Genomic DNA, 1,070,660 nt, shown 5'->3' with positions numbered 1-1,070,660 from the left:
TTCATGGAAATGAGGGTTCTGCATTCCCTGGAAAACAGAAAAGAGTAAAAGATACTCAATAAAGCTACTTGTTTTGGGGGTCAGGCTCAGCATGAGGGTCTACTTGTATGTCTTTCTACCCACCTTACCTTCTACCTAGAAGATAAACTATTTCCCTTGTTCATTGACATATCTCATGTTAAAAGAATGACCAGTACATTGTGGGTTCTCAATAAAACAAACAAACAGAAGATGTCAACTCATTGCTGGACTTTTGATAACAATGCCTCCCATAACTACAAAGATTAGCTTTGTCCCCAGCCCACAACACCACTGGGAGAAGGTGAGATGTTCAGTAGGAAGGGCTTAGCGGGAGGAAGCTAGGTCATCAGAGTCGTGTCTTTTAAGGGGATATTGGGATTTCCCTCTTGTTTCCGAGCTGCCATGAGGAGGTCTGCTATGGATATTCTGTACGTTTCCAAAGCAACAGGCTTGAGTGACCATGGAATGAAACATTTACAACAATGAATCAAAATAAGCATGTCTTCCTCTAAGTTTATTTTCTCAGGTATTTCTCAGGGTGATGGAGTAGCTCATGCATCTACATTTACACAGAGAGAACACAGACCTTTCCCAGGTCACAGAAATAAGTGGAATTTATTGCTCCCAACCCAAATCCATTTCATCCCAAACCCCATCCCTTTCTTACCCTGAAGAAGGACCCAGGAGTTTGAGGCAAATGAGCATCTGATGGAGTTTCCCGACTGCCCGGCCTGGCTGAGACTTCATACTGTTTAGGAGGAAGGAGGCGGGGTATTCCTTGTAGTGATACTTTCTGACATTCATTTCTATCAGTGTTTAGATGGAACAGAGGAAAACCTTAACTTCAGGCGTTAGAAGGCTCAAGTCTAATGACTATTCCTAACTCAGGTTTTTCACAACAATATTTCTCAGCTGTCATCCATAACCAAATACATCAGTGAAATATAAGGAAAAAATAAACACTTAAAAAAAACTGCTGGGAACCTGGAGGGATGGATCAGCCATTAACGGCTAGGCTCACAGTCAAAAATATAAGAGTTCGGTTCCCAGCACCCACGGCTGTCCCTCCAGATACCATTAAAAAAAAAAACCTGCTGGGAAGCTAAAAATGGTGGTTAACATACGTCTGTAACCTCGGCACCCAGGAAGTTGAGACAGTAAGGTTATGAGTTTGAGGTCAGCCTGGGGTATGCAACAAGCTCACTATGGCTATATCCAGAGAAACAACTAACTCATGAAGGAGGAGGAAGGAAGAAAAAAAATGAAAATTCACATTTTGGTAGAGCAGAATGACTGGCTCACAGTCCATGGTCCTTTTGTGTTTGTTGAACACCTGTGAGTTATAGACTGGAAGCTGGTAATTATGGCTAAAGAATCCCGGTGCTTTGGTTTGTAGTGCCTGCTTTGCTGGCCCAGAAGACCAGCGTCCTCCGGGAACTTGCTAGGAATACAGTCTCATTCCAGACCTCAACAAGGGGAAAGGGGCACTTTAGTACATCCCTGGGCCATCTGACGAAGGCTTGAGCAGCCCCACTGAGCCGAGGACAAAGTGCAGACAGCAGTTGTATAAGAGCTGATCCCCTTTAACTAAGAAACAGCCATCTTAGCATGTTTCAAAAGAATGACTGTGTTGGGAGAAAACTTATCCTGGGCACCATTAGATGTCAAAAAGGGATCCACGAGAGAATGGAGCTCTGTGTGGTTGTACAGAAAACGAAAAGTGCAAATGTATCTATTTTTTCTTGTTAGAGACTTAACGCTCATGCCACCAAGTTTCTGCACTTTTGCAGGGAGATTTCTCGTGTGGCCTGCTTGTATGAAAGGTCTGTCTTCCCATTATTTATAGGCATCTGTCAAGACTACGTTCTGCTCTATGCATGAATCATCAAGACGTGTTTCTTAAATCCAAGCTGGAGGCGAGAGGTCAGGCAGCAATCCAGGGAACTGTCATTCTGCAGGACGGATGTCTCAGCTTGGGTTAGAAAACTCCTCTGCTTAGCGAAAGTCAAAGAAACTTGAAGTGATGTTTGCATATATGGTTCAGTCCCATGGAGAGACATGGGGAAAGCGCCACTGCCCAGAGCATTTTGTATATGTATATACATTGCACATACATTTTATACAAGTACTCTCTTCTTAAATGTATATTATACACGCATTCATTCACACACATCATTTTAATGGTATTTTTACATGCCACTTAAATGCAGATAGTTTTGATAATATTTGTGTTTTATTATGCCTTTTCAAAACTTTGTAGTGTTCGCATATAACCTGCAACTGTGTGTGTATGAGTGAGTGAATGTGTGTGGGATTGTGAATGTCTGAGTGTATTGTGAATGTATATGAGTGTGTGTATGTGTATAAGTGTGTATGAGTGTGAACATATGTGTATTGTGTGAGCTGTGTGACTGTATGTGAGTATGAGTTGAATGTGTGTATGTGTATAAGTATATATGAGTGTCTGAGTATGTATGAGTATGAACTGTGTGTATGTGTGTGAGCTGACTATGTGTGAGCATGAATGTGTGAGTATGTGTGTGTATGAACATGTGTGTATGTGTGTGAGCTGTGTGACTATGTGTGAGCATGAGTGTGAATGCGTGTATGTGTGTGTGTGTGTAAATGCATACAGATCTTTGTAAGCACTCTTTCTTTTTGACTGGTTGTTTTCACAGTACTGGGGGTGGCCCAGCCACTGCACACGCTGAACAAGCGCTTTACCCCCATTACCCCTGAGCTCCATCTCAGCCTTGTGCAGCACAGTGAAAACTTATAACACAGAAAGCTAGCAAACTGGCCTGTCTCAGCCGCAGGTGCATAGGCCAGGAATACTAAAATGGTGACGGGGTCTTGCTAGTTTAAGAACAATAGGAGCAGCAGAGCAATTTCTTTCAAGAGTTTAAAGATTTTCTTTCATTAACTTCTCTGCAGATTTTTTGGTTGTCTGCAAAACTAAAGTCTTCCATTTGAGAACACAAACCAGATTTCTGCACTTGGATTAAGGATTTGTATCACTCTGACTTGAAACAAACCCATCTGAAAAATAAGCTATTATCTCTCTCTCTCTCTCTCTCTCTGTCTCTCTCTCTCTCTTTCTCTCTCTTCCTCTCTCACTCACTATGTAGCCCTGGCTGTACTGGTACTAGCTACATGAAACAGGCTGTCCTTAGACTCACAGAGATCTGCCTGCCTCTGCCTCTGCCCCTGGAGCTCCATGATTAAAGGCACGTCCCATCCGTCCCATCATGCCCTGATGAGACAAGTTCTTTTGTAACCCTGACTGGCTGGACTCGCATGCTTTATGTGGCAGACGGTAACCTTGACTATTTAAGCTGCCTGCTCTTACCTCTCACGTGCTGGGATTACAGGCACGTTCCACTATTCCTGATTTTTGCTTTGTCTCTTCAATTATCTTTGATGTGGTTAAAATGCCAAAGGGTAGAGTTTTATTACTTCCAAATCTCTACGAATTCACAGAGTTAGAGATTTGACATCTGTGGTGCTTTGTTCTTCCTTCAGACCACAGGTGATTGAGCAACAACACAAGCTTGCTCCTTGCACCCTCAAGAACGTCTCTCCTTTTGGCAAAAGAAATAGGAAGAAAACCAAACAGTATTGCCAGTTGCTGCAGGCGGTTCACCGAAAAAAGAGAGCTGTGCTCTCTTTAACTTGGCTTTTTGTACTTACTTCAGTACAGAAGGGGCTTCATCCCGCAGAGAAAAGTGTGTTTGTGTGTGTGTGTGTGTGTGTGTGTGTGTGTGTGTGTAAACATCTACATCACGTTTCTTTCTTTTTGATGCTTAGGAAAGTCGACTGCAGAGGCTGCATTGTGTATCACCTGTACTTAGCAAGTCCCAAAGCTGCTTGCAAGTGTAAGCTTGCGTCAAGCAAAGTGTGGCAGGATGGATGACTTAAAGGCAACTGCGTAGCCTGGGTGACAGCTCAGAAGAGCTGCGTCCTTGGAGCTCCTGCCATGACTGGCAGGCAGCTTGGCTAGTTAGAGTCTCTTCTTCCTTAGCAATTGCTCCTCTTTATGTCACTTTGGAGAGGAGACTCAGGAATCTTGTTTCAGGAGTTTCCTGAGAGTTGTAAATTTCATTTACTTCCTGAGCCTTCTAAGTTTTTGCTTTGTTTTGTTTTGTTTTGTGTGGCATTGTTTCTGTTTGATTTTAGGAGGTCATTTCAAGACAGGGTTTCTCTGTGTAGCCCTGGCTGTCTTAAAACTCACTCCGCAGACCAGGCTGGCTTTGGCTTACAGAGATCTGCTTGTCTCTGCCTCCCGAGTGCTGGATTGAAGGTGTGTGCCACCACCAACTGACTGAGCTTTCTAAGTTTACTTTCGGTCCTAATAAACCTCTCTCCTTGCTTCGGCGGGGGGGGGGGGGTTCAGTTTGGGGAAAAGAGCTGTTCCAACAATTCTCCTGTTTTTAGGGATGCTGCCCCTTCATTTTGGGTAAGCTCATCACTGGCATGAGGGAAGCTGAAGCAGGATTCAAGACCCTCTATGTGGTGAGGAGAATGGGGGGATCTGAGGTGTTGGAATCTGAAGTTGGACGCAGTAAACCCATACCCAAGGAAATCCATTAATTCAGAGTTCACCATGACTTCCTGAGGAATAAGTGTAAATTCATTCGTAGCTGAGGGGAAGATCAAAAACCATCATGTATCAAATGGCTATCAAATCTCATTTAAAGAGAATTAAAAGGGTCTACATAAATTGTAATTCTCCACATTCATTATTTTTCTCTTATTCTTTTTGCTGGTGATTCTGTAGAACAGTGATTGGCAATGTTTTGGGTTTGGAATTTGAACTGAAGAATGGGGAGAAAGCCTCTTGTGTTTGGACTGCATACTTCCCAAACACCCAACAGTGAGGTGATTTCTGTGTGCTGTGTACTAAAGAAAGCGTGGACTGAGTTAGGGGACACAGGGACCAATAAAAGACAAACTGTGATTTGATTGGCTCCTCCCATTAATATTTAATTTCTTTGAGTTGTGTGTTAATATTCTCATTTTACTTAAAAAAATCTTTCTCCTGGGGCTGGAGAGATGGCCCAGTGGTTAAGAGCACTGGCTGCTCTTCCAGAGAAGCAGAGTTCAATTCCCAGCACCCATATGGCAGCTCACAACTGTCTATAACTCCAGTTCCAGGGTATCTGACACCAATGCACATAAAATAAAGTTAAATAATTTTTTTTTAAAAAAAACTTTCTCCTGAACTATTTTTTTTTCCTAATTCAGTCCAGGATTCTCAAGAGGACAGCTTTCCAGAGAAGCTGTGACTGATTATGGAGAGCTGTCATCATTTCTTTGATCATGTTTTCTAGCATCTTTTTCATATTACTCAGCTGTGGGAGAGACATTGCCTCCTTCATGGACTTGGCTGACTTTCCAGTTCTCAGTGTGGTGTGGGAGAATTGTCTGTATTCTGTGGTCATGTTACATATGGCGCTACATGGATAACTGAATCCACAGAAAGCCTGAGAAAGCTTGAAAAAGAATAGAGTAAAGCATGTTTTCTTGGTGGCAGCAATTTCTGGGGTCTGCTCTGCTTGTTAGAGGTAAGCAAGCACTCTCATCTAAGAGAGGCTTCCTGACTCAGCTTTAGCTGCAAAACCTTGCAGCTCTTTAAAGAGGTCCTGCCACGAAACACTTAAATGGTGTTGATGAAAAGCTGAAGGCATGCTTTTCGGTTTTTAGCTGTAGCAGGAAAAAAGCTGCACTGTTTTAAAATGCCGGCTTTCTGGGCTGTCCTGCCAGGGCAAACTCTGATTCTTTCAGGCAGGTGGTCTAATTGAGTGTGGTCTGTGAGCAGAATGCTGCAGCTTGCTTGCTGGTGGGGACCTTGAAATGCCACAGGAGTTGTAGCAATAAAAATGGCTACAGCTGGTGCCTCTGCCATGAGGCTGGAAAGCTAAGGAATGGGCTGGATCTAGCCATCAAAGCCACGGCTTTCATCCTCTTCTTAAAGACTCATGTGGTCAGAAAAAGAGAGACATATAGTAAAGAAAGATTCAAAGACAAACCTCTTAATGGTTTACAGTGTGTTAAAAATATATGCAGGATAAAAGTTAAAGTTCTTAAAGTAAAAAAGAAAGAGAGTAGTTGGGTGTGGTGGTATACACCTTTAATCCCAACAGTTGGGAGGCAGAGGTAAATTGACCTCTGAGACTTCAAGGGGCAGAGGTAAATTGACCTCTGTGACTTTAAGGTGTGGTGGTTCACGCCTTTAATCCCAATGCCTGGGAGGCAGAGACAGATCTCTGTGAGTTCAAGGTGTGGTAGCACACACCTTTAATCCCAGTGCTGGAGAGGCTGAGACAGTGGGATCTCTATGAGTTCAAGGACAGCCTGGTCTACAGAGTTATTCCAGGACAAAGATATATACAGAGAACCTGTCTCAAAAAGCCAAAAGTTAAAAGAAAAAATAAAAGAAATAGAGGTTAAAATAAAGTTGCATGAAGATGGAGAATACACAGAGAATCTTGATACTGTGTGTTATTATGCTCTCTTTGAATTGTTTAAATGCTGAGGAAGGAGCAACAGCTGCTTAAAGATATTTGCTTATACATGCTGCAGAATTAATCCAAGATAGGTATTTTGAAAATACCTTGGCTTCAAAATTGAAGTCAAAAGGTATGTTACTTTGGAGAAGAGATTTTGCTTTTGTTTCCACAGAAAATGAGAGGCTGTGGATTTATTCGGAGTTAAGAAAAATCATCTTTGACCAAGGGAGACCACCTGAGAAATCTCCGGTAGGAACAAATGGCCCAGATGTCTGAGTTCTACATCCAGAACAGATTCAAGACTGTTGCCTGAGATGATCAAGACTCACAGGACACTTCAGTCAGGACTTGATTATAACTCTAAATTTTCTTTAGGTCCCCATAAGATCATCAGCGCCCCCAACCAGCAGGAAGTAGCCTGAAATACTATGCCCACATTCCCAACAAATGGACTATGGGTATTTTCCTTTGTTTAAAAAAAAAAAGAGGGAAATGGTGTGGGAGAATTGTCTGTATTCTGTCAATCATATTTTAATAAAACGCTGATTGGCCAGGCAGGCAGTATAGGCGGGAAAGCCAGACAGGAAGTAGGGGTAGAGCAAAGAGACTGGGAGTATTCTGGGAAAACAGGAAGCTCCCTCTGCCATTCCTGCCCAGATCACGGAAGAGGCAACAGGTAAGCTGACAATTGAAAAAGGTACCAAGCCATGTGGCTAACATAGATAAGGATAATGGGGTAACATAAGTTATAAGAGCTAATAAGTAGCCTGACCTAATGGGCCAATCAGCTTTATAACTTATAGAGATCTCTGTGTGATTGATTTTCTCTGGGACTTGCCGGTTGTGGGGTACCGGGCAGGAACAGATACCCCAACAAGCCGGCCCTCACTACATCAGTGTTTGGACATTTCCCACAATTCCTTCAGGCTACTTCTCCACCTGACAGACCTGCAAGACATCATGGTTTGCCTCACCTTATTATCTTCTCCTTGTGACAGGCTCTCTGCCACATCAATTCCACACTCACAGGCATCATTAAGAGCAGACCATGGAGCTGGAGAGATGGCTCAAGGGTTAAGAGCCCTGGCTGAGTTCAATTCCCGGCAACCACATTGTGGCTCAAAACCACCTGTAATGAGATTTGGTGCCCTCTTCTGTCCTTCAGGCATATGTGCAGGCTGGACACTGTGTGCGTAATAAAGAAATCCTAAAAAAGGGAGCAGGTTATGTTTGCCTTCTCTCAATATCCTGTATATACATTTTTTTGTGGGTCTATCCTCCCATACCTTAACCAAAATTATGATTTGTTTAATTAAAAGCTTGATTCTTGTGAATTCACTAATGATCACATCACTGAATCCAAATCCGAAATACCTCTTGCAGGAAGCTACTATGCTGGGTGTCAGAGACGTAACTTTAATTGAATCGAATTACCCTTGAGAGTAAAACCTTCCCTACCTTCACTCAGAGAAGCAATGATGTGCTTCTTCAGAGAAGGAATGATGTGCCATTCCTCCCTAGAATAGCGTCAGGACGATACTGTGAAAGATTGGTGTTACTGGGTGACTAACTTTCGTAGGACCAGAGAGTCTCGGGGAAGGATGCAATCTTAAATGGATTTTAGCCTCATTATCTTCTTGACAGACACACAGCTATGTGCACATGGAACATCTGTCATGAGGATTTTCTGCTTTACTCTCAGAAATTGAGCTGGTTTTGACATCTAATGTTGGACTGGCTTCTATATTTCCAGGTCTTAGTTAAGCATTTTAAGGGGGCAAATTTAATGAATTCATTCCATCCCTTGGCTGCTGCTCGCCCCCTTCTACCTAACTAAAACTTTAAACCACGTTGAGTTAGGTTCTCTTGAAAATCACAAATGTTTAGCTGAGGATCCACAGGGACTAAGTTACTTAGGATCAAATCTGTCGGACATGCATGAGGCTGGAATGTAAAGTTTCCCCAGCAACTTCATCTACACAGAGACTTGGAGCTTTGTGCTTAGCTCACCCTTACCACTGACTTTCCAATTCAAGATCTACCTGAATCACATGACATTAAGTACTGCGGTAAACTTAAGATAAAGCATCTTGCCTTTGAAAAACTTTTCTATTTGCCCTCATTACTAAGTGAAATAAGACAGCACATCTTGTGAAATAAAGTATGGACTGATGAGAAGATATTTGAGGAATAGAAACCTGTCTTTATACCTCTTAAATTATGTCTCTAAAACACCAATGTCCATCTCCTTAATCTATGACTAAGACTGACCTTTATACAGAATATTGGCTTCTTTGCTCTCTGCCCCTGGAGCTATTGACAACGTCTCAAATAAGAGGGAGAAAATAAAAAGCACTATGCCTGCTATGACGTGGAAGTGAGTCACAGGAAGATGAAGAATGAATCTGTTTCCAAATGTCCATTATATTTAGAATAATCTACCCTTCATCATAGAGTGTGTGGACAAAAATGTTATTACAAAATCACATTCTTTAATGCACTGTCAGAATCTTGCAAGTGAGGGCATTTTAACAAGATTGCAAGAGAAGACTATATCAGAGATGAAATGATATTTTAAATGTGATTTAGCATCATGCAATTGGCTTTCATGTTGGGAATTTTCTGCACTTTGCACATACGTATACATCCATTTAGGGGAAGTAATTTGTATTTCTCATCGTTCCCTGTAGAAACAGTATCTACTCATTTTGTTTCAAGTTTATCCTAAGTACTTATGATTCATCTTTAAATTCACTTGGGAATTATTTAGGAAAAAAAAATCTTCTGTCGTATAACATCATTGGCTTGAGAGATTTATAAAAGTAAAGCATTATTAACGAGAGATGATTGACGATGTTGAAATGCTAATCACATTATCCAAAGTGACAGGTTTATTCAGGCAGACTGAACATTTAAAGAATGACTTAGATCTGTGTATTTATTATAAGATAACACAACTGAATAATTTTATCCTTAATGGGCACTGCAGCTGGGGAAAACATTTCTTTTAAATTCTGGAACAGTCTTCATAGTTGGATGTTTTCCTTAATTATGATACAATACCAACATGCATTAATTAAATCATCCTATTATCTCGGTATGCTCATGATGTTTACACAATTAATAAAATGATAAAAACTGAAAAATACCCAGTGGGTTAGATTGACCAAATGCTGTCAAAGTCATTATGCATGACAACATCTAAGTTATTTGTCAAAATATTATTTTCCTCTCTTTCTGAGTTTTGAAAGTTGACTCACTTTCAAAGTATACATTATGCATTGCTATTTTAAGGATTTCTTTTTTAATTTTGAAAATTCACTTAGTTTTTACTTTATGGGTGTTTTGGCTGCATGTATGTCTATGCACCGTGTGTGTGATGCTCACAGAGGTCAGGGGAGGGTACTAGATTCTCTGGAACTATAACAGATGGTTGTGAACCTCCATGTGAATGCTAGGGGTTGAACTCTGATCCTTTGGAAGAACAGCCAGTGCTCTCAACTTCCGAGACATCTCTCCAGCCCCAAATAGTTCTTGCAATGTTTAAATTAGTTTTAAAAACTCAGACAGCAAGAACTGTCTTTGATTTAAAGGCATTAAAGAGCAGTGATGAGGCGGGGCCAGGGTCATCATCAATTAGCTACCTTCTCTAGACATGCGCCTTCTGAATCCAGAGAGTCCGGGAGTGAGGCTAGAGCGGAGGCGAGAAACAAGCAGCGTCCATGATAGCATGTGTTGGTCATTTATTCATTCATTCACGAGACAGTTATACATGAGGTGCTGGACTCTGTTAAGCACAGAAGATCCATGATGTGGAAGGTCCTTCTCTATATGTGTTGCTTTATTGGTTGATGAATAAAGCTGTTTTGGCCAATGGTTAAGCAGAGCAAAGTCAGACAGGAAATCTGAACAAAGAGATAGAAAGAGAGAGTAGGCGGAGTCAGTTTACAGATCCATCCTTAAAGAAGGCAGAGGCAGGCCTTTCTCTCAAAGAGTCCAGAATGAAATGAAGCAGAAATAATAAAGTATAATCAGTCTTATAGAAATGTTTTTCTATACCATACCCAATAATGAGTAGATACCAGATTCATTTACATTGTTGTAATTTTCCTTGTTGGCCTCCATGATATTCTGTGTGATTCCATTTACACACACACACACACACTGGCTGACAGGAGCTGCAGGCAAGGTAGTGGTAACTTGTATGTCAGTGAATACAAAACATCAGCTCTGCTTCTTGCCAATCCCCTGCATTTTATTGGAGGGGTAGAAAATCTGCTATCTTGGCAATGTTGATTAGAGGGCTTTGTGCAGAAAAAGGACTTGGTTAGACTAATCTGACGGTAGATCTCACCAACTGCTTTCTGTAGAACGGGATGGGCTAGAGTTCATTTTTTATCTGGTGTGAAGTTACAGTTAAAGGCCCAGAAAAAATTGTCCAAAAATTATCTTCCAAGAAAAAAAAAAAAAGGCCCAGACCTGTGCTTCTTGAATAATTAGAAATGAGATTGAGTTTTCTGAAGGCTCATAAAATTAGGCTTCTGAAAAACTAGAAATTCTGCAAAGAAAGAAGACAGTACTTGAATTAACCAACAGCTATCACTAGTTGTTTTAAAATAAGTCCAAATATTTAATGTTTTCCTTCATATTCTATACCTTGTTGGGTATTGTTTATGGCTGGATAAAATAGATATGATGTTTTCTCTCATAAAATTTGGAGTCTGTGAGTCTGTGTATTCTGAATCTAGAGGTGAATCTCTGTTCAGTGCTAGGCATTGCGTGTAGGGCCTGTTACATGTTGGGCAAGTATGACCAAACTTTATTGACCCTCCTTTTATCATGAGGTTGGTCTGAGGAAGTCGTGGATCTCGGAACTCATTCTGTGCCACAAATAGTTCATGCATATGCCATCTTTCTGCCCCTGTCTGCTAAGTAGCTAAGATTTCGGGCCTGTGTTACCACGCACAGCTAGGATGTGCCTGCCTTCAATGAATCTGTGCTAGGCCACGTAAACACTGGGCTTTGCAGTGGTCCTGCCTGTCTTTCTTTCCCAATCCTAAAATCCTTAGCTACTGGAATCATTTCTCCCTGCTCTCTCTGCCTGCATTACCTCATTCCTCAGGAGTAATGTTCCCATCTGTTCTGGGAACAAGCCCGGCATGGACACCAAGATCCTCCGGTGCCAACAGCTCCCGACCCGCTTTCTCTTGAACTGGCCTCAGTACTGTGAGTCTTATTGCCTGTGGTTTTTCATCTGTGCTGCAGTAGTTAGAACCTGAATCAGATGCAGCTGTCCCGCCCCTGCCCACCCCTACACCATCATCAGTATTTCTATGCTCTCTGCTGGTTTGCACCGCTCCAATACCGCAGGGATGATTGGTGGCTTTGCCAGCAATTGCAGTGCAAATCGCTATCTGTCCGATATGAGGACTCGTCCTGAGGCCTAGCTCACATCACTTACTTCATACCTGGATATACCTTCTATGCTTACAGGTCAGCAGGTCTGTCTGGAGTAATAATTATGAATCCAAACTATTGACAGAGGCTGGTAGCTTCTGTCGTCTTTGCATGTATTGTGGGTGTGCACGTGTGTGCCTCTGTATGGTAGTAGGATGTTGACGATGGGAATTTTGCTCAATTGTCCTCCATTTTATATATTGAGGCTGTGTTTTCCCTTGAATCCAGAGAACACCAATATGGTCAGTTTGTTTACCTAGCCTGCTCTGGGGTTCTCTTGTCTAGGCTTATAGGCACGTACGTCACCATGCCCACTTGGGATTTAAGTGAATGCTAAGGCTTTGAATGTCTTTTATTTTTTCATATTGCATGGCACATACCTTACCTGATATGCTGTCTCCCCAGCCCTGTGTCAGCATAAACTACTTTTTTTAGTTAAATTTTTCTTAATTTCATACTCTTAAACAAAAATTTAAGCACTTGGTTGAAAACACAGCTCAGGGAGTAAAGTCCTTGCTATACAATCATGAAGACCTGCGTTCAGTCTGCCAGCATCCATGTGAAAGCTGGGTATTTGTGGGGATCAGACATGTGGGTCCCAGGATCATGCTGGCCAGCCTGTCTAGCTGAAGGAAGAGCCCTAGAATCAGTGAGACTTTGTTCCCAAAGCTGAGGTGGGGAGTGACAAGAAAGACTTCAACTTTGACCTTTAGTTTCCATGCACCCACGTGTCCATAAAGGCACACACATGCACACACACACACACACACACACACACACACACACACACACACAATCTCTGATGCATCTATACCTCTCCCACAAATTAACAAATATATAACGATATCTGAATACTTAAATTATTTGGTTGAGAACCAAATCAAGTTATTGTTTCTGTAGTTCACAGTTGCCAAACTTTTAGAATGCTAAACAATTGCATCTTCACATGGAAATTAAGTTAAACTTAAATAAAGCCAACAGTGATTCTGTATCAATACATACAACTTAACTTCTATAAAGTTAGCCAATTAATGCTGCCAGCAAACACTTGGTGCATAACCAATATGGGGGCGGCACAACGTGTCGAAAGCGGTTTCTGCTGGTAAAAACTTGCATCATTTAACAGCGGCATTCCGAGAAACTGTGCTCCATTTCTTTACAGATTTCTAAAGGCTTTTGGAGCTGGTTTGCATCTATCACTAAATATTCTAATGAGTAACAGAGTGCATATACTTGCATATACTTTTCAAAAATTTTAAGCTTCTCTAAATCGTGAGATTGGACTTTTATATTTTGCTATATTCTGATCCACAATACTACTTTCTTGCTGCCAATGTAATGATTTAGCCCTTCATCTCATCATTTACCCATGACCAATCCATCAATAGCTGTATTTATATACTATTAACTTTATATAGTACCAATGGGCAGGAGAGATGTTTGTAAGTTTGAGAGTCTGAGAAAGGGGAAATTTCTTTTGTGTGTTTGGGGTCGGGCAGGGGGACTGGGCAGAGGGTGTCAATGAATAAGAGAAGAATAGATAAGAGAATAAAATTCTGGACTCTGTGCAAAAAGTAGCGTTGTCGTTGTCTGGACCTTGATGATGGGAAACAATGGCAAATGAGGACAGGGAGGATTCTCTAGCGAGAGGAGAAGGGCAGGAATGACAGCAGAGGAGGGGGTGAGATGACAAGCCAGGGTGTGGCATACTAGGGGGCTCTACACTGACTGCGAGTCAGCTTTCCATAGCTGTGGAGAAATCATTTATTTGTCTAAGGCTTTTTGGAGGTTTCAGTCCCTGGTTGCTGCTGGCCTGTGGTCAGACTGAAATGTTCACACTCTTTTGGTTCCTGGGAAACAGAAAGACACACAGGCCAATGACAAGATCCCATTTTCTAGAAAGATCCCACCTCTCAATCTACACTCACCAAAGTGTTCACATGTGGATGACACAATCTCCTCTGAAAATGGAGACCAAGCTGTCAGCATTCAAACCTTTTTGAAGGACACATTTCCAATGCAAGACTGTAGTCTGTTGGAAAACTGAGTTGAGCAGAATAAAGCCAACCTATACGAGGATCTATAAACTATGCAAATGTTTTATTTATCACACAGGTGTTGTGAGGTTGATATTGCTTCTGGTGTGAGAAAATGAATCAAACAGTGGTAGATGGAGTTTGTGTATAATTCTTTCTTTCCCCCCGAATATATTCAAACCCCCGTCCACCTCAGTCCTCATAAACAAAACAGGGTAAAGGTGTCAAGGAATCATATCAGCCAAACTTGATTATATTACAGTCAGGCATTAAGTTTCATTAGTGATTTTCACTTTGGTATACTGGAGAGGCTGTTTTTTAATCTTCTGTGCCAAAAGCCTAGCTACCTTCTGCATTTTGTTCCCATAGTTCCTCGGTGTCTGCTGACAAAATCTCGTGAGAACGCATAACAGGATCAGCCATTCCCATAAACCTCTCCGATCTCCAACCAACCTCGTTCATATCAGAGACCTTATTCTTTTACGATACTCTTTCTGCTTGAGGAAAAGATAATTGTTTAGCCATATTCAAGAAGTAGGGCTGAATCTACTGGAGTTTTTGAGTCTGACACGCCACCTACAGCTCTACAAGGTCAAATATCATTGACCGGATTTGTGTGGCTCAGATGTCAGAGGATGCTATAAAAACTAACCATAATTTCACTAAAACATATGACAAAGAGGGAAGAAAAAGGTGAGTTAATTGTCAATTAGGATTTGTTTATGATCACTCACATTTTAAGAGGTTATTTAGTTCTATTTCTAAAGGTAGAGAACATTAAGCACCTTTATTTCCTTTAAAATAGTAAAGTGAAATTAGTACTTTGAAAAATAAAACATTGATATTTCTACATGTATTGAAGTAAAATTTTCTCTTTCACTGGGCGAAGGGGAAAGAAACTAATTGCTACTGACTAGCATCCTGCCTTTTGTGATGTGATGGTGATTAGTATGTAGCCCAGTGATCAGGCATTTGCATCAGGGCTGCTTTCCCACCGTCCCAAATGGCCGAGGTCAAACATTTGTGCAAGCATCAGAGAAGAGCCACATGTCCACATTAGAGTATTAATATGTAAAACCCAGGAGAGAGGACAAGAGACACTGAAATGACTTGGTCTGGAAGGAAAATGAAATATGTGAAATATCTTCTGGGAACAGAAGTGGGGGAAAACAATAACCAAAACACAGAATTTCTGAATAGATATCAGAGGCAAAAAAAAAAAATCTCCCTTCCAGATTAATACAACCAGGCAGCTCAAAAACACTGTCATCTTTTTTTGGAGAAATGGCAAAGTAAGTTGAGTGGCAACGGTGTGTAAGATGGACAAGAGTCTTTCTCTTGAATATCCTAATTTTCAGTAGGGGAGAAGAAACTAAATACAATGTGAAGGTTGGGAAGATGAACTTCATTTAGAAGAATACTACAATAGGAGAAAGATTTGTGCTGCTGCCCAGCTCCAAGCTAGTTAATAGGCTGGAGCTTATTTCAGGGTGTGTGGTTTTGTGGCGAAAGAGGTTTTTGTTAAGGGCTAAGGAGTAGACCACGCCACCCATTATTCTTCTAAATCATCACTCTTGTAAGATGGATAGGAAAATTGAATAATGAGGAAAATTGTGACGAGACACATCTTACTTTCCTCACTATTCTCCGAGCTTCATCATACTCCCTATTTCCCTCCAGTTCTCCCAGAAGTGATTTCTATATATTATGTGTCCAGCTTCCTTTGCTAAAAGAATGAATATTAATGATGACATGAAATATTCCCAATAAAATTCTTATTTACAAAATGACATATCAATTGTTTAGTATATTTTAAGAGAGTTATCCTGTACTGAAGATGCTCAATATTTTTGTAAAATTCTCATTATAAAAATAGTACAGAGAACCATATTTTACCAGAAGAGAGAGACTAAGCCTTATTCTATTTTATTGTCAAAAGGGACTAACATTTTTTTTTGTGGTATTTATGTTTGTTTTCCCAACCTGTTGCAAAGATGTAGCAGCTCATAGTTGAAGCAAAACAGTAAGTGCTGGCATTTTCAATCCTAATGAAGCTTGTGACCCTGTGTGATGGGAATCTCAAATGGATCCAAAGTGTTCTCTGCAACCGTGGTGCTTCCTGTCTAATAGAGACTGGCAATTAGCCACAGCACACGCGGTCAGTGCCACAGTGATGATCGGAGTCAAGAGCTCTGATTCAATAAGGAAAGACGAGGGGAATAAGGAAGGAAGAGGCAGCAGGACCAACGAGTCACTTGGATTTTGATGAAAGAACAGAGTCCCGTGTGGCTTGGAAGCTGACACACACATAAAATCTGCAAAGCTTTACTGTTATTAGGTTCTCACTGAATAAAGGATATTCAGGTACTTCCCCCACAGGGCGTCATGTGTATAACACTGAATTCATCATGCCTGTTTCAATGTGAAAACATGAACTAGGTTCCTATTACTGCATTTAGGAGTAGAAACATATGTCCCATTTCACCATAGTGTCTCTCAATGCTTTTCAGATTCTTGGATAAATCAAATCTAATAGTGCATATTTGACAACAGCTGTTAATACAATAATGCCTTGTACCTCCGGGGACTGAATTGTACCCATAGTAAGCACAGAGATGTCTCCAGGACTGAGAGATCTCTTGTGGCCTTGACATGAGAGCTGAGTGTGGTTTTGTACACAAAACAAGCATTCTCTGTTTTCCAGTTCTATGTCCACTCCTCTCCATCCTCCAGATGGACCACATACAGTTTGTTCGGCCTTCTTGTAAACTCATGATGACCATTCTTCAGGCAGTATTGACTGTTTTTTTCTATGGCTACTGCCTCCTTAAATTCTCCACCGACCTAACAGCAGCCCTTCGTGGTCATTGCTAAGGCATTTGGCAGCTCAAGATTGACACTGTATGTTGGGTGCTCGGAGTTAACCAAGGAAGGTGTTTGGAGTTAATCAAGAAAGAAAGAGATAAACCCCCAAAGAGTAGTGAGTTGCTACAGGCTACCTTGGCCAAGGTCACTTGAGAAAACCCTTACAGCAAAGTTTTTGCAGTGGTCCTGGAAGACACCTTCCCAGAAAGAAAGCAAACAAGAGAACTCTCTGGAGGGGATTGTGGTTGTCATCCTGGTCTTTTTTGCTGTTGTTTGTTTCTTGTGTTTTTTTTGTGTGTGCTTTTTTGTCAATCCAACAAAAATCTGGGAAGATAAACCTCGATTGAGGAAATACCTCCATTGGATGGCCTGTACGGCCTGTAGACAAGTCTGTAGAGCATGTCATTGATTGGCAATTCAAGCTGGGAGGGCCCAGCTCACTGTGGTACCTACCACCCCTGGACAGGTGCTCCTGAGTAAGCCACGGGGTCAAGCCTATAAGCAGCACCTCTCCATGCCATTAGCCCTAGCTAAAGCCTCCAGGTTCCTGCCTAAGTTCCTGCATGACTTCTCTCAGTGATGGACTAAAAGTTGTAAGAGGAAATAAACGCTTGCTTCCTCAAGTTACTTTTGGTTGTAGTGACAATCAAAGCCCCAATGAAGGCAGGTGTGAATGTGTCTAGATGACGTTTCTCAGAAACACAATGGACAGCTTCTGGGCCAGGGAGTTCCAAAGGGCAAGCAGCCAGGGATCTGCTAGCCACAAGGCTGGAACTGAACAGTCAGCAGCTTCTGGGCGGAGCTTCCTAGAGAATGACACGGGGTGGGGGGACTTCAGATGTTGAGGTCTCCTTGTTTTAGGGCTGTGTTTTTATTGCAGTAACAAATATGTGACATGAAATCTACCCACCAAATGCTGTGTGCAGAGTTACTGTAACTGAAGGCACATTGCTAGACTGCAGAGCTGTAGAATCTTCCATAACTGAGACTTTATTCTGATGAAACAATGTATTAGTCATAGTAGATCAGTGCCCATAGAATTGATACACATCTCAATAGGGATTTATTAGAGTGGCTTATAGGAAATGCGCTCAGTAGTCCAGCAATGGCTCTCTTGACCTTGGGGGGGGGGGCTCGGCCCACAAGGCTGGACGCCCCAGCAGTTCCTCGCTTGCTGATGATGACCTGGATGGAGGGTTCCTAGAGTCACGGGTTTTCACTTCACACCCTAAAGCTGAGCTCTTTCCTACTGTATAGACTTGACTCCTTTGATGGTGATGATTTGACTACATGACGATTTTTTAAATCTCAACTCCCAAATCTGTCCTTGGTTCTAATTTATTTCCCTTATTCTCATATTATGCTGCCTTTCAGCCACAAAGAGGCATTTTAATTATCAAGAATCATAGCTGGCAAGATACAACTAGAGTTTCCTTCATTACCCGACATCTAACTCCCATCCACTGGGTGAAGATGTATCTTATTACAAAAGGGGTGACTTTGTATGGCAGCTCCTGCACCCCATTCATGTCTTCCTAGGTTCCTATAATAACACTTCATGAAAAGGTTATTGAATTTTGCTGAATGCTCAATTTTCTGTCTTGCTTCTTTTGAGATAATCATACAGGCTTAAAAAATCTTTAGTTTTTTTAATGTAGTATGTCACTTCAATTGATTTTTATTTGCCAAATCATTTCATCCAAGGTATAAACCCAATGTGGTAATAATATTCAGCCTTTTAATGTGTTGTTAAGTTCAGTTGGCTGGTATTTTGTCTGGGAGCCTTGCATCGATATTGTGTTAGTCTGCTTTTCATTACTATAATGAAATGCCTGACACCAGCTACTAGAAAGACAAAGAACTTACCAAACTTGGCATTAAAGGTTCAAGAACATGGTGAGGACCTTATGGCAAATAGCAGAAAGTGGCACATTTGTTGTGGAAAGACCACATCTGCCAAGGGGTCAGAACAGAGAATGAGACCGCATACTCCCCTCGAAGGCAACCCCGAATGACCTAAGAATCTTCACTAGGGCTGCTATCTTAAGATTTTCTGTATTCCCCATTGGGTCCAGCTTGGGTACTAAGCCTCTGATTAAAATGGACATTTTAGATACCCCCAAACCACAGCTCTCTACTTCTTATTTCCAAGGTATATGTCCCTCTTATCTCCACTATCAAGAATCTAGTCTTAACTGTTCCAAACTTGTTGAGAGTTCCAAGTCAACAGTCTTACCGAAGACTCTAGGTGGACTCTCTCAGCTGTAAGTATTGGAAACAACATGTTGCGAGTGAGAAATGGGCCCTGAAGGCTTTGCACAGTCTCGCCCCAATAGCCCTATAGGTCTCGGCAAATGGCTGCTCTGTTATGGTAGTTTTCCACACTGGCCTGCAGCTGGCACCACTTAAAGCTAGTAATTAACCCTTGAGTCAGTGTAATGGAGTTGGAAATCTCTTATTCTGAAAGTCTGAATACTAATTGCATTTGATTGGGTCTAACTACTGTTGGCTCCAACACAGTTGCTGCTTCCATAATATATGGGCTTATCTTTCAAATCCCTTTCACAACACTTAGAATTTACTATATTCATTAATATTAAAATATTCATTAATATTAAAAGTAGAAACATATTGCAAACTGAAAGGCGGGAAAGAATGTTGTTTTAAATTCATTCTTCACTATTATTTTAGACTCACTATAGTCTTTACGCTTTATAAGAGTTTATATAAACACAGTCATGATAAGTGGATTGTATATGGAAGTTTCCTCTTTTATGTGTACATTTGTGGTGTGCGTGTGTTCTCATGTGCTCCTCTACGTATGAGTGCATGTGTGTGTGTATGTGTGTGTGTGTGTGTGTGTGTGTGTGTATGTGTGCATGAAGGTGACACTGAGTGTGTTCCTGGACCACTCTCCACTCTGTTAAGGTAAAGTCAGTAGCTGAACCCAAAACTCACAGATTTGAGCTAGTCCAGATTGCTGAGAATGCCCTACCTCTTTGTTCTTGAGGGCTGGGGGCGGAGATAACTGGCAGCTGTCAACACCTACTCTTCAAATACTTGCAGCATTTCCTCATGTTCTTGGGGGGGCACTTATTTGATATGTAGGGTATTCTGGGGGGAAATGCTGCATGCATGACATGCATGATTCATTCACCTGTTAGCAGAAGAATGCAGCCAAGGGACTGAAACTTTGAAGGACATTTTCCAGTAAAACTGAGTCAAATATTGCCTGGTTATAGGTTCGGCCACTATTATAGGTTCGGCTGCTATCCTTGGAGCAAAGACATTGAGCAAAGAAGATTCTAGAAACACCAGTGGGAGCTTCCAACTTCAGAAGAGACTGTGAGATGTGAGATGCAGAAAAGAATAGGTGTTAGCCTAAGATAAAAATGGGATTTTAGGCAGTACTGAGAAGTTCTATCCAGAGAGGTGAGTGGGTGCTCTCCTGGGCGCTCTGTCCCAGAAGAGAGCACAGTCCCTTCCCCCCCCCCCCCCCCCCCCGCAGCTTCTGCTGCAGGGTCTTCGGTGTTCCGCGGGACCCCTCCCTGCCCCCACTGCTACCGCCCTTTTGTCTCCTGGGTCCTGAGAATACCAGCTATCCCTGCTGCAGTGCTGAGGAGTTCTATCCAGAGAGTGCTGAGGAGTTCTATCCAGAGAGTGCTGAGGAGTTTCATCCAGAGAGGAGGAGATGGGCAGGTGCCAATGCAAAAATTCCTCCAACAACCTGAAAGGCAACATGACATCTCCAGAATCCAGGGATCATGAAACTAGAAGAATTGAACACCCTACTCCAGAAGAAATAGAAGAAATTGACTCTAAGCGCTTCTTTATGAAAATAATAGAGGAACTTAAACAGGAGGTGAAAATCTGCCATAAAGAAATGGAAGATAAGTATAATAAAAAGATTGAGGAAATGAGTAAAGAAATGGAAGAGAAATATACCAAAAGGTTTGAAGAAATGAGTAAATCTGTAAATGAAATTCTGGGAAACCAAGAAAAAACAATCAAACAGGTAATAGAAACAGTTCAAGATTTGAAAACTGAAATGGAGTCAATGAAGAAATCACAAGCCGAGGGCCGTCTGGCTATGGAAAATCTAGGTAAATGAACAGAGACTTCAGAAGCAAGCATAACCAACAGAATACAAGAGATAGAGGAAAGAATCTCAGACTCTGAGGACATCATAGAGAAATTAAACGCTTTGACCAAAGAAAACAGCAAATCCAACAAATTCTCATCACAAAACACTCAGGAAATGTGGGACACAATAAAAAAACCAAATCTAAGAATAATAGGAGTAGAAGAAGGAGAAGAATTGCAGATCAAAGGTCCAGAAAATATATTCAACAAAATTATAGAAGAAAACTTCCCCAACCTAAAGAACGATATCCCTATGAAGGTTCAAGAAGCATACAGAACACCGAATAGGCTGGATCAAAAAAAAAATCCCCTCGCCATATAATAATCAAAACACAACACATTCAGATAAAAGAGAGAATATTAAGAGCTGCAAAGGAAAAAGATCAAGTAACTTATAAAGGTAAACCTATCAGACTTACACCAGACTTCTCTATGGAAACCATGAAAGCCAGAAGGTCCTGGATAGAGGTACTGCAGAAACTAAGAGACCATGAATGCAAGCCCAGACTACTTTACCCAGCCAAGCTATCGTTCACTATCAACGGAGAAAACAAAATATTCCAGGATAAAAACAAATTTAAACAATACATAGCTACAAATCCAGCCTTACAGAAAGTATTAGAAGGCAAATCACAACCCAAGGAATCCAACATTCCTAACACTGCTTATAATAATTCAGGCATCTAGCGACCCTTCACAAGCAGAACTCAAAGAAGGGAAAAACATACACCCCACTACCTCCCCCCCAAAAAAAAACCCGGAGTCAACAACCACTGGTCATTAATATCACTTAATATCAATGGACTCAATTCACCTATAAAAAGGCACAGACTTAGAGATTGGATACGAAAACAGGATCCAACATTCTGCTGTTTACAAGAAACACACCTCAACCACAAAGACAGACATCTACTCAGAGTAAAGGGCTGGGAAAAGGTTTTCCAAGCAAACGGACCTAAGAAACAAGCAGGTGTGGCCATTCTAATATCTAACAAAATTGACTTCAAACTAAAATCTATCAGAAGAGATAGAGATGGACATTTCATACTCATAACAGGAAAAATTCATCAGGAGGAAGTCTCAATCCTGAATATCTATGCCCCTAATATAAAGGCACCCACTTATGTAAAAGAAACACTTCTAGAACTCAAGGCAGTCATCAAACCACACACACTAATAGTAGGAGACTTCAACACACCTCTCTCACCAATGGACAGTTCAATCAGACAGAAACCCAACAGAGAAATAAGAGAATTATTGGAGGTATTGAATCAAATGGACTTAACAGATATTTATAGAACATTCCACCCAAATAGGAAAGAATATACCTTCTTCTCTGCAGCCCATGGAACCTTCTCAAAAATTGACCACATACTTGGTAACAAAGAAAACTTCCACAGATACAAAAAAATATTAGTAACCACCTGTGTCTTGTCAGATCACCATGGATTAAAGTTAGAATTCAACAACAATGCTACCCCCAGGAAGTCAACAAACTCATGGAAGTTGAACTGTCAACTATTAAATCACCCCTGGGTCAAGGAAGAAATAAAGAAAGAAATTAAAGTCTTCCTTGAATTTAATGAAAATAAAGACACAACATACTCAAACTTATGGGACACTATGAAAGCAGTGCTAAGAGGAAAGTTCATAGCACTAAGTGCCCAATTAAAGAAAACGGAGAAAGCACACATTGGAGACTTAACAGCACACTTGAAAGCACTAGAAAAAAAGAAGCTGATTCACCCAGGAGGAGTAGAAGACTGGAAATAATCAAACTGAGGGCTGAAATCAACAAAATAGAAACACAGAAAACAATCCAAAGAATCAATGAAACAAAAAGCTGGTTCTTGGAGAAAATCAACAAGATCGACAAACCCCTATCCAAACTAATCAAATGGCAGAGAGAGAACATGCAAATTAATAAGATCAAAATGAAAAGGGGGACATAACCACAGACACAGAGGAAATTCAGAGAATCACCAGATCTTACTACGAAAGTTTATATGCCACACAGTTGGAAAGTGTAAAAGAAATGGACATTTTTTTAGATAAGTAGCATATACCAAAGTTGAACCAAAAACAGGTGAACAATCTAAATAGACCTGTTAGTCGTGAAGAATTAGAAGCTGTTATCAAAAATCTCCCTACCAAAAAAAGCCCAGGACCAGATGGTTTCAATGCAGAATTCTACCAGAACTTCCAGGAAGAGCTAATACCTATACTCCTTAATGTATTCCACAATATAGAAGCAGAAGAGTCATTGCCAAACTCCTTTTATGAAGCTATAGTTACCCTGATACCAAAACCACACAAAGACACAACCAAGAAAGATAATTACAGGCCAATCTCACTCATGAACATCGATGTAAAATTCTCAGTAAAATACTGGCAAACTGAATCCAAGAACACATTAGAAAAATTATCCATTATGATCAAGTAGGCTTTATCCCAGAGATGCCGGGCTGGTTCAACATACGCAAATCTATCAATGTAATACATCATATAAATAAACTGAAAGAAAAAAAACCATTATGATCATTTCAGTGGATGCTGAAAAAGCATTTGACAAAATTCAACACCCATTTATGATAAAGGTGTTGGAGAGACTGGGGATACAAGGATCATACCTAAATATAATAAAAGCAATATACAGCAAGCCGACAGCTAACATCAAATTGAATGGAGAGAAACTCAAAGCCTTTCCACTAAAATCAGGAACACAACAAGGCTATCCACTCTCTCCATACATCTTCAATATAGTGCTTGAATTTCTAGAAATAGCAATAAGACAACATAAGGAGATCAAGGGGATTCGAATTGGAAAGGATGAAGTTAAACTTTTGTTATTTGCTGACGATATGATAGTGTACATAAATGACCCCAAAAACTCTACCAAAGAACTCCTACAGTTGATAAACATCTTTAGTAATGTGGCAGGATACAAGATCAACTCCAAAAAATCAGTTGCCCTCCTATACACAAAGGATAAAGAAGCAGAGAGAGAAATCAGAGAAACATCACCTTTCACGATAGCCACAAATAGCATAAAATATCTTGGGGTTACTCTAACCAAGGAAGTGAAAGACCTATTTGACAAGAACTTTAAGTCTTTGAAGAAAGAAATTGAGGAGGATACCAGAAAATGGAAAGACCTCCCCTGCTCTTGGATTGGGAGAATCAACATAGTAAAAATGGCAATTCTACCAAAAGCAATCTATAGATTCAATGCAATCCCCATCAAAATCCCATCAAACTTCTTCACAGACCTTGAGAGAACAATAATCAAGTTTATATGGCAAAACAAAAAACCCAGGATAGCCAAAACAATCTTATACAATAAAGGAACTTCTGGAGGCATTACCATCCCTGACTTCAAACTCTATTACAGAGCTACAGTATTGAAAACAGCTTGGTATTGGCATAAGAACAGAGAAGTTGACCTATGGAATCGAATAGAAGACCCGGATATTAACCCACAAACCTATGAAAACCTAATTTTCGACAAGGGAGCTAAAGGTATACAATGGAAGAAGGAAAGCATCTTTAACAAATGGTGCTGGCATAACTGGATGTCAACCTGTAAAAGAATGAAAGTAGATCCATATCTATCACCATGCACAAAAATCAAGTCCAAATGGATTAAAGACATCAACATTAATCCGTCCACTTTGAACCTGATAGAAGAGAAAGTGGGAAGTAGTCTACAAGATATAGGCACAGGAGGCCTCTTCCTAAGTAGGACCCCAGTAGCACAGACAATAAGAGAAACAATGAAAAAATGGGATCTACTGAAACTGAGAAGCTTCTGTAAAGTAAAGGACACTGTCAGTAAGACAAAAAGGCTGACTTCTGACTGGGAGAAGATCTTCACCAACCCCTCATCAGACAAAGGTCTGATCTCCAAAATATTCAAAGAACTCAAGAAACTAGACACTAAAACTCTAATTAACCCAATTAAAAAATGGGGTACTGAACTGAACAGAGAATTCACAACAGATGAACTTCGAATGGCCAGAAGACACTTAAGGACATGCTCAACCTCCTTAGCAATCAGGGAAATGCAAATCAAAACCACTTTGAGATACCATCTCACACCTCTCAGAATAGCTAAACTCTAAAACACCAATGATAGCCTATGCTGGAGAGGATGCGGAGTGAGGGGAACACTCATCCATTGTTGGTGGGAATACAAACTTGTACAGCCACTGTGGAAATCAGTGTGGCAGTTTCTCAGGAAACTGGGAGTCAACCTCCCTCAGGACCCAGCAATTCCACTCTTGGGAATATACCCAAGAGATGCTCTATCATACTACAAAAGTATTTGTTCAACTATGTTCATAGTTGCATTATTTGTAATAGCCAGAACCTGGAAACAACCTAGGTGCCCCTCAATAGAAGAATGGTTAAAAAAGGTGTGGAACATATACACATTAGAGTTTTACTCAGCGGTAAAAAAACAATGACATCTTGAATTTTGCATGTAAATGGATGGAAATAGAAAACGCTTTACTGAGTGAGGTAAGCCAGACCCAAAAAGAGGAATATGGTATGTACTCACTCATAAGTGGTTTCTAGCCATAGTTAAAGGTCTTTGAGTCTATAATTTGTGATCCTAGAGAAGCTGAATAAGAAGGTGAACCTGAAGAAAATCATATAGTTATCCTCCTGGATATTAGAAGTAGGCAAGATTGTCAGGCAAACTTGGGTGCACAGGGGGGTGGGGGGTGGAAGTACGGGGAGATGGTTAGGGAGAGGGGAGAGGGAGAGGATCGGGGATGGATTGGGGGAATGGGAGGGGGAGGGAGGAAGGATGGTTATGGGAGCAGGGAAGTTTATATTTCAACTAAGGGAGCCATTTTAGGGTATGCAAGAGACTTGATTCTGGAGGGGTTCCCAGGCCCAAGGAGAGGTCCCTAGATTGTACTCTGGGCAGCAGAGGAGAGGGTGCCTGATCTGGCCTTGGCCCATAACCATACTGATGAATATTTTGCATATCACCACAGAACCTTCATCTGGCGATGGATGGAGATAGAGACAGAGACACATATTGGAACACTGGACTTAACTCCCTAGGCCCAAATGAGAAGCAGAGGGAGGGAGATCGTGAGCAAGGAAAGTAAAATCAGAGGGGCCTTCGCTGAAGATGGATGGAGATAGAGACGGAGACCCACATTGGAGCACTGGAAGTCAGGACCGCGAAGGGTGCGTTCACCCACTGATACAAGGGAACTGATCAAATGAGAGCTCACCAAGGCCAGCTGGACTGGGACTGAACGAGCATGAGATCAAACCGGACTCTCTGAATGTGGTTGACATGGGGGCTGACTGAGCCCCCAAGGTCCAAATGAAGACTGAGAAGTCATTGACAATGGCACTGGGTCTTGTTTCGTCTCCATGGACTGGCTTTTTGGGATCCTGGCCTGTTTGGATGCTCACCTTCCTGAACCTGGAGGGAGGGGGAAGGAACTTGGATTTCCCACAGGGCAGGAAACCCTGACTGCTCTGGGGAATGGTGAGGGAGGAGGAGGGGGAGTGGGGGGTGTGGGGGGAGCGGGAGGGTATTGTGAGGAGGGGAGGAAGTGGAAAGAGTGTTTTCGGATACTTGAATAAACAAGTCTAACGGAAAAAAAAGAAAATAAAAAAATGGGATTTTAAAAAAGTTTAATAAGGTGAGAGTAGAAAAATAAGATTTATACATAGAAAATACAATTCCAAATTTAAAACACTATTTTAAGTGATGTAAGAAGTCTAATGAACATATAAAATTTAGTCATGCAACTAGATGAAAACATTCTGTAGTAATTTTCAGTATACAACATTTAGAATAAAACAATATTCCCAAATGTTATTAAATAATATTCTATTTAATTGTATTACTCTTTTGGAGATAAGTATGATTGTTCTGAGTGTCATTAAAGAATCTCTAAATGTCAGGAAAGGCACATCATAAATTTGTCAAAAATATTAAAGATGCAATATAATATTTCAAATGTTGGTACTCTATGACCTTGCTCTCTGAAATTTGACCAGTTGTGGGTCTTTGTGCTTGTCTCTGTCTGCTCAAAAATGAAACTTGTTTTTCTGGTGAGGATGAGACCTCCACTTATTTCTGGGCTTATTTCTGGGTATAAAAATATGCATTTAGAAAACAGTTTGTAATTACTATGGCATATCATATGAGACACAGGTGATAGAAAGTTGGAGAAATCTAGAAGAAGCATTAGGGCCCCAAGGCATAACAAATGCTTTTCATCAAGATAGAAGAAAAAAAAGACCATAGATAACAGAGCAGAGGAAACGTCAGAGAATTCTCTGGAGCAATGGATGGCAATGATAAGGCAAGAGACAGACATGCTGAAACCTTGCTGATAGGCCACTAACCTTGGGGTAAAATATAAAATAATGGAGCTGGGTTAATTCTAGATAGCTAGCAATATGCTTAAGTAATTGGCCAAGTAGTGATTTAATTAATACAGTTTCTCAGTTTCTGTGTGGTTATTTCGGGAGTCTGGGCATCTGGAAAATGAACAAGCAGCCTTCACACAAAACCTTTCGATGTGTATTACTTATATTTTTCATTTCTATGACCAACTACTTGACTGAAATAATTTTAAGGAAGAGGAAAGAGCCATTTGGGCTCACAGTTTTAGAGGACTCAACCCTTGATTGCTGGACCCCATATGCTTGAGCAGAACTCATAGTAGAGGGATTATGTGGTAGAGTATATCTTTGTTTCTTGGATAAGAAGAGACAAGGAGCACACAGAAAGGGGATAGGCCAAGATACAGCTTCAGGGTCATTCACCCAGTTACCTACTGCCTCAAACTAGGCTCCATCTGCTACTGATTGCCACTTCCCATGATGCCATCATATTATGAATCCATCAAGGAATTTTAACCTACTGTTTAGGTCACAGACCTCATATCAGATCAAATCTGGACACACAATGACAGACTGAAATTAATAATTTGTGGTGATTTTCAGCTTGACATATCTAAGATACCTCTGTGTGTGTGTATGTCATGGGATTGCCAGATAGTAATATGATGTGGGATTCCCCTCTGTGTGCTGTAAATACCAATGGTGAACAAAGAAATTGTCTTGGCCTGTTGATAGGGCAGAACTTAGGTAGGCAGGGAAAACTAAGCTGAATGCTGGGAGGAAGAAGGTGGAGCCAGAGAGAAGCCATGAAGCCCCACTGGAGCCAGAGGGAACTTTATCCAATAAGCCACAGCCATGTGGCAATACACAGATTACTAGAAATGGGTTAAATTAAAAAGCAATAGCTATCTGATAAGAAGTTAGAGCTAATAGGTCAAGCAGTGATTTAATTAATACAGTTTCTGTGTGATTACTTTGGGGCTGAGCAGCCGGGAACCACCAAGCGGTCTTCTTCAACAGTAGGACTGACTCAGTGGGATTATGATGGTTGGAGGAGAAGAGCCACTAGACACTTTCCTCCTGAGTGTTTCTCTCCAGGCTGCTACCATTGGTGCCTCCAGACTCTACTTTCTTCAACTTTTAATGTAGACACAAGATCAGAACATTTTCAGAGAATGTCCAGGTTTTCATGTTTGACTACAGTTGTTCAGGCATCCAGTTTCTCAGGCTGAGCAGCTACTAGGCTCTCTTTCTCTCTGGCATGCCAATGATAAGTTTTAGACTACTCTAACCCTACTATGTAAACCAACCAATAAATGCTCTTTTATAATATATGGACACACACACACACACACACACACACACACACATTGTTTTCTTTTCCCTTAAGGAATAGATGCAGATATTGGTACTGAGAATGCTTCTACAGAAAGATAATTGTAAGGGATGGATTTCCTTAATAGGCTTGGTGTTTCCTGGAGCTGGCTCCCTAATTGATTATACCTGAAGTTGCTAAAGAATCTCCTGGTAGTATAGAGAGTGAAGATAATCCATAACACGAACTGTTAAACAATGGACAAGATAAATGCAATTGAGATTTCTTTTTCACCACCCGTGTGAGGCAATGACTTTAGTGACTATATCCTTGATGCTTTACAATTCCTATAAAACTTATGAATATAATGGTGATGGCTGATTTCTCCTGGCCTCTCTGGACTAAGTAACATAGGAAAAGAATGAGTCACAAGAAGTCATTTGCCAGATTCAGGTGCATATACGCAGTTAAAGGAGGCCTATGTGTTTCCTGACAGTCTTTTCTCCTACAGCTGTGGAACTAAAGTTGACAAAAAAATATAAAGAAACATACAGGCAAACAAACAAACAAAAACAAAAAACACAAGTCCTCATCACGTAATTGGATAACTTGTGGAGATTTACATTTCAGTCTTAAAGTGTTTGCAGTTAAAACTAATACCTGCAGTCAATACTGGGAGAGAATGGAGAAGCAGGACGGCAGTAATGAGAACTGATCATACAAATAAGGGAGTCTGATATTGTGTTATGGCTGGTGGTTTTATGTTAATAATTGTGGTAATAAAATTGATTGCACTTGTTGGTGAAAAATGGAATCCTGTAACTTGACACGCTAGAGACGTGTGGGACAGTCCTGCTGAGATGAAGGACACTAAACTCTGAGATTCTGATGAACTATTTTTGCCTGATAGAGGTTCTTCCCATCTCTAATGAATGCTATATTCCCATCCCCAGTACCTGACTAATTACAACGTCTCTTTGCTCTGTGCCTCCTTGTCCCCTCTCTCACTCTAGTTTTCCTTGTTAATCTGACATACCAAGAGTGTCTCAGCCCAGTGCCTGACACTGAGACACCAGCCTTCCTCACTCTCTTTATTATGCCTATGAGGTATTTTGAGAAAATAACCATAAAATAAACTAGTAAATATATCATACAGTGAGAATTTTATAGTTCACATAATTTAATCAAGCTATGATTTATATTTTTAAGTTTTTTATTCATTTTACATACCAACCACAGTTACTCCCTCCCCCTTGAGTCATATTTTTGTATGTGTGCACAGGTGCGTGTGTGTGTAGGTCAAACGTCATCATTTCTCAGACTCCATCCTCTAGTGGTTTTTTTTTTTTTTGAGAAGTCTCTTACTAGCCTGGAACCCACCAATTAGAACTAGGTTAGACTAAGATTAAGATTACAAAAAATTGCCACCATGCCACCTTTATGATATGTTTTTGAGGATTGAACTCAGGTCCTTATGCACTTTACCAATTGATCTATCTCCCTAGCTCCCTAAATGAAACTTATCTTAAACTGAGTACTCTGAGAATGGGTCATTAATTGTGCACAAAAGATAGTTAAAAAGGGAAAACTTGTTTGTTTTTTGCAATCATCCCTCTCAGATCACACAGTGGTGATTTTGAGGTATCATGATCTTCTGTAGTCAAGAGGGGCTGTTCCGTCACCATCTGGTCACTGGTGAAAGTCTTTCTTAGGATTCCTCAGGTTAGAGTTGGCTATCCTTACAGTTAGATTCGAAATCTGTTGATTTTGCCAGTCCCTTCTCTCAGGAATACTGTGGTGTGTATGTCGTCTTTCTTTTAATGTCTCTATAGTGTTGGCCAGCTTGGAAGTCTAACGTCAGACCATAATGAGTATACTCAATTGGAGGGAAGAAAAGGCATTTGAGAATGGCTATTTCTCCCCCACCTAATGTATAGGTTCTGGTGAAATTTTCCTTCTGTTATTTTTAAGACTGCTGAAGACAGAAATAGTTTTCTCATTGAGCGAGCCATAGAGAATGAATAGAGCCAGGCCAGGGTCAGGTCGATCCTCAAAGACCTCCTACTTTATTTGATTAACTTCAGCCAGAAGATAAATTATACAGCTATGCGACATTTGAAAGTCACTTTGAGAAAGCTCAGTATGTGGTGACCTAGAAATCTTTAGCCTTTGTCAGATAGGTGGACTTACAGTAATGTCAATCCTCTTCTTTGGTCAATATTCTCTGCACCAGAATAGCCACTGTGCCATGCTCTGCTTCTGCCTGCTCTGCTCTTCGGCTGGCTCCACTTCTACCCCTCTACTATTAAGGTTTTGAGAGATGTTCTCCTGGGGCTAAATGGGTTGGTATGTCTTGTAGTCTTCTGCTTGACAGTGGAAGAAACAAAGGTAGCTTTAATGGAGAGGTAGCTATTTGTGGTTTCCACAGCATAAACAGTAAATATGATTTTATCAATGCAATTGAATTATATTTTATAATCATTTTCCTTAAATATGTTAATACATTGGATACTCTTAAATTAACTGGTACATTCTATTAACTAGTGTATTCTAGGTACTAGTTTCACAACAAGTAATGTATTTAACAGTTTTAGCCTAACACAAAGACTGCTTAATCCAGTAAGGTGATGGGGTTCTTCCTGATTTTAGCTCTGATTTGTTTGCCAGTGGTCCTTTACAGATATATATCATGAACCTATATGTGAACATACATACATTTATATGTATTTCTGGTAGAAGGGGAATAGAGTAAGGTATATACTTTTTATTTTCATATTTATTTCTTTTAATAACAAATTGAAAATCCCTACAATGGAGTTCTTATTGTTTCAGAGGCCCCGATTGTAACTCACATTGTGCTCCTGATATATATTTAATTCACTCAGTGACGTCAGGTTTCAACCTTCTTTCTGAATATGTTTATGAGTCAATGTTGCATTAAGCAATGAAAATGATACTTCATCTTGGAGTAGTTTGATCAAGAGTGAACCCAAGTTTGAATTTGCTATTTCTCTCCCTATGTCTCCCATTTGTCTATAGTTTGTGTGGTGTGGGAGGTCCTTCTATCTATGTGTTGCTTTTATTGGTTAATGAATAAAGAAACTGGCTTGGTCTAAAGCAAGGGAGAACTTAGTTAGGCAAGAAAAACTAAGCTGAATGCTGGGTGAAAGGAAGTGGAGTGGAGTCAGAGAGAAGCCATGGGGCTGCCACCAGAGATAGACATGTTGGAACCTTGACGGTAGGCCACAAACCTCATTGTAAAATACAAAATACTGGAAATTGGTTAATTCTAGATGAAAGAGCTAGCTAGCAATACAATTAAGTGATTGGCTAACCAGTGATTTAAATAATACAGTTTCTGTGTGATTATTTCGGGAGTCTGGGTGGCCAAGAAACAAACAAGCAGCCTTTCTTACAACATTTGTGGTCACTGACTGGTCTGTCTGCTGTTTGTCAAGTGTGTGCATCTGTCCCATCGTTTGTCCCTAACTGACCCAGAATAGCACTTCAAACTGCAAACCAATGTTATCAGCCTATGTCTTCATGCTGCCTCTGACACTTATGGAATATTTTCTTTGGTTAATTTTTTATTTCGATCAGCGGGCTCTTTTCACAGTTGATTACTAACACACACTCACATACACACTCACACTTCATTTTTAGTCAGGGAGATGGAAGAATAAAGAAGTTAAGATTAAAAATACACATTTAACTTAGGCTGTAAAGCTGATAGATTGCATGGGAAATCCGAGGCATAGTGAGATTGGTTGCATTATTTTCATAAGGGCAGACTAAACTTAAACAGACAGAGTCCATCTAAATTCACAGTCTTAAAGGATCTCAAGATATGTTATTAGCTTGACTGTGGTGTTGTAAAAGTTCAGTCTCTTTGGAGGCAGGAAGTATAAGAAAGAGCTATTAGTACAGATTCGTAGTCTCTTCTGATCTTCCACAAATAGGACAGTACTTTAGTAAAGAAATAGCTGAGAACAGACAAAGTCTTATCATCTGTGGTTCTGGCTGTTGTTTGTTCTCTAATTCTGTCTTTATTACTGTTAGTGACAGGTTTAAGGGAGTGATTTGGGAAATTCTGTTGGAGAAATGGGTCCTATAGGAATATCTGAAGTAAGGTAAGAAAATTGCTTTTTTTTGTTTTCCTTTGCCTGGTCAGAATGAGAGAATAAGTTGAAAATACTGAATTTTATTTAGTATCCAAGATGAAATTTTTATAAACATGCTGTGATAATAATGTAATTTATTCCATAAACACTGTAGAGTGCCAGAAACACACACCTGGCTTGACTTGCTTCTTGGGCATCAGCTCATAAACAAAAGGCCAGTGAAATGCTTTGTATGGTAGTTAGGTAAGCAGCTCATATAAGAGGTATTAGGTGATGGTTTTACAAATACCAACATATGACTATGAAATCTGTCCCAAACAAGGGTCAGCTGAGGAACAATAAAAACAGAGACAATACTATATTTTTCCTTTTATTATAGGGAATAATCCCCTGGATTTTGTTCCATAGCCATTGGTGGCCTGTAGAATCATTTTTCACTTGTTTGTTTTATTTACATGATTACAACAGAACAGTTTGGGATTTGTGTGTCAATCCATTCCAACACAAATTCTACACATGCTAATGACACCAGAAGTCTGTATCCATTATCTTCCTATGGATTCTGGACAGTCTTTTGGGAGGCAAGGCTCAAGAACCTGAGGCTTTTGAGAAGCTTCTCCACAACTTTTTCTTTGAGCATATGACTTTCACTAGACTTATATTGCAATAAAAATGTGGTGACTGAAATATACTTTCTTGGTCTGAGTACATGGCTCTGAGTATGTACAGAGCCTAGGGTTTGAGTATAAGCACCCCATAAATGAGGGGTAGGGGTCCATATCTATGTTACTAGCAGTAGGGAGATGGAGACACAATATTAGACGTTCAAGACCGTGTCTGCTTCCAATTTCCAGGAGGATCTATATATGTTTTTCTTTGGGTTCACCTTATTACTTAGCTATAGTCATGAAGTATAGGCTCAATATCTTTTGTTTATGGCGAGAATCCACTAATGAGTGAGAACATACCATATTTATATTTTTGAGTCTGGGTTATCTCACTCAGGATAGTGTTTTCTATTTATATTCATTTGCATGCAAAATTCAAGATGTCATTGTCTTTTACCATTGAGTAGTACTCTAATGTGTAAATGTACCACACTTTCTTTATCCATTCTTCCATTGAGGGGCATCTAGGTTGTTTCCAGGTTCTGACTGTTACAAATAATGTTTCTATGAACATAGTTGAACAAATGCATTTGTAGTATGATTGGGCATCACTTGGGTATATTCCCAAGAGTGGTATTGCTGGATCCTGAGGTAGGTTGACTCCCAGTTTTCTGAGAAACTGCCACACTGATTTTCAAAGTGGTTGCACAAGTTTGCATTCCCACCAGCAATGGATAAGTGTTCCCCTTACCCTACATCCTCTCCAGCATAGGCTATCATTGGTTGTTTTTGTTTTTTTTTTTTTTGATTTTAGCCATTCTGACAGGTGTAAGATGGTATCTCGAAGTTGTTTTGTTTTGCATTTCTTCAAGAGCTAAGGAAGTTGAGGATGTCCTTAAGTATCTTTTGGCCATTTGAAATTCTTCTGTTGAGAATTCTCTGTTCGTTCAGAACCCCATTTTTTTAATTGGGTTATTTAGAATTTTAAAGTCTAGTTTCTTGAGTTCTTTATATATTTTGGAGATCAGACCTTTGTCTGGTGTGGGGTTGGTGAAGATCTTTTCCCACTCAGTAGGATGCCTTTTTATCTTAATGACTGTGTCCTTTACTTTACAGAAGCTTCTCAGTTTCAGGAGGGTTCATTTATTCATTGTTGCTCTTATTGTCTGTGCTACTGGGGTTCTATGTAGGAAGTGGTCTCCTGTGCCCATGTATTGCAGGCTACTTCCCACTTTCTCTTCTATCAGGTTCAGTGTGGTCAGATTTATATTGAGGTCTTTAATCCATTTGAACTTGAGTTTTGTACATGGTGATAGACATGGATCTATTTTCATTCTTCTACAGGTTGACATCAAGTTATGCCAGCACCATTTTTTTTAAAGATGCTTTCTTTCTTCCATTGTATAATTTTAGCTTCTTTGTCAAAAATCAGGTGTTCATAGGTTTGTGGATTAATATCTGGGTCTTCTATTCGATTCAATTTGTCAACATCTTTGTTTTTACACCAATACCAAGCTGTTTTCATTACTGTAGCTCTGTAATCATCAGGCAAAAGTTGGGAGCATGGGGGTGGAGGTGGGGTTAGGAGAAGGGGAGAGGGGGAGAGAGAAGGGAGCAGAGGAGGATTGGGGAAAGCTTGAGGGGGGAGTGGGATGGTTGAAATGGAGGAAGGATGGATATGGGAGCAAGAAAGGAGATATCTTAATTAAGGGAACCATTTTGGGGTTGGCAAGAGGGTTGGCTCTAGAGGGGTTCCCAGGAGTCCACAGGGATGTCTCCAGCTAGGACCCTGGGCAGTGGAGGAGAGGGTGCCTGTACTGACCTTTCCCCATAGTCAGACTGATGACTATCTTGAATATCACCATAGAACCTTCATCCGGCGATGGATGGAGATAGAGACAGAGACCCACATCGAAGCACTGGACTGAGCTCCCAAGGTTTAGTTGAAGGGTGGAAGGAGGGAGAATATGAGCAAGGAAGTCAGGACCACAAGAGGTTGGTCCACCCACTGAGACAGTGTGCCTGAGCTAATGGGAGCTCACCAAATCCAGCTGGACTGGGACTGAACAAGCATGGGATCAAACTGGACCCTCTGAATGTGGCTGACAATTGGGGCTGACAGAGAAGTCAATGGTAATGGCACTGGGATTTGTCTCTACTGCATGTACTGACTTTTTGGGATCCTATTCTATTTGGATGCATACCTTCCTAAGCCTGGATGTAGAGGGGGAGCACCTTGGACTTCCCACAGTGCAGGGTACCCTGTCTTCCCTTAGGATTGAAGGGGGAAGGGGAGTGGGAGGGGAGGAGCAGAAGGGAAGTGGGAGGAGGGGAGGAAGTAGAAATTTTGAATGGTATTATTTATAAAGTAATAAAAAATAATCTGCTAAAAAAAAAGAAGTTCAAGACCATCATCAGTTACATAGTGAATTTGAGACCAGTCTGAACCTGGGTTACTTAAGAGAGCCTGACTTAAAAACAAAAGTAGAAGGCCAGTGAGAGCACACTCTGGTCAAAGTACTAGCCGCCAAGTCTAACCACTTGAATTTAATGCCTGAACCTACATGGTAGAAGAAGTGAACCAACTCTCAAAACTTGTCTTATGATTTCTCACAAATAGGTCTGTACATGTGAGCATGCATGTATAAACATGCACACATACACACTAAATAAATAAATGAATAAATAAATGTTGAGATCAAAACAAAGAAACAACCTATAATAAAACTCTGGATATTCTATTTGATAAATGGACTATTAAAATAATTTTTCTAAATCTAAAGATTTTTTAATATCAACTTCATTAGTATGGAAATCACTAGAAATCATTAGAAATTAAATTATTAGAAATTAAATCATTAGAAATTAAGCAACTTTATATAATCCTAAATCATCCGATACATTTTGAGCTATTTTAAAATATTGAGCATGTGCTGTGTCTGAGTTCCCTGATGTACCTGGAAAGTTATGGAAAGCATTTCATTACCCAAAAGGATTCAGGATCTCCTGTCTTTTCAATGTTTTGAGATACCAGCACATATCCTAATTTCACAATCCTATAAACTTAATATAGTAGGGGACTGTTTAGGTACATGCCTGAACATTGGGAGTGAGACCCAGTAAGAATGATGAAGATTCTTTGCAATTAGCTGAGCCTTTACCAAGTGTCTTAGTTACTTTTCTGTTGTTCTGAAAAGGTGCCCTGATCAAGGCAACTTATAGAAGAAATTATTTAATTGTGTGCTTGCTTATAGCTTCAGAGGAATAGTCCATTATCAATCAGGGTAGAGAGCATGGCAGCATGCAGACAGACATGGTCCTGGAAAAGTAGCTGAGGTCATGATCTAGACTGCTGGGTCTGGTGTGAGCTTTTGAAACATCAAAACCCACTCCCAGGGATACCCGTCCTCCAGCAAGGCCATGCAAGGCGACATCTACTCCAATAAGGCCACACCTCCTAATCCTTTCCAAAGAGTTCCACTAACTGGGGACCAAACATTCAAGAGCCTATGATGGCCACTCTTATTCAGACCACAGCCGTAAGGTACATGAAGATGGGCTTTTGAGGGATGTATTTTACATGCAGGGAAAAATAAATAAAATTTCTGAATTGACTGCTACATATTGCATCTTATATCCTATATCAATATATCCTATATCAATCATTTGAGGAAACTTTATTAACATTCTATTACTGATGAACAAATATTGTCTTGCTGCAAAGATAAAAATTGTGCCTCAGTAATACAGGTATTTTGCAATACATGTATTTTATTTAGAAACAGAAATCATTTTCCTAAAGCCAAACTCCAAGCCTGGTATACTTCAAATTATGTTATTTCTCCTGAAGACTCAGGCTACCCATGTCATTTCTTGTAAATGCACAGGTATATTTAGAAAACACATCTTTAATTAGTAATCATAATTTTGGAACATTAATCCTGACATGATTGTCTAGATTTGGGCTGTGTATATTACAAGACCCTTCATTCAGAGTTTTAAGGGCACAATAGATTAATGAGGTTTATTTGATGTTGACAATATCAAATTAGTCATGATATTGATTTTTTGCTATATACAGTTCATAATAACATTAATGCTTACCATAGATAATGAATCATAGAAAAATTTATCTTGATAGATTATGTGGCTCTACACATACCTTTACCAATTTATGTGGCACAGGATGTAGTCAATCCTCTGAAAAATAATTGTCTAGTTGCCTCTGTCCAATTTTCCTACTATGGTGATTCATGCAGTTTTCAAATTCCAAAGGTCACTAAAGGTTGTGTTTGTGCAAATGTGGGGAGGCTGAAGCTCACACAATCACTGGAGGCAAAATTCTGTCATCATGATGTATTGCCAAAGGACTCAACTCTTCAAATACAAAATTACACATTTCCTCCAAGAATTCCTTCAAGGAGCAAAAGGACAAGAGTAGTTGGAAAAGTAAAATCTCACACAATATTGATAATTAAAAATGATACAGAGTGGTTATAGTAAAAAGTTGTGAGCTACCCATTGCAAGTTTTAAAACATGTATTATCTGTGTGTGTGTGTGTGTGTGTGTGTGTGTGTGTGTGTGTGCGCGCACGCGCGCACACGCGCTGTATTTGTGTGGGAATACGAGTACAGTGGCACTTGTATGAAGATCAGAGGCCAATTTGAAGAATTCTGTTATCTCACCTTTACGTGGGCTCCAGAGACTCAAATCAAGCTTGCCAGGTTAGTGCTACAAATGCTGTCTTGCCAACCTCCAAACAACTTGTTATGCCACATTCAGAGAATGAATGCTAGGATAGCTTCTCTCTCTTTACACCTCGTGTTTAGATGAGTAGTAACTGATAGTGACTAGTAACATTCTACAAGGCCGGTCCTTGCCTTGACTCTTATTACTTGCACATCTCCTTGTGACCTTTTCAATGACTTTGAGGAGTAAGACATACATTATGGCTCATCTTGGCCTGATGCCCAGTCATAAGAAGATGTTACTCTAGTAAGCATATGAGAGTCTAGGATGTCTGTGCATGCAAACAGAAATTCTGTTCAGGGACAGTTCATCACCCTTACCCAGCATTTTAATTTCTCAAATCATTTATTCTCTTCCCCCTTTTTTTCTTTCTGAACCTTTCCTAGCTTTAAATATATGGTATGGGACAATGGTCTGTATTCTGTCAATTATATTTTAAATAATGCTGATTGGCCAGTAGCCAGGCAGGAAGTATAGTCGGGACAACCAGACAAAAAGTAGAGGAGGGTCAATGAGAACAGGAGAATTCTGGGAAGGAGGAAGCCCATCCCCTGCAGTTGTTCTGACCTGATCACAGAAGAAGCAAGATGTGATTGCCTCACTGAAAAAGGTACTAAGCCATGTGGCTAACACAGATAAGAATAATAAAAATAATGGGCTAATATAAGTTATAAGAGTTAACAAGAAGCCCGAGATACTAGGCCAATCAGTTTATAGTTAATATAGACTTCTGTGTGATTTCTTTGGGACTTAATGACTGTGGGAACCGGGCAGGACAGAAACTCCGACAACAAATATATACTATACATACTTTAATATATATTTACTTTATATGCACATTATATATTTACTTATATATATACTTAAACACACACATATATATCATATATATACATACTTTAAATATATACTTCATAGTGAGTACAGACTGTTAGAAAGATCTTATGACTTCATCTTTCAGCTCAGCACAGATGTGTCAACAGCTCACTTCTTGAGTATTCTCTTTTGTGTCTTCTATCTTTAATTTCTACTCTTATACACATGTTTCACTATGGTTTTTTTTTGTTTGTGCATTGCCTAATTAGCTTTTAGAATTGTTATGCGTGTTCCTTCCTCTACTCCTCTATAAAACTTATTTATTATAATACTCATACCTTTTATAAAAAAGTTTACTTGTATTTCACTAAAAAATAGATTTGTTTTGCATGTATGAGTGTTTTGCTTGTATGTATAAATTGCACCATGTGCAATGCAGGTGACCCTGAAGGACAGAAAAGGACATTGAATAGCCTAAAAATGGAGTTATAGGAAGTACTGAGGTGCCATGCTGGTGCCAGGAACTGAACCTGGGTTCAGTGCATGATTTCAACTGCAGAATCATCTTGCCAGCCCCAATTTATTCACATCTCTTAAATGCTCCTCTTATACTTTACCTATTTTTTCCATATCCTGGTCACTGCTTCTTTTTACTTCATAATTATAAGCTTTAAAAATATCTAAAATATGAGGTTCCTAATCTATGGGTAAGAAGCATAGAAGAACCATATTTATATACAGATACTATACCTATATTTCACATCAATGTATTTTTTTTTGTAATTTTATTAAATTATAAAAGTTTCCATTTCCGCCCCTCCTCCCACCACCCTCCCACTCCCCCCAACTCCCTCTCCTCCTCCCTCTCCATCCCTAAGAGCAGTCAGGGTTTCCTGCCCAGTGGGAAGTTCAAGTTCCTCCCGCCTCCCTCCAGGTCCAGGAAGGTGAGTGTCCAGACGAACTGGATCCGCAAAATCCAGTATATGCAGAGGAAACAAGTCCCATTGCCATTGTCAATGGCTTTTCAGAAAGACTCTGGGCCAGCCACATTCAGAGAATCTGGTTGGATTGTGTCCTCGTTCAGTCCCAGTCCAACTGGCCTTGGTAAACTCTCATTAGATCCGTCCCCTTGTATCAGTGGGTGATCGCATCCCTCGCAGTCCTTATTTCCTTTTTCATTTTCTTCCTCCTTCTGCTCCTCATTTGGACCTTGGGGGGCTCAGTCCGGTGCTCCAATGTGGGTCTCCATCTGTATCGCCATCCATCGTGGGATGAAGGTTCTCTTTGATCTTGCCGTCTTTGCTCACGTTCTCTTTCCTTCTGCTTCTCGTTTGGACCTAGGGAGTTAAGTCCAGTGTTACGATGTGGGTCTCTGTCTCTATCTCCATCCATCGCCAGATGAAGGTTCTATGGTGATAAGCAAAATATTCATCAGTATGGTTATGGGCCTAGGCCGTTTCAGGCACCCTCCCTCAGGACCCAGCAATTCCACTCTTGGGAATATACCCAAGAGATGCCCTATCATACCACAAAAGCATTTGTTCAACTATGTTCATAGCAGCACTATTTGTAATAGCCAGAACCTGGAGACAACCTAGGTACCCCTCAATAGAAGAATGGTTAATAAAGGTGTGGAACATATACACATTAGAGTTCTACTCAGCGGTAAAAAACAATGACATCTTGAATTTTACATGCAAATGGATGGAAATAGAAAACGCTTTACTGAGTGAGGTAAGCAAGACTCAAAAAGAGGAATATGGTATGTATTCACTCATATGTGGATTCTAACCATAATTAAAGGTCTTTGAGCCTATTATTCGTGATCCTAGAGAAGCTAAATAAGAAGGTGAACCTGATGAAAATCATGTAGCTATCTGCCTGGAGATTGGAAATAGACAAGAGTCCCAGGTAACCTCGGGTGCATGGGGGGGTGAGATGGTTGTTGGAAGGGGAGAGGGTTAGAGATAAGGGAGTAGGGGAGGAATGGGGAAAGCTAGGTGGACTGGGATGGGGGGAGGGAGGAAGGATGGATATGAGATCAGGGAAGAATAGATTTCAACTAAGGGAGTCATCTTAGGGTTTACAGGGACTTGATTATAAATGGGATCACAGGTCCAAGGAGATCCCCAGATTGTTCTCTGAACAGAAGAGAGGGTGCCTGAAATGGCCTAGGCCCATAACCACATCAATGTATTTAAATACATGTGTAATGCTTATAGCCTTGAAGAAAAAAGAATCTTTGCAAAATCTTTTTAAAAAATTTTTACCTATCACAATAAGACTTCCCATTCATTTCCCTTTGTGTGTTCAACATTTTCAAAATTTTGTCAAGCACATAGTTTTGGTGTGGCTTAATGCTATTTTGTATTTCATGATTTCTGATATTATTTCCATGAGCCTTAAGCTTCATACACCACAAATAAATTTTTAGAAACCTCATTTCTATTTCAGCCTCATTGAATTCATCATTTCATCTTTCTCTAGAGTCACAGAAAAATTCTCAAAGATTAACTAGAGAAAAATAAATCACCATCCAGGCTTAGCCTCATAAGAACAAAAGTATACAGCTAAAAAGTTCCAGAAACAGTGCTGGAGAGAGGATGTTTCAGTAAGAATGCTTGCTGCTCTCATGGAGGACCCAAGTTCAGTTCCTGGTACCCATGTCAGGAGGGTCACAACTGCCCAGATTGCATTTTCAGGAGATCCAGTGCCTTCTTCTGGCCTCCTCACACACTGCCCCAACATGGCATCTATATACCATAAGTAAAACCAAAAAAATCTTCTTTTTGATAAATCATGAGACGGTGTAAGCCAACACATTTCTCACCAGCTATACAATCCAATGTTAGATCAACTGCTCCCTGTCTGTGTCTATGCAGTCAAGCTACTTAAGAGATCAGCGTGTGTACTTTCTTGTATTTATTTCAAAGTGGAAACAACTCAGCCCCTCAAATGTCTTTTCATTGGTCAGTGCACACAAGATGCTTCAGTACAACTCGATGTTGGATTTCTTGTCAATCCCAGAACCTGACAAAGGGAAAGAGAGAGGAAAAGCAGACTTCCTGACTCTGGAAGTTCCCACTCTTATTTGTTACCCACCTCACCCCTGAGCTCTCGTGGCCAAAAATCACAGCATTCCCACCCCAAGGGGGTGCAAGAGATGCTAATGAGCAATGTTTTCCAGAGCTCCAATGGGAGAGGGCCTTGCTGTGAAGTTCCTGATAGAAGTCTGTGATTTGGAGAACACTCTATGAATAGAACAGCAAACACAGATGGCTCAGGGTTCTTTTCAGGGCCAATTTTCTGAACCATGTCCATGACAGCTGGTTCATCCGAGATGTTCTTTACCAGAGGAAGAAGCAGTCAGGTGGCCTGGCTCACACTCAATGGGGTGGAACTCATGGAACTGGACATGATTAGCATACATTTGCTGGGTTTGGATTCACATTGTCTTCTACCGCTCTTCCCACTCGAATGGAAGACTCTTCAGCCTGCAGCTCAGCTTCCTCTCATGTTTCCCTCTTTTCCTCCGTGTCACCCCACCAATAGAGGCAAGTTAGAGATAAAGATGAATTTTGGTGAGAAAGATAGCAAAAATGTGATATGAAATCACAGAACAAGCATATAAAACATATGCATACTGCCAATGTTGTTTTGTTTATCAGAAAGAGTAGTGTTTAACTTTTTGTTTAATCTATCAGAAAGAGTGTTCAATGGCCACTTTGAGGAAGAAAGTTCAATGGCATCTGAAATTGATGGTCATTGAGGGAAGATGCTGGAAACCTCCCCCATTCATGTCCTGACCCTAACTTTTCAGGTCATGGAGCAAGGAGGAGGCCATTAGAATGTAAGACTGCGAGGATCACTCTTATAAAAATGATATTAGCAACCTTATTAAATAGAAACAAGGTAGCTCCTTGCTCCTTTGGTGCTGTCAGGATGAGGGGAAAAGGGCACCATCCCTGAACAAGGAAAAGGGGCCTCAGCAGGCACCAAACTTGTTATTTTCATCTTGGATATTCACACCTTGAGAACTGCGAAACATAAATTTTTGTTATTCATAATCCACCTAGTTTATGGCATTTTGTTATAGTAGATAGAAGAGATCAAGTAAAGGTCAATGAGATTACTACTGTTTTACTTTACATTGATGTAAATTATAAATACTGTAAGAAAACAAAGCAGTAATGTTTCTGAGTTTTGATGATGTTGAGTGCTGAAGATATTTGGATTTCTGCAACAATTTAATTTTCCCTTGCTCTAAGACTCGTGTCACAGGTCTGACCTCTCCTGTGACCTGTCACTGATGGGGACTGCGGGGTGGTGGGGAGAGAGTCCTAGGGCTTGTACATTGCTTCTCAAACTTGAATTATATCATGATTTCCTAGAAGAGCTCTTACAAAATATTCACATCTCTGCCTACATGATTCAGATGCTTAGGATCTAGGGTAGGGCTTAGTGGTACATGTTATTATCCATCTTAGGTAGCAATGAGCCAAGATTAAAACAAACCTAAAGGAAGCAGCTTCTTAATGGTAGGCTTCTGCTTTCCTGCACTCGCTTCTAACAACTGAACCTGGAGGTTGTTCTCCAGAATGCCATAATTCTGCCAAGTTTATTTTGTCTCCCAGTTGTAATTGTCCTTAGGTTCCCAATGAAGCAGATTCTGAGCAATCAGGGCCAGAGAAGAGGTCAGGTGTCACGTGCAGGTCTCCTGGGATCTGCATCCTTGTCTCTCCTCAGTTCTTTTGTTATGCTGGATGCCACTAACCTGCTGCTGAAGTCAGTCCTTTGTATCAGGTCTCAAATTTAAGGATGAGAGGACTTTTGGCGTCACAGGCCACATGGTATTTTTGCACTCATTCATTCAGATCAATAAATCAGAAACCCTGGGAATTCATATAAAGAGTTTAAAATCTTATCAAGTACTCCAGCCATTCTGATCAAGTTCTGCTGGATTGTTCTTTAGGCAAGAGAATGTATTGGCTCTCCTATTATTAGAGGGCCAATATGGTATGTGAGCGTGTGAGGGTGTGGGCACACATACGCACCTACAAGCATGTGGAGGGCAGAGGTCAATGTCAGGTGTCTTCCTCAATTACTATCCACTTTATTGAGAAGGTTCTCTCACTGAACCTGGATGTCACCAATGTAGCAAAACTGGCTGGCCAGTAACAGTATTCTTCCCATCTTTGCCTTTCCAATGCTGAGATTTTTATGTGGGTACAAAATGCAGGTCCCCATGATTTAGCCACTGATCCATCTTCCCAGCTCTAGGGATGGTGCTTTTCAAGTTTGTACTCATTAAATTTGAATATATCCAGGTACAACTATCACACACTCCAGCAGTCACAAGATGAAATACAAGAGATTTAAGTGCAAATGTATTTTTTATTTTCCCTGGGTGCATGTCTCTTGATCTTCTCTGAATTTTCAAAGCTCTCTGATTCTTTTGTTCATCACCTAATTCTCTTTCAAGGTATTTCCATCTTGCTTGATAGTACAATCTAGGTCAAGGATAGCTATAGTGTTTGGGATAGTAACATGGGTATAGCAACACAGTGCATAATCAAAATGTTTATCCACTGGAAGATAGGAGTAGGCTTGGAAATGGAGGAAGGATGAAATGATGACATTTGTCAAAACATAATACATATTATATATATTGTAAGTTAAAAGTACTTTAATTTTAAAGAAGTATTTTAATTCTGTTCCTGGAAAAGCTAACAAAGAAGAAAATCTTTCCACAAAGAATAGTTGGTCCACAAGAAAGAAAGAATGAATATTCCAAAAATACTATGAAAATGTCAAAGCTGATTCTCTGTGTCTCACTACATTTTTGTAGGGATCCTTTGTAGATTTAATCTGCAAATTGTTTAGTAGTCACGATTTAGACAACAATAAAGTTGAGTTTTTAAAAGCAGTGTGCCCTGTAGCAATGCTTCTGTCTCCAAAGCTGACCCAAGTCTCTAGGTCAAAAGAAACTAGGTATTGGCTGGCTTCAGAAACAGATCCCAGGACATGTGTTTGGAGTGCTTGAGAGATATTTTCAAAAAGACATTAATGTCGGACACTGTGTTTCCATATCATTGTTAAGAAACATGTTTCTTCCTGCCGAAAAGCTCAGGGTTCAGCTTCATTTCTGTTGTTGTGATAAAAAATAAAATCCGATGAATAGCAACTTAAGGAGAAGGGTTTGGCTTTAGCTCCCAATCTCAAGTTGCAGTCCCATTGCTGTAGGGAAACCAAGGAAGGAAATTGGAGCACTTACATCCATAGCCAAGAGCTCACAGGTCAACCAAGGGCAGAGGGAAAAAATGAACACGGAAGTGAGTATGACTTAGCTCACAGTGTTTTCTGGCACAGTAGTGGGCTAAAATGCAAGGAACGGCATACTCATAGTCTGCCAATCTTCCCACCTCAACTAATGTCATCAAGCAATGCCCCAGTGGCATTATAATAGGCTAGCCTGATCTAGGTAGTCTCAACCAGGCTCTACACCCAGGTGATTGTAGACTGTGCCAGGTGGGCAACTGACACTGGTTACCATCCTCTGTGAGCTGCATGGTTCTCTGTCATTTCATATTACCACATAGCCTGCAATACTGGCGGTATCCAGGCTCACGCTATTAGTATCGCGCGTTTGTTTCTCCTTTCATCAAGGTAACGGAATAAAGGAAAAGAGAAGGCGTTAGACTGTTTAATTGTATCTCATTCTCTTGTTATCCACACATAAAACCAAAACCCAAACCAAACTTCTTTTATGAGGGTATTGATGTTATTCAAAGAGAAGAGATGCGGTTATCTACTGAAGGCCACACTTTTCAATAACACAGTATACCGACCATTACGTTTGCATGCCTGAAATTCAGTCAGGGAGGATACATTGAAATCATAAGATCGAGGTAGTAACTCTAGGAAGTAGGCTTAGTGCCAAGGCTTAGAGTATAAAAGACAATAAATCTTGCCCTATTAAGTCTAGAAGTTAACTGAGAGCTTTGCAGAGCCAGGACTCAGGCATCTAAGGAAGAGTTCTTGGTGAGATCCTGCTCCTAACCTCGTGAAGCTGGAGAACTATAACATGCATGAATAGTCTTTTTTTTTTTTTTTTTAAGATACTGATAGAGTAGTCGGGGAAGGTAGTTATACGTACAAATACAATACTTTAATTAAAGTGTTCTAAAAATAAACATTTCTCCTACAGATATTACATAACGTAGATCTGTTTCACCTACCATTCCAATAAGATATCGCTGGGCAATCTGGGCTTTTCATCTCACCATTGTCAAACTGCATGTTTGACTCTGGGACCTCATTCTTATTCTGTGGGATACAACATTAGTTACCCACTGACGCAAGACCATGAGCTTCAGCCTATAGAAAATAACAGAAAAGCACCCCAGTCTGCACCTCGTTGGTACCCATGAGTTATTGAGTTGACTGCACATGGTCCTGAAGATGATTGTAGATCCCAAGCCCATTGGCAAGGTGGGGCTAAGGTGAGTGGGAAATGGTGTTCTCAAACCTTTTGAGAAATTCTCAGGCATGATGAAGCAGGCCTCAAGTCATGAAATGTGGGAAAGATGGGACATCCTGAGAGTTTTTACCGAGTTAATGTTGTTCCTTTTCGTCTCACAAACAAGAAATTGTGTATCACAAAGTTCAGGAGAGACAACAGGCCGACAGCCACATAAACGGCATGGCTTCTGAATGGAGAATAAGTTCCAATTATTCTTAGTGCTGTGTAAGCACACAGGTGGCAGAAGTATTATTTGTATTTTGGTTGACTACAAAAGAAGTGGAAATCTAATTATGAAATGATGGGCATCAGGAATACTTCCTCTTGGCTTAGGAAATCAATCTTTTCTGGCACCGTTTTCATTGTAGAGAGTCAATTTATGCAAATGCCACATAAATATTCTGCATTTTGTCAAAAGGAATATTCTACAAATATCTACAGGCTGGGCCTCTGCTTATAATTAAGGCCTCATTTTGCATCTTGCCCTTTAGTCCACTGAAATAGTCCTTTGTGTTAATTGCATAATATTCCATTGTTAATAGAATATGCAGATAGCACTCTGGTTGTTTGACGGAAGCTGGATCCTTAGTGGGGAGCTTTCCTAAAATAAAGCACATTGCTGGGCACATAGTGTTAAAGATTTAAAAACAACACTCCATGACAAAAATGATAAAGATGACTTATTCAAACTGGCTATTCAATGAAGTTTTGAAAAAGAGAGGAGCAACAGACAGACCCATTTTAACCCCCAGTACAAGGTCAGGTCGAAATGTGCATTTAAAGACCATCAGGAAGTGATTAGTGGGTAGGCAGTTACTAAGGGGAACCCCGAGGACTCAGGAGAAGTCTGACTAAATTGTTACTGAAAGTAAGTTGTCCAGAGTGTTAAGATGTTAATGATAGAGGCCTGGGGAGGGGGCTCACGGGAATAGTGCTTGCCACCCAAGGGTGAGGACCTAAGTTCAATCCTCCAGAACCCATGTAAAATTAGCGGGGGATTATATCTGTAATCACAGTGCTCCCAGAGGCAAGATGACAGGCAGAGATGGGAGAATCCCTAGAAGCTTGAGGGCCAGCTTGCTGAGGGTATACAACAGTGAACAACAAAAGAGAGATCTTGTCTCAAACAATATGGAAGGCCAGGACCAAGGTTTAGGGCTGTCCTCTGACCACCACATCAGCACCATGCTACCATCATGCCATCTCTGTGCCCACATACATACACATCACCCCCTGCTCAAACACACACACACACACACACACACACACAGAGAGAGAGAGAGAGAGAGAGAGAGAGAAAGAGAGAGAGAGAGAGAGAGAGAGAGAGAGAGAGAGAAAGAGAGAGAGAGAGAAAGAGAGACAGACAGACAGACAGACACAGAAAGAGATATTAATGATAGAAATTTTGAAATCTTGTTCTGTAAATAAGAAGCTGTTTGTGTGGATGTTACACCGACAGTGGGCTTGTTTGGCCTATTGCAAGAGACTCTACAAAGAAAGGACAGCAGAGACAAGACACCAAGTTGATAGATTTTTGGGCTTTCTAGAGTGAAGCCAGTTGTCTTAGTCACTGTTCTATTGTTAAGACGCCTTGACCACAGCAACTCTTATAAAGGGAAACATTTCATCGGGACGCGCTTACAGTTTCAGAGGTTTAGTCCGTGATCAGTATGGTGGGAAAAGCACGGTGACATGGTCTGGAGAAGGAGTCAAGACTTCTACATTAGGAGCTACCCATAGGCAGCAGGAAGAGAGAGCCACCGGGCCTGGTTTAGGCTTTGAAAACCAAAGCCCACTTCCAGGGACACACTTCCTCTAATAAGGCTATACCACATGATCCCTCCCAAGTAGTGCCATTTCCTAATAACCAAGTATGCAAATACAGTAGTCTATGAGAAACATTCCTATTTAAACCACCACACCAGTCATGCTAGGTTTCCGCGTCTTGCTTCAACTAGTTTGAATTCCTCCCACCTATCATGTGCAGCTTTAAGTCCTAACAGAGAAATTCTTACTTGACAGTGGGAATTATTATGAATGAAATGAAGGCGGGTGACCTTAGCTAAGGATAGGTCTGGTAGTGTGAAATGAGCTGGTTCAGCATTGTTCCAGTCTTGAATGAAATTTTTAAGACTTAGGAGAAAAGATATTGAAATATTGTAAAACCAGTAACTTTTTAAGTCGTTAATAATTATAATAATCTTATTGTATGAAAGATATATATGCCAGCCCTATACAGGAAAAAGAATAGAAATTTGTTAAATAAGACTCTCCCTGTCTGCTTACAGATGGTCATCAAGTTGCACCCAGGAGTCTTCTCCCTGCCTTCCTCAGGTGCACTGAGAAGTTGTGTAGAACATGAGGAAAGTTAATGAACCAAGTACAGAGCCCGGAGTCCCAGATCCGACTGTTTTCCAGATTCTACCCACCCAAGGGACATCGGTTCTCTGAGGAATCTACCCTGACTGGTAGGCAGCCTGAGTTCAGGGTTCAGAGTAACTAAGCCCTGTTCCAGCCTTGAGATTTCAGTTGATCCCAAGGCAAAGTGAAAAAAATATTATTGGAAGTTTAAGGAGATGGGAATTGGACAAGTGACAAACGGGGAGAAAACACAAAAGTTAGTTCTATGGACCATGGCTTGATAACATTTCTAGCTTTGGTCTCTAGGCAGGTCCAGAAACAGCTGCAGAAACAAGGCAAAGGAAAGAAAAATGAACACGTACCCAGAAACAGTCCCCTAGTTCTTTGAGATTAATGAGATTCGTTTCTTTCCTTCATCATTCTGAGAAATTTTCATAGTTTTTCTTTTTAACCTAAGTCATTTGTTCTCTTGGCCAATTAATTCTCTGAGTGGAAATAATCCCTGAAACCTCAGTGCGTTTGTTAGAGCTCCGGTCTTGGAGTTTTGAATTCCATTTCAGCTCTTAGGTCTGTGAGAAGAGTTGCATGTGTAGGTGGGTTGGGTTAAAATGACCTCAGAAGATCAACAGCAATGAACATGAACTTACGATAATTACCTTACTGCTTTTTCCTTACATATTTTTAAACAGATAACAATATTTAATATTTATATTAGTAAATAATTGTATAACCACAAAATACTCTGACCTTTCAATGTTCACTTTCGTGTCTTTGAGGAAAAGCAAAGGGGCTGGGGAGATGGTTTGATGGGTAACGTGCTGACTGCGTAAGCATGAGAGCTCAAGTTTTATCTTCAGGACCCACATAAAAGCTGAGAAGAATGGCATGCACCTGCCAACCCGGTGCTGGGAAGGTGGAGACAGATGTCTGGGACTTGCTTGTCCAGCTAGTCTAGTCTAAGTAACAGACCCCCGACCCAGTGAGAGACTTTGCCCAACCACTCATCGGGTTGTCCTTCAGCCTCTATCCAACCCCCCCCACCCCGCCCAATATAAGTTGGAGTTAACCTCAAAACATAAATTAACACATCCGAGGAATCAGTAGCAGTGAAAAATCAAGGTGAATTTTAAATTCTAGGCTAAAATAAAAGGTACTTTGCACATCCTTGTATTTTTATCTTTCCTAGTATTTGCCATTACCTTTTGCCTTGAGAAATAGTCCCAAGTGATACAATAGCTTTTGCATCTTTTTTGTTTTTCCACAGACAGTGAAGAACCACATGAGTCTATCTCTCAAATGTCACATGCACAAGACACTTTTGTAAGTTCCTTATTTAAGGTAGATATGCCTATTGTTTTAGTGGGACAAAAAGAAAACCCAGTGTTGGTTTCTGAGTCTCTGTAGCCACTTTTATGAGTTTTCCATGAACCACAGAGGAATGAAAACTACCCACTAGCTTTTGTGCCACCATCTTATACTATCCATTGAAGAAAAATTGGCTCTGTTTGAAAATTTCAGTTATGAACTTGCAAGAAGAGAGTTCAGGAGGCTTATCACTTGATTGCCATATACTTTCAGAAGTATTTCAACATCTGAATTTTTAAAAACACTAATTTATGTCAGTAGAGCATTCTACATGTTCCTACAAAGATGGATTATGCTCTTCAATACCTGGAGAATATGTGTGTTTTTAATAGAACATTATTATGACATTAATATAGCAAAATACAGTTGGATGTTTGTGAATTTGTTTTCCAAATGATATTTATTAAACAATTCTTTTAAAAGTTTAGGGTCTAGAGAAGAGGTGGGTCAGCTGTTAAGAACACTGGCTACTCTTGCATCAGACTCAGGTTCAATTCCCATCATCCACATGGAGACTCACAACTGTTTGTAACTCCAGTTCTAGGAGATCCAATGTCCTCTTCTGGCCTCTGCAGGAACCAGGCATGCCCATGGGACACATGAATGCATGCAGACAAAACACTACAAGGCATAAAATAAAATTAAAGAGACAGTTTTCAAGTTTAAAGAGGAAGCTTTCAGAGAGAGGGTTGACCTTTGAGAGGATCAGGGTTGGCCTCTGTGAGGTCCAGAATTGGTTGACCTTTGAGAGGACCAGACTCTAAACTCTAACCTGGTAGAGACATCTTAGCTTATCTTTTCTAAAATAAAAATTTCACATGAATTCTCTGACTTTCACTTATTATTCAGAAACATTTGCACACTGAGTTCTCTGGGCTCCAGACTTGGCTTTCTACCCATGAGGTGGAGTGCACAGGCAGATTATGGTCTCCTTATGGTTTAGATGGTGCTATCAGCCATAAACATTAGAGTGCTTTTATTTTCAGGGACTCTCACAGTGTTGGTTTATATTTTGGAGCAGGGATCTGTTTTGCAAGTTAACTATGTTGAGGGATTTTATAAACCAAGAACTTATCCAGAACTGACCCATTCTACAGTTTGTTTCTAGTATCTGGGCACATGTTCCAGGAACCTATCTATTTTCCTAAAGGGAACTCCTTCAGACTGACTAATTCTCTTTTTGACTAGTCCAGTGGGAGACTTATTGTAAATGAGGAAGGGAGAAAGAGGAGAACTTGTTCAATTGTTCCTCCCTAAAGGATTTTTTTTATTTTTTTGGATAGAATATAACCCGGCAATAACATCGATACACTCTAGGAAATTCACATACTGTTAGAACAACCAACTAGTGTTTGGGGGAGCATGAGAAGACTTCTCTCATGGTCTAGTTACCATTTACTGTGCCCACCCAATGTAGAGCCAATGAGGTATTACATTGAATCCAGTCTTGCCTGTTGGGGTATTATATTAAATTCAGTCTTGTCTATTGAGGCAAACTTCAGAGAGATCTGGCTTATCTCAAAAAAACTTTCATGTCTCCAAGCTACTAATTTTATTTTAGATGAATTTTTCTCTTCCATTTTTCCTTGAGTTCACTTCAACAAACCTACAAATTAATAAGAAATGTTAATTATTTCCTTTGTATATTACACGAAACAAATGTATCTAAGAAACTATTTTTTAAAAGCCTCTCTAGCTGGTAATTCTTATTAATGCTCTCCTTCCTCCATAGACTAATTTTCATTGTCAAATTATCTCTATCTCTTTTAGCTACTTTCTGTGTCTGTCTGTCTGTAGATCCTACGTTCTCTCACCATTGATAGTGGCAGATAGACGGTGTGCATGAAGAGTATTTTATCCAGATAAGAGGACTATAATTAAAGTTCTAAATTTTTTACAACACTGAGAAATGATTGCCACAAACAATAAAATTTAGCATAAGAAAGATGGAAGTTAGAATGGGAAATAGAAAAGAAGAAATCCTGTACATCTATAAAGAGGCTATGCCTGGGAAAGGAAGACAGATAAAACCACACCACCATCTTCTGCCTGCATACAGGCCTGCACAACAGAAAAGGATACCAACTCTCATTACAGCAAATGGTTGTGTGCCACCATTGTGGTTGCTGGGAATTGAACTCAGGTGTAACATGAAAAGGCTGGCTTGTTTGGGTTTTTGTCCTGCCCAGTTCCCCACAGCTGGCAGGCCCCAAAGAAAATCACTCAAAGATCTCTGTAAGTATAAAGCTGATTGGCCCTTTAGGTCAGGCTTCTTACTGGCTAACTCTCACATCTTGATTAACCCATTTTTCTGATCTATTTTAGCCATGTGGCTCAGTACCTTTTTCAGTGGGGCAGCTCACATCCTGCTGCTTTGTTGATCTGGGCAGGAGTGGGAGGAATCAACTTCCTCCTCCCCAGAATTCTCCTGCTCTCCTTGCATCATTTCCACTTCCTCTTTGTTTTCCCGCCTATACCTCCTGCCTGGCCAATCAGCATTTATTTAAAACAAGATTGACAGAATACAGACAATTCTCCTGCACCACTTCCCCCTCTTTAAAAAAAAAAGGACAATATCCATAGTCCATATTTTGGGAATGTGGGCATAGTATTCTAGGCTACTTCCAGTTGGTTGGGGGCGCTGATAATCTTATGGGGACCTAAAGAAAATTTAGGGTTATAATCAAGTCCTGAGTGAAGTATCCTGTGAGTCTTGATCATCTCAGGCAGTAGTCTTGAACCTGTTCTGGATGAAGAACTCAGACATCTGGGCCATCTGTTCCTACCGGAGATTGCTCAGGTGGTCTCCCTTGGTCAAAGATGATTTTTCTTAACTCTGAATAAATCCACAGCCTCTCATTTTCTGTGGAAACAAAAGCAAAATCTCTTCTCCAAAGTAACATACCTTTTGACTTCAATTTTGAAGCCAAGGTATTTTTTAAAATATCTATTTTGGATTGATTCTGCAGCATTTATAAGCAAATATCTTTTAGTCGCTGTTGCTCCTTCCTCAGCATTTAAACAAGTCAAAGAGAGCATAATAGGATACAGTATCAAGATTCCCTGTGTATTTTCCATCTTTATATGGCTTTATTTTAACCTCTATTTCTTTTATTTTTACTTTTAACTTTTGGCTTTTTGAGACAGGTTCTCTGCATATATTTGTCCTGGAATAACTCTGTAGACCAGGTTATCTTTGACCTCCCAGAGATCTGTCTGTCTCTGCCTCCCCAGTGCTGGGATTAAAGTGTGTACCACTACACCCAACTACTCTCTTTCTTTTTTTATTTCTAAGGACTTTAAACCATTTAGAGGTTTTTTTTCTTTGAATCTCTCTTTACTGTATATCTCTCTTTTTCTGACCACATGGGTCTTTAATTTGCTAAGGAATATGGAGAAGACAACATTCAAAAGCTCCTATGGCTTTTCATGGTCCTTGCCAGGAAGCAAGCTGCAACAGTGTTTCCATAGTCAGGACGGCCTGCTTGAAAGAGTCAGAATTTTCCCCGGCCCAGAAAGCCGACATTTTAAAACAGCGCAGCTTTTTTCCTGCTATGGCTGAAAACCAAAATGCTTTACTCTAGTCTTTCCCAAGCTTTCTCAGGCTTTGTGAGGTTGCAGTTATCCACGTCAGGACCTCTGGAGGATGCAGTCAGTGCTTTTAACAGCTGAGCCACCTCTCCAGCACTAACACAGCACAGAATCTGCATGTTCGCACCTCTCACATGATTTTGTTAAATTAAATGTTGTAATGACATTTTGCGCATTTTGATTGACTGTCAAAAAAGTAGTTTGTTAGAAAAACAAGTCATTTTTTTCCTCCTGTCTTATGGCAATAGTTATCCATTATATAAATCTGTACTGTGGTTTGAATGAAAATGATCGCCATAGGCTTAAATATTTCAATGTTTGATCCCCCCCTTGGTGGAACTATTTGGGAGTACTTAGAAGGTGTGGCCTATTGGAGGAGGTGTGTCACTAGGGGTGGGCTTTGATGTTTCAAAGCCCATGGGCACAGTCTCACTTTGTCTACCTTCTGCTTGCAGACCAGGATGTAAACTTCCAGCTACGTCCAACATCATGTCTGCCTGTGTGCTGCCATGATTCCATCATTATGATCCTGGACTAGCCCTCTGAAACTGAAAGAGAGTCCCCAGTCAACTCTTAAAAAAAAAAAGCCTTACCACAGGTTCAGGCTTCCTGCTGATTAGTTTCTGATTGTCTTTGAATACAGGTTAAGTGGTTCGGAAACACAGATGTTTGGTTTTAAATGGCTGAAGACTAGTAGGGGAGTCTAGACAGTGGGATCAGTTAAGGGTAGGTGTTAAGAAAGATATGACCAGCAACACTCTCAGGAAACAAAACCAGGTGGAAGCTGGGAAGTTCGAAGGACTTGAGTCAGAATCCCACCACCCTCGTGAGCATCATGCAGCATGTACTTGCAATCACAGCACGGGTAAGACGGAGTCAAAAGGATGGAGGGTGGCCAGTTAGTTCACAGAATTGGTGTATGCGTTCCTGAGCCAGAAAGCGTTACTGCTGCAAAGAGGAATAAATTGGGTGGGGAATTGTTGGAGGAAGACAGTCAGTGTTGACCTCTGACTTTCAGATGCAGATCCCCTCTTGTGTATACACACACACACACACACACACTTTTTTGTTTTTATTTTTTATTGTTTTAGAAAAATACACTGCTCTTCTTAGGCAAAGGTTCCAGTTGTAGAGACTGAGAAACCAAAGAATAGAAAGGAAGATTCAAGCCAAAGAAAAGCATTTATAATCAAGAGAGCAAGTCCATAGTTTTAGAAAGAGGAGCAGAGAAGAGTCCTTTGCTAATTAAAAAAAGTATACCTGGGTTTAAAATGGGCAAGAGAAATGTGTATGAAACAAACAAGTAAAGTCTACATGCTGAAGCAGAGGGCCGATGGCACCGGAGGGGGCAAACAGGAAGTGAGCATCAGGGTATCAGTTTATAAAGTTGTGTTTTGACCAGGTAGATACGAAAGAGTTTGAAGAGCACTAGGAGGTATTCTATTCTATTCTATTCATTCATTTATTTATTTATCTTATCATTAAGGTACTCACATATTCTACACTTGACAGTGATTTCTCTGTGAAATGCTTTTTTTGTTCAAAGTTAACTGAACTGCTAATTAATTTTAATGGACCGAATAGGCACCTGCATTTGTGAGAGTTTTTAGCTATAAGAACAACGAGATGACACCAACAAACTTCTGGAAGCCAGAAAGATGATAAATATGCGATATGAACTTTGTACCGGAAAGAGCCCTTAGAGCCCCATGTGTGGAGAGGTTCTCCAAACACAAGATGATGTGTGCCGATCCATCACCCTCTGGGTACATCTGTTACCCTGAAAGTGACAGCCAGCCGTGCGGTTGAGACAGGAGGATTGCTGATTGATTCGTTCAAAAGATTCAGTTCATGTTTCCGAGACAACACTGACATTCTATGCAATTTATACAGCATGATTTCAGGGATGAAAGGGACGTCATTGATGGGAGTTTTTTGCCCGCTGGATTCCCAGTGCTAACTCAGCTCAGCACAGCCCTGCTCCTTCAGAACTTCCCAGTCTGTAGATGCACACATTCAAACTCAGCAGTTCTTTTGTGGACAAATAAAAGTTGATATTTCGCCAATTTCATTATAAAATAGGAGCTGTGGTTAGAACTTGACACAGCCTTCTTAGTCGGCAGCTGGTCTCTCTTACCAGCTGATATTTCATGGTAAATTGTCTGTCCTCTAGATACTTCATCAAAATGGCCTGCTACGTACACCCTGCATTTACCTCATGCCCCATTTGTGGTTCATTGTGCCAAGTCCTAGTTGAAAGCTATTGTCTGCCAAGGTACAATGGGGGGGGGGGTGGATCTGGGTGGCAGCTGCATGTATTCTGGTTTTCAATACCCATGGCCTATTTGTCAGCAGTTACATCCCCGCTCCTTTCCTGCACTGATATTCTCAGCACGGAGCCGTGATAACAAATTAATTATCCCAATGACAAGATTGGGCACTTCCTTCCCTATAATGCAAACTGAAGCCCTTCAATGGGTCCATCGGTCTTAACCACTGGGCATCAGCCACAAAGAATACACAGAACCCGAATGTTTTGAAATTCTCTATGTTTCCTAAAAAACTTCTTCCTAGATATTATGTTATTATATCCTCAATTCTTGGATGAATTTGTCTCACATGCTTATTGCCTTTAAACATAGATTTCCAGAAACATCTCTAGTATACCGTTCGTGGTGGAACAAGATCTCTCATTTCTTAGAATGAATGCTGAGCACATATGGAACACGTGTGAACGTTTTATAAAATCTAAGGTTTTAACTTAGAAGACTCATTTTACATTCCATTAAATAAAATAATCCTGCAAGTCACAATAATAGTAAAATTACTGTGCCAGAGGAAAAACGGTTCTACAACAATTAGTGCAGAGTTTGCGCGTGAGAGAAGACCTTGGTGCTTGGTCTCCTGCCGCAAGCTGTTTGCTGGTGTTGAAAGGCTCTGAGAATCCATGGTTAGATGCAGTTTCCTGCGAGCCACACGCTGATCTCCAGTCTTGGGTCATCACGTAATACTGAGTCAGTCATTGGAGTCACACGATTCAAGCTTCGCTGTGTCTCAGCTACGTAGCTGCTATGGTTTAGATCTGCAGTGTCCACTACAGGGTCATGTGCCCAACTGTTTGGATCCTAGCAGGTGGTGCCATTCCGCCCGGTTGTGAAAACTTTGGAGTTGTGGTCTAGCAAGAAGAATTGGGTCACTGTGGGAAGGTTGTGCAGGTTGTATCTGCTCTGGTACCGTCCAAACTCTCTGCATCCTGCCCACCAAGGTGTGAATAAGCCACTATCCAAATGCCCACCGTCTCAGCCTCTTTAGCCACCATGCTGACAATCTGTGCAAGAAACCATGTGCCCAAACAGCCTGCTTCTCCACTAGTTGGCCGTTCTGCCATACGTTTCCTTGCAGCGTCTAGTAAAGTAAGGAACACATCTTTACTTCATCTCTTACTTACACTCTTCACCAGTGACCAGGATTTTAGGACATTCAAGGTCAGTCACTACATTCTCCCCTCAGCTCTCTCCCCACCTTATAGCTGTGATATACAGAATACAGTTCCTTTCTTTTCTTTTGCTTTCAGAGAACTAAATATTTCTACCAGCAAAGGGAATCCTTTCTCCCAAGTTCTCAAGCCATGGTCCTTCCTCAGTTTACCAACACAGTCCTCACCTCCTTTTTTTTTCTAGCAGAACCAAATCTGCCCTATCTAGTGGCCGCCGTCTCCCACCATCATCACGATTCCCACAAATGGTTTCCTTTTGCAACATAACTGCAGGTTTTCAACTCAAAGCTATGGCTTCTGTAAGTAAAGCATTAAGAATTGTTGTCAAAAACAGGTTCAGCAAATGACTGAGGTACATGGTAAAGCTGAAGGAACATCTTCAAAAATCCTCCAAGGCCATCGGTGTTTCGGCAGAGGTGATTCCCACAGACAGCAAGGATGGGCTCCTCAGATGTGATCTGAACAGATTGGCGGTTTGGTTTCCTGGGATTTGCACATGCAGATTTTAAGAATTTTCTTTTCTTAAATTATATTTAAAATTCCTGTGTAATAAAATACTAACACTAAAGGAGCTACCCTGGTCCGCTGTTTACCCCTTACAGGCCAGTGAGCCACCCTGGTGGTTGCTACGGGAACCCTGTACTCTCGCAGACTTACAAAGCTCCAGTGCTTCAGGCTAAGAAAGAACTTCCAGCTGGAAAAGGAACGCCATAGAGAGGCCTTACCTGTCTTTAAATAAGCATGCGCGAGAACCCCGAGGGGGCTTCTAAATGATGCAGTAAGATGCGTTTGCTGCACTTAGATTGCCCTGATTTGATTTCGGCGGCTCTGAACAATGGCTACAGATCCATGTTTCTCTCCTTCTATTTCATTACTTGCTAATGATTTTATTTCGTGCAGCTTTGGAATTCATCTCTTAAATGGCTACGTTTCCACAGTGTGCTGTTCTCCTGTTACCTGAATCGCTATGGCACAGCATACTTTAAAAAAACTGCCTGTTGTTCCTGTTTCTTTAAGAGTTTTTGTTTGTTTTTTGTTGGTTACTCAGGGTGAGGCACTAGAAGTGAAGTAACATTTAAGATTAAAACTACCCTTAGGAATATTTGGTCAGGCGGTGGTGGCACATGCCTTTAATCTCAGCGTTTGGGAGGCAGTGGCAGGCGGATTTTTCTGAGCTCGAAGCCAGCCTGGTCTGCAAAGTGAAGTCCAGAATAGGACAGATAGGGACTGTTTTACAGAGAAAGCCTGTCTTGAAAAAAAACGGGGTAAAAAAGGAAAAAAATTGTTCTTAAATTATAAAAAATATCCAAATCCTTTGTAGTAAAATGAATGATTATAGTGTAGTGATTTGAGGGCTGGGACATTGCCCATAGGTGCACTTGGTTGGTATTATTGGCCTTGGATACTGTCCCTAGTATGAAAAGGAAAAAGAAAAAAGGAGAAAAATAAAAGCAAGTAAAATCAAGCAGCATATTGAAAATAATAACTCAAATTTACACATTTGAAGACTAATTTACTTATTTTTACTCTTGTGTGTGCACCTGTCTGAGTTTATGTGTACTGTGTTTGTAGGTGCCCTCTGATGCCACTGGGAGCCAGATCCCCTGGAACTGGGCTTATCGGAGGCTGTGAGCCACCTGATTTGGATGGTGGGAACTGAACTCAAGTACCCTGTAAAAGCAGTATGTGTTCTTAACTGCCGAGCCACTCCTCCAGCTCCAATTCATGTATTTTTAAAAAGGTGATTTATATTCGCTTTTGTACCAAACATTAAGAAGGTGAACTATAAACGAAGACTGTTCATTTGGTCTGACTATTCAGACACAAATAATCACATGGAAACTATATTAATTACAACACTGCTTTGGCCAATAGATTAGGCATATTCTTAGCTAGCTCTTACATCTCAAATTAACCAATTTCTATTCATCTGCGTACCGCCAAGATGTTGTGGCTTACTGGAAAGGTTCTGGCAGCATCTTTCTTCCTTGGCAGCTACATGGCATCTCTTTGACCCTGCCTACTCTCTCTATATATTTCTGTTCAAATTTCCCACTTTGCTATATTCTGCCCTGCCATAGGTTGAAGCATCTTTATTAACCAATGGTAATAAAACATATTCACAGTATACAGACAGGAATCCCATACCATCTCCCCTTTTCTCTCTAAATGAAAAGGAAGGTTCTAACTTTAACATAGCAAAATTACATATAACAAAATAGATATCGAGCAAGAATTATAATTACAATATTTAGTCTATTTATATCTAGCAAAATTAAAGAAAATATTTTCATCAATTTTATCTTTGTGAGTCTAAAGTTTTATATCTAATTTATCCTTAATTATAACTAAGAAAAACTATAATTATAACTGTCTGTTCTTCAACTCCATCAAAGACTCCAGAAGGATGTAATATTACCTAAGTAAACAGTAAGTGCATTGTAAGCAACTTCCAAAACTCTAGAATTGACAGGGATATCTTGTTGCCTGAACAGTCACCCAAAGTTCTTCTGTAACATTCTTCTAGGCATCTATCTACAGCCTACAAGTCCATAGTATCTGGCAGACGTTTCCATGAAGCAAGAAATTTTAAAGACTGTATCACTTATATTGGCAGTCAGTTACTTTCTTCTGTGTCCTGCAGAATGTCTGGCAGACTCTTTCATGAAGCAGGAACCTGGACGGGCTGTCTCACCTGGGAAGATGATGTGGGATTCCCCTCTGTGCACTATGAATATGTTTTATTACCATTGGTTAATAAAGATGCTGTTTCAGCCAAAGACTTAGCAGAGTAAAGCCATGTGGGAAACCCTAACAGAGACATATGAAAATAGTAGGTGGAGTCAAGGAGATGCCATGTAGCTGATAAAGGAGACAGACGGCGCAAGAACCCTTCTGGTAAGCCACAGCCTCGTGGCAATACATAGATTAATAGAAATGGGTTAATTTAAGATGAAAGAGTTAGCTAGGAATATGCCTAAGCTATTGGCCAAACAGTATTATAACGAATATAGTTTCTGTGTGAGCATTTGGGTCAGGGCAGCTGGAAAACAAAAGAGCAGTCTCCATTTATAGTTAAGAGACTTGGGTAGAAGAGAATCCCATGGATGCTGTCTTGTCATGATTCTGAGCATTATGGACTCCTTTTCTTCACTCCCCACTTGTTTGTTTGCATATGCACAGCATGGTTTAAAATGGAGAGAATACGGAACAGTGAAGGAAGGGTGAAAAAGTTGACCTTGATACAGACCACACTGTCTTTGAAAGTTTTAAAATTTGCTTCAGGATTAATTACAGAGGGATAATGACCCCACATGGGTTACAGGGTACACAGGGATTACTAATATGTGTAGTGTAAAAAAATTAATCCAGCTCATTAATGCATATCCCTTCAATATGGATCATTGTTTTTTCCTGTCTGACACCAACTTTGTGTCCTCAAACCATACCTCCCTAAGCCTCTGCCCTCCAGGTACTTGGTCTGTAAATGAGGATCATACATCTATCAGCCAGTTGTTGGAGCATAACTGGAAATTTGGATGTAGTAGAAGTGTTTTGGGTCATTGTCCAAGTCTTCACAGTCAGTCCTACTCTGTACCCTTTGGAACTGGGTTTTACATTGTGTTCTACTAAACCTCAGACCAACCAATGCATTGGTGGCATCTCTGCCTTTTCTCTAGTTGCTTAGATCAGAAGGCAGTTTGAATATCCCTTCCCTTTCAGCTCACAGTCACTGTGATAGCAGGAGGACTGAAGGATGGGGTGATTTCAAATGACTGGAATCCAAAGGATGCCCAAATGACTGGAATGCCCAAAGGATTTCAAATGACTGGAATCAAAGGATGCCCAAAGGACAGGTGCTTGCCAGGAGAATAGAATTAGCTCAGAATAGAGACAAAGACGGGCAAGTGATGGTGCAACTGAAATACAGAAAACAATCAAGTTAGATGAGTTTTAAAATCTTGATTCTTTTCTCCATTTGGATGTTTGCTTTTCCATGCAGGGGGTGAATTTTAAAAACCAAGTAGGCATCTGAGGGGTCTTGAAGTTCAGGCTTAGAATACTTAGCCAAGGATTCCCCAGGTGGGGGGAAATATGCCAGCTAAGGAAGAGCAGCTTCTACTGTAGAAGTTAAAACCCATGTACTCTGTTTGTTAGGGATGCACAGTGAATGGCAACACCATGGAAAGTATTATTGAGAAAATATGCCTTGAAAAACTCAAAAACAATTCTACCATGTGATTCTCTCATCCCCGACTGAGTATTCATCAGAAAGTCTTAGTTATTGAAACAGGACTTGTAGTACTTTCTGCTAGATTTTTGTATTCTCTGGGCTTGTAAATATATTGGGATCTATACCAGGGATAGTCTTGTGCCATAAGTAAATCTGCTACATTCGTATTTAGACTTGGCGAGTCCACCTCTGTGTGAGTTTGGAAAATGGCATTGGTTTAAATAACAGCAATCTTGCTTGTCTCTGGCTATTTCTAGTTAGAGAATTTCTGACTGGTCTGCTCCAAATCCTGTTCCAGAATTTCTGACAACATTGAGTCCATTCAATAGCTGGAGGCGATTTTGCCTCTGAAATGGATGATGTGAATACCATGTGTCTCTTACAGCATCTCCTCTTTTTTATAGATCTGTTTCTGGTTCTAACTAAGTTTTCTGTTTCTTACAAAACATTTTTTAAAAAAAATCTCTCTTCCTAGGTATTTTTTGATTAAGCCCTCAACCTCCTATGGTGTAATAGAACACGGAGGAGCTAAACTCAATTATACAATTCAGAACTGGCCTCTGGGTTGTGTATGTCTCCAGTACAACTACTTGGCATTAAAATATTAAGCCATTCTGTCATCTTTTAGCCATTTCCTGATAATTTCCAATTTCCAAGCCATTTGAACACAGGAAACTGCTGTTTAGCAAAGGTTGCAACAGCAAAGTCAGGAGCCTGCCGTCTCATTCCAGGCATCCTTCATTATCGTCAATTATCTGCTCTGACCCTGGAGCAACTTTTAAGATCTCCAACCAAACTCTGAAAAGACCCCCACAGGGATCAAAAGGACCACATGCCTGCCTAGGAACTAGCTTTCGGGATTCCAGTTTGGCAAGGGTGTCCACAGACTGAGTCTCATTTCTGTTCAGAATTTTATGAATGTTATTAGCTCAACAGACGGTGGCTAGACCTATGTCACTTGGCACTACAGAGAAAAAAAAAGTCAAGCCCCTGGGGAGAGATATCGCTTGTATCCATGAGCTGTCGTGGTTATAGGAGGCATCCCCATGGAGAGCTGAAAAAAAGAGCCTGTCAAGCCATGTCGCGCCATCTGCGTAGTAACTGAAGTTCTGCAGTTTTACAGTCTTCTATACACCACGACTGGCCACCTGTGTTTGATTCCCTGGGTCCACGTGGCGAGGAAGGGCCTACTCACACAAATGGTGCTCTGACCTCTGTCTCAAAACAAGATGGAAGGTCATCCGAGGAGCAAACCTGAGGCTGACTGGTAGCATGCAAGTGCATTTGTGTGCATTTGCATGTGTGTGCACAAACATGTATGTGTGTGTGTGCAATAAATAAGTAAAGCAGAAAATTAACCTGAATCCACACAAGAACATTTCATGCTCTGAGCTTTAAAGTGTTTATGACACCAAAAGAACTTAACTCTAGAAAGAATATACTTTGGCTTCTTTGGGAACAATGTCCCTTTAGATCTGCAAACTGTTCCCATCTTCTGTATTTACATGGCAGGGCGTAAATGGATACAGCACACCATGGGGCTAGGAATTAACACAAGCAGTGGCATTCTTCATTGATACCAGAAACTCTTCAGCCCCATAGAATTTAGTAGAGAAACTCTTTTTTTTGGAATGTCTGTGTGTGCAGACGTAGTGCACATGCGTACAGAGCCCAGAGAGCAGCCTTGGGTTTGCTCCTTGGATTGACTTCCATCCTGTTTTGAAAACAGTGACTCTCTCTGGCACTTGGAGCTCACAGATTAAGTGAGACTGGCTTGTGAGAGAACTCCCGGCATCCTCCTGGTGCTAGGGTCACATGTGTGTTACCACACTGCTTTGATTTCTGGGAATTGAACTGGCCTGCGAGGAAGTACTTTCCTGACTGAACTATCTTCTCCACTTGCAGTCAAAATGTTTCCTGACTAAAGTGTCTTCTCTGCCTACAGTCAGAAAGAGCTGTAGACCATAAAGGCATGTTTACCACTGTTCACAGTTCCTTACTGTCCCTGTATTATCTGACTTAAAACCCATTAATCACAGAAAATTCTAGATATGAATCTTTAGAAACATTTTATAATTATAACTATATGAACAATTTAGCTTCACTCATACTCTGGCTTCACCGTGAGTATCTCTTGTTCTAGTATCCTACGGTGGTTACATCTGCACATGCCCTGTATTGCCATGTCTGTAGAAGAATACCAAGAAAAATATTTTAATTCAGTTTCAACATATGTATCATTATGCGTATAAATACTTAACAGTATTTTTATAAGTGGCATATCCAGAAAGTGAAAGTCTACAGCTCTTAAAATATTTTGGCTGGTCCATTGTGGTTTTTTTTTTAATGATTGTATTGTAATGTGCTGTTTCAGTTAATCTATTCAAATCATGATATGAAGTCCACTCACTGCATATTTTCAATATGTCTATCAAGCAATAGCCCTCAACTTCCTGTTGTTATTTATATGTTGGAGTTCTCCACAGTCTGGACAATGGCTTATAATACTGTTTAAATATGTTCATTGGGCATATAAATTTCTTGTGCATTGGAAACTAAATATAAATAATTCATCTGATATGGATACTCCACAGGTGTCTACTCCATATTGTATAGGTATATACTTCCTCTTGTGTGGGTATATACTTCCTCTTGTCCTATCAGATGGCACATAATTTCTAGTTTTTCTTCTTTCTTTTTCTCCCTCCTTCCCTCCCTCCCATTCTCCTTCACTTCCTCTCTCCCTCTCTTCCTCTTCTCCTTTTTTCTCTCTTCCCTTCATTCTTCCCCCTCTTCCTTCCGTCTCTGCCCCTCCTTCCCCTCTCTCTTCTCTCTCACTGTTTCTAGGATAGAGTCTTACTTTGCAGCCCGGGCTGGCCTCAGCTCCCACAGCTCCTCTTTCCTCTGCCTCCCAAGCTTTAGGGTTGCAGATGTGCCCATTGCTTTCACCAGTATCTGATATTTCTACCTGTCCAGTGATGTGAAGATGAGTCCATGAGTTCCTGGGGCCTCAGGCCTGTCCACCTGCTGTATCAATATGGATGAATGCTGTCAGACAGAAGACTCCGTTAGGACAGCACTATACATTTAAAAGTTCCCTCTGACTCTCTTAGAATGATTTCATCAATGCCATGTTTTCATCAAACACTTTGTTGTTCTCATTTACTTGGTAAAGGAAAGAGCTCAGAAGTCTGATCACATGCTTTCCAAGAGCGCAGTGTAGAAAGTGTCATGTTTACCTGTGAAGAGTTGGTAAAGTTGTGAATAAAGCAGGAGAGTGAGAAATTCATCTTTGATAGGGGTGGTCTGAGTGGATGAGGTGGTCGGAGTGGATGGGGTGGTCAGAGTGGATGAGGTGGTCTGAGTGGATGAGGTGGTCTGAGTGGATGAGGTAGTCTGAGTGGATGAGGTGGTCTGAGTGGATAAGGTGGTCAGAGTGGGTGGGCTGGTTAGAGTGGGTGGGCTGGTTAGAGTGGGTGGGGTGGTTAGAGTGGGTGGGGTGGTTGGAGTGGGTGGGGTGGTTAGAGTGGGTGGGGTGGTCTCAGTAGGTGAGGTAGTTGGAGTTGGTGGGGTGGGTGGGGTGGTTGGAGTGGTTGGGTGCTCTGAACTACAATATAAAGCATGGGAGAGGAGGACAAGATGCTCAGTCTTCTCTTGGTATATATTTTGGTATAGTTTTGATTTTTCAAACCTATTATTTTTAATATTCAAAAAGAAAATAAATCAAATGAACATGGAAAACAAACAGAATAAAAAAAAAAGCAAATGACACACTCAGACAGGAAACAGACCCAATACAATTAGTCAGCTAGATACAGTGTTTTAGTTTTATTACTTCAGGCTGAACAAGAACAATAAACAAACCTACAGTGGTAGCTCATTTTCCCCAAGAATAGACATCCTGCATCATGTAATTCGTATCCTGTGGTTGAGCAAACACGTAAGGGCAAACTCCTGATAACAGGAGTCTGCTTCTCATTATCAGACAGAGGGACATGGCAAATATTTGCCATCTGAAATACTTGGTATCATTTTTCAGATTTCATATTTTTGACACATACATAATGAACTGTTTCGGGATGGGACTCAAAGATAAGACAAGAAATTCCTTTGTGTTTCATATACTTCTTATACACGTGTGGTGAAAATAATTTCATGTGTAACGTGCATGTGGCAGGGTTTTGACTGTATCATATGAAGGTAAATGAACGATTTCTCATTGGTGGTGTCATGTTAATCCTGAGAATGTAACAGGATTTGGAGCAATTGCGTTCAGATTTTCAAATCTAAGCCTCAGAGAGGCAGCTGACAAGAGGCCCTGAGTATCCATGCAGATTGCTTCTGGACATATCAAGAGTGCAAACACAACTACATTTCAGAAGGGCATTTCTCAGGGTGGGTGGGTGTAAACAAGTCTGAAGGGTAAAGGCACAGCGTTTATGACAAAGAAGCTTTGCTTAAGTGGCACAAGCCCCTGAGCTCTGCCAAGCCAGGGCTGTTCAGCTGGAAAGACTTCTCAATGTGTGTCTGTGTCCAGTATTCACCAGGTACTTGGCATTGTCTCCGGGGAACTTGAGTGCAAGAGAGAACTGATATAAACATCCTTTCTGTTTTACACCACACAACAGTAGCATGCTAGCTTGTTAGAGTATAAATAAGATAAATCCTATCTGAAGTCTGAAGGAGGCTACTATCACACACAGCCTTGTATTGGAATCGGAGCAATGAGGGTGGGATGGTTAGTTGTAAAGGCAGACAGACATAAACATTTACATATATATAAATATGTATTTGACAGCAGCTGGAAGCATCTTTGTAGATTCCGTCTGTGTTTTTGTAGCCCCATATGTATTGATTTATAAGCATCAACCTCTTCTGAAAAGCTCACAGAGAGATGAATAATTCCAGAGAATGAGATAAAAGGCTGCAAGAACCTGGAGAAGCTTTTGGTAACAGAATATGTGAATGTCCTAAAAGAATGATGGGAATATGTGAATGGATCCAGAAGTCAACCTGAAAGGTACCAGTTGACTAAACTTATGATTTCTCTAAATACAAAAATATCAAATTACTTTAGAGGTTTTTATTACTGTTAATTTTGTGTGTATGTATAGTTGCTGGCCCAATCTGCCCGTGTGTGTGTGTGTGTGTGTGTGTGCGCGTGCTAAAATATGTAGTTAACTACATATTTAGTAACTAAAATATGTAGTTACTGTTAATTGTCTTGAGTTCATTATATTGTTCTTTAAAAATAGGCAGGTGTGTTCCCTGGCAGGCTCACAGAGCAGCTGCTAGTCCGACAAGGATGACTGTGGGTCCCTGCTCCAGGGTGGCAGCGCCATGCGGCCGGGGGAGTCAGGCAGGCGGTTAAGACGGATAAAAGGCTCACAGGACATAGTATTATTTAAAGAAGAGGGAGACATTTATTGCTTAAAGAAGAGGAAAACAGAGAGACATAAAGAGAAACATAGAAACAAAGACACATGTACACCCGACAAGAGACAAACACAAGACAGGGGAAGATGGTGACGAGGGAGGTCAGAAGTGGCTGGGGTGTGGGCGTGGTTAGCTCTTAAAGTGACCAGACCCAAAGGAATAACACATTATACATTCTGAAGATTATCCTTCTGTCAGATGAATAGCTAATAAATACGTTCTCCCATTCTTCAGGTTGTCTATTTTATTGTTTTATTTGCTAAGAAGAGGAATGTTAGTTTGATATAATTTCATTTCTCATTTTTTCTTCTGTTTCTTATATTTTTCAGATTAAAGATGGAGCAATGGTTGGATGAGATTGTTGTGTGCTGTATAAATTCATATTTGCAGAGATAACATAACAAATCTCATTAACATACATACAGTATACATATACAGTTAGTATGTGTTAGTGCAAGCAATGATGCTAGCATGTGAGTATAACCTACCAAAATCAAAACTAAATAAATGACGGCACTCTTTATAAAGAAATGTTGAGTTGTGCACTCTTAAGCGAAAAATTATAAATAAAAATATCAATTTTGCTCAACTACAGTAACAATAGCACCAGTCAAAAACTTTCTATGGAAGCTAAACGGGGAGGAAATAAACTGATGAAAATGATAAATTCATAAAATCCCAGCATATCCATAAAATACTTAAAGAGACACAGGGAAAATAGAGACTTGGTGGCTGAGAAAAATGGTGGGCATGTCCTAGCCAAGGGATCGTGAAGGAACAAGGAAGTGAAATCCAAACACGGTTGATTTTGATTCTGGTGCTACTTTTACACAAGGTGCATGACTCTAATTGGGAGGAACTGTTGGATAAAGAAGGGAACAACATGAATCAAAACAAACGATCTTTGCTTGAAGGTCACAAAAAAGCTAAAGAGCAGTCCAAACCCAAAGAGTCTGAACACAAAGCTTCAGGAAAGGGGCAGTCTTGGATTAGCCTTAGCACCATGAATATTTTTTGCCCTGTTTAAAATAAAATGATCATTACATGGGAAATTGATGAGATTTGAATAAAGTCTGTGCATGAGATAATAGCATACCAATGATAATTTCCTGATTGTGACCAGAGTCATGTGGTAAGGCAAGGCATTGTCTGTTTAAGAGAATTCAGGCTGAGGAATTGGGTGGTAAAGGGTCACGGTTCACTGCAAACTGTTCAGAGCAGATTTTCATACTTCTGTAGAGATATTATACACTGCTCAGTACACATACAAATACTCATATATGTAATCTTTGTAATATAACTCATGTCATAACACCTATATATATTTATTTATCTCTGGAAAGAGAGACTAAAGAATACATGTCAATATTTGGAGGATTTTATTGTTTTAAAAGAGATTCTTTGTATAATTTTTGGAGTTCTTATTGTGTAAAATTCTTAATTTTTTTCTAGTTTATAAAATGTGAACCCTAGAGTTGAAGGGGAGGGGAGAAGAAGGGAGGGGAACAGAGAAAAATGTATAGCTCAATAAAATCAATAAAAAAATAATCAAAAGTCAAGCTCATTAAAGCTGACTGATGTGTTTGTGAACCTAAAATAAGTGAACCCTAGAAAGATTGATAAATATCATTATTATTTCTTAGATTCAGTAAAAATTCCAGTAAAATAATTTGAATTTTAAAATGTTTTTAATATGTGCCAGTATGGTCAAGTACTTTAAGTCTCTTTGAGTGGGAAAGATGTATAAATATAACTCTAATATACCAGGCCTTATTTTCCCCACAACAATGTTTTTATGTATCAAGCATAGGTTGAACCATGATGCTTTAAACATGAAACATTTCACAGTAAGCTTTAGAAAAAGGAATAGATGTTTTCTCAAACAGAATGTTTTCATTTCAGGCTAGTGACATGATGGCAGATCACACTACCTGCTCTTCACTTTTACAATCATTGAAAGCAAATATTGGAACAATCTCTTTTCAACTAAAGAAAGGTTATTGCTATTGTCAGATTTGGGTAAATTCCTGCGTGGGAGAGAAAGGGTGGGACTGATTGTGACCAGTCCACACATCACACATCACATCACAGGTTGGTCCTTCCCTCTGTGACTGTTGTGTGACTAGTAACCCCAGCAACCATGAGCTCTTTCTGTCCTTTACATTTCTATGATGATCGTATTTCATTGAAGTGTTGTATGTGAGGAGAGCGTGGCCAGTAGCTAAAGATCACCAGTTAAGTGCTTTGTCCAAAAAAAAATCTAAAAATTACTGGTTCAAAAATATGAATGATTTGTCTAGTCTGAAACCTTACATTTTCATAACTGAACAGGGTGTTTACAGGATATTTCAGGATTTAAAAGCCAAATAAGGGGGCTGGAAAGATGACTCAGTGGTTAAGAACACTGCTCTTTCAAAGACCTGGGTTCAATTCCCAGCACCCACATGGGAGCTAACAACCATCTGTCACTCATTTCCAGAGCATCTGTTGCCATTTTCTGACCTCTGTGGATGCTGCTGCACACATGTGGAGCACAGATGTGCAGGCAAACACCCACCCATACACATAAACTAAAAATAAGTACATCTTTTTGCTTAAAAGTTACATAAATAGATCTAGACAGGTGACTTAGTGATTAAGAGCCCATATTACTCTTGCAGAGAACCTGAGTTCAGTTCCCTGCACCCATATCTGGCACCTCACAACTGCCTATGACTCAGCTCTAGAGGATCTGACACCTTTTCCTGGTCTCCACAGGCATCTGCATGCACTTGTGAAAATACACACACCAAATCTTTTAAAAAGTTATGCAAGTAAGAAGTGTTCATTATTAATCTTATCACTTACAGGTAAGGAAATTTTCAGGGAGTAAACATTTTGAAGATAAATTTCTCTACACTTCCCAGAAGTTGTGGCTCTTCGCAGTTAATGTTTCTTTAGTAATTATAAACGAGCACATTGAATACGATGACGACCACAGCGGAACACAAGTGCAAACAGGTGTTTAGCTTCCTTAAATCAACCAGATTTGAGTAAATGGAGTTGGCTTTGCCAGAGGCTGTCCTTTAATGAACAGGTTTTATGTTCAATAACCCATTGGTGCCAGAGCCACCAAACAGGGTTTCTTTCTCCCAGAAGCATATATATATATATATATATATATATATATATATATATATATATATATATATATGCTACATATCTATCTTTCTGTCTGTATCTATCTATCTATCTATCTATCTATCTATCTATCTATCTATCTATCTATCTATCTATCTCTGTAATGAATATTCAGATTTTTGTTTTGGGTTGCACACTCTGCCTTATGGTGAAAGTAAGCTATCAGCTGCTACTGTCCCATAAGGGTAGCATCAGACAGATAGATTTGGAGACACATTCATGGAGGAGGTTTTAAATATGCTCCAAAGTATGTATTAAATTTGTGTTTCTGGGTTAGATGTTGGAGTCATGATGTTCGAAGCTGTTCAGCTTGCTCCAAAAGGCCCAGCCATTATAATGAATCAAAAATATATTTGGGCATGTTTAATATGAATTTTGTTGCTTTTAATTTCTCCATAGAAGAAAACATTTTCATTTAAAAAAGACACTTGTATTTTTGCTCTTGGAGAGGGAAGGGGCAAACACACGGACTCTCAACTCAGCAGCCTGAAGTCCATGCTCATCTTCCACAGTGAGCTCAGGAAAGGTGGATTTGAAAGGCTTTGCCACTTCCACGTGTGCCTTCCCTTCCAGGACGCTATCTCTGGTAGAGGTGGAGATCCAGTTCTGCAGGTTCATTGAACTATTTGACACGTTCTGTATGCAGAGCAGAGAAACCTGCTGGTCAATGCTGACCTCAAGCCTTCTGTGAGCACTTAGCTAGTGAGTGAGGCTCTGGGCTTCATTTCCAGTACTGTAACAGGCAAACAGCCAACTCAGTTTAGTTTCTTGTTTGCTCTACCCAAATTTTTTTTAGGAGGGAAGGGGGGAATATTCTAACCCTTTCTGAGCTTTTATTTGAAAGGGTTAGAAATTCAGTTGAGATGATAACATGGTCATATCAGCACTGCAAAACTAGGTTTATTTGAAGCCCTAAGAACTAAAGTGATAATTTTCCAGGCAGGATGTGTCTGCAGCAATGACATGTCTGTTATGGGAGTGATCAACAGCTCTTGCATTGGATTTGAGGCCCAACTCTCAAGGCAAAATATGTTCTTGGTACTGTTCATGGGTAAAACCCATGGCTGGAAAGATCAAAATCTCACGTGGACTGCTGTCTCGCTAAACTGCCTCTGTGCCGAGCTAGCTTCGAAATATTGATATTTATACCCATAGATAAAAGCTACTCTCAACCTTAATCAGAGAAGCTTCTCTTTGTGTGGTGAATGCACAAGGCACTGAGATTGAGTGACATTTAGGTGCTCACTCTCCTCCCAGGCATTCCTCACTCTCCCTAAGGCCCAGGGAACTTCCTGGAAGAGGGAACAGGAAGAATGTAGGAGCAAGAAGATAAGAAGGGCTGCGAAATACCCTTGGGGCACATGATATGGACACTGCAAACATTCTCACAGCATCTGTGATTGTCTTTGCTGGACTTGTCCAAGATTGGGCCTACCACCAGTCAATGGCGGACTGCAAAATGGCGGACTGCAGAGGGGCTCAAGGCCCCCACCACTCCCTATTTAACTACTGGATACTGATGGGCTCTGGGGCAGAGATAGCCATTGTCTTCAGTTATGCCACCCATGTTTTAAAGACTGTTGTCCAAATTTAAGGTATTAGTTGTTCAGTGTCAAAGGTCAAAAAAATACAGTGCCAGGAGCACTTTTAACGCCAACACTCAGAATCCGGATATCTGTGAATTTAAGGCCAGCCTCATCAATGTAGTGATTTTTAGGCCAGCCAGAGCTATATTGTGAGATTCTGTTTTTAATAATAATATAAATAATTCCACCAGTGCTAATAGGTTCTAATAAGTTGATTGTATCTACAGCTGGACAAACCTGTGACTGACATCTTCTGTTTATTGGCTTCCCCACTACAATGTTAAAGACACGATGAATTCCCACTTCACACGGCTGCTGTAGGAACCAGTAGATCATAATGTAGCGCACACACAGAGCACCAGTGCCTCATCCAGCGAGCAAGACTAATTACCCATATTAATCCGTGCAGGTGTCTTTACAGTGGATGCCTATGTGTCTTCTTCTGTCTGAATATATTGGTTCATTCTGAATTTCAAATGGAGCTCATTTGTTATAGAAGTCTCTATAGTTTATGAACTGGTTGAAAAAAATCAAAGCTTAACAGAAAAGAAAAATCTTACCTTTCCTTTTTGTAACATGAGGGTCGGCTTGTTGGGGTTTCTGTCCCTCCTGGTACCCCAACAGCCGGCAAGCAACAAAAAAAATCACACACAGGACTCCATAAGATTATAAACTGATTGGCCCATTTGGTCAGGCTACTTATTAGTTCTTATGACTTATCTTAACCCATTATTCTGATCTATGTTAGCCACACGGGCTCAGTACCTTTTTCAGCTGTCAGCTTACATGTTGCCTCTTCGGTGGTCTGCGCAGGAATGGCAGAGGAACCTCCTTGCTTCCCAGAATTCTCCTGTTCTCATTGCATCACCTCTACTTCCTGTCTGGTTTTCCTGCCTATACTGCCTGCCTGGCCAATCAGCGTTTTATTAAAATATGATTGACAGAATACAGACAATTCTCCCGCATCACCTTTTTAAACTCAGGGCCAGGAATTTTTGAGGTGGAACAATTTTGGCATATCGGGGAATAAAAGTAGAATAAATGTAGACTTTAGAGAAATTTTTTGTTATTATCTGTTATTCTGACTTTGTAGGTCAGAAGAACTCAGAAGCACAAATTAAGCAGGGGTGAAAACAGGTATATATATTGATCAGGGACTAGGGACAACGATTCCAGACTTTGGCTAAATAATTTCTGACTGAGGAGAAAACATGGCTCCCGAAATTTAGAAGTTGAATGAGGCAGCCTTTGCTTTGGGAAATGCCTGGCCAGAGCGGAGCTCAAACTCGGAATGGCCGTCAGTAAAGTTACACTCATCTGTGGAACTGAAGCCTGGGGGAAACTGAAAAACTGCTTAGTGTTATCCGAGAAGAAAAGGCACAAAGAATGTAAGAGCCACAGGACAGGACAGAGCTGTGACATCCTGCCTTCTGGGCATGGCGTGGTTGTTGAAAACATGAACTCTCAGTGATTCACAGTGTATGTGCTTGCATACACACGACCAGGAAAAGACCAAACCAGTCAACATTCCAGCATGGATGGAAGAGGTGCTTCCTGGACCAGCCCCTAGCGGAGCTACTGGCTGCAGTGTGCAGCTGCCGAGGGAGACACGGTCTGCAGAACCTAGCTCTGTATGTTTCCCATGCCCCAACGGATAACCTCACTCTCGTTAGCACATGGTCATCACTAACTGGACTCAAGGAGGCTGATTAATATAAACTAATAAAAAAGGACATGAAATTGGGATAAAGATGGGAGGGAGGGAGTTCGGGTGGATAATCTAGAAATAAAGAGATTTTCAAAGAATAAATAGAAAATTTAAAATGAAATGACTGCATTTCTTAATATTAGAATAAAGATGCAACCTATGTTAGTTAAAGTTTCTCTTATTTTAGTTAGCCTTTTCTGTGATATTCTGTAAGTTCATATTTTTAGTGGTTCTGTCTGGCCATACCTTACTCCTTCTCACTATAAACAGCATGTGGGTGTTTACAGAACAGCAGTGAACACAGAAAGGTTTGGAAGGCTCTTCCATTGGAAAAGTCTCCATCAAGAGCTAACCTGAATCTGGATACCTGTAATCCCAGAGGTCAAAGCAGGAGGATTACCATGAATTCTAGGCCAACTTGTCCTGTTGGGTGAGATCTTGTCTCATAAAGCCAAGACCAATAGGAATATGAAAAAAAAAGGAAGGGAGAAAGGAAGAAAAGAGGGAAGGAAGGAAGGAAGGAAGGAAGGAAGGAAGGAAGGAAGGAAGGAAGGAAGGAAGGAGGGAAGGAAGGAAGGAAGAAAGAAAGAAAGGAAGGAGAAGGAAGAGAAAAGCAAAGGAAAGAAAAGAGAAGAAAAGAAGAGGATGAGAGCAAGAGATGCTGGAAAGCTGAGCCTTCATCATTTAGGCATCAGAAGTGCAGACAAGGGCTTCTCTTTCAATCTTACCGATGTGGGTATCTTCATCCCCACTTCTCCAGCAAGCTGTCCTGGGGATTTTTCAGACTTTCTTGGTTCCAACTTCTTGCCTGGACTGGCTCCTACCTTCCATATGATTTCCCAGCAATTGTGCTTCCTTACTGTCTGCTAGACTTCCTTTCTTTATCTGAAGCCAGACTTACCTGGAAGAATCTTCTCAACCTCACTAGGTTGTTTCTATGGCTCTATTCCTCCAAACAGAGCCATTCATAGCCACTTTATTCTGCCAGGAGGCGGTGGTGGCGCATGCCTTTAATTCCAGCACTCAGGAGGCTGAGGAATCTCAGATCTGTTTGAGTTTGAGGCCAGCCTGGTTTTCAGAAGGAGTTTCAGGACAGCCAAGGCTACATGAGAGAAACCCAGTCTGGAAAAACAAAACCAAAATAAAACCAACCACTTATTCTACACCACCACATGCACCCTCACATATACACTCACCAGATACACTGAAAACTTTCTTCAAATTATACCACTAATGCCACCTCCATCCACCGTACTTAAACAACACTGTGAATTATGAAATTACACCTGAAATAAACTCAAGGTGTTTTGTGTCCAGAAATAAATGTTTGATTCTCTTAAGAATACTTCAATCTGACGTCAAAGATTTTTTTTTTTAAATTCAATTGTGTTGAAGAGGGGACATAATATGAAGAATAAAATACTTGAGAATGCTTAGGTGTCCTCTTAAATATGTTAGCACGATAAGATCTTCAAACTGGAGCAGAACAGTTAAGGTGGTGTGCTGGCAGATAATCCAACTAAGGCCCACTAATTAAATTGTGCTTCAGGAGATAGCGACAAGGCCGCTGAGGCCCGACATCATCGATGACGGTCAGACATTGCCATGGCTTATGAAGCTGGCAGTAGCTTTCCACTTGAACTTCCTCCAAAGCAGAGAGAGGTTTGTATTTGTATGCATACTCATAGATCCTTGCTAGCTACGCCTAAGTGTTTGTCAAATGGATGTTTGGGGATACTTAGCCAGTTTTGGATTATTTTCTCCTTTTGATTAACACCATCAAGTGCTCCAAAACTCATAAAATTAACTCAGAACCATGGCATGCTATCTCCCCAGGAATTAGGAGTGTGCATGAACATTGCATGTCACATTCCACTCCTGACACGGGTACTTATCTGAGTTCTAACCCTCAGAAGACAGCTAGACTTTAACCCATTTCCCAGCAACCATCTTTTGCTGTGGGACAATGGTTTTTTATCCTGTCATTTGTATTATTTTTAATAAAATGCTAATTGACCAGTAGCCAGGCAGGAAGTATAGGCAGGGTGACGGTGACCAGGCAGGAAGTAGAGGCATGGCAATGAGAATTAATGGGAAGAGGGAAGTTTCAGTCTGCAGTCGTCACCCAGACACAGAGCAAGCAAGATGTGACTGCCTCACTGAAAAAGGTTCCAAACTACATGACTAAAACAGACAAGAATTATGGGCTAATATAAGTTATGAGTTAATAAGAAGCCTGAGCTTATAGGCCAATCAGTTTATAATTAATGTAGGCCTCTTTGTGATTCTTTGGGACTTAAAACAGAACCAGGTGGGACAGACAACTTGGTCAATCATCTTTCCTCTAAGGAACTTCATTTAATGTGGAAAATGCCACATTGAATGCTGAGAGGGTCCCATCTGGATACTACAGTTGTGCAAGGAGGCGCGAGCCTGTATCCTTATTGTTTTGGAATTCCACGCATCTGCTAGCAAGTGAACATATGCGGCTGATTTCTAGCCCTTTTATCACAGAACATGGAGGGGAAAAACCACTGAGATAAAAGTTGGCTAAAGTGTTAAATGGTCTCAGCCCTGAACTTTGTTTGATTCTTGCCTTCAACTTTAACCTCCTGGCAATGCTTGTTCAACAGATTAGAAGATAAATAAATAAATGAATATTCGGAAGTAGACAATCAAAGGGATAATGTTCTGAGATTCTGGGTTCAAGCTCACTCTTGATTTTAGCTGATGGCAGAAAAAAAATGAATGGTCACTTCCTTTTTGTTCATTTGCATCTCTCTAGATCTCGTGGCCCAACACTTGGAAACAGTTCCAAAGTTCACACCGACTTGACTAATTAGTGACCAAATCCCCCTGGCCACTCATAGTAACAGAAACGTTCTCAGTTTTCACCCTGTGTTGTTCACTCGGGATTTGGGACAGTGCTAGGCATTACGGGAACAATCAATTCCTAAGTGAATGAATGTCAGGCTTCTGTGCCTCTGTCCATCCATATTAAAAACAAAGGGATTCCTACTTGATGTTTGAACGTCAGTTGGTACCATTTCCTGTGGCCTACCCGTCAGAAGCTTCCTTAGCAGCTGGGTGGGAAGGGAAGAAACACGGAAGTACGAACGGAAGAAGAAGAAGCAGTTGGTAGCCGAGCACTCCTATGGACCGCTGAAATGAAAGGACAAACAAGGAGAAGCTGCTAGTGCAGCCTAGGCTAAAGCGTAGTGCCTTAGCATAAGGGGCCTGGGTTCAGTCTCTATCACTGTGTAAAAAAAGAGAAAAGAAATAGAAATAAGATTTTCTCAGCAAGAGAGATTATGCAAGATGTGTAGATATGATCAATTAGAAATATACAAGGATGTACACGGACATGTCTAGGTTCTGTAGAGAAACGGAAGAGAGATGGAGGTAAAAAAGGAAATTGTGTGTGGGAGGAATGTAAAGACGTTTTTTTACTTTTGAGTTTGTGAGATTAAAACTTTATTTTATTCTATTAATGCTTGTTTCTTTATGCAACTGGAACAAATGTTACAACCCAGATCTTTGAGACTGGATTCTTTGAAGTTATTAAATTATATTTACTGGTTTCTGGAAAATCAGATAGCAAATATCACATCCCAAATCATAGGCAGGCCAAGTACAATGCAGTACTCTCAGGAAGAAAGCATGGCCATCCCCACCACGCTGTGTAGAGGCAGCTTTTGACAATAGAGACGGTTGCCTCCTTTCAGAGATAAAGGCAGGAGCTTCAAATTCTTTAATTCCGTAAAGCAGGTAGATAGTAGCAGTTGATAATAGTCTCTGAAATGACCATAAGGAAAATTCCAATTGCCTCAATGATTAGAAGTAAGACTTGAAGTCGAGAAATTCAAAGCCTGCTTACAAAGCCATGCCCTTCACATTTATTTAAGGACACATGTGATGACAGGCACACAATCGGACAATCCCAGCTGCTACACGGCACAAAGCTTTTCATTAAGACCACTGAAGTCAGCAAAAAGAAACTCAAGAGGCAATAACAGCCAACTAGCTGTACATACAATAATAAAATGCCTTGTTAGCGTGACGAGTGAGGGACAGGGACTACTACTTATTTTCAAGTAACTTTTAAAGAAAGTCAACAAAGTATCTATCATTCACCATGGAAAAGCCCATCTCCATGTCCTATCATTTTTGCAGATGACAAAGTACATTTAACAATAAGTATTAAAACAAAAAGCATATGTCTTTGGTCAACTTGGTCGGATCATCTATATTCACATTTAAGTACGTATAGCTGTACTGTGAAAAATACCCCATGACATCAGAGTCATGAGAGGTTGTTTGGAAATGCACATAAATGAATGGGAAGCATAATTATAAATAGACAAATGAGATTATCTCTAACCAAAATGGTTTCTACACAGCCAGTGGGAGAGTCACAGAGTGAAGAGGCAACCTAACGGATGGATGAAAGCAACCTATACATCTGAGAAGGGCTTAGCATCTAGAACACAGGAGGAGTTCAAACAAGAGGAAAGCCAAATATGTTGATTTAAGAAAGGACAGAAGATGTCAATGAGAAACAGTCACATGGAAAAATGTTTAACGCCAACAATCAGCAGGAAAAAGAAATGCAAACCACAATGATTGGCTTCCCCACCCCCAGTTGGAAAAGAGTAATTTGATGGCATTTTCCTGATGTCTGAAATGTTTTACACTCTTAAAAATGTTTATTCATCATTTGTATTTCTTCCTTTGAGAACTGTCTGTTCATTTCGTCGGTCCATCTATTGGTTGGGTTGCATGGGAGGCTTGAGGTTTAAAATCCTGTAGTTCCTCACCTATTTCGAGCATTAGCTTCTGTGTGAAGTGTAACTGGCAAGGACATTGCTCCCATTTTACAGCCTCTCTTCACTCTGCTGGTGATTCCCTTTCCCGTGCAGAAGGATTTTAACTCGTCTCACCCAAGTCAGAATGGCAGCAAATGGTGGTGTGGGTATGGGCACAGAGAAGCCCTTCACAGGGTTGATGGGGGGTACAACCTTCTGTAACCGCTATGGAAATCAGTGGGGAACTTTTTCTAAAGTGAAAACTAGAACTGCCTGACCCGCTCCTGGGCATATTCCCAAAGGACTCTGCACCTACTGCAGAGTTGCTTGCTTGCCCACGTTAGCTGCTGCTCTGTTCACGGTAGCTAATAAATACAATCATCCTAGAGGTTCATCAACAAATGGCTGGATAAGGAAAATGTACAGACACAGTGAAATTGTATTTAACCACAAAGAAAAATTAATGCATGTCATTTTCACAAAAAAACCACATACACAACTGAGAAATATTATGCTAAGGATGACAGACCCAGAAAGGCAAACACTGCATGTCTTCTTTCACATGTGAATCTTAGATTTTAATTTTTGTGGGCAGATGGGTATGGACGTGTGTGTGTGTGTGTGTGTGTGTGTGTGTGTGTGTGTGTGTACATGTGTGTGTGTGCTTGTCCCCCATACCCTTGAGCAGTGCATTAAAATGTTCCCTTTAATAATTCTTTCAACACTGATAACAACACAGCATTTAGTTGTTAAGATCCAGAGAAGGCAGAGCTCTGCTTCCTCTCTTCAGTAGGCTAAGAGACCTAGGGAATAGAAACACCTGTTTACTCGTCTAGGGTAGTGTCATAAGGTCACGAATGCCCAGAGAAATGTGATATACATTTAATACTGAGGACTTCAGGCTTAATTTGTGATAAGAATAGTACTCATGTTTCGAGGTGAGATAAATGGGGCCCAGAAGATGGATGGGACAGTGTAAACAGAGAAATGGATTCCAGTTAGAATAGTCTGTCAAGGGCGTACACAGCAGGTCAGTTTGGCTTGTTTGCAGATCCTCAGGAACAGTAGGGAGAAGACAAGAGGATTTTATACAGGTTCTTTTTTTTTATTTTAATTATATATGTATGTGTGTCTCCTGTTTGTGAGTGTGTATTTTTGTGTTCAGGTACCCATGGAGGCCAGAAGGGCCAGGTTCTCTGGAACTGGAGTTACAGTTATGAGCTGCCTGGTGTGATTGCTGGAAACTAGGGTCCTCTGTAAGAGTAGCGTGTGCTATTAATTGCTGAGCCATCTTTCCAACCCCAAGATTTTTTTTAAAAAAATTAGTTTATATGTAAAATGAAAAAGGAAGCATTGTTATAATGTAAGCCCTACCAGTATCTATATGTATTTTATATATCCTAAATGCTAAATTCTCTCATTTTTCCTAATACTATGAAGCACAAGGTTGTATAATATTGAAATACCAGACAGTTTAATCAACAGTTGATTCTTGAGAGCACAGATAGATGAAGTCTTGTCAATACTCCTGTGTTCTTACTTTAGGCTCAGCTCTCAATCTCTGGTGGGGAAACATTGTTTGTACCTAAGTGACGTTTCTAGTACCTACAAATGTCACACCCAGATCTTTCTCTTTACTTCAAAACCTTTCCATTAAATATATTTGGTTAGTACTTCTTTCAGCTGAAGAGGTCATACCCTAGTGAAAAATACAACTATCTAATATACACATTATATAGATTCACCAAGTAGTTTATTTCTTAATGCAAAGCTCTAACAATTCTCTGTAAGCTTATGATATGATTATATGATAATCATATAGAAGCCAGTATTTTCCTCTGTCATGCGGTCAGTTTGTTAGAACTAGCAATATATACTATCTTAGAATCAGATTGTGACTTATTTAAAGACTCTTAATTATGTTTTATTATAATTTGTCAATGATGTCAGGATGGTTATTTTAAAGATTTTTTAAAGTAGTTTTTTTAAACTTCATGAGTAAGTGAAGCAATTGGCTATAATTGTGTGTGTGTGTGTACTCACACACACACATGCATGCACAGGCATATCATGACACATGTATGAAGGTTAAAGGTACCTTCTGGTATTAGCTTTTGTCTCCCACTTTATCTGAGACATGGTCTCTTGCTATCTCCTTTTGTGTACCCCCAGGCTATCCCATAAACTTCTGGGGACTCGACTGCCTCTTCTGCCTCCCACCTTGCTGTAGAAACACAGAAATTTCAGAGAAGAACTTCTAGCCCTGGCTAAAGAGATTCTGGGGATTTGAACTCAGGTCTCCATGTTTGCCTAGAAAATGCTTTACCACTGAGCTGTTTTCCCAGACCCACTTTTTAAATGCTATTTTCAGGGATTTTGCAGCATTGATTTCATTGTTTTCATAAAGATCATCTCAAATATCATTTGTATTAGCTAATGATATAATTGTTTCCATTTTGTACATTGATGCACTCTAAGTACTCCTTCAAGGACAATAGGTATATTTAAAAAAATAGAGTTACAGCTAACTTATTTTTCAGGTATTAATTGATTTCATTTGTGATTTTAGGTTCAGGTGACAGTCTGAATTAAAAATAGCTCTGAGGTTTTGAAGCTGCGCCTGGCAGTGTGTGCTATAATCCCACCATCTACAAGTCTGAGGCAGGCGTTCAAAGCTTACTTGAGCTATGTAGACAGGCCCTATCCTACCTCAAAAACAAAGCTTTGAATGCCTCGGTCTACCACACGATATGGGTGGGGAGGGCTTATGTTCACAACTAGAGTAAAAGAAATAACAGGAGACAAAGGAAATGAGCTGTGTAGACAGCTCCATTATGTCCATATTTGTCACACACAGATTGAACGGCTAGCTACTGCTACTAGCTACGACTTGACTGCAGTTATAAAAATTGACTTTAAAACATAGTTCTTAGGTTAGCTACTTTTCTGTTGTGAGGATGAAGCGATATGACCAGGCAGCTTACAAATGAGGGGGTTTATGTGCTTTATGGTTCCTGTGGGATAATCACCTAGGGGGGCAGAGTGGGGGCAGCAGGTGGCAGGCAGTTAAAGTTCACATCTGAACTTGAGAACTCACCCTTCAAGACTTGAACAGTGAGCAGAGAGAGCTGCAGATTTGAAACTTTAAAGTCCCCCTCAATCTACCAAAGATAAACATTCTATCGCAAGGCCACACCTCCTAGACTCATCCAAACAGCACCACCAACGGCATACCACATATTCAGATGCTTGCTAATATACGGGACATTTAGTTCAAACCACCACATTTTACTTCCTGGTCGCCCCTTGTCTCATGACTGTGTCATAATGCAAAATGCACTGAGTTAACTTCACAAGGCCCCATCTTCCACGGTCTCAACACTGTTCAAAAGTCTGAAGCCCAAAGTTTCGTCTGAGACTCAAGGGAGTTTCTTAATTACAGCTCACTGTAAAATCAAATGGAAAATTCCATTCTTGCAATATGCAATAGCACAGAATATGCATTATTATTTCAAAGGGGAGGAATAGGGGTCTAGTGAAGAAACTGGATTAGAGCAAGATCGAAACCCAGAAGCCAAACCCCAAATTCTATAGCATGCTCAGTGTCAAAGGGCTTAAATGGCTCTGCCTTTACAACATTACTGCCTTTACCAGACTTATTCTCTTGGGCTGCTTCCACTCAACTATGTGCAGCTTTTCTGAGCCACTACCTCACAGCTCTGGCATGCCTTTCCGTTGGGAGTGTCCAACGCAATTTAGGTGTCAGGCTTCATTCCCATAGCTCCACCCAATGACCTCTGGGGGCCTCTAGGCAGGGACTTTGGTGCCACATTCCTGGCATCAGCAGCTCTCTCAAACCATGAAGTAAGAGTTCACAACTCCTTTGCTCTTGCATTTTTCATGAGTCTAATGTCAGCCCGTTGTGGGAGACGCTTCCAAGTTCAACTGCCAACTTAGTGGAGACCCTGTCCCCTTTGAGCCACATTTATGACTTTTCCTTCCATAAACTGGAAGCTTAATCAGGTGAGCTCTTGCCCTGAGGACACCCTTCCCTTTATTCCAGCACAGTTATCCTCTCATTGTATACCTAGTCACCTTAACGATTAGTATTTCTTTCTGCCTATTTATTCTCCTCCACTGTAGATCTCTGACAGCAACACGACAGAGTCAATATTAGGCTGTCTTAAAATCTCCTCTGCCAGAGGAATTACTCCATTCCTTTTAAATTTAGGCAAACTCATAAGATAGTGGTAGAAACCAGTATATTCTTTGCCACAATATCATGAGAATGGTCTCCAGCCCAGTGCTAATATTGTTTCCCTCTGTAAACCGCTGTGCTGGGCCTCCGTGGTTCACACTGCTCTTAGCTTTACTGCCTTCCAGACTCCTACCAGGATGGTTTATTATGCCCTCTTTACAGAGTTTAACTGCTGTTTAGTTCAAAGTTCCAAAGTCTTCCAGTCCTCCAAAAACAAAAGAAACCAAAACACAAAACCCCAGGAGTAATACGCTTAGCATGTGAAGTAATAAAATTGTGTCTTTCTAAATCAGGAAAAGGAGTTGTTTGGGGGGAATTGTTATAATTTTAAGATAACAGTATCACAATTCTCTATATCAATAATTTCCCATCTAAAAAAATATAAAGATGCCTTTTTAAAGTCACTGACAAAAATGTCAACGAGAGAGGCAATCACTGACAATTGGAAATACTAGGTAAATAATAAAATCATTTGAGGGACCTAAAGTCCTTCCAGAACAATGGGTCTTCCTCATTTCCTCCCTTTCTCCCTTTCTCCCATCACTGTTAAATTCCAGGAAAGTGTTCTCATTACCCTTACCCGTCTCTCCTCACTTTAACACAGGCATGAATCCTTTGTGCTAATGGAAACATCCTCGCTCTATGTCACCTAGGACAGGCCAGAGCCAAATCCAGTTCTAGGTCAGTGGCAAAAGAGTAGCCTTGTCTGGACTGAGAACTCTTTCTTCCTCTCTGCATGGTAATGAAGGCATCCATCGCTCTTATCCCATTTTACCAGGTTTTAATCTTTTGTAGAGGGATTTTTTTTCCACCTCGAATTTAATTAAGGGAAGACGGAACCAGTGTCACCTTACAACATAACATTTGCTACACTGTCCGGTCAAGAGGTTGTTTTATGTTACTTAGAAGTATGAATTTTCCAAATTCATTTTTCATTAGATTTAGAATACATAATATATTGTTGAAGAGATCCTTGAGGTGTGGGGCCTGGGTAGCACATCTAAGACTGTGGAGCGTAGCTAACCACAGAATGTAGAGCAAGGAGAAACTTCCTGCTGTGTCCGTTCTGTTCAGAGCGCAGCTCTTTGCTCTGAGATCCCTATAGAAGTGGAGACACTGAGCAAATCTGAAGGAATAACATCATATTATATTCTCATATCAATATGCACAATAAGACACACAGTTAAAACCCGGAGCTCACACCTAGGCCATGAAACAAATCCTTCCAGGTTATTCCCCAACTGTTCTTTCCTCGTTTTCCTTGTCTCTTTTCCAAAATGAAACCACATTTTTTTTTTATCACAACAAGCAATCTTCCTACTTTTATCTTTCCCACAAGCCCCTGAAAGCTTATCTGTCAAACAACGGAAGGGTTACAGTGAGTCAGAATGATGTTTGTCCCTTAAGCCACTGAGTCACTCTGCAAGACCACTTCTTAGGGAGCATTAGAGTCACCGAGGCCCAGATTGGAAGGGACTGAGGACATCATCCTGTCTGAACTTCCCTGGAGCATAACTCAGTCTGATGACCACTGACTCCCTCCTAGAGCTGCTTCCCGGGCTTTGCTGCCGTGCCCCCATTTCTTTAGGCTCAGGTAGGTATTTAACTCTTAAAAGATGCAATTTTTCCTGGTGAATAAACTATTTAGGGCCCCAAGGTTTGAATTAAAATACCTTCTTTGCACATACTAGTACATTGCCTGTTGGGGTAAATTAGCTAATAACTCTGAACCTTTGTATCCTTCGTGTCCAAAGCAGAAAGTGTCAAGGAACTAAGCAAAATTATTCTTTACAGTGACAGAAGTTAGTAGATAATTCTCGAACCAACATTATGTACAAAATAATGTAGAACTACCCCTTCTCAATGATGGTGCTGCTTCCCTTATTCCCTGGGAGTTCATTTCTTCTTTCTTGAGATTTTCAATCTCTCTCATTAGTTGGTGTCCTCTGGTTCAAGGTTAGCTGGTTTCTCTGTATAATTCACATAAATGTTCATCATTTCAGGCAGTAAGATAGCTAAACCATTTGTCCATGTTTGCTTGACATTTCCTGGATCTAATGACAAACTACTTCCCTCATGTTTCCCTTCGAAAAATCCCACAAAGGAATTTCCAAAAGCATTAGGGTTGTAAGAGTTCTGATTCTGTCAAAGGCTTCAAAGCTCAGACCTTAAATCTGTTTATTGGATATGGATTTGGAGAGATGGTTCAGTGGGGGAAGCCCTGGTACTCTTCTTGTAGAGGACCAGGGTATGGTGCCCAGTACCCTCATCAAGGAGTTTATGTCTATCTGTAACTCTAGTTCCAGGGGGATCTCATGCTCCCTTCTGGTCTCTGGAGGCAACTACACACACACACACACCATTAATTTAAAAGTCTACTGTTTGGCTTCTCTCTCCTGGGTTTTTCTGCTGGTAGTTGCTGTCAAGTCTAGTCATCTGTGGAAATCACTGGAGAAAGTATACGTCCAGGTGTCTCACCGGGGCTTAGGATTTCAGTTCCGTGATCTCACTGTGAATACAGTCTGAACTCCTTCAGCCTCAGAGCAAAGAAAGAGCCTCACTGCATGCCATGCTATCCGGCTTTTCCATTCTCCCTGCTCGGTGTCAGCTGCTACACCAAAACCCATTATTTCTTAAACCTGTAATTACCGAATTTTATTTGGTCAGCACTTCTCTGTGGAACTTCAGTTCCATACAGCTAATGTCTAGCAGGGCCCTGGATATTCTATAATTATTTCCAATCAAATAGCATGCCATAAATTTATTTTTATTAAGTATTTGAACATATATGTATATATATTATAAAAGAATATAATGTTGAATATTTAAAACTCTGGGTCAGATTATACTGTTATGTTTTTATCCCCTTAAGAGGCAAAATCATTCGTATGAGTCATGTCAGCGCACCACAAAGATAACATCTAGAACAATATAGTCTTCATTGTTTGGACTCTTAAAACTGATTTTAAACTGGCTGAGAGAAGAAACATCACTGTTGATTGGTAGGAGCTGGTTGCTGGCCAGGCATGATGTTAAGCAGACCTGTCAGCAAAGAGACAGGGGATGCTTCATTTTTGGAGTAGCATGGTCAGTAGATCTGCATTCAGATCAGATCTGTGTTTACAATCGCTTCTTGCTCCCTAATTGTAATAATATGTTACTTGTTAAGTAACAGTGTCTATAAATGAATTCCGTAGCTTCACTTGAAGGTTTTTCTAATTGAAACTTGTCTTTTCTTTTATTAGGTTCACATTAAAGATAAATATCCATATTCAACTTTCATCTTCAACGTGTGCTACAATAATTTCCAGACAAATTTTCAGCAATGATGAGAGAACTCCCCCAAAACAATGATTTAAAATACAAACATTTTTGTAAACTTTTGTGCATAATTCATTATTTTTTAAAAAATGGAAATGTGTCACAAATCAGCAGAGTGTAAAATGTTAAAATAAGGATGCAGAATTGATTACTAGATAATGTTTGGAAAAGGTATGAATACATACAAACTAAGAATATCAATTTCAACATATTTAGATGGTATATCTAATCAATTTAATGCTGTGATAGTTACTTTTAGATACTTACCTTATATTTTGTTCATAAAACAATACAAGGAGACTAGCTAGCACAACACAGAGTATCACGTCAACCAAAGGGAATCTAGTTGCCAAAGCCACGCTAGAGAAATAGAAGAGAAACCTCTATTCTCGATTCACCTCTTTTGTATCCAGTATCTCATGCATTGGGGTCTGTACATAATAAGAGACACTTCCTCTGTAATAATGAATGTGCTACTATATAAAATAAAACAATAGTTATTTTAATCAAATACTCATTGGGTAACAATTTACCCAGTTGTTACTCCTTGGCTGACACAAGCTCACTGAGTGGGAAGCAATGAAGGCTGAGATTATAGGGGACACAAATGGGCCATCTGAGTAGAATCAGCCCCCAGGAATGTGAAGGAGAACAGTCTTTCTTTACACTTGGTAACAGCATCCTTCACAGTGTGTGGTGCAGCCTCAGGACCATCTCTTCCATAGTGAGCACCTTCTAGGAAAGATGCATTTCTTGGTTGAGAATAGGGTGCCTGTTTCTCTACACCCTCCTACCAAAGCAGGAACCAGGCAAGATCAAACACTTCTATCAATGCAGTAGGGAATGAGTTCCTGACCAGGCGAGATCAAGTAATTCTCTCCAGTGCAGTAAGGAGCATGTTCCTGGATGAATGAGCAAAGGCAAATTCTTTCATAGTGTTTGGCTTAAATTTCTCATTAATTTGTCTCACAGTTTCTACCCTTGAATTGTTGATATAAAAAATACTATATTATATTAGATAGCTTTATTTCTTCTTATAAACCTAATTTTTGTTTTTTTTATTATAAAAATAAATTTTAAAAAAAAGAGTTTGGGCATAAATTTTTTCTTCATCTCTTTTAAATATCCATCCTATCAGTAGTTCAGTCACACTGAGAAGATTTATTTCTGTACATTTAGGTAATATGTTATCCATTTTGTATTTTTCTTAATTTTTTAAAAAAATTATTGTTTTTATTGAGCTTTATATTTTTCTTCACTCCCCTACCTTCCTCTCTTCTCCCTTTCTACCCCTCCCATGGTCCCCATGCTCCCAATTTACTCAGGAGATCTTGTCTTTTTCTACTTCCCATGTAGATTAGATCCATGTATGTCTCTCTTAGGGTCCTCTTTGTTGTCTAGGTTCTCTGGGATTGTGAATTATAGGCTGGTTTTTCTTTGCTTTATGTTTAAAAACCACTTATGAGTGAGTACATATGATATTTGTCTTTTTTGGGTCTGGATTACCTCACTCAATATGTTGTCTAGATCGATCCATTTGCCTGCAAATTTCAAGATGTCATTATATTTTTATACCGTGTAGTACTCCATTGTGTAAATGTACCACATTTTCCTTATCCATTCTTTGGTCGAGGGTTATTTAGGTTGTTTCCAGGTTCTGGCTATGACAAACAATGCTGCTGTGAACATAGTTGAACACATGTTTTTATGTTGCCATCAAGCATCCTTTGGGTATATACCCCAAAATGGTATTGCTGGGTCTTGAAGTAGGTTGTTTCCTAATTTTCTGAAAAATCACCATATTGATTTCCAAAGGGGCTGTACCAGTTTGCACTCCCACCAGCAATGCATGAGTGTTCCCTTTACCCCACATCCTTTCCAGCATAAGTTGTCATCAGTGTTTTTGATCTTGGCCATTCTGACAGGTGTAAGATGGAATCTCAGAGTTGTTTTTATTTGCATTTCTCTGATGGCTAAGGATGTTGAGTATTTCCTTACGTGTCTTTCAGCCATTTAAGCTTCATCTGTTGAGAATTCTCTGTTTAGGTATGTTCTCCATTTTTTAATTGTATTATCTGTTTTTTTGATGATCAAATTCTTGAGCTTGCCTCTTCCTCCTGAGTGCTGGGATTAAAGGTGTGTGCTCCCACTGCCTGGCTAGAATTCTTTATTTGGGAAAGCAGATTTATTTTTCTTTTTTACAAAAGATTGTTTTTGCTATCAATTGGTTTGCTCTACCCAAATAGAAATTATGAGCATTCAAGAAGCCCCCATGTTGGCATTCCTGGGCCTTTGAGTGTTTAAGACGTAGGGCCTGTGCTAACAAACCCAAAGGTTCATAGATCCAAGTCCTGACAGCTGGACTCGAGGCTCTAGATACTCAGACTGGAGGTTTTAACTAATAGTGTCCCTAGTACTCGGGAGCTAGTGTGACCGTTGGCTTCTAGCAACAGTAAATACCAGGTAGCCTTTCCTAGTGTTAATGCTTGCCCCATTGGTTTTCAGCTTTGGTTTGGCCCAGTTTTTCTTTATCTGATAAGCTGTATTTATCTGATAAAAATAGATAAGGAACACTAGCCCAGCTTCTCCTCTTAAACCAGAGATCCAAGGCTCAACATCAGATCAGGTATCTAGGTAAACCATGAGTCTTCTTGTGGTCCATACAAAAGTTTCTAAATTATCTTCTTGAAATTACAGGAGCCCAATTTTATCCAATTCTGTGCATTCAAAGAATAGAGCTGCCCATTGTCCAACAGTGCATTAGTGGTAAGTCATGGTTTCAATGGCATGGCTGTTTTCAAAGGACCACAAACACAAATCCTTTCATCTTCTAAAATTACCTTCAACTGATGGTTTTGCTTACTATTTTCTGTAACACAGTTTTCTAGAACAATAACATAAAAGCATTCAAAATGACCTTGAACTTTGACAGGCAATGAGAAACGTAAGTCAACCTTATTACCCTTGTAGATCTTGGTGAAACTGCCACCGTTCTACCAAGATAATTTTTAAAGTATTTTCCAATTGTCGGTAAAGAAGTGAATTAGTGCAATATTCTAGTCCTGCATGATCAAAATCACTGGGGTGGGGTTCTATGATTTTTATGTCTTTTGTAGGAAAATTTCGATCATTACAACTTTCTAAAAAACCTGTGGTGTTTCTGGGTTAGCCTGGGTTCATGGCTTTGTTTATCTTTTTTTTTTTAATTGAAACAGGGTGTGTCATAGCTTAACCTGGCCTGGGACTGACTCACTACAAGCCGAGCCTGGCCTACATGTTACAGTACCCTCATTGTCCACTTCCCAAGGTCTGGTGTTCCAGGTGTGTGCCAGTGTGCCCAGATTGCTGTGCGGTTTTCATTGTGACTTTTTCTGTGTACCAATTAGAAATTGTTTGTGTTCGGGTTGTACTTGAGCACGGCTGGTTAGGGCTGGTCATAGTATTTAACAATCGACCTCTAGTAGTTTTTCATTTTGCAGACCTGGAAGGCTGTTAGCCATTAGATAGCTCCTCCTTCCCATTTCTCCAATCCCTGAGCAAACACGATTCCACTTCCCTTGTGTAAGTTGACTGCTCTTGGGATCTCATGCTAGCTGAATCATGCAGGTGTTTTGTTTTGTTTTTATATTGTTTTGACTTCTGACAGCTTATTTCACACTCAAGGCCCATCCACATGCCACAATTCCCTTATTTTTAATGGTAAAAGATCACCTATCCCATGTGGAGGAAGCACTTTCTACCTACCCATCACCCATGGACATTGGGGTTGCTTCCATGGCTTATCTATTATGGATGTCCTGGTCTTTCTTTTCCTTGGTTATCTTTGGATGGTGACGAACTCTTCTGGGACTAGCTGTGGACAAGCACATGTCTTCTAATATAACATACCTGTCATCGTTGAGGGTCAATCATGCCACTCTTGATTCTTCAGGAAAAATGACATGCTTCTAAGTAAAACCAAAGTGATATTCTGAGTATTAATTAAAAGTGAAGTTAATAGTAATGGGAATGATTAAAACAACTTATCATAGTCACATTCTCATTATGCCACAGCAGTGCTTCATTTCTTATGTCAGACCAATTCTCAGCAACATTTATTCTATATCTGTGTCACCCCGAGGCCTTAGTCTGCATGTCTAACACATCACGCATGTATGCAATGCCCTGTGACTACATCTACCCTTATGGCCCCTCCCCCTCCATCCCATTTCCATCAACCCCTTTCTTCTTTCCAGCTAGTCCTGGCTGACTCTCATTTCCTTTCTTTTCTTTTGCTTACGTTTTTAGATATCATGCAGGAAATCCCACTTTCTGTGTGCTCATGATGCAGGGGCGTCCTGTGTCTAGAGACGGCCCCCTGCACATTCCACCTGATGTGAATAGCAACGATAAGAATAGACTTCTTGGATAGCAAAATTAACTGTGGAATTGCACTAGAGAATTTGGAATGCGTGAGTCTTTAGGACTCTGTATTACTGATGAAAATAATAAAATTTTACTCCATTCAAACACATTTGAAAATAACGTTAGAGCCCCAATTGCCATACATTTCCTTTGTGATATATTTAATTTTTTTCTGGTAATATTTTTAATCAAAAGTGACTAATTAAAACAAGATGATCAGGAGGGACTAGAAGGTCATTCAAACTTCAAGACAGATTTTTGTGCTTCGAGTCACAGTGAGAACTTCTGATCAAATTTCCTTTCTATTGAGCTGGATTATAAAATTGAAACACAAACTCATGATTCTTTTGCCTAAATCCCATATTGCTCTCTTCTTGCAAGGATTTCTGGAATACTGTGTGAGAAATGGCTGAAGCATTATGAAAACTCTAAGATGGACCGGAGTCCCAACACTGTGCGAGAGTGAAGGCCAAGTCAACAGTCTCTCTGTTTTATCACGTCTGAACCAGGAAGAGCTATTTCTGTCCCTGAGTTTATCTGTGGATTGGGTTGGCTAGCAACATATTTGCAGGCTGTTCCTTGAACAGAAATGAACTGTTGACCAAGACTGAGGTGGGCTCTGGAGGCCGCTCATCCCTCTGCAGAGCACAGTGGAGGTGCCGGCCCTGCGCTGGCCAGTGAGCTGGTGAAAAGGTCACTTTGCCGAGAGACCAAAAGCAAACCCTGACTTCTGCAACTCCTGGGCCTCCGCGGGGCCCTGGGGAAGGAGCCCTGGTGTAAACAAACTCCTGCGTAGCACCTAGAGTGTTTGATTCCTGGCAAAGTTAAGCTTGCTTCTCAGCAAGCCCGGGTCTATAGATGTGTGCGTCTTAGTTCTAAACACGCATATCTGTGTCCTCAACAGTGCTATTCTGGTATATTCCCGTCAGTGAGGCTGATGGCCCCATCAGGCCTTGATTCTGTAGGGAGACGGGTCTCCACTTTGTCCCGAAGGAGCTTGCAACCTAAAGGAGGCAGCCAAGAAGACTGGCAAGGAGGTTGTATCAGCCTTTACTTGTATATTCAGAAATCTGCGTGGGCACTTCAGTGGTTCCAGTCTCTAGTTCACAGTGGGTTCAGGACACTGGTTTGTAGTTCTGTCTGATGGATAAACGGATTATTGTCTTAATTATAGTCAAAGGATGCAAGTGAAACCTAAAAATATGTTTCTGTGTCCCAATTGCATCGAATAATGACATCAGAAGTTATAGAAAAGGACACTGGGCATTCATTGTTATTCTGTAAAGCCAAGCAGTGACAAGAGATGCCACTTCCCAGCAGTGGAAAAAATATATATGTATACACACACACACACACACACACACACACACACACACACACACACTAGCTTGTAGTAATTTGCTTTTAAAATAGTATTTTACTCTTATAGTCTGCACAAATGAGCCAATTACATAGTGATTATTGACAGTAATTTCCTTGCTTATTCAAGCTAATGTTCAAGCAATTGGTGTCCTATCTGGACATTATTCACTGAGAAATAGCTTCTCTCATTTTCCTGATGATGGTACTACATTGAGCAGCAGGGAGTGAAAAATACATGCGATCATTTTGCTTCGTTTCATTGTAACTCTTGTTAACAACAGTCATTGCTTCCAAGTAAACCTGAGTTTGCCTTTTCTCCCACATAACTGACTGACCAATGCCATCTAGGTCATTTTGCTTTGATTATAAATTAACCGCAGTATAATTAAGTTTCAAACGTTTCTCCAGCTGTCAACAAGTTAACAGTTTTGTTCCAATTTATTAAATACTACTCAACTGCGGAAAGACCCTCATTTGTATTTTATTTTAAAAACCATGGCAATGTTTTAAAATGCGATGTCTAAAGCTGGTCAAGGCGGCACCACCATAACCTCCGCACCCAGAGGCTGAGGAAGGAGAACTGTGAATTCCAGGCCATGCTGGTATGCATAGTGAGATTCTATCTCAAATATACGTGTGCGTATATGAAAGAGAGAGAGAGAGAGAGAGAGAGAGAGAGAGAGAGAGAGAGAGAGAGATTATTATAGCAGCTACTTCTTAGAGCCAATCATTTGTCTCACATATTACTTACCATTCTACCCTCATTTTTCAAATATATTCCCAGGCCAGCACCCTTCTAAGACCTGAGATCTGAAAATGCAGCGTTCACCACTCTTTTCCAGTTACCTTAAGCCTTAACCTTATTTATTCTTACTCCCTCTGCATAAGTTTAGATTTACTCATGGTAGTAAGTCTCACCCCACCACACACACACACACACACACACACACACACACACACACACACACACACAGAGAGAGAGAGAGAGAGAGAGAGAGAGAGAGAGAGAGAGAGAGAGAGTCTCCTGGTCTCCTGTTATTCTCTCTCCTTCCCTTGCTTGCTGTTTTCTCTTTCCATGTTTGTTACTACCATTCTCCATTCTGCTGGGCTCTACCCAAGTTTATAAGGATAGAATTCGAATTTCTTTACATGTATAAAGACAATGGCAGGTGAGATATCTTTTGGGTAAAACACAAAAACATGACAATTATTTCACTGGCGGTCGGTCACTTATAAACTTACAAGCAAGGGCAACTTCGAGTTTGGATTCTATAACTTTCAGCAAATGGTTAAATACAGCACAAATGTTTAAATACATCCCTAGTGTCAGGGGCTAAATGGAGAGGAAAATCTAAGCGACAAAAAGAAATCTGAGGGATTTATATGCATCTCCTGCCACTGGAGCAAATGAGGCTGACTTACAGGAAGGCATACCTAAGAGCAAAGAACTCAAATGAATGAGCCTGTAACCCTGCAGAGAGGAGAAAGCAAAGGAAAAGAAACAGCATTATGAAACCAGGGCAAGTGTCCAAGGAAGAGAAGCATAAAGACCATAATTGCGCAGGGGAAAACAAGAGAAGCTAACTTGTAAAAAGAGATGCGTCTGGCAGGGGACTGACAATTGCACAGGTGGAAGAGAGGGACCAAGGAAATGGCCTCTTAATAACCGGGGAGAGAAAGCTGGTAGCAGAGGTCTGTGTAAAGACAGACTCCTCTACTGTGTCCTTCCCTGTTTCTGCTTTTGAATAAAACCCTGCAACTGCTATTGGTGAGCCAAACAGTTACTATTTGAGTTGGCTGCACCAAGTACTTAAAAGGCAAATAAGTAACTGGGTATAATTTCTTCTAATATGTAAATGTAGTAGAATATGTAGCTCCAAAGTTCTTATCAATTCATGAATCTGATTATACAGTTTTTAGGTTCCATCCTTGATCTATTCTTCAAGACAGAGATTCTGTTTCCTGTTCAGAAATAGCACATGTTAGTATTAGCACTAATGTAGTATATAATAGTCTTTGTAGTAATCTACTGTGTATTATGTAAAAAAACTAATAGAAAAAAATAGAACAATTAAAACCTTGTTAACTAGAATGGATCAATTTACTTTAATTATTATGGAAATATTCAAAAGCTAAAAGGTAAATGCTTGGATACGTCATTCCAAGACTTAGTCAAGGTATCTAGAAACTTTTAAGGAATAAAGTTTACCACGCTAATAACTAGGTATTAAGGAGAGCAGTGCCCTTCACCGAAGCATGTCGTCTGAAACCGACAAACACAGCCAACCTGTAGACACCCAGGAGCAGCCCCTTCCATACAGAGCGTGCACTGACTCACGAATGAGGAAGGACTGCGGCCAGGCCTCATAAGAAATGCAACCCAGAGGAAGTGAAATGACTTTTATGTTATTTATTTTCTCTTTTCCTTTGCGCCATCCTCTTTTTTTCTGAAGCCTCTATATTTACCAGACACGAGGTTTCTATTCATTTTCTACAATCGGTCTTTTAACCTCTGATTTATGGCCAGTGTTTTAGGCCATTTGCTTGATTCTGACAGAACCTTTTATTAAATTTTACTTATTTATTGAACCTATTTTTTGTAGCGCTGGGTGGAAGAAGGGTCTTGCACACTGATCTTCCACAGAACTCCACAGGATTTTGTTCTGGCTCAGGCTGTTTGTAAAGTCTGGAAGCCTGCTCCTTTTCTCTCTGTATGATTTCTGTTCTGTGCTTGCACTGTTTTCTTAATTAGCTCTGAGAGTTTGACTTTTGCCCTCTTGCATCTTTTTCTCCATATTTATTAAAAACAACTTTTGATCTTCCTTTCATCAGGTTTTTTCCTCGAATTCTGGGGGATTCCTGACTGTTCTGGCCCTTTTCAGTGTTTATGGTGGCACCTCCCACCCCTAATTTAGGTTTGTTTGATAAATAATCAAGAAAATGGAGGAAAAACAAAGATGGAGTAACTAGGAAGGCTGGTGGGAATCTCGTATTTCTACTTTCTGTATATTATGGGTGTTTTCATTTTTACTAGTTTTAAAAATAAGCGGATGACGAATGGGTTTCAGATGGCATACACTCTTAGTTTTTGATGAGCCTTCTTCCACTCCCCCATTTTTCCTCCTACCCCTAACTCTAGCTTCCCTTTTCTCTAGGTAACCAATGGACTTCATGGCACATATTCTGTGATACTCCTCCTTCATCCTGCCTCATCTCCCAACAACATCTCTTTTTCACCGATCACAGTCCCTTTTCTAGTTTCATACACACACATGCACACATCACAGGCACACACACACACACACACACACATGACACAGATGCACACATCACAGACATACACACCCAACACAGATAAACACAGACACATATCACACACACATGACAAAGATACATGCACACAGAAATACACACACAAAGACACAGATCCACACACATACAGACACACATCACAGACATTCACATGCATGACACAGATACATACACAGATGCAGATATATACACACACAGACAAGCACATACATTCTTAAAATTTGGAATGTATACATGATAGAAAGAATTTACATTTATATTTCTCAGTCTGACTTACTTAACTAAGCATAATAATCATCTGTTTAGTCCATTTTCCTGACCATGTTATCATTTCATTTTTCTTTCCATTGAGCAAAACTCCATTGTTTATATGTGCTACAGGCTGTTTCTTCTATTCCTGATTTCTTTGGCACTTTTATCATGAAGGTGTATTGGACTATGTTAGATGCCTTTTCTCCATCTACTGAGATGATCATGCTGTTTCTGTTCTTAATGCCATTTATATGGTGTATTATATTTATCATTAAGTATATGTTGAACTAAGCATACACCCCTAGGATGAAATAACTCTCAAACATCTTTTAGGTTAGATGCCAATCTTCCTCAAATTTCAGTCAATTAATATTCACTTATACAACTGAAGAAACGTCCAAACAAATATTCAAATGTTTTGAGACTTCATTCTTTCTTAGATCCTATCCCAGCCCCAAGGACATTTAATTTTGGTAGATTATTCTTCCCTAATGCAGTGGACGCTAGAATCAAGTTCTACTGTGGCTTGGGAATGATGATTGTATTAATTCCCGCTGCTGCAGAAACAAGCTTCCACCGACTGGAGAGATTAAAATAATAGATGCTTATTATTATACCACTCGGAGAGTAGAAGTCTGAGTGTTGGTGCCGTATGGCTAATACCAAGGCAGCAGTAGGGCTGTGACCCTCCTAGAGGATCTTGGGAAGAATATTTTCCTTGCTTCCTTCAGCTTTCTGGATTCCAGTAGACTGGAAGTCTACTGCACACATTGATGTTATGCCTGTCTCTGTGATATTGTCATATTTCCTCCCCTCTGTGATATTGTCATATTTCCTCCCCTCAACACTGCCTTCCTCATCCATCCTCCATGGACCTGTGTGACTATGATAAGATACTTAAATAGCTGAGGATAACCCTCGTGCTGATCTGAACACGATCACAGTTTCTGCTACATCAAAGCAGCATATTCATTCACAGGTTCTAGGTGTTAAGGCATGGATAGTTCCAGGAATCATTATTCTGCCTAAACACAATGACATGACAAACTTAGTCTTTGGCTTATAAGATGCTAACATTTCCATTAATACTTCAATATGCTGCCTCATAGTAGAATTTAATTCATTTAAAAAATATTTGTGGTCATATCTGCATAGTCCTGTGTAGCAAGAATTCTAATTGGTCTTAATAATAAAAACCCAGAGTCAGATACAGGGGTTAAGACTGAAAGATCAGAGAAGCAGAGCCGCCAGCCAGTTCTTACCTTTACTGAATCCTCAGACCAAAGGGGCAATCCTGTCCCTACAAATCCTCAGACTGAATGTAATGCACTCCTCTCTCCTTCTACTTTACATTCCTTTCTCTGTCCAGCCATATCCCTTCCTGTCTCCACCTCCTTAATGTTGGAATTAGAGGTGTGTGTCACCACTGCTGGCTCTGTTCTTCTTTTTAGACTGAATCAGTCTCTTGTAGCCCAGAGTTGTTTTGAACTCACAGAGATCAGTCTGCTTCTGCCTCCCTCTTCTGGGATTAAAGGTGTATACCATGACTGCCTGGCCTCTATGGCTAACTGGTAGCTAGTTCTGCACTCTGGTCTCCAGACAAACTTTATTTGTTAGATCACAAACAAAATATCAGCACAGTCCTGCATCATTTCTTTGATCAAATCTCATACTTGGTTTCTACTTTTTCCTAGTCTGAATACAAAACCTCTTGTGTTACATGATAATGCCAAGGCTATTACCTCTTACCTCATTACCACTTACATAGGAACCCTCTTCCTATGTGTACATGGGACATCACAGCTACTCAGGCAGTGCACCGTGACCAGGTGTGGCATGAATTGTAAAGGTTTGCATGAGTAAGAGAGAATGAAAACTCTATAGCTTTGTTTCCAAATAAAGTCCCCGCTGATCTTTGCAAGATTGTATTCAGTTCGCACATGTTGGTTTTCTGTTTCCATTCTGAGATTCCATTAGGATAGCCAAATTGTGGGATCAGGTAGAGTAAGTACAGCTTATTTTCACTTGCATGAACTATTTTATCATCACCGAGAATCCTGGATCACGCTCTCCCTTGTAAATGTAACAAATAAGAATGAACCGAGCGGTTTTCCCCATGTTTTTGCTAAACACTGCTCCATTGGTGGTTAGAGTTTGAGTCTCACCTTCTTTGTTACTCCTTGAGGCCTTGGGGTGAGAATGTCAGAGTTTCCAAACCATTACACCCATTCATCTCTTCTTTCATTATTCCATACGGCTAGACCCCCAAGTTTAGAGTTGGGTGCATACCCCCCTAGGGAAAACAACCACATTTTCCAGCAAAGGACTATGGGCTTAGGACTAAAGTTCATGGAGGAAGGAATGTTAGTGTGAAAAATGGCCCGGAAGGAGACCCTTGTGCTTGGAACACAGATGCCATGCTTCCCCTATTCCACCTCTGACCTTAGATAGGAAAGAAATCCCCCTCACATTTAAGTAGCTGTTAATTCAGGATTCACAAATGCAATCCCACTTCAATGTCACAGAAAAACAGCTCCAAACCTGCAAGTATCAAGCTAAGGGGAGGGGCCAGTGTATCCCTCCAAGAATCAGAACAGGAAAACACACTTGCAATGATAACCAAAGACTTTTATTCCTGTCTTTAATTTCATACAATCACATTGGAAAAATAGTTGTGTCTACAAATGTACTTTCAGCAAAGGAAGCCAACAAGATGAAATATTGCAAGTGACTATGTGCAAAGTATTCATGAAGTCAATGACTCCATTCAGCTCCTAATTTACATGTCCGTAAGCTAAGACGAAAGGGGAAACTTCAAATCTGAAGCCGGGCTTTTCTTAATTGAAGCAGATCCGAAGAAGCCTTTAGGGACTGTAAATACTGGTCAGAGAGCCTAATCTTTGAGAGATGGAGTACCTATCACTGCAGAAATGCAATTCTTAAAGTCCTTCTTATGGTATCTGGTTTTTTAAATCCTTCTTTTTGTTATTCCCCTTAGATATTTTGCTTTATTTTACACAGCAGCCTATCTGTTTAACATTCAGACTTAGTCACACTGATTATCTGTTCTGCGCTTTTGAATGGTTAACTACTTGCTATAAATAAACACATCAATTTTCCTCTATTGCTACCCTTGCAGAAAGCTTCAAATAATTGCAATGAATCTAGAGTCCACTTATCATTAAATATATTTTCCTTAGAAAGAATATAGAGCATATGAAATTACAAGCCTTTCATGAGCTAAGGATGAATTTTAGAATGCTCAAATAATATTTACAATGTAAACATCACAGTTATTACATAAAGGAAATCACAATATTCACAACACACTTTATTTGGTTTTGCTATGGAAGTTGTTCTCTTGAATTAGATATGTAGAACTCATAATGTAGTCACTTGGTTGTTTTCCTTCACGAATTCTGTAAAGAGAAAAGAATTAGAGGTTTAAACAAACAATCTTAAAATTTTACTCATGCTAGCTTTACTCTCTCATTTACTAAACCTCAATGTCTCCTTGCCCCTTGTCAACAGCCTCTGCTGAGACTGTGCCTGGCAGAGCCAAGAAAGAATTACTCCTACAACATTGACTGTCACAAAGGAACTAGGGGGTGAATAGGCTCTCTACTTAACCATTGATAATTAAGCATTTGTAATTTTTACAAGGGAACTGCTTGCAGGAAGACCTGCGGCACTTGTTCAAAGCCACCCTTCCATAATCTCAATGGTCTCTCATAACTGGCCTTCCAGTCTATAATGGAATCTGCCCTTATATTTTGGTGTCTGCCATGTTCTTTATCAGAAATACTCACTGTATAAAGCAATGTTATATCTTTTGGTGTTGGGGATGGAACCCAAGGCTCTTGTGCGGGCAAGACAAGTGCTCTACCATCAAGTGAGTCCCTTAGTCTAACTTTTACCCTTTAGCTAAGAATGGGTCGTTGGGACTGTCTATATATGATATCATTGTTATGGCCAGCTCCTGACCCCTTTAGTCCAAACATGGGGCTCACTATTTTCCCATACTTAGCCAAGGCTGGAATCCTGTCTACCTTCCGGGTCTACAAATCAGGTTCTACTGGGGCCAGTCACTCCCAACCGTTTTATATCTTTTCTTGGCGACTTCCACGTTAAATGGTTGTAGCAGAAATCAGATAGCCCCCAAACTGTGACCTTCTCTCCACAGTCTGTTAGGGAAAAGTGGACTGATTTTTGACACGGTGATAAAACATACATTGTCACTTGTCAAATATTGTGAGCAGGTTCAGATGAAACAATGAGATTAGTTCTCCCATAGTTCATAAAAAAATATACCTTGTACCCACATTGATTTAAAAGCAATTGTGAAAACAGTCTATATCTCTTTGCAAAAGAAAAAATAGCACTTTTTTGTATTCAAAACTATTCCACAATGAACGCTGCTGGGGCTGTAATGCCTCCACTCACTTCATGGATCAAGCTTGGACCTTTGTTGCATAATGGCTGCTGTGTTTCAAAGTACTATAATTAATCCCAGAATGCCTTGACATTTCCATAGTGTGCTTCTGTGTTATCTTAACTGAAGATCCAACAGGCAATCCTGGGACTAACTCTTAAAAAAATAGAAACAGCATGACTCGAGTCTCCAGACTAAGGCATTTTCCCTCATGAGTGTGAGCCAGGACCCTGTGCGCTTTAATTTCAGCACACACATGGGAGAAAAGTGAACAGAGAGGAAGAAGCTTGCAGAGGCCAAACTCCTTATGGTGACCGGTGCCCTTGTCATGATGAGAACAGAGCATGCGTCATCTCAAGGTGTTCATTGGGGTGCAATAGGCCTCAGGTAGAGGTGTTATGCAGATTAGATAGCATCTCCAGATAGAAGGAAATTTAGCCCTAGGATATTTTTGCCGACTGGCTCCTTCCTGCATCTGTTCTTCACAGTAGCTGTGAGCATACAGTAAGAATCCGTAGGCACACTTACCTCTGATCTTCAGCTCTCCCCAAAGGAGCCTGTTCATCATTTTTCTAGCTCTTCGGGGAAGTCTGGAGAATCTCCCTCACTGCTAAAGACAAGAAGTAAAATGCATGTGTTAAAATTCTCAGCTGAGGAAGGTTCCAAAGAAACAATTATAACACCATGGCTAGGTCATCATCTATGCCCTGCAAGATGCACTGGCGATAAACAATGATCTCCGCAGCTAGCAATTGCCTGTGAATTGTCTAAAATCAGTCTTAGGGAATTATCACTGAGTGGGCAAAGAGATTACTCTTGTCTCATTTCACCCAAACAGAATTATGCTTAAGGCTCACTGTTCACACAAAGACACCTGGAGTGAGAAGAGAGAGCACTCTACCCCTTATCACTGTGCCCAATATTTGTATACTATAGGGACAGTGCTTTTGGAACAAACATACAGATGACTCTTGATTAAAGTGGTAAAAAGCAGGGTTGTTGGATCCAAATATGATATGGTTCTCCTGCTTGCCAAAAATTGCTGATTGTCCTGTCCATGTTTTAAAAGTAAACACCTGATTAAACCACTCCTTAATTCCAAATAACCATCATTTCCCAAACCATGTTGATGTGTAAGTTCATATAATGTAAACTTTAAAGCTAGGTGTGTTCAGGTCAGCAATCCCAGACATACCGCTTTCTAATGGCTTTGAACTGACATTCATGTCCCAGTATTTTTAAGTTTGCCAGGGATGTCTGACATCAGCCTGAGTTGCGAATGGGTGAGCAGTTCACACAAAGCAGATAGAGTGATGGAGAAGGAAAGAAGTCTCCAGATAGAGCTGAAAATCTGAACGTCATTTACAGATTTTTCACTTCCCCAGGTATCTCTCTCTTCCCTTACCTCCGCTTTCCATTCAGAATGGAGTTCAAGTATTTCTTTACTGCCATTTGTTTCCTGAGGCGGGTGTAGTTATCCGTGAAGACTGCATCCGAGTGCCGTTTGATTGGTACGGGGTCTTCTGAGATGTTGCTGCTAATAATGAAGTGAGAAAAAATGAAAGTAAAGATGTCAATGGTAAGGAGGAGATACATCTGTGCTCTGCACTTCTTCTTCTACTGAGTTTGGCACAGTTTGACTAATATGTAAATGAGCTACTTAAGAAAGATATGTTTAGAGTCAATAAGTACCAAAACTCTATTTCACTGGGGGGTAGGGGAGTTGGTGTGTTTTATTTAAGAATATGCATTATTTTCTCTAAATAAATTGAACATTATCAAAGGGTGGTCAATCTTGAGCAATGAAAGTAGCATTCAAGAAAGGAAAATAAAATTTGGAGAAAGAGCGTTTATTAAAAAAATAAAATAGTAAGTCCTCTTTACCTGATTCGTTTTCCAATGAGTGACTCAAGGTATTTTTTGGCAGAAATCTGACCCAGAAGTCTACTGTAGTCACTGGTGAAAACTCCATCAGCATGCCTGGTGTTTCTGAAGCAAGAAAGCAAACACATTATGGCTTGGTAAAGCCTCTTGCAGAGGTCACCAAAAAAAAAAAAAAGAAACAAAAACAAACAAACAAACAAAAAACCAAAAAAACCTGCAGGCTGCTTATAGAACTGGTCACTAAAACTTCAATCAAAAGTGAAGTCTCCTAACACCATAGCAAAAGGAAATTCCTAGTCACTTGAAGCAAGATATAAACTAGATGATTCTAGTCCAACATTTTGAAAAAGTGAGCTATTTTAGGTACATGCTTCATTTTTATTCCCTCACAGGATATTTAAAATGAATTTTTAAAATAAATTTTGTTTTAAAAATTCATTTATAGTTTCTATATATTTATGTAGTTTTTAATGTTGCCTTCAATAAAAATACATGCAATGAAAAAGTATGTTAATTTGGTCAAACTCATCAGTATTCTGTATTTTAATTATCCTTTTCCACCAAAAATAATGGGGAGCAAATCTCTTGTGATAGAGCAGACCTTAGGCCCACAAGTGAATCCCATAAGCCCACGGGAAACCTCTTTTATGCTTTATCCTCAGTGTGACGCCATTTGGTCTGTTCTGAAGCACGACTCTAGCCAGGCAGCTGCTTGTGTGAACAGCACTGTTGCCTATCTGGACCCTTTGCCCCTGTTCCCTCTTGGAATCCTGACTGTGGCAGTTTGACCTGAAGCTTGTCTAACCTGAGTCATTGAAGTGAGACTCAAAGGCTGTAGGGAATTTACGTCAACCAGGCTGAGCCTTGAGTTATGCAAAGCTATCCCTCGGTAAGATGAAACTAGAATATTTAATCTTTTCAAATGTGCTTCCTCAGTAGGCAAATGAGAGTGAAATTACCTGGATACATCATAATAGGGTGTGTCGTTTTCCGCTAAGGCATTCTGCAAGATGTCAGTGTCTGCTTTTAATGAGACTTGATCAGGATCACTTGCTCCTTCAAACTGCATCCTGTCATCCAACCTATTAAGGTAAAACACACTAGAAATGCAATACTGTCTTCTTGTAGAAGACAGTATTTGTGTACCTACAACTATTTAGAACAGGAGAAAAAGATATTGGGGCATATTATCCTTCTGCAAGATAAGAATAGAATAATTTGACTCCATAGCTTCCATGTTTAATGAAGATATAAGCAGTAGTTTTGTGTGAGCTCACCAAAATGACATCATTCAACTTTGATAAGCTTTCTAAACCAAGCATAATTTCTACTTAATTCAATTCTAGAGAAGCTGTAAGCAAAGCACATTGCTTCAGTGTACCTGACTATGCCCTTTTGTGAAGTGGCATTAACAGGTAGAATGTGTTATGCAAGACAGAAACATATAAAAAATGAGTATTCAATATGAAAACTGATATTTATGTAAATGGTGATAATTGCTCATATTCAGGAGAGGAGCAACATACAAACTGCTTCTCTCTCTGTAATTCCCAGATGTGTACTAAAAAGCCTTACGTCACTGAACAAACCAACAGATTTCCACATTTGTGAGTGGTTATTACAATACAGACAATTTAACATGTCCCGCCAGTTCCTCATATTGCATGTGTTAGCACATTCTTGTTAGAAATGCATTGTGCTGTACTATAAAATAAGAATTATCTTTATGACATATAGAATATAGCCTACTTGTGGATGCATGTGTATTTTTAATATCGGTACTACACTGAAAGTTTGTGTGTGTGTGAGAGAGAGAGTGTGTGTGAGTGTGTGTGTGCGTGTGTGTGTGGAGTGTGTGTGTGAGAGCATGAGTGTGTGTGAGTGTGAGGGCGTGTATGTGCCACATTGGAGTTAACCTCCAAAGAGTTCCCTCTTTTGGGCACTTTGTATCTCTGTGTGGTGATGTATCAGATGGTGAGAAGCAATCCTTCCTAGCCTGGGGTTGAGCAGTCAGTGTGGATTTCAGCATTCCTGTGATTGTTCTTGTGACTGAGACGTGAGTACTGGGACTCTAGCTGTCAACGCATGATGGGGTGATGTGTTACACAATTTACAGATCAATAGACGAGAGATTATTCATTCTACCAAGCTAAGAAAGGGCAAATAACCAAAAGGATAGTTTGCCTTTAGATGCCAGTGATTCTACAGATTAGAAAGGGCAAAGATGAGCAGATTATTAACACAAATCTATTTTACTTTAGGTTACATTGAGTTATGGTATGCTTTATGACTGTGAACATAAACTTCAACACATCAAAGAGTAAAAGCTAAGAATTGGTGGGTCAAACAGAGGATGCTGTGAGGATTGTAGCTTAGTACATACACTTCCTCATGATCGCTAATATTGGCAAGGTGATATTTTCCTAGACTTATTTCTGCCCAATGCAATTTCATGTGTGTATCTCATTACTGAACTATTAATATTATAGTCATTTTATTAAATATAAATTTAAATGAAGTTGGCAAGTAAACACATTTTTTTCTACAAGAGAAAGAACTGCCTGGAGATGGAAAAACATAGGAATTTGTTTGTTTTCTAACACTAGTTTGGAAATGAGAGCTATCTGGTATGCAAAACTGATGTTGTCTTTCATGTACAAAAGGTAAATTCTGGACCCTAGATCAAGCTTTCCGAGTTTGGTTGGGAACAAATTTGCTTAGCGTTATAATCAAAGTATTGAAATATATAGTGTACAATTTAAAATGCAGCACTCTCCGAGATGACACATGGGAAATCTCATTTTGATACTCGGAAAATGCCTGCCTATCTGAACTGAGAGTGTCCTTTCCTGGAATGAAGCTTACCTCCCAGCAGAAGGTGGTCCAAAGAGAGGCCAGGCCAGGGACGGAGAAGACAGCACACTGAAGAGCAGCAGGAGCGCCAAGAACTGGGGCTTGCTTCTGGCTTCCATCTCGGTGCCTCTGGAAAGAGAGAAGGTGCTGGCTTTCCCAGTCACACTTGGCAACATTCTGAGGGCCTAGCAATACTTCTAAGGGCTCTTGTGGAGTTGAGAAAAAGTCATTTCCTCTTTAGAAAAGTATCAAATTTGTGGCCATAAGACTACTTTTAAAAATAAAGATTTCCCTTGGGTTAAGACATCTGAACACAAGCACAGTTCCCTTTTGTCCTTCCCTCAGCAGGCACTCAGACACCTTAGTGCTTGCTCAAGACTGCACTCCTGCTGTGCTGCAGATAAACCAACTCCAGGCTCAGTGTTTTGATAGCACAGTTGTAATATCCAACCGCAGTGTCTTTTCTGGTGAAGGAAACAGCTGCAAGGAATTTGTTGGGTTTTTTTCCCCTTTAAACTTTAATGTCTGATTGCTATAAAACTGGAGTGTTACCGGTACACTTAATAATTTCTAGTAAGCTATATTCACAAGGTTGAATGTTTATGTGTACCTATAGAATAAAAAGTATAGACCTGCATCATTAAGGGAAAATCTTGTATGCATATTATAGTTAAATTCTTATTTCCCCTGCATGCATTAAAGATATCACTGCAAACCCACAAATGAACTCAAGGATGAAAGCTAATGTCTCCAGAGTCACTTGGCATTGGTACAAGATTTTTCCAGAAAATCAGTGTGTGTGTGTGTGTGTGTGTGTGTGCGTGTGTGTGTGTGTAGAGCCTATGAGACTTGCATTCTGTCCATATACACATTGTATTTCTAAATGCTTCCCAGCTAACATACAAGTGTTCAAAGATTCTGTCTCCGGGTAACTGTAAAAGTCGCAGCATTTAAAACTTAAACGACAAAGAAGGTGAGTCCCTTCTAGGTCTAAGCCACACGAGAAACCAAAAGAAAAGCCCTTTAAGCAGAAGTTGAAAGCCTGAACAACAAAGGCAGCAACTGAACCCTTTGGTCAAAACTCCACACACAAGCAAACTCATCTTATTTCACCTTTCAAGAGGCAATATTTAATGACGGCAATATTTAAGTAGGACTAAGAATCTTCTAAACAGATGGGCTCATATGAGAGAAACTGAGGCATTCCTACCTTTATCAAGTGGCTTATTGTTATTATTTTATTTTGTTATTGCAAAAGATAAACACTGTAAAATTCTTTTTAAGAGAGAAAATTAAAAAAACAAAACCCAAAAAATACCTTTCCTATACAAAGTCCCAAAGGCAGAGAGGAAGTGAAGAAGGGAAGGTTTTACTTACCCTTAGCTGTTTCCTTGAGGCTGGGCTGCCTTTAGGGAGAGCAGGAGCTGTCTAGGGTGCTGAAGTCCTGGCCGGCAGAAGGCTCCACCAGTCTGCCTTGGTTCTAGGGAATGGATGTCTGTTGCCTGCTAGAGCTCAGCTCTCCAACCTGACCAGCATTTCAAAGTCCCTCGTTTTATAAGGCTTGTGCTCGGGGCTGAGCAATCAGAAGGCTGCCCGAAAGACGTCACAGTGGTGATCCCATGGGATGAACAGGTCTTGAAGTTCTTATTAAATTGTCATCATGCCTGATTTATATACATTTATAGCAAACAAGTTCAAGATAGAGGAAATGCACTTTTTGAAACAAAAGCAAAAATTAAAACTAAAAAGTGCCAAGCTGGGTATGCAATACTTTAATCTTTACTTAGTTGTCATGAATTAGAGCATGATTATAATGTCACAGCTCAGGGACTAAGGCATTGCTTAGAAAATAAACACTTCTTGTAAAAAGATGAAGAAAACAAACGTGCGTGTGTGTTATGCTTACAATATAATTCTTCTTGTTTCATGAAGTGTCAATTCCCTTAATACCTTTTTGTCTTTATGCTGTTTATGCAGATCAGAACTATCATTTTATTGAAACATATCTTAATTTTAAAAGCAACCATCAATGATTTTGCATCTTTCTGTTATTACATTTTCTTCATGTTGAAGCTTTATAGTCCTCAGGGAAAGTTCCTTACGTCATTACGATGGCATAGTATGCACACTATTTCTTAAGCAATGGCATTATCACGCTTCCATATGTTAATTCCCACTACTTTCCTTCACATCTTATATTAAAGGTTTCAAGGATAAATGATGATCAGACTATACACTCCAGGGGTTAGATTTCTCTTTCTCTTCAAAAGGCATCCTCCTCATCTTATGGCCTTGCATACTGTTGAATCTCTTCGTTTCCTACACTGCCTTCAAAACTCACCCCTACTTCAGACATCTCTGACTCAATCACTTTACTTACGGGTGATTTCAAAAGATCGGTGGGTTTGAAACCTTTGTAGTGTATGGTGACGAATGCTTAATTTTTTTTTGTTGATTTTGCACCCAAAGAAGCCAGACACACATTTTAATTGGGACTTAACATCAAAATGCAGCTAACCTAAGAGTGTCACAGAAAACAAAGACAAAGTCCTTTCTTTTAAAAGCCCTGATGTGTGCATTCTGTCACATTCCTTCTGCATTCTCCTCAGGGAGACATAGCTCTCAATCTCCTTTACTCTCTTCTACTCAAAGATTTTAGTATCTCCTTGCTGCACTCAAGGCCAACTGATGCAGTGAGAGTTGTCTTGCTAGGGCTTAATCACATTTTCTAATCCACTTAGAAGAAAAATTAAATGAATTAAATTTCAAAATGTCTGGAATTTTGTTTTCCAGTTGACAGCTCTGACTTAAGCCAGAGTCCCTGTGGCTTAATTCCAGGAAATCTTTTGTTTTTTAACCAGTTGTTACAAACTAGAGGTTAAAATGGTTTTCATGTGAAATTTTTTATTCTGAGCTCCTTGTCACCAAATCCTCAGTGAGACAATTTCACTCTAAAGCTGTACTGGCAAAATAAATTGATTAAAGATCCCAGAGGAATCGATCCTGAATGATAAGCCAAAAAATGACATCAAGACCACTTACCACTTGATCTAAGAAGCAGCCATGAAGAGTAACTATGATATATTTGTGCAATAATAACACAGTTTCTGCCATCATCATAATGAAACAAGATAATAAAGAGAATTTGATTTTCTTACCTATGGAGTAAAAGAGAATTAGTTTTAGAGAATCACAGAATTAGTTGAATTTACACAGGCCGTAAAACCATTTTAAATGGAATCACAGCACCATCTGCAGTTTGAAGACTTAACTCACAGATTTTATGAAATCGTGTTCCTTTCCGGTTTGTTTTCTTTTGTTTACGGGCATGGGGCGAAAACCAGAGCTCCACTGATCCACTAATGGAAAGACTTTTTCACTTATGTTAAACCATAAGGAAAATGACTATATTGAATTTGTCATGAAGAGTTTGTTATTATAAAACCTAAGGGGGAAAGCTGAATGTACTGTTTAACTCTGCCTTGTCTTTACTTTTGGATGCTTTCTTTCCCCCACAGCCTTGCCATAGCTTCCCCATTTTAGCATTCTCAGAAAATCTGTATTTGATATCTAGAAAACCCTCATTCATCTGCACAGTGAAGGCCATCTATTCCTTTTATAGATGAATAAACTGGTGCCTGCAGTAGTTTCTTGCCTCGTTCCTGAGTTTGGTAATGACCGTGGGACTGGAATCCAGGCTCCGCATTCTCAAGGGTGTGTCTTTCCATGAAGAGCTGGCCCTATTTTGTAATTGCTGTCACCAGCACTGGTGGTGTCACCCTGTCAGGTAAGCAACTAGTTTGTGATGACTTGCCATCTCCTTTCCCCCTCCTTACCAAGGGGACCAAAAGCAATGTCAGAGCACTCTGTAAACCCACAGGAGGTCATGTGGAAGGGAGTCTGAAGCTAAGGTAGAATCCAAATTCACTCTCATTTCCTTACTGCGAAGGGCTACAGAGCATCACTGTCACCAGGGGGAATGAAAGCCTTGCTGTTGCCCAATGTCTGTGGCTCTGCAGTTTGCCTGGACTCCGTTCTAAGACCTTAAAACCTTGTCACTGTAGGAAGTCAGAGGGGTGACGCCTACATCTAGGATCAAATAGACTCGCCTTTTTGCCTGTTATATCTCTCAAGTTGAGAGTGGCATTTACATCTTTAAAAGATCATGTATTTTGGACACGTAAAAATTATATACAATTAAAATGTCCATGTGCCTGTACTGTTGACTGGAACATGGACATGCTTGTCACATGCATATATGCTGTGGTTGCGTCGAAACTACAACACCTGAAACCCTCAAATCCTAACGTCTTCTCTGATCTTTCATGAAATAAGGCTTCTCTTGACTGGATAGATGACTCAGTGGTAAAAAGCACTGGCTGCTCTTCCATGGGATCCAGGTTCAGTTCCTAGTACCTACATGGCAGTTCACAACCTTCTGTGACTCCAGCCCCAGGAGACCCAATACCCTCTTCTGGCTTCTGCACACTTGTATGCATTTGACACATAGACCTACACTTAAAATAAGTAAACATTTTTTAAAATTGCTTATCAACTTCTAGTTTAGAACTTCCTGTTTAAAAATATTTATAAATTATATCTTAATATCCATCACTACAATTTAAATAATTATATTGTAATATACCTTAAAAGTATGCATGTATACAATATCTGTATATGTATAATATTTAATTTAACATCTTAAAATGAATATAAAATGTGCATTCAAAATCTACTTTATATGATAACATATAAAGAACATGTACCTATACTTGTAATCCCTTTTTTATTGTATCATTGTTTTGACACGTTTGTGTGTTGATGCTTTGACATGTGTATAAGCTGTGTGACTTTCAAGTCAGGGCAAGCCTATTGTCTTAAGTATTTATTATTTCTTTATAATGAAGACATTCAAAACAATTTCTTTTTGATATGTTCTGCTTGTTATTTTCAGAAACATGAATGAAGCTGTAGGCTATTATGTTGAGTGAATCAAGCCAGGCACACAAGACAGGAGCCATGTGATCTCACGCATATGAGAGACCTGAGAGTTGATGTCATGGAAGTTAATAAGGACAATTAGCAGAGGATTAGGGAAGGCACACACACACACACACACACACACACACACACACACACACGTATGTACGTAAGTATGTAATGGTGAGAAAAGGTTGGCCACTGGGTATTAAGACACAGTTAAGAAGCCCTGGATTTAGAGAGCTTTAATTGAGGAGGGAACCCCAACCCTGAATGTGGGCAGCACCACCCCATGATCTAAGTATGGTCCTGGGATGAATAAAAAAGGAAAATGAGATGAGCAGAGGCATTCATCTCTCTGCTTACTGACTGCAGATGGAATGTGCCCAGCCATGCTTCCCTGCCATGACGGAGGCGAGTCAGAGTAAACCTTAAGTTGATTATTGGTAAGTGTTTGATCACAGGGATGAGAAAGGTAACTAACTCAGTTTTAACCAACTGGACAAACGGTGACTTCGGGGACATGACAGAGAACGACCTCTCCCTTGATTCTGAAGCATCGTGACCTCTCCTACTCACCGATGCTGGGAATGCTACAAAGATTATTCATTTCCCAGCCCCCTGGCTTAAAATACTTGTGCATTTCTGTGAAGTGAGCTCTGTGAGTTGTTCGTATGTTGTTAAAGTAGTTTATCGGGAACATCGCAGAAAATAGATTTGAAAAAAAAAGGGGAAGTCGTAGAGAAAGCACAGCCTCATGAAGTTCAGAGATGCTGGGGAACAAAGAGAGAATAGTTTAATTTAAAAAACTTGATTGCCTTCATAGTGTCACTGTCATACGTCCTGCTCCTCACTGCCCACATCCTGAGGAGCCAGTCTAACTCAGTGGTCTCCTAGACTCACTATGGAGAAAATGGAAAACGATTTCTAAAGCTTGAAGCTTCCAAAGTCTTCTTAGTAAAGTGGATGACTGCACAAGAATATCTGCTGGGTGTATTCTCGTGGGCTCTGCACCTCTGCTCCCATTCTGCACAGAATAAAGTGGTGGTGCAGCACCTCTATGCTCTAGAGCTGGAGAGGACTAGATGGTAGACCCTTATGTTACTACACTCAGCTGAACAGTAGGGGGCAGCATGGCTTCACTTTGTATCCCGATTCCGCAAAACGCAGTAAACAGTAATAGGCAGAAAATAAACAGATCATGGAACGCCAGAACATTAAGTCTGAAAATGATTGCATTTGTACATCGATAACTAGGGTTACATTTTCTGTGGAAACAGAAATCTGAGCAAATGTTTTGATACTATATGCGTTGTAAATATTTATCTTGCTACTCTGTAGTACCTAGGGGGAGTTTTCCTGGACTCTATTACACATAATATCGAAACCAGCTTAAAGGACACAGAAACCTGGTCACTGAGCTGTGTACTGGAGTGAAGACTGGTGACAGAATGGAGATTGCCCCCCTTGCTGTTGACAGTCATGTGTCCTGGTCCATCTTTGTCAATTCCACCCCATCCCCAGTGCTGACATCACAGTCTTGCTTAGACAAATCTTCAAAACCTTCTGCATAGAAGCATGAAGAAAGGTCATTTAAGCTCCTAGCAAGCTGTCAGATTGATGAGAAATCGATTTTTGAAGACTGTGGTTGAAACATAAATAAATTTGAAGCCCATTCTGGCCTTTGATGTCACCCAGGTTCCTTCAGGAAAGGAGGTTGAATTCACACATGTCCAGAGGAAAGGTCAGTATGCTGGTGAAATCCCCACATCAGATCATTACTGGGGAACTTGCCAGGCATGGGACAGCTCTAGGGAAGGAGATACACTGTGCACATTTCCCCAGCTCCTGGCATTGGCTTTCAGGAACAAAACGGAATATCTAGGAAACAGGAGCTGTGGTTGTTTGATCGGACTATTGCTTCTTAATCCCAATTCTAATATTCTGTATCTGTATCTGAATTACTTCCTGGCATTTCTCAGCAGTGCAGTCTCAAAGTGATAGGAATCTGGAATGGGAGGCACAGAGTGCAGCAACACGAACTTAAATTGCCATTTGCCAGACGGCCTCAGCAGCAGGGACTGTGCTTGGCCTCTGTGATCTTGTCATAATTTTCTAGACTGCTGGGAATTGCTAAGGAAGCGTCATATATGCATGATGGTAGAACATTCCTAGATTCCCTATAGCTTTATAACCAAAGGACCTGTGTTGGGAGTGTTGGTGGCTTATCTTGGTGTCATTTAACTTATTTAGGAAACAAGAATCAACTTATTCAAGGTCTTGCTTGTCACCGAAGCAGTAGTCCACTTACGGCGATTGGCCAATGTGGGGCATGATTCATCACCAAGTTGCCTTGGACAGAACAAGTCTAAACAATAAACCTAGTACTAGATTTCCCCATGGCATCAACCAGGGTCTTTAAAGCAACTGCACATGGTTTGGTGTCTCCTCTATCTGACCCGGCTTTCTTTGCTATCAGAAGGGTTTGTGTGTTCATTCCTGCCTCAGTTTCTATAGCTGGCAACTTGACATGACCTAGACTCAACTGAGCAAAGAGCTTTGATTGAGGAATTGTGATGATCCTGGACTGTGGGTATATCTATGGGGGGAGGTTGTCTTGATAGCTAATTGATGAAGGGTAGCCTAACTCACAGTAGGCAACAGCATCCCCAGGCAAATAATTCCGAATGATATAAGAATGGCAGTGGAATAGGAGCTGACTTGTAAGTCAGCTAGCAGGTGGCATTCTCCATGCCTTGTTCTTTCTTCCTTTGCTATGAAATAGTTTGCTGTTCGGAGGTAATACTCCTGTATTAACTCTGTGTTCATGTTCCTGCCTTGGTGTCCTTCAGTGGTGGATTATAATTTGTGACTGAACAGGGATACACCACTGTCTCCCTTAAGCTGATTCTGGCTGTGGTATTTGTCCCAGGAACAGAATGAAACCAGAACAACCTCTCTCCCGGAAAACTGCCTTCATTAGCTCCTCACCTTGGAACCTCTCTGGCAGCTTGACCTAATCTCCCAGCTCCTTAATCAGAGCATCCACTGTGATGGCTAACTCCAGGGAAAACTTGACTACCTTTGGAATTACCTAGGAAACACATCCAGGTTGTGTCAGTGAGGGTGTTTCCTGATAGACTGCACTGAGGAGATCTGCTTTGAGTGTGGCCAGCACCATTGCCTGGACCAGGACCCTTCACTGATGAAACAAATCCCACAGCCGCGTTCATCTCGCTCTGCTTCCTGGTGTGACCAGGCACCTGACACTCCCGCAGCCATGATTTCTTGGCTGTGAAGGGCTGTAATATCAAACTGTGAGCCAAAGTACACTTGTCCTTCCTTCAGCTGCCTTTGTTGGGAATTTAGTGACAGCAGTGGGAAAAGTCACTAACATGCGTCGTCACCACCTTCGGTCAGAAGTCTAACGTCTTAAAGAAACACAAAATTTGTTACGTTAGCCATATCGAGAGTGTCTTGGTTTCATTATAGTTACTGGGAGGAAGACATAGAGAAAAGGAAACAGCATCTCGAGTTTGCACCTGAACAACAGCAAGGAGGACGTGGGCTCAACTCCGCTGTCCCCATGAGGTAAGTGACTACACAGTGACAGTCAACCAGCGCAGGTGCAGGGCACGGCTGACTGTTGACAGAGACAGAGGTGGCAAAGAAAGTCCCCATTATCCAAGTAGGATAACCATATTTCCACTTCACCATCCGGCAGGAAGGCGACTCTTCGTCTGCTTTTGTACAAAGGCCAAATATGATGGACAAAAACCAGTAGGATATGCAAAGGGTTATTATATTAGTGAGCCACTACTGCGTTTTTAAAGAGGAGCAAGGACCATTCTTATACAGATGATTGAAAACACGAAGGTAAAATTTATCTAGGATTTATAGCACTTTGCGGGGGGCAACAATTTAAGAAATAAAAACCATAAGCTGTTTATTCTTAAGGTTAACTTGTAAGAATATGAGCAGTATATACAAATACTAAAAATACTTGAACATTTATCTTATGTTTGACTCAGAAATTTCATTTCCAGGAATTTAACATGATTATTTTATGAGCCTAATTAATTACGAATTTAAATAATTGTGAGCCAAATTTAATTTCCTATACAAAGCAGTGTCTTGGTAGCAGAATATGGAAATCACGTAAACCTTCGAGGTTAGCTCAAATTAAGAAGGTCACGGGGTACCCTGTTTAGGGAAGCAGGAAGCCTAACTCTAGACCATCACCTTTCCCTCCACTTCTCCAAGTCCAATCCCCCAATCTCATCCCCAGCTCTGTAACAGAGCATCTCTGGGGCTTCTCTTCCTCTCTACTCCCATCTCTGGTGGATCACACAGATCTTCCCTTCCAAACTCCCTTCCCCCACTCATTCCTTCATCAATAAAACTGTAATAAAACCTCCTATAAGGCAAAGGATATCATCATTTGGAAAAAGTGGCAGCCTACAGAATGGGAAAAGATTTTTACCAACTCCACATCTGTTTGAGGGCTAATATACAAAATATGTAAAGATCACAAAAACTTAGATATCAAGAAAACAAATAACCCAACTAAAAATGGGATACATATCAAAATAGAGAATTCTCCAATGAAGAGACTCAGATGACTGAGAAAAACTCAAAGAAATATTAGACATCCTTAGCATTAGGAAATGCAAACCAAAACTACTTTGAGATTTCATCTTACACCTATCAGAATGGCTAATATCAATAAAATATGTGACAGCTCAAGCCGACGAAGATGTAGAGTAAGGGGAACATCCATCCATTGCTGGTGGGAGTGCAAACTTGTACAGTCACTGTGGAAATCACATGGAACTTCCTCAGAAAGGTCAGAATCAACCTACCTCATGATCTAGCTGTACCACTCTTGGCCATATACCCAAAGGATGCTTCCTTGTAACACAAGGACATTTGTTCAATCATGCTTGTTGGTGCTTTATTCATAATAGCCAGAAACTGGAAACAGCATAGATGTCCCAGTTTTCTGCCTGCAAGGTTTTCTAGGGTAGTGGTGGCACAGAGTTTGTTGGAAGCAACCAACCACTAAAGGGTTTGATTTAAAGCCTACTTATTAATGATTTATTAACTATTACATTTTAAAAAGCTAACAATGCCCTTCAGGATATTATCTTAGTTTGAGACATTACCTGGATGCACACAAAACCTTACATAAACTTACATAAATGCCATAATAGTAATTGTCTGGGGGCACTGGTCATCATTTCTTCTTACTATGCTGTCCTATGTTTAAAGTATCCATTTTAGAGATCTTAAAAATTCTTTTTCTATGTTTATGAGAACTGTGCCTACATGAATGTATGTGCACCATATGCACATATGTGTGATTATTTTGGGTCTAAGCTAGGCAGGTGGCTGGGAACGAACAAGCAACCCTTTCTCCAACAAGCACTGGACAGTATTACTAGGTTTCCCATGTCAGACATGGTTTACATGCTGTAGAGTAGGTTATAAGTCCAATTAAACAGTCGTTGGTTACTGCCAAGATACGAACCCCACCATTGCGCCTTTAGGTTCATCTTCAATCTGTGCCGATTGCTGTGGTGGTTCACAGATGTCACAGCTGGGCAGGACTGTTGGTTGCTTCCCTGTTATGGTATTTTAAGCATCTCCCTCTAGTACTGCGAAAGTTAATCCCCAGGGAAGAAGATATCATGAACTTTGGGCACAAACTTGAGCAATTCGAGGTAGAACTGTCAATTGTGAAAATCAAAGGAGTTGAAAACTTCAGAACATACAGTTTTATTCACTTGAAAGCAGAGCATTGTCTGTGGAATCATAGCATTTACCTGAGAGTAAGTGTACGCTTTGGATATCATCATTCAGAATCAGAATTCCTCAGTTAGTTTACCAAGACTGTAATCAGTGCTGGAGCTGAAGCTGTTTCTTCATCATCTGGAGAAGTTTAACGTGGCAGGGAATGTATTACTTAGCATTTCTCAGGAGTCTGAGATTTTTTATTCTTATTCTACACTATCCTGTTTCCTACCCCCACGTGCATTTATCACAGCAAGTAGGATGCAGCCAGGTTCTTCTTACAGCTTCTCTTTCAGGTATATTTGAGCCCCACCACTTTAATTCAGGTAAATGACTGACTTCTTAAGGGGATAGATAGAGAGAATAGAAGATATCATTTCATGAAGCCAAAGTAGGGGAAAATGTTCCTAAATTATTTCAATTGCAATTTTTTCTCTTATTCTTAGAATCATCTATAGGATCTAGAGCAGATAAATTAGCCTACAAATAGTAAATAATTATATAACAGAACAAATAATTATAATAAAACTATTGAACAAATTAGTCACTAAATGAATCATAAACTAGAAAAAGACAGCATCAACAACAAAAAACCCTACATATATTCAGAAAACTAGAATATATATATATATATAATATATATATATATAATCTTAGCTACATAGCTGCACAACAGGTCAAAGGCTGGTGCCAGAGAGTTGTCTGATTGTTCAGCTCCCCATATTATGAAGGTGGGGTAAAGGTGAAGGTGAGCAGGTTGTTGTTCCTAGAAAAGAAAGTTCTAGGAAAGAGAAAGTATGTTTTTTTGTTAGGGTTTATAAAACTTCATTGCATTGATATTTTTGAAAATTAGCGCTGCATTCCTACATCATTCTTCTTAAAATGTGTTTATGGCTAAGGGCAAAAACACACCCACAAACTCTGTAGTGTGTGACTAAACTGTTTTGAATTTTTATGTAGAAATATTGGCTTTTAAAATATAAATAACACTTAACCTTCACTTCCATTTCATCTAAAAATGATTCCCTGGACTGGTGAGTTGGCTTAGCAGTTAAGAACACTGGCCGCTCTTCCAGGAGACCTGGGTTTGATTCCTAGCATCCACATGGTGGTGCACAGCTGTCTGTTCCTCTAGCTCCTCCTCTGGTCTCTGCCGGTACTGCATGCATGTGATGCCTAGACAGACAAGAAGGCAAACACCCATACATAGAAAATACAATTAGAGAAAATAAAAATCATTTCCTCTGAGAGGACTTCATAATTTACAACTAAATTGCAGTGTCTTATAAAGTAGGGTAACTTCAAAGTAATACAGAAAAACATGCATTATTTCCTAGAAGAAAATCTATTTTTATCATTTCTGTTTATTTTATATTTGGCTTTTTATTTTATGTTATGGTTACTCTTATTATAAAAGCTTCCATTGTCAGCTTGACGAAAATTGCCTAATTGCCTAAACCAAGTGTAAGCAAAGACTTTTTAATATTGGTGTGTGTGTGTGGTGTTGTGCATGAATGATTGAGGATGAGAATATATGTATAGTGTGAGTGTGAGGGTGCTTGCCTATGCAGGTGCTCATGTGGAGGCAGAAGGTGGTGTCAGGAGGTCTTTTTTTGCTCACTTCTCCACCCTATTTGTGAGTCTGTCTCTTACCCAACCCGAAGCTCATTCTTTCAGATAAACTTAGCAGCAAGTGAGCAAATGAGTAGCAAGACCTGACTATCTGTATGTACCCCAGTGCTGGCATTACAGGCACAGCCTGCTGTGCCAGGCTGTTATGTCTGTTTGGGAATTCAAATTCAGATCCTCATGTTTGCACAGTGACCTACTGTGTACTTGAACCATGGAAATATCTTCTCAGATCAACAAAGAAAATTTTTAATAGAAAGTGAGGATGTTTTAGAACTTCACTTAAATTACATGGTCTCTTTGGCTGCTTTCATTACAAGAATAAGAATAATTATAACAAGAGCTATAAGAGCTAGTAGAACGTCTTTGTTTTATATTTTTTTGCTTCTTATTCTAATCGTCAAGAATTATGGAAAGGAGGCTGGAGAGATGGCTCAGTGGTTAAGAGCATTGCCTGCTCTTCCAAAGGTCCTGAGTTCAATTCCCGGCAACCACATGGTGGCTCACAACCATCTGCAATGAGATCTGGTGCCCTCTTTTGGCCTGCAGACATACACATAGACAGAATATTGTATACATAATAAATAAATAAATATTAAAAAAGAAAGAATTATGGAAAGAAGGGAATTGGAAAGTGGTATTAAGCACCCTTCTCAGAACACAAACTAAGAGATTAGATTTAATTTCAACCAAAATAAAGAGTTACATCCAAATAAATGAAAAAACACAGTAACCTAACATTTTAAAAGGTGTATATTTGAATATTTGTTGTTTATAAAATTGAAAGCTTATAAAACATTTATTAAAGAAATTATGGCCCCATTAGAACACACATTTACATTTTCTGTCTGTTTAAAAATAATACATTTAAAAGGAGAGTCGCTGGGGAAATCCTTGAAGAAAATTGGCAAAATATTAACATTCTTCTACCCTAAAGTATTCGGACAATTAGTAATACATCTTAAGTGCCTTAAGAAGAACTAAGAATCAGGAATAGACTCACCAAAAAATAAGCAATCAACGAATACAATAAAAATTCTTCAACCTCACAGGCACAGAGAAAAGGAATAAAGTAGAATGACAAGCAGACCAGTAAGTCAAAAGGTCCGCGTTCTGAATTTCTGCTGACTCTGTTGTATTGTCTTTGCTTTAGTCTTTATTGTGAGTTATGGCTTGAAAGAGAATGTCCCCCATAGGCCTATGTCACTGGACCCTTGGTTCCCAATTGGTGGTGGTATTTAGGGAGGCTTAAGAGGTGCAACCTTGCGGAGGAAGTATGTCACCGTGGGGTGGACTTTGGGGACTTAGGATCTTGCCCTATCCCCAGTTTGCTCTCTCTGCTTCATGTTCATGGTTCAAGATGTAAACACTCATCATCTAGTTCCTGCACATCCTTGGTACATGCCACACATCCTTAATCCAGTTCTAGTCCTTGAGGGGTCAACTGATAATAACAGTATGACTGTAGTTTCAATATCATCCGCTATCTATAAAGAAAAAGTTAAATTTTCTTGGTTGTATTTTCCTTTACCAAACTATACTCTCTTATACATTAATCTAAAATTATGAAATCTTGGTGTGTTTATTTGTGGTGTTTTAAGAACTTGATTATGTACTCTGAGACATTAATAGGAATTGCTTGATAAGAAACAACTCTGTTGTGTAAGTGCTAATAACTTCATTTTCAGCAGAGAAGAAAACTCAGCTTAATTGGCATGCTCACTCAGCTATTGTGTGCAAGAAACAATACATGGAAGGTAGGATGTCTCCTGGTGACTCAGGAATTTGGGAACTTGTCAAGAAACTTTCAAAGATTTATTGGAAGGACAAAAAAAATCAAAATATTAAGGTAAACGGGCAAAATATTTAATACGACAGCTTCCACCTTTTGTGTTTCCTTTTATAATTGTTGAAATGCACCGTCAAAAATAAATATTGTAAAAAGGCATACAGCCATCCTTCCATTGCATCCAGACAGATATGTTCTATGCACTTACACTATTTTTATAATTATCTCTAGTGTATAAATAATGTTTCATTGTGTTGATTCAGCTGCATTATCCTTTGCTTTTTTTTTAAAATTGAGCCAGGGTCCTATGAAGGAAAAGGAGAAGCTATCATTTTTTTTTCATGGTAAACCCTCAACAAAAATGTATTGTAATTTCTCAAGAATTTAGTTATTTTATGGGAAGGATATGGCAAAATGAATAAACACCCATTCTTGTGGGACGGAAAAAAGAATTTAGTTATTCCTAGGAGAAGTCAGTAGAGATATTTTTATTTAAAGAAAGCTTGTTCTTTAATGATTCAATATTCTAAATGACAGAGAAGTATTATTTTTTTTTTTTGCTAAATTCCGTTTATAGGTTGTAGGAGCCAGACATGATAAGCTAAATATGAACAGATCACCCAAAGGAAGTTCTTTACTTCCAACCATTATCACCTGCCAGAGTAGGACTTGTCTATGGATAGATAATTTTAAATGGAGGCCTGAGTCTCAGTAGTTTACCCTGAAGCAATACCTGGCTGCAGGAAGAACCACAAACTGAGATTACCTGAGCACCACCCAAGAAGAGACCATCCAAAGAAAATGCCTAACATTCCAACCTCTGTAGATAGGAAGACCTGCCAGCACACACTCACTAGAACACCCCTAGACAAATGTCAGCCAATCAGGGGTCCTAAATCTCAAAAAACCCTCACCCCAACTTTTACTACTATCAAAACCAATTCTAACCGAGCTCGGGGCTCGCCGTTTATTCCAATACGTTGGACATGCTGAGGGACTGAGTTTGCAAATTGCATAAAATAAAGGCTCTTTACTTTTACATACAGGACTCGGTTTCCTTGTTGACTTTTTGGGGGACTTTGCGGATTTGGGCAAAACAGCGGGAAGTGGAAATAAAACATTCTTTTGTAAACATATAGAGTAGGTGCTAACCACACTGTCTTGGTTCGAATCCTGAACGGCCATTTTTACACACACTGTCAAAACTTAGAGTCGTGGGTGTATGGTGACAGCTACGCAGAGAGTGAGAACACAGTTCCAATAGTGTTCTTAACACACAGATAGCCACTAAATCTCAATTTATGCACAAACATTAGGCAATACGCGTTCTGTTTGGAAGCGGAATGAGTGTTTATGGAAAGACGGTTTGATCATGGATCTTAAGCACAGAGGGTAACAGATGGAGAAATGCCCAAGGAAAGAGTAAGACATACCCAAGCGTAGGCGTCAGCTTCTCAAGGGAGACTTGCCCTTCATCGTCTTTACAATAACCACAGGCAGGATTTAGGTGACTCTTAAAACTATTATCCTTGTGGAGTTATTAATCAGCTTAGGTGAGATCACTGGGTAGTTCTCGAGATGAGCCTGTAGGAAGTTAGGCTGTCTTCACTGTAAACCATGGTTAACCATCTTGTTCATGAGATCCCCAGAAAACATACAGGAGAGGGCTAAGACCTATTCTTTCAGGGCGCAAGCCTGGTTTATTGCTATTTTATCTTTCTTTCTTTCTTTCTTTCTTTCTTTCTTTCTTTCTTTCTTTCTTTCTTCCTTTCTTTCTTTCTTCCTTTCTTTCTTTCTTTCTTTATTATGTATACAACATTCTGTTTGTGTGTATGTCTGCAGGCCAGAAGTGAGCACCAGAGCTCATTACAGATGGTTGTGAGCCACCATGTGGTTGCCGGGAATTGAACTCAGGACCTTTGGAAGAGCAGGCAATGCTCTTAACCACTGAGTCATCTCTCCAGCCCCCTATGTTAACATTCTTTATCAAAAATTTTAATTAAAGTATTCTAGCACTTCCCTTTACTCTCTCCAAGACCTCCCATGCCCATTCCCTCCAAAAACCCTTTCTCAAATTGATGGCCTCTTTCTCTTTAATTATTATTTCTCTCTCTCTCTCTCTCTCTCTCTCTCTCTCTCTCTCTCTCTCTCTCTCACACACACACACACACACACACACACACACATACACACACACAAAAAAAATATAATGTGTGCAGTGTCTGTTGGGATTCGGGCATAATACTGGTTCCTGTCTCCTGGCAGAATGAACCCATGTAATACCCTAGCCAACCTAGGATCCTATGGCTATGTCAGAATGCAGATGCAAAGGTTCCTTTAAGAGACAAACTCTGCCCACTCACTCTCCTGCCGTTCCTCTGAAGGGGCAGGCAGAGCTTTTCCTGTCTTCTCTCTCTCTCTCTATCTCTCTCTCTCTCTCCCTCAGCAGTCATATTTACCTGTGAGATTCCTCCCTTCTAAATTAACATGTGTGTTAGCATTGCCCTTGTTCAGGTCTTGTTTAGGCAGCCATGTTGTTAGGAAGTATCATGGGTGTAGCTTCTCCGTCATTACAAGGAGATACAGTCTCACAGCAGATTTTCTGGTAATTCTTATATTTATGATCTAGCTGAGACTCTAACATACTTCTAGCCCAACTTTCTGTCTTTGGAAAGAAAACTTTTAATTTACTTAGAACTAATAGTCCCATTCGACATGGTATCTCATTCATTTACAAAGGACTGCATCTAGTGAGCAATTTATCTTAGCATATCCAAGGAAATTGCATTGCTCAAAGCCAGACAGTCTGTGGATGAATTATTCTACTCTTTCTTTTGCAATGTCCAAGTTACCCATTGGTTATGCCTGCTTTAAAATTACTCACAGAAAACTGTGTGCAGCATACTATGTACTTGAATTCTCTGGAATTCCATACTTCCTGTTATTTCCGGTGAAGATCTGTATCTCTCCTATGACTGCACCTATGCCTACCTTCCAATTTTTGGTTTTAAATCAACACTTCAGCCAGTTTTTCTAAGAGGAGGTCAGCTCTACTGTGGCCGGCTGTAGCTTAGGGTGATGGCTTTAATATTTATTGTGACATCCAGAAAGTTCTTTGGTATGAGACATGGCACAAACTCAAGCTGGTTTTTATACACACCTGGGAAAAGTTCCCTTTTTAAAAAAGATACCAGGGAGGGTGTATAACTTTATGACATCGTTTGACCTCTACAAAGCATGGTTCTTGAAAGTTCAGAAAACACAACCATGCCCACAAAGACTCACTAATGTCCACACACTGAAGGATCCCCAAACTGCTCCCAGTTAACTCCCTTTGGGTTTTTGAGTCTACCGAAGAAGTCTGGAAATCCCTTTTATGACCACAGACCTCAGTGCAAAGACACTGCTGCAGTGTGATTATTTTCAATTGTTCTTTATAATGATCACCACTGCCAAAAACTCCTGGGCTACAGAGTCTCTGAGGAAATTCTTTAGGATTCTGTTATTATAGCACATAGGTTTCTTTATGGTAAACTTCAATTAGTGACAACTCTGCTGTCTTAAATGCAAGTTTTGATTTTGCTTTGTGATGTATCTGTTCTATCCTTTCTAGAATACCAAGAGCTGTGTTATGGTCCGTGGCTAGTAAGCTTTAGTGTGGAAGACAGTTTTTTGAGAACGAATCTCATTTATTATACTACCTATTTGCTTTTGATCCTACCTTTGTCTCTATTTCTTATTTGTGGTACTGTGTGTAGAAGCATTTTATACATTATAGTTCAGCAGTACAAAGAGGGAAGGAATCAGAGACAGAAGAAAGAAATAAAAAGAAGATAAAAGGTAGGTATAATATTCCATTGATATCTTTCAATATAAACAATCAAGTGAATAGAAGTTTTAAGGTTTTATAATATTAAAATTTGGAAATGATTAGGAAAAAAGGTAACTTCTGTTGTCAGTTTATTTGAATTCAATACAAATTGCTAAAGTGTGTTTGTATGTGCATGTGTGTGTATGTGCACAAGCATGCACATGAGGACTGTGCACATAGCTGCTGGAAATAACACTGAGCTATAGTCCCCAGCCCACTGCTTGCCTTGGAGCTTGTGAGGCAGAAACTCCCAGGTGTACAGATGACGGAATCTGAGTCATCATGTAACACAGCTATCCACAGATTGTGTTTATAACAACAACCACCCTACAGCCTCAGTATAGATGGCTATCAACAGATAAATGGATAAGGAAAATGTGGCAGGTAGACACACACACACACACACACACACATACACACACAAAAAACTTTGGTTTTATTCAGCGTTAAAGAAAAATAACATTGTGTCATTTGTAGAAAAAAATTTGGAAATGGGGACCATGATAGGGAAGTAACCCAGATGCAGAAAAACATATATCTCGTGTTTCTCTCATATGTGAAATATATAAAGCATTCTTATATGTGTATGCATATATATGACGCATGTATGCATATTTATGACATGAATGTATAAGAGACAACCTTTCAGAAGAGGAAGAGGCCAGTAGAAGGGAGAAGCGGGGACTAGAGAGGTAGTGGGAATGAGTGTGGGTCAAGTGCAGTGGTGGACATCTATGAAGATGTAATCAAGGAGCCTATATTTTTATACAGCGAATAAATGCCAACAATGAAAATTCTACTCTTCGGCTCTATTCAGACATTTTATTTGCCATTGAACATCAGAATACATGGGTCTGGAAAATGTGAAGTATGGGCTCAGGCTACTCACTTGCAAGTGTTCATTTTTAATTGCCTGCATTAACAGAAAGAGTCTTCCATGAATGCCAAAGGTTCTGTCAATTTTTACCAGTTTACATTGGTTCTTTTTGATTTGGGTTCTGACTATATAGGCCAGGCTGGTCGGAATCTTTTTATCTTTCCTGCCTACACCTCCTATGTGCTGGAGTTGCAGGTGTGGGTGTGCCACCGAATTGGGTCCACAGATTTCTTAATACAATACAAGCTCAGCAGCCAAGAAATTTGTCTGTTTGTAATATTCACACCTTTAAAATAAAGGCAAGCTTCTTGTCCAGTTCTTTCAACATTGGTAAGTTCCTGCCACTAGTATTTCATGCTGTTATTCTGTTTGCCGGGGAAATACGTTCTCCACTACAGCACTTTGTGATCTTCCTTGGATGTTTTCTCCTTGTGTTTAACACAGTCTTTTTCTTTCATGTACCACAGAGAGATCACAGATAAATTTCCTTTTAAAATTTTCTTTCAGCAGCATTCTCTCATGGGCATCACTTAATTTTATCAAGCATCCGTAGATCAGGGCTCTGGCATATGTTGCTTTATTTTTGAAAACAAATTTCCAGTAAACGCAGTTTTCAGTTTACACTTACGAAGTCAGAATGTCAAGATGACTCAAAAACAATGCATTAAATCACAAGTGAACTTTGCAGATTTGATTTGGCAAAGATAGCCCAGATTCAATGAGACGGAGTGTCTACAATCTGCCCGAGTGAGTAATCGGGAGTCACTCAGGAAGATCACGTCAAAGGCCAGAGCCACACCGCTTAGGTTAATACCTTAGGGTAGAATTAACCCAATTGAATGAAACATTTTCTCAAAAGCATGTCAAAGCTTGTGGGAAACAGCCCCAGAGTGTCTCGGATAAAGAAAATGTATGCATGGAACGGTTGGTGAGAAAGTGTACATGAAGAAAATGAAAAGAACACAGAAGCCACCAAGATGGGTCCCCTCTCCCTTCCTACCCAAGAACATTAGCTACATTTACCCCTGTCTGGTTAAGAACTGAAGTGTCCAAACACAAAAGATGAATTTGTTTCAAACAATGAATTTGCCCTCATTTGTATAACACATGGATTTTTTTTCACTTTAAAATCACTTTGGGAAAAATTTAGACAATAATTTCTGTTCATTTTGCAGAAGAAATGTATCCAGTGAAGGTGGAGAGCTAGTCTTATGTGTTGAATATCAGAAATCCTTGAAATGGTATAAGCCAGATTTGAGAACCTGGTAATCAGGTGGTGCCCTTTAAACCATCTTCAAATATCCCACAATCCCATCTCACTAGAGAACCCTAGTTGAGGAAGTGTATGCCATCAAAAGTTACCAACAGGCCGTCCATACATGTCACTTTATGTCAGGAGAGAAACAGAGCCAAAAGTCCCCATGCTGTTCTAAGGAAGGCCTGATAGAGCCTGTTTCTAATAGCTGGGGACACTTGCACTGTGTCCCAGCAGATTTTGAGAGTAGGATTGTCTGGAGACCAAGTCATTAATAAGCAGAAGCATTTGGAGTGATGGACTGAGCTCTGGAAAATGTCTCACCAATAATGAACTCTGAGGACACTTGGGACAATGTGTCTACTTGGCCAGTCATCTGAAAATGAACCTAAATTTTTGTAATGATTCAAGAAGCAAAGAAAAATGACGGAATCTTTATAAGAACAATGAATTTCATGACATTTTAATTTGTTTATTTCCGGTCCTTCTTATCATCTCTATGACGGCTTTGAAAGTCATCGGATTTGACATCACAGTGTCTGTTAAAACCAGCTGCCTGCCAGTCAGCAGAGAAGTCAAAATAAGCTTAAGTAAGTGAGAGAGACCTGTGTTCCATAAATAGTCAGTATCCGACCTGACTGCGGGAGTCCCATTTCCAGGGCTTGTCCTTCCCCAATTCCATCCAGAGCTCACTAACTTTTACAAAAACATTTGTTGAAAATAACCAACAGTCCTTGTTTAATATTACTGTTGCCCAAGGCAAACATCAGATGGAATAGAATGACCAAACCAGGCATGAAGAAAATATGGTAAGAAAGTGTCTATAGTGTGTTCTAACATGTTCTCGAATGTCTCTAAATGCACACAGGAGCGAAGGTTTTGTGCATAGCCAGGGCAGAGCCAAGCAGGCACACAGCTCTCATTTTGACACACATGGTACACATCTGTATCTCTCCTGGGGTCTGGGTAGATGCTAGTGTTCCTTGGCTTGTGGCAACTCTAGTCTTTGAATTCAGCCTTTGTAATGTCTCTGTTCAGGCCTCATATTACCTTCATATCTGTGGTAAATGTCCCTGTGTTTTTCTGGTAATGACATTTCCAATCGTGCTTAGGGACCATAGAGATATAAGAGTCCCTACATTAGGCATCACAATCCCTGACTTCAAACTCTACTACAGATCTACAGTACTGAAAACAGTCTGGTGTTGGTATAAAAACAGATAGGAGGACCAATGGAACTGAATCAAAGACCCAGATATCAATCCACACATCTACAAACCTGATTTTTAACAAAAAGCAAGAATTGTAAAATGGAAAAAAGAATGCATATTCAACAGATGGTACTGACATAACTGGTTATCAACATGTTAAAGAATGAAAATAGATCCATATCTATTGCCATACACAAAACTCAAGTCCAAATGGATCAAAGATTTCTACATAAATCCAGCCATACTGAATCTTATAGAAGAGAAAGTGGATGTACACTTGAATGCATTGGCACAGGAGACCACTTCCTAAATATAACTCCAGTAGTACAGACACTAAGAGAAACAATTAATAAATGAGACTTCCTGAAACCAAGAAGCTTCTGTAAAGCAAAGGACATGGTCAACAAGACAAAATGGCTGCTTACAGAATGGGAAAAGACCTTCACCAACCCCACATCAAATGGAAGTCTGATCTCCAAAATATACAAAGAACTCAAGAAATTGGTTATCAAAATATCAAATAATCCAATGAAAAAATGGGGTACAAGCCAAACAGAGAACTAACTCTCAAAAGAGAAATCTAAAATGGCTGAAAGACAAGAAAATGTTCAACATCCTTAGCCATCAGAGAAATGCAAATCAAAACAATTCTGAGATTCCATTTTATACTTACAAGAATGGCCAAGATCAAAAACACTGATGAAAATTTATGCTGGAGAGAATGTGGGGTAAAGGGAACACTCCTCCATTGCTGGTGGGAATGCAAGCTGGTACAGCCCCTTTGGATATCAGTAAGGCAATTTCTCAGAAAGTTAGGAAACAACCTAACTCAAGACCCAGAATACCACTTTTGGGTATATACCCAAAGGATGCTCAATTGTACCACAAGGATATGTGCTCAACTGTGTTCGGAGCAACATTGTTTGTCATAGCCAGAACTTGGAAACAACCTAAATGCTCCTTAACCAAACAATGGATAAGGAAAATGTGGTATATTTGAACAATGGAGTACTACACAGCAGAATACAATAATGACACCTTAAAATTTGGAGGCAAATGGATGGATCTAGAAAACATCATATTGAGCAAGGTAACCCAGAGCAGAAAGACAAATATCATATGTACTCACTCATAAGTGGCTTTTAGACATAAAGCGAAGAAAAGCTAGCCTACAGTTCACAATCCCAGAGAACCTAGATGACAATGAGGACCCTAAGAGAGACATACATGAATCTAATCTACATGGGAAGTAGAAAAAGACAAGATCTCCTGAGTAAATTAGGAGCATGGGGACCACGGGAGAGGGTAGAAGGGGAAGAGAGAGAAAGGATGATGATTGGAGAAAAAATATTTAGCTTAATAAATATAGGAAAAAAAGTCTCTCCATTTCAAAAATCTAACTAACTTCTGGGTATTATGGTGCATGGCTTTCATCCTAGCACTTGAAGGGCCGAGGCAGGAGGATCTATGTGAGTTCAAGTGCCTAGTATATATAGGAGTTACAGGGTAGCCAATGCTGCGTAGTAAGAAATTGTCTAAAAAAATAAACAAACCAAAGCAAAGGCCCAAATCTTTAACTGACTATATTATCAATTTGATAATAATTTACCTGTGTTAGCACATTATTCATCCCATCTTCTAAAAGCATTTTCTCAATAGCACTGTATTAATAGGTTTCAAATATAAAGGCCTGATACTGTGAAGACCATTATTCTGCTTGCTAGAAGTCCATTCAAAATTTCTATGTGTTTGTTGAAATTTTATTTAAAACTTTGTGTATGTGTGTGTCTGGTGATGGAACCTAGGGATTCACACATGCTAGGTGGCTGTACTATTATTTTCTCAATCCTTTTGCATAATCCTTTACTTTCAACTTCGCTTAGCCATTTCAATTTAAGTAAGATTTTTAATATTGGCTTATGCTGGAAAGTTCTGCTAGAACAAAAGTGTGTATCATTTGGAGTGCCTGCATATATTTCATCAGATTGAATTTTCTGTTTGTTTGTTTGTTTGTTTGTTTTGGCCTTTTGTTTTTCGAGACAGGGTTTCTTTGTGTATCCTTGGCTGTCCTGTGATAGGGGCGTTCAGCCAATCACATTCTGTTCGTGGGGCGTGTTGCCCTAAGGCAAAAGTTTACCTATAAACCTGGCGGGTGAAAGCCCCTGCCCTGTCTCTCTCCCTCTCGACCTGGCCTGGATCCAGCGTTCCAGATGGGTGGGACTCTGTGTAAGTTTTTCCTTCTGTTTTATTAAAGCTGTATCTTTTGTAAGATAGTCTGGGGAGTTTTCATTACCGATCGCCCTGTGTCTTCAGTCCTGGAACCAGCTTTGTTCTAGTTCAAAAGCAGGCTGACCTTGATCTCATAGATATATGCCTGCCTCTGACTCCTGAATGCTAGTGCGAAGGGTGTGCAACACCACTGCCTGGATCAGATTTAATTTTTATAAGGAATGAATATAATTGACTTAATTTTGCATCTGGTATCTTCTACTTTAACCTTTTATTTCTGTTCCTATTTTTTATTTTCTACCATTTGCTGCATGACCTGTAATGTATCTGTTTGTGTGGCTCCTTTCCTGAAAACAGGTCATCTGCTAGCATAATTTCTTAGTAAAGTGTTTCTTATGTACATAGTTTTCAGTTTACAAGCTTTAGAAGCAAAGCAACACACATAAAACCTCTGTGTTTTTAGAAGCGGTTTGACAGGTTCTCATAATCCAACCTAGCATTATTTATATCGAACTGGGAATTTGATAGAAACTTGCTGCTGTACCTAAAGGATAATTAGATCACCCCTGCCATAGGAAGGAGGGAGATGCTGTCAGGCGTCATGATGCAGAAGGATGAAGAATTTCAACATGACTGATGCTTTATTGATGTTTTCCCCTCTTTTGTGGGTTACTTTAATCATTTGTTCTTATTATTACAGAAGAAATGGGCTTTTAAATATCATTTCTTAAGATTTCAGTCATTTGGAAGATATTGATCCTCCTGCCTCTAGGTTCCCAAACATGCTGGAGAAACCCCACTTCCTTGGTCAACAGGCTTCTTTTTTTTTTTTATTAAGAGATTTTTTTTATTTATTAAAAGTTTCCACCTCTTCCCATTTCCCTCCCCCTCTCCCCACTCCCCCTCCACCCTCCCTCTCCAGTCGTAAGAGAAGTCAGGGTACCCTGCCCTGTGGGAAGTCCAAGGCCTTCCCCTTCTCCATCCAAGTCTAGGAAGGTGTGCATCCAAACAGACTAGGCTCCCACAAAGCCAGTACATGAAATAGAATCAAAACCCAGTGTCATTGTCCTTGGCTTTTCAGTCAGCCCCCATTGTCAGCCACATTCAGAGAGTCCAGTCTGATCACATGCTTGTTCAGTCCCAGCCCAGCTGGCCTTGGTGAGCTCCCATTAGATCAGTCCCTCCGTCTGTGGGTGGATTCACCCCTTGTGGTCCTGACTTCCTTGATCATCTTCTTCTCCATCCTTCTGCTTTTCATCTGGACCTTGGGAGCTCAGTCCAGTGCTCCAATGTGGGTCTCTGTCTCTACCTCCATCCATCGCAGAATGAAGGTTTTATGGTGATATTCTAGATATTCATCAGTGTGGCTATGGGAGAAGGCCAGTTCAGGTACCCTCTCCTCTGCTGCCCAAGAACCTAGCGGGGGACATCCCCTTGGACACCTGGGAACCCCTCTAGAGCCAAGTCTCTTGCTAACCCTAAACTGGCTCCCTTACCTAAGCAGTGAGATACACTGGGTGTAGTGATTGTTCTCACCACGGACGAGCAGACGGTCAGTTGTAGGAACTCAGATCTGAGAAGTGACGGGAGGGACCAAGTCAATGTTCTGTGTTTTCTATGTCACCTTTCTCCTCCACTGTCCAACAAAGTCATTCTGGAAGTGTTCGGCTTCATCTTGTCCACTAGTATGTGACCAAAATTCTTTCTTGCACTATATGAAGCAAACGAAGAGATGAGATCACGGGTTGAGAGAAGCAGAGGGAGAAGTGGGAGGAGATGGGAGCAGGGAGAGAGAAACGCGAAAACGAGGTTGGCGCTTGAATCCCTGGCACATTTCTAGTAACAGTACGAAACAGTTAAAGTTTTAGAAGTGTTTGTTCCAAGAATCATAGTAAATCAATTGTAGCTTTGCACAGTGTGTGTGTGTCCATGTATACTTCATATGGTATAGGCCCTTTCTCCTAATTTTCCTGATTGTTTCAAAACACACATGTGAGGTGTTCTCAGTGATGACACACGGTGTCTCTGAGCTGTTCATTACCCATCATCAAAACTCTAATGTGTCTTATTTTTGTGGATTCTTTTTGTTGAAAGGGCGGGAAAGAAGAGAGAAAGGAGGGGAGAGAAAGAGAGATGTCAGAGTCTCGTGTATTCCAGGCTGACTTAAAACCTTCTGTGTAATAGAAGGTGACCTTGAACTTCAGTTCCTCCTGCCTCCATTTCCCTAGTGTTTGGAGTGCCGGTGTTTGCTTTCCTGGCACTGCCTGGCAGCCAGGCCTTCAAGGGTATCAGGCAATTGTAGTGCAAACTGAGATACTCTTCCCCTCCTTACCCCCCCCACCCCCCCCACCCCCCCCCCCGCTGAGGATTTTTAGTAGAAGGGCTTTTCTCTGTTGTTTTGGGTTGTTTGTCCTTACTTTCAGGGTTACCGACATTTTTGAGGTTTGGTTTGTTTGTTTTTCTATCTAGAAATTCGCTAAATTTTGTTATTGAATTTCCTAACATTTCTCTCGCGATAACTTTCCCACTGATCTTCAGAGCCATTTCTGCCAACAGCATAGACGCTGCTCTGCACTTTATCAAAGCAATCTCACTTGGGTCTTCAGCGTTGAAGGCACATCTGGCTGTGAGCACCACAGACTGCACTGATGCTTCCACCATTTGCCTTCTGTTCATTAAGAGTGGACAAGTCCAGCTCCTTCTGTCCCCACCATCATCAGGAAATTAGTTTAGGTTTCAGCCCTCCCACAGCAGGCTTAGTTAAGCACGGGCTTCCTTGAATAGCTTGCTTTTTGTTGTTGTTTTGTTTTATTTTGTTTTGTTTTCTATAAAGACTCTAGAATCATGATGTTCCTAGCATTCTGGGAATCCCAGAGTTCATAACTATGTCTGTTTCTAAGGTTATTTCCAACCGTTGTGGAGGACAAACTACAGGCAACCAAAGTTTGGCTGCAGTGACCCACCCTAGCTTCCTGGTCACACCTTTTAGAACATGATCAGTTGTTTCCTTGGTGTATCTTCAAACAGTCTCGATGGGTAAGAGCTTCCCATGGCTGCCTTCCATTCACTTGCCCAAGAAAGGAAGATTCAACAGAATCCTGCCTCTTACTTAGTTTCGGCTGTGCAATCTGCTTTGGAAGTGCCACCTACGATATCGAAAGTTCCGTCGTAAACAGCGTCTACACTCAGTCTCAGAGATGGCAACCCTTCTGTCACAGCTAAGCAGAGACTCCTGGCTTTCTAACCAACTCAGGCAAGTGGAGTGCGTGCCCCTACATTATCTCAGTGCAGGAATAGACTTAAGGTAGATGGACCCTGGAAAAACACTATGTGTATACCACTACCTTGTAAGGAAAACAAAAGTTTTACATGGGAACGTATAAGTGATTGCTCTGTGGGTTTTTAAAGAGGAAGAGAAGAAAGATGCCCGCAGTTGCTCACCCCTCTGTCAGTGCCCATGAGAATTCTTTACTGTGAATGAAGAAAGGCAAAAATCCCATGCCAGCTGCATTCTAGTCTGCTGGTCCCTTGCCACGGAATCCCACGAAGGAAATGAATCCCTTTCTGCAGCTGTGTTCTTATTTCCTTTTGGAACTGGGACTCTGCCACATGGCTTTGTAAAAGTCACAGTGTCCCCAGGGCACCCGGTTACCCTTGCTTAGAAAATAAAGGATCACAGTACCCAGGAAAGGCGAGAATCAGAGGCTGGGATCCTCACAGGCGTCTCGTCCCAAGACCATTGCCAGCCCTGGACAGCCCCTTACTCTTGAGAGAAGTTTTGAAAGATTTAAAGAACGTGTTCCCAGGAGAGGGCTCTGTCTGCCTGACTCAGAGAGGAGCTAAACCAGGACACACCCTGAGAATGAGCTTCTCATTTATTGTCATTTTAACAAGCTGGGGATCATTTTTTTTCAAGTGATAGAGTCCTAAAATGGCATTTGTCACCTTCAGGAATAGGGGTGGTTCAAAGGACAAGGTAGTCTCTTTACTCCATGGCCCCGCCTTTTCAGTCCCTTTCCCCCTCTATGTCACCAACGGTGGTGGCAATTCTCCTGCTCTCTCCCTTCCTCTTAGCCATTTCTTGCCTCAAAGGACAACTCAATAAATTTGATCAGTTGCTTACCATGTTATAAACTGTTCTGCTTCCGTTGTACACGGCTGTTATATCAGAACTGGTCTGCTTAAAAATAAATCGGAACTTCCTTTACAGGAAATTTTGTGTGTGTTAGGCATGCTGAGGTCTATGTAGGGATCTTATTCTGCTTTATTTAATTTTTGAGACAGGATCTCCTATAGCTTAGCCTGTATATAGCTGGTAATGACCTTGAACCCCTGATTCTTCTACCCCTATTTTCCAAGTCCTAGGACTGTAGGCACACAGTCTATTCAAGGCTCTTTGTACATCTCATTAGACAGCCCCGATACACCTGGTCACCAGAAACATGGAAAGGGGCCCTCTTTTCTTCATACATTTGCTAACAGTGATTTGGTATGGACTCTTATAAATAAATAACTAATGTAGTAGACAAAAAAGTGACTAAAATATTTTGAGTGTTCACAGGTGCCTTCTCAGGAAAAAATATTAACTTCTGTAGTAAATACTTGTTATTATTTTTTAAAATTATCTATCACTTTCTCTCTGCCAGGTGTTTTTGTGGGGAAAAGAACTTGGTACACTCATTTACAGCGACTTACCAGATGTTTTTATTTAATAACTGTTACTGTGATTTTAATCTTTAGATCTTGTTGTATAATCCGGGCTAGACTCAAAGTCATGATGAAATCTCCTTCCTCACCTTCCTTAGTTCTGGAATTGCAGCCGTGTGCCACCATACCAAGGGAAATTAACAGTTCTTAAACTCCACATTATTTCTTCATTATATCTTTTTAAGGCAAGCATGGTAGTGCAAGGCTTTAATCCCAGCACATAGGAGGCAGAGGCAAGCAGATCCCTGGAAATTGCTGATTAGCCTGCTCTACATAGCAAGTTCCATGTCAGCCAAAACTAATAGTGAGACTCTTTCTCAAAAGTTATGTATTTTTCTGTTTGACATTTATTTTTACCAACCCTTTTGTAGTGACATTTCAATTGTATTTTAATTAATAAAGACTGCCTGAAGATCTGAAAAGCAAAACAGCCAGCCGCTGGCTCTTACCTCGACCTCAGTCTGAAATGGCGATCCTGTCTCCTGGAATCTCAGAATGAGACTGTGTTGAGAGCTGTTTCCTTCCATTTTATAATCCTCTCTAGGACTGGGAATAAAGGCGTGCACCATTGTGATTAAAGGCATGCACCGCCTGGTTTCTCTGGCAACTAGTGTGGCTACTGGGATTAAAGGCGTGTGTTACCATAATCTGGTCTGTAAGGCTGACCAGTGGAACTGTTTTACTCTCAGATCTGCAGTCTTTATTAAAATGCAATTGAAACACCACCACACACCTTCTTTTTTTAAAAAAAATTTGCGTACTTATTATGTTTACCGTTTTCTGCCTGCATATATGCCTGAAAAGCAGGCCAGAAGAGGGCGCCTGAATGCAGTACAGTTGGTTATGAGTCACCATGTGGTTGCTGAGAATTGGACTCATGACCTCTGGAAGAACAGCCAGTGCTCTGAGCCTCTGAGCCATCTCTCCAGCCCAATTCCTTACTTCCTGATGGAAAGTGGTTCTATTAGTCAAGAAATTAACTGTGAATTGAAATTGATTATCAGTTTTATTTCACAATTGATAAAACATTTCAAATAAAACAATTACAACTAAAAACATCTCCAGCTTTGGTTTTAACTTCACATTTCATACAATTCACAATATTTATAAAATACTCCTATTGGTCATTTTATAACTGGGGCTTAATTAGCAGGCGTTCTGCCAAATGAGCCAGAGGACTTCTGCTCTCATTTCCTTCCCTTGGGAGATGGGAACAGTTTTCATTCGTAGTTTAAATCATTGATAAAAACCATGCCTTCTTTTATCCTCATGTTAAACACTGAGGATGACACGCAACCTAAAATTAGCCTTGTTGCTCAGCTGGTGCTTTCGCACAGTCTCACCAGGGCTATGTTACAGCTTTTACATTTTCCTTAGTAAAAAAGTCAGCTGCCAATACATCGGCTCTCCTCACAGCTTGTTGTTTTGAGTGCTTTTTTTCCTTCCATCTTCTCTTTCGTATTTAATTACAGGGTATTTGGGTAGATAATTTGAAGAATAATTTCTCTCGGGGAACAATGCACAGTCCCAATTATATGAAACTCATAAAGATATTCTTTAGGGTATCTTTTACGCAAATAGTTATATTCTTGAGGTATGATCAGACACCACTAGCTGGCACCAGTGGGTATCAGCACAAACCCAAATCTACAGAAGAATAAACAACAACACAAGCTAAATATTTGATGGATCAGCTTCTGAATAATCTCCCAGTGAATTCCTATCCTTGGCGCAATGAAAGTCTCTGGTTCCCAGATTAAAGAAGCCTCTACCTCTTGATGTCTGATACAATGACCATTGGGCCTGGATTAGTCACCTTGTAAAGACTTTAGTGGAGGGGAGACAGAATTCATAGAGCATCACCCGGGGCATGGTACCTGGGGGCTGAGGTGACCGGGAGGAACTGCTTTTCAGAGAGGCAGCATGTTTCCACTGTGGACTGTCTCTCTCTCTCTCTGTAGAACAATCTTTATTTGACCAGAGAGTTAAGAGGGAAGTTCCCCCTTAGAGCAGTGGTCCTCAAGCTTCCTAACAGCACTGTGACCCTTTTATACAGTTCTTCATGCTACAAAATTATTTTTGTTGCTACTTCATAACTGTAATTTTGCTACTGTCATGAATTATAGTGTAAATATCTGTGGTTTTGGATGGTCTTATGCAGTAACTGTAAAAGGGCCATTTGACCCCCAAAAGAGTCATGACCCACAGGCTAGGCTTCCCACACCACACTACTCTAGATAAAGTGCTTTCTTAGCCACGAGATTCAATTCCAAGAAAGAAAAACATAATTTGATGTGAAATAAAAACTTCTGCTTAGGACAAAAGAATTGGAGGTGCTGTTGCTTTGGTAATAACTACAATGACCATGTTAAATCCTCATGTTATTAAGTCCAGGAACTACAAAATGAGTCCGTCTTGGGGAAAAAAAAAACCAGTGAAATGTCCAAACTGAACCATCTTACAACACCAGTGGGGCTTAGCTATTTTGCTGGATTCTCATTCATAACTGAGTAGAATCACGGGATTTTGTACACACATCACGAGAGCTTCAAGATCTCTAAGATCCTTAGGATGCTACTGAGTCACTCACTACTCAGAGAATAACATTAAAGTTCCTTCATTTAGTGACTTTTGTCTGTCGGCAGTCACGCGGGAAAGTGAAGGGGGACTGCAACCCGGAACAACAAACATCTAAAGTCTTTTTAACCAAAAACATATAAATATGTATGATTTGTATGTTAGAATCTTTAATCAGTATCTTTAACTCAGTGCCTCACACTCAATTCAAAATACATAAATATAGAACTTTTTGAGAAAAAAATACTTTTATGGGACATCAGCGAGAAAACTGTGTTTAAAAGAAGCTTTGCCTTACAGGGTAATGTTCAGCTTTCACAAACTACCAACTTAGGAAATCAATCATTAGTGCCATGACCTCAAAAATTCTGTTTACCCTATATATCGTTTCCTTTCTAAAAGAGACAAAATTAAAAAAAAAAAAAGAATTAAAAACAACTAACGTCCAGACTCAGGAATCGGGAAATGCCTTGATGATGGACTCATAGGCCGGCGGGGGCGGTGTGGAAAGGCCCATCCGCAGGCTGTTGCTGGACCAGCGGAAGTCTGGCCTGCTCGGACTGTGCAGGGTGCTGATGGCGGATGGAGCGGTGGAGGCAGGCAGGGTCATCAGCTGACTCTCGGTTTCCACCGGAAGCGGTGGGCATTGCAGGAAGGGATGGAAAGTTGAAGCCCTGAAGCTCGATTTCCTGGGGAAGGAGTTGGCCAGCTCCAGAGACGCTTGTCTCTGGAAGGTGAGACTGGCCAGGCTGAGGTTGCTGCGGCGCTCACAGCCACTGTGGCGGTAGAATCCAGTTCTGTTGAGGCCATGGCTGTAGGAAGACCTGGGTCGCCTGGTGGGACTCCACTGGGAGATGGGCGCACTGGCTCTTCTTCTGCGAGACAGGAACACGAAAAGCGCCCAGAGAAATCCTCCGATGGCAAGTCCAATCGCCACGGATACAGTGAAGGACATTATTAGGTCCTCTGAAACAAAGAATAGTCAGTAAACCAGTAACTCTAATTTCAAAGGCAATTCATTTAAAAACACAGGGCAGAACATGAACTGTAATTCACAGAATGGGTTCTGAATTTTAACATGCTTTGAATTAGGGAAATGGAGAACGATCAGGGCTCCACTTACTTAAACAGAAAGCTATGAAAAACACTTTGCTCGTGTTTATCATCTTTAGAAATTAAAGTCTCACTGAAGCTCGACTTTAACTTAGCAATTTTTCTTACAGAACCGCAAATGTCCACAGCTCATTTCCTTTGGAATTACGATTAGAGCTAATGCGCCCGTTGGGAAAGGAGGCCGTCACAGCGATGATGATAATGCTTCCCCCTGTCTGCTTTGCTCTGTCACACTGATATCTCCCACCTGCAGTCTTATGGCACCTCACTTCCTGCACTCTGTCAGAGGCAGGAAGTTCAGGGGCAGAACCATCTGCAGGGCTGACTGATTTATGCCATTTTTCCTAAACACCCAGACTCTCGGATCTCTGACTCCACGATGACAAAGCCTATGCAGACAGATGCCTGGGCTCTTTCTTCTTCCTCGGGTTCCAGCTCATACTTCTCTCGTGTCTGTTTTGTGACAATAAAACCCCACCTTCCGAATCTCCACAAACTTTCCAAAGCATACTAGCTCCAATTCACCGAGCTTGGATTTGCTCTGATTTCTTCTGCAGGCAAATACATATATGTACATATCAGCTCATTCCCTCAATGCGGGTGCTACCTGGATGCCCTTTAGAAACTGAAAGCATTTTCTTCATGAATTTATTGGAGAAGCTGAGCCCTTACACTACATGAAAGACCTCTATATTGTTGAAACTCCTTCCAACTTACTGCTCAGAACCCTCTCCATCTGCCATTCCATGAGCCAACCCCAAACTGTGCTTTTTGCTTTCTATCTCAAAACCTGTGCTTTTTTTCCCCCCAATTTTCTGTGCATTCTCATATAATTTTCCTTATGTGTGGACATAAATTTCTGAGTCTGGGGAACTCATTTTTTAAAAACTATTCTAAGCACTGTCTTCCTCATACAAAAATGAGCTAATGTTAAGTCGAAAGTCAAGGCATATATTAAATTGCCTATACAAGAATTCTGCAGGTAAAGAGCTATAGACTAGAAATATGCATCTGAAGGTTTTACTACTGGGGTCATGGGCATGGGTTCTTTGTTTGTAATCCCGTTAGCAGGTAGAGTCTATTTCCATACTCTAAGAGTTCTCAGTGGGACTCACTTGACCAATGGGATGCAATGGAATTGAAACTTTGTAAGTTTGTGTCTAAATGGCAGTGACTTTCCACTTCCGCCCTGGTTGGTTTGGGGACTTCTTTATGGTGGACATAAGAATAAAGCCAAGCTAGTGTGGTGGCCAATGGAAGATACAGGGCTGTCCTGTGTATTATCCTTATGGTTCTGACCTAAAGCCTGCTATCCTTTTATGACAAAGGAATGAGTAGCTCTAGGTCATTCAGGTGCTGGCAAACCTCATCTGAAACGTGGGGCAAACCAAAGACCATCTTGTTGACCCCTGCTGAATTGTCAGCCCCAAATCATGAGCTAATTACCTGATTTTTTAAAACAAAATTCTGTTTTGAGTGCTTATTGATTAGCAAATGCTCGTTGTTGTTAAGGTCACACAATTGCAGACCCAGCCCTATTGAATAAATATTAGTGGGTTTATTTAATCTCACTGATTTCTTTTTTTAAAAGGTGGGGGGGGGGAACTAGATTTTGTAATGTCAAGCCCTTTTCCAGATTCTTGCTGTAGCATATAGAGAATCGAGAATACAGAAACAAAACAAAACAAATAAAGGTTAATAAATGCATAAGCACAATCACTACTAACTACCTAACTTTAGGATTTATGTTATTGTGTCCCTTTGCCTCCTATTGCCACAGGGGTGTCCCGAGGCAAAGCTGTCTTTGTTGTTATTGCAGCTCTCTTTACATATACTTATATCAAAGTTTTCCAAAACATTTACATAAACCATAAACTAAGTTCTTTCTGAGATGGCTTTTGAAGTCTAAGATAATTTAGGGCAAAGTTACTGACCCCAGTACCGTTGTTCCGAAATCTGCCTCACAAAAATAAGAAGTCACGGCGTCAAAATTCAGTGTTCTCAGAGATTTCATAGAGTCAGATATTATTTAAAAAAATCAAATAAGCATAATTGAACCTAAAAATTTTGTCTTACATTTGTATAACATGATTCACACCTAACTTTAACAATGCCCCCAAATCTAAAACTCTGATTATAAAGAAGTTTCAGAAATTTGGATGCTAAACATCCTCCCTTACTGTTCCTTCCAGCTCGAAGGTCCTACAGCTGACCGTCATTCTCAGATATCACGATCACAACCTCAACACTGTAAATGGTGCGAACATTTGGTAGAGGCCACCATCTAGTGGGCCACTGTTGAATTGTTGCAGTGTCCCAACGTGATTTTCATAGCTGATTCTAAAATGGAACGCTGGTTAATACATCCAAAGCCCTACAGTTGAGGGACCCTTAGGCTCACCTCATCCTGAAATAGATCACCCATTCTCCACTTCCTAAAGTGTAGATGAGGGTGGTTTCAGAGATAGGAAGGTTGTGACAAAAGGGCTTTTGGGGTGATAGACTCCAGCGCACAGAAACGAGAATGGTCACAATTCGCAGATGACGTAATGGATAAAAGTTTCTATGTGGATCACATCTGAGAAATTCCCCTGGGCTTAACAGAACGGGGTTCAGCCTCCCCCCGTCTATGCTGCTGCTCTTCCAATGCCACCACAGGCGGCAGGAGATTGCAGCTTTTCCAGCTGGGCTTCATGCTTCTCACCTTGGCAGCCTCGACCATGTATCCAGCTGCCCTCTCTTTTCAATCATGCAGTAAGTTCAGCCACATTGCACATTTGTTCCAATCCCCCGCCATGCTTAGAGCGAAAGCAAACTCCTAAATGTGGTCTAAGGTCTCCTACCTGAGAGCTGCTGCCCCCATGAGCTGAGTTCACCATCTGATTCCTCTCTCTTGTTCCTCACCAAATATGCTTCTGATCAAGGGCTCATGCCTGGTTCTGATTTGTTCTTTCAAAAAATATGTTTGTAGATATCTACATGGTTATTATTTTCTCTTTTGTTTTCTTCCTATTTTTTTTTTTAGGTATTACCCAACTTTATGCTGAGGTCTCCTCATCCCAAAATTACGTCCTGACCCACTTCTTACACCCAGTTTGATCTCCCTCCCCACTACAGGAAATGGTTCAGTTCCTACTCCTGAAAAATAAGAAAACCAGATGTCTATACATGACAAGCTATAACTGTTCTCAGATTTGAAAAGAGGGAAGCTGACTTCTGTCTTTAATGGTAAAAAGGAATTACTAAAGGCAATAATACTAGCACTGACACTTTGAATAGCATGGTGGACAAATAAACACAGGCTTGGGAAATCTGGGTGTGGCTTTGTCTAATAGTACTTGACCACAATTCTCAGGACATGAAATCAACCTGAATGTCCACTGCCAGAAGAATAAGTTGAGGAAACGAAACCTGCAGAGTCCCGAGTAACATAATGATGGCTTGGTGCCTTGCTGTCACCTTTATGACAATGGTTTCAAAAGACAATGTCACCAAGCACTGTAAAAGACATCTTGACTTGTGTGTGTGTGTGTGTGTGTGTGTGTGTGTGTGTGTGTGTGCAGTCTGTAATGTTTGTGTGGCAAAAATTTCAAACAATGCAATTCTCAAAACTAGCCTTTGTTATTTAGCAGCGTCTGAATAGGAATGAATAGTGTATAATAATGGAGGTGCATTACTGAACCTCAAAAGAACAAAGAAAGGAAATTCTGCAATTTAAAACAATATAGAAGAATCTGAAAGGCAGTATAGGAAGTGAAATAAGGGAGACCCAGAATGGATAAGTCTTTACTGTAGAATTCTTCAAACGTTTTTGTCCAGTGAACATTTTCATAATAAAGTGTTGAGAAGACAAGTCAACACAGTATAGATGACTTATACAAGGTATATTTGAAAATATAATTCAAATGGCAAATTCTTAGAAAACTAAAAAATAAGAGTCAGAAAAATCTGAGCGGCTTTCTGATGTCTAAAGAAAAAATGGAATGTGGCGCTGGAGGGATGACTTAGCGGTTCACTGTTCTCGACGAGGTCCTCAGTTTGGTTTCCTGCACCCACACACCCACATTGGCTGCTCACAACCACCTGTAACTCCAACTCTGGGGGATCTGATACCTCTGAACTCCAGGGACAACATTACTTATGTGGGTACCTATCTACACACACACACACACACACACACACACACACACACTTAAAAATAATTTTTAAATGAATGTGTTATTTTCAAACTCCCAGCTAGAACTATCATATGTAATGCCACAAATGCTGACTATTTTAGATGATAAATAACCACCAACTCAATTTTACATAAACTCTTCCAGATATTTCAAAATTAATAAATACTTTTTGCTTGTTTTACAAGGCTTTTATGACATTAATATCCAAATCCAACTTAATTTTAATAAAAACAGACAGCTGTCACGATTTCAGTGCAGAAGTCTGGAGACAAGGGATGCACAGAGAAGTACATACAACTTTGAGAGCTCCAGTTCAATAATAACCCCAGTTCTGTGGAACCCAGTGAGAGATGCGATCTCTTGAATCTCCCTTGGAACCCAGACACATCTGTCTTAAGAATCTACATTTGTAAACACTTGTTCTTCAAAGTTTCTAAATAACAGACAAATGGAAATAATTACAAGGCTATTCATATGTCACGATGCATAACCATTGAAGAAATTTTTTATATTCAGCTGAAGAAGTGAGCTTGAGAAATGGACAATGTTTGCTTGCTGTTTTGAGAGCACATTATGGAGACCCATGAACTGCCCATGCCTGCTCCACCACCGTCCCAAGGCCCTGTGAACATATTATCTCATCTGCTTTCTAGACCCCTAAAAACCACATCTTTTCTACAGACTAGGGCACCTCATTTGCTATGGGTTGAGGCATAACATTTTTTACAGACTGAGTAATCCTCACTAAGGATCCTACTACTTGGCAGCCCTAGATTCCCAACAAATCAGTTTGTAACCCTCCAATACCCCAGCGTGGGTTAAGGCGATAGGCAAGAATGCACAGGAGTAGGTTTTCTATTCCTACACTGTTAAATGAACCATTAAACACGGATACTAGAGCATCATTTTTGAAAGTCAGCACTGTATTACAATAACAAGGTGCTTTATAACTGAGATGGTGTTTGTGGTTTGTTTCTTTTTCTGTTCAGCTTCAAAACCCTAGAAGTCTGAAGAACTCAAAAATATTAGTGTTTTCCAGAAACAGTAGCAGGAAAGAGAATGAGTCACCATGAGCAATGTAAAGAGAAGTTTGGGAGAGAGAAGACAAGAGTTTTACGGTGTATGAGCAATGAGGGCTCTGGAAAATGAGGCCATTCCTCCATTTCCCAATCCTTTCGGGAATCCCAGTAGCTGGTACCCACTCCTAGATTCCTGGTCGACGCAGGTAGAAAGGTTCAAAGCCCCCCCATGAGAAACACTGGGTGTCGGAAGGACAGAACAAGAGTCAGGCTCCTGAAGTTCCAGGGCTGTAGGAGACTGTGAAAGATGCTCTATGCACTGAGAGAAACCAGAAGGCAATGGGATGAGAGTCAGTCAACTGATCAGAAAGTCTGACAAGAAAGAAGAATCTCGTTCTGAGCCAGAAGTGCACAGATCACAAGAACCTGGCTTTACATTTCAATGAAGGCGGGGAGGGAAACACATCCCCAGAGCCGAGGAGGCACACTTGTCAGTAGATGTCAGCAGAGGACCTTGGTCAAGAACTCCTGGTCCACTCGCTCTTGTACCAGAAGCAGCCATCATCCTCAGACCTCACAAGCTATTTCCAACCTGACAGAGAAACCCAAAGAAAGTGGAGGTGAGGAGCCTTAGAGTCACCCCTGAACAAGAGGGGCTGTCATAGTAACACGAACTTCTGCATTGCTATTCAGGTTCTTACAGGCGTCTGCTTTCGTTCTGTTCTCCAAGAACAGAATTTCTTGTTCCTGGAATTTCCACATACGAATGCTCCGTCCGCCGTTTGTTTCTTTGCAAACAAATCCTAGTGTTTTAGCTTCACACATTTGCTGATAACAGCTCTCCCACGTGCCCCCAAAATTCTCAGACAACGTCTTGCCTGTATCATCTTGATATGTTTCCTAATAAATGCAGTCAAAGCCCCAGAGTTTATGTATGAACTGAAGAAGGCTGAGTTAACATATCAGAAATGAATGACCAGACTGTTATCCTTGGAATTATCTTTTTATTTGGAACTTATTTGGTTTTCTAGGAGTAGGTAATATTCCACTTTTTTTCTAAAAATGATTCAGAGACCATTTCATATTTTAATTTCTATGGCATATTTTCATTCTTGGTCATTTTGTCATAATATAATGACAATATATAAAAAACAGAAGTTATTGATACTATTTATTGATTTAGTTATAGGCTTCTATTTGTTTATGTAGAAACACCTAATCACCTCCCTGAATGCAATCCTTTTTAAATTATTTTTTATTGATTTTTACTGAGCTCTACATTTTTCTCTGCTGAATGCAATCCTTTTAAGGGAGAGATCATATTTTGGGGGAGGGTGATTAGATGAGTAAGTGCAAGCCCAAACATCAATACACCGCCTCAGGTTTTCAGAGCGCTGGCCAAGGGGAGAGAAAAGCAGCAACAACGGCCCAGTGAGAGGGCAGCAGAGCAGAACAGAAGTCACGTGGAGACTCCCCAGTACCAAGAGAAGGCTTGAGCCACACATCGTCATCAGCCCAATGGAATCTGAGGGTCTCTGGTCCCGGCTGCCTTTACGGGACGGGTTATAGAGAAGGGATGTGCATTACACTGAGCAGAGGGGGAATGCAAGGTGGGGCCGCCTGCGGTGCCAGTCTCAGGCCTCTCTTGCTTGTGGCTGACGTCAAGGGCTTTAGGGCTTGCATGACTTTCAGTAGCTTTGACTGAGTGATAGCATTGAACAAACGCAGCTGTCCTTGTGTTGCAGCGGAATAGCATTACCTATTCTTTCATTCCTTAAGTAAACAAGAAAGTTATTTGGGGTTTTTCTGCTTTTCAGTATGTTAAGTTTAAGAAGTTCCTATGGCTCCTTGTGTGAGTTGTTGAGGCTATGACATTTCTTACTTATTCTCTTAACTCACAGGGCTACACAAAAGAGTACTTTTGGAGACAGAAGCTGGATTCCACCGCACTGTGCATGATCTTCAGGTTAATATTTTAAGGGGACCGGTGATCAAAATAGATATCAATTCAGACGCAAAGCAGAAATGAAAATAGGAAAGACTGACATTTATATATCACAAAATGTTTACATTTCATGCACTAAATTTATAATTACATTTTATATTTTGACCCCAGATATAATAATGCAATCTTTCACCTCTTTCACCCAAAGCATCAAACATGTTTTTGGTTCACCATTTTTGCTTTGGTTTAAAAGGATTTAAGATGACAACAGCCTCTTGGTTTTCCCTATTCTCATTTATCCTGCACCGTATCTCCGTGTCAAGAGAAGGGAGCATTAATACCTATTATTGACATAGGAATCGCGAAATCCCTGTTAAGCACAGATTTCCTTAGTAAGACTCTAAATGCTAGGATAAAGGAATAGACCACATATGAACATCTTATTGGTGTTAAGATTTATTTTAGTGAAAATCACCTGTGCTCTAACCAATGAGCAATGAATTATATTTCCTATATAAATGTAGAGTCAACTTGAATGACTTGTAAAGACAGAACTGGCTCTTCTGCGTTAATTTTTACTCTTGGAATGATCTATGGAATAATTTATTATTTATTGATGAGTTTACTTAGATGCCCTCTAGCTGGTTTTCAGCACTTAATATAAGTGAGGACAGTAAGTATAATTTCCACAAATGTAACATTAGACCATCCAGAATTCAAAGGTTTCTTGTCTCTTGATGTCTACCTAGAATTTGCAGGAGTAACTTATTTTTCAGTAATTTTACTATGCGACTTTATTACTACAGTGTCATCAAATCTCGTAAAGCTTGAAGCAAGCACTTTAATTAATAAAAATAATAAGTTAATTCCCTTCATGCCAATACCCATGGTCAGAGATAAATAAGTCAGATTGTCAGGGCCAGATTGCTGTCACTGCTCAGCATTTACCAAATAGTTTCCAAAGCCCTAGCTCCAATCACAGCAGGTAGCTTGATACAGTTTTCCGAGATGATTAAAAATGTGTCTTGCACATGATAGGGTTATACAGCTCTCAATCAACTCCAGAGTTCCTTTAAAGGTACTTCTGGATTTAACTTAAATTATTCCCTTTACTTTTCAATTTCCCTCCACAGAGACATGACAGTGTCATTGCACATCCCAGCTCTTGTATCGTAAATCTGGCCGGGAGTGGGTGGTGGTTTTGACCTCAGCATCTTCCTGCTCCTGGTTAGCAGCACTGCACATTCAATCTTGAGCTCAGGTTAGCCTCTGCCAGAGCCCACTTTGGTATTGTTTCTCTCCCTTTTGTGACAGGCTTCCATTGTAACCGTGTTGTTATTACTGCATCTTCTTTTCTAGGTTCATAATTTCACATTTTATCTTTGTCACTATTTCCAAGAGTCGTTCAAACATGTTGCTTAAATTGACTTTGAAAATTAAAAAGAGTAACATGGACAAAAACACAGACTTCAAAACCCTCTGTGGAACACCTTGGTTTCATGAAATAATCTTTCAGCTTCAGACGAATAAAACATAATTTTCCAACAAAATCCCCTGTGTTATATTCCGTTTAACAAGGACTTCTACTTTGTATTTCTTTTTCTAAATGTCCACATCTCTTGATTTCTAATTAAGTTTTGTTAATACCAACCAAACTTTCTGTCAGATCTTACTTTAATATTCCTGTAGCTTATTCTGAAAACATTTTTATGAGTATATTTCTTGAACTATATCTATGAAAATGGTCACTAGACATTTATGGCAAGCAAACTGCCCCAGAAATTTCCAACATTGTAACAAAATATGCAGAAAATATCTGTGCATCTTAATTTAAATAAAAAGTGGTGAAGGAAAGGTAGCTTACCCCAAAAGTTTTCTGGCCACGGGCTCCCTAAACTCGTTGTGTTATTGGCCATAATGTCCACAAGAAAAAGAAGAAGCCAGCGTGTCCAAAACAAGCAGTTTGAGCCTATGCCTTTGTGGCTCAGCAAGAGAAAGCTAATTTTCACGCAACACCCCACATATACTTGTGTTTACATAGAAGGAAGCAAGTGTATCGTGTTTCCTGCTTTTCTACTCGAATTAGCAACTGTTTTTCTTATCTTGGAATTCCACATGGCTCCCAGACACAAAACTATTTCCTTCTCGTCATTTCCTCCCTCGTTACTAAGTGCCCTCCTTTCAGCCACATCCAGAGCTGTTTGGGAACAAGAGGCTTTTTCTTGAGTCCCATCTTTCATTTCCACACAGAGGAAGAGAGCAAGATCTCCACACACCACTTAACGCCATCTGTGTGACAGTGAGCAATAGACGGCTTTCTGATATTTAAAGCCCATATTCATTTACATTTTTAACTAACGTCCTTTATTTATAAATCTCAGATATTAAAAGTCCTAGGTAGCCTCTTCCTGTATTTGGTATATTGATTTTGAAAACGTATTCACTCCGTTCATTCATGCATATTTAAATATATTTATTTGTGATTTTGTTATCACTTTCACTGGGATTCCAGTGGTGAGAAAACAAGATCATGTCTATGGGACCCGATAAGGGGAAGAGGAAAGAAAAACGTTCAGTGTTCTCATGTCTGGCCAGAGCTGCAGCCATCCCATGCCTGGGAAAATTATAGTTAATGTCCTTCCTACCCTCACAGCACGGCAGTCCTCTGCATCGGGAGACACGGAAAGTGGGAAAGGAGGTGCTAAATGTCACTTAAACTTAAATGTACTGAAGTGCATCCCTAGATTGAAAACCTGTAGCATGCGCTCTTGAGAACTCTCACAGGAGCCCTGGGATGTTGGGATGTGGTGAGCTGGAGGAGCTGTCAGCCTTCTGAAGTCTGTGACACAGCCCCGAGAACGCCGGGAAAGACTAAAGGGCAAAGTGACAACTCATTTTACAGCCCAATTCTCCAAAATTGTGATGGTTTCTGCTCATTTTTTTTATCAATTTTCATAGATTTAAGTTAACTATAAATTTACCAGAGATAAAAATGTACACAACTGATGACCTCAAAGAGAGTGAAACAGTTGAAGAGAACTGGAGAACCCACCGAACAAACTTTATGATATTTCTATCATATGATATTTTTGCCAATGTTTATTTCCACACTTTCTCATAAATAACCACACCAATGCTCAAGAAAGGCAAAAGGCCCCACATTTTAACAGTCCTCTTTAATTTCTAATATTATTGACAAGGTGTGTACAAATTGGAACTTGAAAGAACTTGCTGTGTCTAGATACAAGTATATTGAAATACACCCCATCTTTCTAAGCATCAAACAGTACTCTTCATGGCTGTATGTACTTTAAATGTGTGTTTTATGTAACCAATGGCTACTTATTGTCAAATAAATTCTACTCAAGTATTCCTAACTTTTATCTGATCTATTTAGACTGATTTGGGGGTGGTGGTGGAAGGGAGGACTCCCGCTTTGTCTGTGTAGGAACAGGACTTATTCTGTCTCAGGGTTGGGATAGAAGCCGAGACTTCCTGCCATTGTTCATGTTTTAGTTATCCAGATTTTCTGCCAATACATTTTCATTTTTGCAGATGGTCAGAACCCAGAAGAAAACTTGTTTTCTGTCCCTTTGTGACCTAGGGATTCATTTCTCTTGTGTTGAAAGCTTGTTGGTCGCTTCAGCTCTTATCTGTGCATATAATTCATGTGGTAAAGATTCATACTTTTCTCTGGCACAGATCCACACACGTGACTGTTTGTGTCTGTGTGATTTTCAGGTCCCATGACTTATCCTGCCATAACAGGAAGGGGATTTTTTTTCTTTACAAAAATGTCAGGTTGGCCTTCAGCTGTTCACTGTTTTACAGCTGGGGTGTTGTGCCTGTAGCTCTCCGCTCGAGTTATCTCACTTCAGACATCCCAGGAATCACCTGCTGCTGTCAGCCAGGCTTCTACCAGATGTCAGTGGTAGGTTCTTGCCCCTGACCCTCCGTGACTGTTTTATTCAGGACACTTCACATCGTGTGCCTTTAAGCTGTATGTCTTAGTCAGTGTTCTATTGCTATGAAGAGACACCATGGCCATGGCAACTCTTTAAAGGAAAGCATTTAATTGGGACTAGTGTAGAGTTTCAGAGGTTTAGTCCATTATCATAGTGGGGAACATGTCAGAATGCAGGGAGACACGGTGCTGGAGAAGTAGCTGAGAGTTCTCTATCCAGATCCACAGGCAGGAGGAAGAGAGAGATACTGGGACTGCCTTTGGCATTGGAAGCCTCAAAGCCCACCTCCAATGACTTGCTTCTTCCAACAAGGCCCCACCTATCCAATGAGGCCACACCTCCTAATCCTTTCCAAGTCATACCAACCATTGAAATCTGTGAGTATAAACAGAGACTGCACTTTTGTTTCCCAGCTGCCAGACCCGAATAATCACACAGAAACTATATTAATTATAACACCGTTTGTCCAATGGCTCAGGCATATTCCCAGCTAGCTCTTACATCTCAAATTAACCCATTTCTATTAACCTATATATTGTGACCCTAGTCTATATGGATGCACAGCTTCTTAGGCCTGGATGTAGGAGGGAGGGCCTTGGACTTCCCACAGGGCAGGGTTCCCTGTCCTTTCTCAAGCAGGGAGGGGGAGGGAGGAGAGTGAGTGGGGGAGCGGGAGGGAATTGGGAGGAGTGGAGGAAAAAAAGTCTCACTTCCTGAGTAATCACATCATGAGATGCCATCTGCCTCAGGTGCTCTCCAGAGCCCAGCTGAGGCAGGTTTGTGGCCTTCAATCTCCAGAAGCGTGGAGCTGAAAAAACTTATTTATAATATGTTCTGGCTTAGATGCGTTGTTATAGCAACACAGAATGGATCAGTTGAAAAAATGTATTAATCTTGATATTCATTTCTAGCTCTACTGGCTAAAATAACAACAACAGCACAGTAGAACTTTAGTACATAATTGTTAAATAAGAGAGCATAATAATCTGAGGATATCTAACATGGAAATACTTCAGATATGCCTAGTCAGGTTAGTAAATAAGTCACCTAATGCTACTAAATAGAAATTGTTAAGCTCTGTTCATAGACTTCAGTATTTAAAAAATTTGATAGAACTTGATAGGAAAGAGCATTGTTGCATTTAAGAGAAGAGGCACGACTTTCATATTTCAGACCTACCATGGGTTTCACGAGTTTCACATTAACTGACCCAGACAAAGCGTCTGAGCTGAGTGTGGTCTTAGAACATAAGAGAACCACTTCTAAAAGAAAAAAAAAAAGGTCTAAATCTGTTTTAAGAACGTCAAGTTTCTAAAAACAGTAATCTGAGGGCTAAAGTGAACTGGATATACACTGTGGCTTCCCTCTTTAGACGCCTGAAAGTCCGTCTTCTTTCTCTTTAAACTTCCTCAGTCTGGTGGGGATGCAAAGTTAGGAAAGATCAAACTATCAAAATCAGATCACTTAAGTAGAAACTCGTCTGCTGGGTAAGACGAGTTTACAGAATGCAGTGGGGAAGAATGAGCTCCTTCCTATGTTACATTTCACAGCGTATTTGTCTTGTGAGGGCCTGGGTGGGGCCATGGAGAGAACGGATTGAAGCATGGCATCGGGCATAAAGCTGAACTGTAGGAAGCTGCTCTGTCTCGACTTCAGGAGCTGGTACCGCTGAGTCAGATCCCACAGACCTCTGCTGAGTCACGTCTTCTGTCAGGACAATTCTACCTCTCTCTTTATAATGTACATTCCCTTTATTTACTTTTCTGCTTCAATCACTCTGACTAGAATTTCTGGTATGATGTTGGCACCCTTGCCTTATTCCCAGTCTTAGAAGAAATCCATTCCCCAACCCAACCCCAATGGATTCTCATGCCTTAGATATGTACTTGGTTATGTTGAAGTCCCTTCTATGAGTATTTTGTTGAGAGTTTTTATTTATTTATTTATTTATTTATTTATTTATTTATTTATTTATTTATCAGAGTGGATGGTTATTGAATCTTGTTGGTTCTTCTGTAAATGTTAAGGTGACCTTGTGGCTTTTACATTTACTTCTGTTGAGATGACAGATCCCATTGAGTTCTTTTTCATAGGTTGAGCCATTACTGCATCTGCAGAATAAGTCTCTCCTGGTCACAGGTGTATAATCCATTCAGCATGCTCCAGGATTTGTTTGCTAGTATTTTGTTGAGGATTTTTGTATCCATATTAGTCAACATGAATCATGCGCTTGCAAGTTTCTTTTCTTTTTGGTGCTTCGGTCTTGATGGCAGAGAGATGCTGTCCTGGTGAAATGCATTTGTTTGCAGTTTGTCTCACAGTGCTAGGGACTGAAGCTAGGTTTGTTCTGGGCAAGTGTTCAACCATATTCATCATAAATGGACTTTGGGAAAGCTTATTATATTTTAGAGGAGAATTTAAGAAAGTTGGTAGTATTTTTTGAAAGTATAAATTCAATATATTAGCAAGGATATAAAAACCAACACGCAGACCCAGGCAGGTGAAAGATACCCACGGTCCACCTGGGTTCTCACAGTACAGACTGTCTGAGACCTCTATAGACCCACCAGGCTCTGCAAGGTGCCATCATGATGGGAAAATACATGGTAAGAGAAAGAGAAACAGAACGGTTTATGTGGTGTGGAAAGAGGAGAAACTAAAGAAGCAAAGGTGGTGAGCAATAGGCTGAGGTGGTGGCCTGCTGGCCACAGCAGGCCAGGGTGACATCTGGGCCCGGGTTGCTGCCAAAGGCCATGTCTGGGTCCATAGTCCTACTGCAGCAGAGGTCTCTGTTAATATCCATGACCTGTGTTGCCCAGAGGAACACAGGAACCAAGCATATTGAAGTGTGAGGGCCATGCTCAGCTAGCCTGGCCCTTCACTGGCTCTGGGATAGCTGGCCCTGCCCCACAATGGACACTGCAGTAGGAGAACTGGACCCAGCCCTTATGGGAGAGATGGTCTCTGCCTTCTGGAAAGATGGCCCAACCCCTCACCATGGGTATGGGAGAGCTGGCCACGATGGTATAGGCATAGAAGCGTTGGTTCTGACCCTCACCTGAGGGAGGCGGTCCCAGTGGCCCAGACTGACCAGCTCGGCTACCACCCAGGCTCACATCCCAGGCCTTGGGTTGGTCCACCCTAACTTCTGCTGCATCTATGACCTGCTGGAGCACATGAAGTGATTGGTTCTGTAAAACAATAGCCACAGAATCTCCATTTTGGGGCAACAGCAGGATGTCCGAGAGGAGTTTTGGTGAGCATCCAGTGATGACAGTGTGTTAGAGGCTAGAGTCCTTGAACCAGACTGGGGCTGATTGGTCAAAAGGGTCTATTGTGTGACACACTACGCTCCCAGTGACACAGGGACAGATGAAGAGGTGTCACAGAGTCGGGAAAGATGGAGGAGAGAGGTGGGGTTTTGTTTGTTTTGTTTTCAATTAATTTGGCGGGGGATGCTGTAGGGATGAGGGGTAGTTATGGAGGGTCTGGGAGGTGAACAGGATTGGGGTGCATGATGTGAAATTTGAAAAGAATCAATAAAGAATCATATTATGAAAAAATCAACATGCAAAAAGCAGTGGCATTTCTACACACAAAGAAAAATAATTCAAAAAAGTTATTAAAAAATCATCATATTACCAATAAAACATAATCAGCCCAGTAAGAAACTTGGCAAATTTGAATATTTATACATTTGAAATTTGTAAAACACTGATAAAGAAAATTCAGAAAGGTGCAAAAAAAGATATTCCATGTTTTTTAGTTGGAAGAACATTACTAAAATGTTCACCTTCTTGGGTCATCTGCCAATTTAAAGAATCCCCATCAATTTAGAACTCATTTCTTCTTTGCTCCTCCTCCTCTTCCTTCTCCCCCTTCTTCTCCTCCTTCTCTTTTCTCTTTCCCAAGTAGTTGCTTTATTCTTCTCCAGAGGAAAATGACAGAGTGATTTTTTACAATGTGACTTCATGGTAGAAAGAAGGTGGCCTCTTCTGAGGTTTACAGACACATTTTAAATAAACTTTTAATTTAATAAGAGTTTAGGTACAACCCAGTTTTGGAGAATTTTATGGCTGGGAATTCGTTGAAACTGTGCTTTCCTTTAGAAGATGTCTTATTTTAGAATTTCATTTGATGTATCTTGATCACATTTTCCAACTCATACCAGGTCCATTCCTACATTTCTAGCCCTTTCAATTTTATTCTCTCTCTCTCTCTCTCTCTCTCTCTCTCTCTCTCTCTCTCCCTCCCTTCTCTCTCTCTCTCTCTCCCTCTCTCTCTCTCTCTCTCTCTCTCTCTCTCTCTCTCTCTCTCTCTCTCTCACACACACACACACACACACACACCCCTACATAGCCCATAGGCCCTAGATTTCATTCTGAGCTGTCCATAAACTCCTGGGCATGGGGCCAGCCACTAGAACACAATATTGAATTACCAGGAATCGCACCCCTAGAGAAAACTGAATTTCCTACCCCCAAATGCCATCAAGTGTCCATAGCTCTGATAGTCTCTTAGCCTTGAAAAAGGGTTGTGATATAGGTACCTATTTGTGGCTGAGCCCTCCAGTGACATTCCCTGCACCTGGCCGATGCTGAGCTCTGTGTAAACTACCATCTATGTACAAAGAACCCCCTGATGAGGTCTGAGAGCTGTACTAATGTACAGGTAGAGAAATTCTAATTTAAAGAGGAGTTTGATACTATGTCATAAAAGGGACCAATGGAAAAAGTGGGGTGAACATGCAGAAGTTTTGGTTAATGGAAAACTAAAAAGAGGAGGCAAAGAGATGCGATCCAGGTCCTCCTCTGGGTTTGGGGGATGTACCTATAAAAAGGAATGGAGAAAAGAAGGGGAAAAGAAACATAGAGCACAAAAGTGCATAAAATAGTAAAAGGCACCGTTGCATTTATTAAATTATTCTTTATCAATAAAAGTCAGGAGCCAGATACTGGGGTGAGAACCTGCATGATCAGAGAAGTTGCAGAGAAGTGACCAGTGAGTGACCTCCTATCTTTTCTGTTCCTCCGTCCAAAAGGACTCAGATCCTCTCTAAGCCCTACCCTACTACTTCCTGTCTCTCTATCTGTCGTCAGTCCACCAAAACATCTATGGTTGATTTTGGTCAGCCGGTATCTAACTCCATTCTCTGATTCAAAACAAATCTTATTGTCAGAATGTGATTAAAATGTTGTACAAGGCACAAATAATAATGTTGGCCACTCCAAGCCTCCCTTACTACATAGGTAAGAGGTGACTGTAGGTGACGGATACCCAGGTGGAGACACAAGATAACGGAATCTCTGGCAAGTGAAGGGTAGCTGTAGTGGGAAGGAGAGCCAGAAGGAAATACAAGAAATGAGATCACTGGTCTGAGCGTGGATCTCCTTTCTTGGCCGTCATTGCTTTCTGTGTTTCCTCCTCCCTGGTCCTGACTATGCACTGTGTTGCTCTTCAACAGTCCCATCTTTCCGCTCTTCTCGCATGGGAGCTTCTTGCAATGGGTCTTCCAGTCCCCCTTGTATCTGGAGTTTTCTTCACTCTGTTTGTAGGCTGTGGATGCTGAGGCAAATCCCACTGAGCTGTAGTTACTGAGTTTTTAAAGGGGCTGGAGCAGTTGGCAGCCACACGGTGCCCAGAGTCCTGTTCAGAGTTTGTGTTTAACTCTCAGAGCTCCGTTTTCTTCTGTTGGGGTGTTGTTGACCTTGGTAGTAGTCCCTGGGAACCCCCCTTTTTTAGGAAGCAAAATTTTCATTTATTTATTTATTTATTAAAAATTTCCACCTCCTCCCATTTCCCTCCCCCTCCCCCCACTCCTCCTCCTCCTCCATCTCCAGGCCTAAGAGCAGTCAGGGTTCCCTACCCTGTGGGAAGTTCAAGGTCCTCCCCCCTCCCTCCATGTCTAGGAAGGTGTGCATCCAAACAGACTAAGCTCCCACAAAGCCAGTCCATACAGTAGAATCAAAACTCAGTGCCATTGTCCTTGGCTTCTCAGTCAGCCCTCATTGTCAGCCACTTTCAGAGAGTGCAGTTTGGTCACGTGCTCCATCAGTCCCAGTCCAGCTGGCCTTGGTGATCTCCCATTAGATCAGTCCCACCATCTCAGTGGGTGGACGCACCCCTCATGGTCCTGACTTCCTTGCTCATGTTCTCCCTCCTTCTGCTCTTCATTTGGACCTTGGGAGCTCAGTCCAGTGCTCCAATGTGGGTCTCTGTCTCTATCTCCATCCATTGCCAGATGAAGGTTTTATTGTGATATGCAAGATATTCATCAATGTGGCTATTTGATAAGGCCAGTTCAGGCATCCTCTCCTCTGCTGCCTAAGGAACAAGCTGGGGACATTTCCTTGAACACCTGGGAATCCCTCTAGAGTCAAGTCTCTTGCCAACCCTAAAATGGCTCCCTTAATTAAGATATCTACTTCCCTACTCCCATATCCACCCTTCCTCCATCCCACCCATCCCAGTCCCCCAAGCTCTCCCCAATCTTTCCCTTCTTCCTTCTCTCTCCCCATCTCCCCTTACTCCCACCCCACCCCCACCCCCGTGCTCCCAACTTTTTCCTGGCAATCTTGTCCACTTCCAATATCCAGGAGGATAACTATATGTTTTTCTTTGGGTTGGGAACCCATTTTTTGAGGTCCCTACAAGTCATAGCTTTTGAGGATTTCCTGGTCAGAGTGCTTTAGCCCAGCTTGTCTGGGGAAACACCACTGTGGCAATGATACCTGCTTTAGTTGGTGTCACAGTGGCTGGTCCAGTTTAATAGTAGAGAAAGTTCTTTGGTCAGAGTCTAGAATAGGTTTGTAGAGATGATGATATAGGTGACTCCAGGACTTGGAAAAGTAACAGATGGACTGACAAAATATTCCTATTTTATCCTCTAATTTATTTCCATCTTACGTGCAATCTCTTTGTATTTGTCGTGTGTGTGTGTGTGTGTGTGTGTGTGTGTGTATGTGAAGTTTTATGTATATGCATGTGGAGAACAGAAGACAGCTTGAGATGCCCTGGAGCAGAGCCACAGGTGATTGTGACTCGCTTGACATGGGTACTGGGAACTGAACTCACGTCTTCTTTAAGAGAAGGTATGGCTTTAAAGACTGAGTCATTTCTAGACCCAAGTGTTGTCATTTACGGGGTCCATGAAAAGCATGCCCAGTGAATGGGCACACATTTTTGATGATTATCTCTGTGCTCTGACCCCCATTCTGTTTCTGACTTTCACAGAGTAGATTTCCAGTTCTCTATTGGGATAGCTGGTCAGTTACATAGCATTTCATTCATTAGAGTCTTCTGCATCATTTTTTTTTTTACTTATTCATGAAGAAAACACATTCATCTCTCTCATAAACATGTACTAGTTTATATTTACGGTCATTTATTCCCTTCCCAATTTTTATTATTTTGTTAACTATTTTACCTAATTCCTTAATATTTTGTCTCTGATTAATCCAATTCTTAAGGTCTTATACGTTTTCATTGTCCTTTCAACTTAATTTCATTCACTCTTTCACATAGTAATGCTTTTATTATGAATTTATATTTGACTGAAAATAATCTATGGAATTTCTTTTTTAAAATAAGGATCTCATGTAGACCAGGCTTCTTTGATTTGGAAATGTCTCTAATGATGGCCTTGAACTTCTCATTTCCCTACGTCTACATTCTTAGTGGCAGGACTATAGACATACAGTGCCAGCAGTAGCTGTGTGTGATATGTGTTGCTTTGGATGCAAGCCAGGACATGCCAGTCACTATATCAATGGAGGGAAATCCCCACCCAGCCGTCATCCATGGCAATTTTGAGAGAGAGGACTGACTTCTTTTCTTCTTGAATGGACTTGCTTATTTCTCTGTGTTGGACAGTGAATACACTTCTGTCCTAGAGTGGAACACTATTATGGTTTAGAGTTTCTCCGCAAGAGCTGTCAATTCAAGCCCATGCTTGCCTGGGGACAGGTCAGTGACTGACAGTGTCTTCAGTAGACCGGAGCTGTGGCAAGTGTGGGGGGGTGCTCTTTCCTTTACTCTCTGTTTCTCTCTCTCTCTCTCTCTCTCTCTCTCTCTCTCTCTCTCTCTGTGTGTGTGTGTGTGTGTGTTTCTCTCTCTCTCTCTTCTCTCTCCTTTCAGATGAATCTTTTCACTACAGTGGAATCCTTTAAAGCATTTCAGCTTTTTGTGTGAATTCCAGACTGACTAGGCTATGGGCCCAGTTTTTTGTTTTTATTTCTCACTTGTTCTTGTTAAATTCTAATCTTTAAGATTGGAAATTCAGCTTTTATTTGTTTCTAAGCAACTTTCAGTATTTGTCCCTAAACGATCTGAATTTTAGAATTTTTTATGTGACTCTGTTTGTGATTATCTCTTGCTTTTGTTTTATATTTATTTATATTGTTATTATTTGGCTTTAGACATATTTCTTTCCAGAGAGATTCAAAATGCATTTAAAAGTATCAGTTTTACTTTGAATCCTTGGAGAATTAATTGTTGGTTTAGGGGAAGAGAAGAGGAGAGAACGAACGTGTGCGAAGGGAGAAGAAAGAAGATCATTGCAGAAAGATTTTTATCCCTAGAGTGGGATGAAACTGGAGCAGAGAGGCTCCCAGCTGACTAAACTGGGGTGCACATGACTCCCTTAGGTTTCTGGGGAAAGGAAGTTGTTTTCTTTTGTTGATGTTTGTCCATTCAAGTTCTTGAAGAGTCGTGTGTTAAGAAATTCGTTAAGAAACATTGGGGTTTACCAGTTAGGTAAGGGCGGATGAAGCTGAAAGATAGGAGAAGTTAGCAACCAAGGAAAAGAGTGAGGGAGGATGTTCTGTCCCTGGAAGACACAGAGAAGGAACACTTTGAAGAGAGCAGAGCTCACGGGGGCAAGAGCGATGGCCAGAGATGGCTTTCAGCAACAGCGTGCCTTCTGCTCCTAGCTTTCGCTTTCTCTCCCCCTCTTCTTCCTCCATATTTTCTGAGCGCTGGATAGGTGATATACACGAACAGTGCGATGTTTCACTCTTTTGACTTTTGGGGGGCTCACCACCCAGCTCTCAAATAGATCGCTCACGCGGAAGCTTATTTTTACTTTTAAATGCCCGGCCTTGGCTTGTATCTAATCGTCTTTCCTCCCATCTACCTTTTGCCTCCAGGCTTTTTCCTTTCCTTACTTCTGTCTGTCTTTCACTCTTACTCCGCGACCGGCTGTGTGGCTGGGTGGCTGGGTGGCTGACCGCCAGCGTCCTCTCTCCTCCTTTTCTTTCTTCTTCTCGTCTCTCCTAGATTTCTCCCTCTGTTTATACTCTCTGTTTATATCTATCCTTGCTCCTTCCTCACTCTTGGCCATTCAACTCGTTATTAGGACCATCAGATGTTTTAGACGGACAAAGGATCACAGCTTCACAGAGTTAAACAAATGCAGAATAAACAAACGCAACACACCTTAAAATAGCACTCTACAACATACACGTCCCGTTTAAAGCTGAGCCCTGAACGATCATTTGTTCTCTTCATACGACTGGGCCTGTCAACATTCCACCGTTGGTGGAGAAGGGGCCCATGAGACCTCACCTCCGTCCCGGAGGAGTTAGGGACAATTAAAGTTTGTTGGGGAAAAAGACACACATTACTCAATGGTGCAGCCACTGGCACACTGCCTTCTCTCAAGTTAGCAACCTCACCTGTGTACGCTGAGCCACCCCTTATTAAATGACACAAGTCACACACATATGGAAGACATGAATGGACGGGGCCTTGTGAGGAAGAGCTTTGAGGGGAGACTAGGAGAAAAAGAGAGAAAAAGTAAAACAATGGAAAAAAGACTTTTCTGGCAAAGATTTGTTCAGAGTATTATTCACTATTAAGCCTTACATTGGGGTGATTTCTATGACCTTGAGCAAATTAAAATACATTTTGACATTTACCTATTTACTTGAGTGCATGTGCGAGGGTGCATAGACCACAGTGCATACACCGAGATCCGAAGCCCAATGGGCGAGCCTCAGACGCACATCCCAATGTGTCAATTAACAAGACGACTGACTGAATGGTGAAAAGCAGGAGAGATACAGTCAGTGTGGCCACAGTGGGAAGAGCACAGAAGCAGGTCCGGTGACCCTAAGTCCACCTTCCAGGAGCTGACATGAGCTTTACATTTACATAGAGGAAGAATTGGGGCAATGGCTAGAGGCACAAGTAAATAAGTGATCCTGGTCAATGGGTCCCACTGTCATTTTCTCAGCTCAGGGATTTCAATACGCTCTGAGGTCAACCACTACAGGAAAGGTGACCCACCCAGTTCCTACGAGGCAAAGCCTCACCATTCTAGACAATCTGCTGAAAGTACTTGTTGTGCAAGCTCCCTTGCTTGAGGGTAGATTCAGTCCCTGGTCTCCAGAAGGTACTTACGGACCTGGAAGTGTTCTGTTATTCCTGGAATCTAAGGTGACTTCAGAGGACAGATTAAGGACGTGGAGCTATCTCTGTGCCTAAGGCCTTGAAGGAGCGTGAGGTGTGTCGCAGACACACAGTCCTAGGATGATTACCTGCCTGTGCAGAGTAAAGCAGGAAGCTGAGCCAGGGTGAAGGAGAAAGACACGGAATGAAAACACAGACAGGGCAAGGTTTCACTGTTTAGATTCCATGTGGGAATCAATGCCTATGAACAAAAACAGCTTTTCAGTGCCTGACACAAGTTCATATACCTTTCCTCAAAAGATAGGACTCTAATTTTCCTGTTTCTCCTCTCGGTCTCTTCCCACTATTGCTCACAGGTCAGTAAAATTTTGAAAGCAGAAAGCTAGCTAGCACTGGAGTCACTGGCTTTAAAACATACTAAAGACTCATTTCCTCTTACTTTGTTCACGCCCTCAGGGGACAATTTCAGAACAGAACAGTAGAGAGCATCCAAGAAACTCTGTGAAGAGTCAGTAGCACAGTATTTTGCTAGGACTGTCCTTTAGAAAAAAATCATACGTAGTTTATATTTATGGTTAACAAACCCCACCAATGCAAAGTGTGAAAAATTTGAACATTTTTCATTCAGCACTGATATTCTAATGCACCCCATAGTATAAATGTTCACTTAAAATGACTAGTTTATTATTAATCCAAACTAGTCTTTATCAAAATGACTTTAGATGTATCATACACACATCAGCATCAAACATACTCTCAGAAAGTGTAGTATGAGGGGGCCGGCCTGTTGGGGTTTCTGTCCCACCCGGTACCCCACAACTGGCAACTCCCAACGAAAAATCACGCACAAGACTCCATAAGGTTATAAACTGATTGGCTCATTAGGTCAGGCTACTTATTAGCTCTTATAACTTATGTTACCCCATTATTCTTATCTACGTTAGCCACATGGGCTCATTACCTTTCTCAGTGTGACAGCTTACATGTTGCTTCTTCCGTGGTCTGCACAGGAATGGCAGAGGAACCTCTCTGCTTCCCAGAATTCTCCCAGTCTCTTTGCTCCACCCCTACTTCCTGTCTGGCTTTCCCGCCTATACTGCCTGCCTGACCAATCAGCGTTTTATTAAAATATGATTGACAGAATACAGATAATTCTCCTGCACCATTTCCCTCTTTTTTTTTTTTTTAAACAAAGAAAAATACCCATAGTCCATTTGTTGGGAATGTGGGCGTAGTATTTCAGGCTACTTCTTGCTGGTTGGGGGCGCTGATGATCTTATGGGGACCTAAAGAAAACTTAGAGTTATAATTCAAGTCCTGACTGGAGTATCCTGTGAGTCTCGATCATCTCAGGCAACAGTCTTGGATCAGTTCTGGATGTAGACCTCTGTCATCTGGGCCATCTGTTCCTATCGGAGATTTTTTAGGTGGCCTCCCTTGGTCAAAGGTGATTATTCTTAACTCTGAATAAATCCAGAGTCTCTCGTTTTCTGTGGAAACAAAAGCAAAATCTCTTCTCCAAAGTAACATACCTTTTGACTTCAGTTTTGAAGCCAAGGTATTTTCAAAATTCCTATCTGGGGTTAGTTCAGCAGCATTTATAAACAAAAGTCTTTTAGCAGTTGTTGCTCCTTCCTCAGCAATCAAACAATTTAAAGAGAGCATAAAAGCATACAGTATGAAGATTCTCTGTGCATTTTCCATCTTTATGTGGCTTTATTTTAACCTCTATTTCTTTTATTTTTACTTTTACTTTTTGAGACAGGATCTTTGTATATCTTTGTCCTGGAATAACACTGTAGACCAGGCTGTCTTTGAACTCACAGAGATCCTCCTGTCTCTGCCTCCCCAGTGCTGGGATTAAAGGTGTATGCTACCACACCTTGAACTCACAGAGATCTGTCTCTGCCTCCCAGGCATTGGGATTAAAGGCGTGTACTACCATACCTTGAGGTCACAGAGGTCAATCTACCTCTACCCCTTGAAGTCACAGAGGTCAATATGCCTCTGCCTCCCAGGCATTGGGATTAAAGGTGTGTACCACCACACCCAACTACTCTCTTTCTTTCCTTTTAACTTTAAGAACTTTAACTTTTAGCCTGCATATATTTTTAACACACTGTAAACCATTTAGAGGTTTTCTTCATCTTTGAATCTCTCTTTACTGTATATCTCTCTTTTTCTGACTATATAAGCCTTTAATTTACTAAGCAATATGGAGAGCTGTGGCTTTGACAGCTAGATCCAGCCCATTCCTCATGGCTGAGATACCAGCCAGAGCTTCAGTTCACTGCCACAACTCTATGGCGTTTTAAGGTCCCTGCCAGCAAGCAAGCTGGAGCACTCTGCTCACAGACCACACTCAGTCAGACTGCCTGCCTGAAAGAGTCAGAGATTGCCCTGGCAGGACGGCCCAGAAAGCCGGCATTTTAAAACAGCGCAGCTTTTTTCCTGCTACTGCTGAAAACCCGAAAAGCATGCGTTCAGCTTTTCATCAACACCATTTAAGTGCTTCGCGGCAGGACCTCTTAAAAGAGCTGCAAGGTTTTGCAGCTAAAGCTGAGTCAGGAAGCCTCTCTTAGATGAGGGCACTTGCTTGCCTCTAGCAAGCAAAGTAGACCCGAGAAATTGCTGCTACCAACAAAACATGCTTTACTCTATTCTTTCCCAAGCTTTCTCAAGCTTTCTGTGGATTCAGTTATCCACGTCTGGGCGCCATATGTAACATGAGGGCCGGCTTGTTGGGGTTTCCGTCCCGCCCGGTACCCCAACAGCCGGCAAATCCCAAAGAGAAATCACACACAGGACTCCATAAGGTTATAAACTGATTGGCTCATTAGGTCAGGCTACTTATTAGCTCTTATAACTTATGTTACCCCATTATTCTTATCTACGTTAGCCACATGGGCTCATTACCTTTCTCAGTGTGACAGCTTACATGTTGCTTCTTCCGTGGTCTGCACAGGAATGGCAGAGGAACCTCTCTGCTTCCCAGAATTCTCCCAGTCTCTTTGCTCCACCCCTACTTCCTGTCTGGCTTTCCCGCCTATACTGCCTGCCTGACCAATCAGCGTTTTATTAAAATATGATTGACAGAATACAGATAATTCTCCTGCACCAAGAAAGAAAATGATAATTTAATTTAAGCTTACTTTTAATTATGTAGTTATGTATATATTTATTTCCACGCATGCATTATTTATTTATGTGTCTTTTGGAGGATGGGGGAAGGTATATGTATGTATGAGTACAAGTACTTATGGAGGCCAGAAGGGGTGCCAGATTCCCTGAACCTGAACTCACAGGCTATTGTGGGATATTTTGAAGGCACTCTGACAGGTTCAAGCCTGCCCAAAAAAGTTGGACCTTGAATCAGGGGGCAGAGCGAGTGACTGGCTGACCAAAAATGGCCATAGAGAAGCCAGGAATTTGGATAGAGAAGATAAACAGGAAGGAAACAACAGGGACTAGAGTTTGAGCTCTCTTGATTCTGGGACAAGGGAAGAGATGTGTCTCTTACCTCTAACAGTATCTCTAATCAAAAAGCAAGATGGACTAATAGCTACTCAGGCTCTCTGAGCCAGCAGCTTTTCACCCAAGCCTTTAACTTCTAAGTCTTATTGATAAATAGAATGATAAAGACTTAATTTAAATCCACATATCAGCTGCAGCAGAGTTGGGGCCACAGGATTGGAAGCCCCAGATCACAGCCTGAGCGGCCAGTGGGACAGCAGACAATAATTAAAGTATCAGCAGATCCATGTGCAGCCCCTAAGCCGACAGAAAAACAACAGCAGGCAGTTGGGGCTGCTTGCTGAGGGTGCTGGGAACTGAACTCTAGTCACCTGGAAGAGCAGCGAGTGTTCTTTATTGCTGAGACATCTCTCCAGAGCCCATCTATAGCTTATGTAGGAAGACATAGAAATTCCCGATCTGATAGAAACTTTAGAGCCTCATTGTGGTAAAATTGTGGTATAGTAATTGAGATTTTGGGGATTCTAGAAACACAAGCAAGTCAGACTCAATCACCTACACTCAATTCATTAATCAAAAAGACAATACTGGAAAACAGGGAAAAGCTCATTCAGTGTAACCACTTTGGGGAAGGAGTAAATGAAGAGGTCCCTGATGATTCACTCAGGTCCTGTCCACCTATGAGGTCTGGGTGGGAAGAGAGAGCGAGAGGTATGCATAGTTATATGGTCCTAGTCAAGATGGAGTCCTACCCACTGTGGATCAGTCATTAGCTCCGATTTTATTGGCAAGGAAATCAACCACATTGTCAGAAGTTCGTGAAATCTCTTCCTGGAAGACAAGTTCCTTCTCTGGCTCCAATCTTTCTCTTCCGACAGCAAGAGATTCCCGGAGAAATTTAATTCCTCAGGCCCTGTCCCAGTAGTGATAGCCAAAGGTAAGGACTCTTAGTGTCTCCAGAGATCGTCTTCTTTCCTGAGAGGATGACTGTGATAACACAAAATCAAATAGATGAGACATCAAGGAATTGAACTGGTCGGGAGGTGAGGAGGATCTGGGGAAGAGGAAGCCAAGATCAGAACCTATCGTCTAAAAAAATTTTTAGTTTAAATGTGTCTGAAAGATAATGCAGAAAGACATACTATGTGTTATGTCTTTATTATAGTTTTTTTATCAGAGAAATTTCATTATGTTTGTGTTTATAGATTGGTTTCTGAAGTATGCTTAAATTTTTTGAGAAACCGCTTTCCTTCATTGACTATGAGCTTTGTGATACCTAATGTTTCTATGTGCGCGCGGGCTTCTAAGGGCTGTAGAGAGGGCTCAGCAGGAAAGAGCACTTGCTGCTTTTGCAAAAGGTTCTACTTCCCTCACCCATGCTGGACAGCTTACAACAACCTGTAAATCCAGCCCCTGGGTGAATTGACACCCTGGCTGGCCTCTGACTGCATCTGTATGCAAATGTGCAAACACACACACACACACACACACACACACACACGCACACACACGAAAATAAATTATTTTTAACAGGAGTGATTTCGAACAGAGGTGAGGCTGCAAAGCGTTCAGGATAAATCCTCTCCTCCTTGCACTGTGAACACAAACTTGTTCACAAACTTGCACAGGAAGCAAACAGTAACACCAAAGAAATAAGAAGTGACCTGCGAAATAAACAGGCTGTGAATTAGTGGTGTTAAAAACCTTTACATTACACCCCGAGGCTAATTAAGCCCAAATTTAAGACAAAGGTGTTGAGTTGGTTTTTCTTTCTTTTTTTTTTCTTTTTAAGACAGGGTTTCCCTGTAGCTTTTGGAACCTGTCCTGGGACCAGCACTTGTAGACCAGGCGCTGGGATTAAAGGCATCCACCAACACCATCAGGCTCAAGTGTTGAGGATTTAACCTTGAGCGGAGTTAAGCAGGAGCAGGAGCCCCCTCTCTGCGGTGAGACGCTTCTTGAAGTTCATGTTGAAAAGTGACCGCTCCTAGCACTCATCCCCGCGGTAATGATCAGGGACTCGCGGGGTTTCCTTGGTCCCCACGGTCATCTCAGAGTGGACGAATGGAGCAGGGCAGGAAACATGAAAGTAAAGAGAAGACGTTGTAACGTGGGCCTGATGAGGCATGACGTCAGGGAATCTTGGTGGTCATTCACCTTCTAGTCAACATGTTCATTGCATTTGATTAATTATATTTAGATCTGAGTTATCTAAAAAAAATTACAATTTCTCCTTTTCTTGTGCTAGCTCATGGTTTTTTTTTTCTTTTTCTTTTTTCTATTTGACACAAGCTAGGGTCATTTAGAAAGAAAAAAGTTTAATTGAGAAAATGTACCTTTGGGCTGGCCTATAGGGTAATTCATTGATTGATGATTGATGGGGAAGGGCCTATCCCATTGTGGGTGGTGTCTCCACTGGGCAGGTGTTTCTGGATGATGTAAGGGATCAGGCTGAGCAGGTTACAAAGAGCAAGCCAGTAAGCAGTGTACCTTCCTGATCTCTACTTCAGTTCCTGCCTCCAGGTTCCTGCCCTCTTTGAGTTTCTGCCCTGACTGTCCTCAGTGGTGGGCTGTTGCCTGGAAGTGTAAGCCCTTTCCTCCCCAAGTTACTTTTAGCTAGGGTGTTTTAAAACAGCCAGAAAAGCATAACCAAGCCATCTGTCATGTTAGTCATGCTCCATTTGCTCAATCATCTGATGTAGGTCATAGGCATCACAGACATAGGTTCCTGCTGACACCCAAATTTTATTGACCAGTGCTGGTTTATAGCCATATTTTGAGAACACATTTAAACCATTTATTATGTCTTGGAGTTTACTCAAACTTTATATGGCAATGGTACAAGTGTTGCTTTCTAGTGTTGGTGTGTGTGTGTGTGTGTGGTGTGTGTGTGTGTGCTGGCATGTGTGTGCAGAGGCCAAAGAACAGAACAACTTTAGTGTCATTCCTTAAAGCCCTTAGTCCTGCTGGGTAGGCTAGCCTGGCTGGCAAGGACCTCCCAGGATCTGATTGTCTTCGCCTTCCCAGTGCTGGGATTACAAGTGTGCACCACCGTGTTAGACTTTCTACTGACTTCTGTGGATTAATTTTAGACCCTCATGCTGTGTGATAAGTGCTCTACTGTCTGAGCCACCTCCCAGGCCCTGGGATCTCCAAAAGCATTCTTATAGGCCCTTAGCTCATGTCTCAACTATCACACTAACCAGGTTCGTGCTCATCACAATGACACCCGCAAGGAAGGACTGAGTTATACCAGGGAAGCAGCTCCCCAAAGTCGTCTGTGCATTGGGGAGAGAACAAAGAGAATTTAACACGGTGTGAAGAGGAAAGACAGAGGTTAGAAAGAAGGGCCGAGAACACAAGAGCAGAAGAGGAAGAGTTAATCTCAGATTTCCTCCTGGAAATGCGCCAGCAAACACGCGCCAGCGAAACGCCATGAGTGATGATAGGAAAGGAGAAATCATTCCTCACGGCGAGACCGGGGGACATGCCTTTGTAAGAGAAGGATTTTATCATGCAAATACGTCTAAAAGATGAGAGAGAGAGAGAGAGAGAGAGAGAGAGAGAGAGAGAGAGAGGATGGTTGAACCTGGACGTGTTCTGGGTGTTGTAGGGCTCAGCAGTCTTCAAACTGCTGGCCGCTGTATCAATCATGTTATTCAAAATGAGCTTAGTTGGCTAGATGGCAGCCGTCTGGATTTCATATGTATTCTTTGTCACAATCTTGACCAGTGAGGAAGTGTGTTTGCTGAGATGCTGCAACACAAAGAGATGGCCCAGGCAGGACAGAGAGCCCAGTGGCAGGGGAGAGCTTCTGTGAAGTAGCATAGACCTGGAAACAGAGATCCGTGTAACTGTGCCCTCACACGACATCATGGAGGACGAAGGATGATGCTTCTGAGCTGGGCACCTCTCTGACCTTGTGTGTGTGTTCCACAGGGAAAACATCTGCTCTCTGAAAGGAACTGGGGGAGACTAGAGGCTTGATGAGGCGAGCAAGTCAGCCTTTTGCCATGAGCTGGCAACTGAAGACTCCCGAAGCCTTGGGATAAGTTGTGTGAAGCAAACCATGGGACTGAGAACTTGGATGGAAAATGTTGAAATGAATGATTCTGAGGCCATAGATTGAGGACCCAGCTTCCGTTTGATCCTAGGAAGTGAAGTCAGCACCTTTGAAGAGCATTTGCCAAATCTACTACTGTTGGTCGGGGAAGACGGCAGTGAATAACCCACTGTGCACGCTTGAGGACCTGAGCTCGGGTCCCAAATCCTCACACGTGTGGCAGCATGAGTGTATAACCCAGAGGTGGTGTGGGGATGGAGACAGACAGGCCCTAGGGGCTCACTGGCTAGACAGTCTGGCCGAAACAGAGAGCTCCAGGTTTAGCAAGAGATCTGTCTCAAAGAAGAAGGAGGAGGAAAAGGAGGAAGAGGAGGAGGAGGAGGAGGAGAAAAAGAAGAAGAAGAAGAAGAAGAAGAAGAAGAAGAAGAAGAAGAAGAAGAAGAAGAAGAAGAAGAAGAAGAAGAAGAAGGTGGTAGAGAACAATAGAAAATGCCTGATGTCAACTTTTGCCCCCACGTGCGCTTGCAAGGGTGGTGCACAGCCAAAGTCAACCTCATATGCTTTATCCCCAGACCTTCCAGTGAGTGCAAGGAGGGAATGGCCCTGTCTCGCCAGAAGATGGCAACATGCAGCTGCTCCCTACCTCTGCTGTAGCTATTAAAGCTGAGAACCAGCTCTGGATTCCCCCACTAGGCTCCTGCATTACAACTGTGGACAGTGCCGCACTTTAGCCTCATGCACCAGGCACGCTCAGCCTGCTCTGCCCCCAGGCTGTGCAGTTGCTGTCAGACGTTGGCTTCACCAGTGTTCCACTGTTAGGAAATGTTAGGAAAGATCTCAAATCCAAAGGCTCTGGAAAGCGATCCTGGGATTTCTTTGAACTTTATCCTTTCTTGTTTTCAACAATGCACAAGGCTCAACAATAGTAAGATTCAGGACTATAGAAGGGGACTATCATAGCAAAATTAGTGGGATATATATTATCAATCCTTTGAAAATTTCATACAATGAATTTTGGTCATATTCACCGCTAATCTCTCCCTAATTTGTCCCAGATCAGCTGCCTTCTCTCTGCTTAGCCCCTCCTCAATCCAACTCTTCTTTATTTTAAGGAATAAACTCGCTCACAGCATGCTCCTGGGCCTCTGGCTCCTACAATCATTCTGCCCCCACCCCCACCTTCCACCTTGTCCCTTGAGCTTCAAGTGTAGGGATTGTGTTATCAGTGTAGCAATTGGTGACCAGCACCAGTTGTAGCTTTCTGCAGCAGTCTCCCTCTGTTAGGTAAAGAAGGTTCTTTGGGGTGGGTTGAGAGCTACATGTATCCATGAATGTATGTGTTTAGACTACATTGAGAGATTATCCTGGAGTAGGGAAGCGGCAGACATAGGCTCTGTTCTAGGATCCATGGCCTCACCAATCATGGTGGTTGGCCAAGTTTACAGTGCCAGGCATGAACTCTCTCCTCTTAAGTATGACTCAAGTTCAGTTAGGTAACTATTGGTTACTCCCAAGATATAAGTGCTTCTATTGCACTTATGAATATCTTGCAAGTCAGTGTTGTGATCTGTAGGCTTTATAGACGGATAGGACTATTGATTGTTTTTTCCCTTGGCAGTGTGCATAGCTCCCTCCAGTACTCTGAGAGCTAGTACTGAGGGAGGAGGCTTCCAGGTAAGGTCCAAATAAACTCCCCCAAGGCCAGGTGGTGTCTTCAGCAGAAAAAAAAAAAAACCAAAAAAAAAAAAAAAAAACAACTTACCTTCTTTTTCTGGATGGTACCAAAGGCAACCACAACAACCTATATTTTTTGGAGGAGAGGTCTCTTGGATTCCCATGTCCAACAGCAATAAAAAGGGGGGTTTATTCTGAAGCTATTTTGTCTTAAATATTTGTGTGCTTTGTATAACATTAGACAAATTTTAACTTTTCTCAAATGTGCCATATACCTACTTTCTTTCTTCCTTTTTTTTCTTTTTTTTCAGTTTCTCGAGACAAGAGTTTCTCTGTATCTTTGGAGTCTGCCCTGGAACTCACTCTGTAAGCCAGGCTGGTCTCAAACTCCCAGGGATTCGCCTGCCTCTGCCTCCTGAGTGCTGGGATTAAAGGTGTGCACTACCATTACCCAGCCTATACCTACTTTCAAAGACTAATGATTTCAAATAAACAACTTTATACAACAAGGAGTCAGAAAGAGAATTAAGCACAAAGGTAGCAGAAAGGAAGAAATACACACAACATACATGAACAAGATTGAATACTTCTAATTAGAAGACTAAACTTATCTCTTATATCAAGAAGTATATATACTTTTCTCCATAGGTCTGAGAACCCACGTGTGGTATTACACTTGCTGAATATGGCTGTTACAGCTACACATTCCAGAAAAAGCAAAGTCACCATATGATGAACCATTGTACCTTGCTGTTCAGTTTTGGGAAGAAGCCCATTTAGCGCTAGGATGCTATTACCTCCCTTTGAGTAAAAAACAAAATTGCATTTTGCCCTTCTATGTCACGTTTACCTAGAGCAAAAATTCAGTTATTCTTAGAAAAGCCAGAATGTTTCCTTTTTCTTGGGACTCTTTGGCTCCGGCACGAGGCTGGCAGGAAGCAAGCAGCTGGGGAGTCAGTCTGTCTGTCTGTCCACAGTGCTCATTCTCAGCAGGACCTGCCTCTGCCTCTCAGGAGACTCTCAGTGTGTTCAGTGGCCTCAGCCTGGGAACTAGACCTGTGGTCACATCAGGAATATTTAAGTTATCTGTCAACCGGTCTTAGTTCCAGAGATGCTGCTATCCAGTAGCTCCCCCAAGATCCTTTAGGGTTTTATATATAGTACTATCTAGAACTTGACGTCCACACAATTAAAAAATGTTTTTAATACATAACAAATCTAGAAAGAAACAAACTGGAACTTACACAAAACAAAACAAAAACAAACAAACAAACAACAAAAAAAAACAACCCACAAAAATACACCTATTTCCTGGCGGTTTTAATACTCCTTTAAAATTATTCTCTATGAGAAAAAAGATTAGTATGGTAATTGGAGAAATTTTAAAAAGAGTAATTTCTACCTGGAAACTAAACAAAGAGGGATGCACTGAGAGTTATCTCTGAACTAGCCAGGTTTCCTGTTTTAAATTTTATTTTAAATTTTTTATTCATTTTACATTTCAATCACAGTTCGCCCTCCTTCCCCTCCTCCTATTCCCCCCTCCTCTCTACCACTGCATCCCCAGCCACTCCCCAGAAAGGGTAAGGCCTCCCATGGCTAGTCAACAGATCCTGGTACATCAGGTTGAGGTAGGACCAAGCCTTCCCCCCTTCATCAAGGGTGAGCAAGGCACCCCACCATAGGGAATAGCCTCGTCCCACTACAAGGGACCCAGACAGATCAGGCCATACAACTGTCACCTGCATTCAGAAGTCCCATGCAGGACCCCCAGTTGTCGGTGCAGGACCTCAGCTGTCTCTGTGAGTTTTCCTGTCATGATCTTGAGCAGCCCCTTACCCATGTAATTCCTCCTCGCTCTCTTTGACTGGATGCCCAGATGTCAGCCCAGTGCTGCCAGTTTTCTAACAAAAGATTACTGAGTTCTAGCTGCCAGAGAAACAATACATTTTTAAAAATAAAGTTGCAGTGCTTACTGAAACAATTAAGCAAAGGTTATCACGGAGCAAACTAACCAAGAGGAAAGCTAAAAGAGAATGCTTAGTAAAGGCATCAGGCTATCATTACCTAAAACCACCAGGCAATTATAGAGCAGCAAAGAGAACTAGAGATCATGTGCTTCCTGCCATTAGCTGATGCTCCACACCCTACAGCACTTATTGAGTACTAGCAAGGATACTGCCTGAATTTACTGGAAGCTCTCAAGCTAACTTCTCCTACATGAACTATGGCACTACGAGGAAGCAAAGCCATTATCCAGGGTGTCGGTGTGAAGGTTACCCAGCTTTACTGGGTAAAGGGAAACTCTAATTGAATGCTATTTCTGGAAGTGTCTTTAGGTGTATTCCAGATAAGTGTATCCAGTCAATAATAAACTCAGTAAAGTGGGTTGCCTTTCCCATGTGGGCACTGTGCAATCCATTCACAAGGTGGAGAAAGGAGAAATTTGTCTCTTTGCTCCTTGTTTGTCAGCATGTGTGAGGAGATCCCTTTTCTCTCTTAGATGGGGCTTTGTATGCTCAGCTTTCCCAACCCTAGGGTCTTCATAAGTAAACTATGGTTATAGCAGCAGCTGTCTTCTGAATCTTTACCTTACAGACAGCTGAAGGTGGGAATTCTAGCCTTCAAAAATCGCATGAGCCAACACTTCACAACAAATCTCATCAAGTAGATAGGTAGATAGACATGTAGATGGTCATTAAATAGATAGGTGAAGTGCATATGCATCTATGTGAGCTCAGGAATGAAACCAGTGAAGAAAACCGTGCAGCAAAGGAGAACAGGATGGAGGATCAGAGCTGCCCCTCCCACTCCACCGTGTCTATGTAACACTAGATTGACTGACATCCCTGGGTAGCACAGGACTGAAGTGACAGACGTGAGTGGGGCGAGGAGACGGAAATGTTATGATGCCTCCTGAAGTATCTGAATTTGCTCAATGCAAAAACTAAGGTTTCTCTTGCAAATATTGGTGTTCAAGAATAAAACTCTCCTCACTTTGGTAATTGAGTTTCTCATACGTAGGGATTCCCATTGAGTTACTTTTTAAGCAACAATTCATTTATATAACTTCCATTTGTATACTTACAAGTCTAGAAGAGTTTTTCTAAATCAGATTTCTGTATGACAGGAATAAAATCTCTTTTTTTTTTCTTTTTCCATTCAAATATTTACACTTCCTTCCCTCCTCCCAATCCCCTCCCGCTGCTCCCCCACTCCCTCTCCCTGCTTGTAGGGGGAGGGCCTTGGACTTCCCACAGGGCAGGTTTCCTATCTTTTCTTAAACACCCAGGAGATCCAAGAATCAGCAGCCACATGAGAAGAATGGCTATAGTAAAAGAGAAGGAGAAACCATAAACGAAATGTTATCAGAGGAACCTGAGCTATTTCAGGTGCTCACCGAGATGTTGATGAGCATAAATAACACAGGTGCTGCAGCGTGATGTGACAAAGAACATTTCAAGGTGAAAATGATGATTTTTGTAAGAAATCATAACAAAAAGTTGGATAAAATTGCTCTCTAGAATGAATAAGAGATTTTGAAAATGGTAGTAGAAATAAGAGAGAAAATTGCCCCTCAAATCCAACATCTAGTAAACATTCTCCCAGAAAAAGAACAGAGATGAGATCACTGGGATTAAAATGTAGACGAGGAGAGCTCAAGGAGGCCGCACCCAGCCCATTTAAAAGGGAAAACTTCAAGCTGAGCCAGAAGGGGTTGCTTATCCTCTTGACATTTCAGAATATCCAAGAAATTATTTTAATTGCTATTGAGAAGGAAAAGGAACATTTACAAAGAAATGGGGCCCATCAAATTTCTCTTTCACATCATGTCTTAATTACACATGTTCTGCTATGTTTGATAGCACCACACACACACACACACACACACACACACACACACACACACACACACACACACATGTTCCTGTGCTGGAGGCTTGGTTCTCAGTACAGTGATGTTGGAAATTGGCGGGGCCTTGAGGAGGTAGGGTGGAAAGTGTAGTTCTAAAGTCATCTCAAGTTCTCTCCTAGAAAGATGTTAAGGAAGGAATTGTGAGGGGAGAGGTGCTATCAGGGCATCCTGGGTTCCCAAGTCACACACCAGATTCCTGTTTTAAAATATGATTGCAGGATATAGGCAGGTATATTTTTTAATGTTCTTCATCAGATCTTTAACAGAGCCAAGTCAACACCAGCACCAAGCATTAAATACCTAGAAGTGTGGCTAAATAAACTTTTTTCTCTATGAACTTCCAAGCCTCATACATTTATCATATCAATGACCTTAGTTATTATTTTAAAGACTATACAAACGACTGCAGGACACCTGTAATGTGAAACACAAATAATAAAAGCTCAGAGACTGATATTGGGGTTCAACTTGAAGACCAGAAAAGCAAAGCAGCCAGCCACTGGCTCTTACCGCAACCTCAGTCTAAAAATGGTGATCCTGCCTCCAGGAAACCTCAGAATAAGCCTAAAACTAAGAGATGTTTCCTTCTGATTTATAATCATCTCTAGTTCTGGAATTAGGGGTGTGCACTACTACTGCCTGGTTTCTATGGCAAACTAGTATGGCTACTAGGACTAAAGGTGTGTGTCATTTCTGACTGATCTGTAAGTCTGACCAGTGTGGCTGTTTTCCTTTTCTTTTATACAGGCAAGGTTTATTTAATAAAATACAAATGAAATGCCCCTACAGTAATGGCAATAGAGTAATGAATTCATGGAAGACAAACTCAAGGTGTATTCAGCAGAAATAATTCAAATGGGAAAAGTAAGGACACACAGCCTTTGTGTGCAGATCTAACCACTAGTCAGCATTTTGTGAGGAGAAAAATTGTGTTCCACTGAAGAAAGGGTCAAGAAACTGAAGCTGTTGATAGACAGTGGTCTTCATAGATGTGTTAGCTGGAGAGAGTCACATAAAAATGCAATTGCTCATTCCAATTTTAGTACTTGGTCACAGTGAAAACTGTCTCACTCAGAACCTTCTCAAGAGAAACTAAAGCTGTCACCAGGAGTCCCAGGAAGTAGAAATACCCGCTGTTTCTAGAAGTGACTGGATTTTGTTTGGATTCTGGATGACTCAATGTCAGGGATGCTCTTCATCCAGGTCTACTTGTTGCCTGGCATGATCCATGTACTGTAGCTCTCTCACTTTCTGTACATGTTTAAGATGCTGTCTACCAACATATTTACACCCAACATCTCCAATGTCTAGGAGAGACAATACAGCTGGTGCCTGGTAAATCTTTGCTGGTTTTCTCAGCAAGAGTGAGGACAGGTCTGGTAGGAAGTGCAAACAGAACCTGGCCCTAAACCTCAGGTTCTCTTGGGATGATAAACAGTATGCAGTCCCAAATACCTGGGAATGCACAGGTATAAGCACCTCCACCTGAGATTTAGGGGTACTTGCTACCACTCCATCCCCTCATGCCAGATGGGGTACAGAGGATAACAGGAGATTACAGCACTTTAGTCAAGTTGTGGAGTCAACCCCTCTTCTATTTCCAGATGTGCTGTCTCTGCTGGCGCAGATACAATAGCCACTTCGGACTTAGTATGCAGATACTGGCCTGGACATTTTCCCTGTACCCTTGGCAAGGCAATTGAAAGCAATTTTCCTTTCTATGAAACATCACAAAGCACTACCAGAGGAATTATATCAATTCCCCCGCGATCCTAACAAGCCTGGCCAGCAGATGATTTTAACATTCCCCAGGATGCCACACTGATCCATTGCAGTGATAACGTTATTCTAATTGGACTCGGGGAGCGGGGAGCAGAAAGCTCATCAAATCCTTTTGTACTATGTGCTTCTCCCTCTGATTTAAAAGATGAGTGTTCTGTAGGTTTAGGAGCCTGCCTCCCTGGTTAAATTTCCTGGGCTGCTATGTTACAAGACATGTCAGGATGTCCCTTCTAGTAAAGGGTACCTGTGGCTGCGCCTTATCAATCCCACCCCAGAGTAGAAAGGGCAACGTAGGAGTAATTCTATTCTTATACATCCATATATATTTTAGCTTTAAATAACTAGCTTTAAATGGCTAGTTAAAGAAAAGCTTGCACCCAGCATGAAGAATTTCTCAGGTGAAGTGAATGGTGCTGTCTTAAGTCACAGTTGGAGGCTTCCTGGGGAAAATGTCATGATGCTGAATCATTGCACTTGGGGGACTTTGTAGGCGTGTCTACTCTGGACTGAAGCTGTGGATATACAGTGAGCATCACAGATGAGTTAGCTGGAGGGTCACTTAAAAATGCAATTTTCCATTTCACTTTTAGTATTTGTAGAAGAGAACCATGTAGACAGTACTGGGAAAAGGAAGAGTGTGAACGTACACATCACCCTCACTAGGAGCCTACCCGAGGGCACACCATGGTGGAAAGATGCTCAGTGATCAAGTGGAAAATACTGCTTTTTCTGGGGGAATCTCAACCTCCCTTCACCTCCATCGGCTGCTTAAGGGCTTTCTGTGAAGTGATCCTGGTGTCACAGATGGAGGCTGTGCTTGACCCTCCCTTACTACTGACCTATCTGCTGCAACTGCAGAGTGCCTGGTCTGCAAGCAGTAGCAGCTAACCCTAATGTCTAAAACCCATTCCCCAGAGGATGAGTGAGACACTCAGTGACAGCCTGAGTGTCTTGGGCCACTTCCATCATAGACTCTAACTATCTACACAGAAAAATGAAGACAATAACTGTGTAGTAATTTGCCACTTTTGTTCACAGACGTCTTCAGTGCCACTGTCTGGACAGTAAAAAACGACTACCCATTTGGCAGAATTCTACATATCAACACTGGGTAGATAAGTTGCACTTTTGATTTTTCTTTGTGCTTGAGTAGACCCCAAGGACTCGTACACGTTAGGTAAGTGCTCTACTAGGGATCAAATTCCTCAACCTCAAGAGGACACAATTTATAGTCAAGGATATTTGAAAACCATTTCACTCCTTTAAAAGCCACTGATTGACACATGGTCATCATCTAGGTGGATGGATTCATCATCCACCACTTGACTGAAGGATGGGAGGTAATGATGGAATCCTACCACTCTAGGAGCATGGAGACAGCATCCTGGGAGACTGAGTTACTGTCTCAAAGAATGCAGTGTATGCCATAAATTGAATTGGCCACCGATTCAATTGAATTGGTCACTCCTCATGTCTGTGAAATAAGAGGCAAAAAAGAGGGGTTCTTCTTTGCTGAGGAACAGGGATCCCAATCCCAGGAAAGTTGGGTTGCTGTTATCCAATAGGTCATAAAGAATTGGATGTGTCGGCTTACTAGGAAATCTTTATCTGCTAATGCTTATAACTACTGCTAGAATTAATTGATTCTGTAGCAATTTGATACATTGATACTGTAGCAATGTATCAAAGAAAAAGACCACTAAGACTTGGATCGTCCACCACGTGAGGAGTCTATCCAGTAGGGGTCAGTAGAGAGCAGCAATGTATAGACTCACAGCTATGGGCATTATTCCTAAAATAAACATCTTTTATTAAATAAAAGATGTCTAAAACATCTTTTTTTGTGTATGGCACGTATCTTTGTGTAAGGTGTATATCTGGGCATGACTTTTGCATGTGGTATTCACAGGACAATGTTTGGCCTGCATTCTTGTAATTTACTTTCTTTGAGACAAGGTCTCTTTTGTTGTTCGCTGCTGTTTATCTAGGCTAACCAACCTTTGACTTTTGGGGGATTTTCCCATTTCTGCCTTCCATCTTGCCCCATTGAATTCCAGTCCTCCTGGTTCATGTTCTCCCAATTGTGTAATGAGTTCTTCATTCACCGAGCCATTTCCCAATCTTCGAGATACCATTTATCAAGAGCATGCGTCTGACTAAATTATAGTTCTCAAAGAGTGTGACTGAACAGACATTACAGCACAGTTGTTGGTGGAAGATCAGAGCCGTTGTCCATATGGTCAGGAAACCTAGACCAGTGGCAAAGAAATACGAGGATCTAGAATTGATGGAGGAGGGTCATTTGTCTATGTGTTACTTTCATTGGTTAATAAAGAGACTGCCTTGGCCTTTTTGATAGGCCAGCCCTTAGGTGGGTGGAGTAGACAGAACAGAATGCTGGGAGAAAGAAGCAGAGTCACAGAGCTGCCCGCCATGAAGCTGCCAGGTCATACATGCTGAATCTTTCCCGGTAAGCCACGAGCTCGTGGTGAGACACAGATTATTAGAAATGGGTTGAATCAATATGAGAAAGTTAGCCAATAAGATGCTACAGATAATGGGCCAGGCAGTGTTTAAATGAATACAGTTTCTGTGTAACTATTTCAGGTGTAAACTAGCCGGGAGCCAGGCGATGGGGCCCGCTGCTCCTTCTACATAGAATCCCAGCATTTTACCTAAAAGAACAATGGGGAACCATTAACTCCAAGACAAACAAGGACTTATGAAGAGAATGACAAGAAGTCATTGTATAATCCGTAGACCCAATGTGAACACCACTTACCGGGTTACTTCAAATTGGGGCTTTTGTCAGACTCAGATTTAACTCAGGAAGTATAGACTCAGGAAGGATAAGTGTACGGGAGAGACAGACGGGAGCCCAGGACTAGAAGGAACTACTCTTCTTCTATAATGAAAGCTCAGTGATCCCCGAAGTAGCAACATCAAGAAAATCAGGACAGGAGACATGACTCAGCAGTTATGGGTACTGGATGCACTTCCAGAGGATCTGGGTTTGGTCCCAGCACCTACATGGCAGCTCACCACTGTCGTATGTAACTCTAGTTCTAGGACACCCAACGTCTTTTTCTGGCCTCTCACCTGCATACACACGACATACAAATGTACTTATAGGCAAAAGTACATAAGATCAATGCTTCTAAACACTAATGAGGAATGACATGAGCTTGTTGTTTACAAAGGGAGGTAAGTACAAAGGAAACAGTGCTGTTTTTTTCTGACATAATTTCCCCAGAGAAGGAAAAATAGGAGAAGTAAGGATGAAGGCTGCAATTTTTAAATACTAGACTTCTATAATCATTGATTTTTAAAGATTACAACAAATATTTTGGTAAATCATTTGAAAATATAAAACAATTTAAAATGCAAATAACTTAGTAGGGCTGGAGGAGACCAAAAAGAGTAGCTAAAGAGGGCAATTGTCTTTTACTCTCCTATAGATGAAGAGAAAGAATTTTTAGGACTAAGTTTCTCCAAGAATGAGTTTTGCTATATTGTTGCCTAAGATAATTCTGTTTGTTGTCTATTTAACTTTTTGTTACTATTCTGCCTATCCAAGTTTTACTTTTGTTTCTTTAAAGAACAAGTAGGATCTTAAACAGAAAGTGAAGTTTTTGCTTTTAAAATGTAAGGTGATGAAGGTGATGGCCTTGCACTGAAGAGGCATGCACACACACACACATCCATATACACACACACTATCAACATATACATACACCAGAATACATACACATATGCACACACACAGGTACAGACACACACATCAACATATACAAACACACACAAAGAGAATAAAGCACTGTGGTTGCAGATCTTATGCAGTTAGGAAAATTTACTAGGCTAATTGTAGTTACATGATTTATTCTTTATGAGTGCTTGGTAACTTAATTTTTTAGAAAATAAATCAGAACACAATGCTCATCTATATACCTTGTTTATTTTTGTCAGTTTCAGTAGGTTTACTTGCACATAACGAGTAAGTGAAATTATTTCTAACAATTATTATTTATAATAATTATCTGTCCATAAGTCTCTTGAAAGGTTCAAGTGAGGCAGCGATGTCAGAGGTGAAGTTGAGGGCCAGTATTCATGTTCAGTGACAAATAGCACATAAATAATAAGTAGCATATAAACAAGTCTTTTTTCTATGTCTACCGGGACATGTTGTTCAAAATCTAGAGAGAATGCATTTCCCTCACATTGCACAGTTCATTTCTTTCATCTGCTTTTCTTCGGTTTGTTCGTTGGGGGAGGAGGGAAGAGAGGTTTTTCAACACTGTGAATACGACAGAATATGACACCTCTTTCCAACGCTTCCTCTGATCTCGCTGTTTCATCAGCTCTGCAGGCAAAGTCAACAGACTCTCATCTGCCACTCTCTAAAGAAAAAAAGTATGGCTAAAGTTGCCAGACTACAGTTCACACGACCGGCCTCCGCCTCCTGATGTTGGCCAGGGGGTGTATAGCTTTCTTCCTAGCCAGTTTCTGAGTATAACTGTGTCTAAACTGCCTACAGAGGTCACCTAGAGTACCAGTGTTCAAGACTTACCCTACCTCAGGAGACTTAGAATTGGGATGCTGGGTTGGGAGGGGAAATTATCCACATCTTTGGGTGGATAATTTAGAAGTTTCATGTAGAAAATGTTGCTGTTACATAAACATATTAGATTGGGCAAAAGACTCTCAGATAATTCAATTTAAGTATCTCTGTCATAAGATGTATCCACAAATTTGTCTAAGTCATAGTATCTTTAACATAGTATTTTATGTGGATTCCCTCATTCTTACATTTATATTAATTTACTTATATTTTACTAACTCTTTGGAAGAAAGGATTTCAAAAGTACATTGAGTTTGTAAATTGTTTCAACTTTGTGTTCCCTTCCTTCAAAATAGATTGCCTTAAAAATTATTCCCATACATGTAAATCTTCAAGCAAAAACTTGGATATAATGCTTCTTTCTTAAAATATGTGTGCATGTGTGTGTGTGTGTGTGTGTGTGTGTGTGTGTGTGTGTATGTGTATGTTCACGTTAATGAGAGTGTTTCTGTGGGTCCCCACATGGATGAAGGTCAGAGGACAAATTGCTAGATTCATTTTTTTTCTCTCTACCCCGTGGGTCCTAAATATTGAACTTAATTCATCGGATACGATCTCCATCATTTTTACCTGCTGGCCCAGACATAAACAGGTGAAAGGGCAATAGCAGACAGACTAGGACCAGACAGCAGATACTCGAGGGAGGGAAGAGCATTAGCCAAGAAAAACAGAGGAACTGGTAAACAGATAAAAGAGTCAAAAAGAACAATTACAATGTCGACACAGAAGGAGACAGAAGTGGGCTGTACAGGGCAGGGAGGAGTGACGGGAAGAATGTGTTTCCTGGGATTCTCATAAGGAAGATAAGATACACCAAATGAAGATCAGACTTTCTGCTAGCTTAGCAGTTTGGAGGAGAGAGGAGAAACAGAGAGGGCAGGGTGGGGTATGGATCTAGAGGAAGTACAGAAATGCGCATAGACAAAGGCCTACTTTTCCCTTCACAGAGCATCACTTTGTGTGTCCTCCAGCCTTTACCTGTGAAAGTCTGTCCACGGCTAACCCCTTCCAACTGATGTCAACTTGCTTCAGAGCACAGTGTCGCCCACCTAGGACCTTGGTGATCATCTTGCGTGACTTTTGGGTCCCTCCGCTTTGGACCGAATGATGCCTCCTTCCCAACCTACTTGCAAAGTTCTAGCCCCAGAGTGCCTGTGCTGAGTGACAGGGTCTTTAAAGGGGTGATTAAGGACGTGCAAGTTCCCAAAGATGGAAGCTATAGTGGCTACTTCTCTGAGTACACAACATGACCAGAAGCAACTTCTAGAGGGAAGCGTTCATTTGAGCTTATAAGTTACAGTCGCTAGGATCCGTACTGGTAGGAGAGGCAGGGCAGCAGGAGGCTGGAGCAGGAAGCTGACGGAGCACATCTTCACTGTCAGAAAACAGTGGACCAGATGTGAGGAAAGTTTCATACCCTCCAAAGCCCATCCTAGTGACCTACTTCTGCTAGCAAGATGTCGTGTGTTAAATGTTCCATAACTGCCCCAAGCATCACCCCTGATCAGGGGCCACTGTTCAAATATGTGAACCTCTGGGGAACAATTTTTATACAAGTGAATCACCAGAGGCCCTAATCAAAAAGCACCAGTGTTAAGTCAAAGACTCACAGTGGCCCTATTGATACAACCAAGAGAAGCATTGTAAACATAGCTTATAGTTACAAACTCTTAACTGTGAAGATTTCTATTTTAATTATGTGTATATGTGTGTCTGTGGGTGGTTTTATGGATGGGGATGCACTACCAGAGGAGGCCAGAAGAGGGTGTCAAATGCCCTGGAGCTGGAGTTACAGATGGGTGTGAGTCACCTAATGTGGGTGCTGGGAACCAAACTTGGATCCTCTGCAAAAGCATAATGGGCTCTTAGCACTGAGCCATTTCCTCAGCCTCCAAACTCGTTTTCTTATTGGTAGGGTAGTACACACTAGGTTAATAATTAAAAGCCTATCATTGACAGTGCATAGACAAGTAACTTGTCTCTAACTATCATGACAGAGCCATATAGGCCACACATTTATAGACTCTACTTCTGTATGACTAGATGTGTCGGGGCTGTGCACAGTCACATTGCTGCCTGTGTGCAGGCATCAATGCCACAACCTCTTACATGGAGAAAAATTTTACCTAGGAAGTCGTTCTAAAAGTCAAGCAATTCTCCATTAATTAGTGAAACATCTTTCTGTAACTGCTGTCATAAATGATAGCTGAAGACAAACATCTGAATGATTAAGATAGTTGATCCACACTTTAATCACTGGAGTAGAATGTTTATAAGCATATGATTGTATATTAAAGTGTTCTTTAGTACATTTGTCTATTTTGGGAGATGGTAGATACAGCCATAATTTTCTCAAAATTTCCTGCTGAGGTCAACGAGCAGACTGTAGAGAATGCTGGTTAACTGTCTCTCCAAGGTTCATCAGCTTCTCTTATCTTCCTCCAAGTCCTCAGACTTTGATTCAAAAACTGTCTACTCTTCACTCTTCATGTGTCCCACCATCGTTTCTGTGTCCCTTTCTACTCTGAAGTCTGCCCTGGAAAAAGGACTGCCCTTGACCCAGTGGTGCCCGGCATCTTCAGACTAGCATGGTCTAGACAAGAGGAGCCCAGTAGAAGAGGAGAAAAGAACATTGAGTATTACCTCCACCAGTTCCTGCCCTGGGCTGCTTTGAATGCTCCCACCAATATGTTCCATGTTATGCACTGAGTTCTAGTGACCACCCTCTCTCTCTGATTTCCTCCCGGTCTATGGTGTCAAGGGCTCTTCTGTTGTCTAGTCTAAGGTACTGTGCTATGTCAAATACTTTAACTATGCTTAATTCACACTTTGTGCTCTGACACTTTCAGAGGACAAAAGCAAACACACCACCTCATACTGTCCTAAGGTCGTTACTATACAACACTTGTGTTTCTTTTAGTAACAACGCAAATATCTATATCATTCATGTATAGGCCATTTACTTTGGGAAGATATGTCAAGCTGAACGCCAGATACAAACCTCAATTAGGTAGAAGCAAATTAGAATATGTTACTATTCCTTCTGACTACTGTGGTTAATGAGAGGGCCTTGCTGAACACAGAATGTAAGATCTTCGCCTGGAGTTTTCATACATTTTTTTCAAGGATGTTCTGTCCCCGTTATTACTAACAGGCATCCTACTAACAGGCATCTTCTCTTAGTCATCTGAGAAGAAACACAATGTGTGGACAGCAGAAGAGACAGTTCTAAGATTGTTTGAGATTGCCAGTGAGCCCTGAAGCATGCCTTTCTGGGGTTTCATAGGATAATGATTCCTTGGTACAGCTTTGGTCAGAGTTAGCTGGCTTTTCTCTCATTGGGTCATCATGGGTCCAAACTGAAATTTGATTCTTGTAATTCTCAATTTTTTTCCAGCTTATCAAGAATGGCTAACCAGATCATCCAGGAAGGAAGAACACACTAATAAGAATAATTTCTCCCTCTTAGATATTCCAGGAAGTGTTTCCAGTGACCCATAAGCCTGTGCCAGTGAGCTTTCTTAGCGATTCTGGAACACACTTTGGAGGACTCCAATGAAGTTCTCCAAGCCACATGATCTCTCTCCTTTGCAAAGTCATCCACCGCCTGATGTCATTACTGGCACCATTGTCCTATAAACAAATGTTCAGCTATAAACAGATTTAGGAAATTTGTCATTCACAAGACAGGACAGAATGCTGGTGGCTGATAGCATTACCTTTAGAACAATCCTGAAAATGTTTTAATCCTTTGAAAAAAAAGAGGAAAGACAGATATTAATATACTTAAGAAAGGAGAGAAGATTTCAGTGCATCTAAGCAGAGATGCTGACCCAAGGGGAATATGACCAGCTTCCTGTGGTCTCAGAAGTGCACTTCTTACAGACTTTGCAAAGCCGTCAACTTACCAAGACCCATTTCAGTCATGAAACAATGCATCCAAATTCTCTAAAGTACAGTTGCAGAAGAAATACTTCTGAGATGCTAAAAGTCCTTCAAACAGAAGGCAAAGTAACATTTTCTATCACTTTTCATCAGGAAACATGAGATTCTCTTGTGGGCATTATCCACTGAGGATCAAGACATGATTTCTAGTGGGTTTGATATCAATCTGACTGTATTTAATTCATCAATTAGTAGAATCTTACATACATGATAAAGCTGGTACATTATTCACGTGTGAGCATACATGAGCTCATATTAGCACATGCATATAGTGATACGTGGCTCTTCCAACAAATATAAATTAGTGGTCCTATTCAACAAATGTTACCAAATAATTTTTATGTATTGAGTGTTTTAAGTGCTGAGAATATGAGTTAGGGAAGACAATCTTTGCCTGAGAGTAACTCATGTTTTAGAGCTATCAGATAATAAAATCTATAAGTGGGTGTACACCACAATTAGTACTGAGAACTAGATGAAAAACTTGAGTACAGGAGAATTGTCAAAACAGAACAGAGAATATTTTAAAATGTGCAATGCATTTGTTGTGCAGGAGAGTCTTCACTAAGACAATGATTGTCTGATATAAAGTTAGTTTATAAGCCGTAAGTAACTCTCAGAGTTTAATATCCCTGGCAGAGAGAGCGTTCCATGAGAAGATCTTGAAGCAGGAGCTTGCTCTATGATCTTCAGAAATATTAAGGCATGTATGTGTTTGGTTGGGGGCTTCACCCAACCAAACCTGGACCTTTTCTAATTTGGTCTGATTTAGATTATTGCTTCAATGGAGAGGTTTGTCGGGCCCTAAAAACTTAACATTTGGAGGTTCCACAGAGATGGACTGTTTTTCCCACTGGCCCAGGGCTATGTGTTGGAAAATACCCTGCCTGCCCATGCTCTCTGCCAGGATAATATTGGCTTCATCTGGGTGAGTTCCCCATTTTCAAGTACATGCTCTTGGGGCCAGGGCCTATTCAATGTCAGGCAGTCTGTTGAAGCCGTGGCTGGGCTAGACTCCCAACGTGACTAAAAACGGCGAGGCATTCCTTGCCATGGGATGGAGATGTCTGTCCACAAAATTCTGACACCCTTCTGTTTTTTGACTCAAGAGTCTTATCATAGTGGATGCATCCTGGTAGGCATTGATTCCCAAGACTTGGCATAGACTTATCAAAACAGACACTTGCAATTCGAGGTCTGATCTCCAAATGCTCTTGGACTGCCTTTTTTTTTTTTTTTTAAAAAAAAAAGTCCTTTCAAATTGGACTAATCTAACACCTAACATAAAACAAACAAGGCTTCAAATGCTCATGGTTTCTGAATGCTGTGCTCCTGCTCTCCCCCCCCCCCGCACCCCCTCCTCTTTCTGAATGCTGTGCCCTGCTCCCCCCTCCCCCGCGCCCCCTCCTCTCTTCTCTAGCTGGTTGCTGTTTGTCTCACTCTGGGACTCTCTACAATGGACCCATTTTCTCCCTGCCCTTCCACTCTAATGTGTAGGTAATTCTGTCCTTACGTTTCTGCTCTGTCTTACAACATCAGCTAATCTGGTCCTTAACAGGACCACCTATGTGCTTCCCTGGCTTCTGCCGCCTGCCTACACCAGAAATTTTAAGTTGGTCAGCTGACACAGGTTCCAAAAAAAAAAAAAAAAAAGTTTTGTCATTCTGTTAAAGTAACGTGGCCACACCATGCTTTTATGTCTATGTGTGTATGTGTGTTTGTTCCATAGTATACTTGTCTTATTTCTCTGTGTGTATGTTTGTATGTGTTAAGATCTGTAAAACTTGTAACTCCAGATTACAACAGTCCTAAAAAAATACAAACATGTGGGTAGCCTCCATTTTGACCTCAGCACCATCTTGGGAAAGAGTATTCACATGTGCTGGACCTACCAAGGAGACATTCTACCTCCAAAATTCTTTAACTTACTAAAATATTATTTTTAACATTTTTACATTTACTACCATTGGTATGCTATAACTAATTGGGTAAAATATATGTCTAAATTTAAATATAACTAACAGATAATGGTATCCAATTCTCAAGTGCCTTCACAGATCTGAGAGCATGGCATTCAACAAAAGAGTTTCTAACATAGAGACATGCCAGCTCCTGCAGCATCCTATAACTCCTCCAAGAAGATACATGCTTACAGAAGACCTTCCACCTTGAGGTTTGCCTTTGGGTATGGCAAAGCCACCCACACAGCAAAAAGCGGCCTTCCACTTCATTAGCTTCTTGGATGCTTCTCTGGGGGATCGATCATCTCATTCTGCCAAGACAGGTAGACTAAATCTTTCCCCCAACAGAAAAACCTTTGGGTCTCCTGGACTCTGCAGCTAACAGCAGGTACTGCTTCTTAGACTGGTGTTCGCCAAAGACTATTACAGAGACTTGGAATTGCCTACGCAGTAAAAACACTGTCTCATTTCGGCTCGTTCATTTCTCCCAGATCTGTCTAATGCCACTTAATAACTTAAGGTCTAGTAACTCATTACTTCATTTGTTAAATTTTCTACTAAAATACAGACAGGTGTGCCTCTTTCATAGGCTTCGTAGTCCAGGATTAACAGGTTTCAGATGTATCTTCAAAGATTCAGAGTTCCCAATTCTCTTTGTCTTCTAAAATGTTGCTGTTCTAGTTGTCTTATAGATACCTGCATGTTCCTGGGAAAAGGTCTGCTGCTTTATCAAGAAATCAGGTCTGGTAAAAACAAAACAAAACAAAACAAAACAAAACAAAAACCTGACAGTCTCCAGAGCCTATTTTAACTCCATCCATTTTCAAGCATATTTTACAGGTCACTCCTGCTGTCTGGGCCAAGACCGACTTACAAAGCACCCTCCAGACAATGCCAACACCTGCACCAGCTCCTGGGACTCCACCATTGGTGCCCATTCTCTGGGCTCAATATGATACCAACCAACTAAAATCTGGTTTTAAAAGGACATATCTACTTTCGTGTCTCACTTATTCACCTGTGCCTCACCTGTACAACCAGGGCACTTCTCTGTCCCATTTTTTTTTGGCAGTTAATGACTCTTCCCATTCATAGGACCAATAATAACAATATATTTTTTTTCTCCTAGACACCTGCCTTCTTATCTCTCTCAAGGAACAGATGCCTGAGGTCTTCAAGATGGCAGTAAACCAGGTGCCTCTCCAACCACAACTCTCACTGAGTGTGAGCCCACCAACTCCCAATACTCTCCTCTCCCACATTGCCCCATGTCTGCAGGAAGTAGCCAGACTTGAGTCAGGGGCCCCCCTTTATCCAAGGAGTCTAGAATGTTTGATTGGAAGCGTCACCTCAGCCCCTAATATCTTTATCCAAAATGTCTGGAATGTTTGGTTGGGGGCTTCTTTGTTGGGTGGAAAGCTCCATTTCAAGCCCTCTCCCCTGGGAATTGCCTCAGTCTAAACTTCACCTCCGAGAAAGCCCACCAAATGGTGACCCCTCCCCAGTGAGGGTCAAGACCACTCCCACAGGCTATTTAAGCTGTCCCCAAGAGATCAAACACATGGTCTTTTTGGTTCTCCTTCCCCTTCTCCATGTTTTCCCGGAGGGCCACCCAGGAGTACTGGCACCCATTAAACCTGGGCCTTTTCTAATTTGGTTTGATTTAGTCTGATTTGGATTATTGCTTTGGCGGAGAGGTTTGCTGGGTCAGAAAAACTTAACAGAATGGGGTTGCAGGATTGTACAGGGAGGTTTGTAGTTGAGGAAATCATGTAAATTATACAGGGATTGCTGAGACTGACTGCTTTGAGTGAGCGAGTGATCACATGCTTTGAACTCATTGTAAAACTAGCTGCAAAGCCCTAACTTAAAATTAGAAGGTAATTTTAATGAAATTATAACATATTAAAAACATTCAACTTTTGAAAGAAATTTCTCAGGTTTAATTTTAACATTACGAGAAACCTGTTCAGTTCCAGGTTGCATCTTGCAGGGCGGTGTTTTTTGGAAGAGCTTTTTATACAAACTCATTTCTCTTCTCTATCCTGCATCTCAGAAGCCAGAAATCTGGGGATTGGATTTCCTCAGCCTCCCCCTCTTGGGGGCGGTGTTAGATGAAATTTACATTTGTCATGCCTACTTGAAAGATTCAGAAGGCGAAGGGGACAGCCGAGAAAATTTCCCTCCAGCTTCAATGTAGGTCACAGCAGGATCAATGCAGAGCATAGCTGTGAAGGCGGGCATTTGTTGCAGTGTCTTGACCTCTGGGTGGCAGCAGCAAGCTGCAGAGGTCTTCATGCACCTGTACTGCTTCCTGAAAGCTGAAGGCCCCCACAAGAGTGAGAGCCTCCCCTTTCCCAGTAATCCTAGGCACCCACATCCCTGGTCATATCTTCAACTTGCCTTGCTTTCCTTCATGATCCTGACCGACACATTTCTAGACCTTCAAAGGTGGGACTGCTGTCATTTGCTCTGCTTGTATTTGCCTATATAGATGACTGCTCTAGGTTCTTGAGATCTGTAGCCTGGCTGCAACAAGTGTATTAAAGAGAACCATTTAGGAGATCAGGTTGATCGTGGAGGAAGGGGAATCAGAGATATGGGACACCAGTCACTTCTGGCTGTGGCCAGGTCTGCTAAGGAGACAAGCTCAGAGTCATTATATTGGTTGAGGGTGTGGCCTGAAATCCAGAGAACCTCTAGGCTAGTGGCTCTCGATCTTCCTAACGCTGCCACCCTTTAATACAGTTCCTTATGCTGTGGTGACCCCCTCACGACCACAAAATTATTTTCATTTCTGCTTAATAACTGTAATTTCGCTACCATTATGAATCATAATGTGAATATCTGTGTTTCCCCATGATCTTAGGTGATTGATCCCTGTGAAAGGGTCATTAGACCCCTAAGGAGTCACAACCCACAGGTTGAAAAACACTTCCCTAGGCTTTATATACAACCACATTTTCCATGGCTGTGTCTCCCTTTGAGACCATTGCCTTGAAAGAGGAACACTGGTTTCTTGAAAGAGATCAAGACTATTGATAACTGCTTTCAGCCCCTGACTGGTGGTGGAGCCCTACCCCCTTGCCTTTAAAACACTAAGGAACTGCTCTATTTAGTTTCACTGAACATTTCAAACAAATCTGTTTTGAAGACTGTTAAGATCAAATGGAGAAGGAAGGAGAAAAACCACGTGTTACCAAAGACGCATACTCATTGGGGCCAAGACACACCGATGGTAGGACTTCTGATAAATAAACAGCATCTTTTCCTAAACTATGGCAAGTTCCCCCAAGGCATTAGCCCAGTTACTCAAAACATACATGATAGAAACAGAAATGGCTGTTGGAGTAAGGCCTCTATTAGGTCCCCGACGCTTAGCCCCGAAATAATCACACAGAAACTGTATTAATTAAAACACTGCTTGACCCATTAGCTCTAGCTTCTTATTGGCTAACTCTTACATCTTAATTTAACCCATTTATCTTAATTTATCTCCATTAATCTGTGCATCACCACGAGGTCATAGCCTACCAGTGAAGTTTCAGTACATCTCTATCTCCGGTGGTGGATCCATGGCTTCTCCTTGAAGCCTTGAACCCTTCTTTCTCCCAGCATTCAGTTCAGTCCTCCTGACTAGCTCTGCTCTGCCCCGCCCTGCTCTGCTATAGGCTCAAAGCAGTTCTTTATTCATTAATGACAATCACAGCATACAGAGGAAAACCCCACATCAAATGGTCACTTGCTGACTTCATGCTGGCATAGAAAGTAACCTGTATTTTACATTGTCTAGGGCAGAATGAGGCAGGATTTAGAGTGAATCTGGACTAGAATGCTCTTGGATGTTAGGCCAAGCTGCAGTGGTGTGTGAGGAGCATTTTATACACAGTGGGTAACTCGGAAAAGAAAGAAATGATGGAGGACAGTCTCAGTTGATGAAGGAGAGACTCAGGTGACCGTCAAGGCAGTGGCTGATCATATTGTGATGGCTCTGATTTTGAGGTATAGATTCCCAGCTCCATCTGGCTATTACAAAGAGGAAACTGATGGTTTTGCCTTGGTTTGCCAACTTCAGAAACATCTACAACAACAGTAATAACTATACTTCTGATAATACTGTTAATTACATCTTGTACTCGCTGACTACATGCCAGACACTGGGGAACTAAGAACGTTCCAGGTCTTAGCTCATCGAGTCCCCATAAGAGCTCTATGAACAAGGCACTATTATGATGTTGAATCATAGGTTTGTAAAATCTGAATCTATGACAGGCGGTTACCAGCTTGACAACACACAGCCAGTTAATGATAGAGCCAGGACAAGGCCCTCCCTACTCCAAATCCAAGACGTTAAACACTGTACTAAGTACAACTTTTCTAACTTCTTTGGGTTTATGCCTTAGAGCAGCACTGGGGCTTTTCTGTAATAATACCATAGCCTGGAGGCTTATCCGCAACATCCTTCCTTGCTATTCTGGAGGCTGAGAAGGCCAAGATTAAGGATCTTGAAAATTCAATATCAGGTTCAAAGAGGCTGTCCTCTTGCTGTATTCTTACATGACAGCTCCCATGATGGCCACACCCCTTTACAAAATCACTAATCTCTTTCATGAGGACTCCACCCTCGTGACCTGACCACCTTTTAAACCCCACTGCCACCTCCAAACCCTACCATATCAGCAACAATTTGAGAGAGGGTATACAATCGAGTGCCCTATAAACTCTCTTCTCTTTCTCAGATCAATCCATCCACTCTCCCTACTGCCATCATCCTATTAACAGATGTAAGTCTTTACAGGATAACTGTAGGACTCTCCTAACTGGTCTACATTCATGGATCCGGCCCCACTTCCATCTTACAGGAGAAGCTCAAAGTACAAATCTAATTCTGTTGCACCCACTAGCTATTGAAAATACTCTCATGGCTTCAAGCACATATCCATCCCTTGTCATTTTAAAGGGCAATATCGCTTGCCATTAGAAGTTTTCAACTTTGAAGTCCCCCCCCCCATTTCAGGGCTGCAGCTTTCTTTCTCCTCAGTAGTACTGTTCCCTTGTATGTCTTGGTTCAGTTTTATCTCCCTAGCAAAGTCTTAATGATCTCTGAGATAAATTAAACAGGAGATCCCATAGCAACACCTGCCTTTCCTTGGAGAATGGGATTCTATAAGTATATAGATCAGCATCAGCAAATCTTGCCCTCTCCCTGGCTACCCTGCACATCCTACTAAGGCGAGAACCAGCTTAGGTTTGGCTTACCACAGAGTTCCCAGGGCTCAGCACCCTTTCAGCCAGGTGCTGTGTGTGGTGTAAGCAATGGCTATTGGGTAAATGGAGTTACAAACAGCCTTCCCTAGTTGAACAAAAATGACAAGCCCTTCCCAGAGGTCTAAAATGACCTTATTCCTTTTGTGGGGCCTGAAGTTGAGCTGATCATGGTTCAGTTAATTAGAGAGTCAGGATGAGTCACACGTGGACAACATTCCTGTGTGGTCTGGAAGAAGAGAGGTGAGGAGCCACTAAGGACTCTCTCTTACTTGGAGTTGTGTTTCATCTTAAATGTCTTCTTTCTTGGGCAAGCTAAGCCCTGAACACAACGATCTCACCTGTAGTTCATCTTCTTATTCCATGTTTAGGACCAGCCAGGCACACTGATTCTGTGTCTATGGTGATCAAGAGGGAGAACCAAGAATTCTTAGGTGTTTCCGTTTTGAGGAGCAGGCCTCTGGTGGCCACCTGGGAGGGCAGTATGCTGTCCAGGAACAACTAGGCTCTGGTGGCTGTCCCCACAGGATTGCTGCGAGCAGTGAGAGGGAGAGGTGGAGGTGGGCAATGCATGGGTTTTCAGCTCAGACTCCTATCTCCTTCAACCCAAACATCCTAAACCATAAGGTTCTACAGTTAGAGTTTATTTCTGGGATAGGAATGTAGTTGGTGGCAGATTTCTGGCAAATAAAGAAAGAAATCAGACCTATTGTGTTGGAAAGTATTTGCTTTTGCAAAATAAACAAATAAATAAAGTGAAACTCTGGGAAAGGGAACCCTGATTTAGCTGATTTGGAGTTTCATTCCAAAATTGGAATAACTAAGTAAAATAAAATAAAAAGGAAATAATAGATAAAACTGTTTCCGTTTCTTTGACAAATATGCCAGCAAGAAGCAGCATAGGGCGGGACAGTGTTCATCTGGCAAACATTTCCAGGTTACAAGCCACCATCGCGGGCGAGTCACAGGGGCGGGAGCTAGTGACAGGTGCCACACCATTTCCACAGTCAAGAGGAGAAACCATGCTGCCCGCTCACTAGCTCAGCGCTCTGTCTTTACTTTATATAGTACAGGGTCAAACCTGAGGAATGGTACTCCCACCTACAGCGGGCTGGGTAAATTAAAAATCAAATCAATCCCACACAGCTATGCTACACAGGCTAACCTGATCTAGAGAATTCAAACTGACCTTCAGAACCAGCCATCACAGCTGCTGCTATTTTGATTGGATCTAGAAAAAGGGATATATAGGTGTGTGTGTGTGTGTGTGTGTGTGTGTGTGTGTGTGTGTGTATGTGTGTGTGTGTATGTATTTCCTAAATGAAAGGTAAATAGTGGGGAATATAGTTGCAGGTGACTGACAAGGAGAAACCACGTCTGCTTTGTAAAGCAACCCATTCGGAGAATATAAAAAACAAACACGACTTTGCTTCTGTTGACAACTTAGTGAGTTCTTGCTATCTCTAAGATTCTTGCAACAGAGCTCCAACTAGACTGTAATCCTTTTGGACTTGAGCTTCATTGTTGGTGAAAAAAAGGCCGTGTTTGACTTTGCTTGGAAACCATCACACCACAACAAAATAAATCTCTTGAGGCGCCTAGGCAACGTGGGCTCTCTTGCACCAGAAGAAGGGCTGGTGAAGGATTGTAATGGCTCCGCCCCGTGAACAGTGGGTCCCAAACCACCGCTGTGAATAACCAAGAATTAGCAGGACAATGTCAAACATCTACAGTGGCAAAATAGAAAGTCTGCCTAGTCCCCTATCATCCATATGACTGATTTGACAGCCCGGGGTTCAACAGTTAGGATGCTCTCTGAGGCGGGAGAAGAGCCCACGGGCATCTGTGCTCCTGAAACTTCAAGTCTCTCCTTCCTGGAACCACCGTGAACTTTCAGGGCCATTCCAAGCAAGTTATGTTCAAAGGCCAGGTGTGTTGTGGAAAACGTGGGCAAAAGTTAGCAGCCAGTGTCATGTCACATCCCTAAGCTGCTGAGACAACCATGTCCCCCAGGAAGGGGACCCCTTGGCAAAGACTTGCGCAGAAAGTGAGTAGGTCACAGATGGACTCTGGCTGTCAGAGAGTGACCATGCTTTTCTAGGAGGTAGGGAGACTCTGGCAAAGCGCCTCCGGGTCCCCGCCCCCAGCTCTGCCTGGTGACCTGTACATCCTGGGGCTGAGGAGGGGGCGTGGCGGGCGTGCGGAGGGGGGGATGTTGGGCGGGTGCTCAGAAGCTGAACCCCGCCAGGGCGACCTCAGCTGGCGACAGGAGCAGCAGCTGCAGGGGGCGGGAGGTGGGGGAGGCCTAACCCCCTGGTGTGCAGCCTGGAGGAGGGACCGATCCTCTAGGCAGGGAGGGAGGGCAGAGCCAACAGCAGCCAGCGCAGAGCAGTGCGTGTGCGCCAGCCTGGAGCACCGGCCCACACCGGGCTGGGATTGTTGTACTCTGTCACCAGGGCATCCTGGCTCCCGCAGCCCTTGCAGACAGCACCGGAGCCCCGGTTACACGGCCAGGGTAGCAGCGCATACCCGGAGCCGCACGCAGCTGGAAGGAGGCGTTCGCTCGCGCGTCACCTCGCTGCTTGGAACCCGAATAAGGCCGGAACAAGGTAAATCGCAAAGGTAGAGACAGAGAGGAGAGAGATGGAGGAATGACAGGTGCAAGGCAACACACTGCAGCAAGTTTGTGCTTGCACGCTGACGCGCCGCGAACCTCAGGGAGAGGGGGTGGCGGCGGTGTGTGTACGTGTGTGGCACTCCTGGAGAAGGCGATAGGGAGGTTGGCTAGCCTCTTTGCATCTCGTACGTACATATTCCTATTAATACCCGCTCTCCGAGTTGTCATTTCCGCTCACTGCACATCCCCTGGGCTCCAGAGATGCCCAAACAGCAGGCAGCGACGCTCTTATTGTTAAGGTCCTCGCTGTTGCTACTGTCAGATGAGAGATGCAAGCGTCGAACAAATTCTAGGACCCTCCCTTCCTCCACCCCCAGACTATTTCAGAAAGGGCTGGGTGAGGGAAGATGGGTAGCGGGAGCCTAAGGCTTGAAGACTGCGTGGAGGCCCAGGAGACTCCCCTGGTGCAGTCGCTTCCAGGCAGAGTCTACACTAGAGGGCAAGATAACTTTCATCTACTCTCCAAAACGACGTTTTCCACAGAGGCTTTGCACCCCTGAGGGAGGAGTCCTGGGAAATGGCGGTTCGCGGGGAGCCAGGTGCATCGCAAAGGGCAGGGCTAAAAGTGCAAAATGCAGCCTCTATGGCCCAGCAAGGAAACGCCACTGAGAGAGGAGGCTGCGTTTGCTGTAACTGCTTGATACTTCAAGCTCCAGTCCGGTTCGCATCAGGCCTGTGCTAGTGAGAAATATCAACTGTTCAACCCGAGCTCCCCGCATCGCGTTTTCCTGAGCTTTTCAGTTTCGGAAGGAAAACTTTTATGTATCTGAAAATATCCTGTGAATGCTACAAAAACCCCAAACACATTATTTTTAAAGACCTACTTATCTTCCCCTTGACCTAAGGAGAGTCTACCTGATAAAGACTTAAGTCAACATTTGATATGGGAGCCAGACCTATGCAGTAGAAAACACAACTCTCAATCAAGCAGAGGTTATTAATATGACCTACATCTCTCTGAAATGCTGATTTAACTGTGAGTCATGAGGATTGTTCTGCTTGAGGTCCTTTATTCTCCATGATAAAAAATTTATTAATATGGATAAAAGTTCCTGACATTGGAACACACAACTGAAAAATGCACATCTATTTTTCTTGTGTCTGATGTCTGTTTGCATTACTTTGTGGCAGACGAAGAACAAAATGTGCCCTGGTCATTGCTAACTTAATATCTTTCAGTTGAAGATGAAAAAAAAATCTTCAGACTGATAGTGTTAGTCACTAAGGAACATTTGCTTAGCCTGGGGGTCACAGCCTCATTTGTATCTTTTTAAACTAAGGACTCCTTGCAAGCTGTCTCAGGGTCCCCACTGTCCCCTAGGATGAGCTCTTCTCTTACTCCCAGGGAGTGTGATTCAGAAAAAGCTAGATTGCCATTTCAAGATCACCTAGATCTGCTTGCTGCTGACTGCCTTACTGGCTCCTGCACTCTCGTGATTACCCAGTATACCTAGCGCCAGAGGAGGAGGAGGTATGACTGGGCAGAACCAGAGAAGCTCATGACCAGGCAAGGTGAGTGGCCTGCTCGCAGCTCCAGCTCTGGCTGCCACTCCCAGTGGCCTGCCTGGGACTGGCTGGCATACAGGACTCAAGACCCGTTCATGCAGACATCTTCCTCTTAAATATTGGTGCTTCCTTGTGGTTGAATCTAATGAGAACTAAGGTTGAGCAAGGGGTGAAATACATGTGTAAGCCAAAGTAAGGAACAAGGGTGGCAGATGCCATGAGGTGCACTTCGTACTCTGAGCTCAAATTCACCAAGGTTGGATCATGCCACTGGTTTTCAACTGGGCTGCCTTGCAATCACTTTGTTCTTATCTTTCTATGAAAAGTATCATTTCTTCCTCTTAGCCCAAGTAATTCTTAATCATGACAAATGAGCGGCACTTTCCAGACAGCCTCCATGCATACATTAGCAATCTACTTTGTAACCCAGGGGAGTCCTTTTCTGGTTTTAGCCACCTTACTGCTTATTAATTCATACCAGTACAAATGGGCAGGCAGAGAAAAATAATTGCATTTAAAATTGTGCATTATCTTGAACTTATTCCCATAACAGACTTTACTAGAAAGTACAGTAGAATAACTTCAGTTTAAATCATGGATTTCTCTACATTAAATATTACTAGACATTTCACGAGTAGTCATAGCTATTATAAACTTACTTATGTGTTTATGGTCTCAGTTCCTGACCTCTGGGTCTAAATCAGTGACATCTCGCCTGGTTGGACTTTGCTGCTGATGTTGCCTAGAACTGAAAAATGCTACTTGTATTGCACTGGTCGGCAGGGTGGGGGGGGGGGGATGGAAGCGGGGGGAGTCCCTGTGATCCAGCACCATTTCCCCTGCTGCTTTCCTCAGTTTATTCCTTTTCTATTGCACAGATAAGAACGTGCTGGAGTAGCCTGTTGTGCATTTTGAGCAGGGGCCAGAAAAGTGGCATCGTGACAGCTCGCCACTGGGCTTTCCATTGGTTCTGGTGTTGAGAGGAGAGAAGCACTCAGAGAATCCAAAGAACAGAGGCTAAAGTGCCTCTGCCCCCTGCGACATCAGTCCAGCAGATGGTGGCTGTTCCCACGCTGACCTGGGCGGCCACTTTATAAAGTCATTCTACTTTGTCATTGATGTCACCTCCTGCTCTGCTCCCTAAACAGCCTGCCTGCCTTGCTGACTACACAGACAGGCTAGATATTATACTACTATCCCTCACAAATAATTTATTACATGTTTTCTGTGAAACAGTGAATATGGGAATCTTGCTTCTCTGTGTAGTAAGGTAGTTACTTAGCCATGGTGAATCTCAATGGTTTCTGGGAAGATTTGGAGATGGGGCAGGGGCTGTCCTATCAATTGGCATACAACCCACTGATGTCCTTTCTGTCCATCAACCCATTGACATCCTTCCGGTCCATCCCAATAACTTAGCCATACCTCCCATGCCCACATTCCTCATCTCATAATCTCTTACATCTGTTGAAAACTGCCCTTATAACATCGGCAAAATGAGATAGATCACAGTGATACTGGACCTGCCTGCCCTTCATGATGTGCGTAGACAACTCATGTTCATAACCGTTGCTACAGAGACAGTCTCTTCAAGGGCCTAAGGACCACGAGTCCATAGTTTCCTGGCATCACTATACCACCTTTGACAAACACAATTGGGAACTCTTTCCTAGTTTTGGGTGATTTCTCACATCACAGGCAGAAAAAAATGAGGCAAAGGAAAGAAAAAGAGGAACAGGTGATCTGCTGAACCTGCATGCTGAATGTTACTTACATGTGTGCCTCTTTATTTATTTTGACAGTGCTGGGAATGAACCCAGTACCTTACCCATAGAAGGCAAATGGCCTATCACAGAGTCACAACCCCAATCCTATGTTTATCTTTCTAAAACTTAAGCAGGATAAAATTAAACACAAATCTTCATACGTTAGCTCTGCATTATAGGTAAGGAAACAAAGGCTCAGAGAAGTCTTTTCTCCTTAAGATTATGTGAACAGGGTGGGGCTATGTCAGTGAAACACTTGCTACAGAAGCATGAGGATCTCTTGAACCCACTTAAGAGCCAGACATCATGGTACATGCTTAAAATCCCAGTACTTGATGGTAATAGTAGGATTTGTGGGGTTCTCTGGACAGTCAGTCTAGCTGAGTTGATGAGCTCCAGGTTCAGTGAAATACGGTGGAGAATGAACACCAGATGTTGAGTTTAGCCTACACACACACACACACACACACACACACACACCACCCCACACCACACACCCATACTTAATCAGCACATACACACATACACATGAACACATCAGAGATCATGTGAACAATACAGGAGTCAGGTCTAAGGCTTCCTTTGCCAGAGTCCGTGAGTTTTCTGGCACTTCCTTCTTTGACAAGCTGTCGTTGGAAACTCCCCATGCAAGACCCTCCCCAAACTCAACCCCTAGCTGCCACCAAGTAGAGCTTAACCTTGTATTTTCAAATGCCCAGTCTTTTCTAATGACTTCCTTTTCATTAATTTGAAGTTTCTTATCAATCATATGACCCTGTTGTACCAGTCAAAAGCAATAAAAGCATAATTTCACAACATCGGGTGTCTGCACCTAGGCAAAGGATGGAAGGGAAATAGTTTATCTTAGCCCTGACCAAGGAAGGATGTTGCACCAGCTCTTGTGCTAGAGCGGGAGGGGCTTGGTGAGGAGGCCTTGTCTCACAGACACAAAATATTATGCACTTGATTCAATAATTTTAAAAAATCAATATTGGATGTTCATCATGTGTCCATGAATATAGTTGTTGTCAATGCGTGAGAAGGGAAGGCAAGAAAAGCTGAAGTCCTGGGACTAGGGTGTAGTTTTTAATACACACAAGGTCATAGGTGCCATCCCCAGCACTACAGAAAGAAAACCTGACATGTTCCAGTCCCTGTACTGGTGATGTTCACAGCCTTGTTAGAGTGAAGTAAGCTTATGGTGTCATGAGGACGAGCCAACATGTACTTACCCTCGTAGGTCTTATTACTGCTAAAGCAATATGTATTGGGGCAGCCAGGGAAGGGGTCCTGGGTTAAGTCATTAGTAAGGCTATTTCTTTCATAGGGTTGAATTTTTTTTTTGCCTTTTCAAGATAGGGGTTTCTCTGTAGCTTTGGTGTCTGTCCTGGAGCTAGCTCTTACAGACCAGGCTGGCCTTGAACTCACAGAGATCTGCCTGCCTCTGCCTCCCAAGTGCTGGGATTAAAGGTATGCATCATCACCGCCCAGCTAGGCCTGGAATTTTTACAGAAGTGATATAAAGGGATTTAAGATGCCCCCGAATACCACTGATTGCACCATGAATCCATAGTGTCTCCTAAGACCCCTTGGTCTGGTCTGTCTACCTTGGGAATGCATCTTCCTAGATCTCATACTCTTGGCTGTCCCAGATCTGCCTACTCCTAGCTGACCCTTCATCAAGCCTTGTAAAGTTCACTTTCTACTTATCTCTTCAACTTTATCTTCTAATCACTGCCTCTTCTATCCATCTCCCACCTTTATTCCTGAGATGTCTTCCTTACCCAGCTTCCTGGGTTTTCTAACCCTACCCACCCCAAATAGAACCTTGAAAACAGTGCCAGGTAGGGGATGTAGCTAAGTCAGTAAAGCACTTGTCTAACATGTATGACGTTGTCATTTTGATCCCTAGAATGGCATAAATGAAGCATAGTAGTGCACATCCATAAACCCAATACTAGAGAGTTGGGAGTTGGGAGTGGGAAGATAAGAAATTCAAGGTTACTCTCAGCTACAAATCAAGTTCAAGGCCAGCCTGGGCTCTGTGATATCCAGTCTCAAACATAATACAGGCATTAGAAGCTGTAATTCTAAATTTTATCTGCTCATTCTGGCCCAGAGGACTCTTACCGGCTTCTTGGTGAGAACCAGAACCACCCTTCTGAATATGCATGAAGGGCCTCTGCCCTCTTTTCTACACCAGAGTATAGTCCTTCGGTATCAAGTACCAGAGCATAGTCCTTCAGCATCACGTACCAGAGCATAGTCCTTCAGCATCACGTACCAGAGCATAGTCCTTCAGCATCACGTACCAGAGCATAGTCCTTCAGCATCACTTACCAGAGCATAGTCCTTCAGAATCAAGTACCAGAGCACAGTGCTTCGGTACTAAGTTACCAAGCTGTTTCTCTTGCTAACCCCTTTCCTGAAGCCAGGCGCAGCCTGGAAAGCAGCTTTCATCTTTCACCTGATGCGTTCACTCCGACTCAGCTGAGATGTGAAATCCTTCTCAGGGCATCATTCCAGAGCCCCAGCATTGGCCTCGCCTCCATCTTCTGTGTTTCCGTAGCTTTACACTCATACTTACTCCTGGGATTTTGGAAAAGCTGTCTCTTCTACTTTCCGTCTCTCACTATGTTCTGCACTCTGCAAAAATAGGTCCTGTGCCACGTTTATCTTTGTAGTCTCTGCCCTGAGCTCCAGGATTTCAGAGTGTGACTTCTGCTGTGGCAGGGAAGCTGGAGACATGTGAACAGAAGCTGTGGGGAAATAAGTGGGATCAATCATTCTAGGACTGGTCTTTTTGTGACGTGGGTATGAACAAGAAGGAGAGAGAGAGAGAGAGAGAGAGAGAGAGAGAGAGAGAGAGAGAGAGATGCCAGGTGATGCAGTGATTTATAGGAAAAAACCCACAACTTTTAATTCTACAATCCTGATTAGAAAGGATGGGGCTGCCTTAATCCTCTGTGAATGCCTGGGCTGGTCAGGGACAGGTGTGGGGTAGCTGGGTTGAAACAAATTTCTGTTTTATTTTTTTCCTCAGTGTCTGGGCATAAAATAAGGATTTGCATGAACTGGGCAAGTGCCCTAGTACTGAGCTATAGTCCAACCCAATTTCTTCCTTCACCTCTGGTTTGTATTACGTATAAGGCTATCAATGGGTATACCCATGGTGGGTAGAGTCTAGATAGGTAAGACAACATGGATGCAGATCATGGAGCTACATATCCTTGCACTCGAGGAGCCAGATTTTCTAACACTTCAAGGGGTGAATTATGAGGTTCCCTGGAAATCTTCTCACAGCAGCTCTTGTATGTAGGAAGGGGGAATGCTTTTCTTTGGGAGATGTGATTACGTTGAGGTATAGGTCATTGGTGCATGGTTATATGGAGTTATTTACTCCCCCCTTCCCCTCACCTCTTGAAGAACCGTCCACTGAGAAGTAAGTCTTTCATCTATAAGATGCCAAGGGCTGAGTTTTACTTCTTGTACATATTTTTTCCAGTAGCCTCTGTCTCCCTGACAATTGAAACTGCTCAGTGGGTCTTGGTCTCCTGAATTGGAGTGAACAGATAGTGAGGTCTTCTTCTTCTTCAACACACCCTTTTGATATCTGAACATATGTGTATGTTTTTCTCCCTTTTTCCAACAGTTGTCTCCAAAAAATATGACCAGTTTCACATTGATACATTCCAACTAGAGATCAATATATATGAGTACTTATAATGTCACTTAAAATAACAACTAGTCATTGTGTTTAATTACTTACCAATCCATTATTCACTCATTGTATGTTTTTTACAACATATGGAGACTCCTACTTTATTCTTCCCCTTCAAGCAAGTGGAATGTTCCACACATGTGTGCGTTGTGCTTGCTTTAGACTTTTGATTTGGCCATTGTCATTTTTCTCCCAGTCCCGTTCCTGTTTCCTTTGTCATTATCATTTCCGGAAGATGCAGAGCGACTTTCCATGAAGGTTTGCTGAACCCAGGCCTTAGCATAACCTTTATTGAGTTTCCATCTCTGAAGTCGTTACTCTTCTCTCTAATTATCTTGTTCACAGCAAGACTTGGTTCAGCTCACCTCAGGGTTAAGAAATCCTTGTTCACCGTACATTTCTCAATGTCAGGGTTTCATTAACTACTTGCCTACCTCTTTTTCACCCAGAATAAGAGTAATCAACTGCACCCTCAAAGCAGAGAATTGAGAGAGATGTTAGATAGACAATGTCCCGTATGCTTACCTCGCTCCATCTTGATTTTACTAATTACTTTAGAATCATTTTGAATTGGGAGGAAAAAAAATTAAGCTACTCCTAATTTTATCTCCTAAAATAAAAATATTTGGAAGCCATAGTCATCATGAACTAATTCATATATTTATGAATTATTAAATTATTATATATATAATAATATATTAATAATTATCTTCTTATTATTTTTTTACTTTCTGAGATAATATCATGTATCCCACGCTGGCCTTGAAAGTCACCCCTCATTCCTTATGTAGCCAATGATGACCTTGGATGTATGGTCCTTTTGCTTCTATATCTTGGGCACTGGAATTGCAGCCCTGAGCTGCTCTGCCTGGCTTATGCTGTGGTGAGGATTGAACCTAAAGCTGTTCGTATACAGAAAAGCACTCTACCAATAAAGTTACACCCTTAGCCCTATCTGTCATATGTTAATTCATCAACTTGCTATTAGAAGCTAGGGCATGATATCCTTCTTGGAGAGTATTCAATGAAACAATGCAAAAAGGGTCTGTAAAACAATTACAATATGCTATAAATTAGTAAATTTACACTTTAAAAAGAAAACCGTGCAAGTGAGCCTCTCCTGTGCAGAGAACGTTTCTCAACATCAAGGTTTCACCAGCTGACTTGTTCCAGGCGACCCACTTTTTATTTTATCTGAGCACATGCTTTATTGGTCGGGATTCTGTTGCTGCAATAAAACAACACACCTAAAGGGAACTTAAGGAGGAAAGGGCAGGTTTTAGCTGATGGTTCCGGAGGCAGAAGCCAAAATGCATCGTGGTAGGGAAGGGCTGGCATGGCAGCAGTTGTAGGAAACAGATAAATCACCTGTCGTCCATACAAGGAAGCAGAGAGAGGGGCCGGAACTTGGAGCAAAAGTATTAACCTTCAAGGGCCATCCCCAGTGACGTTCTTCCTCCAGCAAGGTCCCACCTCTTAAAGGTTCCATGACCTCCCAAATCATACCACCAAATGAAGATCAAGCAATAAATATGTAAAATTATGCGGGATATTTCTCATTCAAACCACTACAGATCGTAGCAACTTTAAAACTTACTTAGTACTTTAAGCTTTCTAGTCTTTTCTATATTAGTGGTTTCTCTTGATAATGAGTCAGACATTAGAGTTGGAGTAGGTCACGTTCTCATTTTGCACTATGACTAAGGTGAGTCTTTTTCATATTGTATTTTTACAATGCAAATGTTTTGCATTTCAGATTCTTGAGTCTACAAAAGATGGCTCTATGAACAAAAGAAGAACGTGTGGCTCACCATGAGAAAATGTTGTCTCCTCGCTGATCACCATGAGTACTTGGGGTTTGTCTGAGAGCCGATGGGTATAGACAAGACGGCACGTGTCATCTGAAGCAGTGTAGAATCACCCCACACTGAGGGACAACACTTGGCATTGGTTCCATGCTACAAGAAGGACCATGGCAACCTCCAGGGCATCTTCGAGATCCCATCGGGACATTACCAACGTGATGCAGAGGCTACAAGGTGAGCTGGAAACATAGTTTTACATATGCACGAATGAAAGTATCAGTTTATTTCAGCATGTCTTCTATTTACTTGGTCGTTCATTTAACTTTACAGAGTTACAGCGAAGAAGAGAATAGTCTGGGTGTCTTTCGTTTTAGCATGTTTAAGAAGTCTGTGCTGTCTTGAGATGTCATGGACTCTATGTGCAAAGAAAAGACAGATAGAGCTCATTGTGATTACACGTCTGCTTTAGTGTCCAGCTGCAAAATCACTTATGCCAGTGCTGGTCTGATAGGGTTGCCATGGCAATGCTGTCCCAGCAACTCCAGGTCTAATCAGAGACCTAGGTTTACTGAGAACTTCCAGTCAGGTACCTTACCTTGTGCTTCTCTGTCTGTACTGAATTGTGACGTCAGTATTAGTTGGACCTCCTTCCTGCTTATTGTTGGAGAATACTTGTTCAACAAAACAGCAGATCGGGTTGAAAACAGGACCCCAACCTCCTCCTACCCCCAGAGACTGAAAGTTCTGATTGGCTTTATTCAGCCCTAATGATCTCAGACTTGAGTTGCGCATCTTGATCTGTGGAGATGGACTTGTGTCCTCTGTCTGTATGTTTTTGCCCGTATGCCAGGGAGAGACTATTGAATTATATTATACACCGGTGGCATCATTTACAAATGATGGGAAGGAAACTGATTAAGATTGCTATCAAAATGCGCAGAAGATTGTTTTGGTTATGGAAGATTCACCTATGAGTTTGTTAACGGCTACATGCTGGCAATAAAAACAGATGAGGAAAAATTTGAAGGGGACTTCTGCAGGGTCAGATTACAGTCCTACTTAGTATTCTTTATCTTGTCCTTGGTGAATGACAGTCCTTATTATGGAAGCCTTGATTGGGAATGAGAGAGACTAAAAAATATTTATATTTTAATGTTGTTTTATTATTTTTCTTAATGGTTATATAATTTTTAAAGAAATATGTAAAGGAGGGGAAAGAGTTGAGGCTTTATTTCTACCCCACACCAGGTCTGCTTGATGTCTGTATGCTTTTAAGTTCTCTTTGCAAAACACAGACCCAGTCCCCAACTCTTGGACCTTCCCAGGACTGTGTTTTAAAGTTCAGGGATGCAGTCTATTAGGTGGAATTTGGGATATAATCTAAATGCTGTGGTATGGTGAATTGTTCAGATATTCATAGAAGAATAACAGCTTCATGGTGGGCCACATTTATTTTTCTGGTTGTTTAGATTTTTCAGAAGCTCATTAATGGCTTTATTGATTGAGTGCCCCGTAAAACTGGTGGTTTTGTTATATAATTGAGTGACTGTACTTGTGTGAGTCATTCTTCTTTTTCACCAAAGTTATAGAAAGTCAGAAGGATCTATGACAGAAGCTGAACCTTGGAATTTAGGAAGAGGGCATTTCTAAGCACGGATCATCTTGTATATCTAGCTGATTGATGGACAGGGGTGTGAAGCCTGCTGCGGAATGTCACCTCCAGCTGGCATCAATGGAAGGAAGAGAGGGCAGGAAGTGAAAATGATCGTGCCGGGTGTCTGCCGCCACATTGATCTGCTGGGTTAAACCTGCTGATTCAGCCAGCAAAGCGCACTTTCTGTTCTCATTGTATGTCCTTAAGATGCTTTGCATCCACAAGGGGTGAGCCCTTCGGGCAAAGGAAGAGTCCTCTGTCAAGGGGATTTGGAAGCCCTGCTTACTCACTGCAAAGTACTGACAAGTGGCCAAGATCCTCATACTGAGGACTGCCAGCACTGGCCAGAAAATTCAGACAAATGAAGAAATTACCTTGAGGCGAGATGAATTTGTACTAATTTAGGTAAAGCCATATTTGCTATTTTCAAAGTTAAAAATTCATAAGAACATTTTCTAGAACCTTCATTTTCATTGCCGAGGGAGATGATACCCGCTCTTATCCCTCCCATCAGATTTTATTTTCACTTCAGGATCATGAATAACTAACTAATAAAGAGCAAGGGGCTTTCAACAGTGCAACCAGGTTTTACCATCCTGCTTACTTTGTCTGCAGCCATATTGTTGACTGTTTTCTCTGCTTTTAATTTCTAGTCCCCGCTCTCAGAATTCAACTGCACACACAGATTGTGACATAATTCTGTTGCTACTGGAACAGTTCAATCGTTCACCTTTGCCAATATTTGTGCTTGTCTGAGCATAATGTTTTAGGCTGGGATCCTGAATTATGGATGAGCAGTCAGACTGCATTGCAGAGTTCATTTGCTCTTAAAAAAAAGTTCTATAGCTTAGTCAATCAATTCCAATCTAAGCTTAAAGGAAAACCTAGGAGAATATTATATATATAGTCATCTAAACCTTTTAAATGCATAAAATTAGTGTGTATATTGTATATGTATGTTAAATAAGTAATTATTAAATATATAAACAATGAATAAATATATTAAATAAGTAAATATTAAATAAATATATTCATATGTATTTAAATGCTAAAGAGACACACTTAATAGAAGTTCCCGGGGTTAATATATATATATATATATATATATATATATATATATATATATATATATAGTCTCTAAACCATTTTGCTTACAAATATGTTTACAGGCAGAGACTATATTTTAAAGATCTTCCATAGAGCCCCTGGGTTACATTTACTTAGGATATTTTTGACTTTTCTCAACTACTTCTCTTTTATTTAGAAATAAATAAAATTTATTTATTAAATTTCATAGATTTCCAGATGAATATGTCAACGACAGGATGGTTTTGTGGCATTGGTATATCATTATAGAACCTGCTAGAACAAGTACTGATCACCTAAACAGATGGCAATCAACATGCTAAACCACATATGGAAAGCAGTCTCCTAAGTGTCTAACATTAAATCAGCATTGGTGACACCCATGATCTAACCCTCAGGAGGCTGAGGCAGGATGATGGAGAGTTTCAGACCAACTAGGCTAGAAAATTAGACTAAATCTCAAAAACGGAAAAAAAAATGTCTACAAAAAGTAGAATAGTTCTTTTTATGGTCAAAATATAGTCTTTAAACCCTGAGAATAGTCAAAAGAGGAGCAAACGGGCCATCATTTTACCCTTGGAGATGTGTCAATGATGTCTGCTAATTTGTTGCTATGCAGTAATCATTGCCTCCTCCTTTATGAGTAGAAGGGCAGTAACAGCACCTGGGAGGCAGAGGCAGGCAGATCTCTGAGTTCAAGGCCAGCCTAGTCTCTGTGTTGAAAGCCACAGCCACATAGAGACACCCTGTCTTGAGAAACAGACAAACAAACAAAAACTCCAAACAAACAAAAACAGTAATTTAATTTTGGTGTTTAGCTTAGTTTTCTCTAAGTCCACCATGACATACCAAAGTAGCAAAACACTTGATTAAAAAGTAGAACAAAATAATAAAAAAATGAAAAATTGTTTTTCTTGCTATTTAAAATGAGAAAACAGGAACATAAAGTAGGAATAGCTTGGCACCCTGTGAAGTTTCTAATTCTTTGAGATATTAAATTGTATTCTTTGTTTTTCTGACCCAACCACAAAGCAATACCCAAGCCAAAATTATTCTATGCTAACTGGAAGTCTTCTTGTTGACTCCCCTCTCTTCCTGTACAGATGTTCTGTTGCAGAATCTCAAGCTGAAAGACTTCCATCATTCTTCTCTGTTTTGGGAAATCATAGATAAATAAATGAGTTGCAACCTCCTAAATACTCAACTTAAGATAAAATTACTCAAGATGTTTAAAAGCCAAGGAAGAAATGATTTAAGTTGACACCAATTTATCTACCATTTTTAAAATATTTGAATTAGTTTTCAGTTATGAGAAGGTTTGAACAGAGACCACACATCTTTCCCAAATGAGTGACTATATTTTGTTGCCACTTAGATACATAGGTAGTTTTGGGTCTCTGATGTTTGGGGCATATTCGTGTGTCCACATTACTTTTATACGTACTAAGTTGTCTATACTTATATAATACTCTGTGCTGCAGGCCTTTATTTTGTAGAACTATTTGATCTATCCTGTTATATGAAGGCCACAGGGCTTCAGGGTCTTTACTGACCTACTTAATGTTATATCAAATAGAAAAACAATGTTAAATCCCAAACAACCGAAGTTCTCAAATGCTGTTGTGTCAGTTGGTCAGACAGAAATCAAACCGAGTCAGAAATTATTTGTGTGTAAGTAAGCCTTAGACAGGGTATGGGTATCCTTTATGACACCTGAGATTGTTTAAATGTTTTCAGTGTCCATGGCCTATAAAATAACACATTCCAATGTATCAAATGCCTCTCCATGAATTATTTTTAATGTACTGCTTTAAGCTTCTTGCCCACATGACAATAAAATCATTTCCTTAACCTCCCAACTGAAGCTTCAGCCAACTGGTTGACTTTCCCATAATTAACTATTGGCCATTTTAATTCCCTCACATAGTCTGTGTTTCAGCCATGCCCAGAAGGTATGCTGACTCTCCTGGGCACCTTCAGGATGAATTCAACTCCGAGCTCCTGAGCCTTGGGTACCTTCCAAGCCCAGTTTACATACAGCTGTGTCCGGAAAAGTTTTTTCATCAGTATAAGAAATTCTTACTCCCTGCTCTAAGTCCCTCCAGCACACGATAGCACCATGATTGCAGTATGTATTGCTGCTGGGCGATTTTCGAAAGTATGACCAAAGTAGCTGGTGATTTTGCAAATACATGAGAAATGCTTCCTGAGAGAGGCCTGCAAGTTGGTTCTCTCATTTCCCCCCACACACAACAGGAAGCTTGTGGCGAGAAAAGTAATTCTGAAACTTATTTTGGACACCTTACCCTCTAGAGGTCATCCACAGTTCCCAAGAAAGAGCTGAGAACGTGTGACTGTGCGCTGTCGAGGACACAGCTTAGGCATCACCAACACAGAGAGAGCAATTACAGATATGGAATTCACTGATGCCATCTAAGGACCATGACCATGGTCCAACAACAGTGTATTCAAAAGTAGAAGTGGAGAATGACAAGAGTTCAACACAGAAGACTGAAATACCACAGTCGGTGTTGAAGGAAGGAGAGGGGTGGGAGATTGGGAAGCCAAGGTGATGAGTCAGAAAGGTAGTAACTGATGATGCTTAATGTTGCTTATGTTTATGTAATGTCCCTTTCTGCAAGTTCATTAGATAAGACTGTGTGTGTCTTTTATCTATCAGGCCCAGATAGGTACATGACCTAAAGTTCAAAATCATTTCTAGAAAGCAAAAATAAAAAATAAAAAATGGCTCTGTTCATGACTGTGAGGAGTTTCAAGATGCTCAGAAGTTGTTGAGGAAGAGAAATTTCTTAAAATCTTATTAAATATAACCTACTCTCAGGGTTTTCTTAATTGGACACAAGGAAGTCTTCTGTCTTTATAGAGTCGGGTACCCTGCTCAGAGCTAAATATGGCCCTCATGAGACTGGGACTACATTGGTGCTTTTCAGACACCTGGATGGGACTGCCACATCTCTCCTTTGCCTTCCTTTATGCATTCCTCCCCCTATATCTTCACTCAAACTCCTTATTTTTTCTAATTTATTTTCACATATTACTATGGAGTCGCTGACATTGCTGTCTCCAAATCTGCCGTTGTTTATTTGGCTGCTCCATGGCCCAGCTTCACAGGCAGGGAGGAGAATATGTGACATCCTTGTCTCTGGAATATCTGCAAACACTGTCAGAACTGTAGGATTGCCTCTATTGCAAAGCACTGTCGCTAAATTAGCACAACTGTGTTTGCATTTGGGAAAACTCTAATCAGTAACCATGGTGATAGCGCTTCAAGCCTGCCAGTCATATTCCGCCTGGACCCTTGGGATATTCTCTGTGTGATGGACAAAGACTCCACAGGTGACCATAGACTTCAGATTTTCAAAACTGTATAATGCAAGGGATCACATAGTTATAAAGAAGAAAAAACAGACCTTCTGCTTCTATGTTAGATCTTTTACATGTTTTGTGAGACTTATAAACAATAAAAAAATTGCTCCTCAGGATTCTGTTTTCTTTCAGATTTGGACTAACAGGGAATTAAACTTTTTTTTTCTGTGCACACTTGTATCTAAATACACAAATATCTTTTTCTCACTCTTTGAACGATAATCTATAGTTTCACCAATTATTATATGTAGATAACTCATTTACCATATACTATTTTATTTTAAACAGTTGAGAAATGACAGAAAAAGCATAGACAGACATCCAGAAGGACTGAAGACAGGCCGATAACGTGGCTTTGTTTTCTCAAATGAATTAATAGAAACATAAAAGAAGTTGGTGACACCCTAGCCAGATTTAGCACCCAGTGGTCTATGTGTGACTTTGATATGTGCACAAGAGTATGTGGGTGTTGTAAAGTTTGCTGAAGCATTTTAAGAGTGGTTTCTACCGTAACTCATGTTCTTTTTCTTCCCCTATTGTTCACAATGACCTCCTCCTGGATTAAAAACAATTCCTTCCTCTTCTGATATTAATCTTTCGTGTTTAGTAAACACTGGCCTCCACCCATGTTAGAAACAGTATTTACCTTGAATTTTGCAGTCATCCACTCTTGTTTGCTTCCTTTCTCATCACGGAAGTCACCAACATTGTTCCCTTGAGCCCCTTTTATCTGCTTATTCGATTTGTTATGCTGACCCGGTCGTGGACTTGGGAAGAATTCTTCAATTTCTAGCATTTATCTCAGTGGTTTCTATTGTTGGTGGCATTGTTTGTGGTTGTGTGACATGGTGAGCCACAGCGTTCATCCTGCCAAGAACTACTCTGACCGCACATCTGCAGCTGGCATCTTCAGAACCTCTACTTTTTCTAGATGTCCACAGATTAGCTCATTTTATTCAGATTTCAATGAGATGGGTTGGATACTCCAGCACATAACTGGCCGTGCACTGCTTGGATAGTCAGTGGAAAAGGGAAATGCTGATTGTAGTGCCAGAGTCAAGGAACTTGGCTAGGCTCTCCACTGGATACATAGCAATGGATTGCACACAACTCAATGCCATTTTTTTCCTTTCCTATTTGAAATCCTGGACCAATTATTATAACCCCCAAGGTCCTTTCATCATGGTAAAATGGGTCTTCACCCCCTGGCTCCTCCTGATCACCTGCTTCCATTTTGATTCATCTCTCTATCCTATGATGCTTCAGTCTGGCCCCTTTCTAGCCAAGCCTTGAACTCTATTCCATCTTATCACATCATCCCCCCTCTCCATCAGTCTTTCTTCACCAGGCTGCAAAGCCCCGCTCAAATACCCCTCTAGGATATGTAAATACTAAGTATGACCTGTCATAGGACATTCTCTTTCCATGCTCTACTTTCAACAACTTTTATATCAAAGCATCCACTACACCAGTCTTCACGGGCTTGCACATTTATCTATGTTTGTTAGAATTTTAGAAACTCCAGAGTAAGTGGTGCAGCTTCTGTGATTTTTTTTTTTTTACCAAAAATAAGGTGCTTATTAAAGGCTCAGTCTTTTCAGTTGTATGCTCATGCATTTAGGAAATATTTCATGGATATACATTGAGCCCATATCCTCTCAATACAAACATGAAAATAGCACAGAGATCCTGGCTTAGGGAGCAGCAAACACCAGCAGTAAGAAGATAATATCAAAGAACTGATTAACAATGACAGATACAATGATGGTTGAAGACAAATTTGACAAATGAATGAGTCAATAAATTTCTTCAAATGGATAAACATATCAATTGCATAGATTTAGCAAGTGGAAAAAACTGTCTAAATTGTTTTCTTGTATTTTTTTTTAAATTCTTAGTTGAAGGTTTCTTATTTTATTTTTCCTTTATTTATTTATTTATTATTATTATTATTGCATCATTTTTATTATTGCTATTAATTATTATTTTGAGACATGAGTTTGCCACGTAGCCCAAATCTGACTTGACTCTGAAGTGATAACCTGCCTCAGCTTCCTGGAAACATGCTGCACTTACTGAGAACGACCTCCTACTTCTACATAAGCTAGTCTGATTACTTAGATCAGAAGTGCACCTATAAATTGTGGTTTGGTATCTTCCTTTTCGAAGGAATGAACAAAGTTCTAGAGCCATGAATTTATAAAGCGAAGTCGTGATCAGATACAAACGGGGTGCTAGTCTCCTCAGCACTGTAAGAAAATCAGATCCTGTTACAGTAGTTCACGCTGCTTTGAGACTGTTCTTTAGCATCTTGAGGTCTTTACAGACAGGAGACAAGTCTAGCTATATAGCTAGGGTCTAGAACAATGATTCTCAACCTTCCTAATGATGTGACTCTTTAATATAGTTCCTCATTTTGTGGTGACCCCCAACCATAAAATTCTGTTGCCACAACTGCATAACTGCAATTTTACTACTGTTACAAATCCTGATGTAAATATCTGGCATCTGTTCCCTGTGAAAGGTTGAGAACTGCTGGTCTAGAAGGAAAATGTGAACACGGACTCCTTTGTTCAATTATGGAGAATAATCTCATAGGTACCGTAGCCTGAGTTTGTGTGGAGTCCTTAGATGCACCCTGTTGTGTGACTCAGCTTGGATACCCGTGAAGTCAACCCTGGGGGATGGTACTCTGCAGAACTTGGGACCCTGAGGGTTTTAGGCTATCCAAAAAGAGACAGAAAAGAATGAGGAAAAGAAATGAAATATGAAGAACTCCTTACATCTAGATGTTTGAAAAATGAACCTTAAATTGGTTCATATGAAAGAGAAATGCGGGGACTCTCTCATCTTCATCAGCTCATGGTTGAGCTCATGACTGATTCTGGAGCAAGGTGAAGCAAACTCACCAAAGGTTAAATATCCCTGGGGTTATTGATGGCCTTATCTTCCCGATTACAAGACAACCTACCATGAGAGTAAATTTGCAATCACTTAGTCAGTTTAAAATTACCCATGTCTTTCTTCAAAGGCAAAAATCACCTTGAATATTATTGTTTATATTACTTCATACTCAAAATATTTAGATTAGACTCAATGACCATGATGAGAGAGTAGAAATTATTTTTATTTCTAGGCATACACAGGTTAATTACACCCCTTTTATCAATCCCTACAATTAGTAGTTTTGTGACATTTGTGATATATTGCTGTATAAAAGGATACATTGGAATGTAGCTCAGTTGAAAGAGTTCTGACCCAGCATGAAATAAGCCCTGGGTTCAATCTCCAGCACTACATGTACACCTCAAGTAGAATGGCCCAGGCCTGTAATCCCAGCAATAAGGAGTGGAAACAGAAGAATTAAGAGTTCAAGGTAATTTTAAGCTGCATTGTAAGTTCCAGGCCAACTTGAGGCACATGGTAACTTGTGTTAAAAAAGAAAAGAAAAGAAAAAAAATGGGAAAAAAAAGAAAAGAAATTGTGTTGAGATTTTTTTCCTTTTTCTGACATTTTCTCATTCAGCGAAGTTGTGAAAAATCCCTATAGAGAGCATTGATCTTGAATTTGCAAATCAAAAGGCAAGGAACTATTTGAGAGATCATTGCCAAGTTCATTATTCTTATACAGTATTGACGAGCTACCCTGACTCTGCCCCGAAAACTAGTGATGCTACTGGTTTGTTCCCATTATGATTATGGGCACCTGAATTAACAAGAACCATGGATGTTTCAGACTGAAGCACATATTTTTAAATACCTGCTTGATCTCAGGAACTCATTCTAAGAAACACTAGCATCCCACTCGTGATGACTTCTTTTCAAAATAATCACAAACCGTGCTGTCCTATTCAAACAAATCACAGTCACTTCTGGGGTATTTGGAAGTGTCATATATTTTCTTCTCTTTATGGTTTGTCCTTTAAAAAGAATGTTACAGTTCACAATTCATTGTTCTTAATTTTGAGATGAAATCACAGGTTTCTAGAACAATGAAGTGAGTTAGGGCTTCATCTTTGAAGTGGGAGATGACAGCTCATTCCGGCGGTCATAATTACACAGAAGGCTGAGGGACAGGGTCACTTGAGCCTACAACGTTGAGTCAAAACTGAGTCACACAGCAAGATGTTGGAGGTTGAGAAATTATATTAAAAATCAAACTGAGTATTCAACCTGATTTATAAACATGTTGTGTGTTTTAAATAATTAATTGGGGGCCACCATTGAATTGCAAGGGTTCTGAGGAGTATACAATTTCATGATTTGGAGTAAGAAAAATTATCTTCTCTAACTCATTTTTTTAAAAAGAAGATAAATAGTTCACATTTCTGAGACTGATTAATGCAAAATCATGCATTTAGATAAGGCAAAACAAGACTAGAACCTAGATCATCTGTCTCTATAGTTACAAAATTGCCAATGAGCATAATTATATACTTCTCTAAAAAAATAGAAAAAAAAGAAAAAGAAAAAAAATCTCAGCTTGTTTAGCTTTTGAATGTTAATTATTTTAATATCCAGTTTTCTACCAAAACATTTAGGTCAAACTGATTAATCATGGTGATAAATGAGCAATTAATCTTCCTACCTCTAGATATATTTGTGCTAATTAAATAGTTGAAAGTGAGACTGATAGTGTTTGCCTCCTTTATAAAAAATTGTCAACTTTACCTAGCATATTATTTTCTGTGTACATTGAAATACCTGAGACGGCAACATTTTTGGGAGGAAAGGCTTGTTTTGGCTCACAGTTTTGAAGATTCCACGGCAAGATCAAGTAGTCCCATTGCTGTGGAACTCTGGTGAAGTTGGTTGCCCACATGGTCATACGATGGGCTCCGGTAAAGGTGGTGGCACACATGGTCCTGCCATGGACTCTGGTGAAGGTATTGACACATATGGTCCTGTCATGCTCTCTGGTGAAGGTCGTGGCACCCATGGTCATGTCATGGGCTCTGGTGTAGGTGGCAACACAAATAGTCGTGCCATGACCAAACGACAAAGGGAAGCAGGACTGACTTGGGTTCTACAGTGGCATCTGAGGGCATGCCCCCATGTCATACAAACCTCCCAAAGGCCTACATTCTATGAGGTCATTGAATTCCCCAGTGATGCTACCAGGCACCATGCTTTCAACACAGGGGCATTTGGGGGGTCAGTCACCCTCAAACCATGGAACCAGTAATTAGGACATATTATAGATGCTTTTGGACACATCCAGTACCTTTATAGGGATTTTTTTTTACTTGACATGGGTTTTTGCTTGGTTTGCTTATTCCAGATAGGATCTCACAATATGGGCTAGCATTGAACTCACAATTTCTCTGTTCTAGCCTTCCCAGGACTGAAAGTATAGGCCTTTGCCATAACCCACACACCTAGTATATTTTCCAGTTTACAAAATAATGACAAATGTTTCCTAAATATTTATTTACATTTTAATTATTTATTTATTTATTTTTGTGTGTGTGTGTGTGTGTGGGTGTGTACATGCAAGAGCACATATCACAGCATACATGTGGGGGTCAGAGGGCAACTTCCATAGGTCAGTTCTTTCTTCCCTCTGCATGGATCCTGGGGATTGAACTCAAAGTGCTTTATCTGTTGAAGAATCTCTCCTGCCTTCTGAACATTTATGGAATGCATGTCAGATTAGCCAGCCCATTAACTGGGTGCCTTTGAAGGTTACTAGAAGTAGAATAGGGGTAGTGGTTAGAAGGATCAGGAGAATGAGACAGACAACCAAGAAATAATATCTTTGATCAGTTTTAATTGCAGCTTTCAGTGGGGCTGTGAAAAACGAGAAGTTCCTGTAAAGTTCCCACTCGCTCTATTTCCCACCTGAACTGGATGTTAACCAGTGGTCTAGAGTTTGACAAACAGCCCTTCTTCTCTCGAAAACCTTGCTGTGTATCCAATGCGTTTCTTTCCACCTGTACGATATTGGTTTATGAAACGCAGCTATGGGAGACAATCCTGCAGTTTCCCTCCTATGGCTAGACTTCTCTTTGGGCCGCCAACTCACAAATAGCAACAAGAAGACCTATTATTAATTATGAGAGCTCAACCTTAGCTTAGGCTTGTCCCACTAGCTCTTAAATTAACCTGCTCTTATTGGTTTACATTTTACCATGTGACTTTCCCCCTTTCTTTCATGCTGTGTGTCTGACTCTCTCCGTGTCTCACTGGCATCTCCTCTGCACCTTGATTATCTCCTCCTACTTCCTGTCTCTGACTGGAGATCCTGCCTATACCTCCTGCCTCGCTGTTGGCCACTCAGCATAGCAAAATATCTTCACACAAATATCCTACAACCTCCTCCTTTACAGCACATACGGAAAAGCCCCAGTGTTTGAGATCCGGTCTGACCTTGGGTTCCAACTCTGATCCTGTCAACTGTGTTCTGGTCCCCAGAACCCTTGGCCCATTGGGGACATTAGAGTCACAATTTCTCTTGAGAAGTCCCTCCAGAACGTGCAATGGACAAGGGTCAGAGGACTTCTGGAAGCCAGTCCGAGATCCTTCTAGGCTCAGAGTTTCTCCAGTTTAAGCTGGACTGATCCTCCTGTGTACATGCCGGCCCCTCCCACTCTAATCCTCAGGCCAGGTTTTAGGAACTAGGCCACAGTCTGACAGAACTGCCAATGAGCTCCCTCTCTGTCACAGTCCAGATGGCCATGGGGCTGCAGGCAGCAAACTGGCTTGTTCCCCCCCAAAGCCCTGCCAAGCCAGAGGCTGTAAACGTGGGGGCTGAGGGCTGCTCACTTCCTTCCCTGTGGCGGATCAGTGGGATGTTTATACTGCAGAGTTGTAGTGGTAACCTGGTCTTCACTATGCTGGGGAATGCTGACTTTGATTCCGTGTGTACAATCTTTGAGAACAACAATTAGTGAGGTTTATTTGTCATATTTAACTTTTGTCTTGGGAAGATATGAGCTACTTGAATAGCGTGCTGTGATCATTTAATTTAAAACAAGGTAGTATTGTAATATTAATTTATAAATTATAAATGTGTATTTATATTATAAATAATATAAATTATATATGTGTACATACATAATATGTGTGTGTGTGTGTAAATATATATATTTCCAAGGGGGAAATTATCTTCTAAAATCTGTGAAAGTATCAACCCTTAATCACAACTATGTAAATAAATTTAAGGACAAACACTCAGAAAAGTAATGTTGTTTCTATGTTCCACATTCTGAAAGAACTTTCCTCCCAGAAAACTATCTCCAGAGTTTTAATGTGGAACTGGCTTTAAGTGGCTTAGTTGCTGATACTTCAGGCTGGAGTGTTTTAGCAGAAACACTGCCTGAGTCTAAATTGCTAGAATGCAGCCCTGCTTGGCAAAGCCCTCTTGGAAAGCCGGCACTCACTAATGCGAGCCTTTGCACGTTTGATAAATAGAACCATTTCCTGACATCCAAAATAGCTCCTGATGTGGGTCAGAGTGTTGATGCAGAACATAGCCACACCCTCCCTGCTTCAAGGACAGTCAGTACCCTGTAGGACCACTTTGATGGCCTTTCTGACTTAAGAGGGGAAAGGAACCCGTTTTGCAAAAACAATTTCTTTTTATTTATTTATTTATTAAAAATTTCCTCCTCCTCCCTACCTCCCTTTTCCCTCCCCCCCACCTACCCCTCCCTCTCTAGTCCTAAGAGAAGTCAGGGTTCCCTCCGCCGTGGGAAGTCCAAGGTTCCCCCCCCCCCATCCAGGTCTATAAAGGTGAACATCCAAACAAACCAGGCTCCCACAAAGTCAGTCTAAGCAGTAGAATCAAAACCCAGTGTCATTGTCCTTGACTTCTCAGTCAGCCATCATTGCCAGCCACATTCAGAGTGTCCAGTTTGATCACATGCTCCATCAGTCCCAGTCCAGCTGGCCTTGGTGAGCTCCCATTAGATCAGTCCCACCGTCTCAGTGGGTGGACGCACTCCTCGTGGTCCTGACTTCCTTGTTCATCTTCTCCCTCCTTCTGCTGCTCATTTGAAGCTTGGGAGCTAAGTCCAGTGCTCCAATGTGGGTCTCTGTCTCTATCTCCATCCATCGACAGATGAAGGTTCTATGGTGATATGCAAGATATTCAGCAATGTGGCTATGGGACAAGGACAGTTCAGGCACCCTCTCCTCTGCTGCCCAAGGAACAATCTGGGGACCTCTCCTTGGACCTGGGAACCCCTCTAGAGCCAAGTCCCTTGCAAACCCTAAAATGGCTCACTTAATTAATATATTTACTTCCCTGCTCTCATATCCACCCTTCCTCCATCCCACCCATCCCATTCCCCCAAGCTCTCCCAAATCCTCCCCTTCTCCCTTCTCTCTACCCATCTCCCCTTACATTCACTCCCCCCACATCCCAGTCCACCCAAGTTTTGCCTGGCAATCTTGTCTACTTCCAATATCCAGGAGGATAACTATATGATTTTCTTCAGGTTCACCTTCTTATTTAGCTTCTCTAGGATCACGAATTATAGGGTCAAAGACCTTTAAATTATGGCTAGAATCCACTTATGAGTGAGTACATACCATATTCCTCTTTTTGGGTCTGGGTTACCTCACTCAGTAAAGCGTTTTCTATTTCCATCCATTTGCATGCAAAATTCAAGATGTCATTGTTTTTTACCACTGAGTAAAACTCTAATGTGTATATGTTCCACACCTTCTTTAACCATTCTTCTATTGAGGGGCACCTAGGTTGTTTCCAGGTTCTGGCTATTACAAATAGTGCTGCTATAAACATAGTTGAACAAATGCTTTTGTGGTATGATAGGGCATCTCTTGGGTATATTCCCAAGAGTGGAATTGCTGGGTCCTGAGGGAGGTTGACTCCCAGTTTCCTGAGAAACCGCCACACTAATTTCCAAAGTGGCTGCACAAGTTTGCATTCCCACCAACAATGGATGAGTGGTCCCCTTACTCCATATCCTCTCTAGCGTAGGTTATCATTGGTGTTTTTAATTTTAGCTATTCTGACAGGTGTAAGATGGTATCTCAAAGCTGAAAAACAATTTCTTCTTACTCAAATTTCTCAAGATCTGATCAACATAGAAATGATAAGCAAATAAAGTAATAAATCTTTCCCGACAAGACTAGAGAGGTTGAGACTAGATGCATAAACAGATAGATGAATATATTTTGTTGACTGTCTCTAATTTTTATGCATAAAAATTAATTTATGTTATGAATGTTGCTTTATAATCTAGGGAATTTGTAGAAGGCAATACATTCTCACAGCTTCACGCATCGATAAATATACATTTATATTGTCATTGAGTAGCTAAATATTAAATAATATTCCATCTTATAAGTGTAATATTTTTGTTTTGATTTCAGATATGTTCACTGTTAGAAATAAATGGGGCCTTTTTCAAATACATTTTCTTTCTGATTTAAAGTTTTCTTTAAGAAATATATTATAGTGAGGAGCAGCGGGCAGTCCTGCTTTTCATCCCACCCAGCTCCCGCATGGCTAGCTTAGCCCTGGAAATAACAACACACAAATTATATTCATTTAAGCACTGCCTGACCCATTATCTCTAGATAGTTAGTTACTGGCTAACTCTTACATCTTGATTAACTCATTTCTAATAATCTGAGTAGCACCACAAGGTGGTGGCTTACCGGGAAAGATTCAGCATGTCTGACCTAGTGGCTGGCTCCATGGCATCTGCCGCATTGCCCTCTTCCCAGCATTCTGCTCTTTTTACTCCGCCTACCTAATTTTCTGTCCTATCAGAGGGCCAAGGCAGTCTCTTTATTAACCAATGAAAGGCCCACCTACATCAATATATTTTTATACTTCTTGAGAATTAGTTTTATAATCACTTAAACAGGTAAGATTTCAATCTTGTGGTCATGTTAGTGACATAAAAGCTTGCAGTAAATTGCATTAATTTTTCATTATTGTGGACTGCTTTCCTGTCAAGTTCCCAATCCTGGAATGGTTCCCCAAGTGCTAAGAACTACTAAACCCAGAAGGACAGAGCCTCCCAGCATCCATTCCCCAGCCTCTGGGAAAGGCTGAAGGCAAACTCTGCCAGGATCATATGCTCCTTTTCTTTTTCTTAGATTGAGTCCTCAGTGTCTGAGGGCACTTCATTTAAAACACATAAACACAGCTCAGCAGGGTAACTGCCACTTGTAATGCCATAAATCTGAGTTTAGTCATTATGCAAAATGCAACATCTGATCAAGATACAAAGGTGAAAATCACCCTCAACGATACGCTGTGCAGGCAAGTGAGGTAAGGGGTTTATATTTTCTGGCCCCTTGAGTCATCCAAACATCCCCACTTCCTGCCACCTCGGCTCTTAGCCTCATCTCTTCCATGAACGGAAGTAAGAAATTGTATGAGGTCTTGAATACGCAAGGGGGAAGACCCTGGCAGCCTGTTTCTTACTTCTGGCAAGAATACTGTAGATTTTTTTAGGATATATTTTTTTTTCTTTTTTTTTATTAAATTATAAAAGTTTCCATTTCAGCCCCTCCTCCCAACACCCTCCCACTCCCCCCACTCCCTCTCCTCCTCCCTCTCCATCCCCTAGTGTAGTCAGGGTTTCCTGCCCTGTGGGAAGTTCAAGTTCCTCCCCCCTCCCTCCAGGTCCAGGAAAGGTAAGAGTCCAAACAGACTGGAGCGCCAAAATCCAGTATATGCAGAGGAAGCAAGTCCCAGTGTCATTGTCAATGGCTTTTCAAAAAGGCTCCGGGCCAGCCACATTCAGAGAATCTGGTTGGATCACGACCTCGTTCAGTCCCAGTCCAACAGGCCTTGGTGAACTCTCATTATATCAGTTCCCTTGTATTAGTGGGCGATCGCATCCCTCGCAGTCCTGATTACTTTTTTTATTTTCTTCATCTTTCTGTTCCTCATTTGGACCGTGGAGTGCTCAGTTCGGTGTTCCAATATGGGTCTCCATCTGTATCAACGTCGGATGAAGGTTTCCTCTGCCCTTGCCTTCTTTGCTCACGTTCTCTTTCCTTCTGCCTCTTATTTGGACCTAGGGAGCTAGGTCCAGTGTTCCAACGTGGTTCTCCGCCTCCATCTCCATCCATCTCCAGATGAGGGTTCTATGGTGACATGCAAAATATTCATCAGTATGGTTGTGGGCCAAGGCCGGTTCAGGCACCCTCTCCTCTGTCCAGAGAACCATCTGGGGATCTCTCCTTGGACAGGGGATCCCCTTTATAATCAAGTCTCTTGTAAACCCTAAAATGATTCCCTTAGTTGAGGTATATACTTGCCTGATCCCATATCCATCCTTCCTCCCTCCCCCCCATCCCAGTCCCCCGATCTTTCCCCAATCCTCCCCTACTCCCTTCTCTCTAACCCTCTCCCTTTCTGACAACCCTCCCACCCCCCCCATGCACCCGAGGTTACCTGGGACTCTTGTCTATTTCCTACCTCCTGGCGGATAGCTAAATAATCTTCATCAGGTTCATCTTCTTATTTAGCTTCTCTAGGATCACGAATAACAGGCTCAAAGACCTTTAATTATGGTTAGAATTTTAGGATATATTTTTATTTTGTGTGTGTACATGTCTTTCCTGAATGTCTGTAAGGGTACCCACAGAGGGTGGAAGAGGACTCACATCCTCTGGGACTGGACTGTTGTGAGCCATCATGTGGGTGCTGAGAACCAAACTTGGGTCATCTGCAAAAGTAGCTAAGTGAGAGCCATCTCTCTGGTGTCATATGCCATCATCTTATTAGCAGACTCCTTATTTTAGCCTGCAGCTTCTTCAGCCCCATCTGAACTTCTACCCAGTTGAGGTTCCCATGGGAACAATTGCTAAATGTAATGACTCTGAAACCCCAGGTTAGGGCTTGCTATCTTTTCTCTGAAGCACTTCTTGTGCCTATACCTAAACCTCATTGTTCTCCTTAGCTAGACAGCAGGACTCCCTCCCACCTGGAGTCGCCATTCTTTGAGAAAATAAGGCACATACATGCTTATCCTGCGGCCAACCTCCCTTATCTCCTATGGACATTGTGCATTGTCTTATACCTTTCCCTTTTCCTCTTAGATATCTCACAGGCATTTCTCATTGTCAGCCCCCACCTCTGCTCCCTCCCTTCCATTATTTAAAGTACACTCACTAATTCATGTAGGAATCCAGGTTGGTGAGTTGCGGTTTCTTTAATGAAACTGATTCCTACCCAGGTAGGTCTTTTCCTGCTCATGATCCTGACATCTGTCACTATCATCGATTGCTCCTGTCTTGAAGTAGGCAGCAAATGCCTGTCTGCTTCATACTTTCGACATGTAATTCCCTGTTGAATTTCTGTAAAGATTTCCACTTTTGAGGGGAAAGGCTGCAGCTATCTTGGGGCACGTTATTAGCATATATCACGTCCTCACTCGACCGAGCGGGGCTTCCTCACTTCAGACAACAGCAGAACAGTAATACCATAATTATTTCCATGCATCTGAGATTTGGAAGGTAGTCCCTCTTCCCCAATTATCTGACTGTGAGTCAGCAGCTTTAAGACACCATAGCATATGGGAAGAATCCACAGGACAGATGCGCACATGAACTCATAGAGACTGAAGCAGTGTGCATAGGATCTGCACAGGTCTGCACCAGATGGGCTCCTAGAGCCGAAAGGACAAGTGGACACACTCTTCCATCTATAACCCAGAAGCAATCTCCAAACGGTAATCACTTGCAAATGAAAATCTAGTTTCCCCCATGGGAGTCCCACTGGGGAGTCACACTACTCTTAAGGACGGCTGCGTGCTCAGCAGTAGATGGCCACAGAAGATGAACTCAACAGCATCTTCAGAGGTTCCTGGAGCTGGGACAGAACTGGGGTGAGAACTTTCAATCTCACCATGATTAGATTTGTTTTTAGAATCTCTGGGAACTTTCCAGAGTTGTTTTTCCTCTATGAAATGAAGGTCCACCAAGAGAAACTGTTCCGGCAGCCTCCCCCAATTCTTCCCCATACATTCATCTCACTGAGCCTCAGAGAGAACATAGAGAACGCAGAACAGCGTCAGGAGAACGGGAATCTGAACATAGAATTCTGGATGGTCAAGAAGGGGAAGGGATAGAGTGGGGGACTCCCTTTATAGAGGGAGTCATTTGCAGGTAGGGACAAACCTGGTGTTAGGGAGATTCCCACGAATCCACAAGGGTGACCCCAGTTAAGACTCTTGGCAATAGTGGAGAGGGTGGCTGAACTGCCCTTCCCCTGTATTCAGATCCTTTACGTCTGATTTGCATATTGTCAGCAAATATTTCTACTGTGGGCATGAAAAGTTGTCATAGCTGTTACCCAGACAGGATGACTTTTGACATTCTGCTTAAATTCTCTATACACAGTAAGGGAGCAGACATGGAAAGGGTTTTACGTGCTGTCTATAGGACAAACATAATCGTCACCATTCACTACCCACCAGAACAAAAATCGCTTGTTTGTATGGTGCATCTTTAGAGCCCTGTGTATAGCGGAAAATAACGCAAAAGGGAAATCTGGGGCCTATTCTTTCTTACCTGGGCAGTGCCGCCTCTTCCTTGTGAACCCCCAGTCTGGTGTCTTGTTTTGTTACCTCTCCAAAGGCCTTTTCCACTTCAGAGCTATTCTCTTCTGGTTGAGCTGTTGATCTTTGCTGCCATATGTGAAGTTTAAGGACGTCTTAGCTGATACTACAATTACTGAAGTGTTCAATCTTGACCAATATTATTGGCATGGCTGGGTTTTTGCTAGCTCCAAAAGGAAAAGTGGAAGGAAATTAGGGAGTCTCCTCAAGCCCTACATTTTTTTTTTTTTTTGGTTTTGACTTGCCCGGTTGTCTTCAGCCAGTCATTTGCTCCTATCAGATATCAGTCCATGAATTTAATACTCATGTGTCAGTTTATAGCCCCCTTGCTGACCACTATGCTGTAAAACTGTTGTTGTTTTGTTTTAAAGTGTAGCTTTTTGTAAAGCTTATTATGAGGCATTAATCTCAAGTCATCAGTAGAAGGACACAGGATGTATACGAAACAATGTCCTCGAATTAACTCAATTTGTTTGGACCTAGATAATGGATTCTAATTCTTATCACTGAAAGGCAACAGACTTTAGTTACAGGGGCTGTGGGGATAGTTCCGTGAGTAAAACACTGACTGGATAAATAAAGGTGGAACCAGAGTTGAGATGTCTAGTATCCACATGAAAAGTCAAGTACTTTTCATGTCAGGTCCATGCCTGCAACCCAGGGCTGGACAGGTAGAGACAGGAGCATCCCTGAATTTTGCTGAGGAGCCAGTCTATTACTGACAATTTCCTGGTTTAATGAGAGACCTTGTTTCAAAAGAGAAGGTGGATAGTGATTGAGGAAGACACCTGGCTGACCTCTGACCTTCACACACACACACACACACACACACACACACACACACACGGAATGGAGGAGGGAGGGAAAGAGGGAGGTAGGGATAAATATAAACATAGAGAGAGAGAGATTTAGTTTTATAAATGATTAGTTTTATCATTAGTGGTTTATGGATTCTTGCTGAAGAAATTGACAAAGTCTCGCATGACCTTCTGTGCAATTTATTCATCCTTATTTGAAAATCGCTGCTCTACCGGACTGTGTTAGTTAGCTCCAGCTGTCACCTCGACCCAGCCTACAATCAATCACCTGGGAAGAAAGTCTCAGTGAGAGATGGTCTTCCTTGTGTTGTAATGTCGACTTCTCTGTCGGGATTGTATTGATCAAGCGAGTTGTTCCAGGAAGCCCCACCCCACCGTGGCTGTCCCCATTCTCATGTGGGGGCTCTTGAACAGTCTAAGACAGAGAGGCACAGAGAACCAGCCTGCATGCATTCATTTCTCCCTGCACTGGGCTCTAGATAGGCAGGGAGTAGCTGTTGGAAGTTCCTGCCTTGGTTCTCCCTTAATGATGGACGGGAACCTGGAACTGGGAGCTGAAATGAACCCTTTTCTTCCGTAAGTTTCCTTTTCCTCAGGGTGCTTTCTCGTAGCGACAGAAATGAAACTGGAACACTGGCTTGGTAGATAAACATGTCCAGAGCACCAAGCCCAAGAACTGGGATTGTGTGCCCCGGTTCCTTAGGGAATGCAAGACATTTTTAGTTCTTTGATCTGATAATATTAGGGAGGTTGGATTACTCAGCATGTCCAGTGAGGGAAGTGGGAGGAGATCTAGAAAGCTCTGTGGGTGGGTGATAACCCAGTGCCATCAGATAAGGAGAGCCAAACTGGGCTGCACAAAAGTCTTCCTCCCCTGTCTTCTGAGAGCCTCTGAAGGCAGCCTGTGGCTGGGTTTCCCTGGCAGCCTAGGATAGCCACAATTAACCAGAGGGTGGTGAAAATGGGAGGTGCCCCCAGCACAGAGCTTGCGTTTAGTGCTTTGTAGACATTTAGAATGGTGGCTTTTGCCTCCCGTGAGCTTTTAGTACCGAGATTGTTTTTTTCACTTAGTAAATTTTCTTGGACTGCGTTGTTTTCTTGGCTTCTGCGAAGGACGTAAATTAAACCCAGATGTCCTTGTGATTTGATTATTGTAGAAGATTCACAAGAGGCCTCGGACCTCTGACGAAAGAGAATGACCTCACTTGGATTTGCCCTTCGTTTTCTTCTCTGTGTGCCGCAGGTACATGGCAGCAAGCCACGGAGAGGAGCATCTTGATGATGAGGAACACTGTCAGTCATGTTACGTATTTCTCTGACTGACTACCAGATGCCTGTCATTGCAGATCAAATACTGAGTGCATGCTCACAAGTTGCTAGGGCTGGACCTGTCTGGTTTCCTTCCTGCATAAGAAGAAAAGACTAAGCCTGACTTTTAGGGGTTGTGAGAGCTGGCCTCTGTGATGAGTAATTGCTAATTTCATGTTGTCTCCTCCTTTTGTGCTCTACAAATAGAACATGCTTTAATTAATCTAGAAAACTAAGACTGTGCCCTGTTTACATCATGTTATGTTGAAATCTCTGGAACTGAAACCGTTTTTTACCACCAGTGATATTGTTCAAAGACCAGGAGGGACTCAGAAATGCATTGAATTAAATTATTTAAAGAATCATCCCAATGTTAGTATGTATATCTGAGTGTGACTATCCTAAGCTTTTCCTTCAATGTTTAAATGCAGTGCCAAGGGTAAGGACCATTTGTCTGTTGCCGCTCCATCAATGCTTTGGTTCTGGTTCTGCAGCCAAATTCGGTGGAGCTCATGGGTCAATCTCTAGTCTCAGAGACATGAAGATGACAGGGATGGGAAGAAGGCTCAGTCCACAAAGAGCTTTCCTTATACGAATAAAGACTTGAGCCCAGATCTCTAAAACATATAAAAAAATTATAACGAGGCATGGTTTGCTAGTCAAGAAATGGCAAGCTTGGAGGCAGGAACAGAACATGTGCCTCCCTATCACACGTGGCCAGCCTACCTAGGTTAACAGGCCAATAAGAGACCCCCATCTCAAACATGAGTAGAGTACATCTGGGGAAAGATGCCTGAGATTTCTCTCTGTCCTCCACATGCGTGTATGTATACACACATGTATATATGTTATATATACATATATATCCCCTGCTCACGTAAATAAACATATGCACTCAATAGAAAAAAGAACTATGAAAAAAGGTACATATAGATCATTATTCTATAAAATGTAAATGGTGACACCATTGTTGTTTTAAAGAAAGAAAAAGGGAAGTTTTAAGGACAGAGAAAGCCTTTCATCTGACTAAAATACTGTGTATTTGAGCTGCACTTTGGGCTTTTCCCATATAACTATGTTTGCAATAATTAGAAAAAAAATGATGGAATCCTTCACACAACGCTGTTTCCTCAGGAGGTATGCCCTTGATGACTAGGGTAAATCCAGGTGGACTTTGGAGGCTTTTTCCCCCTGTACTAACTCAGAGCATGACATGTGTCTGGAGTCCACCACCCAGTTAAATGGATGACTGTCCTGTGCTTGCTTAGATGCAAAGCGATGCTTTCATACTTATGGCAGAGAGAAGATTGTTTTAGGAATTTTAGTTTTCTGTATTATGTCTGCCTGTCTGTTTAATATTTTCAGATAAACTTCCCATCTGTGCTTAATGGGAATAAATCTTGATTTTAAATCTTGAGGGTCTGTTGGTTTACCAAGAGAGACAAACCCTTTCAGAGCAATGCTATAAATATAAGACTTCTTTATATCCAACTTAACATGATTTTCATGTCATTAAGAATACCTCTCATTTTTGGGGAGTGGTGATGATTCAAGACAGGGTCTCTATGTGTAACTCTGACTGTCCTAGAATTCACTCTGTAGACCAGGTTGACCTTGAATGCAGAGATCCATATGCCTCTGCCCTCTGAGTGCTGGGATTAAAGACATGTGATACCACCACATGGCCAAAAATACCCATGTTTTAAAAAGAGAGTACACGGTTTTATTTTGTCCACCGACAAATAAACATTTCTCCCACACATATGGAGACAGTTGGGATCCTGGCACAAAATGAGTTTTAGCTTGTAGCATTTCTGAGCCATCCCAGAGTGCCAGTCTTCCTTGAGATAAGCCAAACTTTAGAGTAAATGAGAAAGTCTGTATGCCAGGCTGTCCAACCCAGCCTGAAAAGAATAGATGTGTTCTGCGTCACTTTCAAAGCTTGTTTGATGAGTGTCAGAGCTGTGCTGATATAAGCAAACTGCCCTCCACCATCATGTTTTCTGAGCCCTTTCCTCTCTTTGTGCTTATAAATGACACCTATGTGAGCTAGAAAAACATTTCATTTACTGAATCTAGGGGAAAGTTTAGATATGAAAATAGTAGATATGGCCTTGAGAGGAAACAAGAACCATAACCATTTTATCTTATTTGTAGGCATTTAAACCTTTAAAAATGAGGTAGGATCTCATACAGCTCAGCTGGTCTTCACCTTGAGTTCCTTATCCTCCAGGCTTTACTGCCCAAGTGATGGGAAGGTGTAGGCCACCACACCAGTTTACAAGGTGCCAGAGGATCAAACCTAGCTTTTGTGTATGATAGGCAGGCATGTCACCAAACAGGCTTACCCCTCAGGCCACAGCATTCTTAAAATTAGAAGAAAAACATTACTCATCATGTGAAATTGGTCTTTGGGTATATACCAATCGTTTTTCTCCTCAAAGGAAGTCATTATGTAAGATATTCCATACAGGGAGCACAGGTCAAAGAGGACCACTGTTTCAAGATCAACCTTTGGGATGAGATTACTCTTGAAAGATAAAGTCAAGAGTTGGTGAAGAAGCATGCTGGAACAGCTTCAGTCCTCCTTCCTTCACCTATGATGGGTCTCATCAGGGAAACCAGCTTGGCATTCCAAATCATCACTATGTCTGAGAAAATAGAAAGTCAATGATTCTAATGGATTAATTGGGGTGTAGATATTTGAAGAATAAAAATATAGATTCATAAAGTTATGTAGAAGACATGGGCCTATCAGCTACATCTGTCCAAGGCACCATAAGTTGAATTTTAATGCCTTATAAGAACATTATCTCTTCTTAGCTGCCCTTATCACCTGGTGTAACTCACAGACCTAACACAATGGGATGGGCAGATACAGCGTCAATTGCATCTTTAATGCAACAGCTCTGTTGACAGACTTCTGCACAAGTGTTCCAAATTTGGGAAGGAATATATAGGTTCTGGCAAAGCAGTTTGGAATAGTTAGCAGCAGCATTTTGGGGGTATTATAATGAAACAATTAGACTGCTCATTTATTTGCTCTCCAACTGTCTACTAAAATTCTCCAGTGCTATTTGAGAGGGGGTTGTCCACAGAGACCCGTTTGGTAGCTGATGTTCAGTCCAAGGCCTGAATGGAATGATGGATCTTTGGTCTAATAAAGATATTCCAAGGTTCATGATGAGGACAGGCAAATCCTCACTGAATTTTGACTAGGATACTTGGAGCTGGATTAAGAAGGTGTGGGCTAAGGGGTGTGTTTTAGAATGTTCATTTTGAGATGCTGTGAGTCATCTGGTGAGATGCTGGGAAATCAGTTTCATGAATTATCCTGCAGCTTGGAGGAAACCTTGAGGTTGAGAATTCAGTGGTTGAGAAGCCAATAGATGACAATGATCTGGAGGGAATCCAATGGAGGAAGGGTGGCAGTGGAGAAGGGAGTGATCTTGCTCACCTCTCACTTGTCCCTCCTTGTAGCAGTGTACCCATTTCCTTCTCTGAGACTAATCATGATCATCGTGAGTCAGCGTGGAACAGCAATTGCTGTAGTTACATAAAGAATACCCTTGCCCTGTAGTCATGGATGTGAGATAAGCAAACGATACCATGGTAACTAGGTGGATGATAATGGTAGTAGAGCTTTGCTAGTCCTTCTTGACTCTTGTTTGTGATTCTACCCATTAACCTTTCCTATACCCTTGGCGGCAAATGATCTTGAAAGGTGGTTCAAGTGCAGGAGAAGTTCAAGATAAAGTAAGGATGGGAGTCTCGTGGTACCCACACTGAGGAGAGATCATTCTCTGATACAGCTGCATTGGACTCATCCATGTTCTTTTAAGTAATGTCTCAACTGTGATTCTGCACACAATCCCTCACACACATTCCTGTCCTACTTGATCCCACAGCCATCCAGTCCCAAAGAAACACAGAGAGGCATATATTAATTTTAAACTGTTTGGTCTATTAGCTCAGGCTTATTATTAACTAGCTCTTATGACTTAACTTAACCCATAATTCTTATCTATATCTAGCTATGTGGCTTGGTACCTTTTATAAGTGCAGTATTCTTATCTTACTTTGTAGTAGCATGAGCTTCATCTCCATCTAGGTGGCAGCTGCAGATTGAGCCTTTCCTATTCTCAGAATTCTCCTAGTCTGGTTACCCCACCTATACTTCCTGCACAGCTACTGGCCATTTAGTGTTTTATTAAACCAATACAAGTGACAAATCTTTACAGGACACAAGAGCACTATCTCATAGCACTTTCTGATTTTCTTTTCAAAATAAGAACTCTGAATCTAATCTTCTCTGTTTAGCATTTCTCTGACATTATCCCTAACAACTTGTTACCAACACTCTAAATAAAGACAAATATCTATAATTCATTTTTTGAGAATATGGGCATAGTTTTCTAGGCTACTTCCTGCTGACTGGGGGCACTGGGAATCTTATATTGACCCAAAGAAAATTTAGGATTATTATCAAATCCTACCTGGAATATTCTGTGAGTCTTGATCATCTCAGCCAGCAGCTTTGAAGTGGTTCTGGGTGCAGAACTCAGAAGAAACTGTAACAGAGGTGCTCTGAAACATCGAATCATCTAGGTCACCCTTTCTCATTGGAGATTTTTCAGGGGGTCTTCATCAATCAAACCTTCTTTTTCTTTTTTTAATTGATTTTTATTGAGCTCTACATTTTTATCTGCTCCCCTCCCTGTCTCTTCCCTTCCCCCTTCAACTCTCCCCCAAGATCTCCAGGCTCCCAATTTACTCAAGAGATCTTGTTTTTTTCTACTTCCCATGTAGATTAGATGAGTGTAAGTCTCTCTTAGTGTCCTCATTGTTGTCTAAGTTCTCTGGGATTGTGGTTTGTAGGCTGGTTTTCTTTGCTTTATTTTAGAAATTACCTATGAGTGAACATATGTGATAATTGACTTTCTGTGTCTGGATTACCTCACTCAAAATAATGTTTTCTAGCTCCATCCATTTTCCTGCAAAATTCAAGATGTCATGTTTTTAATTTTTTTATTTTTTATTTACTTTTTTTGTGCTGTGTATTACTCCATTGTGTAAATGAACCACATTTTCCTTATCCATTTTTTGATCGATGGGCATTTAGGTTGTTTCTAGGTTCTGGTTATGATGAACAATGCTGCTACGAACATAGTTGAGCACATGTCCTTGTGGCATGATTGATCATCCTTTGAATATATACCCCAAAGTGCTATTACTAGATCTTGAGGAAGGTTATTTCCTAATTTTCTGAGAACTCATCACACTGACATCCAAAGGGGTTGTACCAGCTTGCATTCCCACCAGCAATGCAGAAGTGTTCCCTTTTCTCCACAACCTCTCCAGCATAAGTTGTCATCAGTGTTTCAGTGTTTTTGATCTTGGTCATTTCCTTAACCAAGAATTAATCCACTGCCTCTTATTTCCTGTGGAAATGAAAGCAAAACCTTTTCCCCAATGTAGCATATCTTTTGACTTAAAATTTGAAGTCAAGGCATTTTTAAAATAAATAAGTTGGATTAATCCAGCAGCATTTATAATTAAATGTCTTTTATCAGGTGTTCATCCTTCCTCAAGATCTAATAATACCACTACTTCCTTAGCAGTCAAACAATTCAAAGATAACACAATAGCATGCAGTATCCAGATTCTCTGTGTATTTTCCACCTTTATACGGCCTTAAAATTTTTAACTCTATTTCTTTTGTTTTTAATTTTTGATTTTTTTAAGACAGGGTTTCTCTGTGTATCTTTGACTGTCTTGGAACTTACTCTGAAGACCATACTGCCCTTGAGATCACAGAGATCTGCCTGCCTCTGCCTCCCAAGTTCTGGGATTAAAGGTACATGCCACCACACCAAGTTCCTCCCTTTTTTTCAAGACTTTATCTTTTTTATTTTCTCTAACAAAAAACTATGTATATTTTTAACCACAGTGTAAACTGTTTAGAGTTTTTATTTTCATCTGAATCTATCTTTATTGTATATCTCTCTTTTTCTGACCACATGAGTCTAATTTGCTAAACGATATGCCTAAGATTAAAACCGCGACATTGGCAACTAGATCTGCTCCACTCCTTGGTTTCCTGAGAGTCTAGCTTCTTGGTAGGAGTACTGGCAGGAGCTACATTTTTTTTAATGACAACTCAGTAGAATTTCTAGGTCCATGTCACCACCATGCAGGCAACTGCTCGTACACACCATTTAAGTGTTTGATGGCAGGGCCTCTTAAAAGAGCTGTGAGGGGGGCTGGAGAGATGGCTCAGAGGTTAAGAGCACTGACTGCTCTTCCAGAGGTCCTGAGTTCAATTCCCAGCAACCACATGGTGGCTCACAACCATCTGTAATGAGATCTGGTTCCCTCTTCTGGCCTGGAGGGACACATGGAGGCTGAACATTGTGTACATAATAAATAAATAAGTCTTTTAAAAAAAAGAGCTGTGTGGTTTTTGTTTCTAACAATGAGTCAGAAAGCCTCTCTTACAGGAGCTGTGTCTCTGCTCATCGCTAGCAAAAAGAGTCCAACAAGACAATGCTGCTACCAAGAAGCCATGCTTAACTTTGTTCTTTTGTCTATCTAGAATCCTTTTTTTTTTAAAAAAAGAAAGCTTTCTCAGGCTTTATATAGAAATTCTTGCCAAATGTTTGGGCGCTATTTGTTGATGAAAGTTTCTGTCCTACCTAGTCCCTGGAGCCCAACACAGAAAGTAGATTCGAGAATACAGCACCCACATTCCCAAGAGGTGGGATGAGTTGGTTTCAGTTATTCAGTAGATTATGGATATAATAGATATAATAGGGTAAAGGATGGATTATTGAATCTTCTCTGAAAAGGAAAAGGGAGGATATAGATATAATAAGATAAAAAGAATCTACTTTTAAAACATTTAAAACTACTAGTTACAAAGTCAGCATCCATGTGTTGGAAAATCTCCGGAAGAGCATTCCATACAAGAGCTGAGAGAAAATGTTGATTCCCTAGAGGGAGACAGGACACTGGGGTGGGGGTGTCTATTTTAATGGAAGGTTGAAAGATGCTTTACAGTTGGAAAGAAATTGTCAGCAACATTACACAGTTTAAATAGCCTATCCCATTTGCAATAAGTTGAATCTTTTGTAGCATCAAACACAAACATGTTCTCCAGTGATTTCATGAATTTACTGGGATGGCCTTAAGTTCATAGGGTCTGACCCCATCTCAGATCCACATATTAGTCCATCTCTGGAAAGATGGAGAATCAAAAGGAGGTTCTTCACAGGTTTCAGGTAGAGATCTTTCTCTTCATTGCTTCAACCCTACGTATTATTTTTATCCCATCAGGTTACTCAGACTCTGCCTGACTACACCTGTTTATGAGGTGACTCTAGGTTCCTCAGCACTTCTCTCTCTCTCTCTCTCTCTCTCTCTCTTTCTCTCTCTTTCCCCTCCCTCTGTTTTTTCAAGACAGGGTTTCTCTGTAGCTTTGGAGCCTGTCCTGACCAATCTGACCTCAAATTCACAGAGATATGCCTGCCTCTGCCTCCCAAGTGCTAGGATTAAAAGTATGTGCCACCACTGCCCAGCATCATTTCCCGCTTATGGATTTATATTCTCTCCTATCTGTCCTCGACTCTTTGTATGATATAGTTATAACTCTACACACAAACGTAATGATAATTATGGTTTTCTGGTAGACTACATTCCAACAAAAATGGAATATGTGTCTATGTGTTCTTTATATTTGAAACCCCATACACATAACCACATGACACATATCAGCAATGGTGGAACAATTGATTGATTGAATTTATATATACTGAACCTGTAGAACCAAACGACTGTCTGTGTAAGGTTTGGTGTGAGCCATACTTCCAAGGAAAGACTTTATAAAATTCACTGGCTTTTAGATTCTCCATGTGGAGCTGGCAAGGACATTCTTCATAAATGAACTACCATATGAGACATGCATTAAAGACTGAGTGAATATGAGTGTCTGTGGCTGGGCTGGTCCCCATCTAGCCAGGAGCCTGAGCAGCAGGGTGGGAGCGAGCAACATTAACGTGAGTCAGGGAAGATCTCTAATATTCAGCAACTGGGAGGAAGAATACACATTAGTAATCTGTGATGGGACGGTTAAGCGGGCCAGCATCATGCGGACAAAAGTACTTTTCACCTGCAATGAAGTCAGTGTCTTTTGTTTTGTCCCTTAAGAAAAAACACATGCATGTAATCCCCACACTTGGGAAGTAGAGGCAGGCGGATCTCTGTGAGTTTGAGGCCACGTTGGTCCACAAAGCAAATTCCAGGACAGCCGGAGTTGTTATAGAGAGAGAGACCCTATCTTGAAAAACAAACAAAGAAAAGATCTCAGAGGAGGGTTGTGAAGCTTCAGTTAGAAGAACATTACATTTTGTCCAGTATATAAGATATAAAAACGGATAAGATGTAAGAATAAGTATATGCTGACCATGCCAAATGTTCCAGAAGAAGATAGATTTTGCTAAATAATTTTTAAAATTTTTATGTTTTGTTTTAATCTATGATGTTTTCATATGCTTTAAGTAGTTGTTTCATAAAAATAAACGCCATTTAAAAAGTTACTAGGAATAAGAAATCACCTTTAGAGGAAACTGGCCCTTCTCCCTCTTAACTGAAGGATACATTTATGTTCTATACTGTGTGTTCAGATGAGGAGCAAACAAATGGACACAATCTGGCAGAACGTACATTACAAACAATGATTCAACCAAGACTGGCAAACTGTTCCCTTCATTCTAAGCATTAGCTTAGTTTTAAGTGGACATTGTAATCCATTTCTGTCGAGGATGCCCTATTAGACTGTCATACCAGGCTTCTGTATCTCTCAGGGTCCCTTAGCAATGGTGACATTGTGGTGTACACATAGCATTTCTTCACTCAAAACATCAGCATCCATGTGTGAGGACCTGATTTTTATCTCCAAGACCGTGTAAAAGGCTGGGTTTGGGGACAGTTGCTTGTAACCCATGCTGAGAAGGAGGAGGCAGAGGGATGTCTGGGATAGGCTCAGTAGCCAGTCTAGCTGAATCAATGATTCCCAGGTCCCAGTGAGAGACTCTATCTTAACAAATAAGGTAATAGTGCTCCCAAGGTTGACCCCTAGCTTCCACACACAGGTACACACACACACACACACAGGCCCTTACACATACACACACTTTTGTAGCCAAAAACACAAGCACATACATACTTCTTATTACATTAGTAAATAAACACAAATATTAATGGTGAAATGAATTGACATATAAAATTTCACTATAGACTTCTTAGGCCAAAAGCATCCAAAACATCTCTTCAGTACTATTTTTGTGCCACTTAGCGTTATAGTTGGCTGACCTGCATTCTTCTTTAGATCCATTTTTGGAAATGACTTCCTAATAGGAGGATGAAGGATTTTCAGCTTAATCTATTTTTATTTAAAGCTACCATAAAAGATTAGATGATAAAATAACCAAGATTACATTAAATTTTCTATATTCAATGATTTTTTTAGGTTATTAGTTTTCTTCTCTGGATAACCAAATCTATTAATAGATTGTTTCTTTATTATGCATTTCTCCCATAATCATATGAAATAGCTGAAAATGCCCATAATCTCTTCTAAAAGTACCAAACTGCACACATCTGGATCTATTAATCCTTGGGTTTTGATCTTGCAGTCTCCTGATGTGGTAGCTCCTTGCTTGCTATGTGGCTGTAGAGAGCTATGGTGACCCTGAGGATGCTACTGGAACAAAGTGCCTTCCAGGGATCCAGGAGGATGGAGCTTTACATATCCGTGGTCCCACTGGTCTTTCATAGATGAAGGGTAGGGGCAGAAGAAGAAAGAGAGTCATCTCAGGAACATCTGTAAACTCTGCACGCTTCTTTCTCCATAATACTTTCCTGAAGCTGCAGAAGGAGGAAACCAGGCATGTGTTTCAAAAGAGCTTATCTGCAGAGCCTCACACCGCCTTCCCCTCATCTCCCGCTTCCCCCCACTCTTCCCCTCTCCCTCCTGTTTCCCTTTCTCAGTACCATTTGTAGTGTAGGGCCACTTGGCCCTCTAAGATGATGCGTGCCCACTTTCCTAAGTACAATCTGGGCCCCACTTGCTCTGTAGCACAGACTCATAAAGTTTCTCCTTAGCTGTCTGGCTCCTAGCTGCTCAAGTAAATCACAACGAATTCAGACTAAAGCACCCAAAATGTCATTCTCATCTTCTGTGTGATGCTGCTTCACCAATCTTTGATTCTTTCACCCACTGAATGGTGTTACCTGTATGAACATTTTGTTTGTTTATTTGTTTGCCCAGTGCTAGACCCAAAGCAGAGATCTGTTTCGCACCATTTCGTCCTTGCTGGCTCAGTAGTGCAGTCATTTAAATGTGTCTGTGGATTTGGAGTTGACGTTCACTTATTTTCAGTTGTCCACCCAGTACTCGGCCTGACTGAGACATCTGAGATGTGAGGGAGACACTGAGGAAGGGTTTTAATGCCACAATACCATTGGTCTATATAGGCTCTTCAGAGAAAGGAAGGACACGAGTGAAACATTTTAAAAGTGAAAATACAGATTGACATCTGTATCTGGAACAGGTGGCCCAAACGACACTGTTGTCACTGTTCTTAGACCACCTGGTCCTGTCTACTGAAAGAATTCGAGAAGATGTACCGCCAGGACAAGTCCATATACTATCTTGTAATCACAACTTACAGGACTTGATTTCCAAGTCTCTAAAAAGGACCCTTCTCCGTATGACAATTTATGCCATAAGCCATTCCTTGGTGACTAATAACTCTAGATTTTCAAAGAATCGTGAACTCGAGGAAACAGAACCAGAGAACACCACTGGCTCCCAGTTGTTAGTTTAACACCATGTAGGCCAGTGATTCTCAGCCTTCCTAATGCTGCAACCCTTTAACACCTGCCCCAACCACGAAATTGTTTATGTTGCTGCTTCATAACTGTGATTTTGATACTGGTATGAGTCGTAACATAAAGATCTGATATGCAGGACATCTAATACAGGACGCCCAAAGGGGTTGTAACCCATGGGTTGAGAACCACTATTCTAGGCTGTGTTGCCACAGACAATGCAGCCTGCAAGAGGATGTGGGGAGGAGAAGCAAAGGAGGGCATTTCAGCAAGAGGAACTTGCCACAGAGATTCCTTCCCGTTCTGGTCTACTCTGCCAGTGTAGCTCGCCCAGTAAAAGAAACTCTCACCCATCAGCCCCCCCCCTTCCTCTGTGCACCCTCTGCTTCCCTGCTAGTACTTATTTGTGTGACTGAACTGGATTTTCTCCAATCCTGGTCTAGTTAATTGTTCCTTTTTTCTTTTCAGGGACATTAGTCACAGTAAAAATTCAGAGCAACCTAAATATCTAAAAGCAGGAGATTGGCTGGATAAGTAAAGAACCCCGAGGGGGAGTGAAGGTCAACCCTTAAAGTAGGGGGGGGGGTGCCAGGAAAGGATTGAGAGCCTTGTCTCTATCCTTCCTTGAGTTTCATAATACAAACCCAATAAATCAAAAGGTAAACAGAACAGGGAACTATCACATCAGCAATTTTGAATATAGCTATTATCCAACCCCAAACAATATGTGCCAAAGCCTCTCTGACATTAGGAGCAGATCAAGGGCAGACTCCAGAGCACTGAGAAATCAAGGGGAACATGGACCTCTAGGAAAGCAAGAATGGTGGTCCTCCAGCACTCCTGCCCAAAGAGTCCCATGACTGTAGAAAGTCTCTAAACAGAGTTTTATCCCAGGGTTGAACATTAGCCAGTGAAGTGTGAATATGGCTGATATATTTTTATTCTTTTGGGCATGGAATAATAAATAGAACATAGCAAACAAAATAATAGTATGTTATGTAATAATATTATTAAAAATAATAATAGATATACGCACATGAAATTTATTCTGGAAAAGTAAGACTATTTCAATATTATAAATGTTATTAATATAAATTCATAATTAATCAAAAGAAAAATCATACACCCATTCAAGTATAAAATTAGCTATATTAAATGTCTACTTTTATATGTATTTATATTTTGATATAGTGATATGTAGCATCTCTAGTTATAAATAATATTAATATGTAAATGAGAGAGTTTGATCCCTAGTAGCCCAGAAAATCATAACCATCATCATAATAATGACATTGAAAGAATAACTGCCAACACTGTTAAGAAAGTTTGACCAGATGGCAGGTTTCAAATGTGGAGAAATCATCCAAAGAAACATTGGAAGGTATGTTTGAAAAGATATAAAACGACAATTAAATTGAAAGACATATTTTCTCTTGGGCAGGAAACTCGCTAGGGCTATGCCATATTTCCTTGAATTAAGATGAGATTATATTCCTAAAATAGATTGAGAAATTAGAATTCTCTGGATTGTCATCATTTGGCAAAAATGAATGTAATATAACATACAGGAAAGAAGAGGTGTGTGACAAATTAGATCTATCAGGAATTGAAATGTATTGGCAGCCCCATGCTTCAAAGCTATGCCTGAGATGGAGTATGTAGTCCAAACAGGCTCCAACATGAAAGAGATTCATCCGGAAGTAGATGACAAACATGTTTTCACACCTCATTAATGTGTGCACTCTCGCTCAGACACACAGGGACTTTTCAGTGGAACAAAAGTATATGTATATGTATTTGTGTGTGTGTACATTTTACAGGCAAAAATTACCGAGAGATTATTTTATACATTATTAACTTACATTTTAAAACGAACTAAAAGATAAGAGGACACACTGCTTCTGCCAGAGGCAGGAACTCTGGTCCCCACACCCACAGCTGCTGGCTCCCAACAGCCTCTATGGCAGCTCCAAGGGAATTGGTGACCTTGTCTGGCCTGCGCATCCACTGCACGGACACATTCATACCTGTCCATAGACTACATAGTCGTTTATATCTGAAATAACTTTTTAAAAGATGAACCATAGAATTATTAAAAGAAGAACAGAAATAAGGTTTGTCCTTTATAAACTAGTGGTAGGGCCTTCCTTTTCTCATTTGATAAAAGCCCAGAGCACAGAAGAAACACCTCAGTACATCTGAATACATAAATATACCTGCACATGTTCACAGGTAGATGTTGAAGCTGAAACACAAGTGTGCTCATTAGAGATTAGGGAGAGGAAAGGTGGGGGCTGGGGAAAGTTGGATGCTGATGTTGTGGTAGTTTGAATGTAACTGGCCCCCATGAGTTCATTGGGAGTGGTACTGTTATGAGGTGTGGTTTTATTGGAGTAGATATGGCCTTTTTGGAGGAACTGTGTCACTGTAGAAGTGTATTTTGAGGTTTCATATATACTCAAGCCATGCCCAATGTCTCAGTTCACTTCCTGTTGCCTTCGAATCAACATATAAAATTCTCAGTTCCTTCTCCAGCACCATGTCTACCTGCATGACACTGGGTCCCACAATGACAATAATGGACTGAACCTCTGAACTGTAAGTCAGCCCCAGATAGATGTTTTCCTTTATAAGAGTTGTTGTGGTCATGGTATCTCTTTACAGCAATAGAAACCCTAAGTAACACAGATGCTAAGCACAAAAATGCAGGTAGATAAGAGAATGAGTTGTACTATAGAACCCTACAGTGACTGTAGACTTCACAGCGCTTTATCATACAGTTTATGAAGAACAAGAGGGGAGGAAGAGTTTGAGGCTTCCTGACACAACAAAATGATAAATACCTAGAAGCCAGAAGTGCTAATGTCCCTGATTCAATCACCACATAGAGCAGGTATATAGCACACACCACATAAACAGATTCAGTTGATAGATATCAATAAAATATGTTAAGTGGAAAGAAAAATATGTATATGATAAAAGTGTGCAACTGAACAAAAAACAAATGGAGTTTAGGGAAACAAATTTGTTAAGGATGATAAAATGTTGTATAATTTTGTAATAGACAAAGGTGTTTATAAATCAGTAAGAAAATGAAGTCAGCCATGTTTCAGATGTAAAAAAAGAACCATCTGTAGAGGGGAGATATTCCTCCAAGTAGAAATGTTCTTGGCTCTGTTGGCAATTGTTTGTAAAACTACCATGACAGAGTTGTTTATTGTAGCATTTGTGGATTTGTATGTATGCTGTGCATGCATATTTTGCTATGCCACCCTAGGCTTTTCTGTAGGGAGCCCTGCAACCGTAGCAAAGTGCTTCATAATGTAATGAAACATAATGCATTTTGTACGTACATCAATGTGAAGATGTATGAACATACTGCTTATTCATCACTTTCGTAGTCTCTGCAACTACAAAAGTGTGGAGTGCGTGCAGGCATGTCTAAATATTGTTCATTTACCATATTAAACTGTATACTACTGTTTTAGAGATAGAGAAGTAATAGGTGTGTTATTAACATCGAGATAAATTAAGTAGAATATATTAGACAATGTATGACATCATCTTACTTTGTAACTTTCTCTATTTCTATATCTCTACCTCTACTTCTTTATATCTCTTTACATTCTTCCCCAAACTTGTGACCAAGCACAGGACATGAAAATGTATTTCATGTGCTGCCTTGGGTCACTTGCAGTACAGTGTTAAGGAGCATCTCCTTTATGCTCCCACATTGGCTAATGGGGGATATTAAGATGCAAAGTTTAGTAAATTCCCAAAGATCAACAGGCTAGTGTGTATTGAAGCCACAGTGAGAAACCAGATATTCTGCCTTTAGAGTTTACCCCAGCAATAATGCCTTCCTAAGAAGTAGACATAAAAATCCATCACATAGGCTCATTCAGAAAAATACTTTTCTCCTTTATCCTAGTTTTTACACACATTGAGTAGTATGTGCACACACACACACACACACACACACACACACAGACACACAAAGTTAGGAATCAAACCACTTCACCCTAGCCTGATAAAGGTTTTGGATGAATCCTCACCTTCACCTTCAACTCATCCCTTCTTTATTTTGGCCCCAGACCCCAGCTATGGTCATACCAAAGAGTTCTACACTAGCCTGGAATGGAGTATTAGAATGGTTTATTTATTTGGGGATAAACTCACAGTAAGGGTTGTGATCCACAGTCCTCTGTGTGCACTAGGAACTGGAACCAAATTCAATGGCAAAGAGGCCCATGCATGCACCTTTCATCTGCATTTGTAGTACATAAGACCACGCCCAAAGTGGGCCAGCATCTTAAAGACTATTGGCTGAGTTACCACAACACTTTGCTATTCTCTAATCTGCTCCCACTTGCTGTCAGAAATAGAGGCAACAAATATAACTATGTAGACCAGTGGTTCTCAGTCTGCGAGCTGTGACCCCTTTGGGGAGGTTGAACAATTCTTTTATAAATATCACCTAAGAACATCGGAAGTATCAGATATTTACTTTATAATTCATAAAAGCAAAATTAGAGTTATGAATTATCAATGAAATAATTTTATGGTTGGGGTCACCACAACATGAGGAACTATATTAAAGGGTTGCAGCATTGGGAAGGTTGAGAACTGCTGATATAGAGGATCCAGGGACCAAAAGCACTCTTGTCTAAATACCCTTTTTTGCCCAGGAGATGAGTCATTCTCCAGTCTGGGAGACTCTACATAGTGGCATATTCAGGGTCTGGAGGTTGATAGGGAACAGAGGGGCAGGAGACTTTCTGGCGTCTGCCAATACAGATAGGATCTCTTTGCCAACCCCAAGAGGTGGGTAGTACCCTGATTCATTAAGATTTCTGTCTAGACCTTTTAAAGAACATACGTTGAGCCTGTTAGGATGGGTAGTAAGTATATATTTGTCATGATTCTCCATACTCCTTAGATGAACTTTAAGATGTTGGCGGAGTCCTTAGCATCCTCAAAAGTAGAGAAGTGGTGCTTAAAACAGTGTGATGATTTGTCCTTGCAGCCAAGGTGGACAAGGGATTCCTTCATAAATGGAACTGCTTTAGAATCTGAGTAAAGACAACACAGAGCATATATTCACATATTTTCTTTGGTGCAAAATAAACTTTATAGTAAGGAGCAACTTGTTATTGCTTGCTGTTAATAATTATGAAGGCCATATGATTCATAACACTTCAGAAACAACATGAATAGAGTTGTAATAGCACTTCAAGCCTTTGTCCACGTTTACAGACAGCAATGCTACATCTAACAACCTGATGATGTATCTAGAATAATAAACCTGGCTCATGCCTATAATCCCAATATTTGGGATGCTGAGGCAGGAGGATCATAATTGTGAGGCTAGCCTGAACTACCTAGGAAGACTTTGTCTCCAAACCCAAACCAAAGCAAACAAAACCACCAAAGAACTAGATTTGAGACTGAAACTTTCCATAAGGCATTTACAAACTATGAAATGTGCTTTCATTGTACAGCTATGAATGCCAGCAGATGTTTAAAAGGCTGTAATCTGAAATGACCCATGGCGATTGAACTGTGAAGACGAACAGCTGAGCCCCAATAAATACACACTCCATGATTCATGTTCTTCATAATTATATAAATTATGAGACACCACTTACTTTGCCCAAACATGTAATTTCTTAGAAATGAATATTGAAATCTATTAAAGATAGATATTTATATTTCAAAATCTTGTTGAAACTGGATATTAATAGAATAAGTTCCCACCAGGTTCTATAATGAGTTTTCACCAGAGTTTCTAGTAAGTGGGCACTTGGAACTGGTTAGGACTTATTTACTTGGGAAGCAAAATGATAGAAGTTTTTAAAAGAATGAAATGTCTTTGTTGCTAAATTTGAATTGAGTGAGAGTATTGTTAGGAGTTGCAGATAAGTCTCACTACGTTTATTGAAGCCTCACATTTTCTGAGAAGAACTATGAAATCAAACATCTTTCGAGATTGTTGAGAGCACTAGATTATTACCATGTAATGAGATGGTAGATTTTTCAGGGGACAACTTAGAAATAAGACATGGCTCTTGAAGACAGTAGCAATGACTCAGGACTGAAGACCTGCATCTGGCAGCTTGTGAGTACCAGCCCCAGAATCTCTGATAACCTCTTCTGGTCCCCACAGTTTTCCATACAATGCCATAAAGCACACATACACATAAATCAAAAATCAAATAAATATTTAAAATGTGGTATGACTCACTGCTAAAAGTGATACAGACAAAGACCTCAGAGCTATGTAAAATATTGACATGCATCCATATAATAGTTACCTGGATAGAAATCAGAGAGCTCAGAAATCTTTTTTTTATTTAACTTTATTTTATGTGCATTGGTGTGAAGGTGTCAGACCCCCTACAACTGGATCTTCAGACAGTTGTGAGCTGCCATGTGGGTGCGGGGAATTGAACCCGGGTCCTCTAGAAGAGCAGTCAGTACTCTTAACCACTGAGCCATCTCTCCAGCCCCGAGCTCAGAAATCTTAAACACAGAAAGTAGGAGCAGTATAGCCCTCACAGGGGTCAAAAGGCTTAGTGCCTAGTGTCTCTTACAGTGGATGCCTTGATAATCAATATATTGGCTTTAAAGACTATAGGGATTTGAATTGTGTGGTTTTAATATAAAAATAGTTTGCTGTTGCTCCCTGTCCATCATAGAAAGAAGTAATCTGCCATCTAATGTATGTATTTAGCAAAGACAGGATGCTTACACATGTCCAGAGCCATAAACGTTCCAGTCCCTTCATACAAACTCTGGTCATACTTCAGCAGTACATATGGAAGGGAAGATGGAAATGAAGGAGCTGCATATCCTGAGAAGTTCTGTCTTCTGATGGTTGCCCCAGGTAACCATGCATACCTTGCATAGTATAAGCTTCTTACATAGCATACTCCTTTGTAACCAGGCAATAGAGGCTATACCTTATAACTAAAGTGTTTATTGGCACGGTACTTATAAAGTTAAGAGAGTAAAACTCGTGTGCAAATAAACAACACCCCAACCTGTGACAAGAGGGGATGTGAGATCAGTCCAGTAAACACAGATTCATTCCAAATCTTGTCTGGAAAATCATCACAATGGTTAGAAACACTTCTAACCATAGAAAATGTATTTATGTCTTAAAACATAATCCAGTCTCTTTGGGGGACTGCTAATTATGACTCTCAAGAAAACACTTCCTAGCATGGAGTCACTGGTAACCAGTCTATTCTTGGCAAGTAGCAAAACCACTTTACTAGCCCTAGTGATAAAGAATTGTCATCCTCTCCAACATTCGATTTAATCCTTACAAGAAATGCATAAAGTCGCTCAAGTATGGAGCATTTTGATCATCTGACAGTAAAAGCTGGTGTTTCAGCAGACATCAATTCATTTATGAAAAGTTCTTTTGTATGAAGATGATGGCTTCAAATCCTATTTGCTTTTTCATAGATAGCTGCCAGTGTTCGATCGTTAAATCAAATTGCACCTCATCCCTGCTGCTTTTTTCCAGAGCTATCTACTCTTCTTCAATCTAATTGAACTGTGTGTGATTGGAGCCAGGGAAGCTCAGGGATAGAGCTGAATTTCTCCAAAGATTCATGACTCTCGATTTAGGGAGGAGTGGAGGTACAAAATAAAAGTCTAGCTGATTTAATAGAAAGACTAAAAGCCCGGCTGTCCTTCCTTGCATCTGCCACAGCCCAGTATATGCCAGTTCAGAACGTCCTTTGGTTGGCATGTCACTCTAATTGCTTTGCCGTTCGGGCAAGCTATTTGTTCCCAGTAGAGATTCTTCAGTGATCTGTCTTAGATATTTATTCAAAGAAGCACGATAAGTTGGCCTGAAGAAGCAAACAAACAAACCAAGTAGGTTTTGAAAGCTAAACATTGCACCTTGCGTCAGGGGTCGCATTAAGAACCTTGGGTAGAATGTGCTCTTGGAAACTGGCGGATACCAAAGCAGCATGACGCCAACACAAGGCACAGCCCTCCTCTCAAAGAAAATAGGAGATAATCTCTTCTGAACCAAATAGAAGTGACTGTATCTCAGGAACCTGAAATAATAACTCAGGTTACTTAAATAATGTACTCCAACGTGGAAATAGTTATATGTTACCGAACTAAAGGACGTCCTAAGACAAGACATTGTTCAAATATATTTGTGCCAATGGATTACATGCAATAAAGGAGGCGAACCCTGACACGGGTTTTTCATTATATCTGATATGTTCTTACCTTTAGGGATGGTGGAAGCAGTAATATGCTAAGTTAATACATAACAGCCGTTTCGCCTGAGAACTAGAGGATTTTGAGTTAGACACAGGTGGCCTGTGAAAAGCTAGTAAGGGGACTAGAGAGAGCTACAAAGAATTTGGCTCTAGTCCCACAATACTTCACCTCCCCCAAATCACAAAGTTCTACTCAGTCATCCAGTCTTGTAAAATCTTTAACGTAAGTGTGGTTTTCTTCCTTGGGCACTTCATATACATGAGAGTATTGCAAAGTATATGTAACAGGGCTTAAACACCAAGGTGTCCATTCCCACTGGCATTCCTGCCTTAAATATCCATGTATCGGTACCTGAACTGTCCCAGCCTTCCTCGTCATGTCACACAGTAGATCACTGTTACTCAATACTGGAGCATTTAGCTGCATCCCTGGAGAACCTGCTCCTATAGTTTGATGTTTGCTCCTTGGACCAACCCTTTAGATACAGAGGGTGAAAGCCCAGGAACAAATGCAGGAAGTAAGTGGCGAAGCTGGATTGCAGTCGGCATCGGGGAAGAAACAGGCCTCAGCAAACACTGAAACCAAACACCAAACCGCAGCAGGAGCCGTCAGATGGCAGGCAGGAGGGCCACCAGGAAGACATGCATGGGCATGCCTGGTGATGGCTCACGGTCGACTTTGTCCTTACTTGGCAGATTATGAATGCTGTTTCTCAGGACATTACAGATCAGTCTCCAAGAATTACGAGAGAAACTTCGCGTAACCTGAATATTTCAGCGCGACTGCAGTCATAGCGAGCTGCTATGGTAGGGATACTAACAGTAGGTATGTTGTCCACCCTCAGTGAGTTATGTGGTTCAAATCCCATACTGCAGGCACAATTTCGGCTGCAGGAACCCTGAAGGCAGCTGCTGCTAGTGTTTCCATTTTGTTTTAAAAAAATTTTTTATTTACTTATTTTTTATTGTCATTGTGTGTGCAATGTAAACACTATGCCAAAGTCATAGATGAACACATCCATGTCTTTCTACAATGTCAGGATGTATAGATAAACAATAAGCACACAAGGCTTAGTGGTTTCAATGACAGCAATGTGTCGTAAACTCACCTACCTCAGAGCTCGGACAAGTTCAAGGTGAATGCAAGTTTCTTAGTCTGATCCTCACTGCTAACATTTAGTCTCCTATCACACCTCACAGGGCACACAGTGACCACATCTATGTATCTCTACACACATACGGGTTACAGAAGGGATACAAGGTAACAAGATAACGAGCCAGAACACTGCTGGAGTGGGGGTGGGGTGCTGCTGGAGTTGCAGGTTTGAGAGTAAAATGAAAAATTCAGCCTTTAGGTGAAAAGACTGAACAGGACCCGGAGCAGGAGAGAGATCAGGAGCGGGAAGCAGCAGGTCAGGCCCAGGTCCAGATGGCAGACAGGTGGACCAGCAGGCAGTTCAGTAGGCTGTGTCAACCATGAAGGATGGAGCTGTCTAAAAACTGTCACTCTTGAAACCCATACCAAAAATCAGAAGATAGATCAGCATGTGGCCGCGTCTTCACAGTGTTAGGGGTTCCTCACACTATATACCCTCCCTCTCTCAGGTATATCCAGTAAAGTTTTAGTCCTGGCGTCCCCAATATGATTGCACTACACCGTGTGCACCAAGAGGCAGTTATCTTTGATAAACATAGGATAGTGCCCTTTCGATTCCAAGGACTAAGTCATTTATCTGTCTGGGATGAACGGCTGGTGCTTGACAGATGATGCAGGTTATGGGTGTTCCCAAGGTTGGCGGCCATTCTTCTCCCTCAAAAGGGAGTCAAAGGCTGTGTGTGAATTTGAATCTCTAGTGTTTTATACAATATGGGGGAGCTTGGACTAAGGCATACCCTGATCTCAACACTCCTCTCTCTCTCTCTCTCTCTCTCTCTCTCTCTCTCTCTCTCTCTTTGTGTGTGTGTGTGTGTGTGTGTGTGAGAGAGAGAGAGAGAGAGAGAGAGAGAGAGAGAGAGAATGCCAGTGTGCCTGGAAGTCAGAGGACAATCTTCAGGAGTCAGATCACTAGTGTGCTATGCCAAAATCAAAGAGGAACACATTGTGTCTTTCTGCAGTATCAGAATTTATTGACTGGCAATAAATTCTGCAATTTCAGTGCCACCGGTTTGCCAGACTATCCCCCTTATCTGGTGATCTGGCTGAGGAGGTTTTTTGTTCTGATCCTAATGACTAATTATTACTTCTTATGTTACACAAACTGCAATAAATCTATGTATGTGTACACGTATGTAAGCATGTATGTGTTTGTCATCTATCTGTCTGTCTGTCTATCATCTATCTATCTACCTATATATGCATCTTGCAGAATGAAAACGAGTTAAAGGGGTCACAGACAAGTTCAAGAGGTTTCCGAAGAGGGCAACCAGAAATGCATGTGTAGTCTGATAATACAATCAACTCAAGAAGAAGGCTGGGGAGGAGACACCACTGAGGCAGTAGGGGAAACAAGGCTGAGAGGGAAGAAGAATTGATCTAGCTGGGGGGAGAAAAGCAGGGTCAGTGCAGGGAATCTCTGGTTCAGGTTCAGGCTAGTGAGCAGAGAGATGGGAAGACAGCAGTCTAGCAGGCAGTGTAGACCACAGAGACTGAGGCAAGCTAAAGCCCCAGGATAGTGAGAAGTTTCCTGCCTGTTGGTGTTCAACGTGCACACCAGGTAGGTATTAGCTAGAGGTTAGTGTGAGGTTGCTACCATTACAGTGTTAAGTGTCCACCACTTCGGGGGTCTAGGTGAGTGAGCTATACCCGTCCCTAGTCTGGCATGTCTGATAACCTCTTGAGTTGTTCTCCTACTATGACTTCAATATATCCATGATCCTCTGCAGTCTTAATTCACTCTGATAGATGTATAAGGTGGCCCTCTTTGTACTCCCAAAGACTCATTTGTCAGTTTGTATTCTGTGGGCAGTGGTCCACAGGTGCCCTTACTTCTCCACCTCGGGGTTCAATCATCCTCTCTAACCCCAAATGACGGTACTTGTAAAATGGAGTCGCTCAGGCAAGGCGTAGCCTAAAACACCACTAACTGTATGGAGTAACTTGGTGTAGGGAAAGCCTGACCTCAATGAGATGGTTCTCGACTTCCACTGTAGCAGACATTGTCACACAAACAAGTTTAGGCTGGAAGGCAGTGGGTTTTCCAGCTTCCATTTGGATAGGAATTGCATGCGGAGTGCTCGAACATAGACTCCTCAGCCTTGTGCCTTCATTTCGCAAATAGAGAGGGAGCTATTGTAGATAACATTTGGATACGGTTGTTCCACTTCTGCTTAAGGAGGAATGATGCCAAGGATTATTCCTGTTTTCTCATTTTTATCATTTTTCAGTATGTTGTACAATACGTGTTTATCACATTCACCCCTCCTCCATGCTTTCCAAATTCACCTCCACTTCCCAACCCCACCATGTCCTGAGTTTTACCTTCTTTTAACTCACCAAACTGTATAAAATGAGGCGGTGACTGCTCCATACCTTGGTGCAAGGGAAGGTTATCATTGTAGATGCGAAGGAGAGAGCAGCCAGAGGCATCTGGAAGAGTCCAGAATAGGCAGAGAAAGTAGTAGACTGAATGAACGTGTCCATGAGAAACGAAGTGGAGGGAGAGCAGAAGAAAATAGAGAGAGGAAGACACAACAGAGGTGGGGATGGGGGAGGAAGCCAAGAGAGCGTGGCCAAAGGGAGCGGTGATCTGCATGCTTGTATGTGTACCACATGTGTGCCTGCTGGCCCCGGAAGCCAACAAAGGGTGTCAGATCCTCTAGAACTACTCTTTTGGCCTATCATGAGACACATGTGAGTGCTGAGATCAGAACCAAGGTCCTCTGCAAGAGCAGCCAGTACTCTTAATCTCTGAGCTGAGAGCTGTCTTTCCAGTTCCAATACTTTTGCTTTTTCTAAAGTTTTATTTCTAGGCTGGGAGGATAGCTCAGTGGGCAAAACTTTTGCTATACAAGCTAAGAGGACGTGAGTTCAAATTCCCAGGACCCATGTAAGAAGCTGGGCATGGCCATATACACCTGTAATTTCAGCGCTGAGGAGGTGGGATTAGAAGTAGAGATGGGAGGATTGCTAAAGTCAGGATGAGTTCTAGAAGCTTCTGTAGCATTAATCACTAAACTAAAATTAGAAACTGATTAATAATAGTGACAAGAGACATTATAAGAAACATATTCCACTCACTTTTCCATCTGCTAGGGGTGTTTGTCTTCTCTATGGGAACTCTAACCAGACTTAGTCTATCAATAGAGAATCTGTCTCATCCCCAGAAAGTATTCCTCTCTCCATCAGTGGCTTATCTTTGGCCTTCCATGGCCCAGGGCAAACAAGAGGTGTCACCTAATTAGAGTAATTGGCACTGTTGTGTAAACGACTCAGAGACCTTCACTCTCCACTCTGTTTTTATTCCTGAAATGTTTATCGGACCAAAAGCAGCTTCCTGTTCCAGCACTTGTGACTGATACAGTTTTTATGCTCCTGTGCCCTCTATCTAGTGGGTTAAAGGTCAGGAAAACACCAACACACATCACCTACTTAGCATAAAACACCAGGAAGCAAAATCAGAGATTGTGTTTTATTCTATAGCTTTGGACTTTACATTAATTGACTCCTGGACCCCCATGTCTCCCATTAGGTATTTCTTCTTTCCCTAGCAGAAGGTAAATTGAAAGACTTTTTCCACGCTCAGTCTTTTCCACTGCAAAGGAAGGAACTTCTGGGTGTGGACAAGGATGGACTTCATTTATGACTCTCTGTGACTAACTGGTTTGTGACATTGGGCAGGTCATGAACCCTGGAATTATTTCTTAATCCACAAAAGCACTACAGTTTTTAATTCATTGGGGGGATTTCCTTTTTTTTCCTGTGTATTTCCCTTGAAGTGCTTCCAATTTGAATCTCTCCTATAAAGAATAGGAAATGAACTTTTTTTTTTCCAAAAAAAAAAGGCTTCTAGGATTGAGCTCTATAACAATGGGAATGTCCTCCAAGTAGGATCCTGAAGAGAACCAAGATCAGAGGACAAAATGGACAAAAGTAGAAACCTATTGTCATTCGTAGATGTTTCTGTTTGCGTAGCTTTGTGACAAGCATCAGCTGAGTTCCTATGTCCCTGGAATACTGATTGTCACCTGATGACAATGGGGACACCAGCCAGAGTCCCAGAAAACTGTTGGTGGTGTAAATGTGAGGACCTGAGTTCAGATCCCAGCACCCTCTTAAATAGCTGCTTGGGGTGAAGCATGCCTGTAACCCCAACACTGGGAACAGAGACAGTGGGCTTTCTGGGGTTGTTGCCAGTCTCTCCAGCCAATCAGTGAGTGCCAGGTTTAGAGAGAAAAGCTCCCCAAAGTCAGGTGGGAATGACAGAAGAAGACACCAGATGTTGGGGTCACAAGAGGAATACCTGCACGCACATGTGCACATGTGGTTATATATAGATAGGTATAAAAATGATGCAAATTTATGTATGTGTGTGTATGATCAACACATATACACACAGACAGAAACAAAGAGAGAATATCAAATACCTTCAGTTGTTAGATGTAGTTGTGGTATAAAAGTATAATTTCCCCTTGTTTTCTCAAATTTTCAAGGCGAGAGGACAGTTCACGTGTGGATAGGAAGCTGCCCCACCCTACCCTTAACTGAAAACAAGGAAGGAAAAAAAAATTAGTTCTTGTGCTTACAGGCAGGTTAATCTCTTGGAAAGGACAGGTAGAAAGCCTGTGGGGATGAATCGGTTAACATCATCAGTCTTTACAAATCCACTCTAAATAACAAATAAGTTGCATATTGCCAGAAAGCAGGTAAGAATTTACAAAAGTTTAGACCCAGGCTACGCTTTCTTTCTGATAACTTAAGATGTTACTATTTCTTCTGCTAAAGAATTGCCTCCTCTCTCCCAGTAATGAATCCAATTCAAACACAGCCATAATAAGCCAGTTTTGTTCCTGAGACCCTCTTTCCGCTTTCTGTGTGGACACTTCAGAGCCATGGCTTCGAGTGTTTGCATCTCTGCTGTAGGAAGTCTCACAGCCAGTGGCTACCTGCCCACTAGGGCGTGGCCTCTTATACTCTATATGCTGACGTAGAGCATGCGTCCGGCCTCTTTTTGGGTTGTGGAATTCAGTTTCTGATCTCTGTTCAAGCAGAGGATTCTGATTTGTGAGTCTACCCCTAAATAAATAACCGTCTATTTCTCAATTCTGAGCTAGTGTGGGATTTCTTTTAAGCATCCTTCCACACATCTCAGGATGAAAAGATAATAAACGACCTTCCTCTTGTGTTTTTAAAATTTATTTAGTATATTGCATATGCCTGCACATATGTGCATGTGCATTCCTTGGCACGCATATGTATGCCAGAGGATAGACAACACAGAGGCATCAGGTCTCGTCTTCCACCGTGTGTATGTGCTCTGGAACTGAACTCACGTCATCAGCCTTGGCAGCAAGTGCTGTTAGCTGCTGAGCCAATACTCTGACCAGCATTGTTCCTTTCAGGTGAGACTGAAGTGCATACATATCCCACCCTTCCTCTAGAAATGCCTTCGAAGCATTGTAGATGCGCGGCTCAGGGTTGCTGGCACCCTAGATTCTAGATACATGTTTGGTCCCCTTCACAAAGGACCCCTTAGCTCCTATGGTTATCATATGCTTTATTTTGTTGCTTGATTTTCTTTTTATGAACACCCCAGTACAACTAAAGACTATTGCTTCTCAGGGGGAGGTCACAGCCAAGGTGTCTGGTTTTGGTTTGTTTGTTTGTTTGTTTGTTTTTAAGCAAGACTAGTAGGGTATGTTGTGTTTCCTGGCTTTAAACAACCCCAGACAACAAAATCAATCAAACAAAACAGAACAAAACCCAAAGCAGCAGGGACTGTCTCTGTTCTCTTGGTTTGTAGGGACTCTGGGGAATATGCTGTAGGGTAGCATTTAGTGTTGTATTGACTGAAATTAGGTCAGCGAGATAGAAAATAGAAAACATCTCTGTATTTCTGCCTGGATAAAAAAAAGTCAGAGTGAACATCAGGTTGAAGCAGCAGTTTTGTTTCTGAGCTAAGTTTCTTCCCTTCTTTCTTTCCTATGGGAGACATGTCTTCCTTCGTCCACATCTTCTTGAATCTCAGCAAAAACAGAGTGTCTCCTGAGTCCTGCTACCTTTGGGCCCATTGGAGAAAAGGGTCCAGGGAGGATGCTCATTTTACTGCCGTTCCCCATGATGCTGCAGACAAGGGTTTCACCACTTTCTTCTCTTCACCAAGGACAAGGACCATGGAAAGCTTTATGCCACTGTTTTGTCTCTTCCTGGACAACTCCCCAGGCAGCCCTGCAGAAGGAGCAGGGTCCACTGTTGCAGTTGCTCGGGTTGAAGATTGCTAGAGCAAATCTGAATTCCTGTGGGAGCAAGTGGAGTACATCATCCCAAGGTTATTCTGCCTGAAGGAGCTGAATGATCCAGCACTATGAAGCTGGAGACCCAAGATGGCCTCCTCCGTGAGCCCTGTCCCCAGTATAAAGACTGGTTGGGCCTCTCAAGATGGGCTAAACTATCTATCCACTTTGGTGGATACATTTGGTAGCATGTGGGGGTCATCATGGGCTTAGTGGCTTCCTGTCTATCAGACTCAAAAGACACAAGCTAGACTCCGCAAACTGTTGACAGGAAAATCAAACTTGGGGGTGGAAGAAAGAGCCTCAGAGGAGTTCTGGAAAGCATAACAAAAAATATTTTTATGTGTTTCGGACCAACATGTATCTACACAATGAACACAAAGTATCAGTACTTTAACTTCTATATTATTCAGTGTGGAACAGAAAAGGAAAAACAGACATATGATTGCACTCTTCATCTACGTTGCTTTGAATTTGTGATCATTTAGTGAGAGCTTATTAACAACAACCCACTGAAGAATTTAGGGAAGCTGTCAGACAGCCTAGGAAACAGCGAGATAATAACTTGTGCTATTTGGTTTTAAAATTATGTTGTTCAGTGAAGTGTAAATCCAACAAGTAATTAATTAGACTAAAATCATGAAGAACACATCTCCATGACAGGCTAGCATTCGGATCACAGGTCACTAAACGAGGGCTTGTTCTTTAGGTCACACTGTGTTGTCTACTTTTTCTATTCCTTGTAGATATTTTATCAGCATGTCCAAGTCAAGGGAACACAAGCTTTCCTGCAAAGAGAGGCGGCTCCTGGTCTAACTCAGCTTAGATGAGCATAAGATCTCACACTTCTGGACTTTTCTCCCAAGAGATCTCTGTGGGAATGAACTAGAAGTGTGACTCTAAATTGTCAGAATTACTTGAGAATATACCTCATGCGATTCATGTATATTTATTTTTTAATCCTGCCTTTCTTTTTCTCCCTAGTCATTTTAGCGTAATCAAACCCCATTCTGACCTACTTTTTCTCTTCCTGCTACAGATGGAAGAAGCCATTCATTGTTTTCAATAGTGTGCCTTTTACGCTATTAGTAACAGCTTTTAATAGGGCCTCTGACCTTTGTGATTAAAACTGACTGTTGTTTTGTTGTTTTGTGTGCATTTCAATGATTAACTCCAGGGCCATAATGATATCATTATGAGGCAGATGTTGGGAATATTCGTAATCTACTCGAGGAAGCAGAAAGAATCTGTACTAATGTCCAAGAAGTGGAGGGAGAAAGAAACAAAGTTTGATAATTGCTGCTAAGTTCACAGAACTTTCTACTGCATACAAGCCATGAAGGCATTGAACATGCATGTATGCGCATAAGCATGTGGAGATCAGAAGCTGACATCAGAAGTTGATGTCAGGTGCTCTCAATGGCTATCTCTCATAGGTCTTGAGTCAGGGTCTCTCCCTAAACTTAGCTCTAGACTGATGAGGCATTGAACATCAGTGATCCTCTTGTCTCTGTCTCCCTCTTCACACACACCAGGATCACAGGTGTGCACCTTCACTTCCAGCTTTTCACATGATGCTGGGGATTTGAACTTAGGCCCTATCTCAACTATCTTCCTAACTAATCACCCTGGGACTCACTTCAGTGGAAACGGCATACCTGATACTGGAGACTACTGTGGTGCCTGGGATTTCTCTCACAAGCTTCCTGGTGATGCCAGCGATGCTGGCCCAGGTATTTTGAGAGCCAATAATGAATCAACATTCTGGATTTTAGAAATAGAAGCTCTTTGATATTCAAAAATCTCTATGTTCAAGTGTTTCCTGTGGTGCTATGCATATTTCACTGTTTCAGTCTCTATTTTTACCCTCAGTAATGTCAGGCTTTATTTCACAAATTTTAAAATCTATTTTGTGAACTGCCGATTATATATTAGTAATGTAATAGGTGTCAAAATTTTCCTCATTGACTTTTTAACTTCTGTTTTGTTAAATATTTCTCTAATAAGTTTGCCTTTATATTTATGACATCCTGGGTATAAGACATCCCTGCACAGGTAGGATGCAGCTGTGTGACTGAAGGCAACTGAGCAAGTCAAGCAAGTCAAAAAGGAGATTCCATCTGTTGGTTTCTGCTTCAGTTTCCTGCCTTGGGCTCCTGCCTTGGGCTCCTGTCTTGAGCTCCTGTCTTGAGCCCCTGCCTTGTTGGGCTCCTGCTTTGAGCTTCTGCCTTAGGCTCCTATCTTGGACTCTTGCCTTGGGCTCCTGTCTTGGGCTTCTGTCTTGGACTCCTGTCTTTGCTTCTTGCCTTGGGCTCCTGCCCTGACTTCCCTCAATGACCAGTTACTACATGTAACCTTCCCCAACTTGCTTTTGGTCAGAGGTTTATCAAAGTAACAATGAAACAAAGGAGGCCACCCTCTTATGTTACATCAGGCCCAGAGTTCTCCCTTCATCCAGTAAGCCTTGGTCCTTACTCTGTTTGGGGGCAGTTGTTATAGTCACTTCATTTCCTTCAATTTTCCAAACCACTTGGAATTTAGTTTGGTGAAACGTGAAGTTATAAATAGAAGTTTCAATGCTGATACATTCTGTGTATCCTGTAGTGAGGGACTGCGGGCAGGCCTGCTTTTCATCCTGCCCAGCTCCTGCACGGCTAGCTTAGCCCCGGAAATAATAACACATAAGTTGTATTCATTTAAATACTGCCTGGCCCATTATCTCTAGAGAATTAGTTACTGGCTAACTCTCACATCTTGATTAACCCATTTCTAATAATCTGTATCACACCACGAGGTGTGGCTTACCGGGAAAGATTCAGCATGTCTGACCTGGTGGCTGGCTCCATGGCGTCTGCCTCATAGCCCTCTTCCCAGCATTCTGTTCTGTCTACTCCGCCTACCTAATTTTCTGTCCTATCAAAGGGCCAAGGCAGTCTCTTTATTGACCAATGAAAATAACACAATAGACAGATAACCCTCCTCCATCAGTATCCCATAACCATCCTTTTTTTAATAGATTTTTAAAATTAATTAATTAATTTATTTATTTAATATCTCAACTGCAGTTTCCCCTACCTCCTCTCCTCTCAGTCCCTCCCTGTAGTCAGAGACTGCTCTTTTATTTTCCAGGTACACAGATCCAAAATAATCACACAGAAACTATATTAATTGCAATATTGTTTGGCCAATAGCTTAAGCGTATTTCTAGCTAGCTCTTATACCTTAAATTAACCCATTCCTATTATTTTGCATTTTACTGCAAGGCTCATGGTTTACCATTAAGGTTTCAGGGCCTTTGTCTCCTTCAGCAGCTACCTGGCATCTTCATGACTCCACTTTCTTCCCTCCTCGATCTGCTCAGAATTCCCACCTTACTCTATTCTGCCCTGCCTTAGGTCGAAGAAGCTTTATTCATTAACCAATAAAAGTAACACATGTACAGGAGGACTTCCCACACCATTTCCCATTTTCTGTCCAAATGAAAAGGAAGGTTTTAATTTTAACATAGTAAATTATATATATAAAAAAACAGGTATCAAGCAAGAATTAGTTACATTATTTATATCTATTTCATCTTTTATTATAACTAAGGAAAACTATAATTAAAACTATCTATTCTTCAACTCTATCAGGGACTTCAGAAAGATATACTATTACCTAAGTAAGCAGTAAGTTCATTGAAAGCAACTTTCAAAACTTTAGAACTGACAGAGACAACTCACTGCCTGCACTGTTACCCAAAGTTCTTCTGTAATGTTGGGATACCCCTTTTCAACCTATAGGCCCATAGTATCCGACAGACATTTCCATGAAGCAGGAAATTTGAAAGATGTGTTTTGCCTTGTACTGACAAAGCTCACCAGATGCTTTCTTCTGTGTCCTACAGAATGTCTGGCAGTTCTCTCATGATGCAGGAACTCTTTAGGCAAGTTCAGCAGTCATTTTTCTGTGGGTCCTGCATGTCCAGTTCATATAGCATACCACCCAACAGTCTAGACAAGAGCAGGGTTTTTTACCCAAATGGCTAATCAACTGCTTAAGGAGCCCCTTTGATGCCCATCATCCTCTTGAAATAGATTGGTGTTGCCAGGAGCAGACATGTCTCACTGCCTTCCTACACCACCTCCCCCCACATTTCCTATGTCCCCCCCATTCACCTCTCTTTGGTGCCTATTCAGAAAAGAGCAGGCCTCCCATGGATTTCTACAAAACATGCCCTATCCAGTTGTAGTAAGAATAAGCACTTTGCCTTGTATTAAGACTGGGCAAGGCAAGTTAGTAGGAGGTGTAGGGTCCCAAAAGTCAGGAAAAAGAATCAGAGGAATCCTTTGCCCCCACTGTTAAGAGTCCCATAAGAAGACCAAGCTACACAACTGTCACATTTGTACAGAAGGCCGATGTCAGACCCACATAGGCTCCCTGGTTGTTGATTCAGTCTATGTGAGCCCCTATGAGCCCAAGTTAATTGATTCTGTGGGTTTTCTTATGATGCCCTTGACCCCTCTGGCTCCTACAATACCTCCTCCCTCTCTTCAGTAGGATTCCCTGAGCTTGGCCTAGTATTTGACTGTGGATTTTCGCATCTGTTTCCACCAGTTGCTGGATGGAGCCTCTCTGATGACAGCTGGATTGGGCACTAATCTATGAGTATAGCAGAATATCATTAGGTATTATTACCAGGTATTACACTGGTATTTTCTTCCTCCACTCGTGTTTTGTTCTATCCTAGATCTCTAAGCCGTCCAGTCTCTAGGTCCTGGAACTCCGGGCAGTGTCAGGAGTGGGCTCACTCTCCTGGCCTGGACCTCAGGCTGGACTAGTCATTAGCTGGCCACTCCCACAATCTCTGTGTCACCCCTTATTCCAGCACATCCCGTAGGCAGGATAGGCTGCAGGTCGAAGGTTATGTGGCTTTGTTGGTGACCCAGTTCCTCCACTGGCAGTCTTGCCTGGTCACAGGAGGTGACCAGTTCAGGCTATGGATCCCCTTTTGCTAGGAGTCTTTTCTGGGATCATCCTTGTAGATTCCTGGGAGTTTCCCTTATACCAGGTTTCTACCTGGCCCTAAAAGGACCCCTTTCTAGACAACTCTTTCAGTACTCTCTCCCCCACAGCTCCACCTCACCTCATCCCTCGTGTCAGCACTAGTCTTTAATCATCTTTCCGGTTAAGACAGACCAAAATGTCCTTCTGGACTCTGCATTCCATCCTGTTCCGTGCCTTGCCCTTCCTCCACTATCAGAAAGTGCTAAGGAATAAATACACATTTTCATGTACTTTAACATTTGGTAGAAGAAATGTAATATAGCCGTCCCACTGTTTCACTTTTCAACTCTGAGAGAATCATCATGGTGTGTGTGTGTGTGTGTATGTGGGAGGGGATCTGAGATAAACATCATGGTGTATATTGTGTGTGCATGTGTATATATGTGTGTATGTGTAGGGTATCTGAGATAAACATCATGGTGTGTGTGTGTACGTGTGTGTGCATATGTATGTGTGTATGTGTATGTATGTGGGGGGGGCAGGGGATCTTGCATCTCTTCTTATCTTCATAGAGCACCAAGAAAACTCTCTTTGCTTTAGTGATCACATTTTACATTTTGGATTTGATACCCTTACACAAAAATCAATAGATGCCATTTTTTTCTGCTGTAATAAATAACTGCTCTTCAGATAACAGGGAAGTTTGGAGCTTACGACATTAAACATATTCTTTCATTCTCTTACTTTTTTCTGTTGCCTTTGCTTCAGCAGCTGGTAGAGAGTTTGAATAAGGATGGAGACAAAACTGTCCGTAGAAGCTTTCCAGTCCTCTCCTCTGGGCACTAACTTCAGAGCAGCTGGTAGATTCATCCAACAAAGTGCTTTTCTGTTATGATTATGAAAATTCTAGCAGTAATAGGTTAAGGAAATGGTATTCAAGTTTGTGCTATTTTGCTAGCATGATTAAAAAGTTAATGCCAAACCTTCCTTCGTATGGCTTAATGAACAAGGGGTATTATGATATTGTAAACATATCTATGTGTGTGTGTGTGTGTGTGTGTGCACTTGCTACTATTATTCAGTTTTTATGAAAAGAAAGTCAGCTACTTTCAACCACATGAGTGAACCTGAAGAACATTGTGCTAATGAAATTGCCAGATATAGGAAAAATGTTGCATAAAATTCTGAACTCCAGTAGCCAGTGTGTAGAAATAATAGAACAGTGGTTACCAGGGGTGTGTGTAGAAGATAACACAGGAAAGCTTGGGCCATAGGGTGCTAAGCTGGAATTATGTGGGACAGAAGGGTGAGTGGTCTAGAGATCTAAGATCCCATTTGTTAACAACTGCTAATAATATATTAATGCAGCTGGGCAGTGGCTGGGCACGCCTTTAATTCCAGCACTTGGGAGACAGAGGCAGGTGGATCTCTGTGAGTTCCAGGTCAGCCTGGTCTACAGAGAGAGTTTCAGGACAGCTAGGGGTATAGAGAGAAACACTGTCTTCAACCAAATAATGATAATAATAATAATAATAATAGTAACTAATAATAATGATAACACTACTAATAATATATTAATGCACTAAAAATTTTCTGAGTAGATTTTAATATACATAAAAGGTAAGTAATGCCTACCTTTACTGATTATTTCTCTCTATACATGGGTGTATGTGTCAAAATGTTATGGTATATTCTCTAAAAATAAACTTTAAAAGTCAATGTTTAAAATAATACATTGGAGAGAGAGAAGATACTTTCTTGTGAGGCACACAGTGGAGCATTTTGTGTTTTCTGACAGTCAAAAAGGCAGTGCTTTTTGACGTCTGAGATTTTACTCTTAAATGATCAGAATCCCTCCCATGGCTGTCATTGATAGTGAGGTTCATCTTGGAGTGGTACTCCAAAGACACCGTGCTGGAAGTTCCACCGTGGTTTCTCTTCTTACCTCTTGTCTGTTTGGCATCCACACACCCTTGAAGGACTCCGCTAAGCCTTATCTGGCAGAGCCATGAACCTGAGATTTGCTGCCAACTTTCTACTTTAGGCAAGCTTTTATACCATTTGAAAAGTGGTAGGTTGGACAGAAATGGCCTCGGAATCTATATTTTGCTGCTCCCCAATCTTCCTGTCTCCCCCTTTGCCTCCTCCCAGCCCTGCCCCTGCTGTTGTTATTGTCTAAATGGTGACAGCGTCCTGAAGTTGCTATTAGGTCTCCCTGAAAAGAAACACCATCCTTGAAGCCAGCAAACCGGAGATAAAAGGAAAGGACAAGTTGGCTGCTCCTTAGAGTTAAAGAAGAAAGAGCATGTTATTATAAAACAAACAAGCAGCCTCCTCCAACTCTGGTCCTTCCTAGGTCCTTTCTACTGTTTTTATCATGGACAGAGATGCTTAGTTTGTAGTTCACAAGTATTCAGTAATTCACAGTGTTCAGTGTCGGAAGATAAGTTGGTGAGAAAATGGGCTCCATTTGATTAATCCCCCCACACACACACACACATGCTTAGATGTACTTCTGTTTGGTGAAGAAAAAAAACTTTCTAAAGCTTTTGGAAAACTTGGCGTTCAGGGATGCTGAATACTGATTCCATATCTTCCTTTTTCTCCTTGCCCCGTGTCTCCTCCCACCAGAAAGTCCCCACGACACCTAGACAGCAAGCCTTTTAATACAGCTTTTCATTCCAACAGCCCTTCTATAGCCCTAAGGAGCTACTTACCAAATGAAGATGAAGTTTGCATGAGAAATTGAGAAGGAGTGAAATGTTCCCCAAAACTCTTTCAGCCTCTCAGACACGACTTCACTGGGGCAATGGCATGGCTATAAAGGAACATCAGAGTGATTTAGAGTTTCACATCCTTGTCCTTTGCCTCTTTAAACACGAGTGAGGCGGGAAAGGAGGATAAAGTTGAAGAGTCAGTGTTGATGATGTTGAAATTGGGTAGGGAGAGACAAAGCAGAGAAGATGAACTAACCCTGACGGCGAACAAGGAAGGTATTTCAGTCCTTCTCACTGCCTTTAAATGGGCTACCCTTGGGGGTGCATGCTAGACGGCGTGCATTGCCCTTAAGGTTTCAGGATGGCTTTGTGATTGCTCAGTTTCTTTGCTCTGATCACATTAAGATAAAGGAAGAATAATGGTTCATATTTGCTCAGGAAATATATGCTGGGATGTCTAAACTTCCCCCAAAGCCCTGATTCTTGGTATTATGAAGAAAGTAGAGGAAAAGGAGTCACTCAATACTCTGGTTCCTCCTGAACTATAGAAATGGTTGAGCTTGCCTGCCTTTGCTCAAGCATAGTCCACTATCAAGTTCTTAGAAAGTAGGGGGGTCTGTGTTTCTCTGGTGACAGATATTAGATAAACTGAAGTCTAGAATAATAAGGAATAATAATGACCAAGGAACAGAGTCAAAGTGAAAACCTGTACAAAGAATTTCTATAAAGCATTAGGCAGGGGATTGGAGAATTAGCTCGACAGTTAAGAACACTTCCGCTCTTGTGGAGGGCCCAGCTCATACATGGTGACTGACAAGCATTTATACTCCAGCTCGAAGGGGATCTCACACCCTCATCTGCCTGCTAAAAGCCCTGCATGCACGTGCAGGAAAATGAGCCATATGAATAAGATAAAGCATACATAAATCTCAAAAGTATTCAAACGTTAAAACATCATGTGAAATATTTGTTGATGTTCGGTGAGGCTTGTGATGTTATTTGCACATCTCTCTTCCAAATGGGTAAACTGAGGCATGTAGAGTCTATTCAGTTTCTTGAAGTCCTACAGTACGTGACACAGCTACAAGTCCAGTTCAGATGTGTGGCCTTCCCAAAGCCCCAGATCTACTGCTGAGAAAATGTGTGGCTTCCATCTGCTTGTCTGAAGACTATGAACTACTATATGTTGTATTTCTATGAGTCATTGTGATACTCAACATTTTTTTTTTTTTAGTTTGAGAACTCCGGGGCACTTACAAGCTTGATATTACCAATAAGTATCACTATTTTACATGGGAAAATAATATAAATTGGATTCATTTTTGTTTAGGCATCAGATTAGCAGACATGAGAATGTTTCTGGCCGATTCCTGTTTTGTATGGAAGTTCCAGGTCAAGAGATTATTTTATTTGAGTCCTAGAAAGACAACATATCTAGAAATGTGTTTTGTTTGGTGACCTGACCTTGAACTGCCTTGGGAAATATATGGACTTTTAAACACCACCAGAGCCTTTTCACTCCAAACACTTGTTTCTTATATGACATTTTTCTTAACGGACACTTTCCTTGTGCAAATAATGTCAAATCTCTCTATTTTTCTCTAATATATTTTAAATATATAATAATTCTACCCTGCTGACCTGCTATGCAAATATGTTAATAGTAGTTTTAATGTGAGTGTCAATATTATATATTTGTAGAAAAGTCAGGAAGTTTACCTAACAAATTAAGAACAAACACTATTATACTCATGTAAATATTAATTAATTAAACAACATTGTGATATTATACAAAAAAATCATGTAGTTTCTTCTCCCATACTATAAAATTAACAATGAGAACATATTTCTAAAGTAAGAATCCTGGGTGTTCTTATTTACTATGAATGATTATTTTAAAGCAAACAAAACCTTTAGAAGTTATTTATGTTTTATTTTCTCTATCTTTGTTAGGATTTAATTGACACAACCTTGTGTTGTTCAAGGTGAACAGCGTGGTGATTTGATTCTTATATAAGTATGTGCAATTACTACCATAATCGAATTAGCAATAAGAGCGTAGCATAAAAACAACCCAGGTCTGAATTATACAATGGAAAATGACTTTTTTTTTACACCGAAAATGCTGCTAAAGCATTTTTCACAAATTGATGTGCAAACAGCTCCTGCGGAAACGCTGGCACAGGAGTGATGCATTTGGTGTGCGCACAGGGGGTAAGGCTGAGGAATGAGGGAAGAGAATGCCTGCACAGACAGACGGTTGCTATAGTGACCCTTGAGGGAGAGGGCTGCTAAATAAGCTGACGTTCCCTTAGTGAAAACTGTGTTTGGTTTAGATACTGATTGAGTTACGACAACTCTCAAAAGTCAGTAAAACAAGCAGAATATGAGAAAAGCAAACTACAGGACTCCAGGTGCAATCAAAGGTACAGTTTGCTCTAGTTGTTTGGATGCATGTGAATGCTTGTTTTCTACTTCATCTTGACTGACAGAAATGTAAAGAATGCTTGGAGTGGACCTTAAAATAACCCAGAAAGTTTGAGTATGTTTTTCTTATTATTGCATCTGAACCTAAAACGAATAGAAGCAAAGTAAATGGTAATAGTTGTATTTATGGATTTGGAAAACTTTTATTACATGCATGTTTGGTATGTAATAAAAGCACGAATAGCAAAAATTTTTGTGATTCCTCAATGGCATCTAAAAACCAAGACACCAGTGCATAAAGGTTGACTATTTTGGCAGAGCTGAGGAATACCTCAAACTGATAACAATGATGCTATAAAGACCTAACTCACAGAACAAAAACTGCCCTAGTCTCTTCGTGGATCTATTTTCTTTTTATTTCTTATACTATGATTTTAACTTTTAAGTGGTTTGTTGCATTTCATGTCTTCATGTGAATATAATGGAATTATTTCATTATGTCTTTAATTTTTTCCTGATTTCTTTTTTGCCGAGTTTATTGAGTTACAACTGTCAAATAAATTGTATGTGAATGATGGATCCAACTTGACATTTTGAGCAATATACGCTGTGATTATCAATATCAACATAATTAATGTATCATCGCTTCACAAAGTTACTGTGTGTGTACTGAAAATATTTAAAATCTACTAAGCCAACTTTAAGCACCTAAAGCTAATTACTCTCTGTGTGCACCATTTCTGCAGGTGATTGGCAGGTCTTGTTTATCCTTTCGGTATTTATGACAGCGTTATTTCCATGTTCCTCAATCCCGAGTTTTGACAACCTATATTCCTCCTTCTGCTCCTTTTGAATTCAGCTTCTACAGATTCCAAACATAAGTGAAATTATATAGTCTTCATCTTTTGTATTTGACTTCTTTTGTTCTCTGCAACACTGTTCTGTGTCTTTCAAAATATCACAAATGGCAGTTTGCTTTTTATGAAGTGTGAATAATGCGGACTGTATCATCTATTTGTCTATCTCCATATGTCTATCTCCCTATCTCTCTGTTATCTAGCTGGATATCTCTAGCTGTCATCTTTCATCTCTTTATTATCTATAATCTATCTACCTTCTATTTACTTATCATATACCAATAATCTGTCTATTATCCATTTATCTATCTATTTGTCCACTAATAGACAATTAAATTGATTTCAGGCTTCCATAACATAAGCAACACTGCATGAACATTGGAAGGGATGCCTTTCTTTAACACACTGATTTCATCACCTTAGGATGTATCTTAGAGCTTAAAGGTCCAATCATATGAAGTTCAGTTATCATCTTCATGAGGAGCTTCTACACTCTTCCCCATCATGGCTGCCCGGTGCTACATTTCCACCCAAAGGAAACGTCAGTCTCTTTCCTCTATACTATTTCTTGACACTTCTCTTTAGTTACTTGGTAACGGTCACCCTCCATATGTGATGTCAACATTTCACTGTGGTTTTTATTTGTACCCCTTAATGGTTTGATGTTGAATATTTCTCATCTCATTTTTTACCTGTATGTCCTCTTTTGAATAATATTTGGGGAGGTTTTTTTTGTCCCTTTAACACGATGTTATGTGCTTCTTGCTCTGGAGTTGATTTCTTGCATATCTTAGATATTAACCCCGTATCAGTTATATCATCTGTGGATGGCTTCTCCCTGGCCATAGGCAGACTCTTTGCTCTGTGAATTGTTCACTTTGCTGGACAGAATTTTTGGAGCTTTGCCATTTGATATAATCCCATATGGCTTTTGGTGTGGGGAAATGCTTTTCACAAAGCTACTGCTCAGAGTAATGTCTAGAAGCTTTTTACCTAATGTATCTTTCTGGTAGTTTTTTTTTGTCTTTGGTGTTTGAAATATTTAAATCCCTGTTCTATTTACATTAGATTTTTTTGTTTGTAATTTAAAGTACAAATCAACCTATCTTTTCCATGTATATACCTTGTTTTCATATCATTTTTTAATGAAGAGATACCCTCTCCATTGTGTATTCTTAGTACCTTGTTGAAAATTAACTCACTGTGTTTTAATTTTCCCCCCATGTTTTCTATTCTGTCCTTGCTTGTGTCCGTTTCTATTTCAGGACTGTATAATTTGATGATTGTAAGCTTTACAAGACAATGTGAAATTAGTAAGTACGATTCATCCAGTTTTGCTCTTTGTTTCTTGTCAGTTATCTATATATTTTAAGTTTTTTTATAGTTTAAGGTGTTCTTCAAGTCTGCCGCTATTTTTCTGTCATGATGGTCTGTCTAGTCCTGAAAGTGATGTATAGAATTCTGATGCTATTATTGTAATGTAATCTATGTCAACCTTCATTTTGTCAGTATTTGTTGTATATATTTAAGTACTCCAATGTGGAGTCACCCATACATACACATTATGTTATATCCTGTCTATTAATGAATACTTGTCATTATATAATATGTAACATTTATGACTTAAAATATACATTGTTCGATACATATATAGTAACCCTTGATCATTTTTATTCACAATTTCCTTGGAATCCAATAATCCATTCCTTCACTCCAGCCTATATGTGCTATTAAGTTAATCTAGTGTAGAATCTTTTAACTTTGTCCCCAGAATTCTATGTATTTTAATTAAGTAGTTAACTTATATGTGTTTAAAGTTATTAGTAAATAAAGGCTTGTTTTTTCCACTTCTGAATGGAAGTGGAAACTTCTTCTTTTCTTAATGCCTTGAAGACCGTCCCTCTTTTCCGTTCTTTCTGTCTTCTGTCTCTTGTGAGTTGATAATTGTTTGCAAGGACATGCTTGCTTTCACCTTTATATTTTGTTTAAAAAATTCTATAAACTCTATTTATCTTTTCTTTAGTGGTTATGATAAGATTTATATGAAACATCCTAAAGTTGTACCTTTGACTATATTTTTAAAAATCTGTTTTAACTTCTCTCATGTCTTGTTAATTGACATCACAATTTGAAACTTTTATTTAACTATTATCACATTATCATAATCATTGTTATCTTAAATGCTTTTGTTCTTAGGTTTTACTTTGCTTGAAAGTTATTTGCATGATTATCACAGTATTGAGTGTTTCTAAATTTGCCTATATTGCTAGCTTTACAGTGAATTTCTTATCATATTTTCATACTATAATAATTTTCTATTTCTATTTAAACAACTCATTTAGCATTTCTTTAGGGTAAACTTAGGAGTGATGAACTCCCTCAGCTTTTATCTGGAACAGTTCTCATCTCTTCCTTAAAACTACTCCGAATTCTTTGCCAGGCATTTCATCTATCTCCATGTGTTTAGAGTTGATTACCATTGCTTAATTTGCTCCTTTCATGGTATCATAAGATTATTTGTGAATCCTCTGGGCTTCTCTTGGTGACTAAGAATCTGGAGTCACTGGCACCTCTTCCAGTCTTTGCAAACACAACCATTTACCCACCAGTCATTCTGTCCAAAGATTGTAGGCAGACCAGCTAAAGGCTTTTTCTGGTGTCTTAAAGCAGGATGAACTGGTGGTTGGATCATGGACTATATGGATCTGTTGCTTGGGTACCCAGGGTCTTTTTTGCACCATTGCGATGGGGCAGAGATATTGTCCACTGTGATGAACCTGACAATGGAGTCCAGAGAGTGTTCTGAACTCTGAGTCCACAGCAGCTCTCCTAGTAATAGGGTAGGCCTTTGTCTGAGTCCATGAAAGCCTGCCTCAGCTGAAGTAGAATGGGATCTGGGTCCACTGGAATAGTCCTGAAGCTGGGATCTGTGGCATCACAAGAAATTGCTCAGTATTAATTCACAGTACATGAAAAGGAATGAGAGTCAGTTCTTCTAACTGGGAAACAAACATGCACATGCTAGTCCTTGCGGCTCTGATCCAGGCCTCTGGGACGAGCCATTTCTGATGCAGATTTATGACTTTTAAATAAAATGCAATATCTAATCATGAGCGGGTTAAAATTTGGAATATGCTGATTGGTTACATCAAAAATACTAAATTTTAACAGTCTTTTAGTTTATTTAGTCTCTCAAAATTTCATCCATGTAAGGCATGCAATTTAATCATATCGTACAGCCTTATTCACACATTTATCAAGTGATGTGAGCTTTTTTATATTTTGCAGAATTTCAGTTAAGATTTCTTTGGTTCTAATCATTCAGAATTTCCATGAAATGATGTGCCTTCTAAAAGCAATAGTATTAAAATACTGGGGTGGGGCTGAGACTATAAGGATGTGATTAAAAAAATACTCCTATGCTTTGGCAAAAGAAAGAACATAGATATAAAGACTGTAACAAAAAGTACAACCGAGTCTGATAACAAAAGAATACAATACAGTTTCTTTTATAAGGAATGGATATTTTGCTAATTACACCTTTCTGTGATTTCTTATTCTATTGCTTCCTTCTCTCATCCCCCATCTGCATCAGTGGGATGTCCATCACCTGTACTCAGAGAATTTGAAAAATAACTGGTGTAAGACAACAGAGAATGATGAGCCTACAGAAAACTAGAGGAAGGAAGTTCCAGACAAAGCGTTGTTCTCATTCAGCGGTCTTCTTAGGGGCTGAAAGCGTGGCTCAGTGGGTAGGAGAGGCTGTAACAGTATCAAAGAGTATCAAAAAGTCCCACAATAGCTGGGAATGGAGTAGAACAAAGGTTTGTTTATTTGGGGACAAACTTACAGTAGGGGTGGTGCTTTTTTAAAAAAGCACATTACATGTCCCTCCTTGGTAAGTCCTCAGTTCTTAATCTTTGTGGACTCCTGGATGACCACATTTATCTGCTGAGACATAGGCAGCTCCTGCAAAGAAACACCAAACATGGAAGGGTGGCCAGGGAGCAAGCCGAAGTAGAGAGCAGTTGCTGGTGGTTTGTGGTGAGAGAAGTCAAAAGCTGTGCCGGCTGTCTCCGAGTATGGGAAGGCACAGCAGGCCTGGCTGGTTCAACCTAGGAAGTGTGTGAATCAGTAAGAAAAAATTCTAAGTAGTCAGAAAGCTAATGTGCTTGGACTATTCGGACAACTTGATGTAACTGGCAGTCTCCTGACTGACGGCTGTGACCTTCTTCTTTTTCTTACACCAACCAATGTGTTCACAGTCTTGAATCCAAGACATACCAAGAGGGCTGTAAGGCACATAGAAGTAAGTGAAAGGGGCAGCGTGTCGTGGTGATAAAGGGCTTGGCTCTGGGGAGCAATACTTGATTCCCTTTGAATGTAATGTCTCTAATGCGACATGCAGCAAATGAGAGCTGCGGCCCTCTTTGTCCTTTAGACTTAATAACTCGCATTGCCACTAACACAGCTGGCGCTCCGCTGTACAGGCTGGGCTGTGTCCTCCAGTTCAGAACACTCGTTCTCCATCATCCTGAAGCTGCCAGATAAGTCCTGCTTCAGGACCCGCCTTCCACCTCTGAGCAGGCTCTCCCCTCCCAAGAGCCCGGATCCTGCAGCGGATCAACAGTTGAAGTCTCTGTTCCTTGCTTCTATTGAGAACATTACTCAAGACTACCTGGGCTTCAGAGATAAAATCGCATCTTGGTTGGGCCTCCCCCTCCACTCAGTCCTGCTTCCCTTGTGCCCCTAAAGTTGTGACGGAGAGGGCATCCGCTAAACCTTCTCTCCAGAGAGAGTTTCCATAGATACGCATGATTACGGGGCAGCTACAAAGGTGGCTATGTGTGGACGGGAAACAACGCTGCGGGCGCCTACGTGAGCCAGCTTCTGAGAACATCTGGCTGCACTCTGTTTCCTGATGAGCAGCCCAGGGCAGCAATGAGAGACTGAGAATCAGGATGGAAAAAGTGAGGGGAGTAAAGGGAGGTGGTCAAAGTATCGCTGGGCAGAGCACTCTTTGTAGCTCGGAAAGATGCTGGAATACATGTGGATTAGATAAGCAGTCAGATCTACCACTCAGGTGTGTTCTAACCCAATCGTTGCTTATGAGGGAAATGGGGGCCAAGTTGATAGAAGGATTTCCCTAGACTTAGGCCTGTACTTGCTGAGACACTACTTTGGACCTGGGATCACCTATCTCTAAGATTAGAATACTGTCTACCTTGCCTATTGTTGGTCAGATGTTTTATATGAAAATATTTTGGAAACTGCTCTGGGCAATTAGTACATGAGCGTGAAGCAAAGTTATTGAAAGCCCAGGTTTGGGCACTAGACAGATGTGTATGGCTTGTCATTTGGTGTTATTGGTGCCTTCTTGAGCAAGTTGATTTACCTTGTTAGCCCCAGTATCCCAAACTATGCAGCTGGGCTGGAGATAGGAAGGGCTCAGGGTGTCTCTAACACAGCCTCTTCTTCCGAGTTAGGAGGAAGAGCTACAGAGGGTGACTGATTGGGATAGGCAGGTATTGACGTCGCCTCACTGAGCTGTTGCAATGTTTAGATCAGAGAAGGGAGGTAATGACTATCTGCAACGTCATGCCAGCCACATAGGCCCGAACTGAATGATAATGCTTAAATATAAACACAAGTACATCGCATGTAAGCTTACTCATGCATGTTGTTGAGCTGGGACCCAAAATATCCACCGGTAACAGCTGATGCTATCTGTCAGGGAAGTCGCTGTGAGAAGACGTGGCATGGGGTTGTGGATATCAGTGGATGATTCTCACCGGCAGAAGGGTCAGGATGGCACCAAGCTCCTGAAGCAGCTGGGAGCTACAGCCCTCTGGTGGTCAGGTTGGTCATTACATGACTGATCACCCAGTGACATCTTTCAGTGTCCTGAGCTCATATGTTGGGAAGAAGATTTTTGAGACTGAAATTTTCAACATGTCTCATAAAACTGCAGTTTGACTCTGTATTTTAACTTTACTCTTAGATTTTTTCTTTCTGTTCTTTCTTTCTTTTTTTCTTTCCCTTCCTTCCTTCCTTCCTTCCTTCCTTCCTTCCTTCCTTCCTTCCTTCCTTTCTTCCTTCCTTTCTTTCTTTTTGAGACAGGGTTTCTCAGTAGCTACGGAGGCAGTCCTGGAACTCACTCTAGATCAGGCACCTCATCTCCTCCCCTAGTGAGTGTAAACATTGTAATCTCTTTTGCATCTTGAAGGGATGGACACGATAAAATAAAAGTCAAACGTATCATGTTCTTTACTTATGTTTGGAAAATGATAAAGGATATTAAGATGTCTGGAGATAAAAGAAGCTTGGAATGAAGTAAAAATTGCATTAGAAATAATGCAAAATATAGAGTCTCAGAAGATGAAAAATGCAAGGTTATAAACTTGAACCCGATTAAGATAAAAGGTAAAGTTTAATGAGGAAAAAATAACAAAAGCCAAATATTGAACACACACATTACAAAAAAAAGTGCTTTCTTGGGAGAATCATATTTGTTTGCTTTTAAAACCTACACTGATTTTGAGGTACTACGTTCCTGAACAGTGTTATCCACTACATTCCCCCTTCCTCATCTGCACTGACTGAAACACTGTATTCTGATCCACAGATAGTTCCTCGTATCTACCTATTTATTGTGTGTATGTACTGGTGGGGGCACCTTGTCACTGAGCACATGTAGAGTGTAGAATCTTAGTACAACTCTTTTGAGTTGTACTATGTGTACATGTATGTATGCATGTAGTATATACTTCTAGCATGTGGCTCTGAAGACTGAACCTGGCGGCAAGCAACTGTTACTACCCACTGAGCCATCTCACTAGTCTGAACTCTAGCATGTTAGTGTATTAACACTGATGTGTTTGTATGAAGGTGTTTCAGGAAACTTTCAATATTCTACTTCCTTCTGACCAGAGAAGGGGAGTCCATGGTTGTGGCTTTTTCACAAAATCATGTGCTGTTCATCTGTTTGCAAAATGACTTTTTGCCTTGTTACATGACAGTCTAGCTCGTCTGTGGCCTCCGTGCTAGCTGGAAACACACCAGAATCAGCTGTCTTCATGACATTCTTGTGTAGCTGAATAGAGGAAACCCTCAGCTGCAGGAACGATCTTCCCCAAAGCTCCCCTGCTAGCACATGGTGGAGCTGGCTGGGGCATCTCCTCACCCACATGGTCTTCAACGCCATAACAGTCACGTTTTTGCTTTTTTTTAAAAAAAATATCTTGATAAAGTATTTCATGCTGCTGCTGTTAATTTTTCTTTTCTAATACAAAACTTGGACTGTGCTGAAATTTCTCTTGATTTCTGTCTCCCATGCTAGACTTCAGAGACGCCAAACCATCCTCTGAGATTGATGCACACAGGATGGGTCCAGGGAAACGTGCCACATAAGCAAACCGAGAGACAGAAAGAGAGAGAGAGAGAGAGAGAGAGAGAGAGAGAGAGAGAGAGAGAGAGCTTATATGTCTGGTTAAAGTTAAATTAACTTATTGTAAGAGTCTGAAAAGCTGAATATCAACCATTTTAAAATTCATTATTTTTTAGATTTTATTGCATTTTATAAATATCTGTACTTATAATTTTCTTTATAATATTTATCTACCTATTTTCTTTTAAAGTTCATTTTATTTTTGACTGATACATGATGCTTGCATACTATGAGGCAATGTTTAGATGTATCAATACGTTAGATAATGAATTTGTGTAATTAACATAAACGTCACTTTTAACTTTCCTTGCTGTCTTTAAGGAGTACGTCTAAACGTACTGCTGAGCTACTTCGGGGTATAATGCATTATTATCAAATATGTTACCCTATAATGCCACAGAACACCAGAACTCATTCATACTTTCCACGACCACTGACCCCCTCCTTTCTACCACACCCCCTGGCCTGGGGTAACCACCACTCTACCCCTCAGTTCTGTGAGGTCAATTTCTTTATATTCTCGTGGGAGTGAGTTCATAGTGTGTTCTCTCTCTCTCTCTCTCTCTCTCTCTCTCTCTCTCTCTCTCTCTTTCTTTCGTCACAGTCCCTCCAAGTCCATAGTGGCATCTTTGTAGTTTACCTCCACTTTGTTTTAGCCTCTTTATTTATATCTGGGTCGGCGACACTTGCTCCGCTGTGCTCAGCAGCTTCCTTATGAAATCCAATGAGATGAACTTGCAGGAATGTGTCAGTCCACCCGTTCTGCAGACACAACGAGTTCTGGTCACCTCACTGTGTGGCCGTTTTCTCTGCAAAAACTGCAGCGCACAGCAGCTGTTTCCATAAGTAAAGGATATCCAAAGTGTGGAAAACTTGCTGAAACAACTGCAATTTATTAAAGGGGCTGCCGATAGGCACGGCCCCAGGAGACCCTGCTCTCTGCCTCTCTGCTTGTGTGCGCTGGTTTGTCTCTTTAGTATGACTGTTTCTCTCCCAGGCACACATCTCCACCATGGTCCTGTACATAGACCTTTGTGAAGACATCCAGGCCAGCAGCCCTGTTTTCCATCCCGGAGTCTAAAAATTGTCACATGGCACCCATGACATTTATTATGTGTGGCCCTCATCTGGGATCAAGCGCATTTTGAGAAAAGTATTCACATTGGGTCAGGTAAAAATAAGATTACAAACAGCTTTGTTTCGGGGTCTCACTACTGTGCCTCCTCAGGAGGGTAAAACTCTCCCACAAGACCCAAGTATTTCCACACAGCTTCATCCCTGTGACTAAGCCAGGGTATATCATCTGATGTGTGTGCTACTAAACCAGCCATGCTTGACCCTTTCCACCTAACAAATACAATTGTTCAACCAATGAAGCATTCTTAGATATGACCTGCTGTCTAATTTTCCTACGCTGAGAATGGCAAGTGGAAAATGTTATGAAAATTAGTTCAGATTGTATTTTTAGCTAATAATAGCTACCTCGGGCTTATCAATTATATATTTTATAATTTGTCCCGTGTTTTTTGAAAAAAAAATCTTTTAAATTTATTGTAGCAACATAAACCAAACACAATATCAGGATAGAAACTCCTTCTCCACACCCATTTCTTTTCTATCATAAAAGATTAGATTGTATGTATGATATGTCAGATATCATGTATGTATGTCAGATATCATGTAAAATTTCAATTAGGTTGGCTAATGTTGCATAACTTCTAAATAACTTTCATTGAAGTTCTTAGCCTCACTGAATTTTGACATTTTACAAACACCATATTATGAGAACAAAGATTTCTACACAAATAAGCAGATTAACTGTAGAAATAGCCAAATATGATAAATAGTTTAGGAATAAAAGAAATTAAATAGAAAATTTACACAGTGAGTCTCTGTTTCAAAAAATTTATCCTGCCAGCAACAGGCAGAATTCCTGCTGGTGCCTGACTGTGTGCATGCCTGGGACACAGCTTATGTCTTGGTCATTAACTGAGATGATTCTGACCTCCAGTAGAAACTGCCAGTGCTTGGAGATATCTCTACTTGCCGCTCTGGGGTCAGTGTGCTACTGGCATCTAAAGGGCAGGAAGCAAGGATGCCATCGAACATCTGGAATGGCAAGGACAGCCTGCCACAACAGTTTTATCTCATTCATAATGTCAACAGTGCCAGGGCCAAGAAACCCTATCTTAGAGACTCAGATAATTCTTTCCTTCTCACCCTTTAAGCCTTACATTGAAAATGAAGGGTACTATTGCGTTTTGCAATATGATTTTTTTTTTCTCCGAGAAAGAATTTCTCTGTCGCTTTGGAGCCTGTCCTGGAATTAGCTCTTGTAGACCAAGCTGGCCTCGAACTCACAGAGATCAGCCTGCCTCTGCATTCCAAGTACTGGGATTAAAGGCATGCACCACAACTTCCCGGCTGAAATGTGACTTTGATGAACCAAGTTCTTTGGATCTAGTCACTGGCTTTACATACCAAAGAAATATAATTCTGATCTCCAAAGTTTTAAGAAAAGTTTGTGTTTACTGGCAACTACTTGAAAAGGGATGGAAGGAGTAATTGAAGCGTTCAGGGTCCCAAAAGTGTGCTCTGTTCACTTTCCCTCAAGGGCATCATTCTCTCTGGGAGTCTATGGATCTTTGCTTCCTTGCCTCTGTCCAGCTTTGCCATCAGTTCACGCTGAGTCTTATGCACAGTAACTGATTTCTGTTCCTTGGCATTTTTTCCTTGTTATTCATTCATCAGAACACCAAAATCCCAGAGGATGGACCCAAAGAAGTAAACACACACACACACACACACACACACACACACACACTACACATTGTGTTAATGGGTCTGTCACATACGTAAACTATTTTAGTTAATCTTTGTTGTATAACAAACTCTTCCATAGTTTTGTGGCTTAAAACATTGACAGGCTGGGCGTGGTGGCACAGGTCTTTAATGCCAGCACTCAGGAGACCAATCAAGTGACTCTCTGAGTTTGAGATCAATCTTGTCTACGTAGTGAGTTCTAAGTCAGTAAGGTGGGGCTACAGTGAGTCCCTATCTCAAAAATAAACAAACAAAATTTTAAAAAATGAGTCACACCTGGAACAAAGCATGCTTGTCTGGTTAATTATAAGCAACTATGGATAGGTTTTTAAAGGACACCTATCTAATACAATGTGACAAGAAGGAGGTTAGGTGGCTGGGGAACAATCCAGGGAGAAAGCCTTCTTCCCATGAGGACCATGCACTGAAGTTTGTTGGGGTACAGAGGAACGTGAGCATCAGATGGCTTGCTGGCCTCCCTGGGTTCCCCTGGGGCTGAACTCGTCTGCGGCACTGGCTGAACTCTAGCATCCAAGCTGACTTGATTGACAGTTGGCGATGACTGTGAGATGTGACGTTTCAGTGCTCTGAAACAGACTGTTTTCCTGGTACAATAATTCTCAGACAGTGATCCTGGACACCAAGGTGGACTGGCTGCTGTCTTAAAACCTGAAATCAGAACATACAGTCACTATTGCTGATTACTAATCCCATCAATACAATATGAGATCCACTTAAGGGAAGAAAAACATTAGTTTTACTGTTTTTGTTTGGAGAAAGTACAAATCCTTATCACAGAGGTGAATACATATGGGAACCACAAGAGTTTGTGGTTTGAAATTTAAATTCAATTTCAGGTTACCATTCTTTGTATTTTTCAACATGCAAAATACATGTCTCCAAGATGCCAAAAGTCTCAGCTATCACCAATCCCGTCATCAGGCTCTGAATCCTAGTGTCTGTATCTGGTTCTGGTACAGATGAAGCTCCTTATTAGCACCTCCCCTCCATAGACCTGGAATTAAACAGAGGTTGTTTGCCCCCAGTAGTCTAACTGCAATAATGAGACAGCCAGGAGGTTGCAATGGATATTGATTTCTGTTCTGGACTGAACAGAATGGAGAGACAGTAAACATCAGATTCAGAGTCCTTTTGAACTTCACCAAGATGCCTGCGGTCACTGTAACCTACTGGCAAGGATATTCCTCATGTTTCCGGTTAGCAGTAGCTCATGGCTGCAGTTCATGTTTCTTAACCTTTACCCTACTGACACAGTGTCATGAATCTGATGTCTTCTGTTCATTGGATGAACTGTGATATCTCTTTAGTGTAAGTTTGTTGTAAAAAGAGAGGCTCTTGTTGGTTCCCGGCTGTCCAGACCCAAAATAATCACACAGAAACTGTATTATTTAAAACACTGGCCCATTAGCTCTAGCTTCTTATTGGCTAACTATTACATCTTAATTTAACCAATTTCTATTAATCTGTGTATTGCCATGTGGCTGTGGCTTACTGGCTAAAGTTCTGTCTGGTTCTGGAAGGACAAAATGGCTTCTCTCTTGACTCTACCTTCTTTCTCCCAGCATTCCATTTAGTTTTACAGGCCTAGTTCTGTTCCGCTATAGCTCTGCTGTAGGCCCAAAGTAGTTTCTTTATTAACCAATGATATTCACAGCATAGAGAGGGGAATTCCACATTATAAGTTGATGTACTAAACTTGTAATTGGCCTTCATGATTACGTAGCAAGCCTTATCTGTTGAGCTACCACTCAAGCCCACATTACGAGTTAAAATATGTCATTTTCTAAATCAATACCTCCATTCTCAGGTAAATGAAATTTCTAAGAGTGTTATATATGTGTCTACATTAAAGATACTTTCAGGGCATAGCAACAATCTTCAGATATAAATGCTGTAAATACTAATCTAAGGTAAGCCCCTTCTGAATTTAATATTCTTTTTATGGGGCTTGACAATTTCAACCCAAAATATATCTGTTTGTTAACACAACACTTTTCCCTTTTGGTGCTCTTGTTGACTGAGTTTTCTGTCCTGCCCAGTTCCCACAGTCATTAAGTCCCAAAGAAATCACACAGAGGTCTACATTAGTTTTCAACTGATTGGCCCATTAGCTCAGGCTTCTTATTAACCCTTATAACTTATATTAGCCCATTATTCTTGTCTATGTTAGCCACGTGGCTCGGTACCTTATTTGTCAAGGCAGTCACATCTTGCTTCTTCTGTGACTGGATCATGACTGCAGAAGAATGGGCTTTCCTCTTCCCAGAATTCTCATGTTCTTATTGACCCGCCTCTATTTTCTGTCTGGTTGTCCCGCCTATACTTCCTGCCTGGCTATTGGTCAATCAGCATTTTATTAAAATACAATTGACAGAATACAGACCATTGTCCCACACCATGCTCTTAATGTTAATTATGACAGTGATTAAATATGGACCCAGTTAGACTTTACTATTTGACATTTTGATAATATTTACAGTTCTTATACAGTTTATGATGTCTTATGCATGTATTAAGTTCTTTATGTCTTAGAAATACACTCTTAAAGAATCTTTTCAACATGTTAGAGCTATAATAAATATGTAAATATGTATAAAATACATATGATTAGGATGAAATGGCAGTCTATACACTCCTTTATGGTTCATGAGATGCTGCTTGGAGTTCCTCTTCTCAGTTTGACCATTCTGCTACCCTGCCATTTTGTCCCAAGTAAGAACAAAGCCTTTCTTTTGGAGTGTGTCCATCTTTTCTTTCTTTGGCAATGGGAGCAACAGGATACTAGAGATGGAAGTCAGGGCATGCTTAGCAATCATGAGTTAGTTGCATCTCAAGCTCACTCATGCAACAATCTTCTTTGCGGCGTTGGGCTATACAAGGATGAACCAGTTGGACTTAATCTAGAGGTGGAAAGGGAGTGGGGCTTGGAGGAAATATAGGAAGTTCAAACAGAAATTATTTACAGATTTACTGTGGGAGTGTGGAAGGTCAATGACTCAGGGGTAACCTCCAATAATGGACTGAATAATGGGGAATCCCCTGTTTCTCTGAAAGGAATTAGGGTCCATGTAGGGGGGAAAAAGAACATGCAGTTTTTGTCTTTCTCAGATTGGGTTATCACGCTTAATATCAGAGTTTCCAGATCTATTCATTTTTATACAAATTAATTTTCTTCAGAGCAATGTTTCATTGTGGATCTGTAAACATAGATCCTAGGCTATATTGTGCATGTGTGTATGTAAATGCAGCTCCTAGTCTGTAATGTGCATGTGTGCATATGTGAATGTGGCTCCTAGCCTATAATGTGCACATGTCTATATGTAAATGTAGCTGTTAGCATATAATGTGCATGTGGCTCCTAGCCTATAATGTTCATGTGTGTATATGTAAATGTGGCTCCTAGTCTATAATGTACATGTATATATGTAAATGTGGCTCCTAGTCTATAATGTGCATGTGTGTATATATAGAAAGAAATCAAGAGAGGGTAGTACAGGATGGGAGGGAAGACTACTAGAGATTAGGCAAAAGAGTACATGGGACAGCAAAGAGGAAGCATCGGTCCTGGGGAAGGATGGGGCAGGGAGGTAGTAGGGGACGGACAGAGTGGGGAAGGAGAGCAACAGCAACGCATTGTTCCAAACGTTCTAATGATGTCTAACGCATTAAAAGTTAGTTTGAAAAATAAAAACACAAAAATAGTATGATGAAGAGATAGTCATTGATGTTGAGAAAAAGGCAGGGAATAAAGCTGACATAAAATCAACAGCTTGCTCTCTGTGGTTCTTGGAAGTAGGGCGCTGAATTCAATTATGAGCTACAGATAAAGTTCACCATGTTCAAAACACACAATACTGAGAAAGGTGTGGAAAAGACATATTCACGAGGTAGAATGTGTGCATAGTAATAATCCTTGACGCTACATCACAAGGTTCTGAAGGGCAGAAAAGAGAAGGACATCACACACACTACTTCTACTAAGAGCATTTAAACGGTGACATGTGCACAAAAGAACCTTATTGGCTATGTCACAAGTTGATTCCTTGTCAATAGCAATATAGAAACAGCTTATACTTGTGTTTTGGATAAGTTTGAGCTTCACTGCAGGGTTGTATCTCTTCTGCAATTTAAATCATTTAAGTTGTCACGATGAGATTTAATTGGCAAGTCTGGAAGTGAATTATTTCACTTTTGCATTTAAAAATGAGAATTTTCTGAAAGGGAAATATAAGTGGAGAATGTGCTTTCGTTCCCTATCCACCCAGACCCAAATAATCACATAGAAGCTATATTAATTACAATACTGTTTGACCAATGGCTCAAGCATATTCCTAGCTATCTTACATCTTAACCCATTTCTGTGATTTTATGTTTTACCCCGAAGTTCGTGGTTTGTTACTTCTCATCTTGTATGTTGGTCATCTACATGGCATCTGCCTGACTCCGCCTTCTTTCTTCCTGCCCTCTGTTTAGTTTTCCTGCCTAGCTCTATTCTGCCCTGTCACAGGCCACAGCAGCTTTTTTATTAATCAATGATAATAAAACATGTTCATAGCATACAGAGGGGAATCCATCATCATCTTCTCTTATCTCTCTAATTAAAAAGGAATATTTTAACTTTAACATAGTAAAATTACACATAACAAAACAGGTATCAAACAAGAATTACAGTTGCAATATTTCTTTGTGACTCTAAAGTTTTATATCTAATTTGTCTTTTATCAGAACTAAGAAAAATATATCTGTCTTCAACTCCATCAAAGACCCCAGAAAGATATACTATTATCTAAGTAAACAGAAAGTATATTATAAGCAACTTTGAAAACTCTAGGATTGACAGAGATATCTTGCTGCCTAGAAAGTCACCCAAAGTTTTTCTGTAACATTGGCACAATTTTTAGCCAATTGTTCAAGAGTATTCCTAGCTAGCTCTTACATCTTAAGTTAACCCATTTCTATTCTTTTATATTTTGCCATGAGGCCTGTGGTTTATTATAACACATCTTGCTTCTTGGGCATCTGCAGGACATCTGCTTGACACTGCCTTCTTTCTCCCTGCATTCAGTTTAGTTTTACCACCTAGTTATATTCTGTCCTGCCACAGGCCAAAGCGGCTTCTTTATTAACCGATGGCAATAAAACATAGTCACAGCAGAGTGAGGGAAATCCCACATCAAAGAAAGTTTAAAATATGCTTTTCTTTTAGGAATATGGTAGTGAAGTTAGAAATCATTTACTTATATCAGTGCTGGCGGTGTGTAATACATGTCATTGTGGGCTTTATGACTTTGGTGTCTCAGTAAAGTCTCTCTTTGTTTGCACAAGGTAAAAGGATAATTTGGTATCTAGGTGTATACCAGACTCAAGAAAGAAAATGTGTATCAAAAGAAAATTTTTTTAGGTGAAGTCAAAATAAATTCAAGTGACTTAATCTCCAGTGAGATTGCTGCAGCCTGAAGTAAATATAACCCCAGCGACTTAGCCTCCAATGGGACTGATGCAGACCAGGATGGCAGCTCCAATGAGCATCCCTCAGTTTATGAAGTTCTACACAAACATATTGTGCTTACTCCCTTTCACATTTTAAAGCAATGGCATCATGGTCTGTAAAGTTCTATACGGTCCCAGCTGAATGAAAAATGTCATCCAGGTTCTCAGTGTATCTGTAGTCAAAGATTTAGAATCATAGTTTATAGATTATGAAACTCTAAAATTTATCAAACTTCCATGTTAGGATTATGTTGCTGCAACATGTGTCTATTTGTGCAGTCCAAAGATTAGAGGTCAGATTGAAACCTACCCACCATGATTGTACTTTAAGCAGGGGATCACATTGGGTAAGATTAATAGTCTAGTTTCAGGTTTTCCTTGAGTAGCTGTATGATGTCGCAGGATCTGACTTTTTTCTGGAGTCTAAAACAAGGCTCCGGAAACAAAGCTCTTCCATTGAGTTACTTTGGTAAAATTACTTCACACTATGTAGCTCAGTTTTCTTTTCTGTAAACGAAAAGCTATGGTTATTTTTGGTTCCGTGTTGGCTGTAAGAACTGAGCGAGCTGGGGGTGGGAAGATGACTCGGAACTCTCGCTGTGCCAAAGAGAGAGCTTGAGTTTTAGTTCACAGCACCCACATAAAAGCCAGGCATGGCCCTGCGCCCCTGGAACCCAGAACTGGGAAACCGAGACAATGGAATCCCAAGAGTTTGCTCTCAGTCACTCTAGCCAAAATGGTGTGTTGGTGGAGGTTTCTGTCCTCCCTGGTACCGTAATAAACACACAGAAACTATGTTATTTGCAATACTGTTTGGTCAATAACTTAAGTGTATTTCTGGCTAACTCTAAACTGACCCATCTCCATTAATCTGTGCGTCATCACAAGGTCGTGGCCTACAGGCAAAGTTTTGGTGGGCTCTAGTGGAGACGTCTGTCCCTGTCTGTGGCTACATGGCTTCTCCCTGACTCCACTTACTCTATCAGTTCATTTATTTTAGCCTGGCTTTACTCTGTTAAGTCATTGGCTAAGAGCAGCTTCTTTATTAACCAATGGCAATAAAACATATTCACAGCATACATTACCGCCCATATCAATGGTGAACTTCAGGTTCGTTGAGTGACTTTGTCTCTGAAAATTGGATGGGGAGTGGAAGGTGACGCATGTGACATCATTCTCTATCATTTGAATGTGCACACATGGGTATATACTCCACTCATGCACATATGACACATAATACACCAAACACATTGCATATTTTGATGAGTGAATAAATTTATTTATTATATATTATATAACTGTATAATTAATTAAAATAAATCGTGTAAATACATATCAATGTCTGATGCATAGGAATTTTACCTACTGTAACAATGGTTATATAATGAACTTCAAAGTTAAAACAGAAACCAATTTGAAAATATATTAATGTATAATGGCATTCAGTAAACTTGGTGGATAAATCCAAAATGTTCTCCAGGTTAAAAGGTTTTATTATTTATTTCCAAATTCATTTGCTTATTTCTTCCTGATCATCATGTTTGATGAAGTGTGAGTTCTAGCACTCAGTCCGACATTCTGAGATGTTCGGAGATAAAGCCAAGGAAGGTCAGATGCAGAGCGAGAGTTCTGAGCATCCACCCTCTAGGAAGAGGTGCTGAGATTGTGTCTGTCCATCTGTAATGGTGAATCAATCCCACAACAGTTAGGTTTTAAAGGGGTATTTATTTTGAGGGGTAAAACTTACATACACACCAACTGTCAGGAAAGGAGCCTAGTCGCTGGAGCAGGAGCCGGAACAAAGAGGCCGAGCAGAGGCTTGCCGCTCTTTTGTAAAGAGAAATATACCACGCAGTCCTTCGTCATCACCCACTGATACAAGGGGTCGGATCTAATGAGAGTTTACCAAGGCCAGTTGGACTGTGACTGAACGGGCACGTGATCCAACCAGATTCTCTGAATGTGGCTGGCCTGGAGTCTTTCTGAGAAGCCATTGACAATGACACTGGGACTGGTTTCCTCTGCATATACTGGATTTTTGGGATCCAGTCTGTTTGGATGCTCACCTCCCTGGACCTGGAGGGAGGGGGGAGGAACTTGGACTTCCCACAGAGCAGGAGACCCTGACTGCCCTTGGGGACAAAGAGGGAGGAGGAGAGGGAGGGGGGGAGTGGGAGGGTGTTGGGAAGAGGGGCGTAAATGGAAACTTTTTATAATTTAATAAAATTATTTTAAGAAAAAAAAAAGAGAGAGAGAGAAATATACCACACCCCAGTGGGCTGGTATTTCAGTGGCTATTGGCTGAAGGAGCGGAAGGTGCTACCACAGCACCGTGGGCTCGTACTTCAGCGACTATTGGCTGAAGGAGTGGAAGGTACTCCCGCAGCACATCTACATCCTGCATGATGGTGTCTTACAAAGCTGGCACTGGTGGGTAAATTGGGCATGGCAAGCTGAACCATTACCTTCTAGGTGCTAAACTATTCCCTTTCTGGTAGTCATCCACAAACCTCTTAATTAATGCCTTCCTGACACTGGCTTTTTCTTCCTTTGTTAGTTTTTTATTGCAAAACAAATCACCACCTGGCATTGGAAAACCAGGCGCATTTATTGTCTCCACGTTTTTGTGCGCCAGGAGTCTGTGAAGGACTCACCTGCATTGGCTCCAGATCACCCAGGCTACAAGGTGTCTGCTGGGAGTCATTCTCATTCGTTCGGAAGTCTTTCTATGAAGGATATCCACTTTAATGTTATTTGCCGGTTAGCTCTATTCATTCCAGCAGTTTGTAAGCCTGAGGGTCCATATTCTCGCTGGTATTGTTTCCATTCCTAAAGGGTGGGCATCAGGTCCCTGCGATCACCCTACTCTACCAAGAGTGCACAGCATGGCTGTGGGTCTTCAAAACTCCCCCAAAGTTTCTCACTCCAGTCAGCAACTTAAAGTAATATTGGGGGGTTGGCATGCTGCCACTCTCTTATACGGTGTGAGCTGGATACAAGTCACAGGCTCTGCCTACACTGAAGTGTGAGCTGCAGAGAACACAGACATGCATACTGTTCTGACAGAATGCTTTATGGGGTGGTTCCATGCACCCACCTTGCTTGCCCATCTCCATCTCTGTCTCCCCCGCAGACTTCACATATTCATGTCTGTCTGTTCCCTTCTCACCCAGCACTGACTGTATCTTCTAACAGAGGACACTGGTACTTAGGTGTTCCCAGTGAACTTTTATTTCTAACAAACTTGTCGAGGGTGATTCATTGGTAAGCTTTTAGTGAATGAAGCTAAACATAGGGCTAGCCTATCACACACCTAAGGCATTTGCTAATAAATTTTATGATAATGATTTAGTAATTATTGGAGAATTTAATGCAATGGGTTTTCATTACAGTCATCTCTTTCAAGTGTTCCCAGATTCAGTATCACCTCCCTAAGTCCAATTTGTGTTGCTCAAGTACTCTAATGGAGGTGGGCCTGCCTAGGAGCAAGGCTGACCTTCAAGGGATTTGACAGAAGCCAACAGCTCTTCATCGAGGCTCTGGGACTTCATGGCCAAGCTGGAATTTTAACTGACTTGAGCTTTCTAATAACTTTCTACAGATGGGTTTAGTTATCTATGACATAGAACTGTGCTGAACCTTTGAGATAATGATTAGTAGTAAATTGAGCTAGAAGATAAAAGCACTCGATCTCTTTTAGAGTTGTATAAGCAAGTATTTGGTGATGGCCTTTGTCACCTATTCTATTATCTAACCTAAAGTATCCTTTGTCTTCTAGATGAACAAGAGATTGTACAGAAGCGCACTTTCACAAAATGGATCAATTCCCACCTGGCTAAGGTAAAGAAAACCTTCCAGAGTTAGAGGTTCATCTTATGGGAGCCAACAATAATATGTTGTTAGTGAAGTCCACAAAGAGAACATTGTAAAGGAGGGTTGCTGTCACCACTCTTGACAGGGATGTTGGTGGTATTATGGGTTGGCTATCTGCTCCCTAAGTGTGGAGTTTGATAACCACCTCTGGGAAGAAATGAGGTGAAAGCTGATAAAGAGATGCTTTTTTTATGTAATTTTTATGAACCTTGAGAAGATAATCCACTCAGTTGCTGCTTCTATGGAACTGTATGTGTCCTTTATGGAGGGAGAATTTGTGCTGGATTTTTGTTGGGTTGTGTCTATTCCCATTAGTACTGAAAGGAGCAATGAATGAGTTGTCCTATGCAAGGAGTTTTATCTGAGCAGATCCTGACAGTTTCCCCCAGGGGCTTTTGGTCTTTGGTGAAACTATACCCCAGGTAACAGGACGCTAGAAACACTGAAATCACCTGAGAGAATCTACATTAGGTTGTGAGGTGACCATATGTCCACAGGTGGCACTGTCTTTGAAAATAAAGGATAATATAAAATGACCTTTGACCTTAGCATGCCATCACAAAACTTATTCTCCTATGTTGCTGATTGAGAAAAACAACAAAGCAAGAGACATCATTTAAAAAAAAATAGACTCAATTGAAAGGACAGTTGTCTGAATTCTGTGGAGAGTGACGCTCAGGAGACTTCTTCCTGGGGCATTTCTACTGCGGTGTGAATGTCAAATATTCATCAGAAGTCCAGTGGTTCCGCAATGAACGCTACTGTGCCACAGTCTCAGAGATCAACCTGCCAGGATATTCACTTGTTTTGTTCATGAAGGCCTTACTGGCTTCTTCTGGTGTCCTCACACGAAAGCGAGAGAATGAATTCTGTTCTCTCTTCCTATAAGAACCATCCATCGCACCACAGAGATCCACCACCAGTGACTCGGCCAGAGTCTAATTGCTAGGTCAAGGCTCTGCCTCTAAACACCATCACACTTGGGTTGAGGGTTTCAACATCTGGATTTAGAAGGCATCCAAACATCTAACCTACAATAAGCCCCCAAGTTTAGTCTAACGTCTTTAGACTTGAAGCAAATGAAAACTCCTCTTGCATTCCTAACATCCACGGGAACTCAGCCCCGGGGACGGCAGTCACATGCCTGTCTCCCTGTCATGGCTGACATTTCCCTATGTAATTCCCTATATTAGTCCCTAATATAGATAGCATTGTATATTGGGGCTGCTGAAGATAATCTGACAACTAACCAATTTGGACAAAGCTAAAGAGCGCTGCATTCCTTTGTCACACACCTCATATACACTTCCTGCAAGTTTCTGTTGACATCTCTCAATGAAAGCAAGAATAAGAACCAATGCCTCCAAATTGTTGTGTTTTATATTTTTCTGATAATCTAAATGTTAGTTTTATCTTTACATGATAGATCAGGCCTTTTCATCTCTGTGAACATTAAAGGAGAAAAATGTTGAAATAACCAGAAATAGATGAACTTATTTCTAGAATGCAGCATATAAATGTCCAGGATTCCGACAGTCTAAGGGCTTAGGTACAACAACCATAGAAAATTTCGTAGATTTAAACTGTAATGATAAAGCCTAATTTCTGTGATAGTATCTTATTAATTTAACGAACTATAATTATTTAAACATACCTTAGAGAATAATTTAAGTGCCCTTTTTAAGGAATAAGTCTATTTCCTCAAAATCACATCAGGAAATTGACTATATTCCAAATCATCTTTCGTAACAGATCCTGGCAGATATATGAAGAGAAATACAGCATTGAGATACAAAAATGTTTGTGTCTCTGTCCTGTCTGAGGTCATCTAGTTTTGGGTTCGTTAGGACATGTTCAGAGATGCTCATAGACATTAATTTCAGGAGGTGTGTGTGTGTGTGTGTGTGTGTGTGTGTGTTTCATGTGTGTGTTTGCATGCACGTGTGCATGCTCAGCTGGAGGCCAGGAGCTGATGTGAACGTCTTCAATCAGACTCCTTTTTTTTTTTTTAATGCAAGGTTTATTTCTAAATCCAAGTTCACTGATTCACACAGTTTGAAATATCTACAGTTTATTTTGTTTTTGGATGGCCTGTGAACTCTGGGGACCCTTCTCCCCCTGCCAGGTCTCTGTTTAAAGGCATACTCTACTGTGTCTGGGTTTTTCTATGCCTGCTAGGGATCAGGCTCAGGTCCTTGTGCTCAGGAAGCAAGTATTTTGCATGCTGAGTCCCTGTGCCCTGGGGTTTTTAATGGGAATATTTCGTTGGTGTGTTTTGACTCCTCTGCTCAGTTGTGGCTCTATAAATGATTTGTAATTAAATAATCAACTCTTTTATTGATGACAGGCATTCCATTCTGCTGTGACAATTTTTTATAGATGTTATGACAGCAGTCATGAAGAGATTGCATGTAGATAAGTGTACACTATGGCTCTTGAAAACACACTTTTATTAGCTCATCTATCTTAACGAAGTAGATGAGAAACCTAAGAATTTTCTGTGTATAATTTTATGTCATTTTTAGTACATAGCTATAAAAACTTTTAAATTTGTGTGCATAGTTATACTTTTCATATACTTGTTTCGGACTCTGTGTGTCTGCAATTATCCGAATCACAAGTGGTCAATATCATGCTATATAGTAGTAGATAAACCCGCAGTGGTTTCATGGAACTGATCACAGTTCTTTCCAAGATGAGACTTCTATTTAGGTGATACGAAACCTAACCATTTTACTGATAAGAAATCTGAACCATTCGATTCTTTAATTCTGCTAATTAGAGAAAGCAGGAGTTTTCATAATCATTACCCTGACAGAGACGTCCAGGGAGAGTTTTTCAAGTCCAGGTTCTAGGTTTGTGCTTAACCGGTTAGCCTGAACCACGAAGTCTGATTTTACATTGTAGGAATGCTGTGTGCTGAGCACACATGTCCTGACCATGAACCTCAGGCCCTTTATATTTTATCTTATTTAATTCTCACAGCAACCAAGTGTGTTATTTGTATTCATTTATAGTCCTATAAATGAATGCAAATGACTCTAAGCTTAGAAGCTTAGAGTTAATCAATTAATAAGCTTGGTAATTCAGCAAATGACAAAGATGTGGTTTAAGCCCAGAACTCCTAAATGTGGGTGTTGTGGGCCAGGTTAGCTGCAGTAATGAAACACGATAGGCAGCAAGGCTGGAACAATGGTTTCTATACAGTTCTGAATCCCAAGAAGCCTGAGGTCAAGGTGTTGGGGGACGTGGTCTTCCTAGCTTATGGGCTGCTGCTCTTTCTGTCTTCATTCAGCGGAGAATGAACTCTGGTCTCTCTCCTTCCTGTTCTAAGGATGCTCATCAGTCCCCTCCAAGGGCTCCTACCCTCATGATCTTATCTTAATTATTTCCCAGATAATTGAGATATCTGCCCGTATCGTGGTCTATTTCCCCTTTTCCCTCTTCATATAAAGATACTGGTCACACTGGCTTAAGATCCATGATATGACTCCATTTCCACTTGATTAACTCTATAAAGACCCTATTTCCAAATACAGCAGAATTCTAAAGTAATGGAAGTTCAAGTTTCAGCGTGCACTGTGGGAACAGTAACGCTGTGCACTGTGGGAACAGTAACGCTGTGCACTGTGGGAACAGTAACGCTGCGCACTGTGGGAACAGTAACGTTGTGCAGAAGATATCTATTAAGAGCACCTTTTGTTTTATACCAACTTTGATTTAGGTATTACCTTAAAAGAATCAGTTAGGATTTCTGGGTTAAAGATTTATAGACCTACGCTAATTAAATTAAGTGGCGTGTTCACTTTAATGGCTGTTTTTATTTTCCCGGTTGCTTTTCCACCAAGAGTATATTCCATAAAAACACTTTCTTAATTGAGTTTCACTCCCATTCCTTTCCTTGCATACACTCTAGCGACCTATTCGTGAACTAATGCAAGAAGAGGACAGAGGAAAGGCTTAAGTTAATACCCACATTCACCCCATCCCTCAACTTGTTTTCTTAAAGCTATAGTACCAAAGTGAGATCATGAATATGCTAAGTAGCTTGCTTTTAATACTTTTTGAGTGTATACACAAACCAACACATCACCTCATACACTGTAAATAGATTCAATTTTTAGCTGTTGATGACACCTTAATAAATCTAGGGGAGCTGAATTGAAAATTAGCTATTTCCAAATGTGCAATTGAATGCTTACAAAAGAAACTCATCTCAAAATGCATCACATTCAGTAGCTTGGAAACTGCTAGATTACGGATAATGGGAGTTCGGAGCTCACAAAGCTTATGGAGATTAATAAATATTGTGATAAAGGCTGTCATAATTTCCTCCTGCAAGCTATATCATGTCCACATATTGACCTGTATTTTGGAATGCTATTTGATAGCCCAAGTGATGTTCTAGGTACTGAAAACGAAACCATGAACAAAAACAGAGAAAGACTTTCTGACTTTCTGTCAACAGTGTAGGTAACTAAAGGTGACTGGATCCTGGGCGAGTTTTGAAAAAGAAGCCAGTACAATTTGAGAATGGATCATCAACTGGGTGTGAGCAACAGGGAGGTGTCCAGTACAGCCCCGGATGTGCTATGGAGAGGAAATAAATAGGGACATGTTTTGGCTCTGTGCCACATGGTAGAAAACATGTTATTGTACAAAAAAAAATCATGACCAGCAGAGTGTCTCTGGTAGATGTGAAGCTGGATCTGCAGAATAGGTGGTGTTGCCTTTGGGACCTTTACTTGATGTTGAATTAAATAATCAGGGAAGTGGAAATGACTTTGCTTTCCACTAGAGGAAATGAAATAGAATGGAAGTATCTCCCCGCCTCTGCCAAAGAAGGGTGGAAAATAATAGCCAGTGCGCGTCCATGAAAGTGCTGAATGAGAAATAGATGCATGCAAAATGTTGAAATTTCCTGGGTTGTGGAGCTAGTGGGAATGTCTTTGATTGCCTGGATGGTATGGCAAACTCTTTTAGATGATATGTTAATTTTAGTTAGATGCCACCTGTGGGGGTCATTGTGGGCTTGATCAATGTGGTCCAAGACTAGCTTTTTGGTGTAGTAGGCTCTTGACCAATTTTTCCACGGGGGACTCACCCGGACATCTGCTGGTCCACCCCTCTTCCCATTCTGTTCTTCTCTCTGTTCCTGTTGTTTTATGTATTGTCCCCACCCTGAAGATAACCATCAGGGAATGAGAACTCCGTGTGGGGGCTCTAAGATGGAAAACATATCCTCTAAACTCTCCCGTAGCCTGTATACTTCCGTGAGCCATATGTAAGTCAGATGGAATAGTTTGTCTGTTTCTGGGAGCGAGGGGCCATCTAACTGCACAGAGGGCTCAGGGATGCATAGAACAAGACTATGGCCAACCCTTTTCTCAGCACCTCCCAACACCATGTGCAGAAGGCAGTACTGTGAATATACCAGGCCATGGTCATGTACCATGCCTTGCAAGCCTTAGTTTTGTTTACAGTATGTATTCCACCTAAAGAAAGTGGCCATCTATGGCCTGAAATTCTTTTAGAAATTTTCTAGTCTGGGCTTACTGGTCACTAAATATCTAACAATCACTAATAAGATACTGACCATAGGATATGAGTGCATCATCTTGAAGTGACATGCCATAGCATTTTGGGGGCATAAAATACTTGATCAACCTTTTGCCCCCCGGGGAAGAAAATCCTTCATAGATGGCCAAACACAACGATGGTAAGTGGGCACCTGGGTTGGTGCTGGAAAGTGACAGGAATCTTTTTTTTCACTCTTTACATTGCAAAAGACTAAATCCTTTATAACTGTGAGGCACGGAGTGGCTCATTCCCTGAAACACGGGCCGTAGAATACCACATGATGCAGCAATTCCGTAGCTGGGTTTGCAACCAAAGGACTAAAAGCAGAATGATCAAGATATATCAATAACCCCAGTTCACGGCAGTTGTCTGCAGCTGTGGCTAGCAGAGTGAAACAGCACCATAGTCACAGACAGGGGAATGAATTTACAGACAGGGGAACGTGTTGTGGTACCACAACGGAACCTGACTCGGTGGAAGCAGAGGGAGGAACCTCTTCTACCTGCTGCAGCATGGAGGAACCTCAAGAACATTGTGCTAAGTGAAATAAGCCAGTCATCAAATGACAAACACTTCATCACTCTACTCTTATGAGGTATCAATAGCAGTCAAAAATGCTGAAAGGGAACTGGGGGTCATTTTTAGGTTTTGCGTATTTTAGCGTAGATAAATGTTTAATCACCAAACGAATATTTAAAAGCAACCTCGTTCCTCTGATCACATACAGTCCCATCTTACAGAAGTCACTGACTCAAAGTTCATCATCCAGCAGGAGGGAGAAATGTCAGGAACAGAGGTTATCCCCTCCAGAACAGCGCTTCAGGGCTGATTGAGGGTTAGGCATGGAGGCATGCTCTAGCCAGTGAACAAAGTTTGCTTTCGAAGATTTGCCTAAAAGGGGGTGTGACTGAAAGGATTCCAGGTGTCCTCAGACTGAGAAGGAAATGCTGACAGGGCAGGAAAGGGTTAACTCAGCACTCTGCAGGCTTGCTTTGCCCTAGTCCTCCTCAGAATGAAAAAAAAGGGAAAGGAAAAAAGACTTGTCTATCGGAAACAGCAGTGGCTTCCAGGAGAAAAGCCCCGTGAGCCTGGACTGTGAGCACAGCCTGAAGAGAGGCTGCATGCTGTACCCGTGTGTGCTGTTTGTGTACATTTGTTTACAAGAAATCTCGGCATCAGTGTTCCAGCCATGCTGCTCTGCTTTGATCCGGCCATCGCCGACAGACAGTGTGGCTTGTGTAAGCATCATTTTTCATCCTTGAAATGAAGGAGAGAAGGAAAGATAAATTCCAAGTGTCTACAGTCAGTTGTGGGAGCACACGAACTCCCATTAATGACTTGGGTGGCATTTCCAGGCTGTGGTCACAGATCATCCTATTATATAATGAAGTACGTGCCAAGTCCACAGGACTCCACTTAGGAAGAGACCAATCACTCACTTTGGAAGCCTGTGACTTCCCTTGCTCTCCACTTCCAGGTGCCTCTCCCTTGCAATTATATAATTCGCCTGTTCCCTGGCACCATGAGTTGAACAGTTTCCCGCCATTCTATGAGCCACAAATCCTGAGAATAGCCTTGAGGGCTCAGCGTACTGACTTACCTATTGTGGAGAACGGGCACAGGGCAGAGCAGCTTTACAGCCTCCGCAGTGATAGTCTGGTGTGGCATCTGTATGTCACTGCCATGAGCCAATTTGGCCTTGGTCATTGTCTCTACTAAAGGAGAGAATGTGAAGTCTTCAGGATGGACTATAGCACAAACATGGTTGTGAGGGGACATACCGTGAACCCGGCTGACTTGTACCTATGCCAATATGATAAACACACATGATGCACCATTGCTACAATCCAGTCTTTCTCAAATCTACGTGGAATGGTGGGTTTAGTTAAAGCCATCACTTCTAGCTGAGTTAGCAGGTAGAAGTTCAGCTCATCAGTCCATATTTTTCTTAGTGACTGTAAATAAGTCATCTTTGTGGACTCATGTATTCTGAAATACAAATGCTAATGCCTTCCGCTTTCTCCTAAGCTTTCTGCCTAACTAGGTGACTCCCGTGATAGCAAAGCTGGGCTCTGGGCCCAGTTGCTCAGCATATATGATCTTGGCCTGTGACTTGGTCTTGCTGATATTCAGAGTCCTTGTTTGTAAATATGAAATATAAAAATGCAGCCCATATCAGAATTCTAAGCATATTTGGATGCCCAACAGTGTTCTGTTCACCCTCCCTTCTCCATTCTACCCCACTCCCTGCCTTATTCAAAGATCTAGCAGGTGTAAGTGCATAAACATCTAAGTTGTAGATGTTAAACATTGGATATCATACAGGTAGTCTCTGTGGCTATTTTGTAATAATTCCTTTATGCACCAACATTTTTCACTTATGTATAATTTTTAAAAGTGAGAATTCTTAAATTTTCATGCTATGAAAATGGTTATTTCTGATATGATTTTTCTTCAACTATTCTCTTATTTCCTTCCCTTATAAAGGAATTTCTTTTCAGAACATAAAATTGACATGAAATAGCAAATATGACCATTCTGTCATGAAAAACATGGCAAAGCAAATGATGGTAAGAACTCAATATGTGATTGCGCCTACAGACTAGTAAAGAAATACATGTTACACACACATGCACACATACACACACAGACACACACTTAAATAAATATTTTTAAAAGGAGAGAGACATTTGATCTTCTTGTAATTCCCCCAAAAAAGGCAATGGAACTTGTTACAAAGCACCTCTACTGTGGTGAAGGCAAAGGCAGACTGGGGTAAAAAATGGGAGCCCCACCCTGCCTCACTCTTTGGAATGACTGTGATACCCAGGGGCTCACCAGGCAGTGTCAGTTCCTTAGACACAGAGACCTGTGCACGTTCTCTGAGTTTTTAGAACAATGAGAGGACAGGCGATCCTTTTAGAGCTGCATCACAGGACACAGACCTTATCTGAAGAAAGTTTTAGAAAGAATGGCTCAACAGGAAAGCCCTTCATTTGCAGTGCAAGAAGAAGTCCGTCTTTGAACTACTCAGACTTGGCCAAAAAATGTCCTGCTTCCAGTAAATATGGATTGCTAAGACCAAAGGGGACTGTGATGAGTAAGATTTCTAAATATTCTACAAAAAAAAAAAGACAACATAGCATAACCGTGGTCATGGTTCTATCAGTTCTTGAGAATCTGTGGGAACAAAGCGACAGCCTTTACTTTCCGTTACATCAGGGCTCTAATCAGTTGTCCTCATTTCTCTCTGCCTTTGGGCTTCCAACCCTATTATCCAAACTTGGCCAAAGAGTCGTCTTGGTGCTGTATCTGTTCATGGAACCACAGATAAACTTCAGCTGAAAGATTTCCTATCTGGCTGTCAACTGAGAAATAAATGTGCCGTGGTCATCAAAGATACTGTGTGCTGTGCAGAAATATACTTGATACAAAATGGGATTCTTTTTCATTCTGAAGGGAGTTTTGACAAATGGACATATTTTATTGATTTCACCAAACATTTACTTGCATTCCCTGAGTCATCCAAGCAGTCAGTCAGAAACACATCCAAAGTGTCTGCTGTGTTTCCAACAGCGCTTAAGGGAGCTCACTCCTGAAAGGGGAGAAGGATTCAAGAGTTAAATCCATGCTGACAATTTTGTGAAAACCAAGAGACCCATTGATGTCAGCCACAGCTAAGAAGGAAAGGAAAGAAGAAAGAAAGAAAGATGGGGAGAAAAGGAGGGAATGGAAAGGAAAAGAGGAAGAGAAAGAAGGCCAAGGAAAGAAAGACGTAGAAAGAAAAGAGAGTGGAGAGGAAGGTTGCGAGTCAGACTGGCAGGCCTTAGAGGATTGAAGAACTGGGGCAAGAGGAGAAGGGTGTCAGCAACCCCAGAAAGCAGACAGAAGGCTGAGGACTGTCTAGCAGTCACCATGGATTATCCTGAAGGCCAGTTTCCAGAAGCACCCAGGAGCACTGTGCTCCAAAGATGGAGAGAAATGTGTGTGTGTGTGTGTGTGTTGCCAGATTGTGTGTCCACGCATCTTATCATCTCTGCATGTTTTCATCTCTGCATGTTACCACCCATACATGTTATAGCCCATGCATATTACCACCAAGGCATGTTATCATCACCATGAGTGTGATATTATATATGCATGCCATCACACATACATGTTATCACCGTGAGTGTTATCATCTATGCATGTCATCATTCATGCATATTATTACCTTTGCAATATCATAGCTTTGGAGCCAAAGTTCTTGTAATGTTTACTATTTTGTGGAAATTTACAGTTTCTTTTAGTTTTCCCTAGGTATCCAGGTAAAACTTTATTTTATTTTGTCACTAAATTTATCATATATTTATGAGCTTTTCCTTCTGATTCTCTTCATTTAAGTTATTAGGATACAAGTTGGTACTTTGAGTGATACCTGTATTCTATTTATAATGGTGATATATGGATAATACAATAATTTGCCTGAAATCACATTGGTTTTTATTGCAACGGCTTTTTTATTCTAAATAATTTGACTTAAGTGTTTGGGATATAAAGTCTATTAAGTTTTTGCTATATAATAAAGAAGCAGTGTGAATGGTGGGATCCAGCAAGGAATGACTGAAAACACAAAGGCTGTTATTTTTGAACATGTATTTCACAGCATGAGAACAAAATGTGTTCAGCTGTTCATTTCAAAAAGAAAGAGAAATCCATTTAAAATTAGAACTATAACATTCAGCCTCCATAATTCATGCAGTCAGTGAAAGAAACAGAAATGCTTAATGTCTGCGGGCGGAGGAGAAAGTGGACCTCAGTGGAACACTGTGCGTCTCAGTATCTCTACATAGAACACATTTTTTAAAATAAAAAGAGAGAGAGAGAGAGTTGAAAGTGAAGCATTAGGCCTTTAACAAAGTTCAGCAGGAGTCAGGAAACCATGGAGCTTGAACTCTGACAAATGGGCCAAGTTTTGTTTCTGAGACTCAATGGTGAGCCCATCTCTCTGCATAGGACATTGACATGAAATCGTTACTGCTTTGCCTACTGCTGGCTCTCCCAAGCACTCTGATGAACTTGAGTCTACACAGCATCGCAACAATGCTCAACGTGATAATATTAGACATACTGTTGACTTGAAATGGACTTTTTCTTTTGCATACAGGAGCTGAGAGGGGGTTCAGCGATCATGTGTATTGCCACACTTAGGGTCTCCTGACTTGGGGTCCTCTGAGAGGAGGTGTGCTGTGTACTGCTCTGTGAATTACAGCACAACCCACTGCACACTTCAGGAACACCTTGTGTGGTCCTATAGCCTTGGGGGAGATGCCCTCCAGAACCTGGAGCTCCTTGAGTCCCATTCAATGACTTATTCGTGGTGAAGTGACACTGTTCCCCTCGGTCTGGGGCAACCCCTGTTGTTTGTCCAGTTCTGCTATGAACTCTGTAACTTTTTAGTTCACAGTGTCCTCTTTGCCCTTCATCTGACACCAGCTCACCTTTGTTAAAAACTCTTCTTCTAGAAAGGATCTGGCACACAAATTAAAGCATTGAATATAATGAGGTTTTAATTTTTAAACTTATTAAAAATATATTTGTATAAAAAATATTCTGATTACAGTTTCTCCTTCCCCAACTCCTTCCAGATTCCCTAGGCTTCCCCACTCACCCAATCCACATCCTTTCTTTCTCATTAGAATACCAACATAATTAATAATAACATAAATAAATAAATAGACCCAAATAGTACAAAACAAACAGGGAAAACACAGGCACAGAAAAAGCACAAGAAACATATACAGATGCTGAGATATGCAAATTTGTACACACAAAAAAAACCACATAAAAACAAAATTGCAAGCCTTAGTAGACAAGTAAAAGATATGTAAGGGGGTAAAATCCTTTAGCCAGAAAAAGCACTGAGATGAAAACCCTCCACAAACACCACTGAGTTCATTTTGTGTTGGCCATCCCCAGTGAGACTCCATTGGAGAAAAGTAATTTTTCCTACATGAGCAGTTATCAATTACAGATAGCTTTTGGGCTAGGGATGGGGGCTTGTGTCTACCTCTCCTCTCAGCATTAGGATGTCATCTGTGTCAGACCTGTGCATGGCCGTGTATGCTGCCAAACACTCCATGAGTACATATTTTCCTCATTCCTGTCATGTCCCATGGCCTTGTTTCCTTGGTGTCTGCCTCCGCTGCTTCAGAGTTCCCTGAGGGGAGCGATATGGTGGAAACATCCTATTTATGTCTGAGTGTTCCAAGATCTCTCACTCTCCACACGTCATCCGGTTGTGAGTCTCTGTATTTATCCCCACCTACTTCAGGAAGAAGCTTCTCTGACGGTGGATGACAGAGCAAGACACTGATCTAGGAAAATAGCAGAATGCCATTAGGAATCATTTCATTGCTGTGTTCTTTAAGCAGAACACTAGTATTTTGCCTTCACATAGGTCCACGGTCTGTCTTGCTTCAGGTTCTTGGATACCTGGTCAGTCTCAGGCATGGGTTCCATCTCATGGAGTGAGCCTTAATTCCAGCCAGGGGTTGGTTACTCCCACACGTATTGTGCCACGATTGCACCAGTGTATCTTGCAGGCAGGGACACCATTGTAGACTGAAGAGTTTGTAACTGGGTTGGTGCTTACCTTTCTCCTCTGGTAGCATGCAGAGTACCTTCCAGGACCTGAGCACTAGTCAGTGGGGCTGGAGGCTCTATGAGGGCAACAGCCTGACTTTTCTGAGTTCAGCAATAGGGTACAAGGAGGTTTTTAAATATCTAGTTTTATTTATACCAGTCTAATTTTCTTCTGAAAGCTTTTAACATGTAGCTGGTAATTACATAAAAATGATAATCAAGGAGTCTGGAGTATAGTTTAGTGGTAGAGCCTATGCCTAGCATAAAGCAGCCTTGGTTCAGCTCATAACACAAATAACTAGTGAATGGATGGATGGACAGATGGATGGATGATAAAGTGTATATGAATTTCACCCCAGTGAGTGGCATTTTGTCTTGCAGCGGAAGCCCCCTATGGTGGTGGATGACCTTTTTGAAGACATGAAAGATGGTGTCAAGCTGCTTGCTCTGCTGGAGGTTCTGTCGGGGCAGAAACTGGTAAGGATCTTTTCTGACCCTATCTGCTTGGTTGTGTCTATCTGGAATGACAGAATTGTGTGCCAAAAGGACACTAGCCATAGGAGAGAAACTTCTTCCTTAGTTGTTGACTGAGGTTTCTGTCCTGCCTGATTTCCCCTGTCCTTAAGTCCCAAAGAAATCACACAGAGGCCTACATTAATTATAAACTGATTGGCCTAGTAGCTCGGGCTTCTTATTAATTAATTCTTACATCTTACATTAACCCATTATTCTTGTCTGTGCTAGCCATGTGGCTTGGTACCTTTTTCAGTGAGGCAGTCATATCTTGTGTCCTCTGCATCTGGGTGACGACGGCAGACTGACTCTTTCCTCCTCCCAGAATTCTCTTTTTCTCATTGCCCCACCTCTACTTCCTGCCTGGCTACTGGCCAATCAGCATTTTATTAAACAAGTACAAGAAACAAATCTTTACAGGGTAAAACCATTGTCCCACAGCACGTAGTAATTATTAATATCCCGGAAGTACTGGCTCTTATCCCGTGTAGGGAACAAAGAGTATATTAGCCTCTTGTTCTTGTGGACAGAAAGCACCATGACTGAAGTGCTGACAATAAGAGGGAAGAGTCACCAGTGCCCTGACAAGGTGGGCAATGCATCTGAAGGTGTCTGGGAGATCATTGGGTTATAAATTACAAACCAACAACTGCTTCACTTTAAGTATTTGTTTTCTATGGTTATGATAAAACTCTGATCAAATCACTTAAAGGAGGAAAGAGTTAACTTGATCTAAAGTCATAATCCATCAATGAAGGGAGGTCAGGGTAGGAACTTCAGGCAGGACCTTGGAGGCAGGGACAGAAACAGAGGCCCTGGAGGGCTGCTGCTTATTGGCTTGCTTTCCATAGCTTGCTCGGCTTGTTTTCGGGTACAATCCTGGTTCACCTGACAGTGAGCTGGGTCTTCCCATATCAATCATTAATCAAGAAAATGCCCTACAGACTTGCCTCCAGGATGACCTGATGGAGGTTCTCTCTTCCCAGTCCACTCCAGTTTGTGGCAAACTAACCACGACTGCAGCTGTGTCCTATGTGAAAGGTTTGTCTCTTAGTATTTATATAGCTGTCTGCTAGAAACTAAGTTTGAAAGCAATATGGCACTTGCCATATTCTGGCTGACATTCTCTATCATCAATCACTTGTAACAAGAACCGAATGCTCAGAGAAACATTTTTATGTCCATAGAACCAACAGAGTGCCAGCAACATTGGCAGTGAGCAGGAAAGTATATTTTCATTATATTACTGCATATCTCATAATATATACTCACTCATGAGTGGATTTTAGACATAAAGCAAAGAAAAGCCAGTCTACAATTTACAACCCCAGAGAACCTAAACAACAAAGAGGACCCTAAGAGAGACATACATGGATCTAATCTGCATGGGAAATAAAAAAAAATACAAGATCTCCTGAGTAAATTGGGAGCATGGAGACCATGGGGGAGGGTAGAAGGGGAGGAGGAGGGAGGGAAAGGAGCAGAGAAAAATATATAGCTCAATAAAAGCAATAAAAATAAATAAATAAAGTATGTATTATTCCATATCAGAGTATCACCGTAAGTAGCTTGCTGACATAAAGTATAAATAAATGCTTGCTATAACTGGGAAGCAGAGTTCAGGAAATAATTTCAAAATGTCCTAGATAAGAAGTCTGGAATTGACAGTACTTCCATTTCTCTTATTAGAATCGTTTTGTTAAAGCCTTATACTTGTGAAAAAAATCAAATGTCAGTAACTGTAGCTTCGTGCATGGAGGAGGAGCAATGAGAGGCCTCGGTGCACTGACCGGACTAACTTTTAGCTGATGTGTAAGTGATCCTCGGCACAGAGTCTAGGGGTAGCTGAGATGACAGCACGGACCTCTGCCACCGCACTCCGCTAATGCCACTTACGGTTATACTCTGCTATGGAATAATACATATTACTCAGGAGAGAGTTGTCACCCAGATAATGCAGGGAACACCAAAGTTCTTGGGATTTCCCACATTTCAGATGAAAGTTGTCCTTTGTAGAGGCAAAATCCAAGATCTAGACACCTAAAGGTGACTGGGCAGGAGCCATCACTTAGGCATTTGGATCACTCCAATCTCCCCTAAGAGGCTTGGGGGCTCAAAATCTCCCTGGAACCGTCTCTCCTTAAGTTAGTATAAAGTCTACGTGAAGGGGCTCTGCTTTTGTGTGGGCTCCAGAGTTCATTCTAGAAAAATGAAAATGGGACAACCACCAAAACAAGCAGGTACGGGAGGTTCACAGCAGCAGTGAATACCTAACTCTGGGTCCTGCCTCCTCTAGGACCGGACAGACTGTGTCCAGAACAAGCAGTGTTATGTTCCTTCCACGGACCCAAGGGCCTGGGACCCCTCGAGTTTATCTCTTGTATCTTTTTAATCATGACCACAGAGATTATTGAGCTTTCATTGTTCCCCTGAACACAGTACATTGTAAGAGTTCGATCAAAACTACGAGCCCGTGTGAATTCAGTGCAAATCATTCTAGTGCACTCGCAGGGCAGCAGATGCTTATGGACAGGTGTCCAGCATCTTGGTCCACCTTTGATTGCTGCTTCGGGTGATGGGAGGCAACTCTGTCCATCCTGTGACAACACTGGTCTGGATTGCTGCCTCAGGCCTGATCAGAGCCACAAAGGTCATCCATCAGTCTGAAATATAAGAGAATTTAGGTCACAAAAAGCCCCTCAGGATTTTTATGTGGTGAGGATCGGAGCCCAGGGATGGTTGAATGACCCTTAAAGTTTTACATTTCTGAGACATGTACAGAGGTCTCAGAAGCATCCCTGTAAAATCCCCAGGGGGACCTAGCGCCAGTTGTCCTCGGCAGAAAATTTCAGTCACATAACTTTAATTAGCTTCCGTCCTTCTCAGTCACACTCCCAAGTCCTTTCTTAGCTACCGGAAACGCCTCCTCAGTCAACCACATGCTCCCCAATGCTTGTCTATGCTGTGCTGTGGAAGGAGCCCAACAGATCACACGTGAACAGCCAGTTCAGAGCACGTAGGCAGAGCACGTAGTCAGCATATGAAGGAGTGCTACCATGAGAGGCTATCAGATCAAAAGTATATTCCTTTGGCTTCCCAACCCAAATCCTCCTGAATTTACATTAAGATAGAAGGAACCTTGTATAAGTGTTGGAAGAGAACACTTGTCATTCTAAGTATCAGATCTAACTCTGCCACTGTATTTAACCGATCAGCTAACTCATATTTGGTGGGCATTTAAATTCTGGGTTAACTTATTCTAGAAAAGGAGTAGTGGACTTTTGATAACACAGTTCTCTTTTTAAATGTCCTACCCATTTATGTATAGTTAGGACTACAGAACCGTAAAGAGAAGGAAAGTTTTCATAGCTTTGGCTGGCAGAGAGGAAAACTAGGCTGGAAGGGCATCTTCTAACCTGACCTTTTGATTGTTTATTATTGATATTTAAAATTCTCAGCCACATAAACTGAAGTTACCTTGAGATTATCAACGAGTGATTTCAGTTTTGCACATGTGTGCTGTGGTCCAGGATTCTGCAGAGAGGAAGAACAGGGTGCCAAAGAATGAAGGCCCTAGGCATTTTTCTCAGCCTTTCAAAGCAAGAATGTGAACAAAGTATTGTCCTTAGGAGCGTCAGCACAGTGGGGAATTCTATAATTATCCCAGGGCAAGGGTAATTCTGTAGCCAGCAATGTCCTGAGCATCTCAGAAGTGCATCCCAGGCCTCTGGCTCTGATCAGCATTCAGGAAATGTGGCCAAATGGCTTAGCAGACTGTATTGCCAGCATCTCAGGGTGAGGGCTCCATATTCTAGTCCCTTTAATGACCTGCTGTGGCTCCCTTGGCTTTGATTTTATTTAAGGGAATTTTAAATATGTTCAATTATTCTTCTTGAATCCCTCTAGTTAGTTGAGTATCAACTGTGGGACATTTAAAGAATGTGAACATTTGTCATGTGGGAAACAAAAAACAAAAAAACTCAAAACATAAAACAAACAAACAAAAAACCCAATAGCAACACCGTGGACATGTACCAACAACTTAGAGAAGACCCTTCAAATCTGTTTTGTTGACCCACTTTTTGGAAGACTCTTCAGCACTTTGCATTCAGGGGAGCCTGTTAATCCACTCAGACATGACCAGTAGGTACTTGGGAAAGCCAGAGCATCAACAATTGCTCATGTTCACCCCAGGGCTGTTAGTCACTGAACTGACCTCAATTCCGCGGTCTGCATTGCACACTGACAAGCTAATATTTCGCAGATTTGCAGTCTGAATATGACCCTCTCTTATGCCTCTGGAGAAACACAGATGAGTGAAATATGGCTGATGTCCCCAAAGAGCTTACAGCCTAATAGTGAGAATAGCTACTAGCTAGAATCCATTATTGACTGAAAATCAGATGCAAATATGAGTCAAGATAATATAACAGGCGTTTATCTCCTTCACTGAGTCAGTACACGTCTGAAGAAAAAAGGCAGAATGAATTTGCTCACTAGGTATCAGATAATGTATTTTTAGATATAATTAGAAAGTGTAGTATTGATATAGGGTATTCATATTGATAAATTTAGTAGAGTTGAGAAATAGAAAGATAGAAAGCATAATGGAACTATACAATATAATTTAGGGCTCCATGTCAGATACAGGAGAAAGTAGGAATTTTTCAATAAATAGAATGAAGAAACACTTAAATTTAAAAAAATTTAAAAAATGAAATTGTTCGGGAGATCCTAAACATATGGACAGTTCGTATCTGTGTGCTTTCGGTACCTAAGTCTCGTCACACTTAGAGAAGATAAATGAATATCTTTTAGAAAATAGAGTTTAAAAAGTAGTGAGTGACAAAAAGCTCTGGATATGAAAAAAAATTCTTCATTTAATTGATTAGAATTAAATTACGAACTTATAAAATGAAAACAGGAGAAAGTGGCAAAAGTTTCTCACCTAAGACAGACACAGCCTGCTCTGGGAGAGGCCTAGAAGAGAATTGTAGCAAGGGGGTGCGAAGTACATGTGCAAAACAGTAAGCTAGCAATGGCTCAAAGGAGTGACTTGGACAAGAAATAAGGAAAAAAATTTGACAAAAGATATCCGCAGGTCAGAGAGAGAAGTTTATGCCAATGCTGGTTAGTCAGGGATATACAGATGGGCACCGGAGTGGGGGCAGAACATATGCTAAATTTAAAAAATAGAAAAGCCATCTGTCAAATAAAGTGCTGAAGGAAACTTACACGGACAAAATTATCTTTATCTTTGTGGTTTGCGGTCACAAACAATGAACAGAGCACTAACTACTCTCTGGGAAAGTGTAGCATTAAACATTGAAAACTGTTTTGCCCCTGACTCAGCAATTCTAGGGAAAGTGCGCCAGAGAGAAATCATGTTTGTACAAAAGCTGAGAAATATGAGGTTTAATAGCCAGCAATGTCCTGGAAATGATCCAGCGTCTATCAGGAGAGTGTAAACAAGACCCTGAGTACATGGCTGAATATATACTATGAGCCCCGTAAGGACGCAATTCAGGTGAATATTGTCAATAAATTGATGTGTAGAAGAGACTCAAGTAACTATTACAAAGATACCCTTTAAATACAGACAACAGCTCAAATAGTTTTAGTGTTTTTTTTTTCTTTCTCTTAATTTATGGTTTCAGTCTTTAGCCTAGGTTGGTCTTGAATTCATTGCAACCCTCCTTCCCATATTAGGCAACAGGAAACTAAGATGACAGATTGAGATGTTGTGCGTGGCTTAAAATAAGCACTTTGAGGACTTCATATAAATGAGTTTAATCTGTAAAGACAGGCATGTGTTGGGCTGGGTCTTAAATGGTTGCCAAGGGTGTGGGAAGACAGGAAATAAGAATGGATATGGGTGGGATGAAGGGATATGGCATTGGTACTCTGAGTCTTGACTATCTTAGCTGGTGGACTAGCAAATGCTTTTGTCGTGATAACGCATAGCTAATTAAATAAACCAAACCAGCATTCTGTGCATAGAGCCGTAATGAGACAATATGTAAAATATATGTATTGACATAAATAAGTTCTTAGGAAAGAACAAAACTTAAAAAGCACAATATATCTTCTATTTTAAATATTTTTAAAAATTGCAATCTAAAGTTATCACCTCTGTGAAACTATAGCATGTGGTTTGGAATTTTCTGGGATATTATTTATCCCAGGAAAGGTTCATAAAGGCCTTTCACATTATCAGACCCTTGAATAAAACAACTGCGCCTCATTAATGTTTGTGGTCCCAGTACACAAAAATGGGGCTCACAGCATTTGCCTCTCTGAAATTGCTTTGGATATTCATGCTAAATATGACAGACAATACGCATAGTGAATTTCATCACATAAACATAAACCGTGTGGAGCAGACACTTGCAAAGAAAAAGAAGATAACCATTTTAATTCTTATAATCAGAGTTTTGCTCTTGGTTCATTTGCTTCAAATTTTTGGTCGTTCAGCTCAAGAAAGATCACTAGTAATTGTCAACCTCCTTGTATGTCCTTATAGCTAAAGGGGAAGGTAAGTGACTGAAAGTACTTTTCATATAAATATTTCTTGCCAGGTAGAAGTGACTGTCTCGGTAGAGAGCACGAAAATTTGTTGAGCTTTATTTCTTGGAAATCAGCCGGGAAAACACACTACAGATCTTCTGAGATTGAACCCCTTTTGAGAATTGTGTGTGTCTCCCCACTACTGCTGAGATAACATGCCTTTACACGCTTGCTCACCTCACTGAGGTGGCGTCATGGCAATTGCTTTCCCAGTTTCTTCAGCATGTATTTTGATTCATTTGAGTGGAAATCGAGACCTTTCAATGAGCGTACGTGCTGTTACGGCCATGCTTTTCTTTCCCCAGCCTTGTGAACAAGGACGCCGGGTAAAGCGCATCCATGCGGTGGCTAACATCGGCACGGCACTCAAGTTCCTGGAAGGAAGGAAGGTAAGGAGCATAATGACAACACGGAAAGAAGAGTCTGGGCTTGCTGGCATTCACGCTATTGTCTGTGCAACCACAACTGCGTGCTGTCTGTGCAACATGGACAAGCAGCTGTGAAATAAAATAATTTAGATTTACAGAAAAGATACAAAAAAGGAGACTTCACAGCTACAGCTCACCCAACTCCCTCCATGTTAAGAACATATGTAATGATGGAACTGTTGTCAAAAGAGGAAAAATTAAAGCCAGTCTGACGTATTAACACAAGCATAGACAGCGGTCTATGCGCTGTCGTCCCAGGATTCAATCTAACACCATAAAGTACATCTCATTGTCCCCCAATCTACAGCAAGTCTCCATGCACCCCTAGCTTTTTGTGACCTTTGGCACTTACTGCTAGTTAGCTAGTTTTAGAAACTCTCACTTTGGGCTCATGTGGTGTGTTCTTGTGATGAGACTGTAGTTTCACATTGCTGGCAAGAATCCCAAGAAAGCAATGTTACATCATTCCCAATATGTCATGACAATGGACCTAGGCTTCTCCTGTTGTAATCCTGATGATGTGAACGCCCAGCAGTTGATAAGGTGGCCTCCTAGTCTGTTTGCTGTGGCTGTCACCAAATACTTAAGACCGCATGACTTGTCAAACCAGAACATCACTTTCTCAGAGTTCTGGAAGCTAGAGTATTCAAGAGCTTGATGTAAGCATCTGCCTTCTGGCTGGCTCACCAAGTGAAGTCGGATCTCACATAGTGAGACAGAGTAACCCCATGTCAACCAGGTCCCTTTTCCTTTCTGCCGTGGGAAGCCTCACCATAATGCCTTCATCTGGCCCAAGTAATCCACCAGAGTCTAATTCAGCAAATACTATTGACTGAAGTTAAGCATTATATTTTCACATACAAAGTCAGTGACACATTCAAACCCCAGTGCATCTGGATGCTTTCAGATGGTGATGTGGCTATTTTTCCACTTACAGTCGAGAAGTAATCTAAGGGAAGTCATTAAGACCATGTTATTATCTAGTTCTCGATAATTTACATCTATTGCTTTCAAATGGTTATTGCTCTTCTTGCCCGCTGGTGATCTTAGGTTCTTCTCATTGCATTTACATAGTGAAACTATTCTAAAAAGAAATGAACTATTTATATAACTAATTTCTTTTGGTATTAACGCTATCTATTTGTTTTATTTCCTGGTTATATTTTATTGTAGTCGCTGTGTTGTGTTGTCTTGTTACTCTTGCTTAGCTATTGAGAGTGCCTGCAGCTGGCATCTGCATCCTATAGACTGGACCTCATCTCTGCTGTATCATGTGGTCACACATGCTCAGGCTTAGTTCATATTCTCTGTTCCATGGGTCTGAGATTGACAACTCTTCCAAGCAGGTCTTCTTCTTTTCATTTGTGAATAGTCACTATGAGCCAGATCTGTGCGCTAGATCTGTGGGTGCTGCTGGGATGTCGTCGAAGTTAGGCTCTTTTGAGGAATAACTCTTGAAAATATGTGTGTTTTCTAATCTATGAGTGCACACCTATCTACACCTCTCCCTCCCTCATTCTTTCCCTATCTATCTATCTATCTATCTATCTATCTATCTATCTATCTATCTATCTATCTATCTATCATCTATCGCTTTCTCTTCACAATACATACACACACAAACACACACACACACACACAGAGAGGGAAATAGTTACCCCTATGTATGCATGTGTGTCTTTCTCTGTGTCTGCCTGTCTTTGTGTATGTGTGTGTATGGTGTGTGTGTGTGTGTGTGTGTAAACTACTAGTTCGCTCTGATTCCAGGCCAGTACAAACTGTTTGCTCTGACCTTTCATGCTCATTTGTTTCAGCCCCTCTGATAATGAGAAACCTAGATTTCATCAACAATGTATTATTCTCTTCTTTCCACGCTAATCTAAATTCAAAATAGTTTTAGAATTGCTAATCCATGAGCCAGTAGGACTATACTGAGCAACTAGAGAGCAGTAGCATTATAATTGTATCCATCAAAAAGCTATTTTTCTTTTGGCCCAGGTTAGTTCTATTCCTCTGGATCCACTGAATTGTATTTACATTTTTTATTCATGAAAGACTCCTACTCATTTGTTACTGTTTTTATTAATTTTGCCTCTCTCTCTCTCTCTCTCTCACACACACACACACATACAGACATACACACACACACACACACACACACACACTGGTTGCCTTTAGTTCCTTGCTTATTGGGAGAAGTTAGTCAACATCATTGTTCTTAGAGGACAAGTTTAATAATATTGCAGATTGTCTCTGCACCTCCCACCACGCTTCCATTTGCAGTTTCCTTATTTCCAGCCTTCAGGTAACCAATCTCTGGTTTCTGACATCTTTTCTGTATCTCTTCTCACAAGTAAGATACGTGTTTGTATACTTCTTCCTTTCTTACATGAAGGTAGAATGCTGTAGGTATACTCTGCTTTTCTATTTAGAGTTGTTTTAAGATTAAATGTTTAAGAAATCATCCCAAATCTATTTATATAAATTTTCTTGTTCATTTCTTATGCTTACATAATATTCCTCTGCCTTGGAATGGCATAATTTATAAGCCATTCTCAGTTTTGATTAGTTTTCAAATAGAAATAGTGAAGCAATTTATAACTGTGAGTAACAGCTCTTGCATGGCACTGAAGGTGCATTTCCAGGTAGATCCCTAGATGTGGCTCTTAGGTAGAAGGTAAGTATGCATGAGTTTGTTACTTCTAGCCACACCTCCCTCCTGACAGGCTGGATCTCTCAGATATAGCCCTATCTCATTTGTGTGAACATGGAATGTCTGTGTGGAGTGATATCTAAACCAGTTTTATAAGTGGCTATCCATGAGCACCTAGAAACCAGGCTATTTGAATTACTTCCCCACAAATGTCTAATTGAATGTCTTCTAGGACTTGGGAACGTGAGACAAGCTTAGTTTGTGTCCATTGTAGCAACAACTAACATTCTGGGGAGTTAGTGATGCAATGGATCTTGTGACTTGGATGCCCTAAAAAGCCCCAGGATGCTGTGGAAAGTACCAGGATGTGTACACAGACAACTGCAGCCTCTGTGCAGTGTTAGGACCACATTGAGATCTCTCTTATCTTAGGTCAAAGGGATTTTCTTCTCTCTGACTCTCATTGGGTTTTCCACAGGATAAGATAGAAGAGACTCTCGGGATATTCCCTGCCCATACTGCCAGCTCTCTGTCAATAAAACCTAATTACTTTCTGGAGAATATTTATTAATCCAACAAAAGAACAACTTTCCTCTAGTTAATATCTCAGTGAAAACTTTAATGACTTAATTTATAGAAGGTATAGTTTATAAAGAAAAGGTATCCTTTGCCAGTATCTGGTCTCATAGACTAACCCTACATCTTAAAAAAAAAAAAAACAAAAAAAACAACAAAAAAAACCCTACACTTAAAAAGGCACAGGAATCATGTATTAAATGTTGTATTGACTGAGCATAAAAAGTAACCCAATTCAATCTCTGACAAACTGTCATTAAAGGAAACCATTTAAAAATGTCTGAGCTGTATTAGTGATACACTTGTTGGGAACTTGGCTGAGAGTTACTGAGCGTGGAGTCTGAGATGCTGTTGATGGCCTTTTCCCGTCTTTGATAGGGAAGGTGGAAAGGGTGATGAGCACCACCTTTTGCTTGCTTGGAGACTGACCTAGCGGCTGGCCCTCCAGGTTCGTGGCACTGCTTAGGAACTTTGAATAGTAGGAAAATCATCCCAGCAGGCAATTAGGAACAATTAGGAGTAGCAGACTGACCTCCACTGGGAAAGTTCTCTATTTTCACCCCCGTTTCCTATAACATGGGTCCATCCTGAGGTTACCCGGCCTTCCTTTGTTCTGTTTTAAGCCCTGGCTCCTCACCATGCTCTAACTGGTCTACCATTTGTTCCAACGGACAACTTGACACTGTTGTACTCTGTTTACCCGTGTACATTATCTTCTCCTTTGTTTTCCATGTCAGTCCATGTACAGAGGATCGCCGGTTAGTACAACTTTTAGACTTTTCAGCTGCTGATTCTTATAGGTAAAAGAGAACCTAAAATTTTATGTTATTTGGTAAAAACCATCAAAGTAAGTGCTCTTTTAATGCTGTGTATCCTGCTTTCTTTGGTTTTAGTCAAATTCTAAATATAAAAAATAGCTGCATTTTTGTTCGACTTTTTTGTTGGCAATTCCCTGCATGTTGTTATGCTGTGGTTTTTTTTAACTTAAAATAAAAATTTGAACTCTACTTTCCAGTTGTTTTCAGTTTGTACACTCCACAAACGCCCCAAAACTTTCATAAACCCATTTGACCATTTGTCTCTATTGCCTGCATTATTATTTTTTATGCTATTACACAGCCATGACCAAATACTATTGTTATCTAACAACATCCTAATTATTGCGTAGTTCAATGAGTCACAATATTCTGGTGAATTACTAACCCCGTTTTCTTTTCAAACAGATTAAATTAGTCAACATTAATGCTACTGACATCGCTGATGGTCGACCGTCAATTGTTCTTGGGCTGATGTGGACCATTATACTGTACTTCCAGGTACTGAACTACATGTTTGCTTGCTGTGACATCAAAGAGGGATAGGGTGGAAGACGTTCATAATGCCCTCTTTACCGTACCCTTTGGTTGATTCTTGACTCAGCAGAAGTGTGACTCCCCACATTCATATTTTAAGAGAAAAATTTCTCTTTCTCCCACTCAACCCTGTCATATATGAATCCTTCACCCCAAAGAAATGCCAAGGCAATCAATCTGAAATGTAGACATCCCACAGTGACGATAGGGCTACATAAGGAGCTCAGGAAAACATTACTTTGATTTTACCTGGGCAGGCAACAGTTCTATGTTCTGTTAGACACAGTAGGGAGAAGTGAACCTGCCTTTGTCTCTAGAGTAATCACTAGGGTTCATTTTAATAATTACATCAATCTCTTTTCCATTAGTATAACAGAATAACCAAGGCACTGTAATATACAAAGAAAGCAAGTTTATTTAGGCCACCATTTTGGAAGCTGAAAGTCTGAGTGACATGTGGCAGCTTTGGGAAGGGCTCCTTGGCTTCACATCATGGTGAGTGACATTATGGCAGGGGCATGAACAAGGAAAAGAAGCAGCACATTGAGAGAAGGAGCCATGGAGAAAAGCGAGGTACTAGGCTTGCAGACATGAAAACCCTAAGACTCACCAGCTCCTTCCCAATGCAGCTCCCCCAGTGGTTCCTTCAAGGATCTGCCTTTGAATAAGTCAGTACCTCTCAATATCACCACACAGGAGACAAGTCTCCCAACCCTCAGGAAACAGCTCAAACTGTGACTTCAATGAATCCCCTCAGCTAGTCAATACTTATTTCTGTGTGTAAGATACACCCAGCAATATAATATGAAGTACAAGAAAAACTAAGAGGGGCTGGAGGGATGGCTCAGGGTGAAGAGCACTGGCTGCTCTTCCAGAGGACCTGGGTTCAATTCCCAGCACCCACGTGGCAGCTCATAACCTTCTGTAACTCGAGTTCCAGGAGATCTGAGGGCCTTCTCTGGCTTCCACGAGCACCAGAGACATACATGATGCACATCCATACATGCGCACAAAATACTCATACACACAAAATACAATAAATTAGCATTAAAATCATTTTTTCAAAGGGCTAAGATATCAACCATACTCTGTAAGAACTCAGTCCCCCCCCCCCCCCCGGGGCATAAAGGATGCTGAGATTGGCCATTCTCCATGGGGACGTAAACCCTGAGCAAAAAGGAACAAAGACCATCTTAACCGTTTTCTGCTTGCTCACACCCACAGATCGAAGAGCTGACCAGCAACCTCCCACAGCTCCAGTCTCTGTCCAGCAGTGCTTCCTCTGTGGACAGCATGGTCAGCACCGAGACTGCCAGCCCACCAAGCAAGCGCAAGGTGACCGCCAAGATCCAAAGCAATGCCAAAAAGATTCTGCTAAAGTGGGTCCAACACACCGCGGGCAAGTAAGTGCCAACAGTTTGCTTAACCTGAAGTCCTGTAAAGATCTCGTGGCTGCCGTCACTTCTCATGGTCATGGGATTTGAGAAGATATTGGATAAGCATCTTTTCTTCAACCTTTGTTTCCTTCTCCTCCAATTAACAACAGTGCTGGCCGGATGGCTCCAGCCAGTAAAATCAATCATTTTGTGAGCCTGGCGACCTGAGTTAGATCCCAGGAGAAGAGAAAGGTGAGAACTGCTCCAGGTTGTCACCTGACCTCGACAAGCACACCAGGGCACACACAGAGAGGAATAAAACAATGGATATAGGCACATAAGTACCACCCATGCCCTAGGAAACTCTGTGATAAAATTAACCCCTGCTTCATATATGTGATTAAGGCTGATTAAGAAGCTTGATTACTCACCTTTGATTCATAGCATGGAGGTTAATTCTAATCAGGCCATTGTTTTGAATTTCTGCTCTCATTTAGAAGGTTGTAAAAGGTTCATGCTTGATTATCTCCTCGTTAAAAGCTTCTGAGTTCTATTTAATGACAATGTAAGCTAAAGATCAGATCCTGGGGAAACGTTTACATATTCTGAAACTTTCTAGACACATTTCCCCCTCTTTGATCTTTATCTGGAACATGGATTTCTTTATTCATGCTAGCATTACTGCAAGCAGCAGAAATTTACAGAGGTTCACATTTTTATTATAGTGGATATAAATCCAGTGGTTGCAGGGGCTTCTATTAGCATATTTGGTGGGGTTTCCATTGATCAGCCTATTCTGTGGTTTGCTGTCAGTTGGGACAAGTTTCTTTATATTAAAAATGGTATTCTCATTTGTTCTTCCCTAATGACATAAAAAACTAATTCATTTTCTCCCAAGCTTGCTCGCATAAGTCCAATATGAATTCAATTATCTACTTCTGGAAAGTAGTTATAAACAAGACCTTATGAAATATTGAGGCACTAAATATAGTGACTTATATTTTTTTGAATGTTCAAAGCACAAAATTCAGTGGAAAAGAAGATGAACAGAGAAGACCTAATTAATGTTAATAATGTATGTGGTTTTGATTAGCTTTTAAAGTGTTTTGATGATTTTCTAATTTGAGAGTCTCTGACTCAGATGTCATAAGAAATATTTCCAAAAGCAAAGTTTGGTTTCTCTTTAGAGTCTGTAGTAAAAATTAAATTTGGAAACCCTCCTACATTGCTTATCCATTACTTCATTGCAACTGTGCTGGACACCCCTACAGCTATTGCACTCTTAATAAAAAGGAAGCAGTCACAGCCTAGGCAGACCAGCGATCTCATGCTTGGGATCATCATGATCTGCTTGCACGACGGATCCTGGCCTGAGTATATGTATATATATGGCGATGAGTCAAAGTTGTTCCTGCAACTTGCATTCTGATATCAATGAAGATTTTCTTTTCCTTGTCTTTAAGAAGATATACAGTTGGAGGCCTGAGAAATCTCTACCCATCAATGCATTAGTAAGATTCATCCCTTTGTATCTGCAAGCACTGTATAGGGGCAGGAAGTGACTCCCTGTGCTATGAAAATTCTTTCAGAACACGTGATATTAATATGCAACCCCACTGCCAATAGTTTTGTATGAATTGCCTTTATGCTACCTCAGCCTGTGCATCTTAGTGTCTTACCTGACACAGTGAGGGTTTTAGATTCCACCCCCAACACACCATACAAATAGCAATATTCCTAAAACCGTCTTGTGTGGGACTCAAGTTAGTAATCACTGGACTAACTGTGATCCATGTCTTCATACAAACTTTAACATTACACAAAAGTCAATGAAAAAAAAATGTCTTTTAGGATGCACGGTAATTAAACCCTTCAAGCTTTTAACAAGTTTTACAAATGTTTTCAGAAATGTAAGCGTTGAGTTGCAACATTGCTGTATGTCTGCCAACTAAGAACCGTTGTGTTTGCGGGGCAGAAATTAGTGATAAAGCCAAGCAAGTGGAGATGTGGGCATCCAAATTAACACTACTAGTTCAATGTAAACAACAGTACTGGCCAAAGAAACCTATGAACTGGACACAGTTGTCACTGCCTAGCAGGGTGTGCCTGGTTTCTTTGTGTTTCTTCACAAAACTTATAGATGATAAATTTGAGGTGAAACCAACCTTATCTTAGAAAGGCAAGCTACTAATTTGATGTGATGAGAAACAATATGTATACCTTTAGATTAACACACACATTTTCCATATATTTTCAATGAACAGAAGAAAATGAACTGGCAGTTTTAATTACTCTAAGATAATAAATATTTAAGGAAACTATGTTTCAGTCCAATAAAATAAGTTCAAGAAAATTAGAAAAAATAACTAATTATATGGTGAATATATTGGCTTGTTTATTTATTAATTCTGCTACCTTATTCGGTTAAAGACTAATTTATAGTGCCTTAAAGAGACAAACATTTTGCACGAAGAAATGGGAGCAAAGGGAAAGTGTTAGGATGAAGGTAATGCTCATTATATTCAAATGAGCAGAAACAAGGATGGAGCCACAGAGGGTATTAGATGTCTGCTGAAAAAATTACATAGGTATCTGGAGTTAATGAGTTAAGAGAATATTCAAATAGACTGTATAATTAGAAACAATAAGAGATAGTTTTAGCATATTTAAGTACGAAGTCAATATGAGTTCCAAAGGTTTTACTCTTGGCACATATGTTTTGTGCAACCAGTACACACAGACACAGTATGTTTGAAAGTCCAACGTTATTCTTCTTCAGGCTAGGACTGGAGATTACTTACCACTTTCTCATGGAAGTGTCGAAATGTATTTCTCAAGGAAACCTCGAGAACTTGCTAAAAATTAAATGATGTTTCTGCTTCATTTAGAAACATCTATACAGTTAATACGACTAATTTTTAAATTTAAATTTATTAACTGATTGTGTGTGCATGCATGTGGAAGAGAGAGAGACAGAGACGGGGAGACAGAGGAAAGTGATTATGCCGTCGCATGCTGTGGAACTGAGAGGACAGCCCTTGGGAGTTGATTCGCTCTTCTTTCATCACGTGGGAGTTTTCAAACTCCCTTCGATGGTCAGCCTTGCACAGCCTAGCGCTTTTACCTACTGAGGCACTTCACTGGCAGGTGGAGACTAATTTTTAGAAAAGAAACTTTGGAAGACTGTATTTGCCGAGTGTGACGTAAGCACCGGTGTCTGTAGCTTTTATCCCTTGTCCAGAGGTTCTCAAGATGCTCAGGATAGTCTCTATAACTCTCTTCCTAGCTCCCTTTACACTTGATAAGTTACACACTGGAGGAGCCGCATTGAGAGGTTGTGTTGCTTCTGTTTTCAACAAGAACCTATCATCACCAGCTTGAACAGCTGCATTAATTAGAACTGTTATTTCATTAATCAGGTTTACCACCAAAGACAAAGGATTCACCATCAGGAATTTCTCTCAAAGAAATCAGATAGATAGATAGATAGATAGATAGATAGATAGATAGATAGATAGATAGATAGATAGATAGATGATAGACAGTTGCAAGCCACTTGATTGGTGGAGCAACTGGAGTTAAAGTCTGAACATATGTATGAGCTGCTTGGCGTGCACATTGCACATGTGACTGCGTTGACTCACATATGTGATTGCAGTATATCTTATCTTCTATAATGTACTTTACATGACTTAGACACCATCTTAGCCTGTTAGAGCCTGTGCCCACAGGACACAGTGAGGCTTATTACATTTTTATCTTAATATTTTCCCCTCTTAAAAATTTTCACACATTTTAATATAATTCCATTTTCCTTTCACAAGCATGCATAAAATGTGCTCTAAATGGCCCATCACAGTAATTGAAAAGTATTGTGTAGAAAATACTGCGTGGCAATAATCACCTCTAATCCAGACTTTCAGAAGTATGAGAGAGGAAACTTGGCAGGGTCAAAATGAATTACATAGCAAGACTCTTTCAAAAAACATTTTAAGAAAAAAAGATAAAAGAGGAAATGAAAAGAAAGAAAGCGATGTAATTAAAATGTGTTCATCTTAATACCACCTAAAATTGTGATTGACATATACTGTTGATTGACATAGTGCATCTTTGGTTAAAATGACTGGGCTTTATTCAAACCCTAAAGCGAGTGCTGCTATCAGTTTAGAATGTGACATTGTTTTCTATGTTTACCACACGCAGGCAGATCGGAATAGAAGTGAAAGACTTTGGGAAGAGCTGGAGGACTGGACTGGCCTTCCATTCAGTCATCCACGCCATCCGGCCTGAGCTGGTGGACCTGGAGAAGGTGAAAAGTAGATCTAACAGGGAAAACCTGGAGGATGCCTTCACTATTGCTGAAACACAACTGGGCATTCCCAGGCTACTTGATCCCGAAGGTATGTGAAACTGTCCTCAACTGATATATGTAGGCATAGTATGTTATCTATGTAGGCACAGCAAGTTCGCATGCCCCTGACCCACACAGTTCATGACTTCTGAGATTCCACTAAGAAACATAAAGCTGAAGAGTGCATGGTGGAATAATAACTTCCTGGGTTGTATGTCTTCTACGTGTTTGTCACCCTGTTATGAGGAATAGGTTATACCAGTGTTCCAGACAGTTCTTTGCCATTGGCATACCAAGCTGGGTAGTGGGGGCACATGCCTTTAATCCCAGCACTCAGGAGGCAGAGGCAGGTGGATCTCTGTGAGTTCTAGACCAGCCTGGTCTACAAGAGCTAGTTCCAGGACAGGCTCCAAAGCTACAGAGAAACCCTGTCTTGAAAAACCAAAATCCAAAAACCAAAACCTAAAGCAAGAACAACAACAAAGTGCCATTGGCATATCAGCTGGTGCACAGAACTTAAAAGACCCTTTTGATGACTCTAAATTCATAGTGCTCTACCCAAAGATCAGCGCACCTCTCAGACCTCATCAAAGTTTCTTTGAACAGTGGAAGGTGGTTAAAGCAGATGCACACAGCTGATCAAAGTGGCAAGAAGGAATGTCAGTGAACACTCAGTCACAAACAGAATGTCTGTATCCTTCCCACCTCCCCAAGGCCAAGGGAGCAAGGTGAAGAGATGGCAGAAAACTTGTAGGAGTCAGGGAGAATAGAAGTGAAGCAGTGTCATCTAGTGTGACAGGACCACCATCCTCGTGAACTCACAGATGCTGTGACTGCCTGCATCACATCGAATTAGTCAACATCCCAGCACAGAGCGGGATGGAGTTCAGGAGTGCATCCATAACTCAGGAGCTATGGACCGCTGATGACTTCTGAGCAGGAGAGAGTCATTTTCTTTCTTTAAGGGTGGGGCTCCTGGTAGGCCAATGATGCTCCAGTAGACAGCTCTACATCCAGGAATGTGTGGGAAATACAAATTTAACTTGATAATTTTGTTTTTAAGGGACATGAAGTTTGAGAAAAGGCAGATCAGAGTGGAACTGGGAGGAACTGGGGGTAAATATGATCAATATATGTTCCATGAAATCCTTAAAGGATATAATGCTGAAAGGTTTTCATCTGTGTAAGGGAAGGGGGCTGTGACAGATAAAAGAATTATCAATACCCCCTCATGTTTGAAGGAAATGGAAGATCAGAAAAGAAGGACCACAGAAGGGGCAGCACTCAAAAAAGCTGCCAACCGCCCAGTCTTTGGGGGTCAATCAGCAAAGTCTCCGGGGGTGACTAATATTTATCCCTCTGGTTGTTATAGGAAAGGCTGACAATTAGAAGATATTTTAGAAATAGGTTTGGAACTTTCAAATCCTCAGAGACAATTCTGATATTTTCATTAAGTGTTAATAAAGAGTAAGTTGTTTATTACGGTGAAATAAAAATGGCAAAGGAGGTTGTCCATCTGCTATAGATGGTTTTGTATTTGGCTTGGTAATTATGGAACAGGCAGCGACAACAAACTTGTGAAAAACGAGATTTTAGCTCGTATGTCTCTACAACAAAGAATATTTCCTTGCATTTCCAAGAGAAGTTCTCAGAGACCTGTGTGGGCTCCCTCAGAGGCCTGTGAAGATCCTTGATTGGGTGAGGATTCTGCTTTGCGCCCAGTGTTTACTAGCATAGGCATCAGCAAGAACTTAGCCTTGGGTTTTATTTCCATAAGAAAGTCAAGTGTTAAACTGTACACATTTCAGCCATCACCTTAGAGGGTGAAAGACAAAATACAGGACTGGAAACACAACTCCAGGGTCAAGAGTACTTGCTGCTCTCACAGAGGACCTGGATTTAGTTCCCAGGACTCGCGTGGTGACTCACAACAACCTGTACCTCTAGTTCCAGGGATCTGATGCCCTCTTCTGGCTTCTGCTGGCACCTACACATGCATATACTCCGGCCCAGACACACAAATATATTTCTTTTCAAAAACTAAGTGTTCCTAGTGCAGAATCAAAATCATTCTGATCCCCTCTCATAAAAGAACTTTTTGATCAGAAGCTGAGAACAGGCATGGTGTGTTGACACCTTTAATACCAACACTTGGGAGGAAGGGGCAAGTGGATGTCTGTGAGTTCAAGACCAGACTGCTCTACATAGTGAGTCTCAGGCCAGCCAAAGTTTCATAGTGAGACCTTATCTCTGAAAATGTATTAATTAAAAAATGAAGCTGAGACTGTCGGTCCTAGTTTACTTTCTATTATTGCAATAAACAGCATGACCCAACGTGACTTGAGAGGGAAAGGGTTGTTTCATCATATAGCTAATGGCTCATCAAGACCAGGAGCTCAGAGGCAGGAATCTGGAGGCAGGAACTAAAGCAGAGATCGTGGAGGAGAGCTGCTTACTAGTTTTCTTTTCCATGGCTTGCTCAGTTTGTTTACTTACATATCCAAGGTCACCCACCTAGGGGTGACAGCATCCACAGTGAGCAGGGTCCTTTCACATCAGCCATGAATTTATAAAATCCCTTACAGAATTGCCCACGGTGCAATCTGACAGAAGCATCTTTTTCCAGTGGAAGTTTCCACTTCTCAGATGACCTCACTTGTGTCAAGTTGACAAAAACCTCACGAGTGCCCTCCCAAGTGTGCTATTTTCCTAATGCAAGTCTCATCAGAATCCATTTAGCCAACCTGAATGTATGACCTTTTAAAGAAATGGATTAAAATGGGATAATACCTATTATAGTAGTTATTTTAGAAATATATATTATATATGTATATGTATGTATTTGTATAATGAATTACATTAGGTACCATTAAATTACACATTACATGTTAGTATAGAACGAACAAAAGAAATTAAGTCATGATATAAGTCATACATTGAAGATAGCTTCTCTTTTCCTTTTCACATTTCTTGAAGCAATTTTGCTTCCTCTTCACATTGTGTCTTCAGCAACAGCGATCAGATTTAGGTCCTCTCAGAAATTTATCCCTCTTTTTAAGTCACAGAAGTCATTGTTCCCTATAAATCCCATATCAACTGATGTGGGAGTCTCCTCTGTGCGCTGTCATTACCATTAATGAATAAAGAAACTGCCTTGGCCTGTTGATAGGGCAGGACCTAGGTAGGAGGGAAAACTAAACGGAATTCTGGGAGGAGGAAGGCAGAGTCAGAGAGACATCATTGAGCCTGCCATCACCAGAGATAGATGTGCTGAAACTTTACTGGTAGGCTATGACCTCATGGTGATACACAGATTACTAGAAATGGGTTAAACTAAGATGTAAGAGTTAGCCAATAAGAAATTAGAGCTAATGGGCCAAGCAGTGATTTAATTAATACAGTTTCTGTGTGATTATTTCGGGGCTAAACTAGCCAGGCAGCCAGGACAAACAAGTGGGCCATCCTCCTACAATCAACAGTCCCTAGAAATGATATCTCAAGTGTAAAGGGGTCTTAATAGAATAAGGAGTTAGTTTCGTATTTGATTGTGGCGTTTCAGGTTTGTTTTGTTTGTTTCGGCTGTACACATTGCTTTGCAAAGTGATTGTCAGTTTTCAATACATACTAATTCATTTACATTTAAGTGGTGTATGCAGCTCCACTCCGTGTATACATACCGAATACGTATACATTTTTGCCTGACTTATACTGATTTTGCATAAATATCAGTATCTTCAACAACTAAGTTAATCAAGATGTTTTCAGACTGTCTCTCAAAGATTGCCTGTCTAAAGAACTGGAATTTTGAATGTCCACATTGAAGAAACTCTCTGAGGAGTCAGATACAGTAAAATTTATCAGGTAATATTTATTTATGATTGGCAATCTTTGCACCTCTGCAAGCAGTACTAGCATTACACATGTGGACATTTGGATCCCACACACTCACTCGGATTCTCAGCTTCACATTTTATTGCCTTTTTATTAACTGACAGGACACCTATGTAATCATGCAGCATCTTCGATGAATGATCAGTTGGCCTTGAAATGATCTACAAGGAACGTGTGCTACTTTTCCACAAAGCTCTTTCTCAAAAAGTGCCACTTCTCCGTGTGATAGCATTTCTGCCCAGTATCCTCCAGACTAAACTTTCCTTCTTGGTTCAGGATGTAAGCTTGGCATGCAGCAACTACGTTTCAAAACTTGTGTTGATAAACACCTAAGGCAGGAAGTACCTCATAATTGAGTTTTGTTTTTACAGATGTTGATGTGGACAAGCCAGATGAGAAGTCTATTATGACCTATGTAGCCCAGTTTCTGACACAATATCCTGATATCCGCGGTGCAGGGTGTGATGGGCAGGAGAATGAGGTAGGTGTTTGCTGTCTGAACTGATGGTCACTCCACAATGAGAGCATACGTTTATACATGCTTACTGCTTTTAAGAAGTTACTCAGACTGAATTTTAATATGAGAACAAGGGTGCAAATTTAATTATAACTGAGGAAGCAATACTCAGTAGATCTGATGGGGTTAGCAAAGATTTCTCTGGTTCATATGATAGGTATCCCAGACAGAACATTGCCAGTAGTAAATGTTATAATTACATTGAAATTAAGGAGAGTCAGCAGTTTAGGGATTTAATACATCATATCAAGTATACACAAAGTCTGGTGGTTCCTTGTTCTTCATGATCGGCTGAAATTTAATTTAGAATTTCAAAGTTTTTGTATCTATTTTCAGAAAACATGGAAGTCAGGCATACTTTGCACAAGTTTTAATTACTCACTGCAGTTAGATTTTCCAACTTTCAATAGTTTAAATGACATTCCACTTCCCAACATGCTTGGATGACCTATGCTCACTGTCACAATATTTAAAATATTGGATGGAAAAAAAAATGACCTGTATAGCTAGAACCTGGAAAAAACCTAAATGCCCCTTGACCAAAGAATGGATAAGAAAAACGTGGTACATTTACACAGTGGAGTACTACCCAGCGGAAAAAGTAATGAAATCTTGAAATTTGCATGCAAATGGATGGAGCTAGAAAACATCATATTGAGCGAAGAACCAGACCCAGAAAGACAAGTATCATATGTACTCACTCATAAGTGGCTTTTAGATATAAAGCAGGAAAACCAGCCTACCATTCACAATCACAGAGAACCTAGACAACAATAAGAACCCTGAGAGAGACATACATGAATCTAATCTACATGGGAAGTAGAAAAAGACAATATTTCCTGAGTAAATTGGGAGCATGGGGACCATGGGAGAGGGTTGAAAGAGAGGGAAGAAGAAGGAAGGGGAGCAGAGAAAAATGTATAGCTCAGTAAAAACATGTTGAATAGGGAAAGAAAAAAAGAAAATGACCTGTATTTGACATACTAGATAGAATGTGTTCCCAGAAATGAAACCTAAAGTAATGCATTGCTATTACTGTCTACCATATTAATGTACATGTATGTAGGCTCACAGCATTTTAGAAAAAATTTACAGCACCCATCAACTTAGTCATTTTTGCACTAATATGAAAAACAGTGCAGGCCACTGTGTGCGTGAGCAATGATTTATTTTTATAAACGTAAACACTGTAAATTTCCAGTTCTCTATGACAAACAGCAGGGTGAAATTTTCTTACGAAATTATTTCTTTGGAGTGGAATTCCTACTCTCATCTGAACTTGAAATTGCCAACCACGTTTGAAGTCTTGTTCAAGCTCCAGGGTTGGATGCCTGGCCTTGTTTGCATTTTAGGCATCACACTAGACGCCTCTCTTCCTACGACTTGGCAATGATGCACGGCTCCTATTGCAGCCTTTTGTAACATGAGGGCTGGCTTGTTGGGGTTTCCATCCCGCCCGGTACCCCACAACCGGCAAGTCCCAGAGAATCAATTACACAGAGATCTCTATAAGTTATAAAGCTGATTGGCCCATTAGGTCAGGCTACTTATTAGCTCTTATAACTTATGTTACCCATTATTCTCATCTATGTTAGCCACACAGCTCAGTACCTTTCTCAGCTGGGCAGCTTACATCTTTCCTCTCCAGTGGTCTGGGCAGAACTGGCGGAGGGAACTTCCTCATCCCTAGCCTTCTCCTATTCTCATCGCCCCACCTCTACTTCTGTCTGGTTGACCCGCCTATACTTCCTGCCTGGCCAATCAGCGTTTTATTAAAATATGATTGACAGAATACAGATAATTCTCCCACACCATTTCCCTCTTTTTTTTTTTAAACAAAGGAAAATACCCATAGTTCATTTGTTGGGAATGTGGGCTTAGTATTTCAGGCACAAGGCATTTGCCACCACAAAGTTTGAATTTTATTTTAAGGTTAAGTAACCCAGGGCACATGATGAATGAGTTGCTAAGACGCCTGTCTCTTTTGCCTGATCTCAGTAGGAGTTTTGGAGCTGTTTGAGACTATAAAGAAGATGTATACAAATCAAAAGCTTTTAAAAGAGTAAATAATAAAAACTTTGAAACAGGCCCAAGAAGGAAAGGGTCAGGGAACAGAAGCCACATCTACAAGAACCACAGATACTGTGCGGGCAGGCGGAGTCAGTGACCCAGGGAAGGATGGAGGGAAGCAAAGGTGACTGCTGCTTCAAGGTGCTCCCGGGCAGAATGAATGGAGCAGTTGGTAGAACTGTGTTTCCTAGAACTATAGTTTAGAAAACCTCTCCTTCTTGTTCTTTCCAACACCCAGAAAGAGACTGGCCACTAGAGTAGTTTATGAGTAAAGCGATTGTTCCTGAGAAGCATAGGAAAGACTCAAGGGAAGCCCCTGCTCTTGCTAGTGTGGATTCATACCAGGGTGCAGTCGATCAGAACTATAGCTTTTGGTGGTAAACCTGGAGTTGCAAGTTGCTACGTGGGTGAGAAACTTGATTTAAAGTACTGGAGTCACCCCCACACAACATAGGTTTCCAGCTTGCTTTCCTATTTGAAATATGCATATGTTCTCCATGGTGGATTTATGAGTGATCTGGGTTTTTTAATTTTACTTGGGGATGTCTCTGATACGGATTGTCCTATCAGACAGATAAGTAACTCTGGCTAGATACATTTGTTGGGTGAAAGAGGATGCCCGTGAGCAAGAATTTAAGGCAAAAATCCTTAGAGATGAGAACCTACACAGACACACACACAGTCTATGTACACAGGACATATACACAGAGAGTGCACACACAAAGGACACACAGACACAGGGAATACACAAACACAGAGGACACAGATTAGAGAGAGAAAGAGAGAGAGAGAGAGAGAGAGAGAGAAGAGAGGAAAGGAGGGAGGGAGGGAGGGAGGGAGGGAGGGAGGAGAGACACACTTTTCAAGTACACTTCATGAAAGAAGCCTTAATATTAAGAGATTGACAATAATGTAAGAAATAAATTTTAACTATTTAAAAATATTTTATCCATATTTTTCCTAATAGGAAGACTTGGATAATAATTTTCTGGTCATCATAAAATTAATTTTAAGAAAATGTTTTATAAACTTTGTTCCTTGGTGTGAAATTTTATACATAGGAAACAAGCATCCAAAGCTGAATATTGTAATAATTAAAATACGTTTTACAACTTTTATTTGTCAGTGCCATTAAGGGTGCATAGCAGTGTACATGAACTTGGCAGATTTTACCGGTGTCCATATTAGGGTGGCGCGTCCCATCCCTTCAGAGCCTTTGGTATTTGTTTACTTGGGTCTTAGTAAATTTCTTAGTTCATCTTAAAGCGATGTCCTCTTATTTTTGTATGTTTGATTTCTGTATCACCTCTGTGACTCTATTTCAATGAACATATTATGGATGCATTTAAAATATGATTCCTTGGGCCAGTGGTTTAGCACAGCGGGTAAAGAAGCCTGCTGTCAAGACTGACAATAAGACCTCAAATCCCTGGGCCTGCATGGTAGGAAGAAAGAACTCCAGGAGGTTGTCGCGGGGACTCCACATCCATGCTGCAGAAGCATGCACACCCCGTCTAATCCTTACACACGTGCAAAATAAGTAAAATGTAAACATATGCATGCATGCATGTATACATACATGCACATACGTAAGTACGTGTGTATACACACATATATATAAATTTTCTTACTGGAAGTGTACATTTACCATGTCATTCAATCAGTAAAACCAATGAAGAAACTTTTAGCATAGTCCTTGGGCAATTTGTACTAAGTATAAATGAATAAAATAGGCCAGTTGTTTCCGATCAGTTACCTATTTGCCTTTCAGTTACTTTTTTCCCCTCAACACATTATTGATGAACCTCAGAAGGTACAGTGAAGTATTAACTGTGGGCCTCATAGAAAGATGCATATTCTGTCAGTGTATTTACAGGGGAAAATATGAGTTCCTATAATCTTTCCTTCCATATTTCACATAAAATATTTGAAACTGTTTTGAAGCATGTTTACAAACTATATGTATTGCCACATATGACTATTTCAAGTTCAAACAAAAACATTAAAATAATTTCAATAACTTGCTGGAAGCTATATAAGCATTTCAAAATGACTATATTTCTGAAATTATTATTTATCAGTGGACAGATGCCTCTCCAACAGTTCTCATCTTTTTCTACATAATTTTGCTCCTGATTTATATTATGTGTTTGTATATTTTCATATTGTTAGGAAATATTTCCAGTTTTCGCATCTTTTGCAAATTTTATACAAAATTCTAAGGTAAGATTTAAGGAGTCTTGAATGAGCATTTCAGATATTCTTCACTTCTTAGCTTCTTCATCATTCCTTTGCATGCATTTTGTTCAAGCGCACCTTCTTTTGGTATGCTAATTTATGTTAATAATATGTTAATTATCCATCATGCAAATTCATATACTTTCTGGCATAACAAATAATATGTGTCTATGTGACTAAATATTAGTGTCTACCTAAGCCCACTAATTTTTAATATGGTATCAAGTAATGTACTTAACAGCACTAATAGAAAGAGATTCATGGTGATTCTGTTGGCTTTTCTGAATGTGATGTACAAAGTAGAAGGCAAGTGAAGTGACTATTTTGACATCTTAAAATATGAAGCAGAAAACCACTGAAAAAGGTAGCGATCCAGTGTGTCCACTAATAGAAAGAGATCCATGGTGATTCTGTTGGCTTTTCTGAAATGTGATGTACAAAGTAGAAGGCAAGTGAAGTGACTATTTTGACATCTTAAAATATGAAGCAGAAAACCACTGAAAAAGGTAGCAATCCAGTGTGTCCCCAGTCGGAGGACATCTCTTTGGCTCAATATTGGGTTAAAGTCCACACACGCAGTAAACGCTACATATAAGTAGAAGTATTTGCAAAATGAATGTTGGTGTTCAAGTTGTTGAGTGCTTAGCCTATCTTTTAACTTCTACATATTCCTTTATATAATTTCTAGGCCCTGGACATGAATATCTATCAGTGCAATAGATTTATGCCAACATGGGGATAAAAACCTAGAAGTAACTAATTTTATGTCAAATATGAAATTATTTTTATTTCCTGATCCACACACCATAAGTTTTTGCCTATCTAAGCATGTCATAAAAATATAAACAATGTGCCTCTGTGTTTGAAAGAGAAATGGAGGGATGCTGATAGTCGAGCTGTTTGGTGTGCTGGTGTTTGGCATGAAATGTAGGCAAAGAGACCGCCATATCTTCCAAATGCATGTGGAAGTCACCATTTGAAGAAAAGCCACCAAACCAATAGTTTATGAAACTCTTGGTCTTGTTCAGAACTTCACTTTCCTCTTTCGAAGGGAGATATTGAGTGTAAGGTACCTGCATCCCCCTCACCTCGTCAGAAGGTCTGCTTCTTCCCCACCATCAGGGGCTTCTGTTGAACAAACTCTAATTGTGTTATCTCAGAGCACAGTCCCCCGATGGTTCCTGATGTCATGTCATTTAATAGCAACAGCTGCTCTTAGGGTCAGTTCCCAGTGTGTGCCAGAAGTTGACAAGTTACTTACCATAGAAGGCAGGCGGTGACATTCCTAGCTCACTGAGACAAAGGCCGGGGAGGATGAGTGGCCATTTTGACTACTTGTTCCTGGGAGATTAACTGGGGGGTATTTTCCCTCTCAGTTCAGAGCTGTGCGTTCATTATTAGGTCCATTGTGTTCATTAAAATCAACCCATAATAAAATGTGACCTTGATTACATTCAGCTGCTCATTCAAAAGAACATCATGGGGAGAGCTGAGGCTTTGCAGGCTGGCCCCAGTTTCAGGGTTTTCTTAATAAATATACTACCAATTCATCATTATTCCGTAGTCATCTATTGAGAGATATTGAGTGACAAGCCGCACGTTAGCCACTGGAGATGAAAGCAATGGCAGACTTTAGGCTAGATGGATATAGGGGCTAAGGCTGCTACAGGTTCAAAGAGGACAGTCCTCCGTGTGGCTCTGTATGCTGCAAACAAGCAGCTGGGGTCACCTGAATATTTGTGATAGCAATTCTTTAGTGTTTCCCATATATATTGAGCCAGGCTCACCATCTGGGCTGTCACAATCCCTCCGGGTGAGTGTAATGCCTTTTAAATGTTGAGATGAACTAGCCTAGAAAACTCCGCTATTTCAGGAAGAACTTCTCAGAGGAGATCTCAGCAAAGGGGGAAAATAGGTGTCTAGGAATAAGAAAGCCATATCTACTAGACCGGATGACGGAACAAGTCATGGATCACACCAATATTCTGTGTCTCTCTCTGTCCAGGGTGTACTAGTAGGGGACCTCGAGTTGTCTCCCAAAGACTAGGAAGGGTGTGTGATCAGTCAGATCAATGAGTTGCTGTGGTTGAAAGCTATTTACATGTGCGTGCAGTGTGTCATCAGTCAGGCCAGCGAGATGCTGTACCTGAAAGCCATTTGCAAATGCACACAAAAAACCATGTGAAATCAGTTTCTGTCTACCTTGGCATTTATATAAGAAATGAAATCCCATAAAAAAAAATTAGAATTTTCACTTTGTCAGTACTGGAATGTTTCTGTGTTTATTTGTAGATCTGGGTAAGTGGAGGAATACTGGACAATTCATTCTGCAGATGACTTGGTAAATCTACAACAGGAATCGTGCAGCAAGGGTGCAGGAAATAATAGTGAATGGTCTAAGTGTGTTTTCTGTACATATAGTAAATACAGTACTAGCACATTTAAAATAGTAACAGGTGGGATTTGTCTAATGTTTTGATGATGACTCCGTGACAACCAAAATTTACTCCACTCCTAACAGTTTCCGGGATTATCAGTTATCGGAGTTTTGGGAAGTAACCCACAGACTTGTGTCTCTTTTATAGACACCACCTTTGCTGGGTGTATTTTGGATGCAAAATTTTCTGTTTTGAGCACGTTTTTCCTTATTTAATCAGTTAGTGCGTTAGCTTCAGTCCACACTTCAGTTTCCTTAGTGTTGAGAGGGCAAAGGAGAAGATAATTTTAGTACTTCAAAGACATTTCTATCCAGAATCAGTTTTGTTTCTTATACTACACAAAGATGAAGAGCAAGGAGAAGACCAATACCAGAAAAGATCTGGAGTGTACTAAGTACTAATTGTAACCAGAGATGAATTATACAGTTACTAATAACATTTCAATGTTTTCTGGTTTCCAGAGAGAAGACCGGCTAATTCTGAAGGAAACCAAAGTTTGGATAGAACAGTTTGAGAGAGATTTGACTAGGGCACAGATGACAGAGTCGAACCTGCAGGACAAATACCAGGTAAGTGTGGGAAAGAGAGCTGGATGTTTCTAAAGCTTTTAATGCACGAGATGAAGACAAGTCATGGAATGCATATCTAGTCTTCCAAATCATACTGATGTGCAGATTCTTTAAATAAGTACCAAGCATTGTCTTAAGTTTTGAGAGAACACTACTGATTCTATCTAAGCAGGTACCTTGAAGTTGTACTGTACCCTCATACAGAGGGTTGAGTTGTCGTTATTTCTGACAGCTCCGTCTTATCCACGACGCAGAACAAAAAGACAAAGTCATTGTTCTCAAAGACTTTCTGAGTTTACAGACGTCAACAGACACAAAAATCCACTGAAATCAACAACTGACTTGAGACCAACGAAAGTTACTAAAACAAATGGAGCTTACAAGAGAATTTCCTAGGTGTCTGCTGAAGGTCCCCTGGGGGGATGAGGCTCTGGACCGCGACCTGTCCGGCTCAAGACAGCTGCCCTTGAGCCGAGGCAGAGTGCTGTGTCCAGTCTCCTCAGGATGCCAGCAGCTGACTTTCTGCTTTTAATTTACACGTCCAAGGAGATCTTGCCACAGCAGGCTTTTCCCATTAAAAAGTTGTGACTTCTTCCCTGCCGAGTTGCCATGTTCCTCCCATCTCAAATTCCACTTCATTTCAGTGGGCAAGCTGAATGTAACACATTCTGAACCATATTCTCTCACACACTCCACCCCTGTTTTATTTCAGCCACTTGTCTTTTCTTTCTTTCTTTTCTTTCTTTTTTCTTTTGTTCTGTCAAAAGGGTGCAGTGATGTGAGATATCCAACACAGCAGACAATAAAGTACTTATCAAAGCATGATCGTGGGATGTTATACACTTTTATAAATATACCCAAACTCAGAGGGCCATGCAATCATTGTAATTTTTTTTAACTTGGCACAACAATAAATGTGTGCTTAGTTTCCATGGATTCTTTTGCTTTGAAACTCAGTGTAATCGTCTTGTTTCTCCCCAAAATAAAATTCTCTGTGATGAGTTGCATTGTAAAATGACGACTCCAGCAACCTGAAAACAAAGGACAGAAACTACAGAAACAGAGGAGATGTGTTTGTTTTATTTGTTGGTAAATTTTAGCTGTAACACAAATCGTCAAAAACTAGATTTCCAAGCAGCGCCAGGTATTATTTTATCAGAGGAAATCAGCGGATCTGGAAACAGACACACAAACAAACAAAGACGAAGAGAAAGTCCCCTTCGGTACCAGCGTTTATAAACGGTGTCAGCGTTTATAACAAGGCTGAAGGCTTTCCGCAGTCTGCGTGTGGGGGAAATTCTCTTTCAAATTCTCGTTACATAATCTGCATTTTCTTCTTATTTGACTCGTCAGAAGTAACACATCTTCAGTTTTTCCATACACAGAATTCTATGGGACAAAATGAAGGACTGTTTTTACATTTTGGTAGCTTCTGAATGCCATTAAGTCAGAGATGGAGTTTATAGTCACATTTGTGTTCATCGGCTCCCCCTAGTGTTCTTCAGGGGAATTTGCAGGTTAATAACGGAAATTCTCCCCAGGGTCTATGAACTCTGTAGGACTCCCCCGCCCCTGTAATCTAATTGTACATCTTACTGGCATTTTCAGTTCAAACCTGGATATGGAGTCATATTTTTGATGTTCAAATTTATTAATATTAGTTTTCAGTTCACATCTGTGAATAGAATCACTTTGTAGATCTGCTAGTTTATTCTGAGAACTGTACAACTTCAGGATATCTATTTTTATTTTAGTTTCAAGCCTATGGTTAGGTCTAAGCTTGTTGAAATTTTAAATTTTCTGTGGCATACTTAAAATTTTTATAGCATAAATTTAAATGATTATTATGTATGTAATAAAACCAGGATTAGTAAGTCTAGGTATGCTTAATTCAGTGTTATTTGACATATAATATATATTATAAATAGTAATATGATGTACTATAAATAATAATGCTTCTTGATAAAGCAATTATTTTGTTCATTAGTTATTTATAAATTCATACTTGTATTTAAGTCTGCCTTTCTGGCAAACATGAACTGGTTAATAAATTACTTAGCTAGAAGTCAGTCCATTTTAAAGTTTTAAAATCATTTTTAAGTAATGGTTTACTCTTTAAAAGCTTCAAGCATCATGTGATATATATGTACCCACCACTACCCTCCCCCAACTTTCCTTAGTGCCCCTCACCCCATGCCTCCCCACCTTCATGCCTTCTTTTCTTCATTATGGTTATTGATAACCCTTGAGTCCAACTAGTGCTGCCTCTGTGTGCATAAGTGTGTGACCCCAAACTGGAGCATAAGAAAACTGTCAGGTGCCGTCCATAGAGGAGACTGAGTCCCTCTCTCCTAGGAGCCATCAGGGTCAATAGCTCCTCAGCTCAGGCTGGGGCCTCAGGTCCCTCCAAGCTGGAATTTTGACTGGCTTGATTTTTTTGTGATTTGTTTTTATTGAGCTTTGCATTTTTCTCTGCTCCTCTCCCTGCCTCTCCCCTCCCCATTCGACTGTCCCCCAAGGTCTCCATGCTCCCAATTTACTTAGGAGATCTTGTCTTTTTCTACTTTCTACTTCCCATGTAGATTAAATCTATGTAAGTCTCTCTTAGTAACTTCATTGTTGTCTAGGTTCTCTGGGATTGTGGTTTGTAGGCTGGCTTTCTTTGCTTTGTGTTTAAAAACCACCTATGAGTGGGTACATGTGATAATTATCTTTCTGTGGCTGGGTTACCTCACTCAAAATAATGTTTTCTAGCTCCATCCATTTTCCTGTGAAATTTGAGATGTCATTATTTTTTTCTGCTGTGTAGTACTCTATTGTGTAACTGTACCACATTTTCCTTATCCATTCTTTGGTCGAGGGGCATTTAGGTTGTTTCCAGGTTCTGGCTATGACAAACAAAGCTGCTGTGAACATAGTTGAGCACATGTCCTTGTGGCACGATTGAGCATTTTGGATATATACCCAAAAGTGGAATTACTGGGTCTTGAGGAAGGTTGTTTCCCAATTTTCTGAGAAATCAGACTGGCTTGATCCTGGCAGGTCATGATAGCTGCAGTGGGTTGATAAATACATCAGCATGCCATGTCCAGAAGTGAGCATCCCACAGCGTTCATCCCGTATATTGGTGATTACCTTCGCTCTGCCCTCTTTGGCGAAGTTTCCTGGTCCCTGGATTGTGGGAACTTGAGACAGATTCCCCCATACAGCAGAACACTCAGAATAGTTTCTGCTCTTCACTTAGACCAGCTATGAATCTCCGCATGAGCCATGACCTACTGAAAAGAGAAGCGTCTCTATGAAGTTGAGGGTAGCCCAAATCTACAGGCATAAGCGTAAAATATGTAGGATGCAGTTTGACAGCATGTCCATTTAGCAGAAACAATAGTAGATTTTCCTGATAGGGTGTGCTATCTCCAGTCAGGGGTTTTTGATAGTTTTTGTAGTAATGGACACAAGATCCCGCCTGTGGAGGGGGCACAACTAGAAAGTGTTTTGTTAACCCCATAACCACATTCAAGCCACTGTCACACCAGTGGGCACTTCTGGCCAGCAGGCCATTCTTGTAGCATGCCCTGTTCATCACTTGATAGGAGTGTTGCTATCTTTTCTCTTTAGCAGCCTTCTCAGCTGTGTAAGTGAACCAGGAGAGAGAGGAAGGGCACTTTCTCTACATCTGGTAACCAAGTTAGTGGTGTCTTCAGTAACAGGGTCTCGCCATCTATTTATGGTGAACAAACAAAATAGTGACTGAAGCATGGTTAATAAAAACTCGGAGAGAGCAATCGGGGTTCAACCTGAAGATCCAAAAATCAAAACAGCCAGCCTCTGGCTCTTATCTCAGCCTCAGTCTGAAAAGGCGATGCTGCCTCCAGGAATCTCAGAATGAGACTTTGCCTGAGAGCTGTCTCCTCCCATTTTATAACCCTCTCTATTAAGGACATGTACCACTACCACGTGGTTTCTATAGCAAGTTAGTGTGTCTACTGGGTTTAAATGTGTGTGTTATTGCTGCCTGGTCTATAAGGCTGGCCACTGTGGCTGTTTTACTTTTCTGATCTTCAGGAAAGCTTTATTTATTAAAATACAAGTGAAACGCCACTACAAGTGGCCTGCGTTGTTTTGAGTGCCAATAACTCCTGAGGGTTATGCCTGAGACCGAGATTTTCATTTCATAACTCATGCCTCCTGGGAGCAGCATCGTCCACCTATGCAGGGTACTTCTGTTCAAACTCCATGGTGTGTGCGTGTGTGTGTGTGTGTGTGCAAATATATATATTACAAACTAGTTGATTTCCATATGGCTAAATCATGTATCCTTATACCCCCCCTCACTTTCTCATCTTCCCAAAACCTTTATCCCAATTTAGCCCTTTAACCCTGAGTATCTTCCACCTCCCCTTCTGAGTCTCCTTTGTTTATTACCCCTCTGATTGAATTGGGTGGGTGGTGTGTGGAAGATCATAGGTTCCTATGCAGCTTTCCCATGCACCCTCCGTTTTAGTTTAGCCTTCCCCCAATACCTCATTTCCTGTTTCCCATGCCCTCCATGCTTGATCTCCTCTCAGTATCCTCCCTCTCTACATTCATTATACCCATACTTTACTATCCCCACCCTGTGGGTGTCTATCTTCAGTGGCCCATTTCCAGTTTCCTGGCTTCTAAGTGAACTACAGGTTAAATATATAAAACCCAGTTTCCTAAGGTGGGATCTACATCTGCAAGTCAACTGTCCATGGTTGTCTTTCTGAGCTCTCTCGCCGTCTTTTATTTTTTCCAGTTCCATCCATTTCTGCACAGACTTTGTAAATTCTAAGTGTTAGTCCTGCTTTTGCTGCTTGTCTTTGCCAAACCACGTATGGGATGCCGTGTGTGTGTGCGAGTGTGTGTGTGTGTGCGTGTGCGTGTGCGTGTGTGTGTTAGAATAGAGCCAGAAAAGATGGTATGTAGAAAACATCAAATACGGTCAAGGTCTCAGGCAGACAATGTTAGGACTGCTGTTGGAAATGTTTTCAACGACAGAGCCGAGCGCTCTCCAACCATAAAGGATCCTTACTTAGGGGATGTGGTTTCTTCACCTTTGGTTTTGGGGGCTCATTGCCGTATTGTTTCTGTGTTTCCTCTTTTAGTCATTTAAGCACTTCAGAGTTCAGTATGAGATCAAAAGGAAACAGGTGGAACATCTGATACAGCCGCTGCACAGAGATGGCAAATTGTCGCTTGACCAGGCTTTGGTGAAGCAGTGCTGGGAGAGAGTGTCCTCCAGGGTAAGTTAGTTTCGTCTGGATGTGTGCGTCTCAGCCAAGCACTGTTTCACTGTCTTTTGCATGGTGTTATTGCATCAGGGCCTGTTCCCCTTGGCTGAGGCTGGAAAGGGTTAACTGTGGATTGCATCAGGGCCTGTTCCCCTTGGCTGAGGCTGGAAAGGGTTAACTGTGGGAGCACATTTGCCCTCTGGTCAGGCTTCCCTGTGCACTGCTGGATGTGCTTGCTTCCCCATCCAGACAAGACTGCCATCAGCCAGGGAACAGACCGAACTCCTGAAAGACCTTTCTGGTGATATAGGAGATTTTAGTGGGATTCTCTGGTGTATTAATCTTGTGTGTTAATGCTACAACCTCTGGGCTTGTCAGCAGGCCTGGTCGCTTCCACTCAGTGTGACTTCTATCACACCGAAACCAGTAGTCACTATGTTCTTCCCATAGACAAAAATCACTTGCATGTTCTAGCAAGGCCCTTCCGTGTCTAACATGTATTTTATATTTTCAAAATTCACTGCAACTGTAGTTCCCTCTCATGCACAAAGTGTCAGACTATGGAGATACTTTCTTTTACGATATATATTGAATTAGCCTGGGTTTCTTTTATCTTTAATCAACCTTGCTTTCTGTCTCTCCCACTCCCTTTGTTCTCATGCATGTGTGTGTGTATGCGAGCACACCTGTGTGCGCAAGCACACTCACACACACACACATTCAAGCAGTTGCATGCATAGCTGTGTGCAATTCTCACAGAACTGGAGGTTTTAAATCTCATGAGGGGTGGCCCAGGGACCCACCTGTCCCTTCTTCCTCAGACCTGAGATTGGTTACAAGCACAAGGTATCTTGTGTGGGTTCCAGGAATCAAACTCAGGTCCTCATGCTTATGGGGTGAGCATCTCCCTTCTTGGAGCTCTTTTCCCAGATCCTCTATGAGTCTACTATAGATTTTCTAGTTCATTTAAGGTAATTTTCTGGAATTATTTTTTTATAGCCAAGACATTCTATTCTCCTGTTTCAGCTCTTTGATTGGCATATACAGCTGGATAAATCTCTTCCTGCACCTCTGGGCACTATAGGTGCCTGGCTGTACAGGGCAGAGGTGGCCCTGAGAGAAGAGATCACCATTCAGCAGGTCCATGAAGAAACAGCAAAAACGATACAACGAAAGCTTGAACAACACAAGGTAAAATTCTGCCTAGGAACTGTCTTTGTTAGCTTTCTATTGCCATGAAAAGACACCGGATAAGGCAAGTGACAAAGGGATGAACTTAATTTGGGTGTTGACAGCTCTAGGTAGTTAGAGTCAAGACCATCACAAGAGGGAGCATGGCAGCAGGAGGAGGACAGGCATGGTGTCACATCCTCTGACAAAGCCACGCCTCCTAATCCTTTCCAAACAGTTCCACTAGCTAGGGACCAAGGATTCAAACACATGGTCCCTATAGGAACCATGCTTATTCAAGCTACCACAGAAACCTTTGCAGCATGGCCATCCTGGAGTCCCCAGAGATGCAGCCTCATCAGAAGGCACACAGGTGTGCCCCTTGAACATCCATCCTCTGTAGTTCACATTCTTCCCCCTACGAGATGCTAGAAGCAGTAGTTTTCTTGTCTATACTCAATACTGACAATTTCAGTACATTGATTTCATAAAATACATTGCAATAACTCTGGGTAGGTTTTCGTATCTGCAGCCACAATTATTTCTGTGGCTATCGGCTATGTTTTTATTTTTAAATGATAAGTTTCTAGATGATATAAATTTATATACTAATATGATTGGCCATTGACTCTATACCTCACCTCTGTATTCTTTCTCAAAGAATGACAAACAAAAGCTTCCGGTCCTGATACTTTAGATGTACATGGGGAATAAAGGCCTTGGGATACAGTTGAGGACTTTGGTGACCTGTGTGTGGTTAGTGTGTGACTGTCCTCAAGTATTTTATAATACTACAGACCTAAATCATTAAGAATGCTATTTTTGATAGACCAAATGTTAATGCAACCATGTATTTTGCTTACCCCTTTTGTTCTGTAAGTGTTTCTGTTTTAGCATATATATGAAAAACAAGCTGATATGTAGAGATTTCTCCTCCTATATTATCAAAAATATTTTTCTGTTCGATGTTTTTAATTTTAATTATGTGAGGGAAATACTATTTAGAGAAAGGTCAAAAACCAAATTCATGGCATCTTTGTGTCATGCACCAGAGACCCTGGTTTTGGAATTGGACCCTGATACACTTGCCATGCCATTTGATCTCAGTAGACAAAGCCTGGACTAACTCATCTACCAGTCTGGCATAGACGTTTGGCACCATCACTCACCTCCATTTACACTTCTGCCTTCAGACACTTCCATTTCCTTTAAGTTGGAGGTCAGCCAGGTCTACGGAGCCGGGTCTAGGACAGCCAGGGCAACAAAGAGAAAACCTGACTCAAAAAATAAGTGATATATAAGTGTGGATATGTTTGTATTTATTATGTTAGCAATTTGTACACAAGTCTTGTAGGGTAAAGAATATCTATTCTAAGTCTATGTGGGCATCTTATTATTGACAAGTTACTGCTGAGGACTCAATAGTTGGCACCACCCAGGGAAAAGAAATAAATACCATGTCAATCTGGGCTTCATCTCTGACCTTCTGTTAACCAAGCCGGAAGAAGGAAAATAACAGAAGAAGCACAATAACAGGACATTAAAGTGTGCAAGTATTCCACTGTCAACACAAAATACACAGTTCTTACTGCAGGGAGGGTAAGAGATGCGTGTGTTCTGGAGCCACATCTGAGTGACCATGACGTGGGAAGCATGGGTCTAGGTTGCCCCAGGTTCCATGCTCCAGTTTCACAGAGTTTTTATAGTAACAGAACAAACAGAGTTATAAAAATAACATTTAAAAATACATTGATGGAAACATCAGAGAAACAAGTTCCAGCAAGATGGGGAAGCTCTCCTACAGCTTCAGATGCTTTCGGGTGACGTTCTTAGTTTAGGGGTTGGTGGAAGCTACTTATCTGCAAATTGACAAATTCCAAGATGTTGTTTGTTATTTGTGTATGTGTGTGTGTGTGTGTGTGTGTGTGTGTGTGTGTGTGCGTGTGTTTGTAACTGTGAACCACAGAATATCCTGTAAAGAGGTATCAAGAAATGGCCATTCATGGAGTTAAAGGGGAGAGGGTCAAAGTGAGTCCAAGATAAGGTATAATTACATCCTGGATCTGCAGCATCCTGACCTCTCCACACCACGGCAACTGTAATTAGTCAGTCAGCCTTTGCTCACATCTTCTCTCCAGGAATTCTCATTCACAAAAATGACAAAGAAGAAAATGAGAGAGATAATGGAGAATAAAAAAAAATATGAACGGAGTTAAATATGAATAAAAGTCAAAGTAATAATCATCTTTGAGACAAAGAAAGGGAGAAAGAAGAGCGTTTAAGAAAAACAGAATGGTATACGAGGAAAAAGGAAAGATCTGGCTGCAAAAAAAGTATGATTTACAACTAAAGGCGATGTGGGAATCAAGTTGAACTGGTGGGATGCTGAGTAACAAAAGCTGCGTGGCTTTTTCAACGCAAGATGTTATAAAAAGAATACTAAAATGAATCAAAAGGAAAGAAAACCTGTTTGTTTTAATTTTTGTGTCTTTTTAAAGACAAAGGATTTTTAAAAAGCCATTTTCCACCCCTCTAATATTGGAGCCTGCTAAGTTTGGGCAGCGGAGTCGTGAGTCATGGCTTGAGCATGAGCCTGTCAGGGGTCAGTGGTCATCTCCAGGCTGCCTTTCATTTAGGAGCTTTCTTTCTTTGTGTCCTGGGAACTGGGCTGGCCCATATGGCCTCCATGACCTGTATCCCGGGAGGAGTTCCACCCACTCCAGAATGCCCCAGCGTGTGAACATGCAGACAACACACCTCCAAGCCAAAGGTGCATCACCAAGCACATCAGTGAGCAAGGATAATAAACAAAACAGGACACAGCTCTCCAATGGAGGCTATAAAGTATCTTGTCTCTGGGTTTTAGGACATTCAAATCCTGCCCATAACCACCTGCTGGGAAAATCAAGCAATTGTTCAGAGTTCAGTCATTCTAAGCACCAAATAACATATTAGCGAGGCAGTGGCTTATCCTGCCTTCCTCAGCTTGGAGCCCTCAGCCTTCACAGCAATCACCCAGGAACAATGAAGGCAACAGCCCTGATCACCGAGTCCTCTCCAGCCCAAGCTCATTGAGACCCACACTTCTCGGTCACTCTGTGCCTACTACACACATTCCGCTCTGTGAATGCCTGTTGGTGGCATCTCCCACCCAGCCACTGGGACAGGATCTCCCCAGCCTTCATGGTTGTGCCTTGATTTCAGGTCTGAGAGGGTAACTCAGTTCCAATATGCCTCCTCTCGTGAACCTGGCATAGCTACCAGGTGTAGGGAGTGTCGGAATGGCTTTGCCTTCTGATGTTCTCACTGTCCCAGCAGGCCCCACATTGACCTTAAAGCTTGAGAGGACCGTCCACCGCTCCTACATCTAGGACTGGCAACCCTATTACGCCTATACTGTGGTTGAGGCTTTGTCTGCTGCCCCAAGCCACCCAGCTGGCACTAGAGCTGGGGACCACTTTCTCTGTTGTCTTTCCATTACTCTCTGCCTTGTGTGTGCTGTCCCATGGACCCCTTTCTTGGTTTCTAGTGTTCTTTCTCCATTTTACTCTTTGGAATATTCTGTTGTTCTGACTCTCCTCATTCCAACAATAAGCTTCTATTCCTCCACCTTACTCTGAAATTCCTATTTTCAATTTGTTGAGCGAAGCTCCCTTTTCCAAAATGGCTGCCCTGATTTATATTGCGGTCAACACTATCTAAGGCTTTGCCCACGCCAGCACTTGTTATGTTCCATGTTCACGATAATACCTACACTCGCAGGCATACAGTAATATCTCATTGTGGTTTGAATTTAGATTCCTGTAATCACTCAGTATGTTGAACTTTTTCCAGCCATCTACTGCCTACTTCTTTGTCCTTTTTTTGCCCAAGTCCTTTGACATTTTCAACAGAGGTATTTGTTTCTTACTCTCCTTTGATTAAGTTGCTTGATTTTTTTTATATTAGCCCCATGTGTTGGGTATTATTGATTATCAACCTGATTGACTTGAGAAGTACACAGGGTGTTAGTAAAGCACTGACTTTCTAAGGTGGGGGCTGGGAGGGCAAGCCAAAGAAGAGTAGCTGAGGGGAGAAGCTTCTCGTTGATTATGGGGCAGTTCCCTTTCCTGCAGGCTTGTAGCCCAAGTCGAAGAAAAGGCAAAGTATGTTCAGTGCTGTCTAGTGGGCATGCTGTGAGTTGCCTGCCATACCCTTCCCACTGTGAAAGGCAGGAGTCCCTAAATCTACAAGTTAAATAAACCTCCCCTCCTTAACTAGATTTTATCTGGCAATTTGTCATAGAGATGAGAGTCGTCCAAGACCCCCTAACTCTGGGAATGACTGGCAAATACTTGTTTCTGGTCATCTCTGTTGGCAATTTTCCTTGTTCTGCAGTCCTTTAGCCTGACACAATCCCACTTGCCTCCTTTTTCATTTGTTGTTTGTGCTTGGGGGTTCTAGAAAACTACACCTAACGCCACTGGCCAGTCTGCCTGTGTTCCTTCGTTCGTTCCTTCCTTCATTCCTCCCATCCTTTCTTCTTCCTTCTTTCTTTAGACAGTGTTTCACTGTGTGGCCCTGGCTAGCCTAGAATAGACCAGGCTAACCTCAAACGTACAGAGACAGAGATCTTCCTGTCTCTGCATCCTGAGATCTGGAATTTAAAATGCATGCCACTCTAAGCTTCTCATAGGGCTATTTTGGCTTATTTGGTTTTGGTCTTCTGTGGTATTTCCTCCTTTATTTAAGCCTATTTGAGTTGATTCTTGTACAAGCAGTGAAGTAGAGGATCCATTATCATACTTTTCCAATTGTTGATCAAATAGATTGTCCTTCCCATAGTGTATTTTGGGCATTTTTGCCAAAAATCGTTGATCGTAGATATATGGGTTTGTTGCTTGGCTCCCTGTCCTAATTCATGAGTGACTGTGCTCAGAAAACTTTTGATATGCTTATTATCTCTCTCCATGTTTCTCCCTGACACTATCATTATGCACAAACAGACATGCAGAATTCCCTGTCATCTGCTTTTTCAAATTACAGTGTAACTCTGAGGTCTGTTCCATCTATGCAAATACACACACACACACACACACACACACATGAGTCTGGACCTTCCTGTCTATGCCTCTGTTCTCAGTAATTGTAGGGTCAGGCTGTAGAGGAGCCAAAGTTCAAGTCTCAGCTAAGTTCAAGACACATCACCCATTCAGAATCAGAAGCACTGGGCCCATTGCATCATGGGATACAAAGTACAAACAAATGGAAGGAAAGTTCTAAACGGGAGTTCACAGAAACTACCATTCTCACAAATTAGTAAGTATGTGTCCTATGTAATAATTTTCTATAAAATAAGTAACAACTGAAGGTATTTTAACTTAATGTGTCTAACACAAAAGAAGTTACCTTAGAATTTTAAATGTGATGTAGAATGTGCATGAGTTGTGAGTCTGTGTGTGAGTAAAGAAGTTTCCATCAAAGGTTTCTTCCACGGTAGCTTTCCAGCGCTGGGGAGGGAGAAGCATATGGTAGGAGGTGGGGCCTCCAATCCGGAGGTATGACAAACACCACGTGACTGGTGTTTATGCACTGAAACCTGGAGCACAGCGCAAATGCAAGTGTGTGCCATTTGCTAGAATGTTATAGAAGGTTCCACAGATGGTGGTAATTTCCCCACAGAATGACTTTTTTCAGTTGGATGATTCACATGGTCCTCTGTGCGTGTCACTGACTATATGAGCCATTCTGATGAGAGGAAAATGGATGATAGATAGATAGATAGATAGATAGATAGATAGATAGATAGATAGATGATAGATAGGAGATAGATAGATGATAGGTAGATAGATAGATAGATAGATAGATAGATAGATAGATAGGAGATAGATAGATAGATAGATAGATAGATAGATAGATAGATAGATAGGAGGTAGATAGATGATACATATGATATATAGATAGATGATGCATAAGATAGATAGATAGATAGATAGATAGATAGATAGATAGATAGATAGATAGGAGATAGACAGATGAAAGATAGATTATTATGATGATAAATATATATACGATAGATTATTATGATAATAGATAGTAGATAGATTATTATTATATAGACAAATAGAAGATAGAGTATTATGACAGACATTATTATTATGATAGATAGATTATTATGGTGATAGATATAGTAGATAGATACATAGTTAGCAAAAGAGAAAGAGACAGAGAGATGAGAGAGTCAGAAAGAGCTTGCATGTGCCTATGCTAGCCACCCAACCATCTACCCAAATATGATAAACAAGATATAATAACCAGAAAAGATGGAAAGTAGGGAGATGTGTAGGAATGGGTGATCATGAAGATGTGGGTATAAAATGAAGGGGGAAAAAGACAACAGGAAAACTGAAGCATGCAACAGTGAGACAACAAGAAACAAACAGAGGCGGGTAGAGGACAAGTCCAGGTGGATCACAGAATGATGGTTTTCATTGACGCAGACCTCTCCATAGACTTGGCTGCAGGCAGTTAGAGTAGCATGGTCATAGAGCATCATTGCAATTACGCCATCAATTCTAACTTATTCAGAGTATACTTATTAGCTACTTAACGGTAAAGTGAGCTGAGAAGACAGGAAGTTCGAATCCTTTTTCATTAAAATTCTAACTTTTCTCAATAGCACACAATCCGTGTGTGATAGAACACAACTGGGCAGGCATATCAGACTTGGCAAGAGATCAGTAACCTGAAAAGAGCCAGGTGTGTGCATAAACAGGATGTTTGAAAGCATTAGCTCACCTTTCCAATATGAAAAGGAATTCTGATTTCAAAAAACTTAAACATGCTATGGAAACCTAGAATGCTTTTTTTTTCTGAACTTACCACACAAGAGAAAGTATATTTATATAACACGTTTTCTTCACTTACTATGTTGCCAGTTTACAAGTTAAGTATTGAAAAATGTATACTGTAGATAATTCTCCTTATGAACAGTTCTATGGTGATTTCTTTTTACTATCTATTTTATTTTTATGCTTCTGTGCATGTGTCTGTGTGAGTGTATGTATATGTGCCTGTGGAGGCCAGAAGAGGGCAGCAGATCCCATGAGCAACCCTCTTTTTTATCATATTTTTAAGTTAACTAATATGTATATTATATCAGAGTACATTAATTATACAAACTATAGCTGTGTAATTCTTTATATTTTCTAGAGAGTTTAATGCTCAGTTATCTAGAAAGAGAAAATATCCCTTACAGGCGATTATGGAGGATTCAGTCATGTTTTTGATGTGGAATGTCCTTTTATATATTGGTGTGGGAGAATTGTCTGTATTCTGTCAATCATATTTTAATAAAACGCTGATTGGCCAGGCAGGCAGTATAGGCGGGAAAGCCAGACAGGAAGTAGGGGTGGAGCAAAGAGACTGGGAGTATTCTGGGACACAGGAAGCTCCCTCCGCCATTCCTGCGCAGACCACCAAAGAGGCAACAGCATGTGAGCTGACAGCTGAAAGAGGTACCAAGCCATACGGCTAACATAGATAATGATAATGGATTAATATAAGTTACAAGGACTAATAAGAAGCCTGACCTAATGGGCCAATCAGCTTTATAAGTTATAGAGATCTCTGTGTGATTGATTTTCTCTGGGACTTGCCGGTTGTGGGGTACCGGGCGGGACAGAAACCCCAACAAGCTGGCCCCTCATGTTACAATATATGTGTTGCTTTTATTGGTTAATGAATAAAGCTGCTTTGACCTATGGCAGGGCAGAATATAGCCAGGTTAGAAGAGATAAATATAGAGAGTAGGTAGAGTTAAGGAGATGTCATGTAGCTACCAAAGGAGAAAGATGCCGCTGAAACCTTACCAGTAGACCACAACCTTGTGGTGATACACAGATAAATAGAAATGGCCTATTAGCTCAGGCTTCTTATTAACTAACTCTTACATCTTAAATTAACCCATTTCTATTAATCTGTGTATCATCATGAGGCTGTGGCCTACTAGTAAGGTTCCAGCGGCGTCTTTCTCCTTCAGCAGCTACATGGTGTTTTCTTGACTCTGCCTACTCTCTGTGTATTTATCTTCCAACCTGGCTATATTCTGTCCTACCATAGGCCAAAGTGGCTTTCTTCATTAACCAATAAAAGCAGCACATATTCAGAAGGACATCCCACATCATATTTTAATCTACATAATTAATTTTACTGAACATTTAACATAAGGATTTGACATAACATTGCCACCCTCTTCTGTAGATAAATTTACTATGGGCAGGGAGAAAAATAAATTCATTACTCAAAGCCACATAATTGCTTGAAGTTCCAAGCTTTAAATGTGCCCACAAAGTTATTGACATGTTGAGTTTAGCAGGAGTCATGCTTTGTTGGCAAGGCAAGCATTTCAGGTCTTAAGGAACCATGAGAATCGTGTTCTGTCTCCACCATCTCCTGAGCATCCTTGTACTACCAACCCCACTCAAGTCGTTTTCTCTCTTTCTTGAGAGTTTCAATTTCTGATGGTGATTCCTGGCATGATAATTAGAATGTTCAACATTCCATAGATGATCCTCACACTACTTGGCCTCTCAATACCTTCACCTCTTCTCTGGTGATTCTTTGCCATGTCTGACCACCACCACGCTCTCCATCATCCTTGCTATCAGCATCAGCATCATCATCAGTAGCTGGAACCCTCCACAACGGCTTTGCCAAGCAATCCAGCCTCCAATCAAGAAAGTTTTCATCCATCTGGATCCCTTAATTCTTAATGCTATGACCCTTTAACTCTATTGCCTTCAATTTTATTCCATCCTTTACCATTTGTGTTTGTTCATAAAAGTCACTCACTGGCTTCATCCTCATTTCCATTGTTCATGTCTCACCTTTTCTTACTAGTCTGGTAAAAATATAACTCTGATTAAAAACAGTTTCTGCATAGACCATGCCCCCACACAGGCAGCTGATGAGGCTGGAGAACCCCCATGTTCTGACACAGTGACTAACCCAACTGGGCTCCCAAGGCTGTGCAGCAGTCATAAGGCCTCTTCTAACTCCAAGCCCTTTCCATTTCTGGGACATCTATTTCATACCATGTCTCCTCAGCCTTCCACACCTCCTCCCCATCCTCACTCTCAGCTGATGGCACTGCTTCCTATTTCCCCAAGAAAAATAGAAGCAATCAGAAAAGAATTTCCGCAAGCTCCCACAAATACATCAACCCACCTACTTGCATCTGTGCCCAAATACTCCAGCCTCACTTCTGTTGCTGTGGATGGACCATCTGTGCTCCCAACCAAGGCCAGTCACTCCATGAGCCTTAGATACCATCCTCCCCTTCCTTTGAAGGATAGACAGTTACATCTCCCTGCTCCATTGTTCTCTACATCTCTCTCCATTGGGTTCCCCCTAACACACACACACACACACACACACACACACACACACACACACACACACGTGTGCATAGACAGAGTTTTTTCCCCTCTGATTTTAAGTCTTTTTCTTCACCCTACCAGCCTTATCAGCTATTGTCCAAATGCCCTAGTTCTGTTTATTCAAATATACTCTTAAGACTTTTCTGTGTCTCCTTTTTGAGTACCATGTTCCCTCTGAAAACCACTGTAATAAACCATCACTACTATGTGACCCACGTCAAGTTGAACAGAATCTGGCCTTAGCCCTTATGTAAGAGATTTCAACCCCATCAAGAAAATCCATTTCTAGTGTCTCATCTCGTTCATGTTCCAAAGCCCAGCATCCTACATGCTGTGTTGATGCCTGCCCTAGACCGTCTGAATTTTTATTTTGTTTTTACTTTTAGTCTGTGATCCATTGTGGGACATACTTTGCTAAGAATGAGAGACCTAAACAGTTGCATTGCCTATAAACCCAGTGAATTTAACGTATTATGCTTTTCTTACTATCCAGATGTTTTGCAGTGATAGGACACTCCTTAGGAACAAGTAGTATATAGTAGCTGTAGAAATTCCTTTTCAAGACTGTGAAATGTTTGTATTTGCTTTATTTTGTCAAGACTTTTATTATTGCACTGGGTATTAAAACTGTCAGGTCTAATAAATGAGAGGTAGCTGTGAAGATACAAATTGCTCTGAAGTCACTCGAGGGCAGTTTCAGCCAAGACCGTATGCTATTGGAGGTGTGTCGGCATGCTGAAAAGCTGGGAGAATGCCGACAGTGTTCACCAGCGACAGCTGTTCTGAAAACAGCCCTGTCTCCTCTTTCCTCTGGGGGTCAAAGATCCCGCCATCTGCTGTGAATGACTTGTGAATGTGTGTGTGTGTGTGTGTGTGTGTGTGTGTGTGTGTGTGTGTGAGCACACACACACCTAAAGACTTCAAACTGTAACCATAGAGAAATAGGAAAGAGTTTAGACTGTGGTTTTTGACATTAACTTGTCTCATACAGCCAAGCATCTATGAGACGTCTGTTGCTTTGTTTGTTTGTTTGTTTGTTTATGTGCACACACATGCTTGTGCACATGTGGAGGTCAGAGGACAACTTGTGTTAGTCAGTCCTTTGCTTCCACCCTGTGGGCTTCGGGGAACAAATCAAAGCTGTAAAATTTTGTGGCAAGACCTGCTCGCCTGCTGAGCCATCTTGCTGGCCCAGATTATTACATTTTAATTCATATTCTAAATGCTTTTATTTATCCACTCACTTAAGTATGTGTCTTTTGTCTTCCTGCTTCTTTCTCCACTGTACCAGTAAACAATAGTTGAGAAGAATAATATTAATTTGAATTGATCCATGGGGTAGATTACCTTTTTTTCCCCTCTGCTTACACGCTAGTATCTATTCTTCTCTAGGGAGATACACACTTCACCCCACTCTTCCCTTTGTGTGTGTGTGTGTGTGTGTGTGTGTGTGAGAGAGAGAGAGAGAGAGAGAGAGAGAGAGAGAGAGAGAGCACTTGGATTGGCAGCAAAGATGCATTCTTTTTATAATTAAGTGTGCAGCTGGTAAAATGCACTATAGACAAATCAAGATTCCTATTAACCTAAAGAAATGGCAGCCGCTGTATAAAGTTGAGGAACAACGCTGACAAGCATTGCATTTGATCTCTTCTCCGCTAGTCGCCTGGTGGCCACCTGGAGGTTGTTTCCCATACTTTTGAAAAATTTTCTTACCAAACCTTATTTTCAAAGTCTATTGTAATCGGCAAATGGTATTTAAGGCAACCTTCACAAATTCCAACTGAAAAGAACAGTAGGGAAGCTAAGCCCTGTTAGCATGAAGGGGTTAAGTTTGCTGTGTTTAGTTTTTAGGAGGGAAAAAAAATCAAACAATTACCCCCCTCCCCGCATCTCCAAACCCCAGGCAAAACACTGAGATGTTTGTTTCTAGTGGCGCTCACACAGCCTTGGGTCTTACACCTTTAAGAGGTCTGAATGCATTGCTGGGCAAGTGTCATGTGTGTTTGAAGATACGGGGATGATTAGACACAGCTCCAACAGAGCGGCGTCTCCACAGTCACGGACTGCAGTTCTAGGTAAAAGCCTGGGACAGGCGCCGGCTGCGTGAGAAGGTGGTGGCAGGGACAAAGTGTTGAATACATTGGCTCATCAGTAGAGCCGGAAAATTATGCTTCTCAGTCTCTTGGGAACATGTTTCCTCATTTAAAAAAATTTTTTTTTAAATTGTATATTAGGATCTGCTTCAAAACACAGATGCCCACAAAAGAGCGTTCCATGAAATCTACCAGACCAGATCTGTCAATGGGATCCCGATGCCTCCTGATCAGCTAGAGGACATGGCCGAGAGGTAAGAGAACGTCCAATTTTGTATGAGGGCTCTTTAAAAAATAAAATGCTAGATGGATGCTTTCGACTTCTTTTTCTCACATTTTTCTCTTCCAAAATGAATTGTTATAATTTTAACAGGGATGCTTACATTTGGTAAATGCAAAGTGGGTTCCCACACAGACGCTATGAGTGCCAACATGCAAATATATTATTAACTGCAGAGACTGAGCTGGAATGTTCCCACAGCTTGCAGATCAGAGAAACGCTTTCTTCATCATAGGCTGTGTTTTTATTCAATACTGTAAGGAACATTATGTAACATTGCAAAAACAGCTTATAAAAGAAACAGATGAGAGATGTGTTAGCAGGGGAGAGAGCTAAACCAAGGACTTCAATCAATCCTGTTTTCCCTTGAAGCCCGAGCTAAGAAAGAAATTGAATGCCCTGACCGTGAGCAGGGAGAGTTTAGAAGGCGGCGGTGTAACAGGTTCGGCTAGCCTCCCTCAGTTACTATTAGTTACATCCTGTGAATTCTCCCTGTCTTCTCCTAGGTTTCATTTTGTGTCCTCCACATCCGAGCTGCACTTAATGAAAATGGAGTTTCTGGAACTGAAGTACCGTCTGCTGTCCCTGCTGGTCCTCGCTGAGTCCAAACTGAAGTCTTGGATCATCAAGTACGGAAGACGAGAGTCCGTGGAGCTCCTGCTGCAAAGCTATATCGTGAGTCTCTAGCGCCCTGACAGAGTTCCACCTTGAATTTAAAGTGTGAGAACCCCACTTTGTCCAGTGGGTAGGAGGGGGGGTGTGGAGCTTTTCACAAGCACCTGGAAAGATCGGCTTGGATGCTTTGGAATTTGTTGTTGCAAACTCTGACTTCGGGAGGGTTCCCAATATTAACAGTCCCCCAAACCTGGGGATGGAGCTTTATTACTGACAAAAAGATGTGTGTGTGTGTGTGTGTGTGTGTGTGTGTGTACACTCACATGCCTTTACTTAAAACCCCATTAGTCCTTGAAGACTGCATCACTGTACTATCTTCCAGCCGTCTGTCCTCCCAATGTGAGAAAATGGGGAACTGTCTTCACTTGTTCACACGGGGACTGTCCACATGTTAGATTTGTTGCATGAGTCTCTTCCCAGGACTTATGCCTGTGTGTACCCAGGCGTGGACAATTTTGTCTACAAATCTCTGTATAAATTTAACTTTTAGAGAGTACTCATGTTCTGGTCTAGATAATCCCAACTCTATCTAGAATGACAGGCCAATTTTATTGAAAAAATGGGGCTGTTCCTTTTACATACAGTTAATAAACTATGTTTAATAAAGTCCACTTATTTCCCCTAGTCAACTAATCATGCCCCTAGACAAATTCTTTGCAACCTTTGATTGAAAGTATTCATGGTAGCCCTGCATCTCTATCCTGGCCTCTGACATTTGTTCAAATATAGATTCCAAATTATGAATCACTAAACTTCTAACGTGCTAGCTTGCTACAGCCTGAACACTCACAGTGAGCTCCAGAGTATGCGCTTTAATTCATACTAAAATCATTTCCTTTGCAAGAATCTTGGAGACATCATCAGCTTTATCATATTTTCATTTTGTTCTCTAACTGGTCTGTGAGCTACATGTGAATTTAAAACAAACCAAAAATATGTGTCTATGATTTTTAGCCAGGTGGTTAGTCCTTCTCTCTGGATTCACTAAAATGGTCTAGGAAACATTTGTTTCAAAAACCTAACTGTGTTAGGATGTTTTCCTTTATTCATTTGTAGCTATTTTGGTAAGGAAAAGAAATCCATTTTTAAAATTCTAGTAATTGCTTTAGTCTCATAAATATTAAATGGATGGATAAATTCAAATCTTCAGTTTTAGTCATAGCAAATAAATGCACTCTGAGCCCAGGAGTTAATTACATGGGCTCCATCTTTTGTTCTAGCTATTTAAGAACAGCCAATCAGGTTTGAGTACCTAATAGGGCTGCCTCACCAGGTCGATGTTCCAAAACAATGATATTAATAATTCTCTTCAAACTTCTCAGGAGATATATAAATAGAGAGTTGATGTTAACGACAAAAAGTCAGTACTTCCTGCCCACTCCGTAGAGTTCACTGAGAGGCTAATTTCAAACTGCTCTGCAAATTTCTCCTCTGTGTGAGGTGGACAATCACCCTACGTTCCCAGCAGGTTCCACTGTGGGTGTACTCTAGTATCCTAGTGAAGAGGCCCTAGTTAAAGCATCCATAAGTGGCTTTCAGATCCGTTTGGTTGAATAATTCCAATAACTGTATGTCTTTGGGTGCTTCACTTTCTCCCTCAAGGAAGACCCTGCCAGCCAAGTGTTTTCACATACAGTAAATCTTTGATGCAGCAGTGTGCAGCTGTCTCAGGAGTTTCTGTGTCCCAATCCTGTGCTCCAGGGCACACACATGGGAAGAAACGGGAGTCAGAATTTGAGTCTAGATATTTCCAAATCAGAAGCCTCTCTTGGCAGGCAGGTACCAATATTACTCTCTAAATACATAACCTGTGAAAAAGCTAACGTCAAGACCAAAGTTATTGATGTTTATTGAATTGTAGTGAATTAAAGAATTTTGCTTCAGAAACATTAGTTCCTTGTAATATGTTTCAAATTGAGCGATGCTTTGCTCTTGCGCACTCTAGTGGTTTGACTGCCACTGCCGCTTGTTTGTGGACGTGGCAACATGGTAGACAGCTGAGGGGGACTGAGATGTTGTCACAGCGACGTGGGCTCTAGTCACTCATGGCCAAGACCCTGGAATGACTGATGTTTCCATGATGTTGTCTTTCCTTAGTATTTCACATTTTATCATGATGGTGGCGGTGGTGGTAAAGTCAGAGATTCTGGACTGGAGAGATGGTTCATCTATAAAAGGCGAGGCTCACCACTCAAAATAGAGCAATTCTTCTACGGGGTAGACTTTAGACACTCCTTCCTTCTATGCCACGCCCCACAAAGAGTCCCTCATCCTTTTAGAGTTCTAAGGAAAATCATTCATTTCAGAACAGCTCATTTCAGAAAGTTTGAAGATTTTCAATTGAACTGTAGGGACAATTGTTGGCATCTAATTCTTTCCTTCCTCACTTAAAAAAATAAACGTGGTGTGTTATTGTGTTTTCTAAGAAGCTAAATGATACTGAAGCTGTGAAGAGTCATTGTTCTTGGTGTCAGTTTCCCATGAGACATGAATCACATGCAAAAGAAAAAGGAAACACATGTTTTAGGGTTGGAGAATTATGGACTATGCTTCCTAGCTGGGGTATAAGCCAATGAGTACTTTAAATTCTTGAAAAGTATACTCATGCTAATTATGAAAAAAACTAGACCATGTGGGTCATTGAGATGGCTCAGCACATAAACTCCTGCCACAGAGACTTCTAGCCTGAGTAAGTAAGTCAGGGATCCACATGGTTGGGTTGGGGGAGAGAAGCAACTCCCTCAAATTGTCCTCTGGCTTTCACAAATACACCATGGCACAATATGATGACAGAGAGAACACACAGACAAATACATAAATCTAATAATAGTTTTTTAATATTTAAAAGTTAGAAGATTTGCTATTGATCAGGGATTACAGATCCATTGATTTGGACCTTGATTTCAGAATTGTTTACAGTGATCTTGCTAATTAACATGTAATGTCCATTTTTGCTATGTAAATGTAATATACCATTTCTATTCTTCATATGAAAAAAAAGATTGTGGAAATTGCAAAATTCAACATAAATAGCATGACTATTTTTATCTTACAACTGACAACAATTTTTAATGTCAATAAACAACCTTGATTAAACTTTATAGGATTTATAATTATCTTATATAGCTCTCTCAGGGAAATTAATGAGTTTTTAATTTAGTATGTTTATATTTTGAAGGCAGAAATGTTCTTACTACCAATGTTTGGTTTCAAAGTCATCAGTGTTACTTCAACTTTTCTTGTCTTATCATCCATGCTAAGAGTGTGTTTGATTCAGAAACCCAGTTTTCACCAGATTTTTGTTAAAGCCTATTAACCTTGTCATTTTTACCTAAAATGTGTGTTTTCCTAAGAGGTAGTCTAGCACAGTGACAGGGAACCCTAGCAGGGCCTCCTCCGAAAATGACTTTCCCAGGCAAACGTCATTGCTCAATGACATGTCTGTAGTTAACAAAAAAAGAATCCAAATTACAAGGGCCAATAAAAGTCTGAAATAACAAATGGGATTTACTTCAAAAAATTAGTTGTGTGACTGTTCTAAAAGGAGAGCTCAAAGATAAGGAATCATTTGATTATATTCTTACCTCTGCTTCTATTTTTAGGCCAAAAAAGACACATAGAAATAAGTCGTTTTTTTATTCAGCTGTAGTTAATTTGCAAACTAATCAGGCAAATATCTTAAGTCTACCTGGTCACTACAATATATCTCATTGTCATGCCATGGTCATACTCTATTCTCAGATGAACATAATAAACCCTGTTAAAGTCATTCAATAAAATATCAGGCCTGGAAGTCTCCTCTGTCATAGAATTTATAGATTTCCACATTCACTTTATTTCTAGAGAAAAATTGATAAGTGTTCTATAAATATAAAATAGTCTTCATTGTAGTAAATACATAATCCTTTAAATGTTTATATTGAAACAAGATAAACAGTGGTAAAAATCGAGGAATGTCTATGAAATTGCTTCATGAACTCTTTTTTGCCTCTACGTGGAGCATGAATTAGCATATTTTACAGGACTCCTAGCAGACCTTCATGAGTCCAGTTTGTGAAGCATAACTTTGCATCATATCACAGTGATGATCCCTCTCAACTATTTTAATTGATTAAACCTTTTCCTCTTCTTTTTCCTTTTTCAATTAAACTCTTAAAATCCTTTCCACTCATAGGAGACTTTAAAGAGGGTTTGGAGACACATGGCCAGTTACAATTGCATTAATTTTCTACTTGGAGTAGTCAGAATAATCTTTTAAACATGAGGGGAGGTTGAGCATTAATAAAAACAAAATTTACCTAAGATTTATGTGTGTATGTTCTGAATTTTATAGGTTTATTTTATATGCAGATTATGTGCAGACATACATGTAGGTTTTTCTTAGTCTGTAATTTTTATACTAGGTAATTGGAATATGAAAGCATCAATAATAAGGACAGCATATGCAATTATTTTTAAACTTCTCCTTTTTATTTCAGGAAAGCATTTCCACTGCGGTTTATTTTTAGCTGGAAACTCCTCAAAGCAGTCAGTCATCCACCAGGGCTGATGTTCATAGAGCAACAGACTTCCGCAGTGCTAACACAGTGGGGCATTAAAATGTTCCCCCAGATTTAGCTATTTCTAAATGTTAGGCCCAGATCCTCTAGAGCAAATTCTGTTCTTTAGGAAAAACAAACCTCTGCGTTGTCAAGAAATAGAATATTTTCTCAGTCTGCTGTTGAGTTGGTATTGAAAACATAGGCACAGTCTGTGGACTTTGAACTACCTGAGTAATTCATGACAGTGAGATTTTGTACTTCTGGTAGAATAAGGTTGGCAGAATTGGATAAGATGCCCATAAACCTACGAATTAACCTTTGTGTTTGTACAGAGGCCTATTATTTGCTTTCTGCTCACCAAGCGTGTCCCTTTTCTTAGTCTTTTATAGAGAACAGCAAGTTCTTTGAACAATATGAAGTGACATACCAGATCCTGAAGCAGACAGCTGAAATGTACATCAAAGCAGATGGCTCAGGTGAGGCCCACTGCGAGGTTTGCTGAGGGGGTGTGGTCGGAGGGAGAAGCGGGTGAGGATAGCTGGGGGTGAATATGGTCCAAGTTCCTTATATGCCAGCGTGAAAATGTCACAATGAAGCCTAGCACCCTATATAGTTAATACCCACTAACAGGAAAAGTGATTTGTTGTGATGCTAACTTAAATAGAATTGAAAACCAACAGGCTTCTATGGAGTCAGATACATTGGTTTTTACTGTGGCTTTTTTTAATATCTTCATGCCTGTGTCTTTATCTAGGAGAGGACAGAGTGGTTTTGTGGGGTGTCTGCCTTGCACAACGGCATTCTTCCTGTGTGCAGTCATCTAAGATAGAACAAAATAGGCACTCACTTTTCTACGCTGCAATTTTTCAGCCTAGTTTCAATTCCGAGGGGATTAAAGGCAAAAAAAAAAAAAGTGGAATAACTTGAATATAGATGTGAGAGCTTAAATTACTGTGAAGATAAACTTTGGAAGATATGTTTGCTTACAATTGGTAAATATCTGCCGTAATTGTTGAAAATGGAATCTTATATGTCTGGAAGATGCTCATGCCTCCAGTGCATAAGAACACGGGAAAAACATCTAGGGGGATTTTAAGTACAGAAAGGAGATCGTCACCGGCTGTTTCTGATTCAGTGGAAGAAGCTGAGAATGTGATGAAATTCATGAACGAAACCACTGCCCAGTGGAGGAATCTCTCGGTGGAGGTGAGGAGCGTGAGGAGCATGCTGGAGGAGGTGCTTTCCAACTGGGATCGCTATGGCGACACTGTGGCTAGTCTTCAAGCCTGGCTGGAGGATGCCGAGAAAATGCTAAGTCAATCCGAAAATGCCAAGAAGGTAAGGCTGTTCATACGCAAGAAAAAGGCATGTTGCGGAATCGTGAAGGAGAGATTGCTCACTGCAGAGTGCACTAGGGGCTGTCAGATATCTGCAAGTGTGACTCAAGAGCTCTCTCTAACGAGATTTACCCCTAGGAGAGTTCAATGAAATCAGACCTGTAAAGACTGCTGGTAAAGTTCTGTTTAAACAGTCCCCTGTGAGATGGACCCATTCAACTTTTTCATTCAGAAGGACAGTAAATGATACTAATCAACTATTGATAATGGGGTAGCCAAATCTAGTGAGCAATAGAGGGTGCTATATACACACTGAGTTGTGTATAGATGGACCTGTCTAGGGCTCAGCCTTGGTACAGTTCCTATTCAGGCTGTGATTTCCTACACAAGGCCTACACACACACACACACACACACACACAAACACACACACACACGGGATTGAATCTGAGTGACAGTACACACTCGTGGAACAACTGGGCCACCACTACCTTGATCTCTTTAGATATTCACTTTTGGGTTTTATAATCACTCCATCAAGAATTTTATTGTGCATAGGAGCGAGGTCTTTTTCTGTTTTATTTTTTACTATATTTAAGCATGTATGAGTGTGTGCATGGCAGTAACTGTCTTATTCCAATATCCTTTACCTGGAAATAGCTAATAAAATGGACAGTCACATGTATGTATGAGTAAATATACAGACAAATTTGTTTATATATGCAATGCATACGATTTTTATCTAAACCTGATGTTTTCACATGGAAAGTCAATATTTGTATAAAAGGCATTATACTGTCAAGCTCCCGTAAAGAAGGGCAATACATGCCTTGAAATGAATTACCTCTTTTATTATTAACCAGTTATCGAAGATTTATTCATTTGTTGCATGTTTGTACCAACCAATGCAGCATTCTAATATTATTCTCTTGTTTCTTCATTGATATGGACTAAATATCCTTGTATTTCTAAAGAGGGCAATAAGCGTAGACCATGCATATTTGGGCCTTTGCTAATCAGATGAACAATGCTCCAATATGTGTCATGGGTGATGGTTGGATCCAAAGAAATGTACCAGGAACAGGAGTGTTCCCAGCTCTTTGTGTAGGAAAGCCTCCCACACATGGCTTATGGGATGAAATCAGAGTTACATTTGCACTGTGAGGAGTGTGTGCATGTGTGAACGCATGCGCCTAATCTGAGATGAGCCGGAAGCTGTTTCACTGCCAAGTGCATTCCCTTACATAAATTAGAAAGGAGGCTACTGTGTTCAATGTCCGTGACTGAAATGTCTGACCTACAAATGTTTTCTTTGCTATCTGGATGTAATACATATGCATATATACGTATATTCCGATTTTAGACTGCTTGCACTGTTTCCTTGGTACAAACAGCAAGAAAAAGTCTCTGATATTTGAGGGATCGATTGCCTCTTCATCTAGAAAATGAGAATATGTAAATGGTCTCTTGTTTTCTTTCATCTTTAGCAAAATGCCCCATAGATGTTCTTAGCTGACAGAGTGAGGTGCACTGACTTGTGCCTGTAGTCCCAGCTCCTTGCCTCACTCAGTGTGGGGGACGGCTTGAGCCTACAAGTTGGGGACTAGCTTGGGCAGCAGAGCAGCTCAACTGTAAAAAGCAAAAAGATGGACTTGGGAGACAGCTCAGTGAGTAAAGTATTTGCTAAGGACTTGATTTGAGTCCCCCGAATCCATGTAGAAATAGGCAGGTGTCATGGCTCATAATTGTAATTCCTGCTGTGAGGAGGCAAAGACAGATGGATTTCTGCGACTCACTACCGGGCCAGACTAACACAACTTGGCAAGTCCCAGGCCAGGGAGAGACCCCAGCTCAAAAGAAAACAGAAAAAAAAAGAAAAAAGAAATAGAAAACCAGGTGGATGATGGGACCACTGATGCCAGAAGGAAGATGTTCTCTAGCCTTCCTAGGCACGTGTACATACACACAAAGACAGCCATAGAACCATGAAAGGGCGCGCACATGTGTGTGCACGTGTACATGTCAAAAAAGTAAAAGATAAAAAACAAAGACATCTGGCATTTCTAGCTCATATTTTGAAATTTTATTTAAAAATCCAAGTTTTGGAAGACAGCTGAAACCTATCTTAAAGCTTACACACCCTTTATTTTCGTATCCATTGTTGGTGTTTGACTTACAAGCGCATGTCCTTTCTTGCTTAGGATTTTTTTCGAAATTTGCCTCACTGGATTCAGCAGCACACAGCCATGAACGACGCTGGCAATTTCCTGATCGAGACTTGCGATGAGATGGTTTCCCGTGACCTGAAGCAGCAGTTGCTGCTGCTGAACGGGCGGTGGAGGGAGCTGTTCATGGAAGTTAGGCAGGTATGTGCTTCAAATCTCCGCTCACTTCAAGTGCGCGTGCTATCGAGGTGGCAAGCTGTTTGCTGACAGGCAATTTTACTGGACTTATTATGGTAGAATATAGAAGTGTTTCAAACTGTGCATCATTGCTAGCCATTCATTCTTTGCTGTGTATGATGGAGGAACAGTAACAGAATGCAGCATTTGGTTAAGGATTACATTGACATATGGAGCCTGCATAGGCAGAGGGATTTACTTTTCAAATCCTGGCTCTCCACTGCTTGCTTCTTCCATTTCTTTTCTCCTATCAAAGTAACTGGATTCACTTCAAACTTATTTAAAATAAGTATCAAGAGCTAGAATCTTTATGCCGTTTATGAGACTGTGTATGACACAGTGAAGGCTGTGAGTGTCTGGGATCGGAGCGTCACGACTTTCACACGCGTCTCTCCACCTTCTCCTCACAGTATGCAAGAGCTGACGAGATGGACAGAATGAAGAAGGAATACACAGACTACACTACCACCCTCTCTGGTTTCGCAACCGAAGCCCACAGGAAACTCTCAGAGCCCTTAGAAGTCTCTCTAATTAATGTCAAGTTATTAATCCAAGACTTGGAGGTAAGAACTTTCTGAATCAAGAAAAGGAAAGCATACTGTGAAAATAAAAGCTAGCCAGTTGCTCAAGGAATCAAAAAAGTTGTTTTTCTATCTAACGAATAATTTTGATGGGTCTACATATTTGTTGACTTTTACAGAAAATAAACTTGAATTTTAAGATGATAACTTTCTTTTGAACATATGAAGCAATTTTAATATAATTTTTCAACATGGGATTCTTTTCCTACATACAAATTATGAATTATTAGGAAGAAAACAAAGACAACTTTATACAGGACTTCCAAAGAAATGACCTAAACAGTAAAGGGTTTGTTACATGAATTTGTCATTTACATCTTCCTAAAAGCCGATAGATCTCAAAAGTAAAAAAAAATGGGATTATCTGATGATAGAAGAAACTTGAACAATATCTTAGATGAGGAAAGTAGACCAAAGTATTGTCCTTTGAATTTTTATAAAACTTTTAAAAGTACAAATACACACCAGAAAAAAAGAAACAACGGTGGTAAGACTTTAATCGCCACTGCGTGAGAGGATAAGAAATTAAAATTTCCACCATACTAAATATCGAAGTTTCTCCAGTGACAGTAGGTTTTTTAAAAAGTAAATTTCAGTTTAACTTTTAAAATCAGAATTTCCCCCGTGTTATTTACATACGTTTACATACATTACAGGCATGCATATTTCCATTTCACATTAACATATTTTAGAAAGTATAAATGTTATGTCAACTAATTTTGGTGTTGACTTAGGAATATTTTATTACTTTAGAAAAGAAATTTTAATATATGAGTTTAGTATAGTGCTGCTCGCATGACACTTAGAAAGAAAAGTGAAGCCTTTCCTATAGGAACTGGTGCTGAGGACAGAATCTTACACCGTGCATATTGATTTTTGTCCCGCCCTATGTGGGATTCTGCAATTGAAATGAGATGTGTTGTACACTAATTGAATGGCTTCAATGACTGACACAGGATATTGAGAAGAGGGTGCCAGTGATGGATGCTCAGTACAAGATGGTCACCAAAACAGCACACCTCATTGCCAAAGAAAGTCCCCAAGAAGAAGCTAATGAAATGTTTACAACTATGTCCAAGCTCAAAGAACAACTCTCCAAGGTGAGAAAACACTTCACACTACAGCACGCTGTGGGATAGCCATACTGCCTGGAGATGCTTCCTACATCCTTGGTTACCCATGGGCACATCCTCCGCTGGTCCACTAATGATACCTGAGATCCTTGATTTAGAAACTTCGATATATATTTGAAAAATAAAATGGGATGGTGATACCAGTTGACATCTCTCTTAACTTGGGCTCTGCTTCAGTAGAAAAATCTGTGTTTTTGTGTGTTTGTATTTCATAGCTGTTGATATTATACTGTTTTAGAGACAGGACCTCCCTATGTGTCCCTGACTATCCTGGAGTTTACTAGGGAGACAAGCTGGATGCATACTTCCATCAGTCCTTCTGCCTTTGTTTTCTGGGCATTGGGATGACAGGAGTGTCTATCCAGTCTGGTGTACACCATGTTTTCTTCCTGCTGTTTGGGATGCAGGATGCTGACGGCCTTGCTCTCCAGCCCAGGAAAGATCAATAAAACACAATTGATCAATAAAACACAATAAAACACAAACACAAAAATGAGTTGGCAGTAGAGTCTCTTGGGGTTGTTCATGGGAAGGGCTGTGGAGTCTCTCTGAAGAGGAGAGAGGGGAACTTTCAGTTGAGAAACTTATATGTCAACACTATGTTCTACAATGTGAATGCATTTCTAGGTATTCACCTCTGCAACAGCGTAACAAAAGGCAGTATTTCCTCCAAATATTGTTTGTGAAACAGTGCTGGTATAGCTATCCCATTATTACTTTCATTGTTAATATAGAGCTACTCTCTTTCCTTGGTCTTCTGAAAGTACCAATAGTGCTTTGGATGAAACTTTAAGATAACAAGGAGGGAGGTGATTTCCTTAACAATTATAAGATTCTAGTTTGATGCAAAGACAGTCAGGCAGAAACTCTGGGGTACTAAGAACTTGGGACGGCACCATGAAGATAATGTAGATGTAGAGATATTAAAAATAAAGACAGACAAGGGCTGGGAAGTTCAGGCTGGGTTGGCATCCTCTGACATGGAAACCTTCATGAATAATTTGGTGTATATCAAGATCTTGGAACGAATATGACATTGACAGACAGACAAAACCTAGAGTTGGTGAGAGGAAGGAAGCTGAGCATCTAGAAGAAGTGGTTAGCAGGTTCATCTAGGTGCAGAGTTCGCGTGCAAAAGCTCAAAAACATCAAACTAAAAGCCTCATGTCCTCTAGACAATGTGGCAATAATTCGTGACTGCCTCGGATCAGATTTCAGTGCCAAAGTGAGAGTGAATAGCGTGGTGTCTAAAGAGGAACTTGATACCATCTGCCTCTTCTTTGGTAATAATTTTCATGGTGACGTGCCATCCAGATGGACAACTTAGATGAATTTTCATGAGAAAAATTGCACAGTCCTTCGTTTGTCTCAGTGGTGTAGTATTTTTGTGGGCTTTTGTTTTTTCATTAGCAAAGCTTAATCGCATAGCACAAAATAAAAGAACCCTCTTCAGAGATGTTGAAGCACCAAGTGACCATCTCATGAAAAGTTCTTGCAAACTAAACACCATGATGGAACTTTGAGGATCTAATGGCTTCTCATGGATTTTTTGTTTTTGTTTTTTTTCCACTTTCAAAGGTCAAAGAGTGTTACTCCCCACTGTTGTCTGAGGCCCAGCAGCTGTCGGTTCCTTTGGAAGAACTGGAGACACAGATCACATCCTTCTATGACTCACTTGGGAAAATCAATGAGATTATATCTGTTCTTGAGCATGAAGCACAATCTAGCTCTCTTTTTAAACAAAAACACCAGGTAAGAAAAGTCCCTTTCAGAGATAGCCTTATTTTAAAGTGTATTTAATAAGGTTGGAGCATTTTTGATTGTCACAGAATTCAGTTGGTATGGAAGCATTTTTTCCAGAAGAGTAGGGTACTAGTAGCTCAAACCAAAGTGTATATCTTACCTAAAGAAGAAAGCCTGCTCTCTGCTCAGTGAAAGCACTCGAGACCTGAACTGTTTCCAGGGAACAGTAGTGTTGGACACTTGGATCAGGTGAGAACTAGCCTCTACAATTCCGGGTTAAGAAGTTCTCTGGGAGATGAGGGAAATAGGGGCCAGGCAGAGGGGTGAAGTCATCAACACTAGGTGTCTGAAAATGACATATAAAGACTTCTTCCTTCAGATTCTCATTTGAAGGAAAGTTCTGTGTTGAGGACAATTAGGAAAATAAAGCTGGTTGAGCATCTTTCTTTGCATCTTTGAACTGGTCACATGAGCTGGTGACACTCAGTGCCATTTCTCATTGCCAGTTCTGCATACACTTAGGCTGAAAATTCTGAATGCCAAGTGTGGGAGGTGGAATTCTCCTTGGTGTCTCTCCAAAATAAGTGATCTAGCTAGGAGAGTCAAACGGGCTGCATTGTCCGGCAACAAAAAGGGTTCCCATAGGGGAAAGACTTCTTTCTTCTCTACCATGGGCTATTTAGTCTAACCCTGTATTTTCTTCAGCAAATCTGTGGATCGTATTTCATGAATAAAATTCATGAGAAGTTTAACATTAAGGGTTTAATGTAAAAGTTTTTCCATTTGCCCTTTAGGAAGAAAAGGAAAAATGTGTAAGTGTTCAAGTTTTTCATCTTTTTGGTGACTTTCTTTAGAGAATTCTCATGCTGACGCTCAGCACTTGTGTCTCGGAAGTTACTTCATTAGCTGATAACTTTGTTAACTTCTAAAACTGCACACGTTTCTCATGCCTTGATTCCTTGTGCATATGCTTTCAAAATGTATAAATTAATTATGTAATTGTGCTTCATTTCAACCAGGTATTGAGAATATGTATTTGATTATGGGAATAAGTCTGCTTGAATAGCCATAAAACTATGTAAATTTGCCTGCTCTGAATTTTTCTGTTTATATTTAGTGAGCAGGTCTGTGTGCTCAGATCCTCCTAGTGAGGGGTGCATTTAAATAACCTATTTATTTGGCTTATTGTGAATGGATTGGCCCTTCAGATGAGGGTGTGAGTGTAGGAAACTTTCACCACTCACTACACTAAATGAAATAAATGCATAGAAGGGACAGCCTCAGCTAGCAGGAGTAGCCTCAGCTAGCAGATGGAGCAGTGTGTCTGAAATGAGTGACAGGATAGTCAGAGTTTAGGCTTGCCATAGCACATGGCTAAGTGTTTATTAACCTTACTTTCTTCATCTTAAGCAAACAGTGGTCACATATTACAATAAATATTCAATTATTATTATGGATAGTATAGTGACAAGCATTCAAACACTCTATTTGAATGATATGGCATATAGAATAACAATTCATTTATTTTGAGAAATGATAACATTCCCTAGTTTGCCAAATTACTCTAAATTATGGTCAAATAATCTTTCCATCATTAAAGTCATATATTATTGACAATAAATCTTAACATATTTACAATATACTTTCAGTCTCTACCCTTTGAACTTCCAATTGTTCAAAAGGAAAAGGTATGCCCTAATTCTCTTTTGTCAAAACAAAAGGCCTGCTTTAAGTATTTGCCTTTAGGTGATCAAAATGGCATCCAGATGAACAGTTTGAATGTGTTCTTTCCAAAACATTGAAAGTACAGAAATGCAAGTGACGGGCATCCAGGTGGGCTAGACTGTGTCCACTCCGTAGGATGCAAGGCCAAGAGGCAGAAGGAAGGGGCCTGCCCATCACTATTTCATCCCATCTGAAGGGCGTGGCAAAAGCAAGCAGTTTCCCAGACTTGTCAGTCTTCCACTGGCTTTGATTAGGTCTCATTAGGAAGGTATTGGCTTGGGTTGCATCCTTTCAAATCTATCATGCACAAGTGATGTAGAAACAGTTGCACTGGATTCACCAAAGGAAGTGCGTGCTGTGTTAAATTTACTTAATGTAATCAAAACCTGATAAATAAATTAGTTTGATTGTTCTCTTGAAAAGCCATAAACCTGCCTAACAGCCAGTTGGGAGAACATAGTAACTAGATCACTTTTATGTCCTGTCATTTTCTTAGTGTTAATAAGATGTGCATGAAGCATAAAGAAGTCTAAATCCTCACTGTGACATTTAAATGCCTGTTATAAAAAGCACTGATCTCAATGATTGCTTAAATCAAGTTCTTTTGAAAAGAACTTGTTTCTCTGTACTTTTGATTTTACTTATTGCTCATTTAAAGTCTAAACACGGTACAGTGTTGTTACTTACACTGGTGCCTCTCTCCCTCTCTTCCTCCCTCCTTTCCTACTTCCCTCCTTCCCTTTCATTCCTGCAATACTTAATACCACCATGTCTTTCCTTTCATTGTAGGAACTGTTAGCTTGTCAAGAAAGCTGTAAGAAAACCTTGACGCTCATTGAGAAGGGCAGTCAAAGTGTTCAGAAGCTCGTCACCTTGAGTCCTGTGTTAAAGCATTGGGACCACACCAAGTTACAGAGACAGATAGCAGACGTCCGTCATGCCTTCCAGGTAAGCCATGTCCCTGCTTTAGACACGGAAATCCAGGAAAATAGAGAGTCAGGACAAAACACCTCACTCTCTGGTCCTTGAACACGGAACGTTTTATTATGTTTTCCCCCTAGCATTAATACCCTTATAATGAAATAACTTTCCTCCAAGTACTTTCTAAACAAATAATGATAATAGCTCATAGTGATGTCATAGTACCACCTGGCCAAATGAAGTCTCAATACTGAGAAAGAAGCTTCCAGTTAAGGTTTTTAGTTTTAGTAGATTGCAAACCTATAGGTAGCCCATCTATAGGTGGTTTCAACAGTAAGTTGAAATTTAAAGAAAAACTCACCTCTGTACTGAAAATGCCATGTACATCTCTTTGTTGTTTCTCATTATTATGTAAACAAGTATTTATGTAGTGTTTCTGATGTATTATTAAAAGTCATCCAGAGATGCATTTGTTTTGGAATGTACTGGATGACGTGTCTACATTACACATGACACAACCTCGTTCTATGTAAGGGATTCTCATGTCTGTGGATGTTGGTACACTTGGGGCTCCCAGAGTGAATGCCTGGGTACCAAGGAATGATTTTTTTTTGCATTAAGAATATGATCAAGAAAACTGGGGAATGGAAGAAGCATGTGGAAGCCAACAGTCGTTTGATGAAGAAATTTGAGGAGTCCCGGGCAGAGTTGGAGAAGGTGCTACGGGTCGCTCAGGAGGGGTTGGAAGAGAAGGGGGATCCAGAGGAACTCCTTCGGAAACACACAGTGAGTCTGCTCTGTGTACATCAACCTGTATGTGCTGACCCCTCATCTGAGACAGTAAACTAAAAAGACTGACCTAATTTAGGAGAGTAGGGCATGAACCTTAAAGGCAGCAGACCCAAGAAGTGGATTTTCCAATCTTTCTAGAGGATTGCGGTCTGAGCTTCATTTGTCATGCTGGAGGGGTTCTCATGAGGACTCTTTCTGGCCGACAGAGGGACACTTTTTCATAGGTCATAGGTCAGGAAGGAGACTTTGCCTGGAAGGTCTTTTCTGTTACCTCGTCACTCTTAATGAAGGTTCCCATCTTCATGACTTCACCCAAACCTATTAACCCCCGAGGCCCTGGCTCCAAATCTAACCACCCTTAGGCTTAGGATCCTGACATACATGTCTATGGGGGACATTGTTCCATCCATAGCATGAGTATTAAAATACACACATGATAGGTGTGGGATGATTCATGATGAACATCATGACTGACACATGTTACAGGTAAGGAGGCAGGGATAGAGGGCATGGAGATCCTATACTTTCATTCTGATTTTGCCAAAGAGGACCAATATCCCTGTCACCATGGAATCAAGGTTTGGGGTAATCCAGTAGCTTTTCAGATTAGCCTACCAAAATTAGGAACTTTAAAGATGTTTTCTCTTATAATGTAGAAAATAACAGAAATGTCAGATGTGAAGACTCTGACTCAGATCTATGAATGTTTATAGTTTGGCTCCAAAGAAGGATAGAGTTGGCTGAAGGTTTGATGAAGGCAACTATCTGCTGGCCATTCGGCTCAGAGCAATGTGATGTCATTACCGAGCACGACATCCTAACTGTGCCCCCTCCTCTGTGGTAGGAGTTTTTCAGCCAGCTGGACCAGAGGGTCCTCAATGCCTTCCTGAAAGCCTGTGACGAGCTCACAGACATTCTCCCAGAACAGGAGCAGCAGGGTCTGCAGGAGGCCGTGAGAAAGCTGCACAAACAGTGGAAGGTGAGTGGGGAATTATGGGAACATGAGAAATGCATGCCCTGGAATCTGTTCTACAGTTCAGCAAGTTCGAAAAAAGAGAAGACTGAATCAGGACACTTTGGCATCCCAACAGGACATACGCCTGCTCAGAAGCTTCATTTTGTCTTTCTTTTTTTTTATTAATTAATTTATTTATTTAGCATACAATGTTCTGCCTGCATATATGCCTGCCCACCAGAAGAGGGCATTGGATCTCATAGATGGTTGGGAGCCACCGTGTGGTTGGCTGGGAATTGAACTCGGGACCTCTGAAAGAGCAGCCTGTGCTCTTAATCTCTGAGCCATCTCGCCAGCCCCCTCATTCTGTCTTTTTGTGGATGCAGGATCTCCAGGGAGAGGCACCTTATCACTTGCTCCATCTGAAAATCGCAGTGGAGAAGAACAGATTCTCAGCCGCTGTGGAAGAGTGCAGAGCTGAGCTGGAGCGGGAGACCAAGCTGGTGCCACAGGAAGGCAGCGAGAAGATCATCAAGGAACACAGGGTGTGTGCCACACCGTAGAAAGACTACTGTGTGGGTTAGGGTTAGAGTTTCTTCTAGTTAAAGATATCATGGTCTTTTACATTGCACCCCCCTCTGCCCTACCCGTGAATCTGCCTTTAGTTCTCCTGTGAGACTCTAGAGAATCTAGAGGCTTCGCACCGGGGTAGTGAAAGTGTTTGTCATGTCTTAGGTTTTCTTCGGTGACAAGGGTCCTCATCATCTCTGTGAGAAGAGGCTGCAGCTCATAGAGGAACTGTGTGTGAAGCTCCCGGTCCGGGACCCAGTCAGGGACACATCCGGAGCCTGTCACACGGCACTCAGAGAGCTCAGAGCTTCCATCGACAGAACATATGCGATGCTCGTGGATGACCCAGACAAGTGGAAGGGCTATACCGGCAGGTACTGGGCCTTTCCAGAGACAGCTCGGTCTATCTTAATCCTTTTCTTCAGAGGTTGCTCTAAAACAGGGTATGGTAAAGACTTTGTTTTAAGCAATAAGAAAGTCAGATTGCTTTCATCTTGCCCATGCTTTTGTATATCAAGGTACTTCATTTTACTTATTTGCTTTTTTAAAATGATTTTCAGTCTAAAGCAGGGTCTGGATTTTATTTCAAAGTAACCCTGATGTTCTTGACGTCCAATAATCCCATTCGTCTTGGTTTTCTCCTGTCCCCTCCTCACAGGAGGATGTCTGTCTTTATTGGTTAATGTCACTCTAGTGAGACCTCAAGTGGCTTCTTTCCTCTCAAGCTCTGAGACACACCCTTGTTCTCAGCTGAGCTCCATTTAAGTAACTGACCTCGGTTTAAGTTATTAACCTCACACTTGCCTTGGTCTTCAGGATAAAGTTTCCAGAAGGCGCCATCGATTTAGTCAGCCCTGGCTCCATTTCCGTGAATTCAAAATATAAATGTGTCTCACCTTCCTGACAGTTTGCCTCTTTTGCAGTAATATTCTTATATGCTTTCAGGTTTTCTGAGTTCTCATCTTGGGTGTCTGCAAAGGAGGCACGGTTGAAGAAAATCAAGGATGAAGCCATTGACACTGCCAACCACGATGAGGTTAAACACGTAGTAGATGTAAGTTCTGAGCTGGTCCCTTCTAGAGGAAAGGTTCCAGTGATTAAACACTCATAATGTAACTGGTTTGTTTGTTTGTTTGGTGTGCATGTGTATGCACGCACGCGTGCATGTTTGTGTTCTATAAAAACCGATTTCTATATAGTTCTTTAAAGACATCTCTTTGTATTACTGTACTAAGGGGAGGTTTTTCTCCCCTCTATGGTGCTGTTAGTAGCTTTGAGATTTAAGCATGTTTAGTGATGCCTCTAATGCATATTTACCTAATGGGGAACGCTGGAGCAGGAAACAGCATGCATGATCGTAGGACATAGATTTGAGAGTTGTTACCGGAAACAGGAGTGCTGTGTGCTTTTGTACAATACAGTTTTAACCAGACAACTTGAGGACACAGAGAAAGTAGGGGATTCTCTGAGTGTTTTTTTGTTGTAATCAAACTGCACTGGTTCCCTTCAGCTGCTCTAGAGGCAACAAAAACTCAACCAAGGTAACAAAGCTCCAGATCTGATTATCGTGTTTATTCTGTAGCTGGCACACAGCAGCCTTCTCTCTTAGGAAGACTTTCATTCGGTATACATATACTAGAGTGCAATTCTCTGTCAACATTTCTAATGTGCGAAACCCACGTATCTACTAAAACCGAAGAGAATGCTTTGTCTTTCTGCCACTGTCTTCTTTTTTTTTTCTCTTACTAATTTATATAGTTGCCCAAGGTACTAGAGAATGCACTAATAACATTGAGTTTATTATTAATAGGTTTTTTTTGTTTGTTGCTGTTTTAGTTTTGCTTTTTTGTTGTTGTTGTTGTTCTTGTTCTTGTTCTTGTTTTTTTTTTTTAAAAAAAAAAAAAAGAAAATCTTATCTTGGAATGCAGAGACCAATTTTGAAGCTACCTGCTTCCTGTCTGCTATGTGTTTTCCCCTGCCCTGGACTAACCATAGCTAGCACAAATGGTTGCCCCAGGTACAACGTCAAAAACTAGTCCTGAAGACTTAAGGCTGTGAAATCTTCTCAACAATGTTGTGGATAGTGAACCCTCCCTGCTAGTTAGATCTTGCTCCCACTTAGGAATCTTTTCTGGCTAGTTTCATGTCAACTTAACACAAGTTTGTTAAAATCAAGGAAATAACTATAAGCACCTAATTTAATTTTGAAAGTGATTTTAGGAACAGGCTTTGCCCTTCCTTTCAGTAGTTGTTCGGGATGAGTGCGAAGAGCACCATGGACTCTCTTGTTCCCTTCAGTCTGTTGTGATACAACAGCCAGCTCATGCTGTTACAGCCATTTTACAAGCCTTCTTGAGTTGAGTTCTTTCCAGCTGGAAAGTTGTGATTGCTGACTGCTCTTTGTTAGTAAAAAGTCTCCTTTCAAACCAGGAAATCAGAAATGACATCACCCAAAAGGGAGAGACCCTCAGCTGGCTGAAATCCAGGCTTAAGCATTTGATTGACGTTTCTTCTGAGAAAGAAGCACAGAAGCGAGGAGATGAGCTGGCAGAATTATCAAGCTCTTTCAAGGTTCTTGTGGCTTTGCTGTCAGAGGTAATGTCATTTACTATGCTCGACAGAGAGTTCTAAGGAAGGAAGCTATAGTGGGAGCAGGGGGAGAGGCTGTGGGGCCATCTTGATTTTGGTTAAACGTTGGCAAGTAGTTTCACAGAGAAACGATAGTTATTTGTCTGAAGATTGTTAGGAAAGATACACAGGATGCTTGAGTTATGAACAATGATATTGAACTGGGTAATTCAAGTTGATAACCTATGTCTGAGGTCCAAAGATGATCAGTCAAATGGTTTCTGCTATTGCTGGAATCATCATTATTTTGTTATCACTTAAAGATGTGTTTCAAAGTTCATGAAAAGGGGTTTGAGAAGCATGGTGTCATGGTGCATGCCTGCAATCCTAGCTGAGGCAGGAGGAATAAGAGTTCAAAGGCAACTTGGCCTCCATGACAAGTTCAAAACCAACCTAGGCTGCATGGTAAGAATGTATCTATCTATAAACAAAGAAAGAAATAGCAGAAAAGAAAAAGGGAAAAGTAATAAAGATGCTTTAAAAGTCAGACTAACCCAGCAATGAAGCTTAAAGTTTATATCTTATTTCCATATAATCTTGACATTTTTATTCAATGTCTCTAGGCTCCAACTTCCTATTTTTAAAGCAGGGTTTAAAATATACTAATGAAGGAGTGACAAAGACTAAATTCAGTGACAAAGACCAAATTTAGTACTGAATTTAATACTAAATTCAGGTAAATGAGTTGGAAGAGTATTGAGGCAGATAAGTCTTCATTAGCTGCTAACCAGTAATAAGAAAACATCGTCATCATCAATGGTTAGTAGGGAGATCAGGAAAATTCCAATTTAGCAGAGCCCTATTCATTATAAATGTAATATGCATTCTAGTGGGATAAGGAATATTCAATTACAGGTTAAAGCATTCGAAGGTCATGTCTAGTAGGATCCCTTCCACTCGTCCTCGTGCACGTAGGAAGCTTGAGAAGCCACATGGAGCAAATTTAAAGCTCATGGGTTTGGGAAGGGAAGATGGCATAGAACGGTAAAGTAGTATTTGATGGCCATTTCCAACAAATGTTCTATTACTTCCTTCTTGTTTTTTCTCCCTTACGGGATTTAAAAAGTATGGACTCAATATTTTGTATAAGGTATTATTATAGCCAGATAATATCCTTGAGATTATAATTAAAGGACCCCAAGATAGGAAGTATAAAATAGATACAACTTTATTATTCTGTGTTTTCTATCAAGTCATGGACATTTCTTTTTTTCTTAGTTTTAGAATAGATTGTTTTTTAATAGGGTACAGAATGCTGTTCAGTGAAATGAAACTCTTGCTTGTCTAAGTGACTATGCCATTGAACAACAATTAAATAAGACTTGAAACTATGAAAGACAATAGAAATTAGACATATATGAATCGATTTTTAGCTGCTAAGACACAATTTATCTATACTCTTAAAATATATACTATATCATAGGCTTTAATGGAGGAATTTTATTCAAAGTACATAAACCTTGAAGTTAATGAGTTCTGGAGGGTTTAATATATCTGTTTAATATATCTGAATTTGGGTAAGACAATAGACCTTGCATCTCTATAAACACAAAATGTTCATGTGTGGGGTAATGGGAGAATTAACCAGCTTAATTAGAGAAGTTATTTCTGAGAGTTGGAGCACTGACCCAGCATTTAAGGGTCCTGGCTGCTTTGCCAGAGGGCCAGGTTCCTAGCATCCATGTGGCAGCTCACAACCATCTGAAACTCCAGGCCCAGAGGAATCTAACACCATCTTCTGGCCTCTGCAGGTCCTAGGCATGCATGTAGTGCTGAGATACATGCAAGCAAAACTCTTATTCACATCAAATGAAAATTGATGTATTAAAACTTTTAAACCACTATATGGTGTGCACTAAAGCATTTCACTGTATAGCTTGGCTGTATACAATGTTCATTTGTCCATCTCATCTCCATGTTAAAAATATTCCACAAACCTTGCTAGTTAGCATATGATTTACTTTTTTTCCTATGAAAATTTAGGTTGAAGAGATGCTAAGCAACTTTGGAGAGTGCGTTCAATACAAAGAAATAGTGACAAGTTCCCTTGAGGAGCTGATGTCTGGTTCCCCAGAAAGCCAGGAGCAGGCTGAGAAGATCCTGGACACGGAAAATCTGTTTGAGGCCCAACAGTTGCTCCTCCATCACCAGGTAGAGAGTCCTCTTTATTCGCCACGTGCCCAATGTTGGTGGGAGATGGAGAATAGGGTCTGAGGACAGGGATGGAGAGGGGGAAAGGAAAGGTCGAATGGTTCAAAGCGTTTGGCAGTTCTCCTCTGTTCTTTCTGATAAACATTATGTATTTCAGAATATCCTGGAGGACAAGTCCCTCAACAATTTAGTTTGCAAAATTATAACTTACTTGAAATGCCAGATATTTCAGGCGACTTTACTCTTGCAAAAGATTAGAACTAAAAGCAAAGTAATTATATGTATGTATGTGAGTATGTATGTGTGTATATATGTGTCTATTGATATATGTATATTTGTATACGTATATATGTGTATACATGTATATATGCATTATGTGTGTGTTTATGAATATATGTATGTGTGTATGAATAGTGTGTTGTGTAATTGTATGTATGTGTATGTGCATATGTATATGTGTATGTGTGTATGTGTGTATAATAACCTCTTTTGGTGATGGATTGAAGCCAGGACCTCCAAGTGCTGATGGTGGCATTTTGTTACCTTCCTAGAAACTCTTGATTCTTGTATCTTTACAGCACAGATAACAAAATGGAATGAGACCTCTTTAGAGTCAGCAACTATTTTAAGATGCCTGTCAAACTAATTGTTTTATTTTGGAGTGTTGCATGTATTAAATGTTCTCCAAATTCACTCACAGTTAAAATACTAAAGGCCAAATAATTTACATTTCACCATTCAAACCATGGGCCATGTTTAAGAAACACCCATATTTGGTTAATTCAGGGTTCCTGATATTAATGTTCTAATTATTAGCCTCTCCTTTAAAACATAGCTAATGCCTACACCATGTGAGGCTTTGCCTTCCATACCACTGATGACATGATTACAGCCCGGCATAGCTTCATAGAGAATACAGTTTCTATTCTTCTGTTGAACAACTACTTCTAGCAAAAGACAAAGATGATCTCAGCCAAGAAGAGAGACCTCCAGCAGCAGATGGAGCAGGCACAACAGGGTGGGCAGGCAGGCCCAGGCCAGGAGGAGCTGCGGAAGCTGGAGAACACCCTTACAGGCCTGGAGCAGAGCAGGGAAAGACAGGAACGGCGCATCCAGGTAGGGCTGGGCTGGCTCAGTGGTGCTCTGGCTGGATGACGTCCTGTCTCCAGCAGGAGCCATGTCACTCCAAGTGCTGATGGTGGCATTTTGTTACCTTGGTTGTTTTCAGTCCTAACACGCTTCCAGTGGGGCTCTTGTAAACAGCACATTTGGCACGTGTAGATGCTTATCTTAGTTGCTCTTCTCATTGCTGTAACCAATACCCAGCAAGGAACTGTTAAAGGGTAGAAGGGCTTCTTCTTCTGGCTTACGGTTCAAGGGATACATTCCATCATGGTGGGAAAGGCATGGCAGCAGGAGCCGGGGCTGACTGATTGTGTTGCATCCTCAGCCAGGAAACGGGGAGTGAACAGAAAGTGGGGACTAGCTACCAAACCCAAAGGCCTGCCCCTAGAATTCCCCTCCCTCCAGCAGGGCTCCACTTCCTAAAGTTCCCATCCCCTCGCCAGTCAGCTGTGGACCAAATAGCAAACACAGGAGCCAATGGGAAACATGTCACATCCAAATCACAGCAGTTTTTTAACAGAGTTTCAGGACTTGTCCCCAGGCTACACACAGTTCTGTGCTGGAACCAGGATGCATTGCTCGCTTGCTGAATCCATGAACTTGGTCATATTGTTTCTCATATTGCAGAAATGCAGCCTCCACACCTTTATCCACCCTGTGCTTCAGGGTGCTGTTGACACACCACCTAAAGATGATTTTGAGTTTTTGCCACTTATCAATCATGTTTTCTTTCCCGTTTTCCTCTTGCCACCCCCAGCCTTTCTTGACAGTGATTGAAAGGCTCTTTCCCCGTTAGTGAGCTACATGTTATAACCACATCTGTAGAAGCACAAGACATCCCATCTGCTGGGGAGCTCAGAAGTCATCTGAAGCCCCAGAGGCAGGAAAGAAACGCTGTCAAAAACACCAGGCTCCTCTTCAGTCAGTGTCGCTGTGTGATGTCACCCTTGCTACAGCCGGCAGCCTAGGGAGTGAACGAGCAGGCAGTGGTTGTGTTAGGATTCAGTCTGGCCATTTGATATGCGACGTGACGTGTCGTTTATCTCTTTGTCATTTAGGTCAGCTTGAGGAAATGGGAGCGATTTGAGACGAACAAGGAGACGGTGGTCAGATACTTGTTCCAAACAGGGTCCAGCCACGAGCGCTTCCTGAGCTTCAGCAGTCTGGAAAGCTTGTCATCAGCGTTGGAACAGACAAAGGTATATCAAGGCCATGTGGCTCCTTGGTCTCCACCATCACTGTTAGTATTACACATTTACTCAATTCCTACTATTTACTGATGACCCAGTCTCTTCGGTACATGGCGGAACAAGAATGTAAGTAGGATTTACACCTTAAGAACTAAGACTTTTGTGAAAGTGGGAAGGTACGAGTCCCCTGACAGAGAAGTGTATAAATGATTGGATTTCTGGAGAGACCGAGATTTATGACTCAGTTGGGTAAAACTGAGAGAAGCAGGGTTTGGAGCCGGAAGGTGGACAGACAGATGTTCTTGGATAGAGGAATGCCCTCAGGTGGGAAAGGAGTTAGAGCGATGGCTCAGTCCCGTGGTGCGAGATGAAAGGGCGTTAACCTGGAAAGCCGGGCAATGCTTCAACAACAAAACCTCAAGTGTTACAGAGAACTGGGCCATTTGGGAGTTCCTCAGGAGGTCACACAGCCATAGATGTACCTCGGGGGAGGGAATGTCTAAGCAGACCTAGAAATCAAATGGAAAGGGTGAAAGGCTGGGGTGCTGTGCACAGTTCGAAAGCACTTTCGGAGCCTCACTGTGTACTTACACTGTCACACGAGCGTGTGGAACCGACGCTTAGGGCTCTCATGACCTCCTTATCCACTTATCCTGTTTGACAACCCTTATTCTAGTTGAGAACCCGTGGGTGGTTGTGCTAAGGGACTTTGGCTTCTTCCATATGCTGGTATGTGATGTGTATACATGGCAAAATCAAGTTCAGTATTTCCCAACAGACACGGACTGGCATGGAAGTAAATGTTTAGAGAGCTGGGGCTGAAGGTTGCTCAGCTCCTAAAGAGCAGAGGCTGGTTTCTCCTATAACTCTACCTGATGCAAGCCAATTCTTGTCTAATGCCTTTTGCAGCCTTTCGCACATCATAGTCTCAGGACTCTGGCGACAACACCTTACAACATCATTCTATGTTTGTTTAGCTTTGTTTTTACCAATCTTCTTCTGTTCTGTGAAGCCCTCTGCATTACAATTTCCTGTGAGTAGTACATGCAAAATATTATATAGAAAATTACAAGCAAGCGTTTTCAAACATTGCCTCCGTGACTCTGGAAAACATGGGAACACAGCCATACGGGCTGACACTTTTGATTGTGTTCGAGGAATTACACTGAGATTCGCGATCTTCAAAACTGGACCAGCGATGGCCTGAGGGCTCACAGGTAGTCAAGAGAGGGACTAGATGCTCTGACATCAGCAAGCATTGTGCTTTAGGACAGTGTCCATCTCTGTGCCTTCAGGGAGTACTGCCTAGTTCTATTTGAACCATAGGTGACTTCTATACAGCGACAGTGATGCTCATGGAAGACTCAATGGGGATACTCAAGAGAGACAATTGAGTCTTTCAAACAGGAAAAGCTATAATTCCACGATGTAATTTTATCCCCTGTGGTATTATTATGACTTTAGAAATGATCCTCCTAAGTGTAGTCTTCTTATATGGTATTGTAGAATAATTTGGGGAGATGATTTGAGTGACAGGCTGCCTTTTACAAATATTTACATAGCAATTGTGTGCTGACTAGTTAAGAAAGGGGACGCTGATGAATGTTTAAAGCTCGTGTCAGATTTCCTTGCATGAGAAGAAATAAGACATTAATTTTCTTCGCTCAAGATTATCACTAAGGTTTATGTTTTCTAATTTAATATTCATCATTATTTACCTGGCAAGATTCAGGTGGCACCTAAAAGATAGCAATGTTTCATTCAGATTAAAACTTTTGAATTAAAATAGCCTCGAGCTGCTGAGAACCAGCAGGTGGAATGCCCAGCCTTCATCTGCATGAAAGATGTAAAAATGCTAATTGGTACCTGCCAGCGGAAGGCACTTAGAAACGAATCTGCTGGTGGATGCTGAGTTCCCTTCCAGACGAGAACGTGATTGCATCCATTTCTCACGCACACAAAAGAGCCTGGAGAGTAAATCCCCCACAGAGGGGAAACAAGTGGTACAGAGTCACAGTGCAGGTTCAACTCCTTCGCACTCAGCTCTGCTGGCACTGGGTACGCGGCACTGTTGGGAGAGTGTCTGCCCAGCACACAGGAAGCTCTGAGCTAGAGTCCTCAGTGGGTCAGTCTAGCATGATGGTGTATGCCTACAATCTCAGCATTCAAGGGGCAGGGAGAGGATCAATGCAGAGTGTGTTTGTGACCTGCTTGGTGTGCGTCAGATGCTGTCTCAATTACAAAGCCAAAGACCTGAAAGCTTCTTTCCTTCACGTTGCATGTGTATAGAAATAAAATAAGATTCCCCAGCATTAAAAACGGACTATATTACTTCTCAGGGAACTAATAACTTCTTTCTATAGAGAAAAAATACATAAGAAAAATCGCTGGTGCTCAGCGTTAGATAAGATCCCTCCATCAGACAAATAAATTTTTCTGTCAGTTAACCTACAGACCTACTGTCCCCGTGTTCAAAGAACTAGTAACTGTCGGTTATTTTGTGAAGTGACCAGTAGTAAATGAATATATTTAAGGATAAATTAATGAGTATAAGTATCTCAGAATTCGGAATGATAGACCCAAATCAGGAAAGAATGGAAAACCAATTCTACACAAACTAGCAAAGACCTTTTAACAAAGCTTTTAAATAGCTTCTGGAAGTCTGTGCCTTCATCTCGAGCATTATGTGACCATCTCTTGACCAATCTCTGAAGAATGCACAGTTGGCCCGAACGCAGCACCCAAGAGTTAAAAATCCTCATCTAACAGTGCTGCCTTCTTTGTTTTTTTGTGTTTGTTTGTGTTTTTTTTTTCTAGGAGTTTTCTAAGCGGACGGAAAGCATTGCCACCCAGGCTGAGAACCTTGTCAAGGAAGCCTCAGAAATGCCGCTGGGACCCAGGAATAAACAGCTGCTTCAGCAGCAAGCCACGTCAATCAAGGAGCAGGTCAAAAAGCTGGAAGACACGCTTGAAGAAGAGTATGTGCTTCACAGCTTCTGACCTTTGCTCTCTGGGGTAGCATCCCGTGCGGTCTCTCCTGTCTCCTATTCCAGTCTTTCAAAAATCTCAAGGTGTCTGTATGTTCCTACCTGTCTTGAGGAAGCAATTCACAATCCAAAAGAAAATTGTTCTCAGCCCAGGAACTGGTATCCAGAATAATGAAAGTATGCAAACGATGTGGTGTTTACATCCTACACTGGTATATTCATCACTAAGCCATATCTATTCATTTCTGTGGCCTTCATATTATGCAGAGGCAATCTCCAAAAAATAACCCATGTTTACTTTTCTTTTACTATTTTATTCTAGTGTCCCTATTAGAAGAGGAAATAAAGGCCTAAGAGCTTATCATGTAGAAGAAATATCTCAAACTTAAAGTTCACAACTGTGTCCATAGTACCTCAGTATTCAAATTACCGTGAATTCAGATTCCCCTTCCAGAAATTACCCGCAAAACTCTATCTTGATTTGAAACTTTTAATATTTATCTGAAAAGAAGAAATAAGCTTGTGTCCCTGGGATATCCTTCTACAGAGTTTGGGGATAAGCTTTCGATATCATAATCAATAGTCTCTAAACTAATATTGCTAACATTCTTATTCAGTGACACATTGAGTAATAGTCCATGACTCTCAAGAAACAAAACGGCAATCACAGGGAGGGGTTCAGAATGTGAAAGCTGTTTTTTAGAACTCTTGGGGCCTTGCATTGAACACTTTATATTTGCCTAAACTTTAAACTTCGATCAATATCTTATTTGAACTGACTCAAAACTTTGACAACTTTATATTTGATAAACTTCGCCAAACTATGTAAACAGCAAATCTGAGACTATATTAGAAACAAAGCTACTTCTAAATGGATTACAATAACCATTTAAAGCTAAATTTTATGTAAAATCCTGTACTATAAGATGATTGCATTTGCATTTTTTATACTGCTAAGTGCATTAGACACACACAGGGTTCAAAGTCGAGACTGTACCACTATTGAATTTGACAATCAGCTGATGCCATGTTTGTTCTTGGTATCAAGTGCCTTTTGTAATAAGGTATACTCAGTTACTCTTCCTTCACCCAAGGATATCAGTTAGTCTAGTGCTAGGGTTAGTATAGTTTCCTAGTTTCTTTCTAAACTGAAAGCCATGTTCACCGGGTTATATGTCCAGATCTAATACCAACTGAGATTCTCCAGTTGAAATCCAATTCATTAGACTTACCGCACAGAGAGCCAATGCTGTCTGTAAATAGTTTGGAAGCTCATGAATGAGTGTTTGTGAAAGTCTTTTGGAGTCAGGACTGTAGGAGACCTGTGACTCACAGAGACCATAATAGGTTACAAACCAAAGGCTTCATGGAACTGATGGCGGCAGGTGCTGCCCTGCAGCCTGTGATTAGACCACGGCTCTACCTGGATTGACAAATGTGCACTTTACCAAATTACTTCAGTATAAAGTGTCCCAGTAGCACCTCCCGCTAAAAGCAAAGGTAGCCTGTCAAACGATCAAACCCCAAAAGCTGTTCTGGGAGAGTTTCCTACTCTGAGTTCTGAGGGCAGCTGCTTCTGTGCAGAGTTGGACTATGTGGGCACAGACCCTTAGAAGTCAGCACAAAACCGTGTTCAAAGTGCAGCTCCGCTCACAAGGTAGCATGGTCGCTGCCTCCGCCAGCGCCCATTCCCCCCAAGAGACAGGAAGGCTGGGCTCAGACAGGCAGCTCACATCAAGTACGTATGATTCTCCTGCTCAAACAGTTTCCGCTCTGAAAGAATCATGAATATCCCCAAGACCTTTCACCTGGTGAAGTATAGGGGAAAAAAATTGTCTTGCTATTCTTTGTGGAAATACTGCTTTTTAACTTAATTTGGTTAATTTTAGTATTAAAACCATGGAAATGGTGAAAATCAAGTGGGATCAGTTTGGCAATAATTTTGAGAGCCTGTCCACCTGGATAAGTGAGAAAGAAAGCGAACTCAATGCCTTGGAACCATCAGCGTCTGCCTTGGACGTGCAGATCAGTCGAATCAAGGTGACCTGCACATGTGTTATACTTACCATCTCTCTTCCTTTCTTACATTAATATCACCAAAACCTATTTGATCCCAGGACAAATACTCCATTCTTCCGTGGCTCATTTAAGTTGAACTCACGCCAAGCTAAGAGGTCGTGATTGATGATTCTTTCCAGATAAAATTGTGTGTTAATACTGTCTGACTTACAGATTCAAAGTCAATATTGTGTGCGATATCATTAAACTATTTTTTATGGTTACATTATTCTTTTCCTTGATTTTGGTTTGATGCCCATGGACTGCCCTGTTCATACATTTATACATCATGAAATATATTCATCATCCACAACTAACTGCCCTATTTAAGAACTGTTCCAAATGTCAGCCTTAAGTGTTAGGTGTGTTAGCCAGGGCGTGGTGGCACATTTCTCTAAGTCCAGAAATCACAAGGTAAGGGTAAAGAGATTGTCAAAAGTTCAAGGTCAGCCTGAGCTACTACTGAGTTCCAGGCCCTTCTGGGACCCTGTCTTAAAAAGCCAAACAAAAACACAAACACAAACAAACAAACAAACAAAACAGTCTCCACCCACGGAAGATGCATTAGCGGCATTTACCCTTACTAACCAGCAGGGGGAGCTAGAAATATTTCTTTTGTAGAGAAAGCCCTTAGACCTGGTGTTTATTCTTTTTGTGGATGAACTTGTTGTCTGGACAGTCATTCTGGTGCCTTAGCGCTCCTGCTGCCAAAAGAGCTAGCTATACAAGTTATCACTGACCATTTCAGTAGAGCAGCTAAAAGATGTGAGCTAAAATAATTGAGACTGGAGTGAGCATCCTTTGTTTATATATATTCTTTAAGAATATTATATATATATACATATATAATATGAGAATTTTCTATATGTGTATATATATGTGATATATTTTGATCATATCTAGCAGCTAACCTCCGCTCTAATGCCTTTCAGAATCCCCACCACGTCCTCCTTCCAAACTCCATGTCCCCTTTTAGATATACATTCTCTGTTTTATACAATTTCATGCCACACGGATTCAGATTCGGTCACTTCTTTCTGCTATCTCTGTTCACAGTTTAAAATGGAAAACTCCTCTGCCACTAAATATAATAATAGATGCCGAAGTGAGGACACATTTCACGCTGTGACTCAGAACACGTGGCAGCCATGTGCAGGGTGGGAGGGTGACATGGTGTTCAGCTGACACTGCTCTTGATCACCAGGCGTCCTGCACAATCGGAGATCCCTGGGATGTGGCAAACACAGCCTGTCCAGGAAAGCAGCTGCCAATCCCTGAGACAAAATTCATGAATATTTTAACTCTTTAATAAAAACATTTTCATTTAATCATTTTCACTAGATTCTAAGAAAGAGAAAAGGCCACATTTAAATTGGTCCCCAAACTTCTCCTTCCAAGAATTAACAAGCACTTTATGACTGACTTTATTCATCCAGTAATTCATTTACTGTAATATTTAGTCTTATCAGAGCAGTTCTGAATTGTGAAAATGATCAGATGTCATCCCATTCCTTAGGAAAAACTAGAAATATTTAATTACTAAATATATAATCAGTCATAGATTTTTCTTACCATCAAACTGGAGATACATTTTGATGCATCCAAAATCGCACTTCAGTTATGATCTGAAATACATAAAACAGATATGAGTGACAAAAAGGTGTGTGTCAGCAAAAGCAATAACAGAGTGGAATCCAAAAGACTTTGATATAGAAGGTTCATATCGTAACGCCAAACTGATGGTTACACTAATTCAGAAAGATTAAAAATACATTTGCAATATTCTTTCCCCCTTAAATCAAACTGACAGTTAAAATTAATAGGGCATTTGCGGGCTGTAAAGACAGTCTAAGCCCATTCTTGTTCAGCATTGTGTGTTTTTCCAAAACTGACAATTAGCAACAACATATTCCTGGCTCACTTTCCCTCTTACCTCTGCTAGGATTCTCTCTCTCTCTTTCTCTCTCCCTCCCTCTCTCTCTCTCTCTCTCTCTCTCTCTCTCTCTCTCTCTCTTTCTCTCTCTCTCTCTCACACACACACACACACAGCCTCATGATCTAGTTCACAAATTTGCTGGTGAGATGAATGGGCCTGAGAACTCATAATTTTGTTCTCAACTAAGGTTCCTTCTGTTATATGCTGTGATTATGTAGACAAATTACTGATGCATATTAGACAATACACATTTTAAACTGTGAGTGTTTTTTTTCCCAAAAAGAATCCAATAAGACAGCAAAAGAAACAGAGACCTTTTATGCTCAGGTAACAGTTGTCTACCAGGTACCCCATGTAGCCATGCATATAGAAATTGAGAATGTAGATTTTGCCAAGCTGACTTTAAGGTGACCCAAACTCTTTCCAATTGTCTCATCGTGACAGAATTCACGCGTTTATCTTTCCTAGGGTAACAGTACTTTCCATTTAATATTTTCACATTGTTTTGCTTGATTTGCAGCCCTCAGAGAAATGCCTTGCATTTTCCTGTGTTTGAGACCCCCACCCACTGCTGTTCACACACATGTGCACACACACACATGTGCACACATCCTACACAGCTCTCAGTTCTTTCCCTGCAGTGCCTGACATTATTAAGTACCTTGTCTGTCCCAGATTAAATGGATGATATGTACACATTACTTTTCTGTAGACTACCTAGCCAAGGAAGAGAGCAGTGAAATTCCAGGTCCTATGAGAAATCATCAGCTATTAAAATTCTTAGACCAGGTGTGTCTGGGCCCTGATGATGGAGGATGAATATACTGCTGAGTTATGTAGTGGGAAGCCACTGGCTGAAGGAATAAATGATAAATTATCAAAGGCTGTTTTTATGTGTGACTGGAAAGGGTTTAGTAAATACAGCATACTCAGTTACGTTTGGAAAGGTTAAGTATGAACAAATATGACTGGTTTTGGAAGTTTCTGGAACACACAGCTTTCCCAGACCAGCTGACCTTTAGTATTTGATTGATGAGGAAACCACATACTCATCTGTCTTCAGATGTACTTGAGGGCTTATTTCATCACGAGACGTGGCCATCTCTCTCTTCTGCATCCAACCTACACAGCCACCATTGCCAAGCCGTTTTCATGTGCTTCTAGGCATCTGTTCTCCCCAAATGAGGCCAGGAAGCAGGTGGCATCTGTTTGCAGCTGCTTGCCCCTGCCCCGAAGGTGTTTAGATGTCCGTGAAGCATGCTGTCCTGGTAGTCTCTACTGCTGTTGTGTCCGTTCACGAAGGTGAGCCTACTCAGCCCTCACTGACATTTCCTCTTGTTTCAAATATTAGGTGACAATTCAAGAAATAGAAGGCAAAATTGACAGCATTGTAGGCTTAGAAGAAGAAGCCCAGTCCTTTGTCCAGTTTGTCACCGTTGGAGAGTCTGCCCGCATCAAAGCCAAGCTGACCCAAGTAAGAAGATACTGGGAGGAGCTGTGTGAACACGCACGGGGCCTGGAAGGGACGATCCTGGGGCGCTTATCACAGCAGCAAAAATTTGACGAGAATCTGACAAAGGTGAGAACTGGCCCATGCATGGTAAAGTTACATATTTAATACACGGACATACAGTAAACTCTCCAGAAAAGGAGCAATAAAGAAAGACCACATGCTAACAACCCAACAAGTGCTTAGAAACTGAATTCAGCACTATATTTACGGCAACCTTGGGATGTACAAACATCATTATTATACATTGTGTTAAGATTAAGTCTTAGTACCTTTGCAATGATTTTAGATTTTATTAGAAAACCTTTTTAAAAATGCAATCATGACATCAAAAGCTCATCTACAACAGAAAAATTGCCGAGTCCTCGATACCCTCCTCTGCCTTGGTATGTATCTTAAATTACTTTCATGTCCCACCATTTTTTTTTTTTTTTTAGATCCGGCAATCTGTGTCTGAATTTGCAGAGCGGCTGGCTGATCCTATTAAAATATGTTCCTCAGTTGCAGAAACATACAAGGTTCTCCAAGAGCATATGGTGAGAGCGTATCACCACACTTTTTCATGTTTATCCCCTCAAAAATTTGGTTATTTCTACTTGAAAGGAAAACAGCAAATACTGAGAGAGTGAAACTTGGAAATATTTTAGGTTAGTTGAGGAATTAAATGGTTCAAACAACATCATTTCTTCTAACAAAACATCTAAGTATGCAAATTAGTTCCCATTTAAAAAATATATAATATTTATATATTATGTAAGATTAATACTATAATAATTATAAATTATAATAAATATATATTTATAAGGGAAATAGTCATTTAAAAGATATTTACTGAGCAGGGGAGATGCGTGAGTTGATAAAGTACTTGTATGTAAGTACCGGTTGGATCCCAGGCACCCACAGAAAATCAGACCAGGCACAGTGGCCTTCTGAAATGTTCAGGAGGCAGAGACAGAACCACAAGGGCAGGATGACTAGACTAGTCAGAGATGTTCCGGGTTCAGGAGAGATCTTGCACCCACTAACAAAGTGGGGAGTGACTGAGAAAGACACCCAACCTCAAATTTGAGTTTCTGTATGTGTGTACCCACACATGTCCACACATGCAAACATACATTTGCATACCACACACATAGATATATATGATGTGTAAATGTGCTTATACATGTATGTGTATATATGTTTCTCTTCTCATCAGAATATGTGATTTTTCAGATTAGCTCTTTAATAAACCCCTGTCCTCCTCTCCACTATTTTATGTGTAAGAAAAAAAAATGGTCCATGCAGGGTGAATTTTAGACGCTAACCGGACACATTTAGGTATGAGAGAATTTCATCCCCGCCTCCCCCCAAAAAAAAAGATCTCTAAGAATTGGTATCCTTGACCCGGCTACGTACCTCCCGATTACTATCAGTCTTCAGCAAAACAACCCATAGCCCTGGGAGAACGCAGGGAAAAGTGCAAAAATCAAGAATCACATACAAAGAGACACTCACAGGAAACACGCTGACTGAGGAGCCAAACAACATTCATGGTCCCTGCTTTAAGAGCATGTATGCAACAGACTTGTCTCTTCTACAGAGGAAGGGAGCTGCAGGCTCAAAGAGATGAACAGCAAACACACATCTGGAAAGGATGTTGTTCAAATTGACAGCTGTGTATTTTTTTTTTCAATGTGTTATGTCTAAGACATGATCTTTCCCTGAGCATAGTCATCATGATTTAAAAAAAAATTACATTTACATATTTCTTAACAGGGATGGTGTAGAGGTCAGAAGACAACTTACAGAAATTGGTTCTCTCCTTATACCATGTGGGTCAGAGGTATCAGAGTCGCCCTGTTTGATGGCAGCCGCCTTTACCCACTGAGATGTCTCACAGGCCATAGCCCCAGGAAAGTTTGTCTCCCTACACAGTTCTGCATCCCAGAAGGCACTTTCTCCTCACATTTGACATGTCTTGCTAAAACTCATAGCAGGGCACTCTTGGCTTGTTGAACTCCGTGGCAGCCTTTCTGACTGAAGGGTTGGATGGGTTGTGATGGGTCTAACTGGAAAAGGGACCTCATTGTTCATGCCACGCTGTTACTGCCACCCAGATATTCCTTCAGCCACAGTTCTGACTTCTGGGATTTCAGTTACCTGAAGTCAAGCACAAGTTAATGATACTAAAGTAAAAAATCTTAGATATAGGTAGATCATACCTTTTATAAACACCTCCATTCCACTAGAAAGGGTTTGACAGAGTGAATCACACAAGAGGATTTACTAAATGGACCACAGGGTACCCTGGGTAGCCCAGCAGGCATTGTCTGCATGCTGGAGCGGCTGAGAACCTGAAAACTGTCCTCAGGACCATTTGCAGTCCAATCAGGCATTGGCGGTCGGGAGGATTCCTGAGGAATGACTGTCTTCCTTATTGGAAGGCAGCAGATGCGGCAGGAGGAGCAGCAACAGCGGAGTAGGTGTACTCACCAGCAAACGACGAAGGTGGACAGGCAAAAAGTGACAACTTTTCCCTCAGGCCTCCTTATGTCAGGAATACTTCTGGAGGGTTAAACCTCCTGGGAAATATCCTCCTCGACCCCCTCAGAGGCGTGCCTCTTAGTTGATTCCAGATCCAATCGAGTTGACAGCCAGTACCAACCATCTCAATTACAGGGTGTAATTATAGCCATCTTCTTCGTTTATGTTGTTAGTCACTCGCCATTCTTAATTTATAAATTGAGCCTGGCATGGGTCGAGAGAAAGTAGACTGTGCCTAGGTTGGCATCTGCATTTGCAGCTACTGTGAATCATTTTGGCCCGCACCTCCTGTGAATCAAGACGCGCCTGTCTCCTCTGCTCCCCCCTCAGGATCTCTGCCAGGCCCTGGAGGCTCTCAACAGCACAGTCACCAGCTTCTCAGCCAGCGCCCAGAAGGCGGTGAACAGAGAGTCCTGCACCCAGGAGGCTGCGGCCTTACAGCGGCGGTATGAGGAGATACTGCACAAGGCCAAGGAGAGACAGAAGGCACTGGAGGACCTGCTGGCCCACTGGCAGAGGTGAGCAGCGTTAGCTCTTGCCTTGCTCTCCATGGTGGATAGGGGAGAGCAGATGAGTGGCCCCATAAGGGATGGGAAATAATGACCGTAGATATGAGATGAGTGAGTCTGGATGCCTACTGCAGGGTACCCATTGAGAAGGAAGCCTGAGAGTAGAGAGGAAGTGTATGTGTCCTAACCTATTCTACGAATGTGAGCAAGTGTGTGAGAATTCGCATGAAAATGAATGAAGTTAATCCCTTTGGTCTGCAGGAATAACACAGCCAATGAGCATCATTTGTAACAGTTCATGTCAGACCCACCAGCCTGGAGAGAACGTGTCTTCTAGGGTAACCATCTTGGATGAAGTAAGAACTTTTTATCTCTCTCTTTAGGCTGGAGAAGAAGCTGTCGCCCTTTCTGACCTGGTTAGAGCGATGCGAAGCCATAGCCAGTTCGCCAGAAAAGGACGTTTGTGCAGACAGAGTCAAAGTGGAGACTGAAGTACAGTTAATACAGGCAAGCTCGGGGAGGGCGGGGTGGGAATGGAATGATCTTGTATGGTTGCATTTTTTAAGTTAATTTATTAGTGAAGTATCTAAGTCCCTTAACTATCCCGGAAGCACCATTTGACATCAAGGCGTGCTGAAAGAAAGAGAGCACTCCCAACTCACAGACATGGTGACAGTGGTGACAAGGGAGCTTGGTGGTTCCCTGGGTCCATGGTGTCTTAAGCAGCCCTGTAATACAATGTGTAGCATCTGAATATAATTGGTATTCCAGGAGGAGAAGGGGCGAGTCAGAAATGCATAGATTAGGTGAGGTTGGCAGCCTTTTGAACATAGGTGATTTTTTTTAAAACAAAAGGCAATTCTGTAAAAAAGAATAGAATGTAAAAAGAAATCAAGAATAATTGTTATATTCAAGAAAGACAAGAAAAACAAATGAAGCCCCAATAGGAAGACAGAAAGACACTGTGGCTTAAAGCATCCTTGAGAAGCCAATATTCTAAACTTAAATAAAAAATATTTTTATTATTAAAACTTCAGACAATGTTGCTGATTTTGGGATATTAGTAATGTGTTTGGAGGATGCCATCTGAGCCAAAAATGTCAGCAGGCAAAATTGCTTCTGAAAAGAGACCTATTGTACAATAGATTCTTTCTTGACTTTCGACATCACTCTTCAGTGTAACTAGGAAAAGAAGCAGAGAGCTGATAGTTTGATATTTTTCCTAATAGTCCCCCTGAGATATCTCTAGTGTCTGAAACCACTGGCCACCTCCTGTTTCTTCCCTCCCTGACTCCGGAAGGGTGCTATACCCCTTGTCCTTTCCCACTCTGGCTTACAAAGCTTGAATGGTCTTCGTCTTCCCCAAAGTCCCTTTCCAGAAACCCTGGGGCTTCCCTAAGGGTGAAGTGGCTCACAGCTCAGTTTGACTCTTTTACAGGTGAGGAAAGGTGGTTCCAGAAGGAGAGCCATGGCTCCTTTCCCGATAAATCAAACCAGAAACCTACTCTCCACTTTAGCGATGCCTGTCTCTATCCCATTGTTGATTCTTTCACTTGTTCAATGAAACAAAATAAAAATGAGTAAGTGTCAGCCAGTGAGAAGACTAAGAGAGATCAGAGGCCTCTGTCACAGGGTCTGAACACTGCAGTCAGCCAACACCCCCCCCCCCGCCCCGCCAAGCTGTGACCTGACAAAGTGGGTGTAGCTGCTCACCTCCTGGCCTTGCTTTCCAGGTCTTCTCTTTCCTGTATCCTCCCCAGCATGGAGTCCAATACTTACAGGGGGGCTTCCTTGTTATCATGGAAGGGGTCTCCATCCTTTCCTGCCTCCGCAGTTCTGTTTGCATTCTATGTCGGGCCCCACAGAGAAGCAAAAGGAGCCTCTGGATAAGTGTTTACTGTGTGCTGTCATCTCTCTTGTGATCACTTTAATTTAACCGCTTAATCACCTGCTGTTAGCTTTGATTTTTCTCATTAGCAAGAGCCAAAGACCTCAGAGCATCCAAGAAGTTCATTGCGTAATCATCAAAAATAAAAATAAAGCAGTTGTATTGCATGCCAAAAGAAATGAACACCCCCTTAAGTTCTTCAGTTTTTCCTAATAAAGTCTCTAATATATAGTCACACCATATTCCCAGTGCCTGGAGTGACATCTTGATTTAAAATGGCAATCCCTTCTGCAGTAGATTGTCCTTGCTTCTCTTTGTCTACTCAGTTTCCTCATTGTCAGAGAAATTCACAGCTTCCAAATTTGCCTATCTGTTACTCAGACACTGAAAAACCAAACAGGCCTCAAAATCATTTTAAAAATTGTGCTAAAAGTGGCCGAGAGCCCATGATAAACCAAATAACAACATCTCTCTATGAATTGCACAAGAATGTAAAGCCAGCCTCTAGCAGTCGGCTGGGTCAGTCCTGTTGGAGTGAGGCCTGTCTTACATTGTTCTTCAGGCTCTGCAAAATGAAGCTGTGTCCCAGGCCTCGGTGTACAGCAATCTCCTGCAACTGAAGGAAGCCCTGTTCACAGCGGCCTCCAAGGACGACGTGGCGGCGATGAAGCTGCAGTTGGAAGAGCTGGATGAGCGCTGGAGAGACTTACCACAGACGATCAACAAAAGGTTGGTTCCTTGCCAAATGGCCCCGAATGATGCTCGTTTGTCTGCTAGGGTGAACGGTGTGTTTTGTTTGATTTTACTTAATGTGGCGGTTCAAGGGAAGATTATAAAAGAAATGAAAACTACTCTGCCTGTCATGTTTGGATCCAGATGTCCTCAATAGTGAACATTGCTGGTGAGCCTGGATGCCAAGCATTGTTCTTACAATGGGCCAAATGATGAACCCAGCTCAAACACGTTGAATTGAGAAGGTTGCTGCTATTTGTATTATTTATTATATTTGGAAGAAAATGGCTGCTAATATTTTGCCTCATATGTTATTTATTTTTCAACCAGAGAGTTTTACACACAACTGCTCCTCCCAACCACTGCAATGTACACATTTGGAAAAACAGAGTAAAATGATGTAGCATTAAGTGGAGGTGAAAATAGATTAAATCTTAATTAAGTTGAGGATTAATATTTGATTAATTAAAAGCATGCCGGTAACTGGTATTGATTTCCAATGGTTTTATTGTTGGCATAGCAGCTGCATCTGAATCTCTGGCTGGTTCAGCTCCTGACTGAACTTTCGCAACACTGCCCAGCTGCTCAGGGTGAGGCCCGGTGGGGACTCAGAAGTCCTGCCAGGACCACCTCTGCCTCTGTAGCCACAAATATAACTTTCAGCTAAGTCTCTGTCATTCTATTACCAATAAAGACTCTGGAATCAGATACTGGGATCAAAACTTGCTAACTCAGAGAGGCTGAGAAGCAAGAGCTAACCTTCCTCCTTAGCCAGCCACCCAGCGAGAGAACATCTCTTTGCCATCCCAAACAAAAAAAGAACCACCAAGCTCCAGTCCCTCCCTACTGCTTTCTTTATGCTTCTCTATCCATTTCCTGTATTCCCTCCAAGTCTCTATGGCTACTTCCTCTTAACTAGTCACCAGCTCTGCCTCCTCACCCAAGGTCTTACTTATTTAATTAACAGAAACCCAGGGTTCATAGTGTGTTCAAATATCCGGCAGCAACCAGTGTGGTTCTGCACACACTTTAACCTCTCTGGCTGCCAGAGAGTTCACTTACTCAGCAATTGTTCATTGTATTTCTGAAATGAAGTTCTGTTGCTAGGCACAGGAGGTCATTCCCCACTTTCATACTATCTATGCTTGCTCCCTTGTCATCTCTCATTTGTGCAGTCAACCAACAGACGTTGACAGGGTCCCTGCTGGGTGCCAGGCACCGCACCAGGTGCCAAAGCCATTAGAGTGGAGAAAACTTAATCTTGAGTGCTTTTAAAACCAAGCTGAGGATAACAAGAAACCCATGAGAGGGGCCTGAGAGGAACAAGCACGGAGGACTATGGAAAGGAGGGAGAAGAGGATGGTTGTATGTCTGGGGGAAAGTCACAGAGAGGAATTAATAATAGTTCTTCCAAGTCAAGAAGCTTCCCTCAGAACAGGGTCTATTTACTAACTCCCAGAGAGAATGGGAGGACTTTTAACTGACACAAGCATGTGAAGGCATTGAAAGTACAAGCTACATATACATACATTATATATATATATATATGTGTGTGTGTGTGTGTGTGTATGTATGTGTGATATAATGTATGTATATCTACACACACATATATATATATATATGTTCATATATATATATGAATGAAAGTATAAGCTATGCATGCAAGATGTTCCGGTAGCTTCCTGTTCCATAGGATATTCCATGTGATACAACACTATGATGAAGAGACTTAGGAGAACAAAAAGGGCTTATTTCAGCTTACACTTCCAAATCACAGTCCACCACTGAGAGGAGTCAGGGCAGGAACTTGAAGCAGAAACCATGGAGGAAGGCTGCTTGCTGACTCACTGACAGGGCCGCCCTCAGCTAGCCCAGGATCACCTGCCTAGGAATGGTGCTGACCATAACAGACTGGGCCCTCCTCTGTCAATCAACAATCAAGTTAAAGCTGCATGGAGCATAAAGATAGTCTGTAGAGAAACTGAATGTACACCACTGGAATATGTATTAATATCGGAGGGTTGCTATTTTCAATTCCAGTTTGGATTCTGATCTCAGTCACCTATTAGTAATCAGTTAATTCCCTTGCTTTACAAGTTGGTTGATCTCTGCAAATATGCCAGTCATCTTTTCCAATTCTGTCATTATAAAAACAAATAAAATTCTTGCATTTGTGGAGTGGGAAGAGGGGCAAGACTGGGTTGGAGGAAATAAATGTATCATTCAACAAATGAATGAAAGAGACTGTTTTGTTCCTGGTGAGAAATACTGGCAAAGCAACACAATAAGGCACCGTGGCACTTTAGACACACCTGAGCAGTTCGCCAGGGCAGACAGGTGTTGCTCTGGTGACCCATATACAGTAGAGCGAGCAAATGAGCAAAGGTTCTAAGACAGCAGTGAATGGACATGCACCAGAGAGATAAGGGAGAGAACAGGTAGGCTGTAGCAGTTGGGACCAGAGAAAGAGATCAAGCAGGACACAGGACACCACTATCGCACGTCATAAGCTCTGAGGAGTTCGTCTTCCCAGCTCTAACAGGAAGTCCTGCCTGGCTGTCACCTTGAGTGTAGGCAGCTGGGGAAGGTATGGGGGCAGTAAGACTGCCAGTTTAGGATGCTTCTAGAAACTGGGCAAGAGGAAAGGGCCTAGACCGGAGATGGGTGGGATCGGGCACAGGGAGAGATGCCAGTCTGCAAGTGGTGGTGATGCTGCTAGAGCAACAGGCACAGCCGAGGTGATGGCGATGTGGAGCAGAAGCACAAAGAAGGAAGAGCAACCCACCAGAGTGGACAGGGGGTCCCCAAGAGCGGGAAAACCAGGAGAAAGATGGGGCTTGGGAGAGAAGGAAGAGCAACCCACCAGAGTGGACAGGGGTGCCTGAAGACCAGGAAAAAAATGGGGGTTAGGAGAGAAGGAAGAGCAATCCACCAGAGTGGACAGGGGTGCCGGAAGACCAGGAAAATAATGGGGCTTAGGAGAGAAGGAAGAACAACCCACCAGAGTGGACAGGGGGTCCCAAAGAGCCGGAAGACTAGGAGAAAGACGGGGCTTGGGGGTCTGAATATACCCAGAGGCCTGGCTTGTCTCTGTATAGCTATTTTATTTTGCTCAGGGAGTAAGCTCCAGAGTAAGCATTCAGGTCACAGCCAACCACTTACTGCCCCTCTCCCCACAGGATGCACTTCCTCCAGACTGTGCTGGCTGAGCACCAGCGCTTTGATGAGCTGCTGTTTTCCTTCTCTGTCTGGATTAAGCACTTTCTCAGCGAATTGCAAGCGACTTCGGAGATAAACTTAAGGGACCATCAAGTGGCTCTCACCCGGCATAAGGTAAAATGGATTCTCTCAAGATGGAAACGACGTATTTCCAGCAAAGAGGCCCCTTGAATTCAAAGGTGTAGCACACTAAAATACATACATGGCAACAATTTAGCTTTTGTGTTTGTATGAAAAATGGCTTGATAATTGGACTTATGGACCCAGCCACTGTGATGGGCAGGTAGATTTCAGATAAAACAGCAGGGTAACCCCAACAGTAACAACAACAACAACAACAACTGTAATTTAGAGCATAAAATGTTAAGAATTTCAATTTTTGAGTTTTCTATTTTGTTTTGGTCCAAAACCAAAGACTGATACAAATTCCACTGTCTCGGCAGCTCATTTTTTTTTTTCTGAATTAACTACTTTGTATAAATATGGTTCCAAATTCATGAATTATTGATATTTTCCTTCTTTGTAACCTATGAACAATACCTATTGTGGTGCTATTAAAATTCAAAGTCAGATATTGATCAAGTATTGAGATGCTAGAGTTTCTGTATAGAATCCATATAAAACATTTAACAGTTGCTAAGTGTTTATTCTAGGCTGGCTTTGTATGCCCCTGCTACGAAAGGAAAAGTAAACCTTACAGTCTTCAGGACATGAGACAGTTTTGCAACTGATAGAATCACAGACTGAATGTCCATAGCACTCCAAGGAGCCTGCCAGAGAGGTAATACTTTCTGACTAGGTGCTTCAGAGGGATGAGTCTCAGGTTGGTCAGCTGACCCACGTCAGAGTCTTTGAATAGACTGACTTCACAAAGGTGAAGAGAGAATGGACTTACGTAGGCAGGCTTTCTAGAGGAAAACCTTTAAGTACAAGGAGACCAGGTGTCTGGAGTGAGAAGAAGTGGTTTAATTGTCAGGCTGGGGACTATCCAAAGCCATCGTGGTCAAGATTAAAACAAGTGATGGTTTCTCCGTTGTTGACTGTGGTTTCCTGTCCCACCTGGTTCCCGTAGTCATTAAGTCCCAAAGAATCACACAGAGGTCTACATTAATTGTAAACTGATTGGCCCATTAGCTCAGGCTTCTTATAACTTACATTAGCCCATAATTCTTGTCTGTGTTAGCCATGTGGCTTGGTACCTTTTTCGGCGAGGCAGTCACATCTTGCTTGCTCTGTGTCTGGCTTCCTCTGCGTCTGGGTGACAACTGCAGACTTCCCTCTTCCCAGAATTTTCATTGCCCTGCCTCTATTTCCTGCCTGTTCGCCCCACCTATACTTCCTGTCTTGCTACTGGCCAATCAGCATTAAGAATAATGCAAATGACAGGATAAAAGACCAACGTGCCACAGCACTCTGTGGTGAGAACTGGGCTAAAATTGATGACAATCTTCTGTTGAATTTTAAACATGATTCTGAAAGCATTGCTATAGATAGCTTTAAAATATTTTATTTTATTATTTTTAATTATGCATATATTAAAATGTGTGTGATGTGTGTGTGTAAGTGAGGTTGTACATATGAATATAGCTGCCCACAGTGGCCAGTGGAGGCCATTGTATTTATTGGAGGTGGAATCATAGACAATTGTGAGTCCTTTGGAAGGACATGAATCAGTTTTAATCACTGAACCATCTCTTCAGCACCCTGTGGATGAATTCCAACTGCCAAGCTAAAGGGTGATGATAGGGCTTAGTCAGTAAAATACCATGGAAGCTCAAGAGCCAAAGTTTTATCTCCAGCATTCATGTGAAAATTTCAGACATGGTAGCATATACCTTTAGTCCTAATTCCAGGAGGCAGTGAAAAGATGATCTCTAAGGCTTCCTAGCCAGCCATTCTCACCCAATCAAGTACCTAAAAGTTCACTGTGAGACCATGCAGGGGTGAGCAACTGAAGAAGATATTCAGTGTTGACCTCTAGCCTCTGCATGCATGCATACACTCATGCAAGCCAAGTCACACATGCACAGAACTATAAATAAAGAATAAATAAATAAATGCTAGGCACTCCATCGCATAGACTCTCTTCCCTGAGATTGCAAACCCTGTTGTTTATCAGTAATAACTGTGGTGGCGTGTCTGAGAACCAAAGACTCTCCTCCCTTCCAGGACCATGCTGCAGAAATAGAGAAGAAAAGGGGTGAAGCAGAGAGTCTGCAAGGTCACTTGGCAAAGTTGCGGTCTCTGGGACGAGCTGAGGACCTTCACCCGCTCCAGATCAAGGTTGATGATTGCTTCCAGCTCTTTGAGGAGGCCAACCAGGTAGTGGAGAGGCGGAAGCTGGCTCTGACACAGCTCGCAGAATTCCTCCAGAGCCATGCTTCGGCATCCACTCGTCTCCACCAGCTCAGGCAAACAGTGGAAGCCACCAAAAGCATGAGTAAGAAGCAGTCAGAGTCCCTAAAGAAAGACCTTGATGATGCTATTCAAGACGTGAAGGCTTTAGAACCCAGCGCCGTCTGTCTTGATGGCGTCCTGACCAAAGCCCAGTACCACCTGAAGGGCGGGAGCCCGGAGCAGAGGACCTCCTGCAGAGCCACCACTGACCAGCTCTCTTCAGAAGTAGAGAGGATCCAGAATCTTCTGGGAACCAAGCAGAGTGAAGCAGATGCCCTGGCAGTCTTGAAAAAGGCTTTCCAAGACCAGAAAGAAGAGCTGCTGAGAAGCATTGAAGACATTGAAGAAAGGACTGACCGGGAGCGCTTAAAAGAGCCCACCCACCAGGCTCTGCAGCACAGGTCAGGAACCTGGCAGACGCCAGTCTCTCCTGCTTTCTGTTTGCTCGGGAATTCATTCTCATACCAAGAATTAATAGTACCCTATGTGGGCAACTGTCTCTTCTTGCTATCTCTGTCTGTTTCTCTGTGTCAACCACGCCCCCTCCAACTCTCCCCCACACCTCGCTACTTCCCTTGAAGGTAAATGTGACACTTGGGAATTGTTCATTTATTTTTGATTTCCTTAAGGACCTTTGTAATGACAGTGTATGTATGGACACTCTGAGACATTACCTACATGAGGATGGTACATCCTATTATCTATTGGTGTTTTTTCTTGTTTTGTTTTGATTTATTTATTTATTTTGGGGGTGGTTGTTTTGTTTTGTGGTTTGTTTTTTTTTTTTCCTAGGCAGGGTTCCTCTGTGTAGCTTTAAGTGTCCTGAAAATTGCTCTGTAGGCCAAGCTGGCCTCAAACTCAAAGAGATCCACCTGCCTCTGCTGTCCAAGTGCTGGGATCAAAGGCCTGCGCCACCACCACATGCCTATCCTATTATCTATTTCTTCCTATCAAGAATTCAAGCAGAGGGGCTGGAGAGATGACTCAGCAGTTAAGATCATCTGCTCCTGCAGAGGACTGGGGTTCGGTTCCTAGCCCTCCCATGATACATAACCATCCACAGCACTGATTCTAGTTCCAGGGAATCTGATGCCCTCCTCTGGCCTCTCTGATCACCAGACACACACATGGTAGGATACATAGGTGCAAGTGCTCACACATACAAAAATAATTTTTTAAAACTAAAGAATGCAGACAGAGATTTATATAAATGTGTGGTTCTGGGGACGAATGGATCAGCAGGTTCCTCCCTGAGGAGGTGGGTTTCCAGTGTTTCAATAAGGCCTGGAGCTAGCTCATTGTTTGAGAGTAGGAGACAAAAGGGCAGAGGGGAGGGAATGGAGACATTGGTCCTCCCATGCTAAGAACAGTTTAGCAGAGAGGCAGGTGGTCCTCTGAAGTCCGTGTTCACTCATTTAAAGTGACGTCAGTCAACTTGGCTAAGTGTTTCTCCACAACTGTTTGTAACTCTTTGCCTAGAGGGAAGCAGGAGACAGGCAAGAAGGTGTGAGTGAAGTTGGGGCTTTCCCAGGAGTGTTCAGCGAAAAGGCAAAGGAGCCAGGAGGTAGTTCCTTTAGTAAATTTGGAAGTGATTTCCATCTATGAATATAGACTCCAGTACAATCTTTTACTTTATGAATAGAACCTTGTCCCTATTCAAGGGATTGAGTTCAGTCTCCAGCTTTGAAGGCGGAGAAACTTTGAAGTGCACTTACACCAACATGCATAGTTGATGAGGATCATTGTCTCTGCCAAAACCACTGTCGCCCACCCAGTTCTAATCAGGACAGGAAACCGAGACAGAAATGTGGTTTACGTTAGAACTACAGGAGGCCTCTTATTATATCATCTGATATGATATTGGATGAGTTTAACAATAAATTAGCAAGGAAGACTAAGGTTTGAAAAAGTTAAACTAAATTTCCAAGTAAAGAGGCACAGAGCTGCTCGCTGTAGCTCATCCCAGAAGCTACCAGCAGCACTGAGAATAAAAAAGACCACTGATCCTCTCTGGCCAAGCCAGGCCAAGCAGATGGGGGGTCCCCAAGCTGCTGGAGATGAAGGCCCAAGCTGGCTCAAGGGCCCTGTCAACTCCTCTAATCCACTCAAAAGCACACATTGGCTGAGAAAAGGTTACAATAAACTTCTGGATTTACTCAGTCTTAGATATATAGATAACTCCCTGTCCTGCTTGCTGTAGGCGCTTCGCACATGCATTTGCGAGGTGTGGAGAACCAGGGACATCTGCCTGCAGCCACCTTGGGAGCAGTTGTATATTACACACTGCAGCACAACACCAGAATGCATGGATGAGTCAGTGGCCTCCTGTAGGGACACATATGCAAATGGTTATGCATTAGGGGACAGAAAATCAGGATTGCTTTCTCACAGAAATCTTTTATTAAAGGTGGCATTCTAGGTTTTAATAGTGGATTTTTTCCATAAAATGTTGATGGTGCTCCTTTGACTTTAAATGAAACAACTGTAATACTGAAGGATGATTATTTATGTGACCTGGACCCCAGAGCTCAGAAAGATTTCCAGGACCTTGCAAAAGAAGAATTCACCTACTTGGCCTATAACATTAGCCTTCTTTGAGAACTATTCGACCACCAGAGGAGAAGCTAAAAGTTCAATAAAACGTTGCAAATAAACAGTAAGGGTGATTTTTAGTGTTTTCTAATATATGGTCATTTTACAAAATTATGTTTTAAAGTTTCTCCCTCCATTAATATGCATTAAATTAATTGCTGTGTTGAGACTTTTGCTAGCTGTGTTAATATGTGCTTTCTGAGGTCCGGAGTTAGAGAGAGGAAGTATCGGTTCATGACTTTGGTAGTTTAGCACTAAACTAACATTTGGATTTACAGGTTGCGAGTTTTCAACCAGCTAGAGGATGAATTAAGCTCCCGAGAGCATGAGCTCTGTTGGCTGAAAGACAAAGCAAAACAAATTGCCAAGAAGGACGTGGCTTTTGCCCCTGAAGTGGACAGGGAGATAAACCGCTTAGAGGCTACCTGGGAGGACACTAAAAGATTAATTCATGAAAAGTAAGTTTCTCTGGAACTGGTCAAAGTTTCCAACTCGGTTTGTAGCACTGCAAGTTACCTGTTGCTTTCTGAAGATGTGGCCAATGGTTAAACAGCCCTGGGTATTCTAGGCCCTGCTAGCAACACTAAAACTGCAATACTTCAGAACTATGTTTAAAGTTGCTCTCTTGCTATGCAAATGCATGTGAAGTTGATGTTAAAAAAAAAAAAGATTCTCTGAAAGCAGTAATTATCCATCATTGAGGGATGCTACAATTAGAATTTTAAACTTGTTTGGTTATATTACCTGTAATTGAGTTAGTTAAATTTTAACTTGAAAAATTAAAATTTACACATTTTACCGTAAAGTCCCCCCTTTTTTCCTGGGAAATTCTATGACAAATTCATTTAGAGTTGGGAGAGTTCTGAGGCCTGCTAGATGACCAGGTAGGAAGAAATGGCAAGCTCCAGGTTCAGTGAGAGAGCCTGAGCCAAAAAGTAATGTAGAGAAGGATTGAGAAAAAGAGCCGATATGGAAATCTGGCTTACATACACGCACGCACACACACACACACACACACATACACACAAGCAGGAACACATAAATGTATATTTTTTTTATTTCTGAGAAGAAATTTTAAGGCTCACATTACCTGGGTCACTGTGATATTTTAGCTGAAGAATAATTAAATGGGGCATAAATAAATAAAATGGATAAATGTACTCATTCTTACACAATCAACTCATGGTTGACAGTTTTACATGAGAAGCTGATGAAGAGGATCTCTTCAGGGAAGGATGCTGGGACATTTGGCCACTCATTTGCTTTTAAAGAAGTGAGCCTCAGGCGCTATTGCACCATATACAAAGGCACTTGAAAGAAAATTCGGATTGGTTTATATGAAGACTTTAAACGGAGATTCTTAATTTAGCTATGCCACACAAACACTGCTTTGTTTTATCTGCTATTGGTTTCTCCCCCACCACCACCACCTTCCTCTCGACTTATAGAATCAAAAATAACCTAAGCGACATAAAAAACCACTTTAAAGCTTGCAATATTTGGGTGCCTCACGTACGATTGAGTTGGAGAGGAGACTGAAGTTAGAATTTAGCAGAATAAACTAACAACAGTATTGATCTCAGTGGGGAGAGCATGGCTTTCTTTTGGTACCCACACCCATCTCTGAATGCATTTGTGCAATGATATATTAGGTCTAATCGAAGAGAAATCTTTCTCCCTCCTGATGTGTGATAAGTGATATTTTCTTTAATCATTACAGCCAGGGGCAGTGCTGTGGGCTTATTGACTTAATAAGAGAGTATCAGAATTTGAAGTCAACTGTGTGTAAAGTTCTGGAAAGTGCTGGCAATGTCATTGCCATGAGAGCTACCGTGAAGGACCAGGAGGACCTGAAGTGGGTCTTTGCCAAGGTAAAATGCAAGCACATTTATTTAAATTGTCTTCAATGTTCATCCATGCATTTTCCTCTCTGCACAACTGTTCTTGTTTCACAGCTAGGTGTGGATAATTCCCGTTAGCAGTTCAACTCTTTTTCTAAAAATGCCGATTTTTTTTAGAAAATTTTAATTCAAGAAGATTATAGATTTATATATGTAATACATATCTGTATTTATGTATATCTCAGCTGTATATATATATATATATATATATATATATATATATATATATATACATGTTCACATATTACCATTAGTTTCAGCATAAAGTTAAGCAAAATATATCTCTTAGAAGGCTAATGTTTTAAACCCTCATCACTGGTTGTTTAACTAATTAAGAAAACGTTTATGCCCACAGCATGAAACTGCCAGGAATGAAATGAATTCTAAACAGAAAGAGTTGGACAGTTTTACCAGCAAAGGCAAACACTTGCTATCTGAGCTGAAAAAAGTCCACAGCGGAGATTTCAGCTTGGTCAAGACTGACATGGAAGGCACCCTGGACAAGTGGCTGGATGTAAGAGCACCCCCTGGAGTCCCTGCGCGGCCTACATGCAGGTTCTTGCAGGCAAACGGGCAGAGGATTAACCAGAGATTGGAACTCCAGTTCTAGTTTTCAGAGTTAACTCCAAGTGAAGAAAAGTGATAGTTGGAGGGAGAAGACAGACGCATGAGCTGGTGTGACAAAGCTTGCTGACAGAGTCCCAGAATTCCATTTGATAACTACAGGCATGACAAATCACAACTTAGAGCATTTCCCTTCTCAAAATACTGCTGTTATGGATTAAAAATGGATAATATATCCATATCCATATTAATTTTCTAATGATAGAAAATTAAATTGCAGTAAATATGAATTTGGGGTATAGAGGCCGTAGTCTTGCACTGACGAGATCAGGCTTGTATTTTAGAACTTGGACTTTCAATTCTTACACCGTCATTCACTAGCTCCATGGCCAGACCCTAAATGTTTTCTGTATCACAGACATGCTCAAATCTAATTAATGTCCACCCCTGTATCACAGCATTACAAGTAAAAGTGCTTAGAAAATAAATACAGGGCTGGAGAGATGACTCAGATTGAGCGCACTGGCTGCTCTTGTGGAAGGTCCAAGTTTGATCCTCGGTGCTCACAGTGCAGCCCACAGCCTTCTGTAACCCAAGCCCCAGGGAATGCAGTGCCCCTTTCTGGCCTATGTAGGCACTGCACACGTGTAGTGCATATACATACAAGTACAAAACACCTGTGTACAGAAAATAAGTTTTAAATAAAGAAAATAAATTTGGTGCCATCCTATCTGGACCTCAGTCCTGTAGAGTCCTATCCAGTAAGTGCTACTTCTGTGCATCCTGACATACCCTTTGTCATTTGTACCCCAACTTACGAATGAAAAGTGAATGTCTCAGAACTCGAACAACTCTCCCATTGATGGAGTTAGTCTACATATTGGTTGGCATTTAAGGTATGCTAATAAATGCACAATAATTATTTTGAAATTTTGTCAGATTATAATTTTTCTTATCATGAAGGCATTGGTGGGGGAGTAAGGGTTGAAGAACCGCATATTTTGACTCCTTTCCCAGGTATCAGAGAAAATTGAAGAAAACATGGACAGGTTAAGGGTAAGCCTGTCCATCTGGGATGAGGTCCTCTCAAGTAAAGATGAGATTGAAGGATGGTCCAACAGCTCTCTTCCACAACTGGTTGAAAACGTCAGCGATCTGAACAACAGCCTCAGAACTGAAGAATTCCTGAAAGAATTTGAGGTAAATGACAATACCTACATGTGGAGGTAGGGCATGCCATTATACGGAATAAGAGAGAGAGAGAAAAATGAGTGTTCCTACGTCCATTCTGTTTTTTAAAGACACAGAGGAATAAGGCAAAAGTCACCTAACTTCAACTATTGATTTTAAAAATTGATTAGGCTCCAGCTAAGCAGTTTTAATAATTATTTCTTAGTTGGGGCTTATATTCCTCACTCTTCTGTTGCTGTAATAAAAAAACCCTGATATAAATCAGCTTTGGAGGGAAAAGGTTTATTCAGTCTTATAGTTCTGAGAAGGATACAGTCCATCTTAGCAGCTAGAGCACGGCAACAGGACTGTGAGGCTGGCCCACCACAGTTCATCTTCACACAGGAAGCAGAGAGAGAAATCCAAAAGTGGGGCCAAAGTATGAACACCCCACTGATATACATCCTCCAGCAAGGCTTCCCCTCCTAACAGTGCCACCAAAGGGCCACCAAGTCTTCCGACACATTAGCATATGGGGACAGTTTTTATTTAACCACTATCAATGAACTTCAAACATTAGTATAAAAGAAAAGTACACGCATGAGATCTTTGTTTCTAACCTTTCTCATTGCCATATCATTTTCTGTTGTGAAATAAGACATGACTTTGAGTAAGATCACTCTCTTTGAGAAAACATTAAATAATCAAATTTCTTGCTTGAGTTTAGTCCTTCCTCCATTGTATGTTACTCAGAATACCTAAGTTTGGCAACAGAATTTCCTTGGATTTAATTTTCAGAGGTCCCAGGTTAGCAGCAGTCAAGATTGCTAATGAGTCAGAGGTAGCCTTTAAATCATGCATATGATATCGGGAGGTAAAACCTGTAATGTTTCACAAGCGAAATTAGAATCTGTAAAACTTGCTTTTAAAGGATAATCTTAAATTTTTGATACATTTGAATAAAAAGCTATTGATATGTTTTAGCATGTCCTCCAAATAGATCTCTGTATTTATAACTTCTTCAAATTTTCAGATCCCTATAAAACATTATAAGTTACAAAATATCCCGAAGTTAACCTATGCAAACCAGACATAGCAAAAAAAAAGTGATTATCTTGATTTAACAGATTTTTAAAGGCAGTTCTTGTAAAGATTACTGTGAATAGATCAATATCATAGCAGAACCCTATTGATTTAAATAGAAGTTTTATATCAGTGTACTGAATTTTTAATGTAGGAAACTGGAAATGTAATATCATTGCTATAAAACATGTAAAAAAAAGTACATTAAGTGTCCAATTATTCTGTAAATATGGTACCTTCCTTTGCGAAACCCAAACCAGGAGTGCTTGTAACTTTTTGTGCCTATTCTTCTTCATTCAGAAAAGAAACATCTACACTGAGCTGGGGTTATGAAGAAGGATGCTCAAAAGAAATCCTACACTAGCTCAGAAGTGAGAATGATAGAGGGTTATTTATTTAGGGGTAGACTTACAGATCACAATCCTCTACTGGAATGGGGAACAGTAAATGAATCCCGAAGGCTGAAAAGAGGCCAGACGCATGTTTACATTGGCATAAATAGTATAAGAGGACACACCCAAGTGGGCGGGTAATTTAAAGGCTACTGGCCGTAGGAATTCCTACAGCATGGTTATGCTTGGTGTTGTGTTATATTTTATTTATGGAAATAGGAGAATATTAAAGGTAAAAAAGTACCCAGCCTTTGAAAATTGTGCTTGGTTATTTATTCTCAACTACATTTAATCCTATTGATTGTGTTAATTTTTAAAATTCATCCATGAAATTCTTAGCAAACATTGTGCCTGTTAGTTGGGAATTTTTTGACTTTTGAGGTTTTGGGGGGCTTTGTTGGTTTTTTTGTTTGTTTGTTTGTTTTGTTTTTGCAACCTTATACAGACTAGAGCCATCTGGGAAGAGGGACCCTCAACTGAGGAATTGCCTCCATCAGATTAGCCTCTAGGGCATTTCTTGATTAATAATTTATGTAAGAGGGACCATCCCTAGACAGGTGGGCTGTATGAACAAGCAAGTAGAACAAGACACAGAGAACAAACCCATGAGAAGCTTTTGTCCATGGTTCCTGCCTTTTTTTCTTGAGTTCCTGCCCTGGTTTCCCTCAGTGATGGATGCTGACATAGAATTGTAAGCCAAACCAATCCTTTCCTCCCCAAGTTGCTTCTGGTCATGGTGTTTTATGACAGATAAAGTGTTTGTGGTGTAATTATGAGACCCTGGTCTTAGATCCGCAGAGCTCTCATATGTCCTGTGGGTGTGGTGATCTGCCTGTGTTCCTATCTTCAAGAATCAGTGGCAGGAGACCCTCAGAGCACATTTATTAGCCAGACTTGCCAAATCAATGAGCTCTGGGTTCAAGTGCAAGACCCTGCCTCAATATATAAGGTGGATAGCAATTGAGAAAGAGACTCAATGCTGACCTCGGGCCTTTGCACACAAATGCACAGACTTACACATGTGCCAGCACAATACACACGTGAATGCACATTACACACAATTGAAAAACCATATAGCAATAATAGGGACATGATTAGAAATTAGACAGGTTAAAGAGAGAGAGAGAGCTGTTTTAAAAGGCATGTAATGGACTGTCATCCAGTGAAAGAAGATCCTGTTCACATTCTGCAGTCTGGTACCCCACAACCCCCACACCCACACATCTGGCACATACAAAGACCTGACAGGGAAGTGAATGAAGGACTGTAGTCTGGTGTAACTGTACTGCCTAAGTTACCAGGCACTCTCAGACTCCAATAGCTTTTGAGAGCTCTTGTAATATAATTTCAATTTCTAAAGGTATCAGAACTCAAAAAAAAAACTATACAGACTAAACATTCAGACATAGTGAAGAATCTCAAGATCTTTTTTAGTTGGTACTGCTGATGTTACAGCTTGTAGAGTGGTTTGTGCTGGAGTTGGGTATTCAGACTCACAAAGGGTGATTGTTAGAAACCATGTAATACAGAATTAAATACACATAAGAAAACGCTAATTGTGGGCTGGAGTCCTCTTGGTGGTTAAAAACATTAACTGTTCTTCCAGAAAACCTGGGTTCAATTCCCTTTATCCACATGGTGCTCACAGCCATCTGTAGCAGTTCCAGGGGATAGGATACCCTCTTTTGGCCTCTGAACCAACCGTGTCTGTGGTGCACAGACATAAACACCTATACCACAAAATAAAAGAAAAATTTTTAAAAAGAAAAGAAAAAAATGAATAACAGGAATCATGTCTTAGTGGTAAGAGTGTATATTGCTCCTCTTGCACAAGACCTTAGATCAATTCCTAACACCCATGTTGATAATTTCACAACAGCCTGTAACCAATGCCTCTGACCTCCACAGGCACCTGCATTTAGGTGCACACACACACACACAAGTATACACACATGCTCACACATACAAACACATACATTTGCACACATATACACAATTTTTAAGTAAAATAAATCCTTTTTAAAAATCTAATCATAAAGCCTGCAGAGATGGCTCTGTGGCTAAGAGTACCTGTTGCTCTTGTAGAGGGTCTGGGTTCAGTTCTTAGCACCAATATGGCAGCTCACAGCCATTTGAACCTCCAGTTCCTGTAGAACAAGTACCTTCTTCTGGCCTTTGTGGGCACTAGGCATGCACATACTACACACACACATATGTAGGCAAAACATGTCTTTAAAAAGTCTATTTGTAAATAATTTACAGTTAGATAAATTTGATAAAAATAAATTTAGTGCATACTCAAAATTTATCTTTCTTGGTCAGATGATGGTACAAAGTTATCATCTTGGCACTTGGGAGGCTGAGGCAGAATGATGGCTGAAGTTAGAGGGTAATTTAGTCATGTAGCAAGATCATATTGCAAAAAAACTATCGTTGACTAGTTATTATTATACACCTTATTATGCACTAAACCCTTGAATTCTTGATGCCTGATACATCCGCAGCAGACGCAGGGCATGCCATGGGATGCTGTGCTATTCTATGGTGCGTCTTCCTGCTCACAAGGATGGGGACACCATGCTGAGAACCTGCAGTGACGGTCAATACTGCAGCATGAGTTCTCGTAGGACAGGCTGTTGTCAAATCAGCCTTCCTGTGCTGACTGCAGAAACTTGGCTATCTGTGAGCCTCAAACCCTTATTTGGTGTGGCAAGGTTCAGTCTCCCAGAGATGAGCTTTTTGTTGCTGACCCTGTGATACGTCGGTTACTAAATCAATGCACTGGAACCAACCCAGAGCCTGACTCTGTCCTTCCTGCTGCCAGCCCTTTCTTCACACAATGCTCTAAGTGAGTGTGGGTCAGCAGGTGAGTTCCCTAAACACCCTGCTGGTGCTGTAAAAAGCCACCAAGGCCGGCAGTGAGTTCCATATTGTACAATAAATTGCTTTCTGAACTCAAGCCATTGGAAATTCTGTTGTCACAAAGCACTAGGTTCTGTTTTTCAAGCTGAGAGCACTCTCGTATTAAACATTCTTTTGTGACTCAGAACTGTGAAGTTTATAAGCATCTTTGCTCAATAATGATTCTTGGTTTGGTATTTGTTTGTATGTTAATTGCTGATTGAAAAGGGGCAAGGGTAAGTAAAATAGCAAATGCAAAAGTTATTTCTGCTTCAAGGTCTTGTAAATATTTATTTGAAGCATGTTTTCTGTGTGCTGTTGATAGTCCCTGAGCAGTCCTGGTGTGCATTTGTTTTAGCTTGCTTCTGTAAGACTTTAGCATTTCCATGGTAACTGGTAATAACACTGCTAATGAATAAATGGCAGCCTAGTGGACATTTTCACTGACTCAGTGCTTTTGGTCAGTGTTTCATTTTTTCCAGGGATTTTTTTTTTAATAAAAGAGGGTGAGAAGAGAGAGATTCCCACATACCCTCTTATTCAGAGTGAACTTTAATGGTAACAGCTTCTACACCAGCGAAAAAGTTGAGCAGATCTTCTAAATACTGCTTCAAGATGGTGTCATGACCGCTAGCTCTCCGCATGCGATGCCAAGTGTAGTCTGTTGGTCTTCGGATTCATGATGCCTTTCCCCTGTGTCTTTACTTTCATAGTCTGAAGTTAAAAACAAAGCCTTGAAGTTGGAAGAACTGCATTCCAAAATCAATGACCTTAAAGAATTAACAAAAAATCCAGAAACACCCACAGACCTTCAGGTAAGCAAAAGATGATTTTTGTAGTAAATACCACATAACAACCAATCACATCTTCCCTCCCAAAATACAAAATGAATATGTATGTGTGTACCTGTACATGTGTATATATGTCTGTATCACCATAATTCTTAGCCAACATGTGGGCTTTTTCATATACAGGGGTTAAACATTAGCATTAGTAAAATTATTTGTGTCAATTTCTGTTGCATATTTGCATTCCAAATATCATAATGCTATAATAAGGGTAGTTCTCTCTTCCTTGCAGGATTGTGAATGCATTAACAACCTGGTTGTTTCTTGGTGCATTTTATGTTTAGACAGGAATAGATACACCCCTCTTGATGAATATGTGTTCTTACTAACAATGTGCTAACCCTTTTACACCCTAAGTGGGCTAGAGGACAGGGATAGGGTTGCCAATGTCTGTTCACGGCCCTGTAAATGGTTCCAGTCCCAGGAACCATGAAGCAGATCAGGAAGGAACTGGGTTGGACAGGGAACCTGGGCTTCCCACATGCCCGAGCCCGAGAAGCACTCAGTGTGGTTGGTATGCTTTGACTGACACCTCACCAGCTCCTGGTTGACGTCTCTAGGGTATCTTGTCTCCTTTCTCTTCGAGGTGTTTATGTGTTTTTTTTTCCTTTTTATTGTCCTTGATTCTCTCTCTAACTGACTTAGCTGTGCTTGGTACTGATCCCAGGCATGGATGGGAGCGCTGGACGCTTCACCAGAAGCCAAGGAAGCGGCAGTCATGGTCACGCTGAGAAGAAGGGATGCTGATTACTGTCACATATATTTGGGACAGCAGAGGGCAATAAGCTATTGCAGAGTGAGGCTGGAGCAGGGCTTTGGGGTGTGAGCTCCCGTGTATCTCTCCTCTTCCATCCTACTCCTCCCCCACCCCAGGGAAGACACGAGAGATGCCTTTAGTCCTCTAGTATAGGTAGAAGAATTTCGGTGACACTGTTCAGGGGGCAGCTTCTTGTCCCCTTTAGTTGGCAGTCACCAACATCTGGTTTCTAAACCCCTGCCAGGCAGGCTGGATGATTTCTGATGTCTTTGCCAAAGAGTAAATGCTTGCATGGGTAACCTGCATCTCGGCAGCAGATGAGGTAGGCAAATTGGGGCGGGGATGAGTACCATTGTGTGGCCTCAGCCTGGAAGTTATGAGTAAAGGAAGAGATTACTCCTTGACCCCACAGCGTAAGGGCAGCTAAGTTGTCTAAGGGCTCTCCAGGGGATGGATGCAGAGATGTCTTGAGTATAGACAGGACAGAATAAAGAGGCAGTATAAAATGCACAGGCTCATCTAAGGATTCGAGCTGGGGTCCAGCAATGAGGGCATCTCCCTCCCAGAGGACCTCTAAACCTAGAGAAGTGAGGTTATGAGAGGCAGCTCACACTCACCCATGAGTCTTCAGTTCAGAAAACCTCACCCGCCTCCCTCTAGTCCAGGCTTGCGGAGCCAACAGCTGTGCCAAGCAGATATAGAAGCGTGGCAAAGCAAAAAGAATAGAGGTTCTTAGCTCCTTGCTTACAACTCTCTGATCCGGGAGTTAAGAAAAGACATCAAACCGTTATGTTTGATGATTTTGCCAAACAGCACTGACCTTTGAGATGTGGGATTAAGACCTTTTTCAGTTTAGAGTATTGTAATTCCCTTTATTAACTCAGAAGCCACAAAACTCAGCTTTCCTGAAATACCTCATCCCAGGAGAAGAAACAAAATAGCCCTACCGAACATCTTTTTTTTGTTGTTTTTTACTTTATTATTTTTTATTAATTTATAAAAGTTTCCATTTCTGCTCCTCCTCCCAACACCCTCCCACTCCCCCCACTTCCTTTCCTCCTCCCTCTCCATCCCTACCGAACATCTTACCAGATGAAATTGGTTCGCCATTAAACCTTATGGTTCCTCCAATCATCACATCCAGGCAGGCCTGTGTGACTGTTCCTTGTGGAGAATTAACAGCAGACTTTTGGTCCAGCTTTGCTTTGAGGATGTGCTCTTCCCTTCCCTGGAACCTCCATCCAAACCACACTCTATTGAAGTCCAGAGTTAGCTGCAGCCCTGCTCTTTGCCTTCACTCAATGTGTTTGGCAGCCCACACTCCCTGGTTTTCCATCCTGGGAAAAGCTATTAGTACTGGAGAGGCTTCCATGGTGAGCCTAATGTGTTCTCGATGGAGTTACGCGTAAACAGAATTCCAGGCGGGTGAGTGTGTTTTTGGTCCTCCCAGACACTCACGAACTCTTGCTTTATATTTAGTTTATAGAAGCAGACTTACGGCAGAAACTGGAGCACGCCAAAGAAACCACTGAGGAAGCAAAGGGAACCCTGAAGGATTTCACGGCCCAGAGTACCCAAGTGGAGAGGTTTGTCAAGGACATAACAACGTGGCTGATCAATGTGGAGGAATCGTTGGCCAGGTGTGCCCAAACTGGGACTTGCGAAGGGCTGAAGAAAGTCAAGGTAAGTCAAAAACTAACCTTCAGTGTTTCTACTTGAAGTCTAAAGTGATTCTCCTCGTTTGTGACTGTGAAGAACACATCATGTCTGCTTCTAGCCTCCCAGCAGAGTTAGTGGCATGAGAAGTAAATACAAGCATCAAAAGGCGGAAGACGGGTAAAAAGTTGATAGAATGTATTGCTGTCGGCTCTGCCTGCCAGGTGTGTGTGTGTGTGTGTGTGTGTGTGTGTGTGTGTGTGTGTTTGTAAAAGGGTAAAGACTATAGGGAGCTTGTTTGACTTTGCATCAATTTTTAAGTTTGAACCTCAAATGATTTATCATCCCTTAATTATCTTTGTGTTTAATTGGAACACTTTCATCTGTAGAATGCTGTGATTTTCTTTAAGTAAGGAAGTCATCCTACGTCCTCTCTTCATGTTAACAGATGACAACCCTGCTCAAGTGTTTGTAGAGTATGCATATTGTATTGACTTTTCAACATTGTTCTTTTGAAAAAGATCGTTTTCTCTTCGTGTGTGTGTGTGTGTGTGTGTGTGTGTGTGTGTATGTGTGTGACCTATAGTTCCGACACAAATCCACACAATGACCCACTGAACTGTGTGAGCAGCGATGGGTTTTAGATATAGACCCTGAACTCAAGGTTGCAGCTGAGATGCTATAACAACTTGCTAAATTTTCTTGAGATCCTAGATTATTGCCCAGATTCTAACCACTTGCTAATAGCTATTTGTTACCGAGTGGGACTGCCACATTTCACTAAAGAATCAATACAGGGCTGGGAGATGGCTCAGTTGGTAACCTGCTTGCTGGGTAAGCCTGAGGATGCACACTAACCTCTAAAAAAACTGCATTTGATTCAAAATTGTAACCTTAGTGCTGTGGATGGAGGCAGGCAAATCCTTGGACTTGGTCTGCCTAGTTGAGTCAGTTCAACCACAGACCCTGTCTTAAATAAATAAGGTGACCTCCAGACCAATGAGAGACCTTGTCTCAAAAAATAAGGTGACCTCCAGTTCAATAAGATACCCTGTCTCAAAAATCAAGATCGAAAGCTCCTGATGGTTTTCCTCTAAACTCTACATGCATGCATATATGTGTACATGCATACTTGTACACACTTGAATGAACAGGTACACACACACACACACACACACACACAAGATAGATTCTATAAAGATCTCTCTCAGTCTTTCTCTCTCTCTCTCTCTCTCTCTATATATATATATATATATGTATGTGTGTGTATAACTTATATATATGCTTAAATATTGTATTTATTGTATTTACATCATTTCTATCCTAACCCTTCCCCTTCTACTCCTTCTATGTCACCCCCTTCCTCTCAAATTCATAACCTACCTCTTCTTAAATTATTATTATTGTTGTTGTTGTTATAATTATTATTATATTGTTGAGTATAACCTACTGAGTCCATTTAATATTAATCATATGTACATGTGTTTATGGCTGACCAACTGGTACTGGTTAACCTATCAGGGAGCCTGACCCTAGAGAAAACTGAATCTCCCTATCTCAACAGTCATTAACTATCTGTAGCTCTTTGTCTAGGGACGAGGCCTTATGAGATTCCCTCCATCCGTGCTGAGGTGTCAACTGGTATTGTCATTGTACTTATCTTGTTTAGGTGACCACACTGATAAGGTTTCATGAGTATAGCTCCTTACCATATATAAAAGATGCTTATGTTTGCTTGTTTCAGTTTTCCAAGACAGGGTTTCTCTATATAACACTCTTAGTTGTCTCGCTTTGTAGATCAGGCTGACCTCGAACTCACTGAGGTCCACTTGCCTCTGCCTCCCAAGTGCTGGGATTAAAGGCTGCACCACCATTGCCAGGCTAGAAGACTCATTTAAATCCCACCCACGAATACACACAACTGAGGAGGTTTCTACATTGTTAATTTCAGATTTTAAAAAATACCAGAGTGAAATAATGATATTATTTCTCTTGAATGGTATAAGCGTCCTGCATAGTATATTCACAGTATGCTTTTACCACATAGGACATACAAAAAGAACTTCAAAGTCAACAAAAGAACATCAGCTCCACCCAAGAAAATCTCAACGGTCTATGCCGGAAGTACCACTCAGTGGAGTTGGAGAGCCTGGGCAGGGCAATGACTGGACTAATAAAGAAACATGAAGCCACGAGCCAGCTATGCTCCCAAACCCAGGCCAGCATCCAGGAGTCGCTGGAAAAACACTTCAGTGGTGAGTTGAAGGGCTTTAGTCTGAATCACTGCTTATGAGAGGTTGTTTGGACCAAAGGCTATTCAGAAACTGCCAGTAAAAGTCTGAGCAAACCTTCAAGTGCGATTAGTGTTTTAAATTCGTTCATGCTCTGAGATTGGGTAACCGCTCTGTTCCAGGAGCTCTAACCTCTCAAAGAATGTTTTCCCATTCTCTTTGAGAAAATGGGAGTCTACCCGTCGTGATTATTCTGACCTTCCATATAATAGCTTATGCACATGAAGAACTACCTCTGTTCAAGAGGTCAGCAACTGCTACCCGAATAGCTAAGGACACTTTTTCACGCTAGGATGAGTCATTGCTGTAAACATGGATGTTGGGAGAGGCCGTAGCAATGAAAGCCAAATGGTTCAGAAAATTCCCTCTCTCTGTCTCTATTCTGAGAATCTTTGTTCCACTCTGATGTGGAGGCATAGTGGCTTTCTAAGTCAAAGTAGGAAGTGACCATAAAAGAAATCTTTCAGGGATGGGGAGAGGGCTTATGGGTAAGTAGCTTGCTGTTGAAGCATGGGGGACTGAGTCTGGATCCCCTGCACGTACACAAAAAGCTGTCTCTGGTGGCCTATGTCTGTATTCTTAGTGCTGGGAAGGCAGAGATGGCTAAACACCTTCAGTGCACTAGCCAACTAGTCTGATCAAATCCTGAATCCCAGGTCAGTGAAAAACCCTATCTCAGAAAATAAAGACGGATGAAAACAGAGGAAGACAGCTGATGTAGACTTCTGGCCTCCACACAGATGCACACAAAAGCACATGCGAACACATAACATGTGGACACACATGCAAATGCAAACATATACATGCGCACATACGTCTTTAGCACTCTTGAGCATGTTTCTCCTGGCATTCTTACAAATTCTTTCCCAAAATAGAAGGAAATCAAACATTCCAAGTATTTTAGTACTTTTCAGTCTCTTTGAGGTAACTTCTTCACCCTAAATACTCATGACTATTGATTACTTTATATTTTCTATCTTATTGTTTTCTCTTTGAAGTATTTTTAAAAGCAGGATGAAATGGGCTGGAAACAGCAATAATTTATTGTGACAGTCCTAGGACCACACTCAACATTTTGGATTTATCTCTTCTTTTGTTCATTTTCAAAAGATTCTATGCAGGAATTCCAAGAATGGTTTTCAGGAGCAAAAACAGCATCCAGAAACTCTTCTGATCTAACTGGTGATAGTCAAGTTCTTGAAGCCAGGCTCCAGGATCTTCAGGTATGGATGCAATGATATTGATATGGATTCCGTGATGCTGGATGCTGATGTGGATGCCATGATGCTGAAATGGATACCATGGTGCTAATGTGGATACTGTGGTGTTGATATGGATACCATGGTGCTGATGTGGATACTATGATGCTGATGTGGGTACCGTGATGCTGATGTCAATGTTGTGATGCTGATGTGGATGCTGTGATGCTGCTTTGGATGCTGTGATGTTGATGTGAATGTCATGATGTTGATGTGGATGCTGTGATGCTGCTTTGGATGCCATTATACTGATGTGGATTCCGTGATGCTAATGTAGATTTTGTGGTGCTGATGTGGATGCCCTGATGCTGATGAGGATGTCGTGATGCTAATGTCCTTTCTTCCTAGACACACTCACTGCCTTGGGCAAGACCCAGGCTGCTTCCTCCTGTTTCGTTGCCTGAGCCTTCTTATTTTGGTCTATCTTTTCTTCTTTCAATTATGGAGTTGGGCTGTTGAATCAGAAGGTGTTAGGAAACAAGGAAAGTCACAGGAAAACAAAAGCAAGCTTGGAACTGTCTATATCTTGTTTTTAACCCACTGGCCATTCTTTAAAAGTCATTCAAAATGAAACTTTATTATTTATTTTTAGTTCTTTGAGATAGGGTTTCTCTTTGTAGCCCTGACTGACCTGGAACTCAGTCTGTGGACCACGCTGACCTCAAACTCACAGAGATCTACCTTTCTCTGCCTCCAGAGTGCTGGGATTAAAGGTGTACACCACCACTGCCCGGATATTTTAACTTTTATAGCAGTAAAATCATTAATATTTTCTAAAACTATTGGGGAGCTTTGAAGAGTTGTTTGTTGTCTTCTTTTTTTAAGGAAAAAACACACACCTTGTGTTTTGTTTTGTTTAAATTTGGGGCCTGTATGTAGAAATGTATTCAAACCAGAGTAATGGCTATTACAGGCTATTTAGGTTTTATTGACTGAAGAAAATATATGCGCTTGGGAAGATGGCTATTGCAAAGCAGAATTCAAGAAGAGTATCTTCAAGTGAGATTTTGTCCAGGGTTTCACAGGCATTTTTCTGAATAGAGCACAAGTCTAAGTATTGCAAAACCAATGTTTTGAGGGTTTTATTTGTTTGATTTTCTTGTCATTGTTTTATTTTCTTCATTTTATGTTTTTGGTTTGGGGGAATTTTTGGTTAATGTTTGTTTGTTTGTTTTTTGAGACGGGTTTTCTCTGTATAACAACCCCAACTATCCTGGAACTTACTGTATAGACCAGGCTGGTCTTGAACTCACAGAGAACCACTTGCCTCTCCTCCAGAGTGCTGAGATTAAAGGCGTGTGGCCACACTCCCAGCTCCAATGTTTATTTTTAGAAATCAATGAGGGCTGGTGTGGTGGTGCAAGCCTGTAATCCTGGCACTTGGTGCTGACACGAGAGGCTGTAAGGTTTAATGCCAGCCTACACTCCATGAGACAACTATCCAAAAGAATCTCTGTTAGGAACACGAGAATGGTATGCCCCATTGGGTGATAAAATACTGTGAATATCTCACTCTGTCAGAAGCCAGGTTATTGTTTCATGGACAGGTCTGGTTTTTCAAGAGGCATGGTAAATTCAGAGGAGAATTGTCCCCCATATTGTAGAATTCCACAGAGAAATGTCCAGGTGACAATCAAAGGAACATTCTGGAGTTTTGGAGACATGAACAGCATTAAGTTCTGGGCTTCCCTTGCTCTGTGGAAACCCAGGCATAGATCTTTAGAGGAAGAGGTGCGTGTAAAGAAAGGAAGGACCGTTCTGAGGACTACACTTTGTGCAAAGTAGAAGAGAGAAGAGAAGGAAGAGGCAGAGTAACCATCTCGTCAGCAGACTACTATGCCAGCCAGTGAGGAGATGGGAGCGGAGCTAGGAGACTGGGGCATTAAGAACAGAACACTGAGGACAGGACCCTCATGAGAATCTCTTCTTTTCCAGTTCACTGCTCTCAGTTTCTTCTCAGTTCCGATTGCTGTCCTGCCTTGTGCTGCCTCAGTTAGGAGCCTTAATTTTATCAACCGCATGCTTCCTTCTCAATCTAATCTCCTTAGACCCTTTTCCAGTAGACGAAGCTTTGCTTCACGCTTACTTCATTCCCTCGGCTCAGCATTGTAATGAAGAACCTCGTTTATAATAGCAGATGTCTATATTACCTTGACTTCCAGGGTGTCCTGGACTCAGTCAGTGATGGGCAGAGCAAGCTGGATGCCGTAACTGAGGAAGGACAAACTCTGTACGCACACCTGCCCAAGCAAACTGTTAGTAGCATCCAAGAACAAATCACAAAGGCCAATGAAGAGTTCCAAGCGTTTCTGAAGCAGTGCCTTAAAGACAAGCAGGCTCTCCAGGACTGTGCTTCAGAGCTGGGGAGGTAGGTTGTGAAAATAGTTGTGGCTTTCACTACACGCAGAAAGCGTTTTTCAAGGGCTTAATGGGAAAAATTCGTGCGAAGACACAATCGTACTTGAACTCTGAGTTTCAATTATAATGAACATTGACCTGCCTTCCTCACAGGTTAATAAAATAATGGATGACGGCTTCTGAACGTTTCATTTGGCTTTGTTTCCTGTGTAGGAACAAAAGCCAAGGATTTGTATCCCCTGAATTACAAATGACATGACTGTGTGCCATTTCAGTCAATTTGGGTAACTTGGGGTATTAGAGACAGTTTTCCCCACCTTGTTGTGTTCATGTCTGCTAGGATAATCTTGGTAGCAAATAATTAATGGATTTCAGGAACCTAGAGTCCAATCAGTTCACACACACACACACACACACACACACTGTCTTCTTTGTGACAGTCTGATCATTTAAGGGAGCTTCTTGCTGAATTTTCTCTATAAACTGAAAATCCATGAGGCCTTCATTGCCGCAAGAAGAGATGTAACTTAGCTTTAGAGACAGTAGTAGACACACGAAGATTTCTCTAAGACGGTTTTCCTTTCTTTAGCTTTGAGGATCAGCACAGAAAGCTGAGCTTGTGGGTCCATGAGATGGAGGAAAAGTTAAGCACAGAAAACCTGGGGGAGAGCAAACAGCATATGTCCGAGAAGAAGAACGAAGTCCATAAAGCTGAGATGTTCCTGGGAGAACTCTTGGCTGCCAGGTACGGTGCAGAAATGGAGTGGGTTATTACTTTGCCGACGTCTTTTAGGTCGATCAATTAGCTGCAGGCTTGATTGCTGGTTGATTGTTACTGGTTTGTTAGGGTTGGTTTCTTCTGTCCCTGAACATCTCAGCTACCAGGCTGCATTCTTGATGGCTGTGTGGGCACAGATAGTAAGCATGGGCAGAAATAAGTAGTTTGTGTATATCCTTGTTTCCACTCTGTCCCTTTTCTCTCTGACTTCAGCTTAGCTTTTAGAGATTTTGTTGATGGTCCTGCACTTTCCTTCCTGGCATTAGCTTGTGTTGATTATGGCCAGAAGAAGCACGCCTAAGAAAACTACAAAACTACACTGAGAAAAACACAACTGGGAACCACAAGTCCCATTCATTTCTTCACACGCAGTAGCTCCCAGCTGTCGTCCTTACAATACTGAGAGTGTCATGAGAGCTATGGCCACTAGGTCTCGCCCTCTGTTCATTCAGCTCCTTTGCAGTATCTCTGCATTTCTGCCCTGGCTCCTCTCCTGGACAGAGTCCCCTTATCTTTTGACATCGCCGCCATTGGCAGTGTTTTGCTCCTTATATTCTTGCTCCGCCCCTAGCACTTTCCCTCTCTGCCTCTCTAACCTAAGGTAAAAGGCTTCCTACCAGGAAGTGCAGCTTGATCTAGAGCAAGGGCTCCTCAGTGACCCTCCAGAAGGGCAATGCTAATCTATATAAAGCAGAAAATGGCAGGGTCTACTCTGCTTAATCAAACAAATCAATGAAATTATAGCCTGAGAAAAAATGACCGAATTCTGACCATGCTCCATCTTTATTTTCACTGAGTCCTATTTATATTCAAACACGCCAATGTTCATTGTCTTAAAGAACAACCAGGTAAACATGGCACAGCAGAGTGCGTATCATGACTAAAATCATGCTGTAGTATCTGTGGAGCTGTGCCCAGGACCCCAGTGGAGATCAAGATCCATGAGCACCCGATTACATAAACTGGGGTGTTGCTTCATCTAACCTGCTTCTGTCCTCCCACGGCTGGGATTGGCTCTTGATTGCTTATAATAGACTGCGAAGTAGATGTCATGGTGTTGGTCAACGCGTAGTGAGAAAGAGAGAAGTCTATGTTCTCTCAATACAGATACGATTATTTGAAATATATATTCAGTATATTGCTGGTTGAATCTGCAGATGTGGAACCAGAGGATAAAGTCACCATGGGCACAGTACTTGTTGCTACTGAATTTGATAACTATTGAGACATGCCCCTGGAATGCTTTGGTTCTATCTCTGGGCACCTCTCAGGGATTTCATTTCTTACCACCTCACATTCCCATTATTTGGGAAAAAATAGACAATGTTGACAGAATTAAGAAAATGATAACATCACTTTTACTAATTTCCTGAAAATGAGGCTTATTTTGCTTTCCAAATCTTGAATCTTACACAGTTACAATATAAGTCGACCAAGCCCACGCCTGCCTTGCGCACAGACATCGTAAATGACCTCTGACTCCATTTCTTCCCAGCTGCTGCTCACATTTATCCCTATCTCTCCTGATATCATTATTCTGAAACTGCACAGAAGCCAGTGGCCCAACACCAAATTCATTGTCTTTTGTGTCTCTCACGACCAATTGCCCTTTATCAGTGCCCAAGTGTGCATGGGTATGTGTGCATGCGGAAGCCAGAAGATAACCTTAGCTCTTGTTCCTTAGACATTGTTCTGGGAGGTCTCTCTCTCAGCAGCGACTCTTCAAGCACAATGGGCTGGCGACTAGTGAGCCCTAGAGATACCGTAGTCTATCTGTCTGTCTCCACCTCCCAGCCCCGGAATTATAAGTGTGCACACCACCGTGCCTGGCCTTTACTATGTTTCTAATACTTGCGACGTTGAGAGACACATAATTGTTGAAATGTCACTCTCTGGTATTCTAGGACCAGATGCTAAGACCTCTAGTGTGTTTGACTTGGGGTCTTTCCTTACCAACTGGCCACTTACAGCAGCAACACAGTTCTCCTCGGTCACATTCTCATGCTATGTCACCTCCTTTTGGGGGCCTTTTTGGGGGTCTCACTATGTAGACCACGCTGGCCTCTGACCAACCATCTCTCTACCTCAGTCTACCAAATGCTGGGGTTATGAGTGTGCGCCACCACACTGAGCCAATGCCCCCTACTGCTGCCTGGTTGTGTGCTACTTGCTTCTCCCAATCATCTGGGTATGTCATAAAGTGCCCAGTCCTTCAAATATTAGAGGGACATATCCCACGGAAAAGCATAAAGACCCGAGGTTCAGGAATGTTTGCCATCCATTGAGCAAACCATCTTGTAGTAGCAGTGAAATGTTTTATATTAGTTATTACGTAACTCGAGACAGGTACACTATATCACGTAACACACCTTTCTGCTCACTACGCAGATTGATTCTAAATTCCCCAGTGTCTTACAGAGGGGGAGTCATGTTGGATAACCATATCTCAGAGTGACTCAAAAGATGCTGTTCAAATAGGAGTCACTCAGAGACAGTCAGTTATAGATAGTACACATTATGTTCTTTTCCTAGTATGGTGTATGTGTGTATATGTGTGTGTGTGTGTGTGTGTGTGTGTGTGTGTAGTTTATGCATGTCTGCACTTATACATGTTGAGGACAGACGTCAGCAATGGCTATCTACAGAAGTTATTCTCCCCTTAGGTTTTTGAGGTATTCTCTAGGGCAACTGGCCAGAGAACTCTAGGGACCCATCTGTCTCGGCATCCTTGGCACGGAAATTGTAGGCATGTGTTAACATGTCAAGAGTTTTACATGGGTTCTGGAGATCAAAACTCAGGTCCTCGTGCATGCATGATGGGCCCTTTTTGCCAACTGAGCCACCTCCACAACTGCCCAACAGTTCTGATAATGACATCTTGTTCCTGCTGATTCGCAAGGCTTTCCCCAATAAACGTGCTCTTGAGAAGTTCAGGCTCCCTTGACTGGTGTTTATAGAGGCTTTGAACTAAAGGGGAATGAAGAAATGAGAGCCAAGAATACAAAATCCCACTTCCTAGGATTATGGGGCTTTGTTGCTTTGCTCTGTTTTGGTTGTAGTTGATTGGACTCGCGTAAATGTAACTAAAAATAGAAAGTTCTATTTTTAAAAAACCCTAAGAAAATAATTTCAAATGTTCCCACCATGGAAAATATGTGGAGTATGTGAGGTGATGGCTCCATTAACCAGCTTGATTCAACCACCCCACATTGTGCTCATAAGCCGCCGCATTGCTGCATACGCCATACATTTACATGGCCATGAACTATTACTTTGTAATTAAAAAAAGGAAAAACATCAACAGCAGCAAAGCAAAACACAGCTGGTCAAGTTGCACTATGAACTCAGAACATTACAACCAAGTCATGCAAGGGTTTGAGTTCTTTTCTCTGGATCCAATTAACATAGCTCCAAGCTGTGAGGACCATGGTGCTCAAGGTACACCAAGGAAGCCCATTGGCTCCTAAGATGACATTTGAAAGCAGCTTCCCCCACCCCACAATGTCCCACAATGCCTAGCATTGTGTCAGGTCCTGGAGATGGAGATGGATTCAGTTACTTGACTTCCAGACAGTGATGACCTGTGGATAGAGTCAGGGATATTAGGTTAGGGGATAAGACATGAGGTAGAGGCACGGGAATTCTGCACTTATTGCCTGCCTGTCTCTGGTTGTTATGGATACTGCCTAAGGGTGGGATACCTGTGTCGTGGCATGAAGAGGCAGCTCAGAAAGTAATAGGCAAACAGAATTTTCATGGAGGGGCACCAACTTTATTCATTACCTCTCTTGTTGCCAAGACAAAATACTCAACAGAAGCGACTTAAGGCAGGAAGTCTTGATTCTGGCTTAAGGTTTGAAAGGATATAGTCATCGTGATGGGAATGGCATGGCAGTAGGAGACCAGCCATCTGGTCACCCTGCTTCAGCCATCAGGAAGCACAGAATGAATGGGAACTGGAGCAAGGCTATAAAATGCCAAGGCCTCAGTGACCCATTCTCCAGCAAGGATCTACCTCCCAAAATTTCCACAAACTTCCCAAACATCCCCAGCTGCTGGGAATCAAGTATCTAGATCCAGGAGCCAGTGGGGGACATTTCACATCCAAGCTATTACTTCCACATCAGAGCATGGGGACCTTTCATAGTTAGGATAGCAAACCGGAGTGGAGAAATGCTAGAGGGAGTATGAGCCCACTTCCTGGACCGAATTTGTAGAGAGACGTAGGCTCTGTCACCAGAACTTGTAGATGGAGACATGGCAGAAATGGACTCACATTCCCTGACAGGTGTTGACCACACTAAGAAGGCAAGTAGCCAGACCTCAGCGTCTTAAAGTTGTATCTGCCATGAGCTCTTGTCTGGATCCTGATCCAATGTCAACAGCCATTTTTCACTCCTCTGGATCCAGAATCCTGGAACTAAAAAAAGAAATTCTATTTGTCTAGAGAGTCCCTTGACAAGCTCTCCCAGAGAGGGCAGCTCCTCAGCAAAGAAAGCCACGGCGCAGGGAAGGGAAGCCGCCGGTGTGCTCAACTCCTTACCAGCTACCAGAACCTTCTCAGAGTGACCAAGGAGCGGCTGCGCAGCTGTCAGCTGGCCCTGCAGGAGCACGAAGCTCTGGAAGAAGCCATGCAGAGCATGTGGTCCCGGGTAAAGGATGTGCAAGACAGGTTGGCTTGTGCGGAGAGCACTGTCGGGGACAAGGAGACTTTGGAGGGGCGGCTGTCGCAGATTCAGGTATGTGCAGCCCACACCTGCTGTCCATTGCTCTCATTGGATGTACAGAGTCTGGGATTGGTCCCTGTTGTCTGGGAAGTGTCAAACGAAAATGTGGGAGATGGGGAGGGGGGGTGTTTATTTTCCTTTTGGGAAGGGAACATTTTTTGGTTTGTTAACAGCTTCAGTTTTATTTGTTTATTTGTTTGTTTGTTTGTTTCATTTGGTGGTTAACCATCAAAGCTTACTACATGCCTACTGTGTTACAAGTACTATGAGAATTGCTGGGGATATGGGAATAGTAGGTAATACCCATGTTCCCAGAGGCCAGCGACCAGTGTGTAAGCTGCTACAGCAGAGCGTGGGTCCTGCCTGCGAACTGAGTGACAGGTTTCTTTGCAAACACAAGGCCCACCTCCAGTCATCATGACCTTGAGCAGCGGGAATTAGCCAGGCAAGGAAGAAAGGAAAGGTTACTGTGCATCTTCATTGCCTAAATTAATTTTCTCCCACTTGAAATCAATCAACAACATTGTGATTACTGGCTGGTGGCCCAAAGTTTTTCAAGAATTTACGTTGATCTTTAGACCTTGCATGCCCCGATATCTAGCTTATGTTATTCTAGGCTAGAGTTTGTGTTAATTTGTTGCTTTCATTTTACGGTGAGATGTTCCTACCTTAATTATCTTGCCGGGACAGCAGAAAGTGCATGCATCAGTGTGTATTGCTTGCAGCCCTATCTTTCCTCAGTCTCCATTCATGTATTTTTTAGAGTTTCTCATCAGCCCGGAGCTCCCATACCAGGCTAGGCTTGCTGGCTCGAGATCCCTGGATCTGCCTCTCTCTGCCTCCCCAGAGCTAAGATTACAAGCACATGCCACCACTCCCAGCTTTTTATGTGGCTGCTGGGGAATTGAACTCGGATCTTTGTGTTTCCGAACTGAGCTTCGCTCTAGGCTGTGACTCCTTCGCTCTAGGGAAGAGCCGTTGTTTAGCACGGCAGGTTTTCATGTGCCCACTAACAACATCTCCCTCTCCCTCCGCAGGACATTCTCCTCATGAGAGGGGAGGGAGAAGTAAAGCTGAATATGGCCATCGGCAAAGGGGACCAGGCTATAAGAAGCAGCAACAAGGAGGGTCAACAGGCCATTCAGGCTCAGTTGGAGACACTTAAAACAACATGGGCTGACGTCATGAGTTCTGCCCTCCGTGCGCAAAGGTATAAAACCTTCTCTTAATGCTTATTTGCTCAAATAAAATGCAGACATTTCATAAGGCCATGTCACAGCACCAAGACAGCCTGTGGTAGAGCTGCCTAGCATGTGAACTTTCCTATGTGCAAACATGCCCGCCTTTGCCTGTGTTATATTCCCCATGGAGCGAAGACTAGTGCTGGTATGCCAGCGTGTCTCGCTTCTGTTTTCTTTTCAAAATATTTTTGTCCCTCACCCCCTCCACACACACAACCCCTCAGCATCCACATCCCCACCCCAGCGTCTCACATGGAATCTTGCACATAATACAAGCTTGGGAAAATACCTTTTTTAAAAGCCAAGAACATGGGATTCTTTAATAGCTTCTAGCTATTTAAAGGCATGCGTAGGGAATGCTGCCAACCAATTGCAGTGTTGACAACTGAGCTTAACACGTACATCTGTTCCTCACCCCTGAGTCATCATACCTAGCTGGTGATCTCAGAAATGTGGGGGGTGTTTCTGATTGTCACAGTGATACAGATATCTAGGCATTTAGTAACTACAGTGTGAAGAACTGAAGTTCTACAAAGTGGAAAACGTTCTTATGCTGCAGTCCTGAAGCCATTAAGAATTCTGTAGAGCTTCAGCAATATGGCCTGACCCAGCTAATACACGGAACCTAAAAAGGTGATCCAAAGAGGTTCACAGTAGAATGGTGGTTACCAGAGTCCAGGAAACATGTTGGGGAGGTAGAATGGGAGAGCATGCTCCATGGGTGCAAATAAAGTTACGTAAGAGCAAGAGAATCTGCAGTGTTTCTCCTTATATAGCAGGATGAAGAAAGGTCACAATTATACAATACACATTTCAAAAACCAAGGAGGAAGTGTAGTAAAATATCTCACCATAGAATGAACATGGAGCGTGTTCAAGAGAAATGTGTTTAGCTTGATTTAAACACAGGTGTCCGTGTATTAAATACAATATGGCCCCATTAATATGCCCAACTTTTTGTGTCATTCAAAAATTGAAGTTGGTAGGAAAGAAGAAAAGAAAGAAGAATGGGAAGGAGGGGCCAGAGTGCAGGCCTACCCTGTATCAGTCGCTGATGGAGAAGTAGAGAAAATTTCATGGTTATTTTTTAAGAATGAAAAGTCTTTACTTTCTCTGGATCTTTTCTCAAATTATATGTACCTCTCCAGCTTTCTTGTTGGGCAAGTAACTTCCACTGAGAATTAGACTAAATCACATCCCAGAACCCATGTTCTGAAAACTCTCTGCCCTTCAACGACTCCAGAAGTGGGTTCCCAAAGTAACTGCAGCATATAGCTGAATGAGATATGGAGGGCTCATTGCAGGCCAGAAGAAGCCCTGCAGCTGTCTCCCACCAAACAGGCACCACCCAGGGCATCTAACTTCGCGTGGGTTTTCTTTGCTTTGAATTTTGGTTTTCATATTAAGAGGAAGTAGCTTTTTAGGCAAACAGGGCATTGTATCTTTGTCAGAACTCCTACTGATCAGCAAAGAAAAGAGTCAGGTCCCATGGGGGCGCTCCCATCCTATAGTAGGCTGCCAGAGGCTCTCCTACTCTATAGCAGGCGGCAAAAACATAAATAACTCCCCAGCGGTTGACATTGGGCCAGCTTTCAGCTTTGTGAGACTCAAGAGAGATGTGGGAAAAATTTTCCAGATATTATAATAAAATGTGGAATCCAAGAAACAGGTTCAGGGCTCTGCCTCTTGTTCCAGCAAGAAATTAGATTGGACAGCTGCACACTGTGTGGTTTCCTTGTGGAAGGGATTGTGGCAAACAGTGAGACAAAAACAAAAGCCATTTTGCCTCCTAGGACATCAGAGGCTAGGGAGACGTATACAGCCCAGAAAACTGACTTGGATTGTATTACCAACAATGCTCAAAAGACATTCAGCTGTAACAGAGGAGGGGATCTGGCAGCTTCTGGAGTATGACATTGACTTAGACTTTGAGAAACTCTCCAGACTGGTAGGACTCTGTCTGTATGATGAGGCACACACTGAGACAGAAGCCACAGTCTGAGCAAGTGATGGAAACTCATTGACTGTGGTCCTGACTCTGCAACAGTGAGATGCTATGCAAAAGAAGGCTTGGGCATTCACTGAGCATGAACTTAGAGCGGTCTCTCTGTTGGCCAGTGGATCACTTCCTCGCAAGCCGCAGGTCTTGAGTTTGAGTGGTGGTCTGGGAGATTGACTGGAAGAAGAAAGGAAGGAGGGAATAAGAAAAGTCAGAGGGAGGGAAAGAAGGAGAGAGAGAAAAAGAGAGAAGGGGAGGAAAGGGGAAGAGAGGGGAGAGAGTATTATAAAGCTCAATATTAGGAACCTTTCCTTGATGTCATCCTGGAGAGCCTTTTATTTTTCTATTAGGAAATGTGGTGAGTTTCCTGTTAAATTTATGACTGTATTTCTCATAAATATGTCATCTTCATTTATTGACATACATAACGCAAAATAATTGGCCATTATGTGTGTATAGTCTTAAGTATATACCCAGGAAAAAATACCTTAAATTTTAATGTCAGTGAACAAATAATTGTCATCTGATTTTGACAATATGGACTAAACACAAGATTATTTAAGAATTGGTATGTACTAAGCAGAATTTAATTAATAATATAGTACTGAGCTTTCGTAACTACAATGTAATATATGAATTATCCATTCACTTGAAACAACATTTGGAAGATCTCTCTCTCTCTCTCTCTCTCTCTCTCTCTGTGTGTGTGTGTGTGTGTGTGTGTGTGTGTGTGTGTGTGTGTCTGCAACAGCTAACTTCAAATTCCAGCATCTTGTTAATTGTGTTTGGAGCCACTGTACCCTGGTTGTGGAAGATCAAAAAAGTTGTTTCTCCCTGCACTCAAAAACAACATTTTATCATGGCCATATGCAGCAAACCACTTTACATAGATCCACTGGCCCTGTAGTTGTGTTTTGGTAAAGGTACCAAGGTTGAGCCTCGGTTTTACGGTGTATGTCACTCATTCTAGCGCCCTGGAGTCTGTGATCGACCAATGGAATGACTATCTAGAGAAGAAAAGCCAGCTGGAGCAGTGGATGGAGGCGGTGGATCAGAAAGTAGAGCATCCCTTACCGCTGCAGCCAGGGCTGAAGGAGAAGTTTGCCCTGCTGGACCACTGTCAGTCCGTAGTCTCCGAGGCAGAGGATCATGTGGGCGCGCTGCAACAGCTAGCAGCAAGGTCCAGGGAGTTGTACAGCAGGACTCAGGATGAGTCCTTCAAGGAGGCCGGTCAGGAAGAACTGAGGACACAGTTTCAGGACATAACGACCGTGGCCAAGGTGAGTGCTTTAGACCCATGCAAAAGCTTCAGAGCACAGAATATGAAATGTGAATTGAGTCGCTGAATTTGGCTGGTCTGCAACTGTGTGTACGTTGGGTGGGCAGGGATCCCATAAAGATCATTTTCCAGAAAGATGGAAAATAGAGCACAGACAGGAAATCATAAGGGGTGGCTGCCTGGGAAGGGAATGGGGGCCAGTTAGACTTGGGGAGGGGGCATTTGCTAGGGCTATGGGGAAGAGGAATGGAAGAAGCATGTAATGCACATGTATGTATACATCATGCACATGAGTGAAGGTGCTCTGATGAAGGCCTTTGCTGTATGTGCTGCCTCAGGAGTAACCCACAAATAAACATAAGAGATCTGTGCACACGAGGACTCCCGTGCACTGCTCTCTCTGCAGCCCTGGGAATGCACATAACATTTTGTTTTTGTCCTTATCTGCATTGTTGGCAGACTCATCCTTTCTCCTTGCAAGACTGAGTGTCAACTGTTAATTTGTGTTTCCCCTGCATTTGGCATTGCTAATTTTAAATACAAGTATTTTTATTTCTCAGATTCCAACTGTGTGTGAAAAGAATTGAGTATTTTTCACCTATAACAAAACCTGTATTTTCCTATCCTTCAAACTCTAGGCATATGTGTGTGTGTGTGTGTGTGTGTGTGTGTGTGTGTGTACATATATATGTGTATATGTGTATATGTATATAGGAATAATTGAAAGAAATATATATATGTATAAATATAATTTCTTCCATTATTTAACTTTATGTACTTGTGAATGTTGTAGAAATCAAGCCATGGGTATTTGTGTTTGTTTTTCCTTACTTTGGCTTGCCTTTTGAGAATTCTGAGTCATTAATACTGTTATTATCAACATAAGTATTTTATTCTTATTTTTAATCTTTGAGTCAGAAACATGTAAGTTTAAATTCTTAACCTTACCTCTCTGAATACGTGCTTTGGGTGTTTTTCTAGCTTCTCCCTAGGCTTGTGCCCCCATGATGTCGATAGGATTTAATGCCATGGAAAATGCTGTTTCAAGGAACAATAAAATAACAGTAGTTACTATAATAATTGCCATTAATTAGATTGTGAGGACTATTAGCCAATATGTATTGATCACAGACCTTTATGCTGAGCTATACATTTATAAATTTGTATAAATTACAAAATAATAGACCTTTGGGGGAAATGGTTGCTTTCTCAAAGTGTTAGATTTACAATTTCTTTTTCTTTCTTCCTTCCTTTCTCTCTCTCTCTCTCTCTCTCTCTCTCTCTCTCTCTCTCTCTCTTTCTCTCTCTCTTTCTTAATATCTTAAAAAGAAACCATTGCCCAAGAGGCAGAGATAGGAAGATCTCTGTGAGTATGAGGTCACCCTGATCTACAGATTTCATAAGAGAGAGAGAGAGAGAGAGAGAGAGAGAGAGAGAGAGAGAGAGAGAGAATTTGAGGTCTTCTGAGAGACGTTGAGACCTCTATCGAGCCTGGCATTTCACCCGATTTCATGTTTACAGTAACTACGGCTGTTCATTTGTTTTTCCTTTGTTGACTAGGAGAAGATGAGGATGGTGGAGGAGATTGTGAAAGACCACCTCATGTACTTAGATGCAGTCCAGGAGTTCACAGATTGGCTTCACTCAGCAAAGGAAGAGCTCCATCGGTGGTCAGATACATCTGGAGATTCTTCAGTTACTCAGAAAAAGCTATTGAAAATTAAGGTGAGCAAATGGCCTGATATTATTCTGCATTGATCCACAGGTTCTTCAGTATAGTTGGCAGATTAGTGATAAGGGTTTAGTGGATACAATTCTGATTTTTTTTAAAAAATGTTTTTGTCCTGAGTTTGGTTGGTGCTTTATTCTCCATATATCAGTAATCTTAATATAAACCAAGTTTTAGAAAATAATTGGAAGGAAATTAGTTCCACTTATGAGCAAAATTTGGCCTTGTCTGTATGTGTTTCTATATGCAAATGCACTTATTGTTCTAGTGCAAGAGACTAAGAAATACACACCACCCTGCTGTATTGACTGAGGTTTCTGTCCCCTAGATCCCATAGCCGTTAAGTCTCAAAGAAACACACAGAGGTCTACATTAATTATAAACTGGTTGGCCTATTAGCTCAGGTTTCTTCTTAACTCTTATATCTTACATTTTAACCCATAATTCTTGTCTGTGCTAGCCATGTGGCTTGGTACCTTTATCAGTGAGGCATTCTCATCTTGCTTCCTCTGTGTCTGGGTGACTACTGCAGACTGAGTCTTTCCTCTTTCCTGAATTCTCCTGTTCTTGTTGCCCCACCTATACTTCCTACCTGGTTGCCTCACCCATACTTCCTGCCTGGCTACTGGCCAGTCAGCATTTTATTAAAACAATACAAGTAACAAATCTTTACAAAGTACAAGATCATTGTCCCACAGCACTGCTGGGCTGACCAAACCAGTGTAACCAGAGCTTCAGAAGCTTTTTAAAGTTTAGACTCTGAAGCCAAGGGGCCTTCTGCCGCATTTTTCATCTCCTGATTTTCTACATGTTTTTGGAAAAAAAATCACTTTTGTTAATGTCCTCAAGGCTCATTGGAAATACAAACAATGAAAAACTAATTTTCTAAATCAACTGTAAGGAGCTGTTTGGAGGACAAAGTTAGATCATTCATATAAAATACTTAGCACCATGCCTGGCCATGGATTGTACTCGATGAGAAAATTCCATGGGTTTGGGAAAGGATTAACTTGAAATGGAATGCCAAGATGAAGGAGTCAAGAGTGAGCCAGGCATGGTGGCACACACTTATAAGGTGAGTACCTAAGAAAAGAGGTAAGAGGACTCTCATAAGTCCAATGCCAACCTGGTCTCCATAGCAAGTTATGGACCTTTTAAGGTTGCATAGTTAGACCCTGTCTCAAAAGAAATGAAACAAATGAATGAAAATAAATAAATAAACAAACAAGAAAGTAAAAGAGCTGGAGGTTAGATTGAAGCCTTTACCCCAAGTTAATGGAAACCTTATCTAAGGAAAATGGGTACATGTAGAGAAGCCAGTGGGAGGAGAAGATGGATGTTCTATGATGGACAGATGAAACTTGATCCACAAGGTGGGAATAAAATCCAGGAAGCAGTGAATTCTCATCATTCATTGAGGTCAGGAAGCTCCTCTGAAGAGATAATATTATCAATTAATACCACATAGTCTGTAGTTGACACCCTAGGACAAGATGGATCAATGGCATGTCCAACAAATAGAATAAGAGACACAAACCCAAAAACCCAGCAGAACTAAGGTTTAGGTGAGTTTTGAAAGAGAGAGGAAAAAGAGAGGAGACACATATGGTTACCACCATAGAGACTGAAGATCACCCCCTTCTTTGGCAAGCCAGGGAGGGAAAGTGATGAACCAACCAGATTGCATGAGTTTAGAAAGGAATGGCAGGTAAGGAAGAGAAGACCACAAAGATTGATCAAGCTTTTGAAAAGCTAATTTGCAAAACCTTCAAAGAGGCAAAGACAACACCCCTCCTGCCCTTCAATGCTGTGACAACCCCAACCAACAAAAGCAATTACTCAGAATATGTAACTCGGAAGCACAGTGTCTCTGTGGATGAAGACATGAATGAACATACATGCATGTGAAAAGAGCTCAAATACAAGGCAAGAAAATGTATACAAAATCTAATTTAAAGCACTGCAATTACAGTGTTCTTATTGAAGATCTGGATGGGGCTGAGGAGCTAGTTCCATGTGTAAGAACACTGGCTCTACAAGTATAAAAACTCAGTTTACATTCCTAGCAGCCATATAAACATCTGCACATGGCTGTGTGCCTGTAACTCCAATACCGCTGAGTGGAGACAAGAGGTTGTCAGCAAGCCTAACCAAAATGGTGAGCTTCTAGGTCAGTAAGTTATCCTATCTCAAGAATGTAAGGCAGAGAGAAATAAAGACTCCAGATGTCCCATTCTGGTCTCTGCATATACATATATAAGCCGTGCACACTCATACACTCATGCATAACACATGTGCAGGTACACACTAACCCAAAGATAATCTCTGTGAGTGGAATTAGCGTTAGCAAGCATGGACCTGTTTTCACACCCACTGAAACTGAGACAATGATTACGAGGGTATTTGAGAGAACTGACTCTGGGTAATAGGGTGTTGTAAGCAGGCCACTTGTTTGTTTCCCGGCTGCCCAGACTCCAGCAAATTTCCAGTGCTTCTGTCTCTGCTGCCAGTTCCATGGCTTCTTCTCACTTCTCCTCCTTTCTCTCAGCATTCAGTTTAGTTTTCCCCGCCTACCTCTATCCCCTGTTCAGGTCCAAGACAGTTTCTTTATTAACCAATGGTATTCACAGCATACAGAGGGGAGTCCCACATCAATAGAGTGTAAACGGAAACTGTTCTTTTGTTTTCCGGGCCACCCTGGCCTGAATAATCACACACAAACCATATTACTTACAACATTGTTTGACCAATAACTTAGATGTATTTCTTACTAGCTCCTTACATCTTAAATTAACCCATTTCTATCAATCTGTGTATCATGAGGCTGTGGCCTACCGGTAAGTAGCTTTGGCAGCTACATGGTGTCTCTCTGACTTTACCTTCTTTTCTCCTCTATCTCTGCTTGGATTCCTACCTTGCTCTATTCTGCCAATTCATAGGCCAAAGGAGCTTCTTTATTAACCAATGGTAATAAAACATATTCACAGCATACAGAGGGGAATCCCACATTATTGTAGAGATTCTCTGAATTCCAAATTTGAAGATGCTTAAAGGTTGAATGTTTCGTTCTAAAGCATTCTTGTTAAATAGAGCACCTTCTAAGTTATAATTTTTCTTTGCTTAACTACTATCCACTCTATTTATTGGTAAATGGAGATGACTTTTAGAATACTGTTGCCAAGAAAGGCCAACAACATACACACATAAAGGGCTGTGTTTACACATGTATAAACCTCACACATTTGTGCTTTTGACTACCATACAGCGAGGCATTGTAAATGATCTGCACTAAAATGTGACTCTATTGTTTGTACACATGAGAAGTCAGATGCTCAATGCCTCATTTGACTGTTCCTAACTTGTAACTGATCTTGTTCATTATTCCCCCTCCTCCTCTTCTTGTTTTTGTCTCTGATAGTCACCTTTCCTTCTACTTAACCCAAGAGTGAAGACGTCTTTTACATTAACACTGACAAAATCTAGACTAAGCAATACATGTTACAAATATGTATCCCAGATGACTGTTTTAGCAAGAAAAATGTTATCGGAAGCATTTATTTAATGCCAAGACTTACCTATTTCTCAATAAATATTCCATTTTTTATTGATTTTTATTGGACTCTACGTTTTTCTCTGCTCCCCTCCCTGCCTCTCCTCTGGCCTTCATCCCTTCATACCTTCATCCCCATGCTCCCAATTTACTCAGGAGATCTTGTCTTTTTGTCCTTCCTCTCTGTGAGCCTCAAGATTAAACATAGTATCTGAATTGTCAAATTTCTAGTGAGGCTTATTTTTCTGAGGGAAAAATGACAGCAATAAACAAACCCAGGCTGGAGTTGGCTTTAAACTTTTAATTAAGTTGGTCTGTGAATTACTAGTTTCAGTGGTCATAAATAGGCCTCCTTAGGTACAGAAAATTCTGAGATTGAGGAGGGCTCGTTCTCTTCTTGACGTGAGCCAGCCTGACTCCCAGCAGGAAGAAAAGTGATTTAAGCCCCCCTTTTATGGAAGATGATGGGACTAAAGAAGAGACCATAAATAGGATGCAGTTTCTTGTCTGTAGGAGTTGAACACCACAGATGAATATCTAAGTCACCACTACATGTCCACATATCTAAATACTGCCTGTGTTCAGCATGCCTGTCCAGCCTGTGAGGACACTGAGACACCCTGACTGATTTTGTATTAAGTCAGGCATTCATGATACTGATTGCTGTTAATATAATGTGAGCGATTGTAGACCCAAGAACTCTCATCCCTTTTGCACGTTCGCTCAAACTTCATAGCAGCACAGAGTCCCATTCTACACACATTTGAAAACTGGCAGCCCAAGTGACTAAGGGCCTCCTTGGTTTCCATGGCGATATTCCATTACAGGAGCTGATAGATTCCAGAGAGATCGGTGCGGGCCGCCTAAGCAGAGTGGAGTCGCTGGCCCCAGCAGTGAAACAGAACACAGCTGCCAGTGGGTGTGAGCTTCTGAACTCCGAGATGCAGGCCCTGCGCGCTGACTGGAGGCAGTGGGAAGATAGCCTGTTCCAAGCACAGAGCAGCCTGGAGAACCTGGTCAGCGAAATGGCCCTCTCGGAGCAGGAATTCTCCGGCCAGGTGTCCCAACTGGAGCAAGCCCTGGGACAGTTCCACACTCTTCTGAAAACGTGGGCCCAGCAGCTGGCCCTCCTGGAAGGCAAGAACACCGATGAGGAGATTGTGGAGTGCTGGCACAAAGGGCGAGTAAGTTGGTCTTTGCCTTCCTGTTTACCGCTGTGGTGGATAAGCTGAGCATTTCATTGGCTCTTGCGGTTGCTTTAGAAAAAGGAATGGGTCCGTGCTAATTAAGAGCATGCAGCGTTCAGAGACACAGAAAGTATTTAATACATTTGCCAAGCGTGAGCGTTTTCGTTCTCCTATAAGTGAAACTTCGGCAAAAGTTGACATATACGGGAGGTGCTATTATAGCCTGTAGGAAGCATTGTATCTGGTGGAGATACTTTACTTTCTTTCGGATGGTGTAAGACTTTGCAATACTGTATTCAGGCCTTCAGCCTGGAAAATGGCCTGTGGGCAGAGGCATAAATAGACAGAGAGTCATAGCCGCTTCCTTGCCAGTTAACTCTTTCAAACAACTAAGTGATTGAGTTTCTAGCTTTGAAAGACGCATTTGATAATCCAGCGGAAGCACAGCCGATAGTTTTCACGGTGTTTGTTTTTCTTCTTGGTGGTTTTGACAGCTGAACTTGAGTTAGCTTGTTAATACACGTTAACGCTTACTAGGTGCCTTCCAGGCCCTTTTTTTTTTTTTAACTGCTACCTCTTTTAGAATATGAGAAAGGGAAGCAGAAGAGGGAGAACGAGGTGAAGTTTAGCAATCTCCGCCTTCTTCAAGTCCTCTTGGGTGCCTTGGCAATCATCTCGTATTTGCTGCTTTATAATGCTCACAATCACAGCTGTCCTTAAAAGGAAGTTTAGTGAGGTTAACGCCTCTGCTTCTATTTATGTTATAATCATTTTGAAATAGTTCCAGTCCATTAGGAAGTCACGAAGCATTTCCAGCGCCGTCTTGTTGAAGTCAACTTTGGGGGGCAGGCGTGGTACACTAGGGAATAAAAGTTTGTAACTAGCCCGGTGCTATTTTACCGAGACTGTTTCTCAGCTGTTTTGGTTGTTCCCTTATTGTGTTCCTTGGTCTTTAGCTTTGCTGCCAGAATCAAGCCAGAATCAGAATCACCTGATTCTGCAGTGCAGGGACAGAGAGGGAGGCTGGAAACTATTTCATGGAGTCTGATAAAAACAAACAGTGACACTAATGATGCTGACGATGTCACAGTGCTTTGACTCTTTCTGGTTCCCCTTTTCCCCCATTCTATTAGTGTGAGTGAAAAAGATTTTCAAGAAATGTCTGGCTGCAGCTAGAATTAGCTGACTACCAACACTGATCATCTTCTGCCTTGGGACTGTTGCTGGATAATAGATAATGGATATAAAAATTCATTTGCTGGTGCCATCAGAAATATGGGCTTTCAGTTATGCTGAGTCCAGGGTCACAGGCAGTCCCTGCTGTCACATCTATGTTTGATTCCAAGGTCACAGATTCTGAAGACAATAAGACATTGTCTCTTAATAATCAGAGTCACCTAATGATGACATTTTATCCAAAATTTAAGGTAACATTTCAAACTCCATGAGTGTAACAAGGGGTTTAGAAAATAGATGGACTCGGGCTCTGACAGCAACGTCCTGCTGTTAGCAAGGCCTCTTGACCATTGTCCATCGTCGTGAACACTACAGGCCATTGAAAGGGTTTGTCTGTGTCGTCAGGGATCCCTCTAAACGTGGTGGTTGCTTAACTGTGTGATTCAACACTGCAAACATCCTGTTGATCGTATTTATAAAATCCCTTTTCAAGCCAGTGGGTTGTTAGTTTGGAAATGTAGCTATTCCTTTAGCTGGGCAAAGAAAAGAACACTTTCAGAGCTTGGTGGAAATCAAAGCGTACGAACCAATGCAATTTACGTGAGATGAAAGGTTCTACTAAAATCTGGATTTAAGTTGAAGTCATTAATGATTCATTTTTTATTTGTGTGTGTGTGTGTGTGTGTGTGTCTATACATATATGTGCATGTGCCCATGAAAAACAGAAGAAGGTGTCAGGTCACAATAGCTGGAGTTATCAGTAGTTGTGAATCCCTCAATGGGGGTACTGGGAACCCAACTCAGACCCTGTAGGAAAGTTGCAGTCTCAGCCACAGAGACATCCCTTGTGGCCTCATGAATGTATTTTTGAAATATAAACTTTGACTGAAAACTTTTCCTTTTTAATGTCACCTAATTTTTAATGTTAGCCTACTTAATTATCATTTTTAAAATTTGGGGATAGATAATATTTCCCTTTAAAATATTCAATATGGTAAGAAAAAAATGGCTATTTCTGAGTTAGTGTTTGGAGTTTCAGAGAGAAACTATATGGTTGCTTTCTGTGAGTATTCTAACTAAAAGTGTTTTAGAGGGCTTTGTCTCCCTGGATTCTTCCATGACTTGCTATGAGACCCTGGATTCTTCTATGGCTTGCTCTGAGACTCTGGATTCCATTCCTAGCATCCCAAGAAAAGAAAGGGAGAGGATAAAAGCAGATGAAAGGGAAGGGAAAAGAAAGAAAAAAGCCAATATGTATTTTAGAGCCTCTAGCTCAGACACTGAGATACTTTCCATGGACATTCCGAGAACCCCGCCCCTGCCTTCAAGATCCTAATCTGTATGGACAGAGAAGTCTGAAACAAGTAGAGACAGTCCTAGTGACAAATGCTGCAAACATGCTGTGCATGTGTCCTAGTTAGGGTTTCAATCACTGCGGTGAAACAATGACCAAAACAACGTAGGGGTGGAAGGGTTTTATTTCCGTGTTCAACTCTTGGCCTGCACTCCATCACTGAGGGACGTCAGGGCAGGACCTTGTGGAAGGATGCTGCTTTTTCGGCTTGACCTTCATGCCTTTCTCAGTCTGGTTTCTTCTGACTCCCAGAACCACCTTCCCAGACATAAATTCTACCCCAGGGAGCTGGACTGATCCACATCAATCATCAATCAAAAAATATGCACCAAAGACTTGCCTACAAGCCAGTCGTGTGGAGGAGATTGTTTCAACTGAGGTTTCCTCTTCCCAGATGCTTCTAGCTTGTATCACATTGACATAAAACTAGCCAGCACAACATCCTCAGATAAGCATCCCCGGGAAGATGGAAGGACCACAGAGAATCCCTTGGTAGAGCAGAATCCTGGGAGGTGATTACAACTTGATCAGATAGGTGAAGTAGAGGAATAACACTAAAGAAGGAGAAATGTGGGAAAGGGAAGGCGATAACAGAAGTCACTTAAGAGACCTGTGCCCTTCTAGGAAATTATAAGATGTAAGTGGGGACCGAGAGAAAGAAGTAAGAAAGCAAGTAGTCAAAAGGGCTATGACTTATAATAGACTAAGCTTGGGTGTCTCTGCATGAAGTGAGAGGGGAACAAACGAGTGTCATATGACTTCTCCTGGAGAGCTGTGAGCAGACATTCATTCACCGCAAATACATGACAGATGACACACTGAAGAAAGAGGTCCCTCTAAGCATAGCTTGGAGACCCAGTGAGTAGCATGGGGTTCTCCACAAAAGCATGGATACCTCAGAAGCATGTATCACTGGAAACCTCACCTTAGCATGGGGGACAACTTGTGAAAGTAGCATCTATGGAGATCTCGGCACCACTAGCAGGCAGCTCCACAGGAAAATATCTCCCTCCCCCAACACTCAGTATAATTGAATGATGACATAACCATAATTAGACTTGTATAATTAGGGAGGGAACTTGTGATTCTTGTCACTTTCAGTACTTCCCAAGTCATGTAAATTTCACAACCTTCCTGAAACTTGTTTTGTGGGGTTTCTGCATCTTCCGAGGCCTCCCCTCCCTCCATGAAGGAAAGTTTTAATTCACAGGAAATAAGTACATTCCACAGCATGACAGCAACTCTGCTGATTGACAGTGGCCAGACGATAGTGATGTCATTTATAGTATGACAACATGACACAGGCTTGGTGTGTTGATGAGGACTGTGGGCTGTCTTTCCGTGAAAATCACCGAGAACAGCAATAGTGACAGCAATAGCTACTCACGTAGTTTTTTTGTTAAATCTATTTGTCATTTCTCCACAGTTTAAACTGTGTGTGTGCACATGCACAAGAGAAAGAGACCACAAGGGTGTTTCAGTGTATGTGCAACCATGTATGTGTGTATACATATGTGTATATATGTGCTTGTGCATTTTTATGCGATTATTTTGGCAGTTTTTTTCTTTTCGACTTCTTTTCTTATAGACTTCATTGAGCTCTACATTTTTCTCTGCTCCCCTCCCTGCCTCCCCCCTCCCCTTCATCCCTCTCCCAAAGGCTCCATGTTCTCAATTTACTTAGGAGAGCTTGTCTTTTTCTACTTCCATGTAGATTACATCCATGTATGTATTAGTCCTCATGGTTGTCCAGGTTCTCTTTAGGCTGGTTTTCTTTGCTTTATGTTTAAAAACTACTTATGAGTGAGTACATATGATAATCGTCTTTCGGGGTCTGGGTTACCTCACTCAAAATCTTGTTTTCCAGCTCCATCCATTTGTCTGCAAATTTCAAGATGTCATTTTTTTCTGCTATGAAGTACTCCATTGTGTAAATGTACCACATTTTCCGTATCCATTCTTCAATCAAGTGTCATTTAGGTTGTTTCCAGGTTCTGCCTGTGACAAACAAAGCTGCTACGAACATAGTTGAGCACATGTTCTTATGACACAGTTAAGCATCTTTTGGCTATATACCCCAAAGTGTTATTGCTGGGTCTTGAGGAAGGTTGTTTCCTAATTTTCTGAGAAATTGCCACACTGACATCCAAAGGGGCTGTACCAGCTTGCATTCCCACCAGCAATGCAAGAGTCTTCCCTTTACCCCACAACCTCTTCAGCATAAGTTGTCATCAGTGTTTTTGATCTTGGCCATTCTTTTAGGTGTAAGAGGGAATCTCAGAGTTATTTTGATTTGCATTTCTCTGATAAATAAGGATGTTGAGCATTTCTTTAAGTGTCTTTAGCCATTTTTGATTCCTCTGTTGAGAGGTCTCTGTTTAGGTCTGTACTAAATTTTTTATTGGATTATTTGTTCATTTGATGGCCAATTTCTTGAGTTCTTTGTATGTTTTGAAGATCAGACCTCTGTCTGATGTGGAGTTGGTGAAGATCTTTTCCCATTCTGTATGCTGACGTTTTGTCTTGTAGACCGTGTCATTTGCTTTACAGAAGTTTTTCAGTTTCAGGAAGTCTCATTTGTTAATTGTTCCTCTCAGTGTCTGTGCTACTGGGGTTATATTTAGTAAGTGGTCTCCTGTGCCAATGTGTTAAAGTGTACTTCCCACTTTTTCTTCTATGAGGTTTAGTGTGGCTGGCTTTATGTTGAGGTCTTTGATCCATTTGAACTTGAGCTTTGTGCATGGTGATAGATATGAATCTATTTTCATTCATCTACATGTAGATATCCAGTTATGCCAGCACCATTTGTTAAATATGCTTTCTTTTTTCCATTTGATTTTTTTTGCTTCTTTGTCAAAAAATCAGGTGTTTGTTGGTGTGTGGATTAATATCTGGGTCCTCTATTTTATTCCATTGGTCCTCCTGTCTGTTTTTATGCCAAAACCAGAATGTATTCAGTAACATAGCTCTGTAATACAGTTTGATGTCAGGGGCTTCCAGAAATTCTTTTATTGTACAGGATTGTTTTGGCTATCCTGGTTTTTTAGCTTTTCCATGTGAAGTTGAGTACCATTCTTTCGAGGTCTGTAAAGAATTTTGCTGGGATTTTGATGGGCATTGCATTGAATCTGTAGATTGCTTTCGGTAAGATTGCCATTTTTACTATGTTAATTCTACCTACCCAAGAGCATGAGAGATCTTTCCACCTTCTGGTGTCTTCTTCAATTTCTTTCTTCAAAGATTTAAAGTCCTTGTCATACAAATCTTCCCCTTTTTGGTTAGAGTTACTCCAAGATATTTTATGTTATTTGCGTCTATTGTGAAGGGTGATGTTTCTCTGCTTTATTTCTCAGCCCAGTTATCATCTGTGTACAGGAATACTACTGATTTTTTAAAGTTAATCCTGTATCCTGCTACATTACTGAAAGTGTTTATGAGTTGTAGAAATTCCTAGGTAGAATTTTTGGGGCCGCTTATGTAAACTATCATATCATCAGTAAATGCGAGAGTCTGACGACTTCTTTTCCGAATTGTATTCCCTTGATCTCCTTTTGTTGTCTTATTGCTCTAGCTAGAACCTTAAAAACTATATTGAATAGATATGGAGAGTGTAGACAACCTTGTCTTGTTCCTGATTTCAGTGGGATTGCTGTGAGTTTCTCTCCATTTAGTTTGATGTTGATTGTTGGCTTGCTATAAATTGCCTTTATTCTGTTTAGGTATGTTCCTTATATCCCTGCTCTCCAAGACCTTTATCATGAAGGGATGTTGTATTTTGTTGAAAGCTTTTTCAGCATCTAATGAGATGATAATGTGGGTTTTGTTTTTCAGTTTGTTTATATGGTGGATTATATTGATAGATTTTCAGAGGTTGAAACATCCCTGCATTTCTGGAGTGAAGCCAACTTGATCATGGTGGATGATGGTTCTGATTTGTTCTTGGATTCAATTTGGCAGTATTTTATTTAGTATTTTTGCATCAATGTTCATGAGTGAGATTGATCTGTCATTCTCTTTCTTAATAATGTCTTTATATGGGTAATTGTAGCCTCATAAAAAGAGTCTGGCAGTGTTCCTTCTGTTTCTATTGTGAGGAACAATTTGAGTAGTATTGGTATTATTTCTTCTTTGAAAATCTTGGAGAATTCTAAGTTGAAACCATTCTGATCCTGGGCTTTTTTTGTTTGGCAGACTTTTGATGACTGTTTCTACTTCTTCAGCAGTTATAGGTCAGTTTAATTTGCTTCTCTGGTCTTGATTTAATTTTGTTAAGTGATATTTATCCAGAAAGTTTTCCATTTTCTTTAAGTTTTCCAATTTTGTGGAGTATAGGTTTTCAAAATATGTCCTGATAATCCTCTGGACTTCCTCTGTGTCTATTGTTATGTCCCCCTTTTCATTTCTGATTTTTATTAATTTGGATATTCTCTCTCTGCCTTTTGGTTAGTTTGGATAAAGGTTTGTCTATTTTGTTGATTTTCTAGAAGAACCAACTCTGTCTCATTGATTCTTTGTATTGTTTTCTTTGTTTCTATTTTGTTGATTTCAGCTCTCAATCTGATTATTTCCTGTTGTCTAGTTCTCTTGGGTGAGTTTGCTTCTTTTTGTTCTAGAGTTTTCAAATGTTCTGTTAATTCACTAGTGTGGGATTTTTCCAGCTTCTTTATGTAGGCCTTTAGTGCTATGAATTTTCCTCTTAACACTGTTTTTCTTGTGTCCTATAAATTTGGGTATGTTGTGTGGTCTTTTTTGTTGAATTTTAGGAACTTTTTAATTTCTCCTTTTATTTCTTCTGTGACCCATTGATGATTCAGGTGAGCATTGTTTAATTTCCATGTGTTTGTGGGCTTTCTTGGATTAGTATTGCTGTTGATTTCTAGTTTTAAGCAGTGGTGATCCAATAAGATAATTGGGGTTATTCCACATGTTGTATCTGTAGAGGTTTGTTTTAATACTGAGTATGTGGTCAGTTTTTAAAAAGGTTCCATGAGATACTGAGAAGTCATATTCTTTTATGTTTGGATGGAATATTCTATAGATGCCTATTAAGTCCATTTGAGTCACAACATCTGTTAGTTCCCTTATTTCTCTGTTCATTTTTGTCTGACTGACCTGTTCAGTGATGAGAGGGGAGTATTAAAGTCTCCCTCTATTAGCGTGTGGGGTTTAATGTGGGATTTAAGTTTTAGAAGTGTTTCTTTTACATATGCGGGTACCCTTGTATTCTGGGCATAGATGTTCAGTATTGAGATTTTCTCTTGATGGATTTTTCCTGTGACTAATATGAAATGTCCTTCTTTGTGTCTTTTGATTGATTTTAGTTTGAAGTCTATTTTGTTAGATATTAGGATAGCTACACCTGCTTGTTTCTTAGGTCCATTTGATTGGTATTTTTTTAACCCTTTACTCTGAGGCAATATCTGTCTTTGAGATTGAGGTGTGTTTCTTGTATGCAGCAGAAGAATGGATTCTGTTTTTGTATCCAATCTGTTAGCCTGTGTCTTTTTATAGTTGAGTGGAGTCCATTTACATTAAGGGATATTAATAACCGGTAATTACCATTTCCTGTTAAATTAGTTTTCATTGTCGGTGATGCTAATTTGTGTGTTTTTCACTTCTTTGGGATTTGCTACTGTGAGATCATCAATTGTCTTCCTTGGGTTGGAGTTTTCCTTCTAGTACTTTGTGTAGGGCTGATTTTTTGGCTAGGTATTGGTTAAATCTGGCTTTGTCATGGAATATCTTGATTTGTCCTTCTATGGTGATTGAAAGTTTTGCTGGGTATAGTAGTCTGGGCTGACTTCCATGGTCTCTTAATGTCTGCATAATGCTTGACCACAACCTTCTGGCTTTCGTTGTCTCCAATGAAAAGTCAGATGTAATTCTGATAGGTCTGCCTTTATATGTTACTTGGCCTTTTTTTTTTTTTGCAGTTCTTAATATTCTTTCTTTATTCTGTATGTTTAGTATTTTGATTATTATGTGATGAGGGGACTTTTTTTTTGATCCGGTCTATTTGGTGTTCTGTATACTTCTTGTATCTTCATATGTTGTAAAATGAGCAGTGGGCCACTTCCTGCCGCCCGGCTCCTGGCTGCCTGGCTAGCTCATACCCTGAAATAACAACACACAAATTGTATTCATTTAAACACTTCCTAGCCCATTAGCTCTAGCCTCTTATTGGCTAACTCTCACATATTAGTTTAACCCATCTCCATTAATGTGTATTGCCACTTAACTGTGGCTTACCAGCATGAGTCTAACCAGCGTCCATCTCAGAGAGGAGAGCCATGGTGTCTGCCACACTTCCCTTCTTCCCAGCATTCTGTTCTGTCTACTCTGTCCACGTAAGGGCTGCCCTATCAAAAGGCCAAGGCAGTCTCTTTATTCAACCAATGAAAACAACACACAAAGAAGGACCTCCTATGCCATTCATAGGCATATTTTTCTTTAGATTGGGAAAGTTTTCTTCTATGATTTTGTTAAATATATTTTTTGTGCTTTTGAGTTGAACTTCTTCTTCTATCCCTTTTATTCTTAGGTTTTGTGTTCATATGGTGTCCCATATTTTCTGGATATTTTGTGCTAAGCTTTTGTTATATTTAATGTTTTATTTGATCAATGAGTCTGTATCCTATTGTGTATCTTCAGTGCTTGAGATTCTCTATTCCATCTCTTGTATTCTGCTGTTTATGTTTGCATTTGTGGTTCCTGATTGTTTTCCCATGATTTCTGTTTCTATAATTCCCTTGGCTTGTGTTTTCTTTATTGTCTCTATTTCAGTTTTCAAATCTTGAATAGTTTCTTTCATATGTTTGATTGCTTTTTCTTGGTTTTCTTTAAGGAATTTACTGATGTTTTCCAATTTTTTGTTTTTCTTTTCCTCCATTTCTTTGAGGGAATTTCTCATTTCCTCTTTAAGAATCTCAAACATTCTCCTGAAGTTATGTTTTAGGTCATTTTCTTCTGCTTCATTTATATTTGATTGTTCAAGTCTTGCTTTTATAGGGTCTCTAGATTTTACTGGTGTCATGTTGCTCTTTGTGGTGTTGAGTGTGTTCTTACCTTGCATACTCATCTTTTCCTCTAATTGGTATGATTGGGGCTGTCAGTGACTCTGGTGATTAATCTAGGTGCCCTTGGATCCAAGGCTCAGATGGTTGCTCCTCATGGTACAGTCAGTGCCACGGTTTTAGTTACCCCATTGATCACTCCATGTTTCTGGAGGTTGCTCAGCACTCCAGGGGTTTGCTCCACTCCCATGAAGTTTGCTGTCTCGGGCCTGCTCTGGTCTAGGTTGCTAGCTCAATCCTACTCCTGTGGACTTTGTTGCCTCAGGCCCACTCTGGCCCAGGTTAATATCTCAGTCCTGCTCCTGTAGAATTTGCTGTCTCAGGCCTGCTCTGGCCTAGGTTGCCAGCTCAGGCCTGTTTCTGTAAAAGTCCCTGGTCTGGATCTGATCCTGCAGAGATTGCTTGCTTAGGGTTTGTCCTGCAAAGGTATCTTGCTCTGATCTAGTCCCTCGGAGGTCCCAGACTTGGGTGTGCCTGGACCTGCAGAGGACTTGGCTCAGGTCTACTCTCTTGAAGCCCAGATTCATGTCCAGACCCATGCAGTGGTCTCCACTGGCTCAGCAATTGCTCCCCTGTACCTGTTCCTGTGGAGTTTACTATCTCAGGTCTGCTCCAGCCCAGGTTGCTGGCTCAGTCCTGCCTCTGCAAATGTCCCTGGTCTGGATCCACTCCTGATCCCATGATGTTCACCATCCCCATGTATGCTTTTTTTTTAAAAAATAATTTGTTCTGGTGACACTGTTTATACAGTTGATATATTTGACTGTTAGTCCCCTTCTAATTTCACAAAGTAGTCATTGAGCAGTGTAGTAGACATTGTGCTAGGGATTTGACCACTCAAGATCTCAACTCAGGATCTCATTTGTCCCTTGATATTAATCATATAAGAGAATGTTCTAATAGCAAAGCACTTTATGGATCATAGTTTTGATTTCAGAATTGTGCTCCTCAATGATAGGCATTCCTTTTGAATTAATATGTTTAGTACTGTGATTATCTGTATATTGTTTATCAGTTAAGTTGTAAGTTCTTCAAGAAGGAGAAGACTACTTTTATTCATGGGGTTCTGGAGTATCCTCAAATATCATAGAGGATTTTAGCAAAGATTAGATGACTACATGAAAGAAACCATGAGGTATATGAACTAGTAGGTAAATAAGACCTGTGGGTTGTAAGAAGTTCTTAATACCAGTGTTCAGTGGAAATACTACAGAAAATCAATTGGGACACATATTGTAAGTATAAAATGTATGTTGCTTTTCATTTAAATGATCATTCAATATCTTAAATGATAGACACTTTTCAAATAGTTTAGTCAGACCAATTTCTCAACAATCTAGGGTATTCTCTCTTTGTTCTTACTTTAAGTCATTGATTATTCAATTGTTTAACTACTTGATACTTGATACAGGAGTGTCTATCCATGGCTGGAAGTAGATATAGATGACCCACATGCCATCATGGGCTATAAAAAAATCCTGAAAAATAGACCTCATCTCATTACTGAGTTCACTGTGTTGGTTTGCTTCTCACTAGTAACTCATAATGTGTGCATGTAGGGTATGAAAATATGAAAGTCACCCACTTCAGTGCTTGTCTTGTTGTTCCCGACTAGGAGACCCTGGATGCTCTACAAAAGGCGGAGCCTATGACGGAGGACCTCAAGTCTCAGTTGAATGAACTTTGCCGGTTTTCCAGGGACCTGAGCCCCTACAGTGGGAAAGTCTCAGGCTTAATTAAAGAATATAACTGGTGAGCATAAACTGTCCCACTGTTCAAAAGAATTTCCTTCGAGACAGAGTCTCTGTACATAGCCAAGATGCCTCAGCTTCATTCTCAATTGTAGTCAGGGTTTCAGGAAAATAAATAAATAAAATAAATAAATACAACTCCACCTGCCTTCAAAATATTTTCATACAAAGTAGGAGCAAAGCTGAGCTTGGAGTGGTTGTCTGTGGTTATAACTTCTCAGGCTTATGTGCAGGGCTCTCTAAGCTCCTAGGCTGAGGACAGCCTTGTGACATAGTGAGACCCAGTACAAAAATATTAAAGAAGCTAGAACGTTTTTGTAGTGTGATTTCAGTGATAATATCAATTAAGAGTGTCATGGAGTGCCAAATCACATAAATGCACATCTCTAAGGACTGTGGGCTCTAGGAGGTATCGCTTGACTCGACTTCTTCACTTTTCCTCTGTCACCAAATTTGCAAATTACGCTTTCAGTCTCTGTCTGCAAGCATCCAAGGGCTGCCAGAACAAAGAACAGATTTTGCAAGAACGATTTCAGAAGGCCTTCAGGGGCTTCCAGCAGTGGTTGGTTAACGCAAAACTCACCACGGCCAAGTGTTTTGATCTACCTCAGAATCTCAGCGAAGTCTCTGCAAGTCTTCAGAAGATCCAGGTAAGAGTGCTGCTGACGGCACTCCCGGCAATGCTGAGTGAGACTCATGTGTTACTCTGAGTCTTCGTGTAAGGGCATTACAGTTTAAAGTGTAGCTGAAGAAATTTAAGTTTCAGATAGGCCTACCCTTGAGACAACAGAAGAGAAACTAGCCCACTCATATACAAAACTTCGTGCTATTTTATGTTTTGATAAAGGCTTAGAAAACAGTAACAGTTCCTTGTATCTATTAACAGTGCACCTGAGCACTCTGTGGGTCTTTTTCATTCAATATTTACCCCAAGCATGACAGGTGTGTAATATTATTACTCTCAGCATGTGCCAGTAGGATAAAGTTGTCTCAGTGAGGTCAGGAGGCTTGTGCCTGAGGCAGTCAGAGCTGCAGCCACATGTGATGTTTGCTTCTTTGGTTGGTTTTATTTTAATATTTTCCTCACCTAACTACAACTCCACAGTGCATGTCAGCTGCCACTTTGAACCTCAACACTTTTAGATCCTATAGTGACTTTGCTTTTCACAGATAAGCATCATATATAGCTGGTTATTTTTTATAATAGCAATCTTGAGCCAATGCCTGGGGAATTTGAATTTCTTACTGGAAAACACAGGAATACAGCCAACGATTAATATGGAAGAGTTCATGCAAGAACTTTGTCTACTGGACACAGACTCTGAAATAATGGTGTCCATGTCTACCAACTTCACTCTTTTGAATCCTGGTTGATGGTGTAACAAGATAGATTTTGTTTGGAAATGCACTGCCTTTAAAATTCCTCCAACTTTGCTGCAGGCCAGGGAGTAGAGCTGGAAACATTCAACCACCAGTTTGTGATTGTGAAACCCAGTTCCGTGTTTGACAACAGCCTTTTCTATTGACTCTTAGCCCACTTGCTTGTTTGAAGTAGTCATCCATCAAAAGAGATGTCTTGGTGAAGTCCTGAACTGGTCCATTTTGCATGATCATGTAGCATACAGAGTAAATAAGTTGATGTAGCTCCGTTTCCCAAAGGTTGGAGGAAACCACTCTGGACTCAGTGGAGCTCTAGAGCTAGGATTCCCCTGGCATGTGGACCTGCCAGCAGAAGGTCAGGGCCACAGCAGAGAGGAAGCAAATGATACTAGGAAATGGCCAGCTTGTTTTCTTAGCATTCTCTCCAGGATGGTCAGTGAGGTCCTCTTTGTCAAGACTAAAGACCTGAGTTTAAACCCTGGAACCCCACGTGGAGAAAAAGGAAAACCAATTCCTGGAAGCTGTCCTTTGACCTCCACACACTTGCCACAGCACACATGCACATGCAAACACACTTCATAAGTAAATCATTACATTTAATTGTTTCTTTTTGATCTCTCAAGGGCCTGGCTCTAACTGCACCAGACCCTCCCATCAGGTCCCTCCTTTTAAGAGAGGAGACCAAGATTTCAACATGCAAGTTCAAGGGGACACTTCACCCCCTCAGACTAATCAACATCCAAAGCATAGGGTCACTACTTTTATGTTTCTTGGCAAAAACCAAAAACCAAAAATCTTTAGCTGTTAATTCATTTTGTTTCTTCTTTAATGTCTACCAATAATAGTTGTCATCGACTCTAACATGTAGAATATGCTTACTTATCAAGAGGGGCACTAACCTCTGGATAAATCTACACAGCATGGTCACACTTCATGTAGCCATTCTATTGTGAACTTGCGCTTCATAAGAAGACCGTGGATATCTTAAAAAAAAAAAAAAGAGCTTGACGGAATCATTCCAAATATCAAGATAAGTTACAGAGATGTTGCAATAAAAGCATTATGTTCCTTGCAGAAAAACAGACATTTAGACCAATGTAATGAAGTCAAAGATCCAAAGATGATTACATATAACTATAGATATTTGATATTCAACAAAGATGCCAGAAAGATACATTGAAAAAAGGAGTCTTCAGTAAATGGTGTAGAGAAAACTAATGTCCACATGTAAAAGAATGAAATTAGATCCATATCTATTACTCTGCATCTCATTTATTTTCATATTTCTATTCTCAGACTTCTTTGCAAAATTTAAAATATATGGTAAATTTAAAAAGTTATAATAAAAAAACAAACACCAAAATTGCCCTATAAAATATCTTGTTACTGTTTTCTTTATAAACTACTAACAATAATGTCCCTTATTTCATGCATCCACTTTACAGAACCTACCCCCGCTCCACCCCATGGAAGCTTTCCCATGGTCTTCTGATAGGAATACTTAATACTGAAGTAGTTTGATTTTATCATATGATTCTGAAGGTCGTGTACCTCCTTGTGTTTACTCTCTTTGGCAGCTATGATGCTCAGAACCAAGGATATCATACAGTTCTACAAATTATACAGAACCGTGTGGCATTTATTTTTTTAAACTAAACTTAGCCAGAGATCATTTTATAACAGTTATTGTCTCTTCATCTTCATTACTTCTCCTGTTTATTTTTTAATAACAGCTGATAACAGTTCATAAAATACCTCCCGATGTTTTGCAGTCAATCTAGAATTTTTATTAGGAAATGAATTTCACAACTGGATTGCTAAAGGCAAACCTGGGTCACTTAACTTGGGCAATAAAATAGTTGTTTGTTTTCCTTGATTTCACTGAGACATACAGGGAAAAAGCAAAGAATGTTACAGCTTGGCGTGTCCTAAGGTACCTAATTTTATATTTTTCTCATAGGAGTTCCTGTCAGAAAGTGAAAATGGGCAGCATAAGTTAAATACAATGCTGTCTAAAGGGGAGCTACTGAGCTCCCTGCTGACCAAAGAGAAAGCAGAAGGTGTCCAGGCCAAAGTCGCAACTGCAAAAGAAGACTGGAAAAATTTTCATGCAAACCTCCACCAGAAGGAGTCCGCCTTAGAGGTACAGCACCCCCTGCCCACCCCCAACATGCTCTTCAGTGTTGGGTGGTGGTCATGGGTAAAAATGGTTTCTGTGTAGCACAGGGTTTCCAAGCATTCTGATCATTCCATTCTGCATAGGAACAGGCAATCAGATTCTTAAAGATGGGCTCAGTATCGGAAGTATGCATAGCCCTGAAGGATTAGACAGCTTCTTGAACAGGGGCTATTGCCACAGACACATCTATGCACATCCATGCAGGAACACCCAACTGCACACCTGAGCATCACATTTAATCTTTCATTTGAAACACTGCAGTTGGGGCAATTATTCTAGGAAAATGAACAGAGCAAGTCCTGCAAGGCTACAAAATATTGGCTCAGAGTTCATATAACTCACACTAGCATCCAGTTTGGGGTGTTAAATATGAGGGAAGGCAGCATTTATATGATTTCACTTTCTACAAAGATGACTTACTAATATCATATCATAACTTGTGCCACAATGCAGAATTTCTTTTTCTTCTGAGATCATCTGTTAATACAAAGGTATTAACTCTTCTCTTGAATGTATGAATAGTATCTTGCTTTGAAAACATTTTCTGGCAGGATAGCTCCTTAATTTGATGATGGGCATAATGAATACAAGATGGGAAAGAGATTGCAATGGGAAGTTACCACCAGGAAGAGAAAACACACTTTCTTGGTTCTTCCTAAGCTAAAAGCTTGGAGTTCTCCCCTGTAATCAGCCATTGTTCATGACTTGCATCCTCTACTGGATACAGTGGTGACCATGCAGTTCCTGGAAATTACCTGTATTCTTGTAAAAATCATTAGCTCAACATGGCCACCAAAACAAGAATTGTGCTGTGAATCTGGCTCTCATGCCAAAATCGTCTTACTCAAATCTGTTGTCCAAGAACAGGGAGGCCAGAGATTGTCAGTTTGGTTAATCCACCCAGTCTGCATGGTGAGTCTAACTCTTCTATTTGACCCAATCCCACCCCTCCCTCTTTTTGTAATAGCAATAAACTTATAGTACATCTTTTGGTAATAGGAAAGCATGAGAGAATAGAGGAGGGCCAGTCTTTGCTTCTAGAACTTCGTTTTCTAGAAGGTAACTCCCATGAAAGAGATGACTGTAATGCAGGAATGTTCTGGGTAGAGCGTGGACACTCATAGAATGGCTCTATTTGGAGAAGTCAAAGACAATGCCCAGAGAAGTGATATTTAAGCTGTATACCTTGAATAACAGGTGCCCTTTAAGTTTTCCAAGATTGGCACACATTTCTCATAGAAGGAACTGAGATCATGGGTCTAGGAAATTGTAAGTGCTGTTGAGAAGTGGAAGAGGTTTAGAAATTTGATGCAGATATAAAGTTTAGGCAGAGGAACAATTGAGGTAAATTGTTAGGACCACATTGGAAAATGTCTGTGTATCATGCAGTTTGACCTTGAATCTCAATCGGTTTCCTTCACAGGAACCCAAGCCATGGTTTTCCCCAGGATGGAACCTATCCTGTACTATTATAGATGCAGAGGACAGAGCTCATTACATATAGCAGATCCTTAGGGCGGTAGGACTCGAGATTCTTTGAGACAGACTGAGTGAGGCATGTGCAGGCCTTCAAGCTGGAGGGAAACTGTCAACTTTCCGCGTGTCGTGTAAACAAGAACGGGGAATCGCGCATAGCTGAAGAAGCAGAGGAAACATATTACAGCAATGCAGATGAAGGGGAGGGTCTAAAGGGCAGAATGAGTAATAGTGTAGATGATTCCTCTCTAAGAGAAAACACAGCGGGATTTGGCAACTAGCTATAGGGGATGGTGCCAAGGTAAAGTGTGATCCTCCAGTTTCTCATCCGGAAGAAGGTGTGAACGAGGAGGCTATTAGCTGAAATACGGATGGGGATATAAATGTGTTATGAAGTATAGTCCTGGGGGATGAAATGATTTAATCAGCTTAATCCACACTCAGTTTCGTGCACTGGGAAAGCGGTCTGCGGCTAATGATCAGGAATGCGGCGGTTAAGAGCGCACAAGCATCCCAAAGGAGGACAGAACTGGAAAACCAGTGATGGTGAACATTAATCTGCACCTGCGCTTGTGTGCGGCTGCACCCCAGTCCATTTAATTCTCAAAGCCTTCACAGATCACTGTGCATCATTTGTGTCTGCTGTGTGGCTGAAGAAATATCAGAGCCATGCATGGCAGTACAGGAATGTAATACAAAGAGATGGAGGCAGGAGGGTTAGGAGTTTGAAGCCAGCCCGGGCTACATGGCGAATTTAAGACCATCCTGGATTATATAGTGAGAGCCTGTCAATAAATAAGTAAATAAATAAATAATTTAAAGAAAGAAGAAAGGGGGAGAGGAAAGGAGGTAGAGGAAGAATGAAGGAAAGAAAATGCGGGGGGAGCAGACAAAGGTATGAGATTGCTAAAAATCTGCCAGATTTGCACAACTGGTAAGGGGTGGAGATGAGCCAAACCCAGCACCATGCCTCAGTGACTCACACATAAATACAGTTACATTAACACAAGGGTTGAGAACTCAGCACACAATCACTGGGAACAGATAAAGCATCCAGTTCTCTTCTGTGCTCCCTGAGATATTTGCAAACCCATGGTTTTTGGTCACGGTTATCTGGTTGCCATGGTTAACTGCTCCCTGAAACAACAGTAATAGAAAGACAGAAATGCCTTGAATTTACAAGTGCATTCGGTGATGCCATTAGTGTTGGGCGATGATTAGTCTGAACTCTGACAAGGCAACAGAGAATAAAATAGTACACACTTCTGCTCTAATGAACCTTACATATTATCAGGAGTCACTCTGGGTAATCTTACCTCTGGGGTACTTTAAACTCTCTGGTACATTCCTGTAGCTAGCTCATCTCCCTATGGAAAACATGATCAAGGAGCTATAGATACCGTGGACCAAATGCAGTGGGCGCTTTGAAACAATGACGTCCAATAGGCTCTGCATTCCTCATCCTTCAGTTTTCCAGCTGACATTTGATGCACCCGGTGCTTTACTAAAACTACCTAAAATCTTCTTTTGTTGGTCCACATTGAAAGTTTAATAACAAACTCAAATTCATACAAATCTAACATTTCATAAAAATAGATCTCTTTGAACAGTGAAATGTATAACCTGTTAGCAGCATGCTTTTAATGTGTTATCTATAGAGTCTGTGAAAGTATTAATATTTATACTATCCTTATGTGATAAGCACACAGCTCTCAGCATATCTTAATGGTTAGAATAAATGTATTCAAAACAAAATAAACAGGGAGTCGGGGAGATGACCCAGTCAGTAATGTGTTTGCTGCACATGCAGGAGAACCTAAATCCAGTTCCCATCACCCCCATAATATCCAGGAACTGAGGCAGTAGGAGCAAAAGGGGTCCCTGGGCCTCACTGGCTGACCAGCCTAGTCAAACTAGTAAGCTCCAAGTTCGATGAGAGATCCTACCTCAAGACAAATGAAGTAGAGGGGCTGGAAAAGCAGCTTTGTGGTTAAGAGCACACACGGTTCTTGCAGGGGAGCCAAGTTCAGTTCCCATCTCCCATATCAGGCAGCTCACAACCACCTGTAGCTTCAGCTACGGGGCTCTAACTCCCTAGGGCTTCCACAAATGCCTGCACTCACAAATGCATGCTCACACACAGACACACACATGTACGCACAACTAAAAATAGAATAAATCTTTAAGAAATTATAATGAAAATTAAGGTTTGGAAAGCAATCATGGAAAAAGTTTCCAAGATGTTGACTTCATAGGAACACATTCGTGTACGTGTGTGCCCTCACATGCCTGTCCACACACACACAAATATTCACACACAGAGAAAGTATAGTAAACACATTAAATTACATGGGTGTGGAGTTATACGTAATCAATCCTTACCAATGTTGGATTATTCCATAAGGAAATATGGTGTATTCCATTAAGCGTGAGACATGGGCCCTGTCACTGTGGAACTTACAGTCTCGGGGTAGAGGCCAGGCATAGCTGGAAGTCACATGGAAGTGCACAGCCCAGCCCTGCCTGTCTAAAGAGCAAATGCGCAGAAACTGGAAAGAGATATGAGCTCTTGGATGGGCTAGAGAATTAAAGACAATGGTTGTAGTTTGAAAAGTAAAGGCACAAACATTCTTAAAGATCTATCCAAAGTCATAAAGGAGCTAAGGTGAAACAGGAAGTGTTCTAGACACTGGGAGGAAGTAAACGCAAGAAGGAGAGCAGTTGGATCCCATAGAGTAAGCTCTGAATGCCGAGCAAAGGACGTTGGATCTCTCTTTCTCTCATTCTTCCTCTCCTCTTTGTCTCTGTCTCTGTCTCTGTCTCTCTCTCTCTCTCTCTGTGTGTGCGTGTGTGTGTGTGTGTGTGTGTGTGTGTGTGTAAGCCATGACACCAAGTATCTTCTTTAATCAAACTCAGTCTTGTTTTTTAAGATACGGTGTCTTTCTAAGGCTAGATGGCTCAGATCCTGCTAGTCTCCGGGGTCCTTCTGCATTGTCCTTCTCAATTCTGGGATCACACACCCATGCCCACTTGCTAGCTTTGTTGGCTCGTTTTACGTTTCCTCTGTGAATTAAATTCATGCCCCTACGCGTTTGCAGTGAGTACTTACTGAGTGGGCAGTCAGCCCCTTGGGGTTGGTTTGCCTTAGTTCATTCATCCCCACTCTTATCTAAACCCATGCAGAATCTAAAGATCCAGATGAAAGACTTCGAAGTGAGCGCAGAACCTGTGCAGAACTGGCTGAGTAAAACCGAGAGGCTGGTACAGGAGAGCAGCAATCGCCTCTACGATCTTCCCGCTAAGAGGAGGGAGCAGCAGAAACTCCAGGTGACAGGACCCGGCCAACTGGCCTCGTCTCCACTCCCTCCTCAGTCCACTCTGTGGCCAGATGCATGCTGGGTACCCTGGTCTTAGCTGACATGGCACCTTGAGACACCCGTGTGCCTTCTCCCTGTTCTGACAGAATTAATGTGTCCCGTCTCTCCTCTGAGACACGGTGTGTTTTCTTCCTGTGGCGTTTTACTGTGTGTAGCTTGAAAACCATGTCTTCACAGGACTCCAGTTGCCTGTCAGTGTTTCTCTCCGTGTTCTGTGGGCCCAAGCTCTGTCCTCCATGTGCTTGCCCCAGCCTCTGAACGGTAACCCGCTTGTGCTTTCCAGTCTGTCCTTGAAGAGATACAGTGCTACGAGCCTCAGCTCCACAGGCTGAAGGAGAAAGCTCGGCAGCTGTGGGAAGGACAAGCTGCCAGCAAGAGCTTTGTGCACAGAGTGTCGCAGCTGTCTTCTCAGTATCTAGCGCTAAGCAATGTAACCAAGGTAACGCCTGGCATGTGCTGTGTGTGAGTGTGATACTGACTGGAATGCCGATAGGTCATGCAGGGTCCATCCCTGACACTCCACAGACTGATGTCCCGAGGTCAACCCTGTGGCATGTAACCATGACATCTCCCTCATCTTGAAATGGGACTCCTCACTTTTACCATAGTTCTTACTGTGAAGTCAGCGAGGGATGCTGCAAAGACAGAAAACACTGCAGTCTCCATTCTTAATAAAGTGACGTGATCCATGGCACTCTGAATCCAAAGGCTCAGTACATAATAAAAAAGCAAAACTCAGAGTTCCTTTCTGAAGATTGTCAGGTTAAAGTACACTCGAAAAACATGAGCCTGAGATCGTTTTAAAATGCATTGGCAGCCATAGAATAAGTCTAGAGTAATTTTAAAAATGTCATCTAGCTTCTGTATATTCATTGTGTTGTAGATGAGAAAGTATTAATTGATCGTTTCAGTTTCAGTTAAGAATCTCAAGCATAATTTGGAATTGGCAATGACTAGTCTAATGGAATAAATCTTTCAAGGACCTTAAGATAAAGTAGTGGGGACACACAGTACCTACCTCCCTGAGTGACCCCGCCAAAGTGATGCAGACCCTGTGAGTGGGACAGTCCTGTCCAAGCTTGCGTAAACTACAGTGTGTGCTTTCTGTTTGGAAAAGTTCAGATGTTAGCATTTGGGGACTCTATCATAGTTTAATCTTGGATGTGGTCATGCCATTTACAGTGAAGTTACTTCTAATCCACTAATCTGGCTCTTTGCGGTGTCTTGATGTGAGCTGTCTCCATTGGTACCCATGGCATTGATGAAAAGGTCGCCTTTATCTCACTTTAGAAAATCTAGCGCATACCAAAAGTTAGAAAGAATTAAGAACAACTTCTAACAGCTTGTGTGCTTGTGCACATCTGGAATCCCAGGACGCAGGAGGCAGCAGCAAGAGGATTGCTGCAAATTCGAGGTCAGTTTAGGCTGTGTTGTCAAAGCCAGGCTGGGCTGTGTAAGCCTGTCTCAAAATAGATAGGTAGGTAAGTAGGTAGGTAGGTAGGTGGGTAGGTAGGTAGATAATAAAAACCCAAAATACAGAAACAAAAGAAATCTTCCCAAACAAAACCATTTGCATTTGCTTACACATTAAAGAGCAAGAGATATCTGAATACCTCAAGAGCTTGAATGCTAGCTTGTTTTCATCCACCTTGTTGGATGTGACCTGAAGTGAACCAATAAGAAAACCACTCTCTCTTCCACAACTATGCAGAATTTGTTTTAACTAAATATACATGCATTATATGCATGTAATCTAGAACTATTGCAAAAATATCAGATTGTTATTTTTAAGGCTCTGTCTACAGTGTGGGTCTGTAAGAATAAGTGGCATGAGTTGAACCAAATATAGTAGGTGAAAGCCAAAGATGACTGTGAATTAAACCTACTGTGAATTGAATGCCAATTGACTTTAGGAAGAAATTCTACTGAATAAAAACTAACTCATAATGCTCATAAGTCCATCTGTTTAGGACAGTGAAGTGCAGTTGTCTTGTCTTTTGATCAAGTTAGGCTACAGATCTCAGGAAGGTGTGCCATAAACCTCACACTGTGAGGCCAGACTCAAATCTTTGCTGGGCAGCCTCTGGGATGACTGTGACAGTTTCTGATGACATGCTAGCCTCCAGTGAGCTAACAGCTAGAAAACCATCTCTGTCGTTTCCAGGAAAAAGTGTCCAGGCTGGACAGGATCGTTGCCGAGCACAGCCAGTTCTCAATGGGTGTCAAAGAGCTGCAGGACTGGATGACAGACGCCGTGCACATGCTGGATTCATACTGCCTCCCCACATCTGACAAGAGTGTGCTGGATGGCAGGATGCTCAAGCTGGAGGTGTGTGTAACATGAGGGCAGGCTTGTTGGGGTTTTTGTCCCGCCCGGTACTCCACAGCCAGCAAGTCCCAAAGAAAAATCACACAGAAGTCTCCATAAGATTATATAAACTGATTGGCCCATTAGCTCAGGCTACTTATTAGCTCTTGTAGCTTATATTAACCCATTATTCTTATCTATGTTAGCCACATGGCTCAGTACCTTTTCCAGTGGGGCAGGTTACATCTTACTTCTTGATGGTCTGGGCAGGAATGGGGGAAGAACTTCCTTCTTCCCAGAATACTCCTGTTCTCATCACCCTGCCTCTACTTCCTGTCTGGTTGACCCACCTATACTTCCTGCCTGGCCAATCAGCTTTTATTTAAAATATGATTGACAGAATACAGACAATTCTCCTGCACCAGGAGTGTGTACTGAGAGTCCCAAGTCTCTATTGGCTGGTGTGAGTAAGTGGTCCTCCATCTGTAAGAACCTTCTGGATGCTCTGTGGATGTGTTTCCGCTTGCATAATACGCTCATCCCTAAGCGTGAATCATTCTTTGAAGCCCTGACACATTCATCCACAAACACTACAGAAAATAAAATAAGACACAAATGTGTTGATCAAGAAACTAGCTTCAAACCCCATCGTACACACTTCAGTTCTCAAGATATATTTTGGTGAAACATTGTATTCATTTATTCAACTTACTTTCCTGCCTGTATCATTTTAGTCAATTCTTCTCCCATTTTGAAAACATCAATTCTATTTTGCACTTGTAATAAAAATAATTAATTTTCATTCATTCATCTCTGCCTCGTAACTTCAGTGCCCTTCAGTGGATTGGCACTCTGTTTTGACAGCAGGAAATCAAAAGTGAATAAAATATGACCTTTGTTCTCCACAGCTATGTTATCTGCTGCTGAGGATGAAATTTAGGAGACGATGGTTGCAGGTGGTGATGTTTGTAGCTTATGAATACACACAGGAATGGAACAGTATAGGAGGAATGGGTTGAACATTGGAACAAGTATCCCCGGATATCTTAGAACTAACTCGGGCTTGTTGGAATGACAGATAGAGAAGCTGGTGAGATGGCTCAGTGGAGCAAGGCACTTGCCACCATTAAACCGAGTCCAGTTCCTGACACCACACAGTAGAAGGACAGAACCATCTCTCCCAGCTTGTCCTCTGTCTCTCTCTGCCTTTCTTTGTTTGTCTGTCCTCCCTCCCTGCCTCCCCTTTACTCACTTATTCTCTCTCCCTCCCTCTCCATTCCACCCATACAACATAAATGCATGTCTTTTTCTGAGGAAGAAGGGAGTGTCCTGGTGCAGGTGACTGGATGTAGGTTTGAGGGAGAAGAAAATGAAAGTAGAAAATAGAGGGCAGAACAATTGCGGTGTGATTGGAGGCAAGCTTGCAACTCCGTCTTGACACAGCATGCGCGGGGTCACCAGAGGCTCGGCTGAGGGTGTAAGACATAGGTTAGAAGTGGCCAGAAGTTTTGTACTTTGACATATATTACCAGTTTTTCAAGTCTGACTTTAAATTTCCTGTTAGAAGGAACAGGGCCTATGGAAACCTTGATCCCTGTTCCCCATTTCCATGGAGAGGCTGCACTAGGTTGACATGAGCTTCTTTATGTCTCAGAACTTGGACAGGCCGGGGCTACACAGTCCACCTGTTAAACCAGGACAATGAGATGTGGAAGGAAGGGGTTAAACAGAGAAGACTCAAAACCAGCAGGTGCAGGAGCCTGGCTACTGGCAGCTGCCTCAGGCTTCTTCCCACAGGTGCCCGACGACAGGCTCGCACGCCGCACTGCCATCTTCAGAGTCTGAACCAGGGGGAGCCAAGAATATCAACACACACTGGGCGGTAGTGGCACACTTAGTCCCAGCACCCAGGAGGCAGAGGCGGGTGGATCTTTGTGAATTCGAGGCCAGCCTGGTCTGGTCTACAGAGCTAGTTCCAGAGTAAGTTCTAGAACAGCCAGTACTACACAGAAAAACAAAAAACAAACAAACAAAATAAATCAACCAATAAACTCAAAGACTTCTGCATCTGTTCGCGGCAGGCACTGTTGTCCGTCAAACAGGAGAAGGAGATCCAGATGAAGATGACCGTGACCCGGGGGGAGTACGTTCTACAGAACACCTCTTCAGAAGGCAGCGCGGCTGTGCAGCAGCAGCTGCAGGCTCTGAAGGAGATGTGGGAGTCGCTCTTGTCAGCAGCCATTCGCTGTAAGAGGTGAGGGAAGCTGTGGTCAGTGCCCTGGAGCCATGACAGAATGACGATGGAATGCTCAGGAGAGGCTGCTTTCCTTCCCTGCTCTCTCTTTCTTTCCTCCCTTCTGTCATAATTACTACTTCCTATTTCCCTTCTTTTCCTCCAGGCCTTTCTCCCTCCCTTCCATCCTCCTCTCTCCCCTTCTTACTGGCTTTCTTTCTTCCCCTTCTCCTATTAAGAGCTCTAAAGAACAAGAGAATCTAGAAGGTATAGCCTTGAATTTGGTTGACCTGAAATATTGTGCTTACATTTTAACATAACTAAAATGTGTATCTCTTTCTACCTGACTGATGATTTAAAAATCAAAGAATAATAAGTATTTCATAAAGAGGGAATATTTTGATTCAAGCCAAGTCATTCACTTGGGAGGGCTCTTAAGGAGACACTCAGGGAGGAGTGACAAGGAAAGGAATGTCATCAGACCAGTCCTGCAGGGCACAGCTGGGACTTCCTTGGCTGGGTGACACTGGGTGCTGCTTTGGTGCCTCCAAGTTATCCCTTCAGGGGCAGAACCTGGAGAGTCTGGTGAGGAGACAAGCAGGACACAGGAGAGAGTTGAGGGCCCTCTATTAGGGGCTGGCAATTCCTTGGCACTCACTGTTCTCAGTGCTCTCAGAGCACAGCATGGACCAGGAGTGTCCCTAGTCAGCGGCAGACCTTTGCAGTGGGAAATCTGAGGCCTGTGAGAGGCCTCTGATGATGGTTCCCAAGGCCAATCACAGCAGGAAGATTAGTCTCAACAATCCACAGCATTAAATGTGTACAATGGGTGAAGGAAGGATTTATCCGTCAGGAAAATATTACGTTTTAATATTTAGACCACTTCAGCAAATATGGCCCTATTTTCCATGGTGGTTTTCTGATTTTTAAACTTCATGCAAAATGGTCACTGTGCTTATGTCCTTCCTTCTGGTTGTCACTCCTCCCTGTCACTCCTACTCTGGATGACATGAAGGTTGACCTGCTGGAGTAAGTGTGGGCTCTCTCTGTGGTCAGAGTTCTACTCTGACTTGACCTGGGGATCCTACTCTGGGTGGCCTTCAGTCTCTCCCAGGACCTGGTGTCCCCTTGACCCTCTCTAGAGGTCATGTTCAGTCCACTTTGGATTTAAATGCACCCTGCTCTCTGAAGTTGGGTTTGGTAAACCCAGGCCAGCTGTCTGTCCCAGGCCTCTCCACCCTCTGCAGGCTGGAGGGGACCGAATGCACAGGACAGACATCAGATCCCTAAAGATAGTCAGACGGGGTACTGACGTTTCCCCCTTTCAGTCAGCTGGAAGGAGCGCTCTCTAAGTGGACAAGCTACCAGGACGACGTGCGGCAGTTCTCCAGCTGGATGGACGGGGTGGAAGGCAGCCTGAGCGAGTTGGACAGACAGCACACAGAGCTGCGGGAGAAAGTGACCGCTCTCGGGAAGGCCAAGGTTCGAGACGGAGGACACCCTCTGCGTCCTGTCGTAAACTCCAGGCAACAGTGCTCACCTGGGCACCAGGGATGCACACCCAGGAAAATTCATATTTGAAGCTTGCATTGTAATTTCTAATATCGTCCCAAAGTAGAATTTTGTTTGCAGTTATTTTACTCAGGAGTGAAGATTTTCTTTTCTAGATAATCATATAGACCCATGTTTTAGGACACAGACAATTTAAAATGTGTCTTATCTTAATGTCAGAAGCACGTGTTTTCTTTTTATTACATCCTTTTGTATTACCACTGCCTTTTGCTTTTTTTCCCCCTGCCTGCTCTCTCACCCTCAATGCTGGATATTAAACCCAAGGTCTTATACATGTCGGGCAAACACTGAACCAGAGAGCTAAACCATAGGCCCTATATTACTACTTGTGGACAATTTTGATCAACATCATATGGTTCTAATGCTATATGAGAAAGTTTTAAAATATGTAAAGAGTTTAACTAAAACCCTTTAATTAGCTGGGTGAGTGGCACATGCCTTTAATTCCAGCACTGGGAAGGCAGAGAGACAGGTAGATCTCTGTGAGTTTGAGGCCAGCCTGGTTTGCAGAGAGAGTTCCAGGTCAGCCAGGGAGACACAGTAAAACCCTGTCTCCACAAAACAAACAAACAAACAAACAAACAAAAATCCTCTTTCATTGAAGTAATCTTCAAACATAACACACTGGAGCCCTTTGCTGGATTCCTCCCTCCAGGGCAAATTCACTGGAATATCATGTCTTGAACTGAATTTACTATATTCTGCGTGGAAATCTTTCGTGCTCCATTTCTTTCTGCTTATTTGTATCCTCTCTTAAGTAACAGCTCAAGTTGGCCACCTCCTCACCCCAGGATCCATCTTTCTCGTTCCCATAGCATCACCATTAGTTATTGCTGATCCATCTGTTCTCCTGAATTCTAAGGCTCCCAAGTTTCACCTTGTTTCTTATTGATCAATTGGCTGCTATAGTCACTTAAAGGTGAACGCCTTGCTTCCCTGAGAGCCCCCGATTGGTTCCGCCTTGCTTACATCATAGCGCTGAGGTCCCTCGGGTATTTGTAAGATCGCAAGCCAAGGTTGCATTCTTCCAGGGATGTCTACACTCATTAATATGCATTTAATTAAGAATTACAACGGGGAGATATCACAAAGCTATACTGTGAGGTGTGAGACACTAATTTGGAAAGGATTGAGCACAAAGAATAGTCTGGAGGGATCAGGCTGAGTCTGTCACATCCATAGGGTCAGGAAAGAGAGGTCCTGGTGCACTATGGGATGAGAATTGCTCGAGCAGAGATAATGGTAAAGGGTGCTAGGGGTGACCTGGGAGAGGGCACAGGCACTTCCTCCTGCACTGTGTGCAGCCTCCAGTAGACTCCGCAGCCCAGCCAACCACCTAATCTTTCACTTTACTTCTGTCTGAGGGCCTCCTGCTAAAATCCAATTGAAAGTTAAGAGAGGCCTGGCATAGGTGAGAGAGCAGGTGACTCCTTCCTGTGTTCTAGATTGGCTATTTGAGAGGTGAGGTGAGGTGGGTGGGGGTGGCATTTACTTAAAAAAAAAAAAGGCTGGGGGAGAAGGCTGGGTAAGGCAGAAAGATAAAAGACAGTGGAAGTCAGGAGGCCATTTCTAGATATAAGAAATTTGAAATATTCAAGCAGAAATATAAAGTAGATAATTGGGAAATGGTGTCTCAGAGTCATTCTGGACCAGATATGAAATACACATAGAAACATTATATACATAGTTTTCACACACACACACACACACACACACACACACACACACACACCTGTATAATTAAAGTGAGTGGGCGGATTGCTAAAGGTCCTATGCCACACTAATACCCCTTAATTTTTGCAAGATCGTTATTGTACTTGTTCACGAGCAATTCATTTTAACTTTTTATCCTTTTGTTCTCTAGCTGTTAAATGAAGAAGTCTTGAGTCACAGCAGCCTGCTGGAGACCATTGAAGTCAAGAGGGCAGGCATGACCGAGCATTACGTCACCCAGTTAGAACTCCAGGATCTGCAGGAGCGACACCAAGCCATCAAAGAGAGGGCCAAGGTATGGCTATCCCGAGTCCAGTGGATTCACCCAGGTAGGCGTGTGAAGAGCTGGGACCACGTAAACACGCAATGCTTTCCAAGACCAACAACCTTGTGAAAACAATGTAAAACAAACTGAATCTTAGCGTTTAAAAATATCACTAGCAAAATTAAACAACACTTTGAATATTTTTAATACCTGAAAGTTAATGTAGAAAAAAATAATTCTCAACAACAACAAAAAAATCCCAACTAGAAATGTAATATTGTCAAAAAAATTTCAGAGAGCATCACATTGAAAAATCCTAAATTCTTTTTCTTTTCTTTTTTTTTTTTCATTTTGTTTTTTGAGACAGGGTTTCTCTGTAGCTTTGGTGCCTGTCCTGGAACTAGCTCTTGTAGACCAGACTGGCCTTGAACTAACAGAGATCCGCCTACTTCTGCCTCCCAAGTGCTGGGATTAAAGGCGGGCACCACCACTGCCCAGCAAAAAATCCTAAATTCTGCGTGATGTTTGGCTATGGGAATTTTGTAAAATATAAAACAATTGTTTGGAATCTCCAGCTCAGAGCCCCATTCCAGACCCCGCCTTCAGCACCCGAGCAGCCTCTTCCCTAGAACTGCCCTCTTCAAACTCCACCCGTGAGAAAGCCCGCAAAAAGTCAGCCCTCCTTGGGGCTGCTCAAGACCATGCCTATAGGCTCCTTAAGACCTGATAGCTCAAGGCTAGCCTAGTGTACAAGAGCTAGTTCCAGGATGGACTCCAAAGCTACCGAGAAACTCTGTCTTGAAAAACCAAAAACCAAAAAGCAAACCAAAAACAAAAAGACCTGGTAGCCCTAACTGCCATGTGATGCCTCTCATACCCTCCTGAGGGTTACCCAGGAGTGCTTTGCTCAGATTAAACCCAGCTTTATTAATTCGGTTTGATTGGCTTATTACCCCCATGGTGGTAGAGTCCCAGTAACCAATGGAAACCTTCACCGTTTGTCACCTAGGCTTCCCAAGGACAGTGATGACACCTTTCAGGAGCCCATTCTCCATTATTAGACAAAGTCCAGGAAAATAGGCCCACCAACTCCTAACTCTCACTTAAGACATACTGTAACTGTTTCGGTTTTCACTGCTAATTGAATTTTTAAGAAAAGTAAAGTCCCTTCATTTTTGGCGTGACCACTAACATTGAAAATTCACAGCCCAGGTGGTTATTTCACAGTGATCTTCGAGATCTTTCCAGGCTTAAGTATTTGTTTTTATATTTTGTTATTTTTTTTCCTTAGAGAGACATACAAGTTTTTCCTTTTTCTTGTTTATTTTTTATTGGTTCTGTGAGAATTTCATACATTATATTTTGAATGTATTTACCTTCAATTAACCTCATTCCCTGTCAGCCCTAAACTGTGTCCTCTTTCTGTATTGGGGATTTAAAGGTTCTTTTTTTCCCCAATGTATCAATAACAACTATCGATCGATTGATTGATCGAGTATCGCTATCGATATCGTGATCACCAGGCGAGATTCGAACCCACGACCCCTGGCACTATAGAGCGGAGCGTTAGGCGCTTCTAGCCGCTGAGCCACGGCTCCAGCTGCTTAAAGGTTCTTTTTAAAAGGGAAATTACTCATTTTTCTAATGAGCTTATAATTATGCTGTTCTAAAATTTCAAGAATGTAGCTGACAAGATGTTTCAACTGGCAAAGGCTCTTGTCACCAAACCTGACACCTTGAGTTTGAGCCAGATCCCTACACTGGAAAGAGAGAGCTGAATCCCAAAAGTTATCCTCCGACCCCCACAGGCATTGAGTAGCATGTGTGCAACACACACACACACACACACACACACACACACACACACGTTAAAGAAAATGTAACTCCAAAAGTGAATTCTGCGTTCAGTGATATGTTTCGTTCTTAACTATTTTAAATACTGATCACAGGAAGCAGTAACGAAGTTGGAAAAGCTGGTTCGCCTTCACCAGGAGTATCAGAGAGACCTGAAGACGTTTGAAAATTGGCTGGGGCAAGAACAAGAGAAGCTTGACCAATGCTCGGCCCTTGAAGGTGACAGCCACACGCATGAGACAGCATTGCGGGATCTCCAGGTAACTCTATCAGAAATCCAAGAATCCCTGTCTATGAAAATGGAATTATAATTTCAAACAATGGGAAGTGAATGTGACCATGGCTCCAACAGAGAGCTGATACACGTTCAGTTAAGGGAAGGCTTGGTCTGGAACGTTCAAGCTCCCATCACCTGTTAGGCAATTTAAAGCAACAAAACCAGCTCTTGGAGGACTCATTCAGCTACCAGGGTGGCTACTGAGCTAGTGCATGGTGTTGCCTAACAAAAACACCTGCCTGTTGCTCTCAAAAGGACAGTGTCAGATGAAGGATAAAACAGCGAGCACCAACGAAATATTGCAGGCCCTGGGTGAAACTGATTGCATGATCTGTAGCTACTTGGCTCCAATCAAAACCTCTAGCACTCTGGAGGGTGTGGGACTTGGCTAAGAATTCAAGAAGAAATCAGCATAGCTGGGGGCACGTGGATCCTCTGGACACTGCAGATAGGGTGGGCACAGTGGTCAACAGCCCTCAACCTTATTCACACCTTCAGTTAGTTACTCAACACCGAACACAAAGCAAACCCTTCACAAGCAACAGCATGTGAAGATGGCTTGGGCATTAATTGCATACATTTAGCGAGGAAAGCAAACCCATGAGTACATTATTATATACAATGAGGTAAAGACAGTAATAGATCAATGCAAGGGAACTTATGGCAGCTCTGAACCCTTAATCAGCCATAACTGCAGGGTTAGGCAGAGTCGGGAAGGTCTCCAGGAAAAGGCTTCTAGGAGCAAAGAATAAAGAACTGGGACTGATAAGACCACCCCCATGGCCCACTGGCGAGTGTTCTAGAACTTCTTAGCATGCTGTGGGCCCCAAATAGAGTTGGTTCAAGACTCAGAAGCTATGCCTACAGCTAGGATGAGTAGGAGAAGCAAAGCCTCTCAGGGTTTTCCCATGACCTACTGCTGAATCTCAAGAAGTGTTGTGCAATGCCAAGCAAACAGGTTGGGGTAAGGACACTTGGACTCTACTTCTCTGTGCGACCTGGTACTAGGCAACCTCAGACGCGAAAGAAGCTCTCTCACTCGGTTTCCTCAACACAACTGTGAAGATTAAATGAGAAGAAACTATCTTACTTAAAGATAATAGATACTAGATAACAAACAGCAGAAGTTATACAAGTTACAGAGTCTCCTCTGCCATGCCTTTTAAATAATAAGTGTTCTGATCTGTGAGATCTTACAGGCCTGGCAGTTAGTCGGTGCATATATGTGGACATGCATGTATATATGCACACTATCGTTTGAAGCAGGGTTCTGGTATACAGCGCAGTCTAGCCTTGAGCTCAGGATATTCCTGTCTTAGTCTCCTGATTGCAGGGACTGCAGGCAGGTTTTCCGACACCCAACAGCTGTTACGATTCACTTGCAAGCAGCTGACTTTGTGTCCTTAAATAGCTCCTTCTCACTACACGCCAGACACCCTGGGAAGCAAATGACGACCTCTGTAAGCGGCTGTGCATGAACTGAACCAGCAAGTTCCTGCCTATATGCTTCTCTTGTTTGGGTTAGAAGTGTATTAAGTCAGATTAGCGCGGCTCAGACTCCAGGCCCTTGCTACCCATATGTTTCTTCTACATTGTCTGACTTATGTCTCCACAAACACTGAAGAGGAAGGAGGAAGGCTGTGGCAGGAAACGGAAGTGGAGCACTGTAACCCCTGCTACATGGCTACAAGACAGGGTCACTCCAGGATCTTACGTTCTCCCACCCATGGCCCGTGGTGTGGAGTTTGTTACTAGGTAACATCAAGCACAAGACAGCCTCTCTGATGCCACATAGTGAGATTAAATGAAAAGTAAGAAAGCCGTACTTCACTGATAAATTCATAAAGCAAATAAAGACTAGAAGTTAGGAGAGCCACAATTTTGTAAACCATAGGCACCGATTACTTTATATAAACTGAGGTCTAATTCAAGTCATGGAACATATATCCATACTTAAATATCAAGCTATGCTTTTGTTTGGCATAAATACTTCATATATTCGGATCGGTGAGAATCTATTTAGTAGAATGATGACATATACTAGATAAAACTATTTTTATAAAAGTTGGAAAAGGAGATAAATTGAGATTAATAAATTAGAGAAGGTATCAGTTAACTACAGCTCATGGCCACAGTGTCTGTGCTTTAAGGAAGTTCTATTGGCACACAGCCACACTCATTGACCTTGTCGATGGCTCGATGGGTCCTGCACTAGCAGAGTTACACAATCATAGCACAGCCCAAAGTCCTGCAAAACCTAAGGCATTTATTTTCAGGCCCCTTTGCACGAATAATATGCACACAAATTATAGAGAATTTATACAACATCACCTTGAAAAAGAATGAAAGAATTTTCAAAGAAAACCTCCATGTTTGTGTGAGTGTTGTGTCAATTCTGGCTGAGTGCATGGCTTCCTTTAATGTCATTGGTAGTGGTTTACATACTTCTTTTTATTATAAATAATCATATCATTCAACAACACACATTGATTTCTTATGGCTAGAATTTAAAGTATATAATACCATTTTGTCAAAATAGTTAAAGATATCTTTCTATAAAAAAGCAATGTATGCTATTCAATATGTGTTCACACTCATTTGTTTAGGGTGACTCTTTGGGGCTTAGACTGTAGTCAAGAGAATATATTTGAATATAGGAGCACCTAAAAGGCTGATGTAATGATTCAGCCTCCTAAGTCTACATGCCTACAAAGGGGACTGGTCCAAATTTTCTGGGCCACCACAGTCCCTAGAGCATAAACCTGGAAAGGACTCCCACCTTTGCCATGAAGAGGATCCACACTTCCTTTCTCAGCAGTAACTGTAGTGTCCGTTTAATGCCAAAGCCACCAGCCCTGAAAGCTGTGTAAGCAGATGCTGAGATGTAATAAGCCTGACTTATTGTTTTAAGCAATATCACTTTTCTCATGAGTGATTTTGCCTAAAGCTAAAACAAAAATCAAATTTCAAAAACTTAACAGGGAATCATTATTTTTTATTTATTTTGATTTTATGTTTGTTTTTGGTTTTTCAAAACAGGGTTTCTGTGTATAATAACCCTGGCTGTCCTGAAACTCACTCTGTAGCCCAGGCTGGCCTCGAACTCAGAGATCTGCCTGCCTCTTCCTCATGAATGCTGGGATTAAAGGTGTGCCCCACCATTACCTGGTGGTTATTTGTATTTTAATTGGGAAATTTTCAGGCTCTTTCTCCAGACAGAGGAAGGCAATGTTCACTGTTAGAGATACAGGTATGCATTGTTTAGTAGTGCAGAATGAAAGCACATGTGAATTACAAGCTGGCCCAAGATGGTTTAGCTGAGATCTACTGACTGCTGTGAACTATCAGTGAGTCACGATGCCCATGCCCTTTTGCCCGCAGGAGCTTCAAGTGCGCTGTGCAGAGGGTCAGGCCCTGCTGAACTCGGTACTGCACACCCGGGAGGATGTGATCCCATCGGGCATCCCCCAGGCAGAAGACAGAGTGTTGGAATCCCTCCGTCAGGACTGGCAGGTTTACCAGCACAGACTGGCCGAGACCCGGACGCAGTTCAACAGTGTGGTGAACAAACTGAGACTGATGGAGCAGAAGTTCCAGCAAGTGGATGAATGGCTCAAGAGAATGGAGGACAAAATCAGTGTCAGGAGTGATTGCCAGAGTAGCCGATCCACCAAGGAGATCCAGTTGCTTCAGATGAAGGTGCAATCCCGGGAAGTCCCCGAGCCTTGTCAAAGCAGATTACCTTGCGGAGCTTGTAGTTTGTTTCATGGAAACACTTAGAAGTTGTCTGTCTGAGGTGGATGTCTTCCGAGTTTCCACTATGCTGGTCTAGAACATTTAAGATAAATAAAATGGTTCTCCTCGCAGCCATTACTTCTTAGGTTCATCTTGGACAGGTTATACTTTGGTGTTGGGCCAGTGAGATGGTTCAGCAGGTAAAAGTGCTTGTTGCACAACCTCATTACCTGAATCTGGTCCCTAGCCATACGGGAAGGACAGAACCACCTTAAAGTTGTCCTCTGCCCTACATACACACACACACACACACACACACACACACACACAAGTGCACACACATTAGTCACTAAATGTTAAAAACATGAAAATTTTAAAATAGAATACAGTTTTGTGAAACCATCATATCCATTTTCCGTGTCTGCTGATTTCCATTATAGAAATACGGAAACAACAATCTTTTACAATTATGATTATGATATGAAAGGGATCTTATACAGTTCCACAAGTTAGTAATTCATAACTAGCTTCTTTCTAATTTTTATGTAAGTTCCTTTCACACAGTCAAAACAATTTATAGGCCTTGATAATTTGTTGTCATTACCCATTTTAATATTTTAAAATTGATTAAACTGCAAGAGAAGATGTGAGACACTCTTTAAAAAGGCGTTTGAACCAAAGTATAACGTACTAAGGGAGGTGAAAAGTGAAGCACAGCCCTGGAAATGTGGAAGCCCACATGGGCAGTCTGTTTATATTGGGTTTCATAGTCTGAGTTGATGGGGATAACTGACCAGGTCTCCTCGAGGAACAGGTTCCACCAAGACATGAACTCAGGCCGCTGGATTCAGAGTCCAGAGCATTAATCATTACACCACAGGATCTGGTGTTTAAAGGAAGGTGCTGAGAGTTATAGATACACAACCATTATCACATTGTTGTAACATAATTTTTCACAGAGATTATATTCGACACATTTTTGGAATTGAATCTCAGAATACATATATTCATAAACACATGTGCAAATCATGTTCCATTCAGACGGTACATACAGCGTCAGTCCGATTTAAGACTGTCCAGGACTGAGTTCCTTTTCCTCTGGTTCTGATGTCATTGCAGAAGTGGCATGAAGACCTGTCAGCGCACAGAGATGAAGTTGAGGAGGTGGGAAGCAGAGCACAGGAGATCCTGGAGGAGAGCCATGCGAGCAGCAGGATGGGCAGCCAGGCCACCCAGCTGACCTCCCGCTACCAGGCCCTGCTGCTCCAAGTGTTGGTGAGCTGCCCCCTCCCCTGGCATTTACAAGAGACAGCTGACATCCTGAGCCTAGGCGGTCTTCACCAGCTCCTACTGAAGATGTCTGATGGTCCACATCGGCCCTGGCCCTGGGGCTTTCATCCATGGTTCAATCTCTCTTTGCTTTCACAGGAGCAAATAAAATTCTTAGAAGAAGAAATCCAGAGTCTGGAGGAAACCGAATCATCGCTCAGTTGCTATTCAGATTGGTATGTCTCCACTCAGAAAAACTTCAAGAATGTGGCTACCAAGATAGATAAAGTCGACGAAGTAATGATGGGGAAGAAGTTGAAGACATTGGAGGTAGGCAGACATCCTTCTGGCTCCAACCTCCCTCATCCCCTCATGATCCTCTTCCACTGGGTAGATCTAGAAGCTGACTCCAAGCTGCTTATGGCCCTCAACTCATCATTTTAATCCAAATATGGTTATACATGCTTTAAGGCCAAAGCTGATTCCACTCATGTGTGAGGCATAGTCTCATGAATGGCCCATGGGCAACTGTCCACCATGTCTTAAGTTGACAAATCCTGGTGGTTAGATCTTAAACTCACATCTAGGTGTATTGGCAGACTAGAAAATAAAATCTTTTGGGATGAAAGTTTGCTGAGGATAAAAGACACATCAGATTCCTCTTTAAGTCTCTGACTTGAAAATGATATATTGATCACGATTTAAATCCTGTGTTGAATTAAAGAAAGGAATTTCAGATTCCTTGATAGGTCCAACCTGGAAAAAAAAAACTTCACAAACTTATTTTGAGGGACTACAGAATGATTCCAAATAGAATCTGAAAACCTTTATTTTCAAGGAAGAAAGAAAGAAAGGAAGAAAGGAAGAAAGAAAGAAAGAAAGAAAGAAAGAAAGAAAGAAAGAAAGAAAGAAAGATCCACACTGCATTTGCTCTGTGCTGTCTGGTTTTATATCAACACAAGCTAAAGTCATCTGAGATGAGGGAATCTCAATGGAGAAAATAACCTGTATGCAAGACTATAAGGCATTTTCTCAATTAGTGATCAATGTGGTAGAGCCCAGCGCATTCTAAGTGGTGCCATCCTGGGCTGGTGGTCCAGGGTTTATGTTACAGTAGGCTGAGCATCAGTTGCTGCTTCCTGGTTTCTGCCCTTTCTCCTTTGAGTTCCTGTTATACAGAACCGAGTGAAATAAACCCTTACCTCTTCAAGTTGCTTTTGGTCATTCTACAGCAATAGTAACCTGCTTTCTTTCTCAGGTTTTATTAAAAGACATGGAGAAGGGCCACAGTTTGCTGAAATCAGCTCGAGAGAAAGGGGAGAGGGCTGTGAGGTTCCTGGAGGAAAATGAGGCTGAGGAACTGAGGAAGGAGATCCATGGCTACATGGAACAGCTGAAGGACCTGACTGGCACTGTGCGGAAGGAGCACGTGAGCCTGGAGAAAGGCCTTCACCTGGCCAAAGAGTTCTCAGATAAGTGCAAAGTGCTGACCCGGTGGATGGCAGAATACCAGGAAATCCTGCACACGCCTGAAGAACCCAAAATGGAACTGTATGAGAAAAAGGCGCAGCTATCCAAATACAAGGTAGACCCTTGCGACTTACTAACACATGTGTGTGCACATCAGGCAAGGACTGAATGGGAGAGAGTCTATTCCAAAGTCTTCACCCACACAGGGGCTGAAGGGTATCCATATATATCCTCTTTGCTTCTGGTTTATGCAGCTATAGTGTTGTAATAAGGCTGCATGTTTGTTTCGGCCATTCAGCAGCTCAGACCCAAAATAATCACACAGAAACTATATTATTTAAATCACTGGTTGGCCCATTAGCTCTAGCTTCCTATTGGCTAACTCTGACATATCAGTTTAACCAATCTCTAGTAATCTGTGTATTGCCATGAAGTTGTGGATTACCCGGTAAAGTTTCCAGCATCTGTCTCCAGTAGGGATACATGGCTTCTCCCCACTATAGTTGGCAAACATACAACTTTGGCATGATTCTTCCTATTAGGGGCTAATATTCAAAAGTTAATATAATCAATAAACATACCTTTGTGATACAGATATATGGATCTTCTCAAGGGTGTTCAACTCCCAATCCTGTAGCTGAAGAGCCCACCATAAACTCATCAGCTTAAAAATCTTATGAGATACTTTTGCAAGTTTTTTTCCCTGTAGCTCGACCACATGATTCTCAAATGTGACCTTGGTCACTGATATTACATCTATCCCAGGTGGTCACTTCGGTTCTTTCTTTGGTTCCCCAGTCCTAGAATTTGACTCACAGCAAATTGAAAATGAGATAGCATGGTTTAAAGACAATGACTTCTAACGGACCAATTAGAAGGAATGTTGTATGATTTTTTTTCTTTTCTTTGTTTTTTTTTTTCTCTTTTGGCTCCCAAATAAATCACACATTGAGGCTTATTCTTAGTGATGGCTTTACCTTGGTTTGTTTCTTGTCAGCTTCTCTTAACTTACCCACAACTACCTTTTGCCTCTGGGCTTTTTCCTTTCCTTACTTCTGTCTCTCTTACTTTCACTCTTACCCTGTGACTGGTTGTGTGGCTGTGTGGCTGGCTCCACATGTCTTCCTCTCCTTGTTCTCTCTGCCTGCCAGCCCTGCCTATCCTTGCTCCTGCCTCGCTATTGGCTGTTCGGTGCCTTATTACAACCATCAGGTGTTTCAGACAGGCACAGTGACACAGCTTCTCAGTGTTAGACAAAAGCAGCATCAACAAAAGCAACACACCCTACAATAATATTCTACAACAGGTAAACACCAGGGAATTTAGTTTCTGGAGGATCAGTAATACATTCTAGAGATACAGAGGAGATATAAACAGGTAGAGAATGTTAGAAATTTCACCTGCTCAGACTTTCAAAATAATCACCAAAGTTGCCTTCCACTTACATGTAATGTATTGTCACAGATGCCTTAAACATTTCTGTCCACTTAACTAAAAACCAGGCATAGATCAAGATAGAAAGACATGTATACATATGTATGGGTGTGTTTGTATACACATATATACATATACATACATGTGTGTGCATGTGTGTGTATATGTGTGTGTGTGTGTCAAATTAATGACAAATAACTCAGTACCTTGACAAAGTTGTAGGCCTTCAGGGTTTGCTAAATGGCCCTTAAGGATTTAGCAACAGTCTTTAGGAATGACAGTATACAGGCTCACCCCCAAACTGCTTCTCCAGGAGCTACTGGCATTTCTAGCTACGATGCTGTGCCTGGCCTCCCCTCCAGGCCTGACAGCTTGACGCTGAAGATGTACTCATGAGAATTCCCTCCTCTCCTCCCCCAATTCAGATTGATTTCCTAGTGTAGTTAAGTATGTTTTGAACCTGTCTCAGCAAGTGCTGGGCGTTTTCTACCTAGGTCCCACTCTAACTCAAGCTGCAACAGACGTCATGCTCTCTGAACTGAAAGATGGTCCCTTTTGTTGACATTTGTTGCTATAGAAAGTAATGAAGTTGGAGGTAGAATATGAGCTGTGCTCAGTTTTGCTAAATGACAATTTTTCTATTTTTCTCCTCCATGCAAGGCCAGTACATGTGTTTTCCCCCCTTTTTATAATAATGTAAAAAAGCACAAGCTATGGCAAAGTATTCTCTTTTTAATGCTTTGTACTTCGTTGAGTCAATAAATATTTGCCAGATCCTTCTCTGAGGTAGGTGGTGGTATGGCTATCACAGTCACCTGTGTAATTTCTTCTTGGTCACCCCAATGAGATGGCTGCTTTTCCTTTTTGTCTCTGTGACTCAAGTCACTGCAACAAATGGTGCTGTCCCACGAGCCGTCTGTGAACTCGGTGCGAGAGAAGGGTGAGGCACTTTTGGAACTGGTACAGGATCAGACGCTAAAGGACAAGATACAGAAACTTCAAAGTGACTTCCAAGACCTCTGCAGCATGGGAAAGGTGAGGAGGGGGTGGCACTGAGCGTGCTGACTGCCCAGGAGGTGACAAAGCCTGCTTCTGTCCCCTCTACTATAGACTTTTGAGGACTGGCATGGGCCAGAGGCACTTATATAGCATGACAGCTGATTTTTCCATTCCTGATGGTTTTCTACGTAGTTCATTTCCTATTAGATGCTGTGTGGATGGAGCCCATGCCCTTGACTACACTATCCGTACATTGTAAGCTGCATCCTTGCCCCATCCTGGTGGTTTTCGGATGCTTGCCTAGCTTCCGAGTTACCTTAGACATTTTTAGATATAGCACAATTCTGAGTCGGTCTTAGGCTCAAAAGTCAACTCTGACACAGGCCTGGTTTTGCAGGAGCATGTCGTCAATCTGGAAGCCAAAGTCCGAGACCACGAAGACTACAACAGTGAACTCCAAGAGGTAGAAAAGTGGCTGCTGCAGATGTCCGGCCGCCTGGTGGCCCCTGACCTTCTGGAGGCCAGCAGCCTGGAGACCATTACCCAGCAGCTTGCCCACCACAAGGTACAGCTACCCTCAGCACACGGTGGCTTTGACGGCCCTGCCACTGTGTATGTGTCTGCATGTGTCTGTGCATATGTGGTACACACGTGTACCCATACATGTGGGTACACACGTGTGCATATGCATGTGTGAACATGTGTGTCTTCAAGTGCAGCTCTGAATTATGACTGTGCTTCAAGAACCTCATGTGAGCCTCACGTGCAGCTCACAATTTAGAGCCATTGAACTTGATCCTTGGGAGAGTAAAGATTACTCAGCTCTTAGCACTCGGCTTCTGAACACGTTGCACATTGTTGAGCTCATAGATTTTTTTTTTGTCTTGAAATTTAGTCTGCATGGATCATTTAGCAAAGAAAGAGATTCCTTCTACTTTAGAAACACATGCCAGCCATGGAACACAGAACTGGTAGTCAGTCTGCAGTCTAGGCCAGCCACATATCCTTCCTAACTGGGAGTTGAGCCTCTCTGGGGCGGTTGTCCTAATCTTGTCTCACCTCGTAACTGTGCTGGAAACCCTAGGGAATGGCATTCGTGAAAGCTCTTTGTGAACCACAAAAGGCAACATTGAGGGCAGACATTCTTATCTTTGCAGGTCTGTGTTCTTGGTAATTACACATACTGCTGACAGATGGCATGTGGACCATTTTATGGAATGGCCCACTCTGATCTTAAGGAGAAATAATATTATCTATGATGTAAATCAATACCCTGTGGTGTGCTATGAAGACATAAGCCTCTTTGCTGGAAGAAAATTTCACCTCACAAATAGGAGCAGAAAATCAACTACTAATCTATGACCAGATTTCTCTGAACATGCTGGGTCTCATTTGATCCTGGAAGCTAAGTGGGGCCGGATGTGCTCAGAACATGGATGGGGGACAAACAGTTATTGTGCTGATATTGGCAGGCTACAAAAACATGCTCTCCTATTTTGCATCCTGTTGCTGTGGTAACTACCATGACCAAAAGCAACCTGGGAAGGAAAGGATTTATTACACCTTACGGCTCACAAAGGGAGTCAGGGTGGGGATTTCAGTGCAGGGACAGAAACAGACCATGGAGGATGCGGACTGCGGCCTTCCTCGCTATGGCTTGCTCAGCTGCTTTCTTGTACAACTCAGGACCACCTGCCCCAGAGTGGCCCCACCCATAGTACACTGGGCCCGCCCACATCAATCATTAATCAAGAAAATGCCTTACAGACTTTCCCAGAGACCAGTTTCATAGAGACATTTTTGTCGATTGATGTTCCTTCTTCTTAAATGACCCTAGCTTGTGTCATGATGTCAAAAGACTAACCAATACATATACTAACCTATAGTAAGAAAGCTGCTAGTTAGTTCTCAGCCCTTTATTCCTAAAATCATCACACAGAAACTGTATTATTTAAATCACTGCTTGACCCATTAGTTCTAGCTTCTTAACTGGCTAACTCTTACATATTAATTTAACCCATCTCCATTAATCTGTGTACTTCCAAGTGGCAGTGGCTTACTAGGTGAAGTTTTGGCATCTTCCTCCAGAAGGGCTACATGGCTTCTCTCTAAATCCTCCTTCTCTCTCCCAGCATTCCATTCAGTTTTCCCCACCTAGCTGTGTTCCCCTATAGCTCTGCTATAGGCCCAAAGTAGTTCCTTTATTAACCAATGATATTCACAGCATGCAGAGGGGAACCCTGCAGGAATCTAGAAAGTGATTTTTTTTTCTCTCTTTCTCCTCTCCTTCTCCTTTCCCTCTCTCCCTCTCTCTCTAGCCCAGGATATAATACATCAGTTTCAAACTGAAGACAAAAGTGGTTTCCACTTTTGTTTAATATCCACTCATCCAAGCCCACTGGACAAAGGAAGATGCAGCATCCCTAAGAGCCCAACCGTGATTCCATTATGTAGAGATGCATCTCCCCAGGCACCCTTGTGTTGAAATGTGCCCCTTGCGACCTATAATGTCTCTAGCCTCCTTTGCAAGCTTGCTTCTCGCCCCCTGAACAATCTGTGAGCATGCTCACTGGATAATGAATATGAAAAGAGTTGTAGGGCCCGAAGTCCAGAAGGACATGTCCAAAACTGGAACGCTTGGTTATTTACTGCTAGGTTACTTTGATACAACCTTTCTGGGCTTTAGTCCCTCATCTGCATGCCAATGGCTTATTTACAATTTCCAGACTACAGTGGACAATTAACTATAAGCATGATAGTTATTTTTATTCATCTAAATGTTATTGGGTATACATTATATATTGTATCATTACAGAAGCCAGAGCAGTAAGTAAATTAAATAATATATCGCCTGAGGTTAAAAAAAGAAAACAAAAACAAAAAACTATGCCTAGGTTCTAACGGACAGATCTGACACACGGGTGGACATCTTTGACCCTGGCTGTGTGGTCGTAGCAAGTGCCTCTCTGAGGCCACCTGTGCACACACTGTAGTCCTAAAGTCACTTCACTGTCATGTGACTGATCCACAGCTCATTCACTCTTCCCATTGGCGGCTTCCTGAAATACTCATTTGCTTTTTTTACCTAACATATCACCAAGATAAATCACAAAACTCTTTTAAAAGTTCTGCTAGACAATGAAATGAGATGTTAAACTCGATGCTCAGTAAAGAGGTTGTCACAAGCTGGAGACGGAATCCTGGGAGTTCTCTACCTCTTCTGTTGCAGGCAATGATGGAAGAAATAGCAGGCTTTGAAGACCGCCTGGATGACCTTAAAACCAAAGGTGACACTTTGATTGGCCAGTGTCCAGACCACCTGCAAGCGAAGCAGAAGCAGAGCGTGCAAGCTCACCTGCAGGGCACGAAGGACAGCTACTCGGCCATCTGCAGCACAGCGCAGAGGGTGAGTGCTGTGGAGGCTTCCCCACAGTGACGAACTGAAGAGGAAGGCTGGGTTTTCAAAAAAATGGGCCAATGCCTAAATCTTTAGAGTGGTTTTGGTGTTTCGTAAGCAGACAGAGTTCACAACCAAACAAGCATGTCGGGCCTCTGCTCCATGTGAGGAAGCTTGGAAATTAGATGTCCATTTTCATCCAATCCTTTAAAGAAAGGATTAATTATGAAAACATATTAGGCTCGGGATGTAGCTCACTTTGCAGCATGTCTGTCTAGTGTGCACCATGCCCGGGTTCTGATCCTCAGCACATATAACCCAAGAGTGGTGTCTTATGTCTGTGATCTTAGCACTGTAGAAATAGAGGTCACAGGACCCGAAGGTCATAGTCACCCATACTATACTACACTGCAAGTTCCACGTCAGCCTGGGTGACATATAACCTGTCTCAAACAAAACAAAAGATAGAAGCTGTTCAGTAAATTGGGTGCATTGACTCTTGCCTAGAATCCCTACACTTGGAAGATTGAGGCAGGATAGATGGGAAGAGTTCAAGGCCAGGCTAGGCTGCAAAGTGGGACCTTGTCTCAAAGCAAGCAAACAGAAAACTTATATTGGCAGTTTTTATTTCTGGTTTTTTTTTTCACACACAATCAAAACTCTCCATAGTTTGCCATTTATTCTGAAGCACTAAAATAAATGCATTTTCATTCTCACCATTCATTAATTTTTAACATTTGGAGGCCGAGTTTTCTACTCTGAATATTTTTGGGCACTTGAATAAAAATTGGAAATATGAAGTAAGTCCTTGTCAGTTTTGGATTGTACTTTAATGGGTTTATTTCCACAAAACTGCATTCTCGATGCCATAGAAATAGATCTACAATAAATAAGAATTGTTCTTTTAATAATAACTAGTATTGTCAGCAAGTTGATTTCTATTGTTAGAGGCATTGGTTTTTATTATTTTGATTTTGGTTGTTTTGGTGGTGGTGGTGGTGATGAGCTTTGTTTGGTTTGGTGTTGTTTTTGAGACAGGGTCTTGCTCTTTCACCCTGGCATAGATCTCACCATGTAGACAAGGCTAGCCTCCAGCTTTCAGAGATCTGCCGATTTCTCCCGCCAGAGTGCTGGAACTAAAAGTGCATATCGCCATCCCAGCTATTGTGATCTCTAAATCATGTCAAGTGATTCTGTTTTTAAAGTATTACACTGGGCTGGCCAGGAGGAACTAATTGGAAACACTGGGAAGAGAGACTGATCTGTGTTTATAATAAGAGAAATAACAGGAATTGTAGACAATGCCGTTGGTTCCTTAGACTGTAAAAATTCACCTTTTTTGTTTTTTTCTTTTAAAATGAAGACATACTAAGTTACATTGGCCTACCTCGAGCTCATTTTATAGACCAAGGTAGCCAAGTTGATCAAACGATTGGAAATGAATTGACTGAATAGTCATATCAGAAAAACATATATAAATGAATCTCAATTGTTCTTTTAAATTTTTTTAGATTATTTATTCTATGTGTATGAGTGTTTTGCCCTAATGTACATTGCACTATGAATGTGTACAGTCCCTGAAGAGAGCAGAAGGGGCTCTTAGCCCCTGGGAACTGGCATTCCAAATGGCTATGAGCAGTCCTGTGGTGCTGGGGACCAAACCTGGGGCCTCTGGGAGAGCCACTGCTCTCAACCATCAGATCATCGCTCCAGCCCCTGGTCCTGAGTACAGTTTCCATGGTGGAATGTGTGTCTCAAACTCCTCCACTTCTCTGTGTATATTATTTATTCCTAGCAAAAGCATCAGAGTTAGAGAAGTTTGGTTGTCTTTTAAAAATGGTGAATCATTGCTTTTTATTTTTAGCTCCTAGTTTAAACAAAACTCCACTATTTATAATACAGAGAGAAGCTTCGAGAACCTCTGGCTTATGTTCTTATTTATTTCAATGACTTCATGTACTCTAACACATTTTATTCCTTATATGAACAATGGATCTGTCATATCTGACGTTGTTATATGTGGATGGATATAGAAATTATAAAGTGGACTGTGTCCAATGAATTTTGTATCAAATTTTGGAACATTTCTGATCATGTTAGATGTACATAGTAGTAGGGAGTCCTGAGGATTTAAGTTGCCTGCTCCTCATGCTTATTCAAGTAGAGACAGACGTCAACTCTGACATCTTGGCCCCATTCTACCTCAGGTGTACCGCAGTTTGGAATATGAACTTCAGAAGCATGTCAGCCGGCAAGACACCCTGCAGCAGTGCCAGGCATGGATCTCTGCAGTTCAGCCAGACCTGAAGCCCAGCCCACAGCCACCTCTGAGCAGGGCAGAAGCTGTTAAGCAGGTAGTAGAGTCTGGGAAGTTTATTTTCCTTATGAGTCATTCATTCATTACTCTGCCAGATTCCAGGAGCAGCAAAGGATCAGGGAAGCCTGACCTCATAGTCTGTGTTCTAACACAGGCAGGGGACCTGTGGAATAGACAGAATATTGTCCGTTACCAAAGCTCAACTCTAAGACCTGATCAGTAGGTGGCTATTGTCTCCATCACTTAATTTCTCCGAGCCTGAGTTCTCTCCTGTGTGAAACAATGCTTGTAAGTACAGCTCTTACTCGACACACATGAGGAGTTGGTTTCAGGGACCCTGTGGGTACCCCAATATGCAGGTGTTCAATCCCTTGTTGGAAATTGTGTTTGATATCAGCGATGATCTTACCCATGCTTACCCAGCTTCTTCACACCCTCTATAGATTATTTTGAACACTTCATGCAATATAATCTCACAAAAATGAAATAGCTGCTATGAAGTTGTGTAGGCAACCATGATGAGGAAATATGTCTGTGCATCTTCACAACAGATGCAATTTTGGTTTCCTTCAATGCTCTCAGTGGACGAGCGTGTGGGTACAGAATCTCGGGCTAAAGGGCCGGCTGTGCATGTAGTTCTGAACTCTGCTGAAATCCAAATGCCATCTCACAAAAGAATCTGAGCTGTAAACAGAGAAGCAATGCTGACCTCCCCCGTGGTTGTTTTTCTTTCTCCACAAACGAGGTGCTTAGGAAGGGATTGCGGAATGGATGATGAAGGGAATGCTAACTGTTGCCACATGAAAGGAATTTACTGCATATTAATATTAATCTGTGGGCTTATAATTATGCTACAGAAACTTCCTTAGGACATGAAGAAATATTTTAAAACCTTTGGGCTTAGCAGATTAACATGCAGGGCAAATCTTGTGAGAAATAGAGGAATTTGGTTGTAAATGTTATGACTGCCAGATGAATCAATGGGATCAACTAAAAATTTAAAATTTCTTACTTCAGAGATCAATATAATACCCTTGCTCATTTAGTCCATAGAGAAAGTGCCTTTTTATTCCATTCTAGTGTGAACTGGCTTAGATGATTTATGCTGTTTAAGTCATGAAAATGTTCCCATCAGTGCACACATCATATTTTGGAAAGCACCATATCAGAAAAAAAAATATGCCTTTTTTTTAAGCCAAGAAAAAATAATTAAAGGCTACTTATATTCTGAGTTCTTCAATTTTACAGTCTGTATTGCGTATTAAATGACATGAAGCCTTGAGGTCCCTCATGGCATTCTTGCAGATCCTCAGATTACACCTTCTCTGTCCTCTCTTACCCCTCCCCTGCTCCCCTTCATTCCTAACAGCCCACATTTGCTCTCAAGTCTGCTTTTCCATTCTCTAAATTACATGTATGAGAAAAACCATGATGCTCGTCCCCCTTAGTCTGGCTTGTTTTGCTTAACGCGGTGATCCTCAGTTCCCTCACTCTGCTTCATGGCAGAACGTTACGTCTCCATCAAATCCCTTGTCCACATTTTTTCCCACTGTAAGCTTCCTTGAGTCACTCCTTCTCTGTGTGGGCCTTTATTATGGATGTAAATATTTAATATCCAAAGTAAATATTTCTCCTGTGTTCCCACCAATAAAGTGTTTCTCACAATGGCCTTCTGCCAGAACAGGGCAGGATTCGCTGTGCTAACCAGGAGGCCCCCACTAATCTTGCTCAGGTTCCTGAGAGTGCAGCTCTGTGCCCCACTGCCCTCTCGCAGCCTTTCTGTATGCCTGTCACCTCCTTGAAAGTAGCCACAGAAGAGGATTCAAGGCCATGGACCATCTGGATCTGAGACACTGAAGACGAAGGAATTTTGTTTTGTCAGTTTTCTTTCTGTTCTTTCTTTGTTTGTTTTGTTTCAACTCATTAATGTTTTCCTTGCTGGATGCTGTCTTCGTGCCAAGCTGTACAGGCCTCTCACAGTTGTCTAGTACAGAGCAGACGTGGGGCTGGAGCACCCCACTACTGAGGACTCCACACAGAGGCAGATTTGGAGTTAGGCTTTGACCAGCATCTGCAATGTGGCCCCAAGTTGTATTTTGACCCTCTAATACCCTCTCCTGTAGCAAGCACTCTGTAAACACATACCAGCAACTCACCATGTGACCATAAGAGACTGGCACAATGATTCAATCCCATTCAGAGTTACTTGTTTTTATAAGGCATGGGACAGGAATTGGAGAAATGAGAAAAGTATGCCAGATTGATTTGTCTTGGAAGTTAATGCTAGCCATGATCATTTACAACTGTCTCTACTGGTTAGGGTTAAAATAGCTTTATTAATCACAATGTAAATCATTGTCCTTTAAATTACAAGTATTTTTAAAACTCAACTCTTGACAGTTTATTCTCTTATCATTTCTAAATGCTCATCTGTCTGGGACACGGGTCAAGGCTGGCGTCCGCAGGACGCGGGGTGATGCTGCTCACACTGGTTACTGATTGGTAGAACGACCAGTCACTTTGCCCAATGGATACCCAAGGCTCTGCTTCATACTTGGTGGGAAGTAGACCAGTATTTCTTATATCCACATGAGAAGCAGACAGGTCCGTGCTCTCCGTTGTGTCCTCTGTAGACTGCTCACTCCATGGTAAGAGCAGCTCTCAGGCCAAGGCCTGGTCATGACTCTTCCAATGCCATCCCATTATCCTTCAGCATCAAATAGGCTATAATCACAACTGGCCAAACAAAGGGAGACTTGAGGTAGCAAAGAGTTTACTTTTTAAAAATCTGCTGAGACTGGAGCGGTGGTCTAGACTTGGGTGACGTCAAATTACCCTCCAACCCCAGGGCCATTCAGCCATGATGAAGCACATAGTCAGACGCCATGATTAATAGTGGTTGGGATGTTGTTGGTTCTGAGCAGGTGCAGTCTAAGGATGCTACTGAGCTTCCCACAGTGTACAGGACAGACCTCCCCTCGAAGAGCTGTTTGCCTCAGTCATCCATGGCTCTGGGATTGGAGACGGTTGAGTAGAGGCAGAAACCAGAATGGGATTGGAAATACGCTGCTGTGGAGTCACAGGGCTTTCTCCATATAATCCCGTGTTCACCTTTTCTTTCCCACAGGGTATTTAGCACAACTGCGCTAAATATCTGTGGACGTATTACCTTGTCTGTCCTTAGAAGAATGCCAGTCCCATGATGGCCTACGTTGTATTATGTTGACTACTTTATACCCAGTATCTAAAATGTATTTTTCCTCAATGATCTGCCTCTGCAAAGAGACCCATGTTTCTGTGTTTCTATAAAGAAATGAGAAAAAAAATCTACTCGCATAAGCCGCTCTTGGAATGTGATCAAGGAAAGAGCAGGTTATGAACTTCTTGCTGAGGAAGGAACCCCAGCCATATCACTCCAACGAAGCTTCTCAGCTCACCCGGTCTGTGGTCTCGTCTCCATGATGCACACAGCATGTGAATGAGCAGAGGAGACGAGGCTGTGACTTCTTTTCCTGATATAGAAAGGAAACGCAAATGCTGCGAAAAATCTGGAAAGACTGGAGACAAGCCTTGGGTTTCCCCTCTCCCAGACCATGCAGACTGCTTTAATTATAATGCAAACCAGATGGTGGACAGACAGATCCGCCAGTGTGTTTGGAATTCTCCCCATGAGTCACAGATATATTTCAGGATGGTGGTGAAAATACTGGCAAAGCAAGACGGCGTCTGAACTTTCAATAAAATGCTCCCAACCACACAGTTTGCTACCTCAACAGTGCGCCCCTCTCATTGACTCTGACAAACCGCTTCTTCTTTTTTTCAGGTCAAACACTCCAGAGCTCTGCAAGAGCAGGCAAGGACCTACTTGGATCTCCTTTGCTCCATGTGTGACTTGTCAGACTCCTCAGTGAAAAACACCGCCAAAGACATCCAGCAAACAGAACAGCTGGTAAAAACAAAAGAGTTGCATGATGGCAGCAAACTGTCTGTTTAGTATGTTCTCTTCTTCAGATCTTCTTCGAAGGCTGTCAGGTTTAAAGAGAATGTTTCCTGGTCTAGTCCTGCTGTAATCCTCTTAGGTCATAATGATGAACTATTATACGAATGTGTTAGCCATCATGAACATGGAAATGGGTACTAATGTAGTGGAATCGCAGCTGAATTGTTCAGTCTCCTCAACCCCCGTGTTCAGTCTCCTCAACCCCCGTGTTCAGTCTCCTCAACCCCTGCCATCTGTACATCCCCAGTCTAATGACCAGCTTCTTGCTATTTTCATATTCTCTCACACCCTTCTCCTTTAAGTAACACTCAACCTGGGAAACTGCCTGCCCTCGCTTCTTTGTATCAGGCCTGCCATGAGCTAGTGCTTAAATACTCCAGAAAGGTGATAGCGTCTAAGTATCTTAAATAGACACAACAAAACAAGTTATACACCTCCCAAAGCCAGCAAAGCAGATTGAAGGACAGTCAGAAACATTAATAAGGCAGTGTGGAGCCGTGTGGAGCCATCTGTGATCCCACAACTGGCGCGGGGTCTGGGAGGTTGAAGCAGGAGGATTATCAGGACCTCCAGGCCACCCTAGGCTGTATGATTCCCTGTTTTGAAAAAAAAAATCAAACCTTCAAGAGTTTTATAAGATGAAAAGACAAACATGCTAGAGATGTAAGCCTTTCTTTCATTACTCCAACCCAATTTACCAGTCAAATAATGTATCTACTGCTCAGCCGGATGGGAAAAGCTCTTGGGGCGGCTTTTGATCTCAGACACTGTTCCAATTTCTTGGATCTTCACATCACTGATTAAAATCACATGGGAGAACGCTTAGATGTTTTCATTCTTTAGAACTCTTAAGCCTAAAGGAAGGCTGCTTTTCTCTGCACAAATAAAAAGGCACTTTTCTGGTCTAGCTGAGTGCAGTGTATGCACGATGCCCGCGGACCCCCTGACAGCCCACAACTCTGAGTCAACCGAGCAGAGATGGGAACTGATGGCATTTCACTGTGCTTTCTCCAGATTGAACAAAGGCTGGTCCACGCCCAGAACTTGACTCAGGGCTGGGAGGAGATCAAGCACCTGAAGGCCGAGCTCTGGATTTACCTGCAGGACGCTGACCAACAGCTGCAGAACATGAAGAGGAGGCACGCGGAGCTGGAGCAGAATCTCGCCCAGAACATGGTCTCTCAAGTTAAGGTGGGAACTACCATCTGCCCGAGGGGCATGAGGGAGGCCAAGAACAAAGCAAAAGATACAATGGACGCCGTACATTCATTGCCGTATGCCCCGGCCTTGTGAGCCCTCAGACACCAGGACAGCCACCTAAGGACAGCAAACAACCATAGGTTGAACACAGTGACACACACTTGTAGCCCACCATACTTGAAGGTTAGAAAAGGAAAACGGCTTGAGCTCAGGAGGTCAAGACTAGCCCAGGGAATGTAGTGAGACCCTGTCCCAGTAAGTAAATAACTAATATTTCATGTACAGTCTCAGAGTTCTACATGGCCATTTTCATAGGAACATTCACTGTTGGCAGGCACCACAGTGATCTTTAACCTATAGAACTGGGGGACTGATGACCTTTAGCCCGAAGAACTGGGGGACTGATGACCTTTAGCCTACAGAACTGGGGCACTGCTGACCTTTAGCCTCCAGAACCAGGAACAGCTGTTTACAAACACGAGGTCTTATTGTTCAGTTTTGTTTTCTGTTTGTGTTTTTGTCTTAAAGACAGGGTTTCTCTGTAGCTTTAGAGCCTGTCCTGGAACTAGCTCCATAGACCAGGCTGGTCTCAAATTCACGGAGATCCACCTGCCTCTGCCTCCCAAGTGCTGGAATTAAAGGCGTGCGCCACCACCGCCCAGCCATTGTTCAGATTTTTATTTCTATACAACTATTGTTTATTGCTATAACAACCCATTTGTTAAATGTATAGCCCTCATATACAATTAATTTAAACCCAGCGGAAATCTCATTTATAATATTTATAATGTATATACTCAAGAACTGTTATCAGAATACTAGTTTGAGTGGGAAGAGGATCATATTTTAAAGAACCCTTAAGACCGACCGTTTTCTTTGATGTTGAGTTATTTATATTTTCTATTTGTAACTACTATCTGTAACTACAAAATTAAAAGAATAGAAGGATCCTGAATTAAATTTATCTTTTTCCATAAAAAGTATTATTTTTTTAATTTAAAAGGAGTTTCTTTTGTTGGTTTTTATTTGTTTGTTTTTTGTTTTTGTCTTTGTTTTTTGAGACAGGGTTTCTCTGTGTAGCCCTGGCTGTCCTGGAACTCACTCAGCAGACCAGGCTGGACTGGAACTCACAGAGATCCACCTGCCTCTGCCTTCCAGGCACTGGGATTAAAGGTGTACACCCCTACTGCCTGGCTTAAACATTTTTTCATGCAATCTATTTTGAGAAAATTAAGCTCTTACCTCAAGGAAACACACTTTTAGATTTTGTCCATTCTTCTCAAAACAATACAAAGCAAGGAAGGAAGTATCCAAGTTCCTCTATTCTTCCTCAGTTGGGAATTAATGTTCACCAGAAATAATGGTGATTTTCAAATTTTCTGTCTTTTTTAACTATATTTAAAGGTAATGCATCTGTGTTTCAGCCTGTTTACATTGTCATCCTCAGGATTTTGCTACGCAGCTGCAGAGCAAACAGGCCTCCATCAGCACCATCATAGAGAAGGTGAACTTGTTGACAAAGAGCCAGGAATCTCCTGAACACAAGGAAATCAGCCACCTGAATGACCAGTGGCAAGATCTTTGCCTGCAGGCTGACCAGCTGTGTGCGCAGAGGGAACAGGACCTTCAGAGAAGCAGCCATTACCACGACCACATGGAGATTGTTGAAGCCTTTCTTGAAAAGTTTACTACAGAATGGGATAACCTGGCCAGGTAGCAGAACTCACCCAGTGGGTCACCGTAATCCTGAGTTAGAAGTTGGCAGAATATCACTAAGATCCTAATGTTGAGCAGTCATAGGAAGGGGAGCTTCCTGGTTTAATTTAACACTAATTAGCAAAAAGCAAGAAAAATGTGTTTGTCTGTGGTCTCAGACACTATTCTGGAGATAAGAACTGAATGTCATCACCCTAACTATCAGTCATTGATTGCCATCCATGACTTCAGAGTGGATTCATCTTGAACCTCCATGGCCCAGAAGTTTCTTTGCAAGTCTGTCAAGTCCTTGAGCTACATATATTCCAAGTAGTTTAGTCATGTTTGGTCACTGTATAACATATTTTTCTTATTGCTCTGACCAGGTATTATTTAGGTTCAGAGTTCAGGGGAATGCAGTCCAGCGTAGAGAGAAGATGAAGGGCTAGGCATCTCCACAGTGGCAGGGATGTGTCTGTCCTATGGCTTCTTGGAACAGAAAGCCAGGAGCAGATGGAAAACAAGCTGGGTTATATACCCTCAAAGCTCGTTCTGGTGACCTGCTTCCTCTAGCAAAGCTTGACTTCTACAACTCTCCAAACAACAGCGCCACCAACTGGGCACTAAGTGTTCAAACACATGAGCCTATGGGGGACATATCAGTTTTAATCCACATCAGTCATGTTCTAGAGAATTATTCTGCCATTCAGTTAAATTATACCCTTTGAGATGTCTGGTCCTTGAGTCCCTCATGGCTTTTATTTCTTAAAAATTAAGTGTCTGCCTTCTACACACACACACACACACACACACACACACACACACACACACACTACTATATTATATGAAACCATTCAATGCTTTTGAACACTATAATTACTAAAAAATGAATTTTTTATATGACCTACTATGTTTTTACAATACAAAATGCCAAATTTGTTCTAGAAGAAGGTAGATCATGGTGATGGTTTGCAGTTTGTTTATTTTAGCATACCATTTTCTCATTTTTACTTTTTCTTGATGCTCAACCCTTTGCTTTTTTTTAAATAAATGCAGTATTATCAGCCAAATCTCCCCATATATTTGGCTTACATTAATTTTATAGGTACCTTAAACATAATGTATCTAAGACTAAATGCAATCATAATGCCAACAAGCCTTATTTCTCATACTTCAGAACTGATCACCTGCAAATTCAATAGACTATAAGATCCAGCTTTTTCATCTGGGCTTTGTAATGAAGAGGGTAATGATTTAAATCACACATTTACTTAAAAGTTTTTCTCATATCAAAGTACAGAGACACATGAAAACAACCAAGTCCATCGAGACAGCTCCTGGGTCATTAGCTATACCTTCTAGATCCTGCCGTCTATTACTCTACCATTTATACCTTGATCCAACAAAAAGACTATACTACTATTACTATTTATTGCATTAAACACTATTTTTGTGTGGCAGTAGAGCTGTGTTTTTCTATCTGTAACACCACATAGATTATAAATGCCAAGGAAAGCTAAAATACACATGTAAGTGTGATTGGAAGGCAGCATTGTCTAGTAATAAGAGTTGAGAGGAAAAAAAAAAGAGAGTTGAGAGGCACATAGACATCTTGGTCTGATTCAAGGGCTGGATGAGGCTTGATTCCTAATGCCAACAACTTTGTTGGTCAGCCATTATCTGAATCAGTCATGGTGAATCTAAGCTATGAATGCCCACCTAATGAAAATACTGAAATGTCATTTAAGAGGGCAAGGAACTGACTTGCTCTTGTGTTCTTTGTGCGTGTACAGATCCAATGCAGAAAGCACAGCTGTCCACTTGGAGGCACTGAAGAAGTTAGCCTTGGCCTTGCAGGAGAAGAAGAATGCCATTGAAGACCTGAAAGACCACAAGCAGAAACTGATAGAGCACCTGAGTCTGGATGACAGAGAGCTGGTCAAAGAACAGACCAGTCACTTGGAGCGACGCTGGTTTCAGCTCGAGGACCTTGTCAAAAGGAAAATCCAGGTGTCGGTCACCAACTTGGAGGAATTAAATGTGGTACAATCCAGATTCCAGGAGCTGATGGAGTGGGCGGAAGAGCAACAACCCAACATCGTGGAGGCCTTGAAGCAGAGCCCGCCTCCCGACATGGCTCAGAACCTCCTCATGGACCACCTGGCCATCTGCAGTGAGCTGGAGGCCAAGCAGATGCTCCTGAAGTCCCTGATGAAGGATGCAGATCGTGTGATGGCTGACCTTGGCCTCAATGAACGGAAGGTGATCCACAAGGCACTCTCGGATGCACAGAAGCACGTGAACTGTCTCAGTGACTTAGTGGGCCAGCGAAGGAAGTACTTGAACAAGGCTTTGTCTGAGAAAACCCAGTTCCTCATGGCAGTCTTTCAGGCCACCAGCCAAATCCAACAACACGAGCGAAAGATCATGTTCCGGGAATATATCTGCCTACTTCCAGACGATGTGAGCAAGCAGATCAAAACATGTAAGACCACCCAGGCCAGTCTTAAGACTTACCAAAATGAGGTCACCGGACTTTGGGCACAGGGCCGTGAATTGATGAAAGGTATAATAGAGCAAGAAAGGCCGGAAGTGCTGGGGAAGCTTCAGGAGTTGCAGAGTGTCTATGACACCGTTTTGCAAAAATGTAGTCACCGCTTGCAGGAGCTAGAGAAGAGCCTCGTTTCTAGAAAGCATTTTAAAGAAGATTTTGATAAAGCCTGCCATTGGCTTAAACAAGCAGACATTATCACATTTCCTGAAATCAATCTCATGAATGAGAAGGTTGAGCTCCATGCACAATTGGACAAATACCAGAGCATTCTAGAACAATCTCCAGAGTATGAGAACCTTCTGCTCACACTGCAGAGGACTGGGCAGGCCATGCTGCCATCACTAAATGAAGTTGACCATTCCTACCTCAGTGAAAAACTCAGTGCTCTGCCCCAACAATTCAACGTCATTGTTGCCTTGGCTAAGGACAAGTTCTATAAAATCCAGGAAGCAATTCTGGCCCGAAAGGAATATGCTTCTTTGATAGAGTTGACAACCCAGTCTCTGGGTGAACTGGAAGACCAATTCCTGAAGATGAGAAAAATGCCCTCAGACCTGATCGTTGTGGAGAGTGTGTCCCTTCACGAGACCTGCAGAGCCCTTCTGGGTGAGGTAGTGGCCCTTGGGGAAGCCGTGAATGAACTGAACCAGAAGAAAGAAAGTTTTCGCAGCACGGGGCAGCCTTGGCAGCCGGAGAAGATGCTACAGCTGGCTGCCCTGTATCACAGGCTGAAGCGACAAGCAGAGCAAAGGGTCGGTTTCTTAGAAGACACCACCAGCGCTTACAAAGAACATGCAAAGATGTGCCAACAGCTGGAGAGTCAACTGGAAGTCGTGAAAACAGAGCAGGCCAAAGTGAACGAGGAAACGCTGCCCGCGGAGGAGAAGCTCAAGGTATACCACTCGCTGGCGGGAAGTCTGCAGGACTCGGGGATTCTGCTTAAACGAGTGGCTGTCCACCTCGAAGATCTTACTCCACACCTCGATCCCTCGGCTTACGAGAAAGCCAAGGGTCAGGTCCAGTCCTGGCAGGAGGAGCTGAAACAGTTGACATCCCGCGTCGGAGATATGGTGACGGAGTGCGAGAGCAGAATGGTACAGAGCATAGACTTCCAGACGGAGATGAGTCGTTCCCTGGACTGGCTTCGGAGGGTGAAGGCGGAGCTCAGTGGGCCAGTGTGCCTGGACCTCAGCCTCCAGGACATCCAGGAGGAGATCCGAAAGATCCAGATCCACCAGGAGGAAGTGCTGTCTAGCCTGAGGATCATGAGTGCCTTGAGTCACAAGGAGCAGGAGAAGTTCGCCAAAGTCAAGGAGCTGATTTCCGCAGACCTGGAGCACACCTTGGCTGAGCTCAAGGAGCTGGACGGCGATGTGCAGGAAGCCCTGCGCACCCGGCAGGTCGGTAGGGGGCGCTCTGTCTTTCTTTTCCGGGCTGCCTCTCTGTGAGCACATGAAAAATCTGGTTAGGGCTGGTTCTGTGTTTAAAGTCCAGTGCTTTATTTTATGCAAGTGTGTTGGGTCAGGCATATAATTCCAGCTCTTGAGATGTAGAAACAGGAGGATTAGGAGTTCAAGGTCATCCTAAACTACAAACCACTTTGAGGCTATCCTGGGCTACAAGAGACCTTATCTCAAAAGACACAAAACTAAAAAGAAAAACAAAACGAAACAAAACAAACAACTGGACGTTGCTTTTTTTGTTGTTGTTGTTGGTTCATCAAATCATCCTCAATGGTGACTTCAAAGACCATTTTTGTTGTTTATTGTACAGTCCTTTTCATGTGTCCCACAGTGGATAATTTTACTTAAACTGGTATAGTGTGCCTTTTTCTTCTTACCTTTAGGGGAGATAGTAAATGATTTTGATAATGTAGATTTAGGGGAGATAAATGATTTTTATAATGTATATTTAGGGGAGATAGTAAATGATTTTGATAATGTAGCCTGCAACAGATTCAAACCAACCGAAGGGAAAATTTTCATTTTTTGCAACTGACTTAGTATTTTGATTGACATATAGTCACTGGACATAGCCCTGGGTTTCCTAAGGACATTTCCATGCATTATCCCCCATCCCATTCGTCTCCTGTCTTTCTCTAGTCCGTTTTCATTCTCATGTCATAGACACACACATTATGTGTGTTTGTAGTTTAGAAAAAGATCTAGGCTCTGTACACATAGTATGACACTCTAGGTGTGCACATTCTCCTGCAAATGACACCATCTCCTTTCTCATGGCTGAATAAAGTTCCATCACTTATGCATAGCACATTTTCTTTATCCATTCCGATGGCTGGACCCTCAAGTATGACGAAGAGTGTTGAGTGTTGCAGTAAATGTTCAAGCGTCTCTGTGTTGTGCTGACCTCGTATCCTTCGGGAAAATACCCAGGAGGGGTGTGGTTGGCTTACACAAAAGATCTGTTTGCATTCTTTTTAAGGAACGTCCAGATTAGTGCAGTTGGCATAATTAAAAAAAATACAGACCTTTACCCCCTTACAAAACTCCCTTAACAACCGAGTATAGCAACATTATATTTGGTGTCAGAGGGACTGGAGATGACACACGGCACAGTGTGTAGGGTACATGCACACAGTGCGGCACTTTACACAAGAGCCTGTGTGTCCTAAATCAGCAGAGGTCCTGGGAATTCTCCCCACATGGAAGCATTGTGACTATACTGATAGAATATGGCCAGTGGGTACTTAGAGCCCTTTCATACTACATGAAATCCGGTATTTTGAAAATCTCATTGGATGGAGAGACTCCCAAGGCAGTAAAGCCAGACTAATGACACAGGCCAACTCCAGTGCTGAGGCGTGTTCTTTTGTAAGCGGTCCCTCCCATTGCTCTGTTTCTTCTCTCCTTCTTCAGGTAGGATTGCTCCCCTTCTTGGCATCAAATATAATCTAGCAGGAACACGGGTGCTCTAGCTGCCGTTCCTGAGACCTGGGGAACTACAAGCAGCAATGGGAGTCTATGGAGAACTTCCTAGTTTGTCCTCCTAGTGGGGCTTTCTCACACGGAGCACACACTTCCTTGTCCAATATAGCAGAAAAGATACATTGTTTACCATGGGGTTGTTTTCTTTAATCTCCTGGCCACCGGCCTAGGAATTCAACTCTGTTGATAAAGTTCCGTTGCTTGCCCATCAGGCCTATGGCTCTGAAGCTAATCCCCCGGTACTACTTCAACGGAGCATGGTAGTTGGATCACAAATTAAACATCTCCAGAGGGAGTTTGAAGCCATCCTAAGCTATATGAGGACATGTCACAAGAGACAATAATAATTAGCCCAGAGAAGATAGTTCAGTGTTTGAGACTATTTGATATTCTTATGGAGGACCTGAATCTGGGAGCCTTGAACTGGCTCCTAATCACCATAACAGCAGTTCATGGGGATCAGATGCTCTTCTGCCTCTCCGGCCATCAGGCATGCAGAATCTTCCTATCATTCACTTCTACTTCTGACGTAGATTAATTCTAACCATTTAAATAGCAAAACTTATAGTGCTTGTATTAGATTGTAATAAATACATCAATTGCTGGCTTTTCAAAGTGTGCTTAGCATCCTTCCTCTCCATGCTAACTCTGAACCATCTTTCGACTTTAACAACTATTTTCCTATGGCTACAAAGGCTCACACTGCTCGCTCTGGCTGCACACGGCATGCAAGGACGCTCCTGTGTGACAGACACCATGGAAGCCGCCCACACTTGCGCATCTCTGTTCCCTGGAAGGGGCTTGGGACTCCGTCCAGGGTGAGGGGACATAAGTTGTACCAAACAGTCACTTTGGTACTCCCAGAGGAATTCTCCCACGTGAAGCTTGGGTGGTCCCCTCCCTTTCACAAGTTTACCTCTGGCCCTCGGTGAAGGGCAAGGACTGACCTCTTCTATTTGAAAATCATCGACCACAGTGGTTCTCAGTTTCCCTAATGCTGCCACCCTAGTGCAGTTCCTCAGGTTGTGGTGACCCCCAGCCAGAAAGCTATCCCATTGCTATGTCATCACTGTAATGTTCTACTATTATGAATTGGAATGTAAGTATCCAATATGTAGGATATTTGTGACCCCAAACAGGGTCACCACCCATAAGTCAAAACCACTGATTGATTCTTTGTTTCAAGTTGGCGATTCCTGAACGCAGTCTTCAACCCGGGAGGCTGCCTCTGCTTTGCCTCTGTCTCTTGGTTGCCTTCATCCAGATGTTACAGGAAGCATTTGTAGCCCACAGGCTCACCCTTTGCTCTCCCTTCCCATTCTCTCCTTGTTTGCTTCCCACCCTGACTACTGCATCACTATCTTTGCTTTCAGTGTAGCTCCTTTTGTTCAGTCATTGACGGCTGATTAGAGTATTTCCTCTCCTTCTGGATTTGAAGCTGCAAGCCTTATGGAGTTTTATTTTGTCTAGTTTAGTCTTCATTCAAGACTCAAGGACAAACTGTTCATTTCCAGAAGCTGGCAAAGCTAATTTGGATGCTGAACGTTGTCATTCTTTTAACCCACTGAGGCATAACTACTTCGCAAGTCATCTAGCTACTACACTTTATATTTTGTTTTAAGAAATACATATACACACAGCGAAAAAAGTTTCCAAACCAGTCAAGACTAGCATAAATTTATAATTCATTTCTCTCCTTACTTATCCATGACGTGTTTTAATTGCACTGGTAGAATTATAGTAAGATGAGCAAAGGGAGGAATAAAGGATTCCTCTCACACCAGTAAAATAATTTTCTGCATCAACTTCTCATGGCTTTTCTAGAGCTGGGAGCTAGAAAAGAGATGGAAAGGCGAAAAGATTTCCTACAAACCTCCTGCAAATGGAAGCTGATTATGTCATGGTAACTGTCTTTCAGGCGACCTTGACAGAAATATACAGCCACTGCCAAAGGTACTACCAAGTGTTCCAGACGGCCAATGACTGGCTGGAGGATGCTCAAGAAATGCTACAGCTGGCAGGCAACGGCCTGGATGTGGAGAGCGCCGAGGAGAATCTCAAAAGTCACGAGGAATTTTTCAAAACAGAGGGCCAGTTCCACAGTCACATGGAGGAGCTCCAAGGTCTTGTGACCAAGCTGGATCCACTCATCAAGCCAAATGGAAAGGAGGAGCTAGCACAGAAGATGGCTTCCCTGGAAAAGAGGAGCCAGAGGGTCTTTCAGGACGCCCATGCCCAGCGAGACCTCCTGCAAAGGTATTTAGAGTAGGTTCAGGCAAAAGGATGTTGTCACACAGAAAACAATGATATATATACATATATATATATATATATATATATATATATCAACATACATCAGCATGTACATTTGCTTTCTCCTCTTATTGTTAGACATGGGAACACCAGGGCTCTGTGTGGAAACAGATGGGTTTCTTTTGCTTATTTATTTCTCTTGGACTCTTTCAAGATGTACGGTTCACTGGCAGGAGTACCAGAAAGCGAGGGAAGAGGTTATCGAGCTGATGAACGATGGGGAAAAGAAGCTGTCTGAGTTTTCATTGCTGAAGACTTCTTCAGGCCAGGAAGCTGAGGAGAAGTTGTCAAAGCACAAGGTCAGTTTTGTCGTCATTATTTTGATGTTCGTTTACTGTGAATTGCAACGAGTCTTTGTGATGTGTCTAGAGTCACATCTTTAAATCTTTCTTTATTTCCATCTGGCTTCCTTTGGTATGATACAGACACAAAGAAACACATTTCATAGTTGGGGGGTGCTGGCATAGCTAAAGATCAAGAGAGAAAGTCAAAGCAATTGCTTCCGAGAAGATACGATCATTAAACATGGCAGTAAAGGGCTGGGGAGATGGCTCAGTGGGTAATAATACTCACTGTGCAAGCCTGGCGCCTGACAACCTGAGTCAGGTCCCCTGAACCCACATAAAAAGTAAGGAGTGCAGGCACAGGTTAGGAGTCCTAGCACCTCTACAGCGAGGGAGATGACAAAGGGAGAACCCCCTAGAAGCTCCTGGAGTTAGTGCAACTAACTAACTGAAACAAGAGAGATGCCATCTGCCAAACAAGGTGGAAAAGAAAGAGCTGGCACATAAAAGGTCGTCTTTAACTCCTGTCCATATCCTGCCAGCCCCCAGAATAAATACCTAACTAAACCTTTGAAAACATCAGTAAATGCTCTGATAACTTGGACTAATATCTCTGAATAACTTGGACTAATTAAAACAAATCCAGAAATAAATGCCCGCGTGCCCTCTCGACTAGCATAACAACGTAAGGAAGATGGGAGCATTCTAAAATACCAAAGTGAAATTTTCCTTCATTTTTGTTGATATTCAGAGAATAAACAAGAATCATCTCAAGTAGAAAATAACTTATCTTTCATAAATAAATAATATCTGCATCTGCCTTTCAAAATAAATCAATCCAAACCCAACTCTGATAAGTAAAACTTTAGAGTTATTAGAGGACGCAAAATGTATTTATAATTATTAATGTACTTCTGGGTTTTTAAGGAAGGTTTCCAGGTATCCTAGGCTGGTCTCGAACTCTCCACAAAGCTGAAGATGCTATGACCTCCTGACTCCCTTGCCCCACCTCCCCACCACTAGACTTGTACCACCATGACTGCCTGAGGGACCTAAATTTATATAGAAATATCTCCATTTACAAGTGTCTTTGGGCTTCTACTCAAGCCCACTGAACTTAAAAAACAAAATCAATCTTTCTTTAACCCCCTCTACTCACCCCCAACCCTGCACTAGGCTGTAGTGTCTGTAGTTGACTCTTTCCATGAGAAAATTGTGGCCCTGGAGGAAAAGGCATCACACCTAGAGAAAACCGGAAACGATGCGAGCAAAGCCACCCTAAGCAGGTCGATGACCACTGTCTGGCAGCGCTGGACGCGTCTCCGAGCTGTGGCCCAGGACCAGGAGAAGATCCTGCAGGATGCCATAGATGAGTGGAGGGGCTTGAGCCATAAGGTAACTTTCCGTACAGATCGGCTTCAGTTGGGCCTTGTTCTGTTTCTCAAAGATTAGGATGTACTTTGAAAACTGGTATCTTGTCTTTTGCCTTTGTGTTAGTTACATTTCTTTTGCTGTGATAAAACACCATGACCAAGGGAAGAAAGAGTTTATTTCGGCTTAGGATTCCAGAGGATCAGGGTCCTCAGTGGCGGGAGGCATGCAGCAGGCAGCAGGCGTGACAGTTGGAGCAGCAAGGTCAGAGCTCACATCTTGAACCACAAGCACCAAGCAGAGAGCACAAACTGGGAGTAGGGGAAGACCTCAGCTCTTTCCCACAGTGACATACTTCCTCCACTAAAGCCACACCTCCTAACCCTCCTCAAAAAGGGCCACTAACTGCAGACCAAGTAGTCAAATCCCGAGGCTGGAGGGGGGGGGGATTTCTCATTCAAACAGTTTGTGCTTCTCTTTTGAAGTTAGTCTTATGAAACTTTCATCATTTCTTTCCATTTCAAATTAAATTTTGAAACAAAATGTAATATGCATTGTACAATTTAGTTTTAAGTTAGGGCCAGAAAGCATGGGGAGGGCAATATAATGTTCATGACAGGGAGTAGAAACAAAAAGAATACAAGGGCCAGAAGAATGAATGTGAGGGGCAGGATGAGGGGAAGACAGGGAGATTGGAAAGAGAAAGAGGGATAGGATAAGCCAAAGCCAAGTATTTATGAAAGTGTTATGAGGGAATCTGCTGTTTCGTATACTAATTTTAAAATAAACAAGGGCCAGCTAAATGGTTCAGCAGGTAAAAAAGCTTGCGGTACAGGACCGATGGCTGGATTCGATCCCCAGCACCCACAGTGAAGTGAGAGAGCAGACTCCGAAAGCTGTCGTACGACAGCCACACGTGTGTCACGTGGACACCTGCGCTCTTGCTCGTGTGTCTGCCTCACACACGCACGTGCGCACACACTCACATTAATAATAGCTAAAACTTCAACAATAAATACATAAATGAATTTTTAAAAAGAAAATTAAGCAATAAAATTTAGAAGCAAGTCCAGTGTGAGTCCCTTTTATTTTGAACCTATTTTGGAAAAAGTCCAAAATTAATTTTTTTTCTTTGTTGTAAAAATAAGACTTGAACGTATTCCTCAAATCTGTGTGTAATTTCTTCCACCCGATAGGTAAGGTTCAGTGTTCTAGCCACACCTTCCTGGTGACTCCCACACACGCTCAGGCTAACGTTAAGAGCGGATGTTTTGTGTGCTTGTTCATTTAATGTTTCTCTGTCACATGTAGTCTGTGACTGCCTTGCTAAGATTTGAGGATTAATCATTTCAACCCAGGTTGGGTGAGGTGGTCTTTCATGTTAAAGCTACCATGTCAGTTTTTAGTTCTAAAATTCAGAATTCATGTCATCACAGTGGACGATGTCAAGTGTGTCTGTCACTTAGTGGCCTCACCATGCGATTTCTCAGTATAATTTTGAGCTTCATAAGATGTCTGCTTGTCACTAGATGAAAGAAACCACTGAAGTGATTGCTCAACTGCAAGGTAAATTACCTGAAAATGCAATAGAAAAGGCCTCCAAAGCAGAGCTCATGGCCCTCCTTGAATGCCACGACACGTGTTCGCTGGAGCTGGAGCAGCAGCAGCTGGCCCTGGGCGTGTTACAGCAGCGAGCGCTGAGCATGCTACAAGATGGGGCCCTCCCTGGCGCTGCAGAAGAGGCGCCCATCCTGCGGGAAATTGCTGCAGTGCAAGATCAATGTCTCAGGTAACTGCATACCAGTTCTGTTCACTATTATAACTGGCCTAGACTCAAAGGGTCCTGGGGTACTCAGGCTTGGGGATACTCCGTCATGCCGGCTGCACATGTAGAGATCTATTCCTATCCTTTCTACTCCTGACCTTTCTTAACTCTTCCATTCTTCATTAGACAAGTACACCTATGCTAAGAGAAATATTCCACGATAGTAAGATCCAGTGGGGAGGATACCTGTTTGTAAGCGCATGCATGCACGCACACGCACACGCGCGCACACACACACACACACGGGTAGGGTGGCGGATACAATGATAAGTCAAAAAGATTCATTGCTCTCCTTCCTGCATTTTAAAGTACCAGTTCAGTAAAGTATCGCAAATATGCACAAAGTTGTTACTCTTCTTGTCCCTGTGATGAAATCACCTTAAATAAGGTTTAGTTTGGCTTCTCGGTCCGAGGGATTACAGTCCGTCACAGGAGGGGAGGCACAGTGGATCATGAGGTCCCTGCTCTCACTGCACCCAAGTCAGGAAACAGAGCGGTTAATGGTGGTGTGTGCTCGGTTTGCTCTCTCTTGCTTTCCTGTTGTGAATTAGGTAGGTACGACAAATAACCAGGCCAGCTCAAGAGTAACAATTCTACTTTAATGGTTATGAGGAGAAACTCACGCCACAAGAATGGGAGGTCCATCTTCTTATCTGTCCGTTGTGATCCTTGCAGAGAGGGTGTGCATCTGGATTCTCGCAGTATTTCTATCTGGGCCCCAGGAAGCCACACCCTAATTCGATGTGATTGGTTGATAGAGTTTCCCCATCACTTTTCTTTTTATTCAGACTGGCACCCCAGCCTGTGGGGTAGTGCCACCCACATTTAGGAGAGGACATCCCCCTTCAGTTAGACATCTCTGGAAAGTTGCTCATAAGTGTGCTTCTCGGGTGATTCTACACCCAGGGCAGCCGTCTGTGGAGATTAACCTGCACAAACACTAGGAGAGAACAAGCAGAGGTAACTAGCGAGGGGGGGTAGGGATGGCAAAGGTGTCTTCTGCAGCTGGAGACTGAGCAGGCTTGAATGGCACTGGGGTGGAATGTCATACAAACAATTTAGAAATCCCTTGGGTATGAGCCGGGCGGTGGTGGTGTACGCCTTTAATCCCAGCACTTGGAAGGCAGAAGCAGAGGGATCTCTGTGAGTTGGAGGCCAGCCTGATCTATAAGAGCTAGTTCCAGGACAGGCTCCAGGCTTCAGAAACTACAGAGAAACCCTGTCTCAAAAAAAAACAAAACAACAACAAAAAGGCAAGAAAGAAAGAAAGAAAGAAAGAAAGAAAGAAAGAAAGAAAGAAAGAAAGAAAGAAAGAAAGAAAGAAAGAAAGAAAGAAAGAAATCCCTTGGGCAGTGGCAGAGAGGATGAGTCATTCAGAAGATGCCAGGTGCCAGGCACAGTGGCACAGAACTGTCATGCTAACCGCCAGCAGGCTGAGGCAGGAGTGTCGTGAGTTTGAGGTCGGCCTGGCTGTTAGTAAGTCCCAGGTTACATGTGGACCTTTGCAACTGAGCATTATTTAAATGTCCATTTGCTAAAGCTCGATCATCCGTGGGTGATCTAGGGGAATGGGGCACAGATGACAGAAATCGAAGGATTCGTCCCAATCCTTGACAGTGAATCTGGGAAAAGTTCATCTTGATGTTCTAGAGCTGAAGCACAATTAATAAAAACTCAGAGACTGATATCGGGGTTCAACCTGAAGATCGGAAAAGCAAAGCAGCCAACCACTGGCTCTTACCTCAACCTTAGTTTGAAATGGCGATCCTGCCTCCAGGAATCTCAGAATGAGACTGAGACTGAGAGTTGTCCCCCCCCCCCCCTGTTTTATAATCCTCTCTAGCTCTTGGATTAAAGGCATGCACCACTGGGGTTAAAGGCATGTACTGATGGTTTCCATAGCAACTATTGTGGCTATTGGGATTAAAGGTATGTGTTACTATTGCCTGGTCTGTAAGGCTGACCAGTGGGGCTGTTTTACTCTCTGATCTTCACCTAAGCTTCATTTACTAAACTACAAATGAAATGTCATTACATAGAACTGGCCTGATTCACTTCTTGGGCCATTGGGAAAATGTCTTTAAATAATGTTGTCCCTCTATTAAGTAACATTATCTCATACAAATACATATTCACCTCTCTTAGTTATTAATGGTGTTAGGGTAATCTGATACTACTTACTGAAAAGTCTTTTAGCCCGTTAATTCAAATCAATCATGACATTGACATTAACCGTGGCGACATGTCTAGAGGTTGATTCTTTGTTTAAAGGCCGACTTCTTACAGCTACACATGTTCCAATGGCACATTACTTTCAAGTGGTGATGATACCATACCATTTGAGCAGTTTTGAAAGAAGAAGGAAAGAATCTGGCTATCCTTAGGTTTTCTGCATAGGGAAATAAGTAGCAATTTAGCGGCAGGGAACAAAGTCAACTCTCAAATTTCCAAGTGATAAATTATTCACCCCCCAGTGACGCAACTTCTTCTGTTATACTTGACCTGAACTCTGGTGTCACTAAACAATATCTCACAGAGCTAGAAGTAACATGACCTGCTCCAAACTAGGCTTTTCCCTTTCTGTGTCTGTTATAAAACTGTGGCATGCCCGGGAGAGTTCCTTTCACCTCAGACCTGCTTCTCCTTTCTCCCTCTGGTATTCTGAAGCATGCAAGACAAAGTGAAGAGTCACAGCAAACTGGTGAAGCAGGAGCTACAGGAACGGGGAGCGGTCGAGACTCAAATCAATGCTGTGAAGTCTTGGGTTCAAGAAACGAAGGACTATCTGGGAAATCCGACGGTAGAGATAGACACGCAGTTGGAAGAACTGAAGGTACAGATGTCTCCTCGCTCTGTATGCTCGCCATGTCAAAATGTGGTCTTTGTTCCAGTGACTCTTGTACATACTTAATGAATTGTCAATTAGAACTTTTAGGCATGAATTATATAGATGTTAGGTATTATTCTTTCTTGGCATTAGTTGCCAGATGGAAGGGAACATACTGAAGTTCACTTCCCTTGTAGAGAACTGCATTTCTCAAATTTCATAACTGATGAAAATAGATAACTTTATCTCTAGATTCGTATAAAGTGTGCCCCTTATCAGGTCCCCATTATTTTCTTGTTCTGCCTTCTTCCCTTAGATCCTCCTGACAGAAGCCACCAGCCACCGAGAGAGCATCGAGAAGATTGCAGAAGGACAGAGGGATAAGCACTTGGGTCTTTACACTGTATTACCACCTGAAATCTCCCTCCAGCTAGCTGAAGTTGCATTGGACCTAAAGATCCATGATCAGGTAAGCTTATTGGGTGTCTTTCTGTTCTCTCACAGGGTTAGTCCTATAAGAGGCATCTTAGTTTGTACAATCATACTTCCCAGGAAACCATAGCAAATAATTGACCACTATAAAACAGTTAGCATTCACTTGGAACTCTTTCCTGGGCAAGAAACATATCAAATGACTACGGCTATGAACAGTGATATTGTACAAACGCATCACTGTGACAGGAATCCCGACAGATGCAAGGGAGGGAAGAAGGATTTGTTTGGACTCAGGGAGGACATTCCATCATGGTAGGGAAGGCATGGCAGGAATGTGTGACTGGAATGCCTCATATATTGGAGAACAGAAAGCAGAAATCTTGGGCTATTGGTAGAGATGGCTCGAAACTTCAAGTGCTACAGGCAGGACCCACATCTTCCAGCTAAGCTCCATGTTCAAAAAGAACCACAACATCCACACACAGCACCAATTCATCACCCAATAACCGGAAGCCTGGCGTTCAAGACATAAACAAAGAAATAGAATTTATCTGCCTCTCCAACATGAGTAAAATAATACCTGAAATAAAAAGTAAGATATGGCATGTTCCGATATTAATATTGAGCAACCAGAGTGTGCCAGTCACTCCTCAAATGGTGACTTTAGTTCAGTGAGATAGAAGAGGGGTAGGTGAAGATATTGAAGGAAAGGGATGCTCATGGGGAAGAGACAAGAAAAGTCAGGGCTACAGTTGTCACTGCCGTGAATGCTGAGGGCCCATTGCATTAGAGAAGGGGCTTCATTCTGCCCAATGGAAGGCTCACCGTAATCAGAACTCAGAACTACAGACTTGAAAATTATTTGAAACAAGAAATAAAGAGTCCTTTTTAGTGTGAAGACCAGGAGATTGGGGATCTCACTCCATAAAGAGGATTCACTTTCGTGTAAAAATCATGTCATGTGGTATCTGTGTGGACGCGTAGTGGGTTTTAGAGTTGACTTGGTGGCTGACTGCCAGAGCTTTTGAAGCCCATTTATAGCCCACTCTGTGTGGCACAAAAGGATGACACACACAGGTGCTAAAATGCTTGTGGATCAGAAAACGTAGACCACAGCATTCACACATCTAGGCTGCACTTCGGAATCTCCAGTGAAGGAGGCAGAGTGATTGAAAATCACAACAGAACCCAGCTCTGCTGCACCAGGGTTTTAAACTAAACAAAGACAGGAGTTGTTTGTTTGTTTAGTTTTGGGTATTTGTTTGTTTGTTTTTATTTTGTGTTTTGTTTACTATTTAACTAGCTTATTGGACTTCTTGGATTTGGAAGATTGCAGGAAGGATAAGTTAAGGTCTTTGAAAAGTCCTTTAGTAGACTGGATACACAGCTCTGCAGTTCCATGCACTGCTGCTCCTGCAAGGACCTGACTTCTATTCCCAGCATTCATATCAGAAGGCTCACAACCCCCTGTAACTCCAGCTTCTGGGGCTCTGGCAACCTCTTCTGGGCGCCATAGGTATCCACACACATGCATACGTACACACACATACACACACACATACATTAAAATAAATAATTTTCAAAAAAAAATGTATTTTTCTCTGTTTAATTATTGCTTGCTAGAGTTATTCTCTGCCATCTAGTTATTTTAGCATTCGAGTCAAAATGATGCAGGTCAAGACAGTTCCAATGCAATGCTGCTTCTCTGAGAATTTGAAAGACCTTTCTTTTCTTTTTTTAGGAAGAAAAAGTTTATATATATATATATATATATACATACATGTGTATATATGTATATATATATTAAAGAAAACAAACTACTCTTTTTCACTATACATGCCAATCCAAGTTCCCACTTCTCTCCTCCTCCCACTCCCTCCACATACTCTCCCACCGCATCCTATCCACTCCTCAAAGAGTGTAAGGCACACTGCCCTGTGGAAGGTCCAAGGCCCTCCCCACTATATCCAGGCCAAGCAAGGCATCCATCCAAAGAGAATAGGTTCCCAAAAAGCCAGTATGTGCAGTAGGGATAAATCCTGGTGCTACTGCCAGTGGCCCCTCAGTCTGCCCATCCATGCAACTGTCAACCACATTCAGAGGAACAAGTTTGGTCCAATGCTTGGTCCTTCCCAGTCTGACTTGAGTTGATGAGCTCCCACTAGCTCAGGTAGACTGTTTCATTGGGTCAATCCATCATGGTCTTGACCTATTTGCTCATATTCTGACGCCTCCCACTCTTCAACTGGACCTGGGGAGCTCAGTCCAGTGCTTCAATGAGGGTCCCTGCCTCTGTTTCTATCAGTTTCTGGATGAAGGTTCTATGATGATATTTAAGATGTTCATCAGTCTGACTACAGGGCAAGTCAATATTGGACCCCCTCTCCTCTATTGCTTAGGGTCTTAGCTGGGGTCTGTAAGAGGAGGCCGATAGTTTGTCCCAGCCGCCCAGAACCTAAATAATCACACAGAAATTGAATTAATTAAATCACTGCTTGGCCTATTAGCTCTAGCTTCTTATTGGCTAACTCTTGCATTAATTTAACTCATTTCTATTAATCTGTATATCACCACTTGGCAATGGCTTACCAGCAAAGATTCGGCATGTCTTTCTCTGACGGCTCCATGGTGTCTCTCTGACTCTGCCCTTCTTCCTCCCCACATTCAGTTCCATCTTCCCCACTTACTTAAGTTCTGCCCTATCAACAGATCAAGGCAGTTTCTTCATTCGTTAATGGTAATTACAGCACATAGAGGGGACTCTCACATCAGGGGTCATCCTTATGGATTCCTAAGAATTTCTCTAGAGCCAGGTTTCTGCTAACCCTATAATGGCTCCCTCAATCAAGATATCCCTTTGCTTGCTCTCATCTCTGTCCTTCCTCCATCTCAACTATCCCTTTCCCTCAAGTTCTTCTCACCCATCCCCTTCTCCCCTCTTTTTCCCCTTCCACCCTTCCTTCTCCCCCCATCCTCATGTTCCCAATTTTGTCAGGCAATCTTGTCTGTTTCTAATTTCCAGGTGAATCTATATATGTTTTTCTTTGTGTTCACCTTATTACTTAGCTTCTCTAGGATCATGAACTATGGGCTCAGTATCCTTTGTTTATATCTAGTATCCACTTATGAGTGAGGACATACCATATTCATTTTGGGGGGTCTGGGTACCTCACTCAGGATAGTGTTTTCTAATTCCATCCATTTGCTCGCAAAATTCAAGGTGCCCTTGTTTTTTTACCACTGAGTAGTACTCTAATGTGTAGATGTGCCACATTTTCTTTATTCATTCTTCAGTTGAGGGGCATCTAGGCTGTTTCCAGGTTCTGGCTATTACAGATAATACAACTATGAGATAGTTGAACAAATGTTGAAAGCCCTTTCTTTCTTTCTTTCTTTTTTTTTTTTACTTTTTAATAACTTATTTTTTTTTTACTTTTATGTGTACTGATGTACATATATGTCTTGTGAGGGTGTCAGATCTTGGAATTACAGACAATTATGAACTGCCATGTGGGTGCTGGGAATTGAACTGGGGTCATCTAGGAGAACAGCCAGTTCTCTTAACTGCTGAGCCATCGCTCCAGCCCCGAAAGGTCTTTTTTATATCTAAAGAAAAGCATTTGTTTCCAGGATATCCAAAACTGACTATTACATAGAGAAACCCTGTTTCTAAAAGCAAACAAATAATTGTAATTTATTTATTTATTTTGAAGACAGGCTCACAATTATAACCCAGCCTGGTTTTAAACTCATGATCCTGATTTTTCTGCCTCAGGCTCCTGAGTGTCAGGATGATAGGTGTGCACCACCACACCCAGCTCCTAGGTGCTGGGATTAAAGGTGTGCACCACCAGGCCCAGTTACTATAGATCGATGTGCACCACCAGGCCCAACTCCTGGGTGCTAGGATTACAGGTGTGCATTACCACCTTGAGTTACATTTATATTCTTGGTTATTTTTCCCCAGAATTATATTCTAAAAAGCAATACATGAAGTGAATGTTGCTATAAATCAAATCAAAACCCGTGTGTGTGTGTGTGTGTGTGTGTGTGTGTGTGTGTGCGCGCGCGCGCGCGCGCGCGCGCGCGCAAGCAAAACAGCATATACAAAAGGCCAGAGTACTGACACTTGGGAGTACTTCTGCCATGGGACCGTGGGAGTTCTGGGGACCTAACTCAGGTCGTCAGGCTTGGCAACAAGGGCCTTTCCCAGCTGAGTCCTCTTGCCATCTCCTAAGACTTTTTTTCTTCATGAAATAGAAACCTTCCCACAAAGAGTTCAGGTGTACACACTGTCTGCAAGCACCTTTAAGGAGTGTTTGGCAATGACACGGCAACTGCTTGCTTAACACTCAGCTGTGTTCCTACCGCAAACCAACAGAGCGGGAGGCGGATACAGCGAGAAAGGAGGTTACAAATGATGGCTTAGGAGTGTGGCTCAGGGACTGGTGAGATGGCTCAGAGGTTAAGAGCACTGGCTGCTCTTCCTGAGGTCCTAAGTTCAATTTCCAGCAACCACATGGTGGCTCACAACCTTCTATAATAGAATCTGATGCCCTCTGCTGGCAAACAGAGCACTCACACATTAAAAAAAAAAAGATTAAAAACATGCAATAAAATGCATCCTTTAAAAAAAAAGTGTGACTCAGTGGCTCGCACGCACACATGCATGCATGCACATATGCGCGCACACACACACACAGTAAAAAGAAGAAAGAAGCTATAAAGAGTGTGTGTATCGCAGATACAAGGCCAGCGGATAGACAAGCCAGGGTGAGCTGCCTATGGAACAACACTAAGTAGCATCTGTAAATATTTAATGAATGACTCAGGGAGCCCGACATTGATTTTGGTTTCTTCCCACAGCAGAAGGAGCACAGTAAACGCACAAAGCTACTGAGGGTAAATCAACCTCAAAGCCTTGGGGGATTGGACCTACTTCCTCTAAACGTTTTAAAGATATTATTTATTTAGTTGTATGTGCATGTGTATCCGTGTGTGTGCATGTGTGTGTGTGTGCTGTGCACACGTGGAGACCAGAAGAAAGCATCCAGTGTCCTCCTCTATCACTCTCTGTCTATCCTTTGGAGGTAGGGTCTCTTCCTGAACACAAGGATCTTGTATTCTCAGCGAGGCTGGAAGTCAGCAGCCTCAGCAATTTTCTTGCCTCTGCCACCTATGGAACTGGGGGTGCTGACAGGTGCAGAACACCCAGCTTGATTCCTGGATTCTGAGATCCAAACTCCAGTACTCCAGTCCTCACGATTGCTTAAGTAACTTTAAACCTTGAGCTGTCTCTGCTCCCCTCCCACCACACACTTTCATGAGTTCCGTCAGTGTCAAAGCAGCTCTGTCCACCTAAAACATGAGCAGTGGACATCTTTAGAGAATTTTAGTCTCTTCTCCCATTTCAACAATGATGGGTTTTGATGTCCCCCCCCCTTGGTCATTTAGATCCAAGAGAAGGTACAGGAAATTGAGCAGGGCAAGGCCACAAGCCAGGAGTTCGGCCGCCAGATCCAGAAGGTGGCCAAAGATCTCACCACCATCCTAACAAAGCTGAAAGCCAAAACCGACAATCTAGCTCAAGCTAAGACTGACCAGAAGGTAAGGAGGAGGGGCAGAAGCTAAAGGGGGGCAGGAGGTAAAGAAGGGTGGCTAGAAGGTGGGGGAGCTGAAAGTAAAGAGGAGCAGCGGTAAGGGAGGGGCAGAAGGTAAGAAGTGAGGAGAAGTGGAAAGACCAAAATGCATTGCTGGCTTTGCCTTATCAGTGTTACCTAGTTATAGAGAGTTCTTAACAAACCATCAAAACCCAGCAGGAGAAGGAGGCAGTTAAAACACTCCCTAAATGTAATAACACCAGCCCATTTATGTAATTTATCATTGTAATAGATATACATGCATGCATATATATGTAATAGAGTAGTAAAAGATTCATAATAGTCTACAAGTACAAACTTCAGAATTCCAAGGCGAATCAGTCACATCTTGTGTTTGCACCCTGTTGATGAGCTAAACAGCTCAAATCCATTGGGTGGAGCAGAAGGAAAAACCAGTCCTCTCCCAGGGAAACAGATAGAAGGCTCACAACACAGCCCACTCTGCTGCTCTCACCCAAGAGATGGAAACAGTTAAGTCCTAGTAGCAGGATTATTTGTAATTCTTACCTTTCACTCCAACCATCTAAAGTATAGTCCTTCTGGTCTTAGGAAACCCTGAGAAATGTATTTTCTGAATCTTTGGTTCTTTCTCGTTGATGACTGTACAGATGCTGGGAGAAGAGTTAGATGGCTGTAACTCAAAGCTGATGGAATTAGATGCTGCTATACAAACATTCTCGGAACAGCATGGGCAGCTGGGCAAGCCATTGGCCAAGAAGATAGGAAAGCTGATGGAACTCCACCAGCAAACCATCCGGCAGGCTGAGAGCCGGCTATCCAAACTCAACCAGGTATGTGGTCCAGGCTTTAGGGTAACCAACATGCTTTAAAGTAGACATTATTACCCTCTCGCTTTTGAAAATAAATAAAAAGACAGCACTAGAGATGATGTAGGAGGTTTCCCTGTGGCTTATTTTCCACAGTGTTCCTATGATTTATATATAAACCCATATTTGTTTCATAACAAACTACATTATTTTGACAAAGTTTTACATGAATGGACTTGGCTGTATAGATGCTTTGTAAACTGGAGATGTAATAGTAAAACAAATAACCATCTCCTAATGAGTTCTATAAAAGCAGTTTGGGATGGATCTAAATATTTTAAAGTTACATACATACCCATATATACATCATCCTAAGTTCTGTGTTGCTTGGCTTTTTCTTAGTTTTTTTTTTCATATATTCTAAGCTGGCCTCAAATCACTCACAGCCAATGAGGACCTTGATCTCCTGATCCTCCTGCCTCTACCCCCAGGAATGGGATAACAGACACTGTACTTTTTGTGGTACCCAGCTTAGGAGTTGGTGATGGTAAACAATGATGTTGAGATCCTGCAAAATGCAGTCCCTGCTGGCCACCTCCTTTACTCAGTGAGATGGAGATGGATGATAGAAGGGGGTGGGGAGAAGAGGATGAGAATGAAGAGTGGGAAAAAGAGAAATAAACGTATTATGAACTTGGTTTATTACCTTAAGGTCACTGGGAAATCTTTGACAGATTTTCCATAGGCCAGTGACTTTCCAGGATCCCTTTCAATGTCACAGAGATAACGGCCATTCTCTGGGATGGCCACATTCAAAGACACAGGTTAGGGATGAATTTTCCAGATAGAATTTACATTCATCTGCGTACTACTGACTTTTCAGGCGTCCTCACACTTAGAAGAATACAGTGAAATGCTGGAGTCCATTCTAAAGTGGATCGAGAAAGCTAAAGTCTTGGTGCATGGAAACATTGCATGGAATTCTGCAAGCCAGCTCCGAGAACAGTATATCTTGCACCAGGTAATTTTGGGGGGGGGGAAGTTACCAAAGATTGAAAAGAAATGGTTCATTGGACTGGTCAGACTGACCCAAAATTTAAGTGACCACAGTGTGAATTATTATAAGTGTCAGCTGAAAGGAATGTTTGGGAGTCAGCAAGATGACTCAGTGGGTAAAGGGGGATGCCACAAAGTCTAATGACTTGAGTTTGATCCCTGGGTCCTACATGGTGGAAGGAGAGAAGTAACTCCTGTCTTTGTCCTCTGACCCCTCCATGTGCCCTGTGATATGCATGTGCTTCCCCCTAATAAATAAATGTCATTCAAAAACAGGATTTAAAGGCAGACAAGCAACAACAAAACTTGTTATTCTGGTTTGACCTAAAGTAGTTAGGGGTGAGAGTTCACAAGACTGCCCATAAATACATAGCCTCTATTTTTTTATATCACCTTTTCCCTGAACCCGAAAACTGTAGTCCCATGCTGTGGGATGTGTGTTTGTGTTGTAGCTGCTGCTGTAGAACTTTTGCTGGACAGTTATACGCAGAAAATTCTTTCACATGAAGAGACACAGGGGCGTGTAGAGAGATGACAGGTGCCCCACCTGGAAGGGGGGGGAAACCCAAACTCTATCAGCTGGCACTGTGTGACTGGGAACAAATCCTGTCTCTCGGGTCTGCCTTCTCATCTGTAATACAGGAATGACCATAATAGCCCTGTGTCAGTCGTGAGCAGACACCCAGCGCGTACCTGGCACAGGCTGGGGTTCCAGGCAGGACCTTTCACCTGCTTCCTTTCAGCCACAGCCAGGGCTGAGTCATGTGGCTTACTCAGGAGGTCAGAGCAGCTGAGTGCGGACCTCTATCTACACCCCGGAGGATACATGACTTCATTTCCTCTGAACTCAGGAGACAAAAACATTCCTTTAGATCATATTCTCTGGAAATTATCTCATCCTTTTAGTAAGTGCCGATTGGATTAAATGCATATTTCTCACAGGTCCTGCCCAAAAATCTCAGTGGCTGCCTTTCATTTAGGTTATATGGTTGACTTTTTCCTATGTGCAAAGGAAAAGTAAATTTCCTTATTTTCTACTTGATTTGGTTCTGGGTTCTGGATGGTTTTTCCTCCTGGAATGTTTCCGTGGCTCAGATTCCAGCCCCTACCTGTCATCACCCTTCTCTACTCGGGAAATTTCTCCCAGACACGGACAACTGTAGCTCTCAGTTCTAGTCATTCGCTGTGTGATAGGCGTAGATGTTGACAGGCTAGACATGTTACAAATTAGCTGGTAAGCAAAGGAAATGCAACCAACTTCTAGAAATCTAAAGATGCAGATTGAAGAACAGAAAAGAAAAAGGGAATTTTAACTTTTACCTGTCAAGATAGCACTGCTTTTTCCTGTTTGTTTTGTTTTGATTTTTTTCCGAGATAGGGTTTCTCTGTGTAGCCTTGGAGTCTGTCCTGGAACTCACTCTGGAGACCAGACTTGCCTCAAAATCAGAGATCTGCCTGCCTCTGCTTAAAGACATGCGCCACCACCACCTGGCTGCTATATTTTTTAACAATGCTGGTAATTCAGTAAAAAATAATAATAATAATCTGAAGAGTGATTACCTTTATATGTGGTCACGATCAAGGATGACACAGCTCAGACCTATTGATTTCACTTCCTAGATTCCTTAAGTGAGGCTTTAATCCAAAATTTTGAAAATATTTAATATGATACTAATGACTGTAGTGGAATTTTATTATGTGTGTGTGTGTGTGTGTGTGTGTGTGGAGGGAGGGGGGAGAATTCAGGCATACATGCATGTAATAATAAGGATACAATTTTGGGGAGTCAATTGTCTTTCTACTGTCGAATCCCGGCACTCAACTCAGACCCTCAGGCGTGCCCCACAAGTTTGCGGACCTGCTGTGCCATCCTGACGGCACCGCAGTGGAATCTTAAAGGAAATGGAAATGCCACACAGTGCTTTTGTAAGATGTTTCGATGTAGTGAAACCGAATGCATGAAGATTTTCATTGTAGTTTTTGACTTTTTGAGACGGCTGTCTTGCTGTCCAGCCCTGGTATAACTGGAGTTTATTATATGGTCCAGCCTGGCTTTGAACTCACTGCAGTCCTGAGTGTTAAGACCATAGGCATAATCTACCTTGTTTATCTGAAGATATTTAAAAATTATTAATATCATTATACAGGGTTAGACAAGACTACGTTATCCATATATAGAGTCTATTTTGAGGATATTTTTCCATATCCTACTACCTACTACCCTCCTCATCTTTTTTGTTTGTTTGTTTTTTTGTTTTTCAAGACAGAGTCTCTCTGTAGCTTTGGAGCCTGTCCTGGAACTAGTTCTTGTAGACCAGGCTGGCCTCGAACTCGCAGAGATTTGCCTGCTTCTGCCTTCCAGTGCTGGGATTAAAGGTGTGTGTCACCACCGCCCGGCTCACCCTCCTCATTCTTTAAGGTTTATTTTCATTGTGCGTGTGTGTGTGTGTGTGTGTGTGTGTGTGTGTGTGTGTATACTGGAAATGCAGTTACAGACAGCTTTGGTCCTCCATTTGGGGGCTGGGAACAGAACCCGGGTCCTCTGCAAGAGCAGCAAGTGCCTCTGAGCCATCTCTGCAGCCCCTGCCCACCCTATTTTTAACACTCCCATCTTCATTGTTCGAAGAGAGCTTTGGCTTTCCCTTCATGGCGTCTGTACATGCTTGACCTTCTGTGGCTGTAAAGTTCAAGACCCACAACTGAGAGAAAATGTGTGTCATTTGTCTTTCTGACTTAATTGATTTGATAAGATTTATCTCCCGTGACATCCATTTTCCTACAAACTATGTAGCTTCATCCTTCTTTACAATTAAAAAAAAATTGAAGTAGCTTTTTATAGTTCCAGACTAATTCATTTTTTTGTTCACCTGACAAACAATTATACAATATTTTCCCTATCTAGAAATTTTGACAAACATTTGGAATGGGAGGGATACTTGCCTGTCCCTTGTCCCTACAGAAGTGACCAGTGGAAAGAGAGACAGAGATGGAGACAGTTGCAGAGTATAAGTGCAGAGAGGGAGGGCTCCAGGTACCCTGGAGCCTTGGGAATCACAACTGCCTGACTGAAGAGGAAGGCCAAGGAAGGCATCTGGAGAAGGTTACACCGGACAAGTCATAAACCCTGCTGCCTACCCCTGCCTCCCTCTTCCTGTGAAGTCCACTGTCTTGTAGAAATACTAACAGCTAGAGAGAAGGCTGCCTTTGGTGGCCTGGAAACCTTGAAATAACAAGGAGTTAAAAGAACCAGCTGAAAAGAAGGGTAGATAAAAGCCTTCAGGAACCTGGGCTCTGTGTCAAAAGCACCCTGAAGTCATTGACAGATAATCTCTCCCGGCAGATGTCTAGTTCAGGGTTTGCTCCCAGAAAGCCAGAACAGCAGTGGAAAGCAGACGGCTGGTGTCAGGGAGCAGAGGTGACAGCGTAGCCACTGCAGTAGAGAAGCACAGGCCTCTCGTGGAAACTGGGGAGGCAAGGAGATACCAGAGAGATAGCAAAGCTTGGATTAGACATCCCAGGTGTGGCTGAGATCCGTGTTCATGTCATGGGCGACGGGGGGGGGGGGGGGGGGGATTGACCGCATCCCCGGTCAAAGACAGCAATCTCAGGCCACCAGAATTATCCACTCAGAGGCCCAGAATGGAACTCATCTTAGAGAGTTCTCATGTGTTTCCATCAGGAGGCAAAGCTGCATGGGTTTCCCTGTTCCCAACAAATGCAGTGCAAGAAAATCCACATGCCCTAATGTCAGGTGGTGAAGTAGATAACATTGTGCTTTTAACTGCCTAAAAATATGCCCAGATTTACTAGCAATTACTTCTTACAGTTCCTCTTTCAGGCATGTACAGCATACAGCATACATCCATGTATGTATCCCAGCATATCTACAGCATACATGTGTGCATGCATCCCAGGACAATCATGAATGTTCCTCAACATATTTGTCAGAGATGGCATTGTGTCCCAGGGTCAAAAGCTTGGACATCCCTGCCAAGGACACGATATAATGGGATGCTTTATTTTTCTTCCATTTAAAAATAATCACTGTAAAAAGGAAAATGTCCCACAGCATGAAGGGCGAGTGTGGATCGCAGCTTAGTTCTCCTTGACCCCTACCTCGTCTTTAAACTGCCCTGTACCTGTCTGCAGTCGCATTCACCAGCTTCACAAATGTCAACACTTTGCCCTAGACGCTGCTAGCAGAGTCTGAAGACATCGGCAGTGACCTGGAAGCGATGGCTGAGAAAGTGCAGCACCTGGCCCACGTGTACTGCACAGAGAAAATGTCCCAGCAAGTGGCACAGTTAGGACGGGAGACTGAGGAGTTACGACACGTGATCCGAGCTCGTTTGCAGAGCCTCCAAGATGCAGCCAAGGTAAGCAGACAAACAAACAAACCTGGCATGCTGTCAGGGGGAGAAAGTGCTCACCCAGGGTGAGATAGTCTCTTGAGTGTGGGGCCGCTCTTTAACTATATGACTTTGAACTTCAAGTCAATGTATTGATGTTCAAGTGGGGTTTTGTTCTCCAGGATATGAAAAAGTTTGAAGGAGAGCTGAGAAATTTACAGGCAGCTTTGGAACAAGCCCAAGCGATCCTGACTTCCCCAGAAGTGGGGCGCCTTAGTCTCAAGGAGCAACTGTCCCACCGACAGGTAACCAAACAGAATTTAGGATGGACAGGGGTGTGGGGGTAAGGGTGTTCAGCCATGGAAGTTCTTGCCTTGCAATCAGAGGATTGAATTTTCAGAACTCAAAATGCTGCGTGTGGCCAGGTGTGGTAGAGCACACCTTATCCCAGCCCTTAGGAGAGGGAAAGGAAGGCAGAAAAAGCCTGCCTGGTCGACGTGAGTTCCACGCCAGCAAGAGCTACGTAATGAGATCTTATATCAGAAAAACATTAAAACAAGACAGGGTGCCCTGTGCTGAAAACCACAGTGCAGGGGGGAAAGAAACTGGTGGGTCCCCGGGGCTCCTTGGCCACCCAGCCTCCTCTACTTGACAAGCTCTTAGTCGGTGAGAGATCGTGTCTTAACACTTAAAAATGTAACCAGCTATTGAAGAATGATATCCAAGTTTATTGTCTCTGAGCTCACACACACATGCACACACATGTACAATACCCGCTTTATACCTGCAAATGCACATATATATTTTCCCGTACACATGTGAATACATACATACACATGCAATAATCTAAGATGTATGGGTGGGGGCTATGTGTTTTGAAAATAAGACAAGAAAACTGTTTTCTAAGCCCAATGATAGTCTTAAAGCAGATGCGTTGTTAAGAGCATATGTTCCTTGCAAACTGCGTTGACCCCGTAGTCCTCATTCAGGAAATAACTTTTTTTTACACCATACACGATGAAATTACTAGGAACTTAAACCCTGCCCCTGCCTTTTTCAGCATCTGCTGTCTGAGATGGAGTCACTGAAGCCCAAGGTGCAAGCCGTGCAGCTCTGCCAGAGCGCTCTCCGGATCCCCGAGGACGTGGTCGCCAGCTTGCCCCTGTGCCACGCGGCCCTGCGGCTGCAGGAGGAAGCCAGTCAGCTGCAGCACACGGCCATCCAGCAGTACAACATCATGCAGGCAGGTGCAGCGGGGCAGCGGGTTCAGTCGGCCGAGCCCCTGCTGGCGGAGCCAGTGCACCACCATGAGTCACGGGCTGCTTTTCTTAGCATTGTGTGGGCTCAGCCATCCAAACACCCAGAGTGCTAAATTTGACAGTCTGTTGTAGTTATATAAAACCGGGAGATTAAAGCTATCACGTGGATCATCCGCAAAAGCCAGGGGAAAGCTCTCTGAAAATTATCTTTTAGTGAAAATTATCTTCTGATGGTTTTTTTATTTGGTAAAGAATGACTCATACACATTAATTTTGTATGTGATCGTCTGTGCACCTGGGAAGAATCTAGATATGGTGATACGGGCTTGCTGTTCTATATTACACAATTGCTTGCATGTTTCAGCTAATTTGTGCATTTTCTGGCCTGAGAAGGACATCCAAGCACAGCTTTTAATTTCCTGTGATAATAAGAGAAAAAGCATTTCCATGAAGAAAGCACGCTACTTACCACAATCTCTCTTTTTAAGTAGTGCTCACCCGCTTTATGAATAATTAAGTCTCATTAAAACCACGAATGCTCATTTGATCAGACATTTTCGGTCATTCACTACCTTGTAATTTGTTAGACTTCAGAGCCCGGAGGCTACAGGTCAGGCTTAATTAATATTAAGTTACTGGAGTTCTTGGCCGGTATCTTGTTATTCAACATTGTTTTAGATTTTGCTTTGTACTCTTGTGTGTGATATGTGTACACAGCAATGTGGGTATGTGTGTGTGTATGTATGTGTGTGTGTGTGTGTGTGTGTGTATGTGAGTGTGTGTAGGTTTATGTCCTCGTACATGTAGATGAAGGCTAAAGGTCAGCACTGTCTCCCTTGATTGTTCCCTAGTTTTTGAGACAGTCTGTGGTTGAACCTGGACCTAGTGGGTTTGCTGAAACTGACTCACTAATGAGCCCCAGGGAGCTTCCTGCCCCTAACCCCTCACCTCTTAGTGCTGGGGTTGCAGATGTGGCATTTTGTTTTAATACTGGGGATTTGAACTCAGATCTTGATGCTTGCATGGCAGTCACTTTACCAACTGAGCTATTTCCCTAACCCATTAGTCAGTATCTCTTGTACAGAGAGACAAGGAAGCCTTGTCCTGCCAGCTCCACCCACCGGCTACTGCCTTTCACCTTCTGGATAGTCTAAGTAAGCAGAGCAGAGAGACTCCTAACTTTTCATCTATTTTGATTTCATTAATAATTCCATTATGGTATTTTTTTTAAAAATATAAAGTTGATGTATCTAGGTGAAAGTTAGTAATTTGCAGCATCTAAAGGACTTTACCCGTTTCATTTTGATTTCCTGGACACCGGGAAACACAAGGCAAGATTAGTGGCAAAGCCACCCAGTAACTTCATAGAAAAACGTACCCCCATTTGTTCTCTCAAAGGAGGCAGTGGTACAGTATGAGCAGTACGAACAAGAAATGAAGCATCTGCAGCAGCTGATCGAAGCGGCTCACAGAGAGATTGAGGACAAGCCCGTGGCCACGAGTAACATCCGGGAGCTACAGGCTCAGATTTCTCGGCACGAGGTGAGACAGAAGGGCTAGGGCGGGCAGGGTAAGAGGACTGACCCCTGGACACTAGCTTCATTTAGTGGCTGGCAGGGAAGTACTCCCCGCCCTGTGGGGGATCTGTTTGGTTCCTGCGCAGCACTTTGGCTGACTTTGTATTTTAAAGGTTATTCAATAACACAGGAATTCCCCTGCTTTCTGCAGCCTCTACAAGCTGTTCATGACTGTCTTACCAAGTACCCCAGGCATGGGAAGAGATCATTGTGCGAAGCAGTTAACTCATGAAAATAGCCTAGTTCTTGATTCTGAAGCCTTATAAGAAACAACCATGCTCACCACTTTCCTGTGTCTGCCTTCTTACCAAGGGTGCCTTCATAGTACAGAGAGAATCTTCTTCACTTGCTCATTGCTTAGGCTCCTCACTGAAATCAGGAGTCGTCAGTCAGTGATTTCGCACTCCAAAGTGCCTCCTCCTAGTCTTAGTCACCACCAGGACCTTAATCCCAGACACATTCCTTCCACATTCCTGGTCTCAGGTCTCACAACTCCAGAGTGACAAAGCCCGGTGACATTTCAGCAGTGAATTTCCTCTGCTGCCTGTCAGTTTTGATTAGGTCAATTGACTTGGGACTGACTCTAAGTTCCATACATTTTGGTAGGTGACTCAGAGAAGGGGCATCTTACTCCTTTATGCCAAGGACAGACATTTAGTTTGTCCTTTCATCTGCTGCTTCTTCTTTATCACAAGACCAATCTTTCTGGCCCCAGTTTGGAAGTAATATCAGAGATTAAATATTCGCTTTAAAGATGGAAAACCTCATGCCTGCTTTTGGCATACAAGTACAAGATTTCTTGACATAGTTTACCAGAATAGTACATTCCTATGGTTTGCAAAATCAATATTCTGCTTATATTCATTTTTATATCTATAACCATCATCTTCTAGCTGTTTCTTTTACTTACTGGTAATGATTAGTGCCAATATTTGAATCACTGTCCCCATGGTATATTATATATTTGCTATGTATTATTTTATTCCTGTTTCATAAGATCCAAAATGTTGTTTCCACCTCTCTTTTATTATGACCCAAATATTTCTATAGCTTATCTGGAGTAACATTAACTACCACTAAAGCTTATGTTTTGAAAACAATTTAAGAAATTGACATCTGTCTTGTTAAACCCTATGAGGATTGGGTTTTTGTTTTTTAAGATTTTTAGGGGGGTGGGTGCAGTAGGGTGGGGAGAGGGGGCAAGGTCTCCCTATGTAGCCCAAGCTAGCCTCAAACTCCAGATTCTTCTGCCTCAGACTTCCAAGGGCTGGGGTTGCAAAAGAAAGAAGGAAAAAAGGAAGGAAGGAAGGAAGGAAGGAAGGAAGGAAGGAAGGAAGGAAGGAAGGAAGGAAGGAAGATAAGACATCTACTTTTTAAAAAATGACCTCTTGAACTCGGAAATCTAGTGCTGGTCAAATTCAGTATTTGCAGTTCAAATTTTGATGATTTTTCTTTTGCACTGTAACAGACTGTGTGACATCATCACAAAAAGAGGAAGGTGGTTTAAGACAAGAAATGACTGTCTAAGGTCACAGAGCCACCCCTTTGCAGAATCACTAGCAGACTCAGAAAGTGACCTGCCTCATTCTGTCGCAGGTTCTCCTTAGACTCCTGTCTCTGTGTTGACATTTGCTAGCTTCCTCCCGTGGCTCAGAAGATGTTTCATATAAATAACGGTGTAGACACACACGGAGGTCATTGTGCAGAAAAGACAAAGGCAGGAAGGGAAATGCCTAGTAGAGAGAGCGCAGTGGTAAGGACATAAAAGTCGGGGTGTGGGTTGCTCCCTGTATTTTCTGAGTACTTCTCATCAAATTTCAGTTTTCAAGAGTCTGATCCAGCAGCAGCGGCTCTCTTAGGGTGTGCTTACTTTACTCTTTGAAACATTTCAAAGGACACATGAATCTACATAGCAAGACTCCGTCGTTCAGCCAGGCAGTGGTGGCACACACCTTTAATCCCAGCACTCAGGGAGACAGGGGCAGGCGGATTGCTGTGAGTTCGCGGCCAGCCTGGCCTAGAGAGTGAGTTCCAGGATAGTCAGAGGTACACAGAGAAATCCTGGAAAACAAACAAACAAACAAACAAACAAAGATTCTAGCTTAAAAAAAACAAAACACTCCCTCTATTCCCCACCCCCAACCAAGGAAAAGAAAACAAAGAATTTGATGCTCAATGTCTTTACCTCAAAGGGAATAAGAGATAGCTCACTCTTGAGCCAAAATGGAATGACCATGCCCAAGGAACTTGGATTTGGGTGGCCCTCCTATAGCATGCTATACCATGGGAAAGGATGATATTATAGCTATAGATAGAAAATCTTAAAGCAAGGTATTTTTGAAGTGCCTCGGTGGGAAGCTTGGGCAGGGGTCTTAGAGAAAAGCCAGGAAACTTCTTCTCGATGCTTCAGATGCTATCTGATGACAGTCTTAGCTCTTGGCATTGTCAGAACTTAATATACCACGAAAGGATTTGCCTGCTGTTACCTTGTGGTTCGGTCAGACAGAGGTGAATGCTAAGTACTAAGGGTACTGAAGACAGTCTATGATAATTTGTCCCTGCTCCTGCAATAGACCGTAATAGTTCTTTGTTTGTTTGTTTGAGACAAGGTTTCTCGATAGCTTTGGGGCCTCTCCTGGAACTAGCTCCTATAGACCAGGGTGGCCTCGAACTTACAGAGATCCACCTGCCTCTGCCTCCTGAGTGCTGGGATTAAAGGCGTGCGCCACCACTGCCCAGCTGATTCTAATATTTTTATGCAAACAAGAATGTATAGCTGTAATATTTAGAAATTCAAACTTCTGGAACTGATCTGTACTTAACCCGTTTTAGGAACAGTGTGTTGTCGTGAGTACAGTCATAAAATGTTTCAGTTGAGTCTCAAATAATATATTTTTCAAAAGCAAAATAAGATTAGAAGGCATTAGTTTGCACAGTACTTTAGAACTCTGTTTGAAATAGGAGAAACCCTTGAGGTGTGACTGTGTTTGCTGAAAGCGCATAGGCTGAACAGACAGAATGGGGAGTTCGGTCAGCATACAAATTAAGATATCAAGACTTGACTTTCAGGAATTATTTCTATCGTTTACTACAAATTAAGTATCATAGATTTCATATGTAATATTCATATGAGAAACAACGGTCTGCGGCACTTTACTTTGTGACCCTGTCTTACTGACTGCCACCTCTTGGCTGTAGTCAGCATAGAGCTGAGCGGTGCGGGTTTTTTTTTTTTTTTAAGTTTTAGTCATCACATGACCTAATTTCCATGGCATGAACCATCTGGTAAATTTCAGAGGCTTCGGGTATTTTTTTTTTAAGTTGCCAGCTCCTCCTCGCGTTGGAAGTTGACCGCGGCATAAGGGTGACCTGTCAGGGCTCCAATCCCTACTGCACATCGCCCCATTTTCCTAGCTCAAGCTTGACTGGAGCGCACCGTCTGGAGTTGGGCCGGGCTGTGCTGTGGTCTGGCTCGGCAGGGCTAGAGGGTGCAGCAGCCAGCAGCTGCAGACCGCCTCTGCTCAGCGCAGGGCTCGGCTCCGCCTCTCATTGGCTGCCGGCTGCAGGAAGATGAACGCCACTACTGTTTCCTTTTGATGCTGCGCTGACACAGTAGGGGGAAATGTTTCCTCAGGAGCTGGCGCAGAAAATCAAGGGCTACCAGGAGCAGATCGCCTCTTTGAATTCCAAATGCAAGATGCTGACGATGAAAGCCAAGCACGCCACCATGCTGCTGACCGTGACCGAGGTCGAGGGGCTGGCGGAAGGGACTGAGGACCTGGACCGTGAGCTCCTCCCCACGCCTTCGGCCCACCCCTCGGTGGTCATGGTAAGGATTAAGTCTGCCCCTCCTGCTAGCTTTGCTCTTTTGACCCGAGCCTGGCTGGTGGTAGTCCTACAGTCCTAGCCACGCTTCTTTAGAGACTAGCTCTAGAGCTTGTCGGTTCTAGTTTAGAAGCCGTTTCCTTCATTTGCAGAGGTAGTTCAGGGGCCAGAGCTGATCTTTAACCCTGTACACAGTGGCAGTTGGAACTGTTAATGTTAGATTTGGAGTCCAAGATCCGCCCTTCATTCATGTGCAGTTTTGCAATAATACTGACCCACGGAGTGCTTTATTTTGAAAATAATTCTTTTATGCCACAGGGAGGTAGGAAGCATGACACATTTATTTCACTGTTTTCCAAGTTGAATATATACATACATATATATATGTATATATATATGTACACATATACATACACACACACATATGCATGTACCATATGATTAGTGAAAAATAGAAGAAAAGCTATTATGAGAAAAATAAGGAAATCGAGAATTCAAAGTTTAGTCTTGGGTTAAAAGAAAGAGTGTTATTTAATCTTTTGTGCCATTATATACACATTATATATTATAATTATAATTATATATAATTATATATACATTATATATTATTTTCCCATATATTTTGTAACTTAAAATACACCGAGTGTTTTAGTAACTAGTGTCTTCTGGTAATGTATATTTTTTTTCGACTATGCCATGCTTTGGGTAATGTGTAACTCAACCCAAACCCATGTGGTCACATGTGTGTGACTTTAGATGCATTATCTTCCTAGGACACTTGGAACTTAAGATGTCACAATAGGACCAGGTTTTGTTCCATATACTCTTTTCCTTGTTTGACTCATGGTTTTTCTACTTATTTTATAAAAACACAAACACCCTCAATAAAACTATAGGTACTTTCAAACCAAAGCGAAACTCCCGGTAATGATGCGTAGCCGTGGATTCTCTGTTTTAGAAACAGCATTAACATCATACTCACTTGAAGATCATACTTTTCAACACTAACTCAGAATTAATAAGTTAATATGTAAACTAGCCTCGGCGATTCTGGCCTTGGGTAGATAGTGATGCCCTGAACGGTCTGTGGAGGTTTCGTGCTAACATAGCTAACTGATTTTCATGTCCTCCGGGCTACATTTTGCGTGGCAGATGACTGCGGGTCGCTGTCACACTTTGCTGTCACCTGTCACTGAAGAGTCTGGGGAGGAGGGAACCAACAGTGAGATTTCCTCCCCGCCTGCCTGCCGTTCTCCATCACCCGTGGCTAACACAGAGGCGTCTGTTAACCAGGTACCTCCCATTCACCTTGCCTTTGCTGCGAGCTCCTGCCGGATCCAGTGCTCCACTCACCATCCTCCTTAGGCTGTGGGTGTGACTCTCGGGCTGGACTGAATTTGGATCCAGGGTGCTTTCATCGCATCAATGATGATGTGTGATTGTCAAGTGAGACAACAAATTACGATTGTCAACTGGTCCCATATGTGGCCACATCTCCTAAACTTCAGTGAGATGAGCAAAAATTAGTTTATGGGAATTATAGCCCAATATCAATGAAAATTCATTCATGGAAATTGAAGCCTGAAGAAGGTCCCTTTAAGGCCTTAAGACTCCCCAAACTGATCACAGTCGTGGGGCACTGTATCTGAACAGAGAATGCAGTGGTATGATTGATTCTATGGCCCAGTTAACATGTCCTGAGCACACTGCTAACACAATGTCCTATTTTAAATAGAAAATCTTACATCCATATGAGACTTTTATTTTTCAAAAAATGAAGAGGAACCTTGCTCCGGGCTGCCTTTGAACGTTTATCTTATACTAAATATAGCACATTCTAAACTATGTGTCGAAACATATTTGATGTAAGCAAAATACTTTAAAAATAACCAAAACTTTTAATACGTGGTAAGCGATACTGGATTTCGAGCCAAAACAAATTGTGACAGATTTTAATGGTGTTGCTAGGAAGTTATGTAACTGCTCAAGCGCTGAGATGATATTGTAGACGCACTAATTAGGACAAACATACTGTAGGCTGTATTGTTCAGCTACCACATGGCTTTTGCTTCAGGTGGACCATGCACTTCCATGATAAATGAAACAACTATTCAAATAAAATGGAGTAGAGCATCGATGATGCCTTTAGATAATATGGAATCCATTGGTAGAAAGTGATAACCTTCTAGGGAAGATTTTTGTTTGGTTGTTTTGACAGGATTCTGACTAACCTTGACTATCTTGGAACTGCTGTGTAGCCCAGGCTGGCCTTGAATCAGGATCCACCTGCCTCTGCCTGCCTGCTGGGATTAAAGGTGTGCTTACCACCCCTCTAGAGAAGTTCTTATTCCACCCATTCGCCAGACACATTTTTTTTTTAGTTGGGTGTGGTGGTTCACACGTGTAATCCTAGCATTTGGAGGCTGAGGTAGGATTGCCATGAGGTTAAAGCAATCCTGAGCTACAGACTGAGTTTCCCTCCAGCTTGGGTTTCAGAGTGAGAAGGTCTCAAAACTACCAAATCCAATCAAAACAAAAACACCTTCAAGCAAAATGAGCCAAAGAACTTCTGTCTCACATTCAGAGCAGAAAGGTCAGCAAGAATTAAGTAATGATGAGAGTAATAAGAGGAAATTAACAAGAACAAGAAAAAAGGAGAAGTTCAGAGCTCCCTGGGAGATTTAGGCAGCTGTTTCCCAAGTTCTGAATTAAAAATATGAATTACTCACCCTTTGATGGTACATTCTTTGCTGTGGTTACAGATGTTACTAGAATCAGAGGAAATGGACGATAGTCAGCTGACTATATATTGAGAGATTATGTAATATTCTCACAATTTTCAAGTAGAACAATTAGTACAACTCTTGAGAGTGTGCTGAAAAGTCTTATGACTTTTGTCAAATGTTTGTTTCTGTACTATATCTTGAAACACGCTTTCAATGTACATGTGAGTTTTGTCCAGATGTCATGACAGATCACAAGCACATTTTTCTTATTACATGCATTTACTTGTATCAGTCAATCATAGTGCATAATGAAATCTGACGTTGAGCTACGTAAGATTTCCTGTGGCTTAGTTGTTCAAAATCTCTTTGATCACAAGGAAATGCCAATTTAATCACATTGTTGGACAGACATCCAGATAGGGCAGTAGGTTCTACTGACATTCTTGTTGGTAGCAGTGACCTTCCTTGGGCTAAAGCGGACATCTTGAGTTGGAGGACACTATGGCATTGCTCAGTCAAATCAGTCTATTGGTTCCCCCAGTTGGCCACATGTTCCTCTTGTACAGTATAAATCAACACCATTAGAAACTTATAACAGCTTGGGCAGCAGTGCTCTAGATTTCAGAGCTGGTTTCAAAGCCTCAGGAGCTTCTGGAGGCTACGCTTCAGCTCCGTTTTGAGACTGCCACGGCTGTACAGAATGTGCAGCCCTTCAAGGAAGAGCCGGATATAACTGCTTCAGCACATCACATCCGTGGTGGAGAGGCTCTGTGCTTGCTCTTTCTGTAAGTAGATCTCTGTTACATAACAAACAGATTCCCCCCACACTCAGTGTGTTCCCTCTGCTGACTGAGAGAGGAGAAACACGGAGGCGTCTTCCAAATTTGTTGCTGTCTTCTCCATCCCCTAAGGCACAAGCAGTGACCTGGATTCTGTGGAAGAGTTGAGACAAATACTGTCACACCCTTGGCCTCCAGGTCAGAAGCTCCATGAGGTCACAACCCTTGAGTGTCCAAGCTGACTTCCCTCCGGGAAGTTCCCCAACTCCTCATATATAAATGGAAATTGATGTCAACACGAAGTTATCAACATTAAATGAGATGTTTAAGCACCATTACTTTGAAGACTAGAAAAATGTGTATGGAATTGTAGCCAAATATGTCCAGATTTATTTCCTTGGGCAGCTTAACCTTACACACATGAGCAGGGAGACTCCTATTTTTAAGGGTGATTTCTCACTCTCTCAAGTATTAATGATAACAGTTCTTTATAGGGCTACTTAGTAATTTTCTTATTGATTTCCAGTAGTCCTCGTACAATAGACTGAAGGACTTTCAGCTCCTAAGAACTCCGTTGTCATGTCAGAAGGCATGAACCATCTACACATAGAGCCAAAACAAACCTTTTTTTTGGTAACAAATTGTATTCTAGCTTTTTAGGAACCTTCCTTATTTATAACGGAACATGTAACTGAGCAATTTTATCATGTTTACAGCCAGGCTTTGGTTTTTCGTCTTGGTGGCAGTAATAGTTTAGTACTCCCACCTTACCCTACATTCTAAGACTCCTGATGATCGTCCTTTCCATGGAACCACACCCTGTTTTCTTCTACATAGACACACCTACCCAGAAATTATCTTTCAGATTAATGCAAGTGAGAGATTACCAGCATCATCAATAAGTGAGAACATTTATGTCAGCGTACCCTGATAAAACTTACAGTTTTTATGAAGTGTCTCTATGGAATTTTACACTTAGAATTTCAGGAGTGTAGTTGACTAGGGGTCACTGAAAATGCCTAGAGTAAGAACTTGGGCATAGATGGGGCAACTACTATATCACTTCCCATCCCTATAAAATAAATTTAGGTACGAGATTCATTATGTGCAACTCCCCCTCCCCCACCTGCCCCTTGCTGAATGCCTGGAATGAAGGGCCTTGGCAGTATGACAGTTGTTAAGGAGCTCACAAGTTTGTGAGAAATGGCAGATGGTGGAACTAGAATAGTGGTTCTCAACCTGTGGGTCGCAACCCTTCTGGCAATCGAATGACCCTTTCACAGGATCACCTAAGACCGTTGGAAAACAGAGATGTTACAATTCATAACAGTAGCAAAATTACAGTTATGAATAAGCAACAAAAATAATTTTATGATTGTGGGGGTGACCCCGTGAGGAACTATATTAAAGGGTCACAGCCTTAGAAAGGTTGAGAACCACTGGGCTTGAAGGTGGCAAGCGACCTGGTAAGGGGAGGCAGAGGCATGGGAGACCACAGAGGCAGCAACTGAGCGAGGTGGTTTCAGGTCTGTGTTAGAGCCGTTAGCTGTAAGGGAAGGAAGCCTCCTGAGGTACGTGGAGGATGACAGGATGGCAGGAGGTACAGCTTTCTCAGCTAGAAGGGACCCCGTGTGCAGAACTGGAGAAGCAGAGAGAACATGAGCCAATGTGGCAACCGCAAAGGGTTTCAGTATCATTGGAAAAGCTTGGATTGGGAGGGGATGTGGACCCACACTGTGAAGGACCATATACATGAGTTCATGCCTCATGAATGAGTCAGGACTTTATCCAGAAGACAGCAATGAACCACGGAAGGAATTTAACTAACAGCTATATACAGAACTTAGGACAGATCGTTCTATGTCAGGGGACACAATAGAAGTGTGTGTGTGTGTGTGTTTATGTGTGTGTGTGTTTATATGTGTGTGGAGGGGTGTGTGGGTGCATGTGTGTGGGTGCATATGTGTGGAGGTGTTAGTTACAATCTTGTTGCTGTGATAAAATGTACCATCAAAGCAATTCTGGGGAGAGACAGCTTATTTTGGCTCACAGTGTTCCAGAAGGATCTGGTCCATTGTAGAGGGGATGATACTGTGGCAGACAGGCAAGGCATAGGCTTGAGCAGAAGGCTGGATGGTCATGTCACATCTGTGCTCAGGACTCAGAAAACAAGAAGTGGGGCTGGCTATAAAGCATGTGTTATATGTGTACGTGTGTATCATGTACATGAACTGTACCTGTTTTGTATGTATTTTCTATGTGTTTTGTGTAGTGTGTGTGTCATATGTGCATTTTATGTGAGTGGCAATGCATATGTACAAATACCCTCTGGTGGGTAAATTTGGATTGATCAGGATGGTGGCAGGGAAAGAAAGGAGGGGAAACCAGCGCCCACGTGGTTAAGTCGTCAATAAATATTAGCGACTTAGCTAGAAACTTCAACAGCAATAACAAGATGGGCGGAAGGCGACATTCACTCGCAGTGTTGAGCTGGTGCACAGAATGGATGTAACTTGTTCCAGTTACAGAGCGTGGGAAGAAAATTCAGCTGGAGTCTCAAGTGTCCCACCCCAAGTCTGATCCAATTCTGGTGTCTTACGATTCTCGCCCGAGACAGGCCACCAGCCCCCCACCGCACCTCCTACACCAGACTGCTTCCTGCCATTATGTTTTCCCAGTGGCTGCAAAGATTTTCTCCATACATGATTATCAGTGAGGCTCAGTGTTTTAAACGGCCATAATTACCTTCAATACCACAGCTGCAAAAGCCGTGAGCTTTTCAGATAGCAGCTGACAGAATACAAACACTGCTCCCGGTTTAAGCCTCAGATAAGTGCATATAGACCATTGCACACATAGGGACTGGGGAAAGGTGCAGTCAATGCCTACCGAAAGTGTGGGTCCCCAGCATCTCTGTAAGAGCCAAGCATGATACTGCACATCTAGAATCCTAGCACCCAGGAGGCAGAGACAATGGACCCCTGGAGTTCCACGTCCAGCCAGCCTATCTGATCCAATGAGCTCTGATTCAGATGCTGTTTTGAAATATAAGGTAAAGGCTCATTAAGGAAGACACCCCAAACCAACCTCTTGCCTCCACGTGCAAGTACACACATATGAACACATACATGTACAAATGACACACGCAATACACACACTATTGAAGAAACAAAAAGAGAATTGTGTCTTGGTACAATAAATTACATCATAAACCAAGAAGTACACACAACACATATACAACACAAGAAATTAAAAAACAGTCCAAATCATGATTTCAACATTAACTTTACTAATTTCTCATGGACTTCCAGGAAATGAATAGATGGGTCTTTTTAAATTTTTGTTTTGTATATTTCCCACCACTTAAAATTTAAAATATCTAGTTTGTGAATAATGAATCTGGCCTCATTTGCAAAATTAATGTATAGATTTTTTGAGATAGTCTCATATAGCTCAGGCTAGCTTCAAATTTGCTTTATAGCTGAGGGTAGCCTTGAACCACCAACCCTTCTGCCTCTACCTAGACTTAATCTTTGAAACAAGTCCTTTCGAGAGTTATTCAGAATATTAATCAATGTTTGAACTTCAGTTTTGGAACTAGAGCAGGTAGAGCTCATCTTTTCTCTAAACTGGTTCAATACAGCTGCAGTAGTTAATTAGAGGTGTTCTAACTAAGTCAAGGTGCCTAATTAACTAGAGATGTAATGGTTAAGTAGAGGCATACTGGTTAGCTAGAGGTATATTGGTTGTTCTAGGTGTACTTGTTAGAAGTGCGCAGGCTAAGTAGAGGTATGGTGGTTGTATAGAGATGTGCTGGTTAATTAAAAGAATGTTGGTCAGCTAGAGATGTACTGGTTAAATAAGGGTGTGCTGGTTAATTAGAGGTGTACCTGTTAAACAGAAGTAAAGCTATTAGATAGAAGTTACTACTTGAATAGATTGCATTACCATTTTGCCAAATATAACATAAGAAGGTATTTTGGCAATTTGAAATGTTAGCATGTTTGTTTTTTTTTACATTGGTGAAACTATGACAGCAATTGTAATGTACTTTGTTATTGTGTTTTTAATCTTGCTGCAAGCATGCCCTAACCTACCAAGTTTGCAGCATCCAACAGTGGATGTAAATCTTAGTCCTTTGCGCTGAGTGAAGAACAGTTCCCTAGGTATGCCGAGCGAGCTTGCCTTCTTCCTTTCCCCTCCGACACTGTGCTCTCCACCCAGGACATTGCGTACTACCAAGCCCTGTCCGCCGAGAGGCTGCAGACAGATGCAGCAAGGATTCCCCCCAGCACCGCCGCATCCCAAGAACTGTATGAGCCAGGACTTGAGCCTTCAGCGACTGCCAAGCTGGGCGACTTACAGCGTTCCTGGGAAACCTTAAAGAATGTGGTAAGTCTTTAAAGATGGCAAATTGGTCAAGCTCCCCAGACACCCATGGCTTTAGGCATTGTCAGGAAACCCAGGCCCGGTTACACATCTCGGACACAGTCAGGAGCCCTTGGGTAAAGCGGTGAGGAAAGAAATGTCACAACCTGCAAGATAAGAAGTAGGAAGCCGTTGGTAAGATCCCCTTTCTCATACAGATCAGTGAGAAACAGCGGACTCTCTATGAAGCTTTGGAACGCCAGCAGAAGTACCAAGACTCTCTCCAGTCCGTTTCGACCAAAATGGAGGCCATGGAGACAAAGCTGAGCGAGAGCCTCCAGCCCGGTCGGAGCCCAGAAAGCCAGATGGCTGAGCATCAGGTAAAAATAGCAGTCTCGATGACTTCATCTTCCTGTGTGATGGGATCCTGTGCTCTGTAGTTGGCCTGCCAGGCTCCGGTTGTGGAGAGCAGAGTGGTTGTTCTTGTTGGAGTCAGCAGGATTCCCAAAGGTGGGAGTAGCCGCCACTCCTTCAGGGTGGGATCTAAGAAGGAAAAAGAGAAGAGCAGACCTGGATTCTGATTTTAAAAAGCTACATGCATTGGCGTTGATTTGGGACTTTTCTGATACACAGTGTGTTTCTTTACAGTCGCCAGATTGCTTTCCTTCATGAGCCAGTGCTATAAGAATAAATTGTGTCCCACGTCGGCCTCTTCTGGGAATGAGCCTCGGGCTTCAGTGAGGAAGGAGTTCTAAATTTTCGTCCTGTGTCGTTCTGAGTCTAGTCATATTTTAAAACATTATATAAGTTAGAGAAAGTGTCAGCTTTATGTGATTCCATTCTTCTATTTAGAAAGATGCTGTTAAAAACACATCAGCTTAAAATTTGGGCTACGATACCTACATGGGACGTGGGAACTGCTAATGAGGTCCATACTCTAGAGTTCCCAACAGAGCATGGTCAAAACTTTAATGACCAACACTGGGGCCTAAGGGTATGTGCTGAGTCAGTGTGACACGGGAATGTGCTGCCTAACCCTCCCCAGGAGCACATAACAACTCTGTAAAAAGTAAAGGAGAAGAAAGGTGTCTTGTTTGTTTGTTTGACAAGGATAGGGTCTCTGTGTGTAACAATCCTGGCCGCTCTGGAACTTACTTTGAAGACCAGGCTGGCCTCGAACGCACAGAGACCTGCCTACCTCTGTCTCGCCAGTGCTGGGATTTAAAGGAGTGCACCACCACTGCCCCAGCTGAAAGGGGTCTTTAGACTGAACTATAGGCGAAGTGTGGTGGTGCATGTTGCTTTGGCATGGAATCCAGGTTCAGTTTCTGGCATACATATGGTGGAGGGTTCAAAGCTGTGGGTAATTCTTGTATCAGGGGATCTGACATATTCTTCTGACCTCCATTGGTACCAGACACACAAGCAGTGCATATACGAACATGCAAGTAAAACAGTCATAGTACCCAGGCAAAACAGTCGTACACATAGAAAACAATCCCATGTAAAACAAGTATAGAAGCCAGGTGTGTGACCCACATCAATAATTCTAGCACTCAGAAAGTGAAGGTGCAGTCCAGAACAACTGGGTCCACTAACGGGGACCTGTCACCAGGTAGAACAGGAGCTGGAGAGGTGGCTCAGTGGTTAAGGGCACATCCTGCTCTTCCAAAGAACCCGAGTTTGGTTCCTAGCACTCCTCTGAGAGACTCATGACTACCCAATGACTACCCATCACCCCCGCTCCAGGGGATGAGGTGACCTCCTCTGACCTCTTCAGATACCCCCACACATGTGACATACACTCCTGCAGAAACACACGCATAAATAAATAAACAACAAGCTATAAACAGAGAACAAAACATTAATTTTCGTAGACGAAAGACATAAAAGTGCAGCATGATAGGCGTGTCTATTAGAGACAGTGCAATTCATCAATTCATCGGCTTCAGAAACAAGACTCTAGGGTTGGGACTGTAACCCACACATAGGACACTTGCCCAGCATGCCCAGGGCTCTGAGTGTGCTTGCCAGGACAGACACACATGGACACATGCTACACACACGTGAAAGCATGTGCATACGCGCGCGCATGCACGCGCACACACACTCACACTTCATTTAGATCTACTATAACTTTGGACTTTATGGGTTGCTCACATGTGCTGCCAAATACAAGTGCTTTCTTTTGCAATACGTGGCCGTTCAGTATAAGATAAAAATGTACCCATTTCATCTAAAGATGGTGTATTGAGAAATAGTGGTTTCAGGCTTTTGAAACGTAGGTAGAGACTAAGTAAGTACATGGGACACATCTATTTTAGACCTTCTTTTGATAAACTACTTCTCAGCTACCCTAGAGTCTCCACAATCTGCCAGGCTTGGGAAAATGGTAATAAAGGCATAGGCTTAAGATTAACCTGGGTTTTAATAGACCAAAACAATCACGAGGACTCTTAGGCACCCAGGTGACGATTGCAATGTTGTTCTCCTCTGACCTCCACCCATCGCCTTGCTAGACCATTGCTACTTTCCAAACATCCCTGTCCCCTTCTAGAGGGACCTCAGTGTCACAGTCTGCTCTCCCTGCTGGTGTCACCTCATTCACATTTGAAGGCTCCCTGGCACTCTATGTTCTTCAAAGTCCTGCAGTCCCTTCTCCCCTGTCGTCTCCAAATTTGGGCTGCACAGTGCTCAGAGGGAGTAGAATTTCTCTCCTTTTGAATACAGTTCTGCAGGTCAACTTTGACGGTTGTCTTGGAAATGTCTGCTTCCTTTAAACCCAAAGATAATATAGGATGAGTTATCTAAGGGCTAGATCAGGGTAATTTTGAGAGTCATACATCCTTTAAGCGTCCAAGAAAATATAGGATGAGTTATCTAAGGGATGTATCAGGGTAATTTTGAGAATCACACATCTTTTAGGTATCCAAGATAATATAGGAAGGACCATATCAGGGTAATTTGAGACTCATATTATTAAGAACCAGTGATCTGGGAGAAGTTTAAATAGTTTTATTCTTTACGTTTATACCTTTAGGTTTTCTTTTCCTCTGTTGGAGGCTTATCATCTCTGTAGCCTAGGCTTCCCCAAGACCCTTCACTGAGCCTCCCAGGAGTGATGCACTGTAGCACAGGGTCGTGGTGACCCACATCCTAGGACTGCTAACAGAGCATGTGTATCAACTCCAAGCAGCACTGACAACTTAACACAGCTCACTTCTATGAAAAAAACAAGCAGATTAGCCCTACGCCACTGCCACCAACTGCCAAAGCTTTTCAGCCATGGCAGGGGAGGGTCTTTGTGAGCCCCTTCCTATCTGTGCTGGAGTTTTGACTGACTTGGTCTTGTGAGTGTATGAGTGCTGACAACTCTGATGTGCCCAGCAGACGCTGCTTCCTACAGGACTTTCTCATCTCTTTAGGTCTTTCTACTTTGTGTCCTGCACTATTTTCTGAAGTACGTGTGTTCGTGCATGCCTGAGCATGTAGATGCATGGGTGTATGCATCCATGCACGTGTGTGTGTGTGTGTGAATGTGTGCATGAATGTGCATGTGTGTATGTATATGTGTGTGCATGAGTGTGTGTGCATGCATCTGTGTATGCATACTTGTATGTACGCATGTGTGTATGTATATGTGTGTTCATGAGTGTGTGTGTGTACATGCATGTGTGTGTGTGTGTGTGTGTGTGTGTGTGTGTGTGTGTGTGTGTGTAGAGGAGACAGAGATATAGACATCCCAGTTAGAACTATTTAGGACTGAGCACTCCACAGATACTTACTATCTGAGATCTGAGCACCTAAAATTGTGCATTAGAGCTAAGTATTCTGAATCAGAAAAACGTCGTGTAACTTCTCTTGTAGTTGGGGCCATCAACATGACTCGCTGTCCTTTGCTGTTGCCAAGGACAGTGCCTCCTGCCACCACAGTGAGGAGATATAGCTGATTCAGTGATGTAAGCAGACCAGACACCAAGGCTTAGGTGACTTATTAATGATCTAACGAGGGTAAGGACACAGAGAACGTTTAATTCAGTACGGTTCTGCAGACACCCACAAGTCTAGATTTCCCTCCTCGGCTATCTCTGTTCTCTCTTCAATGTAGGCACGCCAGTTCCACAGATTCTGGGATGAAACTGCCCACATGAAAAACTAACGCCAGCACACTATGTAAATCTATTCCTAGTGTCTGGAATGGTCTTTCATTATAGACTTTCTATTTCTAAATTCCAACTGCAGAGTGGTGGGGAAGTCCACTGTGCTTTTTATGCTTTGAAAAGAATCGATAGAAGCGCGTCGATGGCTCCTTGCTTCCCAGCACTCTGTCAGGATTTTTTCTTGTTAGCTCTTACAAGCAGCCACTAGAGCAGTGGTTCTCAGCTTGTGGATTGAGACCCCCACGGGAGTCACATTTCAGATCTCATGCACATCAGACATTTACATTACGATTCATAATAGTAGCAAAATTACAGTTATAAAGTAGCAACAAAAACAATTTTATGGTTGTGGGTCAGCACAGCATGAGGAACTTCCTGTGTTAAAGGGTAGCAGGGTTAGGAAGATGGAGAACCACTGTATGGACACTTGTCTCAATGTATCAGCTTGATTGGTGCCTCAGGTCTCTCTCTCTCTCCAGTTAGGATCTCTACAGTGTGACAGGTGCAGGCTCAGTACTGTTTATAAGCTTGAAGCATGATTAATAAAAACTCAGAGACAGATACTGAGGTTCAACCTGAGGACCAGAAAAGCAAAGCAGTCAGTCACTGGCTCTTAACCTCGACCTCGGTATAAAATATGGCGATCCTGTTTCCAGGAAACCTCAGAATGAGACTGAGGCTGAGAGCTGTCTCCTCCCATTTTATATTCCTCTCTAGTTCTGGGATTAAGGGGATGCACCACTACTGCCTGGTTTCTCTGGCAAACTAGTGTGACTACTGGGATTAAAGATGTGTGTCATTGCTGCCTGGTCTGTAAGGCTGGCCAGTGTGGTTGTTTTACTTTTCTGATCTTCTGGTGATGTGTGTGTGAATGTTTCACCCTTGTGGTTGAGATTTGACTTCTTAGGACATCTGATGTTTGGGGGCAGTTGGCATCTCTGCCACATTCAGCTCACGGGCAGGCTTTGGGAAGAGTGCTCAGGCTGTTTTGCTATAGCAAATGGATTATGGAAAGAACTGTGCTCAGAGAGTTAGATAGTCCTGAGTGTCAGAATAGAACTAGCTACTCATTCCTTTAGGTATTGAACAAACATGAGTTACACGTGCCCTTTCTATTAAAGGATTGGGCATTTAGTGAAGCTCCAAGTATTTATCTTGCATTAAAATATTAGTGGATATGCACCTTGATGGGATTCAGTGTGATTTTCTATAATTTATTATATATACATATTTGACATGTGTACCGATCAAGTCCTTTCATAAATACTTGATCTGAGAGCCTGCTATAACTGGTGTGAACTCCCAGCATGCTGTAGAGAAAACAGAAATATTCTTGTGATCTTTATGAGAAAGGGAGCGAGGAGTAGATTAAGTGACATCAGCCCAGTGTGTAGGGAAGAGAGCGAGTCTGAGAACTGAACTAACAGGAGTGGGCAGAAGGAAATGTGTGTACATCTATGGGAAGGTGGTGGGGATAAGAGGGAGGAGACACAATGAGGGTAGTCTAATTATAGAGGAGTGAATGCAGTCTGAACAAATAATACAGCCTTTTTATTTTTTTAAAGTTTATTATTTATTTGTTATGTATACAGTGTCCTGCCTGCAGGCCAGAAGAGGGCACCAGATCTCATTATAGATGGTTGTGAGCTACCCTGTGGTTGCTGGGAGTTGAACTCAAGATCTCTGGAAGAGCAATCAGTGTTCTTAACCTCTGAGCCATCTCTCCAGCCCTGACTTTTTTTAAATTTTTTTAACAATTGGGTCTCCAACAAATGATCATAATATAATGCATGAAAATACTTTAGATAAACAATAAAGTCTATAAGTGCAAAGCAATCTCAGTTCAAAATCCATCACCCCCAAGGCTGGACCTGGTGGCCTGCGCCTATAATGAGGTAGAGGACTGCACCTTCAAAGCCATTCTAGGCTATAAATGGAGACTAAATCTTAAAAATAAACTTTTTTTAAACTTTAGACCCAAAGAATTAAAAATAAACTTAAATACTACAGCAGTATGTTTTGTATGGCTTGGTAAAGATTGTGTCTCCAGAGAACAGAAGATCTAGTGGGGTACAGTGGTGAGGTACCAGAATTTGGGGAACAGAAGCAGGAGAATCAGAGGTTCAAGGATATCCTCTTACATAACAAATTGGAGGCCTGGTCTATGTAAGACCCATTTTCAAAGGAAATAAACAATTCTCTCAAGGATGGAAAAAGATGGGTAAAGTTGAAAAATATATCCTACCACTTAGAGCATTCTCACCCTTCCTAACACTGAGACCCTTTAATATAATTCCTATGTTGTAGTGACCCCCCCACCAGGAAATGTTTTCTTTGCTGCTTCCTGACTGTAATTTTTTGTTATCAATTGTAATGCAAATATCTGACATGCGGGATATCTGATGTGTGATCCCCCCCCCACCAAAAAAGGGGTCACGACCCACAGGTTGGGAACTAGTGATGTAGACTTAAAGTTCTAAGAATGGGAAGGGCCACTCTCAGGAACAGTGCCACCTTACCAGACATGTGGCTTATGACAAAAATTATATACACTGCAAAGCCATCTAGAGAGAGAAGGAGAGGGAGGAAGGGAGGGAGGGAGGGAGGGGGAGGAAGGAGGAGGAGGTGATACCTTGATTTATACCTACATTGGAAGCAAAAAAAGTATGAGAAATTAAGATAGATTATAGTAGATCTAAATATGAAGTTAGAATTAAAAACAAACAAAAAACAAAATATAACAAAAAACTCCTAAGATGATGTTGACCGAACTACCTGCTGCGAAGAGGTTTTTTCTTAATTTCTGATCCATCATATACAAATAGTTCATAAAATTAAGTAAAATTCTCTTTGATGTCATGATGATACCAGATTGCTATAAAATTTCTTCATACTTATTCTCCATGTGTCTATATCATTATAAACCTCTCTAGAAGCTTTCAAAAACGAATATCATTTCATTAATTATGCTTCAAGAGAGTTTTATTTATCTGTTGTTTTGGTTTGGTGAGATAGAGTTTCTCTTTAACAGCCATAGCTGCCCTGGAACTAGCCCTGTAGATCAGGCTGGCCTTGAACTCAGAGACCCACCTGCCTCTAAAGGTGTGTGCTGCAACTGCCTGGCAGGAGAATTCTTTTGTTTGTTTGTTTTGATGGGGGGGGCACCCACAGCTTCCTGCGCTCCAAGTGCCCTGAGCTACTATACTCCTTGTTCACTGCCCCTCTTGAAGATAACATACCACATCATAATCACAACGCAGTGGGCGAAGTTTTCTCAAACCAAACAACAAAATCAGTAACTTTTAAGGACAAATGTTTTTCTGTAATCAAAACTTCTGTTTTAGTCAGTTGTGGTGGCTCATGCCTTTAATCCCAGCAAAGGCAGGAGGATTTCCTTGAGTTCAAAGCATGCTGGAGTCATTGTGATCTACCCACAGTGAGTCCCAGGACAGCAAAGGCTATATATACACCCTTGGACCCCACCTCAAACAAAACAAAACAAGATACACAGTGGTGGTGCACACCTCGGGAGGCAGAGACAGGCACCTCTCTGTGAGTTTGAGGAAAACCCTGGTCTATAAAGGGATTTCCAGGACAGCCAAGGCTGTTACATAGAGAAACCCTGGAAAAAAAAAAACTCAAAACAAATAAAACATCTTTTGATTATCAAAAGACACCACTAACGAAATCTTTTTGTTGTTAGAGAAAACAGTGGAGAAACAACCGTCCCCATATATAATACAGCAAACATCTGTACTGTACAGAACCACAAGAAACAGGCAGCCAGCATCCAGAATATTTGAGCAAGGCACATGGATAAGGAAACACTCCAAGGGAGAACAGAGAGGTAGCCTGCAACCGCAGAGGAGGGTTTGCTCTTAAGGGGCAGCAGGAAATTGCAGAATAAAACGCCATGGGCTTCTACTAGGAACCCAGGAGGAAGCTTGAAGCTAAAATGATTCACCGAGCAGTTGGCAGTGAGCTGATAACAAAGCTGAAAGTGATCAGCTCTCTCCAGGAACCAGCTTCAATCTCAGTCCACACACAGAAGAGCCTATACACAGAAGTGGCGCGGGCCAAGCAAGGGCAGACATGTTTACGTGTCAACAGCGTGGGTGAGAAGCCTGGAGCTAACCACTGGGAAGTCACAGGGCCCTGTCAAGTTCTGGAAAGGCATTATTTCCTGGTCAGGATGGTGGCAGCAGGGAGGTGTACAGTTTGTGAAGAACCAGAGGACCACCCTCCCTAACTTCCTGTTTAGGTCTATGTAATATTATCAGTGTAACAATCAGTTAAAATTCAGATGGATGGGTCACGATATTAGGGAAGGGGGTGGTTTTTTTCTTGTTATTTTGTCTTTTAGCACCATTGACGGTATTCTCTGAGGAGGTAACTGCTCTTACTGTGATGTGTGATGTCTGCGGCAAAGGCGTGGGCCAACGCCAGCACAGCTGTTAGAATCAGCCATACTACTTCACTGGGCTGCGGCCGCCTTTCCTGCAGTGCCCACTTTTATAACATGCTGTTCGATTTAAGACCCCCCACATTTCTAAAAAGCTAACTAGAAGATAGATAGATGAATTAGACAAATAATTGTCCGACATTGGACTGAGGACACACCATTGAGTTTACCTAGCATGCCCAAGGCCCTGGGTCCAATCCCAGCACTAAATAAACAGGGCATTGTTGGTGCATGCCTGAATCTCAGCCCTGAAAAAGTGGACGTAGGAAGACCCCAGTTAAAGTCTTCCTCAGCTGTAAAGAGAGTTTCAGGATGGCCTCTGCTGCAAGAAACTCTGACTCAAAAACAAAAACAAAAACAGGGTTGGGTGTGGTGTTACACACCTTTAATCCTAACTCTAGGGAGGGAGCTATCTGCATTCTAGACCAGCCCGGCCATCCAGGTCTGTATAGTAAGGGAGTTTTAGGCCATCCAGGTCTATATAGTAAGACTTTATCTCAAAAACAAGCCAGAGCAGAATTAGGGGACAGGTAATGGGCCGGTTAGTTCACAGTTGTTTTCCTTTTAAGGCCAAGGCTGGGAGGCAGAATAGAGAAGGTGACATTCAGGGTTACTTTAAATTCTCTCCTTGCTTTAGGATTAAGGCGGCAAGAGCTCTGCTATCTTGTGTTTTGTTAGGCAGTTTGGGGATTGGTTGTTATCTCTCTGTTCTTGGCCTGCTGACAGAAGCCTTGCTTTCTCTCCGGTGACAGGGAACGTCAGCAAGGTGACTACTCCAATTTGGGTTCCTAATCTGGTGTTTTGTGGGCCAGCGAGGAAGCCTATTCCAAAAATAGAGCATTTTGCAGTTGTTTAAAGATATATAATATGGTGGGGATGCCATTGAACTGTACAAGCTGAATGTAGAGGCTGGGTCGGGGCATGCCTTGAGGGGGTCAGCATCAGACAGCATTTGCAATCTTGGGAACTCTGGAGGCGTCCAGTGGCCTGGATGTTAGTCCCAAGGAACATCTCATTTTAGAATTAGGTACAGAAGGAAGAGAAGGAGCCTGTTGAAAACAGAAATGCTCATTCATTTGTTCAAATGGGATTTAAGTTCCTAATGTCCCCAGCAGCATTCTGCTCCGCAGTGGCAGTGGCGTTCTGAACGTGAACGTCTGATTTCAGTGGGCGTGCGATGGTGGCAGAGCCTGGAGTCCTCAGTCAAGAGTGTGATTCCACAGTCTTCTCCACAGGCCCTGATGGACGAGGTGCAGATGCTCCAAGACGAGATCGACGGGCTGCAGGCATCCCTGGCGGAGGAGCTGGCGGCTGAGTCCCGGGAGTCGGACCCCGTAGAGCAGCTCGCCCTGCAGTCCACACTCACCGTCTTGGCCGAGCGCATGTCCACCATCAGAATGAAAGCGGCTGGCAAGCGGCAGCTTCTGGAGGTAACCAGGACCCTGGAGCTGCTGCAGCTCCTGCATCTGGTCAGGCTTTAGGATGGTAGCAGTGGTTCTGGGTGCTGATGCGAACTACGTGGGTTTGTTGTTGTTTTAACGGGGTTTTGTTTCTGTTCTCTTTTCTGATGTCTATTTTTTTAAAGCTTTTACACACACACACACACACACACACACACACACACACACACATATTGTCTGTTGAACATTTTTTGCCCTCATACTTCCCTATTCTCACCTTTTCTTATTCCCATTGGTCCTCTTTGTCCCCCTAAAAAGTTTTACTTCTACGTTCACGTCATATATATGTATATATGTATATATACACATAAATATACGTATGTGTATTTGTATGAGAAAGCATAAAGTATTTGTTTTTCTACAGTTGCTGTAATTAACTTCATGTCTATTTTCTTTTTTGGTTTTTCGAGATAGGCTTTCTCCGTGAAGCTTTGGAGCCTGTCCTGGCACTAGCTCTTGTAGACCAGGCTGGCCTCAAATTCACAGAGATCTGCTTCCTCTGCCTCCCAAGTGTTGGGATTGAAGGCTACCACCTGGCTTCATGCCTACTCTCTTCCAAATGGTGTCATTATATTCTTCTTTATAGCTGTAAGAAATTTCATTGTGCACATAAGCATGCAAGTACATATACACACATGTACATACATGTACACACACGAACATATATGTACATACACATGCATGTACACACACACATACACATACACGCATGCGCTCCTCATAACATTTTCCATACCCAGACTCTGTTGTTGGACACCTCGGTTGTCCCCGAGTTTGTCTATTGTGAGTGTTGAATAGACACTCTAGTGGGCGTGTCTCATGACTTCCTCGGCCTAAGAAGCTGGTATTGTGTCTGCATCAGCGTCCTGAGCACAGAGCACACTCAGGTGTCTCTACGGATGTGCTTCAGATGGGAGACACCGAGAATGTAGCAGGCTGGTACTTGGTGAACTAGAGCCCCGTGGACAGGAATTATAGTTTTGAGTAACAGTTTGCTGTGATCCAATAAGAGCCTGCGATGGATAGAGCTGACACCGTGAAGCATAAACCTGCCTGTTCACTCTTATACAGGCCAAGCATATTTACTCATGAAAATACCTTTGCACTTCTGTTGTCTATGTTGCTTGATTTAAATCTCACTTGGTAGGCGGATTTTGGCAACAGTAATATATATGCTAAGAATCAGCTATTATTTTCTTTATATATATTCTCAAAACTTTTGACTTCTAGTATCTCAGAATCATAATGTCCCCATTACATTTCTTATACAAGCTGAATATTATCTTATCTATTTATTTACTTATTTGGTTTTTGAGGTGTTCTAGCCCAGGCTGGCCTTGAACTCACAAGAGCTCTGCCTGCCTCTGCCTCCAGAGTGCTGGGATTGAAAGCGCGCACCACCACACCTGGCTGTATTACCTTATGTACTACTGATTATAACATAATTATATTATATATATCATACCATATCTTCAGCCCCATTGCTGAAGATGCAGGTTCTTTCTCAATTGACTGGTCATAAGATCAGTCAGATCATATATCTATTTCTTGTTCTACAGAAACTTAAAATGTGTTTTTTCTACTTCTTAGTCTCCATGTTAAGATTTTTAATTAAAATATAATTGTTATAGGGGCTGGAGAAAGAACTCAATGCTTAAGAGTCCTGGCTATTCTTCCAGAGAGAGGCCTTGGGTTCAGTTCCCAGCGCACACACTTAGTGGCTCACAACCAGAATGCCCTCTTCTGGCCTCTGCGGGTATTGCATGCCAATGGTACACAGGTACATGTATAGGGAAAACATTTTTACCCACAAAATTAAAGCAAATTCATCTTTAATATAATAACGGCAATTGCCAATGATAGAATTTTCTAGATGATGTATTTGGGATATTTGGCATTAATTTCTCAATTCCATCATCCTCTCTCGATGCTATGAAAAGCTTGTGTGGAGTTTCATCTTAAGATTGGTCTGGATGTTTCAGCATGGATTATTTCCAAGAATTGAGAAAACTCTAGAGTTAGCCTAAAACTTTGGATATCTGGTTTATTCCAACACAAGTACCACTGGGTGCACCTTCCCACAGGATCAGCTGCCTAGAGTGCTCTCATTTCTGTGGGATAGATGTCCCTGGTCAGCTGCCATCTCAGCCACGCTCTCCGTCCCAGAAACAGAGGTTAAATGTCTGTTGCCATGGACTAGCTGCTTCGTGTCCCTGTCTGGTTCTAATCTGTGACTGACTCCCATCATTCCCATGACTGTCAGCCCCTCCAGGATTCTTCAACTCTGGGGCACATCTGTTTACTGGGAGAAGAGTATGGGGGTGGGGGGGGTCTTCACATACTAATGGAGAGACCCAGAAATTCTGATTTAGACTTCTGAGATGTGGCCTGAGTCTAGGTATCTGTGTTGTCTCACAGGGGTGTGTGTGTGTATGTGTGTGTGTGTGTGTGTGTGCGCGCGCGCAGCCAGGCCTTGGGGCTGTTGCTCTGCTATATGGGGTCTTCAAGCTCTCTCTGCTTGAGGCTCCCTCCAAGTTACCTTCTTCCTAATTCCGCAGGAGAAGCTAAATGATCAACTGGAAGAGCAGAGACAGGAGCAGGCCCTGCAGAGGTACCGCTGTGAGGCGGATGAACTGGACCACTGGCTGTTGAACACAAAGGCCACCCTGGATGTTGCACTAGGTACACCCCAGGAGCCCATGGACATGGATGCTCAGCTGGTGGACTGCCAGGTACACAGAGTCTCTAGGACTGTGGTTCTCAACCTGTGGGCCGTGGCCCCTTCGGGGGTTGCCTATCAGATCCCGCATATCAGATATTTACGTTACAATTTATAGCAGTAGCAAAATTACAGTTCTGAGGTAACAACAAGATAATTTTATGATTGGGGTTCACCATAACATGAGGAACTGTATTAAAGGATCACAGCATTAGGAAGGTTGAAAACCACTGCTTTAGAAAGAAATGAGCCTACATCATGAAGGACATTTTAAAAAATACAGAAAATACTGATAAGACCCTGGTGTAGATACATGAGTTTCCACAAGCTAGAGACTTAATTTACAGGGTCAAAAAGCGACATATCACTAAAGCATAAAGGAAATTCAAACCTGGAATTGGTTCTTGAAAAACATTGTCAGTGGTACTTAGTCTTTGAAAAAAATTGGAAACTGGATAGTAGTTAAGAGTGATTGCTACTCTCCCACAAGACCCATGTTCAGTTCCCAGCACCCACATCAGGGACTCTCTGCTGGTAACTCCAGCTCCAAGGGCACCATTGTGGCTAGCCTCCTGGGGTCCAGAACGGCTGGCCTCCAGGGGTTCCAATGTGGCCAGCCTCCTGGGGGTCCATGCAGCTAACCTGCATGGGGATCTGCATTCATGTGCACATACACTCACTTTCATAATGAAAAATAGTAAAAGTAAAATCTCTTTTTGAAGAAAACTTCAGCAGCGTGCCTTACATTTCTAAGTCTGTAACCCCAGAACTCGAGAGCAAGGCTTTTTTCCTTTATATTTCTTTGAGTCTTACTTTGTAGCCCTGCTGACCCGGATGCATTGTGTAAAACAGTTTGGCCTCTGACTCATGATAATTCCCCTGTCTCAGCCTTCTTTATACAAGATTGCAGGTATGCACCGCCATACCCAGTTTTACCCAGTTTATTTTTGTCTTTTTTTTTTTTTCCTGAGACAGGGTTTCATTGTAGCTTTGGGTCCTGTCCTGGGACTAGCTCTTGTAGATCAGGCAGGCTTCGAACTCACAGAAATTCACCTGCCTCTGCCTCCTGAGTGCTGGGATTAAAGGCGTGCGCCACCACTACCAGACTAGTTTTCTCTCATAAAGCAGATTCTCAAAAAGGTAGAGTAGGTTGGCCTGGAGTTCATGATGTTCCCGCCTCCCACCAACCCCAGCGCTGGGAGTACAAGTATGCACTGCCAAGCCTGGCCAAACTTATGGTGCTTTGACTACCATTTTAGAAGACTGTAGATACCCAGATATTTATAGTATCTATGTTTAGTGGCTAAAAAGGAATATGAACTCAGAAGACTTAGAATCACGGAGTTACACTGAATACATGGAACCGGAGGCCTCGATGGGTTCTCAGCTGCCATTTTCACCTACTCCCACGTGGTTCTGAGAAACCGTCAACAACCGCCACCATTAGGACAGTGTGCCTGGTCTTTCCAAATGTGCTGTGTGCTTTCTTCCCTGTTAGTGAGAGGGAGTCTCATAAAGATTATAAAGGCTGAGAGATGTTTTGTAAAGGTGATTGTTTGTTTGTTTTTGACTTGGTTTGAGCTTTGGTTTGATGCTGGGAATGAAACCAAGGCCCTTTATTGCTGAACCGCATCCCTCAGCTTCTTAAAAGTATTGCCAGTCTCAGGTCAGTGGTTTTTCTCCCTTTCTCCTTCTTCCTTCCTTCCTTCCTTCCTTCCTTCCTTCCTTCCTTCCTTCCTTCCTTCCTTCCTTCCTTATTTCCCTTCCTCCCTTTTTTCTTTCTTCCCTCCTCTCTCTCTCTCTCTCTCTCTCTCTCTCTCTCTCTCTCTCTCTCTCTCTCTTTCTCAAGAAGTAACAGAGCTTAAACTACTTAGGGCCTCACGTGTGCTAGGCCAGATCCCTACCACTGAGCTACAGCGCTAGTGCAAGCAGAGGTTTCTTTCTTATTGTGTATTCTGGATACTTGTGCTATGTATTATGGATGCTTGTGCTGGCCTCTTCCTACTGTAACAAAGTTCATGAGATAAGCGACTTAAAAAGAAGAAAGGATTATTTCCGTACTGTTGAGAGGATTCATCCATGCATTCCAGCATTGGTTTAGACAGCACAGCGCATCACAGGGGCACATGGAAGAGGCCTGCCCATCTCATTGCTTGGAACAAAAGAGAATGATAAAGATAGACATCCGCAATCCACTTAAACAACGCATCTAAAATTCCCCACAAGACTTTACTTCCCAAAGGCTTCTGTCACCTTGGAATAGCACCAGGCTGAGGACCAAGATCTTAACATGCCAGCCTGTACGGGGAGTTCCAGGTCTAATACAGCAGGAAACAGTGAACTTGCATGTGTTCATCATCAAACTGCGTGATTATTAACATACCACACTTCACATGTGAGTGAAATGTGCTTGAAATCTTTCATTTAAGGGACCGCAGAGATGGCTAAGCAGTTAAGGGGAAACTGGCTGCCGCTCTGGAGGACAGGAGTTCATTTCCAAGGCTCGCTCCCATCTGTAATTCTAGTCTCAGGATATGATGCCCTCTTCTGGCCCTGCTGGGCACTGCATGTAACCAGTGCATAGACATTCATGGAGTGAAAAACCCATACACTAAAACAATGAAATGAAAAAAAAATTGTAAATAGAGGATTCCAGAAAACCCTGCCCCAGTCAGCATGGCTAAATATCAGTGAGCATAATTTCATATTTCACATTTGTGGCATCAAAAGAGATGTGCCAACAACTTTAGCTAATTAAGCCTACGTTCTTAATGTATTAGAATTCCATAGTGGTCTTTCTTATTCATATTTTAAGGCTTATGGTATTGATCCTTATCACTTAGATCATGTAGTGCTTTTAGACTCCTCTCTGTTATCAGCAGCATTGTTCTCTGGCTTGCTGGAGACTGAAGGCCCAGATGGAAGCAGCTTTCTATTAATCCCAGCCGCTTTTCTACGGTCAGAAGTTGAGGCATGCATCTATTGTAAACATTTCCTATTAGGGCTAACACTCAAAGTAGTATTTCAGACCTGTGTGATATTGTTGTGACTACCCCTACTTTTAGATGTATCTGTCTTCAAAGAAATTCACAAACCTGTAATGTAGCCGACATTCTGACAAACGGCTCAGGTTATCTATAAAGGAGCAAATTGCGTTTTTATAGTATTTAAGGAATTAGAAACATATGGCATTGAAACTAAGCAAACTAATCAAACTGATTTTCCAAATCTAATGTTTATTTTCAGGTCTTTTAAAATATAGACAATAATGCAGTTAAAATGAGTACATTAAAGAAAATCTTAAGAATTTATTTATTTTATTTATTTATTTTTGGCTTTTCGAGACAGGGTTTCTCTGTCGCTTTGGCGCCTGCCCTGAAACTAGCTCTTGTAGACCAGGCTGGCCTCGAATTCACAAAGATCCGCCTGCCTCTACCTCCCGAGTGCTGGGATTAAAGGCGTGTGCCACCATCACCCAGTGAAAATCTTAAGAATTTAAAATCTAGAATTAAACCATTTGCTTCACTATTATAACTGTCTGTCACATGGGATTGGAATTACATGTTGGGCAGAGTGGTACACACCTTTAGTCCCGGGACCTGGGAGACACTACGGGAGAATCCCTAGGAGCTGACGTCAGCCTGATCTGCATGGGTAGCTCCAGGTGAGCCAGCATTACCTGCTGAGACCCTGTCTCACGAGAAAAAAGAAAGAGAAGAAGAAAAACTGGAGCCACAGGATGACTTTTGTGGGCTTGGAAACTTTGCTAATGTGAAGACTTCTTTCCCCATGATAGAAAGGACCATGTAGATTTATAAAATCTGCATTGAATTTATTATTATATAATTAATAATTATTATTAATAAATAATATATAATGTATCAATTATAGTTTTTCTAACCTTCTCTTTTGTATTCTTTTCCTGTCCTTCTTTTCCTTTTCTTTTGAGATGGGAGCTTATGTAGCCCTTGAACTTACTAGGTAGCCAAGAATGACCTTGAACTCTGTGTTCTCCTGACCCCACACCCTGAACCTGCACACCCACACCTGTGTAATTCCATGGTAGCATCCAAACCCAGGGACTCATTCACGCTAGCATCCCTTGACTTCTTTGATTTTTAAAAAGAAAATAAGAATAAACATTTCCTTGGGCCTCAAAAGGTATTATGAACCCTTAGCATGATGCCGGACCTACCCTGCCCAGAAATACATCCAGTTCTCAGAAATAATCCTTCAGACATCATCCTTTAATCTCACCTTAGTGAGGGTGCTGCTCTTCCATTGGTTTTACTTCTTTGGTATGAAATATTATTCTTAGGAGTTGATGGAATGGCAGTAATCTTAATTTCCTAGAGCGAAATAAAATATAAGATCAAAGCTATATCATATTTTTAAAAAGAAGATGGGAGGGTGACCAGACAGAGGGTGCTGACACAGGAGGATTGGGAGTTCTTAGGGAACCTGGGCTTCAAAACCAGTGTGTTGAAAACAATTTCTTTTTAAATTGATAAAGAAGATATTGATTGTGTGATAATTTTACTGATATTGGTAATCTAGCACTAAGATAACGGGACTAATAAAGGTGTAATATTCAGGGAGTGGTGCTTTCTTTGTGCTGGTTGGCTATACCATGTGTGTTTTCCAATGTATTTTTAATTATAAAATACCTAATTTTTAATTATAAAGTATCTATTTTTTGTTTAAAGGTAAGAAGTACAGGTAATCCCCCCCCCCAAAGGTGCATACCCTAATTTTAAAGTTGAAAAAGCTACGGACACCTGCTTTGTGTGGTGACTAAGGAAGGCTGTGTTTGGAAACTGTCTCCGGGAGCCCGCAAGGTGTGAGAACCCTGCCTCTGTCCTCTCGTTCCAGAACATGCTGGTGGAGATAGAGCAGAAGGTGGCGGCCCTGGCGCAGCTGTCCGTGCACAGTGAGAACCTGGTGTTGGAGGGCAAGGCTCACACGAAGGACGAGGCAGAGCAGCTGGCGGCGAAGCTGAGGCTGCTCAAAGGGAGCCTCTTGGAGCTGCAGAGGGCCCTGCATGACAGACAACTCAGCATGCAGGTGAGCACTGCGCCATCTCCCCGCGTGCTTCTCTGTCCGTGGCCGGGGAGAGGGACTGTTGGAGGCTGAAGCTCACACATGTGTGCACTTGGCTTTCTCTAAACACGTCAGCCTGTCTGTCCGTTTATGTTCCTCCTTTGGTCTGCGTTTCCGGTGATGCTGTTAGCATTGATTGATCACAGAGATCTGGGGGTGCAGTTCTACTGAGACAAATTTGCTTTTCATTTGGATTCTTCTTGGAGATATGTTCTCATTCAGATCTTCCCTTACACCAGGTGACTTTTGATGGACAGTTTTCTTTTACATTGCTGGAGTTTTTTGGGCATTGTTTACCTGGCCTACCTCTTAACTTTGTTTTTATTTCAGCTTCTGTATGTCCTTACATTTTAGGCTTTTCTTTTCCTTTTCTTTTTTGAGATTTATTTATTTATTATGTATACAACATTCCTTCCATGTGTGCCTGCAGGCCAGAAGAGGGCACCAGATCTCATTATAGACAGCTGTGAGCCACATGTGGTTGCTGGGAATTGAACTCAGGATCTCTGGAAGAGCAGCCAGTGCTCTTAACCGCTGAGCCATCTCTCCAGCCCCCCCCCCCACTTTTTTTCTTATACAGATCATCTGACTCTAGTCATTGGCTGTAGACATTGGTCTCACTGTAACTCCACCGCCACCCCCGAGACAGGGTTTCTCTGTCTAACAGCTCTGACTAATTTGGAACTCTCTTTGTAGAGACTAAGCCTAGTCTCAAACTCACAGAAATCCACCTGCTTCTGACTCCCAAGTGCTGGAATCAAGGCCATGTGCCACCACCTCCTTGCTTTGCCTCACACTTTTAAAGGGCACCCATTTAAATTGTTGTGATAGGTGACTTATATGAACTTTTATCTTAGACCATTTGTCCCGGCCTCCCTTCCTCTCTATCTGTCTTCCCCTCTCTTTTAATAGGGTCTTGCTCTGTAGCTGGACCTCACCTTGAAGGAGTAAACAGGGTGTGTGTGTGTGTGTGTGTGTGAACATTCCAGCCAAAGGGGAAGCTACTGTAAAGATACCAGAGAGGATCAACCTGGCCTGCCCAAAGCCAGTGCGGCCAGAGTGGAGTCACAGGAACAAATGGAATTAAACTCTGTCTTAAATGGTTTAGTTTGCTATAGCAAAATCTGCCCTGAGTAGTTCACACACGGAAAACACACTGTTCAAGAATCAGGTCTCAGATGAAGATGCCAGCTGCTCCAGTGTCCAGTGAGGGATCTTGCTCTCTGGCTCGTAGATGCCATTTCTCCCTGTGTCCTGTGGGAGGGAGGGGCTAGCTGGCTCTCTGGGGTTCCCTTTATAACAAAGATACCTGCAATGGCAGCCACCTCCCAAGGTCCTGGCATTTAGTGTCACAGCAGGGATCAGGTTTCATTGCTAAGGAAGGGCCTGGGACAGCATCACAGCTAACTGTTAAGAGAGGTGAAAGACCACTGTTGGGGAACAGAGGAGGGACTTGCTAAGGCCCTCCCCACAGTGGGCTGGGATAGAAGCTTAAGGGCAAAGGGGAGGCAGCCCTGACACAGGGCAAAGGGCACAGAGCACAGGAGCACGGAGAGCCCTTCCATTCTCTTCTTTCCTTCTCTGCCTTTCCATCCTTCCTCTGGTCCCCTACCCCAGGATCAAATGCCCTGTGGATCTCAGCATCCACTGAGCCCCTGAGCTATACTCTTAGCCCCTATTTCTCAATGCTGTTCTATATGTGTGGAGTTACAATACTTTTTTGCCCCATTTATTTTATTTTGTTGTTTTACAAAGTGAACCGCCATGGATATCAGTGTAGACTCAATCACTCTTTCTCCCAGACAGACACGAAGAAATGTAGACTTAAGGACGTGGGAAAATATTTCTTGAATTACAAGGCGACTGTCTTTGTAAGAAACTTGCATCATTTTACACAATGTCACCAATGGAAGTAGCACAGAGTTCACCCCAAATAAATAGCAAACTGCAGGGCTGAAGAGGTGGCTCAGTGGTTAAGAGCACTAACTTTTCTTCCAGAGGACCCAGGTTCAGTTCCCAGTACCCACATGGCAGTTCACAGCTGTCTGTAACTCCAGTTCCAGGCCGACCTAATTCCCTCACACAGACACACATGCAGGCAAAACAACAAAGCACATAAATTAAAAAATTAGTAAATTTCCTTATGAAGAAGCAGTTCATCTCGGGTTTAGCATTTCCCAAGTCTCTCTGCTCTTCCAGGGAACATTCCAGAAAAGTGGTGACTGTCCTACTTTTCCAAGACAAACCTCTCAGGTAGCCTCACCCAGTGAGTCTCTAGTGAGAGACACCCCCACACTTCCTCCTAAGGAGGCAGAAGGGAAAGCCTTTCTCAGACCCGGGGAAGCAGTTTCCGGCTTGCATTCCCTGCCAGTACCGCCTCACCCCAGGGGGAAAGAGCTGAAATGCGAACTAAATTCTTAGTCACTTTTGCTTGCTGAGGGTCAAGTCTTAGCTTTTAAAATGACCGAGTCAGAAAAGTCTATTAACTAAAAAACCAAATATAAATCCATAGAAAACACATACTAAGACACAGTTTTTGTTGCTGTCTTTTTTTTCTTTCTTCTTTCTTCATCTGAAACTGAGTTCTTAGAATCTGCAAGTCCATCTGCGTATGTAAAAGGTGGTGAGGCTCACATTCCAGCTGTCATTTTTCACAAGCACAGGCTTTCTTTGGTGATTTGGATCACACACTGGCAGTCCATGAAGAATAACCCAAGTAGAAGTGTGAGTGGGTTCTGTGGCCTGCAAGGCGTCTCCAAAGGGATCTTCCAGATGGGTTCTGGGAAACAGACCTTGGCTGAATTCAATAGCAGAGAGGATGTGGCCTGGATCCCAGGAGGGAAGATAAAAAAAGGTCATGGCCGCCAAGACCAGTATTTTACAGCTGGAACATCTGTGACTGGGGACCTCAGTCTAGTGTGCAGACTCCTTGGGGTGTGACTATGTGTCTCATATTGTCATTCTGCAAGGTTTCTAGGTTGCTGTTTCTCCCTTCCCTGAAGGAGCCGGGGTCTCTGAGAGCTCATTCTGCAACGGTGGTACTCCTCAATCGCCTGTGCCAGAAGCCTACTCCCCTAAACTCATAGCTATTTATCATTGGGAGAAATTCCTGGGAAGGAGGGTTGTTTAGTGAACGAGGCGTGATGAGTCACCCACTCCAAACACATTGCTTGCAAGATACAAACAGCATCTTTTTAGGCCAAGCGCACTCATGTTGCTCTGTCTGATCCAACATCTCTAGTTGGGACGCTGGATCCTGCTAAGGGAAAGAAAATGCATGCTCAGTACATAGGCGCTCACATGGGGCTCTTGAACATTCCTTCTACCTTTGATGGCTTGCTTCATAATAGAACAGTAACACCAAAGGGACAAAGAGACAAAGATATAGCCGTGTTGTCTCTGTCGTTCCTCTATTGCCTTCGATGAAGCACCAGGACCAAAAGCCACTTGGGGATGAAAGTACTTACTTGGCTAATGCATCCTGAGTCACATTCTAGCACGGAGAGCAGGAACTCAATCAGGACAGGAACCCGGAGGCAGGGACAGATGCCGAGACCTATTACTGGCTTGCTCACTGTGACTTGATCAGCCTGCTGTGCACTCAGAACCACCTGCCCGGGGTGGCCCCACCCACAATGGGCTGGGCCCTCCCACATCAGTCGCTAATTAAGAAAATGGCCCACAGATTTGCTTGCAGCTTTATCCTGTGGACGTATTTTCTCGATTGAGTTCCCTCCTCTCAGAGGGCTCTCGCTTGTGTCCAGTTGCCATAAAAGGAGCTGACAAAATCGTGAATTATGAGTTTGGAGGAAAGAAAACATAAGTACAGAAAACCAGAGCTCTCTCCCTGGAGTGGTGAGTTAGACTGCTGGATCTAAGAGAGAAGGCAAGGCCTCCGTAGATAGGCTGTATGAACTGGAGTGGTAGACTCAATCTGCCGGCCTACTTGGGGGGACCAAGGGACGGTGGGGTGTCTGTCTCAGATGACTTAGAGCTGGGTGAACTAGCTCTCCTCTCCTCTCCCCCTCATCAGACTCCAGCCATGGTGGCCTCTTCCATGTTGTCTCAATTGTTTCTTTCTTTGTATTTCTTTTCTTTTCTTTTCTTTTCTTTTTGGTTTTTCAAGACAGGGTTCAGGGTTTCTCTGTAGTGTAGCTTTGGGGCCTGTCCTGGAACTCACTCTGTAGACCAGACTGGCCTCACACTCTCAGAGATCCACCTGCCTCTGCCTCCTGAGTGCTGGGATTAAAGGTGTGGCCACCACTGGCCAACTTCTCAATGATGTTTCTGTGTGGGACCTGTTCTGGGATACGCTCCCTTAGCTCTGTTCCAGGTTCCTTACTTTTCCACACTCCCTGCAGCTGTCCTCCTCTGAAAATGCTCCCAGAACAGCCTAGCAAGCCTTTCCCATCACTGTCTGCCCCTTTGCCTCCCTCCCCTCCCTTCTGGCCCTTGTATGGTACCCAAACTTTCTTGGATGTTGGTCAGTTGTCTGCATCCCCACCGAGGCCCAGAAGGCGACCTTGGCAGGTTTGGGTCACCACAAAGTCACACCATGCAATAGAGCTCACGTGGGAGGTTTATGGGTGGGGTGGGGGCAGGTGCAGAGGCGGCCTCTGAGCGAGACCAGAAGGCAAGAAGAAGGGTTTGCCTTCTAGAAGGGAGTATGGCGCATGCGCATAGGGAACTTGCTCTTCCTAGTGACAGCAATAGCTACGCTGTCTCATATTGGCTGCTGCATGTGTCCTGCTTCTTGGCAAAGTATACTAACCTCTGAGAGCAGTGTCTCATGCATATATAATCTACCTGTTCACATATAAATATGGGTGAGGCTGGGCAGTGGTGGCGCACGCCTTTAATCCCACAGTCAGGAGGCAGAGGTAGGCCGATCTCTGTGAATTCAGGGCCAGCCTAGTCCACAGAGCGAGTTCCAGGACAGTTAGGACTGTTAAACACAGAGAAATCCTGTCCTGAAAAATATTAATAATAAAAATAAAATATTTAAGTCCAAACAAACAACCAATAAATAAATAAATATGGGTGATCAGAAAGGAAGGTGTTGACTCTCCCCTAGTCTCAGTGGAAGGAATGGGACTGGTGGGGCCTTTCGAATCCCGTTAGGATAATGAGACAAGAAAGTTGCCTGGGTGAGAAGTAACCGCTTTCTTGCTTTTTCCCAAGCCAAACTTTACCAAAGCAACCATGAAGCAGTGGGTAGGTGGAGTGGTCATGGCATAGAGGGTGGGCACAGCATGTTTTAAGATTGTCACATGTAATTATCACACCAAGTCCCTGTAGAACCTCGCAGGTAACCTCTTGAATTTGTAGGATGGCAAGTTCTGTGCCCACAGTTGATTGACATTTCATTATGCTAATTTTAATGTCATCAAAAACGTCTTGTTTGAACAGGAGCTATTTATTGTTTGGTGGGATGGGCGGGATGGGGCACTATGTGTTTATTATGTAGCTCTGGCTGTCCTGGAACTTGCTCTGTAGAACAGGCTGGCCTTGAACTCAAAGAAATCTGTCTTTGCCTCCAGGCCACCAGGATCTATTTATTATATAGAACTATATAAAGAGATCTCTTTGAATAGCAGACATTCACAAATCAAGGGTCCTAGAATTAATTCAAGCCTAGGGGACTCATAGGCGGAGCCTGAAGCCCCACTCTTCTTTCTTCCTTTATACTTTATTTTACAAGCTTTTTATATTCTTAATTTTTATAGCTTTTTACAATTTTACTTAATCTTTGAAACTTTTATACATATACATATACATAGTGTACAATATTTCTTGATCATGTTCACTTTTTACTCAGCTCCTCAACTGCCTTAGGACCCTCAAAACATCTCCCTCCCAACTCCATGTCCTCTTTTCTTTTTGTCCTTTCTTTATATTTTAACCCACTGCATTGAGCTCCTGCTGCCCTCTTATGCAATGCACAGCCATCGGAGGTGGGGCTGGGCTATGGCTTCCTGCCTCCTGAAGTGCTCGGAGGTTTGCTCTGGTGGTTGACCACTTCCTGCAGCTCTTGAAAGACCAGTTGAAGAGGCGAGGCTGGGGTAGAGGGCAGAGGATGTTCGGCCATGTTAGAAGCTCTTGCTGCTTGTTGCTAAACGTTTCGGAATCATGACTAGATGCACGACAGAAAAAACATTAAGGGTAAAAGATTTATTTTTGCTCAGGTTTTCAGAGGTTTGACTCCATGACCTCATATGAGCATTAGAGACAAGGCAAGGGCATCATGGTCTATGGGCATGGCGAAGTCAAGCTTCTCCCCTCTGGCAAAGCAAATAAATAAATAAATAAATAAATAAATAAATAAATAAATAAAACAAACCCAGAGAGAATACTAGAATGGGACCAGGACCAAGATGTACCCTTTGAATGTCACCAATGTTACTCTTGCCATAACTGGGCTGCTTTTTGGTTGGTTCTACTACTTCCTAATTGTCTTTTTAGATTTTGAATCCATGGGTGGATTAAAACCATGGCTTAGGTTGGAGCCCTCATGACCTACAGACATGTGGAGAAGTATGCCTTACTATTCTCCTGTGTACTCTCCCCCCAGCCAAGCTGGTAGTCATGATTAGTCCATCATGCTTTGCTCTTTCTGAATTCTGGGATGTAAACTTAGCTATGGACTTCCTGTTTCTCAAAGGCACTGATCTCTTTGGTTGACAATCTTCTAGAAAGCTCTTTGGGAAGCAAATACTTTCTGTTGTACCTACTGTGGATACCATGTGACCTAGGCAGATGGTGGCCAGGGGAAGCTTTTAGAGAAAGCAAATTTTGATATGTTATGATTATCTGGGTAGCATTTTACCTTTGTGTGGCTTAAAACAGTTCATAAGAGGGGTGTTTTATGTTTTATGTGGAAAGAAATTGGAAAAATACTTGATGACTACTCTGGAAAAAGAGAGATGGCTTCTCTGTAAATGCTTCTGGGCACAATCTGTCTATACTTCTTGTCCCTAAAACTGTCACAACTAAAAACACAACTTAGATGTGTTTCGTGTTACCATCTTTTAAAAATATGTGGTGTCGTGTCCAGAGGGTGGTGGTTTGAAATCATACAAACCACACTGGAGGAGTCCTCTCCACACTGGGGTGAGGTTTTCCTGTGGGTGGTTTGACCCTTGATTCTCATCCTATATCATTCAAAGCAGGGAGCCACACAAGAGAAAGAAGAGAACGATGCTGACCTCACAGCTACTCAGAGCCCTGGAGTACAGGAATGGCTGGCCCAAGCCCGCACCACACGGACCCATCAGCGGCAAAGCAGCCTCCAGCAGCAGAAAGTAAAGCATCTCCTACCTTCCTCTAGACGGCAGCTCTGCCGTGGGAAGAACTTGAGTGGGTTGTTCCTACAGTCAAGGTTTTGTGGATGTAGTCTTGTTTTGTTTTCAGTTCTGGGAGTGGAAACCAGACCAGGCCCATCCTCAGCATCATCACAACTTTTCACTGATCGACTTCACCTTATTTCCGATGAAGCCGGGCATAACTAGCCTATTTGGCGTGCTCCTCCAAAGCTGATGACTGGTCATCGGGAGGCCATAAGGTTCAGCTGTAACCTGCCTCCTCGGGGACGCTTTGCTTTCTGATTTGACCTTGTCTACATCTATTCTATGATAGTTATGAAGTCCCAGGAAGGCCTCTGAGAATGGGCAAAGCTCTGAAATGCATATTTTTTTTAAGATATGAAATGTGTTTTTTTTTAACTTTCAAGTAGATGCCTCTCGAGATCAGATCATAAATGGTTATGATACACATGATTTCTGTTGATTAATTTGTTTGGAGACACTAACTTCGTGTAAAAGGCACACTTCAGTATTTCTCCTGTCTAGAACTCAAACTTAAGCAAATTTACTGGGAATGAGTTAAAGGTCAAATCAGATCCCCTGATAATGCAACTAATAAAGTTGAAGACTTTCGTTATGACTTCCATTATGGAGTCTCTGTCCTGGCTACCTCAAGGCAGCAGTGACTTTGAAAGAAAGGAACATCTTTGGCCACACGGGGGCGCCATTGTCCAGCAAAATTTTCTATTCCTGATGCTTTTTTTTTTCCTCCGGAGGAGAATTTGCCTAGGCTGTGTCTTTTACCCTGTGCTCAGGTTCACAGTTGTTCAAGCTCTTGATGTTCTGTAGCTAGAGGGCAGTGGCAGTGACGGTGTCGACAGACAGTCCCCTCAGGTGACAGCCGTGTTTGCGTTTCTGCAGGAATTCGAGCAGGAGCTAGCTGAGCAGAAGAACCTCCTCCGCTCTGTCGCCAGCCGTGGAGAGGAGATTCTGACCCAGAGTTCTGCCGTGGACGGCTCAGGTGGCCTTGGGTATGTCTTGAAAGTCTGCTGCTTTCTCTCCCTGTCGTGTTTCCCTGTCATTTGAAAAGCTGAACCTCCCGCTCCAGGCACTTTTTCCAAACTTCCACACAAGGTACCCCCACTTCACTTTACGATATTAAACGTTCCCACACTGCCAGGCATTTGGTCGTGTGGATAGAAAAGCAGCTAATAATAATGACTAGTGAGTTTGCCTTCCTGGAAGCCCAGCACACCTATTCCAGGGACACCCATTCTCTGAGGCAAATGGGAGACGTGATATCAAATCGGATCTATAGTATTTCCAACTGGTGACTGTACCTAACCTCAGAGAATTTTCCACTCAAGAACTCACCCAGAACATCCTTTAAAAAAAAAATCAGTGTGTGAGCAGATTAAGTGGTGTGGCCTCCTAACAAGTCACTCCCTATACTTTCTACATGTAAAATTTTGGAACCTGGGGACCTGGTTTGGAGTGGACATTTTGAAAGTCTCACAAGAGATGAAATAGTAGAGAAGAAAGAGTGGAGTATTCCCAGGTGGAAAGTTGAAGGGACTGCAGCCGTGGGACATACCTGTATTCCGAGCTGCTTGCCTTGGGACCTTGGCTCGCTTATTAATAGAGCTAGAATAATTAGCCGCAACCAGCATTGCAAAACGTTTTGATAATGACACAAAGAAAAGCTCCCTTTAAAATCTGAAGCAGGACAGGGTTTGTGTTAAGGCCTTTAAGATACAGCAGCTGTAAAACCCCAGGACAAGGTGACACTTTTCTCCAGGCTGCCAGAGCAGGGCATCTCTCCACTCCTCTACCGCTCCCAGGGCCTCTGAGGTGCTCACACATCCCTCACAGTTTCTAGCATTCTTTCCCTTCTCTGTCTTACATAGAAGACTGTCTGTGCTGTCTGCTTGGCAGACAATTGGTTCCACAAAAGAGCTGTGGGAATCTTGTGCAACCTTTCTGTGGTTAAAAAAAAAAAAGGTTGCTGCTGTTTCCCGCCCCCCTCCCCTTCTCCTTGGCCTCCAGCGTTGGCCAGAACCCAAATGGCAGATAAACATCTACAAGTTACGTCTCCAAATATTATTCTCATGTAAAAAGAAATTTGTCCTGCAAGGCTAGCTTTCTGTGGAAGAGTCACTTAAAAAATATAACTCACACATTTTTTAGTGGTTATATAAAATTCCTTAGAGAAATTATCCTTCAGTGCAACAGAGTCCAGTTCACAGGCTCTGGTCAATCTCTAGTTATTTCTAAGGCTACAAAGGAAAACCAACTGAGAATTCGTTGACACGAGAGAATATTTTCCCATGAGAAATGAAAAGACCACATTCTAATTGAAGTCTAATTGCTCTGTTTTTATATATGTTACGCAGGAAATAGAAGAATCTGGGCGGTAACTGTCCCCTTGGTTTGATACTGAATTTTCATGCAAACCTAATGAATGGAGATGGGTCCACTGTAACAAACACAGAAAAAATATCACAAGGAATCTTACTTTCATAGGAGCTTTAAAACTTTCCATTTGAAAGTGTTTTTCTTAAAAGTTCCATACAACTATAGGTACTTTTTTCAATATTGATTTTTAAGGTTGGTGTATGTCAACACATAGATTATTAACCCTACATAGTTAATTCATCACACATTCATCACATATGTTCTATTTAATTTTCAAAACTGCATAACATGAGCCAAGTGGTGGTGACACACACCTTTAATCCCAGCACTCAGGAGGCAGAGGCAGACAGATCTCTGTGAGTTTAAGGCCAGCCTGGTCTACAGAGCAAGTTCCAGGAAAGCTAAGGCTACATAGAGAAACCCTTAAAACCCCAAGAAACAAACAAGACAAAATACCTGTGCATTCCATGGATGCCATGTTCACTCACATGTTGAGAAAACTGAGGCTCAGAGATGTGACACGCATTACCCAATGTCACAATGCTAACTGCTGTCATAGGAATTCTGCTTGCCTGTCCTGTTTCCTGCGTGAGGGGATGAGACCCAGGGCCTCATGCATGTCCAGGCAAGCGCTCTACCACGGACCCTGTGTTCCAGCCTCTGATCAGAGATTGAAGCCTTACTCCTCACCCAGCACTGCTTCCACCCCCTCATCTGTCCCTCCACAGTGGGTCCTCAAGATCCCTTGGTCTCATGGTAAAAACTCTCACTAGACTAACATTGTCCAGGTTTTGAATAAGTTTATAGACTGTCACAGGACTCTGGTCAGTGGTCACACTCTACTTCCTGATTCTGAAGCTTACAGTCATTTTATTTCACACTTGGCCATTTTCAATGCATTTTTAATACTCAAGTGTTTGTGATCCAGATATGTGAAGATGAATATGCTTATTGCTTCAATGTTTCTATTTTAATATATACTTTTTAAGGTGCAAGTCAATAACTAAGAATCTTTTGCCAATTTTTGAGGCGAGGTCTATTAATGCCAAATAAGTTATCTGTCTCATTTTCTTTTATCCCCTTCCTCCCTCCCTCCCTCCCTCCCTCCCTCCCTCCCTCCCTCCCCTCTTCCCTCCCTCCCTTCCTTTCTTCTTTCTTCTTATCTCACACATTGTAAACTTAGATTATTTATTCTTCTAATAGTGATAAGCCTGCTGTGTTATCCCAGGAGTTGGGGATGGAAGGGACAAAATCATTTGCTGAAGACCAGATGAGAATGAAATGGGAAAGTCTACATCAAGAATTTAGCACCAAGCAGAAACTGCTACAGAACGTTCTGGAACAGGAACAAGAGCAAGTGGTATCAAACGTTCTCTTTCTTTCTTTCTTTCTTTCTTTCTTTCTTTCTTTCTTTCTTTCTTTCTTTCTTTCCCTTTGGGTTTGTGGAACAGGGTCTTGTGTGACTCAGGTCATACCCTGGAACTTGCTGAGTTACTGAGGGTTGCCTTGAACATCTGATCTTTCTACCTCTGACTCTCCAGAACTAAAATTACAAGCACGAACCCCCCCCACACTCTGCCTAAATTTAATTTTTAGATATTAACTAGTATAAGAGAGACACAGCTTATGCTAAGGGCCATAAAGCTGAATAGTAATCTATATTTTCATAATAATTCTGGAATAAACATGAAGCCAGTTATTCATCCTTTATTTTTCATAACAGGGCATGTTTCGCATTTCCCCAAATACTTGTCTTTGTATGTGGGAATTTATCTGATTTCTATGTAGTTTTTCCCTAAAAATGATTAATGTCTAATTTATTGTTAGCATGAACCATTAAAGCTCAATTTATTTTTTCAACATTGAAAATTATAGTTGCAAACCAAGAATATACATATCAAGAGGATTTCCACAAATCTGAAACTGAGCTGTCAGGTCACTGCTCTTTCCACTGTTACTTCCAGTATTGAATACTTTCAGAAGGTTTTAATGAGAAACATATTGGAGCCTTGGGGGGTCTTGCAAAAAAAGGGAAGCCAGTGCTTAAGTAGGGCAGTTATTGGCCAATCTGGAAGGCTAGTTCCTGGGATGGATATTGTGTGATAGTCGGCTTGGTCCTACCAAGCATACAAAATCCAAGGGAACTGAACAGGCAACAGAAAGTTCCAGAGAAGTAGTAATTATTGGCTCAGCCTTTGCAGAAGCCAGGAATCAAGGGGAACGTCAGAGGAGCTTGAGAGTTTAAAGGATTGGTGAGTAAAGCCAGGAACCCCAGTATGCCTGGATGCCTCCAACAGCTGCGGCTCAGGACACTGGGACACTGGCCCAGGCCTCTGTTCTGAGTTAGCAGTGCCCACCTAGCTCACTCCAGGACAGCGATTTTTCCAGTGGGGAAAGTCCTAGGGTCTGTCCTGTTGGTTCTGAAGAATCTGCTGTTCCCAACACTCTGCCCAGGACTGTAAGGAACAGAGGAGATAGCCGCACACGAAACGAAGGGTAGTAGTTGAACAGGGATGGATCAGAGCGTCAAAGCATGCACTGTAGAGTGGATGCAGCATGGCAGGGATGACTGAGAGGAGGTGGTCTAATGGTGGTCACGCCTCCTGAGATCCTTGTCATTCTTGCTTCAGTGCCATGCAGGCCAGACCTTCTGCCTCTTGGTCCTCCTCCTCTGGCCTGACTCTGCCGGAGCTGTCGTCAGCTCTGATGGAAAGAACGCCCTCATCAGATATTTTCATGCCAGAATCATATCCACCTTGACACTAATATTCTGTCTTTCACACAGACCCCTTCCCTTTGCCTGAATTAGCCCTTCCTTCCGTACAAACCTGGTCAGAAGTTTCTCACATCCAGAGCTAGGCTTTCTGAGGTAGACCCCCTGAGTCTGGCTTCTGGCTTGCCTTTACACCATAATATTTTCCCATTATTTTAGCTATAAGCAGAAAGTAGAGCCCTGGATTAGAGACTTCATTCTTTCGTGGCTGTTCTATGCCAGATAAACCCATTGTGTTACAGGCTGATTTTTTTTTTAAGTAAATTTTATTAAATTATAAAAGTTTCCATTTCCGCCCCCCCCTCCCAACACCCTCCCACTCCCCCCACTCCCCCTCCTCCTCCCTCTTCGTCCCCCAGGGCAGTCAGGGTTTCCTGCCCTGTGGGAAGTTCCAGTTCCTTCCCCCTCCCTCCAGGTCCAGGAAGGTGAGTGTCCAAACAGACTGGATCCCCAAAATCCAGTATATGTAGAGGAAACAGGTCCCAGTGTCATAGTCAATGGCTTTTCAGAAAGACTTCGGGCCAGCCACAGTCAGAGAATCCGGCCAAATTCCGAGAATCTGGTTAGATCACGTCCTCGTTCAGTCCCAGTCCAACTGGCCTTGGTAAACTCTCATCAGATCCGTTCCCTTGTATCAGTGGGTGATAGCATCCCTCGCAGTACTGATTTCGTTTTTCATGTTCTTCCTCCTTCTGCTCCTCATTTGGACCTCGGGGGGCTCAGTCCGGTGCTCCAATGTGGGTCTCCGACTGTATCGCCGTCCTTCACCAGATGAAGGATCTATGGTGATAAGCAAAATATACATCAGTATGGTCATGGGCCACGGCCGATTCAGGCACCCTCTCCTCTGTCCAGAGAGCAATCTGGGGGATCTCTCCTTGGACCTGGGATCCCATATATAATCAAGTCTCCTGTAAACCCTAAAATGGCTCCCTTAGTTGAAATATATTCTTCCCTGATCCCATATTCATCCTCCCCCCCCCATCCCCGGCCACCGAGCTTTCCCCCTTCCTCCCCTACTCCCTTCTCTCTAGCCCTCTCCCCTTCCATTGACCCTCCCACCCCCCCATGCACCCGAGGTTACCTGGGACTCTTGTCCATTTCCTACCTCCTGGTGGATAGCTAAATAATCTTCATCAGGTTCATCTTCTTATTTAGCTTCTCTAGGATCACGAATAATAGGCTCAAAGACCTTTAATTATGGTTAGAATCCACTTATGAGTGAATACATACCGTGTTCCTCTTTTTGGGTCTGGCTTACCTCAGTAAAGCGTTTTCTATTTCCATCCATTTGCATGCAAAATTCAAGATGTCATTGTTTTTTACCGCTGAGTAAAACTCTAATGTGTATATGTTCCACACCTTTTTTAACCATTCTTCTATTGAGGGGCACCTAGGCTGTTTCCAGGTTCTGGCTATTACAAATAGTGCTGCTATGAACATAATAGAACAAATGCTTTTGTAGTATGTTAGGGAATCTCTAGGGTATATTCCCAAGAGTGGAATTGCTGGGTCCTGAGGGAGGTTGACTCCCAGTTTCCTGAGAAACCGCCACACTGATTTCCACAGTGGCTGCACGAGTTTGCATTCCCACCAACAATGGATGAGTGTTCCCCTCACCCCACATCCTCTCCAGCATAGGCTATCGTTGGTGTTTTTGACTTTAGCTATTCTGACAGGTGTAAGATGGTATCTCAAAGTGGTTTTGATTTGCATTTCCCTGATCGCTAAGGAGGTTGAGCATGACCTTAAGTGTCTTCTGGCCATTCGAAGTTCATCTGTTGTGAATTCTCTGTTAAGTTCAGTACCCCCATTTTTTAATTGGGTTAATTAGAGTTTTAGTGCCTAGTTTCTTGAGTTCTTTGTATATTTTGGAGATCAGACCTTTGTCTGATGAGGGGTTGGTGAAGATCTTCTCCCAGTCAGAAGGCAGCCTTTTTGTCCTACTGACAGTGTCCTTTGCTTTACAGAAGCTTCCCAGTTTCAGTAGATCCCATTTATTCATTGTTTCTCTTATTGTCTGTGCTGCTGGGGTCCTACTTAGGAAGAGGCCTCCTGTGCCTAAATCTTGTAGATTACTTCCCACTTTCTCTTCTATCAGGTTCAAAGTGTACAGGCTGATTTTATTCCTATTTTCCATCCCTTAGACAGAGGCCCAAGCCTACTGTTCTCTCACTGTCTGCTCAGGCCCTCGCACCTGCATGGCTGCCCTAGGCAGGTTAAAATAGCAGTAGAAAACCACGATAGCAGAAACGATGTGAGAGGTCGCAACAGTTGGCGCTGTAGAGATGCACTGGGTGATGGGGTCCAAGCTGCAGGCCGGAGGACCCTGGCATGCTCACAGGTTGATGGGCAGTCAGCCGTAAAAAATGAGGATGAAGTGTGTTTGAGAAATTATAGGACTGTGATTGACTGGTGATGTCCCCAAAGCATTTGAATGACTGTCCTCGCTAAGGCCCTCATGGGGGAATCTAAAAGCAGTCAGAGGAGAAGAAGTGAGTGCTAAAAGTAAAGGACGCGGCCTTTGTCAGATTGTTAGGCTCAGTTGTTTTCCAAAGGCAGAGATAAAGATGGGAAGACATCTTACGGGTAACAGCATTCCCACCATTATTTATTGTTTCTGTTTCATCATTAAAAATCATGGTCGTTGCTAGATCTGACCATGGTACTCAGTAATATGTTATGGTAAGTTATAAAATTCGTATTTCTCTGGATGAGGCTTCTAGAACCTACCTTATGCACACTTCCAACGTAGAAAGCTACTCGCAGCTCACCTGCTCTTAAGTAAGCTGCCCTGTCTGCCCGCAGCTTTATGGCAGCCCCAACAGACTCCTGGCCGGGGCGCCACTGTACAGAGGGGAAGCGCAGACTCAAGATAAGTCTTCAGTGACATCCTTGCTGGACGGACTGAACCAGGCCTTCGAGGAGGCGTCGTCACAGGTACGGCTGTGATCTTGCCTTTCTGGGATGGGTTCTTTTGTTCCCTGCAAAGTTGTTTCATCTCTGCACGTGACTGCTGATGCCCAGCACTAGTGATGAGTGTTCGGGCCTAAAGGGGCTGATTCCTGAATCTCATTTTGCTTGGTGTTTCTCTATGAGTTTTTAAAGCACCATAATTGATTTGTTTTTAATTGAAAGATGTGTTGGGAGTAGAGGGGTTGCAGGCACGGTCTCCAGTAGCCAAAACTGTCCTCCATTGGCTACGTCTCTGAGGATGACCTTAAAAGCCTCATCTCCTTCTTCACTTCCCTAGGGCTGGGATTACAGGTGTGTACCATTAGACTTGGATTGAAACTGATTCTTTATCTATTTTGTGCGTCTCCTGTGTGCTTCTTTTCCAGGGAGGGGGAGCAAAAGCGCAGAATATCCACTTGGAGCAGAAATTGTACGATGGTGTGTCAGCCACTTCGACCTGGTTGGATGATGTTGAGGAGCGTTTGTTTGTGACCACAACACTTTTGCCAGAAGAAACAGAAGCTTGTCTCGTCCACCAGGAGGTAAGGTTGACGATTTCTGTCTGTGCATGAGATTTCAAAGTAATTGCAAAGTTGGCAGTGGGTAATTAATTTTATATATGAAGAATATTGAGAACCAGACAGCTTTAATAAAGTGCCGTGGTGTGTTTCTAAGAGTAAAGTGTGGAACAGAATTGTTTCAATATAAGAAGCTCTCAAAATATGCATGCTTTGCACCTTCATTCTTTTTAATGTGTGTATGAGAGGAGGAGAAATAGAGATCTCCGGGTTATCTCAAATCCTCCCTGTATGGAGCACAAGCTCTAAGGAAGGGCTTCCTACCAGCAATTCTTTTAAATTTTAAAATTTAATTCTTGTCAGGTCATCTTTTTTATCATCTAATGATATAAACAATCCCTGTAGGAACTTCCCTGCGATCTATAGAATTTCCTGAAAGCCATTCAGCTTAGCTCAGTGTCGCTCTTCCTACCAGGGAGGTCTCATAGGTTACTAGGGAAGATGACTTGATTGACAGAGGTCTAAACGAGGAGATGAACCTCTGCTTTCATCGCCCTAGGCGCTTGCCAAGGACATTAAGGAAATGTCTGAAGAGATGGATAAGAACAAGACCTTGTTTTCCCAAGCATTCCCAGAGGACGGTGACAACCGGGATGTTATTGAAGATACTCTAGGCTGTCTTTTGGGCAGACTATCCTTGCTGGATTCAGTTGTGAATCAGCGGTGCCATCAGATGAAGGAACGCCTCCAGCAAATCCTCAACTTCCAGGTAAGCGAGCGAACATAAAGGGCGTGCGCCATTTTCATGGAAGAACAATTATCAAGCACGAGTAGCTTACAAATGTTCATTATGTGTCGCATATGTGAAGCGGGGTATCTGAGGGCGTATTTGTGTGAATGCACATGTGTAGGGGGTGCGTGTGCACGGCATGTGCATGAGTGTTGAGGACAGAGGTCCGCCCTGGGTGTCATTCCTCAGGAATCATCCACCTTATATTTGTTTTAACCTTTATACATGTCTTTATTTAATATGGGTGTATGGGGCAGGAAACATGCATGTAACCCTGACCTGAATGTTGAGGTCAGAGGACAATTCAGGCGAGTCTATTTTCCCTTTCCACCATGTGAGTCCTGGGGAAGGACCTAAGGTCATTGTTCTTGGGAGAAAAGTTCCTTTGCCCCCTGAGCCATCTTTCCAGCCCACCCTCATCATGTTTTGGAGCAAGGTCTCTCACAGAGACCTGGGACTCACTGTTTTTAGGGTAGGCTGGCTGCGGAGTGAATCCCAGGTATCTAATCTCTGCGTCTGCAGGGCTAGAGACTTCAAGTGCACGGATGCCGTTGTTGTTGTTGTTTTAGATGGGTTCTGAGGACCAAACTCAGGTCCCTGTGCTTGCCCTACAAGCACTTAATGTCTGCGCTATCTCTCAGCCCCATCTTAACAAACATCTTCTTCGTGGATAATGAAGACCTTAAACATTGCAGTAAACCGGGTGGACTGAACTCAAGCTTTAGAGAGCCGAGTCTCATGCTTTTGGAATTGGAAGGTTGAGAAAACCCCTCAGCCAAACTAAGAGCTGAGTAAAAGTTTAAATTCAACCAGTAAAAGCCAGATTATCACATAGTGTAACTTTCAGTTGGTAATAGTAGATTTTAGTTATTGTTCCCAGAGAACATGCGGGAGGTGCCAGAATATAGAGATCACCCCAAACCTCACCACTCAAGAGTCTTGGAAATGGTTGTCATCTAATTTCTTCTACCTCACTCAGAATTACACTAGAAACTCATGATGTTACTTTCCAATTCTAACCCTTCAGATTTATTACCTTTTATTGTCATATCAGAATCCCAGGGCCAGATGTGTAATTGTGTGCTTATGAAACATTTTCGGTCTCGGGTCACTAGACAAAGATGAGAAGGTCACCGATAAACTTTTAGTGTTGCTGGCCTCCATGCCCAACAGAAAGGGCACTGTTCAGAGTAATTAGGTTTCAACTGATGCTACTTCTGAGCAAACAGGAAAACTCGAAGTCATTTTTGATTTGTAAAAATGTTACTATGAAGTATCAAATGTTTTTACCAAGAAACATGGAACTTTCTAGATAGTCACATAAAGCGAAATATTATTACCACTTTCAAATAATCTATAGTCTTAAAAGTATATAGTGAGGAATGGCCAGCTGGCCCAGTAGGTAAAGGTGCTTGCTGCCAAGCCTACAGGCCTGAGCTGAGCCCCTTAGCCTGCTTGCTGGACATACAGACCTGACTCTCGCATCTTATCCTCTGACCTTGACATATGTGCTGTGACACACATACATAAAATAAATAAAAACATAATAAAATATATATTTACTAAATCTAATTGCTTCATTTTTTCAGTCCCCAAATTTTCCTATGAATCATTTTTTTTTAAATTCCTGTAACATCACTTCTAGGTAAATGTTTTTTAAACAGAATGGAAATTAAGAATAAGTTCTCTGAAGTTAACATTCTGTGTTCATTTGTTCTGTTGGCCTTGCTTGCTCACCTTAGTTTGGAAACCAATCCCGCAGGCTGGGTTTCACCTCACTATGTAGCCCCGGCTCTCTTGTCTCTGCAGGCATATGCTTCCATGCGAAGCTTAAAATTCCTGCTTTATCACTTGTTGCTGTATGATCTTAGTTGCTTAATTATCTTGAGCCTCAGTGTCTTCAACTATTAAGGCAAACCCATGGTCATTGCCTCACAATATTGTAAGACTTCAACAAGTTCAAATAATTGAGGTCAGTAGATTCAATACATAGCGATCACTCAACAAATTTTGTAAACATAATTTTACTACTAAGTAGTGTTAAAAGCAATAGAGGGTCTACAGTCAGTAGAAAGCTTACATTCCTTCTCCAGAGTTACTCAGCACTCAAGAGGTGGCGGGGGATTTAAGGGCAGGAGCACTTTAGCACTGCATGGTGTTGGGGTGGGGAGCAGGAGAGCAGAATCTAGCGGCTCAACTCAAGATGGGTCTGAGAGCAGAGTGAGTAGAAAGGCGTTTGCTGGAGGCTTGGCCATGGGGAGTGAGAGAAAGGATGAGCTAAGGAACTCAAGGACTCTGACTTGCACAACTGGAGGTCTTGACAAAGGAGCCAGACACTGACCAAGGGATCAAACTGTTTGGTTGGAACTGCTTTGGCCAAGATATGGGTGGCACTAAAAAAAAAAAAAAAAAAAAAAAAAAAAAAAAAAAAAAAAAAAAAAAAAAAAAAGGGAGGAGGGGCAGAAATGGAAACTTTTATAATTTAATAAACTTTGAATAAAAATAAAGATATGGGTGGCACTAAGATAGGCCGCAAAGAGTCTCAGTAGGGCATGTGATTGTGTGGTGACTATGGCACAGAAGAAAGGCTTGGCAGTATTTGCCCATCTGTGCCTGTTGGGTTGCATGATACAGAACAAGGAATCAGAAAAGCAGGGTTAATTATCTGGGCATTACATTTTGCACCAGTATATACTGACTGTGTCAGTAAAGTCAAAAGGACCGTTATGTTATGAAAAATTAATTTTCATTACTCTATTATTTATCTACTATATGGAAAAATGCCAGATTATCACAGCATCTTAGTCTGTAAACCATGCAAGAGCCTCGCTTAGCCCTACAGCTGTGAACTTCTCCAAGGTGCGTTTACTTCTCTCCAGTTGCTTCTACCAAGTTAGTGTTTGTTGCAGTTTTGAATTTGGTTAGCATAGCCGATGACAGAAAAATATGAACTAAGCATGACTTCTTAGGAATTTATTTTGTTGTGGGGGACCATGGAAATGACATGTAATCACAAAACTCTCTTTAAATCATATTCTCTGTTTTTCTTCTGCCAAGGAGTTTCTACTTGTTGGTGGCCAGGTCACGAACAACAACTGGCAATTCAAACATTCATGTTCCAATTTAATTGAGAGAAAGAACCCTAACAATAAGATAATGAATGGTCAAATCATAGGCATGACCCATTTTCTGTTACTTGTACAGAACATCTGCTGGGTTGCTGGTACTCAACAGCTCTTGGCATAGGGTGCCCTGGTTTTCCATATCATCTATAAGAGGTACCTCTGAGCCATCTCTCCAGCCCCTCTTGCCTGCCTTTTAAACAGCTCTAGAATCTTCCCCCAAGACTCTCTCAATGATCTGTATGTTTTGAATATTACATGTATAGAAACACACAACCAAATTATCCATTTCTATTCTGGTATTTACCCATAGACAAATCCCAAATACATTTTATGGGTATGTAACTGAATATTCTTAAGTGACGTTTAAAAGTGAGACACTAAGGAATTCTTTAATAATAACAGTGATTCAACATTACTGATTTTAAGGCTTCAAAATGTCCATGAATTTGTTTTTCAAGTGACTCACACCCTCCCTTTACTCCTTGATTGAAAGAAAACATAAATGTCTGCTATGTCTATTATATACCGATTCTTTAATTCTTGCTATATCAGAACCATAATAATGATAATTTGTTGAATTATTTTGATTTTATTTCTTCTTTTGGTTTTGTTTCTTTTTCTCCTGATTTTTCAAGACAGGGTTTCTTTTCGTAATTTTATTCACTCTTGAGACCAGGCTGGCCTTGAACTCATAGAAATCTGCCTGCCTCTGCCTCCCCAAGTGCTGGGATTAAAGGCATGTGCCACCACTGCCTGGCCCCTTCTTGTTTTTTTATCCTTGAGAAAATAACAAGCATAAAACCATTACCCTCACCTAGCAGTTCTTACTTAGTAATTTCTACATGAACCACACTATTGTTTTCTTGGCTAATAGTTACCATGGCTTCCAGAAATACGAACATACCATTTTCTGGTCTGTTCAATAGAACATGAGGAAAACACCCTGTTGAAAAGACTAAGAGGGTATAATGTAAATGTACATACTGCCTTTCTGATCCGTACTAGGTTATGTCTACTCAGCTAGATGAGTTGATGAATTGAACTGATGCAGCCTTAAGTGTATATAGATAACTATGGATGGTCGGGAGGGACTAGAATATCTGTCACCGGTGGTCAGGACTCTATTCATCTGAGTGAGAAATAGCTTTCATTTTGTTTACAAACAAGTCCTCATTCTAAGAGGCTGTGACCTCCCCTTCAATGCTGTTGAGTAACAGGAACATATCTGGAAGCCATGAAAAACTCCATCATTTCTCCAGTCCTCTCAGAAGGATTTCCTATTTCGCTGGTTGCTGAGCTTGCAGCTCGACTTCAGTTTTGGTTGTGACAACTCTTGCTTTTTCCTAGCCCACTCAGCACTATATTCTCATTTCAACCCCCTCCCTCCTCTCTCCCGTCCCTCCCTCCCTCCTCCCTCCCTCCCTCCCCTCCCTTCCTCCCTCCTCCCTCCCTCTCTCTCCTCCCTTCCTCCCTCCTTCCTCCCCCTCCCTTCCTTCTTTCATCCCTCCCTCCCCTCCTTCCCCTCCCTCCCTCCCTCCCTCCCTCCCTCCCTCCCTCCCTCCCTCCTTCCCTTCCATTTTCTAGTGATCAAGCCCTGGGATGTTTTCATGCTAAAACAATGCTGCACCACTCAGCACACCCCCAGCCCTCAATTTTCTTGATTTCTACATTACTTTGCTTTTCCACCTTGCATTATGATGCCCGCATACAATCATTTTTAAGAACATACTTTGTATGTATATGAGTGTTTTGCCCCTGTGTATGTGTATACATATGACCCATGGGTGTCTAGTGCCAGAAGAGGCCAGAAGAGGGCACTGGAGTCCCTGTAACTGGAGGTAGAGATACTTGTAAGAGGCCATATGGCTACAAGGATCCAAACTTGGGTCCTCTACAAGAGCAACAGGTGCTCTTAACTTCTGAGCCATCTCTCCAGCCCTGTATTTATTCTTTTTTTCCAATTTAGACAAATTTCATTCAAGAATAAATTAAGATTGTCTTTCCCTTTATTGAAAATAGATTTTTTCTCACATAATATATCCTGATTGCCATTTCCCCTCCTCTACTACTCCCAGTTCTTATCCACCCCTCTCCACCCAGATCCACCTCCTTTCTGTCTCTCGTCAGAAACAGACAGGTTTCTATGGAAACGTAATATAACATTAAACATAAAACAGAAGTTAACACATCAGAATTGAACAAAACAAACAAATATAAGGAAAAAAAACAAGAAAAGACACAAGAAAGAGACCCACTTGTTTGCATACTCAGAAATCCCATGAAAACATTAAACTGTAAATAGATATATGGATGGATGGATAGATAGATAGATAGATAGATAGATAGATAGATAGATAGATAGATAGATAGATAGTAGATAGATAGATAGAGAACTTGGGGTTAAAATAGAGAATATATATGATATATTTTTTAAAAGAAAGCTCTAGCATTTTGAGACAAAGAACCTCCAGAGATGCCCTTGAATTCATTTCCTGTGACCATCTACTGCTGGCATACAGCCTGCCATTAAGAGTAGTTTTCTCAATGAGATTCACTCAGAGGAAAGTGAATTTTCGTATTCTTGATTGGGAAATGTCTCTCTGTCTATGGCCAGTTCCTTGCTGAAGAGGATGCTGCAAGCTAAGCTTCAGGCTGCGATGAACACTCTCCCTCACCTGTGTTTGATATTCACGAGCGAGAGAACCTGGCCTGGTGGCACATGCCTTTGGTCTCAGTTCTCTCATGTCAGAGGTGGAAGCATTGGAAGTTGAAGGCAGTCTGGACTTAGCAAGACTTCGTCTCAAAAGAAAATTAAAACAGAAAGAGCGCTGAAGTGACATCTCAGGGGGGACCACATCCCTAGAGTGTGAGAGGCACTGGGATCCAACCTCAGTACGCCAAAACAAGGGAAGCAACGTCAACAACAATAAAAGCATAAAAGAAAGAAAAGGAAAGATCCTTTTAGCTGGTATTTCTGGGATTATCGTCCTCAAGTTGAAAGCACTTGCTGAAGCTGCTCACTGCTACTTGCTTTCCAGTACCAGGGCATCTTACACCCTCTCCTGGCCTTTCTGACACCTTCACTCACATGATCGTGTACATGCACATAAATAAAAAATAAATCTTAGAAGTTTCAAAATTCAAAACAGATTTTAGAAGCCCCAAATGGAAAGTTTTTTTTTTTAAATGAAGTATCTGGAAGGATAATGTACAGGTTATTTACAACATTATGCAGGTATGTAAAGGACTTGATCATCTCTGGAGTTCCATCTGCAGAGGGTTCTGGAAGAAATTCCCACAGTGTTTGTGACACTGAATTCTAGGGAGATGGGAACAAAAGTCTACTCGCCCCAGGGGCAATGAATGGCAGACCAGCATAAGGATGCTACCAAAGTCTAATTTGGTGAACCAGTGAGCTTTATTGGAATACTTAGAGGGATATGACTGAAGGGCTGCTGCTTAGAGCAACAGAATTGACTCAAAGACAGCTGTATTGCAAAAATACAACCCAGCAGTCCTTATTGCTTAAATACACTTGGGGCAAGGAAGAGACCTAGTGTATCGGTTCAGTTTCAGGGACTTCCTGAAACCTTCCAGTTGTTTACTTCTGTGTTAATGTGCTTCCTTAGATAGGGTGGAATCTTTCACCTCCTTTTAGAACATTGTTTCACTGCCCTTTTAACCGTCTGTACCTTAACCAGCCCCCCCCCCCCAAACTGAAAGGTTTTCCTCTTGGAAGAAACTGCTACACAACATTCCGAGGCAGAGCTGTATCTGTGCATCATCTCTGTGAATCTGTAGGATACTGTAACCGTTTCTATCCTCCTGTTTCACGTGTTATCTTTCCATGGCTTTCCTCCCCAGAATGACCTGAAGGTGCTGTTTACATCATTAGCGGACAACAAATACATCATTCTGCAGAAACTGGCAAATGTGTTCGAACAGCCCATTGTGGAGCAGATACAGGTATGTACAGTTGTCCCAGATACAGGTATGTACAGGTACGGCACAGAAACGCAGATATCTAGATCACAGACACTGGTATGTACAGGTGTGTTCCAGAATAGCAGATATGCTTTCCTGTGGGACACCAAATGTTCTTTGACTGGTTAATGACAAGCTGTAGCATTTTTATTCATTGTAAGTTTTATGTGTCAGCACTGGGTTTGAAGAATGTGCCCAGGGATACTGACTTGGTCACTTCTACATGCAACTATGGAATCGGGGTTCAGAAATGACATCGGTGAGAGCTGCTTACCTGACGGAATTTTCTACTCCAAAATGAGATCAAATATGACCTCTACGTTGTAGGAAAGGGAGAGGACAATCTTGGGTGTGGCCCGCACCTTCTCCTTTATTTGAAGCAGGTCTCTTCTGTTATGATTCACTGCTGACCATGCCAGGCTAACTGGCCTGTGAGCTTTCAGGGCTTCCCTGTCTTCACCTCCCACTCCCCTGTAGGAGAATGTGATTACGGACACCTGCTACTGTGTTTGGCTTTCTGCGGTTTAAGGATCTGAACTCCAGTTATCAGTTTTGCCAGTCAATCCCTTCACCCACTGGGCTACCTCCTCTATTCCCCAAAATGTCCTTATTCTATGTTTCTACTTTACTGTTTGGCTCTTTATAGAATTCTGGGTCAGACATAAATTTCTCTCAGTTTGTAGATGCGTGTTTCCAAAACTGTCTTGAGAAACCAAAAATCTTTCTAATTCCCAAAGGTCCCCAGGGTTTTAAATATCACAATTGCATGCCTTGGAGAGGGTTTATTTTTATCCCCTAAGCTGGGAACTCAGTAGACTCTTTTGGTTGAATTTCTGCCTTTCTATTTTGAAATCTTTTCAAGTGGTTTGTTTAATTCTTTTTATTTCTTCTTTCATCTGCCTCCTTTGGTGAAACTTTTCCATATATTATCTATCTTGTCCAGTGCTCTAATTATCTTTTTTGAGAGATATTTTTCTTTCTGCCCCTTTCTGTAAACAAATACATCTTTTTTTTTTTTTTTTTTGTAAAATACCTGGATGTATTCATGGTTTGGTGTTTGGAGTTTATTTTTTCCATACGATCTATTTCCCTGGGTCCCTTTATTTGTTTGCTGGCTTTGTCTCTGTCTGCCATGTTGGATAGTCTTGGTTTCAGGGTCATCTTCTGCTGTCTGTTTACATCTGGGTTGGGGGTTAAACAGTTGAATGGGAACCTGAAGTAAGGATGAAACAGCAATTTTGAGGAGATAACGTTTTTGGCTCGTTACGTCATTTGTTGGACAAGTTTTCTGTTCAAGTTTTAAGCTTTCTCAGTTGGTCTTATGAACCCTTCTCTCTCTGGACAGTAGAAGAGTGACCGCAGCCGTAACTGAAACAGAGTAGTCTTGAGGCCTCTTGCACAGTGTTTTCTTGTTTCCACACCCCATTTTCTTTCTTCGCTCTCTTCTTTCATCTCTCACCCCTTCCTTCCCTTCCTTCTTCCTCCTTCTCTCCCTTTTCTTTCTTCCTTCCCTTCCTTCCGTCTCTCTCCATCCCTTCCCCCTTCCCTCCTGCCTCTTCTTCCCTCCCATACTCCCTTCCTCCCTTCTCTCCTTTCTTCCTCCTTGCTGTATAGGTGAGCTGCCTCCCAAGCGCCAGGGTTACAGGCGCAAGCCACCACTTCCAGCTCTCTTCTTTGAATCCAGAATTTAAGCCTATCACCACATCCATCACTCCTAGTCTAGAAAGCCCCCTTCTCTTCTTCAGATAATATGCTTTGTGCCTCTCGTTGAGAAGGCTAGGGCAATATGGCCTGAAGCAGGGACTGGGGATTTCATCCTCTTGGCAGCTTTTCACCAGCTCTGTGTCTCTATCCTGCGAGTCCCTGAGACCCCCAGTGCTCTAGATAGATGCTTTGGGCGCAGTTCCTCCGCTAGGTTAGGACTCAGATTTCTCAGGCTTAGTAAAATTTCATGTACGTGTCCAAATTCTAACTTTGAAAATGTGTTGGGCATGTGGCCTTCCCGGTTTCCTGGCCCCAACAGACTTCTGGAGGAAAGCACTCCAAAAGCAAACAAACAGAATATTTGCTGTTATTGCAGAGAGTTTTCAGGCAAGGAAAACATGGACACATGTTTCATCTGCCATCTGGGGTCCAGACTCTCCTCATTGTCAAGGGCAACTGGGTTGTACTTCTTCCAAAAGCCCACTTAGACCGGGCCTGCTGGTCTGCTACCTCCCTCCTCCGCTCCCCAATCAGAGATGAGTTGCTTCATGAAGTTTAGTGCCTAATTATCTTTAGGTCTGTTTTGTTTTCTGCTGGCATTCTGACCAGACCCTCAGCTCCTTGAAGTTGAGGACCAGGTCTCCCCTTCCTACAGACCTCTCATTGGGCAGACAAGGCTCAGCCACTTTAATCCTTGCCTCAGAAGGCTGATGCATATTATAATAAAATACCTTCTCCTTTTTCCAGTCGTATGCAGGGATGCCTTTTATGTTTTATTGGAGTTAATCTCTTCTTATGTATTTAAAATAATTTTGGGGGAGGGGTAGTGGGAGACCAAATCGTCAAACACTCACCTCCTGTGAGGGCAGAACTGTTAACAAATTTTGTACATTTCACCTAGGCCATACAACAGGCTGAAGAGGGGCTGAGGGAACTCGACGGTGGAATCGCTGAGTTGAAGCGGCGTGGTGATAAGTTGCAGGTGGAGCAGCCCGCCCTGCAAGAACTCTCCAAGCTCCAGGTAGCATCCCCACCTGGTCCGCTCAGCCTCTGTGATCCCTCCAGCTCAGCCTCAGTGGTCCATCCTGCTGAGCCTCCGTGGCTCCTCCCACTCAGCCTCAGTGGTCCTTCCTGCTGAGCCTCCGTGGCTCCTCCCACTCAGCTTCAGTGGTCCATCCTGCTGAGCCTCTGTGATCCCTCCAGCTCAGCCTCAGTGGTCCATCCTGCTGAGCATCCGTGGCCCATACTGATTTAGAAATCAAGAAAACATTGTTTCTAGTCTTCTGTTGGAGTATTTTCACCTTTTTTTTTTTTTTTTAAATTTTTGAGACTGTTTCTCTGTGTAGCTCTGGCTGTCCTGGAACTTACTCTGTAGACCAGGCTGGCCTCAATCTCACAGAGATCCGCCTGCCTGTGCCTCCTTGAGTGCTGGGATTAAAGGTGTGCACCACCATCGCCCGGCTTCTCTTGGAAATTTCTAAAAAAAAAGTCATGTCATTTAGGGTTTAACTTTTATGTCCAAGTAAGGAAAAATACCTGAACTCTTGGTCATTTTTGAATACAATAGAATAATTGTATAAATAGAATAGAATTGTATAAATAGAATAATTTGAATAAATTATGCTCTCATGCTCCTAGCATTCATATTTTTTTTCTGATATGTGCTCTTATGTTTTTGGTTGTGAGCCTAGCCTTTAATGGCTGAGCCATCTCTCCAGCCCCTGACACGCGCTCTTATGATGAAGTCTGAACACCATGCTGTATTTCAGTGGTTACATATATTTATTTCTGCTCTTGAAAATATAGTCATCATTATTGCTCCTACCCAGTAAAATGAAAGGGAGAGGATTTTAGTTCAATGTTGTTGTATATCCCGAGGGGCAGTTTAACAGAGTGAATATTCAAGGCAGGACTTTTTAGAATGTTCTTTTCAAAGTGGGGGTTTGCCTGATGCACGTGCTGGGATGCAATGCAGATGTTCTACTCTAGAGCAGCAACAAAGCTTTGAAAGTTGGGAAATCCAAGCAGATTTTCCATTGCCTTTCAGGGCTGGATAAAAAAAAAAAATAGCATTTAGCGTTATTTTTGACACCGATGCAGAACCTATACACAGGACAGAAGGGCGAAAACGAATTACCTGGCCAGGCCAGTGACATTTAATGCCCTAGAAAAAAATAAGCTGAATTTTTAAAATATATAAACTGTGTATAGTTGGGCATAACCACACAGTGTGTTAGTTTTGTCTGTGGGGATGACTGCAGAATACTTTGGGGATGGTCATGAATTAAGCACAAAGTCTCATTTCTTCCCTGAGAAAATGCAACAGCTCTTCCAAACAAGAAGTTAGTCTTAGCTTGATTGCCTCGGGCCTTTGGCTAGCAGTTTCAGACGTCACAGGGCAGACCTCCCCCACCCTCTTGCCCTTCCTTTAGATCATCTCCCCCCCCCCCCCCCCACACCCAGTCAGGTGTGAGAGTCAAACGTCACAGCCATAAATAAGCATTCAAGTTGAGCTTTTCCAGATTGAATGGTTTTGGCTGCCCCACCTCAGCCTGAGGCATTAATCAGGCCCATCTGCCTCCAGTAAATTCTGTTTGGTGTCTCACCAGCTCCGAAAAATGCCTTTCCAGATTAAACCGCTGTTTACTTCACCATGTTTGGCAGAGTTGTTACCTTTTTAAGTCTGAAGGTTTTGCTGCTCACATTAAGGTCCCCCCCACTTTTTATTGATTTTTATTGAGCTCTACATTTTTCTCTGCTCCCCTCCCTGCCTCTCCCCTCCCCCTTCAACCCTCCCCCAAGGTCCCCATGCTCCCAATTTACTCAGGAGATCTTGTCTTTTTCTACTTCCCATGTAGATTAGATCTATGTACGTCTCTCTTAGTGAAGGTCCCTTGTGTTTTTGGCTCTTTGTTTGAAAGGTGGTTGGTGCAAAATCTGATGCCATTTAGCGGACAGTAGTGTGAGAGATGCTCTGCTTAGTTACTGTAAGATTCAGTAAACGCTAAGATATGGGAACAGTGGGAACCAGTTTTTCTATGGCATCTCTCTTCACCTTGTGGACATTTTCTTCAGCATCTTTGCCCCGCATTCCATCATGGATGAGCAACAGTTTGAGCAGATAGTCAGGAAATTATCTCATGAGTCCTTTCTAGGAAATACTCTGATTTAGATTGCTTCAAATCCTTTTTTTTTTTTTTTTTTTAGTTATTTTAACTTTTATATGTATGGGTATCTGGGCTATATATGTCTGTGCACCATGTGTGTGCCTGGTACCCACAGAATCCAGAAGAGGGCATTGAATTCCCACAGACTGGAATTAAAATTGGTTGTGAGCCACGGAGCCTCTGGTTGAGCAGCCTCTCTCTAGCCCTTGCTCCTTCCTTAGAATCTTGAAAAGTTAAGCTGTGGTGTGTGTGTGTGTGTGTGTGTGTTTGAACACACATATTTGCTAGTGATCAAACCAAGGCCTTCTGCCTGCTAGGCAAGTGCTGGACTGGTGAGCTACATCCTCAGCCCTGTATTTTTACTTTTTTAGTAAATGTAAATTGTATCTTAATATTTGGCATAGACTCTAATTTTACTTTTCCCCCAACAGTTGTGTTCTTTCCACATTGTGTTACGTGCTGGGTTTATCCTTCACCGTAGCCACGGCATTCTTAAATCATTGTGAATTTAGTTCATCTTCTTCAGTTCTTTTTATGTGATTTATGATTTGTTCATTAAGAGCAAAATCAAATTAAAAACAGAAAGCAGTATGTAAGATTGCCAAACAAGATTAACAAAAGGACTTGAATAACCAAAGATCAATCCCCAGGAAAATCACAATCCCATGCATGTGTATTAAAGATGTAGAGAGAGATGTCCAGAGTATCTGTCTGCCTTTCTTTCTTCCTTTCTTTCTCTCTCTCTCTCTCTTTCTCTCTCTCTCTCTCTCTCTCTCTCTCTCTCTCTCTCTTTCTTTCTTTCTTTCTTTCTCTTCCTTTTCTTTTTGGAGAGTTTCCAGGTGAGGCTCAGAAGACAGAGAGCTAGCTTCCACACAGAGTCCCCGGGGATGTACTTGTCGAGAGGAGTGGCCTTGGCAGGGTATTGGGCAGGTGATGGGTTCGGTACTGCAGCTTTGTGACCAAGACTAGTGTGAATGTCTCTGCTTCTCAGGACATGTACGATGAGCTATTGGTGACCATCAGTTCCCGGAGGAGCAGCCTCAACCAGAACCTTGCTCTCAAGAGTCAGTATGACAGGGCCTTGCAAGATCTGGCAGACCTGCTGGACACGGGACAAGAGAAGATGGCAGGGGACCACAAAATCATCGTGTCCTCCAAAGAAGAAATTCAACAACTGCTAGACAAGCACAAGGTGAGGAGAGAGCAGGAGAATGTAGCTGAAATAGCATATTCTGAAACCCTTATGTAGATGGAAGAAAACCTAATAAACTTGGGCCTCATCAGTTATAATTGGATAATTTACGCTTGTAAATAGGTTGTAAATATTTGTCCAAATCCACCAGCATCTGAAGCAGAGAGAAACGGTAAAGGGTATGTTTTTATGATTTTGTAAAATTGAAGAAAAAGTAATCATATAAGTAATTTTATCAGTCCTCTATGAATGTTAAATCAATTGTCTTCATACATAAATATAGGAGAAACCCAAAACCTTTCTATAGGGGACCCAGATTCATCATTTTTTAAAGACAGGGTCTCATATAGCACAAGCTGGCCTCGAGCTCACTATACAGCTAAGGATGGCTTTGGACTTCTGATCTTCCTGCCTTCACCTCCTGAGATCTGGAATTAACGGCATATGGAACTAAGCTTAAGTTTACATGGTCCCCTATGTATCCTTTAGGGCTTGCTGTCCACCAGGCCCTTTGGACCCTTGCTTGTCCCAGCCTAGACTCCTCACTCCACTCTGGGAATGCAGGGCTGCCCACTCGGCTTTGGGATTGAGTTGCCGGCTACTTGCGTCATTCCATTCTCCTGGCCCTGAAGCACATTCTCCTGCAGTTGCTGTTGGCCTCTGAGACTTTCCTGGGCACGATGAGGACACTGACCACGCACATTGACTTGGGAACCCCAAGATTGCTCCATCTGTGTGTTCCAAAATGAAACTCAGGTTCCTTACTCCGTAGTGAACAGATACATGTTTAACACACACACACACACACACACACACACATACACACACACACTCACAACCCTAACAAAACAAATTTTTAGCAATGAATAGGCAAAGTTTGCCCGGTCACAAACTCAGCCTCCCAGGCTATGGGAATTCCCTGAAGGAAAACAAAACAATCTCTTTGAGTTTTAGATGATTACTATTCCACTGCTGTGTGGCTCTCTGGTGGGCTATTATGGTGGACTTGGTCAGGGGAGGGGAACTTTACTTTTTTTTTTCTTTCTTTCTTTCTTCTTCTTTTTTTTTTTTTTGCTAATTTTTCCCAGAGGTTTTATGTCCAAAAAGCCTTATGATTTATTAAAGCCTTATCATTTGGCTATGAAAACATTGCTTTCAAGTTCACAGCTGGTTTTTCTCAAATCTGACCATAGCAATAAAAGATCCCCCTTGAGTTATTCCAGAAGGAAAACTAGGATCAAGGAGCAGCAGAATAACAGAGAAAGGATGCTCAGTCAGGGAAGAGTCCTCCAGAGAGTCGGCTGCAGCTGCCACTGGGGCCGAACAGAGGGACCCTTGGTCCTGGAAATGCTGCCAAGGCCGGCGTGGGAGGTAGGCTTGTGTTGAAAGCAAGCTTGACTCTCAGTGCAGGTTGGGCTTGATAGGTCTTTTCCCGTCACACGATTATTTCATCAACTCCTGGTGGTTAAAAATAATGATTCTAAGCCAGGCCTGATGTCACAGGCTTGTAGTCCCGGCTGCTAGGGAGGTAGAAGCAGAAAGAATTTCAAGTTCAAGGCATACCTCGGTTAAAGAGCAATTTCAGCAGGAGTGAACGAATGAGATATCTAGGATAATATAATATAATAAATAAAATAATAAAACAGCACAGGCTGCTGATAGACCTCAAAGGTAGCACGGTTGCCTAATGTTCGTGGACCCTCATTTTGATTCCCGGCACAACCAAACAGTTGTGATGAAGGTGATGATGTTGAGTCTGCCCCCTGCTGTCCGGTCCATGCTCTCTGGGAGGCCTTTGCAGTGTTTGCGAGAAGTGCAGGCACAGTCATGACAGGAACTAAAACCCAACTCTGCTCTACTCAACTGGGTGACCTTGTGCCAGCTATGTTGACTGAGGGGCTCTGTGTTGTCCCCTGTAAAATAATAGAGCTTCAGAGCTGTTGTGAGGGTGACATGAGCCGGGTAAGGAGTTCTGGACCCCCCAGAAAATAAGAATGCAGTGTCTGCTGTTATGATCAACTTCCGGTCCTCCAGTTATATCCATGGTTCTGGGCATAGGAGATGGGGTAGAATAGGGCTCATCTCCATCTTCTGGTATCTTTTTCTATAAAAAGTATCTTTTTATATTTAAAAAATATCAGTTCATGCAATGGCTACAGTTCTGCTGCATGGAAGTAAAATACAAGGGAATTTAAAATATCTGTTATTAGATTATGACATGTACAGCCATGCTTGACAAGACATTGTAAGCAAAGCAAATAGCCTGTAAGTTGAGAGAGTTGGCCTTACCCCAGCCATGGATGGAGAGACACTGATGTATCAGATGAGAACATCTCAAGGAAAACAGACTGTAGGCAGAGCTGAAGATGAGGGGACTAATGTGTCGCAGGGACACAGGAGACCAGAGTGGTGTGGCAGCGGTGGTCAGCAACTGTGTCTCGGGACAACGCCAGGGGACTCTCTATCAGCTAGTCACAGATGAAGGATTTTGTTTTATAGGCTTGTGTCTACAGCATAGTAATGCGCCAGTTGTATTTGAGTGGGGTCAAGGGGAAAGGCCTGTTGGGAACACGGAGCCTTAACTCTGCAGGAAGCCCCTGCAGGAAGCACAGAGTGCCTGAGTTAAGATGGGGTTCAGCGGTGCTGGGATGCTACACCCTTTGTGCTAACTACTCCATCAGCTTCCGCAGCTGAAACAGTTCTTATCTAGAGCGGGTGTCTGAATGACCTTCATGCTGATCGTCTGCCTGACAATACTTACAGGAATACTTCCAGGGTCTGGAATCTCACATGATTTTGACTGAAACACTCTTCAGAAAGATCATCAGCTTTGCCGTTGGGAAGGAAACTCAGCTGCACACAGACCGCATGGTTCAGGCATCTGCTGTGCTGAAACAGGCTCACAAGAGAGGCGTGGAGCTTGAGTACATCCTAGAGGTGAGACCGCCCGTGTAACATCTTTCTGACCGCAAAACGGAGCCCCCTGGGCTCCCTTGTGCAGAAGTATACTTTCCTATGTTTGCGGTTGCCGTGTTCCTCTTATATTCAGGACACATCATATTGTGAGTCAGCTGGGTGAATCCCAACCTCCGAGTATGTGTGAAGAAGCTTGCAGCCTTGAGCTTCAAGTCAGAAACCTGATTAGGAACATGAAAAATACATATCCCTGGCCCTGTCTCCAATGCAATTGTTCTTGTGTTAGGACCTGTCACTGAACTCTAGGAGCCAGAGGACAGCCATCTTTATGATCTGAAAGCAAAAAAATGAAGGTTTCATTTGTTGGAAAAGAGCAACAGCTCCGTGGTTAAGAAGGGCACTTGCTGTTCTTACAGAGGACCTGAGCTTGGGTTCTAGTAACCAAGCTGGGAGGCTTACGAATGTCCCAAAGTCCTCTGTGGGCATCTGCACCCATGCGAACCTATGCATCCATACACGTGCCATTAAAAATTAAACTAGCCACTGCCCTGAAACTCTCAACGGAAATAATTAAACATACGTTTGGATCCTAGCTGCCACATGCCATGTTCTTAGTCCCAGTTAGGAATTAGCTGTTCTGCCTGAAAAATTCCATTCCCTATCTTGTTCGCTTGCATTTACTTATTCGTCATAAGTGAAGAAATCAAGTATTTATTTATTCAGCATGTATCAAGTTGCCACCAGATTCCCAGGCAAGAGAAACACAAAAATGTTCCCAGGACTGCCCTCGATGATATCGTGGTCCATTGAGGCAATGAGAAGACAATCAGAACCTAGAATGATATCTACAGGGAAGCAAACAGTCTTTTAAATACTAGGTTGTGTAGAAAATCAGGGGACAAAAAGATGGCATTTATTAACAGGTCCAGATTCTAGAATGGGAGTTGGCCCCTAGGCCAAGTGTAACCTCTTCTTTGTAAAGGTTATTTGAAGATAATAGCTTGATTGATTTGCTTGTTGATCTTCTGCCTTCATCCAAAGGGCAGACATGACTGCTTGCAGTAAATACTAATTAATCTACAAAACTGAAGATATTTACTATGTGGTCTATTGTAGAGAGAGTTTGCAAGCCAATGCTCTAGATTCAGAGAAGCTAAGATTGAGTCTTAGCTTTGATAGCACTCTCTGACCTTGAACACCAGATAGATTCTCCACAGAGTTATCAGCTACAGAATGCTGTGTAAATCACTGGCAGATCAGTCCCCTTCTTTGGTTAGTAATTAGGTCAGTGGTCCTAAACTACCCCAGTCCCTTAGTCTTCACATTCCCCTAAAGTGTTAGGGGTTATGTTTGTTCCCTTTCCTCCCTGTTTTCTTAGTATAATCTTTTTTCATTTTTAAGCCTTTTATACATGAATACTGTATTCATATCATTTCCACCCCTCCAATGACCTTGTGCCCCCCACTCTTAATTTTATGACCATTTTTTATTGTTCTTGTGTGTTCAGACACACATACACATATACACAAAGAGCGGCAGAGACGGAACAGAGTCAGAGAGAAAGGGAGGGAGAGAGAGAGGGAGGGAGAGAGAGAGGCCTACCTCCTTTTAAGGGACACCATTATATCACTTACTTTAGAACTGCATTTTGTTTCCCAAAACAAATGCCAACTAAACATTCATGATATTGCTTGAAGCAGAATCTAGCAAGAACAAATTTTGCACACGTAGGAGGATGCCACTCGTTGGGTGTCGGTTGCTTGATTTTTGTTCCATTTCCCTAAGACCCATTGTTGCCCAGGCTGTCCTTGAACTTGTGGTCTCCTTGCTAGCTTCCCTAGTGTCATCCCAGTAATCATGGTTGTGTTTGTAGATGTGGTCCCATCTGGATGAGACTCGCCAGGAGCTCAGCAGACAGCTGGAGATGGTTGAGAGCAGCATCCCGAGCGTGGGCCTGGTGGAGGAGAGCGAGGACAGACTTGTGGAAAGGACGAATCTCTACCAGGTCTGGCTTCCAACTGTGCCGTAGTGTCTCAGTGACAATGTTTCCTTTAGAAATTTGCCACTAATTGTAATGGAATTTAAACAAGTTTGTATAACAAACAAGCTTAAACGTCATTAAATCTTTTACTTTTCTTTAAAGTTACTAAAACCATGGATGCACATAGAATATGTATATGTTATTTATAGTAACATAGATATATTCATTAATTATTATATAGTAGCTCTTATACATGAATTATATAGTATATAATAATTATTGTCTTTATCTACTATTAAGTATATATTTATCATTATTTTTGCTATTATTTATTTATTTTGGTTTTTCAAGACAGGGTTTCTCTGTGTAACAACTCTAGTTGTCCCATAACTCGCTCTTGTAGACCAGGCTGGCCTTAAACTCCCAAAGATCTGCCTGCCTCTGTTTCCCCAGTGCTGGGTTTAAGGCGTGCACCACTGCCACCCAGCTGTTTTCTTTTATTATTGCTTGATGGCTTTATACATTATACAGTGGGTTTTAGTCCCGCCTCACACTTCCCCTCCTTTATCCCCTTCTATCTAAGGCTAAAACCCCTGTTTCCAGCAAACCCTCCTCCTACTTTTATGCCTTGAATGTGTATATGACCCACTGAGTTTAATTAACATTTCTTATTTTTTTAAAAAAAATCTTTCTTGGTCTGTACTTAATAGGTCAGTAGTAGTGATAGAGGCCTTCTTAATAATGAAGGCACCATGAGCTAGATTCTCGGCTCTGATGGTGGAGCATAGGTAATAGATTATAGATTAATGACAAATAATCACTATTCTTGGAGCAAATGAGTTCATTTCAAAACCTTTTTCACCAAACCTCCCCCAAGCATGTTCTTAGAGTTTATTTTGGTGTCACGCTGTTTTAGAGACAATAAAGCCTGACAGCTGTACACACATCCAAAGGTCCCAATGGATTACAAAAGCGAGAACATCTGTATTTTAATAAATACCTTTTCAAGATTTCAGGGCTTCTGAGTGAAGAAAATGTATGTTTGATAACAAATAATACCAATGTTATAAAGATCAGAGAAATTATAATGCTCAGGGATGAAAGCCACACCAAGTCTCTTCACCTGATGTCTTCAATTGTTTCAGCATTTAAAATCCAGCCTCGATGAGTACCAGCCCAAACTCTATCAAGTGTTAGATGACGGGAAGCGACTACTGATGTCTGCCAGCTGCTCAGATCTTGAGAGTCAACTCAATCAACTCGGAGAGCGCTGGCTCAATAACACCAACAGAGTGGCCAAGGAACTTCACAGACTGGAGACCATACTGAAACACTGGACCAGGTACTAGGATGAGTATTTGGCCTGCATTTTTGATAAGTTCTGTGGTGTATTTCTAAGATTGGTAGATGCTGGGATTGGAAAAGATGTGTGCATTTAGAAAATGGCACAGTTTGGAAAGTAAAGACAATCAGAGGGTTCCCAGTTGGATTCTTATTCTTTTAGATGTGTGATTAAAGCTAGCTGAGCGACTGTCACCCAACGCCGCCGACTCTGCTGTACCTTCCTTACCTTGTCTAGTCGTTTGGGATCCTTAGAGACAGGGCAACGCTGAGTGAGAACATTCTCCTCACGGGCCACAGGAAATCTCTTAGATTTTCATTGCTGTGACCCACAGCTAAGAAAAACAGTTTATCAGAAGGAAGATTTGTCTTAGCCCACTATTTCAGAGGTTTCAGGCCAAGGTGAGTCAGATCTATTGTTCTGGGTCCTGAGGTAGAATAGTGTGGGAGCAGGAACAAATGACAGAAGAGATATCTCACCTCATAGCTGCCTGAAAGTGTGTGTGTGTGTGTGTGTGTGTGTGTGTGTGTGTGTTTGTGTGTGTGTGTGTGTGTGTGTGAGAGAGAGAGAGAGAGAGAAACAGACAGACAGACAGGCCACCATTCAAGGACAGCTCCATGTGACCTCCGAGAGAGAGAGAGAGAGAGAGAGAGAGAGAGAGAGAGAGAGAGAGAGGTCGTCTTTCAAGGACAGCTCCATGTGACGACCTTCCGCTTGTTGGTCTCCAGTTCCTCTAGATGCCCAGCGCCTCCTCACATAGTGACATCAACTGGGGACCAAGCCTTCAATATACATGCCTGGAGGAATATATTGCTCTGAAATCCTAATGGGAAATAGTCAAGGGAGACTGTTACTTGAATTTTACTGAATAAAGGACTATTTTTTTCTGTTACCTTTCTTTCAAATAGGTTTTTTATAACCATGATCCAGTATTTCCCAACAGCATCAGTCAAGGAGAAAGATTTTCTTCTTTCCAGCTAAGCAAAAGGGGCACTGAAACCCAGGGCAGACTTAAGATATAAATATTAAAAGAAAAGAATTTCAGAGCATCAGCCTTGTATACTTTCCACATTTTTGGGGCTCTCGTTTTAACTGACAACGGAACGTTTAATGGAACGTTTCATTAATAGACTCCTTAATATGCTTACAGGTATCAAAGTGAATCTGCAGACCTGACTCACTGGCTACAGTCTGCAAAGGACAGGCTGGCATTTTGGACTCAGCAATCTGTGACGGTCCCACAGGAACTGGAAATGGTCCGCGATCATCTCAATGCTTTCCTGGTAAGTCTAAGAACTTAGAACATTTGAGCTCAGTGTGTTTCTCAGCCTGGACTCATGGAACAGTACACAGCAAGCCGGCAGTCAGCAGACACAGTACAGAAAGTAAATTATCATACACAATTCCGAGGCTGACTTTGAGTGACTAGTGTTGCGAACAAGTGGGGTTCCAAATTGCCTCTTTTAGTTGGTTTTCAGGCCGTGGACCAGCCTCTTTTGGAGGTAAAGGTGTGGTTGATTGTCTCCAAAGAGCTCCACATGACAGAGCCCTCAATATGTGGAAATGATTGATCTGTGCTCTGGGTTGGTCTCTGTCCTTGAATGGAAGGTCCAGCTATTTGATGCTAACCTGAACACTGTGAATTCTGCTTTTTAAGGAGTTTTCTAAGGAGGTAGATGCCAAGTCTTCCTTGAAGTCATCAGTCATGAGCACAGGCAATCAACTTCTTCGATTAAAGAAAGTGGATACAGCCGCCCTGCGTGCTGAGCTGTCCCGTATGGAGAGCCAGTGGAGCGACCTGCTGACAAGCATCCCTGTTGTGCAGGAGAAGCTCCATCAGGTACCAGATAAAGCTGGTGTATTTGGTAACCATCGATTTCTGCCATATGAATGCAGATCAATCAGAGTTAACCAGGACTTGTCTGTTCCCCCTGCTGTTGTGCTATGTATTAAAACCGAATCATCCCACAAATCCCTCTTTAGACAGCATTTGTTCCCAAAACAAATATTTCTCTCTCTCTCTCTCTCTCTCTCTCTCTCTCTCTCTCTCTGTGTGTGTGTGTGTGTGTGTGTGTGTGTGTGTGTGTGTTGGAAACTTGACTTGAAAATTTTGACCTTCTTTGAACTGACATTTCATGGCTAAAACATAAGCACCTCTTAAAATTGTGAAGATCTAGAACATACGTAGAAGATCTGCCATCTTATAGCCAAGAAGGAAACTGGATCTTACTCAGTATAAGAGCAGTGACACATCGTTTATGACAGGGACACATTCTGATAAATAGGTCTTTGGTCCTTTTTGTCATTGTTCAGACATCAGGGTCTACTTATCACAAACCTAAAGATAGACCACAGGCTCCTTCGCTTATGATAACATATTAAGCCCACCATTGTATATGGGGCTCCACATTGAGTAATGATAATCAGTTCACGACTATATTCTGATTGGTAATATGTCTAACCTACCTGGAACATTTTAATCTTTTTTCTCCTTAGCATTCATCACTGTAGATCAGGTATGATAGATGTTTTTAGTACATATGTCATTTCTCTCCAGACCAGTGAGCTCTATAGTCCTAGAAGGGAGGAGCAATGCCATCTTCCTCTAGCCCTTTCGGTACCACATAGAATTAGATTATATACATTTAATTTTATTTATATTAGGAGGCAAGGTCTTACCTTGTAACCCTGGGTAGTCCTGGGTTTGTGGTGATCCTCCTGCCTCAGCCTCTGAAAGGGCTGGAGTTATAGGCATAACCCACCACATACCAGACAATGTTGAATCATGAATATGTAAAGAATTGCTTCTGTTTTTGTGAATCATGGTAATGCTGATATGCATACTTGCTTGGCATATGAAGCCAAATTCAGAAATCTGAGTCTATCTTAAATACTCAGGAAATTAAATCTTAGGAATTAATAGGAGAGTTCCAGAAAGCAGAGAAATTGATACCTTTCGGTGTGATATTTTTCTTCCTTTTAACATTCCTGAGTCATAATACACAGAGATTTTACAGGATAATTAATAGAATACATCTGTTGAATGTTTTATATTTAAGGTTATTTTTGAAACTCATAAAACTAGCTATAAAGTAAGACTATGTTTTCTTGCTGGTGTTTTGATTAATTAGGTAATATTTATACAATGTTAATGGTATCAGATGTGGAGGGAGCATTAGGTGATTAGCGTTACTGTGTTTGCCTGATGTTTCAAGCTTCAGAGATCTGAAAAGTGTAAAGGGCTGCTACTTCTCTTGCTGTGAACAAAGGGTTCACAAAGAACAAAGGGTTCTCACTGTGGATCGCGACCCCTTTGGGAGTTGAATGACCCCTTCACAGGGGTTACCTAAGACCATTGGAAAACATGGATATTTACAATGACCCCTTCACAGGGGTTACCTAAGACCATCGGAAAACATGGATATTTACATTGCAATTCCTAGTAATAGCAAAAGTACAGTTATGAAGTAACAATGAAAATAATCTATGGTCGAGGGTAAGCACAACATGAGGACCTGTATTAAAGGGCTACAGCAGTAGGAAGGTTGAGAACCACTGTGTTAACAGAGGCTGGGTCTGAATTTTAGTGCTTGGGACTCATTCTGTCTCAACTCTACAGCTCCAGATGGACAAACTGCCTTCCCGCCATGCCATTTCTGAGGTCATGAGTTGGATTGCACTCATGGAAAGTGTAATCCAGAAGGACGAAGAGGACATAAAAAATGCAGTAGGCTACAAGGCAGTCCACGACTACCTGCAGAAGTATAAGGTAACTGGCACGGGGCTTTTCATTTTCATACATGTAGACTTTTATCTGAAGGTGCTCAGAAGCTCCAACCAGGGATTAGCATGTATGTATCCCAAATACAATAAAACAGACAGAGGCCTTCAAAAGTAAGTGTGTAGAAATGTTAGGTACAGATGCCGTGTGTCAGCTGTGTTTGTGTTGTTGTAACAGAATACCCTGACTGCAGCAACTGAGGAAATCAGGAGTTGATCTGGATAACAGTCACAGTGGGGACACAGTTTGCAATGGAGGGAAAGGTCTGGAAACAGTAGCACGAGGCTGACCAATCACATTTCATCTACACACAGGAAGCAGAGAGCTAGAGAGCCAGAAGTGGGGTCACACTATCAAACCTCAAAGACTGTCTCCCCCTAAGATGGCTCTCCAGTGAGGCTCTACTTTCTGTAACCTCAGAAAGAAGCATCACGGACTAGGGACCAAGTGTCCAAACACGTGGGCCTATGAAAGACATTACACACTCAAACTAACACACTGAAAGATAAGGAAGTAATTTACCCATTTCTACATATCACACACATGCTATTTATATGTGTGCAGTGTACAATTTTATAAACATAATGAATGCATATTCCAGTCCCTAACCTAGTAGGTCATGTGAAGAAGCAAAGATTGTGTCATTTGATGACATCGTGGGAGTGATAACAGTCACATGTGGGTTTACAAAGGCTTTCCAACTCCTGGGAACATGTTAAGACTTTTTCACACAGAAGCGCGCTGTCTGAGTCTCTGGCCTCTCTTCAAGGGTTTCAAGATAGACCTGAACTGTAAGCAGCTGACGGCGGACTTTGTGAACCAGTCGGTGCTGCAGATCAGCAGCCAGGATGTGGAGAGCAAACGCAGTGATAAGACCGATTTTGCCGAGCAGCTTGGAGCCATGAACAAAAGTTGGCAGCTCTTGCAAGGTCGAGTGGGTGAGAAGGTAAGCAAGGTGGGCCCATCCTCCTGATACTGATGCGAACCCCAAGAACAGGCAGGAAACTGTTCCACAAGTGGGGTGTATAGTTTGATGAAGCGTGAGAAGAGTTTCGCACAGTACCCAGAAGGCGACCTAACTCTGGACATCTTTCATCCTGTTTGCTCTCCTACACACCCTCCCTTCTATGTACATTTCATGGGTCTGATTGTTTTTAAGATGCCTCTTCATTTTTCTTCCTTTTACTTTAGGTTGATTATAGTTTATTTTTCCTTTATCGATAATAGCCATTGATTGATATTTGGTAAACTTCATTTTCTTCATTTATATATGCAATAGACTGTATTTTAAGAAATTCCATTTTCCACATTTTTATTGTATCACGCAGAGTTTTGTAAGGCCATTTTCATGCGATATGCGATGCCTTCTAGTGCAGTCCTTCCCAGATCCCCGTCGCTTCCCAAGAACTCTTACTTCATAAGAAATTGTATTGGGTCATTTTGGTTCCAGCAATTTGATTTTAAAACAAAATTTTTGAAATTTGAGACTTTCTGTTTTCTTAGATCCAGCTGCTGGAAGGCTTGTTGGAGTCTTGGTCAGAGTATGAAAACAGTGTACAGTCTCTGAAAGCTTGGTTTGAAACCCAGGAGAAGAAGCTGAAACAGCAACAGCAAATTGGTGACCAGACTTCTGTTCAGAATGCCCTGAAGGACTGCCAGGTAACACGTTCAGGCGGCTCCTGGATTTGCCTCACACCTCCAGGCCTATGTGGAGGGCATTGCTGGCTCAAGCGTTACGAGTTAACGCTTTCTTAATAACTGCGTCTGTTGACCCTTGTCTTTCATTACATGAGCTGACCAGGTTGATCACATAGTCATTTTGTTGTCATTTGTTTGATTTTTGAATCAGAATCTTGTTATACAACCAATGCAGGAGTCCTCCAGCCTCAGTATTCATGGTACTAGGATTACAGTTATGTACCATGATGCCTTGTTAGGTTGTTTTTCTTCTCCGAACAATGTTAGGCTTCATCACCTGATTTTAAAGTTTTGAGATTATAGAAAGGATCAACAATTCACATAAGTAGACACACTTATGTGTTTATCATAACTCCATACACTGATCACCAGATTTAGTGCTTACCAATAGTTTAGGAATATTTGTACATTTACCTAAATTATTCTTTGCCTTAAAGATGTCAATATAGGGACTGAGGGCATAGCTCAGCAGATAAAGTGCTTGTTGTACAAACATGAGGATCCCGTTGGGTTCGCCAGGACCCAAATAAATTTGGATCAGGTGTGATGGCCCACCTTAAGCCCCCACACAAAGCCTTATAGTTAAGAAAAGGAACAGGCCATGTGGTTCAAGAATGGTTACATTTTTGAAGCTGTCTGAAATTATTAGTTATTTTGTTTTGTTGTTGTTTTAATGGGAGAAAGATGTATATTTACTGGGATTTTGAAAAATTCAAGTTATACTTTAAATTAATTATAATTGTCAAAGAACATTTACATAGTCTCCTACCAGCACTAATGACTTACACTTACTTATCCAGTTTGTTTTCTAGGACCCTGCCTTAGGGTTTCTATTGCTATGAAGAGACACCATGACCACAGCAACTCTTAAAAAGGAAAACATTTAATAGGGGCTCTCTTACAGTTTCAGAGATTTTCTTTGTTATGGTCATGGTAGGGAACATGGTAATGTGCAGACAGACATAGTAGTGGCGAAGTAGCTGAGAGTCTTTTTTGCAGGCAACAGGAAATGGTCTGAAAGTCACACTGAGGGAAGCTTGAGCAAAAGAGACCTCAAAGCCCGCCCCCACAGTGACACTTCCTCCAACAAGGCTACACCTACTTTAACAAGGCCATGCCACCTAATAGTGCCATTCTCTATGAGATTATGGAGACCAGTTACATTCAAACTACCATATTCCACTTCCTGGCCCCCATAATTTCTTAATAATTTCATAGTGAAAAATAGATTTAGTCCAACTTCAAAACTCCCCATAGTCTATCACAGTCTCAACAATGTTTAAAAGTCCAAAGTTTAAAGTCTCTCCTGAGATTCATGCAAACTCTTAACTGTAATCATCTATAAAATCAAAATCATAAAACAGAGTACTTACTTCCAATATTAAATAGCCCAGGACACACATTACCATTCCAAAACAAAGGGAAGGGAGAATAGTGAAAAATACTCTGGACCAAAGCAAGACCGAAAACCAGCTGGGCAATTCCAAATTCTGCATCTCCACATCTGATGTCACTTTTTTGTCTTAAACAGGGTTTCTCTGTGTAACAGCTCTGACTGTCCAGGAACCCTATCTGTAGACCCGGCTGGCCTCAAACTCACAGATTCACCTGCCTCTGCATCCTGAGTGCTGCGATTAAGGGTGTGCACCACTACCACCTGACTTTCTCTTTTCTTTTTTTAAAAGGAAAATCTCATGTGGTCCAAGATGGCCTCCAAACTCAACACATAGCCAAGGCTGGTCTTTAATTCCTGATCCTCCTGTCTCTGACTCCTAAATGCTGGGGTTACAGGTGTGCACCCACTCTGATCAGTGAGAAGCACTTTTAATTAACATTTTTAATGCCTCCCAACAGAAGATGGATTTGTAAAAGACTGAAGACCAAATATGCCCGTCAACTGCTCTTGTTGAATTTTGTATGTTTTAGGAGGCTGGAGGTACTTCCAATTTAGGACCATAAATTCTAAAATATGAAAAATAAGTCAGCATTTCAAAAATTTGCTTTTAAGGTTGAAAAGTGATAGTTTTGCTGAGCCCTCAAAGTTAAAATATTTCCATTAATTTTAAAAGGCAGCCCATGCATGCTAACATCAGCAAGATAAGTGCTTCCCAGACTCATGGTCAAGGTCACTTTACTACTGAAAGGTTGCTTGTTGGCCTTCTCTTTGAAGTTTGATCCTGCAGCCATATTATCTTTTACTTTCTCATCCCTTTCTTCTCTTGTTTTCTCCTCCTTAAAAGAATTACCTTATTTATCTCTTTGTTTCTCTTTCTCTCCCCCTTTGTGTGTGTGTGTGTGTGTATGTGTGCGTGTGCGCATGCTCTCAGAGGCTGGAATTGGGTCTTGCACCCCTGGACCTGGAGTTGCGTGTACTTGTGAGATACCTCTCATGAGTGAGCTGGGAACTGAACCCCAGGCCTGTGGAACAGCAATACTCCTAACCACTGAGCTATCTCTCAGCCCCATTGTCTCTTTCTCACTAGTTTTTTCTTCTCTTTAATGCTCTTTTTCTATTTTTATTTTATGCCTATATATGTCTCCTTTTTAGTAGGGAGACACATTGATGTCTGAAAAATATTGCAGAAGTTTAGCCAAATTTTATTGCCTGTGGGACTTAAGTCTCAGGTTCCCAGAGGGTCACTTCAAGCAGTTTCAGAGACAAAACTTACATTGTGGTTTAAAGAACCACAATGCCAATTCATGAAAAGCCATTTCCTTCAAACCTGAAAGACCAGAGAGAAGCCCACACAGTTGTTTGGAGACAGCATATATAAATCACAATAGCCTAACTGGCGGGTCCTAATGGGCAATTCTACAAACTTTGATAAAATTTACTGTCATTTTTGAGAAATTGTTTCTTTGGCCCACAGCATGAAATTCAAGCCAGTGTACTTAAATCAGTGACTGGATTCAGGTTTTGTTTTGTTTTAAAAAGCTTGAATACTTTTCCAGTCTCTTTTAGAGGTGATTTATTGATTGAATGCAATATAAAAACTGATATTTGTGAATTAATCCAAGTTGGGAATAATTTACTATTGCAGAAATATTAAGATTGGCTTTTGTTTCAATTGAACAGAACCAGAGAAATTTTTTAAAAAAATTATTATGGAAAGGCAAACACACCTTTATGCAGAAATATTTTTCAATCCTGCTTCATTCCTGGGTTGTGTCCAGGTACAGTGAGCTCTCTGAGATGTTCAATCCCCGAACCATACATTCAGTATTACTTTCTGAGAAGGTTTACCACTGTGAATGACTGAAGATATATTTAATTCTAATATTTAAATTTTAGGACCTTATAGGAAGGATTGCTATGGGTCTCTATTATTTACAAACATATAAGTAAATATAATTATATACTGCATATTAATTATGAATTAGGATGATCATGTGTGGATATTTATTCCTTAGGAAAATTACAGAAATATTTTAACCTCTTTGCTCATATTCTCACTCCTTCCACTCTTCAACTGAACTTTGGGAGCTCAGCCCAGTGCTCCTCTGTGGGTCTCTGCCTCTGTTTCCATCAGTTGCTGGATGGAGGGTCTATGGTAACATTTAAGATATTCATCAGTCTGACTACAGGGCAAGGCTAGTTCAGGCACCCTCTCCTCTATTGCTTAGGGTCTTAGCTGGGGTCATCCTTGTGATTTTCTCTAGTGCAAAGTTTCTTGCTAGCCCCATAAAGCTCCCTCAATCAAAATATCTCTTTCCTTGCTCTCATATCTGTCCTTCCTCCATCTCTACTATCCCATCCCCTCAATTTCTCCTCCCCCTCCACTTACCCATTGAAACAGTTTATCTGAGCTAATGGGAGCTCACCAACTCCAGCTGAACAGAGAAGGAACAAGCATAGGACCAAACTAGACCTTCTGCATGGCTGGGGCAGACTGAGGGCGGCCACTGGCAGGGGCACTAGGATTTATTTCTACTGCATATACTGAACCTATTCTCTTTGGATGGATACCTTCCTTAGTTTGAATATAGTAGAAGGGCCTTAGACCTTCCCTAAAGCAAAGTGCCTTACCCTCTCTGAGAAGTGGGTGGGGGGTGGGCTGGGAGGAGGGTAGGTGGAGGGACTGGGAAGAGGGGAGGGAGTGGGAACTGGGATTTGTATGTAAAAAAGATAGTTTGTTTTCTTTTTTTAAAAAAATAAATTATAAAAAACTTAAAAATAAAGAACTATCTTAAAATGTAAAATTAATTACATTTTCTATACTGAGTAAAGAAAGTATTATCTCAGTAATCATTAGCTTCCACTCCGTTTATTATCAACACTGTCATAATATTGACAAAAGCAGAGATGAGAGAATGACATCACAATAAAAGCATTTACACAATTAAATGAAAATAAGCACAATATTTGTACTTAATTTAGTGGAGACGTCTCACAAACACGTAACAGCTACTCAACTACAATATTTTTATCCTTATATGAGTCACTGAGTTGGTAAAATGTTTGTCATATGGTCATTAAGGACCTAGGTTTAGATCCCTGACCTCCATATAAAAGCTGGGTGCGATGGTGTCTGGAAAGACGGAGACAGGAGGATCGTTGGGGCTCACTGGGAAGCCAGTTATAACCAGTCTGCGAGTTCCAGGTATAGGGAGGTACTCTGTGCCAAAATTTAGGGAAGATACCCCAAAGTGACCTGGCTTCTATATTCTCACACCCAAGTGCATGCATGTACCCCCACAGAACAACTAAAATTTGGATCAATCGAGAAGAAGGACAAATATTTTTCTTGCATAGTTAATTTTCTCTGAGCTTAAAATATTTTTGAAATGTTCTCCCTCCTAACCTCAAGGGTTTTCAGATCCTTATATGAATCTGGGATATATACCTGAATCTGAGAATGTGACCGACCATGTCTTCATACCTAGTTTATCATATTGCCCCAATATGAGATTCACACCGCTCCACAGACCTGGTTTAGAAGGCTCACTACAGGCCCCTCGCAATAAAAAGCTCCGCTTTCCACTGCAGCCCTCAGCATCATTGTAACCCCAAAGAGGTGGAATGGTCTGATTTCCTGCTTCTCCATCTATTGAAAAATGTTGAAAGCAATGCCATGTTGTTTCACTGTGCCCCAGTGGCGTTCAGATATGAGTTGGGTGGGCTTATAGTGTACAGTTTTTGCTTTTATATAAATGAACTCTTTTTTGTTTTTTATATATGTGTGTGTGTATGTATATATACATCTGAATATGTATATATATATATATATATATATATATATATATATCTGAATGCTTTGTTTGCAGGTATATCTATCCACAATGTGCATACCTGTGCTATTATCGAAGGCCAGAGGAGGGCTTTGGATGCGGGGTTACGTATGTATGTGAGCCACAATGTGGGTGCTGAGAATCGAACCCAGGTCCTCTGGAAGAACAGTCAGTGCTTTTAACCACAGAACCGTCACCCCAGCCTCCTATAATGTATGACTTAAGAATGAGCTCTGAGCCTTTTCTCATTTTACTTTTCTTTTTTGAACATTTTAGTCTAACAGCCATAAAAAGCACCTTCCAAAGAAAATGAGGATTTAAGATACGAAGAAGCTTGTAGCCTTTCAGAATCACATAAAATCAGAGTACTGGAGAAAGAGAAGATAATAGTAATTCTGTCCCAGTCTTTAGTTTCCCCATTTGAAGAAATTGAGACTCAGTAAAAGTTCCTCACTTACAGAGCGACACAGCTAAAATGCAACAAAACTCTGTCTGACTCTCAGGCACACCCATTAGATCACGTGACTTTAAAACATCCGGCTTGTTTGGGTCTCAGAATATAATCATATTACAATTTTGGAGATGTATTTCTTTCCTTCCAACTTTTTGAAAAAGGTATATAATGACATTTCTTTATCTGGCGGATGATCAGATTTTATATTTTTCAGGTTATGCTAATTTACTTTGGATAAAAAGACTATCTTTTTTTTTAACATTTAAGTATAGGAGGAAGTGTCACTGTACAGACCATCTTTTGAGAATGGTAATCTTTTTGGATTAGTGGCAGGGTTTTAGCACATGAGGCTATAATGACTCAATTTCCGTGCACCCCAGAGTTCCATAATAGAACAATTTAAAATAACTATATATATTTTTTTAATCTTTCAGGAACTGGAAGATTTGATTAAGGCAAAAGAGAAGGAAGTAGAGAAAATTGAGCAAAGTGGACTTGCATTGATTCAGAACAAGAAGGAGGACGTCTCTGGCAGTGTCATGAGCACCCTACGGGAACTCAGCCAGACCTGGGCTAGCTTAGACCACTCGGTAAGCCTGCTCCCGAGACCCAGCTCCTGCTCCTGCGAAACTCAGGGCTGACATTTGCTGAAAGCAACCAAGTGAATAATTTTCAAATCTCTCCATCCCTCCATCGTTGAGTCTGTTTCATCGATGTCTTTTAATTTCTGGTGTTTCCTGTAATACACATTATTATAAACATCCCTCTCTTAATTGGACCCATCCTCCTAGTCATAGATACCATCTATGACTGTAGATGACTCCAGGGAGACCGGCCACATCTTTAGTTTCTTCTAGACTTCTAAATAGAGACAGGAGGAGAAACCTGGGACCAACAGGCATTTCAAACTCCTATGCCTAAAGTAAGTCATAGCTTCCCCCACACACTCTTGCTACCGTCTCAGTTGCTAGCAACTCTGCCATGCCAACTGCTCGGGCAGAAATCTTTTCAGCCACCCTGCACTTCTTTCTTCCTCTCTCACCCATACCTAGTATATCAGAAAATTTGGCAAATATCCTCCCAGAATAGATTAGAATCCAACCCATCTGTGCAAGTAGCACCCTGATTTATGTTCCTGCCATCTCTTGCTTGGATTATTTCCATGGTCTCTTAAGCAATCAATATCTCAGCAGAGCCTGTTCGAACGAAGTCACATCAAGACATCCCTATGTTGAAAATCCTGCAATAGCTTCTGGTCTCATAAGGATTGAAACCAGAGCAGGGTGTTAATCCAGCTTCCCACTCTCTCTCTCTGACCCTGCAAGGTCATTTTGCTTTAGACATATTGGCCTCATTCTCTTCTTGGGCCCAATAGGCATGCCCTGTGCTCAGAGACCTCGGCTCCCCTGCTCCCTTCTCCCTACATACTATATCATTCCCTTGTGTGTTTCAGTCTCTGCCAGTAACCTATAATCTCTATAAAGAGACGTGATAACGCCCTCAGTGGTGTACTGAATCTTCCAGTAAGAAAAGTATGACAATGAGTACTATGCCTCACTATGTAAGGTCACAGTGATTCCCCAGTCCATCAGAGTCTGAGTGCTTAGTTATCCACATCTTACAAACTGGAGCTGAGGGCAATCAACTGAGGGCATGTGCGCACATACATACACATGCACCTACACACACATGCATGCATACATGCAAGCATACACACATTTGCTTGCACTTAAAACACAAATATGCATGCCTTTACACACATATGCATCCATACATGCACACACGCACATACACACACCTGCATCCCCACATGCATGCACACACGCATGCACATCTACACATCCACACATGCACACACATCCACACACACATGTAAACAGAAAGAGGGCTACCTTGGAAAAGGAGAGGGACATGGGCTGGAGAGATGAGGAGGAGATGTGGGGAGCAAATGCCGCCGAGGTACAGGCATGTGCTTAAACAGAAATGTCCGACAACTCCTACCATCCACAGGCTCTATTCCAGACCAGCCTTCCACTTTAGCCACAAATTATCTTTGGCATAGCTTTAAATCTGTTCTATTTTATGCATTTCTATAAATCACCGCAAAGGCTTGGGACCAACTTGCCGTATTGTCATCAATTACGCATTTCTCCCATCGGAATATGGCCTCGTGAAAAACAAACGGGGACACAGAGAAGAAGCAGGCTATGCTGAACATCTCACTGAGCACCTTCCCTCAGCTGCAAGGCTATTTTATGACTCTTCAGGGCAGCCCTGCCCCCGCCTGCACCTGTGGCCTGGACCTTACATCTGAGGCAGCACTTTCTTTGTCCTGTGGCCCATCAGATAGCATCCCAATGGGTTTCAACATTTTCTCTTTATGTTGAGAAAAGAAAAGCAGAGAAAGCAAATGCAGATTGACGCGTATGATCTCTCCCTTTAATCATTCATGGCTGCACTTACTCCATATCCAAAGGACCAGTTTTATGTTAGTAATGACATGCAGAAGTCCAAAGCTGATAAAGTGTTAGAGACCAAAGTCAAATGCTCTCTGGTGTCAGTAAATCCAGAGGAGGAACATGTGAGGGAGTGTTGTCTCTGTAGTCGCAGCCAGCATGCTACAGAGATACGTGCATGCCTATGTTCATTGCTTCACGTTCCCAATAGCTAAGTTATGGATCCAGCCAGCGTGTTGGTCAACAGATGAATGGATGCAACAGGGAGTGTGTGTCCACAGAGTTTTGTTGATTCCTAAAGATGAAGTTGTATCATTTGTAGGAAAATGGATGAAACTGGAGGTAATCATATTAAGAAAAATAGCCCAGATTCAGACAGAGATCACGTTTTTTGTTGCTTGTTTTTGTATATGGAACCTACATTTTATACACATGCATATATAACATGTATTTAGAAGGGGACTGATGGGGAGGGGAAGGGGACTAGAAGAAGGCATGTACAGGGGAGGGAGGTAGGGAGTCAGTATGGTCAAGGTGCATACGGACATTAACACAAAGGTCACTATAAAACCCATCCATTGTTTGATATAAGAAATAGACACTATTTCAAAAACATAAAGTCAGTCCTTTGGGGCTAGAGAGGTGGCTCAGCAGTTAAGAGACTTGTCTATTTCTCAGAGGACTCAGGGTCAGTGGCCAAGACCCACATTGAACGACTCACAACAACCTACAACCCGGGTTCTTTAGCTCTCATCTGCTCCTAGTGCCTAAAGCCCCAATGCAGTACTTCAGGAGCTGATGTTTTCCTGTCCCATCATACTGCATCTCCCATCATACTGCATCATATGTAGTTACGGCAAGCATTGTTCTTTCCTAAAGGTTGGAGAGCTAAAGATGCAGCTGACGTCAGTGCTCGGTCAGTGGGGCCACCACAAAGCAGCCTTTGATGAGATCAACAGTCATATCATGGAGGCCAGATACTCTCTGTCCCGATTCCGGCTGCTGACGGGTTCCTCTGAAGCTGTTCAAGTTCAGGTCGACAATCTTCAGGTAAGAAAAGGTTCACTGCATCTTAACATTATTTTTCATTAAGGAAAACAAGAAATTAGCGAGCAGAAATATCATTCTAAAATATCATCTTATATTCTTTGCGTTTAATGATTTAAAATATTAATTTCCTTGCTTTTTTAACTTAATCAAGCATGCTTGTGGGTAGCAAATGCTGGATTAGCTGATCTAGAAATGGATTTGAACATCCTGCTAAGTAAATTACATGTATGTTTTCTGCAATGATCGGCTACCCAAATCCATTTTCTTGACCCACTGCCATCACCATTTATGTCGTCCTTTTCTTTCCTTAGTCTGCCTCTCCAAGTATCCTCTAAGAAACTAGAAAATAAAAAGGAAATAGACAAGGTGTAAACATTTCATCGCTAGTTTTCAGACTCATAAGTAGAATCCCATTGGCCGAGACGTTGACAGCACCATCCCCTTTCCAGAACTCACTTGTTTGCTTTCCCGTGTCTCTGTCCACACCGTAGTTACCCACAATGTACTTGATGCTGTCTGTCTTAAATCCAGCTCCGTCTCACATCTGGGGTCATTGCTCTCAGGTCCATGACCTGTGTCTTCACTGTCTTCACCTCTTTGCTTACTTGGGCACTGTGCCTTACTGACCCATCACTGTTTATCCTTCCTGGCTAAAATACACAGGCCATGGACTAAGAGTGGGCCCTCAATGGATGGGGTTTGTTCATGGACTTTCTTATATTTAGCCTACATTCCTGGCTTAACATCTGCATTAATATATGGCCGAGCTCCTAAGTAGTCTTTCATAAGAGAATGACTTTTGAGGGTGGATTTGGGAAAGAGAAAGACTGAAATGTGTAAATTTCTAAAGACTTGCTGCAGTTTCTAAGAACCCAACCATTAAACCTCATGTTGGGCATAGTAAATTTAAAACCACATTTTTTTAAAAAAAAGTTGGAGAACTTTAAAAATTACTGTATTCTACCTTTAATACCTGAAATTTGTCCCAAGATAGGGATGATTTAACAGACTTTTCCTTGAATATTGCAATATTGAATATTGCAAGCAAATCAAAATTGGTAAACAGTACTATATTTTATAGCCTACTTCTCTTCTACTAGAATTGAGGCTATCATTTAGACAGTATTTCCAGGAAAACACGGCCCAGAGGCATTAGGCTGGGTCTCTTCATGTAGCTCAGAGTAACGTGGAACTCATGATTCCCCTGCCTCAGCTATTCCAGTGCTGGGATTATGGGTATGTGATGTTGTGCCTGGTCCAGAGAAGCGTCTTTCTTCTAGTTCCCCACCAGGTGCTCTGGGAGGAGATACCACCAAGCTTATCTAATAAATCCTCATTGCTTTATGTGCCATCAAAAGTATAAGTGTGCAGTATTATTAACCACAGCCACTGTTCAGTGCATGAAGATGGTGAGGGTGAACTCTCTTGCTTAGATGAAGCTCTTCTCTGCGGAACACCTCTCCTTTCCTTATCAGCTCTCTCTCATACCTCTTGCAACCATCATTCTACTCTGTTTCTGCAAGAAACAATGGCTCGCAACCTGTGGGTCGTGATACCCTGGAAGGTTGAATGACCCTTTCGTGGGGGTTGAATAAAACTATCTATATATCAGATATTTACATTATGATTCCTAATAGTAGAAATATTACAGGTATGAAGTAGCAATGAAAATAATTTTATGATTGGGGATCACCATAACATGAGGAACTGTATTAAAGGGTTATAGTATCAGGAAGGTTGAGATCCACTGTTCTGAACTAAAGTGATTAAGTATGTGAGGTGATGATGTGTTGAAGGAGGCCGCTTGGGCTCTTGTTCATTTCCCGGCTGCCCAGACCCCTGAAATAATCACACAGAAACCATATTAATTCAATCACTGCTAGGCCCATTAGCTCTGGCTTCTTATTAGCTAACTCTTACATATTAATTTAACCCATTTCTATTAACATGTGTATCACCACATGGCTGTGGGCTTACCAGTTAAAGTTCCAGCATCTGTCTGGAACTAGGCTACATGTCTTCTTTCTTACTCTGCCTCCTTTCTCCCAGAATTCAGTTTAGTTTCCCCTGCCTACCTAAGTTCTACCCTATCAGGCCAAGGCAGTTTCTTTATTAACCAATGGTATTTACAGCATACGGAGGGGAATCCCAAATCAATGATGTGTTAATTGAGTTATTTAATCATCCCACAATATAAACAGGTATGAATATGTTTGATCAATTATCCAAAATGATTGTCCTATGGGTTTGTACAGTTATTTTCTGCCAGTTACACATAAAAACATAGGAAATTCTTTGCATGAGATAGAATTTACAGGTGATCTATGGAAAGGCTGTGATTTGATGTCATACTCGTCAATCACTCTAGATGTTTAATGACACAGAGGCCTGGGCATCGAGCATCAAAAGGAGCCACCGTGTGGGAGACAGCACCTGGACCATTGCTCCAGCTTCTGGCAAGGAGGACATCCTCTGGGAATTTTTCGAGAAGAATCCACGTATTAGCATAAGAGAGCTCAATGCTGTGGCTCTTCTTGCAGAACAGGATTATAAGATAGGGACAACTATCTTGTTAAAAAAAGTGGACCAACACGTGCATGCCCCTGACACTAAACTCTTCCAAACATGCTTATAGAATTTAGTTGCTGTTTGTCATTGTGGGACTCTTTCTTTGGGCAGAATCTTCACGACAGCCTGGAAAAGCAGGAAGAGGACCTGCAGAAATTCAGTGCCATTACCAACCAGCTGTTGAAGGAGTGTCACCCACCCGTGACAGAGACACTCTCCAGTACCCTGCAGGAAGTCAATATGAGGTATGGAGCAGGCTAATTTTGTTCTTATTGTAAATACGATACAGTTAAAACCTCTTGACATTTTCAGTTGTCCATCTCTAGAGTCCATTGTACCAATGTTTTGGTTTTTTTTACAAAATGAACTCAATGAAAAATAGCCATCAAGAAGACACTTAGGAAGGATGAGGAATGCTCTCCACCCAACAAAGATAATTTTCATCCCCTTGAAATACGAGTGTGACCTACTAATCTTCATTGTGTTAAATAAACATGAGTCATTGCGTTGTAGTGTTCATATTCACATGAGCCAGGATCAAGAGAAATAAATGAGTAAGTGACGGTGTTTGGTGAGAGATGGTAACCGCCCTAACTGCTCACTGCTGCTCGTAGATGGGATAACTTACTGGAAGAGATTGCCGAACAGCTCCATGCCAGCAAGGCGCTCCTTCAGCTCTGGCAGAGATACAAGGACTACACGAAGCAGTGCGCCTGCGCGGTCCAGCAACAAGAGGATCAAACCAGTGCGCTGTTGAAGACAGTCACTAACAAGGACATCGCCGATGACGAAGTCACCAAGTGGATTCAGGATTGCAACGTACGTCCAGGAACTTGTTTGGGACTTGCGCAACCTGATGTTCTTCATTGTCACCGGCTTACTGGGCTGGTGTAGCTCCCTGTGAGCTTTGAGGCGGTCTGAATTTGTGAGACAGTTGATCCCAAAGTCCCCACCCTATTTACTAAAGGGCTCGCTGGTCTTACAGAACCTTCCATATGTATTTAACGCTCGTGAGTTGCTTCCCATGATCTCATTTTTAAAAATGGGTAGTTTTTCCCCTAATGGAGTATATCCATGGAGAAAATGTAGGTTATCTGTACTGAAACAGTCACTGTAAGATGTAACCATTCATAAAGGGGAAATCACGCCTTTAAATAATCCACTGTTAAAGGTATCATTCACCTAGATTTGTGATCTGCTGTGGCGCACCTAGACAACAGCTCCATTCAGGAATTTAACAGCGCAGAGAAGTCTGTCTCAGCAACACTTTTTAATAGCTTTCAGATGATTCCCTTTTCCACCGGAGCTGCCAGTAACCTACTTAGGGCTTTCAAGAAAGGTCTTCTCTTCTTCCATCCATTCCTTGGCTCTTATTACTGGTCCTTATTTGTCTTTATTTTAATGATCTTTGTTGCAAAGATCTTAAGAGCTTTCCCAAGTCGGCTTATTAATGTAGTCGAGTTATAAAAAACTACACAAGCTTGCACCATCAGTTTAAACAAGGATTTCAAGTGACAGGCCATTATTTACAGGACAGATAATCTTTGTTTCTGCTGACATAGTTTATTTTTCAAGATCTGTCATTTTTGGTGTTCCTGAATTGAGGCACACTTTTTTTTTTTAATCAGTGTTAAAGTTAAAGGTGCCCTTTGCTCCTCTCTCCCAGGAAGCACTATCCAGGCAGGGCAGGATCTGTGTTCTCCCTCCTGTCCAAGTGGAACCCCAGCAGTCAGCAGGAACAGCAGTCCACCGTGATCTGTTACTGCACCGTAGGGCCCAGACACAGGGACTCCTCATTGACTCACGGTTATGAACATACAGTTGGATTTCATAGAAACACAGCTGGAGGAGCCATGGAAGTAACGGTGGACAAGGTCCTTTGCCCTGTCCCCCTGAACCTTCTCTGCCCGCTACACCTCACGGGCAGGCTAGTCCTGTTGTAGCTGCAGTGAGCTGACTGTAGCTAGACAATGCCCAAGGCTTTTGTAAAAATAGACAGGAAAGGTAAAATGCAACAGTTTGAAGCAATTACATTGACATATACATTTACATATACATTCACATATATATTTATACATGCATTTACATATACATTTACTTATATAAAGCAAGGAAAATATGATCTAAGGTTTCTAGTTACTGCCTCACCTAGTATATTGTGGTTTCTTTTCTTTCATTTTTCTCTTTTCTGGTTCTCTCTTCATATATATATATATATATATATTCTTCTCTCACACTCTCCCTCCATCCCTTCCTCCTTCCTTTCCCTCTTTCCTTCCTTCTCCATCCTTTCTTCTTTTCTCACCCCTTTTCTCTTTCTTCTCTTCTTCACTTCCCCTTTCCCTTCTTTCTTAGTTTGATTCTTTCTTTCCCTTATTTATGTCTAATATTTGCATTTCTCTGAAGTCCTATAATGACCTGATGTAGCTTGTATTATAAGCACTCTGCTTTTTTCCTGGAACTGGAGATAGGTGTTTGTGTACTGTAGGTAAGTACGCAACCACTAAATTGCATCTCCATCTTAATCAGAAGAGTGGTTTGTGTGTGTGTGTGTGTGTGTGTGTGTGTGTGACATCATGTGTATAGTTAAACTGTTAGTACACATAATTCATATTTTTTAAAAATTATAACCAAACCCTGATTACTTTTCTAAGGTGAAGACATTTAATGTAATGAACACACAGGATCTTTCCTACCTACGTGTGTGACCCTCTGCCAGAGCTGAAGACACCGAGGACACGTCACATGCTTCACAATGAGTGCCTTGTCTTCTCCTTTAGGACCTACTCAGGGGACTGGGAGCAGTCAAGGACTCGATTTTCGTCCTCCGTGAGCTGGGAGAACAGCTGGGGCAACAGGTGGATGCTTCAGCAGCTGCAGCCATTCAGTGCGAGCAGCTCTGCTTCAGCCAGCGCCTGAGCGCCCTGGAGCAGGCGCTTTGCAAGCAGCAAGCAGTGTTGCAGGTAGGGAGTCGGTGGTGAGTGAGTTCTGGACTGGGTGTTTCTATGTCTGGGGGGAAAAACACAGGAAGCTGATTCTTCAGTGCTGCGGTTACACTTCCTGTAACACCAAAACATAAAAAAGAAAGAAAGAAAGAAAGAAAGAAAGAAAGAAAGAAAGAAAGAAAGAAAGAAAGAAAGAAAGAAAAATATCAAATTTAGAAGTCCCGGTGGAGTCAAGGAAAAGGTGGCTGTGGCTGTTTTTCACTGTTCCCTACAACTTGCTTTTAAAATTGGTTTACTTTAGCAGGTCAACCCCTAAAACATACCCACTCTCAGAGTACACCCAATGAGCCAATGCTAAGTAGCTTCAATGGTAATTTTATATGGGTTTAATAGCCTTGAGCAAGAACCGAAATGCTTCAAAAATGGTTTATTTGTATTTAATAGCTTTAATTGGTTATTAGGAAATACTACATAGAAACAAACATGAAAACCTACATAAACGAGGAAGAACAGAGCCCTCTTGCCTCACCGTTTTAGGAACAGCGTCTCACGGAAGAACATTACAGTTGACTCTTGCCCTCTCGCTCGCTTTCATAAAAATGTCAATCTGTTTCACTACAATGCCAGTCTCTTCTTGACAACACAGGCTGGAGTCATTGACTATGAAACATTTGCCCAGAGCTTAGAGGCCCTGGAGGTCTGGATCGTGGAAGCCGAGGATACCCTGCAAGCGCAGGATCCCACTCACTCGTCCGACCTCTCCACCATCCAGGACAGAATGGAAGAACTGAAGGTGAGTGTGCGCAAGCTTCCTTCCAGATCTTACCCTCAGAATCCTCAGAATCTCAAGGTCAACTCACTGCCAACCACTTCCTGCCGAGACCCCCACCGACATTTGCCCAGCTCTTCTTCGCTGTCTCTCCGAGAGAAAAGAACTGTGTGCTGGTGAGGAGATGCCCTGCCAGAATCAGTCCTTGGGGACCACCTCAGCCGTCTTTTTCTCCCCGAGCCCCACCACGCCTCTCATAGCCTCGAAGTCCCCATGCATCCCCCACCACATCTCTAACCCGATCCCCTCCCAGGCCAGCCTGCCCTGTCTCAGGCTGTGATGAGTACCTTAGACCTTGCGTCTACGCCGCCCCACCCGCTTTCTCTCAGCTACTGAGAGACCTTGTCTTTAAAGTTCTGCTGAATTATGTAGACTCAACCAGCCTATATCATTTCCATATGGAAGCATCACATCCATCCCATAACTGTTACGGTATGATTTGTTAATTAATAATTTTAATACAAGTTTTAAAAGGAAAAGATTTTTATTGGGTTACCATTAATTTTGAATTTTTCATAGCTAAAAATTTAAAATGTAGTAGACTTGCAAATTGTATCATGTATCCTTTTGCCTAAAGTCCTCCGTGTGGGGCCCAGGGAGATGGCTCACTCATTAGGTAATGTGTTGGTCACATAATCATGAGGACCTGAGCTCAGATATGTAGTACGCATGTAAAAAGCTGGCCATTCCATCATGTGCCTTCTGGCACCCATGAAGCAAAGACAGAAGGGGTTCTGGAGCTTGCTGGTTATCTCATCCGGTTAAATTGGTGTGCACCGGGTTTAGTGAGAGGCCCTGTCTCCAAAACTAAGGTAGAGAGCAATTGAAAAATAATTAACTCTTAATATTGCCTGCTTTCTGGTCTCTATATGCACATACATGCATGTGCACCTCCACACATATGACCAACCACATAGATACATACAAACAATCCTTCAGTGAGTTTCTAGTGCCCCTAGGACAAAGGCCATCATTATAGACCAAGGCTGGCATCATTTGGCTTCCATCTTTCCCAAGGTCCCCTTCTTGAGTCACCATTCATCGACTTCTATGACCACTGAAGCCTTACCACTTCAGTGTCTGTGTGCCTGGGATTTCTACTTTCTGGGTTTTCATCTTCAATGGCTCTGTCTCCTACAAACCCAGTGGCCTCATGACGATTTTGGCCAATGAGACTCTCTCAAGGAAATCTGCCCTGTCTGGAGGATCAGGCTTTCCAGGACACACTTTTATGAGTGACACAATTCTAGGCCAAGGTTTATTATGACTTAGGTTGGTGGGAGTGGATGGTTTCTTCTGAGCTTTCTCCTGTTGGAGCAGTAACTTTCTCCCTGTCAGAGCATAAGGAAAAGAACCGGGTTATATTAGGCTTGTGGGTGCTTACCCGTGGAAATTCCACCATCAAGTGCTTAGATCATAGGTTTCAATAATCAGGACAATATGCTTCTTTATGGACCATGAGCCTTTCAAAGAGCATGCAGTGAAAACACACACACACACACACACACACACACACACACACACTGTCCAAGTGGACTGACAAGTTCTGCTTTCTGTAGCTAGTTGTCTAGATGGGAACAAGAACCCACATGGGAAATAGACATTTACTTTGTTTGAAGTCCTGATTGTTGTTTGCCTGGGGCTTCCCAACTCAAGGATACAAATCTGATGCTCTTGGCCAGTGGATGATCTTTCCAAAATCTGGGTGAAGCCATGTTTCTTCTAGCAAAGGCTGGGCAACTTCTCTGTAGCTGGGTCTACCACTTTGAGCCGCTTGCTTGCTTCTTGTCCCTCCCTCTCTTCATCATTAGAAAGGGAACTATAATGGCCCTTACCTCATGAGATTTCTTTTAAGAATAAAACGAGTGAATCCTTGTAACCCTATAGCAGTACTTATTCACCCAGCAGCTATATCACAATTGTTATTAAATAAAAAGGGTGTATCACCATAAATCAAGTTTAATGAGTATGCAATGAACTTTTCAGTCACCAGCATGATTTCTATCCTCTCCTGTTCTGTGGAGAGGAAACCAATCCTGTAAATAAGATAGTATGTGTGAGCTTCTCCTGTCCACCAAAGGATAATGAGTATCAGTCCAACAGCAGCCTCAGCAGGGCAGGCTGAGGAGATCCGGGCAGGTGTCTCTCTGGAGATTGTGCCTGGCCCTGAGGAGCTCTGCAGACCAAGAGAAAGAGCCTTCCTGATGTCAGACCTGCACGGTCCACAATAAAGATAACCCCAGCCTTTCCTGAGAAGGTGCTGAACTTGCTTCTCAATGTCACCGACAGGGGCAGATGCTAAGGTTTAGCAGCATGGCTCCAGATTTAGACCGTCTCAACGAGTTGGGGTATCGGTTACCCTTGAATGACAAGGAGATCAAGAGGATGCAGAACCTGAACCGCCAGTGGTCTCTGATGTCATCTCAGACCACAGAGAGATTCAGGTGAGGCGACGTCTGAGTCACTTCAGTAGCTTCTGTGTGTTTCATGCTGCTACGACAAAAATGCTGCAGACTGAGATACACACACACACACACACACACACACACACACTATACATATACACACACATACACTGTACATATACATACACAAAAATATACATATATACATACACAGACACACACTATACATATACATACACACATATATGCATATACACACAATATACATATACACACACCATACACATACATACACACTATACATATACATATATATACATATACATACACACATACATATATATATATATCAAACAAGGGTATATTGTTTTACAGCCATGGGTCTGGGAACACCAATGCTAAGGTGCCAAGAGGTCTAGTAAGAGCTGCTCTCTTGCTGTTCCTCAAGGCCTCCAGATGGGGGAGGGGACCACTTGTTCACATGGAAGAAAGCCCAAGCACAGTGGGGAGGGATGGCCTCACATGGGGGAGGGCCGCAGGGCCAAATGAGCCTTTGAAACTCCCACCTTTGGAATATTGTCCCATTGACCTTCAATTTGAACACAGGAATTTCAAAGCAGATACATTCAAACTACATAACCAATAATATCAGGAGACGATGCATTCATTATATATCTGTGTATACACACACATATGCAAAGTCTTGAAATTTCCAGCAATAACATAAACTCAAATTGTAATTTCCCATGTCTATAAATCTAAGCCATGTTTTAATCAGAAATATGGTTTTGAATGAGATCCTATTCAAAGGGTAAATATAGTTTTAAGCATTCAAAAAGTTCATATTTTACATGTTGATGACGCGGGGATTTTAAAACTTTACCACCCAATACGAAATCTTTGCAGCGGTCGGATGGACACTGAGGTGGGGGAGGGGGGTATGTCATCTCTTTTATATGCGGGAGACACAAAGGTGACCCCGTCACTGTTCTTCCTTGTCTGCCACCGTCAGCAAGCTGCAGTCCTTCCTGCTTCAACACCAGACTTTCTTGGAAAAATGTGAGACGTGGATGGAGTTCCTGGTTCAGACAGAGCAAAAGTTAGCAGTGGAGATTTCAGGCAATTATCAGCATCTCTTGGAGCAGCAGAGGGCACATGAGGTAAGTGGTTCAAGCAGCTCGGAGTTGACAGGAAGTTTTCGTGGCCAAGGAGCAGGCTCAGTGGGTAATGGCGCCTGCTGCTCAGCCTGGCAGCCTGTGTCTTCTCCCCAGATCCCACATGGTGGAAGGAGAGAACTGATTCCTACAAACTGACCTCTGACCTCCACTTGTGGGCCTCAGCAAGCATGTACTACATGCACATAAATAATAAATAAAAGTTAATAAAAATTTTAAAGATTTTTTTTTAATTAGCCCATAGCCAGGCACCAGTCACGCTAATCCTAGCACTCAGGAAGCAAAGGCAGGAGGACTGAGGCAAGTTCAAGACCAGCCTGATCTTTGAAGGATGCAGGTAGTGGATTTTGCTAGGCTTAGACACCTGTCAATTTCCCTTTCTTCTTTTGTCTGGCAATTTTAATATTTTAAGTTCAGAGATGTGGTTTGACTCTCTTGCCATGGTTTTCAGGCTTGTGTTCATTCATTGTCATGACCTTGTACTGAAGTACAGAGCGTGTCTGAATTAGAGTTAGAGAGGCAGGTGTGACTGGGCTCGGGGGCACTTGGAAGCAGAGGCTGGTGAAAGGATCTCTGGGAGTTCAAGATGAGCCTGGTCTACATAGTGAGTTCCAGACCAACCAGAATGCATAGCAAGATGCCGTCTCAGAAAAAAAAAAAAAAGATAGACATGGTGATACACACATGTGTCAACACAGCGCTTGAGGTTCAGAGGGGAGGATTATGAGTCTCAGGTCCAGCCTGGGCTCACAGCAAGGAACAGTAGAAGGAGGAGGAGGAAGTGGAAGAGGAATGAGGAGGATTATTGTAGTTAAAGCTGGCCTGGGGAAGAAGAGTGGGGAAAAGCTGAAGGGATGCAGAAAATCAGATAAGGTCAGAAGTCAGTGGTAAGACTGAGAAAGCATTCGATAGTCTTTAACATGTTAAACAGGGTTAGCACACAGCTCAGTCCTTCACTCCCAGGCGCTTGCTCCTCAGACAAACGCGTCCACACAAACATGTGAGCATATTGATCATAGCGGCTTTGGTCATAGTGGGCACACAGTGGGAGGGACCAGCTGTGCATCCACAGCTGGGTGGGTGGAGTGTGCTGTACTCATCCAATACAACTCAGAATAAAGAGTAAGTTCTTAAGACTGCATGGATGGAGCTCACAAATGCTGTGCCACGTGAAAGAAGCCAGTCACAAGAGAACTTGCTCAGTTCACGTGAAATGCACATAGCAGGCCATTTCCATAAAGGCATGAAACAGTCAAGGAGTGGCTTGGGTGTGGGTTCTTGGATGCTGGGAGGAAAGCAGAAGCCACTATTATTGTATATAGCATTTCGTTGGGCAAGGTTGAAAATAGTTTAAAATTAAATGCTTGAAACTCATATCGGAAACATAATAAAAATTATTAAGTGGATACTGTAAATGTATTGATTGCATGCTATGGGAATTATATCCCCAAAATGCTGGGGTTTTTTTTAAGGGAAAAAAAAGGCAATAGAGCCTGAGAATGGTAGTGTGTGTGTCAAGAAGATCCCATGTGCCCAGCAGTTCAAAGTTGACTGGGGCACTTGGTGACAACCCATCTCCAAATAAACAGTACTAACAGCCAGAGAAAATAATTATTTTAGCTTTCATTGTTTTTAAACTGCGAGAGTTGGACCTAGGGCCTCAAGTTTTACCTCTGGGCTGCACGTGAATCCCTGCAGGGTTTTGTCATTGTTTGTATACATATGATGGGATGATTTTATTAGCTTGACTACTCTGAAAACCAGTGAGCTTTACAAAAGATAAAAGACCACGGCTTGTGAATTCACCAGCTTTCCTTGTTAGGTTAACTTTTAAAAAATAAAAACGGGGGTGGGATCAGGCTAAATTTAGTCATCTAATTAAAACCCCAAACTAAAACTTTGTCTTTAAGCTTATCCTAATTAGTAATTTAAAAAGAGGTTACTCCCACACCGCAGATGGGGCTGAATATGTTTTTCGTAGCCCCGCTAAAAACAAACTGCAGTAAGTTATCAGAAGAAATTAGGGATTTTAAAGTATATCTCTTTCTTTCAAATTACAGCTGTTTCAAGCCGAGATGCTCAGTCGCCAGCAGATCCTGCACGCCATCATTGTTGATGGGCAGCATCTTCTAGAACAAGGTCAAGTTGATGACAGGTAGGATCTTTGATAAATTGTTATGAAGAAAGTTTCCCCAGTAAATTAGTCATTTTCTTTTTAATGAGAGATTAGAGGGCATATATCCAATCTTCCTGAGGCAATTGTATTATCACAGGGCCTTGGTAATTGAGGGAAAGGCTTGCCTGAGTCTCTGAAATGAGTGAGTATTGAATCCGCAGCGAATGCTATTATTTGATATGAAGGACGTAGGATAATTGGAAATCACCTAGCCAACCTTCGCTACTCATCTGTAGGGACTGGAGTTAGTGAATAGATCAGAATGGATTGGATCGGTGGTCAGCAAACGGAAGCTGCTAATATCCTCCTGCACTTACTAAAATGTTACTCCTAAAAGGAGCAAGGTATCACCAGTCTCGACTCTCTCAGAGATGAAAAACTCCAGATGCACACAGGACCCGACTTGAGCGAGGTTGCATAGCTAAAGGCAAAATCAGGCTTGGTGTTGAGGGCGCTTGGTGACCAGGACTGGCCTCATTCTAGCCAGGTTCCCCAGACCATACTTCTATGTTAGAAAACACTTTGACACCTTCAACCATACCGTGTTAAGTGTGAAATCTTTCTTACCCTTCATTTAAAACCTAAGTGTGAAGTTCTAGCTTCTCTTATGACATGCGAGTTGACAGCGTCGTGTGTCTGTATTACCTAGGACCAGAATTTCCTCATCTAATTTCCATGTTTATATTTGAGGAATTGATTTTAGCACCTATGTATATGTTCCTCATGCCCAGGACAAGTTGTTGTAATTAAAATTAACCATGTGTTCTTAAATCATTTGAAAATAAACCTATTTGTTAGAAGTTTTATCTTTAGTGTTTTAGAAGCAATTTCAGTCCTCAGTGGCTGCTCCATGGGAAGGTCACAAGAGATTTGCATGGTTAAGATTGGAACAGTAATGTGTGACATCATACTTACTCCACTCTAAGCAAGCCAAACTTAAATGTGACCATTACTGAAAATTTAAGACTCTCCAAATAAAACAAATTCAAATGTAATTACCTTTTATCTTTTGCTTCATCGGTCTGTAGCCAAGTCCCTAGCATTATTACAAACATTCAAGTCATTAAGTGAAATAAAATTTAAAATTCATGTTCAAGCCAACATCTATTAAATTTTAAATGCTAACATTTGGGGAGGGGAAACACAAAAGAGAAGAAAATGGGAGAGTTGGAACTAAATAAAGAATTTTGAGAGTTGCTAGTGAAAATCAAAAGACAAATTGGATGAGAGTCTGTGGATGGCAGAAAGAATCCAGACAACAAGGATTTGTGCAGTAAAAGTCGGCATGGGGGTTTGTTCTTAGAACCTCAGCCCTGGGAAGAGTCATTTTTGCTAGCTCATCCAGGGCAGCCAGATCAGGACAGTTGACATGCTAAAGACACGGCTCTCTGGAGATCTTGAATGTCACCTGATGCCTGCACTTCTTTGTGCTCTCTGTAGATATCAGGTCTTGGGGTGACATGCTTTCAGAAGACATGTCGTGAGGCTAGCTCCCATGCGTGGATTTAACTAGAACAGGGTCTACTATGATACACTCCCATGTATTTATGCTCACAAGCAAATGTGATTATCAGAATCTTGTCATTGCCCTAGGGAACTCATTTTTAAAACAAATGCATGAAATTCTTTCTGTTTTTTTTTTATACCCAGTACTTTTAATGTTTTGTGGTAATTAATTGGCTTTCACTATACAATAACCATTTGATCCAATTCAACCATTCAATAAATTCTTTTAGAAGTGATGGCACATTTGGTTGTAAACTCAAACTTTACAGCCATCTCAGATAATAGGACGAATCAGTAAGAAGGATTTCAAAGCAGTGTAGAGTTCTAGAATAGTGGTTCATTGATCAGTGATAGCAGAAGCAAGCATAAGGAGATGCTATGTTTGTGATCAGCACTAAAAGCTACCAAGAAACATCCTATTAGATGCCAGATACATCCTATTAAAAGCCATTTCTATTCTACAATTTGTACATTAAATAAAACTTTATAAAGAAATACCAATACAATTTAGGATGGAAAATTATGGGGAATGCTTTAAAACATCTGCAATTTCTCAACCCGAGTATGAGAACAGTCACGTGAAATCTACTATCTCGAAGTGTATGAATGATCTTCATTCATATTGGGTTGATAAGTTCTTTTTCTTTCTAAAAAACATGTGAAATTTACCTAAAATAGGCAAGGATATTTTCTAATTTGCTTGAGATTGGAGTCTTCACTTGTGAGAGAGTATTGCAACTATATATGAAGTACATTTTAGAAAGAAAAAGAAAACTTTCAATGTAGTGTAATTTAAGTGGCTTGGTTTTGGTTTTCCAAAATGGCTTGTGATTTTACCTGGGGAGGGAGTTTGTAAATAGATCTAAGCACATGCTTTCCTATTGTAGGGCTTAAGGGACTGTCACAGCCTCTTGAGACACCCCCAGGGGCTATACATACTAGTGGAGGGAGTGTATGATAATTACCAGCAATTTGGTTCCTGTCTGTGCTGAGATATGCAAGCACTCACCATTTGTAGGCTGGTAGTCCAGCTTTAAAGATAACTTGCAACCCAAACAGACCACGGCTTATTTGAAATCTCCAGTCATAGACCGTTTCTCAGGACTTAACTGTTTGGAAAATATATACTAGCTGATACTGTGACAGCATCTAAGACAATACATTTTTTACTATACAATTATTTCCTCACCAGGGATGAGTTCAGCCTGAAGTTGACACTCCTCAGTAATCAGTGGCAGGGAGTGATTCGCAGGGCCCAGCAGAGGCGGGGAATCATCGACAGTCAGATTCGCCAGTGGCAACGCTATAGGGAGATGGCCGAGAAACTCCGCAAGTGGTTGGTAGAAGTGTCCCATCTGCCCTTGAGCAGTCTTGGAAGCATCCCAGTCCCGCTGCAGCAAGTGAGGACTCTCTTTGATGAAGTGCAGGTAAGATGAAAACAGTGCCCGCAAGCCACCTCTGCATGTCCACTGCATTTGACCTTGGCCTTGGTTTTTCACATGGACTCTGAAGTGACCTGAAAAGCAGGATAGACCTTTTTAAGGACCAGCTGAAACATGCAAATAATTGCATTACACCTGTTCCTATGGAAAAGAAGGGATTAGAGCAATTTAAGGCCCTCCCCAAAGATTCCTCTACTTTGTACACCATGGCCCACAGCAGATCCTTGCATCCCAACTTGGATGGAAAGACAGTGACAAGAAAAGACAACTTGGTGTTGATCGGGGAGATTTAATCATAGAACCTGGTCACTCCTGTCTGTTAGCCTGTCCACATATGTCCATGACCCTCCTTCCTTTAAAGGGCTCATCTGGCTCCTCCTTTGTCCCAACTTCCCTGAGAAAAATCATCTGTAGACTTGGCCTCAACTACCTACTACCAATATAGAAGGGCCAATTGGCATCTATGCCCAAATCAGCTGCTGAGGTTTTGATTCATATATCCAACTACCTTTTCAATTTCTATCTGTATACAAAGAGCTATGACTCCTGGCTGACCTTATTCTCCACATTTCAGGTCCCCAGTCAGAGGAATGTTCTACTTTCAGATCTATTGATCTAGATCCCAAGAATTATCACACAATCAACTTCTTCTGTGTCTCTCAGTTCCCGCACACAGTTTATTCTGAATGTCCATCCCCATGGCTGCTGCCTCAGGAGTTTCTGCCTGGGTGGGTGGCAGCCTAACCTGGCTCGTCACGTACAGTGCACACCTTCTTCATGCCACTTTCTACCCCACCAGGGAATGCTTTTGCTGCAACTTTCATCCAAATACATCGTTCCCCTGCTCAGTGCTTTCCGTGACTGTGTAAAAGCCAAATCCCTGGCTAGGTGGGATAGCATAGGTCTGTAATCCCAGCATTTTGGAACCTAAGACAAGGTGGTTGCAAATTTAAGACCAGCATGAGTTACATACCATAGCTAAAAAAAAAAAAACTGTTTAAAATCTATCTAAACAAATGGTGAGTAGAGCGATGGGTCAGCCGTTATGAACACTGGTGGCTCCAGAGGACCTACGTTTGATTCCCAGCACCCACATGGCAGCCACCCCCATCTGTAGCTCCAGTTCCAGGGCATCTTTATCTGGTGCCTTCTTCTAGTCTCCTCAGGCAGTGTATACACATGGTGCACAGAGATAAATGCGAACAAAATACACACGCACGTTTGTAAAATTTGAAAGGTCTCTTGCAAATTATGTCACTACCATTCTTACACAGGTACTTCCGACCCCAGTCATGGAAAAGTATGTTGCATTTCCTGCATTTGTCATGTTTCTCTTAGACGGCCAATGCTTCCCTCCTCATTTCCCTTTAGGAAGGCATCTCTCCTTTCCCCATCACACTCCTCTGAGTCTGATTGCATTCACATGTCTTTCAAGACTCATTCAGCCTTGGCAACTCTGAGAGACCTACTGTGTGTACCCATGCTGGGGACAGCTGCCACTCTATGATCCCTGGGCCTTCGTCCCATAAGCAGAGCGCCTACTGTGCTGAGATTATGCTTCTCACTCATTTACACTTGGTTCCTCTAAGATGCAGGAGCATGTCGTACGCATTCTAACACATAAGGCTGTTGAAACTTCCTCATAATGGGGAACTGATGAAGGAAAGAATAAAAAGTAAGACCCTCTGGTCCCTTTCAGTTCAAAGAGAAGGTCTTCCTGCGCCAGCAAGGCAGCTACATCCTGACGGTGGAGGCCGGCAAGCAGCTCTTGCTCTCGGCCGACAGTGGCGCCGAGGCCGCCTTGCAGGCTGAACTCACAGAGATCCAAGAGCAATGGAAGTCAGCCAGCATGCACCTGGAGGAGCAGAAGAAAAAGCTGGCTTTCCTGTTGAACGTAAGTTCGGGTCGGAGGTCCCTTTTAGGAGCCGTGTTGCCTCTTCCCATTGTCTCATTGCAACAGCACGTAGTGCAAGGTCATTGAGCAACACTTCAGTGTTCTCTTCTGTTTTATTGAAGACTCTGTCCTATCTTGCATGAACTGGAAAAGTTTCCCAATTTTCAGCACTTCGTCTTTCAGGAAAATCCCCCAACAAAGTAAGTGAAACTCTAATAGGGCTGTCCAAGTGATTAATTCTGATTAATGGCCAGTGCTGTGCCTTGCAGCGCGTGACAACTTTAGAAAGCCAGGCAGAAACTCAAGAAGCAGATTCCATTCCCTAAACTTCAGACTAAAATGGTTTTCAAGATCAATATCTCGTATTTTATAGCCAGGAAAGAGCTAACCCAGAATGAATCTCTTGATTTGCCTTGGTTCCTCTAAGCAGGCTGCCATTGGCCTAAACTCTCCAAGAGGCATCTTAGGCCTTTCATTGACTACAGTGTGAACCCATTGTGAGAATTTGCCAGAAGAATTCCAGGAAATCATGAAGTAGTGGGTACATGAGTGACAGCCATTGCTGCTAGTGATGTCATTAACACTTAAAATTGTACCCAGAAATGTTGCAGTTCTGTACATGTTGGTAATCACCAATTTCTCTTGATTATTCAGTATAGGGTACGACCTCTTTGGACGGAAGGAAACAGTTCACAGTATCTGAGTAGATTTATTCTTTCAAATATTCACATCCATTGGGTTCACTTCGGGAATCTTATGATTGAGATAATATACAATATATATTATATATTGCAATATGTATAATATATAATAATATTGCGCTATATATTATATATAATAATCTTACATATATATATATATATATATATATATATATATATATATATATATGACCTTCTGAACAGGAAACAATCTATCAAAAATGCCACCAAAGATGTGTTCATTACCACTATTTGCTTGCAGAGCAATCCACTGGTAACATAATACGCCTGAGTCATTTGTCGTCATCTTGGTGTTGGGCAAGGATTTACAACATTGTAACTCATTCTGGCGAGACTGTGTTAATTTTCTATTTTTTTTATTTGTGATGTGGTTTTTGGATATAGTCCCAGTCTATAAGAATGCATGGTGTCTGAGTCACTGGATTTGCTCGTCTCACCTGTCAGTTCGTGTATAAAACATTCACTCTGATGGACAATTTGCAGAACAGGACATGAAGTTAGTTCCTTATCATTCGTGCAGGAAAAAAGACTCGGTAGTTGGCTTCACCGTCCAAGTCATCATTGGAGATGGGAGTCTCTATTCTTCTCTTCTCAGAATTTCTTTAGTTTTGAATCATACACTACATTCCGTTTTCCCCAGGACGTCTTTAGAGATTAGGAATTTCATTTTTGCCCAGACTCATGTTTATGTATCTTTACACCAATTCTTTAATAATGCTGTCTTCAGCTTTTAGCCTAATGCTCTGGGTATGTTGGCCCCAAATCCTCACGGTTTGCCTGCTTCTCTAACACTGATTTTGTCCTGAGGGGCTGACCTTCTCAGTGCCAGCTCTGTGAACAGCCCCTGGCTATGCACTGAAAGCTTTAGAATGTGTGCTGATTTAATTGAAAATGTGAAGGCTAAGCAGGGGGACTTTTTTGCTTACACATCACATCTACAGTACTGAGCACTGGGGAGCAAAAGGACACACACCAAATATTGTAAAACAGGGGAATTGACACAACCCTGAGCCTCATACTCAACAGCATTCATGGTTTTGGTTACTGGGCTTTTCTTGGTGTTAATTAGGAAAAGGAGAAGTCCTTAAGCTTCTGTGAAGTTCCATGAGAGAATTTTAAAGAGAAATGAGAACCTGGATTCAAACTCTAAGGAAGCAAAGACACTAAGTTCAAACTTGCATTTTCCACGAAAGGTATTTGGAGTAGTGCTGTCTGTGGATGGCTAAGAAGAACATTCTAGAATGGAAAGTAGGGAGAACCAAGGCAAGAGAAGACAGGTGACGAAGGGAGACAGTGTGAAGAGAAAGGCACCAGACTTTGGTACCATGTTGGGCTCTCGGTCATCCTAGCTCTTAACTCGATTGTCTTTGGAATTAGGTGATTCATTGCATGGGGAATGACTATTGGGCAGCTGGTCTGCGGAGGGCACTGAGATCATTGTAACCAGGAATGGGCAATATAACCAAAAATGGGAGAACTGGACAAAGCAGTATGTATTTAACTGATTGCAATTTGATGTATCACTAAGGTACTGGATGATGGTTAAATCCAGATAGGGCAGTATAAAACCAAAATTCAGTGTAGTTACTCTCAGTTTCCTTCAAAGAAGGCATTTGAAAAATTAGACAACAAATACATGTGCCATTAAAAAGCTTCAAGTAATAGTTGAGGTATGTAGTGTGAAAATTGAAGTTCTCTGTAGCACCCTTGCAAGTTTGCTGCCGTTCCCCAGAGGGAGCCCCTGTTACCAATTTGGTGGGTCACATGTCCTAATAGACACACATCACGCATACTTCTCCTTGTCTTCTCTCAGAGATCCAGCGTGCTCTGGGCTGCCACTCTCTACCATGTAACCTGAGATAATACCAAAACATGTGTCATGAGATGGATATTTCTTAAATTGTGCATAGGCCCTCTTCTTCCAGTTTTCACTGAGTGGCTGTCTCTGTGCTTACACTTAATCTTTCCAGACATAGTTCATCCTGAGCAAGGTGAAAACCAGGCAGACTCCATGTTCATGATGCCTGTGGTGGTTGCCTGTCTGCATTTCTGCAGTAACTCAAGAGCGGGTGGCTGATATTTACGCCTAGAGTGAATCAGAGTTAATTATCATTTTTATATTCTATTTTTCTCTTACTCATGCTTGTTTGCATTTTGAAGAGATTCTGTATCCTTTTTTTTCACCCTCGTACATTTGGGAGAGTGTAGATACTAGGTGCAACTGTGTGTGAATTAGGAGAGAGGCAGAAAACGGATAATCTTCGCACTCTGCATAAATTTCAATTCAGTTACACATAACTCCTTGGGTATTGTGCTTGGTGCCTTGACAGCTATAGCTTACCTTAATTCTTCAACAGATATAGACTTTATTTTTATTTTCTCAGGGAAAATTAGCATATTAGATATATGCTTACTAGAGACAAACAGTTAAAAGTAACAGAGTCAAGTTGAACTCAGCTCTTATGACAAATGCGTAGTGTCCAAAATGACATTGAGTGTGAACATGATTTCCCACAGTTCCTTAGTGTAATTATATCCTGGCAATTAGAGAGAGTATTATTTTATTTAATTTCATTTATATTTTTTTTGTAGTTTCTCACCCCAAATGTGTCCAATCTATTTCTCCTTCAATGGCAGGACTGGGAAAAGTGTGAGAAAGGAATCGCCGATTCGCTGGAAAAGCTCCGAACTTTCAAGAAGAAGTTGTCTCAGCCTCTACCGGACCACCACGAAGAACTCCACACGGAGCAGATGCGCTGTAAGGTACGGGACTGAATGGAGATTGTCCCTGTCACCTAGCCACATTCCTCCACTGGAATAAGGCTTGTGAGATCACTTCTCAGGGAGATGCCTGGGGCTGTCTATGCAATCATATGAGGTCCTTGGAGAGCCCATTAGGGAAGGCAACAATGCAATGAGAGACCTTCTTTGCTGATTTCCTGTAGTTGAAGTTATGGGCCAGTTTATGGATTGCCCAGAGGAAGCCAATGAAAAATTTAAGACCCAGCATAAAAGATATTTAAAAACTGAGTCGAAAGCAATAAATCGCGGCTGTCTTTCTGAGACATCCGCATGGGAGAATCATTACAACCAAACAGTCCAGCCTATGAAAAGAAGGACAGGATTGTCATCTTGGAAAATCTGCAGACTGGGGCAGAAGAATACACCCTACCTGGCAGACACCTCTGTACAGAATGAAGAAAAAAGCAGCTGATCTCTATCAAGGCAAGGAGCCACCCAATCCTTAAATCGCTCAGGGCTCCAGGCACTTGCAGACTGTGATTGCCACCTCTGATCACAATTAAGATCATCACCTCTAATTGTACTTGGAAGCAATCAGTAGTAGCACAGACCACTCCCTAGATTATGAGGTCACTAAGACCAGCATGATTCAGTGGCTGTAAGATTTATTCCGTGCACACCTGTGTAGCCAAGCTGAGTGCCTGGCCAGCACTTCTTGGCTGAGTAAAATGCTGATCATATCAAAAGTAACTTCATAAATGCTTTCTTTCAACTTAACCATTTCCGGAGTTTCCACCGTCATTTTTAAGTTACTGTTGTGTGATAATCCCATTTAAAAATTATAAAATATGTTCATTGAAATTTGAGAAAGGTGGCATTAGGAAAATTAAAAAGGGATAAACATTACACCAAAGACGATAAATGAAATATCTCACTACATTGCACTAAGATGCATGAGAAGGTCAACTGGAGGTGGTATTCAAGAGGCTAAGGCAAGAGGGCCCTGAGTTGAAGGCCAGAACGGGATACATGACTGAACCCCTGCCTAAAAAGAAAAATATGTGAAGGCTATGGACATTAAAATGAATACATTTTTAAACCTGTGTAGTTAGCTGGGTGGTGGCAGTGTACACCTTTAATCCCAGTACTCTGGAGACAAAGACAAGCAGATCTCTCTGAGTTTGAGGTCAAACCTAGTCTGCAGAGTGAGTTCCAGCACAGTCAAGGCTACACAGACAAACCCTACTTCAAAACAAACAAACAAACAGATTAATAGTTAACTACCCAGGTTTTTATTAAAGAAATTATCTGATAAGCAAGAATGGGCACGATCTAATGCTAGATTCCTCTAAATGCCAGCAGTCTCTCATTTGACACGACACATGCAGGGGCATGTTATTTCCCTTCAACTAAATGAGAAAATGGAAGAGTCTAGAATAACGTTAATGTTTCACGTTAGTAACTGATAAATGCCTCTGAATTTAAAGACTGTATTTCATCCACGCTGCCTGAACTAATGGGTAGAGTCTGAACCAGTGGTCTTGGGTTTGCATGGTAGTTGTTACTCAAGTGTGTGTGTGTGTGTGTGTGTGTGTGTGTGTGTATGTGTGTGTTCTTTGGTTCAGTATGGTTTTAGAGAGGATTTTGCTGTGGAATCCAGGCTGTCTTCAAACTCAAAGTCCCCATACGTTAGCCTCTTGAGTCAGTGCTGAGAGTCACAGGTGTGTATCGCCACAGTTAACTCTTTCTTTTTAAATCCATAAACTAAATGTGATGCCTGAGTGTGGGGAGGAATGGAATTGATATTAAAGAATAAAGTCCTTATACTGGTATAACAACTGATCTGTCTAGAGGTATAGACAGAACACTGCATATGTATTCACCTAGAAAGTGTGGTCTTTTGGCCAGTTCTTATTTTGAGACTCCGTCGCCATCTCCCAAGACACTCGGACAAGTGTCCCGCTTTTGAGTTCCGAGATTGGGAGGACGTGGTTCCAGACAGTTCCACTGTATTCTTCCCAAATCACACTCAGCAGCAAAACAAACAATTACTCTGAAATTTCAGGCTAAATCCTTGTTTGCTTAAATTGCCTGGAAAGTTAGCCCCAGATACTACCGTTAAATTACGCTTGCCTTTAGCAACTTGTCTCTGTGTGAAGAGACCAGAAGGACGGAGAACAGCCTGGATGAAAGTCTCCATTCATTCACGACATGAGCTGGAATCTAAAAGCCACACCTGGCAGAGAACAAGGGTGACACAAACTACAAACCTGGTCACCTGCTAGTGCATGGCAGACACTCACATCTGCTCATCCTCATTTTGCTACGGAGATTTTTTTCTTTAAATAATGCCCCAAAAGGGCAGGTCCATAATCAATAGCTTCAAAAAATCTCCGATCCTACAGAATGTGCAGCTAGTGGGTTATTTTAAATGCAGGCGGAACCGTAGCCAAGCTTGGTGTTTCGTGGTGAAGTATCCATCACAGAATGTGTCAGCTCAAATGAAACTCAACTTAGGGAGTTTCTCTTTTAAATACTGTGTTAGCGTGATCAGGAACGGGACAAAACTAATGGGTGATTAAGGGACTGTGAAGTCAGTTCCGATGTGTTTGCGGTCTCAGGCTTGTAGTACGATATAAATTTAGAAGAAAGAAGGCCATTACACTGAACATCTTGGATCTGAAAAGACAAGCACCGTCCTAAGAAGATCAGTGAGGTGTCTAATAGGCATTAGGAGGTTTTGCAGGGAACCTTGTTATTTTAGCAGAACATGGGAGGTTTTCAAGTTAGGTAGGATGCAAAGAAAACAGAGCTCAAGTTTGGTGTTGAGAAAGAGTGTGTAGAAAGGGAACAAAAAAAAAAAAAAGAAAGGGAACTATACTAAGAAGTGTCACCGAAGCCCCTCTAAAGGGTCGCTGAAACCCCTTCAAAGGGTTAAAGGAAGACGTCGTGGGGGTTCATGGACATTTGTTCCCATGTAGGAATTGGAAAACGCAGTAGGGAGGTGGACAGACGACCTGGCAGAACTGACGCTGCTGCGGGATGCCCTGGCTGTCTACATCAGTGCCGAGGATGTCTCCATCCTGAATGAGCGCGTGGAGCTTCTGCAAAGGCAGTGGGAGGAGCTATGTCACCAGGTAAGATGTGGTCTGAACCAGTAAGTAGCTGTTCAAGATGGAAAGGTGGGAGGTGATCCATGACACCAGACAGGCTTGGTCCGCGTCGGGGCCCATCCTGTGACTCACCGTATAGGCAGAGAAGCCTGTGATCATTGCCAGAATATCTCAGAAGAAGGACAACTACATCATCGTATCTTACTTTGGATTCATCTATCCTCAAGTCTTTCTTTCTCTTTCCTCTCCTGGCCCAAACTGTCGTACTTCCTAGGTGTGAGTTTCCAGCTGAGTCAATATTGGTGATATATTCTGGATTTTAAACATGGAGGAAACACATTCTTTTAATGTTAGTTGCTATTCTGAGATAGTTTCGTTTGTTGGGACATTCATAGTTGTTTCTCATTCATTCATGGGTTTATGGCATTGTTAGGCTTACCTTATTTATTAGTGCCTTTCTACATGTACAAGTTGCTAAAGAAGATTATAACTTAGGCTCTAAAAGGAAAAGATTGATGCAAAGACGGCAGGAGAGCAGCCTAGGCGAAAAGGACTGTCAGGTGAAGGTTCACAGTGCAGACTGCTGGCTGCCTGTAAGCCCGTGACTGCACTCGGTGGAAGTCTTTGTGCCTTGTTCTTTAGTGCTGTGCCCTAACTACCACGCCTGCCACATTGCAGGCTATAATACACCCTGAGTACTGTTCCTGCCACACTGCCAGCTATAATACACCCTGAGTTTCATGCCTGCCACACTGCTGGCTATATTACACCCTGAGTACTGTGCCTGCCACACTGCTGGCTATAAGACACCCTGAGTACCGTGCCCGCCACACTCCTGGCTATAAAACACCCTAAGTACCATGCTTGCTACACTGCCAGCTAGAAAACACCCTGAGTACTGTGCCTGCCACACTTCCAGCTATAACACACTTCAGCATCATTCCTGCCCCCCCCCGCAGGCTCTAACACACATTTGTTCAATGGATTAGTCATTGCAATTGTTGTGAACATAGGCTGTAATGGAAAGTCCTTCTATCAAGTTTATAATTGCACTGAAACTAATGTCAGCCTAGAAAGTCCTATACAATTATGAATGAAAATCTATATGAAGAGGTGAAAGCGATACATAAAGACACTGGCTAGCTCAGGGTAGTGGGCACTGGAGAATGCTTCTTGAAATGGATAAATCTTCAGTGCTGAGGTGGGGAGTGGAGGAGGGATTGTTGTACAGGGAGCATGTCCGTCATGACCAAGGTCAAAGCAGAGGGAGGACTGGAGAAATACGGGTGTTAGAAGGTAAAGGAACAGGGCTGATGGAAGGGGGACCCTGTGTCCATGCAAACTCATATTTCTTTGCTCCTGTACCAATTGATACCTCTTTGATTTTTCATCCTCCCCAGTTGACATGACATTATGTATTCTTTTCCTCATGCTTCTAGAATCATCCAACAGAGTTTGAGAGGCTCTTTCTTATGGCTTGTTTGATATGAAGAACAAATGTCAACTTTAAAAATAAAACGAACAAATGTGTTTTTTGAAATGCCTCCGCCATATTTAAATCTAAACCCAGACTTTGCTCCCATGATGGATCAAAGGAATATTTGCTTGCATGCTTAGAAGATGTTTCAATAGTTCCTATGAGCATAACTTGCAAAACGAGGCCTGCAAGAGATGGCCCTCACCAACATGGGAACATTGTGGGTTCAACATGAAGGTGGCCGCTTTTCACAGAGTGCCCAGTTCTCAGTGTAAGCCGTAAGGAGCCTATACCGAGTTGTTCATAGAGTGACAATATTAATCATCACATAAATTGTTTTCTGAATGCTTCAGAAATTCAACATGTACACATTACTACAGTTACTGTGTTATAATATACAGGCCGTATCACGATGCACCATGTAAATGGAAGGCATGATGGTACTGATAAATAGAAACTATGACAGCATTGCTCATTTGCCTCCTCCCCGCCTCCGTCCATCTCTCTCTCTCTCTCTCTCTCTCTCTCTCTCTCTTTTTCTCTTTTAGAAATATTGCCCGTGTGGCAGCAGTCTTCATTTAGACGTATTGATTTATATAGCTATTTTATGTGTACATGCATATGTCTGAGGGTGTGCATGTACCATGAACATGCAGGATCCCAGAGGCCAGAGGAGTGTGTCCAATCCCAGGAGCTGAGTTAGTGCAGGCGGTTGTGAGCTGTCCTGTGCGTGTTGGGAGCAGCGCTCAGCTCCTCTGCAAGTGTAGCAAGCCCTCAGCTGCAGAGCTGTCGCTCCAGACCCTCGTCATCATTTTCCTCATTCTGTGAGAAGGAGAGAACTGCTTTCTCTCCTAACATTTTTCAGGGATTAAGTGAACCAAGTCAGAGCAGACTCATCGCTCTAACAGAGGCTTCAGAGAGCTGTCACTTCCGATTCCGAGTTCACCTCACTTTCCCTGGCTGACCTTCACAGCATCCCTTCTTGGAGGCCTTGATTGTGACCCTCATCCTGCCTAGACTGACTACTTCTCTTCTGGTTTTCTCACCTATTTCCTTTTCTATCCTACAACCCTTCAAAGTCCTTTTTGGCATGAATTCCCATTTCTTCCTTGTTCTGCGCCATCATGGAACATGCCTAGTTTTTATGAATGTTTGTAGTCTGATCCCAAGACTTTGAGGCAAAGGCCTTTTCTTCAGACAACCAGTGCCTACAACAGTTACGTGTTCTCTGCATGTGGCTAACAAAGGCCTTGTACTACATGTATGTCCTGATACTTATGGTCCTCTGAGGACAAAACAGTGACAGAATTTTAATATTTTGGAAATGAAGAAAACGATGATCATACAATAGTTTTGAATTTGGGAAAATTGCATAACAATGCCATGGAAGTATCATTATTGCTGATTCTTAAGTCAGACATTCATGTGTTCTAAAATCACCCACTAGACTTAGAAAACCCTACTTGAAAATACAGCTCAAAAGTAGCATTTGGCCATGTGATATGCTGTGAAGACATTAAATGTCTTGTACCTGTGAGTAGACCAGACCATGCAAAAGAGGAAGCAGCTGGGACTTATGGTGCTTCTAGAGACTTCCTCTGCCAGAGTCGTTAAGTATGAACATTACACGTAATTGCCCTGCACCAGTCCAATCTACATGTGTCTAAACCAGTGAGAATTTAGCCCTGGGCCTGGCCGGGTGCCAGGATATACTAATTCTCAAGAAGGAGTAACAAGCTCTTAAGGTTGTTGTTTCCGGTGAACTTCTATCAAATCCGAAACCGCAACAGGAAACGAGCTTATGGCCAGCTCCACGTAAAAGCTGACAAACTCAGCTGAATATAGCCAGCATTATGTTGGCGGACGGAGGGCACAGCCTGCCCTGCTCGTTTAGAAGCAGCTGATGAGAAGCGAGGAGTAGCTGGGCCCACAGATGAGGATGAGGAAGACAGCCTGTAAGTAGATGCTGCTGCGGAGTGTCAGGACAAGTGCAGAAGGAGATTCGGTTTTCAGCCAGCCCGGGAGATCTGTTGTAGCTTGGTTCAGCTGTGTATTATATCGCTTTTCCTCCTCTGTTGCTTTGTAGAACCGTGTGTGGTTCTAGCTGTAATGTAAATCTACAACACCACACCACTAGAATCGCTCAGCGTGTGTGTGTGTGTGTGTGTGTGTGTGTGTGTGTGTGTGTGTTTACGCCCACAATGTCATGAGAAAAATATTTACTGTTAGAAAAAACTTCCTGTTCAGCTGTCTCACTCTGGAGGCCATACACTGCGGTTCTACCCTTAAGAAAATGCAAATGTGTGCTGAGCATTTCAGGGTTCCAGCTGAATCCAAAGAAAGAAATGGTTCATTAAATATAGCCGAAATACTCAGTTTACAAACGGCATCAAATGCCATCCTTCTTATGAATTTACATCTTTGCAAAAAGATCTGGGCCCTGGCTTACACCCAGTGCTGGCAGCCCACATATTTAGTGGGTTTTTTTTTTTTCAGTCATAGCTCACAGTAAACAAATGAAAGCGATGCCTTAGTGTGAGACAAGCTCGAAGGATGGGGATTCAAGCTGGTCCCTGGAGATGTTGAGCACACAAATGTTCAGGACAGAAAAGATCAGATTTAGGTGGGGGATTGACGAAACTGGTGGTGTACACCAGCCTTTTCTGAGCTGTTCGCTTGCCCGTGCCTTCCTGTCTGCACGCCACATCCTGGAATACAGTGCAGTACTTGATACACTGAAGATGACTCTTTCTTGCAAACACTAAATACCCGTGTTTGGAGAAAATGGAATGTGTATGTACAAATGGACAGAAGGCTGAGAGAAGACCAGGGACTTGTTCTGGTCTCCTCAGCAGAGCAGTGGAGGCTGGCCTTGAGTCTCAGATGCTTCTGGATGGGATCCTACTGTACATCAGAGCCCGTATCAAAGACACCAGCTTTTCTGATCCTGCCTTTTACTGGCCAAAGGCTGATACCTGAAATCGTCCAGCTCACCCTGGGATGAGGTTCACCTACTCCTCAAAGAAATAGGTGCTATCCTGTGATAACCCCCCTGCAGGTGTTGGTGAAGGGGTGCCCTAGCATCCATTTTTGGCCAACATGTGGAGGAAGCTACTCAAGAGTGGGAGAAAGCCATTCCAAACTCTTAAGGAGGAAGCTTCTTGTCCTTAGAAGGAGTCACCAATCCTGGAAGTTTCTGTATCAACTCAACCCAGGTTTTAGCCACAACACCTGCCTTCCCACTCTGACGGCATATGATTGACAGGCGGAGAATTCACAGTCTGAGTCTTTCAGGAGAGTAGATCCTTCTGTGCTGACTGACATCCCTGCATAGCACAGTCTGGGCAGAGCTCGGAGGAGATGAACTTTGTCCATGGAACCTTGCAACTTATATTCCCTGTTAATCCCCACCCCAAATGAGTTCACCGCCACTTGCCTCTTCTGTATTATTCTGCCTCAAAGAAAATGAAATGATAACCTGCGTTGCATTGCTTGGGTAACACTGGTGGACTCAGTAGTGGTACCCAATCTGGAGAAGTAGTTATTTAAATAGGATTAATTAATAACCCCAAAGAGGGAATTTCTAATGGAAAATTTTTCAAATCTGTGCTACAACTGTGTGGCCTCCTCTTCAGGAATCTCAGATTCCTGGGGTTGCTCTTGTGGATAGTATTGCGGGCTTGTTACCTGATTCCCAAACTACTCTCAGGTATAAAATCATAGACAAATGGGGTTCTGTGGGACCTAGAATATTGTCTACCTGAGCATCAATAGTCAGAGGCAGCATTGCTAGCAGAGAGGCATAGGGTACCTTTGAAGTGTTCTTTATTACCATAGTTAAAAGGAGATTAATTCGAAATACTTGTTAAAAATGGAATGCTAGGTGTAGTGGATCATGTCTATAATCTCACCCCTCAGGAAACAGAAACATAAGAATGACCACCTTATATCTGAGACCAGCCTGGTCCATGTAGCAGGTACCATGGTAGGTATGACTAACACAAAGAAGCATTATATCAAAAACTAAAATACACAAAAATAAAAAAATATAAATGATTTGGGCAAGGTCTGGGAGTCAGAAGCTGTAACCCCAGCGCTCAGGAGGCTGAGGCAGAAGGATCACGCCTTCCAGACCAGCCTGACTGCTAACATGCTCTGAGTTTGATGTGAGCCGGAGCATGACATGCATTTTCTCTTTAAATTTATTTGAAACTTTTCATAATAAAATATTGAGTTAAAAAAACCCAAATCTAAGCGACGAAAATTGATGGGCTGGCTTCTTGCTCAACGGAGTCAGTGACTGGCTGGCTGTGCCATGACCTCGGGGGACGGTCCTCCAGTTTTCTGATAACCCCACTAATTGGACTTCATTTTGCCAATAGGCGGTGACTCTCAACTGTAAACATGCCTAGGTAACTCAAACAGCACTGCCAACCAAGAGCATTATGAAGTTACAGGATTTTAGAGTCCTGGAATGAATTGTTCTAGAGTCTGAGAAACAAACAAACCATTGTATCAGCAGCAGTTAAGTAAGTTTTAAAAGTAGTCTGCCCAGTTTCTTGAATGGGCAAATGAATTGGTTTGTTTTTCTGTAGAAAAGGTAGATATACAAATGACCCAGAAAAATCATCAGTGTCCTTATCCTCTAGGGAAGGACGAATGGAAATCAACAGTAGTAAAGGACTTCTTACCACTAACATGGCTCTGGCCAAGAAGACAGAGAATGACCAGTGTGAGAATATAAAACACTGCAACCACTTTTGACCAAAAATTGTTGATGTTACTGTATCATCCAACATTCATATTAAGGATGTACCTAAAGAAATGAACACTGTGTCTGTGCAGACACCTGTGCATGACCTTGTGTGGCGGCATTATTCAGAGCCAATCAGAATTAGAACCAACCAAAACACCCACAGTCAGATGAATGGACAGATAAAATATATCACGTCTATGTAGTGAACCAATCTCAAGTTAGAAAGAATGAACTATGGATATATCCTTTAACATGGATGAATGTTTAAAGTATGCTAAAAGTGAAAGAAGGCCACTACAAAAGAACATAAACCTTGATTCCAATTTACATGGAACGTTGGGACTAGGCAAACACACGGAGATGGAGACTAGACCAGCGTTGGGAGAAGTGTACAGAGAACTCTTTCTTATATGAGACCCTTTGTTTCTGGAGAGACAAAGTCAATGTGGTGTGTGTGTGTGTGCACATATGTGTGTTACAGAAGGGGATTTAGTATATTGCTTACCTCCTTGGAGTTGAGTAGTATGACACCTCTGTCTGAATCCTACACAGATTCCAGGGGAGTGAGGGAAGCTAAAGTTACCTAGTTCATGAAGCTGCATGTCTGGGCAGCCCCAATTCAGTACCAAAGGTCTAGAAGTTCCCGGGAGAGTCTCAGGTTTTCAGTCCACGTTGGAGAGGTGGAGAATCAGAAATACAATGTCAGTGGAGGGAGAAGAAACAGGGAGGCCACAGTCGCTCAGGAAGCAGAATCAAAGACACACAGGTGTATGTTCCATTTTCCTGAGACCTCTTTATATCTGGGCTGACAAATAGAAAATGCCACCCACTTTAAGGGTGGGTATTTCCCCTTCAGCACACAGGTCCTGGGGAATGCCTTATAGATGATTCTATAACCCATCAAGTTGGCAATCAAGACTAAGGGTCACATTGCTGATAGGCACCTTTATTTGGGGTGGGGTATGAAAATATTTTAAAATTGATCATGGTTATATTTCTACAACTCTGAATATGCAAAATACATTCAGTTGTATATTGAAGAGGGATTGTGTTATGTGAATTATATCTCAATGAAGGTAAAATGAAAACAAACCTTAAAAAACCCACCTTGTTAGCTCTAGTAATTCCAGATAAAGGATACTTGGCTTACATACGCTTCCACATTTTTTGAAGCATTCTGTGCTCTGTAGCTCTGTACAAGTTTAATGAGAAATTTTGATTATTTATGTTTTAAAGGTTAAAGGTTAAAACCTATATCTAGACAATGAAAATCAAAGTTATACAAAAGAAAGAGAATGAAAAGAAAAGTGTTATAAATGGAGAAATAAAGGTGCTTGTTTGGGGTAAAAATGTCAGGGCAGAGCTGAACCCCAGGAGTCATTGTCTGCTTCTGGCGGCTAGATTTCTGCAAATCCTTCAGCACACAGTCCAGGTACAGGAGACTCAACTGTCTTTTCCTGTTCACTCCATCCTGTCCTTCCATCCCTCTATTTTAAAAAAACAAGATGCTTGTTTTTGTTTTGCATGTATGAGTATTTTGCTTACATGGATATAAATATGCCACATGTGTGCCTGGTGCCTATGGAGGCCAAAAGAGGGCATCAGATCCTCTGGAACTAGAGTGACAGGGTTGTGAGCCATCACATGGGTGCTGGGAGCTGAACCTGGGTTCTCCAAAAGATCATCAAGTAGTCGTGACCACCAAGAGGACATCATGTGGAGCTGGAGTTTGAGAGGATTGTGAGCAATCATGTGGGTATTGGGAGGTGGATCTGGGTGTCGGTAGGTCAACTTTGGTTCTCTGCGAGAGCAGCCATTGGGCTTAGCCTTTTCTCCAGCCGTCTTTCCCTTTCTTCCTGTTTCTTTTGGCAAATCCTCTATTTCATGCCCACAGGAATGCCCAGGTCCCGCGTAATTCAGCACGCCATTTCCTCCTCAGGGTAGGCGTTGCTCTCTTGTTTCCCTCCTCATCACCATCCCACTTTAACATTCCCAGGTCTCCTTAAGACGACAGCAAGTGAGCGAGCGGCTGAACGAGTGGGCCGTCTTCAGTGAGAAGAACAAAGAACTCTGTGAGTGGCTGACCCAGATGGAGGGCAAAGTCTCCCAGAATGGGGACATCCTCATTGAAGAGATGATAGAGAAACTCAAGAAGGTAAGTGGCGGGTGAGGTGGGGTGTGCAGGGTGATGTGGCCCGGGGCTCCCTTCTTTCCAGTGCTTCCCTGTCTTCCCTGTCCCTGTCACTTCCCTGTCCCTATGTTTACTACGTTTACTACATCCCTATGTTTTCATAACATGTGAAAAGGGAACATGGGAAAGACCCACTTTCCATGCAAAATCTACAGGATGCATTTAGTTTGTGAGGAAACAAGCTTTCTGCTTTCTATCCTGGAGGAACCATTCATACACACCACTTTTCTGTTGGTTTTATTTCTTATGGGTTGGCTTTTAGAGACAGATATCACTAGAGAGGAATTAAAAGGAAAAAAAAACCTTAGAAGGAACGAAACTGATTTTTCCCTAGAAAATATGATCTATTGGCCCTCAGTAGGAATGAAGACATTCCTGGAAATTCTGAATTCCTGTTGTTTCAAGCTATCTATGCATTTTACAATTATTTGGATAGAGGACTTTTTTTTATATCTAAACAGGGTTCACTGAATCAACTCATAATTTTAAATGTTTATGTGGGTTTCGGTAAAGTTTCTGCATTTCTGAGTAAATACTCTTGTCAGGATGTTGATTTGAGGGTCTCATTAGCACACGTATGGTGTATTTTTCATGTTTACTTGTATGTTATCTTTCTGGAGCAGAAACCCTGCCAGGCTGTAAGCCTGCCAGGAACGTGGATGCTGCTGTCTGTAGAGTTCTTTGCTCCCCCTGCTCTGTCCATAGCAGTGGATGCATCGCAGAAGAGCCTAACTTCTCAGAAGCCTGCACTTTGTGGTTATTGAGCATAGACATGACATTACAGCTTTATTTAGTCTGAAAAGCAATACAGTAGTTATTGGGGAAATTTATCTTTCTCCATTCACACACATACAGAGTAAAGATAAACTCCAAAGCCAACACATAGCATTCATGGCTTTATCCTTCTTCCTGGGCCAAGATGATGTAGGCATTATCATAGTATCTACAAATAATGGGGTTTTGCTGGTTGCTAGGTGTCTAAGAATGTTGTATTAGGCTGCTCTATTATATTAGTTACCTTTATAAATTCTGCTAAAGAGTAATTCTTAGTTAGATGTATCTCTAGTCTCATTACCTTTCTCTAAGAAATTCAGAATCTATATTTTATGAAAAACTTTTTTTCATAAACATTTTTTAATACATTTTATTAAAAAAACTTTCTAGAACAAAATATAGCCACAACTTAAAACTTACTAAAACTTCAGTTTCTCATGTGAACGATTTTATTTATTATTTAGTGCGATGTTGAAAATCCTCTTTGAGCAGTGGGCCTGGTGGTATGGGCCTGCCATCCCAGCTACTGGTGAGCCTGGGACAAAAATATAGCCCAGGCAGCTTAGTGAGAACCTGCTAAATAAGGAAGAGCAAAAGCCTACAAGGGAGTGGGGAGCGGATTGAGGAGGTGGGGAGTGGGGTTGAGGGGGTGGGGAAGCAGGGTTGAAGGGGTGGGGAGCGGAATTGAGGGAATGGGGAGCAGGGATGAGTGGGTGGGGAGTGAGGTTGAGGGGGTGGGGAGTTGTACTGAGAGCCTTGAACTGCCTTCTTAGCATGGATGCAGTCCCTGGTTTAATCCTAGCATCACAAAAGTAAAGAAGGAAAAACAAAAGACATCTCTGTGAATACGGATTCTGCTAGTGTGTATAGAAGATGTCATGGAACTCCAATGCTTTCCTGTCTTTCTTGCGCATGCACAGCATCACTAAGAAGAGCTCAGTATTGTTGACAGCGTAGGAAAAACCAAGCGACAGATTACTTAAAGCCAATGATTGTTGTCTGTTGGCATTGACACAAGCAGTTTCAGTTAAATAACAACCCAAGAGCACAGTTTTACTCCAAATGCATTTCAAGGTTTGGAGTGGCTCTTTTGAAGTCCACATTTCTCAGTAAAATCATCCTAATTTGGGGATGGAATGTTAAAACTATACATAAATGTTCTCAGTACTTTGGTTTTTAGATCCCTTTGTGTTGAAATAACATGAGCCGTGGGTGGACTGGGACGAGGAGTTCTAAGCATGCCAGGGCAATTGACTCTGAGCAGGAGTGCAGCTTCCCCTGCCGTCCTCTTTCTTTCAGGCCTCCTTTCTTCAGACAAGTGCGTAAGAGAGTATCCCACCTTTAGAGGAATGGAGGAGGAGGCCACTTGTTTGTTCCCGGCTGCTCAGCCCCCAAAATAATCACACAGAAACTGTATTAATTAAATCACTGCTTGACCCATTAGCTCAAGCTTCCTAATTGGCTAACTCTTACATATTAATTTAACCCATTTATATTAATCTGTGTATGACCACGTGACTGTGACTTACCAGCTAAAGTTCCGGCATCTGTCTCTGACAAGGCTAAATGACTTCTCTCTGACTCTGCCCTTCTTTCCCCCAGCATTCAGCTTAGTTTTCCCCACCTAGCTCTGTTCCCCTATAGCTCTGCTATAGGCCCAAAACAGTTCCTTTAATTATCAATGGTAATCACAGCATACAGAGGGAAATCCCACATCAGAGAAAGAGTTAAAATATAAACTAAATATGAATGAAATATAAAATAAAACTTATCTTCATTTATTTTTAAATTTAATTTTGGTAGGGCTTTTTGCAAGGTTATTTTTTTGCATTTGACTGGTGTGCATGTGTGTATATGCATCTTTGCATGTATCTGACACACCTGTATGTACATGTGCTTATGGAGACCAGAGGTCAAAGTTAGGCATCTTTTTCCCTGGTCAGTCATCCTCATCAACTTAGACCAATATGGACAAGTTCAACAGAACCGCCATATATGGGCTGCCCATGCATGCTTCAGCATTGCCAGGACATAAATTTCAAACATTCTCAATTGAACCCATAGCTCACAGATTCATCTAGGCTTGTTATCCACTTGGTTCCGGGGATCCTGTTTTTCCCTTGGTACTCGGAGATTCTAGGCAAGGCTGCCCTCCTGCTCAGTGTTTGCATGGGTTTTAGGGATCCAAATTCTGGGCCTCACATTTCTGCTCTACCTGAGAGCCATCTTCTCCCCTTTATATTATTTTGCAGAGATACTATCTGCTGTGTAACAGGTGTTTTAACTTGGAGTGACAAAGTTGAAAAACTGGAACTGTCTTCTGAGGCTTTGTTGTCCTCTGTAAATAAACCACATCCCCACCACCACCCCGGCCCCCGAGACAGGGTTTCTGTGTAGCCTCTGCTGTCCTGGAACTTAGTCTGTAGACCAGGATGGACTCTAACTCAGAAAGCTGCCTGACTCTGCCTCCTGAGTACTGGGATAAAAGGTGTGTGCCATCACCAGCTGGGTCTGTTGTCTTTAACCAGTTTTTAAGAGGGGCTTGCATAGAGAATGAATAAACCAAGAAGGCGTGAGACCCACTAGCTTGCTGAAACTAATGATTATTAACCTTGAGAACTAATTTATCATGTGTTGCAGAAGATATGACTAAAATAAAGGAACTCAAAATATCCTGCATAAATAACATGACTGACTTGTATAAATCTTTATAGCTGGAATGATATACATAAGCACACATATTCATGTATATATATATATATATATATATATATATATATATATATATAAATAATGATGGCACAGGCATGCATATGTGCTCTTGTGTCTTTTAAGCCTGTTGTCAACTCCTTATATGCTGATTGATTATATATATAATATAATGTTGATTATATATATTTGGTGATTACAGCAGTAAGGTATGAATCCCCAATGCTAAGTCTTCCAAATTGTGTCTTTTATTGTGTTTGGTTTGTTTTCTTCTTGTAAAAGTGATAGTGCTTAAACTCAGGTCCCCATTAGTGCTACATAAGCAATCTACCTGTGAGCCACTCCACTGGACCACAAATTCCTTTTTTTGGGGGGGGGGTTGTTGAGACAGAATTTCTCTGTGTATCTTTGGATGTCCTGGAACTCACTCTGTACACCAGGCTGACCTTAAACTACAGAAATCCACCTGCCTCTGCCTCACGAGTGCTAGGATAAAAGGCGTGTGCCACCACACCCAACTCAATAATTTTTTTTTATTTTTCTCCTTTCACAGTTTTGTGCATGTGTATAATGATCAGTTATTTTCCCCGTTTTTTCTCTCTCCCATTTATATTAAATGCACATACATGCCTGTGTGACACACACACATACACACATGCATACATGTACACACACCACATAACACCACACACACACATATACACACATACACACCACATACATACACACACACACACACACACACACGTACACATACCACACACACTCACACCCCACACACAAACCACACAAACATACCCCTAGTAGTTTCTTTCCCAGACTCATGACTTTTAGTTTTGTTTTGTGACCCACTTGTTTAGGCACAGCTATCTTTTCCCGCATTGGAGCAGATCTCTCCATCCCTGGCTGTTAACAGATCAGTTCTTAAGTAGCTCCAGTGTAGGTATAAGGCAGCTACCATGCATCTATGGGTTGCAATGGCCATTAAGTTGGCATTTCTCAGTTCTTCTCCTTGTCTTCTGGTTCTTATACTAATTGTGTTCCCTCTTTAGTAATGTTCCTGAGACACAGAGAGGGTACTGTGAATGTCTTGTTTGGGGCTGAACACTCATAAGCCATTTATTCTCAGCACTTTGTCCAGTGAGGGACAAGTCTCTGTGTCTACTTGTTCACTGCAAACAAGACTTCTGTGATCAAGGCTAAGAATACCATTTATCTAAATATTTATAAAAATAAATGCTTAGAAGGCAGTTTGACCCTATGACAATTTTTCTAAATAAAAGTATTCCCTTGTGTGCCGCCGTCCCCACCTATGGTCTCCTCAGCCGTGGGTTCTGAGCATGTTTACATTACCTGACATGGACTCCTGCAGAGTGGGCCTCAAACGCAGCCAGAGAACCGTTGGTTACCTCCATGGCAGTGATGCCGCTACTCTACCTGCTCCCTGGCAAGTTGGTCTTATAGTTCATAGAGTTAACAGTGGGTGTTGTATAGCACCTTCTGAGACTCGGAAAGCTAAGTGGCAGTTTACAGCTCAGGTTTATCAACTGAGGTGTGTGGTATCCTTAGCAACAGCTCTGTCCTCTCATCTACGTCTTGGCGGGCAACCAGGAGGAATGATCAGAGCTTGTTTTAGTTTAAGGACATCTTTGACTAATAATCCTTAGGTTTCCCACCCCTAGGATTGGGATTTTCATTCAATAACCCACTGTTTCGTGGAATAGCATTCTCTAGCTAGGCAGGCCATCTACATTCAAATGGCATTTTAAATTTTCATTAGTTTTTTTTTTTGTGATGATTTGGTTCAACATGCTTTGATCATCTTCACCCCATCCATCAATGTTTCCCAGGTCTACGCCCACCCTACTTTGTGTCTTTTATTTTTAATCCATAAAGGTAAATTGGTGCTGCCCAGATATTCTTGGTTGCATGGTCTTTCATTGGAGTATCATCAGCTTACCAAGGACTGTGCTCTTAGTAAAAACTATGTCTTCCTTTCCAAGGTCACGATTGTCAGTGGCTCCATAGCTAAGGGTGGGAGTCTGTGCCCGACTCCCATGAAACTTGTAATTTTTTAATTGTATTTTTATATTGGTTATAAGGTAGTGGATTTCCTTAAAACTTTTTCATAGCCTCTTTATTTGGGTTCTCTTAACCCTTAACCTCTCATCTCCTCTACCCTCCCTGCTTATGCCTTTCCACCCCCAGCTTTCTCTCTACTTTTAGATTGCTTTCATTTTTACTATCCTTCCTCCCTTAAGGTCTTCCTCTCTGCCGCATAAGCCACAACACACATTCATGTGCTTATGTATTTATTTAGCATTGTTTTTTGAGAAAGGGATTCATGCAACCCAGACACGTCTCAAACTCACTCAGTACCCGAAGAAGATTTTGAACTCCTGATTCTCCTGCCTCTACTTCTCAAGTGCTGAGATCACAGTCATATGCCATCATACCAACTTAGCACCCTTTTAAGTAAATAGAAAGTGCCTTACAGTCCCTTTAAGAAAATCCATGTAATAATTGAGTTTGGACTCCACATTTAATTAATCGTGCAATAGGCACTATTAATTCTGTATACACAGACCGATATTCACACACTGTTCCTCAGACCTGAACTGCCCAAACAGTAGAAACTGTAATTAGCCTGTTTCCAGAGGAGCCAGATGAGTGCATTAGGAGGATGCCTTCTAACCTCTGTGGTCACTTTGATTATGCAGGATTATCAAGAGGAAATTGCTGTTGCCCAAGAGAACAAAATCCAGCTCCAGCAAATGGGAGAAAGGCTTGCTAAAGCCAGCCACGAAAGCAAAGCCTCTGAGATTCAGTACAAGCTCAGCAAGGTGAATGACAGGTGGCAACATCTCCTGGACCTCATCGCGGCCAGGTAGAAGAACCAGGCCCAATGGGATGCCTGCCTGCGGGGTGTGTGTGTGTGTGTGTGTGCGTGTGCGTGTGTGTGTGCGTGTGCGTGTGTGTGTGTGTGCGTGTGTGTGTGTGTGTGCGCGCGTGTGTGTATGTCTGTGTGTGTGTGCGTGTGTGTGTGTGTGCGTGTGTGTGTGTGTGTGTGTGTGCGTGTGCGTGTGTGTGCGTGTGTGTGTGTTAGTGCCTGTTGGTCCTTATTCATCTCAACTAAAGCAGCAGCCCTCAACCTTCCTAAGGCTGCAATGCTGCAACCCTTGAATGCGGCTCCTCATGTTGTGGCAACTCCCCCCAACCACAAAATTATTTTCCTTGCTGCTTTGTAAGTGTGATCCTGCTATTGTTGTGCTATAAATATTTACTGTTAAATGTAAATATTCTGGGGGAGGGAGGCTTGTCAAAGGGGGCGCAACCCACAGGTTGAGAACCACGAAGCTCAAGGGCCTGTAGCACCTGGCTCCTTCCTTCTGAGCAACTCTACCACGTTCCTGCTGCTCCCATAAATGGCACGCTCATTAACTTCAAATGAATTTAGGGAGTGGGAGAGAGTGGTATTGGAACAAGAGAAGGCTTCATGGGTATCCGAATACCTATGGAAAAGAGAGAAAAGCCACTTTACCAATATTTGTAAGTGTTCTTACCTGTAGTGGGGAAAGCAAAGAGCTACCACATCCCTGTTGTGTGTCGAGTTGTTTGGGTGTAGGAATGAGACTGACTTTCATCCTTCTGCTTATTCATAAAAATAAACTACTTCATTATTGTCACCCTCTGCTTAGCCACCACAGTGACCATAATTATGGGCCTCATGTTGGAGAGGCAGATTATGTGCCATTTATTTTGTAGATGGGCAGTGTGAATATAAGGGGTGGCAAACATAAAGGGAGAACACATGAGGGCATTTGCCACCGGTTCAAACACTGGAACAACTTAAAGATGCCAAGGTTATTTTATATTAAGAGAGGGACTGACTGTGGAGAGGCTTCACTTTAGGTATGCCTTCCTTCATATTGGGATGCCAATGCTGAGAGACAGCTTTGTCCATTCTTTTCTTGCGTACCCAAAGCCTGAGAATGGTGGCTGGTGCTGGGGTGTGGCTCACTGGGACAACACTGGAGTAGCAGGGGCAAGACCCTTTGTCTGTAAAGTAACTAGAGTGTCGCAAAGACTGGTAGGCTCTGAGAACAAATGCCACCAGAGAGGGCCTCCTCCCTAGAATCTGTGGTGGCAGATATGGAGAGAAACTGAGTTGAAACAGCAAGCTCCCTGCTCAGGGTCATACAGGGAAGGAAAGACATCTCTATACTGAAATTACCTCACAGCTGAAATGCCCCACAGTTCTGAATCCCAGTGTGATGTTTAGTCTCACTTCTCAGCCACCAAGATCATAATAAAATCTTATTTCAGAAGCAGAAATTGAAGCCTCATACGCTATAAATGCCCTTCTTGGAGAGCCCTACCACTGGCTCAACACCCTGGGGACTTCTGTGTGTGTCAGTTTCTGACTCATGGACCAATGCGCTTGTCCATATAATCCCATTAAACTGGTTAAATTTCTTTCATGAATCTCAGGGCCGCAATGATATGGAGAGGGAAAATGCACTGTGCCAAAAATATTTCACATTGACCTTAACACAGTGCAGTTGTCGGCAGCTGGCTTAGTTTCTGCTCGGTTGTCAGCTAACAATACACGGAGGGCGACACTTGCTCCTCAAAGTCATGTTTATTTACAACACATCTGTGGGATTTTTCAGGTGAGAACTTTCTAGACCTTGCTCTTTTTTACCATCCCCAAAGACATATAGACAAACTTGATTTCAGCTGTCTGTTGATAAGAAATGGGTGCTTTGCCCGCTAGTCTCTAAGATGTTCGTCTGTGGCCACTCTTTAGAAGCTCATCATGTAGACGAGTTCCTATGGGAGACTTTTGTGTAGATATCTTGTCCATGTCTACGCACCATTTTTAAAAGCAGAATAGATCACGGGCTGATTGTCAATGAGCTCTGCAGTCGAAGGCCATGCTGGACTTAGTCTGCATTTCAGCTTCTCCCAGAAGTCGCTTGGCTATCACATTTGCTTTCTGTTTCCATGTTTACTGTCTTCAGGCTGGGTGAACTTCCTCCACACCTGTCTTTGGCTATGAACTGGCAGCTGCGGTTGTTCAGTTCTCCTATTCAGTCCCATTCATGACTCCCCCTTTCCAGCAAAAGTGTTGATTCATGAAACAACAGAACCTGGCGCATACTTTTGGAGTTTTTATAAAAGTTTAATTATAGTTTTATTTATATAGTCTGCACAGAATAGGGCCAGGGGAAGGCTACAATGTCTGTGTGAAATTCAGAGGACAAATTGCAAGAGTGAGGTCTCTTTTTCTAGGAATGGAGTTTAGATCATCAAAGGCAGCCGCTCCCGTTACCTGCTAGGCTAGCTCACTCTCCCTCCCCCCTTTTTCTGAGACAGAAACTCATTTCCCTCAGGCTTGAACTCAGCTAATAATCAAGAAATATCTTGAACTGCTGATCCTCCTGCCTCCACCTTCCTCAGTACTGAGGTTATAGGCACGATCCACCATGCCTACTTCTTATGCAGTGCTGAGAACCAAACTCAAGGTTTCATGCTTGCTGGGAGAGCACTCTACCAACTAAGCTACATTACCAGCCCATACATCTATTTTTCATACTTCTTATATGCTTTGTGCAAAGATTTTGAAAATTCCCCAAATTCACAAAATACAGTTTCCTGAAATTCTATCAAGCAAGGAAATTTTAAAGATAGCTTCTTAAAATAATGTTATTTTTGATCACCTTGCATACATTATTTTTAAATACACAAAAGTTTTGTATACATGTAGTGGTGATCAATATTGCCTCATTATTTTCCATGTTGAAATCATCTGTTAGAAAGTGGATATCAAGTGGTATCCCATGCAGGCTCCTGCCCCCCCCCCCCTTTCCCCAGCAACCCCTTAGAACAGCGACTCATACCACTGAGCTGGCAGACTGACCCGAACAGGGGACTCCGCTTCCATTGGCTGCTGCAATCTGCAGCACTTTGGAAGGTTTTGCTGATGTTTTGCCTTTTCCAAGTAGCTTTCCTGGCGTAGCTAGGAGCCCACAGGAAAATCTGACTGTCTTCAGGGAACAGCAGAGACTCCGTAGCGGTCACTATTTCTGTGACCCTTTCTTTAGACCTGTAACCCGCTCCTCCAGGCAGATTACACTGAGCTTTTCCCTTCTTACCCTCGTGGCCTACATTCCAGGAGATCAGGCCTGGCACATGCTCATGAATGTGGGTTTTATTTAGAAACATGACCACTTGTGACTGCCTAGTGTCATGTTAACAGACAGGCCACCAGCACCATTTGTCCACCAAGAGCAGTTTTATACTTCCTAGCACACACAAGGGGAGAAACTCTCTTCTCACCCAGGAAGGACTGAGCCTTTTGCTCTGCAGAGCTTGACTTTTGCAAGCGGAAGCTTCATGGTGGTGGCCGAGGACGTGCGTGCCCTGAGGATGGCGGAGGACGGCAGTGCGGATGCAGATCTCCCAGAATGTGACTGCGATGTCACCAGGCAGGCATCTTCTTGCGTCTCTCTCTTGGGCATAGCTTTAGAGTTACGTGGGGCTCATGGGATAGACACTAGGCTCTTTAATCTGGAATGTTTCAAGCTGATGTTAAATAGACATGAGCGGCACTGGGAGGCTGTAGACCCTGGATTCTGAAGAGCTCGTTCTTGGTTTCTTGTTTCTCTGATGGTCATGTGCAGGAGTTTAATCAGCTCGGTCTTTTAGTTGTGTCTGGAGCATACGTGTCATGCAGGCATCATGGCTCCAGGAGAGAGGCCGAGACGGGAACATGATTGAGAAAATGATTCAGCAAGGCCACCGTCTGCTAGCTGAGGGTGGCTTCTGATTAGAGTGAGAGTAGGCTAGAGCCGGTTCATTGCTTTGCAGCTAAAAGCCTTCTCTATAGTAAATAAAGCTTCTTTCAGAGATGGGGAGGAGGACTTTTCTACCAGAGAAAAATTGTTTCTATTTGTGTTGACTGGACACTTTAGGTCATTCATGCATATAAGTCTTATAAAATATACAGATACTACAATTTAGATCTAAAAATAGTAATATTGTTTAGTGTAAATATTGAGTTCATGATTTACTTTATTTAGAATAACAATAACACCCTTAGTGGTCTAGAGGTTAGATTTCAGAGTTCTTCCCATATGATAGGGATCTTTATTTTAAGATTGGTTTTAAAATGTTTTTCTTTTATTGTCTCACCCTTGGATTAAGTCTCAAAGGTGGGTGGGATTTATTAATAGCAATTTTGGTTCTATTATATTTAGAATCTCAATTCTCTTTGGTGTTGGGCTGTGGATACACTAATTATTTGAAGAAAAGTATGCATGCTATATATTAAACATATGTCTGTGCATGTGATTACACACAGTCATGTGTTCATTTGTGCATGTTTGTTACTGTGATGAACAACTGGCTTCAGTAGTATGGTGCTTCTCAGGAAGGTCGAGAAATTGAAGTATGCTTTGGACCGAAAGAGCACACATAAATTGTAAGGACTTCCAAATTAAGCATGCTTATTAAACCTTGCATATGTCTGTCAGATGTTGGCATCTATGTTAAATTAAGACCCTGAATGCTATCCAAGGGAATGTTGCCCAAATTTCTTGCTTTCTTACAATAAGTAAATAAATGGCTATTCTGACACTTTAAAGATTTCTCTCAAAGAAATAATGCAGAGAAAATGAGACATTTCTTCTGTGAAAGGATGGCCCCTGAAAATATCAAATTTAATAAGCTATTACAAATAAATGAGGCTTTAAAGTCCACTTCCTCCATGCTCACATCTGCTCCCCAGCATACATAGACAGCATTATGCAGTTTGTAAGACCATATACTTTTCTGAATATTATAAAGGAGACCCACTTAAGTGTTCACCCATTGACTTTGCTAAATTTATATTAGCTTGAAAGAGGAAGTTGTCCCCAGTGGACTATATGAACAAGCATTTCCGTGTCACGATGCCCTTGACGCATTGCACACTAACCACACTACCTTGGATCTCATTCAATATTTTACTTGATCCAAGTCCTCTTACTAATTTTTCTGGCCTGATAGAATATTATTTACTCACATCCATTTGTGCTTTGAATCGTGATCTTTGAGTAAAGAGAATCAACTAATTTTAGATCATTTGATAATGTCAGACTTATTGGGAACATTCATTCTCAAGTAGGTGTTAAAGGTAGAAATGTTAGTTGAAAGTATTTTACTAAGAGTACCAGTTATTAATACTTAGGCATTTTAAAATAAGGTTCAGTTGTGTATAAAACACTGAGCTAAGTATGGTAGTAGGAGGAATCCAAACGTAGACATTCACATTCTAGCTCTCTGAAGCTTACTGTGGAGAAGGCAGCTAGGACAGGACACAGATGGTGCCAATCAGTACAGTAAGATGTGGAGAAGGCGGGTACTCCAGCCTCCAGGGAACCCTATGGCACTGTGAGACTGTGACAAAATTCCACTCCGGAACCTGCCCAACCCCAACACAGAGAGCCAGTCGCATGAGAGGGGAGGGAAGATGTTCCTCCAGGTCTCCCTTCAGGACAGACTTTCTGCAGCCTGACAGACAGACACCATTCTGCAGTCCTGCCCCAGCGAGACCACTGATAGACAATGTCACTAAATCAAATTCTATGTTCGTGCCATTGTCACTAGCAGGATTCATTCCCTGAGACCCGCATCAGGAACCTTTCTGAAGGTATCATTCATTAACCACCCAAGTGAGTTCTGTCTTCTGAATGACAGAAACACGGGTGGATGACTTTCGGAAGTGCTTGGAGATATCCAAAGCCAGGAACACGAAGCACCCCAGAGAAACAAGCTTGACTTCTGCTTCTAAAGCTAGTTAAGGAATTCTTATCGCGAGTAAAATTACGAGTGTGATAAACAAAGCTCCACAGTTTCACTCTTGATCAAAAGAGTGGATTGGAAATATGAACATACTTTTTTTTTTAAGTATACACATTTTGCCAAAAAATATTCTAAGACACCTCACCTGAGAGTGCTTTTAGGAGCTAAAATGTTATTACATATAAGTATTGTAACCAAACACTTGTAATTAGTCACGTGCACATACTAGCTAGCATGTATAGCTGACTATCTCTTTAAAAATCAGTATTCATTTTGTTTCCTAAAATTAAAATATGATTACATCATTTCCCTTTCTCTTTCTTCCAACCAATCCTCTCGTGTATTTCCTTTACTGTCTCAAATACATATTCTTTCTCTTAATTGCCCTTACAGACAACGCACACACACACACACACACACACACACACACACACACACACCACATCCCTAAACATAGGAATACAACTTGTTCAATCCATGTACTGTTACATGCATGTATATGATTTCAGGGCTAAGCACTTAATATTGAATAACCAATTAGGGTGAGGGTTTCTTCCCTAAGCAAGGCCTAAACAAGGATGACACCAAAAGACTTGCTAGGACGGAAGAGGAAAATCTCACGGAACTCCAACACCAGATAAAGAACTACAGGCAACTAAGAAATGCAGAGAGCAGGATAGAAATCCTTCAAAATCCACTTTTGTGGTAGTGTTTTGAGGACAGTCCCAAGGAAGACCCGTAACTGTGCCATCAGGATTAGTTTCATTTGAGAGAGGCACGCTAATTTATTGAAACTGGGATGGTAGAAGTGATAACGTCTATCAATTTTAAGGAACTAAAAATAAATTGATATGGTAGAAATACTTTGATGGTGAAATATTTCTCTAGTACAGTGACTTCTTATGGACAGAGAAATGTAAGAAAATCACTTGAGGTGGGCGCTGAAGGGGCCACACTAGGCTAAGAGCACCATGGGGTGATTCTGTATTCTACCTAGAGAAGGACTTCTTTAGCACGCTAGTGTCGTGGAGATGGAGCATCCAAGTGGAAGTTCTGAATCACAGGGAGCATTCTATTGAAGATCTGCTTTTCAGTTCCTAACAATCCGCAGTCTCAGCCATCATGTGGCTCTTGACATTCTTTTACAAGAAGATACCTCTTCAGTGAGGCCACTTTGACACGGAAACGCTTTCTTTTTTATCTGCTGATCTGATTACTTACCCTGAGGGCAGTCCCCACGCTTGCTTCCTGAGCCAGGAGGAGGTGGTCTGCACAGAGAGCTGAACTCTACAGGAGCGCTGTGACCAGAACCCCTGGCTGTGCACTCATCATGGCCAGCAGCCTGCTCTGTAGTTTGCGTACAGTCCACCTGGCCCGACCCTTAACAGGGACGGGCGCCTGCTCAGCGCCAGTCATGGGATGGAAATGAAGTGGAGGCAGGATCTCTTCCTGGTCCAACCTCCGACTCACACTGCCCTCCTAGAGAATGTTGTTTTCAGAACTGCTTCAACTGTCGCCACAGCTGTGACCTTGAGCAGTCCCCTCTACGCCCTTGCTTTGTTGTTTATGTGCAAGAGTACATTTCTCCTCCTTTTCCTCTCTGTTTTCTTCTTCCTCTACCTCTAAGTGCATTATAAAGTTTATTTCCCATGATGAACTATGTTCATTGTGTGCTTTAAAAAAATAGATCCTTCTAGAAGGTTCATGACTTACATCCTCACCTTTATTGCCTACTTTTTTAAAGTCATTAATTATAAGACTAAAAGACATGACACCAGAGTCTATGGATTGTAGTATGATTACCGCTTACTGTAACAGCTAATATCCACTTATGAGTGAGTACACACCATGTTTATCTTTCTGGGTCTGGGTTTCCTCACTCAAGATGATTTTTTTTTCTAATTCTATCCATTTGTCTGCAAATTTCATGATGTGATTTTTTTTAACAACTGAATTGATACTCCATTGTATAATTGAACCATATTTTCTTAATGATTCTTCTGTTGAGGGGCAGCTAAGCTGTTTGCAGTTCCTGGCTACCATGAGTAAAGCTGCTAAGAGCATAGTTGAGCAAGGGTCCTTGTGGCAATCGCTGAGCCTGTAGTGTTTTAGCTAGGTCCTCTGCCTATATGTTATGGTTGTGTAGTTTGGTGTGCTTGTGGCATGCCTGACAATGGGAGTGGGGGTGTCTCCGGCTCTCTTAGCTACTCCTGGAGCCCTTCTCCTCCTACTGAGTTGCTTCATCCAGCCATAGTGTGATCATATATACCTGGCCTTATGGTAGCATGTTATATTGTGTTTGTTGATATCCCTGGGAGGCCTGCTCCTTTCTGAAGGGAAATGAAGGAGGGGTCTGATCTGGAGGAGCGGGGGGGGGGGGTAATAGGAGGAGGGGAAAAGGGAGAAACTGTGGTTGGGATGTAGTGTATGAGAGAAGTATAAATTAAGGAGAGGAAACTGGTTAAGAGCACTTGCTGCTTGCCCTTCCAGAGGACCTGGGTTGAGTCTAAGCACCTACACATATCACAGGCTCTAAACTGAACACAACTCCAGCTCCCGGGGCTCTGAAGTCTTCCCGCCTCTGCAGGCGTCTACACAAGCATGGCGAGCATGATTCTTTTTGTCCGCTTGTCATGAGCATCTCAGGTGGCCTAAATGTTCCTGTTTTATGTATCCAACCCCAAATGAAGGGCTCACTCGGGCCCCACAGAGCCCTTTTGGCTGTTTAAACATGAGATCCTCTCTTCAATACTGTTTATAATCCTGGGTAGCATAGCGCTAGTTCCCAAATGTCAGCCTTTGTAAGAACCACATTTACTTAAAATGCCATTTCTATAGTTTTGTCCCTGGAGATTCAGACTCCCTAGGAGTGGAGTGCAGGAGTCTGAATGGAGTTGCGACAACCCTGGTATAAGCACCTGTTTAAAATGACTGACACCCGTTCTGGAGCATCCTGTGTTTGATCTACATTTTACTTTTCTAGTCTTATCCCTGTGTGTGTATATGTGTGTGTCCGTCCCGAGATTGACATCAGCTGCCTCCTCAATTACCTTCTACCTTTTTGAGATGGTGTCTCTCCCTCAACGTGTTGCTCACCTATTTAGCTAGGCTGACTGGCTGCCGTGCTGGGGGGAGCCCCTTGACTCATGTTCTGTAACACTAGGATTTAGGCATAAGTTACCTCACCTGACTTTCTCGATGGTGTCGAGGGACAAAACACAGCTACAACATCTCCTTAGTCCCCTCCTTCATTTCTGACTGTTTTTTCTTTAGTCCTCCTTTAAGAAACTTAAAAAAAAACTAATCCTTTTTTCCTCAATCAATACCCATTCAAAGCTTCCATTCTATGCCTATCAATTTTATCAATGATATAATCTCATTCCTACTCCTGGGTCTTAGAACTGCATTTCTGTGTGTTTTTGCTAGGGCCCTCAAGGACCATGTAAGCCTGTTTCTCCCAGGCTATTTCTCTTCCTCCAAGTATAAATTGTGTTATTTGTGGGAATAACTTCTGCAAAGGCCGTGGGGTTGCTGTCACATTTATATTATTTTAACTGTATTGAGTATAATAGTTGTAAATATTTCCCAAGTGTCATTCCTCACTGAGCACTCTCCATCACCCCACTTAGTTACACTTTATAAATCCCCATGTAGTCTATGAAATCCCTTTTTATAAATTGAGGAAACAAGACATACAGCAAAGCCATACTACCGTGAGGAACTGAGCCAGGACGGACCAGGGAAACCTGGCTTTAGGCCCATCGTTCATATCTGCACATGAGCACAGCACAGAGCAGGGCCTTTCACCATCTCATTGGCTCTTGATGTGTTCACTTCTCTGCCCACAGGGTGAAGAAGCTCAAGGAGACCCTGGTGGCCGTGCAGCAGCTGGATAAAAACATGGGCAATCTGAGGACCTGGCTGGCCCACATTGAGTCAGAGCTGGCCAAACCCATTGTCTATGAATCCTGTAACTCTGAGGAAATACAGAGGAAACTGAGTGAGCAGCAGGTAGGCTTGCTAAGCCACGGCGCACATGTCCTCTTGGCCAGGATGATGGGGTGGGTACAAGATGTTGACTTAGGATAAAAGATCGGGAGGAAGGTAGGCGGGACCGCTTCTGTAAGAGAATGGTGGGGACAGGTGGGCGCTGTATCATTGCAGAACTGACTCTTCAAAGGTGTCTGTGCTGTCCTAGAGTTAGTGTCTTTGGTTCTCCAGGAAGCAGTCTAACACTAGAAAGGGTCATCCAAACCATCACCTGATGACTGCCTCCTCCGTGAGTCCACCATTTAGAAAGAAGCACTTGACTTACTGTAGGGTGCTCAGAGAAGACAGCGGTGCAGACTGAGGGCTTCAGTAATCAGTTCTGTCCTTTGAGATGGGGCTGTGTGATCTTCAGATAGTAACATCACCTTTATGGACAAAGGAAGGGCATCGCAGCTCCCTGAAATAAGATACATGACCCAGAGAAGCAAAGGAGGATGTCCCACAAGCAGAGCGAAGTTTTGTTTCCTACCTGCCTTAGTTATTCTTACTAACCGTGTCAGATTCCACTTGCCAGCCATGAACATATTGCCCTATGTATTTATTACCTTTGAGAATTCTACCCAGGCTTCACTTCCCTCTGTTAACAGTTACACCACGGTGGCCGAATTGTTCAGCTTAAAAAAAAACAAAAGAGAAAACACTTTTCAAATCCGTAAAGATAATTGGCACACTTATATGGGAGGGAAGGAATGAACGACAGTGACACTAGCAGTGGCTGAGAATTCCCACTGATGTTTGGCCAGAGGCTGGAAACTTCTCTAAGGCTTTTGCATGCTTTTTTAAATCATTTCTTTTATTTTTTGAAGTTATATTTACATCATTTCCCTCTCTACTTTCTTCCCTCCGAGCCCTCCTACATACCTCTCCTTGCTCTCTTGGCCTCTTTTTTCAATGATTCTTGGTCTTCTTTTTTTTACTAATTGTTGTTACATACATATCTGTGTGTGTGTGTGTGTATTTATAAATATAACCTGCCCAGTCTGTATAATGTTACGTGTATGTGTGTGTGTGTATGTGTGTGTGTGTGTGTATGTGTGTGTGTGTGTGTAATCTGCACTGTAGTCTCTCTCTCTCTCTCTCTCTCTCTCTCTCTCTGTGTGTGTGTGTGTGTGTGTGTGTGTGTGTGTGTGTGTATGCTGGCCATTTGGTATTGGATACGCAATTGGGATACTCTTCCCTCTACAGGACTATTTCTTCCACCTGCAGTATTCCTCCGTTGCCTGTTCTTTGTATAGGGTTGAAGCCTCAAGTTCTTTCCTGGTTCTTAACATATCTGCTATTGTTCTCTGTGTTTGGCTCATGTTTCATCAGCCACGTTGTGGGTGTAGCTGCTGACATTCCTGGGAGACACAGTCCCACAGCAAACACCCCAATTCTCTGGCTCTTACAATCGTTCCACCCCGCCCCCCTTTGGAGACGTTCCCGAGCCTTAGGTATGGGAGTTGTTTTGTAGATGTATCAGTGAGGACAGGGCTCTACAACTCTGTATTAAATTAGCATACTTACTTAATTTTCACAAACACTGTACACTAGTTAGAATAGTCGTGAAAGTATAGTCCTAGATACTGGGTTTATTATAGATTATTTTTTGTTCCTTGACCGTTCCTGACTTTTGGTGTTGGGCTTTATACTAAAATTATCATTGTTTGAAAAACATTTCCACTGAGACATTTTCAGTTTTTATAAGATTAGTGTCCTCTGTGAGTGATGTTTGAGATTTTGATGATTGTATTGAGGAGGGTCTTGGCTGGCTTTCGGTGCCCCCACCCAAATTCTCCAGGAGAATCTGGTAAGGTGTGTACCGGGGATGAGAAAAGAAGACTGATGACCGGTTTTGTCGACTCGTTCTTACTACGTGCAGGTAGGCAAGAGTCTCCAGTGTTTAAGGAAGCCTCTTACATGAAGGAAAAGACCATAGTTAACAGGGTAAATAAAATGAAAAGGGAAGAGAAGAAACAACAGAAAATAGTGTGTGTATATGTGTATATGTGTGTGTATGTATGCATGCGTGTATATGTGTATATGTGTCTGTATGTATGCATGCGTGTGTGTAAGGATTTTTAAATACTCACAGAAACGAGAGGTTTTACATTAGAAATGAAAGATACTGTTGCATTTTCCAAAAGGAACATTCAGGATTGATCTTCTCCCACATATAAAATGAGAAGATCAAGAACATGAAAAATAGGCGATAAAGAATAAAATTAAAGAGTTAATGTCTAAATCCCAATATCCAATGCAATTATTTGATAAAAGTCACCAAAACCTTTTTCAATGAGGGAAGAAATTATTAATTAATTAAAGTATTAATAAAAAAAATCCCAAATAAAAAACACACACTTTCAGATCATAAAGATCTATTATAAATGCCTAGGAAAATTGGAAACACAGAAAACCATCCCAGCTATTTCAGGTTAGGAAGGCGTTGTTCTGACAGATGGTTTTGGGGATTCCAGTCTATGGGTCCTACAGCTCTGCTGCTGTGGAGGAAAAGTGCACCGTGGAAAGAGAGACTCAGGAGAACTGTTGACCTCCTAGCTTCCAAGATGCATAAAAGAGAAGTCGGAAGGAGCTGGGGCCCCAATACCCTTTACAAGGCTACGTACCTAAGGTGCTGCCTATTAGAGGTCCTGCTGCCTCCCAGTATTGCTGCTGGCCAGTGATCACACCATTGACACACAGGCCTTTGGAGAACATTTAGAACCAAATTATAGAAAAGCCCAAGTGAGGGAAATAACGGATAGTTTTGATTCACAGTTTCTGCAGTGAACATGAGTTCATATGTTGGTGTTGGATAAAATCCAGTTTCCTGCTTTTTATCAAAAGCTTTCTATTTCTGTCCTCCATGTAAAACTGTGCTCCAAGGGAAGTAGTGATGATCTCATTTAAGAAAGTGAACCTCAGTTTCTTAAACCACAGTAACCTCTTGATGTTGTCGGGTGCGTTTGCGGAGCTGTTTCAGTTCTGAAGGGGGAGCTGCTCATAGCTGTGCATAAGTTGATTGATCAACTGAAACAAAAGTGATGTATTAGTAGAGACTAGGGCAAGATTCTCTCTCTCTCTCTCTCTCTCTCTCTCTCTGTCTGTGTGTGTGTGTGTGTGTGTTTCTCTCTGTGTGTGTGTGTGTACACACAGGCACGACTGTGCCACAGCATGCATGTGGCGTTCAGAGGACAGTCTCCAGTCTACTGTTCATCCTCACCTTTGATGTTTGACACAGGGTCTCTTGTGATGCAAGGTCTCTTGTGGTATATACATGTGTACACCGTGTATACATGTTTGCTGGCCCACAAGCTTCTGACGATGCTCCCGTTTCTGCCTCCTACCTTGCCTTAGGAGCTCTGGCATTACAGAGCATGCTGCCTAGAATGTCTGGCTTTGCATGGTTCTGAGGATTCAAACTTAAGCTATCACATTTGTGTGGCAAGCACTGTCCTGTTGAGCCATCTACCAAGCCCAACGCAGGATTTATTTTTTTTCACTCACTACTAAACTAGTTTTACTCTTAGAGTGGTGTGTGTGTGTGTGTGTGTGTGTGTGTGTGTGTGTGTGTGTGTGTGTATTTGTCTGCCTACAGGCATCAATGGAAGTCCAAAGGGGCCATTGGGCCCCCCTGGAGGTAACATTTCAGGCATTTGTGAGCCTCCCAATATAGGTGATGGGATATGAACTCTGGCCCTCTGGTAGAGTAGCCACATTCTAAACCACTGAGCCATCTCTCCAATCCCTAGTGTGATCCACTTTATCTGATCAGTTAGTATTTTGGCACTTGTCACAGAATATTTCCAGATCCGTCTTCTCATATTGTACCCTGAGCTTCTGAGGTGTCATAGATAAGGCTGGGCAAACTTGCTCATTCACAAAAGTGAAATGCAATCACGGATGACATAGCCGTTTAGCATTTGCTGAGCATGGTTCTGGGTAATCTCATCTATTTACACGGACTTTACCAAAGAGCACACTTCATTCCCCGGCAGGAGCTTCAGAGAGACATCGAGAAGCACAGCTCGGGTGTCGCCTCTGTCCTCAACTTGTGTGAGGTCCTCCTGCACGACTGTGATGCCTGTGCCACCGAGGCTGAGTGTGACTCCATCCAGCAGGCCACTCGGAACCTGGACCGGCGATGGAGGAACATCTGCGCGATGTCCATGGAAAGGAGGCTCAAGTGAGCTGGGGTGTGCGGCTGCAGACAAAACAGACAGAGACAAGCAGCAAAGAGGCTCCTTCCATCTCTCCATTCATCGCATCCACAGTTTGCTATTTTCCATTGGTTAGAAAGTCCAAAAGTAGCCTCGGCTTCCCGACATTGCCACTACCTACATGTAGTTGGAAATATAAGTAGGCATAGTGGTAATAGAACAAGCCAATTTACATTGGAGCTGACAGTTCAAATATTACCTAGCAAAACTAAAGTCTGCCCTTAAGAAGTACGTATAACTTTATAGGATTGGTAGTTATAGAAGGGCAACGTTCTTTTAATAAAATTCCACTCCTCATAGTGTTAAATGAAATAAGCCAGGCTCAAAAAAAAAAGAGGTAAATATCTCATGTTGTCTCTAGATCTAGGTATAGCACAAATAATAAAATCTCAGAGGCAGAAAGTGGGGTTCAACCTGAAGATCAGAAAAGCAAAGCAGCCATCTTCTTACTTCTACCTCAGACCGAAATGGCAATCCTGCCTCCAGGAATATCAGAATGAGACTGAGCCTGAGAGCTGGCTCCTCCTGTCTTATATTCTTCCCTAGTGCTGGGATTAAAGGCATGCATTACCACCCAGCCACTCTAATTAGTGTGTGTGCCACCACTGCCTGATCTGTATGGCTGACCAGTGTGGATATTTTATTCTCTGATCTGCAAGCAAGCTTTATTTGTTAAAATACGAATGAAATCACTACATCTAGGATTAGAAATCTAGATGTAAATGTATAGATAATATATAAATCTAGATTTGAATGTTTAGATAACACACATAAATCTGCATTTAAACGTAGAGATAACATACAGGTTTATACCTAGGACATGAGAGTAGAAAGGGGACTATGGGAGGAGGAAGGAGTTTAGAAGAAGGGGGTAGAAGAAGGGATAACAGAATATATGTGACCCGGATGTGGAAGGAAGTATTTAGGAGAAAAGGGGCCAGCAAGAGTGGGAGGGGCTGTAGGAGGGCCTTAGGGGAACAAAGAAGAAGCCTCATGGTGCACATATGTGAAAATGAGCAACCAACTTTCTGTGCTACTTTTATTGAATAATAAACACCTTTACTTTTAAGCCCTTTGATAAATGACAGTGGCAAAATAATCATTCTAGATTGCTACAAAATTACCTCAGTGGCCTAAAACCATGCTGCCCTTTGGCCAGTCCCGAAAGCTCTGTTGTCTTTCAAGGATGACGATTATCACTCTCAGTCTGATGTTGGCCTTAAAGGAAATTTCCAACTTCAATTCTATTTAAGGGGTACGTACGCTGGCCTGAACGCACTGCCTCCGTGCAGGGTTTTTAACCTCCTGTGTAAACGCCAGGGCTGCTTGTGTATTGTACTTTAATATCCAATTTGACTTCATTCCAAGTTCAGAGCTGCAGGCCATCTTTTAAACCAGCAGCTGTTTTATTTTAGCTACAACAGTTGGCTGTCTCTTTCTCTGGGCGCTTTGACTCAAAGGTGCTACGGTGCCAACAGTTGCTTGTTTGGCACCCTTAATCCTGTTGAAGGCGTCGTAGGGTTCTGATACTCAGCAGCCTTAATAATGGGTGTGTTCTTCCATCGTCTGCCTCAGAATTGAAGAGACGTGGCGACTGTGGCAGAAGTTTCTGGATGACTACGCTCGTTTTGAAGACTGGCTGAAGATTTCGGAAAGGACGGCAGCGTTCCCCAGCTCTTCTGGGGTGCTCTATACCGTTGCCAAGGAAGAGCTTAAGAAGTTTGAGGTGATTCCTAGTTCCAAATATTCACTGTTATTCTGCTGTGGCACTAGTAAGCTGGTAGCTGATGCTCCAGGGCACGAACTGACTAATGTGGCACGTGTCATCTGTTCAACAGCTGGGGGATGGCTTGTGAGCAATGGGTAGCATGCCTCGTGCGTAGACAAAGATTGGTGATGACTGTCAGAATTACAAATAAGATAATAATAAAAGTGTTAGCCAGATACAGTGGCAATTTTTTATAATTCCAGCACTCAGGAGGTTGAGGCAGGAGGATCTCAAGTTGATCTACCTTGGCCTATGTAGTAATGTCATTTCCAAAGAAGGAAGCGCAGGGGGGAGAGAGGAGGGGAAAAGGAACCTCTTAGAAAACAAGACTCATGATCCTCCCCAAACCTCGTGGCATTACTCTTATGTCAGAATTCTTTACAATCGTCTATTTCCTCTAAGATTAAATATAACTGTTTCCGTAATATGAAAATCTCCTGTAAATGTATTCTCTCAATTATTTCAACCTAATTAGTGTGTGTATAGATAAACTTTATGAGGAAGAAGGCCAAGCAGAGTCAGGAGGAAGGGAAGGCGGAACACACTGTGGGAGGGAGGCCATGAAAGCAAAGCAGGTTGAAATGGCCGTACAGAAACATACTTTACATGCTAGCTCAAAACATTAAGTCATCCGATATATATAGGAATGATTCTGATCACTGGTGACATAAAGTGAGCCTCAGAATCAGACAAAATATTGTCATCATAACTCACTTTGAATAAAGCAGCAGAGGGTGGTACTCTCTTGAGTCACGAAGGCTTTTAAATCACCAAGAGATGAAGATAACAGTGCTTAGTTATGTGTAGGAAGGATTATTAGATCATTAGATCATCCCTTACACATGGCTTGCCTTCTTCACGATCTCAGGTCTGCTCTGTGAGACCCTGAGTTCCTGCCACTCCTGAGTCTGATTCGCGTAGACATTGGTGTGGTGGAGCAAGCCATTGTGTACACACACCCATATACATGTGTGCCTGTGTACCCACTCTAAGGGGCTCTGACATGTTCTAATCAGTCCTTACTTGTGCCTTACTGGTAATTTTTCCCCAGCCCTCCTCAAGATGTTTATAGATAAAACTATCATTTTGGCTGGATCCATAAATGACTCCATTTTTCCTCTTCTGACATCAGTGAACCAAGCCTTGAGCTACTGGAGGAAAAATGAAATTTCTTCTTGTTCTTGTCTGACTTAAAGGTCTGAACCCTAGAAGGAGAGCTATCTGATTGTAATAGTATTCGATGCTATGGAATAAGTAAGAGGGATTCTGAATAGATTCATAGGAAAGTCTACCACTAAGTACAGAAGAAGAAAATGCCTCTGTAAAAAGTTTTCTCTATCTAAAAGTCACCATAAAGTGCCAAAGAATCCAGGTCACTTGAGGGCTAGTGGAAGTGACCCTGTCCTGTGTCTTGTGGAGCTCTGCTTTGTAAAGGTTAAAACCTTTCATAATTGGCTTATACCACAAAGCAGATTATATGAGATAATTCCTGATGCTATTTTGGACTCATATTTTATGAAAGAAGCTACTCAGATGGTCAGCACTGAAATAATTGATTTTTATCACTTCTCATGATTCTTATACTTAATTATCTTACAGATAGAAAATGTCACAGAAACAAAATTCTGCTTAAATATCATCCATTCAATTGCATAAATGTTTGGAAAGGCTCTGGTTATGCTAGGATGCTGTCCCTGGGTATACTTGGATGCTGGCTCTGGGTTTGCTAGGATGCTGGCCCTGAGTGCTTTGCCATTGCCTGAGTGGGCAGATCTATACTTTGACTTACTATGGCAACAAAAGTTGAACCTGCCTTAAAACTTCCTAAATTTTCAGAACTGATGATTAGATCTGCTAGGATAAATATTCTTTTTTATTTTTTTCATATTACATACTATCCCCAGTTCCCCCCTCCCTCCCCTTCTCCTCCCCCCATCCCACCCACATCCACTCCTCAGAGAGGCTAAGGTCTCCCTTGCGGGATCAATAAAATCTGATATACCAAGTTGAGGCCAGACCAAGCCCCTTCCCCTGTATCAAGGCTGATTCCTCCATAGGGAATAGGCTCCAAAAAGCCTGTTCATGTGCCCAAGATAAGTCCTGGTCCCACTGCCTGCCGCAACCCCCCCCCAACAGATCAAGCCACATAACTGTCACCCACATTCAGAGGGCTTAGTTCGGTTCCATGCAGGATCCCCAGCTGTCAGTCCAGAGTCAGGGTGTTCCCACTAGCTCAGATAAGCTGTTTCTATGGGTTTCCCAATCATGATCTTGACCCCAGCCCCTGCCTTGCTCGTATAAAGCAGCTCTCAGAAGGCACATGTTCACAGGACAGGTGTGTGGTCCTGTGAGCAATGTGAGGAGCCAATGAAAACTGAAGAAAGAGATGGATATGAGCCCAGGTCAATGAACTATTCATACATCACCTTTGGGTTGTGGGCTGGGAGAAGAATCAGTCACAAACCATGGTGCATGAGTTGAGGGCGAAACCATCTCTCATTTGGGTGGATGTTTGTTCGCCTAGTGCTGTGCTCTGCAGCAGGGACAGAACGAATCCTAGCAACTGCAGGATTTCTGCTACAAGCCCTGTCCTCCAGGGCAGAGCATCCATGGCGAAAGCCAGGATAGCAGCTCTACCATCTTTCATGGAGGCCGATTCATCAACGGAGAACTCGGACCGGCTTCAAACTACTTTATTTTTTTTAAAATGGAAAGTTACTAAACTGATCTTCTTAAAAGCAAGGTTAATAGCTTGCTGTAGAGGCTCTTCTGCCAAAGATGGTTTTAGTTTGATTCCTAATGGATACCGGGATTAAGGTGATTTCTGCATCTTTAGGAAATTACATATTCTGCAACTGAACAGTGCCACTTTAAATATCATTTCTTACAGGAACCTTGAACACCTCCATTTGATGTGTAGACACATGTATTTAAGTTTGTAATGGTTTCTTTGATGGGAAAATTTGTTTCTAGGTTATTATTTATTTTGTGTATTTTTTTTGTTTGTTTTTCGATTCAAGGACTCACGTAGCCCATGCTAGCTTCCAGTTCCCTGTGTAGCCTAGGATAACTTTGATCTTCTGATTCTCTTGCCCACCCCTGACTCCAGAATGCTGGGATTATAGATTTGTGCCGTCACACATGGCTTAACTTTATCAATCATTTTAAAAACTACATTTTATGTGTATGCATGCGTGTACATTATATGTGTGATGTTTTTGTATATATACTCATATGCAAATGTATATGTGTACATTTTGTTTATGTATCTATTTGTATACAATGGTTCCTTATAGTTCTGTGTTTTCTTTCTGGCTCTTGATGGATCCATTGTGTCTGTGGTAGTGTCACTTCCGTCCTCCCTGACTCTGCACTATGAAAGCCAAGAGACATAACCCAGAGTCCTGCAAGGCTCTCCCACACTTATTCACTTCTTTGTGGCCCCAGGCTTTCCAGCGGCAAGTCCATGAGAGCCTGACCCAGCTCGAGCTGATCAACAAGCAGTACCGCCGCCTGGCCAGAGAGAATCGCACCGACTCTGCGTGCAGCCTCACGCAGATGGTCCACGGAGGCAACCAGCGATGGGATGACCTACAGAAGCGCGTCACCTCCATCTTGCGCAGACTCAAGGTTGTTCTTAAGCCTTGTCTGATAGAGGCTAGAGGACCAGCCCAGGCAGTAGTGTGACATGCTCTTGGGGACAGTGGGAGTCGGAATGGCCAGAGGGAAGTGGTTTGAAGATAATTTAGCATGCTCCATGTTTGTAAGGAATGGACTTCCCAGAATGTTGGAAATGGCTGGGCCATACCAGTGTGTGACTATGGATGTCTTAATACCTAATGTCTGCCTCTTGTTTCCAGCATTTTATTAGCCAGCGGGAGGAGTTTGAGACTGCACGGGACAGCATTCTTGTCTGGTTGACAGAGATGGATCTACAGCTCACCAATATTGAACATTTTTCTGAATGTGATGTTCAAGCCAAAATAAAACAACTCAAGGTAATGGGTCAGTTATTCTGCAAGTTATCAGTATGTACAGACACTGAAAAGGGGAATGTTTGCAAATTCTTTGATGTAGAGTATAGGAGAGAGCTTTTAAAAATTAGTTCTTTGTGATTAAGAAAATATTCAGAAGATTCTAAAGATAGTGAATATTTTTTTGGTTTGTTTTTTATTTTTAGAGACAGGGTTTCCCTGTGTAATCCTGGCTGTCCTGGAACTCACTCTTTAGACCAGGGTAGCCTCGAACTCAGAGTTCTGCCTGCCTCTGCCTGTAGAGTACTGGAATTAAAGGTGTCAGCCACTATACCCAGCAATGTTGGAATTTTCTAAACATTCTGGTGCTCTCTGATCCACCATTAACATGAATACTTTAAAAATAGTAACGTGGTTGTCAGTGTTAGGGATTTATTGTTGTTGTTTATTTTAACCCATCACTTATTTTCAAGATTTCTAGAGAGTATTTGTAGCCCCCACTTTCCAGAAAAATACAGCTTTCTTCTGCTTTAATTTTTAAAATTACCTTTGTTTTCTGTATGTGTGTAGCAGGTTCCAGGGACATCTACATGTCACAATGTGCATGTGGGGGTCAGAGACCAACTTATGGAAGTCAGTTTTCTTCTTCTCTTATGTGGGTTCCAAGAATTAAGCTCAGGTCTGTCCTCACCCGTGGTGACAAGCGCCTTTACCTGTTGAGCTGTTTTCCTGGCCCATAATGCAATGTTCTTATTAAGTCTAATGAATGGGAGTTCACTCTGCATAGTCTATATTCTTGGAGGCTAAATTTATTTTAAATATATATTGTATCTTTCACTAAATAATTCAGACATAGTGGCTAGGTAGAAACCTTCACTGAAGAAATAATGTGCATTGCGTAAAAGAGGGAGTGACAAGCTTAATCATTTGCAAGACAGTTTCTAACATTTTATCCCCAGTATAAGCTTGATAAGGAGGATCACACACATCATTGCAGCACTCTGGAGAGTGAGGCAGGGGGATTGCCAAGAGTTGGAGGTCAGCCTTGACTGGGTAGTGAGTTCCATACTAGTATAGGCTACAGAGTGAGAACTTGTTTCAAATAACAAACAACACAACACAAAACAAAAAACCAAGCAAGCAAAAAGATGATACATTTCTATAATCTGAGCCCTGGGGAGGTAGAGACAGGAGGACCAGGAATTTCAAGATCATCTTTGGCTACATGACAAGTTTGAGACTAGTCTATGCTCCATGAGACCCTGTCTCAAAAAACAACCAAATAGATTATTTATTTATTTATTTATTTACTTGTGCTTGGCATTGAACCCAGGATATTACACATGATAAGTATAAACTATACCACTTAGACACCTCCCATACTACCCCACTGTGGTTTTGTTTGTTCTCTTTTTGTTCTGTGGCTTAAGAATAAAAATCATAATGTCTGTAGTGGTTTGAAGAAGAATGGTCCCAAAAGGCTCATGTATTTGAATGCTTAGCCATTAGGGTGTAGAACTATTTGAAAGGATTAGAAGGATTAGGAGGTGTGGCCTTTTTGGAGTTGGCCTGACCTTGTTGGGGAAAGTGTGTCACCAGCAGTGGACTTTGATGTTTCAAAAGCTTATACTAGGCCCAGGATACCTCTCTTGTCCAGTGGATCAGGATGTAGCCCTTAGCTACTGCTCCAGAACCAGGTATGATAAACATGCCCCCTGCCATGATGATAATGGACTAAACCTGAAACTCTAAACAAACCTCCAATTAAATACATTCTTTTATTAGAATGACCTTGGTCGTGCTTTCTCTCCACAATAGAATAGTGACTAAAATAATTCCCAAACTTTTTTGGGTTTTATGATGAAACAAAAGAAATTACCCTTAATAGTTTATCACAAAAATCACAAACTCTCATGTTCTTCCCAATGCTTTTCCCTGCCCCTCCCTACACCACTGTCCCAATTCATCCCATAGGCAAATCAACATTTGAACACTTCAACAAGACATTTCTACCAATTGGTATTTGGGATTTTTCCTTTTAGATTCTGGTAGGATCTTGGAACTCATCCCTCTTCTCCATTCTCCTTGGCAGTCTTTGTTGCTAGTGAACAATTTCAACTCTTGTAGGGTTTATTCTTGTACTGGGTAAATGCTGTGGAATAATGATCTCATACCCTGTAAAGATTTGTCACTTGTATTAGTTTAATAAAACACTGATTGATCAGTAGCCTGGCAGGAAGTATAGGTGGGTCGACCAGACTCAGATGAGTCTGAGAAGAGAAAGGGCAGAGAGTCAGTCATAATCCAGATGCGGACGAAACAAGATGAGAATGTCTCACTGAGAAAAGGTATTAAGTCTTATGAATAAACATAGACAAGAATTGTGGGTGAATTTAAGTCAGAAGAGCTAGTTAGTAATAAGCCTAAAAATAGGCCAAACACTTTATAATTAATATAAGCCTCTGTGTACTTATTTGGGACTGAACAGCTGCAGGACTCACAGGACAGAAACTGCTGTCTTCAATTGAGCATCAATCACTTGAAACTTATACCCATGATATCTCTCTTTGAAATATGTAAATTGGAGACTGTCCTTTCAATTTCTGGCTCGAATAATCACACAAAACTAAATTAATTATAATACTATTTGGCCAATGGTTCAGGCATATTCCTAGCTAGCTTTTGCATCTTAAATTAACCAATTTCTATTTTATAATTTGCCACGAGGCTTATGATTTGTTACCTCACATCTTACGTCTTGAGCAACTACATGGCATCTGCTTGACTCTGGCTTCTTTCTCCCTGCCCTCAGTTTAACTTTCTACACCTAGCTCTATTCTGCCCTGCCATAGGCCAAAGAGGCTTCTTATTAACCAATGGTATTAAAACATATTCACAGCATACAGAGGGGAATCCCACACCAGAAATCATATATAATGAGGGCAAATGATCATTCCCAGATCCCTTGCTTTTCTATCAGTCTAAATTGATGCATTGGTGCTTATGTTCCAAAACAACAAAAGAATCATGTGAGATTCTGTGGGCTCCCTTAGACATGTGTGACATCTGATGTACATTATATGAGATAAATGAAAATGTTAATATCACACCATCATTTTTACCAGGAGTCACCAGCACTATTGACACCAGCTGTCAATATTTCTCTGTTACTCCTCCACCCACACTATCTATGGTAATATCTATTTATTGACAAAGGCTCTTTCTTAATGTCTCCGTCTCTGATCCCATTCTGCCTTAGCATTATATTTTACTTTAGAAAACAATTGCTACATCTGTGGTTTGTCTTTGTATACAGTAAGTCAGATATCACCTATGTAGTCTCTCTGACACGATGATGGTGTCCCTTAGTATGACACCATGCCAAGCTGTATAAAATCTACATTGTGTTTGTACCCTCAGGCCTTCCAGCAGGAGATCTCGCTGAACCACAATAAGATCGAGCAGATCATTGGCCAAGGGGAGCAGCTGATAGAGAAGAGTGAGCCTCTGGATGCAGCTGTCATTGAGGAGGAGCTGGACGAACTCCGACGCTATTGCCAGGAGGTCTTTGGACGTGTGGAAAGATACCACAAGAAACTGATCCGCCTGCCTGTATGCAGCAATTATTTCTTCCTCATTAACTCTAGAGAGAAGTAGCTGTGTGGGATTAGGTAGCATAACACAGTCAGGAGTCCAGTATTTGAAAGCAGAAAATCTGGGTTTGTTCCAAGCTTTGATACCAGTATCTATGTAACCTGGGACAAGTTGCTTTAGCTCACCTCAGTTTTTCCAACTTTAAAATGGATTGATTTACAGTCACCATCTTGTAGGGAGAACTGCTTTTTTCATTCAGTGAGTGACTGTCTAGTTTTATAAAGACTTGGGCAGTCCTTGTGGCTCACCTCCTCTATGGAAGATGAAGTAGCTTTATGGAAAGATGAGGAGATGAAGTAAGAGATGTGAGCAATTGCTCAGCTCATGAGATGGTTTTTGAATAAATCTTTCCCTCCATGTTTTTTCTCCTTGCCCCCACAATTTCATCTCATTTGTATAGGTTTTCTTAGCCAAACATTTGAAATTTTCTGTGATAAAGACATGTTTTATGGTTAGCATGTGGGCCCCAAACCATTATGTGCCAGTTGAATTGGAGGCATGCTACTTGATCCTTTATTTGTGTTATTTTTATTTCATTTTAAATTAATATTATTTAATTTCCTATAATGATTCCTTGGAGTGCATTTTATTATAGTCCCTATTAATGATAAAACTGAGGTTGAAATAGGTAGTTTCAATATGTTGAAATACATAAGGTAGTTTGAAAGTGTCTTAGTTAGGGTTTCTATTGCTGTGAAGAGATACCATGACCACAACTACTTTTATAAAGAAAGAACATTTAATTGAGCTGGCTTACATTTTCAGAGGTTTAGTCCATTCTTACCATAGTGGGACATGGTGGTGTGCAATCACACACGGTGCTGGAGAAGGAGCTGAGTGCCTGACTGGCAGGCAACAGGAAGTGATCTGTCTCACTGGGTATAGCCTGAGCAAAGCCCACCCCCACAGTGGCACACCTCCTCCAACAAGGCCACACCTCCTCCAATAAGGCCACACCTCCCAATAGTGCCACTGCCATTGGGGGCCATTTTCCTTCAAACCGCCACAGGAAGTAATCAGAAAGTTCTTCCATATATGTTGATAAAGTTGACCCCATGTGGTCAGCAGGATGTGCTGGCATATGCTGAAAGTCACACCTCTTTGGAGTAAGAGGAAACTCCTCTTCCTGCAGTAACAGAGTTGGTGTGACTTCCCTTTTAGCTACCGGATGATGACCATGACCTCTCAGATCGAGAGCTAGATCTCGAAGACTCCACGGCTCTTTCAGACCTACGCTGGCAGGACCCCTCTGCAGATGGTGTGCCCTCCCCACAGCCTTCCTCCAACCCCTCCCTCTCCCTCCCTCAGCCCCTCCGGAGTGAGCGGTCAGGGCGAGACACCCCAGCCAGCGTGGACTCCATCCCCCTGGAATGGGACCATGACTATGATCTCAGTCGGGACCTGGAGTCAGCATCGCGGACTCTGCCCTCAGAAGACGAAGAGGGAGAGGACAACAAGGAGTTCTACCTCAGGGGAGCGGTTGGCTTGTCAGGTAGGAGAGCAAAGTTCATGTTGAGAATCCATAGGAAGGACACACTAGCTACCTGGACTTGGCTTCCCTGAAGATGTGCTATGTATAAGTGCTGTGTGTATCCATGGTCACTCAGGGACATTATAGGACACCTGTCTCAGGGTGGGGTGGAGCATGCTGAGTGAGACCAGAGAGATAATGATGAGTCTGTGAGGTGGACACAGCAGTGCAGAGGAAGAGAGAGGAGCCCCTGCCAGGTTTGTCATCAGCCATGCTGCTTCGGGTCATCTGAAGTATGTCAAGAATACTAAGATTGTACTGGAAGGCATAGAGTGGGCGCAATGGAAACCGGAAAAGTGAACAAGGATCTGGCCGTGAAGTGACCAGTTCACTATGGAGAGGAGTTTGGCCCTTATGCTGAAGGCTTTGGGGAGCCACTGGAAGACGAAAGGAGAGGTGACCAACCGCATATTTCCTTAGTTTATTTGTATACAGGCTCCATGGGTAGAGTATAGATTGGAAATAAAAGAGTTTAGATGGATGTTATTAGTGAATATTGATGATGATCTATAAGCCTGGATTAAGGAAACAACCCTAGGGAGGGTGATGGATCATGAGAAATGAGTGCCCCCCTAGCAGCTAAGTGGATAGAGATGGGGGAGACTCTGGGTTGGGCACCTAAGTGGAAGACGAAAGTGGTCCTAGGCTCTGAGAAAAATGAGAAAAACATGGTGTGCCTGGGCGGGAGGCAAGATGCGAAATAGTGGAGGTACAGACGTCAGTTGTATTTGTCCCTATTTTGAGCTATTTATAGACCTTCCAGACTCTACCATTTAGAAATAGGCGCGTGGGTCTAGATCTCTATCTAAAGATACATATTAGGTAGGACTTCTACATGTAACTAGGAATTCTCAGAGTGCATGGGGGGAATCGTGTAAATAGAGCATCTAGAGAGAAGTAGGGAGAACAAGAAACCTAAGAGGACCTTACAGAAGGTAAACAGAAGCAGTACATAATCAGAGAAGAGTGCTGCCCATGCCACGTACCATGTGGCCATCAGCCGGTATGACTAGCAGGCACTGAATTGTGACTGCTGTAATTGAGGCTGACTATTGATAAAAAAAAATGCATTTAAAGGCATGGAGCAAATTTCAGAACTTCGCACAAAGAATGAGCACAAGCTAGCAGTGCTGTTCATGTTGATTGCATAGCATATTTTAGAATTAAGCCCATCTACCTGTTTATTACTATTCTAACATGGCCATTAACCTTTGAGTTTTCATGTATGGCTCCCATACGGATAGAAAGAGCAGTGCTCCTCTGAAAGCTGCCTTTGAGGAAATTCCTGTTCTAATCCAGGCATGCTGTCATACCGCTGTTATGCTAATGTTCCCAAAGTTGAGACAGGAGGATCAAGAGTTCAGGGCAATCCTCTGCTCCTGTATTAGTTCCTTTTCTGAAACTATGATAAAACACCATGACCAAAAGCAACTTAAGGAAAACAAAGGAATTTATTTTGGGTTCTGTTTCCAAAGGGATACAGGTCCCTCATGCCCAGAAAGCATGGCATGGGAGTAGGAGCAAGACCCTAGCTGGTTACATTGTCATCCAGACACAGGAAGCAGAGCCTGAGAACGGGAAGTGGGGTGAGGCTATAAACTCATCAAAGCCCGCCCCCAGTGATGTACTTCCTCTAACAAGGCTCCACCTGCTAACAGTTCCACAGCTTTCCCCCAAAGCACCACAAACTGGGGACCAAATGTTCAGATACATGAGTCCTTGGGGGATGTTTCTCATTCAAACCACCATAGCTATAAAGTTGGCTAGGGTCTTGAAGGGCTGTGTCATTTGAGACCTCCTCTCAAAGCAAAGATGCTGACAAAGGGAATCCCTCCCAGTGCCTTTCTAGGTTTCCATGAAGAACCCCATTCTCCTAGATGCTTATTTTCTCATCTATAAAATGGAAATAATGCAACCAGGCACCCTTAGGGTTCCTGTGAGGATAAAAGCACTTTAAACTGACTTAGAAAACACTCAGTCAATGTGAATTCTTAGCAGGAAGCCCCTGGCGAGCATGCGTGCTTTCCCCTCCATGCCCGTGACCATCAAGAACAACTAATTTCTTTTTCCTTAGGCAAACTGCTTTCCTGCCACAAGGGAATCAAGGTGTCTAGCGCCTAGCTGTCAACTCAGACTGTGCTCTTTTTACAGATGTAGTGATCCCTGAGAACCCCGAGGCCTATGTAAAACTCACAGAAAATGCAATCAGAAATACTTCTGGTAGGCACGAAGAATGGGAACGAGCCCCCCACACCGCCTTACACCAACCCCCTCTCTCAGCACAGCTTCCCTGCCTCTCACAGCTTCAGGGCTCGAGCATGCCGAGGCACAGCCTTTCTCTCTTCCTCTTGCATTAGCAGAAAAAAAAAAAAAGACCACTAGTTCATCAACACCAAGAAAATGACCACCATAACCATGTCATGAAATAGCTTCTCAGCTTACCAAGTGCTAATCAGTGTCATCACAGGGAGAATTCGGGGCCCAGTGACAGCTGAAAATATAAAAGGCGAAAGCTCTTGAGCCTCTGTGCTCTCGTCTCCATCTTGGTGGACGCGGGCACCAGAGGAGCATTGCTGCGACCTACAGCCGACTGGGCAGATGCTGTGGGCACACCCTCCGCCACAGGCTGTTGTGAGGGCGTGAGCAGGTTTCAGCTGATGAAACATTTTATTTTCCTTGAAAAAGTATTACCTCCTCAGAGGAGACATGCTCGCCATAGTATTGTAATCCTTAGATTGTCATTTATATAGAACTGTTTTTGAAGACAGGAAGGTTGAAAAGAGAAACCAGTTTTGCTCAAGGTTGCACAAGATCCTGTCCACACTGAGGTCTGGGTCAGTGTTTGGGACGTGTGTCTGACCATCAGTATGATTCTGAGTCATTGTCTGGTTTATACCAGTCTGAAGTTTCTGAAGACCAACACAAGGACAGAAACCAAGCTAGCTTTGCAGCGACTTTCTCAATGATTTTCAGCTAGTGGCCTCTCCTAGGTAGACTTAGGAATATATTTCATAAAGGTCAACTTATTCCTTGTTTTCACCCAATCTGAGTGCCACTCAGGTGGTCCATGTTTTTGTTCAGCAGTGACTATAATATGCATGCAGATACGTACCTGCAAATACAGAGACACAGCGCACTCTAAATTCAAAAGATAAATTTAAATGATGAGATGAGCTCACTACCTGGGTAGTGAGGAGGAATATACCTAAGAGAGAGACAGAATCTTAGCTTGTTCCTGGTTTAGTTTTGATTTCCCATGAAAAACGAAGTGTTCCTCTCTACATGTCTATTCTGAGCTAGCGTTTTCTTGATTAACTAGAATCCATGCTTAAGGGAAGGATGCAACCAGGGATTTCAATGGCTCTAATATCTCTGCGGTCCACAGAAAGAAACCCAAGGGTGAATCCTTCCTTGCTAGCTAAGTGAGCATGGGATACACTCGTCTCCGGGTGCCTGGGCCAGGGCTGGTACCTCTTTAGGTCCCTGGGAAGGCCTTCGACTGTGTCGAACACTCAGATTGCCATGGGACTGGCTGAAGGAGGGAGCAGACACTCAAGGCTGTTCAGGATCCACTGTAGAGCTCTCTGCCAAGCCCAGGCTGCTGAGTCTCCTCAGGAAGCACACTCACTGGCTTGGCCCCTTACATGTCTAACCCTCTGGCAGGGTAGCACTAAACCCGCTGTATGATTCTCCCAGCACATGCCCTTTCTGCTTCGCCATAGCTGAAATGCTTTCTGAGGCCTCTTGATTGACAAGCTTGACATAAATCAAACACTGTGACCCTTATGGTTGACACCACAGGGGATCCCAGCTCACTGGAGTCACAGATGAGGCAGCTAGACAAAGCCCTGGATGACAGCCGCTTCCAGATGCAACAAACAGCAAATATCCTCAGAAGCAAAACTCCCACAGGACCAGACCTGGACACCAGCTACAAGGGCTATGTGAGTATTCCAACCAGAACCTTCTGGACCTGGATTATAACTCTGACCCAAACCATTTCATCTGTCTGCAGCATGAGGACTCTGAGGTCCAGAGCTGTCCTCGAACTCACAGACATGGATGTGGGAAGCAAAACCCCATTCTTTGAAATTACTTTTTGAAAGGAATCAATCTGTTTACAGACCTTGGAGTCCATTGCCATGACCAACCTGTTGCTTTTTACCGAGCATTTAATATGATCCATTTAGCTGAAGACAATAAAACCCGTTCTTGTCCAAATAATCATGAGGTGCCTGTCCAAATTCAGCTAGTAAATTTTGGACCAAGGTCATCCCCGGATTACTAACAGGAGATTTTGGTTGTTGTTATTCTTTTAGTTCTTTTAAGTTCATTCAATGACCTTGGGAGTCTTTGGAATCTTCTGTTTTTGATTTGGGGAGATTTTGCAACGCTGGAAACTGGACCTTGCATACACTAAGCTAGTGCTGGGCCACTGAGCTCCATCCCAGCCCCACCTCCTGCACTGGGTACTTGGTCTAAAACCATCCTAACTAGGGCAAACTGCAGAAGAAGACAGCAGGGGATCCTTATCTTAGCAGTTCTGCATTTTCAGTTGCCAGTGTATCCAGTTAAAATCTCTTTATTCTAGTCCCTGACCAAGGAATATTTTTGTCAGTGACATAACCTATACATACTTTAAGCAGAGAATTTAAAGTAAATCTCCCCACCCTCCATCTCTTGGTCAAAAGGAATGGAAGGCTAATTCCCAGTGATCTCATCACACCTCACATGCTCTTCAGTTTGGACTCAGGGAGAAAGCAGATCTGGCTGCGCATACTCTTACCCAATACCCTCCCAGTCACTTCTCGATCAGGGAGCCTCTTCTGAAAGTGCAGTACAAGGGCCGGAGATGCAGCTTAGTGGTGGAGTGTTTACCCAGCCTGCTCAAGGACCTGGGTCCACTCTCTAGTGCTGTGTAAGAGAAAAATCAAGTGTCGCATAGCTTGTCGATGACCGTGTTGACTTCACCACGATGACACTTAACCCCAGTCAAAAGTGACAGAAACTAACTCAAAGACACTGTGGTTGTGAGAAACATTGAGAGGTAAGATTACACTCTACTGAAATGAAAGTGTTGAAGTTTATGTTCTGCTTCCTTTTACCTTGTATTACTTTGTTTTCCTTTATTTTGAGGCAGGTTCTTGTCACAGGCTGGTTTCCAACTCCTGATCTGTCTCTCTCTGCCCACCACGTGCTAGGACCACCCTCACAAGCCACCTTACCTAGCTGGAACTTGCTTCTTTTACTATTCGAATGCTGTCTGTATATTACGAATGGATCTTGGAGTTTTTCTTTGAGGCTGGAATTTAATCCCTCGATGACGAAACATGGCTGTAAATTTTCTCATAAAACAGCTGGCTTCCAAAGTGCTCTGGACTCTTAAATATTTCAGTTATTTAATGTACAAGTTGTTCTGTGTGATTTGTGGTCTTTTTAGTGTTTCTGCATTTAGGTAGAAATGGAAGAGAATGAAGAGACAACTGGCCATAAATCAGATATTGCCTCACCGGCTGAGGACTCTGGCCTTTAAATTCCAGATCAGTTTGATCTGTTCAGATTCATAAAACAGTGGTTCTGAGCCTTCCTAATGCTGCAACCCTTTAATATAATCCCTCACATTGTGGTGACCCCCACACCATAAAACTATCTTCATTGCTACTTCATAACTGTAATTCTGCTACTGTTCTGAATCATAATGTAAATATCTGTGATTCCTGATGGTCTTAGTCGGCCCCTGTGATAGGGTCATCTGAGCCCCTAAGAGGTCACAACCCACAGGTTGAGAACCACTGATATCAAAGAAGTTTCCAAGGTTTCACATGTCTGTCATGCACGCAAAGCCTGTCTTTATGGCTGTATGCATACGTATGCGTGAGACCTGCTGACACAGCACAGTTTTGAATTCTATTTAGTTTTTCCTGGAGTGACACAGCCACCGCCCTGTTGAGGGTCCACAGAGATGCTTTCCCCAAAGCCCTATGCACTCTTGGGAATTGTGGTGAGAGGGCTGATTTGGCGTGTGTCTCAACAGCTGAAGCTGCTGGGTGAATGCAGCGGCAGCATAGATTCCGTGAGACGTCTAGAGCACAAGCTGGCAGAGGAAGAGAGCGTCCCAGGCTTCGTTAACCTCAACAGCACCGAGACGCAGACAGCGGGTGAGTGGCGCTGCCCTCGGTTTCAGAGAGTGATACCCAAGATCACTGTGTGACACCAAGCTCCACGGAGCTGCTTAGCCTCCCTCTGCACTATTTCATCCCACGACAGAGGAGGGAGACAGAGAGTGACATTGTGTGTGTGTTGTGCTCCATTTATTCAAATACACATCGTCAGCTTCTTGTCCCTTTACACTATCCCATGACAGAGGAGGGCGGCAGAGAGTGTCAAAGTGTGTCTTCTGCTTCATTTACTCAAATGACCTGCCTGGTCTACACTGTCAGTGTCTGCATGGTTTCAGAGGACTCTCCAGGAAGAAGTCAAAGATGGATTGATCTCCTCCCACACTGCTTACTGCAGTGTTAAATTCTGTATAGCAAATGTGCTTTACACAATTGTCATTAGAGAAACAGATAGGAAATCAGAGCCACTGAACCCGTTTAGCTGTCATTACAGGTGACAGCAGAAACGATCAGAGGCATTACTGTTCTGTCTGTTGCCCTTTAGTTAGCCACCAGGTATCTCTAAAGCATTTCCTAAAACCTCACCAGTGTAGAACTCCTGCTCACTGCTCTGCGCATGCTCCGCCAGGTGTGATTGACCGTTGGGAGCTCCTCCAGGCCCAGGCACTGAGCAAGGAGTTGAGGATGAAACAGAACCTTCAGAAGTGGCAGCAGTTCAAGTCAGACCTCGATAACATCTGGGCCTGGCTAGGTGAGACAGAGGAGGAACTGGACCGACTCCAGCACCTGGCACTCAGCACCGACATCCACACCATTGAGAGTCACATCAAGAAGCTCAAGGTACCTGTCTTTGCCTTCCTTTCATCAGTGCGAAGAGCATGGTCACGTGTAACAGCTAACAGATTTGTGTGAGTGTGTGTGCGTGTGTGGGAACGTGTGCATGTGTGTAGACATGTTTATATAGGCATAGAAGTATATATATGTGCACATGTTTATAGAGATCAGAGAACAATCTCTCTTCTGTATTCATCATTTTAGCTTTTGAGGTTTTCTGTTTCTTTGTTTCTCTTTTTTGAGTCAAAGTCTCTCATTGGCTAGAATGTGTCAAATGGCTATGTTGCCTAGCCAATGAACTTCAGGAATCTTCCTGACTCTGCCTCCCCATCACAAGGATTATAAACACACCCCACCATGCCTTGATTTCTTTTTGACTTGTGTTCTAGGGACCAAACTCAGATTCTCATACTTTCACAGTGAATCACTTACTGACTGCTGCCTCCCAACCCATCTTCCATAACTTCTGTCTCTAGGTCTATACTTCCTTGGGGCAACAGCCAGAAAGTATGTGGGTTAGTATTCTGAGAAGTATGTCAGCATGCCTGATGTAAACAACCCAATAAGAGACAAGAAAGACTGACGGCCTGAAGGCTTAGTTGGTCGTTCCCTACCTTGACTTCATGCATATGGGCAGAATTTCATGGTGGCAGGCATATGTAGAGGACACTGTTCACCTCATAGCAGACACGCTACAGGCAAAAAGAAGCAGCATAGGACAAGATACAGCCTTGAAGGAGACTCTTTCTCCTCTGCTTCTACTAGGTAGGCCCTAGCTCCTAAATTTCCAGAGCTTCCCAAAGTAACACCTCCGACTGGGGATCAAGCATTCAACACAGGAGACTGCTGGGGACATTTCCCATTCAGGCAGCATCTACCCAAAGTGGACAGAATGCTCTTCTCTCCTGAGCTGTCTCAAACCCAAGTTGGTCTTTAAAATTCAAGAGAAGGACTGAACTATATATGTCTATCATTCAAATTATCGCTTACAACTTAATAAATTAGTATTTTAAGGAATGGCCAGTTAGGTTTAATACAGAACCTGGTACCTCTAGAACCTATCTGGTGTCTTCACAGGGGGAAGCACAGGTTTGAGTGCCTTGCATGTCTGTATAGGTTGGAGAGAAGTCATCCCCAAGGTCACATTAGTGTGAGTCTTTGGGAGACTTGGTGAAATCATTTGACTGTCTCCAGTCAACACAACTTGCTAAATGGATTGTGGCCGTGGCAAAAGCAATTGCATAGTAAATGAGCAAAACAATACAAATGTGTGGAGTTCTTGCAGTGAAACACTCGCCGCTGGCATCTGATTTTGGCTCGGGCTGAAGGAGTGCACAGATATTGTCCTTTAATTACAGGTCTGGTTCTCAGCCTCCTCACCCAGTTGCACTTGCTTGTGGAAGTTTGTGAGCCCCCTCCAGACTCGGGGCTTCATTTCTCTTTGGTAGCTCTGTAGCTCCTGTGATATTTGTCTAGAGGACATCAAAACCATGTTTCTCCCCAGTGAGAAGCCTCCTGGGATAACACGTATTCTGTTTGTGTTCCTGTGGTCTTTAGTATATACTGTTCATTTTGGATTGATGCTATTGTGGCTTTTCTCCTGGTGATCGTGTTGCTTTCCTTTGAACTTTCAGACACAGACATGAATCTTGCTGTCCACAAATCCCCATTGCAGTGTTTTGGGGTTGCTCTCTGAGTCAGGCCCATGAGCCCCAGGACAAGATACAAATGAGAGATGTAACTCACAGGAGCTGCATACAGAAATGCATTTTTCTCTGGAGTTCCCAAGACACTTTATCTAGGTATTAGATTATCTATCTATCTATCTGTCTGTCTTTCTATCTATCTAGAGATAGATACACACACATCTTTATCTATCTAGGTAGTTTTGTATTATAGCCAGGCTCCCTTGAAAGAAGACATGTAGTGTTGACCAGAGTCTGAGACTTCGGTGAGATGAAGCAATGAAGTCAGAGCTTGGATGTCATCGTGCATGGCAAGCAGAAACCGCCAGTTCCACCCACATCTTTTTCTGAACCTCTCTCAACAGATCCATTCCCAGCATCTGTTGACTTGTGATGTCTTCGTGGCATCTGGGGAACCATGTTGTGAACCTATAGTAAAAAAAATTAAGTCATTAGGAGAACGACAGAAATAGTGAGAAATTGTAGGAAATTACCCCACATAGTGTGATTTCCAGAATTACTTACCCAAGAAGGATCTTTGGGTGTTTTTGATCACATAGAGATTCTTACTACAGAATTAAGAACTTGAGTCCTTGGTACTGAGTTCCCAACTGTCTTGCTTTGTTTAATGCATGAAGCCAAAATTCGGTTGCCTGCGGGTTTTGTTTGTTTGCTTATTTTGTTGTCTTGTTTGTTTTTGGAAGTCAAGCTAAATTTATCAAATCATAAAAACACAATGAATTTTCTTCACCACAGCAACAATGTGGCCTGTGACATAGTCAGGGTTAATTTGTGGGTCAATGAGCCTGCATTTCCGGCCACTGGAGGCCAGAATACTAGGCTCTAAGGAGCTTTTCCCTTCTCCTCACACACAGAGAAGTTTGGGTGCCACAGGTTTAGTGAAATGAGACTATTATTTTTGAAAAGATTTTAAAAGGCCAGAGCCATCTTTCCTCAAGCTCCAGAGCTCAGTCCCTGTTTTGTTGAGCTATGGTTGGCTATTTCTGCATGGGGCTCAGTTATTCAAATCTGACATTCATTGTACCAGGCATCAGAATTCTCTGTGAGTCTCTTCGTGCCTTGGGAAGTCCTTTCCCCTTGATCATTTTAAATTCACACTCTGCAAAGCCCTAGCAAACATAGCAAACGTCCTGAAAATGTAACAGTTGCTCATTTTGTCATAGGAACTCTTGAAACATGGGAGACAGCGGGTGTGCGTGTATGGGTGTGTATATATGGAATGCTGATGTGATCTACATTACATCCTGTTTAAATTTTTTGAACATCATATATTTTCTTATGTTCCATCCCTGTTGTTAGTTATTTTGGAATTGATTCCTTTTTTTATTGTAATATTATTCTAAGTGTTATATACACACTGTCCCTTATCTGGCTGACCATCCTGCTCAGGGCATATTTTAGTGTGTGTGTGTGTGTGTGTGTGTGTGTGTGTGTGTGTGTGTGTATGTGTGTGCAGTTGCACATGTGTATATGTGCATATGAAGGACAGGGACACCCTCGAGATCATTCTGATAATGCTATCTGCCTTTTGTCTGTGACAGGCCTGGGGCTCAATAACTAGGCTACAGTGACTGGATGTCCTGCAAGCCCCAACATTCTTCTTCTCTTTACCCAGTCCTGGGCTGATAAGCATGTACCACCACTTTTATTCCTTAAAAAAATAATGCTGCCATGACCGCAGCCGCTAGTCCAGGCAGACATGGCTGCCAGAGTGGTGCAGATTGCCCTCTGTGAGCGGCAGAGCGGTGGCTCATCCCGGACAGGCTGGTGCTGCCATGCGGCCTGGAGAGTCACCCAAGCGGGCGGGTGGAGATGGCGGATAAGGATAAAAGGCTTACAGGACATAGTAAATAGACGTAAGGCCGAACATAAAGCTAAACATTTATTACTTAAAAGAGAAAGAAAGACAGAAACACAAAAAGGGAGAGAGAAAGGACAGAAAACACGTGTGCACATGCCAAGGGAGAGAGAGAAAAAAACCAAGATGGTGACGAGAGGTCAGAAGTGACTGGGAGTGGGCGTGGCTTGCCCCTTAAAGGGACCAGAGATCAAAAGGAATAACAACCACACCAGGCTTTTTATGTGGGCTTTGGGGATTGAACTCACAACAGGGCTCTATCCTCAGCTCTGAGTAAAACATTTTCAAGGGCCTTAAACGTGATATCTCCAGCATTGTCCTTACTTGATTGTTCTCCTTAGGAGCTCCAGAAAGCCGTGGACCAGCGCAAAGCCATCATCCTCTCCATCAACCTCTGCAGCTCAGAGTTCACCCAGGGGGACAGTAAGGAAAGCCATGACCTGCAGGATCGCTTATCCCAGATGAACGGGAGATGGGACCGAGTGTGCTCTCTGCTGGAAGACTGGCGGGGCCTGCTGCAGGGCGCCCTGATGCAGTGCCAGGTTGGTAGGACTCTGGGCAGGTGAAGACAGCAGCCTGGATGCTGACCTTACAGCAGCCCGGATGCTGACATTACAGTTGCTTGACAGATGTGGCTGCTCTTATAAGCCAGTATTTGAATGAGACAGCTTTTCTTGTTACTGGGGAATCTGTTCCTGTGACCTGCATTCAAGGAGTTTTGTCCCGTTTTCTATCTAGCTAGATAAAAAGCCAATGCTTACCAAGTTGATGATCCTTCTTTGACTGATCCACTTAACTCATTTATTCACTCAAAACATATTTACCATGCATTTAGGCAGATAAATTTTGCACAACAAAGTGAGCGTTACAGATACAGATTCATCCATTTGTGCCAGCATTTACTGAGTTTCCTTCCTCTGTGCGCCAGGTAAACCTCTCGGCAGTTAAGACACAGTCCAGGCTTTGCTTCTGTTCAAAAAACAATAGCAACAGAGTAGGAGAAACTGACCTGATGGCTCAGTGGGTAAGGGTGCCCACCACCAACCTGGAATTCATGGGGCAGAAGGAGGGAACTGGCTCCTGAAAGTTATCCTCTGACCTCTACATGTGTATCATGGCATGTCAATGCCTCCTTCCTCCCCAGAAAAATAAATGCATGTAATAAAAAAAAACATTTAGAGTAAGGAAATAGTTATCCGAGGAATTTATAAACATAGATTTGATGGTAATGGAGAAAAACTATTACAGGAGGGAGGGCCAAGAAATCCCATGACTATTTGCCAGATGCTGGGAGGATGTTGCTTTGAAGGAATTCAACAGCTGGGAGGTCCATGAAGTATGCAAAGCCATTGTCTTTCTTAAAGCAGCAGCAAGAAGGCTATGTGGCTGAATTATAGCCCCCAGGCAGTAAGTGATCAGTGAGGCTCTGCCTGCATCAGGACTGTACACAATGAGATAGGACGACAATGGGGTGTGCCGTCACCTGGGAAGTGGGGGGTCCCTGTTGTACTGTATGCAGGGGCACATCAAGAGCAAGTACAGTAAGAAGATGAATGAAGGGGATACAGGATTGAGCCCTTTAAACATGGAGAGATTCGAGCATACGGAAGAGAGTTGCTTCTTTTCAGGTCACCTATTAGTGCTGCTGCTGTTTCGTTTTGCTTTGCGTTTTAAGAAATTAAGCATTTTAATGTCAGTGGGCTTCCTGTCTAAATGTCCCCACAAGTGGTAAATTAGATGCTCTAGATAAGAAGATGACCTCATACTGTGTGGATCACAACAGCACCAGGGCTGCTGGGATCAAGCCATAGCCACTCTGCCTCCTAAGACAAGGAGGGACCGTCCTCCTTGAGAGGTCATGTCCTGGTCACTATGGCACTGCATATTTCCCATGATGGCCATAAAAGGCGCTGATATATATTCTAGGAAAATGTACCATCCGCAGTTATTTTATGCTCTGTTTTTTTGGTTTTTTTGGGTTTTTTTTTTTTTTTGGTAGGAGTTCCACGAAATGAGCCATGCTTTGCTTCTCATGCTGGAAAACATTGACAGAAGGAAAAATGAAATTGTCCCAATTGATTCTACCCTTGACCCAGAGACACTTCAGGACCATCACAAGCAACTCGTGGTGAGAATTCTAGATTTTTTTTTAAAACAAAGATTAAAAAAAATAAAAGAGTTTGCACACTCCTCACTTATGCTCTAACCAAACCAAAGTCTCTAATTTAATTCTTCGGTGCCGCCAGTCAGGAAGCAAATATGTATAGATCACCTTGCCAACACAATTGCCCATTGCTCAATGGTACTAATCCTAAGTGTTCTTTATTTCAGAATAAAGCTTGTGTCTGTCAAGGCAACCTTTTTAGTGGGTTATACTTATTTTTAATTCAAACTTTGTGCGTTACATCTGCAGCCTTGAGGAACATGTGTGGATTTCTTCTCTTGATGCTGCAGTACGATACTCTGACAAAAGCAACCGAGGAGGGGAAAGGGTTTCTGGCTCGTAGTTCACGGGCGCAGTCAATCATGGCAGGGAAGTTGAAGCAGTTGGTCACGTGGCATCCACAGCCAGGAAGCAGAGAGATGAATGAATGAATGCCAGCACTCAGCCCTTTTCCTCCATTTATGCAGTCTACAATCCCCTTCCCAGGGAATGGCCCTCTCACTGTTAAGATAGGTCTTCACAAATCAGTGAATTCAATCAAGATAATCCCCTACAGGAATGGCCAGCGCCTTGTGTCCCAGGTGATTCTAGATTCTGTCAAGTTGGCAGTTAACACTGCCACGGTGTATTTAGTGGCTTATGGTAAAACTGAAATTAAACCGACTTAACTGAAGAGAGACAGTTAAGTCTGTTTAAGAGGACTTAGATATGCCAGGTGAGACACATTTAGACAGGAAGCCCACTGACATTAAAACGCTTAATTTCTTTAAAACCATGGTTGCAGGTTTGCAGAAAGCCATGAGATAACTTACAAAACAAAAACATATCTATTTTTTAGAAGCTAGAAGCTTTTTCTGACACTATATTCAGCCAGAAATTTACTGTGCAAATTCATACACAGGGATGCTGAGACAATTTAACATAGGGTATAGCTGGGTAAATATATAGATGATAAGGAAACAAGCTTGAGTTCCATTAGGACATACTTTGTATCTGGTCTGTCTCTACAATAATACAATACTATAGCATAGCATTCAGTGCTCACTCACCTAAAGTACTGAATTGGTAGCTTCAAATTCACTATTAGAAGGATCTTTGAAACCAATAGTGGCGCTCTTGTATTTCCACTCCACCTTGGCTTCTGGCAGGTACCTGTCGATGATGACTCACTGAAGATCATTTCAAAAGATTTAGCTAGACTTATGCAAGTCTGTTCTACCTTGATGGTAGCATCTTATTTTTGCATTTAACAGGTTATCTGAAACCCCATTTGCATAGGACTTTCCTTTGTCAGAATCTTCATGTCCCCTACTCGGTTTAAACTTTCCCATAATTCTTACTATAAACCATGCGCCCAGTGAGAGCCCCAAGCTTAGAGAGATTTAGAGGTCCCTCAGAACCTATTTGGCTATAACAAGGTTAGCGTGGAATCCCCACATCACATGCCCTGAGCTGCAGTCCTATTTGGAGCCTGAATGTCACGGGAGGTTCAGATGCCAAGCCCCACATGGGCAACTTCCGCTAAGTGCCAAAACTTCTTAAAGAAATGTCTCCTTTTATTTATATATAGCAAATAAAGCAGGAGCTGCAGAAATCCCAGCTGAGAGTGTCCTCGCTGCAAGACATGTCTCGCCAGCTCCTAGTGAATGCTGAGGGTTCAGATTGTCTAGAGGCCAAAGAAAAAGTCCATGTCATCGGAAACCGACTCAAACTTCTCTTGAAGGAAGTCAGCCGTCACATCAAGGATCTGGAGAAGTTATTGGACATGGCAAGCAGTCAGCAGGTGGGTAAGGCCTACAACACACTGTAGCATCTCATCTCCCACAGAGCCCGAAGCACCGCATCTCCACCTGCCGCAGAGAGACTCGGAGGGACCACTTGTCAGACCCGAGTGGCCACTCTCCATCACCAATGCTTCGAGAGCTGTCTCGAAATATAAAAGCAGACTCGTCAACTTTTACAACAGGACAGTGCTTTTGAGTCTGTGAAATCCAGGAGTCCTCTCCAGCCTGCTCCTGTCAACCCTGTTGCCGTGACTACTCTGGCATTTCATTTTAACTGTGTATTTAAGAAATGACATGTTTTCAGGTAGACAGCTGTAATGGACCAACATAGTCCTTGCATGTGAGTTTTGTGTTAAACAGGCAGGAGAGCATGAACTCTCCTTTTGAATCTATTCTTTTGCTCATTCATTCATTCATTGAAACGGTCCTCTATGTGTTCATTTTGCCCATTTCCCCCCTTAGATCAACTCTATCATGGACATATTGTTAGTTTTGAGACATGTGCCCCGTAGATCCAGAGTGGTAAGGTTTCAGACATTCAGTTGTGCAATGCTTTCATGAACACAGAGCTGCTCATTCCCCCGGAAGCATTCTGAGCACAACCTCCCGCGAGTCACAGCAGGGTAGACGCAGTTGTCCTGACCTCTCAGAGCAGTCTCCTAGACAGCTGGCATTTGTTTTGAACGTAAACAAATTGGATTCTGTCCGTCCTGAGTGACCTGTACTTGTAAAGACTTTCCCCCCTGCCCTCTCCCCACCCCGGGCCACTATCAACTCACTTGTGCCCATGTGAGTAAGAAATAAGAAAATATAAAAATAAAACACTGGCTACGTTTCTCCGAAGAGGCAAACTTAGTCAAGAAATCCCAATAAATTTAAAGAATTAGGTTTCGTTCTTGTCACCTTAGCTGGGTTTTCTTGCAGATGGTCTCAGTTTTGTGATAGAGATATAGAGATGAAGGTGGAGAGGGCCGAGCTGAGATTGCTCAGAAGCAGCAGCACAGACCCCAGTGCACTGGGACGTGCAGTTGTTGAATGCATCCCTTTCTCTTGCAGGATTTGTCTTCCTGGTCTTCTGCAGATGAGCTGGACACCTCAGGATCCGTGAGTCCTGCATCAGGCAGAAGTACCCCAAACCGACAGAAATCGGTAACTTTCTGCTGGCCCTTCCCAACTGATCCATGGGTAGGAAGTGTGGGAAGCAACAGTGTCTGTGTCTCCAGGGTTCACAGGCTCAAAACAAGAATCCCCAAACAGAAAAGAAAGGCCATTCACCCATGCAAAGTTGTGTCTCCAGCCTTGCAGCATGTTCTCAGCAATGAAAAAGAGGTTTTTTTTTTCCCTGTTTTTCTTTTTTCTTTTTTTTTTTAATGGGCTCAATGTGTGGCTAGTACTCATGAAGAAAAACTGTCTTTTTTTCTCAGTAAGACATTTCTAGAAATGGTGCTCATGTATACCTTTGGTGGCTCCTTTCTTCAAACCACCACCACCAGCATGTCCACTAAACAAAGGTGGGTTGTAGTGCCCAGAAGTGCCTCAGACAGCAGGGGTATACTGTGAGCATCTTATGAGTCAACTGAATTAATAAGATGGATGAAGTTGCATTAATTCTCAAGTGAAGGGGCTTCTGATGGTGGTGCCCAAGGGCTTCTGGGTACTAACCCTGAGAGGGCAACTATTCAAGCCAACCCCATACACGGCCCATGGTGGGGACTGTCTCACCAGAGCGCACAGAGGATAAGGCAAATTTGACCCCTGCTACCCTCTATTCCTCGATTCTCTGTGTAATTAGGAGCTTGTTTTTAATTTTGGTTTGATATTTTTGTCTGGCTTTATAAGTATATTCATTCCATTTCCCCTTAGGTGTTAGAAGTAACAATTTCATTTGTATTTTTGTCATATATACTTATGTTCTATGCTGATACATGTGTTATCCTTATTAGAATTTTGTTTACCAACATTCACTAGTTTCCTATAGATCCTAGTTTAAGAATGTGAAGGAATACTGGCTTTTCAACTCAAAATTTAACCTCGATTTATCTTGAGTGTGTAACATGTTGGACTTCCTCTCTACAGAGAACCCTCTCGTTTTACTATTAAAATTCTTAATATCAACTGTGCCCTCAAAGTTGCCAAAATGAAAAAGCCTATGTGAATGCTCTTTGAAGTATACAGAATGATAAAGTGAATTTCATTTTTAGAGTTGGTAAACGCACAAAGAATATTACATAACACAGAATCATTTGTGCTTCTGCCAGGAGGAATAGGAGAGGCTGTGTCCACTGCGGGTACTTGCCACAATGGCAACTCATGTTGGCTTAATGCCCGAGACTATGAATATGAGTCTATTCCCCTCCTGAAGAAAAGCCAGTTTCCTTGGTCCATGGTAGATCATTGCATTTGATTTGTTTGCCCTTTGCTGCATTCTCAGTTGTTTTCGTTGGTTAGCTTGTCTTTATTTGCCTAGACTGAACATTCTTCTTTCTTTACCCCTGTTCATTGCAAACAGCCACGAGGCAAAGGTAGTCACTCACAGCCTGGACCCTCTGTCAACAGCCCAAAGAGCAGGTACCTTGTTCTCCTGGTTTCCACCTGTTCTAGAATCCCGAGAGGATGATGCAAATTGCCCGTGATTTAGGGAAACCTCTAATCTGGGTAGTGGAGATATTGCAGCCCGTCCTAGTCAATTGGAAGAGAAATTTCTCCGTAGAGAAAAGGCAAACCCCATAGCGGATAGTAGTCATCTCTTCCATCCAAATTTTGCTTCCCTGCATTTACCTTGTCTGGTCCTTTCCGATGAAGGATGCTCGGCGTGTCTATGAATATCTGATTCAATTAGTGGCACAACTGCCATTGATTCACGGCAGATTTTTATCATCCTCTCTCCTTCTAGAAATTTACCATAAGGCAGGTAATTGATTGATGAATTATTTTGCCCCTCACAGAACCCACAAATCTGCATAAAATATACTAACATCCCCAGTTTGTTTGTTTGTTTGTTTGTTTGTTTGTTTTTATTTGACCTTCCTGTTTTATTCAGATTGTGGGTTTTGGATTTTCAAAATGGCAGAGCCTAATTTGATGGTTTTTTTTCCATTTAAAAATTACAAAGTACTTTTCTAGATTCTTCTTGCCCTAACCCTCTTCTGCCGAAGCTCTCAGCCACTTGTCTTCTTCACTCGTGGTGAGCTCGTCCACTCTGAATCCAGGACCAGCCCTTGCCTTGCTCACTCGCCTCCTGAGAGCTGACCCCAACAGGTGTCACTGCTGCCCCCCCATCCCACGCTTGCCTCTGAGGTCCCCATTGTTCCTGCAGTTAGCAACGCTTCGCCTTTTCTGTTTTTGGTGTGATGTCTGTATGCCTTTGCCCTTCCTCAACTCAGCTTGTGTTTCCCCAGAAAACCTTTTCTTTCTTTCTTTCTTTCTTTCTTTCTTTCTTTCTTTCTTTCTTTCTTTCTTTTTTCTTTTCTTTCTCTTTTTTCTTTTCCTTTTTTTATAAAGTGAAAATACTGTTCTTATAGCTGGGTTTTCATCCCAGTCCAAGGCAGTTCCCTGAGAAATATCTGCCCCTCTGGAAACTTAACACCACTGAGAAGAAATCTAAATGCCTGCAAGGAGGGTGGAGATGGGGGAACGTGGCTGTAAACAGCCCCTGAGTAGTAGTCTGGGTTTACCCGCTGTGCTCCGTAGGGTTGGCTGTTTTATGTGGTCACCCCCCTCAGCTGAAGTAACACACAGACTATTTTTATATGCTTTTTTTCAAGCCTTCTTTTACCATAATTTTTCTCCTTTTTTTGTTTGAAAACAATGTTGTGTTTTTGCTTTTTTTTCCATTTTAAACAATCTGTAATAAACTAGCAATAATGAAAAATAGAACAAACTATCAGGGTCTTAGGATGAACATGATGGCCATCTGTGAGTGTTCTTATATCCTCTTAGCTACCTACAAGAAATGGCAATCACATACTGTAGGCAAAGCCTTGTGTTATATAATTCGCCTTCTCCCACAAATTTGGATGTGCCACAACCCACCGGATTCCTCTGAGAAAACCTCAGATCCAGTCTCTAATTGACAAATACCAGGAATAGTTCATCACCCTTTGGTTCATAAAACCAAGTCTGTCTGCTCCCCTAATTACGGTGGGCTGCCACGTAGGTCTTCTGAATACGTGGAAGGTACGTTTCCTAGGGTATCAGTTGCTTCCATGTGCCCCCTAACAGGGCTCTTGCCAATGGTCAGCCACATTCTCATTGCGGTACCCACAAAACTCTTCTCAGCTCTATTCTGTCCAGCACCGCTAATTAACCTCTTTCTAATAATTCACCAGTGTTCACTTGGTTACCTGGGAGGGGATAGATCACAAAGAAACTTCCTCTGAATGACACGCTCCATCAACCACCTTGGCAGACAAACTGTGACTGAACGTTCTGGGGCTGCTTAAGTCCGGGGCACCTTAGACAGGGTGCACTCAACCCTGACCGTGAACGCAGAGGGGAGCTGAACCTCACTCTCAGTCTGGGCTGCCACGGTGTTCCTTGGCATAGAAATCTTGAGTTTGATCTTGCACTGGTCCAGCAAATCCAAAAGGTAATTGAAGAAACACGGGATTCAGAGGTGAACACTGGTTTCTGAGGCCAAACAGGAACCAATTTGGAAAGGTACTGGTGTGAAGGGAGAGGGTGGATCTTTTTCCGTTACTGTTTCAACTCAATGTTAACTGTATTCTCACTATTATGTATTTCAGTTGAACTTTAAGTTAATTTAGGTTAAGTAATTTTAAGTTAATTTTCATGTTCCCATTGAGCATTGTGTTATTTTTAACTGAGTGGAACCCAATAGTTACTCGGGGTCCACACCGTTTAGACTTAAACCTACAAAATCAACATACAAAGGTTTCTTTTATTAAGAGATTTGCAATCTGTCAGAATCCAGAGATTTCTAGGATCGCTTGCAAGGAGCTTCCTCAGAACTTACTAAAATTATAAGACACAAAGAAAAACAAACCTGGACCTGCATTTATACTAACTAAAAACTCTGGAGATGGCAGGCTAGGTTTTGGCAAGATGGCAGACTGCAGTTCTCCATGTGGGATGGATGATGACCTCACTCCATAGCTGAGAACAGCGAAAGGCAGGGCTACCCTGGGAGCTCTTGGCTTTGGCATGCCCTACACGGAGAACTAAGAAGGAATGGAAGTCAGAAGGGTTGGCTGAAGTCCTGATTAGAGGGAGAGGAGGTGTCCTTTCCAATTGCTTCAAGGTAGTCAAAGGTGTTTGAGCAAGCCAATGGCGGTTTTCCTTTGCTTGCTCGCTAAGAACTCCCATAAATGCTCTTCAGTTTCTGTGAAATTTGTTCCCCAGCTCCTTCTGTTGGACTCTTCTTGGAAGCCCATTTGTTCAAAGCATTCAAAGATCCTTAGCCTAGAGCAGTTGCCCTTGTGAGGGCAGCTGCCTCCTGCCCCAGGACAGCTGTGGGGTGGGACACCAAAAGGCTTCTCTTTTGCTCTTTTGAAGTAAACTGTCCCAGCATTTGGGGGAAAGGAGCCAAGCAGTCTGGGAAATAATATCTTCGAAAATACTGTTAGCGAATTAGAAATGTTTTCCTCAAAGAATAGACTGAATTCAGCCGTTCCCAAGGCCAGAACTCACACACCTCCAGTGCAGCGACACAGAGTAATTGTTAGATGCTGGCATTTGTGTAGCACCTAAAGTGTTTCAAGAACTATGCTAAGCCTTGTGTGTGTTACCACAGTTAACCTTAAAGCCCCAGGACATGGCTAGATCCCTCAACTTACAGACAAGGAACAGGAATTGAGGTATGAATACAGATCTCACAACACTGAGGACATTATCATAGCGAAACTATACCTCTCTGCCACTGGGCTGTCCATAATAGGGTAAATCAAGTAATATGTGCATAGGACCAGGTGAACATTCAATTTGGAATAAGGGAATAATGGGAATGGAGGCCTCAGTTGATGGCTGCAGTTTGTCTTCTGAGTCACATATGTGGAAGTACTGGATTTCAAAGACCGTAGATGGATTCCTAGAAATTCCTGCATATGAGATTTATTTACCATGTTGCCATTGCTGGCTGACAAATCTCAAAACAAACTGAAACCATTTTCCCTCAGCTTTACAAGATGTATGCACGGAATGATCTCTTTATATCTTCCGTGGTCCTGTAGAATTTGGAAAATGAATTACCTACTCGATGTGAATTGTCAGGCCTCCCGGTTCTCTTTAGCATTAGGACTTGTGTGTCATGTGTTGTTGTACCCTGCTCCCTCCCTTACTGCTCTCCTTCCTCCATAAGTGACTATGTGTTCTAGAAAAATGGCCAATTATTTAGTCATCAATTTGAAAGAAGAAGAGAAGGACAGGATATATATTTACTTATAGAGAATAAGCACATCTCCATCGATTAAGTTCTTTGGGTAGAGTGGCACATTTAAGTTTTCCTGTATATCCGCAGTTCACACTGTTATCCACATTTATGCAGAAGGCAGTGAAGACTAGGAAAGAGTCTGCTTATCATGTTTGTCCTTCTGTTGAGTTTCCCAGGACTCTTCAAACATGGATGATCTCAATTCAATAAGTTAGTATTACAAAGCACCCTTTTGCTTTGAGATCATTAACCTTCTGGAACTAAAGCCTCTAGGACAGAGTCACCCTGATGAAGAAACAACTTTGAAACTGTTGGAGTTCTGTAGTTATTCCAGGTGGGGTGGAGCCTTCTCGCAGTTGGCAGACTGAGCATTTCCAAGTGCATAGGCAAGCCACAAGTACTGCATGTTCCCTTTGGCCCAGCCTCTGCCCATTAGTTCTCCCTGCATTGGCATTCTTCAACAGTCTAAGTCAGGTGGCAGTTACATTTTAATAAAGAGTGCTTTGATGCTGTTTAGTGTCCCATGTCCTTCAAAAGATTCTGTCACATGTGAGCCCATGCTCTCCAAATGATGAACGTCAGTTCTTGTTAGGAGCGAGCTGGTCATAACACAGTCTCTGTTTTGATCCTGATCTTCAGTGTCACAGAAGCCAATCATTGACAAAGAGGAGCTATCCAGCTCTGTTGGATTGAATTAACAGTTGTTTGTGGACCTTTGCCCATCACCAAGGCATCCAAATGTCCCCCGATGAAAAAGCATCAGTTAGATATTTAGTCACGAGGAACGTAGCTCTATGGCACTGTGCTGTCGCTTACCTAGTTCCCGGGTGAATGTTCGTTGTCAGGGCTATTTTCACACAACATGTCCTGAAGAATCGCATCAAGGAAAAACTCAATACAGAGCTTGTCCAGTCCTTTTAACCCATAGTTCTCAGGACACTTTAAAGCGAATTATTGAATCACATAAGATGTCAAAGGAAAAAAATGCCTTTGCTATTTAATATGCGAAGCTATTCATCTTCTTCACAAATGAGGAAAGGAAGGCCAGAGACCCAGGTGTAGCCTAATATATAATGGCTACATAGTGGCTACCTGTATATTCTGCAACTTTCTGGAAATGCAGTCCCCTTATAGTGATACAGTGGCATGTGACCAATGCCTGTATGGCTGGAAATGTTGATCTTAAACACAGGAAAATCAATTCCAGATAGTTTCTTAGAATCTGGGCCTGCAGACTCACCAATAGAGATTTTATATTTTCTTCTCCTAACCAGAGCATTTGATGTCCTTATGCTTAGTTACACTAAACTCACTAGGGAATTCGGACTAGGGCTTTAGGAATAAATCTTCTCAATATGTCTATTATGTTTTGCTCATAGACTGCTGTTAGGTGTATATGTCCACAAAATAACTCTTGTAAAAATATAAATCCTTAGCCTTTTCCACATGTAACCCAGAAGAGCAGTAGTGACTGCTCCAATAAGGAGACAGTGGCACCCACTTAGAACAACCCACTTACATATTCAGGATTTCCTAACCACTGTTTCTCATGAATAACAAAACCTCCCAAAACCTCCATGCTTTCTCCAATGCACTTGAAGCAAATTAGGAAGACTTGGTGCTTTGAATCTAGAAGGAACTTCAAGGTGGCCATCTTTCCTCTCTGGAAAAATGTTGTCAGTTTCTGAAAGCCACAGTGCTAGTGACGGGGCCAGGCTAACATCTGCTCTTCCACAGCCATGTTCTCTGGACTTCCGCAGCCATGTTCTGTAGACAGACACCATTGCTATCCTGTGTCGTTCTGAAACTGCTTCCCCAGGACCAGATGCTGCTGCGGTCCACGATGAAACCAGGGCTTCCTCTAAGATTAAGTAGCTTTCCTCGGTCTGAGCAATGTAGCTGGGGCACATTTGTCCTCATGCTACATAAATTTGATCATATGCAGGATCCTTAGTTGTGGCACACTGTGGGCTTCTGACAATTTTGCATAAAAATGTTTATTAGATCAAAAAATGCATCGAACATCCACATCTTAATTATCCTGAATTTATTTCATGTATATGATTTATCATTATGGATGGAAGAGTTGTCACCAAATTGAGTAAAGGGAGTATAATTTGAATACATTTTGTCACCTGTAATTGACTGACTGGATGTTTAGTTTTGAGTTAGTCCACTTCCAAGCACTGTGCCTTTGGTGGTGGGGAAGCATTCAGAAGGCCCATAGTTCTTAGGTAATGACATGGGCACCCTGCAGAGGGCTGGCTACTCACTGCCTAATTGGGTGGTGGTTCGCATGGCCCTTTATATCCCAGGAAGGCGCTAAGGCAAGAAACAGTGCCCATCCTGTATTTGAATTGAGCTGTTTATGTCGATTCTTCCCCTCAGGTCCACAAAAGGTGGCTGCGATTCCTCCCTTTCTGAACCCAGGCCAGCGCGGGCGGGTCGGTCCTTCCTGTTCCGGGTCCTCAGGGCTGCTCTCCCCCTTCAGCTGCTCCTGCTGCTCCTTATCGGACTCGCCTGCCTCGTACCCATGTCCGAGGAAGACTACAGCTGTGCCCTCTCCAACAACTTCGCCCGATCATTCCACCCCATGCTCAGATACACCAATGGTCCTCCTCCACTCTGAAGCAGGGCATCCTCCGCATCAGTGCTGGCAGCATGAGGAGGAATGGGTCCAAAGCAACCCCAGGCTACCAGAGAGTTTGATCTTAGCAGAAGGCCTCTTGTGGCAGCTTCGGCTCTCCTCCATACCCTGTGGGTGAAAAATCAAACCTTTGGACATGGATGGTAAACACGAAGAGAACAAATAGGATTGGGACAGTGTCATTTGACACTCTGAGCCTTAACACTAACGAAATTAAGTTAAGGACGTACAGAATTCCCTTGACCCATGAAGTCCAGGCCTTTGGCATAGCCAATGGCTCCAATGGGCCATCTGGGCAGCTTTCCTATGGTGCTGCTCCATTAACCCAAATTCACCCTCCCGGGCACCATGTCAGTATCGTACAATCTACCAACCTGCTGGAGGCGTTAGAACCTCCTTATATACGATTTTTAGGGTCACCTATGGCAGCTTCCTCTCTACCTTGGTTTCTTTGGGGCATGATGTTTTATCGTTGCTTAGAGCACAAGCTGTAAATCTGAAAGGCACTTTTTAAAAAAATAAAAGGTATAAAGAAAACCTGGATGTAATAAATAAGATTATGAAAAGCTTTATGTGAAGAAAATTGAATGTTATAGTATAAAAAAAGATATTTATGTATGTACAGTTTGCTAAAGCCAAGTTTTGTTTGTTGATTTCTTTGCATTTATTATAGATACTATAAAGTACTTTGTCTGTGTCTTTTATTCCTTTAAAACATGCCTTGAATTTTCATTATTCAGTAGGATGCAGCATCAATTATCTCTTTGCTGTTATTGTTAAACCATTCTTTGTATATGACAATACAATTTACATATTACATGACATATAATAGAATGGTTTGGTATAGCTTTAAACAGGAGAGAGAGAGAGAGAGAGAGAGAGAGAGAGAGAGAGAGAGAGAGAGAGAGAGAGATTGAAAGTTATAGAACAAAATTTTGCCCAAAACAAATTTAAAAAAAAAAAAACAAAATAATCACATGATCAATGAATTGAAAAGAGATCCGGGTTTTCACAATCTCTGCCTCAGAGGATTAAACACGTGTTGGATTCTTTGGGACTAGGAAACCAAAACGTTTCTTGCTACTTTAGTGCACAGAAAGTTGACTTCACATACCCACCATGAAAACCAGATGGAATTTCCTAATCTTGCCCTTTCGTCTCCTTTTCACACTTTTTATCCTCTGTCTAGACTTTTTATTATTATTATTAATGATGAAGCTAGAAGGAAGAATTCGTTGAAAGAAAGGGGTGGTGAGAGAAATGTGTCCTCAGAGCTCATTGGTCCGACTTCCTCTCACACCCTCTTCTTTGTTCCATTGAACAGTTGGGAAAGCCCTGTGAGATTCCTGTCAGAGGCCCCTTTTCCCATCCATCCCAATGATGCTCACTGCCCACAAGTCTTCCTAAGCCCTCTTTATATCCCTTTTCTATTAAGCCTCCTGTTGATCCTGAGCTACCAGGTAAGATACAATCTTCCTTTTGTATTTATTTTGGAGTACAAAAGATGCCAACATGTCTGTAGTCACACTTGTCCAGGCTAAGACAGGGCTAAGAGAAGGCAGTGGAGGCTTTTGTAGTGAGACCCTAACTCAAAAAAAAAGAAAAGAAAAGAAATAAAATTTACTTCATTCTACCCTATGACCTTGCCAACTGTAGCCCTCCTAGAATGATTTGATGCAGATAAATTTTTAATTTCTCTTTGACTAATTTTAGGAGGAGCATTTAGAAATCTACGTTGAAGCTTCTCTTGGAGATCGAAGGTGCTGGTGCCCTAAGAACATGCCTCTAAGTTGCAGTGATCACTGCTTTGCCCTGGCTTCTCTCTGAATTCCCAAGTACGGGTTCCTGTCATTCATGTCCTCCCCATTTCCTTTGCCACCTGTGCTACATCAGGCCCTGTGACATTCAAGTTTATAGATCCTGCTTGAAATAAATTCTTTAGACCACTCCAGGGCCCTCGCAAGGCCCTAAAGATGTCTCCTGTAGTTTCTGCAGAGAAATAGCTCAGGTACCATCTCACTCAGGATGTGTTCTGGGGCTTGGTAATCTGAAACACTTGAACTCACTTCAGATCTTTCATCTTTCTCCAGGGCAAGGCCTGGGCATTGCATTGATACATCTACCTGGGTGATGTCATTTCTACTGTTGACAAGCCCTGCGCTCTAACTGCTCAGCTCCATCCTTTTGCTCTCGCGATTCCTTCCCTCCTCTCTCATTAGATGGCTCCCAAACCACCCCTGGTTACTTCTCAACCATCCTTGACCTCCCTGCACTGAACTCGCTCCATGTGACATTGCTAGCATGAGGCCATTGCCTTCTACTATCTGTCAGTTCCTACCTAGTTTCCCCCACGATACTCCCAGGAATGATGCTACTTTAGAGAAATGGAAGGCTGCTTTGAGAGATTGTCAGCAGTGTCCCAGCGCTGTGCAATCAGAGCTGAAATATTCCCTGGGCACAGGTCTGAGATGAATCATTCCTCACGCTTTCCTGTACTCTCGTGACCCTATCACTCCTGTGTCAAGCAGCAGCTCAGTTCAGTCCTTCCAGGCCATGGATCTGTACTCTGCAGCAGGAGCGGTGCAGGAGGCATGAAGACAGCTCAGAGGCATCTCCTCCGATGCGTGGTTGACTCACTTCCACACACCTCACACCATTGAAGAATTCAGTATTAAGTATACTGTATTAAGTATAAGTATTCAGTATAATACTTTATATTTCAGTATAATACATATACTGTATTAAGTATATGTATTAAGTATAAGTATTCAGAATAAAATGAAAAGATTTTCCCATTTGCTAGTGATCAGACCCAGGGCACTGTACTCACTAAGTACACATTGTAAGTGAAGCACACCTCAGACCCTACAGAGAGAAGAGAGGTGGTTTCCATTAACCCCATGAAACACTCAGCAGAGTTTGTGATGTGAATTTCCATTAAGATTAGAAACTGGACTCCACATTGGATGTGGGCACAAGTAAGGAATCTGGTGTGTAAGTCCTGGGGCCAGAGATTGTGTTCTTCTCCAGATGGTGGCCTGGCCATTTAATCGCTACCATGTCCACTGACAGATGAGACCTCTGCCAAGGACCCTCCTCATCTTCAGTGCTTAGGGAAGGGCACAGGAGCATCATCCCCTGAGCCCAGTTGTTACCCTGGAAACACAGACATGTTTAATCAAAGGCCTCATGAAATGAATGGCTGTGTTGAAGAACGTTGAGGATATAAGGATAAGGCAGTGATAGTTGCTGACGTCACATTTCTATAGTATGGACCGTTAGTATCCCACCCATGTGCTGGGGAGAGGAATAATTTCCCAAGTGTAAGGTGGGTAAGCAAGCTCATGGGCATGTTGGTATGAGATGTGTCCATTATGAGCTGTTAGCAATGGTAGACAAGGAGATCTAGAAAGAGAAGACAGGAAGAATACAGGATCGATAATCTAGGAGCTCTAAGTGACAATAAGAAAGCCAAGGGGGACTGCAAACTTTTGGGAAAACAGCGTTGGGGCAGGTGGGGTCAGGATTAGACTTCCTGGAAGGTGGATCAGCAGTAACTCCCCTTGTGTAAGAAGTGAGCGGGGCCACACTGCCAAAGCTCCAAAGGAAATTAAGCAAGCAGTTATTGCAGAAAGGCAGACTGGAGTGGACTGATTTACAGCCAGTACCCTGTCAACATGTTAAGAAATTATGAGTTGAGTATTTTATTGACAAGCCATATAAAAATATATAGCAAAGAACAATGGAGTGAGGCGGTCTGGGAAAACTGGCCAGGACCACATGATCAGAACCTTGGAGGAGAACTCAATGTGGGTGTAGCTGAGGACAGCTGAGGACAGTTTGCTAGTTGGGGTCTTTGCTCTCGAGGCTTACCTATCCACTGTCATCTAAGAGCCAGAGGACGCTGTGCTGGAGTCTGTAGCCTCAGACAGCATTATAAGTAGATCCATCAAGGACTGGGATAGACCACATGCAGCCCGTGCCCACTCTTCAGGGAGGACGACTCCGGCCTCTGCAGACTCAAGTCCCAGTCAGTGCTTTACCGCTTCCTGGCATTACCAATTCAGAGCCTTCCCCACGGGGCCCTTGATGTGTAGAGAAGTCTGAGTATTCTTCCAGCTCTCACCCTGAAATGGGAAACAGAAGCAAAGAGCAGTCCAGAAGGAACTCCAGAGAACTCCGATCAAATATGGGCAGGGGAGGGGGAGTGTGTCTATTAGATGTGTCTTTGTTTTCTGAGAACAAGTTTGTTTTCTTTGTCATGTGATTGGTGGTAGCTCCTGGTGTTGTAAAAGGAATGGCGTGCCGCCTCCCTGTCCCGCCCGGCTGCTCAGCTAGATTTACCTGTAATAATTACACGGAAACTATATTCATTTAAACATTGTCTGACCTATTATATCTAGCCTCTTATTGGCTAACTCTCATATATTATTTTAACCCATCTCCATTAATGTATATAGCCACTTGACTGTGGCTTACCAACATGAGTCTAACCAGCATCTCTCTCTTGGAGAGGAGAGCCATAGCATCTGCCTGTTTCTTTCTCCCAGCATTCTGTTCGGTCTACTCTACCTATCTAAATTCTGCCCTATCAAAAAGCCAAGGCAGTTTCTTTATTTGACCAATGAACGCAACACATAGAAAGAAGACCCTCCTTCACCATCCTGGTGTCTGGTAGAATGGGATGCAGTTTTAAAGGAGGCAGGGAGGGTGGCTTACAAAGCCTGGAGATAGTTTTCTGCTTAGTCATATGCAGCAGCGAGGGGCCAATTCAGGTCATGGGAGGAGGTGTGTAGCTGAGCGGTCACTGCAATTTTAGATTTAATAATACGTTGTGATAACTCTGGCTGTTGTACCTCCTGCCACCAGGATATAATGAAATTGAAAAAAAAAACAGCTTTTAGTCTCCAGTCGCCAGCTTCTCGCTTTCTTCTGTGGCAGAGTTGCACAGTATCCATCAGGAGTCTGCAGACAGACAGACCTCAGGGAGACCCCTCATTCAGGTGCATAAGCAGCACAGGCCAGAGTCATTTTTGAGCAGCTTCTGGGGACAAGGGGCTGAGAAGCCATACAAGGCTGATAAAATAGGCCAAGCAAAGTGAACAAGGGGGAACATTTAATCATATCTGAGGAAGTAGGGGAACCTCAGATATAATCTTTCAAAACCAGGAGGGTAGTGGAGGAAAAATGAGTCAGTCTCATAAATTCTTTCAACCTGTTACCTAATATAATCTAGAGAACAATACTGAACTTGAGGTCACAATTATAGCAAAATCTCTCAACAGCTGTGCTGCAGGTGTTAGTATAGGAGGCCATATATGGCACCCACCAAAATCCAGATGCTTCCTAATAGTCATTAGAACCTTGCAAAAGGACTCCAGCTTCAGGCCCAAATTGGGCGAAATACTTTCTTGATGGTGTAGATGGAGGTTTCTATCCCGCCAGGTCCCACAAATGTTCAGTTCCAAAGAAACATACAGAGGCTTATATTAATTATAAACTGGTCTATTAGCTCAGGCTTATTATTAACTGTCTCTACTGTTGGGACTAATAAGTTCTGGTCTTCAGCTGGATGTTGGGACTAATGAGTTCTGGCCTTCAGCTGCTCTTCCCTCCTAGTACCTTCTAATTAAAGCTACTAGAAACTGTGCCTAGTTTAGAGGATCAGAGGATGGGATTATCACCTGTTGGCCATTGACTGCAGTGTATTTAAGCCTACATGGTGTTAATAAAGCGGGCTTTCTGAACCAGCATTTGGAGGTCCATGTGTAGGTCTGTTTCTGCATGTGTCGATCTGTCTTTGTGTATGTATTCTCAACCTCTAGCCCCCTTTCCTGAAGGGAAACATCCTGTGGATGTTGGAGCTGATGGGATAATACAGGGATGCCATGGGATGTTCAGGCTGTCAGGATGATACACAAATGCCATGGGATGTTCCAACTGATTGGATGATACAGGGTTGCCAGGGCCCAGGGTCACTGGTCAGCTCTTTCCCAATCAGTGTCACCTCCTGTTTTCTATCTGTACCACATTCATTGTAGGCAGAGCTTTCAGGCCACCACTTGCCCCAGGCAGCCCCACCCAAGAGCCCTTTGCCTCTTCTTAACATGTCCTGGTGGCAGGTAGTATGAACAAGTTCCCATCCTCCCCAACAACTCAACATCAACTTCATTAGATAATTTTCCAGGAGGCTAGATTTTTAATCTGGAGCCATGTCTTGGACTGTTGACCTGTATGTGATAGTTAAACTTGGTTGTCAACTTGGTAAGATTCAAATTACCAGGGAAATAAACTTGTAGATTTGTCTGTGAAGGGTTTTCTTGAGTAGACTGAAGTGGAAAGAAATACCCCAGATTCACACAGTACCATCCCACGGGTTGGGGACCTGGAGAATTTGAGCTGAGTACCAGCATTGGTCACTCTTATGTGGAAATGCAAGGTGAGCATCTGCCTTGAGCTCCTGCCACCGAATTCTTCCTGCCATGACAGAATAGCCTTGAAGTGTGAGCCAAAGTAAGTTCTTAATCCCTTAAGTTGCTTCTTCAGTTATTTTATTGAAACAACAAGGAAAGAACATAGCACCCATTGTTGCCTATTGTTCAGCTTATCTTGGTTGTTTTTTAGTTGGGTTCTGCTGCATACTCCAGACTAGCTTTGAACACTTGTCCTCCCTTAACCTCCGGAGTGATGGGATGGCAGACATGCGCCACCACACTCAGCTTCACCTTCATTTTATTCATAGTTGTGGATAGGAAGCCAATATTGTAATAATTATATGTCTAATTTATGAGTGGAACTGAACATATAAGCAAATGATACAAATACAAATAAATGTACATTATAACCATTAATATACCGATATAGTATATGATTAAAGCTTTACATAGGATTTAATACATCTTAGGATAAGTGCCATTTCTTTCTGCTTGGGTCCATTTGAAAGGTTAGTTGCTTTATTTTTATGCTTATGTGTGTGTGCCTGCTTGTGTGTCTGTTTTTGCACCATGTGTGTCCTCCTGTTCACAGAGGCCAGAAGACAGTGTCAGATCTCCTAAGGAGGGATAGGTGGTTGTGAGCCACCCTATGGGAGCTAGGAACTGAACCCAGGTCTTTTGTAAAGAGTTTAATCTCTCTTAACTGTCAAGCCATATCTCTAGTTCTGGGTTAACTGTGTTTTACAAAATCAACTATTTTAATTACAGAAGATTCTCTTATTTCCTAAAGAAAGACATTTAACAATTTTCTTTCTCTTCTTTGATAAACATCCTTTTTGTATACCTTTCTGTGGTCTCTTTATTTTTACCTTAATTTATGTGTACATAAAAATTGGATGACATTTTTACAGCTAAATAAAACTTCATTGTATATATACCACGTGTTCTATATTCATTCATCACCAATAGACATTTAGTCTGGTTCCATGTCTTGTTGCTATTTACACATTTTTAAAACAAGGGCAATTTTTATTATTCCATAATTTGCATTGCAACCTATTGTCTTAGTTAGGGATTCTATTGCTGTGAAGAGACACCATGACCACAGCAATTCTTATAAAGGAAAACATTTAATTGGGACTCACTTACAGTTCAGAGACTTAGTACATTATTGTCGTGGTGGGACATGGTGGCATGCAGGCAGACATGGCACATATACTATATATGGTAGCTAAGAGTTCCACATCTTGATCTGAAGGCAACAGGAAGTGGACTCAGTATCACATTGAGTGAGATATCAAAGTCCGCCCCCACAGTGACACACTTCTTCCAACAAGGCCACACCTCCTAATAGTGCCACACCCTAAGGGCCAAGCAGTCAAACACATCAGTCTCTGAGAGTCTTACCCATTCACACCATCACCCCTACCTACAGGCATGTCCTTGTACGTGCACCCATCTTCACTATGCTGGAAGGTTCCATTTCTTTTTACTGTGTGTATTTGAGCTTTACAGTATGATGCTGGGGAAATCACATATAGATAGTTAAGGGGTTACTATAGCGAAGCTAAGTAGCAATGCTATCATCTCCCATAGTCACTTTCTGTGTGACAGAGTAGCTGACCAAAATCCCCAGTGCAATGCTGTTCTCTTAGCTTTCCTCCTGATGCTGGATACTCGGTTCTAAGTGTGTTGATCTCTATGTCCGCTACAGTGCTTCTTTCAGCTCTGGCATCCTCTTCTCCCTTGCCCCTTTCTCTGTCTGTGTGTTTACCACAGTGTGGGTGGGCCTGGGAGACCTTATGCTAGCTGAAACAAATCCTCTCATTTCCCGCAGCCGTTTTCTCACTGGAGTTTGCTAAGCAGTACTGTAGTAGGAATTCTTTGTTCACAGAGACACTACTGAGTCACCAGGAATGTGCAATCTAATTCTTAATAATGCATCTTAATAAATTCCTTCAAAATTTGTGATGCCTCACGGTCTCACCTTCTGTGGGATGAGAGCTTTCTTGTTTTCCCAAAGCCTCCATACACTGAAGCAGTGTTCATCAAATCATGGGGTCATCATAAAAATTTTAATAGCCACAATTTGCATATCAGAATCTTTCAGGGAACTTTAAATTTTTTTTAAAAATTCCAGGTCACATTTCCAACCAATCAAACCCTGCACACCAGGGATTTGTGTTTGTTTGAAATTACTTTGTCATTTTCCAGAAGAATAGACTGTTGTCTCAAAACCAACCAAGAACAAAACACAGATACAACGTGGTGTCACTCCGCAGGGGGCTTCTTGGATGAATTACACCGCACATTTAGTATTTATGAGGATGCAAGTGTTTTTTTTAAATTTCATGTGCTATTGTGTGTGTGTATAACATATGTGTGTGTACATGCATGCCACAGTGAATGTGTGGAGGTCAGAGAACACATCTGTGGAGTTGGTTCTCTCCTTCCACCTTTAGGTGGCTTCCAGGAGTCTGCTCAGGCATTCCGGGCATCGTGTGCCTTTATTTTCTGAACAATGTCCATTGGCCCTAGTTTTAAATGAGGTTGATTTATATGCATAATGGATTAGCAAAGATGTCTACTACATATTATTACATTCAAACAAGATCTAAACTAGTTTATATCATATGATTCCAATTTTATAGACAAATTTGTGTGTGTATGTGTGTGCGCGAGCGCGCCTGCGTGTCTGTTCACACAAGACAAGGAAACCAAAACAGACACAGTTGGGGTACAAGGCTTGGCACTGTGACTGAATTCACACACAGGAAAACACACTTAAATGCTTTCATAATTTAAATCTGACAAGGAGCATAATTTGGCTTCTAAATCCAAGTTGCTGTTATAATGATGACAAGTTGAAAAGACAATGGAAGAGGCATCTCTGTTCTCTTATTAGGAGCTAGTTGGTTTGTTTTTCAATGTATAAGAAACTTTTTGATACACTCCAAATAAATGGTGATAGGCCATCTACTGAAAGTGCAGAATCCTGATGGTCGCTCCAGGTGCTCACCAGGATGCTTGGTTAGTCTCAAGGCGGTCACACAGTGTGGGTGAAAGGATGGATCTGGGATCGGGAAGCTCGCCCTCACTGAACAAGGGCTCACCCAGTCCCTGAATAAGTACTCGGGAAGAGACATCACCTGGTCAAAACCATGCAACTTCTTAAATTCCACAGAAGGTGAAATCAAGTCATGAAAGGCACCATGTTGCCCACGAAGCCTAGATCAATGGAAGGAGCAGAGATTCTGGAAGAGGCCCAGAGTCACCAACAGCTTCTCCTGGTGCCTTCCTTTCCAGACACAGGCGCTGAGCACTAAACCTTCGGTTCGACCCCATGCTACTGCTGGTGGACGTTCTCCTCACAATTGCCAGGTTTTGACAGGGCCTGGTCCCTCCGTCACTCCCCTGACCAGTACTAATCGGAGGAGGGAACTGACTGTGGAAGGAATGGTTTCGATTTTGATAAAGCCTATCTGAGATTTAGAGAAAGCTCTACCTAAAGCACGCGCTGAAACCCAGATACTCCCCAGTCATGTAAGCAAATTTTTTAGCCTTTCTGTTCTTCAGTCTCCTCCTCTGTAAAATGGTATAATAATACTTGGTTCTGAGCAGTAAATGATTAATGTACCTGGTATGCCAGAACATGCAAGACAAGTACCAGGTGGCAATCTTGAGTTGTATTATTGTTTCCTTTAGTTTTAAATTGATTTTGATGATGACTACTGAATCTTTCTACTCTTGTAGATATTTTTTAAATGTATTTATTACTGTGATATATTATTTCTCCTTTCTCTCTCTCTCTTTTCCCCCCGCCTCTCTCTCTTGATGTGGGATTCCACCCTGTATGCTATGAATATGCTTTATTATCATTGGTTATTAAGAACAGCCAGAACCTTATCGGTAGGCCACAGTCTCATGGTGATACACAGATTAATAGAAATGGCTTAATTTAAGATCTAAGAGTTAGAAATATGTCTAAGCTGTTGGCCAAAGAGTATTGTAATTAATATAGCTTCTGTGGTATTATTTGGGTCTGGGCAGCAGGGAAACAAACAGTCTCCGCACTTTCTCCGCCCCCCTCTCTCTCTCTGTGTGTGTGTGTGTGTGTGTTGTGTGTGTGTGTTGTGTGGGGAGGTACCACATGCATGTCTAGTCTTGGAGGAGGACAGAAGAGGGAATCAGATTCTCTGAAACTGTAGTTTAGCATTCAAGGGTGGATTGTTGTATAGGATTGTTGGGGTGTGATCTGAAAGAATAATTTATAAGCCACTCACCTTTGAAGTCCATTCTCCTTGGGAAACATTTGCAAACTCCTTCTCAGGGACTGAGACAACCAGTCACTAATGTGTGAGCCCGAGTTCAGTTCCAGCACCCACTTCAAAAGCTACCTGTGGTCACAGCAAGTGGAAAGGCAGAGGCAGGCAGATGCCTTGGGCTCACTGGCAAGCCAGCCTACTCCAACCTGTGAGTTCTGGGTCCCAGGGAAAGACACTGACTCAAAATTAAGGTGGTTGGACATCATGAGGAACAACACCCAAATTAGACCTCTGGCCTTGATAGGTACATTACTGGGACACACTGCAAATGCACCCTGCACACACTGTGCGCCTCTGTAACCCCCCTCCATGCATGCACGTGCGTGGGCACACTCACACACACACACACACACACACACACACACACACAAAATTAAAAACTTAGAATCTTCCTTTGGCACTGCAACATTTCCTTCCATTTAAAGAAAATGTTTCCCAGACTGTGACACAGCCTCAGAAGCAGCTCTACTCTGGGCATCCCAGGGGACAGGGCTCCCTGCAGAGGTGACCAGCTTCTGCCACCCTGCTGCTAACAGCTTGCACTTGCCTGCCCTCCCTCCCCCCTGCCCTCCCTCCTGCCAGCCCGTGGTCTGAGGCCCTAGGTGTTCAGTCATGTTCCTTCTGCTTGTAAATGTGGAAATACTCGGGGCCTATTTCAGTTTTCAACCCCATTGAGTCTGAATCTAATTTGAGAATTCCATCAGCCCATAAAACCGTTTACCAGCTCACAAACCTTTCACTGGCTATGCCCAGAATCGTTGACATCTCAATGAAAAGGCGGCTGATGACAGGCTGGAGTGTGGCAGAGAGGCCGAGGAGCACACGATGTATTTGCACAGTCCCCAGAACCCTGTCTGTCCCCCAGTGTGTGGATAGCTGGCACTCGGCAAAAGCCCCAAGCTGGCCACTTGGTGCTGCTTTCTTGGCTCCCAGCCTGGCTGGACCACTGAGGCGATCATCCCCACTTTCAACCTTAAGAAAATGTTTGCCAGATGCTACTCTGTCTTCATCTACTTTCTCCGTAGTCACCTGACTAAAATGATGAAGACTGTCTTGTCAGTGTTATACGGATGCCCAGTGTCACGGTCACGGATGAATCCCGAGCCAGCAGAAGGGAGAATACAGTTTTAGACAGGGCCACTGAGCCTGGCCCTGGACAGTCAGATTCTGAAACTGGTACTGATGTGGATGAAGGCTGACCCCTCAGTCTTAAAGATAGGAAACATTGGCTAAAAACAGTCCCTCCTGGTATATTTAACTGGAGAAAAATCTGGTCACTTGTTGTTTTTCCTGGGACAGACAGGAAGATGGTGACAAACCCAGAAACCAAAAGTACTGGCACCAAGTGCAAGGGACAGCATGATTGCTGTCAAGATTTCCTCTCCAAAGGCCATCGGGTCACTGAGAGCCATCACTCCACACAGCATTTAGCCTCCTGCCCACAATAGCACATTTCTGTTTTCCTGCATTTTTTTTTTGAAGAATTATGGTTTTGCCTTTGAAGTTCATTGATGTTTTCTTTAACTCATAAAACCTTTCTAAGGGCACAATCCACAGTCCACCACCACTCTCTCAGTGAACCCTGGGGAACGTAAAAGGGACACTTCCTATCACTCAGGCATAAATGCAAGAAGTCGTCACACATCTGCCATTCGCTTGCTCTGTGACCCTGGGAAAGCCACACAACTGTGATAAACCTCAGTTTTGTTACCTACAGAGGAAGAACGATGGGAATTTTATTGTCAGGGTAAAGCTATACAGAACGCCAGGAAACAGGGAAGGAAGCAGAGGGAAGCAACCAACAAGTGGAAGCTCCGTGCAGGGAAGTGTGCACTATTTTACTCCCAGGGTAGGAAGAAAAATCGACTGTTTCCAAAGGGGAGGGAATTTCTTCCCACAGCACTTTGCTTAGTCACTGTCTGTTCCAAGCAAAGCGCCTCCTATGACAGTGTTCTCCCCACCCTTCCCTTCTCTTCCCTTCCCTTCTCTTTCCTTCTTCCCTTCCGTTCCCTTCTGTTCCATTCCATTCCCTTCTGTTCCCTTGCCTTCCTTTCCTTTCCCTTCCCTTCTCTTCCCTTCCATTCCCTTTCCTTCCCTTCCCTTCAACCCGGTGTCCTAGATAAGCTGTAGATAGATTTAGAAAAGCTATCTCTATCTTGAATGGACATTCATCCCGTGTTCTTATCTCTATTCATTCTGTAGTAATCACTTGAATCACATTGAGTGCTGCCATGAACATGAACTTGAAAGTAATTCCTTAATATACATAAGCCGCATAGTGAAGGACACAGAAATCTTGTCTTGCCCGAGTCATACATTCTGTATTTTCAGGAAAGCAAATCTAAACAAGGCAGTACTGAGTTTAAATGAAGCCCTAAACCTTAAGAAGGTATCTTGAGAATTGATCTTAAGTCAGTGTGTGAGCTGAATCAACTCTTGACCAGGCCTTACATACTCCATTGGAAGACGGCACTGCTCTGTAGACAGCCAAAGACTCATACTGTTGATGGGGTAGTGACCTGACAAGACCTCAGTGGAATTCTCAAGCAATTCCCATTCATTCCTTGGCAAGAAGGTTACTATATGGGAGGAAGGCTAGCCTCTTCAAGCTCTCTGATTCTCTGGCTTGCCATGTGATCCTTCCTGCCTTTGCTCCTACTATGACAGCATCTGCCATGATGCTATTGTCCCAGATACTACCACACTGTTTAGAGTCTCGACCTTCAGAACTGTGAGCTAAGTAAACTTTACTTTGTTAGTTACTTGGCCTCCAGTATTTTGGTGCAGCAATGCAAAGTGGGTCCAACACTTTACCAGTCAAGAAACTGGGGCACACAGGACTTTCCCGTCCAAGGTCACATAGCGAATGGAAGGATGAGGGTTTCGGTTGAGCGAGCCCACTGCAGAATGTGCGCACACATGGTGTTGCCTTCCAGCATGTCAGAATCGCCTTTTATGGTGTAATCATAGAGATGACATATAAAAGGGATCTTGCAGGTAGCTCTGAGATGGAAAAGGAGTCACAAAATGGAAACCAGGGCTAGGATGGATCTGTCACCTTGATTTGCCTTCACAATGGGGGAGAGATTTTTGAGGCAATTATTTTCATGTTAGAACATGCATCCATCCATTTATCCATTTATAATAATCTCCCCAAAGCTCTCCCTTAGTGAATACCTCACATGATCCTCACACGTATCCCATACAAACAAAATGTTGATTGACAGTGATACTAAGACTTGCAGGCTATGGAGCTCTGAACTGAGGCTGAGCCACCCCAATATGGGTATCGCTACCCCTGAACTTGGTGCCGGGTAAATGGGAAGGTCTTGCCATTTAGATTCACTGTGATCTCTCCATATCTTCGAATCGCTTTTCATTTTCTGTGCTCAGCAATGAACTATTAGCAAAGAACAAAGCATTAAAAAAAAAACCACAAGAACACAACCTGTTGCCTTTATTTTTTTATTTGAACATCAAATACATTGAGAAGATGGTTTACAGGTGCTTGAGCATCCCACTGGATTCTTTACTGTTTCAAGGTGCAAAAGAGGCTTACAAGTGTGTTTCATTAAACAAAGCAAAGCTGCGACAAAACAGGAACCACACCAATATCAGTGCGCATTAGTAGAAGAATGTATCCGTCCATCACACACAGCTGGACGCTGTGTCTTGCCCCCGAAAACAACAGCTCTACACTGAAGAATATGCAGAGCACACAGAGCATCGTTTGTATGCTGCGAAAGAACAGAAACTGGCAGAATGTCACTTATGAATTCAAGTCTCGATGACCAATGACCTCTCCGTGAATGCAAAGGGGTCCATGTCTCAGGCACCTTCTCGTGGGATTGCAAGTTATTTCCAGCTCTGTACAAAGACACTAAAGATAGGTTTGGAACACGGCAGCATTTACATATCTTAAAAAGTTCAGGCACATTTGGATGCAAAAGAAAGGGGGAAAAAAGCAAATAGAAATTTCTCTTAAATCTCTGAAAGACGGTGCAAAATTGAAGTGCCATAATCAAGACAACAATCACTTAGAAAATGAGTTTAAAGGACCTTAAACGAGACCGTACTTTACATGGAATAGATATGAAGCTAGAAATAGAGCGTATCGCACTAAGGAAAGGATAGAGATTTGGGACCACAGTTAAATGTGTTTGCTCCAGTTGAAAGGGGGTACATTTTCATGGAGTTAATCTAGGAAGTGCGCAGTGTATGCTGGATCAACCTCCTAAGACTTGCACCAAAGAGAATCATGGTTGCCACGTGAGCTACTGTATGACTCTATTTGCCTTGAAAAGACTTAGGCTCCCCAAGCAGATCTGACTGTGAATATTAGACATTACTATGGTCCTGGTGGTCCTTCTCAGTACATCTCAGTTGCAAAGTAGGCATAGGGAAGGATTTGTGATTGACTTCACGCAGGGATATGGGTGGAGTCACCCATATCAAACCGATGGCTGAAGTCAATGACCAATGTGTAAGACTTCAAAGTGTGGACATCGTAATGTGATTAAAAGGAAATTATTAAGTAACTTACTTGTTCAGTCCTCCCAAAGGCAAAAGATATGTCGTGGAAAAACATATCTGCAATGGTACCAGGGAAATCTATCAAAGTTGGCACTTCCTTGGGGACTGGATTTTGTCTCCTACATTGATAGGGTCTTCTCTTTGGACGACCAGAATCAAGTCGGCAAGCTAAGCGATGGCTAAAAGAAACTCAGGCAGACCCTTGCTGTGTTATTCTTTGGATTTCACTGCTGCCGCCACCCTTCCTCAGAACTCAAGCCGATGTTTGGGAAAGGGCTGTCATTGGAGCTAGCTACTACTTTCCTACAGTGCAGGCAGAGGTGAAATTCTGAAACCTGGGGCACAGTCAAGGTGCCAGGATACTTTCTGAACTCTCTAGCCCCATTTCCTCTGTTCTTCAAATTCCTAGATCTATGATCCCACCGCATCCCAACGCTCTACATAGATCATGGCTTTCCAAGTTTACATTGTCTCCAGGTGGGAGGAAAGGACAGGTCTGACCCTCTGGCATGTCCCCAGTGCCCCAACACGACAGCAGCTGAAATCTCAACCACTCAAAATTGGCACTTCAGAGAAGGTTAAAAGAGATTTCCAAACATGGTCTGAAAGTCATGGGCTAACACTTCAGCTGTCTGGCTGTTCTCTGCCCATTTCAAATGTATTATCATAACATGAATACAAACATAGTAGATGGATAATACAAGACCCTCCACTAGAGTATTGTTTGGATTTAGCTGGTATTACATCATCTAACGTTCTAGAAGTTTTTTTTAATATTTTTGTTTTTATTTTTGTAAAAGAAAATCTCAGTATAAACATTAAAAAGAACCCACTGACCCACTAGCTACTGTCCAAAAATATTACTACTGATATTTTGGTAAAAGCAAAATTAGCTGCCCTGAATAATTTTTCTTATCAGGCATAATCTCTGCTACATAAGATTGTCTATCATTCAACATCCAACAATAGGCATACGAATTAGTGCTATTTTGTCTACTGTGGATACAAAAGTTGATATGAAATGTGATCTTCATTTAAATGAAAACCACCAGGCTTTAGGCATTAGTAACTGTATACATGACATGGTAGCTTGAACAGCCTACGAACAAAACCTAAATACTTTTCCCTTGGTTTTTGCGATGTTTAACCCAGTCAAATTAAAACTCAGAACAGAACTATTACATTCAATTGTCTGATAAACAAGCAATTCAATTTCAAAAAAAATATATTATACTATATAAGGTGCTTCTTAAACAAATACAAACAAAAGAACTACGTTCTTTAACATATTCTTAAAGCAGATAGATAAAATTATCCCAGAATTTGATGCACAAATATGAGAAATAAAAAAGAAGAAGAAAAAAACATTGGCCCTCCCAGTTTCCCAGTTCTTTGGTAGTTATTTAGCTGGGAGGCCATAAATTAATGGAACCCACCATTCCAAATAGGACAGACCAAGAGAAGCCTAGCCATTCACCTGGGTTGTTGGCTAACATATCACCTCTCGATGGAGTTCAAATTGATATAGATCATAAGTCAGAGAAGGAAACCACACTTTCATTTTGGTTAAGAAAAGGAAATAATCCTTAGTTTCACTAGAGAGGACAACACCGCATGGGCTGTGACTGGCTGTGGCCGGCATAAGCCTGTCTTTTTACCCCCTTGGTCAAAGTACTCTCAGGCCCAGTTCCGGTTTCATTCTCTGGCTTATGAAGTTTAAGAACATGAGCTGTGGGGAGGGAGGGATTTTTCTCCCCAAGACCACACCAGCTGGCTTTTGGATGAGTCCGGAGTACTCAAGGACACTCTAGTCTGAGCAACCCCCAGCAGTTGGAGTCGTGAGTGCTCCGAGACCTTGCCCCCATGCCTCCCCCAAGCTCCTGGAGGAACTGCAGGAACATTAAACCATCAGCTGTCGCCTCTTCCAATCAGGCCCATACCGGAAATGAAGAGGCAACCAGTCAGTGGATCCCAGGGTGGGCAGCCCTGCTGTGCATGGTTGTGAAGGACACCCTGGGAACCTGGGAAATTGCTGCCTATGGCCAGGTCTTTCTATACTTTTCTCCCAGTTTCTTTGTTAGTTTCCTTCTTATTCAGACTCCTTCTGAGTCACAGTCATTGTAATTGATTATTTGTACCCCCCCATAACCAAGAATAAAACTAAGTAAAACAAAAGGTATAGCCAGGGTGTAGGTTCATTGTAACTGCCCTTGGTTGCTCTGCATGGGGACAATTCAGGGCAATTCTCACAGGGAGAAGACAAGGAGAGCATCCTCTGCTGATGAATTCTAGATTCACCAAAACAGATACCCAAGTCACTTTTACTGCAAGCCCCAGGGGTAGAAGGCTACTATAAAATGAAAATAAAATAAAATCCAAACATCCTATAGCCCTCCTGTCATGATGCTATCTAAAACTGACTTACTGGTTCCCACAAGTTGTGGGAAAGTAAGAATTATCTAGAATCCATGACCTGGGGACAATGCTCAGCAGTTGACACTTTAGAAGCCAGAAGGTGCAGTGGATTAAGTTAGCAGGGATTGACTGCGTGAATCTCCCTTCCCTGCATATGTCTTGCATTCCCATAGGAGCTCAAGATTTCCCTTTAATTAAGTCAAACGTTACTATAGGAATAAGAGGGTACATTAAGGAATCCATGAGATAGCTCTTCCCAAGGCTTCAATTAAAGGAGCCACTCCAAAATCTTTGTTGAGGCTTACTCTTGGAGCCATTCCAAAGGTGAAATGGAGCCATTTTTCAGAGGTGAAATGTTTACTCCCTAGGCTTGGGTCTCAACTAGTAGCTTTGATGCAGTTACCTCAATTCGATCTCAGACTATAAGAATCTTCAGACTCAGTGATGTAGCAAAAGGGGAAAGATAGCTGTTACCAAGAATTAGCCCTGGGAATCCCTTTTGGCTGTTCCCAACAGAAGACATGCCACTAAGAACTGAGCAAGCAAATGAACGGCCACTCCCACTAGAAAGCCACTGGTGGCGGATGCATGCCAGGGTGTATGCAGGAGACAGAATTCTGCTTAAGTGATAGACAACATGGGTAAAATGTGGCAGGGATTCTCAGAGCCTGGGGCGGGGGAGAGCCCGGAAGCTCTCAGATCGTGTTGGGGAAATTCTCTGCTTCGGAGGGGTTGTAGTAGGTTTGTAAGAAATCTGCTGAGGTGGAGCTGGTGGTGGTCAGCTGGCTCTGGCTGGGTTCTTCTAGGGAGACCCCCATGCGACTGGCTGGGGCGTGTAGGCGGTGAGCATCCAACATCTCCAGCAGCAGGTCATAGAGGGGCACAACGTTCTTGCATTTCATGTTGTAGAGATGCTCCATGCCTTTGTCACTGGAGGAGAGGGGACACAGAGAGAAGCAGGTTAGACCACAGCTGGAACCCAGGATGGGAAATTCCTTGGAGGATGAAGTGAGAAACTCCAAAGGCACTTGGGAGCCAATCTTTCTGCCTATTAGAGATTCATCTTAGGATGGCATCTGGAGGACCTGAGGGGCTTCAGAGACTCAGGACTCATGCCCATGTATTATCCTTTCCTTATCCTATAAGGGCACCCTACCCCCACCATCACACTCTTCCTCCGGCTTCTTTTAGTGGGTTTTCTATTGCAGTTTCCTCTCTATAATGGTTTATCTTGCATGGCAGCTTGACAAGATCTAGGTATCTGTGAATGTCTATGAGGTCATTTCTAGAGTGCACTAGTTGATGCTGGAAGACCCACCCTAACCTTGGAAGCATCATTCTATGGGCCAGGGTCTTTGCCAACATTTGTCAATGGCCTCCTATATCGAATTTTTTATGCAGGCTCTCTGAGGACCGAATGACCTGCCTTCATCTCCCTCACAGAGAACGCCTTGTCTGTCATCTTGAACTGACTAACTCTCTGTCACCGGTCTTTGAGTTGCTCTTTAGTGGAACTGAGACCTACAGTGACCTAGAGAATCTGAGCATGCTGTTTCCTCTTCCTGGGTGCATTTCCATGGAATCTTCAAAGGCCTCTTTTGTCCAAGAGACCTCTGTTGCCCCATGGTAATGGTACAGCCCCTATTGCTCAGGTGTTTTCTTCTGCATTGCCCCATCTTCTACCATAGCCCAGGGCAGTAAATGCTGCTCACACCTAGGAACAGTGGAGAAAACAGGAAGACAAGGATGTAGGCAAATGGCATTTCTCTTGTGCCTCTTTGTTCTCCCAGGCAGGTAGGCAGTAGAGGTAGGAAGCCATGACACTCTCATGGCTTGAAATTTTCTTTCATAAGAAGCATGTACCTGGGTGTGATGGAACACACCTGCAATCCTAGTGCATGGGAGTGGAACTGGGTAAAAATTGAAAATTCAAGGCTATCCTAAGCTATGTGGCATTTTCCAGGGTAGCTTCAACTCTACAGTGAGAACACGTTTCACAAGACTACGGTAAGGTATATCATGTATATCATGAACAGGCAGAACTTAGAGAATGTCCTAATCAATACTTACGTCGACAGTGGTAACAAGCCAGTCCAGGTTTGAGCAGTGCCACAAAACACATGAGAACCATTAAGAACCGAAATCCAACCTCAATTACATGTTTAAGGGTTATTTTATTTTGTTTTGCCTTTTAATTTAAAGCACTGTTGATGTAAAGTGCCCCAGCTCTGCTGCTGTCTTTCTCCTACACTCTAATGAATCACATTTACAGTCTGAGGAAATCTTGTATTAAATTATTTATGTTACAACCCTAACACATGGCTAGGGCCAAGCTAACCAAACAAGAATTCTGTGATTCAGACTGGCTACAGGCAGTCAGTCTGTAGGAAAACAGAATTTTGCATAAGGCATATGTATATGTATGAACATCACAGAGAGAATAGAGAGAGTCTGAAAGCTCTCAGTAAAATATTTGCCTCTCATTTGCATTTCACAATGACAAAGCTCTCTGCCGTACCTCCTGTGTTACACTGCCAGGAAAACTAGGCACGGCTGGTACTTATTGCAAAGGTACTTGGTGTTAACTAAACAGGTTTGTTAATACTGACAAGGCAAGCACAAAATGCATTTGGAAAGTCATGGATTTTATCAACTAAAAGCACTCATAGGGGTCATGTGGCTCCTATTAATTCCTCAAAGAATAAGTCATCATGTTTTCCTCAATGCGAAACTCAGTCTCTCAGCCAGGTATTTTGACAGGGGTATGTTCTTCTGAACCATTCTCTGCGACCCTCTCTAGGACACCATCAGAAGTTGTTGAAGGATTGGGCATGCTTCCCCTGAATGTGAACATCTGCTTGTGGCCCACTACCTAGAATTTGGGACTTACATCTTGACTTGCTTAGCTGATGAGACATTATCAGACATGACATAATTAAATCATTGCAATGTCCTTGATCAAATGGACTGGCTTTCTTGTGCCTCTACTGATACTAACTAGAACATGTCCTAGTTAAGTTGGGGGTACAAGAAGAATGGTATTCACAAAGCAGAGTCACCTGGCCCAATTGTAGGTCTGGGGCTTAGTGCAGGAACCTGTGTTTCGTGGAGGTGGAAGTGAGCCCCGCCGAGACCCTCCAGAGACACCCAGTCAACCTGCAGCCAGCAGTGAGGCTGCACGAATCACCTGAAGAATAGCCACTATGTCATGGCTTCAATTATGAAGGAGTCCCAGGAATATGACTAAAAGGGACTTCATCACCAGGAATAACATAAACAAAACAAAGGGTGACAAACTCTTATCCAAAGCAATAGGAAACCCCTGGAAGGATTTAAATAGGGGGATGATATGATCTTGCTTGATTTCAAAGTGAGTTCTCTGCCTGCTTCAAAGGGGATGCAATAGAAAAGATGGATGTGACGAAACATGCTATGTGATTGCAGAAATGGCTGATGGTGTCTTGGATTAGCGGAAAGGCCATGGAAGGGACAAGAAGGCTGTGGCAGCTGTGGATGCATCAGTGTTGGCTCTGTGTGAGTTTTTTAGCCCAGGGATCTCTCATTCAGCATCCCCTGGTGTAGGTCACTAGGGGGTAATGCCAGAACCGTAACAGATGTGCCTGATGCCTTGAAAGATGGCTCATGCTCACTGACACCCTTCAGTTGACCTCCTCTCACCATCCAGTGAGCATTGCGTTTGCTTCAAACCACCAGCACATATCATTTCTTCTAGGGTACCTCTCTGATGCTTGTGTGTCACCCCAGGGTCTATGGCCCTCTTCTGTCCTCCCTTAGCCTTTCAAGTCAGATATTCGTCTTAGAGCACTTTGTCTATTCAGTTAGTATCCTGTACTATATCAGCTGTCACACATTCTCAGTCAGCATCTTTTGTACCTTCTGTGGGATCCTCACCTCATGTGCCGGATGTGGGAAAGAATGAGAAGGAACTGGGCCAGACGACGATGCTGCTGCTGCAGAGTCAGGCCAGCCTTGGCCATCAGGTGGATCAAAGTGTCTGTGATCTTATCTAGGACGCGGTGGATGTGATCCCTCTCTTCCAGAGACTTCAAGGTGCTGGACAGAAATGTGTACACTCCTGAATACACACAGAGAAAAAGAGAGTTAAAGAGGACACAGTCATGGAGACAGAAGAATCGTGGGATGCCACGCCAAGCAGGGAGCTTTCTTTGACAGCAGTAGAACAATGAGGACACAGTGGATACATTGGACACCAAAAAATGGTGTGGCATTCTGAATGAACATGCACGTCTTCCAGTCTCAAGAAGCCAGGAAAGCCTCTTGTGTCTCAAGATTCTCCAAGAAGGACCATTAACCTTGCAACCATAATGGGAACACTGAGCATCTCTTCTTGGGCAGAGCTCACATCAACATGTATTTCTCATTCAGTGCTTATCACAACCCCATGGGAAACCATCATGGCTTCTTTGGAGGGGCAGAGAGATGTTCTACCTACTAAGAGAACTCAAGTGGTATATTGGGGTCCTTAGGCTTCACCTAGTATGCCTACTCTGCTTATGGTAATGATGGGCAGACTGTCCTCTAGGAAATACAGGATACCCCTTATAAGTTTCATAAGGAGTTATGTGCAATTGGCTAAGTGATTAAAAGGTAATTTCTTGAGGTAGAAGGTTCTGCAAAAGGTAGGCTGGGCGGAGACCTTCATGGTGTTCTGTTCCTCTGACCAGCACAGTCTCAAGCTAGGCAATCAGAGACCCCCTCTAACGGTGCAATTTTGGGATAGGAGATGCTTAATGGGATCCTGTACATGGTGCTTAACTGCCCTCCTGTGAGCTGCAAACCCCTGTCTTACCAGGAACCCAGCAACAACAGGCAGAAGAAAGAGCTACATACATGGGAAGTAAAGAAAGAAAGAAGAAGTGATGGGAAGGTGAAAGGAAAGAGGAAGGGAGGCAGGAATGGAGACACCATGAAAAGAGAAGATGAGAGAGGAAGGAGATGGGTAGAAACAGGAGAAATGGGAGATGGGAGAAGAGAGCAAGGGGAAAGATGAAATGGGAGAGAGACGGGTGAGAGAAAAGAGAGGGAAGAGAAGAAAAAGCAGGAAAGGAAGAAGGAGGGGGAGGGGGGAAAGGGAGAAGAAGGAGGTAAGGGGGAGGAGAGATGAGGTGATGGAGGAGGGAGAAGAGGAGAAGAAAAAGGGGGAGGGAATAAGGAGGGAGGGATGAGGAGAGGGAGGAGGGAGAGGAGGGGAAGAAGAAGGGGGAGGGAATGAGAAGGAGGGAGGGGTGAGCAGAGCAAGGAGAGAGAGGAGGGAAATAAGAAGAAAAAGAAGGGAGAGGAGGGGGAAGAGGGGGACAAAGAGAGGGGGAGGGGTGAGGAGGAGGGGGAGTAGAGGGAGGAAGAGATCCACAGTTTCAATCACTGGTCTTCCTGTGTCTATTCTTTTGCCCTTAGTGTTTTCACAGTCTACCTCCTAACAGGTGAGACTACAGATTCCCTCTTCGCTTAAGATCTTGTGAGTTGTGTTTCTGTCACTTGCAGTAGGAAGAGGGATGACAATCAGAACAGGCTGTGAGATCAACCTGGGTCCAAGGACAAGAGAAGGGAAGGGGAGGTGAGGAAGGCTGAAAACCAAGGGAAGACAGGATGGAGCAGTGTGCTCTTGACTTTTCTCTCAACTCAACTCTCCCTTGCCCTTGGCAGTAAACTCCTCCAGCCTAAACACATCCCCTTAGGGGTGCAGGTGACGCAGGATGACCACCCGGGCTCTGGTAACACAGTGGCGTGGCTTCATTCTCTCTCTGCTCACCCCACCGAACCATTCACAACTGATTCTCCTGCTGCTCAGACACATCAGCACCGTCACATTAAAGGCTCCTGGGTGTTAGCGCTCCCCGACTTTAATGCTTATGTGACCAGTGGCAGCCGACACTGCAGCCTGAGAGTTGAAACACGAAGGAAACACCCACACTGGGGAACTCATAGTAAACAGCTGTAATTGCTCAGAGTAGAAAATGGCCTGTGTTGAAAACAAACAAAACTACAAGACTGGCCCTTCACTTGGCTGGTGTGGGTCTCAGGGGAATCACACAGCTCCTGGCACCGGCAGGCACATTGATCCACAGCAGATACTGCAAAGAATCCCAAGCAGGCAGATGCTCCAGAAACAGTAGATAAATTATAAAGCCAATCCTAACCTTCATTGTTCTGAGCCATTGCCTCCTTAAACACCCATGGCGTTTTAATCTTGGCGGTCTATGTCCAGCTTTTGAGTGGACTCCTTGTTCTCTGGCTGTTGAATGCTGCACACTCACCTGTAGCTCGAATTGCCCACCATCTGCATTTTAATGCTAGCCCCTTCTTGTTCTTTAAACGTTAAAGTCTGAAAGTTCACTTCCTTAACCTGTAATTTTTATGCTACAAAGAAAATGAACCATTCCAATTGTAGAATTGAAAAGGAAGAAATGGGGACAAAAATTGGGACTTTTTGGAAATCGTTTAAATGATATGGATGGGTCACATCCTTTCACTAACGGCGTCACTGTGGGCAGTCAGGTTAGATTGAAGAGTCCAATGTTTTTGACTCATCCTGTCACCTAATATAGCCCACCTTGCCTGGGTTGTTGATGGCAGCTCTTTATTGTGCTCAGAGAGCTGCATGGGTGAGAATCGCATTAAGGACTCACCAAAGGAAGTCACGCTCAAGTCTCTGGTGTGTGCTCAGAGCAAACCCTCTTAGGGGTAACACTGCTAATTGCTTTCGGTGTTAGGGTCCAGGTCGAAAGCCTTGTGTCCACGCCAGAGTTTTCTCCCAGCCTGCCTCTCATTATCTCTTTTTAATTTAATTTTTGTCTTATTTGATCTTTATTTAGTGAAGGTATAATTTAATAAGGTGTGATTGTAGAGTGTTGAAAAACATTCCAGTTTAATGCTACCATCCAGATCAAAGTCGAAAACATCTCACCCACCACCAGAAAATCCTTTCCACCAGAAAATCCTTTCTGCACTTTTTCACGCAAATGAAGCCACGTGTCCTTACCCAGAACATCCACTCTTCTGCTCACGCCAATGCTCTCAGCCTTGTACATGAGGGGCCTGCGAGCATCGCCCACCATTTTAACAATCTTATTTTTATTCTTATCATTTTGCTAGTTGCCATCCGATTAATGTTGTAAATTGCTTTATTTAAAAAAAGAAATTCTGAAGCTGTGGTGGCCCCTCAGCCCTAGAATAAGAAGTTAACATTCTGCATTTCATTAGGCCTCTCTTTGTTCCCCAATGCACTATAATGTGTAATGTTTCGAAAAGCCACAGACAAGACACGAGTGTGAATGCCTGAGACGAAACCAGTGTACATCTTAGAATCCACCTGAACTTTGCTCTCCATCTGAACCTCTTATGAAACCTCTCTGTCACACACAGAAAAGAATATGCTTCACACACACCATTTTTAAAGAAAAAAATTACATACATTGCCTGAGAAACAGGCATTAGCAGAGGCCCTGTAGTCTATTTTGTGTGTTTCCTTATCAGGCTCTCTCCTTCTTCCTAGGCAATGCTAGTATTAAAATTTTACTTTCCATGTTCTTCTCCTTCAGCATTACTGCAATGTGTATTCATGAACCACATACACATACATAGTTATGTATACATGTTATTTCCGAAAATTGTTACATTCTATACTTAAGCATTGTGATTTACCCACAGTACATTCTAAAGATTTTATTTACAAAGATAAAGAAATTACCAGGCTATGTCCTGCCTAAGTTCTATGGGGACTGGTAACAAAGAAAGAGTGTGTCCATCAGAAAATGAAGCAAGTGTCTGTTGTAATGAGGCTGCTTGTTGGTTCCCAGCTGCTCGTCCCCAAAATAATCACACAGAAACTATATTATTACTATCTACTCTTGAACTCCATCAAAGACTTCAGAAGGATATAATATTACCTAAGTTAATAGGTAATTAATTGTAAGCAGCTTCCAAAACTCTAGAATTAACAGAGACATCTTGCTACCTGGACAGTTACCCAAAATTCTTCTGTACTGTTGGGGCATCCTTCTTCAGCCTACAGGTCTATAGTATCCAGTAGACTTTCCCATGAAGCAGAAAATTTCAAAGGCAGTTCCATCTATATTTGAAGTTTGTCACTCACTTCCTTCTGTGTACTACAGAATGTCTGGCAGACTCTTTCATGTAGCAGGAACCCCAAAGGACCATCTCACCTTTAGGCAAGTTCAGCAGTCATTTCTCTTAGGGTTCTGCATGTCCAATTCATCAAGCAGTCCAGACAAGAGCAGTTTCTTGCCCAAATGGCTAAAAGACTCCATGAGGAGCCTCTTCAATGCCCATCTTCCTCTTGAAGTAGCTTGGTGCTGTCAGGAGCAGATGTGTCTCATTGTCATGAAAAGTCCTAAATTCTTAAGGCATTTTAAATGCCATATTCTGTCTTTGACTTTGACATAGTCTTTGAAAGGTTTGAAGAATGCCTATTCATCTGAAATACATTTCTGTACATCTAGAAAGTATAACTAACATAACTGCAAGCTTGACTGTTAAAATTACCTATTAACCTATATTTCTTAATTATACATTACATTTCTAAATGAGCTACACAAACACAATACCTAAATCAAGATCAGAAATATGCATATAACAAAGTTGACCTTAAATTTGCATCCATAGATCAAGATCCATACCAAAGCAAATCTCTACAGCAAGTGTCCAGTGGCAATGGGGTTGGCTTGGGAACTGCAGGTGGCACGGGGGTGTGCCTTGGTGGACTGGAGTTGGCCCGAGCTCCCCATGGCTCTGCCTTCGAGGTTTATCCTGTGTGTAATCACCCACACCACTGTCTTGTCTCCTAGAAGTCTTCCCACAGGATGGATGTCCTGGGAACCTGCCCAGCCTCAGACGCTGAGTTAGTCCAAATTGAGTGATGAAATTTCCACCTACTTCCTTTTCTGGTATGACCTCAGATGTTGATTTCATCCTACAGTAACCCTCTTTTGTTCAAGAAAACCTCAAAACCTACCATTTAATAGTTTGGGGGTTCTTGCCAAGGGAGGTAGCACCCACACATTGCTTCTCTCCCCACTGTGCACTAAGTGGTGAAGCACACTTGTTCTGAACTTCAGCAAATCCCAGGGTCAGCAGTTTGGTGAGTTTTTAGTTAGTTAGTTAGTTAGTTTTGTTTTATTTTTTCAGTGTGGGGGTGGGGCAAAGATGTGATACTTCAGCTGTGCAAGCCAAGTTTTCTTTTGGGCTGCCAAGTCTGGGTTCTCCACAATGTGCATGCTTGCCTGGGATCCTGTCCTCAGCAAGCACCTGTTGAGAACCTTCTGTAGCTCATCATGATGTTATCTGACAGGGATTCCAAGTTTTCTTTCCCTTGAAGAGTTAATATTTTAGGAGTAGCGTATGGAAAGCAAATTTTCTTCACGCAAACTCCCGGAATGAAGACCATTTCTCTGGGCCAGCCTGTTTTTCTAGCCCTGCTTTGGCACCGACTCAGCTTATCATCTCATCCCTGCCAGCATGTGCCTCCTAGCTGTGCAAATACCCTCTGAAACAAAAATACAGCCCTAGTTAAATGCCAATAATTGATAGCAGCCGCCATCATTCTTTTGGACTTTCCTGGAAAAACACAATCCCATGTTTGTTGATTGTTGCCCTTAAGGAGCTGTTTGAGAAACAAAAGCCTCTCGGATTCCCAGAATGCTTCAGGTGCTCTGGCAACCCCTGTGAATGAGCGTGAGCTCCACAAGGCTTCAGGTTTATCTGTCTCTCAGGTTGTTTCTGACACACTAGAGACAGCACCCCACTACTGCCAGAAGCCAGGGGTCAGTGTGCAGATGGGAAGAGCCTTCAGAAAGCTCAACAGGCTAGGCTTTTGTCACTTTGCAGTTGTGCCAACCCCAGAGATGGGGGCAGGGTTCTGTCTTCAGGCATTGTTGGCAGACCTGAACATATTCTGGTTGTGTTGTGACCCCTGGGAGAGACAGGAGGACTCTGCAAGAAATGTGGTAGTTGGAAAGAGTGACAGAGAAGCCACAAGGACACCCTCAAACGTAAGGGGAGTGTGTGTGTGTGTGATGTGTGTGTGTGAGTGTGTCTGTGTGTGAGAGTGTGTGGTATGAGTGTGTGTGTGTGTGAGTGTGTCTGTGTGTGAGAGTGTGGGGTGTGTATATGTGTGTGTGACTGTGTGTGAGTGTGTATGGTGTAAGTTTGGGTGTGTCTGTGTGTGGTGAGTGTGTGTGTGACTAAGGATTGAACTTTGGGCATCACACATGCTAGGCAAACACTCTGCTACTGAACTGTATTTTTTTTTTTTACATTTACCTCCTTTATCTTTTCTTGAGACAGGACTTCACCCAACTGCCCAGACTAGCCTCAAATTTACTCTGATGTCTAGACAAGCTAAAGCCTGGGAGCCTCCTGAGTAGCTAGGCTTATATGACTGCACTAGCAGGGCTGGCTAGAGATGCTGACACAATCTAACTTTTGCTCAGGCTCACAAGCTCTCAACTCTCCCCTTGTTCTACCAGCATTGGGCCTCACAGGAATACCCTTTCTATTTCCCAGCTGCTTCCCTCCCAGTGGAATCTTCTAGAAGACAGAGGAAGTCTGAAGCACACCCAACCCTGGATACACCCAGGAGGAAGCTTAGGCAACCCCTGGACTGCTGGCCTACACTGACATTGACCTCCGTTCATCTGACTGCTGGGGAGAAGACCATTGAGACCTTGGGCTTACCAGCTGCTGGAGGGCAAATCCTTCCAGCAAGGCAATCTTATTTGCTTTTCTCCAAAAGGAATAATGTAGTAGCTGACCTTGGGAGTAAGGCTCTTCAATGTATAGCAACTTGATTTACAAAAAAAAAAAAGCAGGGATGATTCAAAGGGAAATGATGGGAAAGAATATTAAGTTCAGAGGTGTAAGTCACCTGGACCAGGGCTGTCACTCAGCTGGGATCAGAAGGAAGTGGCAGTGTTCAAGGAAGACTAAACAATGTTGAGGTTTCCAGCAGAGAAGTGTCTCCATAGCCAAAGGCTTTTCTCAGAAATGCCTTGTGGCAGACCATAATATCATCGTCCTGGTTGGCTCTCTGCTTCTGTGATTGCGACTCTGCCTAGGAGGAGGACTATTCCTGATGGAATCTCTGATCAGTGTGGTGGTTTAAATGAGATGCTCCCACATAAGTCTCTGGCATTTGAATACTTGTCCCCTAGTTGGTAGCACTGCTCTTGGGGAGGCTGAGGAGGTGTGGTCTTGCTGGAGGGAGTACATCACAGAGGGCAGACAATGAGGGTGCAAAAACCCATGTGTGGTTTCAAGTGTGTTCTCCCTGATTCCTGCTTGTGGTTTGAGATGTGAGCTCTCAGCTGCTGTTCCAGCCATGGTGGCTGCCACCTGCTGTCTCCACCATCATGGATCCTAACTATCTGGAACCACAAGTCCCTTCAAATCCCTTTTGTAAGTTACCTAGGTTGTGCTATTTTGTTACAGGAACAGAAAGGCAACTAATATGGACAGTTTACTCAACAGCAATGTGGTGGCTGCTGTTACTCATCAAAATGGGCTATTCTAGATGTTCTGCAAAGTACAGGACAGTCCCAGGCAATAATCGCCCCCCCCCAAGCGGTACATCTCAGGAAAGTCCTGTTGAGTTAACACACTATAAATACAAATTTGAAGTCAAACATTTTGCAAAGACAACTAGGGGTCACAGGCAGAACACTTGACAAGCATGTTCAGGAACTTAAATTTGATCCTCAGTTACACACACTCTCTCTCTCTCATACACACACACACACACACACACACACACACACACACTTGAACCTGTTTTAAATGCCTTCACAAGACTGTATCAAAAGATATAGTACGCAGACCACTTTACAGGGAGGAAAGTTTAGATGGAACACATTTTTCCCAAGTCATTAAGAACTTCCTCAATGGGGAAGGGCCTCATGAAGACCCAACCTTAGCTAAGGAGCTACTGGCTGCTGGCGATGACAGGGGTAGCCAGTTTTCTTCAGTGGTATAGCTATGAGTAAAGCTACCGATGTTCTAGTAAATAACCCCATGCCTATGCCCATGCAAGTAATTCTAATTAAACTCGGTAGGTCATTAAAAAGGATATTGAAGTAAGAGGGGGGGAAAGAAAGTGTGGAACAATGAAAGGAGAATATGAAGGGGTGATGGTGCTTAAATATGATCAGAACATATTGCATACCTGTGTAAAAATTTTCAAGAATAAATTTAAAATACTTAATTTTAAAAAAGAGTGTTTGATGTACTTTTCTGTTTGGAGTAACATGTAAGCTCCCCAACTATACATTTACCTGAAGTTCTTTCAGTCACCGAACAGGTACTACAGACACAACTGAATTGGTTGTATAGATGTGTAGAGGAGATATTGACTTTTCTAAAGAAAATCGGAGTCAATGATTATAAAATACCAGACACAGATAAAATTGTGTTCTTGACTCCTATACATTCTTAAATAATTTTGTAAGATTGGGAGAAATCCATTTCATGAACAGTAAATACTGAGGATTGGGGGGTTCTTGTCTTTGTGTTTTATATCGGCTCTTTCTCCTCCTAAGCTCTATAAAACGGTGTTGCAGCCTAACTTTCTTTTTACAATCCATCATCTTGGCTCCATTGCTGATCTGCTCTCTAAAGCCCATTGAAGTTTGAGAAACCAATTGCCTGTACTGTAGTGGGATGTTAGGGTGCCATGTTAATTGTGTTCTGGCACCTACCTTCTAGCCTAATTAAAACCAGTCACCTCGACGTGGTGTCTTCTATGCAGCCTCAGTTGGGTTGAAAAGCTGTTTCTTTGTCATGTTTTTCTTTCACTGAAAACAAACTTATTTACCCTTCTTTTATAATATGCAGATAGGCTTTGCTTGGCTTTCAGGGTCCTATTCTGGTATCCAAATCTGGTACTGATTTATCGTGTCCTGTATTTCTTGGTAGAAAGCTCCACATTATTTCCAAATATTTCTCATGATAATCACAGTTAAAGACTACAAAAAATCCCAACCAACCAACCAACCAACCAACCAACCAAACAAACAAACAAACAAACAAAAACTTTTGCCAAGCATTGTATATCTGCCCTGGAGTGTATAACTATAGCACCTTATTTTAAGTGAGTTCAGTACAATTTCTCCTTTATAGAAGTTAAGAATGCGCACTGATTTACCTTCAAATCATGAATATCTTGAAATCTCCTGTGGAGTTTTACAAGAGGCAACACTTGCCTGGGCTCCATCAAAGTCTGATCATTTTGAGCCAAGGGTGGAGTCTGACATCTGTGCTTCAATAAAACTCAGCATTGGCAACTCCTGCACAGTCAGAATGATGAATCATATGACTGCCTTGGATTTTACATCTTGGGATCACCAAAAGGCTGAGCCTTGACAGCATGGGGTGCATCGCTGCTGTGTGAAGACTGTCCTATCACATACTCCGACTCTAAAGGGTGTCCTCTCTGTGCATGTTCTTGGCAGGGTACGCACCGCCTCTCCTTCCTTCCTTCCCAGTCATGACTCTTAGGCTAGAGCTATGTCTTAAGAAGCAACTCATTTAAGTGACAAAGTCTTCATTTCTCCCAGAGTCCCTGAAAAGACCTCGTAACAAGAGACCACACGCCTGAACTGCACACTGGTTTTCTCACACCATGGCTATTAGCACAGCCGATTTCTGGGTCTCTAAAAGTTGGGGGAGTTTTTCTTCACCAGCAATCAAGCAGGTCCCCAGCTGGAGAGAGCAACATGGGGAAGGGCTCAGTCCCCAGAACGGGTTTTCACCTCCCTCAGGTTCGCTTGCCAGCTCCAGGCTGTTTCACCCATGTTCTGATAAACTAGACAACAGTTGGGGCTCCCTTGCTTGGGTTTGATTTATAACCTCAAGTGGCCCACATAACTCAGGAAAATGATGATCTTTATTTCTTACAAAGAACATGACAATAGATGCAGGTGAAGAGATGCCTGGACCAGGATGGTGCTCTCATGCTCCATGGGGGTGCGTTGCACCCCCACAGCGTCTCAGTCTTAGCTGCTCTAAGCCTTAGCATTTGGGATTTGGGAAGGAGTTTTGCTGTTTAAGAATGACTAACTAAATCATTGACCACTGATAAACAAATAGACCTTCAACTCTAACCATGCATTGATCTTTCCAGGAACAAACACACCCTGACGCCACTTACTGTCTGCTCAGCAAACCCACAAGCACAGAAAAGAACTATCACTTTGGCATTTTCAAAGGCTTTACAAGTTCCATACCAGGAAATACAGAAAGACAGACAGACACATGCGCATATTTCACAGTATCTCGAACATAAGCCTAATAGTTGACTTAGCATTATTACACATGTCTGCATGTTTGAGTCACTATGCAGCATGGAGTTTCTCTGGTACAGTAAGTGTCCCATTCTTATATAATTCAAAAAGCATTTTCTACTTATTTATGGTTAAGCAAGCACGTCGAAAAGGGAAAACATTTTGAGGGTATTCACTGCGCCTTCTCTCATTGGCATTTTCTACACTTTAAGACCTTAGAAAGAATGTTTTACTTAGAATTCTTTTTCTCCCCAAATGCCAGTATTTCTATTCTTTGTAACAGAAGCCACAATTTTGGTTCTAGAAACATTTAGTCATTCCCCATCATGCTCACTATTCATTCTGAATACTGGCATACTTCATAGCAGCCAGGGTGTTCAGAGAACAAATTGAAGTGGAAAGGGCAAATCCAGGACATTGGAATGTTTTGTTTGCTCTGATTCAGAGACACAGTGCTACTGAGAACTTCAAAGAGATTGCTTTATTCCATTCAGAAACTTAATTATCATTTTTTATGCTTAGCAAAAAAAAAAAAAGGATGATTGCTCTAGTAAATAGGTGTCCACTGACGGTTGACACCCATCCGTTTCCAGATGGGCAGTATTTACCTGCAAGATGAAGAGCATCCCCTGGACGCAGGCTTTGTGCCCATGCATAGAATTACATACATCATGTAGATCACGTGACACACGTGGGCAACATCCCTTCCATGTGAAGTCACAAGGGAAGAGATAACTGAAGAGGCACGTCCCTGCCAGAACCCAACACAGGAACAGGTGGTCCTGTTCACTCGCGACGCCTCTACCCTTATGAGCGTGTTCTTGGCACCAGCAACCATTAAACCATAGAGGTCTGATTCAGAAATATCTGTCCATTTGGTGTAATTTTTATTGAAATGTACTAGATGTTCTTGAAAGTATGCGTGTAGCACATCAACACATTCAAGCTGACTCAGAGGATGAATCTCTTAATGACTTCTCATGGAGACACTGATGAGGTGATTCACTTAACTCGAGGCAAAACAGGACACGTGGGCTTTTACATTCAAACACAATCATGTGCTTGACTATATGTGAAACCTCAGATTTTATTTTTCATAACAGACAACATCCTAGCTTAAGTCTTTTAGGACAAGGTTGCTATTGGCATATATTTGCAGTTGCAGTTTTGTTTCTATTGGTTACACCTGCACCATATTGAGGGACATCCAGGGTTCTGAATTTTCTGTTCTTCGAGAAGTCTGTTACTACCCTTCTGAGGTCAGAAAGGTAATGTTCCAAACACATGCTTCATAGAAGACATAGAGTCTGGGCCTGGTGAGATGGCTCAGTGATCAAGAGTGTATACCGCTCTTGCTGTGGGCCCAAGTGCAGTTCCTAATGCCCATATCAGGCAACTCACAAGCACCTATAACTCCATCTATAACTGACCAAATGCCTTTGGCCTCTAGGGACCCTACACTCACATGTACATATCTGCACAGCGTATGTCACATTCAGGCAGATTTTATTTCCCTGAGATTCACCACACCAGTACCTCCCATACATCTATATTTGGCAGTGAGTTCTTAGCATTCTTCTTGTAGAAATACTGGATCTAAGCCCACTCTTCTAGGACTGGGTGGACTCATAACTTGCTTATAGCCCATGGAACTCCAGCTTATAGGCTGGAAATGGCCCTCATGTCTTCTAAGCATATGTCATAAAAAAACCATATAGTTTTTGCCTTGGTAGCTACTATGGGGGACAGATTTTTCAGTTGTATCAGGAACCTTTATCACCTTATAAGAGGCCTAGTGTGGAGAAGACAGAGAGCACTACCCAAGCTGATATCTTGGACCAATATCCTAGACAACAGCTAGCACCATCCAACAGCACAACAACAAAGATGCCTCAAACTGATGTTCATTTCCGGGTCCCTGCGTGAGGAGTCTTTTCACTTGAGCCCCCAGCCATTTTGCTGAAGACACAAACCATTCAGCGTCCTTTCAAAACTTGTGCTTTTAAGCTCTTATGTGTGGGGCTGATTAACTATGCAAGAACAGCAGCTACAACACACATGACCATCCATGTCAGACTTTTAGGGAGGAAAATGATGAGGAAGAGGCAGATTGGAAATTCAGTTCCTGATGGTCCTGCACCACCAGATGTGAGATGGCAGCCTTGGCTACTTCATGCTCCATTGTTCAGATGCCACCACCTAAGCCATATGGGTGCTTTGGTAGGAGCCCAAGGTCATACTGCTGGGTAGGTGTGCTGGTGACAGTTTTCACAGGATGATTTCGGTCCCCACTAAGCTAGTCTAGCTGGTTATACATACTAGGGTCCCATCCATGGTGTCCTAGTTCTGCCAACTTGTCGTAGCCTAGAGTCACCTGAGAGGAAAACTCAGACTGAGGAACTGCTTAGATCAGATCAGCCCGTGGGCATGTCTGTGATATAACTATCTTGATTGTCAATTGACATCAGGGCCCCAGCCCACTGTGGGCGGCAATATCCCTAGCCAGGCAGTGCTGAGCTGTGTAAGAAACCAGCTGAGCATGAACCTGAGCAAGCCAGCAGGCAGTGTTCCTCCATGGCTTCTGCTTGAAGGTCCTACTTGAGTTCCTGCCATGACTTCCTTCGATAATTGATTGTGTCCTGGAAATAAAAAAGCCAGAGAAAACCTTTCCTCCCCTAAATTGGGTCTGAGAACTTTTTATCACAGCCACAGGAAATGTGAAACCAGGATGCACAGATCACCACCAGCATTCCAGTTTCCCTTGGGAGAACGGATGACTGAGTTCTCGGTTGAACGATCTTTATCAGCTCCTGGTTGGTAAGCAGTCATCTCTGTGGAGCTTTGCCTTCAGGGAGGTTCTGTTGAGTAGATACAGTAAACTGTACTCTGTTTTTTGAAAAGTCTGTGAGCCTCGCAAAGGAATGTCTTCTCTTTGGGTTGGCCAAGAGCGTTAGAGTCAACCCTGTGGCCTGTCTTAGGAATAGAGTTGCTTCTGTGTGCTAAGTTAGCTCACAGACTCGATGATTCTTCACACTGCTCTACTTTTATTTGGGATGTGCTAACTAGTAATTTGTCACCTCTTATTGCATGAAATTCAGAAAGTATGTTGGATACTATGGAGTATCAAGAATTGACTAGAACAATGGGGAAGTGTGCTTTTTTCCTCTGTAAATCAACAGAAAGAGGTTCATGCAAACAGCCGTGCTCCCAGGACAGCATTAAGCACTCCGCTGATTTAGTCTCTGATTCAGAAGACCTGACTGGGGAATTAAGACCTCACAATGAGCTTACACAGATGTCCTCATCACAGGAGCTGGGCAGCCTGCTCAAGTATCTGTAATGCTCAGCACCAGGAGCTAAGACACGAGGTCACAGGTTCTTAATTCTGATTTCAGGGTCTGATCCCCTAAAGGGCAAATCCACAGAGAAACTCTCCCTTTCTCACCTAAGGTAGAACCAAAATGGCTGAGGGTCCCCTTTGGGTTTTTGCTGTTTTGTTTTGCTATTTATTTATAACTAGTGTGCAATTTTCCCATTTTCAAGAGACCAGTGAGCTTGTGGGTCGCATGTACCTTTAGGTGTCTCACTTCTGTCTTAAAGTGACTGCTCCTCTGGATAGAAAGCCCATTGAATCGGCATCGTATGAGTGTGTATCGGCTTCTTTTATATTTTCCTAAGGAGAAGATAGCTTATACTACATTTCAACAATGAAGACATGGGATTCTAGAATTATGTGTTTAAAAAGATGCCTTAAGGTCGGTTAGTTTGACTGTGGAACCATATGAGCTGCACTAACTGGGCTCAGTGGGTTATCAAGAATAAAAGGAGCAGGAAGGAGGAGGAAGAGGAGGGGAAGAAGGAGGAGAAGAAGGAAGGAGAAGAGAAGGGAGACAAAGAGGAGACAAAGTTTGGAGGTGGCCATGCTATGGGGAACATGAGAATAAAAGGAAAGATGTGATCATATTTTGTTGAAAACATGTATGAAGCTCTTGAGCAAAAGAGAAAAATTATTTTAAAAAATGCTAGTTTGGTGGCTTAGGAATTCTCTGAAGAATCAAAAGAACCCTGTATGACTGTACCTATAGATAGATAAACAGCTAGAGATATGTAGATTGGATAGATAAATGATAAATAGATAGATTTATTGATAGATAGATCATGATAGACAGACAGAGACAGATAGAAAGGTAGAGAGACAGACAGACATGTCAGCCTCCTGTGAAACTCTCGCATTTAAACTCAGTCAAGCCATCCTTCCTTTATTAAAGCTGGAGTGACAGCAGGGGTACCTATTCTCTCTGACTTGTTCCTTGTCCTGAATTCTCGGATAACCCTGAGACCTCTTCCAGAGGACCTGACATCAGCAGAAAAAGGGTAAAAACTACCAGTCTCCAAACACAGAGAAGACAAGCTGCATAGACCAAAAAAATATTGGCAAAGCCACGTCCAGGAAAGAACTGTTGTCCAAAATAAGTAGAAAGCTGCTCAGACTCAGCAATAAAACGTCAACTGATTTACAAAGAAATGGGAAATCTTAGCATGCACCTCACCAAAGAAGAAATACAGACAGCAACTGGGCATACACAAAGATGTCTAGCATCAGATGAGTTTAGGAAATTGAAAATTAAACCAGTAATAAGACATGTCCCTTAGAATGATTAACCTCCGGAATATTGACAATAGAAAATGCTGAGAAGGAAGTGAGCAACAGAGACATACATTCTTAGCTGATGGGATGAACATGCTACTGCTCCTTTGGGGGCATCTGGGAAGTTTCTAACAAAACATGACAAAATCTCGCCAAAGGATCCGGTAATCACACATTTTAGTGTTCACAAAGGAAACATTTAAACCCATACCCAGTTTTTACACACACGTTTGTAGCAGCTTTATCCACAATTATGAAAACTTGCAAGCAATCAAGCTTTCCTTTAGTTGGTGCATGGACAAACTGTGGAATATCCAGACACAGGAATATTATTCAGAGCTAACAATGAAGGCATGAACTACCAAGCCATGAAAAGACATTGTAAGAACAGAACACGGCCAATTCGAAGAAAGGGAAATCAATCTGAAAAAGTGATACACTGCATTATTTCAAAACCAAGACACCCTGAACAAGACAAAACTCTGGTGACATAACAGATCAGTAGGTGGCCAAAGGGTGGTGAGGAGCAGGATAGAGGGATTTCAGGGCAGTAAAACTACTCTGTATAATACGAGAGTAGAAACACTTGCTAAAAACCGCACACTACAAAAACACCAATGTCCCCTGCAGTCTTGGAGTGATAATGGCGCATCACTGTTGTCAAAAATGCATCGTTTATACAAGATGCTGCTAGCGGAGAAGGTGGGGTGGGGGTGGGCAGAAACGTGGGAATTCTCTTTACCTGCCACTCAGTTGTTTGTTTGTGAACTCAGTCTCCCCTAAAATGTAAAGTAGGGCGCAGTTCACAGTTGCTATGAAGGAGGAAGTGATGAGAACTTAGAGGAGACTTACGCGGGAAGGGAGGTGGGAGGGCAATGCCGAGTGAGAGGGACAGGGAGGCATGGGTAACACTGAGGATGCTTGAGAAATCCATAGGAAAGGATGCTATTTCATGGCTACTTAAAATTGCATGTAACATATATGTTTATTCATATATTTGAATATTAATATAGTTTTAAATATATATGACAACTGAGCACACATACATAATAGTTTAAGTTATGCAATCTGAGGTGACACAGCTCCTTAACCAAAAAGAAAATCATAGACTATATAACAAAGACACCAGTGTCAGGTATGAAGCCCTCTTGTGAAGTGTTGTTCTGGGGAGTCCAGGAGACCCCCCCCCCAAAAAAAAGCAATAGAAGCTATTGCTGTTGCCCTTGATGCTGACACCTTCCACAAAAAGAAGGAATGTTCCTATTGCTGAAGACACCACATATTTCAGACATGGGATGTGAGGGACATAGTCTGGATCTGATCCAAAAGTGTCCCCACTGAGGACTAGCTTCCCTTACATGAACCAAGAACAATGTAAGCCACCAAGGAAGCAAAGCAATCAATAGTCCAATCCAACAATAAAGCCAATGACCAGCATCGCAAGGTCTCCCAAAGGGCACAATAGTGACATTCATATCTTGGGGACCACCAACATTAACTGAACTTACAGCTTACTCAGCAGGAGGGACTCCATGACTGGCGCTATATGGTTAGGTAGCTCCCTGTGGCTGGTGAGCCCGTGGCCCCTAGAGGACTACTGATGTTTCCTAAGCCACTGTGATGTCTGTGTGCTAAAACCTTGTCCTGTCCTTACAGATAAGTGCCCGGCTCACCCCTTATCAATACGCTTCTCTTACAGTAGACAGAGATCATCATAGAAAACCAAAACAGGTCAAAATGCAGAGATCAACCGACCAGGGGGTGCTCGCCCCCAGTTAATATGTTTACAACACAGGGTCCCCCTGAACGTAAGGCTCAGGGAACATTGCAGAAGAATGGGGCAAAGATTATAAAAGCCAGACGAAAAGGACAGATGCTGAAAGAGTCTCTTCTCAAGGAAAAGACAAAAAAAGAGGAGAGAGTGAGTTGATCTGAAAGGAACTGGGAAAGGAGTGAGAATGAATTTGATCAAATTTGTTGTATAAAATTCTGTAGGAATTAATAAAAATATTAAAGACAAGAGTAAATTCTATTAAACAAGGAAGGTAATTTTGTGCATGCATATGTATGTTTGTGTGTTTGTGTGTAGGTGTGTGTTTGTGTGCATATATGTGTAGGTATGCTTGAATGTGAAGCCAGAGGTGAACTTCAGAACTTTCTTAATCACTCACAACCTTAGGGCAAGAAACCAAGACGAGTTCTCTCACTAAACCTGCAGCTAGAATTCCTGACCAAAAGTCCCAGTGACCCTCTGGCCCCCACGTTCCCAGGGTTAGAACTACAAATACTCACACCTTGTATGTGGGAACTGGACATCATATTGGGGTCTCAAAGTCCTCTTTTTAGCATATATTTTATTGATTTTTATTTAGCTCTACATTTTTCTCTGGTTCCCCTTCATGTCTCTCCACTTCCTTTTAACTGTCTTCCATGTTCCCCATGCTCCCAATTTACTCAGGAGATCTGTCTTTTTCTACTTCCCATGTAGATAAGATCCATGTATGTCTTTCTTAGGATCCTCTTTGTTGTCTAGGTTCACTGGGATTGTGATTTGTAGGCTGGTTTTCTTTGCTTTATGTTTAAAAACTACTTATGTGTGAGTATATATGATAATTGTCTTTCTGGGTCTGGGTTATTTTTCTCAAAATGATATTTTTCTAGCTCAATTCATTTGCCTGCAAAATTCAAGCTGTCATTATTTTTTCTGCTGTGTAGTACTCCATTGTGTAAATGTACCACATTTTCCTTATGCATTATTTGGTCGAGGGGCATTTAGGTTGTTTCCAGTTTCTGGCTATGACAAACAAAGCTGCTACAAACATAGTTGAGCACATGTCCTTGTGGCACGGTTGAGCATCCTTTGGATATATACCCAAAAGTGATATTGTTGGGTCTTGAGGAAGGTTGTTTCCTAATTTTCTGAGAAATCACCACACTGATTCCAAAGGGGCTGTACCAGCTTGCATTTCCACCAGAAATGCAGGAGTGTTCCCTTTACCCCACAACCTCTCCAGCATAAGTTGTCCTCAGTGTTTTTGATCTTGACCATTCTTACAGGTGTAATATGGGATCTCAGAGTTGTTTTGATTTGCATTTCTCTGATGACTAAGGATGTTGAACATTTCCTTAAATGTCTTTCAGCCATTTTAGATTCCCTGTTGGGAGTTCTCTGCTTAGGTCTGTACTCCATTTTTTTTAATTGAATTATTTGTTCCTCTGATGACAAATTTCTTGAATTCTTTGTATAATTTGGAGATCAGACTTCTGTCTGATGTGGGGTTAGTGAAGATCTTTTCCCATTCTGTAGGCTATCGTTTTGATATTTTTTGCTTCTTTGTCAAAAATCAGGTGTTTGTTGGTGTGTGGGTTAATATCCGGGCCTTCGATTTGGTTCCATTGGTCTTTCTGTCTGTTCTTATGCCAATACCAGGCTGTTTTCAGTACTGTAGCTCTGTAGTAGAGTTTGAAGTCAGGGATCGTGATGCCTCCAGAAGTTCTTTTATTGTATAGGATTGTTTTAGCTATCCTGGATTTTTTGCTTTTTCATATGAAGTTGAGTACCATTCTTTCAAGGTCTGTGATAAATTTTGCTGTGATTTTGATGGGCATTGCATTGAATCTGTAGATTGCTTTCGTAAGATTGCCATTTTTGCTATGTTAATTCTACCTACCCAAGAGCATGGGAGATCTTTCTACTTTCTGATGTCTTCTTCAATTTCTTTCTTTAAAGATTTAAAGTCCTTGTCATACAAGTCTTCCACTTGTTTGGTTAAAGTTACTTTGAGATATTTTATGCTATTTGTGGCTATTGTGAAGGGTGATGTTTCTCTGATTTCTCTCTCAGACAATTTATCATCTGTGTATCCAGGAGGGCTACTGATTTTCTTGAGTTAGTCTTGTATCCTGCTACATTACTGAAGGTGTTTACGAGTTGTTCTTTACCAACAGAACCATTTCCCCAGTCCCAAAAACTCAAGAAGAAATATTTGCAAAGCACACTTTACTTGCTGGGAAACAAAGACTGTGAGAGTTGAAGCATGGGAGGCAGCCTTCAAACACAAGGGCTGTGGGGCAGGGTGTCTTCATATGGTAAATGCTCTGCCTTTGACTGACTCTCCCTGCTGGTAAATAATCAACCCAGTCTGAACTAGAAGCCTCTGTTCTGGCTCAGGACTCAAATACTACACAGAATTTCTTAGCTCTAAGGCTTGCAAGAAACTAGAAAGAGTTGCTGACAGACTTCCCTCCTTGGACATTTGAGATCACAGTAAATTTAATAGTGAAAAATATTAGGAGCTATTCTGCTCTTGAGAACAGGCCAGTGAATGATGTGGCAACAAAGAATTGACGTGATGGGTGTCTTCTATGAGTCTTTTTGTTTTTGTTTTTGGCACAGATCTCCCTATTATATAGCTCTGTCTGCGCTGAAGCTCCCTATGTAGACCAGGGTGGCCTCAAACTCACAGAGATCTGCCTGCCTTTGCCTCTTACATAATGGGATAAAATGTGTGCGTCATCACATCCTGGCTTCTGCGAGTCTCTCTAACTAGAGACTTTTACCCTAAATGTTAACAATGATTACTTCCTCTGATGAAATCGTGATGACTTGAGAGACTGTTTCTCTTGCTGTCTTTTCCGTATTTTCCAAGTTCCAGCACTGGGTACCCAGTAAAGAATAAAAATGCTATGAAAAACAGAAAAAGTGCCTCTCATTCCCATTATTTCACAGACTGTGTCAACACCTGAGATGTCGAGTGGGAAATACACCTGGCGAATGGGTCCTTCAAAGAATACAGAGATTGTCAAGGAGATATTACTCATTACTTTTCTCATAATATTTCCATCGTCTCTAAGATGGTTCGTGTTTCTGAGACTCTCCAAGGCTGCGGTTTCTGCAGGAAATGAAGTTAACCAATTGTCATTGGAAATTTATCCAGTGGTTTCTTAGCTGGAAAGAATTCTGAGATGTCACCCATAATCTGAGCTGCACAGCTAATGACAGATGAGCTTCAAAGTCTGACAGGACGGGGTTTCCCGAGCACATGCAGAGGGGAAGCCCAGAAGAGCACACAGCAACACAGCTTCTCTAGAAGGTTGTATGTGTTCTGCTTTCACAGGATACAGACGCTCATCTAGTTCGGTCATTCCCGTAGCCGTCCCAGCTGGAAGGACCAGCGCCAGCGCTCCGACTGTCACTATAGAAAGAATTTTGACGCTCTGGGTGTCACTCATCACTGTTTTACATGCTAATTCTAAAGAAAACAGTGATCTCGTCATGACACTCATGCCTTCAGAGTCATGGCTACTTCCGTCTGTAGAGAACAGAGAAGCAGAGTACACTTCATCCTTAGGGCTTGTTGATACCACGTAGGGCACAGTTTGAATCCTTTAGCAGAAAAGGGTGAGCTGGATTTAAGGTAAGGTCATGTGTCAAACTGTTTCTTCCAAGCTCGTTGATGACCAGGAAATGGAATATTCATCCCAGGAAGTCCCAGAACCAAGAGTTAGCAACATCACTGGAAGTCTGGTTCTCTAACTCCAAAGAGTAATTTAAAATGATGTGTTTGCAGGTTTTCAGTTACTTGCCTTACTCTTTGAAAATAATGTCTTTTTCCTTTTTCTTTTTCTAAATGACTTTTATTGAGCTCTACATTTTTCTCTGATCCCCTCCCCGCCTTTCCCCTCCTCTTCAACCCTCTCCCAAGGTCCCTATGCTCCCAATTTACTCAGGAGATCTTGTCTTTTTCTACTTCCCGTGTAGATTAGATTTATATAAGTCTCTCTTAGGGTCCTCATTGTTGTCTAAGTTCTCTGGGATTGTGATTTGTGGGCTGGTTTTCTTTGCCTTATTTAAAAACCACTTATGAGTGAGAACATATAATTGTCTTTCTGGGTCTGGGTTACCTCACTCAAAATGATGTTTTCAGCTCCATCCATAAATAATGCTTTTTAAAAAATCAGTATAGCTCAGTAAAAACAATAATAAAACAAAAAAACAAGAAAAAAAAGCTATAAAATCACTGATAGAATATAAGGCCTGGGAGAGCCTGTCATGTAAACATGCTGATTGCTTACAAGGGTGGTTCACTGCTGTGGTGTCTGTGTACAAGACAAATCTAGCTGGTACCTGCATGCAGCATAAAGTTCAATTCTGAGAAAAGGTAGCTTCCAAAGGAGGTGTTTATGTGATATCCTAGACTGTGGGTGTTCAGAGTACCAGCAGGGGTTGGGCAGGGGGATGCTAGCAGCTCTCTACTCATTCTGGCAACTTTCTCCTGCCTCATGGTCCAGTAAGCGCAATAGCATATGGCTATGGGAGTCTTTTCTCAGTGATTAGTGAGGAGTGATCTGATGGCGCCTGTCGAGCTGGAGGCAATTTGTGTCAATGGCTTTACAAATGGCCACCACCTCTTTCTCTCAGCAAATGCACTTCTACTAAAATGTGCAAACCAAAAATTAAAATTGGGCAGAAGAGCGCTAAAAGTATAAAATAAGCATCACTTATATCAATAAAAGAAAAATGACTTTTAATTGTTCAAAAAGTGAAATGCATTGAGTACATCCCAAGCAAGTATATGCAATTTTAAAGCTTGCTTTGGAAAAAATACTCATGACTAACAGTGATTGAAAGATGTAAATATAAACACAATTCTAGCTTTCATGTCATGATGACACTTCAGTGCTGGGCCACAGTGTACACAGTGGGACCATGGGACTAGCATGGAGCTAAACATTTCTTATTGCTTAGTGACACCACCGCCATCTAGCCCAGTGTTGGGGTGCAATGAATTCCTCTCATGTTCATGCTGGTGTGGCTGTGGTCAGACCTGAGCACAGCCCTCTGCAGAAAAGGGCAACACACATAATTACATACACTATATCATATTCATTCAAGACAGCGGAAAGGGGATCTGTTTCTGGGTCAGTGTCTTCTAGAGTGTTGCTTTTATTGTTGTTTTGGAAGGTACTTCTTCTATTTACAAAAGAAAGTGTTGACCCTAAAATCACACTCTGTGTTGTGCCAGTAGCAGCCTGGGACATCTTATGGTCACCATCTCTTAAGTCAATCAAGAGGCCACTCGAGGTAATGGGCCTGTAGCTTTGAGTCATAGAATACTTTGGGGTATGCATGCAACACTGAAATCACCTAGGGAAGGATTTCACAGGGGTAGCCATGTCTATAAATGACACAAGACTATCTGCGAAAATACTCGAAACCACCCCAATCCCCCAAAAAGGAAGAAAAGATACTCTTACCCAACACCAGATATTAGTTTCAGTTGAAATTATTCTAAATGCTAGATTGCATTAACAACAACCCTACCACATGAGCAGATGAAAATGTCTGCTTCGTGGGACGGACAACAGAGCAGGAAGCAGCTAAGCAGCTTGTCTAAAATGGCACAACTAAGAACTGGGAGGAAGGAGCTTGGAACTCGGGCCTGCGGTCTCTTGCTCTTAGTCCTTTCACGACTCTACGGTGTGATGCTTTGAGACATCAACATAGCTGGTAACCTTCAGGGTAATTTTATATTCTTCTATAAATTTTATGCTCTCTAATCACCTAAAATTTTGTTATCTCAAAGTTATATTTTTAAGAATCATTTTCCTGCTCCATCTACCAGTTTCATTAACTCACGAGGCCCTTGAGGTGGGAACCATGTACAGTGGTGACAAAGGAGCCACAAGACCAGGGTAGCCATTGCTGTCCCAAAAGAAAGAGATCCGAAAGTAAAAAGGAGCACACAGTTCAAACCAAGGCTCACACCCAGCAGGGTTGACATCAGACCTAAAGGTTTCATGCCCAGCATCTGGGTGCTACTGTGGTGCCCCAAGGCCTTGAGGACACACAACCATATGTCATATGTCACAAGTCACATGACAACTCTTTCAGGTTGACTTGCTACAACCCTTGTAGCTTTTCCAAGGTGACTGTTGCACACTGCTGTAGTTCTTCTCTGGGACTCTTACTAAAGCCACACTGAGACCCACTATCAGATACTTAACCAGGGACATCAAACAGCAGCTGAGACCTACAATACATTTCTGTCTGGCCTCTCTGGCTTTCCTTTGAAGTCTTGGTGGAAGCTGCCATGACTTCATAACTCAACACACCTGAAAATCCACCACAACGTATCTGCCTCCAGGATCTGCTGCTGCTGTCACTGGCAATGCCTAGACCGATGTGAGCCATAGCAGTCATGGTCATGATGGCATTATCAAAAAAGATATTAGGGTATACAATTCCCAAGTCATACAGGCAATCAATCCATGGCCACTGCCCAAGGGTTAAGCCTCTAAAATGAATGTGCTCTTGTGGTTGGATTTCTGAGCTTCTCTCAGCACCTATTTGCATTCCCTGATGGGCTAGCACAGTCCCATCTAACCCCCACACAGCTCTGTCATGAGTGGTAGCCTGTGCACATATTAATCATCTTCTTCCCTTTGCTCTTTCCCTAGCCAGGCTAAGAAATTTTCAGTTATTTCTACTTTACTTGATTTCATTTCTAGTTCTCACTACAAACTGCAGTGACATTCAATACAGAAACAGGTTTTGGTGACTATACACACATGTGAACAGGGGTTGGAGATATGGCTTAGAGCAAGTTAAGAGCAAGTGCCACTCTTGCAGAGGACCTGAGATTGGTCCCCAGGACCCATGTCAGGCAGTTTGTAACTGCCTATAACTCCAGATCCATGAAATATGACACCCACTTCAGGACTCCATGGGCACTACACTCATGCATAAACCTACACACACACACACACATGCACATGCCCACGCATACACAAGCACATGCAATCAAAAATAAAAGCAAAATACATTTTTTAAATAGAAATTGCATGACAGTTTTGATATTGAGAAATCTCCACCAAATAATCTGGTCCATCATTTTTTAACTTTGGCCTTCATTACAGTCTTAGGGCTTGGGCATTATGTAGTGAAGCTCTTTTAAGAGTATAACAATGAGGTTAACCTTTCCTCTTACATCATCCTCCCACTGTCTAGCCTTATAGTTGGAATTCTTCCTAAGACAGCCCTTAGTGCTCCCCTTACAGTACCTAAGACCCTCTCTACTTGTTTTTCCAAGTTCTCCCTTGCTCTGCTCCTGACGCTGTCCCAAAGCTGCTCCCATACTTTCAGTAACTACTTGTTAACAGACCTACTTGTTGGTACCAAATATCTGCCAGTCTGCCAGTCCGTGATTTTGTTGCTAACAGTGTACCATGGTTTGCGTAAACTACAACCCAAAAGGTCTGTTATGTCTCAGAGCTCTGGTCTGAGGGTTGGAGGTATGGATAATGAGGTCTTCATGCTGGCATGACCCAAAGTAGTGCATGGCATCACATAGCAAGAGATATGAAGTGTGTGGGCCTGTGTGGATACTCTCATCCTTGTCTTTCCTTTTATAAAGCCACCAGCCAGTTATAGTGGTGCCATCCCAATGGCCTCATCTAAGCTCAGACACCTTTCCAAAGCTTCATCTGTGCACACCATAGTCAAGTTAGCACACCTCCTCTTATTATCTCTTAATGGGATTAAATTTTAACATGTCATATGCAAACCCAGAACTGTCTGTGTTTTCCTCTGTAGGCTGCAGGCACTTAGACCGATGTGACCATTACTCTTGATTGTCAACTTGATTCGATTTGGAATTGTCATGAAATCATAACTCTAAGTGTCTCTATAAGGATGCTTCAAAAAAAATATTTCACCGAAGACAGAAAAGCTTCCATGAGTCTGAGTAGTGCCATCTCATAGGCTGAGGTCTGGAAGAAAACTTAAAGGGGCAGCAAGCCAAGCACTGTATGCATTCACTGGTGCTTCCTGACTGTGGTAGCGATGTGACTTGCTTCCTCATGCTACTGGTGTTACGTCTTCCTGCCACAATGGACTGTACCCTTAAACTGTGAGCCGAAATAAATCTTAACTTTCTTCTGCCAAGTATCTATCACAACAGTGAGAAAAGTAAGCCATACGGCTGGCCCTCCCATGTCTCAGAAGCTCCAAGAGATCTCTGAGACACTCTACAGTATCTGAGCTACCAATCTCAGTCTTGTACATAGTCTACTCACAGAAGCACATTCATTGCATGGATGGACGCTTCACTGAAAACGGCAGGGATTCTGTAGGCCTCCAATGTTCCATCGGTGATTTACTTTATAATAATGGCCACTGTTACTTCTTCTGTTGAGAAGAACAAAGCCATTTCCTTTATAAAGACATAAGGGAAGGTGCTTGTATTTGGAAGCTGTGGAAAATATGCACTAGCATCCGCCTGTGTTTACAGGCAAGGAACAGGGCCACATCCCATACAGACATTCTTTCAGCAGCCATGACAGTTGTGAGATCTTGGGCTTGCTAGTTACTAGTGTACCCATTAGAGTTAGGCAAAGAGCTTACCAGGGGCCTCCACCCTTCAAGTAAACAGCAGAGCCCACTGGAATTGAGACCATTCCAAAGACAGAGGCCAGAGGCCAGGTCACAGCACACTTGTGGGAAACCATATCACCCAAGAACTTTAAGGTTGAATCAGAAACTGTCACAATAGAAAGGCTTCAAAAGCTGAGAGGACTTGGCTGCCTGCAGAATTCAGTCAGAGGGACCGACAGTGAACCACTTGGTAACCATGAAGTGCCATTCGTCTCAAAATAATGACAGTAAGCAGACTCTGGTGAGCATGCTTGGCATCACGAAAAAATCAAGAGATAATAGAATCTTTTCTGATGTGACAGCATTGGCATCCTGGCGATGTGTCCATGTGCTATTTCCCAGGCCTGTTCTTGCCAGGAACTTTTGACTGCAGAGCGTTAATGAATCCTTGATGTTTTAAAATCATTATTTTTTTAATGTCCTTTTATCTAAACATAGAGCCTCTCTAAATCATTGTTTTATTTCTAAACTTGAAAATCTAAATGCTTCCGAGTGGTTGTCTAATTTAATAACACAGAGTGCAAATAATCCAGTATGGGGTGACAGGGGGTCTCTTTGAGATGGAAACTTTATTATAATTCATCATGAATTAAATGTTTCTCTAACAAGAATGCGGCTGCTCACGAGGGCAGCAAAGGCAAACAGGATTGCATCAGCTTCGCCTCATGTGCTTCCCATCAGGGCCCCATGCATACAGCACATGCATATTAGCAAAGCAGAGCCAGGCAACAGGAGACAGCTGCCATGCTTTTAACATGTATGTGTGACATGCATGTTCATCTTTAACTTCGCCTTGCATCCCTAAATGAACACCAAAGCTACACCGTTTAGCGACTTTTGTCATTTGGTTTCTCGAACTCTTTTCTCCCTTGGACTTTCAGTGGTCTGTCGATTTTTTAGTTCTTATTCCTTTTTAGGATTTCTTCTATTGAAAGAAAAGTGTCAGTGGAAGTTTGGGACGAATAGGTAATTAAGGGTGTCAAATTTCAACAGCAGGAGATACTCCAGGAGCAACCAGAAAGCCTGCTGGTGGTGATGGACTGAGGCTTCTGGGTAGCCGGAACTGGCCTGTGGGTCAGGAGAAGACAGACAGCCTGGAGAAAGATAGACAGGAGAGAGAGCTGGAAGCAGGAACTGGAGGAGCTATCTGGGATCCGCTGGATAAGTCAGCAGAGACTGAGATGAGACGACAGTGAGAGAGGTTCTCTAGAATACACTATACAGAACTGTAGGGTGTGTGTGTGTGTGTGTGTGTGTGTGTGTGTGTGTGTGTGTGCATGTGTGTGCTTGTAGGAGGAGGCTCCAAAAATTAGTCATTTTGTTGGACATAACTGATAAGTTGAATTGAAGGTTTAACTGCACATACATGACTTTTCCAAGGCTAGTAAAGCATTCACTGACCAGTTAGCAACCTGCCCAGGAGTTTGAGGAAGGGGCGTGAGGCTAAGAAGACACCTGAGTAAGTGCCATGCAGTGAGCCTGCAGTTTTGTCTCTGTTGTCTGTTGATACAAGGTCAAAGCTATACGATCAAGGTCATCCTGCATCAGTTAAGCACATCAATTTACAAAGTCTCCAGGTAGCTGCTACAGTCTCTGCTACTATTAGCCTCACATCTCTCCACTTTTGGGGGAGTCTCCCTGGGGCATTTCAAACTGAAACATTTCATTATAAAAGTCGGAGATCCATTCAGCTGAAGCCAGGTTCTCACCCTTACAATGAGAGTTTTCATGGCAGACGGCCTTCTGTGCTCCGCTGTGTTCTCCATGTCTACATCATTGTCCGTCCTATCCTCAGTAACCCAGGGAAGCCAGGTACTTCAGAGTGAGAGGGAGAGCCTAGAAAGATGACAATTCTCCAGGCCACGCCCCCACAATGTTCAGCAAATAAGCATCTATTAAGGGGTTAAATGAGCCAATGTCTGTTGACAATATGTGGCCCCAAGACCACAAGAAACACAAAATGAACAACAAACCATTCTTAGGGAAATTGGGAAATACAGCTTTAAAGAAAGAGAGAATGATTCTGCTTAAAGAGGAAACACACACACACACACATACACAAAATCAGAACATTTATTTGTGTATGTTTGACATGAAGACCTCGGCAAGACTGTTGTAAACACAGAATTACTGAAGAAACAGGTGAGAGCTTTTAGGAAAGAAATAAAATTGGGCAGCTATCTAAAAGCTAGATCATGCGTTACTGTCCAGAGAAGGAGGACTCGCTATGGAGCTGGGTCTGGAGGCAGTGGGGGTGTCTGAATGATCATGAAAGAGCTGACGTCACACTGGACAGAAGGAGGTGTGCAGTCAGGTGCGGCGTGACTCGTGGCTAGCATGCCCGCCCTTCCTCTCACTTCCACTCCTCTGCAGGCTCCTGCCCTGAGTTCGTCTGCCCTGAGTTCATCTGCCCTCTCCCTGCTCGCCCAGCTCTTGGACTCTGTCCAGTTAGTTCTCAGAAAGCCTTGAAGCTGGCACTGACTGTTTTGCTAAAGCCGGTCTGCATTAGCCAAGACTACCTCTCTCCTTTCATGTGGAATCCATGATTGTCCTGTGGATGATCCTGAGCTTTTGCAAGCAAGTAAATCATTCCAACTAACACAGGATTTGTGTGAAATGTCTCCTCCTAAACAGCTGTGAGGAGGTCTTCTGTGGAAATTCTGGCCTCTGGAGACCCTCTTGGGGCTTCTAGAAAGACATTCTGAACAGGCTCTCGAAACAGTCCTTCTCTTCTCCCGAGTCTGCCTCCAAACCAAGGCCACTGTGAACGACCTCTCAGAACTGGGTGACAAAGAATTGGCAGAAGACATGAGCTTCCTCCCTCCCAAGCCCCCAGGCTTAGCCAGAGATGGGCAGCCGTCTTCTGCCCAGGTTCCCAGAGCCACAGTCTGTGTGGCTTCTGACAGAGGTTCCTGGAGTCCCAATCTCATGAGAAGTCAATAGTTGTCCCAGTTCAAAGTCGTGAGTTGCTGAAGGTTTTATAAACATCTGGAACTCCTAGAGCTGTAATCGTGTGTGGAGTGTGGGGTGGAGGGAGGGCGCTGGGGCAGTAATTGATGGCAGTAATCTTCCTGTAGCAGACTTCTTTTTTTTCCACTCTGAAAAGGCTTCCCAGTACTGGCCCATTGTGTCTCAGAGTCTCGTCGTCTTCGGCTCCGCTTTTCCAGGAACAAGAGCAGACACGAGGAACTGTGCAAGGCGCAGGCCCGTCTTTCTAGAACACAGCTCACTTTGTGGTGAGAAGAGTGGCTTTGCCTGTCAGGGCTGGGCGGCTGCTTCTGCCTCGTTACGGCTCTCGGGAGCCGGCAGTACCGTCCTTGATGGCAAAGGCAAGCTGCTCCCCATCACGGTTATGGAACTGATAACCAACAACTCTGCAGTAGACACAGCCTTTTATTTCCCAAACGGTGTCCCGCCCCTTTAAGGGCAAGCATGTATACAGAACTTCTGAGATGGAGGGTAGGAAAAAATGTCAGGGGGTGCAGGCTTGACCAATCACAAAGATTGAGCTGGGACCCCAATTCTGGAGTAGGAAATACAGTATGAGGCTCCGGGTCAGTCTTATAAAGGATTTCTGGTGAGACCTTAACATTTTATTCCATTGGGTTATAAAAATGTAGAGCCCACAAATCTAGTGTTTCGTCTTTAATTTTTGCAATAATATGAAACATCCATCCGCACCACCGTAAGAACAGAAACAACAGAACTGTAGGCAATGGCACGCGTGTGTGGGAAACCAACCATTTTTAGGACCACAGGTATCCACCGGGCTTATTCTACAACTTAACTTCCTGTCTCTGGGGCATTCTTTTCCGATTAGAGTAGGAGAACAAACAAACAGAAGAGAAGTTCCCAATACTTGTCAGGCACGCTGTCTCTGAAGTTAACAGATTGCCCACATGCAGGCTGTCCGCACGTGCCAGCCCTTCTCTGAAGAAGGAGCCGGATCGGGACCTGGCGCCGTGCAGGCGAGTGGCTCTCCTCCCAGAACAGTCATCCAATAAAGAGCCATTGTGGGATCTGGACCCTTCAACGCGCAGGACAAACGGCTCAAATGAGAAAGCACAATGCTCGTGAGTGGGACTAGGAACTTGAATGCAGCGTAATCACTTCCCGAGTGGCCATCGCGCCGTATTATGTTTTCCATGGAACTTCACTCCACAATTCAGTCCTTGCCTAGAGTAATAGGCCCAATTTCCGTTTCTCGGTTGATAAGTGAAGGTGATTGCCGTGATAACTATTAAGGAATATGGGTGCCTAGCGCTGGTGGGAAACCCAAGTAGAAAGTTGTTGTGGGGGGGGAGATGGGGAGGGTTTGGGGTCGTGAGGAGGAGACAGACCTTGGGGATGGAGAACTGATTCACTCTGGGTGCAATCATTCGGTGACTCTACTTGAGAAATCGGAGACCAAGCGTGGTGTGAGGCACTAAACCAGGTCAGAGGCTTGCGCACAGATGTGATTTCTATGAGAGGGTGACACTAAGAGGCAACAAGTGGAGCTGCGGGACAGACGGCCCTGGTTAAGGGCATCCACATGGCATTCGGAGGGTCTGAAAGGGTAAGAGTGTCAATTCAGGCTGAGCCACAATTTCTATCTGAGTGACCTGCGGAGACACCCACGTCTAACAGCCAGCCTCAGAGAAAAGAAGAAAGAAAGAAAAAGGGAAGGGAAGGGGAGGGGACGGGAGGGGAGGGAAGGGGAGGGGAGGGGAGGGGAGAGAAGGGAACGGAAGGAAAAGAGGAGGGAAGAAACAGAGCAGATATACACAAGTACCCCTAGCGTGGCTTCCACAGCTGAGGCCTGTGTAGGGACTGGGAACCACTCCGCCTGAAGGAAGGGCCCTTTCAGAAGCCATGTCAGTAGCCCTCCATATTCCTCCAGTTGAGGACCGTTCTATTTTATTTTTCTGAAACTTTAAGCCAAGTGTATCTTTAGTCAGTTTTAACCAGAAATATGTTCTGTCTCCAATAACTCATTCTTTATATCTTGCCGACATCATTTTTCTTATTGGTGCTAGGTATTGAACCCAGGGCCTTGAGCCTGCTAAGCACACACTTCACAGTTGAGCTGTGCATCCAGGACCTGCCTCATAACTTGAAAGGATTGCTCCTTAGTCTGGCTCCATTTTAGCATGTAAAACTATCCACAGATACACAAACATTTTTCACATACCATATTTGATCAACGTGGTTCTGGGTCTCTAATTAGAATGATGACAGGTTATTTCAAATACGTGTCATTTCTTTCAGTGTCTACCATTATGCTTTATATTGAGTAAACTGGCTCTAGCTAAAAAGAAAATTACAAGTAAATATTTCTCCCAGAAACCCACCATCAAATTCTTTCAGGTTAGCGACTCACCGGAATTAAGCAAAATGATCGATTTGAGGCACACAAACTCCTCTCCCTGCAGGTTCATCATGCGGAATCGAGTTGACGTAGCCAGCAGCATGTCAAAGATCTCCACCATGCCCTCCACACATTTCCCCTGATTCCTATGGAAAACAAAAGTTAAAAAGCATTAAGGCACAGAAAATCTTCCACACGATGTAAGGTTCACATCTATGAAACTCTCCCAGCTTCCAAACTGTAGTGCACATCGGCAGCCTGCTTTCTTTCAGCGAGTGTGAACATCCATTTAAATTTGAGAAGGCAAGATAGAAAAATGTTCTTCATCAATAAAACCTTCATTACAAGAGTTCTGATGTCCAACGGCCAAATCTGCTTTGTTAAATGTGGAGCTCTCTTGGCTTATGGGTAATTAAAGATACTTATGGTCCGGGTGTGGTGATGGAGCTGCTGCTACATTCTAGACATTGCACATATTATGGGGGCGAAGAAAGATCCTGCATCCTAAGATGTTTATAGGTTTTCATTTATATGCAGTGTCCTTCATCCATCTTGGGATGCTGTTTGGGACCAGGAAAACCAAAGCAGCTATGGACTGTGTCACTGATGTTACATGGAAGGACACGTGAAGGTTGGTTTAGTCAATGGCATTCAAGTTTGCCCTAAGAGATGCAGGATAATTCAGGAAAAGAGAATGCATGATTGGAAGAGAGACATGCCTTAATGGAAGGGCACAGAGTGGTGGATTGGACTTGAGGAGGACACAGGGAATAAATCTGTAAGAGTTGGGAACTGTTGGTCAACTCCATGTGTTCTATGTCACCCAGGGTAAGGCAGACTTTTATCTTGTACTATCGACTCGGCTTCAGGAATTAGTGTTAGCCAGCGATCCCACTGAAATCAGGAACAAGACAAGGTTGTCCACTCTCTCCATTTCTATTCAATACAGTTCTTGAGGTCCTAACTAGAGCAATAAGATAGAAAAAAAAAAGATCAAGGGGGTACAAATCGGAAAAGAAGAAGTCAAACTCTCACTATTTGCTGATGATATGATAGTTTACATAAGCGACCTCAAAAATTCTACCAAGGAACTTCTACAACTCATAAACACTTTCAGTAATTACTTTCAGTAATGTAGCAAGATACAAGATTAACTAAAAAAAAAATCAGTATCCCTCCTTTATACATATGATAAATGGGCTAAAAAAGAAATCAGAGAAACATCACCCTTCACAATAGCCACAAATAGCATAAAATATCTCCGAGTAACTCTAACCAAACAAGTGGAAGACATGTATGACAAGAACTTTAAATCTTTGAAGAAAGAAATTGAAGAAGATACCAGAAAGTAAAAAGATCTCCCATGCTCTTGTGGAGGTAGAATTAACATAGTAAAAATGGCAGTCTTACTAAAAGCAATCTACAGATTCAATACAATGCCCATCAAAATCCCAGCAAAATTTATCACAGACCTCTACTTCACATGGAAAAGCAAAAAAACCCAGGGTAGCCAAAACAATCTTGTACAATAAAAGAATTTCTGGAGGCATCACAATGCCTGACTCAAATTCTACCGCAGAGCTACAGTACTGAAAACAGCCTAGTATTAGCATAAAAACAGACAGGAGGACCAATGGAACTGAAATGAAGGCCCAGATATTAATTCACACACCAACAAACATCTGATTTTTGACAAAGAAGCAAAAAATATCAAATGAAAAAAAGAAAGCATATTTAACAAATGGTGCTGGCATAACTGGATTTCAACATGTAGAAGAATGAAAATAGATTCATATCTATCACCATGCACAAAACTCAAGTCCGAATGGATCAAAGACCTCAACATAAAGCCAGCCACACTGAACCTCAAAGAGGAGGAAGTGGGAAGTACACTTGAACACATTGGCAAAGGAGACCACTTCCTAAATATAACCCCAACAGCACAGACACTGAGAGAAACAATTAATAAATGGGACCTCCTGAAACTGAAAAGCTTCTGTAAAGCAAAGGACATGGTCAACAAGACAAAACAGCACCCTACAGAATGGGAAAAGATCTTCCCTAACCCTACATCAGACAGAGGTCTGATTTCCAAAATATACAAAGAATTCAAGAAATTGGTCATCAAAAGGACAAATAATTCAATTAAAAAATGGAGTACAGACCTTAGCAGAGAACTCTCAACAGAGAAATCTAAAATGGCTGAAAGACATTTAAGGAAATGTTCAACATCCGTAGTCATCAGAGAAAAGCAAATCAAAACAACTCTGAGTTTCCATCTTACACCTGTAAGAATGTCCAGGATCAAAAACACTGATGACAGCTTATGCTGGAGAGGTTGTGGGGTAAAGGGAACACTTCTGAATTGTTGGTGGGAGTGCAAGCTGGTGATATCAGTGTGGTGATTTCTCAGAAAATTAGGAAACAACCTTCCTCAAGACCCAACAATATCACTTTTGGGTATATATCCAAAGGATGCTCAACTGTGCCACAAAAACATGTGCTCAACTATGTTCATAGTAGCATTGTTTGTCATAGCCAGAACCTGGGACAACCTAAATGCCCCCCAACCAAAGAATGGATAAGGAAAATGTGGTACATTTACACAATGGAGTACTACACAGCAGAAAAAATAACAGCATCTTGAAATTTGCAGGCAAATGGATAGATCTAGAAAACATCATTTTGAGTGAGGTAACCAAGACCCAGAAAGACAGTTATCATATGTACTCACTCATAGGTGGTTTTTAAACATAAACCAAAAAAAAAAAAAACCCAAAAAACAGCCTACAAATCCCAATCCCAGAGAACCTAATCAACAAAGAGGACCCTAAGAAAGACATATATGGATCTTATCTACATGGGAAGTAGACAAAGACAAGATCTTCTGAGTAAATTGGGAGCATGGGAACCATGAGAGAGGGTTGGAAGGGAGGGGACAGGAAGGGAGGGGGCAGAGAAAAATGTATCGCTCAATAAAATCAATCAAGAAATAAAAGAATTTAGTGTTAGCAACTAGTAAATGATCAATCTCAAGGGGCTATCACATGCACCTGTAACTTATCTATGGGGTTGGTTAAGAAAATAAATGAGATACTATATATAAAAGAAATCAATTCATTTTGAGGCATGATGTATTTAAAGAACTGAAAATACTGCAAAAAGCTAAAAATAATCTGTGCATAAGCCAACATTTATACAAGCAATTCAAGCACAATCACAAATGCACTTGTGAGCATTAGGTTTTGTATTTGTTTCAGAGTTCTCACTCTTCTCAACAGAGGAGTAGCTTAACCTTGAACACAATGCCATGTAATCAGGTGTCACTTGATGGGAGCACCTTCTGAGAAACGCATCTGGAATTAGGCAGCTTTGTCTAAGTAAGATAGCTGTGATGGCTCTGCGTGATACAGTCTGGGGGGACCACGTTGTGCCTGTGGCCCACTGTTGACCAAAACACTGCTAGCAGGACATGACGAACATCTTCTGGGCCACCTCCTGCTTCATTGGCATGTAGTTTGCTTTCAGGCATCATGCTGATGCAACAATTCATTAAGAAGTAATCTTCATGTTTGTCTCTGATGTCGTGTACAGAGAGCTCGAAAACAAACTTCTAGAAATGGAATTCCTAGGTAAAAGGATATGCTTATTGATTTCGGTGACCTACTTAAATATAACATTCAAAAAGTTTATTATCTTTAAATGCAAAATAGGTAGAAAAAGGTTTTCTTTCTTTTCATCCTGAGGTTTATATGTAGGCTTCCCACAGGTTAAGAACAAGATTGATTATTTTACTATGGAGCTACATTGGCAGCCCTGTGGAGTATATTAACGTGACATTTTCTCTGACCTTCCTGTTATCCTTTGTCTACATTTCCCCTCAGGGCTGTCAGTCGTGTTCATATTGATTATTAAGAACTCTTTCTATATTGCAGCCATTAGTCTTGCGTTAGAGCTATCTTTCACGGTTTGTCATATATTTCTTTCGATTTTGTTCTTGGAATTTTCTTGGAATTTACAAAATCCTCCTTGCAGGTCAAACTTTTCACTGATAGTTTTAAAACAAAGTGGGTCATTCCCCACTCTGATAGCATGCGGCAGTTCTCTTATGTCTCCTTCTAGTTGAAGCTCCACACTTGTTTGGTATCAATCTTGGATCATCTGAGATACTTTTATTTTTCTGACAACTCTATTGAGCTAAAACTAAATACCATGGAGTCATTCATTTAAGAAGTAGACTTCATGAGATTTTCATATGATCATGGCACAACCAACCTTTGGGTATTATTTTAGTTCAACAGGTAAGGTAGGATTGAGCTTAGTATTTGTCTTCTAAGTAGCAAACAATTTTTATTACTGTCACTTATGGAACTTATTGTCACTTTATAATGCTGAATTGTAATATGCAAGGTATTTTTGATATATTCATGCACATCTAGCATGGTTAACATGTTGCTTTTTCTCATTTTTCTGATAAAAAAATTTAGACCCAAACTGGTAAATCAAACTATACAGCTCTATCAACTAGAGGACAGGGTACCAATGGCACAATTTCTTTTACCTTCCTTTCTTGCTCTGTGTTCACACATTCCACAAGGCCTAACTGGTATTTTGTACCAGTTGTTGGTCTAGACATCAGAGTAGGATGAGGAAGGCAACAGTATCGGTAACATGTCAAGAATGGAAACAAGATGGCAAGGAGGAAGGCAAATACCATGTGATGGATACATTCCTTTAGGAGGTCTGAGCCTCTACATAGGAAAACACGTCCCCCAAATGCAATCTGGATCGATAGTCAAGCAACTGGTTTAGTATTCTCAGACTAACTTTACTGAGTTATCACATGCAATGGAGTGTCCACACACAAGGGACAGCATTTAAGTATCTGGCAGAGAAAGTCTGATAAATAGAGGAATGTGTCTTTAAGAGGGTGCTTGGCCACTGAGACTGAATATCAGAAGTGCCACCTGCACATAGATGTAGATGGGAAATCTGGATGGTTGGGGGTTTAGGAAAAGGAAAGAGGACCCTTTGGAAGCTACACTGTTGGACCCTGGAGTGGGATTGGTGATCACATCAAAGGATCCCTTGGCCATGGCCGGAGCGTGCAGACCACGGGTGGGTTTTTCTTGGTACACAGTTCCTTTTTTTAAAAAAGTCGTACATCTTCTGTCTAGTGAGAAGAATAAACAAGGATGGGGGAAAATGTTTGGAGGATGAAGCTTTAAAAATAACAACTCACAGCCAAAATAGAGAAATGTTCCTTTCTCAGTATAAAGTCTCTGTTCACTTAACAGACTGCACAGCGGCAGGGGAGGGAGCCTGGGTGTGGGAGGGAGCCTGCACGCACCCGCTGTGAGCGAAAGTTCAGCTCAGAAACCGAGAAAGGAGAGGCTTAGCAGCTCTTCCTTCTCAACAGTCTCCCACATTTTCCCCTGAGGAGCTTTTCTTAACTCCTCCTGCCCCTTCTGCCTGACTATCCTATTATTCCTAACCGGTAATTATTACCTGGAGATGCGCAATGCTTGTCCCGTACCCTCCCCGGTACCTGTGAGAGAGTAGCAACAGTACATTTCTCAGATTCTCAACTCAGTTCTCGTGTGTGTGTGTGTGTGTGTGTGTGTGTGTGTGTGTTTAGGGCATGTTGAGGGAACACACAATGACCACTAACCCCAGAGGCAAAATCACAGTGTCCACCTGTGGCACAAATATACATGCTTCATGTTTAGGAGCCCGAGTGTGAACTTTGAGGGCTCCTTGGGGAATATTCAACGGCAGGAAACTAAAATTGTCTACACCATGCTATGAGAGGCGAGAAGAAGTTTATACTGACACCTGCATAAGAACAAATTCGCTTCCCTTTTCAACAGGGGCAACTCTGTAAACACCAGGGCCATCTACCTCTGGCGAACTAAATAAAAATTATGCATCCCCACGGTCCCACTGCTATGTTCAGCACACCACAGAACGCTGGCTGAATCCTGATGGTTGGATGATGATGTGGCACCTATGGATTAGCATTTGTGCTTGGTGATCCAGTTAATAAACTGTTTATCAACCATTGTGCCAGCTCAAATCTGTGTGGACTTCGAAGGCACAGGCAGGCTCTTGTTACCACGCTCTTGTCAGCCCTGTTGGCTGCTGTCCTTGCACATTGTGGTCAGAGCTTTTTTCAAAGTCCTGCCAGAATGTGCTGCACTAATATCAAAGAGAAAGCCAAACCAAGCCTCTTAATTGAGTTTGCAAGTGAACAGATGCAGTCAGAGTATCAGAAATGGATGATAACGAAGAATCTAGAGGTTACGATACTGTAAGACAAGTTTAGTCTAAACCCATGAAATGCTCTCGAGGCTGAGAAACCACAGGGCATGGGAAAAAAAAACAAGTTGTATTTTTAAAGGAAGCACAGCATCAGTCACAGATCAGAGGAGCAGTTTAGCAGGCAGACCAGCCTATGTCCCCCACTGTGAGACGTGACATCCTGCAAGGACCAGCTCCGTTGGGCATCATATCAGTGTGCCTTTCGGTGCACCTTGGAATCCCCTTGTGGGGAGCCTTGTTCTGCCACTTACTCGCTTCAAATGTGGTCCATTTGCTCTTAAGTCATGGGGAAAGAAGCAGGGCTTGAGAGAGAATTTGCTCATCGCATGTTCTGGAAGTTTCTCCGCTATAAAACTGAAAGCCTGTTTTTCATCCTTGCGAGAAATAAAGAGTTCTAGTGACCCAAGCTGCACTTGTACATGCTAAGAAAATCTCATCCTACAGGATGGAAAGCTCTCTTTGTGTCAAAGAAAATCTACAAATGGCATCTGAGAGGGCCCAGGAGATCAATGTAAAACATTTAATTTAGCTGTCTTGAAAATAAATTGTACAACATGGTTAGAAATTAGAGTTAAAAATTAAGAAACCATTTAATATCAACAGAAGCAAGATCAACTGTGTTTAAAGACCTAAACTTCTAATGCTATGTGATCTTTCATGAAACCTGTGATCTGAAATACGCCAATTACATGAATATTCATACATTTGAGTGATTGACATATGTATAATATACAAGAAAGTGTTGAAATTGGCATGTTATAAAAATTTTGAAAGGTACAAACTTTCAAAAGAAAGTGATTTGGATGCTAGAATTCAGTTTCTGTGTTTGGATCTTGGTGACAGTGTTTACCAACTTACATGGCTCTGAACCAATGATGCTATTCGTTCCTGACTGAACACAGAGGCAGAGTCATCCATATTGAACTCTAAGTCCAATTAGAAATATCTAAGTCAAGGCAGAGTAAGAAATATATTGGCACTTGAAGAAGAATAGGATCCATACACGATGTTGCTTTTTTTTACAGTCATGTGACCAGGAAGCAAACACACAAGTAGGGAGGGTCCTACCACTATACTGCAAACTATTGCTCTGAAGTAATGTGGAAGGAAGGCCGCCTTCCTGGAGAAGTGGTCAGAATGGTGGCAGGCAGTGGCTTTATGCCAATAGGAAGGAAGTACAAGAGCAGGGTGGGTGCAGGTAGAGTTGAAACAATCTTTAAGCAAGAACTGGAATGAAGGGTGACCAAAGATGAACGGACTCACAAGCAGGCCAATGTTAACCACTTCTGTCTTAAAGCAAGTACAAAGAGATGAATTTGAAAGGGAGCTTACATATGAAAGCTTAGTAGGACTGTTCAGTTTACCAAGAGCAACCATCCCTTCATGCCCATGGCTCCTATGCTACAGAGCCAACCAACCCTCTACTGTATTGTTCATCTGTAATGAAAACTTCTGCGTTGAACATGAGGTTTTCTCCTGGTCATCATTCCCTAGACAAATACAGCACAGTAACTATGGGCATAGCATCTGCAGCAGATGATACTAGACACGCCTTGAAGATGGGAAGGATGTGCAAGGCTAAGAAGAGGTCAGAAAAACATCACACCATTGTATACAAGGAACGTGAGTATCTATAGATCTGGGCATTCTTCAGAGTTCCACAGTGAGAGACAACTGTCCCTCAGTCCTATGGCAAAGGATGACATAAAAGAACCTCCCATCCACATTACGGTGTCACCATAAGGTGGCTAACAACAAACTGTGTGAAGGAAACAGGGTGACTAAGAAGTGAAAGGAAATACCAGACTTGAGGCTGTAGAGGTGGCTTAGTCAGGAAAGTGTTAGCCTTGCAACTCTGAGGATGCGAGTTCAAACCCCAGACTTGGTTTGAAAAGACACGCACGGTAGTATACTTGCAATCTCAGTGCTGGAGAGGTGGCTGTAACAATATCCCTGGGTCTCACCGACAAGCCAGCCTAATCTGCTTGACAAATTCCAGGCCTGTGTCAAAATAAGGTGAACAGTGTCCTTTGACTTTTTCTTCTGAACACACACACACACACACACACACACACACACACACACACAAATATCAGACTTGTAGGTGAGAAAAAAAACAACCATTACACACTGTTGGTAGGAGTGAAAAGTGGCATGGCTTCTATGGAGAGCAATCGGGAGATTCCAAATCAAGTGGAAAAGAGAGCTACTGTGTGACCAAATAGCCTCACCCCTGAGCATGTCTAGATAGATGCTTACACACCTGAATTCTCATGTTCTTTTAAACATTACTCACGGCAGCCAAGGCGTGGAAGCAGCTAAAGTTCTCATTAACTGAGAAATGGTTAAACACAATGTGGCTTATATAAAATGCATATTTGTGACGGAATACCACTCAGCCATAAAAATGGAGAAAGCCCTGTCAGTTTCAACAACACAGATAAACTTGAGAGACATTAGCTTTAGTGGAGTCATTCAGGCACAGAAAATGCATGTCACCAGATTTCACATGCATGTGGAGTCCAAAGTTGTCTTGCTTTTAGAACCTGAGAGTAGAATGGTGATTGCCCAAGGTTGCGTAGGGGGTACTCGGTCAAAGGACTTAAGATTCAGTTAAATACAAATGCCCACAGGGTCAGTACCCTGAGAGTAGGTTTCAAGTGTTCTCACTATTATATGTGATAATTACATAAGACGATGGTTATTTAGGTAGCTTCATTTAGCCACTCCACTGTGTACACATATCTTAAAACTTTTTGCTGTGCACCATAGACACAGACAAATCTTATACATGTCAATTAAAAATAAACAATAATAAGACAAAATTAGCACTCTAAAAATTATGTCTAAAAAAAGACTTTCAGGGCTTTTAAGTTTCAATACATGGAACTAATGAGAAGCTATCTGCATTCTGAGATAGCCCTTCCTGTCAAACAAATGGCAAGTCTGAACTCCAGGCCACTGAAAGGAAATATGGACATTTTCTACAAGGAACAAAATTTCCCCAGGACCAAAGAGCTTTGCAGATGCTCAGGGTAGAAATCTTCTTCCATGTTCTCTGGATAAACATTTTTGAAGTGGCAGTTTTGCCCTTGCTCCTTCATGGGTCACTGGGTGTGCTTATGGGTGAGGCTAGCGCACCTGAGAGGAAAGGCCACGGCGAAGACATCCTTGAGTTGAATGGCATATCTGGGTGTGACCTTGCGTCACCTCAGCTGTGGCACCAGTGTGCTCTGTTTGGGGATGGGGATGATATTTGCTAACCTCAAGAGAACTGTGATACAAGCTATGGATTGCCCTCCCGGATTTCCTTATAGATGACATTTCTCCATCTCCTTGAGAGGGAGGATGAGAGCGCCACTAGATTCTAGCCAATGAAAAATAAGAAGTTGGTAAGATCGCATTTATGATGCATTTTAATTAAGAAATGGGCTTTTGTTTCCTAATCTTTCCTCCACCTCATACCTGAGTCTGGAACTCTTGAAACCTCAAAGAAAGCAGAAAGGGAAACTAGAAGATTCTAGGTGTCTCAATGAGAATGTCACCTGCCAAAGATGCTTATGTTGAACAAGGATCGGAATAAGAAACATTTACTCTACTCAAGTAATTAAAAGGTTAGAAGTGTCTGGTTCTTCTCTGTCCTGACTTACTTCCAACTCAGAAATAGAAAACCTCTTGGGACACAATGACGTATTTAACTCTGTAGAAAAAGCCAAAAGGATATAAGAATTAGACTTCCAAAAAGACCTTGCAATATCCAAAGGGACCTTGGGAAATGGTGGAGCTGGAGCTCAGAGGAACAATGTGTCTGTAGATCAGCTTCGGATGTTTTCAGAAGAGAGGGAATACATGGAGAGAACAAAAGACATCATCTCAGAGCAATGCATGTAAGAGAAAGACGAGCCAGCTGAGAGCACACAGGAGTCACAGGCCAGGTGGGGGGACAGAGCCAGGGAGCAGGGACATCCAAGACAGGAAGAAAGGGTCAGAAGTGTTGACATTTCAGAGAAACCAAGGGAGATAAGCATAAGTCTGTGGGCGAGAAGTGAAGTCCCTGGTGATGGTAAAGAAGAAAAGTAGACAGTAAATGTGGCCCAAGGCAGGAAACAGGTGTTGGAGCATGCAATGAGGTTGAAGGCAGTGATTCTAGAAGGCAATTTTGCAGTGATGGATAACAGGACTTGGGATGAACTGGTAAAAAAAGAAAAGAAAAGAAAAGAAACAATAGAACCGTAGGAATAAAAGAATGGAAAATGCTCAAGATGCATCATATTTCAAAATTTTCAAATAATAAATAAGAAAACAAAAGAATAAGAGGCAGTGTTCTCACAGACCAAGTAGGCTCAGTAGGGGTGAGGGGTTGGGAGAAGAAGAGACGGCGAAGCTTCCAGTTCTGCAGAGGGGCATTCTGTCTCAACATACGGAGGGTGGTTGGACTCCCAAAGTAATACTTTCAAAAGCAGGGGAGAGATCAGAATACTGAAAAGACAAGATGAAAGTCTCCATCCTCTAACAAGACCTGATATTAGGCAGCTGAATCCAAACTGACAAAGAAATGGAAAATGACACAGGACCATTTGTTCCTGACTCTTTGAAGGTCCCCTGACTTCGAGGCTTTTATTCTAAATACTACACGGGACAAAGGCAACGGCGTGAAAGATGTAAAAATGGACGGGATTGGTGATCTCTCTATAAGGGAAGTGTATCTCTCTAGCATTCAACCTTCAGTCTGCCCACGTGGAAACCTAGCAGCCTTGGGGAAGCTGTATGGTCATACATGAGTGCCCTTTAACAAGGGTGCCATCAGGTGTATGCCAAGGAAAACGAGTTACAAATGTAACAATAGCTACCAAAAAACCATCAGCCCTCTTAGACAGGGCACATTTATACAGAAAATTAAAGGGAAAATGGAGTAAAATAAATACAAACAGGAGGCAATTTTGAGAGGATAGCCAGAGGATCATCTTCTTGGGGTTATTATGGGAAAATGGAGATAACCACGTCTCATGATTCATTTAGAAGGATTGTGTTTCGAGTGGAAATGATTCTTGGTCCATTACCTTGATAGGAGTTGCTATGAGACGGACAGAGAGTCAGGCCCTGTTCACTGAGGATGGCTCAGTAATGCTTGGAGTGATCCATCTGCAGGGCAGCAATGCTGACTCTCAAAAGGCCGCTCCAGAGTCAGGAAATCACATGGAAGGAGCTGGGGAACAGGGCCATGGGAGAGGGCTTCTTGCAATTGTCTTCTCTTAGTTTATTTCTGTGGTTAGCTTTGCATCTCTTTGTTTCTTTATTTGTTTGTCTGACATTTAAAGCTGAGATAAGCTATAAGCAAGGAAAGCCAATCAACAAAGGAATACAGTGAGTAGGTCTACAATGAAATGAAAAGATAAAAAAATGTACAAATGATTTATTTAATATAATAAAGGCCATATTCATTGAAAATAGAAAATAATATTGTTGTCAGGGAATATTGCTAGATACTTTCCATTTGAGGGAGAAAGGGTATTTACCTTCTAACACCTGCCTTTTGGGAGCATAAAGACTATTACTAAAGATGTCATCTATTCTAGCTGCCCACAACATTTTATTTCCACCTTCTAGTGCCTTCTAGAATGATGATCTTACTACCCCTGTCCAGCAAACACATCTTGACGCCAGGCTAAGAAGATCCTCATCTTCCTCCCCTTGTTATTCACCGCCTTCTGCAAGTGTGGACGTCAGCCTTGCTGAAGTCAGTGTGTGCCTTCACCAGACCCTGGTCACAGAGGACCCATACTGATACCTCTGTGACTAGCCCACGAGTGTGTGCTATGCTCATGTTATTGTAAGTGGTTGCTTTGACTATTACACAGGCAATGTTATACTGACCTCCTGAAGGAAGTGTCATGGTATGAGCGTCACAGTCATAAAATGCCCAATTATCTTTATTAATCCACCTGACACTCAGAAGTACAGGTTTCATGGAGTCTTTGATGTTTACTCATAATACACCAGGGGGCTGGTAGTCAAAAGTGTTCTTCAGCAGAGAGATGTTGTCTAATAGAAAAAAGCCTCCACATGCATTATTTTCTTACACTCTTGGGTGATAAAGTGGCAACTCCAGGGTTGGTTATTATAGACGTTTCTGTGAAAATGTGTAAAACATACTTCTGTGTTTGAATGGTTTGCCACAGGGAGATGGGATTCTGCACTTCTATAGAAAATGACCCACTTGAGTTTGCTTGTTCAGTTTAAACACTTTGCAAGCTAAAGCAAATCCCTGGGTGAAAAATCCTCTAGGGGTTGTAGGAAATCAAATATCCAGATGAAAAGAGATTAGGTCAATCTTTGACAATGACCACATCAAGTATGGAGGTCAATCTTTGACAATGACCACATCAAGTATGGACCATGAGGAAGACTGTCTTAGCCAGGCACCTTTGCTGGGATGTTTCAGGATTGTACAAAGGAGGTGTATGTCTCTCCACTGCCCTCAGCTGAGCAAATTCAGCTGTTCCAAAGGTGAATGAATGAATGAATGAATGTGGTATTATATATACAAGAAGAATTTCTGGTTTTGATAAACCAATCATTGTTTTGCAAAGGAAAATAAAATTAATCACTTTATTTGCTCATTAAAGCAATTGTTGGGCACTGTTTTGCATGTCTATTATATATGACAAACTCTCTGATAGGTCTTAGAAACACAAGGAACAATTTTAATTCATTCACCCCCTTTATTCATTAACTATCAAGTCAGGTTTTTCTGTTCTACACTGATTTTAACTTCAAGTAACTCAGAGGGTAAAGGCCTCCTTAAGTCTGTACAGCAGCAAGAAATCAAAGTCCACATTATTGTAACCTAGCCATTCCTTAGGCAAAGGCCTCACCCGCTGACTTACTAGTGAGTCACATGTTTCTCCTAGATCGTATGCATCATGCTGATTTGTCAGATGCTGCCTTTCTGTGAGCCTGGGCCTTACAGTCAAGTGTGATAGGCAGAGAGCAGACATGAAACTTTATGAGCAATTACTCTAATTACTGAGAATGAAGCAGGCAAGTCAGTAGAAGGTCTCGAACAAGCTTGTCCCTAAAGAGGACACACAAACTGAGGGCAGAATAATATATCGTAAAGTCACTTGTATATACGTGTTTTTCATTGGGAGAAATAAGAACTTTTCATTTTGACAGAAGGAAGTTTGTGGCTTTGGAAGTCAATAGGAAGGTCAATAAAGAAGGCCTTGTATGTTTTGTTGTCTTGTTTTTAGTTTTACGAGATAGGGTTTCTCTTTGTAACAGCTTTGATTGTCCTGGAACTCACTCTGTAGACCAGGCTGGCTTTAAATTCACAGCAATCTGCCTGCCTCTGCCTCCCAAGTGCTGAATTAAAAGTGTGTGCCACCACCACCCTGCTCATCTCAAGTTTCTTAATCTAAGTGTTAGCCTAATGAAACTATAGTCACAAAGCAAACACACCAACTTGAAGAAAATTGAGCGAGCAGTTCCCGGAGAAGTGGGAGAAGAGGGGAGTCATCTGACAATGTCAATGGTAATCTGTTTTTTAGAGATTCTCTTTGTACCAAGTTGTTAATTTAGAAGTGTATTTCTTTTTAATATTTCTTTTGATGATGCTAATATCTCAGGGTGCAGTGGTCTTGTATCAGGCAATAATAGATTCTTTTGTGTAACTGGCAAAGAGTACAGTGATTGGGTCTTCAATTATGGCCCTCCTGTCAATAGAAGATTGTACCACCTGGAGCAATTCTGGAATTCTTTTCTGCATCTTAAGCTAAGGAGACTCAGATGAATGAATGACTTTCAACCCATCTTTGGAGGCGAGGTCTTCTTCAGTAACATGCAGGGCTCTAACCATGAACTAGAAGCAAAGGGCCTCCATGCTGGACATGCTGGGGAAAGTGCCTTAGACACCCAATTCCTCCTCTTTTTTCCAAGGCAAGTCACTTCTCTAAAATTCCCACAAAATACAATGTCAAAAGTGATAGACTCGATCTTATTCCTGTCCTAAAAGGATCTAGTAATTCTGCAAGTACAAACAGGAAAATCAATGTCTTCAAAATGACCCCTAAAACACAGAACCAAAATACCATAGACTCATGAGCATCTTTGAGAAGGTAAATGCTTTTACTCTTTGATTTCTTTAATCACTAAGTCCCACTCCGGGGATCAAACTTCTTTAAACACTCTTTTTTTGTTTTCTCATTCTGGCATTGATCAAACCTCAACAAAACACCACAATCAACCTAGCAGCAATAACAAGGGCATCAACATTTACTGAGTTAAAACGAGATATTAGTTAACAGCCTAGGCATGAAACAACTACCAAATCCTTACAAACTCCATGAGAAAAATGTTATTTCAGAAAAGGAAACAGAGGCACAGGCAAGTTATGTGGCTGCTCAAAGTCTCACTGAGTTGGGAGCAGTTTTGCAAGGTGATTCATCATTGGGGCTCTCATCTTCCATGGCCATTCATGGTAGAAGCTGGGCTCACACTACCCCTGGTCTTGGTGGCATCCCATCCTATTCTCAGCTTTCCCAAGCAAGATGCTCTAGAGTCTTTGATTCCTGGTACAACCAAACAGCAATGTGGAGAGCCATGAGCTCATTCATTTTCAAGCTGCTGACAGTCAGGCTTTGAAGACTGCTATGTCTATCTTTCTTGAAGGCTTATTGACTGTTCTATGGCCAAGTTCATGAGGTCTGAGCCCTAGGGACTTGCCTCCTTGTTGATCATTAAATTCTACAGCTTTTGCAGCATCTTTCTGGCAATACCCTGCCTGATTCTCTTGTTACTCCTCATGCCCACATCCGTCGTTAAGGTGGGGTAAAGTACGCACCAGAGACAACACTTGCCATCTCTACCCCTTGGCTGCCAGTCATCTAGTTTCCTTTAAACATATGAAGTCCTGGAGCTGCAGCAATGGCGAGGAAGAGGCTTGCCATGAAGGTGTGAGGACAGAGCTGGGTTCTCTGTCACCCACACAAGTGCCAGGCAGAGGGGGTAGTGCACCTGTAACCCCAGCACTCGGAGGCAGGGACTGGGGACAGTCGGGACAGACTAGAGTGGTTGCCTCAGAAAGTACAGGGTTCAAGTGAGAGAGGTACTCCACTATATAAAGTGGAGAGAGATAACGAAAGACACCTGACATCAACCTTTGACTTCCACTTGTGTTTGTATATAGGTATGAATATTATATACATTATATATGCATGCTACAAACATGCACACGTGCAATCTCTTCAGTGTTTATACCATATGCAGCATAGAATATGTTGTCTGCAGAGAAGAGTGTGCCATAATTTTCCTATATACCTAACACCTAGGAAAATATCAATATCATTAACGTAAAATAATGGACCCATAAAAGACTTGAAAAGGTAGGAATTACAGTTTGAGCCACAATCACAGTATATGTTGTCAAACTATCACAAGTTGAAACTTAACTTTTCCAGAAGTATTCTGGATATTCTAAGTAATTCTTAAATACTTTTAAGTTTAATTTTAAATAGTTTTATAACTTTTATTTAAATTCTGCTTATATAAATTTATATGACTCTTTTCTACAATCATTATTTAAACTCTAAATATTTTTAGGTTTAGTTTTACTATCCTTATTTTCTTACATTTCATATCCATGTACTACACATGGCATCCGCCTTCGTTGTCCCATCTCTACCACCCTGTCTACGCGCTTTCCTCCACAGATCTCTCTCATACACTCATGTCTACTTGTTTTATTTTATGACACACCGAGAGACACCACCAACATCTGCGTGACTGTGGCTGTGAAGCTGTGCACTGGAACCTCCTGATGTCAGTAATGGGCACACAACGAAGGGCACAGTGGTGGGTACACAGCTAGCGCTAGTGCTTCCCCCTCCCAGAATCTATCTGTGACCAATAGCTCAGAGGTAAAGGATGGGCCCCTGAACCCCTTCCCTTCCTTGACTGGTTGTTGGTAGGGTTGCTCTTAGCAGCTCTTAGCACCCAGTGCTACATTTGGTGGAAGCTAATGGTTAGAGTAAAGTTTGTTGTATTGACTATCGGAATGACATGTCACAGCTCTTCACCTTGCCTTCTGGCTCTTACATACTTTGTGTCTGCCCTTCCACATGGATCCCCAAACCATCGAGGGGACAGTAAAAGTAGATGCATAGGGTGGGCTTATATCTGTCCCTTACTTTCTGGTCCATTGTGAATCTCTGCCCTCACCACCATTTACTATAAGAGAAGCCTATAATTTAGGGGATCATTTCAACAGCTTGTTACTAAGATGTTTTTAAAACCATACAGTGTAGGAGAAGGAGCTTAAGTATGTTTAGTAAAACGTGGGAAAAAAAATGAAAGAAATCCACTAATGTTATAAAGGGTGAGGCTCCCCATCACCCATATGGCTTCAATAGCCAAACAGGCTCCTTCTGCCCCCACAGTGGGATCTTGACGCAGTTGTATGCAGTGGAACCTTCAAGAAAAAGAGATGGGATTGTGCAGCTGTCTACTCTGGGTAACTGTGCTTACTCTTCACTGTTACTATGACAGGTACCCCTGTCCCTGTCGCCCCTTAGGAAATATTTCCAAAGCCTCAGCTTCAGGCCACAGAACACACAGAGATCCTATTAACACCTAGGACAACACGGAAGTGAGTCAATGCCATCTCTCTAATTTACCCAAAACTTCCTTGAGAAACAAAAGCCAAGAATCCCACCATTTCCTCAGTGATTGACCCTGGAGACCATGAGTCAACATGGTTTGGGTCAACCCTAGAAAACCGTGGGTTTCTTCCCCAGTTCCTAGGCTTCCTGAGGACCCCAGGTGCACCCCAGTGGGGGATTAAAATGGATTCTGAAGCCAGGTAAACAGGGCTCCTCCCAACTCGGAGAGCTCCAGTCTGCAGAAAGCTAATGAAGCCCTTGAAGCCATGTCCTTCTCTTCCGCCCACACTTTATTGAAATGCTTTTGAGTTGTATTGTGTTGTAATTACATGCTATAGAAAACTCTACAGACATCTGCTTCAAGGATTGGGCCCTCGACTCTTACTAAAACATTTCAATTCCATTTTCCTGGGCATACGCTCTCCAAATGCATCTGTGAGGGCCCTCCACAACTATTTCCATTTTATAGTTCAGAGAACGTAGGAGTAATGCAGGTTCCTGGCATGGCGGTGGACAGATGGAAAGGGGATGTCCTTCGGAAGCCTGGAGGTTGCTCTCCCTTCCTACATTTCCCTGTGACATTTGATTGCACAAAAGAATTTTGGTAATAAAAAGTTTTAAAGAGAATAATAAAAATAAACACCACTTTCCGCAGCAGCCTGCTTCTCTTTTTCATTTTCTTCAGGGAAATTACAAAAGAGATTCACTCTATTGGTATTTCTTGGTGGTTAAAACCTTTTGTACATTGTGTACGGCATAATTCTCAACCTTGGGATAATTTTTTTTCTATAAAATTTTAGCTTGGGCTTTGACGTTCTTCATCTAGTATTACATTTTCACATTGTGGGGGGTGGATTTATTTTTTCTGTGGAGAGACAATTGCCTAAGAGAGAGTGTGGTGCTTCTTCCTTCCCCTGAGCATTCAGCGTTCCCTGTGATGCAGCCCAGCTCCGGAGCTCTCTCCTCTACTTCATTGGTCACTTTGTGTATTTCTATATCAAAACACACTGTCTGAATGACGGTTTGCTTTGTAAGTAACAACAACAACAAAAAGCTTTGTTACTTTTCTATGTTCTTAACACACCGCCAGACCTTTTGGGTACATCTAGTGGTCCTTGACCTTCCCATGAGAACTTAAAATGAACATAGGATTAGGACTGTAAGTGAACACATTCACAGGTCAATTTAGGATGAATTACCACATTTTCAATAATGACTATTCCTCATTGTAGACATGACTTTCTTTTCAAAACTTCATGAACTGTCCTCCAAGAAAGGTTTACATTTTCTTACAATGTCCCTAAGAAATTCATTCCCAAATATACTATAGATTTTTGCAACTGCTAAGAACAGATAATTTGGATGATTTTTTAAGCTGGCCGAAATAGATCTGATTCTGACACATTGGTAACTTAGAATACTGTCTAAATATTTTTATAAGGGCAAATATCAGAAAAAATAAGTAAGTCCTTATCTAAGAATGTTTTGAACAGAATTATGTTCAAAGATTGTATGTCTAATCTTTCATGACTTTTTAAAATGGAATTTTGGAATTTATGGGGCACAGTTGCTGGAAAATGGAAGATAATCTCATAGGCGTTCTCTCTTTTTGACTAAAAAGCTGTAAAAACAAAACAATGTAGCCCAATGATGTAGTGTCTTATTCTGCGTGATCAGAAACCACTACTGTTCATAATAAGAAATAAACACCTCTTAAAGAAATAATTGACGACTTATAAGTTTTAAAATGAAAATAAAAAAATAAATTCAATAATTCAAACAATAAATTAAAATTCAATATTTTAAAATAAAAGATCAAATCTCAATTCTTTTCATACTGTCCAGCATCCCCCCAAAAAGAAAAACTTACAAATATTCTGCCATGCATGTGTAACATTGATAGCAAAGATTTGATAAAGAATACACAAAGAAAACTTCACATGAAGCTTTCCTGTGAATTTTGGTACAGCATAACAATAACCTCATCCTAATAATTTTTTTCTTGGGCTGCAAACACTTTATAGAATGAGATACCATCCAGGCCCTTCTTGCGGTATTTTTATAAGCTACTCAAAATGACATCCAACAAAGCTATGAATACTTTAATTATTTTTAGATTTACTTCTTTTATTTTATACATGTGACCATTTTGCCCAATGTATTTCTTTGCATCATGTGCTTGCCTGCCTGGTACCTGCACAATTCAGAAAAGGCCTTTGGATCCCAGGAAACTGAAGTTGCGAATGGTTGTGAGCTATCATGTAGGCACTGGGAAAGGAACCTCAAAAGAGTGAACATCGAGTGATCTTGCCTTAAGAGTTGTATGTGTATATATATATATATATATATATATATATATATATATATGCACATATATGTTCATGTGTGTGTACATGTATATTAGAGTATACTTCTAGGCAGGATGCATGTATAATGAGCATAGTCATAGGCAATACGTGAAAATATCAGGGAGGAATCAGTCCATTGAGCCGTTGAAGAAAGGGCTGCTTGTCACACAGACTCCATGGCCCTGAGTACGTGATAAAGAGATGATCAGCTTGGCAGAAGCACTCTGAGATTTGGGAATCCAATTATTTTGAACCATTCATTTGCACACTAGATTGATGTGGGATGTCCTTCTGTATATGTGTTGATTTTATTGGTTGACATATAAAGCTGTTTTGGCTAATGGCTTAGCAGAGCAAAACCAGGTGGGAAATCTGAACAGATATATATAGAGAGAGAGTAGGTGGAATCAGAGAGATGCCGTGTAGCTGCCAAAAGAAACAGATGCTGGAATCTTACTGGTAGGTCGCAGCCTCGTGGTGATATACAGATGAATAGAAATGGGCTAATGTAAGATGTAAGAGCTAGCTAGGAATGCGCCTAAGCTATTGGCCAAACAGTGTTTTAATTAATACAGTTTTTGTGTGATTATTTGGGTTTGGGTGGCCAGGAAATGAATGAGCAGTCTCTCCTTACACTGGAGAGTAAATGCCTGCGCCCATCTCTGTCTCCTTCTCTGTACCTTCCAGTATCCTCCAAACTCCTGTAGTTGTGTCTATTAGTTGCCTGTTGGTTTGATACAACAAAATGCCAAAAGCAACTTGGGTATTCGAGCTCAGAGTTTGGGGAGTCTGATAGCAGAAGTCAGAGGCAGGGTTTCTGTTGCCTCCTTAGTTAGGAAGCAACAAGATGGAAGACTTATATTGTGCTGGCTCTCCTTTAACCTAGTCCATCACCCCATCCTGGGCAATGTCACCATTCACATTTAGTACACATTTATGTACATCTCAATGAACATAATCCAGATAATCCATCTCTCACAGGCATGCCTAGAGACTGGTCTCTTTAGAGATTATAGGTGCTGTCAAGTTCAAAGTCAATACTAACCATCACACTATGCTTTTATGCTCAATAAATACCCATTGAGCCTAGTTAAATTGAATTCTAATTAGCATAGACTTTAATTTAGCCACCTTCCCTTACAGGTGTGCTTGGATAACACTCATGAAGAGAAATGACCTGCCCAGGGGATGTCTTGCTGGCAGAGAGTGTGCCTAGCATGCTGAGGGTCCTGGGCCAATCCCTAGTATTATGCAAGGGGGTAAAAGTGTTCCTTACTACGTCAACACAGAAAAATTACTGTAATAAATCATATGATGGTGAAGTTACTTGATTAGCCTTGTGTCAGTAGTTCTGATTTGAACAATATTAGCATATGTTAAAATTAGACTGGGAAAATGTTATTTCAACTTAGCAGATGTTTAATTGTTCAAAATACATGGCAACAAAAAACAAAGCAGTCCATAAAAACTCAAGGAAAGCCAAATTAACTTCCTACACAGGATTAAATCTTTGGTTGGGATTCTGCCTCTCCCGGGAACAATTATATATATTGAGTGGATCCTTACTGCTTAAGGGCTTAATTCCCTTAAGGACTTAAACACCTGTGGCTTAACACATCTGTAACACAGCGTTGCTTGATTGCTTTTGCTTTTAAGAGGAATTCTTGTTCTAAATTTTTTGTTTTTATTTTAACTGTTTCCAGTGGAGTCTTTGCTTGCAACTCCATGATTAATGGTCTAGATAATCAAGTAGAAATTTTCTGAACTATTGTTTTTATATATATATATATGTGTGTGTGTGTGTGTGTATATGTATATATATATACATATATATTAATGTGTGTATATATATGGTTAAAATGTTTATTAATATGTAGCCCTACATCATTCTAGAATCTCCTAAATGTATTTAGTTCAGCTGTCTTTAGTCCAATAGATAATTTGATTACATTTCTATCAGAGGTAAAGCACTGACGTAAGGCAGCCACAAAATGTGGGTGTGAGTGTTCAGAGGGCTTCCTCGTTTTTATCCAGTCCAGAACCCCAGCATAGGGAATGCCCCCAGTCACATTTTAGGGTCAGTCTTCTTACCTCAATGAACCTGAGATAATCCCCTACAGACATGCCCAGAGATTTATCTTTTTAGTGATTCTAAACTTAGATCAGTGTGCGTGTGTGTGTGTGTGTGTGTGTGTGTGTATACTATGATGTGTACATGTGTGCCTACTACGATGTGTGTGTGTATATGCTCATGTGTGCCCATGCATGTGTACATGCGTGTGTGTGTGTGTGTATGTGTGTGTGTGTGTGCATGTGTGTGTGTGTGTATAGATGCATGCTTGGGGGTGGTTAAAGGTCAATGATAAGTCTCTCCATCAATTGCTCTTTACGGTATAATTTTAAAATGGAGTCTCTGTCTGAACCTAGAGCTCACAGATTGGCTAGGCTAGCTAAACACTGAGTTTGTCTCCTGCCTCCATTTCCTCATGCCCAGTTTTTACATGGGTGCTAGGGATAGAACTCAAGTCCTCATGGTCACATGAGAAGCCTTTTATTGATGAAGCCATCTCCTCAGCCCTCATTTCTCTCTTCCTTTGGTGCCAGTTTCACACTTCATAGCTCTATGGTTCGTCCAGGCATGAGACAAAAGACTTTGGGTCACAATTACTTAATCCATCCTTTAAGTGATTAAAATCCCACAAACACAAGTGATCAACAGCCCCAGGGTGAGAACATAAACTAGAAACACGTGTTTGTACCTGTATTCTTAGGAACTCAACAAAACACAACATTAAAGATAAGCCAGGGTCCACTAAAGATGTTCAGTAAGTCTTACCTGCTTTCTCTTCCCTTTCCCATTCAGTTCCATAAAATGGAAGAAAAAAACTTAGGAGAGAATCGGTTTTCTAAACTTATCGCAACGTTAACAGATGGCGATCACTCAGCTGTTAATACGTACGAGTGTTGTGTAATGGTCAACTTGGGGCAAATGAGGCAGCATCAGGCGAAGCTGAGGGTACAGGGCCTTTGACAATACTTCCAGAGAGTGAGAGCACAGAGCAAAGCTTCCTGAGCTATCCCCCCACTCAAGGCTGCCTTTGCTGATAGGTGCCCCATTGTCTACACCCCTCCCACAAAAGCTGCTCTCCTGCTCCCCAGGGTCTGGTGGAGAGTCTCTTGGCCAGTAGCACTCACTTCTCGGGAGCAATTCTGAGCAGGCAACAGAAAGGGGGACCTTTCCCTTCATGCCCTAAAAACACATGTGGAAAGAGCCCATTCTTAATTCATTAATTGATTTTGGAACAATATATTTTTAATTATTTCCAGTAAAAAAAAATCTATGAAGAATTTAATGAAGTTTTTCATGGGAAAGGGGGTGAGAAGTCAATAAAACCATTGCTGGAAGCATCGCAAAGGGATTTTTTTTGCACATTTTTCATTTGAAAATATGAAATATGTTTCAAAATCTAAAATGAGAAAGCTTTTGTTTCTAGTAAATGAGGGTTTTTTTTCATATGAAATGAATTTATTATCAGAAAAGAGTCTACTCTTTCTTAGAAAAGGCAGACTGTTCTATCTAGTGGAGCAACCTGTTTTTCTCTTAAGGGAATGGAACTTATTTCTGCTCCATGCCCACAAGCAACAGAACTTTTTGTTGTTCAGTACTGTTTCCTGCAGGCAGAGCCTCCTGATGTGGGAGCAATGGAAAGAGCTAGATCAACAATTCTCTGGCCAGAGGCTTGGTAGAATTCTGCTCGTCGAATTAGTCCCCGCTTTTCAGATGTATGAATCATTTTTTTTCCCCTCCGAGAGTGAATGGGAATCAAGAGAGAGAGCTTTGGCTTCCGGAGAAATCCACAAATATTTCTCAGAATTTGTGAGCAGGGACGGCTCCAGAAAAACAGCCCCTTGGAAAATGGAAAGTCTTTGGAACAGGCAATTAGCATCGTATCCTCTCACGTTGAAGCTGCCTTCCAGAGACAGCAAGCTGGGCTCCTGCAAAAGTTAAGAGACCCCTCCAAGTGTAATGCATGAAGAACAAGTCTGCTACTGTGTTCGGCCTGTAATTTTCTATCACGAGTACACGCGTGGGACTAAATGAAGAGACTCATTCCTAGTAGACTCAGAAGGCATAGTTCGTGTTTTCTAGTGCCAAAGCACACCAATGGATTAGGTGCTAGAATGGAAAATGAGTTCTCTCCATTTCCTGATTACTTCTACAGGCATTGCTATTATCTTTAACTTTCCTCTTATAAAACACACATACACACACACAATCACACACACACACACACACACACACAACCTAGGGAAATAATAACCTTCCTTTCCTGGTTTTCACAAGAAGACTTGACAGCACAAATTATGTGGACCTCATGGAAGCAGGATCTGGGAAAGGACCAGGCATGGTGGGCAGATAGACAGAGTCTGGCAAGGACAAAACCGGCCGACAAGCTGGTGACTGACCACTAGGGAAACTCTAACCCAGCAGAATCAAGACCTCATGGGCTGTCATCAGGGAGTAAATAAGGTGATGATTATCCTGGAAATAGGAATCATGCCCTCTGTTCATGAACATAGCATAACAGCACATTGGGTTTTAGTCTCAAAAACAACAACTGCGGCTTGCCAGTACAAACACTTTGGTGACTCAAGGAGAGGGTAGGCACATTTTCTTCTCCTGATGATCATGTTAGATACAAATGCTTGAATTATCAGGGAAAACCTGAAACATGTGTGCAACCAAGAGTAGTTAACACTCCATCTCTTGTTGGCAGCCACGGCAACCCATGGGTTACAGGAATATATAGGATTTGAGGCTGTCTCCTTTCTCGATTTCAGTTGAAAATGTGCTTAGGAGCTGGCTCGCCTGTCAGAGGTAGCATTCCAGAGCCGAACACACAAACACAATGAAGATGCTAATACTCAGTTCTTATATCACAGCTCTCAACCAACTACTGTGTTTTGAAACTTTGAGGGATCTATATTTTGTTATTAAGTGTTTACTATGGATAGTATGCTATGATGGGACAGACAAGGTAACTGATCCTAACCAGAGAGTCATCTCTCATAGAGGTTGGAAGCCTGTGGATGGAACTTTATAAGCACATTGTTGGCCAACCCTCAGAGCATCTTCCAGGGTATACAGCTTCTAAGGGGTTGCTACTCACAAAACTCTTCCCTATGGTGCATCTATCAGTCACCAAAAGCCATCATCTGCAAACACTCTGAAGGCAATGAAATCATGCCGAAATTGGATGAGATTGGACAGGAAGTCAAAGATTAGAGGATATATATATATATATATATATATATATATATATTTATATCTATACCACATTTTACCTTTTATTACATATTTAAATATACTTCTCTGCTTAAGCACTTTAATCATTACTAACACCTGTCTAGGATAGAAAATGAGTTTGCCTTTTTCTAACGATGTTCACAAGTGCACCTAAAGGAGAGCTTTTTAGTTTGTTTGTCTAGAGACAGTAACGTACTGTATAGAACAGGCTGGCCTCAAACTGTATATTCTCCTGCCTCATCCTCCACAGGGCTACAATTACAGGAATGCACTCTCAAACCCACACTTTCTAAGTATTTGCGACTGTACTAAGATCTCAAGTAATGGGTAGGTTCTGGGAAAAACAAGATCCATTGTTTATCCCCTTTGGAATTTAGAAGCTGCTGAAGAAGTAATATAATCACAGGCTAAATGGAACTATAAATTTAAAAAGATTAAGACTCCTCCAGAGCAGATGGATGCTAATTTCTGCAGAGTTTACAAAAGAATAAACCAGTAGCTGGTGAGCAGGAATAAATGACAAGTGAGTGAGTTTGATGACAGTGACAGCCATGGGCGTGCTAAGGGGATGACCATGGCCAGGGCCCTTGAAAAAGATTTGTTAATATAACAGAAGACTTTGTGTGATAGGTGGGCGAGATCTGGTTTCCGGACCACAAAAAGTTTATGAGCTGGTAGATAAAATGTCACACAGTCATCTGGCAGGATGAGACTCTAGAGGAAGTAGAAAATGATCACTGAAAACCCAGCAAAAGAAAGCCTGTTTTCTGAATGAGGAAATAAATTTTAAGGAAAGTTCTACGGAAAACTGGTATCTGGGATGAGCCTTAAAGGGTGCATACATTTCTTTTTTTAATTGATTTTACTGAGTTTACACTTTTCCCTGCTCCCCTCCCTGTCTCTCCCCTCCCTTTCAACCCTCTCTCCATGGTCCCCATGCTCATACATTTTTAATAAGAAAATTTTTGCAGAGCAGTGAGAGAAATCTGTGAAGCTGTGAATTCCCAACCCTTGGTAGGCTGAGGCAGGAGGATCATGAGTTCACTAACAGCTTGTGGGACATGATGAGACCCCATCACGTAGACAAATCAAAGTACCAAAGTCAGTTTTTTTAAAGCCTGAATTTGATTTTTGTTCCCAAGTTGCAGGCCAATGTCAGCTGTCAGATACCTTGAGGTTGGACAAGGTCACTGTCCAACAGTTGGACAAGTGTCCCCAGCACTCTCTTTTCGATTCCCATTCGTCATCATCTTCTTCATTTCTATCATCTGACTAGGCTCGCAATATCTGTGTTCGTGAAGCTTATTAAAGACGTTCCTGAGTCTCACACACACAAGAAGCCTAAACTTGAGAGTCAACGGAGCCTTAGTCGAGAGGCGTCAAGATTCCAGTGGTACTTCGGGGCATCATCTCTAGTGGCACTGAGTATAGGAGGCTGAAGGAAAGGGAGTGGAAAAGGGAAGGGAGAGGCAGTTGGGGAAGCACACACACTGAGGGTGAGACCGCGAAGAGGACTTCAGCCGTGATCTGAAGAAAGATGGAAGGTCTGGGTTCAGAAACGAGTGAAAAACTTGACAGATGACTGGCAACTTGATAAGGTCAAAGACAGGAGCAATTATCTATCTATGTGGTGATGTCACCAAGATAGAAGAGAAAATGAAGAATCAGAATTAAGAAGAAAGAAGACACACCCGGTGTTGGGAACAAGTCTCCATGGTGTGTAGGATTCTCCAGTGAGATTGAGTTTTCAACAAAAATTTGACCTCCACTCCACCCCCGTCAGACAAAAAACATTCTAAAACTATCTGAACATACAGCATCTTGACATATGTGGGGTGGGCTGCTACCAGGGTCTAGGAGGTAGCTTCCATGGATGCTACCCAAATCCTACAGTGCATAAAAGAGGTTCCATCTCCAAGAGATAGGGGCCTTGGATGCTAACTACAAAGAAGCTGAGAAATCCTATCTAGAAGGATTTAAAACTCCAATGTTGAATTTTTTAAGTAGAAATAAATACAGTTGAAAACTTACAATTACACATACTTCTGTGAGATACGACAGGGGAATTAATCACAGCAGGAAACAGGGGAAGGAAAGAAATTAGCAAGGGAGAAAACCACAGGAAGCATCATCCCTCATGGGCACTCTGAGTTTTGGGGCACGAGGCAAAGTGAGAGATCTTTTATTTTCAAAATGCAGTATCTTATGATGAGTCTCGGCAAGTGCATCGGGAGCCTAAGAAGAGAGGTAAGGATAAGAAAGGCATTCATCAAGTCCATCAGTTCAGCTATGAACATCTGGAAGCCTAAACACTGAAGAGAGAGAGAGAGAGAGAGAGAGAGGACAAAACAAGAAAAAGGTAAAGAAATTAAGAAAGAGGAGAGACAGGAGGGCAGAGAAGGGAAAAGTGGGCAATGGCTCTCCTGTTACAAAGATGTAACCCTCTATGGTCTAACAGGTCGCAGTATAGATGTAGTTCTAGGGAACAAAGTGAAATCAACAATTTTCACAGTTCTCTCTCACTTAAGGTTTGTTTTAACTCCGTTCCGGGAGTCTTCACAGGGGTAGAGACCCCACTGCTTCCCTGGTAAAATGGGGATGAGAAGGTTCCTGCCTCTTCAGGGTGCTTTCATGATTACATAAGGTAACCGGGAAATAAATCACTTGGCATAGCAGCTGGTGCCAGGCAGGGACTCCAGTGGTGTTAGCTGCTTTAAATAACATCCAAATCTATTACTTGAAGAAATAATCAAAAGAGAAGAGCATCTGGGTCCACAGTCCAAGGCAAACCATTATAACATGCCTAACAAGGTAGCTGAAAACTAAACTTAATTCCTAGAACTGCAAGTGGCCTTCAGAACTCTCAGGCTGAATTTCCTCATTTTAACGATGGAAAAATTAGAGAAAGAAATGGAAAGGCCATTGTAAAGGAAAGGCATCCAAAATACTGTGTAAAATTTTTTGTCTTAGTGTAATAGAGGTAGAGTTGGAGACTTCCAGTTTGTAGTTACGTGTTGTGTTGGAGACGCTAAAGTCATTCCGAATCAATGGCAAGCAGACAGCTAGCCTAGCTTTCCATGAACTTGCCCACTGTGCATCCTTGAGAGCGCTGCACTCATAAAGTAAACATAACGATACGACTCTTTGAAGTTCCATGGAGTGTGGAATCGCACGGCTTTGGAAAGAAACTAAAGGTTGTAACAGATCTGTTTCTCCAGGCCACAGCCAGGACACTCACCTGTCCAGGAGCAAGTTTGGAGCAAACAGGAGCTTGCCTGGGTGTTCCATGGAGCGCCAGATGAGGCCGATCATCAGGATCTCCAGCCAGGCACACTCGAGGAGGTGGACCTGATCGTGGAGATTTAAGTCCCCAAAGCCTACAACAAAAGGAAAGCCCCGCTTAGTGCTCAGAGAATTAGGTTCGTCACTGGCAATATGAATGGGACTTGGGATTTGAACTAGCTGGTTGTTTCATGGTAAATAGAATAAGGGAAACCGGCAATGTGTGCCTTTCTTTCTAGTGGCTGAATAGGAGCTTAAAGCTTTTTGAACTGTAAAAGACGGGGTAGATGCCTGCACATCACGAGGAGGAGGAAGATGAGACAAATCAAGCTTTACTTTATAGGCAAAGCAAGTTTGTAAAATATAGCTCCGTTAATGAGTTTCCACTTGATTTTAAGGGATTTTTCTAACGTCTGAATGCCATATTTGCAAAAATACACAAGCTTATATAACCTGCTCAGCTGTCTATTAAAGTTGTACTTAGTAAATAAATTCTACCTAGGCATATCGAATAACTTGACATAGCTATTATGATTCATTTCTATTTAGTTAAAACTTAAGTGCTATAAACTTAAATTATTTAATTAAGGAGCAGTTGGGACACAGATAAGAGCACAGTCATCGGGAATTTCTTCATTTTATTACTGAACCATAATCCTTTGTTTCATAAAATGTAAAACAAAGACTAACAAAATAACACACGCAAATAAATCACTCAGGGAATGAATCAGACAACGAAAGGTAAAGCTGCGATTACTCCTTGGAGAACCCACTGATGTGTGCACTTGTTTTCCAGTGGTTGATTGGGAGATTAAAGTGTTTCCTAACCGCTGATGACGGCAGGTGCCTAAGCATCACGAAGAGGAGGAGGAAGGAGATGAGACAGATTCAGAAGAAACAGGTGGGAAGGACCCAATGGAGAGGAGGGGCCTGTGTCTAAGTCCCTCACTGTGGGTAGAGCCAATGCTAAGAGTTTCCTGCAGCCGGCTCTTTTCATCTTTACTCACAACAGCCTCAACAGCTAGGAACTGATGTTCCCAGAGTTGAGGTGTCGTTTTTTCATTCTCCTCTCATACAATCCATCCTGACCACTGCTCCCCCTCTCTCCACTCCTTTCAGTCCCCCAGGGGCCTCCCCATCTCCCCAGATCCATGATCCCTCTGCCTCCTTCCAGAAAAGAGCAAGCCTCTTGGGCTATCAACTGAATATGGTATGACAAAATGCAATAACCCCAGGCACGAGACCTCACATCAAGGCTGGATGAAGCGACCAAGTAGAAGGAGAAGGGTCCCAAGAGTAGGTAAATAGGCAAAGACACCCCACTCCCACTGTCAGAAATCCCACAAAAACTTAAAAAAGAAATCTTCAGTATTGGTGCTTTTGACCACCAGTGATACAACATTTTCTGAGCTTTGCTGCAGAAGTTTGGGTCAGGTGACCAAGTCCAACCACAGAGTGACAGGATTCTTAAGTAAGCAGTGTTCAGGGAGTTTACCACTTCCTAACTCAGTGTCCTGCTCTTTACAAGGGGCCACCTCTTCACACTCTTTTTCCTTTCCCCGCCTCGTCTTCAAGGGTTTGTTCTCACTGATCCAGGAGGACGGCTGTGGGAAGCCTGTCTCTGATGCTGTCTTTGTTTTCCATTGATATTGCTGTCCTCTGTTGGAATCTATTCTTCTTAACTGTGTAGATGTGGCTTTGTCAGCTTGACACAATCTTATCCATATCTTGGAAAAGGGGATTTTAATTGAGAAAACGCCCCCAACCAGATTGTCCTGCAGGCAAGTCTGTGCACCATTTTCTTGAATGATGATTGATGCGGGCAGACCCCGGTTCACTGTGAGTGGTGCCATCCCTGGGCTGGCTGGTGGTCCTGGATGCTCTAAGTAGTCAGGTTGAGCAAGCCCTGAGAAACAATAGTAAGCTACAGTCCTTCACGTCCTCTGCTTCAGTTCCTGCCTCCCAGTCCTGCTTGAGGTCCTGTCCTGACATCCTTCAGTGATGGACTGTCAACCCAGCACTACAAGATAAAATACAGCGTTTCTTCCAAAGATGCTTTCGACCATGGTGTTCACAGGAATGAAAACATTAACTAAGATATTAACTAAGAAGTGAACTGTCGGTCTATGACACACCTGAAAGATAATTTTCTTGGGCATCTTGGGAGTTGTCCAAATCTCAGCACTACACCACTAGCTTATGACTTCATATGCATCTAAAAAAGTGCCACATTTCACCTAATCCTGATTTATGTGGTGACAATTCTCATAAAGACTTCAGCCACACACAGACCTCAGGGCCATGTTCCCTCTCTTACTATCACATTATTCTCAAACATCAACATTAAGCAGCCAGGTAACATCTTCCTCTCCTTTCTATTTCTGTTCTTGGCACACAGAGTCAGTTCCTAGTAGCCTCTTACCCCCTTTCTGATTTAACACCTTCCTCCCCTTTCTATTCCTGATACTGGCACGCAGAGCCCATTCTTACTAGTCTCTTATCCCCTTTCCAGCTTCTTAATTAAGACTCCTCTGTGCCACATTGTTACAAGAATGGCCGTTCTTCTGTGGGTGTAGAGTGCTATTTCATCAGATAGATATACCTCATATATGCACACAGATATACTTACACTGGGCATTTGCATTGTTTCCGCCTTTTGGCTATTACTACTAAATCTGTCACAAGCAGGTTTTGAACAAGTCTTTGGATGGATGGGTGCTCTTGCTGCCCTTGAACAAATATCTAAGAGCACCATGGTCACAAGGAGCTGACAATGGTTTGCCAAAGGGCTGTGACACTTTACACACATCAGTGGTCTCTTAAGCCCAAGCTGCTCTCTTAAACACCACTCACTTTGCCTTTTTAAACTGATAATTATTTTCCGTATTTATTTATCTTTACATGCATACACATGCGCGCTGATATACGCATGAGAGTGCCACAGCACACGTATGGAAGTCAAAGGACAGTTTGTCAGTTCTTCGCTTCCACCATGTGGGTTCTGGAGATCTGACTCAAGTTGACAAGTTTGGCAGTAGGCATGTGTCCACAGAAATACTCCACTAGCGCGGTAATTTCGTTTTAAAGATGTCAGTGAACACAGAGGCATCACACTGACATTGTTTTTATCTGCATTTCCCTATTATAAAGTATCTTTCCAAATTTACCATCAGATCCTCTTGGTATGGGATATTCAGGTTAATTATACCTGCAGGTCTAAGTCCTGCTAGATTATGTATCTGCTGGAGACACAAACCATGTAATTTTTGTCACATAGTTTTAAAAATCCCTAATTCCTTACACCTTTCCATACCGCATTGAGTCATTCCAGAGTCCTTAACAGTGTAATCTTTATCAGGGTAGGTGTCTTTCCTTTGGCAAGAGCAGATTCCATTCATCTCAGGGCTGGCAGCTACCAAAAGAAGGACATGGGGATCTGATCTTAAGAAAAGTCTTAGTGACTGGGCTGCAGGGTTGGGTTTGAGGTCTGCCTGGAGGAAAGGCAGTGGGGGTCTCTGGCAGGTGCAGCTATCTAGAGAGTATTGGTCAATATGGACTGGCTTTGCTGGGGAGAAACAAGAGCATGTTACATTACCTGCTTCTCTTTCTTGTTCCCTTGTCCTACAAAGCAAGTCCAGACAGCATCATGAGGTGACATCCCTCAGAGAAGTTCTAATTCCTGAGATCATCACTTGAATTATTTGGATTAAGTTTTATAAAACTAACAGGGGCTTGTGTGTAAATGGAATTTACCCTCAGAATTATTAACATTCAAAATCAAGGTTTTCTTTCTCTTTCCTTCCTTCCTTCTTCCTTCTTTTCTCTTCTTTTTTCCTTTTTTCTTTCTTTCTTTCATTTGATTCTTATTTCTTGGGATATTTACTCTTTGGTGCATGTACAAAAAATGGTCAACAAGTGTTATTGTAAGCCACGATTAAACGTAGAATGGATTATTCAAAAGGCCACCCAGGTTGGGGCTAAAGATGCCCCCACACATGTTCAGAACTGCAGTGAGTCACGCAGCCAAACAACTTTGGAAAACCAAATGCCTTTAAATGGGATCATATTCTTCAGCTTTGACTTTAAAATGGTATTACTGCTTAGGCTTGGCAGTTACAGTGACTTTGGGGGAAGTCAAAGAAGTTCCCCATAGACATATGTACCATTTAAGTAGGGTGATCAGGAATATGTCTGTTAATAATACTTTGAGTCAGAGGCCAGCAGGATTGCTGGGTTTTTCTGTGAAATGTAGACATCTTTAATTCTATTTAATTATGGTTTCCAGCTGTGCACATAGCCTGCAGACAAGGATTATTATATCTGTTGCAAAATGCTATCTGCAAGTTCCTCAGACAGGGTTGGGAAGAACTTGCCAAAGAGACTGTCAATTCACCTCCTCAATGAAGATGAGTACGGTCAAGGGAAGTTATTCCATGGAGCCTCTCCTTCCTTTCAACATACTGGTCTCAATATTATTTTGTCTACACAGGACCTAAATACATTCCTGATGTGAGACAAATATTCAGAAGTATTTTTAGCTCATAGCCAAAGATGATTTTTATATACACATATATGAATATATGGCCAATGATTTGTAGACCTCACATGGCAATTCCTAGCCTCATTTGTGTCAAGTAGATTTGCTAAGAGCCATTTAAAAGTAACCTGTTCTCTTCTGAAGGCTTCAGAGCATCGTCAATAGGAAGATGAGTTTCACAGCTCTGTGGGGTATGACTGAAGGCAGCCAAGACAGATGTGCAAACAGGTAACACAGTGGGGGTTAATTCACCCTCTTTTCCCGAGAAACCACAGCAGTAGTAACTGTGGGGCTGAGGAGACTGCTCAGTGGTTAAAACACTTACCATGAAAGCATGGGTATCAGAGCTCAGATCTTCAGGGACCACATAATTGTCAGGTGGATGTGACAGCCTGCCAATAATTCTGGCACATGTGAGGATGGGGCAGGGATCTCGTGGGCAAATTGGTAGATAGGCTAGCTGAATTGTGAATTGACGATTTCCAAGTTCATGTGAGAGACCCAATATAGCCTATATACAATACAAACACACACACATCGACACACACACATAGCAGACACACATACACACACACACATGGGGAAAGGGGGAGAGAGAGAAAGAAAGAGAGAGAGAGACCTCTATCAAGATATCATCCTATGTTAACCTCTGGTCAACACATACATGTGCACATGTGTTCACGATCCCCTTCATATAAATGTGCCCATTCACATGTGAACACTCATACATATATGTACACACACCATATACACATATGCACATATTCAAAAAGGTAGTAAATAAATATTGTTTATTGAGATATGGCTAAAACAATAGAAAAATTTTTATTTTATAAAATAAAAACATCCTCTCCAGCATAGGCTATCATTGGTGTTTTTGAGTTTATCTATTCTGACACATGTAAGATGGGATCTCAAAGTTGTTTTGATTTGCATTTTCCTGATCACTAAGGAGGTTGAGCATGACTTTAAGTATCTTTTGGCCATTCGAAGTTCTTCTGTAGAGAATTCTCTGTTCAGTTCAGCACCCCATTTTTTAATTGGGTTAATTAGAGTTTTAGTGTCTAGTGTCTTGAGTTCTTTGTATATTTTGGAGATCAGACCTTTGTCTGATGATGGGTTGGTGAAGATCTTCTCCCAGTCAGAAGGCAGCCTTTTTGTCTTAGTGACAGTGTCCTTTGCTTTACAAAAGCTTCTCAGTTTCAGGAGGTCCTATTTATTCATTGCTTCTCTTATTGTCTGTGCTACTGGGGTTCTACCTAGGAAGTGCTCTCCTGTGCCCATGTCTTGTAGACTACTTCCCACTTTCTCTTCTAAAAATAAAAACAAAAACAAAGATAAAGACAAAGCCGGCCTTTCCCAAGTCTAGGAAACATGGCTCGATATTCACAGACCTAGTAATAAAGTCACCAAAGATGTGATATACTGGAAGCAAACAGGGATGCCTCAAGACAGCTACCCCCACTCCCAAACAAGCAATGTTTTGATAAAGGTTTTGATAAAGGCCTCTTTCCTAGAAAGATACCATCCATATATAAAATAAGATCATTCTTTCTAGACCAATTATTATTGTTTGGACCTAAAATGTCCTTTAAAGGCCACGTGCCAAAGGCTTAGCTGCCAGAAATAGACTTTTGGGAAGTATTTGAATCGTGAACTCTGACTTCATGAATAGATTGAAAGTTGGCGGGTTTGTACACTAATAAACTATTGGGAATCTGTAGAAATGCAAGAGCAAGACCCCCTGTGAAGGGCATAGATCCTTGAGGTCTACCTTTGGGTGCTAAATTCTATCCCTGGGCCCAGCCTTCCATTTCTCCCTCCTTCCTTTCTGGCCACCATGAGGTGAACACACTCCCCACTACAATCTCCCAATACCCTGATAATTTGTCTCAACTCAGATTCTGTTGATAGAGGTTTCTGTCCCACCAGGTCCTGCAGTCATTCAGTTCCAAAGAAACACACAGAGGTTTACATTAATCATAAACTGGTTGGCCTATTAGCTCAGGCTTCTTATAAATTAATTCTTACATCTTAACCCATAATGTCTGTGTTAGCCACGTGGCTTCATCAGCAAGGCATTCTCATCTGCATCCTCTACATCTGGGTGATAACTACAGACAATATTTCCTCTTCCCAGAATTCCCCTTTTCTCATTTCCCTGCCTATACTTCCTGCCTGGTTGCCCCACCTATACTTCCTGCCTGGCTTCTGGCCAATCAGCATTTTATTAAAATACAATTGACAAGGTACAGACCTTCGTCTCACAGCAACATCCAAAGCAACGAAGCCAGGTAGGCATGGAAACCATGAAACCATGAGCCAAAATAAGTCTTTCTTCAAATGAAGTAGATTTTCTTAGGTGTTTTGTCATACTGGCAGAAACCCGACACCAAGTAAAGACACCCTGCTGCTGTCCTCCCATCAAACAGTAGCTGTTTCCCCTCCAAGGTGCTCTCCCCTGACTCCCTTCCTTTTGACTGTGAAAGAAATGTGCAGTGAGATGGAGGGATGCTTCAGTCAGTAAGGGTTTGCCTTGCAAGCATAAGGAACAATGCTTATTCAATCTCTAGAACCTACAGAAATATGCCAGGTGTGATGGCATGCATCTGTACCTCCAGTGCCGAGGAGACAAAGACGGGGGACCCCTGAGACTCACTGGCCAGCTAGTCTAGCTTAACTTGTGAGTTCCAAGCCAATGAGACACTGTATCAAAGAAGGTCAAAGATGGTGTGACTGAAGATGGCATCCAAGGTTGTCCACCAGACTCCACAGGTATATATACACACATACAAGCACAGTGAAGCACACACACTCATGCATTAAAATAATCACAGCATGTTGAACCCCTTTTCCTTGAGTTTCACAAGATCTGGAGCCTTCCATTCCACTGTGGTCTACCATACATTACTATACAAATTGCTTGATTTGCCTTGGCACAAAAAGAAATCTTTCAGGCCTTGCCCTCCCTTACTGGCTATGGCCAGGTTCTTAGAAAAGGCACCAAAATGTACAAAGAACCTTAGGTAACATAATCTACATACATGTAAGGTTCTACATTGTCTTGGAATAAATAATAAATTGGAAGGGCTCTTCAGGAGAGACATGAGGAAAACTAAGAAATCATATTTCTTAATTTTATGCCATACAATGAAGGGGCAAGGTCAATTGGTAATTAAAAATTAACGAGACTAGGTTAATATAAAAAATATAGCTTTAATAAACAGAAGAAAAGAAAACTTACACCAGGGTCCCAACGGTCCAAGAACGCAGGGGCAAAAAGAGGAAGTAGCAATCGCACTTCGATCTTTTATTTGTTTTGTGTGACCCCACGGGGAACACACCCTAAGCAGAATGTGATTGGCTGAGATTCCCCATCAATACAAACTATGGGGACAAAGAAAACTGAAACCCACTGGGAGACAGGCAGTGCTCACTCTTCTCATTTCCAGGCCATGAGAGAGGAGAGGTTTATGTTGGCTTACGCTTTCTGAATTTATAATCTATCATGATGTAGACAGCACAGTAGAGTCTGGTGGCAGGAATGTGTAGCTGGGCCTCTTCTCACACCATGGTAGATCAGGAAGCAGAGAGCTCCCCCTGGAACTGGGGCTAATCTACAGCTCCCATGGCCTGCCCCGAGTGACCTCATTAGCCAGCGTGGCCCACTCTCAATGTTATCTAAATGTTATCAGTTGAGGTGATGGAGAGATGTCTCCGTGATTAGAAGCACTTGCTTTTCACTCAGGGGACCATAACTAGATACTCAATACCTACAGTACGCATCTCCCAACTGCATGCATGCAATCCCAACACCAGCACCCTCTTCTGACCTCCACATGCATGTGTACATGTGTGCACATACACAGAGAGACAGATGCAGACATGCAAGCATACACATAAGAAATAATATTAGCGAATCAATCCCACACCAGTTATGTTTTAAGGGGTTATTTATTTTGGGGGGTAAAACTTACATACAACATAAACCATCAGGAAGGGAGCCAAGTCGCAGGAGCCGGGAGCAGGAGCCAGGAGCAAGCACCGGAACCAAGAGCCGGAACTAAGAGGGCCTTATCCGGAACTGCTTCTCTTTTTAAAAGAGAAATATACCACTCCCCAGTGGGCTGGTATTTCAGCAGCTATTGGCTGACGGAGCGGAAGTCGCTCCCCGCTGCACTGTGGGCTCCTGCTTCAGTGATTATTGGTTGAGGCAGCGGAAGTTACTCCCACAACACCTCCCCCTTTTGTTTAAGTAACAGAGTTCTAAGCCTACTACAAAATTATATACAGTAAGTACAAACCTACACAATTATATACAATAAATACAAATATCCTATTCTAACTAGCTTAAGTCTTGTATAAGAAATAACTTGGCCACGTCATAAAAGGAAAGTAACTACGTTTATATAATCTTCAATCCCATCAAAGATCTGAGAAGGGAAATAATGTTACCTAAGTAATTAGGAAGTGCAATCAAACTTCCAGAACATGTAACAAATCACAGAGACAACTGGCTACCTGGGCAAACACCCAAAATCACATTTGCAGCGTTGAAGCAACCAACTTTGGCTAAGGCCTAACATAACTGACATACCATTTTCAAAGGCAAGGAACTTTTCAAAACTATCTTATCCTGTCTTGGCAGGATATGACAGTCCTGTTTTATCCATTTACGGATACTCTGTAACTCTGTCAGTAGTTGAGGTATGGGCATTTCTTTACCCAAAGGCCAGTTCTACCAAGAAGAAAGGCTCCAGGTGGAGTGTCTTTGGTGCTCAACATTCTCTCGGGAATAGATCAGTGTTGCCAGGAAGGATTGTGTCTCCCTACCACAGAACTCTGAGTTAGATTAAAGGCCATTTTCTACAGCTCTTTGAAGAGGTTGAAGATTATCTATCTATACTGAATATAATCTCTATGTATCTAAAGAACCTGATTAGTCTAATTATAAATGACAAACTTAGATGACTATTGATCTATATTATTTTTAATATCTATCTAACTTAAAGACTGAAAGAGTAAACAACTGTGCAATAAATGGGGACAATATGACCTCCAAATATAAACAATGTGCAAGTATACATTGCAATATGGTAAATATACATATCAATACATAAACAATATATAAGTATCTTAATCAGAGGTAGAAGTGTACAATGCAATATGGTAAAATATACATATATCAATACAATATATATATATATATGTCAATACATAAAAATGTTTTAAACAGAGGTAGAAGCATGTATGCATAAAATAGTCAACATAATTTAACTTTGTATCAATATATAAGAATCAATACCAATATATTTGTCAAAAACAATAACTCACAAGTACAAAGCTATTATCCCATAATCCAATTATCCCTTTTTTTTTTCTTGGATATAAATTGCCCCCCAGAGGATTATGGATTGTAACACCTGGTCCCCAGATGATGGCACTGTTTTGTGACGCCGTGGAGGCTTTGGGACATGGAACCTCCCTAGCAGAAGTAGGCTGCTGGAGAAGACTTCGAATGTGATGTTCACTTCTGCTTCCACCTCTAGTTCTTTGCTTCCTGACCAACCAAGATATAACACGTGTGCAGTGGGGTGCCACTGCCAGACGTTAAGCTGTTCTTGTCTCTCCAGCCACCAAGCCTTTCCTGCCGCAATGGACTAATGGTCCCTTAGCCAAGAACTTAAATAATTCTCTTTTTCTGTAAGTAGCTTGTGTCAGGCATCCTATCACAGTGTAGAGAAACATTCACTAGCACAAATGAGGTACAATCTGCAGAGATACAACACAAACCTGGTGTAAATGAAAGGGTAGTGTTTCCTCAGAGAGGAGCTATCTAGCAAGCCAGAAGCCAGGTGGTTGAATCTCTCAGCAAATCTACTAGCTTTCTGACCTTCAGGCGAATTAATCATGTTCTCAGCGATGTGACCACGATGTCCTCTCAAATGTCAACTAGGAAACTACCTGCTGCACTTCCTGTCTCCCAATACTTCGTGATGGAAGAAGAAATGAATAATTCATGTCGTTTCCCTTTGATGAGAAGAACTCGGTGAATAGGGTAAGAAGGCACAGGGAAGGCAACCCGTGGGGCGGGACTGGATTTTCTGAGAGAATGCTATCGAACAGAGGCCAGCAGAAGAACCTGAGATCACATGACAAGTAGTCTTCACAGTCTACATTCCATATTTTGAATCCAGAAAACTGTGAGTTAATGCCCTACCAGAGTCCACTGATCCCGTGGTATAATTGAATATACCCTCTTTCACTTCAAAAATAGTCTTGAATGTTCTCTTATACGTAATACCATGGTAGCCCATTTGGAGTGGTACATTCCATTTTATAGCACTTTAAAATGCCTAAGAAATAGTATAAGTATTGAAAAGTCTTTAAGAAAGGAGTTTAGGGACTGAAGAGATAATGCAGTGGTCAACAATGCATGCTGCTCTTGCAGAGGACCAGAGTTCAGTTCCTAGCATCCACACTGAGCAGCGCCCTATAACTCCTGATTCAGGAGACCCAATGTCCTTTGTGGAAATCTGTAGACATTACATTCACATATCCACATCCAGACAGACACATATGCATATAACTAAAAGTATGAAATAAATCTTTAAAAATAAATTAACAAGAAGAAATTAATTTTATTATTTAAGTAAAGGTCATGCAAAACTCTTATCAAATACCTACCACCATTAAAAAATAAATGAAACATGCAACCTTCAAATAAACAATAAAATAAATAACCACTTATGTAAAATTTTGTGGAACACAATGTCACTGCTGTGTGCTCGGCCTTCCCTCTACAATGCCGTCATTCCTCGTCCTTGGGCATAATGACTACGTAAGTCTCTCCCCAACATATGACTTTCGGACTATCTAGAGACAACAATCCCAGGTACCACCCACCCACCCCCTGCAAAAGGAGATGGACAGAAATTATGAAAAGACTGTGAACTGAAAAGTCAAGGAGACCTGGCTCCCTATTCTGTTTTTTCTTAAGATCTCTGAAAGCATCCCCTGTCTGTAAAACATAGAGACACTCAAGGTTAAGATGTTGAAAGCCCTTTCCTTCTGGAAGATGCAGAGGACTGACCTATCAGTTAGGTTGCTACAAAGTAGGGAGTTAACAGATGTCTCAGGATACCAGAGCGACTTCTTCCTCAACTACCCCATCTGACAGCCTGCAAGCACTAAGAGAAATGCTTCAAAATACATTAGATATAGAATCTCCAACCTCAGGTGAGCATTTACGTGGTCTCTACTTCATGGTATCATAGTCTGTTTTGTTTCCTTTTTTATTTATGCATATGTGTAAAAATAACCCAATAAAAAGAATAAAAGACTTCCTGGACATCAAACGGCCCTTACAAAACATTTCTCAAGATTTGAAAGCAAAGGAAACAAAGGCACATGGATTAAAGTTTGCCTAAAATATATTAGTGGGAGAAAATGAGAAAAAGGAGCATATTCTGGGTTTAACTGAGCCCAAAGCATTTCATTATGTTAGCTGTCCCCAGAACGCAGTTGTCTTCAGCAATCCTGCTGCCAGCAGGGGATGGTTTCTATGGAGCCTCGCACTCTTCAGCACTGTTTGGTACCCTTCACTTGCCTTGGGATGGACAGAAAGACTTGCCCCAGGGGCTGCAGGCAAATGCCAAGCCAAGCCAACGCCAGAGAATGAAGCGAGCATCCCAAAGCTGGTATTCTACAACCAAATCACAGGATTGGGGATATGGCTTTATGGTAGAGGCTTTGCCTAGCCTACATAAAGACCCTGGCTTTGATACCTACCAACAGAAACTACACCACATTTAGCATAAAGAACAGTCAATTAATTTGAATAAAAGCAGGAATTCAGGTCAGTTTTCTCCAAACTTCAGGTGGGTTCCTGAAGCCCAAACTCAGGTTTGTGTCGGAAGTACCTGTACCTGATGAGCCAACTCCCTGAACCCACAAAGTTGTCCTCTGATTTCCATCATGCACTGCAGCATGTGTACACGTGTATATATATTATGCACACACTCTAACAGCAGCAACACCAGCAACAATAATGTGCGTCATCATGCTTGGGTTTTACTGAATGCTACATCTCTTAACCCAGTCTCCATGCTTGCTCAGCAAGCATTTTTTTCCCAATGAGCCATCTTCTTAACCCCGAAACTTCCAAATCTTAGTTCTGTTGTCAAAAATGATATCATGTATTCTTTTATGGCATATACTGAAGGCTTTTGTGACATCATTACCAGTTCCTCCAGAATGAGACAGAAAACTGTATCTTTCGCTCTGATTCATTCAGAGAGTATGGGTTTATATAACATCTAAAATAAACAAATAAGTTTATTTGTTTAATTGTTAAACAAATAAACAATTCCACTTATTCCTAATTTGATCTAAAACAGAAAGAGAAAATTCTAGATGCCCTTTTTGGATCTTGCTGGTAAATGCTATATAAGATATAAATTAAATCCCAAAGGTAGATATTCTGACGACAAGTCCTTAGACATACTGTCATAGGCTATAGAAACTAAATAACAATGGGTTCCAGTTGGTTGAAGTACTGCTGAGCTTGTGACACCAACCTGAAATTCGATTACAGCATCACATTCCTTGTAACGTGCTTTGAGAAATTATTAGGCGTAACCTCTGAGGTGCATTTGAACCACACTTCAAAAGTTTCCCAACAGCCTCTTCAGCTTTGGAAATCATCCCATGTTTGCTTTTTAATCACTCATATTCTCTTTCTTCCTCTTCCTCTCTTCCTCTCTTCTTCTCTCTCTCTCTCTCTCTCTCTCTCTCTCTCTCTCTCTCTCGTGTCTGTGTAACATACTTGGATTACATCTTATTCACTCTGTCAATATTTGATCATGTTTACACATCAACAGATAGGTCATAAAAATGGCATATGGAAATAAATCAACTCTAGTTTAGAATAGCAATTATAGAATTTCTGTTTGGAACAGAAAAAAATGGAGAGATAATAAACAAGCTCCAAGATTTTAATGTTTCCAATTACAAACTGTGGCATATGTTAACTAATTATAATGCAAAGAGGTAAATTACTTTTATTTTAAATCGAAAAGGGATTTCATGGAGCATTTCCCTTCGCTGTTACTTATCAGTTCAGTTTAACGACATAAATTTCAGGGTACATCTTTTGTTCTTCAAAGGCCAACTAGATTTTAAATCTGTTGCCAGCAATCTAAACTTGAGGAATTCTAGTAATGATCCTCTAAAATTTGCAAATCCAGATCCTATCATGGAGTGATATATAATGTCATTGCATGTTTGACAAAGCGATAGCAAGAGATCCTGGGCCACATCCTTCACACGCATTTTCCTTTACATGGCTAATTCTCTCCAAATTCCATCAGAGGAAAAATTCCTTTTCCTAACGGTGCTCCCTCTTGTTTGCTTAAAATAAAAAAATCCCTCAGAGGTCACTGTGGACCACATGCTGCCTCATCGCTGGGAATGTCATCAACGGCATCCGAGAGCAGTTACAAGTTCACCCGCCTCCTATAAACATGATGGCCTCATTCCTACTTTTTACACACCTCGCCGTGACTATATTATTACCTTGAAAAGTGTTTAACATCACATTTTAACAAGTACATACAGGAATAAGTCATTTGAAAATGCTTTGACACCCACACGCACGAGAAAGAGAGAGAGAGAGAGAGAGAGAGAGAGAGAGAGAGAGAGAGAGAGAGAGAGATTACCACTTTGAAATCCATATAACTGTAAGTTATATGATAAAGAACAAGAGAAGAAACAGTTTAACCAGAGAAAAGAATGACAATTGTATTTGTGTCTCCCTCCCCAAAGGAGAATGAGTCAAGACTTTTATATCTGAGGATCAGACTTGGGGATCAAAAATAATGTCCCTCTGAGAAAACAAAACAGATGGCAAGACTAACCTGTCACCAACCCCATCTGTATTACAAGCAGAGCCTTGGTTTATGAAGAGACGGGTTGTCATGACAATAAGCATCTGAGGAGAGTTCTGGAGAAGCGGATGAATTTATGAGCGTCTCCTAGCTTCCCAATTTTCCAAACACACTGAAAACTAACACCCCCATTCCCAAATAAACAATTCTATTAGTGCTTGAATTGGTTGCAATTATTCTATGGAGACACTAGAAGATTCTGTATATTCCATGTCACAGTCCTCCTGGGAGGGACAAAGAAGCTTTCTACTCTTATGTACCACAGCCTGAAGATAAACTAGTTTTTTATTTTTATTCAGCAAGAGCAATTGTATTAACTACAACTTAATTCTTCCCCCTCTCAAGCTCAGAAAGAAATCAATTTCAGCTTAAATGAGAAACGGGGTGTGGGGGAGTAAAAGAAATTATTTTCCAGTTTCTGAGAGTAGATTGCAAGGTAAAGGACAAAATATTAATAAACTATAAAGTAAAGTACCTAAGACTGCCCTTTTAAGTGCTTGTCAAATGGACAGGAAGGCCAGCCACTGTGGAGGGAGCCGGAGCTATGGCACAAAGAGAGCAGACTGGTTATGTTCGCAAAGACAGCAAAGCACTTGTGCCCGGGAACATACGTTTCCCGTCCGCCCTGAGCAGACCTCCGGAGCATTGCAGAGCCGTCGCCAACAGCCTGAGTTCTCCAGACTGTGCGAGCTGGGCAAACAATCCAAATGTCAACCACACAAAGACCGCAAGAGGGAAAGAGGCATTCTCCTTTTTAGAGAGAGCCTCTCAAATAAAGAGCAATGATGACTGGCTCCTGCCCCTGCTTAGCTCAACTCCCTCACCAGAACTAGAACTGGTCCAAACTCATGACTTTAGTGAGCACCCCCCCCCAAATGCACACACCTGAATTAAAAGTTAGAATACCTGCCATTGATAATGAGCTGAGGACAATTAGATCTAGAATTCATCAGAAATTTTTTTTTTTACAGAGGCGGATTCTCCCCTAATTTTACTGAAACTTGTGCCATGATGGGAAATTTTCGAAGGCAAAGCCCAGCTGTCTCCGAAAGACTAAGTTTGAAATTGCACAACAAGCCACAGTCTGCATATCAAGAAGAGGTTGCAGGGAAATGTGGGGTCCTACAAACATACGGTGGTCTGGGGCCTTGTTGAAAAAAGATGGTTCCATCCCCCTTAATTAGCTCAGCTTCCCACTTTCCAATGATCCTACATAAATTTCCACCTCAAAAATGAACAAAAAGGAATGATTTCCATTTCTCTCCACAATACCCAAGTCATTGATTACTAAACATAATCCCGCCATTCAGAAAGAGGCCATAAGGAGATTTCTTTCTTTTATCTCCTGTTGATTCTTTTCATCAGCTGGACCATTAAACAATGACTCTGAAAATACAGTGGGGACTAGGCCAGACCCAAAGAGTCTATAAGTGCTGATTATCTGGGAAGCAAAAGCCTCTCCATTTCTTTCTATCTTGACACTGCCCCCACCTTGGGACAGATGAGACCCCAACCATAGTGCTGACCTCCCAAAGATTAACCCAGGACCACAGACATACTCGCTCATAAAGAATGAAAAGTCCTAAGACCATTTCGTTGTTCAGTTTCCTAGAGTTGCCTTGGCAACATGCAACCAACTGGTTGGCGCCAGCCTGGCTTAAAGTGCATCCAGGTCTTGAGGCAACACAGCCCCTTCTCCTGAGGGTTTCAGGACATATATGTGGGATAGTCCGAACTGGGATCAGCAAAGAGGATTTGAAAACAAAAAACGAAAGGAAAGACAAAATACCTATGAAGTTGCAATGATAAACACTGAGTGAGAAGGCAAGATTCCTAAAAACGTGGCAAGGTAGGGGACTAGGGTCATGTTCTTCAGTACAGAGACATGAAGAGGCCATTGTTGAGGGGCCCTCTTATTCTGCATCACGACAAGACCAGAAACTGACCTAGAATCACTAGTTTATTCCAGGATAGCATTAATTGGGTGCCTGCTTTCTCAGACAATGCTGAAGAAAAGTAGTGTAGTTGTTTTCCAGGAAATCCTAATTTTATTTCATATTTATATAATGAACAAAAACGTCTGTTGGCTACCTTCTCAGAATTCCACATGTCTCAGTAGGAACTTTGGCATTTCCAACATGAAATAAAACATTATAAAAGATGTCAAGTCAGTGGCAGAGACAATAGGCAGTACTGGGTCCCCGCTTTGTCACTGGTTAGTCACATGATCTTTGGGGAAGTAGTCAGTCTCTGGAACTGCTTATACTCTCTGGTTATTAAGTTTTGTATTTTGTTAGTTGGCAGACGAGATTGCTAACTTAACTCTGACAGTTTAACAGATGTACCACGGTGCCTTCCTCAGGGTGACCTGCACTCCCATGCCCTGACCTTCCTTTCCCACCCACTAGCCTCCCCCTTCCCGCAATGGCGGCACTTCTGCTCTCAGAGTCGATGGTTCTTTTTGAAATAAAACAATGAATTGCTCTGGAACTCAGAATCTTCCTCTGAAAAATAAGAATCACAATGGTGTCTGCAAGGGAACTGTTCTACTGCCTGGGAGAAACGAGTGGCAGAGAAGCACATGGAACTGTCGTTGCTGTTCCTTCTTAACAATAATGTGCTTCTAGCATTACAAAAGTGTACCTTCTTCTGACCACATGAGCATCTGCCTAACACCTAAAAGTTTCAATTGAACCTTATGAGAGAGTTCCTATGTCTTTCCCTCTCCTCCTCCTTCTCCCCTACCTCTTTCCCTCTGTGTGTATCTCTCTGTCTCTCTCTCTCTATCTCTCCCCTTCTGTGTGTCTCTTCTGTCTTTATCTCCCTCTCTGCCCTATGAGTATGTCTCTGTCTCTCTAAGTCTCACTATCTCTCCAAATTCCTCCATATCTCCTTCTTTTTTGTTCTCTTCTTCTCTATGCCTTTCTATATGTACCTCTGTCTCTCTTTCCTCCTTTCCCCTTTATATATGTCTCTGTCTGATTGTGTGTGTGTCTACATGTGCCTGTATGTGTACATGAGTGTGGGGGAGAGAAGCCAATATCATTTGTCTTACTCAAACATTTTCCACCTTATTTTTTTAGAGACAGTGTCTCTCAATGAGCCAGAAATTCACCAATTCAGCTAGACTGGCTAGGGACCAAGACTTGGGATCATCCTGCCTCGCTCCTTTCAGTACTGGGCTTATAGGCATATGATACCATAACCATAGGCATATGATACCATAACCATAGGCATATGATCCCATAACCAGTCTCTTTTCCAACATGGGTACAGAGAACAAAGTCAGGTCTTCGTGTTTGTATAGTGATGTAGGAGAGTCATCTGTCTATGTGTTACTTTCCTTGGTTAATAAAGAAACTGCCTTGGCTTTTGATAGGTCAGAACATAGGTAGGCGGGGAAGACAGAACAGAATTGTGAGAGAAAGAAAGCAGAGGCAGGCAGACGCCATGATTCATGATTCCCTTTCCTGAGATGGACGCTGGCTAGACTCATGCTGGTAAGCCACGACCTCGTGGTGGCATACAGATTATTAGATATGGGTTAGTCAAAAATGTGAGAGTTAACCAGGCAGTGTTTAAAAGAATACAGTTTCCGTGTAATTATTTCGGGTAAAGCTAGCCAGGCAGGCGGCGGGAAGCGGCCTGCCGTTCCTTTTACAGTATAGCAATCATTTTACCCATTGAGCCATCTCCCCAGTCCTAAATATTTTGAATCAATAAATAGAACTATATTGGAACCAAATCCTTCTTAAGAATTCATGGGCTCCAAATTAAGGACCCCTGATAGGGTAAGGACAGAAGTGATTGACATTCAGGTAGTTAAGTAGGGTTGCAATGAACATTTCTTATGTCCGTTCAGAAGAATAAGGCAGTTTGTCATCACATATCCTATCTTGGGTGTAAAACACCACAGACAAAATAAAAATCTCATCCAAACCACATCACAAATGGGACACACCTGTCTCCATCCTCTGCTGTTCTTGAAATGCCCCCCATAAGATCACTGAAGGTCACAGAGCAGATTGCAAACACTGGAAAATATGGAAAGCCAGGAGACCAGAAAGAGAAGCAACAAGATGCATTAACATGACTGCTGTTCAATAGGCTCAAGAACTGGCCTTTGTGGCTCATCCAATGACTCCTTCAGTAAGGGATTATGAAAAATTGAAATTATTAATGTCTTTACCTAAAAAAAAAGAATGTTTAAAAATTCAAATAAGATTTGAATATGAAAGGTAAATGGCCAGGCGGTGGTGGTGCATGCCTTTAATCCCAGCACTTGGGAAGCAGAGTCAGGCGGATCTTTGTGAGTTCGAGGCCAGCCTGGTCTACAAGAGCTAGTTCCAGGACAGTCTCTAAAGCTACAGAGAAACCCTGTCTCGAAAAACAAAAGAAAAAACAAAACAAAAATAAAATAAATAAAATAAAGGTAAATGTCAAGTTTCGTTTTGCTTTTTTTTATTTTTGAGTCAGGTTCTCTCACTATGTAGGCCAGGATGGCCTGGAACTCAGAGAGATCCACCTGCCTCTGCCTTTGAGTACTGGGATTAGAGGCATGTCCAACATGTGGCAATTCTTAAATTGAAGAATTTGCTAACCTAAAAAATCAGAAGAGACCTGGAGACTCTCAAAAACATACTTTCTTCACATTTAGGAGACAATAAACCCTACTAATAAGAAGTCACACAAGAAACTTCGGTTATATCTTTGGGTTATGAAATATGATTTTTAAAATGCTTTCATCATTATCTTAATAAAAATTTTTAGTACTAAAATGTAAGTCATTATATGATAGGTCCAACTTTGAAAGTGCATGCTTCTGTCCTTGCAAATCTCTCAAGAAACTTTGTCTAATAATTGAAGTTTTCGCTACGGCCTGAACCAAGAGTGAACGAAGAAACCATGAGAAAAGGATTTCCAGTCAGCCTTGACCCTGAGTGACTGTCAAGAGGGAGACAGAAACAGATGATGTCACTATGTGACTGTCCACTCAGACATCTCCGCAAGAATATCTATGGGTTCTCGTAGCAAACAGTGTGTTCATACAGACGAAAGTCTTATTCCAGAAGCAGCATGTAATGACAAATTCAATCCCTCTATCTTGGTCACTGACGTATTGCTGTGAGGAGAAACCATGACCAAGGCAGCTTACAGAGGAACGCATATAACTGAGACATGGATACAGTTTCAGAGGATTAGTCCATGGACGTCATGGTTGGAAACATGGAGACAGGCATGGAGATACGGCACTGAACAAGCAGCTGAGAACATACATCTTGACCTACAGTCAGAAAGCAGAAGGGACGAACTGGGCCCTGAATGGGCTTTAACACAAAGCTCACCCTCAGGAATTGGCAGTTTGAATGAGAGTGTCCCCCAGAGTCTTAGGTCCCAATCTGTGGCACTGTTTGAGGAGCCTTGCTGATGGTATTACATCACTGGGGGTGGGATTTGAGATTAAAGGCCCCACACCACTTCCGGTTTGCTATTAATGCTACAATTAATATTTCATGATGCTTGGGGCTGAGGATTTGAGATTTCAACTTCCTGCTCTGGCTGTTAGGCCTCTCCGCCATGATGGATTCTCATCTTCCTACGCACCGGCTGGTTTTGTGTGTCAGTTTGACACAAGCTAGAGTCATTAGAGGAAGGAGCCTCACCGGAGGAAAGACCTCCTTGAGAGCCAGCTGTAAAGCATTTTCTCAATTAGTGATCAGTGTGGGACGGCCCTGCTCACGGTGGATGGTGCCACCCCTGGGCTGCTGGTTCTGGGTTCTATAAGAAGGTAGGTTGAGCAAGCTATGGGAACAAGCCAGTAAGCAGCCTGCCTTCAGGGCCTCTGTATCAGTTCTGGCCTCCAGGTTTCTTCCGGGTTTTGCATTCCTGCCATGTCTTCCTTCAGTGATGAACAGCAATGCTGAAATGTAAACCTAATAAACTCTTTCCTCCCCAACTTGCTCTTCGATCAAGGTGTCTCATCACAGCAGTAGAAACCCTAACTAAGACATTCTGGAGCCCTACGTTCCCTTGTTCATGGTGTTTTATTAGAGCAACAGAAAAGCAACTAATGCATATGCTGTAGTCTGTTATTATGTAGAACTTTTCTGTTCTCTGTAATAGTTTAAACTATATTTAATAGCACTGTGACTGTAGGTAGCTTTTGCCTAACATGCCCCAAACCCTTTGTTTCATTCCCAGCACCACATATGCTGATAGAAAGGTGTGTACCCATGATCTCAGCATTCTTGGTAGAGAAAGCACGATCCGAAGTTTAAGGTCATTCTGGGACACATAATAAGTGTGAGACCAGTCTCGGTTGCTAGAGACTCTATCTAAAAAACATCAACAAAATTAATTTAAATGTAAAATTTCTCCAGCTTTAAACAAGGATGGCAAAGGGGCAAAATGTCAACAAAAAAGCAAGGTCATTAGGACTTCTCTCATCATTTCTGAGAGACTTTGAGGGGGCACCCCCGAGGGTTAATTCTCTTCCCTTGTGTGTCCCTCCTTGCTGAGCCCTCAGACTGGTGGGATCCTTCAAGCGCTCCCTTTGCTTTTCACGTTCATGTTTTTCTTTCCCTCAGCTTCCAGTGGGTGTGAGCAAAGTGGCCATGATTTAAATTTTGAACTCAGGAAATTTCAGATACCTTTTGCCCTGCTAAAAGCAGCCGCTGTCAGGAGAGAGGCGGAAAGTGGAACAAGAGTTTGTTGAAGAATACCCTTGGTTCTCAAGTCTATTAGCTTCAGGCAATTGTAGCTCCTCGGCGTTTATTTCTCGGGGTGAGTTTTTCTCCTGATGCATTAGAATTAGCAGACATAATGGCTTTCACTTGTCCACCTGAAGCTCCTACAGCTGTAACATCGGTCTTTCAGACATCGTCTCTGCCGCACTTTACAATACCAAGGATATGGTTTTTTTTTATTTGAGTCTTTTGTCAATCTAAAAATCATCTCAATTTTCCTAAAGTTGCCACATATGCATTCTTTAACTTGAGTACAAAGGTTGTGCTGGGCCATTTACTCAAGTCTCGCTTTTTTTTTTTTTTTTATTTCTGGAAGGCTCTACCACAGAATCTTCATTTATTTAGCAGTTGATTAGCAAATCACATGTTAATCAGACAGATTCAAAACAACTGCACTGTGGGGAAACTCAGAAGCCAGAAGCACACCAGTTTCACAAAGATTTGCACAAAGATCCTGGAAATCAGCAAGGAAGGGTAGGCCAATTAAAAAATAGCAATGAATTGCTATTCTCGGTGAGTTTATTTTGTACTGCCTTTGGTTTGGTTTGGTGAACCTGGGAGAGCTAGTTAAACAGGGAGAGGAAGGGTTCTTAGTGCCCCCTCTTGTTGTCTGGGAAAGGGGATAAACATCTCCAGATGGTCTGGAAACCCTTTGCCTGCTGCAGTGTCTTTGTCCTTCATTAGTGACAAGAGGACCTTTGCTTGTTTGAAATGACCCAGAACAACAGAATTCTTTTCACTCCAGCCTTGGCACTTCTGAGTTTATTTAGTCAAACCTAGATGATAAAAGGTGTCCATGGGGATGTCCCCAGCTAGGTCCTTGGGCAGCAGAGGAGAGGGTGCCTGAACTGTCCTTACTTCACTATCACACTGATGATTATCTTGAATATCATCAAAGAATCTTCGTCTGGCGATGGATGGTAAAAGAGACAGAGACCCTCATCAGAGCAATGGACTGAGCTCCCAAGGTCCAGTTGAAGAACAGAAGGAGGGAGAAGACGAGCAAGGAAGTCAAGACCGCTAGGGGTTGGTCCACCCACTGAGGCAGTGTGCCTGTTCTAATGGGAGCTCACCAAATCCAGCTGGACTGGGTCTGAACGAGCATGTGATCAAACTGGACTCTCTGATTGTGGCTGACAATGGAGAATGACTGAGAAGCCATTGATAAAGGCACTGGGATTTGTTTTTACAGCATGTTCTGGCTTTTTGGGACCCTAGTCTATATAGATGCACAGCTTCCTAGGCCTGGATGTAGGGGGGAGGGCCTTGGACTTCCCACAGGGCAGGGTTCCCTGCCCTCTCTTAAGCAGAGAGGGGAAGGGAGAAGGGTAAGTGGGGAAGCGGGAGGGGATTGGGAGGAGGGGAGGAAGTGTAATATAGTAATAAAATAAATAAATAAATAAAAAGTTTTAAACTAGAACTTTTAAACCAAATTTTATAAAGAAATTTATGCAAAACAAAACAAAAAAAGTCTTTCTCCACCCCCATCGATATTTGTCGAAATCCCATGATAATCCAAGTACTGTAACAAGGGCTGACATTTAGTGTGGCTTTAATGTACTTCCTATGTTGAGATGGATTTTAAAGCCTTACCTACTTTGCACGTGCTTATTGCTCTTGATGGCTCAAATGTGAGTGATACGCGGAGACACATGACATGGTCTCATCGTTTATCAAACAGGGCCTGATGAGACTTAGCACCTCATCTGGGACTGAGCACAGTCAGAAGCTGTGCTTGTCTGAGAGAGGAGGAGGGCTGGAGCCAAACGGGAAAGGATCTGACTACAGGTACAGAAAGGTATGAATGAAGACAGCAGGGAGAGAAAGGTGCATTTTGGATAAAGAGAGGCAGACACCACCGAATCATCCTGGAGACTGAGTAGCAGAGGTATACACTTGGAAAGGGATATACTTAACCTAGGGAGTTTCCAGGCCAGCTGTCGAGGACGTCCAGGCCATGCTGTGAACTCTGAATGTGACTCTATGGTAGCTACTATAGTAATCCCATCAGGCAGTCATGAAGTGCCTATCCTTCATAGAAAAATAAAGGGGATGCCCCTTGTACCATAGGGATGAAGAAAAACATGTGGTGTATTAAAGGCATTGATGGTCTTGATAGACAATGTCAAAGGAAACTTTGGTGAGATTGACAGATTCTGTGCAATGTAGAGACAGCTGTGGTCGTCAGTGAGAGAAGCAGATTCTATGCAGTGAGGAGAGAGCCGAGGGCCTGAGATCATGACATCAGGAACATGTAGCCTTGACTACTTCATAGTGGAAATGCCTTTGAGAAATACACTCAGCTTCCCCAGGCTTGTGTCTTCCCCTTGGGTAAAGAACTTAATTTAAAAAGAGCACCTTCCCTGCTGAGGTGTCACGATGAGTAGAAGAAGCAATAAAATGTGACATACTCTGAGTATGACCATCACTGAGTGTCACCTTGGCAGTGGTGGCAATTGTACCACAATCCAAGGTGGTGGATGACTTTGAAATAAAAGCATTTGTGTCTCCATGCTCCTCATCTTACTCTGAAATCTTTGCTACTCGGCCCAAAAAATAAAATAACAAAAATGATAATTCAAATTTTGAAGATTTTATAAAAATAATCGTAAGTAGAGGAAATTAAGGATATAATGTACTTAGACTACCTAGCTACAAAGAATTAAAATGCCACTGTCAAATATAGAATAAGAACCTCACATCATCATCTTAATTCAAGATGGCTTTCACACCCATGTGAAAGGTTTCCCTAATGTATATTATATACTTTCAGACATATAAATTGTGGGTGCACGAACTGATAGATGGATGATGGGCTGAAGGGTGGATGAAAAGAAAAAGGAAGAATGGAGATCTGCTAGGCAAGCTGGTATGACAGAAGCCGCTTCTTCTCCCAGCTCTGGAACTCTAATGGACCCAGGATTTAGTTTGGGGCTGCCACCCATCTTCATAGGTCTGTTTTTTGTTTTGTTTTCTTTTGTTTTTAACAGAGAATCCTATGAGCTCAATGCAACTCAGGTGTCGGCTCCAGCCATTTCCCCCCACTGTCTCCTCTAAAATCCATTCCACATTTCAGCGTGGAAAATGCTCAAGGCATGTGGGGGACACATATAAGGCACAGAAATCTCCCTGCCTTAAAGAAGCTACATTATTCAGATATCATTTATAAAGATCGATTTTTAAATCAAGATAAGAAATCTGTCTTGGAAATTAGAGAGCTGGAACCTTCCAATGGCCATTTTTCAAATTAAAATACACTACGCAAAAAAAAAATGAGCCAACTTATGTAATTTTCTCTTTGCTTATTCTTTCTCTGATTCAACAATCATCCCTTTAAGATGAAACAGGGTAACTGATGAGTGAGTTCAGGCTAGTGAGAAACTTTGTATCAAAAAACAAAGCAAGAGATTAGAGGGAGAAAGGGAGAAGATGATTGAATTCTGTTATAAACGCAAAAATAAAAGAAAAATAATTCAAGGGGCAGGAAAACAAATCAGTTTCTAAGGAATGACTGCCAAGGTAGTCCCTGGGCCTCCATAAACCTGTATACTAATACCACAAATACACACACACACACACACACACACACAGAGAGAGAGACAGAGACAGAGAGACAGAGACAGAGAGACAGAGAGAACAGGGTGTGTGTATGTGTGGTTTTTTGTGTCTGTATGTCTGCCTTGGAAGAGTATTCTACTGTCTTCACAGGATGCAATGTGTTACACTGTACAGGTTCTTTGCTTCCTTTGACATGGCTCCCTGGATCCATTTTTGGTGGCAGGTTCTGGATGCTACCTCTTGTTAAACATAGAGTAGCAGTAGGAAAGGGCTTGTCACAACTGGTCCTGAATTATAGTATGATAGACATGTCAGGACATCAGCAGGCCTTTCTCCCTTGTCGTTGGGTTTATTTCAGGGAAAATTTTGACATTTAACTCAACAGGTTTTCATCAAGTGTATTCATGCCTAGGATTATACATGTGGTCAAGATATACAAGAGAGATCAAAGAATATACATGAAAAATCTACAGTAAATTTAATAGAGTTATATTTTCATTTTAAAATTTTTATTATTTTGTTTCTGAAGTAAAAATATATCAATCCCTCACTTCCTTTATACCTCTTCCCCTTGCTGGCTCTCAAATTCATGACCTTGGGCCTCTTTCTCTGCCTTCCAATATCAAGTTACCAGCTTTGAAATTAAACATATATAAGTAACATTGACTGAACAGGTAGTATCTAAACATTTAAGAATGTGTGTATGTATGTGTGTTTATGTATGTGTGTATGTGTGTGAATATGTGTATATGTATGGGTGCATCTGTGTGTCTGTGTGTGTCCGTGTGTATGTATGAGTGTAAATATGTATGAGTAGTATGTGTGTGTAACAATTACAGCAGAGTTTATATTTTAAGTGCTAGGGTTCTCACCATGAAGTGGTAGAATCAATCACTTCCATCCTTTGTGGCACTGGACAAGCTAAGCTTCTGGTTGGGCACAATGGCACACACCTGTCATATCAGTATTTGGAAAGTCAAAGCAGAAAGATTGCAAGTTCAAGGCCAATACAGGCTACACAGTCAGAGAAAGCATATCTTGGGCTAGATGGGAGACCCTGTCTTAGAATAAAAATTCAGTCTTTGGGCTAGAAGGAGCTTCAGAGTTGTAGAGATCGGCATACTTGGGCATAGATGACAGATGTCTGAGGGAAGTGAGATGGGTGGTGTGGATTCCATCACAAGGAACACCTGAACTCAGACTGAAAATTCTTACTTTTGCCACTTGCTAGGCACTTGCTGGTGACATGAACAATACAATATTTTTATATCTCTCTTTCCCTATTGGAAAAGTGACAATCATTTGAAGGGAAGATGATAGACAAGTTACTTCATCTAGAGCAATGATATATGACATCATGTTCTAGAGCATCTTTTATCATATCATCACCTTTGTCAACTCATCATTGCATCATTTCATTCACTTTACAGAAGTGAACAAAATCCTTAGCAGAATCCCTAGCATTGCTTCATCATGAAAGAAAAACCAACTCCCAGATGAAGTGGCCATGTGGCCTTAGGTGACATCAGTGCATGTCCTAGCTTAACAGTATTGATAGGTACTGTTCAGCCTTGTGCAAGCTACTCATCTTCCTACCACACTGTTGAAAATTTTAATCAAGTTACTAAAAAATCAAGCCCATTATAAATTGCTAAGTGTTGTGCATCAGAGAAAATGTAGGGATGAGATTACTGGGAGCAGAAGAGAGAACAGGCAGTAAGGAAGATGGAGTTAACCCAGGTTTAGCCATAATTCAGCGCCCTCATTCTTCTCTAATCCTTTACTTGGCTCATGCTCTTTGTAACTTGACTTTTTTAACTTAATCAGAAAGCTGTGACTTGGGAGAAGGAAAAAAAAACAGGCTCTGTAACATGAGGGCCTGCTTGTTGAGGTTTCTGTCCTGCCCAGTCCCCACAGCTGGTAAGGTCCCAAAGAAAATCACACAGAGGTCTAAATAAGTTATAAACTGATTGGCCCATTAGGTCAGGCTTCTTATTAACTCTTATAACTTATATTAACCCATTATTCTTATCTATGTTAGCCACATGGCTTAGTACCTTTTTCAGTGGGGCAGGTCACATCCTGCTTCTTTGGTGTCTGGACAGGACTGGGGAGGAATGGACTTACTCCTTCCCAGAATTCTTCTGTTCTCTTTGACCTGCCTCAACTTCCTGTCTGGTTGTCCCGCCTATACTTCCTGAGTGGCTACTGACCAATCAGTGTTTATTTACAACATAATTGACAGAATACAGAATTGTCCCACACCAAGGCTCCTTTACTCTCAGCCTGATCTGCCCCAATAAGAGAAGTGGTATTAGATCAACACATTGTCCCACCCTTGTGCCTACAGTGTGTAAGTGATGGGTATGTCTCTGGATGGCATTCTAGTAGCCTTTTGGCAACTGGTTGTCATTTCATTAACTCCATGGAGCCCAGAAGAAACCTCTTCTTCTCAGGTTGGTAGTCACTCAGGATGACTGTGCAATGTACATTTATGTAGTATGTATATAAAAGGATATGTGTAAGGTGTATAAGGCACACAGTTATATAAAGGTTATATATGATATATAAATTTTCATATAAATATAAATATTTTTAGAATAAAGAATGAGGTTATCTATCAAATAAATACACCAACTAAGCACATGATGTCTTATTTATACCATCAAGTACAATTTCAATGTATGGCACAAAAAATTTTTTTTGGTCTTTATCATCTCATCTTTACAACTTGTGAATGGGGAGAAACTCCTCCCATAGCACTTTGTATCTCAAGTAAAAACCACAGACATTTACGAATTAGATATGTGGAGCCCCACGATACAGTGTGCTTCCTCCCAGGCACTGTTAGCATTAAATGACATCTAGCGTATGTCTGCTTCCTTACATTCTAAGCCCTTTTCTAGTTACCCTCTCTGCTCTCTCTCATTGGAGTAGCTAAGACAAAATTTCACGCATGAGGTACAAAAAACTCTCATTCTTATCACCAGGATAAGAGGCCCCAGGAAAACTGAAGGCACCACTTTTTACAGAAGAATCCAAACCCTTCAAGAAATGCAAACCCTTCCCACCCTGGTCCAACACACCTGGCCTCCTCATCTCTTTCTGGTTTCTTCCAAACTCTAAGCTATGGCATCTCTGTTCCCAAGGACATCTGCGTGTTCCTATGACATGGAAATATGTTTCTTTCCTGTCTTTCATACTCATTTCATGTGACTTCCTATGTGACAGGTACTATGAAAGATAAATGTGTGGGAAAGCCATGGAGGATGGAGCTGGAGAGACTGTTCAGTGGTTAAAACGCTTGCTGGTCTCAGATGACCTGTGTTTGGGTCCCGCCACTCATGTGGCAGCAAAAACTCACCCCTAACTTGAATTACAAGGTATCTGATCCTTTCTTTTGAACTCCAATGGGCACCAGGCATGCACGTGGTGCACATATATTCATGTAGGAAAGCACTCACACATGTAAGTAAAAATAAATAAAAGTTGAAAAATTAAAACCAAATGGAGAGTACGTGTTGCAAACCCTGGGAGTTGCGCAGCTGCCGGAATGAGCCTTAAAAACCTTATGCCAAGTGAAATAAACCAGCAACAAAAGGACATACAATGTGCAATTCCATTTACATGCATTACCTTGATTCGTGGATACGGAAGGGAGATTAGAGGTCAGCAGGGATGGAGTGTGCTCCTGCCTAATGGACTTAGAGCTTCCATCTGAGAGGAGACAAAAGTTCTTCAGATGGATGATGTCAGTGTTTGTGCAACGTGATTATCCTCAAGACATAAAACTCTGCATCTAAAAATGGCTAAAATGGTAAATTGTGTGCTCTGTACATTTTGTTCACAATAAAAACATATTATAGAGAATTAGACGACTTTCAAAGGTAGAATGTCCGCCTTCAGTGGTGCTCCAGGCTATCTTGTGTGAGAGACAACCATAACAGAAAACCAGCAGTTTGAGGAATCAGGAGACATTCAGCCTAGGGTTGGGGACAGTCCCTAGAGGAGATGACCTGTTTCTACTGGAGAGGTAAAGGGAAGGTGGCCAGGAGTTAGTAGTGACCAGAGAAAGTCATAGTGGAATTAGAGGAGACGGAGCTAAGGACACTCTCATCCATAGACTGGTCTGGAGAGACAGGAAGCCCTGGTTTCTGATGGGCAATACAAAATCTTTAATGCTGAAGAAATGATTAGAGAGAGAGAGAGAGAGAGAGAGAGAGAGAGAGAGAGAGAGAGAGAAGGTAGGGGTATAGGAGGGTCAGTGGCTGCAGTGAGGTCAGAAGAGGATTAGTAAGAAAAAGGTATGAAATGCCACAAAGAAATCCATCACTTCGCATAGTACCAACAACAACAAAACACTACAGACAGGAAGCAGGATGGGACTGAGTTTTTGTTCGTGATACCACTTCCTTTCATGAGATGTTTCCGATTGACTCCTGGTCCTCAGGCCCTCTGACAAGGCTGACTCATCTTCCCACAGCCAGGTCAGAGCTGATTGTTTTCTCTGAAGCTCTCCTCCAATACACCTCACCTTCCTTTCCCTTTCTCTAGACTCTTAATGTTCGAGCACCGTCTTCCTGTTCTTAATGATAAACTGTTCTGTGACATACTTCCTGCCACTCTGTGTGGCTCAAGACCCTCAAGGGCAGAGGTCTTAAACTGTTCTCTCTCTTGCAGCCATTAGCAGGTGAAATTAGGAAATCTTTCTCAATAGATATTTTCAGACTAGAATTCTAAAGAAAAATGAAACATAAAACCAAATTCTGCAAAAAGAACACCCCCCCCCTTGAGAAATAATTCAGACATAGATAATGAAGATCAGGGACAATAAATTGTGGTTCAAGAGTCATACTTCAGTTGGCATCTTATTTGTCATCAAAAATAAACAAAAGTACCAGGATCCCACAAATTAATTTGCTGTCAGTATAGAATTAATATGAAATGGGCTTTCCGATCAGCATTAACCTTGAATTACACTTATTTAGTGTGTAAGAGGTGTGGAATGTGCTTCTCGGGTGTATAAAGACCAGAGAACAGCTTGAGAGGAGAGTCAGTTCTCTTTTACCACGCTCATGCTGGAGACTGAGCCTAGGTCATCAGGACTGGCTCAAGGTGCCTTTATCTTTTGAGCTATTTCACTGGCCACACATTTAATTTTTCATTTTCCAAAGGAAATAAGAGGTAGTCTGTTCTCAAGCCAATAAATGAATGACCATGTTCCCAAGAACATAGATTTCAGTTTTTCCCAAAGTGAGACAGTGTTCCACTGTGGAAGCAGTTTCATGGAGTTTTATGGTAATAGACTAATGAAATTATAAATCAAGACATTTTAAAAATACATTGGTGAAAACAGCAGGAATATGGTTTACCTCTAGATGGGGGAATCTCAATATTTGCACGTAGTAGCAATTAATAAAAAGGGAGGCATGGATTTTAAAGAGAACAAGGGGGCATTTGGGAGGGTTTCGACAGAGGAAAGGGAAAGGAGAAATGATGTCGTTATATTATGACTTGAGAAAGAAAAAGGAAAAAAATCTTTGGAATGTCTTTATTACCTAACAAAGGCCTATCCTCCACCAGTGGGAGGGTTAAGAATAGTGTCAGCATTTACTTTTAAAGCAATGTTCTCCTATGAGATCATATATGCAAAGCGTACCCTAAAAGTGGTATGAAATAGAACTAAGAATACTTGGGTTTCTGGTGGAGAAATCTTGTGCAGATTTGAACAGGAAACTCAACTCTTCTGGGTTGTTCATGCGTAGTATATAGTACCACTTCATGTGTCTGTTTCTAGACCGTCTCGATTCTGGTTTGCATGGTTCGCTATCCAACAGAAGGTCCTGAAAACTGAGCCCCTGGTGAGAAGCTATTGAGAGGTCACATGGTCTTTAAGAACAGTGGCCAGATGAGAGTTCTTTAAAGGATTAGCATCCTTCTCAAAAGAAGGTTAGAGGCTCTTCCATCATGTGATCGTTTACACGTGCGTGCACACACACACGCACACACACGCACACATACACATACACGCAAACACACACACACACACACACACACACACATACACCCTTCCCTGTTATGATGTCATTTGCCATGGTATGAGGCAGCCGGATGATCTCTTGCTGATCTGACTCTATGGTGTTAAGTCTCTAATACTGGGAGCTACATGGACCTGCAGGTGACCCTCTTGTAATTTATAGTTACATTTGCCACCAGGGAGAGGTGTCTTATTTGGAGCCTCTCCCACTCTTGCACCTATGGGCCATCATGACCCAAGCTCTTCTCTATTGAACAATAGCAGAAACAGGTGTTGGTCAAGACCAAGGTTACCAAGAATGACTCATCCTCAAGCGAGACACAGAGAACTCCAAGGCTACACAAGACAGTGTCACCACAGAAGGAGGAGGGCTATTTTCCATGTTAGAAATGAGCCACCGCTCTTCAAAAGACCCAGAAATGAATGATTTGGTTGGCAATGAATAAAGTTTTATTATACTTAATCTTTTAAATTTAGAAACTTTTATATGGCAGTCATCATTCTTTTCAAATTAAAAAAAGCTCATACATATTTTTCTATTTTCTTTCTCCCTTTGTACAATGTATACACACACACACACACACACACACACATACACACACATATGTATACATGTGCACCCATTCAGTTCCCCAAAGAGATTTCACTTAAAAGATTAAACACAGCTAATCATGACCTTCAGTGCCTCTCAGAAGATCTGCAAAGTATCAAACTTCAGTACATTTATATTTAGCAACAGTAGAAATGATTTTTTAGTCACAATATGATTTATTCTGAACATATAAACAATATGATTTATTGCTATTCACATTTTCTGACTTTGCTAATCATCCATTCAGTTAATACCACGCTAGCGTCTCAAGAACCCAAGCAGCGTAGCTGTATGGATGTGCAGGAAGCTATGTGGTAAAGAATGCATTTCTGAATGTGGAAAAGCACGCAGCTGGGAAATAAAAGAGGCAGATATGAGGACTTAATGCATGCAACATAAAATTCTGAACTGGTGTGATTTAAAAACAGTTCCTCAACATGTGAAGATATTGGTACTTAGTGTTCTCTGTAGGAACTTTTGCCTCCAAATCTAAAGCTGAAAAGTCCCTGGAATAACTCTTCAAAAAATCAGACAGAAACAAAACCTAGAAATGCATAGTTTACATCAATCCAGTATATGTTGTAAGAACTGTGTCCAAGCTGAAATGCCTGGGTAGTGATCCTCCAGATGGTTGTAAAGATTTCAATTGTGCAGGGGAGAGTGCGGTATCACAGCAGAGGGCTGGTACCGGAATACATGTCCATCACCCCACCCTCTCCAAACACATGGAAAACATGGTGGAAAATAAGTCTAACGGAGACAACACAGTTTTTGCTTGTGAGAGTTACACAGCGTCGAAAGGACAAGACCAACGGAGGTAGCGGAGAGAGAGCTTTGTTTGTTTGGTTTTTTTTTTAAAGTAATTTTATTAAATTATAAAAGTTTCCATTTCCGCCCCTCCTCCCAACACCCTTGTTTTTAAGACACGATCAAAATCAACTAAATGTAAATAGTAAATAATGGGAATCAGTATCAGCCCTGGTCAATCACTTAGTTTACCTGTGTCTGAGAGACTATCTCAATTTCAAAAAAACATACTTTTGACAAAGTCTAATTTTGTGTTTATTATTGGGTGCTTTTTGCTTCTGTGAACAGCAATGTAAGCCAGCAATATTTTTAACCGTACCAGTTTTTAAGTTGATCACTTTTTAGGTTTAGAGGGAACCATTCCTCTTCAAAATAAGCACTACTAGGATATTTTTGAAGTTCATTCTAGAGAAAGGAATAAGAAAACAATATTAATGAAAATGAATATGCTATAATCATAAATAGGTTTATTAAACACTAACTAAATGACATTGGTTTTGGCTTAGGGCGTGTATTTAATTATTTTATCAACTAGACAGCATTTACAACTCAGACAGGGAATATACTTTTATACTTTTGATGCCCGGGTTTCTTACTGGATCTTAAACTTTATATTCCTGGGCTTTAATTGGGCAAAGGCTGGATAAAGTAGTAATCAAATAAAAACGTTAATATTTCCACTAAGTACCTCTTCAGCTTAATAAAGGCACATATATTATAATCCATCCTCACTTCACGGTTCTTATCTGAAGCTATGCATCCAGCAAGGAGGGGTGGTGACTCGTACTTCACAGAGACAACACTCAGCAAGCAGCCACACATTAGGAAATACCTTTAACACTCACCCTGCAATCTTCCAGAATGTGTTGGTGAAAGTTAATCACCAACTTAATTACAGTTAATCAATGTAACTGACTCGACTGTTCCAAAAACAATGAAATAAATTGATACATTCCTGATAACTCATAGAAGTGAAAATGCATTCTTACAATTACCATAAGCTTTTAACTTCATTGATCTCAAACAATGTGCAAACGATGTAACTGCTTGCATTTTTTCTCTATTTGAAGAAAAATATAGTAGATGACAGATGGACAAATGAGCTATAGATGGCTGATATAAATAAATTATAGGCAGATGGATGTGATGTGGCGGAATAGATGATAGATAGTTTGATAGAGAGATTGGGCCGGAGAGATGGTTCAGTGGTTAAGAGCACTGCCTGCTCTTCTGCAGGTCCTGAGTTCAATTCCCAGAAACCACATGGTGGCTCACAACCATCTGTAATGAGATCTGGTGACCTCTTTAGGACTGACCTGGTCAGTCGTCCTCATCAACTTAGACCACGAAACCCAATATGGACAAGTTCAACAGAACTGCCATATACGGGCTGCCCGTGCATGCTTCAGCGTTGCAAGGGCATAAATTTCATTTTAATTCAGATTGATAGATTACATAGACAGACAGACAGACAGATTGATAGATCTTGATGGAAATCCTTAATAACAAAGCAACAAATACTTAAAAGACAGTCTGCTTTTAATAATTAGCCCTCCCACCAAAAAGCCTATTAAAATAATAACAACATGTACAGGGGACAGATTCTTAAAAGTGCTGTCATCAGTGTCACCACAAGTATATAACAAATTCAAGAAAGGACCTCAGATGGGACAAACTAAAAGACGGGTAGAGGGATGCGATGGGACATTTAAAATGAAACCCAGCTAGTGCCTGGAGTGGAAAAGCCCCTGTTCAGAACAGAGCCCATGGGATCCACTAAAATAAGACAAAACAAATTCTACTAAGAGACACCAGGGTGCTTCCAGGGCAGGACTCCCTGATTAGGGCTCCTTGCTCGTAGGTGAGAAAGTCAGGACAAAGCTATGGGCACATTGTCCTCAATTAAACTCTGTCAGATGAGTAGATACCCCTCCCAAATATCCATGCTCCCTGCCCGAGCGTAGAAAAATATTAAGAGGTGAAAAGGTAGAAAGAAAAAAAATGAGGAAAACTGATTTCCTTTATCTTTCATAGCAAAAATGTCAGGACATCCTAGAAAATCAATATGCTTAGTATCTAGATACAAGTAAATATCCAAAATCGTGGTGTGGCTACCATGAGTACTGTCCTAAGGTGATTTCCACTGGCAAAGACACTGAAAAGAGTATGTCGGAAAGGGACACCCCACTTTTTCATTAAATACCCAACTCTCCTCTCAACATTTTGGGGTCTTATACGCAAAACTCCACAATTTTCAAAAATAGATTTTAAGTAAGCATTTGGTCCACAAAGTGCTGCACATTTTCCTATTTAATCATATTTTATAATCCAAATTTTCAATAAGGCACACTTTTGTTGTTCGTTTTTATAATCTTACCAAAATAGATCAATGTTTCTTCTAGCAATATACCTGAGGTACCCTTAGGCATGAGAAGGAGAAATTGAGACCAATATAAATGGCTACGTGAGGCAGGAAGACCACGCAGAGATATTCCCCCTTAAGCGATATTATGTTGCAACATATACAAGAGAGAGAACAAGGTCTTGATTTAAAGTTTCATCATCATAGACTTTTGCAGTAATTTGATTTTCAAAAGACGGCATTAAAAAGTGTCTTGAATATAGAGTCTTGCATCTTACATATTTGGCCCAAGATTAGGGTGTCATGCATCATGTATTTTACCCCAGTCCTGGGCCTATTCTAAAGCAAGAAAAGGCCCCCAGTGTGTGTTAGCAATGACAGGAGCACTCACTTAGCTCATCCTGAAGCAGCAGACTAGGAACTTAAACAATGAAGAACTTGACCAAGAAAAGTAACTGCTTACATCTAACTAACACCTGCGAGCAAGCGGATGCTCCAGATATAGTTACTATTGCCATAGTCAACCTAAACTGAAGGCCACCTCTGTCCTTGTAACCCCTCAGAAGATCCACTACCCTTTTCCCACTCAAAGATAAATTCCCAAGCACAAGACCTACAGCACAGTCACCCAACCAACACAGAGAACGAGAGGACAACCTCGCCAACCATGAGGAGAAGCACACGAGCTGACATGGAGTGGTGTGTTTCATTTACTTAGTGCTTTATGTGGTAATATGTATGCATACATGGTACGCGACTTCACACCATATCCCTCATGTGGTGGGAGTTACCGGCATTGTAGTGATGAAGATGCTAAAGACGACCAAGATTAAACTACTCATGCAAAATCGCACAAGGGACGAGACCTTAAATTGGGTTTCATGGCCTGTTCCCTCTAAAATACCTTGTGCCAAAGTATCTGCACATGGCAAACTCAAGCTAGATGACATTCAGAAGAGAAGGAAAAATCAACCGCTTTGTTCAAATCGTCTGAGATTTCACTCTGAGAGACTGCTTCGTGGAAAGAGGGGCCGTGCAAGACAGCATAGGACTATGCGCAAAGAAGCCTCTTATTAAGAAAATGGGCATCTCCGTCTCTGAGACAAAGAAACAGAACAGCGGAATAATACTCACAAATAATAGCTCTCCAGTGTACAGATTACACGGCCCCGCGGGGGCCACTGGGCACAGGGCTGGGCTGTCTACTGAGATGGTACAAGTGTATAATGACAGAGGTTAAAGTCACTTTGTGTAAAAAGTTCTGCATTCATGCGCAGGTGCCATAGCTGCTGATTTCTGCCCAGCTTCAAGTGCCAAAACTGATTACCAAGTTTGTTATTTCTAGTATTTTGGCTCTCAAATTGAATCCTGCTTAGAGATGTCATTTCTTCATACTTGGGTTTGAATGGCTAGCCCAGCTTTCTATGAAAAGTCTCTGATTTTACCTTAACCTGTATTTCTCTAAAGACAAAGGAAATTTTCTGATAAATGGGAAGCAGCCTTAATAAAGATGCCCACGAGAAAATGCATGCCGGCTTGATTCTAGGAGACAATTCCTCTCACTAGAAAGCTGAGGAGGGGATGAGGGCCGCAACAACCATCACAGGTGACAGAAGAGATCCTCACTGAGAAGTTTAAAGCAAGGAGGTGAACCCCATATGGAACATCCTAGAAACTCTCTCCAGTCTCTCTAGGTGTGTCAGTTCATTCTTACCTGTGGGATTCTGGTTGTTTGACTTAAATTTTCCGGCTGGTTTATTTGTCTAATCTTTGGGGAGGATGAGCTACAGCAAAGCAATAGATAGAGTCCACAGACTCTAACAGAAATCTTTAAATCTGGGGTTCTCCCAGGGACTCAGAATTGTAAAGTAAGTAAGTGAGATTCTGAGGGCTGTTTTACATTGTTTTCCTCATGTGTATATGTGTGATGAATGTGTGTGTGTGTGTGTGTGTGTGTGTGTGTAGACACAAGAATGACAGAATGACATCAGGAGTCTTCTTCAATAGCTTGCCACAAAATTTTCTCTCTCATATGTGGAAATTAAAAAGAAACCCATGACCTGAACGTAGAATACTGATGGGAACTACTAGAGCTGGGAAGGGGTGGAAGGACAGCAGATTGAAGAGGTCGAGATTTGATTCATGCACATATATTCTTTTATTAAAATAGTACCTTGCAGGCCATTACGTTAGGCCATTTACGTTAAACTAGTAAATGCTAGTTGTGTGTAGATGTGTAATTGGGTGCATGTGCTGTGCACATGTGTGCAGAGGCAAGAGGTCTAACACTCTCCAGTTTTTAACAGTCTCTCCCTAGACCTGGAGCTCACCAAAAGGCTAGACTGCCCATCCAGCAGCATCCTAGGATCTGCTTGTCCCCAGCCCCAGGACCTGGCAGCACTGTGTTACATATGCATGCCGCGCACTGTAGCCGGCTTTTATGTAGATGCTGGGGATCTGAACTCAGGTCCTCACGCCTGCACACTCAGCAGTTTGCCAGCTGAACTTTCTAAGCGGCCCACGGTGAACTGATTAAGTAGTTGTTTTGTACTGGAAACCAATCGGCAACATAATTTGCTTGTGCCTCAAAAACAGCGTTTGCTCTTGAGGAAACCTTCAAACTGAAAACAGAACCAAGAGGCACAGGAACAGACAGAATTCTGGCATGTCCGTCTCCACCTCTCTGAACCAAATGACTGATGAAGGAAATTTAGACTCCAAGCTTCTTGACCTCAGAGATTATGTTTCATAGAAACCCTGGTACCTACCAAACAATATTCAAAATAAACACAACATACTCAAGTGAAAATTTAGTACCCAAATTCAGAGGCTATAGTAGAATTTTGAAAATATCACAAAGCAAAATCTGAGAAATGGTTGCAAAATAATCCATTATACATGTTGAAATACCAGCACTCTATGCACTGGACAGGTGTTGCTGCTTTCAACTATCCCCTTTTCACGTGGCTACTCCTTGAGGCTGAAATTCACACGGCTCCAGCAGACAAACACGGGTCTGGCCACTGTGTGCAGTAGTTTTCAAATGCTCCTCACTAAAGTGAGCACACTACATGTGAAGCCTATCTTACCAGTCAGAAAGTGAGGGGCCCTAAAGCCAAGGCATGAAGGAAGCTTAGGGGTATAGTAATAGGTGGATTTGGACCAGTCTCTCTGATTTATGAGTCTCACTTCCTTTCCTCTTTTCAACACCGTTGTCTGTGCATAATCCTGCCCATTTGACTGGCAGCCACATCAGCATGCTCATGCCTTCATTATTGCAATCTTTAAATCTTCACCCATTATACAAGATAGCAGCTGTCATACATCTTATTAAATGAAGGAAACTCAGGGTGAATGACTAAAATAAGGCTATAAAAGTAGGTTTGTATCCTATAAAGGAATTTGTATAATCTCAATGTCAAGTTTAAAAAAGAAGATGGTGAAAATGGGCCACAGTTTGCCTAGGGCCATGGCACAACTCCTTATCTTGGCATTTACCACTGACCTAAGAAACTGTTCTGTTTTGAAGAATGGGGCTCATCCTCGACTGAAGAATGGATAAGGAAAATGTGGTACATTTACACAATGGAGTACTACAGACTGGGAAAAAAATGATGACATCTTGAAATCTGCAGGCAAATGGATGATCTAGAAAACATCATATTGAGTGAAGTAATCCAGACCCAGAAAGACAAATATCATATGTACTCATTCATAGGTGGATTTTAGACATAAACCAAAGAAAAACCAACCTACAATTCACAATCCATACATGGATCTAACCTACACGGTAAGAAGAAAAAGACAAGATCTCCTGAGTAAATTGGGATCCTGGGGACCTTGGGGGAGTAAAAGGGGAGCGGAGAAGAAGAGAGGGAAGTGGAGAAAAATATATAGCTCAATAAAAACAATTTCAAAAGGAAGAAAAAGAAAGAAAGGTGCTCACGATGCACATGTAGAGTAGAGACTGGCATTAGGTAGACAGAGGAGGGGCCAAGAGGACAGACCAGGCAGCTAACTTTGTTGAATAAGGTTAAATATCCCAACAAAATACATGCTATTAGGCACAGCATATGTCTAAATGTTTATAGTTTGACATGCTCACAGATGCAACCATTTCAAATAGGTATCATATTTACGTATATTTCATAATGGTTTAATAAATATTGTTCATATATTTCTCAAGTTCATTTTATTGAACTTGACTTGTCACTAAAACTGTCTTATATTTAAATACGATTTTGTTTTCTTTCAAGGAGCAACTTGGCTCCATCCAAAGAAAGAAAATCAAACTCCCTAGGTTATATTGCTCTTGGGTTGAAGGTGTTTGTCATATTGACCCTCATTGTCACTTATCCTAAGACCACACTTAATTAAGTGTCGCAAAAAAAAAAAATGGTCAAGTGCTGGCTGGGTAACATGGTGCAGTTTATTAAAATGTGATTGAGAGAATGAACAAGGAACTCCTCCGGATCCCTGAATGCCTCGTGGCTCCCTCACGATCTGCTAGAGACCAGTCACCGTTCACTGTTACAGAAATGGCAATGGGGAGGGAGAGAACACATGTTTAAAAGGGGCCGAGCCGAGATGCGAGGCTCCCAAGCCTTCAAATGGAGGTATAGAATGAGCAGAGAGAGCAAGTCGCTGTCCATCTGAAAATAGAAACTCAGAACACGCCGTCCAAGACAGGAGGAACGAAGCGGAACTTTGGAGCTCATGATCTGGCCATTCTTCCTAGCCATTAGAAAATAAAATGAGTCTCGCCCTAAGACACCTGCAGCCATTTGAAAACTTCAGATGAGTCTGATTCGCAAGGCGCATCTAGTTGAGCTTTTGGGCGAGATAACCCAGACACACAGTGTATAGAGACTGCCAGTTTGATTCTGTCCCTGGGGCCTATTCAAAGAGTCCCAGTCACTCTTAACCCTTCCAATTAATTATCCACTTTAGGTCACCTAATAAGAAAAAAGACGATTCAAAACTATTTAAAGAAAATACATATTTTAATCCATTCAGGAAAAAAAATATTTTTTCATTTATTGTTCCTCCCCCACATCAAAGTCAGGAAATGGTCCTTGAACTGATGCCAGCCACCAAAAATTACTCAGAGTCCTATAGTGACACATCAAAGAGAGAAGAGAGTAGGAAATTAATGGCACTGAATTCTTTGGACGGTCTAACAACTTCTTTAACCAGTGTGTAGGAGTGTCACAATCTGAGAACGCAAAGGGGAGGATGTTCGGGGGAGACACAAACTGGAATGCAGCTGACTATCTGAACTTATTATCTTGTCTAGTAAAATTAGCATGCAATTGGTTCCAAGAAATCCCATCATTTGCCAACATTCTAAAGGGTCCTTTTCTTCCCAAATCTGCCTTCTAAAATGTGACAGCTAAAAACGCATTGTTTCTCTAAATCCTTTTCACTCGGCAAACATGGAATAATAACATGTCGTATAAAACTTTGTTCAAATAACCAGACAATGATGTTATATGCAACTCATCAAATCTGCTTCCTTCCAAAGTGAATGAACAGGCAAAAGTGGAACAAATGTTCCATCTCCTCTATCAGTCAGGAGCCCAGTTTTTGTCTGTTTGGCCTGTGTTGTTTCTTCTCTTTTTTTTAATTAATTAAAGTTATTTGTTTATTATACATCCCGACTTCAGTTTTTCCTCCCTCCTCTCTTCCCATTCCCTCCCTCCACCCTCCCTCCATCCACTCCTCCTCTATTTCTGTTTGGAAAGGGGAAGGCCTCCCATGGATGTCAACAAGTATCAGGTTGCCTTAGAGTCAATCTCCTCCTCTTGTAGTCAGGCTGGGCAAGGTAACCCAGTAGGAGGACTAGGTTCCTGGAAGGAAGCCAAAACATTAGGGACAGGCCCTGTTCCCACCACTAGGAGTCCCACAAGTAGAACAAGCTACACAACTGTCACACATATGTAGAGGACCTAATTAGGTCCCATGAAGGTTCCCTAGCTGTTGATCTAGAGTCTGTGAGCTCCTATGAGCCCAGGTTAGTTGTTTCTGTGAATTTCTTCATGATGACCTCAATTCCCTGACTCATACAATCCTTTCTCCCTCTCTTCAACAGGATTTCCCAAGCTTAGTCCCAGGGCTTGGCTGTGGATCTCTGCATCTGTTTCCATCAGTTGCTGGAAGAAGGCTCTCTGATGACGATTGGGATAGTTACCAATCTGATCTCAGGTGATGGCCAGTTCAGCACTGAACCTTTGGACATTTCAAATTCATCAAAGGAAAATTCCATCAAGATGAAGTTTCAATTCTGCACACCTATGCTCAAAATACAGGGGCACCCACATTTGTTAAAGAAACAATATGAAAGCTTAAATCACACTTCGAACCCCACACATTAATAGTGGGAAATTTTAATACCCCACTCTCACCAATAGACAGGTCTTCTGGACAGAAACTACACAGAGGAATGAGGGAACTAACAGATGTTATTACTCAAATGGATCTAACAAGAATCTACAGAACATTTTCTCTCCTTTTTTCAGCTATTATTTTTTATTTGAGGGGGTAATTTCATATAAGAGTACTATGCTTATATCATTTCTACCCCTCCTTCTTCAGCCCTCCCTCCCTCTCATATTCATGCCATATTCTTTTATAACTATTATTATTACATATATACAATCTGTGGCATTCATTTAGTGCTGCCCATGATAGGTTATACAATGCCAAGCAATATGCCCTAAAATCGTGCACATGTACAAGTTGGGGTTGTATAGCCTATTATGGGGCTCATCCCTGAAGAAAACTGATTCTCCCTCTGCAGCCATTGGTTGTCTGTAGCTCTTCATCTAGGGGTAGAGCCTCAAAAAAAAACTCAAGAAGCTAGACATCAAAAGACCAAATAATCCAATAAAAAAATGGGGTGGAGCACTAATTCTCAACAGAGGACTATCAAATAATCGAAAGACACTTAAGGAAATGATCAACATCCTTAGTCACCAGAGAAATGCCAATCAAAATAACTCTGAGATAGTTACTATCTTATACCTGTCAGAATGGCCAAGATCAAAAGCTTCGATGATAGCTTATGCTGGAGAGGATGTGGAGTAAGGGGAACACTCCTCTACTGCTGCTGGGCCTGTAATCTTATACAGCTGCTTGGAAATCAGTATGGAGGTTTCTCAGAAAACTGGGAATCAATCTACCTCAAGACCCAGAAATACCACTCTTGGGCATCTACTCAAAGGATACACACTCATACCACAAGGACATATGCTCAACTATGTTCACAGCAGCATTGTTCATAATATCAAGAACGTGGAAACAATCTAGGTGCGCCTCAACCAAAGAATGGGTAAGGAAAATGTGGTACATTTACATAATGGAGTACTACACAGCGGTAAAAAACAGTGACATTTTGAAATTTGCAGGCAAATGGATGGGACTAGAAAAAGCCATTCTGAGTGAAGTAACTCAGACCCAGAAAGACCAATATAATATGAAATATGTACTCATTCATAAGTAGATTATAGACATAAAGCAAAGAACAACCAAGCTACCAGCCACAACCCCAGAGAAATGAGGTAACAAAGAGGACCCAAGAGAGACAGACATGGATTCGTCTAGAAAGGGGAAAAAGAGACAAGAACAGTTGAGTAAAATGGGAGCATGGAGGGTGGAGAGGGTGTGGAAGGGGAGGGGGGGAAAATGTACAACACATTCCTAGCCAAACAATTAAAATGTGAGAAATAAATAAATTAATAAATTAAAGTCATCCAAGTTTACTGCTGAATTTTGGCAACACGCTAACTACTAAATAAACAGCAACATTATTTTTTTAATAAATACCACTCATGTAAGCAAAGTTAAAAGGATAAATTATCATAAATATTGCTGAGACTAGTTTCAAACTAAAATTAGAGAATTTTACTATTTAAAGTTTTTTAAAATATGTATATATATATATATATATTATTCATCTATTTATTTTACATTCTGTCTGCAGCCTCCCCTCCCATCATCCCTTCCCAGTCTCTATCCCCCATCCTTCCCCATCCCCCAATTCCCTCCTTTTCCATCTCCATCCAGGAAGGAGCAGATCTCCTATGAGTACCAATAAAGCATGGCATATCAAGGTGCAGTAAGACTAAGCGCCCCCCCCCCATGTATCAAGGCTGGGCAAGGTGACCCCGTATGAGAAGTAGGACCCCAGAAGCCAGAAAAAGAGTCAGAAACTGATCCTGTTCCCACTGTTAGCAGTCCCATAAAAAGGACCAAAATACACAACTGTAACATGTATGTAGAGTGCTTAGGTCACTTTGAGGCAGGCTCCCTGGTTGTTGGTTCAGTCTCTGCGAGCCTCTATGAGCCCAGGTTAGTTGATTGCCTAAGCCTTCCTGTGGTGACCTTGACCCCTCTGGCTCCTACACAATTAGAGAAATTTTAAAAGAATTTTAAAAGCAATGTGTATTGTTGAAAGTCAAAACAATGAAATAGTCTTTGAATCTGAAGTAAAATCATCCCCATTTTTTAAATTAAAATCATTAAAAAGAAAAATATTTGTAGTCCCTATAGAAAATTAAAATACTCCTTATTGAACAATCAATGTCAAAAATTGTTCTGTTGTGACCACAGCAGTCAAATCTCGTTAAATTTTAATTTCCAACTTATAAGACCTAATACTGAGAAAGCAAGTATATCAAGATTTATATTCCACTACTTGGAAAGAACAGATGAGATGTCTAGCTAAGCACAAATTAGTTTTTCTGATAATAAAAAGATAACATTCAAGCACTCATCCTTGGGATGCCAAGGATGTGAGATTCACATGCTACTTTGCCTCCTTATCCGGCTTCGAATTTATAAATCATCAGCGTGACGTGTTTTAGTTCTGTTGTGGGAACCATCCAGCGTCTCAGGAGCTCACGCTTGTTCGCATTTGCTCATCTCCTCCTCATCTCAGCATTGCCCCATAGACCAGACATTCCTGCTACAATCTGATTTCTCAAGTTTAAAATACACACTCCAAGCTTTCCTCCTCATCCTCCTCCTCCTTCTCTCTCTCTCTCTCTCTCTCTCTCTCTCTCTCTCTCTCTCTCTCTCTCTCTCTCTCACACACACACACACGAAACTTTCTGTCTGATGACATCCTCACATTGCTCTGGTTTGACAGACTGACTGATGCTGCACTACACAGAACTTGAACAGGAAAGCTACACCCTCTCACCACACTGGAATTATCTACTTCTCGTTGAGGTTCTGCCCTTGAAGAGGATATGTCTCTTTCCATCTGTATTTTGATTTTCATTTCTGACGTTCTCCTCAGACCCTAATATGGATCTTGGTTGTGGATTTCTTTTTCCCATTTCTGCTTGCATCTCACAAGCTTCTAAACCCAATGCCTGGTGTCTTCTGAAGTTCCTAGGAGATACCTGGCCATTGTGTTCTCTGAACATTGTGCATTTCTCTTCTCTGTTCTGTGTCTTATGTAGCCCTGGTTAAAATGAACTACACTCTTTCCCACATTGCACCTAAATTGAACCTCAGGTGTTATGTAGTCCACCCCCAAGCTTCCTTCTGGATCATGTCTACAGACATAGTCTTTAGTTGAATAATCATTGTGTTCTATCCAGTTCACTCTTAGCCCACCTGTAATGTTTTCACTATCATTACTACACTATTTTATTTCCCAAGACTGTCTTTATTCTGTCTTCTGGCCTGTTTACCCAGATTTGCATCTTTTTCCTCCTTGCTGATCTCTTCAAGTCCCTCTTTTGTTCCTTAGACCTATTTCATAAGCACCTGCCATCTTCCATGCCAAAACTCCCCTGGTTGATGTCCCTGAGTCTGACTCTACAAACCCTTACTTTACTTCCATCTCACTCCTGGGGCTTTGTGCAGGACGTTGCACGTTTGTTCTACGATTGTTCACTATGACACGTGTTCTCGGAAGTGTTTTTACTGGGGAATTCTTGAGAATCAATGCAAAATTCCATTCCCTAGCACTAACTCTCTCCCTTCCTCCCTAGGGTCCTGTTCTTAGCTTCTCCCCAGGTCCACATTAAAGAACACTGGCTGTGGTTTTAACAGATTGCACTGATAACAACCATCCCTGAAGCAAGCACACACTAGGTTAGCTTGTGGTCCCCATGTACCAAATATACCTTCTTTACCTCTATTCTCTGCCAAAGTTGCCTTCAGCAAGTTTAGTTGCTGTTCCTTCCTGCATAGGACTTAGTTCCCATTCATTCTTAGGCTCCCCCAGGGATGGGCTCGAGGTGGGGGGGGGATGGACTGTAGACATGTGAAACTATTCTGCTCGGTGTGTGGAATGGAATCTGGACGCTGTCAGGTCTGACAAGTATCGGGAGGCTCTCTTGGTCCCAGGGTTCCTGCTTTCACATTCTTTTGTTCTTTACAATGGGGTACTCTTTTGCCAGCTTAGTGAGACATTGTGCAAGATAGTTTTCAACACGTTATCCAGTACTTAGCCGCTGTTTTCAATGGGCTTTCCACACCACTTGGCGTTTGTAATGCCAGCAAAGGAAATTGATAATAAACACTTTTAGACTTCAAGAAGCCTCAATTCAAAATTTTTTCCATTATGTTGAAGGGTAGATTTAATTTTTGTTATATATTTATACTTATATATATGTGTGTTTGTATGAAAACTTAGAGCAAAAGGAAACGATAAAGAAAAAAATTTACTACTGGGGAATAACCAAGCAATGTTACATGCTGAAGTCAGAGTAGGGGAACACTCCCCAGGGAGTGAGTTGCAAGGCCCAGATTAGGGCAGACCTTCCACACTGCCAAATCAAAATACCCTGCATTTCTCTCTAGCTAAGGGTTACAGACAAAATATAAGCAGTTACCATATGTGATGGTTAATTTTATGCACTAACTTGGCAGGACTACAGTGTCCAGTTCTTAGGTAATCTCTAGTCTTGATGTATCTGTAAAAATGTTTCTAGAGGTAATTCACATTCTAAAAAGACATTAAATAAGGCTGAGTTCACTTCATTGAGCAGGTGGGACTTGCCCCATCTGGTGAAGGCTTTAAGGACAAAGACTGGGGTTTCTTCTAAGAAAGAATTCTGCCTCGCGATACTAACACATAGCCTGCCTGTTTTAACCTGTCAGCCCGACATGTAGATATCAGACATGCCAATGTCATGAATGCATGAGGCAATCCCTCAGATGGGATTCCAATCCTTGGGTGGAATGAGAAGATGGCTCAATGAATAAAATGCTCTTCACACAAGCTTGAGAACCTCTGTTCAAATCTCCAGAACCCATATAAAGTTGGACATGGCGCAGCAGTGCAACTCTGTAACCTCAGCGCTCAGGTGAAGAAATGAGAAGCTGAAGGAGGAAGGTCCCCGGAAGTTCACATGACAGCTAGCCTGGAGGATGCAGCGGAGAACAATGACAGATCTCACCTCAAATGGAGCAGAAGAACCCAGACTTGTCATCTGAGTTCCACGTGCACGCTGTAACACATGTTAGCCTGTATTCACACACATTGTATAAACAAACATATATCATGGATACACAGACTTAAAAATATTTAATAGATGACATCTAGATGATGAATGAAGTTCCTGAACACAGAATCCATAGGGCTTTGCCTAGGTGGAAAAGACATTTTCAAGGTGGTTTCCATTCTTCTGCTTTATCTGTCTACCAAGACGGGGAGATGTGCAATATCTAATCTCAACTGGATTAAGCTACCAGAATTTAGGCAGATGCCATGCTGAGGGGATGGGAGGAAACTGGGAGATGGTTGTCCTGAACCTGTACCTGTCAAATCAGCCTCTAACAAGACTTAGCTATGTAGGGATCACCAACGGACTCTGTAAAACCTAACGATGAATTCTGTGCACCTCAGCCTCCCTGTCACCTACTTCATGTTTGCAATTCTTTAAGCATCCATGACATCCTTCCGAAAAAGTTTCATTCTTGTTTTCCAGAGCAATGTCTTCCTCCTGAGCATGTGCGTGTGCGCAAGTTTGTGTGTGTGTGTGTGTGTGTGTGTGTGCGTGTGTGTGTGTGTGCGTGCATGTGAGTACATGCGTGCCTGCCTGCTTCGCCTTTCCATCAGAGTGAGGTAGTGAGGAAAGGTCTCGAAGCTAGAGACGACAGATTGAAGCCTAGGGAAGTTGAGCGCTATGGAAGCAGAGACGGAAGCATCTAAGGTGCAAAACAGTGAAAAGATGAAGTTTCTCTAGTTTAAAGACTCTCACTTAAAGGTTTTCATTTCAAGTAAAAAAAAAAGACTAATCTGGATGCAAACACACATTAATAACATATACAGAGTGCTCACAGTTCAGAGTGCACACTCACGCAGGCTTCCACCCTGACACCAATCACTCAGGGGAGAAAGGCAGATACCATGCTAATTGTTTCTCATAGGTAGCAGGGCTGAGCTTCAGAGTTAATGTGCTTTGTTCAGGGTAGGGTTGAGATAGTAATCTAGATTCTGAGTGTAAACCTCATGCTCCATTCTCTTAGTTGAATAACATCTTTTCAGTCTGCACAGACACCCAAGGAACCCCAAATCAGACATCCATTTCAATATATCAGTGACCTATGAGCAGAGCCATCTATTTAAGCTGTCGGTGACTCGGTACCATGAGCAGTAAGTGGAAATAACACGAGCGCTTGCGTTACAAGCCATATAACTCACGGAAAGTGCTTAGCAAAATGCCCGGCACACGGCAAACATGCCGGGTAAGCCACCATTATCTCAATGATTAAATTAGATCACTCTGTCGTCAATTTAGCCATTTCCTGCTTGGTCAGTTCTAGAAAATTAGAGAAAACTCGCATGAAGCCTGGGTGGGGATGCTAATGGACAGAACACATTTTGTCTTTGCTTTACACCAGGTATTGGAAAATTACAGCCCAGGCTGACCCCTCAGTTTCAAATAAAGTTTTATTGGGGTATGGCCATGGCCACTTGTTTACAAGTTACACGTGGCTAGTTAGGTGCCACAGTGACAGAACGGATGTGATAAAGACTCACTACTCTCATTTGGTCCTTTATAGAAACTCTGATGACCCCTGCTTCATATCAACAGTCTGCTATGCATCTACCATGAGTGCAAGGGAATTAATAAGTAGAGAGTGTCCAGGATCCGTCTGAGACTGGAGATGGCCATAGAGCTGTTTCGCAGGGAGTGTTTCAGAGTGTGTGCAGGATGTAAAACTTCACTTACTAGCAACAAGATACCCTCATTCGTCCTCTTAGGAAGCTGGGTTTTATTCCCAGAAGCCACTGCAAAGTTAAGAAATGGGAAACCATAGCTCTCTCAGTGCTTGCTTTGAAATATTTTCAGTTTATCATTTTCTTGCAGGTGTGCACACTGCGTGGGGTGGGCACACGCTATGGTGTGCATGGGAAGGTCAAAGGACACCACAGTAAAGTGAGGTCTCTCCTTCCACCCTTATGTGGGTCTGGGATACGGGGCTTAGGTTGCCTGGCTGGTGTAGCAAGAGCTTCTAATCTCTGAGCCATCTCACTGGTCCTCAGTGCTTGCTTTTAAGTAGCTTGCAGAAAGTCAGGCGCTGCTGCTTCTCCCTGCAGCTTCTCCCACAGCTGCTGACTGTGGGATGTGTCTGCTGGGTTGGAGGAAAGCACACATTCTGCTGACTCGACAACTTCTGTGGTTGGCATGGCCGACTATGCTCAGAGACTAACAGGGACAGACACTACCGATGGTGAAATCACAGGCACTACCCATCGCCCAGAAGGAATTTTAATTTGGTCTGTTCTTCCCTTCCATAATACAGGACGAAGACCATTCTTGATTGTTGGGGTCTATTGGGCTTTTGCTGTGGCTTACATCAACCCCCCACTAACAAATCTCTATAAATGGAAAATCTGATTAAAAGTAAACCAGAGGTGGGGGTTTGCTGAAGGAAGCGGAAAGACACGTGCTTCCTCTGTCTCTCTGGGCAAGAGGCAGATGGGACAGTCTCCAGAATCTGAACAAAGGCAACCACAGCCTCCATGGAAAGGTACCAGGTCCTTCCTAGAAGGCAGACATTTATAAGCGTGAAGCACCTGGGGTGATCCCCAGGACTACTCAGTGTAGTGCACCACATCATGACTGGATCACTCAGTAAATCCAGCCTTCATACACAGTCAGAGCTCTGTGAGCTAAAACTGTAGGTGATGGCGCAAAAACTTCTTGCCCGGAAGTTTCAAGGCCAGAGACAAAGAAACTCCATCCTGAGAGTGCAGAAAAAAGAAATGTAATGAAAGCTGAGTGTGAGGACCTGAACTCAGATCTCGAGTGCTTTGTAAAAAGCCTGGCACAGTAGCGGACACCCAGCACTAAGTGGGGGGGTTAAATCGATCTCTGGAGCTCCCTGGCTAATCTAGTCTGTCAGGACGCTCCAGGTTCACTGAGAGAAACTGTATCAAAAATTAATTAATTAACTAGTTAGTTAAATGATTAATAAATTAAGGGGAGAGCAACTGAGGAAGGCATGTAACATTTTCCTCTGTCTCATACACAAGTGTACATGCATGTGCACGTGCGTGCGCATACACACACACACACACACACACACACACACACACACACAAAAATGGACAAGTAAATAGAGCAGTCAGCTCTTCCAGGGCCAAGCAGAATGAGCCTGCCTGTTGGCCCCCACCATCAGGCCAGAGACTTGCTTGTAAGAGGAAATGCTCCATCTACTGACCCGGAACCAGTCAGCTCACCCAGCGAGAGGAGAAGCAAGGCATGGGAACAGTATCGCACAACCACAGTGAGAGCTCTGATCAGCTGCCCGTGCCAACCTTGGCTTGCTAGTAAATATGAACAATGCAAGCAGGCCAACCACAGACCGCTGGACAGAGAAGAGAGTGGGAAAGTCCTCAGATGGGCAATCGCTGCAGAAACCGTGAAAGGAGACAGAGCAGTACTTTAGATTTATTCATTTTCCTGTGAAGCATGGAAGAAAACTCTGAGGAGAAAGGAGTGCCGTGGGTTGGATTCCTCCTCCTTTTCAGACTCTGTTTCTCACATACTCAAGACAAAAAGCAAAGCCAGATTGTCACCGTGGGTGCTATTGATGGGCACACCAACCAAAATATTTCCTCATTCACTCATTTTCGAACACTCAACACTAAACGTGATGATGCAAATGCTTCCTTACAGTTCATAGATCTTCCGTGGGTCCCGCTACTGTGCCCCCATCAGCTACTGCCCCCACCCCCATCAGTAGCCCTTCCTCTGCCCCTCACCAGTACCCTTTTATTCTAGCTCTTCATAGCTGGGCCAGAGTGTAAGAAGAGAAAAGGGACATGGGAGCGGACATGGGAGCTCTAGGCAGCAAAATCAGGACTTCAGGAAAAAAAAAATCTGTGCAAATTGATGTAGGAGGGTCATCTGTCTATGTGTTACTTTCATTGATTAATAAAGAAACTGCCTTGGCTTTTGAAGGACAGCAGCTTAGATAGGTAAAGTAGACAGAACAGAATGCTGGGAAGGAGGCAATGAGGCAGGCGCCATGGCTCTCCTCTCCAAGATGGACATGGGTTAGAATCCTCTCGGTAAGCCATGAACTCATGGTGATATACAAATTATTAGAAATGGGTTAACCAATATGTAAGAGTTAGCCAATAGGAGGCTACAGATAATGGGCCAGGCAGTGTTTAAATGAATACAGTTTCCTTGTAATTATTTTGGATAAAGCTAGCCGGGAGCCAGGCGGCGGGAAGCGGCCCTCCACTCCTTTTACTACAGCAAATGGCAGGTTTTTAAAAACTGAAAATGCAGTTGCCAAAATGAAAATATATAGGCAGAATGAATAAAAAAATTGACAGAACTGAAGATCCAGTATCTGTTATTGAATGTTTAAGAGAGTCCTTAAATATAGTGTTAAAAGAAAAGCAAAATAGGAAGTAATATATAAGACATAGAAGATATTTGTGGGACTCCAATGTCTTCAGAAAGCCAGTGAAGGACTGGGAGATGGCCCAGTGGATGAAGCCTCTGCTGTGCCAGCCTGAAGATGGAAGCTCAGATCTCTAGGAGTCCTGTAAAGGCCAGGCGGGTGTAGCAGCCCATCTGTAACCCCTGCCATCAGGAGGCAGAGAAGGAGGACCCCTGTGGTAAGTCGGATGTAGGTTCAAGAGAGAAACCTTCCCTCAACTGAGAAAGATTCCTGATGACACTCTCAGGCTTCCACGTGTATGCTCATGCATGTGAGCTCCAAACACAGAGATTCCCATACACATGAGCACATACTCACACACACTGCAATGCAGAATAAAAAGGAGAAAGAAAGAGAAGCAGATAAAGTCAGTTATAATAGTGTCATGCCAGTGACCCAAGTATCTGAGGAGCTGATGCTGGAGATTTATAAGTTTGAAACCAACCTGGGTGTCAGACTGAGACAAAGCCTCAAAGAAAAGTACAGTTCTTAATAAGGACGTGCCAGCGAAAGAGGACAAGGATGGAAGGAGAAAAGGAAGACGATGGAACCTAACTGAGAAAGCCACTAAATGTTAGAAAGCCTATTAAAGACTTCCAAAGCCTTTTGGAAGGTTAAACAAAGCAACAACCAGGATGTGGAGATACCATGAAGGAGTTTCCTTGCTCAGTGGATAAACCACAGCTTCCTAGCCCAGTCAGCAAAGAAATGACTCAGGGTGGCAGAGGAATATCTCATCTGCTGCAGTGGACTCTTGGACACAGTGGTCAGCATATCACAATATCCTGCTTTAATCCATTCATTTCCCCTGTCCCTTGGAAGCCTGGGTCACCATGCCAGCCTCTCATACCTTCCCCCCCCCCCCCGCCACACGTTCTAAATCAATAACCTTGTTCCCAACATCTGGGAGAATCTGAGGAGAATCTTCATGGAAGTACAGTGCCCACCCTTAGTAATCTACCCAGACTGACTTTTCTCTTCTAGGGCACGAGAATCCACCTTTGTTCTTCCTGGGGTCATGATAGTAGCCTCTTCCTTCTTTCTCCTCTGAAAGACTTTATTAAATGTGCTTTTTCCAACCCATTTCCCTCCATTTCCTAAAGAACTAAGTCCACAGACGCCTCCATCCCACTCCCCTAGAAGGCCACTCCTGATAGACAACTACCAACCCTCATCCTCTTTGGCCTCACCCTGTCACTTCTGCTCCCTGTACCTCACCTGTCTTTGAAGATGCTACAGGGAGATGGGCTCCATGTCAGTCTCCTTTTCCAGACCCTTCCCTCCTCTCTGACATAATGCTTCTGTGTTCCACACTTCGGTCTTTGGGACCCACACATTTTCCTCTATATTCACTCGGTTGTTGATCTTATTTATCACCTGTCTCCTCTGAACTCAAAAAAAAAAAAACCTCAAAGATTTACATCAAAGTCCACTTTCAAAGTCCAGACACCTTCACCCAAATAGTCTCATCATGTATCAAACACTGAGCTGTTTTTCCTGCTCAAAGACCTGTTCTGCCTGTAGATTTCCACTACCTTTACTGTTGACAATTACACCTCATAAATGTCCAGGCTCAGAAAATCATCTGTGGCTCTTTTCTTCCTCCTGGACACCACACCCAGCCCACCAGGAAAAGCTTGTTAACTCTATCCTACGATGTAGCCAGGATATGGTCATCCCTCCAGCCATGTCTACTGCCACCCTCCTCAGAATGGCTACCATTGCTCACTTCTCACTTTAATTGCCGTAGCAGGCTCTCCCCTGTCCTGGCTGCCTTTGATCTTGGTCCAGTTAGGTTCTATTCTTCACCTAAACAGTCATGGGTCCCTAAGCCCCTCATAATAAAAGCAAAAGTACCACTATCATGGGAACTCACGTGACTTTTCACCCCTTCCCTATCAAAATGTGTTTTCCCACTTTCTGGGTTCTCTGTTGGGAACACTGTTCCATCCCCAGTGACAACAACTGTTTCCCCCTTTGAGTGCTGTTGACATGAACTCTCAGTGAAGCATGCTCTCCTTTGACCCCTTATGCTTTCTGTCCCATCTTCATAGCTCTGCTATCCAGTGCTTGTTTCTCTTTGTCCACATTTCTGCCATCTTCCAGAATTAACTAGACCATAACATGTGCGCTTTTCCTGCCTCCCTTATAGACTACAAGTGTCCTAGAGGTGGGGCTGGATGTATCTCAATCCAGCTGAGAACATGACCAAAAGTACCTGAATAGGCAAAGCAATATGTATACACCATATCCAACATTACCAAGGCTCACTAAGGCTGAAAGATTTTCAATTAATCTCCAAATACTAGAATTAGTAAAGCATAGGTTTAGCTTTTATTTTATTAATGATTCAACATTCAATACATATTTCAAATCCACTATTATGCTCTAAGTACTGTTCTAGAAACATAACATTAATAATTCCATTGTAGAACTTTGTTTTTACTAAGTCTCCATGGCTTTATAGGCATGTAAACACATAATCCACACACAGAGAAGGCATATTATTCAATGTTTGATGTTCATGTAGGGCAGCAGACATATTCCATAAACATGTCACCCCTCCAAGGCAAGTTTATCTCAAAAGTGGTCAAAGTTAGTTTTGGGAATCAAGAAATGATTATAGGAGGGCAAAGACTGATCTTAGAGTTGAGAAATCTTAGAGACTGTCGTTAGTTGCTGTTTTTATTTAATGTTTAACCTACTTGAGGAAATCTTCCTTAGTATTTAGTTCCTCCTACCAAAATCTGTTTCATGTTTCTCCTGATGTGAAGGGAGGGCTAATAATTAAGGGGAAAAGGAATTTGAAGCATACCAATATTATGTATGAAACTTCTAGAACTCTGGATCTCCAATTGGCCGTCATTGTTCCAGGAAGACCCTTGACTCCAGCTTTATACCCTTTGAGGACTTGGATCTGCAACTTCTCCCAAAGTTAGGAGCTAGGAAGGAGCCAACCACACAACTTAGACTACCATGGGGGCATTTCTGTGACAGCGGAATACAGAGCCTGAGAGAACTGTGGGAGAAGAAAAATAAGGGGAGCTACAATTGTTTAATATAAAAAAACATTCAAAGAAAAATTCATGGGATAAAATATATTATTTGCACTTGTTCACAGGTTTTTTAAAGAGTGAGCATCGCTCCAGTGGTTCCTAACAATCAAGAGCTTATGTTTGGCTAAGGTGACTAAGCACACTCACTAATCTTGATTAATGGACTAGTCAAAGATGGAAGAAACAAGCCAGGCTCCAAAGCTGGGAAGGCAGTGCTTACAGAGAAGGCATTTCCTGCTGAGCATTTTAGTTCTTAGACAGCCAGTTCATACATTGGAGAGTGTTTCAGTTATACATTCAGCTCAGTGGTGCAAGCGTTCCTCACTGTCCTCTGTCATCTCCTTAGCACCCTGTCCTTGGAATGGCAACACCTTCCCACCCTGCAGATGCATTCAATGTCTCTCCATAACCACACTCCACACTTGTGATGTTCAATTGCAACACCAGGAAATAATTTATGAATGACAAAATGAAGCAGCATCCTGTGATGAGTTTTCAAGCACAGAGTCAGAACCCCAGCTGCCCCGTGCTTTCTCAGTGCTTAGCCTATAATAGGGAAGCTAGTGTCCATACATTCCTGTCTCTTTATCCACACAATGGCCACAGTATTAGCAGGAAACGTCGAGTGTGTTGTAAGGCTAATAAACAATAAATGGTAGACCGTGTCCCCAATATGGCTTTAGTATGGATTCTATGGGTGTCTGTGTGTGTGTGTGTGTCTGCGTACATGTTTATGTGTGTGCAGACACATGTGCACACTGGTGCATGTGTGTGACAGGCAGAGGATGACCTCAAGTGTCATCTTCGGGAGCCACTGACCTTGTTTCTCTTAAGACAAGGTCTTTCTCACCAAGTAAATCAGGCTGACTGGCCTTTGATCCCCAGATTTCCTGGCTCCATCTTCCCAGAGTTGGAATTACAAGGCTGACTGCCAGACCCATATTTTTTATGCGGAGTTTGAACTCAGGTCCTCATGTTTATATAGCAAGTGCCTAACAGACTGAGCTACCTGCCCAGCCCTGAACTCTCAGTTTTGATTCTTTTTAAAAATGGTGATCTAGGAACCGTAACATTCATTTAAGCTGAATTTTACATACATTTACATTAAATTCCCATTCAGCTATTCAGTAAGTATGATAGCCTGTTATTAAACTATTTCTTGAAGTTTGCAGTAGCAAACAGATATCAACTACTGCTCTGTGAGTTCAGATTCATTCATGTGAACTAAAACATGCTCTATGCTATGCTTGGCCTTCTATTATTTGGGACTTGCTGTTACATGTGTTTGGTTTTAATCCTAAGTCATTTGTACTCATTATAGGGTTTATTCCTCAGTAGATCCTTTTCCTTGCCTGTGTATTCTTTTCTGCCTCATTTGAGCATTTAATTGCATGAATGCATTAAGCTTAAGTAAAACATGTTGTATGCACAAATACATTAAGCTTAAGTCCGATATGTTCAAGAAGTCGCTTGTGACACAAATCTAGTTAATGTTAACTTAGAAATCTGACAGTGGCTGAGAGACTTCGGCAAACATTTGCTCTTTCATTTTTGCAATATGTTGTCAAAACAAAACAAAAGGAAAACAAACTCCAATTAGCTTTGCACAGTAGTGAGACAATTATTTGAAAAGCAAAAAATAAAATCATGGCAGCACATCACATAATACAAATAAAAAGAAATATACGTGCTAAATTAAAGTTTTAGTGTGTTTTAAAAACTGGTTAGTCCTCCAATTTTACAAAATTTTGGATTATCTTATGATCTTAATGTACAGATTCTTAATATTCCATAAAATTGGATTCAAGCACACCCTTTTACACAGAACACATCCTAGTGCACAGAGGATGCTCATTAATTCCTGGAAGTGACAGGACTCCAAACATGGACTCCTAACATGTAGGAAACTCCACAGGAGCCCAGGGTGAAGCCTAAATGAAATGTGATCCACCCGTTTTATTGGCTCAGCAACATCTTCCAAGAAACACCCAAGCAAATGTGAAGTGCGTGGTAAGAGATATCATTTTTGAGAAATGTTTGCCTACTTCTTTTTCCTTGTGGTCTAGTTTGGATCTAGATTGTCTCCAGAGCTGGATAGATACCTTAGATGGTAAAATGCTTGATGTCGAAGTATAAAGACCTGAGATCAAGCTCCAGCTCCCGTGTAAAGGGAGCATTGACCAATAACCTCAGTGCTGGGGAGACAGAAAAGGGGGGATCCCTGGGCTCAGTTGCCATCCAATCCAGAAAATCAGTAAGCTCCGGCTTCAGTTAGAGACCCTGCCTCAAATAGTATCAATAGAAAAAGATATTGAATGTTGGCTTCTGGCCTCCACACATGCACAATACACATGAAGACACACCCCCACATACACATATACATGGTGCGGGAGAATTATCTGTATTCTGTCAATCATATTTTAATAAAACGCTGATTGGCCAGGCAGGCAGTATAGGCAGGAAAGCCAGACAGGAAGTAGGGGTGGAGCAAAGAGACTGGGAGTATTCTGGAAGCAGAACCTCCCTTGCCATTCCTGTACAGACCACCGAAGAGGCAACATGTAAGCTGTCACACCGAGAAAGGTACTGAGCCCATGTGGCTAACATAGATCAGAATAATGGGTTAAGATAAGTTATAAGAACTAATAAGTAGCCTGACTTAATGGGCCAATCAGTTTATAACCTTATGGAGTCCTGTGTGTAATTTCTCTTTGGGATTTGCCGGCTGTTGGGGTACCGGGCGGGACGGAAACCCCAACAAGCCGGCCCTCATACTACATATACATCCATAGATGAGTGTGTGTGTAGTATCTAAGAGGCCTGTGTGCTAAAGGCTTGATCCTGGATTGGTACTGCTGTAAGGTGGCAAAGTTTTAAGAGGTGGGGCTTAGTGGGAGGTCTCTAGGCCACTGGGCATATGGGCTTGAAGGAATATGTGATTCTCTCTCTCTCTCTCTCTCTCTCTCTCTCTCTCTCTCTCTCTCTCTCTCCTACTTTTAGCCTAGGAGATGAGCAATTTTGTCCCACTGCATCGCCCCTACCTCATGATGTGCAACTGACATACTCAAAGCCTCAGGGTCAAGTGATCGATTATAAATGAAGGTTTCCGGGGAACAGTATAAACTCATCTTTATAATTTGGTTATTTCAGGAATTTGGTGAGTGAACAGAAGGCTAACACACCATGCAATGTCTGCTGTTTTTCATATAAGGAGCTTTATGCATTGAATATTCTTTTCCATTATATTAACAAATGTCTAACATAGGTTTTATTATTTTAGTCACTTGAAAGCATGCAGTTTAGTGGCATTTAAGGCCATTCACACCGTTGCCCCTCAGTTGCCAATATCTGCCCTCTGAATGCACCCTCTTGTTAAAATTGTCTTCCATGACACATTCTTAAGTTCAACATATTACAAATACTCCAAATGAGCTGGACTGATAATGACTGTTTGTCCATCGTGACTGTCACATCCAAGCTACGTGCGCCTCCAAGTCTTGACACCACGTGTGGGGCAAAGCAACTACAGACTCCGCGGAGGCTTCTTCTGACCATGTGAGGGCAGAGCCATGAGACTGAGAGGTATGTATTAGAGTATCTGACATACTCCATTATACATCTATGTGCTTGTGAGTCTCTTCAGATGAAGCCTTTGTAGCTCATTCAGGGAAGCCTCCTGCCAGTTCTGGGAATCCTTTGAGGACAATTCAATATCTGCTCAGGAAAAGCTGATTTTTTTTTAGTTCATATCCCAGAAGTATGGATAGAAATAAAGGGGAAAATAAAAAACGGCTCCATTCTATTTGTGTGTGGGTGGAGACATTCCTTATAGATGAGAGAGAAGAAACACTGGTAGACAGAACCTGAACGCATCCTTCAGAAAGTATCTTCCTACGGCCCAAGGCCTTGAGTGAGTTTTCTAAATTTAAATCATTTATCTCCTACTTTCAAATATCCTGAGAAAATGTAGGCAAACATTCTGACCAGGTAAGACAAAAGATGTGGCAATCAGAAATAGACAAAAACAACATTAAATGTCTCAAAAGTGTTTTCTCTCATCCAAAACTTTATTTTTTTCCCCCTAAGGTATGAGTCCAAATATTTTGCAAGAAAATGTTGCTCAGCCAATGATGTGGGGTGGAAAGCAGTAGGTAGAAACAGCTTCGCCTTACGGTCCTATGGAGCTCCTCCCACATTAAGAGCTCTAGCTTCTTCAAGAACAGACACCTGGTCCACCTTCCAGAAAGACAACCGCTCACCATTTAATAGATTTCACATTTATAAAATAAGCCCCTAATGAATGCATGCACCGCCACAAGAAGAAGCTTCAGTTCCTCCAGGAAAAGGTGCTGCCGCCATTTTGCTAAATTTCTCCTTTCTTCATTAGCCACCCTTCTCTTTCCCTCTCTCCTATGCTGGGCTCTGCTGGGTACAGCTAACTGAGACGTGCTAGACTAAAATAACAAGGTTGTTGTTTGATTTTTCTAATTAAATCACAGGGAGTTTGCCTTGAGAATTATTAAACAATAGGACTTAACAAATCAAGCAGTCTGCTCACCAGGGCGAATATTCCCACAAGAAATAACTGTTCAGGCTTGGGAGACAGTTCACTGGGTAAAGTACTTGCTGTCAAGCTGCAGGCAGTGAGTTCAATCCCTAGCCCTTACAGAGAAAGCCAGATATGATGGTACCTGCTTGTAATTCCAGCACTGGGTGGTCAGGCATTGGGGAATCAGAGATAGGAGCTTGTTGGTCAGGCATCCTAACCATTAGTATGTTCCAGACCAGTGAGAGACCCTTAAAAAATTAAGGTGGAGTGGTTCTTGGCCAACAATTTCAGGGTTGACCTCTGGCTTCCATGTGCATGTATGCCAGTACATATGTGTACCCTCATGCACACCTCCCCTACACCACAAAGAAGTATCCGTTCAAAGCAGAACTGGGTCTAGGGGCATAGGTCAGTGGAGGAATGTGTGTTTCATGTATGCACAGTCCCAAGTTCCCCGCCAAGTACCAAAAACAAACAAACGAGACAAAACAGAGTAAGTCAAAGTTGAATACACTGGTTGGAAGAGTTTGGTTGTCTGCAGAAGCAAAGCTCAAAGATTCCCTGGGACTGGGAAAGTGCACCAGAGTTAACTGGGTCAGTAGCCCTTCTGAAGAAATGGAACTCAACACCAAGCAGCTTGTGACCGCCGTGAGGTGAAATATCAAAACCCCAGGCCCTGTCACCTGCTGTCAATGTTCAAACACCTTAAGCCAGACAAAAAAGAGTTAACCAGGGCACTCTCTAACTCTTCCCCTCAGAGTGGCCCCAAGGGTGTGAGAGAGCCCTTGTTTTCCTAATGACTCTGACCTTCTGCTGGGACTCACCTGGAAAGACTTACACCATCTGCTGTGTGAAATAAAGGAACACATATCTAAATTCCGTGGTATCTAAGTCTAATGCTTGTCAATCAATTTCAGTGTTTGGCCACCTGCTTGAGGCTCTGTGTTGATATTTAGTAAGAAAAATAAATGCTCAACCTGAGTATTTTAAGCTAGCCGTGGGTGAACAGAGAATAGTAATAATTGTGCCAAAAGTCAATAGTCATGTTCATATCATACCCTACTATAAAGATTACAGGGCAAATGCTTAGCTCCTATGAAATAATGCAATAACACAGCAGTGATAGGAATATACTTCAAGTCTCTTTGGTGAGCTTTCTTTGTAGTGTTATGGGTTATGTAGGTGGAATTGGGAAATAGTAAGTTATTTTAATTCAACTCTAATATGAGACGTCTTCTAGTGGACTCACTGCTTTTTATGTTTCCGGCAATTTAGAGCTCATGAGGGCAATACTGATATTCTCTCTACAGTTCCCCAGTGGTTAATCCTTAAAAAAAAAAATACAAAACTACCTAACATCTGTCATCACTGAGGCATAAATTCCTAGCACATTAGGGAAATTCAAGCCAGACTCAGTCAGCCATGGTGACACTGGAGGCACACAGGTTGGTGACTGCAGGGAGTAAATCAACTCCAGGGAGGTAGACAACAAAAGATAAAACCCCAAAACACAGATCAGTCACCCCAGAGAGCTGCTCTGCCTAGGGAAATCAGACAGCTTCAAGCCCTCTAAGAACTCAAATGTCTATAAATGGTTATGTTAAAAACATCCATTCACCATAGAAATATTTCAGTCCAAAAAGACCATTTGTTTTGTCACAAAATGCTTATTTTATGAGTATCTGTCAGTTTATTTATTTATATTATAATTTGACTCTTTGTATATCAAAATTGTCGCTTTGCACAATCATTTAGTCTTTTGTTTTCAGTGCATTTTTTAATTGATTTTGTGTATGTGTGTGTCTGCATGTGCACTCGCTTGTGCACATGTGGTGCTCAGAGGACAGCCTGCTGGAATCACCGCTCTCCTTCCGCCCTGGGAGTTCTGGAAAGCAAACTCAATCCATCAGGCCTGGCAGTGAGCACCTTCGCCTGCTGAGTCATCTCACTAGCCCCTACATACCCAGTTTTTAAAAGAAAGTTGATGGCTTAAATGAATTCAGTTCAGATGGCAGAAATACAACCCCTTTCACTTCAGACAAGAATTTCCACTATAGAATTGTCAAAATACAAAATGATAGTGTAGAGGTTTGAAGGGACTTTATTTTGCTCTTCTAGAATCAAGCCAATGCTTTCACTGATGAAAAGGAATGCATTACAAAGGACCAAGAAGAGGAGGTTGGCTTTATGGATAGACACTACCTGAAGAAGGCAAGGAATAAGAAATGCTTTGCTCGCTTCAAAGTTCATCAAGGAGACAGAAAAATAGAGAAATACCTGAATGGTTAACATCGGATGATTTCAGTTTTACTTTTTCTAAGAACGGAAGGACCCAAGTACCCACAGCCAGCATTGTACTAGAGGGTTTGGTATAACCCAGGCTAGCCTCAAATTCTAAGTTCAGGATGACCCATAGGGGCTGATCCTCCTGTCTTCACTGCCCCAAGGCTGTGTTTACAGGGGTGCTGTGCTGGGGAAAGAACCCAGGACTCTGTGCACGGTAGGGAGTCATTCTATTAAGTAAGCTACATTCCCGCTTGGGATGTAAGCACTGCAGTAGGGGGGCTTCAATAGCATAGCAATGGAAAGGATCCTGTTTGTATATCACTTCTTTCTCTCCTCATTTCTCAGAATCCCAAGTAACAACTTGATTTTGCTTTGTCTTTCATGGCAAATGACTCCATCTTGATTTTTGAGTCTTCATCTGATAGGACTACTGAGGGAAGTTCTAAAACAACGGCTTTCTGTAATATTTATTTAATGGATGAACTATCAGCAGCAAACAAATCTAGCATGAAGGAACTAAGAAAGCAGGAGAAAGCTACCCCTGGGCTTCAGGTCACAGCTGACACAGTTGTACAATGTACATCTGACCAGCCAGTGCTGCTCCAAGAGGCAAACTCAATCCAAGTCCACCTTGGTCATAAAATGGGAAGTTTCTAAGAAGAACTAGGAGTTGTGATTCTCCTTTAGGACAAAAATGGTCAAGAAATTTGAGCAGAGACAGTCAGAAGCAGGTGTTCAACAAAGGCGAAATGAAATGTATACAGGATACAGAGAAAGGATGGCAGGCGGGGCAATGGGCCAAGGGATCTTGAGTTCAGCAGATGGTGCAGAGATCACATAAAGACATATCCAAGGTTAGTCTACAGTAAACCAGCCTCGCGTTAAGAATCCCAGGGTATCAGTTAGGTCTACATTTTAAGCTTTGAGGAGGATAGTACTATTTATCAGCTAATGCATTTTAAAAGTATGCTAGATAATAAAGGTCCTAATGCCAAGTTTCTATTGACTGTCTGCCTAATATCAATGTCCACCAGGACCTGATGAGGAAAGAAGGTCTTTGCAAGTATACTAAATTCAGAATAAACCACACTGAATTGGAGTGAGATTCAATCCAACATGGTTAGTGTTCTATGTTCTGCTTGCGGGCTCATTCAGAGGCCTGTGCTTGACTAACTTCTTACAACCTAGGACCACCTGTCCAGGAGATTGTACTAGCCACACTGAGCTAGGCTCTCCTCTATCAATGAATGATTAAGGTACCTCCTGCCACGGGTATGCCCTTTGGCCAGTGTCACCTGGGTACTCCCGCAGTTCAGACTTTCTTCTCAAAAAAAACCTAGGCTGTGTCAAGTTGGCAGCCAAAGCTAATTAGAAGAGTTGGTGTCTTTGCTAGTGGTGAAGATGATCACAAGAACTGAGACATCTGGGAGGGAGGAACTCATGCTGTGACCTGGCTGTTAACACTGGAAATACTTGCAAAAAGGAATGCACGGGACTGCCAGTAGCCACCAGAGGCACAGAAGTCAGACATGGAGCCTTTGGAGACAGCACGGTCCTGTGGACCCTGTGATGTCAGACCATCAGTGTCTAAACTGGGAAGGCATGCATTTCTTTTGTAAGCTGACTTGCTTGTGGCACTTGTTATGGGAGTCAAATCAAAGTAATATAGGGAGTGCAAGCCTTTATAATGCTGGGGATGAGCCCAGAGCATGGCATACAGTAAGCAAGTGCTCCTACCACTGAGCTGCCCTTCCAGCCAAACACAGCACCTGGAACAGTGATTCCCAGAAATTTTAGCATCAATGAATAGAATGAATTGAAAGAAGGATGAGATCAAAAAGAACAAGCTCACAAGGTGTTATGGCTCTTTGTCATAGGGAAGCTGAGATTGTTCGACAAAGCTAGTGGCAGTAGAATGGAGAAAACATATTCAGTGTTTCAGTGGTGCACGGGGAAGAGGCAGTGACTAAGTTGGAGGAGCATGAAGAGTGGGTGCCCTGGCAAGAACAGAGACCATGCAAAGGGTGGATAGGAGGAACGGGTATCTGATACGTTGTTTGTTTTTTCTGATATGTTGTTTCTGATATGTTGTTTCTGATATGCTATTAATGATATATTGTTTCTGATATGCTGGTGAAAGTGTGAACTGCCGTCTGTGGACAAATGAACTTAGAAGCTGAACACGTTGTTCTTTAAGACTTGAGAGAGAACCTAAGCCTCACAGAATTGAAGGTAAGGTGGAAGGCATGCAGAGACTGCCTGCCCAGTGGGCAGGAAGCATAGTTAGGGTGCACCCGCAATAGATGGAAGAAGTAAGAGGGACTCCTCGGTGCACCCTTTGTTCTCTCCTGGTGAACAGATGGTATGCCTTATTAATGCTGAGTCAGCCAAACAACCTGCCCTCCGATTGCCAGTTCTGGTCCTACTCAAATGTCTCAAGCTGTAAAAATTTTTCTCTTACTTCCCAAATGGACTGAAAGTTATTAATTATCTCTGCACCCAAAAGAAAAGTCATGGATGGCATTCAGTTAAAATAAATTAACCATTTTGTGTGTGTGTGTGTGTGTGTGTGTGTATAGATCTTATTTTCTTAACCACATGTGTAGACTGATGGCCAAATGTTCTTGCTTTATTTTCAAAGCTTTTAGTGCACAGGGAAGGAAGAACTAACAAAACCCTTCAACTCAAAAGGTCAATTATGAAAACCTCTCAGAATTATTTCTGCAGAAGGCTCTTTAGTAAATGAAGTAGAAAAGCAGAATACCTGCATAGAAATAGTGTGGGAGTCACACCTCACACCAGCCCCGGGACAAGTTCCAATGGTGCACACTATGGATGCAAGGAGAGCCCATGAGAACAGCAGGAAAGGCCATTCTTCTGTAGGTTAAAATCTGTGACGTGCTACCTGCCATGGGGAATCATGGGATTGCACTGCTCTGAATCAGCTTCGAAGCCAGGAGTTAAGTGAACCAAGGGAGTTGTAGAGGCAGAGAATATACACCGAAGTAAATCATCAGCCAGGACTATGCTAGAGGAGCCAACATTTCCTTTTTTTACTTTTGTCAGAAGACAAGCTTATGCTACATAGCCCAGACTGCCCTTGATCTCACAGAAATCCTCCTGGGTCAGTCTCCTGTGTGTGGAGCTTACATATATGTGTCCCCATGACCGTCCTTCCCACCTTTTATTGTTTTTCAGAGACAGGGTTTTATTCTGTATTTTCCTTATCACAGGCTGGACTTGCACTTAGCATGTATCCTAGGCTGGCCATCTTTTTCTGCCTCAACTTCCTGGGTGCTGGAATTGTGGGTGTGTGGTATCACATCCAACTTCTATCTTCTTTATACCAATAGCTTCTTCTATGTATTGTGTTATTTTATTTTATTGACTTACAAATAAAAAACAGGGTGGAGGAAAGCACTCCACAGTAGATCACTTTTCCAACTTGTATAAAGCCCCAGGTTCAAGGCCCAGCAACAACAAAAATAACATAACAAACTAAATAACATAACAAACTAAAACCAAACAAATACATGGCTAGTATACTTTCTGTTAATTTTCTAGGCCACCACATAAAATAGCAAAAACTGTGGCTTTTAAAACAAAGGTGTGTTCTCTCAGTTCCAGAGGCAAGGTTTCCTAGTTCACTTTATCAGTGTGACACAGCCTAGCATCATCTAAGAAGAAAATGTCAAGGTCAGGTTGGTATATGGACGTGTCTGTGGGTGGTTGTCTTGACTGTTAATGGATGTAGGAGAGCCTAGCCCACTGTGGCGAGAGGACTATTCCTTAGGCCGGCTGATTGTATTAAATGAAATCTAGCTAAAGATGAACCAGAGGTCAAGCCAGCAAGCAGGATTCCTCTGTCGTCTCTGCCTTCACGTTTTTGCCCTGACTCTCCTCAATGATGGCTTACCCTGAAAGTGTAAGCCTAGGAAATCCTTTCCTCCCGCAGGCTGCTTTTGGCGGAGTGTTTTATCATGGGACTGGAATGAAATTAGAACATGATAGGTTCAAGATCTACATGTTGGCAAGACCACATTCTCTGCAGCTTTTAGGCTAGAGTTCACATTTGCCTCTTCTAGTTCCCAGTATCTGTTGGTGAACTCTGGTGATCCTTGGCTTAGAGAGAACGCATGTCAACTGTCCAGTTCACATGTTCAATCAGGAAGGAAGCCGAGTGTGATGGCTGCCTTACTTTCTTCTCCCTGTGCCTCTTAGTATCTACACACACACACACACACACACACACACACACACACACACACACACAAAAAAAAAACAAATTATGATAAAAAGTAGATTAGGTACAAGATTTTGGACTCACCAATATAGTATAGATAATGGAGTATTTTCTCTGAATTTGTCAAATGCAAATGGACTAGATATTGTTGATGCATTTATTGCCTATATATATTGTATATAGTTATTTAATTATTGAATACAGCCTTTCTTATATTAGTTATAGTGTTCTTTTATTTTAGAAAAAGGGGGAAATATAGTGGTATATTATTTATATTTTAATAAATAAATAAAGATTGTCTGAAGAGCAGAATGAAAAATAGCAACACTAGTCAGCCACAGAGGCTAGACAGTGGTGGCACACACCTTTAATGCCAGCAGCTACACTAGATAGCCACAGAGACCAGGCAGTGGTGGTGCACACCTTTAATCCCAGCACTAGAGAGGAATACAAGGCAGGATAAGACAGGAATTCGAGCTTTTTCAGTCTGAAGATTTTAAAGAGGTAAGAGCTCTCTAGTGGCTTTGTTGCTTTGCTTTTCTGATCTTAAGATTGAACCCCAATATCTGTCCCTGGGTTTTTATTAACTGTGCTACACGCACACACACACACACACACACGTTTAAGTTAGTACCCAATGAGCCTTTTTACAAAGACACTCAATTTTTTTTCTATAATAGAGCATGCCTGTGAATGAACTGGATCTCAACTTCTTCTGTAAGACTCTCCTTCTAAGTAAGATCACAGTCTGAGATAGGAGGGACTAGGCCTTCAACACGTGTATTTGAGAGAATACTATTCGACACACTCTAAGAATAACATCCGTCTAAGCACTTAAATGACCAGTAGGTGTCCACCCCTTCAGAAGTGGCAAAACTGTAGCTGACAGCCCCCGGAATGTGGCCAGAAGACTCCCAGAGCCATCATCTGTGACACACAGACATTCAGATTCTCCTTGACACGGGAATATGTGGCAAAAAGATCCATGGGGGAAGATTCTCAACACTCTCAGCATGAGAAAGGAATTTTCAAAGGCTCCGTATACCTGGTCCTGAAATATCAATGTCAGTGTCCAAGCTGTCCATGAAAGATAGATCAGGCAAGTAACTGATTTCCTTGAGTTTTACCTGAAGGTTTCATAGGAGGAGTAGGGAGCTGGACATGGGGCTGATCAGGGATACAGCTGTGCACTGGTTAGGAACATGGAGTACAGAAGGGAGCTGGGGCGTGGCTGGTCAGGGATACAGCTGTGTGCTGGTCAGGAATACAGAGTGCAATAGGGAGCTGGGCATGGCTGGTCAGGGATACAGCTGTGCACTGGTCAGGGATACAGCTGTGCACTGGTCAGGGATACAGGGTGCTGTGATGAGAGGTAAAGAGATACTAACCTAGCCCTAGGGAGCTCCATACAGAACAGCTCCAAATTCTAAACAAGCCTTCCCCTTGATAATGGCGCCTGTCATCTCTCCAGGATGTCACCTATTCTTCCATACCACGTTCCGTTTAACCGCCATGCCATTTCTTAGCATGTTAGAATGCCATAACAGCCCGGAGCCAGGGTCTGCTGTTCTGACTCTAACTGGGAAGCAGATATTGACGTGCTCTGCTAAGTCCCTGGAAAGCGCTGGAACCTCTAGAATGGAAAGTACTGCTCATGCCTGATTGCAGGAGAGAGGTGTTGAGCTCTCTCCCTGTCCTTACCCACGTCCATCTCCAGTTATACTCACTTCCTTACATCTTTTCCCTAGTAAGACCCGAAAAAAAGTCATTAGGTATTAAAGAATTACAGCACACACAATATAGAGCAGAATCTCTACAGCTAGGCGTTACGATGCAGAAACAGCCTGGTTATTTTAAAAGTCTTCCTCAAGCACTGCGCGTCCTTTCTCATCTCTGGCTCCTGGCTCCAGATCTCCAGGTATAGTAGATAAGTCTGAGAGACTGCAGAAACCAGGAAACCAAAGCGGGACCACAGTGGCAAGAGGAGTGCTAGAGAGGACGGTGGAGGACACAGGTGATGTGAAAGGGGATATGGGAAAAGGAGGGGCTTTAGTTGGGGGGAAGGGGTTAGAGGTCACTACTGAAGGAGCAAGATGATGGAAGTGGCTGCACAACAGTAAGGATGTTTGAAAAAAAAACTATAAGGAATCTATTACCTATTTTCCTAAAATCAAATAAAATACATACAAGTATATGTGGATACATATGTACTTTAGATGAAAATTTCCCATACGGACTGACAATGCTCACAGACTGTATACCAAAAGCTGCAACACCAGGCATAAGAAACCCCCTTTATAGTTGTTGGTGAGGGGAGTCTGATAGGCTCCCAAAACATTAGAGGCTATTGCCATTGCTCTTGGGTGCCTCCCAGAGATCAAAACTAAGTACCTATTGCTGAAGATGCTATGTGCCTCAGAAACAGGACCCAAAGGATTCAAGCTGTATCTGACTAGAAAGCCTCCTTCCCTAAAGACAAGCTTTCATGGAACCAGAAGCACTACATATGAACTAAAGGAGGGAGACAACCAATAGTCTTCATGAGGTTTCACGAGGTATGATGTCTATGAACCACAACAATGACCATCATGGCATGATAACCTTAACGATACAGTAGTGGCACACTATCTTAGCAGCAACCAATAACTCTCTATTTGTATTTAAGACGCCCTCAACAGGAGGGAAAGCATGGCTGGTACTGAAAACCTAGCCAAGGTCATACTTGGAGGAGATGCTACTACCACCACTTTTCTAGACCAGCATAATTCCCAACTGCATTCCAAATATTTAACTTTAGATTCACAGATAAGTGCAGGCCCCCCCTCGCTCTTTATTAAAGTGATTTCTCTCTGCAACAGATGAAGAGACAATTATGGAAAACTATAACCAACCAAAATGCAGAGAAAAAGTGAGTGTGAGGTGCCCAGTCGCAACGGATACACCCACAACACAATTCCTATACCCAAGCTTCAGGGAACATTGCACAACCAGGGATGGAAAAATTATGATTATTAGAGCCAGGGGAACTCAGTTTGCTATGAGATTGTGTCTCCTAAAAATGACATTGAAGCCATACTCATGAAGTCTCAACTACATGGCTGCCTAAACAAGATCTAAACAAGAAAGACACCATTAGACATGGCAATACAGAAGAGGGAAATTTTACTCACAGGGTACCCACCCTAGACAAAAAAAAACCCTAGACAATTAAAGGAAGCTGAAAGCCAAAGAAATAGTCTTCCTCGGGGTATAGCTCCATAATTGTTTACCCAATACTATGTGGTCAGCATTGAAATAATATACCTACAAATATACAGACCAAGAAGGTTGTATTTATATGTGTAGAGTAGATAGATGATAGATAGATAGATAGATAGATAGATAGATAGATAGATAGATAGATAGATAGATAGATAGAAAGAAAGAAAGATAGATAGGTAGATAGGTAGGTAGATAGACATAGATAGATGACAGATTTAGAAGAATTAAGAAAAATTGCTATGAATTTGAAAGAGAGAAAAGTAGGATAATGAGAAAGGCTGGAGGTGGGGGAATGATATAAGCATATTTCAACTTCAAAACTAAAATTGTTTTTAAAAGTTTTTGTGCAGAACTGGACAGGTGGTGTGATCATTCTTGCCACAGCTGCTCTTCAGACGTGTCAAAGGGAAACATTTATCCCTTAGAGTCTTCTTTTCCTAGGGTTTAACACAAATCCTTTGGGACTAGAACTGAGGGCCATGCTTCTACTTCATTTTACACATCCTCACCTCTTAATTCCCACATTTCAAGTCAGAAAATGGGCCCAGATATAAGACAAAGGAAAATTCAATTTCAGTCACCAATGCTTGAGAATCCTAACAATACTGTATTTTAAAAAAGTTAAATAACCCAAAGTATTGATTGTATTTATTAAAAATCCATAATTCAAAATGAAGTCTATTCTCACTGCTACATGGGTAGTCATTCACTTCTGACTTCTTTCCTGACATGATCTTCTTTACCTCCTTTTGTGTCTATTTTAATTGTTTCTCTTTCATTTTGTGAGAGTATAATACAATGACATCATCCCCGCATCTTTCCTCAACCCAAACCCTCCCTATACCCCTCTCTGTTCTCTTTCAAATTCATATCACATCGCTGATTCCACACAATGGCTTCCTTGCTATTGTTTTCCCTAATGATGTTTCTCCTTCCCTTTTTGAAATTACCATTATTATTCTCAAATTATCACCTCATAAATGTGACATTGCCTATACCAGTTCTTTAGTGTGGATGATCTTTCTAAATGACAGGTGGTATTTGGGTATATAAAACCTTTGTGAAATACAGCTTGATCTGCAAATGTTCACAGTCATCTTCAGAGTTCCTCCTGATTTGCTCCTTTTTCCCTACCCTTTTGAAATCAATAGCCATTGTCATTCCCCAGACAAGCTGACTTACAACAACTATATTCCAGTGGTAGACAGATAACACACACACACACACACACACACACACATACAGTCTTGTGTCAGTCACTTGATGACATACACACATCAGAGAAATGGATCCCTGGGTACATCTTTTCCTTTCCACCAACTTCAATAACCTACTCCATCTCTAATCCATACAACATACAGACCCACCATCATTGATGAGGCCTGTTGCTAAGCAAAACATTGTTACATAGCACATGACTGTACATAACTGTATTTTGCTTTTATAATCCTTTTTTATAAAGGGCTAATCACCAAAATATAGTTTGACAGCAGAGATTTTTGGACCTTTGCAATAGCATAGGGAAATTGGAGAGCAGCCGTGCTAGATACTTTGTCTAGTTCTGAATTTAACAATGGAACAGCTAACCATGACCAGAGCATCTTCCTAAGGTTGACCTTTGCCTCCATTCGAATTCTAAATTGAGGTTACTTTCACAAATCTTTCATGAACGGGTAATACATTTGAACACATTGAGGCTGAAGCGGGAAAGTAAGTTCAGAACCTGCCTTGACTACACAGCAAGATCCTGACTAAAAACACGAGCATCCACAAAATATCACTTATAAGATGCTGAGATGGGTCTCTACAGACAAAACTGGATACTATATATTTGTTTTCTGCCCTGCTCAATAGCTCTGGAACTAGTATTGCCAGAATCTCATGGTGGGATCAGGGAGGGGGGTGTTTATAGATTAATAAAACCTTAACAGCAGCCAAGAATTGACTCTCAGGGATATGACCAGTAAATTTTTTGTGCATTTTGTTTTTCTTTTTTTTTTTCTTTTCTTCTCTCTCAAAGTGTAAAAAAAAGAAGAAAGCAGACATAAAGTTCAAGGAAAAGCTCATAGCCCCACATAATTCCAATCCCTGAGAACTTCTGTCTATCTTGTAAAAACAATGATAAAATATCTAGGCATCCGATAAAAACTTTCAGTACCTTAGATGGCCAGGAACTTTTGCTTGCTCATCAGAATGATCCCCAATACTTAGTTTTTTACTATCAATCTTTATTATTTCATAAACTCTGATCTCTCCTACCTAAACCGCCTAGATAGATGCCATGTAGTAAGTTTGGCTCATTGCAACTGCTGGCTCCCTACTCAAAGAACAACATTTTTATATGTGAATTTGTGCAAATATATGTTAGGATTTACTTTAACTCAGCCTATGTCATTAACTTGGGAACTAAAGGCACAAAACCCCCCATGTATTTTTGTTTTATAAAAAGGAAAAAACATGTCACATGTCATGGAAAATAACTTCATTGATTGCAGCCCAAGAAGAAAAAAGCTCTATTTAAATCTCACTTGATTTGATCTCCAAGCCAAACAAGAAAAATCCACCTCTTATTGTCTCAGCACAGGTTTCTGTATACGAAATCCATTAGCTGGGACACAGGAGAGTCTTGTTTCCATCATAACTAGAGTCTTTCTCCATAAATGAGAACAGTCGAGAGCTATAGACACAGCACTTGAGAGACCAATAGGAGGAGTGGAGTGTCACTTCAGTCTTTAGATCTTTCTAGAAGCTCCTCAGAACATCGCTTGCATTTATTTTCCTATTGTATTTCCCTTCCTCTGAACATCCAAGGCATAGAGCAAACTGGATAAATAATTGGCAGTCCACAAATAAACCTATTATTGGCCCTTTAGTGCACAGTATTTGAAGAAGAGATTATTTATGGAAAAATTGTGTTAATAGAGGAATATTGAATGATAGTCTTAGAAATCAAAAAAAAAATTCCATTGACCACTGAGCACTAAGTGCTATTACTCTGTGATGTCTGCATGACAGACACAGCTATGCATGCGGTATGTAGTATCCATCCATCTTTTGAGGAAAAAACAAACCTGACCAAAAGCACTATGTCAAAGGTTTCATTGCTCTGGGTGTTTATTTTTATAGGCTATTTCCTAAGGTTTAAGAGAAACATAGTGAGTTAATATGGACAGCTGACAAATCTCAATGTAGCATTGTCACTAATCACATAGCACGTTATTGCTTCCTTTGCTCCCACAGTATCATAGCCAATTCTTGAAAAGGTATTCACTTTTTAAGCAGAAGTTGAGTTTTGCATCCTTACCTGGCACTCTCTTTGCCCAGTTGATCATATGAACCAGCTCCCTGTCAGCCAGGTTGGTCAATAAGCCCATCATCGAGGCTTCGCTGAAAGGTCTCGAAGGATCATACTCAGAATAGATTATGGGCGGTTCGGCATCCAGCAAGGCACTGACCATCTGGTCAGCTGTCAAGGACAAGGCAGGGCTGTTCTTCTTTGTGTGCTTAATCACAAGAGGGCTTGGCCAGAGGTTGGCGGCCCGCATGTCTCTTGAAGGCCCCATGTCGTTCCTGCCTTCCAAGTCGTCTCTCTGGCGCTTGTGTTTCAGCATCCGCCCTCCTCGCCGATCTTTCCGTATCCCTGAAAATGCAGAAGGACAGAGCACAAGTTCCATTACCTTTCCCTGTGAACTTCAGTACAAACACCATCTTCATAGATGAAAGCCCTTTATTTTATTAAAATAAATGCTGAGGGCACATGCACACTCGTAAGTATTTAGTAACTCTCAGCTCAAATGGAAATGGTCACTGCACTTGCTTGTGGCATTTGCTGATATTCAGGGGTAAAGAATGTCCGTGTACCAAGTCACTTATCTGATATCAAGAGGTGTGCAAACTCCCGAAAATGTACGATGGGATTTCATTGGCCAATAGTAGTCGGCTCTAGCATACCAGTACTTGTGTGTATGCATGTGTGTGTATATTTGTGTGCATGTGTGTGTATATTTGTGTACATGTGCATGTCATATGTGTATGTATTCATGCGTGTGTGTCTATGTATGTGTATGTATATGTATATGTATGTGTGTGCATGTTTGTATATATGTGTATGTCATATGTATATACCCATGCATGTTTATCTATGTATGTGTGTTTATATGTATATGTATGTCTGGGCATATGTGTGCATGTGTCTATGTGTACACACTGTGTATATGTGTGTGTATATGTACGTGTATGTATATATGTGTACATGTGTCTATATGCATATAACAAATGTTATAAAATAACAGAATTATAACTAGTTACTCATGAAATATGGTTTAATATCAAATACTGCATCTGTTTCAGACACTCCTTAATAGCAAATGACAGTACTTTTAGTAATGAAGGAGTGGAGCACCAGGACAGAGTAAGACCTACCAATGACCAAATCCCAAGAGGAACATTAATTTAATAATCATTGACACACAAAAATAAATTCAAATAGCAGAACAACAACAATGCAATTAGAAATGACCAGTCAGCCAAAGAAGACACATCTCAAATGAATACATAATGGCCAACAAGTATATAAAAATGTTCAGCATTCCTAATAATCAGACGAGTGCAAATCAAATCTGTGAGAGGCCGCCCCTTCTCCAACTGCAGTTAGAGTGCAAACTACTAAGCAGACAGAAGACAAGGAACATTGAAGAGAGCAGAGAGTGATGGCCAACAGGGTCTTACCAAAATGCTTTAAAGAAAAAGTAATGAAAAAGTAATTAGTGTAGAGAAATAACACAGAACATATAATAGTACAGAGATAATTAGTCTGTAAGAAAACTAGATGCTTAATTGTGCATGTATCTCATGTATGTACGATTTTTACTCACCAGACAACTCTGTGTGTGTCTTCCTGCTGCTGAGTGCGCACACGTGTGTTCATGGGTGAGTGTATGGCTGTGCATATGAAGGTCTGAGGCCAATGTCAAGAGTGCCTAGTCACTCTCCACCTTATTTTTCAAGTCATAGCTTCTCACAGGACCTAAAGTTTATGGATTCATATAACCTGGCTGCAAGAAAACCCAGGGATCTCCTGTCTCCACCTCCCAGTGCTGACCCAGGGACCCTCCTGTCCCCACCTCCCAGTGATAACTCAGGGATGATAACCCAGGGACCCTCCTGTCTCCACCTCCCAGTGCTAACCCAGGGACCCTCCTGTCCCCACCTCACACTGCTATGATTACAGGTGTGCATACCAGCACCTAGCTTTTCCACAGTGCTTGGGATCCCAACTCAACTCCTAGTGTTTGCATGGCAAGCAATTTACTTGAGATCTCCACAGTCCTTTGGCTTAGTTCGGAAGTCTTTGAAATTATTTCCTTTTTTTGAGACAGGGTTTCTCTGTGTAACAGCCCTAGATGTCCTGAAACTGGCTCTGTACACCAGGCTGGCCTCGAACTCTCTAAGATCTGTCTGCCTCTGCTTCCCAAGTGCTGGGATTAAAGGTATGTGCCAACACTGTCCAGCTTGAAATTATTTTTATTAATAATAAAAAACACAATTACTAGGAGCTAGAGAGATGGCTCAGCTGTTAAGAGCACTGGCTGCTCTTGAAGAGGGCCTATGTTTGGTTCCCTGCACCCGTATGGCAGCTCACAACCGACCTTAACTCTCATTCTAGAGGTTTAAAACACTCTTCTGACTTCTGCAAACACCAGAAACACATGTGCACATTCAGGTAAACACTACACATATACCTGTCCTCCCTCTACCACCACACACACACACACACACACACACACACACACTCACACACACACACACTCACACAACACATTCTCTCTCTCTCTCTCACACACACACGCACGCACACACACATACACTCACACAACACATTCTCTCTCTCTCTCTCTCTCTCTCACACACACACACACACACACACACACACAACACATTCTCTCTCTCTCTCTCTCTCTCTCTCTCACACACACACACACACACACACACACACACACACACACACACTCACTGGCTAACTTCATCACCTAAATAGACTTCTAACTGGGGGATGTCACAGATTTTGCTCTACTCCAGACGCACAGCGTGGTCCCCAGTCCCCACGGTAGCTCAGTCAAATTCCCATGGCTGCTGCTACTGAATTAGGAACTGACCCAAGTTTGTCAGTGTTCTTGCGTTGGGTTTTTCACAAATGCATTTCTCTTTCTAAATGTGAAATGTTTGAATAGTTTCCAATCATCTTCTCCCAAAGGTTTACCCACCTGTGACTCTCACTAACTAAATTAGAGACCACGGGGAGCAGGTGGTCCAATTTTTCTGCTGTGTACTCTTTCCGTCTTTGACTCAGAGTCTTACCCAGGAAAAGGCCATTCTGTTCTGACCAAAGGTTATCGGCAAAAATAACCATTTCAAAGGCCAAAGAGGAACCCAAGCATCTGTATTTCTTACAAACTTACTTCTCCAAAATTAGATATGAGGTAGCTATTAAAGTTTAGACTTACATAAAAGGAATTATTATTTTACTAAAATTTTAATACAATTTTTGTTATCTTGAGATAGGATCTTCCTATGCAACCCTGGCTGTTCTGGAACTCACTGTGTAAACCTGGATGATTTTGAACAACAGAAATCTATCTGAATCTGCCTCCTGGGTGCTGGCATTAAAGATGTGCACCACCACTCTTGACTAATTTAAATATTTTTAACACTGGGCTCATGAAAAATAAACAACTGTTTTGCAACTCAGGACAGAAAGAATTAATATAAGAACTTCATTCTTGTTGTCCTAATTTGTCAAGAAACTGGAAAAATGTATAGCTGGGATGTATTTTATAGATACAGCTTTACTGTCTAAAGTCTAAATTAGGGATATTAGCATAGAATTATAGAAACCACCAATCCTTCTTGCTCAAAAATGAACATTTCTTGCAAGTCCTGGAATAAGCAGTTGTGGTGATATTTTGTTTGTGCTTTAATAAATTAAACTTGCCTGAAGATCGGCATGTGGAGTGAGCCACTGGTTAGTCATGCAGGCCAGGCAGTGGGGGCACACACTTTTAAACCCAGCACTCAGGAGGAAAAGGCAGAAGGATCTCTGTGAGTTTAAGGCCACCCTGGGCTACACAAAATTGATCCAGTCTAAAAGAGAAACAGCCCAGCGGTGGTGGCTCACACCTTTAATCCCAGCATTAGGGAGATAAGAGACAGGAAGGGATGGCTGGGCGGAGAGAGGAATATAAAGCAGGGGGAGACAGGAGCTCATTGCATTCAGTCTGAGGATTCCTAGGGACAGGATCGTTGCCCCTTTGGTCTGAGAATTCAGTAGTGGTAAGAACCAGTGGCTGGCTGCTCTGCCTTTTTTGTCTTTCAGCACCAACTCCTAGATCTGACTCTGGGTTTTTATTATGAAGACCAATGAGAATTTGTGCTGCAAGCAATGATAATAAGAAAGGTTGATTTTTCATTGTTTTGAATTATTATTTACTTCCTGCAAGTCCTGGAATAAGCAATGATAATAATAAAGGTTGGTATTTTTTTGTTTTGAATTGTTATTTATTTGATGTGCATACAAGTGGCATTTTGCCTGCTATGTGCCTGATGCCCAGGGAGGCCAGAAGACAAGGTCAGATTCACAACTTACAGATGGTTGGGAGCCACCATGTAGGTACTGGGACTCAAACCTGAGTCCTGTTGTTTTAATCATTAATATGCATTGAGCATGTGCTGTGCATCTCAAGTGCTTTATGTGCACTCTCTGGGAGGATATTTTAAGGTGATTAGTCCTCACAATAATCTTGTGAGGTAAATCTTCGAAAAAGCTGGCCAGGCCTTGCCTGCGCTGGTTCTCCTTTGCTACCACACACTAACGGACTGCACCCTGGAGTTCCTCGGTGATTACTCTGTATTCCCACGCCGCCTCTGCAAGGAAGTTGACTTTCTTCTATTTTTCAGAGAAACCAGTTTTGAAATGTATTCATCATCACGGGCACAGAGCTAACATGTTCAGGGCCTATAGTCAAGCAAACAAAGGCAGCAGCATGGGATTGGCCATTGGACATCCACACACGTCAATAATCTCACAGTCAAACATGCCGACATCTGGATTAAGGGAGACGGTTGTCCCGCTCGACTTTGCTCATCGGAGCACCTGTGAAACCTCAGGCTCATTGCCGGATGTGACAGATTTAAGAAAAACAAGCCAGTTCCGACTGGAGCAGTCAGAACATTGAGGAGCCGTGGTATCAGGTGACACGAGTGAAGAGCGTGAGGAGCCAGCCTAGAGCCTATGGCAGAGGCAAGCACACTGCCCTCATTGGGTCCTGCGCTGGTTTAAATGGTGACCGAACAGACCCATGCTAAGACAGAATTTGTGCGCAGAAGCCGTAGCAGGACTAAGCATTCTGCAGCAGCGAGTCAGCCCATGGAGTCGAAGCCACTTAAAAACTCCAAGCTACAGCACTGGAGGTGTCCAAGAATACATGTTCTAGACCTGTTGCTGAGGTAAGTATCATGACCAAAAGGAACTTGGGGAGGAAAGCGTTTGTCTGGGTTACAGTTTACATCCATCATTGAGCGAGTGTCGTTCACTTCCTTGTAGTGTAGCTTTCTCAGAGAAGGAGCTCAAGGCAGCAGGAATGAAGCAGAGACCATGGAGGGACACTGCTTATTGGCTTGCTCTCTCTAGGTTGCACAGCTCTCTTTCTTATACAGTCCAGGTCCTGCCTGCCTCAGGATGCAACCATGCAGGATGAGCTTGGCCCTCCCATATCTATCTTTTTATTTTCAAGATGATACCACACAGACATGCACACAGGCCATCCGATGGAGACAATTCTCCAGCTAAGCTTCTCTCTTCCCTGCATCATGCTGATAGCAAATGCCGCTGGGTGATGTGGGAGTCCCCTCTGTGTGCTGTGATTACCATTAATGAATAAAGAAACTGCTTTGGACCTATAGCAGAGCAGAACTTAGGGTAAGCAGGGAAAGCTAGGCTGAATGCTGGGAGAAAGAAGGGTGGAGTCAAGAGAGACCCCATGGAGCCGCTGCCGGAGATAGATGTGCTGAAACTTTGCTGGTAGGTCACCAACTCGTGACCACGTGGTGATGTACAGATTAGTAGAAATGCGCTAAATTAATATGTAAGAGTTAGACAATAAGAAGCTAGAGCTAATGGGCCAATCAGTGATTTAGTTAATACAGTATCTCTGAGATTTGGGACTGAGCAGCCAGGAACCAACAAGAGGCCTCCTCCAACAGCTGGGCAGTAGGCTGACTGGAGATCCTTTGTGTGCACATGTCAAGTGGGAAAATTTCCTTTCCTGAGGGACTTTACAAGCAATTGGTCAGATAGTTTCATTGGAGTAGTCTTTAGAGTAAAGTATTGGGCTGCTATGCCTACTTGGTTCTTACAGTGGGATGACTCGGGGTTTTGAACACTAGCCAAAAAAGGGCCGCAAGTCTGAGATGTAGAGACCTAAGACACAGCTGGCCAGATGAGAGCTGAATATTTATAAAAACTACCGAGCAGCCAAACAGAGACCGGAGGAGTTTGTAAACACCTGCAAATATTCAAATTTATTCCAAAGACATGATGCTCTACAAATGCCAGCATCCCTGCAAGCAAATCAAAATAGAAAACGATACACATTGCTTGGCCAACTGTATGCAGCAGGGCCCCAGAGAGCAGCCCACTGAGGAAAATGCTCTTCCAGTAAGCTGTAAGTGAATGCATTAGTAGTGGTGTAGTATTACATCAATATTTTATAAAAGTTCAATTAAACTCTGACTAGAATTAGATAAACATGGGGGAACCCAACCTTTGTTTCTATTTCACCCACATGAAGTGAACTCTAAAGGTCAGCCCCAACAGCCACAGCTGGGTCTCTATGGCACATACAGCTCATTCTTAATTAGACAGGACGAGGTGTACTTATCCTTACAGCCACAGAGAGCTGTAATCCTCACCCCTCAGCAAAAAAGTCTGCTGTGACATTGTGTCTTCTGCCCTAGTAAAGCCTCAGTGACATGGCTGCCGAACAATGGGGACCCTGATAAATATGCTCACGTCGGAGGGGGAAATCTCGTGTGAGCCCTAGACAAAGAAGTCCAGGAAACTAGTGGCTACTGAGAGAAGAAGAAATGAGTCCCAGGAGTGGGTACGCTCATTGACTATCCAGTACCAAAATGGGATTCTCTGATATCATGTACACACAAATACCATTACGTGGACTGAACAGGTTACATGTACATGTTACTGGGGTGTGTGTGTGTGTGTGTGTGTGTGTGTGTGTGTGTGTGTAAAACAAAAACAACCAAAGAGAAAGAGGCCATGCATGCATTTGAGAGGTAGTAAAAGAGTGAGGGTATAAAAGGGATTGGAAAGAGATTACTGAGGTGCGCTGAAGAGAGGAAGTAGAAGGGGGAAATTGATATGATTATAGTTTTTTTTAAGATCAAAAAGAGTGATGGAAATAATTAAAATCCAAAAATCTAATCACATTTCTTCCGGACAGTTTCCAGAATTATTTGTAGAGCACCAACATAAACCTACCTCTTCTTGATTATTTCTTTTTTAACTATCTGAAGAAAAAAGTCAAAAGACTAAACAACTAATTTATAAAGAAGAAGAAAACAGTACTTTTTTAAAAAAAAATAGTTTAGGTTATGACAATATTAAACAGGAGAGTCATGACAGTCAAAACCTTTATTTGTACCGAATGGCACTGTAGCGTGCGATGCAATACAAACAAGACATGTTGTACTGTCATTTAGCAATGAAAACGCCATTTTCATGACAAGGGAGCTGCCTACTCAGCAGGGTAATCCCAAAGCTGTCACTGGGCATCAGAGTTACTGTTCCCTACTTATTGGCTCTCAAGTTGTGTCACTGATGAGCTCATGCTTGCATCAAAGCAAAGTTATCCTTTCAGAAGTCATCTAACACATACTCATGATTTTCCTAGTAGAGTCACGCATTTAAATAAAGGATTGAAAGCCAAATGCTGCTTTATCTGCCCTGTACCCCTGAGATGTAGCCAGTCTGAACTGGCAGAATCTTTCTCACATTGCTACGAGGGCATGAAAAAGCCACACGTAAGACCTTTAGGAGCTCTCAGTGTAGATTTGAGTGACACCAATCCATCCTGGGGACATTAATTGAACGTTATTCACTAAGCCAATAAAGCAGGCAACCAGAAAGAGACCGAAAGGCAAAGAAAACATGACCAGAGACCCAAGAGAAGCCCGGTTCTGAAGAGTACTTCAAAGACTGCCTGGGAGTCAGGAGGTGGCTAGAAGGAAGCCAGAGGCTGCTGATTCCTGAGGAAAAGGAGGCAGAGGCCATACCAGCTGCTTAGATGGTTATGCCCTGCCCCTAAAATGAAGAATTGATCCTAATGAGTCAAATGCCTGAAATACACTGAGAAATGATTTCTGGTTAGCTGAGGGGTTTTGTTTCGCTTTGCAATGTGTGTATGGGAGATAAAACCCAGAGCCTGTGTGCAATTTAGACAAGCATTCGATAGTTGGGCTACATGCCCAGCCCTTGGTTGGTTGGTTGATGTGGGGCCTCCTTGTATATCCCAGGCTGATCTTATACTTGTCATGTAGCTGGCCTTGAACTTGTGTCTCCCTGTATTCACCTCACAGATACTGGCGCTCAGAGGCACACGACGCCATGCCCACCTAGAGTTCAACCATTCATCTTGTCAGCCTTTAAATTCTTTGATTTGGCCATTGAATCTTGGCCAAAGTTAATATACTGTCTGAATATCCATTAATGATGGAATTTCCTGAATTATCAGCTTCTAATGCCGTCTTTCAAATTTTCTTTCATTGGAATGATCTTTTTTTCCCCTCTTAGTAACCCATGTCTCTAAAAAAGAAAAAAAATCCAGAGAATATCAGTAATTTCCCCGATTCACTGCAGCTATTTCAATTATTATTATTTCAAACATTTGCATAATTAATTCCCTTTGTTTTCCAGTAACTTCACATTATCTGTGAGGTATTAAAAAATATGCTAAAAGCTTTTTAAGTTCAGTATGTTGAAAAGAAACAGGTGTGCTGATTGCTTAAAATGAAATAAAGATAACAACCTAGTAAAGCCAGCACAGAAGAGTCTCCTTGCCCAGTCCTAACTCAGACACATTCACAATGGACTGTGTGAGTTAAGGCCTGGTTGGTCTCAGCCCCACTGAACAGTAGAAGATGAAGCTTGGGCTACCATCCCTGTGGTCCCTCCAAGAGTAGCTCAAGGTTTTAACCCAAGCCTACTCAACTCCTGAGCGTGTGTATCATTATATATAAATATATAAATCCCCGTATCAAGACCTGCTGAACTTTTCCTATTCACACCTATTTGAAATTTATGCAATCCTAGGTAGATAGGTCTATAAAGTAGGTATACAAATCAGACATAAATTACCATAATTCTCAAAGGAAATGTATTTTATGATAATTCTTTGCTGTCCACAATTTTACCATATTAAAGGTGAAATGGAACTCACATAGTAACTGTATGAATGTGGCTGCTTTGTAACACAACATATTCCAAAGATATGAGTCTGACACTTGCAGATGGGAAATGATAGTAGGAAATGTGAAGGGGTGTGTTTTTAGTAATAAAACCAAGATGTTTCCTTCCATAAGAGCAAAAAACTTGACACACGCAGTAAAGCACTGTGGCCATGAATTAGAGTAGGAGCCCTCACCACCATCAGGGGGCCCTCGCCGTCACCAGGGAGCACTCACCACTACCAGGGAGTACTCACCACCACCAGAGAGCCCTCACTGCCACCAGGGAGCTCTCACTGCCACCAGGGAGCCCTCACCACCACTAGGGAGCCCTCATCACCACCAGGGAGCACTCATCACCACCAGGGAGCATTCATCGCCACCAGGGAGCACTCACTGCCACTGTGAGGCATGGTAGTATGTGAAATACAAGTTGTTCATGTTATGTGCCAGAACCAGGGCACATGGAAGATGTGTGATGTCATGTGGATAAGAACCATCTGAAAAGCCTTGGGTTCATTAAATACTTGATTTCTAATTTATTTTTTGGTCACTGTACATTTATTTGCTTCCATAGGGTCAGGATTCAATGCTTAAGATGCTTTGCCTTCCATAAACCTTATAATGCTGTTTACATTTTGTAGTCACGGGTTATTGAATTTATCACAGCCTCTTGGGTGCCAAGATGAAGATGGATGCTTAAAAGAAATCCCTCACTAGCTCAGAATTGAGAATAATAGAGGGTTATTTATTTGGGGTAGACTCACAAATCAATATCCTCTGCTGGAACGGAGAACAGCAACTGAATCCCACAGCCAGAAAAGAGGCCTGATGCACGCTTTACATCGGCATAGATCCTATAAGAGGCCACACCCCAGTGGGCGGGTAACTTAAAGGCTACCAACTGTAGGAATTCCTACAGCACCCAGTACCTGTGCATTTAAAACTATCTGGATCATTTAAAACTACTTAACATTCCTTCATGTCAAGAGAATCACCTCAGCTGACCAAGCATTTCCCCACATATCTGTTGCTTAAATTCCTTCATTTCTACTCAATGCTGCCATGTGCTATGGCCAAGCACAGTCTCCCAAAGGACCATGGGTTTTCAAGGATGGGTACCAATCTATGGCACTGTTGCAAGGTGTCAAAGCTTTCCGATATAAGTCCTCAAGAGAGAAAGTTCGGTCATTGGGGACGCTACCTAGAAGGAACAGTTGGGACCCTGGCCCCTTCCTACCACTGCCCTCATTTCTAAGATGCCATGAAATGAACCAACACTTTCACTATAAGATCCCTCCACTACATACAATTTTATAAGCTCCCAAGAGTTGTAGAGCCAAATAAACATGGGCTAAACCCATGAGCCAGAAGAACCTCTTCCTCTCTATAAGTTGTCTTGGGTATTTTGTTCTAGTGATAGAATAGTGACTGGCAGGCAACCCTGCTTATATCTCTATCCCTCTCTTGTCATTGCAGCCTTAATCTGTCACCTTCCTTACCTCTATCCCGCCCTCCCTGCTCATCTGTCTCCTTCCTCATCTTCCCTTTCCACTGCAATCCATTTAACTGGTGAATGGTTAATCTCCACAGGGCAGCCACTGTGCCGATTCCTCTCTAAGTCACGCCGTGATCATACTGGCCTCTGGCAGGAGTTCTGCCTTAGTTACTTTTCATGTTTCTGTGACCAAATACCTGACAGAAGCAAACTTTAGGGACAAAGGATTTATCCTGGGAGGCAACTTTAGGGTATGGAATTCATTATGGCAGAGATGGAATGATGGTGCCTAGGACCATGCATGGATACTGTACCTGGATTAGGGGACAAAGTTCTTCTAAATAGGAATTTCTAGGATATCATCATGTACTGCTAGACACCTGACATTGAAAGCAAGTTATGCTGTATAATTTTCTAGTTTCTTTTAGTTTCCAATACTTCTAACTGGAGGGCAACTTAGCACTATCCCTCTATCCCAAGCCCATGCAGATGCTCCCAAGAATTATTTCATTTTTAGATTGTTTTTTTAAAAAAATGTTTCTTTATCTTTTCTATTATGATTTTCTCTCTCTTCCTGGATTTTACCAGCATGGATCTTACTAGGACTCCCCTTCTTTCTTCGGTAAAGAATAGCGAACAAAATTAATAAATTAACTCCACGCTCTCTTCGAATATCTTGGAGGGGAGACGGTAAGGTATACCTTCAGTGAGTTCAGCTCACCACATCACACTTCCGACTTGACTCTCCTCCCATGTGGTGAGGTCAAGAGTATAGAGTCCAGAGACTTGGTCACTCATCCTCTTAACACAGGGCTTCATTGCTTGCAAGCTGCAGACACTTCCCACAGCTTCCTCCCTTCCACATCCGCAAGCATCAAAGTGCTCCATCCTTGTCTGTTCCTGCCTTCCGAGGGCTCTCCCCAGTCCATTGTTTCCGCCTAGACCTTTAAGGTGGAACTCGGAACTGTAACGCACACCAGTGGCTGCAACAGAGGCATGCAGCCCTTCGCAGGCTCTATGGGTATCGCAGTGCCAAGGTACCTGTCTATTCAGTGGAATGGTTTATCCCTAGAGAGTCATAGGTTCCCATTACAAGGAGGGAAAAATGTTCCTGTTGACATTACACGAGGAAATAAAGCACAAATAGGCATGATTGAGCCTTGGTAGGGTTTCAATAGCTCCACACATGCGCGTCTTCAGGATTTTTGTCATTCAGAATCACAAAGCATCTTAAGTGATGGTAATTAAGAGAGACTGGGGACTGATGGGAGTTTTCATCATTTTGTCTAGGACTTCAAATTCAGCTGTCGTTCACAGGCATTCTTCAAACATTATTGAAATAAAAATTGTCAGTACTTGTTATAATAATAGGCATTTGTTAATTCCTGGCTTCCTAGCTTCTCAAGTGTCTTCCTACATAGGGAGATTTTCCTAATATATGAGCTGGTAGGAATCAAAAGTTGCCTTTCAGTACCAAATAGACAACCATTGCTTTCTGTGGTTTCGGAGTCTAGGGTGAAAGGGCGTGGCCTAGGCTCTATGTACAGCCGGTTTCCCCACTCCAGACTGCCCAGCCTCTTGTCCCACCCATTTCCAAAGTCTGCTCCTTCAGTCTGCCCATCAAATTAAACTTAACGCCCTCACTTGGAGAGTCGGTTTGCATTGCTTTAAATAATCAATAGCAATAATCATTATACTAGCAGCTGACATTTTGTTTGTTTTGTTTTGTTTTGTTTTGTTGGTTTTTTGAGACCGGGTTTCTCTGTAGCTTTGGAGCCTGTTCCGAAGAGAACTGAAGCTGAATTGCAGGGCATCACTTCTATGCACACGCTTCAGGAAATTACGTAGAACCTTTGTCAAGGCACCTCGGTTCTTCGGGTCTTCTCACCCTTCTCCATCAGCAGGGGCACCTTAGGGAAATTATGGGAGGTGTGGCTGGGAGAGCTGAGTTTGACACTCTAGCCCATCTATGACAGTTGGGGAAAAATAGCCCATCTAAATATATTTCTTGTCCCAACACCTAAGATCTATTCATACGCAAAGCGCATAGATGCTAGTGTTAGTGCAAATAGAGGAAATATACTTTTCAATGTTTCCAGACCAGATCTGACATACTTTAGAAGCACTAATAAGAAACGCTATGACTGGTAATTGTGACGATTGTATGATCATGATTGCATCTATACTGGGTCGTCAGAAGCACTGACCTCCAGGAGTTCCAGACCCATTTGTAAAGAGAGCACAGAACACAAACCACTTATTTTACTGATTAACAGTGTCTATAAGTTTGCACAAATTGCACCCATCAGTGTTTCCTGCCGTAGGTGCCATATGTTAATTAAGTGTGGGCCTGAAGCCTTTGTAATTAGGTTCAAACCCCAGTTCTCTATCTCTGCTTCGATTCTGCTTTCAGTAGTGAGAATTGAACATGAGGCCTTGTGTTTGGTAGGCATGTGCTCTACCACTGAGCTACACTCCCCATCCTGTCTCAGTTTCGTTGGCTATCAAAGGAGATGCCGTAGCACTAACCTTACATTGTGTCTTTGAAAATTAAACTATGTTATTTATGTCAAGAGCTTAGATGAGTGCCTGGAACACATCAAATTCTCAACAAATGTCAGCAGAATGGTGGTGGAGCACATCTTTAATCCCAGCACTCAGGAGGCAGAGGCAGCCCTGAAATAGGAGGAAGGACCCACACTGAGCGCTATTGCTAGGCAAGAAAGACAAGAATGGGCAAGAGACCAGAAACATGATAGTTCGGGTAACACGTCATCCTCCTCATCTCCCCCTTCCAAACAAAAAAAAAAAAAGGAAAATAAAGGAAGCCACTTGCACAGAGCCCAGGAGACCAGAGTGAGACTTCTTACTGAGCCCTGAGAGAGAAGAAGTCACTGTGGGCAGAGGAGAGAGCTGGTAATTTGTAGTTTTAAAATACTGCTTTGTTTCCTCTTGGTAGACCTCAGAGACAAAGGCCAAGGTAGCAAATTAGGAGCATTCAGATGTCACTGCAACTGACCAGGTAACAGATCATAGGTGCTTATATTATGTTAGAACAGAGGGGAAGAACACTCAAGTTCCGTGTGTGTTGTGACTATAAAGCCAAGGAGACTTGTAGATGAATTGAATATAGATTTTGGAGAGAGGGGAATTTTGTAATCATCATAATTAAGATGCTGAGGTCTCCCTATGACTTATGACTCTTGACACTTTGATCAAATACCTAAAAGAAGCAATTGAGGAATGAAGGGGTTTTTGGCTCATGTGTTAAGGGGATACAGTTCAGGGTTCAAACCTTGATGGCTCAGGAAGCAGAGAGCAAGCCAGAAGTGATGTCAGGCTATAACCCTCAGGAGCTGCCCCCGGTGACCTGTGTACAGTCAGATGTCCAAACCTATGATATTAGAGAGTACATTTCATATTCATATTCAAAGCCCAGCCTGATCAACTGAAAAGACAAATACAGGAATAGGTGAGGAATAGAACGAAAACCTAAAAAAAATCTAAGAATAGCAAAAGCAAATACTAGAAAGATTTTTTTTAATTGTAATTCTCATCTTTATGTGTTCAGGCATGGAACCTAGAATCACAAGTCCTACTCAGTACCTACCGCCTGCTACATCTTCCGGTTCCAAACACAGCAGTAAAAACAAAGGATAACTTCAGTTCTTCAATACGGCAAAAGAAAGAATCCGCCAGCTGGGGGATAAGTCAATAGCTACATCCAAAACTGAAACGTAAAGGACCAGAAGAATAAAAAGTTCAAGGCATGACATGGTCAATTATCTTGACGGAAGGACGAGAAATGTATTCATCAACAATGGCCAAGAACTTTCCACAATTAGTAACAGACACCAGACCATCAATTCCAGCAGCTCCACAGTGTGGAGCAACAAAGGAAGTCACTTAAAAAGCCAGAAGGAATAGAGGATCACCTGCTGATACAGAATAGGGGAAGAAAATATCAGGACAGTCCACAATGAAGCACATAAAATAGTCAAAGAAGTCTAGCATTCCAGGTCTACGGAAATTATCTTTTGAATATGAAAGAAAACAATACATTAATTAATTAAAATTAAAAAGTCGTTCAAGAAAAACACTGAGGGACTTTGTTACCAGGAAACTTGCCCTATGGAAAATGTCAAAAAGATTGTCCTTGGGGTCAGATGAAAGTGTGTTTAGAGGTCAGAGATCTCTGCCTTCGTAAACATGGAAGGGGTCAGACAGAACACACATAAACTGGGGGTTTAAAATTTCTGAAAAGACCCAAAGAAATAACTATGCTTAAAACAAGAGTGAAGGCTTGGGTGACTGCAATGTCCAGAGAATGAAATGACTGAGCGCAGCGGGGACAGGAAGGAAGATGTGGGCGCTGTAATGCACCTATGCTACTTGTGAAATGGAATTAGGCCACTTTAGCATGTAGCCCCAATTAGTAAAAGTGTACCATATAAATTTCAGCAGAGACACTGCAAAAACATTTTATATGATTGCTCCTCTAGGAGTAGAGAGGAAATAGAATTATATAAAGTGCTCAAATGAAACCAGGGAAGAGCAAAGATGCATCTGGTTGAGGACAAAATTATTCATCAGTAAGCCCTTTAAGTGTTAGTGGTCTGAAGACTCTAATTAAAGACAGAAACTGTCGAGTTGGAACCGTGGGTTTGTACAGAACTCCCCTTGACTATCGAGAATCTGATATGTTAAAAGTAAAAGGATGGAGAGAGAAATCCTATGCCAACACTGACTAAAAAGAAAGCTGTAGGCACTATATTATTTCTGGCCAAACAGATTACAGATTACAGTGGGCATGGTGAAGAGTTAAGAGTAGATAATTACATAATAATATAAACATCAATTCTTCCAAATGATATACAAGAGCAATCATGTGTACAGCTAGAAATAGTGCTTTAGACCTGAAAGGAGAAAGTCGAAGCCATGGGTTTGTTTAGAGGCTTCTCTCCCCTGTCCATGATTTGCAGTTCAGACAAGCAGAAAATCAATGCGGATACAGCTGAACACTCTGTCAGTTAGCTAGATCTAATTGCTACTTTTAAACAACAGAAAAATACACATTTTCTCAAGCTTTCATAAAATACAAAATGAGCCAGATTTTGAGCATAGACCACATTAAAGCAAAGAAAAACAACAACAACAGAAAAAAAAACCAACAGAAACCTTAGGGAGCACACTTTTCACACCAAAATGAGAATAAGTCAGAAATTGGTAGGTAAAAGACACTTGGAAAATTCTTACATATTTGGAGTTTAAACAATGCACTTCTAGAAGGCATGTGGTTTAAAGAAGTCTCGAGGAAAACTTTAAATATTTTGAATCAAGTGAAAATAAAACTTAAAATGCATTAAGGTGAAGGATAAAGTCCTTAAAAGAAAATTTATAACTGTAAAATGTCTATATGAAATAAGAGGGAAAATAGCATATCTGTAACCTAAGATTTGAAACCTCAGGAAAAGACTCTTCAAAGGGCTGGGCACCCCAAAGGAAGCAGAGGGAAAAAATGACAATTAGGCCTGCTTCATGAGATGTGAACAGGGCTGAGAGCCTGTGGCTAAACAGGTCATAGTACCTGAGCAGGGGAGGTCTAATACTTTTATTCTGCTGCACAAACACAGTGTTAAAATGACTCCTAGTGACTTATTGCTGCATGTACAGATCTGGGCATCTCTCAGTCCTCACTGGAGAAGCTTCTTCTGTCAGTGGGAGCAGACTGCACAGAGACACTCAGCTGGACTGTGAAGTGATCATCCTTAAATAGGACTTCCATGGCACAGCGCTCCCCATGAGGAACAGGGAATGGAAAGCTTTGTAGAAGACTGGGGAGTAGGGGATGGGGGGTGAATTGAAGGGAATGGTATTTTCTGGATACAACTAGGGAGTCGCAACTATGAGCTCACAGTGATTGTGACGCCACACAAAACACCTGCGCAACCTCAAGCCAAAGTCCCAACAAGGAACAGGAGAGCGGACTTGAGAGCCCAGCACTAGCAGAGGAGCTACTGGCCTTGGGTAGCGGCTGGGAGAGGGCAAGTCAGCTTTCAGTAATGGTGTGACCCCTGGTAAGTCAACCACACCCCAGAGCAGGTCCCATTCCCGTAAGTAGTTGGCCCACTCGATTGGCAGTAGGGAGAGAACTCAAGATTGGGCAGGTTGGTAGGTGAGGGTAGAGACTGTGGATGCGGGGGATTCATAGAGAACTCAAGATTGTGTGGGTTGGTAGGTAAGGGTAGAGAGCGTGGACATGGGGGCATTCTATTGGGAGTAGGGAGAGACCTCAAGATTGGGCAGGTTGTTGGTGAGGGTAGAGATCGAAATATAGTGTATAAAATTCTCAATGAATTAATAAAAATGTCATTAAAATAAAATTGAAAACAAGAGTAAATAACAGAAATCAGTTAAATATAAACTGTGTCTTCATGAAGATAAGGTGATAAACTTCTATCCAAGATAATTAAGAAAGAGGAAAGTCATAAATTATCAGTCATAAATATAAAAAGAGTTACCATTAGTGGTCCCATGGACAATAAAAAGAAAATGAAGGCATACTATAACATTCATAATTAATATCTTTCCAAAAAAGGAACTTCCAGAACCACATGGTTTTAAGAGGATTTCTACAGCACGTTTAAGAAATAACAAACACAAATTCTTTATTATATTTTTAAGAAAAACAGAAGCCATTAAGTCTCATGAGAGGTACCAGGATAACAAAAATCTAAAATGCTGATGCAACTAGATACTGCCAAGACTGTAGAGCTGTAGAAATGATCGGTTCTTGCTAATGGGAATACAAAGCGATGGAGCTACTTTGGGAGATCATGTGGCAATCTCATGATTACCACGTGATGTAACATAGCTCTCTGAACCCTCTCTGGCATGAAAACATGCCAGTACAGAAGTCTGCGGGGAGATATATTCTTCATTGCCAGAGACCGGAAACAATTCACAACTGTGTATTTTTTTAAAGGTACGTATGAAAGAACACTATTTTTTGTTGTTGTTTAACAATGAGTTATTGAACCATGAACAGATGAGACCGAAACTGGCAAATATGTCTAAACACAAATAGCCAGACTGAAACATTAATATGCTCCATGGCAGTAATGATAGGCTCTCCCAGAACAGATACTACCAGAATGATCTAGAAAAGAAACAGGGCTTGCCAAGAGTCTACAGGATAGGGAGGATCTGAACAGGCAAAGGAAAGACAGGAGATTTTGTAGAAGAGAGAAAATAATTATTTATAAATATATAAATGACTATATAAATTAGTTAATGGATGCAGTATCTGTCTAAGTAGTTTATTATTTAATTCATTTTTATGGAAATGGAACATAACTTCTTGTCTTTGAGTGTGAACTTCCACATTAGCTTCTTCAAAAGACCAGTACAAACAGAAGAAAGCAGCAGCCAGGTGATGAAGGAAGCACCCACGGAGCCAGGCCATGTTGGCACAACACTCTCCATGCAGTGTAATTAGAACCAGGTTTAATTCCTCCCAAACACACTGACCTCACTCTCGTCACATGAAAAACATCACACAAATTCACATTCTATGAAACATATGACCAGCACCTACCAAATCTGCCCCCGTTTTCAAACATTGACACAATTAAGGAATATATAAGAAGGTGTCAATGTTTGATAATGAGGGCAGATTTGGTAGGTGTCAACTGTACCACATCTGATGACATATCAGAAATGTGACACTTTGAAGGATGACTTTAACAAATAAAATAATAATAATAATACAGGGTTTGTTCATCAATTGTGAGGAATATACCGTGCAGTGTAATATGTTAATTATGGAGGGATGTCTGCAGGACATGAGAATTCCCTCAGCTTCTATACTGGTTTCATTTCTCACAATTGACTAAATACCTGACAAAAAGTAAATTAAAGGAGAAAATGGTTTGTTTATTGTATATTGTGTATGTGTGAGTGCATACATGTGATATGTATGTACCTCTATGTGTGTGTTTGTGTGTATGTGTGCATACATGTGTGTGTGTAGTGTCTGTGTCTGTGTCCATGCGTCTGTGTATGTATATGGTAGAGGCCAAGGTCAACACCCTTGGTCTTCCTTAGTCACTGCTACCTTGTCTCACTGAGCCCAGAGTTGATCAATTGACTAGGCTTTCTGGTCAACCCATCTGTTTCTACACCCACACCCCAGGGCTGTGGTTACAGAGGTACCTTCCCACCCTCAGCTTTTACATGGTTGCTGGAGATCCAAACTCAAGTCTTCATGCATGGGCAGCAGACACTTGACTAACTGAGCCATTGTTGGAGCCCTGAAGAAAAGTTGACTTAAAATTCGGAGACAAGCAGTTGGAAAGGAAGGCCCAGCAAAGGGCTGGCTTGATGTGCAGTGCTAACCCAGAAGCAGATAAAGGAGAGAGTCCATGCTCAGCAGTCTCTCCTTTCCTCTTCTGACTGAGTCTGAGACCCCAGCACGTGAGGCAGATGACCCTGAGAGCAGGCCGTCCCCCCACAGCTAACATTTCTGGAGATGCCTTCCTGGGCACACTAAGAGCTGTGCTTCAATAAGGCCCTACGTATTCCTTATTGCAATTACGAATTAAATTAATCATCATGCCATCTTTGAAAATTTTCTGTAAATCCTTAACTAATCCAAAACAAAATTCTGAATTTAGTCGAGGGCTGGATCACTTGCATAATATGACAGTTGGCCTTCTGCTGCCTCTTCATGCTAAGAATGACCGCCTTCTGTTGTTTGCACCATGTGAAGGGCAGATAAGTCATCTTACTTGACTGCTGAATCAAACTGTAGTTTCATAATAATGATTGCAGTATAGAAGTCGAAGACTAACATGCTAGTCTTGATGAGAAATAAAGTCACTAAATGCCTGGAAGTCAAAACTATGAAGATTCTATCTCTGTCACTAAAAAGCATTACTCCGGTATTCAGACTCAGGGTCAGTAATTGTGCACACAAGCTCAAACCATGCAGCTTGTCTGCTTTCTAGAGTGTGTGTGTGTGCATACATACGCGCATGTGTGTGTATGTCTACAGTGGCATATATGTGTGTGGAGATGTGCTTATGTGTATAAGTATGTAATATGTATATGCACATGTATGTGTGTCTATGGCTGTGTGTATGTGTGTGGAGGTGGCTTACATGTGTGTGCATGTGCATGTGTGCATTCATGTGTGTGTAGATACATGTATGTATGTGTTTGTATGTACACATGCTTGTGTGAATGTGTCTAGTTACTCTTTCTCCATTGCATGTTCTTGTTCTGCCTGCTTATCTCCTCCTCATCTGCTTGAGTCCAGACAAATGTCTTTCCCTCCAGGACATCTTCTCAGACTAATCAGTCAACCAATAGCACACAGGACCTCTTCTGCTTGTCGAGATTAAAATTAAAACATCACCTTACAGGTTAATGTTTTTGATTATGGAGCTCGAGTCGTGCTCAATGGGGAAAGGGAGATCATGCTGCAAACTTGCTTATAAAATCTAGCCCAGTTCTGTCCCAGGCCTCGTTAGCCATCAGACTGTGATTATAACAATTTCCAGAGCTAATACTCTCAGAAAGTTCTAGACCACGACAAATTCTACTGCAATCATATTCATTCCCGGATGATAGATTACATAATCTCCCCAATTCTAGCCCATTCGCACTAATTTTCCCCCAGTGGGAAGTGAAAAGGAGTGAGAACCATTATTGTGTCCTAAAAGTGTAGCTTCCGTTTTTCTTCCTTCACACAATTTTAAATAATAAAAAAAAAAAACCTGCTCCAGTGAAGAAGTAAAATAATCGCAACCAATGACCACAGAGAGCTCAGTTCCAGACACCAGGTGTGCAGACGGCATCTGCATTTCCGCCATCGCTTTCGACCCAAATCTCTGTCAGGCTGCCATGGGTAGCTATCAGCTCAGTACTTACACAGCGCTGGGCATAACTGACAATCATAATTTAAAAAGCATAATAATAGCGCTCACATATTAAATGCATCTGAGGCATTGTCAGTTACTGGTAATTTTCTTCAGCCCTTCTCAAAGCAGACTGTAGTGGTTTAACAGGAATTTCCTTATAGGCTCTGGTATTTGAACCCTTGGTCCCCAGCTGGTGGCACTGTTGGAGGAAGATTAAGGGGTGCAGCCTTGCTGGAGGAAGAGACATCATTGTGTGGGGAGGGGGATTTTGAGAGCTCAAATCAGTGTTCTCAATCTTCCTGATCCTGTGACCCCTTAATACAGTTCCTCATGCTCTGCTGACCCCCAACCTTAAAATTATTTCTTTGGTACTTCATAACTGTAATCTTGTTACTATCATGAATAGTAACACAAATATCTGATATGCATATCTGATATGCATATCTATATGATATCCCAAAGAGATCATGACCCACCGGTTGAAAACCACTGCGTTAAAGCCTTGCGCCATTTCCAGTTTGCTCTCTCTGCTTCTTGCTTGCATTTGAAGATGTGAACCTTCAGCTTCCTGCTCCAGCTTCCATGCCTGCCTGATGCTGTGCCTCCCCACCGTAATGGGATTTAATGCCTTTGCAACCCTAAGCCCAAACACAGCCTTTCTTCCCTACCCTTTCTTAGTCATGGTGTTTTATCTCAGAAACTGAAAAGCAACTACCACGCGAGTTTGTCTGATGAAGCACCTCACTTTATCAAGTCAAGGTAGGAATTTCAGATGATCTTTCCGAGCTGACTCCTTGGTACAGTAGCACAGCCTAAATAGTCTCAGATCTAAGTTTGTGATCTTATTTTCCTGCCCTTCCCCATCGCCAAATTTTGTTCTCATTATCTAAGTTTACCATAAGAACATTAATAGTGAGGGAGAGGTTGTGTATATGAATAAACAAGATGGGTTCATTGGTCTATGATTGGATTGATTTACAAATTCAATTGTCTTTGAAATTAATCAATCACCAACTCTCCCACCGGGCTACTATCCCAACCACGAATTAACCTCACCTGCTCCAAGAGATTTTAGCAATTAACTCTGTCCTTACCCAGCCCAAAAGTCTGTCTCGCAACTTCTCAGTCAGCAGCCCATTTATTTAGGCATGACCACAATGTCCCACAGTGTCATCTGCCACGGCCCAAATTAAAATTCACTGGTTAGTTGTCTTGACACAGGGGCTTCAGGAGAGATTAGCCATGGTGAACCAACTGTGCTTGGGTTTGCATGGAGCTGTATGGGAAATGGTTCCTCCTGGGAGTACGGGAGATTTAATTCCTCCCTGGCCTCTGACTTTAAGATTCCATCAGGTTTGCTCGGAGTCTCCCATTTGCAAGAGGAAAATCAGAGTGGTTGGTTTTTACATACCCCAGCCCAGACTGAGTTTTTCTTATTCAAAGCCCTCTGCTAGCTAGCTTTCTGCTTGCTATGGCAATGAGAACTTGCCAATGAGAAACAGGAACAGCTGCAGCTGTGTGGCTAAGAGAAAAGTAATTAGCACACCGCCTGGCCATGCCTGCCCCACCACTGGGCATGCTTCGCAGATTCACAAGAGCCCTGTTCTGCCCTGGAGACAGCCAAGGGCCTAACTGAAAACACTTGACACACACACCGCATGATCCCACGGAGACTTTTCTCTGCCGTTATCGCGTGGCTTTGCCATTGCAATCAGAAACAGCCAGATGCATACACAGATACAACTTTAAAACTCAAATCTTCTACCAAGCCAGCACACTGGCAGCATACACCTCTCTTTTAACCAGTTCACACTGGAAATGTTTGCGTTCATTTGATGACGTTTACTCCAAATGAAATCCAGAGAAAGCATTATGCCATCCCTGCCCTGACTAGTCACTCCCGTGTTCGTTGTGGAAGCTGAAGCTACCAAAGATGGAGTCCTTATGCAACACTGAAATGCTTCTGCATTTTCACAGATGTCCTGGCAGAGAACACGGACAGGCTAACTCCATCATAGGTTTATATACTGGATATGCATACTGCATTAGGTTGCATTATCCTGATGATGAACACCAAGCAGTAAATACTAAACAAGTTACTGGCGGCCAACAGAAGCGCTGGCTTTCTGTGACGTCCATCTCCACTCAAAAGTACAGTGCCCGCTCTTAAAACCCCTGTGTATACTATTTTAATGAAAATTCTGCTAGTAAAACCTTGTTTTCAGAGGCAGCTGTGACACGCTGTTCTATGCGGATCTGATTTATTAATATCGAAATTTATGGAGTGAGGAGAAAAGCAATACATGGCCTTCTTGCCTGGCTTCAATTCCCTGTACTATCTCAGCGATGAGCCTCCCACTGGCAGGCATTCTGCAGCCAAAAGGAATAAATAAGACACCCAAGTTCAGCCTGTGAAGTTCTCTCTCTCTCTTCTCCCGTTCCGTAACAGTTCGGCGACTCAGACGTGCCATATCTCCTTCTGTAACTTGGGAAAGAAACAGTTGGTCTCCCCCAATGCCCCATGTGGCTCATTTGCCTCATGCTGATGAGGGAAGCGTTAGATACACAAAAAGTCCCTGTCGTCTTTAATTTGGTCATGGATGAATGTTCCCAGCCTCCTCTGAGTCCCCAACAATCAATGGCATTCCCGCAGTCAAGAAGTCCCTGTCTGTGGGCCATCCCCACACAGCAGTCCCACCCTGGATCCCAGTTCACCGCAGCTGATGGTTTCGTGGATGAAGTGGGTGCATGCCTAGCTCCTGAGGCTTACCAATGCATAGTCCGCTGAGTAAATTCTCACTTAGGAAGTCCTGCACTTCAAACATATTTGCATGCTCTACAGTACCGAAGCACGTAAGCCTCTCGATGAACAGTAGTTAAGTGGCAGATATATTTCATCATGATATTCGCTGAAATCATCAGCGTTAACAAGAAAAGCTCCTAAAATATTGATCTGACAAATACAAGCAACACTAGAGGATGCGGAAACAGTGAAAACAACCGAGTCAAAGAGACTAGGAGGTTCTGCTGTAATTTTAAGGGTGGTGTCATCAAAAGAAAACATCTCCCTTTTAACACTGACATCACAGGAGCAAGGCTTTTTCAACATGCTTATTTCCAAAGGAATAACCTTCTGGCTCAAGCAAAGGCTTTCTCATTGAAAAGTGTCAATAACAGGGAACATTTCTCTGTATACTCAATAGCTAACGTGTGCCTTCCTAAGTAATGATCCACACATCTCTGAATTAATCCAGCCCGTACCGTTCAAAGACTAGATTCCAATGAGAACAAGGGCCCTGTCCTAAGACCAGCCTCCCCTCCATAGAATCCCTATATTCCTTTTCACTGGCTCCACTCCAGCCTGAACAATCCTCATCCAATCCAAACAAAATAGCAGATGTATCATACTGCAATTTATTTCTGAATATCAAATATCCTACCCAATCTGACTTGAAGCCCATAATTCATTCTTATAGGTTCTCACACACTTTTCAGAAGAGCTAGCGTATCTTGATGGAGGCAGCACATTCACGTCTGTGCTTGCTTGCCAAATCACAACAGTCCTTTGCTGACAATTGCTAGTGCAGAAACGCTATTAAAAAGATCTTAAATGAGCTTGTTTATCAAATACCAAATGATAAATACACACTGCTGCCAAATAATTATCCTTTGGTAGTAAGATCCTTAACAAGCAGACACAAGTGCCACCGTCATACAGAACACAGAGAAGAGAGACACAGAAGGATGGAGGGTGGAGAGTGGAGGATAGAAGATGGGGATGGGGGATGAAGGATGGGGTATAGAAGCTAGAGGATGAGGGTTGGAGGATGGAGGATAGAGGATAGGGAATGAAGGATGGGAGGGTAGGATGGAGGATGGGTGGGGGATGGAGGATAGAGGTTGGGGGTATGGAGAATGGAAGATGGGGATGGAAGATGGGAGAAGGGAGTGAAGAATGGAGGATGGGGCAGGGGAGAGAATGAACTTTGAACAAAACACAAAAGTTAATCTCCATAACAGTTGGGAGTGCAGAGAAATGCAAATTAGCCAGAAGAGTCTTAAATTTAAATAAGATGGGCCAGAGAAATGGCTCAATAGGTAAAGGTGCCTGCCACCAAATCCAACAGCTTGGGTTCAGTTTCAATACCCAAGAACCACAAAGTGGAAAGAGAAAACCAGTCCTGCTAAACCTACACACACACACACACACACACACACACACACACACACACACACACCATGGCACACATGTACCTACCATAAAAAAAAGAAAGAAAGAAAGAAAAGAAGGAAGGAAGGAAGGAAGGAAGGAAGGAAGGAAGGAAGGAAGGACGGAAGGTAATTAAGAAGGAAAAAGAAAGAAAATATAATACAAATAGGTAAATAAACTAGATAAAATGCATTCTCAGCTTTAAAATGTCTATTCAAGAGGCAGTACAAGGTGTAGGAAAGTCATAGAGATGGTTCACAGTTTAATCAGAAGGAAAGTCTATCAGAGAAAGGTGCATTTCATCATTTGATTCCTTGAAGTCCTAATGCCTTATGAAGATAACTAAGGTTCCCAGTCCTGTGTTTACCACACTTGCACACATTTCTACAAGCGATGCATCTTGCCCATGTTTAGTACAAACTGGTAGTTAAGATAAAAAAATTAAGAATCAGAATGAAGATTGTAACCCTAAATGGGGAGGTAGAGGAGCAAGGTTCAATTATTGCTATGACTTCAAAACTACCCCAAACTTTGTTCATTGCCTACAAAATTATAGCTAATTAGTTAATGCTCCAAAAGTATCTGTGGGTGAAAAATTTAATAAGCAGATTCCAAACATTCCTGGTACTGAAACAGCTTCCTCTGGGGCACTGTAATCCTGTCTCAGTGAAGCATGTCCTCAGACGTGACCCCCTTTATCTAATCTCTTGGTACTGAAAAGGGCGCATGGACACCTTTTCCAGGCTTCTGTACTTTGGATACAGCTCTAACATATGAAGCACATTTTATTACAGTTGTGTCCCATACTCTGAACACACCTTACACACCTTGGTAGGCTTTCATCAAGGAGAAACAACCATTCTAGCTGCCCTTTGACCTTTTAGGTGCAGAAACAGGAACAGCTCAGTGTCTAAGACCCCAATTCTACTCTTCCAGAAAAGGCTCTTGTGAGCCTGATGCCAGAAAATAGCCTAAAGGTTCAACTTCAAAAGGAAATCTTGCAGCAGCCAGTTCGTTGTCACAATGGGTAAAGGTCTAATGTTCTGTGTTCAAGCGCCACAACCAACATGGTAGAAGGAGAGAAGGAACTCCGACCTCCGACCTCCATATGCATGCCATGGCAGTGTTTCTGTGCACACATACAGTTGGGCACATGTAAACACATACACACACACACACACACACACACACACACACACACACACGTGCGCGCGCGCATGCAAGCGCGCATTCGTACATACAAAAATGTGAAAAGACTTAAAAGAAATCAAAAACAGAAAAAAAAATCACTCAAATCAGATGACAGACCTGCTTTATAACTACACTGGAGATATTTTTAAAGCCAAGAAAAAGCGCTGAGTTTTGGTGAGATGGAAACACCACACTAGACTCTACAGATGCTGGTGCGAAAGTCTGAGTTGACAGCTAAAGTTAGTGCAGCCTCTGAGCGGTGCATTTATCAGCGATGACTGATGTGAGTGGTCCATTCTTGAACAGGTTACCAAGGAACAGACCTCCATGTAACACAAATTCAAGCATCACTCTCAGACGAAGAATTACTATTATAGAGTGTTTATCATGCTGTGTGCTATGGAGGGGTTTTATACATGACCGCAGGGAAACATCCAGGAGCTTAGGTACCATTTTAGAAATGAAAGATTGGGTGTCTCTTGGGGGTTGTCCTTGTTTAGGTCTTGTTCAGTCAGCCATGTTGAGTAGACTTCACAGGGCATACATGGGAGGAGTTGGAAGGGCAAAGAGGTTGGAAGGAAATAAGTGTATCTTGATTTCAAAAAAATCTATTAAAATCAACATTTAGAGAATCATGCTATTTGAAAACTTCAAAGTTATTGAGGAATGTGTTACGGATGGAAATAAATGAGATAAAAGACAAATATAGCTGAAAGAAAGACAGGAAGGAAGGAAGGAAGGAAGGAATGAAGATAGGGTGGGGAGGTAACAATAATTTATATCAAAACACATAATTGGGTATTGAATCAAAAATTGGAACTGCAAAAGCTAACCCCAGTGTTGGTTAGTTAACCCTAGTAGGAGCCATTTCCCTGCTCCTACTCTTAAAATGCCAGCCTGGCTTATTAAATCTCTAATGCTAAAGCAATTTGCCTTGTGGACTTGTAGTCCCCGAGCATGAAATATGCAGATTCTCTAATTATTTCCTAGTATTGTATTCATTACACTGCAGCTTTATTGTCTGTCACACAGCTACCTGAAGATACTAGAAAAGTCCTTTGCAATATGTGATGATTTTAAGTTATTCAGAAGCTTCTTAATTCAGTACAATTAAGTAGGATGGAAAGTTTGGTTTAATCAATATGTAGATGGATTTTAAATATGGCTATATTTTGATGATGACTTTTTTTTTCAAAGAATAAAAGGAAAAGTCTCTTCTTTTAAATGAAAAAGTAGACACAAGGACAAAGGATAATCTAAGAAGCTCAAAGAAATTGTGAGCCCTGAATTGCAGAGAATGGAGCCAAGTAAAAAGTTCCTAAGACTAGACAGAAGAAAAAGGAGAAAATTGGCGGCAGAAAATGATGGGGGAATTGGGCACCGGGATAAAGAAATGACAGTTATTTTTCCCATGATTTTAAAGTATGGGAAGAGAACACGGGGCCCTTGAAACTAAAGGTTTTATTTTTCTAAAGGAAAGCACATTAAGACCACAGACGGCGGAGGGGAGATCTTAAGTTCCACGGAAATGCTCTGAGTGGAAACAGGAATAATAAAAATAAAAATTTCTAAAGATGACGCTTTGGGATTGCAAGATTATCACAAGCCTTCAGGGGCAGCACTTTTGAACAACGGAGCTGGTTGTTAAAGGAATTTTCTGGTAATTCGGTAGTGCTTATAATTTCTAGGCCAATATGTGGCTTTAAAGAAAGGATCTAATATATCTTCTTCTTCTTCACAATATTATATTTTCAAAAAAAAAATCTGAAATGTCACATGGGGGAAGATTTCGCCTTCTTTGGAAGAACAAAATTAAAACTGAAGATTGGAAGCCAAAGGTGGGAGAAGAGATAACTCTTGTAACAGAGATCTGGAGGGAATTATTCATATTAATCTTTCTAGGTGTTCTAGTGGAATAAACTTCCTCAAGTTATTATATACACATTATCCATGAGTATCCTAGCAGAATAAACAGTTTGTATTGTTTTCTATACCTATCGAGCTAATATTTACAGTTACTGATTACAATAGCTGGCTTTATCTGCTACAGACAACACTAAAACTATCATTTTAATAATTCTTCCTCATAGCATGGGTACCACTCTTCAAAGTGGGGTTGAGGCTTAGCAGGGTGAACTTGTTAAAAATAACACATAGGCATTTATGAGATTATAATTATAATTACACAGTCACTTGTGATCATCTTTGATAGTTCTTGTCCAAGACAAACGAGCATAATTAGGTCCATTAGTGGGACCGATCTGTTCAGATAGCACGGAGTGAAGAACTTACAGAGCAGGAGGGCATCTGAGATGCAGCACAAGCTGTAGGTAAAATCCCCAGCACAGTGTGAGTTCAGGCATAGGGGATAAGGATTCAGGTAGCTCTTTTCCCAAATCAGTAAATTCTCAGCTACTAAAACGATTACTTTTACCTTCTAAATAAACGTGGAAGGCTTTAAATTGGGTGTCCACCACGCCTCCCGTTCCTGACATCCTCAGGTTCTCCAGGGGTGCCCTGCGATCCTATCTACCCTCATGTGCTAGAGCGAAGAGTCTCGCAAATGTCACTGGGGGCAGTTAATCATACCATATTTTCCTTTGGGCGGATTAGAGACCTTGGAGTTATTTTCACCAGCTGTGCACCTCTCCTGTAAAGCAATACAGATGTCAGAGGAAGTGACCTTTAGGATTAAATTGTTTTTAAATGGTGCACAGCACACACACACACACACACACACACACACACACACACTAATTTAGGGACTCAGATGGCATTGCACTGAAACCAGAGTCCTGTTCAATGTAACTGAACTAACAGTTAAAACAGCATCAGGCAGTCCTGCGGTTTCAACTCTCCAATGATGACTCCACTCAAAGTTGAAAACGAAGGAATCTGTAAGCTGGGTTCCAAATGAAAAAGACAGCCTGTGCCAATAACCCCGCCAACATCCAGGAGCCTGGGTGACACCAGACTCTTCCCTCCTTCACTTCTCCAGTCCGTTGTTTCCCGGGGACCATCACTGCTCCTCAGAACTCTCAATGGCAGAAGGGTTCTCTGGTTGAGATGTCCAATGTGATAGCCATTAACCATGTGTGGCTACTGACCACCTGGGAGTGGCTACTACACCGAAGCTGGCTTTAAAGTTGTATTTCATTTCATTTGCCTTGATTGAGTGGGTGCGCATATGACCAGGAGACTACCTACTGGGCTGTGGGTGAGAGTAAAGGGCAGCAGCCAAATGATACCCGATGACGCATGGGCAGTGCTCAAGGATAAGCCTGGGTGTACATCACAGTCACCTGGGTAACAAGGAGAACAATCCTAACAACTGAACCGCCCCCAGAAGTGACAGAATGTGACCTGCTGGCTCAGGAAGGGCCCTGAGGTCATGTCACTGCATCTGAAACAGAACAATGGGGAGCGGGGGGGGGGGGGGACGACAGACGGACGGACAGACGGATTCGAGAACTGGACATGGTGGCAACGTTGTGTCCACTTTGCAGCCCAGTTAAGGGCAGTGGTGAGAGAAGGAACCATCCCAGAGGTCAGTAGGAGAAGGGTGCAGTGAAGCCCGTTTGGTCTCGAAACCCAGGGCTGCCCCTAAAAGAACATTAGAGGGAGCTGGGAAGATTCAGAAAACAACGGAGGACAGACATGGGAAGAAATAGAGACAGTCGCTGAACACAGCACAGGCAAGGCTCACAACAAATAAACGAGCCAATATAGTCGCAAACGCTACACGGAAAGGTCACAAGGGACCATTTCCCCGCTGCTATAGCGGCTATGGCAAATGTCACATCAGCCCTATGGGCATCCTGCTCTATAAACACACTGCTGACCAGAGTGTCAAACCTTTTGATTTTACATCACTACTAGGAGAAAAATATTTACATAGTAGTACACCCAAGAGATTTCTGCACTTCTGAATTATATTGACATATTGATGCAGTAATAGAATTTTATTAATGTAACTTTTTAAAAAAGACATTCTTTTATTTTCTTCCCACTCACTATGTTGCCAATTGCCTGTTTTCAATCTGCTTTGAGAACAGCGGCTGGATAACGCAAATGGATGTTTACAAATTAGCCTGTTTGTTATCTACTCCTTAATAAAGACTTCAATGTAAACTAATCACTCCTTGACAGACTTGCGCTGGCATAACAGAGGTCTCAAAAATTAGTCTATTTTGTCTCTGAGGGCTACGTTGTGATTACTAGATAGGTTTGCATCTTACAAATTTAAAGTTGGGTGCTGCTTTAGAGGGGTGAGTGTGCCTCCAGGAACAATGAGGAAGATACACTTCAGTCTTTTCTGGCTAGCTTGCTTAGAATTACTAATCTACATTATCCCCCACGGACGCTCACCGGCTATCACAACACCCTGTGGCTCTACACTGTCCAATCCCACCGCCTCCAGCCACACGTCGCTAATCAAAGCTAGATATAATTCAAGGTGAGTCCCAATGTCAGTGCCTGGGCCACACTAACTCCTTAGCTGCTTACATCTAGGGGTAACTGAAATAGCCGTAGACGGGAACACGTCCCCCGACACAGAAAGTTCTGGGTACCACTGCCTTGGATGACTCGCATGTATTTCTGGAGGAATGATGCTGTCATGAACATGTTCTCTGTCCAAGTGCACAGGTGTGGGCATGTTTATGATATAGTCAGGAAGAGGCCTGGCCATTGTTAGTCCATATTCATGGGCTCCTGTAGCTGGTTTGATTGGTGACACCCACTTACGATCCAGTCCTTCCCTGACTCTGATAATAGCATCATTCCCAGTTCACATATCTGGTAAAGGCTATGACTAAATGATGCTCACAGACACAGCATAAATTCTGCATCCTCGCCCCAAGGCCTAGGCAAAGAGCTGTGGAGTTTACCGGATACCCCAAACTGTCACTGCCATGCCTCCCTGCTGGCTCAGGTGACCTTATTAGTCAACTCACATTACTGTCAGAGATTTCCTGGTGCGACAATTGGAGGGATGCTCTATGGAATTTACTTAACACTTCTTCCGGCCTCCATTCCCAGGTCCCTTGCAGGTGGTGGCGGGCTCCCCATCTGTAGACAGATGTGCTGACCCTGACTTGTTTGGTCACTGCCATCTGAAACCCTCCCTTCTATGGCACAGCCACTGGCTTCCTGCTTCCTGAAGCTAGCTCAGGTTTCCTCATTCCTCTCCATGCTCCGTCCCCAAGGTACCTGCTCAAGGCTCTCCCTCTCGGCCTCACAATCAGCTAGCCTCAAGTGGGAACTTCAATATGCCGGACTTGATTTATTTAAAACTCTGCCCCCTGCCTAGCTGAGTAAAGGTGGTAAATGTGCCCAGGAGTATGCCAGTGCAGTGGATCTCGTCACTGCAATTCACCGCTCTGAAACAGGACAGAACTTGAAACTTTGGCACCATTGGTCCCAAGCTCTCACCAGCCAAGGTAACCATCTTTACATTTCAATGGAAGCTTGATGTCACACAGTTCGTCTCTTTCTTCACTTTATTCTCTGAAGACAGGATAACTTATGCTGGTTACAGAAGTTGTCCAGATAAAAATATTTCAACTCTGAGGTTTTTTTTGTTTTCTTTTCCAAAACAACCTGTCCTCAGAGTAGAGGTGGCGGGAGAACGTGCTCCCGAGGTAGAATCACCTCAGACAAAAGGCCTGATGATGTCCATGGAACACCTTGCTGGGAATACATTCTTTAAACAGAAATCACCGAAATCTTTGTCAGTCACTGCCTTAGGAAAATGCCATCAAACACGAAGATGGGGCATGTGTTATATGTCAGAATGATTTTACCTTAATTGTTTGGAATGGTTTCATTGTTTGTGGAACCTCTTGGTTTCTCATTTAATCTAATTTACCCTCAGAAGAAACAGAAAGGATTGCTATAGAGATGGGGAAAGCTGGTCCTTTAGCTACACAGCTGCATGCAGTAACCGGAGTGACTGACCTTAGTCACCTCTGCTTCACGTTGAAGCAGAGAGGAAAGTGATGGACCGAGTGGCTTCATGGTGGCATGATCATTCACAGTGGGGCTGCTCTCCTCCAAGTCCAGGTGTATCCAACAAACATAGCCCTGGCAATGAGCCTCTTATTTCTCCTTCCATAGGAATGACGATTACCTTCAATGAGTGCATTCAGTGATATTTGTGAGACCCTAAGCTACAATTAAGGGAGCCAAGTACAGTGTTTCATGCTTGTAATCCCAGCATTCAGGAGGCCAGGGCTGAAGGAGTGCCATAAATTCAAGTTGGCAATCAAGTTGCTACGCAATAAGAATAGCTTAAGCTACAGAGTAAGACTCTGTCTCAAACACTCCCCCGACCTGTCTCCCTCTCTCTCTCTGTCTCTCTCTGTCTCTCTCTGTCTCTCTCTCGTATGTGTGTGTGTGTGTGTGTGTGTGTGTGTGTGTATGTATTGTGTGAAGCAGAGGATAAACTACATAGGTAAATAATTAACAGTTCTAAAATGTCCCAGCTATACCCAGTAATGAAAACATACAGTATTCTTACTGGTAAAGTATCTGGTCAATCTTTTTCAAACAATGGTATAAATATTTAGAAGAAAAAAAGTACTATGAAGGCAAGCTCCTTTTTATTAATTGTCACATTAGCATGCAAAGGAATCTCTTCCCCAGCCTTTTACATATATGCATTTCCCATGTTCTCACTTGTTTCCCTAGCCCTCCAGCTGGCTCTTCTTTCCCTGTTAGTGCCCTATTCTGCCTCCATGATACATGGACTCAATTGTCCTCTCTATTTCTGCCCCCCCAGGCTCTCTCTCTTTCTTATTTTATACCTCCACACCTGCATATAAGCACACATATAAATACATGTTTATGTATTCATGGGTTCATGTAAACACTCATTATGCACTTTTAATCTGGGCTTTGTAGATAAGAGAACGCATGACATTGTCTTTCTAAGTGTGGCTTCTTTCATTTAACTTAATGGCTTTTAGCTGTATCCATTTGCCTGCAAATACCATGGTTTCTCTTTCCCTCATGGCTGCATAAAATTCCATTGTGTGACTGGGTACCAAGTTTTCTTTACCCACTTGTTGATGGGCATCTCTATCTGGCTCCATAAAGTGACTATTTTCAAAAATCCAACGATAAGCACCAGTGTGTTAACATCAGAGTCTGTTGATGGACAGCCCTTCAAAGTCGTATCCAGGAGTAGCACAGCTGGGTCATACGTTTGTTTTAGCTTTAGCTGAGGATTCTGCATAGTGATTTCCATACCCACACGGCACACAAGGGGTCCTCTTCCTCTACATCCTCATCAGCATTTGCTTTCAATTGCTGTCCTATCTCACTGACAGCCACACTGTCTGGGGTGGAACAGAGCTCAAAGCACTTCTCATCTGTAGTTCCTTGGTGACGATGGTGGTTGAGCATTTTTTTTCAAGTACTTATTAACCACTTATATTCCCTCTGCTCCATTCATTAGCCCATTTGGATTCTGCTGACTGCATTTTATAGTTCTTTGGATTAGATGTTAAAATGAAGAATTCTCAGGCTGAAATAGGAGAAATGGCACACTGAATGTGTATATGGATATCAACATGTTACATTTTTATTCCTAGATAACCCACCCCCATTGTTAAAAACATGAAATACAGAAAAGATAGAGAAAACAATCCTGAAAAAACACTTTAGCCAGGTGACCTGCTGCCCACATTGTGCTGTGTGTGCTTGCAGGGTAATTCTCTCCTTCGTTTGCTCAGATAAGCCTGTAATTTGTATGCTCAAGGGCTATCAACTTCACATGGGACATAGTCCATGTCAATCAATACATTTCTGTACAACATAACGTAATGTTCTCAGAGCATTTTAATATTCCACGATTCTTGAATCAACCACCATTGACTTAATTTTGACAATTAGATAGGATGGATGGATGGATAGATAGATAGATAGATAGATAGATAGATACTTGATAAATAGATAGACAGATGATAGATAATTGATAAATAGATAGATAGATGATAGACAGATAAATAGATAATAGATAGAGAGATAGTTGAGAGAGAGAGAGAGAGAGAGAAAGAGAGAGAGATGATAGATAGAGATGAAAATGTGTATACCTTACAACTGAGAACGTAAGTTGGAGAACTAAATCCAAGAAGTAAATACAATGTATACAAAGATTTAACCAAGTTAAGGCTGCTCAGTCATGTTCAATGTTATAAAAATCAGAAACTTGGTGAATATTCAATTGTCCAAAAAATAAACTACAATGTTTCTATTTTAGGATATTTATGTAGCCCTCTTATAATCTTTGAATTATACCCAACTGAACAGAAAAATGTTAAATGAATAGGGCCATATAATCTAAATTTACAAAATTTCTAAAAGTACATGAAACATCTGAAATAATTAGATAATGTAATTTTTAAAAGCTGTCTCTTTTAAACATCACAAAATGAGATAGCTATAATTGTTCCTAAATCTGCAAGACCTCTTGGAGAAATCTGAATTTCTTTATTGAAATTGATTTTTTTGAAAGACCTAACATAAAAGGAGTTGCAAAATGTTAGTGGGTGGAAAGACAAAATATGAGAAAGATGTCAATCCTCGTCAACTTCATTTATAAATTTAATGCAGTTTCATTAGTGGTTAATTTAAAATTCATTTGAAAGCAAATGTAGCCATAAGTAGACAAAGCAAATCTGAAGAAGGACAAAGCCCTTGTGCCGGGCTTTCATCAAAGCAATTACAGACTCATGCCAAACCATGGGCTTGGCAACGTCAGCAACAAAATCTGCAAAGAAAGCTTCAAGCCAGTGTTGCTCCTATTGTGAGGGAGGTGACTGCGCATGTCAGTGGGAAACGGTGAGCTAGTTCCTGAACTCTCGGACGGTCTGGGTGTCCATATGGACACACAGCACGCAAGATTCTCTTTTAGGTGAAGCAAGCAATGAAATCAAAAAACACCAAGCCTCAATACCGATGATACAGAATACAGATGAATAAGTTTATGGTATGGGGACAGGAAAGGATCTATGAAACTGATATGAAGAAAAATTATTATAAAGTCCAAAATTTAAAAGTAATTTTCTATAAGATGATACCATTAAAAAAATTAAACGGTGAGGTTTTTTTTTAAACATTCAGTGATTTCATTTTCATTAAGCCATCAAAAATCTTTTATGAGTTTTGCTTTCATTTGATTTTTGTTAGTTTCTCATTGCTTGAGACGGGGACTTGCTATAGGGAGCAGGCTGGCCTCAAACCTAATCCTCCTGTCTCAGCCTCCCACGTTCTGAGACGTTATAACTATGTTCTCTATGTTTCAACTTCAGTATTTTAAGCAGCTCTTTTCTAAGGAGGTTTAAACTAACATTAAGTTTCTGTAAGATACTCACAACTCACATGATTCTTTTCTCATAACTAGTCACTCATATCAACAGGACAATTTACTTTCAAAATCTTCCCAAGTTCTGTAAAGCGCCTGCCATTCTGAAGGGGGCCGTAGAGGTCACAGTGTGGACTTCTTTTCTCAGTGCCCCCATCATTTTTGGCTGTAGCTTTGAAACATCCCATAGTCCTCAACCTCGAGAGTTAGAAAACATGGCATTTCTAGCTTAACGCCTCCTTGCCTGTAAGTACTGATAACTGGTTAATTAATCTGCATCTTTTCCCTATTTTCAACTGTCTTTGCAGGTTAGTGTATATGTGAGTGCATATGTGTCTGTGAACGTGCGTGGTGTGCATCTGCATATGTGTGTGGGAGTGTTGTGTGTATGTGTAGGAGTGTATGTGATTGTGTGTATGTATCTGTGCCTGAGTGTTATTCATGTATGTGTGTGTGCGTGTGAGTATATGGGGGAGTACATGTTTGACTCTGTGTATGTGCGACTCTATGTGTGTGTGAGACACTGTGTGTGACTCTGTGACTCTGTGTGTGAGAGAGAGACTCTGTGTGTGTGTATGTATACGCACACACACACACGTGTGCATGTGTACACAAAACCAATGAGAGCTGATTCAGGTTTTCCCAAAGAGTTGAAGACCGAGTTAACTTTTTCACCCTGAGACAGTACTCTGTTCTGAAAGGAAAGAGGCCTTGCCTCAGGTTTCTGCCCCAGTTCTCAGGACTACTTTTGCAGATTTCTTATTGCTCCTGAAATCCATCTCTGACCCAAACATCAGAAGAAAACACCTAGAAAAGACTCACACCATACTTTTAACACAAAGCTTCCTCTCTAATTTAATGCGAAACTAGATTTTTCTGGTCTGTGTTTGAGCACTAGGTCCAAAATCCTGTCCTGAGTCCTGGGAAGGGCTCTTTGCATTACTCTCAGGACTGTTCTATCTCCTTCTACGACCCTGCCATCTAGAACTTGACCCTGTTTCCCCGACTGTCAGGTGGAGCAGGCCTAGTTGAATTACCACCACCTCTTTATGTAGTCTCAAATCAACTAAAGTATATGACAAACATTTATTTTATAGCATACTTAATGGAATGCCACATCTGCTGTCATTTTTACTTCTAGTATTGTAAGGACACAGACACTTGACCACTACTCTTAAAGAAATGACTCTTCCTCCAGACCCCTTCCAGTGACCTCCATCCCTGGACAGTAACTGGGTTTCCTTCAGACCACCCTGCCTTGTTTTGCATGAATAAATTAAATGCCCTTGGGTAGTTTATTTTATTTAAATTTTTGGTATTCTTAATAACTGAAAGGCTTATGTTATTGGGGATTGTGCTGCCTTTTTGTTGGCCTTTGTTATTGTTGTTGTTTGCTTGTTTGTTTGTTTTTAAATTATTTTTTCCATTGTCTCCACCTCCTTTCTTGTATAGTTGGCACTGACACCTTGTGCCATCACGCCCAACCTAGCTTAGAGGTTCTGAGGATCAAACTTGGGTTCTCACGCTTAGGAAACAAGCATGTTACCAGCTGAGCCATCACCCCAGCCTTCTGATCCTTTTATTTACACTGGAGACAAGGAAGTCACCTAGTCTCACTCCAACGTTTTCCCAGTAAGTTCAACTACAGAACACAATGCAGATAGACTCAGGCATTTAGGACCCATTACCTCTATTAAAAAGCTCCAAACCACACTCCCTTTGGAAGCAAACAGAGCACCCAAGTGAAATAAATCCATCCCACGGGCATTTGATTTAATATTTAATTTGGGTAGGGCTGTTGAACAGGAGTCTTGGACCAAAAAGAACAAATTATTCCAAAACCAATTCTTGTAGAAGAAAATGCTTAACACATTTTTTCGGTCTTTCAGTTAATGTATTAGCAGCACACTTAGAAGTGGGTGTGGTGGTGCCTGCCTGTAATCCCAGAAGCCAGAAGGCTGAGGCAAGAGGTTCACCAGTTCGAGGTCAGCCCAAGTCACATAATTAGACCCTGACTCAAAATGAAAAAGGGCAGAAAAACAAAAATGCCATATGTGGAGAAAGGACGACAGAGAGGGCGGGGACGAGAGAGTGGAGATGGCATATTCCAGCTGCTTGCAGGAAAGAATAAACACTGAACAATAAAACTGTTATCCTATCAAAAACTATTCAGTCTCCTCATGCATAGTGCAAACTGCAAGTTCTAGGGTTCCCCCCCCCCAGCCCAAGTCCAAATGATAAGCATAAAGAAGCCTAAGCTAGGGCAAAATAAAAGTAGGAATTCAACAGGAAAATGTTACACCCAGAATTTCTCCAACCAGGGTCTACCAAGAGTGCCAGCTGACAGGAAAATTATTCATCTTACCTGTTATTCTGAATGACATTCAAATAACATGATAATGTGAGTCTCACTTTAACTTGATTTGAGGAATTGCTCTTTTTAGTGCCAAGAGTCTGGGTTTCTTTTAATTAATGTAGTTTGTTTTATTTACTGTGATAGGTACTGTATTTGGTAACTCTTCTTTGTGTGTGTGTGTGTCCCTCTGTGTTTGTGTATGTGTGTACATGTTTCTCTGTGTGTACATGTATGGGGAGGGGTGTTGCAAGGCATGTATGCACATAGGCATATAGAGGCCAGAGGTTAACATCCGCTATCTTCCTCAGTCACTCTTTGCCTTATTTTTAAAACATAGAGTCTCTCACTGAAGCTGAAGTTCAGGAACTCAGCTACAATGGACAGCCAGCAAGCCTCAGAATTCATCCTGTGTGTACACCCCCAGTTCTGGGATTGCAGGGGAAAGGTGGGAAAGGGAGGGGAAGGAGGGTGGCCAGGGGAGAGGAGAAAAGAGAAGGGGGAATGGGAATGAACAAAGGAGGGAAGGGAGAGAGGAAGCAACCTTTGGCCATATTTCTGTTATCAACAAAATGATCCTCTGTTCTTTAGCTACAGATTACAGTAAATCAACCCTCCCTGACACTTTTTCTTTATCAGTGAAATTCACCACCACCAACAAACACCATTGTTACAGTGTTATGACTACAGCAATGAGTTGCCTCTGAGAATAAAAATCTATTTGTATTTATAGGATATATAAATATTCTTTTATAAATAAACATACTTTCGAACACCAAGCTGTTAGCTTGGCCTCATGATTTGGTGTATAGAAAGTGATGTTTGTATCCCACTCAAAGTGCTGCTCAGTAAATGAAGTTATTTGGAGGGTGAAACCAAGCAGGCAACTAATGGGAGAGCACGAAGAACCCAGAGCCGGATGAACAGATGCTCGGCTCTCCACAGTCAGGGCAGGTCAGAGCAGAGAGGATGGCACAGCCCCCACTAGCTGAGAGCAAAGTCTATCCACAGTTAAGTTGGAGTAATGAAAGAAAACGATTGACTAATGTATGAATGCATGCCACAGATTAGGGATGGAGGTGCAGTAAAGGACAGAGGACAAGTGAGGTCAAGCTAGGGGAGGAGACTAGCGCCTGAACACAGGGACGGGAGCTGCTCTCACAGATGCTCACACAGCCATGCATCCTGCAGTACTCAGATGGCAGGACGTGAAGCTCAGCTTGGTACCTGTGGTACCTGCGTTACACCACCCACAGATCAAGCACATGACGAAAGGACTCCAGTGACTCTGAAGGAGAGGGGTGTAATTTCTGGGGGATCCTAAGCCAGTTCGGGGATGGGAATCAGGAAACAAGTAAGTGTGTTCCTAGTAAGTTAAGCTCAGTAACTAACATCAGGTTGAGGCTCTGTAGGAAACAGGAAAACATATTCTGTAGCTGATAAACAGACCTGCACACTACAGCAAAGACTCTTTAGGAAAGTGGGGGAGAGAAGGTGAAAGAGGAAATTAGGTGTGATTCAGAAAGTAGAAAACAATGAAGGACAAGGATCGAGGAACTAAACTACAGGAGCTTAAAGAAAATCTGCCTACTTTTATCTCATCTATTTCCCAAATCAGAGTACAGACTAATGGTTTAATAATACTTACTTAATTAGGATTATACTATTCAGGAATTGCATTTTATTTGGAGATTAGATTCAATACAAAATGTGAAATGTAAGAGTATTTCACATTACTGTAAGCAACTTGTCGGGAAGGCTAACCATGAGCTATACGTTTCCTTACACAACCTCATTGAACCAGCCATAATTATCACAGTGTTGTTCATATCTGACAAATAAGGAAAGTGAGATCTGAAGACATTATGAGTCATGTTCAAAGACGTTCACATTTCAATCCATGTTTAGGATAAAGTTCAACACCTTGCACAAATGCTACTGCTTGATGCCCACATATTTATCTGTAATTATCAAAACAGCCCCTGCTGACCCTCAGTGTGCCTTTACAGGGCATTGGTATTTCTGCACAGATATGTTTTCTACAAGACTGGAGTCTACAAAGAAAATGAAACAAGCCCAGGAGGCTAGAACTTTCACTGACAAGAGCAATCTGTCACCAAGAATATTAGGGGGAAGATGAAGCCACAAAGAATAAAGGCCAGCCAGGGGCAGCTCACTTGGTCACTGGGAGCATAATCAATATCAGGGAATGATTTGGAACACCAGAAAATTCTAATCCTGGGTGAGTTGAAACGAGGGTCATCTTTTTACCCACCTCTTCCCACCATTTGATTGTCCAAACTTCACAGTTTGATCACATTTCCAATTCCCTTGTTTCTGCAACATTTTCACACCCAGATGCTCACTGGGGTCATCTGTGAATGGTTTCAGAATGGAAAGCTAGACTAGGCACAGCAAATGTTCCTAATAAAGACTGAGATGTAGCTCCCTGGCTGAGCCCTTGTTTCACGTACGTGAAACCCTGGGTTCAATCCCTACCATATACCAAAATAATCTAAGGAAAACTGTCAACATTTAAATGTGAAATAAATGGAATAATTATCAGTCTGAGGCATGGTGTTTTTAAATGTATAAAACAAACTAAATGCAATCCTGTATTCTTCTCACTCGTTCAGTATAAGACAAAGCAATGGTTGGTTGCCTCCAGGTTCCTCCACCACAGATCTCATCAGTAGGGATTCCCCTCTGCATGCCTTATCTCATGTTTTCTGTGGTTTCTAATAAACTGGTCCTTAAGTGTTTGGACTGGTTTGCATGGTAGTTATTAGGGACCCTCTTGAGAATCCCTATATTTGACACTTATTCTTCTTTCCAGAAGGCAGAAACTAGAAAGTTCCACTGGATCTTGAGACTCAGTTTTAGTTGCAATCTACTGCATGTCTTGTAGAAAATAACATAGTTATCTTCTCAAAGTCTTGCCAAACAAACTTTCCCCTTGAATTCTTGCTTTTAGTGTAGGTAAATAATTTGTGGCAACTTCACGGCCATCTGGTCACAATATTCTGACTGGAGTGAGGATAGTGTCAGAGTCATCTGCACGTCCATCTCCACTCAGAAAATGTCCACGGACAGTAATCAAGAGAATAATAGCATTCATTTCAGCAAGTGTTTCCAGTTGCCAGTTATGATAAGTTTAGCTGGAAATATCAGCATGATCATTGCTGAATGTGTCCTTAGATTTATATAGTTAGATAGATAGATAGATAGATAGATAGATCGACAGATAGATGATAGATAAATAGATAGATAGATAGATAGATAGATAGATATAGATAATAGATGATAGATAGATAGAAAGATAGATAGATGATAGAGATAGAGATAGATAATATATGATAGATAGATAGATAGATGATAGATAGATAGATATCCTTTATTTTCACATCACAATCTTAATATTGCTTCTTAACTTAAATCATAAAAACATTTTAAATTTTTATTTTGATTTTTTCAAGACAGGGTATATTTTTGCATAGGCTTGGCTGTCCTAGAACTTGCTTTATAGACCAGGATAGCCTTGGACTCAGAGATCTGTCTGTCTCTGCCTCCTGGGTGCTAGAATTAAAGGTGTGTGCCACCACTGCCTGGCAAAAAAAATAAAATTTAAGATTTGAAAGATACTTTAGAGGCTACTGAGCCCTGTACCCTTCATTTTTTAAGAAGTAAATACTAGGCATTAGTTTCATTTTTCATTGTAATAAGAAAATACTTAAGTCTTGGGATCATAAAAATAGGTGTATATAGTCCACAGCTTTAGAAGCTGGAAGTCCAAGACAGAGACACACTCCTATTGGCTAGTCTCTGGCCATGGCCTCCTGGAGGAGAGTAACCTGTCATAAGTATGTACAGAGGAACCAAGGTTCAAGACACTAAGCCAGGGAGCACTGAGGGACAATTTTTTTCTTTTTTAGGAAAAAATAATAATAACTGGAGACTCCCAAAAGCCATGTTTAATTCCTTCAGAGGGCAGCTTTCTCTTGGACTTTCTCATTCCCTACTAGGCTCCACTTCTGGTTTCCGCACAGGAAGCCCATCCACCAACACAACAGCCTTGGGAGACAGACAAACCACATCAATTTTGTAATAGTAAAGAAAAGTGAAGTAATATTCCAAAGGGTTGTAGGCAATAAGTGAAGAGCTGGGTACATGCCGACCATTAGTCAGGACTCCCTATTCAAAAAGATGACCTTTGGACCCAAAGAATAAAAGTTCCTTTTCAATCATATTACTATTAAATACTTTTAAAATGCCTACCATAATTTCTATATACCTACACATTACTGCTTCTGTTCAACTAGGCCAAATCCAGTAACCAATGCTTTTGTTGCAGAAGTGATATCCTGTATCCACAGTAATTGTTTGTAAGACACAATTTCAGTCTGTGACTATTAATATCTTATTATGCGTGCATCTATCTTTGATGATGACCTGTGTCATGATCAGGTCAGCTAAGCCATTCAGTACAATGAAGAAACAATCACTGATCTACAAATGGGTCAATCTGGCTTCTTGCTGAGCAGCTAACTAGCTGTGTGACCTGGATGAGAACAATGGACCGACAAACAATGAAGTGAACTAGATCGTCCTTAAGTTCTTTCCCACTCTAAAACCAATTCATTATCCTAGGGACAGCCGTTCAAACAGAGAGGAAGAGTAAGGAACTTCCTGGGATCTTCAGTTTATAGAGTTCAAAACTAGCAATTCATTCATATTACTGCTCCCAAAGGTGGGCATTTATTAGTCTACGCACAGAAAAAGTAATTATATTCTACAAGACATCGCTTAATTTTACAAAGGGAAGATACAAACAAGGACAAGAGAGAACTTTCCAGAGAATCATACTTGCCTTGAGTCACTGCAAACATATCTTTTAATGCAGAAGGTAAGATTTAGCTGTTTGCTCATGGGGCTAGAAGGATGTCTCAGGAGTTAAAAGCACTTATTGCTCTTTCAGAGGACTCAAGTTTGGTCCTACATCAGATAGTTCACAACTGTCTAACACTCCAGCTTCCAGGAACCAAATGCCCTCTGGTCACCTACACAACACATGTGTCATACATATACACAGGAACACATACATTAATATAAGTAAAAATAAAATTAGAGAAGGAAACAATATCTGGAAATTCCTGAAAGTTAAATGAGAGCCTTTTTTCCTTCTTTAAAATCAAAATAATCTCTAAACAAGAAAATCAAGTAAGTGGAAAAAAATTCATCAGTGTTTAGAAAATCCAATTATAGTTACAAGAATTTTTCATATGCTTTATGATAATCACAAAGCAAAAGTCTTATGATGGGTATCAGAAGACAAAAAAAGCAAAGATTTATAGCATATTATTTTAGAAAAATATCATCTAATCACAAAAGAAGACAGCAAGAGAAGCAAAAGTAACAATAGATCAACAAAAACCAATCAGCAAAGTAACATTGGTAAGTTCTACTTCTCAGAATGCAAATGAATAAAATTCTCAGATGAAAGGACCTGGGAATAGTAATTTTCTCAGTAATAGCACAATTAACAACAGAAACCAAATACTCAACTATATGCTACCTGCAAGAGATTCACTGCACCTAGAAGACACAGAGACAGAATGGCAAAGTAGGGCTAGACCTTGTCTGAAAACTCAAGCCACAAAAAAGTAAGGGCAGTAGCCTCAAATAAGATGGAACTTGAAGTCAAAAACTGAAAAGAAAATTATTTATTATGGCTAAATGGTCAATTCAACAAGATAATGGAATAATTGTAAATAAATGTACAATCAAAAACCAAGAACTCAAATACATAACAACCACCCATCGGTACAACAACAGCATAGCTATAGTACAAAAGAAACTTTAACATTCACCTTTGAGCAATAAAGATAGATATCAGACAGAAAAATCGGCAAAGCAAGCTCAAGCTTGCTAGGAGCCACATCCTAGCAAAAATGTACCAGCAAAAAAAATATGTCATGTCTTTTCAACAACAGCAACATAGGAGGGACTTGCTAGGCCACAAAACCAAGTTTCAACAAATTTAGTAAAACTGAAGTCATACCTATTACCTTTCCAACCTCAGTAGCGGAAAGATAATAATCAATGACAGAAGGGAATTTGGAAAATTAACAAAAACATGAAAATTAAACACTCCTAAATATTTAATGAGTCAGAATTTTAAAAAGGGAGGGAGTCATTAGACCAAAAAAGAAAAAGAAATACACTATGCCAAAAGTTATGGGGTACAAAGAAAAAGCAATTCTGAGATACACTTATAGCGGTAATAAATGTCTGTATTGCTAAGCACTTGGCCAAGCTTCTGGAGTCCAGTCAAAGAGAGGGAGGAGTGATAATATGAGCAAAGGGGACAAGACCTATGGGGACACCCACAGAAACAGCTGACCTGAGATAAGAGGAGCTCACTGACCCTGGACTTACAGTGGGGGCACCTGCATAGGACCAAACTAGATGCTCTGAATGTGGGGGACATGTGTGGCTTGGGCAGTCTGTGGGGGCACTGGGAATGGGACCAGGATTTGTCCCTAGTGCTTGAACTGACTTTGGGGCACATTCTCTTTGGAAGGAAACCTTGTTCAACCTAGATATAGGGGGTGGGCCTTGGTCCTGCCTCAAAATAATGTGCCAGACTTGGTTGATTCCCCATGGGAAGCCTTACCCTCTCTGAGGAATGGGTGGGGTGGGGAAAGGTGGGGAGAGCAGGAGAAAGGGAGGGAGTGGGACCTGGGATTGGTATGTAAGATGAGAAAAGATTATTTTAAAAACAAATAAATAAAATTTAAAAAAACAAATAAATGTCTGTATCAAAACTAAAAACAAAAGAGAAAGAAAGAAGGGTGGACAGGAGGGACAGAGAGAGTGGGAGGGAAAGGTGGAAAGAAAAGGAAAGGAAGTAAGCTAGTTCTCAAACAGCCTAACATTACACTTTAGAAAGCTAAATAATAAAGAATGAAGGCCCAGATTAGTAGAAACAGTGAGACAATAAAGACTAGAGCAAAAATAATGAAGTAAAGACTAACACAAAAGTCAAAAAAATCAGTAGAATTCAAAGTTGATTTTTAAGATAGACAATATTAGCTAGATAAAGGACAGGAGACCCAAAAAGATAAAATTTTTAAGTAGAAGATGGAATATTATGAAGAATAAATAGCAATACAAAGGTGACAGTTGATAAGAACGTACCAATAAACCTGACTAGTGAGAAGAAATGACAAATTCCTGGGCACATGTAATCATCAAGACTGAATCATGAAAGCTGAGTCAGTGATGAGTAGGCAGAGTGACTCGGTAAGGAAAGGTCCCCAACAAATGTAAGTTCAGGACTGAAGGTGCTTGCTACCAACTCTTCAAATAATTAAGGAACAGAGCCTAATCCTCAAACTCCTAAAAACCTATAAATGTGACACACTACAGTGACAGGGAAAATAACACACAATCATTTCACTGGGTACAAAAACCAAGTTTAGTTTCCTTTCCTGATTAAAAAAAAAAACTCTCAAAAAATTTAATAGTGAAAGAATGTAGAAAGCTGAAAGTTTCTCAGTAGTAGAAAGCTGAACATTCTTTACATAAGACTGGGAGCAACACAAAGATATCGATTCTTGTTGCTTTTAGTCACCATAGTGCTGGAAATCCTAACCAGAGCAACGAAGTAAAATAATGAATAAATAAAAGCACAAGAAGTAATATTACCCCTATTTATACTTTTGCATTGTTTTACAGACAGAAAACACTAAATATTATATCAAAAATGTTAGAAAGAAGAAGCAAATTGAGTGTGGGCTTAGGATGCAAAATTATCATACAACAGCCCAAAAATCCAATTGTAAGTTGGGTGCATTGACAGGTATTGGTGAACCTAGCACTTGGGAGACTGAGAAAATAACATAAGGAATCCACTAAATTGAGCTGCTGATGAATTTCAGGGCAACCTTGTCTACAAAGGGAGATCCTGTCTAAAAAGATGCAGTCCTGTTTCTAGGCAACAACAATGGGGTATCCAAGAAAACAACTCCATCTACGTAGGATAGCTATAAAAGATAACATGTTTACCCAAGAAGTGAAAGAGCCATGTACTGAAAACTAAGTATCAATTAAACAAACTGAGGAAGACTCTGGCAAATTGAAAGATAGCCAATGTTCATGGATTAGAAAAATCCATATTGTTAAAATGTCCGGAGTAGCTAAAGTGATTTGCAGATTCAATGTAATTTGTATCAAAATGTCAAGAACATTGTTCAAAAGAATACAATCATCCTAAAAGTCACATGCAAACAAAAAGTCCTAGATATCCAAAGCAATCTTGAACAAACAGAACAAAGCTAGAGTAACACACTGATTTCAAATTATATACCAAGAGTAAACTATGATCACAAAAGCATGGTAATTGCACACAAACAGACACACTGACCACTCAAACAAATAGCCCATAAACAAAAGGGGAGGCGAAAAGGACATAAGAGACAGATGGAAGGAGTGCTGGGAAATGCCCCATTCCAGACAGGGCTATTGTAGTCATGAACTCACAGCAGCTGTGGCTACCTGTACCTACAAGTGGTCAAGCCGACCAAGATGGGGAAGATGATCTCCAAGCCTCACCCCTCACTGAGGAGCTCCTGGCATTTGATAGCTGAAGAGGGAGAGGCTTTTTTTTTCTTTTCCTTTAGAAATGTGACCACTGATAGGTTTCAGTGCCCCACGGCTGTGTATATATGGACAAAATATATACTGTACTGAGTGGGTTGTTAACAAACAAACAAGAAAGCCATGAACTTGAGACAGCCACATTGGGGATAGGGAGCTTGGAGGGGAGAATGAAGTACAATATGATCATATTTCACTGTATATATGAAAAGTCCAACAATAAGAAACATTTTTTAAAAGAAACAAAAAGAGCAAATTTAGGTCATACTGATTATGTACTCCATAAATAAAAATTAAGCGTTTTTAAAAACACTTTTCTTGCCTCTTTAACATAGTGGGGCTTTTGATCATATTTAATCTCATATTACCCAGAATACTACAGATATGAAAACATTATAATAAACATTGTAGAGCAATTACTTGGCAACTCTAGTAAGAGCTCATATTCTCACCACATGAATAAAATAGAGCAACTCTTTAAAAAATATATCAATTTAGAACACTCTTGAATTTTGGATGAGAACAATGGTATCAAAATATTTACAGATTAGCTCACTGCTTATCTCAAATCTCACTGCAAGATTCCATGAAACCTAACCGGTATACTTAGTGAGTAAACTCTGCTGTCTATTAGCATGCGGCAGTTTCCTCATCCGCAAAATGAGGATGTTGGCATCAACATGTCTTTGGATCTATTGTGACAAGTCTCTGCAAATCTTTGGCAAAATTAAAGGATAAATCACAAAGCCCATTTATCATGCAGCTGTACACAACATAGCCTTTTTAAGGCATATACGTCTATGCCAGATTTTGACCCTCCAAAGGAATTAGGTACGCTAACCTAGTAGACATGAATACCTGTTAAAATCTGCCTCCAGTGAAAAAAAAATTTTAAAGGAGCAAGTTGACGATCAAGGGCTTAGGAGGTGATGTAATCACTCATCTTGTGTAGAACTTTGGATCTGTAAAATATTTTTATATGTTGTGATTTGTGGTCCTCAAGACAAACCAGTGGAGTAGAAATTGTTTATCTCATCTTGCCGCTGAGGACAGCGTGGCTCCTAAACGTGACCCCAGCAGAGCTGCCTACCGACTCTGAGAGGAGCCAGTGTTTAAATCAGGGCTTCACGCCTGAAGCCTTCTCCTTTTCATTAACCAAGACTGTCATACACACAAGAAATAGTAGATACCTGGAAATCAAATGGCCTGCGTGATCTGCCAGGTTGGATAAAATCCAGGAGCAACTATTGGATGCTCTGACTCCCATCCCATCCTGATGTTTTGTAATTTGAACATCCATCCTCCAACACAGTCCAGTCTCGACGTGCCTTCTGGATTTCATTACATGCAGATGTTCTATTTGTATTGTGAGGACAGGGCTGCAAGAGGCTAGGGCCTTATTCATTGTCTCTTTACCCACGATGCCTTGCATGTAAGAAGTCCTACACACAAAATTATTTAAACAGACTGAGTCCATTCATTAAAAATTTCTTAAACCTCTGCTGTGAGGCTGGTTTTAAGGGCTAAAGAGGGCAAAGAAAGAACTCCAAACAGCCAGCCTGGAATTTGTTAACTATATAGCAATACAGCCACTGGGAAGTTCTAATAATAGTGAGTGGATCACCCAGAAGAGCTATGCTGTGCAAGCGAGAACACTGGACTCTAACCCAGCCTGAGGCAACAGAGAAGACATTCCCAAACAATAGATGTTAGTAGACGTTCCTAAACCGTAGACTTTAAGTGACAAAAAAAGGAAGAAAAACCAAGGCAGAGAGGTCTAGACATGCACTCAGGAGGAACGGCATTTCAACTGCACATCTTAAATGTTGCATCTTCTGGAACCACAGTTCTCAGAACAAATCTAATCATGGTGGGATGCCTGGGACAGCAGGCATTATAACAAATGAAAGCCACCTTCTCAGGTAGTCAAATCATGCACTCTTAGATCTATAGAACAGGTCTTCGATAAGAGAATCAAGTCCTATTCTAGACTCCAATCACTTTCTTACTATGTATGTATATTCAATATCCCAATTGGTATCTAGCCTGGTTAAGAAATTGGATGGTTATGAACCTGTTGGACAATGTTGCAAAGGTTTATTCAATAATAGGCGTTTTTACAACTACAAATTTTGTAGTTAGCTATTATAATGGTACTTCCAGTAGTAAATTAAGTTTTTATCCTAAGAGTGCTTGATACATATGGTGTCATGAAGTCATGTGTGGTATCCTGCGCAATAAATCATATTGTTTTACAAAAGATGCTTTATAAGGATGATTAACACAAGATGTTCACACAGGTTATTTTTTTATGATAAAACACATCTCAAAGTATAAGAATATAAATAGAAACAGCCAGGAAGACACATTCTCAGTGTGTATAGACAGACCCTGAGTAGTTGACTGAGGACCCTAAAAAGGCACTGCTAAATATTGAATCGTATGCCTGCAGAATTTGTATTTTGAAGCCCCAACCCCCAGGACTGCAGAATGTATCTGTCATGGGAAACAGGGCATTTGAAAAGCTGATAAACAAGCTCATAAGGATACGTCCCTAATCCGGAATAACTGGTGTCCTTACAACAAGAGGAAGAGAGTGTGGGCAGAGGGAAGGTCATGTGAGGACAGGGGGACGTGGCATGCTGCTAGCCAAGGAGAGAGGCACCAGGAGAAACCAGAGCTGCTACCAGACCACAGGCTTCCAGCCTCCAGTACCTGGACAAGGCTCATTTCTCTCATTAAACCATCTGATCTGTGGTTCTCTTACAGCACGCTGGAAGTAGTGAATTTTACCCCCAGAAGGAAAACTCATGTATCGAAATTCCAGCATCCAAAGTGATATTTGGAACAGCTCCGTTATGGAGATAATTAAGATTAAACGAAGCCAATATTAGAGAGATAATGACTCAGAAGTTAAAAATTAAGAACACTGAATACCCTTTCAGAGGACCCAGGTTCTGTGACAAGGAGGCTCACAACTATCTGTAACTCCTATTCCAGGTGATCGGATGTCTTTTTCTGAGCTTCAACGGTACCAGGCATGCAAACGGTGAACAGACATACATTCAAGCAAAGTACCCACACACACAAAATAAAATAACAATAAAAAATTGTTTTTAAAAAGATTAAATGAAATTAGAGAGATAAGCCCCTAACTCAATAGAACTGGTATCCTTCTAAAATATAGAAAGGTGAACATATACCCAGAGGAAATGTTATACGAAGATACCTCAAGCCTGGAAGTGAGACCTATACCAGAAACCAAATTCTCTAGCATGTGAACCTTAGACTTTCAGCTTCCAGTAATGTGAGAAGGCTAATTTTTGCCATTTAAAATATCCAATGTGTAGTATTTTGTTATAGCAGCCCTAGAATACCAATACAGACATACATTTTTTCCAGTCACAAATGCACGTGTACATATATGTGCTAATGGGAATGGAGAGATGGCTCAAAGGTTAAGAACACTGGCTGCTCTTCCAGAAGTTTTGAGTTCCAAGTCCCAGAAACCACATGGTGGCTCAAGCCATCTATAATGAGATCTGATACCCTCTTCAGGCATGCAGGCATACATGGAGGCAGAATGTTGTATACATAATAAATAAATAAATCTTTAAAAAGAAAAACCAAGCATGTGTTGACACAGTGATGCAGGCTGTCCTTCTGTCTATGTGTTGCTCTTACTGATTGATTAATAATGTTGTTTTGGCCAGTGGCTTAGCAGAGTAAAGTCGGGTGGGGAATCTGAACAGAGATATAGAGAGAGTAAAGTGGAGTCAAGGAGACACCATGTAGCTGCTGAAGGAGAAAGATGCCCAGAACCTTACTCAGTAAGGCACAGCCTTGTGGCCATATACAGATTAATAGAAATGGGTTAATTTACAATGTAAGAGCTAGCTGGAAATACACTAGAGTCACTGGCCAAAAGTGTTGCAATTAATATAACTTCTGTGTGATTATTTGAGTCTAGGCGGCTGGGAAACAAACCAGCAGTCTCCATTACAGCCCAGACTAGCCCAGCACAGGCAAATCTGCTCTTCTATTTGAAAACAGAAGCATCCCACTATGTCTTTGTCAACCAGAATTTCTGTTAGATGAAAAATGAGGGAGCATCGTTTAGATTTATGCAGCCAAAATGGCTGTATCTGCATAATGATTAGAATTTTTTTAAAAAGAATTGATTTTTAGGAAGGGCGTCAAGGTATGAGGGCCATCGCATTGTTCAAAATGCTCTGGACATATTCGGGGTGATTCTTTCATTTTTGAGAGAGAAGGAATCCCTGGCTCAAGTTGCCTGCAGCTCACGCAGGAGAAACTTGAACTCTGCCGTTACTCCCTGAAACATTCTCCATGAAGCTGCTACGTTCCTGTCACTTATCAAGTTACCGTAGGAAGCTTTTGGTGAGTTTAATTAAGCCTGACTAATTTTCTAATGGTACAAAGAAAGATGAATTCCTAAATATTGAATCCATTTGTGATTCAAGGTGTCATCTTCTGAATGTGACTGTTCAGTTCTTCGAATTAATTACCTCTGAATTCCAGTTGCTTTCTCAGGCATTTAAGACATGTAGTCATATCTCACACAAAGCAAAAATTCAGCATTTCAACTCTTCGCTAAGAGACAATTCTAAACGCCACGTTCCAAGTCTCATTCTGACCATGGAACAAAGGGGTCCTCCATAGAAAGCTGCGGTAGTCAAGCATGCCCTCACCTTGACTGCCACTCCTGGGTTTCCCCCTCTTCCCTCAGAGCTTCTCTGATAAGCCTTGGGACAGGAGTTTGATCTACAGGACACACATGAAAAAAGCTGGGTATGGACATGAATGCTTATAATCCCAGTCTGACAGGTCTAGACTAACCAAGGAGACAAATCTTCATGTGTATCTGTAAGGGAGTTTCTATCTGGGTTAACGGAGATGTAGAGACTCACCATAACTGTGGGGTAACACTATACCATGGGCTAAGATCCTAGATGTCATAAAAAGAAAAAAAATGAGCTGATTGGGAACATTATTATTTTCTGCCTCCTGACTGTGGTTGCACTGTGATCAGTCACCTCAAGCGTATGATGCCATGACTTCCAAGCCATGATAGACTCTAGCCTCAAGCAGTGAGGCGAAAGTTCAAACATTTCTCCCTTAAGTTGCTTTTGGGTAGGTATTTTATCACAGCAATGAGACAAAGTACCTTTTTGGCTTTCTGAGACAGGGTCTTCTATGTAACAGCCCTGGCTGTCCTGGAGCTCACTCTGTAAATTAGGCTGGCCTAGAACTCACAGAGATCTACCTGCCTCCGCCTCCCGGGTGCTGGGATTAAAAGCATGCACCAGTCAGTGAGATAAAGTAAGAATTAATGAAACGCCCAGGAATGGTGAAATGGAGATAAGCAGAGGCCTGGGGTCCCTGGGGTCCGTGGTCAGCTAGTGTAGCCTGCTTGAGCAGTTCCGGGTCAGTGAGAGACCCTGTCAGACAAGTGGATGGTACCTGAAAAACAACATGCGCAGCTGTCTTCTGACTTGCCCATGTGCACCTGCCCTGTTCGGTTACCTCATCTGCTCCTAGAAGCCTTTCCCCAGGATAACCCACATGGCTTCTTTTCCCCTGTGTCACTGTGGAGACATCTGAGTGCATCAGGGACTCAACTTCCATCTTGCAATACCTGTTTGGTCCCTGTCACTACAGAGAAGGCCACACAAGATGATCAATGATCCATCGGTAAGATTCCTGACTCAAGAACTCAAAGGAATCTCTCAGATAACCACATGTTGGATTATCTAATAACCCCCCAAAGAAGACTGGACTTCAGAGTCCCACACAAGAAAGCTGGGAGACTGAACACATGAGGAGCCAGGAGGGGGTGTACGCATGCACCCACGCACCAGCAGCCACAAGATAAGGCAAAATCACATTTCTGGAACCACCCCAGCATCAGGCCAGACACACAGGCTGTAAAGGCTGCTGACTCAGCTCCTCTAATGCCTTTTGACTGAAATGCAGATTTCCTAAGTCACATAAAACAATAGAAGCAGACTCAGCAGCTGTCTCGCTCTCCCATAGGGGAGTCTCCATTGAGGAAAGTTCATCACCTAATAACATTTTCTGGCATTAACTATATCAACTGTAACATCAACACCTTCCCAGAGTGAGTCACGGAGGAGCCCTCCTTCACCCAGTACCTCCCACACACCTTTGATTTCCAGTGCAATGTTTACCTTGAAAATATAAAACACAAGGTGGCATGGTAGAATTCTTGCTTCTAGTTGCTTCCAATTAAAAACAAATACTATGCATCCTGAAATCTTTTTTTTTTTTTTCCAAAACCAAGCAAAAGAGAAAAAGTGCTAAAATGGGAAAGAGCCAGCTCTGGGGTTACAGTAGCCAGCCCCCTGCATCACCACCTCAGGCACATGTACTCACCTCCTTTCATCATGCCTACTTCGTAACACTTGCGCAGCCGGCAGGCCTGGCAGCTCTTCCTCCTGTTCTTGTCGATGGTGCACTGGTTTGTAGCTGGGCACATGTAGTCATTATGTCCTAGTGAAAGCAGGAAGACCAAATGAGTAACATTTCTGGAAACCTAGCAGTCAGAACCTACATGGAAACTTCTGGAAGGTATGTTTCATAGCCACGGTTTGGCCTTGGTGAGCTGCTACCCAATTTTCCTTCTTCTCTGTCTTCCGTGCAAACAAAAACTCTGTTATCCTTAATCTATGCCTCAGACGATTGCTTTAAGAGTCGTCTGGGCAAATTTTCTCCCGTGCACACGACCTGTGTCGGACAATATGATGTGGGTTTTGTTTGTGCTGCAGGAAAATGTCGTAAGCAACATATATTCACAAGGCCAGGGTTTCTTTCTATAAGCTTTGTTTTGGTTTGGGGTTGGTTTTGGTCTGGGTTTCGATGGGATCTCTCAGACCACTTACTAAATAATGTCAGAAGAACGGTCATAAGTCAAACTTTTCAGAAATTCAAAGAGAAAACGAGGAATCTTTAACTCATTAGATATTTAGATGAATTGCAGAATATCTAAATTCAACTCCGAGTAGTAGGCTGGGTTGGAGTTAACCTGTTAAGGGCTAGCTAGGGGATGCTGAGTAAGATGCTGGCCATTCCCTCCTGTCTAAGCTAGAAAAGATAATGACATACATATATAATAATTATATAATTGTTGAGCCATTATTCTAAGACTTTAGAAATGAATCAGTGTAAATCAAGGGATAATGACAGTGCTCAGATTGATCAAGTCATCCAATGTCCTTTCTTTCCTTTCTTGACTATTGGTTCTCTCTATCAAATCTGGGCATATGCAAGCTCATCCCTTCATGTTAACTTCCACGTTATATCAATGTCCTATTTACCCACTGGATTCCTCATAAATGTCCACTCGGGGGTTACCTTTCCTTCCCTCTCTTGAATGGCTCAACACAAGCCATTGGTTTTATACTAAGCTACCTCTTACTAACTCCCGTGGGAATTCTACACACAATGCCAAACATTATGTAGGAGAAAGTCTTGAATTTCGACTAAGGACAAAGGGAATGACTTGTTTTACATTCTCAAAGCAAAATATACTTCACATACTAATTTAGAGACATCAAACAGGCCTCTAGTCCCCTGGTCACTAGTAGATGCAAGCTACTGAAATATTTGAACATAGGCTCTTTAGCCCCTTGGGCACCATAAGAACCAGACCCAACTAGAACAGGATGGAGTGGGGATTTGAAAAGAAACATAAGACTCCATCTTCAGATATAGTTTATAAAAACCACCATGTAAATAGGCCTCAGACCAACTAACACCTTCATTCTTCTATTGCATAAGAGAGACCAGTGAAGACAGTAAGCAGAGCTATCAATTTGCAGCTCTGGCAAGAGACTTCACACTGCCTCAAAAAAATACAGACACCGTGATTTAAAAAAAAAAAATAGAGCGCGAGTGCCGCTATGTAGTCCGGCCTGGCCTTGAACTCACGAAGACCTGCCTAGAGTCAAGGCCTGCACTGCTGTGCCCCAGCACACTGTCTCGATTAGCAGGGAGAAACTGCGGAAGGCATAGAATGGGGAACAAAGTTCATCTGGACAAAGAGTCAACAAACTATAAGCAAATGGTTCATTATTCTGACGCCCTAAGGAAATTTTTAGTGTTTTACCTCCTCTGGTGTTTACAAAGAGTACACAATGATATATTTTAGTTCAAAAAAATTAAATACACATTGTTAAGCCACAGAAGAAATATTTAATAGCTACTTAAACCAACTTAACTCACTTTCTCTATGATAGCCAGGCATTTTGCAAGCCAGAAGAGGGGAGGACCAGAAGTGAGTCAGAAACTAACTGGCTGCCTCTCTGTTTGGATTGGCTATCCACTATAGATGTCTATCTCCCTGAAACCAGATGAAATTCTTGAACGAACATGTCTAATTCATAAAATGCACTGGATCTGTGCAATTGACTCCATCCCTTAACAGGAATGAGAGCAGAGGCCCAGTCGTATGGTCACAATGCAGGACTTCTATGACAGCGCTCAAAACAAGCTACTGTCCAATCAATAAGCTGACTAGCAAAAGATTTTAATAAGCAGTACATGTTTGCTATCTTCAGCCAAGCTTACCTTCCCTAAGGCAAACACTAGGGATGACAAGTTTTAAGTTTTCAACTAATATTAAATTAAAAAGCCACAAGGCTGTCTTCCCACCACACTTGATATAACTCTGTAACTGCCTGATGTCAAAGGTGATTTCCCCCACTCCTTTAGAAACCCTTTTTAATCTTGTAAAAAAGATTTATGAGAAAATTATACTGAACTCGAATCAATTTTTGAGAACCAGCTCAATTATATGAGTGAAATCTACAGCAATTTAACTGCAGAGACAAGAAGCAGTGACCCTAGGATAAGACTGGAAGGATTGTAAAACAACACATCTAAAATGTACTATTCAGATGGAGGGTTGCAAAACTAAACACTGTTTTCTTTCTCACCAAGAATAAAAAGTGAGTCCTTCGGGGATGCCCCCCAGCATGGTCGAGCACTTGCCTAGCACATACAAAAACTTGGGTCCCATCATCATCACACAGACAACAATTAAATAAGAATCCTTCAGAGGAATGTAGAGCTTGGGCAGTGGGGAGTATAGGGAGAGGAGGCAGAGGAGACCTATGTGCAAGAACTGCCAGGCAAACCTGGTCCCCAAAAACACGGGGCTTTGTGACAGGAGGGCTCTTCCTTCAGCTTCTCTAGGATTCCTTTCTCTTGAATTTTCCTTCTCTCATGACAGCTGTTTTCTTTTTATTATTATCGCTCTGAAAGCCTACATTTATTAGTTATGAAAATAAACAACGTTTCATATCCAGACACTCCAAAGGAAGATAAACAAGGACCTAATTAAATTAAACAGTAGCTTGAGAGAAATCTAATACCCTAGACTCTTCCTTTGTCTCCCTTCTCCTCAGGACATTTTGGCAGCAACCTCAGACCACATCTCCTTTTGGGGGCTTTAGTCAGTGCATCCAGCATCTAGAATTGACTCACAGACCCTTTGGAACTGGTATTACCAGTTGAACAACTGCTGTGTTTTGAATCTCGAATGTTCCCCACCAGCTAGTATTTTGAATGTGTAGTCTCTGATTTGTTTGCTGTTTAGAAGGTAGGGCCTGGCTGGGAAAAGCAAGTCACCATGGGGTGGATCTTTGATCCTGCCTGTGCCTCTTTCTCTCTCTCTCTCTCTCTCTCTCTCTCTCTCTCTCTCTCTGTGTGTGTGTGTGTGTGTGTGTGTGTGTGTGTGTGTGTGTGTGTTAGACACCATTTGACAGACCCTGCCTTAGACTCCCACCACCTCAGACCAAGGCTTTCTGCCGTAATACCTGCCCTGAAACAGTGGATGAAGAATATCTGAACCTGTGAGACAAAATAATCGTTCCTCTGCTAAGCTTGTTCTGGTGGGTATGGTGTCACAGCACCAGAACAGTAACTAAGACTGACCATCTTCGTGTATCTGCAGGCTCTCTCTTCTCCACTACCCACCATGAAGCCACACACAGACTCACCAGAGGTCACCTTCTTCCCAGACCCTCCTACTACGCCCCCATCACACAGTTTCACATACAGAGACACCTAGAGAGATCAAATCAACTGTTCTAATTCTTTTTCAAGGCAGAGCCAGCTATTTAAAATAAACATAAGAATGTGTGTATGAGAGAGAAAGAGAGGGAAGATGTGGGGGGTGTGGAAGACAGGGTAGATTTGAGGTATCTTGGGGGTGTGGGTATATGTGGAAGACAGGAGTAGACACGGGGTGTCAAATAAACACAAATGTGTGTGAGAGAGAAAGGGAGGGAAGGTGTGGGTGGGGGTGTAAATGAAAGACAGGGGTAGACTTAGGGTGTCTTCTTCATTTCTCTTTTACTCTGTTACAATGTTTATTCTTTTATTTTAAAAATGTACTTAGTTCATGCATGAAACTAGGAAAAAATCATCCTGAGTGAGGTAACCAGACCCAGAAAGATAAACACAGTATGTACTCAGTCATAAGAGGATATTGAATGTAAAGCAAAAGATAACCAGACTACAAACCACCACAGTCCCAGAGAAGCTAGGTAACAAGAAGGACCCTAAAAGGGACATACATGGATCATCCTAGGAAGGGGAAATAGATAAGAGCTCCCGGGTAGACTGAGGGTGGGGAGGGGGAAGAGGAGAGGGAAAGGAGGATAAGAACATGAGGAAACAGGATGGGTGAGTTGGGGAGGGACGGTGAAGGAGAGCAATGAAAGCAAGATCTTGATAGAGGGAACCAGTATGGGGTTAGTGAGACCCCTGGGCTAGGGAAAAATCCAGGAATCCACAAGGATGACCCGAGCTAAGACTCCCAGCAATAGTGGAGAGGGTACCTGAACTGACCTCCTGTAATCAGACTGATGACGACCTTAAATGTCATCATAGAACCTTCACCCAGTAACTGACGGAAGCAGATGCAGAGATCCACAGCCAAGTACTGAGTCAAGCTCCTGGAGTCCAGTCAAAGAGAGCGAGGAGGGATTATATGAGGAAGGGGTGTCAAAACCGTGAGGGGAAAACCCTCAGAGGCAGCTGACCCAAGCTAGTGAGAGCTCATGGTCTCTGAACTGACATCCGGGGAGCCTGGATGGGACCAAAATAGTCCCTCTGAATGTGGGTGACAGTTGTGAGGCTTGGTCTTTTTGTGGGGCCCCTGGCAGTGGGACCAGGATTTATCCCTGATGCATGAATTGGCTTTTCGGAGTCCATTTCATGGGATATCATGCTCAGCCTTGATAGGGGTGGGAGGGCTTAGTCCTGCCTTAATTTGATATGCCAGACTTTGCTAACACACAGTGGGAGGCCTTACTCTCACTGAGGCATAGATGAGGGGTGGTGAGAGGTGTGGGGGGGAGGGGAACTGTGGTTGACATGTAAAATGAATTAAAAAATTTAAAATGCACTTATTTCTCTACAGTTTCATTCATCTTTAACGTTCATTGATCAAAGTCAATGAACTTTGTACATTATATTCCCTCACCCTCCTCCACCATCAAATTCCTTCTTCTTTCCAAGTCTGCCTATTTTATGTCCTTTTACTGTGACCCTCTGCACTTAATTGGGGTCTCCTACATGCATGTAGGCGAGGGTTACTTACTTCACCAAGAGCAACGCATCAGCAACCACGGAGAAGCATGGTCTACGCATGTCTCAAGTGCGTCATTTTCAGAACAGGCTCCTCTGCAACTCAGCTTCCACAGCTGAACTCACCGAGTCCTATCATCGATCTCACCACGCTAGCTTTGAATTGCTTGTCTGAATCCGCAGGTGGGCCCAGGTTTAGCAGGCAGCAGACCCCACCTGGACTGTCATCCTACTATGCCCACCACAGCCTCAGGCACAGAGCAGAGCTTGGTGAACACAGCTTTTAGCGGAATCAAGCAAAGACACTAAAGCTCTGATTGTCTCGCCACCAAACTGTTCCGGCACCCAGGACATGGGAGGGGACAGGTTGGGCTCTATAAAGGAAATAGTCACTGTGTCGGTCACTTGTCTGTTGGCATGATAAACCACCATGACCAAAGGTAACTTAGAGAAGAAAGGGTTCATTTTGGATTATGATTCCAGAGAGAGGCTGGGAATATCACAATAGTAGGGGAGCATGGCAGCTGACAGCCAGTAGAAGACGCTGAGAGTGCACATCTTCAACCAGGAGCATGAAACAGAGGGATTGCACTGAAAGTGGGCCAAGGCTCTATGTCCTAAAACCCTCCCCCAGCGACGAATTTTCTCCAACAAGACTGGGCCACCTCTCCAGATAATGCTACCAACTAGGGCTCAAATGTTCAAATATCTGTGCCTACAGAAGATATTTCTCATTCAGTTCTCAGAGTACCACCACACGCACTCCAAACCAAATGAGCAATAAGTACCTAATACTTGTTAACCCAAATGAGCACTCTGCTTACTGGCTCATCATGCCGGTGATGTAAATCAAAGTGAATTCTCGAGGATAAATGAAATCTACAATGTGTAACACCCACACATCAAGTAAAAGCCAACTATAGCCAATCCTGTCCAAAAGTCTCACTGGAGAACCCCAATAATACTTCTAAATAATATTTTCTTTGTTATGACACAGGTGTGCACACCACAGTACGCATGTGGAGGTCAAAGGACAACTTTCAGAGTTAATCCTCTCCTCCCACCTTGTTGAGACAGGATCTCTCCCCACGCGACCCATAGGCCAGCGTGTCCGTGATCTTCTGGGTAGTTATTCTGTCCCTGATTCCCATCTCGCCAAAGAAGTGCTGGGGTTTCAGATGCCAGACACCTCCTCTGGATTTTTGTGGGCTGTGGGGATTGAACTCAGGCCCTTGGGCCTGTGCAGTAAGTGTTTTTACCTCTAGGCCCACAAGGAGCCTGTCATTGCTATTTGCTTCTCATCATTTTCTTCTCTTATATTTCAATGAGTCATTCATTTGGGTAAGACCTATGAACTCCAGCTACCTCCACGCTCTCTGTATAAGAGACCCTTACCAAAGTTTTCTATAAAACTGACAAGAGTTCATTAGAACTTGAAGCATCCAGGAGTTGTGCCTGCGTAGTTTAAATTGCCAAAGTAAGATAAAATCTGGATTTGTTTCTTTAAGGATCAGTATGCATTTGTAGAGTTAAATACAGCTTTGAATCCTATGTGGATTTACAATAGATTTATGCTTTGATTCTGCAGACATTAAAGCAAGAGAAAACTGATATTTTGATTTGTTAGTGAAGGGCTCTACAGACATCCTATGGCTTACAGCAGTGTTGCATCCCAATAAGCATGTCATACACGAAAGATTACAGCTCAAGAGTGCGCTTAACATATCAGACCAAGTACCCTGGATTTATAACACAGAGCACTCTAGAATCTGGCTTCCACCCATGTGGTTACCTGAAGTGGTTATCATTGTTGTTGCCAATCATGAACAACAGAGTCAAGTTCCATATTTCTGGCTTGAGAAAGAATCAAAATTTATGATCTGAAGAGTTTCTAGTCAATAATAAGGTGTTGACAACCATCATCAAATTTAATCAACAGAGTCAAGCCATTTGGGGGTAAGAGAGATCATCTTCATTACTCTTCAGGTAATAGGGTATGGAGAACATGTGAAGACACGGTGGTGGCATTTGAGGAGACCGCAGAATGTGTGGGCAGATTGTCAAAGCTCTGCTACACAAATTGGACAGCAGGCAGATGTGAGCAGCAGCATCCTGGAAAGAGCACCCGCTCCTTAACTTGTTTAGCTCACTTCCTGCCTAGAGACCCTTCCGCAAGCTCATCGGATGATTCTCTCCAAAATAAGCAATACTTATTCCATACTGAACATGATGCACCAAGCACTGTGTCACGTGTAAATTTTTAAAATTTAATCCCCTAGTGACTATACGAAAAAGCAGTTATATTAATCTGTAGTTTACAGTTGTAGGCTTCTGACAAATGTTTGAAAGCTGCTCAAATATACTTAGCAGGACAGATGGGTTTTGAATCAACGTCTCCCTCACAGGAGAGACTGGACTCATCTATCCCTGCAACCTTCATTAGCAGAAGGCTAAACCCATCTAACAGCTTCTGTATTCAAGAACATGGTCCACGTTCCTGCTGGCAATCATGGTAAGCTTCTCAACAGCTATCTGACCAATGGGTGTTATCAATGGGTGTTATGAGACGCAGGATACCTGTACATAAGGAAGTGAAACAGGGTACTGACATAGCCAAGCTGATGTCATGCCCTTTAATTTAAAAATATGAAAGGTATGTCAAAAAGAAACTGATATTGAACATTGGAGGGAAAAAAACAAAAAACAAACAAAAAACCCTTACATTCGAGGATAACAGGCATGGGTCAGGTCTCTGGATATGATTTACAGAGGACCAGGCATTGTAACATGAGGGGGCCGGCTTATTGGGGTATCTGTCCCGCCTGGTACCCCACAGCTGGCAAATCCCAAAGAGAAATCACACACAGGACACCATAAGGTTATAAACTGATTGGCCCATTAGGTCAGGCTACTTATTAGTTCTTATGACTCATCTTAACCCATTATTCTGATCTATATTAGCCATACAGCTCCGTACCTTTCTCAGCTGGGCAAGTTACATGCTGCCTCTTCAGTGGTCTGCGAAGGAGTGGCAGAGGAACCACCTTGCTTCCCAGAATTCTCCTGTTCTCATTGCATCACCTCTACTTCCTGTCTGGTTTTCCCGCCTATACTGCCTGCCTGGCCAATCAGCGTTTTATTAAAATATGATTGACAGAATACAGACAATTCTCCCGCACCAAGGCATATTACCTGCCTTACATCCAGAAGAAGATGGGAAAATCCCAAGCTGACCCTTGCCCATTAAGTGGAGTTTCATCTTTGTAGAGTCATGTACATTAATCACTAGTACCAAAGGAAAAGAATGCACTGAGAGAAGCCAGGCAAAACTGAATACCAGGTTCTTGGGGACACCAACAGAAGAAATGGAAGATGGTCAAGGGATTGAATAGGGTCAGGAGAATTCCAAAGGTTTCTAAGTGAAAGTGGGAATGTAGGAATGACTGACATAAAAATGAAGGATTAGGAACAGTCACAATTATGCCCAAGAAAAATTCATATCAAAATAGGTACTAACCATCTGTTAGTACTAAGGTAGCTGAAGCAAAAGAAGATGAGAAGATTTCATCAGCTGTCTAAATACCTGAGGCTGGAAGAAGAAGAAGTGAAAGGCTCCTGCTTTTCTCCAGGATGTCCTGAAAGCTGTCCTTACTGTTAGCCAGGAGGATCTGACTGGAGAGGGTGGGTAGGAAGAGGAGGTGTAGAACAATTCTAAATACGTTAAGAGAGAGTTCAGAAAGACATCAGCCAGCTGTCCAGTACATAGTTGTAAGAGAAATACTAAAGTCAAATCAAAATGAAATTGCAGGTGAAATACCTGACAATTCCTCTTTCAGGAAAATATTAAATAAGAGGAGGGGTTAGAGGTTGGGGGATTGTCTAGATAAGATTGGCCCTTGGATACGTCTATCGGGGACTGTCTGGATTGTTAATTGATGTAAGAGAGTCCAGCCCACTGTGGGAAGCATCTTTCCCTGTGCTAAGCGTCCTGAGAAAGCAAACTAAACACAGGCCATTCAGCAAGTCAGCAAACAGCATTCTTCCCATGGTTTCTACTTCATCTCACCACCTGAGTCCTTGCCCTGATTTCTCTCAGTGATGGATCCTGTTAGACAAAATAAATCTTGTCCTTCCTTGAGTTGTTTTGGGTCACCATTTTATCACAGCAGCAGAGATGAAGCTAGAAATGTTTTTTCTAGGCTCCGTCCCAAACATCAAACATTCATACATGTCTGTGATTGAAAGCAGGAATTCAAACAGATGTGGGCATGTCCACACTTAAAGCAACATTACTCATAATAGCCAAAAAGCAGAGACAATTCAAGGTCTACTGACTTAAAAAAACATACAAACTGCATGTAAAAACAACAGAATTACCCTTTGGCCTTTTAAAAGAACGAAAATCTAATCTATACTGCAACATGTGTGAATGGGGAAATCATAATGCTAAGGAAGACAAGCCAGACGCGAAAAGCTAAAAATAGCTCTGGGTACATGATGTACCTAGAATATACGCAGTGATGACGGCCTGGTGCCTATGGAGATTCGTCAGAAAGTGAGGCAGTTATTACTGAAAGGCACAGCTGCAATTTCAGAAATAAAATAGTTCTGCTCATTCAACATAAATGGACCTAACTGCACCGAAATGCATAGTTTGAATGGTTCAAGTGGTAAAATTTTGTTGTGTATACCTAGCGATGGACTTGGAGTTGTCAAAAGCGTCTATGTAAGAAAGAAGAAAAAGGAATCAAAGTTGGAAGACTGTATTGGTCCTGACTTGCTCACATGTGGCAGGCTCTGTGGCCAAGGACTGACTAGTACTGTGGGCCATGTGCTTTTCATAAATTAGGCACTGTACTTGGTAAGTTCAGCTCTTTGTTTTCATCTTAGTATCGCAAACAACGAGCCGGGTTACTCTAGCTACACAGTCCGAAGCTGAAACTCCAGGGAGCTAACTTGCTCACAGTTGCTTGGCCCGGAGATGGTAGAACCATCATTAAAATTCAGGCCTGTCTAATCCATGAGTCTTTGGTTTTCTTTTTTGTTTGTTTTGTTTTGTTTTGTTAGAATACTGCCATGGTTGGCTAAGTAGAAGGAACACAATATGACTCAGAACACTTAAATATTAAGTTGTTGCTTACAATAATAATGGGACAGTTTAATAAATCACTATAGTTTTTAAGAACATATCAGAATTAGCAATAGACTCATCTCCAGACTGATATTTAACACACGGTTCTCTCTCACCAAACACTAAAGATAAACCACATGAAAGATATTACGTTTATCTGTGGATCAGGGCTTGTATTGTTTTGTTGTTGTTCTAGAAAACCTCTTTAACATATTCTAGCACAAACTATGGATAGAAGGAAAAACTAGAAAGCAAATTTTTTGAGGAAGTTAAACAAAAACCATTATGACCTCTGAAAGAATAATTGCAGCAGGATGTTTGTAAATAAATCCACTTCGATATTAAAATGACTACTCTCTGATTCACAGCCAGTGCAATGAGCCAAACCAAAGGAAATCAAATTTGGCTGTCTCAGTGAACACATTCCTAAAAGTCCAGTGAGGACATTCAGTGGGCCCTGATGTGAACTATTTCACAACCACATCTGTATGCAGTGGCATGAGGAAAAATCAAAGCAAAACAAAACAAAAAGACGCCGAGTGCCTCAATCATGTATCCCAAATTCTATTTTCACACTAGTCGTATCCAATTAATCTTATTAGAGACAACACCCACCTCAGAATGGTATTTGGCTTTTATTTTTTTTTTTTATCTGAACCAGAAAGTATTACTAATATCCAATTGTATTCCCAACAGATGTTTTTAAAGAAGGAATTCTAGGAAAGACAACAGCCCTGGAAAGTTTCCTTTTCTACATGAAAGTGAAGTCAGAAGGCCTTCTCTCTGTCCTCACAAGACCCCGGTCCTCTGCAAATGTTGACAGGATGCCACTGTGTCCAGTCTCTGCAGTCCACCTGCAAAGCCACAGCTGTTCAGGCCACCTGACACGGAGTCAAGCCAACAGCTGTGGGAAAGGCGAACATGATGGGATCAGGGACCAGCACCTCACCACAGCACCCCAGAGACAATGAGTCTCATTCGGTAATGCTTCTCCTAGCTCCACACACACGTTAGTGCTGTTAGGCAGGCCACAATAGGACCCTCTGAAATCGCCCCCCACCCTTTGTGATGTCCGGCATAGGGCTCTGATCACCCCGAGGACATGGTGCCTTGCCCCAAGACCCTTGATTCCAGAACGTGTCGGGGGACTGTGGGAGAAAAAGAAAAAAAAGATGGGGTAATAGGGAAGGATCAAACAAAGAGAACAGTGTAACAATTGGGGTGACTAATTCAAAGGCAAGCAGCATTCCTCTAACATCCTGGCCCTTCTCCTTCATACTGCATGCTTCCAGAAAGTTCTCCAAGCTTTCTTACCACTTCAGTTCCTTTAAAGACTAAACATTGATGTCCAGAAGTGGTAGAAAAAATTTCAACATGTTCCCCTCTTGAGAGGCAAGGAACAGAAAATGTTCTTGCATTCTGACAGACAGGACAAATACGCAGGGACCTTGAGCAGGGTTCTGCTGAGTGTCCTGGTCCCGCGGAGCCAAGGTCAAGTTCATGTCCCAGCTCAGTGTTATTTTAAGGCTTTAGGGGGAATGGTAAAGACTGCTGACTGAGACCAAATGTGGTGCAGAATACGGAGACAGAGAGGTCCCTCAAACTGCAGGATCACATTTTTAATGGACTCCTGAGTCACGAAGTGCTGAGAATTTTACTGGTCTTTGGGAGTTTCTCCCAAGTTCTTTTATAGGTAAAACTCTGCGTAGACATTCTGACGCAAAGTAAGGACAGAAAAGTGAGGCATTTAAGGGTCCACATACAGGGGCTCCCCCGGTACATCTGTAGCCTGAGGTCAGACATTGCTGTTTTTTGTAATTTGACTCAGTTCTCTTCAAAAACAAGGAAACAGATAGCTAGTCCATCGTTCTTAGAAATATCAGCTAATTGAGGGGTGTTGGTGGCACATGCCTTTAATTCTAGCACACAGGGGGAAATGATAGGTAGATCTCTGTGAGTTCAAGACCAGCCTAGTTTACAGGGTTCCAGGGCAGCCAGGACTACACAAAGAAACTCTGTACACACCCCCCAAAAGACAGAAAGAAAGGAGAGAGAGGGGGAGAGAGAGAGAGAGAGAGAGAGAGAGAGAAGAAATATCAACTAATTGAGTTTATCAACCCCAACAATTTCTTCTAACTAATGGGAATCAGTCAATGCTAGTTCCCATGGTGGCCATTTTTCTTTCTCTGACACTTAGCACAATGGCCTTAAGATATCCCCACATTCTTGCAAATGAAAAGGCCTTTTTAATAAATAATATTTCAGTTCCACAAATAATTTCAAGAGTAAAGAAGAATAACTAACAGATGTGGTCAATGAGTACAAAGTCTTTGTTCATCTTATGGCCACTGAACAGATACAGGATGCTCAAAGAAGCATGTCGTGATCTGCATGGTAAATGTCATCCTAGGTAGCATGATTAGTCCTACTTCCTAGTCCTCAAGGTTGGGGACAATTTCTATATATAGGTTACAGTTGCCCTGTAGCCTGGCAAAGAGCAAAGTGAACACATGATGGTCATTCAGCAAAAGCAGAAGTGTCATCGAAACACACCTTCCTAGACTTCCGGACCACCCGAGACAATGAAGTCACACTTCTTCCTGAGAACATCATCTTAGATGACCCTCATCCCACCACTGGGAGAGAGACATCACTTCCCAACTCTCCAGGGCTAGTGAGATCATAGATAACACTTTTTTAGATCAGCATAATTCCTAAAACATTCTAAAACTCACCCTTACATTCCCAGGTAAGTGTTGCTCTCATCCCTCACTAAGGAACCTTCTCTTGGCAGAAAAGAGAGTGTTTCAGAAATCCGTAACTGGTGAAAATGTATATATCAACTGATCACGGGGCACCAAACTTTAACCAATACATATATAGTACAGCTCCTATACCTGGGACTCATGAAACCTCAAGGAAGATAAGGCCAAAAGATTGTAAGACCCAGAGGACCAGGAGGCCTACTGAAAGACTGTGTCTTCCAGAAATAACATGAGAGCTACACTCATAATGCCTTACTAATATGGCTGTCTAAATAAGACCTGAAAAAAATATCAGGAGACATGCTAATAAAAAAGAGAAAAAAAATCATAGGGTTCCAGCCATAGCTGAAAATCAAAAAACCAAACAAATAAACCAAAAACAGACAACTAATGACTGCTAAGAGAGGGTAAATTAGCCTTCCCAACGATGAGGCCCTGGTTGGTCATTCAATACCTAACGGTCAACCCTGAAATCATATGTACATAAGTTACTTTAAATGGATCAGCAGGTTGTATTTATATATATTTATTCCAGTGTGTGTGTGTGTGTGTGTGTGTGTGTGTGTGTGTGTGTGTGTGTGAAAGAGAGAGAGAGAGAGAAAGAGAAACAAAGAAAGAAAGTCACCAATTTGAGACATGGAAGGTGTTAGAGGGCACATGAAAATAATTGGAGGGAAGAAGGGGTATATGGGAGGGTGCAATTACATTGAAAGTGTTTTTTAATCTTAAAAAGAAGTGAAGAGACAATAGCCATCTGCGGTCAAAAGAACCCCAAAACAACTGAGCCCAGCAGCAAGGCACAAAAAAAGCCTCCTCTGCCTAATTTCTGCTCCCTAAAGTCTCCTCATTGCTGACACAGGAGCCCAGTGAAGAAGTATGAAACTGTATTTAGCAGAATATATGTCAAGACATGTTAAATGTGGTGTGATTACTCCTTTGCAATCTCCACCCTTCCACTGATTAATGATCCCATGCAACTCCAAACTCTATTCTGAAGATGCCATTATAAAAGTTATTGGGGTTTGGATTTCCTTCATTTATTTAATTCACTAAAAATGCTAAGTTCACAAAAGAATCAGAACCCACTCTATGGAAAGAGAAGATTGCAGTCATAGTTTTCTTAGGGAAAACATGGCAAGCCGAAAGAACCCTCCCTGCCACAAGATAAAGTATATTTCAACAATATGGTCATCAAAGAAATTTACATTTTAAAATCACTGACTTCTAATTCTCTACTATGTAAGTTAGATGCTGTCATTGTTATTAAAGGGTTTCTTAAGAAGGAAAAGCTAACAAAAGCTTGCAAAAAAGAAAACGCACTTGCGATATTTTCTAAGAATTCCATATCAGCAAGAACTCATGTCCTTGACATCTGAACAGTCTCAAAAGCAAGTCTCTCTATCTCTGATGAAACCCGATAATCTTCAGACAAAAGCCACATGGCAGAGGTGGACATCCAAGTTCTTAAATGCTCTCGTCTAGAGCTGGCAGCATGGTACAGCGGAGTTTGCTCCATAGCTAAAGATCCGTGTTCGATCCCCAGAATATCACTAACTCACACAAGTTGTTCTTTGATATCTCTAGGCAGGCCAGGTGATGTGTGCCCATGCACACTTACTCACACACACATATAAGTAAGTGAATAAATAAATGTAGTTAAAATTTTCAAAAACACATCTCTGAGCTTCAGCAGCTGGTTTTCAGGTGTCCTTTGTAAGAAGCAAAAGGCATTGTTCTTCTGTCATTTAGGACAATGGCCTCAAGGTTTACTCAGAGTATCACAATGACAGGCTCTCCTTTTTTAAAGTGTTAATAATATTCTAATTCCAAATACAATTTCAGTGTCAAGGAGGAAAACATTAGTGGGGAAATTGACAGGGAAGTACTGCATTACCTTTCTATAGCACAGTGATCCTGTAGGTCACACCGCGGGTAGCTGGCCACACAGGGCTGAGCCCTGGAAATGCTGAGAGTGCATTTTGGGTGCTCTTACCACGCACAGAAGACTGATGGGGGAGATTCTTGAATGCAGTAACCATTTCACTACACTTAGGTATATCAAAATATCAGAATATATTCTGGAAACATATCATTCTATTTTCAAAATAATTCAACTTGTAAAAGAGCCAGGGATGAAGACAGAGAGCCAGACAAAATGGTGACAGCTGTTCGTTGTCTCAAAGCAAGGACTGGACTGAGCCAAGTGGGAGTAGAGATGGTGATGGGTCTTCAGGATGCGGTGTAGGCTGGAACGAGCTCTGAGCAGAAAGGATAGGACCTTTACGACATTTACATCTGAGGAAACGGAAGTTCACAAACTTGAGGTGTCACAGGCCCCAGAAAGAGGTGCTCAGAGAACAGCAACTGATTCGCCATTCTCCCACAGAAGTGACCCTGCATGTGTGATTCGACCTCCTCCGAGCAGCAATTGGTCCCGGGATGTGACTCTGTCCAGAGAAAGGCCAGAGTCCTTCACTGGTATTGGCCAGCTGGAAAAATGTCATAATCTATGCCACTCGACAGCTGTGACCAGCCCAGATTCCCGGCTCATGGCAATGAAGACTGACAAGCGGGAGACATGAAGTGGCCACACTGGCAGAAACAGAAGCAAGGATGAGATTCCGTCCAGCTCCAAGGCCCTAACAGCCTGGAGAGTGAGTTCTTGATCTGTCCCAGGCCTGTCTGAGAACAGCCAGGACACTCAGAGAGCCTCCCATAGACATCCATTCTTTCCCCACTGCCAACAACCAAAGCAAGTCTAGAACCCCTAACTAATTCATGAAATTGTTTTCTAATAATAAAGGTAACTATATTGCTATGATAATTTTTATATGTAAAGTAATCTCATCCTATAATATTTTATTAACTAGATTTTATAAATTGTGACAAAGTATGATGTCAATTAAAATGTAAAAATATTCTAAGAGCAAAGATTGTGTGTACTATTTTGTACATCTTAAGTCACAAAAATTACAAAAAGCAGAGAAAGTTAATTGGTGCGGGAGAATTATCTGTATTCTGTCAATCATATTTTAATAAAACGCTGATTGGCCAGGCAGGCAGTATAGGCGGGAAAGCCAGACAGGAAGTAGGGGTGGAGCAAAGAGACTTGGAGTATTCTGGAAGCAGAAGCTCTCTCTCAGCCATTCCTGTACAGACCACCGAAGAGGCAACATGTAAGCTGTCACACCGAGAAAGGTACCGAGCCCATGTGGCTAACATAGATAAGGATAATGGGGTAATATATGTTATAAGAGTTAACAAGAAGCCTGACCTAATGGACCAATCAGTTTATAACCTTATGGAGTCCTGTGTGTAATTTCTCTTTGGGATTTGCCGGCTGTTGGGGTACTGGGCAGGACAGAAACCCCAACAAGCCAGCCCTCATGTTACATATGGCGCCCAGACGTGGATAACTGAATCCACAGAAAGCTTGAGAAAGCTTGGGAAAGAATAGAGTAAATCATGCCTTCTTGGTAGCAGCAATATCTCAGGTCTGCTCTGCTTGCTAGAGGCAAGCAAGTGCTCTCATCTAAGAGAGGCTTCCTGACTCAGCTTTAGCTGCAAAACCTTGCAGCTCATTAAGAGGTCCTGCCACGAAACACTTAAATGGTGTTGGTGAAAAGCTGAACGCATGCTTTTCGGGTTTTCAGCAGTAGCAGGAAAAAAGCTGTGCTGTTTTAAAATGCCGGCTTTCTGGGCTGTCCTGCCAAGGCAATCTCTGACTCTTTCAGGCAGGCAGTCCGACTGAGTGTGGTCTGTGAGCAGAATGCTGCAGCTTGCTTGCTAGCAGGGACCTTGAAATGCCACAGAGTTGTGGCAATAAAAATGGCTTCAGCAGTACCTCTGCCATGAGGCTGGAAAGCTAAGAAATGGCCTAGATCCAGCCATCAAAGCCATGGTTTTTAGACTCATGTGGTCAAAAAAAAAAAGAGAGAGAGATACAGTAAAGAGAGGTTCAAAGACGAAAAAAACCTCTAACTGGTTTACTATGTCTTAAAAATATATACAGGCTAAAGGTTAAAGTTCTTAGGGTAAAAAGGGAAGAAAGAGAGTAGTTGGGTATGGTAGAACACACCTTTAATCCCAATGCCTGGGAGGCAGAGGTACGTTGACCTCTGAAACTTCAAGGGACAGAGGTAGAGATTGACCTCTGTGACTTCAAGGTGTGGTAGCACACGCCTTTAATCCCAATGCCTGGGAGACAGAGACAGACAGATCTCTGTGAGTTCAAGGTGTGGTAGCATACACCTTTGAGCCCAGCACTGGGGAGGCAGAGACAGAAGAATCTCTGTGAGTTCAAGGACAGCCTGGTCTACAGAGTTATTCCAGGACAAAGATATATACAGAGAACCTGTCTCAAAAAAGCCAAAAGTTAAAAGTAAAAATAAAAGAAATAGAGGTTGAAATAAAGCCACATAAAGATGGAAAATACACAGAGAATCTTAATACTGTATGCTATTATGCTCTCTTTCAATTGTTTGAATGCTGAGGAAGGAGAAACAGCTGCTAAAAGACTTTTGTTTATAAATGCTGCTGAACTAACCCAAGATAGGAATTTTGAAAATACCTTGGCTTCAAAACTGAAGTCAAAAGGTATGTTACTTTGGAGAAGAGATTTTGCTTTTGTTTCCACAGAAAACGAGAGACTCTGGATTTATTCAGAGTTAAGAATAATCACCTTTGACCAAGGGAGGCCACCTGAAAAATCTCCGATAGGAACAGATGGCCCAGATGTCTGAGTTCTACATCCAGAACTGATCCAAGACTGCTGCCTGAGATGATCGAGACTCACAGGATACTCCAGTCATGACTTGATTATAACTCTAAATTTTCTTTAGGTCCCCTTAAGACTATCAGCGCCCCCAACCAGCAGGAAGTAGCCTGAAATACTACGCCCACATTCCCAACAAATGGATTATGGGTATTTTCCTTTGTTTAAAAAAAAAAAGAGAGGGAAATGGTGCGGGAGAATTATCTGTATTCTGTCAATCATATTTTAATAAAACGCTGATTGGCCAGGCAGGCAGTATAGGCGGGAAAGCCAGACAGGAAGTAGGGGTGGAGCAAAGAGACTTGGAGTATTCTGGAAGCAGAAGCTCTCTCTCAGCCATTCCTGTACAGACCACCGAAGAGGCAACATGTAGGCTGTCACACCGAGAAAGGTACCGAGCCCATGTGGCTAACATAGATAAGGATAATGGGGTAATATATGTTATAAGAGTTAACAAGAAGCCTGACCTAATGGACCAATCAGTTTATAACCTTATGGAGTCCTGTGTGTAATTTCTCTTTGGGATTTGCCGGCTGTTGGGGTACTGGGCAGGACAGAAACCCCAACAAGCCAGCCCTCATGTTACAGTTAATGCACATGACTCTTCATAAAATTTTTAAAAAGAACACTTTTCTCTCTCCTTTTTTCTTTCTGAGACAGGGTTTCTCCATGTAACCCTGGCTGTCCTAGAACTCACTCTGTAGACCAAGCTGGCCTCGAACTCAGAGATCTGCCTGCCTCTGAGCGTTAGGATTAAAGGCATGCACTACCACCACCTGGCAAAAACGTTTCTCTTACCTGACCCATGGACCTTTTTAAAGCTGTTCACTAGATTTAATTGGTAACTGAAACAAAGACAATTTTGAAGGAAGAAGCGAACCTCCACCAAGTTCTGGAGAAACAAATCAAGCTAACCCGTTACATCTAAGCAAGTGAACCAGTCTTTTATTCCAAACCCTTTCACTTCAAACACTAAGAACTCAGATAGCTTCACACCGCAATCTGTCGATCAGCGCTCTCTGACTCAAGTACACTCTCAGGCAAAGTCACAAATAAGACAGTACCAGACCAAGTGTGACTGGGTCTTCTACTTAAAAAAACCAAGCTGACTCCCTGCGGGTAAAAGGAAGCCTTTGGAATCAAGATATCCATTGTATTATTTCCCAAACGCTGACAGAAAGGATAAAGAAGCACAGTGAGAAAACCAGCACACATTTCCGATTCAGCTCCCTTTCTGCCCACAGCTCACTCTTCAAACAAATCAATTAACTTTTGAATGTGTATTTAACTATTGTGTGCATGGGAGTGTGCAGATGTGTGGAGGTCAGAGGACAACTTGTAGGAGTTGGTCCTCTCCTTCTACCATCAACCTCCAACTGTCAGGTTGGCCAACAAGCCCATACCCACTGAGCTATCCTCAACTGTCTCATTGTTGAAAATAAGCACTGGTTTCCTGACTCAATACCCCAGAGACGTGTCCTGCATGTCGTTAATCCCATGCCCACTGGAAATCTGCTGTTACTTCTGTCTCTTAGCCACTGTGTCCCTCCTTCAGAGAGGCCGAGTTTATTTCTGCAAGATGAGGATCTGGCCACCCCACCTGCCACCTTCACATCTGTGACCCCATTCTGACCTCCCTGACCCACCCAGTCTTCCGTTCCACTCACCTCGTTTATCTCAGTTTCTTTTTTGCCCCCACATATTTCACAAGAGGCGAAGCGCAAGAGCAAAGGAACTCACTAGTACAGTTGCTACTAGATTATTATTTGTAACGATTTCCTTTGAAAGGGGTCTGAAAATGAAAGGCATTGAACAAAGCCTGCCTGGCCTCGGAAACCACAATTAACTTAAGTAAAAGAGGCCTAGCGTTGTGGGAATCGTGTAGGAAAATTTAATATCTCTAAAGAGAAAATTACAAAGATGCTCCCAAAACTTGTGTTAATGCAACGGAATACTTCCTTTCTGCTCTTAGGGGAAAAAAGGTAGCCCATTTTAAAGGCACAGTAACATTAAAAAAAGGTACCCTTCACATCTCCAGGCATACAACTGAAGGTACCTTGGAATAACCAGGGGTCATCAGTGCTGCATTCAGATTCTCTACAGCTTTAAATGTGACCTCAGAAGTCAAGCTAACAGGAAAGTTTCTGACCCAAGAACACCTTGAATTTACTTAGATTTACGTTCAGTAGAGATGGAGACAAAAGGGGAAGAAGACAATGATGACAAAGAGGAAGAGGAGAAGGAAAAGAAAGAGAAGGAGGAGGATGCAAAAGTTTGACATTACACTGGCTTATTCATTAAAGTCAATATACATAGTTCTTTTCTTTCTAGTTTTTCAGATACTTCAAGGTAAGTTTCATGCCCTTTTCCCAACTGCTTTTACAATAAAAGTCATATTATTCCCAAACAAGTAAGAGTTGAATGAGTTACCAGAGTTCATTCGTAAGTTACTTTGGTGACTGCCTTAGTTAGGGTTTCTATTGCTGTGATGAAACACCATGACCAAAAAGCAAGACCAGGTGGAAAGGGTTTATTTGGCTTACACTTCTAGATCATAGTCCAACATTGGAGGAAGTCAGAATGGGAACTCAAGTAAATAGAACCTAGCAGGAGCTGATGCCGAGGCCATGGAGGATGCAGCTTACTGACTTGCTTCCCCTGACTTTCTCAGTCTGCTTTGTTACAGAACCCAGGGCCACCAGCCCAGGGATGACACCAGCCACCAAGGACCGAGCCCTCTCCCATTGATCACTAATTGAAAATGCCTTGCAACTGATCTCACAGGTGAATTTCCTCGACTGAGGCTCTTTCCTCTCTGATGACTCTAGCTTGTGTCAAGTTGACATAAAACCATCTAGTACAGTGACACTGATATGTGGAGTCACAGGGAAGGGTAAGCAACGGAGGCCGGGATCATGTTTTATCTCTGGGCCAATGAGCACATATATCTAGTCCATGCACGCAACACTCTTTCTGATATGTGCAGGTCTCAGAGCAAGCAGGTATGTGGCCAAAATCATACTGATAACAACTTAGCTCCCTCCCAGGAAGCGAGCTCTTCCTTCCCAATCAGGGTGCATAATTAGAGTTAATGTCACAATGATTCGCCTGGCCAGTCAGTACTTCAGCTTTAACCACTGAGATTTCTGATGCATTTATTAACATAAAGTCCTTCACCTCCTCTGCTATGATTTCTCAATAACCCAGAGCAATAGTCTTCTGGGATCAACTACCCAATGTCTACTCAACACAGTTCACATAGCTTCTCAATCAATGAAATGAAAGTTACACTTTAGAACAAACTTGGCACCTTGCAAACAAAATAAAGATACTTACTTTTAATGTAAGAACAAAGATGTGTGAGATGGGGGTGAGCAAAGAGCCCTCAACATGCTGCTGTTAAATCCCCTGATGAGCCGCAGCACACATCTGTGCATGATGCTTTATTATACAAGGAAAAGGTGCTTACTGAGACGATAACAATACAGATGAACAAAAATCAAAGATTATCCATGATCCTGTAATTCACGGATAGTTGCTAGATATATGTCATAGAACACAACTCCAAAAATTTAGGTAAATAGGTAGGAGGTGTAAGGTAGGATACTGGATAGGTACCTACACAAATGACATATAGATGATGGATGGATGGACAGATAGATCGATTGATAGATAGATAAACAGATAGATAGATAATACATTATGTGTATGCATTGATAATAAGCAGATAATAGATAGGTAGGTAGATAGATGATAGATAGATAATACATATGTTCATGCATAGATAATGATAGTAGCAAATGATAGATAGATAGATAGATAGATAGATAGATAGATAGATAGATAGATAGATAGATAGCTGATGATAGAAAGACAGTAATACTTGTGCTCATGTATAGATAATGATAATAGCAGATGATAGATAGATAAATGATGGATAGATAGATGATAGGTAGATAATACTTATGCTTATGCATAGATAATGATGATAACAGCAGATAGTAGATAGATAGATGTTAGAAAGAAAACATATATATTTAAATATATATACTTACATATATCAATATGTATACTCATATGTACACATACACATAAATGGAGGTGTGTTTATAAAAAATGTTTGATACAAATCCTTTCTCTTGCATTCTGCTCAGAAAAAAAACCAGCCACCTATAAAGCATTTTATAAGCAATAGCTGTCATGTAGAACACTTGACAGTACTTCTATTTCTCAGAAAATGGAATCCAAATCTAAGCATGTGACTATGATGTCCTTAATTGATCAATAAGGAGATATGGGGGTGAAACTAGTAAAAAGCAGAAGGGCACCTTGTCCCCCAAATTGTCCTTACATCTCACTCTCCCAGTTTCTCTCAGGGATTTATGGTCAGGAAGTACACAGTCAACACAGGACACACTCAAAGGAGCCCACAGGCAGGATCCAGATTCCCATATTTCTCCACATGTATATAGCATGTGATTAGAAGGACCAGCATTGAGGGAAAGGTGTTTGAAAGAACAGAGAGAAAGAACAGAAATCTTTCAAACACTGTAACAGAGTTGATGAGAACTTATCAAATTTTCTACCTTCTTTGAAACCAGTTATTACAGCCATGATTTTATGAATTAAATGGGGTATCTAAATTTACCATCTCCCAATGGTTCATGTTGCACAGAAGCCTAACACCAACTCTTGGAATAAAGCCTCTGTCAAATGTTCAAAACACCGTTGGGGAAAGGGAGATGGTTCCATGCTAAAGTGCATGTACCGCTCACGCGAAGAATCAAAGTTTGAGTCCCAGTACTCACATCGGGTGGCTCAGAGTCGCTCCAGCTCCAGGAGCTCCAGTGTTATTTTGTGACCTCTGTGGGTGGGTATCTGCACTCACATGTGTGTGCATGCATGCACACACCACACCACACACACACACACACACACACACATATAATTTAAAGATAATAAAACAAGTCAGGTAGTGTGGCCAGATCTCTGTAAGTTTCAGGACAGGCTCCAAAGCTACAGAGAAACCCTATCTCAAAAAATATAATAATAATAAAAGAAATAAATCCTTAAACACCCTTCATAAATACAGAATTAAAACTAGTGAAACAATCACGACTATCATAAACATAAAAACCAGACTTTAAGCTACAATCACCTAAATAAATCTTTACTGAGAACCACCTGTTTTTCTAGATTATAATAAAACATAGCACTTTTATTTCTATCATCACTATAGGACATATTTTATCTTAATATTTTATTAATGTCATTCCTATGTTAAACTTCACATGTTGAAACGGTACATTGCACACTCATCTTGGAAAGAAAATATCCATCAGCCTCTGGACACACCAGAGACTTCTTGCTCATAACAATGGAAAAAGGCATGGCTAGATTGTGTTCAATTATATTCTGCATAGTTTGGAAGCATATATTGTTCTAAAATGCTATCTAATTCTGTCCTACACAGACCATGCAGGGATGAGAAAACAATGACTAATAAGTTTCAGGAAATTTACAAGGAAAGAGATGTTTTTGACATGCTTTGACAATTACCAGTAGAGACACTATCTCTTCCAAAGCATCGACTACCTATCCTAGGACAGTGTTCTCACTCCCAACTCTGAACTCCTAACCTTTCTTCCCTAAGAACCCCTTCTCCATTTCCAAGGCCTTGGGACACCTCTTCTAGCACTAAGTTTAAATCTTGTGTAGTCTTTCATCTGCGACCTGCTGAATTCTTCATTAGGTTGTGGATACTGCATCTATTTGGATTCTGGTGGTGCTTTTATGGAATGCCATTTAATAACTATCTGCTGCATGGAAACAACAGAAAAAACATAAATTCTTTAGCTCAACCAATTAGTCTTTTCTGGGAAAGAGGATGTGAGGATCGTGAGCAGGGAGGTATTCACAGGTATGTGTGCTAAGAAGGGAGAAGGAAGTAGAAAGGAGAATTGGAACAGAGACAGTGGGGGCAAGGCTGGTCTGCAGCCACTCAGAGAGCACAGTGATGTATGTGCTGTAAATCAGAATAAAACCATCTCTATGGGGATTTCCCTGCACCACATAGCATTGGCAGATAGGAATGGCAAAGCAGAATCATTTTCAAATGTGTTACCTTATTGCTGACTCCAAGGTGTCAAGGGAGCAAATAACTATGAATTTCAATCACCTTACAAACTATAATTTATCTTCTATGGCATATAAGGAGAATATTTTGTACATCACTTAGTGAAATATGTAAAGAGATCTAGCCACATTTTAGATGACTGCATTTACATTTCATCCACACAGATCATATTTTTGAATGTCACCCAGCCACTCATCCATACATTCTTAAATAACTGATTTTATTCCATTTTGTTCACTCCTCACCTCCTCTTACATGATCTGAAACTGCTGAGTGCATCAGGTATGGATAATGATCATTTGGATAAAATTTAAAAATCCATTTACTCCTCAAAGCAAATAGAGAAAGTAAGTGCCTTTTACAAGGAGTGGTTGTCATTTAATAATTAAATTGTGTTTCCTGTTTCTTTATTTCTTAGCAATTGAAAAACAAAACCTGTTTATTTTCTCTAAGGGAGGGTGGACATGTGGGGGAAACTGTAGTTCTTCCTTCTCGCTGTGTTTGCCTTCCTCCAGCAATAAGCATCTTCTGCCTTTGACTGAGCCGGAGCTGCTCGCGAACTCATGCATGTTCCAGGATTAACATGGAAGAAGAAACAAGTTCTACAGAGTGGACCACAGATTATGAAATACACCTTTCTTGTGTATGCTATTTTTCCCTCAAAAGAAAAATTTGAGGCAAGTACCTATCAGTTTAGTCTGCAGGTTTGGTACTGCAATAGCATAGGATATGACCCAGAAGTGGTCTGCCTGTTTTTCAGAATATGCTTTTCTCTGAACGAGTGGGTGTCAGAGAATAGGTCTTTCATCTTGAAAGGGTCTAAAGGTGTCAACAGTAGTTTTCTACAAAGAAAGGGGAATTTAGGGAGGGTTAAAGCTAGAGACCATCACCAGAAGGCTTGTAAGGACAATGTAGGCAATAATTTTGAGGGCTGGTTAATGCCCTTTGAATATGTGCCCATTAAAGCCTGCCTATAATTTTTGTGGAAAATTATTGCCACTCATAAATGGAGCTTTCTAATGGATTGTTGATGAGCTTAGCCACTATACATGGGCACAAACCACTACTTTAATGGAAGTGGCCAATGCCATGGCCAGAAGAGAACCACTTAGTAGGGAAATTGGAAATTTAATTTCAATCAGATGAACAAAAAAGTGAAGAAGAATGCTCCAAGTGGTAGTATAAAAAAAAAGACCAGCGATTAAAACCATTTGGAGCCTTTGATTACCCTTCGGAGGCATTTGTTGCCATGGTTTTTAAAGGCTTCTGAAAAACCTTAGCTATGTCCACAAAAGCTGCCAAGAAACAGGACTCTATACTGATTTCATTTGTCAGAGGCATTTTATCTTAATTATCTCCAAGATAAAACTGTTTGGTCAAAGGGAAGAAAGAAAGAAAAAATGGAAATGGAGAATCAATGTCATCTCTCACAGGGAGGATATCTTCCTCCATCTTTCTCTAGAACCATATATGGGGCATGTGTATAGCACATGTCCGATGGTACAGTGTCACAATAAAGAGATAAAAACATCTCCAATCAATAATGTAGCCAGCTGTGATGGCACATGTTTGGGAGGTAAAGGCAGGAGGATCAGCAATTTGAACAATAGCCTGGCTGTATATGATGCTATCTACAACATAATGCTAATAAAATCAGTCACAAGAATTATTATACAGAACAAGGGTCTCGGGCCTTAAGTTTCATGCCTTATCTCTGTTTTTCTCTAATGGAAATCAAGAGCCAAACATCTAGTAACTTTATCAGGGCCTAAGGATAACACCTATCTTTGAGGAAAGTTCATTGTGAAGGTATTCACTTAAACGTGATGTGACAGCTCCCCTGGGCACAGACTCACACCCTCTGCCTTTGGCCTAAATAGTCTTGTGTCTCTACGGCACAGTATGCATGCTGCCACAAGATGAACAGTTCAGACAGAAGTCTAGCAAGTCAAAGGACTTTACAAGCTCTGGGCCACGAGTCCTGGGCCAAAGAACTCCTGCAATATAACCTACCTCCCCAAGCCACCAAAATCTTTGGCCTTTCTTTAGCATCATCAAAATGATCATACCGGCACCTGCACTTCACTGTTTGTACACTTTAGTGTAACATGAAGGGGCCTGCTTGTTGTTGTTGTCCTGCTCAGTTCCCCACAACTGGCAAGCCCCCAAAGGAAATCACACAGAGATCTCCATAAGTTATAAAACTGATTGGCCCATTAGCTCAGGCTACTTATAACTCTTGTAGCTTTTATTAACCCATTATTCTTATCTATGCTAGCCACATGGCTCAGTACCTTTCTTAGTGGGGCAGCTCACAGCTTGCTTCTTTGGTGATCTGGGCAGAACTACGGAAAGAGCTTCCTGCCTCCCAGAATACTCCTATTCTCATCGCCCCGCCTCTACTTCCTGTCTGGCTGACCCACCTATACCTCCTGCCTGGCCAATCAACATTTACTTAAAACATGATTGGCAGAATACAGACAATTCTCCCGCATCACTTTAATGTGTTGACAGCAGCATTTTTCTAACTGTAAAATCCTATTTGGTCCTGTTGTCCAGCAGGCTCTTGTGAACATACTTTTAGTAATGAAGTGTTCCCCCCCCCCCCAAGCTTTTAGTAAGAACCAAAAACCTCTTTTAATATGTTTTTCTGAGAATCACAAGGAAGATTTTGTAGTTTCAGCTATGATTTGGTTAACCATCTCCACAAAGGCACATGTATAAGAGGGTTAGCCTCAAGCCGATGGCACCATTGAGATGTGTTGGGGCACTCAAGAAATAGAAGCTAGCAGCAAATCTTTGAATCACTTGGGGTGTGTGGGGGATCTAGGACATGGGCCTGTTCTTTCTCTCTCTGTTCCAGCTGTGAATTGAATGGTCCTCTTCCACCATGCGCACTCCCAACACGACATGCTGGGTTTCTACAATCATCAAAGCAATGGGTCTCGAGGACCCCACACTGTAATCTCTGAAGCTGTAAGCCAAAACAAACCCTCCTCTATTTAAGTCCATTGTCCTGGTATTTTCTGAGTCATGGGAAAGCCAGTTGACAGTGACTTTTCCATCATTCCAAAAAACGTGTTATCTTCACAATGAAAGTCATTCTTTCCATCAACTTCCTTTAAAATCAGTCGAGGAAGTTACTGCAATCCCCACCCCTGGACTAGAGCAGAGTGTCTATTCTGCTTCATGGTGGAAGAATGATCCTCTCTGAATATCAAGCAATCATTTACTCTTAATTCAGCATGTCTAGAATTAAACCACGTTTCCCCCTCAGTTAATTGGCCTGACTCTTAATGTCCCCTGTTCACTCATTTCCCTTTAAACACAACTTATTCTTTTCACCATCATAAAATTCATGCTTGCTTATTTTAATATACTATATATCTTTCATTGTTTTAATATAATATCTATTCTTTCCATTCTATTCCCTTTTCCCGTTTTATAAACACCACATATCTTTGAGTGCCTGAGTGAGTTGAGTGCTAGCCTGCTCTGGATGCTCCCTCTCTCTTCTGCTCTCCCCTCCTCTCACCTCCTGTGCTTGCATCTGCCAGTTTAAACTTTAGCAGAGGCTATTGTGCCATACCAGTACCTTACAGGTAAAACTGACCGCTTTGTGTTACCCAGAGCAGCACAAGTGGATCTTAACCTTCCCTCTGTGCTTTCGTATGTTCGTGAGGTGACCCCTGCAATACAGTATCTTAATTTGGTCCCGTCCTCTGAGGAGCTCACAGTCAGAATGTGAAGAACACATGCATGAAAATGTATGCAATCCATCGAAACAGTGTCTTTTGGGACAGTGCCAATGGACAAAGAACAGCTGCACCTCCATGTGAGATGCATTTTGTGACCATCGTGTTTAACAAGTTTAAGGATTTTGACAGGTTAAGACTGGATAGGAATCAATAAAGAGATAGATAATCTAGCTTGTGCTGTATCAACCACATACAAGGACAAGTAGAGACTTCAGAACAACCTAGAAAGAAAAACTAGAAGAAGATGCACATTGGCAAATCCTCAAACTACTGTCTAAGGATTATACTGTGGGCCATGAAACTCATTAAGGGATTTTGTACAGAGGATTGACAAGATTAATGATTTTCTTTGAGAGTATTAATAGACAGGCAGTGTGCAGAATGGTTCATAGAAAAGAAAAGCAGACCAAACAAATGGTGTAGGAGAGAAAGAGACTGACATGCTGTGATTATTTCGGGCGAAGAAGCCAAGTTTGAATAATGGGGACTGGGTGGGTATGTGTTTAAACAATAGACTGGATAGAGCTACCCAAGAGTTCTGTGGGGAAACATTAGAGGTGCGGGTTATAAAGCACAACACTGGCTGGAGCTCCATCCTTTGAAGTCTGAGACAATGATGAAGGGCTAGACATGAACTTCATCATTTTTCCAGCCCATGTTCCAGAACTTTTCTTGCTCATAGCTGGGAGCATTGAAGAGCTGGTGGCATGAGGAATATCACCCAGGAGTGAATGGTCAGACTTAAGAGATATTCACCTAATCATGAAACACTAGGATTTAAATACGGAATAATTTATGCCTGCCATAACAAAGCACCACAAACGTGCGCCTTTAAATTCCGTCAATGCGATGCCTCAACGAGTTACAAGATGAAATCCTGAGACAAAGGTGTCAGCAGAGTCCAGCTTACTCTGCGTTCCTCTGCCTACCTTCTGGAGTTGGCCAATGATCTCTTTTGCTCTTGCTTTTATAGATATATCACTCCAATTTCCCTTTTCACTGTCATACTTGGCTGTCTCCAGATCCCCCTCTTTTTACAAGGATATAAGGCAAATTAAGCTAAAAGCCCCTACACTCAAGAATGACTTCAATTTATAGGTTGTGCTTGCCAAAATCTTAATTTCCAGATGTGTCACCTGCTGGTTAATGAAGGGTAGGGTATCAACATCTCTTTCTTAAGGACATAATTCAACCCATATTAGATAGGAATTAAATCCTGGGAAACTTGGGAGAAGAAGGAAGGAGAGACAGAAGCAGAGACCGGTACCGCATAGGGCCTGCTTACAGACCTAAAAATGGAAAATGGGTCAAAGACAATAAGCTAAGTCCTAAGTTCTTCCAAGCTGGCTTACTCAATTTCTTGATTTATGCTATTTCACACATCTAGAATTTGGTTCCAAAGTATTTTTCAGGATTTTTTTTATTTTTATCTTATGTGAATGAATGTTTTGCCTGTGTGTATGTATGTTTGCCATATTTGTTCATAGTACCTGCAGAGGCCAGAAGAGGGATTAATATCTCCTAGACCAAGAATGATAGGCAGCTGTGAGCCATCATGTGGTGCTGGGAACTGAACCTGGGTCCTCTGAAAGAACATAAAGCGCTCTTACCCATGAACCACTTCTCCAGTCCTTACTACAAAAATTTTTATTGCCTATAAGAAATCTTTGGTGTCTTTCCAAACACATCAAATGGGCCACTTTCATTAACACCTCCCTTGCCAAGCTAACGCAAGTGAAGTAGCTAGTCTGCATCTCAGCACATGGATGGCAGAGAGAGAGAATCCACAGAAGAAACTAACTAGCCAGACTAGCCAAAACAGAGAAATCCAGATTCAGGAAGACCTTCCCTCCAAACGCAATGTGAGGAGTGATTGAGGAGGAGCCCAATGTCTACCTGGAACCTACACACACACACACATACTTGTGTGTGTACACCATATATATAAAGGAGGAGCTGGTCAAGAAAATGCCTGGGTAATCTAAACAAAGAGAGCAAGAAAACTACATCCACTCAGGTCCTGAAGATGGAATAGTTCGTCATATTGAGAAAAGAGAAAAAAAAGTCTAAAGCAGCTGAATGGCAGTAATTTGTACAATTTCGTGTGTGTGTGTGTGTGTGTGTGTGTGTGTGTGTGTGTATGTGTGAGTGTGTGTAACATGAACGCAGATGTCCAGAGAAGTCAGAAGAGGGTGTTGGATCCCCAGAGGTAGAGTTGCAGGTAGTTGTGAGATGTCTGGTGTGGGTTCTGGGAGCCAAACTGGGTCCTCTGGAAGAGCGGTAAGCATGCTTGATCACTGAGTCGCTGCTTCACACTCGATAAAGGAAGTTTTCATCTAAGGACACTGGGAGTTTTAAGCTCAAAATCACATGATTTAACTAACAATGTAATAGATCTCTCTTGCTGCTATATGAAAGCCAGAGTGTAAAGGGTCATGTGTGGAAGGTGAAGAACAAAGATTTAATATTCCCTCTACATTGGCAGAATTTTGTACAAATCTCTAAAATATGCCAGAAATAAAATAATCCTGCAAAGAAATAGGTCTCTCCACTCCTAACCCAAACACAGATGACCATGGCCACCTAGATGACTCTCCACTCCCAGCCCTAACCGATGTGAACATGGTCCCTCTTGAGTGGACAGAGGCGAGCCCCCAAGACTGAAGAAACAGATCTATACAAGCACACAGATCCTCCTGCGTGAGCCTGAGGTTCTTAAACGATTTACTTTTATTTGATGTGCATTGGTGCCTGCATGTAAGTCTGTGTCACGGTGCCATATTCTCTGGAACTGAAGTTATAGACAGTTGTGAACTGATGTGCGGGTGCTGGGAGTTGAACCAGGGTTCAAAACTGGAAACCAAGTCTCTCAACCACTGAACCATCTCTCCAACCCCAAACTTGAAGATCTTAAGTAGATGTTTCTCTGCCACAGCTGTTGCAGGAGCTATCCAGGGTGCTGGATGGTTTCACATTGAAGCTTTCTAAAGTCCAGGTATCTCTCTCCAGGTTGTCCTCCCTGGATTTAAGGCCCCCAGTGCGTTAAACATTAATCAGACACCATCGTGAAACCATTCCCCCCTTGTCCCAGCTACTTGTGTGCTTACACATGCCTTCATCATGTGTGTCTGATTTGATATTGAGCAACTTCTCCACACAACCATCAGAGTGTGGTGATTGCAAAGATCAATGGTATATAGGCATGTCCACTGTGCCCTGTTGTTCTGGAATTACAATGGAAGAGGAGTGGTGGGTTGATAGAATGTTTCCCCCTTACAATAAAATCTCGGGTAAAACCTGTTGGCTGAAGCTATAACCTGATTGGGTGGCTCAGTCTACAGTCTCTGTGTAAAGAGACAATTCTAAGTCTTCAAGGATTAATAAGTTAACAAAATATCCAGCTTCATCTCCCTGACTTAAATGGGACCCTTTATTTTGCTTCTTTTCCAAAAAAATACATCCAACTGAGGCCATTACTCAGTTCCTTAAGTAATCAAGTCTGTGCATTAAGCAGGGGAAGAAAATGTGTATGCTTTCAAGTCCAACACTGCCTCTTCAACCAAAACACATGGAGAGAGAGAACAAACTGAGGTACACAGCTCCCCAGCTCTCTCCTTAAGTGACAAGGAAAACAAGCAGAGCCTCGCTTCTTCAGGTCTTCCACCCCTGAGTCAGACCCTTCACGACCCTTTAATGTGTCTGAGGGTCACTGTGATGTACAAACAACCACAGGAGTTCAGGGAACTTTCCGTTCCCCATTATCAAGACTCAGACAAGCAAACAGGACTGCAAACCTGCTGCTCTTGCCTGGCCTCTTCTTTCACAGAGCTGGGAACAGATGAAGCATGAGGAAACACTACCAAGATGGCCAAGAAACCAAGCGCTGCTCCTTGACACAGCCTCAGATTAAACGCACAGGCTCGGGGAACATCCTGATTTCCAATGACAGCGTTGTTAATTGTTATTCGCATAACCACATTCTGTAGTTTTTCTGGATCTCAATCACAGGCTCACCCAGATGAGTAAACAAACACTTACTCTTGCCTCCCTTTGCTTTGCTCTCTTGATGCTTTTCTTCGGGCTTAATTTGAATCAATAAGACTCTCAGAGAGTCTTATCATTCTTTGGGACTGAGTGAAGTGTGGATTCCTATGAGAGTCAGTATCCACCGCTACCTCAGCATTTGTCACACTGTAATTTAATTATTGGGGATTTTTTTATTCATTTCTGACCTATTTTATAAGCTCAGTGCGAGTAGGGACCAGTTCTTCTCCTGTCTTCATGTCCCCAGGTCTACACACTGTGCTTTGTCTAGAACGAGAATCCAATAAATGCATGACCTTAAGAAACACAGTGACTTTACCCATTTTTACGTCCCATGCTATGTCTAAAGCTTGGCCATGTTTCTAAGCTTCTTTCAGAGTTTTGGACTCAATAATTATTCTGCTCTGGAAACCTTCTGTAGGACCACAGCGTAATGCATAAGAAGTCTTCGAAACCAGTTTTTAAAAAAATGCTCCTTCATGTGATACAATTTTTCTGAAATCCTGTTTAGTCTGTTATAGTAAATGGAGATAAGATATATATATTTTGACTATCAAAAGTAAGTGAAATTTTGATAATATATCTGAACTTGAGATAATGCTGTGCTAATAAAATGTTTACATTTTCTTCTGTGTTTACATAAGTATATATTTCTTTTTTATATTGTTTTCTGCCCTAATGCCTTAATGCTTAAAGTCAATACGAATCTTGGTGGTATTTTATTTAGCACGCTCCTAATGAAATACATATATTATGAAGACAACATTCCTAGTGTTTCTTTCAATCGCAGCAACTTCAGACGTACAGCCAGCAATCACCTCTCTAATTGCATGCATTCGTTTTCGCCATCCATGTCCAGTCGCCGCTCTATCCACACCCAGCCACTCTCTGTACAATGAAAGTAAGCTGTCTCTAATTTCCCAAAGAAATTCTAACTCTTTGGAGACTGTTAATTGTGTCTTACACATCTTTTAACTTCCCCCTAGAACGTCCAGACAAGTATAGACTAAGTTCCTATAAAATAGGAATAATCATAACTTTAGGTTTACAATCTTCCTTCCTAAGGACCTCCTTTCTTACATAATAGCACTTGAATTATATAAGTACAAATGAACATTAAATCATGGATCACAACACTCTAGCCCACAGGCCGGATCCGGTCAGTTACCCACATTTATAGTTACTTGGGTGTGTAGCCACCGCCACTTATTTGCAAATTGTCCCACAAAGCCACTCCTGTTTCTTCTCACTTTTCTCCCTAAAGCAGTATGGTCTGCAAAAGCCAAAATGATTGCTATTTCGACCTTTTAAGTAAAAATCTTTGTGACTACTGCCCTAAATAATGTTTGCTGATGAAGAATTCAGCTTCACTAAATGATTTATTCAGCTGCATAGCTGAGCATATCCACTAATCATACCTTTTTCATGTGTGTGTGTGTGTGTGTTCATGGGGGTGTACGTGTAAAGGTCTAAAGTTGATGTCAAGTGTCTTCATCAATCAATTTCCACTTTATTTGTTTCTTGAGGCAAGGTCTTCCCTCGAAGCCAGAGTCTACCAATTATAATTGATCTGTCCATCCAGTTTGCCCAGGTACCCCCATCCCTGCCTCCTTCAGGCTGGAATTATAGGCAGAGGCTGTAGGTGCCTGGCTTTTTACTTAAGTTCTGGGAACCCAAACTCCAACCTTCACTTTTCTGACAAATGCTTCACTACTGAGCAATTTCCCTAGAGTCCAAAACCTGTTTTTAAACACATAAATTTTCTCCTTTGAGTTTTTGTGTGTAATAATATTATTGGTGAAAATAATGAGAATTTGGATTTTGTGAAATAAAATAAAAAGTAAAACCACAAATTCAGATGTCTGTCAAAGGCCTATAATGTTTATACTAACCTAAATCCCGATTTAGATTTATTTTTCTAAATTAAAATGGTACCAGCTATTAAAATTAATGGTCTATATGTGATACATTCAAACACAGAGATATATACAAAGAGTTGCTATAGAGAATATCATTAATTTTTGTAGGAACACAGACAAAAGAATCCAAGTCTCACAGCAGAATTGTAAAAGATGTTGAAAGCAATAAGTGTCAAGGAAAATGCTTTTAAAATGGACCACCTTGACCTCGCAGGCTACTCTATTAAGATATGAACAGCTTTTTAAAATGTTCTTCTAGCTGTGGAGGAGAGATAAATGTGTGTACCATCCCTCGGTCATTGCCCCATATCAGAGCAGTGAAGAGCCACAGCAGAAAGATCCTGAGACGCTCTTCTTGGGTCAGCGTCTATTCATCTAGCAGGTTCTGGCTCTCAATGAGTCCCCTAAGTCTGCATTTCCGTAGAAGAAATCACAGAAGCAGCCTTTGTATTTCTCTACTGAGGTTCACTGAGTTCTAAAGGTAACAGAGTCAGAAGAGAAAAAAACAACACCCCACAGCTAAAACAAAACAGGAATTCAGTAAGCTCAAAGCACCAACAAGGTCTCTGTCCCTGTCAAGAGGGCATCGGCACACATACCCTCAGTAGTCAAAATGACTGGACATTTTCCATTTGTAATCTGTATGATGTAACAGTACTGGCATTTCTGAAATAATAGTGGCATATAGCTGATGACATATCAGAAAAGCTGCACTTGGTGAGCCACATACAAAAAAGGATTGAGGCAGACAAGAGAATGAAATGGTACAGCTGGTTCTTAGTAACTACATGGTACCAATGGCCTGTCCCTCTTATAAGTCTGCTCATGCTAGCCAAAAGGTCATGTCATCCATTGAGTCAAGAAAGACGTAAGAGGGGAAAAGAACTATTTGAATCAGAATCAGTCTGGAGCAAATATCAGAACAGAATATTTACCTGGACAAGGCCAGGGATGATTACATGCAGACAATAAGGCCACACGACATCGTAGAAGCTTAGTTGCCAACAGAATAAGAATGTACATCTGCCATCCCTGAATCAAGCCGGAGATAGTTCTCTGTGCACCAGAGATCCAGCTACTAATTCTTCGGGTGGAATTTCTCAAAGCTGTCTGCATCTTGCCAAGAGGAAGCCGAAATTCTCAGCTACAGCTTTGCTGGCACACCCATTTCTCCTGGGAGTCTATCTCTCCTCCAGGTTTCTACCAAGGATAACAGAGGAACTTCCTAGATAGTCATGTGTTGTACAAATGGCTTTGTCCAAAGGCCTTGTCTTCCTTTCTTGTTCTCCTCTGCTTTTAGGGCTATGAATAGAGTAATTTTTGGACAGCACACTATTACCTTGAATACTTCTCTTGAAGAAAGCTTTGCATCCTTCGCAGGACCAGACCCCGTAATGGTAGCCAGAGGCATAGTCATTGCAGACGGCGCAGTAGCGAGTCTCCTTGGCAGACTCCATGGCCATGTTTCCTTTTTCACCATTACTGGACAGTCTCTCTCGGCCACTCTGGCGTCGATTATCAGAATTGGACCTGGGGGTAGAAAGAGAGAAGACACAGGGAATCTATTAGCATTTGAGAAGCATGCTTTACATTTTCCTCTAAAGAGTAAGAGACCTGGGGGTTGTAGCAGACCCACTTAATTCTGACATTTTGAAATAATGATTCATAATATACGCTGATCTTTCATTGTCTCTTGTGGACTCCTGTAGCGAAAGGTATTTGCCTGTTATATTAACCTTAAAGAAAAATCATTTTTCACAAACTTAAGAAATGGATTGCAAACCCCAGAACAGATTAGCCATAAAGCAACAAAATGGAATTAGCAGGTTTCTAGCAAGCTTCATTTTCTCAGAGATTTCACAATTGATTCAGAACCAAGAGAGACCAATCTCATTTCCATTCTAGGCCAACGAAGGGTCTTTAGGAAAGGGACACAAAGCCTAAAGCAGCTGGAGAATTTGGAACTCAGATGAAATCATGACCTGTAGAGACGACACATAGAAAACAATAACAATTCAAATTCTTCTGTTGCCTTTGACATAATCAGTCTGTTTTCGGGTAACCCTGAGTGACCATTTTTACAGCTTGATGCTGCGATTTGAAGATCAAGGTTTCCATATTCAGACACGTGGAGTAGGAAGAGCTGAGGAACACAAATGGTTACCCCAACCTTTAAAGCCTTCGTGGAATGAGTAAATCCCAAGAATGAGGTTGAAAAGGCACAATAAGAAATCTGAGATCTGGAGGAACCAAGAAAATGGGGAAGAAAAAAAAGATTTAAGAACACTTTACAAAATGGGTTTGTCTTCAATTCTGTCAAATAGGACAGAGAAATCCAACAAGAGACTGCTAATGTGAATTTGGCTTGAGCAAAGGACTTTCAAGGGAGGGCAGAGCTACCTTAAACCCCGTAGTGGAAGAGCAGATGGAGTGAGGAGGTGAGGGTGAAGGAAGGATGATTTTGTTTTGGTGTGTGTGTGTGTGTGTGTGTGTATGTGTATGTGTGTGAGAGTCTGATCTTATATGAAGACTGGGATAGAGAAAACTAAAGTATAGTTAACAAACCTAAGACTCCCAAAAGGATCTTCAGAATGAAAGAGACTAGCAAAGACCTCATACAAGCTGAAGGGAACAGTCCCTAGCCGAGAAGGAACACACGAAATCAAGAAGAGTAAGTTTGCACTTCTCATCTGACCCTGAAAATGGCTGACACTACTTTGACCCAAGACATTTAAGACATGTTCAGACAAATAAAGATGCTATAGGAGAATTGGATGTGAAGAGCCAACGAACGTGGAGAAAGAGTTCCCAGGACATTTTGGTTAAGGAAGCTCCTGCTTCGTGCTTCATATCCCTACCACATCCCAAACAGTGAGGCCTCATGGACTCTCATTGGTCCTCCCCTCATAACCCTGGCCTTCCTTTCAGCTCAGATTTCATAACCCTCCCCTGCCCTTCTTCCTCATTAATATTGTACACAATATTTTAATGGTTCATAAACTACATAGCCCATAAAGCTCACAAAACATCAACTCCTTGGTTTGAGTACAGCTGAGTTGGGCAACTTTTTCCACTCTAAATAACTTAGCTCTGAGGTTGGGAGCCTCAAATAGGATTTCTTTACTTTTTAATGATCCTTAGAGAGCACTGACTCGAAGCTTCCAATTCTTGTTCATATTCTGTTACCCATCCTTTCCATTTTATCATTATGCTGAACTCCCCTATCAGTCTCCAATATTTGTGCTGTTTCTTTGCCAACGCCTTCTGCATGATTCAAGCAGAAGAAAGCCGCTGTGAATGTTTAAGTAGACAAGCTCAATACGTTGGGTGACAGGAGAAGCTGATGAACAATTATAAACTGGGCAAACCGTGTCTTTTTAAGATATATTTATTGTTATTGTTAATTGGGTGTGTTTGTGTGTGCACACACATACATACATGTAAATGAAGGTAAGCATGGAGGTGTCCATGGAGGCCAGGAGCATGAGATCCTCCTGGAACCTGAGTTACAGGCTTTTGTGAGCTGCCCAGTATGAGTACTGGGAATCAGACTCCAGTCCTCTGCATAATCAGTCTGTGATTTTAACTGATAAACCATCTCTCTCGATCCAAATTTAGTGTCTCATACTTTATTAATTGTTGGCCTCTAGTTCCATGTCCATCATGCAGTAGACACTCAATACAAGTTTGTTGATTGACCAGATGAATGAATAGTACACATTGGAAAGAGATCAATATCCTCCCAACCACCTATATAGATAGCAAAGTAGATCAACATCCTCCCAACCACCTATATAGACAGCAAAATAGAGTTGACCCCTGAGCAACGAGTGTTCAGGATGCACAGGTTTGTTTACAAGTAACTGAAAAAAAAAACCTGGAGCCTAGGAATGTAGGAGAAATTGAGAAAAAAAAGTTAATATGTTGCAAAGTCACAAAATATATGGAGAGACAATAATTTAATTAACTGCAATATGATATACAAAACTCTCAAAGAACATCAAAGTGAACCAAAAGTTAAACACAAATGAAGACCCTACACGGCACCATCTAAAGCCGAGAGACCCGCTCACAAGGACAATGCTGTAGCGCCAGTCCACAGCTGCAGAAAACTAACTGTGATAATACTGTAAACTATGGCAGCCCCAAGTTCCTCCTATCGTTGTTGCCCTTAAGGATGGGTTGAACGTAAAGAAAAACAAAGCATTCCTGAGCAGTTCATCCTCCATTGAATTGTCTTGCCATAAAAAGTGAGGTCTCCAGGTTGAGTCTCTTCCTCTGTGCATTATAGAAACGATAGACAGAACAGGATGCTGGGCTGCATGCATTACCGGTGAGGTTTCCTGTCCATGGCAAGCTCTCAGCACTTGGATCTTGGAAGCCAGAGGTTAATACAGGGAGTTTGATGGCAGTGAGAACAGAGTGAAGTTCAAGGAGGGCTGAGAAGATCCAGACCTGTGGCTGTCACATGTCACCAGATCACCATCACCACGTCAGGAGAGTGGGTCACGGACACAGCAACACAGCTGTCACCACGGACAGTGGCACAGGACCAGCAAAAGTGGCAGGTGTCCCTTGTAACACTAACAGCAGGTATGCGGAGGGTCAAGGTCATCACAGTGCCCCTTGCAACAGTAGCAAGGATATCAGGGATCAAGGTTATCACAATCCGGCTTTGGGTTTTATCAAAGTGGTTCAGTGTAAAAAACAGTGTGTTCACGCTGTTGGCATACTCCTCCTAATGGCAACGTGCCCTCTAACTGAAGCATTTCCTTCTGGAGGGAAAGGGACTCATGAGCCTCAGGTGGTAAACAAAATGTCATATGTCTGGGTGGCACTCCCAAGACCTAGTCCAGCAAGGTCCATCCTACCACAGAGCTAGGCTTGCACCTGCCTGCAGGCAGACACACCACAGATCTGGGACAATGTTTTCAACCCTCCTGGGGAAATGAAATAAAGAATGTTGAAACCCAGGGTAGCCCGGCGAGACAATATGTATAAAGCTACAGGGGCCCTTCTCACTGGCACCAAGGAAGAAGGGGAAACTTCCTTGTAAAACTCTGGATAAGACTTAAGGGCGATAGCACTGTCCTCATCCTGGTACCACGCATTCACCCATAAAACAAGAGAGTGAATTGACAAAAGCAGGGGATCCAGGAGATCAGAATCCATCCAACCTGAGGCTGCATAAGGCAGGGAAGAACCCACCAATCTCCATCAACAACTAGCAGGAAGGAACACGAAAGAAATTACAATCCATGCAACAGGCAATAGACAAAAAACCACAGTTGGGACCTTAAGAGGTTGCTTTGAGTCTGTGAGCCAGATAGCATTGTCGTCCACATCACCTATACTGCACAGAGCCTTGTTATTTTCATCTAGAGACAAGCTTTCGGTGTGATAACACATGTTTGCTTTTTAAACCTAGTCTCTCTCTCTCTCTCTCTCTCTCTCTCTCTCTCTCTCTCTTTCTCTCTCTCTCTCTCTCTCTCAACAAAGTCAACAAACCACAAGCCCTTGTTAGTAAAAGGTTTTAATTTTTTAGGAAACAGAAAGAAAAAAAAAACCATGGAGGGTGAAGGGCTTGGGAAGAGGTTCTGCTTCCAACACCCACACAGCTGAAAGAACAACTGCCCTGCATTTATTTATTTCTGGCTACAGGAAAATGCACATAACAGAAGCTACAGTGTTAAGCATTTCAAGTGTCAAGTGGTGTTAAGTATATCCATGTTGATGTACAATCTATCTTTAGATTTTTTTATCTCCTAACACTAAATCATATACATTAAACAATAACGCTTCCATGGGCTACTCTCAGCCATTCTTCTACCTTCTGATTCAGTGGATTCCATGGCTCTAACAGCTGCATCTAATGGAATCGTAAAGTATCTGAGTATTTGGGGTCTAGCGTAGGTATGTAAGATAATATTCTTCATATCCGTCCATGTGTTTGCATGTGCTAAAGTCTTCATTTCTCTTTTTTCTTTAATTGGTTGTTGTTGTTGTTTGTTTGTTTTGGAGATAGGCTCTTGCTCTGTAGCCCAGAATGACCCTGAACTCACGATGTAGCCCAAGCTGGCCTCAAACTCTTGATCCTACATTCTCAATCTATGGATTACAGGTGTGCACCACTGGGTGGGCTAGAATTTCTTTCCCTTTTCACACTGAATAATATTCCATTGTATATATTTTATATACTTGGTTTAAACCTTTATTCATTTATTTTATATGTGTGTGTGAGTGTGAATATATATGTGATTAGATACCCATATACAAATACATGTACACATATACTTTATATGTATATAGACATACATATAAACATACATACATACGGGTAATTTCTACTTTTGAGTTATTGTGAACACTGTTGTATGAACATGGCTATACAAATATTATATCAAGATGCAGAATTTAATTCTTTCAGATATTCATAAATAAAATCACTAGAACATAAGATAATTCTAAGTATAGGGTATGAATACGTGAGCATTCATGTTACTGTATAGTTGTGGGTGCAAGTGTAAGTGCACATGTATGCAATACATATGGGGGTCAAAGGTCAGTCCCAGGTGCCATTCCTTAGGACCCACCCGCCTTGCCTTCTGAGACAAAGTCTCTCACTAAGGCTTGATGTGTGCCCGTCAGGGTAAGCTGACTGGGGGTTGAGCCCGAAGAACTGTACCTCTGTGCACCTCCTCAGCACTGGAATTGCAGATAAATGTCACATGTTCTATGTGAGTGGCAGGTATTGAACTGTGCCATCATGTTTGCTCAGCAAGCGCAGTCCAATTTCCCTAGCCCCATAGTTATGAGGTACAAACAATTTGTACTTTTCCATCATGGCTGCACCATCTTACATTTCCGATGGGCGCAAACGTTTTACCTTTTTTTTTCTCTTGCGAGCTTATTGGTGTAGCTTTCCTGCTGCTGTTGTTATCTGAAGTCATTCCAATGGCTGTGAGGAGAATCCTGCAGTGCTGAAGATTTCATTCATCATGAACCACCATCTTGCAGCCGCTCTTAAAGTTCAGAAACACGAAATGGCTTATTCTTGTTCTAAACATCAGAGGCTTGCCTGGATTTGGCCTCTGCTGCTATGAGTTACATTATTCGTGCAGTTGAATATTTTGCCTCTCTTTTTCAGTGCCTCAAATCAAACACCAACTCAGTAAATAGTGATAGTAAATAGAGCCATTGGTCAATGACTCCGTGAAGCAATCATTTTCACTATATAGATGGAATGTGCAAAATCTGTGTTTAAGGTATCAGTAAAAGATAAAAAAAAATTCCTCGAGAAGTACAAGAAGTGCATGCTGTCTCACAGCAAAGCATCACTCGTTAGACGTTAGCTTTGAGATGAAACTAACCCAGCTATGAACACGGGCTACAAAAGCAGAAGGCATCCTGAAGAAGAGGGGAAGATGTTGACTGTCCATAATGCAATGTGTCAGCCAAGGAGGAGATCGTGTATGTAACACTAGCAATCATATTAACTGGAACCAGCCTTGTTCTAGGAAGACTCTCAAAATGCTGTAAAAACTTCAGTTCCAATCGATCACGAGAAAGACAAAGGGGAGTTTCCCATGGGTGGCAAATCCCTGTGGCATCTTGCAGTAGCGTTCAGGTTATTTGACTATCCCAAGGGTCAAACACATAAGACACAGCAGTCTACAGAAAGAGCTGTGTCCTCGGGATGGAGAACTTAGCCTGGTCATCTGTAATCCAAGGCAGCAGAATGCTGTCCATATCTGAGAACAGAACTGATCACAGTGCTAGGTTGTTAAGAGGCATCTACTACATCCAGAAACGGGATAATAATAATGATGGGTAGTTAGGACGACCCACAATGGTGGGTCCATAGGAGCCGTCCACAGCTGAACACAGACCTGATCACACTAGTAGGTCCTTGGAGGAAGCTACACCTTAGCTCAGACATGATCATATTAATGGGTCACTGGAAGAAGTCTACACTATACTTGATCACAACAGTAGGCATACTGGCTAGCTGTATGTCAACTTGACACAAGTCAACAGAGCCATTTTGGAAGAAGGAACCTCAATGGAGAAAATGGTCCTACTGGCCTGGCCTGTAGGCAAGACTAGGGTGTATTTTCTTGATTAATGATTGATGTTAGAGGGTTCAGCTCATTGTGCGTGGGGCCACCACTGGTTGGTGGTCCTGAGTGCTATAAGAAAGCAGGCCATGAAGAGCAAGCCAGTGAACAGCACTCATCATCCATGGCCACTGCATCAACTCCTGCCTCTAGGTTCCTACCCTGTTTGAGTTCCTGCCCGGACTTCCTTCTGTGATGCACTGTGATGTGGAACTGAAAGCCGAAACAAACTCTTTCTTACCCAGATTGTTTATGGTCACGGTGTTTCATCACAGACACAGAAACACTAAGATGGCGGGTCACCAGGATGAGTCCACACATGAGCTCACATCTGTTCACAAGAGCAGATCACTGGGAGGAGTCCATGTCTGAGCTCAGACCAGATCATACAGTGGGCCACTGAGAGGAGCCCCCATCTTGGGTCAGAATCAGACTAAAAAGTTGACATCAATTTGAGATTATCTGAGCACCTGGGGTTAGATCCAGTCCAACAGAGAAGCCTTGTGACAGGTCCTAGCCCCGCCTCTTTCTTCTAAGGATGACCCAGCCTTAGTCCACTGCACCTGTCACCCAGATCTCCCATCATCAGCCTCACGCCTCCTCGGTAGGAAGTTTGTCAGCTATGCAGATATCAATTTTTCTTTTCCTCTCTCAGCCCCAGAGGTCCTGCCCCCACCTTGGTTTCCTTTATTTTCACAAAATCAAAATAAATTGTTCTTACTATTTTCATATTCAAGACATCTTTAGATTCTGCCTTCTTGGGATGGAAACTTCACAATCTCTTATCCAAGTCTTTGGGCCTTGGTTTTGTTGTAATTAAAAGATAAATCAATTATTTAACACAATTTAAAAAAACAGTTTTTCCTTATAAAAGCCTTCCTCACTGAATAATCAAGCAATCTTGAAAGCACTGCAATTATGAAGGACATACATGATTAAAGAACAGAATACTGGCAAATAAAGTGAGCAGAAGCAAGAGATCTGTTGAAGATGGGGGCTAGAAGGGGGAAGAAGAGGCGGCATCATCCACCTATGGAAATCAGTAAGCCACCTGCCTTCATCTGGCTGCACTTTCATTATATTGGTTGATTTCTCAGTACTTTCAAGAGGTTATCCCACTGACAATATGATACAATCCACATAATTAAAAAAAATTTAGAAGTATTTACACATAGTCCAGAGAATAGGCTCTCTTGAATTGAGAAAAGTGGCACATAATAGAAGAATATCACTTGACAAGATTGTCACTAATCAAAAGTTTGCAGCTCAGTGCAATCAAACACTGCTATTCTTCCAACCATAAATAATGGCCCCAGCTATCCAAAAACATTATTGCTCTATTAGACTAGCATTTGGTTAACACTGAATGTCTTAGATTCTAGAAGAAATGTTTTGAAACAAATGTCCACTCCTTAGAATATAGTTTAATTGAATGTTATTAAAATAACTTCCTATTTCCCCAATGCTATGTATACTTAAAAATCCCTCCTCTTTCTCCTCACAGCACCCCTCATGGTTTCCAGTGGTATAGGTGAGTGGTAACTGATAAGGGTACATTTCCCTCAAAAATAGTAAGCTCCAATATGAACCAAGTCATATCTTACTTTATCGCAATTTTAGCTGACATACATTAGGCCCTAAAAAAATGCTTACTAGATACCCCTCCTGTGTCTAACCCATCATATTTAATCAACTTGTTCTTCAAAATACTCCAGATTTTCCTTTCTTTTCCTTGTTTTCTGTCATTCATGACTGAGAGATCAGTAATAAAGTTTGAATTATAATTAATAATTATTTGTATCCTATTGTTACTCAAATTTACCCTGCCAACTACGTCACAATGAATTGTCACCAAACACTACACTCATCTTTTGGGCATTTATTATAGCATATATGCATAAATTGCTACTTTTAAAGAAGCCATGGATCAGTTTTAGAACAACTAACATTCTAAAAGTGCCTGGAAAATGCATAGAAACAAAACTCTCAAGTTTCTCCCTGTGTCCTTAGGAAAGCTATAACCAGGGAAAGGCAAGTTTTAAAAAAATCATTAAAAAAAATCAGCCCAAGTTTTTGATTTCCCTGATCTACCCAGCACTACCGTCTGTTGGTCTTAAACAAGACGGTATCGCATCCACCTCTGAGGAACGGCTCACCCTCCACCGCATGCTTTCCTCTCCCCAGGAAACTAGGTAACAGTGTCACATCATCCAGAAGACCTGTCCTGAGCACTCCAGATCATAACGTCTCCTCGACTGAATGCTTCTGTTACTGAATGTCCTCACCGCATCTCTTCACCTCCTTAAACACTAGCTTCAACCACCACAACCTGCCTATCTCTGCACCCTCAGTGACTTGCTCTTTCTCAGCCAGGCTTCTAAATGGCACTACTCAGGGCTCTTCGCTCGGCACTTTTCAATTCTCAGCCAACGATTGATCTTTATAAGAACTCAGATATGTGTGGTCATCCCCATTGCCCTCACACACCCTCTGCTAGGCTTCAGATCCAGGGGAGAATTGCTTATTTTGTCCACTCTTCAGTGTGCCTTGAATAACCCAAAGAAATCTCAAGTGTAATGCCTATAAATTCACCCTAAGTCTTCTTCAGAAAGCAGCTCCTCCTTCTGCCTTCCATGTGGTCCTAGGATCTGCTAAGGCACAGAAACCTGCTGATTCCTCTACCCAGAGCATCACACTTCTGAGAACCAATGAGGTACAGGCTCTTCCGGGTTCAAGCTTGTTTCCGTCCAAGAAGCCCATGATCCACCCATCCCCTTTCCACAGACCTTGAGTCACCCTCTAGATGGCAGGACTTACCCTTTCTTATTCAGGCATTTAGTGGGTTCCCACCAGTCCAGAAGAAAAGGTAGTCTCAAGGTGCGAAAGTACTAATTGAATCTGTCCCCTGACGGTCTCTTACAGCACACATTCCCTTGTTCGCTTAGCTTCAGGTGCCACCAGGCTGATTTAGCTGGGCCACCACTTCACATTTTCACATTTCCACACCCTCCAATGGGACGTTTTCCTCCCTTATAGGTCAGCTCCCATTCCCTTCCCACAGCTTCTTTCTCAGCCCCTCCACACCAGGCTTCCTGCTACTTTCTGCCCTTTTACTAATTTGTTTCCTTGACAGAACTTAACTTCTCCACAGCCAACCTTGTCTAAGCCTGTTTATCTTGTCGTCTGTTTTTCCCCTTGAAATATGAACTTCATGTTTCCTGGTACTTGGGGAAGAGGCTAACACAGAGAAACAAGTGTTGAACAAACACTTGTATAAATAAGTCATGGATTCAAGTAGCCCATACTTGTGGGTATCCTAATTAAGGCTTTTCTCCCATAGCCATTGACTTTAGGATGGCTGATACTGTGGTCACCTTACTTGCTACAGACCCACAGCCCATTCTTGGTGTCTGACACACAGTTAGATTTTGTAACCTGAATGAATGTGGAGTCGCAGTGAGTCTCGGCTCACGCCTTTCTAATTCCATACCCACTACACTCCTATATCACACACCTGTCCAGCACAGTATGGCAAGAGGAGCTTCCTACCACGTGAAATAATCCAACGAGTCTTCATTTCTGTGTCCTCATCAGCTACCAAAGGGCTTCTTTATCTCCTGGGATAGTGGTACCCAGGAAAGTATTCTTTACAGGTACAGAATTGTCTTATAATATTGACTGTACACATTCCTTCTCAAGCCCATGGGCATCCTGCCCTAAAGACTTTACACTAAAATTCACTGTCCCATAAAATTAATGGAAGTGATTCAGCATTAATCCAAGATAATCTATTGACCATGTGCCTCTCCAGCCCTCATGTGATGGTTAATTTTGTGTTATCACCTTTTTTATACCTAGTGATAATATCTTGGTCTTTGTTCACACTTTTTTCTATCTTGACCAAAAGACAAGTGTTCCTGAGTGAAAACTCCAGTTTCTATGGGTGCAGTCACTGATTTCTCAATGCAGTTATCCTGTTTGGATATACTAGCTGATACATAACCACTCTGGAATCTGCGCAATCTTTGTATAACTGTATATTCACTATTAATCTCCAAGAAAAAGGCATCACTACAGTCATTGTTGCTCCTGGTATCTGTATGGTATTGATATGTGGCAGGCATTCAACAGATGGTTGTGGAATGAGTAAGAGTTCCATTTTGTGCCTATTGTTTTGTAAATGGGTACAAGCTTTCCAATGATATAGGTGCTGTATTCTCTACATAGTTTATCACCCACCAATTTACAACACCTCATGTTAATTAGTTTTAACTACCAACTTGACATAACGTAGGAGAAAGGATTTTTACTAATTAATCAATTAATTAATTTTTCCCAGCCCAATCACAGTTTCCCCTCCCTCTCTCCTCCTAGCCCTCCCCCCCCACTACTTCCTCTTACTTCCCTTGATAAAGGTGCAGGCCTTCCATGTACGTCAGTCAACCATGGGGCATCAAGCTGCAGTGAAGCTAGGCGCCTCCTCTCTAGGAGAAAGGCTTAATGGGGAATTATCTAGAACAAGTTGGCCTGTGAGTATTTCTATGAAGAACTGTCTCGATTGCTAATTGATATAGAAGACACAGTCCACTATGGGTGGCACCATTCTCTAGGTGGAGGGTCCTAAACGATGCAAGAAAGGAGAAAGTTAGCTGAGTGAGTGCAAGCAAGCACACAGGCAAGCAAGGGCAAGTTTATTCTCTCTTCGCTCTTAACTGTGGATGTGATGTGGCCAGCTGCTCAAGCCCCTGCCTTGACTTCCCTGAGCTAATAGACTGTAACTTGAAATTACAAGCTAAATAAGTTCTTTCCTCATCCATGGTGCTTTCTATCAGGGTTTGTCATGGCGACTATTGTATGCTCTATTGCTGTGAAGGGACACCATAACCAAGGCAACTCTCATAAAGGAAAGCATCCAATTGAGGTTTAGCTGATAATCTTCATGGTGGAGAGCGTGGCAACACATGGTAGTCATGGCATCTGAGAGGTCTTCTGGATCCACAGCCAGAAGAAGAGAGAGAGAGACTCTGGGATTGGAGGCTTGGAAGCTTGGAGGCTGTCCTAGAAATAACTCTGCTGATCAGGCTGGCCTTGAACTCATAGAGATCTGCCTGCTTCTGCCTCCCGAGTGCGGGGATTAAAGGCATGGGTCACCATCGTCCAGCTGGAATGGGTTTTTTTAAACCTCAAAGCCCATCCATAATGACACACTTTCTCCAGCAAGGCCACACGTCCTAATCCTTTCAAATAGTGCCACTCTCTGGCAATGAAGTCTTCAAATCTATGAAGCCATGGAAACCATTCTCATTCAAACCACCCTAGCAACAGAAATGAAAAAAGGACATGCACCTGCATTTTTTTGCACTAGAAAGTAACCGAGAAAAACTCACTTAATATAGCAGTTCATAAAGATTAAAACAATTTACCAGCGACATGGTTAAGGCTATTGCTGTAACAGATGACCGTATCAAAGCAATGAAAAACCAAATATTGATATTTGTTTGTTACAAACAAGTGAATCAAACTGGATATGGTCTCTTGTGTTCCCCTTTCGCTTAAATATTCATGTAGATGGTCAGAAACCAAAGGTGATTTCTGACAAAAAATGAGAATGTATCTTGGGTGTGTATTTAATCTATGTGCAATTGCATATTTAGATTTTGACATATTTTTCGATGCATGGCTTCACATTGTAGTTCTAGGCTGCTGGCCTTAAACATATGACAATGCTGCTGAATGCTGAGATTACAGGAAGATGTCATCAGGCCTAGTTCTCCTTGTTTTTTGAAAGTAAATAAATACTATTTAAGAAAGTCAATAAGAATGGACTCGATCTAAGCTAATAGTCTGGAAAGGAAAATCTTGAACTTTATTTTTAGATAAATTCAAATGAAATGGCTCCTGAGTCTAGCCTGGGAAACATCACCAAAAGCAATGATAGTTGTGTTTTGAAATAAGCAAGTTATAAATTATTTTCTGCATGACAAATAGGTCCCTTTAACCCCTTTAGAAGTGATTCTAGATCTTTATACTACTTTTCTGGACAGTTAATATTTAGCTGTCTTTTGACTCATTGTTTATTTAATTAATGTGGTATTTTGAATGTAATTGAGCCCCAATGTAATCTCATAGGTGGTGGAGGTGTGGTTTTGTTGGAATGAGCATGGCCTTGTTGGAGGACAGGTGTCAGTGTGGGGACAGGTTTTGAGGTTTCCTATGCTCAGGATACCACCCAGTGTCTCAGTTGACTTCCTGTGGCCTGCCTATCAAAATGCAGCCAGCACCACATCTGCCTGCATGCTGTCATGTTTCCCACCATGATGATAATGGACTGAACCTCTGAAGCTGTAAGTGAGCCACCTAATTAAGTGTTTCTTTATAAGAGTTACTGTGGTCATGGTATCTCTTCACAGTAATAAAAACCTCTAACTAAGACGAGTTTAGCTTATTTTTAAATTATTGTCTTTTAGTTAATAAATAAACACAGCAGAAACTCTTCCCTAAAGGGGGCAGACAAAAGTGTCTTCAAGAGAGAAAAATTCCTGGCGATGGAAATCATCCTTCAGTCCAGTCCACTCCTTAGAATTGCAGTAAACCCAATTGTCTCTGTCTAGAAGGATAAAATGAACTGGTGCAGTAGGCAAGCAGATTTTCACACTATATAGATGGTTGTGGTCATCACTACTTTAATTCATACTCCTCTTATAAGCACTAGGATGACAATATTAATCTAACCACAATTGCTTCTAGAACAAGGGAACGCAGACAGAGATAAGGCTACGTGTGAGTCATTCAGTCAGTGAACTCTGGAACTCAGGACCAGTGCCGTCTGAATCCAGAGGCCCAGGCTCCTCCACAGATCACCATCCTTGGGAGCTCCACCCAAAGGCCTTGCAAGCCAAAGACAAAGATCTCACATCTGCGAACAAGGTCATCGCCTCGGAACCCATCCATAGACTCATAAATCCCCGCAGTAATGGCCTGTAATTACTTGCTACAAGGCCAATAATACGTCTTGAGAGGAAAATGTTAATTTCCAGAGCAAAGGTTGAAAACTCTATTGAGTTCCATGAAAATGGAGTTAGTGAGCTAAGATGGATTGACGAATGTTTCAGTTTTTTCCTAAAAATGTGATTTCAGCTCTTTTTTATTTTATTTCATATTTTTTGAGACAAAGGTTTTCAGTGTAACCCTGGACGACCCGGTACATAGTGTGTAGCTGAGGCTGGCCTTCAATTCATGGCAATCCTCCTGTCTCAGCCTCCCTAAGTGTTAGAATAACAGACATACCCACTACACCCAGTTTGGAAAATACCTATTTTAACTCACAGGCAAATAGAAAATGGGTGTATCACTAATGCTCACAGGTAAGAGTTCTAAAGTTCTTTATGCACAAAGAACATTAGCATTCTCCACTCAAAAGGAAGGCTTTTTCTGAAATGTCAAGAGGTTTTCCCACTCACTTAAGAAAAATGTCTTCACCCCAAAATACAAGCAAGTGTTCATTTTCTACACTAATGGGAAACAAGAGTAGCCTGGTCTCAAGTCCCTGAAAAAGAATCCCATTTGCTCAATATCTTTTTTATCTTTTGTCACTTACTAATGTGTAACCAAATGACCCAATTTGAGTCTCATCGCCTGTCCTTTCTCGCTCACACCAATCTGTTACAAGCGCTAATGAATAGGGAGGTCCAGAAGCCCAAAGAGGCAAAAAGCAGGGTATGTAGAGGATACAAAAGAGGGAAAGGAAGAGGGAGGGAGAGCTGCAATTTGACTCCACACCTTCTTTCTCAAAGAGGAAAAAGTCTGATTTCCAGTCTAATTTTCACAGGTAACGTGACATCTGTCAGAAGAATAAATTCACGCACGGGCTGGAGTACTAAGAAAGTCACTCACCTTTGCCCAGTGCTGAATGAACAGCTATTTCTGATCAACCAGAAATGGACAGAAATAAAGAGTGGACGAAAAGGAGACGGTGCTTGAAGGTCAGAGGATCCAAAGGAGACAGAGCCCATCCTCTGCCTTGGGAAGCATACACAGGCAGAGTCCTCGAGCATCGTACTTAAACACTCAGCACCAAGGACCCAAAACAGCCCCTTTTAAGCACTGGCCCCCTGCCTGCTTTTGAGGATGAGCTATAAATCATTTCATTTATGATCCCATCGTGGAGCAAGAATCAATACACCATCATATAAAAGTTCATACAAACACATCCAGAATTGCAAGTGGGAATTTCTGCTTACAAAAATCATTTGGCAAGCTGATGTCACTGGAGATGGTACAGCTGCAGCAGTGACAAGCTTCAGGATGGAGCAAGGAGGGCCATGTGCCGCGGTGACAAGCCTGTAGACCGGGTCAGAACCGTCACACTCTAGACAGAAATCCACCCAGTCACAGCTGAACGGCATAAGCCGACCTCCCGAAACCTGGTTTTCTCTTTAAAATGAGAGATTACAACTGTGCTCCCTAAATGCCTTCTGGCACCATGCGTGTGTAACTGAGACTCTCTCTCCCATGGCTCAGACCAGCAGCAACAGCTGCAGCCAGCTAGAATTCATTCAACGAGTCCCATGAGGGTACAGCCCATTTCTCAGAATTCTTTCCTAAGAGTATAACAAAGTGCAAAAGAGAGGTTTGGAGGAGAGGGACGTGCCACAGTTAAGTCTTCTCGTTACTCCTCCGATAATGATGGCACCGCCCATGCCAACACAGGTAGAACCATCCCCTCATTACCAACTGCTAACAGGACTGACTCTCACTCTAGTCGCTTTTCTAATAGGAGGCAAGAGGAAAGGAAAATAAAACCAGCAGGAAGGATGGCATGAGGAAGGTGGGAAGAAAATCCAAGTCAAGTGCTTAGTGACTTGTTCTAAAGACTCATAGGGAGTTCTTTAGACAGTCCTGCTAAACGGGAGAGGCTAAAAGAACTCCAAGCTCGGTGTTCTCTATCGTCTTCCCTTGCCTGTGGGGAATTCGAGAAGGCCATGGAGCACTTGTCAGGGCAGATTTACTATCTAACCTCTCAAGATAACTGTTATCATTTGAAAGATCACAGAGCTAGGTACGCATAATCTAATTGAATGGAATACCATTGAAATAAATTCAAAGAACTGCTGCCCCCAATATAGGATCCCACTGTCCAGTGGATTCAAAGCCTGAGGAACTGTGTATTGTCATGCAGCGAGGGTGGCTATTAGATGAAGCTGTAGGATGGTGTCGCCATGGGTCTGAATGATGCCAGGAGTCTGAACGGCTGAGGGGTGCTCTGGACTCACACGTCCTGGGAAAGGATGCACCTGGCAGGAAGCGCCAAGGTGTGCCATGTGAGAAATGGCAGTTCATTGACTGCCAGACTGCTAAGCACACCGGAAAAGGACAAATGGAGCCCTGGGAACACAAACCTGGAAGAAGGCTGAGATGTTCTAGAAAATAACGTTGTAAGGCATCCTAAGTAAGTGAGATAGTCATTGCAATTCCAAGCCCCAAACGGGTTGGAGTCTTCCTGCCCTTCACAAGGGGTCTCGCGCACACCAGCCCAACCTTCGCTCGCTACGACACCTGCACAGCATGCAACATGTGCTCCTGTGTCTCCAGAGGACACCATCTGCAAACATTTCCTGGTTACACCCGAGCGCCTCACTGTGTCTTCTGAGAATTAAGCAGGACTGCCTTTGTGAAACCTGATTTCTCCTCTGTGCTTGACTTTTGGTAGAGATGGTAAGGAAAATCAGGAAGGAGTAACCGGGAAAGTTTAGTCTCAGCATTCACGGCTGAGAGCGCCCTTTGCACCTACCCACAGGTGTCACCGAGGCTGCTCTGGGATTGTGGTAAGATTCGGCCTTGCCAGAGTGAGAGAGATGTTCTATGAGAAAGAATCTCTGTGTGTTTGGCATCATATTGAACTGTCATCTTCTCCAGCATCCTCTGCGCACATCAGTGCTGTGGTCCCCGGGTTAGGCTACTGTGGGTTTCATCTCTCAGCTCACCTTTCCTTCCAACCTCCTCCTCAGTTGCTGTTGGTGGAGTTCAGGAAGCTAAGACTATTTCAAGCCTACAAAAACCTTCCCTATTTCCTCATTTCTTTGGGTCATCCTTCCTTCTAGCTTTCTTCGGTGTTTCTTTTGCAGGGCCTAGAACCGTACCTAGCACACAGCAAATGGTCAGTCGATCTGTGCTGAAAACATGAATGAACAAACTGAGTCAGTCACCCATTGAAGCAAGCTGGAGGCGTGACAACTTCAACTGGATGAAGTGGGGATTTGACAGACAGGCTCTGCTGCTTCCTGTAAACCAGGTTGTTAACAGTTACTTTAATTACTTTCCGATAAATAAGAGCAAAAGCGCCATGCAGTACCCAGGGAGTCAACAAATTTAATAAAACAAGAATTTTTGGAGCCCGAGGAACAAGTTAGGCAGCAGGTAAAGCTGGCTGATGACTTTAGGAACAACCATGTTGCTGACCCCCAGCACAGATTGTCCCAGTTCCCAGCTTAGCAGATTTCTGAATCTGAAAACCTTCTCATTTCTAGATAGCATCCTCTGATGGGTTTGTCCACATAGTGGTCTTGGAAGCAGCAGGAAGTCTCCTGGTACAAGAGCATAGACTCCCAGCCTCCACTTCGTCTATTCTGTCTGACCCTGCTCAGAGGAAAATCAGCATTAACATTATATGTCCTTATTTCTCTTATACATGATATTCACAGCAAACATTGTATTGGGTCAGAAATTCTCTGGTTGTCCTATTAGTTAGTTCTCCAAGTTATAAAATGTTACAGAGTCAAGAAACAAACTCAACCAGAAATCTTGGATTCCACGCTCTTCCCCATCCCCGGTGTTTTCTTCGAATGCAGCTCGCACTGGGGGCCAATTATTATTCATCTCTTAGCCACTGGGCTGGATTTCTGAGAGCCAAGGCCACACGTTTTCTAAGCACCTGGAAACCATGGATGGCACACTTCCAGCCTTGTGCCAACTTCATTTCCCAGAAACATCTTGGAATGTGTTTCTGGGAACCCTTTAGTATCCTTGCATCAGAGCAGGGTAAAAGGAGATATCTCAGAGGGCTCAGGAACTCTCCAGTTCCTTTTCTCTGTGTTTTCATTAAGAGGATTTCAGAGAAGCAACCCTAGAAAACCACACAGCGACAGTTAACGGGGTCTGTACTCCAATGACCACCATCTTAGACTGTGTCCTTGATTTCCCTCCAAACCCCACTGTGCACAGGAGCTGCCCTGTGCTTCCGCGCCTGTATGCACACATGCAGCCCCTCAAATAGCAAGCCACGGTCAAGCTCTAGTCCTCCTGCCAGAAGCCAACCAACTCAAAGTGTTACAAACTGAACAGACAATGGAGGCTGGGGGTGCCGGGCTCGTCCACGCTTCATTGAGAGGAATGTGTGATCCTTCTAAACTTTTCTTATTTTAGGGAAATTTTCTGAGATTTGCTTTCTGAGCTGCTATTTCTGAAGTTCTATAATGCCACAGAATTAAGAGAAACACCCTGTGACTGCAGAAAGAAACATTGTTTCTATAGTGTTAGGTGACATTCACAATTACAAGTAAGGAAGGTCTCTTTACCAATCGCTGTCCTTTGCTTTCTCCCCCCACATATATTGTAATAGTTTCCTTAGACTTTATTTATCTTTATAACTATCAAAATATATATTTACCAAGACTTATCATTATCTAAATAATGGCAAAGTCCATGCTTGAGCTAGTTCCACAGTCGGTCTCCTGGTCAGTAACAATGGCAATAAAAAGCATGAGTGGGAAATTTTTTATCAATGTGCCTCCACAGACTCAGGTAGAAGGGGACAGGTGACATCTGTAGAGTAACTAGAAAGTTCTGTCTAGCTGAAAAGATGTCCCTGGGGCTTCAAAGCCCAAACACAGTGAACAGGCAACTCAAGAGAGGTTGTCAGATTATCCCAATAAAATAATAAATAAAATGCAAGGCAATGCTCAAATTTGAATTTCAGATTTAGAAAACAAATTTTTAATGAATTGTCGCACGAGGTATAATTTGAAAGTTATTCGTTACTTATCTGAAGTCGCGACTTGCATTTGATCTGGAAGCCCTACATATGACACGTTTAAGGAAGGCAATAAAGATGGGTGGGACCCGCCACAATTACATCCATGAGCTCTCAACAGTAGAAAACGTTGATGATCACAGGCTTACTCATTATTTTCTCCTCAAGAGACCAACTCCCACTTGAGCGATGGTAGCGTACACCTGGACCAGTAGTTTGTCCCATGAAATTAACATTTACTTGTTTCCTGTAGTGATCTGGGCGGTAGAGGGCTTCATCTCGTGATCCGCCCAGCGCAAGTCACTGTATTAATTACCCTACTGTTGTGGAAAAAAAAAACTACCATGATCAAAAGCAGTCTATGGAAGAAAGATTTTATTTTCCCCTATCGTTTCGGAGGTTTAAGAGTCCATGGTGACACGGAGTCATGACAGCAAGCATCAGGAACAGTAGGAGCAGGAAACTGAGAGCACACATCTTCACGGCACAAGGCTGAGGGAGAGAACATCTATGTGCTCTCAAAACCAACCCCCCCCCATTGACAAACTTCCACTAGCTAGCGAGGCTGAACCTCCTCCCCCAAAGAGTGCCACCAACTGCAAACCTAGGGCTCAAGTACCCGTGTCTATGGGAGACACTCTTCATTGAGACCACCATAGTTACCAAAAAGAAGATTCTTCATCTGTGGTTAGGGAAGTTCCACGAGGCACTTGGATTTCAGTAAGCTTTGTCAGCTCTCCTCTATCTGCCAATGTTAGCATTTGGTAGAGTGCATCAGAAAGCTGTGGTCTAGCATCTGGAGCGGGAGCTCAACTGGTCGAGGGCTCGCCTAGCATACATGAGGTTTAATCGTCAACACTGCACTACGTAAGTGTGGTGGCAATTGCCTGCGTTCACAAGACTGGGAAGATCGAGGCATGAGAATCAGAAAGTCAAGGTCATGATTGACTATAGAGTAAGGTCAAAGCTACCTTGGATTATCTGAGTGCAACATTTTCAGAAGGAAGGGAGAGAAGAAAGGAGAGAGGAAGGATGGAGAGGAGAAAGAGACTTCGGCTCCAAGATTAAATGATATCTTCCATAGAGAAGCTGACTTATAAGTTGCCATTGGCCTGACAGTCTTATACCCAGTATCACTTATGTCCAGGAAACCCTTAGAGTGCTGGACAAGTACCTCTCAAAACATCACAAGAATGGATGTGCTTCCCTAGTGAAAGTCGCACACTGAAAAGATAGTGGTAGAAGTTTTTCAAAACAGAAGAAAATACTTATTGACCTACAATTGTTCACAAAAGAAAAAGGAAACATAAAAACCAATGTAAAGAAGTGCACGGAACGTTTTCTCCCCTCACACCGGCTTGTGTTTACACACAGAGACGTACAGTGCCAATGAAAGCATATTCAATTTGCACTTGCTCCCTTTACAATGCTGATGCCTTTTCAAATACTTTAACTGACAGTTCTAATAATCCCTTAACTCCTTAAAAAATGTTAAAGTGAAAAAACTGTTGTTCACCTCCTTATTTCTAGACCCTATCTGGGTAAATATAAATTCCCACAGAGCAAGCTGTCATTTTGTCTTGTAATTATAAAACCACCAGCCACAATAAATGTGCTGAGCATCTATTGGGAATACTAATTACACACCTCACATGTGGCTCCATCCATTGTTGTGTTTATTAAATTTACATTTCATTTCCTGGGACAGCATTCAACTACGGAGAGAAAATGTTCATCGGAAGCAGGACAAAGTCAGCAGTAAGCTTACAAATTAGTCTCTGAGAAGACATGGAATTTCAGCAGCGACAACCTGCGTTCTTCAATTCTGTCATTTCTAAAATGACCTCATGTGAGTCTCCTTGCATCAGTAAGAAAAGAGTTAAAACAGCATCCAACCGCTCTTGAAATCTGAAGAGAGTTGATCTGAGGCTCTAGAGAAATCTGGCAAGGTAATTCCTAACCTTTAAGCTTTGGAAACAGAAAAAAAGAGAAAACAAGGAAGATAATCTTCAATCAAAAGTAAACAATATAATAATTAGAGCTGAGGGAAAACAATCTAAATGCAAGTATAGGAGATGCGTCTCCACTGTGGAGCTAAAGCTGACCTCCAAACAGGGGTTAGCATTTTTTCACACGGACCATGGACCAATTAAACAGATGGACAGTCTGGGCAGGTGCAGCTAATACACTTGCTTCAGCCATCATGTTAATTTCTTAGCAACCAGAATCAACCGTTCGCTCATTCCCCTTTGTTTTTGTTGAGCTTCCATTGCAAATGCCTGAACCACAACAATTAGCCCAGATGCAGTCAGTGTCCCCGGGTGGGTGGGACTGACTGTGCTTCTGTCTATCAAGTGTAATGGAGAGGATGGGAGTGGATCTTCAGCACAGCCCTGACTATGCTCTCCCGGCTTGAGAACCTGGGGAAAGTCACTTTGCTTCTCGGGACTTCATTTTCTTCATCCAGAAAATGAAATAATAGAAAGAAATCATGTCTAAGGTCTCTCTTCAGGTTAAAATGCTAAGAATCTGAGGTCTCATCTCTACTAAAACAGAGCATTAGCTAGCCTCTCCTCTAGATTCAAAACACTGTTGGCTTTATGATTTTATAAACGTGGACAGAGGACTGGACCAAAAGTAACTCTAATCCAGTTTCAGATTCTCAGATTGCGTTCACATGCAAAGAAATTAATAAGGTTGCTATCAGCAAGTGCTGTTAGGGTAACATTTAATAGCTCCTTCTGATAGTAGAAGAGAAAACATCCCCCTACTTAATGGAAAATTGTTTAAACACACTTTTTAGTAAGAATCATAAAAATAGCCATTTCCCATAAAATTGAAAGCAGCAGCCTGAGGACACAGTCAAAGATGAAAGCATTGTCACAGTTGAAAAATAAAGACATTGCCAATAATCTAGGAGACCAATAGGCCAGAGATTTGATCGGTGGCAGAAGGCATCCCATCAGTTTTTCCACAAAGAATTCTGGTCGTTTAAGGTTTCAGCTTCATCTTCTAGACTTTGAATCCCTGGTTCTCTAGTTCTGGCCCTGTGACCCTCTTTGAAGTTTAGTTCCTTCATCCATAAATGAGAACAATAATTGTACTGGTTATTAGGGCTGGCATAAAAATTAAACTAGATCATCTCTGTAAATTAATCAACAAGGTGCCTGGTACACTATGCTTGAAACCCCCAAGCACACAAGCTGGTACTATTATTATTAATCTCTTTGAGTCTTAACAATTTACGTTCATTTTTTTTCCAATGAAATAATTTGGCTATGTATTTGCAGTTCCATGGGATGGGATTGCAAGGATGTGCTGCCTGAACAAGCCAAGTTCAGGTCTGCTCACAGCCTTGCCCAGCTCCTGGCTGCATCCTCATTCTTCAAGACCCCCAAGTGAGCATCCTTGCTCAGTCAACCCGTCTGTGACCTCTGCCTCAGTGAGCTAGGACTGTAAACTGACTCTCTGTTAATGCTCTCCACAGCACCTTTAGTGGGATTCTTAGTCCGCTGTCATTTCTTTGCAGACTCTATTTGCCTCCCTGACTATAAAACCCTTGAGAACAATGTGTCAGATCTCTGTACCTGCCATAGGATCCAGGGCTTGCTCAAAACGCAATGGAGTTTGTTGAGTGAATACATCTATGAGTTAATTAACAATATCTACGAAATTGCTGTAATTGATGATGCAAACAAAAGAGACCCATTTCTTTAGAGTCAAATGAAAGTAAATCCATAGATACCACAATAAAGGCAACAAAGAGGTAAAATATTGTTAAATATTTACAGATACTCTAAAGCACACTACACAGAGGCAGCATTTGAGCTGGGCTGTGACTTCCCAGTAGTCACATAGTTAGGACTATAATCCTAACAAAGAAGAGGCAAGGAGTGCTCGGCTCTGGACGAGAGCGTCTGAGAGCCATCACAGGAGACTGACTGGAATGAAATGACAAGAGTGTGAATGTCACCCCATTTAGAATGTGACCATTGAGGAAGCACTGAGGTACGTAAGCTGGGGAAGGACCAATCAGATAAGCAAACTTAGCGTTAGGTGTTCTCGAAACAAGCTAAAAGATTAGTAAATAAATTCGGAAGTGGAAAGACCGGTATCTCCAACCACAATAAAGAAGGACCAGCCATAAACAAAAAAGCGGACAGTGGTGCCAGGAGGCATTGGGAAGAACTGCCATGTCTGTGTTTAAAGGCATACCACAAACTGACTGGCACTGCCCTTACGTCCATCATAGTCGGTCAAAATAAACATCTCAAGAAGCTGAAGTTTTCACAAGTCCCTGGGTCCCTGGATAAATTTACTAGACACTTCCTAATGGCAAACACAGACTTCTTTGAATAAGGTTGAATTTAATAGATTGAGTGGGGGAGCTAGTTGGATTTTATAAATCGTGATTCCTCTGCATCAGAAATGATAACCAGAGAATTTTAGGTCAGAGAGCAGTTATCACCCCTTATTGTCTGGGGTCTTAGATCCTGATAATCAAGAAGTGTGTTCTTATCCACCTGTGAGACTTCTGAGGCACAATAACAATGAAACAGCTGGATACACCTATGATTGCAATGGTGGCACGAATAATAAGGGGATAACCAACTCCTTTTTGGGTGGATTTAAGGCTGACTCCATAGGAGGAAACACATTCCCGGTGCTGTAAGCATGGCCAAGAACCATGGCCAGGGAGTTCACTGACCCTAGGGATGAAGCTACTACTATTATTCTGCCACATGAACACAGTAGCACACTACCCTCTGACTTCACATCTCTCTACCCATAGGTAAGCAGCTCCCGGAACTCATCAGAGACATTTCTCTGTGCAGTGGATAAAACTAAGCACAGAAACACATAACTGACCAAAGTACAGACAGGATGTGTCTAGAGAGTGCTCAGCCAAACGGGTCCCTCTCTGCAAAGCTCAGGGACCATCACCGAATAGGGGCCAGAAAGATTTGAAGAACCAGAGGTCTGGGAGGACCAGACCAAAATGTAACACATCTTCTGGACACAGTGGGACTACTGCACTCATTACATCACAGCTCTTGTCATTATCCACACAAGATCTGCATGAGGGCAAGAGAGTCAGCATTCCAACAGGGAGGAAGAAGGGGCTCACCGGCCCCCACTGCTAGCTATTAACCACTGGCAGTTTCTGGGAGAGGAAGAGTTAGTTGAGTTCTCTTTAAGTGTGGGGCTCCTGGTAGGGGTCAACCACATTCCTATAGACAGGCCCACACCCATCAGAACATGGGCAGCACAAACTGGAGTTGCTGCATTACTTAAGAAAAAAAGGGCATGAAGTATGGAGGGGTTGTGGGAAGTAGGCAGATCTGATGTTCTAAATACATTCATAGAGAATTCCTCAAGAAATAATTAAAATATATTTAAAGGAATATTGCCCAGTGAAAAAGAAACAGGCATTGGAGAAGATCCCCAAGGAGATGCATGTCCTGTATACATATTTCTAAGATATCAAATTCTTGCTTCTAGCTACTTATTCTAGGTATATTGACTGAGCAGGGAGCAGGTCGGAGGTTTGAGTAATATAGAAAGAAGCCTTAGTAGAGAGAGGGGAAGACTGATGCATCGAGACACAGGCCTTTAGTGTCCCTCCTGCCTTTGATAAATCAGCCATTTAAAACAAAAACTGAGAGAGAAACACAAAGAATATCATACATTTTAAGCACATTACTAATTTTTCAACTATTTCAAGACAGAAGACCAAAGGTGAGTCCTCCTGTGTGTAAGAGACGAAGAAGTGTGGGTTTGGGACAATATTGAGGAAGGAGATCAAGCAAGCCAATGTCAGGTGTCGGGGAGGATGGGGTGTAAAGGGACTCACAAAAGAGGAGAGAGAGCTCATTGCTCTTCCAGTTTCTACTTAGTCAGGGCTTTTTTTTCCTTTGTTGTGGACAAGTACATACAAATGGAATTGATGGTGAGCGTGGGCAACCCTAACTGAAGCTGCATGGCGTTGGAATGGCCATGCCATCCGTACAGAAGCTCACTGCAATGAAGAGTTTGCGAGTGGGAACGTGGCTGTTGGAGAAGCTACCGTAAGCTACTGTGTGATAATTTCCTCTGTGACTTCATGATCATGGAGTGATCTTTATATTGGAAATAAAAACCACTTTCAGGAACTTTCCAGATGCACAGCTCAATTTTTTTATACACCGATGTGAATTTAATTGCAGGTTCTGGCGGTTATATCCACCACAAACATCCTGATGCTGTGGTAGCTCTCTGACAGGTCTAAATGGAAGAGAACCTTACTGGGGTGGCAGGGAGAGTGGGGTGATGCAAGGGCTTCCATCACTTTAAACTATCTAATCACTGAGCAAAATCCAGATCATTCAAGAGAATCGGATGTGTGTGGGTTTATACCCATGATTTTAGGTTATTTCCTAATTTCATCTTCCTATCCTGTGGCAAAAGCCCACGCCCTTCTGTTCTTCCTTCTTCTTTGTGTCTACATCAACCAAAATTGCCTCCCCTCCATTTCAGTTTTGGAAAGAGGAAGAAGAGAAAGGGCTGCGGCAGGTACATTTGTCCTCAGCCCTCTCTCTCCCCTGCCTCAGGCATCCACACTGGAGGACAGGCTCCTTGGGGAACCAGTCTAGAGTTTGGTTTCGAGTTTCAAGCATAACAAAACCATGGAGGCCACTGGGAATGTTCCCACCACCTCCACATCTCCAGGACTGTGCTAGAGAGTCCAGGCATGTGAAGTGATCTGAAGGAGGGGGGCGGTAGTGCAGACAGTCAAGGAAGCTGCAAGGCAACGGACTACGGACGAGAAAAGCCCTATGGAGTTGTGCATTGTTTTCTTTAACTATCTCTCTTAGCTTTCACCTCAGAGCAACGATCAGAACCTCTGAGAGAAGACCCAGGTCTGAGTAATTTCTACATGTCATCCTCCATTCTCCGAGTTCACCAGTGGTATCAAGCCACCCCGTAGATGCTTAAACACGTCCCTTGGCCCTAAGTCATAAAAGAACATCCTCCCTGCCTAGCATGTGACAGCTTCTCCCACAAGTGGCTCACCCTCATCTCACCCTTCCCTCTCTGGTATTGCTTCACCCCACCAGATCTAAGGCCTTGCCCTCCTCCTTATCGACTGAATGGTTCTCACTTATTTGGAGGCTGTTGCTTGCTTTGTTCTCTGCCAACATAGTACCTGGCATATCCTAGGCATTTCAAGAAATATTAGCTTCCTGCTTCCTTCTGGTTGGAAAACTTCAACCTCTCATCACAATGGGGCATTAAAGCTGGTTCCTTGTAGGCAAATTAAAGGGAAGGAAGTGATAAACACCATGGGCTCACAGAGAGCCCTTCTCTTCTTTGCTGATGGATAGCGCTCAACCTCCTTTTAAAGAAGGAATATATATTGCTGGGGTTGGTGGTTCCAGGGTTCAGGAGGTCCATGAACTCAAGGACAGTCTTGGCTATAGAGTGAGAGCCTGTCACAGCAAAAGGGAGCAGAGAGGGGGAGAAAGAGTGGTAGAGGAAGTAGGGGAAAATAAATTAAAAGGCTGGCACAAAACCACCGGCACATTGCAAGCTCACATCTCAAGCACTAGATACCTATGAACTCAGTCTTCACAACATCCAAAATGTGTAGTTCCTATTCTGATTGGCATCTTACACATGACTATACCTTGGCACACAATTAAGTGACTTGCCAAAGATCCGAACTAGACAAGAGTCGAGGCGGAAGGCAGGCACAGGCGGCCTGGCTCCCAAGCACGTGTTTTCATTATGCCCTTAATTATTCCCAGTAGATACGTTCTGCGAAGTCACTGTGAATGCAGAGTTAATGGGTACTAAATCCTTGCTCTCTCAGAAGCAAACAGGGTGGGTCCCTGGAAGATTCTGGTCACAGTTTACCAACCGATCAACACAAAACCTTACTATATGTGTGTTTCTGCTTAAAACAATATAAACTGTTGATCCATTAACATCGAACTCAGTCGACCGCATTACAAGTTACACCTAAACACAGCTTATCTCTGGCCGCCTTTTACACTGAGAAACACAAGAGAGCACTTCAGCACTGTGCCTGGGGGCATCACACACAGTAAAAACACAGCCAAAAGGAATAAAAATGCCAACGTTCTGCCACTAGTAGACCCCCAAAAGGACACCCTTACAGTACGAAGCGATGTGAAAGTCTGTCATGTTCAGCCTTAGAAAAGAAGATACAGAGTAGATGACTTGGAGTTTTTGTCACGCCACACAAGGCAGCAAAATGCTGAGAAAGTATCCTCCTTTCTATGGACTGGGGGGCTTCAGATCAAGTCCAATGAGCGATTTTTTAAGGACCGATGAGGGCTGACAGTGTGCCCTCTGGGCCCTTTTTTGTGTATTCATTCTTTAGGGAAGGAGAGATCCACAGACTTTCCACATATTTCCGAAGGCATCGAAACAGCCAGCCCTTCCTGCATGGCCTTGCTGCAGCTGAGGCTTCCCAACTGCCACCACCCTTTCCCCAAACCATCAGCCTCTCAACTCACAGCCCCAGCTTCACAGCGGATTGAGGGAAATGGACATAAATCAGACGCAGTGTCTGCTTGGACCCGCCAGTGCTCAAAGATCCTGCGTACAGAAACCAAAGAGACTTCCCAAGGCCCCACAATCCTTTTCCTGTGACTAAAATGCCTACCGGAAAACACCTTCTGAAAATGCCTTCCGTAACTAACTTGGGTCTTGTATCCAAACTGGGAACTGCATCCTCCCACTCCAAATTGCTGGAAATATCCTGGCAGAAATACTCTAATGTCTACCCCCAAAACAAAAATCTGCCTCCATCAAATATCCTTAAAGTCAACTATATTTCTGACAACAGAACATTGAGAAAGCTTGACAGCGCCTCCACAAAGCACCGTTTAAATGCTTTCCTGATATAAGGAACGTGAATCGTCGTTAGACTCAAACTGCTTTTTAAAGGAGTGTTTTAGTGACTGTAGAAAACTAGCATCAATGCCTTGCACAGATGCACATGGTTCTAGAACTCCAAAGAACAACGGCCCAAACGGCACTTTTAGCTTTCTGTATGCCATATACATAGCCTCTCCCCGCCATACACACACACACACCAAAAAGGAAAAAGCTGAATTTAAAATGCCAGTCAGTAAGATTTCCTGGCTGTTAGAAGCAGTACTGTCATATGTCTTCCTGGGAATGCAAAAGTGTATTTTATTGTAAAGTATGACCTCTATGGCCTCCACGCTCTTCTCAGTTTGGAACAGGGGAGCCAAATGGAGGAAGAAATAAACTACCCAAGCCACTTAACTAAGTGGAAATTGCTTCCTTGTTTTCCTTCAAGTTTCTATCTGTAAAGCTGAGACGGGAGACCCTTTTTGGAATTCTCCATCTAGTCCGTGACCTTCTGAGTTACGAACGCACATCCTCGAACTATTGGCTTTCCTATGGTGAAGAGGAAGTCTCCGGACCTGTTCCAATGTCGTTAAAATAATAGATGAACTAGGCCTATAGAGAAAGAAGCCAGAAAAGGTGGAGGAGCAATCCGAGCATAAACAGAGGCATGAAGAAGAAAAGAAAGCTTGATGCTGGCGTGAAAAGCCAGGAAGAGTTTAAGGGGAGTGTGAAGCTTTCGCTTATTTGAAGATAAAGGAAACAAGAAAATATGAGAATGAATTGAAAATTTAAAAAAATGACGAAGTAAAGGGATTGGTGCACAGATGGCTGTTTCTAACCTAATAACTGAGGCTATTAGTTATGAGAAACTAAGAGGTAATAATTTTGTTGTGGTGGTCTTAGAATAAATAAAAAACCTGCAAGTTTCAAACAACAACAGCAAAGCTGCCTGCTGGCTAGTGCGGAACACCCCCAGTCCACTCCCGGAACCCCTACATGTGCTGGCATTTGGAAGGCAAGGAAGGAGCTGAGGCCGCAGAACACGGGACTAGAATGGAGCTGAGAGAAAGCGAAGGGGCGGACAGCCACGCGACCTCCAAACTGGAGGAAATCACGGCAGAGGGCTCTCTCCACTCTCCGGATCCACAGCAAGGCTCCCAATTTGAAGGGCTCACTTTAATGTGCCTATTTCTGAACGCTCCTTGACAAATGTCATTAACACAAAACGAACCTTCACAATGTTTCTATGCACAAGGCCCAGGAACTCCAAAAACTAGAAAATTTCAGGGAAAAAAAAACCCAAGTCTACCACCTTGTTAAAGATGACTGAGCCCAGTAGGAAAAAGTTGGGGGAACGAACACATAACATTTGTCCCTTTTAAAAATTCAAAAAATGGGGAACCCCACATTTGTTTATGGCTTGAGGGGGTTTGGCATTTCTACATAGCAGCTTCAGGCACTTAGTAGGATTGCAGTTTTAATTTGATGGGTAATATCATTCGAATTTCCTGATTCTTAAATTATAGCCAAATAATCAAAATAAATCGAATGTGTCAGAAGACTTCAGTGTGTGTAGGACAAACATCCCCATGCGATACAGTATCCAGAAAACACTTCTGATCCAGACAGAGCCCGTACTGTTACTATCATCATTGTCATCATCCACCACCATTACCATCATCACCACCATCTTCCACACTGCCCTCCTAGGTCACCACCACACCGCCCTATCAATTATAAATGGTAACCACAACCTTAGTGTTTAGACCAAGCTACTTGAAATCACTGCTTCATTAAACTACATAAAATTCTGTTAGCTGGAACCTAAACAGTTATATTTCTAACCATCACATCTTAATAAAATATAGATAAGTAAATTTTAGCTTTGAACACTATTGATTAAGTAAGGCAAATGTATTCCTGAAATTCCTAATAATATTCTCCAGGCACAGAGCATATCAATTATGCCTTTTTCCCCCAATCCTAAGACAAAGCGTGTCATAAAGGTGTCCCCTTAACTTCCAGACCACTTCAGCACGAAGGAGTGAGATGGCAGAATGAGGAGGGAACTCTTTACAAACCAAAATTACCCACCAGCTCACTGCAAGAGCCGAACCCGTAAAATAAAACTCCTTCGTAACTTTGATGAACTGCCGCCTTCTCTTGGTGAAAGTCCATATGGTTCCACTCTGTTCGGTGTGTGTGTGCAAACGGCTCTACCTTTTGGATTTATCTAGAATCTCTCTGGGAGTATGTATTTTGATTCGAAACAAGTATAGCCAGTCCACATTTTCCTTTCCTAAATAAGGAACCGAAACTCAACATTGAAATGAAAAGCTAATTTGCTCCTTTCTCCCCGTTCACAATTTCCTGAGGCAGAAGGTGGGGGACACTCCGGGCACTGCTCCCGCAACCTGGACCTTCCCAAATTACCCTAAAATAATGCTGACATCACAGGGAAGACAGAAGAGGGTTCATCTGCGTATTGCATGGAGTTGGTAAAAACATGATTTGGATCTGTGAATTTCCTGATACAAAATTTTCATAGACCTCTTGGACTGTGGGTATTCTAGAAAAGCATCTATAACACACATGTTTCTTTATGACGAGCAAATGAATATCACGTAGTAATAAAGATTCCATCTCGATTTGGCTTGCAGGAAAAAAAGATTTCATGTTGCCGTCCCTCTCTATTTCTAACAACACCCCTGGCCACTCAGATCTGTCCCTTGCTCTAGCGCACACAAACACACTGACAGTCAACGTGGGCAAGACAATAGCACATGTCTCATGCCTGTGGAGCCATAACACTGCCTTCACATGTTCCGTCTCATACGGGAAAGTGTCGTGTTCTCATCATCCTGGAGGGGCATCCTTTGAAGTCCTCCCTGATGCCCATTGCCCAAGCCATCTAGGTTTTTAAAGTATAAGAAATCAAAAATTCTCAACCTGAATCTTATGAATTTCACAGCATATATATATATATATATATATATATATATATATATATATAAAGAGTAGGTAACAAAAACTGTGGAATGAGATCCAAATTAATATAGACAGAAGTTGGGAATGAATGACAGTTACCCCTAAGAGCTCTCTCTCTCTCCAAGGTGGGTACAAGCCGCTTAGGGTCAGAGAAAAAGAAAAGGGGTTCAGAGATGTGGTACCATTTAGATCCAAGCATATGCTGCTTCCAGAGTGTGTGGTGCTATTCTTAGATGGGTTTGATGTGTCAGGTAGTCGGCGACAATTTAAATGATTAAAACATGTCATAGCTGAAAGAAAAAGGGTGGCCAGGTCATTCGAGTGCACGGGAGGAATTATTGGAAACTTGAACATCAGTCCCTCAACTCTCCCTAGAATGTCTCAAAGCTGAGAAGTAGTCTTCAGTGATCACCACACACAAACCAGTTCTCCAAACTTTACAGACATCATCTCGAAAGGATCAGGGGTTTGGCTGATGTGGAAGCTTCGCCTATATATTTGTTAAGTGTGGCTTCATTTTGTTAGAAAAGTGGCCAGTGTGCTGCCCTTAGAAATACTGACTAACTAAACTAAAATTATAATATCCAGGCATCAATAAACACCCATGTTAAATTTTTTTAATTATGGTCACAATAACTGTTTCATCTTTAACTTTCTTTGAAATCCTCAAAACTGGCTAAAAGCTAAAGAAGAATTCTGGATAAAATGACTTCCATGAAATTTTCAGTAAGATACTGCCCATAAAACCACAACTTGTTTATTACGAACGTATCGTGTCTCAGTAACAAGTTATCTTGGCAGGTGACAGCATTTCTTGCGTTATTGCAAGCCCCAAGCAATATTACCTGCTACTTCTCTTTGTATCTAAATATGGCTGCATGCTGTGGCTAATGGAGAAGGTAGCCGCAACAGGTAGATGTTGAGTGATTCAGACTTCATCCAAATTCCCGGACCATCCCTATGGCCACTAGGACATGCAGGTGAGGAGTTCACAAAGTATCCCTAGTCCACCATTAGAAATAGTCAAACCTAGTCTGGCTGGGCTGCAGATACCAAGGCAACACATATGGGAGAAATAGAGTGAAGATGAACCAATTAGCTTTGGGGTTTACATAAATAAAACTACAGCCACTTGCCTAAGTGGTTCATTTCCTCCTGAGTCCCTTTTAGATCTGTATCTTCCAACCTCAACCCACAGTAAGAAATATACTTTTCATGAGTCTGGTACCCATAGGCAAAGAAAGTCAGAACTGGCCCAAATGTGTTCTTTCTCATGCGCGCTAAAACACTATTCTTTTAGGCTTCGTTCCGTTTTCAGAACCCGGACCTGGTAAACTGACTTCATCGTCTACTGGACCATGAGAAGCGGCTTGTCAAGGCTCAGCTTTCAGCCCCCAAATGATTTAGAACTACTTAGGAAAAGTGGAAATTTTTGAAAAGAGCCTGTTCAACTGTTTTCTTTTTTTTTTATTAGTCCAGAGTTATTCAAAAAAGAAAATCTAAGAAAGAAAAAAAAATCTATCATAAACGCCCATTTGAAACACTTGCATAGACACTTCCCTTTTTCCCTAAGTAATAAGAGACAGAATTCAAGCAAAACAGCAAAGGTGTTACAGAAAATGAGCCAATAAGAAAATCTCAAACTAAATTTCCACCCAGAATTCCACCTGTATGCAACATTTTCTTTGCTTACTTTTTATAAGAATCCCTTGTCGTTTTGTTTTTTTTTTTTAAGTATCTGAATATTACTTGGAGTAAAAGTTTAAGATGGGGTATTCTGTGGTGAGATTCTTTGCCACAGAGATGATGGACGGTGTTGAATAAAATGTGATCCCTCTTTATTTTCCCATGCTCACTTTGTAATTATCAGCAAGGCAGTAAATAACCCGCCAAGGAGCCGCTCATTAGTCCCCATTGAAATTCAGTGGCATTAATTTGCAATAAAAGAACTGAAAATTAAATGGAAGAGAAAATACTTTGGGAACTCCATCACAAGGTTACAGGACTCACATCTTCCCAGCTCTCTCCTCCACATCAAGGAATTTAAAAAGGATGAATTAGACTTAATCGCTAGATTTTGTTCTTCAGGCTTAGAAGAAAAAGAGTCGAGAGAAGAAATCATTTTCTTCTTCCATCTTAACCCTGAATTAAAGCAAGTTAGATTAATTTGAACCCAACAATTTTTTTAAAAAAAGAAAGTTTTGTTCACTGTTTATCCTAAATGTGAAATCTGGGCCTGGATCCACTTCAGTATCTGATGCTTTGGTTCCCTGTGTGGACTGGAGGTGAGCTTGGGTATACCGAGAAGTCACTCTTCAATAGCCTCTGGGGCCAATCTACACCTTGGTCCTGTGGTCCTGTTGCTTCTGCTGTAAATACATATGGACACAGAACACTGAGCAAAAGAAGAGAAAAAAAAATGGTCCAAGGCTTGTAATGCAGAAGGTCTTGACAAAGGCAGGAGCCAAATGTATACCTGTCCCATGGATTATTGACCCCTAGGCAACTCTACAGGTAGGTGTTTACCAGAACCACCCACCTACTCCTTCTGCAGGCCCACGGGGCAAAGTGGAAATGAGAGGAAAGGGACATCAAAAGGAATAATAATAATAATAACAACAACAACAACAACAACAACCTCTTAGGAGAAACTAAAATTGAAGACACAAAACAATAGTCACTTAGGTCACCGAGTGTCTCTGTGCCCTGTCCTGGACTGCCCTGGCTTCTTGCACAGTGCCTGCCTGCGGGGGCAGGACGGAGCTAACCCGCGTGCCACTCCAGAGCCAGCGGTCTCTGCCTGCTGGACCAGACATGAAACTTAGCTGCAGGGTATTACTGCGCTGTTGCCTCTACGTGGTAGATTCTAAACACACGGGACACCTATGAATTCCCAGCTGTCAGAAGTCATCTGCCAGCAGTTCGCTCTAACTCGAACTCAGCCAGAAATCAAAACTTGCTGAGACCCATTCAACTCCCATACCAGCTCTTCTGAGCAACCGGAACTGAATCCAGAACCCTGGACTGGGGAAGACAGGGAATGAGATCCGTAGGGACCTCTGCCTAAAAACCTCATCGTCTCCGGTATACCTTGCATATTTTCAGTCCAATACTCTAAATAAAAGAGCATTGAATCCGACACACTGAAACATTTTTTTTAATAATGACTAATAAATTACCCCTGAACTCCATTAACCACAAACACCTCCATCTTTAAATAATAAAGAAGGCCCTTGCACAAACTCCCTGGCCACCTGGGGTTTATTCGCTTTGGGATGTTCTCCCCATAAATAACTTCTCTGGACTGTTTTTCCAGTGGTTGTGTTGTTAGGAAACACGGGCCTTTTGAATCTGCTTCTCCTACAGAACCTGCGGGCAGAGAATATTGTTCTTGCTGTTGTTATTGTTACTGTTTTTAAGCTGCCCATGGAGAGAAGGCGGGCTCCGCAGAGAATTTTTCCTGACTTCCCCGAGGAGTGGGAGGGGGCTATCTGTGGCAGGTGAGGCTCCCCCATCTCGCGCTCCCTCCCCGGGCCAGCCCTGGCACAGCGGCCAACCCGACGTGGCGCGGGTACCTGTAGAAGGCGGGAGGGCCGGTGTCGCGCACGGCGGCGTAGGCGCTAGGCTCATTCTCCAGGTAGTAGGGCACCTGCTGACCGTGCGGGTGCAGGAAGGGCGACAACTGCGGCGGTGGTGGGTGCAGTAGCATCAGTGGACTCGGCGACACGCTGTTGAGCTGGGGAAAAGCCCCCAGGCCGTTGGCACCAAAGGCGGCAGCCTCGGACCCGGGGCCATAGGCGATACCCGACTGGCCATAGACCGGCGCCGAGGCAGCGGCGGCGGCGGCAGCGTTGAACTCGTAGGCGGCGCCCTCGGGGTAGTTGAACACGGCAGGCTTGCTGCTGTCCACATACACCTCGCCCAGGGCCCTCTCCAGGGGCATCTTGAGCTGCGGGCGGTTGAGGGGCTCCAGCTCGTTCCCTTGAATCTGATGCAGCAAGGCCATTCCCGAGGCTTTGGTGTGGAGGGTCATGGTCATGGTCAGTTGCAGCCGGCCAAGCACAGACAGGCTCCCCGCGCACGCAGAGGGCTCAGCAGCGGACGGGCCACCTGGAAAAAAAAAAAAAAAGCAGAGCCTGCAGTTAGAGGCGATGCAGTGCAGGTACCCTCGGCGTGAGCACCGGCCCTGGCCCTGCCCAGGGGCAGAGCGATCCTGCAGAGCCCAGATGACCCAACTCCAGCGAGCGCACCCCGCCACTCCCGGGTTCTCCAACTTTACATACTGGTCTTCCCTGATCTTAGACATCGCAAACCTGCTGGAAGCCGCCTACCGGGGGCTGCTGCTTTCAGGCACTGCTGGAAACATCACAGCGCGAGCGCGCCCTAAGAACCGCTTCCCTGAACTTAACTTTCCTGGTCTTCCTTGCAGGAATTCGCTGCAGGGGGTGTGAGGGAGCAGAGGGCTCTCCGGCAGCCGTGTCCCCCACCCCCACCCCCACCCCCAGGAAGACTAGGTTTGCTACAAATGCAGACTAAGCCACAGGCCGCTTTTTCCTGATGTGTTGCCTATGTGCTGGGTGCCAGGCTCCAATGTGCTGGGTGCCAGGCTCTGTTTGTCTCTCTTTCTGTTTGATTCGGTCTTCTTGCTGGCTGGAAGTGCGTAGTGTATGCATAGAATGACCCTGGGAGGACGGTAACTGTATCTGTAACTGAGATACGGCAAATAGGATGAGGTGTGTGGTTGCATATGCAGCCAGCCACAGACAGCTATATTTAGCATTGGCGGACACAGGAGGCATCTAGGGCCAGGAGAGCGGAGACGGAGCATGTATAGGAAGACCTGTACTTGGAGTCAAGGGAAAACGGTCAGTCTTCAGCTCCCACATCTTAAAAAAACAAAAACAAAAAAACCGCTCACCAAGGGGTCCCTTCCAGCACAGCCATCACAGATTCGCCCTGCTCTGGCTTCTCTGTTTTTGTTGGACCCCAGAACCAAATTCGCGGATATGATTCAGAAAAACCTTCAGAAACCTTCAGTTAGGCGCACATGGGTGTCCCTGCCTTCCACAGGTTATGCAACCAAAACTTGAGAAAACTGAACGTGGCATGAGATGTTTTCCTATAAAATATCACCTGGGGTTCTTAAGCATAGCTCTGGCAATTAGATAACCCTGTCCGGTTAACTAGAAACTTTTGAAAGACTCCCCTGCTTTCCAGCTCTTGAATTCTACAAATGGACCCTCTGGGCTCACTTGGGGTAGGGGCACATGAAATCAAATACCTGAATGACAAAAAGGTAAAAAGAAGTTTATAATCCAGTATTGAATTAAATTCTGACTGTTCATACATACACACCTGTTACTGTAACAAAAGATATGTTTATACTTTTTAAAAAAATAAACTGCCTTTGTCCCAACCTGATATCCCCAAAACACCCATTAGCATTTGACTTTAATTGCTATCCCATATACTCCCAAAGAGTACCTGATACTCTTTGACGTGCAAATGTCAAGGTTGCTTTTACTAAGAGTAACACTTTAAAAATATTTTCTACTGAGTAATTGTTTATCTAATTCCTAGAAAAACAGATCATTTTGGATGATATACAGCTAAGCTGATTTAAATCCAAAGACAAAGTTAAGTTTGGCGTCCATAAGTATAGGTGACAGCAAAGAAAGGGTTAAAAGCACATTAGGTGAATCGCAGATATTTCTCTTCGTGGCCAGCAACCATTACTTCTAAAGCAATCTTTTTACAGAAGATTTAGTTTCCGTAAACCACACTTTCAATTTTCAAATGCCTTTTTAAAACACATGCAAAAGCAAGCACTTCATGGGGCTTTTTAAAAATCTGAGCCTGCCAAATTATATATAAACGGTACAAAGAATCCTACAAGTCCAGAAAGAGGGGAAAAAAGGAGCCGCGCAGATCCCTCTGATAGAAAAATAGCACAGCCTCCTCTCCGGCTAGGATACAGACAGTAGGCAGAAAGGTAAGTTGCTTTCTCAAAATGCTCAAGCTACAGAGAGAGAAATCAAAAACCGATCCTACCCTGCTGGTTCAAGAGCGCCTTTCCAGAAATGTTCCTTTTCAGAAATGTTCCATGGGTTTGCAGAGGTGAGGGCCGAGACAGTAAGAAGGAAGGAAGGAAGGAATGTGCTCCAGTGATCGAGTGGCTCGGTGTGTGATCAAGCCAGAGCCTGTGTGGATGTGTTTGTATGTGGAGTGGCAGGGACTCTCGGGAAGCCGCCAGTAGGCAGGGCACTTGGCAGCCCCTCCCGGCAGACGCGGCAGCTGGGCTTCTGCGCGACGCTGGATGAATGGCAGTGGGAATCGGGAGTCCGGGAGACTTGCTGTCTGCTGAGGGACAGCAGAAGCACAGCTAGAGGCAGCGGCTGCGTTCCTAGAAGAAACTCCAGCTCCCTTTGCTCCCTACCTGTGGAGCCAGAAGTGTCCCGTGCTCTCTGCTATAGATAGAACAGGGCTGGCAGTAAATCACAGGTTCACAGCTCAACTCCAATGGCCGTCAAAGTGTGTGGAGCTTGAGTTTACAAACTCTGCCAGGGGAGGGTCTCCCTAAATAACGTAATTTAACAAGAAAAGCCTTCTGGAATACGTTTGGATCAAACGCTCTAGCCCCACTTCACCTCTGAATGAGATGCTCAACGGCCACCATGCTACCAGTGGCATAAGGAGGTCAGACTTTGCAATAAATATTTTGGCATTCCAGGGATATATTTCCAACTGAAATGCACTACTCCCCCCACCTCATTAACCAAACCCACGAACCTCTGCACCCAGAGCCCACTGACTGCTGTCCATAAACACATACCCCCAAAAGATATTTTAATCTGAGAGCTGGGAGTATAAAGTGGCTTGGCTTTAAACTGATCTCAAGTGGCCAGTCGTTCAGGCGTTGGTTGTAGACAGAGGTCTCTTCCAGCGGTGCTTGCACCTGGATGCGCCTGGTTCTCAGTTCACCTCTCCCCCACAGCACAAGGCAGAGGAATGAGGTGCCCTGCCTAAGCCCTCACCCTGGGTCCCAGGACACAGGAGGCCTAGGGAAGCCTTTGCTGCCAGACGTTAGTCACCACCTTAGGTGTTAGGTGACTCTAATCACAATGCCAGGAGTGGCCAGTCTCCAGCCCTAGGACCCTAGGCGGTTACCAGGAGATTTATGAGTGGCACCTGAGCCAGTACAAAGAAAGCGACAGAGAGAAAAAAAGAGTAAAGATAACACGCCGCAACTGCACATTGTTTTTTGTTTTTGGCAAGACTAAAGGTTATACTATCAGAACACAGCTCCCTCCACAATCTGCAATGGCCATAAATACCTAGTATACATAAATGTTGTGAGGAGCGGTGTGCATAACATGTATTCGCCTAGCATATGGGAAAGGCCCGGGTTCGAGTTCGGGCACTGCACAGAGAAACAAGCGAGTAAGCCTCGCCAAGAATGGGTTGCTAACCCTTTGTTGGAGATAGTGTTGACTCCTGGTGCCAGTGGTCTCTTTTGTAGGTCAGCCATGGCCACCCATCTACCAAGCCAGTTCAAAACAAAAATAGGCAAGGAAGGAGGGAGAAAGGGTAGAAGACAAGAGAGCCAAGGAAAGTTGGAATGGAAAAGAGAAACGTGGGGTGGAGGCCTGCGAGGAAAAGGTAGGGTAAGAAGGCAGCTATCATCTCAGGAACTTTGGCTGTGGAGAAGGCTATAATTCCAGTTAGCCTGAGATAGCCCAAGAGAGACAGTTTTGGCATAACATTCAGACTCCCAGCACCAGGGGTTGTGGGGGAAGCATGGCACACCATGCTGGTTGCCCTGTGGTGAACTAGCCACCAATTTCCTCCCGATTTCTCGTCTCTCTCTTCTCTCTTGACTCCCACAATGAGCACATTCGACTGCTGCGGCCTCCTGGCATGCCCAGGTGAAGACGAGAACACGGGTTTGTCTCCTGCTGCTGCCCCAGTGCAGTCTCCGGATCCCATTGCCGGGGGATCTCCTGCTCAGGGCTGGCTGATGCAGGCACCCACCTTCATTCTCTCCACTTCAACACAGTGGCTTCAGACACAGCACGGCTGACGGTCCCTCCAGTCCCCCACATTAAGAGGCTTCTAGGGCCTACCACTCTTTTGCCTTCTATAGCCAGCCAAGAATCAACCCCTGAGCCTATGGCTTTGTCCTCCCTCCCTTCCCACTGCTTCCCCAGGCCTCCTTCAGTTGCCTCTCACCTCACCCACCCGAGTAGCCTTCCAAGCACTGCTTCTTCTGCTTCTTTCCTCCCCGACCTCTTCCCTCATCCCGCCACCGGTTTCTCTTTCTGACTCTTCGTTGCTGCAGGTCCTGCCTTGTCGAAGCTCCATCACCATCCCCAATCCCAGCTTCCCTAAGAGCTAAGGCCTTCCTCTCTCCCAGGCCTGCCCTTTCTAGTCCGTCACCTCCAACAGGTAACCTGGGTTTCAGGCAGATGAAACCCCCTGTTCCAAAGACCCCCCAAGCCTGTCTTCTTTTTTCTTAGGATATCCACTTCCCTGACTTGGTAGAAAACACATGTGCCTTCCCGGCCTACGCAGCACCATATCCTCACGGGCGTCCTCCGAGCCCTCCCTCCTCGGAGTGACCGTTGTTCTCAGCCATTTATCATCTTCCTTCCTGAACTGAAGTCATTTTTATCACCTCATCCCGTTGAGGAGAAACTCAAGCGCAAGGTCCGCCTCTGAGAACTTGAATCCATAGCATCTTGTCTGGTGATCGTTAGGTCACCAAATATGGGCTAATTTCCTAGCTTGATACTTCAAATGACAAAATGATATCCCATCTGTTCAAATGACCATCGCTGACAACTGACTTCCCACGTGATCGTGGCCATGCAGTCCTTTGCCAACTGCTTTTTTTCTTCTGGGATGCTATCTTCCTACCGTCGCAGCAACTGGAGCCAAAAAAAATCTAACTTCAAAATTCATCCAGTCTCGACACATAAACTGGCAATGCTTGGCCGCATGATTCACCAGAGAGCGTTTCGTTTTAGTTCTTAACCAGGCAGGACAAGGACCAGACACAGCTTCCTCTCCAGCCGCACCGAAGGTTTTTGACCTTTACGAAAACAGCGCCCTCTACAAACATGAAGGTAGTAGAATGGGGGAGTAGTCGCATCATAGCTTGTGCGACCAGCGTAGTCCCTGCACTGAGATGGGAAGCTTACCTCTGTTCAGATTGAACAATACCCTGATTATAAATGGTGAGTGTGTGTGTATCTGTATGTGTATGTGTGTGAGTGTGTGAGTGTGTGTTCATTCTTTCCTTCCCTTTTGTCTTTTATTTTCTCTCTTTTCTCTTTAAGACAAAGTCTCAGCCTGAAGCTTAGGCTATCCTGGAACTCACTGTGTAGCCCAGGATGGCTCTACACCCATGATGATCCTCCTGACTCAGCCTCCAGAGCCCTGGAATCACAGAAGTGAGTGAACACGCCAGCTAAGAACATGTCCTTGAGTCCTGATTTCATACAGTTTTCCTCTAAGCAGAAATACAATGAGTTCCCTTCTTAAAGATAGTTTGGGTATTGCTTCTGTTTTCGTTGACTCCCAGATTTTGACCTTAGAGTTTTGTTTTTGGAAGCCAACTCCATCCACAATATAATGTGCATATGTTAAGTATGCAGCCTGACAAATATGGATGGATTTGACCATTAATAACCATGTCAATCAAACTATAACCATTTGACTATTCTAATCAACCCAGAGCATTCCTTCACACCTATTCTAATCAATCCCCCACCTACAGGCTGCTTTGTTGCCATAAATGATTCATTTTTTACCTGACCCAGGTGATCACTTGCAAGTTGGGACACATAAAACCCATTTCCAAATAACAGTGTGCCCATTCAGGTACTAGGCTTTCGGCATCCATTTCCCCTAGCAACAGGATGTAGAGTTGTTTCCTCAGTCAAAATCTGTTGCCTGTGGTGGGACCCCCTGGAAGCCCCTGAATTTTACTAACATTTTCTCATCTAAAGGCCTTTTCAGAATAGTAGACTATAGTGGCATATTATTTGTATTTTGATAAATAAATCCTGCCTGAAGACCAGAGGCAAAGCTAAAGCCACTAGAGGTCAGACAGTGGTGACAAACACCTCTAATCCCAGCACTTGGGGGCAGAAGCTGATGGATCTCTGTGAGTTCAAGGCTACCCTGGGCTACACAAGATCAATGCAGAAACAAATCCAGGTGGTGGTGGCTCCCACCTTTAATCCCAGCACTAGGGAGTCACATGCCTTTAATCCCAGCACTAGAGGGAATATAAAATGAGAGGAGAGAGAGGCTTAGTCTGCATAGTTGGTGGTCGCCCAGCCTTGATAGAGGCTTACTTCTCTAGTGGCTTGGCTGTTTTGCTTCTCTGGTCTTTGGGTTGAACCCTAATATCTGACTCTGGGTTTTTATTATTTGTGCTACAGTAGACTTTGAAGGTGCTGCAGTGTTAAGCTTGGAACCTGCAAGGACGCACAGTAACCAGAAGGCAATGCAAAGCCTTATCATTCCACCCTATTGCCAATACAAAGAAAGTATATTTGTATGCCAGTAGCTCAGCCAAAGTCCTCTCATAAGCCGAGACCTCAGATCTCCTGTCTTCCCAATGGTGGCTCGAAGATAATTCCAATTCTTGGCTGCCAAGCATAACGGCTACTCTTTATTACAGATCAGTGAGTGATTGGGAGGTAATGCTCAGCTTAAGAGAATTCAGCCTCTTTCATCTTACATTTCCTTGGAAATTTTATTTTTTCCAAATACCTTACAAAGTTTTTATACTATTTACCTATATCGCACAGAGAGGGCCTTCTTGGCCAATGCTGTGAGTAACACATGAACTGCAATTACTCCGGTTATTGTCACACAGTGTCCTTCTCCTTCCTCCATCTATTGTTTACTGGAGGAATCGCATTGTCAACTTAGACTGCTATTCCTTTGTGTGGTGCAATAGCCAATGGCTAAATACACTTAAACTCAGATAGACTTATCTACAGTTAGGAGACTTGCACACACACACACACACACACACACACACACACACACACACACCCCAAATAACTGGCCAAGAACTGTCTCCAGTTTCAGAGCCCATCAAAGGGTAAGAAAAAAGGCCAAAGGGTGGCCGAGCATGTGAGTTTTGAACCTTTGTCGAAGCCTTCCCTTGTATTTAGTCACAGCCAAGGCTGCCTCCCATTCTCCCTGAGAATCCAGGACCCTCATCCTAGCTAGCAGGTTCCCCTCTTCTCTCCCACCCCACCCCCGAGGTACCGTCATGCTGTACTAAGGGAGTAGCGTGTCTGCAACCATGCCAAGGGATGACTCATTCATTCAGCTCACTGAAACAGTATTGATTACTCTATTTACCGAGAGCAACTCTGAGGTGTCCGGTACTGTCTTAGTCAGCTCAGACTGCCATCGTAAAACATCACAGACAGGGAACTCAAACAGTAGGCATTTCCTTTCTTCTGGTTAGGAAAACTGAAATCTGAGAGCGGGGCCCTCTTCCTAACCCACAGGTAGCTTGGCTTCTCAGTGTGGCTGGCTCATCACAGAGTGAGGACAAGGGGGGAAGAATGAGCAAGAGGTGGTACTCCTTCTCGATCAGGCTTGACGAGACATATGACGTCACTCCCTCATCCCTAACTGCCTCCTGTGTGGAGAGAGTCCCATGAAGTGGATAAAGATTTAAACTATGAGTTTGGAGGAGACACAATTCAGTCAGTATCATTATCCAACAACAAACTAAGCAAAAGTTTCTGCCCTCCAAGCTGCCAGAAGTTTAAGGTTGGTTTTTTTTTCTATCATATCTTTCAGTAGTTTTCTTTTCCTGCTCCTTCCTCTCTTTCTGTTGTGCATACATACACGTTATTTGGTACGCATGCACCAGCCTGAGTGAGGTAAATGGAAGCAGAAGCCAGATGTAGACATTGAATGTCGTCTCCATCACTCTCCACCTTAGATTCTGAGGCAGGATCTCTCCCTCAGCCCAGAAATTCCAATTAGACCAGAGGAGCTGACCCAGGGATGCCCCTGTCTCTGCATTCCCAGAAACAGCATTAAAGGCTTATCACTGACCTAATCTCTACATGGGTATTAGGGATCAAACCTCTTAATTTGCACAGCAAACCCTTTATTGACTGTACCATCTTCCTAGCCTTTCCTTGAATTTACCTCTCTTTCTGTCCCTCTACACGGAAGCCCTGCTGAGAAGAAGCCCTGCTGAGACCGCTTCCTGGTCTGCCTGTCTTGAGAGGCTGGTCTTGCTCAGCATTCAGTACCTGTACACTCCTCTCCTCTCCGGTCTCTTTCTCTTGAACCTCAGCAGCAGCTCCCAAAAGTTAAGTTTTATCTGTACTTTGAAGACCTCAGAGTAGAAATTCTCTCCCCAAGATCTCCATCCTAAAGAAAGCCCCCTTCCCAGATTGCAAACTTTTATCCACAGGTTCAGTCGAGCTACAGACACTTATTAAGCACCTGTTGTATACTCACCATTTAATGTTCAACTTCTTCATAACCAATTTATCTTTTTCCAAGACCTGCTCTTCCTTTTTCCTGTCTTTGTGGATAGCACTTCATACACGTCACTGGACAGGCTCAGAGGACTCAGCCCTCTCTACCATGGTTCTCTTCCTCAGTTTTGTATCGGGTCTAGAACAAACTTTCATTTCCAGCTCCTCGATCTCTTGGGAGTCTGCCCTCCATCCTCACACTCAGTATAATTCCAAGGTCACTGTCTTCTCCTCAAGGTCACCACCTCTACCCCTTTGTCTTCCTTCCCCATCCCCTGCACTGGAGAAAGAGCAGTCTGTCTCGTAAGCAAAAGAACTTGATTCTCAAAAGTCATCCCCCCATCTTCCCTCTCCCATGGGCCTCTTATTCCTTCGGGCAGATGGTAAATTCCATAGTGTGCAAACACTTGCTCTGGATTGAGCGTTCCCATCGGCAGGTTATTCTAAATAGAATCTTTGCAGCAAATCGCTTTACTGTCTGTCTCTCAGGTAGTCTCCCCTTGAGACATCATCGCCACCAGGAAGCCTGCCTTGATTTCCTCTTGGGTGCTCTTACAAATGCCCATATCTCCCTGGTCACTGTCTGTCTCTGCCACTTTGGGAGACTATCACAGACCATACAATGAATAAACAATAATAATTAATTTGGTTGTGATTCTGGGGGCTTGAACTCCGTGATGGAAAGGCTGCACCTAGGCAGGACTCTGATGAAAAGGCTTGCGTGTGAGGCAGGGGAGAACCAAGCTAGACTGCTCCTTTTCTGGAACTGGTTTCCACAAGAATGGATGGCCTTGGTCATCTCTTGAAGTTCCGCACGGTTTAAGACAGTTGCCGTTACTGCTAAATTCTGACACTAGTTCCGGAGGTGGCCATTCAAGCCGCAGCACTCACCGCCACTTCCACCCTAGCCCTGCTGACTCTATTGGATTTCCTACTTATTCTTCTCTGCCTCACTATGGCCCATAAATGCAGAACAGGCTCTTGTGGGTTTTTCAGTGTCTCATTGCATAGTTGCATGATGTATGGTTGACCCCCAGCAAATCTTTTTGAAGGATAAATATAGAAAGCTGGTTCAAACCTATGTGCCTTGCTAACTGGCATCTTTAATCACTTAACTCGGAAGGAGCGATCACTGCAGCTCAAACCTAGCTCCAGAGCTTGAAGGACACTTTGGAAGCAGACTCGCATATTCTAGAACAATCCATGCCTCTTGTCATAGAAAGGATCGTTACAGCTGATGGCACCTCTGCTCTTCATGTCCCACCTCCTGGACACATAAAGAACTGAGGTCAAGAAAGGCATGGGCAAAGCCCTGGGCATGATTAGCATCATCTGAAGCACCAAGCTCGGGCTGTGTCTTTCTCCCTAGCCAATCCCCAGGCTCTGTGGATGGGCCACACCCACCTTTCAGTATGGCCCATGATCAACACAAATTTAATCAAGGCATCATCTTGGTGGCTCCATGAGCTACTCTGAGAGCCTTAAAGACCCCTGTCTCTTTGGAAAACACTGGAAGACTGCTTCCCCATGTCCCCAAGTCACTGGTGAAAAGATGAGGAACGGGTTTGAGAACACCGTGTCTTCAACAAACACTGGAGCGACTTGTGTTCAGGGACATGACTCCCTTAATAGAACATGAAGAAGTGAGTGATCCACCTTCCATCCATCGCTCCTCGGAAGACGCTTTATTTAGGTCTCATTTTTTTCAATCTTCATATAATTTGAATTGAACTTTCTTGCTACCAAACACACTTAAATCCTTTCCGCAGCTGCCAAATTGTACAAACTTGCAAATGTAACACCTTTAACCAGAAAAACCAAAAACAAAACTAATTACTTGACTTGATGTGCTACTTTCTCATTTCCAGGGGAATCGAATTTGAGAGATGCTCAGGCTCCTGTCTGAGCTGCTCCAACAGCGATGAAGGCAGCTGCTTGCGGATCACAGGGCGCTCGCCTTCCTGAAAGCCATTATCCCCTTAAAGGAATTAGAAAGCTGCTTGGGACTACGGCAAACACACAGAGGTTCAGGAGGACTCGGTGGCAGACTCCCAGGAGACCACAGCATAAAGATATTCCTTTACTGACACTTACCAGTAGCTTTTGGGCCACAAATTCAGAGGGAAAGCAATATAATATCTCCACAAACATTCTTACAAATGTTAGCAAACGGCTGCATCATACAAACTGTACAATCCCCTCACCCCCACTCTGCTTTCTCCACTTCTATCCTTTCCAGTTTCCTGTTCCTACCGCAGGCTCTCTCCTTTACACTGTGGTCCAGCCCGTCTGTTTCCTATGCTCTTTCTAGGCAGGCCATGCTCACCCTATTCATCACAATGGGATGTCCTGTCGGCCCCAGATTCCAATCAGATCATGCAGCAGAAGAAGGTATTTGATGGGCTGGAAGGTGTCTGATGGGATGGGACGCTCTGTGCCATTGGAGGCCTAGATGCCTCTCCTTGACTTCACCCTTTCACAGGTCCAACCAATGATACTTACACACAGCCTCTACAGCTCTTGGTTCCAGTATAGGTGCAACGCCCAAGTTATATGACTTCTCATGCAGGATTTTTACTTTTGATTTTTTTTCTTCTTTTCTTTTCTTCCTTTTTTTAACCCTTTGGTTTATTTTTGTTTTTTGAGACAGGGTTTCTTTCTGATGCCCTGGTAGTCCTGGAACTCACTCTGTAGACCTGACTAACCTAAAACTCGGAGATCTACCCGCCTCTGCCTCCCAAGTGCTGGGATTAAAGGTGTGTGCCATCTCTACCTGGAATGAATTTTACTCTTATAGAGAGAACACTTATTAAATGAGCTCTCTAACTTCTGGAACTGCAGAAGTGCACAGCAGAAAGCATAAGTCTTCGAGGAAGCATTTCTATGAAATACATATTCCACAACTTTTCTCTCTCAAGACATAAAATATCATGAGAATAAACTGTGTTAACCCCTTCTTCCCAGTAAGGCTTAGGTATCCAGAAGGATTGTAAGAGCCAGAATCTGGGGACGAATGTTGTGAAGTGCTGCTGTTTTCTACACACAGCATGGCTGTTGCTCTCAGGAACTCACTACAACCGTGGTCACCATCACAAGGCCAGGCTAACAAGCTCAGTCAAAATTCCAGCATGCAGTACTATCTGGACTCAGTGGGTACCACCACTGTGATAACCCCTGACAAAGGCAACTTAGCTGATGCACAAGGCAAGGACTTTGAAATGGTAGTCAGTCAGTATTATTTAGTCTGTCAGTATTAGCCTTAGCTCTTGGAACATGAATGACAAAGGTATCTAATATCACTTAGAATGTCCAGAATTATCAGTGAGAGAAAAGCACCCTTCATCCTTTTTTTCTTAAGCATACCCTTTAGTCTTTCATATAATCAATGAACAACTAGATCTGAAAACTATAGAAACCCACTAGAGCCAATAAGAGAAAAATAATGATCTCAACCTACATTAGTAAAAAGAAGAAACTATATATTTGTGCTTAATTTGCATCTTTTCAGAAGAACCCAATAGCTGTTTTCATACTAAGACAAAACCCACTTGTTTTACATTTATAAATTTTTTATTCATATCAAGACATAAAGGAAGGTTTATAGGATGAATATTCTTAATAATTACATATACTCTATCCCAAATTGCTAGTACTCAATGAAGAGGAAATTATTAATAATATCATAGTCCTCTAATGTTTCTAAATATTTTTTCCATATTGCAATCAATCACATGGTTCTAAAACCAACCAGATAAATTTAAATTTTCTATAAGAAAATAGTTTGGCAGCCTGCTATGCACAGGCCTTTTCTCATTGGATTACGTAAGCTTCCTGTTGAATTCCTTGCTAGATTTTGGATTTTACCTTGCAACCAGTACCATATTAACTAGCATATATTCCATAGTCAGCAGCTATGGAAGAAGCAAGTGAATGAGAGAAGATAGTAATCAAACCTCCTATTCAATCATAGAGTATTTTCAAATTTTGTACCTGTTGCTTGGGGTCACAAAGCCTTTATCAAATGTTGCTGCTGACCGAAATATATACTGGTAAGGACTTGTTAGGACTTCAGGGCAAGATGACAAGAGCTAAGCCCTAGATGTCACAGTCACATGTCTCCAGCCCTGCCCTACATTCATGAGCAACATCGGCTTTTTGGTGGTTGCCCTGAATTCCCTCTGAGAGTTCTAAGATCAGCCCATAGCATTGATAGTTGCATCTTAGTGACAAGGAATTCCACCATAATGTGGCCCACACCACTGACAAAATCAAGACATGGATCAATAGATCAAACCTAAGGTCCCCATAAAACCTTACACCCAGGAGCAGGGTAACCGGCTTTTAGGTTCTCTGTTTCCGTACCTAAGCAGGTTTAACTCTGCTCAGCCACTAACCCATTGAGGTCCTTCACTGTATCTAAGTCACTACTCTTGAGGAAATATGATGCTCTTGGGGAAATATGATATCCAACTTTCAACTTTCTATACAATCTTTTCTTGTGTCCAAAAAGTTTTAGAGCTTTGATTTCATCAAATGCAATCACATAACTCCTTGAAGGTGAAGACTAAGCCCAGGAACCCATTCAGGCCTGTGCAACGCAGAATGTTTGAGTATTAGGAAGACTATCATTTTAGTCTTCCAATTAGCAGGGTTTAGTGATTTGATTGTTAATAGACTACAAAAGCTGAACCATGTGTATTAGATCAAAAGCATACTTATATGCAAAGTGTAATAATGGGCTGTTTATTCCTACAACTGTTTAAATCCCTAAACATTAAACAGCATATTCAAAGTGAAGTTTAAGGACACTGTAAGATGACTTTTTTAAAAAAAAAATAAATATAGTGGTGGGGGTGCTACTGTCTCTTGTACACCAAGGCCATTATGAAAGCATCTGGAATTGGAAAATTGGAGGATTTTTTTAAGGACTTGTTTGTAGCAAATCCCTTGCACTTTAGATGGAAGAAGTGAACCAAACCTGCCTCACTAAAGCCCAGGGAAAGAGAATGATTCAACTCCCAGCTGAAGAATTCCCAGAGGGACGTCAAGTATCTGACTCACTTACCAAGTCAAGGACAAAGGAGTTCTGTCCCCTCTCCTGAAGGCAAGAGAGAAGAGATCACACCGGGATTGGAGACTGGAGAGATCTCAGAGTTTGTGGAGGCCATGGATAGAGTTGCACAGACCACGTGCCAAGGAGTATGAGGTTCCATCTAAGAGGAGAGTGCCCGGTGGACTTCAGGGATAAGATAATGACTCAGAGTCTGCCCCTCTGTGACACCGTGGATAGAAAGAGTCACCCTAAGTGTGTGTGTGTGGGGGGGGATCAGCTCTGTTCTGAAGAATGGACGAGAATCAGAAATCTCAATGTGGATGCTAAGACAACTGACAAGTGTGGAGAAACGGAAGTGTCATTCAATTAAAAGGAGCAAGGACCAAGGGGCTTCAGCCATGGGGCTCCTGGAGGGGAGGAGGCGGGGGAGGGGGATAAAGCAGATGCCTCAGCCCTACAGGCTCACAATTAGCAGACTGCCTTGAGTCTCCAAAGACTCTCTGGACTCGGGACTTTTGAACAGTGTTGGCACTGTTACGACTACAGGGAATCTTGAACTTGGAATGAACATATGAGCCTATAGCTGCCAGGAGCTGTTGTGGTTTAGATGTAAAATGTCGCCCACGGGTTCACGTGTGTGAACATCTGGTCCCCAGCTGGCGGTGCTATTTGGGAAGCCTGTGGGATCTCTGGGACATCATGAGTACTAGCCCGCAGTCGTGGACTGTAGGAGTAAGGTCAGAGGACAGCGACCCCAGCTCAGCTCTAGCTATCGGTTTCCTGACAGGCACACACTCCATCCGTCAAGCCACGCCTCCTTTCTCGTTGTGATACGCTATCCCTATGCCATGAGTCAGAATAAAGTCTTCCTCCCTCGCAAAGTTGGGTTTTTTTCAAGCTGCAGTTTGGGCCCATCCCAAAAAGACGGCTAGAAAAAGACAACAGACCGAACAAAAGGAACTCTGGTAGTTAGAAGAGGTGACTCCCGAAGTCCGTGCTCCAGAGGGTGTGACCTTACATGCATTGTGGAATCCACAGGATCCAGGCCTGGGGTACAAGAGAGCCTATCCAGAAAGTTCCTGAAGGAGCCCTTGAAAAGGGGACAGCCCCGGGTACCTGCTAAAGGTCAAGAACACCTGGTTCCCACGCACCACGCACATCAGTGTTGCCCAGGGTCCGCCTCTGCTCCTGACCCACGTGTGCCAACCCTGCAGGGATCCGAAGTATGGGCTGGAAGATGCGCAAAGATAAATCAGTGTGAGGGAAGAGAAAAAGGAGACTAACTCCTCCTAACCACACTGGAAGCGGTGAGCAAGCTTGTCTAAGCTCAGTCGTGAGAAGGTGAAGGGTTGTGACCTGAAGTGAAACTCACACTTTGACATTTACATTGGACTGGTTGCATTCACTAGTGACTAGAGGGCCTTTAGCGCTTGGAAGTGACCAGAAATTCTTGGGGTTGCTTTACACTGATTTCATGGAAGGAGGAGACCTCATATAGAGGCAGAGAAATAGCCCACATTTATACCTCACATATCCACCATCCAGTATAGGAGCCCTCCAGGAACCAGGCCTCTTCCTCGCCTTCCCCTCTGACAGAGAGAACAAACGGATCTTAAATCATGCCTCCTAAGAAACCTCTTTGCTCAAGTGCATCATCAAAATAGATTTTTAGAGTCACTTATTCATGTCCACCTCTTTAAACCAATGGGGAAACCGAGGCTCCAGTATGTTCGGGGCTTTTCCCTGAGTGACAAGCCAGAATTGTGGTCTTATCTCACTAACACCTAACAGAGCTGGGACCTGTGTCCAGTGTGGGCTCCAGCTGTGCTTCATCTCACCCGCAGCATCACCTTATTGACGCTTTCCCCTTGAGAGTGAGCCTTTCCACAGACCTCAGCCCCAGAGCCTTGGCAGGGAGGCGACAGCCCTAAGAGCTAACGTCCTGCTTCAGTCACAGTTCCACTGCTAAGAAGAGACAGCATAACCATGACAGTTCTTATTTGAAAAAAGCATTTAATTAGGGCTCACTTGCGGTTTCAGAGGGTTGGTCCTTTATCATCATGACAGGGAGCATGTTGGCAAGCCTGGCACTGGAGGAATAGATGAGACTACCATCCTGATCCACAAGCAGAGAGATAGATTCTGGGCCCGTGGGCTTTTGAAACCTCCAAGTTTATTCTTAGGGACGCACTTCCTCCAGCAAGGCCACACCTCCCAATCCTTCTAATTCTTTCAAATTGTGCCACGCCCTGGGGACTAAGCCTCTGGAGGCAAATCCTCCTGAAACCACCACAGAGGCCTTCCAGAATCACTTGTATAAGGAAAAAGCTATGTCCGGAACCAGTGATCCTTCATTTAGTTCCGTGAAGCAAATGCAGCAAGATAATCTAGAAGCTGTAGAAATGTCAAGCCTTGCTATAGCTGATCCCTTCTCTTCATTCTGAGCATTTTAGGACTCCACTCCAGCATCCACTGTTTCAGTCACTCTGCCTGTGGTCCATCTGTGTCCCCATAGGACCCTTCTCCCCCAAGTCCTTCTCTCACTGCCCTATCCCTGGGTCCTGCTCAGAACATTATGTTTATCTTGGTTGCTACGGTCGTCGGTTTTAGGCTTCCACTTGGTTAGGATGGTGTTACTGTGAAGGTATCCTCTAATGTGGCTGGTGTTTATGACCAGTGTCTTCGGGGTCTCTGGAACACGTCAGTTCAGATGGAAGTTTCTTGGTCTACATTGCTGGCCTTCCCATCTGCCCCCCACATTTAAACTTTCCATCTCCTAAAGCAGCATCGGTCAAAGAACAAGCATTAAAAACATATAGATAAAAATGTAGAGTTGGGAGCAAGCATCCGATATTTCAAAATGAGGAGCTTAGAGATGCAAAAGTTGTTCTGCGGGAAGAGCCTGCTAAATGGATTAAAATGAATGGCTGCAGTCCAAATCCAAGGAGGGAGATTCGAGAAGGCAAAGGGCATCAATGGAGAGAGGCTTATCATTACCACAGGAGAGATGGCTGCCACAGAGGGGGGCGGGAAGGTGGGGACAGGAAGGTGGGACAGGAAGGTGGGGAACAGGAAGGTGGGACGGGAAGGTGGGGGACGGGAAGGTGGGAACGGGAAGGTGGGAGACGGGAAGGTGGGGACGGGAAGGTGGGGATGGGAAGGTGGGGGCGGGAAGGTGGGGACGGGAAGGTGGGGGCGGGAAGGTGAGTCTATAACGCTGAGTCCCATGCTGCCTGAGTCAGCCGGGAAGATGTGTCCCTCAGGGTTACCTTTCCTTTTTCTTTCATTCCTTTATGATCTTAACACATTAAAATACAACACCAGTTCTTAGGTTATAATCAATAGACATTTATTCAGTGAGTAAATGACATAAATGATACCCACTGAGGAAGACAATACATAATTTCATCTGTTGACTTCATTCTTCAGTACTATATGTGTGTATGCATGTATGTATAAGTGTATATATGTATGTGTGTGTTTCCAAAGCCAGAACAATTTGAGTAATAAAGTAGTATTGTATTATATTGTAAAAAGTATAAAGTATCTGTGAATTTATACTGATATAGATGATTGGATAAAAAGAAAAATCTCTCAGGCAGAATCATGAATGACTGATTCTCACAGATGCTCCGTTCTCAGGGAGGAGGAAAGCAGCAAGTCTCTCTTTTAATCAGGACTGTACACAATGACTTCCTTCCGAGGAGACAGTACAGAAGGGCAGCAAGAGAGAGGCTTTAATATCAGACATCCCTGACAAGCACTCCCCAGCCTGCAGTCAAGTTCAGCATCCCAGTTCTAAGTCACACTGATGGTGTGTGCCCCTGACATGGCGTGACAAGAAGAGCATGTTTGATCACTGTAGTCTTCCTCTAAAAGCATCCTGTAGACCCACTCTATGGAGAAAACCATCAGACGAGTCCCAACAGGGGCACAGATTGTGGCCTGCCTCCCTGGGACTCATTACAACGGTATGGCCTCCTGAAATAAGGAAAGTGTGAGAGAATGTCACAGCCCAGAGAATTTTGTAGGTGTGGCTTTCTGGCTGAGACCCTGGAATACCGAAAGGTCTTGGGTTGGAATTAAGGACACTGGACTGATGGTCTTTAGTCACTAGCACTGCCACCATTTGCGGGGTGTGGCAAGCCGTCCCACTGTAGAGTGCTACTAACGGAGAAGAAAGTGCCGACTACACACAGAATCTAAGCTCTGCCTATGTTTTCTGGAACTCTAAAACCGTTCCAAAGGGGTATCTCCAAGCAGGCAGATCTACCTTCTACGAAAAGTGAAGTGTGAATTATTCTCCAAATAAACAGAGAATCTAACATTACTATCAAACTCTGAAACTGAACAATTTCACCTTCACCCACCCCAGGGGTATGAGGCTTGTACAGCCCCAGGAAGTCAACTTCTCTACCCTTCATGCCTGGCACAGGCCAATGGCACACAACAACCTGCCTGACCATCTCCAGCCCATGGAATAAGTGCATCTGCAAGAAAAAGTAGACACTATGGGGCAGCTCGGGGCCCTTTGGAGTCTTTCTGGTATGGCATGAAAAAGCCTTCTCCCAGTAGTCACTGTGTCCATGCAACAGTGTTTGGGGCTGGGGAGCAGTTCTGATGGGAAACTAAGCAGGTGTAGTCCTGTGAGTCTTAGTGGATGTGGTTGCACAGGATGGCATGTAGGGTAGTTACCACTGGTGCCGTATAAAGGCAGCATTGCTGGAGTAGTGGAGTCAGTCTGTGGTATAGTAAATGTACCCAAACAAACCCAAGTCCGAAATTTCTAGAACCATAATAAATATAGCATAATTTAGCAACGGGAAAAGGGGTATTTGAAAAAGAAATGGACTTCATATTAATTTGAATTTGCACTTTAACCTTACTGGTTCTCTGAGAGCATTAGCCTCCTGTGATCAGAACCTAACTGTCTATCCTCACGTTCCCGTCCTGTGTTTAAATGATTGTATTTCTAACAGAGACGCCTAATCCCAGGGTGTCTTGATTTCCACGTCACAAGGGGTGGTGAGACGGAGTCAGTGTCAGTTCTGTGGTGATCTAAAAGATCACCACATGGAGAGAACGAGCTACAGAGCGCAGAAGCTTGCTTCCTCACACTTACAGAGGCAGAGAAATCCAAGGCCTCAGCAGCCTCTTCCTGTAGCTCTCGGGAGCAGAAGGTGAAGGGCAGAGGGAAGCACACTGCCTCCCTCCCCACTCCTGCCACCATCCCACCCAGGAGGTCCTCCCCCATGGTCTGATCTCTTCTTCACAGGCCCCGCCTACCAATGCTGTCACACTCTCAGACAGTACCAAGGCCAAATCACAGCAAGGATTTTGAAGGGGACATTCAAACCTTAGCAGTGGACACGCCCACAAGGCTGGGCTGGGACGGAAGCACATGTACACAGGAGGGTGCAGCCACTGGTGTGGAGCCGGCTCCACAGCCAACACACGTGGGCAGCAGTTACTGAACCTGGTGGGTTACTTAATTTTTTAAAGAATATGAAATTAGAAGGCGGATGTATGGGAAGATATCTGTGGGAGTGGAAGTGGAAATTTGGGGGTGGTACACTTGTATTTCATTGTATAAACTGTGAAATTTTCAAAGGTAACTTAAGACCTTGATAAGTTAATCATATATATATATATATATATATATATATATATGATATATATATATATCATATAAAATGTCAGGGATGTTTTTGAGAACCTCCCCCATTAAATACTTGAAAATAAACATTAAACAACAACAACAAAATATGTTGATAGAGAAATAGCTAAAGAAAATTATTAGCTCTGATAATGAATCATAATACCATAATACCAAAAAAATTTAATCATTTATTCCAAAAGGGATACATCATTTGATGTAAAGAAACAAAATTATAAAAATGACCACACTGCTGACCCTCTTATATCCTTTAACATTTCCTATATTTCCACACAAACATAAGCTAGTCTCATAAATTAAAAAAGAAAACAAAATTCTTCTTTTAAAAAATATCCCCAATAAAAGAGAGGAATGGATGCTCCAGCTCCAAGAGGCTGCGACTAGCGCACAGACCGCCAATCACACAGTAATGCTGCCTCTATATATACTTTGTCTCTCCTTTTCCTTCTTTGTTTTTTAAGGTGGAGTCTTACTAGGTAGCTCCAGCTCTCCTGGAATGCACTGTGTAGACCAGGCTGGCCTCGAACCCACAGAGATCTGCCTGCCTCTGCCTCCCAAGTGCTGGGATTAAGGAGTGCCACCATACTTGAAGACCCTATCTTTACAATTTCTACTTGTTACTTCCCCAGTACTATTAACAGCCATTTTATAGAAAGGCAGAGTAGAAAATGTGTTGCCAGCTGCACATAAAAGCTCCGTAGCTCAAATTGAAAACTTAATTTGCAAAAGCTAGCCTCGGTTGAAGCTGATCTTGGGCACAACTCTTTTCTGAACAAGTATCTGTCAGTATTTATCAGGAACGTGTTCTCATCCATTGGATAAAAATTTAGGATCACAGCCAGGTGTGGTGGCACACACTTTTAGTCCCAGAATGGGGGAAGACAGAGGCAGGGGGATCTCTGTGAGTTTGAGGCCAGCCTGATCTACAAAGGGGGTTCAAGGACAGCCAGGGCTGTTACACAAAGAAACCCTATCTCAAAAAACAAAACAAATAAACAAAAATTTAGAATCACTCTGGGCTACCTTTTGTAAAAGTTTAAGATATGTAGCAGTTAGCAAAGGTGTAACAAATAGATGAAAACATAAAGGAAAACATAGACACAGGGAAAGGACGGGAGGAGCAAGAAAGACCTGTCAGTATAGCAAGGTTCTAGTCTCCGACGATCTGTTTGTAAAGCTGGGTGTAAGCTTTGATAACATTAAGTACATAAATCAGTCTCAGGTCTCTGCTTCCCAAACGCAACATTAAAGGGTTTTATTAAAATAAACTTCAAGAATGCTTCACCTACAAAATTCTACTTTAAAAGAAACTAAAAAAAAAAAGAAAAGAAAAGAAAAATATGGCCTTAAAAGAAAAATTAAAGCTTGGTTTTATCAGCATCTGTGTTCTACTTAAAAGAACCAAAACTCTAACCTTCTAAAAACCACATTTCTATTTAATGACTCCACCACATTTTTATTAGAAAAATAGATTTTAAAAAATAAAACAACTTCTAGCTGGAAATTTCAATAACATTCAAATTATTTAGACAAATACTGAAGACGCTTTTTTGGCTATAAAGGGCCAGCAGGTGTATGTCACAGTGTTGATTCCAAATGTTCTTTTGGGATGTGTTCAATGGACAAGAGCTTCAAACAAACCAACAACATTAAACATAAGCCTCGTCTGAATTCTTCAGTAGAACATTTGAAAGTCTGATGGTCTCCAACTCTGTCTGTGTCTTAGGATCATGACCAGAGGTTTTAAATGATATCCGAGTTTAGGCTCCATCCCATACCAACAAAATCAGAACCTAGGGAGAGTCAGCCACAGGTATTTTTTTAAAATTCCTCTGAGTAATCCGAAAATGCTACCAGTCAGGACCAGGAGGTCGGGGCCAGTGAGATGGCTCAGTTGTCAAAGGCTTGAACTGCTCTTGCAGAGGACCTGGCTACAGTTCCCAGCAGCCACGTCAGCTGACACACAACCACCTGTAACTCCAGCTCCGGGGGATCCAGTGCTTCTGACATGGACTTTCTAGTTTTCCACGCTCAATCTACTGTGTACACCGTACCCCCAGTCACCTCCGTTCTCTGAGTTCATCCTTCTGAGCTCTTCTCCACTGTGGTTTCCCATCCCCCCAGCCCTCGGACAGCCACACCACTCTACGTTTCCTGGTCCTCTCCCTCCCACATCCGAATCTTCCTAGCCACAGCTCCTTTCTCTTCTGAACATCAGCATTTAGTGTATGTGTCCAGGAAAATTCTCAGTTCACTTCCTCTTTCCAATTCCTGTAGCCATCATCCTAACCAACACTCACATTTGGAACTTGAAAGAAGGAAGAAAAAAAAAATCCAGCAACTCCTCAGAGCAGACCAGGCATAGCTCTGGGTTTCTCCTACTCAGAGCTAGCCTCCACACAAGTCCGGATTAACCTTTCTCAGAAACCGTGTACACCCAAATAAAATCTTGGATCTTACGGATGCTGCATAAAACCTAAATACCCACCAACTAACCCATCCCATCAATACAACTTTTTTTTTCCTGTATGACAATCTCTTCTCCAACCAAGCCAGTCTTCCCGACACCACATTTTATCTCCACGTCGACGTTCACAGCAACTCACCACTATTCCTGAAATACAATGATCCCCTTTGGTGGCCAAACAACTCTGCCACCCTTGTCTGGTCACAGAAAAGAAAGGGCAGCTGCTTCTCCACTGTCCCTTTACATAACCCACGTCAGAAGCCATTGCTGTTCCACACCGAACTGACGTCTGGGACCTGTTTCCCTCACACTTGCTCAGTCCTCTGTCTTCTGATGACTTGGGCAGCCTCTTTCACCCCAGTGCTATTCCCCACCCTTATATCTGTCCCTCCATAGTGTGTTCTGCACATCTGACTAAGGCTTCTGGCTCCTGCTGCTGGGTCCCTTCTTGCCGTGAGCTTCTTTCCTCTGTTCCCTGAAGTCTCCCAAGCCCTGCCCCTTCCCACTGGCAATCAAATTTACCCAGTCACCCTGTCTCCCTTCTGGAATTTAAAGTGTTCTCACACCCACTCATATTTAACTGACTTTCTGACCACACCACTGCCTCTCCAAACCATACAATTCCAGAACATCTTCTGGCCAGACCAGACCAGACCTCAGAGGTGACTTCTCTGGGCCTGTCCTATCTGGAGGTCATCTGAGTCCTGGCATCATCTGGCCTCTGGAACCATCCCAGCCCCTCATTTTGTTCTCTGGCCACTACTCTAGGCAGTAACTTTTAACTCTAACAAGTTAAAATTATCAACACTCCTCGACTAACCACGTAGTCCATCTTGAAAAACTCACCATGAGCTGAATAAATCTGGTCCAATAGGAATTTAAAATGTCCTCCACAGGTTCACATTTTGAATGCTTTATTCCCCAGTTGGTGGCGCTGTTTGGAAAGGATTCAGAAAATCTTAGAAAGTGGGGCCCAATAGAAGTATGTCACTCAAGATCAAGGGGCTTTTCTCAAGCCCCTCCCACTTCTCTTCTGAGTACAACCCTCTGCCACAGGCTCCCACTGCCATGATGTTCTACCCAGACACATGGGTCAAAGTGACCCTTAACTGGCACCATGGGCCAAAATAAATATTTCTTCCCTTTCACTTGGAGGAAGCTCTCCATCGCAGAAAGGAGAAAGCAAATAACATATCCTCACTGGAAAATGCCTTGCACATACCTGACCGCTTCAGCACTCCAACTTAGCCGCATGCTGTACTATGGAGTGATGGCTTCTGGGAGGGAACTCTGTTGCTGCCTTGACTCAGTGTTGAGAGACATGCATCGGTGGCACAGGAAAAGATCAACATACAAAATTGGAAGGAAAGTTTCTCCTCTATGGAATGTATGTTATTGCTGCCATTAGAAAACAGAAACAACGCAGGCTATGTCAAAATAATAGATGAACCATCTATGGCTCTTGCAGTGTATGCCAATGAGCTTGCCTGCTCCTTGAGGCACTTCTCTTCCCTGAGGTAAACCCTTGCTTTAGCATCCATCTTTTGTCTTGTCCCCTTCCTTTACCTTTTCTGAAACTGGACCCTTAACCTCTCTGTTAGTTACGGTTGTGACCTGTGACAGCGCCTCACAGAGACAGCGCACGAGAGGCAGTTATCGTGGCTCCCATTCTTAGGGGAGTTCAATGGTAGAGTCATGGTAGAAAGCAATCCCTGCTAATTGTGAAGGCTGCTCATGATATGGTGGACCAGGAAACAGAAAGCAAGACCAGGACCATAGCCAGACTAGAACCTTCAAAGGTACTTCTAATGACCCACCTAAGGCTCTGCCTCCTAAAGTTTCTTCAGCATCCCCAAACAGCACCAGCAGCTGAGGAAACAACATTTAGAACACGGGACTGTGAGGGGCATTTAGGATTCAAAGCACAGCAGCAACCGACATAATTGGCTGCCTAGACAGTTGTCAATGATGACTCTAACTGGACCCACACTTAATCAGCCACTTCTATTAATATGCCAGTGAAGATCTAGCAAGATCTGGTTTCTTCAGCTTTACCTGTAAATGTTCCACTGGGTAGAGGATGCTTTTCCTAAAAATAGACTGTGTGACTCACGCGTCTAAGCAGTGTGCTCATCAAAGACTTCGACAGATGCAAGCTAGTGCGCAGAAAGGGCTCCGCCACAGAACCCGCAGTAGTTGGATGGAAACGAAGAATCCCTCCTGATTTCCTTCACTTTTTGGGTAATGCAGGAAGATCTCACACAGGCCGACTACCCACCCAGGACGAACAACTCTCCGGTGATCCAGAAACCCTTACTAGTTCTTGGCATATCATGCCTTGGCTGGGGACAAGAACGTTCAAACAACGTGACTTCAAACAAAAGGTCAGTTATTCATTATCACAAAACAAGCACTTATCCCTCACCTACCACCAACCCCATTGTGTGCTATGAGACACCAAATGTCCCCAGATGGCACCATTTCAAAGCATGCATTTGGCAGTAACTCCACAAGGAAAATGAGAGGTATTTTCGACTACCAGCTGTGAGTAAATCATACCAGAGAGTGATGTCGACTCCCAGTCCATTGAAGCCCGAGTCAAACTGAGCAGGCTGTCCCTGGAGACTTCAAAGCCCCATACATACACTGTCCCTGATAACCAATTTTACCCAATTCTAGAGATACTTATTCTGTCTACTTCACACGAAGCATTATGTCTCAACCACTCACCATCTTGTTAAAAAAACAACCCCCCCCCCCCAAATCTTCTTGACCAGGGATGTGCCAAAATTGCTCTAAACATCACTTATCCAGCTAGAACCTCCATAGCCTTATCATCTGCCAGTAGAGGACACAGGAAGTGACTTTTTAAAGATAATCGGGTTCGGTCTGAAGGTTCTGCCCAGGGCTCTACAACAGCCAGCATTCTCTGCCCCCATAAGTAAGTTGAAGAAAAAAAGATGCTTCAGTCCCTTCTTGCACAGAGATACATGGAGTGAGAAAACAGCCCCAGTTTTCCTGAGTCATTCGTTGGTTTGCCTGCCAAGAAGACTCTCCAACCCCACCCGGGGGCCCTTCTTTCAACTGGGTCAAGGGTAAAGGCCTTTCCAGTTGCCTCTGTGAAGCTGCCTTCAGGCTCACGGGTGTGCAAAAATTGTCTCCATCGGCAGACTTTCTGTTTCTAGGAAAGGATGTGTAAGGCTTGCTCTGGAACATTAGAGCAGGTGAGAACGAGTATTAGCTCCCTATGGTTGCTGCAACAAAGCAACAGATACACAAATATACAAATGTATTTCCTCACAGTGCCGGAAGCTGATGTCCCCAGCCGAGGTAGAAGGAGGGCTGGTTCTTTCTGTGGCTCCGATGAAAAGTCTGCCCTATGCCTTTCTGTGGATCCTGATTCTTTGCTAGCAATCTTTGGTAGACCTCGGCTTGTGGAAGCATCACTCTGGCCCCGCCTTCATCTTCCCATGGCTTGCTTCCTGTGCATGCCTGTGCCCCAAATTCCCTTCCACATTGACTTAGGCCATCCCTTATCTTTATCCCTCACTTTATCCCCATTACGTCTGTAAAGATTTCCTGTTTTCACCCATATGCTATTTTTATTACCACATACCTTTTATATATATATATATATATATATATATATATATGATTAGCTACAGTGTGACATTTTCAAACCCTTTTTAGTGTTTTGTCACATTAACCCTTTCCTCTTACCTCCTCTTGTCTCCCTTCTAGTCCCCTAATCCCTGCCCTTTTCCCAACTAGATCCCTTTCCACTTTCAAGAGTTGTTTTATTTTCTTCTTCTTCTTCTTTTTTTTTTCTGGTGCCAATGAGTTCAGTTAGGCTTGTGTGTGTGCGCATGAATGGGGAAGTCATTTACGGGAACGTGAACAGCTTACCTGTGGCCACACCACTGAAGAGCAAGACTCTCCCTCCCACACTCAACATCAACTGCCTATAGATCTTCATGGAGGAGGAAAGCCCCAGCGAGCCCCATCTCCACTCAGGTTACCTCCTGAGATACTGGGACACTCAGCGCTTTAACCTGTCTAGAGAAGGACACAGTTCCATCCTAATGGAAAGAGTCTAAGGTCCTGAAGGAAAGAAAGACATGGTGGGTCGGGGAAGGGCTGGCGAAGAGAGGTGGAGTATTATCAAAACATTGTGTGGAACTCCCAAGGGACTCAGGAAAAATTAGAATAAATTTCAAGGTGCACCTGATATAGAGCACAGTGAACCAATGATGACTGTTCTACAGCCAGTGAGAAAAAACTCAGCCTGGTAGGAAAACCCTGAAGGGCATCTATTGACAGCGCCCGGGGGGGCTTTTCTCCTTGGTGAGTAGTCCTTTAGCATTTACAACCCTGTGATTAAGGTGGAACACTGATAAGAGTTTCCAGTTTGATCATCGATTTGCTAATCCCGATTCACCTTGCAACAGAAACCATTTCTCAATTACCTCCTGGCATGTGACGTCATAGGGCAACCATCACAGCTGTCTCTTCTGTCTTTCTGGACCACATTTCCTTCTCAGGTTCCTCCTAAAACTGCCGTCTATTTGAAATCCGCCTAACCTAAATAATGGTTTTGGTTTTTATAATGATTTTGATAAATGACTGAAGAATCTGTCATTTATATATTTTTTTAAAAGATGAGATTAAAGAGTATCTGAGTGTATACCCCCCCCCTACTTTCGGGCACATAACCATGGTCAAACAGATGAAATCCACCCTTTGTATTATGCTGCAAGAGTTATCACAAAGGTTATTGGCAAAAACGTTCTCTTCACTGTTGTGTGGTGTATTCAGAGAAACTGGAGAGATTCTAGTCAGGGCATCTGCTGGAAGAACTACTCTTCTGTGACATCTGGGGTGGCATGTCACAGTGCCCAGTACAACTGAGACCCCTTCTGGCACCTCGTTCCTGTGGTCCCAAGCCTCCCTTGCTGCTCCAATTTGGTAAATCAGAGGTTATAAAGGCAGTTTCCATTGTAATTGCCTGTTAAACACCCACATTCCTTGATTTGCCATTAAGACTGGTCTGCAACATTTGCTGCTAACAAAACCAAAGGGCGGCATCAAGGCGGGAGGCGGGAAGGTTGAGTTGTTCACTTCGTTAGAAACATTTACCTTTCCTTTGCAAAACAACCTCCTGAGAAAGGCAGGGGAGTTTTGGTTTAGCAAAAGAAAATAATAGCCAGGCGGCATATTGACAAATTAATTATTTAAACATTTTCCACTCCAAGTAATTTCTTACTCCCTGGAGTTATTTGTCAGTCGATTTTTTTTTAAATTATAAAATAACACTTGTTCACTTTAAAACTTTAGACAATACAGAAGGGTATGAAGTATAATGTGGAAGGGAAAACCTCATTTGATTTTTTTTTATTAACCTAACTCCCCAGGGATAATCACAGTTCTCCAGTGAATATGTCAATACATATATTTAAATGTGACAATCACCACCATATATTTAAATGTGACAACCACCTCTGATTATTTAAAGAGGGGACTCTATTTGACACCTGTACTGTAAACTTCTTTAGTAGCCCCATGAGACGCTGAAAGCTTGTTTCTATCTCGTGTTACTTTGGAAAAAATACAATACTTTTTGTTTGTTTGTTTTAATGGGTTACCGCCCATTAAAAGTAGCAAAGTATAACTCTATAAGTCTGGACAGCAAGCCTGCCGGAACACATTCCTGAGTGTCTGGTGCTGGGCTCCATTTCAACAGGTTGTCCTGGGGAACGTGGAAACTTTAGAACAAAGCTGACAGTACGGCATTTTCTGCGCCTTGGACAACGGTGGGGCTTTCATTATGTCCAAGTGCCCAATTTTTCTACTAAGAGAGGATAAACGCTTTGGATTGCGTGAATTCCCATCAGGAGGGCAACAATAGGCATGAATACAATTCTATAGCTCTTGAGCAATACAAAGTATATCCCAGAATGGAAGGTGGTGCAGAGTGAGGGTCTTTATCTGCAAAATGCTCCAAAAAGTGCATTAACCGAGAATTTTAAGCAAATAAGTTGTACACTATTTCCCAGTGATTTTCCATGCTTCTGTGGGCAGCTCTGGTGAATTCATACATACTGGGAAGCTTACTAGCTGAGGGTTTTTCTTATAATTCTGCTGAGTTTGCTTCTCTCTTCCCTCTCTTTTCTTTTTTTCTCTTCTTCAAACTTCTTTTCTTTCCACTGTAGACCTTACATCTTTTTTCCCTTCAAGCTAGCCACCTCCAAGTGCAATTTGGAATGGAGACCGATTGCCCCCTGTCATCTTCATCTGCCCATGATCGATGATGACAGAATCTTTGAAAAACACCAGACTCCACTGGAGTTACGATAGCAAAATTAAACATGACCACTTACATAAAAATGAATTGTGTCAAAGGTTCTTTTGCTTAAGAATCTTAACAATGGAAGCTGGTGAGACAGCTCTATAGCTAAACCACTTCTCACGTGAGCCTTGGGACCTGAGTTGATCCTCTCTCTTCTTCATCATTTAATACTCACTTTTTTTTCAGTGTTATATTTGTGATAGCTATATTAAATCAAATATTAGTTACAGTTAAATGTCAATTATGTGCACTAACCAGATTGCTGTAAAGACAAAAAGTTGAAATCATGCATGACTTCATTCGTGATAACCATATTTTTAATTATGCATAATAAAAATTTCCAGAGTGTTTTGCCCTGCGTTAGTAGATGCTTGTAGTGAAATTTCTCCCAAGGAAATACTTTTTCAATTTTAATTTCATTAACAGTCTCAGCTCAGCTGTGAGAAGCGTGACAAGTATTGTATGCTGTCATCTTATTTATAAATGAAAAATTAAGAGCAATCAGATCCACTAGACTGCCACCAAAAGCCATCTGAGGTCATCACAGAAGCAAAGCCTGCCTTATGTCACCTACCAGACCTCCACCGGGCTCTGTTCTACCCAGACAACAAACCCGAGTTCTTCCCCCACCCCATCCCGCCCCAGAAATCTTATTTCGAAGTCTCTCTAAGAAATACCCTTACATCTCACCATAGTCTTTGGTCCCTGTTCCAAGGACTCCAGGTCTCGTTTTTTTGGAAGCACACTCACTGACAGGAATGTGCTCAGGGAAATACAGCCCTACTTGGACATGTCTACAGGGAGGGATATTTGATAGCGACCCCAAATGTGGCACCACCACAGCTGAACAGTATTCGGAGGGACACTCTGATGCATGGAGGTCGTTAGTTGACCATGCATGCATGCATGGTCGGGAGTAAGCACATCACATCAGCTGAGTTCATCAGATGAATGGGACTACTGGCATTCCAGGCTCTTAGAAATGTAATCATGCCCTCTCGTTAACATGTGAACCTAAAGCATGTCTCTAGAGGCTGGTGGTGATGTCCTATGACAGTGTGGTGACCCCACCTAGGGTACAATAGATACACGTGAAACAGCAGAGTAGAAAGTTTGAAAGGAACCCAGATCTTTGATAACATTTTAATCATTGAGTCAATCAACCAGAGATTCTAGCCCACCCCACCCCACATCTGGAAGTTCTGCTTTGTGAACTGAATGTCTAATTGCCAAAAACAGTTTAGCGCTTTTGTGTGTGTGTGTGTGTGTGTGTGTGTGTGTGTGTGTGTGTGTGCGTGCATGTGTGTGCGTGCGCGCTAAAATCCATTCTAAGCGATAATTTTCTTACAAACAGTAGGCTCTTGAGAAAGGGGCTGAGGTAGGCTCTTGGAAGGATGCTGAGAATACTAACCAATCCTTAATGTTACCAAGAGGAAGAATTTCCAATTTGCAGAGAAACTTTACCTTAAGCTTATGTATCCTGAGAGGATTCTTGCTGTAAATGTTAAGGGTTTGCAGAGTAAGAAAAAAAAAGCATTTATTTGGTTTTCTTAGTTGGCAAACGTCCCTCAGCTGGGCTGGTACATGAGAAGGCTCTGTAAACCCAGCAGCATAGTCAGTTCCCTGAGGACCAGGGCTGTGTTATGGCACCGCGGCTTTGAAACACAAGCTCCCGCTGCCATCTTCCGTATTTAGGCTTGGCGAAAATGAGAAGCTCCTACGTACATCTGGAGCGCCAGTGTTTAAGATGGTGTGGAGGGTGCCACAACCCGGGGAGGATGGCATGGAAACAAGACATAGTAAATATACACAGACAGGCATCTGTCTCCTACCCATCATGATATGCATATTGTTAGATACAGAATTTTTTTTTTTTTTTTTGGTTTTTTGAGACAGAATTTCTCTGTAGCTTTGGGGCCTGTCCTGGAACTAGCTCTTGTAGACCAGACTGGCAGACTGGTCTGGAACTCACAGAGATCTGCCTGCCTCTGCCTCCTGAGTGCTGGGATTAAAGACAAGCGCCACCAGCACCTGGCTCGATACAGAAATCTTAACTCAGAATCTATCCCTCGTGACACAGACACTAAAAGGAATACACATGTAGAAATCTTCACAGAGGAACTGAGCACCTTATCAATGTTCTATTTTTAAAAATGAAGAAAATGCTATCTTAAATAATGGGATTAATTTAATAAGTTTTCATTCAATGTTTTTTTTTAATTTAGTAGTCAGCTATTATGTGTTCATGTGTACACTGTATGAAGTCACACTGAATTAATGATGAGTGGATACAGGCAAAGGGTATATAAGATGATCAAAGGTCAAGAAACACAATGCAGGACTGACACGATGGTTGCTCGATGAGGAAAGACACCTGCTGACCCCAATACCCGAGTTTGATTCCCACAAACCCACACGGTAGAATGAGAGAACCAACCCTTCTGACCCCCACGTGAGCACCACACCATGTGTGTGCACACATTAGATCAATAAATTAAGATGTGATAGTTTTAAAACATAATAAATTATATGCTGTATTTAAAACATAGTACATTATATGCTGTATTTAAAACATAATAAATTATATTCTGTATTTAAAAGTACAAAACAACCCCATATGAACACAAAGGACAGAATCCGCATCAAAAATCTTTTATAGATAACTACTAAGGGAACAGGATTTTTCATGGGTTTAGCTTTTTTCTCCATTCCTGTTTAGAACTTAAATTCTTTTATTTATACCAGGTAAAACAGGGTGGGCGTCCTCAACTCGGTCTTCTTTGGAGCCTTTTCTAATGTATCGAGATCCTTCGTTTAGGGAGTTTTTCTTCTGCTTGTTTACAATGCTTTATTTCTAGGGAAAATTACTCTTTCAATAAATTTAACATCCAAGACAACCATTAATTAAAATAGATATGAGAATACTAGCAACACTTTTTCTAAATATATATCAAATTGTAATTTAAAAGTTATAAAAATATTTACTCAACTCTAATCTCCCCATTTGCCATCTTACTAGTGTTGCTGGGGGAGGGGGCATGTGATTCAGAGTTGAGACTGGGTATAATAAATATCTGCATGAAAGTTAACACTAAACCACCATTTTTTTCTGAGCTAGGTTCTCACTATGTGCCCCAGGCTGAACCTCAAATTTGTGATCCTCCTGCCTCAGTCATCTGAAATGCTAGAACAACAAGCGTGCACTGCCAATGCCTTGAACTTAGCAGTTCTAACAGAAGAAACAGACTCTAGGAGCTAATTGTTCCTCTTAAAATAATTAAATAAATCCCTCAGATTATCAAAGACTGTTGTTTGCTGGTTTAGCCTAACTTGACTCTTTTCTGAAAGATTTGGGATTTTTTTCAGATTTACAATACTTTCATATGCTGCATAACAGGATGCCATGAGAACAGGACCCATGTCTAAACATGAAATTCAGTTGTGCTGCATACATGCATTACACACATAGCCTGAAGGCAATTTTATGCAATGTTCTCTGTGTGCCTGTGTTTAATTGCAACCCATAGCAGTCCAGGTGTGGGATTTCCCAACCAGGACACTTATGCTGATGCCCAAAGAGTTCCAGATTTTCAGGCATGCTTGATTCTAGACTTTCAGGTTAGAAATCCTCTATAGGTCTTTGTGTTTAGTGAGAGCTTCAGTTATGGCTCCAGAAGTGATGGTTAAAGAAATGCCCCAGAAGAGCAGACTTCCCGGTACAGAGTTCCCAATGAGGTCTTGGCAAAGTCACCGATGGTTCTGCCATTCAAATCTATCCAAACACAGAAGAGGTTGTGACAATAACACTCCAAACAGTACAGGCTCTTTTGCCAACTACTGGCACTGACAATACACTACAGCACAGATTGGCCATTACCACAAAAACAGACCAGAGCATGAAGCGCTGTGCCCTTCCATGTGGCCCAGGAACTCCTAGACTTCTTCTGATGCTAATTAGAACACCACCAACGCTTCTGATTGTTACCGGCAGTCTCTGAGAAAGAGACACCATAAACACATGAAAGTTTCCATCAACCTGCTTATTTTTAAAGCCACGCTTACTTACTCTTTAATTCCATATTTAAAGGAAACAGAAACTGAACAAAATGTCCCCTATGCATTTTACCTGGATTCTCTTCACTACACCTGTCTGTCACCCCTACTTTCTCATTATATTGTCTGTCTTTCCTCTGGGGTATCTGAAAGCAAACTGTACATTTCAGCACATACTTCCAAAAACACGGTCATTTTCTCTTACCTAAGCACAGTGCCCTTACCAAGCCAAGGAATTCACCTAGAAACACTACTATTTTCAGATCTATAGACAGTGTCCAAATTCTGTCAGTTGCCTTATAAAGACCTGCCTTCTGATCCAACATCCAGTCTAGGGTCGGGCCCACATTTGGCCAACATGACTTTCTTTTCCCTTGACCTGGAATTATTCATGATCTGGACAATTTTGAAACGTGTTATCACTTTCTGTAACATGTCCCAAAATTTGAGATTTTTCTAAAGTCTCTTTTAAGTTACACATTCGGGAGGGACATCACAGAAGTGTTGTCGTTTGTCCCGTGAGCACCGTAACAGGGATGGGAAGTAGGTTCTATTCATCTGCTCCTCCTGGGCTCGGGTGAGGTGGGTCTCTGTTAGATTTCCTCTTCCTGTCTCTGAGATTTTTGATGATATCCACTTTCAATCTGTTTGCCTTTGCTAACCTCTGCATCTGCAGATGATTCTTCCTTCATGCCTCCAGGGCTTTGCCTTTTCCTGGGTACAGAGCTGAGACAGTATCCAGTGCTCTCAAGTCTAGAGGCAGTGATAAGCTTAGTTAGCTCATGGAACTCTGGTTGTAAGGGGCACACCCTTGAAAGTCTCCTATTATCCCACAAGGACTTTGCTTGCCATCTGCTTGGGTGCAGTCGATCCAGAAGGAGCCTCTAAGAAGGACTTACAGTATTATCATCAGACTTTCACCCTTGTACAATTCAGGAAGTCTAATGAAGATTATAAGTAAAATCTGTCTTTATTATCACTAACTTTTAGCTGGAATTTGGCCTATCCTTCATGGACAGACATAGGCAATAACCGCATATCCTTCATGGACAGACATAGGCAATAACCATTACAGTGCCGCCAGATGCTCTTTCTCTGTTGGTGTCTTTCAAATCACACGTGCTTGATGTTGCTTCCTGGAAATATGTTTACTTACCACTAATCTGAAACTGGCATTAAATTTGAGTTATGTTATTATAGCCTTGCCTTCTTCACTCTGTTAGGAGCATCCTTCTGGGAGGATGTTCACAGGCTTCCTGTGACTGCCAAAATAGCTCAGAACATAAAATAGGTCCAGATGAAGGGTGTGGTTCCCTGAGTCACCCAGCAGAGGCACTCCGAGAAGCAGGTGGGGAGTATTTGGAAGAATAAACTCGGTCTTAAGATGGCTGCTATAGAGTTCTTTGTAGGGCAGTTCCCTGCCTAGATGAATGGAGAGAATAAAGTTGTAAATTTGAAAACTGCATACATGGGATGGTGGATGGGATTATTAAGAACAGAGTACAGGGGATGGGAAGAGAAGTTGTAAATTTCAAGCGATGGTTGCATTTTGGAGAGGAATGCAAATGCTAGGAAAACAGATGGGAAAACGGTCTGAATAGAACGAAGTGCAAGAGATTACGGAAATCTGACACCATATTTTCTGTTCTCCAGTGCCTTTATATGCAACGAACCCTTGGAAGGAGTCTCCATTGGAAGCCAAAGGCAGAAAAACACGTCAGTCGATTTTTCTCTACTGAATCCATCATTTACAAGATGGCGAAGATCGATTCTCTCTCAACCCAGTTCCTTCATCTTAAAAAAATGCTCTGTGGTTTATAAAGGTTAATATTAAGCGAATAGATGACAAAGGACTTAATTGATCTACTGACATGTGCAAGCTTGGGGAAGGTCAGCTCCCCTTCTCTCCCATCTTCTCTCTCTACTCCAAACCATTAATAATCCATCTCATAGGTTCAAGTTTAAAAGAATTAAAGAATGCAATAAGAAAACAGTGATTTTTTTTTCTTGAGTCAAAAGCATAGCACTTTAAACGCATTATACCAGGTACAGTACAATGTTGGCGTGAAGCTAAACTAAGAAAAATTATGATTAAAATTCAAATAGAGCATTGAGACTGTACTGAGGAAACAGAATGAGTAAAAATTACAGAAAAAGAGAGCCTGTAATTTTAAGCAGTCAGTCAAAAGGGATCAAGACATCAGTCCACAGTTTGTTGGCTTCCACACAGGATTCAAGTGCTAGGCACAGATGTATGCCAGTCCTTGGGAAACCAACCGAATCTTCCATCTCTTTCCTTCATGCGTCTTTCCTTACGTAATGTTCTCTTACCTTATTACCAACGTGATGTGAAGGACAGGAGAAGGGTAGTTCTAAATGTAAATGAATTTTTTAAATATTAACCTTAGTTATACTATATTAGGTCCCCTTATTGCCAGATGTGGATATCATATATGTGTGAGGTCAGGTTCTGTGGGAGTCCTTAACAGCCCGGTTACAAGGTTCAGTGCAAAGTGAAAACAGAGTTATTGTCACAGCATGGGAGTCAGATACTGTGTCTTGTCCACCCTGGTCGCTGCATGAGGGGTGGCTCTGGGTGACCACAGGAATGCTAAGGATTTGAAGTTGGACCCCTGAAATCTCCTCAGCCTTGCTCCACACTGAGCTGTGAGCAGTTCTCCAGGGAGAAGGCAAACGGATTCTTTCCCAACCCAATGGCAGAATCACAGTGGAACTGGAAATATTCTGACCTGTGCTTCCAAAGAATTTTCTAGAGAATCATGATTCTTTCTATGAAAACTGCAGGAATCTAAGTGCTAAGAAGGCCTCCTAACTTCAAGAAGAAAGTGCTGCCATCTACAGGGAGGACACGGAACTACTATCCACAGAAAAGGGGTGGGGGCAGGGAGAGGAAGTGGCAAGCCACAGGAGAGACTAAATGGTGACCACGTTCAAGTTCTTAAACGTAATGTGATCTCTGTCCTTGCCATCCTATTCGGCATAAGCCAACCACCTGTGACTAGCAAGTGTTTGGAAATATGGGTGATTAACTCAAGTCTTTGTCATTCTTATGCCTAATGGTTTAGTTTGGTTCTACCCCGTTTCAATCCAGGGATAATGCCGCTATAGCATTTTTTTTTTTTAATCTGAAAGTGATCAAAATACTATGTTGACCCTTTCTGGGCAAAGACTGTTATAAACTTTAGCTTGGAATTGCTGATGCATAATTAAAGGACACTGGCTAGCACTTTCAAACTCTGATGGTGTGGTCAGAGAAGTATTATCACAAAATATATTGCTATTATGTCATGCTTGATTATCAAAGCAAAATAAGTAGGTTATCAATCTAACAGAATCTGTAAGATTTTATCCAATTTCGTAGTTGCTAATTGCCATGGGGCTTATAGCAAATATTTGAGATATGAATAGCACAGATTTATATATACATATATTCAGAGATGTAACCAACATGTATATACATACCCAGATATATGTATATTCATATATATGAAGAGGCACATGCTGTATGCCTATTTCTACTAAACACCAATTACACAGCCTATAATACTTGGAGGACTAGTTTTCTTGTGAGTGAGCACTTGAATAAGCCATTATGAGTTACTATTCATAACCCTTTGGGTTTTGCTAATCGAGTTGATTTGAGGTCAAGCCGCCATGCAAGTCAATCACTAAAACTGAAGAATGCTTCTAATAATTCTTATTTATCAATTGACTTTTTTCAAATATCTGAACCTTAAAAAAACAGTGTTCAAGTCAAATATCTCTAATAAATATTTTGTATTTGAGTTGGGAATGCTTTGTAATTGAAAAGAACACAGAGTTACAGACAATACACAGCAAAAAAGGAAAAGCAGTGTATCTCAATAATTCTCTATGGTGATTTTGTGTTAAAATTGTGGTGTTTTAAGTGTATCTTGTTGATTTAAATACATTATTAAGTTTGGTTTTATTAGCCTCTCACACACACATGCTTTTTAGAATGTAGTTGCCAGGTGACTGGCATGTTTCTATTACATGGTGCTATTCTAATTGATTTGAAGTCAGAGAAAAGATATAGGTAAGGTTTGTCATCCTAACACAGCCACCTGAAGCACTGTGTTTACAAATTCCTTTTAGCTCTCAAAATGAATCTTGCCTTTATTTTGTTTTATTTAGGGGGCAGAGCCTCATTACGTAATCAATTTAGCTTGAAGCTCATGATCCTCCTCCCCCGAACCTCTGAGTGCCAAGAGTACAGGCACCTGCCACTCCACCCTGGAAGACAAGCTTCTTTGGTTTTAAGCAGAATTTCGCATCGCCCCAGCTGGCTTCAAACTCACTGTGTAGCTGAAGCTGACCTTGAACTTTACACCCTCCTGATTCCAACCCCAAGTGCTGAGATTGCGCATTTGTACCATTAGGCCCTAGAAACAAGATTCATTTTTAAAACATGTAGCAAGCAGTGAGATTTGAATAGGTTAATATAACACAAATTGTAGAGGAAATAACCCAATTCCACCTTCAATGATTATCACTGTGGCTAATGAATATCTTTAAATGGTAGGAAATCTAATTTTAATGAAGTCAATCACATGATCATCTTCATCAGAGTTAATGAACTGCTGACGGGAATGACAGGGGTTTCTTTTATAAAAATTTGATTAAAATTATTTCCTGTCCCATTTTTCCCATAAATTTCCAACATTACTGCTCCAGATTGACCCCTTCTATTGAGCTACAGCTATATCAGCCGTGAAGGTAGGTCAATAGATAGATAGATAGACAGACAGATGGATGATGGGTGGAAGGGTGGATAGATCAGTGGAAACAAGGAAGGAAGGAAAGGGAGGGAAGAAGGGAGGAAGGAAGGGAGGGAGGGAGGGAGAGAGGGAGGAAGGGAGGGAGGGAGGGAGGAAGGAACGAAGGAAGGAACGAATGAACGGAGGGAGGGAGGGGAGGGAGGGAGGAAGGAGAAAAAAGAGAAAGAAGGAAGGAAAGAAGGGAGGAGGAAGGAAAGGAGGAATAGATGATAGCTGGATGGAAGGATGGATAGATAGACAGAAGAAGAGATAGATAGATGATAGATAGATAGATAGATAGATAGATAGATAGATAGATAGATAGATAGATAGATAGGTAGATAATAGACAGACAGCTAGCTGCCATCTCTCACTGGTTTTCATACTCAAGAGCCCAGTGTATGCTCGCTCCTGGGTCCCTCCCTGGTCCTTAGTGTCTGAAGTTCTCCTCTTCCACAGTATGGACACATCTGCTACCAAATATGTCTTTTTCCAGTCTACAAGTACCTTGTCTCCCCCTCCTTCTTTTTCATATCCCAATGTTAACAAGTTTATCTACTATCCAACAGGAAAATAAAACAAAACAAAGCAGACAGGACCTCGATTTAGTTGGCAGATCCCCACATAAAGATAGGGTGTCCAACCGTCCTGCTCTGTTTGCCCAAGACGGTCCTGGTACGAGAATTGAAAGTCTTACCTTCCGGGAACCTCCTCAGCCCTACACGCAGCAAAACTATTGGGAGCCCTTCCTGGCCAGATTGGCCCTTAACACAGAGTAGGACCTTGGATTCCTTCCTTGCCAATGCAGAAAGTAAAACACAAGGATGTTTACTCGCGTGTCAGTACTCGAGCTGCCACGAAGCCTGTGTGTCGCCTGCTGCTCTCACCCTCCGTCCTTTCATGCACATGACCGCCCTTTCCTCCCATACCCAAACTGCAGTAATATTCCAGGCATAGGTGTCTCTCCGAGGCCACACTTACTCCCTGAGGTGAAGACAAATTGTACTTAGCACAGTGAATTTTAATCTTCTGTCTTACTCCCAAGCCTTCCACCTTGAAGTCTGGCTATCCCTTGGGGCTCATCACTGCATGTTGGCTGAATCCATGAATGAATGGAGGTCCGTGTCTTACAAGGGACTACTGTTGCTAACATCCTCGGCTTGGTTTTCTTCCAGCTAGCAACCCTCTTTTTGTGCCAAAACCAAGAAGAGGCTGCCATGACTGCACATCTCTGCATTTTGCAGCCTTGGAGAACCCTGCTCTGGTCGTAAGCTCTCTAATGCCGTGGAGAGACCAATCACGCCGTCAGTCAGTAACCACAAGCTAACCCCCGTCAGGTGTGCAGATCCTCATGCTGCGAACACCGAAAAAGCAACAGCAACAGCAACGGCCAAACAAAGCAAACCCAAATCCTCACGCTTTCCTTTCCTGAGTGGGTGATGGTTTCCACCTGGGTTCTAGCTCAGGAACCCGTGTGGAAGGAGAGAACCAACCCGACAGAACTGACCACCCCAAAAGTCCTACGCCATGGGCGTGACTCCACCCGTACACACCTACACACAGGACAATAAACATTTTAAACACAGGGGTGACCCATTAGCAAGCTCGTTCTGTCTCATGCAGAGGAAATCCCAGGAATACTTCGTGTTTGGTTTTCTAGACCACATAGTCTATTTTGAGGAGTTTGTCACTGTTGCTGTTACGGTGGCTGCTGTGGCTCTCGGGTTTACGGTCATTTTCATTTTCACTCGCTCCGGCGACAAGAACACTCACAGGAGATTAGAAGACGCAGCTTCGGATGTTTAACCCTGCCAGAAAGTCAGTGTGGGAGCCCGGGTGAGTCGCTGCCCCTCTTCACCCCACTCTCTTCTTCTGGGGGGGACGTGATTGGGTGAGGTGTTCTCCAATGCCCTCTGTAGCTCAAATGTGCTTCAATTTTCTGATTCTAAATGTGTCATTACCATTGCTTCTCCTGAATCACAACGGAACGAATTAGAAAGAACACACCGGTTGAAGTCGGTTAAATAAATGCATGAAAAGGAACAGAGGGCGACAGGCATATTTTAAGTAGCCCCGATAGAAAGGGACTCTGTGAGATACAGGTAGAAATAAAGCCATTGGCATTTTAGCATATTTGCCTGCTCTATTTAGGAAAAGAAAACAAGCCAGTCTATGACTAACAAAATTACACACAAATCTCCACTAAATTTCTAACATGCATTTGTCTCCAATGGACATTAACCAGTCAAGATGCAAAACGGCGAACAGTTTGGATGCTACAAACATGCGATGCTCTGGGGGATTCTGGAGATCACAGAATTTGACCATTGTGAGGTCCCCAGTAGGTGATTGATGCCAAGTTTATAGACTCCCTTGTTTGGGGATGCAGTTGAAGGCAAATCCTGACCTGCGTGGGGCCCTTGAAAGAACCTCTGCTCCTCAAGGTCAGCCCACTGCGTTACTATGGGAAATGGGTGACGTCATCCCTGGCCTAGGACGTTTTCTGGAAAGCTCCCTGCCACCCTAGTTTTCCCATTTCACCCCCTGAGGCTTCTTGGCTGCAGCATGCGTTCTTAGAATCGAGCCCTTCATCTTAGCCGAACCCTAGCTGGATATGGGGAAACACATCTGTGGAAGTACAAACAAGCAAAGGGCCACAAGAGACAGCTACCCTGGGCAGAACAGCAGCCGCCGAGAGCTTGCTCACCATAAGTATGCACTGGCCCCTGCACAGAGCAGTCATCGGAGCAGTGACTCCGGGTCAGGACCTGCGGACTGAGCCAGCTCCAGCCCAGCCTGCTCTAGCGCTCTACCTCCAGACCCTCAGGGGTCTCGCTTTGGACCCCTTGCAACCTGAAGAAGGAAGATGAGAAGAAAAGTACGAGACAAGAGAGATGGAATCTTTTTAATATGTGCTTTAAAACCTCTTTATAGGGATGAGTAATAGAACGACTGGGGCCAGCAAACACACTCAACCTTTCCACATTTTCTCTAAACAGTTATAAAACCCAGGGTCTTGTAAGGTCAGAGTTAACGCAATACCGTCTTGTTTTGTAATTTTAAATGGCTTTTAACAGAACTGTAAAATAGCCTTAGTAACAGTAAAAGGTGCATTCAACCAGACAAGGAGGATTGAGAAGGAGATGGCAGAGCGCACTGAAGTGGTCAGATGAACTGAGTTCAACCTGTATGCTTCTGCAAGCCTTGACCTCCCCACATACATCTCTTCCTGCTCCTTGAATCAAATAATAATCTAATATGTCACTTCGTTTATACTAAGAAGTATCACATATTGTTCTCAATTTGCTCAAAAAAAAAAAGAAACATAAATTGAATCTCTAACTACATTCCAGCTTAAGTCCTAAATATCAGTAACAAAGAATTAGACAAAACAGAATTCTGCCCTTATAGATGTTCCATTCTGCTTTAGGGCATTGGATAAGTAAAAAAAATAAAATAAAATACTGTAGGTTAGAAGGTGATGAGATATAAATGAATAAATAAATAAATAAATAAATAAAATAGTAACATATAAGAGTAGGGGATGCAGAAAAACAGTCGCTACTTCAGATAACACAATCAAGGTGAAACTGGAATTATTACCTCACGGAGAAAAAGGAACAAGGGGTGAGTTTGAAGAGACAGCAAATGGACAAGTTCTGGATCAGAAGAATATCCATCACATCCAACCGGCGGCCAAAGAGACCAGGACCCTAAAGCAGAGAGAGCACAACTCTGTAAGAAGTCCAAGGGAAGCCAGACGCATTAGCACAAACTGTAACCTCCGTGTGTGGGAGGCCAAGGCAGGAGGGTCAGGAGTTTGAGGCTAGCCTGAGCTGTGGAACAAGACACTGATGGAAAGAAGGGGGGGAGGAAAGAGGGAGGGAGGGAGGGAGGGAGGGAGAGAGGGAGGGAGGGAAAGAAGGAAGGAAGGAAGGAAGGAAGGAAGGAAGGAAGGAAGGAAGGAAAAGAAAAAGAAGGGATACAGGGGGAGGGTGGAGTGAGAGAGAAAGGAGGGGGAGAAATGAAGAAAGATGGAGGAAAAGGAATGAAGTGGTCCAAGGCATGAGGGTGGCGGCTCTTTGCCTTGAGTGAACTCAGAGGTAACTGGGAGATCCTAAATAGTCCTGATAATCACCTGGCTTCCATTTATCCGTGACAGAACTGACTGCTTCCCGGCAGGAAGAAAATAAAAAAGGAGGCGGTTCCAAGGTGACATAATGTTCCGGGCAGCAAAAAAGTGAAAGCTGGAATGAGACAGGGGGATGCCAGTGGTGGGCTGCATTCTAGATGCATTCTTACAACACCGAAAGAAGCTCTGCCACAGTGTGGAGTAGAGGGGCTGAGGATGGTCCCCCATGTTTGGCTGATCCCTGGAAGAAAAGACCTTCTACAAATCAAAGTGAGGCCCATTGTGTGACGAGGGCCTTCCAAGAGAGACTAGGAATTTGCCTTAGACACATAATACATAAGAAAGCTTTAGAAAGCCAGGCAAGGGATGGATGACAGGTCTGGAATTCAAAAGGAAAGCGAGCCATGGGGCTTGCTCACAGCCCTGACACCAGGTGTGAAGGACACAAGGAGAGATAAAGAAGCTGGGCCCCGGGGAGTCCCACCTAAGAGACTCTGGGAACTCTGGGTTTGGAGACTGAGAAGGTGCAACCAAGAAGAAAGGTCTCCAGATGACTAGAGTGACCCACGGTGGTTAATTTAGATGAAATAAGATAAGGATTGTGGATTGGCATCAGACTTGGCATCTGTCACAAGTAACATCAATAGAGACCAAGTGTCTACATGGCAACCAACTTTCATGAAAGAAGTCAAACAAGTTTGGGCTAAACAATCAGAAGTCGTTGGGGGAAGTATGATCATCTTTAATTATTTTTTTGTCTCATAAATCTTATTCCACAGGCCAAAAGCTGGACAGAAGTAGCATTCTCTTTGAACTCTTAACAAAGAAAAGATTCACAAATGATGATAGACAGACAAGCATATTTATATTCTCTTCAATGACTGACTTGATAGCAAACCTCTTAGCTAGCAGTGAGAATTACATGTATGAGGTAGAGCAATATTTCATTTTTTCTAGACTCTGGAAGTGACAGGTGGCTTTATTTTTTCTTTATTAATAATAAACTTAAATTCCTTTACAAGATCGTAACTAAGGCATACATTTGTTTCCACAGACTTTCCTGATGCTAAATTTTGTTCCCAGTTTGCTTGCCAGTCCCTAAAGACATTCAATGACTATGCGAGTGCTTCCAATTCCCCAACGTTGACTCCCTGCATCTCTGTTCTGTACTGTCCTAAACAATTTAATCTAAGTTAGAACATTTCACTCATTCCCCAGAGCAGATCCATGGCACGGAGGCAGCATAAGGAATTCTGAGAACAGGATGGAAATAGGGAAGATGGGTAGATGCAAAAACTAGTAAAAGAGGAGAGAGAGAGAGAGAGAGAGAGAGAGAGAGAGAGAGAGAGAGAGAGAGACAGAGAAGCTGCAGTTTGAAAACTTAACCATGGATTTCCACAATTTCACACATAAGCCAGGAATGGCACAACCTAGAAATCCTACACCAACAAGGTCTTGCCAAACTATCATCTCACCTGGAGAAATCCATTTTCAGTCAACAAGCACTGTTGGCAATATCTGTGCACCCAAACTGGTGGGAGCCGACCCATTAGAAATCAGATAGAGAACAAATTTGGAGAACTTGCAACCTGAATAATTTTCCCAAACTCTTTTCCACGTAAGGATTGTCTGCTTCTTCAATGGTTAGCAGTACAAACCAATGTGGTCTGGATCCTTTCCGTGGGAGGTCACAATCCGAGATGAAAAGAATGTCAACAGATGGAGAAACCGGGCAGTGACTCCGATATCAGTGGACTAAGCCCATTAAAGAATGAGGGTGAATCCCAGGATGTGATGAGCCAATAGAGCTTCTGAAGGTTCTACAGTAGAGTTGATTGATTAGGTGGTTTAGGCTTTCAGAAAACAGAGTATGCACTCTATCAGTTGTCTTAAAATCTATAAGTTTTAGAAAATATTGACTCAGCAGATGCTGTTCTGGTTTTGTTTTGTTTTGAAGTCCTCAGAACGGAGAACAGAAGGGGGATGGAAAGATTGTACCAGGGCTAAGAATGGTTCTGCACTTTACAGAGACCTGGTTCCGGTTCCCTGCACCCACATAGAGATGCACAACCACTTGTAACTCCAGTTCCAGGGGCTCCAGTATCCTTTTGTGATTTCTGTGGACTCCTCCGTGAGCATGGTGCACATACATACACTCTCTCACACACACATACACTAAATAAATATGTTTTTAAAAGAAAGGAAACTACAAGAAAGCCATCATGCTATCCAAGACACCCAGGAATATTTTGTGATGGGGGGAAAAGCATAGAAAGGGGGTACCAAATGTTTAAAGGAGAAAATGTTCTTTAAATCTTAGCCATTAACAATAACATGTTTTCAGTGTATGGGAGGAGTGTGCATGGGCACTGTGCACATGTGGAGGTGGAGGATGACTTTGTGGAACCGGTTCTCTCCTTCCATCTCCTCTATTTCTGGGCATTGAACACCAGTCTTGCAGCTTGTGTGGCAAGTGCCTCTACCTGCTGGGCTGTCTCACTAGGCCGATTGCAGCATTTTGACAGTATGGTGCAGCTCTTGTCATTGTATTGGTTTGACGTCTTGCAACGGGAGTTGAAGAGAAACTGCTTTTGCTACATGTTTGCAGCTCAGAGCTATCATTTTTATTCTCCCTGGTGACAAGTCTGGCAGCAAAGCCTACTCACGTCAGGAGCCTGGGGCAGTGTTAGAATTTCTAAGGAGACAACTACAGTATCAATATGATCATAGTCAAGATCAGGAAGTGAACCATGAGAAAACAACATTTCCAAATTCTGCTGTTGGAAAGAATCGTTCACCAAGCACACACACCCACATTCTATATCAATAATCAATTCTGAAATGCTCTATGCACCTTTGCTAGGTTTTCTTGATATACCCCCTCCAAAGACTGAGTAAGTTTTTTGTTATTTAAAGTACAAATAGATTACATTAAAAATCGTCCTTAAAAGAGGCAGAATTCCGAGTAACGTCAGGTGCATGGCTCTTACTGCTAATTGGAGCGACTGCTTTTAGCAAATCTGGTAGCCGCTAAAAGCCCCTGTTGCTATGTGGCTGCTACGCCAGCATGGGGAGTGGGGTGTTATTGGCTGTCTTCTGCTAGAGCCTCGTCTCTAAAATTTGTCAATCAATACTGGAAGCCCAGTCCCTCACTTCGACATACAGAAATCTTAGAGACATCATTGGGAGAGATGTGGACCTCTACAATGCATGATGAGCAAGTTAAGTCTGAATGACGTAGGTATAGGAGCAGCCCTTTACAGTATGCTGCTTGAAGTCCTGAACCATGTAGTCCTGGTGATAAAATGAAATGTCACTACTACAGTCTTGGTGTCTTTCTTGCCAGTGTGCCACCTGGCTGGCACACTACAGTTTGGGGAAATAGTGTGGACTGAGATCAGCAGTTGCATTTATGTAGACTGTTTGTTCTGCGAATGTTGCCAGTTTACTTTAAACTGGATTATATTTTATCATTTAAGTCCCCTGGCTTACAGAGTAATTCTTTCTGTTCGGGTTGTTTGGTTTGGTATTCCTAAATTCACAGGTTCATTCAAATATGCTGGCATTTACAAACTGCACTGGGACGATACTCACCAGCAATGATTTCGTGAAACACTCAAGAGCTGAAAAAACTTTTCTAGAAACTTCGATCGTCTCATTCATTTCCCAAGATTCCTAGGCTCTTGGCTGTCTGTCCTGGATATGTCGTGAGATGGCAAACTGTTAGAAATAAGTTACTGATAACAAGTGAGGAGGAAAAGCTCCAAAAGCAGTATCTCTAAAATGATCCTGTTTACTCTCCATGGGTCTTTCCCTTCCGCAGGATTAGGGACCAGCTCAGCTTAAACATTATGCAAATGAGCATATGCTTACTGTCTCATGGCTGGGACAGATCGTAAGGCCCACAGCAACCCCTATAGCTAGCCTTACCCTAAAGAAACCTACATCACATACTTTAGGCACGTTTGTCTAGAGTCATATGGCAAAGCAGAGTTCAGCCAAAACCTGAGGCCGCTCTTGCTGACACGCAGTTGATGAATGTGTCTCCTTAAACACCCAAACTGTGTCCAAATGCAGGTCTGAGGCATGGGTACTAGGGATGAGGCCAGGTAAGTGCCAGGTTTCAGGGGCGATGTTTACACTGCAGGTCACATGGAAGCAGTTGCTTGGGTTTTGTTTGCAGTGGTTTTGCTTTGGTGTTTTTTTTTTCTTTACTTGGCTTAGTTTTCCAGGTTTCTCCTCAAGTCAACATTCAGCTCTTAGAATAAACGTTTGCAGAGGCAGTGTGAACACCCTCAACCCTGCCTGGCCTTTGTTTTCCCGTTGAGAAACTGTGTTGTTTTTGTTTTCTTTCTTTTCTTTTCTTTCTTTCTTTTTTCTAATCACGGCCTCAAAATTAGGACTGGTTTCCAGAACAACGGCAACTTGATTGGCACAGACTTCTCAAATCTTGTCTCTTTGGAAATTATATGTTTAGAGCAAACAAAATCTACCTGAAAAGGTCTTATTTTAGGGTCAGCATTAGAAGAGGCATCAACTTCAGGAAAATCCGCGATTGTTTCTCACCTTGAAGGCAGATCACTTTGGAAGGCCTGGAAAAAATGGTACCCTGCCATTTAAAATTGTCACTGGAAAGCTAAGAAATGGCTTAACTCCGCAATGGTTTTCTGGTGGCTCTAAACGAAAACTACAAGAGTCGCTTTAAGACCCCTAGAAAGGGGCTGAGGAAATGGCTCAGTGGGTAAAGATGGTTGCTGCCAAGCCAGGCCACCGGAGTTCAATCCCCCGTGGCCCTACTATTGTTCCGCTAAATGGACGTAGTAGTAAACCACCTTCTAATGATTTGTCATTATACGAATGGATTAGTGCCTCTTTCAACCCTCCTTAGAGAAGCTTCAATTTGCAGAAGGTAACAATTAACACAGACTGGTCACAGCGCAAAGAAAAAGAGACTAGAGGAAGTTCAACCCTAAACGGACATCGCTATTACACCTTGCCCTCCCCTGGCTCGGAGATCACTGCGGGGGAGGGGATCAAGACTGGAAGAGCCAGAGGCGGTGGAAGACTACGAGGAAGCAGCCAGTTTCCGGAACTCATAGTGGTTGAGCGTGCACAAGACCTCCACAGACTGAAGCCAAAGTCCCAGCAGGGGATGGGGGACCTGGGCACAGAGTCTCACCCCTAGCTGAGGAGCTGTTCCCAACTGATAGCTCCTGGGAGAGACAGAATCAGGTTTAAAAGTGTGGCCCCTGCACAGCCATGACCATCCAGACTAGGACAGCACAAATTGGACTCAATGACAGAGAGAGAGAGAGAGAGAGAGAGAGAGAGAGAGAGAGAGAGAGAAGAATACAAAGTTATGTAGGTACAGAAGGGCATGCAGATTTGGGGGAAGATGGGGGAGGGGAGAGGAATATGATCAGAACACTTTGTATGAATTTCTCGGCGAACTAATAAAAAAGGAAAAGTAAGACATTTATACATCAGATCTTACTTAATAAAAAAAAAGTTGATAAAGGGTACAGTGGAAAAGGCCCTTGAAGAACATCATGGTAAGTAAAATAAACTGGACTAAAAGACCATGTGTTATATTACTCCATTTCACAGAAAAGCTCAAACCAGGGCTCCGTGGGGGCAGGGGGGGTGGTGAGAATGTTCTAGATTAGAGTCTAGCAATGGCTGCACAGCTCTGTACATTTTACACATCCATGGACGAATTTTAAGTTACGTGAAAAATCTCTCAACAAAACTGAACAATGGTATTTGAAAGTACTATCCCACCACGATTACACACACTCCTCACACTCATCTTCAGAAAACACAGAGATAGACAGGGATAGGAAGAGCAAAGGAGACCGGGTAGGTAAAAAGAAAAAATTAACAGTGGTTATTTTTAACCATCTACCATCACGAATAAAATAGTGGTCCAAGCACTTATCTCTCTGAGACAATCCTGTAGTTAAAAAAAAAAAAAAAGACTATGTTCGGGGTTTGCTTCCCACAACCCATTTGCCTGGGCAGTGATTCGTTCACTGAAAACCCTGGCCACCACCCAGAAGCTATCTGTGTGTGCACACTGACTCTGGGGGCCTTCCCTGTGCACGCCCCATCTGACAACCTTTGGGGTACAGAACAATCGCCCATCACTCTTTCCATCCATCCGCCACCAAGTGACTGAAAGGAAAGCACCTTTGATTTGCTCCCCCATTAAAGCCATTCAGGGAAGAAGAGATGACCATGTAAATAACCAGAGGAGTACAAAACTTGTGCCGCCAGCCTAAGAAGTGACGGTTTCTACTAGAAAGTCAATGGCAAAGTCTCTCTTTAGCCCTTTCTCAATATCTGGCATTACCGTGGCAGGTTTACACATTTTCTTTTACATGTAGTATTGATTGCCAACCTGATCGGATCCGGAATCAGTTGACATGCCTCTGGGTGGGTCTGTAAGGATGTTTCTAGGAAGGAATAACCGAGCAGAGGAGCCTCTCCCCCAGAGTGTACGGCACCTACAGAGGCTCAGCACTAAAAAGCTGGGGCGGGGGCTGTTGTGACTGCTCGACTTTGCTCCTTGTTGTTGAGTTCAATACCGCTGCCACCGTGCCTTGCTAGCTTTTGTACCCAGCTCCTTCAGTCTCCCAACACAACTGAAGACCAGCCGCTCTTCAGGAGTCCTCCAGGCCTTCCGCACCAAATTTGGTACTGTTGAGGCACCCAGTTGGTGAACTGGGCAGTTAATGGGTCCCCAGCCTCTGGCATGCACACAGCTACCGGCAAAGACTAGCCAGCACCTCCTCCGTAGCCAGTCTAGTAAATCCTTTCCATAATACATATTCATCCTCTCTCGGCACTGTTCCTCTAACTGACTAGCCCTGACTACACAGCAACCCAGTATTAGCTCTGTCTAGCCAATGAGACCTCTGAGATGGTGAGAAACTTGTACAATGCTCATTTGTGGTCTTAAGCCTACTCTCCCCTCCCTTACCTAAGTCCCAGGTTTTAAAGTGAGAATTACAACATATTGTTCTCTCTCATAGTATTTTAAGGTGTGTGTGTGTGTGTGTGTGTGTGTGTGTGTGTGTGTGTGTGTGTGTGATATGCTTGTGATTCAGAGGTTGCCAGACCCCTGAAGCTAGTGTTGCATGGGTTGTGAGCTGCCCAACATAGGTGCTGGGAACCAAACTTGATTCCTCTGGAAAAGCAGAATGTGTTTTTAATAACTGATCCATATCCCACATATGATATTTTTTAGTCTAAGCTAAGTGAAGTTCATGTGGCCACCCTAGTGCACACCTTTCCTTCACTGAAGACTTAGGACCAGGCTTAGTAAGAGTGAGCCGCCTACTCCGGGCTTATGGATAGGCTCAGTAGGAACGACTGTCTACTGGATACACGTGTCTGTTTTCCTTACCACATCAGATAAAGTCTTGATCACAATAGCCTTGAGCTGGCCCTCATAGGCATCTGCACCCTGTGTCTGGATACACAGGGATTTGCACTAAAATACATAAACTGATACAAACACAAAATAAAAACAACCCTTTAAAGAAAATTATTGAAACCCCATACGGGAACAATTTAATTATTGTTACAGGGATGATGTAATCATTCCCTTGATTAGCTATACCTAAAATTATATTCAACACACAAATTTAAAAATAAAATTAGCATCTAAATTAACCCAGTATTTGTTTGATTCAAACATTTATTTTTAAATGACAAAACGTAAGAGAAGGTGTGTGTGTGTGTATGCATGTGAGTGTGCATGTGTGTGCATGTGTGTGTGTGCACGTGGGTGGGTGTGTACATGTATGTGCATGTGTGTGCATGTGGGTGTGCATGTGGGTGTTCCTCCCATGTTTTAAAATTTGTGTGAGACGCATGTATACACGTTCTTATGTGCAGTGTGTGCGGAGGTCAGAAGTGAAAGCTGGGTGCCTTCCTCTTCTACTTCCCACTGAATACTTTTTGAAACGGGATCTGTATTAGTCGTTTCTAGTTGCCGTGATAAAATGTCATGGCAAAAGCAACCTCTAGATGGAAGTTCTTGTTTTGGCTTATGGCTTCTGAGGGTTAGAGTCCACCCTGTAGGGAGAGTGTGGCATCATGGGACCAGAGCAGGAAATAGAGACATCACATCTCCACTCTCAAGCGGGAAACAGATGACTGGAAGCGGGGGCTAGGCTATGAACTCTCAAAGACCACATCCAGTTATGCTTTCTCTATATACTAAAGGTTCTATAACCTCCCCAAACACTACCACAAACCAGGAACTCGGTGTTCAAACACATGAGCCTATGAACTGAGGGACATTTCTCATTCAAACCACCATAAGATCTCCTGCTGAACCCGAAGTGCCCCAGTTTGTCTAGACTAGCTGTACTGAACACTCTAAGGAGCCCCCGTCTCCATCTCCTCACAGGGGCTACAGACTTGCACCAACCGCATGCCTAGATTTTCACATGGTGCTGGAGCTCCATGCTCAGGCCCTCATGCTTGCGTGGTGAGCATTTTACTGATGAACCATCTCCCCAACACGTTAAGAAGAATTTAATTAGCGTATTATCTTTGTCTTCTGTTTCCAAATGATGAGATCTAGCCGAGAAATCACATATTTCTTTGTACCTGGGACATCTAGCCCAGGCATTTCTTCATTCATCCATTGACGCAATACTATTGAACACCTCGATATGCAGTGCTCTGTTCTAGAAGAAACTACCATCAGTGAACGAAACACACATTTACCCAACATGGGTCTAGCTATCCTGATCACGATTTTAATATACTGAATTCGATGTGCACACTAGATGCTGCTTAAGCCTCATAATTGTCAGACCCATGTTACAAAGGGGAAACTGAGGTAGAGAGAGGTTAAGCAACTTTTTGAAGACCACACAGTTAAGCAATGGAAGGGACAAACCGGAGGTGGTGGAGTACACCTTTAATCCCAGCACTCAGGAGGCAGAGGAAGGTGGATGTCTGCGAGTTCAAAGCCTGGTTCACAAAGCAAGTTCCAGGAGAGCTAGAAAGGAAGGAAGAAAGGGAAGTAGGGAGGGAGGGAGAAAGGGAGGGACGGAAGGAACTGGAAGGGAACAGAAGGGAGCGGAAGGGAAGGGTATAAGGCATGAACACAGGTAAGCTAGAGATGTCGAGATCAGAGAATCCTGTATATGTTCTTTGTAGGTATTAAGACTGGTTCAGCCCACAGGAAAACCAACACAGAAGTCACGCAAATCATTATAAATGAAAGCCAGAGGCCAAGAAGGTGGCTCAGCCTATAAAGTGCTTGTGGCACAACCATGAGGACTGAGTTTGGATCAGCAGCATCCAAACAAAAAGCCAGATGATGCAGCCTACATCTGCTACTCCAGGCCCAGGGAGGGGGAGACAGAAAGTTCTGGGAGCTTGCTGGCAGCTAGCCAAGCTGAATTGGTGTGGACTCCACATACAGTATGGGACCTTGCCTCAAAACAAACAAACAAACAAACAAACAAACAAATAATAAATAAGTAAGGTGAAGAGCTACAAAAAAAGCACCTGGTGTCAATGTCTGACCTACACACACACACACACACACACACACACACACATTACATATTCACAAAAGCATACACACATATACACTAAAAATGTTTTTAAATGAAAAGAAGACATAGTGGCAAGTGCCTTTAGTCTCTGCACTTGGAGGATGGAGGTAGGAGGGGCCAGGAATTCAAAGTCAGTCTCATGTCAACTTTGAGGGAAGCTTTCATTACATGGAACTACTCAATAAAAATATAGCTACCATATTCCTCTCTGTCTCTCATCTGGGTTTCTACAGAAACCCAGTGTCGTGTTAAGGAGAGGCTTCATTCCATGCACACTGCAACACTGCTCACAAAAGTCTAATGACGAAGGTAACCCGAGTGCCCAGTCACGGAAGACTGCAGAGATAAACTGCCTGGCAAACCTGAAGTCCCTTGTGCTGAATGAGATAATCCAGGCTCAGGAAGGAAAATATGGATTATTTCAATTATGTGTAGAATATAAAGCTTAATTAAAGAGGGAGGGAGGGAGAATAAAGAGTGATATTCGAGGCAGGAGAAGATCAGAGAATTGGAGAGGCATGTCATCAAAGAATATTGAGCAGCAAACGTGGAGGATGAAGACGTCTCGTCACCTAGCGTACAGAGGAGGACTATGGGTAATAAAATTGCACTGTTGGGACTGGAGAGATAGCTCAGCAATTCAGAGCACTGGCTGCTTTTGCAGAGGACCCAAGTTCCATTCCCAGCATCCATGTGGCAGCTCACAACTGTCTGTAACTCTAGTTCCAAGGAATCTAACGCCCTCTTCTGGACTCCAGTCTTACTGTACACATGTGATGCACAGCCATACATGAGGCAACATGCCCATAATACATAAAATAGAAATCATAGTTTTAAAAGCTTTCTCAGATAATGTTAACATCTTAGTCATTTTATTTTAAAATGCATTGTATAAAATTGTATATAATGAGTAGATGTCATTAGTGACACATAAAATAGGCTCTATGAGATGATTAATATGAAACAACTTCATTATGATAATGAATTTAGTATCTATATGCATCCTTTAGCATCTTGGTACATACATTAAACATATATAAGATTCATTTTTATTCTTAAATTAATTTTTAAAAACAGTAAACTATATGCTTCAAATGTTCACAATTTTATTTACTAATTATACCTCAGTAAACCTAAAAAATAAGACTTAAAAGAGGCAATATCAATAATTCAATAATCCAGCCGGGCTGTGGTAGCGCACATCTTTAAGCCCAGCACTCAGGAGACAGAGGCAGGTGGATCTTTGTGAGTTAGAGGCCAGCCTAGTCTACAAGAGTTGGTTCCAGGACAGGCTCCAAAGTTACAGAGAAACCCTGTCTCAAAAAAAACAAAACAAAAAAAAAAAACAATAATCCCTAATTATTAGACAATATGGTAGAAATTAAACCACTCTTGAAGTCACAGTAATGAATGCAGTATTATTTCCCGTGCTACAAAATAATAATAATACTCTACTACTATGCCGGACAGCCGTGAGAGAGACATAAAACAAAATGGCAAATGCTATGCCCAGAGACAAGCCGAGGAGTGCAGAGGGAACTTGAGGAGCTCTATTTTAAAAAACGAGAAGTCTTTAGGACAAGCAGTGTCTACGCCTCATAAAGGAAAAGAAGGAGGAAAGAGAGAAAGGGCAAAAGGGCAGGGGAAGAACCAGACAGGCAGAGAGGTGGCGGGAGTTAGCATTCGAGGATGGTGCGAGGCGGAGGGTGGGAAGGGACCTTGTGTGAATCGCTGGGAAAGTGCCAAGACTGACACACAGGTCAGAAGCCAAGTCGGGCCCTCCCTCTAGAGGATCCTGCCGGCTGGGAGGTTGACAGGCCACCAGCTGCAGCCCTATCTATGCTGACAGCTGCCACAGGGATGTCGCAGGTGGCCACAGAGAGCTGGACCATGGGAGGCCGCCTCTGCAGCGTGGGTGGTCTTCGGAGAGGGCAACAGCCTTGACATTGCTTTCATTAAAAGCCTGGAGTTCGAGGAGATGAGGTCCAACGCTAAAAATCTATCCAAGGAGAAATGTTATATTTTCTGTGAATTAAGCAGAAAGTTGGGCATGGTGATTGCGCAAACGTGCATGCACAGACAACCGCAGGTCAGAAACAAGTTCTCGTGGTCTGCTTGGTTTAAAAAGTGATAGGAAATAGAGTTGCCAGAAACAACCAACGAGAGGCCAAGAGGATGCCTCCATCAGAAAATGTCTCACACATGCTTGAAGTCCTGAGGTCAGATTGCCAGCACTCACACAAACACTGTGGTCCTGTGCCTCTGTAACCAGGACAGAGGGACAGGGAGAGACAGCCAGATTCCCCAAGCTCACTGGCTAGCCAATCTGGCCAACCAGTGAAACGCTGGTTCAAAGAAAAACCTTGTGTCAAAAATAAAACGAAAAATGTAGGAGGGAGTGATCAACATCATTTTCTGGTCTGCACATACAAACGTATTTGCGCGCGCACACACAACACATTCTTACACCTGATCACGCACACACACACAGCACATTCTTACACCTGATCACGCACACACACACAGCACATTCTTACACCTGATCACACACACACACACACACACAGCACATTCTTACACCTGAGCGCGCACACACACACACACACACACACACACACACACACCCCATTCATACACCTGAGCATGCGCACACACCATACATTCATACATACAAAATTTTAACAGCTGAAGGAGGGGTCCAGTGAAGAGCATGTTCTGTTCTTGTAGAGGACCTGAACTTAGTTGCCAGCATCCAAGCTCGGTGGTTCACAGTCTCCTGTGACTCCAGATCTGGGGTATCTGACAAACTCTGACCTCTGTGGGCACCCACACACATATACACACACATACATGTATGCACATGCAACTTAAAAGAGAAAATGAATAGATAAATATTTCAAAATCACGAATGAAGCTTCAAAACAATGTGAAAGAATGTTCCCAGGAAGTAGGAGAGAGTGCGGTGAAAACCTCGGGGAGGTGAGAGGCATCTTATTAGTTAAGGGATCTCATCAGGGACCAATGACCCAGGACACAGCTCAACTACTCAAGCCAGTTCATCAGAGGAAGGAAATTAAAAGATCGTCAGAGAACACTTGTGTCCCGTGCATATGGGAGCTCTGGTGACATTGTCGCCATGAATCTAAAGTGATCAGCTGAGTCTCCAATTCTGTAATTGAGAAGACAACATCCAAACCCCCAGCGCTGGTATCTCACATGGCAGGTTCTTGATAAGTATTACACAAACAATGGAAAAACGAGAAACACGAAGAGAAAACTGGATACGGCATACGCAAAACAGATGATGGGCCAAAGGAGCCCGGCCTGGGAAGGGTGAGGCAGAAAGATGAAATTCAACCATTTGCCTTGATCTCTGGCGTGGCTGTATTTTGGAAATGGGGATTTCTAGTGTTTGATGTCACAGCCTGCAAGGGTACCCTTGTCATTGGAGAGGGGTTTAGGGGTAAACAAATTCTCAGCTTATAGCAGATGGTGCACTTTGAAGAGGCAATGACGTGGCAGGCAGTCTCACACTGGCTGGCCAAACACACTCAGGAATAGACTGAGGATCTCTGTGTGTTGATGAAGGGATAAAGGGGAGGAGGGGGAAGAAAGGAAGGAGAGGTGGAAGAGAGAAAGGGGGAAAGGAGGGAGAGAGGGAGGAAGGATCTACACCGAAGAGGAACAAAACATTCTGGATACTAATAAAAGACCCCTGGGAAGGAGGCTGTCTGGGCTGACTGAACACACAGCAGAACTTCATGCCTTTATCCCAAGCATCTTGAATAGTAAACCATATCTGATTGACCTCAACACCTCCAGAAGATGCCACGTCAAGACTGGTACAAATGTTTGGGGCTTACATGGGAAATGATAGAATGATTTCTTAATGTCACCTCTATTTCCAATATTAGAAATCATTCTATCATTTTTAAATTTTGGACAGTCTCCTAGGTGTATACTATACATCATGTCTATTCGACCCCTACTCCCTGCTCTCGTCCCCTCGTGCTGACCCCTTCTTCTTCCCAGTGAGTTTCCTGCCTACTTTCATGTCGTCTGTTTGTTTATTTTTATTTGTTTTTTTTTGGGGGGGGGGAGCTATTGTGCCTTCACAGCTACAATGGACAGACCCAGAAAGCAGCGATGCATAGCAGGCCTCCCCATCCTCCAGTTCTGAGCATCTATCCACCCTCTCTCCACAACATGCCCTGAGCCTCGGAGGGGGTGATAGAGTTGTCTTGTTTATAGTGGAGCACTCAATAGTCACTTGGTCTCAACAGCTTATACAGGTTTCTGCCCCAATCTCTTCGCAGTCAAGCCAGTAGTGGCCTACTTGGTGAAGCTCTTTCTCATGGTTACAAGTGTCCTGCTGCCTTCAGATATTAGAAAATCCCTACTGGGTGCTAAATACAGACTCTATTTTTAAGTCGGTAGGAAAAGAGGTAACCCAAGCTTCCATCGTTCTTTCTTTACTGAACATTTACTTAGCCACCACCAAATCCCAAGTCAATATAAAGCCAATCAGTCATTACCCCCTACTCAGACCACAGGCATTGAACTGCAGCTCACATCCGTTAGCAATTAGTTCATAAATAAAGCATATGTAGGAGAGACCTGATTCATATAAAATAAATCTCCCCAAAACAAGACTTTATGGTCTTGTGCTTTTTATGATATTCTTCAGGAATATACGGAGTTGGGTAGATATTACCTTTTAAAATTATGACCAAAATGCTCCACTTAGGATAACTTATGTTCACACCTAGCAGGATATACTACTCTCAAAAAACAAATAGAAAATATTAAGCAATACCGCATGCATTTATTTTTAACCAGAATTTGATCTTGGGAACTATGGACTTCCATGCAGCGGAACATTGAGCCGATGAAGATGCAGGATGAAGAGCAGCTGCGATCCTAGAAAGCACCACGGTGGGAGGGAGGGGATGCTACCACGCATTGCAGAGAAACAACTGGTCGTTTTATATTTGCACACACTTGCAAACTTGGATTTGCACACATGCGAAATCCTGAAAAGCGCATACAGTGAAGTCTCAAATGTTGCCTCTTCACAAATATCTTTGAAGGGTGGAAAAATGGAAACGTTACTTACCCCTCTTCTTTTTATGTTATCACACTGATAGAGTGCAAACTGTGGTGAATGGAACCAGAAGCCAGGCTACAGGAACCAACTGCCCATGCTGCTTCTTGCCACAGTGCTATGCGTTTCACAGTCTCTCCCTGGCTCCATCACTGGTCACTGGGCCTCCTTCTGACTGTAAGAGGGGGCAAGAACTACTGCTACCCCAGAACACTGGAGTTAGTTCACAGGGCGTCCTTAGAACAGGTCCTGGGACATAGGACTGCTGTTGCTACTTTTAGAATTGAGGGGGGGTCTCTTAAAAGCTATAGTTCATTGTCTATTGTACAGTCTCAGCTTTATTTTACTACATGTTACTAAGAAGGGAAAAAAGTTGGGCTGGAGTAATGGATCAATGGTTATGAGTTCTTGCTGCTCTTGCAGAGGACCTGAGTTCGGTTCCCAGTATTCACACAAGATGACTTACAAACACTTATAGCTCCAGCTCCAGCAGATCTGATGTTCTCTTATGGACTTAGAGGGGACCCACATGCATGTGTGTGTACACACACACACAAAAAAAAACTCTATCTTCCTTTAAGAATAAAAGAAGCAAATATATGATTTATGAGGCGATGAATGGAAAAAATGCAGGACAAACCATTAAAGAAAATCAAACCTGGTCAAAGTGCAGAAAATGGGGTGCCTACCCCCAACTGATATATCTACAACAACCCATACACCACAAGTTCAGGAAACATCACACAGAGGTGGGGGTGGAAAGGTCGTGCGAGCCAGAGGAGCAGGACAGCTGCTGTGAGGTTGTGCAGTCTACAGACAACAGAAAAGTTGTACCATGAATTCTCAATAGTACGGTTGCCTAAACAAGACCTGAGGAAAGATAATGAGGGAAGTCCATAATGCAGAACACGAGGCAGTGAATGGCTGGAGAGTCATTCTTCCCGAGGAATGAGCTCCTCGTCGGTTATCTTATACAAAGTGATCATCCCTAAAACTATACATACAAGTAGCACTAAACAGAGTCAGCAGGTTGTATTTATATATTTATTTATTTAATGTGCACATACATGAGTATATACAAAAATAGCAATTTTTTTATAAAGAGGCCAAGTATTTGAGAGGAAGAAAAAGTCACAAGACAGGCAAGCAAGAAGGAAAAATGATGTAAACATATGCATTTACAAAAATCATTTATGAAAAAATATGCATAATTAGTGAATTCTTATAATGCAAAGGTTACAAGTAATTTAATATTCTCTTATTGACAGCTTAATGTAAAATCAACAACAAACAAAAGCCTAGAATAATCAGACACAGGACCCCTCACACACACACAATAGAGAAGAGACTTTCAATCTTACCTTCCAAAGAGGAAAAATTCTGTTTGAAGATCTGATTTCAGATTCAGAAATCAAGGTACATTTTTCTACTAAATTGAAGAAAAAAACAGGCACTACCAAAAAAAATTCTCCAGAAATATTCTGTGGTTGACAAGAACAAAAAGTTTTACCAAGCTGTGGGAGACTGGTGATCAGGCCATCCCACTGAAATGAGAGATCTGTTGCTAGGATTCCGATGCCTCAGAAATCCGCAGGACAACAGGCAACTGATGAGACAGGCTTGGCAAGAGAGAATCGCAGACCCAGAGGGCCACAAACAATGCATTATGCTGAGAAACCTGGTCCAGAACTGTGAAAAAATAACCTGTTGGTGTTCTATTGCTCCTATTAGCCATCACCCGTCCCCACATAACAACGTTGTGAGGACTGAATCTTGTTCTAATGAAGACATAGCCAAAAAGAATTTACTCTGTCTGTTCACAGTTGGCTATGACATATTTTAACTTAAAATTTTTTGTTAAATCGTCATCTAATAACCTATTAGGTCCTAGATAGTCTTTCATTTGATATGTTTGGTTTTTCATTGGTTTGGAGCTTGTCTTTGCCTATATACAGCAAGAAGCAAGCTGCCAAAAATGCAGTAAGTGACCTTTAAACCTTCCCATTGGGTGGCAGTGGTCTTCTCTCCATGCAAGCCAGGGACAAAGAGGTGGGGTCCCCACCCAGAGTCGCTAACTGCAAGCCATCTCTCAGTGAAGTCTTGTCAAGTAGGAGACAGCCAGGTCCTTTGAAAGCTAATATAAATTAATCTTAGTAGAACAGCTAAGGTGACCAGGGTGGGGGGCAGGATCTCCAAAGAGAGTTCAAGAAAATGCTTTGCTGTGACCCTCAGCTTGAAGCTGCCAGCTGGCCTTGGCACAGGGCAAAGATGATGAAACTGAAGGCTGAGTTATGCCCATTTATTTCTCTGCACCTCATTCATATTAAGAACGCCTTCTCATTTTCTCACAAGCCAGTGGCTGTCCAAAGACACCCTGGGAGAAGTTTCATTGTTGAGACACTATTTTATCTTCCTTAAAGTAACCCTACATTCCAAACTAGCCTCTCAATATTATGGCAAATTAATACTCTCATGGCTGATGGGTAGTGGTATTTCTTGGTATGGAACACTTGCCCAATATACGTGATGCCCTAGGTTTAATACCTATGGAGCAGGGGGAATGAACACTCCCACTTCTGTCCTGACATGAGTTGAGATATTATTACAAGCAAACGGATCTGATTCAAGAGCTTCACACAAAGCTGGAAATTGGCTGAATTGTCTCATTGTTTTTAAGAGGGTAGGGCACAGTCCTGTTATCCCAAATGAATACATAGTCAATGGAAGTCATGAAGAAAATAACTAAGTAAGCAGGAAAAGTATCTAATGGGGGACAGAGGATCACAGACCTTCTCTTGAGAGAGATGTGAACCTGATGTGAGCACCCAAAGAGGCTAGTAAGTGGAAGAAGGAATCTTATAATATTTGAAACATACAAAATATATCATATCACCCTTCATCTGTTTGTTTTTTCAACGCTAAGTGTAGGATGCACAGCTTTGCCGTGGCTAGGAAACTGCTTTACTACTGAGCCTGGTTCTCAGCTCATTTCTTCATTAGTAAATTGAGTGTGTAAATGTTGGGACTTGATTTTGAGTTTCGATGGAGTTTTTTATTGTTGTCATTTTTTGCTTTGGTTCTGTTTGTGTTGCTGTTATTTTGGGGCTTTTTGTTGCTTTGGCTTTTGAAACAGGGTGTCTCTGTGTAGCCTTGGCTGTCTTGGAGCTCACTCTGTAACCAATCTGACCTCAGACTCACAGAGATTCACCTTCTTTTGCCTCCAGAGCACTAGGATTAAAGGTGTGCACTCCCAAGGTCTGGCAAATGAGTAGTGGTGGGGGACAATTCCTACATTCTGTCAATTATGTTTTAAATAAACACTGGCCAATAGCCGGGCAGGAAGTATGGGCAGGACAATCAGACAGGAAGTAGAGGTGAAGCAATGAGAACAGGAGTATTCTGGGAAGAAGCAAGCTTTTTCCCCAGTCCTGCCTAGACCATGGAAGAAGCACGATGTGAGAAAGGTACCGAGCCATGTGGCTAACATAGATAAGAATAATGTGTTAATATAAGTGATAAGAGCTAATAAGAAGCCTGAGCTAATGGGCCAATCAGATTATATCTAATATAGACCTCTGTGTGATATTCTTTGGGACTAAATGGCTGTGGGAACTGGGCAGGAAAGAAACCCCAACAAGCAGGACCTCATGTTACAGAATGGATAAACTGTTATCCACATAAAACCTGAGAGACCTTGGGAAGTAATTCTAGAAAGAGAAGAATAGAGTAGAGCAAGGCTTCTTGGTAGCAGCAGGTTCTTGGGTCTGCTCTGCTTGCTAGAGGCAAGTGCTCTCATCTAAGAGAGGCTTCCTGACTCAGCTTTAGCTGTAATGCCTTGCAGCTCTTTTAAGAGGTCCTGCCAAGAAACACTTAAATAGTGTTGATAAAAAGCTGACCACATGATTTTCGGTTTTCAGTCATAGCAGAAAAAAAGCTGTGCCATTTTAAAATGCTGGCTTTCTGGGCCGTCCTACCTGGGCAAATTATGACTCTTTCAAGCAGGTGGTCCAACTATGGAGCATTTGAATGTGGTTTGTGAGCACACTGTTGCAGCTTTCTTGCTGGCAGGGACCTTGCAATGCCATAGAGTTCGGGCAATAAATGTGGCCTCAGCCAGTACCTCAGCCATGAGATTAGAATCTCATAAAGCTAGAGAATGGGCTGGATCCAGCCGTCAAAGCCACAGCTTTAATCCTACCCATATTGCTTGGTAAATTAAAGACTCATGTAGTTAGAAAAAAAAGAGATATACAGTAAAGAGCGATTCAAAGAAAAAAATCTCTAATAGGTTTACTGTGTGTTAAAAATATATGCTGGCTTGGGAGAGAAAAAAAGGTTAAAGTCCTTAAAATAAAAAAAGAAAGAGAGAAGTTAGGTGTGGTGGTACACACCTTTAATCCCAAATGGGAAGCAAAGGCAGACAGATCTCTGCAAATTCAAGGTGTGGTAGCAGACACCTTTAATCCCAGCACTGAGGAGGTAGAGGCAGTGGCAGATCTCTGTGAGTTCAAGGACAGCCTGGTCTAGAGAGTGAGTTCCAGGACAAAGATACACAGAAACCCTGTCTCAAAAAGCCAAAAATTAAAAATAAAAGAAAAAGAGTTTAAAATAAAGCCACATAAAGATGAAAAATACACAGAGAATCTGGATATTGTATGTTATTGTAGGGCCCAGTCTCCCCTTACTCCCTGGGGTGCATCTCTAGGACAGTTCTGGTCAGTCAGCTAGCTTCCTGCTGTTCCTGTGTTCTCTCTGCCATAGCCTGGTGATTTGGCTGTAGGGCATTGTTTCATCTTTGGTATGGTAATTTCCCACCTGCCTAGGAGAAGATCCTATGCTGTGCCAGGTTCTTTCTCCACTGCTGCCACTGCTCTCCACCCATAAATCCATGCCTGGGAAGGAATTCCCCCCCCCCCGCACAGCGCCAGGTTCCCGCCTGGCTGGGAGGGAATTCCTTTACTGGAGCCAGAGTATATTAGTTTGGCATAAAGCTGAATAAAGTGGCATTCGGCTGTTCTCTTTCGAATGACCATGGTCTCTTGTGCCTTTTGTTCAATCTCCAGGCCTTTGCCCAAACTCGTGTAAGGTACGGTTGCACATGAACTGTACTGAGAGAGTAACACAGAATCGGGTGTTACATGTTATTATGCTATCTTTGAATTGTTTGAATGCTGAGGAAGGAGCAACAGATGCTAAAACATATTTGCTTATAAATGCTGCTAAATTAATCCAAGATAGATATTTTGAAAATACCTTGACTTCAAAATTCAAGTCAAAAGGTATGTTACTTTAGAGAAGAGATTTTGCTTTTGTTTCCACAGGAAATGAGAGGCTATGGATTCATTCTGAGTTAAGAAAAATCAGGTTTGATCAAGGAAGACCACCTGAGAAATCTCCAGTAGGAACAGATGGCCTGAATGTCTGAGTTCTACATCTAGAACAGATTCAAGACTGCTGCCTGAGATGATCAATGGTGCAGAAGAATTGTCTGTATTCTGTCAATCATGTTTTAAATAAATGCTGATTGGCCAGGCAGGAAGTATAGGTGGGTCAATCAGACAGGAAGTAGAGGTGGGGCAATGAGAATAGGAGTATTTTGGGAAGCAGGAAGCTCCCTCTGCAGTTCTGCCCAGATCACCAAAGAAGCAAGATGTGAGCTGCCTCGCTGAGAAAGGTACCGAGCCATGTGATAACATAGATAAGAATAATGGATTAATATAAGCTACAAGAGCTAATCAGTAGCCAGAGCTAATGGGCCAATCAGTTTTATAACTTATGGAGATATCTGTGTGATTTTCTTTGGGACTTGCCAGTTTTGGGGAACTGGGCAGGACATAAGCCCCAACAAGCCGGCCCTCATGTTACAGACCAAGACTCACAGGATACTCCAGTCAGGACTTGATCATAATTCTAAATTTTCGTTAGGTCCCCATAAGATTAGCAGTGCCCCCATCCAGTTGGAAGTAGCCTGGAAAACTGTGCTCACATTCCCAAAAAATGAACTATGGATATTTTCCTTTGTTTTAAAATAAAAAGGGAAATGGTGGGGGACAATTCTGCATTCTGTCAATTATGTTTTAAATAAATGCTGATTGGCCAATAACCAGGCAGGAATTATAGGCAGGACAATCAGACAGGAAGTAGAGGTGGGGCAATGAGAACAGGAGTATTCTGAGAAGAAGAAAGCTATTTCCCCAGTCCTGCCCAGATCACAGAAGAAGCAAGATGTGATCTGCCCCACTGAGAAAGGTACTGAGCCATGTGGCTAACATAGATAAGAATAATGGGTTAATATAAGTGATAAGAGCTAATAAGAAGCCCGAGCTAATGGGCCAATCAGTTTCTATCTAATGTAGACTTCTGCGTGATTCTTTGGGGATAAACAGCTGTGGGAACTGGGCAGGACAGAAACTCCAACAAGCAGGACCTCATGTTACAGGGTATGGTACTAAAGGCGAGGGATTCAGGAACCAAAGAGAGAGAGCTCAAGGTCCCATTCCACCACTTTCTTATGTTCAAGATCTTACAAGTATATAACATGGGAACAATATTACTCTAATAAGAATGTTGAGAGAATTAGATCTATTGATTTAGCTTTGAAATGTGCCTACCATGTAGAGAATGATGATGATGATGGTGATGGAAATTAACAGTTACAAGCCCCACACATATGTAGTCCCAAGTGACAGAGATCGTGCATGTCTGTCCGTCATAAAAGTAACAACCAGGAGAGCAGAGGAAAGAGGCATGGCACTGGCTAAAGTCAACGCCTGGCTTCCCTAACTCACTAGCTGTGTGCAGTTAGACAAGCTAGGCCTCAGTACCTCAGCTTGCTCAACACTGAAATGTGTTATGAACAGGTTGGCTAAAATGATGAATGTATGGAAGGGTACCAGGAGTTGGCAGCACACAGCTAGTGAGGAATAACTGATTTCAGCTTTCAATGCTATCAGGGATTTCCATAGGTCCAGAATTTCAAGCTAACAGACGCGGAAACATGGCAGCAGTGGTGGGAGGGGGTTGGGACAAGGTGTGTGTCCAGGTGACCCTAGGAGAGGTGTCTGGATAAGTTAGACTCCCAAAGCCAAAATCTTTAGCTCACCTCATGTTCAGAAGATAACCATCCCATTAGTTCGGTACCATGGTTTGTCCTACCCTTCATGGGTCCTGATACCAGCCACATCCACCAAAAGCCGGCAAAAGAACTTCTGCTCCAAAGCTCCCCCCAGGAGTCTCTGGGAGAACCCAAGAGCTCTTATGCTGGTACAGTCCATTCTTGACTAAAACGCTCTACCCAAAGGTTTTCCATTTTTACTGTTTATTTCTATTTCACTATGTGTGTACACACACATGCTTTTAGGTGTCCATGAGGGCCAGAAGCTTCCAAAGTCATAGGTGGTAACTCCGCTTAACATGGGTGCTGAGGATTAATTCAGGTCCTTTCCAAGAGCAGTATGTTCTCTTTGTCACTGGCCTGGCTCTCCAGGCCCAACCTGTTTCTTAAAATACGATAGGTGAACTGATAAACTCTACTAAAATGAATTATCATAGAAACATTAAGCATTAAAAATTATGAAATAGATACATTTGTACAAACACATGTACACACACACACACACACACACACACACACACACCAAGGGAACCCTGTTTACCAAGACACAAATCCTAAAAGAAAAAGTCCTTTCTGTTTTTAATCACAGACATAGTGTTCCTTTCTCATAAAAAGAATAACACTAATTAGCAAATAAAGCTAAGTCTATAGTTCTTTGGAATTACACAGGCGAGGTTGCAAAATCACTTTCCATTTTTCTGGCAAAGTGGATCCCGGGCAGTATGTGACAACAAGCTGTCACTGACTTTCTCATTTCAGTTAAGTGACTCATCCATTTAGTTGCGATGTAAATTAACTGCCTGATGAGACGTGCACCCTATGAACTCAAGCTAACTATTTATAGTGGTAATTGTGTAATTGAAATCAAACCGTTATCCCAGAAAAAGAAAGCACGGCTTTCAAAAACTCTATTATAAAAAGTCACCAACTGTTACTTGAAGAAAGCTACCTTTGCAGGGCTTGTTTCTCGGAAAAAAAAAAAAAACAATTATAGGAAGGTTTTTGGAGTAAACACGGTGTTTATGAAGGTGATGCGGGGAGCAGGCTAACAAGGGTAATTCTAGCACTTTCTGACTGAAGACACGATCCGCACACCCAGCCTTGTTCATGTCTGCCATTTTACATGAAGACCACCCATGTCACGAAGGCTAGTGATGTCTCTTTGGGACTAAGAAGATAATAGTGTTTGCCTGCTGTGGAATCTGACGCACTCTCTCAAGGTACGACTGAGCATAGATTAGCCTCTTGCTTGTGTTTGCTGAACGCGCGTGGAAATGCAAACATTTTATTTTGCTTCCCCATGAGAGAAACGTGAAGATTCTGAAGGTGGCTAGAAGCCAAAGACTGTGCAACTCAAATCTCACCCTGGTCACATGGCTGTTATTCCATGCAACCAGGCGAAAATCTTCTCCATCGGTTATCATGGGTAACCCATAGCTCAGGCACTAGGTTAGTGTAATCTTACTGAGGATTTAGAGGGATGGTATTCAAGCCGGGCATTGGCCTAGCACGAAGCAGCAGGCTGTGGCACCACTACCCTCCTTGCCACCATGTGGCCTCTAAACAGCTGCCCCATTACCACGCTGCTCTGGCTGCCCAGTCAGCCAAGTCCAATCCTTTCTAAATTTAATAACAAGACAAAGCAGAGGAAACCTTATCTATACCCACATTTGTGTGTGCTAATTGAGTTCTCTGGAGCAAAACAGTAAAGCTACAAAGAATAAGTGTGCCTTTCACCCTTGGGTGACAACGGCAATTCCGGAGAAAAGAGACAAGTAAAATGTCTTCATTCTGATGAATTTTTCACAGAGACCCTGCTAACTGCAGTTTGGCTAGACAGAGAAAATTGTACCTATTTAATTTAATGACCTACTAAAACTTGTGTGAAAGTGGCCTCAGAGATAAGAGGAGAAAGGATGGTGGAAATTTCACCAGGGAGACCATCAGGAACATCTCCAGGGCTGTGCTTGAATCTGGCAACCTCAGCATATCATAGAAAGAAGCCAGGCTGCCTAGTTCCTCATAGTGATGTCAAGATACTCAGCAGGAGGCATTGTTTCCTCATTATCTACGGGACTACATGCAACTGCACGCCGGAAGGAAGTCAGCTGCCAACCACAGACTGATCCGCTGGCGTTTCCCACACTAAGGCCAACATTAGACCTGAACGGGAGAAAACTGGCAAAAAGGGACAAGTGGTGAAGTCACATGGAGCAAGTGAGGGCAGGAGCTGGCATTGGTCATGGGCTGGCTGGTACTGGAGCAAACCAGATGTTCAAAGAGCATGGGACCAAAGAAGGGGACAGCAGGCAGAGGTGGGGGAGGGGCCTTATCAAGAGTAACAGACAATCCTGATTCAAGGCGAAGGATGGGAAACCAGGTAGGATGTATAAGTAGAACAGGACAATGGCCAGCATAAGGGTCTAAGGGTAGGGAGAGACCTGGATCCAAAGATGGAAATCAAGAGGGTTGCATGGGTGTTTGGGCCTAGAAGGAAGACAACAGCCAAGCAGGGACCTGATCCCCGGGGCCTCAGATACTCAAAGTGGTTTGCCTAATAGGAACAGAAGCCTAGGAACCAGATCCAAAGCAGAGGCGGAGCCTAACAATAGGAACCAAAACGAGAGGAGCTGCGAGACCCCAGGCAAAAAATAACCCCTAGCTCGCTGCATTCTCTCGGACTAGAAACAGGATTTTAACATCTCCAACGTCACCATGAAGAATTCTAGAATCTTGAGTAAATTACTTAACCTCTTTGAGCCTCAGTTACCCGGATGCAAACAGGCTCCTAGTACCTACTTCAAAGGCTCGCTGAGAGATTTAAATAAGACAGCATGCCTAGCACATGGTGAAGTACAACACAGGTCACTTCCTTCCTCTGCCATGGCTGCTATCATGGACTGCTTCCCTGAGTCTGATTTGTTAACGTTTTCCTTGACAAAAACTAATAAATCACAAGCAGCTTAGATTAAGGTTGAAAATGAAAAATGTATTTGCAAATCAATTGTTGTAATTCATCATACTTCATAAGGAATAGCATTCATAGGATCATCTCAATAGATACATTAAAATGATACATTTATGTTAACATAAATAATAATATGCTAAGTAATTGATTTTATGCCAATTCATTATTTAAAACAAATTTTAACCAACTAGTTGGGGTGAACTCCCATAATCTGATAGAAAGTAACTATAGAAGTCTATAGAATTGGGTATGGTGGCACATGTCTGTAATCTCAGGATTTAGAAGGGAGGGGCAGGAAACTCACATTCAAGACCAACCCTGGCTACATAGTGAGTTTGGGGTCTGTTCGGGCTCTATGAGACCCTGTCTCAGAACAACAAGACAGATGTGGCAACACACTACCCAGCAGTTGAGAGGCTGAGATAGCCAGCTCTCTGTGAGTTCAAGGCCAGCCCAGTGTACATAATAACTTCCAGGCCAGCGAGGATTACACACTGAGACTCTCTTTTTTTTTTTTTAAGTTTCTTTGTAGTCATTTTTGTGTTTTTCACCTAAAGAATTTCTATCCTATTTTTACACCCCTCTGTAGCCACCATCAACCCTAGCAACCCCCCCCCAAAAAAATAAAATAAAATAAAATAAAATTTAAGAGAAAAAAATGAAAGGGGGAAAAAAGGAAAAACCAGTCTCATCATGGAAGCTGCAGTGTGACATAGTGGATCACAGTGCAAACCCTTTTGTCCACACATCTGTACTTGCAAGTGTTCAGTGCAAAGAGTCACTGGTCTGGTCTGGAGCCTCTGGTTCCTGCTACACTGTCAATGCTGGGCCCTCACTGGGATCCTCTCGGATATCCTCCTGATGTTGCTGCGTGTCAGGGAGATCCTGCAGCTTTGGGTCTACAGAACTGGTCCCTTCATGTGCTCTAGCAGATTATAGATGGGGCGGTTCTGGGACTGGGTAGCTGCAGGATTGGTCAGTCCACCAGCTCTCCCCTGTCATCACCAGCAGGTGAGCTTTCCTGCCTTGCCCTGGCTCGCCACCCCCCCCCCAGCAGTGATGAGCAAAGGGTGGGGCCAATGCTCCTGCTTTCATGCCCTCAGGCTGGAGACCTTCTTTTAATACAAACAAATAAAAAAATTTTTTTTAATTCTGCAAGCAATTGCTTGCAGTATAAGATGGCAGATCTTTAGCTCCTTTTATCTGGCACCAGTAAGTACAACCAGGTAACAAAGGAGAGACTCCATTTCATGGACGTTCACCTGAAATCACAAAAGGGCTAATGGGACAGCTGCAAAGTGTGGACAAAGAAGAAGGTAACATAGGAAAACGGGCAGGCGGAGCACAGCTAGATCCTTGGCTGCTCATGGTGGGGCAGGGAACACAGAAGCCTCATCTATGAAGTAAGTCAGACAGCCTGGCAAAAAAGAGTGGACTGGTGCCCTGACCCACTTCACAAACCCACAGTTCTCATGAGTGTCGAATCCAGGAGGAAGTGAGGCACTGACATACACAATTATAATAGCTTAAAACAAGCAGCGTTCTCAAATAAATAACTTAATGATGCACTTCACGTTCTTAGAAAAACAGGAGCAAGCCAAACCTAAAGCCATTTGACAGGAAACAATAAAGATAATAGCCAGGAAATGAAAATAACCTAAATGTCCATCATTGAGGATGGATAAAATATGGCACATATATACTACAAAATGCTACTCAGATATAAAGAAAAATGAAATCATGAACTTTGAAGGTAAACAAATAGAACTAGAAAAAAAATCATATTGAGTGAGGTAACCCAAATATAGAAAGACAAAGGTCATATATTCTCTTTCATTGGAGGCTCCTTGCTCCAAATATTCAGATATAAATATATAGCCTGGAGTAACTAGGGAAACCAAGAAAGTAAAAAGGGGCCATTGTTAGTGTAGGGGAATAGAGAGCAATAAAGGATGCCTGGAAAAAGTAATAAGGTATCATAATATTAGCTATCTACCTAGAAAACAACTACATGCAATTCTGTGTATAAATAGACATACATAGTTTAAATTAAGCTATTTTATCTGGGCTGACAAACTCCCTATAAGGGCTAAAAATCACTTCATAAAAACACCATCATCAGGCAGAAGAAGCTCTCTTTTGAGTTATTGGTCAAGATTGACCAAGAGACTCCTTAAATATTACAGGTTGTTGCTATGGCACTGGGTTCCCCCAGCACAAGAGAGTGCAAGGACTGACTCCCTTTTCTTTAAGGGGCTGGTCTCCGGGAGTGAGGCCAGGCTTCAGCGAGCATATGGGCAACACCAATCGGACTTGTACTGTTTTCTCTTTAGTCTTTTTTATTAGGGAGGTCACAAGGGCGGGGTGGACCTGGGAGGACTGGGAAGTGACTGTGATGAGGTACACTATGTGACATTTCCAAATAATCAATAAAAATAGTATGTTGGTGGGGAGAAAGGAAGGAAGGAAAGAAGGAAGGAAGGAAAGAAGGAAGGAAGGAAGGAAGGAAGGAAGGAAGGAAGGAAGGAAGGAAGGAAAGAAGGAAGGAAGGAAGGAAGGAAGGAAAGAATGAAGGAAGGAAGGAAGATATCTCAGAGACGTACCCAGATACTTGAGTTTTACCTAATCCCAGATGTAGGTGTAAACCAAGAATAGCCATCACAAATAATATTTCTAACTACATTCTGAATATTTTGGGGGGGCTGGAGAAATGACTCAGCAGTTAAGAGCACTGCCTCCTTTTCTAGAGGTCCTGAGTTGAATTCCCAGGAACCACATGGTGGCTCATGACCATCTATAGGGGGATCCAATGCCACCTTCTGTCATGCAGGCATGCAGACACAGAGAGCACTCACATACATAAAACATATAAATATTTGTCCATATACACACAGGTAACTGTAGTCCACACCTCTCATTAAGGAACTTCTCTTGCAACAGATGTAGACCATTACAGAAAACAACAACCAACCAAAATGTAGCTCTGGAACCCAATCCCAATGGATACATCAATCAAAATCCTGCACCTAAGGCCCAGAGAACATTGCAGAAGAGGGGACAGAAAAACCATAAGAACCAAAGGACAAGGGAGTTGGCTGCAAGTCGGTCTCCTAGAAACACTTCCAGTTTCACCTTTGATTTTATGACTTCCTTTCTTTTATATCTGCCAGAATCAGCTCATCCAACAAGAGCCTGGGCTGTGGTTTTATTGATTTGTATGTTTGGGGTGTTGTTTGGGTATGTTGTTGCTGTTGTTGTTGTTGTTGTTGTTGTTGTTGTTGCTGTTGTTGTGCTGTCATTTGTTTTCATAACGCCTTTCTCACGTGATTCCGTTTAAATTCACTTCCTTGCCCTGAATTCTGTAATAATGTTTGACCTGTAATTAGTATCGACATTTTTCAATTTCCTTAGTATCTGTACTAAATACTTGCTATCTCACTTCTCATGACCCATCTCTTCCGTGAGAAGATTCTCTCTGAGGGGACAAAATTCAGAACATAGACCTTTTTTTCAGCTCTGCGGAATTACTTTTTCGTAGCAAATTTAAAAAATCAGTTTCACTTACAAACAGGACTTGCTTGGGAGCCATGTGGTCCCTGAATAGGGGTTTGCATGCTCCTAAGCCAAGTGTAAGTATAGACCAAGATCTTAGAGATTTATATGGCTTTTTCCTTATTAATTAGAAAAGCATGACAAGCAACACTCTTGATAACTTTAATTAACAATTCCCAAGAGTCAGAGCGCTTACCCACAAACGCTCTAGTCCCAAATCAAAGAATTTAGCTTTAAACAAACAAACCAAACCAAATTAAGAGACTCAAGACTCTTTTAAGTAAGTTTTATGTTCTCGGAGTTTTACAGTACTAGTGGGACACAATTAACTTACAACCCTTACACAATCACAGAACACTCGAACCGTGGCTTAGCAAACACAAAAGCTAAGCTCCAATCAACAAAAGTGGCTAAGAATAGACCCTGAAAGAGAGAGATGGATTTAATGGGATGTCATGGAAAAGTCTGAAATTCCTTAATCAGAGACAAGAGGAAAGGGGGGAGAATTTTTAAAGTAGAAAACCATGGGATCATACGCAAAATAAAAGTTTTTGAATACCCCGAATCTGAAACACGACACAAAATACACAGGTTGGCAGCAAGGGTGCTTCCTAATTCCTGTTTGTTGACCATATGGGCTAAAGTACTGGACATTCAGAAACTTAGCTCTTCAGGTGACCAAGTAGTAGCTTCTTTCATAGACTTTCTGAGCCTCCTAGAAGATGAATCATGGAAACAGAGCCACAGATTTGTGACTGGTATTCACCTTCAATAACCATGAGCTTCTATCAAAAGCTGAATCCAGACCAAGATGAGACCATGCTAAAATCCATGGACAAACAATAAGAAGACTTCTCAGCTTTTCACAGACCTGTCTTCAGGGTGGAGTTCTCCTGGCCAAGAATACATGCAACTATTCCTTTGGGCAAAGAGGAGCTGGAGAAAGACACAAGATGGGTTTCATCCTTCATAACTCTATAGAGTGTCCAATAGACCTGAGCAATGGGGATTGGAGAGTGTCTGTCCTTCGTATGGCCAGCATCCCATGATGACCCATGGTTGCCCAATCACATTGCTCTGTGTGCATCTCCAGGATGAGGAGGTAGGAAGAAGCTTCCTCCAGTGTTGGTTTCATAATGTCCTCCTTTTGTAGCAATTGCTGTCCTCAGAAACGCTCCTCTGTCTGAGTGACTGGTACAAGCCTCACTGCCAAATCCTGAGGCAGGAGAGGCTGGACACTTGAGGAAGGAGAGACTAGGCAGAGTGGACTCTCCATATCTGACATGATGCCTTCATTGACCACGTCTGTTTTCTGGTGGGTGCTTACCTCTCTGCACTAAACTGGGGATTGTCTGGGAAATAGACAGGTAGCTCAGCGGTTAAAAAGGCAACCACACTTGACTAATTCACATGTCTAAAAACTCACTCCCAAGACAAACAGAAAACAACAAACAAGACCTCCTTGGCATGTATACTGGACTCCTTGTGAGCCAGCTGTGACTGTGATCACATACATTTACTTAATGATTAAGTAAATTACGTATTTACTAAAGTCTTATTAAATATCATTGAATGGATGAATTGCTTTTTTAATTAATTTATTTATTTGTTTATAAAAATTTCCACTTCCCCCCTCCTCCCCATATCCTCCCATTCCCCCCACTCCCTCTCCTCCTCCCTCTCCAGTCCTAAGAGCAGTCAGGGTTTCCTGCCCTTGTGCAGAAATTTTTTTTCCTTATTTATTTATTTAAAGAATTTCCACTTCCTCCCCTCTTCCCAATACCCTCCCGCTCCTGCTCCCCCCACTCCCTCTCCTCCTCCCTCCCCATTCCCAAGAGCAGTCAGGGTTTCCTGCCCTGTGGGAAATCCAAGTTCCTCCCCTCTCCCTCCAAGTCCAGGAAGGTGAGCATCCAAACAGACCAGGATCCCGAAAAGCCAGTCCATGCAAACAATCAAGACCCAGTGCCATTGTCAATGGCTTTTCAGTCAGCCCCCATTTCAGTCACACAGACACATATTGGAACACTGGACTTAACTCCCTAGGTCCAAATGAGAAGCAGAGGGAGGGAGATCGTGAGCAACGAAAGCAAAACCAGAGGGAACCTTCATCCGACGATGGATGGAGATAGAGACGGAGACCCCCATTGGAGCACTGGACTGAGCCCCCAAGGTTCAAATGAAGAGCAGAAAGAAGAAGAACATGAAAAAGGAAGTCAGGACCGCGAAGGGTGTGTTCACCCACGGATGAATTCCTTTTGAAAAGGAATGGCTGCTTTAGATCAGTAGTTCTCAACCTGTGGGTAACTACTCCTTTGGGGGATGAATGACTCTTTCACAGGGGTCACATATAAGATATCCTATGTATCAGATATCGACATTATGATTCATAACAGTAGTAAAATTATAGTTATGAAGTAGCAATGAAAAATTTACCGGGGGGGGGGGGAGGGGGTCACCACAACATGAGCAACTGTGTTAAAGAGCTGGAGTGTCAGGAAGTTTGAGAACTACCGCTTTAGATGGTTTGGATACTGAGTGTTAATAAAGAAGGACTTGGACCTCTCCAGCAGCTCACATGGGGTCTTAATCCCCCAAGCCAGGCACCCTGCCCTAGGACTTAACACTCCATGCATAGGAGATAAGAAAATGGAGAAAGCCCTTAACATCGCTCTTATCATTCTGCTCCCCAAATTTCCAAAGACTAAGCAGGTCTCTCATTTGTTTCCACGATTTGCCCATAACATTAAACATAAGCAGATGTACCATGCACGGCCCTTCTGTCTCCTCGGCATCCATGATCCATCAAGTTCTGCACTACAGCCAAAGTGCCCATGCTAAACACATCTGACTTGTATTATTTGAGGTCTTGGTAGCCCACCGACCCTGGTCAAGTCCCTGAGTGGTCTGCTTCCATGCTCTCAATCTCTCCAGGAAACGCTGCACTCCTCCAGCCTTCGTGAACTACTGTTGGGTGCCCAAATGTGCCAAGTGCTAGCCTGTTACCTGCACACATTTCTTGCTGCCTCCTCCTTTATGGCTCACCTCCAGCACATTGCCCTAGTGTTCCCTATAAACCTGTCCCCCTTTGAAGATCTACCTCAAACAATGTCTACCGGAGCACAGTGAATCTCTTGTTACTTTGTTTCAGAGTACACAATTCATGCCATAAATGTGGTGCTTATTTCATTCTGATAAACTGGTTGTTCGTACCTCTCATTTTAATGTGAGCCCATTTAAGTAGGGTGTGTGTGTATGTGTGTGTGCGTGTGTTTAGATGTTATCTTCCTATTGCCAGCGCCCAACATAAAGTATGACCCTTAATAAATGGTTCAATTAAATGCTTTTTAAAGTGATAAAAAATTTCAAAAAAATAAAAATTATTTAATGAATCTACATCAGATCACCTAAAAAGAAAACAAATGTCCTCTTTCAAAATGATGTCATACTCGAGAATGTTGTTTTCCCGTTTACTCAATGGTGTCTCTTCACACTGCACTTTCTCATAGTTCCCAGAGAATATTTAAAATCTATTAGACTAAGTTTTTTAGAGTTTGCATGATAAAAACATTTGTGAAAAGTTGGAACAAGTAAGTTAATTGGGTTGCCTTCCTGTAAGCATCCCAGAGGCCTCCATATGCTAATCAACATTGTAAATCTTTTAAGGAGAGATGATGCTTACAACACTTTTTTATGAATGAGAAATAATTTTATGAATCTTACAATAATTAAAGTTAAATACAGGTGAAAACAGGAGACTGAGGTACAGAATGATGGCTACTTAATTGGGAAAGGACCTATCCCATAAACTGTGTTGTAGAATTTCCAGTGTCCATGGAGATGTCCAACACTTTTAAAATCATATATTAGCCACTTCAATAAAAAAAAAAAAGTGACCAAAATTCAATTGCTAGAGTTCTAAGGAAAACAACAGTGACTTTCAACTTTATTTCAAGTTTTAAAATCTGGTACTAGTAGGAATTTTTTTGTTGTTTTAGTTTTGGGTTTTTTTGTTTTGTTTTGTTTTGCTTTTTGGTTTTTTTATTTTTTAAGCCGAAAATTTAATTGCAGTCTAGAGTTATCTTTTTTTTTATATAGCCAAACTAAAAATTACTACATGAGAACATCAAAGCAACAAACTAGAAAGATTCACAAACATAAAGTTAATCGCTGTGGTAAGGGACCTAGCCAAGAACCATCTGGAACCATCACTTAAGCCCAAAAGAAATCTTGCCTTCTGAGGGCAAAGGAGCAATGTCTGAACACTTCAGCTCCAAGAACAAGTATTGAAGCTCCGGTGGAGTTTATTTGGAAAACGCTACTTTCTAAAAACACTTTTTAAAAAATGGGGCAGAGTTGGGTTTAATAAAGACATATTCTATAAATGTGAACACCAAGGCTACCGTAGGGAGAGACACTCAGACAGGAAGAACAAGATGTATCTGAGAGCTTGGGCCTCTCAAAGAAAAAAATCACAGTAGAAATAGAATAATAAACAAAATCACACATCGTTGCCTTTACAACAGTCACATCTGGGAGGAGAGGGGTGGAGCCTTATCTTTAAGGGGTGAGTAAATATGGTCACAGGGCTCTTCAGGGGATGGGGGGCACCTGACAGGGTTGCAGTCGATAAGGTCAAGTCCAGCTCACCGGTGTTCGGGAAGGTTTGTGGGTTATGGGGAACTGGGGTTCCCTTTTGTGGCCTCTTAGTCCCGTTGATAAAATAATTTTTAAAACGGAGTCAGAAGCAAACTTGAAGATACTCTTACCAGTGTTGGAGATAAAAAAGAATGAGGCAGGCAAGCCGAAAGTCCTGGCAGCTGGGAGGAGGAGGAGGGGAGCGGAGAAGAGAAAGGAAATCAGCCTTTTAAGTTTAAGTACACAGCCCCCCACCCCCACCCCCGTGCAGCTGGATGGGAATGGAAAGGGAGGGGGTCTTCAGGGAAACAGAAAACCCACGTCAGGGAAAGCGTGCTCAGGCTGTGGGCTGACATCCAAGAAAGAGATAGGTAGAGGGGAAACGAAGCTAGATGCTTTCAGTTAAAACTCGAAAAGCGGCGGTCTTAACAGTGAAGACCTGCAAGCGTTTTCTGAACTATATATACTGTTTTCAGAGATAAATCTCTCAACACACAATTAAACTTAATCAGGGAAGAACCAAGTGCACACGTGAAGGTGGGGGACTCCGAAGGGCATTCGCCAGGCCCATACTCCATCCTGAACTTCAGATTTAGTCTTTCCGAACCTCATTTCACTTTCCTTGCAAAAACGAAGTCCACACAAGCAGGTTGCACTGTACACATGCTCTGAGGGAGTTAAACTGCTCAGAATATTTACAGGAATATGACGGGATGAAGATACACAGGAAGAAGAAGGATATTAGCAACAGCACCTACCCAGTGCCCATGGACCGGCCTAAAGGTAAGTGAATACACATATACCAGCAGACTGCCTAAATCCTAACGTTTTAGAACCATCTGCCCTTTTCTCTGTATCGTTGGCCACCGAGTTTTGACCTTGCATTCTCTCTGAGCACTGTCTAATCGTGTAACTCGTAGACTCTCATTCCCAAACAGCCGTCTGTCCTGAGCCGAGCACGTCTGTCCCTTTCAACATTAAGGAGAAATATATAAACATAGTGGTGTCTTAAATCCCTTTCTATCTCAGTAGCACTGGGAGAAATTTGAAAAAAACGTCTAGGGCTCCTTGGTAATTCTTCCTCTGTTGGTGAATGAAAGGAGAGATATTTAGGAAGAAAATATTCCTAGAGATCCCATGCTATCTCCTTGCCAATCAAACTTTCGCAGGAAACTGATTACATAGAAGATATAAAAAAATTAAGAAAGCTGTCGTTTAGATTTAACTAAAATATTACTCTTTAATTAGTCTTTTTTAAAAAAAAAAAAAGTTCTTCATACATTTCCCTACTTCTCACCTGCGGCAAGCTTTCTCCCAGACTAGCCCCCAAGTACCCTACCCTCCCATGATTCTCTCATCCCACCCAAAGGTCCCTGCTTTAGGATTTAGCACTGTTTCTTCCTTTGCCTAGAAATGTCTCCTGCCTCACTCCCTCCTTCACGACTCCCTTCTCGGGGAGGCTTACCTTGACCATCTTATTGTCCCCTCCCTCCACACTGCCTAACACCGGTCTACTTTCACCCGCTCAAGCAGCACTGACCAGCTTCAGCCCTCCCCATTTGCCCCTTAAAGGCATGGTTGGTCCTCTTCCTGCCTCTCCCTTTAAGACCGGTGTCTGCAACGTTCACTGAAGGAGCTCAGGGAGCAACGTATGTCCTTGGTGTTATAGGAGCTCCTGTAATATATTATATATATATATATATAATATATAAAACAAATAAAAGAAGACTATCGATTGGCTCCTTTATAAGACTGGTGGTGAAGCGGACCTTGATGAACAGGAGTGAGAGAGGTAGGGATCAGCAAGAGGAGGCCTCTCGTCTCTCCCCACTCACTGCCGATTCCGGCCGTTTCTCTGATCCTAAAACTTGCAAAGGAAAGGCAGGTTGCCATAAGAAAGGCGAGTAAATAAGATAAGAAAGAAAAGAGGAAAACTCATGAAGAACACGTGTCTGACAGAGGGAGAAGAAAGTTTGAACCTTCCACCCGGGCCTTCCACATCCCCTCCTTTCTCCGCTGCGGAAAATGAAACCAACTGAAATATATTTGTCAGGCCCAATAAAACCACATGATTTAAACACACATTATGAACTGTCAGCAAGCAAGCAGGACTCGCTGGGGCACCATAACCTGAGTCTCAGTCAGCTGCATAGTAAAACCACATCGTCTCTCCTTCCAGCCCATAGGCAGAGACAGTTGCAACGTTTCCCCCAGCCCTTGCATAATTTTTCTCACTAATACAATGTGTAATGGGTAAGTAAAAAAGGCAGGAATTTCCATCCACGCTTTCAGAATGAGAAGCCCAAGGCTTCAGTTCTGCTTCCAAAAAGAACCCACTATCAACTAATTCACAGTACTCAGGAGGCTCTTACGTTAGTTTCGGAGCTAGCTGCTCAACATCTAAGACAATAAATAGGAGGTAGCTCTTGGTTGTATCACGCGATCACTACTACAACACTTGGTCGTAGCAGAGAACACTATCTCTCATTGTCTGCATCCATAGGCAAATCTCATGTTCTGCCTCCAGGTAGAATTTGCTGGAGAAAACTGGCTGCCTCAGAATCATTTACCATTACTCAATCACAGAAGAGAACAAATATATTTCTTGTATAATCCCAACAACATATAAGACACTTCCACCAAATTTTATTTTCCCCTTTCTTGTTGCAGAAGAAGAGGAGGAGGAGGAAGAAGAGGAGGAGAGGGAAAGAAAGGAAAAGAAAGGAAAGGAAAGGAAAGGAAAGGAAAGGAAAGGAAAGGAAAGGAAAAAGAAAACCAGATCTTGGGTTTGTTTTTCAAATACACAATTTACAACATCATGTTATAGCGTTTTATGACACTCGTTCCTTAATTCATTCATTTATTCAAGTATTCACTGCATGCCATGGGATGCCAGCTTAGTGATGGCTAGGAAGATCGGAAGGAAATGCTGTCAAAATGTGTATCAATGTGCTGGATAGTTTTATGTCAACTGGACACAAGCTAAAGCCATCTGGAGAGGAGGGAGCCCCAATTAAGAAAATGCCTCCATCACATCAGGCTACCGGCAAGCTTATAAGGCATTTTCTCAACTAGTGATTGATAGGGAAGGACCAGTCCATTGTGGGTGGGGTCGTCCCTGGGATGGTGGCTCTGGGTTCTTTAAGAAGGCAGGCTGAGCAAGCCAGAGGAGCAAGCCAGTAAGCAGCCCTCCACGGTGGCCTCTGCAGCAGCTCCTGCCTCCTGGTTCCTGCCTTGGCTGAGCTCCTGTGCTAACTCCCTTCGGTGATGAACAGTGATGTGGAAACATAAGCTAGTTTAAACCCTTTCCTCCCCGCCCCCCACCCCGGAAACAGTTTGGTTGTGGTGTTTCATCACAGCAATGATAGCCCCAGCTAGGTCACCCACCAACATGGGCCCCTTCCTACTCTCAGATCCTGCCTTCCTTGAGCATCACTGACACAGTGAGACAACAGTGGACTATCTTGTAATACGATCTCTTAGCGACTTCCTGTTGCTGGAACAGAAACACTAAAGTAACTTAAGGGAGGGTGGTTTATCCTGGCTAAGAGTTCAGGGCTGCAGTCCATCATGGTGGGGAGACAAGCGCAACAGGAGCTTGGGAGAGCTGGTCACATGACATTCACAATCGAAGCAGAGCAATGACTATACAGTCATCAGATGACTATATGGGACTCAGCGTCTTTTCTTCCTGTGTTTTCAGTCCAGGATACCCACCAGAGAACAGTACCACCCATAGGAGGCAGAACTTCTCATCTCAGTTAACATAATAAAGACAACCCCTTGGCATGCCCAGAGGCAATCTTCAGGTGATTCTAGATTCTGTCAAGTTGATAACAACACTGACCATCCCGGCTACTATATTTGTGATTTTCTAAGACCTGATTGTTCCCGTCAGTTAAGAAAGGCAAAGATTAGCGACTTCTTACCACTACAAAATGAATATATGATCAACCTGGAAATGCTAGAAGCATCAAGACAGAAAAGAAGTGAAAATAACTTATTTAAATGACATCAAAAATGTCAGCACATGTAGGTAGCTTAATGCATTCCCTCCTAGTGTGAACCCTCCTACTGACATATTCTTACTCTAAAAGTAAACAGCGTAAAAGATATCTGTATAATTATTTAAATTAATTTAAATTATTAAATATATATTAAGTTTACAATAAAATATATTCATATATAATAAAATATGATTAAATTATTTAAATATAATTTGTACAATGATTGTACAGAATAGCCTAACACAAAATCTAAACAACATAAAAATAGACTAAGTCTTTAATAGATGAGAAGGCAACAGAAAGCCATCAAATCACTGATGGTTGAGACATATATTTTTGTTTATTATAGTCATAAACCAAACAGTCTGAATCAAAAGTATCGATAATTATCACAAATGTTGGTATCAGATTTGGCAAGTATGGGCCAGATAGGTAGGTGGTTTAGCTCAGTGGTAGAGTGTTCGCTAGGCATTCGTGAGGTCCTGGGTTCAATTTCAGTTCCCATGTGCAAAATAAAATACAAAAACAAAAGAGTCATTAAAATTCCTTATAATAAAAGCAGTATTTCCCAGGCCTGACAAGAGAAAAATAGATGCATGGTTAGAGAAAAGTATTTGAAAACAAATATCCACACAAGTTAATTCTTTGGAGTGAAGATGGCTTGTTCCATGTGTCATGTATAAATATACCACTCATATAAAAGAAAAGACAGTTGAGCCTTCAACTTTTATATAAAAGAAAATTCCATGTGTAAAAATAAATTAAAATGGTAAGATTAGGAAGAGATAAACTAGAAACTTTAGGAAATTTTTTTATAAATACGGGATGGGAAGACTTCTCAAAGTGGGACAAAAACACAGAATCCACAGGTACAAAGATAGATTGCATTTCATAAAAAAGTGTTTAGTCCTGGGGTTATGGCTCATCATTACAGCACTTCCCTGGCATCCACGAAGTTCTAGGTCCATTTGCAAACATGAATATAATAATAAACAGTCTCATCAGCAGGTGAAGAAGTGAGAGGGTGAGGAGGTAAAGAGAACACTGGTAAAGGACACAGAACTTCATTTAGGGAAAGCAAGTTCGGGAGACCCAGGTCACAGAATAATGACTGAAGTTAATAACACAACTTTTGGGCTGAGATGGATCAGCAGTTAAGAGCATAGATTGCTCTTCCAGAGGATCTGAGTCCAGAACCCAATTTCCGTTGGGCAGCTCACAAGCACCTGCAGTTCTAGATCCAGGGAATCTGATGCCCCCTTCTGGTCTCCATGGGAAACTGTACTCATGTATACAGATCCAAACACACATAGACACACAGAGACTCTCTCTCTCTCTCTCTCTCTCTCTCTCTCTCTCTCTCTCTCTCTCTCACACACACACACACACACACACACACACATACACACATCACACACACACACATACACCTGCATAATTAAAATAAATCTTAAATAAAATAAGCAAGTGATTACTACAAGACATTTGCCTAGTTTGTTATCTTGTATCCTTACAGATCAAGCAAAAAATAACAATAACACTAAACTGTATTCACAGTTAGTACTACAAAACACAATTTTGTGTGCTCTTATCACAAAAACTTTGTGAGACAATGCATGTATATTAATTAGTTGTTTTCTCCTCAGAGTGTATACATATTTTAAGACATTATAAAGAAAAGAAGGCAGATGACATAAACACATATACATGAATAAAATTTTTAAAAATAAATTTTGTAAATGAAACTCAAATACAATTTAAGACAGACAGAATACTTCAGTTGATCATTACAAGTTTGTCTGACAGCTTTTAATATGCATATGCATATATATGCAAAATACACCCATAAGTTAGGAAGAAAAAAGGCAACTATACTGGAGAGAAAGCGTCAAGGACATACATAAATAACTGACAGCTACAAAAACCAGAAGAACAACACCGTGCAAAGATAGCTCCACTAATAAATAAAATGAAATATGAAATGTGGATTAATAATACCCATCACACTATTGAAAAGTTAGAAAGTAGGAAGTGGAGAGCTCTAGGCTTTGTTTTTTGTTTGTTTGTTTTGGTTGAGGAAAATGCTAGTGGACATATAAAGAAAATAATACTCTCAAATATTCCTAGTGGATTTACTATAACATTTTTAGAAAATAAAATAGAAAAAGCCATAAAATTTTAAAAATACACATATACTTTGAACCAGCAGCCCTACGTCTGAGAATTCACCATGAAACCCAAACCCCCATTAGCCAAGAATAAGTGTTTGCTGTTATTTGCTGTGACAGCATTATTTTGAAAGAGAAGGGGAAACCATGGGACCTAGCAGACTGCTTTCTAAACATTTGTCATTATGCATAGATCAGCGATGTTCTCAGCCTTAGTCGAAGAAGTCTCTTCTGCAGTGGGCAGCAACCAATGCAGCGACCCATCACTGGCCAAAACGCTGAGAATAAGTGACCACGGGTGCCCAGCCCTCACGGGATGGGCACAGGGAACTGGGGTGTGCAAAAGACGAAGCCTGGGGACTGATGTGAAATGCTGTTTTCTGAACATGACCTCGTCGCTGCACTCATCACTTCACAACAGCTGGGGTTACCGGCTCAAGACCTGTACAGATCAAGCCAGTCAGTACCCAGCATGAGTTGGGGAGGGGCTCAGGAGGCTCCACCCTTAGCTGAGGAGCTGTGGGTCAGTGGTGCCTGCTGGAGAAGGGGGAATCATTTTCTTGAGGGGCGCCACCACTGTAGAGTGCCCATACTCCAGAGGATAGCTCAACGCCCATGCTCATGTGGGCAGCACTAACTGGATTCCATGGGTTGCACTAAAAAAGGAAGAGGACATGAAGGTGGGATGGCGACGTGCTGGAGGGCTCCAGGGGAGCATCAAGGGGGCTTGAGAGCGGGATGGTCAAGATACATTGTACACATGTATGCAATTGCCAAAGAATAAATTTAAAATAGAAGATTAAGAAAATGTGACAAAAAAAAAAAAAAAAGGACTGCAGCCTAAGAGAAAACAGGCAGGATACAGGAACAAACAAAATGTAGAAAACGAAATTCTGCACACTATAATACTGTAACTGGCTAACTTTACACACAAGTGACACAGTTGGATAAAGTAGAGATTTTATTTCTAAGTGGGATTATGGACAATTTTTGCTTGGAATTTTTTTTTATGCCTTTAATCCCAGTACTCAGGAGGCAGAGGCAGGAAGGTCTCTGTGACTTTGAAACCAGGCTTGCTTACAGAGCAAGTTTCAGGACAGCCAGGACTACACAAAGACTAGACCCTGTCTCAAAAAAAAAAAATAATAATTAATTATTTGTATATGCATGGGTTTGAATACGTGAGTGCAGTGCCTCTGGCGGCCAGAAGATGGCATCAGATCCTTTGGAGCTAAGGTTATAGGCAGCTGTGAGCAGATCCTGTGGATGCTGGGAAGCAAAACAGGACCCTGGAAGAGCAGCACATATATAGTCTGAACCTCCAAGCCATCCCTCAAGCTCCACTTGAATTTTTTTTAAATGAGTTTCTGTCACATAGTAATTTTCTTTTTGAAAGAAAGTAGGAAAAGAGTCTAGCAATATCCCTGAAGAATAATTTTTAAAGTTTTCCTTTTGATATTTTATTTTTGCTTTTAGGGATTATTTTTAAGAAATAAAAAGAACAAAGAAGTAGACAGTTAAACTTATCAAAATATAGAAGCAACTAAACAAATTCTAGTGTTAGGTAAATTTACAAAATACAACATAATTTCAATGTGCAAAATATGGCCCTGTAGCTACATGTATACATTTTATAGATATAAATTAGGTAACTATATGTTTTCTATGCCATATGTAAAAATTGAAATTGTGTTATATCTTGGATTTTCATGAGCTTATTAACATGTTGTCTAAAAATGAAAAGGTTACTTTATTCAATATTCATATGCAAATATATACCTATATATACATATTATGAAGAAAGAACTAAAATAAAATATACTAAGTGTCAGTGATTAGTCATGGCTGACAAAAACGAAGACATGTTCTATTCTCTTCGCAAAAGTGACTCCGTGTAACCAGCATCCAACGGTAAGAAAAGTGCAATGATCATTTCTAAAAGGAAGTCTGAGCAAGGCAATGATTTCCTGGGGAAATGAAAACTGTTCAGAGGCACCGCCTTCCTCCCATGCGCCTGCAGCCTGAGAGAATCACAGCGTCTCTGGGTCATCTGAACTGTGTCTCACAAGGCTCTGCAGACAGGTGAAAGTCTATTGCTGCCCAGGCTGCCATGGCTCCAGCCTAGCACAACACAAAGCATCTCATTTGGAAGCTGAACCTCAGGGCAGCTCTCAGAGAGGCTTCAGACAGTCTTACTGTGGTCTAAACCCAGCAACGGTTTTTCTCTTCATTTCCCAGTGACACAGATTCCTACAGTGTGGGTGAGGGCTCCCTTCAGGAAGCTCCATCATCTCCCTCTGTGGCTCCTCCTGGGTGGGAAGGGTTCTCACAACACAGAAACAGCAGCAGTGTGGGAAGGTAAACAAGCCTGTGGGAGGGACCCTGCCTGCTCCTGGGCACAGAAGGACAACCTGTAAGCTCTGGCTCTTATCCCAGCAAATCTACCTGGAAGGACAAGACGCCAGCAAGGTAAACAGCAGCTCCGTGGCTGACATTCTCCTGCTTTTCCCTCAGAAGGAGCTTGCTTCTTGGTTGATTCAAAAACAGAGGGGGGGGGGGCAGGGGGAGGTTCTTGCCGCATGTTCCCACTGCCCAGTGAAATTAAAGAACAACCATCAGAAACATGGGCCCATTTCTTTAAGCATAGTAGCCCATCTCTGCTGTTACTGAAGTGGTTTGAAGACAAGTGTTCTTTATGAATGAATGGAGTACATCAGAACACTATTCTGTAGAGACTTGCAACTGTCAGCTAGGAGCAAAATACCATTTACACTTTGATGGACAGGGCCACCTTGTAGTTTAAATGAAAGACAATGGCCAAAGCTGAAGTAAGAAGACAAGAGACTTAGATAGATCCATGCATGTTCTTAACAGAATAGAGTTCTTCTCCGGCATCAAGGCACCCAAAGTGACAGATGACTAAGATCTCCCATTTGTATACATAGAGCTCCAGACTCGACAGAACATTCTGGTCTTATTTATGACTACATGTCAGGTCAACAATGTAAGTAGAAAAGCAGTCTACTTAACTGTGCAGTGCTGTTGCCGGGGCGAGAGTAAATTACATAAACCAAAGTCAATCTTGTAGGCTCAATCGACCATCACCAAAGTGCTCTTTGACTTCCTGTTAGTAACAAATTAACAAAAGAAGCCTCTTACTCTTGCCATCCCACATAAAGGCAGGAGCGACACTAGAATACATCCTCTGGGATTCAATTCACTTGAAGACAAGATGAGAGCCTGGGGAAACCACGCAAATAGGTACCAGGGAGAACAGAAATAAACTCGCTAAGTAATTTGTCCCAAACAGAGAATGAAGAGACATAATGGTGACTGGCTGATTAGCGGAAAGGAACACACATTGTTATAGTTCAGTCGGTTCTTGACTACCCGTGTGTGATTTTTCCAATTTTGTGGCTTCTCCTTCCCTCTGCAGCCTTTGTGCATCTGAGTCATCGCCATCTTTAACTCATGTTTCCAGAAGTCCCCAAATAACATGTTCCAGTAGTCCATGTCAGAACTCAGTAGGAAAGCAAAACCGAGGGGTGTGACCAGAGTTTGCTGGCCAAAGGGTCCCTTTGCCTCTCAGGTTTGAGACGAAATCCCATGACAAAACTTCACCAATAGGAGAGAAGCCAGCATGGGATTGAGTTTAATGAATGAAGACACTTGGTAATGGTCTTTTTGCTAAGCAAAATCGGTAGACAATAGATATATGATTGAAGATAGATAGATAGATAGATAGATAGATAGATAGATAGATAGATAGATAGATAGATAGATGGATGATGGATGGATGGATGGGAGACAGAAAGAGTGATGTCAACTCTATTAGGTATCTCCTGCAGACAGGAAACTGTACTTGTGACGATAAACAGGGATAAAGCCTCAGGAAGAAAAACTCAGACTCAGAGACGAAGTGGACGCGCCCTAAACAGGAGAAAGCCAATCACAGAATTCTGTCCCACACCAGAGAGACAGGAATGCTAATTCACAGTGAAGTCTGAGCCCCTCCTTCCAGACTGACGATACGTTCTTCTAGGGACAAAGTCCTTCTTTTTCACAGTGTTCTTATTTCTCTCAGTCAACTAAGATTTTTGCCTGCACTCATAACCCAAACTCCAATTTGCAACAGCCAAGATCCTGAGGGATCCTCCCAAGTTCATCTTGTCATGGACTTCACAAGGAGGCATCTGCAGAGAATTACACGATCCCTCTGAAGCTTGGTTTACTAAGCTAGCAAGCGGGGGTACCCTGCCATTGATCTTAGAACTGTGCACGGCCATGCGAGCTGCTCTTTGTAAAAGAGAATGCACTAGAAAATCCTGTGATGCGTGAATACTATTATGGCTTAGATATGAAGTACCCCTCCAGAGCTCATGGGTTAAAGGCTTGGTCTCCAGCTGTGGCACTAGTTAGAAGTGGCTCCGCCTGCCTTAATGGATCAACCCATTGCCAGCTGCACAATTTGATGGTATTGTTGGGAGGTGGCAGAATCAGGTGGTAGAGCCTATTTGGAGGAAACTGGATGCACGCCCTGGAAGGATAAGCTTTGTCCCCATCATCTCTCTGTACCTCTTCCTCTGCTCCCTTCATGCCACAGACGAGCGTTTCTGCTGGGTCCCACCCTCTATGCCCTCATGTTCTGCCTCGCCAGTGGCCTCCAGCGATGGAGGATGAAGACTGAAATGTCTGAAGCCATGAGAAAGATGAAGGAAGCACACCCCCCCCGAGCCCTCCCCTCAGATACTCCTCCCAGGATGAAAGGCTGAGGATGACGCTAACGACTTGGCAACTCCGTTAATCTAGTAAGGTTCAAAACAGGCTGCAAAGAGAGAGGGCTTTAAAGAGCTGTCTCCTATATGCAGAAAAAAAAAACTGCTTTAAAGAAGGGGGAGGAGGCCGTCCCACATGTCGGCTCTGCACTCATCTATTGACATAGTCTTAGTGCTATTTTTCGGCCCTTTAGAGTTACTAATTTAGAAGAGCTTTTAATATTAACAGAGTTTAAAAAGAAAAAAACTTGGGAACCAGAGAAAGAAGCTCTGCGTTATTTTTTAGCCCTAGCAAACATAAAACCAAAATGGCACAGTTACTCAGCCAAATGAGTTCAATAGTATCTTGAGCCTTGGTGTTTGGTTAATTGCTGTTGTGGTGGTGGTGGTGGTGGTTGCTGGTTTGGGGGTTTTGTTGTTGTTGTTGTTTTGGGTTTGTTGTTGTTGTTTTCCAGACTTCTACCAAAATCCTAGCAATAGCACCATGTTCTGGAATCAATCAACTTTTCATCCAGGACCTCAGGAGTAGAAAAAAAAAAAAAAAAACACAAGGCAACTCAGAGACTGTCGTGTGCACAGAAACACACACAAGTACAGGGCTGGGAGAAGGATCCACGGGTAAGGTGCTTGTCATCCAGGCCTGAGGACAAAGAACCCCAATCTCCAGCACCCACAGAGGCTGTGAACAGAGGTACACTTCTGCAATTCCAGCACCAAGAGGCAGTGGGGGCCTGATCTCTGGCGCTCACTGACCGCCATCCTAGCCAAGTCAATGGTTTCCATACTCAGTGAGAGACTCCATGTCAGAACCTAAGGTGGAGAAAAATAAAGGAAGCTGCCTGACCTTGACCTCTGGCCTCCACATGCATATGCACACATGAGTGAAAGTACCAACATACACATATCCATGTAGACATGTGCATATCATACACACACATACAAAGAGAGAGAAGGAGAGAGAGTGAGAGAGAGAGAAGCAAAGTATACTGAAAACCGTGGCTCTATAGCCCCAGGTTGGCAATGCGTCGATGCACATCCGCATCAAGATAAAGGACGTATTTATTTGTCAAACCCTCCCCCTTTCCTTTCTCTTCATCATCTCTCTGCTCGCTATCCAAGAGAAGAATCAAACTCGCTGCCTGCCCTGAGCTGGCAAATAGCTCCAGGCACTGCCTTCCTGGAAATGAGGAGCAGCCATTGTCCGCACAGCTCTACTAAGATTCTCAGGAGGGCAGAGTCACAGCTACCCAGACTTCTAATGGAGGGATTAGAACCCTAACCGCTCAAGTTCACAAACCAGAGTTGCTGAGGGCGGGGGGGGGGGGGGGGGGGGGGGGGGGGCGCTTCTAAGCAGCCTCTAGTCAGCCATATCTTTGCAGCCAGGCGCTCAGAGGGTTCCCGGTGTCTGAGGACAGTTGATCATCTGTACCTTCTGAAGACTCGCCTGACCAGTCCCACCGCGCTTCTGAGGACAGTGACTAAGCCCAGACTTGGCAGAAAATTATTTAACATTCTGATTAGTCCCCTAGCAAAGGCTTTGCTAGAGCCTTTCATTTCCTACACAGCTGGGCAGCCGCGGTCTCCACAGAAGCTTTCCTGAAGAGCCTCCCCACCTCCACACTCGGAGCTGCCCGGTTCCACAAGTAGGAAGTTAGCTTGCTGAGCAAAGCCCGCCAGTCTGGCCCTCAGTGAGACCAGCTTTAGCTCACTGGCAGCCCAGATAGGCAGGCAAGCCTAGGGCCACGCCCCACGCCTCCCTCACAGTTCAGGCAGGTTATATAAAAATAAACCTACATGCTATTCCGTTGACTCAGATTTCCCGAGCGTTTGAACGCTGTAAAGGTTAGCATGAGATTTGCAAACCAGAGCGGCTTTTACTGTTTTATGTGACGTGCCTGCTACTGGCTTCAGAAACTGCAAATAAACACAGCTGCCAGTGGTGACAATGTGGACTTTTGTTGTAACAGAGGCCTGGCTTTCCAAGAGGTTTGTGAGCCCGTTCAAAAATGCTCTGTGAGGAAGTGAGAGGTGGATTTGAAAGTTCCTAAGACATTTTCGGTCTTAATTTTTAAGTAAAAAATGCTGTGACTGGTGTCCGCAATACACGTGGAGCAGCTGCTCGGCAGCTTACACCACATACATTCTTGCATCAAGCTCTCGCTTGTCCCGTTGAATAATTAAGTTCAGTGCAGCAGGTTCTTGGTTAGTGAGAGGCTGTTATGGGGTAGCAACTGGGAGTAAAAGTCTATTCTCCACTTTAGGGTTAAAAATTTCACAGGGTCCGCCCTTCTTACCAGGGCCGCTCAATTAGAAATGGAAGAGGGCAGTGACTTCAAAGAAAGGTTTCCACTGGCTGACAGCTATTGTAAAACCCTGAGAGGGGAAAAAAATACAATTTAAAAAGTTTCAAAACATCTGTATTTGGGGCAGGCCGTCCTCATGGTGACTGTCCGTGAAAGTGGGTAAAGTCAGGGCTGGAGAGGGAAGTAGCTGGGTAGTGGTAGAGCAACCTCCCTGCGGGTGCCAGACCCTGGACTCCGTGCCCATCTAGAAAGGAAATGCAAAGGGGAAGGAAGAAAAGGGAAGTGGGGAGAAAGAGGAGAGAAAAGGAAAAGAGGGGAGGGAAGAAGAAAGGCAAGGCAGAGGGGAAGGTAACAGAGTAAAGGAGAGGGAAGGGAAAGAAAGGGGGAAAGGGGAGGGGAGAAGGGGAGGGAAAGGAAAAGGCAGAGAGGAGATAGGGAGTGAAGAAAAGGGGAAGGAGGGAGGGGAGAGGGAGAAGGGAAGGGAAAAAAGAAGGGAGGAGGGGAGAGAAGACAAAAGAGAAGGAAAGGGAAGAAGGCTCAACCACACAGCACCAGTGAGGTCAGTGGCTCTTAATTTCAACTGGAGAATCACTGCGGAATGCTATTCAGGCAGTAAGCATTGAAAACTCATTCCCCAAAAAGTCGGATTAGGCTTTATGTGTCAAGGAAGAAGCCAAAAGACAAAAAGGAGAAACTAGTACGTCCACACCTATCTCCCAGCAGTTCCATTGAGCTCACTATTTGCATCCTTTCTGGGGGAGCCAAGCTGAGATCAAATGCGAAGACACAAATTATTTTAAAAGATGCTTTTGTTTGTGCCTTTCTGGGCGTCCTCTTCCTTGTGTCTGTTAACAGGGAGGCAGAAGAGAGCTGAGTAATTTTAAACGATTCTGTTCGCGAATGCCGGTTTGGGACCCCCATTTCAAAGAAACAAGGTGATTAAAATGAAATTTGTCTCAGTGTTCTGAATATCAACTCACATTGAACTCCTTAACTACATTCACGCACAAAATTAAGAAAAGGGCTAAACTGATTACCCATCCAGTAAAGTACTTGACTTTTAAGTCTTGGGTCCTGAGTTCTATGCCCCAGAACCCATGTAAAACAAGCCAGGCATGGTGGCACATGTTGGGAATCACAGAACTGGAGAGATGGAGACAGTGGATCCCTGAGGCAGGCTCCAGGTCAATGAGAGATCCTGACTCGAAAAACCAACTTCACCTGGGGAACCACAGCTGACTTTGTCCTCAGGTGCCCACATGCATGTGCACACATGCACTTGTACCTGAATACTTGCACATGAACAAGCATGCAGGCAAATGTGCACACACGCAAGCACACATACATGAATGTACCCAAAGCAGTGGGCTGAAGGAGGGGGCTCAGTGGAGAAAATATTTGACACACAAGTGTAAAAACCAGATTTATATCCCTCCATACACAATGAGTCCACACACATGTGAACATACAAGTACACACAAACACCTGTAAAAACAAAAACTAAGTAGGACGTGAGGTCTCGGCCACTGACATAGTTAGTAACATTGATTCATCCTTGCATGGGCCTGGACTCACTGTTTGAACTCAGGCCCCTGGGACGACTTCTATTTTCAACATTAGAACCAAAGCTCACTGCCCACAGTGTTTGAAAGCAAACATTCAACTCCAGAATGCACCTCTCCAGCTGTGCACTATCAGTTCGTCACACAGACATGACAATAGGGTGGAAATGTGTTCACTGCACAGAGCAAAGGGCGGGTTACTGCAATACCACCCAGGATACAGCTTAGCTCACCACCCTCACTGCCTTCTTATCTTGGATGGAAAATTGTTCTTGCATTGTTACTTTATTACAAGGGATTTCAACAGACGCTTTAGGAGGACTTCAGAAATATTTCATTGGCTATTTTTAAATAAAATCCTTATTGGTTAGTAATTCACTTGGCATACAACTTGCTCATTTAACAATTCCATGGTTGTTAGTACATCGTGGCCACAAGGTTACAAAGCCACTTCCAATTTCAAAACATTTCCGTCTTTTTATTTCTTGACAGGTTCATACATTCACACAATATATTATGACCACATCCATGGACCATTTCAAATACGATTCTGAGCTTCTGAAAAAAACGAAAAAAGGAATGGTGCCAGGTTCATTTTAAAGTGTTGGGTTATGGGTAAAATGTACAAGATACAGCAGAGTGGGAAAACTTGTTTGCCTCCCTAATATTTGGTCCATCTAAAGGGTTAGGATATCTTTATTTCCTAATCACAAGAAACAGTGGACCTTATTCATAAACTTTCTCCCAAATTAAAAGAGACCAAGTGGAACGTCTACTAGTGAATGAGTCTTCGGAAGCAGCCGGTCCACACTGACAGATTTACAAAGAACAATGATATTTTCAGGTTGGGAAACACCTGCTCAAATTAGGTAGTTTGTGGTTTCTGTGACAACAGAAGAAGGAAACACCACACTGATTCTACCGTGTGTGTGTGTGTGTGTGTGTGTGTGTGTGTGTGTGTCTTAACGAAAGTAGTCCAAGCCTTGTTCTGTGGGCTTGTATACTTCTTTCTTGTGTTCCACTAAAATTAAAACGATACAGACATATAAACATGATGAACTCCTTCTTTTGTCCCTGTTATTCTTAGGTTGGGTCTTTTCATGGTGTCCCATATTTACTGGATATTTTGTGTTAAGCTTTTGTTAGATTTAATGTTTTCTTTGACCAATGAGTCTGTTTCCTCTATTGTGTCTTCAGCACTTGAGATTCTCTCTTCCATCTCTTGTATTTTGCTGTTTATGCTTGCATTTGTGGTTCCTGGTCATTTTCTCATGATTTCTGTTTCTATAATTCCCTCAGCTTGTGTTTTCTTTATTGTCTCTTTTTCGGTTTCCAAGTCTTGAATAGTTTCTTTCATATGTTTGATTGCTTTTTCTTGGTTTTCTTTAAGGGATTTGGTGATGTCTTCCAATTTTTTGCTTGTCTTTTCTTCCATTTCTTTGACGGAATTCCTCATTTCCTCTTTAAGGGTCTCAAACATTCTCCTGAAGCTATTTTTTCGGTGATTTTCTTCTGCTTCAACTCTCTGTGGTTGTTCAAGTCTTGCTGTTGTAGGGCCACTAGATTTCACTGGTGTCGTGTTGCTCTTTGTGGTGCTGCGTGAAACATAATGAACTCCAAGTGCTAGAAAGGCAGAGGTGTTTTCAATGGGAAAAGCACACGTACTGTGAATGGGAAATAAGCTAATCAAAGATAATACTCAACTACTTTCTGCAAGAAACTTTTCCCCCATGTTAAATCAGATGGCGTGGGCATACTCTGTCACCTCCACCCAGGCATCTGAGAGAGTGAAATGCAGTCACTTAGGATTAGACACAATCACCAATAATATCATTGATATGGAGAAAATTTGCACAAGCGTGCAGTCATCTTAGTAACAAACTTTTAAAGTTTGCCCTGGTGTTTTAGGCTGGTTCTGAGCAACTGTGTGAAGCAAGGCAGTGGCTGTTGTCCAGCGAAGCTGGACTGTGGACATTGACCAAGTTTCCTGGCATTCTACCCTCGCTCTTTATCCTATTTCAGTCCACGGTTCTCCCTCCACAGTGACTTTCTGGTTATGCATTATCTGGTTTGGCCGTCTCTACTGCCTACTTCAGATAACTACTCAACCCTCCCCTTGGCTCGCTGCTGCGTAGGCTTGACCTATGAGAATGAGTGGCGAGAGAGCAAGGGTTTTCCTTTGATGTCTCAGAACTCGGGATTCCATTATATAATCTACCATAAATCCCGGCAGTCAGGACCGACACCAGCTTCCAAAGTTACCAGAATACGACACTCCTACTTGATTCATTGTGGATTCTGACATCTCTTAATTGCTATGAACTCAGGACTTCAGCCTGCCAGCGATAAGAGGCATTTCTGACTTGCCTTCTTCGTAGTTTTAAGGGTTTCCTTGATTAATTCTCTTCTCCTGTAACCTGAGCTTCACAAGCCAAATGTTCTCACTGGCTCTTTGCCTCTAAGGTTTGAGCTCACAGATGTTTTCTTGTGGCTACAGAAAATACCTCTCCTCTGAGGATAGGTTTGATAAATAAAAAAGAAAAAAAATCAGGTAATAAATTTTGAGCTGAGGAACTGGATGAAGAAGTCAAGTGCAGCCTAATAACCATACTTTTATATATCTACAAACCTGCCTGAGGTACTCAAGTTCCAAATATAAGTGGTGGTAGATGTTAGAATTTCCTACCAACAAATTAAGGCCTTGGAGAGCCCACAGCCTTCTTCTCTGTAATAACGTAAATCCTTCTCCTTGCTCGACATACGACCAAGGCTTCCCACAAGGAGAAAATTGGCACATTTAAATGTCCCTTCTACTCCAAGTGCTGAGGGAGGAGTGAGATGGACAGGGTCCAGATGGTGAGACAGGAGACACAGGGCCTGTCTCATCTGGACGCAATAATTTGTGAACTGTTCTGGGTGATTAATAACCCAGCACTTGAATCCTGCTTATGCAACACGAGCGCTGCAGTAAGCTGACTTTTGGTTTCTGGTTTTTTCCTTTCCTAGAAAACGTTTTTCTATGAATCTCTTCTTGTTATTGTTGCTAACTAGATTTTGAAGCAGCTCTCCCTTTGATTTGTGACGTTCAGTGGGCTGGAGGGTAGGACACCAAAGCAACATGAGCAGTGTTCCTTCCGAAGAATGACACCGTGTCACCGCTTCCCTGTATGTCCGTCCCTGCTCAAAGCAGGAGAGTCAGGCATCAGCTACCACGGGACACTCTCAGCACATCTAAGCAACCCTCAAGGTTCATTCTGACTGGTACTGAATGTGCTTAGTGTTTCCTCCTGACTCCTGTCCCTAATAAACCCTTGTCTTGTTTTCTTACATAACTACCACCCTAACCTTTACAATACCCTCCTCCTTTAAAAGACAGCAAAGAAGAGGAAGGGGGAAAGGACAGTCTCCTTCCACTCCGCTTCTCTGGCCCTCCAATCGCTGCCCTTGGCTCCAAGCTCCAGCAGTCTGAAATTATCAACAGTGACAAGAGGTTTAACAGGCTCCCTTCCCAAACAGAGCCTCCGATAGCATCTGCCGTCTTTCACTCCCAGACAGGCACCTATGGGCTTAACTGTGCGTATGCTAAGGGCTTAGCTTGCTGTTCCAAATGGAAACTGCTGAAGAACGAAGCGTAATTTGGTACCCATGTGGGAATCACACCCCTTGCGCCATGCCTTCAACCATTTGCTAGGGAATTAGGCCTCCAAAGTCAGAGAGTTGTTCCAGTACTCAGTGTAGAATACATGTTTGACAAATATGAATAAATTATAATAATTGTAGCAGCCTCCACCTTATACAAATAGGAGCTATGATGCTATGAATCTGTAGCCTATCCAAATGAGATTATTTTGCCATAAAACTATCCCACGTGTGAAGTGTGCTGTTTAGTCCCTAGTGGTCCCTGAACACAGTCTTACAGCAGCTCTGCGATTAGATCCATCTTGCCATTATGAAGATAACAGGGTACTCAGTGTGCATGTGTGTCTGGCTATCTGTTACTGGAAACTGAACACAGGACCTTTTATGTTCTACGCAAGCCCTTTACTACAGAACTACACTCCTCTCCGAACTTATTTTGAGAATGGTATTATCAAATTTCATAGCTGGTGTTGAACTCATTCTGTGCCCCACCGAGATCTTCCATGAGTGATCCTCCTGCCTCGGTCTCCTGAGTAACTGGGGATGAAGGCTTGCATCACCAGGTCCACTTTGGAGCGACATCTTCTGATACCCCTCCCACTCCTCTATTAACCATTTTGAAAGCCTTTTTTTAACCTCCATCAATAATTGTAATTTGAAAATTGAGTCCTTAAAAGATCTGTTAAATTGCCCAATTTAAGTCGTCCACTTTAAATTAATAGTTCACCTCTCTTGAACTGTTCCAATCACCTCCAAATTGATGTGCTCACTCTTCAACCAAAAACTTCAATCCACACAGTATTCCCAAAGTGAAGGTGTCATTTCATTACAGCCTCGCACAAAACTCCTTAATGCCTACATTACGAGATCTGAGGTCCTTAAAATGGCATTTAACTCCACAGTTCTAAATTCTTGCTAACTCCTCCTTGTATACTTTTTACCTATCTTCCTCTGAGACCAACTCCTTATCCCCCAAAGTGATTGCCCCACACCTTGGATTAGAGTCTTCCACCCCCTAACACCTTCCCCGAGCACCCTTGCCCTTTTTCTGGGTGAAGGCCAAGTTTCACTTCCTGTCACAAACTCCCCTATGCTGATCAGAATCAACGTCTCCTCGGTGTGCTTCCACACCACGGAGCTCATCCCTATCAAAGATATCTTACTTCCTACTCAATTAATTAAGCACATGCCATAGTCAGTCTGGAGCAATCATGCATCACAGCATGTGCCTAACCTTTCACATCTGATTTTTAGAAATCTTCTAGAGAACAAAGAATGCATCGCGTTCAATCAAACACAGCAACTGCATCCCTAATGCGAATTGGTACCAGGTCCTTCCCAGGGTCCAACAACAATGTAACCCTGAGCAGAAGCTTGACGTTGGCACCTGGGGCCCTCCCAGTCGGGTCTGCAGCAGATTCTTTAGCACAGAGCTTGATGAGGCACAGGAGAACTTTATAGTTATTGCTCAATCCCGGGCAAAATTAAGAATTTAATAAGCAAGTCAAATTGAACTACATCTTTTCCAATAAGCGATCCCATGCAAATGGGATTTCCAAAAATCACTTATTGGGAAAGAATTTACAGATGTGACATAGCTTTACACAAAAAGATGCAAAAACAGATTCTCACGCATATGATATGACCAGCTTTACTAGGTTCCCTCTCTTTGTAATGTTTTAATAAAGCAAATCCTAATGAATTATTGATTGTGCAAATAAAAATCAGAGTTCAAAAGATATTATCCAACAGAAGGATTTAAATTCAAAAAATATCATCCTACAGAGGGACTTAAAGGTCCTTGTCAAGTCCTTAAGAATATTTATCACAATTCTCAAAGCAAAGACCCCAATGAGACTCTTTTGGTGAGCACAGAGGGAGGAAGGGTATCAACACATACATCTCATGTGCAGAAGGACCAGGGTGGCTCTTCTGAAGCACATGGAGAAGGGGGTCCCCCCTAACCTTAACCCTAACCCTAACCCTAACCGGTCCATTTAGAGAATTTAGCTGATAGCCCCCTAACAAGCAAATGGTTTGATAAGAACCAAGGAATAAGAAATCTTAACAATAACAACAACAACAACAACGTGTCATGCCAACACTCCAGAGAAGGGCAGCAACCAGGGCCACCAGCCACTTAGCAAGCTGACTAACCTTACACAGCCTGAGGTCCCAGCACTGCTGTCCCCTCTCCATCTGCCTCATCTCCTTTCGATGAGCAGTGACCAAAAGGTTGTGTGATTGTCTTTAAGGCAACAAAGGAAAGCAGGTGAAGACTGTGCCCATTAATGTCTATCCTCAGCAAGGAGAACCCCGCAAGGAACTGAGAATTGTTGACTTTAAGTGAGAGGCTAGAACCAGATCACACCCCTAGAGGCTGTAGTTGAGAAAACGGAGTGACAGGTGAATAACCAAGGAGACATTTGACAACTTCTGCACTAGAAGGGGCAGGGCTTCACCTACCTAGCCCCCTGTCATCTCACACTGGAGAACATCTCCCAAGTCACACTGGCACCTCAGGAAGAAGACTTCTTCCAATACATCATTGCCACCCCCACCTCACGTGTGAGCTTTATCGCATACCCAGAGGCTCCCTCCATTCACACTTCTGCACACCCTGAGCTCTTCCCAGGCGCCAGTGAGACTACCTCACACTGCACTCCCTAGCACCACACTGAACCTCGAAGCTCGCTTTCTTTCCTCGCAAGATATCACAATACAGCTACGTAATTATTTGTGCATTTCATGTAACAGTCTGCATTGATGACGGTGAACGTGCATACGTATTATCACCTTGAATTTGCATCAGGAGCCATGAAACTTCTGTAAGTCAGGTGTCACTCACTGCAGAGAGACTGGGCCTTGGGGTGGTATACTATCTCCTGGGATAGGAGCTCAGTTTGCTGCTCCAGGACAAGGTTCATAACAGCAAAATGCTTAAGAAACAAATATTCTCTATCAAATAAAGATGATAACATGGGCTTGAAAATTAGATGTGTTGTAAAGGGGGGGCTGCGTTCCCAGCACCCGGCCGCCCGGCTAGTTTACACCGAAATAATTACACAGAAACTGTATTCATTTAAACACTGCCTGGTCCATTAGTTCCAACCTCTTATTGACTAACTCTTACATATTCGTTTAACCCATCTCCATTAATGTGTATCGCCACTTGACTGTGGCTTACCGGCATGAGTCTAACCAGCATCTGTCTCGGAGAGGAGAGCCATGGCATCTGCCTGACTCTGCTTTCTTTCTCCCAGCATTCTGTTCAGTCTACTCCACCTATCTAAATTCTGCCCTATCAAAAAGCCAAGGCAGTTTCTTTATTTGACCAATGAAATCAACACATAGAAAGAAGACCCTCCTACACCAAGATGGACTTTTGTCTCCTAAGACTAGGCTGCCACCTTTGAAACTGGGTGGGACCTATCATTTATTTGTACAAAGCCTTAATTTTCTCCTTTGTATAATGGGAATCATATTATTACTGGAGAGCTGGGTTGTTGTGAGAGTTAAATGTGACAACAAGGAAAAGCATCGCACATTCCAACACTGAGGGATCAATGACGTGAAGCAAAATGAGCGATTCCTAGCCATTGAGAACAAAAGTAATACTGTAATCTGGTTACTAATACAAGCTCGTAAAGACTAAACATATGGACCAGTACTGGAGAGCCTTTCCTAGGTCCTTGTCCTGAATTAGAAATTTAGTATCCAAACTATGTGTGCATAGACTAGGAGCATTTGCCCAACAACAGATCAAAGCACTTCTCTTTGGGAGTAATGACACCAGGAAGTAACCCAGAATCTCATGTGTGCTAAATAAGCAGTTGCTCTACTGAGCTATGCATCTCACTCTTCCACCTGACCTGTCAATGTGAAGACAGACACAAAGCATGCATTGCATGGTATCAGAAAGGCGCGTCTCAGCAAGACCTTGTTCCTCACAAAGGGGTGAGATACTTAGAGATATAGAGAAGGGGTGATAGTGAGATGAAGAGCTGGAGCTTGGGGGCATTCTGCCTTCTCTTTCCACGTAGATCACAAAGCAGGGGTGTTTTTGGCAGGTGCAATGCTCAGTTGGCAGGAATGACTCCCTTTTATGTTTTTAGAACAAATTCAGTGTTGCAATTGGATGGACACCAGTCCCTCACATCTAGGATGCCGCCCGTAGGTTCTATCCATTTATTCAAACAACGTTTACTGAGCACCAAACTTAGAATGAAAAGACTTCTCCATATTGAGTTTCTTTCTTTCCTTTCAGTGGGGATAGCTGAGTAGCACAGGGACTTACTACTGGGTAGCCTAGGCTGACCTTGAACTCATAACCTTACTGTCTCTAATCTCTGAATTCTGATATTATTATAAGCATTATATTGAGTTCCTAAAACGTGAAGGCTGCAAATAGTTCCACACGTGCTTCAAGCTCACTGAACCCATGAAGTGACACCTGGTAGCAACTCTCCTACTGCTCCTTCCTGGCAAAGATTGGAGGCCAAGGGTGAGGAACTTGGCCCTGAATGGCAAAGCTAGGAAGTAGGAGGAGTTAAGGCGGGGACTTGGTCACTTTCCCTGGACCTGTGAATCCTCACCGGAAGGTTAACTGAGGAGGACAACTAGACAGCAGAATATGCTTGATAGCAGAATATATCTAGGGATGGGTAGAGAGCTCAAGCTCCTTGGATCTCGAAAAGTCATGGACTTTCAGAGGAAAACAAAAATATTAGACTCCAAGAAATTCGTGCAGTTCTTGGGACCATGCAGTTTCGCTGCTGCGGTCTCAGGAGATGATCTAGAAAAAAGATTACTAGGATGTCGCTTTAAGAGGCAAAATCACCGTCATCATCACCATCTTTAGCAAAAGCTACCTGTAGAGGGCTTTCCTTTACAAAGAGCATTGGGGGAGGGGCAGGGACGGCTGAGTGACTTACTCCCTGTGCAAGCCTGGAGACCCGAGTTCAATTCCCAGAACCCATGGAAAGATAGGAGAGAAGTGACTCCATAATGATGTTGTCTGACCTCCACATGTTTACTATGGACCACAGCAGCCCCACCCCCACCCCCGCACACATCATACCACACACATGCGTGCTCACACACATGCACTTGGTGAGTCTCTGTGTCTCATAGGGACTCAGAGGGAGTCTCTTAGGTGGTATCTCTGTCTCAGTAACCAGCCAGTGAGCCCAGGCAGAGGTAGGTGGGCAGGACTACACCTCCTATGTGTTTTACCAAAGGTATGATGGTCTTATCCAAGATGGTCACTCTCTTGCCTGTTTTTCCTTACGGCCTCCCCTGTACCCATGGAACAAACTGAAACTCACCCGTGGCCTCAGCTCAGGCAATCATTCTGAGCAAGTGGGCCAAAAATACAGAGACAGACTCAGGCAGGGTAGAGATAACTACCCATGTTAAGAAGGCTCAGCAGGTACCTGGTGTAATGTCTATAGGGATTCGGTGTTTACGTTTGGAGGAAGGCGGATGGATGAATGGATGGCAGGTGATTCTGAGTCCCAAACTGAAGGAAAGCCCACAATCATTGAAAACAAAGGCAGCCGTCTGACTTTGCTGTTGCCGCAAATTTATTCTGTAGGGCTTTATTCTCTTCCTTTGCTGTCGTGAGCAGCAAACCTGAACAATTACCTCCCAGTGTCAAAGCCCATGCACTCACACAACCCTGATAATCACGGCAATATGTTGCCTTTCTTCCTGGATGGCCTGTCTCTAATGCCTAGGTCAGTTTTATTTCTAACTTCTGTGACAAAAATCTACCAATCACTACAAGATTGGATCCAATTGCTACAGTCTTATATCTACACAAGGCCAAGGATGGGGCCTTCTTGGAGTATTTATTAGCAAGACAAGAGCAAAACATTGGTCTTTTTATTAGGTTGGGGGGAAGAGAAAAGAATTTTAAAGAAAAGAAGTAGGGGCTGATCACAGAGGTCCCCGCCCTATTGACTTTAAAAAAAAAATTCAAACGCTTTCACTTCCCACCCTCTCAGCATACATTATTGTTTCAAATTCAAAACTCAATACATTTCCCAGCAGCCTTGTGGGTGGAGGTGCTCTATAAATCTCCTAGATTTGGCCCAAGAAGCTAATTTTAAAACATTTGGCACCCGTGAGTGGTACTTCATGCCATGATCAAACATCTTAATAAAACCCAACCCTTATATTAGGTAAAAAGTTTTTAAATGGATTCTAACCATCTAGGCTTTTCTAGGCAAGTCAGAGAGAACAAACACTGGCAACTTCTTCTTCAAGCACGAGACTTTCCACTACAGGAAACGGGTGGCTTTTCCTGTGGCCAAAATGAAAGTATCCTTCTCTGCCTTTTGTCACTACCCCAGCGTCAGCGAGTGGCACACGCCATCCTTAACATCCACATCACCCTGCCTCAAAAAAAAAAAAAGAAAAAAAAAGAAAGAAAAACCAGTCACCCATGGCTACTTTCAGGTCTGAGCTACGGGGCTCAGAACTCGCCGACGGTCATCGGGCAACTTCAAGGCAAGATGAATTACTAGATTGCAGAAAACCCAGCTACCTTCGGAAAACCAAACGATGGTTTATTCCGGTTGCTTACTGAGATCAAGCTCCCTTAAGTCACAGCACCAAAGATTAAGCAACGAGGTCGCGTTGAGGCAAGTACAACACCAGTCTGAGCAGAAACTTTTTAAACTCACGCACGTTTCAACCGTACAGAATCCTCAATAGCCAGACCTGGGACCAATAAATAGACGTGATCTGGGGAAGGCAGGCAGCCTGTCAGAGCCGTACTAAGAAAAGATAACCACGTCGCCCTCTGACTCAGCTGAACGTGACTCCCAGGGTGTATTTCCATGGCACCAAGGTCAGGTTTAACATGCTAACATCGTGGTAACGTTTGCCGGAAACTTTGTAGAATATCCCTGGAGCAATGAAAGAAAGGAAACGGACAAATTTTCACAGGGAAGGCGAGCTCTTGAGACTCCAGCCTGCTTACACGTAATAGCACAGTAAAGCCAAAAGAAAGAAAGGGGCGGGGGACTGTAAAGAAATGGAGAAGACATAGGAGTACCTGCTTGAGAAGAGTGTCCCCCAAAGACTGCCTTCTCGCGCTAGGGGATGGCAGAGGAGGGGACATTGGCCTCTCCTGGCGTCACAGGGCTGCTGAGCATGGAGCCTTGTGTTTTCAGTTTTGGTAGAAGCCGTTCCCGAGCTATTATGACCATGAAATTAGGAAATGCAGTCTCAGAAGCAAGGAATTAGCACCACCGCTTGACTGTGATTGGAAACTCTGCTCCGGATAATAGGGGAGGGGGTGGCCTTCCTCTGTCCTGCCAGGCCCGATTCCAACTTTCTCAGCGTTTGTCTACAGAGAGAAGTTTGCAGAGGGACAAGCCTCCGGTCAATTAGCTGAGACTTTTTTTTTTTTTTTAAGGTGATCCAGCCCGTTTTCTCTTTACTTGCAATAAAGCTCAGAGTCTAGACCGGCATGTTGACTCGGAAAAATAAAATAAAAAAGCATCCTCTGAACGCATAAATTTTCCTCACCCAAAATTAGCTAAATTGGCGTGAGGGTGTTTCTTCGGTGTTTCTTCCCAAACCTTCTCTCTTTCACTCCTTGACGCAAGGAGTCACTCAGTAAGTCCTGTCACTCCAAAGTCCTTCAGGTATGTGAGCCTTCTGGAGACTGTTTGGCATTTCCTTCAGTAATTTACTAGTTTATGGGGCTTGGCTATATTCTGTTTGCTTTAGGGCTCTAATCCTGTTTGCTTTGTTTTGTTTTATTGGGACAAGGTCTCACTTTGTAGTCCAGACTGGCCTTAAACTCTCAGTAATCCTCCTGCCTCAGCCTTCTAAGTACTAAATTAAGTGTGTACGCCAACGTGGTTGGCTTTTAAACACTCAGGATTTTGTTTGTTTGTCTTTCTTTCTTTTAAACTCAAAGACGAGCAGGTTGAAGTAAAAATATGAGATTAAAAAATATTTTAAATTTATTTTGTTCTTCCCGGTGCTAGGGGAAGAAGCCAAAACTTTGATGAGCTAAGCAAACATATTACCACTGCGTTCAGACCCCTCCTTTAAAAAAACAAAAAAAAAACGTTTGAAATTTTAACAGCTTATAAAATCTACTATATTTTTTGTAACATATGCTTTGAATGGCGGGCTGTGTTGCTTTAATGTGCTAAACTTTTTCCACGCTGTAAGTCTGACAGAGGATGATTTTTCTAGAAATAAGAATGGTGGCAGGCAAAAGACCAGAAGGGACCTCTCTGGCCATTGCCTCAAGCCCTCCTCTGCATGCACACTGGTGCATGCTGGGTAAGAGAAGAATCTCAGAATTAGCTTTGAGGAGAAATGAAGTCAAATGTCTCATAACTAATGATTTAAACATGTTTAGAATAAATTGTCTTAACTGTCTTCAGTTTCCCATTCACTAGTGAGTTTAGCCCTAACATAACCCAAATGCATAAATGTGTCTGAATTTAACTCCCCCAGATTACATGGAATAGGATGTCTTTTAGTTGTTACATAGAATGTTTGATTTCAATTTAACAAACATTAAACTTAATAAGCTTCATTTATACAAGGAAAAAAATCACATAACCTAAGCATGGCAGGGGCAGCCTTAGTTTTATTGTTTTTATTATGATTTCTGGTGAAAGGCAAAGTGATTCAATAAAACGTTTTGAATAGTTCAAACGTTTTAAAAAGCCAAATGCTTCCTCCCGCCCAAATGAATTGAATCCCTCCATTATTTGATTTGCCGAGAGGGGTGAATCGTGCTTTCAGATAGCATTTAGTTACCTGTTAGAGTCAGTTGCGCACATCAATATAGAGAAGAAAATTACCCAGGGCAGGAATTCTCAAAATAGAACAAGCACTAGATTCAGAACCGAGTATAGACCATTTCCTTTCTGTGGGGGAGGGGGATATGAGTGTACAGGTACACGGAAGTACATGGGCATGCTCCTGTGCCCACGCATGCAGAGGCCAAAGCAAGACATGTGTCTTCTGCTGTGGTTCTCCACCACACTTCCTTGAGACAGGCCCCTCACTGAACCAGAAGCTGACTGTGTTAGTTGGCCAGTGAGCTCCTGGAATCCACGTGCGCGCGCGCACACACACACACACACACATAGACACAGACACAGACACGAGAGGTGGGGGAGGGAGAGAGAGAGCACAATCTGGGTTACAGGCACATGCAGCCATGGATCTTTACATCGGTGCTGGAGACTCGAACCCAGGTCCTTTATCCACTGAGCCATCTCCTCAGTCCTCTGAGTCCTTTTCTCTAAGAATACAAATTTGTAATATAAAAAAATGTATATAAAATATATGAGAGGCTGTTTGTCCTTAGACAGTGATAATGGCCCTCTGCCTTCTAGACTATGCTTTCTTGAGAGGAAAGGAATGAAAATCACAGCAAATGTTATCTCACGATAAAAGCAGATATCTAAGGTACTCTAAGCACTTTCAACAGCCCACAGAGGCAGGAGCTACTGATGGACAAGGAGACCATGGATGCTGAGATGTTGCGCCCATTCCGCTAGAATGTGTTCAACTTCAGGGGTCCACATCAAGCCTCCATGCCATAACCCTCTGCTGCAACTCCTGAGTCAACCCACAGAATCACACACATGCAACAAACACAGATGTGTCATAGGAAGAGGGTGAGGTCTCAAGAATAAGCAAGATCAGCTCCATCAGGTGACAAAGGAGTTGTTAGTGAGTGGCTTAGCTTCCTCATGAGTTCACTACAGATAAAAATATCTGCCAAGACTAACATTGTCTTAAAATATTCTGTGTTTTCCATGAGGGAAAGAAAACCTCTCCTTTGAGGAAATAAAAAGTCTAATTATGCTGTATTCAACACTATCAGACTGACTTGATAAATGAACAACAAATAAGAAAAGAACAATTTAACTGTAGAAGTAGAATACGGCATAATTGAAACAAACACAGGACAAATTAAATCTCTTCAGTACCAATCAGAGAGAAGTGGCATGTCTTCCTGATTTCCTCACATGCATTCTTCCACATGAACAATAAAACCTACCCTCTCATTGGAAGTATGTCACCTGCTACATCCTATTAATAGAGAGAGGTGGGGACAGCATTCGCATCCCCTCCTCCTGGCACACACTTTATTAAGAAAATACCAAACAATGAAAGTCTAGAAATTTTTCTAGGTTACAACCTCGATTTTTTTTGTTGTGTTTTGTGTGTGTGAGTGTGTGTGTCTGTGTGTCTGTGTGTTTGACCCATTCTCCTATTTCAAAAGTGGCCACTAACAGCTCAGTTTCCACAGCAAAAGAATGCGGAAAATTGATATAGTGTGTCTGGGTCTTTCAAGTAAGATCTTGCTATGATACAGATGATTTGGGCTAAAATTTAAAAATCAGGGTTTTTTTATTTGGAGTGTGTGCTTTTTGTCCAACACTCCAGAGGACAGCAGAGCTTGGGACTCAATATATAGGTAATTGCCCCCATTCTCCATTTGTCCTTACTAGCAAAGATGCTTCCACTGAGAAATGCTCAAAAACTCTCTCAATTCTACCACAGTGGAAAAGTAGCCCTGAATGTCTGCTTCTCCTCATGAAGTGAAGCTCAAATTGAGATCTCCTACCTGGAGATAGCAGAGTACCTGACCACTCACCCTGCCAGTTTGCTAAAGAAATTGTCCTGCCTGTGGCTCCTGTTGCCTGGACAACCAAGTGAAGGGCTGATGATGTCCCAGCCCCCACCTCTCATTGTTAATTGGACCACTACTAGGCATCTGGGGAAGCCCCTCAACCTCTGGACTGGAGAGACCAGAGCTGATTCTGCATACTGTGACTTGAAAGAGAAGCATCCCCCCCCCCGCCAAGCTCATGTGTGGCCCTCAGCCAGTGATGCTGCTTGAGTGGGAGGGGGTATAGACCTTTTAAAGGTAGGGAGTAGTTGTGGGAAGTAGGCGGCTGGGAGAGAGGCCTATGGGATATAGCTGAGTCCCAACTCTGAGTTCTGTTTCTTGAACTCCAATGTGTGAGGAATTCTAGCCTCCTGGTGCTGTGGTCATGAACCTCACCATGTATTTCTCCACCTAATGGACTATATCCATTCACACCATAAGCCAACAGAAATCTTTTCTGCCTTAAATTGTTCCCTTATATATCAAGTCACAGCAACAAGAAAATTAACTAATATCACAGCCAACTTCACGGAGCTCACTGGGCTATGACTTTGCAGGCTTCAACAGGGTAGTGAGCCTCAGCAAGGGCACCTTGGGGTAGAGTAGAAGATGTAGGACAACTCCTAATAGATGAAGTTATCCAAGGACAGAGAAAAATCAGCCAGTGGAGATGAGTGGGCATGGTCTCTGGACCCACAGCCGCATCACTGTGTTGGCCACACCCACATAAGTCTCTCTCATCATCTGGAGGTTAACAGTGTCTTCTTCCGGGATCTCAGGTACTGCTCAGAGATTATACAAGACCCAGAAACTGGGCTTTCAATGCGTAGGGACAGGTAGGAGATGGCAATAGATCTATGGCATGGTCAACACCCAAGGAGGCTTCCCACTGCCCTCTTGCCAACATTGACGCTCTAACGGGAACTTCTAAGGGGGAAGACATCCTTTTTCAAAAGAAAGAAATGTGGAAGTGGGGGAGGCTATCTTCAGACAACAAACACAAAGAAAATAATCTGGAGAAGTACTATATCAAATTCAGGTTAACCTTACACCATCAATAGATTTTTAACACAGGAAAAAAATGTATCAAGACGCCTATCAGGAAATTACTATGCAAAGTTTTCTGTTAGAATAACTGGGCTTCCATACTTATAAAAGCACATCTATGATGATTTGCAATAAAACAGTGTACACACTGCACAAAAATAGCTCTAGGGGGTCAGTGAGATGGCTCAGTAAATAAAGATGTTTGCTACCAAGATCGATGACCTGAGTTCAACCCTCAGGTCCCACATAGTGAAAGGAGAGAACAAACTCTAGCAAGTTGTTCTCTGATGTCCACACATGCAAACATATGCACACATTAAATGAATAAATGAAATTAAAGGTTTTCTTAAATAGCCCTTAGACCTCCCCTGACCTTCCCAAATCCTCCCCTCTAAGTCCCACCCTTTCCAGTCTCCAGACATAAACACAGGCATTACAGACTTCTCTGTGGAAGTCTGCCCTTCACAGCTACAAGTCTAAGAAGGGTGGCAGAAACACATGCCTGGTGCTATAAATCTGGCCAAGAATCCATGGCTGGGCAGCTCGCAGGCCCCAGACTTGAATCTCCTAATAGTATTTTAGATAGTAAACATAGTGTCAAAAGTGCCCTCTAAATTAGCACCTCTCTACCTATGGATTAGTGCATCTCTTTATCTTCATCAGAGAAATCTCTCTGTGCAGTGCCTGATAGCCCAGAAACACACAACAGGTCATCGCGCTGAGAACTGGTGTCTTTGGAGTGCTCTTCCACAAATGGAGCATCTCTTTCTCACTGTTTTCCCTGAACTTAGGGACTATCACAGAAGAGGAAGGCAGAAAAGATTATAAGAGCCAAAGGTCAAGGGAGACCAGAACTAAAAATGTCTTCTGAGCATAACAGAACCACTGTGTACCTGAACTCATGGACTGGGGTTGCCTACACAAGACCAAGCCAACCAGTGTTCGAGTGTGGAGTGGGAACCAGATTATGTGACTTCTACTTCTCACTGGGAAACTACGGAATGGTTGAGGGCTTCTGGGGGAAGAGGGTCAGATTTCTCTAAGGTATGACTCCTAGTAGGTAGACCATACGCCACTGGATGGCCCCATATCTAGAAGTATATGCAGTCAATGGATTATTACATTTTTTAAAAAGGACATAAAGTTGGGGAAACAGAAGATGGGGGGGGTGAATCTGGGAGGAGTTAACAAAAGATTTGGCAATAAATGTGACTAAAATAATTATAAAAATTTTCAAATAATTAATAAAATTATTTGTTTATTAAAAAAAGAAGAGAAGGGTGGTTCTTCCAACAGTTTGCTTTCATCAACTACTAGGTCTACTACTGGTGAGAAAAAGAAATTATCAAGGAGCGATGGTCATAAAGAAATGATTTTTTAAATGCAGAACAGAATTTTTAAGTAGAACTAAGTTCAGTTGCCCAAATGCCAGGGAAAATGGAAGCTGTTTTCCAGAAGGAAATTATCTGTCTACCATAGAGAGTAAAGGGAAGCCTTGCTACTGCTTAGAATAAGGATTAAAAAATGCACAGGTGTCTGCTCTGTGGGAAGCCCACCCTGCCCCCTCTTGCTTAGCAACAGGATAGTCCTGTCCTTGTTGGTACTTTACCTGGAATCAGCATCAGAGCCCTTGACCCACCAGCTCTGGTGACTCCTGAGAGAACAACATTAGCTAGAGAGGAGCTGAGGAGGGGCTTCACGGGCAAAGTGCTCGCTGTACAGCCTGAGGACCCAGGTTCACTTCCTTAGCACCCACGGAAAAAGTCAAGCATGCCAGGAAGCACTTGTAATCCTTGCATTGGGAGGGAGGGGGCAGTCACAGGTGGACCACTGTGGTCCACTGGCCAGCTGAGATGCACCACTGATCTCCAGGTTAAGCCAGAGACCCTGTGGTGATCTGGATGATGGCCCCCACAAGATCACATATTTGAATGCTAGGTTCCTAGTTGGTGAAACTTTTCTGGAAGGATCAGAAAGTATGGCCTTGAAATTGGTGTGGTCTCTTTGAGATTGCAAATCCTGTGCCAGGCCTCGTCTTAACTCTCTGCCTCGTGTCTGTGGATCTGATGGAAGCTCTCGGCTACTGCTGCAGCTCTATGCCTGCCTGCCTGCCTGCTGCTGTGTTCTCCCACACAATGGCTATGGGCTCACCTTCTGAGACTGTAAGCAAGGCCCCAATAAAATGCTTTCATTTTTTTTAAGTTGCCTTGGTCACAGTGTCTCTTTGTCGCAATAGGAAAGTAATGCAGACAGACCCTATCACAGATATAAGATGGAGAGTGTTCACATGGCACACATACATTCACATAAATGAATCCAACATATACACACACAAAATTAGAAAATAACACCAGACCTAGCACATAACAGCTGCTTCATAATAGTAAGTAAAATTAGAAAATAGAGAGCAAGAATTTGGATTACTCAATATTCTTAGGTGGGAGAGATCCATAAAATGTAAGATAATAAGGTTCTAACTTTATGCGTGAATGGGTCTGGCATCCTTTTCCTCTCAAGGACACTTTGTCTTATTACTACATAATGCTACCTCTGTTTCATAGAGCCACTCTGGACTCTACTGGTTTGCTCTCTCTGCCCTCCAAGACAAATACCCACATGAGGAGTTCCAGGGCGCCTGGAACTCCTAAAGTTATATCTGGATTTGGGGCACATAAATACATATTTTTCTGAAGGAAGAGTCTGGAACCTTCATCAGCTCTTCGCTGAAGCTACACAACATTAAGAATGAAATGAATGAGCCTGTCATTCAAGATTTTATCATGTATGTTGTTTATTCGCAATTTGCAAAAACTGCTTATATTTTACTTTGCCAAACCGTTGCCTTTAGCCAATTCAATGAGGTCTTAGAATTCTCATCTTTCTCCTAAGACTTTCTTGCAGACTTTCTCCCTGTTACTATGAAGAGATTCCATGACTGAAATCATGTTTTTGTTTTTGAAAATTTTCACTTGTAACAATCCAAAGAGAGTTCTCATTTTCAAAACTTTAGGTCTACTTGGAATTGGCAAATGGTGCAATGATAAGCCCTGAGGTGCAGAGCGCGCACCACATGCAGACTCAATTTGACCCTCTCCGTTGCACCACGAAACATCATATCGGAGGAACAGGGACATGAAAGGAGGCCTCAGCATGGAGTGACTCCAGCCCCTACTTGGTGACTCAATGGCCTTGTCTACTTTTCTCACCTAGAAACACTAAGGAAGTAGAAGGAAGAGGAAGACATGAACGGGCTCTAGAAAAAGTTACCTGAGAGTGAGAACGGTCAACGGGATGTCCAAAGCACATAGCAGGACGCAGAGGCCTGAAGTCTCCAGATGGCTTCCCTATGGAGGACTAGCGTGTGACGGATGTTCCCTGTGGGTATTTCTGACTCCAGACTCCGTCCTTTTCGGTGACTTCTGTAAGGCTCTATCCTTGGGAGGCATCATTTAGGCAGTAGATCTCAGACTTCAAATGGCACCAGTGACCGTGGTAAGCAGGTCCTCCAAAGCTGCTGCAATAACCACAGCCGGAACCTAGCTTTCTATGCATTGGGATGATTAATAGATGTCCCAGTGGACTCCATATGCTAAGGAAGAAGCAGAAAGAAAGAGATGGCCGGCTGTGGGAACCACTCAATGATCAGCGTGGCCAGTCCTCAGTAGCACAGGGGTGGAAAAAGCAGCCTGGCATTCAGAGTGTGTGAACTCTTTTCTCAGGGAAAAGAAAAAGGACAGAAGTGACATACACTTGAACCAGCAGGGGAAAGGTTAGATTATGTAACACTGGGGCCAGGAGAATATGGTCTTTTTTTTTTTCCTTTTTCCTGGAGAAAAGTATTGTGAAATAGTCCAGGAACAGTCTCCAATTTCCACAGTCATGAGTGTTTCTCAAAGCTTCTAGCTGACAAGGTCAACAGTTAGAGCCCTGGCAATGGCCTTACACCCAAGTCAGAAGATCTTCAGCAACCCAGTCAGGCCTCCCCGTCAAAAGTAAAGGGGTTCTGCCCATGATCTTCTTAGCTGTTTTGAAGCCACCTCTGTCTAGTCATGCTCAGGAGTTTGTGACGTCTCTCACACTCAGCACAACTTAGAAAGAATCGCTACTTTAGGATCTGCAAAGCAGGTTAGTGAGAATTCGGAAGAAGACTCATTCAGAGCAGGACTGGGGACCAATGCATCACACTCTAGGAGCCGAGGAGTGAGTGACAGCCAGGGGTGCTTATGTTTAAGAGGAAAGTATGAAGTTAAGATCCAGGCCAGGAGAAAGGGCCATAGAGATGCAGACAAGGCCTGACTGCTATAAACAAAGCGACCTGAAGTCATCCCAGGCAATGTACATGTGCGTGGGTGAAGGAGGCTATAAGAAGAAAGCTGGGTGTGGGCACTCAAACCCAACACTTGGGAGGCTGACATAGGAAGATGGCCAACCTGGGTTACAGGATGAGTCCCTGTCTCTGACAAAATCAGAAGCCAATAGACTGCAAGAGCATCTAGCTCTCCCACTGGTAGGGAGTCCCACCCCTGGGAGATCAGGGTTCAAGGCAAGACTTGGCCACGAGGGAACAAAGCTAGCCCAGTTGCTTGGACACGTTTTTAGAGGCTATGTATTCCAGTTCATCTTTTCAACCTAAGATTATTTATTGTACATCTACAGTGTGCCAGGTACTTTTCTAACTGTTGGGTGCATGAAAAAAAAAAAAAAAAACCTGACCTTGTGGAGCTCAGATTCCAGTAGAATAAGGGCAAGGCACAAATTGTTATGGGTTTAAAACTTATATATCCACCCCCAAAATTTTGTATGCATGCTGAAATCTCAAAACCCCAAACAGATGGCATTGGCATCAATTTAGCATTATAAAGTATAAGGTAAGGGCCTCATAAGGGACTGGTGTCTTTGTAAAAGAGTTATTGAGGTCTTTCTGATGTATTAAAACACAGCAAGAAGATGCCTTCCAGGAACTCAGAGGGAGCCCTCATGAGAACCAGACCATGCTAGTATATGGGTGGTTCTCAGACTTCGAACTTCCTGAACTATGAGAAACAGATTTCTGCTTTTCAAATCACCTAGATTCTGATATCTAGTACAGCATCCCAAGCTGACTAATATAATAGTCAATAAATGGTGTGGGAAGAGACAGAGTACAAATAGTCATAGGTTAAAAGGAGTAAAGAAAAATAAGCCATGGAAAAATGGAAAATTCACAGAGAGTCTGGATTATGTATAGTATTGTGTTATATTTAAATTTTTTGACTGTGAATGAGCTAAGTACAGAGAGACATTTTATTGTATGGGCTGCTAAGCTAAACCAGCATGTATATTATAAAGATATCTTGATTTCAAAATATGGATCTAAGGATATGGCTGCTTTGGAAAAGAGGTTCTTCTTTTGTTTCTACAGAGGATGAGAACCTGTAGAATCCTTGCAGACTAGTGTGGTTTGGTAGACCATGATTCCCAGAGAGGTCACCATGAACACCCTCAAAAAATTACTTCACCCAATAAACAGCAGGAAGAAGTTTGGGCAAAACTATGTCCATATTCCCAAAAATTGTTTATAAATGCTTCCTTACATTTAAAGGAGGACAATGTAATGAGATTTGCATTGGTATAGATCTTGATTTATTAATACAAATTTAAAGTCAATCTTGTTACATGTATATTTCTGTTCTTGATTAAGGTATTGTGATTGTGTAGTTCATTTAAAAAATGCAATGCATAATTAATAAATGTGGGCTAACAGACAATCATCTATAATAGTCAAGCTTGTAGTCATGTTAGATTTTCTAGATGTATAAAGATATATTTTACTTAGGGATTCTTCAAATCTTTTATAGATCTTTAGAATATGTCATTTAAAATGTTTTAATAACTTAGGACTTTTCATGACAATGAGACAGATCTGCTCCTGGCAGCACAAACTACTTCAAGAGGAAGATGGACATCAAAAGGGCTCCTTATGGAGTTTGCTAGTCGTTTGGGCAAGAAACTGCTCTTGCCTGGACTGCTTAACTGGACATGGAGAACCCGCAAAGAAATGACTGTTAAACTTGCCTAAAGGTGAGACAATCCTTCAGGGTTCCTGCTTCATGAAAGAGTCTGCTAGACATTCTGCAGGACACAGAAGAAAATGACAGACAAACTGCCAGTATAGGTGGAGCTGTCTTTGAAATTTCCTGCTTTGTTGAAAAGTCTGCTGGATACTATAGGCCTGTAGGCTGAAGATGGATGCCCCAACAGTACAAAAGAGCTTTGGGTGACTGTCCAGGCAGTGAGATGTCTCTGTCATTTCTAGAGTTTTGGAAGTTGCGTACAATGTACTTCCTGTTTACTTAGGTAATATTATATCCTTCTAGAGTCTTTAATGAAGTTGAAGAGTGGTTAGTTATAGTTGTAATTTTCATTAGTTATGATACCCAATGAGGATAGGATAGCAAAATCTAGGCATATGCCCCTCCAGCCAGAGGGAGGGTTTGGCTGTCTCTCATTGACTGGAAGTACCCCCACATCATGTGATGTCACTTAACCTATATAACCTGACGTTCGCAGTAATAAACCAAGTTCCTGCTTTGACTTGACTCCCTATCGTATCTGATTGCTCTGCATTGTGGGGTTGTGGGGCTGATTGTCCTGCATTGTGGGGCTGTGGAGCTGATTGTCCTGCATTGTGGGGCTGCAGAATGGGCAGATAGTGCACTCACCTTTCCCTGGGGAATAAGGAAGCTCAGGAAGCCTAGCAACTGGCACCAGAAAGTGGGGTGACTGGTCCCAGGGCAAAGGGGTTGACAGTGTGAGTGCTACTCCACGATGGGTAATACAACTTTGGGGGAGGAGACAGGCAAGGAGGAAAAGAAAAAGGTCAAAAGTCTGAAGAGTTCAAAAGTAACCAATTAATCAAAAGAACAGGAGAAAAGGAGACAGGTGAGAGTGAAGACCAAAAATGGGTGTGATTTACTGAAGAGTGGGGGGGGGGGGAGGGGGAAATACAGCAGGCAGGGGCCAAAGACAAAAAGTACAAGGACAAGGAGTGGCCACCACCTTATGCCCCCAGCTGCCCTGGAAAGGATAAAATGGGAGAGGGAAACAGGACAAATAAGGGGTTTCCATCCTTGCCAGGAGGAAAGGAATATACCAGCCTCCAGTAGGAATGTGGGGCTAAGGTTTATGGACCCCTAGCCTTCCCAGTCAATCTTGCCCACAGCCCTAATTGCCTCCTAGCCTGATATCCTTGAGAATCTAAAGACCTGAAAGAATTGAGGAAAGCAGTGGCTGAGGACGGTCCCAACTCCCCTTGGGCCATGACCCTCCTTCAGAGGGTCCCCAAGGACTGGTATGGTCTGGCTAAGGCCACTCTGGGGGAACCCCAATACGTTAAATGGACGGTTTTCTTTAAGGAAGCCTGTCACACTAGGGCAGAGTCCAATACAGCAGCCGACCCCCCCAATTCCCATCATTTATTCGATGCTAACTGGTATAGTAGAAGGCTTTTCCACTGGGGTCCAACAAGCTGGGATTGCAGCCCCGTATTGAGACCAAGTTAGACAAGCAGGCCTGGAGGCCTGGGCCAAGCTAGAGGAAGGACCCACTGAATCACCTGTAGCTGGCATGATGCAAAAACCAGGGGAGCCACTTCCAGACTTTATTGTCCGTGTGCAGACTAGCCTTGAGAGGAAATTGCCCCCCAGTGGGCTTAGAGACCAGTTTACCAAGCTTTTAGTCTGGGAAGGTATAAACCAAGATGCTAGGATGGGTTGTGCTGGCCTTAGGGAAGGGTCAACAAGTCAATGGATTATGGCATCTCAGAATGCCGGGACCCAGTCATATACCAACCAGACTCTTGTGGCGGCCCTTCAGGCCCAGACCCAAACTCTAAACTCTTCTATTACTCAAGCCCTGGCAGCTGGACAGCAAAAGCAAACACCTGGGAAATGTTTCTTATGTGGTCAACTGGTGCAGTAGGGACCCCCTTTCTTCTCCCTGCCCTCACTGCAACAAGGGGTACCATTGGGGCTCAGAATGCCACTCCAAATTTGATATAAATGTGAAACCCATTGCAAATCAACCTTTAAACTAGATGGGGGAGCCTTCTAGCCCCCTTAACCCAAGAAAGGAAAGATGCACCTTCAGTTAACTGGACCATTTCAATAGTAGAGGGGTTCCTACCCAATATGACTATGATCTTTGGGGGACAAAGATTCCAATATCTGATAGACACAGGAGCTGACAGGATGGTCCTCAGAAAAGAAGAGGTTCTGACCAGCCTGGTTCTCATAACCTGGCCACCTATCACGGGGGTTGGGGAAAGGTCTATGTCCCATGGAACAGTCAGTCCCATAATTTGGGTGGGGCTGGACAGAGACAAAGGGAAGTTCAGACCTCTGGTCCCAGTGTTGTCTGCAAACTTCCTGGGACAAGATTTGTTAGGACAAACAGATGCTGTTATTACCACTGACCACCCAGCCTTTTATGATGATAAAACTGAGCAAGGTGTCATCAAGCAGATCCCTGACACTTGGATTCAACCCCAAAAGTAGAAGCCACTGCCTCCAGGGTCCTCCTCTCATTAGGTGGGCACCTGGTAAGCCAGTATGGGCAGAACAGTGGCCATTACCTGAACTTAAGCTTAATATGCTCAAGAAAATCACCAGAAATCTACTTACAGGCCCTCAATAAGCTCCTGGAATTGTGATACATGAGTCTAATGGGATCTGGAGAATCTTACAGGACCTACAAGCAGTCAATGCCTGTAGCTGGTAGGGGCCCCTTTAAGAGGCTAACCTTGGGTCCCAGCAATCCCTCCCAGGTTCACCTCGCTGTAATTGATCTAAAGGACTGCTTCTCCTCAATCCCTCTTCATGAGGAGGATTGTGAAAAATTCACCTTTTCCATTCCTACAGTTAACTCCTCTTGACCTGACGAGAGACATGAATGGACTGTTCTCCCCCAGGGGATGGCCAATAGTCTGGTCTTTTGCCAACAATATTTGTATAGTATCTTCTCTCCTTATTTTGACAAAGATAATATCCCCTATATGTTTATATGGATGATCTGATCATTGGGCATTTGGAGAAACCAGAGCTAGCTCCTTGAGTAACCACTATTTTTAATATTCTCCAGCAACATGGCTATAAAATAGCCCCAAACAAAATACAAAAGGTGCCTCCATTTCATATATTGGGATACCAATTAACACTCACTCAGGCCACAGTGAATGGACCCCAATCAATCCCGCCTGAGCCTCTCACTTTATTGGGGTTACAAAAGATACTGGGAGAAATGAACTGGGTAAGGCCCTGGTTGCCTGTAGAGACTGGGAGACTAGATGTGGTATATGATCTCCTAAAAGGGAGGGGGTAATCTTATGAGATCACTGGGTCATCAGTCACTCACTGAATTCCTCAAAGAGCTCCATCAGGCTTCTTTGAAGAGATATAATCCTAGCATTCCAATTCAAGGCTGAGTATGATTAAGAAAAAAGATCACGCTGGCTGCCATTGTTCAGCAGTCACAGCCACTGGAACGGGTCCACACCACCCTGGGGCACTCCCAGAGTACACTCTCTAGTCGATCAAATAGCTGATATGATCATAAAAATCAGGGACACGTCCCTCTGACATCATAGAAAAGATGCCTCTAAATTAATAATTCCATTCAAAATTAAGGATTTAGAAAGGGCAGCCAGACATTGATCTCGATTGAGCCTCACCCTGGAGGGATTTCTGGGGACCCTGGACACCCACTTTGGGGAGTCCTGGTTAGTGATGTTATATCAAGAACTTCACTGGAGAGTCCCCTTAGTCTTTTCTTCTAGGCCCCAAGCGTTCACTGCTTGCACAGATGGTGGGAAGAATGGGGCTGCCTTTGTAGTTTTTCCTACAGGGGGGGACCAAGACAAAGATTACCAAAATTCTCCTATGTGGAGGGTCCGCTCAATATAAGGAAATGATGGCCATAAATACTGCCCTACAAGAGGTCCCAGAACTCTGCAACCTCTATTCAGACAGATCTTCTATGGTGAAAATACTGCCACACTTACCCTATGCCTATAAAACAAAAAGGGGGAGAAATCTCCCCGCATCTACAACTGCAAAAGGCATTATTAACCATCAATATTTTAGATTTTCAAAAATCAGATGGACAAAATATATTCCAGAAACATTGGAGATCCCTACCAAGGAGGCCCTGCTAAAGGTTAGGTGGAAGGATCCCCTCACCAACCAATGGAGGGGCCCAGATCCCTTGTTGACACAGGACCCAGGATATGGGTGTGTCTTCCCCAAACAGAGGGGAAATGCCTATTTGGCTACCAGCTTGTAACTTAAAATTTCTCTCCTCCGCTCAGGACAATGGGGAAGACCAAGATGACCAATAAAGAAAGAAAGAGATCATGGTGGACAATCCTTAAATTCAAACACAAGAAAAGAAAAATCACCACTGCCCAAGGGAGATTAAGCCTTGAGGAGAGTGTTGCCTGTTTCTCCATTTCAGATGGCCCTCCCGGCGGTAATCATGTTAAATCTGCTCATGGGGATCAAGGTCCAGGCCCCCACCAACCACAGAAGGTGACGTGGATTTTGTCCAGCGTTTGCACTGGAGGGATCCTAACCAGACTTCTCAGGTGACAACACCCTGAATGTGGTGGCCTGACCTGATGCTTGGCCTCTGCGATTTGGAATGTGGGAGCCGGGACATGGGAGACTGGATTCCAGGGATCAAAGAGAGACCTGAATGTGGAGGCTCTCGGGGGTGCACCCTAACCCAGGCATCTTACCCTAATAAGCCTGGGTGTTCTCATGTCCTTAGGAGACATGCTCTCCTGCAGACACCCTTTTATGTATGCCCAGGAAGCAACCGTACTGCCTCAGCTATTAGAAACTACAGGGGTGGGGGAGGCACTCCTGATTACTGTTGTTCTTACTGAGGATATGAGCAGACTGGGCTGCACATAATTAGAAAAGACAGAGACTGCATTACATTATTTACAAAAGTTTTTGGAGTCCTTACCTAGGGTATCCTTACCTAGGTTAACCTTACAAAACAGGAGAGACTTGGACTCGCTGTTAATGGAACAGGGGGGAATTTGCAGGGCACTTGGGGAAGAATGTTGCTTCTATGCAGATCTTTCTGGGATAGGTACAAGAACCCTAGATGAGTTAAGAAAAGATATTGATTCATTTAAGTCAAGGACCCTCTATGAGACCTGGTTTAATTGGTCCTCATGGCTTACCACATTCACCTCTTCCCTAATGGCTGTTTGTTTATTGATCTGTCTTTTGGGTCCATGCATTCTCCAAAGGCTGAAACAAGCATTCCAAAAGCAGATATAACAGGTACAGCTCATAGCTCTTTGACTACATTATGATAGGTTCAATACACCTCATCCCACGGATAAACTCTCAATTTGAGGGTAGACTGGATAGGCTGAAATTCCGGATAGGGGTGGCCCTGACCCGTACTCTCTTCCCAGTGGGCTATTTGGCTTGGTGACCGGGGTAGGGGGTGGGATATAAAACAAAAGGGGAGATGTTGGGCCAAAATTATCTCAGGGCCTGTACCTCAAGGCCTGTAGGACAGAGGAAAGCCTGGCTCGAGTTTGAGGGAGTCAAACTCTACCCAACGAGGATGAGACAGCAAAGTCTAGGTAGACGCTCCTCCAGTCAGAGGGCTTAGCCGTCTCTCATTAGCTGGAGGTACCCCCACATCACGCAATGTCACTTAACCCATATAAGCTGACACTCACAGTAATAAACCGAGTTCCTGCTTTGACTTGGCTCCCTATCACATCTGATTGTCCTCTGCATTGTGGGACTACAGAAGGGGCAGATAGCAGACAGCACACTCACCTTTGCTGGGGAATAAGGAGACTCAAGAAGCCTAGCGTTTTAACTTTGTATTATTACTTATTTTATTTTATGTGTATGGGTGTTTTGCCTACATGGATGTCTGCATACCACATTAATGCATGGTATCCAAGGCAACCAAAAGGGGTGTTGATCTCCTGGAACTGAAGTTACAGATAACTGTGAGACTCCAGGTATGTGCTGGGAATCAAACTCAAGGCCTCTGGAAGAACAGCCGGTGCTCCTAACCACTGAACCATCTCTCCAACCCTGAACTCAGTACCACTAAGCCATCTCTCCAACCCTGGACTCATCTTTTCTTACTATTCAAAAAAAAAAAAACAAAAACAAAAAAACGTATTCCATTGAGCCCCATTAATACATAAGCAAGCAAGCCAGACCTTGACAGTACTGGTTCCTCACATGACCATTTCCACACATTCTTCCCACTTCATTGAGTACATTTATTTGTTCTTGTTTATTTTTCATGATTTTTTTAACCTATTCAGTGCTACCACTCGTGAGAACGTACGAATTTTCGTTAGGGAAAAACAATTAACTCCTAAGAATCAGGCACTTGAGAAAACAAAGCTGGGATGATACAACATTCCTTTATTCATCCCCAAACCTCCTCCTCCCTCTGAAAACTGTGTTGCAGAAATTATACCAGGTTCACAGCACGCATCTATTATTGGATAAAGAGGTAAATAAACAAAAAAGAAAGCCACGTTCATTTCAAGCCGCTGAGAGGCACAGGCCAAAAGAAAAATAAAAAGCAGTGAACCTTTGCCAAGTCGAAAAGAACAGAAGCAGCGGGGCCCGGAGTTCTAGATTGAGCTTTTAAAGGGTACTTCAAACAATAGAGAACAAACACTGTGTAATCACTCCGAAGGTTTACAAACAACACAGCTGAGCAAAACGAAGCAGTCAACCTGAGTAGCAGCTGTCTCTACAGAAGCACCACACACCCTGTGCTGCTCGAACAACATGGCGTCCCTGCTGGTAACATGCACTTCCTGCTGGCGTTGACTCCGGGAACCCTCTCCAACCTGAGACCCGTTCATGTGTGCTCATCACGGGCCATTCTTTTGTAGGAAACAGTCTTGAGACCTTAGTAGAAAGCGCTTAAATTCCCACTTTCCAGGAAGGGAAATCAAGGCAGGGAGAGGCTAACCGCTCTGTTAAGGAAGTAGTAGTTAAACGGTTTTGGATTCAGGGAAGGCTAGAGACCAGTTGGCCTCCTGGTATCCTGGAAATCAAACCTCTCCCTCTAGTTATTTTTTTTTTTCCATAGAATCAGTGTTCACAGTTGGCTGCCCTGAAGCCTAGCCCGAACTTTTCCTCTTTTGCAGAATTCTTTCCTGTATTGTCTTTTTCTTTCTCCATACCTGGAGAGACAACTCTCCAGCTTGCCTACACAGTTCAAAACAGTTTTAATTAGCTCCAGGGAACTGTTCAAAAGCCCCTTTCCTCCCCTAGGATTTGGGGGTGTCCATGTCTTGAGGTAAAGCGCCATCTGCTAGGATTTGAAGATGGGCTTTATCTGACCGCAGTCTCCCTAGCCAGGCAGATTTTCATGTGTGGAGATGGGAAGATGAGGAGGGGGACAAACGGGGGCTCTCCAGAATGCCTTCCCACAAGGGGTGCTAAATTCAGTGTGTGAGGGTGCCAAGGCAGGGGAGAGGAGGCTGCCTGCCTGTTGGCTCGGCTAATTAGCACGGTTTGAAAATAATTACGATGAGACCACACAGGGAGCGCACAATGTTGAAAGCAAGGAAACCGGAGCTCAGAACTGTCCGTCTTCAATACTTGAGAAAAAAAATCTTCTGGAAGATGGACTACACCACCAAGCCCTGATGTTAATGTCCAAGAGTTCTCTGTCTGTGTCCATGTGTTGGGAACAAGAGCCGCAGGGCAAGAAAGATGGGTGGCTGGGCTTTCTCCAGTCTCAGTTCATTTGCAGCCACTGCCCTTGGAAGATCAGCAGGATTGAGCGGAGTCCTGACCCACCATGTAGGGGAGGTCCAAAGGGAACATAAGTGAAGCATGCTGGCTAGTACCTCTTCTCTCTTTTTCCGCCTTCCCTTTTTGCACCATGATCTTTGTGCGCCACACATCTGTGTACTCCTTCAACCCCTGCCCCTGATGCATTCAGATCTCCGCAGTGTTTCTCTTCCTTCACTCCTTTCTCAGCCAGAACTGAAACCTTGGCACCCGCTTCCTAAGTTATCGCTTCTTCCCAGGCACCTGGGGCTCCAAGGACAGAAGCCGGCCTTCCATTCCCTAGATCTCAGTTGGCTCTCTGCTGCCCCCACCTGGTCCACATAAGAATCTCCCGGTGGTAATCTGACAGAGCATCCTTAAAATTTAGTGCCTGGATAACTGAAGGCAATTTGAATTTTGCTAAATCTTTCACTATAACCTGACTTAGTTTATGGGCCCCAAACTATTTTTTGTGTTGAATGGCACAAATCATACTTCAAAGTAACGAACTATGTCAGGTAGCATCTTGGTTTGTTTTAATAAGTGGAAAACACTGGTAGTATACTAAGAATTCTTTTAAAAAATTCCAAAATAGACTTTCACATCGTTAAGACACCATATATTAATCTAATTATTCCAGAATCATAACATAGATGTTTTACTTTCTACTTCAAACGTCCTCTGATGGTAATAAGGGGGCTTAGGGCTAGATGATGAGGGAGAAGGAGAGACAGGGATCATCTGGAAGTCCCCAGATGTGGCGGACCCCTTGACCAGCAAGGAAGAATGACCACGAATCGAGAATTCTTCTCAAATCACACTTTATTGGAGCCTCTTGGTTGAAGGGAGAGCGGGAAGCGAGAGAGAGTGAGAAGTGAAAGAGAACAAGAAGAGAGAGAGAGAAAGCGAGAGAGAGAGAGAGAGAGAGAGAGAGAGAGAGAGAGAGAGAGAGAGAAAGCGAGAGAGAGAGAGAAAGCGAGAGAGAGCGAAAACCAAGAGGCAGCTGCTTTTGTAGGGTGGAGGGACTCGGGTACTGTCCTGTTTGGTGAATACCATTCTGCTGATGCCCGGGGCCTCGGGATTGGCCAGGGACAAGGCTCAATTGCGCATGTGCAGGCAAAGGGTGCTCAGCCCCACGCGGCAATACCAAATAAGGACTTGTTTACCTCCAAGCTGCAGGACCACCTGCGCCATCTTGTAATGGCAATTTCTCCAGGTGGCTCCTTACACCCAGACACTTAGAAAACATCTTAGGATACACTCTAGCACATTAGCCACAGTCCTAACCATGAAACAATTTGCCTTCATTACTGCTCTAGGGCCATAACCAAGGCAGCTTATACAAGAAAGCATTTAATCAGGGGCTTGTTTACAGTTGCAGAAGGCGAGCCCAGGACCATCTGGGCAGGGAGCGTGGCAGCAGACAGGCAGACATGGCTCTGGAGCAGTAGTTGAGAGAGCTCACATGGGCGGGGCCTGCCATGGGCTTTTGAAACCCCAAAACCCACCCCCCAATGACAATGACACACCTCCTCCAGCAAGACCATGCCACCTAATCCTCCCTAAATAGCCCCCCCACACACTGGGAACCAGACATTCCAATATAAGAGCCTATGGGGCCATTCTCATTCCAACCACTGCAGTCTACTCCATGGCCTACTTTCAAGTCCTACGAGGATGACCCATGAAGCCCCACTTACAGCATGCACTCCCTTTTCTGATCCACAGTCCACATTCTGCCAATAAAAAGCATGGTCAGGCCTGTCACAGCAATATGCCAACCTCTGTCTTAGTCACTGTTCTATTGCCATGACCAGACACCATGACCAAGGCAACTTATGAAAGAAAGCATTTGATTGGGAGCTTACTTGCATTTTTCCAGGATTAATTTGTGATCATGATGGCAGGAAGCCTGGGGACAGGCAGTCACAACTTACAGCAATGGTTGGAAATTTCCATCTTATCCACAAGAAGGAAACAGAGAGAGAGCAAAACCGAGCCTGCCATGAACTCTTGAAACCTCAAAGCCCACTTGAGGACACACCTCTTCCAATAAGGCTACACCTCCTAATCCTTCCCAAATAATCTACCAACTACAAACCAGATATTCAAACACCTGAGCTTATAGGGGGCCATTCTCTTCTAAACCATCACATCATTCTTACCTGAAACAGTAGCCAGCACCTAAATACCTGACCCATTCAGCCCTCGTTCACAAAGTCCTGGTGGAATCATGTCAGTAGTACCCCGATCTGTCTGTGTAGAATGAATAGGGGAATACACATGTAATAAAGCACTTCATAAGTCATCCATTCATTCCATATGTTGTAAATGGTTACTATTAAGTACAGCCAGATAGCTAACATCCTTTTGTTGTAATAGACAGATACTCAGTTGTGTGTGTATGTGTGTGTGTGTGTGTGTGTGTGTGTGTGTGTGTGCTGTGCCTAGACAACCTTTGTAATCAAGGAAACTAACAGCAATATTCCAATTATCTGGAAGACAATATGAAAAGATGGCTTCAGTCAGTATTTATGGAAATGAAGCAACTGACCCAAATTCTATTTTAAAAATTATAAAAACAGCTGGGGGGTGGCACATGCCTTTAATTACAGTACTCTGGAAGCAGAGGCAGGTGGATCTTTGTGAGTTCAAAGCCAACCTGTTCTACAAGAGCTAGTTCTAGAACCGCTACAACTGTTACACAAAGAAACCCTGCCTTGAAAAGAACAAACAAAACAATGAAAAAAGAAAAAGAGATTTATAAAAATAGGCTAGAGAGATGGCTCGATGGTTAAAATATGCAAAACAAATTAATATATAAGCATATGTATACACATATGTATATGTGTGTGTATATATATATGTATATTGTGTGTGTATATATATATATATATCCGTTGAAGAAAACCAAAAATGGATAAAACAAATTTAAAGATATTGGAATGGGAAGCTGAAGGAAATACAGCAAAAGCTAGACAGAAAAGCAAATCTGAGAGCAGCATCTATGAAAAGAATGACAAATAACCTACACCTGACACAAAGAAAAGTGGAGAAGAATTTAAATGTACAAAATAGGAATAAGAAAACAGCAAGAGTTTAAGAGAATTATCCACTGCGTCCATAGTGGGGGAGGAGAGACCTGCTTGGTAAACCTCCCTGGAAAAAAAGAAATCCCTAAAATTGACTTAAGAAATTGTGGAGAAAGCTGAGTAGATCAATTATGAAAGCGAGCGGGGGAGGCTATTGAAGAACTGTCTTTGAAAAGGAGGCTACACCTTAATGAGATGGCGGCAGAGTCCTATTTATTTAACACAGAGCACGGACAGTGGCAAGACCTGTGTTCTCTTCAGGCCCAGAAGCCCGGAGTCAGGCTGAGTGTCACTGAGGCCCTGAACTGTGGGAGCCCATGGATGGTGATTCGGTCCACCTTCAGCAAAGATCAGAGAGTTCAGACCTATTCTTGTTCCTTCAAGGTTATTGAGAGGAGGTTTGACCCAGGGTGTGGCTACTAACAGGATGTTTTGACCTACAGTTTGGTTACTTGATGCTTTGAGTACTGAGGTGATTACTATACTTGTTCCTTGTATTGTGGTAAAGAAGTCTTTGTCTTCCTCCTCTTTGGATTGGGGTATATAGTGCCTATGAGAAATACAGGGCAATTCTCAGTGCTTACTGGATGCCCTCCAGACTCTATCCTGTGTGTCTGTCTTTTCTTTTGTGTCTCTATTTTTTCAACCTGCCGTTTGTTTTGGTTTGGTTTGGTTTTTGGTTTTATTTCTTTTTTTTCTTTTATTTATTTATTTATTTATTTATTAAAAATTTCCTACCTGTCGTTTTTTAATCCTCACGCTTCGCTCCAAGAACAGACAAGTAAGCTGGGTGGAACCTGGCTGATATTGTAACCCGGACACGGGATACCGTACTGAACATCCCCTCCCTTGGCTCACATATGTAACCAGATTCCCTGACTACCTGCCCAGAAGGCTTTGGGAGCCATGCAGACCCTGGATCTAAGGTTTGAGACAATATTCCACAGAATCAGGTCTTGGATTATTTGCTAATATTTCTACTGACTGTAATTTACCCACCCCATGCCTCAATTACCCAGCTAGGAGACTAAGAACAGCCCCCTTGGGGGGCGCTGTGTAATTAAAGTGAGCAGGAAATCATTGCAAAGTCTCAAGGCTCTGCCAAGGAGGAAGAGAGTACTTAGACAATAGTAGCCACTGCTGATCTTCAGCTAGCCCTAGGGAGCCACATCCAGAGAAGACAGAGCAGGAAGCCCCAGAAGTGAGAGTGTCAACTTCAGTTTCCATGACTGTTCGGAGAATTTCCAGTTCTAAAGTCTCTTCTCCGCCCCTGCAGAAGATAGGGCCCCGGCCCTTTCACCATACTGCTTCCTCTACTGTACCATTCCTGAGATCCATTCTACGCCCCAGCTCCACCCTTGCATTCTTTTATAGAGAAATACTGGTTGGTGAGAAGAACTGACTACATTTACAGCAGATAACACAACATTTGGAGATCCACACGCACACCTATACATGCATACATATCATACAGTTGCTAAGTGAAGGTAATTTAAGTCGCTGTGGTCAGAACAGCGATCACCCACCTCAGCCCAGATTCTGTTGTCTCTGCCACCTTCTCATTATGAATCTTTCTTCCACGGTCAAACCTCATCATCCCTCCAGATTGATTTATCTTTTGATCCTCTTAGCCTTTTGCTCAAGAACGTATTTAATAACATTTATCTGCTGGAAAAACCTACACATAGAAAATATATGCATATAGACAAAGGCAAAAATGGCACCAACATAGGCCAACTGCATCCACATAAAACCTGAGAGTGCTTAAAAAGGAATTCTAGATACACACACACGAAAGAAAGGAAGGAAGGAAGGAAGGAAGGAAGAAAGAAAGAAAGAAAGAAAGAAAGAAAGAAAGAAAGAAAACAGAATTAAGCATAGCTTCTTGGTAGCATTGTCCTGTAACAGGCTCTGTTTGCTGGAGGCAAGCAGAGGCGTGATTCCTTAAAGAGAAGGCTTCCTGACTCAGAGGTAGCAACAAAAACTGTGTGACTCCTTTGAGAAGGCTTCCTGGTTTGTGCTAGTTGCAGCAACAGCTCTGGCTCTTTCGGAAGACTGAGCACCTGAATAAGGTTTGTAGGAAGTGCTGCTAGTTACTTGGTGGCAACATGGGTCAACTGCTTACCAGAGCTGAGGTAGTGAGCACAGCTCCCTCCTGGAGGCCTCAGAGCTGGCAGTGAACATACCTCTGCCATATTGAAAGGCTGAGAGAGGCAGAGCCAGCAGCCAGGGCCACTGTGACCAAGCTGCTTACCATTTTAAAAGTGCTCCTGGTCAGAAAATGATTACAGATATATAATAAACACAGATTCAGACAAAAATAAACCTCTGAATGGGTCACAGTGTGTTAAAAATGTACATAGGCGTGAGAGAGAGAAGAAAAAGAGTATAGACAGTTATAAAAAGAGATAGTTTAAAAAAATAAAATGAAGTCTTTAAAGAGACAGTCATAGATTAAAGGAGTAAAGATAAAAAATAAATATTAAAAAGTAATAGAGTAAAAAATAATAAACCACATAAAAATGAAAAATATGCAGAGGGAGTCTGGATTATGTGTATTATTGTGTTTTCTCTAAATTTTTTGACAGTGAATGAGCTAAGTACAGAGAGACATTTCATTGTATGGACTGTTAAGATAAACCAACATAAAGGTATCTTGACTTCAAGATTTGGGTCCTTGGAAAAGAGGTTTTTCTTTTGTTTCCACAGAGGATAAAAAGCTATGAATTCCTTACTGGCTAATATGGATTGATCAAACAAGATCCCCTGAAGCAATGGCCCAGATGGTCCAACATCCATGACAGCTTCAGGACTGCTGGCTGAGTTAGAACTGGCAGACAGGATACCCCATGTAAGACCTGATTAACAACACCCCAATCAGCAGGAAGTAGTTTAGAGAACAATGCCCAAATCTCCTAAATGACTGTTTATAAACATTTGTTTACATTTAAAGGGAGATATGCTAGAGAGATGAATACTTTGCATTGTTATGAATCTTGGTTTATTGATACAAATTTAAGATCAATTTTGTTATATGTATATTTTTGCTCTTGATTAAGGTATTGTGTTTGTGCAGCTCATTTAAAAATGTAATGTATAATTAAGAAATACATGTTAACAGATAGTCGTCTACAGTAGTCAAGCTTGTAGTCACATTAATTAGGTTTTCTAGACGTACAGAGATATATTTCAGATGGATAGGTATTCTTCAAGCCTTTCAAAGACTAACAGAATATGGCATTTAAAATGTTTCAAGAAGTTAGGACTTTTCATGACAGTGAGACACATCTGCTCCTGGTAGCACCAATCTACTTCAAGAGAAAGATGGGGGTGTAGGAGGGTCTTTTGTCTATGTGTTACTTTCATTGGTCAAATAAAGAAACTGCCTTGGCCTTTTCATAGGACAACAGTTTCGATAGGTGGAGTAGACAGAACAGAATTCTGGGAGGAAGAAGGCAATGAGACAGATGCCATGGTTCTCCTCTCTGAGACAGACATAAGTTAGACTCATCCTGGTAAGCCACAGTCACATGGTGATATACAGATTATTAGAAATGGGTTAATTAAGATGTGAGAGTTAGCCAAGAAAAGGCTAGATATAGTGGGCCAGGCAGTGTTTAAATGAATACAGTTTCTGTGTTATTATTTTGGGACAAGCTAGCCAGGAACGGGGTGGCGGGAAGTGGCCCGCCGTTCCTCTTTACAACAGATGGGCATCAAAGAGGCTCCTTATGGAGCTGTTTAGCCATTTGGACAAGAAACTGCTCTTTTCTGGACTGCTTGATGAACTGGATATGCAGGACCCACAGAGAAATAACTGCTGAACTTGCCTAAAGGTGAGACAGTCCTGAAAGTGACTGACAAACTGCCAATATAGGTGGAATCTGTCAGATACTATGAGCCTGTAGGCTGAAGATGGGTGTCCCAACATTACATTACAGAAGACTTTGGGTGACTGTTCAGGCAGCAAGATATCTCTGTCAATTCTAGAGTTTTGGAAGTAGCTTACAATGCACTTCCTGTTAACTTAGGTAATATTATATTCTTCTGGAGTCTTTGATTGGAGTTGAAGAACGGATATAGTTTCCCTTAGTTGTTATAAAAGATAAATTAGATATAAAACTTTAGACTCACAAAGATAGGATAGATGATAGAGTATTTTCCTTAATTTGATAAAAGTAAATGGACTAAATATTGTAACAAAAATTCTTGCTTGATAACTGTTTGTATATGTAATTTTACTATATTGAAGTTAAAACTTTCCTTTTTATTTGGATAGAAAAGGGGAAATAGTGTGGTAAGTCCTTCTGTGTATGTATTGCTTTTATTGGTTAATGAATAAAGAAGCTACTTGGGCCTATGACAGGGTAGAATTGAGTAAAGAGGGAATTCCAAGCAGAGATAGAGGAGAAAAGAAGGCAGAATCAGGGAGATGCCATGTAGCTGTCAAAAGAGACAGAAGCTGGATCCTTACCAGTAGGCCACAGCCTCAAACTGATGCACAGATTAATAGAAATGGGTTAATTTAAGATGTAAGAGTTAGTTAATAAGAACCCTGAGCTAATAGGCCAAACAGTGTTGTGATTAATTTATAGTTTCTGTCTGATTATTTTGAGTCTGAGCAGCCAGGGAATGAACAAGCAGTCTCTGCCTACACATTCCCTTAGATCACTTTGGAGAAACCGGCTTACTTCTGAAGTTACTCCTAAATGAATTTGCCTTGGCTTACTGGAGTAGATCTGTGGACAAGTCTTCCTTCCTGAATTAAGAGGAGTGGCTGTCTTTGTCTCCCTGCTCAGTATTTGTTATGCCCAGATCACAGAGTTCCCCCAAAAACCAACTAGGAGACTGAGCCTTATATGTCTTACACAGAGAGTCTTACACAAAGAGTCTTACACAAGTTTGCAGACTTGGACTCTTTGTGTGTCCAATGTATTGGCATGATTAGAGAGCTCTGAGCTCATTTGGGGTTGGATTTTTATAATGGCAAAGATAGGGGTGTGGAATTTCTAAGGTTCAGGACCCCTGAGTAGCTGACATTTGTCATTGTCTGTCCTGGTAAAAAGTGATGCGTATGTCCTAGCAGGTGATCCGGCCTATAATGTTCAGAACGTTAGGAATTTCCTTTGGATGGTCTGTTCTTGGGTGTTGCCTGAGTGGTCTCAGTTTGTGGTGTTTCTTGGAATCAGATATTGTCTTAGGGTAAACTACTGAGACGCAAGCCTCTATTGAGCTTGTCATGGCTGGGTCCTACAGTAGAAATGGTACCTTTACTTTCTCCCAGACCACATTCAAGGTCCTCTGTGAACAGTATCACAGGTGATCACAGTTGACTCACAAGATCTTCAGCGTCCTTGGGGGTAGCATTCTTGTCTTCAGTTGATCTGTTTCCAGTACTGGACAGGAAGTCCCATGTATGCAGCCTTAGATGACAGTGTAAGATGATTAGTTACCAACTAGAGTACTCCCTCACAGCATAGCCGAGGACCCCATAGCTCAGAGAATGAGAAATTTCCCCAACTATATGTCTCTAGTGAATAGTTATTTATTAGGGCAACCATCACTATGTGAGGTGCTGAAGTCATAATGAAAAAAAAAAAAACACGACGGTCCTTCCCAAAACTGAACTTGCTGGTGGAAAGGAAACTAAGAAGCAATGTTGATGGAACTGTGATGCCACTGTGATGCTATGTAAGGAATTGCTTACTGGGAAAGGGAGAAACAGCTCAGCACTTAGAGCACATGTTGTTCTTGCAGAGGACCCAGGTTCAAGTCCCAGCACTCACACAGTGGTTCACAGACAACTATAACTCATAGCCCCAGTTCCAAGCCTGCACATAGTACATATGCATACATACATACATATATAAATACACATATAAATACATACATACAGGCAAAACATTCACACACGATTAAAATGAAATAAATAAATAGAATTGCTTTCTATAGATACATATAGAACCCCCTCGTGGCAGTAACAGATGATCTGTATAACATCTGATCAGGATAGATAAGTCAACAAAAAATATAGGAGGAAGGTCCTGATTAGCTAGCACGTCTTAGGACAAGAAACAAGTCTAAGACTCGGTCAGTACCACTTTTTGTACCCATGCCGTAGCTCATGGAAGGTGAGGGAGGCTGAGGACTCCAGCTCTCGTTGCTATTGCCCTTTCTGGTTCACCTTGATCCGCAATAGCGTTTCACCTCCTCTTTCGTATTTTACTTCCTTTCCTTCTCTGACCCCTTGCTCCTTTTCCCCTCACCTTCTGGTTTCTCCCACCCAACTTCCCTGATAGCTTCCACCTACCCACGTGAGCAAGTGACAACCACAACCGTGTGTCCTTTAACCCTTCTGGGTTGAGGTACGGTGACGGGGTGGTGGCGGTAAGAGCTTCAGGGGCTACTGCGTCAGTCCGCGCATGCAAACATTCAGTTTGCAAACAACTTGGCCAGCCGTGTGTCTCCTGGAGGAAGAGAAAGCCAAACACCGTAGGTAGGAGTCAGCAGCCGGGTGAAGTCTGCCTTTCAGTTGAAGTGTCCCATACTGTTTCATAAAAACAGGGGCTCAGTGTCTCAGGGGCTACAGGGGCTACACCTACGAGGAGAGGAAATTGTCCTGGTCTCTTAAAGTCAGAGGAGTCTGCTGGAGGAGACAAAAGCAGACTTCCTTGGTATCTCTTACACCAGAAATCGGGAACATGCAGGTTTCCCCACAGAAATAGTTAGAATTCCTAACCATAAAACACTCTTTAAACTTTAAAAAGCCTTAAGTGTGAGAGAGACTGACGAGGGCATTTCTCTCCCTTCCCACCTGCCTCGCTTCTTTGCTTCTCGTGGTGGGAAAGTAGGCCAGTATCTGTTATCCTCTCGATGTGGAACTTGCTGAGATTTTAAAAGTTATCTCCAAATCAAAGATTTGAATTTTTTTCAATAAGGCTTTTCTTTTTGTGTGTGCTCCAACCTTAAATCGATTTCAGAATGCCAGTTGCTTATAGCAGATACATTTCAACCATTTTCTTTCAAGAGTCCAAAAGAAGATGGGTGAAATTAGCCAATTTCTTTTGGTCATGCTCATTGTACTAATGGGTTTTTTTCCCAATAATTCCTTAGTCCTTTAATGCAACTCTTTAGACCCTGGCCAAGAAAAAAGAGTAATTTTTAAATGATACAAGGAAATATGAAGAAAATAACTATCCAAGAGATTGAGGTAAAATGAAATGAAATATAATACTTAAAATGATTTGAGAGATAGAATAGCACAAAATTCTCATGTCTGTCTCTGGGGTAATAATTTGAGATAATGTCTTATATCCCTAAAAGAGAATACAGGAAAAAAACGAAATCAACTCTTAATATGCCATTGCACTTCAGGAAAGTGTGACCAAACATTATGTGTTAGTGGCCTTGAGATGATTTAGAAACCACTTTTTTCTTAAAGTACTTGAAACCTCTTTTTAAAAGAGTCTTGGCGTGGCAAAGGGAAAGAAGTTGTGATTGAAGAGTAGGCAGCAAAAACTTTTCGGCAGAGCAGGCAGGTTCCTATCCCCCAGCCCCCATAAGCAGAAAAGACTGGGGAGTGGGGTGGGGGCTCTAGTTCAAAATCTGATGAATTAAAAATGATTCTACACGGATTATAAGCTATCAACATTTACTCCCACTAACCTT

General features: G+C 42.2%; 4 protein-coding genes and 1 long non-coding RNA gene across 14 annotated transcripts; 1 reads left to right on the top strand and 4 right to left on the bottom strand.

Moving 5' to 3' along the window:
- Positions 1 to 97,825: 97,825 nt before the first annotated feature.
- Positions 97,826 to 105,938, bottom strand: Vip (vasoactive intestinal peptide). Of its 4 annotated transcripts, none has more exons than XM_085688007.2 (7): positions 105,765 to 105,938; positions 104,400 to 104,516; positions 102,494 to 102,616; positions 101,535 to 101,639; positions 101,056 to 101,184; positions 100,179 to 100,257; positions 97,826 to 98,637 (listed from the first exon to the last, which is right to left on the bottom strand). In XM_085688007.2, exons 2-6 carry the CDS (start codon positions 104,504 to 104,506, stop codon positions 100,215 to 100,217), a joined length of 507 nt encoding a protein of 168 aa, XP_085544133.1. In that variant the 5' UTR covers positions 104,507 to 104,516; positions 105,765 to 105,938; the 3' UTR covers positions 97,826 to 98,637; positions 100,179 to 100,214. The 4 variants fall into 4 exon arrangements, with proteins under 4 accessions (XP_085544133.1, XP_048275882.1, XP_048275892.1 ...); XM_048419925.3 differs by having other exon boundaries at positions 101,056 to 101,187; positions 105,765 to 105,937; XM_048419935.3 differs by having other exon boundaries at positions 100,179 to 100,260; positions 105,765 to 105,937.
- Positions 105,939 to 133,715: 27,777 nt separating this feature from the next.
- Myct1 (MYC target 1) lies at positions 133,716 to 145,604 on the bottom strand. Its single transcript, XM_048419905.3, has 2 exons — positions 145,425 to 145,604; positions 133,716 to 136,271 (listed from the first exon to the last, which is right to left on the bottom strand). The coding sequence occupies exons 1-2, from the start codon at positions 145,474 to 145,476 to the stop codon at positions 135,757 to 135,759; spliced, it is 567 nt and encodes a 188-aa protein (XP_048275862.1). The 5' UTR covers positions 145,477 to 145,604; the 3' UTR covers positions 133,716 to 135,756.
- Positions 145,605 to 191,046: 45,442 nt separating this feature from the next.
- Syne1 (spectrin repeat containing nuclear envelope protein 1) lies at positions 191,047 to 668,385 on the top strand. Of its 4 annotated transcripts, XM_087912026.1 has the most exons (147): positions 191,047 to 191,242; positions 200,060 to 200,342; positions 279,051 to 279,112; positions 291,731 to 291,826; positions 298,735 to 298,818; positions 302,824 to 302,844; positions 303,310 to 303,402; positions 304,663 to 304,841; positions 309,018 to 309,214; positions 313,428 to 313,537; positions 317,816 to 317,866; positions 320,781 to 320,888; positions 326,018 to 326,155; positions 327,170 to 327,334; positions 338,967 to 339,079; positions 339,612 to 339,780; positions 344,701 to 344,797; positions 345,457 to 345,659; positions 347,859 to 348,023; positions 348,470 to 348,622; positions 349,597 to 349,740; positions 351,352 to 351,525; positions 354,031 to 354,189; positions 354,784 to 354,948; positions 355,799 to 355,933; positions 356,296 to 356,454; positions 356,645 to 356,853; positions 357,425 to 357,533; positions 358,910 to 359,074; positions 361,091 to 361,258; positions 362,210 to 362,374; positions 363,442 to 363,582; positions 366,391 to 366,551; positions 368,450 to 368,605; positions 371,911 to 372,133; positions 372,502 to 372,600; positions 374,921 to 375,108; positions 375,483 to 375,606; positions 377,550 to 377,716; positions 380,899 to 381,052; positions 383,108 to 383,736; positions 386,206 to 386,385; positions 387,648 to 387,798; positions 388,184 to 388,342; positions 389,410 to 389,592; positions 394,652 to 394,753; positions 397,023 to 397,226; positions 399,247 to 399,454; positions 400,601 to 400,713; positions 402,912 to 403,117; positions 403,697 to 403,852; positions 408,333 to 408,624; positions 409,650 to 409,822; positions 412,822 to 413,131; positions 414,691 to 414,855; positions 419,237 to 419,593; positions 430,815 to 430,951; positions 431,423 to 431,600; positions 434,291 to 434,473; positions 439,169 to 439,312; positions 439,646 to 439,801; positions 441,527 to 441,691; positions 443,752 to 443,924; positions 445,232 to 445,385; positions 447,340 to 447,483; positions 449,403 to 449,567; positions 452,966 to 453,283; positions 454,439 to 454,594; positions 454,748 to 454,918; positions 455,847 to 456,173; positions 458,375 to 458,527; positions 458,889 to 459,056; positions 461,721 to 461,897; positions 464,096 to 464,242; positions 468,029 to 468,154; positions 469,220 to 469,396; positions 470,853 to 471,118; positions 472,894 to 475,054; positions 478,518 to 478,855; positions 479,067 to 479,211; positions 480,373 to 480,591; positions 482,097 to 482,356; positions 485,060 to 485,225; positions 485,536 to 485,688; positions 491,109 to 491,261; positions 491,923 to 492,105; positions 492,965 to 493,102; positions 497,328 to 497,513; positions 497,669 to 497,791; positions 498,547 to 498,729; positions 500,144 to 500,287; positions 503,957 to 504,151; positions 505,300 to 505,440; positions 511,877 to 512,044; positions 512,239 to 512,400; positions 521,878 to 522,072; positions 524,661 to 524,834; positions 529,694 to 529,885; positions 537,088 to 537,222; positions 538,144 to 538,253; positions 540,841 to 540,997; positions 545,219 to 545,350; positions 545,752 to 545,907; positions 546,443 to 546,652; positions 553,663 to 553,764; positions 556,388 to 556,507; positions 559,645 to 559,845; positions 562,609 to 562,782; positions 564,635 to 564,766; positions 565,888 to 566,084; positions 567,235 to 567,367; positions 567,742 to 567,924; positions 569,704 to 569,853; positions 570,635 to 570,811; positions 571,369 to 571,524; positions 577,681 to 577,836; positions 580,582 to 580,752; positions 583,432 to 583,565; positions 583,935 to 584,139; positions 586,101 to 586,283; positions 586,912 to 587,058; positions 589,384 to 589,538; positions 590,512 to 590,659; positions 592,735 to 592,829; positions 595,549 to 595,783; positions 597,498 to 597,692; positions 601,052 to 601,177; positions 604,138 to 604,293; positions 612,499 to 612,657; positions 618,897 to 619,063; positions 628,872 to 629,034; positions 633,051 to 633,238; positions 634,848 to 634,998; positions 638,488 to 638,670; positions 638,901 to 639,038; positions 642,435 to 642,626; positions 643,830 to 644,160; positions 646,351 to 646,419; positions 648,001 to 648,143; positions 650,234 to 650,357; positions 650,947 to 651,158; positions 655,058 to 655,258; positions 656,716 to 656,844; positions 658,451 to 658,663; positions 659,721 to 659,813; positions 661,174 to 661,232; positions 667,441 to 668,385. In XM_087912026.1, exons 2-147 carry the CDS (start codon positions 200,276 to 200,278, stop codon positions 667,679 to 667,681), a joined length of 26,475 nt encoding a protein of 8,824 aa, XP_087768152.1. In that variant the 5' UTR covers positions 191,047 to 191,242; positions 200,060 to 200,275; the 3' UTR covers positions 667,682 to 668,385. The 4 variants fall into 4 exon arrangements, with proteins under 4 accessions (XP_087768152.1, XP_085544153.2, XP_085544159.2 ...); XM_085688027.2 differs by lacking the exons at positions 191,047 to 191,242; positions 200,060 to 200,342; positions 279,051 to 279,112; ... (87 more) ...; positions 646,351 to 646,419; positions 661,174 to 661,232 and having other exon boundaries at positions 500,148 to 500,287; positions 521,866 to 522,072; positions 667,441 to 667,624; XM_085688033.2 differs by lacking the exons at positions 191,047 to 191,242; positions 200,060 to 200,342; positions 279,051 to 279,112; ... (125 more) ...; positions 612,499 to 612,657; positions 618,897 to 619,063 and adding an exon at positions 622,455 to 622,667.
- On the bottom strand, positions 231,340 to 256,304 carry LOC148123576 (uncharacterized). The gene is made up of 3 exons (XR_015736939.1): positions 256,208 to 256,304; positions 248,271 to 248,507; positions 231,340 to 231,837 (listed from the first exon to the last, which is right to left on the bottom strand). It is a non-coding gene; the product is annotated as an uncharacterized LOC148123576 (long non-coding RNA).
- Positions 668,386 to 681,909: 13,524 nt separating the features above from the next.
- Positions 681,910 to 1,049,804, bottom strand: Esr1 (estrogen receptor 1). Of its 4 annotated transcripts, XM_048419877.3 has the most exons (10): positions 1,041,428 to 1,041,717; positions 982,425 to 982,534; positions 941,472 to 942,006; positions 907,217 to 907,407; positions 872,131 to 872,247; positions 819,302 to 819,637; positions 748,046 to 748,184; positions 720,185 to 720,318; positions 689,319 to 689,502; positions 681,910 to 686,336 (listed from the first exon to the last, which is right to left on the bottom strand). In XM_048419877.3, exons 3-10 carry the CDS (start codon positions 941,933 to 941,935, stop codon positions 686,102 to 686,104), a joined length of 1,800 nt encoding a protein of 599 aa, XP_048275834.1. In that variant the 5' UTR covers positions 941,936 to 942,006; positions 982,425 to 982,534; positions 1,041,428 to 1,041,717; the 3' UTR covers positions 681,910 to 686,101. The 4 variants fall into 4 exon arrangements, with proteins under 4 accessions (XP_048275834.1, XP_048275824.1, XP_048275816.1 ...); XM_048419867.3 differs by lacking the exons at positions 982,425 to 982,534; positions 1,041,428 to 1,041,717 and adding an exon at positions 1,049,345 to 1,049,804; XM_048419859.3 differs by lacking the exon at positions 982,425 to 982,534.
- Between the last annotated feature and the right edge of the window lie 20,856 nt (positions 1,049,805 to 1,070,660).

The sequence above is a fragment of the Myodes glareolus genome, chromosome 1, assembly GCF_982192425.1.
Source record: "Myodes glareolus chromosome 1, mMyoGla1.1, whole genome shotgun sequence".
Classification (NCBI taxonomy): domain Eukaryota; kingdom Metazoa; phylum Chordata; class Mammalia; order Rodentia; family Cricetidae; genus Myodes; species Myodes glareolus.
This window is presented reverse-complemented; position numbering and strand designations above follow the sequence as displayed.

Coding starts and splice junctions, on each gene's coding strand:
- Vip (XM_048419917.3), bottom strand. CDS start 104,506: ATGGAAGCCAGAAGCAAGCCCCAGTTCTTGGCGCTCCTGCTGCTCTTC. Junction 102,617..104,399: donor GGACCACCTTCTGCTGGGAG/GTAAGCTTCATT, acceptor TTACCTTAATAG/GTTGGATGACAGGATGCAGT. Junction 101,188..101,534: donor CTCATTGGAAAACGAATCAG/GTAAAGAGGACT, acceptor CTTCATTATTAG/CAGCAACATCTCAGAAGACC.
- Myct1 (XM_048419905.3), bottom strand. CDS start 145,476: ATGGCCAATAACACAACGAGTTTAGGGAGCCCGTGGCCAGAAAACTTT. Junction 136,272..145,424: donor GTGGCCAGAAAACTTTTGGG/GTAAGCTACCTT, acceptor TCTTTGTTTCAG/AGGACCTAATAATGTCCTTC.
- Syne1 (XM_087912026.1), top strand. CDS start 200,276: ATGGCAACCTCCAGGGCATCTTCGAGATCCCATCGGGACATTACCAAC. Junction 485,689..491,108: donor ACCTAAAGATCCATGATCAG/GTAAGCTTATTG, acceptor TTGGTCATTTAG/ATCCAAGAGAAGGTACAGGA. Junction 633,239..634,847: donor TCCATGGAAAGGAGGCTCAA/GTGAGCTGGGGT, acceptor CGTCTGCCTCAG/AATTGAAGAGACGTGGCGAC.
- Esr1 (XM_048419867.3), bottom strand. CDS start 941,935: ATGACCATGACCCTCCACACCAAAGCCTCGGGAATGGCCTTGCTGCAT. Junction 819,638..872,130: donor AGTAGGCATGATGAAAGGAG/GTGAGTACATGT, acceptor CTGCATTTTCAG/GGATACGGAAAGATCGGCGA. Junction 686,337..689,318: donor TCCCACATCCGGCACATGAG/GTGAGGATCCCA, acceptor CCTCTCCTCCAG/TGACAAAGGCATGGAGCATC.